This window comes from Pseudonaja textilis, chromosome 2, assembly GCF_049901715.1.
Source record: "Pseudonaja textilis isolate UNSWEBS1 chromosome 2, rPseTex1.2, whole genome shotgun sequence".
In the NCBI taxonomy this organism is placed as follows: domain Eukaryota; kingdom Metazoa; phylum Chordata; class Lepidosauria; order Squamata; family Elapidae; genus Pseudonaja; species Pseudonaja textilis.
The window spans coordinates 75,872,738-77,026,170 of record NC_141991.1 but is presented as its reverse complement, the minus strand read 5'-3'; the positions used below and the strand labels follow the sequence as shown (position 1 = coordinate 77,026,170).

General features: G+C 37.1%; 2 protein-coding genes and 1 pseudogene across 3 annotated transcripts; 2 read left to right on the top strand and 1 right to left on the bottom strand.

Annotated features, from left to right (window-relative positions):
- Positions 1-20,133: 20,133 nt before the first annotated feature.
- Positions 20,134-150,301, bottom strand: TRPC7 (transient receptor potential cation channel subfamily C member 7). The gene is made up of 12 exons (XM_087924357.1): positions 149,534-150,301; positions 93,466-93,648; positions 74,218-74,382; positions 65,662-65,878; positions 61,928-62,161; positions 49,111-49,375; positions 36,218-36,413; positions 35,121-35,342; positions 29,964-30,041; positions 24,369-24,425; positions 21,507-21,582; positions 20,134-20,752 (listed from the first exon to the last, which is right to left on the bottom strand). Exons 1-12 carry the CDS (start codon positions 150,284-150,286, stop codon positions 20,610-20,612), a joined length of 2,589 nt encoding a protein of 862 aa, XP_087780483.1. The 5' UTR covers positions 150,287-150,301; the 3' UTR covers positions 20,134-20,609.
- A 304,793-nt stretch (positions 150,302-455,094) lies between these two features.
- On the top strand, positions 455,095-974,588 carry SPOCK1 (SPARC (osteonectin), cwcv and kazal like domains proteoglycan 1). 2 transcript variants are annotated; one of them, XM_087924354.1, is made up of 11 exons: positions 455,095-455,319; positions 455,832-456,008; positions 593,737-593,782; positions 713,550-713,664; positions 762,994-763,126; positions 845,744-845,858; positions 930,818-930,934; positions 953,109-953,330; positions 958,444-958,506; positions 968,195-968,332; positions 970,939-974,588. In XM_087924354.1, exons 2-11 carry the CDS (start codon positions 455,832-455,834, stop codon positions 971,118-971,120), a joined length of 1,308 nt encoding a protein of 435 aa, XP_087780480.1. In that variant the 5' UTR covers positions 455,095-455,319; the 3' UTR covers positions 971,121-974,588. The 2 variants fall into 2 exon arrangements, with proteins under 2 accessions (XP_087780480.1, XP_087780481.1); XM_087924355.1 differs by lacking the exon at positions 930,818-930,934 and having other exon boundaries at positions 455,216-455,319.
- On the top strand, positions 480,082-481,471 carry LOC113433770 (keratin, type I cytoskeletal 18 pseudogene; annotated as a pseudogene).
- Positions 974,589-1,153,433: the final 178,845 nt, after the last annotated feature.

The window sequence follows — 1,153,433 nt, the reverse complement described above, 5'->3', positions numbered from 1 at the left end:
AGTGTAGGGTTTCTTGTTTGAGCAGGAGTTTGGACTGGAAGACCTGCAAGATCCCTTTCAGCTCTGTTATTCTATCATATGCTGCTATCACATGAACACAGAAGGGATTTATTAGTCATTGATTAAACAGTTAAAATCTCAAATATCTATGGGGTGCAAATTCTACAGAAGTATGGACTTGAAATTAAAATTGGTTTAAAATTGTATTTTCAGTCTAGTGGTCTCTTTAAAGAATGCATTTAACAGGAAGGTACCTTTATTTTCTTACATTTATTGAAAATGTAAACAGTTTGAGAGATCTTTAACTCATATAATCTGGTCCGGATGATATTCTATTGAACAAATATGTCAATGCAGATAAGCAGCACTTTACTGATTGAATAGTCTTATGATCTTAGCAATAAAAATACAGTACAGAGGATAATTTTGGATTAAAATAGATAGGAGTAAATAAAATACAGATATGTTAATAGAAAGAGGTAACTGTATAAAATTCACTTTCTATCATTTTTGTCAATATGGACTAATTGAAACTAACCTTTACGCCAACCCAATCTCAGTTCAGACAGTGGCTTTTAGAAGTTTTAACAGCGATGTTTCTATTCTATTATTTTTCTACATCTACATCACACTATAAGGCAATTTCCTTGTTCAACCATCCTAAAGAAACCTAGGATTGTTTTTTGAGCCAACTCCATCCCGATTTTGACCTATTTGGAACATCAACAACAAATCTTTTCAACCTAAAGACTTGGGAAGCTCTGTGCATTGGCATAGTCACCTTTTCTAAACCAAAAATCTAGCACAGACCATGGTTCTATATCAGACCAAGTTTTGTTGGTAACAAGTTTTGTTCCACTTTGTAAAAGTGGAATTGTAATAATTCCACTTCAGTCTAAGCAAACTACACCATCCCCCTCTCAATATCACATAGCAATAATTTCTGCAAATGTGGAACAATAATCCTTTGTCCAAATGTTAAAACTTTGCTTGACAAGTGAATTACTCTTAGCCACTTAACTATTCTCAACTCTGCAATTTCCTTGGGAAATATAATTGGATGGTAAAAGAGATCTGGGCTACTTTGAAGGAAAAAAAAATGTCAGGGAGCAGCAAATAATGGTTGTAGCTAAGAAGGCCATTTAGTTCAGTTTGTAGTTAAGTCTTCCCTAGGTTCCTGTATAAGGTTCAGGGGATTCACCATGTGGAAGAGTGAAGCTAATTTCTGCATCTTCAGCATGGATTATAGATTTATGTGCTGACAGTTGGAATGGGCAATTTAATAGAGTGTGTTTTCTTTCGTTTAGTTGTACTATGGAGAAAAAAACAATCTGGACAGATGAGAGAGTCAGCAAATACTTAAACTACCATTAACACTTCTTACAGATTTGTTATTCAGGGTGTAGGTCTCATGATGACAGACGGAGACAGGAAGATAATTTAATTAACCCTTTATTCAGAACATTCTGATAAAGGGGATTCCTCTCATTCAAAGATTGAATGAGAGGAATTCAAAGATTGAATGAGAGGAATCCCCTTATATTCCCATCTTATATTCCCTTTTATAGATAAGACATCAGAGAAAAGATGATTAGACAAAAGTATATTTCCACTTTGCATGGAAATAAGTTATATGTAGTCATGTTACATATTTGTGCCCCATAATACCACACATTCATTAAAATGAAGTCTGATGACAGGGGGGGCATAAACGTTAAGATGTTAATGAGGAAAAAGGTTGTTTGAAGTTCACAAAGGGACAGACCAGACACCAATTATCTTTCTTTTATCAGAAGGTATTGTCCAATATCCAGACATCCCTGTAGAGTTGTAATTGGAGGAATATTCCAATCTCAGATGGCAAACCTCAGATAAAGAATGTTTCCAACTCAGGTAAACAAAGTCACTAATCTAAAGGAGGATTAGAGAGAGGAAGTAAACATATGTTAGACTTTAACTAGAGATAATTAATTGTATGGATTACTGTGCTAAACAGTAACGAAAGTTAAGCAGTAACCAAAGTTAACCAGTGATGGAGGATAACTAAAAATGTGTACAAATGCAAGGCTAGACTCCAATAAAGATCATCATGATTCAGTTGTTCATGATCAAACAACTCGACAGCCTCGTCATTACAACACATCCCCTCCTATAACTTATCTTTTCAGTTGAGAAATGTTAGAAGCTATCATTCATTCATTCATTCAATCAATCAATACAGCAATAAGATAAAAGTTTCCCTACATTCCAACCTATAAGGGTTGGATAAGCTTTAATCACCATTTTAAAACAGAGAAAAATAAGTCAAATTAAAATACAAAGTAACTATGTTAATTAACAAGTATAACAATGTTACAAAGTCCATGTTATGTAGCCTTCAGTATGAAAGTTAAATAGACACCCAGTCTATTAGTCTAAATCATTGACTAATGATTTATGCTACATATGTCTACATAAAGACACCAATATAATCACATATAAGCTCATATGGCCACTATAATTCCATAATAACTACAGAAGCATAACTGGAAATGGTTTTGGCCAGAAGAAAAGGCAAAAGGTGTGTGTGTGTGTGTGTGTGTGTGTGTGTGTGAATACTTACATACATAGATACATCTGAAGAATCTCTGTTGCGGTTTATTTATGCTACAATTCACACTGACTTGCCTAAATACATAGTATGTAATAGTCAATAGTAGTAATGCAGAAAGCAATTTATAGGCATGATCTTGTGTCTACCCCAAAGGGATGTTCACTATATCTTGTAAACGCCAGTGAGCTATACAATTAAAAAAGTTTTATGATAAGCCAAACAGTAATTATGCTGGTTTCTCTCTTAAGCTGTATTTTTATTAGTGATCATAAAAATATTTAGGAATTAAATGAAATCCCTTATCGCCTTGTACATTAAATGCAAAAATCTAGATTTAGATGAGTCATGGGTTTCAAGATACAATAATATAAAGGGGCTCTAAGGCTGTGTAAAAGGCAGTCTGTTTACTCTGTCCCTGTTGCTGCTACAGCTTTCTGCTATTTCTGTCTGTAATAATGAACACAGGTTTTAAATGCTATGGCAACAGAATAAGACCACCAAGAAAGAAGAATAAATAGATACACTTAGAGGAACACCAGAAAGGAGGAAAAGTCTCTAGAGGTAAGAAATAAAGAATCGGGAATATCCAGAACACCTCAGTTAGAAATTAATATAGAGTCTGTGGTCATAAAATACTGATTTTTTTTTCTTGTGGGCTGAGAGAAAAAGGAGGAAAGAAAGAGAGAGAGAGAAGAGAAAGAAAAGGAAAAAAGAAAGAAAGAAAAATAAAGTACGTAAGAAAGAAATCAAGAAATCAAGAAAGAAGAAAGGAAGTAAGTAAGTGAAGGAAATGAAAGGAAGTGGAATATCCCGGAAATGAATGGTTTGCTGGCAAATAAAGCAGGAACAGCACCTGCTGCAGGGTTTTACTGCAGTGCTCCCAATATTATTAAATATAATCAGCATTACCTTATTGTCAATAATATTCCTTGAGAATTAGAATTCTTGCTGATGCTTTCTATGTAACAAGCAGACTGAGGACAGACCATAATTTTATTTTTATTTTTTTATATTTTATTTTATTTGTCAATTGCTTACAAGATAATAGGTATAAGTATAAACATAGTTATGAATACATGGATACATGTAAGAAAAAGAAAAGAAACAATAGGACAGGGACAGTAGGCACATTGGTGTACTTATGCACCCCCCCCCCCCTACAGACCTCTTAGGAAAGGGGTGAGGACAATAGTAGATAGTCTAAGGTTAAAGTTTTTGGGGTTTGGGGAAGAAACCACAGAGTCAGGTAGAATTTATTTGTTGAGATTTGAAGTTGCCATTTGTTTGACCATTCTGATACATAGTCAAGGTCTTTTTGAAGGGTAGCAGAATTATTTGTGGTGTTGAATAGCTTTACATCATCAGTGAAGAGAACGCAATTGCTCTTAATATGATCACAGAGGTCATCTATGTCAAGTATGAAGAGAGGTGGTCCTAGAACACTGCCTAGAACACTGCCAACACCACTTTTGACAGGTACAGAATTTGATAGGATGCTCCAAATTTTTACCATTTGTTGTCTATTTGACAGGAATGCTTCTATCCAGTTATGCAGGTGTCCAGAGATACCATAAGATTTTAGTTTTAGGAGTAGTTTGTCATGTACCACTGAATCAAAGGCTTTACAGAAGTCTATGTAGATTATGTTTATTGCTTTGCCCTGCTCGAATTGTGTAGTCCATATGTTTTTGCAGTGTAAGAGTTGCAGATTACATGATATTTTTTTTCTGAATCCAAATTCTTTGTTAGAGAGTAGGTTGTTTGTGTCTAAGTGGAGGATAGTGGATTGGTTAATAACTGATTCCATGATTTTACAGGTGATGCAGCATAAGGAGATTGATCTGTAATTTTCAACTAGGCTGGGGTCTCCCTTTTTGAAAATAGGGTGACTGTGGCTAGTGTCCATAGGTTAGGCAAGGAGCTGGTCCTGAAAGATTTTTCAAAGATTATGCTTAGAGGTTCGGCTATGGCAGCGGATAGCTTTTTTGAGAAGTAGGCACATATTCCGTCCAGTCCAATCGATAGAGATGGTTTTAGATTGCGTAGTGCTTTTTCAACATTATCTTCTGTAAAATTGAGTAGTTGTCTGTGGTTTGACTAGGAAATACTGAGCATGATCCATTGCATTGAGCCAAAGAATGTGTTAAAGATGTTGGCTTTAATGGTGTTGTTGTTACAGTCTTTGCCATTAGGTCCTTTCAGAGGTAGGATGGACCTTGAATCTTTTAGTTTGTTGTTTACAAAATTGTAGAAAGTGTGGGTGGAATTGGTGTGTAGAAGGGTTTTCTCTTGTTTAATGTGATAATTGGTACATTCAGTCTTTGTCTGGTGGCATACATTTTTGTATCGGCTTTTGAAGTTGGCAATGTGACCAGATTTGTTTTTCTGCCAAAGTGATCTTTTTTGGGATTGAAGCTTCCTTATTGTTATGGGTAATCTGTTTTTTCTGGTTTTGGGAGTTGTTATTGGTACATATAGTTTGATGATTCTTTTGACTTCAAGTAATAATATGTTGTAATGGTCTTCAACCATATTGCATCCAGTGAATAGAAATTGCCAATTAAGGGATGAGTGATTGTTGTGTATAAGATCATAGTTACCTTTTTTGAAGTTATAATTGGAGATTATTTCACAATAATTTCACAATAATTTCCTATCATTTTTTAAGCTCTTTCTGTGCAGTGAGATGGTCATACAGGAAGCATTTCCCAATAGGAAATCCTGACAGTAAATATAGGTGAAACACATTGCTGAATGGAACTAGGCTGAGGTTTATGGAAAAATGCTCTTCCCACCATTTAGTTGCCAGTTAGTTGCTTTTAGCTTGGATTCACTTTTTGTTTTACCTTCTTTTAGTTTAAAATCCCAGGATGGATGACTCCTCCTAATAACACAGATTTCCTAACTGGATTATCAATTACTCTAAGGAATGTTACTATATAACAGCTAGTCAAGCGGACTAATCAATATTGTTATTCATCGTGCTATTAATTAAAGTAATATTTATTAAATTATTTTCATAAAATAAATGTTTGTGGGGCTAGTGAACAATCCAAAATGTCATAAAGGGGTTGATGAGCAGAAGACTTTAGGGCCCCTTGGTATATGTTTTCTTCCACATATGTGCTTTGAGATAATACTCAAATTATAAAGGATCAAAATGTTTTTTCTTCACTTTTGTAATGAGCCCCTGAGCTATTACTTAGGATCAGCCTAAGGTATGGAAACTAATCAAAGAGAGAAGCAACCTAGAACTAAGGAGAAATATCCATACAATTAGAACAATTAATCAGTGAAAAGGCTTGCCTCCTGAAATTGCCTCTTCAAATGCTCCAACACTGAAGGTTTTTAAGTGGAGATTGGGCAGCCATTTGTCTAAAATGGTAAAGATTTCCTGGCTGAGCAAGGGGTTGGACTAGAAGACCTCTGAAGCCCTTCCAAATCTGTTATTCTAAAGTGGTGTTCCTATCAAAGCTCAGCATCTACCTCTGATCTTGAAACTGGCAAATAGCCACAATGGATTAAAATTTCCTTCTAAAGCCACCTGAAATGCTGTATCATGCGGGAAAAAATTCTGCATGCTTTAGAACGGATCTTTTGTGTACAGCCAAGAGCAATACTGTGGACCAATATTAGCTAAGAAATGAATTCCGTTAAAATAGGACCTATGAGCCTCTGAAAACTTAAGCATTGACTCTTATATCCAACTTTCTGCTAAATTAATAAAAGGCAAAGAAAAATGGGCTTTCAAAAATAAGACTATTTATGATCAAGTAAACTTTCTTAAATTAAAATGGGATTTATTGGTTTTGGTCCAAATTATGCCTTGCAAACATGAACACTTCTTATCAGCTCTTATATTATTCTGTTGTGTTGTGTATTTTGTAAAGAGATGTGATATGGGAAGAAAAGATCCTTTGTTGCTTTTTAAGAGGTGATAGAAAGTTTCTAGAATGGTTTACACTTCTGATAAAGATGGGATAAAACTTTTATATATTTATTTCCTTTTTCTTTACTGTAGTCTTATTTGTTATCTTTTCTCTTTCTTCTTTCCTTGCTGTACTTTTTATTCTTTCCTTTTATTCTGTCCTTTTGAGTTTTTATTAGTTTTTTATTGTATTTATAATCTTTAATAAAATCACTATAGAAAAGATGTTTCATTTCAACAGAATTATTTAGGGTGAAGAGGAAAAAAACCTCCAGACTGTTGTCTGGCAGGCAACAGATTTGCCAGCTAAAGCAATTGTCTCATTTTGTCACTCGCGTGTAGATGTACATGCTTGACTCTCTGTAAGAGTCCCTCTGGGTGTACTTTGTAGAGTTTAAATTTGTTCATCTTTCTTGTGTGATTCATGTATTGCTTTGATGTTTCTTAAGTTCTTAAGTTCTTAAAAAGCAACTGTCTTCTATCACAGAAAATATCATCTTCAGTGCTTTTATAAATTGCCATTACTGTAAGACTGAAATTCCTTTGACGCAAAGGTGACTAACAAACAAAGTAAAGATTAAGGTAAAGGTTCCCTTCGCACATATGTGCTAGCTTTTTCTGGCTCTAGGGGCAGTGCTCATCACTGTTACAAAGCTGAAGAGCCAGCGCTGTCTGAAGATGTCTCCATGGTCATGTGGCTGGCATAATTAAATACTGGAAGTGCACAGAACGCTGTTACCTTCCCATCAAAGATGGTCCCTATTTTTCTACTTGCATTTTTACATGCTTTCTAACTGCTAGTTGGCAGAAGCTGGGACAAGTAACGGGAGCTCACTCCGTTACACAGTGCTACTACTGGAATGTATAACATCAGACATGTCACTAGAAGGCAAAATCACAAAACTGCGCCTCACTTTGGCCGTGTCATGAGGGGGAATTCAGAAAACAACCATGTTTGGAAGAGTTAGCAGTAAAAGAAAACCAGGCTGTCAAAGAACAGAATGATTGGATACCATCAAAGCTGACCCCAGCCAGAGCACAGAAAAACTCAAAGAATCAGAGTAAGACTGGATGATATAAAGAGATCATCATCATGAAGTCTTAAATATTATCCCCTTCCCAACTCTAATAATTTTAGGGAACTTGTCCTATTTTACAAGTGTTAACTGATCAGAAAAATTAGTAGCATCTATAGTGGAATCATTCTTTTGATCCCTTGCTATATCTATTCTGGTTTGCAGTAGTTTTCCAGGTTTCACACAGAATTTTATCCAAATTTACCAGTGATGCCAAGCATCATACTTGTTATTTTTTGCATGTAAAACATGTTGCTCTGCCACTGAGCTCCAACCTTTCCCATTTCTTTTTCCACCTCAGTGACAAAATACAGCTGAGAGCAAAAAAAGGCCACAATGTTTTCTTCTTCACATTCAGGTAAAATAACTATAAATACAAAAGACCACAATCATACATTAAGTTCAGTGGAGCTTGAAAAGGGCAACTTTCTGATGGATTGTGCTGCAATATCTTAGTCTATTAGGCCATTTATTATGGAGTTGGTACATCATTATTTCTCTCCACTGCAAAAGGAAACAATATAAGAATCACAGGATCAGAGTTTTGAAAACACAGTGCCAATAAAAATGTAAAAAGCAAAAGATATATACAGTTCCAGCAATTGCTGATGTCATTAACATCTTTCCTATTTCAAAAATAATCCCATTTACTATGTTGCTGAACAAGAAGTTCTGCCATATTGAAATCATGTAACATTTTTCTAAAACTCCTTTTTCAAGAGGTAATTGGACTTTCTGTGTTGTTTTTTTTAAAGATGTTTTGCTTCTCATCCAAGAAGCTTCTTCAGCTCTGGCTGGATGATGGGAAATGGATTGTTCCATTCCCCACCATCTAGCCAGAGCTGAAGAAGCTTCTTAGATGAGAAGCAAAATATCTTCAAAGAAAAACCAGAAAGTCCAGTTGCCTCTTGAAAAAGCACCTTTGGGACAACCATGACCTGGATTACTGAACATCTCGATAGACATTTTCTCCAAAGCATTAAGTAACATCAGGGGTAGGCTGCAACTGGTTTCTGTGAGTGTGCACTTTGTAAGGTGAGCAATGCCTACACTTCCTCAAAATGAATACCCAATAATCTGGGTAAAGCAGTTTGCAGTGTCCCAAATTCACACTTATAAACTAGCAAGATGTTAATTAAAAAAGAGACTTTAATTTTTTAAATAATGTGATGATGTGATGACTATACTATCATACAGAGTCACCTTTGATTGATTCAGCCTTCCGAGGTCGGTATAAACTCAGATTGTTGGGAGCAATATGCTGACTCTGTAAACCATTCAGAGTTTAGGGTTGTAAAGCACTGTGAAGTGACATATAAGTTTAAGTGCTATTGCTACATTATGGTATCCTTTTGTTAGGATAAGTAATTTTGTGCAAAGTTTATGCAAAAGGCAGAAAAAGAAAAATGGGAAGGAAGGAAGTGAAAGGAGGAAGCAAAAGTTCAGAAAATTCATCTGAAATATTATCATTTCATCCACAATACCTTTCCACAGCTTTCTGTCCTTGAAAAACATTTTTACTTTTACTTAATCCGTGCATCAAAGCCATGCCTTTTATTCTTTCAGCTTCTCAGTTCCCTTCTTTTGAGGATCTCAGCAACATCGAACCATAACTTTCTCAGCTTCCCAGCCTCTCCCCTCTAGTAATTCTTTCACACATTTGTTTCCAATTTTACCTTCATTCTCTCTGTATTTCTAAGACACCAACATCAATATGTTCAGGTTTTCTCTGCACTCATTCATTCTTCTTTGAGTATCCAGCGCCTCTTATTATCCTTGTATCTTTTACTAATTCTTATTCTTTCATTGTAATGAATATGTTTTTCTTCATTCTTTTGCTCCTACATTCTTTTGCTTCACTCCTACCCCCTGTGCATATTCCCAATTAAGAGTGCCCAGGTGTTACCCCCCATGCTACGTGCAATGCCATCCCAGTCCACCAAAGCCGAAAACCCCATATCAACATGTGCGTAAGTCTAATCAGCTGACAAGCCACTCCAAAATGCCATTTGAGAGCTGGGAAGCGCTGCGCTGATATGCCGGCCCAACAGTTCATCCAGCTGGCTGTGTCGGGAGGAGGAGGGGTGTGTGAAACATTTTGCCTGGCACCAGCTAAGCTTGCTCTTGTCCGGAATGGATTCTCTGCCCCAGGTATGTGTTGGGCTTCGCTCTGTCCATTAGTATGGCATCACCGAGGAAGCCTGACACCTGAGTAGATTTATGTTTAAATCAGCTATTTAAAAAAGACATTTTCTTAGCAGATACTCAAGTATTATTAATTATTTTAATTCATTCCTGTGATTCCACCTGTTTATTCATGTCACATAATAAAATAATATTTTAGGAAGACAAAGAAAGAATAGACTTAGTAGGCCACATGCAGCATATTTCTGTATTATAATACTAAAGACATAATACCTTTAGTTTTGACAGTCTTTGGCCAGAGTGCTACACATACAGCCCAATCTTAGTTTTATTATGACTGTGCTTACGATATTCTACATGACACTAGGCTATCTAACTTAACATTCCACTGTCTGCATCCTTTCTGGTAAGAGGTACTTACAGGGTACTCAAAGAAACTTAACCTCATTTCTATAAATGGTAAACAATTTAGAGTGTGCATTAGATTTGCAGATAGTGCATTAGCACAGGTTCCTTTTCCTTAGTTCTTTAAGCAATTACTATTCAGTCTGTAAAACCGTGTCAAAGGAACTTACTTTATTCAAGTCTCCTTGGGATATTTTGGAGGTCGTGGGGTGTCACGTTTAACACTCTTCCATTGCATCTTTGTAAGAATGGTAAGCTTTGCATTCATTGTGAATGAAGGCAAATATACATGTCCGAGAATAATGCTGTAGGATCCAATCTGAGTTGGTCACGGATCAAAGATTTATTCTCCCAAACGTTCAGGCTTGTGCTGGAGCCCATCCTCAGAGAACTTCTCTCTCACCACAATGTCTATGGAGATTCTCAGTCATCCAGGTCATGGCTGTCCCAAAGGTGCTTTTTCAAGAGGCAACTGGACTTTCTGGTTTTTCTTTGAAGATGTTTCACTTTTCATCCAAGAAACTTCTTCAGCTCTGGCTGGATGGTGGGAAATGGATCTATTCCCCACCATTGTTGTGGTTAGCCGATAGCAGGTACGGACGGCTGAGGAGAGCAAGGACTCAGATGAGGGGCCAGGACCATTAGGGAGTGGACTGTTGCCTTCAGAGATTGTGGGGGCTGGCAGCAGTGATGAGGCGGTTCCCAAGGAGCCTGTGCCAAGTGCGTGTGCATGCAGGGCTGCTCGTAGGAAAGAGCAGCTGCAGCAGCATGGGTGACTCGGGAGTAAGGCTGCAAGGTAATGGCCCCTCCTTCAAGAAGATAAAAGCCAGCTGTGAATCAGAGATTCTTTGTAGGAAGCAAAAACGTTTTGAAACTCCAGCCTCATGGACATTGCAGTATCTTAAGTTGGTGTTAGAAGACTCTTGTGTTGTAAAATATTTCTTATCTGTTATTTTTGGCAGTCTCACACAGTTTTGGTGAGGCTTGTGCTTATCAAAGTTAATTAGTTTTCAGCAGCCTTTTAACCTGGGATTCCTAAGAATCATGAAAAGGTTTCTGTTCCCTTTGGTTCGTGTTTGTTTTGTTGGAAAAGGGTTTGGGTCAGAACAACTATCCAGCTAGAGCTGAAGAAGCTTCTTGGATGAGAAGTGAAATGTTTTCAAAGGAAAACTGGCAAGTTCAGTTGCCTCTTGAAAAAGCACCTTTGGTATTCTCACCACAATGTGTGTGCTGGGCTGTTCTATGCATTGTACCTGGTGGTGCCTGGTTGTATGTAGCTTTTAGTTGTTAATTATGGCTGGTTATTAAGTCATTGATTGTTGTTTCCTTGTACTACTGCACCCTTTCTTAGAACAAGCCATGAATATCTCCAAGTTTAATAATTCAGCTAGAGCAAAAAGTTGATGTCTCTTACTTTATTACTGTCAGTATTCTTCTTAAGGAAGTATCTTATACTTGATACAAGTTCTTATTTCTCTGTGGCTGAAAGCAAGATTTTGAATGTCAGCTGTTCTGAAGAAGTGTTGCACAGAAAGGATTGTACCACCCACATGAATTTTGCATTCAGGGAAATTGGCTTTTAGCCCAAACAATTTCATGTTGAAGTGTCATCTCTCAAGGATGCACCTTGACTGCTCTGAGATCATTGACGTATGCCCATGGCAATACTCTGTGATACATTAATAATAGAAAACTCTGCCAACTGGAAGGTGCTAGAAGTGGATTCAGGCAGTGGTATTTGAGCAAATATTTGAGATATTCAGCAGAGCTGCCTACTACAAGACATTAGTGTAATGCAGTTTTATTCATAACATTTCCTTTTCTTATTCCTACAAGGTCTTCTGCCATTTGGGAGGACAGGATTAAGATCTAGGTGATAAAAAGCAAACAGTCTTTCTCTTGAAGGTATATATAAATTAAAAAAATCAAGTACAGGATATACATGACATTTCTACCGGTATTTAATCAACATGTTGGTTTTTGAAGAGGTGCTCTTACACAAATTCAAATGTGATGACATTTTTGTACCATTTATTTTTCTATCTTCCCTGGGAGAAGTATAAACTCTTAAAATGATTTTTTAATATGATTCTGTAACTTCAGGAGCCAAAATTGTATTACTTTTGGATTATTTGGGATATTTTGAAAGAGAATGAAGATCACAAACAAAAAAGGCTTGGAATGGAGAGTCAAAGGAGGGGGAAAAGGCATGTTGACTTTCAAAAATAGCTAAACATGCTGGAGTAGGAAACTACAATTTAAAAGTATATTTATTATTATCTTGTTTATAGATTTGACATGACTAAAGTATATAACATTATGGACATTATGGCAAGAATAGAAAGAGATTTTATTGTGACACATATTGAATTAGAGTTACTAGTCTCTCTCTATGGTGAATGGACAGGTAGTCCTTGACTTACAACAGTTCATTTAGTGACCAATCAAAGTTAAAACAGCACTGAAAAAAATGAATTATGATAATTTTTCACACGACCATTGCAGTATCCCCTTAGTCGTGTGATCAAAATTCAGATGTCTGGCAACTGGTTCATATTTATGACAGTTGCAGTGTCCCAGGGTCATGTGTAAACATGAAGCAAAGTCTTTTGTGACCTTCTTATGAGAAAAGTCAATGGAGAAGCCAAATTCACATAACAAGCATTATTAACTTAACAACTGCAGTGATTCACTTAATAACTATGGCACAAAAAGTCATAAAATGGGGCAAAATTCACTTAGCAACAAAAATATTAGGCTCAATTGTGGTCATGTCAGAGACTACCCATATCTCATAAGGTTCAATATATGTGAACAAAGCTTGAAAATGAGTATAATCATATGGTTTCTTTGATTTATATTATTTGCAAGGGCTTCCTTCCTTCATTAGGGGACCTTTAAAGAGTATAAATCATAAAAGCATCTTTGGGGGGTGGGAATCCCTAAAGATTATGGTGATTTGGAAATGACCAATATCTATCTCAAAGCAAGTCATTGACATAAAATATTTTGGAAAACAGGAACATGTTAAACAGGAACATCTGGCTGACTATGAGACCAATTACTGTATAATAAACAACATCTGTCTATTCCAAATACGCAATTCAGAATTGCCCTTAGAGATCAGTCTCAAAGGGGTCCCACTGCCAAAGATCAGTCAAAATTCAAAGACCCATTGATCAGCAGAAGAATTCAAACTTTGAATTCAATTATTGTAGAGCACTATACCCATTCACTGGTTCAAATTATATATATTATATATATATATATAACAGTAATAATTTATAAGGTTTTTTTTCCAGGTTCTAAATAGGGTGGGGTTTTTTTTGGCTAAGTTGGGAGAATTATGTGATGTGATAGCAAGAATCTATATGGCTTTACAAAAGAAATTACCTGCATAAAATTAGACCTGTTTAGGAACCTTTGGATAGAACTTCTTTTACAGATAAATGGGAAGTTGAACATCCCAGATAGCAAAAATAATTTTACTCCTGGACTAAGAATCAGGATGACTATTCTGTGTACAGAATTTTTTTGGACTGGAATTGGACCATGGCTTAAAGCAATTTTCTACTGCAATGTAGTAATTTAAGAAGTAGCAGCAAGACTGTAAAGTGCTGAGTATTGGCCAATCATCAAAAGTGTTGAGCACCCTTTACATGTCATGGAGATGTACATGCTCTTTGGGTCATTAGGTTTTCCCTCCTTGTCCTCATCAGCAACAAAAGACCAGCAGCAATGTGTTTTGCACCAATAAGAGAGAATGCAGGAAAAATGCCTAAAGAGATACGGCCATATTCTACAAGGAGAATTCCTCATCCAACCACTGCAATGACAAATACCTGTGCAGAGGACCAAAGCAAAGGTGATAGGATATAATTAACATAGACATAAAAATTATCTAGTTGAACTTGGTTGGTGGTTTGATCATCTGATATGGCATTTGTTGATCTGAAAAGTGAAACCTGTACCTATGGGAAAATGCTAGAAATAAGAAGAAGAAAGATTAATTTCAGGTAATATTATCTTAGGATATCTGGGGTTCTGTCACTTTGAGAATCTGCTGCCTTAGGCAACTGTAAGTTGCCTTATGGTTGCCCCAATCCTAAGCAACATTTGTTTTGTTTACTAGTTACTATTATATGTTTTTTGAAATATCAACTTTCCTTACAAATCTGTCAGCTATTTTAAATTCCAATTGCAAATCCTTAAACCTTTACATGATGCCTGATACTCTCTCTCTCTTCTGGATGATTTTAATAAAGTGGAATTTATTCTTCCAGTAGCAAAGCATGAGGCCCTTTCCTTGTTTTTTAATCAGGACAGCATATCTGGCATACTAAAGGACGTTCATCATGTACACAAATGAAAAACACAGCTACTGTCTTTGAAGTCTAAGTGATGGCCAGCTTAAATCAAGGCACGGTGCATTATTTTTAGGTACCATGTTATTCTAGGGTTTCTTTCTTTATTTTTACTATGATGCTTTTTATACTACAATGTAATAAAATGTAATATTATTAAAACTTTAAACCAGCATGCTTAAGGGGCTGATCTACTTCCTTGGCTACTTCTTCCTATAACTGCTTCATAATATGCCTGATTTGACCTTTCCTTTCTGTGCAATTGGAAAGGGAGGGCCATTTGCCTTCTTCATATTACTGAACATTATTGAACACCTAGGGAAACTCCATCAGTGCAGAACCTTGGTGATGTGGAATCCTGCATGATCAGATATGTGTTTCATCCCTAATGCCAATGATAAGCAATCTACATATCTCAGCCTTCTGTTTCTTTCTCTCCAGCCCTGCGAGCTTGACCGTTGACATTTTACAGCAAAATAGCAGAATTTTGGAAACATGATTTTAGGACCATTTTTTCACGTTTTGACAATTTGAAGGATGAGAGTGATAGGTTGAAGAAGATTCCCTCTCGTTTCCCCAACATTAATACTCCTGCCATGTAAAACTGTCAAAAGTAACCCCAACATTTCACCCCTGCTCCTTCATATTTTACCTGATAATCTCCTACAATCTTCTAGAAGACCTGAAGGCTGAGTTGCTGATTGCTAACACAATTGACCCTTATGAATATAAAAAAATAATAATAAAAGAGTTAAGATAGATTTATTCAGTTTGAATTCTTAAAATGCTTGCAGGAATATCATGTGGCTTTTTTTTATTGATTCCATATTAGTACTGGCTTTATTTAATTTGTTATACACAGTACCACTTAGAACAACAATTCATTAAAATATTGCTGGTCAAGACTGTATTAAAGTTTATTTAAAGTAATTACAATAGTAAAAACAAATTAAGATTGATATGCAATAAAACAAGTCAGATTTCTATCCCTCCAAAGGCTGCAGGCATGGAGCTCAGATCTTTGGGATCTGACTTCCATTTCTGCAGCCTGTCCAAGACATTCTCCTCCCCAGACCAGACAAGCCCTTTCACTTTTGAAGGGCTCCCTTTGTGACTGTCTGTCTGCCTGCGATGGGGGACTCAGATCTACTCAGAGCTCATATTTCCTCCCATTTTACATTTCCTCCTGGCAGGCATTCAATTCACTCTCAAATTGCTGGCAGTTGGAGGGAATCTCAATCCTAGGTTGTAACAGCTTGCATCTTTCCCAGCTGGCTTCCCCACTGACTTTCTGGGAAACCAGCAAAGAAGATTGCAAATGGTAATCCTACGATCAAGGGACACTTGGCAACCAGTGGTAAAGATGAACAGGTTGCCAAATACCTAGATTGCAAACATGTGACCATAGGTGTAATGTTTTGCAATGGCTGCACACCCATTCCGTGGCCATCATAATTCTGGACCATCGTTACATGATTGTTTGAGGACTACCTTTATACCATCTCATCTTTCTTTCATTCTTTTAAGCTTCATATTGGCAAGCAGGACAGATGGCCAAAAAACTTCAAATTTTTTTCCACAGTTGTCAATTCCCAATGGGTGTTTTTCCATCTGTTTGCTAAACAAAGTCAGGAAACAATCTGATCCAGATTGTATTTTTATAAGTCTGATTTTAAGAAGTACTTCTGAGATTGAAAAAGTGTGAATTTTAAGACAGCTTTGCCTTTATCTTTCGGTCTTCAATACAGACATTATTTATAAACAGGTTACATTCTGAGAGAAAGTTATGTTCAGTGTTCTTGTCTTTGTTCTTAATGATTGTTCTGATTCTAGAAGAATTTATGCTGAAGGACCAGGCCATGTTTGCCATCTTCTTGCCCTCCACTCTCTTCAATATGTCACCCTTCAACGTTGTTGTGATGGATGGTATTTCTTTGGGTTGCCCCCTCCCCATTATCACTGTAGCACTTCATTGCAGATATTTGCAATCGTCAAACACCATACAAAGCTAAGCAGCTTACTATATAGTTTTGTAGCCAAATGGTTCTGAGAGAAGTATGCAAGCCATGAGAAGGTGGGAAGGGAAGTCGGGAGAAAGGAGGATAGTTTCCAGTGTGCTGCATATGTATGCTTGGTTCAGACTGGCAAACGTTCCTGATTCAAAAATATCCAAGTGGAATGCCACTGGTATATTTTTTCCTTTCCATTCCTCATGAAATGGAATGCTAAGGAATTCCATTTCATGAGGAATGAAAAGGAAAAGATATTTGAGAGTTAAGTGACCTCACAGCAGAAAAACTAGAAGTCTCTATTTAGTCTCTGGAGAAAAGGAAAGGGGAAAAAAAGCATATCTTATCTGTTGCTATGACTCTTTTTGCAATTTAATACAGGGACTGAACTTTGAAATCTGGGAATATCCTCTTTCTCTCTCTCTCTCTCTCTGGTAGGTATGAATTATTTTCTTTGTTTCACAAAGTCATTAGAACTGAATAGGGATGTGCCCCAAAGTATGTCTGAATGTTATCATTTGACAAAACTAAGGAATTTCATTCAAAAAAAAATATTCTGAGGTAATTTTATTTTTTGTTGTTATTGTTTTAGATAAAAATATTACAATATTCAAGATAAAATTATTAAAGGTAAAAATACATTGTTTGATTTCCCTTCTAAACAATTATACATACAGCACACCATTTTTTTAATTTTTCATTTTTTTTAAACAAATATAACTATTAATCTATTAGGCTATCTGTGTTCTCATCTGGCACTTAAGAACAGGTCACGGGGTCACCTTCTTGTTCTGCTGATTATTAAATATTGTTAATAACTGATATATAATGCTGTTGTATAGGTGCATCTTGTAAACAAACAGTACAGCTTTGTGGTATCACAACTGCAGAGTGTGCTTTGATCCACTAAAACCATATTTCTGCCAATTAAAACAATGCTTTTGACTTTTCAGTTCAATAACATGGTTTGATCCACTGGAAGAGAGCAGTATGAAGGTGCCATACAACCGAGATCTGTGAACACTTGAGTCAGGACAACAGCAACAAAAATTTCTTAGGTGTGGACAAATTGCAACAAACATTTTGTTACAGAGTTTCACATTTTGTTGGGATGTCCTAAACCAGAGGTCTCCAAACTTCGCAACTTTAAGACTTGTGGACTTCAACTCCCAGAATTCTCTAGCCAGCTATGCTATGCTGGAGAATTCTGGGAGTTGAAGTCCACAAGTCTTAAAGTTGCCAAGTTTGGGGACCGCTGTCCTAAATGGTTCAAGATTATAACTGTTCCTGATTCACAATTCTTTCATCAGCATGAATTGATTTCTATGAATTGATTTTTATGGCTTTCTATCTGATAGTGACAATTCAGACTTAAATTGCCTTTTTTTCTGTAAATCATAAGTTTCCAGTTATTTATTCCATATTGTTGGGTCCACCCGAGACCGGTTCCATTTGGAATAGATCCCACAGACTTTACTATCGCTTATCCCCGTATCAGTGTTATTTACAGTTATAGCCATTTTTTCCTTTGATTAATGGAGCATTTTAAAGCCATATTTGACACTGTCGGATGAAGTACACAATTTCTTCTGACAGTGATTAAAATTTATATTAATGTTATTGATAAAATAAATTTCAGAAATGCTTCTTATGAAAATGGAAAAGAATTCTTGAAAGCCAATGTTGTTTTCTGAAAATATTGATCTGGAATGATTCATAGTTCAACTAATGGGAGTCAGTTTCCACAGCTATTAGCAGTACAATCCAGCTGCTCTCACAGAATTCCTACATATATCAGTTTGCCCGATATATTAACTGTGTGCCCAAGATTACCAATCCGTGTAGTGGGGGTACATCATCTGGAAGGGCTCTGAACTCTTACATTTTAGTTATTCACTTTGAAACTGGAATTGTGTAACTTCCAGATTCACAGTGACAACTAAAAGCCATGACAAGATAGCAAACACTAAAGATACTGCAGAATGCTCTAAGGTTCAAAGGAGTTCTTCTATTGCTAGACATTCTCCTTAAGACAATCAAACAACTATAGCTTGATTATCAGGTTTGCATCTGACCTAGACCCCTTACATATCAGACCATCTTAATGTTGATGGTGGTGGACAAAATTAGTAATGGGAACAGGAAGCTTTTGTTTAGTTTCCTGCCCAAAGCAGTGAGGCCAGGAAGAATGAAAGGCAGCTGGGGAGCCCTCTTGCTTCCTTCATTTTGCTACTTGATTTCAACAGATTCCACTAAACTAACCTGTCAGCTATCAGTAGAAAGGGATTATCTTTTCATTTTGTGATGGCTTCCAGTATTCACAGTAAGATGGTGCTGAAAAGAGGAAGAAGTGTGGAGAAAAAAAAATAACAAAAAGAAAAAGCTGCAATGTGTCATCTTAGTTTCCCTATATTGCAAATATATAAGAAAACATTAGTCAGGTAGGATAAGGAGCCTGCCAAGGGAGATATTGAAAGCATAGTGATGCCCACAGCCACTGTGTTAGGGACCCTACTTCTATCGCCCTGAGTACACATCAGTTTGTTTTTATTTGCTATAGAAAACTTCTTTAGCTAGAAATTAACTCCACAAAACCATAACATTTCATTTGCCAATCATTTGACTCTTTGGCAGGGTATCTCTTTATCTTTTACTTTGTTTTAGAGGAGTAAATGATAATAATCTTTCTACAGATGATCTCCTTTCATTGGAACCATTGCATTTTGTTCACTTGGTTTGAAGGGGATCTCTGTAGGACATTGGTTATTCAAATGTTATTTTTCTGTGTTTCTATACACTTTCTGTGCTGCTTTTTAGGTTAAAAAGTCTTAAGTTTTTGTAAATGCAGTTGAATTTCATAGGGAAACTTTTGACGTGCAGTGATATAGCACTATCAAATCTGTGTAGGCATTTCAAAACCAGCTTTGAAGCTGATGTTTTTTTAAATATGCCTTTCTAATCTAATTTATTTGTTTAATAAATAAATACATATTCATTTATTTATATTTTGCATTTTAAATAGCTTATTCCTCTCAAATTAGCTCTAAATACTTGCTATTATTGCTTAAAAAAAAAGATTCTGTACGTGAAACAGTGCCTTTTAATTTTTTTAAATGATAGGAAACTTGTTTTTCTAACTTCTATAGAGTGACATTACCATATATGGGACTGTACAACCATTAGTGTTATGCTTCCAAATAATGCTATTATACTCTAAAACCTTTAATCAAAATGTAAATTTAACTGAAACTCAACATCATTTTAAAGCAGAAGAGTAATAAATGGGTAATGTAAAAACGCCACAAAATTGGAAGCACCCAGTGTTATGGGACAATTATGCTTAACCTGTTTTTTCTCCCTCATCTACAAATTCAGTTTACAGCTTTAATTCTCATAGACTCAAATTTAATTTGAACTTGCTTTAGACATTTTAAACTAAATCTCACTAACCAGAGAAAATCAGTGGTCAAAAATTGAAGCACCAACTAACCTTTCCAGTCTGTAATCATTTAATCTGAGGAAACGGGATGCTGAGAGAAGACATTTGCCAAGACAAAATATAATTCTGTTTGAAATGGAGACCTTCCATCTCCCTCTGCAGTATCAGTAGTGTATGCATGTATGCATGTAAACAGAATAAAGAAACTGCATGGTTTGAATTAAAGCTTGTGAAATATGTTTCTGCATATATTTCCTTTTTCTCTTTACAACCTCACTTCTTTTTCATAAGTTTTATGCTTCTGATCCTCCCTAACTATACCCTATAGCAGTGCTGGTTCAGTCTTATCTTCAGTTTTCAAAAGTCGTTCTGAGCATAAGAATGGCCAAGGTTACCTTTCTTGAGGTTATGCATCTATTTGTGATATCAAAGAAAGCATGATTTTAATATGAAAATGTCACCTTACCTTTACACCATAAAGGAATTATTTGATCATTGGCTTCACTCAATATAGCAAACTAATGCACAGTCCCCATAAAAGAATGGCTAATCAGCAAAATGCAGCTTTCAACAATTCTCCTTCCTAAAAAATTTCGCTCTTAAAGAATGCTGGTTAAAAGAATAGCATATTTCTTCTTCTTTGTCCATTCTCAAATGTCCTTATTTAAATTCTTTCCAAACTTATCACTTAGTTGCTGAATTAATCCTGACAATTCTCCTGTTGCTTGGGATTTCTCTTCAAGAAGTTCATAACGGAGACTCGAAATGTCCTGCTTAATCTCCTTAAGTTCTCCTATTGGGGAAAAAAATTAAATAAAGTGAGATTTAATTACCTTGAATGTAAATCAGCTCATTTCACTTACTCTTCCTATCTTTATTTCTTATGCCTTAGATTTAGTCAGAGGATGGGCTTATGAGATCAATGAACACCATGGTATGAGGGTAGAAATGAATAAAGATCTCAGGGGATAGCCATGCCTTAATGGCTGCTTCAAAAGGGACACATGATCATTTGGCTACATTAAACTATTCTCCAGCTTGTTTAAGCATTTACTAAAATGTTACTTATTGCAATCTATTGCTGTCTCAATGCTTCTGAACTCTGAAACCCAGAAACAATCCTAAATATCATTGACTGACCTTCCTTCTAACTTAAAGCTTATATGTTGGGTTCAAAAAGCATATCTATTAAATTCCTGTATTGTTATTTGCTATCCTATGATGCTGTAGCAAACAATTGATCATAGAACTTACAGCTTCCACTGTAAGCTATAATTTTCACTGAGTGGTTGAGTGGGGAGGGTAGAGAGAAAGATACACTTGAGATATTTACACTTATGATAATTCAGTGATATGTAAATTTTTAAATATTAGCACACTGTACCTCTAAACTTACTACCCTTGTGAATATGTGGCAGTCCTCTCCAACAAAAACTACCTCATGCTACATTGACCATTTGACTGACAACCAAGTAGAAAAGATTCATTTAAAAATCCATGACTGTAACAAGATTCATTACAGTGGTGTTACATTTAAAAGCACTTGCCTTCATTGACTTCATCATTCTCCCGATCTACTTGAGCTTTCAGAACATATCGCTTAATTAGCCTCTTCATTATTTTCTGAAAATGGAATTATAATGGGTTTATTGGAATTATGTTGCCTGATTACTTCTACAGCATGTTAGAGTCACATTGCAAGACAATTAATTTCTTTGATGTGTTGTAGATTTCAGTGGTCTTACACAAGTTCACTTGTACTGAACTATGGCCCAATTATGCAATTGCATATTTATTTGATAAAATGTGTCTACGTTATTTTATGTAAACTGTGAAAAGCATTACATGCAAGTCCACCCACCCCATGAATAAGTGTCAGTTTCTCCCCAGTTGCTATCATACAATTACTCAAGTAATGTTTGTATTTTTTGTCTGTAGAGCAGGTACTTCCTAGGCAAAAATTACCATGTTCACTCCCTAAAATCTCTAGGAGCTTTTGTTTTAGAAATTTTAAAATTGATTCAGATAATATAATGTAATGAACAACAATAATAGTTTAACCAGCTCTATGAAATCTTGGAGCATTGTTTAACACTCTTACTAATCACAGTACTGAACTACATATAAAGTAGCTTCTTATTTTGCTATATTTGGAAGCTCCTGGCTATGGATTATTTCAGCATTGCCACCAAGTAGTTTCTCTGTCATTAACTATTAACCACAGGATTAGAAACATTTGGGAATAATTGGGAATTTCTCTACAGATGTCAGAAAACTATGTATTTCCATGTAACATATATTCAGGATTTTGCTATTGTGCACATGTTTGCTAAACAAATGAACAAACAATCCCATAGGACAATCACTGTACAGAGAAACCTCACAGCCACAATTGAGGCCAAAATCTCCATAGCTAAGCTATTAAATGAGTTTTGCCCCATTTTACCACCTTTCTTGTTGTTCTTGTTCCTTCTTCAGTTGTTATGTGAATCACTGCAGTTAGTAATAGGCTTGTTCAATGAATCTGGGTTTACCACTGACTTTCCTTTCAGTAACCACATGACCCTGGGTCACTGCAATCTTTATAAATACATGCCAGTGGCCAAGCATCTGAATTTTGATCATGTGACCATGGGGATCCTACAATGGTTGTGTGAAAAACAGTCATAAGTTACTTTATTTTAGTGCCATTGTAACTTTGAATAAATGAATCATTGTAAGTACAAGAACTACATGTAAATTCATCAGGATAACTGATAGAAAATGATCATGATCTAGAAAATCTGTGATGTTTTCCTGAAGATTTATGTTCATGACTTTAATTTTTTATCACTAATCTGACCTCTCTGACTTGAATAAGACCATGGAGTCTTGGTTCATGCTTTTACTGAGTGGCCTTGGATATGGGTTAAATGATACAAAGAAGGGAGTGAGATCCTGTATTGGAAATCACAGAAAGTTTATCCTTGGGCTATAGATTTTCAGTATGAGTTTATCAAAACAGGAAGAACGAGAATGTTGGTGTCTCCCAAATGATGACATCCTCTTGAACAATTTAATTCTGACTTTTTAGAGGATTAAAAGTATGAAAAATTGCAAAGGGAAAAAGTAGGAAACAAGAGAAAAGTCTCACATAGATAAAAATGACAGAATAAATTGCAGAGATCTATTTATTTATCCTTTATGTTGTTCTGTATATCACTTCAAGAGATTTTGCTTTATATTCAAAGAATAAAAGTTCTGTCTACTATTTTTGGATATAATAGGGTCACTATTCATACATGCTGAATCTTTAAATGGCCAAAGAAAGGGCTATTCTGCACAAGATTCCTGGCTGCTTGTGATACATCTAACATTGTAAAGAATGACAAAATTAATGCAATTGTAAAAACGGAACACATGATTTAAGAATCTAGTAGACTAAAGCTACCACACAAGGTGAGGAGAAGGAAAGGCCTCCTTTTTTTTCCACAGAGAAGGAATCTCCAGTCTAGAGGATGCAATTGTTTCCCCAAGTTGTTTCATCCTGGCCTGTAGAATCTTGAGTAAGAGCCCAAACATTCAACAATTTGCAAACAATTGCCATTGGGTAGAAATAAATGCTAGATTATTGGGAAATGGGTGAAAGAGCCAGATTGCTGTTCCTCCCTCAAGACAGCCATTTGCCAAAAGTGGCCTGGTTGAGAAAATTCCACAGCAGGAAAAGAGATTGGATTGCTCTCCCCTCCCAAACTCCACAATCTACCATTCTACTAAGTGCTTCAAAGGAAGCATATGAAGATGGCACCTGACACCTCTACTCCAGATGAACACTGTTCTATGGGAACTTAATATTTTTGAGTGGCCCAAACAGTGTCAGGTTAAGCTATTTATTTCCTTTCTAACTAACATTATCAAAGCCTGCTCATGCACATCAAGATTCTGGCATCAGTGAAGGGACATCCAGGAAGAAAAGGTTGGGGAAAGATAGTGAATGTAATTTTGGCACAGCTTTCTTCTTTTACCCTCTCACTCCTGCCCAAAGATCAATGGCAGAAATTAAGCAAGGTTTTCCCATTCCTGCTCATGGACCTTTTCTGCAACATTGTTTTTGCGTTATAATATATTACTTTTAATCAGTATTTCCCCTCAGAGGAAGTTAGAATAACAAGGGAATCCGTTCTATAAAGAAAACAATCCTAGTTTAGGCAAAGATACATAGATATAACTAACAGCTATGATACTGACAGGAATTAGTAAGAGAAACAAGACTTGGATATATAGTGCAATATACACATTAGTGGTTTCACTATGAGTGTGTGTCTGTGTCTGGATGCATATGTATGCATGTATGTATGTATGCATGTGATTATTTACAAGACATATTTGCATTTAATTCTAGAAGCATTCATGAGGTATAGTGCACATACTATATGCTGAAGATGGCTATGGTGGTGGTATAATCCATTGGGAAGTAGTGTTGCCACCTGAGAAAACATAAGTGGAGGAACATATTTTAGGAACGCAGGGAAATATAGGATACTAATTATGAAGTAGAAGAAAAAGAAAAGCAAGGAATGAGCATGCCAAAAAGCCAAAATGCCACTACCTAGTGTGCCATATCTGTCAGTCTATCATCTGTCTGTCTGTCTGAATCTATGCAAAATTCTCTGTGCTGTTTTATTTATGTCCGTGTGCATGTGTGTGTATGTGTGATAATTATAATTTACACCAATATTTTTCACTATTTACCTCTTCAACTGCTTCTACCTTATCCCCAATCCATATTATCTATTGCTTTTTGTGATTTAGACTTTCACCTCTGTACGCATGTCTTCAATACCCTCCACACAGGATTGTCTGGCTCTCCCCTTTCTGCTCCATTCGCTTGCATAGTTTTGTTCACATTTTGTGATTTGATCTTCACTGATTTTTTTGTAGATGACTGAATAATTTTAATGTACTTCTTTCAAGGTGGTCATTCTTTTTTATATTCAAACCACATACATTCAATGATTGTGCCCTTGTCTTGTCTTGTTTAATCTTACATGTTTCTTGGAAACCCCATTCCAACTGCTTTAGAGTAAAAGAAAAATAATATAGGTATAAAGAAAAAAGTGGTTTGACAGAATGAAGCCAAAGAGAACAAGGAACAGTTAAGTTTATAAAAGGCAGAGAAAATGCAGATTAATTTTAATAAGAATTAAATTTTGGAAATGAATGCAGAGAGAAGAACAAGAAGCTTCCGACAGAGTTAATGGGATAAAAAATAAATGTGATGAGATAAATTTGGGATGAAATGGATAAAATTCTGAAAGGAATTTTCTTAGGAATCCATATAGGGATACAGTTTGATATAATCCCCAATTATATCAAACAGAAGAACTGAATTGAGCAGTAGAACTGAAAGGAATACTATAAATGTTTCTGTCCAAGAAAAAAAAATGATGAAAAGGAAGTCTGAAAATTTGAGAAATAGTAAGGCCCAAATTACAGCTGATGCAGCTTAAGAAATATTAAAATATATGTCAGATGTTTGCTTATGGCATGGCTGTGTGACTTGTTTAATGTTTGTGTAAAGACTGCATACGAAGCTGATGATTGTTAGAATGCTTTTATTATTCCTTTTAGCAAAGGTGAGGTACCAAGAGGGAGATAAATATAAGGAGATTAATTTAAGTGTTCCAGGAAAAAATATTTGATAGAATTATGATAAAAAGGCATAAGTGGTGGCTATGAACAAAATTATCAACTGCAGTTTTCTGAGGGGTAGTAAATGAGAATGCCACATTTTTGCTCTTGCCAGTAGGGTTACTGAGAAATGTATAACTATAAGAAAGTATGTATTATATGCTTGTTTATTTGGAGAAAGATTTGAATTATGAATAATTTGTGAAAAATCTTGAGTTGAAGGTTGGTTGTAAATGGAAACCTTAGCTGATGGTTCTACATGAACAAGGAGTGAGACAAATATATGTGGTGTTCCCCCTCGGCCTACTAATGTATGAAAAGTCAAGGTAGCTGCATTTTACAGGGATGAATGATTGCAAGTTAAATGCCGTTACAATGGAGTATTTAAGTGAATGAATTAAAAAGAAGGGGAAGATTGAGAAAATTATGGTTGTTGGAGAGGAGATTCTGAAAAAGGTTAGAAATTAATAAAGGCAATGTGTGAAATAGTATACAGGGAAAGTGGGAGTTTACAAGGATAGAAGGATATAGAGAGTTCTAACTAACACTGTCAGTGTAAATTAAATATTTCCCTCCCCTTATCTTATGCATTTCATTCTTTTTTTCTTATTATATATTATTTTTTTTGAACTTTGTAAAATGTTGTCTAATTGAAAGGGAATAGTAAGATAATGAATGTGAAAGAAATGATTCTGTTATCCATTTGTGGGTGTCATATCTGGGCTGAAAAAAGAAATTCAATGACTATTAATTTGCAAAAAAAGAAAGGCAGAAAACTCTCTTTGCAGTTGACTATTGATTCTGTGGGCCCTTGAGCACAAATATGGTGCCTCTAACTTATTTCTTCTTTGGGTTGTTGAGTTATGATGCTGCCTCTAAATAAAAAATAATATTGGGGTTTTCTGTCATGTGTACTCGGGAGAAGTGCATGGTGGATGAGTGCTTCTGTTATTAATCCTAATAATCCAGAACAGGGCAGAGTTTTTAATTTATTCCTGGATGTAATGAAATCCACTCTATTCTGCGATAGGCTAATGATTCCTGGGAAGGATATTCAACATCCCTTGTGCTAAACAGGAGTCACTTACTGACAAAGAAAAATAGAGAATTTAATATCTGGAGAAAACACACTGAATGCACTTGTCTCTCATGTCTACTTATGTTTTTTTCATATTTCATCTAAAACCAACTATACATCCATGGGAAAAAGAAAGATTACTTTACTATTCACATGAAGCCACTTGGAATATTAAAATAAGAAATACTGAAGTCCCTTTTTGTTTCTTTTATGGCCATATGATTCCTTGCAGATTATTACCTAGAGGTAATTATAGTACAGCAAAATTGTGGTGTCTTCTTATTGTTCTCACCTGGATTTCAGAGTGCTTATTTTTCAGAATTTTCATTTTCATTAACCCTCACATGGCACAGATGCATCTCTTTGAAATGCTAACTAGATACAGACCTGAATACAGTCCTAATAGTTGGTTTATGCTTTCTCTTTCTGGCTGAAAATAATTATTGGGCAGACCAAAACATCTGTTTTATGCTACTTGCTCCCTCTTTTGTCTAATTGTGCCTTCTGTTATTACCACTTTATTATTTTTTTCCTGATGGGAAAAATTTAACAGTTTTTAATAATATATAGTTTTGGAACAGAGCTTGGTAAAAACAACAATAAGAAACGGAAAAAAAGGCCTACTCAAATGTTTCTTTGCAAAGTTATTGATTTTTTAAATTATATTTCTAGCTCTAGCATTGCTTAGGTGGGTTATAATAAATTAAGTACTATAATTATTCTTATTCACAAAGAATAATTTCTGCATTTTAATGTAGTTTAATATGAATTTATACTGGGGTAATATGGCCATTAGAGGTATTGGTGGGTTTCAGAAAGATGCTATTTTAAACTTGGGGGACTATTTGAAATCTCTCCATGATGGCATTAACATAAGTATATTTTTTTAAATAAGCCACTGAATTCCATGCATGTTTACACACACACAGTGTAGTGTTCAAAATATGTGATGGTTCACATATAGGCTTGCCAAACTGATAGTAGATTCAGTAAAATGAAAGGGACTTAAATTTTTATCATATTTCTAGTATTTAAATCCATAGGACATGAAAATCAACTTTATTTTATCATTGGTATGGATTCTAATATGGGTTATTGGAAATTACTTGATAATGAAAAATTATTTTAAATCCATGAGGGACTCAACAAAGGAACCTTTTGCTGTGATGGATGACAAATTATGGTTGCTGGTTGGGAATTTTAAGAACTGAACACATTTGGAATTACTGGCTGAGGCAAGCTTCCTGCAATGTGTCTTTCACTTAGTTGCAAATTACCTCCTTTATTGCAACCAGGTATCCTTTGGACACTTTGATATCCAATCAATTTGATTCCTATCAAATCCAGCAGTTATGGCAGTGGGAGTTGCACGAAACGTCTAGCAGGAGGTGGCGGATGGATTGATGGCAAACTCTACTCCCTCTCCCCATCTTATTCTGCCATCCTTCCATCTTTTTGGCCTGTATTTTCATTGAGTTCTTTTTCATTATTTAGTTTATTGTTCTATTATCTTATGTCTGTATACACTCTTTTTATTTTTCCCTTTTTATTTTTGGAAGCCACCTAGGGTAGCCCCATGGCAAGAAAGGCAGAAAAAAAAAGAATAAATAAACATCTGTGGGAAGTGCAAGATTCTCTTCTACTACATCATGGTGCAACATGTTTGGAGGGATTGAGGTCTCCTAAGTGGCTGCTGATTGTTTTTGGAGTTCTTTTTTTCACTGTGATACACAATATATATTGTGTCTAAGAAATATTTCTATAGTTTGAACAAAATCCCACAATCAGGTTTACTGGTAGAGAACCTGAAAGTAACCAGTGAATCATTTTTGACAAGGACCCAGGGAAAACTGTGAAAGTAGAAGGTACTGAATTTAAATGTGTTTTCATTAAATGGAAATGTTAATGAAAGAAGGGGGAAAAAAAGTATATGGAGACAAGCTTTGATGAGGAAAATAATGAAGGATTCTGTTAAGATAAATCTCATCAACATTTCTTGAGAATGTCAACAGGCACTTGGAAGAAAGTGGCTTTGTTGATATTCCAGCATCCATAGTTCCTCATCAAAGCTTGAATAAGCTTAGTAATAATGAGATAGTATAATTCATATGGATTTAAATAAGTGTAAACTGATGCACACCGGGATGGGGGGGAATTCACATATAATTGAATGGATCTGAGACATTTATAACTTAACCAGAAAAAAGAAAATGGAGTCAAAGTGGGTAGTTCAGTGAAAATGCCAACTCAAAACAAAACTGCCACTATTGTAATGTCCACATGTACGTTCACAAAATAAGATCACCTTTATTGTCACTTTTCTGTGTACACAATGGCACACATTAAAATGAATTTCTGATGTCCGCTCTCAAAATATATATACACATATAAGCACATATACACACATATATATACCTACTATATATGTGTACATACACACACACACACACACACACACACACACACAATATAAATATATAAACATATACACATATGTTAATCACAATTAAAATATGTTGTGTATTTCTTGCTACCAAATATTTAAAAAATACAATTGGGACAAAACATAGAAGACAGCAAACAAAATGAGTGAAGTTGTACAACAGCTTTTGTAAAAAGGGAGGATGTTTGGAACTATTTAACATAGAAAAAAAGATCACTTTAGGGAAAATATGATCAAACTTCATAAAGTCAAATATGGCATGGACAAAAGACACAAGGAGAATTTGTTCTGTTTTTCAAAACACTATGGCTCTGTTGAAACTGTTTGAAAGGAGATTTAGAATAAGCAAAATAAATTATTTAAACATAGGAATGTATAACTAAGGAGTAAATGGACTCTATCTTGAATTTCACTAAAGAGGAATAGCATCAGTTCATAAAGAATGGGTCTATCAAGGGCTAATACGGGGCCTTAGCATATGCTCTATGAGCAGCATGCCTCCAAATCCCAGTTGCAACAGAACAAAGATGGGAGAAGTGGGTGTCACTCTCTTCTGCTTGTGGGCATACCTGAGACATGAAATGAAATGCTGGACTTGGATGTACCTTGGCCTGATCTAGTAGAACTTCACTATATTCTTGTAAACAACTACCTCTCTACTTTTAAAATAATTAGAAAGCAATTCCTCCTACAGTATGATTTTAAACGACATAAACATACACGAACAAATTGTAAATCAAAGGTATGAAGATGGCTACTAATTGCTTTCCTCACAATGATTTTTCTGATATCTTTCTCTTCAGTTGCCATTACCTGATATCTGGTGGGGTTGTTGTAGGCATTCTTCAGGATAAAGTCTGACTTTGGAGTACTTGATTCAAAACGAACATTCTGAAATGTACAAATATAGGGCATTTCATCATAATGAAGAATGAAGCATTAGCAATCTAATTCAAAGAAAATATCCACAAATATCAGTTGCCCAATGCCCATGGCAAACAGCACTGTACAGGAAAGAAAATTCGTATATGAATTTGATTAAAACTTTCTGTAATTCCGTTTTGTATTTAAATGGCTAATATTCTTCCTAGCTGTCTGGTAAGGATTTACGATTTATATAACCATTTGATATTTATAATTATGTTCATACTCTTATCTATTTCACTTTTGAATTCCAGTCAAGAATATTGTGCAGATAAAGACATCTTGTTAACCCTGTCTCGGCCTACTTTGGTCCACCATCAATACACCCATTTCGGACATCTGCAATGCTTATGGAAATAAGTTTTCTGTATAAGCCATAATGGTGATAGTAAAAGTTCAATGCACGTGACTCTCAGCAAATGTAGATCAATATCATATGTAACCCACAGCAGGAGCTGAAAAAACATGTGATCAATGGCTGCAAGTTTCTATGCATGCTTCTCTGGATATTTGAAAATCTGTTATGTTGTATCTATATGATAGATATCCATAACTAAGAACTCACCCTAGTGACAAAAACATCTTTCTTAAACAGGTAATTGATTAGTTCATTACTTGTATCATATGTATTAAAACAGATAGAGTTGGTAGCTGACCATTAAAAAAAATCCAGTCAAATGAAAACTGTTTTGGTGCCTTTAATAGAATCTTTATCTTTCAAAATCAGTGGGCAAACCTTTTTCTCTTTGCAGATATACATGATCTCTGGTAAGAACTCCTAGATGAGCCACTGCAGAACAAAGGTAAGGTCCTATTCAGAAACTAAGAATTCAATCATGACATACTGGGATGCTGATAAGGGAAATGACTGTGTCACAGTGTGTGTGATCTAATGCAACTCTCTATATTGTGTTTATTATTTTGCTTTCAAGAACTTGACCATTAGATGGGAAATTGGAAACTGATGGGCACAATGAGGCTAATAGATTTTTTCTTTTGAAGAAAAAAAAAGGCATTAGATAGCTTTATGGATGTACTTTTTGAGATAGTTACTGTATTTAGGCTTTATTTCTTTGGACTTCAAAAACTACCAAGCTTTGTTTTTAACATGCCTAGACAATTTCCTCTGGAAATAACAGGCATTATTGTGAGTATATATCATAAGGTTTTAATGGGTTTTTCTTCTATTAAAAATGAATGATTGTCCATGATATACAGACTGGAAGAGCTGACCTCTTACATAGCATCTTTCTAATTACATTTTGTGCCCTTCTGTCACAAATAATAAGATGAAATGGAAATGGAAAAGAGCAAAACAATGTCTTTGTGACTTTATGGCTTTGTATCTTGTATGTATGTATATGTATGTATGTATGTATGTATGTATGTATGTATGTATGTATAATGATCTATGCTTTAGAATAAGCTTTTCTGTTTTTAATCATTTTGGAAATATTCATATTCCTGTTATTTATACCACAATTTCTGCTGAATGATGCAAATTATTTTTAGAATTGGACAATGGAGGTTTGATTATCTTCTCTCATCAATGTATCTCAGAATTATGCGGTGATGCTTCTGGCCACAAGAAATACACACTGAGATCAAATTATGTATTAAAATCCAATCATGCTCCCTCCAAAACCTATTGGGTAGCTCTTTAGACACTTAGCTTTTTTTCACATCAAAATTGTCCTGTTAATTAATTTCATGAAGTCTAGGCTTATATGATTATTCAATGAATGAATTGTTTCTACTGGTTTTCACATAAATACAAGGAGATAGTGAAAAGTCAGTAAATATTATTGGAGGAAAATACTGAATACACACACACACACACACACACACACACACACACACACATATCTTATAAGAAAAAGAGTAATCCATGGTTTTGGTCTTAATCAAGCATTTTCAACTTTTAAAAGATCTATTCAGCTGCTATTGCACTTTCTGGACAGGGTAAAATCAGAAGCAAATCTTGTGTACCTTCCCTACTTCAACTTCCCATAAATAGACAAACCTAGGAAACATTGTATGATATTTGCTTAGGTTGAATTAATAAGAAAGAGCAACAAAAAGCCTTGAGTTGACATACATTTCCATTTTCAATACAGAATAAAAGAGTTGGAAGGGACTTCAGAGGTATTCTAATCCAACTCCCAGTAAGAAGATTATATTCCATTCCAGACAAATGGCTATCCAATCTCTTCTTAAAAATTTCCAGTATTGGAGAACCCACAAATTCTGAAGGCAAGTCATTTTACTGATTAATTGCTCTGTCCGTAACTGTGTTCACTGTTGTAGTTAACAATAGACCTGTTCCATTACATGTCTGCTGAGCATAGATTTCCAGTTTCTCAAACTTCTTAACTATTTATTTTAGCTGCTTTTTTTTTTTAAATCACCAGATTGAATTTAAGGACAAACACAGATTGTATTTGCTCTATAAAACAAGTAAGGTGGCAGAGAGTTGACATTCATTTACATGTCTTTACTTAGAAAGAGAAAAAGCTAACATATATATAGTACTGCCTTTGGCTCTCAGAAAAAATGTACATATCCACCATCAGGACTTTCTAGATTGTGATGTCACTCAACAACATTGCATCTCCTAGAAAGTTTAGACAGCATCAAGAGTGAGTCCTTCAAAAGAGCTTGTCATGGCTGCTAATTTGTCATTTTCTTAAAAAAGGTTGAAAAAAGTAAAATGGAATTGCTTGGATATGCTTCATATTTAATAAATATACAAAGCCAACCTCTGTTCCATTCATCCAGAAAAAGATTAAAAATAGCCACATTTAATCCCACCATAAAATCTGTTAGGGAAACACCTAGATTTACTTTCAACAAGATCCATAGTTTTTTTTTTTAAATCTCTGCTGTAGTTCTCTGTTAGAATACACCTTTCCATCATCTCCATTATTAAACTGGGACTGGAAACTATAGCAGCTTCCAGCCTTCTTTGATTTATTTACATATCTTTCTTGCAGTGGTGTAGTTTTTTTGTTGCCTGAAGCAGAATGAATGCAGGCAAATATTTGTAACATTTTAAGCACAGCTGTTTCCTCACAGGTTATAATTTGCTGGTTTTAGTAAAACAATTTCCATAAGAAGCTCTAGGCAGTTTTTCAAAGTCCAGGAATGCAAAAATGAAATGCTGTATGGGACAAACCTTATTATATGTTGATAGCCAGACAGATAGAAGTTACCTACCAGGGCTGTACAGTTTTTTAAGTCAACCCTTTTCTTTGATAAATTCTCAAGCGATATACCACTTTGAAGCTGATTTGCAAAACAACCCAGCCTCCACACTCCTATGAATGGAATATAATGAGCCATGCATTGGTATATCAAAACCAGTATATTGTCACAAGCATATAATGCCAATTAAAGCTTTAGCAGTAACTTTATGTCATGTAATTGTGTAAATGGATTTGTCTGCTGGTCTGCAGGATTTGTAACTGAAGATTCTGGATGGAAGACTCTAGGGATAAATACGAATCAACATAAAACAATCACCCAGGCCAAATACAATCCCAACAGACGCGTGTCTGAAACTATCATCCATGATTAAAAGCACAGTGGAATAAATGTGGTTTAGTAGTTTTCCAAAATGCCATGAGGGAGGGTGCTGTACAGTCCACAAGGGGGAGGGAGTTCCACAAATGTGTATGAATTGTGGTATGTGAAAGTTCCACTCAGAGCAGACAAAAAAGGAAAAACACAGAAAAGGTTGTTCAGAAAGATTTCAGCTTATGCAGCTTGTGAAGGATAATAACTTCTCATTCAAAAATGTGGATTTATGCACTTGTGCACCTGAAGAAGGAAAGGGCATTTTTCCCTGTGGTAATGTAACAGAAGCCAAGATGGGTCTTGTCAAATTTTGCTGGACTGATCAAGCCTTGTTGGAAGGCATAAAGACGTGTCACATGCTACAAGGTAGCATACAAAGTCAGTGTCCCGTATCATTGCTTCAAAAACTCAAACCAAACTTGCTAAATAGACTTTGTGTCAAATAGGTGTACACATGGCTTTGTGATTTTGTGAATGGGCAGGGCCTGTACGATAAATGTTGTAAAACTTGTACTTGTTGCTAGGCATCCGAATTTCTGATTGAAAATAGCACTTGAGGAGTTTCAAGTATATAAAGACTGGTTCACTCAGGGGTACTACAGACGCACTCTAAAACCTTCACTGTAAAAGAGATTGGATCAACTGACCTCCATGATTCCTTCTGTTTCTGATGCACTGTTTCCTTGATAAAACATTCCTAAGTAATGAATATATTGAAATAATGTGAAAGTTATCGTATATGTGTTTCCCCTGAATTTTAGAAGAACACAGTCAAAGCATCTTGTGATATTGCACATAGATTCTATAACATCTGTCTGGTAATAGTATGTAAACGCTATTAACTCTCTTGGATTGTTGCACACTTGTCATGATGTTAACTCTAACCCTAACCCTAGCCCTAATTGAAACTCTTTAGGGTTCATTTTTGTCATACTAATTTGGACAACGTGAAGTTTTCAACATCTTTTGCGGGTCTCCAGGCCATGTTTGGAGTAGAAGGATTCAAACATTTTGGTGTTTTGGGAGGAGCTAGGTAACGGTTTAAGGATGAACTGAAAACATTGAGACTTGCATGCATGTCAGTTCTTAAACTTTCAGTGTGGATGCACAAAATTTAACTGATTTTTCTACTTGAGATGTACTTGAGATGTGTGTGTGTGAGTGTGTGTGTGTGTGTGTGTTGAGGTTTAAGGAGGAAACAGCAGTCCTTAAACATACTAAGTATTCTCTCAACAAAGACCAAAAATATTGTTTTTGCCACACATTCATGTTACCAGTCTTGTTTCCTGCAGCTTCTGAGGCCAAAATGTTCTTTTTTACAGTGGAGATCTTAATTGTAAGAACATTTCCCATCCCAGTAACTAGCAGCCTGAACTACTACATAGGGTTGAAACTGAAACTGTGCCTTCAACATGGCATTTCAAGAAATAAATACTTATGTTGAGAAATAAATAAAAATGACCGACTTACTCGTAGCTTGGAATTCAGCATTCCCATCTCAAGATCATTTTCACAGTTTTTGGCCTTAGATTTGCAGAGTTTTATGAGGCACATTTTTATTCTCATTATGAGATAATAAAACGACTTAGGGCTTGGCACTAGATTAAAAGGAGCAGGTAGAGTCCTTCCCTCATCAAAATAAGAAAGCCAGAGTTTAGCACGTGCAAATTTCCACTCCACATCTGCATCTTCCTGCAAAAGGAACAGAACTGATTTAACGTAAAAGATTGGTTTTTGAGAAGGTTGCAAGCATCATTGTCTTTGTTACAGATTTCAAGAGCTGCATTTGGTTTTTCAAGCTATTAAAATATTTTGCCCCAAAGTCATCCTTTGTAAAAACATTGATTCTAATTTTCCTTTGAAATAAACCACATAGAAAAACTCAATACTTTTCCTTTATCATGACCTGATCCTGTATAGAAGCATTACTTGTAGTTGCCCTACTTAACTAAGGTCACTGGAAAAAAGATCTAAATTCTCAAAATGTCCTTTATGATTACAATATAACTTTAACAGCCTTGGATCTAAAGTGTACAAACAAATTATTTTCTCAATTAAAAATTGTTGAAGGAGTCAAAAACTATGCAGTATACTGAATAAGAATATACAAAAATGATTCCTATATTAATTTAAATGTCATTTTTCTTCTGTTTCCCTATTTTCAAATTACTTTTTCCACTAAGTATCCCTGAAATGAATTGAAGCCAAGTTAATTAACTTCCTAGGTTTCTGATATAAAAAGACCATGAACTGTCCAGAAAAGCTCCATTGTCTGCTGGACTTGGAAAAAATCAGAACTAAAAATTAAGTCTCTGCAAGAGATTCCTAATTGGTGTTCTGTTTTTGAATTAAATTTTGAATTAAATTTTCAGAATGGCAATCATTATTTACATAATAGGTAACCCACCCTTAAACAACTGCATATTCACATTCAAAGGTTAATTGGCATTACTATCAAGCTTTTCAAAACTGGAAGAAGGTTTCAGAGTGTTTCTATCCCTTAATTAATGCTCTTTGTTTTCTTTTACACAATTTATCGATATATTAAAGTGATAGATAATTCTTACCTCAATTTCCTGATAAGAATTGTTGATCATGGCTATTAACATGTTGAGGAGAACAACCACCATGGTGACATTATAAACCCCATAGAGCACATATCCAATATTCTCAATAAATTTGTGATCATATTTCAGCACAACTGATATTACCTCAGACAAGCCAAATATGGACCAGAATAAAGTTTTAAAACTTTCTTCTACCCTAAAGATAAAATGAAATCTTAATTAGCTATTTGGGTCTGAGCTGGGAATACATCAAAACTCAATCTTTTCTAGCTGAGGAGGTCTAATAAACCAACATTAAAAAATATTTAATCTTGAGAATTTAAACAAAAGACACCTCTGAACTTGACATTGCCAGCAAATTTTGATAAAGCCATTTTGTGAGTTTTTTGAACCTGGATAAAGTGCTTTAGTCTAATATAGAAATCCAGTAATCATGTCTTATTTCAACATCCAGAAAGCAACATTTAGTATAATATATGAACTCAGGAAAGCTACCATCTTTCATTGAATGGAATGCTGAAGTGAATTTAATTCAAAAAAGATGTAGACCATCCAGAAATGCACTGTGAGGTAATATTATATCAATAGAGAGCTTGCCTTTGTCCTATTTTATGAAGAGCCAAATCATTCCCTAATCTAAGGGGCTGATTATCATATTGTTATCCCATAGCACTCGGACATATTAGACAACTTCTTCCCAGAATTTAATTTGTCTGCTCAGTCTGGTCATCTAGACAAGAATACTGCTCTCCCATGAAAAAATACTCAGTGGGGGTAGACTAAGTGCCAGACGGTCTCTGTGGTAATCCTCACTTTTTGGAACATTATTTGTTCAGAAGCAGGTGCAGCCTCATCTCTCTCTTAGCTTTCTATAAACACTAAAATCTGCTTCCAGAGAGCCTCTGCCTCAGCTGAATGAGATATAGGGATGGTTATTAGTGTTATAAACAAGCATAGAAGAAAACAAATACATATTGCTTACATGCTATTCCATTTTTGAGATTTTGAATAGCTTACAAATAACAATATAAAGTTAAAGTATAAGCAATCAATAACATAACAAGGTCTTGGAGGTTCATCAATCAGGCAACACAGACTTTAAACGTCTGTCTTGAAAATTTTTCATGGGGGCAGGGAGGGTATACAATCAAGGGAAAGACGGCTTCAGAATGGAGGGGCATGGCTCAGAAGTCCCTACCATGGAGCCTCTGTAGAGAGCATTGCCTCACATCTGGGACTATCAGCAAAAGCCCTCTCTACTACATAGCACCAAATAGACAGATTTAATTTAGGAAAGGCAGAGTAACTGACACTGTAAATCTGGATAAAAAGTGAATTGTCCATTAGTAAGTATACCTATCTTACTATGTGACTTATACATGAAAACATGCATTGATCAGCCCAATTTGAATATGGGCCTTAAATCCTTCTTAAGATAAATCTTCTTTATCAACACAGGGATTATTTTATTGCAATCTCACCTTTATTATTTTTTAAATAAATAACTCAGGGTGGCAAACATACCTAAAACCCCTTCAACTTTCTCTTACTTTCCCCACAATCACCATCCTATGAGGTGGGTTGAGCTAAGAGACAGTGGTTGGCACAAAATCACCCCAAAATCTATTTAGTGTACTGATAAGATAACAAGACTTGATTATTTAATACAATTAATTATCTGCAATAATTTTGGAGAGAGGTATATTTTGAACTAGGACTTCCAGCATTTTATGTTACCTAGATGCTTTTTTCGAAGGGGATGTCTTCCCCGATTTATTTTTTCAATGTATTTTTTTCTTTCAAAAGGACCTGAAAAACAATAGGGAACCAGCTAGTAATGACTGCAAACAAAGTGATCTCAGATTAGCCACTACATGCCATCTCTTTCCGTTGGCTAAAGGGAAGTAATTGACAGAAGTAAAGGATGGGCCTTCCAATCTACAGATATAAAACTGCTACCTGACTAACTGCACCCTTTATGACCATGGAAACAATAACTCCCACAGCTGGCATGGGTAAGGCTCAACAATAACCTTTCTCTCGCTTTGGTAATAAGCACATTCCATGTTCCTTTCACTAGATTTTAAGAGATGAAATTTAATTTGAAGTATGGGTTGTTTCAGATGCGTTGGACTCCATTGTATTTTTCTTACTTGCCTGATACGTGCCATTCAATCACTTGGCGCACAGTTTTATTTCACTTTTCAGATATAAAATGTACTCTTTTTCATATTGCCTCAGATAAGAAGATGTTAAATACCCCATAGCACTGACTGATCATGAATTTTTAATATCCACTCTTTACATGACGAAGTTCAGAGAGCTGTGGCATGGATTTTCTTTTTTGTTCTTCATTACACCATCAAAACAAGTAAATATCTTCATAAAACAAGTGCTTAAAGAAAAGAACAAGATCATTTTTTTCCTATGAAATATTACATTTAACTTTGATTCCAATAGCATGATATTATCTTACTTTGTTTTAATTTGGAAATTTTATTTTATTTTATTATTTTCCTACTTGCAATTTTAACAATTGCATCAATTTGACTACATTTCCTGAATTAGCAGATCTACATTGATGTTGCCTAGCAACCAGGTTGAGCTAAAAGTATTTGAACCTCTTGCTGGCAGCAGTCAGCCCTATTTAGTTAGACCTGCCAGAACTTGGCTGCCAAAATACAGATGGCCTCTGAATGGGACCAGAGATACAGAAAAACCTTTGCTGCCCTCTAGTGGCTCCATTGATTTTCCTAGGCTAAACTTGGTAGCAATAAGTTTAGTACTTGGACAGAGAACCATGTAAGAATTTTTGGAATGTAGCCTAGGCTACACTTGGCATATAGTAGTTTTTTATATTACTGGAATGGTTCAGCTACACTGCTCTACTGCTGTGGAACAGAGAAGGGCTCCTGGCTTCACAATATTCTTGAACAGGATGTTTCATTCAAAGGTGCATCAACATTGTTGCATATCCTCAGTCCATGTATCAAATATGGCTTTCCTAATGTATAAGCAAGCATTTTGTTTGTGTGCAAAGGTTTTATGCACCTAAGGACTTATTAATGTATATATGGAACTCAGAGATTAGGGACAATAATCCTTCTCCCTAATATTTTTCATTCACATCTGTTTTACTATGTGGACATGTCCTCTCCCTGGCCAAGCCCAAATTAACTACTTCTTCCCCGAGAAGTGGCCCTGGAGTGGCTGTTCCTTGATAGTTACTTCTACTTGTTCATCATTCATCTTCAGCCATGCCCACAGGCAAGGATTTTGTTCTTTCTAACTTTGTTCAGGCATGATATTTCTAGAATGAATTAAAAATGGCTGTTTGTAGGAGTTTTGTAGGGAGTGCTGAATCTGCCATTTCAGTCTCTGGCTTTTCCACAGGAAGGAAGCCTCTGTTGACTTTTCAGATCAAAGGATTGCATTAGCTTTCTTTTCAGAAAGTACTGTGTCCAAATATGAATTTGGAAAGCAATTTTTGAGATGGGCAAAGTAGCTGCTTGTTGATATATATCAATAAGGATTAGCCTTATTCCCAGCTGGGCAGATCTAAATCTCTCCTGCTTAATGTCCATCAAAAAAAGAAAATCTTGAGCCAAATTGTTAGGAGAAAAGGGTATTTTAGGCCTTATTCACACACTAAAAAAATCAAGCAAGGCTTTGGTAGAATATGGAAATTTTAGAATGCTGAATGGACCTAAATGTACAACAAAACATGTCCTTGAGTTAAAATAAACATCTTTTAGTTTAACCCAACTTCTAACTTCCTCTACAACATGTTCCATTTTTACCAGCTTTTAACCAATATTCAATCCTTATCGCAATTCTTCTGAAAAGGTATATTGCCCAATTTATCAGACATTAAAAGCCATGCATATTTTGGCAAAAGTGATGATGGGTAACAATAAATAAGATTCCTTCTTTCAGTTATAGAGACTTCTCTTTTTAAGCAAGAAATTAATGCAATTCATCTAGCTGCAAGGAATTTAGTAAAATATTAATTGGGAGTTCCAAGAGCTGCCTTTTGAATTTAATAAAACTGAACTCACTCCAAAGACAATCAACATTATAATAACCCAAACTTGCCGGTTAAAAGAGGTCTTCTGTCTTTTAAATTTGCAAACTTATTAACATATGAGTCATTAACATATAACCTTTTCAGCTCCTGTTGGCTAAAACCAAGGTTTTATCAATTTTATAATATTATCAAATTAAACAGAGATAAAGGAAGAAGAATGATTCTTAGGTATCTTTAATGAGATTTTGTACCTTATAGGACTGGGTTGATTACTGCTATTGTAGAGAATGAAAGACCTATGTAACAAGCATTTGACTTGAAAAGCATGACTGTAAAAAGGGTTCAGGGCATCCTTTTCGTAATCTGAGGGTCTCTTGATATGTTTGGATTGAAGCCAAGGTTTTGAAAATGCCTCTTTAAAACCTCCAAAGAATATTATACTAGGCAAGGTTAATTTAGACCAGTGGCTCCCAAACTTTTTCAGTCCACCGCCCCCTTGGTGCTACAAACTCATCCTTGGTGCCCCCCACCCAGGGGTGAGATTCAAATTTCTGTGGGCATGGCCTAATTTGAGGGCGTGGCTTGCTGGTCACGTGACTGGCTGTCATGGCTTGCTGGCTGGATGTGGCTTGGTGGTCACATGATTGAGTAGGTGTGGTTTAGTAGTCATGGGACTGGGTGGGCATGACCAGGTGACTGGCAAACCAAATACAAGTGGTCCTCACTTAATGGCCAGTTATTTAGCAAGTGTTCTAATTTATGACTGGCCTCCCCAGAGCTACTTGACCTATTTTTGGAGTTTTGACAGCCCATGCACTCACATACACACACACTCCCTTCTAACCCTGCTGGAGCAGGTCATTAGACTAGAATTGGCAAAACATCTCTGATTAGATTCTAGAAGTGAATAGAATCTAATCAGAGATGCTTTGCCGATTCTTGTTGATTTGTTTTATTTGTATTTTTTTATTTGATGTTGCTGAATTGCATTGACATATGTGTCCCTTCTTGCGCACAGCCCAGAGCCAATTTTGTGATTCTTTGCAGCAAAAATCACCAACCTCTGGCTTTGCTCTACTTTTCAAATATGCCGCCACTGGTGCATTCTAGGTGCTGCCCCTGCAGGTCCACCCCATTGAGCCTGCTGCAGTGGAGGGACCTGCCCAAGCAAGTCCGAGCAGAACGGTGCACCAAGTCAATTGGGTGAGCCTGAGAGAGGGAAAGAGAGAGAAAAAAAAGAGAGAGAAAGAGAGAAGGAAGAAAAGGAAGAGAAAAGGGAAAGAAAGAAAAAGGGACAAAGAAAGAGAGGGGATGGAAGGAAGGGACAGAAAGAAAAAGAAATAAAGAAGGAGGGAGCGAAGGAAGAGAAAGATAATGAGATATCTATTCTAGTCCAATCACCTGCTCCAGCAGGGTTAGAACAGAGTGCGTGTGTGTGTGTTCTCCTTGTAATTTACCGATACATTTTGGTTTTACCTTCTTCAGAATTGGCACTGCAATACATTGGGGAAAAGTAATTTTTTAGGGTGGGGGTCTGGTCCAATGGATCCTGTTTAAAGCCTCAACAAAATGTGAGAGCTTCCTGACAGTCTTGACCATGTTTCATCCACAAAACCTTTAATAGAAGCCAAAGATGTTTCAATGTGCTGGCAAAGATGTTTCAATGTGGAAAAGAGCCTCAGTCTAAACTAGGCCTCATTTCAATCTGATGCATCAGGTCTCTCTCTATCACTTTCTCTCTCCCTCCCTCCTTCCCTTCCTCCCTCCCTCCCAGACTGGCTTTGCTCTACTTTCCCAATGTGCCTGCGGGGCCGGCGCTTCGAACATGGATGGATGGATGGATGGATAGAGAGAGAGACAGGTAGTTAGGTAGGTAGGAAGGCAGGCAGGCAGGAAGACAGACAGACAGACCTTTTGTATGGATGTAAGGATAGGTAGGTAGGTAGGTAGATAGGTAGATAAGTAGGTAGGTAGATAGATAGATCTATATTGGTAGATAGGTAGGTAGGTAGACAGAAAGACAGGCAGGCCGGTAGGTAGGAAGGCAGACAGACAGACCTTTTGTATGGATGGATAGAGAGAGAGAGAGAGAGAGAGAGAGAGACAGACAGACAGACAGACAGACAGAATGTGACAGCAGCAGCACTTTGGGAAAGTAAAGCAAAGCCGCTGACACTGAATTCGAGGTGCCGGCTTTGGAGCGGTGCAACAGTCAATGGGGTGAGCCTGCAGTGCCGGTGCCTCGAACGCCCCCCTGCTGCCATTTAGCACCCCTCTGCCGGCACCCTTGGGGGCACTAAGAGGCGGCAGGGGGCGTTTGAGGTGCCGGCACTGCAGGCTTACCCCATTGATTGTTGCACCAGAATGGTGCAAGGGCTCAATGGGGTGAGCCGGTGCGTCAAACTCAGTGGTAGCACATTGCGAAAGTAGAGCCCTGGGCTACCTCAAGCTTGCCCTGCTCCAGGAAGGAGGGAACAGCACCGCCTTCTACGACATGAGTGCCCCAGGAGGTGGGGCAGCTTAGGAGGCTGATCCCTGGCAGGAGAGGCAGCCTATGAACTTGCCAGCCTCCTTGCTTCTTAGCGCCGCCCCTAAGGCATCCCACCACCCCTGGGGGTGGTACCGCCCACTTTGGGAACCACTGATTTAGACATTTGGTCTCTAGATGATAGTGGATGGATCTTCAAGTTCTGGAAATGTGGAATTTGATTCTGCAAGTCTTCCCTCCTTTAATATAGGGATATTCAGGAATATCACTGAGACATATTTCTGGGATTAGAAATGTGAATCTAGAGAGCTTTCATTTGTACCTTGAAGACAAGTTCTATTTACAACTTTTGAAATCTGCTGAAACACAAAAAGAGAATGGAAGGGAATTTGGAAAAGGGTGTTTTCTAGCTAGGGAAAGGAAACGATCTCTATGACTTTGCATGGAAAATAGCTCAGCTCGTGTTTTTTTTATCTCAGTCCAACCACAGAGATAAACCACAGCCTTACCACAAATCTCTAAGGCTTTTTTCCCCTCATTCAGTACAAAACGCCAAAAGCCCACAAGTTTCCATTATATCCAGAAAGTGGAAATTGTGCAAAAGACTCTTAACTTAACTACTGTATCATTTGAAAAGCCTTCCATTAAAGATCAACAGCAGTTAGTGCATTCGTTGTAGCCCACCTGGTACTTTATGTCACCGTGGTAGAGTAGTCAATGGCAGTAGCATGTCCAGAGGGGTAGCTACTTCAGCTAATTCAATAATATATTTATTATGGGCTGAAGTGGCCTGTGTTTCACAAAAGCATCTGAATTTAGCATGTTGTACTAATATTCAAGCCATTGTCTGTTTTAAATGTTTAATAACTAGTATCTGTCTTTCATCTTTAGACTATTGCAAAATATAGCCTACCCCAACCACAAGGAGACACCTGCAATGGCATCTTCTTTGTGATGAGCAAACTGTTTCTGAACAATGGATCAATCCATTTAGTACTATTTTATTTATTTTTCCTTTCAAGCGCATGTCTTTTCATCTTCAAATAGTAAGCAAGATACATTTGATCTCAGCCAAAATGAGAAGGTTAAATATCTCTTAAGAAAGGAGAGAAAGGAAGAATAAGATGAACAAGATAGAGGAATAGAAGAAGAAGAAAAAAGTTTAATTTGATCAGTTAAAATTTTTTCCAGGAGTAGGAGAAAATGAAACCCATCTCAGAGCAGAGACACTAAAATGTACTTTAATAATAGCCATCTCTGGAACAGAATTACTTAAAAGAGATTGCATCAATTAACAATAAACATTCCAAAGTTATATCAAAGAGGTCAATTAACAATATAATAAAATATTGTGAGAACAAAGCTCAGAGTGCCAGCTAATAAAAAAAAAGAAGTTGTAATAATAATGAAATTAAAATGAGCCATTCTGCCATTGCTCAGAGAATAGAGAAGATGAGACAAGCCCAGAACTTTACAGAGAGGGAACATCAAGTAGGGCTTATTGATTTATCAACACAGTTAAATGACATTTTTAAGAGTCTTCAAATTAATAGATCTGATTTGTCTGACTATTCAAACTGGTTTTTTGGGGGGGCGGGGGGGGCGGGAGGAGAATACGAGGAACAGAGATGCAGAATGATACAATAGAAGACACCCCTCCCCCCGGGATTTTTTTTCAGGCTTGACAATTATCAAACACAGGACATGGCTTGGTAACAGAAAGCTGTAGTAATGAAAACAGGGCTCTGAGGCCCCAACAGAAACAGTAAACAGGACAGAGCCAAAGGACAAGCCTGATGGGAGAGTTATGTCAAGTCTCCAAACAAACAAGAAGATGCAGAAGAGATCCTTCCCTTAGACTGTAACAAGGAGCCTTACCAGTTGTCCATTACATGAGACAATGGTTTCTTTTGGATAGAGCAAATTCCTATAAATCCACCAATCTCCAAAAAGGTAGAAGACACCCACTGAACCTCAGTGACTCAATCACTTCTTTGAAATGATTTCCTGGAATATAGCAGGATGCAATTTATAGCACAAAGACCCCAACTTTAGATATAATATAACAAATTTTAGTGTTGTATTCCTACAAGGAGATCTGGTGCAGGAAGAATTTAATTGAGATGGATATTATTCAGTCTCCATGCTAGCATCTCTGAATGTAGGTAAGGAAGTTGTTGGGATTTATTTCTACCAAGCTTTGTGTACATATGCTAAGCTGTAGTATCACCAGTCAGAAAATATGCACTTGCTGTATTAATTAAATTTAATTGATGCAGTTTATTGATAGCTAATGTATATATCTGCTCTCTTTAGTACTAAACTTTAAATTAGCTGCCTATGAGGCAGATATCATTCTATTAATGATCCCCCAACTCCCAATTAAGAGCAAGTATTTTCCTTGCTATAGGGTTATTTTGAAGACTTCAGAAGTAATTATAAGGGTCTGAATGTTGCCAAGGCATTCAGTAGCTTAGATCTACTGAATGTGGCTATAAAAGAATACTATCCAAGGGAATATATAGTACATATTAGGCAGATAGGATTATGAATACTTTAGATTATGTGGCTAGCTTCCTCAACCTATTCTGACTCATCCATAGATTTAAGATGGATAGTTGTTTAGAAAATGACAATTTATCGTTGCTTTTTGAATTAACCCTAATATGAAAGAATTCCTTGCTTTGATATTTCCCATCAGCAATACTGGAGGGCTCATCTAAGATCATCCTATGTAAGGAAAGACTCTCCCCATGTGGGTACAGGTCTTTAGAAATTGTGATTGCCTGTTTTCTTCTATACTGTTAGCTGCACATATTCATATAACTTTGCTAACCTCTATGGTGCCAATCCTTCTGAATGCTCCAAATGATCTATACATGTACTGTCTACTTGAAGATAAGGATCCAGAAATGGCCTGGCAAGAAACAAAATTCTGTTCAAACAGCATGCTGAATATGGAGATCTGGATGCTTAAGGAGCTTCAAATTTCACTGAACGGTGTATAATTTTTAATCTGTAAGGTTACTAAATTTACAGGGCTGATCTGTAACCTGAGTAAAGAATTTAATAAAATGCCTTATCAATCAATGGGCTTTAATTTTAAATATATAGATGTTTCAAGTTTTAAAAATGTAGTAGTGTTTTAAAAGCGTATATTAAAATTATACTTTAGTGTTTAGGGATTCTATTAATTAAGGTGATTTATAGGCATATTGAGAGCCGGTTTGGTGTAATGGTTAAGCCATCAGGCTAGAAACTGGAAAACAATGTGTTCCAGTCTTGTTTTGGGCACAGAGCCAGCTGGGTGATCTTGGGCCAGTCATTTTTTCTCAGTCCTAGGAAGGAGGCAATGGCAAACCACTTCTGAAAAACTTTGCCAACAAAACTGCTGGTCTGTGGAAATCAGATATAATTGAACAGAAGAAAAAAGGTACTTTATTGTATTTGATGACAATCAGTATTTTAGCTTCTGTTTTTTTTTAGCTATATTCTTTTTTTCTTATAGTATACATTATAATAATATATACTGTACTATACTCATTATATATTGGTATATAGTATAGTACATATAATAGTAATACTATTACCACATATCTTTATTTATTGTCACTATATAGAAAATATACTTTTATTTGAAGTCTATTATGTAAGTTGTAAAACTATACACAGGTCAATAACCTCAATAAAGGCTATCCAAGCAAGAATGATGTTACTCATATTCCATTATTATTTGGGATAAGCCTCTGCTGGCTAATCTTTATGGTCATTTGGGGGTTGTAAGATAGACCTCTGGATGCCAAGAAGGCACTACAAGGAAATTCATTTTTCAGAAATATCTCTGTGGTGTGCTATCTTATCCTAAATGTTTGCTGATCATGTTTATTCTTGCTATTCTTTCTTAGCTTAGCATATACTACATTTATATCCATTTCATACAAAATTAGATACACATAAGCCTATTAATTTCCACAGATTTCAGACAGCTTAATCCTGTGTCAGAGATATTTAACATTTTTTTTTTGCCTAACACGTAATTCCCAAATTTGAATATATAATCATTGGTTCTGTTTTTATTTAGGATTAAATCCTTGTAGACTGTATTAAAATCATGGACATTTCTGATCCATAATGATGCAACTGTTGTTCATTTGTTCCAAATTTTCTGATGTAATGAAATGGGACACTGAATCATTTCAAATATCAGAAATAGATCGAAATACATTGTTGGAAGGAAAATCCATCTGGTTCAGTTCCAAGTTGGGTGAAAGACACTGAAAATAAAATGGAGGCTGGAGGATGATTGGAAAGAAGGTCCATTTATTGATGAACAGAACCACCAGGGCTTGTGGTTCTGGGACAGCTGACAAAATGGAGTAATAGAGTGGGTGGCTTTTTATGCCTTCTGGATTCCTGGAGAAGATATGAGAGTGACAAACAAACCAAGTGATGAAAAATGAAGTTTTAAAAAGTTCTAGTAAATGGAGCAAAATCTAATCTGATGCCTATCCATCTTTCTCTTTGGAGATTATGTAGTTTTTTATACAGACCTTTATGTTTCTGAAAACATGTCTCTATGTTATTTCTCATCCAGAATATAAAGCTCTGTATGCAAATTCCAGGAACAAAGTTTTTGATATGATACTTCTTGACCATAAAAGAAAGCAAAGAAGTCCTCACATACGGACTACATTTGTTGTTTTATACTTAATTACTTAATGACCAGAAATAAGCTTGCCATACATATAAACTGGAATTCCTCTAACCATTTTCAAAATGATGAACTGCAGCAATAAGAAGCCCCCCCCCCCCAAATGACAGTTGTAACTGCGAATCTGCTCTCGTAAGCATCTTTTTGAGGGAGCAGTCTTTAATTACAAGATTAGATACTATTTTTCCACTTGCAACAGCTGTCAGAAAGAATATGCGTGCATTAGAGAATAAATTAAGGGCTTATTGGCTGCTGACAGTCTGATGCTGCCTTTTGAATGCATGGCACTGTAGTGGAAACCCTGGCAGTTGCATTACTACAATACAAAACATGAGGTGACCTAGTCAAGACATAAATCTTGAGGTCAATTCCAAACAGCTCTCTTCCCTCCCTCTTCCTTTCTTCCCTCCTTCCCTTCAAATGAAATTTTAAGGTTTTTCATGTGCTTATCATCTAGTAAATTCATTACAGCAAAGTCATATAGACCTGTGCTGGAGTAAAGGTCATCACATTCCTCACAGCCAGCTAAGAGTTTGTGACTTTTAAAATTTTATAAACGATTTCACCCCCCAAATATTCCATAATCAGTGCTGAACAATCTAAAGCATAATGCATGCTCACCCTGCGTTTTTGCAAAAACAAAGAGATTTTTGTAAGGTTTCCTGGCTTAGTGAGCATTTTCTATTTTTAATCCTTTTAATGACGGGGTTGGGTCTAAGTTCCCACTAAGGGCCATGTTGCTGAAAAAAACACAACCTGTTAGGAAACTGACCTGCCATATAGATGGACGCTGCAAATTATTCTAGAACAGGTAGAATAATGGTTTGGAGAAAGATATACCCATATCAGTAATGGCATGCAGCTTTTGTTAAGCACCTTCACTGAAACATGACTTTTGCTGTGCTATAACTATTACTGTTATGTTATGTTTTATGTTATGCATTTGTTTATTATATATTATGTTATGTGATATTATATTATTATTATTTATAGTATTTTATATTATATTATGTTGTTATGTTATTACATTGCATTGCATTATATATTATTTCTCAAGCCCTGAGGTAAATAATTCTCTCATTCTCAAAATGTTATAGATTTCCTTTAAATGCTTTATAGAATATCTGGTTACAGTAAAACAGTATAATATTTGATATCATAATATGATATGAATATTAAATATATCATGTCCATCCACCAAATTGTTTCTTTAAAGGTGTAGGAGATATCATCTGGTGCCCTATTTTACATTTCTATGCTACTGTTGCTATCTTCCTTTAGGATTGACCATTATAATTTCCTATAACAGTGTTTTCTTTGTCTTTTGAGATATACTGTAGATGATAGATAGACAGACAGACAGACAGACAGACAGACAGACAGAATTGTTGGTACTATTCTTGTCTCTTTGTTTTTGTGTTCCTTTGATCTCATTTTATCAATTAAACTGTTTTGATGTTTGTTGATGTTTAATATATAAACATTGAGCTATATTTGCTAACTAAACTGAATCTCATGTATTGGTCTGATCTGGATAGAGGGATTGACTAAGAATGTGTTGAGTACAAAATAAACTGGATATTTCCCACAATACCTATAGTCTGTAATTCTATAGAATACACATAACAGCAGTCTGGGGAGTCAAAACCCATGCTGTAGATACTCACGTTGTAAACGCTGGGTTATATTTTGCACCTAGGTAGTATGAATAAAGGTTGAACATTCCAATCATGAAGGCGAGAAATACCATGATAAAGATGACCATGAACTTGAAGATGTCTTTCACAGTTCTTCCCAAAGAAATCTGGAGAGGACCAAAGCTTTCATTGGCTGGGAGAATGTAAGCAATCCTTGAGAAACTGAGTACCACCGCTATTGCATATAGTCCTTCTGATATGATCTGAGGATCTGAGGGAAGCCATTTGCTCCTGGCTAAAAGAAAACACAATAGGCAATATATAAAATTAATAATGAAAATCCAAATCAAAAGTGGGAGGAGGGAGATTCTGAGAGGAAGACTGAAGAAAGAAAGATTCTATGTCTTCTTACTGAGGGAATTCTTAGATGTTATTGGTGAGTCTTGATTTCATCCTTGCCCCTGTTTCTGGATATTTGAGGTTAACACTTTCTCTTCTTTCTTCCCCTCTTACAAAGTCAGAGCTGCAAGATTTCCAAGGAACATAAAGGGTTCCATCCAATGTAGATTAAAGAGCAGAAAACTCTGATCTATCTGCTGTGAAATATCTTGCTGAATTCTTTCCTTATTTATTTAGTGATTGTTACTAATGGCTATATTCATTTTAGCCTCATGTTAAAGTTGCATGTGCTGCTTGAAATAAAGTTGCCTGAAACTTTTAATATTTTAAACCAGGGGTCCCCAAACTTGGCAACTTTAAGACTTGTGGACTTCAACTCCCAGAATTCTCCAGCCAGCTATGCTGAGTTGAAGCCCACAAGTCTTAAAGTAGCCAAGTTTGGAGACCTCTGTTTTAAACAAAGAAGCAAACAAAACAAACAAAAACAAGTTAATGCATCTCTATGAATCCAGAATTCTGGCTTATAGGTCACCAATTCATTTGAGGAATAATATCCAAACTGGTTTCCAAGATTTTGAATATAGTCCTTCCTATAATATATTTTCCAAAATGACTGAATAGTTTAAATTAAGTCATTGTTTATTTTATTGTTTTACTCTGTTATTTTATTTCATGGATTGCAACCTATTCCAAGAGCCTCTGGAAAGCATGTGAAACTAGAATTATTATTTTAAGTAAATTAATAAGTAATATGATTTGATCATCATTCTGATTGTTTGATTAAAGCGCTATCAGTGATTGTCTTCTTAGTTTCAGAAATAACCAACATCTTCCTTTGAGTTCCTAAATACTCAAAGGGTAGTTGGGGTAGTTGGGCTGAATTATCTTAGTCTTGACATTAATCACATCAGACACTTCGTCCTAAGGGTTCTTAATGGTACTGTGTGAAGCTCAGCAAAGAAAAACCTGCTCAGGCAAACAGGGCATTTATAAAATGCTTGGTTCTTGTTCATATGAAACATCTCCATATTCAGCTGTGGAGACAAAGATTCTTTTTTGCAAAATAGATTTCTCTAAATGAATGCCCATGAAAAAAGACCATTGAACCATATCTCAAAGACAACTACAGGATGACTAGAAAAGGGCTGATGTAAATACTCATCTTCAAAAAAAGGGGGAAAATGGAACCATGAAACTACAGACCCATCAGCCTGGCATCAATACCAGATTTTGGAAAGGTAATCAAGTGATGTATCTGTGAACACCTAGGGGCTAATAAAGTCATAACCAGAAGCCAACATTTGTCAAAAACAGATCATATGAGACAAATCTTATTGCAATTTTTGACAACGTGACAAAATTAGCAGACCAGAAAAATGCTGTGGATATAATTTACTTGGATTTCAGCAATTTGATAAAGTAGACCACAACCTACTACTTGATCAGATTAAAAAATGTAGGTTAGATAGCATCATCACCAGATGGATTCATAACTGCCAACTAACCATACTCAATGTGTAGTCCTTAATGGAACTGCTTCTAAATGGAGGGAAATATGCAACGGAGTACCACAAGCTCTGTCTTTGGCCCAGCATTCTTCAATATATTCATAAATGATTTAGATGAGGAGATAGAAGATGAACTCATCAAATTTGCAGATGACACCAAGCTGACAAGAATAGCCAACACTTTAGAAGAAAGGTTTAAGACATAGAAGGATCTTCACAGGCTTGAACATTGGACTCTATCTAACAAAATGAAATTCAATGGTGAGAAAAGTAAGGTTCTACATTTAGGCAAGTAAAACCAAATGTACAGGTATAAAATAGATGATACTTGGCTTAATAGTAGTAACTGCGAGAGGTATCTTGAAATTCTAGTGGACAATCATGTAAACAGTCACTTATCTGAAATAGTATAGGTTCTCCTGCTTGAGTAGAGGGCTGGACTAGAAGACCCCCAAGGTCCCTCACAGCTCATTCATCCATTCTAAAAACATGAGCCAGCTATGTGCTGCAGCTGCCAAAAAGGCAACACAGTCCTAGATTGCATTAACAGAGGGATAGAATCAAGATAACATGAAAAGTTAATACCACTCTATAATGCCTTTTTTAGACTACACTTGGAATATTGTATACAGTTTTGGTTGCTACAATATAAAAAAGGTGTTGAGATTCTAGAAAAAGTGCAGAAAAGAGCAACAAAGATAATTAGGGGGCTGAAGAATGGTTGCAGGAATTGGGTTTGTCTAGTTTAATGAAAAGAAGGACTAGGAGTGATATGATAACAGTGTCCAATGTCTAAGGGGAGGCCCTTGGGGGTGGGGTGGGGTCAATCTATTCTCTAAAGCACCTGAGGGCAGGACAAGAAGCAATGGATGGAAACTCATCAAGGAGAGAAGCAACCTAGAACTAAGGAGAATTTTCCTGACAGTGGAATGACCTGCCTCCAGTGCTCCAATACTGAATATTTTTAAAAAGAGATTGGACAATTATTTATCTAAAATGGTACAGGGCAGTGGTTCTCAGCCTGTGGTACGTAGATCCCTGGGGGAACTGCAATATCTGCAATACAGGCGGTCAATGAAAGCTTGAAGAATTGTTATGATTTAAATCTTGAGTTAAGTCTTAGTGGTCTGTGGCCACAAAAGGTATTTAAAGGGGGTCTGTGGTGAAGAAAAGGTTGAGAACCCCTGGTATAGGATTTCTTGCTTGAGCAGAGGATTGGACTAGAAGACCACCAAGGTCTCTTCCAACTCTGTTATTCTGTAAGGCTAGAAGATGTTGTGAAGACATGTATCCAGAATCCTGCGCAAGCTCTACTAGTATACTCAAAAGTCTTTGGGGACAATTTGATCAACATTTAGGATATGTTGCTAAATCATTGACCATGTGTATGTTCTTCTCTCATGAAATCACCACTCTTTATCAACAAATATATCTGTGCAATTACATTCCAGTCCCCTGAAATATTGTACAATATTCTTGCATGTCAACGTTCACAAGAAAATTCAATTTCCTCAGCTCTGACCTCTGACCTTTTAATATATGCATGTATAGAATCAGAAGTTAGTATAATTGGCTGGCAGGCGCTTGCATGAATATTGGTCTGAAAATCCAACATTTTGAGACTCAGGTCATAAAATGGTTGGGTGGTATTCATAGCAGTTCTATCTAGTGCAAACAGATGGAAGAAAGTGACTTAAGAAATTTAAATTGCTAAAAGCCTGATCGGCTTTCTAATCTGTGTTTGAAGGGCATTTTTCCTACTGAGTTTTCTATTTTTTTTTACACAAATGCTACAGAAATGGTGTAACTGCTTATATTTACAACATTTAATAATGTTTGTAAGTCATAGCAGAAATTGCCTGATAACATTTTTTAATCAGTGCAAATTACCTATTTCTATTTTTTTTAAAAATCCTGAAGATTTCTTGGCTACAAGATTTTCAATACAAATTCTCTGGATACAAGGTTTTAAAAACGCAGCTAGTGCATTTTAGACAGTTTGCAATACTTTGCCATTTTCTTTCCTGTGTTTGAAAAATGCATATTCTGAATCAAGGATTTTGAGGCTAATTTTCATGCTGCTATGTTTTCTTTTCTGTGTTTCAAAAATACATATTTTTGAATCAAGGATTTTGAGGCTAATTTTCATGCTGCTATGAAAGCCCATTTTCATTTCGAGAAAATGAAAATTAGTTTTATGGCATGGTGATGGCAATAGAGACCAGTCACAGAGACCAGTCACCATAATGAAGCTTTTAGAATCCTGACTGATCTAATTGTTTTCCAAATTAGAATTTGGCAGTAGCCATATCCGTGCCTAAAATGCTTAGCATCAAAGGGCTGAAAATAATAGTCTCTGCAATACTACCCACTAAGAGCAGCTGGGGTTCTGCTTGTAAATTCACTAATAGGTTTAGCTCACCTTTGGATGGCTAGGAGTAGGGGTCTCTTGATGGCATCTGTCCTCCCATTCTGCCTATTTCATTATAGACAACTCAAGACCTGCCTATTTACCCAAGCATTTGTAAGATAAAAACTATTCCAGTACCAAACTGCTACATTTTTTTTAAAATGAAGGGTGCTTGGTAGTCTCTGAGCCTGGTTGCTTTCTTGCAAACATTTTATTACCCAGATGAAGGTAGCATCATCTGTGCTATTAAAATGAAGTTTGTTTCAATTATTGCAATGTTATTGTCATATTACAGGATTTGTAATTTTAGTGTTGATTGAGTTATTTACTGTTTCTTTAAATATACTTTTAACTGGAAGAGGGTTGTTTTGTACACAGTCTCTGGCCTTCTTTGGCACTAAGAGTAGCATTAAAATAAAAGGTAAATGCCATTACCTTCATACCTGAGACAACAGGAGCATGAAGGCACAAGGGCCACAGTTTTAAAAATGGACTTGAGGGTACATTATTTATAAGGAAAGTGTAGTGATAGAGCATCTGCTTTATGAACAGAACCTCAGGGGTGATTACACATGGCTGATCTTGTCTAGGCTGTGAGCAGAGTCAGCCTGATTAGTACTTGGATAAGAGATACCAGAGATTCTAAGGGCTGTAGGCTAGCTTGAGAAGTTGAGGAAAACATCACAAAGAAAGTGATGGCAAATCACCACATTAAAACTGTCTTGATGGGTCCATCTTATCCACAGGGCTCAAAGTTGACTGAAAATTACCACTTTTTTTTCTTGGGGCAAAGCAGAAATTATAAGTTCTCTACTATCTAGCAACTTAGAAAACAAAGCGGAATAAGGGTCTGACTGAACAGAAAGCAGTCTGCTGTGTTCCCATGAATACTGGTTTTATAGGAAAGCATTGTTTGCCAGAAACTTAGATCTTAGATGAGTCCTTGTTACATAAATAGGAGCCAGTGACTGCAAAATGGACTTTATGTCTAGGTAAAGATAATAATAGCATAGCACTTAGACTTAAATACTATTCCATAGTGATTTACAGGACTTCCCGGGCAGTTTACAAATGTCAGCATATTGCCCCCAACAAGCTGGGTCCTCATTTTATCAACTTTAGAAGGATGGAAAGCTGAGTCAACCTTGAGTGGGTCAGGATCAAACCCCTGGCAGTGGTGGAGTCACCTGCTATGCTTCATTTTAACCACTGCGCCACCACAGCTCTTAAAGATGTCACTGACAGTAATTCTTTCCCATATTTTATCCCTTCAAAGCCAGCAGCATCTTTTTCTCTAATAAGTGAATTCTTTATTTTGCATGCAACAAGGGGATAGGATCACTGAAGCAAGTTCTTTGTGGGCAGTAAATAATGTTGCTGAACTAAGACTGATCACAGTGCCCAGGACATCTTAATATATCAAAATATATGTGATGGCCATTATGCTGATAGCAGAGCATGCTCACATCCATGAAAGTAAATTGAAACTATTTGTCAGGCTTATCGAAAAAACGCTGATACAGGAGATAGCAGTAAGACATTAATAAGCCAGAAGTAATATAGATGCCATATAGTTTTAGGAAAGAGAAATCTAGTTCCTAAATATGTGAAAAAGGCAGTGACTGAGGAACATGATAAACAATGGTTTAATACATAGAACTGTATGGAACATGGCAAAACAAATTGGCAGAAGAGGAAGACAAGATTTTACACTCTCCTTTTATTTGCTCAATTTATATGCTAAATACAGGCATACATTGAAGGAGACTGGTTTGAAAGAAAATGAGTGTAAGAGAAGAAAACACCAAAAACCTGCTCCATATTGATGACACTACCTTGATAGCTGAAAAGGCAAATCATCATCATCATCTTAGTGACAATAGTTGAGGGCTACATTGAAAAAACAAGAGTAAGACTAAATAAATAAGAAAAATTAAATAAATGATGAACATTAAGTAATCAGCCTTAGAACTGACAATGAAAAAAATTGAAATGGTGGATATTAAAGGCTTTGCTCCCTAGGACTGACTATTGAGATTTGCTGCAGACTAGCACTTGGTGAAGTAACAATAATACACAAATATTCAAATGCTTTATAAGTATTTATACCTATAAAATCAGAATTATATAAGCAATATATTTTGAAGAAGCAAAAAGAACATAAACGTTCTGAAGGGTGGTGTCAAAGAAGACTCTTGAGAATTCCATGGATAGATAGAACCATAAAATAAATTAACCTAGAAGTCTCATTGAGACACTTGAAATAAATAGGTCCAAAGTATCCTATTCTGGACACATAATGCAAAAACATAGCTTTCTTCAGAAATCTATAAAACTAGGGAAATTAAAAGGAAAGAGAACAGCAAGGTGGACGAACACAATTACAGTGATGGGTAAACCACCGAAAGTTATAAAGAGCCAGGTTGCAGCCAGAAAATCCTTGAGAAATTCTGTCTGTGTGGTTGCTATGTATTAAGACTGACTTGATAGCACAAAAGCAATCAACTCAATGCCAAATATAAAGAGAAATATCCAAGTAATAATTTCATCCCTAAGCATAAATATCTCCAAACAAGACATTATCACTTTAATTTTATATAGTTTGGTTATTCTTTAGGTAAACCATAAACCACACACTGTTGGCCAATTGAGATATTATTTGATATTAATTTATAGTAAAAAGCAATATAATTGAATAAAATTGCTGGTCTTGAGCATGCACGTTCCAAACAAGAGGTTTTGTTGACGAAAGTACAGTAAGTCAACAAGGGATATTATTTAGATTAAAGTTTCAATAAAATAAACACCTGCTTCTTATTCATTTAACCTTTTTGCTATTTTACAAAAAAATGTGGCTGTTCTGAAGAAAGAAAAATGATGGTTATTGAGATGGATACCATGCTGCTGGCTTTCAGCTTGCTTCCACTTATTAAACTCTATTCTAGTCTTACATTTTGACTTCATTAAAAAAAAAACAATCTTTTCCTGTTCAATACTGTGCCCTATGTCCTTGGTTCCCATGCATAGCAGGTATCTTGTGCTACCTCTTTCTTCCTTTGAAGTCTCTCTCAGCATTCATCTTTTGTGGAAACTTTTTGCCTTAGTCTTCCTTTTCAAGAAACAGAAAGAAAGAAAGAAAGAAAGAAGTTGCCAAGGATGCATATTTGAGATTGTAAGTGTGAATACAGAATATTGACTATTATGTGCCTGAAGCTGTTTGCATCTGTCACCTGTATGTTTGTATTTCCCTTTTCTCACTCTCCTTGATTGCCCTAACACAGAGATAATTTTATTGCTGCTGATTCTGACAGGTGAACAGCCAGAATGATCTCTATAAACAAGCAGCATTTGAAAATGCATTAAATATTCATGATAGAGAAGCAGTTCTGATTCAGATTCTCCTGAAAAAGCTTCAAAAACCTTGAAGCTGCTTAACGGAATTGATGGCATAGCAAAGTTCAATGGAAGCAAAAATGGGAAGGATGCCCAAATTTCAGAGACAGAATCAGAGTGGTGGTATAGTACCCTGGATTAGAAATGGAAAGGAAATATAAAAAAAATAATGGAAAAAGTAAAAGAAAACATGGAATACCTGTCATATCGGAAGAATATTAACTAAATGTATAGTTTCATGATAAAATATTGTTTAATTTCTTAAATCGTGGAACAAAGTATAAATTCAGTCTTACATTTCTAGCACACAAGAGCTGTAATTACACAATTGTGTCACAAGAGGGAGATGAGTACCACAATACAATTTGGATAAAAAAATAGTTTCAATCAGTTTTTTTTTAAAGGAGGCAGGTGTAATGGACTAGCATGTCCTATTTGTTTGATAACTGTTTTCCTAATTACATTCTTGAAATTTTGCTGAAGAGTCTTATTTAAAAATGCCTACTTCTGAGTAGTATTCTGAGTGACATAAATCAATACTGCTTCAATTGCATTGGATTTTAACAATTATGCTCTCTCCCTGATCTGTATTTTTGCAGCTCACTATAACAATATTGTCCTAGTTAAGCATTATGCAAAACAGGAAGAGATTTATGCTAACAATCTTTTTTATTATCTTCTCCCAGAGACAGAGAGAAAGGGAGAGGGAGAGGGAGAGGGAGGGAGGGAGGAAGAGAGACAGAGAGAGAGGAAGGGAGAGAGAGAAAGGGAGGGAGGGAGGTACCAGAACATTTTCAGGACAGCTGAGCATTAAAAAATAAAATAAAACAAACTGGTGATTTAAATTGTGTATGTGTCTGTCCATGATCAACATCCTATTAACGCAGCTTTATTTCAAGCCTTTTATGTATTTGTAATCACCAGATCATTCATACAGTAATTCTTGACTTATGATCATTCATTAAGGGCCAAAGTTATGACAGTGCTGAACAGAGAATCTTATGATCAGTCGCCCCATTTATAATCATTACAATGTCCCTGCAGTCACATGATCAAAATCTGGACGCTTGGCAACCATCATGTCTTTACAATAGTTGCAGATCCCATTTACAACTTTCCTAGGGAGTTTCTGACAAGCAAAGTCTATGGAGGAAGCCGGATTTGCTTAAAAAAACATGTGATTAGCTGAACAACCCCTGCAAAAAATGTCATAAAATCAGGCACGGCACATTTAACAATCTCATTACTTAGGGACAGAAGTTCTCTTCTGTTCTGACAGAAGTTGTGGTTTTAAGTTGAGAACCATCTGTATTAGAAAAGAGAAAGTAAAGAAATAAAATATGCAGAGCTGCCAAGAACTTAAAGCATGGCTTCACTTTCTTTCCTGAAGAAACACAAATCCTTCTCAAATAGGAATTAAGATTTAGTATAAACCAGATACATCCATGCTTGATTTTCAATCCACAGCGAGGGAACCATAACTGCCTTCTCTCATTCCAGCATCCAATTTGCAAAGCCTAAAAAGAGGAATGTATTATAAATCTCCCTCAATTTATTTTTTTCCTTCTTCTTTTCTTCCCAGTTCCTATTCTTTGCAGTGGTAATTCTGCATATAAATGTTATGCATTAAGTGGAATAGACTGCTGGGAGGACAAAGCCACACTTACATGTCACATATCCAAATAACCAGCATCCCAAAGTACTGTGTTCCCCTGTATGGTGGAGCCTGCATCATGGTTATGTCAATAGTTGTGGGTGGATAGTTTTTCCTTAGCCGCTATAGATGCTATTTATGATTTTATTTTACTGTTTTTAAATCTTGCTTTAAGTATTGTTAGTTGCCCAGAGTTGGTTATTTGAGATGGATGTCCGCATAAATTACTCAAACTAATAAAGTGAGCTAGCTTTGGATTTAATGTGAGGAATTTGTTTATTCAGCTTTCATGGTTTCCTATAGTATAAATCACAAGTTTGGGCAGTCACAAAACATCATGCTTTCTAGGTTCTGCTAGATGACAACATCTGAGGGAAGGAATACGGAGCCTATTCATCCTATCTGATCTAGTGGAACAAGCAGAAATCTTCAGGAAGCGGCAGTCCTGACAATAACCTGCCCCTGTGACATTTAGAACTTTAAAAGTGATAACCAGCATCTTTAATTGCACTCAGAGAAAAAGTGGCAGCCAGAGAAGTTTGCACAGCAGTGGTACATTAGGGGAAAACCATGTTGTGTCCAAAGGTTTGTCACCATGTTCTGGATCAACTGTAATTTTTATATTGTTTTCATACATACATATCCTATGTATTGTAAATAAGCTCCTAACATGAACTTGGGGCTTCATTTGGGATTTTAACATTCGCAATCTTATGTTCTTTGTGAAATGTACATAACACCCAACTAGGAATATCCCCAGATCTTTTTTTATTTCATTTTGAGAAAGCAAGTTAAACACCTTCATCTTTAAGTTACAAATCTCAACACTACACAAGATTAAGAATTTTTTCCCCCTCAACTCTCTATTGAGGACCTTCTACTTTAATGCAACTGGATGGAATCTGCATTTGGATTCTTAATATTCCAGAGATGAATAAAATCTGCCCCAAAATGGAACGATATATTCTAATTTGCAAAAGATAATTTGAACTTTTTCTCTATTGGAACAGCCAATTTAAAGATAACGAATCTGAAGCAGAGAAAACTTCAAAGGAACTTTGAAGTTATTCAGGTTTTCCCATAGTGGTGAAACGTCTAACTGGTCTTCATCCCTCATTGCCAAGCAGTTTAACAACATATTGGAATTGAAGTGAAATTGAAGACTGGCTAGCAAACCTATCTGATAATAAAAGAGCCAGCAAAAGGGGCAGCATCAGATAAGTATCTTGCAAAGATCAATGGCACAATGTTAAAATATACAGCTACTGGCCAGTGGTAATAAATTGGGAGAGGTTAATATCCAAAGAGGAATCTTTCATTGAGATTCATTATCAACCTGACTGTTTGCATTACATTGATTTCTCTGTCAATAATACCAAACAAACCAGGCCATAGCTCTCAAACACCAAAAACATCTTCCTGGCTATCTCACCTCCTTTACATGGTCAGTCTGGAGCTGTATGGAAAAACACCATCTGAAATAGTATCACTACTCAACATGGCCCATACATAAAGCCAAAATGTTGCAATGAAGTTTGGACTGGACAAATGTGCTACTTGTCAGTGTTCCAGAAAACAAACTCCAACTCCAAAACCCTTGAGACAGGCATTTTCTCAAAGTTCCATTTTATTAGAATTGTATAGTGGCACATCTGGGAAACCCCAAATCTGAGAGTTCTGGGTTTTTCCTCAGTAATTGAAAATCAAAGACTTGTCTCCTGCATCCCTCAGTCCATCACATGGCCCCATCTATTCATCTGTCCCAACTTAAGACATTCCTCTAACCACTCCTTGACCAGGTGCAGGATGACATGACCTTGACTGAAAAGAAGAATGCTATGATGTCTAACTACATACACTCTATGAAATCCCCCCTCTCAGTTTCCCAGGCACAGGAATGTGGCAGCATGGAAGCTTCTGATGCTAATATGGCTTCCAAGACTGACACCATTCTTATAATCATTAGAGGAAAAAAAAACAGTGAAAACTGAAGGAATCCAGATGTCCTATAGAAATAACATCAAGAGTCAGGATGAAGACAATCACTATAAATACCCAGGCATATTTCAAGCTGACAACATCAAGCACGCTGAAGTCCAGGAGAAGGTTCAAAGTGATTACATCATGAGAGTGAAGAAGATCTTAAATCCAAACTCAGTGGAGGAAATACCATAAAACTGGGCAATTGTAGTCATTGGATACACACTTGGAACGGTGGATTGGATTCGAGCAGATTAGAAGTCCTAGATAGGAAGACTAGAAAAATAATGATAATGAATCATGCCCTTCCTCTATATAACAATGCTGACAGCTTATTAAGGAGCATTGTTGGGTGTGGAATGTTGCAAGTACATCACATGGCTGAAAAATGAAAAAGGGCATTAGAAGAATATCTGAAGGACAATGAAGAAGGCACACTGAAGATGGTACACCCTGAAGGCTTACTGAATACTGATGAGACCAACTAGCCTGCAAGAAAGACCAAATGAGGAATAAAAATATGACATGGCAAGGCAAAGTATTATATGGCAAGGACACACACACTCACATACACTCACACATGCACACACAAACACACAATGCCTAGCAGGCAAAGCAGATAACAAGAAGACCTGGCAATGGCTCACAGAAGTTGAGTTGAAGAAACAGAGAGAAGGACTAATTCTGGCTGCACAAGAACAAATTTGTCTTAAGAACAAATGCATACAAAGACAGAGTTGAGAAGACAGCATAAGACTGACAATGTACCTGGTCAAAGAAACAGTGAACCATCTTGTTAGCTGCTTGCAAATAAATTGCACAGACAACAGGATGAGAAAGTAGCAACAATGTTGCATTTGAACATCTGCAAAAACTACTGTCTACTTGGAAGCAAGAATTGCTGGAACTACAAAACAGACAAAGTAATAGGAATTGAAAAAGCGAAAGGGCTCTGGGACTTTAGAATTCAAAAAGACAAGCACCAGCCACATAACATTTTGGATTTAACAATTCTCCATAAGAAAGACAAAAAAGTTTGAATATTGAATGCAGCACTACCTGGAGACAGCAGAAGAGAAGAGAAAGAACTGGAAGAGAAAGAACTGGAGAAAATTGCACAATCTAAAGACCTGCAAACAGAAGTAAAGTGACTATGGCCAAAGAAAGCAAAGATAGTGTCAATAGTAGTAAACATCTTGGGTACAATCACAAAGCATCTGGAGTATCATTTGAACATCATTGCCACTGGCAAAATCATCTTCAGTCAAATGCAACAGGCAGTTCCAGTTGGAACAGCTTGCCTCTACCTTTAGCACCATCAGACCCACCAGCACCACCAGGCAACATGTGCCTACCTCAGATTCCTTGGTATGAAGGACTCCATAGGTGGATAAAAATACTAAATTCGGTCTAAAGATCTGGCTGGCTGCGTGACCAATCATCACCGTAATTTTGCCATGTTAATCACAGTTTGAAAATAATTAAGAAAGAATGCTTTCTTACCATATGTGAAGTAGGCAACCTGAGGAGGAAGGGTGACATTACTGAGGTCATTGTCTTGGACAAAGAGATCCACATATTGTTGTGCTTCTGTGGCTTTGAGAAAAGCCATAAATCTGGCAGTAAAGGAAGCTACAAAAATAGACAGCATCCCAAAATCCAACAAGTTCCAAAGATGCATGACATATTCACGGGGGCCTTCTTCCCAGATTTCTTTGCATTCAGACCATATCATTCCTATAGTGGCATACAAACACAATCAGTACACAATCAGTAATAGCTCACATGATTTTTTTCTTCAGCTTTTTTACCATACATTATATGCATCAATATTAAGTGTGGCATTAAATATACACACAAATTTTATTCCATTTGTATTCTCAGTCTTTTTTCCAACAGCAGTTCTTTTTATTTTGACCTAACAAACTTATGCAAAAGTAAGAATTATAGATACTTTAAATCACCAATAAGCTTCAGGCTCGAGCTGGGATTTGAATACCTCTTTGTTCTTCTAATCACTCTATTACACTACAGTGTCTTTCTTCTTGCCTTTTTCCCCAGATAACCCAGTATTAAAACAATATTCCTTGGACCCCTCACTTCAACATGGATTTTCTTAGAATGCAAAATATAGCAGCAAGAGAAATTTATATTATGTCCCAGAAACTGTTACAAAACTCTGAAAATCAAGGATAGCCAGTATAACGAATGCAGTAATATACTGATATATTGGAGTTGCAATCAAGATTGACAATTTTCATAAGGACCAGGAATATGTATAAGTCAATAATAGGTTAGCCAAGGTGTAAATAGGGCAGATAATACTATTCTCCACATTATAATGAGCATTGCCATTTAGATCATTATTATTACTAACCTCATTATCCTGCTTATTATTTTGTGACCAGTTCTATTTTTCGTAGTTATATTATCATACATAATCAGTAGTTTCATGTTTGAATAATAGCCATTGTTACTGTTTCTGTATATATCTCCAGCTGCTCCCATGTTATTTATTTCCAAACTCTTGGTCTATTATCTTTTATTACAATGGAGACAAGAAGCCACAGTATCTCCAGTTGAATGCTCTAGGCTCTACTGTGTTTCACAGTTGAAAGAAACTGTGATTTAGAAAGAGAGATATCATTCCAACTTTGGAGGACTTTATTTAATTTATTTTGAAAGTTTTCTCCAAAAATGTATCTATCCTCTCCTGTCAAATTAAGGTCATTGCAGGCAGGCTTTAATTCTTTAGGAAGGGCTGTCACATCCACTGTAAAAGAAATCTGCATTATCAATAAAGCAAAATATTAGTAACTCAAGATTGGTGCTCTCTCATCTTTGTTGTTTCCTTGAAGATGTTTCATTACCCAAACTAGGCCACATTATCAATGCTAGTAATGTTCAACTAGAACTGATGATGTTACCTAGTTTGGATAGTGACACACTTGCAAGGAAACAACCAAGCTCACAGACCATGAAGGACCTTTCAAGTCATCATTATTTCCCATACTGTAGTACATCCTGAGGACTGAGGTTGAGAATGGCTTATTCATATTTACTTGATGCAGCCAAGGCAGGGATGAGATGCCACCCAGGGTCTTTCTGATTTGTAGCTCAGTCTCTCTCCACTATGCTACCTTCAAATCATTCCTTGATACTTCCTAGCAGTAGAATTATCTGGAACATACAAGAGTTCCTTTGAAGCTCAGCTGAAGAGCTGCAGTAGATAATTCAGAACATATATTTTGTTCAAGTCTGAATTTTCCCCCATCTGGTACTAATAAGCTTTTTTGTCCCAGAGCCCTGCCAACCATGCCAAAAGAAAAAATAAGAACGGTCATTTTGAAAAAGCCACCACTTCCACCATTTGAAGGATTATGGTAGAGCAACTGTCTGGAGAGTTGTCTGAGAAAGATCTTTGAATTTACTTCAACTCATTATTGACCATTGTCTTATTCTGAGTAACTGTTTGATATTTTGGGAGGAATATTACTTAGCTGACCTAAACTTTATTAGTTTCTTTTATGGAAAAGAACCAAAAAGTTAATATTTTATATTTCTACCTCAAGTAATTTCCTCACAGTTGGGAATAGGCATCCACATGCCTCTTCCTTGCGTACACACATTGCTCAATACAATGTCTCAAATTTGGTATTTATAAGGATCACAGCAAAATCAATTAAACCCAGATCACAGATTAAAGAATGGCTGCTTAAAACTCCTGATACACATTTCCATTCATAGCAATTTAGCTTGCCTATAAATTTTACCAAAATTTACAGCCAATTATGTTTTCACCCATTACAAGTTATGGGAGAAATTAAATTCTGTTTTCTAAATCTTGCTCTGATATAATGGGATTGCATTATATCTGAAATTACCTGAATGAGTTTTTGAACCATTTCTAAAGCTTTGGATTAAGCCTCTAATTCAGATTGGACACACTTTCTTGTAGTTATTTACTGTTCACTCATTGCAAACTTTACAGTGTGAAATGTTTTATGATCAAAAGAAAAGCTTACAGACCAAAAATGCATTTCTCATTCAAGTTTATTTCATTCTGTTCAGTTCTGAAAAATTGCTTTAGAAAATCATTTTTAATTCACTTCAGAATGTTAAAAAAATACAGCAAGAATGTACCGCTGATATCTTCTGTACAGAGAAGGAAGACAATTTGACTTAGAGACAAAAAAAAGAAAAGAATATATGCTGTATATTGTGGTTATAGCCAATAAAAGTTTTTTCTAAATAATAAATTCCCTGAAAACATTTTAATTTGATTTGTTAAAAAAATAAATAATCTGTACTGCTATTCATATTTCATTCTCTAAAAATATAATATCTCACTTCTGTTTAACTGGTAGCTGCATGAATGTATTATTTTATTTACGTTTCAGTTTGTGTATCTAATAGTTGGAGATAAGGTTAGTGTCAGTCCTTGAAAAATAATTCTCAGTTTAGAGCAGCAGAGGGTAGCATGTGGACTTCCAGATGTTGAATTACATCTCTTTGCAATTGGCTATGCTAGGTGGGGCTGCTGGGAATTGTAATTCCCCACATCTGGAAGCTACTTGTTCCTCCTCCCAGCTGAAATGTATGAGATAATTTCTTAATACTACTTCGTGTGAACAGTTCAGATCAGGAGACTATTACAGTGACATAACCAGTTGGAGCTTATTCCAACCACCTAATGGCATTCAATAATACATGGCAGTATTTAAAAAGAAATATCTGGTCTGAATGTTCTCATGATTGCTTTATCGCAGATGGTTGTAGTAGGGAAACCCATGCAGGGGATTATTTGTCTTGTGACTCTCTTAGTTTGGAATAATAACATAGCAAAAGTAGCAGCAACCAAAAGGGGATTTCTAAGTCAGTCAGTTCAGGTTCATCAACCCTTCAGCTCAGGTTTGTTATCTGATATTACAATACAGATTTTCAAATTTTTACCATAAAATTTGGTAGGATTCGTGCACAGAATGAAGCACTATGGAAATATGAGACATATGGTAGCCATAGTAATATAAGCCTTTTTCCTCCAGTCAAAGTAGGTGGGTATTTTTGGCTCCTCCAAAGAGTGACTTTGAGAGAGGAAGGGAGAAGAGCCCAGCAAATATTTCTAGAAAAGCTGGATCTACAAGTTATTATAGATCAGTAATAATTTGCAGCTCTCTACTAGATCTGTGGGTAAATAGTATACCATAGTAAAAGAAAATGATTTCAATTCAACTTACCTAAAACCCATTTCATGATTAGCATTTCTGTCCATGAAAATTGTGTTGTTTTCACTCTAAATATTTGTTTGGGGTGATCCATAGCAGTTTCATTGGGAAGCAGCTTTACACCTTCAAATCTGTCAGAAGCATTCACTACTAGCAGTCCAAGAAAAATTGTAAAAGAAACAGCATGTGCCACAAACTTCATAAAGGGGCTCCGGAGTGTCCGTCCCAGCTGAAACCAAAAATAACCATAAGTTCTTTTCCCCTCCCCTGTCCTTTTCCCATGTTTCTAGCTTTTATTTATTTAAAATTCAAAAGTTTTTTTTACTTGGCTTAGGCATTTCACTTATAAGCCATTTTATAAGACATATATCAGAGGGTTTTAATCAATATGGTTAAGAATTTTAAAGTGTTTCGAACATGGAAAACGTGTAAATAGGCTAAAGAATAAGATAACTTTAATGTTCCCAAGAACAAAAGCACTTCTATTATTTTCATCCAATTACACTCCAAGTGAGTAGCTGAGAAATGAAATAAAGGCTTCTCTCATAGCTCTCTTGTGACACTTTTTGATAAAACTACATACAACTCAAACTCTCTCTGAGGGCCAACTCTCTGTATATTTTAACTAAGATTTCTAGAAAGGCTGGATTGATTCCAATTGATTTGGAAAAATGGAATTTAGTATAAGAATCTTGCAGATTTTCAGTTCTGATGGTTTATTTCCCTGGGATTGTTTTTACATTCCCAAACAAACATTGTGGTAGATGGAAATTGCACTCACATTTAAAAAATATGCAAGTTAATTGAGATAGCTCTTCCAACTTTATTTAGTCTTTCAAGAAAAGGAAGGCATGCAGAACATGGCTTCTGAAATGCTTAATCACTTTCTTATAAGCAGAGGGCATAGGAGGTTTCAGTATTTTCTGCTGGGTAAGAAAGTATTATTTCAGTGTTCATTTAGGTATTCCTATTCTTCCTTGATGTTGGGCCTGCCTATATTTACACGTGTATAGCTGCCGATATCACAATCCAATTCTGTGCAGCTCACAACACAATAAAAACAGCAAAACAAAGTAAAAACTAAAATCAACACACATCTTGCCGATCTCCAGTTTCATTTCACCCCAATGCTTGTGGGGGAAGGATCAATATATATGTAGATATGTATGCTGGGAAGCCCAGGACAGGCTACATCTGCTTTATTTAGGCCTAGGAGGGAAAAAAAATCAAAAGGACTTAGGATAGAGCAGTGACATTTGAAGCCTGGCAGCCGCTTCTTCCATTGGGGAATTTTGGGGGGGCTGGGAGGGGGCAGAATAAAAATTTCTTCATGCTGAGCCACAAACCTTTTTGAACTCAAGCTTTTGCTGGCTTCTCTCTCCTTCCCCATAATACCAATACTTGGACTTATATACATATACTAAGTAGCAATATTTAGACTTATACACTGCTTTACAAAGCTTTACAGCCCTCTCTAAACTGTTTAAAGAGTCAGCCTATTGCCCCCAACAATCTGGGTCCTCATTTTGCCAACCTCAGAAGGATGGAAGGCTGAGTCAACCTTAAGGTGGTGAGAATTGAATTGCCAAACTGCTGGCAGCCAGCAATCAGCTGAAGTAGCCTGCAATACTGCATTCTAACCACTGTGCCACTGATCGAGTTCTGTTTTTAGAAGGTTTTCCTGATGATGCAAAAATCACCAAGAAGTTTTATCATGATTAAATTTTAGACCAGGACTAGTAAGACCCAGATAGATTAAAGCCCACATAAAGCCATGAAATCACTAGTTACTGGGCTTATTTCCATCTTTCAGTTCAATCCATTTTATGGAAATAAAACTGGAGAAGAGAACACTTCTTAAGTTAACTTGAGCTCCTGAAGGAAAGAAAGAGTAGAAAACTAACAATTTATTGTAGTTAACGAATTTCTGAAACCTGGGGAACTTACAACAGACTTTTTTTTTCCTTTCCCAGACCTTTTTTTTTTTTTTTTGTAATAACTAGGAAATATTCATCATTGCTTTTTCAGATGTTGTCATTGATATGGGAAAATAAAGTTTTTATATCACGAACCCAATGATGTTGCAAGGGTACCAGACTTTCTAAAAGCTCAACAAAGCTGGAAAAATATCTTCGATACCCATTACATTTCTGAAAGACAATCTCTAATTTTTCTTCTAATTTTTTTAAGACTCAGTGTCAGTTTGGACTTTGCTTGTAGTTAGATTTGTGAAATATGGATTTGGCTGAAATGAAATCAGCCCTTCCACCCCAAAATCCATTCCTGAAATGGATTTTTTGTTAACTTACATCCCAAGTGAAAAGCAAAACATTGAGCAGAAAATTAAGAGTTTTTCCTGCCCATAGCTTTTCTCTCTTAAATCCTTTTTCCAAGGCATTTTCTCTTCAGCCCAACTTAAATACTATATCAGAACTGTGACTACTTGAAGGAAAAAGAAAAAAAATGGGAAAAAGACCTGATAGACATCTAATCACAGAGAAGAAGATTAGACACTTTTCTCACATGAGGCTCCTTTTCACTGTTAAATCTGATTGTATTCTGGGTGTTATATATAACAGAGCTCTGTATTGTTCTATTTTGGCTTTACGTTCTTGCCCAATGGTTCACATCAAGAGAAGGAGAATTGGAAAATGTCTATTGGGGAAAAAAAAACTTCTGAATGACACAGTAAGGAACTACTATTGTTTACAAAAAGTTGTTTTTTAAAAAACCTTGTTAGATCTGGGGAGAATTTTCAATAACCAAGATGACATTAAAAGTATAGAGTGTTCTTACATTTAAAGAACATTTTTATCCTAATTATTTTAATGCCTCTGTACTCACTTTAATCATATATACACATAACAACTTTGAAGTCCTCGGTTCTTTTTAAAGCTAAATAGCGAAATACATTTGTTAAGTCTGAAATTCAATTTATATAATGCTTGTTTAGCAAGTTCACAAAGTGTCAGAATAACACTTTGCATCTTCATACAACAAGAAAATATATGCTTGGATATGTTCAGACTATTTACAGAAAGAGATGTTAAGAAAAGTTTAGAAAACATGAGCATTATACTCAGATTGTGTCTATTTGATAAAGGAACAATTGCCCATTTCCATTCAAAGAAATATATAACATTTTTCAAATATTCTTCACCAACCTACAATGGGTAAAATCTCACACTTGGTCTCCACTTACCCCGCTAGATGTGTTGGTTTAGCAAAGCTTTTTAAAATAAAAATAAAACTGCTATAATAATAAAAAGAAGAAATTGGGATGTTATTCATAATGATGGTAATCTGAAGTCATAATTTTTCATAACATTCAGGCAGTGTGGGTTTTTTAAAATATTTTTTTTAAAAAAGCATTGAAATGAATATTTCAATTTTTGTGCATTTAGAATCTAACTGAAACTTAATTGATATGTGTAAGTTTTGTAGGAATTTTCCAAGACCACTTTGTTTCAAGTGGGCAACTACTCTGGAGTATAAAACTAACATCCAGACATTTCACAGCTTGTCCTGTAAGATCATGAATTAAGTGATTCCTATTTGTTTTACCTATCAGCATTCAGTGGATTAAAGCATATTGGGGGTAAAACATCTTCCTAGACTTTTTGATCTCTTAACTGAGCTTTAAATGAGACTCAGTTTGGTTAAATTATCCTCCAATACATAGGCAGGTTCCCTCAGTATATTTGACAAATTATCCAATTAACCATTCAATAAATATCCTTGTGTTTGTGCTACCTGCCAACTCTTACCAAAAGTTTCGTAAGCCAAACAGTAACATATTCACATCTAACCCAGCAAGGAGTGAGATTCTTTTGTTTTTTTTAAGAATCAGAGGACTCCAGAACCAATACTTAGATAACTAAAAAAATCCTATACAGTTCCAATTAGTTTAGGGAGGTAGGGAGGACAGAAGGTAATCCTGAGATAATCCTGATCCTGAGAAGGAGCAGACAGACATTTTATAAGACCAATTGATTCCATCTTCCCACCGGACATTTGTGGCTATGGTACATAAGAATGCAAAAATGCTTCCCCATCAATTAAAAGTAATGGCTTTGTAAAAGAAAAAAATAGCATTCTTTGCTGCAAACAGTGTAGGAATAGAATACAATGTGTTTTTAATATTTTTTTCCTAATATTGATAAAAGTTGCCTAAGTGCCTACCTTAGAAATGAAACATCTATGGATTGGGCTATTAAATTAATAGAAATTCAACCTGCCCTCAGCAGTGAGATTAGAAGTACATTCAATATTACTGGGGAAAAAAAATCTTGAGTGAACATAGAAGCAAATGAATTCTTTTTAATAAAATTTCCTTTCTCTGCCAATGTCAAAATTTCATATTCAATCAACATTGCATCAATATTTTATTTCCAAGCATTCCTTGGAATGATAGCTTTCAAAGATTCATTTCAAAATGTCATTGATAGCTATAAATAATGCAGATTCTCAGAATTTTTGAATCACATTGAGAGAAGAAGAGACTGTGAAAGAGGGATTAACTTGAAGATGTTGATGCTTCCGCTGAAATTTTTTCAACATCCTCTCCAAAAATAGGAAGGTTGCTGGTTTTTAAACTGTGAGTGGGGTTGGAGATGCATATCATCTGTGTATTTGACTAGCATTGTTGTCAGACAGGGACATTGATGACAGAAATAGCATTGTAGAAAGGCAACATAACTGGAGTAGACCAAGTTGGGAAAATATACTCTAGAAGTTTATAAACCCACCAACGCTGATCTATTCCTATGTAACTGCTCTCTTAAATATAATGCATGAAGCAAACTTAAAAAGTAGTAAAGGGTTTCCCTGTCCAGTCATGTCCAACTCTAGGAGGCAGGGCTCATCTATGTTTCTTAGACAAGGGAGCCAGTGTTGACTGAAAACACACCCATGGCCATGTGGCCAACATAACTATATGCCAAGGTGCATAGAATGCTGTTACCTTCCCACCAAAATGGTACCTATTCATTCAGTGGTATTTGCAGGCTAAATGGGCAGGCACTGGGGCAAGTAACGGAGCTCACTCTGTCATGCAGCCCTTGGGTCTCAAACCTGGGCTGTCAGCTTGTCACCTTATCTTTAACCATTGAGTCATTATGACCCTTAAAAAGTAATAGAATAGAATAGAGTTGGAAGGGACCTTGGAAGTCTTCTAGTCCAGGCCTCAAGCAGGAGAACCTATACCATTCAGATAAGTGACTGTGTAGTCTCTTCTTAAAAACCTCCAGTGATGAGGACCCACAATTTCTGAAGGCAAGCTGTTCCACTGGTCAATTGTCCTCACTGTTAGGAAACTTTTTCTTAATTCCAGGTTGCTTTTCTCTTTGATTAATTTCTAAGCATTGTTTCCTGTCCTGCCCTCTGGTGTTTTGGAGAATAATCTGACCCCCTCTTCTTTGTGGCAGCCCTTCAAATACTGAAAAATTGCTATCATGTCAGCATTCTAACATGCTTCTTCTTTTCTTTAGACTAACCAAACCGAAAACCTTTATTTAATAGTAAAGAAGTAATCCAAATCTCATCCGATAGTGTGGAAATAATGGTAGTGAACTGAATGTGGCAGAAAGTCTTCTAGTGAAAAATGCTTCAGCATCAAGAAAAGCACAGGTAGCTGTGCTGTGCTTGGTTTATGTGTAGGGGCATTTGGCAAAATTATTACCTTTTAAAAGCAGAATTATTAGATTCCAAAGCCAGAGCTTTTGGCAATATCTCTACTGCTTGAATTAAAGCCTGGTTAAAATTAAAATTTTGTATCATATTGCATGTAGTTTGTTTACTGATAGACCCAGTATTCTACCCTTCCAGTTAGGTTTTAGAAGTTAGGCTTTGGGAAGAAAAAATCTTAATGAATGCTACAAATAAGAAGATGTGTTTTTCTGGCGGTAGAATTTCCCCTATCCAAAAGAAAGAAAATGAGAGAAACCAACTTCTTTAGTTACTTTCAGAAATACCAGCTGCTTAGAAGCAACGTTCAAAAGAGTTAAATGTCATTCAGTGTCAATTCAAAAGCCTGATGATGTCTGTGAGGATGGCTTTTTAATGTGTTCAAAGGTTATTACAGCTTCCCTGAACTAGCCCCAGCTTTGAATGAATGCTAGAATTTGATGGAGCTTTGGTCAAATCACTCTTTGAAACAGATTTGGGCTTCAAAGTAAGGAAAGCAAATAATTCTGCAGCCTTTCTAAACATTTTGCAAATTCTTGGGTCAAATCTGATATTTAAGATCGGCATGACTTAATATTCTAGGATTAATCTCTAGACATCCAGGAAATGATGCCAGACTAATACGCACAGAACTAAACATTTACTATTTTTAACAAGGCTATGCGAATGTCATTTTCCTGCCAGCTTCTTTCTTTGTAGTGTGCCTATGCTAACTAACTAATACTATCAGCAAGCTGATGATGGATATGTGTTCATCCTAAGCAGAACTCGGCTACTGATGAATTACCTCAGCTGGAAGTTGATCCCAAGCTTTCACTACTCTTTCTGTAAAGAAATACTTTTATTTTGAATTTCCTCTTACCACTTTTTGTTACCTATTTTGTTACCTTTGTTACAGTTTATTTTTTTAAATTTTTAAATCATTGTAAACATTGATGTAAACCAATTAAGATAATTGTGAATTCATTTCAGACAATCTAGGCCAGGGCTGTCAAACTCCTGGCCTGCGGGTCGGATGTGTCAAGCTCTGGCCATGCCCATGCCCGGTTTAGCGAAGGGGAAAAATGTCCCAATATGTCAGAAGGTGCTGCTATGATGACATGAGTATGCCACCCCTGATCTAGGCTCTTTGGCAGACAATATGAAGGTTGCTATACCACCCAGATCACATTCCTACTACCTCGGTCTTAAAAAAGATGCACCAGGAATATTGTTTTAAAAATTACAGTCAAGCCATTGAAGGTAGCCTGTTGAAATTGGGTAATGCTAAGTCCCTCTAAAGCAGGGTGTCAAATTCAAGACCCGAGGGTTGGATCTGGCATGAGTAGTCCCCCAGACTTCGTTTTCTCTGGCAGAGGGCTACGGGAGTCCATTGCAATTGAAAATAGAGTGAGTGACATCAAGCTAGCCACACCCATGCTGGCCAAGCCCACCTGCCCCCCCCCAGGTCAAACACAACCCTGATACAGCCCTCAGTGAAATTCTGTTTGTCACCCCTGCTCTAAAGAGTTCACCATCCTGGTTAATTCCATCCAATAACATCCTCAAATAGAGCAATTATAGACATTTTGTTCCTTCTCCAAAATAGCCTATGGAAGAATATTTTAAAATTGAATCTTGAAGCATCTCAAATTGAATTTTGGCTCTCAGATCTTAGTATGCAAGCCTAAATTGTACCTTGTTCCCTTTGACTCTAAAATCTCCAGGATCATTAGAATCAGGACCAATATTTTTCTAGGCCTAACAATTATTGCCCTATTATTTTGTATTCTCTCCTGGAAGCAAAGGAGGTACTTGCCTATGGCAATGTAGTGCTCATAGGGAGATTTTTATAGCCTAGAAATGGGATAAAAAGAGGAAAAGAGTGTGTGCACCAATTTGGTATAGTGATTATGGCACTAGGCTAGAAAATGTGAGTTCTAGTTCTGCCACAGGTCACTGCTGGGTGACCTTGGGCAGTAACTCTCTCTAAGTCCTGAAATCAGGTAATGGCAAAACACTTCTGAAGTCTTGAAAATAGAAGGGAAATTGCTAGTCCAGTCACATGGAATCAACAACTGAAACACACACATACACCAAACTACACCAAACATACACCAAAATAGCCTTAATAACATTTAAAATAGGGCTGAGGACTGCATTAGAATTAATCAGAAATATGGGGCAATTGGGATATTTTTTAGCCTACACAAGATGGAAGTTCAAGGGCCTCTACAAAGCTTTGTCTCCGATTTGCAATGTGCAGTCTGACCATGCAAGATCAGAAAAATTCACTATTTATGTAAAAAGGAGATTTTTAAAAAATGACTTATGACACATTTTTACTTTCTAAAATCCTTTGGTAGGCTAGTGTCAGAAATAGAAAATTGGAGTCAGTGGTTTTACTGGAATACTTGTTGTTTCAATTAGCTCTTCCCTCTTCACAAAAATTGTTCAAGCTATTTGGCACAGTGAGCTCTGACTGTAAGATTTTTTCTTTACAAAATTCTATTCCCTCTGACAACAACCAGAAATTAAATGAGAAATTCTCAATGTTCAAATCCTGTTCAAAACTCTGAACTGAATTCAACTGAGTTAAAGATTTCCCAGTTAATACCTCTCAACCCTGTAAAGACATTTACACATGATGCCTAATAAATAATAAAACTGGCCAATGCAACCACTCTTTTGCTTTTTCTATTTTTGTTTTTCTACCTATCTTTTAAAAATTATTTTGTGGTTGCTCAATTGGTGCCTAATCCTGACTCACCCACTGAAAAGGTTGGTGCACTTTCTAGTAAGATAATGTTCATTCGTGATTAGACTGAAGATCTTGTCATTTGCATCAAGCCAGGGATATAGATAAATAATGATAAATAAACATGCACCTTAACCAGTCTGTACCTTACTGCAGGGAGCTATCCAGTATGCGATGGCGAGGAATGGAAGGCCTATGGAAACTCCAAACACAGCCAAGAATTTCACAGCAATTGACTGCTGGCGTAAGCCTGAGAGGTTCTCATACCACATGGTGAGCAATTGTTGCTGACAGTTGGGATGGGCAACAAACTGCAAGAGGAAAATAAAGGTAAGGGTAACTTGAAAAGGAGAAGAATTGTAAAAGTAAACAGTGCCCGCCCCCTCACAGCCTCTGGAGTAGAGATAAGACAAATGGTTGATAGTCAAAATGACAGAGTGAAGAAACAGACTTCATGAAAAACAGTAAGTGTTTCCAAAATGAGTGCAAAGAAAACTGATACATAAGCCTTAGCAATCTTTGGGGAGAAGGAAGATAGGAAGGAAGGAAGGAAGGAAGGAAGGAAGGAAGGAAGGAAGGAAGGAAGGAAGGAAGGGAGGAAGGACTACCCCAAATGTTTTTTCAAGGGGAAACTGGAATTTCTTGTCTTTTCTTTGAAGATATTTTGCTTCTCATCCAAGAAGCTTCTTCAGCTCTGACTGGATGGTGGGGATGAGAAATGAAATGTCTTCAGAGAAAAAGCAAGAAAGTCCAGTTACCTCCTGAAAAACACCTTTGGGACAACCATAACCTTGATGACTGAGAATCTCCATACACAGGAAGGAAGGAATAATTTTAATCTTTCAATTCAGTCGATGGAGACTTACTTCTTCAACTTCTTCTTCAGCTCTACATATCAATAACTTGAGCATTTTAAATTGCCATCTCTTACCATGTTCCCATCTAAGATATTAAATTGAGTAGCATTTTCTGTAGATTCTGTTCCCAGATGCAGCTTTGTTGCCTACTCCTGACTGAAACTTTCCGAATTATCTTCACTTAAAAGGTCCAGTGTGTAATTCTGAAACCAAATTGCTATTGTTTTCTTGGATACAATCACAAATCTAAATACAGATAAATACAGCCTGATTTTGCCACCTGCCTGTATTCATATTAATTATATGAGCAACAACAGCAAAGTCAAAAGAGTACAAAGAGAAAAATGGCAACGTAAATATAAAATTAGCAATATCAGTGGTAACAGCAGTAATAAGCACATATAATGTATCTTCAAAACTAGTGCAACACAGCAAAAGCGCTGAAACATTTTTTTTAAAAAATGTTTGAAATAATTAAAAATGGCATTGATCTAGTGCCAACATGCCTTAGTAGCATGGATGCCACTCATGAAGACCCTTTGGCAGCTTTAGATAGTCCAGAATGTGGTTGTTTGAGCCATTATGGGTATGCCACTGTGTGTCCATGTACCACCTCTGCTTCACAGTCTGTACCATAAGGCTTCTAAGTATGATTCAAGTTGCTGCTTGTCAGCTATAAGGACTTTTATGGCATAAGGGTCTGTTATCTGTAGGACCATCTTGTTCCTATGATCTTTGGCCATCTTGTAATAGATAGAGTCAGCATGGTTCAGGTCACATTTAACAAGCAATGCCATCTTATATTACTTGCTACTAGAACAGCATCCTCTTAGAAATCCGAACAGCCCTGACTCTTTTTTATTTTAGATGAACCCTAAAAATCTGGCTTTCTCCCTAGTAGTTGGGTTAAGAGAGGGTATGGGTTCAATGTGCATATGATTTTGAATTTGTCTGAACTTTTATGTTTTGAATCTGTATACCACCTGGAATTATTCCAAATGGATGGCCTACAAATGTGATAAATTAATACTTAAAAACAAATAAATGCTGACAAAGAATAGAGGGGAGCTACTTGTTGATTGAATTATCCTCAGGAGATAGAGATAGCAGTGTTTTGGATTTCCCGGTTAATTGTCAAGTGTAAATAGATCACAGGATGTACAGAGAAATCTGATGGCCCACAAAAAAATCATCAGACTATGAGGGTAAAGCACATAGAAGAGATATTTAGTATTTTAAAAGAAAAATACATATAGTTAGACCTCGACTTACAACCATTCACTCAGTGACCATTCAAAGTTACAACAGCATTGAAAAAAGTGATTTACAACCGGGCTTTGTACTTACAACCATAGCAACATCTTTACAGTCATGTGACCAGGATTTGGGCATTTGGTGACTGCCATGGACTTATGATGTTTGCAGGATCCTGTGGTTATGTGATTGCCATTTGTGACATTCCCAGATGGCTTCTGACAAAGTCAATGATTTTTGGTCTGAATGGTTATATATTGTGTGTAATATCTGTCTGCCAAAAATAATTTTGGAGAATGGGATTGGGAAGGAATCCCTGTGGATTTTACTCTCCTAGTCATTACTGACTATAGGGGGTGGTGTCATCTCCATTCTGAGGACATAAGCCAGCACTGTCCAAAAATATTTCCATTGTCATGAGGCCAGCATGACATTGTAGAGTGCTGTTTCCTCCCCACCGTAGTGGTACCTATTTAATCTACTCGCATTTGCGTGTTTTCGAACTGCTAGGTGGGCAGCAACTAAGCAAAGACAAGTTCTCACTTTGTTGCATAATGCTCAGTAATATTTGCCTGCCAATAGTAATTTTGGAGAAAGGGATTCAGAAATGCTATTTAATTTATGTCCTGTATTTAAGCTTCCAATGACATGAGACATCTGGCTGGCCAATTTGAGAATGGAAGAGAAGGGCTTTTAGTTTGATCTGCTTGTGTTCTCACATTCTTAATTGCTTGATATCAACCTATGGCTTCCTAATGATAAAATTACAGCAGCTTCACAAAAGAATTTTATTCCCTAAGATAAAAGCATGATTTCCCATGAAATGACTGCTTCCCAATGCAGCATATCATGTTCTCCTGATTGTTAATCATCTTTCAGCATGATTAAAGATAAGGATAATGAAAAGCAGAGCTAAAGGAAGTGTTATTATCATAGTTTATTATATGTGTGGGAAAGGAAAAGAGATTAAGGCTCTTCAAGAGAAAATAGAAAGAATACTGAAAGAAAAATGTTGAGAGACAAAAGCCCCAGAGATGGCATGACACATCACCATATAAATGATATAAAGGATTCTGAATATTTGGGGGAAAAGCAGTTTGATGCTGTGAATTGATTGCAGTGGTGTTTATAGTAAATCCATTGTTAATAAATAAAACAATAATATTTATGTACTTTTTTCACTGCCATCAAGGGAGTTTTGGATATTGATCTCAAACTCACAATGATAAGTTATCGTAGAAGTAGGCACAATTATAATTGCACAGCGAAAGGGCAGATGATGGCTTTCCCCACAGCTGACTTTGCCTATAACGCTAGGCTTAAAACATGAAGAGGTGCTTCTGGCTGAGAACACCCATCCTCAGGCAAGGAAGATCATCAAACTATGGCACTATAGGAATCCCAAAGAGCCCTCACCCAAGAAACAATGGAGTGGTAATCAAAGACCACCAATCTTGATCTTAGTCATTGTGACTCAGACCTTAAATTGGAGAATGTCCACCCATTCTGCAAGAAGACCACCATTACCCAGATAGAGAGCCAGACAGTCTGGGATAGGAGTGGGAGCAGAAATGTATTTGCTACACAGATCAGATTAAATTCAGATCAAATTTTATTACAGTCCTAAGGCCAGAAATAAAATATTGAATAAAAGATGTATTACAGAGAGACAGACAGACAGAATGACTGACAGACAGATGTCTATGAAGATTCTCAATTATCCAGGTCATGGTTCTTCTTCTTCAGCTTCTTGGATGAGAAGTGAAACATCTTCAAAAGAAAAACCAGAAATTCCAGTTGCCTCTTGAGAAAGCACTTTGGGGACAGACAGACAGACAGACAGACAGACAGACACACACACACACACACACACACACACACATGTTGGTAACGCCACCTCCACACTCATATGTGAGAAACGCCTGGCATAACCAGCTCTATTTAAAGAACAACATTGTGCTGGAAAGTTGGACTGATTGGTGACAATAGTATTTGGCTGAGGTTGACAATTTCCAATATTTATGGCCCCAAGAAATGCAGTTTTGGACAGGGTCATCCTTCCAATATTGCAAGCCTTGGTCTTTGACCTAAAATGTAAGCACTTCATATTAAGTCTTTGCTGTGAAGTTTTCCCCCAAACCTGATATTGTTATATCAAACACTGTTCTGCTCTATAAATTACCAGTAAAGAATTTTATTTTATCTGAGCTCAGACTTTATTTACAACAGTATTTTTGCAGGACAGATTTATGACACTGACTTTAGAGTACAAGGCAATACAGTGCTTCAAGAAATATCAAGTCGCTGACAGCATTTACTTTCAATCCTTAGTATTTGATTGTTTTGATAATTCTCTCCCTCAATTTACTACTTAAGGTGGACCATAAAGATTAGCATGTTCCTTCCCATGAAGTTTAGTATCAAATATGCTAAGAAGATATATGCAGTTGTAATGGTACATATGACATAGTGGAAGAGACAGTGCCATGAGGATGTTATATCTAGGGATGCTTCGTCCTTCTTGTGCCATGGACATATATTATCCTGTGTTTTGAGGATATCCAACATGGGTGGTTCTGTGTTGCATCTGATTTTGATGATACTTGTGTAGATGTGCCAGCTTTCTTTGCTATAAAAGGATTGTGACTTGAATAACTCTGATCTATAATGCTGTGCTACTGATCATAGCCCTGTGCCAACACTATTCTTCATATTAAATATTTGTATAAAAGCTTACTTTTAATTGAATATCAAAGTGACTGTGTACTCTCTTGTACACATTAACTCTGAAGGAAGTTTACATTAGAAGCCTGCCTGACACTTCTATATTTGCAATGTGATAATGGCACAGAATATGTTTTTAAAATATATAATTTGTACTTAAAAACAATGGTAAGAAAAAATGAGCTAGATCTAAAATGAGCTCGGGCCAAGCTCATTTCATGAAGATGAAGATCAACTTTTGGACATGGATGTTTTTAAAGTTTCAAATAATATTCTAAACTGCAATTTCAATGGAGTTCTTCAAGGACTAGTCTTTTTTTTACTCTATTCCTTTTAGTAGCTGGTGATTTCTTCCCACTTAACAGGAGGCTGTACTAGAAGGATTGTAAAATCTTCTTTTATGAAATTTTTCTATTGTTATTTATTATTATTAAATTTATTTCCCACCCGTGTCATGGTTCAAGGCAACTCTACATTCTACAAGGAGAGTCAGTTGTGAGATAAAGAGATAGAGCTTCGGATTGAATATGGGTGCTTGGGTTGTTATTTTTTTTTACAACATTGCTATTTGTTCTGCTGTAAAAAGAGCAAATACAAAGGAACATAACTTTGTGGTACAGAACTCTGATTGCACACCAAATCTCTTGTGCTTGAACAAAATAAGTGATGGGACCTCTTTTTCCACAGGCATCTTCTATTCCATTATCATTACTATTTATGTATGTATATAACGAAGACAATATTCTTGAGTTATATATGCATAATACATTGCCTTTTTTAAAAAGCCCATATTATTACCTGGTCGGTGTTATGGTGCTTCTGCATCATAAATGTACAGAATGGGTGAACTGCATTATTTTAGTATGTGTATCATTTCTTTCACTTTTGAGCTCTCTGCTCCTGTCATTTCTTTCATGAAAATGGGGATGAGCAACTCTATTCTAATAAGTGAGGCAATCTTCAGGGGATTAGGAAGTCAAGGGACAAGGGTGAAAGCTTTCTGGTAGTTCTTACAATTATTATGACTCCATGGCCAATGTAGTGAAATTTCTAATTTAATGGGGCAGACAGCAATCTGTTTGGAATCACTAGCCAAGTTTTAAGAATGGAATCGTGAGAATGGAAGAGGGGGGGAGGGAGGTTTTTTTTTTTCCAATTAACTGTGTTCTGAAATACATAGGAAAATTATTATTATTATTTATCTCACTCAATTTACACCTTTGCTATTAATTAAACTGAAATATGTGACACAGGGAAGTCTTTGTCTTTTATGATGAATTAAGAACTATGTTGCCAGTTGGAGAAAGCTGGAGTCAGACTCTTGAGAGTGCCAATTAGTTAGCATAGAAAAAGATGCACTTGACATCTATAGTGAAGCTGTGGGTGAAGAATGGATGCTGCCGTTGGGGATCTACTGACTTCAGACTAAAATAGAGGAAGAAAAATCCATTCCATTTCTAACTCAGTTGCAACTTACATGTAGTACATTTCTCAAAAAAAAAAAAAAAATCAAGGACACCATCTAAATATAGTTGAGCATGTTTATGTCTTATTAGTTGCTTTTAGACTTGGAGAAGCAGGTTTGACTCGATCAAGGTGACTGCAGTGATATATACCATTCTATCAATTAGCTATTTCTCTCCTGGACCCAAATCCATCCAAACCTCCAACTCAAGATAAAGTATGAATGGGAAGACAGTGACATTTACTTTCCCACTTTTATTCGCTTGCTGGTGAGCTCTCTTTGGGCCATGGAGGTGGAGCAGGTGAGCAATTAGCAGGGCCAAGAAGAGCACTGGTGACATCAAGTTGTGATGTGCATAATGATCACCAGCAATCATGCTCATCCTGGATTTGAATGAGTGAGAGTTGGCAAACTATGCTCTAGGAGACAATGATGCCCTGCAGCTTCAAGTCATTTTGTTCTATGGCTGTCTTGAGGCATGACATACTTTTTGTGAGGGGAGTTGAATTTGTCAGATTGTCTAGAAATGCTTGCTTTCTTCAGCATCTTTCTAGTTGTTACATTTATGTTCAATATAGTACTCCACCTGCAATTTTATCCCCAATCACAAGCCTGTGAGGTAAATTGAGCTGAGACATAGTGATTGGCCCAAAGTTACCAGTGATCTATCTCTAAGGATATCCTTAAACTTAGATTTTCAGAGTCAAACATTTTTGTTACTATCTCATTCTGGTTATCAAAATGTCCTCCTCTTCTCCAAACTGGTTTTTATCTTTATGCTTTATGACAATGGAAAATTAACGTAGCCAAACAATATGCTCAGTTTCTGAAAAGACTTTTTTAAACTGCTGGATGTTCCTATCATAACTAATGCATCTTACCAGCAGATTGGCAGTTCGAATCTCACCAGACACAAGGTTGACACAGCCTTCCATCCTTCCAAGGTCAGTAAAATGAGGAGCCAGATTGCTGGAGGCAATATGCTGGCTCTGTGAACTGCTTAGAGAGGGCTTTAAAACACTGTGAAGTGGTATATAAGACTAAGTGCTATTACTAGTGCTACCTAACATTCAGATCATTGACAGAAACTTCAAGCTATTTTAGTTGGGCAAATGATGATGACTACCACCCTAAGCTATTTGAGAAAACATTCATCATGGAATATCAATTATACAACAAGATGTAAGTTGCTGCTTTTAAAGGACCTAACTATTAGAGAATCACCCAGGGTTGCCTGAATCCAGAACACAATAGGTGCCTCTACCTCCCAAATTAAGCAGGCGACTTTGAGCTTTGACACACAGCATAAATTATGTACTGGATCTGGTGCTATCCTTCAAGTTCCCATAAACATTTTAAACTTAAAATATATCTCTTATATATAATTTTAGCTTCATGACAAACTCAGTTGACTTTCACTGATTTCACTGTCGCTATACTTTTATTTTACCTGAAATAGACATCAGTATGAATGAGTTCAAGTAGATGGGAAGATACACCTTTATATCTGTCATAATTTAATATATAGGTGCATTAAACACAGCAGTTTCCCTTCCCAACTCCTGCCTTAATTCATTCTAGAGCATCATGCTGAGTGATAATGCACTGGCATTTTCTCTGCCCAGTGTGCAGCTTTTGAGTGCAAGTGGTTACAGGGGAACCCTTGAAAATGAAACCTAGCTGCTCCAAATTGTACTGAGTCACAAAGAGGAGCAAATTTAAGAGCATCTTATAATTTTCTTATTAATTGAATAATTACTAGCTAACATTCCCCATGTGCTTAAAGGCCTTTCTTGGTAGGGTTTCCTGTTAAAACCAGCCCTTGTTAAAAACACCCCCACACCCCCCCACACAGCTAGAGTCTTTTTCAGACTAAAGCAAAGTGAAAAGACTTTGATCTGGTGAATCTTATGTGAACAAAAATGATTTGGTAATGGTTGCATCAATTCCCCCATTCCCCGTGCTGCTGGGGACTGTTCTCCAATCTTTTGGAATAGATTTGCAGGGAGCCAAGGGAAGTTGCAGAAAGAAGAGGAAACTCCACTCATTGAAGCTTATGCTGAATTGAAGGGGACACTTTTATTCAATAGGTACCTTTTTTTTTTGGTCAGGCTCCTTAAGGGTTACATTCTGACCATAGAAATCATATGACACTAGATTAGGATGAAAAAACCAAAGTGTGAAAAGTAAGCAACTATCCAATCACCCTTTCTCAGTCAAAAAGGTCATTGAAAGTTTGGACAATAACTATCTGATTTACCAGGTAGGTTTAGAGCCTGAGGTCAAGAAAAGCTGGCACAAAGTTTGGAGGCAATTGTCTTAGTAAATAATTTGAAGTGGGCCTGCCAAATAAATCACATATTCTTGGAGGAAATGTCATCTCTTGGCTAGTAGTTTTATATGCACAGGTCCTCAGAGAGAGTAATAAAACAAACTCATTATGCATATGAGAAGCATAATAGCAAAAGGAAATTTAGTATGAGCCATTCAAATTAGAATTCCAAATGTCAGCAGATATTATAGACACAAATTATTCATTCTGATTGGGAAAGCGAGCTGTACTGAAATCTGGGAAAGAAATGGTTACCTGCTTACTTAGTCTCTATCATTCTTTTCCGTTAATGGTTTCTGGCAGGAAATGAAATTTAATGTCCACTGAATGAGGGCTACTTCATCTATATGTTCATTCACTAATCTTCCTCTGTGTAAATATCATACTCTTTTTCTCTTACCAGAATCATTAATACAAGGCAAAAACATTAATACGTGAAGCAGATGTTTAATTATATATATATATATATATATATATATATATATATATATATATATATATATATATATCAATAACCCACAGATAAATAACAACAAGAATAAAATACTATGAAATATAAGTATAATGCAAAAGGAGGAGGACAAGGAGAAAGAGGAGGAGGAGGAGGAGGAGGAGGAGGAGGAGAAGGAGAAGGAGAAGGAGAAGAAGAAGAAGAAGAAGAAGAAGAAGAAGAAGAAGAAGAAGAAGAAGAAGAAGAAGAAGAAGAAGAAGAAGAAGAAGAAGAAGAAGAAGAAGAAGAAGAAGAAGAAGAAGAAGAAGAAGAAAACATAAATGGGGAAAAAGAAGTTAAATCTAGAGAATAACAAAGGACTGGTACCAAGATATCAACAGTATCAAGATGAAAACAATGTTTTCATTCTGGTTGAGATAGCAACCAACATGAACTTAGGCACACCGTTTGTAACAAATTGCTTGTGATTCTGCAAGAGAAAGCATACAGCTTTACCTTATAGTGATATTGACTTCTACTAATGAGAAACTTTAAAAGATAGACCATATGGTGTTTTGGTAGAGACAATAAAGAACATATGGGCAAGGGGTTCAGGCTTACTGAATCCTAAGGACAGACTCTTTGCAAATGTGATTTTCTGGTATCTACCCTCCAATATCACTGTAGGAAAGATGTCAAAATGGACCAAGCAAAAAAACTTTGCACAGCATAGCAGAGCTGAGACAGAGATTAGCAGGAACAAATGGCTTATTTAAAAGCACCCCTGAGATTCACTAACAACCTGCAGATCTATCTGCTATACTACATCATAATACGCTGGTGGAATTCTGCTCTGGTTTCTCTAAGCCTAAAGACAACATGAACTGGGAGGAGTGGTTTAAAAAATGTCAGTGAGCAAAAATTTTTGTCTTCCATCACAAAGAGGAGTTGTCAGAAAGAATTAAGAAGGCTATTGAAGATAAGCCTTAACCAGTGAAAGAAGCAACAAATGTTGCCTCATTCCTTGGGGACAACCATGTCTTATTCCCTACACAGAGGCCCAACACAGAGGCCTGGAAGGGAGTACACAAAAACCTGGCATGGGCCATCTCTAAGAGTTTAAAGTCTTCTAGAAAGCATACCCGTGAATTGTCAAGTACCAATAAAACAGACTTTAAGGAGCTTTATAGAGCAGATTTATTTTAAACTAATAAGGACAGGGAAGAACTAAAAATGATATTTGCTCTCTGATCCTTAGCTCATCATGCCCTAGAGATAGATGATAAAGAAGTTAGAAACAGACTTGGTGTTCAAATCCCAGATGTATTAATCATTTCCTCAGGCTTATATGTAGCTTCAGTCATAAAAGTGACTCCAGATAAAAAACCAATTTTCAGTCATCCCCACTCTAAAGCTTTCTGAAAAAGCCAGGTTTTCATGGACTTTCTTATTGCTTGATGCGGACTAGGTCTGTGTGGAAGGGAGGCATGAATATCTTTATGGCCTCAGGTGATAACCATCCTTTCCAGATGGATGTTTTTGGATGGAGAAGAGTCAGTAGTGGACATCACCAGGTAGACATGGGAACATGAGACAGGCAACTTACTCTCTCTCTCTCTCTCTCTCAATACTGAAAATCAACATGGATGGTGCAGTCTATTATGTATATCATTTCCACCCAACATGGAAGATACATGATGCAAGTCCAATCCAGCTCGCATAATGTTAAAGGGTTGGCTTCAGACAGTGAATGATTAATCTATATTGGATTGAGATTAAATCTATCAAAATAAGCAGATTAAAATAGGTTAATATTACACTTTTAGTATTTTTTTAATTCATATTTTTGATAAACCGAAAAGCTTCTGAAGTCCATAAGAACAATTATCAAAGGAAACCATGAAAAGAATGGGGCAGTACAGGATATGAATCAATATAGACTTGGCTAGAATATTAAACAGGTCTGTTTCCATTGAAATTCAGAATGACAGGTTTCTAACAGCTAGAAAAATGGTTAGGTAGCTTTTAGCTACAATCTGTGAGCATAGTTGCATTTTTGAAAGAAATGAAGTTTTCATCTGACCAGAAAATGCTAACAAGTGATTTGTTATTTTAATACAATGAATCTTCCTTTCACTGAATGGGTTCCTGCATTCTATTATAAAATGGTAAAATTATACAGTAGTTGCATAAATTACAAAACCCAAATGAACAATTAAAAAAAAAGGAGAGGGGAGAACCTTGAAGTCAAAACAACAATTCTGTGAGTGTAAATTGCATAATAGTAAAGTTTAAACAATTAGATCAAACAACTTTTTTAAAAAAAACAGTAATAAATAGCAAGCTAGATCCAATTTATCAGCACAGTTGGGCCTGGAATTTTAATTATAAATTAGGGTGGTAATTGAACATATCACCACTTGACCTAACTCTATTTTATGACAATTTTATTATTGTTATAAGGTGAGTCACTACAGCCATTATGAAACCATGTGGTCATTAAGCAAATCCAGCATATCCAGTGGGTATTTTTTGCTGTTTTCTTCTGGAAAAAATGACAAAAAATGCAGCAAGTCACAGTGATGAGCCCATGGGATACTATAACTAGTTATAAATGTATGTCAGTTGCCAAGCACCCCAAGTATGGTCATGTGATCACAGGGGGACTGGCATGATATTTTACGATGGTCAGAAATGCCTTATATATCAAGCTCCCTTTTCGAGGCTGCTGTAATTCTGAACAATCATTAAGTAATCAGTCAATAATGAAGGCTACTTGCAAAACTCAGCCAGAAACTCTTATTGGCAACAGTGGTGGGATTCAATTTTTTTTTACTACCGGTTCTGTGGGCATGGCTTGGTGGGCATGGCTAGGGAAGGAGACTGTAAAATCTCCAGTCAGAGGTGGTATTTGCTGGTTCTCCAAACTATTCAAAATTTCCACTACCAGTTCTCCAGAACTGGTCAGAACTTGCTGAATACCACCTCTGATTGGCAAGTTTGTCAGTTACACTAAGATCCTAATAAACTACGACATACATGAAATGCCACTCGTTTTAATAAGATTGCAGATTTAATAGTTTGGAAAAAAATCTTGTCATAAAGTAATCTAGAGAAACATGGATGGGAGGGGGCAGAGAGAGGGGGGAGGGAGGGAGAGAGGGAGAGAGAGAGAGAGAGAGAGAGAGAGAGAAATTGCTGGGTATTGAGTTAGAGATCTATATAAAAATAATAGCAATATAAAGATCCAAATAATTTTATTATTCCGTTTACACAATTAGCATGTTTGAATTAAACATTCTTTTTATTATGTACCATGAAGTCATTGTTGGCTCTTCACATCTAGACCACATGAATTAGGGGTGTCAAGCTCAAGGCCTGGGGGTCAGATACAGCACATGGGGTGCTTAGATCTGGCCCACGGCTGTCCTGGAAACAGCAAAGGACCAGCCCAAAGTGCCTCTGCCAATGAAAATGGAGCCTGTGCATGGCCCTCCCAAGCTCCATTTTTGCTGGCAGGGGGTTGCAGGAGGCCGTCGCAGCCAAAAATGGAGCTTGGGAGCCCGTTTTCACTGGCAGGGGGCTGGGGCCACCATAGGGACCCCCAACACAAGTGATGTCATGCTGTCCATGCCCACCCTCACCATGACCCCTCAAGGTCAAACAAAACCCTGATGTGGCCCTCAATGAAATTGTGTTTGACACCCCTGAGATAGATAGATCTTCTCCATGATGATCAGCTCCTAACTTTCAGGTCTTAATCACATAGGGAGTTATATTGACTGTTTCCTAGTATGATTTGATTGCTGATTGTACCCTATGACTATCATTAAGTGTTGTACCTTATGATTCTTGACTCTTAACGAATGTACCTTTTCTTTATGTATACTGAGAGTATTTACACCAAGACAAATTCCTTGTGTGTCCAATCACACTTGGCCAATAAAGCTATTCTATTCTATTCTATTCTATTCTATTCTATTCTATTCTATTCTATTCTATTCTATTCTAGGAAGTTATTACCAGTCACACAGACCCATTCCAATGCAATGATGGTAGATGAGAAGACTCCATGTGAATAGTTTAGCTATTCAACTGGCTTTTCCCACTTCCAAGCAGATGAAATAACATCATTGATAAAAAAGAAAGACCTTGGTCACATCTGAGTTAAACCCTTAGATCATGTGAAACCTAGCCAGAGATAAATGGTATTATAATTTAAAGCCATGGCATATGGCTCTCAGAAGATGAATGTTACCCTTATGAACACATCAAGTAAAATATCTATTTCTAAGTTTCATTGAGTATTAACAGCTCCTGAAACACAAAACAAATACAGATGGCAAATTTTCTGAAGTATTGCTTTCACTAGCAACTTGTCTTTAATGACAATCCTGATAAACTCCCATTGAGGCCAATAAACTGCAAGAAGATGAATAAAGTCCGATTCACATTTTTCTCTATATTTAGAAATATCCATAAAGTGCTCCATATTGAAGAAACCACTTCACCACTTTTAAGCAGGTTGGTTAAATCAATAAAAGCGGCTCCTACTGTTGCAAGCAGCTCATCTGCAGCTATTGTTCCTTAGTCCATTAAAACCTTCTAAGCATTTGTTTTGTTGCTACAATGGTTATTTCAGCATAGACAGAGGCTTTTTATTATATAATTCCAAAATTGCATGATTAGGACACATGAATGGATTATGGAAAACTAGCTTGTTGGCATATATCAGCGGGCGGTCTGACAGATATAAGGGACTAATATATGTATAAAAGGAGCAAAGCACTGATGTGCTGCCATGACCATCATCTTGTGGTGGTCTTTTAAAAACATCCTCCTCACCCTCTCCGGACACTGGTTCTGTCATTCCTGGTTTCCCCTGACTTCTTTATCATCAGATCTTCAGCTTACAAACTCTGGAATGAATGCTGTAGGATACATTTGACTCTAACCTTTTGGACTTCAACCAATCTGCTCTTCTGGGTTGTACTTAAGCCACAAAAATAAGTTACAGAGAAGAGATTCTTCTTTGCTGATCTTTCTCTCCCTAATTTACAGTCCCTCTCTTCTACAAGGTAGAACACAGAACATAGAATAACAGAGTTTGAAGAGATATTGGATATCTTCTAGTCCAATCCCCCAGCCTGAGCAGGAGACCCTACACTATTTCAGAAAAAAAAAAGATGGTTGTCCAGTTGTCTTTTTGAAAGCCTCCACTGATGGAATCTCCACAACTTCTGAAGACAAGTCATTCCATTCTGATATTATCATCTGATTTACAGCAAAATAAAACTTTTGGAAATGTGCTCAATGTTGCCACTCAACCTAGTGTAAGACATGTGGAAACTCAGCAATTGCTGCTTGTACACCACAAACTTTGGAATAGTGCAATGTGTGAAACCAAACAATGTTTCATGGGATGGCAAGTAATTTAATCATGTTTAGGGTTTTTTTGAAAAATGACAACATGGGGCAATGGGCAGAATTGCAGCCTATGTTTTGCTGTTGATTTTACTGTTTTTATTTGTGTTGTCACCCAAGGAATCCTTGAGATGTATAATCCCATTCTGCCCATAGATTTTTCCCTTCCATTATATTTCTCACAAGTAATTTCTCACCCCCCATTTTCCAAGTCCTATGCATTTTTAGGGGTGTCAAACTGGCAGCCTGTGGACCAGATATGTCACATGCAGGCCACGCCTACCCTGGCTCTGAAAAGGCAAAAAACATCATGATACGTCATGTGACATCACATGACGCGATCGAGTGGACACCCATGCATTAAAAGGAATAAATGAATTAAGCATGTGGACAGGTAGAAAATGGATAGGGTGATGTGTTTAGATATATAATTTTTATCTTAGTCTTTAAATTACACAAAAGCGAACTTTGACCCATCCCCTACCTGAAACAAATTGATAAGAAACATACAGATTGCCAGAGGCTGGAAATCAATATCCTGCTTCGTTTTTCATCTCTTTGATAAGCTTCCCAAGTAATCCAGAAGCCTACTATTTTCATGCACATGAATTTCAGTAGAAAAAGCACACTACTCCAGGGTGCCTTTATTCATATTGCTCACCACAATGAGCCATATCAATCTCAGAATCTTGGCCTGTTGAGTCACCATCATTTTTAACCTCCTCTTGCATGTGGAAAGGTATTAGGAGGCAGTTCTAATCTTGTTATAATGCAGAGGATAGCATGGATAATGTGGGTAGAAGATTATACTTAGTTTGTGTTTTTTCTATGAACGCCTGTCAATGAGCTTTTAAAGAAGCTAGTTTTGATGTCTAATGAGCAGTGGCAATTCCTGGTGTTTTTAAATGGCAATGCTAACTCAGGCAAAAATGTTAGAGAGAGAGTTTTAAAAACAGTAACTCACCCTTCAGCGATATGCAAATAAGACCCTATCACCAATTCAACTCAGTATATTGCGTTGTTGTGTTCCAGCTATAACAAGTGGCCTGCATAGCTCATGTTTTCTATTTGAATTTATTTTATTCTGTGCCATGGCTGTCTTAACATGCCTTCGTTATTCTGAAGGCACTAGCTTTAGCCCAACCAACAAAGTAGTGGTGTATTAACCCTGTTCCAAACTGTGTGAAAGCTCCAAATGCTAACTGAACGATCACCAGAAAAAGTACTGCAAATCCTCGACTTACAACTTGATCAGTTAGCAACCATTCAAAGTTATGATCATCCACCGAAAGCTACTTATGACCCATTTTCAAAGTTATTACTGCTGCGCATATACTCCCCACAGTCATGTGGTTACATTTTGGAGGCTTGGCTCGTAGCTCAAGTGTATGGTAATTTTCAATGTCCCATAGTCACACAATGGCAATTTGCAACATTTTTTGCTGGTTTCCGGCATTTATTTGTTTTTCAAACAAAAAACACCCATTGGGAAAATTAATTCACTTAATGACTGCAGTGTTTGCTTAATGACTTCTGATACTAATGTTGAAAAATCAGGTCTGGTCATGTGATGCCTTGATTTACAACCACACTGATTTATAACTATAATTCCAGGCTCAATTGCAGTCATAAGTCAAAGGCAACCCGTAATTTTGGTGGCAGAGTGGAATAGCATATGAGGACTGAATCTGCATTCAGTATTCTGAAAGGAGCCTGGTGGATGCAACATAAGGATTTATGAGCTGCCAGAAGCTCTGAAACTGCAGGCTACCATACTTCCTTTAAAAAGAAGCTGACCCAGGAGGACCACAAATACTTCACTTCAGTTCCCTGGTCCTTTAATTGGAGATGCTAAAGGAAAGTTTGGTATTTAAAGCAGGGGATTGATTACCAAGCTACAATTTTTTTGCAAAAAAAAAAAAAATTACACTGGGATGTTAGTGAAATAAATACAGTTAGAAATCAGGAATATAATTCTCCTGCCTGGCCTATTTTAAAACATTGCCGTTGGATCTATCCAGGGTCTCTAAAGGATAATTAAAATGAAGGAGCTTACAGTGCAAGAGTTGGAATGAATTGCTTTGATAATTGGAAGAGAAAGTCTGGGCACAGCTGCTAAGGCAGCAATAAGCAGGTGGAAAGAGTTAGAAGGAAAGGAGGGAACAGCTGTTAACTATAGAATTGGGAGCACTTTCTGAGTTCACTTCCAGTAAACCAATATCCATAATCATAGTATATTGTACAAATAATTAATCAGAAGAAAGAAAACAAGCTCAGGAAAAGAAGTGATCAATTTGCAAATCATGTATCCATGATTAAACTGTTCAAAATGCTCTGACAAGCTTTTCCTACTTCTAAGCAATCAATTTATTATTTTCTTCTGCTTAGTTATTTCAGTTCGCAGCCTCCCCCTTTTGGATTCAGTGAGCACTGTGGGAGCCCACAGGTCTGCCAGCTGTTGCAGACTCTTGTAGGGTACAGAATAAATTACAACCATCCCCTCAACTCCACAGTCCACTGAAGATACTTGGTGTAGTGAAAAATGCAGGATTCTGTTTATACCAATGAACTAACTGGCTCACCATCAAACTTTAAGAAATATGCCCAGCACCACTTATATACCATTTCACAATGCTTTTACATCCCCCCCTAAGCGGTTTACAGAGTCAGCATGTTGCCCCCAACAATCTGGGTTTCATTTCACTGACCTTGGAAAGCCAGATCTTCAAGTCAACCTTGAACCAGTGAGAATGAAAACGGCCAAACTGCTGGTAATTGGCAGTCAGCAGAAATAGCCTTCAGTACTGCATTCTAACCACTGTGCTACCACAACTCTTATGTAGTCTCCCCTGAGCTCTATGCCTAATTCTGACTACAGGGCACCTATTTTTGCTTTAAAAATGACCTGTTAATTGGTCATAGTTTTACATATCATGCTAAGTCACAATTCTTTTAATCATAACCTGTTAAAAATACCAACAGTACTGTAGACATCAGCCTAAGCCCAAATCATGGTTTATAAGCCCACAAGAGATTTTACACAATAGGTAAGTAAAGCCTCATTACAATTGTCTGTGATATGGAAAACCACATTGAGTTCGACCTAATTATTCAATATAATATTACCATTCTCATCTCCTGCCCCCTTTTCTATCATTGTTTTCCAGCACAGGAAATTATTTGCCAGGCCTTGACTTAAATTAGAAAAGAACTTGCATTTCCAACAGTTTATGGACTAAAGCAAAGGTTTATGGAATAAAAGTTAAGAATTTTGTTCTTGGCTTCTAGTCCATAATTTTGTTACATTAAGAAACCACATTAAAGTTAATGATTAGGACCTATAATAGCTGAGGACACCTAGCTTCCATAAGCTCCACCACTCCATTCATAATCTCCAGCAGTTTTTTTAAACCCAATTAGAGACCAAAGTGGCTTTTTCAGCCTAAAGTTAAATCTCTGAATTTCTCTTCTATTTAACCATAAAACCATTTAGGATTGTTTCTGCATTCATTTGTTTTCCTTTTAAAGATTTCACTATGAAAATCCCCAATTAATTATACATTTTAAAATATTTTTTCCTCTTAAAATCCACAGTTTAAAAATCATTTAATGTTTTTTTTTTTTTTGGTTGTGGGGGCGTTGAGTGGAGAAGTGCATCAGAATATTCTGGAAATGAAAAGGCAAATTCTGGTTTAGTTAAATTTGCACATTAATCCAGGAGATAAGGATTAGGTCAAAATTTATCAGCAATGAGAAAGACAATGATTGCTAGCTTCCTTGGCCACAGTTGATGAAGCGGGAGAAGGCTCTAGGGCTTTCCTGTGCAACAATTCTAATGAATCTTTTCAATGATGATGTTACAGTTTTCTCTTTGAGTCTCTGAAGCGCTATTCTGAGCCTATCTATTTTAATCAAGATCCACTGCTTTTGTGCTGCACTGGGCCCCAGAGACTGATTTATAAGATGAGATAGACAAAGATTGCATCCTTCCTTTATACAGAGGTATATTTGTTGATGTGTGATGGCAGAAAATAAAAGAAAGACATATTGTAATATAAAAATACCAAAAACAACCTCTCTCTTCCAGATCCTAAATATCATCAAAGAAGAAAGTAGAACATAAACTTCTATAATTAACAAAGTTGGTCTGAAAAAAAATCCCTCTGGGCAATGTCCACCCACCCTGGCAAATTCTAAATGCGTTTGATTGCAACTCCTATTATCCTCAACAATTATTAGACAAACCTATTTGGAGATTGCAGGCTGTAGGCAACTGATTAGCATTACTTCCAATTTAAGTAGCTTTTGAATATATGTTATTCTCCTTTAGGTCTTTAACATGCAGACAGGGATAATATTTTTCACAACAAATGTAAAGTTATACTGTATTAGAATACTAACAAGATTTTTTTCCACATGGTAAACAAACTCTATTTTACAGCTCAGCACTGTTTTCTTTTCATTCTAAATTGAATGGATTACTGTGTCTTAATAGAAACTCACAAGAATCACCAGGAGTTAGATAAAAATGCTTCATAGATTTATCTACAGGTTCTTTCCAGCCTTATCCAACTACTCAAGTAAGCCTTATTTCAAGAAAAGTTGAGAGAGAGTTTGCAAAAAGCATCTATTCCTAAAATGTCATGCTGATTCAGTCCTTTGAGACGTAGAGTCATTGAACTACTTTCAAAGTAGGTTCCACAGTTAAGTGTCACCATCTTTCACCACAACCCACAATCTCCTCCTATCTTGCTATTGCTACCATCCTTCACCTTTAGTCTCTGCCATAACTTTAAGCTCTACGTGTTTTGTCTACATGTAGTCCTTTGAGCAGGTAATCCATGAAGAAATCCAATTTTTAATCTGACTTTCAGCATGCATCAAGGAAACAAGCAAGAGAATACTCACCTTTTTGACTTCATATTTAATGGCTAGCTTGATTCTGCTCAAACTTGGACGGGGATGTTCAGGCCATGTTTGTACACTCGCATCACCATTCAGAATAGCCTCCACTTCTTCTGTGTCTCTGCAGAGATCCAGGACGCCCACCACAAAATCCTTGCATTGCATAGATAACTTCCTATAATCATTCTAGTGAAACAGAGACAAACAATGTTTTAACCAATACAGCATGGAACTGGCTTCTTTAAACTGGCTACAATCTTGAAGGCTGTGATAGACTTGTGCGTGAACACATATTGTATCGAGTACAATGGGCAAATCCCTCCACTGCAGTCCCTAAGCTTCTACTGCAGACAGAAAGACGTTTGGAGGGGTTCCAGAACTACAGGAAACTGCAGACAAATTCAGCGGGCAGTGATAAATCTTTCCTGCATAAGCAGAGAGCATTGGATACAACCTTTGGATGTTTGCAAGCTTTGAAAATGAATAATATCTGTGCTTCTCTATGCTTTCTCTACATGCGTTTTCCCCCTAGCAGATAAAAAAAAACCTTAATGACAAACAGAATTGTGTTATATACAACTTTTTCCACTCCTGAATCTTCAAGCTGAAAAATATTTCATCTGTTGACTTGTTCCTGATCATGTAGCTGTCAAAGGTGCTTTTGCTCTGCCATGGAAAAAAATATGAAAGCATTCAAAGTTCATTAAAAATTAAATAATAACCAATCCGTACCAATTTTTAAAAAAATATTCTTGTATAATAACATCTTACATTTTAAATAATGGAATTATGTTTTTGAATCAGAAAGCTCAAACTGCCCAAGGAGCTGCTGATATAGTTCTACAGAGGAATTATTGAGTCTGTCATTTGCATCTCTATAACTGTCTGGTTTGATTCTGCAACCCAAAAGGACAGACACAGACTTCAGAGGATAATTAGGACTGCAGAAAAAGCAAATACTACCAACCTGCCTTCCATTGAGGACCTGTATACTGCATGAGTCAAAAAGAGGGCTGTGAAAATATTTATAGACCCCTCACATCCCGGACATAAACTGTTTCAACTCCACCCTCAAAATGACACTACAGAGCACTGCATACCAGAACAACTAAACACAAGGTTGGTTTTTTCCCGAATGCCATCACTCTGCTAAACAAATGATTCCCTCAATACTGTCCAACTATTTACAAAATCTGCACTACTATTACTATTAATCTTCTCCTCACTCCTCCCACTTTTGACTGTATGATGGTAACTTTGTCGCTTGTATCCTTATGATTTATATGGACTGTTTCCTAGTATGATTTGATTGCTTATTGTACCCTATGACTATAATTAAATGTTGTATCTTATGATTCTTGACTCTTGACGAAGTATCTTTTCTTTTATGTACACCAGAGCATTTGCACCAAGACAAATTCCTTGTGTGTCAAAGCAATAAAGAATTCTATTCTATTCTATAAAGAATTCTATTCTATTCTGAATGTTTCTTCATGGAGGAAAGACTTCTGTGAATATTAAGGAAAATACCAACTAAGGCATTATCTTCAGAACATAGCAAATTTAACATTTTCAGTGGAGTTTATTCTCTACTGTACAATAGTGAATATGTTAAGGATTGCTATATTGTAATCCAATGATGTGAAAGTGCGAAAGCTTGCTAAGGATGCTTGCCTTTTTATCTGCATTTTTATAAACAATGACTGAAGTTTAAAGTCACTACTCAAAGTGATGTTCAGATTGCCTTCATGAACTTTATCTTTCTTTTCTTTAATATCACCAACAGTTGTATTGGGATTATTAAAGAAAAAAATGTATCCAGTAGACAAACAATTGGATGCTTTTAAGTCAGTGCGTTATTGTAAGAGAAGGTAATGGAAGCAAAACAAAACAGCTCTCCCAGTTATGATGGCTATATTCAGAAGAACACATGGTTCTTATGGGGATTCTCCTACAAAGAAGAGTAGCGTCTATAATGGAAATCAAAGAATGGATACATAGAGTTTGTGCAATGCAGTGAGCACTTTGAAGGGAAGAAAAGCTCTATCAAAAGAAAAGATGAAACAAAACAAAAAACAGAAAAGCATATTTGTGGAATTTTCATTATCTCAGGAGCAAGGCAGTGTGCAATGAATTTTGAAATCCTTCTAAAATTCTAGGACCAAATCAAATGCAATACCTGAATGTGTTTTTAAAACTAATGGCATGATGTTCTGATGTAGGGAACAGTGAGTTTAAGCCTTTCTCATATCTGCTATTTGTACTGTAAAAACTTCCTTTATATCAACCTTTTTTGTTCCTCCTTTGAACACAAGCAGATTCATATAGCTAGATTTAGATTCAGGTTTGTAGTGGAGACAAAGGGTTAATGTCACCTTATTGTTATCAGCCCAGGATTAGACTACATCTAAAAGATTTGAGACTCTGCCTAGCCATTTGCCTGCCTGTCACCAGGATAATTCTCTGTGAAAAAGATCAGAACACAACCAAATTTAATCTGCTAGGAGAAGCTGACAAACAGGGTGTAATCTGGCCAGGTGCTGCATAGAAAGAAATGTAGAAAACAATTAAATCTCAAAATTGCAAGATTTTGTTACTGTAACTTCAAGAAAAACCAAGAGCCACGAACATCAACTGGCAGTCAAATGCCACAAACCCAAATCCTTAATCTCTACTCACACTGACACCAAACAGCACCAGTTCAACAGAAAAATCATTGATCACACTACCACCCACCACACTCATGAGTTCATCAAAGCCTGGCCTTGCACAAGCAATTCCATCAACAGACACATTGATCTACAACCAGCCTATGAACACCCAGAATCCAAATCAACTGCACAGCCAACAAGAGACAGCACCAACCCTCGACCAACCTATGCAACAACGCCCCCATCAGCAGTTCATCTGCCAATGACCCTGATCTGATGTAATCTCCTAATCACAAAACCCATCACAAGACCCATCACAAGACTCACTGATGACTCAGAACTGACCCATCACAAAACCCTCACTTGACACACACCCAAAACTGTAGCCCTTAACAGAAGAAGATAGACATGACATTCCCTAAAGTCCGCTGAAGATGTTACATTGCCTGGTAATGAAACACTTGGAAACCAACCCACAAACTCGGAGAACGAACATTCACTCTCATTCTACATCTGAGCTACAGATATTCACCACTGTTGCAAAGGTAGTTTTAGTGTTCTCAACTTTGATGTTTGAGTCTGGTCTACACCAGTGGTGGGGTTCATTTTTTTTTTTTACTACCAGTTCTGTGGGCCTGGCTTGGTGGACGTGGCAGGGGAAGGACACTGTAAAATCTCCAATCAGAGGTGGTATTTGCTGGTTCTCCGAACTACTCAAAATTTCTGCTACTGGTTCTCCAGAACTGGTCAGAACCTGCTGAATACCACATCTGGTCTACACCAAAAGATTGACAATAATAGACAAACATGAGGATGTTATGTGACAAACAGAAGAAACAGAAAGGCCTCTTATAGTCAACTTTGCATTGGTTGTTCAAAAAGTAAATAATCCCGGATATAATTATATTTAATGCCATGTTTTAGTTTAGTTTTAATTTCTTTTTCAAATACTTTTTTCTTCTTTGGGCAAATAAATTATTTTACAAAGTAAGATACCAAAAAAAGCAGTCAGATGTGTGTGGTTCTCGCATAAATTTGTGACTTGTGCCTACTCAAAAAAACAGGATGGGTGTATTCCTGGCTATTATCAGCTCTCCTAGGTCTGCTTATTCAGGCAGAAATTAACCATTAGTATTCTTCTTCAATTGCCAGCTGCTAAGAATACAGGCTCCTCTCTATGGACTCCATAAGAATATATTACATACACATGTAATATGAAGTTGATTGATAGAACCAGACCAATAAATACAAATTGTAGTTATAGTATAAGCTTTCCCAGACTCAAGATATCTCTGTAAATTAAACTTTAATGAGTTAATTAAATTCAGAGAGATATAATTAAGCAATCAAACACAACCTAAGACATCTCAAACTATATGTTGATGATGTGAGGTGTCATTTTATTTTGCAGCATTATGAATTCTGTGTAGGCCTTCTATGGATCAGCCCTTTTAAAACTGACTACTCTGCTTTGTTTTGAATTTCCCTTGTGCTGAATTGAACCCCAATGTCTATTAAAAAGTATAGTATATCAACATTCACAAGTAAATAAATTGCTTTCTTATGCTTGTTGCACTTAATTAGTATGTTATATGTTAAATGAGGAATGGCAGTTAAAAATTGTCTCTAAAGTATATTAGTTTCAGAATCATACTATTGAGGATTTAGATTGAAATCCTTATCCTGCAGGCATAAAACTGACTCCTTAGAATTGTTTACTTGCCTCACAGAAGGATATGACCCTAAAACCCTGTGGAGGGTATAATAAATAATCAATAAATTCTGATAAAGGAAGTGTCTGTTAACTATCTCCTATTAATTATGTTATTAATAGGAGATAGTTAACAGGAATTTCCTTTATCAATAGTTGGTTTGAGGAGCAATAATTATTAACATGAGTAGACACGCAAGTATTCTAGTATATAAACTGAACATAATCTTAACACTGAAGTTGGTGTATAGATGATTAATCTACTGTAAGTACTGAAAGAAGATGTTATAAAGTTATACAAATTGAGCCCCCTAACCTAATAACCTTAGTATTATTCTTGAAATTCTTAACCTATTGACTATACCTTGTTAGTGTTTGGGGACAAACCCCCAAACAGAATGTGCAGCAGCAGTCAAGCCAGGCAGCCAAATGAGAGAGGAAGGGCCCTAGAGTTTACACACACTGATGACAAAAACACTGTTTGTAGTTTAAATAGTTGTTTAATCCAATTTAGAGTTTAAACATTGTCAATCAGTCCATATGTCATTCACAAATATATCCATTCAGTAACCTAGTCCATTAACTAGTCAGTTCTATATCCTTATCTTCTTGTAAAGATATCCTCTCCTCTGATACCTTTCCTTTTGAAGACAATGCTGAGTATTCACAGGATATCAGCACATCAATGAAATAGTCCTTTCGTTCAGGTATTCAAACAGTTGTAGCAAACAGTAGCAAACTAAACAGTAGCAAGCTGATAACAAGCAGAGATCAAGCAGAGAGATTACGTTTCTCTTACTGCTTTTTATTGCTGTTTGTAACCGCACCCTTAATTAGTTAATTACAAGCAGTTTGGTGCTTAAAGCTACAAGTTACAAACACCCAAACCTTGGTTTATATATTTATTCACCCAAACTTAGTTGGTGTATTATTGTTATACCCAACATTCTCCCCTTTTGGGTGATATAAATATATAATACCCTTACAATCTAAAACCATACTTTACACAACTCTCTTGGTGCTTTATGGCACCTTGGGCTTTAGTAAAGTTATCAGCTATATTGTCCTCCGACATGCAGTACTCCAGCTGTATCATTTTACTCTTTACAGATTGTCTAACGTTTAAATATCTTAAATCTGTATGCTTGCTCCTAGTTTTTACAGCAATATTTGTGGCCATTTGAATTGCTGCCTGATTATCTTCATGTACAATTATAGGATAATTTACAGTTAACCCCATGTCATTCATCATCTGCTTATACATGATTAATTCAGTACATAATAACGACAAACAGGAGAATTCTGCCTCCATAGTAGACAAACTTATATGCTGTTGTCTTATTGACTTCCAACCTATTAATGTCTTACCCAGCATTATGGCTGTTCCCAAAGTCGACTTTCTTGTGTCTCTTTCTGATGCAAAACTAGCATCTGCATAAGCACTCAGTATTAGATCACCTTTTGGTTCTAGATACAGTGCATGGTGTAATGTTCCTTTAAGATATCTCAAAATTCTCTTTAATGCTTTCCAATGACATTGAAGTGGATCATTATTATGTCGTGCCAGTTGATTAATACTATAAGCTATATCTGGCCTTGACCAATTGCTAATGTATGATAAGCTACCAATCAAAGATTGATATATTACTTTATCAAATTTTGGACTTTGAGCATCCATTTTGCAAATATCCTGACTCATTGGAGTCTTTGCAGTCTTACAAAGTTCCATCTTATAATCTATTAGCAATTTAGATATCTTATCCTCCTGAGATATCTTAAAACCTTTCTGTGTTTTCAGTATATTCAAACCTAGATATTTCTTTATCTCCCCTAATTGCTTGATTTTTTATTTTCTTAGCTAATGATGCTATTATTTTATTGGCTTCATCATTAGTTTCTGTAATCAAAGCAATATCATCTGTGAATAATAGTAATAATGATATTTTCCCATTTGTCTCCCTTTTAAATAGACATGGATCGGCTAAACCAGCTTTAAACCCTATATTGTTTAGTTCCTTTGCAATATACTGGTTCCATTCATAGCCTGATTGTTTAAGACCATAGAGGCTCTTTTTTAACAACCAATAATCATTATTATTTTCACCTTTAAATCCAATAGGTTTTTTCATGTATACAGTATGTCTTAGTGGAGCGTGCAAGTAAGCAGTTTCTACATCTAGATGGTTGACTATATATTTCTTGCTTGCTGCCCACACTAAAGCTGCCCTTAAAGTTGCTGCTTTAAGGCTAGGTGCAAATACCTCATCATAGTCATTGGCATTTTGCCTAAAACCTTGGGCTACTAGTCGTGCCTTATGGATTATATTACCATCTTTTTCAGTTTTTATCTTAAAAATCCATTTGCAGCCAATGGGTTTTATATCAACAGGTAATCTCGCATTTTCATATACTTCCATATCCTTTAAGGATTTCAATTCCTTATTCATTGCTGCATACCAACTTTCCTTATCTTTAGTAGGATACATTTTTATTTCATCTACAGTATATGGAACTTTATTAATCTGGCACACTGTGTTAGCCTGGTATCTATCAGGCGGTCTAGATATTCGTGTAGTTCTTCTGGGAATTACAGGGCTTGTATGAGGACTTTTTTGAATTACTACCTGTTCCTGTTCCTCAGCTTGCTCAGCTATTGGTATTATTTCTTCCTTTATGGGCTCTATCTCTGCCTGTATTTCTCTCTTTACTTTATTCTTAAAGTTACAGGGATAATTAATGGGATTTCTATAGGATTCAATAATTACTTCTTTATTGTTATCCTGTTCTAACTTATCCCATCCTACGTGCTCTAGAAATTGGGCATTGGCACTACATAACACCTTAGATGTGCCTTTCTCCCAAAATCTATATGCCCTATGGTTTGCTTGGTAACCAACGAAGAATAATTGTTTAGCTCTGTGTTGCCCTTTACGCCTGAGTTGTGTAGGGATATGCCCCATGCTGGTGCACCAAATGTGTGCCCGTAACTCAGATCAGGCTTCCTGCCATGCCACATGGTGAATGGTATTTCACCAGTAGTTGTGTTAACAACGTTGTTCAATATGTTATTAGCACACATTGTGGCCTCCCCCCACAAAGAATCAGGTAATCCAGAATCAGTTAACATTGTTCTAACCATTGCCTGTAGTGTTTGGCCTCTTCTCTCAATAAATGCGTTGTGTTGTGGTCTGTATGGTGCAGTTTTCTTGTGCTCTATTCCAGCTACCTTTAATCTATTCTGGAATTTGCTGTTAACAAATTCCGTACCATTATCTGTCACCAGGGTTATCAGTTGCCGTTTAGTTTTTCTTTCTACAAATTTTAACCAGTTGAAGAAATGTTGATATGTTTCAGTTTTGTTTTTCATTAGGTAGCAAAACCCATATCTAGAATAATGGTCCATAATGCTCAGTATATATCGAGCACCCCCCATACTGGGTTTCTTTGGACCTATAATGTCTGCAAATACTACTTCTAAAGGTTCTTTAGTTTTGAAACCATTTAGCCTATTTGCAGGCAATATTTTACTCTTATCTTCACAGCAGACATTACAACGCAAATATTTATCACAAGGTTTTAACCTTATTCCATCAGATAACACTACTGTACGTTTTAGCATTTTAAAATTTATATGCCCCAAACGCCTATGCAATAAATGGATACATTCATTATGAGGCTTTATATTGTCAAATACAGTCTGTGCCTCCCCTTTCTTACTATCATGTAATACATACAATGTTCCATTTAAAGCTGCAGTTACCTTTTTGTTATCTTTTTCAATTATGCAATTATTATCCTTAAATGTAATTACATAACCTAGTTTGTCTAATACCCTCACAGAAAGCAAGTTCACCTTTAACTGTGGTACATACAACATTTTTATATCCTGGTTTAAGCATGGACAGTATGCAATACCTTCTCCCTTGGCCTTGAGGTTCCAGCCATTAGCAAGTGATATATGTTGAGAGCTTGTAGACATTTTTATAAATTTTTTCTTATCTCTCGTGATGCAGTGGGATGCACCACTGTCCACCACCCATAAATCATTCTTCACATCACAGTTGCTAAACGTGGCTAGTTCAAAGGATTTCTTTGGCTTTTTTACATTCTGGCGTTTTTCTTTTCTGCAGAATCTTGCCAAATGTCCTCTGCCTCCACAATTAAAACACCTTTTAATTGTGTATGCCGTCGAAGATAAATTCTCTTCTTCCGGGTGCTGTAATTTACTTAGTTGGTTTCTTTCAAGCTTTGAAGATAATTTCTCTTCTTTATTAGGTTTATCTTCTCTCAGCTGGTCACGTTCACACCTTCTTCTGGCTTCTTCTAATAGCCTGCCGGTAATCTCGGTTAATGATAAACTATCTTTTGGCAATACTTCTAAAGCAGTCACATAATCATCATAACTTTGATCTAAAGAAGACAGTATGATGTATACTTGTTGCAACTCATTAAATATAAGCTCTTTTTCTTGTAATTCCTGAAAAATGCTCTTCATACAATTTAAATGAGTTAACATGTCTCCATTCTTCTGAAGATGTGTTCGAAATAGTTTGCGTGTAAGATATATATGAGCTCCTACACTGTCTCGAACATATATCTTCCTGAGGTTCTCCCAGCAGTTTGCAGCATTTTCCTCTCCACGGATATGGATAAGTTGCTGGTCAGAGAGAGACAGTCCTATGATGCATAAAGCCTGCTCATTCTTTCGTTTATAGTCTTGTATCTTTTTGTCATCCTCTTCAACATTAGGATCTAAGTTAGTCACATCTGGTGGGTTTGTTATTATGTCCCACAAACCTTCTCTTCGTAGAAGTAAACTACATTTCATTGACCATGAAACATAGTTTGTTCCATCTAGTCTGGCTATCATGGACAGATGTGGCAAATTTACTTGTGCCATTGCTCTAATGAAAAACAGTTTGTTTTTACAGTAATGTGCAACTCACACCAACTCTCACTGCTATATCCTGGTTAGTTAGACTGTGCTCACTGGGCCCATAACCAATGTTAGTGTTTGGGGACAAACCCCCAAACAGAATGTGCAGCAGCAGTCAAGCCAGGCAGCCAAATGAGAGAGGAAGGGCCCTAGAGTTTACACACACTGATGACAAAAACACTGTTTGTAGTTTAAATAGTTGTTTAATCCAATTTAGAGTTTAAACATTGTCAATCAGTCCATATGTCATTCACAAATATATCCATTCAGTAACTTAGTCCATTAACTAGTCAGTTCTATATCCTTATCTTCTTGTAAAGATATCCTCTCCTCTGATACCTTTCCTTTTGAAGACAACGCTGAGTATTCACAGGATATCAGCACATCAATGAAATAGTCCTTTCGTTCAGGTATTCAAACAGTTGTAGCAAACAGTAGCAAACTAAACAGTAGCAAGCTGATAACAAGCAGAGATCAAGCAGAGAGATTACGTTTCTCTTACTGCTTTTTATTGCCGTTTGTAACCGCACCCTTAATTAGTTAATTACAAGCAGTTTGGTGCTTAAAGCTACAAGTTACAAACACCCAAACCTTGGTTTATATATTTATTCACCCAAACTTAGTTGGTGTATTATTGTTATACCCAACATACCTGTAAAAATTATTAGGCTCCCAGTTTAAAGACGTGCTGTCTTCAGTCATGCTACAGCATCTCTTCTGCCAGCTCTGGTGGCCTAGAGATGGAGCTCTCGCCTCACAATCAGGAGGCTGTGAGTTGGATCCTAGGTAGAGGCTAATATTTGGAATAGGCTCTCCTGCTGCAGCAAGGGGTTGGACTAGATGACCTCCAAGGTCCCTTCCAACTCTGCTATTGTATGATCTTCTATGATCTAATCTTAAGATAACACTGACTATCATTACTCAAGCCTTAATAGAACATGACATCCTGTATGATCCTATACAACAGGAACATGTGAGCAAATCTTTCCCAATACTCTTTCATAAAGGGTCAACAATTTAGAAATCTGACTTATACTGAATCAATACATTATTTTATTTAGCCTAGTATTGTCAACAATAACTGGCAGTAACTCTTCAGGACTTTTTGGCAGGGGCTTTTCTAGCCTTGCTTACAAATCACATGGATTGAACATGGAATCTTCTGCAGGTACAAAGGTGCTTATTTTCACCCCTCACAGCATGGGATTGTACTACTGTATGGGCTGATTGTGATAAAATAGGCCCAAGTGACTCCATAGTAAGGCTGCTGCACAGTACCTTTGTACCAAAGAAGAGAACTGATGTGATGAGGAGAGTTGTGGAGTTGGATAAGATATTATTAGAAAAAAGTTTTGGATTAATACAAGTTTCCACTTGAGGATAAAAAGATTGTGATTTCGTACATGGTGAATTTTGTATCACATCTAAGGAATGTAGAAAGAGACATGGGACTATGCAGTCCAGAGCACACTAACTTATAAAACTTACTGCAACCCCAGGCTTCTTGTAACGTCCTCTCATCCTGGACACTTCCATTTGGCAGCAGAAATAAGGCTGGCTAATCTCTAGCATGATTTATGGTTTAGCCAGCCTAAGAGTGTGAATTATGTATGAAATTTTTGGAGTAAAAAATGATTTATTCTATGTATGGTATCTGCATTTTTCTCATTGGAAAAGATGGCTTTACCCTGTGGAGGCAGCTGTCCTTGCTGTTGGCTAAGCAGAAGCTATTACCCCTGTAATTGGGAGAACACAAGCTAAATTCTAGTGCAACAAAGACAATGACAATAACTTTTGAAGGGAAAATATGAATTTTAATAAAACTGGTTGCTATCATGGGATCCCTTGTTGATACATAGCATTTCATTACTGATTAGAAACCACTTAAAGACATTTTTGCATGAAATGGAAAAGAATGCACTTATAACTTGTGGTTTTGATGATTAGGAAAAAAGGATAATAAAAAACAACTTTTTTGTAATAATAGAATTAGAGATAAATTTATCATCATACTTGCATTTGCTGCAAAGAAAATTGGAAGATTCCTCGTTCTATTTATTTTTTCCTTTTTTCCTGCACTTTCATTTTCTCTTCTTTCTCTCTTTCTTTCTTTGTTCTCTTTATTCTGTATAAGATTGAGCTACATAAATATATGGATAGATGGATGGATGGATGGATGGATGGATGGATGGATGGATAGATGGACAGATGGGTAGCATTCCATCAGCACAATATCCTGAATTGAATGGTGCATTGGTATCAGGCTACGGTTTGTATAGCATATGAATTGTTATTCCCATTTCTGTGCATTAATTTGGGCAATTGTGAAAAGCAGAGTGTGAAAACTTTGATATATATTAAAGGTTTTTCTATACTTCTGATCTCACAAGTGCTTTCCCAAAATATCACGTTGAATCGCATGCTTGTATCAACTGACAAACAGCTGCAGCCCCAAAGCCCCTTATTTTACTGCATTTCTTAGGACACTGTGCTCAGTAAATATTGGCAAATGCAGTTTATTACATCTGAGAGTTTGCTGCAGAGAATTGAGATAAAGATCATAAAAGGACAAGATGTGGCATCTTGGAGATAAAGAAAACTTCCAAGGAATAAAGTGTTATTTTGTGACCCAAGATCAGCCAAAGAAGAGGCAGTAGGTGTCATTTAGGCCTTTTGTTTTTTGAGCAATACTGGAAATAAAACTTAGGGAACATCAGAAGAAAGTTTACATAGATACCATCTAGGATTAATTTCAGAATAACAATCACTGTGAGAAATACAAAATGAAGGAATATGCTTCCCTGGGGTTTTGTGGGGGAGAGGCAACATAAAAAGAAAAATAATCACTACCACGCTACTATTGGAACTATAAATTACAGCAGAATGTTGAGTTTATCAGTAATTTCGGGGGAAAAGACAACGGATAAATTCATTGTCTTTTCAGATGTGTTTTTCAATTCTGAAGTATGATAAGTATATGGAGGTACTGGTTTGGCAATCCAGAAAGATCCCACAATATGAACTAAGTTAACATATTCAGTATGCAGAGTATCCAGAAGGGGTGTACAATTGTATAAACAAGACTTGTCTCACTGTATCAGGGCCGTGCACATTTTTTATTCTTTAAGAGCTTTATGTAAAATCTTCTTCAAAACCATTTCTGGAATTTGAAAAGCTTCATAATGGTCAGGCTTCAAACTCTAATTTGTTGTTGTCTGAAAATATAATATAAAACCTACACATATCAGAGGTGGTATCCAGCAGGTTGTGACCAGTTCTGGAGAACCAATAGCAGAAATTTTGAGTAGTTCAGAGAACCCGCAAATACCACCGCTGACTGGAGATTTTACATTATCCTTCCCCTGCCACACCCACTAAGCCACACCCACAGAACCGGTAGTAAAAAATTTGAATCCCACCACTGACACACATCCCAGTAAAACCCAGGTTTCAGCAAAAGCCAAAGCCAAAACAAATGTATTACATGATAACCCCTTGAAACAGTCTAGGAATGTAAAAACATGAATGAAATAAAAAAATGCATACTGGGAGAATCTTTGGTAGCTCTGTGTAGGTATTCCCATGGCCTACATATACAAGAAGGGAAAATAGATCTGTGTTTTCACCCCAACATTTTCACCTCTTCAATCTATTCCATTCTCATATTGAACTCCTGTAAAGTGCATTTAATTGTCCAACTACAGCATCGGGATTTATGTTAGAGAATTAGATAACAGACTAAGCATCTTGATGGGACTAGTTTCAGATGCTGCAGTTTTTACCCACATTTTCATTCATTAAAAATCTGTTGGGTTTCTAAATATGTGAAACTGTGGTGTCAGCCTTCTAATTCAGATCCAATGAAGAGAGAGTGAGAAGCAAGCAAGCAAGCAAAGCATTTGACACAGAGGAAGAGAAAACGGGTCTTAATTCATGTGCCAGTTTTCAAAGAGCTGCACACTTCAAAAACCACGAGTGCTTATAAATATTTACCAAACAACCCTAAGAAAAATGTGCATAATATGCATTTTGCCAAATTGAATTCTCTTCTACTTATTTATTGTTTCTGCAGGCTCCCATATGTTTGGAAAGTAGTCAAATACTGAGTGCGTCTGGTGGAAAATGCGTAAGAGAAGAAACGCATCAGCCAAGAAAGTCAAATTAGAATAACATTGATCCTTTTCGTAATATTGATGTACACTCTGTCTTACATGTAATACATCATTTCTTACCTAAGGATCTCTAATTATGGTTTGATTTTGCAATACCGATTCATTTGTTTTATATTTAAAAATTATAAGATGGATTTTCTGAATGATCCAAAACTGTTTTCATGGTTTTTTTTTTTTTTTAAATATCATCCATTGAAACAGGGAACAAACAGCTTGCAGGGCATCAGGGAGCAATGCATTTAAGCAGCTTTTTAAACTGATAGAGGTAAATGTCTAAGACTGGTTAAATGTTCAAAAGGCGTTGTGAAAAGTAAATAAAGATCAGCCCCATGGTAGGTAGAGCGTTAGTAAGCTTAAAAATATAAAACAATACAAAATCTGCTCTGTGTTGCCATTTAAATTGTCAAGTTATTGTCTGTTTTCATTTCACAACTTTCTATTCTGGTTTTGAATTCTATCAGCTTCCAAAGAGCAACTAGTAGTAAAACATACGATTGGATACCTAAACAAAAGAACTCTTTTCCTTTTCTTTGCCCTCTCTGGGGGCCTGTCTTCCATCAAAAAGTCAAGGCAGTTGTATACACCTTTCCAAGGGTAGCAATATCATCTCAGTGTCAGTTTGAGAGTTATTGTAAGGACAAAACTTCTCTTTCCCTTGAAAGAATCAGAGAAGACTATGGGAGAGAGCACATTCTTGCCAAGGATTGGAACTTGCAGCTGAAACGTAATTAGTTATATGCATTTTTCACCTATAGAGATAGCTAGCTAAATAAATAGATAGATAGATAGATAGATAGATAGATAGATAGATAGATAGATAGATAGATAGATAGACAGACAGAGATCTATCATATACCACCTTTATCTTTCTATCTGAAAGTTAGCTATAGAGATAGATGACATACATGCATACATACATACATACAAACAAACATACAAACATACATACATATCTATCATCTCTCTCTCTCTCTCTATTTATCTATCTGATAGCTAGCTAGCTAGGTAACTGGCTAGCTATAGAGATAGTTGATAGATAGATGATAGATAGGTAGTAGATAGAAATATAGAAATATGGATATAGATAATATAGATAAAGATAAAATCTTCTTTGGGAGTTCCAGATATCTGATGAAGAAAGATGGGAATTTATAAAGGTTTATGTGAAGGTTAGTCTCCAAGGTGCTACAAAGTTCTTGAGTTTGTGTTTAAGATGTTCTACAAATTAACATGGCTACTTCCCTTGGCTGACCCAAAATGCTTTGTTCAAAGACAACTGGACTTTCTTCGTTTGTCCTTGAAGATGTTTAGCTTCTCATCCAAGTTCTGCCTTTGGAAAAAGCACCTCTGGGGCAACCTTGACCTGGATGACTGAGAATCTCCATAGATATTTAAATAAGTACTTTGGAATGAATTCCCTTGGGTGAGATAGCAATTATGATTTTATCTGCGGCAGAAAATGAAAGGCAATTTTCTGTCATCCTTAACTTTTTATTTATATATGGCAAATGGTCCATAAGTAATCCAATGTTAGATTTATTATTTCTTCAGGCTATGGTCAGATTCATCTTGGAGATTCAATTAGAAGCTGCTTTGATACACCTCTACATGAAATTTCTGAATAAATTAAAAGATTGTATTAAATCATTCAATCAAGTAGGATGTAACAGAATCAATTGCAAGATTTGGGGGACTTTTGTGCATGACAACACTATATTTTCTAAATTAACAGAAAATTGAATCAGCTTACTTTTCCAAATTGTTTTGAGTCCTGAAATTAGATTATATCAATGTCCTGAACTGATAAACTGAATTGGATTAGTGCTGATTGCATAACCTTAATATTTCTAATAAGAATAATAAGAATACTTCTTGCATTCAGAATTGTTCTGAATGTTTTTCCTGTTTTTCAAGGTTTTCAATTGGCCAGAAATTTTCTTTTTCACACATAAATGACTAAGCTTCATTTTAAATATTCCAGAATTCAGTAACCTGAATCTTATGGAATTCTCCCACAATGCTTTGTATTTCATTTTTATAATTATATTGCAAGGAAAAAAATGTCCCCACTTCTGCCTTTAATCTGATAAACATTGATGCCTAAATAAAGCTTGCATCCCCTCCCAAATTACACAACTGGAGGCCAGGGTCTGGCATAGGTTATATTATTAATTCTGCAATTTAGACACAGAACAAAATCATTCCTTCACTGTTACATGGACAGGAACATAATTCACATAAACTGCTATCATTTGTCAGGACAGAAGAACAAAAACAAAATTTATTTGACTAAAACATGCATTTCCTGTTTATAGCATCCAGATGATGGGATCCTCAGGTCAGATGGCATTCAACATGCCACAGATAAATAAATAAACTCAATAAATAAGCTCAATAAATTCCATGATACAGATGACTACTTTGATAGCTAAAAATCCAAATAATGTACAAGTTCTAATAATGAAAGCCAAACAGCACAATGAAAAAAAAAGTTCAACTATATAAAAAAGTCCAAGTAAATATTTATAGGTACAGCAATCAGACTTAGCATTTAGGATGCCATTTGCTTTTTAGGATCAAGTAGCAAATGATAAACTAATTGGCAGTCAATAAATATGAAACTGATTAGCTCTTGTTAGAGTATGAAAACTTTTGGAAAAGATATTCATATGTTGTGATGTATCTGTACCTACAAAGAATTGTGCAGGTAGTTATTTTACTCATTATGCTCTGTATTAGTGAGAGTTGCACTTTGAAATAGCAAAGCTGCCACATTTAATTCTTGGGAATTTGGGAAGGTGGATTTCACAGAGCGATGGAAGATTAGACTCAACAAAATTCTTTCTTAGAAAGTCAAGGACACCCTGCATCTGGAGAGGAGTGTCTGGAGGATTGTCTCCAGTTGGGACGACATTTGATTGGACCATGTGATGGACTGGTGGGTGCAGGGATTGGATCTTTGAACTTCTATTGGGAAGGGAAAACCTGGAACCTTGGATTTTCCCTTATGTGCCAATATGAAACTCTAATAAAATGGAACCTTGAGAAAATGCTTGTCTTGGAATTTATTAGTTTGAAATTTGTTAGTTGGAACACTGATCTTTGGTTTTGGAGAAGATCCCTGGGAGTGCCATGCATAGCCAAGAAACCCATTAATGGATATACAGCAAACCAATATTCTAACTTGAGGCACAAGTGATCAGGCTCATATTATCATATTTTGGATACATTATGGAAGCTTATTCCTTGGGAAGTCTTTGTTAACAAAGTAGAAAAAAAAGAGAAGATCATGGCCTGCAGAAGGTAGATTATAGGAGTAATTAGTGCATTCCTGGGAGACATGAAGGACCAGTTTGGTCTGAGAAAAGTCTACGTGATTATTATGAGTTGACACTAATTTGATGACATATACATGGTCAATTAGTTGAATATGAGAGTTAGTAAGCATAAGTTATAGATTGAATGGGAGAAGGGAGGTTTGAGTCCATTTTCAGCCACATTAGTTTGGATGACTATTTCCCAGCATTTCAATGAATTGTTGTTATAAGGATAAAATTATAAGAACATTATATACTATTTTAAAATTCTGAAAGGAAGATGAGGTATCAATAAAACAAATAATATACATAAGAAACAATTAAGCTTAACATGTTTGTGTGTCCATTTGTGTCAAATAGTCACTTGAATTGAGTAACATGCCTTCTTTGCTTTTATTTTTGAGAAGCAGAGATAGGATAAAAATGTTACAAATAAATGAAAAAAAAAGCTTTACTTTTATTCTTCAGAAAATGCTGAAATATATAAGCAGATCTTCTAGGTTAAAGACCAGTCACTGAAAAACAAATTTAACACTTTCCCTTTTCCTATTTCCATCCTTCATTTGCATTTTAATAATATTCCTCAATATTGCTGGCAATACTTAAGAACATTTGAAATTCAAAATGCATTTCTTCTCTCTTTCTCTCTCTCTCTCTCTCTTCCCAAAGATGAACAACACAGAAATATAAAAGTTTAAAAGGAGAATGTCTTTGTTTCTGCATTCGTCAGCAGATCACTTCTAACTGAGGTATATGAATGCAAGCTATAGTATTTCTGGCAAAGGAGATTTTCCTGAATAGTGGGTAGTCTATGAACCTTGAATCCCAAGTAGCTTCAGTCCAAATTTTGTATGATCCTTATTCTAACTTCAGAAGTCCTTTAAAAGAATGGAGATCTGACCACTGGGAAAAAAAATCCACTCTGTTTTCACTCATGGTTATATGTGTTAATAGAAAAGAGAACAGAATATCAGAAGGAGATGACTGAATGAAAGAAAATGAAGGAAAATGTTAGAAAAAGAAAGAAAATGTGGAGTTTGAAAAAAGTAAAATGCTGTTTACCTGTTCTGGGCTCAGGTTTCATCCTTCTCTTAACAGGTTATTCCTGCTGGGATGTGGATATTAGCAGTTGAAGTTACTTTAGGTATACTTGTTCATTGGAATTTATAGAGAAAATGAAAGGATGCTTCTATAATTAACAGCTCCAAGATTCTGAATTATCAGAATCTTGGAGCTATTAAGTACAGAAGCATCCTTGCATATAAACAAGTTCTTAGTACCCAGAGAATGTTTCTTGTGCAGATTTCAGGTAAACAATGCGTTAGATAAAATAAAATAAAGGAGTTTATTTTGTTTTGTTTATTTTAGTATATGCTGGGAGTAATCATGTATAAAGTAAAAATAAACACTAAAGCTTATTATTTCTGTGAGAGACCTCCAGGTATTAAAGTTCCCGTTTTTAAAATATACTAAATGGCCTCCACCTCAATTTAAAGTTTTATGAAGTTTTACTGAGAAAATTTAATTCTTGATGGCTCCGGTATTTCACACCACTCTAATCTCAAATGGCTTTCAACTTCACATCACAACTAATCTACAATGCTTTGATTCTCAGCTTAATTAAAATGTTTTCCTTCCTGACTGATATCTCCAAGCATATTTCACAATAAAGCACCTGTTCCTGATAGATAAATGGCTCTCTCAATAGAAGAATGCAATACTAGAACTAAACGCAAATCTGATCATTCATTGAAAATTGTCTCATGTATTATCCATCCATATATTTATCTATCAATATACATGTATATGAGAACCACTTTAGTGGGAGATGGGGACAGTATTGGACAACCTGAATTGTACTGAATGGTAAAACCTAATAGCTGGCATTGTGTACAGGACAATCTGCACAGTGCATGGGATGGAACTCCCAAGTCCAGATGGAAGATTTTTCAGTGGGCTGTAGAGAATAACAGGGCTAAAATTCTGTAGGATTTCCAGATTAAAATTGTCAGGCAGGTACCAATCAACCAGGTATCATGGTAATATACCATGGTAATATACAAGGACCAGTAGAAAGCAGTGATGATAGATGTAGTGGTAACAGCAAAATAGGTGTAATGGCCAAGTGACAGAAACACCAGGAAGATGGAGTATGAGAAGCTGTAGAAGTTCCAGGGCCTGATGGAAGAACTATAGAGGATGTAGAAAACACAGGCCAAAATGGTCCAACGGTGGTAGGAACACTCCGGGCTATGACTGTTTAATCTGGGAGAATGGCTCTAACAGATCCCATAAACAAACTTAGAGCACTCTGTCCAGAAAAATGCAGTGCTAGGAAGAGCTAAGTTATTGAGCAGAACTGTCAAACATCCAGGCCTCTGGTAGGGGACCTGAGATTAAGGAAGCTGCACACTACTCCTAGGCAGAGGTGGTATTCAGCAGGTTCTGACCAGTTCTGGAGAACTGGTAGTGGAAATTTTGAGTAATTTAGAGAACCAGCAAATTCCACCTCTGACTGGAGATTTTACATTATCCTTCCCCTGCCATGCCCACCAAGCCACACCCAAAGAACTGTTAGTAAAAAAAATTGAATCCTGTCACTGGGACTCCTAGGGGGTGAGAAGGGAATTATTAGACACTAGAAAAAAGTATAAAATTAAATATTAAAAGAAAGAAAACATTCCCTCAAATTCAGGTGAGGGTTTTTTTTAATAACTACTGTAATAATTTGATGAAGTCTCCCTGGCACCAAAAACAAGTGGTTTGCCATTCAGTTTTCAGGGTGTCTTTCTGTCTTTCTAGTATAGCCTATATCTCTCAAACTTCCTGAGGTCTTTTCATCCAAAATACTAACAAGGTCATTTATTTTTTTCAAAAACAACTTTTCAGCAACTTCATCTCCTTCCATATATACCTGTAGCTGGATAAAATGCTAAAGATTATTCCTAATCCAGGTTTAATATGATTTATGGCTGAACTTCCTACAACCTTATTGTAGTCACTTATTATAGGATTTGTCACTTCAACATTTGGATGAATCCCACCTAGTACTGATAGTCTGATTTACTGTATATATCCACTGAGTTGATTTTTTACCATAATGATCTAAAACATATCAATTTTACAGAAGACAATGTTGAAAAAGCACTACGCAATCTAAAACCATCTCTATCTATTGGACTGGACGGAATATGTGCCTACTTCTTAAAAAAGCTATCCACTGCCATAGCCAAACCTCTAAGTATAATCTTTGAAAAATCTTTCAGGACCATCTCCTTGCCAAAACTATGGTCACAAGCCACAGTCATCCCCATCTTCAAAAAGGGAGACCCCAGCCTAGTTGAAAATTACAGACCAATCTCTTTATGCTGCATCACCTGTAAAGTCATGGAATCAATTATTAACCAATCCATCATCCTCCACTTGGAAACAAACAACCTACTCTCTAATAAACAATTTGGTTTCAGGAAAAAACTATCATATAATCTGCAACTCTTACACTGCAAAAATATATGGACTACACAACTTGATCAGGGCAAGGCAATAGACACAATCTACATAGATTTCTCTAAAGCCTTTGATTCAGTGGTACACGACAAACTACTCCTAAAACTAAAATCTTACAATATCTCTGGACACCTGCATAACTGGATAGAAGCATTTCTGTCAAACAGACAACAAATGGTCAAAATTGGGAGCGTCCTAACAAATTCTGTACCACTGAAAACAGTGGTGTCCCCCAAGGCAGTGTTCTAAGACCAACTCTTTTCATACTCTACATAAATAACCTCTGTGATCATATTAAGAGCAACTGTGTTCTCTTTGCTGATGATGTAAAGCTATTCAACATCACAGACATCTCTAATGACCTAAGTTCTAGAGCCCACTGTAACTACATAGCCAAAAAGGCATTGAGAGTTGTTAACCTAATCTTACGTAGCTTTTTCTCTGGTAATATTACTAATAACTAGACCATACAAAACATTTGCTAGACCAATACTTGAATACAGCTCATCAGTCTGGAACCCACATTACGTATCAGATATTAACACAGTTGAGAAAGTCCAGAAATATTTCACAAAAAGAGTTCTCCACTCCTCTTCTCATTGCACAATACCTTATGCCACCAGACTTGAAATCCTAGACCTAGAAAATCTAGAACTACACCGCCTTTGGTCTGATCTAAGTATAGTATATAAAATCATACATTGCAATGTCCTACCTGTCAATGAATACTTCAGCTTCAACCATAATAACACAAGAGCAAACAATAGATAAAACTCAAAGTTAACTGCAGCAAACTTGATTGCAGGAAATATGACTTCAGCAACAGAGTGGTCAATGTCTGGAATACTCTACCTGACTCTGTGGTTTCTTCCCCAAAAACTTTAACCTTAGACTGTTTACTATTGACCTCACCCCTTTCCTAAGAGGTCTGTAGGGGGCGTGCATAAGCGCACCAATGTGCCTACCATCCCTGTCCTATTGTTTCTTTTATTTTTTATAAATTTTTCTTATATGTATCCATATATTCATAACTATGTTTTTACTTATACCTATTATCTTGTAAACAATTGACAAAAATAAATAAATAAAAAATAAATAATTTATAAATGATGCTGAGCTGTACTGCTTTGGAAAGAATGTACAGCATATAAATTGCCTCTAGTATCTGAGTTATGATATTCATCCATATATGTGAGCCTTCGTTTGGGGGATTCACAACTTATAGGTTTTATAAATGAGGAACATTCAGCCCGAGAGCATTATGCCATCTTCCACCAATATCATCTGATGGCATCAGTGTTCAATCTGGCTGTATACAGGGAAAAAATTGCATTGATGGAGCATCAGTAAGATTTTACTTCTGCAGCCATTTATGCTTTAACAAATAAACCCTAAAGAAAATCTAGTGCCATTTGAGTGACATTGACAGTGGAGGTGGGAAGGGTTTAGTGGAATTGCTCTAAACAAAAGATATTGTGCAATGTGAAAATAGACTGTTATAATGAATATACCACTGAGATAAATGAGCAACCCATAGTCATAATATATTATGGCAGTCAAGTCACCTCAGACCTCAGAATACAACAAATAATTGATTCTCCCTCATCCATTTGACAATGTGGTAAGAGCTTCAATTTTTGTCTGCCTGTCCATCACAGGAAAAAGGATGTAGCTTAGTTATTTTGCCAAAAATTTCATATCATACTAGTAGTTTCAAAAATTGAAATATTATTCTCAACATTTGAGTTGGACTCAAAGGTTGAATAACAATTTAGTTTAGCACAAATAATATAAATTTATTTGATAGGGTTTTGTTCTTCCTGTAAATGTATATTACCTCAACTACATATTTGCCTTCTTATATATAAATCTGCTTAGGTGAAAATTAATTTATACTTTTAGATCTAAAGAGAGGTAATGGCTATATATGATGGGTGGGGATTTGGTTGGAAATTAAGGAAAGACAAGATGCCTATAGAGTCAAATATTCCACATAAGTGTAGAAAAAACTGAAATAAATTGAACAATTATTTTTTAAAATTCCTTAGCCAAAGTATTTCTTCTAAATTAAATAATATTGAGAATGAATTTGATTTTAAACAGGCCAACATGTCAACATGGCTGATTAATGTTTATTATTATTATTTTTTGAAAAGGCATTGAAAGAGTTATAGAAATCTGAATTTTGGGTCAAACATAACTCCCAAACAAGTGCATGAATTTCTCTGCAGAGGAAGTTGTCCTTAAGGCTCTGGTTCTAAATATTTCATGGGCACATGAGAATTAAATTATCTAAAAGACATATTTAAAGTTTTGGATAAACTGAACCACATCCATGTTTTTCCATTCCAAAAATCTTTGTAAATAATACTACCTGCTTGCAAAATTACCCTTGTCAACTGACGCAGCAGCTTCAGTTGTGGAGGAAAAAGGATTGAGATCACCATTGGATTTCTAGATTCAGTCTTTCATCTCTTCCAGAAAGTCAGTATTCTGAAATGAACCATGGCCATAATTATATATTTTTTCTAACTTGGAATAAATCCATCTGTATCCCTGGCATTTGGAAGCATTTGTAATATTTTCCTAAATCAGATATGTTTCATTTTTTTCAGCAGAGTGTTCAAAACTGCCAAGTTGTATTGAAGCACTGGATTTTATAGTTTCACTGAAAAGCAGGTCATAGGATCATCTATATACATAGAAGTGTACAAGAATATTTAAGTCTGTCATTCAATTGTAGAACCTGTAATATCTCTAGAAAAATGCATGACTTAGTAATAATAATACAATTTATAGGAATTTATGGAAATTTCAGCAATAGAAATCTGAGGGTAATAAATGATCAGTGAGAATCCTAGTAATCTCTATTGTCCTTTACTATATTTCAACCCAGCAAAGTAAATATTCCGAGTTAAATGCTATGCCAGTCCAAGCTATGAGCTCAAGCAACATCTCTCTCTCTTTGACTGAGTCAACACTTTAAAATATTTTGCTGAGTCATACAGACATTGATTTCCCCTCTGTCACTGCGTGAAGGGATCATGCAAAGGGGATCATTTTATGCATCAGTGCTCAATTGAAAGTTCTTGAATGACTACAAATCACTGAGAAGGATTAGTGTACATTTGAAAATAAAGTTGAAAAGCTGAATAACAGCTGATGGAGAAGCTGATTTCCTCTCACATGCATCAAGTATTTCATGGCAGTCTATGACTGAAGTTCAGTATACAAATATCTTTCATATAGTATCAGTATAAGAACTGGTTTGGGGTTAAGTTTTCTTTATAAGGGCTCATATATATATTTCTTACATAAAGGGAAACTTGGAGGAGGAAATGGTGCAGGTAAGATTGGATGGAGACATCTTTGACAAAATTTCTTAAAAGCAATAGTGGGCAGCAGCATATCTGACCAGAACAAGAATAGATATCTGAGTTTCGTCCTAGGCATTTACAATATTTTAGCTGCTTGTTGCCTATGAAGGCAATCCAGCCCTATTCCTTAAGAGCTGACAAAAAGAGTAAGCTTTGCTGTCCTCCAAAGCCAAACCTTGGAGAGCTGTTCCAAAAACGCAATACCAATCAATAGTTCTGTATTTAAACCTATTGACATTATTTAGTGAATAGACTGAACAATTTTCCAAGGGTAAAAAAGCAAGACTGCTTGCAAGAAAAGAGATATCCTTCCTTTTTGACAGAGTAATTGTTTACCGTTGTTTGTGTTGAACATTCTTTTCTGAAAGATAATGTCTCTGAGCCAAAATGCAGTATTTAGTCATTCTGTCTGGAAAGTAGTGTAAGCATTAACTATAATGTACTTCATTCATCATTTGGAACTATAGGCTAGTGCAATCATCATAAAGGCAGGATAATGAATGAATGGATGAATGAGCAACAATACATGCTGGAATGTCTCATATATTTTTTGTTATCTGAGAAAGATAATATAGGAAGGGACAGAGGGGTGAAGGAAATTCAGCATGATATCAGATCGAGTTCTAGAGTTTTTTAAAGATTTAAATCAATGGCTTTTTATTTTACAAAGAGTTTGGGTCTTCCTGTATTACATAATTCCTTTCAAAGAAGTTATAAACTACAGTATGTCAAGTCTAGGAATTAAGATAAATGAGCATTGATTTCCAAAAGGGAGAAGCCAATTTACATACAGTTTCAACCTTCCACTGGATATATTTACAGTGGGCATTTAGAAGGAATTGCTACTTTAACTAATTTAAACTTTTAACTATTTAATTAGAAATGCAATAAATGTCCCCTTAGCAGGAACATTTGTAGCCTATATTCTTATAAGGCCTATTTTTGCTTTTTGAGGCCTACCTAACAATGAAGAATCACACATCTTAGCAAAATACTTTCATCCATTTAGAATTAAAGTACTGTCTCTCATATTTTCTTTCTTTCTTTCTTTCTTTCTTTCTTTCTTTCTTTCTTTCTTTCTTTCTTTCTTTCTTTCTTTCTTTCTTTTCTGGTTGTGATGATATTTGGCAAGAATTGAATAATAATTCATATGCTGTTCATGTGCAAATGCTCAGGAGCCCTTGAACTGAACTTCAGTAGCAGCCTTGTGGACATTTTCTTCCATATACTGTATCATGCATGGACAAATTAGCATAGGGAAACTATCAAGGGAATTGCTTTAATCTGAAATGAAAACAATTTATTGAATGACTACAAATCACTGAGAAGGATTAGGCACAGGGAAGGAGTTTGTAATATCACAATTAAACAGAGATTAAACTTCTGAATTTCCTGTCTTTTTAACAGTGCTGGAATAAAAATTTTTATTTCACTCTAGATTGATGATATTTTCCAAGCAGGAAAGTTTCTTTCCATTGTTAAAGCTACTCTTCTAAATCTTTTTTCATTAAACTCTGCACACAGTATAATGGCCTTTCACATGGAATGAAGCTCAAAATTAACTCATTAATTTACAGTTCTTATGATACCACTCTTAATAAGATGTTTCGCTTTTATTGCTTATTAAGAATGCTTCCATCCCCAACAATGGGAAAAAAAACCCCTTTACTTTTATATTTTAAACCTTAGATACTAGGAGTTTGCACTATCCTCATTGGAGGAATGGATGATGAAGATGATGAAACTTGCAAAGATAGCCAAATTAACTTATTTGATCAGAGGGAAAAAAAATCTACATTTATGGGTAAATGGAAAGTCCTTATAGACTTTTTACATGAAACAGTAATGCATGAACTTGTGATATGTGGTTTTGATTATCAAGGGAAAAAAATCTGGATACTACGAGAAAGTGAGCCTTATTACTTGCAATCACAGAGTAACAGATAATAGATAATCAGAGTTGGAAGGGACCTTGTAGGTCATCTAGTCCAATCCCCTGCCCAAGCGGAGTAATGAATAATGTTGTAATTACATTTGCTACAAAGGAAATTGGGAACTTCTTTCTATTTTCTTTTTTATTCTTTCTTTCAGTACTTTTTTCCCTTCTTTCTTCTTTGCCCTTTTATTCTGTATTAGTTTATGTAACTTTTTATGTCCTTTGTAAAAGTTTTTTGTACAACACCCTCCCCTAGCCCACACATGTATTGTTTTGTTTAATTGCATGGTATTTTTTTATTGATGAGAGTTTTGCCTAAGATTGGCTAATATTCAGCAAATGTTAATTGAGAATGATTGAGAATGCCATTCAGGGCTAAACTGTTTAATGCTTTGAAAAATGCTTTGATGGTGCTGTCTCCCTATAATTCATTTTAATCTTGATTAATGTTCAAGGTTTCTTTGTGTTCCAGCTTGATCCCTGGGAACTTCATGGACACATCCAACCCATTTTCTTGGGGACAGTATGAAATGATTTGCCATTCCCTTCTTCCATATTTCCCTCAGTTTCCTAGTCCAGCTTACAGCTATAGTGATACCTGATATTTTTCCATTAAAATACTAACCAGGACTGACCCTGCTTAATGTCTGAGCCCAGACAGGTTAAACTAGATGGTGTTCCAGCTTTGTATTACTTTAAAATGGAGTTGGACAACTTGTAACTCAAGAAGCTTTTCACCTAACTGTACACTACTCACAGCCAAATTTTGCAAGCCCTGTTGAATGCATTGGCTGACACCATTTTTAAATTGTCCACAAAATTTAATATAAAAATACTGAATGAAAAGCAAGTCCCAGGCTGTATTCGGATATTCATGATGTGGTAAGAGTAGTATAGAGACACCATGGAGTTCACAGGAAGGATATTTCACTGTTAAACTGGTTCCTCACATGTTTTAATTGGTGACTTGTTTTGTACACATGATTAATGAACAGTCAGTATGATGGTTATAAAGCTTATAAACCAGCCAATATAGATGCATCATAGCAGAACACAGCATACATACCTGTTATTCAGTGTATGCTCCTATAAACATTTTTAAGAAAGCTTGTACTGATCATAAAAGGTAAAGGTGAAGGTTCCCCTCACACAAACGTGCTAGTCATTTCTGGCTCTAGGGGGTGGTGCTTATCTCCATTACAAAGCCGAAGAACCAGTGCTGTCCAAAGATGTCTCCATGGTCATGTGACTGGCATGACTAAACGCAGAAGCCACACAGAACGCTTCCCACCAAAGTGGTCCCTATTTTTCTACTTGCATTTTTGCATGCTTTAAAACTGCTAGGTTGGCAGAAGCTGGGACAAGCAATGAGAAATCACTCTGTTACGTGGTGCTAGGGATTCAAACCGCCAAACTGCTGACCTTTCTGATCGACAAGATCAGCATCTTAGCCACTGAGTCACCGCGTCCCTTTTACTGATCATAGGGCTTTCAATTTCCCTTTCTTGGAAATCCCTTCTGGATATATTGCAATTGCTTTATACAAAAGCACCTTCTTGAGGGCTGCTGGGAAAAACACCTGTGCAAGTCCTCATGTCTGTAATATGGGACACCTATCCCTAGAGGGTGCTATTTGAAAATGAGCAAAGAGTTATCAAAAATAGGAAGGGAATGAGAGGAGGGAGGCTATGGTTTTTTTTTTTAAAGTAGGCATTTCAAAGAATTACATGCTTTATTCACTCTTGTGTCTTCCTCTATTCATCCTCTTCTTTATTTCTATCCACATTGATTTCCCCAAGAAATTCTTAAAAAAAATATTTTTCCATTTCTGGTTCCTGCTAAGCATTTGATAACTTGATCCAAAGTGAAGCCATTATACACAGAAACAACCTGAATATTTTCTCTAAACAGTGTTTGTTTGTTTGCAAATTTTGCCCTCTGTCAGCAAATGCAGCTTTTGTCTATTTTTAAAAGAAGAACTTTTTTTAATGATTGGGCAATGGTAGAAGACCCTAAATCATATTCAGTCAAAGCCAACTAAGACTTTATCACAAATCTAAATCCACATGGAAGCTATTTTTAAGCACTGACATATCATTGCAAATTACATTTAGGAGGGAACGATAAATATATAGATACCAGAGGCTTTATAAATCCCATTGGTAAGATTAAGACAGAACTAATTAATTACAGAATCCCAAATTCCCTACATAACATTCAACTCAACATGAGGCCTTGGCTATATTGAAGTGACCATGTTTGGCAACAATGATGTCCCCATAAGTGGCACCCATATTATACTTAGCTCATCATTTCAGTCTTATCTGAAATCATCTACCTCCATACAATCACTGGCCAATTTTTTTTTAAAAAATAGATGGGTCAGTGCTGAAACAGCATGATCAGAATCCGATAAGGAAGAGGGAGAGCATTCCATGCTGAAACTTCATAATAAAGAAAAAGGTTAGGTAGATCAGTTAGGTAGATTTTTCTTTTATTTTTCTTATATGTACCCATTTCATGTATTCATAACTATGTATACACTTATACTTATTATCTTGTAAACAATTGACAAATAAAATAAAATAAATAAATAAATCAAAGAAGAATTTTCTGTTTATGCTAACAAGAGTTTTCTGAGCAGAACTTTGCACAGAGACATTCTTCCACTGGAATAAAAACTGAACAAACAAACAAAAAATGTTCATAATGAAAAGGTAGCCCTTGAGCATTTCAGAGATAGATTTAAGGACAAATAATTAATGTAGTCTAAGAGATATGAGCAAATAAAATAGATCAACTTAAGTATCACTTAAGGCAAAGCCATCTCCACCTCCCTAGCTGTAGCTCCTTGTTAAGCTTTGATGAAATGGAATCCAAATTGTTCAGTCTTGCTTATGGTGTCCAAAGGCTTGTCCAAATCTAAGTTATTAAGTGCAGAATCCAAGTTAGGGAAAATTGTTTGATGTAAACAAATTTGAACTAGCCCTATCTTTTCTATAAAAAGGTAAAGGTTCTCCTTTCAAATACATGCTAGTCATTTTTGGCTGTAGGGGGCGGTGTTCATTTTCCTGAAGAGCCAGTGCTGTCTGAAGATGTCTCCGTGGTCATGTGACCAGCATGACTAAACATTGAAGGCACATGGAATGCTGTTACCTTCCCACCAAAGTGGTCCCTATTTTTGTACTGCATTTTTACAGGCTTTTGAACTACTAGGTTCGCAGAAGCTGGGACAAGTAATGGGAGCTCACTCTGTTACGCAGTGCTAGGGATTCGAACTGCTGAACTGCCAAACTTTTTGATCGACAAGCTCAGTGTAGACCTCATGAACCTTCTGGCAAATAAGTTTCTTCTCTTGCCTGAATCAGCTTCTGAGTGATAGTAGAATCAAAGTCAAATAAACCTCCTCCCCATTCATCCATTCTCAGTCTGTATCTGCTAGATAAGGCAGCATCCCAAACTAGTTTAGACTTTCATGGCCTGAAGCCCAAGACTAATTTCAAACTTTCAGTATAGTTTTTTATCGCAAACGATTACTGGATGATAAGAGCTCAACTCAGAGCTGCAAGGATCCGGAATGAAATGAAATTGGGTCCCATTAAGCTTCAGCATTAAGTTTTATTCAAGCAGAAGTGTAGAAAGAGGTGTTCAAACTTGGTGAACAAATTGAGAGCAAATGGACACCCATCAGCTGCCCAGGAACTCAAAAAGGTAAATGGAAAGCTGCCAGCAATCACTTGCTGGGCCCAGCTAAATCATTTGTGCCAATATTCAGCTCTCTAACATTCTTATAAGAGTGCACTATTTCTAACATAAAACCTTCCATTAAAGCCGAACGGTTTTCAATGATAGCATTTTATTTGAGAGTGAGTCTTTGGCATTGTACGGTGGGAAAAAAGCACATTTTCTTGTCTTTTTCATGTGGGAGAACCTTTAAAGATTTAAACACCTTTCCAATGATTAAGATTTTGAATCAATTTGGAACATGTTTCAGAAACATTTTGAATTTATGAAAACCTTGCCAGTTGAATTAGTTACTTTGAAGGCTGTTATGGTTTTGTTGCTGTTGTTTAAAGCCTGTCATAGCTTTTATAACTCTCATTATAACTTGCTTACTCTATATACTGCAGTATTATTGAAGGAATTCTTATTCATCTTATATTTAGTTCCTTGAATTCTTTTATAATAAACTTGGACTTTAGGAAAGAAAACACAGTGAAGTGGTTTCTAATGAAAACAACAACAACCTGGGAACTGTTTTTAATTTAATTTGATTTATTTTCAAACCCACCCCCTCTTGTCAATTCCCACACTTTACCTTGTCTTCTGTAAGAGCTAAATTACACCTAGGAAGAAATCTGCTGGATCTGACTAAGCACCTCTACACATTCCCTTGTGGCCAATCAGAAATCAGAAGAGATTCACAGGTAGGAAAGCAAAGGAGGTAAATTGCATTAATTTATGCCTAGAGAAAAACAACACTAAGGATCAAATACAGAACCTGTTTCAGAATGAAACCTAATCTAACAACTGCAGCTAAAACTAGACAAAAAAAAGAGAGAAGATACTGTATATAAAGACAACCCAAAGCAACATGTAAATAAAATTTTCAAAATCCTGGTCCACAATGCAGTGCCCTGGGCCCTGAAGGGCTGTCCCATTATATTATATTTAATATCTTTTAATAGAAAATAAATGAAACAAATACATTATGAAACAAAATATCAGGCTCAAGAATATTTTTGGAATTTGGAAATGAGAGTGATCAGTTGAACCAGAATAACATACTGTAGTCACTAGGTAGCATCCTTGGCATCACAAGATATTTTTGTCTGTATTTATCTTTCCCTATTTTATTTATTTACTTAAACATACAAATTCATATACACACACACACACACACACACACACACACATTCTTGATGAATGTATCTTTTCTGAGAGCATTTGCACCAAGACAAATTCCTTGTATGTCTAATCACACTTGGCCAATAAAGAATTCATTCATTTGTGTGTGTGCGCATGCATGTGTGCGTGTGTGTGTGTATGTGTGTGTGTGTGTGTGTGTGTATCCATTTGCAAACATAGTAGACCAGCGAAGTGAACAAGATAGCAGGACGATAATCATATTTTTTAAATTGTGATTTTTAACCACAATTCCATTGTATTGCCTGCATTAAAGACTATAAGACATAATTGGCAGATGTTGGGATGGAAATGCATAGTGTATTACTATTCATGTAATAATTTTACATTTTGGTATCATTCCAATTAAAAAAATAATGGTGAATTTTATTTTTGTTTAATTGTGATGAACTAGGTATAAATATTTTGAAGGAGCTTATCAGCAATCAAGTTTTTGAACCATTTGAGATACTGGAGAAGGAATTTGATTATGTAAAATTGTGAAATGACTGCACATTCAGTGAAAACATCTATTGATTTATCAGTGTGGTCCTCACATATTAGCAGTTCCTAAAAACCCCACATTGCAATCAGTATTGGAAAGCATTTAGGTTATTCTAAGCTTGCAGTCTTTTTTAAAAATATAAATGGTGAAATCGTCATTAAATTCTTTGAAGGAACTTTGGAATGCAGAGTTGCAGTACCTCATAGCAACATGCATTTAAGAATATTAAATATGATTTTTATAATTTGAGACTAATTCAATCAGAGACTCTTTTAAAGTTTACTGGGAATGTTTAAAAAGGATTGATTAACAACCCCATCATGTTGGAAGTGTAAAATGAGTGAGGTGACACTCATATAATATAGGTTGACACTTGTCTGGCATAGGACTTGAATGTTTTTAAGTAGATTTATGGGGAACTCTTTCAATGTTAAAGCTGTTAATCTATTGCTCTGCTTTTGAATTATATACCAAAGCTCTGGAATCTGACTGTCTGTGGGGAATTGTGGCTTAATTGTACATGTGGGCTGGTTAAAATAATAAATATTCAGTAATAATTATTCCAGATATTAGGGATTGCTTTTTAGAAGTGTGTGACTTATCTGTTCTTTTCCACATCTAAGGATGAAGAAATATACTCTTTAGCATACATCTTATAATTTACAATGATGTTTTGTATCTGATTATACATTTTTTGCAAACCAATGACTACTTACAAATATAAAAAGTAAGCTAGCTTTTGTGTTTTTTTTAATGTTTTATTTATTTATTTATTAAATATATATTGCTGCCTATTCACCCAATTTTCCTTTTTCTTTTACTCCTATTTTTTCCCTTTTCTTTTTTTATGGATTGTTTCATTTTGTCATTAATGTGTACCTATATATTGTGCTGTTTTTAAAATAAAGAATACATTTTAAAATATTTTTTAAAAAGTAATTATATAGATTGCCCAAATTTTGGCTTAATTTATTTTACGGTATTTATTTCATTAAATTTGTTTGTCATCCTTCTCACCAAGAAGTGAATCAGGGCAGTTTTAACATCCACAAGATTATTGCAGTTTAAATATGTGGATGTGTGTATGAATTATATATTCCACACTTGAAATTTAATCCTATTTGAAGAATTATGGACAGCAGCCATGCTATTCTGAATATAAAAATGCATATGAATCTAATATAAATAAGTAAATAAATATTGGGGGAAAAATCCAACCCCCAATTTACTAACCTGGATCATGTATTTTCTTTCTGTTTAACAACATCATCTACATCAATATAATTTTTTAAAAAACTATTGCGTTTAAAAACTAGGCTAATTGGTAATACTATATATCTATATTGCCGCTTTTTTGGCAGATATTTTTCATTTTCTTTCTTCTTGTATTTGTTATTTTTCTCTGTGGGAGTGAGGCTATATTAAAGAAATGATAATGGTAAAGTGCTTTCTACAGCTGTTGTCATGAGATTTCTGGAACTGTCTGTATATTTCAGAGTTTCTAACATCTCACCAAGCTGATGATAAATACACATGTATTCCCAAACTCTTCTGAAATTGCTGTTCCCTTTCCGCAAATTGTAAATCAGGGGTATAACAGTTGTATAATCCTTTCCAAATTAACAAGGTAAATCAAACACAAGGTTGCAACTATATTTTCCTATTTAATTATTGTTTGCAAGTTCTGTTTATTTACCAGCATAATATTAAAAGTCTTGGAAAATGCTTCATATGGTCATGGACATAGCAAACTACACATCCCCATGTATATGAATCCAGAAGGAAACAACAACATTTCTCCTAGCAATGAGTAATATCTTCAGAGAAATGAATAAAAGGCTGTGCCAAGAAATCGCTCCAGTTTTGAAATATCATGAATCCATTCTTGTGCCACTTAGTAGGCATTGCCAAAAATCATTTCCAAGCAGTATATTTCATTTGTTCTTATTATTAAGCTCAATAAAGAATGCTGTCTAAAATATAATTTCTCAGTCTCAGCTGTTGGACCATACCTTCCATCATCACCAGTCAACCAAAGCAATGGTCATCAAACCTGGAAGGAGACCCAGTTGGTGAAAAATGTTAGATACAAAGAAGCCACTATATTAGTAACTATACTAGAGTGAGAATTCTTCTTTTTGAATTAGAAATTCAGCAGAAAGTTCTGTTTCCAAGAGGAAACAGAAAATTAATTTCTACAGACACATATAAATAAGAGAACAAGCAGTATCGGAGTTTGAATTAACACTCTAAACAATTTAAGCTTAATATCTCATCATCTCAGCTACGATGGTATGAATGGATCTTCTTATCATAACCTATTAGCTAAGCACATGATTGGATGTGTCCCAGATAATTCTTAAATAACTTCAGTTAAAACAACAGGCAAAAGGATTGGGGGGAAAAAGATCTCCTAACACTGGAAAGCAACATCCAGTCAACATAGACAGCATGAGACTAGACTAACATTCACCCTAAATTCTTAAACTGCTCCTGTTATTTGACTCTAAACTATTTTAATAAAATCCTCTTGACCCTGATATTTGGCAACAACTTGTAAGACACTCAGTCTAGACAGCTAGCTACCAATCTATCCTACTGGAGAATTTCCTTGCTGTTGTTCCTTTCCATTTTTTTTTAATCCTAGGAAATCAATCGTTAATTACTGTCCTTTCTGTCCCAATGGTGTTTTCCCAAAAGGCAACTAGACTTTCTTGGTGTTTTCCTTCTCTCCAAGAAACTTCTTCAGTTGAGAAGAACTGAAGAACCAAACTCCTTGACCTGGATAATTAAGAAACTCCATAGACATACTGTCCTTTTCTATGACCAGTCTGTCTGGAGGTAGGTATTTTTATATGTGTGCATGCAGGGGTGGGATTCAATTTTTTCAACAACCTGTTCTGTGGGTGTGGCTTAGGTGGTGAGTGTGGCTTGGTGCTAATGTGACTGGCTGGGTGTGGCCAACTCAACATCACTCACATCAAGGCACGCATGTCCTCGTCTGCCCTTTCGTGACTGTGGGGATGCTGTGAAGTGTGAAAAATGGTTATAAGTCACTTTTTTCAGTGCCATTGTAACTTTGAATGGTTACTCCACACAAGTAAAGTACCAACAAAGGAGGGGAAAAAAACTCCAGAGACGTTCCAGAGATAGGAAGTCTAGGCCTGCCAAGAATGTAAAAAGGGTTAACGCAGAAGCAGTTTCTGTAAGCAACACCAGAATGTTTCCTTTCTGCCTTCCTTACAGGATTAGGCCAATAATTTCTTCTAACAACCAGTTCTCCGAACTGCTTAGAATGTTAACAACCGGTTCTAGCAAATAGATGTGAACCTGTAGAATCCCACCCCTGTGTGCATGTACTTATATATGTGAAGTTGAAGCATTAAATACACAAACATAAAGGCATATCAGCTAACTTTAAAATAAAAATTCCTTTACTACTGCTTTTTGGCCTTAATATTTTTGCAGACGGCTATACTGTGCAATGCTACAATAGTTCAGTGGTTTTAACACTTAGCTTGCAAGTAGAAGGTTAATGGTTTGAAACTCATAGAAACATTTTTAGTTATTATGTTTTCTTTCCCAGAGCCACCTACTTTAAAAAAAGTTCATAGTTGCACCATTTGATCTTCTTCCTACAATAAGAGATCATGTCAGAGGAGAGTTTATTAGTGTCTGGTAACACTTTTTCAGTTTAGCAACATTTACTAAAGTATTAGCTTTAATAGTGCTTATCACATCATCTGATGAACATAAAATGTGTGTCTTATAAAATTGTTAGACTGGAAAAAAACTATTAGGCATCTTATAACTTTAATGGGCATGTATCATTGATTCGGTTGAGGGTCAGCTCCTTCCTTCTGCAAAGATGTCAATGAATTTCTAAGGGTTAACCCATAATGTAATTAACTCCCTAACCAAAACAGATAAACAGATAAACAGATAATCAGAGTTGGAAGGGACCTTGTAGGTCATCTAGTCCAACCCCCTGCCCAAGAAGGAAACCCTACACCATTTCTGACAAATGGCAGTCCAACCTCATCTTGAAAGTGTCAAGTGATGGTGCTCCCACAACTTCCGAGGGCAAGCTATTTCATTAGTTGATTGTTCTCACTGTCAGAAAGTTTCTCCTTTTTTCCAGGTTAAATCTCTCCTTGTTCAGTTTCCATCCATTATTCCTTGTCTGGCCTACAGGTGCTTTAGAAAATAGCTTGACCCCTTCCTCTCTGTGGCAGCCCCTCAAATATCAGAACACTGCTATCATGCCTCCCTTGGTCCTTCTCTTCACTAGCCATGCCCAGTTCCTGTAACCATTCTTCATATGTTTTAGTCTCCAGTCCCCTAATCATCCTGGTTGCTCTTCTCTGTACTTTTTCTAGAGTCTCAACTTCTTTTTTATAATGTGGTGAACAAAACTGGATGCAGTACTCTAGGTGTGGTCTTACTAAGGCTTTGTAGAGTGGTATTAGTACCTCCCTTGATCTTGATTGTATCCCTCTGTTAATACAATTTAGGATTGCATTAGCTTTTTTGGCTGCTGATGCACACTGCTGGCTCATATTTAGCTGGTTGTCCACTAAGACTCCAAGATCCCTCTCACAGTTACTGCTATTGAGCCTGGTTTCACCCAGTCTATATGTGTACTTTTGGTTTTTCTTGCCTAAGTGTAGGACTTTACTTTTCTCTACATTGAATTTCATTTTGTTGGGTATGGCCCAGTGTTCTAGTCTGTCAAGAAAGAAACAGAAGTGCCAGATGACATGAGGGGGAACACTTAAACTGCAACTTTATCTTCTCTTTAGGTTCACTCAATGGTACAAGAATAAAAAGTTAATAACAGATTCTGTACATAGTTTGAAACTATTTAATAGCTAACCCAAGAAATTCACTCAAAATGTTTTTTTTTTAAAAAAAATTTCTTGAAATAAAGCTTTAAGGCCAAGACATAATCTCTACTGCCCTGCTCAAATGTTGTGTTTCTTCTTGTCATAACCAAGAACTGAGAACGTAAAAAGCAAAATGAAAGACAAAACTCATATAAATTCACTGTCTGTGCACTGGGAACTAAGGTCTTTAATGATTTCAACATTAGAGGATAATTCAAGATCAGGTCTTCCATCTGCCCAAATGGCTTTTAAAACAGGGATCAGGCAAACTCTGAGGCTAACAATCTTCTCTTTCAGTGTTCAAAAGGGATAGAAGACAAGTGCTGGCCTCAATTGATCTCTCTACCTCTGCATCTCTCTCTCTCTCTTTCTTCTTCCATTCAATAGTGTCTGCTTGGACAAGTCTCTATAGTTTTCTTGATAATGTTTTTTAGAAGTGATTTGCCCTTGCCTCCTTCCTAGGGTGGAGACTGGTCCAAGGTCCTGCAGCTGGGTTCACACCCAAGGCAGGATAAGAACTCACAGTATTCTGTTGCCTAGCCTGATGCTTTAACCACTTCACACATCTCTTTCTCTCTTCCGTCTGTCTCTGTTTTATTATAGTACTATGTTAGTCTACATTACATCAATAAAGCAAAAAGAAACACTGCTCTGCTCCTAATTCTGTTTCTTTTTCATGTTATCAGGTAGGGAGTTGGAAAGGGAGATATGCATCCACAGAGCTTGTGTTCAAGCCAATGCAAATACTCCTGATTTATTTATCACATTTACATTGATTAGATGCCCAGAAATTAGAGGCAGGCAACTCCAGGAATGAATGTATCCCCTTTCTCCTCATTTTGAATATTTCAAGCTTTTGGGTGAATGCTATTTCTAACCAGGGTGCATAAAGAGCTTTTCAGAAAGGCTTTCAAAATCATATCAAGTGCAATTCATCACTCTTATTTGGCAGCCATCTACCAAAAAAACGTCAGTTAATCCATTTGATGAACAATCCTTTTCATCATATAAGAATCTGGGGTGCTAGGAGAATTGAGTAATGGTATGACATCGCCCAGGCTAACAAGAGAATTAGAACTGAGATATCATAGGGTGACTTTGAAGTGTCCTGATTTTTGATTCAATCTATTAATTTTTTTGTTGATATAAGGAATGAATCCGAAAAAAAAGTATCTGGAGGGAAGGGAGAGCATAAAGCCAAATCATAAAGTGTTAATAATCTATAGTAATGTAAGGCTTGAAGTCAAGAAGTGTTTTCTAGCTACCAATTTTCCTGCTTCCCAGATTCTGCTATCAAAATTGGTCCCAAAAGACCAATGATTTTAAGTATGTGGGGATCTTCCTGCTTGTTTTTCTTACATACTTCTCTCTGACACTAACACAATCATCACTAGCTCTCTAGCTACACAGGCTGACCTTTACTAATTACTTTCAGGAAGTCCTGGTGTTCACATATTGTCAAGTAGCCACAGGCTCCTGAATGCTGCCTGGGCTAGGGAATGCCATAAGCTTTTCAAACCTTCATACCTGAAGTAGCCAGCTGGTACAGAACATTGGTCCAAAATGCCATATTCTTTGTGTTCTGTGAATTGATTGTTCTGGAGAGAACGGGGGACTCTCAGTCTGCTCCAATTTGTTACTTGAAATAGCTTCCTTTAGCCTAACAGTAGTCCCACTTTGATCTGTTAATGATCCCCAGCCATCATGTAAATATAATTTTTATGTCCAGAAGCAATTACCATTGGCCAACCTTGAAGAAGAAGAGGAAGAACACATACATGCATAGATAAAGTTTTACTATTAATTTATTCAAGGGAGCTGAAAGTCTGGTTGACAACATTGGAGTTTATGATGTCCTCCTATTCATTGCTTTAGATGGTAAGGTTCTGTGCCTATTTTCAAGGTAACTCAGCGATAACAGTAGTCAGTTTCAGCAGAAACTTCTCAGACAATTGACACAACAAATCTAGATAAGAATTTTATGGCATATTAAAATTAAGCCATCATAAATAGTCAATTATCAAGAGGAAGAGTGTAGTCACCTGGATTTCTTTTACCAACATTCCTCCCTCCCCACTTCCTCCCTTCCCTTTTGCTTTTTTCAGACCCGGAATTATATTACTATTGGATGTAATTGACATCTCTCTACTGAGAAGCAGCTCTGAACATACATACAACTAATGAAAAGAAAGCTTTTTAAAAATGGAACAAAAATAAAAACAAATGAGGACATAAATTAAAATTGACAAATGGTAATGTCCTTTTGACTTTTCAGTCTAAATTTTTTTTTTTAAATGTTTGCTAAATACCCCAAAGAGAAAGTGGATTGGCAATAATGGTAAAAATCAAAAGCCATTCAAAACAGAACTAAGAATATATATGGAAAATTAACTGGGTATGCCATCTGACTAATCTGTTTAGAGTAAGTATTTTCTGTCCATCTCTTTATAAAGCCTTTTAAATAATATTTTTAGGAATGTGGTTGCAAAATTGATTTCCCTCCCACACAAAAATTAAATAAATTTTATCTTTTTGCTTGTTTACTTTTAGCCAGTGACAAACAATAGATTTAGAAAGATGTCTTTAGTACACATGCCTATTTTACATCCACTAAACCCCACTGACTTCAGGGAACTTACTTGCAGGTAAAAGTGTACTACTTACAGATTTGTCTGAAAATAATTTCCATTGGCCTATATGTCATTGTACAATTAATCATATTGCTTGTCCTTAGTCTCTGAAAATAGAACTGTTTGAAAATATAAGAAAATGATTACATCACTCTGCCATCAGTGTAATTTGCTCAACTGATTTGCCTTTTTAAATCTGCACTCTTTCACTGAGTTTCTCCTCTTCCAAAAAGCATGGTGAAATTCTTGTAGACAAGGACAGTGTATGTTCCACAAAGAAGTTCGAAATTTTCACACTGGATGTTTAGATAGAAATGATATGGCTGGCCAAATCTGTACAAGTTATTTTATAAGATCAGTCTGCTTAGGGAAAAGAATTGCTTACAAGGTCATGTTAGTATAACTTGAACATATGTTTTAAGGACATAAAAATGTGCTAAGGATTTGTGTCAGAACAGATTTGCGACATCTGCTGACGCGGACTCCACCACAGGATAGTCATGAGCACTGAATGAGATCCATCTTTTTCCAATTAAAAACCCCACACAAATACACACATCTGTTGGGAGAAGTACAGCTGACAAAGAAAGATATGTTTCTGAAAGTTATATGCTGAAATTGGGAATAAAGGAGTCTCCTGTTTACATTTATGCAATGAACCACAAAATCAGGACCATTTGCATCTATTTATTTATTTATAAAATGAATTGGACACCTATCTTACCTCAGGATAAGTCTGGGTGGCTATTTGCATATGAGTATAGACCAGTTTCACATCTTAAGAAAGATAGTAAAACAAAATAAGAGTTTTGTTTTCACAGAATTTTAAACCAAAATGTACAGTAAAACAGATTTGTTTTGCATTGATTCCCTCGGCCCTAAAAATATACAATTGTACCCAGGTGGCTGTGAACTAATTTAAAATAAAAGTGAAACTTTAGAACTTTATAAGCATCAAGAAAATTTGGATTTTAACCAGAGTTGCAAGTGTATGCAATCAGTGTGATTTGAAGGCTTATAGATTTTTCTGACTGATGAAAACAAACCTTGTCCTTCTATGCCATGCTGTGATTTAATTTGCTTAGATTACTTCATGAAATGATATGAGTATTGCTCTCTGACTCAAGGACTAAAAATGATATTGATATGTGGGAAGTGAATTCCATTTCAAGAATGAGAAAGGTCTTTTGCTGTGTATAAAAATAAGTTTAACTAAGTAATAAACAGAATAGTCTACCTGTGAAATGAAAGCAATGAAGGTCTAACTTTGGCTAACCTTTTCATGATTTATTTCAAGGATTTTATTTAAGTACAACTTTTAGAGAAGGGTGTGAAGAAGGACACTATCAAATTCTTTACTAAAAGGTGATCATTTGAAGAAATGAACCATGAGCACCTAACCATTTTTATACTGACTGCTCTTCTTTTTTTCACTTCCTAATTTAAGAAATTGGACACCTGCTTCCTTGCAGGTGGTACCTGCAAACTGCTGTTCCTTTCAAAGGCAAGTGGGTTTTTAAAACCTCCTGCATGGAGTTAAATAGTACCTTTTAATCCTCATAGGTGTACTTCCAAGCTATTAGAGAAAAGTAATTGACTTATTCATACGAGAAACATCTTTGGTGGCACTGCCTGATAAATATGAAGACAAGGAGGGTTGCATTTGGGAGATACATTTGTGAGTGGTCCATTTAGGTGAACTTTTTCTGTTTTTAATTAAACAGAGCAGGGCACATTGTGACCTGAATTGGAGAACAAATTTCTGTTTTCTTTACAAGTTCCTATGTAATTCAGATTTATTTTTAACAGCAGCCGCTCTATAATAGTCTACCAAATGATTTTGTGACACGCGGGTCAAAGTAATTAACTATTTCCAAGTGTTATGTCAAGGGTGTTCAGCCCACTCAAAACCAGAACTTAATTAATTTCAGTGCAAGAACAGCCTGTCATGGATCATGTGATCTCCATGTCTTTGAAAACATGATTAGTTGAATCTGTCAAGCTGCAATTGGAACCTCATGACATCATAATAAAATAATTTTATTTTATCTTGTAGCAGCTTGCCACTGAGTTTGAAAGAAAGTTTAAATGGAGTTTGATTTACATAAAAAGTCCTCCTTCTAATATCAAATAAATATCAAACCATTATTTTATAGCCTAAAAGAGCATTCAGATCAGATGAAAACTTTATCACATTGTAATGGATCAGGTGTTGTTTCCTCATGCTTAGCTTTACATTAGAAGTGGGCAAGATTTTGGATGCCAAGGCCCTTCTCCAGGGCATTTTGAGTGATATTATAAATCTCTGCAATTAATATAAACTATTCGTAGCAGTGCTTATCATGGTCAAACAATAGGACATTTACAGTATTTATATCTTCAATGTATTTTGTAACTATTGTTAAATTATGTGAAACAATGCTTTAATTCAATGCTTTCACCGGGAAATGTTCTATGTCACAATTTGTAAACCATGAATTATGTCTGCATAGCAAAGAATGTAACTAACTGAAATAGTGAATTTTCATATCAAATTTTACAACTCCAAGATATTGCATAGTGCAATGTAGCTTCTCCCTGTTTTAGAAAAACATTGCAAAACTACCATCAGAGCATCAGATTATCCCAAACTATTGTGGTTGTAAATATCTGGGAATATTTTAGGAATGGCAGCGCAGTTGACCAGGAATGTTGTTTTTCTAACTAACTTAGGGCATTGATATGAAAAATGGATGCTAACTTTTTTGTCAAAGCCTATAGAACTGTTCTCATAGAATTGGACACTCATTTCCCTTAAACAAAATGTACAGTATGTTGGAGACTCTCATTCTACCGATTTGCTTGTCAAATTTATTTATTTTCTTGGTTTTTTATGCATGAAGTGGAGCAATCTCCAAATTCTTTAAACTTAGGCCTTCTGTCAAAAAACCTTGCAGCAAATCACTGACATTGTTTATTTATGCTCATTCCGACTATAGGTTCTATGAAGAAAAGTTGTAATTATGAATATATAAGAAATTTCCTCTGCATTTATAAGGAAGACACTTATACACCAATGGTTTGGCTGAGCAATTTGTATGACTACCAGACTCCATTTGTATTGGTTATCTGTACAATGCAACTCAAGATTTATGAAGTATATGGCATAGAGTGGATGTTTGCAGGACCATTTGTCTCCAATTATCTCTGCCTGTCTGGGAAGATACAACAGGTTTGGCATGCTTTGGGTCCCATCTATTAAGCAACATCATTTTACTGGATCAAGAGGCATTCTTTCTTTGTTGCTGCATCTGCCTTCTTCAATACATTTCCCCCCAAATTCACCTAGCTTCAACTTCAGCCTGCCTATTTTCAAGAAAGCTTTGAAGAGTTGGCTGTTGCCAAGGCATTAGACCAGGGTATTAGGTGAACCCTTAGTTGAATTTGAATTGCTTATGGTTAACTAGTTTTCCCCTACCTCCCACATAGTCATTTGTGCTTCTATTTAACTTGTTTATATTTTTAACCCTTGTTAAGCCCATAAGTTTGTATGGGTAGGCAGCTATAGAAGTTGAAATAATACACAGTATCTGGTCTTTCTTTGATCAAAAATCTACATAAGACCCTCTTCCCCAACACACACACACTTGTTATGGGAGGTGCAACCATGTATGTTTCTAAAATAATGTACAAAAGGGAATAGTTTCATTTACAAAGATAGCTTATATTAGTTGAATATACATCAAAAAGCCTGTATCTGGGAAATTTATCTTTAACATCAATATAGGGAAAATCTTTGAGAAATATTTTTAAAAAGTAAATAAATGGAAACTAATCTAAGTACTGATAGAGGAATAAATACAATCAGATAGGTTGGCTGTATATTAGTCTACCTATTCTTAATGGTACCATTTTTATTCCCCCCCCACCATTCCACTATTTGTTGATTTATCTTTGGTATTCATACTTCAGTGTATGACCTTATCTCACGGATACAGTTTTAAAATTGCCATGATTATTATTTCAATTTTCTGATGGAAAGTTACCAGCTTTCTAACTGAACATATTGACATGCTTTCATTTAGGATCAGATACTTTTTCCTCAGTTAAATATTGACTAGGATTAACATCTATCTTCAGAAGGATAAAAATGGCTGTTAAATCAATATCACTGAATTTGAGTTGGATTGCTATTACATGATATTTTTCAGAATGATATCCAGCCACCAAGTTCACCCTGCAAAAATTGGCTCTCAACATTCATTATAGCCTTTTTATATTAATTTCTTTGGGGGGAATTCTTTTTAAAGCTAGAGTTAAGTAAAAAAGAAATATAGATGGAATTCCATAGAGGCTATTTTAAAAAAATAATGATGCTAACCACACATTTTCTGATTGTATTTCATGGGTAATTATCTCTCATTGCGCTTATAAAGACCTTTATCTCAGATGCCCAAATCAAATAAGGTAGTTGTCTATATAGGGGTAAGGGAAACTCCCTCTTATTCTCCTCAGGTATTAAAAACAATGACACTTCACCAATGTTCAATTTGTCAATGAACCAAAATCTTTAGAGATTCAGAATCATTAACCATGATTTTTTAATATGTTTGATGGCCACAAAGGCTATTCCAACTTTCATTGAGAAAAAAAAAAATCAATAGCTGCATTGGAAGGTGCAAAAATATTAATTTAAAACAGGGCTGTCAAACTCCTGACCCACAGCCAGATGGATCATGTACTAGCCATGCCCATGCCCGGTTTAGCGAAGGGGAAAATGTCCCAATGTCATGCCACCATGACAATATGAGTTTGACACCTCTGATCTAAGGAGTTGAAAGCTACAATTAGATACAATCAATTCACTGGTAACTCATGTAGTACAGTAGTTATAGTAGAGGTTTAGATGGGGTGAATGATTTTCTTGAATCAGGTAATCTTGACCCAGCCAAGAAATTAACCTTGAGCCGATCATCATCCTTTTGTTTATTTTTGGGTTGTTATGAGGGTAAGATAGGGGATGTACTATATATACGTTCTGAGCCCTTGGAGGAATGGTAGAACTTGAATGTAACAAATAAATATAGGAATAAAGATGAATTATTTAAAAAGCAACATATATTTTCCCACAACTACCATGAAAAAAATTCTATGATTTACCAAAAGGATTAAAGTAGTATAGGACCACTACTAAGTAGTGCCAAATACAGATGAACAGACAAGTAGATATGATACCAATTGAAAACCTGTTGGTTTGTATCTCTTCTGTTTCTTTCCTATCTTTTGACTTCATATTTTCTCAACATTTATGCAGCAATTCTTTACAGAGAGCATCATTTCCTTTGCTTGCTACTGCTTGATCTTCTCTTTCATTTGATCTCAATGAGCATGGCAACTCTACTGATGGGGGAAAAAAAGAACATTTCCCATATGCACAATAAAGATCCTATTAACAATCCCCAAGTTCTTTCACAATTTATCAGTTGGTTTGTTCTGTAATCTTCCTTTTACATTCTAGGAATTCAATTCCTACCTGCTTTCTTTTTCCATGCAATTATTTTGATGAAATAATACACATCGCCTCCTTAGACGTAGCAAAAAGAGAGAAAATAATGCAGTGTGCCAAGCTGAAATGCATCACCAACCTGTATTTTTTTTTCAACCCATCTGGGGAGAGGAGTAAGAATAATACAAAGCAGTCTGAACAGACTCCCCATTCTTGTTATTTTTTTCACTAAAAAATCTTTTGCTGCTGTGCTCTTTTTTAAAAATATCTGTTATTCTATATCTTTCATCTTTGTACATCCTGGATGTATTTCAGTTAACTGTATATACCTCCTACACAGACAATAGTTATGCTGGCTTGCAGGATGCCTTTAGAGTACAAAGCTTTCTTTACCTTAAATAATGGGCACTTGCTTGAGATAAAACTGGGGTTTTCACTGACTTTTGACATATTGGCCATGATGTCCATAAACTATGGGCTACTATCCTCACTATTATCAGGTCCTGCTGCATGTGGCATGGATACAAAAACAGTTGGATGCCTAATTTAAATGGTCTAAAATGTTACTAAAAAATGTTATGTGAAAGCCTGGATTGACCAAACTCATAATGGATACCAGTAGTCAATATAGATGGGGCCATCTAGTGATGATTGCAGTATAAGAAAAATTATGAAATTATGGGGAGTAAATGGTAAAGAGAATGAATTAACAAATGGAAAGAAAAAAAAAGTAGGTCTGTGCAACAGAAAAAAAAAAAGATGTTATACAAAGATGTTAGATTTTCAGGATTATATTCTAATGATTAAATACAAAAATGTCAATTTATAAGTCTTGTTGAGGTAATTCCCTGTTAGGAGAATGAGCATACACAGGGAGACGTAGTGAGAGGAGTGAAGAAGAACACACACACAGCACACAGCCACACTGTATAGTAAAATGTAGGTTTTTACTTCCAGTAAAACGGTTAAGCAAAGTTCAAAACAGTCCAAGTCATTCACGGTTAAAGCAGTCAGTTTTCAGTCCAGGGATAATCCAATAACAAAGTCCAGTATCAAAAACAGTTTTCAGTAACAGACTTACATCAAACCCAAGAAGAACTATGATCAGTCAATAGGGAAAAATGTAGGAACTGCAACACTCTCAGCAACAGGAGAACCGGACTAAACAACCCAGGTTTCTGGCTCCATCTTATGGCCATTTGAGGAACCACACCCAATTACAATTTTAGCATTCCCTTAAAGAGACAGTATTAAAATGTCTGTCCTGGTTTATATATTTTCCAACCCAACTGTCAGGTGACTTACATTCCGAACAAGTCTAATTTCGAATAAAGAGCTAAAATTTGAAAGTATAAACATCATATACCAGAGGTCTTCAAACTTGACAGCTTTATCACTTGTGGACTTCAACTCCTAAAATTCCTCCTCCAGTCATGTTAGCTCAGGAATTCTGGGAGTTGAAGTCCACAAGTCTTAAACTTGCCAAGTTTGAAGACCCTTGTCATATACATTGATATTATATAAGTTGTTGTCAATGTGTATAAAAGTAGCAACTCATAGGTTGATGTTAATTACATGTTATTCTCCAGTAGAGCAAAGATGACAAACAAGCAAGTTGTGGAATGTATAAAACCAGATATGTTACTGGAATGCAAAATCACAACAGAAGAGAAGAGAAGAGAAGGGAAGGGAAGGGAAGGGAAGGGAAGGGAAGGGAAGGGAAGAGAAGAGAAGAGAAGAGAAGAGAAGAGAAGAGAAGAGAAGAGAAGAGAAGAGAAGAGAAGAGAAGAGAAGACTTGGAAGAGACCTTGGAGGTCTTCTAGTCCAACCAACTGCTCAGGAAAGAAATCTTATACCATTTCAGACAAATGGTTATCCAATCTCTTCTTTAAAACTTCCAATGTTTGAGCATTCACAACTTCTGGAGGCAAGTTGTTCCACTGATTAATTGCTCTAACTGTCAGGAAATTTCTCCTTAATTCTAGGTTGCTTCTCTCCTTGATTAGTTTCCATCCATTTATTGTCCTGCCCTCAGGTGCTTTGGATAATAGCTTCATGTGATCTTGATTCTATCCTTCTTAATGCAGCCTAGAACTATGTTGGCTTTTTTAGCAGCTGTAGCACACTGCTGACTCGTATTTAAGTGATTGTCCACTAGGGCCCCAATATCAGTCTCACAGTTCCTACTATTAAGTGAGGCACAATCTATACTGTATCTGTGTATTTTGTTTTTCTTGCCTAAATGTAGAACCTTACTTTTTTCACCATTGAATTTCATTTTGCTAGATAGCGCCCAATGTTCAAGTCTGTCAAGACCCTTCTGTATCTTAAGCCTATCTTCTGGAATGTTGGTTATTCCTGCTAGCTTGGTGTCATCTGCAAATGTGATGAGTTCCCCATTTATCCCCTCATCCAAATAATTAATGATTGATTCTACCTTATTTATTTCAATCATGTCATGAAATCAAACCTACTGGAAAAGGTAATTCTGCTTGGAATGATCAGTGGTAAAAGGAAATGAGGCCACCAAACACACAATGGCCAGACACCATCCAACCCAACACCATCCGAAGCATAAAGCAGCTGAAAGAAGCTGTGCAAGATTGAAAAATGTGGAGAGAGATGCTCCATAGAATCAATCAGACATGATTAAACAGATAGTGTCATCATCATCAAGCTGCAGTGAATGATGATAATGGCAAAAAGTAGAGATGGGTTTTGAGAAAAATTGTGTAATATTTTGACTGAATGCAATCCAGAATCAGTCTATTCACATGCATATACGGAAAAGGAATTAATATCTATCTAAATGCACCATTGATTGGTGGCTTATGATAAAAGGTTGACAGAATTAATGAAGAAAACTTTTTTTTCTAGTGATGAGAGAGGATCATGGAAAAAGCTAGGCAAGAAGAGGAACAAAGGGGAAGAAATGAGAAGAAAAATAGAATATCTGCAGGAAAAGAAAGCATGCTTCGTAAATTAAAAAAAGTATTAGTAGGTAAATTATCTCCCACAGAATGAATAGGAACTTGACATTAGGAAAGAGGATGTAGAAGCTGCTTGGAACAGAATGAAAATAATTATGTTACAGAGTGCCAGAGAAATATCTGGAGTTATGCTAATGAGAAATACAAAAAAGAATGATCAGCAGAATGATGGAGTGAATGAGGTTGTGGAATGAAGTCAAAATAATATCAGAATTGAATACTGCCAAAAACGAGAATGAGAGAAACGTATAATGGGTATATAAAAATATATAAAGAAGGGTTGCTGGAACTGGGTATGTCTAGACTGATGAAAACAGGACTAGGGATGATATGATAGCAGTGTTCCAGTATCTCAGGGGCTGCCACAAGGAAGAGGGAATCAAGCTATTCTCCAAAGCAGCCAAGAGCAATGGGTGGAAACTAATTAAGGAGAGAAGCAACTTAGAACTAAGGAGAAATTTCCTGACAGTTAGAGCAATTAATCAGTGGAACAGCTTGCCTCCAGAAGTTGTGAATGCTTCAACACTGGAAGTTTTTAAGAAGAGATTGGATGATAGTTTGTCTGAAATGGTATAGGGTTTCCTGCCTAAGTAGGGGGCTGGACTAGAAGACCTCCAAGGTCCCTTCCATCTCTGTTATTCTATTCTATATAGTGAAAAATGTAGTTGCAAAGAATGCAATCAAAGAGATCACATAACAATTTAAATTAAGCAAGACAGAGAAACTGCAGAAGTATTTTGATATTATATATTTAAAAAAAATATTTTCAGAATGGGTGAAAAGGGCTAACTAAATAACCATCAGGAGAATGGATGAAAGTTAAAGGAAAAAGGATGAAATTATTTGGGATGGAACTGACATCACAAAATACTGGAAGGATTTTTGTTTTTTTTTACAGATTTATCTCAGTGTTATGTTGAAGAGTGACATGGAAATGGATGCTATCAATGCTGGTGCCAGATCCATTGTCTAAGAGCTTTCTTCTGTCCTCTTTGTTATAAAGAAATGAGAGCTGAATAAGTCAAGAGAAACATAAAAACACATTAAATATAGTGTCAAGGGGTTACTTAAAAGGTAGGTATTGTAAAGCAAGAAGAGATGAGTTGGAGAAGTGCTGAATGAACATGAATTAAATGCAAATGTGAATAAATGCTTTGGCCATATTAAAACAATGAATGATGACTGGATGAAAAACTAAATTTATAATGGAAAAATAAAGGTCAAGAGAAGAAGGAGAGGCTAATAAAGCAGAGGTGGGCTGCACTTTCATTGACAAGGGGTTCGCTGATCATGAGCACGCACAAAGCTTTCAAGAAGAGACAGGACTGCCATCTGTCAGAAATGGTATAAGGTCTCCTGATTTGCAGGGGTTTGGACTAGATGACCTACTAGGTCCCTTCTAACTCTGTTAATCTGTTAAAAATAACATCTAGTTATGGCAAAGCCCAGACATAAAATGTTTGCCAGGACTTGCAAGCCTTTGCTTATATTACCCTGAAAAAGATGAATCCTGATGGTGTAATATAAAGCAGCATCATTACATTTATCAATAACATCATTTACCTTATCTCCTCTCCTTAAAGTCAGTTCTTTTCTTAATTCTGAATGTTTAAAAAGATACTATGCAGATAGTCCTTGACCTATGACTACAGGTGAGCCCCAAATTTACTAAATGAGGCAGTTGTTAAGTGAGTTTTGCCCCATTTTGTGACATTTCTTGCCATAGTGGTTAAGTGAAACCCTGCAGTTGTTAAGTTGGTAACATGGTTGTTAAGTGAATCTGGCTTCTCCATTGACTTTGCTTGTCAGTTGGCTGGTGGGGATGCGAGGCATCACAACACTGGCAGCTCTGCAGAAAAAGCAACTGACATTCAGGAGGCGAGAGCGAGCTGACGATGATGCAGGGTTGCATTGTGGCTCCACATCATAATGGGTTCCAGAAGGAAGGGACCCAATTTCCCTCATAGTGAAGCAGACTAAATTTCATTGTGTTACACAAGGCGCTGTGAGAGCAGTGGGCAGGCCATGGAGGCAGCAACAGCAAATGTACTGCGATGAAGGCAAAATACTGTTTCGCGCAAAGGCAAGTGCCTGTGTGCTTCGCCCCTGCACTAAGGTGAGAAACATGATGGAGAAACATGATGGAGCTGGGCTGGGGTAATGGCGTGAAAGGTGATTAATGACCCCAGGACACTGCTAACTTCATAAATACGAACCAGTTGCTAAGCATCCGAATTTTGATCATGTGATCATGGGGACATTGCAATGGTCTTAAGTGTGAAAAACAGTCAGCTCACTTTTTTCAGTGACGTAACTTTTTTTTTAACATATATTTTATTTGGGTTTTCATAAAAACATAATACAAATACATCCTTTTTTGAGAATAACATGATCCCGGGTTGTCACTTCTTCATACAGACACAAACTCAATTTCATATTCATCTTTGTGTTCTATTCCATATCTTATTACTATTTTAACATTTTCTTCATTTTTAAATTTTTTCCCCTCCCTTGGTTTTCTCAACTTTATTTTTAATTATCTCATATCTAAATTCAATTATATATCTTTTTCTAAGTTTCAATGTCTTTCCAATCATCATATTTATACTTTTGTCTGTTCTGTTTCAATTTCATATTATCTTTTCTCATTAAACAAATTTTCCCCTGTAGTTACTAATTGGAGTATGATGCCTTTATATCTTTTAATTTTATCCATTCAACTCTCTCTCTCTCTCTCCCCCTCCCCCCCTCTTTATTTATTTATTTATTTATTTTTTCTTAAGTTTTCGTGGGTATCTATATGTATGGTATTCACCTTTGTTCGGGTATTTTCCCATGTCATTACAGTTATGCTTTTAAAGTTGTAGCAACGTTTTGGCAGAATCTCATCTCTCATCAAGCTTGTGTATTGTGTTCGTCTGTGAGTCAGGCTTTCACAGCCGTTTCTGTTTTAAATTTGGTGCTAGCCTACTGCCATGTTAGATGAAGAAAAAACCCATTCTAACACAGCATTTCCCCACATAAAATTACTTGATCATTAAAGATGGCTTCTTCTTTTTCCCAGTCTTCTTGTTCTACAAGCATTTCTTGTTGTTTCTTATAGTTCCAGATCTCCATTTCTAAAAATTGAAATACGAAGCCAAAAGAACCTCTTCCTTCTTGTGCATCTTCTTTATGTTTTTTAAGTTCAATTTTCAGTTCTTCTAAAAGTGATGCCATTTTAAACACTTTTAAACAACCACCCGATTGATTTTAATCATTTAAATCCAATAGCCAACAATCCAAAAATCACCAAGTAATCCAAATAATCCAAATCTGTTTCTTCTTGGTTCTTTTTTCCACTTTCTCTTCCTGGGGTTCTATTATTTTGTTACAAAGTTTCAGTTAGAATGTATCTTTTAGGAATCTTGTTAAGGTTTCACTATAAGTTCCTTTTAGTTCCAGGCAGTCTCCTCCATTTTTCCAGATCCTGCCCTTTTATTCTTTCCTTTTCTCTCCTTTCCTGCTTTGAAAGGTTTTTGAGTATCCAAAAGTCTTTATTATCCCTTTGACATTTTATTTTCAGCTTAAATGCCTATTAATGTCAAAGTGGATTTTTGTCAATTTCTTATTTAAATCTCCTAGCTGTCAGTATAAGGAAGGGAAGAAAAAAAAGCCAAATCCTTTCCCTTCCCTCCCTCCTTCACTGCTTCAAAGTCTTCTTTGGGAACAATGTTATTTTTTATAGTTCAAATTCCAGGGTACCTTACGTTGTTGCTTTTTCAGTTTAACCTGGTCAACCAAAACTTTCTCTTCTTACCTTCTTCCTGCACATTCTTTTCTGGTTGAGTTCTTCTTTGAGGTGGCCATTTCTGACCACCTCTGCAACCTCCTTCGAGAAAGGGAGTAATATCCAGCTGAGGAGGAGAGATGTGGTTCTCCTCGACCCTGCTGCCAGTCTCCCCACTCTTCACCACCTGTATGGGATGGCTTAGCCCTGAATCCAGCCATCTCGAGGTGCTCCAGCGGCAAGCATGGATCGAAACTGTGCATGATCACGGATTTCAGTCTGTCACTGAAGAAGCTCAAACCGGAAGTCAGTGACATTGTAACTTTGAACATTCACTAAAAGAATGGTTGCAAGTCAATGGCCAGCTGTACTTAGTATAATTTGATAAGGTTTGCAACTAACTTGTTCAGAACCAATTTTGCAACTGGAACATTCCAGGCTACTGTTCTTAAATGTGAGGATATGAAACAGAGAGAGCAAGTTTGGTCTAATGACTAAGGCACCAGACTAGTAAGTGGGAGACCATGATTTCAAGTCCTGCCTTAACCTTGAAAGCCAGGGTGAGTTTGGCCTGGTCATTCTCTCTCACCCAATCCACTTCACAAGATTGCTGTTGTGGGAAAAATAGGGGAAGAAAGTGAGTTGGATATGTTCACCACCTTGAGTTATTTGTAAAAATAATCAAGGCAGGTTTCAAATTATTTAAATAAATACATGTAACTGCAGGTAGTCTTCATTTATTGACTACAGTTGGGACCAGGAACTTGGTTGTAAAATGAAGCAGTTGCTAAATAAAATTTTGTTTACATTCTTAACACTCTTTCCTTTGCTTTACTGCAAAGAGCATCAATGTGAGGATTGGTCACAGAGTTACTTCTTCATCATTATTGTAATGAACAGTCACTATATGGGCAGTCGGTAAACAAGGACTACCTGCACACCTTGACTTCATACTTGAATTCCAATATTTGCATGTAATCTTTCAAGTACAATTGGCAATATACTGTTATCAATGTTTTTCTCATAACAGTCCTGCCTGAAGTCATTTCTATTGCATGAAACTTACTTTACTTTCTCTTTAAGCTAACAGAAATCAGACCTCTTGATTACTTTGTGGCCACAGCCATGACTTGCTCATGTCAGTGATTTCTCAATCAAAGGTAAAATAGGCAAAATATTCCAGTATTTGTGTTCTATCACTCAATTCTGAGTCTCCCATTTCATTTTAAATGTGAGTTATATCCCTTCTCATTTCTATTTTAGGGTTTTGCCTAATTAAACCTTAGAAAAGCATGAGTTTAAGCCCATCTGAACACATTTAAACTATCTGGGTACTGATGAAAGGCATTTATCGTGGACTTCTGGTTTGAAGGGCTTTGGCGACAGACAGAAATCCGTGATCATGCACGGTTTCTGTCTGGGATTGCCGCTGGAGCGCCCCGAGCCGGCTGGTTTTGGGGCTAAGCCACCCCATAGAGGTGGTGAAGTGGGGGTAGACTGCCAGCAGGGTCGAGGAGAGCTGCATCTCTCCTCCTCAGCTGGTCATTACTCCCTTTCCCGAAGGCGGTTGCAGTGGTGGTCAGAAATGGCCACCACAAAGAACTCAACCAGAAAAGAATGTGCAGGAGGAAGATAAGAAGTGAAAGTTTTGGCTGACCGGGTTAAATTGTAAAAGGAACAACCAAGGTACCCTGAAATTTAAACTTACAAAAAATAACTCCCAAAGAAGAGTCGGAAGCAGCAAAGGAAAGTGAAAAGGGAAAGGTTTGGCTTTTTTTTACTTCTCTCTCCTTCCCTATACTGACAACTAAGAGACTAAAATAAGAAATCAGAAAAATTCGCTTTGACATCAATAGGCAATTAAGCTGAAAATAAAACAAAATGCCAAAGGGATAATAAAGATTTCTGGACATTAAAAACTTTCTTATTCATAAATAGGAAGGGAAAGAAAAAGAATAAGGGCAGGATCTGGAAGAGGGAGAAGACTGCCTGGAATTAAAAAGAATTTAAAGTAAAACTTCAACAAGACTTCTAAAAGATTACTTTGCAACTAAATAGTAACCCCAGGAAGAGAAAGTGGGAAAAAAAGAGCAAAAAAGAAACAGCTTGCATGTATTTGGACTATTTGGTGATCTTTGGATTTTTGGTTATTATATTTGAATGACTAAAATCAATCGGGTGGTTGTTTAAAAATTTATACAATGGCATCACTTCTGGATGAATTGAAAATGGAACTTAAAAAGTACAAAGAAGATGCACAAGAAGGAAAGGGTTCTTTTGGCTTTGTTTTTCAATTCTTAGAAATGGAGATTTGGAACTATGAGAAACAACAAGAAACGACCGCAAAACAAGAAGACTGGGACAAAGAAGAAGCCATCTTTAATGAACAAGTAATTCTATGTGGGAAAGAAAAAGGAAAGGGGGGAAAGAGAATGGAGAATTTAAGACTTAAAAAAAACAACCAAAGAAAAGAAAAATAATTCGAAAAATAAGTATAATACTGGAAAGCAACAGAAGAGGGGAATACAGAAGAGAGAAATAGAGGTAGAGAGACAAGGGGGTAAAAAGGGGAGAGAGAAGAAGAGAGGGAAGAAGGAAAGGAAAAGAAGTTACAAAGGACCGGGGCAAGATACAGAGAAACAGGACCTATTTAGAGATAATGGGTGAAAATCTAACTGAAAAGGGGATTCTGTAAAGGTACATAAGATTGTATTGTTATATTAGTAATAGAAATAACTTTAGAAAATTGGAAACAACGTATGATTAAAATGAGGGATAAAATAGTGTAATTTAGTGAAAAGTTTGTGAATAAAATAAGTGAAATAAAATAAATGAGAAAATTGAATTAGGAAGGAACGGGAACATTTTAATTAGTTAATGTTTTATAAAATATAAGTGAAGAGGGGGGGAATTAACTATGGAAAGCTTATAATTGTTCCCATAGAAGTATGATATTTAATTGAAAAGTAATGTTAAAGATGTTAAGACTTTAATGAATATTAATATTAATGTTAGAATTGAATTGGAATGGAATGTTGTTTTAATTATATATATTTATAATTTTTTTTCTTTTTTTAAGAATACAGTGTGTATTTTAAGAATGTACCAAGCAGAATCTGAATGGAAGTTATGTATTATATTGAATGTTACAACTTTAGGGAAAAGATATAAAGGCGTCATACTCCAATCAGTAACTACAGGAGAAATTTTGTTTAATGAGAAAAGATAATAGATAATTGAAACAGGACAGACAAAAAATATAAATACAATGATTTGAATTGAGATGAGATAATTAAAATAAAATTGAGAAAATTAAAAGAGGGAGAAGCTATGTAGAATAGTAAAATGTAAAATAGTAATAAGATATGGAATAGAATATAAAAATGAGCATGAACCTGATTTTGTGTCTGTACGAAGAAATGTAACCCAGGATTATGCTGCTTTCAAAAAAGATGTTTTGTTTGTATTTTTTTTCTCTTTGTGAAAACTCAAATAAAATTTACAAAAAAGAAAAAAGAAAGGCATTTATCGTTATAAGCTGAGGTTGTAGTCTGAATGAATGCATCTCAAGGCAGCACCAACAAAAACTCCTTGTCTTGCTAAGGTATCCTCTCCATCCAACCACCAAGCATGTAAGTTGTACTTAGACATTAAGTAAGCATGACATATCTAGTTTCTAGGTTTTATGAACCACATTTCACTAGAATCAGAAAGGTACCTGGCTCCAAATAGCACAAAGATAAACAGAAGCAATGGTCAAGATGCACTTCTCACAGTCCAAAAACAAAAAACCAACAGTGTCAAAGAATACCCAGAACTAAGGAAACAGTCATGTAAATAGGAGTGTTCATGCTTTAATTTCAATACTTGCAATCTTTCAAGAAAAATTAGTAATATTCTGTTATCACTGTCTTTCTCCTAACAGTCCCGCCTTAAGTCATTTTAAGGCTGAATAATAAACCGATAGTGACTAAACATTAAACTAAGGCTTTAAAAACAGTTTTAAAGAATGAACTTTTCAGTCTCTCTTTCACTCTTTACTTTTTAATAAAACACAGACAGCCACTGTGATTTTTCACAGCAAGTGTTTTTTTAAACAGCCTGTAAAATATGTATCTTATTACAACTGGAAAATCTCAAAATATTATGTTCTGTCAACCTGTCAAGTGGAAATTCCTTTCTCAGCAATAAAGTTGTAGAAGAAAACAAGGTTGAAATCAGATTTCCTGTTACTGACTTATTTTATACAGACATTTTTTCCTTTAAAGGAAGAATATATTGCATATATATTTCAGATGGCTTGCTCAAGTCAAGGTCACAACTAAAGAATGCACGTGTGTGTGTGTGTGTGTGTGTGTGTGTGTGTATTTGTAGATTTTCACAGGTACTGGTATGTAGGTTTAGGTGTGTTCGGGTTTTTTCCCGTGTAAGATTAAGAGTATCTTGGTGATGTTTCGGCACGGTCCCACTCGCCATCCTCAGGCTGGTGCTTTCGGCTTTGTGCTTGCACTGGCATGAAGCCGAAAGCACCAGCCTGAGGGTGGCGAGTGGGATCTCGCCAAAATGTCGCCGAAATGTCACCAAGATACTCTTAATCTTACATGGCAAAAGACCCAAACACACCTAGACCTACACACACACACACACACACACACATATATATGTGTGTGTGTGTGTGTGTGTGTGTGTGTGTGTGTATGTATGTATGTATGTATGTATATGTATATGTATATGTATATGTATGGCATTCAGCTTTGTCGGATATTTTCCCACGTCATTGTAGTTGTGCTTTTAAAGTTGTAGCAACGTTTCAGCAGAATCTCATCTGCCATCATCAGGCTTCTGAGAAGCCTGATGATGGCAGAAGCCTGATGCTGGCAGATGAGATTCTGCCGAAATGTTGCTACAACTTTAAAAGCACAACTACAATGACAATAATATATATGCTGCAGGCCAATAGACTTCCCTTCCAAGACTTCTGTTGTTTTCAGGAAAGCATGAAGTCCATTGTCATGAACAGTAGCTTCCTCTTCTGAAGCTTAATGGAAACTTTGTACATCAATTCCAGAAGAGTTGCAGCATGTCAAAAAATAGGAATATTTTCCTCCCAATCATCCTGGTCTCAGTCCTAATAGTGTTTTCCCCATGGCTACCATGTGAAAAAATGAAACCTAGACATAACCTTTGCATGCCTATACTAAACATATAGTCTAGTCTAGACCAAGGTTTTTTTGTGAGTGCACAAAAGCAATTAGACAAAATAAAGGTATAAGTATAGAAGTTTTCTACATTACCTTGAATTCTGTCTCAATGTTGGCTAGTCTTGCCAGCTCATTGCTTAACTCTAAAGCAGTAAGGACAGGGTCTTCACTAGATAGAGACAAATAAGCCGCACTTGCTAATCCTTTGTAGGCATTCATTCTTGATCGAGAATGACTGAATGAGTCTTTTCTTTGCTTCTCATTGCATTCATTGCATTTACAGAAGTAGTCATGAGGTCTTTCTATCCGTGCCCCTTTCAGTAACAATATATGAACAATTTCATATTCTTGGCAATGAGCAGCAAGTATAATAGGAGTAATATCATGGGAAAAGCGTGTTCCATCTTCATCATAAGCATAAAAATCGTCGTCTCGTAATTCTTGCTCGAGTGGGCTTAGAGTGAGACGCTGCCCTTGTGCAAAGGCTGGATGGTTCAATATTGCTTCCACAATCCGTACATATCCTTTACTGATGGCTAACAAGAGGGCATCTCCAACCCTTGCTAAATTGTCTTTCTTTAGAAGAAGTTCGGTGACCTCCAGATGTTCATTGCCAACTGCCAGTTGCAGGGCATTTTGTCCCATGTAATCAACACAATTGAAATTCAGTGTTTTGGATTCCTCTAGCATTTTCCGTACCACTGGGATGTTGCCATATTCTGCTGAGTCCAAGAAACGTTCTTCCTCAGATGTCAAATTGGTGCCTTTCTCATTGAACATGTAGGCAGGGCCTCGGATGGCCTGCCTCCTCCCTTTCTCCCGGAGGGTAGTGTGTCGCCGATGCATGTTTGTGGGATGAGGTGTTCAAGCCTGGGTGGAAATAATGGAACATAGTAAGACATAAATTGTTCATAATAATTTGATCTGCTGATCCACAGATTTTTCCATATTAAGTATCAAAGAGTGTTTGAAGGAATTAACTGTTCAATTGAAATGGATAGGTGCATGATTAGATTAGCCCTCTTACACAGCAACATTCAAATAGAGCATGTTTTACAGAAATCTGCTTGATTCCAGTATACCTGTTATAATTTTCAACTAGAATCACTGCTAGCTAAAGTTGAGAATAAATGGAGTGTTGCCAATTAATATAAGCATAAATAAAACCACTAAATATCAAAAATAAAGCTAGTAAGTCATCAAGCCCCGCCACCTGTATTTTTTATGAGATCCACATTTGTATATTTTGTTCCAAACCAAGTAGTTTCAAAGTCAGTAATTATTCTCTGAATGTGTAATGGTCTCTCATTTCTAAGTCCACAGTTCTATAAGTAACCTTCTTTAAAGGAATAAAATCCAAGGAGATGACACACCTTCAAGCCCTCACATGATCTTCCTCAGGAGAAAATGGTTTAGCAAAACTGCAAAAAGCAGGATGACAAGACACAATAAGCCAAAATCATACATTAAAGTTGAATGGAATATAAAAAGTCAAATGTATTGTACTGGACTGTACATCTGAGCTTAGGATGAAGGGGCCAATGGAACAATGGTGATAACAGTCATGCCAAAGGCTACAAGTGAATGGTTCTAATTGATACCATAATTTGAATGATATTTGTTCCACTAGAGTTTGTTTTCTTTTTATAACATCCTCAAAAAATATATACTTTATTGTTTATGTTTAGTATTGTATAACTTCTAATACACAGAGCTATCAAATTGGGTTTGAATTTTGAGTGAAGTCTTGAAATCTACACACAATGTTCAGGTCTTACAAGAAATTGAGTGGTTTTAGTAAACACACTACTACTACTTTGAATAACCCCAGCAGAAATTAATGCTGATGAAAAAAACACAAGACATAACCATTATTTTATACATGACATTATTTTTCAGATCCTTAGCGAGCTTACAAAATATTGCTGGAAACCTGAAAATGTAAAATAATTTATAAGCCACGCTGTCTCTTTGAAGTCATTAATCTGAGTTATTGATTCCTAAATTTGATCATATTTTCCCTGCAGAAATGTCATGCTTCCTTTTAAAAACAAAGATGACAAAATGACATACACACAAACATATATAAAAATGCAAATGTAAATATAAATATTTGATGAACAATTCATAAGAACTCCAAAATTTCATATCAGTTTACCAATGTACATTATTTTCCTGTTGCTGCCATTGAATGATCAAATTATTATCTAATCAATAGAAATACTTGTTTAGCAACTGAACACACAAATGCTCATCCACATGCATGACAGTGTGACATTTTCTTCAGGGTGTTTCCAATTCTCAGTCTAATGGAAGAAAAATTGCTTTCCATTTCTTGACCAAAGGAAGAATAAGTTACTGAACTATGTTGGACAGAGGGTAGATCAAAGTACATCCAGAGTAAATAATTTCTTCAGTGGCCTCTGATATCTCATGCCTTATTTAAACCCTAAGGGAAAGATCTAAGTTAATTCCATGAAAGAACCGTTTAACTTTGAAAAACACAGACAATCAGAGCAGTACAAAGTGACAGGAAGATGTAAAAATGAAAAAAAAAATCAGCATTAACTAGAGCAGCCAGCAGTATTTTGCAAATATAAAATACTTATTAGGAGTTTGGCAGGATATTAAGTTGAGATGATAGATAGAGAAACAAACAAATAAATAGATTGATTGGTGATGGAGAAGAAGAAGAAGAAGAAGAAGAAGAAGAAGAAGAAGAAGAAGAAGAAGAAGAAGAAGAAGAAGAAGAAGAAGAAGAAGAAGAAGAAGAAGAAGAAGAAGAAGAAGAAGATAGACAGACCCCGATGGGTATTTGGTTTTATAGTTAGGTGAAGGGTTCTTTTTCTATTATTTCTATATTTTTAATATATCTTTTGGACTTTGTTGTACTCTACCCAGAGTTTATGAAGACTGCAGAGAGCTATTACTGTTGTAAAATGAAAATAATAAAATCATAAATAAAGTAACTTAAAACAAATCCCCAGACAAACAAACAAGCAAAAGCTAAATCACCTGAGAATAACACAGAAAAGCAGAAACTCATTTTCTATAGATGAAGAAAACTTTTGAAAAATGGAAGCTCAGGTTTACCACTTTAATGATATTAATAGAGATCTCTGCATGCTTCTTCATGTATGTGAGCAATTTAAATATTTTCAAATATATACTGTATCTTTTTATTTTGCTTAATGTTATTTTTAAAATACAAATTTCTAGACACACATAACATTAATGAAAAGCATGAAAATGTTGTAGAATACTATAAAATATCATGGATATTTTCCAAAATCGAAGCTTCTCAAAAGCTGATAGAGTCATCTCTTGGCAGTACCAGGATAACAAGCATAATAATTGAATCTGAGAGGTTGCTTCACAAACAATTGTTTTCTTTTGCCAATTCTACATGTCCTTCACTTCTGAGAAACAAACCTATTGTTTCTTTTGATATTCTGGGGTCAAAAAAGGAACAAACAAAAGCATTGGCTAGTTGTCCAATTGTCCAAAATTATCAACAGTTTTGCAATCTCTTATCATATATGATTTGACAGTATATTTCATAGAATTCAGAATTGATTCCAATCATATTCTTTGATTATATTTAATTCCATCCCCTTATCTTTTAACAATGTTTTAACGAACAAGGTTTACTAAACACACACATGAAAAATCCAAATATTTATTCATGTTATACATATATCATAATAAAGATATACTGCAAGTCAACAGATGCAGGGAAACGTATTAGTGATCTATTTACATTTGGATGACCTGGAATGGGACAGATATAATGGTACTTTTCAGTTCAGTGAAAAATGAATACAAAAAGAGCTTTGATATAAGTAATCACAGCAAAAGTTTGAAACCTTGTAAAAAAAAAAAACCATCATAGGCTTGGAATAGTGTCTAAAGTAAATTAGCTCAGTTTTCTATTCAGTGCACCATCTACAATACAGGATGCTTCTAATAGATGGTGTAGTATAGCCACTAAGATGGACCAGTTAATAGCTTCAATATTAATGTCTTGGATATTGGTTCAAAATTCCTCTCAACCACTGGAACTAACTGTATAACTTTAAATCAATTAATCTTTCAGAGGGACATCCTTAACAATGTAAAATTAACATTAGCTGGTTTTTATGTATGTGTAATATTTAAAAGAGGCAGAATTTTCAACACTAGGAAGGACACCATTTTGAAATCTGTGACTGTTTCTGTAGACATCCCTTTTCACTCAGTCCAATCTATTTGACTGAGAGGTGGTTCTGTGAATGAAATTATGAATGAATGGTGCCTTGAGGTTTCAAATAAAATGTGAGATCTGTATGCTCTTAATTAATTAAATCACCAATGCACTTGAATGAGATAGAATTTCAGAAAAAATATATTTTGCACCATGGCACAGAATATAATTCCATAATTATAATTGCTATGCAGATGTTCTTTTGTATTTTTCATGTGATAATTACCATTCCAGGCCCCCTTAAAACTTGTGACAGTTCATTTCTAATACACTTTTCTTATGGCAATTTGTAATGGTATAGAGGGAAAAAAGGTCCAATTCCTATGATAAAACAGCTTAATACTTGTAGATGCCCACTTTATGCAGAAGTTTATGCAGCTTTATTATGTACCACTTTTTACAGATTAAGTTCTCTACTGTGTTTCTTTAGATTTCTAACATTTAAGCAGATAATCCAAAAAGAAATGATTTTCTCTGAATTTACAAATTTGGGGATGCCAAAGTCCAGGCTTTCCTGGGCATCCATAGCTTTGGGAGACTGAAATTATTAAAAGGGCAAATATTAAGGAAAATTAATTCTTAGAGGTTAATATACCCAAAGTGCTTATGCTTCTGTAGTAAAACAACAAGCAAAAAAGTATCATTGAAAATGAAATCACAGGTTTAATTATTAAATTCAATATTTTGATATTGAATTTAATATTTGAATTTTAAATTACATCAAAAAGAAAAATGTCCAGAAAATTAAGTGCAAGGGTCATAGAAATGGAATATTTAGACATTAATTTGAGCTAAATGGCCTTACCCTAACTTGACCAAAAATGGTATCCTCATTCCTAGGCTACAATAATAAATCTTCAGTAGAAAATGTTTTTCTCAACTTATTTCCAAGAATAATATTTAGCTATCACTGCAGAGATAGTAAAACTTATTACCAGTCAGTAACACCACATCTTTATGTTGCAATTCTTCTTCTCTTCTGCTTTGGGAATTAATCCCATGTACAGACAGTGAAAATGATGCATTCTTTTTAAGTCTAATTATGAGCCTTGATTGCACCCATCTTAACATTTTTGTTTAATGATGCTTTGCATTTAAATTACTCTATCTTTGCATATTTTATGAAGACTGCTACCGATCAATCTCGTTAGGCAAGCATTTAAGTAAGTGCTTTTCTGGGAATAACGTGTTGACATTCAGTGGCATTGGAGAACAATATTTTGATTAAGAATTAGCTTGTCAGTCCTGCTTTTTGTTGTGTTTTCTTGTTAAAGGAACCAGATGATATAGATATATTTGGCAGGATTCCTCCTGAAAATCAACATATGTGTTCATATAGTACACAGCAATCATGATTGTCCCTTATTGTGGACATAAAACCATTAATCAAGTTTTGACTTTGGTCTGAACTTTCTTTAAACTAAACCCAAAGAACTTCAATATCTACCAAGAGAATAAGAAGCCTAGAACATTTCCCATTTTGATCTAAGACAGCACTACAAAAACTGTAAATAAAACAAAAATTTATATTTTATGTGACATAAGGATGTAAAAAAACAATTCCAGTAGAATTTTTTTTGCAGAACTCAAATATCCTTTTAGTACAAATCTAGTTAAAACCCATGAATCTCCTTGGCCTGGACATTTTGTAATTATATGATTTTTTTTTCATTGAATGCATATCACATTACCCAATTTCATTTCTCTGGTATATCTAAATATGCATGCATGCTTATATTTCCAGAAATTAAATACAAGCATACCATATGTTTATCTGTGTATACACACAATATACTGTATGTGTGTGAGAGAGACAGATTATGTAAGGATGGATGGATGAGATTTTGTATATGTTCCATAAGGATTGGTTAGATGCCATCTTGGTTATTTATACTGTACAACAATTTTAATTGTATTGGTTTAATATTGTGAATTACCCAAAATTGTTTTGGAATCAGTCTGTCTGTCTTCTCTTTCTCTCGGTCTGACTTCTGTCTGTCTGTCTATCATCTATTATCTATAGACAGACAGATTGTCTGTCTGTCCATCCAGGATGGTTGATGTTAATGTTATTATAATTTGTAACTTTATTAGGTAAAGTAGTATTTATTCAATTATTTTCATATAATAAATATTTGGAATCAGTAAAAGAGGTAAATGAGCAGGAGAATTTGAGGGGCCATGTTATATTGGAATGAAAAAAAACTGTTTCCAGTTTAGCACTTTTAACATTGAACAGAAAATAAAATAATAAATATATATCCAAAATGAGACCATATATTTCCATTATCAAAAATGGGAGGGGGGGGGGGAGATTGGGTTAAAAAAAAGTAAAATGAAAAGGTTGTACCCATAGTCACACTTTTACTTTATTATCTCAGCGATGTGATTAAGAAGAAATATCAAAATATGTGTATCAGATTATCTTGTGATAGTTCTATCCTGTTCCAAATTTAATATACCATGCTTTAAAATATGATTAAGTTGAATACATTATTTTTTCTAGATTTAATGCTGGCACTTGGCTATATATCACCCAGTATCCCTCTCTTTTTAAAAATGTGAAAAATACATAAATACAAATAAATAATATAAACATTGAACTGAACACTATTCAGTTCTGCACATGATTTATCCACATGTATTTTTGAGAAATTGAAGCCTTATTTAAAAAAACAAAAAGAATTACATTAGAAGGAATCAAATTATGTTTCAATCACAACCATTAGGCAGCATATCAATTACAGGATTGCAGCTGGCCAAACATTTTTTAAATTTTCTTTCCCCCAAAATTTACAGTAATTATGAAGAGTGCAATTAAGTTCAATGCATACATATGAGGATTAAAGGGAAAGAGAAGTAATTCGTGAAATCACATATTACTAATTCTTTAATAATCCTCCCACACATTAATATATTCATCAGCATGAAACAATTCAGTTTTTTATACTTGCCAATGGCTGGACTGTCTTTTACACAGTACTAAAATATTGTGAAAGACTCATTTCATATTAAAACTACTTTTGATGGGAGCAGTGCAAAATGTTGAATGCTATATTAAAAACAATAATTACAGTAAGAATTTATGAAATACATGTGCCTTTTGATTCCCAATAATTCTGGGGAGCTTACTGTGTTGAAAACTGTCATAAACAAAGAACAACATGGGGAAAAAAATCATAAAAGGAGCTCAAAAAGACTAAAGAACAGCAATGGCTAAGAAAATAAACCCAGAAAGGAACAGAAGGGAAGAAAGTGTCATCAGTCATTCTCTCCAAAGGCCTGGACAAAGAGCCAGATCTTTAAGGGCCTTCAGAATACAGTAGACCATTCAAATTTCATGAGGGAATCTTGTTCCAGAGGGCAAAAGCTACTACAGGAAAGGCATACTTCCAGGAACCAATAGGTTTAATCAATAGAACATGGAACACACCAATTTGCCATTTCAAATTGAGCAGATACTATAGGATGGGTGGGCAGATATTATGGGAAACAGGCAGTCTCTCAAGTAACCAGGCCCCATGCCTGGTTGATTTCAAACATTATTTTAAAAGTATTGATAGTTCAGTATTATTGAGATATTTGGCTTCAAAAACGTACACCATAAGTCCTCTATCATTCCTTCCAATGTGCAATTTGCACATTATGTTGAATGTATTCATGGTTTAGACCAAGGTTTTCCAAGGAGTCAGACTAAACATGAAAGTGTCCCTTTACTTCCAAGTATATGCAGGCGGGAAAAAGAAAGAAAGAAAGAAAGAAAGAAAGAAAGAAGGAAGGAAGGAAGGAAGGAAGGAAGGAAGGAAGGAAGGAAGGAAGGAAGGAAGGAAGGAAGGAAGGAAGGAAGGAAGGAAAGGTTCCTGAATGAGTAGCAGTCTAGACACTTAGGATGAGTCAATTTATAGTTTTATGAACCCTTTGCTTCTTTCTTTAATCCTCTTTTTTCTTTTCCAACTCTAATATTGCATGATGTATGTCTTCCAAAGAAGACATAATGTTCACAAATCATATGAGGATTCATATGAACTTTAAATCTACTGATGAATCTGTCAACTACTATTTAGTCAGTACTTTAATGTTCCACTTCTATCTGATTTATGTCAATATAATTTATAACTTAATCCTTCTAATATTTAAAGCTTATTCAGATATAAGGTCCATTGAATTTGGAGTAACTTGCTCTAGACAAATGAGGATAGGATTGCAATCTGACTGTACTAAGTACTTAATATACTAGTAATAAGTGATTACAGTCATGGTATTACCAGTAATCAATTGTCTTTTCTTAAACTTTTATAATTATGGAGAATCTTCATCAATTTTCAAGAATATTCTTCATATCCTTCTGAAATAAATAGAAGCATCAGGTCTTTATTCCATATTAACACACTCATTCAGAAGCAGTAAGTAAATGATGTTTAAATAATTACTTAAAACTAATCGTATATACATTGTCATAAATCTTTCAAACTGCTATTTGTTTTATTTAAAGTCTCCAATTTTTGTTTTAATAAACAATTGCATTTTATTTGAAAAGAAGACTTTATAAAGGATTTTCAGGAAGAATTTATTTTAATTACATTGTCATTCTGAATTTCATTCATTCCACATTTTCTCACTGTTATGTAAAACACAGAATAAAAAAAAATCTAAATACATAATTTTCCAAGCATAGCATAAATAAATATCCTACTTGTTACATTACTACTTGTTGAAAATTTAGAGGGTTGTGCAGTTATTTGTGTTTTAGGTGGGATATAACAGGAAAGTAAATGCAGAAACAAAATCTCCTTTCCTCTTCAAACTAAGTAAGTTTTAAACTATAATGTTAATACAAGTAAAGCTGAAATTGAGATCAACATAAATATTGTCCTTAAAATCAATGTCTTGGATTAATATCTGTTATTTAGATGGTATATTATAGATATTTCACATGCATATACTACACACATACACACAAAACATATGCACAACATATGCACAACACATACACATACACAGAAATGCTAAGCAACTTCTCCAGTAGATGGCAGCATAATTTTGACATTGCACCAGGCTCTCTACATACTTCAAACACTCAAAATAAAGACTAGATAGTTCTATAAATCATTTTCTTTCTTTCTTTTAACCAGGTATGCTAAAGTAACTAGTTAACAATGAGTTTTCTATATTTGAGAAGAAAAGCCAGTACTGTATAAGAAGAATGCTGGCAAAATATGGCTATGGATATAATTATACTTCCTCTCTTTAGCCAATGTACCTCACATCATTTTATTTTAAAAGTAAAAAGCCATATAGAAGAAACATGGAAACCTCCAGACATCACAAAAAGATGTCAAATTACTTTTGGCTTTTTTTTCCTGCATATAGATCACACACAATTCTGTTTCATCCCATCCACACAAAGTTAGCATGGCTTCTTTCATTTAAGACAAAGAGAGCACCAGTTTCCTAGTGAAATAAAACGTGCTCTTTTGGGAGGCTTCTAGATGAAGGAAAATGTGCCTTTTCCCCTTGGCACAATTATGAACGAGGTTTAAAACAAAAACAGAAGTCCCAACTTGAATACAACAATACATTTAGAGGCAACAAAACACAAAACACTCCCAGCTCTTTATGAAGCATGCCTGGCTATCAAAGAATCGCTTACTTTTATCATAAAAGATGTAGAATCCCTTCCTTTCTAGATGCCTGGAATCCAAGGTTTAACTGCAGGATCTGCGAGCTCCATTCTTGTCACTCAGGTTGGTGAATTGCTGTCCCTGGTGCTGAAAACGTGATTGCATCTGGACAGTTTTCATTTTCAGCGGCAGAAAGGATAAGGTTGAGCGCTTTTATCCCTCATGCTGCAATAGTATACTGAGCTATGGATAAACAGCAACATTGTTCTCACCTTCACTGATTAAAGAAAAATTCTTCGGCAATCTAAAGGATTAAATCATGCATGACTCTTGTGTGATTTCCTTCATGCCTTGCTCTTTTGCTTGCTGCTTTGGTAATGAGGTATTTCATCCTCCCTCCCACCCTGAGCTCCTGAGTTATATTTCCTCTATGTGTGCTTGGGAATTAGGTGTAATATCCCTCTACTTTTTTCTTGTTTTCAATTATAATATATTAGGAGGAGGAGGAGGAGGAAAGGGAGGAGGAGATCCCTTCATTTCCTTTATCTGATTCAGTAAGATCCTATTCAGTGATTTATTTTTCCTGGCAGGGCTGAAATATACACATGATTTCTGGGAACATATCTATTAAGAGTACAAAACAAAGGATAACTTCATTGTTTATCTCTCACATAGGTTGCATAGCACAAATATCCCCCATTAATTATCTTTAGTGATATTTCTTCTTTGACCAGTGTGACAATTCATGGTACAGTAATAAAAGTATCAGTGAGACAAAATGTTTCATGTCATTCATCGTGAAGTATCTAAATCAAAACAGTCTTAAAAGAGGTGCCCAGAATAAAATGTTTTGTGCAAAGTCCCAGTCTGGAGTCACATTGCTGCTTGCTGGTTATGATGTGCAACAGTTTATGTCCAATTGTCAAAAAGTGTGAAATGTATATAATTATAAATGACTGTGTGTCCCTTTCTTTCATAATAAACTAGCCGACTAGAAATTCCTAATCTCTCTTTTTAGTTCACTTGCAAAATAAAGCTGCAAGCCTATTATTCATTAAAATTGATTTATTGCCCAATGACTGTTTCACACTACGTATTTAGGCATAAAAGCTACTTAGAATTTAAAGGGTTCTTGATTCTCTATGCTCAAGGGGTGGGGTGGCTTTGCATAATGCCTTTTTTCTTTAAAGTATTTGTTCCTTCCAATTGATCAGCTATAATGCTAGTCAGTATATATGTAAACATTATAATTTTAACTTTTTATGCTTTTTTGAAGTTAATACTTTTCTTTTTTTTGAAAAAATAATGAACCAATTATTATTATTAATATTCTTAAAAAGCATTCCTTTACAAACATACAAGCTATTTTTGCTTACTACATAGAAGAAACCATGTGAGTTTTCTAGCAACAACAATACAGTGGTTTGCCATACTTTCCAGATGTTTTAGGCCAGGCTTGTCCAATCCACGGCCCAGGGGCCTCATGCGGCCCAGGTTGCCTCATAATGCGGCCCAGTGCCCACTCCAACCTTCATGCCAGAGCCAGCGAGGAGGAGGAGAGGCAGGTGCGGGGTGGGGCGAGGCGAGCGCCAGGCCAAGCAGCAACAGAAAAGGCGGGCGCTGTCAGAGCGCCACCTCCTGCTGTTGCTGCCGCCGCCACCGCTTCTGCCCCTGCCGCCGCTTCTGCCCCCGCTGCCACTTCTGCCCTCGCCCCCGCTTCTGCCCCCGCCGCCGCTTCTGCCCCCACCACCGCTGCTGCTTCTGCCCCCGCCGCCGCTTCTGCCCCTGCCACTTCTGCCCCCGCTGCCACTGCTGCTTCTGCCTTCCAGTCCTGCCTCATCCAGCTGGGCCATTTGCAGGAGGAGAGGTAGGCATGAGGCGGCGAGCTTCCCCAAAATTTGGCTGGAAAATAAACCGTGATAAAAAAACCGTGATAAAAAAACCATGATAATAAAACCGTGATAAAAAATAAATAATTTTAATAAATAATAAATAATAAAAACATCTCACTAACTTCATTTCCAAATAAATTTAATATGTTAACTATGTTTTCTATGGTTTTTTTGGATGATCAGGTATCGTTACTGTTATTTTATTTTATGTGCGGCCCAAACCAAATTTTCATCTTCTAATGTGGCCCAGGGAAGGTGAAAGGTTGGACACCCCTGTTTTAGGCATTGAGGATAACACACGCAGTGGTGGTATTATGTGATTGCTTCCTGTCCAAATGTTAACCAAACATGGTCATGTGTAGCTTCCAAATCTAGAGGTTGGCCAGGCACTTTGGCTCATTAGACATAACAATAGGCAAGATAGCTGAAATCCAGCCAAAGATTCTTTCTAATAAAGTCACTTTATTATAATTAAATTGATTCCAAAATTGCCTCAATTTGCTAACATTGCTGTTTGCAACTATTACATTTATATGGCACCTCTTACCAAATGCGTTATTATTTATAAGTAATGTTTATTAATTGACTAATTAATAAAAAGTCAAATGAATGAAAATTAACTGGGATATGGTTTTATGCAATGATGTTCATTTTGAGGAAGGAAATCAGTCTCAAAGACTTTCTCCATTCTTTATACAGTACATTTCCAAGATATTTCTGTAAAATTCCTCCAAAGATATCTGGAAGGAAGGGGAGAAATTGGTACATTTAACATTGAATCTTGTATCTCCCAGTAGTGTTTTTACTGTCTGGAAACTTTGGAGTAATGTAAGATGTAAAAGTTTGAAATCTTACTGGAACTATATGTCAAAATATTAACATCAATAATTCTAACTGCTGGTTTATGATTAATAACTTTTTGGTCTTGCTACAATTCTCCAGAACAACCAGAGTAAATGAAGCAGTACTACATATGAAAAAAATTCTTCCATATCTAATGACCATTGTAATAGTTTTTTATTCAATGCAGCAGGATTGGATAGAAAGACTTTGGGTAGAAAATAGCATTTTTCAAATGTAAGGAGCCAGTTTTCTTTTCCACAATTTATATTTATTTATTTTAGGTAGTCATTATATTAGTTCTAAGAAAACAATCTCCTAATTAAAACATATACAATACAAACAAAACCCAGCACTTTCTAAAATAGCATCTAAGGGGCATAAGAAATTATTTGAAGATTCAACAGACAAACAAAAGTTTGTTAGCAACATTTATATGGCATCCATTCAAAAGTTCTCAGAGCAATTTACACTGAAAATTAACTGATATTTAACAGACAAAATCAGAAATCCTTAAAATCTAATTGCAGCATTGAAGTAGCTGCAAGAATATAAAACAAATATAATGCAACAATAGAGAGTGAGTGGGAGAAAGAGAGAAAATTAAATCTTCTTAGAAAACAGAAGCATCACAGAGGCTATGAGATAATCTCAAATAAAACCTTTCTGTAACTAAGGAATCAACAGTGAAAGGTTTATTCAGAGAATCAGATTCAAATTTGCTCTGCAAATGGTAAAATATCTCTAAAACTGAGACTTTAAAAATGAAAGCTACACCTACACTTTCACATGTTTCAAGAAACAGACTGGAAGCTAACATAAGACAGGGCTGTCAAACTCCCGGCCTGCAGGCCAGATGCGTCATTTGCTGGCCATGCCCATGCTTGATTTAGCGAAGTGGGGGGGGAAGCCTCGATACTTCACATGATGACACCATGATGACGTGAGTTTGACTCCCCTGATATAGAAAAATATCAGTTATTTATTATTCAGCTTGGTATGTCACTGAATTCAAAAGTTTTAATATGATCGTGCTGTCCTGTTCCAATTACCAATAATCAGACTTTCCTGTGTAGTGTAGTATTTGGTCACTATGTCAAAGACTAGATTGTAGGCTATTACTCTACAAACTCTATATTACCTAAGAGAGATCATATGAATGTAACATGACTCACTCAGCAGTTGCATCTGTGTGTCACTTGTGCATTTATGTGATCCAGTATTATAATCAGGACCAAAGTTTGATGTCGTTTTACCATGCATTCCCCCTATCCCCCCTTATATTGTTATTGTGAACACTGATAATTTAAAATGAGCTCATAGTTTGAACTCATAAAAATGGCAAATCTTTTCCAAATATTTGACTAAGATCAGATTACAGTGTGTTTACTTTTATTTGCTCTCATAGCCATTTGTTGGCTTTTCATTTCTATGTAAATATTCATTCCCTCTTTTTTCTTCATGAACCAAGAATATTTTCCTTGTTCTAGAAGAAAAGAATAGATATATTGCATACATCACCACCTGCCTTCTTGTTCTTATACTTATGTTAATTAAATATTGAATATTTTTTTATTACCTTTCTGAGTCCTTTCCTCCAATGCTTTTTGATCATTAGATTTTATATAATACAGGTAATCTTCTACTTACGATCATTTATTTAGTGACTGTTCAAAGTTACAAGGGCACTCAAAAAAGTCACTTATGACCAATTTTCACACTTATAACCGTTGCAACATCCCCATGGTCATGTAATCAAAATTCAGCTTTTTAGCAACTGGCTCATATTTATGACCAGTTTGGGGGATCATGTGATCACCTTTTGCAACTTTCTGACAAGCAAAGTAAATGGGGAAGTCAGTTGCACTTAACAATCCTTAACAACTGTAGTAATTCATTTAACAGCCATGGCAAGAAAGGTCATAAAATGGGCCAAAATTCACTTAATAATTATCTCTCTTAGCAACAGAAATTTTGGGTTCACTTGTGGTTATTAGTCCAAGACTACCTATATTTCCAACTTCTAACTACTGCCAAGTATGTTAACTTCACTCCCCCCACAGCTTTCCTTTTAAAACAATATATTAAGCACAAATTTAGATCATCTTACTTAACTGCAATAGTGGAATTCCAGCTTTACATAAATTTGCATATCATGATGAGTTTTGAAGATATGGTTTGTGCTGACACATTCATCTCTGCTGGGTTAGTAAAACCAGTAGAAAACATTTATTAAAATACTCATTATATGATATGTTTCCATTTGCTTCAGTCATAATACCACACTGCCTGACTTAATGCAGAATTGTTCACTTGGTTGAAACAGTTTGGTTTAGCACCTCTTGCAGTAAGCGTTTGCCATCTTGTACACGTATAAAACAAAGAACAATAATTGGGAGATGTTCTTCTTCAAGTAAAGTTCATATCAAATGTTATGGTAATAACCAGAGGTGGTATTCAGCAGATTCTGACCAGTTCTGGAGAACTGATAGCGGTTTTGAGTAGTTTGGAGAACCAGCAAATACCACCTCTGACTGGAGATTTTACAGTATCCTTCCCCTGCCATGCCCACCAAGCCACATCCACAGAACCAGTAGTAAAAAAAATGATTCCCACCACTGGTAATAACCCAGTAAGGCACTCACATCAGAACAAGCAGGTGTTTCTCACTTTTATACATGAAAAATTCATCCTCTGAAGTTTTTTCTGCCTGGTTTAGCCAACATCAAGGCCCTCACCCACCTGTGCACAGTCAGAGGATGTTTGCTGAATTAAACCTGAGTAATCAATAGAGACCGGGAACTGGGAAATGATCCCAGCACAGAACAAGAATAATGCTGCCCAGACCTAATGGTAAAGACTGCAATGATGACACCATTAAAGCCAACCTCTTTAACACATTCTTCGGCTCAATATTTGTAAACAGCAATGGATCATGCCCAGCATTTCCTAGTCAAACCACAGACAACTACAATGATCTAATACATATAGATTTTACAGAAGACAATGTTGAAAAAGCACTATAAAATCTAAAACCATCTCTATCTATTGGACCGGATGGAATATGTGCCTACTTCTTAAAAAAGCTATCCGCTGCCATAGCCGAACTTCTAAGCATAATCTTTGAAGAATCTTTCAGGTCCAGCTCCTTGCCAAAACTATGGTCACAAACCACGGTCATCCCCATCTTCAAAATGGGAGACCCCAGCCAAGTTGAAAATTACAGACCAATCTCTTTATGCTGCATCACCTGTAAAGTCATGGAATCAATTATTAACCTCCATTATCCTCCACTTAGAGACAAACAACCTACTCGCTAATAAACAACTTGGTTTCAGAAAAAAACTATCATGTAATCTGCAACTCTTACACTGCAAAAACATATGGACTACACAACTCGATCAGGGAAAAGCAATAGACGCAATCTACATAGACTTCTGTAAAGCCTTTGATTCAGAGGTACATGACAAACTACTCCTAAAATTAAAATCTTATGGTATCTCTGGACACCTGCATAACTGCATAGAAGCATACCTGTTGAACAGACAACAAATGGTCAAAATTGGAAACGTCCTATCAAATTCTCTACCTCTCAATAGTGGTGTCCCCCAAGGCAGTGTTCTAGGACCAACTCTGTCCATACTCTACATAAATGACCTCTGTGATCATATTAAGAGCAATTGTGTTCTCTTTGCTGACGATGTAAAGTATTCAACACCACAGATAATACTGCTACCCTTCAAAAAGACCTCGACTATGTATCAGAATGGTCAAACAAATGGCAACTTCAAATCTCAACAAATAAATGCTCTGTCTTACATATTGGCAAAAAAAAAAAATCAGAAAATAAAATACAGTCTGAATAGTAAAGACCTTGTTGATGATCCAAACTCTGTCAAGGATCTTGGAGTACTCATCTCTAATGATCTAAGTGCTAGAGCCCACTGTAACTACATAGCCAAAAAGGCATTAAGAGTTGTTATCCTAGTCTTACGTAGCTTTTTCTCTGGTGATATTACACTACTAACTAGAGCATACAAAACATTGGCTAGACCAATACTCAAATACAGCTCATCAGTCTGGAACCCACATTACGTATCTGATATTAACACAGTTGAGAAAGTCCAGAAATATTTCACAAGAAGAGTTCTCCACTTCTCTACTCGTTGCAGAATACCTTATGCCACCAGACTTGAAATTCTAGACCTAGAAAACTTAGAACGACACCGCCTTCAGTCTGATCTTAGTGTATAAAATCATACATTGCAATGTCCTACCTGTCAATGAATACTTCAGTTTCAACCGCAACAATACAAGAGTACACAATAGATACAAGCTTAAGGTAAACTGCACCAAACTTGATTGCAGGAAATACCACTTCAGCAACAGAGTGGTCAATGTCTGGAATACTCTACCTGACTCTGTGGTTTCTTCCACAAACCCCAAAAACTTTAACCTTAGACTGTCTACTATTGACCTCACCCTTTTCCTAAGAGATCTGTAGGGGGTGAGCATAAGCGCACCAACATTCCTACTGTCCCTGTCCGATTGTTTCTTTTATTTTTCTTATATGTATCCATGTATTCATAACTATGTTTTTACTTATACCTATTATCTTGTAAGCAATTAACAAACCAAATTTAAAAAAATAAAACCTTAGGGCAACCAAAGGTTTAAACTTAGCTTGAAGGCATCTTGACCTTTAAGAAATAGAATTCCTGGTTACCCCCTTGACAGAAGTGCTGTTCTTCTCCACTTTACTCCTTTTACTGATCTCTCTCCACTGTTTTATCTTTCATGCATTGACTTTGTCCTTTGTTTAGGTGGCCTGAAGCACATTCACTACAGTTTAAAGGAAGTGAGTCAGTTCCAGTCACTCTTCATCAGGCCTTCCGAAAAAACCCCTCATACACAGATTTATTTGCTGTTAAGTAGAAGACATAATTACTTAAAAGAAAGATGTTCTCTGACATAGAATACAGGTGAATAGTTGCTCTTGCACTAGAACTGTGAAAAACTGCCCCACCCCTCCACCCCATTTTCATTTTGTGCTTACTTTTAAATGTATTCACTGCAGCTGATTTTGAGGGTTAGGGTTAGTTTAGATGTTTAATTAATGCTACTAATAGTAGCAAGGAAACATATAGGAAGCAAGGAAATGGGCTCAAAATTTAATTGTTATTTCACACATTGGTAGATATATTATACAGAATAGTCAAAAGTGATTGATTTGGACATGTGCATGCTTAGAATACACATACTAAATTTAGGGGACAAGTTAACTATGACTACAGAGCAACTGTAAGCCTGAGCAATGCAAGATTCAATTCAGAATTGCTACCAGGTATATACCAAATGCTAGAATGGATCCCATACATATACTCACATTTTGACTGTTGAATTTAGCCATAAAATTCACTGTGTCTTTTTGGTTTGGTTAGTCACTCTTTGAGACCCATGGTCACCATTTGCTTGGAGCGTCTGCCAGCAACTACTTTCTGAGTTATTGTAAGCTCATGCTTGAGTCAGAATGACAGTATTTAGTCATTGTTTGCAGTTCTTTTCCAAGTATTAGAATGCTGCTGACCCTTGTTTTCATGTTACATGTCCAAAGTATTTCAACTTTAGCTGCTTTGCTAGTGTTTTCTATGATAAATCTTTTTAATTCCTTAAATATTGAAAGTTCTTTTTGAAACCCAAACTATTGCCAGCAATTTATTACTAAACCCACAATTCAGAAGAAGCCATTTTTCTTCATTTAGGCTTTCTGATGATTCAGCTTTCACAGCCATATTTTCTGGGGGAAAAAACATGTTTCCCTCTGAATTGTGGGTTGGTAATAAGTTACTGACAATAGGTTATATATACCAGTATTTACACACAAACACATACATATCTTTGTTCTCAATGTGATATCTCTGCACTTTAATATTTTGTCTAGATCTGTCGTATTCTCTTTAGTAACTAGGAAGTGTCCGCTTATTTTATGGCTACAATCATCAACCTTGTGAATTTTCAAGTCCATTTCATCTTTGTATCTACTTACAAAGATGCATAGGACAATGTTTTGCCCTCCTAGTTTAGCTGATTATCTTTCACTGCAGTTACCTTAGTTTGTAGTATGATCTTTTGCATTAGCTCTTCTGCTTTGCTTTTATTTTTATTTGCACCTTTGACTCACTTTTTGACTCCTGACAACTATCTAGACAGGTCCCTGCAGTTTTCTTGGCAAGATTTTGGAAATGGTCTGCTTCCCAAAGCTTAGGGAGATAGACTGGCCCAAGATCACCCAGTTGCTTTGTGTCTAAGGAAAGACTAGAATTCATAATTTCCCAATTTTTAGCCTGATAACTGGACCATTATACCAAACTTGCTTGATTGCTTTCTCAACTCGTTATTCTGTGGTTGTCCAAGGGAGTCTGATTTGCTGAAATAAATGCATCAGATTTCATTGTGAGATTTTGCACTGTGACTAGGATATCTCCCATAGAAATCAAATACAAGTCCACCAGCTTCCAAATATTTCCTGTGAGCAGTTAAGAGTCTCTCCATTCTAGCTTTCTTTGCATAACTCTTCTGGATTAGAAATATTCTTAGATCTCCTTGCATGCTTTGCATTAGTGTGATCTCCCCACAGATAACATTCAAGTTAGAATATGAATGTGAATTTCATTGTAGAATTCAATAAAGTGAGAGCCATTCCAAACTCTTTATCTTTCTTTCCTATAAGTACTTTTTTGAATTGGAGATGTTTCATAACATTTTCTTGCTCAAATAACAACCTCTTCCCAGTTTCACTCAGAAGATTTTCCGGATATATTATTTAATTAAATGTAGTTTTCCTGCCATTTATCCAATATTCTAAGACTATTAGCTGTCATACAACCTCAAGTTATTATAGAATCTTTTCTCTGATGAAGATTTGTCAAGATATTCTATTGATCAAATAATTCACCCTTTTTCTTGAAGTGTTTTTTGTGGGGTTGAGATCAATTTGTGTTTCATCAGTCCAAAACACTTTGTTAGTTCAAGGTTAGCAAAGTTTTATTTTGTCTTACTTTAAATACTGGTCCCCCTCTCTCTGTCTTTCCCCCCTCCCCCTAGAAACCTACCCATCCCCTCTCCCTTCTTCCACCTACCCATCATTTATTTATGAATGTGATCAAAGAAATGGTTTCCATTTCTTTGGATGCGATTACTTTATAAGCAACTTTAGATCTATGCACAGCCATATTTTTAGAAGATTGTTAGTAGATCTGTGGTTCTGTTTTGAACATTTGACAATTTTTTAGGGAGTTCTAGCAGAGATTTATCATGGACCTCCAGATTTTGCCTGGCTTTTCCTTCAACTGTTCTACATAACTACAATTTCTTAATAATGTTTCTCACAGCTGAAACCATGAAATTGCTACTTGAAAGTGATTAGAGATCTCTTTATAGCCTTCTCCTGCTTTGTTGAAGTGGATTAGCTTCATTTTCAAATGCTTAGACAATGACTTAGAGGAGCTCAGGGTTGTTGAAAGTAGATTGAACAACAATAAGATCTGAGAGTTGGAATGATCAAAGTATTGGTTGGAGCAGTAGAATTTTCATCTCCTGGCTAGTTTTAGACCTGATGAGTCTGTCAACTTTATGGAGTCTTATTAACAAGTTTACCGTATTTTTTAAAAAAAGTAGCTCTGAGGACAGTGGAAAAGTTCTGAACCTCTGCACTGACTACATTCATTATTTTCTGATCTTCAATTTGTAAATAAGTGTATTAAAAAATTGAATGAATCCACAAGAAACTATAGTAACAAGATGTAAAGACTGCATCACAATGTCAATGACATCATTGGCTGCTTTGAATGATGATGTCCAGAGGCTCTCCAGAGGTTGCGCTAACTGTATTGATTTTATTCAGCTGGATCATAATTTGTTCTGTGCATTGGTAAATCATAATGAAAAGAAAGAAAATAAATTTGACTTTAATCAAACTTGAGCTCCAGAGATAAATGAGAATTCTGAAACTGGAAGCTTCCCATTGATTAGCCTGTCAAATCCTAATCCTAATCCTGTTTTATTTTATTTTTTAGCAGAATGGCCTGATATTCGGAAAGATTATAAGGCTACAGAAATGATCTCCAATCAGAAACAAGTGATGAAGCTGCTGAAAAGACAAATGCTATATTGGGAGTGTGTTAACAGAAACATGTCCAGGATATTGGAATTAATTTTGGATAATCTCTCCTTTGGTCACATCCCATCTGAAACCCTCTGTCCAGTTCAAAGCATCACAACTCAAAATAACAGTTTTTTTTTTAACAATTGGAGCAATTTCAGAGGAAAAGGTGACACGTCTGATTACAAGCCCTATGAGGAAAGGTAAAAGGATATGGGTAAGATTGGCCTACAGAAAAATAATAATAATTAAGAATTTCCTTAGCCATCTTGTTCTGTAATTAAGATGGCAGGCTAGAAACCAGGAGCTTGATTTCTTGTCCTGCCCAAAGCATGAAAGGGTAACTTTGGGCCAGTCACTTTCTCTCCAGCCAATTAACTTCACAGGTTTGTTGCGAGGAAAGTAGGAGGATGATTATATGTTGGATATGTTTTGCCACCTTGAGTTTTTATAAAAAGAAATACATAGCCTTTAAAGTTTTTTTTTAAAGTTTTATTGAGTTTTAATGAAACGAATAAAACATCTTATTTGAGTATAGCATCGTTCCGGGTTATCATATTTCCATACAGACACAATTTCATATGAATATTCATTTTATGTATTCAACTTCATATCTTATTACTCTTTTTCCAACTTCTCACTATTTCTCTCTTCTCTTAATTTTCTTTTATGGTTATCTCATTTTCTTCTTATACAATTGTATTTCTTTTACCTAAATTTCTATATCATTTTATTCAATGTACTTATTCTTTCTTCTGTCTTGTTTACAATTTCATATGTTCTCTTCTAACATTCTTAAGAAGCAAAATTCCCCCTATGATTGCCAATCAAAGTGCATCACCTTTAAATCTTATTGTTATTATCATATGAAATCTCATTAAACATTGAATTTGTGCATTCTAAAATTATAACATTCCAATTTCTAATATCTATTTTATACCATGTAGATCTCATCATTCAGACTCTGCTTGGTAGTTCCCCTTGAAATCCTAGCTTTGTGCAGTGCCTGAACTTCTTTGTTGAGTGTCATTTCTTGCCAGTTCATAGCCTGTCTGTTACTGAGCAACTAGTTAACACTGCAAGTTTTTTGCATGATGTAGAAATATCAGCAAAAAATGTTAGGACATAACAGCCTGAACAGAAGAGCAAACAACTCAAGAGTCAGGAAACCCCCCACCCCCAATGATAGACAGAAAAAAAAAGGAAAGGAGCAGCAAAGAAAAGAGAATTCCTTAACATAGCTATACCATCTGGAATACAACTGACTGTATTAGATACTAAAAATAATATAGGTTGTATAAATACTAAATTAGGTTATAATTAATTAGTTCCAGAATTAATAACACTGATGTTAATATATTCCATATTTCATTAATGAAGAATTTAATTAAACTAATTTAGAGTGTAATCTTACACACACATCTGTGAATATCCATTGGCGCCTTTGTTTGAGTAGACATAGCTAATAGTAACCTATTTGGGTCCAAATCCACATTCCGTTACATCCATATTATATTTATTGTGAATTAAAATTATAATAGTAATTTTAAATATGTTTGCCATTTCTCCTACTTTATGAATTACTGAATTAACATGTTTAAAAACCTACCACATTTACTGAGATTTAAGGAGGGATGAAAAGACAGCTCTCCCTCAACCTTCTTTTTGAAAGGCAATTTCTTTTAACCTGCTCCTGCTAAAATGGAGAGATGCTGCTTTAGTTCAATTCTGAAAATATTTTTACAAGGATACACACAGCTTCTAGGGTTGGGAGTTCACTTCTGGCACCACCTGTGTGAAAGCTGCAGGACAGTTAGAAAATGTTTATCATGAAGGGAAATTCTATTATTGTTATTGTCATTATTATTATTATTATTATTATTATTATTATTATTATTATTCTACAAAAATGTCAGTGTATACAACAAACAAGCTGGGTTTCGTATCACAAATCACTAGTCAAACACTTCCCAAGTGTTTAGGACTGTGTGATGTATCGGCAGATTATGCAAACAGATCCCAGTAAGGTGGCCTTCTTCTCCACAATTGTGATATCTGGGGTGTTGTTGTGTTCCAAAACTTTGTCAGTCTGTATTCGGAAGTCCCACAGTAGTTTTGCATGCTCATTTTCGACCACTTTTTCAGGCTTATGATCCCACCAGTTCTTTGCTACAGGCAGATGACAGTTGTGACACAAATTCCAGTGGACCATCTGAATGACTTTGTAATAATGTTGTTTGTAGTCAGTCTGAGCGATTGTCTTACAACAGCTCAGTATGTGATCGATGGTTTTATCCACTTCTTTGCAGAGTCTGCATTTGGGGTCATCAGCAGATTTTTCTATTCTGGCTTTGATTGCATTCGTTCTGATGGCTTGTTCTTGGGCTGCAAGAATCATGCCTTCTGTGATGGGCTCTAAAGATTTGTTGTGGCCACAGCAGAATTTACTGTAAAAGGCTTCAACAAGAATCAATTTATTAGAAGTATTTTCATGTATGCATTCCCAGGGTGGTGCCAGTATTATCAATTAAATGAGATGGCATGAAAGGTGAACTTCTTTTACATAATGAATAACCCTGCAATGTTAAAAATCAGATACATCTATTTTAGATGCTGCAGAAGTAAAACAGCAAACAACCCCAGTGGTTATATTTTATAACCTGCTATGCCACCAAGTCAGCTACAATTCCACCTGTATTGCTCTGACACTAATTTGCTTTCAAAGGGAACAAGATCAGGCTGGAAAGAAGCATCTTTCTTCTGTTAATGTAATATGCCATAAGCTGATTAGAACCATAGAATTGGATGCAGCTATTGACTTGAATCTCCTGATCCATGCAGGAGCCCTGATTAAAGAATCCATTATTCTCTAGCCTCCTCTTGAAAATTAAGGAAAACCTCTAACTCTCCCTGTAACTGTCCCATTGACAAACTGTGTTCTGGGTGTGGTTCAAGATATTAGTCATCACCTTTAAAGCCATACATGCCAGAAAGTTTGTTTATTTGAGAAGCCTTCTGCATCCCAAAGTATCAGCCTGGCTGGTTCAGTCTTGCAGAGTTGGCACACTCTGAGTTCTTTTGATTAAAACTATGAGGAGATTTACCTTCTCTGTAGTAGCACCTGCTGTATGGCATAAGATTACCAATAAAAACCAGATGTCCCCGACCATCAAGTGCAGGAAATCAGGAATCCAGGCAGTTCAATTGAATATAGTTTTATTGTATGCTAATGCTCTCTGCAAGAATCTGAACTACTAATGGTCGGAGCAAATTGGCTGTATGGATGAAAATTCCAAGCCTCTAATAAAAGTCGTGTTGTCACAGTGTCATCACGTGATGTATCGGGACTTTCCCCCTCTTCACTAAACTGGGTGTGGGCGTGACTCATGTGGCTAGTGGGCTGGGAGTTTGACAGCCCTGTTCTAAGACAAACAATTGGAGGGGACAGAACTTCAATGACTATCCACCGTAATAACTAACACCCAGTTATGCACACCCTTTTGAGTAAATTCCAACATTTAATGTGCCAATGTAGTATGAGGAAATTTCTTCTTTAAGGAAAGAATATAAACCATTGATTGTAAAATAATGAGTAAAATCTAGTAATTGGAGTCTCCTCTGTGAAGGGGAGATGGATTTTCTGAACTCTTCTTCTTTCGAATAACATGAGAAGTGCTTCTGGAGGTTGCCACATATTCTGAAAGCTGTTAAAAGCATGTTTTCTCTCACATTAATGAAGTGAATGACATTGAAATAATATTCATAAGTGTGCGATAATATTTAAACAGTTCTCAGTGGCTGAAAATTATGACTGCTGTAGTCCATAACAGTTTGGGGAAGGTTCTGGTAAGCATCAGTATTATAAAATCAATTGTATCTCATTTTGTGACTCTTATATATTGTTTGTTCAAATATGTCAGTTATATACTTTGAACCTTCCATTTCTGAGCAGCCAAAACTCACTCACAGAGGGAAAAAATCCCTTTGATTGTTGAAAGAAAACCACTCTTTTAGATGACCACTAATCTTTATGCTTAAAAGTTTATTTAGCAAGAAAGACAGGGCCCAAATAACATGATAGTTTAACTTACAGTAAAAGCAGTTACTAAGCACAATGAAAGAAGGAAAGAAGGAAAGGAAAGGAAGAGAAAGGAAAGGAGAAAGGAAAGAACTAGATTATTGTCAAAAACAATTTATATTCTCCTATCTTTAATGATAAGGATAGGAAACAAGTCAGAGACATAATGAAGATTATATAAAAGGTACAGGCCATTAAGGGGAGAAAAGGATTTTTTTTTCTTTTTTATGTTTTTGGCACACTATGACTAGTATTTTTAACCCAATTCTTTGTCGATTCTTTTATCCACATTTGACAGCTAACAAAACTGAGCAGAAGTCAATATCTACAGAGTCCAGGGGAAAATAATGTGTTGCTGGAAAATAACAATACTTTTTTCTCTTCTAGCTTGCAAAAGCTTAGCATATAACGCTTTTCAATAAAATGAACATGACAAAAGGAAGCCTTATTTGAAGATAACAAAGATGGGCAATTCCTTTTCACCCTTGATTTTCATTTTTTCCCCACTATAATTTATCTATTGACACCCTCCATTCATCACAATCTTCCTGGAAAAGGTAAATACATTTATGGCCATCATTGAGAGCTAGGAATACAGTTCGAGATCGGAAAGATAATTATTTACATTATTGATTTATATGTTTGGTTCATAAAATTATCCCAACTCAAAACTATATTTGGGGATTTTATTTGGTATTTATTTTTCTATTAAAGTATGATTCCTTTTTTCAGGTGACAGCATCTGTTCAATTTTGCTTGGGCTTGTGGATTATTCTAGATTAGGCTTCATTAGTACTTGGATTGGAATATTAGAAGTAAAGAAAACATACTGAAGGAATGGTATTAGGACGTGTGAATAAATAAAATAAAACTAAAGGATCTAGAGGGAGATTAGTAAATAGAACGTTGTAAAATTTATGGAGCAAAATTGAGTTGTCATTCTTCTACTAGTCACAATGTGCAAAAGTTACTGAGATTGTCCTTATTAGCAGTAGGAATGTAGTATGTAGCATAGATGCAACTAAAATTAACAACTTAGAATATAGGTTATCTATCAGCTGAGATAAACACCATTATGGGTAGTAGAAGTCAGTATCTATGGGTCTTTCTAGTCGTTGTGTGTAGAGGATTATGAAGTTGAAAACAAGAAGAGTACATGATAAATGTTTTTGAATGAGTGAAATAAAAGACAGAAAAATAGACCTTGTGTGACTGTGAAGCCCAGAGAAATAGGAGAAGTGTAAAAAAACCTAAGTGAAGGTAATCTGATTTTGTGGAGTAGAATACATGCAGAGAAGGCTTGGTGCAGATTTAATAATAGATGAAAAGGCTAAAATATATGTCAGAAAATATGATGATGAGCCATGGTAGTGCAGTGGTTAAACTGCAGTAGTGCAGGTTAGTTCTGTTGCCTGCGACTGCCTGCAATTTGGCAGTTCAAATCTCACCAGGCTCAAGGTTGACTCAGCCTTCCATCCTTCTGAGATGGGTAAAATGGGGACCCAGATGAGTCTTGATTAAAAAATGTGCAATATTCTGAATGAATCCAGTCCAAAGGAAAATAATTATTCTACTGTGTAACACGAATGAGTGGATGGAAACAAGATTTTTTAAAAAGGCAGGAAAAGTGACTGGGCCATTTGGAGACTCAAGAAAGAAAGCATGAAGATAGATTAGTACTTGCTTAGAAAAAAGGTTAATTTGTATCAACAAATTGTTTCAATATATCAAAAATATTCCCCACTTATAAGAATCTTAATATTAGAAGAAAAAGTGAGATCATTGCTCGAGTCATTACCAAGTCAGACAACTACAGGAATTGATGAACTATCCACAGAAATATGGCAAGAAACAGAAGTTCCAGAGATTGTAGGAGGTCCAACCCAGGAGGATTTTAAGAAGAGATTGGACAGTCTGAAACAATATAGGGTCTCCTGCTTGAGAAGGGGGTTGGACTAGAAGACCTCTAAGATCCCTTCCAACTCTGCTATTTTGTAAGACATCAGTCAACAAATTGGAAGAAGTCAGAATAGATATTAATATTAAAGGAAGAAAACTTAAGAGGGTGTGCAAACCATAACAACTGCAACCTCAATTTCACGTGCTAGTAAAATAATACTACCATCCTCCAACACTATAGGGAATGGGGAACATGACACAGCTAGCACTTGATGAAGTAGCAATAAAAGCCATGGCAAACATATTAATTCACTGCTCACTCCAGGAGTTCCATTCTGAGCAGCTCAAGTTTGACTCAGCCTTCCGTTCTTCTGAGGTTGGTAAAATGAGGACCCAGATTGTTGGGGGCAATAGGCTGACACTGTACACTGATTAGAGAAGGCTGTAAAATCACTGTGAAGTGGTATGTAAGTCTAAGTGCTATTGCTAATGCCTTGACATGACTGTACTTGCAAAAATTAGAATCATGTTTGGAATAGTTTTCTCTGTGATACTCTATGGAATCAAAAGTTCCATAGAAAGAATGCTGATACTTTTGAACTTTAACATTAAAGAAGGCTCCTGAGAATACCATGGATAGCCAAAAACAAAAAACAAAATCAAATTAAAACTCTCATTAAAAGCAGAAATAATCAGGCTTAGATTATCATTTTTTTTCCAATACATTATGCAAAGACCTAGAGATCTCTGGAGACTATAATGCTGGGAAAAGTGAAAGGGAAGAGAAAAAGGGGATGGCCACAGCAAGGTGGATGTATTCAATCATAGTTGTGGTGAGTGCACTGCTGGAAGACCCGAAGGACCAGTTATAGACAGATCATCCTGGAGAACATTTATCTATGTGGTTGCTAAGCAACAACACTGACTTGATGGCACATTATCATCATAATCATCATCTATTCATGCATACACATGGCAGTAGAAGGAATACAAATCTAAAAGCATAATTGATTTGACACAAGATTAAACTCTGAGACTATTGGTGACAGAAACAAAAGTAAGAGGTTTGGAATGTATGTATGTATTTGAACCATTTATTTTCCTATTGGATCTTTGGAAGCCGTGGCTAGGAAAGAAAATGTAATGTTTTAAGGAAATGACTTTGAAAGACAAGAGAATGAGATTTTGCCAAGGATGATCAGAGAAAGAAAGGAGGATTCCTGATTTATTTATTTAAGGAAATGTATATGGCCACCCAACTCACTCTCAATGACTCTTGGCAGCTTACAAAGATAAAAACCTAATATAAAAAACAATACAAAATAATAATTCCAGGGATGGCCTGCTGAGGGTTCGCAGGGATTCAGGAGAGCCTCTAGCTAAGATTCTGTGCAGTTTGGAGAACCCCCAAATCCCACTCCTGGCTGGCCCCACCCCACCCCCCCCCCCCCCCCACAGGAGTCCCCACACAGCCTGTTTTGGATGCAGGTAAGTGCAGGGTGCATGCAGAGGCTTGAGGCAGGTGAAAAACAGGCCTCCCAGAAGTTCAGGAAGGCCAGAAATGGGCCTGTTTCGGGCTTCCAGAAAGCCTCCGGAGCCTGTGGAGGGCAAAAATGCCCCTCTGCCATGGTGCAGAAGGCTGACTAGGCCACATCCACCGTGGCCACACTCACCCAGCAACCAAGCAGGGAACCTTTTGCTAAAATTCCCCTTACTTTCCTGGTGACAAAAATCAGGCCATCAAATAAGCCACATTATGGGCTCCATCACATTCTAGGTTTCACAGCCCCTTTGCCAAAATGTCAGGTCCTTGTATCTCTTTGGAAGAGGGGACCCATAATATTGTCTGCCTCCCTACTCTGGTAGGTCAGAGTGGCTTATATTGGTCAGGGAAAGAAATTTAAGAAGGACCCACCCAAACTGATAAGGTGGTTGAAAGAGACCATGGGAACTTGTACCTTTAGACTTGCAAGATTCTGTTACTATAGCCTTACCATAAAGTAGAATTAGCTCTCTGATCATGTTTCATGTCTGGTTTAACTGGCAAGGGTGACCAAAAAAAGATAAACTATGATAGGAACTGCAATCCAAGTAGAATGATTTTAGGAAGTAAAAATGCATGGCTTGTATGAAGAAAGAACTAGAATAAATGGAAAGCAGACATAAACAAAGAGAATACAGAAGCTGCTTGGGACAGAGAACTATGGAAGTATCAGGAGTTATACTAATGGAAAGTGTGGTAGAATGATGAAGTGAATATGGCTGTGGATGAAGAAAATATATACATGAAAATGGCTGCCACAAAAAAAAAATAGGACAAGAAAAATATTGTGTGTGTGTGTGTGTGTGTGTGTACGTATATATATGCATATAGATATATAGGATCTGATCAGATAGGAAGAAACCATTAAAAGTATCAGTAAGTGCAGAACAATTTTGATGGGCTTTTTAAAGGCTTCCAGAATGATTGAAGAAGGGAAAGTAAGACCTTCTAGCAGAGCTAATTCAATTAAAACTAGAAATTAATAAATGATTTGGGTTGAAATTGAAATGGATGAATGACTGGATGCTGGAAAGGTTATTTAGAATTTTGTATAGGACTATAGATAAATGCCAGTATGGGATTGAAATGAATTCTTTAAAGTTAGTGTCTCCAAAAGTAATAAGATAGAATTCATAAATATGAATGTTAAATGTTGAAAAATGGTAGGACTGCATCTGCAGATGGTGCAATTGCAGAAATGTTTAAATGTGGATGTAGCTTGATTATGCAGAGGCTGGGTCTTATTTGATTTGTGAGTGAAAACTTCATCTGTGCATGACAATTAGAAGAATAATAGAATGCCATTATTCTCTAATACAAAAAGAATAGCAAGAATGAATGCAAAATCTACAGAGGGATTAGCATAATCCCAATTGAAAGTGTTTAATGCTATACAAGAGATGCTATTAAATGAGGTATCAGAAAAATGTTAAAAAAGAAATTGTATGGTGTGTTTGACAATTTAGAAGAAGCTTACGATGAAATTAATATTCTTGAATTATGGAATGGTTTGCACAGATATTGAAAAGTTGAAAATTGGTTACTAGATATGATAAGGGTGAAAACAAAATGAATGAATGGAATGATTCAATATTGAGTAGGGAACAACACAATGATCAATTATGTCCCATTGGTTTCTCAACATATTGATGGTTAAATGTAAAAGAATGCTTATGAAGACAGTTGGGAATAGAAAAGTTTCTGTAATTTTGTATGAGGTTATGTTTGTAGATGGCTAAGGATCTGAATGATCTGCAACAAAAATTTTACGATGCGGCAAGAAAAATAAGTCTCATTATGAAAATATTAAAAACCAACATAATTATTTTGAAAAAGAAAATATGGTGAACAAGTAATGTATGAATGGTTAAAAACTAGAATCTTATAAGAATATTGGAGAGCCACGTTGGTTTAGAAGTTAAAACATCAGGCTAGTAACCAGGTAAACCATGAGTTCTGGTTCTGCCTTAGGCACTAGACCAACTGAGTGATAACAGAATAACAGAGTTGGAAGGGACCTTGTAGGTCATCTAGTTCAACCCCCTGCTCAAGCAGGAGACCCTATATCATTTCTGACAAGGGGCTGTCTAGTTTCTTCTTGAAAGCTTCCAGTGATGAAACACCTATAAAACATCTGAAGGAAGCCTTTCTATTGCTTGATTGTTCTCACACTCAGAAAATTTCTCCTTACTTCTAGGCTGAATCTCTCCTTGATCAGTTTCCATCCATTGTTCTTTGTCTTTCCTTTGGCTGCTTTGGAAAATAGGTTGGACTCCACCCTTCAAATATTGGAACACTGCTATCATGTCACTCTTAATCCCTCTCTTTAGTAGACTAGCCATGCCCAGTTCCTGCAACCATTCTTTACCTTTTTTAGCCTCCAGGCCCCTAATCATCTTTATTGCTCTTCTCTGCACTCTTTCTACAGTCTCAACATCTTTTTTATAAGTGTAGTGACCCAAACTGGATGCAGTATTCCAGGTGTGGCCTTACTAAGGCTATATAGCAGTGGTTCCCAAACTTTTTCAATCCACCACCCCCTTGGTGCTACAAACTCATCCTCAGTGCCCCCACCCAGGGGTGGGATTCAAATTTCTGTGAACGTGGCCTAATTTGAGGGTGTGGCTTACTGGTCACATGACTGGGTAGATGTGACTTGCTGGTCATGTGACTGGGAGGGTGTGACTTGCTGGTCACGTGATTGGCTAGCGTGTCTTGCCGGCTGGGCATGTCTTGCTGGTCACATGACCGGGTAGGTGTGGTTTGGTGGTCATGTGACTGGGTGGGCATGGCCAGGTGACGGGCAAACAAGTGGTCCTCACTTAATGGCCAGTTGTTTAGCAAGTGTTCTAATTTATGACTGGCCTCCCCAGAGATACTTGACCTGTTTTTGGAGTTTTGACAGCCATGCACTCACATACACACACACTCCCTTCTAACCCTTGTAACCCTGCTGGAGCAGGTCATTGGAGTAGAATCAGCAAAGCATCTCTGATTAGATTAGTAGTGAATAAAATCTAATCAGAGATGCTTTGCCGATTCTTGTTGATTTGTTTTATTTGTATTTCTTTATTTTATGTTGGTGAATTGCATTGAAATGTGTGTCCCTTCTTGTGCACAACCCAGAAGCTTTTATGATTCTTTGCAGCAAAAATCACCAACCTCTGGCTTTGCTCTACTTTTCAACATGCTGCCACTGCTGCGTTCTAGGTGCCGGCCCCGCAGATCCACCCCATTGAGCCTGCTGCAGTGGAGGGATCTGCCCAAGCAAGTCAAGTCAATGGAATGAGCCTGAGAGAGGGAAAGAGAGAGAGAGAGAGAGAGAGAGAGAGAGAGAGAAAGAGAGAAGGAAGAAAAGAAAGAGAAAAGGGAAAGAAAAGGGGACAAAGAAAGAGAGGGGAAGGAAGGAAGGGACAGAAAGAAAAAGAAATAAAGGAGGGAGGGAGGAGAAAGATAATGAGATATCTATTCTAGTCTAATCACCTGCTCCAGCAGGGTTAGAAGGGAGTGTGTGTGTGTGTGTGTGTGTGTGTGTGTTCTCCTTGTAATTTACCAGTACATTTTGGTTTTGTCTTCTTCAGAATTGGCACTGTAATACATTGGGGAAAAGTAATTTTTTAGGGTGGAGGTCTGGTCCAATGGATCCTGTTTAAAGCCTCAACAAAATGTGAGAGCTTCCTGTTAGTCTTGACCATGTTTCGTCCACAAAATCTTTAATAGAAGCCAAAGATATTTCAATGTATGTGCTGGCAAAGATGTTTCAATGTGGAAAAGGGCCTCAGTCTAAACTAGGCCTCATTTCAATCTGATGTATCAGGTCTCTCTCTCTCTCTCTCTCTCCCCGCCTCCCTCCCTCCCTCCCTCCATTGGTTTTGCTCTCCTTTCCCAATGTACCTGAGGGGAGAGAGAGAGAGAGGAGGGGGGGGTAGACAGAAAGGCAGGTAGGTAGGCAAGAAGGTAGGCAGACAGACAGACCTTTTGGATGGATGGATAGATAGACAGACAGAGAGACAGAATGCGACAGCAGCGGCACTTTGGGAAAGCAGAGCAAAGCCAGAGTGGGAATTGAAGTCCACACAAGCTGCCAAGGTTGAGAAACATGGGCTGAATATATCAACCCAGCCACTCTTGTTAGAGTTTAGCATGCTGTTTGATTCCAGCTTAGTCAATAAACCATAGCTAAGATCTTCTTGCTCCTTAATGCAGCTGCCCTTCTACCCCTTCTCCAGCCCCATGCCCCAGTTCTTTCTTTGGCATCCAATTTTGCAATGCTCCACCCAGGAGGAGGAAGGCATGCAGAAGCAGCCCAGACCGGCGGAGGTGGAGGGAACGATCTCTTTGAAAGTAAGCAAGCAAGCAAGCGCAGGGCTCGGTTGGAAGAACCGGGTTGCAGAGGGAGGCTAGGTTCTAGGTCTGGGTCAGCCACATAGAGCCAAACCGAACAGAGCCATACACCTTGGAGACGCAGCTACACCCACCCGCATCCTGCGTGCAAGCCCGCCTGGCTGGAGAGGTGGAGGCCAGGTGGGCGCTGCACGCTCCCTTGTTCTCCTCTGGGGAAGGGGGCCCTAACGCCGGACCACCCACCCCTTCCACTGTGTGCCTTGGGAGGATTTTGTTTCAGGCCTTCTGGCATGCCTCCGCTGCTTTCACCAGAGAGGGCAGCCTGCAAGCTAAGATGCCCCCTTTCCACCACCTCCCACCTCTCCCCCCACCCAGGCTTGGCAAGTCTTGCCCACACGGATTCCGCATTTGAGGCGCTGGCTACGGATCGATGAAACAGTCAATGGGCTTCATGGCCAGCAGTCAGTGAGCCTGCGGGGCCGGCACCTCAAACGCTCCCCTGCCACCTCTTAGCGCCCCCCTGCTGGCCCCCTTACCTCTTAGCGCCCCCCTAAGGCATCCCACCACTCCCCCAGGGGACGGTACTGCCCACTTTGGGAACCACTGCTCTATAGAGTGTACTATTAGTAACTTATATGATCTTGATTCTATTCCTCTGTTATTGCAACCTCAATTGCATTAGCTTTTTTTGGCTGCTGCCACATATTGCTGACTCATGTTTAACTGATTGTCCACTAGGACTCTGTTGACTCTCAGTCCTAGGAAACAGGCAATGTTTCCTTCTGAAATCTTGCCACGAAAACTATGGGAATTTGTTCAGGGGGTCACCAGGAGTCAGATCTGACTTAAAGGTACAAACAAAAAGAGAACAAATCAAATGAGTAAAATAAAATGTCAAGTATATTTGAGAATATAATTGAAGAATTTTAAGATATACAGAAACAAACAGAACAATAACAGGATACATGTTGTTCAATTTGTTATAGCGGGTAATAGCTATAATAGCAATAGCAGGGAAGAAGTAATAGCAGGGAAAGTATAAAAGTTGAACTGAATGCAGTGGGAATGTGGTTTTTGAGAAGTGTATGAATACTGAGAAAATTGTGGCTGGCTGGATCTTTAAAACTGGGAAAGTGTTTTTTTTTAATGGCAATGTGTAAAATGGTATATAGATATGATAGAAGGATAGATGCAGGTGTGGAGATGGAGGGAGGGCCTCTGAATTAACTAACCCAAAGATTCTATTCCAAAGACCAATCAAAAGATGAAACAAATACTCATTTAAACATAAATGTCAATGTGTTCATAAGCAAAGTATGCCAAATTATAACTAAAATATGCATCTCATTATTTTAGTCTTAGCAAATATTTTTCCCAAGTGAATGTAAAGTTGGACTGATTACATTGAGGTGAATGTGAAAGGTGAATCTGGTAATGTTATGCAAGGATAGGTAGCACACTGAATAAAGGCTGTCTCCCTTGATGTCTGCCAGTCTTTTTCTGATTTAGGTTTTTGTTCTGAAGGAACCTTCTAAATAATAATTCATAGAAAATAGGAAGTTCAATGCTGTAGAGCAGTGGTTGCCAACCAGTGGGCTGGGGACCACTGGTGGTCTGCGAGAAAATTTCGGTGGTCTGCAGAGAAATGTCACCCACAAAGCACCCCCCAAAGCAATTGATCCAGGCTGCACAGGAACACAAGGCTGCATTGTCCACATGACCCATGGGAACACAAGGCTTGCATCGCTTGTATTGCAAACAACATGAGGTAATGAGGGAAGAGGGTGGGAACTTGCCCCACCCCATGCGCCTGGCCTGGCCACTGGGCTGCTGCTTTCTGCTTCTTTCTTCTTCTGCTTTTGGCTGCACTCAAGGAAATCAGCAAAAGTCGTTCTTTCTCTCCCCCAAACTCTGCCAGAAATGAGTCTTTGGGACCCTGCAAGGCATCCTGCTCCCAGAGACTGCACCAGCAAAGATTCATTTCTGGTGGAGTTTGCGGGAGAGAAAGAAAGGTTTCTGCTGCTTTCCTTGCATGAAGCCAAAAGTCTCTCTCTCTCTCTCTCTTTCTCCCTCTCCCCCCACCCAGGAATGGAGCTGGAGATGGTAACCTGCGATCCCAAACAAAGAATGATCAATCTATAGGAAAACAGGTGGAAATTTTCCTGCAGACTTTTTTTGGGATTTTCCCAGGGTCTCTGCTGCTTTCTGCAGAGACCCTGGGAAAATGTCAGCAAGCCACCATCAGTCAAAATTCATATTAGTGGTCTGCGGGATTTAAAATTATGAGTTTGATGGTCCCTGAGATCCAAAAGGTTTAGAGAAATGCCAGCTCCAAGCAGTATTTTTATTTACAACAATATCTCTAGACTCCAATGTTGGATGGCTGCAGTTCAGTGCTTGCAGTAGAAGTGTTCCTGTCTGCTAAGGGGGTGGGGGGTGGGGGGAATAAACAAAGGTAAATTGGAATTTGTAGAGAATATGCAGGGACTCTTGAGCAGATTCATCAGTCAGCCTTTTGAGACAATGATCTTTTATGATTGTGACTGAGTGAAGAAGCTCCCCCATGGCAGCCTTTTGTGAAAGTATGCACAATGCGCTTTCAAAAGTCCGACTGTTTCCAACTGTTCCCCAAACACTGAGGGGAAATCCTTAAAACAACATTTTTATTCTATGCACTAGGGAATTTTTTTAAAAAAATTCACCCTACACTAAAGAACTATTACAGCATATATATTTCTGTTGGAATGATGTCTTACTGAATGCAATGGCTCTTATTGCTCATATTGCCACTGTATTAGCAAGGCCACCAAACAGAAGTCCGTGTGCTAATAGTGCTATTAATCATTCCTCATTGCATTTATTGCTTTTTTTTTCAATGTTTCTATCTCAAATCATTTTCTGTGAATGCACTAAGAAAAGAATCATTCTGAGGAAGCTGGAGTCCACAGGTCACCAGATCACCATAAACTGCTTAAACATGATTAGTTTATATTCTAATGTTGAAGGTCTGTGAAGGAGATGAGCCATTGTCATACACGGGAAATGGATTTATTCAGCTAAAGCAACTTGTAATACTAATGCAGTTTATCAACTGAAGAAAGCAACTGGGTCATATTCTGTCGATTTTCAAATTGTGTCCCAGGGTTTTTGTGAATCGCTATGTCTCTTGATATTATATTGCAGGGCAATGCTTGCAGATATCTCAGCTAAGTAGCACGTTGATCTTAACTGTATCACTTCAGCTGCAAGTGCACAGGGAATTTCCTGCACATAGAAAACTAGCTTGGTCTGGAGAAAAAGGATCTAAATAGCCACATTGGCACAGACCAAGGTCTGAAAACCCAGCGTTTTCTTTCTCATAACGGCTAACAAGATATCATACCTCTGAACGTGCACAGCAGTAGATGGATATGTGGCCTTCTCCTAAAGATATTCTCCTGCATTGTGAGAGACCTATGTCCCCAACAATAAGGCAATCTGAACCACAAGACCAAAATTTCTTGATACTCTTGTTTTCCATTTAAGTATCTGTCCATTACCTTACCTTATTATAAAAAATTCCACACTTAAAGATGGGCTATGCCTACACTTGTCCTAGATGTTATTTCCTTGGATGGACAAACATTCACTCATATGAATTTCTGCATATTATTCCAAAGTAGTGCAACAAGTGAAATTTCCAGGTTGTGATGATAATAGATAATATACCATGAAAATGAGTGCAAACAGAAAGCAACAAATAACACTGATTATTTTATGTTATACAAGGGCCAGGTTTTCTAAAAAAAAGAACTGGAAAGGTTTGGAATAAATATTATTCCAAAGTCTATTTGATACTTTACTTGCCAACTATTTTATACATAATGTGCAGGTTATTTTTAAACATATCTTTTAGTACAAGCCATTCCTTTGGCTTTTTAAAAAGACCTCCACTAATACAATCCCACTTAACCTTATTTACAACAAACTTAGCTTATAAACATATGTAGCACAAATACAATAGTGCCGAAATTTAAGCTCTTGTTTCACAAGTCTACCTGAATACAAATTACTTTGTATGTTGCCATAAGAACTCCAATACAGTTATTATACAGTTATATTATACATCCAATACAGTTATTAAGGTAAATCTGAGCACTTGTGTCTAATTATTCATTTATTATAGCATTTATACTTCAGAAAAAAATCTCAAAGTGGCTTACACAATAATAAAAAGTAGTTTTTCCTTACCTTTTGATGTTCAACTTGAGCAAAGGAGAAAAGGAGAGAAAAAGGAAAAGAAGAAACTCAGAATCTCTTCCTTAATGCTACACAGGTTTTATAGCGCCCATCTGTAATGTAGCTTCACCTTGACTGGAAATTACTGTTTTCTTCTCACAATTAGTTGAAACGAGAACTCAAAAGGAGGACAAGTGAAAAACTCCCAATTTTCCAGCTGAGCTCATGTTTCTACTATAGCTTGATGGGATGAGTGTTGGGAAACATTTGGAGGAATAGAAGGTTTCTTTACAGTTCAGAAGTAGAATTAGTCGAAAGCCATGTCTCCCCTGGAAGACATACACGTATTGTTTGATGAGTTCCAGAGGCTCACTGGAAAATGAAAGGTTCTGGGTAGCTCATGCTGCTATATTCCAGCATACCATGTGATCCAGAAATATGAGGCAGCTGGCATTATTACAGCAATGAAAGCTTTATGGGTTGTTTGCCACAAGATGAAATAGCTAGGAGGAAATTAGGTGCCCAAAGGCCATATCAGACTTTTATCACAAGACCAAATGATATTGTGTTTACAAAGGGAAATATGATTCTACCTTCTGAGATTTGCTTCATGTTGAGTATAATACACATTTATACAGTAGAAAATGCCTTGTTTACTGACACCAGTTTGAACTATGCTAGATGGAGGAGACCTTGCGTACTATAAACATAGTTGCTCAGATGTATTTAATTACAATTTCTTATGATTATTATATTGTTTATCCAAGTAACACTGAATTCTTGCAGCATTCTCAGGCTTGAGTTGAGACAGCTTTGGTCATATTTCAGTACTACCTTAGGTATATTTCACTGAATATTCTGAATGAATAAGGTCCCTTGTTAATTTGATTCCTGTCATCAGGCAGTGAAACTGCTTTATTCAATGCCATGACAAGGATCTTTAGTTCAGCTGCCAACATTTCCAGAGAAACTCCTAGAGCACCACTGTAATAGTATTAATAACACTAGATGGATCAAGGAACTAATTCAATATAGGTTGGTTAACTATGTTCCCATGCACATCTGCTAACTTTCTTTCAAATCATCTTTCAAATTATCTAGTTGGATATTAAAACAATATTTTCAGTTCAACTTCTGTGACAACATTAAACAAGAGTTTAAAAGATGCAGCTATCACCTTCAATTGATACTGTTTAATTGTCTTGTGTGAATTAGATTGTCATATGCTACTTGGTGAATTGGAAGTACTCATTCCATAATTTTAAAGTCCATTGTATCCTTTTGCCACTGATATTCTAAGCACAATTGACCAGAGGTTAAACACTGGAAAAATTGTCATGGTCCTTAGCACTGTCTTGTAAATTTAAATTAAAACAATTAGGAAGTCTAGTCGATTTGAATAAAACAGATCAAAAACTGTTGAGTCAGAGTCTATAAAGAATATTGAAAAGAGCAAAATTACATATAGAATACAAAATCCATGAGTATGATCTTTGAAAGTTAACGTATAAGCTATTGGAATAATCTTCCCCTCACCAAGAATTAAGTACATTACTTAAAGGAACAAGGATTTTATTGCTGAAATTCTCCAATTCCTAATTTGCTTCTTATCCTCTAAAACAAAAAGTACTTAACAGTATTATAGAAATAGGCTTATAAGAAAAAATAATGCATTTGAGTGGTTAATGTTCTGCCTTAGGATTCACACGCACTGGTTGTGTGTTGCATGTTTTATTCAGAAGCAGGCCTAATAGATTTCACATGCAGACATAATCACAAAGTTTCAAAATCTAAATAACATGCACACAATTGGTCCAAATCCAAAGGAGCAGGCAAAAAAAGGATCATCATATCATAATCCAATAGTCCAAATACAGTTTATCAGACAGCTCCTAGCAGCAAAGTTTACTTAGGAAACAGGTTTATAAAAGTGATTTTTCCTAAAGTAGAACCACAGGGCAAGGTACACCTTTTAAATGGAGCCCTTTCTGAGTGCAATCAATCAATTGTTGGAACACCTCTGCTGTACTCTAAGGCTGAGAAAAGGTCCTGGAACCTGTTCTTTATCTTCTGCTCCTTCCAGCTCTTCTAAATATTCATTGGCCATCTCAGTTGACTGATTGCTAGACTCCTTAGAAGCCAGTGTTTGTCAGGGGCACCTTGAGTAATTTGCTCCATCTCAAACTCTCTGAGTCTGAACCTGGTCATCAGAACAAGGGAAAACAAAATTATGAACTAAATCTAATTTCTAGGATCTAAACAGAAATATTACAAATTTCTTATGTTCTTGTGAAATCCATATTTAGAAGCTGATTAGCAAACATCAGGGAACCATGAAATCAAGGGGGAAATGGAGGAAAGATGAAATACTGATGGACTGAGGGAAGACATTCTCCGAGAAGTCTCTTAGTGTAGGAATATTTTACTGAAGGTTTTCTTTCATCAAATTCATCATCTATAAAATACAGAAACAATCTGAAGTTGAACAACTTGATTGTAAAACGTTGGGTACCAGGTGGCTAAAGGAGCGACCTATTGGCTGATGAAACCATATATCTGATTGTTCTTTGTTTTATTTGTTGCTGGACAGTCAGCTGTGGAATTCTGCCTTTTTATATCGGTATTGACCAAAATAGAAACGTACTATGCCTGGCCTATTATTGAGAACCTTAATTGCTTGTAATAAAGGATATAGCTCCAGCATTTTCCAAAATGCAGCAGCTTTGAAGTGCAGGATACATACAGTAATTTCTGATGTTTTCTCAGTATAACAGTGGTAACAAAACTCCCATTGACTTTCATATAGCTGAGTTGAATCCACTGTATTTCCAATAGGGTTGACATGAGAGAAGGAAGGACATTAATTCTTCACTTTTCGTTTTTGCCAAAATATGTATGCCTGTGCTGACACAAATCACAGTTACTGTGACTCAACTCTGTGTTCTACAAGAAAAAAAATGGTGTGAGTTCAAAGTGTGCAGTGAGAAATCTGCATGACCGAAATAAAGTCAAAGGCCTAAAATAGAGGGGTATTTTTTTCCCTGAGCAATGCCTTGTGACGACATTTACTTTGAAATATCAAATTTACAATTAAGAATGGAGTATAACTGCAGTGCACATAGAAAGCTCAAGTTACTTGTCGATTAAAATCTATCTCTAGCAAAGGTTTATTTCAACCAAAGTCAAACAACTGAATCTACTTCAAAGCCATAGATGAAAATAAGACTGTCCTTGAACTTAGAAAGGGAATCTTCCCTGGCTTGGACTGATGAAATTGTCATTATACATCTGCATTTACCTGATTCCTGTCAGAATAAATTGTCATCAGAGATTATTTAACAGAGAAGGAACTTCCTCTCTCCGTTGTGTTTCTCTTTCATCAAGAAGAAGCTTTGAGACTTTCTAACCCTATGCAGTCTAAGTTTTACTTTAAATGCAGGAAATGTCTAGTAACATAGCAAATAGTTGAATTGCAAATATTGGAACATAGCAATGTTCCAATATCTAAGCGGTTGCCATTAAGAATTTTCAAAAGCACCTGAAGCAACCTAGAACTAAGTAGAATTTTCCTGACAGTGAGCAAAATGAACAGTGGAACAGGTTGCCTTCAAGAATAGGAAGCGATCTATCACTGGAGGTTTTTAAGAAGAAACTGGAGGGCCATTTGTCCAGATTGGTACAGTGGGTTGGAATAGAAGATCTCCCAGGTCCCTTCCAATTCTCTTATTCTGTTATTCATTGATTGGTAGCTGGGCTAAGCTCTTATTCTGCATCAAAAGCAAAGATGTTGCCCATATTTTACTTTTAAGAAAAAATGAGGTCTGCTACTTAATTACTAAGCATTATCACAACACTCTGGATATACTCAGAAGTAGATCTTCTATGAAGGGCTCCCACTGATTTTGCTAAAGCAACACAATTGCATGGGGCCTTTTAGATGCCTTTTTGCTTTAATAAGCTGGGGGACTTTATGTTGCTTGAAATTGCTTTATCTATATATTTTTTAAAAGTTTTTTTAGGATATCTGAGAAAGAGACATTTACATGCCTATACTAAATCTTTGATTTCTAACAACAATTCTGGAATTAACGTGCCTGAATCTTTTGTGTGTGTGTGTGTGTGTGTGTGTGTTAATCCCACCAGCTGTGTCTCCTGCTTATGTACAAAGAACTCTGGATGTAGTTCTTGGCCAAATATAGAAGACTCAGCTTCCCAAAAATCTAACATCCAATCTCCCTGGAGAAGAACCTGAGCCAATATCCTTCTTTTCAGAATATTGTTAAGACGACACCTGATTAGCTGTAACAAATATCACAGGATCTCAATAACAAGCCCAGAGAACAAAAAGAATTAATAATGTTCCTCATGTACAATTTACAGCTTGAATCGAAGGTCATTTCCACTAACCCCTTTTATTGTCTTCTAGTCAAATCATCACTGTGCTAAAATAAGAGTAATGAGGACAGGTTTTAGGTTGGGAGATGCTATGGTGTTGCTGTAAATCACTAGTATGGAAATGGTTTGGACAAGAGTCTTTTTTTTTGCACCATAATAAAGGGGTTGCAGTCTAGACTAAAGGGCCCATTGAGCTCCAAATTCAGAAAAGTGTAGTGATTCAGGCTCTATGAATCATTTGCATTTTCATACCAGTCTTCAAAAATTGTTTTTATGTATATACTGTTACGGCATATATAATGGACATGCAGTGTAACTAACAGGGAGATGTTAAAGTGCATAAAACCAGGCACATCATTGGAAGCTAAAATCTTAAGAGTACTTCTGATTTATTTTGGCCATGTTATGCATGCAAATTCATCGGATAAGCCAATGGGGCTGGGAATGATTAATGAATCATGAAGAAGGGTAAGCAAAAGAATTTGTTGGCTTGATAACATCAAACATCAAAGTTGAACATACAACAATTAAAAGAAGCTGTGCTTGACAGGGTAGCATGGAGAGCTCTTGCCTTTAAAATCACCAAGAGTTAATTAATAAAAAAATCAATAAAATAAAAAAAAATCACCAAGAGTTGGACATGACTAAATGGTTAAAAACAAGCAAACAAGCACATACTGTCAGACGGTGCATGTTAGTACAGTATTTCAGTGCTCAGGGTAAGTTTGGAAAGCTCTCCTTGACAATTTTCCATAGTTTTATTGATTGTACTGAGAAATACTTTCAGAGAATTTCATTTTAATGGGGACTACTGTGTAAATCAGTATAAAGTTACACCTTATTTACTTGATACATAAAAGCAGGAATTGTGCAGAATTTATTTACGCCACAGAATAAATAGAAGATTAAATGTTGTTTCAACTGTCTTAGCTACATTGGCATTAAAAACCAAGCATAAAAATCTTATTGGACCGTGTAAATAAATTTGACAATGAAGGTTGGGATCTAGAGACAGACCCGACATAAAGGGGATTTTATTACCATAAAAAAACTGTTAACCCACTCCTTCTTCTGCTACCAAAAAGGGACAATACTATGCAAAATAGCAGCTTTGGGAATAACATTTCAGTTTTTAATGGTGGCAGAGTCAACGTATGATGTCCAAGAAGGACAGGGAGACTGAAAATAAACTGAACAAATTCTTTAAATCTGTCTTTATTGCAGAAGGTAAAAGACCCGAACCTAGTTTTCATAGGCAGGGAACCAGAAAAACAGAAGCAAATCTGGACAAGTGCAGAAAATAATATGGGATGCTTGAGAGACTACATTGTAATAAATGACCTAGTCCTGATGGTATCTACCCAAACCCTTTAGAGGTCATCCAGAAGTGTGATCAAGGTTACCTCAATAATATAGCCCAGCCTGAAGATTTTCTTTTAATCTTATCTGTCCAATGCACTTTTTGATAGTGCTCTCTGCAACAAACTTTCCCACCATGCCTATTATACAGTCTTTCATCCTTATTTTTTTGGTAAGCATTCATTATTTTTCATCCAACTTTATCATTCACAAATCCCTCTTTCTCACAGTAAAACAAATAAGCTGATGTCCCAGTGTGACCCAGAACTGGGTGTGATAAAGTATCATGTACAGGCAGATCCTCAATCAAGCATACCTACCATACTATTACAAACTTAATCCATGGCTTCCTGTATTATAGGGGATCCTACAAAGTTATAAGAACTGAAGTAGTAGCTACAGAAAAGCAGAAACTGCATCTGACAAAGAAAGTAATTTTAGCTTCCTGTCTGTTCAAAGTGAATAGATTCATCAAGTGCTCTCTAATCACAGAGTTTTGGAAAAGTTCTAAAAATTACATTTTGAAAAAAAATTACTTTTGGTGTTATTGATGGAGAGTTGATATACTATAACTAGGTAGGATTGGCTGGTCTAGAAAACTAATCAGGGTTAGCCCTTGTCAGTAGTTGAATAAAGGACATTCAAGTTTTTAGCCAAGATTGGAAAGCTGGAAAAAAAATTGGTCAGGATTAATCAAGTCATATCGCCATATATTTCACAATCGCAATGCTGAGCAGTGCACGTAGCGTTAAAATCATATCAAGCAGACAGAGAAAAAAGTGGTGTAGGATGAAGACCACCTCAATTCCAATAAGAAAAGAGACAAAGCCATAGTGGCTGGTTTACCTAAACTCCAGATCCAAATCTTCAAGCAGGATCTAAAATGCTAGCAGGATCAGGATTTTAGGAATCTCGGAAGCACAACAGTTTCCCTGTAAGTCATCAGGACTGAGGTTTGACTCAAAGATGATTTCACATTCATGTAGCTAGTATGCAAATGATCCATCCTGATATCTTGTCTTTCTTCTTACCAATGTTTTAAACCAACATTTTCTACTTATTTTGCCTCCTCAGTAATTTATTCTCACTTTGATCCTCCTTTCAGATCAGTGTTTCTCAACCTCAGCAACTTTAACCTGTGTAGACTTCAGCTGCCTGAATTGTGGGAGCTGAAGTCCACCTATCTTAAAGTTGCCATTATTGGGAAACACTGCTTTAAACGGAGGGTTTATTGTTGTTGTTGCTTTTGCTCTTGTACCTTGATAAAACCTGTATATCATTTCCTTTTTCAAATAGCATTTAATGCTGTCTCAAAAAAGAGAATCCTTTTCTTTTAAATGTACTAGGTAACTTACTGCAAAACTTTATAATTTTCTATTACATTGCAACCCTATTAAGATGCACCTCTACAATGTGCTAAGGATTTAGGGATGTTGAACAATTAATGAAACAATGGGCTAACAAAGACTACTTCATCCCTTAAATCAACTGAACAAATTCCTGGAATCTCCCAGCCTTCTCCTAGAATAGGAAATGGGAATTTCATATAGGAAATTTCATATAATTTTATCCAAAACATAAAGAATTATAACTTCCTACTGTACCTATCTCTCTAGTACTCTTATTATAGCGCTTACACATTTCATTCAATTTCTTCAAAAAGAATGATTAAAATGATATATATTTTCCATTTTTCCCTACTGGTCAATGGAACACATAAAGCTTCAGGTTTCTGAATCTGTCTTCAGAGATGCATACCGGTTGAACCAGAGATTTACCAGTTTCGTATAAATTAAACCTGTATGTTTTGTGAACATCTGAACCAATATCCAAACCAAATCTTGTAATTGGTGCATAGTTTATTTCATTCTTTCAAGAGTTTATGGGATGCTATCTTCATCTGATACACAAAGGCACTTGTCAATGAAGACATTTTAGGATGACTTAAGATTTGGCTATTTTGTGACCTATTTTGTGATCTTAGAATATTTTAATATCTTTCATTAGGTCAGTATTTAGCTTTCAGATGAAATGCTGTGATCAACACTTTTCTCTGTTCACAACAAGCTGAGACAATGTAGTACATGATGGTATAATTATCGTTTTGCTAACTTGTTACAAATGTAGTGTTCTGTCTTGCAGGTCTGGTCATGTCTAGCAGAGATTTTTTTTAAAAAGTCATCATTAAAAATGCAACATCATAAGGAGCCAACTGTATTAGTAAATCAGAGAAGAAAAGAATCTAAAGCTTTTTTTTTTTAGATATTAACACCAATCTGCAATCTAGAACTATTTCCAAAATAGTGAAAATTAAATCAGCAAGTTTATTCATAGCCTCATCTTTGATACAGCAAAGTTTGTCCATATTGCGTTTGAAAGTAGTTGACATACATTGCTCCTGTTTTATTCTCAGTAATTCAATTCTGACATGAGGTTTTGTATATTTCAAATTAAATTCTGCAAGTACAAAAAGGTTGATTTATATTGTTTTTTTTATTCCAGCTTTCAAGGCAGCCTGCAGCAAAAAAACCAGTAACACATAATATAGCCCATAAGAATAATAAGTGCTGCCCAATATGTAACCAGGAAAGTGGCATCTGCCAATTTACTAGAAGCTGAAGAATTCAATCAGAAAATAAGGCTTCTAAGGAAAAATTAATGGTACCTAAAACCTGGGTGCATTTCCATTACCTTCCTGTAGCATTCCGCTAGGTATCTGATGGGGAGGATCTCAGTAAAAGATCACAGCTGTCATTTACAATGACAGATTTATGTAAATATACCTATTGCTTTATTGTAAGACAGGCTCAAGAAATAAAATTGTTAGGCTTGTATATATAGCAGTGATTATTCAAGAGACATGGGAAATTATTTACTGTTATCAATCAATGGATTTAGTCTTTGATTGGGCTGGCATTCCAATAGAACATCTCCCTGTTATTTTATGTATGGGTTAGTTTTTATATTAGGGTGGTTTTTTGTGTGTGATACTAGTTCAAAAACCAAACTGCTTACCTATTAGCAAGCAAATATTTCTTGTAGCTTTCAAGCTTTAAGATCTATACTTAATATATTTGGATCCTAAAACTTGTCATGCCTTCAGAGAGGATGCACAGCTGTTTTCCAAAGAGAAGAATATTCAAAAACTCCTTGTTCCAGAAACACATATTTGTTAAAATGATAATTCATATGGTATAGGTTGAACATCAAGCTATTTTCAAAAATTTTAGTATGGACCAGAATATTTAATTTAATTAAATCTTATTTAATTTGATCATCCATCTCATCTACACCATTTTAGGAGGTTCACAACATTAAAAACAAATTGAAAAATATATATTACATGAAAAAGAAATAAAATATGCAGCTTTCAGGGAAGCATAAAAAGCTTACTATACAAATAAGAGATACAGGCTCAGATACAGAATTAGGTTTTCAAATCCTTACAAAACTTTAAAGGTCCAACCTAATATCAGGAGGGATAATTTTTCAAAGGGCAGAGAAAGCTCTTTTTCAGCTGTGGCACCATTTGGCTGACACTGTCTGCACCAGACCTTTCCTGCTGGATCAGATAGAATGGATAGAGACAATCAGGAACAGACGATCCTGTACATAAGCCAGCTTTAAGCCATGTAGGACTTAAAAATGACAACCGGCACCATGAATTGGACACAGTGAATTGGACGCAATGGCATCATGAATTGGACGCAATGACACCATGAATTGGACGCAGCAGCAAACTGGTAGCCAATGCTCATGTTGAATTGGTTTCATATGCCCAATAATCAGCACCATTAATTGTCTATACTTCTGCACCAGCTGAAGTGAATTCTCTTCAAGGGCAGCTTCATGTGCAGTAAGTTGGAGTAGACCAAGTAGGAGGTCACAATGGGTTAAGCAAATTAAATACTGGATGGAAAGCATATAGAGTAGTTTGGTCCAGTGATGCTCCCTTGAGGAGAGACTACAGCACCATTTTCTTAAGAGGTACTTCCTTTCTCACAGGAATTGACCCCTACCTGGACCCTACCCATGTTCTTCAAGATGGCCTAAACCAGCCAAAAAGACATAGATCTAATGCAGAGATATGAACAGCCACAAGACATTAATTTGTCTACACTACTGCACTAGCTCTGGAAAGTGTCTAATGGAAATTTATGTTGGATTCCAACTTAATATACAGTAACCTCTATATAATACAGTATTCATTTTAATTATATGAATCTTGCCCAAAGCTTTAATAGATGTTATTTTCATTGAATTATATCTGTTGAAATTATACATATGCATACATATGTAATTCAGAATATAGTGATATTTTCAAAAAGACAATATGAAATCTGAAGGCTCTGTAAATCTAATTTCTTATTAAAGTGTATAGGTATTATGCAACCCAAATTAGATTTTTTTCCAATCAATATTACAGATTATACACTGTGTTGCTATACAATTTTAATAAGCTTTGGTAATGAAATTATGTACTGTAATTATCCAAAATGTCATATCCATATCTTTGGCATATAAAAACCAGGTATTTTAAATATTGTGCCATCTTAATATTTTGAGATTATGTATCAGCAACCACAATTCCAAATTAATGATTAGAGAAGACAAGGAGTATCCTTGATGTTGCACAGTGTAACTTCATGTATTCAGGATAAAGTCCATTTGTAATTAATTTAGCCACAAGATGAACATAATTGTAATTATAATTGTAATACAAAGAACAAAGAAGGTGTCTTCTTAGAACACAGTTCATAATTCAGTTTGAACCATATGAAAGGTCTTTCATGGTCTTTTATTGTTGTTCAACTTCAACTTCTAACTGACCTGCCACAATGTCCAATTTATTAATCACCAAGGATATGTTCTTGGTAATTTTTATGAATACACCCTAAAATGGATGAATTATCAGTGGTGATGTAGGACATGACCAGGCTGAGTCTGAGGGAGGGGGTCACACACATCATCAGTCATGAGTCCCTGCTTGCCCACAAAAGATCTAAGTCCAGCCCACCTTGAATGCCTTTCTTATCTCCTGCTAATTTCCTTTGACCGTTAGTAGTTCAGATTCTTGTAGAGAGTTTAAGCTTGCAATAAATATTTATACTAATTTGAATCACCCAATTCTTCTGGTTTCTCCAGTGCTTGACTGGTACTACTTTCTATAGCCTCCTAGTTAGTATTGGTGTTAATATTTTAGCATCCATGTTAAAAAAAAGATGTTGGACACTGGAGGAGATGAGCAGTTTATAAAATATGAAATATAAATTGGTCTACATCTTGAAATCTGATAGAATTTTTCTCAGGCTTTTGTATGTGGGCTTCATAAAATAGAGAGAATATAGAAATATGAAAAGAGAGAATATAGAAATATGAAAAGATAAGAATGTAAACAAATCATCAACATAGTTGTCACTTTTACAATATTGGTGCCAATACACCTATAAAAAAGCTCTATCCCATTCCAGTGGAAATCCATCAGATGCAGGGGTACGCCCCAGTTTCAAACAATAATTATCTCTTTAGTTTCTTGTCAATGGTTATGCCAGCTTTTCTTTAATCTTTCTGAAATATTTCTTCCATTTCAATATGATAGTTTTCAGTCATTGATATCTTCAATTGGAAATTTTAAAACTGGTAATTCTTCAGTACATAACTGACCCAAATTCTATAAGATATAATATTTAATGGGTTTTTTAGCCTAAGACAAAAGTGCGTCTTTAACCATCTTTTCCAAGATGGTATAAGATTAATATTTCTAAGTATCTTTTTTTTTCTGAGACAATAGTAATATGAATCCATGAATAAATGTCTTAAACATATTGTCAGCATTCCAACCAAACTCTCCATCCCAATTCAGCACTCAGAGACAAAGTCGATCCAAGTAAGAATTTATTAGAGAAGTCATATATTGGCACACCTGGGAAACCTGAATCCGCAATCCTTCATTTTCCACTGCTATATTAAACTCACATTCAACCCCCTTTCTGATGACCATCTTCAATCCACCTCCATTCTGAACCCCCACCAAATCCAGTCACTCCCCTCCAAATTCCAGCAACTCGGCCTTGAGCTCTGGCTAAGGAATATTGTTGTAGCTATCCTCCCTTCTCACTTTACTTTCATTCCCACGGTTACCCATCCTCCATTGTGGCAGCCCCAAATCTGATTCAAGATAGATCCAGGGCTGACACATATCTGGTTGCCTGTGTTTTTTACACATTTGCTTTAAAAAAACAAAAAACAAATATTAGTCTGTTTATATCCCAACTGATTACCATAAGTGCTATGCCTCTATATGGACCAAATATTTCTTCAGGACTATTTCCCAACATTACAAACATCTGACCAGTTCTGAAAAAGCCAGTAGTGGAAATTTTGAGTAGTTTGGAGAACCGGCAAATACCACCTCAGATGGGAGATTTTACAGTATCCTTCCCCTGCCACGCCCACCAAGCCACACCCACAGAACTGGTAGTAAAATTTTTTGAATCCGACCACTGCATCTCACCTTGTAAAAAGCTTAACAAGTGGCAGAAATATAAAGAGAAACCATTTAAATAATAAGCATGGGCCTGAAAATAAAAACAATCCAATACAAAGATGTGTGATAAACAGAAAAGAGCCACCTCAGCCTTACTAATATTTTTTTTAAAAAAGAAGAAAAAAATTAATTCTACTTAAAATCTTGCTCCTCCACTCCCCACTCCAACCCTGATAATACCACCTACCAGAGTAGGTAACCATACTCATATAATACCAACCCCAGTTAAACAAAAGAGAGGAGGAGGAAGCAAAGGATCAAAGCTCTTACACCTCAGATAAGGATATAATTGGTAAGCATTCCACAGTAGTGGCTCAGGTCTTAAACTTTTTGATCTCTTCTCTAAGAGAAAGATAAAAGGTTTCTGCATACAAAAAAAAGTATTTAACTGTCTTGTACCAATGTACATATTGAATCAAAGTCTTTTCTTAACACTTGAAATAGTATATCTGAATAATTCATTTCCAGTTCCACAATATTTCCTTTAATTCAACAGAAACCAGGAAGTGGCCATCCTTACACACATACCTTCCACCCTGTCAATAGTTCGGATATATTTCTCCAGTTTCCTTCACTTCCTATTATTTGGAATTCAGCCCTTGGCTCTAGGTGACTGAGGGGAAGATGTCTTCTTCATTTTATAAGACGTTTTGTTGAAATAAAGTTATATCCAGATGGTTAAACTGTGAGAGTTGGGCATAAATCATGCAACATTCAGCAATCTATATCAGTCATTATGTCCACAGATTCGAAGCAAGGAGAGGTAACTGTCTAATCAGACTTCAAAAATTGAAGGTAATGTTTTCTGAGCCTTGGTTTGATGAAGAATCTGTTCTAGCCAAGGCTAAGATAGTTGATGTGTTTAGGGCCATCAGGCATCACAGTAAATATCACCTATGCTGAGGTTTAATGCAGAAGCCAATGGAGGCCTTTCTCTAAATCAAACAGGGTTATATCCTCAGTCATTTTTTTATTTAACTTTTATATTAATTCCTTAGTTTAGATTCTCTCAAACAGTAATTCCACCTTTTTGTTACTAGATCAATTTCCATTATTTTTATACTGTCAATGCCATCCCCCTTTTTCCTGAATGTTGGCCTTTTGCAGAGAATCCAAGTCTAACACCATCTACTATTATAAAAATGAGAAATCAACTATTCTAAAATGAAGGTAATAATATTCATCAGGAGATGTACCAAATGAAAACTGGAAAACCAATGGCATCCAAAGTGAGCAGATTAAGGTTTCAGATATTTAGGATTTTCCTTTTCACCTCAGAAACAAGTGACTTGAGAAATTATAGCATGAGTCCAGAAAGGCCTTTAGTGTTATTATCAGATTTACTAATAATAACTTTGACCCTGCAGCAGTTATTATTTAGAGCTAATACATTAAGCTCTAATCTGTAGAAGGCAGAAAACACGCATAACAATACAATGGTCTCAGAAACGATGCACTCAATTAAAAAAAAACTTTTTGCAAAGGCTCTTTTTAATTCTCATATTGGCCAAAGCGCGCGCGCGCACGCACACACACACACACTCCTCTGCTGGAACTAGGTTAAGCCTCTATGGAGACCTGCATAGAAACCTGTTATTTGAAACATTTTTTGGGGGAGCAGGGGGGGAGCCAGAATTCTTGCTGCAAATCAACTTTTTTTTTTAAGCAGGTTTATTGGACTCTTCAGAGAATAGCCAGTGAAAGTTGGCTGAAATCTTTTTCATGGTAACATCTTAAGATGGAAGATAGACTATATATCACAACTTCCGCTCGAAGAACAGGTGGCAATGGTGGTTAGAAGGATCTTTAAATAGCTTCTAACTGTGCATTGGTTGTGCACATCTTTCTGGATCAGGAAACTCTGTTCACATCACTCATGCCTTAGTTACTTCCAGATTGGACTACTATAATGTGCTCTACATGAGGCTGCCCTTGAAGAGTATCTGGCAGTTTCAACAAGTGCAGAATGCAATAGCATGGGCATTATGTGTTGTTCTCTTATGTGCAAAACATTGAGAACCATAGCACTGAGGTGCTTAGCTGAAAATGTGCATGGGCTTGTGGTATGAGAGAGATCATGTATATTCTGTAAGGATCTAAAAATTAAAAGTGGTCTTAGAGATGCAATCAATGAAAAAGTATCATTTCCGAGCATGCATGGCTGTTCCGTAATTGTATACAGTTTTAAAGGTATTCACAGTCTGCCAATGACAGTGTGGCATATATTAAGGTGGTAATTGTTTTTCTTAGCATTTATAGAGTCTGCTTGCTTTGTCCCGTGCTTGCCTGGTTCTAACAGCAAAGCAATAAATACATAATGTGGCAAGGGATTTTATTTATTGGCTGCTTTGTCCCAAAGCCTGATGTTGATTTGGGCTGAGTGGGAGTGACAGCCTCAAGGTCATTCAGCTGTCTGTTCCTGTTCTTAAGGGAGGGCTAGAACCCAGTTCTCTCTGTTCCTAGTTTAGTAACTTAACTGCTCCATCACCCTGCTCTCTATGGCATGCATTTAGATATGGAAGCTAGTAGTTAAGGGACTGGGTTAGAACTAGAAAGACAGCTTCAAGGCTAACCTCAGCGATAAGATTTTACTGGATGACTTTAGTCCAGTCAGTCTCTCTTGTTGCCTGTCTTGTTGAGATGTTAATAAATGGACAGGCAGACAATTAGAAAAGCCCATTATGTAGATTGCCTGGGGTGATTTGAAAGAAAGATATAACTTAAATAAATACATAAAGCCTGCTGCAATTATTAACTGGAGTAATTGTTTATAAATTTCCTAATTATATTTTCTTAATGGATGCATATTTGTAGACAACTTCCCTTAATGATTTTTGTATTTAATTGTCTTTTCTGAACAGCATCTGTAAATATGCCTTTTAAAAAATTCATCATTCTTCATCTTTTTGGTGTATTTTCAATTTACATAATACTTAAACCAACAAATATTTCAAGCAGGAGGCATGTGGTCTCTGTGGAATGCCAGCTTTGTCTGGAAAGGAATCTGTGATTGAATTCTTTTACATCAGGATTAAAAGACGAGAGAGAGTGCTTTTAAAATGAGAAAAATCACCTAAAGTAAGCTGGATGACAAGTTTTACTAAGCAAGCAAACAAACAAACCCTGATTTGTTTTTGCCTCAGGTCATGTCACCACTTTAAAGTCAGGCTGATTTTGGGAATTCCTGAGATTGACAGTAGAATCAATTGTCAAAGATAGCTTATTTGTGGCGTGTAGGACATGAAATCTCAAAGGTGGGCGGAAGGAAGGGAAGAAATCCTTATCTCCAATGAATACATGCAGGTAACTCTGTCAATAAATGCTGATTCATTCTAAGCGTTTGTCCTAGAAATGGATCAGGAAGGTCAGAAAGGTATCATTTATAAAGATTTATAGAGGAGATAATGAGGAAGAACTACTCTAAGCACTTTGAATGCACACTAAACAGCATAGCTTTTCTCCAGTGTTTACAAGTGTTAAATCGCAAGTGGTAATTATTAAATTTAGTAATTTAATTAGAAGATATAAGGAGCAAGCCCAGAACATTTTTTGTAATCTCAAATTATAGCGGCCATTTCATATATACACAAAAACAAATCCTCCTCCTCTTCCTCTCACCCTTTCAACCATCCTTTATGACTTTTTGATGATCCTGGTGGGAACAGATTTCTAATAGTTTGTCTAATATGTGAATATGGAATATCTTAACCAGCTTGGATATCACCTTGCAGTTTATAAGATGTAGTTACAATGCACGCATTTTCAATTAATGTCAAAGAGAACATTTACCATATCACCTTTTCTCACTTCCTATCCAGGTAGGGCAAGTATTTATCAGAGAGTTTCTTCTGTCAATAGAAGTTCTTCACATGATTCAGATGCATGATTTAATTTCCTTTATCTCATCATGAATGTCCATGATTATACAAGCTTGTCGCCTTAGGTTTCACACCATATTATTTTATGAATCACCAGTACCTACATGTATATTATACCATAACCTAATCATTTTGATAAATCACAAATGAGTCATTTTTATGCCAGCTATCTTGCAGTGTTTTATTTATTTATTAATCCAAGGCTTATGTAACACAGCCAAAAATGAAATCAGGAAGAAATCTATGCTAATCATGTTTTCTTTAGAAGGACACATCTAATGAATTTTGGTTTTCATGTTTATTCAAGGTTTATATTTTATCACAGTTATATCAAAAGCTAATTGCTGCTTTTACATTCACAGCTGAAAAAGCTCCTTGGATGAGAAGAGAAACGTCTTCAAAGAAAAACCAGAAAATCCAGTTGCCTCTTATGGAAATACTCTATCTGCTATTGAATGTTTGCAAACTGGAGGGTTGTTCTTTTTATTTTTTGTCAATTGCTTACAAGATAATAGGTATAAGTAAAAACATAATTATGAATACATGGATACATATAAGAAAAATAAAAAAATAAAAGAAATATAAAAAAAATTAAAGTTATTTCCTGTCAGTGTTCACCATACCTCTACAAATTAGAACTGGAAGTCTGATTTTGTATCTGAACTCAGTCTAGTGAGAGGTGCATTAGACTCAGTGTTTGTATTGCCTGAGAGATAGGGCTCAAACCAGGGGATTCTACCAATTCGGCCCAGTTCTGGTGAACCAGTAGCTCCGAGGATCAGCTGTGTTCACTCCAAGGATCAGCTATTGGGCCTGCCCACCCACCCAGGCTCTAATCTGTGCTTTATATCCTGGTTTTCAAGCTCAGCTGATTCATGCAATACAGCAGATTGCCGTGTGTCAGCTGTTTAACACACAAAGATTGCTGAGAAGGACAGTAGCAAATGTTCTGTGCACACGCAAAGCACATGTTCGGTGTGCTCACCAAACTAGTTGTTACACCAGTTGAATCCCTATTTAAATGTGGGTTGTGCACTGTATTACCCAGGAGCATTATGTTTCCATACTTATTTATTTTGGTGCTCACCAAACTTTCTGGTTCATAAGATTTTATAACTTCCTTTTAATTTTTTTTAGAAGAACAAGTAGGAAGGACCAGTGCTCAGCAATATTTTATTTCTAAGAAATGGACCCCTTGACTAAGATCCTGACCAGTACTTTATTTGAAAGACTTGCCAACCAAAACTAGAGCAGAAAATTAAGTTGAAGTTATAGGGACCATCTTATGCAGCAGGCATGAGTGTAGAAAGTAGCTTCTTTGGTTTGTCTTCTGACAAATAAGTTTTTCTGACTGTCCACATGTATTATGGTAGCCCTTTTGTGGGCAAAAGTTGTAAAGCATGTACCATGACATTAGAATGCAAGCTTCACAATTATATATTTGCATCAAAACATAAGTACATAAAGATGAGGTTTACATCAGCATCACATGTCATTGTTTTTCCATCACCAGCTGCCATGTCTAGTGCCTTTCCTAGCATATATTTCTAGAAAAAGTTACTAATCTGCTATCCAATTTCTAAATATGTATTAATTATAACCATGGTGGCGCAGTGGTTAGAATGCAGTACTTCAGGCTACTTCTGCTGACTGCCACTTGCAAACACTTTGGCAGTTCAAATCTCATCAGGCTCAAGGTTGACTCAGCCTTCCATCCTTCTGAGGTCAGTAAAATGAGGACCCAGATTGTTGGGAGCTATATGCTGACTTTGTAAAACTGCTTAAAAAGGGCTGTAAAGCATTGTGAAGAGGTATATAAGTCTAAGTGCTATTGCTATATAAGCTTTGGTCTAATATTGCTAATATTTGCCAAGTAGGTAACTTTTGCTAATTCACAAGATTGAGTGGTTTATTGGATAGATGATAGGCAGTGAATCTAAAAGTAACAAAAAGTTTTATCAAAAACTGAGCAATTAGATCTTTGCCAAAGATGTCAAGGAAAATCAAGAGTAGACAGCAAGTTCTTATGAAGCTTACTCCTTGTGTCACTGTAACTTAAATCTTTTCATAGAACATATTCTGATCAATTATCCCAGATTGCAAGTTACATACAAATTCAGTATAAGTTTGTTTTCTTCAGCATTTCAGGATATTCATTATTGGAAATTTTTTCAAATTTCAAATAGTTATTATTCTTTCTATGATTTTAGTCTTTTATTGGTCAGGAAAAAACAACCCTTAACTGAGAAATAATTTACAAAAATCTAAAAGTAACAAATAAGATTCCTAAAATGCTTCTAAAGCATTTTACCTTCCATCATCAATGGGTATTCCATTCAATGAAATTTAGACCAAATCTGCTGCTGTGGTCTCTCCTTCAAGTCCTACTTTTAAATGATAAACTTAACTGAAACTCGAGTGTTGAGTATCATATAATCAAACTTTTTTTATCACTGGGATAGAATCTTTCCCTATTACATATTAGTGTCAATATTATGCACTATTTGAATCAGATTTGTTCACCTCTACAAATACAACAACACCCAGAATTCAATATGTTTCACTGAATTGCTGGAATATGAATTCACAATCCAGCCTGCACGAAGCATATTCTTACCCTGTAATAAAGAAATTAAATATTGATTTAGCATTGTGTAGAAAGTACTTCATGTTGTATGGTGCTTCCTTAATTTTTTTTTCCAATTCAATCTTTCAGTCTAAAAGGTTTGCATACTTTCTTTATTTAGCTCTTTACTGATTATTTCATAACTTTTCAGAATATGGTAGGCAATAAATCTTCCATAACTTTGCCAGAATGGGGTAAGTAGTAAGTAGCCTTCGGAGTAAGGGGATATAACTACCCATCTGCAACTTCCCAGAATATTGAGGCAGCACTGTGATGCTTCACAGTGAAAAGGAAAAATTACTTGATGCTCGAGGACTGATTTTGTTTTTGTTTTTTCCACAACAAAAAATAGAATTAGAACTGGAAGGCCACCAAGAGGCAAACAATTCCAATTTTCACCATTAACTTGTCTCTCTCTCCCTTTCATAACATACAGAAACTTTCCAAAACTTCTTGAAATTGCTCAATGTAATTTGGGGCTTTTGCCATTGGATTTTATACCAGTTGAAAGCTTTTAAGAATAGAAATGGGATCACAGGTATTTCATATTCCTATTTTTGTTTTAAGACTGTCCAAACAAAAAAGAAAAAAGAAAATCTAATCAGGCCTATACTTTCCTATGTCACCATTTCCCTGGTGATATTATCAGCATCCTCCAACTTTATTATAGGGAAATTGGCTATTCCTGAAGTAAGAGATTGACAGTGAACTGGAGGTTCATTTAAAATTCATAGCATAAATCCTTTGATGCTGCTTGGCCCAAAGTCATTCAATGAACAATGAAAGCAGGTTGGTTTTCTTAGCTGCAGGGAACATTATTCACTCTAGCACTTACTTTATATGCATATTATGTTAAAGAAAATTGCTTGGAAACACATATTAAGAAAATGTGCCAACTCTACATAGTTTAGTAAAGATGTTTTTTTTTTAAAATAAAATTAAAAAAATAAATTCTTTGCAACAAATACTAATGCACCCATGCATAGACATGAACCCAGTTCATTGCTAATCACATCCCAACAAACTTCAATCCCTTGGTAATACCAGTGGAGCTAAATATTGCAGTCTAAACATATTGGCATATAGCATAATCAACATGTGGCAGAGAGCTGGATGCAAATCTCAAAATAGAAATCTCTTTTGAAACTCAGTCTTATGTTGAAGTTGAAGTTATATTGAAGCTGTGCCATACAAAATCCCCATTCAGGTTGATTTTTCTATATCTATTAAGCATATCACATAGTGAGATAAAAATTCAAAACATATACAATCAATTATTTTTTCTTTTCTTTACAGTTAGTGTCTTTTAATTTCAACATTATGGATCTTGGTAGATTTTGTTACTCCCTTACAAGTCTCCAAAGCCTTAAGTAATAATGTGATCCAGTATTCAGAAAATCATATTTCAATATGGATTAGGGGGAAATGGAATTTGATATTGGCTCTTTACATAAATGTCTTTATAAAAACCAAGAACGTCCTACAAATGGTCTCCACGCAATGCCTAAGTAATAACATCCTGATGGACATTAAGGGACTGGAGGCTAAAACATATGAAGAATGGTTGAAGGAACTGAGCATGGCTAGTCTGGTGAAGACAAGGACCAGGCAAGACATGATAGCAGTGTTCAAATATCTGAAGAGCTATCAGAGAGAGGAAGGGGTCAAGCTATTTTCCAGAGCACCTGATGGCCAGACAAGGAATAATGGATGGAAACCGATCAAGGAGAGATTCAACCTAGAAATAAGGAGAATTTTTTGACAGTGAGAACAATCGACCAGTGGAACAGCTTGTCTTCAGAAGTTGTGAGAGCTTCATCACTGGTAGTTTTCAAGAAGAGACTGGATGGCTATCTGTCAGAAATGGTCTAGGGTCTCCTGCTTGGTTGAATTAGATGACTACAAGGACCCTTCCAATTCTGTTATTCTGATTGTTGTTTGGGGAAATCATGATGCAGCAGCCTTTACATCAAAAGTTGTGCATATAATTGCCTATATGGACCATTCCTGGGATCTCTCTTACAAGAAGAGGCCCAGCCAGAGGTCATATAGCTTACCGTACACATCCTTTGAAACATAAGACAGAGAAAAAAGATAGCAACCCTCCACTTCTCTTCAATGAGAGAGCATGGTTGAAGAGACATATTACTAAAAATACTGATATTGTTTATATTGAATGAATACTGAAAATTAACCTGACAAGAACCCTGCACTGCATGGACATTTCAGGAATGTTGCCCAGTATTTGGAAAACCAGTGGGTGAGAGCAAGAAACCTTGCCGTGTTACTGAGAAATCATTCACTCTGGACTCATGACTGAACTCACACACTGAGTCTCTGTAGGACACTGATACTTCCTGTCTGGCACTGCTTTGATGACATTTACGAGCGAGTGTTGCTTTTTAAGACTAAGTAAATATAGCATCCCAGATATATATGAATCAGACTTAGTGTTATGTTAGGAAAGACACCCTAAGTGGCTTTGGATATGGGTTCCCCTGGGTCTGCTAAGAAGAAAATAAAACGGCAAATCTAAAAGTGTTTTCAAAATGATCTTGACAAAAACCAATGCCTTTCTGCAGCTTTTTTTTAATATAAATTTTATTTGGGTTTTCACAAAAACATAATACAAACATCTTTTTTTGAGAATAGCATGATCCTGGGTTATCACTTCTCCATACAGACACAAACTCAATTTCATATTCATCTTTGTGTTCTATTCCATATCTTATTACTATTTTAACATTTTCTCAATAATTTTTCCCCTCCCACACAAAGCCCCTCACTTGCCCCCGCGCTTGGCCCTGCACCGCACCCCGCCTCACCGCTTCACTCCCACTAACCATTACCTTGGTTTCCCAATTGTCTTTCCATACAGACTTCCCCCACATGACCCCACCAGCAAACTCCCTTATTGGCCCACTGCTCAAGCAGCAGTACTTGTCAATTTCTAGTGTTATCTCTGTTTGGGTGTTTAGTTACAGCCTCTTTGGACAATGAGGAGTATCAAGGATAGCTGGAAAGGTGGAAACACTCACCCTTTCTCCTAGCACTCACCCATACCTGTAAGCTGCTGGGGCTCAACTGCCAGGAGGCGTGGGGGGAGGAGTGACCAGGAAGCATGAGGCTATGCCACCTGCATCACCCAGGGCAGCCACCCCTCCATCGCCAGGCTGAGCATTTTGGCAGAGTGCAGGATGCCACTATGACATCGGTGCGAGCTCCATGGGCTGGAAGGTACAGCTGATGGTGGGGAAGGAAGATCTGCTCTGGTGAGGCTTGACTGCCTTTTGGGCCCTGCCCTGGGCTGCCATCTGCTTGACCTCCACCCTTGGGTCCCGCATAAGCCCACGACAAGCAGACATGCTGCTTCCAGGCCAGCCTGGCCGACAGGTGGGCGAGTAGATGACCCTCGGGAGAGGCATTTTATCTCAGGCCTCTCACATGGAAGGTCCCACGGAAGCCGAAGCTGGGCCCGAAAGGCAGCCGAGCCTTGTGATGACCCCTCCAGGCAGCCCTTTGGCTGATCACAGCAAACCTGGTGTGGATCTTCCTTCCCTCCCATCAGCATTAGGGCTCATTCACAGCATTCTCAGTGGCTGACTGCACTCGCCCAAAGCACACAGGTCAGTGGGTGGGAGAGGGAAGGGACAACAGGCAAAGGGGTGATGCAGGCAGCATAGCGTCATGCTCCCTGGTTGCCCACCTCCCCCACCTGCCCTTAGTGATCAAGGCCCAGCAGCTGTGGTGAATCTAGGCAGGGGGTAAGATCCAGGCTGGTGGGGACCCAAAAAATGATGGATCAACCCTAGCTCACCTTCCTTTCTGCCATCAGCAAGCCAGGCAAGCTGGAGGCTGGGGGCAGTGGGGGAAGCTTGCTAGGCTGTGAGTGCCACCTGGGATGGGGCCATGCTGGTGGGGAAGCCATCCAGCTGAGCCTGGGAACAATGAGGGGCCACCAAGATCTGGGAACAAGGGTGCTAGCGTGACTTGCAGGCTAATCTGTGAGCAGCAGGCAGATCAGGGCTGCTCAGTTGAGGCACAGGCACCATATGGGAAGGTTAGAATGGCAAGCCACGAGGACCCAGAATGCCTCATAGGAGGGGAGGAGTGACTGGGCGGGGCAAGCCATGTCAGCGAGCATCAGGTGAGTGAGGCAAGCGAGTGAGCAGTGATCAGGTGACTGGGTTGGGGGCATGGCCAGCCAGAAGTTACTACCGGTTTGGTGACCCAACCCAAATCCTTCCCACCGGTTCACCCGATCTGGTGTGAACCAGCTGAATACCATCACTGGATCAGTCTTCCAAAGCTTGATGCCCTTCAGAATCAGCTAGTAAAATTCTCAGTATTGCTGGGAGTTAAATATACATAATTCTGTAGAATGTGGAGGTTTAATACACTGGATGAGATTCTAAACTGTTCATTAAAATTCAGGGCAGCTTACACAGACTATTCAACCATTTCTTATTCAAAATTATGTCTCAGTGATCTGTATAGGTTTAGAAAAATACAGTCTCCAATTAGCAAAACCATGTTGGCTATTATATAAAACCATATTAATTCCAGTTTCCAATTTGAGGCCATGACTATGGCTTTTATTGTATTTTAATGTTCACCAAGTCTCTTTTTTGCCATTGCTTTGGATTGTTTCTTCCAAATTATCTCTGCTACAAATCAGATGACATGATGGAATGTTCACAGCTGCAATAGGTGCTATGAGATTTTTCTATTATAGCATTTAGTGTTTTGGCGATGAACCCATCTCCATAAAGCAAGAAGGTTCATTGTTATCAAATAGTCTGCTGATTTTATATTTTATACTAGCTATTTTTATTGTCCTAGTCACCACTTTATACTTTTACCTAAACGTTATTAATATTTTACTATGCACACTCCTGTGTTTAAAATCTTAAATTCATAATTTTAATGGCATTGCCATTTTGATTTTAGTTTGTGTTCATGATTTACAAATTATAGTTCACTTTTATAGTATAGAGCTTACACTCTTATATGACTATAGCACCTGTAGTGTTATCTTATTTTTAAACCTATGTTTTGTTGGTTAATGACTAATAGACACTTGACTGGATTGATCAAATAGTGAATTAATGGTTGTTATGTCCCTGGAACTTACCAGAGTTCCCAACCAGGTCCGTTCTTACTGTAGGGGCGTTGACTGCTCCTCATTGGCTGACTCACCTGAGCAGCCGGCTATAAAAGCCAGCTGCCGGGTCAGGTCAGCCGCTGTTCATTGGAAGCCTGCTCCCAGCAGCGCTGACATGTTCAGTCCTTTATTCACTGAATAAAGTCTTGTTGCTTTAATGCCCTGGTCTAGCCTCTCATTATGCGATCCACAACACTGGCGACGAGGATGGGATGGCTACCAGAGACACGCAGCAACAGCTGAAATCACTCCATTTCTGAGAATCACTCCATTGCTGAGCCGCAGCCGCGCTGTTGGAGAGCTCGGCCAGCAAAAAAGCGAAAGTAAGGAGCGCCTGTAGCCGCTCGGTTAGCTAGCTACAGAGAAAGTGAAAACGCTGCGGCGCGGCAGGCGGCGCTGCGAGCCGCAGCCCGAAAGTAAGCGAAAGTGAGGAGCGTCTGTAGCCGCTCGGTTAGCAAGCTACAGGGAAAGTGAAACGCTGTGAGCCACAGCCGGAAGCGAAGCGCTGCGAGCCGCAGCCGCTCAGCACAAAAAGAGCGCGAAATTCAAACGGCTGTCGTTTGAATTTCCTTGCCGGAATACAGCGCGGTGCTGTTATTCCAGATCACTGACGCCCACGCAGGCGCGAAATCCAAAACGCTGCCAACGGCCGTTGCAGCAAGCCACGTTCGTTAACCCAGAGAGAGAGAGAGGTTCTGTGGAGCCTCTCCAGAGCTGAAGCACTAGTCTGGCAAGCGCTGTAGCCACAGCAGCCACGCTCACCTAGGAGCACACAGGGCTGTCTTCCCAGAGAGACTTAACAGCCCTATCATTAACCCGGAAAAACACTGCAACAGCAGCTGCCTCGCTCACCTGGAGCACACAGGGTTGTCACCCAGAGAGAATTTACAGCCCTGAAACCAATTGAAGTCACAACATGAATTCCAACACAGCTTTCCCACCGTTCAAGCCGGATGAAGAGAAGTGGGAGTCGTACAAAAATCGTTTTAACCACTACATCGACGCCATTGGCCTGGCTGATGCAGGAGAGCACAGGAAGAAGTCATACTTCCTCAGCTACTGTGGAGCCACAGTCTTTGATACCGCCACAGCACTCGTCGCACCACGTGAGTTAAAGAATGTGCCCTGGGCAGAGTTGCTGGAGACCCTCACCAATCATTACTCCCCCAAGCCTTCGCAGATCGCCAGACGCTTCGCATTCCGGATGAGGAAGCAAACTGGAGGGGAAACCATCAACCAGTACATGGCTGCCCCGAGGACCGCCGCTCTCCAATGCGAGTTCAGGGACTACTTAGATGACATGCTCCTCGACCAGCTCGTCTGCGGGGTCAAGGACCTTCATCTCCAAAGGCGGCTGCTAGCCAGGAAGGACCTTAACCTCACCCAGGCCGTCGAGGAAGCCTTGGCTGCAGAACTAGCAACCCAGTCAGCTGCAGAAATCCAAGGCCCGGTCCCCAAGCCCAGCTGTGCCACCATCCACTCGGAAGTGGTAATCAACGAAGATGACCCCAGCGATCAGACAGACGTCCACCGCCTTGCCCAAGCCAAACAACCACAGGCGGCCATCAGACAGGAAAGCAGCGGGGCGCCCAAGCACATCACTTTGTGCCTGTCCTGTGGCGGACCTCACGCAAGAGCATCATGCAGATTCAAGAGTGCCACATGTAACAATTGCCACAAGAAAGGCCACATCGCCAGAGTCTGCCAAGCTGCGCACAACCCAGCACCAAGGTATCCGCCTTTTTCCCATCCTGGCTCACAAAGGCAAGTACTAAACTGTCGCACTTGTTTCTATGCTAACCACACCTGTCATTCTATCAGCAAAATCACACTTTCCATTTTATTAGAAGGTAAACCGTGCCGCATGGAGGTTGACACGGGGTCAGCGCTCTCAATCATCTCGTGGAACACACTTAAGAAGATCCAGCCCACACTATCCAGAAACCAGCTCCAGAAGTGCCAACTCACCTTGAGGGACTACCAGGGGAAGGACATCCCGGTACTTGGCAAAGGCAAGTTCCTTGTTAATTTTAAGGCTTTCAAAGGCCATCTGCCTCTAGTGGTAGTTAACGGCAACCTCCCCAGTCTCCTGGGGCTTGATTGGTTCCCCCATCTCGGCCTTGGGGTAACAGGGGTCCATGCTGTCTCGACCTCTGACACTGACTCATTATTCACTGACTACTCCAACGTATTCAGCAATGAGTTAGGGTGTTATAACGGAACCCCCATCTCATTTTCAGTAGACCCCCAAGCAGTTCCCGTGCGGCTGAAGCCACGTAGGGTACCATTCACCATTCGGCCTAAGCTGGACGTGGAACTTGACAAACTGCTAAAGCAAGGAGTCATTGAACCCACAGACTTCGCCAAATGGGAGACGCCAATTGTCACACCCCTTAAGAAGGATGGCAGTCTGAGAATTTGTTCTGATTACAAAACAACAATTAACCGCTTTCTACAAGTTAGCGCTTACCCAGTCCCGGTCATTCAGCATTTACTGCACACTTTTGAGCCTGGCACCATTTTTGCCAAATTGGACATGTCGCAAGCGTATCAACAGTTTCCTGTTGACAACCAAACAGCCGAATTACAAACCATTGTAACCCACAGGGGTGCGTTCAGGTGCAGGCGTCTCCAATTTGGCGTAAGTGTTGCCCCAGGCATATTTCAGTCCCTGATGGAACGTATCCTACAGGGCCTCCCTGGCGTGGTACCCTACTTCGACGATATATTGGTCTCGGCCAGGGACAGACCCCAACTTTTCCAGAGAGTCAGAGCAGTTCTAGACAGGTTCAGACAGCATGGTCTCAAGTTAAAAAAGGAAAAATGTGCCATTGCCACTAGACAGGTGGACTTTCTAGGCTATAGAATTGACGCATCAGGGATCCACCCCCCAGAATCCAAAGTCAAGGCAATCCATGAGGCACCCACTCCAACCTCTAAAGCCGAGCTACAAGCCTTTTTGGGATTATTAAATTTCTATGCATCGTTTCTACCGCACAAAGCCTCAATAGCAGAGCCCTTACACAGGCTTTTAGATAAAAAATCACCATGGCACTGGGGGCACAAGGAAGACACCGCATTTCATGCAGTCAAATCGCTACTCTCATCAGACGCTGTCCTCATACAATTTGACCCACGACTTCCCTTAGTATTAGCAGCAGATGCATCCCCTTATGGGATTGGAGCTGTATTAAGCCACAGACTACCCAACGGCTCCGAGGCACCAATCGCCTTCTTCTCCAGAACACTCTCAGCAACAGAGCGTAATTACAGCCAAATTGATAAGGAGGCTTTAGCCGCAGTCGCAACGGTAAAGAAATTTCATGAATTTCATGAATTCCTTTTCAGCCACGACTTCGAACTTATAAACGCTCCTGATCTGCTTTCCGGAGACAAGCAGACCCCCCAAGTGTTGTCCCCCAGGATGACAAGATGGACCCTATTCCTGGCGGCATACTCGTACAAACTCATCCACCGCCCAGGGAAAACTTTGAGCCACGCTGATGCCCTCAGCCGCTGCCCCCTGCCAGCGCCAGCTGAGGATCCAGCCCCTGTCCATGCCATCTTCGATGTCACCGAGATCAACCTTCCCGTCACCACCCTCGACATCGCCACAAAGTCTAAGGCTGACAGAACAATCGCCCAGGTACTGGACTGGGTGAGGAGGGGGTGGCCGGGCACTAACCTTGAAACTGAATTCACACCTTTTAAGACCCGTCAACAGGAACTATCTAGCTTACAGGGCTGCCTGTTGTGGGGCACCAGAGTCGTTATCCCGGCCGCACTGCGCACGCCAGTCCTAGAGGCACTGCACGAGGGACACCTGGGCATCGTCCGGATGAAGGCGTTAGCTCGAAGTTACGTCTGGTGGCCCGGCCTGGACGATGACATCGCCAAGTGGGTAAGCTCTTGCCAGCCCTGTCAGGAATCCAGACCAGCCCCGCCAGTCACCACCCCCACCAAGTGGGAGAGCGCCAACACACCATGGTCCAGGCTTCACATCGACCTAGCCGGGCCAATGCAAGGTAGAACCTTCTTGGTGGTTGTAGATTCATACTCCAAGTGGATTGATGTGGCCCAACTATCCACCACCACCATGCAAGGAGTTACTAAGGCCTTGACCTGGCTATTCGTGACACACGGTCTACCGGACACGATAGTCTCAGACAATGGTCCCCAATTTGCCTCAACGGAATTCAGCCGTTTCACCACCAACCTGGGCATTCGACACATCCTCACGGCACCCTTCCACCCTGCCAGCAACGGATTGGCAGAGAGAGCTGTTAGGTCCACGAAGGAAGCGCTAGCCAGATTCAACAAAGAGTACTGGCACCACAGACTCTCCCGCTTCTTATTGAGCCAACACTCAACCCCATGCACGGTCACCAACAAGTCACCGGCTGAACTCCTGATGGGTAGGCGCCTAAGAACTGTGTTGGATAGGCTACACCCTCACTATTGCCCTGACACCCCTCTTGGTTCAATTGCAGGGGTCAGAGATTTTGTCTTGCAGGAACGTGTCTTTGCAAGGAACTACGCCGGAGACCCACTGTGGATACCAGGGGAGATCGTGGCCATCACCGGTCCCAGGTCGTACCGAGTCCAGCTGGAGGACGGCCGCATCTGGAGAAGGCACCTGGACCAGCTCAGGAAGCGCCAGGGTACCCTCGCCAGTGCGGGACCATGGGCACAGGTCGGCTCCCAGGCGCCACACCAGTCACTCATCGGAGACCATCCCAGGGATTTACCGCCGTCACCACCCGAGCCGGGAGAATGGGCTACAGACCGAGATGGCCCGGTGAATCCGCCACCCGTGCCACCTAATGGGACCACGGCATCGCAGACCGGAAACTCGACACCGGCACCAACGCAGGCCCCCGAGCAAGACCACACTCCATCATCAACCCTACCCGCACCTTCGAACGCTGGGTCACCCGACAGCTCGCACGAGTTACGGCGCTCGGAGCGCCAGCACAGACCACCCGCTTATTTAAATGACTATGCATGTTCGCATCTGGGGGGAAGGGGTGTTATGTCCCTGGAACTTACCAGAGTTCCCAACCAGGTCCGTTCTTACTGTAGGGGCGTTGACTGCTCCTCATTGGCTGACTCACCTGAGCAGCCGGCTATAAAAGCCAGCTGCCGGGTCAGGTCAGCCGCTGTTCATTGGAAGCCTGCTCCCAGCAGCGCTGACATGTTCAGTCCTTTATTCACTGAATAAAGTCTTGTTGCTTTAATGCCCTGGTCTAGCCTCTCATTATGCGATCCACAACAATGGTGAAACACTGATGGACCATAGTTAATTATTTTTCCTGTAAATAATTCCTGTAAACACCACAGAGTGAAAAAGTTGACACTATAAATTAATTTTATATTTTCAGGTAACACAATTAACAGTTGAAATCAAAAGAAGCACTATGATTTTACAGAGAGTTTAACAAGATAATTTGTACAAGATATGACTAATTATATATTTTTAATTACAGAATTAGTCACTCTTTGTTCTTTATCCATTACTTGTATTTTTATAATTGTCACTTGCCTGATACATATATAAAGTGTCAGGCACAATCTCTGCATTGTTCCACATGAAAATCAGCTCTGGCTTTCAAGAAAAACGCCCCTATGGGAATCAAGTCTTTCAGATATCATAGTGCAAATGAAAAATATGCTAACACAATTCATAAAATAATAGGTTCTCTGAAAAAATAGGCATATTAAAATAATTTCTCAAAGGTAAACATGAAAATGCACGTTTTTCTACCAAGCATAGAGAAAAAGATGATCAAGCTGTAATACAACACAAAGTTCCTGAACTTCAGAATTCATAATTATGCAACTCATTATATTAGTGATTATGTGCCATTGATGAATACATGCCATTATTTCATGTATTTCATATTTATTGTAATAGAAAGAATCCTATAATTTCCTTTGAGCTGGTGTTTCTATATTGCATCTTAAATTACGAGATGATGGAAGAGATACAGGTTTCAAAAGTAGTAAAATTTGCTACAAGCCATTATCTAGTGATTGATCATCCAGATTATAGGACAATTTATGAGCAAATAGGAAAGCAAAGCTGAAAATGAGATTCCTTTATACCTGATAGGGAAGAATGTATGATTAAATCTGTCCAGAAATCAACTATATATTGAAAAACAATGATTTAAAATTCAAAGCAAAGAATTAATCAATGCTTTCCATATGGCAGAAGAAAAATGCATTATGCAGAAACACTATCAAAGGGAAATGAAAGCAAATAATGTATGAGTTAACTTAAAAATGGGAATGTTAAATAATATTAAATGCCTTCAAACAAAAACAATTGTAGATAGGCAACTACAATTTAACTTTAACCTTAACTAAACCACTGTGAAATGTATGCTCAAGTGGAATGTAACATGGAAAAATTCCAACAAAGGGAATTAGCAGCTTTTGAAATTTGTAATTATGATGTCAGTTTAGATTTATTTAAACTTCCACCACTCCAACTAATTAAATGTAACTCCTTAGAGGTTTCAGCCATATATCCTGGAGTTATGCCATACTTATTTATCTTCAAAGCATCCCCCAAGCAGTTTAAATCCTCTGTTCCTTGGGGTGGTATGTGGCAATATTTTATTCTCACTATTCATGGTTTTCAGATGTGCTTCAAATGGTGTCTATTTTGCAGGATCTTTTCTTCTGCTTTTTCCATGGCAGTTCCTGCCCAATGTCCCCCTGGAGTTTGTCAGGACTTTACCTTCCTGGTTTTCTGTAAAGCTTTGAAAACCTGGCTTTATCCCAAAGCACTGGGATAAGATGGATGACTGCACATTAGATGTTGGAAAGGGTGCCAGGTTTTTGTTCTTTTTAATGTTTTAATGGGTTTAATTTTATAGTTTTAATATGTTTTTATATATGTTGATTTAACTTTTGTTGGGTACTGCCCCAGAGCTGTTAAAAGCTGGGAAGCTTTATAAATGCTTTAAATAAGTAGGTAAATAAATAAATAAACAAAAAATATTAAACAATAAATTGTTTGAAATTGTTTAGCCAATTTGTTAAGCTAATTAATTTTTACACCCTCCCCTCTCCAAAAATCAACCAAACCTGATGAAGAAAAATCGATTTATTCTACCCTGGCAACCATCTTGAAAACCTGATAAATTGGGTTGGTTTGTAGTCCTGGAAAATCTAAAAGATAATGATCCCCATACAGACAAGATGGCTTTTCTGGAGTAGCATCATGAAAGTTATAGGAACAGTTCAGAAAGCAAGATGTCCTCGCTTTTATTTATGAACAGAGAGGGAAAAAAGTTGGTTGTATCTGTTTCTAAACTTTTGTCAATAGGCATCTCTTGGCAGTTTGTGCTAGTAAGATTGTGGGCAGTTCCAGAGGAAGATTAAAGTGTTTATGGACAAAGGCTTACTATGTGTAAATATTATGTAAGCTATAAAAATGGTGTAGTAAGTATATGCAAAAATCTGAAGGGCAGGCTCTTAAAATTATGGAGAAAAGAAGCTTACAACAAGAAGAAACTTTAGAAAACTGAAAAACATCAATCAATTCCAATCTGTTAAGAAATTAAGGATTCCATTTTGAAGGCTAATTCCAAAGAGTTTAAGACTAGCTTGAAAACTCAAAATGGATATGATTAAAATAATATGTGCAATTTAAAATAGATGCAACAAATTGTTTCAAACTTTTCCAATATGAATAGTTTATAAATATTGTCCCTCAATAGAATATATTTGTATTCATTATTTTGACCAACATCTTTTTTTCTCTAAATATCTCTTTTCAATTGTATTCCTATTACTAAAACAGGTATTGAAGAATAAGAATGTTCCAGGTTATAAACAGATTGTAAATAGGAAATACAATAAAAACAAATTTCTCTGTCATCCCTGATTTCCATTGCTTATGTTTCACAAATGCTATCATGCATATTTGACTGTATACAAATTCTTTGAAAATCTAGCAATATTTATTACCTTTTGGGGATAATGAGTGATATGGATCTGAGCCCATACTTTAAAGCAGGAGCCCCTAGCCCCCAGTCCATGGACTGGTACCAGTCCATGGCATGCGAGAAACCGGTCCACGCAAACAAGCAAAGCCCCATCTGCAAGATGCAGGCAGCACAAAAAATCATACCCCTCCAGTCCACGGAAAAACCTCTCTCCGTGGTTTGGGTCTCTGGTGCCCAAAAGGTTGGTGGCCACTGCTTTAAAGTATCTAAAGTCATTAAGGAATTCCAGCAAGGAAAGTAAAAAAGATCATGAAAAACTGTCAATATGAACCATGGTGGCACAGTGGTTAAAGTGCAGTTCTGCAGGCTATTTCCACTGACTGCTGACTGACTGCAATTTGGCAGTTCAAATCTCACCAAGCTCAAGGTTGACTCAGCCTTCCATCCTACTGAGGTGGGTAAAATGAGAACCCAGATTGTTGGGGGCAATATGCTGACTTTGTAAACCACTTATAGTGGGTTGTAAAGCACTATAAAGTGGTATATAAATCTAAGTGCTATTGCTAAGTACTAATATCAGTATATTGGACAATTAATTATAAGGCTATAACAGGATACAGCATATCTCAAGTGGTTTACTTGTAAGTTTCATCAATCTACACATTTTTAAAAAATCTGCAAGAAATAGTTGATTCTAATTTTAAAACATCTGAGAAGGTTTTTTTCAAAGAAGATAAAGCCAAAGTTCTGTCAATCTTTTGTGGTTATAATGTCTTTGTATTAGCTTTTTGTGCCATGCAAGATTGCTCAATGATTAGTAGTTCTTTTTCTTTCTATTAGTTTTTTTACATGCAACTCATTTGCTTTCCAGTTTGATAGAAAGAGAGAGAAAAGGCTGGATAAATTAATTGAGCTGTTTATTAGAGAGATGCCTTTGCCATTTGATGGCAAGATTTTTTGAGAAAACGTTAATGATTTTTCCCAAGTAAATGCTTTGTATGTAGAAATGTATTATTCTTCCAGAAATAGTCTTTGCTAATATATTTTTTTTTAAATTCCCTTTTATATGTAATAGATATTTCAAAATGAGAGTGACAATAACATTCTTTTTTTTTTTTCATTACAATACGGAAATTTGGCAATACTACAGGGGAAAAATGGGCTAAAGCTTTTGTCTCCAAATTGTTGGTTGGGAAAAGCAATACTGGAATGAATAAATAATCATGGACACAAATTACTAAGCACAATGTTTACTATTTTAAGTTGTTCTTGAAAACACGAGCCAGATAATCACGCCTACATTTTGAATGTCCATGAAATTATTATTGACAAAATTATTATTGACAATGTTAGCTCATATAAAACGAAGTTTGATCCATCTGTCGCATTATCTAGTACAATTTCTTATTATTATCATTTTTTCTGATTTTAAAGATTGGACAGAAGAAACATTTTTTATTTAAAATTAAATGACTTTTTAATTGAAGCTACTATGATTATGTTAATATTGGGAAAGTTAGAAATTGCAGTCAAAATTGGTTTCATTGGAACTTTAAGTTGGTTCCTGTCAATGAATTCTTTTCGAGATCTTTCCACAGAACCACCAGCTTTGCTCCTTCCTCCTCCCTCTCCCCTGCTCTAAATGACATTTAGACAGCCCTCAATGAGTTTCATGACCAACAAGGAACTACAGCGAGTCACCCAAACGGACCATTCACTCTAGTTCTTGGGGGCGGGGTGTCTTTTTATGCCTTTTATTCTACTCTTATTTTGATTTTAATATCTCCCATGCTGAATCTAGGCATTTTCATTTTTCCTTGTTAGGAACTCTAAAGCAGTTCACATTAAATCTCTTTTTCTCCATTTCAGCCATTTCTGGTGTATCTAAATAAGCTGAAGCAATTTCTGTTGTATTGATCTGAAACAGTTTAAAAGTCAGAAAACTGTGTCCTGGACACAGATCCTTTTTTATTTCTTTTTTTATATATATAAAAAATTTGTTTGGGTTTTCACAAAACATAATACAAGTAAAATTTCTTTTTTTGAGAATAGCATGGTCCTGGGTTATCACTTCTTCATAAAGACACAAATTTAATTTCATATTCATCTTTGTGTTCTATTCCATGTCTTTTTACTATTTTAACATTTTCTCAATAATTTTTCCCTTCCCTTAGTTTTCTCAATCTTACTTTTAATTATCTCATTCCTTTCTAAATTCAATTATATATATATCTTTTTCTAAGTTTCGATATCTTTCTAGTCATTATATTTATACTTTTGTCTGTCCTGTTTTAATTTCATATTTTCTTTTCTCATTAAACAACATTTTCCCCTGTAATTAATAATTGGAGTATGACACCTTTGTATCTTTTAATTTTTATCCATTCAACTCTTCTTTAAACTTCAATTTATGTCTTTACAATTATAACATTCAATATAACACATAACTTCCAGTCAAATTCTGCTTGGTACATTCTTAAAATACACACTAAGTTCTTAAAGATAAAATATATATATAACAATAATAAATAAAATACTTATTCTATTCCAATTCAACTCTATCATTAATGTTAGTTATAATCTTTGACATTTTTAACATTTCTTTTCAATAGGGTATCATACTTCTAGGAACACTTATAATATTTCCATATTTTTTCATGTTTCTTTTTTTTATTCCTCTTCACTTAAATTTTTATAACACATTTATAATAATTAAAATGTTTCCCTCCTTTCCTAATTTCATTCTCTCATTCTCTTTATTTCATTTATTTATTAAACATTCCATTCCATTACAATGAGCATTTTATCTATCATTTTAATCACACCTGTTTCATATTTTCAAAGTTCATTTCTATTTCTAAAATAACAATACTATCTTATGTACCCTTGCAGAATCCCCCTTTCAATTAAGTTTTCACCCATTATCTCTTTTTTTATTTCTTGCTGGATTCCCTGTAAAAGTTTAAAGAGAAGGTTTGCCACTCACAATAAACTCGTGTGTAGAAGGAGAAATGAATGGATCAAACCCACTTTTCATTAAAGAAGAAAAAGAAAAGATCAAGCCTCTCTATTGTGGCAATATACTATATGGGCGCACAGTTTTTTCTTCAAAAACTGTTCTGAAGATTCTTGATTCCTGAAGCAGATGAGATAGCATTACACAATTCCAAGAAACTGGGGAAATAGTCATGTATTTGATTACATTCTATGTCTCCCTTCAAAATGATACTCAGGGTAGCTAGCATGTCCTTGATCTGCCTTTGACCAATCAAAAGCCGACAAATCCTGCTTAAGCTAAACCTTCGGATATTTGCTCCATTATGCTAGGAGTTTGAATAGCCCTCTCCATATCTAGTTACACTGGAGATGTAAGTGAAGAGAAGATTGCTATGTTTGTGGCATAATATATCCAAAATGATCAAAACTTCACCCAAATTGGAGGTAATCCCATAGCTAATGGTTGAAAACTCCTAGAGCTGCAATCTTGGTTAATATGTAGGTTGCTAGAATAGGGAAAACCATAATGTACCAAATTTTAAAGGTTGGCATAAAGACCAAGTGATTCAAAAGTTGTATTTGATTAATTAATGAAAAATAATTGGTAAATTAAAAATGATACCAAGCCAAGTTTATTCATTTTTCTCTTCCCCAGTGTCAAAGTCTATCTATGCTGATTCCATTGTTAATCTCTATGAAGTGTACTCCATGATTTGTAAATGAAGGTAAAATCCAAGTACAGCAGGATATAGAAGGTTATGGGTTCATTCCAGTTTTTTCTATATAGATTCCACTCCAAACCCTTAAAAAGCTGTCAAAAATCAAAATAAACAATATTGACCTAGACATGGTAGTGATCTGATTCTGTGTAAGACCATTTTCCATGTTTCTGTTCTAAAACATAGGGCCCTGTTCTGATGTTTGGAAATTTAGGAAAACAATAGTAGGAGTAAAAATATACCTAATATCTAATGCATACTTAAGACATCTCAGTTTAGGTAAACTAAGGTCTAGAGTCTCCAGGTCCACAATCCTTTGATCCCACATTCATTTGGTCTAAGAAAATATCCCCAACCCCAAATGCTGCTCTCATTAATCAGAAAGGAACACCTTTGAGTCAAAAAGAGGGTCTTGGATTATACATTTGACATTTCTGTTTTCAGTAGCAGTCAAAACTTATGTCCTTTTATGAGGAAAGACTCCTTGGAGGCTAGTAGCTTAAATTAGTTCCAGATAAAGTAATATGTCAGAAGATATGAAGTTCTTCTATAGGCTTGATTTTATAGATCTTTGGTGAATCCCTGAGCACATTCTTTCAGTGTACAGGATAGTTCATCTGGGAGTTAAGGAGAAGAATATCAGTTCCAGGGACCAAACTCATAACTGGCTTGTGGGAATTTGGTCCATATAGACTTTTATTGATATAACCAATAAGGTGGGAAATATCTAATATTTTTTCCAGCTGAGTAATACAATACTGGTACCTATCAGGACATTCTAAATATTTCAATCATGTCCAAATGTTTCCTGTAGGCAATAAAAACATACTGCATCCAGTGCTTTTGAGGCTGTTGTATGCTTGAATAGTGAGGCAGGATATAGTGGACTAAAGACAGCAGACTAGAAAGGTAAAAAATTAAAGAAATAGGATGCTGAACAAGTTATAATGGTTGCAGAAGAAATTCATTCATTCATTCATTCATTCAATTTGTATGACTGCCCATTTCAACAAGTGCCTGTGGGTGGCAAACAATCTTAAAACAAATTAGGAACAACTCCAAACACAGATACAAAAATTAAAATATAGAGCAGTTGAAATGATATGTGGGAAAGACCTTGGTAGACAAGGCAAAGAGATGCTGCCTAGGGAATGGTCATATAAGAAACAGCATAGCCTACAGCTGCAGAGTAGATGGGACAAAAGGCTTAGAAGATACCTTTCCTAGTTTCTCTGATTCTATTCATGTACCTGTACATTAAATATAATTAACCCATCTAGTTGTGTCTTCTGTCTTGTTGCATAAATTTTGCAAGCCTGAAAGTACAATTACACTTCTGTTTCTTATACAACCCAAGAAACTAGGGAGGAACTCTTCTGAGCCTTTTGGCCCATCCACTATCCAGCTCTAAGCTATGATGTCTTTTATCTGACTGTTCCCTAGGCAGTGTCTCTTGGCCGAATCTCCCAAGGTCTTTCCCATATACCATTACAGCAGCTGAGAAAGATATTACAATTGATCGTTGTTAGCACAACCAAAGACAGAGATGGTATTCAGCAGGTTCTGACCAGTTCTGGAGAACTGATAGTGGAAATGTTGACTAGTTTGGAGTATCATCTCTGACTGGCCTCATCCCCATCTCTTCTCTACCTGCTCCCGAGTCCCAGCAGATTGGCTGGGTCTTCTTTGGTTGCCCTGCACAGGAGAACGGAGCTGGGGCCCACCAAGCCATGCCATGCCCACCAAGCCATGCCAACATAACTGGTAGTAAAAAAATTTGAATCCCACCACTGATCCAAGGCACAAAACCTTATGAAAGGCTAGCAGGTTTGGGGTGATCCAAATCTCCAAGGGAGAATGTTCTATAAAGTGGGAATATGGAAGAAAGAGTACATTTTCTAAGCTTCATCAATCAGCATTCCTTAGCCAATGGGATCTTTATTTCCAGAATTCTAAATTTCTCATTTTTGGCTTGTATAGCTTTGCTCTTATTTTGTGCATGCTTATGGTGCCAGACCAGTTCAGAGAGGTAGAAACAACCAGGGAAAGGCAACTCCTAACTTAACCAGTCCCAAGCCGTGAAGGGCTTTAAAAGTGAGAAGTGCACCTTGATTTCCACCCATTAGCCCACCACCAGCCAAAGCAGCTCACAAAGTAATGGTGCTATATGTGTCAATAAACCAGCACTATTTACTATTCATGTAGCTGCATTTTGAGTCTTTTTAATGCTCATCAAGGATAGCTTCACACGCAGCACATTGCAAGAGTACCTTAATTGTGCCACGAATACATCTACTAGTCCTCATCTGTTAATTACATTATTTCAACTTTTTTTTCCAGAATTCTAAATTTCTCATTTTAAGCTTGTATAGCTTTGCTCTTATTTTGTGCATGTAAGAACTACTGGCATAATCATGCACACCTAGATAACTGTGTTACTGTATTATTATCTTAGATAGCCCTTATGCCCATTGCAATAAAACATATCACATAAACAACAGAATTCTATAATGGTAACACTATTTCCTGGATCAATTTCCAACAGACAGCAATTCTTACTATGATAACATTGACATGATGATATATTCCTTCCAATAGCCTTTTGCCACTGTGAGTGACAGATTATTGTCTTTAAATTGTTTTGTTTTGTTTTTCTTATCTTCTTCTGGAGATGGATAACTTCAGTCATACAAAAGAGATTCATCAAGGTTGCCCTTAAAGAGATTAAGGATAACATAAAAAAAAAACATGGATAGAGATAGGTAAGACATAATGATTAGAAACAATAACTGGAAGGGGAGAATAGGGAAGGAAACAACATCAGTAGTTCAAGATATTAAAGACCACTGAGTTTAGCAATAGGAAATCTTTGAAGGCAATCCTGAGATCGCACTGCATGATACTGTCAGTTCTCACTTTAAAATATTAAAAATTACAACAAGCCCATATTATTTTTCTTTCAGTGTGATAATAAGACAGGAACTTTTATTACTTCAACTATGACATTCTGTCACCATTTCCTTATTTTATTTTTTATTTTATTTTATTTTAACGATGGCATTTCAGTAAAATCTTAAACTTGGCCCATCAGCTCAAAATGGTTGTTGTAGATGCAACTCCAGGGAGCATTGACACTGAATTTTTTACCCCATTGATCACTAGGGGCAGTAAAAATAGAACTCAAAAATAGCAAAAAAAAAAAAAGGACTTCATTGATCCTTTCTTTGTTTTGTTATTGCTTTATCCTGATTGCAAAACCAATTCTCTTATGATCTCCCTTTCTCTCTGTTTCATATCGGAATATTCCCTTCCTGATATTCCTGAAGGAAGAAATGATCTCAGTTAATTTTTAAAATGTTTATTTCCATAAATAGCACCCAGGCCAGAGAACCTTCTGCTTTTTCAACAATCAGTTCTGTTGGATTGCCATTTCTTCTCAAAATGGATACATTTTTTAATGGCCATCCTGGGTAGAAACCATGCTCCTGACTATGTAGTTTTAATCAGGGGTGGGATTCGATTCTTTAAACAACTGGTTCTGTGGGCGTGGCTTAGTTGGTGGGTGTGGTCATGTGACTGGGTAGGCGTGGCCAACTCAACATCACTCATGTCAAGGGGCACTTCTCCTCACCTGGCCTCTCATGATAGTGGGGATGCTGCAATGGTCATAAGTGTGAAAAATGGTCATGTCACTTTTTTCAGGGCCATTGTAACTTTGAATGGTCACTAAATGAATTGCTGTAAGTCAAGGATTACCTGTACAAAAATATAAAAAGCTTCTTTGCTTGCAAAAAGCTGACCTAAATACCAATCATTAGATTAAAATACCTGTAAGCCGGAGTTACAAATCAGGTGAGGTGCCAGAGCAACTTGAGGAACGAAAATAGTTAAAATGCAGTGATAATTATCAGCAGCCAACTCTTGCTCATAAAGTGAAACCCTTTAGCAGAGAGGTCATTTAAGCTCTCCAGGAAAAGCAATCCTTACATCCATTTGCACCACTTAAAGATAGCAGCTGGTCTCACTCACCTCACAAGATATCCTAAGGAAATCATCCAGATTAAAGGAAAGGTCACATGCCCCCCAGAAAGACAGTAAAAAATAAGTGCCAAGCTTGCATCCTGCCTCTTGGAAGTACACCACAAAAGTACAGTGCCAGATACCACTAAAGCAGTGAAGGAAGACCCCCTCCCCCGAAAAAAAAAGAAACCATGAGGGAGGAAAAAATTCAAACACAATACAAAGAATTAAATTACAACAGTAGCTGTTGCTTGTTGAAGCTGAGTAGGGGAAATTATCCCATCAATAAACACAGGATTAAACATCACCATGCACAGAATTAACCTTCACCAAAAACCAGTTTTAGACCAAAATTTGGAAAGGGTATGTAAACTCACATTTGAATGTCAATCTTTCTACTAGCCAAGAAGCCTTGCCGAATGTCACTCATCTTGGTTCCCTGTCATTAAAAGCTTCTTTCTGACAGCTTTGCTTCATTAATCAATTATTTCTTCAAAGTGCTGGTTGTCCAGGGAAGTATTTCTGCCCAACAGCAGTGTAAAAATCTTAAAACAACCTTTCCCCTTTAAAAAAGTGAAGCTCCAGAAGCTCCGGAGACAGGAAGTCTAGGTGTACTGCCAAGAATGTAATAAGGCTGGAAAAAACAAAAACAAAAGCAGATTACTTCTAACTACCGGTTCTCCGACCTGCTTAGAAAGTTAACAAGGGGTTCTATAGAATGGGTCAGAACTGGTAGAATCCCACCCCTGGTTTTAATCCTGGGTAAATAAGTCTGGGCAGGGTGATTCAACCACAATATTTGGATTAGTCTTCACCTCAGAAAACAATCCAGTTTAATACATGCAACCTTCTACAATCCTGTAACAAAACTGGGACTGCAACAACTAGTAACCAACAATACTAGACTTAACAATTGCCTTGATCTCATCTTCTGCAATAGTTTGAATTCAATTTACAGAATACAACTTAAAGAACCCTTTTCCAACAGTGACTACAACATGATTGACTTTTGTCTCAACATATGTCCACACAAAAATCATCACGACTAAATCCCCAATTATAACTTCAAAAAAGGCAACTATGATCTTATAGACAATGATCTCTCATCTCTTGATTGGCAACTTCTATTCACTAGATGCAATACCGTAGAAGACCATTACAACATATTTTTACTTGAAGTCAAAAGAGTCATCAAACTATATGTACCTATAACAACTCCCCAAAAAAACAAACAAAAAAACAAATTACCCATAACAATAAGGAAATTTCAATCCAAAAAGAAATCACTTTGGCAGAAAAACAAATCTGGTCATGTTGTCAACTTCAAAAGCCAATGCAAAAATCTATGCCACCAGATAAAGACTGAATGCACCAATTATCACATTAAACAAGAAGAAAACCTACGCACCAATTCCACCCGCACTTTCTACAATTTTGTAAACAACAAACTAAAAGACTCAAGGTCCATCCCACCCCTGAAAGGACCTAAAGGTAAAGACTGCACACGACATCCTCTTTAACACATTCTTTGGCTCAGTATTTGTAAACAGCAATGGATCATGCCCAGTATTTCCTAGTCGAACCACAGACAGCTACAATGATCTAATACATATCTATTTTACAGAAGACAATGTTGAAAAAGCACTATGCAATCTAAAACCATCTCTATCTATTGGACCGGACCGAATATGTGCCTACTTCTTAAAAAAGCTATCCACTGTCATAGCTGAACCTCTAAGTATAATCTTTGAAAAATCTTTCAGGACCAGCTCCTTGCCAAAACTATAGTCACAAGCCACGGTCATTCCCATCTTCAAAAAGGGAGATCCTAGCCTAGTTGAAAATTACAGACCAATCTCTTTATGCTGCATCACCTGTAAAGTCATGGAATCAATTATAAAGAAATCCATTATCCTCCACTTAGAGACAAACAACCTACGCTCTAACAAACAATTTGGTTTCAGAAAAAAAGTATCCTGTAATCTGCAACTCCTACACTGCAAAAACATATGGACTACACAACTCAATCAGGGCAAAGCAATAGACGCAATCTACATAGACTTCTGTAAATCTTTGATTCAGTGGTACATGACAAACTACTACTAAAACTAAAATCTTATGGTATCTCTGGACACCTGCATAACTGGATAGAAGCATCCCTGTCAAACAGACAACAAATGGTGAAAATTGGGAGTGTCCTATCAAATTCTGTACCTGTCAACAGTGGTGTCCCCCAAGGCAGTGTTCTTGGACCAACTTCATATTCTACATAAATGACCTCGATGATCATATTAAGAGCAATTTCATTCTCTTTGCTGATGATGTAAAGCTATTCAACACCACAGACAATACTCTTCAAAAAGACCTCAACTATGTATCAGAATGGTCAAACAAATGGCAACTTCAAATCTCAACAAATAAATGCTCTGTCTTACATATTGGCAACAAAAATCAGAAAATAAAATATAAGCTGAACAGACAAGACCTTGTTGAAGATCCAGATTCTGTCAAGAACCTTGGAGAACTCATCTCTAATGACCTAAGTGCTAGAGCCCACTGTAACACCATAGCCAAAAAGGCATTAAGAGTTGTTAACCTAACCTAATAGCATTTTCTCTGGAAATATCACACTACTAACTAGAGCATACCAAACATTTGCTAGACCAATACTTGAATACAGCTCATCAGTCTGGAACCCACATTATGTATCTGATATTAGTACTGTTGAAAAAGTCAAGAAATATTTCACAAGAAGAGTTCTCCACTCCTCTACTCGTTGCAGAATACCTTATGTCACCAGACTTGAAATTCTAGACCTAGAAAACTTAGAACGACACCGCCTTCGGTCTGATCTTAGTGTATAAAATCATACATTGCAATGTCCTACCTGTCAATCAATACTTCATCTCCAACCATAACAATACAAGAGCACACAATAGATATAAACTCAAGGTTAACCGCACCAAACTTGACTGCAGGAAATACGACTTCAGCAACATAGTGGTCGATGTCTGGAATACTCTACCTGACTCTGTAGTTTTCTTCCCCAAACCCCCAAAACTTTAACCTTAGACTGTCTACTATTGACCTCACCCCTTTCCTAAGAGGTCTGTAGGGGGCGTGCATAAACACACCAATGTGCCTACCATCCCTGTTCTATTGTTTCTTTTTATTTTTCTTATATGTATCCATTTCATGTATTCATAACTATGTTTATACTTATACCTGTTATCTTATAATCACTTGACAAAATAAATACATAAATAAATAAATTTGTATCAGCTGCATTTTCTTCCTCATTCCTCCCTCCCTCCCTCTCTCTCTTTGTTTCTCTAATTGTTTAACAGAATGAGATGAAATTTTCAGGCACTGCTGAACTTTCTGATGGTTTGAAGTAGGATAATGTGCATTTTGGAAATTCTGTCATGCAAATGGACCTTGAATGATGTCTTGTCACCAGGGATTACTTGCTTATGTGGGGAGGCTAAGGGACTGATACTTATGTCCACTTTTGAGCTATGACTCAGTAAGAGGATAAAAATATTATTGATTGTTCAGAAAATTGTCTTCTCAACTTCCCAGTGTTATAAAAAGTCTCAGATGACCTGCTTTCTTTCTCACTTCCCTCAAATGACTCAGGATTGATGGCTAATGTCAGTACATTGATTATAATCAGTTGGCAGTGGTGTTAGAAAATTATTATTTTTTCCTTTCTCTGTTTTACTATTCTATCAGTGTAAATCTGTTTCCTCAATGAGATTTGAGGTTATAGAGGGAGGGCCAAAGTATACTATTTCAAAGATTTAACATCTTTTCCTCCTCACTTTTTTTTATTATATGCCTTTTAACTTTTTCTCTTATACAAAAGGAATCCGAAAATGGGAGGAAATGAATTGCTGAAAGAAATATCCTGTGTCCATGCCCCTTCATTCAGTTTTAAGACAGCCTTAAGACAGCTGTTATTATAGTTGGTAACAGCTTAAAGGGAACTTTATTCTATCCTTTGCTGAAACAATACAGTTTTTTTAAAAAAAAAATCATGCTTAGATGCATAAGAATAAGATAGAGATTCTTTATAGTTCATTCTGTATTATGTTGAAATGGCATAGAAATAATAGAATTGGCAATAATGGTAGACCAACATATTTACAAATGAAACTGAAGCCCAAGTTATGTGGACAACATAGGGGTTGCTCCAGATACTATTTATATGTTATCAGCCTATCAGAACCCTTAGCTCATGCAGTAACTGTCTGGCTGCTATCTGGCATCTGTTTATGGGCAACATCTCCCAAATACCAGGAAAAATATTTCATATGCTGCATGTAGCTATAATAGCTCTGTAACTGTCCATCTATATGGACATGATTTCCACTGAGCAAAATGGAGCTATACAGACCTTGCTTTTTTAACCTGGGACGCTCATGCCTATTCCAAATATTTCCTTGAAATATAAATTTTAGGAGTTTTAATAAGTTAAGAACATACTGATGATATAAGATCAGTGGTGGGGTTCAATTCTTTTACTACCGGTTCTGTGGGCATGGCTTGGAGGGGTGGTAGGGGAAGCATACTATAAAACTCCAGTCAGAGGTGGTATTTGTTGGTTCTCTGAACTACTCAAAATTTCACTACCGGTTCACCAGAACTGGTCAGAACCTGCTGAGTACCACCTCTGTATAAGATATATTTTTTCCAGATCAAAGCTACAATTAAAATAAACTTGAAATAAAATTACCAATGCTTATTTAATATTATTATTAATAGATACTGGACTAAGGGCAACATCAATATATCATGATTATTCATTTCATTGTTAGAAAGATATTGATCCTTATGAAAAAGAAATACTTATCATAATTGGCAGAAATATTTATTGTACAGATGAGATTATTTCCAGGACAAAACGTATTAGTATCAGATCTATATTTTATTAACAAACATTTCTTTTTCATATGGATGGATGAACTTTTATTTATGAGGAAGCTAACTTGAAGATAATGGAGCATTCCTAATATATTAAGTGACACAAATAAGTGATGTCAGACTAGAATCTATTTTAGGATGACATATCAGACAACTAAGTCAGGAGAAAGACTGTAGAACCCAACTGAAAATTAATGGCTATGTGCTGAAACTTATACTAAAATAATCTTCCAATTGAAGATAATTTTCTGAAAATTGTCCTCCAATTTCTCCAAATGTTCTTTCTATGTGAAACTGTTATCTTTTGCCCACATCAATTTCTCTCCTCACTATATGTACAGTAATCTAAGATTACTTCTCGATCAAGGTTAGCAGGTGTTTTTTTTTCAAAAACATAACAGGTTTGCCGCTCCTTGCCTTTGTATCTCAAGTTCTGAGAGGAAAATCATAGAGTTCTGATGTAATGAATTAATATCACTTACTACACCTGTAATCATGAGCACTGTATAATGGCTGTGGGAGGGCCATAAGATTGATTGGTTGATTGATTGATTGATTTAGCAATAGTAACAGCACTTAGACTTACATAATGCTTCATAGTGCTTTATAGCTCTCTCTGAGTGGTTTACAACATTAGAATATTGGTCCCAACAATCTGGGTACTCATTTTACCAAGCTTAGAAGGATGGAAGGCTGAGTCAACCTTGAGCTGGTCAGAATCAAACTCCTGCAGTGGGCAAAGTTAGCCTGCAATATTTTATTCTAATTGCTGCACCACTATAGCTTCTTTTAAGAAAGATGAGGTTCCTTGCTTAAAAAATGAATGCTTCTTTTAATCAACTGCCTTTTAAAAACAATATAGGATCAACCATCCTTCTATTCCACTGACAGTACAGCTTCAGCCATCAACTGTGGCCACCAAGAATCACCATTTACTGGGAAATCTCTAGAATTCTGGACCATTGTTACACTTTCAGCATGGAAGGAAATACATTTTTTGTGGTTCAGGGGTTGAAACCTTGTCTAATTGTCTTAAATGTTATGAACAAAATACATATACATTTAACCATGTCATGGCAATTATCCCCTCTAAGGTAGATACATCAATTTATCTACCAGGTGATATAGTCTATGACAGACTATATCACCTGTGCAAATAAAAATAGATGTGCACAGCCAATACAAATATTCATGTGCTGCTATTTGTATGCAGAATTATTTGTAGGTGTATTGTCTTTCACCTGACCTTGTGGCTTATATTTTCCATCAACAGCTGAGAGGTGATACAAATTGCAAAGGGAGAAAAAGTGTAATAAATAAATAAATGTCCTAAAACCCTGAGAATTCTATTTGTTCCACAATAAATTTGTTCCACAACAAACAGCAAAGCCAGATATTTTGGCTGTAGGAAGGAACAAGAGCAATTCTCCAGGAGATGCTGCAATAGATATTATATAAATGTATATATTAATAAATTTAAAGATATTTATGTATGTTTCCTTTATGATGAAAGAAAATTTCTCCTAGCCTATGCAGGACAAAACTGTCCCATCTCTGAGGCAAACCAGTTAGTTAAATTATTATCTGGGCAACCTCGTGATGTAGCATACTTTGAATACCAGTATATAATTGTATCATAGGATATAATTTATTTGAATGTTCTATGAGGAAATTCACTGTTTCTTTCTTTTTCATCAGATCATATTGGTAATAATGCCTTCCCTCATTATGACATTAGCCCTTCAAGATAGATTAGGTCAGGAAACAGTCACCAGAAGAACTGGATTTCTCTCTTTGACTCTTAACTCAAAAAAAGTCAAAGCAATTCAACCTTGAGTTTCTTCATCATCCTCTCCTGTCTTTCTGGATTAAGCCGACATTTTTCAATGGCTTCCAGGCTAACTCTGTACTCCCCTATGGATTTATTTATCTTTCTCTCTCTGATATTACTATGACTTATATACTGAACTAACTAATAGAGGATGGATCTAAAGCATTGAGATTATTTTTATATTTCATAGAGAAAAGCTATGTTAAATGTAATGTCTATAGCTTTAGACTTAATGAATTAGTATTAATTATTTCATTTCATTTTCCATACAATCATACCTTGGTACTTAACTGCTTCAAAATTCATTAAATTTGGCATTCAGTGTGTTTTGAAGTAGAAATGGTATCCCGGCATTCAGCTTTCTCCTGGTACTCAACACACAAGGAAACACCTGTTGACATCAACTGCCTCATAACTCACTATTTCTTCCAGTCAAAATAGCAGGTAAAAGAATTCCTGACACCCAAACCAAATCAAAAGTGCTATTTAAAGAACAAACACAAGAAGTACATCTGTTCAACTGAGTGCCATTCAGTTGGGCCAGATGTATTTCAGAATACAATTTTCTCCCATATGGAGAGAACAACTCCACATCTTACTATTTACACTAATGACAAATATGTGCCTTATTTTCACATTGGAAATGTGATTTTGATATTTCCAAAAATGAACTTCATACTAGCAAAAAAGTAGTAATTCATGGAAAGTAAAATTAATTTATCTAGTGTAAATTTAATTAACCATGATGCTGAGAGTAAAATTTGTAACACTGGTTTGATTTTCTCCTCTATTGGTAGCTCTACTTTGCAAATGTCTAGGTGTAATACCTTATTTCAAAATCAATGTGTTTTAAAAATATTGATATTTTTCTTCTTCTGATTTATTTTGATTCTTATCTTCTAGTTATATTCCATTTTCCTCTAACAGACCAAAGTAATATATAAAGCACTTTTTCTCCAGTGTTATCCCTGCAACTTTGAGTGAGAAATGTGACGAGTCCAAGGGCATTCAAAGAGCTTCTGTCACTGAATTGAAGCTTGTTTCTCTTCCTGCAGACATTTCATGAACAGGCTAGTTCACATCATCACTGTCACATATGGACTTATATACAGCTCACCCACCCTGTGTTTTCCACAACAAAGGAGAATAAGGCAATGGTTCAATCACTTTACAAATAGGACCAAGGCCAGATCAAATTGGACCAGAGAGGAAAAGCGGAACACGAGTGTTTGGAACATCTATAGCTACCTGTTTACTTTAACCTACCAATAATCAGAAACCTAATTATTCAAAGAGGCTACGCTATTACAATGTCAGTAGATAAGGAGGAATTTTTCACCATCTCCTTAGAAAATAGGACCAGGCTGTCTCAAGCCTATACCTTTTGAAAAAATCAATAAAATCCTTCCTGTTTATAAATGAAGATGGATGAGAAACTATGCACAGTAGAAAAATAATTAGAACTTTGACCCAGGAAGGATGTTCAACCAAACCCTGCAATATGAAGCCTCTCTTTCTGAGGAATAAGTGGGGTTTACTTCCATGTAATTAACATAACTAGACTGTAAAAATTACAATGTTATGCATGTTGATAAAGAGCCGAGGGCATAGAAGACTTCTCAACATGCTGCTTATTACCATATGTACAAAATCTGTGTATACGGAATAAAATATAAACAATTGTCCGCAGGCCTCAATGATTAAACAATAAAAAAATTAGCTCACTTGATTGTTACAAACATCATATGAACCTTGATGAACAATCATGACAAGCTGTTATCAGTGGTGGGATTCAAAAATTTTTACTACCAGTTCTGTGGGTATGGCTTGGTGTGCATGGCAGGGGAAGGATACTGTAAAATCTCCAGTCAGAAGTGGTATTTGACAGTTCTCTGACATACTCAAAATTTCCACTATCGATTCTCCAGAACTGGTCAGAACCTGTTGAATACTACCTCTGGGTGCTATAGCTTACTGAAATCAAGGCCAAGACCATTCTGAGAAAAGTTTTGCTAGTTCTTTGTCCAGAGTAAAGACCTGAACACACCAGGGGTGGGGTTGGAATAGAATTTCTCCAAAATATGCAATCTCAAACAATGCTACTTAGGGTAGCATATGACTGTTTCATTTTTCAAATGCAAGATCCAAAACGGAACAGCATGAGATGTGGCACTGGAAGAAATGTATCAATTGTATCAATAGGGCTGGAAGGATCTGCCTTGTTTCAAATGTGCTGCTGGATATGCATACTATTAAGCATATTGTGCAAGACTTGTGTTCCCTGGTTCCTTAGAAGATCTGCATGAAGCAATGCCAGAAGCTATTGCTTGGATAACTGATCTTGACATCCATTTATGAGACTATTGCCATATCCCTGTAGAAGTTTTGTATATAATTACATGGATTGTGTATATACTTAATTCCAGGGGTGGGATTCTACCGGTTCTATCCAGTTCTATAGAACCCCTTGTTAACTTTCTAAGCAGTTTGGAGAACAGGTAGTTAGAAGCAATCTCCTTTTGTTTGTTGTTTTTCTTTGAAGAAATAATTGAATAATGAAGCAAAGCTTTTAGTGACAGGGAATCAAGATGAGTGACACTGAGCAAGGCTTCTTGGCTAGCTAGAAAGATTAACATTCAAACATGACTTTACATACTTTTTCTGAGTTTTGGTCTAAAACTGGTTTTTGGTGAAGGTTAACTCTGTGCATGATGACGTTTAATCCTGTGTTATGATGGGATAATTTCCCCTACTCAGCTTCAACAAGCAACAGCTACTGTTGTGATTTAATTCTTTGTATTGTGTTTGAATTTTTTCCTGCCTCATGGTTTCTTTTTTTTTCGGGGGAGGGGGTCTTCCTTCACTGCTTTAGTGGTATCTGGCACTGTACTTTTGTGGTGTACTTCCAAGAGGCAGGATGCAAGCTTGGCACTGATTTTTTTACTGTCTTTCTGGGGGGCATGTGACCTTTCCTTTAATCTGGATGATTTCCTTAGGATATCTTGTGAGGTGAGTGAGACCAGCTGGTATCTTTAAGTGATGCAAATGGATGTAAGGATTGCTTTTCCTGGAGAGCTTAAATGACCTGTCTGCTAAAGGGTTTCACTTTATGAGCAAGAGTTGGCTGCTTGATAGTTATCACTGCATTTTAACTATTTTCATTCCTCAAGGTGCTCTGGCACACTGCCTGATTTGTAACTCTGGCTTGCAGGTATTTTTAATCTAATGATTGTTATTTAGGTCAGCTTTTTGCAAGCAGAGAAGCTTTTTGTATTTTGTACAGATAATCCTTGACTTACAACAGTTCATTTAGTGACCATTCAAAGTTACAATGGCCCTGAAAAAAGTGACATGAGCATTTTTCACACTTATGATCGTAGCAGCATCCCACTGTCATGAGAAGCCAGGCAAGGAGAAGCATCCCTTGACATGAGTGATGTCGAGTTGGCCACGCCCACCCAGTCACATGACCACCAAGCCACACCCACCAACTAAGCCATGCCCACAAAACCAGTTGTTAAAAAACCTGAGTCTCACCCCTGCTTAGTTCTCTTTTTCATGTTCTCATCATACGCTAAATAAATAATACTGCAAGATTACAGGAAATTTACCAGGAGAAAAATAGTTTTAGGTCATTCACTATTAATTGTTGGAAGTTGAAACTGAAATAAGTGCATCATAGGGTTGTGCCACCCTAACTCATTCCAAAAAGAGGCCTAAGGGCATAGGAGAATGCAAATATAGAATAAGTTATACAAATATTAAGCAGAGAAGTTATTTCCCAGCTCAGTGCTTTAAAGAGATGCAAACAGGTATTTGTACACTCTGAAACTCCTTTTGGAGATGAATCTCAAGAACTGCCCTATTCCTACTACTGTATAATAGGTAGACATCTAAGTCACTACTCATATTTTTATTTTTTTAAAAACAGAAATAAGTTGTACATAAGATTGTAACCGACTCTGGTTAAACTATGCAACATCTTATTGCATAGCCACAGAATTAGAGAAATTACAAATATGAAAGTGTCTTATTGCATGTGATGGTTTTTAGCAATAGCGTTTAGACTTATATATCACCCCAGAGTGCTTTATAGCACTCTCTGAATGGATGACAATGTCAGCATATAGACCCCATAGTCTGGGTCCTCATTTTATCAACCTCGGAAGAATGGAAGGTTGAGTCAACCTTAAGACTCATCAGGATTGAACTGCAATATTGAACTTTAACCACTTTGCCACTAAGATTTATGAATGATACATGAATTTTTTATTATTAAATTTATATTCCACCCATCTCGCAGTTAGAAATTATCTAATCGTTTTTAAGAGTGTACTAGTAGAATTCACTTCTATCACTGGGATGTCATTGTAGCAATGAATTCCCATTGCTTTTATATGGATTTTGATTTCTGACAATGATCCGTGATCTTACAGTGTTATTCTCATTCATATAATTACCATGAAAAACTTTTTTATATTTAAGTTTTCATGACTTCACTTCTTACTGTGTTTACGTAATTGGTCTTTTTATAGCATACAGTTTGAGTCCAGTGGTAGAGTAGATTAGTCCATTTCTGGAACAAGAAACTCAGAGAATCACAAGGTTTGCTGTTCAAAAAGTTTATATCACAGTATCTGCCAGTTATGTAGTTATGCCAACTAGCAGCTATGAACTATAGAGCTGTGGTGTGAAACACAAATTCTGGATGACCCAGATAATCTCTCAGGATACTAGGAAAAGTCTAGCCTCTTATTCATTAAGCCCTCATCTGAAATCACATCTACACTAAGGGAGAGGTGGACATAACTCACAAATTTTTGTGAAATACAATCTTCTATCTCTGCTCACATCTGACTTTCCTACTCCTTTCTTTTCTTATACATATCTAATGATTTCTTTGAAGGACTTAAAGTAGCTCATTAAAAAAACAAAGCAGGTGCAAATTATAATACATACAACATTCCATGGGCTGAGTAAGAAATGATTTCATTCTGATGTGAAAACTAATTAAAACGTAAAGGTTCTGGTAACTTCATGGTAATATCCAGGCAATTTTCATGTCTACAGGCAGATGTTATATTTCTGCTGCCTTCAGGGTGATTTTTTGAACTGCTCTATGGTGGTGCATATGCTATGGTTGATCAACTTAGCAGTTATACTCCAGCTGATTGGTACTGGCTAGCAACCAAGTTCATCTCCAAGCTATTGCTGAATGTTATAGACTGAAAACTGATGAAGCCATGAAAGCTATAATATTTAGGTTGTCTTTGTTCCAGTCAAAAGGAGAGAAATAATGTATGCAGCAGTGGTTGGTTTGTCACTGAGATGGCCATTGGAAGATTGGCTTTGGTTGGTACCCAAGCAGAGGTGGTATTCAGCAGGCTCTGACCAGTTCTGGAGAACTGGTAGCAGAAATTTTGAGGAGTTTGAAGAACTGGCAGTAACTTTCCCCAAGAGTAGGGAGGGAATGGAGATTTTGCAGTATCCTTCCCCTGCCATGCCCAGAAAGCCACACTCACCAAGCCACACCACACCCACCAAGCCACGCACACAGAACCGGTAGTAAAAAAATTTGAATCCCATCACTGTACCCAAGTCTAGGATTTTAGCAGATACATTCCTATCAGTTAAGAAAACTATATAAAGGCAAACTAAATAGCATTTGCACATTGTTCTGGTAATTGTTATTGTTTTTATTAGATGAGAACTAGCTTTTATGAGCAAGGCTCTGTATTTTCCATCTTATGAGATTGCCTATCAGCTTTACAAGGTAGTCTAGACAAGAAGCAGGACTACTAACCTTAGCTTTATTGTAAGGTTACATTAACAGTGTCCTGAACATTTGAAAGCAGATCTTTCCTCCCTCACCTATACAGTCTCTTCTCGGATGTCCCCATTTTTTCTATGGAATCAGTGGCATAATTGCTTCATTGCAGTTGTTCCTCCTATCTCCTAAGGGCATTTCCACATACTATTATACTGCACAATATCTTGAATACTGCTTAAGGGGAAGACTAGCATCCAGGATAATGATGTGCACTTTTCAAATTTAGAGCAAAGCTTATTATATTGGAATATATTTTTTAAAAATCTCTGATATTGGTTGTAGCAGTGGTATGCAGGTACTGAGGTAGATTCACAATGAGGCATGACAGGCAAACTCAGAAACAGAGCGAATGCCCTTTGACTAGCAAACCAGGGGTCTTCAAACTTGGCAAGTCAGGAATTCTGGGAGTTGAAGTCCACAAGTCTTAAACTTGCCAAGTTTGAAGACCCTTGAGCTAAACAATGGACAGAATTATCTTTTACTTAAAAAAACCTACCCTTCCTATAGTGAGTAGTGTAGCATATAAAAATTGAAATGCATACCAAAAGTGAAGTTCCTAAGTGTAATTGGCATGATATCTTAAAATGAGGGGTATGATCTTGCTTACTGCAAAATAATGAAAAAGACAGAACAAATCCCCTTTTTTTTTCAACAGGAGCATAATGCTATTAAGAAAATAGGTTCACAGGAAGCAACAGAAAGCTCGCTTGCTGTAATACTAATTTCCTTCTGTGATTACATTAACTATGACAGCAGCAGTTGGAGCCACAAATAGGTGATGTGTCTGCAAAGCAAATTAGGGAGCAGAGTGCAGAAGAACAGTTCATTGGGCTCCCAAACACATCATTTTTACTGTCCATAAAACAGAAAAAAAGGCATTAGGGCAAAAGATTTGGAATATGATTTTTCCAAGTGAGCTCCTGGAAATCTTTTAATACAACACTTGGTAACTATTCTCTTCAGTTTTCAAACTAGTAAAATGATACAGAAAAGGCAATAAGACCTGACCAATTTCCAGGTTTGGAGAGAGGACTATGTAAATTGACCAAACTTAATATCATTACTATATTACCAATTCTATGCTGAAAAATTATCCATCACTCAACTTGATGACAGAGAATTTGCTTTTGAAATGTTTAGTCATGTTAATTTTGCATACACTTTTACTAAATATATGGCTAAGAGATTTTATTTATTTACAGATGCCCTGTCTTTATTTGCTCAACAAACTCATCAAAGGTCTACAAATGTATTTCCTGGCTTGCCCTGTTGCAATTAAATTCTTAGGGATTTTGTTGAGGAAATTCCTTCAACTGGATTTCTGATTGTGAAAAATGGAAAAATATTTCACAGAAGATTACACCCCCAGCAAAACCATTTCTGCTACCTTCCAAAAGAGATTGCTTTCACAGAGTGAAATGACTGAAGCATTCTAAACAAAGAAAGAAAGAAAGAAACAAAGAAACGAAGAAACAAACACGTAGGAATAGAACAACACAGAGATAAAATATTCTGAGAGGGCTTAGCTGTACTGTATGTTATACTTTAAATCAGTTCTCGAGTGAGCATGGATGAAAGAGGAATTTTTTTGCTTGCTGTTTCTACTTTGCTCACTAGAATGCAAAGCACAGCATCTGGGGTTGCAAATTCACCAATTAGGTTGTATGTTCACATGTTCCTATTTGTCAAATCATAATCAGGAAGTGGAGATGATATTTTGCCGTGTTGATTCTGACTTTATAACTTTGCTTTCTAAATGTCTACATTAACTTTAATGAATGGATTATTTGAAATGTTGATCTTTTGCCCAAGCCTTCATAAAGGTTAAGGTGGTTTAATGAATACAGGAGAAATGATGTCTGAAGGAAGGGTGGGATTCTACCAGTTCGTACCGGATCAGGTGAACCCCTTGTTCCCATGTTCAGCTTGCTCCAAACCGGTTTACTGCAATGAGGAAGTGGGCCCACCAGTGGTGGGATTCATAGATTTTTATCACTGGTTCCGTGGGCATGGCTTGGTGGGTGTGCTTTGTGGGTGTGCACATACTTTGCATGTGCGCATGTGCCAAATGCGTACTTTGCTCAGGTGCAGAGGCATTTGCGCAGGTGCAGAGGCATTCCAACTCACCTCCTGCAAGCCTACACTCTCTCTGTCACTTCAGCAGCTGCCGCCCAGCACTCTGCTGTGCTGCACAAAGCAGCTGTGCTTCAAAAGCAGGGAATAAAGGCGAGTATGGGAGGCCGGGCAGATGGGTGGGCCCAACAGCAGAGCAGTGGAGAAAACCGGTTCAGTCTCCACTGCTCATTGGTGCTACCGGCTTGGCAGAACCAGGCAGAAGCAGTAGAATACCACCACTGGGGCCTGCCCACCCACCCCTGCTTTTTCTGTGCTTTATGACTTGGTTTAGAGCACAGATGATTCATGTAGCAGAGTGGTTTGCCACGCTTCAGCTGTTTTCTTCACAGAGACTGCAATTGAAAGTAAGTATGGGATTGCCTTTTTAAACATGTGGAGCGTGTGCGCAATCACTGAACTGGTTATTATACAGTGGAATCCTACCCTTGGTCTGAAGCCCTTCTCCCAAATGATCCTTGAAGCAGGCATAACCCCCGCTATGCAATGACGGCAAACAACCAACTTTCAGGTACCTTTTTTGACAGCCCAGGTTTTTTGCATAATGAAGCTGTGTTCTGTATAATTCATGAAAGCAGAACTTTTTTTTCTTTTGCCCTGAAGACTGTGCATAAAGTCCCAATCAATCGATCAAAAACAAGGAAGACAAAAACAAAATAAAAAAAGAACCCCCAAAAACAGGTAGATCTAATTTTATACACATTGACACCGAATTAAAATTAGATCAAATTAAACTCTGCCAATATGAGATAAAAATTATTTAATAAGTTTCTTACATGTTCTAACGGTTTTGAAAGCCCAAGTTAGAATGGACGTACAAGCATTTTTCAGATAATATCTTAGAACAAAATCCACTGTCTAGTATTCCATTTTGAATATGTATCATTATTCACTGATTTCAAAACTCCAGGAAGGGAAGATTCAGAAGCAATTTCATCTCTCTGTTTTCTCTTTCATTGCCTCATCTATTAATCAGTACAAATGCAGAGGAAATGTTGTACAACAAATGTTTCAAAGAATTATTATTCTTTCCTTCAGCATAGACTCAAAGAAGGTATTAATTTTAATTAATTTCGAGGGATGATAATGATAGTGCAAAATGCACCCAAGAGAGTCCTATTGGGAAATAAGATGTAACAAAATAACAGGTTAATAAAGAGTTGGCAAAATGTATAGAGGGATTTATGCAGAACGATAGTATTTTGCACAGTCCAAAATCATGGTGGAATGTTGCAAGTTTTCTTCTAGAATGTAGCAATTTAATGTAATGTAGTCCTTATCTTTTTTGCAAATATATATATATATATATATATATATATATATATATATATATAGTTTCATGTACTGCAACTGACAAAGGAGCGCAAACAGTTTGCAATGGGGATTCTAACGGAGGTATGGTTCTGCCCTAGGCATGAAAATGTTTTCTTTTATGGCAGAGTTTTCCAGTCAATTTTTGTGGATTAGTGGAGGTGGGGGGTGGAAGATAGGAGATAATTCCATGTGACTGGTGGGCAAACATCCATGCACAAGCAGCTCCATTTGCATGAGAGGTAGGCATGTGCTCTCCTGCCACTCATATGAGTGGGGATGTGCATATGCTCACCTGCGACTTCTGCAGCCCCGTTCCAAATGACTCAAGGCCTGATAGTGGGTTGCAGGGTGACCTGTTTTACAGCAAGAATTGCCAGAGTTCTTTTCCTAGATCTAAGAAACCAATGAACTGGGTACTTTCTAGAATACCCATGGCAGTGCTGATATTGTACCAGTCTGGCCCAGTTCTGCCGAACTGGTAGTGGCGATGAGCAGCAGAGATCGAACCGGTTTTCTCCACCACTCTGCTGTGGGGCCCACCTGCCTACCTGGGCTCCCATACTCACCTTTATCCTCTGACTTTGAAGCACAGCTGCTTTGCATGGCAGCTGCTGAAGTGACCAGGAGAATGCAGGCTTGCAGGAGGTGAGTTGAAATGCCTCTGAGCCTGCGCAAATGCCTCTGTGCTTGCGCAAAGTGCACACGTGCACACAAAGAGTGTGCACATGCATATAAAGTGTGCCCACCAAGTCACGCCCACCAAACCAGTGGTAAAACTTTTTGAATCCCACCAGTGATCCATGGTGAATGAAGATAGATGAGAAATGAAAACTCTGGTTTTGTATAAATTTTCAGAAGTGTTGCTATGTGAAGCACAAGGGACATGCTGATACAAAATCAAGCAACTCTTATGTGCAGAGGTGTCCATAGATTGTGTGTGTGTGTGTGTGTGTGGGGGAATGATTATAGCAGCCTTGCAGTGTCATGATGCAGGCTCTGCCACTTCTGAACACATATCTTGACCATGGGCATATGAAAAAGGCAATGCTTGCATTACTAGGTGTGTTCTTGCTTTCATCCTGTAGATGGTGACATGATGGCTACCTCTGCTTACATGCTACCCTAATGCAATAAAGTTTTCAATTTTGGAAAGCAGAGGCATCAATCAAACGGTGACGGATGAGGATACTCCCATGGCAGTGTCAAAACAGTGCAGTCAATCAAGATTGTTGGGGTGGGGGGTGGGGAGTAGATAGGAAGTGAAATTGGAGGTCCATATTTCATGAATAGAGATGTCCAATGTGAGATCTTGGTTATGTACATTTCTGATAACAATATAATGCACATTATATTTAACAAGGTACTAAAAGGCCAAAAAAGAAAGAATAGTACCCAGTATTGATTGCTGGAAACAATGTTCTGAAAAGTTTGTGCAAACCTCTACTCAGCATAGTTGCCTACTACCAGCTATTAAATAGATTAAATGCTGGGTATGATAGAACTACCTACATGGTTACATATGGGATCTGTTATCTAATTAACATAAATAACAACAAATGACCAACTCTACTTCTTGGCACTTTTATATCTTCTTCCTTTGTGTCATTTCCTTTCAATTCCTATGCTCTCCAAATTTGCCATATGCACTGAATGCCTCAGTTATAAGCATTTCCATCACAAAACTGATTGGGTAAATGGGTTATTTGCTTTTGGTGCTTACCACAATAGAATAATCTGAGATAGCCAAATGTTTTAGAACAGAGAATGAGGTTAAAGATCCTTATTCAAACACCTTTTTAATTAATGCTAAGTTTCAGCTGATATTAAATGTTGCTAATCATTTATTGATTTGTTTTGTTCTTGGTACTAGGAAAAAAAATCTGTCTGAAGATGATTTTTTTTAAAGATAACATTACTTATAGGTCTATGCAGTTTCAACAGATAGTTTCCATTCAACAAACTCTCAACCGAAGCTCCCCACTGAAACCAATTCATAAATCAAACCGGGAATGTTCATGAAAGAAGTCATAGCATACATAGCCTTTTGGAGAACTTCACAGGTCTGATAGCTTTTCTATTGCTTTTGGAGTTCAGGCAATATCAGCACTGCAACGTCTACATACAGGGAAGGCAGACTTGCATGATGCAATGGGCTCAGACATAAGAGTAATGCCTCATTTAACTGTCTGCCTACTGGAGTTCCTTCAGGGTGGGAGGTTTGACATTATTTATGTCTTCATTCTTTTTTTTTCCATCTTCTTTAATTGAATACCAACCTTCATTTTGCTTGCTCTTTTGTTAATGAAATGTTTCACTTCTACAGTAGTTCTTCCAATACAACTGAGGTAACTGGTTCTTAACAATCTGCAAGGGTGATCTTTTAAATTGTACAAGTATTTTAAAGCTAACATTTATAATGTTGGCCTAGCTTGTTACTGTTTTAAAAAGGAACATGGGGTAGCTAGAGTTAAGAACGCAATTTTCTCCATGCCATCCTTTTTTTCTGCGCTTGCTATCTTTGTGACACTAGTTTCTCTACTTTCTGTTGCCCTGTTAACTAACCTAGCCAGTACAGAGTACTGCTGGCAAGCTACAACTCTGTCAGACCCAAATTCTACCCTGTTTCTTTCTAGAAATGTCCAATCTTATCACCATCCCATAATAGCAAGAGAGTGCTCATTTTTTTGAGTCATGCCCCAGAGAGGACATGTTTTGCCATAAGCATCTCATTAAAGCCAGAGATGAAAGTTCCTTATCAACCAGCTGTGTCAATTTTCCTGTTGTGTCGGGGAACCCTTGATGATACCAAGTTGAACCATGGATGGAAGGGTTAATGTGCTCTAAAAAAATCTACCATCCCTTTATTTCCCACCCTATTCTGCAAAAAATCAACACAACTTTTAACATTTTGAAATTCTCACATCAAAGTCCCCTCTCCCCCTCATAATCAAATTTTAAAGCAACTTGCATTGAATCAAGGTTGCTCTTGAACTGTAAACTTCAATCACATCTTGCTTTCTTTAAGTTTTAAATTTCCAATTCAAATCAAATCAGTGCTGATTTACTCAGATGTATTTTTTTCAAATGACTTGTTTCACCTGAAATTAAGAGCTTCAGGTGTTTGATACCCATCATGCTTTATCCTGTAACCCACAGTTGTAAAAAATGCAAATATTAACACAGATTGTTGCCAAATTATCTTCTGATAATTCCATTATATGTTTCTGAATTAGTATTTTCCTAACAGTAAGCTTCTGTTTGAGTTACTATAATTATCCACCCAAAACCTTCCTCTAAAATATTTATTGATGTGATGCCACATTATCAATATTGTGTCAAATTATTTTTCTATCTGGAATTGCAGTATTGACTCTACCACCATTGGGACTAGGATGTCTGTTGCTAAGTGAGATGATCATTGAGTGAGTTGCACACAATTTTATGATTTATTTATTTATTTATTGCTTTGAATTGTGTGATCATTAAGTGAATAAGCAAATTCAGCTTCCCACACTGACTGCTTGCTGGAAGCCAGAGGGGAAGGTAGCAAATGGCAATTATATGATGGAGCCATATGTGACAAGATAGTTGCAAGTGGAAGAATTAGTTGTGTGAGGACTGGTCCGTAACTGCAAGAACTGAACTTTTATCAGCACTGTCAAAATTTTGAACAGTTACTAAATGTATGGATGTATGTTAAAGACTACCTTGCTTTGTATCTCTGATTTCTTCTCCTTTGAACTTCTCATTTCAGCCTCTGTAGGCAGGGGTGAGCTGTTACCGGTTCTGCCCGGCTCTATAGAACCTGTAGCTCTGAAGAGCAGCAGACATCGAACTGGTTCTGTGTTCGCTGCTATTTGCCCCACCTGCCTTCCCGGGCTCTTATCTGACCTTTATTTCCTCCTTTTTCAACCTCAGCTGCTTTGCGTGGCACAGCTGAGGTTGAAAAAGCAGGAAAAAAGAGTCTTCAAACACTACGCACCCACGCGCAGCACTTATCAGCTGTCCAGGTGGCACAGCTTTAGTTGTATTATGCACCCACGCAGTGCGCAAAGCATAATCACTGAACTGGTATAACACCGGTTGAGTTCCACCCATGTCTCTAGAGTTTTCCATACTTCACCAGCATTTGAGGTTCTCCTACTCTGTGAGTTTCTAATATTCTCTTACCATTCCCATTACACCTCTTTCTTAGGTGATTGACTTCCCTTTCTCTCTTTCCCTCCCTCCGCTGTTTGGGGTGTTCTAATTTTGTACTAGTGGGACACTGTAATAAACAAGCTTTCTCTTCTATGGTGTGTTTGTTCTAAATGCATAAATAAGAATGTGAAGTAACAAAGTCTTGGGCTTCCAAGTGCCATCTCTTTCTTTACAGATCCAAAGGAAAAATAAATGTTTCTGATATCTAGATAAACTCTTAGCTGTGTCCCGATGCTTGAAAGTATTTTGGGTTATAGAAAGAATCCATTTTGCCAAAAGAGGGTTTTTATCTGGGATTAAAATAAAATGGCTTATTGGAAAAGGAAAAAAAAAAAAAAACACTGATAAGCTTTAAATGAACTGTCACTGTGGTAGTGAGCCTCAAAAAGACAGAGAGAATTTCCAGTCCACATTCTGTTTCTAAACTGACAATTTCCCTTTATCATGAGAAAAAAAAGCAATAATAGTTGGTCCTATCTAATTTGTCTAATCTGTATAAGGAAAGAAACCAAAGAAACCAATCAATATAGATTCATTTATTTTTTCAGAGAAATATAGTCCTTTAAAAAGGCTTGCAAAGAAACAAGGAAGAAAAATGAGAGATGGTAATGAACCCCAATCAATTGAAAGTCAGAAATAATTGTACATGGAAGGGTAAGCAGAAGTGTCTCCCACAAGAAAGCAAGAAATCAGTTCAACAATACTTAGCATATATTCTGTTGATGGTTATTGGTTTCATCAGAGGAAATGGCTGGGTTTGGAGCCACAATCATTAACCCCAGGTACTAGCCAGACCATAATGATACACTGGACTATTAAATATAGGCTGAAAGACTTGTTGTTACTGTTGATTGTTCTTTTTGAATAAAAATATTCAGTCAGTATATCAGTTAAGCCATAATATCAGCAAAGAAAGAGCTAGAAATTCAGATGAAAGGCAAGTATTCACGAAGGAAAACAAAGGTCCACTTATGGAATATGTCATTAGCTGATGCCATCTATCATCTATCATCCTTCATTATCATCATCTAATATATATCTATATATCTATATTATATCTACATCATCTGTCAGCCTATCATCTCCAAAATATCTGGATTATCCACAGAGTTCCCTTAAAAGTATTCATGGCGACCCATATTTAAATTGGAAATTAAATTTCCAAATCAGCCAAGACTGGTTATGCCTTGATTTATCAGGAAATGCTAAACACATACCATAATAGGCATCTCTTCCTGTAATAACACCAAAATGCTGAAATGTGTGTTCTGGTCTCACAAAGCATGCTCTGACCATTAGTTCATGCTGATATCATGTGAAGGTATGTAAGGGACAGAGTTTGTGTAACAAAATTGCAACATCTATTTCATCAGTTGTCCTCCTTTCCCCAGTGCAGATGCTTATGATACAAACAAAAGAAAAAACAAGATATATTTTGCCCAACTTTTCAGGATAATGGCAAATGAATGTAAAAGGGGATAAGTTTCATAACTTCCATTATTTTTCCACCTGTTCTCTAATTAATAAAGAATTACATTAAAAAGTTATGCATTTGTGAAATATGAATTGTAATTATAAGCTGTATTTTAACCTTTACTTTTTATTGTGGACAATATTCAGGCAAAGGTTATTTAATATATGAATTAGATTAACTTGTTCCATTAATTTCAGCAGGATTAGTTATGTCAGGAATACAGCTTCAGAGTCACTCTGAATGAGATGGGCCGTCTCTAAATTTGATAAATAAACACAGTAGTCTTAATGATAAGGGTATATGTTTGCAAGAGAGTAAATAAATATATCACGCTCTCCTGCAGTAAAATAACTTCATGAAAGTGATTAGTAAATTTCATTAATGGCTATTATTCCAGTACTATTACATCATTTTATTAAAATCCTACAGTATTTATTTTAAATGCTTAAAGTATCAAGTCAGTTGTCTTCATAGAAAAGATTTATTCTCTAACTACCAACCTAATATATTTGTGCTTTGCTTCATGTTAAAGCATGAGATGGGCTATAGTTAAATACTTCAAGATAAGTCTCTATCATAAACTTAAAGCAAAGGGGAAAATTAACAGGGTTGGAATTCTGAAGTTATCACAAGTGTAAGAAAGACTTAGCATAGACAAACATGATACATGTTTTCATTTACTCCACAAAATGATTTCACAGCAGCAAAAATAGCAGAAAAAGAAAAGATCAGTTGTAATGTAGCACAGTGAGAAGTTACTGAATCTCTTTGGAGCCTAAGTTTGCATGAAAAAAGTGGTGGCCTTCCAGCCAAGGTTTTTATTTAAGTCTTTGAAGAACCTTTGCAGCTGACAGCACTGACAGTAGCAAATATAAACCTGCTGATTACTTTGGAAATATGAAACTAACAGATACCAACCATTCTAATCAGTGTTGTGACCTATACCTTTTATCTGTGTTTTCCTCCTTATCCTTGGAACACTTTTATTATTGATATCTCGGTGAACACGACATTTCCCCTTTTCTCTCCATAATTCCCACTGCATATTTCATGAACTTAAATTGAAACATGCACATGAGACTCCTCCAAGCTGTTTGAATGACCTTCCACACAGGACTGACTCATCAAACAAACTACAGGCTTTCTTGACATTTGTAGCAATGCATTATCTGGTTGGGAGATACAATAAATAGGATCTATTCTTTTGCAGAGAACTCATCAAAGAGATAGGTGATCATTTGCATTCTTCTGTATATATTTATATCCTCCAGGTATTGTAATTTCTGCCAACAAAGTATGTGGCTTTTTCTGCAGATGTGGGGTCAAGCTAGTGCACACCTGGGGAGACTGAAATCAAAACCTGATTTGGAAACACATATGAAGCAATCTGCCTTTCTAATATCTCATGGTGCATATTCCAAGTTTCTTTTGTACCTGAGATACTATCACTGGCAAATTATTTGGATTTGTCAGATTTAAATGTCTGCCCTTCTTAATTTTTATTCAAACATATCAAATAATTTATAGTATCCCTTTATCTTCTATTTAATTCTTTACCCTGAATAATGGTTCTGTATTATAGAAATCTCTTTTTCTAAAGAAGAATGCCATAGTCACCAAGAAAACCCAGGTAGCTCCATCCTTACCATTGGATAAGATTTTTGTTTGTAAACTTGCCAATAAGTGCATACAACCTTGGGATAGGTTACTACTTGTTCTGTCCCACCTGTATCCACAGGTAAGAATCTCAAGTTCCAGAGTTCAAATACTTTACGCAAACAAAACCAGAGACAGAAGAGTTAATTGCTCTGTTTTCACAGTCCTTTGGCAATCCTCCTAGAATCTATCTGGCAATTCTGTATAGTCCATAAATCACAATGGTGTAGTCAGACGCACTTCTTTCCAAAGCAAAATCCACTTTGTTTCCAGCAAAGATTATGAACTCGTACGCTCCCTTATATCCTCTGAGAGTGGGCGTGTCAGTCTCATTAATTAATCATTGGCTTGACGCTTCTTTTCAAATTGTGATTGACGTTTCAATCTTCTTCTAGTCCTAGCATCAAGCCAACATCCGTCAGTGTCATCATCACTCAGGACCTCTGGCACGTTTTCCTGATTGTTTGTTAACAGCTGAGGTGTAATCAGGGAAGTAGATTTAGGGGAGGGAGCGGACTCCGAAACCTCCAATAAATCAGGCTCATCTCTCAGATCCAACTCCTCTCCCTCTACTTGACTCCCCTCTAAGTCACTTAATAACGCAGGCTCGAATCTCAGTGCCAGATCTTCTTCATCGCTTGAACCTACATCTGCTGACTGACCAGGTTCAAGTCTCGGAGTCACAACAACTACTAATCTCATCCTATTTTAATGCAACATCTTATATTTTTACTAACTAAACTGTATTCATTATCTGATTAGGATTTGACTAGTTGCCAGTGATCTGTAAAGACCTGAAAGAGAAGGATCCCTACTTTTATGGAATGACACCTGGGTGTCCCAAGAGATCCCTTTTCAGTCACTGTCTCCTTCTCTGGAAAAGCTTTTCCCCATAATCCGGCAGGACCTGAATCTCTTAGCATTTGTTTGTTTGTGAATCTGATAAATTATTCTTCTCTTTCTTGCTTGATTATGTATTGTATGTGAGTTATCGTTCCTGGTTAGCACAGGGAATCTTTACAGTTATGTTGCATTCCTTTATATTTTAAATTTATTATATTCTGGGGGTCTGTAAATTGCTCATTGTCAGAAATGATTGGAGCAAAGCATAAAGCATAAATAAATAAATCATGTTGCAGAAGAAGGGAAAAGGAAGACAATAGAATTATTAAAACAAATCTGGAAAGCATTTACTCTAGTATCAATATTAGAATATATGAATGAACATTTTCAATGTTCTTCTTCCTCTTCTGGTCTAAACCAGTGGTCGCCAACCAGTGGGCTGGGGACCACTGGTGGTCCGTGAGAAAATTTTGGTTGTCCGTAGAGAAATTTTACCCCCAAAGCAGCCCCCCACAAAGCAATTAATCCAAGCTGCACGAGAACACAAGGCTGCACTGCCCACATGTCCCATGGGAACACAAGGCTTGTGTTGCTCGCATTGCAAACAACATTTAGTAGTGAGGGGAGCGGGGAAAGGGTGGAGGGGGAAAACTTGCCCCATTCCCCCATGTGCCTGGCTTGGCCACCAGGCTGCTTCTTTCAGCTTCTTCTACTTTTGGCTGCATGCAAGGAAAGCAGCAAAAAAAATTATTTCTTTCTCTCCCCCAAACTCTGCCAGAAATGAGTCTTTGGGACCCCGCAAGGCATCCTGCTCCAAGAGGCTGCACCGGCATGACAAGTCTCACAAAGACTCAGTTCTGGTGGAGTTTGGGGGGAGACAAAGAAAGACTTCTGCTGCTTCTGCTGCTTTCCTTTCATGAAGCCAAAAGTCTCTCTCTCTTTCTCTCTCCCCCTGAAAACAGATCTGGAGATGGTATCCTGCGATCCCAAATAAAGAATGATTGATCAGTAGGAAAACGGGGTGGGGATTTTTTTTTCCCCAGGTCTCTGGTCCACGGGATCAAAATTGTGAATTTGGTGGTCCCTGAGTTCCAAAAGGTTGGCGACCACTGGTCTAAACTACTCTTTCTCCCCCACCTCCCCCAGTGAGCTCCTCTGATCTGTGCCATCCACCCATGCACCCTCCCTGAACTATGTGGCAACTCTGGCACACTTGCACATCCTTTGCAACTCTTGTGGCACCTCTTACACACTCCCACTTACATCCCTGACCAGCAATCTCGTGCATCTCCCCCACCTGGTAGCATCTAATTAACTGCATGCTGGCCTTGGACTTCTAACTTCCTGTTGACCTCCCCACTAACTTTCTTTCTGCAAGCTTCCCACAAGCAAAATAAATGGGGAAACCAGCAAGAATTCAAAGGAGGGAGGGAGGGAGGGAGGGAGGGAGGGAGGAAGGAAGGAAGGAAGGAAGGAAGGAAGGAAGGAAGAGTTCTGATGGTCCTGTCAGTTTCCCTGACAAATTCATTGGGGAAACTGGCAAGAAATTCGAAGTCATTCCTGCTTGCACTGCTTTGTTGGCCATCTATGGTCATTCTGTTTCTCTGTTTAAGTAAGAAAATATATATGAAATGATGACCCAGCAGGGAACAAGTTGTCTAGTATACCACTAAAAGCCTTGTATTCCTACCATTTAAGTGGGTGAAACATTACATCACATAGAGTGATAATTTTGAAACCAAGGTACCAGTGCTAACTTACAGAATGCATCCAAAATTCAGCATCTGTGATTTCCATGGCATTAATATGCTCCTGCTTTCACTTCTTTTTTTGCCTTTGGTCACTCTGTCTCTCTGTTTTGGTAAAGAAATATCTCTGAAAAAAATGGCCCACTGGATATGGGTTTTCTTGTGTTGTGACTGTCTGTCTCTCTGTCTGTTTATTAAAAGAATAAGGAAGGAAAAAAAAATCAAAGACAAAGTTAAAAGTGCAAGAAAAAAGAGTATATGAAAACTAAATAAAAAAAATAAAAAGTATAAAAAATGTAGTGTAAATTTCAGTCCTTTCAACCCTATATTTTTCCCATTGTTCGATCTGTTTATTATAACCGAAAGTTTTGACCTACTTTATCATACATTGTTTTCTTTTTTCACATTTGAATAAAAATTTATGGGTATATTGTAGCAATCACATGCTCATTATTTGTATGCAATTGTATTATAAATACAGCCTTATAGTGTTCAAAACCATAAACTCTGCACTAACCTAAACAATCTTTTACCAATGAGGATTCAATCTCTGCTCTCAAAGAATATTCTGATACAGTGTCAACATAATGGAGGATTTTCCCAAGGGAGATCTGTTTAATTCCACCTTTTATCAACTTTCAGTGACATAATTATTACAGAGAACTTCTAATACATTTAAATTAATTGAATTGTCTTTCAATAATGATGCATTGTGGTGACATTTTAGTTCTTTTATTTTATGCATTTTATGAAGTATGTTTAATGTTTTTAAATGGAAAAGTGGGATTAAAAACAGCTACAAACAGATAAAGGGGGATGTTGTTAAAACTCATACACTCAGGGCTCATATAACACTGTCAGATTTCATTAGTTCAGCTAAGCATGGGATGCTGTAATAAAGAGAAATGTTTTGCTTCAAGGCTAGAATAGTATGTTGACAAGGAATATCAACAAAACACATTATGATCTCTTCCCAAATCCCCTGGGGATATACTGAATATTTCTGAAAACTATTTATTCTGAAGATGTTGAGCTCCAAGAAAACAGTTTAACCCCAAGTCACAACTAATGACTGTCTAATTCAGACTATGTTTTATGTATAGAACTGGCAGAACTTTGAGCAAAAACTTCTCTGGTGAGAGTATAGTTTTTAATCTATTAATTTAGGAATAATCTTAATTCTATAGAAAAATTAGCCCCAGAGAAAGAGAAAGTACTATATTCAACTGACATATTCGTATGTTTGATATTTTAACATATAGAAAAAATATTCAACTACTGGCCTTCACTGTGCTTTGACTCTTCAAGAAATCCAGAAGTCAGGAAAAATAACTACAAACAGAAACTGAAGAATCAGCCACTTATAACCAATGCATGTGTATTTTCTATATGTAAATCCTTCATCTTTTCTGTTTCTGAATATTTATTTTGAACAGGTTTTCAAAAAGCAAAATATGCTTTTTAAACACAGCTTTGAAAAGCATATCCCTGCTTATTAGCATAATTATATCTAAATTTCATTTTACAGTATGCTGTTTTTAAAAGTGTTTTTATATGGTCTTGAATAATTAAATCCAATATAAAGTTAATTCATTACCAAGTTCTGTGATGAGTTGTAGTCTTATTTACATAGGCTTTAGTTGGAATCAGGCCAGCTTGCACTTAAAATCTCAAATTCTTAGTCTTCAGGATTTCCTTATCATTAGTTTTCCATTGCTTTGTAAGCCTAGATATCTAAATGCTGTTGCAGAAGATCGAACTGGAACAATTTTTATCTGATTCAGAAGTCATTTTTTATGTTCTCTTCTCATTGTTTAGATTCAGCTTAGAATAGCACAATATGTATTATCTAATGAAAGATCATTGTTTACCATTTCACCTTATAAATTCTATTTAATGTTCCAAAAAGTAACGTGTACCACAGATATTCGTAAGAAATGCTTTATCTGTTTGTTTTGAACAGCTAAGATTTTATATCATTACTTTTTACTTTTATTTTTGTGTTCTAGAATAATGAAACCCTGTTACAGTTGTCACAGTTCATTCCATGAATCTGAAAATTTATACTACAAATTGAAAAACCTAATGTCATAGTTTCTTTAAGAATTTATCCCACTATTTCTTGCTAGTAATATGTGCATCTCTACTTCTGTTTTCTTTGAAAACTTGTTTTAAAAGAAACAGTTCAAAATAGAGATTGCACAACCTCATGGTGAACATTAAAAATTGGATGACTAAAGGCACTCTACAGCCATAACCAATGCCAGATTCACCACCAAGGTCAAAGGATTAAGATTTCATCAGAAGCCCCTATTACTACCTGAGGTCATTCTGCCATCTCCTGGCTTGAATGTCACATTCTAGCCTGCACTTACAACGTCACCAGTTTTTGGAGATGGTAAAAACAAAGCTTTTTGCACAGAAAAGGGAAAAGTTCTCAATTTCAGAGATGCTCTATATGTCAATACATTCCAGGAGGAATTGCACAGAGAATTCTTCAAGATACTATCCAGAATTTGAATTTAATTTAATTTGGTTTTGCTTTATTAGAACCAGAAGTTGTTGTTGCCATTTTTAAAATCTTGTTTCCTGCAAAGTTGCCTTTTGTCCTTATTGAAAGATGACTTGCTTAGCAAAGAATAAACATAAACCTTACTGTGTTTTGTTTCTGATACACAGAAAATAGCAAAAACGCCATCAAGTACTAGACATGAAGCATTCATGTGTAAATATATCAGAAGTATACTTTCCTTGATATTTGAAGCTCTTGGCATAAAGAGAATTGATAAAGGAACATTTCTAACCCTATTCATAAGGGATTGTTTCTTCAGGTGATAAATTCATGACACAATATTTTTATGTACCATTTACTGTACTATTTACAATCAGACTGTCAACCCTAAAGCCATTTTGGAGCATCTTCAGGGCTGCCACAGCAAGGCTGGTTGGAGCTGTGGGAATGGGAGGAAGCAATAGAGATAGCTGGGAATCTGTAGCCAAAATAAAATTCTTTCTCCTGGGAACCAAGGACATTCTCACCAGGTGCTGGGGAAGCGTGGATGGAAACCAACTGGAGTTGGGACTGTGACCTGGTTAAACCATGTGATGGACATATGGATGGAGGGAAGAACTTTGATTTTTAATTTGGATGGGGAAAATCTTGGGATCTTCAGAGTTGGGTTTTTGCCAGATGTGCCAATATGACATGCCTAATAAATCTGGATTTTGAGGAGCAAAATGTTTTTTTTTATTTTTATTAAACAAAAAGAAAACACTTAAAAATAATGAATGTGGTATAATCATCCTGACACATCTAATTGTCATACATAACTATTTCGGTGACATATAACACATATTTACATAATATATACATTTATATCAACAATTCTCTATATTCCTAATCTATTATCTTAACATCCTTATCTCATTTTAGTTTGGATTTTAAGTCCTTCCTTTTTCCCAGCCAGTGGTAAAATTTATTCCATACTTTATAAAATTCAGTCTTGTCTTTGTTTTTTGATTTCAACGTTAGTTTATCCATTTCTGTGCATGTCCATATCTTTTTAATTATTTCCAGTTCATCTGGGATTTCCTTAAATTTCCAGTTTTGAGCATAGACTAGTGCTGCAGCTCTAATCACATGTATTATTAGGTACATCATTTCTTTGTTGTACCTTTCTATGTTAATTCCCAATAGAAAGAGTTCCGGTTTATATTCAAGTTTGATTTCACCCATTTCCCCTAACCAACTCTGAATTTTGTGCCAGAAATCTTGGGCTTTCTTACAAGTCCACCATATATGATAGTATGGCCTCGGAGTTTTGATTGCATTGGGTCTGTTACTTGGAACCCTGACACCGAGAAAATATTTATGTTCTGAAATGTCATCTGCCTAGGATCACAAATTGAACCAACAAATGGCCAACAAAAATAAAATCCCAGTTTTTATTACATTTTCAATATATATTCTCTGCCAAATATACTATCTGATATACAATTTATGTTTATATACAGAATACTATCTTGTCGATGAGCTTATCTGCCAGCCTGATACACATTTGAATGGGAGTGAAATGATGTGCATAGTACAATCCATGCAAACAGACTCAGGTCAATGTGATAGAGGAGCAACACCAAACACCTGTTATTTTCCATTCAAAAGTTTGGATAATGAACATAAATTTGGGAAAGAAATGATTTTAAAAGACATCATATAAGCTTCTAGCATTTTTTTTAATCAACATTGATTTTAAAAGACATCATATAAGCTTCTAGCATTTTTTTAATCTGCAAAAAGAAAAAGAATAAACTAAAGTGAAAGAGTAAATACATTATATGCAAAGCTTACACAGGTAAGCATGTATCAACTTTGAATATTAATATTGGTTTGTTTGTCTTTTCAGATTCTGTGCAATCAATTTTCCATCACTATTTTTAGTAATGCTATAACAAATGCTATAATATCTAAAAACAGTCAATAACTTATTATCCTTAACTAAAAGAAACAAAAAAAATGAAAATGCAAGAGATGGGTGGATGGATAGATGGATGGATAGATGGATACTTTCCCATTAACTTTTTAAATTAAATTATTAATTTTTAAAAGCTTACTTTGTATACTAGATATAGGAAACCTAAACACCCAAGAATTTTAGATTAATATTATTTCATTGTACTTCAACCATCAGATTTTAAAATTTCTATCATGGTCCTGAATGTATTTCAGAATCACAAGTACATTGAAAATGCATAAAAGCCAGCTGCTGCTTGCTTGCCCAAGAGAAATTCAGAATATTGGAAGTCTTTCTTAGTAGTCAAAGTATGTCCTCACTGGATTAAATTGTCAGCCTGGTTAACACAAGGGGAAAACCATTGGAAACAGAAATTGTGATTTGTGCCTTAAGGCTTTTTGATATTTCCAACCCAGCCAGTGACTGCAGAAGACAGAATAATGACCCTATGTTACCATATAAATGTTAAGATTGGAATTTTCTGTGGACCTAAGATTTTGTAGAGTTGTATGCAAAAATGAGCCCAGCAAATGCATATTCATTCATACAATAAACGCCATTGCAAAACCCAATCCCAACCACAAAAATCTTTGCTCAAGATCAGACTTACCCATACTGCAAAGAATCCGCTCCCGTGAACTCCACGCAGAACTCAAAAACCATCTAGACAATGGAGAAAAGGACCTATACATCGACTACCAAGCTGATTTCAACAAAAGAAAGTCACACAACCCACAACTCCACATCCAACCCCCACCCCATCCAATCCAACATCACTCAAAACTAGGCACGCACGCCCCTAACTACCTCTATTCCAACCACAACTGGCCTTAAATGCAAGCTACTCAATGTAAGAAGCCTTGTAAATGAAATAAAATAGAATTTCTCCTCTTATTAAATACGGCTAAATTTGACATTATATTTATCTGTGAAACATGGCTCAATGCATCTCTCCTTGACTCCATTACCACAGTAAGAGACTATCATGTTTACCGATCAGATCATGAAATCCGTAGAGGAGGTGGAGTTGCTATTCTTCTATAAAAAGTCCCTACATCTAAAAAGCATCCAAGTTACTCAGGAGCTTGCTATTCCTGAGACCATCATCTGTGAACTGTCCTTAAATATCACATTTCGTTCTTACCATGTTACAGAGCCCCTGATTATGACATGCAAACAAGCTAAATACACTACTAACATGGGCAGCATCCTGCCCACACGCTTTTATCTTTCTTGGTGACCTCAATCTACCTCATATTAACTGGACCCTAAACAAGTGTAAAAATGAATCCATACATGCAACCTTCTACAATGCAGCAACAAATCTGGGGCTAGAACAACTAGTAACCAACAACACTAGACTTAACAACTGCCATAGTCTCATCTTCTGCAATAGTTTGAATTCAATTTATGGAACACAAATTAAAGAACCCTTTTCCAACAGTGACCACAATATGATTGACTTTTGTCTCAACATATGTTCACACAGAAATCATCACAATAACTAAATCCGCAATTATAACTTCAAAAAAGGCAACTATGATCTTATAAACAACAATCTCTCCTCTGTTGATTGGCAATTTCTATTCACTGGATGCAATATTGTAGAAGACTATTACAACATACTTTTACTTGAAGTCAAAAGAGTCATCAAACTATATGTACCATTAACAACTCCCAAAACCAGAAAAAAACAAATTACCCATAACAATAAGGAAGCTTCAATCCAAAAAGAAATCACTTTGGCAGAAAAACAAACCTTGTCATGTTGCCAACTTCAAAAGCTGATACAAAAATTTATGCCACCAGATAAAGACTGAATGCACCAATTATCACATTAAACAAGGAGAAAACCTTCTACACACCAATTCCACCTACGCTTTCTACAATTTTGTAAACAACAAACTAAAAGACTCAAGGTCCATCCCACCCCTGAAAGGACCTAATGGTAAAGACTTCAATGACGACACTATTAAAGCCAACCTCTTTAACACATTATTTAGCTCGGTATTTGTAAGCATTAATGGATCATGCCCAGTATTTCCTAGTCAAACCACAGACAACTACAGTGATCTAATACATAGCGATTTTACAGAAAACAGTGTAGAAAAAGCACTAAACAATCTAAAACCATCTCTATCTATTGGACCGGAGGGAATATGTGCCTCCTTCTTAAAAAAGCTATCCACTGTCATAGCTGAACTTAAAGCATAATCTTTGAAAAATCTTTCAGGACCAGCTCCTTGCCAAAACTATGGTCACAAGCCATGGTCATCCCCATCTTCAAAAAGGGAGACCCTAGCCTAGTTGAAAATTACAGACCAATCTCTTTATGCTGCATCAACTGTAAAGTCATGAAATCAATTATTAACCAATCCATCATCCTTCACTTAGAAATAAACAACCTACTTGCTAACGAACAATTTAGTTTTAGAAAAAAACTATCCTGCAATCTACAACTCCTACATTGCAAAAACATATGGACTACAGAACTCTATCAGGGCAAATCAATAGATACAATCTACATAGACTTCTGTAAAGCCTTTGATTCAGTGGTACATGACAAACTACTCCTAAAACTAAAATCTTACGGTATCTCTGAACAACTGCATAACTAGATAGAAGCATTCCTGTCAAACAGACAACAAATGGTCAAAATTGGGAGCGTCCTATCAAATTCTGTACCTGTCAACAGTGGCGTCCCCCAAGGCAGTGTTCTAGGACCAAGTCTCTTCATACTCTACATAAATGACCTCTGTGATCATATCAAGAGCAACTGCGTTCTCTTCGCTGATGATATAAAGCTATTCAACACCCCAGATAACACTGCTACCCTTCAAAAAGACCTTGAGTATGTATCATAATGGTCAAACAAATGGCAGCTTCAAATCTCAATGGATAAATGCTCTGTCCTACATATTGGCAAAAAAAATCTGAAAACAAAATACAGCTGAATAGTCAAGACCTAGTTTATGATCCAAACTCTGGCAAGGATCTTGGAGTACTCATCTCTAATGACCTAAGTTCTAGAGCCCACTTTAACTACATAGCCAAAAAGGTGTTAAGAGTTGTTAACCTAATCTCACATAGCTTTTTCTCTGGTAATATTACACTAATAACTAGAGCATACAAAACATTTGCTAGACCAATACTTGAATACAGCTCATCAGTCTGGAACCCACATTACATATCAGATATTAACACACTTGAGAAAGTCCAGAAATATTTCACAAGAAGAATTCTCCACTTCTCTACTCGTTGCAGAATACCTTATGCCACCAGATTCAAAATTCTAGACCTAGAAAACCTAGAACTACACCGCCTTCAGTCCGATCTAAGTATAGCATATAAAATCATACATTACAATGTCCTACCTGTCAACCATAACAACACAAGAGCAAACAATAGATACAAACTCAAGGTTAATTGCACCAAACTTGATTGCAGGAAATACGACTTCAGCAACAGAGTGGTCAATGTCTGCAATACTCTACCTGACTCTGTGGTTTGTTCCCCAAACCCCCAAAACTTTCACCTTACACTGTCTACTATTGACCTCACCCCTTTCCTAAGAGGTCTGTATGGGGCGTGCATAAGCGCACCAACGTGCCCACCATACCTGTCCTATTGTTTCATTTATTTTTTTATTTTTCTTATATGTATCCATGTACTCATAACTATGTTTTTACTTATACCTATTATCCTGTAAGCAATTGACATAAACAAACAAACAAATAAGTAAATAGCTGTAGTGCATCTTTAGACATTTTATACAAATCTGATGGTATATATACATTGAAATAATTTTGCTCCATGCTGAAAATTGACAGGATATCATAGTTTTTGCTTGATAAAATTCAGCAACAATCCTGGAGTTTCTGACTAACTTTTATAAAAAGAATGATGGATTATGTGTCCACAATAGCCAGAAATTTTATGCTGTAGCAATTTTAAGCAATTCCATAACTTGACCCCAAGAGTCCTTTTTAACTTACCCCTGAAAATTAGCAACCCAACAGCCATTGTGTACCTCTCCCAAACCTTTAGTGCTATATATTCTGCCCAACATAATTCAAAAGTTAGAACAAAAGACAAACCATCCAAAGATATTTTTTTAAAAAAAGGTGGTGGGGAATCCTATCTTGTTTCGATAACCTAATTATAATGCATTATGCTCACTGAGGTCCCCTCTAAAAGCTTGAGCTGCTGACCCATTCACACAAAGGCTGCCTACCACAGGAACAGGCCTCAGCAAGGAAGGGAAAACTCAAATTCAAGTATGTAAAAATGCGAAGTTTAGAGAGCTTTTAAGTGTAAAGAATTGGGTAAAATATTCTTCAGAGATTGCATAACTAATTCTGAGAATCTGCTTTGATAGCTGTGTATTTTCAATTACTCAGAATTCAAAATGATTGTTTCATGATCTCTCCATGGTGCCTTGTACTACAAAAGAGATACTAACCACTTTGCTGAATTGCTTTTTGTCGTGCGGGTGGTATCTCTTGTTGAGATATAATGATGATATGAGTCATTTCCTTAATCGCATGTGGCTATTAGTAATGGCAAGGGAGGTGCAAGAAGCAAGAAGACAGGTCTGTACTGTAAAAGAAGGGAGTCACATTACTCTGTAACATCATTTTTAAGAGAAGGTTTGCTTGAAACTTCAAATCAAAACTTTTATTATAGGCCAGAAAACACAACAATAAAAATGCATAAACCTAAGTTATTAATGAAACTAAAAGTGAACATAAATGAAATTAATTAATCAATATAGTAAAAACAATACAGATAACAGTGGCAATCATCCAAATCTCTAATAAACTTGAATTATAGATAGGACTAAGAGAACAAATATTGGCACAAAATGAGGAAATATATCAAATCAAATCAAAACTAAGCAAATTCACACTTTGCAAAGATCTAAATAATAGATCTGGGGTGTGTAAATTGTTCATTGCACAAAGGTGTCATGTCATGGAGGATGCCAAACAATGGAAGTGAAAGTAGCTCAGTACTACATAGTTTGATGTAAGAAGTCCATTCAGTTACTACTTTGCGTGTCTATGCAAACATTTTGGAAGAAAAGGGAGAAAGAACTGGTAAACTAAAGCTATCTCAGTTGATACTCTAGTGGCAAAAATCTTTTTGTAAAATGGTGCCTCATAGATCAATAGTAGCCTTCAATAAAGTGTATCACTATGTTTAATTATTATTCATCATCATTGCTTGTAACAGTGTATCCTGGGAAACCTTTGTAGAGGTGAGCACACTGAAGAAATACATTCAAGATTTACTGAAAAACTGAACAAAATCATAAAAGTCAAATGCATTTCCAGGAGATTTCATGGACACATCCATCTTGCTTTGCAACAGTAAAAACATTATTTCTCATTTTCTTCTTCCAGGAGGGGGTGTAGAGGGGGAGGGGAGACAGAGAGAGAGAGGGAGATGGATGCAAGGAGGCAAGAAAAACCAAAAGTACACATATAGACTGGGTGAAACCAGGCTCAATAGCAGTAACTGTAAGAGGGATCTTGGAGTCTTAGAGGACAATCAGCAGTATGCATCAGCAGCCAAAAAAGCTAATGCAATCCTAAATTGTATTAACAAAGGGATACAATCAAGAACAAGGGAAGTACTAATACCACTCTATAAAGCCTTAGTAAGATCACACCTAGAGTACTGCATCCAGTTTTGGCCACCACATTATAAAAAAAGATGTTGAGAATCTAGAAAAAGTACAGAGAAGAGCAACCAGGATGATAAGGGGACTGGAGGCTAAAACATACAACGAACGGTTGCAGGAACTGAGCTTGGCTAGTCTAGTAAAGAGAAAGACCAGGGAAGACATGATAGTGGTCTTCTGATATTTGAAGGGCTGCCACAGGGAGGAAGGGGTCAAGCTATTTTCTAAAGCATCTATAGGCCAGACAAGGAATAATGGATGGAAACTGAACAAGGAGAGATTTAACCTGGAAATAAGGAGAAACTTTTTGACAGTGAGAACAATCAACCAATGGAACAGCTTACCCTTGGACGTTGTGGGAGCGCCATCACTTGAGACTTTCAAGAAAAGATTGGACTGCCATTTGTCAGAAATGGTGTAGAGAGTCTTCCAGTTTGAGCTTCTTCGGCGACAGACTGAAACCTCATCTCTGCAAGGGTTTGATCCGTGCTCGTCACTGGAGCACTCCGAGCTGGCTGGTTTCGGGACTAAGCCACCCTGTAGAGGTGGTAAAGAAGGGGGAGACTGCCTGCAGGGTTGAGGAGAGCCATATCTGTCCTCCTCAGCTGGCCATTACTCCCTTTCCTGAAGGCAGTTGTAGCGGTGGTCAGAAATGGCCACCACAAAGAAGAACCTGACCAGAAAAGAATGTGCAGGAGGAAGATAAGAAGAGAAAGTTTTGGTTGACCAGGTCAAACAGCAAAAGCAACAAATAAGGTACCCTGGAATTAAAAAAAAAACAATAACATTGTTCCCTAAGAAGATTTTTAAGCTGCGAAGGAGAGAGAAAAGGGAAAATATTTGTTTGTTTTTTTTTTCTCCTTTTCCTATACTGACAGCTGAGAGACTTAAGCAAGAAATTGGAAAAAAATCCACTTTGACATTAATAGGCATTTAATGCTGAAAATAAAAAGTCAAAGGGATAATAAAGATTTCTCGATAATCAAAAGCTTTTGAAAACAGGAAAGGAGAGAAAAAGAATAAAAGGGCAGGATCTGGAAGGGAGGAGACTGCCTGGAATTAAAAAGAACTTACAGCAAAATCTTAACAAGACTTCCAAAAGATACATTTTAACTGAAATATCGCAACAAAAACCCAGGAAGACAAAGTGGAAAAAGAAATAAGAAGAAATAACTTGGGACTATTTGGATTACTTGATGATTTCTGGATTTTGGGTTATTATATTTGAATGACTAAAATCAATTGGGTGGTTGTTTAAAACTGTTTAAAATGGCTCCACTTTTAGAAGAACTGAAAATGGAACTTAAAAAGTACAAAGAAGATGCACAAGAAGGGAGAGGTTCTTTTGGCTTCGTATTTCAGTTTTTAGAAATGGAAATTTGGAATTATGAGAAACAACAAGAAATGCCTGCAGAACCAGAAGATTGCGACAAAGAAGAAGCCATCTTTAATGAACAAGTAATCTTAGATGGGGAAAAAAAGGAAAGTGGGGAAAGAGAATGGAAAGTTTAAGATTGGGAAAAATGACTCAAAAAAAAAAAAAAACAGAGTGAAAAATAAGTATAAAATCAGAAAGCAACAGAAGAGAGAATGCGAAAGAGAGAATTAGAAGTAGAGAGACAAGAGGGTAAAAAGGGGAGGGAGAAGATAAGAGGGAAGAAAGAAAAGAAACAAAATATAGAGAAACAGGGCCTATTTAGAGATAAAGGGTGAATATTTAATGGAAAAGGGATTCTGCAAAGGTACATAAGATAGTATATATTAGAAACAGAAATAATTTTAGAAAATATGAAACAGTGTATGATTAAAATGTCTGATAACATAGCTATTGTAATTCAGTGGAATGCTTGTCAATAAATAAATGTAATAAAAAGGTATATTTAATGATTTAGAAAACATATGTGAAGAGAAATAAGGGAGAATTAATTATGGAGATTATATGTGTCTTTAAGGAAGTATGATATTTAATTGAAAAGAAGTGTTAAAGATGTTAAGATTTTAATTATTATTAATGATAGAACTGAATTGGAATGGAATGAGGGTTTATAATTACATATATTTATAATCTTTTTTTTTAAGAATATAGTGTGTATTATAAGAATGTACCAAGCAGAATTCGATTGGAAGTTATGTATTATGTATTATATTGAAAGTCATAACCTTAAGGTATATATTGAAGTTTAAATAAGAGTTGAATGGATGTAATTAAAAGATATAAAGGGGTCATACTCCAATTAGTAACTACAGGAGAAAATTTGTTTAATGAGAAAAGATAATATGAAATTGAAACAGAACAGACAAAAGTATAAATATAATGATTTGAATTGAGATGAGATAATTAAAATAAAATTGAGAAAATTAAAAGAGGGGGAAAACTATATAGAAAATGTAGAATAGTATAAGATATGGAAAAAACACAAAAAGAAGCATGAAATTGAGTTTTGTGTCTGTATAAAAAAGTTCAACCTGGGACCATGCTATTTTCAAAAAAGATGTTCTACTTGTATTTTGTATGTGTGAAAACCCAAATAAAACTTTATTTAAAAAAAAAGAAATGGTGTAGAGTCTCCTGCTTGGGCAGGGGGTTAGACTAGATGACCTACAAGGTCCCTTCCAACTCTGATTATCTGTTATCTGTTATGTTGCTTGTCCTTCGCATTTTCATCTAATCATTAACAGGACAACATTCAAAATTAAATTGAAAAAGCAGAATAGAAATCAGCCCTAATCTCAAAACTGATTCTTTTGCAAATATATATAAAAATACCTAGATTAATATGCTAAATGAGATCTGTAAAAGGACAATATTATTGAAATGCCCTGGGACCTTCTTCCAGTTTTCCTAAATTTTCAAATGTCTCAGAATCTGTAGTAATCCAGACTCAGTTTTTTTTTTCCTTAGAACTTTTTCTCTCTCCATTTTTATAGTCAAATGAATCCAAGTATGAATCTTGTCAGGGGTGGGATTCAAATAATTTAACAACTGGTTCTCAGCTCTAATGACCAGCAGGGTAGGTGTGGCTGGAGTGGTCATGTGACTGGATGGGTGTGGCCAACTCGATGTCACTCACATCAAGGGGCACTTCTCCTTGCCTGGCCTCTCATGACCTTGAGGATACTGCAATGGTTGTGTGAAAGTCATTTTTTCAATAACTTTGAATGGTCACTAAGTGAACTGTTGTAATTCAAGGATTACTTATACAAAAATACAAAAAGCTTCTTTGCTTGCAAAAATCTGACCTAAATACCAATCATTAGATTAAAAAGACTTGCAAGACAGAGTTACAAATCAGGCAAGGTGCCAGAGCACCTTGAGGAATTAAAATAGTTAAAATGCAATGATAACTATCAGTAGCCAAGTCTTGCTCCTAAAGTGAAACCCTTTAGCAGAGAGGTCATTTAAGCTCTCTAGAAAGAACACAGCCAGGAGAAGCAATCCTTAGATCCATTTGCACCACTTAGATACCAGCTAGTCTCACTCACCTCACAATATATCCTAAGGAAATCATCCAGATTTAAGGAAAGATCACAGGCCCCCTAAAAAATCAGTGCCAAGCTTGCATCCTGCCTCTAGGAAGCACACCCCAACAGTACCAGGAATCACTAAAGCTGTGAAGGAAGACCCTCTCCCAGATAGAAAAAGAAACTATGAGGCAGGAAAAAATTCAAAAATAATACAAATAATTAAATCACAATAGTAGCTGTTGCTTGTTAAACCAATTACCAGAAAAAATAGACCCAGAAACTAACCAGATTGCTCAACCCAGTTTCTTTTCAGGAACAAAGATTAACCTTTGTCCTTTGAAACAAAGCTGAATAGGGAAAATTATCCCATCAATAAAACACAGGATTAAACATCACCAGGCACAGAATTAAACTTTACCAAAACTTTACCAAAAACCAGTTTTAGACTAAAGGGTATGTAAACTCACATTTGAATGTCAATCTTTCTAGCTACCCAGAAAGACTTGCTGAATGTCACTCATCTTGGTTCTTTGTCACTAAAAGCTTTTTTCTGGCAGCTATGCTTTGCTATTCAATTATTTCTTCAAAGTGCTGATCATTGCATCTCAGCTGGAGGAACTCTAACAGGGGAGTATTTCCTCCCAACAGCAGTCTAAAAAGCTTAAAACAACCCTTTCCCTTTAAGAAAGACAAGTGGCAAGCCCCAGCAAAGTACCAGCAAAGGGAAAAAAAAACTCCATAGAAGCTCAGGTGACAGGAAGTCTAGGTGTACTTTCAATAATGTAATAAGGGTTAACAGAGAAATGGAGAGGCAGTTTCTGTAAGCAGGGCAATTAAGTTTAGGCTAGAAACAACACCAGAATGTTTCCTACCTTCCTTAGAGGATTAGCCCTGTAAAGTGGGGAAAAAACAAAAGGAGATTTCTTCCAACAACCAATTCTTCCAAACTGCTTAGAAAGTTTACAACAGGTTCTAATGAATAGGTGAAAACTGGTAGAATCCCACCCCTGTATCTTGTCCGAATTGTTATAATAAAATCCTAATTTGTGAAATCTCTACATTTTCCTGTATATTTTATTATTGTATTTTGTTCATGTTATTACTGAGGATCCCAGAAATAATAAAATCATTATTGTGTATTCTTATTGTTTGGCTAAGATAATAAAAAGTTGCTTATGTGACCAAGTAGCCTTGGACATTCACGTTTATGTATGTATGTATTATAGGTAATCTTCAGATTTTACTGATATTCTTGATTCTGAAAAAGCATGAATTTTTGATGTTCATTGTTCTTTTATTTAAAAGAAAAAATGGTTTATACAAGAGTTAGGCAAACCAGCATTATTGAAAGCTTGAAAGGCATTCATTTGGAATATCCATTTGTGGAGTTCACAGTGTGAATGTGATGATTAAGTACCTCTTTCTTGATGGGAAGTCTATTGAACAGCATTATTACCACAATGCATTTCCTAAGGTGATCATGCTGTGCTGTTTTAATAGACCTGAATAACTATCATTTTGGTCCTTTATGCTAGGTTTGCTTATTTATTGTGCATGCTAAACCCTAAATTTATAGCTTCTCAAGACATACATTATGAGGGAAAACAATTTCCACAAAAGGTTTAAAAATTAAATAAAAGCATGACATATAAATTTTGGTAATTCAAATCAAGCTAAAATATTTCACCCAATGGAAAAAAATATCCTGGTATTATCCATTTTTCACGGAGTCATCACAGGATCTGCATAGCAGCTTGCTGATTTGAAAAATAAACCATTTATTTCCTTCCAATGGTGTGAGTGGATTCCCACAGAAATGGAAGGCAGCTGTAGAAGCCTTTAGATTTGGGGATGGATAACTTGAGATCAAGTTATCATTAGGGAGACAGGAAACAGGCATTATGAAAGACCGACAAGAGGTTATTTACCTAATTGTTAAGGTAATTCAATGTTTTTTTTATAATGATAGATAAATAATGAAAGCTTATGTGCCTGACGACTATTCCACTGACAAAGAAAAATTTCAGTCATTGGAAGGAAAGTTCACAGAAATCCTCTGTAGGTTCTATACTTAGTGGTATATTTAAATTTATATCTCCTTTCAGCAGTGTTTATGAGTGTGTGTGGGGTCAAACTGATGACAGCAGTGTCATGGTAGTGCAGTTCCCACTCATTTTTAGATAGATCACAACATTGTATGCAGAGCTCAAATAAGTGAATCTTAAGATACAATATTGTAGACATTGCTGTCATCCTGTTCCCAATCCAAACCTTAATGACTACAATCTTACTAGTTTTAATAATTTAGTGAACAAATGGGATAAAACCAGTATGAACTTAATATGAAGATACATGGGGTTAAGCATATTAGGAAAATAATGACTGTTTATACAGCATCAACATTACTTTGTAGAATTCAGTTCATATTTCATATATTCTATCATAGTCTACCCAGCATCTGTTGCCCACAGACAGTTTCAACCAGACTTATTCCCAGCCTGGCTGGGGCTTCATGTCAGAATCCCAGAATTCAGTTACGCTATCCTGGAACGTCTGGAAAGGATCAAATTATTTAGCAATTGGCTCTTGATACACAGATGACTCACTCATTATAGACATTAAACAATAGCCATATAGTTCATAGAGAAGAGTAAGGTTTGGTAAGGTTGTATTATGTTTAAAGGGCAAATGTACCTTGACATAATCTTAAAATAATACACTTAAAAGTCACTATTTAAATATAAATTCAATTGTACGTAAGTCAACACTTCTCACTATTTATGCTGTGACTATAGAGTATTAAAAAGTACATTCTGCTCCTAAGTTCATATTTTCTGAACTTCAAAAAGCAAAGTAATTACAAAAGGCAATACCAAGAACAGTTGCTTCAGACATTAATAATATTTGTAGAGGGTACTTCATAGTACTTTGATTTTATGCTTTTTTTCCCCCTTTGGGGATGTTCTTAATTTTCTTTTCACCCATTCCATTTAAATATTGACATTTTTTAGCAGATGTGGAAGCCCTTTATTTATGATTTGTGGAGTAATGTCACCTCGCTGGTGAATACACCATAGTTCTGAAAGTAGTTGTAATAATAGGGAAAAATAATGTAGAAGTTCTTCAAGTGAATCATTTGAGTGGTTTCAAAAATAAAAGGCCCTGCAAATTAAAAAAACATATATTTTTAATTAAGAATTTTTATTATATTAGTAAATATCTAATACAAGCAAAACTTTAAAAAAGAAAAGTAAAAGAAAGAGTAAAATGCAGGCAAAAGGCAAAGAGAGAAGAAAAAGTAAGAACTTAATAAAAATGGAAATATAAAAAGAAGTGACTTTCAACTTTCATCACAAGTATAAATAAATCTAAAGATTCTTCATTCCATTTAAAGTTGCAAGCAATTATCTCTACATTCCATATTCCATTCCTTATTTATAGTCAGATACACAAAACATCATGTTTTCAGACCTGTATATTTTAATAAGAGTGGTTAGAATGCAGTACTGAAGGCTACTTCTGCTGACTGCAATTTGGCAGTTGGAAACTCACCAGAGCAAACTTTCAGAAGACTGCTTGTCTTGGGGTATCCCAACAAGGAGCAGCCATCTGGAGCTCATTGGTTGATCTTCCATCCACTCCTTTACTGGAGATGCTCAGAATATCTTGTTTACTCATCAGTTCATTCTTCACCATAGTCATTGCTTTCATATTCATGGTGACATTGTCAGTCTGCCATTCTTTTCTAGTGAATTTTGCCACCGTAAACTTTGTAAAAAGCAGTCCTTCTCATGCGTGGATTGGTTTTGATATTTCCCAAAAATATGCTACTGCATCTTATGATAACAATAATCCCATAACAATAAGGAAGCTTCAATCCAAAAAGTAATCGCTTTGGCAGAAAGACCAATCTCTTTATGCTGCGTCACCTGTAAAGTCATGGAATCAATTATTAACCAATCCATCATCCTCCACTTAGAAACAAACAACCTATTCTGTAATAAACAATTTGGTTTCAGGAAAAAAACTATCCTGTAATCTGCAACTCTTACACTGCAAAAACATATGGACTACACAACTCAATCAGGGCAAAGCAATAAACACAATCTACATAGACTTCTGTAAAGCCTTTGATTCAGTGCTACATGACAAACTACTCCTAAAACTAAAATCTTATGGTATCTCTGGCACCTGCATAACTGGATAGAAGCATTCCTGTCAAACAGACAACAAATGGTCAAAATTGGGAGCGTCCTATCAAATTCTGTACCTGTCAACAATGGTGTCCCCCAAAGCAGTGTTCTAGGACGAACTCTTTTCATACTCTACATAAATGACCTCTATGATCATATCAAGAGCAACTGTGTTCTCTTCACTGATGATGTAAAGCTATTCAACACCACAGACAATACTGCTACCCTTCAAAAAGACCTTGACTGTGTATCAGAATGGTCAAACAAATGGCAGCTTCAAATCTCAATGAATAAATGCTCTGTCCTACATATTGGCAAAAAAAAATCAGAAAATAAAATACAAGCTGAATAGTCAAGACCTAGTTTATGATCCAAACTCTGTCAAGGATCTTGGAGAACTCATCTCTAATGACCTAAATTCTAGAGCCCACTGTAACTACATAGCCAAAAAGGCATTAAGAGTTGTTAACCTAATCCTACGTAGCTTTTTCTCTGGTAATATTACACTAATAACTAGAGCATACAAAACATTTGCTAGACCAATACTCAAATACAGCTCATCAGTCTGGAACCCACATTATGTATCTGATATTAACACACTTGAGAAAGTCCAGAAATATTTCACAAGAAGAGTTCTCCACTCCTCTACTCGTTGCAGAATACCTTATGCCTCCAGACTCAATATTCTAGACCTAGAAAACCTTGAACTACATCGCCTTTAGTCCGATCTAAGTATAGTATGTAAAATCATACATTGCAATGTCCTACCTGTCAACCATAACAACACAAGAGCAAACAATAGATACAAGCTCAAGGTTAATCGCAACAAACTTGATTGCAGGAAATACGACTTCAGCAACAGAGTGGTCAATGTCTGCAATACTCTACCTGACTCTGTGGTTTCTTCCCCAAACCTCCCAAACCTTAACCTCACCCCTTTTCTAAGAGGTCTGTAGAGGGTGTGCATAAACACTCCAATGTGCCTACCATCCCTGTCCTATTGTTTCTTTTATTTTTTTTATTTTTCTTAAATGTATCCATGTATTCATAACTATGTTTTTACTTATACCTATTATCTTGTAAGCAATTGACAAAAATAAATAAAATAAATAAATAAATGAAGTTCTTTTGGTTGACTTATATACTTTATAACATGAAGCCCCTTAGGACTCCACAACTATTGCAAAGACTGTAGAGCTGCTTGTTCCAATACCTGTGTTACTTCAATAAACGGGCTAGGATACATTGAAAAAATAATTTCTCAGATGTCATATATATTTCAGAGCATAGTGGAATAATACATAAGGGGAATGTACTACAGTTGTTGTTGCTAAGATAAAGAGGTTCTCTTATTACCTCCTTCAATACATATATTTAATGATCTATCTTTTAATAGTCCTGTCAATATATCAGTAAATCAAAGCTCTGTTATCAACAATCTTTCAATACAAATCTTTCAAAACCTCAACTGCATCTGAATTTAAATATGGCCTGGCTTAGCAACAATTTTAATAAGAACTAAATGACCATGAAATCTGACTCTCCACCTCAATCAACCTCTGTGAAATCATTTGAAACAAACTAATCAAATTTTCAAAGTGCAACACATTATAAAACCAATTTTAAGCTATGCATAATTAAAAGTTGTATAGCAATTCTACTTCTGAAACCGAGCTGTGCCCATTTGTCTCTTATAGTTCCCATTGGCCCTTTCTGTTCCTTAGGGGCAGAGATTCACAAGTAGCAGGAGGCAGGGCAAGAAGCAAATCATGCTGCTGACAGAACCCATTGTGTTTCCAGATTATGCTTGGATGCAACCCATGGTCATACCTTTGAGTCAATAGTAATAGCAAGAGCAGTTAGATTTATATACCACTTCATAATGCTTTACAGCTTTCTCTAAGTGATTTACAGAGTCAACATATTGCCCCCAACAATCTAGATCCTCATATTTCCAACCTTGGAAGGATGGAAGGCTGAGCCAACCTTGAGCTGCTCAGGGCTGGAGTCCTGGCAGTCAATGGAATTAACTTGAAATACTGTACCTTAACGTCTGTGCCACCACAGCATTGGGCTTTATGTGCACAATAGTACACTGTGGTTTCATGCTTTTTCATAATGGAGTACAACATCTAAAGCAAGAGAAAGAGACCACAAAAACTTCAGTTTTCATGCTGTAAAGGAAACCACTGTAATGGTATTGAAATAATTGTCCCCGAGAAAGAATTTCCTATATCCAATGTCTAATAGTTTGTTTATTAATATTACTAAATTGTTCATCTTTCCTTCATGGTCTCAGTGTTTTTATTCTTAGTAATATTAATAAACAAACTATTCTTAAATAAAAACATCCTAATAAATCATTTAAGGTTAGATATGTTTTAAGTCCTAAGCATTGAGTTTTCTGTGACAGTTTAATAATACAAATGTAATGTTCCATCCCAGAGTTTATTTATAGTTTATTCTTCAGTATAAATATGACCCAAATCTGCTTTTTTGTTGATTTTTTTCTTTGTATTGCTCAATTAAATATTTCCGAATCATTAAATTTTTAGAACCGAAAAAAGATTCTAAATATGAATGAATGTTTCAGATTTAAATATAATGATAAAACATTATTTATGATCATTTCTTTTACTGGCAAACTTTTGAATAATTCTCCCCAAACTGTAAAATGTACATAAACTTCTCCAAATTTTGTGAATAAATGTTGTCAGGTAGTACTGTAGTCTTCATATTGCATATTAACTTTAAAAGACACCTATTTTAATAGTTAATATTTTCTATATTTTTATTATGTCAGCCTCATCTAACAGTTTAGTGCTGAACAGTAAACAGACAAAAGTATATAAAGATTAAATGCTAAAGAAGTTGAGGTTGCAGCTCATCAAGTCACATCAAGGTATGTCAATTCAAATAGCCTGAAAATATCTGTACCTTTGTTATAGATCATTCTCGCGGCCCATGGGCCAATTGCGGCCCGCAGGACGATATCCTGTGGCCCCCACCGTGATATGAAAGTATAATATTAGTGCATTCTCCATGCGTTGCTAGTTGGCTAAACGCTTCTATGTGTGGCCCAGCCTCACCCAGACTCTGCCTCCAGCGGCCCCCAGGTAAATTGTGTTTGAGACCCCTGCTATAGATTGTTTAAAGACTGTCAGATAAATAAAATGGAAGGTATATGGATGTCAACTTTCAACACATTTAGGAAACCATGTCATGTCACAGAATATCTCTTCATATTACTGTTGTGAGACTTGTGACAAGTCAGGTTTCATTCTACAAACCCTAATTAACCCTATGATTTGTCAACAAACCAAGTGTAATCAAAGGCAATTGTGCAAAAAATATGTACCACCAAGCACCAGCACACAAGTCATGATAGTGTATATCAATAGTAGTTAATTTCATGAAATGTGAGTTTCTTCAGACCATTAGTCAGTTAATTGCTAACAGCAATCGAAGTAAAGCCATGGTGGTGCAATGGTTAGAATGCAGTACTGCAAGCTAGTTCTGCTGACTGTTGGCTGCCTACAATTTGGCAGTTCAAATCTCACCAGGCTCAAGGTTGGCTCAGCCTTCTATCCTTGGTGGGTAAAATGAGAACCCAAATTGTTGGGAGCAATAGGCTGACTCTGTAAACTGATTACAGATGGCTGTAAAGCACTGTAAAATGATATATAAGTCTAAGTGCTATTGCTATCACTAAAAATAATAGCATAAAAAATCCACTTCTATCAGAGAAAAAGTTCATGTGGCTTTCCAGCATCTGTTCCTAAAAGAGGCCAGGAAATCCATGAACATGGCAGATATGTACCAGATCTTTCCCTTTTCTACTCCTAGCAGGTTCTATTAGTAGGTAATAACAGGACTGTTCAGGCAAGTAACTACTGACTTGCCAGCAAGGCTCAATAGGAAATGCTACCAGCTCCAATTTGTTTAGGCTGCTGCAGGTTCAGACCAGTTCTAGCAAACCTTTACAAACGACAATCAGTTGGCCCCAACCAACCACCCCTGCATTATCCTGTTTTACTTTTCCTTCTTTTGCAGTTCAGCTGATTCACTCAGATTACCATGCCTCAGCTGTTTTACTTACAGGGGAAAATTAGAAGGTGAGCTGGAGATGATCAAATTGGTGTTTATTGAAAGCTGTGTGCATCCACCAGTTGTTAAACTGGTTGCAGCCCAGCCCTGAATTAATATCTATATAAACAGCTGTGGATTTACATAGCACTGAATGTGTCAGTCACCTTGTTACTTTGGAAGATTAAATGATGAGTGTCTGGGTTAACTTCTTAATTCATTACTGACCTACAGATACCTTTAGTATTTTAAGATCACAGCTCCTTGAAGAATATGATAAAAATCCTTCATCTAAATTTGCTAGTTAGTTTTCATTCTTGTTATATTTTAAATTTCCAATAAGCAGAAAGATGTGAAATGTGAAAGTGATATAATAATCTAATCCCTTTCTGGAGAATTATCAAAGTCCATCAGTGACATTGTTTGCCTTTTCCTAAATTTCAGTTTTTTACACTCACTCTCATTTCTCCAATGATTCTGTACAATGTATGGATTTTCATAATCCAGAATCATTAGTTTCAGGTAACTTGACTAGGTCTTTCTTCATCTCAACCCTTTCAGCTCCACAGAAATGTCTGCACTCAAAAACACACTCAACATAAATGAAATTTAAAGGAATGTTTGGTATTCAAGAGTTACCAGTTACGTGTCTGAATATCATGTGCACAAGCATTTTCAGCATTTTGTATGCATTACAAATAAAACAAATATTTTATACCGCTCATCTGGGAAGACTTGTCATAACTTTTTTTTCAAAGAGCACAAAACTTTGAAAAAAAATGTTACAGTTGTGCTGATGACAAATTCCTGCTTTTTATTTGACAATCATAGTAAAAATAGGAAAAGGCGGTTCTAGTAAATGCAACATTAGAGCATAAAATCAAATGGTCCACAACAACAGGAATTCTTCATAGATCCTCTTCTTCTCTATCCATGAAATTAACTGCCTTAATTTAGAAAAAGATGGGAGTGAAACAAAAGCAAGTCCTGGGCAAAGTGCCATACATTTGACAAATTGTAATGACCTTTCCTCATTTGTCAGCTCAGCTGCTCTTGCACCTGGGAAAACTCATACCAACCTTTGCACAGTTCTACTAAATTGGCTATTTTCAGATAATCAAGTCAATCTTTCCTAGAAAGGAGGAATGGGATGGGGAGAAGGACTTTGAGTTATCAGGTTTGCTTCCTAAAAGCAACACACTTGAGCATTGACCAAAGGCTACTGCAAATGCAAAAATCCATGGCATTGTGTACATAACCAGCTTGCTTGAGATTAACCTTGAGCTATGGGTAAAACTGCTTCTGCCCCTGATATCTTGCCAGCCTGCTGCAAAAGGACAGATAGGAGAATTCAAATTTATTTGATTCTGATTGAAGAGAACCTATTAAAATTCTCTTTTCTTCACTATTAGATTGGATGAGACCTGGGAGAAAATCAAATGGCATTTATTTTGCTCTTAAATACTAAAATTTGAATCATTTCCAGTGAAAATTCTTCCTTCCTTCCTTCCTTCCTTCCTTCCTTCCTTCCTTCCTTCCTTCCTTCCTTCTTCTTTCCTTCTTTCCCTCCTTTCCTTCCTCCCTCCCTCCCTCCCTCCCTCCCTCTCTTCCAATTTCTACATGCCAAGCAAGAATATCATTATCCCAGAGGTGGTATTCAGCAGATTCTGACCAGTTCTGGAGAAACAGTAGCGGAAATTTTGAGTAGTTTGGAGAACCGGCAAATACCACCTCCAAAGTTTTATATCCTACACCTTCATTTTTATCTTGTTACTGTGAACTGTAGTATAAACCAGAAGAGAGCTCTTCCCCAGTTTTTAATGCCCACTAAATTACTGTATATCTTTTAACAATCCATACTGCAGCAACCAAAGCTTCCTAATTAATAGCACTATACTACCACATGATAGCTGAACCATGAAATATTATTAAATTAGTATAGAAATAGTATTAGAAATTACTATTAAATTAGTAAATTGACTATTAAATTATTAATGCTTCCTAGTTTGATAGTGTGAAATATGAATCAAAAAGCTGTTGTTTTAAATAAACTCCCAATGTTTTACTGAGTCTATACTATATGATTTTACAATCATGCTGGGAGAAGCATTGGAATTAATATATCTCTGCCCTTACCTTAATATAAATAAATTGTGTCAAGTGTCTGTCTATAAACTAAAGGGTCTTTAGTTAATTGACTAAAACCCTGAAACTTTTAATATAATTCTTTGGCTTACATTCCTTGTTCTTTTGTAAGAATAGATTCTTATACCAAAAATCAAATTCTGCAAAGAAAAAAATAATTAATGTAGGCAAAACCACATTGATAATGTATGAATAGTTTAATCATATTCCACAGAGTTCCACAGACAATAGTTATATTTAAAAATAAAATAAAAACAAAATTACAAAAGTTTCCCCAAATATGCAATGTATGACCACTTCTCTTTTAATTTTATTTTTTATTTGACAAGTCCCTGCAATTTTCTTGTAGAGACTGCACATTTTGCCTTTGACTTCTTCTTAGGTCTGAGAGAGTGATTAACTCAAGGTTATTCAGCACCTGGGTTGTGGCACCTTGAATGGGACTAAAACGCCTGGTTTCTCAGCTGATGCCTTAACCAGCACATTAAACTTAACTGTCTTGTTGAATCTACTCTCTTGATGAGGGCCTGTCAGCATATTTCACCCAACAGGAATACTTTCTGAAGAAGAGCTTGGTGTGAAAAATCCTTCACGGACTCCACAGGGCACACAGTACTTTGACACTTTAATTAAATTAACAGCTTGTCTTTCCCTGGATCTCTTTACCGATTATAAAAATGCACTACAGCTGCATATGTTTTTGAAATACACTATTTAAAACTATTAGAATACTGGCACTAATCTAGGGATAAATTTAGAAGTGAAACTGATCAAATTAAACAGTTTTGATTAAACTTGCTATCAATAAGTCAGGACAACATTGCCAAATCATCTGAGTATTTCCAACTTTAGACAAAGCCTAATTTCATTTTCTCTATAATTACATCCCCAGAAAGCCTCTTCCTGCCCTTTCTCTAGTTTGATTATCAATGCTATAAAGCACAGAAACCTTTCAGTATGGTTTGTTTCACGTGTCAATCAATTATTTTTTCCAGCATCAATAGCAACAGCACTCCTTGGTTTACCAAAAAATGGTCTCTACATTGAAACACTGAATCATCAAAGAAGATATTTACCTTTTCTTTTTGGCAACCTTCATTCTGAAACGAGCAAAATGGTGGGCAGCTTCTTATCAAAATGCTGGTGTACATCTTTTGCACTGTGGCATATGCTTAACACTTATCCATTATGGTTCTTGGATACATCATTTCTATCCATCACTTTGTTCCCTTTATGGTTCAAAACAGAACTCGCGTCACTTATTTCCTATTTTCCATCTCTATTGTGCTGCTATTATGTACATAAAAGAGTTAATGACCAAGAGCTCCTCTCTTTGAGCCTCTAATTTGGGGGTGTCAAACTCGCATCATCATGTGGCATATCATGGTCCCCCCTGTTCACTAAACCAGGCATGGCCGTGGCCAGCATATGACACATCTGGCCCATGCGCTGTGAGTTTGACAGCCCTGTTCTAATTAGTCACAATATTGTTTCTGGTGCCTCTGGAAAATTCTTCTGATATATAGATATGAGAATGTAGATTTTTATTATTAAGTACCTCATGACTTTTTCCTTGTTTTTATATCAATTTTATATAAATAAATAAATAAACATCAAGCTATATTTTTATATGTGAACTCAGTAGTGCGAGCGCATGAATACTGTGTTTGCTTAGTAGAGTGTTTGATCTGGAGATAAGGATTGACAGGGAGTTAGCTGGTTAGAAACTACATTTCCCAACAACAGGCAATGTACTTTTTGTTCTTCTTTCACATTACTTGAAAAAGTATATGATGGATTGACAAGCTGATGGGAGAAATCTCAGAGTTGAACTCCACTTATCTTAAAGTTGCCAATTGATTTATGTCAAGAAACATAAGAAACACTTGGCTAAGCGACAGAATTGGAATGGATTTCGGAGATCTTTCCCAGAGCCGAAATCCTTATGCCATCCCAGTCAAATGGTTAATCTCCCTTTGCTTGAAAATGTCCTGGATGGATCCCTCACAGCTATAGAAGGCAGACAGTTTCACTGCTTAATGCAATGTTTCCAAACCATACCAAATTTAAGATATGTGGACTTGAATTTCCAGAATTCTGGGTGTTTAAATCCCCACATCTTAAAGTTGGCAAGGTTGGGAAACATTGGTTTGATGGCTTGCATATTCAAGAAATTCCTTATTATAGATAGTCCTCAACTTATGTCCATAATTGAGCCCAAAATTTATGTTGGTAAGTGAGAAATTTGCCCCATTTTACAACTTTTCTTGCCACATTTGTTAAGGGAATCACTGCATCCTTAAATTAGTAACATGATGAATCTTGTGAATCTGGTTTCTCCGTTGATTTTGCTGGTCAGAAGGTTGCAAAAGGGGGATCATAAGATACTGAGACATTGCAACCATCAGAAAACTGAGTCAGTTGTTAGGCATCCAAATATAAATCACATGACCACAGGGATGCTGCAATGGGCATAAGTGTGAAAAATGGTCATAAGTCACTTTTTTCAGTGCTGTTGTAACTTTGAATGGTCACTAAATGAACTCTTGTAAATTGAGACCTACCTGTATTTTTGACGTTGGTTATAATCAGGAAATTTCTTCTTCTTCTTCTAAGTTTCAAGAATTACTATTCTGGATCACCCAACCAGCAATTCCCATTTTCCTTTGTGCAAACAGGCTTCCTATCATCAGAGTGGGTCAATTCTCTTTGGCCGAATTATATTCTCAGTTCCAGCTGAAGAGTACATGTTGCATTAGCAGGCTTCTTGCTTGACAAAAGAATCTCTCCCGAAACACATCTGGATGCTCTACATTAAGGGGGGGGGAAGGGTGCCAGCCTGCAATTTACACATTTTTGTGTATTATGTAAAATAGTTTGAACAGGAAACCTCATCTATAGAAAACCAGCACCATAGTCAAAATGCAAAGAGCTAAAATATGTAAGATGTGAATTGACAAATGAGTACATATTATACAGATTAGAAGAATTATAACAGAAAAATTTAAGTGCTCCAAAAAGGTGGAACTGATGAAATCTCACTGAAATATCTCCTGGGGAACTGGGAATCAACCCAAGCTTTTCTTTGAACCAGTAATTCATAAAAGCATTTCATTATGATGATTTTCAGAATAAACTGTGAATCATACTATGTTAAGAATGAACACAGAGACAATTGCCTCTATGATAACCTGAAGTTATCCTTCTTCATTTATTAAGTAATGCAAATACCTAACCTAGTACAAAAAAGGACATATTTTTGATTGTTTACTTTAAGGCTGAATCTTACAAGCATTGAAGCACAATTTACAAATCATTTCAATGTTTCATTTGCCCTTAAGAAGTCATCATCAAGTCTTGTTACAATTGGTCCCTAATAGCTTAGCATGAGAGATTAGCAACATATAGTTAATAAGAAACATTATATGTTATTTGAGAAAGGGAAACTCAGATAACTATTATGGTAGGTTTACAAAAAGGACCAACTTAGAAAGTTTTTTTCAAAATGCTCTGGGCATCTTGAAAAACATCTTGTGGCTTTTGGAATAGGCTGAGGATTTACATTGTTAATCCATTCTTACTGTGCCATCTTGTTACTGTGCTTTAAGTGATGTCTTATTATCTCTTTGATTTATGTCAAAGAAAATAATCAAATTTAAGCAATTAAGCAAATGACAAAGTATGATAAATGATAAGAGGTGGTTCTAAATTAAGAACAATCAAGTTTAGATTAAAGTAGTATTATTCAAGTTTGAAAACGGTAATCCTTAGGCAATTGTGACTTGCCTCCAGTATCACTAACTATGACATCTCTGGTGGGGAAGGGCCAAACATAAATTCAGAAGGACTCCTTTAAAAAAACAGGAAGACGGCAATTCTTACTATGCCAAACTATTCAGAGATAATATTCAAATAAATCTGTCAGCCATCCAAAGCTGTCCCACACCATACCTTGTTAGCTCTTCCTTCCAGTTCCTATCAGTAAGAGAACATAAAGCTGAACTGTTTTTAAAACTGAGCTTGACTTTTATTGAATTTATGAAAAATCTCTGTAATTTTCTTGGCAGTGTTGCAGAAATGATTTGTCATTGCCTTCTTAAGGATTCAATTTTCCTTTCACTATCTAGTCTAGCTCACAACCGAGGTATGACTTGAAGGATAAATCAAGACCTTACAGGTTCTAACAGTTAAATTTGGAGCCCAGACAAGGCTGATGCAATTGCACCTGCCGAGAGAGCATCACACACAAGGTAGATCAGATGCTGAAGCAACCACTCATTTACTTCATTTTTTTTATTTAATTGGTACTTTCCTCTTCATGCCCAAGGTAGCTAACAGTAAGAGAGAGAAAAAGCACAATGTTGTAATAGAAAATCATGCATATGGGGGACAGGGGGGAACAGATTACACTTTGAATCAGAGAAGCCTTTATTTTGGTCCCTGACCAATGTAACATACAATTTTACAACTAAATTCCAAGTATACAGAACTAATTTGTAATAAATTCGGGTAAATAAAAGTGTTACTATGGCTGTGGAACATAAAGTATAAATAGTTTATAATACAGACTGAGAAAGAAATAATATTCAGATTTTCCATCTTCTGAAAAGTTTTAATGAAATAGAAACACGTGGATAGATGACAATTTTCAGTGTGAAGGGCACATTTCATATTCCAGTGGTGGAATCATCATTTTACTTTTATTTAGTATTAGAAACTAGATATAATTTGACCCAAACTAACTTTTATAAATGTTACCTGAGGACTACAATGTAAACAATTCAAATAATCATAGTTGCAATGTATTTCTTTTCATACATAAGAATGGGCTATTGATCTATTATGTGTATCATTAAATTAAAGATCACTGAAAATCAGAATCACATCAATTCAATTTGTATTAATACAAAGTTTCTTGCCTGTTATAATTAAAATAAATATATGTTATAAAACAGGCACCACAAAAAATTTTATGCAAAACTTAATTAGATGAAGTTATGAGACAGTAAAATCCTAAAAAGAAAGAAAAGGCTTTGTATTCCAGAAACTTGTATTCCAGAAACTTGTATTCCAGATTGAAGCAAAATAATTTGTTCAAAAACTGTGCATCATTAATATGGCAAAATGTTTCTTGTTAATTTGTGTAATTTAGAACCTCTATTCAGGCAGAATTCAAATCTTCATCCCTACAGAATGCATACAGGGTCAAGTACCAATGGTGATGGAAATGAAGAGCTTCTAAAGAACACCTATTCAACATTACAAGTAAAAAACAGCTAAGCAATTTCCTACTGGAATGAGAGAATTTCAGAATATTAATTAGTTTGAGCTGATAAGAAAGGAAGGAACAGGTAGATTTTTTAAAAAGCATTTCAGGTGTCCTCTTCTAAACAGTGTTTGAAAACAAAACAACACCCAAATGTGAATTAAAAGCTCATATTCTGTGGTGCTTTTCAAGAAGATAAAAGTCCCCCCCCCCACTTTTTTTAACCTTTTTTTGGTCCAGTCACAGTTGGAATGCAACATGTTGATATAAAGTTGTGCTTTTAATCTTGGGAATCCTTTTGTTCCAGATTCAAAGCAGCCCTGAGTAAGAGAGTCTGTTTCATTGTTCTGGCATGGAATTGCTATGAATAATAAGCAGCCAAAGGAAAATAATTAATGGTTTTAAAGAGAATGAGAGGAAGCTGAATTGTAGGGAAGGCAGATGCATGGACTATTTATTAATGAGGTGTACACAAGGCAGAAAGAGTGAGAAAAAGGATTAAGGTGTAAAAATGAGATGCCATATAAGGAATAGAAAACAGCACCAGACTAAAGGATAAGTGGTAATACAAAAAGAAACAAAGCAAGATGAATGAACAATCCATACAGAAAATAAAATAGGTAGGGAGAGATTATACAGAATGTTAAGGATTTTTGAACATTTTCCTAACTGCGGGGTGCGGGGAAACAGCAAGGATTAAAAAGTGATCAGTGGGGAGGTTTTGTGTTTAACTGATAAAGGTCTATCCAGATTCAGTTATTAATCATTTTAATCATTTTAATTTTTAAAGTCTTGATAATGTTAATTAATTTTCTTTTCTTTTCAAGAAGATAAAAGTCCTCTTTGGAAAACCCTTTCTTTAGTCCAGTCGCAATACTTTGAAATTGTAGAAGATAAACTTTAGCAAACTGACCAGAAGACAAAGCAAATTCATAACATTTTAAGTCTGGAGTAAAAATTCAATTTGTGAGACTATCTTCAGTGAAAAAGAAGGATCAGAATAATTACTACACATTTGTTGAGGCAAAAAAAGTGGTGAGACCAAAGGGAAGATTTCAAAGTAACATATTCAAAATAACTCTTGTTTGTTTGTTATGTAGGTTCCAGGTCTATTATTAGCTTATAAAGTACCAGTGTTAGCATCTGAAGCATGTGCTAAAACCTAGCTCTCTGTGGAACGTGTATTTGAAAGCCAATCTATGCATAGTTTTAATGGGTGATTAGATTGATTAATTATGATTCAGCTGCTTCAACCCAAAAGTTCTACAGAAAAGTATGGGTGCAGCTGCTTCTAAGAATGCTTGACTTTGCATGACTTCACAGCCTTGATCTGCCACTTCCATTTGCCCAAAAAATTTTCCATGATAACTTCATGAATATGTCTTATATATCCTTTTTATTAGTTTATAATATAAAATACAAAAGCAAATAATAAGGAAAATAGAGAAGGGGAAGAGAAAAGTGTAGAAAAGAAGGGAAAAAGAAAGAAAAGGCATTGACTTCTGACTCCCTTTGCTACAGTAGAATAAGATAGTAACATCAAACCTCAACTTTTTACTTTTACAAAATAGTGTAAACTAGACATTTCTACAGTATAACAACAGATTTATCTAATCCATGAGTGTCAAACCTGTGGCATCAACGTTGCCATCATGTGATGTTTCGTGAGGTTTTCCCCCTTTATGGAGCTGGGCCTGCGAATGACACATCTGGCCAGTTTGATACCTCTGATCAAATCAGTAAAACCCCAAATCAAAGTTTTGTAATAAATTTGTTCATGGCTACATTATGAATACATAATGGGGAATATCAAGCCAATCTCATTGTATGCAATTCAAAGCAAATTCAAAATAAGTTCTTCTTGATATGTTCATAACCTTAACAAGCACATTTTCATTTGGATGAAAAGAAAAGTTTTATATGTGATGATTTATTTTTGTTTTTTTCTAGGGTCACCCAGTTATGGGATATTATGAAAATGGAAGAATTCTTATCTCTTTCTTTCACAGTAGTCCAAATTTTATTAAAAGCTTTCACTGTGCTTTTTCTTTTTTCATATTATTTTCTTAAGACAAAAGAGCACTGAACACATTTCACCTTTTGCCAGATTGCAAACATTTTGCTTTTATCTGATAATGAAAATTAATAGTGATTGAAAGGAGGCAAGTAAATGCCATGTTTCATCCAACAACGAATGAAAGATACAAAACAATTAACTTGAAAGGAGGATAATATTTGTTCCATTCCTCTGCTTGAGTATTCTAAGTAATGGATCCTCACTTCTGGAGATCTTATCTCAGATGTTAGGACCATCCTTACTATATTTTCAAAGACCTATCAAATCATGTTTCTTCAGAGAAGCATTTAAGGATGCCTAAAGGTTTTGTAGCTGAGGTTCTTTGTATTGTCTACGCTATATTATATTACGAATTTTCTGTTTTAATTTATGTTGTTCGGAGAAACTGCAGAGACTATTAGGGATGGAGTGGCATACAAGACAAATATGACCATTTTAGCACACTATTTTGAAATATGCACATGCTAAGATCCTGCATTCTGAACAAGTCTTTTCCTCTCTTTTTCTGCTGGCAAAAAGCTTTTGTAGGCCTCATTTCCATAACTAGAACTAAATGTCATAGTGGTCCATTCTGCTTTGAGTTAGGTAGAAAAACAGATTGGTTCTAACAAGGTAAAATAAAAATCTACCACACATTCCAGGGACATTGCCTTTGGAAATATTTTATTATGCAACTGCTACCAGCCTGAAATGATGTTTCTCCGTCCTAAACCTTATTTAAGATAAAAGGAGCTTGGTCACAGCATGGTTTGTTTCTGTTCTGCAGCAATGACTGATGATTGAGAATGTGATTTATTTAGACAATGGCAGCCCTCTCAGGATTCATCATATGTATTTGAGTGGTCCAGATGGCTCATCTTTTGAATGGGTTAAAATTCACCTCTCTAACAGCTGTTCTAAAGTGGAAGATTTGACTGAGCTGAGAAGCTTTTTTTCTGGAAATTTCATCTGTAGAAGAATGTGAGTTCTACAGGAGCTCATGGTGTGGAGAGACATTTATAAATCTCTTTGTGTGGAGAGCCATTTATAAATCAAATGGGAAGTATCAGGTGCTACCTGGGGATAGAGCAAGGGTAGAGCAAGGCAGCATTCAAAACAGGAATTGTTGGGTCCAAAGCAAACCTTTGTAATGATACCATAAACGTTTTTGTCTGCTTTAAATCTTTCTGATAACTGTAAATAAGAAAATGATTGCCAACTGTATCCTTGTTTATAGGCACAACCTGGATTTGTATATAACCCATATTCTCAATATGGTTGATTTTAAAAATCCACATCAACTTTGACTTTCTTGTACCATAAATATCCATGCCGTCCAAAGCTCTGGTAATGTCCTAGCTTCAAAAAATCTATTTCTCAGCAATATCCACACTTTCATCCAAACCAAACAGTAAACTGAAAATACAATTTCAAATCAAGTAAACCCAATCTTCCTCTTTCCTTTGCATCTTGTAACACCTTATATTTAACTCATTATTTTTCCTTGCTACACAAACTTGGAAATAACCTTTTGCCACTGTTTAAATGGTGTATCAGTTACCAAAATGTCTGAAACCAAAATATCATTCACAGCAAAACATTCATTTTTATCACAGAAATTCTTCTCAGCAATGACAATTGTAGTTTTTCTGGTCTTAACATGTCTGTTTTAACTTCATTCCATGTCCTAACATAGTTATTTTGCAATAACTTACAATTCATATTTGTCATGGTAATATCCAGATATTTTACTTTCTTCTCAATCTTAGTTGTATTCATCAATTCTGCTTATTCCTCTGTTTTTGTAGTTTTATATTGACATATTCATCTTCAGTTTCTTAATCTTAAAACCTGCTATTGTACCAAAATCTTTTAGTTTTCTCATTAACTTTTCAATTTAATTTAAAGGATTTTCCAAAATCAACACCAAGTCATCTGCCATAGCCCTTAACTTAGAAGTTTATTTTAAATCTTTACTCCCACAATCTTGTCATTTTCTTTTATATATTTATTCAATATTTCTAGGACTAAAATAAACAGGTGAGGAGATAATGGGCCTCCTTGTCTTGTTCCTTTTTGGATCTCACAAGGCTTTGTCAGATCCCTCTTAACAATTATTTCTGCTGCTTGTGAAGTATAAATTGATCTTGCTCATTTTATGAAGTTATCTCCAAAGAACATTTTAATAATCTTAAATATTTGGTATAACCATGGATTGTAGTAAATGAGCTTTAGTAATTGAACTCCAAGTTTGCTTAAAAAATCAAATCTCAGATCAAGCAACAAGAGAATTTCATTACTTGAAAGTGAATAGAGACCTACGTGATTACGAACCTGGATAAATTAAGGCCTGGTTTATGTAAAGGGAACTACTTGTGTTGAAATGAACAGAACTGGAAACTTATGAGGACCTTCCCAAAGGTGCTTTTTCAAGAGGTAACTGGACTTTCTGGTTTTTCTTTGAAGACATTTCACTTCTCATCCAAGAAGCTTCTTCAGCTCTGACTAGATGGTGGGGAATGGAAAGATTTATACTCCTTGTGGACAACCATGACCTGGATGACTTAGAATCTTCATAGACATTTATGAGGACTTTCATGTTCAATCTAGCAAAACTCATAATATGTATGTAAAATGGGCCATACATTTTATATGTATATAAAATTGAGAAAATTGAGAGTAGGAACTAGTTATAGCCCTATTTCTCTTGCATATATACTTATATTCTGATCTTTAGACACACTTCTGGAAATTTAGTTTTGGTGGGCAGTTTCAAAGCTGATCTACCTAATCTGTTCATACTTAAAGAATAGCAAAATAATTCATATCTAAATGAAGAACACAATGAAACAAGGTACCTGTTTCCATTTTCTAATTGTCTGACCACCCTATTCCAAAATTGTAAAAATTTACTTTTACAATGGGCTATTAATGCATCCAGTTGTCCCAGGTTTTGTGTATAATTTTTAATTGTTTGATATTTATGTCAGCATTCCAAGTAACTATCTCCAAAGGAAAAAGGATTCTGAGAATATCATCTTCCTAAATATCCATTTTATTAGAGATGTCATATTGACACATCTGGAGAAAATCTGAATCTGAGAGTTCCAGGTTTTCCCTAGCCCAAAGAAAACCCAAAATCCAACCCCTGCACCCAATTGTCCATCACATGGTCCAATTGTTACTTCGTTCCAACTGGAGAGTACCCCCATCACTTCCCTCCAGGTGCAGGGTAACATGTCCTTGACTTTCTGAGAAAGGAATGTTATGGCTAATCTTACACCACTCCTTGAAATCCCCCTCCCAAAATTTCCAGGCACTGAATGTGGCAGCCCAGAAGCCTTAAAGAAAAATGGCTTCCAAGCTGACAATTTCTTTCATGTAAACCACACTGAGTCACAAGAAATCAAGGTTAGAGATATTTAACTTTACCTATTTTCTGGGTAAGCTTGTTTATAACCCCCAAAATACTAAGGGTAATAGGGGACCATGGCTGTGATGGTAATGTCAGAGATGGGTAATTGAAGCATAATTTCTCCATTAGCTGGTTATTCAAATATCAGTTCAGAAACAAAAATTTAATGAATCACAACTTCAATATAATGAAACACAATTTTATTCTATGGTACCTTATCTAACAATGGCATCAAGTCAGTCTTTTACGGATTCATCTCCAATTACCTGGATGCCACTCAAAATTTGGTTAGGATCATTAACAGAATAATTAACCTGCCAGGACTTCAACTTCCATTTTCCATACTCAGACAACATTTAAAGTAGGTTTCAGAGTATATTTGGAGTTGTTAAGATAAATGTTATATGATTATCTTATGTCATGTCATGTCACCTATTACATGTTTAAATTGTGTGAGCATGGATTTTTTTTATATGAAATGTGTTTGAATATTAGTAGCTCAGGTTGGTACTTAGGCTGTTGGTTTGAGTTCAGAGCTTGCAATTTGGTTGCCAATATTTTATCACTATTTGAGGAGACATTGTCAGTGCATTTTGAATTGAGTTCTTTTTATATACTTATGAATTCCCATATCTAAAATCTTCCCAAATGCTGAACTGTTAAACATATTATCTGGACTCTTAGTTTATGCAGATGATATTCACCTTAAATATTTATGCTCTGCAGCTGCACTAAAACCATCAGAGAGAAGACACAGATAAAAAGATTAAACATTTAATTGCAAGTTTAAAGTGACATATAACATTATATAACATTCTAACATATATAATATGCTTTTCTATAAAAATGTATTGACTTACAATAATGAAATACATAATAAAAGCAAAATACAGAAAAGCATGTAGGGAGCCCATAATACTAAGTGGTGGTAATGCTCAAATCTCTCCCATGGCCAATATTTCCACAAAAAAAGAATAAATGAAGTGCTAATTCATCTTCTGCACATTTATTTCAGTTCCAGTCCCCTTATAATTAGCTCTATTTTCAGGAAGGAAGAAATTATTCTGACCACCACCGATCATTTTGCATCATCCCTCCTCAATCTAGGTCTGAAATGTATTACTAATATTCCTTCCACTGGATTCTTGCTGAAAAAGTCATCACAATCTACATCACAATAAGTTAATGGCACATTCTTAGATATTACTTCATTATGTAAAGAATAATCATATTCAAAATGGTTACATGTAATGATAATTTAGTGTAACTTTAAGTAAATTAAATCTTTTAAAAAAATTTCTCAGGCTTATATACTTATTTTTATCTGGGAAACTAGGGGAAAATATGTACATGTTTGGAAATATCAATATTGCAAAAATGCACATGATAGTGCATACAACAATACACATTAAGCATGTAAACATATTAAGAGAAAATTTCAAGACTGCTACATGACTCTTGCTGAGAATACACCAGCTCTAAGAATTTGAGGAGCCATGCTTTTGTTATCACAATAAGCTTTGCAATGCATCTTTTTCCATTTGTACAGCCACTTCAAACAGTCATTTTACTGGAATGTAGATGCTAAAACAGTTTGCCCCATTATTTAGCTTTCTGATAGGGATATTTATCATAGAAAATTTGAATGAATTTGGATGATTTAGAATGCTCTGAAGCATTTAAATAGATGCATTCTACCAGAAAGAATGAATTAGGAGGAGCATTTCTATCTCAAATATATGTGTTAAAAATGTTAAAAAATAAATAATATTTTAATTTATCAGAGAAATGGAAATGACTGCACAACAGAATCATAATGTATTTCAATAATGGAAGCCTAACATAGAAAATGTGTTGTGTGAAACAGATAAAGTCACATTGTGATTTTAAATATTTAATCAAGGTTGAAATTTACATAAATATGATTGGTTATATATTTCCATGTTGTCATTTCTAAGAGACCAAAGCTTATGGCAAGGGGTAAACATGTTCTGCACAAAATTTATCAGATTAAAATATTTAGATTATGAATATAATAACTAGCCAATTTTTCACCAGAATTTTAGATGTAACAGCTTCTTTCTTAAGTAAACATAGAATCAATTTATATTATTTAATAACCAACAATACTAGACATATATTTAAACTTTAAATAAACTAAATGATGTACAATTTTCTCTATGATTTGTTGTTTAAAACCAATATTTTAGGTGTGTTTTTTTTTAAAAAAATTAATAATGCTTTGTTAGTTTGTATCTCAATATTTTAATATAATATCAACATCAATCAGCTAGTTAGCATGAGATGTTCCTCAAGCAAGTGTTATGAAATCAGCTATGAAAACAACAGGTTTGATTTAAGCCAATATTTTTCAATTGGATTACTCTAATGCCTTCTTGCTATATATTAACAAAAGTATTCCCCATCTGAGGAGACTGTTCTCTATTAAAGTTCCCTGGGAATCATTTAAGCTCAGTGCTATTCTGGATCAAGACCAGGCTGAGAATAGATCACTCTATTCTCTGATTGAGGAGAATGATTCCTGAAAAGAGAAGGAGAAGGGCAGGTGAAGGGCAGCTCAGATGTCTGTTTAACTGAAGCCTCTACATTATGCATTATCACCAGTTGTTCTGCTGGAAATCTTCCTGAAGACAGAGCCCAGAGAACAATTATTATCTTAGAAGTCTTTATGGAGAAGACTCATTCCTCCACAGCCCACATGATCATCAATATCCAGTGCCCTTTTGTGTGATTCTTTTTTAAAATAATGTTGATTTGTTTTATTTATCTATGCATATATTATATTCTACTTAGTGGAATCTTCTCTTTCTACTAGAAGATGAAGTGTGAACCTAAGACAAACAATTCCCTTGCTCAGTAGAAAAATTTCCTTGACTCTAGCAGAAATAATTCACACTTCATGATAAACATTTGCAGAACAGAAGGATATAAGAATGATAGTGGGAAAGCTTACTGCCCTTGAAAGATGGGATTCTGTGAAAAAATAGATATAGGCAGTGTTTCTTCTGAGACTAAACAATAACCACCAGGCAATGCAAAGAGATTAGAAGAAGATGCTAGCTGCGAATCAGTATGGTATAATTCTAGCATAACTATTGATATAGTCCAGTTGCTTTTACAAAAGCTGTGAACAGAAACATCCTGCCTTCCTACCTACCTAATTATAGCAATGGGACTTCCTCACCAAGAGAAGGATTGTATTCCTTTGCACCACAACTCAAAGGGTGAAATCTGCATTCTTCTCAAAATATCTGATAAGCCTTGTAACAAATCAAGGATTTACCCTACTGCAACCCAGAAGAGGTCTGTTTGCAGTGATTGCTGATAATTTTTGATTGTATTTAAGGGTTAAATACTAATTAAACAACAAAGCTGGAAAATATCAATTAATACCCTGGTTAAATATTACTGATCCTATTACTTCCCCCAAATAAATAAGATGTAATGTTTTGGGGGATGGGCGGGATGAAGGAGAGGAAGAAAACAATGCTTTAAAGTTGACAGGAGTTTATTGACCAGTAGCGATTATAAAAGGAAAAGCTCTCTCTTTCTTCCCGCTAACCACCCAGTCTATCAAAAATAGTCTTAAGCCAAAACAGAAAAGCAGCAGACTTGAACTTAATTTGCTCAACTTAATGGTGGTAAGTGAGGATTGCTTTAGAGGCACTCAGTGAAACCTTTTCAGATAAGCTTCATTATGATTGTAATTCAAGGGCCAGCAGTTTTAATTTTTAAACCTATTAATAGTGAGGTCAACTATTACTCTGTTTTGAGTGTCCAAAAAGTATTAAGTCCTGGCCATTAAACCATGTCTTGCTGCTATATTAGATCTACCCAGAGCAGATGTATTTATTTAATAAAATCAATATTCTGCATTTTCATTACTAAAACACATAAATATGCTTCATTTCATTTTATTTCACAAAGATAAATCATATAACTACAAACTACTCCACCCAGTTAAATTAGAGTCAGATTAACACAAAAGCAGTCTTTTAGATGAGCCTGACAGGCTTTGTAATCAGTTGTATTAATCCTCATAAGAGTTGAGGATGGTGTGGTGGAAACCAGTGGTTCTCAGGCTGGAGAAGGCTGCTATATAAATATGGTTTTTGACTTCAAGGCCACAAGTACACATAGTCCGCAAGTTCCAACAATAATAAAACTTTCTTCAAGAGGCAACTGAACTTTCTGGATTTTTCTTTGAAGACATTTCGCTTCTCATCCAAGAAACTTCTTCAGCTCTGATTGGATGGTAGGAAATGGAAGGATTTATACCCCTTGCGGTCAGCTGATCATTTGCATTCTTCTAGCAAGTCACCTTAGTAGTACTTTTGAATACCATCCAGACTCCTGGTTTCTTGCATCTGACCATTTCTTTTCAATACAACAGTAGAGTGTTTCTCTCAACTCACTTGCTGACTGACAAAGCGGAAATATCATGATGGATCTGAAAAGGGACTTAAAAATGCCTTTCCTATTATTCTAAGCTTTGAAATAGAATTCACAACTGTGAATACTATATGTATGAGGACTGAAGTCTTTTTGCCATAGTAATCCTGTTTGGCTGCCAATAGAGCAAGACTGTTCTGAATGGCCCCTGCAGAAAGGGCAACTCCACTCTGTTAGGACTGCCAGAAAGGAGAAAGCTAAAGACTTTCTGTTGTCTTCTACTACCCAATTGATTGATGGACAAAAATGAGTAGGACTCCTGAGAGTCTAGTGGTCTATCATTCCTGTTTAATATTCTCTCACTTGCTAAAGTTAAATTGGTTGTGTTAAAATGTGTAAAGAATGATCTGGAGAATTTTCTGCTATATAACCGATTTCCCAGATTCTTTTTCTTTCAGTAAATGGCCCATACAATGTGTATTTCATAGGGATGCCTTGAACTAATCAGGTATGCAAAGATAATTACATCAGGGTTTTTGAAAAAATGTTCTCTGAAGTCACTTGGAGCAGTTTCAAATGTGAATTGCTCTTTGTATCACATATGCCTGCTTAGCAAGAGAGCATTATAACTAACTGAAGCATAAGTATTTAAGGAAATTGTGATTCAGCTCTAAGCATCCCTGCCTAAAAATATAAAAAGATACTTGAAGATGAAACAAATAGAGGCTGAAACAGCTTGTTTTCAAAGTTGTTGTAGGTTTTTTTAAAAAATAAAGATAGTGAGGAGAATATAAAATTCAGAGATAAAACTGCAATATAATCATAATTTAGTCTGGTTTGTGTAGATAAATAACTTTAATCTATTCAATGAAGCAATGTGTTGAAATGTAGTAATACAAAAAAGGCACTGAAATGATGTTTCTTTCACTAAGATGAGGTCCAAAAAAACCCAACTAATTGTCTATAAAAGAGATGCATTTTCTTAAGAGATGAATTTTCATTGCATTTTAAACCAATACGATTAATGATATCACCAGCACAAATAATAATACAAATACTTTACAAGTAGGTACAAATAAGAGCAAAAGTTCCTTTCCTTTCAGCTATTACTATTATATATTTTAAAAATGCAGTACAAATTACAAAGGAAAAAAACAATTAAACAATTAAAAAGAAATGAGAAAGATAAAAAAACATTAAAAATCATAAAACAAATCAATTACAAATGTTTGCAAGAAATCCATAACAAAACCATTTTAAGGAATTAAACCTGAACTAGACAATATCATAATGTCCACATTTTCCTGTCCCTTATTTGTTGTTTGCTGACCAATCGCAACCCCATTGACAATGTTCCTCCAGGCCTTCCTGACCTCTACCACCCTCCGGAGTCCATTTAAGCTCATGCTGACTACTTCAGTGACTCCATCCAGCCACCTCATTCTCTGCCGTCCCCTTCTTTTGCTCTCAATTGTTCCCAGCATTAGGTTCTTCTCCAGTGAGTCCTTCCTTCTCATTAGGTGGCCAAAGTCTTTGAGTTTCATATTCAGGATCTGGCCTTCTATCTGATCTTCTCTAGGACTGACTGGTTTGATCGCCTTGCAGTCCAAGAGACTCGCAGGAGTCCTCTCCAGCATCATAGTTCAAAGGCCTCAATTCTTTGGTGCTCAGCTTTCTTTATGGTCCAACTTTCACAGCCATACATTGTAACTGGGAAAACCATAGTCTTGACTATACACACTTTTGCTGGCAGGATGATGTCTCTGCTTTTTAGTATGTTGTCTGGACTTGCCATAGATTTCCTACCAATCTTGGTAGTTCAAAATAAATGGCTTTAATGTTAAAAAGTTCTGAGCTAAATTTATTAAATTGATTTGTAATTACTGACTCTTTGTTTTGTACTCCACCTTGTAATTATAACAACTATTGTTATACATTAGGTTGGCTAAGATGAACTCTGATGAAGTAGAGGTTCAATTTGAATCAAATTCTCAGGACAAATCCAATATTCACTATATTACATCATGTAACTTAATCAGCCATATGCTTTTTGAATTGCACTTACTGTGCTCTTAAATCAATGTAGATTAAAATATAAAAAATAAATATGGCCTCTATTTCTCTCTCGTGATTTCTGTTTGAAAGTGTGCTAAAGATTATTAAAGAAGCCCTAGAAAGCCAAATGGAGATGCAGAAGAGTAAGAAAAAGGATAGATGGAATGAGCAGCAATATCAGCAAAAATTTCTAGCATATAATTGTACAATAATGTATAATAAACAGCAAATTTATCTTTTTGCATATCTTTTTAGGAGTCCCACACTCTGACTAATTTAGCTGACATATGTAATGTGAGAAATTCTGTATAATTCATGTAATACTTTTACACAGTTTATTTCCCTTGAAAATAATCTGTTAATTGTTATTGCTTTCATAACAAAGGGGAGTGCAAATCAAAATGTTTCCTTTTTATTTAGCATATTTTTTTTCCTACAGATGTATTTTTTTATACCCTGCTTTCATTACCTTAAACACAGGAGTTTAAATGAATCAAAATAATGAGCAGTTATGATGAAAGAGGAAGTGTTAAAATAAACTGAGAAGAAAGTTGTTTATGTATTTTAATACTCGGAGGCATTTATTTACAATCAGTGAAAATTCATTCTAACCCTTGCATTTTTCTGAGAAGTGAAATGGATCTCTTCCTCAAGAATCTGAGAACAACTATCTATGCAAGAATATTGCAACACCAGTTTAGAACATTGCTTCATTTTTTAAAAAAAACAATTGTCCAGAAACAAATCAACAAGCCCTGTAGCTCTCAATACAGGTAAGACTTGATTAGTGCTGATAATCACTGATCCCACAAAATGACACATTACATTAGCCTTATGTGGTAGACCAGACAGGAAGCACCTTCAAATGAACTAATTCTGTTTTACTGTAAGGTTATATTAATAAAACCTTGTAAGTCTGAAAGTACATTTATTAGGGAGAAAGTATGCAAAGTCCCTTCTGACAGCCTGCCATGAAACAGTCCTTTTGAGGGCTAATCTGCCTCTTGTGAAATCATACCCCTTGCTGTGTCTCTTCCCCTTGTCTCCCAAGGTCTTTCTCACACACCATTGTGTTGGATACATTATTCAAATTCACACTATTTAATGATATTTTTTAAAATAGGGTAAATTGATGGAAATGGACAATGAAAATATTTAAACAGAAATTTTTGAATGTTTTATTAATGAAGCATAACAGTAAAAGATTAAACAAAATCACAGAATAGTTATAGAAAGCAAAACAAACACATTCGAAATATCATTCCTAAAGGTAAGCTTACACTGAGAAAAACATCTTTATTGTCTTTGAAAATATTTGAAAGTGTTTTTATTTATTTCTAATGGATTGTAACTTGCCATGCAATCTTCTAAATAGGGGTGTGTGTATGTGTGTGTAAAATCAAGTGAACAAAGGACAAGCTACAGGATAAATTCGTATCAAAAGCAGATCTGCTATTTCCTATATTCTGTTATAGATCTTCAAAATGACTTTCTGTTTTTATCTTTTCTCAAATGGAATTTTCTTTTTTCCTTTTTGACCAGCTGGCCCCACACTAGCCTCACCTACAGACATGTTAGTCTTTCATTAACTGAATTTGGGTTTGCATTAACTTATAACTCTCACTAAACCAAGCATCACACTATTTGAACTTGCATTAATCATGACCAAAGTGTATCAACCAATAGACTTTAGTTATTGGTAAAAAAAATTCCAACTTAGTTGCTCTACCAATCATCAGCTGGGTATTTCCTGGTCAAAGGTGATCAAAAAGGCAGAGGTTGATTTTGTTTCAGCTTCAGAGTAATATAAATTGCTGGTTCACTAAAAATTTACATGATCCCACCAATTGAAGTCAGATACTAATGGCAAATGCATAAATTGTAGAATATGTTGAACTTATTCATTTTAGTACAGAATTAGGTTCCTTTTTTATACAATCCCAAATTTTCTTAATTTCAGCAACATAATTTAAGAGAAGGCTGTTGTTTTTTTTAAATTCTTTTATTATTAAATCAGTAAAGAAAGAGAGCCAGTTTGGTCTAGTGGTTAAGGCATCATGCTAGAATCTAGAAGACTATGACTTCCAGTCTTGCTTTATGTTGAAAGCCAGCTGGGTGAGTTTGGACAACTCTTAGCTCAACTCATCTCATAAGGTTGTTAGGAGAAAATAAGGGGAGGAAGGAGTATTAGATACATTTGCCACCTTGAGTTATTTATAAAAAGGTAAAAGGCGAGATAAAACTTAAAAAATAATCAGATGAAAACTTTAGAGATGTCTTGAAAATTATTTAAAGGTTGAAAAGATATGGGTACACATTGTACCAACATCTTTTTTGAGGAAATAAGAATGGAAGATTGCCCAGCCAAGTCTCTGTAACTTTGGGACAGAGACTTACAGATTAAAAATTTAGGTGTCCAACAAGAAAATTGGACAAAAAGTACTAAGGTAAGGTCTGGGCTTATCTCTTGCTAAATTGTCAGAACTGGCTGCTAACCATTTCTGAAAAACATAAACAGAATCAATCTGTTCGCTCAATCTTCCACTCACCGTCAAGGCAATATCCAAGTGTATTTTTCTCTACCATTTCCAAAGTATACTTTTCTACCCTATGTTGCCTCAAGTTTCTTGTCTCATTTGGCTAGGCTGCTTCAGTTAGTTGCTGCAGACTAACCTTAACACTTTATTGGCTAATGTAAAAAGGATAGTCCCTTCAACTGAACCAAGGTTTCAGATAACTCCACTGGAATAGGTTCTGTATCTTCTCTTATAAGCACTAAAGAAATATTAGTATGGCTAAGATCTTTGCTTAGCATAAAGAAAGGTTGCTGGTTTGAAATGCAACAGCATATGGATTATGTGGCAACTGGGAGCAAAACTATTCTAATTCAGGTGACTGAAAAGATGGTAAACTCAATCTATTCAAAAAAGAAAGAAAGAAAGAAAGAAAGAAAGAAAGAAAGAAAGAAAGAAAGAAAGAAAGAAAGAAAGAAAGAAAGAAAGAAAGAAAGAAATTCAGTTAAGGTTTCTGTCGGGTTTAACAACAGCAGCCTTCTCTGTGATGGGAAAATTCGTAATTACTGTGCTATCTTTATGTCTGGTAAAGGGAGGTATACAGACATTGAAGTGCATGCTGGAAAAAGGGGGAGAGTCATTCTTTTCTAAAAAAGCTACTTGTTGTGCTTGCATGTATCTATTTTTTAATGCATTAACCTGATAAATTTAACTGGAGAGAGAAACATATACAGAGAGACAGAGACAGGCAAACAAACAGAGACAGACAAACAAACAAACAGATTGCATACAGCAAGGAAATGGCCACATCTTCAGGGAACAGAAAGATGGAAAAGCACAGCATCAGGGGAACTGTTCAAGGAAAAGCCATGCAAACTATCGCTAAAATGTCTTAGGCCAGACAGGTTTTTGTCAATTCATTTTAGGATCAGGTTGGCAAATGTGCAGGGCTTGCAGCAGTTTAAATGGAAAAAATGGGATGTGCCAAATATGTTCTTTTGTGTTTTTTCAACCATTAAAATATTGAAACTGAAACACCTGATACAGGTCCTCCCAAGATTAGACAATTAATTTGCAAGTCTATAATTTATTACATTTTTATATTGGAAGAAAATCACCAGTAAAAAAAAAACCTAGTTTTTAAATAACTGCCTTAAACCTCCTAGCCAAATATGTACTGCTACTATCTTTTTTTTTTTTACAAAGCTGCAATTCTTTATTTTTTTAAACAATAACAACATAAAAGATGCTGCTCATGTACTTAGAACATGAAAAGATTGATGCAATTATTGATGCTTTCTTTGGGACTTAATTAAATTCCAGTTACTGCTATGTTTACAGAGGTTTGACAGATGATGATTTAGCTTGACATCTTTGGCTGTTTAATTTTTTATTTTAGCAAAATCACTGAATTTAATGAAGGAAATAACATTTTCCTTACATGGTTATGAAACCTATTTTAAATTTTAAGTTGGGCATCAGGCCCAAACTTAGAGACAACACAACAAAATCTAATTGAGTTTTATTCCTTATCTGCTTACACCTAGTAGACAGAATCTTGCCAAACTAAAGCTATAACTTTCTAACCTACTAGATATATCCTGAGAGATACTAGGGTGTGGTTCCCCTGAATGTCTTCTCCTCTCCCCCATCCAATTCAGTACTCTGCAGTCTCTAAATCCAGGCCTCTCTCTGGGAAAGCTGTGTGTTGCCCAAATTCTCCCTCACTGGCCCTGTAGGTGCAAATTCCATCACAACTGGAAGAAAATAAAATAGATAGCACATAAAATGGCAGAAAAGATTGGAGGCTTACATTAATGATACAGTAAGCAAAGTTTCCCCTTTCTCCTACTGCATAAGATTTCATTACTCGTGCCAGCACTTTTTTAATTTTGTAAATTAGAAGAGGTAATACAAAACATACCTTCTGACATGCAAACACTGAAAACTGTTTTAAATGATAAAGCTTAGAAACATTTTGAAAGGGAAGAATGGAAAGACAAACAAGAAAGTAATAGATTTATTTCTTCAGGAACAACAATTTTCTTAACATTTTTAAAATAACAAGACGGTCCCCAAACTTTACAATATAATTTTGGATGCTAAATTTAGTCATTAAATTTATACATTCACATGTACAAGAAGAAATGTTTACCATACAGTATTCATTATTAATTCTATATTAAATATCCACCTCCACAATCTGTGAAATATTCTGAAAAGCTGTAACGTATTAACTAGATAATGTCATTCAATTGGAGAAAATAATAATCAGTGGAAATTGTGCCTTGGGGAAAACAGCTAATAGAGCAATACTAAGGAATGGATGATTAGATTTTGAAAATGGGAGAAACAATCAGGTTCCCTAAATTTTCACACTTATTTAGTAAAAAATGAGACATGAACATCTGCTCAACTCCAGAATGAGTTTAGGATGAATCTGAATTGAACTGTTTCAGTTTTCAGCCTTCCTTCATATAGGCAAACATCTATGGCCATTACATTTGACAACTTTTAAAACCATAATAGGACAGTGAATGAACTTGGAATTCAGATGAGACACTATAAAGAATACAGAAAGGTATGCCATTCATTTCAGTTCCTGGTGCTGCCCTTCTGGTCTATGCATTTTGGAACATGTAGTTATTTTGCAATTATTTAAATAATCATTTGATTATAATTCACATTTCTATGCACTCAGTTCAATTGTGCAATCAAAGTTGATTAGTTGGTTATTTATACTTGTGTTTAAATAGCAATTTCGTAGGTTAAAGCTTTTTCCCATCAGTCCCACTTTCCAGAATCAATTTATTCTCAAATTTAATTTGTAGTCCAGTTCCTAGAAATTTAAGATTTTAAAACACTTCTTTTCAGAGAACCTTTCTGAAGCTGGAACCACCCTCAATGGTTTTTTATTGTGCTAAAATTAGGAAATATCCCATATTGATTGGTCTATTGTTCTACTGTTAATATTCAACTAAGTCGATATATTATTTTAATAGTTTTATTTATTTAAAAATATTTATATAGCCATGCATCTTATATCAAACTCTGGACATCTGTATATTATATTATTTTTTTCATTTGCATGTGTTATAAAAATACACCAAATATAATTGCTTCTCCTTCTACTACTACTTTGCAGATATTGAGAGATTATTACTAAAGCTTGAGGACTGGGGCTAACATTCACAACAGTATCTAGAGTGCAAGGAGGTTGGGACTGAGCTTTTTTCAACAAATCTGGCTGCTGCTGTGCTAGAATTCTTCCAAAACATCTGGAGGCTGCAGCATATGTTCATAATATGCAAGCTCCTTGTGGCACAGGAATTTCTTCTACCCTTCATCTCTCATTCATCACTATTGTTACCAAAGAAAGCATGATATGTTTGAGGAAAAAGTACAGCAGTCCATAGCTTAAAATACTACAGTGGTTATTTTTGGTAATTAGAGAGGCCAGGGTATAGTTTAGATCAAATCCAGGAATGTAGGTCCAGGGCTTTGCAATCAAAAGGAGACCCAAATGACCATGTAGGGGTTGAGGCAGCAGTAAATAGGGGTCAATAGCTGCATTGAAAGGGTTATCCTGGGCCGTTAACACAGCATCCTGTCTGTCTGATTTTCTTTAATAAACTAAATTAGAGAGCAGCCAACTGAACATAACACTGCTAAAAAAAGTCCATAGTGAAAAATTACCTGGTGTGCTGTTATAGCAATGAAAGGTAATTGAATCCTCTAGTGAGGTTGCCTGATCTGTGTTCTGCTTGTATCAGCTGGCAAGTGGCATCGACAATTTCCAATGAGTTTAAATGCTATTAAGCAAATTGATTTAAAAACTGCCCAGTGAACATTTCTCAAATGAGTCCCATGTAAACTACCTTACCTTTGGATTGATGTTGGTTGAAACTGGCCAGATATAGAAAATGATTACCTATGAGAAAGAAACAATAAAAAAAAAAATCTAAAGGACAATCCCAGAAATGCCAAGAAGAATGGATCTTTATTTACTTGCAAATTGTGTTTAAAACAACTGCAGCATACATGAGTAGATTCTAAATTCTAACAATAGTACAAAGACTTCTATGTACATGGTTTAAAGTGAAAAAGATCATTTTGTAAGGAAGTTTCTTATTGGCTGAGTCTTTCTGAAACCATCCAAGCTAGATGACTTATATGAATTTGGGTGTAATTTAACAGTTCTATCCTAACAAATGTTGATTAATATATATAATGTTTTATATTGTGTTACTGTGGTTATTTTAGTTAGTTCTGGTTCTAGTTTTATAAGGCATGCACCTAAAGTCTCTAATGTAAAGTGGCTAATAAATTATATAGAGCATGTAGTAAATTGGGCTATACAAAAGAAGGTGAATGTGAATTATTTCTAGGCAAATACTCATCAGGAGATGCCATAAACATTTTTTTAGGTTTGTTTGTAGCTTGAAGACTCTACTAATGAGTTTCCTTGATGTTATTCCAACCCCTGCCAATGTAGCTGTTCTCATGGCAGAGGTTTTGTGAACATGACATTCAAAGATTTAGTGAGAATGCTCATGTTTTGACTATTCCATTTGTAATAAAGCCAGAAGTTTTGTTTCATAGTTTTGTTTAAGACAAAAAATGTATCTATTTAAATACATAAAATGATGTGTTCCATCTTCTCCTTATTATATATATTATTATTGCGGCATAGGGCCTGGTTCCTTGAGAAGATGCTTCCTGTCTCCCATAACATGTGCCTGACCAATTTGATCTTATGGGATTGGCATGCTCTGAGTTCCTTCAATTAGGCCATGTCATCTATAGAGTTCAGAAAAGGGCATCTTCTCTGTAGCAATACCCACCCTCTGGAATGAGGTTCTCCGCTACGTCCCAAGAGTTGGATGACTCCCACTCTGTTGTTGTTGTTGTTTAGAAATGTTGTGAAGACTCAGCTCTTCACCCAGGTTTTTGTCAAGGGAGAGTCAGACCTCGCACTTCATTGCACTTGCCATTTTAATTTTTAAAAAAAGATTGTTGTGTTGAAGTTATTAAGAGTGGGTGGCATGCAAGTTTAATAAATTATCATGATCATTGATTCATTTCCAGAATTGAAAATGCTAATAGAGTGAGTGAATAAACAAATAATTCTTCCTTAGATGATAATAATGCCACCCTGTATTTGGAATATCTTGTTTTTTCTTGATTGGGGTTTGGATTTGTTTTTTTTAAATATGTTTTCATAAAAGACTTTTCTGACTTTTTCCTATTCAGTATTTCTGTATTTATTTCTATGGGCTGGTTAAAATCAACACTAAATAGCATTCTCTTTCAAAGTGCTTTGGTGTAATTTGTTCTTTATTGGAGAACATTCCTTGTAAATAGAAATTTTGCAAGAGTGAGAAGATGCTGCTAAGACATTGTATTTAATTGTTGATTTTAATATATTTAAATTGCAAGAAAATTTGAATATTATTTATATATATATATATATATATATATATATATATATATATATGCAGTGGTCTCCAACCAGTGGGCCGGGGACCACTGGTGGTCCATGAGAAATTTTTGGTGGTTCGCAGAGAAATGTCAAAGCACCCTCCAAAGCAATTAATCCAGGCTATACGGGAACACAAGGCTTCACCACCCACATGGCCCGTGGGAATTCAAGGCTTGCATCACTTGCATTGTGAACAACACAAAGTAGTGAGGGAGATAGGGAAAGGGCAGAGGGGGGAACTCGCCTCACTCGCCCCACATGCCTCGCCTGGCCACCGGCTCCTTCTTTCTACTTCTTTCTTCTGCTTTTGATTGCATGCAAGGAAAGCAGCAAAAGTCTTTCTTTCTTTCCCCCAAACTCTGCCAGAAATGAGTCTTTGGGACCCTGCAAGACACCCTGCTCCAAGAGGCTGTGCTGGTATGACAAGTCTCACAAAAACTCAGTTTTGGTGGAGTATGGCGGGGAGAGAAAAAAACTTCTGTCGCTTTTGCTACTTTCCTTGCATGAAGCCAAAAGTTTCCCTCCCCCCCGCCCCTCCTGAGAACGGAGCTGGAGACAGTATCCTGCAATCCCAAATAAAGAATGATCGATCGGTAGGAAAACGGGGTGGGGAATTTTCCTGCATACTTTTTTTTGAGATTTTCTCAGGGTCTCTGCTGATTTCTGCAGAGACCCTGGGAAAATGTCAGCAAGCCACCCTCAGTCAAAATTCATATTAGTGGTCCATGGGATTTAAAATTATGAGTTTGGGGGTCCCTGAGGTCCAAAAGTTTGGTGACCCCTTTTTTAAAGCATAAATAATAAAATTAAATTTGTAATATTCAGTTAGTATAGGATTGGAAATAGATCTGCTAATAGTCATTTTTCTACTTTCTCTCTTCTTTCTGTTTTCCATTATTTTGGATTGTGCTGTTTTTAACATTGTTTTTAATGCAATTGGTTTTTTAAAAAAAATATTTATATTGTTTCATTATCTTTATTTTAATTTATTTTGAGGCACACCATAAATAGTTGATACAGGTGGTAAATCAAATGAATGAATTAATGTGATGCGAACAGGCAGCAGCACTTTATAACATAGATCTCCTATCCCTGTTCACTACATATTCTTTTGCAACATATCACTACCAGCCTCCTTGAAATGAACAAGGAAAGAAATCTACTTTATTTCAGTGATCTCTGGGAAAAGTGGCTTGTTAAATTTGACTGTCACTAGCTTCTTTAATAAGCTATGTAAGTCACTTTACACTTCAAAGATGAATATTTGAATTTGTCATGTCTGTGTAATATCCATTCTGCTGTTGATATGACAGCATAATGAAATAAGAAAATTTATTTGGAATTCTATCCTTATTGATAAGCTTTTACAAGCAGTGATCACAGAATGTTTGTTTGTTTGGAAAGAAAGAAAGAAAGAAAGAAAGAAAGAAAGAAAGAAAGAAAGAAAGAAAGAAAGAAAGAAAGAAAGAAAGAAAGAAAGAAAGAAAGAAAAGAAAGAAAAGAAAAGAAAAGAAAGAAAAAAAGAAAGAAAGAAAGAAAGAATGAATCTTTTTTTCCCTGAGAAGTTGGAAGGTCTGACTGAATTTTTTAAAAAACTGGTAGTCTCATGGTCTTCTTTTGTTGCCCTGCACACAGGAGAATATGGAAAGAAACATCATTTATCTGCTTATCTGTCTATGTAATTTATTTCAGACAATTCTTTTTATAAGTTCAAGCATTCATGCAAACCATGATTTCTTACTTATTGGTATAATATCATTTCTTCTGCTCAAACTTTAAGCACATTTAAAATTAACAGATAAAAAAGGAATTAATAGGAGTTTGAGATGTAGCAGTAAATAATTAGATTAGAAATGGGGGAAGCCAATTCAACTTTTGTACAACTTATGCGTCATCCATTCTCGACTCAATTTACTGAGAATGAGTATAGAGAACCAGATATACTCTCTTGGCCTCTTATTCAGTTTGATAGTCCTGACACAAATTAATTGAAGAAAATTGGGCACAATGATTCATTGCTGTTAATGGATTAGTCTGATGTGGTATGTCTTGCAACTAATGTTTAATACTTAATCAAGTATTATACAGTATATCATTTATTATTTAACATGTTCTTTTATATATATATATATATATATATATATATATATATATATATATATATATATCTATCTATCTATCTATCTATCTATCTATCTATCTATCTATCTATCTTTGGTTGTCTCCCGTAAGGTTGGGTTTTCTCCGCATAAGATTCAAGTATCTAGGCAACGCTTTCGATGAAGTCTCATTCATCATCTTAAAAAAAAAACCGAACAACCAAAGATCCACATACAAATACCATGAGAACCTCAGAAAAAATATATATATATATATATATATATATATATATATATATATATATATATATATATAAACATAAGATAAATGTATATATATATATAATAGTTATTAGAAATGAACTTTAATAACAGAATATTTGGGATAATTTATAACACTACTGAGTAATTACAAACAAGAGCCAGAATATTGTTTGTTTAGGGGAAATTCCCATTTTATTTGATTCCATTTTTTAAATCCAAATTCCAAACTGTTCAAGTTTCAAATATTTTATTTGTTTGCTTGGATTTCTATTACCTCACATAAGTGACTTTAGGCTTCAAGCATTATTAAAAATCAATATGATAGTACAAAATAAAAATGTAAAAAATGAGGTGTTTTTTTTTTAAATTTCACATTCATTAAAATATTATTTTCTGCCAGAGATTTCTTCCACTATAGTTTTGAAGGTCAGTGCTGGTCTTGCATCTCAAAAGGCCAATTTTGTTCCTTTATTTTCAGCCAGATACTGCCAGCCGACGAAACCAATCTCTGGTTGAATAGCATAAAATGATTTTCAACAGCTATGGACGTGAGGCTAACCTACCCTGAGCAGCCTGCTGTGTCTCATTTCCCATTTTCTTGAATTTCACCACCCCAAAAAATGTGCTGGTTTTCTTAAGTGCCATAATTGCTTCGTAGTTCAGCATGCTCATTGTTTTATCATGTATTTGCTATTGAAAGCTTGATTAAAAGGAATGAATATAAAAAGGAGAGGAGATTAATATGAACAGTTCCATTATTCATGAGAAATATTGAGATTGATGAAACAGCCAAAGTTATTGTGTGCTGACTGTGTTGCCAAAAGCATTGAGAATGCAAATGGATTATATATGGCTGGACTCTATATGGCATTCTAGTCTCTCTATATATTAGAAAATAGCAATAGCACTTAAACTTGTATACAGCTTCATAGTGCTTTACCTTTACAGCACTCTCTAAGCAGTTTACTGCCCTCAACAATTTTACTGGCCTTGAAAGGATGGAAGGATAAATTGGTCAGGATCAAACTGCTGGCAGAATTAGCCTACAATATTGCATTGCAGAATTAGCATGCAATACTGCATTCTAACCACTGCGCCACCACACTTCTTTTGCAAAGTATGCAAAAAATGAATGATTCAGTGTGATGTCTCCGTCCTCCCATTCAGTGCCAACTCTTAAGGACCTTCCTACCTTTTAAAGCATTTTTAAAATATCCATTTGATAAAGAGATAGGGAAGTTGGGCCTCACACTTCCATTTGGTTTCTAAATTCCTGTTACACAAATCGTAACTTGTCCTCCAATTGTTTAAATTTAATTTTTAAATTAAATTTGAATTTAATTTTTTTGCTGGAAAACAATTAAAACCTGAAATACGATCACCACGATAAAAAAGAAAGAACCCCACTCACTTTGCTTAAGGAAAATTCACGTTTGCTTTTAACAAAGTACAAAAAGCATGTGACAAGGTAGTTTAGGGTGGGTGTTGATACAATGTACCTTAATTTGTACATGTATTTTTCTGGTCTTGTATATGACTACCATATAAGCCAGTGGTGGGATTCAATTTTTTTTACTACTAGTTCTGTGGGCGTGGCTTGGTGGGCATGGCTTGGTGGGCATGGCTTGGTGGGGATGGCTTGGTGGGCATGGCTTGGTGGGGATGGCAGGGGAAGGATACTGCAAAATCTCCATTCCCCTCCCCACCCCACTAATCTGCTTTCCAGCTCTGTTCTCCTGTGCAGGGCAACAAAAGAAAACCCAGCCGATCAACTGGGATTCGGAAGGCAGAGAATAGATGGGGGTGGGGCCAGTCACAGGTGGTTTTTGCCAGTTCTCCAAACTACTCAAAATTTCCGCTACCGGTTCTCCAGAACTGGTCAGAACCCGCTGAATACCACCTCTGATATAAGCCCAATAAAAGATGCCAGTACAATGTGCTTGCTCATACCCACTCCTGAGCCCCCTTTTCAATTTCAAACCCAAAGCACAGCATAGCAATACTAATAACATCTAGTTGCACAAACTACAAAGTATGCAAAGACTTTGCAGACGTGCAAATGGATAACCTTTTCTCCCCAAGATGGTTAAAATTGTTATTTCTTGACATTACTTATTGTGCCTTAACAACTTGTTCATATTATTAAGCAGCAGGTTCTCTGAGGACCCCCAGTTTAAAACATTTTAAAACACTTCAAAACTCCACAGTATCCTTGTGGGGCTTTCACAGCAACACTGAATTATCACCACAGCTCCTAGCACTCAATATGCTAGATGACATGCACTCTGCTTATTTTTGCAGTATTCTTAAAAACTGAGAAATGTCAATGAGCATAATCTTGCCATTTATATGATCAAATTCTCCAGTAACGAACCTAAACTAAACCTAAACTAAAATGTTGGGTTTTTTTTTTGTTTTACTAATAAATGGAGTTGCAGTTTACCAATCCAAAGCTTTTATCAGCTTTTTTTTTTTTAAAAAAAAAAAAAACTTTTCAAAACTGTATGGCTAAAAAAAATCTTATCATCAAAATCCCATTGGTGAAAAGCATTTTTTGTTGTTGTTGAGCTCTAGGCTGTCTAGTCTTACAATAAAGAAAGTAGTTGAAATATTTCAGCTGAATGCAGTTTGTGGGTCATGAGCTTAGGAGTAAAGCCTTTCCCACGTGAATTGATCACTGCTGTCAAAGCACATGTTGTGCATATAAATGTCAGTAGGATCCATTAGCAGCTGCTGCTCTATTTCCTGGTACCTTTCCAAGGACATCAGTGGCATGCTGATGGAGTGACAGACAGTAGCAATATGTTTGGAGGGGGAAAAAATGTGAAGTTTCCAATTATTTGAATGAAAGTGCCCAAACTGCTTGGCCAGGTATTAAAAATAACATCGTTGTTGAAGTAACCAAAGCACCTAATAGAAAGAGTTAGGCAGAAATTCAAATCTCTATTTTGGATTTCACCCACAATCCAGACAAATAAATGCTTATTGCTAAAAAAAAAAAAAATGTAGTCAAAGGGCAGTCAAAAATATGGTCTATTACAAGTTATATGATACTTTAACTTTGTTGCAGCTATATAGCATCAATTCAGGATATTGTATAGTAATTGTGAGTAGTAATTGATTTATGACCAGTCAGTAACTGTTCAAAGTTACAACGGACACCCCCACCATAAAAAAAACCCCTACTTATGACCCGGTTTCAAAGTTACAGCTGCTACATTCGCTCTTATGACCAACTGCAGAGATGCTGCAGTGTCCTCTGGCTATCTCCCTTTCATCTTGTGTCCCACCCCCACCCCAGTTTCCCACAATCCTTGGGCTTGCTTTCCCTTCATTGGTAAAGAATAGTAAAGTTGATAGACAGCATAGATATACATAGCTGTAACACATTAGGCCTCTGAAGTCAAAGGCTGATCCAAGCCTGACTAAGGTGATGTACATTTGCATTGTCACAATGCACAGAACATCTTGTGAAGGGACTGACCTTGTGGCCATGGTAGAAAAGGAAAGGCTGGGAAGAGATGTGGAAGCTAATATCTGAAGAGGTATTCAGCTCCCCAGTAAGAAGAAAGTAGATACAAATTAGCTAGTAGCCCCAGTTCAGACACAGATCATGAAAACATCAATTTCTCTGAAGAGTAAGTTATGAGAAGGTATAGCTCCTACTGCCTTTGTCCACACTCTATCACTACTCTCAATGAGAAACACAAGAAGGTGGGAGAATCAGAAGTAGTTATAAAACCTTTAGGAAAAGTTAATAATCTCACACAAAGTCGTATAAACTGGGTGAATTTACTTGACCAGATTAAGTGTATGGGTCAGAGGTAGCCTCCTCTTCTTTCAATAGGTGGATGACAGATGCTTTTAAATATAAATTTATTTATTTATCAAATTATTGAGCATATTGCATGTGAAAGATTTCTAGATAGTCAGGATTTATTTCATGTGTTGCTTTGGAATTTTGTATGCTGCCTTTCTTGTTTCTTGCATTTCCTTGATGTTATTTCTCTCTTTGAAAAGCATCTTTTCTGTCCTTAATTTATTCATTCCTTGGTTTGGAAAATCATTTATATTTTTGGCTATGCATAAGTGGTCCTATTAGGCTTGTGAAAAATTGAGCCTCACTCAATTTAACTCAGGGAGACAAGTTTCAAAGAACACACAATTTAGTTCTAGTTTTTATGATTAAGATGTGAGAGTAAAATGACTTGAGCATTTTCAAGACTGAGATTAGATTTGTTAAAAAAGATTTCATCCAAAAGGTATAATGGGGAAGCATCAAAATGAATACAGCAACTTTTTTTCTTTGAAATGAATAAAAATGTAGGCATGGTACATACTTCAGAGGATTTAACTTGGGTTAGTTTCCTTAGGTGGGTTTCACCATAAAAATGACAGCAGAACAGCCTCCAAATTCTCTAGTAAATGGCCAAGCTTGCACTGATCCCATGCCAAAAACATATCCTATCTCAACTGTAATTCATTCAGATATTATTTGAAAGCAGAGGTGCTATTCTGCTGGTTCTCACCTACTCGGGTGAACTGGTTGCAAGAATTTGGCATGGGTCGCTGAATCTGTAACAACATCTAGCTGGCCACACCCCCAACCTGGTCACCTAGTTTTTGCTCACTCGCTTGCCCCGCCCACCCAATGCTCACTGCCCCAGTTTAAAGGAGGACTGCTCCCCCGCCCTAGCCATGCATTTTCAAGCAGCCACTTGAAAACACATGACTGTGGACGGAGCAGCAGTCTGTTAATCTGCAAAACTGTTCCAAGGCTGGATTCTTCATGGACACTAGAAGTATCGCTTTCCCTTGTGAGTCAAGTGCCTGGAGCGAGAGGGAAAGAACACTGGGAGAGTGGGGGAAATCCAGCCATGGGGAAGTTTGCAGGAGCTGCAAATGCAAGTCCGTTTACCTGCAGAACTTCTCTAATGCTGGATTCACTTCCCCCTGTCAGTAAGGTGCCTGGAGTGAGAAAGAAAACAAGAAAACGAGAAAGAAAGAGAAAGAAAGAAAGAAAGAAAGAAAGAAAGAAAGAAAGAAAGAAAGAAAGAAAGAAAGAAAGAAAGAAAGAAAGAAAGAAAGAAAGAAAGAAAGAAAACAAAACAAGAAAACAAGAAAGAAAGAGAAAGAAAGAAAGAAAGAAAGAAAGAAAGAAAGAAAGAAAGAAAGAAAGAAAGAAAGAAAGAGAAATAGGGAGAGAGAGTGTGTGTGGTGTGTGTGTGTGAGAGAGAGAGAGAGAGAGAAAGAGACAAAGAAAGAGAAAGAAAGAAAAAGAAATAGGAAGGAAGGGAGAAAGAGGGAGAGAGAGAACTCTATGCTATTATTTTTAATTGTTCCATTATTTATCATGTGTTAATATTTTACACTGTCCCTACACCTAGAGTGATTCCACTGCCTTTCTTTTGCCCAGGGCTATCACATATTTTTCAGGGTTTACATGCATTCAATGTCTATAGTCCAGAGCATAAATACATGCGTGTTTAACAGAGTTGAAAGGGAGTTTGGAGGTCTTCTAGTCCAAGCCCTTGCTCAGGCAGGAAAACTGAGGATGCCAAACTTTGAGTAGGAAAGGTGTCAGAATAACACTTAGAGGGGACCTTTTGGGGGAACCCTATACCATTTCAGAGAAATGGCTGTCCAGTCTTTTAAAAATTTCCAGTGATTGATCACTCAGAACTTCTGGGGATAAGCAGGTCCACTGGTTAATTGTTCCCACTGTCAGAAAGTTTCTCCTTAGTTTTAGGTTGCTTCTCTCTTTGTTCAGTTTCCATCCATTGCTTCTTGTTTGCCTCCTGGTGCTTTGGAAAATACACTCCCCACCCTTTCTTTGTGGCAGCCTCTTAAAAGCCTGTTGCCTATATCACACTTTTGAGTAAAGCATGTGAGCCATTTCCTCCTTTCAGTGGTCCATGAAAGTACATCTATAGTATGCAGATAATAAAGTCAAAAAAGGTGAACAACATTTTTACAGAACTATAGATAAGTTGAGACTGGGTGACAAGGAATGGCTGGGAGGGGAGGGGCCAAGTGAAGCACCCCTTGATGTGAGTGACATTGAGTTGACCACACCCACCCAGTCACATGACCACCAAGCCATGCCCACCCAGTCATATGACCACCAAGCATGCCCACCCAGTCACATGACCACTAAGCCACATCCACCCAGTCACATGACCACCAAGCCACGCCCATCAAATAAGCCATGCCCACAGAACCAGTAGTAAAAAAAATTGAATTCCACCACTGTTTGAAAGTAATCAAATCACTCAGCTTTCTAGTTCAAGCTTTTTCCCCTCATTTTTCTCTGCTTCTTTCAGTTAATACAAACAATATCTTGCTAGAGATATCACAGCAGTATAAATGCAAATTACAGTTCCTGGAACAATTACATGCAGATTTAATGTGCAGGTTTATTGTCATCAGAAGACCATAACTAAATTCATGTGGCTTTCAGATGAGATGAAAATGGCTACAATGAAACATGCCAAATTTTATACCTTTCATATCGTTGTCATTTTTCCCTGATGCAGACTGGAGAAATGTCATGAGGAAACACTGCTGAATATTGGTAATATAATTTCCTAAACTAATTTTGGTCATGCAAATTCAAGTAATTTACAGTTGTTGGTCCCTAAATGATTCTATTAATCGAATAATTTACCAAAGAAACTCAGGGACAAATTTTGAAAAGTTGAACAACTTGGTTCAAGTTCTGATTTGTAAAAAGTTTCAGTTAGCATTAATTTTTGTAAAAAAGAAACTTCCACAGTATCATTAGCAGTGGTTGTATGCTACCAGTTCGGACTGGTTTGGCCAAAACAGTAGTTAAAAAAAGCTAACAATCAGCTGAGAGGAGGAAAAAAATCCTCCCACAATCAGCCAAGAGGAAAAAGAAGAGAAAAGCGCAGGATCAGCCCTCCTGCCCACCTCTGCACTTTTCTTTATCCTCTCAGCTGATTGGCCCTGCAGGTCTCAGCTGCTATGGGGAAAGCTGTTAGGCAAAGCACGCCCACCAAGCCATGCCCACCAAGCCAAATCCACCAAGCCATGCCCACCAAGCCGTGTCCACCAAGCCACACCCACTGAACTGGTGGTAAAACAATTTGAATCCCACCATTCTTTCAAAGAACAAAGAGATTATATGTTGAAGTATAGTTAAATTGCTATCTGAAGTGACCCCAAAAATAAATGTTCCTAGATCACCCTCTTTTCAGAAGAAGCAACAAAAGACATTTCTATTCAGTTACTTCTGCCATCAGAAGTTTATTGTATGAATTAAAAATAGTGGAAGACAGGAAATAGTGATTTTAAAAAAAATAAATTTATATAATAAATAATGAATTTAATAAATAATCAAAAAATTTATAATGAATATAAAAATTAACACAAACTAATAAAAAGAAAAAAAGAAATGAGAAAAAAGAAAATAAAAGATGAGGGTACAGAAAGAAAGAACAATAGAAGAATCATCTGATTTCCTTTGCATTAAATATAAATACAAGTACAAAATTATCTCTTACTTTATGGTTACAAAAGAAAAGCTTTTATTCTATTATCCAGGGTTTTTTCCCCCCTATCATCAAAACTAAAAATTGTAAGTGCATTTTTATTCCATTTGATACAAAAAAATAATAATCTATGAGGTGTTTCCAGTCAGCCATAAATGTAGGTATTGTTTTCTTTCTAAGTAACTTTAATTTAGCCATCTCTTCATGTCCCATTATCTTCACCAAACATTCCTCCATTGTGGGTATTAATCAGACTTTTCTACTCTTTTTGCAGAATATTGTGATTTTAAAAAGCAATGGAAATATTGTTACATGGGAAAGTAGATTTGTAATGGCTTTGTTGGGCAAGAAGTTAGAATATATTAGCTATAAAATCTAATTTTGTATTTAACATAATAGTTTTGTAAGGTTTCATATGGGGACAAAGTTTAAAGATAAAAGCATAAAGGGAAATAATAAAAAAAAATTGCCAATTCTATATACCTTGTTCTTAAAAGGGGGGGTTATGTTTTACCAACATGCATCATCAGACAAACTTCAGAATGCCTGACAGAATGGAAATACATGATCATATTTAACTACAGTATTATATATCCAGATAAGATGCAGTTCCATATACATTTATTTTAGAATAAGCCTAATTGATCTCTGTAAATTCCTTCCTCCCTTCCTCCCTCCATCCCCTCCCTCCCTCCTTCCCTCCCTCTTTCCTTCCAGAAGGCTAATAGGAAGGGTGATGGGCATAGATGACTGTCCCTAAGATACCTCGAAACCATGGAGATTTTTTTTTATTTTCCCAAACAGTACTCTGAATTGGACTCAGAAGCCTGAGGAAGATATTATTGAAGTGAATGTTCATTTCCCTTTTGGCTGCAAAATTGGGATTGCATCTTCCTTTGCCCCCTGGAAGAGTTGGAAAGTAATTTCAAAATATTTCATATTCCTATATGGAGCATTCTAGGAATCCTCAAATGTTCTTTTCTTCCTTTTCCAAATCACTCTGATTTGGCCATACTTGCAATGGTCTGATAGTAGTTCACTGTCAAACTATTTTCACATACTACTTTGTTTTCTGAGTTTATTTTCAGAAAAGTGTCAAATTGTTGTGGTCCTGGGGAAGAGAGTAATAATCTGAAGTTGGCTAGAAAGTTCCATCTCTAGAGACAGAATGGTTTGCAAATAACTAGATAGCAATTCTCTCGCTGAGGGATTAATAGCATCCTATATAGTAACATAGAGGAAAGATCCTCAAAACAAGTTATCTTCAGCTCCTTCCTTTGGTATAAATTGAGTTCCTTGCTATGAATCAGGATTTATGACATCCAGTGGTGTCACCCTGGAATGCAAAGGATCTAAATCACAGATTATTTCTTAGTAGCAAATGATAGCATTACTAGCCAGACAGCAATGTACTGATAACTCCAGATTTCCAGATAATTGCCCAAGACCATTGTACACTTTTATAACACAGAACATTGGATTCAAAGGTGTATAGCTTTCCCTGGACCAAACTATTGCTTCTTGAAATAAAACATTTTTGTTGTTCTCTAGAGAAACGTAAAGAAGAATAAAGTAGCCCAAGTATAGGATAAATCAAGTCATTCCATCCATTTTTTACTTTCTGTAAAACAAACAAACAAACAACAATGCCTAGGGATTCTAATGGTGTTCATCCTTTGCTATCACTGCTACAAAGTGATTTCAGAAATGGAGATTCTGGGTTATTTTGGCAGGGACAGGTTTCCAGCTCAACTTCACACAGTGGAACCCTTAATCTAGACTGATATTTCTCAATCTCAGCAACTTTCAGATGTGTTGATCTCAATTTGTGGACTTCAGCATCCTGTCTGGGGAATTCTAGAAGTTGAAGTCCATGCATCTTAAAGTTTCTGAAGTTGAGAAACATTGATCTAGTAGTTTATTGCAGCATTTATTCAAAGATTTATTCAAAGATACGAGCTGTGGTGGAACATTAGTTAGAGTGCAGTACTGCAGGCTTCTGCTGCCTGCCAGCTGCCTGCAGTTTGGCAGTTCAAATCCCGCCATGTTCAAGGTTGACTCAGACTTCCATCCTTCCGAGGTGGGTAAAATGAGGACCCAAGTTGTTGGGGGAAATATGCTGACTCGTAAACCACTTAGAGAGGGCTGTAAAGCACTATAAAGTGGTATATAAGTCTAAGTGGTATCGCTAATCGAATTTTGATTATTACTAAATAGAATAGAACAGCAGAGTTGGGAGGGACCTTGGAGGTCTTCTATTCCAACCCCTTGCTTAGGCAGGAAAGCACATACCTTTTCAGACAAATGGTTGTCTAATCTCTTTTTTAAATCTTCCAGTGTTGGAACATTTGCAACTTTTGGAGGTAAATTATTCCACTGATTAATTGTTCTAACTGTCAGGAAATTTCTCTTTAGTTCTAAGTTGCTTCTCTCCTTGATTAGTTTCCATCAATTGCTTCTTGTCCTACCTTCAGTTGCTTTGGAGAATAGGTTGACTGTTTCTTCTTTGTGGCAACAACTGAGATATCAGAACACTGCTAGTCCTTATATCGTGGTCTTTTTTTCCTAACAAGAAACTGATCTACTGTAATTTTATATTAATTTTATGTAAACTTATATAATATGCACCTTCCTAAATGTTGGGAATCTTTCTACCACATGGTTCCTCTGAGAAGCGTTATGGACCAGAACAGCAAAGGCAGCTAGAAACGAGTATAATGATGATACTAAAGTAAAATTATCTTTGAGGGTTATTTTTCATTTGGAAATGAATCTAAAAGTAATTTTATTTTATTTTTTTAAAAAACCTACCCCTTAAAAAAACTTTACCCCTAAAGTGTATTACAGGTTATAGCTATACTTCTCATTTTCATTTCACAGTTGCACACATGATAAGGAATTATTTTTCATCAAGAACTCTTTGGATATCACATGCTACTAACCACAAGTGACATACCATTTGATATTTTTCCAGCCTTAGTATTTTGTCAACAGTACTTCCCTAATCACAACTCTGGTCATCTTTTAAATTTAAAACAAATTAAGTTTTTTTTTAAAAAAAGAAACAAATCAATCTACAATTTATCTATAGGAGAGAGAGAATTAAACGTTAAATGTTTTTTTCCAATGTATTTTATATGCAACTTTTTAAAAGAATATAGAACTGGAATACAGATCCTGAAACATGTATGTAAGGAGGAATCACTGTTTTTCAAGTTTTGTGTTAATTTGGAAAATGAACATGTTATAAGTTCATAGAAAATTATCATTATGTTTAATGTGCAGAAATGGGGTACACATTTTTTATTTCATTTGTATTTCAACTCCAATTAATAAGGAAAATAAATAAATGAAATTTGATTAGCTAATATTTCCAAAGCCTTTCTTTGTAAAAAAAAAAAAAACACCCAAATTTAAAATTCCTACATGTCTACTCAGCTGTGATGTTTTCCCATCTTACACTGATACAGGATTTTTATTATTTATTTAAACGTTATTTGAAAACCAACTCAGTTATGACATTCTGAACAGTATACAACAAGAAAAAAGAACCATAAATAACAAGAATAAGATAAAAACATAAAAAAATTACATACTAAAATGAACAATGGCAAAGATATTGGGTTAAAAAAAATGGGATCAAAGTTATCTTAACAGCCTTGCAGAAAGTAACAAGAGATGGGACTCTATAATGTAAAAGAATTCTGAATCTTGAAAGCCTACCAAAATAATTTTCCCATGCAACATATACTTAGCATAATGAATGTAGACTTACTTTGAGTAAGCATGCTGGCTAAGCTAAATTCAAAAATGCTAGGGAATTCCTGGAAGCTTTCATTGTCAAGCTTAAAGACCAAGAAAAACACACAGAGCTTCTTCTGAGCAGTTTCCTTTATAGTTCCTCACCTATAAAAAGAAATCTTGCTAAACTAAAGCAAAGCACTTGTGTCATTAAAGATATAGTCTGAGAACTTCTAGAGAACCTCTTGACTCTCTTCCTCCCAACCAAACTATCTAAGTTTTGCTGTTTCTTATTGCTCTGGAATGCACTGCCTCCCTTCTGGGAATCTGAACTACATTCCACCACAGGCATACAAAAAAACCCAAAACCCGTTGTCAACAGACATAGATTGGTACACCATATTTCCACACCACTCAAAAGAGGCAATAAAATTCATGGCAATAGCAATATGGTTAGATGTTTAATTTGAATTAGGTTTCTGAACTGAATTGGCAATTAAAATTATCAGTTTAAGACAGATACCACCCAAAAAAGCATGTGATTCAGACATCTGTGCTTAAAAGCAAAAAAATAAATAAATTCTTTTCAAATCAGACTGCAAATATGAGTCAGAAAGATACAGGGTGAATAAGACTTGATTTGTACATTTCTGATATCTTTTAATTACCATGAAAGTTTGCATAATTATTGAAGGTAAGATTAGTAAATATGCTTATCCTGTGTATTTTTTCCAGTGATACATGCAATTACTTAAGTTTCAGCCAGCCTAATACTATGTAAAGTAGCATAGGTCTAGGCAGCTTGTTTGAGCTCTCAAAAAAGGATTGTAAATAACATTTCTAAAAATTTATTATGATTGCATTTTTATGCCTAACAGAGAAAAATACACCTGTGGGTGCATACCTAGCTATTTATTGCTTTGTCTCTGTGTGTTTAGGAACTCTGAATCTTTTATATGTGACCATGCAATATATAATCAGAAAGATTTTACTGCTGGAAACTATGGATTCTTTTTTGCTCTTTTAGTTTTATCTGAAAAATGTCAAATTACATCTATTTTCCATGACCCACTGCTTTCCAATTGTGCCAGAAGTATAGCTCCCTAGAGCCCTCAGCCAATAAGTCCAAAGCTCAGTATATATTCTGGTGCCTGGTTCACACTCAGAAGAGTCTGAGACAAATGAAGCTGCCCTAGATGAATACCATTCTTAAGGGAACCTTACAACTAGTTACATGCAGTTGACTTGTCCAATCAAATTTGAGACAGGTGAAGGCAGCAAAAGTTTAAATAACAAACCAAAACAACAAAGCAACATGTTTGCCAGCTGCCTTTTACACAAGAGAGGAAAATTGGTTGTTTTCTCCTGAGGAAAAATGAAGGTTTTGTTTTTTATGCCTCAAGTCAGAATCAGATTATAATAAAATTATGAAGTGCATATCGTAATCTGCATATTATAACAATCTTCCAAACAATTGCAGGTCATTCTGTGGTATAATTGTATAGACAAAACATAAAACTACTAAAAAGAGGAACAAATTATTTGCAGTAGACTTATGCCAGAATATTACTGAGAATGAAATAGCTAATTTAGTTAGATCGTAGATTTATAAGATTATAAAAAAAAAGATATGTGAGAAAAATACTGACAAGGAAAGCCTGCCTCTTAATCTTAATATCGAACTAAAATTTGACAATAGTTGGAATTTCCTTCTTTCTTTTTTATACTCCCAGTACCATAAAGTTGAGAATCATCCCTTTTAAAAAAATCATTAAACATGACAAACAAAAGTAAGTTCAATTAATATTTTAAAATATTAATAATTATAGTATACTTTATATTCTTTAAAAATGAACTTTTAATCTGTTAATGTGAGATATTTCATTATGTTTATTCTGAAGCTCTTCAAAATAACTAATGTTATTTAACCTATTCTATGTCCTACTTCATGAAAGTCTTATCAAAAGTTTTGTTTTTCAAAAATACAGAAAATATAGATTACTCAGAACACATTCCACTATTGATGATAACTCAAACACTTGTGTTTTTGCTATTTGCTGCTAATATATTTTGCCCAAATTGTGGAATTAGGAGAACCCATTTTATGCAGTCCAAATTCTTGCAATAAAGCAGATGATTTATAAACTTGATGTGAAGGATTAATAACTTACTTGGCTCTGAGTTCTGCAACAAAGGAGTTGTTCTAAAGGTTCACCATGTGCATAAACATTGAATTATATTCCTGCTCCATCTTCCAAATATGTCTTCCAACCTTCAAGGCAGGAAGTACAACAGAACTATTAGTAAAAGTAAAAGCCAATCTTCTTTCATAACATCAGAGGAACCATATAATAACATTCCAAATGTGCTATACTGTTTTCATTGTCATTTCCATCTGTTGAGAAATTGAAGTCAATATATATTCCGAATGAAAGAAAATGAAAAGTCAAGAAAGTTAATCCCTCTATCATTGTATAATAACCATAATTTAAATAAAGAAAAAATAGGAGGTAAACACTTTCCATAGGATATTTTTAAGACTTATCTATCTGTTAAAAATAAAGTTACTAGCATAGGAATATCTGTCAAATGAATATAGAAAACTTGAAGTAATACTAATTTTAAAGCATTTGTCCTGTCTCATCAACTCAGTGAGTTTTTAACCATATTTTTTAAATGATATATTTACATCCATAAATAAAGATTTCCTTAGAAGTATTATTCTCTTAAATTTCAAAGAATTCAAGAAATCTTCCAGAAATTCAGCATTTATTTTTTCTAAATTTCCATGGGAAAGTTAACATATATAGAAAAATATATGGGACATTCAATTTAATTAAAAAAAATCAATAAATTACCAAAATATTGTCTCATGGTTGTCTCAAAGATGTTTTTTAAAAGGCAAGAACTGAAGAAGCTTCTTGGATAAGAAGTGAAACGTCTTCAAGGAAAAAACCAAGAAAGTCCAGTTGCTATTTGAAAAGCACCTTTGAATCTTTCTCTTATGAAAGGATATTGGGGTAATTAAAAGAAAACCAACTAAAAGCACCTTCAGGTTTCAGATTGGCCAATCTGATCAATATATTACTTCTAAATATGGAGATATCATATTAAATATCATAATGGACTAAAACCTATATTATTCATCCAGAGATATGTTTGGTTGGGTGTCCATAGCAGTTTAAATTCAACGTAAAAGAAATACATTTCAAAGAATATATGAATCAACGCAAATGCACTCACCCACATGCAATAAGTACATTCATAGAACAAAACTTCCATTAAATCAAAAAGAAAGAAAATTTCGATTTTTTTTTATAAGAAACAACCAAAAGTCATAATATCGTCATAAGACTAAAACCAAAACAAGAAACTTAAAAACGATTGTCTAGGTTTCCAATTAGATGTTCTTACATTACATTAAAGGAATTTGCTGCTGAACTATCAGCCTATATCCCAGGGGAAAAAGTGAAAGAAAAAAAAGAATTAAATTTGTAACCATAATGTCTCAATACAAAGCTGAAAAAGCGCTTGAACAAATATCAAGGGATAAGTATTTTTCTACTTCTAAACCACCTGTACAGAAAGGTCTGAGAAAATCATTAATTTCTTTCTTTTTCATGTAGAAGTTTACGACGAAAGTTTTACAGAGAAAATATGAAAAAAATGTATTGCTTTGTAGATAGTTATAGTTATTAAACAGAAAAATATGAGTTTTTATCCAGTATTATTATATTTGCATGCAAATATTTATTCAGTTTTAAAATAAAGTATCAAAGGACCTTTTGCAATAACAATATGTAAGTTCCGCATAAGTCAATTTACAACTGAGTTTAGAAAATTCATCCATCTCTAAATTATCTAAAGAAATTTCTAGCCCTGCCTACACCCTAACTGTTCTAACTATATGAAAGCAGAAATGATAAGTGGCTCCTGTTTATTTCTCTTTGCGTCTACATTTTGTAAGCCTTTTAAAGAATGCTGATGGTCAAAAAGGAAGGCATAAATCTATTCTTGTCTTTATAATGCTGCTGAGCAACAGATATTCTAAAGACCCAAGTAGTGCAAGAAAAATGTATAAAACAACTGCTAATTGGTTGGCACGCCTTTCTGTGGTATGGAAAAGATACACCGCACAAATATTTCCAGAGACACTATCTAAGACAGGCATTATTAACAGTATGGAACAAAATTAAACACCTAAATTATATGGAAAATCCTCTTTGGCTCTCCCCACTAAAAGCACTGATCCACCCTAATTTGATAAATATGGAGAAAATTGTCACATATAGAGATATACTGAACAGGCAAGAAGAACTGAAAAGTAGAACAGAACTGACTGCACAGAGGGTAAATTTAGAGTGGTGGTCCTACCTACAAATTCAGATGAGATACACATAGGATAGGAAAATATGGAGCATCAGTACAGGAACAACAATTCTAGACAAATTGCTGATAGGGACCAATGAAAAACTTATTAAGATGTTTGTACAGATACTTATTAGAATATAAATCAGTACAGGATCAACAATTCTAGACAAATTGCTGATAGGGACCAATGAAAAACTTATTAAGATGTTGTACAGAATATAAATTAGAGGAATATAAATTAGAGGAATATAGAATATAAATTAGAGGAAGCTCATGTCAAGGAGACAATGGTGGCCTAGGCAAAAAACTCTGGTTATAATATCAAACTGGCAAAATGGCAGAAACTCTGGACTAACAAAAGGACTATGGCAACGGCCTATAAGGAACATTTTATTAAGATGTTCTACAGGTGGCAACTTCCTCCAGCAAGGATCGCTAAAATGTACAAAAACTTATCACCAAAATGCTGGAAGTGCAAGGATCTACAAGGTACATTTTCCCACATGTGGTGGACGTGTAACCATGCAAGACAATATTGGAGATTGATTCAGGCATGGGTAGAGAAAATGGTGGGAGAACACATTCAATTTAACCCAGAATTATTCCTGTTGGGAATAATGACAGAAGGCCACAGCAAAGGTACAACATATTTAATAATACACATATTGACCATGGCAGGAATCGTTTACACACAGTATTAGAAAAATCAAAATATACCACTGAAAGGAGAGATAATAAGGAAAATAATGGCGTGTACAGAATCTGATGGACTAACTTTAAAAATGAAAAATAAGGGGGATTCAGAATATTACGATACTTGGAACAGTTTTATCTGTGGCTGCAAGAAAAGGGGGAAGGTCAGAACAAAAACAGCTAGGTGGATTGGAAACAAAATGTAAATATTATACCAATAATAGAAATGTTAATGGGTTTGACAACACCTTTGGTATGTATGGCAAAGTAATGCCAAAACAGCTGTGCTGTGTTTTGTTTTTATAGTTGTAAACAATAAAAATATATATTTAAAAAATGAATTCCCCAGGAACTCTAATTTCTAAGAGACTACTACAGCAACATCTAAAACAGAGAAGGAAGTAAGCAGACATATTTGATTGAGCCAAATTTGAAGTAGATTGTGGGGAGATAATTTCTAGTTGTTGTTATCTTCAAGGCAAGGAAGTGCCACTCTGCAACTGACATGAGTAATTCTGAGACTTGGGATAGACAAACCATCTTATTTTAACCTGGTGTAATGGCAACAGTGTGAGTACAGATCTATTGTCTACCTACCACGCAGATGTTACTGACACCAAGGAGAAGGCATATAAGTATCCCAGGTCCGAGTTTAACATAGTTTAACCATATGTCTGGACCTGTTCCAAGCAATAAGTGGTTGTCATGCCCCTGGTGGAGACTGACTCTGAGGGAGAGGAGAAACAGCCGACAGGGAGTGGAAGTGTGGCTCCGGAGGTTGTGGGGAAGGCTGGGGAAGGGCAGAGGCCGGCTGGGCAGTCAGAGGAGGACCCAGACCTATCCCCTCTCCATCCTAGGGCATACAGGGAAGAGAAGATAAGGGAGAGACATGGTCTACTGGGGAGGAGAGAGCCTTGATCCTTTTCATGGGCTGCAGCTGTGACAACTGGATAAGAGGACGGACATGCGTACGGGCGAGTGATGGAAACAAAGCATGGAAATATCTCTAGTTTATTGTTCCTCTCTGAGTTTGGCGTCCTTCTCAGTGTGTGTTCTGATATCTGTGGACATCTTCAAGCCCTTATCTTGCCTGGTTTGTGTTGTTTTTTTACTTTTTATCATTTAAACAGTATTTCCTCCTTCTTGTAACTGCTTATGTGGGAGTTTTTTTGTCTCCATCAAGGATATTTGAAGCTTGGAAGCAAAGTGAAGGAATAAAAGGGGCTTCACCTGTCTTTTGTGACTGTGTTTATTTTGTATCCTACCCTGTGTCATCACAGTGGTTCTTAAACATCAAGATGTCCTTAAACATCGGTGTTTAGTCAGGCCAGCCATATGACCATGGAGACGTTTTTGGACAGCGCTGGCTCTTCGGCTTTGTAACAGAGATGAGCACCCACCCCCTAGAGCTGGAAACGGCACGTATGTGCAAGGGGAACCTTTATCTTTACCTTAAACATCAAGACATCCTCATTAAATGCTTTCCTCAAATGTTTTCCTCAGATTCTTTGTTTTCAGTCTCCCCGCCCAGACCCGCCAATGGGCAGAACATGACATGATGGCCCTGGATGACTTTCTTCTGATGTAAGAGAAAGGTTCACAACATCCATCAGCATATGATCACACTTCCCTGGAGCACAGGATTTTTCCCTTACATGTACCAATAATTATGGCTTTGGTTCTGTGTTAAAGGCAAGACAGAAAAAAATATTTTCCCCTATTTTTATTAAAAGAAGACGATAGACAACAACTTGGTGGATTGATCTCAATCTTGATACTCAAGAATAAATAGATCTGAGGAAAATCTGTGGTAATTTTGATGTAGAAAGGAGAGGAAAGGCTTACTGATGAAAGCTTAAATTTGACTTTCAGCATCTTGACATGAATTGTCAGCTCTTTCTCCCCCCACAGACTAGTAGATTGAATTTTGTCGGTTGATTTCTACATTTGTACTACATCAATTTGTGTCTGTATGTCTCTCTCTGTTAGATCTATACTGTTTTTTCTCTTAGTATGAATAGCAAGCAACTTTTTTGAAACATACTTCTTTCAGTGGGCAAAAAATATTAACACCAAATCCAGACTAGTAGATATGAGGGCCCTGATCCAGAACCTTGACACCTAGTAAGATAAATTTGGATTCAACCTGTTGTTTAACATGTGCCTAGAGTCTCCACTTTGAATAACATAGGCTGCTAAAATTGTATAAGTTCTTTCAAAAACAGGACTTAAGAAATATATAGTTATATTATCTTAGTCCTAAAAATCAAACACTCCCTGTTGTCTCCCAAAATGTTATTGTTGTAAAAAGTTTTCCTGCTTACATGTACACACACATGCTGAATGTGATAGGCAATTTATGTAGCCTTTTAATCAAATACATGGATTGTACCAGCTCACTGAGTGATACTATGTTAGTTATTGCCAACCCTCAGAGGGTTGTTTCTGTGAGCTAAGATAGTACCAGGATGTGCTATACATGCTATTTTGAACTTATGAATGCATAGGCAGGATATAAATCTAACCAGCCAATAAATAAATCAACTAATTAAGAGCCATGGTGGTGCAGTGATTAGAATGCGGTACTGCAGGCTAACTCACTGCTCACTTCAGGAGTTCAATTCTGAGCAGCTAAAGGTTGACTCAGCCTTCCATCCTTCTGAGGTCAGTAAAATGAGAGCCCAGATTGTTGGGGGCAATATGCTAACATTATAAACTGCTTGGAGAGGGCTGTAAAGCACTATTGAAGCCATATATAAGTCTAAGTACTATTGCTAGTTGATGTGAAAGACACATTCTTAAACCATCATTGTTCATAATATCTATAAACTATCATGTGAGAAAGTGAGGAAGCTGATAAAAAGAAACATTGAGTTTGTTCACTGCAATTGCTTATCAAATTGGACTCTTCTTTCTGATTATCAGCTGCCCTGTAATAGACATTCTTGCACTGAGTAAATGGATCACCATTTCTACGGCTGATGGTATCATTTGAGCATCATGACCCATCACCTTTATTATAAAAACACTATGCAGTATCTGAGTTCCTTTGCAGTCCTTTTCGCTGCACCAAACCTCTGCTTCTTTTGTTTGGCATGTTTTTAAGACCATAGATATCTTTTTTCTATTTTTTAAGAGAAAGAAAGGAAAGAAAAAGAAAGAGTATTATTTGAGGGTCTTTTAAGCTAAAGCATGGTAGAATAATATGAAAATCAGTTTTTATTTGCTTTTAGTCCAGTATTACTAAAGGGTAACACTTTATTCATCTTCTCTCCTCTGTCATGAATTGTTAAAGTTACTGGAAGAATCCCTACTGACAAACTTCACACCAGGAATGTGCAATAAATGACACATTTCCAGACACTCAATACTTAGCTCAGAGTTGACTAGACTTGTTAGAAGACACCCAGTCCAGTTTAGCTACTTTAGAATTTTTGTTGCAGACATAATAAAGGTGGAACAAAGGTTGAGCATTTGATTGCACACAACAGTCCATAGAAGTTCAGAACTTCCACATATTTATAGTCTAGCATTTCAAATCCTTAAGCACACAAATATTTTTTTTGAATTAATGAATACTTGATGGTTCATGATAGTTTCAGGTAGCAGAGATATGTTTACCTAAGTATTCATTCAAGCAGTTCTATCTACTTATAATCAGGTCAGAACTGGTTTAAGATTAATTGAGATCCAGTGGATCTGAATTATTATTTTTAATAAAATTGTATTGAGTTTTAACAAAACAAATAAAACATCTTATTTGAGTACAGCATGGTTCCGGGTTATCACATTTCCATACAGACACAATTTCATATGCATATTCATCTTATGTATTCAACTTCATAACTTATTACTTTTTTTCCAGCTTCTCGCTATTTCTTCCTTTACTTCTCTTAATTTTCTTTTATGGTTATCTCATTTTGTTCTTAGTCAATTGTATTTCTTTTACCTAAATTTCTATATCTTTTTATTCATTATACTCATATTTCCTTCTGTCTTGCTTACAATTTTATATGTTCTCTTCCAACATTCTTAAAAAGCAAAATTCCCCCTATGATTGCCAATCGGAGTGCAACACCTTTAAGTCTTATTGTTATTATCATATGAAATCTCATTAAACATTAAATTTGTGCATTCTAAAATTATAACTTTCAAATTTCTAATATCTATTTTATATCATGTAAACCTCATCATTCAGACCCTGCTTGGTACTTCCCCTTGAAAATGTAAAAAGAAAAAGTCTAAAAACATAGCAAAAACGATAGATAGATAGATAGATAGATAGATAGATAGATAGATAGATAGATAGATAGATAGATAGATAGATTTTTTTTCTGAGGTTCTCGCAGGTATTTGTATGTGGATCTTTGGTTATTCAGGTTTTCTCCCGCATAAAATTGGAAGTATCCTGGCGACGTTTTGATGAAATTTCATTTGTCATCTCCAGGCTTGTGTCTTTGGCTTTGTGCTTCTTGGAGTAATGTGAGCTTGCAGCTGCTTCTTCCTTTTAACTGCTAGTGGGGGTGTGACTTGATTGGGTGGGGGCTTGGCTGTGTTCTGATTGGGTGGGGGTGTGTTCTCACAGCCAAACCCACAACCAGTGAGAACACACCCCCACCCAATCAGAACACAGCCAAGCCCCCAAGTTACACCCCCACTAGCAGTTAAAAGGAAGAAGCAGCTGCAAGCTCACATTACTCCGAGAAGCACAAAGTCGAAGACACAAGCCTGAAGATGACAAATGAGATTTCATCAAAACATTGCCAAGATACTTCCAATTTTATGCGGGAGAAAACCCGAATAACCAAAGATCCATCCATATATATATACATACATACATACATTAGTAAACAAAGTAGTTTTTCATATTCATTCTAGTCTTGGTATGAGCCTTGTAAATCTTTCACATTTCTTTTCAATATCTATCAATCTTTGAGAACAATTGAAATGTTTCCCTCCCTTCTTCATTATTACATTAATTGTTAATAAGCATACCATTGGATAGTCATACAGTTTTATCTTATAATATAAATTATTTACTATTAATAAGCAAAATAATTATTCAAATTCATTCTAGTAACTGGTATTAATTTCCTTACAAATCTTTCACATTTCTTTTCAATATTTTATCAATCCTTAGAAACAATTACAATGTTTCCCTCCCTTCTTTATTATTGCATTAATTAACATACCATTACATAACAATACAGTTTTATCTCAAAGATTATTTACTTATTTCATTTCTAACTCATTACAGTATTCTACTGTCACAACACTATCTTTTGTACCTTTGCAGAATCCTCACTTTTAACTTAATTTAGCCATTGTCTCTGTGTTTTCTAGCTGAGCAAATACCTTTAATCCTAGTACATTTCCCCTTTTTCATTATGTCCTGCTTTGTCCCTCATAAGTTCTTTCCTTTTCTATCTTCCCCCCCCTTTTTCTCATCCTCTTTTTTATACCCTTCTCTATCTAATTTTCCCTTCTGTAGTTTTCTTTTCTGCTTCTCCTTGCTGTTATACTTCTTTTCAGACTATTTTTCTTTTTGGCTGTTCCCTTTGATCTCCTTTCCCACTTCTTCCCCCTTTTTACCACAGTTTGCATTATCTGATCATTGAAAATGGCTTCTTCTTTGTCTCGCCCTTGTTCTTGCTCTTGAAGCTTTTTTTTCTGTTTTCATAGTTCAGGATCTCCATTTCAAAAAATTCAAATACGAAGCCAAAGGATCTTCCTCCCCTTTCTGCATCTTCTTTCTGTTTTTTTAAGACTCATCTTCAATTCCTCCAGGAGTGATGCCATTTTAAACACTTTTGAACAACCATCCAATTGACTTTAAGTAAAAACAGAAAAAGAAAAAAAAAACAATGCCAAAAACTTTTTTTTTAAATCACCAAATGATCCCAGACTGTTCCTTTTTGTTTCTTTCCTTTCCTTTTCCTTTCTGTGGGTTACTATATCTTTTAAGAAGATTTCAGTTACAATGTATCCTCATGAGTCTTTTCAAAGTTTCACTATTAATCCTTTTTATTTTTCCAGGTGGCACTCAATTTTTTCATTATTCCAAGTCCCACCCTTTTGCCTCCACTCTTCTCCTTTTTAGGGATTTAAAATGACCAAGAAAAAAAATCTTTATTCTCCTTTTGACACTTAGATTTCAGCTTAAAGTTGCCTATTAGTGTCAAAATAGATTAACATAAATTTCTTTCCATAACCATTTGCAATTATCAATATAAAGATAAAAAAGGGGTTTTTAACCTCGTTTTCTCTCTCCTTCGCTGCTTAAAGATCTTCTTTCAGAAGTATCCCTCTAAGTACTTTTAGATTCAGGGTACCTTGCTTAGATGTTCTCTGTTGTTTAGCCCATCTGTCCTGCTTTACTCTTTGTCTTCCTCCTGCACAATCTTATCCAGTCGGGTTCTTCTTTGAGGTGACCATTTCTGACCACCGCTGCAACCACCTTCAGGAAAGGGAGTTTAGATCAGCCAAGGAGGAGAGATGCGGCTCCCCTCCACTCGGCTAGCAATCTGGATCTGAATTAATTGATTTCCAGATCAAGAGGAAATTCAAAGCAGACAGATAAGTTAACGTCTGGTTGCCAGAGGTTTCCCCATCAACCTCATCTCTTGTTGAGCTCTACCTTGCTAAGGTATAATCTTGGAGAAATGTTCATTCTTAATATATTCCTTGTGGTAACCAAATAAACTAATCAGGTGCCAACAAGAAGTTTCTTCTCTAAGAAGCAATAAAACATATGAATAATCTTTGGGATAAGAATTTTCTCCAGTCCATCCAAATCAGTTTATATTCTAATATAATGAAAAATGTAGAACAATGTTATATATTAGTGAAATTATTAACATAATGCAAGGAAGGATGTTCTAATCAGTTTGGGTATTTTGTTTTTCAGAAAAGCAGTTCAGAAGAAGATATACCATAATAAAAATAAAAATAGATTAACTATACACTTGAACCTGTGAGTTCTCCTTTTAAAATTCAATGAATACAAAAGAATTTCATGATAGCATATGCATACAATACCCTCCAGTCAGAACAATTTATTTTAAAAGTCATTAGTATAAGAATGAAAATGTCAACAAAGGTATAGAGTTGAAACAGCTTCAGAACCCATTCCAGTCTCAGATACAAACTGAAATTCAAGGGAGCTGTCATTATCATTGTCCTGTGGCAATGATAAAAGTAGAATAGTGTTAGATTAACACCTTCACACATTTTGCGGGGAAGACTTTGACAAGAAGATGGGGTTGAGAATAATTGTCTTTTGGCTATTTTCTCTAGCTTTTCTTTCCTACTGCTACTTATCTGCTGTTTACAATATCTGACCTTATTATCCAGAACAATTGAATTGTATTCATCAAATTTTAAAGGGAGAGCTTCAGTGGTGGGATTCCATTTTTTTTTACTACCAGTTCTGTGGGTGTGGCTTGGTGGGTGTGGCAGGGGAAGGATATTGTAAAATCTCCAGTCAGAGGTGGTATTTGCTGGTTCTCTGCACTACTCAAAATTTCCACTACCAGATCTCCAGAACTGGTCAGAATATCAGCATTCCAGCAAAACTCCATTCCTCCCAATAACTCTGAGACAGACATCTTTCAAAGGTTCTTTTTATTTGGATAGTAACTGCCACAACTGTGGAATCCTGAATCTGAAAGTTCTGGGCTGCCTTACAATAAGTAAAAACTACGAATCCATCCCCTGCGCCCATCATCACCTCACACGGCCCAATCCCCATCCATCCCAATTTAAGACTTCCATTCACTATGCGCAACACGACCTGACCTTGAATCAGAAAAAGAATGCTATTATGTCTAACTAGATATATTCCAATAAATTCCCCACTCCCACTTTTCCAGACTCAATTGTGGCAGCGTGGAAGCATCGGATCTCAATATGGCTTCCAAAGCTGACCCAGAACCTGCTGAATACCACTTCTGGAGAGCTTACAGATGCAAATATATTGCTAATCTATTTATATTTTTATTCGTTTTCCTTTATTCAATAAGTTTTACAGGATCGGGTATTTTTTTCTGATTCTTAAGAAAAACACTTTTAAATATAAATTTGACTTTTTTAAAATAAAGAACAAAAAGGTGACTAGAACTTGAAAAGTTACAAAGGACCTAAGGGTGCAGATGGATTTGAAAAAAAGATTATAAGAATTCTTCCTGTGAGGAAATGCTTTTGTTTGGAATTCTGTTTTAAAAAATGATAGGGTGAATCATTGAAAGTTGGACATTCAAAGGAACCAGAAAAAAAATTCTAGGACATTATTGGACAAGATTAATGATAAAGATTTTTTTAAGTAAAAGGAAGGAATATAATATTGGTTTATTTGATCAAGATTAAAATAAGAATTGTTATCTGAGGTAACTCTTAATGGACTTTTGCTAATCAGAATGAGGCTTTATTTATAAGTGAGATGGGGATATGAGAAAAAGAGATCATTTGTTGCATTTCGAGAGAAAGTAAGTTCCAACAATTATTTATATTTGTTACAATGAGGGGCAAGCCTTTACTTTCTATATTTCTTCTTTTTCTTTATTATATTTTTTTCTATTTTTCTATTTTTTTTCTTTTATGCACACTCTATTTTTTCTTTTTATTATTTTATTTTTTATTAGTTTGCATTATTTTTATTTTGTAATATAATTTTTAATGAAATCACTTTTTTTAAAAAAAGAATGTTTTTATATGTTATCTAAGTGTGCACATGTATTTTAAAGTAATCCCTGTTTTAAATACTAACAACCTCTATTTTAAATAATCCTTTTGAGATTTTAAAATAATTTATTTCAGGAAACTATTTCACTGATTTTGCTTGGATGCCAATTTTGATTACTTTAATGCAGATAGTCTGGAAACGTTAGCCTAAGGTACTGTGTACATCATTACATTACCTATTGCTCATAAACACATTACTCTTCTTTACTTTTAGCTTGCTATCCAAAGAGACAATTATTGCTTTTGATTGTAAGAGGTTGTATATCTGCTGTAGGAGATATTGGAGTAATAACAAGGAGGAATCCCTAAGGCATGACATATGGCAAATATATCCCATAAAAAGAAATTTACTCCAGGAAAAATATAATATATATGAGCAAGCTCTTGGCCTAACAAATAGGATTATGATAGTATTTGTGTTAGGAAAAATAAAAATAACTCTATATGAGTAGTTCAACCTAGCAAAAAAGCCATCCAAAAACTCTAGGGAAAAAATGAACCCTTTGATTCACTTGAATAGGTATCTAATCAGATTCAGCCCTGGCAAGACATTACAAGTATAAATCTGAAAGTTAAATTATATCATAAAGAATGAGGACCCATGAGTTATGAAAATTTAAATACAAGAATAAGATTTCATGAAAAAAATACTTTAGAATAATCACATCTCCCCAAAAATTGGTAAGATAAATGAAATGCTTTGAAAAGTGGAAAAATTACCTGGAGTCCCTTTTATATATTGGGACTGGAATTCCAAAATTTTCTATCCATCAAAACATCTGGGAATTGACACTTCAGCATGCACAGGCTGACAATAACTGGCAAATTTTCCCAGTTATCAAAGCAACATATGCATCTTTGATTGTCTTTTTAATATTAGCCTACTGAAACAAAACACCTTTTATGGCATTTGCAAGCAAAGGGTAACCAACTTCTTCTAAAAGTAAAGCTTCTTTCATCTGTGCTTGACACATTGGCTACAAGGATCTGCCTGTGTTGGTCTCTTGGTGACTGTGGAAATGATTTATCATTGCCTTTTTTGAGAATTTATTTTTTAAACTGGTCTGTACGTTAACCTCAAGGTCCATGGTGATGAGATAGTTGAATACCCGAGTACTAACAAGATCTGACTTTGCTTAATGTGTGTGTGCTTTAAAAAGAATATTTTCTGAGGTTAGCTTTAGGCTAAGACCTGATATTTTCTGGCAGAAAACTTTTTTTTGGTTTATGATTGATTTACTCTATTGCTTTACACTAGCATTAAATCCATAATAGAAAATTCTCCAAGACCAATTTTATGGGTCTAAACAACACAGTGTTTCTATTAATGTCATGTAGCATACATGTTTAGGCATTGATTTAATAGCTGACCAGCTGTTGTAAGGCTGCTGTAAGGCTGATGCAATGAGGATGAATCAGCATGGTTATTGCAGCTTTAAGACTGACAGTGGGTCTTACAGGGTTTACCATTTTAAGAAGTTGTCTATATAAAGGCGGCTATGAGAGGGCATATCTCTTTCTCCTTGTGTTCTGTCTCCATTGTCATTCTCCATATAGAGAAATGAAGACTGATTATTTGCCAGGTATTTGCCTACCACGTATATTTATGTATATAGCAGTGTTGAATATAAACCACTGTTAAAAGACAAATCTTCTATGTGCTGTGTTGTGTTCCTGGGTTGTCTCACAATAGTAGTCATGCTGCAAATACTCTGACAATACATTTGTTTGGAAGTTTGCACTGGATGCCCATGTTGGCCCCTCACCAAAAGATTATTTGTTCCAACATTGGAGAATTGAAGAAATAAAACTTAGCTTGTGTCAGCTGTGGAAGATTGAGCAAAAGGAATTAGAATTAGGCAACTAGAGACAGTAGAAGTGATCTTTCTCTCATGTCCTAAGAAATTCAAGAAATGGAGAAAAACGTGGGCAGATAGCCACAGCTCTAAGACTAAGATAGGATGCATCAAAGTTATTTCCTCTTCCTTGAACAGAAATATATGGGATTGCATGGCACATCATTTCCAACTTTTCCTTTAACAATATGCTATAAGACATATTCCATACTTTGCAAAACTTTTACAGAGTTTTCCTTTGATGCAATAGAGCAATATTGCTTCTAGCAATTCTCTTCCTGATATGTTTATTTAAAAAAAACCATCTTGCTGTCTAAGGCTGGACAGGAAAGCAAATTAGATGCTAGAGGTATCTCATCCTTCCATCGTGGGCAGGTTTGGAGAGTGAAGCTTGATTCCTTTGCCAACACCTTCCTTTCTTCAATAGAGCAGGACATACTGTATGTCTACCTCCATCCAATATACTTCCATCTCATCCATCCTTTTTCTGATCTTTCAGTGCTCTACAGAGGGAGGAAGGAAGCAAGGAAGGAAATAGTGCTGAGAGGAGCAGAAGGCTTCCTTTAGTGCGTGGTAACATCATCTCTGAGAGTAGGTTTTAGTAGGCTTGTTTGGGGGAAAAAATCAAACATTTAAGCAGAACAATCTTCAGTCAGAAATACAAATATGCAAACAGTAAAATCAAAAACACAAACACACATAGCATACTAATAGTTCCTCTTGGACCATAGCCAAATATGCATTTCTCAAGTGCTTGCAAAAATTGTGGCCAGAGAATCCAGTTCTTCTTTTCATTAAAGTTTGAATTACTGTTCTGCAACCCCAACCCCCAAATCAAACTCTAGTTCCAGAAACTAGACAGCAATTGTGACTGCCAGTTATTAGGACAGAGCTTGAAGTCCAGAAGCCTAATAATAGCTGCAAATATAATAACAAGGATGTAGAAATTGGCCCCAGTCCTGCCGATTTCAGCTGTATTTATGTACTAATTCAGATTTTCATACACCAGGTGATAAGAGCACTTAATTGTTACTTGTTCATTGAGCATTCATATTTAGCACTCTGGTGATTTTCTAAAGTTTTCCCTGAATAATGATACTGTATTTTAGGGTCCAACCAAGCAGTTGAAAAAGTTTTGCAGAAGTACCAGGAAGAGCTCCTCTTTATCGGTGGATTACCTTGCACAGGGCAACAAAATGGGATTGGCCACAAGGCCATAATATTGAACCTGCTGCTGGATATAAATATGCAATTTCATCTCTCTGACCTTGCCATATAATTTCTCAAATCTGGAGCTAAGCTTTTAGTTGATTACTTCTGTAATATATTCCAATCTCTATAATGGCAGCACTTCCTTTTTCCTGTGGATACTTTCAAGAGATTAATTGATTCTAATTTATATGATCTTTTAATCTCAGTCCAACCAATACAGTCTCTCTCTCTCTCTCTCTCTCTCTCTCTCTCTCTCTCTCTCTCTCTCTCTCTCTCTCTGTGTGTGTGTGTGTGTGTATGGGTGTGTATACATACATACATACATACATAGATACACACATATATATTTCTCCTCATTCATGAGACAGACACATGAGGAACTAATTCTGCAGGAGTGTCTTAAAGGACGTGTTATTATCATTATTACAATCGCAATACCTTTTAGCACAAGCTTTAAGGAGTTTCAATTAAACAGTTAGGTAAATCAAAGCAGTATTTTCAGTCACTTGGCAGCATCATTCCCTACTGAACACTTGGGGAATTATAGATCCCAGTTGGCATTTGAGGAAGCTGCATTCAGAAATAGCTCCCTCCTTGATATTCAGGGCAGCAGAGATTTTGAGATATTGAACATCAATTCCACTCTGCTGAACTGCAAGCATTCTGCTTCTGTGACCTACAGCTTTACATCTAATTTTCTAGTGTTCCTAGGAATACAGAAAGAGTACTTCTGTATAACACGCAAAAATGCAGTTTTATATTTATTATAAATTTATATACCTCCCTATTGATCCACATCTGCTCATGTATTCTTTCTCTGCCTACCATAATTCTAACTTCACACATAACACATACAAATGCATTACAGTGTTAACGGGAAATTTTGGTTTTCAAAATAGGAGAAGTTGAGTAGGCTTATACAACTGAAGTGATCTCCAGGAATGAGGCAGAGCATACCAATTAGACTTCTCCTGAAACAAGGGTGTTCGCAAAGTAGGGTAAAAGTAAAAAAAAAAAATATCCAAGATGGCAGTTAATACCTATCAAAGCCCTAGCCCTATTGTAAGCACTTGTGAACCATTGGGAAAACTTTTCCAAATATTCTTGCAAATGGGGAATGATTTGGGGATAGAAACCTTAAGGTTCCCCGCACCTTCTATTTAATGGGCCTTCCAGTTCTCTGCATCTCAAACCAGTTTGTTATGCAAATTTCCTTTCTCCTGTAGTACTATTTTGTGCAATGAGGTCAACTTGCTGTGCATTGTATATAAGAAAATGTGTAGACCTGTATGTACCCAGCATAGGAAGTAGATGCAGGTAGTAATGATAATGGTTATATTGTTGACTCCTACTTTTGGCTTTAACCCTTTCCTCATGCAGTCCCTTGAAGATGTAGCATTGGATAGACAACCTAGAACTGAAAAATCGCATGTGGGCTTCAACTCTTGATTGTAATCACCCCATCCCAAGATCGTGAAGCCAAAATGCCTCATGAAAATTGCTTAATTGTTATTTTTGGCTTTTGTTGTTGTTGTTCTGGGGGAGTTAAAAGGAGTGATGATGCTGAGGGTTTCCTAATCTTCCTATCCACAATAAAAGAGACCAGAAAGTTCAGCCCCACTCCTCAACTGGAGTAAAATTAGTGATAAGCAAACTTTCTGAATTCATACATTACAGCTAAATCTCGCTAAGTCTTATTCTGCTTGGGTAGTTGAATGAGCCATGATGGGGCAAAGTACAGTGCTGCAGGCTACTTCAGTACAGCTACTTCTGCTGACTGCTGGCTGCCTGCAATTTGGCAGTTCAAATCTCACCAGTTAGGCCAGTGTGCCAAACTACTCAATCTGCATGGACACAAAAGAAGTACTCTCCTACATAGTCATCTTTAATTACTTGAAATTCCATGTGTTAATAAAGAGAGTCATGAACTAATTTTGCCAATAATATTTACTTTTTATGTTTTAAATAAGATTTTGAACTTCTGATGCTACATTGTGCCAACTAATAGCCAATATGGATTAGTTACAAGAAAAGTAGCCAAACTACAAAAAAGCAAAACAACAACAACAAAAAAGGAATATAGCAGCAAAATGTGACAAAAGCTTTTAGCTGTGCAATCCCTATAGAAAGTGAAGCAATATCTTCAAAAATTGTAAATAGAAAGAGGGGTTTATTTGTCCTATGAGACAGGTTTCTAAAGCATTTTATCACTGTACAGTAAGTCCTTTGAGAAGCACAGACAAGTCATAAATGTCCTGCAAAATTTAAAACTTAAAAAGTAGGAACTTTGCTTCAAGTTAATACTAGAGAAAAAGATTCTACATTCATTTTCACATCTTGACTCATTGGTCACTACTAATTCTGGGGGGAAAACTATTCTGGAAAATATGTCAAGCTGTAAGAATCAGTATTGAATCAAATGGACAACGGACTAACTCAGTGGCAGCCCAGAAGCCTCAAAGAAAAACGGCTCAGTCCAGAAAGTTCTATGCACAGTCTAAAGCCAGAACAGGATGTATTTTCTTAGTTAAGAGCTATGAGAAATGCTAAACCAGGGTTTCTCAACCTTGGCAACTTCAACATGTGTGGGCTTCAACTCCCAAAATTCCCAGCTGTACAAATCTTAAAGCTGCCAAGGGTGAGAGATGTTGTAATGTTGGGAAACTGGCCACCTACCATTAATGTCCATATTCCTAACAATCATATCCCAGACAGCAAACCAGAGTAGCCTAACCTGCTCTGACAGAGTTCAAATGAAGAAATGAAAATGAAAAATTAATAGTCTGAGCAAAAGTTAAAGATAGGTTTTTTTAACATTAGAAAGAAAATCACTGACATAAAAATAAAAAAATCACTAGTCTAGAAGTAGAAAATGTAATCTTTGCTTTCTAACCATGCCTTAGGAAGACCTTGAGAGTATCAAGTCACTTTTTTACCACTAATCATTTTTTTAAAAAATGATATTTTCCAATAATATTAAAAATCCAGACAATATGTACTCTAGATAGCCAATGAAACAGGTTAGTTGCTTTAAATATTGCAGGTTTTTTTTCCAAACCTCTTGAAAGCAGCACAAAGTCAAATCTTTGGAGAGCCCGGCATAGAAACATTGCAACTAACCTCAGAGAAATAGCAATAGCACTTAGACTTATCTACCACTTCATAGAGCTCTTACAGTACTCTCTAAGTTGTTTGCAGAGTCAGCATATTGCCCCCAAAAGTCTGGGTCCTCATTTTACTGACCTCAAAAGGATGGAAGGCTGGGTCAACCTTCAGCAGCTCAGAACTGAACTCCTGGAATGACCAGTGAGTTAGACCTGCAGTCCTGGTGTCATGCCTCAGTTGGAGTCTGAATCTGCGGGTGGGGGGAGATGAGCTGGATCAAGAGCTGTCAGAGATCGAGAGGGATGCTCAGTTGGCCTTGGAGGAAACTGGGGAAGGGCAGAGTCAGTCCAGGCAAGGCTTTTCAGGATTAGAAAGGCTTGCAGAGCAGGAGAGACAGAGCTCAGGCAAAGAGCAAGGACCACCCCCCTCCTGATCCAAGAGCACAAAGAGAAGAAAGAAGGCAAGAACAAAGCAGACTGAGCTGGCTACAAAGGAGGAAAGTGCCCCCCCTTCACAAGGTACCACTGGGGACTGAGATGTAAGGAGCTGCTGGTCTGGGGGGGCATTTGTCAGGAACAGGTATTGAATCTGTGGAGCCTTGTGTGCACTTGCTGACTCCTGGAGATTATTGTCAAGCCCTTGGTGGAGTCTGACTCTGAGGAAGAGGAGGAACAGCCAACAGGGAGTGGGAGTGTGGCTCCAGAGGTGGTGGTGGAGGCTGGGGAAGGGCAGAGGCCGGCTGAGCAGTCAGAGGAGGATCCAGGCCCATCCCTTATCCATCCTAGGTCACGCAGGCAGGAGAGGATCAGGGAAAAGTGAGGTCTACTCAAGAGGAGATTACCATGATCCTCCTCGTGGCTTGCAGGTGGGAGCTATGTATGTAAGTTTGCAACTGCACAGTTAGAATTTGCAGGAGTCAATTTAGTGTTCACCTTGAAAGAGGTTTATCTTTGGCATTCTTCCCATGGATTTTTCTCGGTTATTTTTACTGGAGTTTATGATTAGTTATCTTGGCTTGCTTTGGAACTCTCATCAATGTGGTTTGTTTTGGTTTTCTGTTTGCCTCATTATTTACTTTTGTGACTTTAAACTGTGCCTAATAAAACAGTGAAGTTAAGTTGAAGGCCTTACCGGACTTTAATATATGTTTTGGGTTTGGGGTTATTTTGAGAGACTACGGGTCATCACATTTATTTTTTTATTTATTTTTTAAACAAATTTTATTAATTTTAAAGACAAACAAAACATCATTAAACATTGAAAACATAAAACCTCTTTCCACTGTAAATCTTTACAAGGCAGATAAAACATTATTTTATACCACATAATTCTAATTTACCCCATTTCCATATGAACACATAAATATCTTTTAACAAATTTCTCATTATTTCTCTTTACTCTTATTCAATTACATTTCTTTTCTATATTTATCTGTTATATAGTCATCATATTTATATTTCCCTCTGACTTGTTTGCAAACAAGTCAGAAGGTCATCACATTTATTGTGCTCTGCCTTGTGGGGCTTGCCCAGCTTGCCTGCTTCACTGAACTTCTTGTTCTGGTTACTGTTTGGCTAACCTTGTTTACTGGACTGCTTGCAGCCCAGAGGCTGCTGAAGGTGCATGTGAGAGCTTTGCTCCAGGGCTTATAGTAAACCTGGGGACTTTTGGCAGAAAAGTTGGAACAATAAAGGGGACCTGTTCTCTGGCTGTGTTGCTTTTATGCCATACCCTGGGCCATCACAACAGCATTCTAACTATTGCACCACTACAGCTCAAAATAGGTTGGCCAGTCTATAAATTTTTATAGGCCTAGGGTTGGTGTTATGCAGTATACCTGAAGCTGTTATCTTATTAGTTGCAAAATCAGCAGCACAGCTTCTCTATATGTAATTAATTTCAGCATAAAATTCTAACCATATGAAAGAATGCAATCCTACTTTCTGAGAATCATATTCTCTCCACCTAGAAGTGCCTCCAGTGCTATACTGAAAATACAGCCTGAGCTGGTTAGCATTAAAAAAAAAAACACTTTGGCAACTAATCACATATTCCAGTCTCCCATCTGGCTTCTGTCTCTTTTAGTATGCAGTAACTTGAAATCTAGATGGGATATAGCAATGGTGGCTAACCTTTTTGGGCTCCCATGCCGAAAATTGCGTGAGCACAAGCACCCAGAAGGCAATGCACATGTGGGAGCATGCCCCCTGCACATGCGCTTATGACCCTCTGCATGTGTCATGCATCTCTGTGCATGTGCATGTGATTCCCCCACATGCCCTGCGTGTCTCTGCACATGCGCATGCATCTCCTGCACACCCCCACACCCCGTGCATGTGCACTAGGTACCCGACAATCAGCTGTTGGGTGGGAGCCACGTGCGCACATGTGCAGTGGGGCTCTTCTGGGTGACCTCTTGCATGCCAGCAGAAGTGGCCCTGCGTGCCACTTCCGGCATGCATGCATAGGTTCACCATCATGGGTATATCATAGCAATAAACAACAAACTGTTTCACCTGAACATGGCCCACTCTCTTCTAAATAATGGTTCCAATAAAGCTATGGAGTTTATTAAGGAGCTTATTATGGAGCCTGGAAGACATGAACCTCAGCATAACATAGCAAATTCTATCATCTCCCCAGGAACTCAAGGAAACCTGTACATTATTTATTTAAATTATTTTACACCCATCATTGATGGGCTCTTGCCAAAGTACATTTTAATGCCCTCTTTTCTCCAATTGTGGATGACAGCTATTAGGGAATGAATGCTCTTTTGCCTCCAGTGAACTAGAAATTCTAAAACATGTTTTTAAAGGTGTAAATTCTATGAGAAATTGCAGTCTCAACTAATTCACCCTCTAATGGAAAGATTGCATGTCTGCCCTAATCAATGTTATCTAAAAAATTCTTTAAATGACAGGTGTCCTGAAATGGCTTTTTAATTGCTAAGTTTCATGCTTTAGCCATAAGGCTACATCATATCCATACTTGTTAATAGAAGTACATGCTATTATATCTGTGGACTGTACTAGAATTGTATTATATTGTATTGATCTTGCAACATAATAAATCATGAGGATGAAGATGGTGCTTTCTAGCCACAACATACTAATAAAAATATTCTGAACCATTCACAATGGTTCATAGTACAAATGTGACTTCCATGTTCCAACTACATTACATCTTTATTGCTGGATTTCTCATTATTCTCAAGCTCAAAACATTATCCTTTTATTTCTCACTTGTTTCTCAGACACTATTTGTCTGATTTCTGAATTGAATTTTGTGCATTCATTTTCTGTCTTCACTGACTTATTATTTGCCCTTGGCTCAGTTTCATGAAGAATATTTGCATGGTAGACAGTTCTTGACAAAGGAAATGGGTTTTCCAGCAAAGAATCTATGAAAGAAACTTATTTATTGTCCAATTTATTTATCTCTCCCTTCTATCACACAAAGAAAAGGAAATGATAATATAGAGTGATTTGAAAGAGTGATCAGTAGATTGCATTTAAACATGCATTCACAAGTGCTACTTCTTAGGAGTCAAGGATGAATAATTGTTATTCTACAAACCTGATTTCAATTAGATCCAGTTGTCTATAACAAGTACCCTCAAGCCTTTTTTTAAAAAAGTTTGTTTTGTTAAGTCATGGTTTGTGACTGGTTTAGCATAGTTATCTTATGTGTGCTCTAGCTAGGAAGCATCATTCTCATCCACATTATTCTTTATTATGTTCCAAGATCAGTTCACTATAATTTAATACAATTCTAGTACAGTCCAAAATATAATGGCATTATAAAAGTTCAGTGTGGGTCTATATATCTAATCTATAGATAGATAGATGATAGATGATAGGTAAATAGATACATGATAGATAGATAGATGGATGGATAGATAGATAGATAGATAGATAGATAGATAGATAGATAGATAGATAGATAGATAGATAGATAGGCAGGCAGACAGACAGACAGACAGACAGACAGACAGACAGACAGATAGATAGATAGATAGATAGATAGATAGATAGATATAGATTAAATATAGATATAGATGTATTATATATGCATCTATATATCTCTCTGGGTGTGTATGTGTCACAAGAGACAGTATGATGTAAAAACATGGCAGCAGAAGCAGAAGTGCTTAAATGCTGTAGCGATACCAATCCAAATGACCAGAAAATACTTTTTCTTAATTTTATATCCCTTTCTGTTCCAAAGTCTTTCAATAAATATACCTAATCCCTAATCTCATGTTAACCCCTAGAATTTCATGAAGAACCTTCAACTGCAGCTAGGAAGACAAAAATCAAACCTGCCCCTTAAAGAGTCTGTGTGTATTCATGTTATTCAGGTTATTTCTCTTAAATGGCATCTTAAAATACAATGAACAATTTTCCTATTCTCTATCTTTAGCAATAGGGAAAGGCCAGCTGCAATATATTCATGTTCCTAACAAAAGCTGAGTAAAGTGCAGGTGTACCAATCATTCCTTTCAGCTTTCTTGCTAGCTTTTTACTTTGGCTGTCTGCCCTACTCTATGCATTTTGTTTCTGATGATAGCCCCTCTGATTTTCAATTGCTGGCTCCTACTTTTCAAATCACTCATAGGTTTAAAAATACCATCAACTTATTGATACGTGTATTGCCCTGTTGGATTCAAGCTCAACAGCCATTCCTTGAATTAACAATAAAGAAGTGTTTTGGTTTGGTTTGTCTAAACCCAAATAGAGAAAATGGAGGGGCATGCTTGAACTGGCAATTTAAAGCCAGTTACCTCCTCTTCTTTCTGTATTTTAAATCCCATTTTCTTTATGGGATGACAGATCCAAATTGTAATAAAAGAAAATAAAGGGTTTTTTTAAAAAACAATTATTTGAGAATGATGCTAATACATTGTGTTGCAATCAGTGTCAATGAATGCTGAACATTGCTGAGCATTGTAAACATTGTGTAAATTCAATATTTATATCCATGTTCAAAAGTCCTCCATGTTTAAATGGAACTGCAGTTTATAACAGGCGATGTTAAGAACTTAAGTGGAATTCTAGTTTTCTGGTTTCTGTTCTAAATTCTCTCATTTTCATTTTGCAAAATAAGGGGCATTGTTTTAATCATTTTAATTATTGTTAAAAGTAAAAATAAAAAGGGAAGCACTTTCTATTGCTTTACACTTATTACTTAAATTATATCTAAAAAAGGGACAGCATGTGGTAAGGTATATAAGTATTCTTTACTCATTTCTTTTCTGATTCTTTGTTATCCAAGGGTACATAAAAGGGACATAATTTTTCATGCTACACTGGATGGCAATTTACATAGAAGGATAGGCGAGTGGGATAGGTTGAATCTCAAAATACAAGTACAAAAAATGTTAACTGAAAATGTCAATGACACATTTGTCCTTTTATTTCACTCTAGCTATTATGTGTTCTTATTAATATAATAATGGTGGTTAATATGAGATTAGACTCCAATGTTTTATTACATAAAAAACTAGAGATGAATATTATCACTTTGCCTGGGCTTTCATAAAGTTTACAGAGTGGTACAAGAATGAGAATATGCAATAGATAAAAAAGAGAGGGCAATGGGACTATAAATTTCATTCAAAGGTCTATTGAAATATTATGCAGCATAGCTCTGATCAACATTTTAAATATTTCAAAAAATGTCCCTGATGTTCCAGGTTGGTATTTGCATCATTTTATAGTAAGAATAAATATTAGTAAAAAGAAAATGGAAGTTCAGGACAATAGAATGAAGTACTAAAGAGGTGTTAGTCTTTTAAAGAAGTAGAATACTGGTGTCCCCCGAAAATGGTATGCTTAAGTGATGGGGCAACCTTTTCCTCCTGTCAACAAACGGCTGATTTGCCACCAAAGCTGGTTCTTTGGTGGCATGCTCCCTTGATTGAACTAGGGCAACTAGGAATGATCCAAAGTGACCCGCATAGACTGTGTATCTGGAAAGAGGAATCTCAACAGTTGCAATTTTTGGTAGGAGCACCTGAAGGATTGGGTCTCTATCTTTTCCTTTCAACTGTTTGTTTGTTTTAAACATGCCTTGTACATTTAAAGTTTCTTTTACTGCATATTTTGAAGTTTCTTTTTCTTTTCTAATTTTTAATTGTTAATTGACTGGTTGCATGCTGATTTATTCTAGCCCCCTTGCTGGATTTTAATGTGAATTTTTGGCATCATTTTACTGTTTTATTTTGGAGCTGCAAAATAATCACTTTTGCTTTCTAGGTATGGAAGTTGTCGATACATAATGAAAGGGATCTGATGTGATTTACATCAGATTTTTTACTACAGTGATTTTTTATTTTATTTATTTTTAAAAGTTCCAGTTAAATTTCTTAGGTAAACAGAGTTGTAGAAGCTCACAGATATGGGCCTGTTTGCATGGGGGAAGGACATTGTTATCCTTGAAATATATTTATCAGTATTCAACTGCCAACTGGTGGACCGTGGCCCACTAGTGGACCAGGGAAAATTTTTGGTGGGCCACAGAAGAAGTGGTCCCCAAAAGCAATTAATCTGGGCCATGCAATTCTTGCGCCTCCTGGCTTTTTGAGGGACGCCGGAGTCAGGTCCCTGAGATGAACATGCCAACCAGCTACCACACAGGGTGGGCAGCGGCAACAACAGTCCCCTCCCCCAGCACCCACTGTTAGCTCTCCCCATTAGTTCTCTAGCTTTGAATTACTCCTGCCTCTCTCTCTTTCCTTCCCCCTCTTCCCCGTGCCCACATGCAGGCAAGCAAGGAAAGGGAGACAGAGCCATGCGCAGCTCTCAGCTCCTCCAGTCCTCGCTGCCTCTCCCAGCATTGAAGCCTCAGAGATGCACGCAAAGCTACCATAGCGGTAGTGCCCAACGTTGCTTGCTTCTCCACTACTGCCTCCTTCTCCTCCTCCAGCACCTCCTTTTCTGGGTAGGGCAATTCTGAACTAACCAAGCATACCAAGGCAACTTGGGCACTACTGCTGCGGTGGCTTTGCCTGCATCTCCAAGGCTTTAATGTCCCTTGAAGAGCCGGGACATTGAAGCCTCGAAGAGCTGGGAGGTGCTGTGAGTGGAAGCATTTGGTGATTTCAAAGAACTCCTAGAACGCAGTAAGTTGGCATTTTGTAGGTCTCAGTGAAAGAGTGAGCTTTGTTTTACCTCCTTTCCTCCCCTGATAATGCGAGAGATGCTTTCTCTCTCTCTCTCTGCCCACTCCTCCTCCCCCAAATAATCACTGGCTATCGCTGGGTTTGGCAGCAGCACTAAAGCGAGCAAAGTGCCCCCAGGGACACCTTTCCTTGACTGACTCCAGGTGAGGCTGCAGATCTGAGCTCTCTCAATCCTCCACCTGGGATCTGAAAGGAGATCCCACTTTCTCTCCCTCCCCTCCCTCCAATTAATCATCGAAGGTGGCAGTCCTTCTGTAGGCAGATGCCTGATGAGAAGCCCCTGGAATGGCAGCCAAGGGGCGCTGCTCCCCAAGGAGAGCAAAGCCCCCTTTCTGCCTCCGGTTCTCCCAGTGGCAGTTGCCCTGAGGCGCCTCAGCTCAGACACACACACACACACACACACCGCCGGCTCTTCTGTCTCTTTGGAAGGTGCAGGTGGGGGGAGACTTCCAGCCCGGAAAGTTTTATTTTGTTATCATTAAGCATTTACATTTTTGTTATAATTAAATAAGTGTGTGTGTGTGTGTGTGTGTGTGTAAATATTAAATTTATATTTAATATAATTTTTTAATATTAAATATATTAACTTTTTAAAAAATCGTATTAGTGGTCCTTGGCATTTAAAAGTATGAGTTTGGTGGTCCCTGAGATCCAAAAGGTTGACAACCCCTGAACTAGGGGACAGTCTATTTTTTCTTTATACACATTTTATTTCTATGTCTTGTTTAATTTTGCTCTGTTCTTGTATTGTTTTTTCCCTTTTTGGAGTTTGTATTTTAATGTGAATAAAATAAAAATTGTACTAGGGAAAAAAAGAGGTACCAATAAGGTTTTAGATGACAATTTACTTTTTCTGCTTGAAACATCAATTTTGTAATGATAATTAAAAAATACCCCAATTCTCAAGGTCCCCTTTTGTTTTCTTTTAGAAAACCCATACTCAGATTGTCCTGGCAACATTTTTCTACACATGCTAAGTCTTGTGTCATTTGCAGATAGGTTTTATGATTGCTATTTTCTTATTCTTGTTCAGGATTGTCATCCCACTTCATGCAATTAAAATGATGCAGCTCGTTCTCCATAGCAGGAGAACAAACCTCTCTATGACCCCTTAGAGACCTCCTTGACTAAATGTAATGAGACTTATTTCTATGTAAATGAGTACAAGAGAAAGATTAGAGCACCTGTTTCTTCTCCATCTGTAGTAGGAAGAACTGTTATTTCAGGGGTGTTTCAGGACTTCATCCAATATTTCTTCCTATTGTCAGAACCAAAATGAACTTCCTTTTAAAACTTGCATTCATTCTATCTACACGACCAAGCCACCTCTCTCCCTCTGGGATATACATGCGGTATATAGAGCGCTAGATTCTTAGACTCTTGGAAGGTGATTTTCATAGATAGTAGATGATTCAGATTTTTTTTAACACATGATTTTTAAAAAATGTATCTTAGGTGATGAATTGCATATGGTTCTCTGTAGTGAAAAGATCCATGAGTTAATTTCTTAGTAGAAATGTCTAAAATTGGTAATCTAATTTATCATTTCAGTTCGGCTGTTCAATTCTCACCGGCTCAAGTTTGAACCTTCCATTCTTCCAATGCTGGTAAAATGTGGACCCAAACTGGCTCTATAAAATGCTTAGAGAGGGCTGTAAAGCACTGTGGTATATAAGTCTAAATGCTATTGCTATTTTCCTGGAAACATGATATGAAATTTTAAATTGTCCAATTCCACGATGAGTGATATCAATAGGCCATCTAACAATAACTGCAGCATATAGAAAATTGTGACTTGACATGTAAGAGGAACAAGTGAGAAAAAGTCTGAATTAATAAATGAAATGGATGTGATAGAGTTAGGCTTTCTTAACATCAGGGCTGGAAACTGACATCAAGGTTAGTTTTTTGTTTGGCTTTACAGCAGCCTCCCCCCAATCCCTGATCCCTGGACTGGCAATAGGCCACAGCATGCCAGAAACTAGGCCACGCAATCCATAGGATGCAGGCAGCGTGAAAAACCATACACCTATTGGTCCACGGAAAAATCTCTTTCCACACACAGAACTGCTCTTTGGTGCCCAAAAGGTTGGGGGCTGCTGCTTTACAGCACAGGGCTGTAAAGAATTGTGAAACAGTATATAAATTTTGATTGAGCACAATAAAATTCATGTTAAAATTCCATTGGCAATGAAAATTAAATTAGAGTTAGGGTTAGGGTTTTTTTGCTAGTGTTAGTCTAAGGTTTGTATTGGGGTTAGAATTAGTATTAGCATCAGGGTTAAGGTTATTTTAGGGTTACACTTCCTTGGTGTAAGTTCAGAAAACTTATTTCACAGTTATAATTGTGTATGTTCTCTAAGGGCAGTGTGTGTGAGATGCTTTCCTTCGGGAGTATTTTCAAACCAATGTAGCATTCATGGGAAAATCACATTCCCATTGAAATTTAATTAGCTTGGGGTGTATTCTATTTAATAATAACATTTTTTCTTGCCTGGTCATAATGTCTCTTCTAATGATTTGACAATATACAGAATGATATTCTCCAGTTTGATGCCTATCATATGCTTTGGACTAAGTTTTTAGAGTGTATTAATACATTTATAGATAGTCCTTAGTTTATGATAGCAATTGGGACTAGAATTTCCATAATTAAAAAAATGCAGTCATAAAATGTGACAACACATGATCACATCACTTAGGAATGGCATTCTCAGAAGTCCCTATTGCCCTTGTTAAACAAAAAACATGCGGGCTGTTTGAAAGGAACTCATGTGACCTCAATGTGGGAAAAGGCATTGAAACTGTACCCTAGGCAAGCAAGCTGGCAGGCCTATGAAGTAAGGTTGGGTGAATAGCTGCCCCAGCAGGCACTGCAGAGTGCACATGGATGGAGAGGTGCTATGGATGGGTATTATGGAATGCAGGTGGATGTATTCCATAGGTGCACTTTGCTGAATGCAGACTGGTGGCATTATAGAGATATTTCTATGCTGTCTAGAGGCTCCTTGGGAGGAAAAAAAATGGCAAGAACAGGAATGACTTGCAGGAGCAACTTACAACCTCCTGCTGGCTTCCCCATTGACTTTGCTCCTGGGAAAAGTCACAGATGGCAATTGTGGGACCACAAGATGCTACAGCCCTTGTAACTGCTAACCAGTTGCGAAGCACCCAAATTGCAATCATGGGACTGATGGCTGCAGCCTTGAGTGTGGTCATAAATCCCCCTAGTTCAGTGCTGTCCTAATTTTGAATGACTGCTAAACAAATAGTCATAACCCAAGTACTTCCTGTGCTACTACAGAAAATGCTTAATTGTGGGTAACGTGAAATATAAACCAAATAGGTTTGGCTTCGGATCCCCAGGACAGAACATTTCCCACTTTAGTCCCAAATGCAGTTGTACTCTCCATAACCCCAATTCTCCCACTCAGGCCTAGTAGTCAGTCTGGGAGTCCTCCTGGACTCACAGCTCCTGCATAAAGAATAAATGGCAGCTGAGGTTAGGAGGGTCTTTGTATATTTTTTTTCTTGTCCACCAGCTATGCCCATTAGTGCAGAGGTTCCCAATCCCTGGGATACATCCCAGGACAGGGCCATAGCCTATTCAGAAATGGGCCATTCAAACAGTGGGAAAGCACATGCAGCTCCGTTTGTACAAGCAGTGGGCAAAACCTATGCCACTTGTATAAATAGAGCTGCACGCATAAGCGCGTGCCTCTGCTGCTTGCACAAAACAATCCCCTCCCCGCCCCCACTGGTCCACAAAGCTGGAAAGGCTAGAGACCCTTGAATTAGCAGATTGTGAAGCTCAATCATACTCTCATCTCTTAGTCACAACCTGACAGGCCTCCTGCAACACACTCTACATAATTTGCCTTTGAAGACCAACTGGAAGGCACAATTGGTCCAGAATGCTGTACATGTATGGCCACCTCATGGTAACACCATTATTTCATGAACTTCACTGAGTTCTTTCAGTTTCTGGATGCAATTAAGGGTGCTGGTTATCACCCATGAAACCTTGACATCCCAGGACCAGATTATCTGTAGTATTATATTTCCCAAACAATAGCTATTCATCCCTCATTCCCCAATGACAGCCCTGAGTAAACTGGGCAAGTCACACAAGCAGATGAACCAATTCTACTTTATTGTAAGAGTACACAAACAGAATGCAAGTCTAAAAGCACAACCTTCCTACTACTTTTAACTGCTTGATTCGTTCGGGTGGATAATTCCTAAATCCCCCACCGCCGACAGTTAAACTGCTGGGGACATCTGCCTCTCTTGCCTGATTATTTCCTGGGCAACATCTCTTTCCCTCTTTCCCTAAGGACATCCACGTATGATCCACCACGGACTTGTTCTTTGCTTTCTGTAACTTTTCTATTGTGATGTATGCCCATTGGAATGTTCTCTGTTCCCATCCCCCATGAAAAAAAGCAGCAAAATCTTGGCTTTGTCCACCTATTAATGCTTTAGATTTTGGATTTTTTAAAAAAATAAATAAATTATTTTAAGTTCCATGTCCATTGTACACCAACCAGAGTCTCAATGTTCAAACTGGCAGACATATTCTGTTTTCATTCTTATTATTTGCTTTATGTTCTTTAAACTTTCCATACAAAGATGTTGCCTTTTAAACTAAGAATAGGCAGTCTGTTTGCATTTCAACAGTTGCTGGATTCATGTTGCTGAATCCCCGGTCCTTATTCATTTTGGCAAATAGTACATGTTGTGTCCTTGGGATTGACACCAGTTCCCTATCAGGTCCGTTCATCCTGCGGGGGCGTTCGCAGCCCCCATTGGCTGGCTCCCTTTGACAGCCGGCTATAAAAGCCGGCTGCTAGGTCGAGCCAGTCGCTGTTCGCTGGCAAGTCTGTTGTTAGCATACAGACGCGACAGCCCCCCTTTGTTCCCAGAATAAAGTGGTGTTAATGCATTGCTCTGGTGTGGCCTCCCTTCTTCCAAACTACAACATTGGCGACGAGGATGGGATCTGGCCAACCAGCAGCAAAATACCGAAAGAGCTGAACCTCACACTGAAACGCTGAGCCGCAGCCGCGCCGTTGAGAGCTCGGTCAGTGAAAGTGGAGCGTGTAGCCGCTCAGTAAAAGCTACGTGAGAAAGCGGGCACTGAGGACCTCAGTCGCCCAATATTGAACACAGAGTCCGACCGCTGACGTTCGGATTCTGGGGTTAGCGAAGTCTCGGCGCTGCGCTCACAGCCGCCCGAACAAAATTGGCGCGCAATTCAAAAAGCTGTCAGCACGACGCTGTAGCCATAGCTGCCTACGCCCTTGTAAGGGCGCGAATTTCAAACTGGAGTCAGTTGTGGTGCTGCAGTTTAGCCGCCAAACCACATAGAGCGTGGAAGCCCAGAGAGAACCTCAAAGAGCTGAAAGCACTGAGCTGAAGTAGCACTGCGAGCCGCAGCTGCCTCGTTTACCCAGGGCCTTGTATTCCCAGTGAGGTCGGTCAGTCTACCAACAGACTGAAAACCCGACATGAGTTCGAATCCGGCGTTCCCGCCATTCAAGCCCGATGAAGACAAGTGGGACTCTTACAGAAACCGCTTCAACCACTACATTGATGCCATTGGTCTGGCTGATGCCACAGAGAACAGGAAGAAATCGTACTTCCTGAGTTACTGCGGGGCCGCAGTATTCGATACAGCCACAGCGCTATTCGTCCCACGAGAATTAAAGAGCGTCCCTTGGTCCGAGCTGTTGGAGACACTCTCCAATCATTATTCCCCGAAACCATCACAGATTGCAAGACGTTTTGCTTTTCGTATGAGAAAACAGGCAGACGGGGAATCTATCAATCAATATATGGCCGCTTTGAGAACCGCCGCCCTCCACTGTGAATTTAAAAACTACCTAGATGACATGCTCCTGGATCAACTCGTTTGCGGAGTCAGAGATCTAAGACTTCAGAGGTGTTTACTGGCCAGGAAGGACCTCAACCTCACCCAAGCAACTGAAGAAGCCTTGGCCGCGGAGCTAGCGACCCAGTCGGCCGCTGAAATACAAGGGAGCGCGCCCAAGCCCAGTCCGGTCACCGTGCATTCCGAGGAAGCGGTGAGTGAAGAGGACCTTACCGAACACGTAGAGGTCCATCGCCTCAAACCACTCAAGCAGTCACAGGTAGGAGCTAGACCTAGAAACGGCAACGTGCCTAAGCATGTCCTGTTATGCCTCTCCTATGGGGGTTCCCATGCCAGAACAACTTGCAGGTTCAGGAACGCCACCTGCAACAATTGCAACAAGAATGGCCACATCGCCAGAGCCTGCCAAACAGCACATGCGACGCCACAAAGGTCGCCCTCTTACGCCCCCCCGGGGCTACCAAGGCAAGTAGAAAATTGTTATACGTGTTACCAAGCTAACCACACCTTTCTGACTCCTAATAAAATCACACTCTCTATTCATTTAGAAGGTAAACCCTGCACTATGGAAGTCGATACCGGGTCAGCACTCTCGATCATCTCTTGGAGCACACTTAAGAAAATTCGACCCAGCCTGTCCAGGAAGCACCTGCAGAAGAGTCGTCTCACCTTGAGGGACTATCAGGGAAAGAACATTCCAGTACTCGGAACAGGCAAGTTCCTCGTAAAATTTAAATCCTTCAAAGGCCATCTGCCTTTAGTGGTGGTAGATGGTGCCCTCCCTAGTCTTCTGGGGTTAGATTGGTTCCCCTGTCTCGGCCTTAGCTTAACGGGAGTACATGCTGTCTCACCTTCCGATATCGACTCGCTATTTTCAGATTACGCTGACGTGTTCAGCAATGAATTGGGATGTTACAAGGGTACACCTATCTCCTTTTCAGTGGACCCCCAGGCAGTTCCCATCCGTTTAAAACCGCGCAGAGTACCATTTGCTCTGCGCTCTAAGCTGGATGCGGAACTGGATAGACTACTAAAACAAGGGGTGATCGAGCCCACAGATTTTGCTAAATGGGAGACCCCAATTGTCACACCCCTTAAAAAAGATGGCAGCATAAGAATGTGTTCGGACTACAAGACCACAATTAACCGCTATCTGCAGACTAGTGCGTACCCAGTCCCAGTAATCCAACACCTGCTGCACACATTTGAACCAGGTACCATATTCGCTAAATTGGATATGTCACAGGCTTATCAGCAATTCCCTGTGGATAACCAAACGGCCGAATTGCAAACAATTGTCACCCACAGAGGGGCTTTTCGATGCAAGCGCCTCCAATTTGGCGTTAGCGTCGCCCCAGGCATATTTCAGTCATTAATGGAACGGATACTGCAAGGCCTTCCGGGCGTGGTTCCGTACTTTGATGATATTTTGGTCTCAGCCAGAGACAGACCACAACTTTTCTGTAGAGTAAGAGCGGTATTGGATAGGTTCAGACAGCATGGCCTCAAGCTAAAGAGGGAGAAGTGTGCCATCGCCACTAAGCAGGTGGACTTTCTGGGGTACAGAATAGACGCCTCTGGCATCCACCCGGTGGAATCCAAAGTCAAAGCCATTCACGAGGCACCCACTCCGTCTTCTAAGACAGAATTACAGGCTTTCCTGGGTCTACTTAACTTCTATGCATCGTTCCTACCTCACAAAGCGACAGTAGCCGAGCCGTTACATAGACTATTAGACAAAAACACTCCTTGGCACTGGGGACCCAAAGAGGAATACGCCTTTAAGGCAGTCAAATCGCTACTCACTTCGGATGCTGTCCTAATACAATTCGACCAGCGCCTCCCTCTAGTCTTAGCAGCAGATGCCTCTCCTTTCGGGATTGGGGCTGTTTTAAGCCACCGACTCCCCAACGGCTCAGAAGCCCCCATTGCATTCTTTTCTAGAACCTTTTCGACAACCGAGCGTAATTATAGCCAAATTGACAAAGAGGCCCTAGCCGCCGTTGCTGCGGTCAAAAAATTCCATGAATTTCTTTTCGGTCACAACTTCGAACTTGTTACTGATCACAAACCACTGTTGGGGCTACTCTCGGGAGAAAAACAAACTCTGCAAGTCTTGTCACCCAGGATGACGAGGTGGACCTTATTCCTGGCAGCTTACTCGTACAAACTGGTACACCGCCCAGGAAAAAACCTTAGCCACGCAGACGCCCTCAGCCATTGCCCGTTACCAGCACCTGTAGAAGACCCGGCCCCGGTCCATTCCATTTTCGATGCCAGTGAACTTAACATTCCTGTCACCGCCGGTGACATCGCCCTCCACTCCAAAAAGGACAAGCTTATTGCCCAGGTCCTGGACTGGGTACGGAGGGGGTGGCCGAGTAATGATCTTGCAGCTGACTTCTCGCCTTTTAAAACCCGCCAGCAAGAGCTTTCCAGTTTACAGGGCTGCCTGCTGTGGGGAACCAGAGTCGTTATTCCAAAACCGCTGCGCATACCCGTCCTGAAGGCGTTACACGAGGGACACCCTGGCATCGTCCGGATGAAAGCATTGGCCAGGAGTTACGTCTGGTGGCCGGGCATGGACGACGAGATCGCGAAATGGGTAAGCTCCTGCCGTCCATGTCAGGAATCCAGACCAGCACCGCCGATCACCACCCCATCCAAGTGGGAAAGCGCCAATGCACCATGGTCTCGACTACACATAGACTTGGCCGGTCCCTTCCTCGGAAAGACTTTCTTGGTGGTCGTAGATTCATTCTCCAAATGGATCGATGTGGCCCTCCTACTCACAACCACCACTCGAGCAATTGCCCAGGCTCTAACCCGCCTGTTTGTCACACACGGCTTACCAGACACCATAGTCTCAGACAATGGTCCCCAATTTACATCCACCGAGTTCAGCCGGTATGTCACCAACCTGGGCATCCGGCATATCCTAACGGCTCCCTTTCATCCCGCGAGCAATGGGCTGGCAGAGAGAGCTGTTAGGTCAGCAAAAGAGGCGTTGGCGAGATTCACACAAGACGACTGGCACTCCAGGCTCTCCCGTTTTCTGCTAAGCCAGCACTCAACCCCTTGTACTGTCACGAACAAGTCTCCAGCCGAGCTATTGATGGGAAGACGGCTAAGGACAGTGCTAGATAGGCTGCATCCCCACTATTGCCCTGATACACCCATTGGGTCTAACAGTGGGGTCAGAAATTTTGTGTTACAGAACCGGGTGTTCATCAGAAACTACGCAGGTGATCCGCTGTGGGTACCCGGGAAGATCGTGACCATCACCGGTCCAAGATCGTATGGCATCCAGTTGGAAGACGGGCGCATCTGGCGGAGACATCTGGACCAGATAAGGAGTCGCCGAGGCGAGTATGCAGACACAGCTCCAGAGTCTCCAGTAACTTCCCGTGCATCGCACCCAAATCCTAGCTGGGACCTCCAGAGTGACCAGTCTCCACCAGTCATACCGAGGGAACGGACGGTAGACCGGGACCGTCCGCCAGAATTATCAACCACGCCATCCAGCGACACCACCGGGTTGAGGGACAATGACAATTTGACAATCCAACCCGAGAACTGTGTCCGCTCCCGTGGTCCAGCGAGTCCAGCTCCTGATTCCTCGAACTCTGTGCCCTCTTGTGACTTGCCTGAACTGCGCCGGTCTGGGCGCTCGCACAAACCACCCGCTTATTTGCAAGACTACTCGTGTTCGTATCTGGGGGGAAGGGGTGTTGTGTCCTTGGGATTGACACCAGTTCCCTATCAGGTCCGTTCATCCTGCGGGGGCGTTCGCAGCCCCCATTGGCTGGCTCCCTTCGACAGCCGGCTATAAAAGCCGGCTGCTAGGTCGAGCCAGTCGCTGTTCGCTGGCAAGTCTGTTGTTAGCGTACAGACGCGACAGCCCCCCTTTGTTCCCAGAATAAAGTGGTGTTAATGCATTGCTCTGGTGTGGCCTCCCTTCTTCCAAACTACAACAGTACAGGATTTTGGAAGGAATATATGGAAGTCCAGAAACTGCTTATGTCTCTATCATGACTGATAACTGCTAAATTTGTTCAGGAGGTATAGGCAAGGACTTAATCTTACTGCATCTGCAATGTTTGATCAGTTTATTATTGCTTTGATCCAATTTCTCTCTATTTATCATTGATGATGTTTTGTACCAGTTTATCCATAAAAGTCATTAAATGATTTAAATGATAATTTCTTGGCTCTCTTTCTCTCTTTTTTAAATAAAATGGGATTATACCAACTTCTTTCTAATCTCCCATGCAAATTTTATTATAAAAATAAAATAATTTTATTATATAATTAATAGTTTTATAGCTGAATTCTTCAAAAATTCTTGGTTGGGTAACTATTTGTGCCTAATGAGTAATTTGCTTTCAATTTGTCAGTGAAGTATCAAATTTTATTTCTTATCCATATAAATTGTCTCAGATTCTAATAGGTATACCTGAAAATATCACTTCACAGTTACCTGTAAAGTTAGAAGTTCAGTTCCCTTTGATTTACAAATACTTCTTCGAAAGCAAATAGCCTCTCTTTCTTTGATTTTGAAATTTTGATGTATTTAAATACTTTATTAGCATTATGGATAAGAGTTTTTAAATATTTTATTTTTATTTTAAGTTTGTATATCGCATAAGGTTATTGTTTACTTAACCATAGTTGTTTACATAAAACCACAAACTTTTCATAGTAATCTAAGCCATAAACAATAAATTTCAAACCATAACAACTGGTTTCACAAAACACAACAAAAATCAACCTCATTATAGCTTAACAAAATATTGGAATCTAGAAGGCAGTTTTGAGTCATATGTCAGAACTAGCACATGTCTAGAAATAATGTAATGTGATGTAATGTATTGTATAACACATACATACATAAATAAATACTTATATGCTATTGCTCAAGTTGGTATTAAGTTATCTGAAAGTAATGCAAAGCAACAGTGCTAGCTAGCTGAACAATTTTAAAAGGAGAAACAAAACAAGGACTTCCAGCACCTCCAAATGGCATATAGAAACATCTGCACAATGAACTAGGTTCCCAACAGCAATTTTATTTGCATCAGCATGTAAGAATTAATTATTCTTTCCTGTAATATATACCCTATGCAAATTGCCTGTACTAAGAAATCAGCATATTTTTAAAAACATTTTAGAGACAAAGCTGATACATATATCCTCTTTGATTTCCATATATTTTTGTCCTGTTTTTACTCAGTTTTACTCCTATTACTCAGTTTATTACCTTAGATAAAACCAGTATTTAATATTGCCTGGTGCACAAAAGTGTATGCCTGCTAATTTCAACACTTCAGGATTCAAAGTATACAAGGGGGACCTATGAAAAAATGAAGCAGGATATCTTCAGCCTATTTCAAGGATCATAATGCAAGCTATCCAGGAGTGCTCCAGAAGCCTCTATATGTTCGGAAGGTACATATAAAATTGCTCAATATAACATCAAGCTGGTTGATCAATAAAATGCAGTAGTAAAATTGACAACATCTGTAATTAAATGGAACTGATCTTTTTTGCATGATTGTCTCTGATTCCAGTGTTAAGGCTAATTCATTGATTATGCAGCCAAAATGGTGTTATTTATTTCCAAGACTTGGGGAGTCCAATGTTCAAAGATGAAGGGAGGAGGGAGGGAAGGATGGAGGGAAGAGAGTGTGGGGGGGGGGAGGAAAGGGAGGAAGGAGAGAGGGAGGGAGGGAGAGAGCACTATATTTTTCCTCACAGGGCCCAATCACTCTCAGCAGTCATTCACATGGACAACTGGGCATTTTGGGGATAATCCTCTTTTTTTAAAAAAAATCACTGTAGCAGTATTTAATTAGCTGTCCTCTGGTCCCTTCTCTTCTCCTCTTATCTTTTTAAGAAATAGTGTGGAAATCACCTATAATGACAATAAGAAATAAGGTAATAGATATTTACTAGTGGTAGTAGACAAGGTATATAAAAATGAATAGGACTAACCAAAGTATTCTGTTAAGCTGGAGAAAACTGTTGAGGAAAGAAGGGCAATGCATATTAGTTTTGATTTTCACAAACCTGATTATAATTGCATTGACAGAATCACTATTTTATGAATTTTAAGTGGCCAGTATTTTACGCATTTCAATTTTCAATTTGCAGCATTAAAAGGGTAACTTTGAAAAGCATTTTGATTGGAGTTTGTGACTTTCTTTTTCCTGATTGGAGTTTGTGACTTTCATTTTCCTGCAGTAAGTGAAAAGATTTTTTTTTTCTAATAAGGCTTCCAAAAGGATCGCATGTGTATTTGCTGCCCTCTAATGTTAACAACAGTTCTGATGATAATTCAGACTAAATATATTTTTTTCTGTAGGCATTTGTTGAAAATACTTGAAGCTCTCCATTTGCCACTGTTCTACGGTACTGCACTATTTGCATATTTACAGCATTCTATTACTTTGGGAAAATAACTTCAAAGAATTAAATGAATTTACGGCTGTGGCAACTGCTTTTCTCTTTCCTTTACCTTCTTTTATGCAGAGAAAATTGCTTGCCAAACTGCAGAAGGAAGAAAGCAGAATCTTGAAAGTCTGATTATGCTTTACTACCTCCATTTCTTATCGTCCTGTGAATTATGGAGGTGTCTCTCTGAGATGTTTACACACTTCTTCTTCTTCTTCCTTTGGATTCAAGCCATATTTAGTACCTCGCTGCTTTGTTAATACAGGTAGTCTTTGACTTACAACCACAACTGAGCCCAAAATTTCTGTTGCTAAGTGGGATATTGTTAAATGAGTTTTGTCCCATTTTATAACCTTCCTTGCCACAGTTGTTAAGTGAATCACTGCAGTTGTTGAGTTAGTTGTAAAGTGAATCTGGCATCCCCATTGATTTTGCTTGACAGAAGGTTGCAAAATCTGATCACATGACTCTGGGACCTTGCAACAGTCATAAATAGGGACCAGCTGCCAAGTGTCTGGATTTGAATCACATAACCATGGGGATGCTGCAGTGGTCCTAAGTATGAAAACGGCCATAAATCACTTTTTTCAATGCAGTTGTAACTTTGAATGGTCACTAAATGAACTGTTGTAGTGACATTTGTTCCAGTTGCACTCTTTTTAGCAATCAGAATAATTGGAACAAGCATAAGCGCCACTTCTGCCTGACTTGTACAAAAAGAATTCCTGTAGTTTTAAAACTATTTTGCTTCAGCTGTCAAAATGACTATATATTACTACAAGAAAGGAAGCTTTCACGGCTATATTGTGCAAAAAGAACAAACAAGATAGAAAACGAAAAATCAGAAAAATAAACATAGTTTATAAGTTTAAATTGAAGCAGAATACAATTATTCAGTTCAAAGTATTAGTACTGGTTTTGCAGGATGGTTTATATATATATATATATATATATATATATATATATATATATATATATATATATATATATGGATCTTTGTGTGGTTTTCCCGCGTAAGATTCAGTATCTAGGCAACGTTTGATGAAGTCTCATTCATCATCTTCAGGCTTCTGTCTCCGGCTCTGTGCTTTCAGAGTGATGTGAGATTGCAGCTGCTTCTTCCTTTAACTGCTAGTGGGGTGGGACTTGATTGGGTGGGGGCTTGGCTGTGTTCTGATTGGGTGGGGTGTGTTCTCATTGGTAGGGGTTTGGCTGTTTCTGATTGGTTGGGGGTTATGTATTGGTTGGAGGCATGTTCTGTTCAGGTGGGGGCTTGGTTGTGCTCAGGTTAGTCTTAGTTGCTGGGGGATTTGAGTTGGTGAGCCACAGGACATGAAATTGATTTTAAAAATACCAGAACTATCGCCAAAACCGAACACTTCAACAGCAGAATAATCAGAGAAGCCATAGAGATAGAAAAACGCCCACACAGCATGAACAAACGAGATGACACCTCCGCCTTCCAGCCATTTGGAAACCCGCCTCATGAACAGACGAGTACCTAACATGAAGAAGGACACCAGACCCACACCCATGAGAGCCACACAAGATGCCACCACCACACTTCCATGTAGAAAACAGACTCACACCCACTCAGAAGATGAGACACGACCATGGACCAGAAGCCGCACTGCAGCTGCATCACTACCCACTTCAAACCCCTCCGAGCCATACATGAAGCAAACCGACACCCACTATGAAGATGCAGCACGACCACGAACTCAAGCCAAACAGCAAGATCACAGCTCACCAACTCAAATCCCCAGCAACTAAGACTAACCTGAGCACAACCAAGCCCCCACCTGAACAGAACACGCTCCAACCAATCAGAACACGGCTAACCCCCAACCAATCAGAACACAGCCAAACCCCTACCAATGAGAACACACCCCACCCAATCAGAACACAGCCAAGCCCCCACCCAATCAAGTCCCACCCCACTAGCAGTTAAAAGGAAGAAGCAGCTGCAATCTCACATCACTCTGAAAAGCACAGAGCCGGAGACAGAAGCCTGAAGATGATGAATGAGACTTCATCGAAACGTTGCCTAGATACACACACACACACACACACACACACACACATATATACATACATACATTATTAGGCATATTTGGAACATGCAAAGCAGTCTCAAAGACAAAGACCCAAGAGCAATTCCAAAATAATCATCATGATGGAAGAAAAATTATTAGAGGAATGGGAGGAATCCTCTTAGCTATATAATTAAGTTGTTTCTCCTAAAAGAAGTATACAATTGAATTTAAACTATGTCAATAAGCTACTCTAAAAGCCCTTCCCCACACTCTTTCTCTAAATTATATGGACTGAAAGTAGGTGGTTTTTTTTAATTGAATAAGATTAGATAGTATTACCACTAGTTTTATAAAAACTAATAAATTTCTAAATTTTAAAAAGTGCTCATAAAATTTAAAGAAAACCATTACACAATTGTATTACTACTCAATATAGTCCAGGGGTTTGTATGATATAGAAAATGTATTTTCACCTAGACATAGACTAAATACATTATGGCTTGGAATTAAGCCAACACTTAGATCATAGATCAGTAAATCTGAACACTGGATTATTGTAATTATTGGATATTATAGAGGAGTCTTACAGGTTGAATACAGCAAGATTGTTGGTCCTGTCTCCTGTCTTCATCTGTGTGGCTGCCTTAATGAATCCAAGTGCAAAGTACTCAACTGGCTCACTGAGCCAGTTGAGTACTTTGCACTTGGATTCATTAAGGCAGTTGGTTCTCCCTCCTTACACCTTTCCAGAGCTTCATCTTTCTTTAGCTACCAGTATTGATGTGTTCTGTCAATGGTGTTCTGTTTCTCCAATCTTGGAACATCTGTATCCAAAAGCATGTGTTTGGCTCTGTATATAAGCTCAAATATATAAGCTTAATCCAAATTAACTAGATGTCATGTATACTGTAACTATGCTCCTTAAAACATAAGAAGCCACTTACCTATGAGGGAGAACACTTAACTATTTCACAATAATGCCAGAGATGCACACATTTTTACCTCCCTATATCTTCATGTTTAGCAGATACATATCATAGATATTCTTCAATATATTGGAGAAGAAAATGACGGTGTGATAGACCATTAACTCTCCCCTCCCCATACACATATCATACAGTTAGGCTATTATCTTTGCCTTATCACTGAAATAGAGTAGTGTAACTCTTCTAATTAATCATTCTCAGGTAGTGAAAATGCCAGCCAGTAGAGATATCAGGCCAACAATTAAAATATCTCTTCCTTTAAACAACACAAGGTCACTTACATTAATAGTAAGTACATTACATTAATATGTAAGTAGTATTAACACATCCTTGAACCATTCCTGTTGATGTATTCCCAGTTAGGAGAATGAGTGCACTCAGGGAAACATAGTGAGAGTGGTGATGAATAATACACAACCAGCACACAGATCCACTGAATAGTAAAATGTAAGTTTTACTTCCTGTAAATGGGTAAACGAAGTCCAACAAACAGTCCAAATCATACGCAGTTAAAGCAGTTAGTATCCAAATTAATCAGTCCAGGGATAATCCAAAAACGAAGCCCTTTTCTTTACCAGTATCATAAACAAAGTTCAGTAAATGGAGTTTGCAAATAGTTGCAAGATTCACAGCAATTCAAGCAGAATGATGATCAGGCAACAGGCAAAAGGAAAAGAAAAAGAAAAAGAAAAAAAAGAACAAACCAGGTTTCTGGCTCCATCTTTTGGCCGTTGGAGGAAGCTCAGCCAATTACAATTACAACATTCTCTTAAAGATACAACAGTATTAAATGACTATCCTGGTTTATATATTGCCAACCCAACTGTTAGGTGACTATCATTCCTAATATTCTCCCCTTTGGGTAGGACAATATATAAAACCTTACAGTTTAAGTTCATATTCCTCACAGCAAGCCTTATGTTTTACCATGCCTTGGGCTTTCGTAAAATGATCTGACATGCAGTACTCCACTTTGAACACATTGTCTCACATTCAGATATCATAGATCGGTGTGTTTTGATCTTGTCTTTAAAGCGAGATTGGAAGCCATCTGAATTGCTGATTGGTTGTTTTCATATACAACAATAGGTTCCTTTACATTACTTCCCATGTCTGTCATTAGTTGTTTATAACATACTAAGTCCACACATAACAGAGACAAACATGAGAATTCAGCCTCCATTGTTGATAAGCTTCGATGTTTTTGTCAAATAGACCACCATCCAATTAACACCTTTCCTAATAACACTACAGTACCTGACGTTGATTTACATCTAGGTACATCTGTAGTGAAACTTGCATTGGCATATGCAGTTAAACTTAGTTCATCCTTAGGCTCCAAACATAATGGATAATGCATCGTTTGTTTGAGATATCTCAACATACGCTTCGAAGCTTGCCAGTGCCTTTCAGTAGCTCAATGTTAAACCTGGCTAATTGGTTGACACAATATGCTATGTCTGGCCTAGACCAATTACTAAGAAGATAAACTACCAATTAATGATTGATAAATATCTTTATCAAAAACAGGACTTTGCACATCACTGTGGCTAAACTCCTGGCTCATTGGTGTCTTAGCCGGTTTACAAAGTTCCATTTTAAAGTTCTTCAGTAACTGGTTAATTTTATCTGCCTGAGAGATTTTGTAGCCTCCCTTAGTTTTTTCTATTTTCAAACCAAGATACTGTTTAATCTCACCTAAATGTTTGATTTTAAAGTTCTTCTCTAACAGTGAAATAATCCTGTTGCAGCAGATCTTGCTTTCAAATCAGGACACAAGACCACGAAGGGTAAGAGAATACAGGTTTATTTGCGCAAAAGGTTCAGAGCATTAGCATGGCAAATTCTATTCCCGAGGGGTTGTTTTTATGCAGCTCACAATCTCAGCTTTTCCCAGGATGTTTTTTTTTTTCTTATCAGGCTATACCATAACATATGTACTACAAAAGGGGGGAGTAAGTCTAATTAGTCATTTTGCACAATTCAGCATATACGTGCTTGTCTTACACCATCTGTTATTTTCCATACCCACCCTTGCCACCCTTGCTATTTAGCTGTTTACAGAAAATATCTAGTTCATAGGTCATAATACTTAGACTTAGATTCAGCAGATTTCCTGATTTTCACAATATCATGTTAAGCAATGTATATAATGTCTGCGATATAAGCTAAGGAACTTCTGCTAATGATAAGAATACTTTTCTGGTAATTTTCCACCCTGCTTCATTCCCAGTAGCTTCTTGCTCAGTTTTAGTGATTAATGCTATGTCATCAGTGAACAATAGCAACAATGAAACTACATTATCACTTTCCTTTTTGAATAAACATGGATCAGCCATGCCAGCTACAAAACCTATCTTTGTTAATTCCTTCACTATGTACTGGTTCCATTCATATCCTGATTGCTTCAACCCATAAAAACTCTTTTTTAATCTCCAGCAATCAGTTTTTATCCCCAAAGCCTTCTTTAAATATATAGTGTATTGCAACGGTGCATGTAGACATGCCGTCTCAACATCTAAATGGTTTATTGTGTATTTCTTCTTAGCTGCCCACACTAATGCTGCTTGTAATGTGGTAGTCTTCAGACGAGGTGCAAACACCTCATCATAGTCATTGACTGACTGATCGAACCCTGTGCTACTAATCTGGCTTTATGGGTAACAGTCCCATCCATACCTGTCTTAATTTTATAAATCCACTTACACCCTATGGCATGCTTACCTGGAGGTAACCTGACATTTTCATATACCTCCAACCTTCCTAAGGATTTCAGTTCCTTATCCATTGCTTCCTGCCAAGCAGCCTGAACCTTAGCAGGATACAGTTTCAGTTCATTATATTTAGTAGGAACTATATTTACTTGGCATGCTATACTAGCCTGATATATATCTGGTGGTCGTGTTACATGGGTTGAACATCTAGGCAGCTCAGGGCTTACTGGTGGACTCTCCTGTTCCACCTGCTCCTGTTCTTCTACTTCTTCCTGTGCCTGTTCTTCTACCTCCTCCTGTGCCTGTCCTTCCTTTTTAATGGCTATTGATGGTTTAACTATCTCATCATTAGGGACTACCTGGGTGTTGATAATAACATCATTGTTGGATTCCTGTTCTAGTTTATGCCACCCAACGTGCTCAAGAAATTTAGCACTAGTGCTACAATAAAGATTAGCTGTGCCTGGGGCCCAGAATCTAAACGATCTATGGTTGGCCTCGTAACCTACGGAAAATAATTTCCTAGCTCTTTCAGTCTTACTGGTGAGGGAATATGCACCCATGCTGGAGTTCCAAATGTGTGTAGATAACTTTAAATTTGGTTTTCTGCCATGCCAAAGAGTGAATGGCAATTCACCAGTTGTTGTATTCACCACATTATTTGAAACAGGGTTGGTACTCATTATGGCTTCACCCCACAGTGTTTCAGGCAAATCTGTATCTGATAACATAGTGCGAGCCATGGCTTGTAACGTTTGCCCCCTTCGTTCTATAAACAAGTTATGTTGTGGCCTGTAAAGGGCAGAATGCCTATGCTCGACACCAGCCAATTTCAACATCGTTTGGAATCTAATGTTAATAAATTCAGTCCTGTTATCAGTAACTAGAGTCATTACCCTATGTCTCATTTTTCTTTCAGCAAATCTTAGCCAGTTAAAGAAGTGTTGGAACATTTCTGTTTTGTTTTTCATTAAATAACAGAAACTGTACCGTGAGTAATGAATGGTCCATTATATTCAAAACATAGCAAGCACCTCCCAAACTGGGTGTCTTAGGACCAATTATGTCAGCAAAAACAACCTCTAAAGGTTCTTTGGTCTTAAACCCATTCAGTCTGTTTGCTGGTGTAACCTTGCTTTTCTCCTGATTACAGGCATTACAGTTTAAGTACTTGCTACGGAGTTTTAATTTTACTCCAACAATTTAACAGTTTGTTTCAGCATTTTGAAATTAATGTGCCCCAGACGTCTATGCAGTAAATGTATACATTCGTCATGTGGCTTAACATTGTTATAAACCAAGTTAGCCATCTGCAATTGGTCATCATGTATGACATATAAATCATTCTCTAAAGTAGCAGTAACACTTTTACCTTCTTTTTCTATTATACAGTTATCTCCCCTAAAGGTTACTACATAACCAATATTAATGAAAGCCCTTGCTGATAACAAATCAAATTTCAGTTTAGGTACATATAACATAGGTAAATGCTCATTTACACATGAACAATATGCAGTACCTTCAACAGATGCTTTCATCTTCCATCCATTTGCCAATGATACATCTTGCTTACTCGTGGACATCTTTACAAACCTCTCTCTATTTCTAGTAATGCACGGCGATGCTCCACTATCAACTACCCACAAATCATGGTTTACAGTTGAATTGCTAGATATAGCTAAATTAACATTCTTCTTAGCCTTCTGGTGATTGCCAGTATTCTGTCATTGGCCCTTCTTACAGAATCTAGCTATATGTCCCATATCTCCACAAGAAAAACATTTCCTAACAGTATAGGCAGTTGAAGACAAATCCTCTTCTTGTGGTTGTTCCTTCCTCAGTTGGTCGCTATCCAGCCATCTTCTCACCTCTTCTAACAACTTTCCAGTTATGTCAGTCAATGTCAGTTTAACTCTGGGCAGGACTTCCAGTGAAGATACATAATCATGATAACTTTCATCCAATGAGGAATGTATGATGTAAACCTGATGCAGCTCTGAAAAAATCAGTTCCTTTTCATGTAGCTTTTCCTAAAGTTCAAATGAGCTAACATATCTCCACCTTTCAGAAGATGTGCTCCAAACAGTTTATGTGTAAGATGTATGTGTGCACCTACACTGTCGTGAACATAAATCCTCTTCAAATTCTCCCAACACCTAGCAGCAGACTCTTCTCCATGAATATGGACTAGCTGCTGGTCACTCAGAGTTAGTCCAATTATACAAAGAGCTAGTTCGTTGTTCCGTTTAAAGTCAGCTAACTTTTTGGCATCGTCCTCATCATCTGGATCCCAAGCATTTACATCTGATGGATCCTGAACTGCACCCCATAACCCTTTCCTATGCAGAAGTAGACTGCACTTCATAGACCAGGAAACATAGTTTGTTCCATTCAACCGGGTTATCATTGATAGACTTGTTGACGGGTCTTGTGCCATCTTTACCAGGACAGTAACCCACGATTAATCAATAGACAGCTGTCTGTATATGGTACTGTGTATTCACACTAACTCTCAGCTACCTGAGTCTGGGCCCATTATCAGTGTTGATGTATTCCCCATTAGGAGAATAAGTGCACTTAGGGAAACATAATGAGAGTGGTGATGAATAACACACAACTGGCACACAGATACACTGAATAGTAAAATGTAAGTTTTACTTCCTGTAAACTGGTAAACAAAGTCCAACAAATGGTTCAAATCATTCACAGTTAAAGCAGTTAGTATTCAAAATAATCAGTCCAGGGATAATCCAAAAATGAAGTCCTTTTCTTTACCAGTATCATAAACATAGTTCAGTAAATGGAGTTTGCGAATAGTTGCAAGACTCACAGCAATTCAAGCAGAATGACGATCAGGTAAAAGGCAAAAGGAAAAGCAAAGGAAATGCAAAAAAAGAACAAAGAACAAACCAAGTTTTTGGCTCCATCTTATGGCCATTGGAGGAACCTCAGCCAATCACAATTACAATATTCTCTTAAAGATGCAACAGTATTAAATGACTATCCTGGTTTATATATTGCCAACCCAACTGTTAGGTGACTATCATTCCTAACAATTCCTTTTTCTCAATCACTGTTAATGGCAATTCTGTCACAACCATTAAATGAATGAGCTGATCTTCTTGGCTTCCAAGAAGTTAGCACTTAAGATAAATTAAAAGTATTGGCAATTAAATACTTCCACAATGGGCTGGTCAGTCAAATTAAGCTTTAATATTTTACTGTTTAAGCCGCAGAACAATTGCTGTTCTTTTCTTGCACTCTTCATACAATTTCATTGTTTTCAAATTAAAGTTTAATCCTTCACAGGGATAGAGTAAAATCAAGTATCTTCAATCACTTCAAATGTGAATTCTTGATTTGAAAATGCCAATCTATTCCAGCATTATTGGGAAAAACAAATCCCTTAGTGAGAAATATGAAGCCGTGATAGATATTTGAAAAGCTTGGATTCAAACATGATCCCAATTATACATTCACTATAAAGCCTTGAGACAGTCACATGGTACTATGTGAGATGCAAATTGTGCTCATACAAAATTGTGAAATGCTTTGCCCGATGACATAATAGCATTATTTATTTAGCTAGAGTTAAAATAAGCTGGAATGAAAGTGAATTTAATGAAAACTAATTCTAACTTTGCACATAGAATTACAAGTAAAACTTCACTTTGGCAGATGTTTTCTATGCAGCATATGAAATTCTGCTGCATTTACCTTGGTTTACATAATGGGATAAATGGTACAGAATGATGCAAATGACATGATTTGCATCATTGGTATAATAACATTTGCATCATTGGTATCATTTCTACAGTTGGCATACATTCCAGTTTAAGGGACATTGGTGATAATAGGGTCCACTCTCAATCCACTTACCCTTTTAGATGGAAGCTTTATGTAACTCGCATTGTCATGGACTAACCATTGTCTCTCATGTATACAAGTAACTTTCCCACACAGAAACACACATAGACATGCATGCATGCACTCACACATGTGTGCACGCACATACACACAGAGAGAGTTTTTCTTCTTTCCTCAATAAATAGCAAAAAAGAACTAAAAATAGAATGAAAATAGAGTAAGTGATAAGAGGTAAGGAGAGGGATAGGAAGGAGGGCAGAGGGGGAGGAGAAGAAAAAGGGAAGAGGGTAGAGGGAAGAGGAAGAGAAGAGGAAAGAGGAACGGAGAGGAGAGGGAATGAGATGATCAGACAAGAAGGAAAAAGAGGGGGGAAAACCCACTGAGTCATTGCAAAAAGAGTTAAATTTAGAAGTCCCAAAGGCATCTAACCTTCAAAAGCATCCATTAAAACATCACTCTTCTCATTAGCTGGTTACATTGAAGGAGAGGCCAGCCACTTTATTTCTTTTAGTTGATCCTCAACTCACTTTAACACAGATGTATTATTAAGTTCATTCATTTGGTAAGTCTACTGCTTCTGTTCCTTTGGAACACATTCTATTTTAGTCATAGGAATCGTTATAACAAGTCTCATTTATACTTATTTAATTATATTTTTCTTTCTGTGTTCAAGCTAATTTTGTTTATTTGTCAATGGTCTGAGCATTAGCATGTAAACAATGAATATCATGAACTTTATGAGCCATTGTTCTTTCTAAGCTTTCATTAAATTACATTTTTATCAGTGTACACATCTTGATACATCAGCCACATTTGCCATTTTCATCAGGTGTCAATTGAATGACATCTCTTTGACCTTTGAGCACACATATAAAGTGCCTCCATACAGTCATTCAAGAAATTGTCTGCTGCTGACACAGTAGTTCCTTGTAGTAGGAATTGATTTACCATAGTATTGAATTGTGATACTTCTCATTGTCTACAGAGGAGTTACAACCTGATTGTCCTTTAAGGGTCTCATTGACTGTTTTACAGTGTCTCTTTTTCTCCCTCTAAACCAAGGGTCTTCAAACTTGGCAAGTTTAAGACTTGTGGACTTTAACTCCCATAATTCCTGAGCTAACATGACTGGAGGAGGAATTCTGGGAGTTGAAGTTCACAAGTCTTAAAACTGTCAAGTTTGAAGACCCCTGCTCCAAATGCTCATCTAGCAGCAGAGAATAAAATCTTAATAACTTGCTTCTGGTTGTTAGTCTCATCTATTGGGTTTGCCCTTTTGACTATCTTTTTTGCACAGAATTGTTTCCACTATCACTTTTACTATACAAGCTCATTTCTTTGTGTTGATAACTCATCCTTTCCTATCAGGTGAAATGTGGGTCTTTGTTGTTCCAATCCTTTGCCATTTTCATCTAGGACTACTGCAAATGTATCCCACAACTATTGTTGACTACAATGATTCAGATAGTCAACCCTGCATTTTTTCCTTCAGGAAAGAAAATTGAATACCTGTATTATTTCAGGCAAAGAAACGAATTAAAACGGCATTTTTTTGTTTTTTGTTTTATTTCTCCTTTCCTTTTCTCCTATTTTTATTTACTTATTGTTGTTGTAAACCTGGAATAATGCATGTATTAGAACAATGTCTTTAGCTGCACTAGAACCTTAGGGAGTATCCAAGAGTTTTCACTGACTTTGGTGCTTTTGACTATCTGTAGATTTTGTAAATAACAATGATACTATTGCATTATAAGTTAATGTTATGTATGCATACTTTTTCTTCTCAATACTCAGTGTATCCTACTAAGTGAATGGATGCAATTCTTGAATACTGCCAAGAGGATCTTCTATGATGAAGTATTTGGAAACTTCAGGAGGGGAGACAAATGGGTCAGATTGATTCTTCCTCTCCTTATCCAACAAAATTGACCATACAAACCAGACAAGTAATTTAATCAATAGTACCCGAGAGCTAGTTGGAAGCTCAACCAAAAAGATAATGTCAAGGTACAAGAATAGATTTTACATATAATCAAAGTATGACTCACCATTCTATGTAATAAAATGTTCCTTCAGTTGCTTATTATAGGTGTAATAAAATAATAAATCAGTATCAATGTCAACATGGTATCCCTTGATATGTATTTATTAGGGTTATCAGGTCTGAACTTCAGGAATCCTGATGACCAATAGATGGCAGAAAAGAATTAACATTTTCTATATCGCTTATATATCATCATCTACTGATCATCCATAATTTTGCAGTTCAAATCTGTTTAGCCTTAAACAGTATGGTTTTTTTCCCCTCTTCCTTTCCACACATTTTCTGTTGTAGGAGACATGTTATTTGGTTTGCTGAAAGATTTTAATGGGGGGACCACAAATTTTTAAACTGGTTCAACCTATTGGTCAGATTGTTTCAATTGTTTTTAGAATTTACTATACAGGCAGCCATTATCTTCAGTGTGTTATCTGAATTTGAGAAGCACTTTAATGCCTCAAACAAATGTTGGAAAAACAAATAGGAACATGGGAAGGAAGAACTTTTTCTAAGTAATCCATGCCAAATTGTTATCTTTTTAACAAATGAAGTTGAATATGACAACTTCAATTATGCCTAGGCAAGTTATTGTTTAGTTATGAAAATACCTTGCCTGGAGATGTCATTTCCCTTTCATTTTATTTAAATCGGTCAGGGTTGATTGCAAGAATGTTAATTAACTTAGTGCCTATCCTAGAAAACCCTGCAAGTTTAGAGTTTGTTGCACTTTCATTTCAATTCCCTACATTTAATATTTTTAATTTAACTGTGACAATGTTCACATTCCAATGTTACCCTGTTTTGATTTATAAATATATATGAATTGCGAACTGATACATAATTACCTTATGTGATGTAAAAGGCAACTTAACTATTTCATAGTGACCACCTTTTAAAGAGCAAAATCTAAGGGAGCAAAACAGCAGAGGGCACTCTTCCTATTTGGCTGGGAATCAGTTCTGTCAAATGATATTTGGGGAGATTTGTCACTAGTATTGGAATCACATTTTTCTCTGTTGAATTCATATTGCTTTTACAGTAAAACTGAATGATTTTCTTTGTGTGTTCATTGATAGTGGGAAAACAATGGCTGGCTTTCTATGGATTTTCCAGTGGTTTATGTAGGTAAAGCAGACTTCATATAAAAATTCTCATGACCATTTATTGAGAAGACAGCTTTATGTAAATTCTGTCAATTAAGTATTTGAGTGAGATATTCTAATTCAAGTCTGAAATTGTGATGTTGGTGTGATTAGGTCAATGTATGCCTGTCATTCTTTTGACCTTCTCCTGGTTTGCCATGATGGCTATTGGAAAACTCTGCAATGCAGCCATCTGTTTTGACCTTCCAAATCTGTCTGAGAATTCATGATATCACATTCCTAAGGGACACATTAAAGAAGCTGGAGTGACAGCTTAAATGCTGGAATCGTTTGGATCATAAAACTACCTTAAAGAATTTACATTTTTATATCAAAACGTACGTGTCAGATTAAAGTATAATTATGCATCAGGCAAAAAAATGACTGCAGTCTTCATTAGATTATTTATTTATTTGCATATCACTTCCTTTCAAAAGAAGAAACAAAGTAACTTCATTGCTAAAGCTAATGTGTAAATCAAGAACCTTAGGAAACATTAAGGATTCTGGAAGTGGAAGTACTTTCTGATAAGATATAAGGCAGCAAATAGAAGCCACTGGAGCTTTTCAATTTCTTGATTGGATTTGTATCTGTACTTGATTTAGAACACTGAAAGAAAGGCTGTTACTGGGCTGGGGGAAATTGATATGGAAAACTCAAATATTTTTAGTCTTCCTTCCTATTTCAGAAGTATAAGAAAAGGGTCAAAGAATGTGAGAAGACAACTAAGAAACACTACTACCGATTCTGGAGCACGATGGCTTGATATGAGGCATAATACTATGACAATTTGCCAATAGAACTTTGAATTTCAAAAATAATAAAAGGTGAACAAAAGAAATAAATTAGGTGTTGCATGTTTGTCTCACATGTATAGCCTGTGAACATGGAGAATCATTCTGTCTGATGGATAATGGCAGTAGAAGCTAATCACACCTGATTGGCATCGGTTGCAGAGGTGGTATCCAGCAGGTTCTGACCACTTCTGGAGAACCGGTAACACAAATTCTGAGTAGTTCGGAGAACCGGCAAATACCACCTCTGACTGGCCCCGTCCCCATCTATTCTCTGCCTCCCGAATCCTAGCTGATAGGCGGGGTCTTCTTTTGTTGCCCTGCACAGGAGAACGGAGCTGGAAAGCATGTTTGTGGAGTGGGGGGGGGGAGGAATGCCCATCAAGCCACACCCACAGAACCAGTAGTTAAAAAAATAATAATCCCACCACTGATCGGTTTGTATAGATACAGTTGCTATTGGGTCACTAATACTGTACTGATGGTGTTGTTAGGGAATGGAAATGGTATGTATGAAGTCATCTCTTGTGCATACTTTTTCCTCCTTATATAACTATCTTGATAGACAACTGACAACAAGTCTTGTGTCATCAAGATTTCCTGCTGATAAAAACAAAATTATAAGTGTTTATTAATGTTGAAATGGCATTTGTTTGTCTTTTGATTTGGCAATATCTTGTCCTTGGGAAGTGTAAGCACTACTTCAACATTCCTGTAGTCCAACTTGTCCCAACAACATTAAAAGCTCAACTTCTATTTTGTTTAACTATGTACAGTATGCATTACATTAAATGCATTTTTTCATTTGTCTTTGTTTGCTCTTTTTCAAAGTAACTGGCAATAAATTCTTGGTTTGGTTTTGAGTAATGTTACAGGAGAAGGTAGTTAATCCCTTCTTCACTGTTGCAAGTTGAAAGAAAATCAAATTCACATCCCTGAAGCTACATTTTGTTTTGCAAGAGAAAATTGTTTTAGTGCCAATAAGGCTTCCTAAAGATTGTGCTCTAGGTATAAAGGAACCTCAAATCAAGCATAGGCAAAATTTGGTCCAGGATAGGTTCTTCACAAAACTCTGGTCCTAATTTGTGTTGCTAAAGATTTGGGCATCACAGAAGATTTATTATGAGGGAGAAAAGGGAATGAAGAGAGTATAGGACTTTAGTGTCCATAATGGGTCTCTACAAACAAAAATAAACTGTACTTAGCAAAAAGATGGACAGGATCAACTGATCCTGTCAACGGGATCAAGAGGTTGCTTATGGAATTTTATTTGCTCCACAAGATTCTGCTCATTTTCAGTCAGTTTACTTTAAAGATTGTCTACTGCTGTCAAAGGCTGGCTGTTAGTATTTTGACTTGCTACATTAATCAATAGTTCATGCTCAACTGACTATGTTTAATACCACTTCTATCTACAATTTTTACCCACTTTTTGCCTCTGATATGCTAGGATTCATTTGCACCGTGAAAGAGCTGAAAGTGAAATTTTTCTACCTTAGATGACTGGTAAAATGGTAAACTTCTGAACTTACTTTTTAAAAAACAAAAGCCAGAAGGGAATGACATAATAAGGAAAAGAAAAATTGTAATAAAAAGGATAAAAACTATCCTGACCTTTCAGCATAACTCAATAAGTGAAATATAAATTAAGTCTATAAGTGGGAAAATGGATTGTTGTAGTTACTAGGCACAAGTGGAAAAAAAATGACTTATGACCACAATTGAGCCCAACATTCTTGTTGTTCAGTGAGTTCTGCCTCATTTTATGACTTTTCTTGCAACAGTTGTTAAGTGAATCTCTACAGTTGTTACGTTGGTAACATGTCTGTTAAGTGAAACTGACTTCACCATTGACTTTGCTTGTCAGAATTTTGCAAAAGGTGATCACATAACACTGCAACCTAGAGGTGGTATTCAGCAGGTTCTGACCAGTTCTGGAGAACTGCTAGTGGAAATTTTGAGTAGTTCGGAGAACTGGCAAATATCACTTCGGACTGGAGATTTTACCCTGCCACGCCCACCAAGCCATGCCCACAGAACCAGTAGTAAAAAAAATTTGAATCCCACCAATGCTGCAACCATCATATAAATTAACCAGTTGCCAAGCATCTAAATTTTTATCACATGACCACAGAGGTGCTGCAATAGTCATAAGTGCTAAAGGTTATAAGTCACTTTTTCCATTCCCATTGTAACTTAGAACAGTCACTAAATGAATGGCTCTAAATTGAGGACTACCTGTGCTGTAGCCCCTTCCACAGAACAAAATGTTATTGTCAACAGCTTTATGAGTAGAGAAAGGTGGAGGGGCAGAATAGTAGTGGAAGCATCCAATGGGAGGAGATGTTAGCTAGCAGTCCATGCAAACTGTTGCTAGTGCTTCATTTTGGCCAGGCTTTTCTTAAACCACCTTGGACCAGTGATGGAATTCAAAGATGTTTACCACCTGTTCAGTGGGCATGGCTTGGTGGGTACATTTTTTGTGTGTGCACATACATTGTGTGCGTGCACACGCCAAACGCGCACTTTGTGCAGACACAGAAGTATTCCAACTCTCCTTCTGCAATCCTGCACTCTCTGGTCACTTCAACAGCTGCTGTGCAGCACTCTGCTGTGCCACGCAAAGCAGCTGCGCTTCAAATTCAGAGGATAAAGGTGAGTATGGGGGCCCGGGCGGGCAGGTGAGCCGAATAGCAGAGCAGTGGAGAGAACCGATTTGGTCGCTGCTGCTCATCACTGCTACCAGCTCTGCAGAACCAGGCCGAACCGATAGTATATCATCACTGCCTTAGACTCAAATTGAATGACCAGAGGACAGGAGCATCTTAAAAGATTACTGTCCTGAGATAAGATAAGGCCCCTGTTTGAGATTTTGTTTCAATGTATAAGGCTTTAGCTTAAAATTATTAAGGAGATTTCTTTTGATCACTAGAGAGCAGCAGAGTTTAAAAGAAGAAGGAGTTAAAAGATTTTAATCAGACTGGGGGCGGCGGGGGGAGAAACCAGGAGATTGGAGACAGTGCAACAGCAAGCCAATTTCCTACTTTCAGTAACAGAAAGGAACCTAATATGCATGAAACACAGTGGATTTTGAAATTACCATGCTGTCAGAGGATTATATTTTTTTCAGGGACCAGACTGCAAGTGCAATCCTTTAAATAAAGGGTATTTAAATATGCTAGAGTGTATATGGACTTCAAAATTGATATGATATGCTTCAGAGAAAACGGGTGGATTACATATGCTTCAGAGAAAATGGGTGGATTACAGTGAGACACTTATTCATGTGTCAATAGGAAATGGAAATGGAAAGCAACAATCACAGAACTGTGTGTATGGAAAAGCATTTAAACAATAGTGAGCTAGTAGAGATAAACAGTCCCTGCAAGCTCATGATGGAATAGCATGTACAGACCAGTATTTTGAAAAGAGAGCAGATCCATTGTATTCTCTAAAAATCCTGGATAAATTAGGAAGAGCAGTTAACCAACTATTTTACTCTCGAGGAATCAGGAACTTAATGTAAGGGAGAAAGGAAAGGAAAGGGAGATCAAAACTGTATATTTTCAACAAATAAATGAGGCAGGCAGGGAGGCCAGAAAATATGCACAGATAATAGGAAGATGGGAAGAGGAAAAAGAATTGAAGAAAAACTGAAGTGCTTTGGTCCTACATTTTGAGGACTGCTGGTAAACAGCCTCACGGAGGGGAAGTAAAAAAAAAAACACCTTGTGGGAGTTTCTGCTCTATCTTGTTTGACTGTATCAGTCTGACACTGAACTCATCTCAGTTTCTCAAGGTACAGCTCTCCTGGAGTTGGGCACACTGAATACTTCAGAAATCAGTAGTATATAATTTATTTCTCTGATTTTAACTGGCCTGATCAAGTAAAGCTGTTAGTTTTTCCAGGCTATGAAATCCAACTCAGCATGGGCTGTTTAAGAGAAAACAATATTTCTGAGATTTAATAAGGCAGTAGATTGAAAGGATTAAGTCAAGAAATGTATCAGAATGTCTAATAGCCTCCTAGGGCCCTATATTGGTATGTCCAATTCAGGAGAGACGTTCAGCAGATTTCTAGCACATTGTGCTCAGTGGTGTGATTAAAAAATTTTTTTACTACCTGTTCTGTGGGCATGGCTTGGTGGGTATGGCGTGGCTTGGTGGGCATGGCAGGGGAAGGATGCTGTAAAATCTCCATTTCCACCCCACTCCAGGGGAAGGATACTATAAAATCTCTATTCCCTCCCTACTCCTGGGGAAGGTTACTGAAAATCCCATTCCTTCCCCACCCCACTAACCTGCTTTCCACCTCTGTTTTCCTGTGCAGGTCAATAAAAGAAAGTTGAAGAAGCATCATAGAAGAAGGGAGTGGCAAGCCACTTCCATGTGTGATTATAAAAATTATATGTCTATGTTCTACTAACATACGTTAAAAGCATATATATGATGACAACATATGAAAAACACATTTTTTTTATCAGATATGCAACAAGAACCTTGCCATAAGTTTATAGCAAGAGAGTTAGTCAATATAACCAGTTGGACAGTTGGACAGATCCTCCTACATTCACATTGCCTTTAAATTATTTAAGTCTCAGGTCTTACTCCAGGTTATTTTAAAGTGTGCAGAAGAAATGGAGAAACTGCAGGTTGTCTTTCCTTAAAAGAACAGAGAAAAAGTGAAACGTGAATTTTGTCCATCAGCTGTTCTCTATTATTGCAGTGCACAGAAAATAAACTGGAGCTTTCCATATTGTGTTCCTTCACATATCCTCATTTCCCAGTGGAACCATTCAAATTTTGAGTATTATTCAATATTTTTTCTATTTCTATTTTGTATTCATATAAAAACAGTGGATACAAACTGGCATTAGTATTATTCCAGGAACTCTTGAGGCATAAAGCAATTAGCAAGATGCTACTAGGTCTGGATTGCCTTCATCACAAGGAAGAATATGGCTTGCATTTTGTAATGCACATTATGATATTTCCTAGGGAGCTTATTTTGCCACACACAAATCATTATCATTACCATCCCTCTTCTTATAAGCCTTTTTGGTTATGCATGTGATTATGTTTCGTGTAGCAGCTGGGCTAGAGCTTGTTATTGAGACTAGCATAAGAAAGAAAACTGGGATCAAAGATGGTCATAGCTATTGTTCCATTAGCAATACTTGTAAGATCAAAAAATGAAGAACAGCGTTGAAGCAGCTGGTTGCATTACTATAGCCTGCAGCAACAAAAATTTTCCTATTCCATTCTCAGCATCAAGAGAGGTGAGAGTAGTCACAATGCTGAACTGAAAACACAACATACTAATCTGTCATATTTATGCCATTATTACTGACATGCAAAAAAAGTCTGGAATAACTTTGATGGGCTTTGATGGAGGATGGGAAAGTGGAAGTTCTAAAGCATCTGTCAAATCTGTTCAAAGTTTGTTCCAGATATTTGATTTAAAAGATTTGATTCAGTCAAATTGCTATTTTGAAATGAATCATCAAATCGATTGTTGTATTAGTTTTATGCCTCAAATGGGCTGTCCTGTGAATCAATTTTGCAATTGTATGAATTTGCATAGGCGCATATATACTTTTATTAACAGGACATAGAATGTGCATATTTCCTTTTCCCCTTTTTATATTTTTTCATTAGTTCAGCTTGCCCCACTTTCTATTCTGTATGACTGCTAATTTTCTGTGATAATTACTTCATTACATCGATATACACAGGGAAAAGAGAACTAATATAGGTTAAATGTAGATTTAATCATGCTTAGAATAATTCTATTAACATTAGCATGAATTAGATTAATCACAATTAACTTGTAATGAAAATGATAGAATGCATAGATATGACACAATCATATAAGTATTATGTACATTATATCGTTTTTATATATGATTACTCAAAACATCCTAGAAAAAAGTGCTTCTAACCAAACCACTTTCTTTTGAAATGAGTCAATCTGAGTTTCTTCCAAACAGGAAATCCTTCCCTTCTCATCAAACGTTATGTATTGCACACCGCTGTCCAAATGTATCACCACAGCAATATTTTATAGCTGACTCTAATTCACTCTGCTAGGTAAAGATGAACATGAGAGCTGGAAATACATCCTAGGTATAAATATGGAAATATACTAAATCCTACATTGTAAAGCATTTACATTCAAACTGAAATGTGTTTGTCTGCCAGTTTTTCAAACTCCACTGATAATGTATGTCCTTTTGAACTGATTTTTCATCTCTCTGTGTATGTTTAAAATAAAGATTGATGGCATATTTATTTACTTACTACATGCTTACTTGTTATTCTTTTTTCCTCCAAGGAACTTAAACAGCATATCCAGCCCCTTATTGAATTCTCAAAAGAATCCATTAACAGAAGTATGGGAAAAATCTTTGGATCAATACAAGAAGACAGCAACCGTTAAACAATCTATAACCTTGCTTATTGATTCCAACAGAAAAGATATTATACCAAATCTCTGCTACCATTCTAACCTAAGCTGATAATGATTAAAGAAGGCAATCACAACCAAGAGTGTTTTATGGCTAAGTGGGGATTACAACCTAACTCTATTTTTAAATCAGATGCTGTAACTTTACATCACTGGCAACATTAATTGAGAATCGTGGCATTTTTTCTGAAATTCTTCATCTCATACTATGCTCAAACAGAAATTTACCCATTTCCCTTACTTGATGAATTCATGGCAATTTTAAAACATAAGGACCTAATTTTATTCAGGTTACCAATTTTCCCTTGAGGTAACTCATAGGCTTACCTCAGTAGTACAAAGGATGGCCTATTGAATATAAAGTTTCAACTGTAATCAATGTACTTCACTATATTGTACAATCAACTCATGATATTTTTTTAAATGTTGAGAAGCATTAAGACCATTTAACTCTGAATTCCTGTGTTGCAGAAGGAGAACTCAGATAATTAAAGAAATTATAACTCTGAATTCTTTAATTTTCAATTCCCATTATTTAAACCACAAGTCCTTTGATTTCAATATATACATGTCTGTGGTTTGTTGAAATCTGCTGAATTGTGTAACTTAAGCACTAGAGTGTTTTTTTTCCTCCCCTTTCCCTTTTTTGGGATGTGTGTCACCTCTCATGTCATCAACATTAGATTTATTTCACACGATTTATTTCGGAAGCCTTAAATGTTAAATTATAGTGCAAAATAAATAAATAATAGCAATAGCAATAGCAATAGCACTTAGACTTATATATTGCTTAATAGTGCTTTATAGCCCTCTCTACATGGTTTACTGAGTCAGTATATTGCCCCCCCAACAATCTGGATCTTCATTTTACCCACCTCAGAAGGATGGAAGGCTGAGTCAGCCTTGAGCCTGGTGAGATTTGAATTGCCAAATTGCAGTCAGCAGTCAGTCAGCAGAAGTACCCTGCAGTACTGCATTCTTACCAGTGCACCACCATGACTCATATATAATAATAATATAAAGCATATATAATCACTCCCATATATTTCTTGTGTCATATATGTATGGCAAAAACATGATATAATTACTATTTTACTAATCAAGTAAACAAAGTTGGTTCTACAAAGTACAGAATTCAAATTTATTTTCAATATAAAACCAAATGTTAAGTTTGAAGGTTAAATGACACTTCACAGCTTTCCTTAACATATTTTACTTTTCTCTTAGTGAGAACAATGAAGAATCAGATGATCAATGATTTGGAATGATAAAAGAACACATAATCATCTTATTAAAACCTTTTAAAAGAAACTAAATCTTAATTAAAGAAAATAGTAGCACAATTATTCATTCTCTTTTTTAAAAAAAATAATAAGCATGAAATTTACTTCTGTCTGTTGCATTTTGGAAGGGTTTCAGGGGGAGCTGGTTATCCATTAATAGCCTTCTGGACCCATAAATAAGCCATCATCTATCAAAATTGTAGAGAAGTGTCACTCTGCTAATAAACTTCTGGCTTGCCCTAGCACAGAAATACCTGTTTCCTTATTGATCATTCAGAAAAATGAAGATCAATTATTTTTGCTTTAATTAGTTAAACTGAACATAACACTTCTAAATCTATACATACTTTTTCACATGGATGTAAAATGGAATGGCTTGAAACTGACTGAGGGCTGTACTCTCACCATAATTACATCATTGTAATTAAAGGCAAAATCTTATAATGCAAATGGGCATATTATCTCGCTTTCCAGAACTCCCAAGTATTGGTAGTAGCCATCTCCTAGCATATATTAATCAAACATTCTGTGTTTCTGCTTTAATTGTCCCTCTAAGGGCAAAAAAGAAAAACATGGCAACAATAGAACAATTTCCTGATACAAATGTCTTTTCATTCCAGCTACTACTTTTACTTTGGCTTCAAGAAATTGTGTTTTACTTTGCAAATTAAATACAGAATGGAACCTAACATTGAACCACACAACTTATAAAATCTACTACAACCTGAGGCTACACATAATTCTTGAGCCCCAATTTTGTAGGTACCTCTGATTACAGCTATTGAGAGTTGGTAACATCTTTTTATTTTGAGATGAAAAACACAAAACAACTGTAATAAAAACCCTAAGACAGCCTTATGATTTTTTTAAAAGATATTCCCCCACCCCATGTTGGGATACACATATATGGGTTCAAGGATCTGATTGAAACCAATAGGGTTAGGGTTCACCATTTCCAAACATTTTCTCCTTCTTTTAATTCAGTTTATAGAAACAAGAAGAAGCAGTTTGAGCCTTATTAGTGCAGACAAGCACTTTCACTTTCCAGCTTCTGCACTGCTAATGGGGTTTGCATTCCTTTAGGTGAGCAGTTTGTTCTTCCTCTCTAACCAAGTACAGCATAGCAAAATACTTTACACTTTATCCATTTTTTTAACATGTTTCTGACTAACATTTTAAATGCACCTTAATATGTTGTGACAAAACTTAACGTACATGCATTCCTGGTACATAAGCACCGTTTTCTGCTAATTACTTCTCTTTATCCATCTAAGTGTAGGGAAAGGGCTTCTGAAATTAGCATTTTACCATCCATTTTCAAACTGAGGAGTTGACATGTGCTTGATTGATGATCTTCTGGCTGGTAAATCACTGCTTTTATATGTCCACTTGCTCACTTACCTCTACAACAGTCTCATGGCCCCAAGGTACTTATCCTAAAAGCAACTGGACTTTGCTTTTCCTTGAAGACATTTTGCTTCTCATTCAAGAAACTACTTTAGTTCTTACTGAATGGTGGAGGATGGAAGGATTTCTATTTCTTGTAATCATTTGGTCATTGACACTCCTTCTTGAGAGTCGATCACCTGAATAGTGCAAATGGGTGAGGATCCTTCTTGGAACTGCTGAAAGTATTGCTTTGTAAACAGAAGACTGGTGACGTCAAATCCCTTCCCTTCTGTTGAGAGATGGCTATTCAGTCTTAATGTAGATAGTCTCTTTGACCCCTTTTTAAAACCAGCCATCCTCTCTATCCAGAATGTGGACTTTGTTGTCTTCAAAAGAATGATCTTTGTCTTTCAAATGTGGATGGACTGCTGAAACTTGTCCTGATGGGTTTGTTCTCCTATGTTTGTTCTCCTATTTGTGAAGCGGTTGTTTTTTTTCTCTTATGCACAGTTCTGGACTGCATTATACTACATATATCACACTGCTCTGTTTGTATCTGGGTTTTTATCCTTGGGGTGGACAAGCTTCTGACATAGTGTATCTTGGGGTTTAAAGTGTGTATATATATTGTGTTGGTTGAAAATCTTTTTGAGCTTTTCAAATATTCCTGCAACATATTCAATGCTTTCCAGCACTCTTTTTCTCAAGATCATGCCATCATTCCTTTGGCAAGTCTTCTGCTGGTGTTGTCTAACATCCAAAAATCCTTATTAGTGTAAACTTCTGAGTCCATTTTGGATTTGCAAACTTCACCTTATTCTGGATAGACACAAATAGACCAGCAGTTTAGCTTCAACAGCTGCTGAAAATGCCTATGTTGGCAATTATATCTGCTAATCCAAATTTTCATTATTCAGCTTTTTATCATCAGAATTGTCTCTGATCTTAATATACCAGCTTGGATGCTTTTTAAAACACACCCTCACCCTTTCTCAATCCTGTATCTGCTGCTCCTTCTACTATGTGAAATGTTTACTGTTTTCTATATCCAGGACATTATTATCAAACAAAAAATGTACAGAATTAGAATAAAAGAATTCATTTTGGCTACTCTCCCTTCTGCCCTGTCAAGCGTTTACAGATGTGCAAATAAGTCATGAAAACACCAAGCTTTAGCTACCTCTTAATTTACCAATTGAAAGTACCCAGAGTTTTTTGGAGTGGGCAGTTATAATATATTGAAATCACCACCATCATCATTATCATCATCAATGAAAAAAGGAAGAAAAATAAACAAATAAAATAAAGAGCACTTAAATAAATCCTAACAATACAATGAAGTTGATTTTATTACATTATCAACCTAATAATATATTTATATGAGTAGTTACAATGCCATTTTTAAGTAAGTAATCCACAGACTATATGGAGTCATGTTGTCTAATCTTGCCTCTTTATTGGTTCAAAAGCAGTTCAGAAGCAGAGATTTGGTATATTTCATTGAGCCAAACTTTAGAGCTTTAGTACAGGTAGATCCATCCTAGAATATAAAATCACCTTTTAGGCAGTACTCTACTTGCCTGTCCAACAAATGTGGTGCTTTGTTTTGATTTTTTAAAAGTAAGAACTAGATGCTCAATCATCAAGGGGCTCCAATTCAAAGAGGAATGATTCATTAAGAACTTCACTGTATCAGATCTTATGATTCTGATACATTCACAAAATGACATTGTAGATGTCACTGCAAATTCATCCCATATGAATTCATCCCATATGGCAAGGTTTGCTGCCAAAGGCAGCTACACATTTCACAATTCATCAGATTATAGTTGAATATACTACAGCATGTGATTATGAAAACTCATGGCAACCATCCCTCTTGATGCAATCTTAGAACAGCCATCTGGCAAAGGATGCCAAATATCTATAGACAGAAAACTAGATTGTTTGACAGTTGATTTGCATATATAGAAATAAAAACTGCAGGACAACACCTACTGCTCAGCTTTGGCAGCTCTGTTTCATGATGTCAAATGCTTTACTGGATTCTAGGACAAGCCCATTAATTTTTTTCTGTTTAATTTAGTTCATCCCTAACTGAGCAGCCAATTTTTCATTATGATATTAGGCTACAAACTGATTTGGTAAAATGTCCCACTGAGCAGGCAATTGAGTGAAGAAATCATTTAAGAAATGGAAAAATATACAGCACGCACTTGAATATGCTGATGCGACTCAGCAGAGAATAGTTCTGATCATTTAAACCCACGTTATGGCTATGTTGATAAATCACGTTTTTCCCTGATATATTGTGATATCATAGTAAAAAAAATCTACTTAAGTGTAAAAAATACTGGCCTTGCAGAAAATGTATTTCCAGTTTTATGTGCATTGGTCTGAAACTTTTGGTCACATTTTACAACGTGGAAATATTCACAAAAATCATTCACGTTCATAAAATATTCTAAAATTATTTTGACATGATGTACAGATAATCAATAGCATTCCAGCAGATGCTAAGATTGGTAATAGGTTTTCTCAACAAAACTTGCATAAAGGGCTTTAATTGAAGTTGTATTTTACTAGGACATATACACTGAACGATTAAAAATTGATATCCTTTTAAGTAAATTTTCAATACTGTGCTCAGAAGCACACCAAGCTTTGCAGAGGATGCAGTAAAATCAATTTCAACTACAGTATGAGATATGTTTAGAATATGAACAGTGAATTAAATGAGTAGTCTAGAGAGTTGGATTTTAAAGTTTAACAGGAAGGAAAATTTGTATCCAGCTTTGCTTCGCAAAATATAATGCAACAGTTGCCCTAAGAAAGAATCAGTTCCTATACTGCACGTGCAAAAACAAGTGTGTCGTTCAAGAATCTCACTCACCATTATTACATAAAAGCCAAAATAGCAATACAGCAGCATAAAACTGAATTGGTTAGTCATTTCTAGAAGAATCAAACATGGAATTTTACAATTTAACTATCACTTTTATACCATTAATGGCCCCAATGAAAACAATTTTGAACAGTGCAAAAACTATGAATATCAATTGAACTAGTTGCTAGTAAGTTCTTGAATACCAACTAGCAGTCAGAAGACATGATGAAAATTCTTTAATTTCACATCATATAGACAGATTTAATCATAGTTTCAATTGGGAAACAGTGACAATCATAGATCCCGTAAAGTTCAAAAAACACCTGGGAATTTCTAGAACACTGGAACACTGACAAATTAGCCATCAATAGACACATGGACATGAATAACATCTATAGATTATGCAAAAGAGACAATCAACCAGCCCAAAAAGGAACAAAATGACCCAAGCACCACTTCGCCAGCAATTAGCACCCTGATAAGCATAGGTTAACTCCAAGATTAACATTAAACCAACAATCAAGCAAGTCATACCTGTTGAGGTAATTCCCCATTAGGAGAATGAGTTCACACAGGGAGACGTAGTGACAGCAGTGAGGAATAATATACAACCAGCACACAGATACACTGTATAGTAAAATGTAGGTTTTTACTTCCAGTAAACAGTTAAGCAAAGTCCAACAAGCAGTCCAAGTCATACATGGTTAAAGTAGTCATTTTTTTTAGTCCAGAGATAATCTAAATATCAAAGTCCAGTATCATAAACAGTTCAGTAGCAGACTTACAGCAATCCAAGAACGACGATCAGCAACAGTAACTAGGGAAAAATTCAGGAACCAAAAACAGTGAACATCAGAACATCGACCAACTAGCAACTAGCAACAACAGGACTAAACAACCTAGGTTTCTGGGTCCATCTTTTAGCCGTTTGAGGAACTACACCCAATTACAATTTTAACTTTCCCTTAAATTTATAATGTATTTCTCCTTAGCTGCCCACACTAATGCTGCTCATAATATAGTAGCTTTCAGACTAGGTGCAAACACCTCATTGTAGTCGTTTGCTGTCTGACTGAACCCTTGTGCTACTATAGCTAATAGTTCCATCCACACCTGTTTTAAGTTTATAAATCCATTTACACCCTATGGCATGTTTACCTGGTGGTAACCTAACATTTTTGTATACCACCAGTCTTTGTAAGGATTTCAGTTCCTTATCCATTAATTCCTGCCAAGCAGCCTGATCCTTAGCAGGATACAGTTTCAGTTCATTATAGTTATCAGGAACTGTATTCACTTGGCATACAACACTAGCCTGATTTCTATCAGGTGGTCATGTTACTCAGGTTGAACGTCTCGGTAATACAGGGCTTACTGGTGGACTCTCCTGTTCCACCTGTTCCTGTTCTTCTACTTCTTCCTGTGCCTGTTCTTCTTCTTTAATGGCTATCAATGGTTTAATTATTTCATCTTTAGGGACTTCTTGGGTGTCAATAATAACATCATTGTTGGATTCCTGTTCCAGTTTATGCCACCCAACGTGCTCAAGAAATTTAGCACTAGTGCTGCAGTAAATATTAGCTGTGCCTTGATCCCAAAATCTAAATTATCTATGGTTGGCCTCATAACCTACAAAAAATAACTTTCTAGCTCTATGTTCCCCTTTCAATCTTACTTGTGAGGGAATATACACCCATGCTGGAGCTCCAAATGTATGTAGATAACTTAAATTTGGTTTTCTGCCATGCCAAAGAGTGAATGGCAATTCTCCAGTTGTTGTGTTAACCACATTATTTAAAACATGGTTGCTACTCATTATGGCTTCACCCCACAGTGTTTCAGGCAAACCTGAATCAGATAACATAGTGCGAGCCATGGCTTGTAACGTTTGCCCTCTTTGTTTGATAAACAAGTTATGTTGTGGCCTGTAAGGTGCAGAACGTTTATGCTTGACTTATGCTTGACACCAGCCAATTTCAACATCGTTTGGAATCTATTGTTAATAAACTCAGTCCTGTTATCAATAACTAAAGTCATTACCCCTGTGTTTCATTTTTCTCTCTGCAAACCTTAGCCAATTAAAGAAATTTTGGAATGTTTCTGTTTTGTTTTTCATTAAATAGCAGAAACCATATCATGAGTGATGGTCCATTATATTCAAAACATAGCAGGCACCTCCCAAACTGGGTTTCTTAGGACCAATTATGTGAGCAAACACTACTTTTAACACAACCTTTGGTCTTAAACCCATTCAGTCTGTTTGCTGGAGTAACTTTGCTTTTCTCCTGGTTACAGGCATTACAGTTTAAATACTTGCTACAAGATTTTAATTTTACTCCCTCTGACAATTCAACTGTTTGTTTGAGCATTTTGAAATTAATGTGCCCCAGGCGTCTATGCAGAAAATGTATACATTCAATATGTGGTTTATCATTGTTATAAACCAAGTTAGCCATCTGCAACTGGTCATCATGTATCACATATAAATCATTCTCTAAAGTAGCAGTAACACTTTTACCCTCTTTCTCTATTATACAGTTATCTTCTCTAAAGGTTACTACATAACCAATATTAACGAAAGCCCTTGCTGATAACAAATCAAATTTCAGTTTAGGTACATATAACATAGGTAAATGCTCATTTACACATGAGCAATATGCAGTACCTTCACCAGATGCTTTCATCTTCCATCCATTTGCCAATGATACATCTTACTTACTCGTGGACATCTTTACAAACCTCTCTCTATTTCTAGTAATGCACTGCGATGCTCCACTATCAACTACCCACAAATCATGGTTTACAGTTGAATTCCTAGACATAGCTAAATTAACATTCTTCTTAGCCTTCTGGTGATTACCAGTATTCTGTCATTTGCCCTTCTTACAGAATCTAGCTATATGTCCCATATCCCCACAAGAAAAACATTTCCTAACAGTATAGGCAGTTGAACACAAATCTTCTTCTTGTGGTTGTTTCTTCCTCAGTTGGTCCCTGTCCAGCTATCCTCTCACCTCTTCTAACAACCTTCCAGTTATGTCAGTCAATGTCAGTTTATCTCTGGACAGGACTTCCAGTGAAGATACATAATCATCATAACTTTCGTCCAATGAAGAAAGAATGATGTAAACTTGATGCAGCTCTGAAAATATCAGTTCCTTTTCATGTAACTCCTGAAAAGTTCTTTTCATGAAGTTTAAATGAGCTAACATATCTCCACCATGCTCTAAACAGTTTACGTGTAAGATGTATGTGTGCACCTATACTGTCACAAACATAAATCCTCTTCAAATTCTCCCAACACTTTGCAGCAGACTCTTCTCCACGAATATGGACTAGCTGCTGGTCACTCAGTGTTAGTTTAATTATACAAAGAGCTTGTTCATTGTTCTGTTTAAAGTCAGCTAACCTCTTGGCATCATCCTCATTATCTGGATCCCAAGCATTTACATTCGGTGGATCTTGAACTGTATTCCATAACCCTTCCCTACACAGAAGTAGACTGCACTTCATAGACCAGGAAACATACTTTGTTCCATCCAACCGGGTTATCAGTGATAGACTTGTTGACGGGTCTTGTGCCATCTTTACCAGGACAGTACACCACAATTATAGAGTAAACAGCTATCTGTATACAGTACTGTGAATTCACACCAACTCTCAGTTATCTGAGCTTGGTATGGCCTGGGCCCATAACCAGTGTTGAAGTAATTCCCCATTAGGAGAATGAGTGCACACAGGGAGACGTAGTGACAGCAGTGAGGAATAACACATAACCAGCACACAGATACATTATATAGTAAAATGTAGGTTTTTATTTCCAGTAAACAGTTAAGCAAAGTCCAATAAGCAGTCCAAGTCATAAACGGTTAAAGCAGTCAGTTTTTCAGTCCAGGGATAATCCAAATATCAAAATCCAGTATCATAAACAGTTCAGTAACAGACTTACAGCAATCCATGAAGAACAACGATCAGCAACAGTAAATAGGGAAAAATTCAGGAACCAAAAATTCAGGAAATTCAGGAACCAAAATCAGTGAGCATCAGAACATCGACCAACTAGCAACTAGCAACAACAGGACAAAACCCAGGTTTCTGGCTCCATCTTATGGCCGTTTGAGGAACCACACCCAATTACAATTTTAGCATTCTCTTAAAGAGACAGTATTAAATGTCTACCCTGGTTTATATATTTCCAACCCAACTGTTAGGTGACTTTCAATTCCTAACAATACCTTAATAAAGAAACTACCAAAGAGCCAACAGTAAGCAGCACAACCAAAGAATCTCTAAGACCACCCATACTGGCAGGGAAAACCACAAGAATATAAACTGACAGCAAACTGCACTCCTTACTACCATTGATGATGTTATGTAATTTGGGTAATGAAACATCTGCAAAAAAAAACAAACAAGCTCAAAGACCCCTCATTTCAACCCTGAGCTACAAATATTCTCCTTTATTGATAGGTGACTGGACCTGGCTGAAATTGGATAACTTGGAACGGAAAGCAAGAAACCAATGACAACACAGCACCCAAAACGTGATATTGATTGGCTGTATTGGTGAAGGGAATAGAGGTCTGCTACAGGTGAAACAAACTGTAAGGGAAGAAAAGCATGGATTGAATGACTACAATTAAGAAAAGCGAATTACAATTAAGAATCCTTGTGAAGGAAGTCAGTCAAGGAAAGTTCTTAAAAACAATAAAGACAAAGGCTGGATATAGAAAAGAAAAGAAACAATTGAAAAGCGATTTATTAATTGGAGGAATAAGCCAGTGCATGGTGTTGAGTTTCTTTCTTCATATTTTATCTCTTTCAAAGCTTAGCTGACATTTATGCATTTGCGTTTCTTCTTTGAGTTTATCTCCATATTTTTCAATAATTACAACTTCTAGCATAAATATGGAACAAACATCTTGTGGGTTTTCTTTCTATATGGATGTCATTCCTTTTTCTGGGATTATTATTATTATTCTACATTCATTTTTTGTCTAAAGTATAGGGCTGGTATTTCCTAGTGTTCGTCTATCCAATTGCTAACCAGAGACAAATATGGAAATATGGAAAAGATTAGCTATCTACCTTTATGGGCAGGAAAATTAGAACTTATTAGAAATGCCTTCTTTAGTATTATAATTTTTTTTATGAGAGATTTGCATTTATTTTGTTGCCCAAACAGGCAGATTCCTAATGATGTTAGTTGGCATTAACTATTCCTTAAGATGAGACTTATTATATGGGATTGCTCACAGTTTCATTTTGTCTTTAATGCTCTTCAAAAGCATTATTAAAACATTGGAGTGGGTGGAGGGGGGGAATCATGAGATTTGTTGCTGCTATTATTATATTGATAAAATTCAAGTCTACTTATTTACAACACGTTCAAGAAATGGTGAGCTTCCCTGAAAATATTAATGGTCTAAATAAGATAAAATCACTGCGAAACTACATCTATGCCAATGTTCACTATGAATTATAATTTTGAAATAGCCTCTTTGTTCTGGATATAGTAACACTCTTCCAGAAGAACAAGCGTGCAGTTTGAGAGCTTTATTGGATGTGGATGTCTTCCAGATTTCCAAAAATACACCAAGCTTCAGGTTTCATTCAACTTATGCCAATTATGTCTTCATGGGAAAACTGCATAGAATGGCCTTTGGGCCTAGACCGAACACTTCAATTACTTACAGCCAAGATGATCTCTTAAAGGATGAAAAGAGATGATCTCATACCTGTGCTGGCTGCCAATTTGCTTCTGAGCAAGATGTAAAATACTTTTTATTAGCCCAATGTGCCACTCAGGTCCAGATTAATTGAGATCGGGCCTTTTTCTACATAATTTCTCCTGCTCATTGAGGTCATTTGAGGAAATTGACCTAATGTTGCCACAGCTCCATTTGCAGTAGCTCGAGGTCATTTTTTTTTTCTCCTGGAATCTGCTCTTTTGAATTTGCTCTCTCTTTCAAAGAACTCAAAACTTCTTTGCCAGCTTTTTCAAAGGCCTTAAAAGAGGTCTCCTTGAACAGGCTTTGAATTGTTAATTATTTTAAATTTTAATATGCTTTCAGATTTAACTCTGTGTTTGTCAAAAGAAAAATGTGCAAGTATCTTTGTAAGGCAACGGAAACTGCCATCTCCCCAAAAGAAGTCCAACTATGTACCTCAATAATATAATTAATTTAACTTATCAGATCAGTTTTGTTGGTTATGGAAAATGGTACACAGCTGCTTCTTTTAAAATAAGGTTTCCCTCCCCCCAAATACAACAAGATATCTTGAAAGTTACTGGTATGCAAAAAAGATTGAGATCTGAGTCAATTTATCACTTTGAACTCTCCTTTATATAAATTTCCCTTACTAAAATTTACTGGCCATTCTGGGAAACATTCTATTTATAAGACTTTTTTTTAGTAGAAAGGAAAATGATTTTTTTTTTTTAATTAGGAATTTGTGATCTTCAAGCATTGAAGTTTAGAGGGATACAGATGCCTTCTAAAGTTTGCAGATCAAATATTTATATATTCCATTAAATTAGGAGATATCTACATGCTGTGCAACAGATAGAAATATGAAGAGATTCCCACTTCTAGTGGGGGAAATGATGGTTTAATGATCTCCAAAAAGTGTTGCAATTTGTTTTGGCCCAAGCAATCTAGGGGCACTTGTTTCTTCTTCTGGGTTCAAAGAGAAAGCTTAAAATCAATCCATTTCCTCTCTGTACTGTCATTGATCACAAGTAGGTTGTAGAAACAGATTTCCCCAATCAGCTTACAAATTGCGAGATAGGGAGGTGAGATCATCCATGTAGATTGCAGATGTGGTACAGCTAATTTTGTGGACATTATAACCAACTTTCTTCATTTCTAACACACTTTATAGATTACAAATACTTTTTCACTTAAAGAGATATTTTCTTAGGATATAGATACTGTAAGTGCTTCTCTTTGGTAATTATAACATTTAGAAACATCTAAAAACTTTACTGATTTCTGCTTACCTCACAAAAAAATTAAGTTTAAAGGGCTCAAGATATTTAAATGAAAAAAACATTTTTGTTTTTAAGTAATTTTTGATGAGTGAAAATTATTTTTAAACAAATCTATATTGTAATACCACAGTTTGACGTTTAGGACTGAAAATTTTTATGGGAATATTTTTCTTTTTTTTTAATCTAGTGATTGGAAGGATTTATAAAATAAAGGATTGCCTTTTGAATCACTGCTTCTAATTTTATCTTCTACCAGAAAAGTGTGCTTTAAACCATGGCTGCACATAATGGTATGAGAAGAGGCTCTAGAGTTGACCTGTCCCTCTAATCATGTTCAAAATAATGTTTGATGACTTGGTTAAAAATTGGCACAATCTTTAGAAGTTAAATTTGCAACTTTGGAGGAATGGTTAGATGAAAAATTGGATGAGATTTCAGATGAAATCAAACAAGTTGGTAATAGGATGGACTTTTTTATAAAATAAATCAGAAACTACAGATTTGGATTTAGATTGAGAGCTGGACAATTTTACTATGTTGGAGCTTTGGGAGAAATAATTTTGTCTGTGCTTTAAGGCTATTCCTGAAAGTCCTCATGCAGACGTAAGGAAGACACTTGTTGAGGTATTGGCTGGTTTAGTGAGATGGGAGAAAGATAAAATGGGTCAGGAATTAGAAAAGATATACTGGATAGTATTCTATATAGAACAGCGTTCAGTTATAAAACATTATCACTGAACACTGAACAATGTTCCATGCACCTTCAGTGTTCAGTCATGCTGGCCACATGACCACAGAAATGTCTTCGATCAGCGCTGGCTCTTCGGCTTTGTAATGGAGATAAGCACCACCCCCTAGAGCTGGAAATGACTAGCACGTATGTGGGAGGGGAATCTTTACCTTTATAGCGGATAAACTCATATTATGCTGCAATACAACATTCATTTTTTGAGAAGAGAATGAGGGACCAAGTACTGCACTGTCACTTCAGATCAAGATTTAAGATAGACAATGTTGGTTTAAAAGAGATTCTGACAAGATTTTGTGTAAAAAGAAAAGCTTATATCTTTAACAGAAATTTTGAAGCAGAAATGGATTCCATTTCATTTGGACGAGAAATGAATTTTTGATTTGGAGATTTCATGATTAGAATGATATGGGATTACAAATGAATGTAGACTGATTAACTTTACAGTAAGAATTGGATGTGTTTTTTTTATCTATACCTGGACCAAATAAAGCTGGAAGACATTCTTTTTTTCCCCTTTCTTTATTTTTCTTTTCTATTTTTCTTCGCATATTTATCTTGCTTTTGTCTGATTCTTTCTTTTTTACTTTTCTTTTCTTGCTTGTTTTCTTTTTATCCATGTTTTTGAAATTTAAATCATTTTTTTTAAAAAAAAAGAAATATGAAGAGAGCCTTCCGGAGGAACCATGTTTTCCTTCTCATTTAATGAACTATTGTATAGTGTTTAAATTACACATTGTTTAATTTGCTACCATCCACAATTAGTTATGAATTAAGGGTCAATAGTTATACATTTTAGATCACCATTTTTTCATCAAAACGTCTCGAATAATTCAGTACATATTCTTCTTCTGCTTGTCCCTGTTTCAGCACTTTTATTTGTTCACAACTTGATTTTTTCCCTTTCACTAAGGACCTCAGAGCAAGTGATCATATAGGAATGTTATTTTTAATACATGAGACTGGGAGTTTATCACTGTGTGAAAAACGAAAATGAAAAACGAGAATGAAAAGGAAAAAGAATGATTAATGTGCCAATATTTGTGAGGTTTTTTTTTTTTTAAAGAGCAAGGCCTCCACTGTGAAAAGTAACTTGCTTAGTACCATAAAAATATGTTTCCCTTTGATTATTGTGATGGAGGGAATGGATGGTTATTGTACCTTTTGGAATATCAAATGATGTAGTTTTATGCAGCAATAATGGGGCTAATAGCAGTAACATTATTTGGTCAGTTTCATTCAGACCTTCTGTGCAAATCTTGCGCCTGGTAAATTTTTATGTTTACTGCATTTGATGCTGTGCACAATACTACCTAAACTACCACCTGCAATATTTATTGCTTTTATGGCATTTCATACCATGCCAGAAACTAATTGACTTTCAATGTCAGAAAGTAAACAAGGCAGAGGACAGTTAAGGGATGCAGTAATTGCCTAACTGAGCAAGCTTGTACACAGAGAACGATCCAGAATACGGCATCATTTAATAATATTAGTGAAATTTTTCACTCATTTATTAAACAGACACTATGATGACTGAAATGAATCAGTTCCATCATTTGTTTGAATTAAGTGGAAGAAACAACTCCAGAGTACACAGTGTATTATTAAACTAGTTAAGTGATGTGATAAAACTGTAATGCAAATTTTAAAGAAATTTTGAGTCAAATCCAAGCTTAAATTTGATGTGGACTGGCTTGAAAAGTTGTGCTTTCAATTTTGTTCCCACTTCACTGTCAGGTCTACAAAATGAAAAATTTAGAATTAACACATATCAAAGGGTTACCCGGCAATCTGCTATAAAACTGCTTGCCTGAAATCAGCCATGTGTAGTACAACTATACATGTCTTCAAGGGAGCACGGGTTTCAATGAAAGAGACAGTGAAGCATAATAAATGGTCGCATGTATTCACTATAGTACCTTAGAATAAGACATTAGAACAGTTAGAACAATTAGAACAGGAATCTATCTATTAATGGCACATCTATTAAAAGCTGCAACGACGCAGTTGTTAGAATGCAGTACTGAAGGCTACTTCTGATGACTGCCAGCTGACTGCAGCTTGGCAGTTCGAATCTCACCAAACTCAAGGTTGACTCAGCCTTCCATCCTTCTGAGGTCGGTAAAATGAGGACCCAGATTGTTGGGGGCAATATGCTGACTCTTCAAACAGCTTAGACAGGGTTGTAAAGCACTGTGAAGTGGTATATAAGTCTAAGCGCTATTGCTTTGTGCGGCAGGATCTAGGAAAACTCAGCATGGCCAACTTGCCATGGCGAGTTTGCCATGGGACAATAATAAGTTGAAATAATATCAAAGAAAAGGTGGAATAGAATCATTAAAAAAAGGATACAAAGGGAAGGACAAAATGAAATGTGAATGGCAAAAATTAAAATAAGTTTTTAATTATTTACTTAAATTGACTTGTTGAATTGTCCTGCAGCAAGTTGTCCCATGAGTTGGCCATGGTGAGTTGTCCCATGGCAAGTTGGCCACACCTAGTTGGTTGCGCTGAGTTGGCTGTGGTGAGTTGTCCCATTCAGTGTGTGGCATCCTTTTCCATTCTTGCTAGTCAGGTACCAGAAGCCTATGGTACCAGAAGACAGTGGAACTGATGGAAGCCTCTGATTGACTACTGTAACTGAGACAAAAAGTTTATTGAAGACAATTGTGTCTATGCTTTTCCTTGATGTGGAAAAACATGTTGCTTCAGTGGCCTGAGAACTCACACTAATAAAAGTCATATCAAACTATTATACAATAAAAGGTGAGATTTGCCATTTCTTGGAAAATTGCAGTGGAGCACAACACATCATCTAATAAGGAACAAATCTTAACTGGTTATGTGAAATTGGCAAGAAAAAAAAATTCATAAGAAAAATGCCAATAAGTATAATCCTGCAATGCTTTTATTAGGCAACATAAATTATTTACTATCTTTAAAAAAAAGGACAGAGAACTTTGCTTAAGCTAGGGATCTGTAAATAAGGTTTTCCAAAAATAAGCTACAATAATTTGTATAGAGTTAGCTAAAACATCTCTAGCCAAATTTACACATTCCTAGTGGAATTTACTTGAAATTTGGATTGGTTGGGTAAAATACATTACCAAAGCCCTGAAATTTATTGTGTATTAGAAAAAAAATGTCATTGTAATTTGTAGAAAGCATAAAGGATGGTTTTGTATAGTGTAAGGATCACTGAGAGAAACTATGTACTTGTATACACAAATGTGCAATATGTTAAGGTCAATCTGTTAAGGTCAATGACCTAGATCATACTGTTGGAATGCAACAAATTTGACATTACATAAATGAGCAGTATTTTACTGTCACCTGGAGAATTAATGAATAATTATTCAGTTGATAGGAAATTTCAAAATCAATTAAAACAACATTTTTTTCTCATCAGCTGAGCAACAACCTTCTCCAATCTGGCTCCCTCCACATATTTTAGGATTAAAATTTTCAGAATTGCTATTTGGTCAAACTGATGGGCACCAAATTAGAGGAACTACAGTATTCTAGGTACACATGCATGCACACACACACACCAAAAAAAAAACCCCATTGACTATGTTCCCTACTTATTTAATCCATGTTAATCCATGTTTAAGCTATGTTTTATTCACATAGCATTGATCTGTTTTCATTTCTTGATCATGCTAGCACAATCTGACAGAGAGAGAGAAGAAATATACAGTAATAATATACAGTATTCAGGCAGGAAAGTACCACAATTCGATATTTCAAAAAAATGCAATTTATCTCTAAATAAAGTTAATTTAGATTCAGTGCAACACTATATGTCTTTAAAAGAAAAAGAAAAAAAATCTCTCTAACCTGTTTCACATCATGCCTAATTGGGTCAATAGTATAATTAATGCACAATGGGATCAACAAAAATTGGTTAATTGACTTGGTGAAGTAACTCAAAGAGATTGCACCTACTTCAGAACAGACCTAGGCATGCACAGAGTAAAATTAACTTGACCCAGAAAGCTTGGTTGTGGGAACAATTAATCCCAGTTGCCCGATTATATTCTTAGTTGTCTGAGTAAAAGAACAGGAGAAAAGGAGCTGCTGAAATATAAAGCTTCCCTTTAAAGAACCTGCTTCAAGGCTTGGCAACAAAGACTGGCTACACAGCTCAAGTCAAGCCTATTGATGTTACCTGATCAATGAGAAGGGACTAGGAATGCAGTGAAGCAAGCGGATAAAGCAACTGTTGACCCAGTTAGTGTGATTGTTATTGATATAATTATATGACATAAATATGCAAATGCCTCATATGTGTCTGAGTCATAATTCTGTTTAGGGGAATCTTTGTGTGATTTCTTTATTGCACATTGCTCATCATTTTGCTATCCTCAGAGTTTGTTGTCTACATGGATGAGAGCCAGTCCAGAAAAAAAAGTCAATTAATTGCTATAAAAAAGGCAAAATGGCATAAAATCTTGATTTGCATCCCACCATCTCACTTCTCTGAGCTCTCTAAAGCCAATGTGTGAGCATCATGGTTACAGCTGGGAATAAAATGGAAATCTTGGTTCTTATTTTTTCCATGTAGACATGCTAGTCATTTTTGTAATGAGTACTTTTAATAAAATCTATCTATTAGATAGTCAACAGCTAATAAATGATGTCATATAGGTCATAGGCCAGTGGTGGCTAACCTTTTTGGGTTCCTGTGCCAAAAATTGTGCATGCGCTTGCACTCTCGCACTCATGTGCCAGCACCCAGAAGGCAATGCACACCATCCCCCATGCTCCCTATCCATACATGCATAATCCCCACCCACCCACTGCCCCCTTACCTGCACTGCACCTTACAGCTGATTTTTGGCCTGTTTGAGCCCTTTTTCAGTCTCCCAAAGGCTTGAGGAAGGCTTCTGTAGGCTTCTGCAGGCGAAAACTAGCCCCGTTTTGTCACTGCCAATATTTTTGGAAAAACAGGAAGTGATGAAACGGGGCTAGTTTTTGGCCTGCAGAAGCCTCCCTCAAGCCTTTGGGAGGCCGAAAAAGGCCTCAAACCAGCCGAAAATCAGCTGTGAGGCATGCGCATGCCCAGTGAAGTAAGTTTGCCTGTAGCTCACGTGCCAGCACAAATGGCTCTGCATGCCACCTGTGGCACGCATGCCATAGGTTTGCCATCACGGTCATAGGCTATACCAGGGGTGTCAAACTTGCATCGTCAAGGTGACGTCACGTGACATATTGCAACTTTTTTTCCCCTTCACTAAACTGGGCATGGGTGTGGCCAGTGTGTGGCTCATCTGGGCCATGAGTTTGACAGCCCTAGGCTATACACAATACAAAAGATGCATTATTAAAGGAGCCCTTTCTTATAAACAATAAAATGTTGGAAGATCCAAAAAAACCTGGCTTTTACTAGAATAAAAATCACTTTAAAACTCCAAAAAGTGAAGATTTAGGAAAATTCCATTATTGTTGTAAACACTATGAGAGTGTGAAAGAGTGAGACCTGGAACACTATGAAAGCTGCCATGTGCAATTTTCATCTGATAGGCAAACAATGCAAAGAATCATAATCAACTTGTCAGAAGATGCATTGTGGCAGGTGACAAGTTGACTATAACAAAGCAGGCTTAACATTTCATGCTTTTCATGTCTTAATATTAACCCCTAAAGACTTCATCAATGTGAAGGACTTTTGCTGAATAGAAACAATGATTTGATAGAAATGTGTCTCATTACTTTATGGGTTTCTCTCTTTGTACTGATCAGAAGGAAAGCAACATATTTTTGCCTCAAATCATGTCCCAAGGTGATGGATTCGTCCATGCACCACATGCTCACTATTAATTTGCAAATGACTCTGTTAATTATGTGAAGGGCTAGCAGATACACTGTAACTTACTGAACTTACTGAATTTTCTTATTTATTCTTATTTATACTTTTCTAACTTCTACATAGCATTAAACTTTTCTGTTGAGGTAGGCCATGAGGTGGCACTTAGTGTTCACTTCACAAATAACGTCAGAATCTAGACTTTTCAATTTCAATTCCACCATCTTAACCACTATGTCATTTTTCAGAAACATATTGTATCCCTTCTCTTCTTCTATCCTGCCTCCTTTCTTCCTTCCCTCCCTCCTCTCTTAGCAAAATGTTTACAAAAGCTTTAACATTTCTTGATCTTTACAGCTTAACATTATTGTTATGTCCTGAGGACTCAAGGAGTTCTCACTCAGGTCCACTCACTTTGTGTGGCGTTATTCCCCCATTCCCATTGGTCGAGCCTTCCCCAGCAGCCAGCTATAAAAGCAGGCTGCGGGTCCAACTGGCTGCTGATTGCTGCGAGCCAGTTCCAGGCTTGGCAAGCACGGTCAGCCCTTTATTTGTAAAATAAAGTACTGTTGCACTCGTGCTCTGGTTCAGCCTCTCATTGCTCAAACTTAACACTGGCGACGAGGATGGGATGGCTACCAGAAGCACCTTGCAACCACTGAGTCACTAGCCACCGATCTACAGCCCAGAGAGAGCGATCGGCTGGCGACAGGGGAAACGCTGATCCGCAGCCAGAGAGAGCGGTCAGCTAAGCGAAACGAGCGATCAAAGAGCAAACGCAGATCCGCAGCCAGAGAAAGCGGTCTGAGTCAAATAGTTAGAAGCGCCTGTAGCCGCTTGTTAGCCTCGCTACGGGAAAGTGAAGCGCTGCGAGCCGCAGCCGCTTCTGCATTTGGCGCAAATTCAAACGGGTGTCATTTGAATTTCGAGCCAGTAGGAATCACAGCACAGCGCTGTAGAGAGTCACTAACGCCCACTTTTTGGCGCGAATCAAGACACCTCCAACGGCTAGCAGCCAACGTGGTAACCCAGAGAGAGAGAAAGAGAGGGTAGCAAAAAACCTCTCCAGAGCTGATATCACTAGTAACTCACGAGCGTCGTAGTCCCAGAGAGATTTCTCCTGCAGGTAGCCCAGCCGCTCCAGCACCATGAGTTCCAATCCAGTATTCCCGGCGTTTAAACCAGACGAAGAGAAGTGGGAATCGTATAAGAACCGCTTTCAATCATTACATCGATACGGTCGGCCTGTCGGATGCGGGAGAGCATCAGAAAAATCCTATTTCCTAATCTACTGCGGAGCCACCGCTTACGATACCGCTGCAGCACTCGTGGCGCCGAGAGAATTAAAAACGCCCGTGGTCCGAGTTGCTTGAGATCCTCACAAACCACTACGCTCCCAGGCCTTCACAAATCGCCAGGAGGTTCACGTTCCCGAATGAGGAAGCAATCAAGTAAGGAGACCATCAACCAATATATGGCCGCCTCAGAACAGCAGCCCTGCACTGCGGGTTTGGAACATACCTGGAGGACATGCTCCTCGATCAATTGGTTTGTGGGGTCAAGGATCTCAACCTACAGAGGCGACTGCTAGCTAAAAAGACCTCAACCTCGCGCAAGCGTAGAGGAGGCCCTAGCAACGAACTCAGCCACCGAAATTCAGGGCCCAAGCGCCAAGCTAGCAGCGTTCCCAGTCCATTCCGAAGAGGTGGAAGCGGAGGAAGGCTACAACGATGAGAACGATGTCCATCGCCTCACCAATGACAGACGGTCGCAGGTAGGGGCCAAACAAGAATACACCGGTCCACCCAAGCACATCACCCTGTGCCTAGCCTGTGGGGATCACATCAAAGGGCCACCTGCAAGTTTAAAGGAGCCGCTTGCAACAACTGCCATAAGAGGGGGCACATTGCGAGAGTCTGCCAAGCCCCCAAAGCGCTGCACAAAGACCCCGTCCTCGCACTCGGGACCACAGAGGCAAGTATTAAACTGTCGCACGCACCGCCTTGCCAGGCGCACTTGCCACTCTGTTAGTAAAATTTCTCTCTCCGTTTCCCTAGAAGGTAAACCGTGCCACATGGAGGTTGACACAGGGTCAGCGCTCAATAATCTCGTGGAACACCCTCAAGAGACTCCACCCCAGCCTATCTACTACCCAGCTTCAGAGATGCCAGTTCGGTCTGAAGGACTACCAGGGGAAGGCCATTCCCGTGATCGGCAGAGGCAAGTTCTTTGTCAGTTTTAGAGCTTTTAAAGGCCACCTACCTCTAGTGGTAGTTAACGGCAATCTACCCACCTTATTGGGGCTCGATTGGTTTCCCCACCTCGGCCTAGGGTTAACAGGAGTCCATGCTGTCTCAACCTCAGACACTGACTCCTTATTCACTGACTACGCAGATGTGTTCAGCGAGGAGCTGGGGTGTTATAATGGAACCCCCATCTCGCTCACCGTTGACCCCCAGGCAGTCCCAATCAGATTAAAAACCACGAGAGTTCCATTTGCTATTCACCAAAACTAGACGCTGAATTGGATAAACTACTAAAACAAGGGGTCATTGAGCCAACAGATTTCGCCAAGTGGGAGACGCCCATTGTCACACCCTCAAAAAGATGGTAGCCTGAGAATTTGCTCGGACTACAAGACAACAATCAATAAATATTTACAAGTTAGCGCCACCCCGTGCCCGTCATTCAGCACTTATTGCACACATTCGAACCGGGCAGTATTTTTGCTAAATTGGACATGTCTCAAGCATATCAACAGTTCCCTGTTGATAACCAAACAGCGAACTTCAGACCATCGCACGCACAGGGGTGCCTTCCGATGCAAGCGTCTCCAATTTGGCGTAAGTGTTGCCCGGTATTTTTCAATCCCTCATGGAGCGGATTTTACAGGGCCTCCTGGTGTAGTACCCTACTTCGACGACATCTTGGTCTCGGCCAGGGACAGACCCCAACTCTTCCAGAGAGTGCGAGCAGTGTTAGAGAGGTTCAGACAGCATGGCCTCAAGTTAAAAAAAAGAAAAATGCGCCATTGCCACTAGACAGGTGGACTTTCTGGGTTATAAAATTGACGCCTCTGGCATTCACCCCTGGAGTCCAAGGTCAGGCGATCCACGAAGTTCCCACACCGACCTCCAAAACGGAGCTACAAGCTTTCTTGGGACTCCTAAACTTTTATGCATCCTTTTGCCCCATAAAGCCTCAGTAGCCGAACCCCTACACAGATTACTAGACAAAAAGTCACCATGGCACTGGGGGCATAAAGACCAGGCGTTTAACGCCGTCAAATCACTACTTACGGAGGCAGTGCTCATCCAATTCGACCCTAACCTTCCTTTAGTACTGGCAGCAGACGCATCCCCTTTTGGAATTGGGGCGGTCCTTAGTCACCGACTCGCCAATGGCGCCGAGGCCCCCATCGCCTTTTTTCTCCAGGACGCTCTCGGCCACGGAGCGAAATTACAGCCAAATAGACAAGGAAGCCCTAGCAGCTGTTGCAGCCGTGAAAAGTTTCACGAATTCCTTTTGGCACTTCTTGAACTGGTCACCGACCATAAGCCCCTCCTGGGCCTACTGGCCGGCGACAAACAGACACCTCAAGCTTTAAAATTAACAAGGAACTTGCCTTTGCAGTACTGGAATGTCCTTTCCCTGATAGTCCCTCAAGGTGAGCTGGCACTTCTGGAGCTGGTTTCTGAATAGTGTGGGCTGGATCTTCTTGAGTGTGCTCCAAGAGATGATTGAGCGCTGACCCGTGTCAACCTCCATACGACAAGGCTTACCTTCTAATAAAATGGAAAGTGTGATTTTACTGATAGAATGACAGGTGTGGTTAGCATGGTAGCAAGTGTGACAATTTAGTACTTGCCTTTGGGAGCCAGGATGGGAAAAGGGAGGAAACCTTTGTGCTGAGTTGTGTGCAGCCTGGCAGACTCTGGCGATGTGGCCTTTCTTGTGGCAATTGTTGCAGGTGGCACCCTTGAATCTGCACGAAGCCCTCGAGTGAGGTCCGCCACAGGATAGGCACAGGACTATGTGTTTGGGTGCACCGCTGCTTTCCTGTCTGGCTCCCGCCTGTGGTTGCTTGGCTTGGGCAAGACGGTGGACATCTGTTTGATCGTTGGGATCATCTTCGCTGATCACCACTTCCGAGTGGATGATGGTACAGCTTGGCTTGGAGACGGGGCCTTGAATTTCCGCGGCTGACTGGGTTGCTAGTTCTGCAGCCAAGGCTTCCTCGAAGGCCTGGGAGAGGTTGAGATCCTTCCTGGCTAGCAGTCGCCTTTGGAGATGAAGGTCCTTGACCCCGCAGACGAGTTGGTCGAGGAGCATGTCATCTAAGTAGTCTCTGAACTCGCAGTGGAGAGCTGCAGTCCTCAAGCGGCCATATACTGGTTGATGGTTTCCCCTTCAGTTTGCTTCCTCATCCGGAAGGCGAAGCGTCTCGCAATCTGCGAAGGCTTGGGGAGTAATGATTGGTGAGGGTCTCCAGCAGCTCTGTCCAGGGAACATTCTTTAACTCACGTGGTGCGGCGAGTGCTGTGGCGGTATCAAAAACGGTGGCCCCACAATAACTGAGGAAGTATGACTTCTTCCTGTGCTCTGCTGCATCAGCCAGGCCAATGGCATCGATGTAGTGGTTAAAACGATTTTTGTACGAGTCCCACTTCTCTTCTTCAGGCTTGAATGGTGGGAAGGCTGGGTTGGAGTTCATGTTGTGAACTTCAGTTGGTTACAGGGCTGTAAAAATCTCTCTGGGTGAACAACCCTGTGTGCTCTTGGTGAGTGTGGCAGCTGCTGCTGCAGCGTTTTGCCAGACTAGTGATAGGGCTGTTAAATCTCTCTGGGTAAACAACCCTGTGTGCTCCTTGGTGAGCGTGGCTGCTGTGGCTACAGCGCTTGCCAGACTAGTAACTTCAGCTCTGGAGAGGCCCCACAGGACCTCTCTGTTCTCTCTGGGTCAACGTCTATGGCTCAGGCTGCAACGGCTGTTGGCAGCGTTTTGAATTTCGCTCCTAGAGGCGTGGCGGTAATGGCTGGCCGCCTCTGATAGCGTTTCAAATCTCGCGCCTGCGTGGCGTCAGTGACTCGTGGAATGACAGCACCGCGCTGTATCCCGACTAGAATTCAAATGACAGCCGTTTGAATTCCGCGCTCTTTTGTGCTGGCGGCTGCGGCTCGCAGCGTTCACTTTCCCCTGTAGCTTGCTAACTGGCGGCTACAGACGCTCTTGCTTTCGCTTTTGCTGACCGAGCTTTCTGCCGGCGTGGCTGCGGTTCAGCAATAAAGTGACTTCAGCTGTTGCAGCTTGCCTCTGGTAGCCATCCCATCCTCGTCGCCAGTGTTGTAGTTTGAGCAATGAGAGGCTAGACCAGGGCATAAATGCAACAAGACTTTATTCAGGGAATAAAGGACTGAACATGTCAGCTCTGCTGGGAGCAGGCTTCCAACGAACAGCGACTGACCTGACCCTGCAGCTGGCTTTTATAGCCGGCTGGCGAGGGGAGTCAGCCAATGAGGAGCAGCAAACGCCCCCGCAGCATGAACGGACCTGGTTGGGAACTTTGGCAAGTTCCAGGGACATAACAGTTGGAGTCCCCAACCAGGTCCGCTGTTTGAGCGGGAGCACCAGCCGCTCCCATTGGCTGGCACCGTTTGACAGCCGGCTATAAAAGGTGGCTGTCGAGCAGTGCCAGCCCCGTTGCCGCCAGCTAACCTGCCTAGTTAGGAGGCAGACGTGGCAACCCTTTATTCATTACAATAAAGCCTTTACGTTTCACTCTGGCTCAGCCTCGTTCCTCCGCCGCTCTACAACAGAAAGCAACATATTTTTGCCTCAAATCATGTCCCAAGGTGATGGATTCGTCCATGCACCACATGCTCACTATTAATTTGCAAATGACTCTGTTAATTATGTGAAGGGCTAGCAAATACACTGTAACTTACTGAACTTACTGAATTTTCTTATTTATTCTTATTTATACTTTTGTAACTTCTACATAGCATTAAACTTTTCTGTTGAGGTAGGCCATGAGGTGGCACTTAGTGTTCACTTCACAAATAACGTCAGAATTTCAATTTCAATTTCAATTCTACCATCTTAACCACTATGTCATTTTTCAGACACATATTGTATCCCTTCTTTTCTTCTATCCTGCCTCCTTTCTTCCTTCCCTCCCTCCTCTCTTAGCAAAATGTTTACAAAACTTTTAACATTTCTTGATCTTTACAGCTTAATATTATCATCATTTATTGTGACCTTTTCTTAGTTTAAAACAACAATAAAGTCATTTAAGAGTGCAAACTACTAAACAGAGTTTTGAATCCTTTCAGGAATCTATTCTGTAATTGCCTCAAATCAACCTTTTCCAATGATATATGCTCTGATTAACTCTGGTTGGCATGAGAATTGTAGTGAGGTGTATCTGGAAAGCACCAGGTTGTAAAAGATTGGCTTAAATCTTAACTGTCTTCCCATGAATAGAATTATATATAGATCTGAAAGATTTTTGCATGCTTAAAATGTGTGCTTTTAAGAAAATTCTGCCAGCTAGTCCTTTTCTTATGGTGGAAAAAGTCATCAGGAGAAAACTAATTGAGTCTAATCAATAAATCTGCCACTTAAAGCAAATTCTGTATATGGTATACTTTTTTTGTGAAAATGGAAAAAAAACATTAGGCTGAACAATGGTGGTATCAGATCTTCTAGTTTCCTTCCCTTGTAACATTGCCTATGTCCAGGGGCGGGATGCTACCGGTTCGGCCTGGTTCTATAGCTGCAAAGAACAGCTAATACCAAACTGGTTCAGTGTTTGGCCCATCCACCTGCCCGGGCTCTAGGCTGTTCTTTATTCTCTGCTTTTCCTTCCTCAGCTGCTTTGCGCAACAGAGCTGAGGTTGAAAAAGCAGGAAACAAGAGGATTTTTAAACGCTTGAGCACCAGAGTACAGTGCTTGTCAGCTGTCCAGGCAGCACAGTTGATGATTTCTTGCAAACATTGCACACACTATTGTCCCCAGTTCAGAGAACCAGCAAATCGCTCCACTGGCTGGCCCCTCCCCTCCCCACCCACTCACTCCTTACCTGGCATGCGAGCCATCCAACTTGCCTGGTTTGGTAAGTTGCTATTTTTCCTTCCCCCCCACCCCCCCTGATCATTAGCTGTTCTGCTCTGCCAGGAGATTAGGATTAGCTAGAAAGCAGGAAATCCTTGGATTTCTTACTTTCTAACTAATCTAAAAGCAGAGCCGAACTTTCCTTAGGACTAAAGCTTTTCAGTGCAGACTCAGATAGCCAATTGCAGATAGATAGATCTCTAACTTAATCTGTGATTCTGAGAGCAATTCAATCTACCTGCCTGCTTTGGGGTAAAAGTTGCTCTTTTTTAAATAAAAAAATCAATATTTACATAAATATTTATAATATTTACATACAAGCTATACTTGCCACCCAGTCACTTGACCACCAAGCCATGCCCAATCAGCAAGCCATGCCCACCCAGTCAAATGACCATCAAGATACATCCAAAAATCAGGCCACACCCACAGAAACGGTTGTTAAGAAATTTGAATCCCACCCCTGCCTATGTCTTCTCCATTTTGTAACCAGTACTACGTATAAAATATAAAGGTGAAATGACCTCAATATGTTGTTAATTTCTTGTTGTAATGTTCTTATATTTGATAAAGAAAACTTGTCCTTACATAAACTGATATTTAGACTGACAATATCATAAAACAGATGTCCATAACAGAAGAGATTTTGTTGTAGACTTCCTATTATGAAAACCATATGAAAAGAAATTATTCATCTGTGTGATCAGCAGGAGAGGTATCTTATACAATAAATTGCTCTTATGGTTAGGAGATCACACAGTTTGGGAGCCAGTATAATCCAAGAATATATCATAATTGTTCAATTTATGGTTTATTTTAATCATAGCTTAATATTTATTTTGAAATGGTTCATGTTCCTCTAGTGATTTTCTCTATTTAATTATTTCCAAATTGCAGGAGGGTAAATTGCATGCTGTTCTGAAATTAGTACTGTAACTCTTTTAATTGTGATTTTCTATGGATTATAGCAGATAGAAAATAATTAAAGTTTACTGTGCCTAAATAGTACAATTTTCTGTTCCTGTTGGTGTTGATGTTAACAAGTGGGCTAACTATGTATATTTTGCGGTCTTGTGTGAGCTCTGAAAAACAAAATAAAACAAGCAGAATATCGGCTAATGCCTCCTTGGTATCCATATATTTCTGCAGAGCACTGGCATCAGTTCCTTGCACCTGACATGCTCTTTCTACCTCCAAGATATATAATTTTCTGATAAACTTTATAACAATATGGAAACAACACACCAAAACTTTTGAAACTGTAATAGTGCAGTTCATCCGTAATGTGATTTGAAAAATATTTTGAGTTTCAAATGTTTCTTTGGTTGTTTCAAACAGCTTTCCATCAAGTTCTGAACCCTGTGACTAGCCTGTTTCATTGTTTATGTCTCTCCCCTACACACACTTTTCCCCCAGTGTAAAAGTAGGAACATTCCAGCTACTATTGGCTTATGCTGGCTGAATTGAGAAATGGGTACTGGAGAAAGCAGCAGTTATTTAAGGACGTGTCTTAGGTTCTGAATAACCATTTTAGTTTCTGCTACTGGAGAGAAAGGACCAAAACTGAATGAAATTGACTGTGACTGAACTGTTACTGATAGCAGAGTTTCACTTCATCTAGTTGGTAGCTTGCTTCAGGAAATTCCCCCATTCCCTAAGGTCATTTTAGAAGGGTGGTTATATATGTGTGCTTTAGTTTTAGTGTTAACACAGTGCGGTGACTGGTACTCAATTAGAAAGCACACACAAACAGTCCTCCTTCTCTATGTTGTTTCATTTTATCATTTTTAAAACGAACAGAACATTTTTTCCTTTTTACTAAACAAAATCACCCCGAACCCAGAAATAGGCTTTCCTGCTTATCTGGGAAGATTAATTCTTCCCAACATCTGTTTGTACTCCTTCTAAAAGGCTGCACATATACATATTAATTGAACCCGTTTGTTTTAAATCAGAGTTTGTCTTTATGAATCCTTTTCTAGTGAGACAGCAAGCTAGGGAAAGTATGTAGCATGCTGTGATACCACCAATTGAAAGGGTTGTGCAGCAGTTTTAAGATATTGCTGACAGATGTTCTGTTTGTGTTCCTCTGGCCCTGAAGCATCATTGAGAGATCAACTCTGAAGCACCCCACTGACCTACGGATTGTCATTTTCAGTAAGACAGACCTTGGTGCAGCCCAAGTACAAGCAAAAGATGTCATAGTGCTTATCATGGATGCAGGCCAGGAGTCGTCAAACTTGGCAACTTAAGACTTGTGGACTTCAACTCCCAGAATTCCTCTTCCAGTCATGTTAGCTCAGGAATTCTGGGAATTGAAATCCACAAGTCTTAAACTTGCCAAGTTTGAAGACCCTTGGTCCAGGCAGTCCATTTCTTTCTGTTAATAATCTGGAGCTGAAAATCAAGAATGGGGGAGTTATCTCTACCTAAATGTATCTCCATAATTGATGCTTCTAGCTGCCAAACACAGAAGTGGCCACATCATAGCCCAGAGGCAATGTAATGTGACATCATTTCAACTTTGGAAATTTATGCTATGTTATTCACTCCTATTTTAACAAAGGCAAGGATCATCACAGAAGTCTTTTGACATTAGGAATGTTTAAATATTCCATATGCATTTCCAATCATTCTTGCCATAGTAGATAAACAAATTTCTGCAACTTTCTGCAGAAAAATGATATGCCCTCTGTATGATACAGGGAGCAATTACTAGAAATGCTTTGGAAAATGCAAATGTGCACTTCACCTCAAAATGTGGTTAAGTTCGAGATGGTGTTTGTGCAGCTTTTAGAATTGACAGTGAAAATATCGGGTGGTAAATAGCTTTTGACTTTTAGGATCAACAGTAAAAAAAACAAGCAATCAAGAAATAAGCTGCAGACTAGAACTTGGTAGAGCAGCCATGAAGTGTTGGAAAAGATGTATACTGTAATGTGTCTATACAAAGATGGGAAAAATGCAAACAATGTATTATTCTCAACTTCCATGTGAGACTCTATGGAAGTAAAAGGTGTCTTGCAAAAAAGCAGGATTGAAAGAGTATTCTGATGCTTCTGGTATTGGAGAAGACACATGAAAATATCACGGACAGTGAAAAATACAAACAAATTAATCCAGAGCTCTCAGTCAAGGCAGAAATTATCAGACTCAAATTATATGAAGACCAAGCTCTCTGGAAAATATTCTAATCCTGGGATAAATGAAATTAAAGAGAAGAGAACAATCACCGGCAAGGTGGGTGGATTCACTGTGGCAATTGGTGCACCACTGAAAGGAAAGACAAGATCAGAGATAGATTATCATAGAAAAAATCTCCAAGAACTACACTGTAGTTTACTAAGAGTCAATGCCAATTTGATGGCACATAATCAATCTAATTATGAGGAGTGTTAGATATTTACATATGCACCTCTGATTGGTTGGTCCGTGGTGGCAGGAATTTGTAGCTGGGAGCAGTTCGGAGCTGCCATGGCTGCCACGTGTTGTTCTGAACAATGCAATAAAGAAGCTAAGCAGTCAGAGCCTCCCACATTATCTCTCATCCACAATTTAACACTGGCAACAAGGATGGGATTCTGAGAGAAGCAGGATCATGAGCATGTGGCTAATAACCAGACAAACTACTCAACATGGCTGGAAACAATACACCACCCGCACTGTTTGACCCAACGACCATGGACTGGGAATCCTATGTCAACCAATTCCAGATGTTCCTGGAAAGCAGCGATCTGATGGACATTACGGAACAGAGGAAATGAGCCGTTTTCCTCATGCATTGTGGCCCCGCCGTTTTCAAAATGTCTAAAGCTCTCACAGCACCAAGAGTTGTAAAAACGATGGCCTGGGCCAATTTAGAAAACATTCTGAGGGCCCATTATACCCCACCGGTATCCAGGCTAATTAAGAAGCACAAATTCTACCGGAGAGACCAGAAGGAAGGAGAGACCATCAATGACTTCATTGCGAGTCTGAAGGACTTTGCCAGAGCATGCAAGTTCCTGAACATGGACGAGGCAATGAGAGATTGCATAATCCTGGGACTCAGGGACCTGACACTACAGAGCTGCCTCCTTGCAAAGCCTAAAATAACACTAAAGGAGGCCATCGAAGAAGCATCAGCCATAGAAGCATCCCAAAAATCCGCTGCTGCCATGAGGAAGATGAATAAGACACCACAACTTCCTCAAAAAGACGACGATGCCATTCTCCACGAGGACCTCGAGTCAGAGTTGGAGTCGGGATCGGGTGACGATGAGGAAGTGAACCAACTACATTTGGAAAGACGCCAAAACACCAGAAAAGTGTGAAGGTAAACAATGTCGGATGGAAGTGGATTCCGGATCTCTTCTGTCATTGGTGTCATGGGACACCATAAAAACTCTAATTCCCAACCTGACAAAAGGCCAGCTGAGCAAACAAAGACTAATCCTAAAGGACTATCAAGGGAACAAGATTCCTGTCATTGGCATAGGTGAATTCTGAGTGACCTTCTGAAACTACTCTGGAATCCTGCCTTTAACCATGGTTGACCGGGACAAGCCAAGTCTGCTGGGACTCAAGTGGTTCAAGCCATTGAGGATTGATTTCACCGGAATCCACAGAATCACAGAAAGCGATTGGAAAGACAACCTGACGGAAGAATTCCAGAACGTGTTCAATGGGAAATTGGGCAAGTACTTGGGCTCCCTTATTTCTTTTAACCTAGACCCAAACATAGCCCCAATCAGATTAAAAGCAAGGCGAGTTCCATTCACGCTTAAATCAAAAATAGATGAGCAGTTAGACAAGCTCATTTCCCAAGGAATCCTAGAACCCATAGATCATGCAAAATGGGAAACTCCCACCATCACACCTATAAAGCCAGATGGATCTCTGCACATCTATGCTGACTGTTGGGCCACCCTTAACCATGCCCCCATCCCAGTGGTGTAAGACCTTTTACAGTCCCCGGGGCAGGGGAAAATCTTCACAAAGCTTGATCTCACAGAAGTCTACCAGCAATTGCCAGTAGACACTGAGATGGTGGAAGCACAGACAATCATACCACAGAGAGGAGCTGTCAAATGTAACTGCCTACAATTTGGGGTCAGCATTGTCCCGGGGCTATTCCAGAGCCTCATGGAATGATTATTGCATGGAATAAAGGGGTGGTACCTTACTTTGACGATGTTCTCATATCAGCCAAGGACAAAGAACAATTACAAGAACGTTTAAGGGAAGTCCTAAGCTGGTTCAAAGAGGTGGGGCTAAAAGTAAAAAAGGAAAAATGCCAGCTAGCAGCCGACAAGGTAGAATTCCTGGGCTATCTAATAGAAAGGGAACGGATCCACCCCACAGACAGCAAAATTAAAGAAATTAAAGAAGCCCCCATGCCAACAAGCAAACAGACTTGCAAGCCTTCCTTGGTCTCATCAACTTTTAGCATACATTCTTACCATAGAAGGCAGCAGTGGTGGAGCCACTCCACAGACTGCTTGACAAGAAAGCAGCCTGGGTTTGGGGGCAAAAAGAAGAAGCAGTGTTCCAAGAGATAAAGAGCATAATTATATCAGACCGCATACTAATCCAGTACAATGAAACCTTACCATTAACTTGTGACACATCACCCTTTGGGGTAGGCGTGATCATTAGCCACATATTACCAAATGGAAAAGAAGTCCCAGTAGCCTTCTATCACAAAGACATTATCCAAGCTGGAATGGAATTATAGCCAAATAGACAAAGAAGTGTTAGCTGCAGTCACTGGAATCAAGCGATTCCATGAATACATATATGGAAGAAAGTTTATACTAGTCACACACCACAAACCACTTTTGGGCATCATTGTGGGGGACAGAGCCACACCGAACATCTTGTCCCCCAGAATAACACATTGGATAGAATTCCTGGCTGCCTATAACTACAAATTAATTCACAGGCCAGGAAGAGACATTGACCATGCCAATGCACTGAGTCGATGCCCCCTACCCATCCAGGACAAGGATCCAGCACCAGTGACAACCACACTCCTGATAGAGACATTTCAACAAACACCAGTAACAGCAACCGATATCACAAGAGCAACAGCTAAAGACAGAACTCTGGCGCATGTTTTGAACTGGGTAGGGAGAGGATGGCCCAAAAAGAAAAAGCCGACAAAACTAAACCATTCAGGAACAGACAAATGGAACTATCAATACTGAAAGGGTGCATACTGTTGGGGGATCGGGTAATAATTCCCGAAGATTTAAGGGACGATATAATGGAAATGTTGCATGCAGGGCTTCCGGGGATAGTTAAAATGAAATCCCTAGGTAAGGAGCTATGTGTGGTGGCCAGGGATGGATAAAGAAATAGAGGCAGCAGCCCCTATGGCACCCACCCATGAGTGGGAAACACCAAGGGGACCATGGTCAATGGTTCATATTGATTTCGCAGGGCCAGTAAAGGGACACATATTTTTTATCATAGTGGACGCAGATTCCAAATGGCTGGAAGTCAGCATCATGCAGTCTACAATGACAGAAGCAGTCATAAGGAATCTAAGGAAACTATTTGCCACACGCGGCCTTCCGGACATAATAGTATCCGATAATGGGCCTCAGTTCACTGCCACACAGTTTGAGGGTTTCCTAGCACAGAACGGGATAAGGCATGCCCTATCGGCACCCAGACATCCATTGACAAATATACAAGTAGAACGCATGGTCCGGTACATGAAAGAAACCCTCCAGAAACTAGGGCCAGAGGATATACAAGCAAAAATAGATAAGTTATTAAGTATACCATACATAACACCCAGCACAACAACAAATAAAAGCCCTGCTGAATTACTCATGGGAAGAAAGCTGAGATCACCCCTAGACAGATTGCACCCTAATTACAATCCAGACAGACCACTAGATTCATCCAGCAAATGCCAGACGTTCCAAACGGGTGACCCAGTTTGTGCAAAAAACCTAACGGGAACCACTACGGGTACCGGCGACAGTGGCCCAGGTAACAGGCCTCCATTCTTACAGGGTCAACACAACTGATGATAGAAGCTGGAGAAAGAACATTGATCAACTAAGAACCCATGGGACAAGGAGACACACAGACATAAGCAGAGACAAGCCAGGGAAGAAATCAAAAGGGCGGCATCTAGTGGAAGTAAAATGGCTGCCATCACGAGAAGGTTTCAGGAAGTTCCAACAGAGGGAGCAGGAGAAGTGATATGTCCATCTGAACAGCTCAAAGACCAGCCCATGACTGAGCTGCACAGGTCCGGTCGCACCTATAAGAGCCCCGCCTACCTACGTGATTATGTGCATTAGGCGGGACAGGATTGGGTGAGCCGGACCAGGTGGGGAGGGGAATTAGATATTTACATATGCACCTCTGATTGGTTGGTCCGTGATGGCGGGTATTTAGAGAGTCGTCACTGGTTGTAGCCTGGAGCAGCTCCACTGTAAAAGGAGCTGCCATGGCTGCGGTTGTTCTGAATAATGCAATAAAGAAGCTAAGCAGTCAGAGTCTCTCACATTATCTCTCGCCCACAATTTAACAAGGCTTACATTGCCTTCATCACACAATGACCAGAATGGGGCAAGACTGAGAAATATGTGCTGCTGTAGCTGCTTGGATACACTGTGCTATACAGCACAGGACAAGTGATTGTGGCTTCAAATTAAGGTGATGAAGCTCTCCCTCATTAGCATGTCAATTTTGAGCATGGCTGAAAGCTTCTTTTTGGGACATTCAACTTCCATCTTTGGTTATTGGTTGTGGTTTGCCAATATCAGTGCATTGTTTTGAATTTGAGCTAAGAATGCCTGAAGATGGAAAAGAATGTAAAATTTTATCTCAATATGTACGATAGTCCCACCAGCATTGTTACATACAAAAGTGTCATTAAGCTTACTGGATATTTGCACCGGAATGTGAAGAGATGTCCTAATAGTTTCTATTTTTTTAATTTTATTTTTAAAATAAAATGTTCAGTTTTTCTGTAATCTGGGTAGTAGGTAGAAGTCAGCAAAGGCTATAGTGTCACCCCATCTAATTTATCACCATTGGATCAGGGAGTACTAGTGGGTAGAAGATTAGTATAATTTACCTTTCACTAAAAGTTATAATTGAAGTTACAGAGAACCCATCTTATATCCTGAAAGCCACTAATTCAGTCTCTGGCAATTTAAGATAGATCTGAAAAAGAACTTTGCCTAAAACCCTGGAAATCTACTACCATTGTAGATAATGAAAATGAGTTAGATTGTCCACAGCTTTGACTTGGTATAAATTTCCTCCATTTCTATGCAAGGTAAACTACCTTAATTATTGCTGTGTATACTCCTCAATTAGTCTCTGACAAGTGTATGTGTGTGTGTGTACACAATACAATACATGTGCACAAACACACATTTCTAATTGAAATAACTATTTTGCAATAATTGTCAGAACAGTAGCTGCTTATATTGATTCCTTGAAGCCAAAGCCACAAAGAAAGATTTAATGAGGCAAGACAAGAGGCACAGAATGATTCTGTTTTGTATCCCATCATGCGGCCCATGGGAATTCAAAGCAGTTAACAACCATACAGACCATTAAAATCAAAGGAGCACAAATTGAAAATATCTGACCAAAAAGAATGGCCTTTCCTAAAAGCAGAGGGGGTGGAGTGGGAAACAGCAGGACTCCTGAGAAAAATGTATTTCATGGTTTGGTCTGACAGCCCCTCCCCATCATGCATTATATAGTTTCTGAGGTACCATGAAATTGTAGGAAAACTTTCATGCAGATCAGAGAAATCATCCTTATTAACAAACGATACAGGGGAGAGAATTCCAAGGTTTAATGTATCTGGAGGGTCTTAATTGTGAAGCCATGGAGTTCTGTGAAGAATAAAAAAGACTGCTGCCTCCTGGAAACTGGTATTCACATTTAAATGAAAATTGTACATGAAAGATGTTTAACTGGTAAAGGAAGAATCAATTTAATAGATTTGATGTATGTAGCTGTATCATTCTGTCCAAATTTCATATAGCAGCCACAGAAATCAAGGGTTTTTTTTTCAGGTGGTGTTATAGCAATAGCAATAGCATTTATGCTTCTATACCATTTTGCAATGCTTTTTCAGCCCTCTCTAAGTGGTTTAGAGAATCAGCCTATTGCCCCCAACAATCTGGGTCCTCATTTTATTCACCTCGGAAGGATGGAAGGTTGGGTCAACCTTGAGCCTGGTGAGATTTGAACTGCCAAATTGCAAGCAGCTGGCAGTCAGCAGAAGTAGTCTGTAGCACTGCACTCTAACCACTGTGCCACCATGGCTCTGGGCCACCGTGGTTATTATGGTAATGTGCATATATTATGCGTGACAAAACTTCCTATGAGTAAAACGCACTAGCCAAAGAGCATCTATGTCCATGGCACAATTAGAAAAAGATTTACGCTTCTGTGAAACATGCTTCTTTTGGGATTTCCTGGTTTATTTATTTATTTGCATATTAGTGTATACTTAGCAGAGCTTCAGGGAATTCTAATAATATATAAAGGGACTCAGTGAAGAAAGAGTATGTAAATTTGTTCCATGTTTCTTTTATTTCATAAATGAAAACATCTAACCTGTGCTGCACCAATGGCAAAACACAAAACACACACACACACAAACACACACACAAAATTGCCTATTTCAATTCAGGAATCAATTGCACCAACTTTTAGCTGCAGGGGATTTTTGACTCATTCCTCAATAGCAAACCTCTTCAACCTCTTACATTTAAGGATTTTTCAGCATGGACTGTTGAGTTAGGTTCTAGCACAACATTGCTATGAACTTTGCTATGATCTGGATTTGACTTGACCATTCAAAAACACCAAATTTGCTCTTTTTCATTACCTTGAGGACTTGCTTCTATACTTGGAAGCACAGTCTTGCTGCATGACACACTTACTCTTCAGCTTCAGAATCACAACAAGGAGCCTAATATTTTTCTGTAAAATTTGATACAAAACAAAATTCACATTCCTTTCAATAATGGCAGATTATCTGGCAGCAAAGCATTCCCAAGTGATGACACTAAGTATCAGGTTATTAAACAAGCAAATACAGTTGTTTTTCACAAGAGCAACACCCATAAAGCTTGCACATTTCTTTTTTTAACTCATCAGCATATATAATTTTTATTTATTTATTCTTGTATTTAAAAAGAAAGAAAAAGAAGACAAGAAACAAAACAAAGGTCCTTATAATGCAAATAGCATGAAAATTAAAATGAATAGTTCATAAGCTGCAGGTGGATCATTTATAGCACCAGAGTTTAGAGGTAAGCTAATTGGACTGCACAAGAAATGCCCTATGTTATGAACAAGAATGACAATAAGGCTAGGAGAAGCTCATGCTTCCTCTATTGCACCAATTCTACTGGCGATAGTAACAGATTTAACAGATTAATAAAGTTGGAAGGGACCTTGTAGTTCCCCCTCCCCAAGCAGGAGACCCCATATCATTTCTGACAAATGACAGTCTAGTGATGAAGCTCTAACAACTTCTGAAGGCAAAGTAATCTTTGTTACATCCACTTCTTCTGCTATTATCTATTAAGGGAAGTATTGTTTATCATGTATACTGCAGTATTAATGAATGCCAATGAGTTTAGTATAAAACTGTTCACTAATAGGTATAGATTCTGGAATTTAAATGAAGGTTGGTAGCACAAAAATTTTTCAACTGGACTACTTTCTATGACATTGAAAGCCATACAAAATCTTATATTATGCCAGTCACACGCCTTAAAATGATGCATGATTTCTTTTTTTGGCAGATGTTCCAACCCTTCAAAGTTATCAGGAATGTTTTACAGCTAAAACATGTTTGCCCACTGTTTTTGGAGCCTACTTTTAAAAAACACCAGCTTAGAACTATCATAGTCTTTTACTGAGAATGACTCACTTTATCTGCTTATATAATGACAAATTGTATAACCTATTTGATTAGATATATAGAATTACAAGTAATAGGCCAGCTTTTTCTTTTAATTATCCATGTCTGTGCCTTAAAATTTTGTTCTTTATTCTGTGATAAATGACCTGGACAGCTGGGTTGCTAGAGAGTTGTAAAAAAAAAAAACCCTCCAATGGAATTAACAAGACAAAATTGTCAGGGTAGAACAAAAAGTACTATTATGGAAATTGTCTGCAGCATGGTTCTACTTACTACAAATCATTAGTACATTTTAGTATGTCCTAATCTTCTAGGAAAGCACTCACTGGATTATTGTGGCTCATCACATAGCCATCAAGATGTTTAGACTGGATTTGACATTTTTGTCCACTTATCAAGTCCTTACCAAGGCCCCGGGGTAGGCAGATGTTGATGTTTTATGGTGTTAGAAGTATTGTCGCAGAATGTAAGCTGTTCTGTGTAAAGCTGCCTTTTTGCAATTGACTGATGGTGAATTTGTCAATGTTAATTATATTCAAGTGGTGCTCCAGTTGTTTTGGGATTGCACTCAAGGCATCTATTACTATTGGTACTACCTTTGCTTTCTTTTGCCACGTTATTATTCCATTGTGCTTTGGCTTAGTCATTGTACACAAAGAGAAAAGGTTGGTGAAGGAAGAAAGTTGGCATTGGAGCAATTGCATTTTCACTTTCATCTTGGAAGCAGAAAATGAAACTTCCAACATCCTTGGGGCCCTAACATTAAGATATAATTAATCTAGAACTTCCTACCCTTGTAGAATATTTATTAATCATGAGCCATTTAAAAAAAATGTTTTATTAAGATCCTACCTAACGTTTTATTTAAAACCAGTTGAAGGCATTACACTAGAAAACTATCTGCCTAGTCATAGGCAGCTGCATAATGCATAGGTCACTAATATGCCATTGTTTAGTATGCTCATATATATTAATGGAGTGGCAAATTTCTGTGAATTTGTTCATTTTATTTATTTATCATATTTATGTGTTGCTTACATTATGTGACTCATAATTTTATTATAGTACCAAATATAATACCAATTAACCTCATAAACTTTTATTAAGTATAATTTAATAGTCAGATATACTATAATTTAATAGTCAGATATACTATATTTTTTAAATTAACACCTGACAATGTGATAAAATTTAATAAAATAATTAAAATAGTGATAATGCAGCATTTTACATGTCTGAGCTTGCTTTTCTCTTTCTTTTTTGGCCTTTTCTTGGCTGCTGCATTGCTTTTCTGGTTCTTTCTGCTTGAAATACAAGCTATGAAACTTTCTGCCAGGCTGCAGGTATTTGTATGTTCAGTCACGTCTGTGGAGAGCAATTATTCCTAAATATGGTAATAGACTCTGTGTAAAAAGCTTGAAATTGAGGAACTTTTTTTATTTAACTGGTCTCTCACAAAAATGGGTTAGGAAAGGGAAAAAATTACACTTCATACTCTGTAATTTTGGAAGTGTTGCTAAAAGCAATAGGTCTTTAGCAGTGTAGAATTAAACCCAAATTAACCTCATTTATGACAGTTGCAAACTAAGGGAATTTATGGACTAAGGCGAAAGTCCATAATTTACAATTTAAACCTTCTTCTTATTCTTTTTTGGAAGGGAATGTTATTGAATCCAATACGATACTCAAGGATGCGAATGAAATATTTATTTAAACACTTCTATATAGCGACTAAAATAAAACTTCTTTCTATTCCTCTTTTTCTTCCCCTTCTTAATTACTGCCTTCTTAGCATTCTTTATATTCTGATTACTATATAGTTTTTCTCTTAGAATAGTCAAGTGGATGAGCTGGAACTTGTGAAATAAATGATGATTGCCGCACTCTGGTCTATATGATACATAGTAATAATCTACAAAGCTCTACACTTCATAGCACCTGGTTATAAGAGGTACCACTTGCAAACCTTGTTTGTGCTTGTCAAATCTGAATATGTCAGCTGCACTCGCTTCCAGTTTCTTTCCAGGTACAATTCAAGGTGCTGGTCATTATCTTTAAAGCCCTGCATGGCACAGGGAAAAGTTATCTGTGGGACCACCTTTCCCTGAGGACATCTAGCCATCCTACCAGGTCAGATAAAGTAGGCACACTACAAATCTCTTCCCTTAAATATTGCTATCTTACAGGACCTAGGAAGCATGTTTTTTCCAGGATGGCACCTGCCCTATGGAATATTTTGCATCCTAAAATTTGACAGACCTCTCTCCTTCTAGCCTTCCATAAAAGCTTTTACCCCAAGCGTTGAAATAAGATGAGGTGACTGCACATTGGAAGCTTGACTTGGCACCCAATTTTTGTTTTTAATTTATTTGTTTTTTTTATAGTTTTAATATGGTTTTGATCATGTTTTGATTTTTTTTTTTAAATCGACGCCTTCCAAGGGTTTGTTTATAAAATGGTGGCTACATAAATATTTTTTTAAAACTAAATAAACCTAAAAAATAAATAAAAGTTTATTTTTAATATTTAAAAATAAATATTAACCATGATTTCTAAAATATCAGTGTTGATAAGCATAACACCAATAAGCAAGTAGGTATTTATTGTGCTGTGTACTGTCCATATTATAAGGCTCCAAACTGCTCCTTTTGCCTTTTTTTGCAGTATTGTACATCATCTGCTGTCTCATAACTTGAACAGTCTAGAAATACTGTAAATAAAATAAATAATGTCTCTGAAGAATGTGAAGGGTGATTGTGATGCTTTTTGATCACATCGATAATTCCCACCAGTTTGGATTTACATCACAAGCAAGATCAGTGGTGGGATTCAAAAAAATTTACTACCAGTTCTGTGGGTGTGGCTTGGTGGGTGTGGCAGGGGAAGGTTACTGTAAAATCTCCATTCCCTCCCCACCCCACTAACCTGCTATCCAGCTCCGTTCTCCTGTGCAGGGCAACAAAAGAAGACTCAGTCACTCAGCTGGGACTCGGGAAATAGAGAATAGATTGGGGTGGGGCCAGTCAGAGGGGGGATTTGCTGGTTCTCTGGACTACTCAAAATTTCTGCTACCAATTCTCCAGAACTGGTCAGAACCAGTTAAATACCACCTCTGAGCAAAATGCTTTATAGCCAGTGTGGCATAATACTTAAGTTAGTAGACTACATTTACAAATTCCTCCTTTAGCATAAAAGCTAATAGACTGACTTGGGGACTGTCACTTTCTTTTGGAATTGTGTGGAAAGAATAAAATAAAAAGATATCCCCACCACCATCAACCATAGCCTGCCATAGGCTTCTGGAAAGGATGTGGTAACCAAAATTGAATAGCCTCTGATCTGATTAAGCTACAGTAATGGTACTACTGATTCTTGTATGTCTTTATTTTTATCATACTGTTCAAGTAACATTTTTCTTCACATTTTCCATGCCTGCACTCCTGAATTAAATACACCCTTTTAAAATCCCATTGCAGTGCTTCAGTGACACAAGTGAGAATGAAAGTTTTCTATTATATAGGGGAAAAAAGCACCTTGGGTTACTAGGCACAACTGTACATTTACATAACTTGCAGAACCAAATGAGGAAGGAAGCTCTAGCTGCAGTTGGACAAAGCAGCAGTTGAATTCCTTGGTAAATGATCCCTCTGCTTCTCTTGCTACAGTTGATAAATCTGAAGTAGAATTTTAAAAATAGATTTGGCTCAAATCACAGAACAAGCCAATGATAAATCTATAACTAGAACACTTTAATAAGAAAACAACAAAACTCAGAGCAGCTTTCTTGGAAAAATCGAAAGGCAAAAACATACTGTGTATTTGTGTATGTCTAGAGATATCTATATGTATTTACACACACACACACACACACACACACACACACACACACACACACACACACTTATATTTTAAAAATAAGGAATGTATGAACATATCTCCAGGAATTGATTTCCAGCTATTATTTTAACCTAATTTTAATTTCTAAATGTAGTCGCTACCCAAAGAGAAGCTTGATGTTGATATCAGGCAAAAGTCTTGGGAGTAGCATTAAGCATCAGTTTGCAAGCATTTATGAAACAACCCATTTCTTGGGGGGAAAAACAAACATGTGTTTATCAACAAATCATATCAAACCAACCTCATCTTCTTAATAGAATGATCAGTTTAGTTGATCATGGGAATATGGTAGCCATGGTAAATTCTGTGATTTCCCTCCCATTTTCCTAATTCTAACTCATGTATCACATATAACAAAATACAATTCTTTAGAACATAAGACATAATTATCCTAAAGCTTCTGTTCAATTGTTAATACAGAGTAATCACAGCAGCAAGGATTACTTTAGAAGCAGGTTATCAGAAGAGTTTGAGATCAACCAGCCCCCATCTTCTGGGATAAGAAATGATTAGAGATTGGAAGCAAAAGAAAATAATGTTGGAAAAAGTTGAGGAAAAAGATACATTAGAAGATTCTTCTCTTTGAGCTTTTTATTTCCCCCAAAGTCTTGGCTGCATTCCAGAGATCTCTCCTTCCAATGTCCAGTTGGTTACATACCCGTACTGTGACTTCTTTTGTAGGAAGAGACCATCTGAATAGCCTATCCGACTTTTCAACCATTGTTAAAAAAAAAAAAAAAAACCTCTTTGCTATCTGATGATGATGTTTTGTCAAAGCAGGAACGTTTACCATCCCTTCCTAGTTTAAGTTGTTAACAGTCTCCATGCCCTAATATTATCTCTTCCCTCCATCTAACTGAATCAAGATTTCTGTCACAAGCAGTAAAATGTAGAATGAGCATTAATTCTAACTCTCCTGGCAAATGTATACAAAATTTCAATAGGAAGTTTTAACTAGGAATTTATTCTTAGACTTAGTAATTGGAAAAAAATGATCTTTCTATTTAAACATGTATACTTATATCAGACCTTCAAATGCCTGTATACAGACACCACTTTAGCAACAAATACACAATCCTAAATTTCAATTGGAAAAATAAAAGATGTGAGTATAAAATAGAGTGAATTATAGTGGGCCATAAACACACTGTTTCATTTCTGATCCTCCAAATTACCCAATTCTTTCCACATGTACTAAATCAGGAGTCTGCAACCTTAAACACTCAAAGAGCCATTTGGACTTGTTTCCCACAAGCCTACCCAGGTTTTGTGGGTCCCGGTGTTTTCTGTGGGAAATGGGTCACGGATAGTACAGAGAAAACACTATTGGTGCTTCAGCTGCACAGCTCTGAGGGGAGACTCATGCCTTCTCGGGGTGGAGAACAGGTCATCAGGGAGCCACAAGAGATGGGTCAAAGAGCTGCAAGTGGCTCTGGAGCCACAGGTTGCCGACACCCATACTAGATGTTAAAGATGCTGGAAAAGGAATAAACAGGATCAGTTGTAAGTAGGATAAATATATTGGCGACTTCTTGTTATATTTTTCCTCCCTATGTTTTGTTGAATGAAACGGACCATTTTTATGAACATCTAATTTGGTTTTTGAATGCATGTTTTTAATAGGCCATCCCAGCACTGACACTCTGGAGGTCCATTTGCTATTCAAATGAAATCCCCTTTTCAGTCAAGACACCCCAGAGATTTACGGTCCTTGACTGACTTTGGGTATTTATTTGCTTCTGCAGGGATTTCAGCTCTGTAATTTTCTCCTGTCTAGAAGTCATATTAACATCTGTATAATCTTGATTACAAGGACAGGCAGATGTCTCTGAGTACAGTGAGCCTGACTGATTATTCTGAGAATCCAGTTCTACTGTCTATTCCAGCGAAGTAAATATCAATTGTGTTCTCCTGTTTGGCTTGGTGTATATATTGTTTTGTAACATCCACTTCAAAAATTCTCTTTATTTCAAATAATTCCTCTGGAAAATATGTCAGTAAAGACTCAATCACCTGGGCCAAAAGTATCTAAAAAGAGTAATCATGGCAACTGGACCAAAGTTTGTTAATCTAAGATATTTCATTACTCATACAGTAACTTCATCAGTCAAAATAAAAAAATTAGTTAGGCAGAGAGTCAGAGAGTCATTGGAATGTACTACAGTAGAACCTCTGGTCATGAATGCTTCTGACCACAACCAAATTGGGTTCTGACCAAAAAAAATCACATTTTTTTTTGAGACTGATTTCCCCTTCCACAGGATTTTTTTTTTTTTTTAGTAAGCACGAAATTTCCAAAATTGGGTTTGGGCAATGACCAAATTGGTTTGCGACCAAAGTTATGGAATGAATTATGGTCATGATCATGGTTCTACTGTATCTCTTGCCTCACCAATTGCAGGGATTTATCCTCAAAATGCATTTCAATATGTCAATTAAGATTCAATTATCCATGCCAAAAGTATCTAAGAAGGTTAAATCATGGCAACTGGACCAAAGTTTGTTAATCTGGAAATTATTTAAAAACAATAAGTCATTCAAAGTTGACTCAGCCTTCCATCCTTCCAAGGTCAGTAAAATGAGGACAAAGATTGTTGGGGGCAATATGTTGACTTTATAAACTGCTTAGAGAAAGTATTGTGAAGCAGTATATAAGTCTAAATGCTATTGCTATTGTTAAAACTCACAGTGTTGTAATAGTATTCCAGCACTACATATACACAGTAGGGAAGTAGTCATAACTGAACAAGTATCTCTGGGATCACAATCCACTGGCTGCAAAATAGGCAGCATTTGATTCTTCCCTCCTTTCTCAGGGACGCATATCGGATTTATTGATCAGAGTATAGCAAGTCCATGACATTATTTGCATCATACTTGAATGAAAGGAAATACAGGTAGTCCTCAACTAATTACTTAGAAACTGTTTGGAGGTACAATTGACCGAAAGGATTTGAAGTTCTGATAACTGTCCCTTCCTACACGGTCACACAGTTGCATTTGGGGCAGTCAAAAATTCATCTGAATGTGAAGTGTTTGTTGCTGCTATCAAGTGACTACAATTCACAACTTTTTAGGCAGAAACCAGTGTTCACTTTTATTTTCCTGCAAAAAATAAACACTCATTGTACACTATAGGTTTGCTTAACAATCACATTGTTTGCACTTGCTTAATGATCACGAAAAATGTAGTTGCTTAATGATCACCAAAAATTGTGATCACATGAGTGGATCAACATGAAATGCAACAGAAATTCCACCTTCTATTATGGTTGTAAGTTGAGGACTACTAGTAACAAAAATGTTCCTCTTTCTTCTGTCTTCTTCCATTTCAACCTTCCTTTATCCTTGAAAGAAACACATAGAACTGCAATGCTCTTCATACCAGATTGTGTGCTAATTGTCTTGTTTATTAGAACACTTTATTAGTGTTCCAGATTACAAACTATTAGCCTCTCTGTTGTTTCAACCTACTGAGCATTTTACAGCCTTCTATACCCAGCATTGGTTGACTGGCAGCCCCTTCCTAAATCTAATATCATTTCCTAAAACAACACTTCTAAAAAAAATGATTGTCAATTAAACTTTATATTCGCAAATTGTATTTTTTCCAGGTGTGTAAAACTTAAAATTCAGCCATATTTTATACTCAGAGCCCCCATGTAACGTAAAGCCTTAAGCTGCAGTTCCTTTAGCCTGTATACAATTTAACATTTATTGATATATACAGTTTATGATAGCATTGTCTGTTGGGAATTGTAATTTGATTAATGCCTGCCCTACATCAGTCCTCATGGAAGGCTCTTTATATGTACAGTCACATTTATTCCTGCTCCTTCAGCATGCAAGTATTGGACTGACTCATGAGCTGTGTCATTTGTGCCTCCTATCGGTGGTGGGATTCAAAAATTTTTACTACCTGTTCTGTGGGCATGGCTTATTTGGTGGGTGTGGCTTGGTGGTCATGTGACTGGGTGGGCATGGCTTGGTGGTCATGTGACTGGGTGGCGTGGCTTGGTGGCCATGCGATTGGGTGGACGTGGCCAACTCGACATCAGTCATGTCAAGGGCCATTTCGCCTAGTCCCTCCCCTTCCAGCCACTCCTTGTTACCCTCAGCCTCAATGTATCTATAGTTCTGTAAAAAAAAATAACCTTTTTTCGACTTTATTATCTGCATCCACATACTATAGATGTGCTTTTAAGGATAATTGAAAGGAGGAAATGGCTCGTATGCTTTGCCAAGCGTGTGATAGGCAGGTCACAAGACAGGGTTTTAAGGGGTTGCCACAAAGAAGTGGGGGGGGGCAATGTATTTTCCAAAGCAGCAGAAGGCAAAACAAGAAGCAATGGATCGAAACTGAGCAAAGAAGAAGCAACCTAAAACTAAGGAGAAATTTCCTGACAGTGAGAACAATTAACCAGTGGAACTGCTTGTCTCCAGAAGTTCTGGATTCTCCAACAGTGGAGAAGAGACTGGACAGCTATTTCTCTGTCAGGCAACCTTGGCAACTTTAAGACTTGTGGACTTCAACTCCCAAAATTCTGGGAGGAATTCTGGGAGTTGAAGTCCAGAAGTCTTAAAGTTGCTAAGGTTGGAGACCCCTGGTATAGGGTCCCCTCCAAAGATTATTCTGACACCTTTGCCTGGCCCTCCACTCAGACTTGGCATCCTCAGTTTTCCTGCCCGAGCAGAGTATTGGACTAGAAGACCTCCAAAGTCCCTTTCAACTCTGTTATTCCACTATTCCTAAGTGAAATAGCTAAGCCCCTCTCTCTTTTGCTCCCTCTGGTCTAATGGGTTAATAAGATTTTTAGAAACCTGCAGTTGAAAGTTCTTTATGTCTCCTTACCCTGAAGACCCAATTTCATTTGGAATTTAATCCCAAACTGATTGCCCTTTTAGCATTTCGCTTGACGCTTCTCCAAAATGCACCCCCAAGAAGCCACCTCTCTCTCCCACCACCTCTCTCTCTCTCTCTCTTTCTCTCACACACACAAACACCAGAGGTTGGATTAGATATCTCTCTCCCTCCCTCTCTGCTTTAGGCTTAGAAAGTTTGCCAGTGCTGCTCCTCATTTGGCAATGCTTAAGGAGAATTGGGGCTAGAGATAGTTGACATTCTCATCTCTGCTACAGGTGAGGCTGTCAGAAAGACTTTTTGGAAGGCACACAATGCCTTCTCCTTGGCCTCTCAGCACTAATGAGAGATGTGGCTCTACTGGCAAAGCCTCTCATTTTGTACAAACCATCTGCTGCCGGCAGATACACACTTATGGGTGGCATGGGCGGGTCCATTCAGGGCACAGAAATTCTGCTGCTTAGCCCAGCAGTCTGGCTCGAGCCACAGGTTTTTTTTAAAAAAAATTATTTTCCCTACGGGAACCTACCAAAATAGGAAGTGTGCCTCTTCCTGCATAACTAGAGGGAGACTCTCCACCCAGCAAAAGCCAATGGCTTGAAAACAGCTCCTCTGCTAACCCCCCACCCAATTCTCCCACTGCCTTCCCCATGGGGGGGGGGGGATTGCAAATGCAGAATGCCATTTGGGTAGGAAATGCCTGGAACACAATAAAGCCCACCCACTCACCTCCTGCTGGCAGGCTGGCTAATGGGGAGAGAAAGAGAGGTGGAGAAAGGGAGCCGATCGGAGCCCTCCATAAGAAGAGGAATGAAAGAAAGCGCAGTTTGCTGCGGATGCCCTCCCTCGCCCCTTTGCCTGGATTCCCTTCTGCGGTCTCCTCAGTGCTCCCCAGTTTATCTTGATTTCAGGCAGAGCCACATTGCCTTTTGCAAGCCTGCTGTCAGAGAAGCTGGGTGCCGGTGAGGGCTAGCTTTTTGCATAGCTTTGTCCAGCTATTGGGGTGGGGGACAGAATGGCTTCCTCCCCAAGCCCCCGCCCATTTCCCTCCCGACTGGGGAGGGAGAGAGTGTGAGCAAGCCAAGGACTTTCCCTCCAGCCTTTGCCCAAAGCCGCACCAGGAGGTTGAAGTTTTAATTTCTTCACCCCCTCCGCCCCGCATGTACTTTGCCAATGGGAGTTTCTCTCCACCCACTTTTCCAGCTACTAGATCAGGGGACAAACCTAGCTTTGCTGTCCATTGCATTGCAAATAGGAATTTAAAAGCTGAGAAAGAAAGCTAAGTTCCTGCACAGTAAGGCCATCGCTACCGCCCACAGGCTCTGGGGGCCTCGTGTAAGCAGCTGCAGCGGCACTTTGCACAAACGCCCCCCGGACTTCTTTTTTCTTTCTTTCTCTTTTCTCTTTCTTTTCTTTCTTGTCCTCCTCCCTTCCTCTCTCATTCCCTCTTTTTCTCTCTTTCCCTCTTTCCCTCTCTCTCTCTCTCTTTCTCAAAGCCACGGCTGGCCAAGCGTTCTTTGCTACTTTCATTTCTTCTTTTTGGAATCAAGACTAGCTGAACAAGGATCATCAGCCACATTGAAGGCATCTGTTCGGGTGACTCTTGTCCTCCTCCTCCTCCTTGAGTGTGCATGCCATCCTTCCGGCCCTGCCACAGCTGCTAGTCACAAGAGGAGGGGGAGCAGGAGGGGAAGATGGGTCGTTTCCAGCATGGCTGGCTTGTTCAACCAGTCTGGATTCCAAAAAGAAGAAATGAAAGTAGCAAAAAATACCAAGGAAACATACAGAGTGGGTAAGAGAGAGGGGAAGATAGGAACCCAGCCCCTTTGCTATCCCCTGCCATCACCCTTACCTTCTCAGGCAAGTGAGGGAGGGGAGGGTGAGGGGCAGGAGGACCAGCCACTTCAGGCAAGGTGAAGAGGCGTTGACCAAGCATGGGAGAGTAGAAGCCTGGGAATGGAGGCTCCCAGCTCAGCCGGCCCGAGAGGCTGCTGCAGGCATATCGGGACAAAGGCAGCGAGAAGCCCCGGGACATCCACCCACCCACCTGCTGGCTGGCTGGGCTGGGCTGGGCTGGAAGAGATGCATCAACCAGGAGAAGGAAGAAAACATGCTCTGGGAGGATGGGCAGGCAGGCAGATGTCCTGAGGCTGTTGCACATGCAGTGTGCATGTGCAGCAGTCCTGGGACATCCACCTGAGCTGAGCCATGACCACCACATGGTAGGGAAAGCTAGGAGAACAACTGGGACAAGCGGGTGACTGGGCGACCCGGTTCAGGGGCATGGCCAGCCAGGAGTCACCACCAGTTCTACTACCCACACCAAATCACCGCTACCAGTTCTCTCAAATAGGTGCGAACCAGTTGAATACCACCTCTGCCTCCTATGATCCTATAGGACTGTGTAATTATTTCTCATTAGCAGGAATGTAAGCATTAAGGGAACAGGGAAGATGCAGGGAGGGAGGGAGCATTTATTTTTCCACTTCTTCACTAGCCGGGTGGACGTGGATGGTCTTCCACTTCTTCATCCTTTGTGGCCTCAGGGAGCAACAGTGAGGAGACTTGTGCGATGGCATCAACATGCTGCAGAGAAGAGAGACAAGATCACTGCATGGGTGAAAATACCCACTTAACCTGGAAATAAAAGGTGGATTTGTAGATATAAATGAGTTTGTGCAATAATTAACCAAGTTAAATAGCTGGCTCAGTTAGAAAAAGAAATTATCATTAAAATGTGTCTTCATCTTATTCACACAATCATCTTCATCTTATTCACAACAACCATAAAAAATTAATATGGATATCATCCTGCAATGATGTCAGGAACTGGTAAGATCAAATTCCAATATGTCAGAATTATTCCCTTATCTATGGGCCATTCCCTGACCTATACCAGGCACACAGATATTAAGCAGGAGAGAAAGAGATTACATGCCCTAATATTCAGTTCACCTTGTTCATTCTAAGGGTTGTTCAGATTTCCCCAAAAGCTATCTGCAAAGGGTACATGTTGGTTGTTAGTGATCTCCTTTATTTTTCAGTGGATCTTGTCCTGGGCTTTCAAAGGTGCTTGTGAAAGTGTTACCCTTTCCTGGAAATAATAATCCTTCCACACTGAATATTGTCTCTATCCATTTCACTTTCATCTGTCCTCCCTTCTTCCCAGATTTCTTTTTATGTTAAATTTCTACCTATCTCCCTGCCAGCTGTACTCCCACCATCCTATGGGAAAGTTATTGTTGATGGGACAATGTGTCTCTTGCTGTTGGAATTCTATTTATCAGCTTAAAAAATAATACATCTGCTAGGATGTTTATATCACAGAAGGCGAGAGAGAGTCAGGGAGAGCCATGTCACCTTATTTATGTTTTGCATACGTTTTGATGATAAACATTCTCAACAAATCTAGCTGTTTCTAAATTAAATATTTTCAAAATATTTAGACTTAAATTGCAATACAGTATTAGTATCTTCTCACAACTAGTTCTTATTATAACTAGAAATCTCGAGTTTTTAAACATGCTGATTAGTGGATGATATAATTCTCCTACCATTATGTGGAATGGGAAGGTGTCATAATGTTAGCAATTTAGTGTAGTTGTAATAGATACAGTTGTAGCAGGCAAAACAGAAATGGATAGGCACAGGGAAAACAGACATAAATACATGTCTGCTAGTGTAAAACACTGGTCTCAAGTACTGTGTATGCTAAGCCATTTTTATTTCAGATTTACTATTTTCTCCCACTTCAAAGCAAAATGAATGTTTAAGTCTCTGAGAGCACTTTTATTGTAGTTATTTATTAAACCAATTTACATAGCTACCCCTCTCCCAAACAAGTGACTCCAGATAGTATACAACAGAGCTAAAAACAAAACTAATAAAGACATTAAAAATTATAAAAACAAATCTAAAACAAATAATAATAGATGGATATGAATGGTTGGGGAGCCATTTCAGTACTTCAACCATCCCCTTCACTTAATACTTATATCTACTTCTTATATTACATAAATAGCCAGGCATCCAGTCACTTAAGGATGAAGGATCACAAATAATAGGCAGAATTAAACTATACTGAATTTTGTGGAATATAAATGTAAATCTATTGTCTGTATATTACCTAAACTAACACATGTTACTAAGGTGATATAGATCTGTAATTAAAGTGTTGTAGAAGATTCATAAAAACATAGGCATGGTATTATGAGGAAACAGGTTGGAATTGTTTTCATGCTAATTAAGCTGGTAGGACAAACCTATAATAGGTTTTTGCAAGATGATCGCCTAAGAGCATAATACAAATATTGGAGCCAGTGCCTTTTTTTAACAAAAAGTACTGAAGCATTCTTATTATGTCCCAACATATTATGTTTACATGAATACAGTTACTGTTCTATATTATTTTAATTGCTTCAGGGTGAATCAAATGTTGCTACTAAGTCACAAGAATGACATATTTTGAGAGTCTCCTATTCACTGAAAAAGAATATTATTATTAATAAAAAATAGTTAAAATGCTATTAAATGAGAAGTTCTCCTTTAGTGGAACAGTTCTCTCTGTGTGTAAGCATGTGTCAGTATAGACACAATTCTTTTCTAATAACAGAGGATGTATTGGTTCATTTTCATATGTTACTGCTTTTAGAATAACAAGCCCGCACAAAGTGTATCAGTCTAATTAATATTTTTCAAGGGCAGATTAATAACAATTAAATGTTTGCTCATTCCAAAAACATAAAGCAAATTGTTTGATGTTGCTTTATATCATAAACATTATGTCTGAAGCCATTATCTTAATAATAAGGTAAAAGAGTGGTAGCCAGCATTTGGCATAAAATTGTCTGAGATGAATAAAATTTTCTTAGTTAAGTGAATTTTCCTATAATAAGATGCAACCAGCAATGTCTTGCCTATTGTTCAGTCAGACATGATTAACTATGAAATCTCATGGTGCTTGGACTAACACACACACACACACACACACCAACAAAAATTAATACAGAATAAAGAAAACTAAGAGAGAGAGAAAGAAATAATTCAGAAAGAAAGGATAGAAAGAAATAAAAAGAAGAAGCTCTGATCTTCTTTGCAGAAAATACCAGTATGATTACAAAGGTTTTTATTTTTCTATTATTGTTTCTAAACATTAATACCATAAATACATTTATTTCTGTTTCATGCAAAAAGTCTACAAAGAATTTGTAGTCCGCATGTAGTCATGCAGATATTACCTTTAATCAATTTAATCATCTCTGCAATTTCAATAATCTTCACCAACCATTCCTCCATTTTGGATAGTGTCAAACCTTTCCACCTTTCCTATTGCTGTATTTTTCATATATAAAAATAAACCTCCATGATGTCCATTAGTCCCTCTGCAAAAACCCCAAGTGTGAATTGTACTTTAATCTTTAAAATATTCTGAATTAATGTGTGTGTGTGTGTGTGTGTGTGTGTGTGTGATATTCAGCTTTGTTCGGGTATTTTCCCACGTCATTATAGTTATATACCTGAACAAAGCTGAATACCATACATACCCATGAAAACTTAAGAAAACACACACATATAAATATGTATGTATCTAAATTTTCAAAAACTTTTTTACATATCTACCAACCATATTAAAATCTCCCTTGATATTTATTTTTCCAGCAAATATTCAAAGTAGAATATTGTCTACATATTCTAGATAATTTCTCCAGCAACAAATCCAACATCTATATATTTTAACCAAAATTTTAGCCTGTTTTATCATATATCCTTTTGTTTCATTTTCTTCTATGTAATATTTCAACAAAAGTTTATCAATTTTAGCAATAACATATTCAGCAGTAGTACATAGTTCTGGTTCAAACACAGTCTTAAATTGTTCAACACCTTACAATGTTTTATCACTTTAAACATTGTTGATAACTATACATAAGAAAACCATTGACAAGAATATCCTTCTGGTGTCAAATCTTTTTATTTTACAATCACCTTAAAAAAATTCTAGTACATCACAGTAAGTTAACTATTTATGTGTATTTATTATTTCTCATCTACAAAATGTTTCTTATGCTGAAAGCCAGAAAGGTGTTTTCAAGCACAACCTAAATTTGTATTTATTACAGAATATATTTATTATTTATTAAGAATGGCCCACCTGCTATAATGATTTTTGAAATCTACATTAGCTTTATCATACGATACCTACCACCAAATCTCAGATATGTTCTTCTAATCCAATCACTTTCTATCTCTTAACAACTCACCCACTCTTTTATCTTCTAAACTATAGGCAGCCAAACCCAGTTCCAAATCAGGTAGGCTAATCCATTTATTTGTTTGTTTGTTTAGATGGTTGGTTGGTGGATTAGTTGGTGGGTTGGTTAGCAATAGTGCTTACACTTATATACCACTTTACAGTGCTTTACAGCCCTCTCTAAGCAGTTGATAGGGACAGCATATTGTCCTTATTTTATCCACCTCGGAAGGATGAGTCAACCTTGAGCCTGGTGAGATTCAAACTGCCAAATTACAGGCCGCCAACAGTCTGCAGTACTGCATTCTAACCACTGCACCACCACATCTCTTGTTAGTTGGTTAGCTTTATTTCCCACCTCACAGTTCATCAAGCTTTTTCCTTTCTATCTTGTAGTAGTTTAAATTTAACTCAAGTTTTTTTTTACCCTTCCACACAAATTTAGATATATCCTTCTCCCACTGTTAGAATGGTACGTCAGTCGCAAAAACAAAAATAACATGCAGGTGGGACTAACGCTAAAGCAACTTTCTCTGATAGTTGAACATTAAACTACTAAAATAAATAAAAAGTTTAAAAGAGAACTTCATCTACTGATCTTGAGACTGAGAGTTTGAAACATGTTTGCTTGCTCGTAATCAGTCACAACCACAGTTGCAAAAGATCATTCTGCTTATACTTGAAATGACATTATGGAAATGCAGCTAAATATTTAAAATTATCTTTGGCCTTAAAATATATATTCAATACCCTAAAAGGACTAATTTAATTCCCCTCTGCTAATGTCTCAACAAGGAAAAAAAAAAATCACAGTCTTAATACTGGAATTAGCTAGTCCGGTAGATATAACTTCCATGAAATATTAAAGAGAATTGCTGTTGAAATATATATTCTGAGCATGCACTTGTTAATATCAGATTTTTCTGGTTAGGATGCAGAAATTACTAAGTGAATGTGTTAGGCCTCTATTAGAAATGAGGTCAAACAGAATGATGGCTTTTTTTCCAGCATTAAGATCCATGAATATATTTATCTAAGGATCCTGGTAATTTATATTCATGATGATTTTTTTCTCAAAGCCCAATCTAGACTCCAAAGGCTATTTTCAGTTACAACTTGATTTAAAATATAAGAGCTTCTTAGATTTCACACAAGAGGTTATTTCAGGTAAGGAAACCTCATATATACTACAGAATCCTGTATTAGATTATTTGGAAGTGTGCTTATTTCTACTGTAGGGAATTGCCACTTTCCAGGAATTAATAGATTTCAACTTTCATAATTCCTAACCATTGTGTACAATGCTTATGTATAATAACATATAGTATTGATCCTATATGGGGGGAGGGAGAAGGCATATTATGTTGGCTGTCTTGATTTTAAATTCTTAGCTCCCCCTTAAAGGCTGCAGCCTTTTCAAGAAAGCTTACAATATAAAACATAATGTATATCCATAAAACAGTTGCAAAAAATCACAATGAAATAATTAATTCATTAGAATTTGCTGTCTAGAAAGATACATATTTCCATATTTTGTCAGCTAAATAATGTGCTCTATGGGATCTAATGTGCTCTATGGGTTATGCTAATTGAAAATTTATTTATTTATTATCTGATTGGCCATTGTAGCCTACTAAAAATGGTTAACAATAAATAAAGCTCTCAGACTTCTGGAAAAGTAATAGTGAACTAAAGACAATTCCACTGTTGCAAAGCAAAGACTGGTGGACAGGCAAGCTGGTGAAAGAATTAAGCACCCTGAATTACTTTCTGGAGAAAGAATAGGACTTGGGATCATCCATCTACATAGATTCTCCTCATGATGAGTTCATAAAAATATGGTCCCTGTTGAGTTTCAGAACTCTGGCAGCCAAGAGAGTCAGCTTTGCTGAAACCATGGTTCAGAATAGTGGTGGGATTCAAATATTTTTACTACCGGTTCTGTGGGCGTGGCTTGGTGGGCATGGCATGGCTTGGTGGGTGTGGCTTGGTAAGTGTAGCAGGGGAAGGATACTATAAAATCACCATTCCCATCCCACTCCTGGGGGAAGGTTACTGCAAGATCCCATTCCCTCCTCACCCCACTAACTTGCTTTCCAGCCCTGTTCTCCCAGCCAGGCCAACAAAAGAAGACCCAGCTGATCAACTGGGACTTGGGAGGCAGAGAATAGATAGTGGTGGGGCCAGTCAGAGGTGGTATTCCAAACTACTCAAAATTTCTGCTACTAGTTCTCCGAACTACTCAACATTTCCGCTATTAGTTCTCCAGAACTGGTCAGAACCTGCTGAATACCACCTCTGGTTCAGAACCTTCAAATGGACCCTAGTCTGTTCCACTTCCTTTCTTGATTACACACCAGAAATGCATTGTAAATTGCTTTTTGGATATTAAGAACCTTCAGAAAAACAAGCTTTATTACACTGGGTGATTTTCCTTCAACTCACAATGAAAGAAGTTAATGTAAGTTTAAAACGTAAAGAAAACCTTTTTGTTCCTTTGGAAAAAAGCAGCAAAAAAAAAAATAGTTAACAGGTTGATTTTGGAAAGATTTTAAATGGAGTAAAAGGGCAGATTGACTGGGAATATGGTTTTGAAATAATTATAAAAATACATCTGATAGTTTACTTAAAATCTTATTAAACTATATGAAGATTTTGAATGTAAGCATTTTTCCTTTCTCTGGGAAAATGTTGTGGATTAGAGAAACACATGATAAGAGGAGACCTTGAAGGCTGGTTACAGAGGCTACCAGAAAGTATTAAATGTTATAAGTAAAAGAGAACGCATGCTAATAAAGAATGGAGAAAAGTATTTTAACTCTGGGAGAATTCAAGAATATTTAGCAACAATATATTCAGAACTTTCTCTTTAGAATACTATAAAAATGAGTTTAAAAGAAGAGATAGAGGATACCACTGAGAGTCAAGCTGTTTTAGATATGGATTTAAAATTGAAAGGATATAAAAATTATACTGACAAAGATATTATACAGAGCCTACAAGTAAAACTGGCTGAGGACTTAATAGCTAAAAGGGACAAACAAATAATAAAGCAAAGAGTGACTTGGATATGTGGCTTTCGATTCAGAAAAGTTGACTTTGTACAATTTTCTTACTTTGAAATAGAAAAGAGATATGTTATACTTATTCCTGAGAAAAGATAAAGCGAGCGAGAGAGAAATCAACTTTGGGGACTTTTCTTAAAATGTATAAATATAAAAACCATTAAAAGTAAAAAAGTTTATAAAGTTGGCTTATTTGATCAAGGTTAAGATGTGTGGGTTGGTTTTTCTTAGCAGTTTTAAATGGATTTTTCTTGACATGGACTGGATAATGATACTTTAAAGATTTGTCTATAGGTAAGATAAAAGAAGAAGAGAGTTTACATTGCATTTTTAGAAAAAATTATAAGCTGTGGTATTAACACTGAGAGGAGAGGAAGAGAAAGTAAGAAATAAATTCGTGGGACATTATTTGAAAGAATTAAAGATTAAAATTTTTAATATGTTGCTATCTTCATTAGCTTCTAATCAACTTTTTTTTGTTAAGTTTATATGAAAAAGTTTTAAAAATTTGTTTATAGATCTGAAACAAGACATGATAATATTTTTTCTTTGTATTTTTGGAGAAAATAAAGTACTGTGTAAAGTAAGAAAAAAACAAATTTGATTTCTTAGAAGTTATATATATTATGTTCATTCTGATAGCACATAATGGACTTTTGCTAATTAAGATTGAAGAATGATGCTTTAGTATTTGCTAGTAGATAAAATATGAGATCTGGGATAAAAACATTAATAAAATGTTGGAATGTTAGAGGACTTACGTTACTGAAATTGTACTTGCCTTGATGAAGAGGTAATTATTTTTTTCTATTATTTTTGTTTTTTATTTATATGTATATATTTCTTCCTTTTTTCACTTCCCCTTTTTTCTCCTTGCATTTTCTACTTTTTCTTTTTTAGTTTGTATTAATTGTGCACTTTTAAACTTCAGTAAAATTATTATGAAAACAACATATAAAACTCTCAATAAAACTTACCTTTGAGTAAGTTTGCTTATTATCTGGTTATACGTAGAAAAGTCTCAATGGGAAGCTTTAGCTGAGGTGATTGTTGAAGAGCTACAATGTTTTGACAGTATCACTGGGCAAACCAGCTGTTGTCCATACAGCAACTAATAAAGACCACTGCAGAGGATGTGGCAATAATTTTGATGAATACATGCAGGGGCTGTTGGGGGACAAATAACAATATCTTCAACAACAGTAACTTTCAACCACTCTGCGCAAGCGAGTTCTGGAAAAGTAAAGAGAAACTTAAAATAATTCTTTCAAGATTCAATTATTGAATTCTACAAAAATAAATAATGGCATTTAATCTGTTTGGTACCTATTAACCTGATCTGGTCTACTTTCAAAAGCTATTATTTCTTAAATGATAGAAACAATTTATGAACTTTCTGGCTTGCTTGTAGAATCAAGAAATGATTTAAAAAAAACAAAAATACTTGTGAAAAAAAATAAAGCAAAGCAAACAAAAAAATCTAGAAAAAAATGAAATTCAAAAACTTGCAAGTTGAGATCTTCCAAATTCTGTTGGGTAGTATTTTTCAGATGTGCTAGTAAGTTTGGAGATGTAGATCAATGTCTGGAAGAACATTTTTGTCCATCCTTGTTTCTTTTGCTAATTCCTGTGCAATTTATTATTATTATACTTGTTAGATGAAAGCAAATATTTCTAGTTCAATGGAACTTAATAGCAAATAATTTTATACAATAATTGTTAACTGGTATCGAGTTATAATTAGCAGACATAATGATGTGGTAATAAAACCATTCAATAAACCATTCATGTTTCTTGGTGTTCATAACACCTAAATTGAGTTGGATAAAGAATCTAAATTCAGCTGCCTAAAAGAAGAAAGGGAGAAAAATTCCTGTATTTCTATTTATTTATTGAGAGTAAAATCATAGGACCTCCTGAAAAGTGCAGAGCATACTGTCCCCAATTTTATTCCAAACTGTCTTCTGTTCAGCTTATCCTAAGACACTTTCACCCATGAAATCCTTGTACTGCATCATTTTAGGTTTATATAGAAGGAGCACCTTTCAAAACATGGTGTCAGGGTTCCAAGTAACAACCTCAAACCAATCAAAATTCTGAAGCCTAGAGTTTCCTCAAAGTATAATTTTATTTGGGATGTCATATTGGCACAGCTGGTGAAAATCTGACTATGAAGGACCCAGGGTTCCCCCACCCAAATCAAAGCCCAAAGTTCTTGCTCTCCAGGTCACATGTCCATCACATGATCCAATCAGGTCATAGTCCCAACTCTGGTTGGCTTTGGTCCATGCTCTTCCAATACCTGGTAGACAGTCCTTGGCTTTCATGAGAAAGAATGTTATTTTGGCTACACATCCTCAGCTCTCTATCTCCCCTCTTACATTCTCACAGCTCCACCCAGCCTCACTGTGGCAGCCCTGTAGATGCTCCCAAAATGGCTTCAGGGCTGACACATGGCAGATATTGGAAGATTCTAGATTACTAAAAACAATGCTTATGAAGAATCCTTCTTCCCTTACTCTACGACCCATCTTACAAATAGACACTTTACTCAGTTTCAGTGCCGCTTAACTTTATTGTGGGTAAATAGAACAAATAGGTACTGTGTTCTGTTGAAAGATAGATTGGATCAAAGAACCTATCAATCCTGACCACTGTGAATTCAACAAGACGATGGCAACATGTTTTAATGATAAATCAGAATAAGATAACTTATGGTGAATTTACCTCTGGCCAAGGAATGACACAGAAGTTTCTCTGAACAATTCATATTAGGCAGACACATTTTAAAACTCCTGAGGTTTTGCACAAATAGAGAAAAAAAATATTCCCTTCTGGATTTATCTCTCCATATCCTCCTGAAGAAACTTAAAGAGATAGCATAGTTGGGAGGCCAAAAAGAGATGGGAGTGCTGAACTCTCCTCTTCCTTGTGAAACTTTGAGTACCCCAGAAGCTTTTGGGGGCCATCTGACACCAGATCTCCTTCGTGGACTATACTCAGGGGTGGGATACGACAGGGTTAACTACCAGTTCGGGATTTACAAGCTTCCCTGCAGGCTGCAAGACACGCGCCTGTAAATCATCAGAAGCAGCTGCCTGCAGAGAAGCAGCCTTTGAAACAGGGCTCTTTTCTTGCTTTTCTAACTGCAGCTGTGCCTTGTTCTGCAGCTGAAGTTGAAAAATCAGGAAATAAAGATCAGGTGGGTAGGTGGGCAAAAACATCAGCAGACATAGAACCAGTTGCTCTGCAGAGCTACCAGTTCTACAGAAGTGGACAGAACCAGTAGAAACCCACCCCTGACTATACTGTATACAGAATCATTGCAAAGCAAGAAGTCTGTTGAAGTCTTCCATTCTATTTGACATGCAAATACAGTCTAAAGAGCTGGTTGAATAGTCCTTATCTTAGTATATTGTCCTTAGCCCTTATAAGCATATCTTTGTTATAGAAATAATGGTATGTGCCTTATTCTTTACATTTTTCTAAAATATTTTAGTTCACTGAGACTAATCTTTGTACCTTTCTTTCTAGAATTTCCATATTTCAGGAGTCAGCTGAATAATGGATATATTAGGGATATATGATTGTTATGGGTCAGGAACATCCAAAGTTGAGGAAAGCATGTGAATAAAAGCTAGGTGCATATATGATTCGTTATGAAATGTTAGTTCATATGTGTCATTTTTATTGGATCTCAATTCTACATCTTCATTTTAAAAAGCTGTGGAGAAAGGCTAAATAATATTTAGCTTTAAAGACGTTGTTGGTCTACTGTTTGTAACTACTGACAGTGTTAATTTGGTCTAGTTATTTGGAGTCCAACAACATCTGAAGGGTATTTTTTTTTCCATTCCACTCTATCAACTATCCTATGCAAGTCTATGATTTCAGTACTCCCAAGGAAGTATAAATAGGAATGTAATTTTACAGGCGGCATCTGGTCATTCTTAAATAAATTCTCCCACTCCTCCCATTGAATGTTCAATAAAAAGCCATTTGAATGTAGTTATTCCAAGGACACCACCATCTGAGGTGACCAAAGAGTAATAAGAAAGTATATTGCCTATAACCAGTCTATAACTGAAGATACCTTGAAGTACAATAGCTTTTATAATCAGTGAGCTTTGCTACTGAAGTTGAATTATATAATTTCAAATGAAGTTTAATATCATCTTGAGCATTATCTTGAAGATGAGGCATGTGAAAGTTGAAAAACTTCATTTCCTAATTACAATAAGTATGTTTTTCTGGAAAGGGGAGCAGTGGTCAGACTTGATGAAAGATAGCACTGTGAGATATGAAACCATTTTAAAGTAACTGAAGGATTGCAGATAATGTATTGTGACTTGTAGAAACCTAACAAATGTAAGTAAACTTATTCTAATTATAGATATGTGTATAATATATCAAATCAGAATAGAAAGCTTATAAATTTATTGAGAACTAGTTGTACCAGGCCAACAGAAGAGGCTGTCCTGTTTGGATGTAATTTTCTTAAAATCATTTTTTTTCTCCATCTCTCTCTCTCTCCCTCCCTCCCTCCCTCTGCCATCTGTCTGTCTGTCTATATAAAATGAAACTAGTATGTTTAATACATCATTAGAAATTTATGAGATAATTCATAATATATTTTCCAGAACAAAATCCAATCATCTTCTATTGAACTTTAAACCAAAAAATGTGATTAATTTAGTAAAAAGCATTAAGAGAAATTGCAAGCAGCAATGTTACAGAATATTAAAATATGAATTTGAGAAACCAAATTTTGGGTGCAGCACAATTTTATGCATGAGATTATAATCCAAGAAGTGCTTCAGCTTGGATTATAGCCTCTTTCAGATTTAACTTTTAAAATAAAGTTATTTTATTTTAGACAGTGAGCATCCACCCACAGTTTGTTAAGCTATTCTTCCAAAGAAGCAATCAACAATCTTTTTGAAGAAAAAGACATACAGATACTATGTCAATTCAGTGTATCTTCAAGGACTCATCCCCACAGTCTGCACCTGCATTCAACAGTGAAGGGATACAGGGCAGAAAACATCCTTCAGAAAGCACAGCTCCACAACAGAATCCTTTCAGCAGTTCCAAGAATGCTTCATACCCATTTGCACTATTTCCTGAGGACATAGATAAACCCCCAAGTAGCTTCAACAACTCTCTAAAAAATGCAAATGACCAGCTTTCTGCAACGAGTATAACTCCTTCCATTCCCCACCATCCAGTCAAATCTGAAGAAGCTTCTGGGATGAAAGACAAAACATCTTCAAAGAAAAACAAGAAAGTCCAGTTGCCTCTTGAAAAAGCACCTTTGGGATTTCCAAAGCAATATCACATTTATTTTATTAATTATATATACCATCTTAACTGAAAATTAAACAATTTTTAATTTATCAAACACGCCCCTTTGCATCCTCATTACAGCAATATAATTTAGCACTGGGGACAGCATGCAATTATAGGGTAACATATGATCCTCAAGTACTTTATCAGATTATTGTTGTTATATAATTATTTGAAGTTTTGTTTTGAGGACTTATTTTTACTGTTAATATTGTCAAGGGTTTCATGTAAGTGCTATTCTACAGAAGAAAGGCAGAAAACAAAAAAATAATAATAATCACAACAGCACTTCAGTCTCCATAAAATAAATGAAGACCATCTTCTTAAGCCCTCACCAATGCACTGGCTTTCTGTGCATAATGTTACAATTCCTAGCAGTATGTCTATGAGTCCTATTCACTAGAGATTCATTCCTAGAATGGGAATATAGTATACACGTGCATTCCCCGCCCCCCCATTTTTCTGAAACTGTCATTTTATGGTGAATTTGGATTGGTTTGATTAATTTCATGTTCTTTATAATCTAAGGCCAAAATGTATGAGACACATACAGGGGTGGGATTTAAAAATCCCAGCAACTGGTTCACTGCCCGGTTTCTGGGTGGGCGTGGCCATGGTGGGCATGGCCTACCAGAACTTCCTGTTTCCAGTTACTGGTGAGCCTCCAGAGCCCAGGGGAGGCCATTTTTGCCCTCCCAAGGGTCCATAGACCTCACCTGGGCCTCTGGGGTGTCAAAAACAGCCTCCCCCACCTTTTGGAGGCACACCGGAAACCAGAAATAGGCCCATTTTGTGACTTTTTCCAGGAAGGCCATTTTTTGTCCTCCCAAGGGTTCAGAGGCATCCACCGGGCCTCTGGGAGGTCAAAAACAGCTTCCCCGGCCACTAGAGGCCCATCAGAAGCCAGAAACAGGCCTGTTTCCAGACTTCCAGAAGGCCAGTTTTCCCCCTCCAAGAGCCTCTGCTGGAAACAGGACCCTATATATACCTCCATCAAAAATGGGCCACGTGGAGACTCCTGGGAGGAGAGAGACGGGAAGGGAGGGGCCCAGTGGTGGGATTCAAAAACTTTTACTACCAGTTCTGTGGGCATGGCTTAGTGGACATGGCCATGTGACTGGGTGGGCGTGATTTTTTTTACAGCCCCCACCCGTTTTTGTGAGCTTCCTAGCCTCAGAGAAGCCTCTGGGGGGTGTTTTTGCTCCCCCAAGGCTCCTCTGGGGCTCAGGAAGAAAAGGAACAGAGCATGGGAGGGCATACAGCACCCCTCCAAGCTCCACTTTGGGAGCTTCCTAGCCTCAGAGAAGCCTCTGGGGGGCATTTTTGCTCCCCCAAGGGTCCTCTGGGGCTCTGGAAGGCAAAAAATGGAGGGGGGGTTGAGTTCCTCCCTCCATTTTTTGCCTGCCTGGGCAAAAAATCCAGGCACAACTGATCTTATCTACAGCTGATTATCAGGAGGGGAAAAAAAAGAAAGATGAATGTCAGGCAGGCGGGCAGGGTGAGCGAGCATCAGGCAGGAGGGTGACCGGGTGGCCAGCCAGAACGTACTACCGATTCAGCGACCCACACCAAATTCTTGCTACCAGTTTGTCCAATCCTTTGCAAACTGACTGAATACCACCACTGGAGGGGCCATCAATGTCCCTAAAATGGTAGGCAAAACAGCATTGCAGTTTAAGCTGCCACACAAAATAAACTGGGTTCTGATGTTGATTTTAATGTTCTATATTTTAGAAGTAGAATTTAATGAAAATAGAACTGATCTGTCATAGTATATCATTGAACAAAATATTCAAGTTGTGTAAGCTAATACAATCTTGGGTTGTATAAACAGAGGCATAGAATCAAGATCATATAAAATATTAGTGCCACTTTACAAAACCCTAGTAAGACCATGCAAGCTTCCTGCTGTAGATAATGAACTAGGCAGATTTTTAACTACACCTGGAATACTACAAAAAAGATGTTGAAACTTTGGAAAAAGTTCAGAGAAGAGCAACTAAGATGATCAAAGGCCCAGAGACTAAAACATATGAAGAACAGTTGCAGGATTTGGGTTTGATTAGTCTAAAGAAAAGAAGAATTAAGGTTGACATGATAGCAGTATTCCAGTATTGGAGGGTCTGCCACAAAGAAGCGGGTTTTTTTAAGAAGAGACTAGACAATCGCTTATCTGAAATGTTATAGATTCTCCTGCTTGATGTCCAAACTTGGATATCAAAAATTACAGAAAGAATGGCTATAATGTTTCAGCTCTTTCCCCCCTACCATTCTCCTCTTTCTTTAAAGGAGTTGATGGAAATTGATTTAGTTCTAATTACTTTATAAGATACATTTAAGTGCATTTGTAGATAACTATTTCCCATGATGAATGGAATAATTCATTGTTTTTATTTTGAAATCAAGGATTAATTTTTATAAGCCTATATAGGGAACTGTAGAGACTTTTCCTTTTAGTGGTATACAAAAGCTACATTTTCCTTTGAATGTATATTCAGGATTAAAATAGTCTACTCTTTCAGTCTACTTTTTAAAAAATTATGGGACAGAAATGACTTCAAAAATAGAAATCAGGCCCATGGCCTTGCATTCTTTTTGACTAAGCAAATGAATTGAAAGGTATCTTTTAAAGAATGCAGTTCTGATAATGCATTTCTTCTTTAATACATCTTTTTACAAAAAAAACCTTTTCAGTCTTGTGAGTCATGCAGCAAAACAGATGATTCTACTCTTAAAAGCAAATTTGTAACTGTAGGATAAAGGGTACAGTAGGTGTCTTTTTGAGTTACAGCTTTTTTCCTTTAGAGATATTTTTATGAAATCAGATTTAAAAGTGGAAGAAGTGAGGTAGAACATCTACCTAGCTAACAAAGATAGATAACAGAAATCATTTACTGCTACCTGAATCAATTATTGTGTATCCATAATGTATAACAAATAGCATTTCTATTTATTACTGAACAAACCAAGGTCAGATTCATTCATTCAGAATGATGAAAAACATTTTACTAATGTTGCTTTAAGTAGGAGCTAAAAAAATCCTCAGTCATTTTGACATTCATGTAAACCCACCATGTAATTCATATTTATATTTCTCAATGAATGATTTGCTGAAGAACAAAAATCTAACCATCACATCATCTGCCCAACATGAAAGCACAATTGCTGTACTATCTAAATTTTGCTCATGTACTTTTTCTTGTATTTCCTATACAAATACCTCTTTTTCAATAAAAAATTCTACCAAACTTCTTTCCAGGTATATTAATAAACTGATCTTGCTTCACTTTTTGCATTTTACTATTGAAATCTCTGGTTGGTATGCAGAAACAGTAAAGGAATTCTTCCAGTTGTCCGTTACTGATCCAGTCTTCACACATAGATGTTTAACAAAATATTGAGCCATATTACAAGCAAAATATTTCCATATTTTAACATTCCTTTGGTTATCTTACTGACCATTCAGGCAATGTTAATTACTTCCTTTCATGCATCTTTTTGGACTTTAATATTTATAGCACATGTGTGAATTCCACTACCATTCCCTGATGGATCTCTAAAATATTTCTTCTCACATCAGTTTCATCTCAATTCATGTACTGCTTTCATTTTGAATTCCATTCACTGTGCTGGAGGCTCCCTTTTCACTCACTTCCAAACAATGCATTTTCAGTTCCTTCCAAATTGCTTTGCATTTTCTCTACATCTTTTAACTTTAACCATCTCTTTCTTTCTTTGACTGCATTCTTTTTCCCCTTTGTGTACCCTAGATATTTGTCTGTCCATCATACTTGGCAGCAATAATGTTCTTGTATATGTCTTTCATTTAATCTTTCCACCAGATAGCACATTAGTTTCAAATGATCCAAAAACATGTTTCTTTTCTTCCTATTCCATTTTAGATTCACCTAAACAATTTACAGTTTACTCTTGAAGTCCATCTTTCATTTTATTTATATAGTACATTTTAATTAATCTCTTCAGCAAATTGTTTCCTTTGCATGCATCTATAAAATCTACTGTCTTGTACATCCAGGTAGTATAATTCCCCTTGTGAAATATTTCCCTTCTCTTCCACTTCTTGAACATAGCTCAAACAGGCAGTGAATTCAAATAATTTGCCTGAGAACACTGGAGAACATCCCAATCTTGACATACAAGTTGTTAGATCGGGTAGATCGGTTCCCACAGAGACGCGAGACCAAAAGTGTTCATTCAGCTCTTTATTTGGTATACAGACCAATGCAGGACCTTGGAGCCATGGCAACCCTTCATATAAGAATTGCTCGCAGCTCGGCGGCCAATGACAGGGCTTTGAATCTCCCGCAATCGGCTTGGCCAATCGCGGTTGATTCTTAGCGTGCCAATCACAGCCGTTTAGTTGGCCAATCAGGTTGCAGTCCATGTGGACCAATCAGCACTCAGGGTTTGGAGTATGTTAATATAGAACACAAGTGTTGTTTGGGGGCTCCCAAGTTTTCACAAAGGCCTCTTATGACCTCAGAGAACCCTGCTCTGCAAATCCATTGCCAAATGCCTAAGAGATTAGCATTCATTAGCATGTAGAAACAAATTTTACCCTCAGGAATAGAAAAAAATACCCTTAGTTCTTAGGACAAGTACTGTTTTAGATTTAAAAAAGGGATTCATGAATCCTTAGCAGTTCAAGTTTTTATTTTTCAGTTGTTGTTTCCCCACCCTTCCATTTATTTAACTTTTTAAATGCCTGCTTGTCTAAATATTATCTGGATTTAGTAAAAATGCCTTCTAATCATGTCTTTCTGCAATGTAACAAATGATATACACTTAATTTACCATGCTGTCAGTATTAAGTGCTCTAGCCTTGGTGTTCTTCAGATTTGTTTATGAGATTTTGATTGGCTCATCTGTATTCTTTGGCTTTCTTTCAATTGTCTTTGTTTTTGTGTAGTCCTCCATGGTTAACGCTTAAGAGGCAAAACTGCAGTTGGAAGTGGCTTTAGTAATCATAATGCTGTTGCTTTCTGATCTTGATTGTGCCTGCAGGGAGGACTTTATCACGATATCAGCATTGCTGAGTATAAAAATAACAAAAGCTTCAGATGAAAGGAACTTAAACTTGCAATAATTCTTTGTTTTTGCAAATGTGTTTTGAATGCCTACAGTGAAGGTGGCTTGGTGTGGCATCTGTATAGTATTAAGATGTATTTATTTATTTATTTATTTATTTATTCATTCATTCATTCATTCATTCATTCATACATACATACATACATACATACATACATACATACATACAGCATTTATTCATCACCTTTCTTAGAATAAAAGAGTAAGATTAGACAGACCCAATTTCAAGTCCAACCTCATCCATGGAAGATCATCAGATGACATTTTTAACTCAATCTTTACCATAGGCTTAAAAAAAAAAAGTGGAGAGGAGAGGGTGCTGTAACTGTTGCCCTGAATTCCATTAAACAATAGAGTAGGAAGACCCATGGCTATTCAAATGATTTCAAACAACTCTCTGAAAATGAAAATAAATCACTACAAGATCTTTAAAAAGATCCTTTAAAAAAAAGAGAAGTGGTGGAAGATCTTTAAAGAAAGAAGGGCTTGCCTTGGGAAAATTCTGAAGTCTCACTTTGCCTTAGTTGAGAAAAATTGAGACTTCAGTCTTAGTTTTCTCAAACTTGGCAATCTTAAGATGCGTGGCTTCAATTTCTAAAATATTCAAAGGATGCAGCAGAAGGAGATAAAAGGCAAGGTAGAAGGAACAATTAACCTGTGCAAAAATGCTAGAAAGACATATAGGATTCCAAAAGAGAAACATAAAAGAATGACATTGATAATTGGTTTTATTGGTGTTTATAGAAAATTGAGATATTAAAAATGTGGTGGAATACTTATAATATTAAAATATTAGTGATTTAATAGTGGTTAATAAATATACAATATGAAGAAATGTTATTGATGTTTATGTATATTTTTGGAGGAAGCAATACAAAATCATAAAGAGAGAATAATATTGTCTAAAGATAATGAGGTAAATATAGAAGAACCTCAACAAATGGGAAAAATAAAGAAATAAGTATAAATAGGGAAAATAGTAGAATATATATCCATATATAATATAATATATATTGTAATTATAATGAGCACATTAAGGCCAGAAGTTGGAAGATAAAAATTTTGTATGTAATTGTATTGTTATGTGACACTGTGTGAAAAATATGTTAACCCAATCATTGCACTGTCCACAAAAAATGCTGGTTGTTAAAGATATATAGATAGATAGATAGATAGATAGATAGATAGATAGATAGATAGATAGATAGATAGATAGATAGACAGACAGATAGGCAGACAGACAGATAGAGACAGATAGATAGGTAGATATAGATGTAAAACACTTATGTATCCAAGCCCTAAGCATAAATAGTATATATTCATGTATAAATCTGTAGCAACTGTGGGAGATTTGGGATTGTATATGCCTCTCCTAAGCATGTATTAATAATCTTCATTTAAAAATGGAAAGCTATTTTGAAATTCAGATTATCTCTGATCATGGCAAGAAAGTGAAGCAATAATTCTAAAACAGTAAAAAGAAGAAGAAGTGATTGTGCTGTTGGTTAGGAGACAATGAATAAAAATAGACAGGACCTTAAGAAAGAAATACTGAAAAAAATTAAAACGTTTTATTTATGTTTTTCATAAGCGTTGCACCTTCTAAGAGAACAATCTTAATTCATTCTCTCTGACATACTGAAAGAACACTGGGAAATAGTAAGTGATAGCTGAAAATAATAGAAATAATTTGATAGGCTATCTCAGATAGAAGTGGAGAAGGAAAAGCAATTCAGGCCACATTTATTGCCTATGTGTCACAAAATGACTTCTAAAATCAGCTATATTTCTTTTCTAAACATTATATTTTTATGTATTCCCTCCAAGGTCCTGGAGTATTTTTAGAACTTTAATTACTTTGGAATGTCTCCATACAGATAAGATCTGCATATTTCTATGTATGCCTCAGGACCACGAAATGGAGAAAAAGGCTCCAAATATAGATTGACTGCTTACACTTTATTTCTTTTAATGAGTTTAAACTAATTTCAAACTCAACACAGAAATCTCTAATCATGTTTTAGAAGAAATTATGGTATTGGCTTGTTCCAAAATAAAGGAATTTAATTCTAGAAATGGTCAGATATATTTATACTTATAATCAAAAAATTCAAATCAAATGGAGCTAAGATGGACAGTGAATAACTAAGTAAACAGGACTCAACCTGTAATATTTAATTGTAATAAAGCATGATGATCAGCCTCTAGGATTTACATTTTCCTCAACATCTGATATGTATGAAAGCTCACAGCCCTCACAAGTCTACAATTTATTTTTAACTTTTGTATTTATACAGTATATCAAATTTAGAAATTGCCCATCTCACTTAGAGTGACTAATTACTCACTTAGAGTAATTAAAACATACAAACTGTTTATAAATACTGTCTTCGGAGGCAATTATTCTTATTAAGAATAGAATAATTGAAATTAAAGATTTTAAAAGGCAGGGGTTAGCCTTCACGGCACTAACCACACCTGCATACTTCTCTAGGAGCCCCAGGCAAGTCTGTAGATCGAGATCTTCAAAAGTTTCTGAAAGGACAGGTGATTGGAGGTCTGCCTCACCTCTGGGGAGAGAATGTTCCAAAGGGTGAGGGCAACAGCAGAAAAGGCTTTCTTTCTGGACCCTGCCAGCCAAAATTTTTTGACTGATGAGGTTCACAACATACCTCCCTGCTGACTGGGTGGGACAGGCTGATGTAATAGGGTGAAGACTGTTCTGCAGCAAACCTGGCCCCATGCCATGTAGGGCTTTAAAGTTATGACTAATATTTTGAATTGGATGTTGAAGCAAACTGGTCACCAATGCAGCTTGCACATCCAAGACTGCTTACATGGTTGCAGTCTGTATCAGTTGAAGCTTCTGTATACTTTTCAAGGGTAGCACTGTTTAAAGGGCATTGCTACAGTTGAAATGGGAGATGACCAGGACATGAAGGACCGTGTTAGCCCCGGATCCATTTTGAGACAGATTCTGGTCTGCAACAACGGGGGGCAAGCTGTGGGAATGGGAAAGTAGTGAAGGGAGTATAGCCTCAACAACATTCTTTCACCAGCGATCAAGAATAAGCTGCTGGCACCTGGAGGGCAGTGACAGGAATTTGGCAGCAGTTGAGACAGGAGATTGATTGGCCAATGTGATCTGTGGGTCACTAAATGAGGAAGGGTGTGAGTTTTAGTGTGGAGAGGGAAAACATGAAAATTCAGATTGGGGTTTTCCCCAGATGTGCCAACATGACTACTCTAATAAATTCTTACTTTGATGGACTTTGTCTTGGAGTACTGAATCATTTGGAAAGTTTACTTGGAACTCTGACAGACCGAATGAAGAACCTTCCTATTCAGGAACACAACACAAAGTTAATCAAAAGCCCTCCAAGTAACTAATACCACCTGCTCTTCACACAGGAACCATGAATCCAGGAGGACTCCCAGATTATGTACCAGGTCTGTTTGGGGTAGTGTGACCTTCATCCAGATGATAAATTTAAAGGATGTAGCTAACATTGCCTGACTGATAAACCAGTATAAAATCAGTCCCCCCACATAGCCTACAGTGGAACAGAATCTGTGTCTATGCATATTGTTTTAATTATTCATGGTTCTGAATGATTTACAATTGATTCCATTTAGCAATATCCAAAATCTCTGCAAGAGATGTCTTTAAAACAAATATGGAGAGGATGCTATTGACTTATCTTCTCTTTAATGACTTCATCTGGAGGGGAAGAAATGCATGGATGATCTGGATCATGGGGAACTGTAGTCTGGGCAAACGTCTTTACATAATAATCCAGTATAATAAGCACTGCAACATAATTATTATCCTTTATCTTGGTATATTAATATCTTCTGGCACTGAGAATAGCTTTAGGACAATTACTTCGATAAACAAGAAATTATGTGTAATATATACACACAGAATGAACAATGAAACTATCATAGTTAACTCCATGCCTTAAATATATTGGATAACAGTTAATGAACATTCTTTTGATAAAACTATAGCTAATAACTGTCTTACATATATTTCCCATAATTATAATTGGAAATCAGAAAATGGTAAAAAAAAAAGATTGTCCCTATGTAATGATGATTAAGAAACATCTGTTTGCATATATAACAGGCCGAATATTATCCAAATCAAATTTTTACAATAGTGTAAAAATCTGTTTGCATATATAATAGACTGAATATTATCCAAATCACATTTACAATAGGGTAAAATAAAAAAGCAATTTAGTTTATCCGAAGGTAGTTTAAATATTATATTTTACATGAGAAAATTAAAATGTATAGCAATTAAGAATAGGCTTATCAGTTTAGTATGTAAGAAACTAGTTCAAGTATTATAATTTTTAAATCAGAAAATAAAAATCTACATCAGTTAGGAACAGGTTAATGAATGTATTATTCAAATAGTTGAATATTTGAAATATGAGATCAGATTTATTAAATATCAATAGACAGCACCAGCCTGAGAGTATGTCAGTATACTGCATATTGCCTTGCAAGGTGTGTGTTTTACAAAGTAGAGATCTTACCTTGAATAAAATAGCATGAGAAAACCAATCTTTCTTTGCATTGGTAGCTACTGATCACAATGAGCCCAAACTGATTAGCAGCAAACTTATACTTAATGTGAGATGCTGCAGATGGGACATATACAATTAAAGGTAGTAACATGGCCTCTTTTTTGGTGTCCCTGAAAGTTTACTGGCTGTTGTTTTAGAAGTGGTTTGCCATTGTTTCTTCCTAGACCAGGGGTGTCAAACTCGTGGGATCACACTGTCATCATGTGACATATTGTGACTTTCCCCCTTTGCTAAACTGGAGGGGGGGCAAGGTCAGTGCCTGATGCATCTGGCCTACGGACTGCAAGTTTGACATCCCTTTCCTAGACTCAAGGGATATGTTTGACCCAAGGTCACTCAGCTGACTTTGTGCCTAAGGAAGTTCTAGAACTCAGGATCTCCCTTTTTCTATCTGTTACCTTAACTAATATATTGAACTGGCTCTCTAACAAAGGCTATACCTTTTCATCTAATCCAAAAAAGGAGTGCACTTGTCAACTGAAGGATTGAAAATTGAAGGATTGAAAACCATGGAAGGCAGTATCTATGAAACATATTTGATAACCCTGAAGACTAGGGCATATAGGTGCCCTATTGATAAGATATGAAAAGGAAAAAAAAATAGCTAGTGTGTGACTGTGAAACTAAGGGAAAAAGAAAGCCGATAATAGATGTGGGTGAAAGTGAACTGGACTTCTGGAGTGGAATTAATGAATTTTTATTTTATTGATTTATCATATTTTAAAACTACCCATCTCTCTCACAGAAGGACTCTGGGTAGTGTACAAATAAAATATAAAAATACAAAAACAGTGTTAAAAGGCAAGGGGAAAGCTTTCAGGGTACTAACCAGCCCAATGGCTGCATGTTCCGCTAAGAGGCCTGAGCAAGATCACAAAGCTATGTTTTCACACTTTTCCAAAAAGCCTGCCTTACCTCTGGGTTCAATAGGGTGGGGGCAGCAGCAACAAAGTTTCTCTTCCTGGACCTTACCATTCAGAATTCTTTAACCAATGGGGTCCACAACATACTTTCCCTGCCTGAGCTCTGTGGAATGGGCAAATGGGTTGGGGTGAAAATGGTTCCATACTGGCCCCGTGCATATAGGGTTATAAAATCTTACCCAACACTTTGAATTGGACCTGGAATATATGTAGGGAAAAAAAGGAAAGTTTAGTTTTAATAAAGAGAAAAATATTCAGTGTAGTTTAAAAAGTATGAATTTGTATTTCCTAGAGCTAAAGAAGCTTCTTGGATGAAAAGCGAAACACCTTCAAAGGAAAAAACAACAGAAAGTTGAGTTGCCTCTTGAAAAAGCACATTTAGATATCAGGTGTCCCCAAACTTGGCAACTTTAAGACTTGTGGACTTCAACTCACAGAATTCTCCAGCCAGCTATGCTGGAGAATATGCTGGAGCATAGCTGGCTGGAGGATTTTGAGAGTTGAAGTCCATAAGTCTTAAAGTTGCCAAGTTTGGGAACCTCTGACCTAGATTGATGCAGCTATATACAGTATGAAACTAGCTATCCATAGTTTTGTGAAAATCGCATACTAAAATGAGTTTTGGAAAAGAATATTGAATATTTTATTTTATTTATTTATTACATTGTTATGCTGTGTATCTCACCGTCAAGCAACTCTGGATGACAATATGCTGAATGAAAGAGATCAGAGAAACAATATTGCTATGTACTTAAAAGGATAGTTAGGAATGTAGTGAGAGAATACAAACAAAATATTGAATGACAATGCAATGCCTGTTTAAAACAAGGTTCCCAAACTTTTCAACCACTTGACTCCCAAACATTTATTATATGGGAATAATTAAGTACTACTTTAATACTACTATGAATAATAATAGCAGCGACAACAGTATTAGATAGTCCAATTGATCCTTGTGGGTTGAAATTGTCCACTTTTAGGTTTAGACTGAAGTCTGTTTCTTCATGATCTAGACTTCAGATTCTGGAATGAAGATTGCAACAATCCCTTCTGTCTCATTACTTGTGCCTGCTGCCATAGACAGATATCTTGTTCTAATGCGCATCAGTGTTGTCTTCAATAAGATATCTATGCCAGCTAAATTGCATCTGAGTAAACTAATTTTAGAATACTGGTTTGAAGTGCTTTCATATAATAATGTCAGACAAAAGCACGACAGTACTTTAGTCATTAGAAAACAATGCCCACTTGAAATTGCTGTCTGTAAAAAAAGTAGAGATGGTTAAATTGATTGCTTTAGTCAAAGAAAAGAACATGTCTAATTTTGTTTCTATTTGGAAATCACTTCTGGATTTTATGTTTGTGATGGAAAAAAGATAAAATTTTGATTTTGATTTTGCTGATTAGATAGGTTTGTTGATATAGAAATGACTAGCATATGTTATTGTGCAAAAGTAAAAAAAGATTGAAACTATGATATTATTTTCTACTGTGCTAAAAAGAGTCAGGAGTCAATGCCTTTTTTCTCTTTTCCCCCTTCTATCACATACTTTATCCTTTCCCTTTTTTCTATTCCTAGTTTCCCATTATTTTTATTTTCTTTGTATTTTGTATTCTGACAAGCTAATAAACTTTTTAAACTTTTAAAAATGTTTCCTTTCTTCCAGTCACTGATTAGTATTAGAAAAACAGGATAAATACTATTGTAATTCTATAATAACTAGTGGGATTTAGGTCTGCATCACATCTCAACATTTTGGGGACAATATGAATATTGTGAGCATAGCAAAGCAAAAGAATCCTGAGAAGGAGAAGAAATTACATGAATATATAAGACTTTGAATTTGATTTTTCAATTCTAGCACCCTCTCCCAAAGTAATTTATCTACCCTGCACCTGTGTTAACTTTAAGCTTGACAGCTGTAATAAAATCTTAAATTGACTTTTTAAAAACACTCAGATTATAATTCATTAAGACTAATGAACTGCTTGCAGAATCTGCTAATTTTGTTGAGTCCTATTTTGCTGCTCCTTTTAAAGTCAATAGGATTTTTCCCACCTGGCATTGGGATTATGCAATTTCAGTAACTGCTCAGTAAGAAGAAAATCTGAAACATATGAAATACAGTTTGTGCTGCTCTGTTTTACCTGTACATTAATTCCTTGTGGTGAGTACCCATTTTTATTTAATTTTGTTTTAGTTATGTAAAACAGAGCAGGTGGGGACAGCATTCATCAAGCCTTTTGGTTGTAAAATATCCTTGCACAGCTCAGTTGGAAGAAGGCTGTCCTTAATAATATGGAAACTGTGAATTAAGAGTTCAGGTCATACTCACTGTCTGTTTCTTTGCTTAACATGCTCTTCTTGCCTCAGAGCAAAAAAAAGATAAGGAAAGAATTGCCATTCAGTGAAATGTGGAAGACTGGCTAAAGAATGTTTTTCTAAGCAGAAAATCATTTCCAGTGGATAAATGAAGTGTTCCTCATTATTCTATGGCAGACCTAAGAATGCCACAGAAACAGCCTTAGAAATCTAAGGAATGCAGAAAAAGAACAGGCTATAGTCAGTTTGTAAAATATGATCTTGTGAGTATTCTGAATGAGAACATACGTGTTCCAGTATCCAGCCAGCCAGATCTTCATTTACATTTATTTCTGAAGCACTTCTACTAGTGAAGAAAAAAAACCCTGCTTTTAAATAGAAATCTGTATCCACTTATTCTCTGAAATGGAAAAGATACAAAGGAGCAGTAGATGAAACTGCAGCTGCGTATTTGAATGCCTTCTCTACAGTACTTTTACAATCTCCTTTCAATTAAATTTGTTCCTTTTTTTCTTTCCTTCAGTAATAGAACCCCTCAAATTAATACAGAATGTCCTACCTGAGACAAATATATACCAGTCCATTTAGTATCCAGAAGAGCTCAACAGAACAGCTTGGTGAATTACACTTGGGGTTTTTGGAGTTCAATTACATCCTCATTTCAGGGATTCTTGCTGAATGAATGGTGATGCTTTAGAAATTCTTTTATTTCCTGTTTTTATTCCTACTATTTTCTTTTACAATAACTGTTCCATGTAAATTGCTTTTAGCGAAAATTTAGATTTCAAGCAGGCTGCTGAAATTGTGGGAGATTAGAGTTTTGTTAAGAGATTTCTCTTTCCTGGTTCCTTCAAAATGCTGTGCAAAAGTCAATTAGAAATAAACTAAACATTCAGGGAAGAATTTTTGAAAAATGCCTCCTAACCAGCCTTGGGAAATGGCCAACATAGGAGGTAAAGGAAATGTGTGAGTTGAATTGTCTTTCTGGTAACCATCCTATCCACGTCTTTTATATTTAAAAAAACACACACCAGATATTCTATCTGAAAAAACATAGATAAAAAATGGGCTTATTTGACCTATTGTGTGGCTTTCTTGGTTTGGCTGAGTGACACAGGTCTGTTATCCCAGCTAGTAGTAATCTTTGTTCTTCTTACTAATGAAGAAAAAGTGTTAGGATAATCTCTGAACTAATTGGTTTTTAATGAAGAAAGACAAAGAAAGAAAGAAAGAAAGAAAGAAAGAAAGAAAGAAAGGACAGCTTCTTGCTTCTTTGCACAAAATTGTTTTTCAGAAATGAGTGCTTTAGGATAGAGGCACCAGTTCTGCTACATAATTTTATATCTTGGGACTTAATTATAGTTTTTTTTTAGCTGGGAGGGAAGATACAGTCTTCAGTTATGTACCTAATAACTTTTTCCTCTCTGTCTGCACCAATCCATGACATATGTATAGTTTCATATTACTATTTTTGGAGGGGGGATGGGGAGCGAGCATGCTGTTTGCCAGTTCTGATGCTGTTACAAAGCTTCTAGAAATCTTTTTTTTTTTTTTTTGGAGTATCTGAGAACAGACAGCAGAAGTTCCCAAACAAGCCATGAGCACAATCAATCCTTTTATAACCACTTCATTAAAACCTATTCTGCAAGCTTGGACACATCCACATTCCCATATAGAATGCACATGCCCAAAATGTAGAAAAGAAGACAGAGATAAAGAAATGCCCTCCTTCTCTACTGGCCAAATGGATGAAAGAGAATTGGAAGATTTCAAATAATTCTTTGTGGGAGAAAACTCAAGTTTTTCCAGCACCAGGCTTGCATCTTTTATAACCTACACAGGTCAGGTATCTATGTTGATTTTCACAATAGGATTTCACATTTGTTTGGGCTTCAGACCTTCCTTTTTTTATGTGCCCATTTTCTTCTCCAGGAAATAAAGCCCTTGTTTACTCATATCTGTCATTAAATCATGAAATAGAGAGTTTGAGTTTGTTTGCATATATCAGTTCTTAATGGTTCCAGTTGATGCTTTAATCTGTATTCTTCAGCTTTCTTTTCCCTTATTCACCTTCCCCACTCTTTCCCCCATTTTTTGCTAATCAGCAAGTAATGGGAGAATACACTTAGAGCAGGGTAGGATTCAGATAAAATATAACAGAAGGATACATGTAGAATATGCATTACTCTAGAGACTTTATTGAACACACACACACAAACACACACAGGGAGAGAGTACAAATCATGCACAGTATTGCATGCCAATGTGGTGTGGTATATTACTCTTGAACCTATACAATTTAACATTTTAAACTCAGTTAAATCACAGCACCATAAAGATCATAAAGGTAAAATAAAATTTTGCTTTTCGCCTGATGCTTTATGCCCATTTACTTGGGGAGAAAAGCCCCCTTTAAAGTAATAATGATTAGATAGGAATATGTAATCACATTTACAAACAAAACATGTATCAAAATAGGAAAATATGGTACTGAAAGCCGTGCCAACTTTGTTCAGGGTTAACTCACATGTAAACATCTTACTTGTTCACACTGTCATCACATAATTTAAATTGGGGTTTTCCAAAGTGGTGACCCTCAAGAGACAATGAGCCTATTCAAGTAGTCAATTACTATTTGTACTATATCTTTTAAATTATTTGTATATACAAATATTTAGGGCTCATTCTGAAACATCATGAAGAAGCTAATGAATTGAAGAGCATGAAGATCCCTGCTTTAAAACCTTGGGGTTTTATAAATAAGCTTGATTGTGCTTCTTTCTTTAGTAGCCGATCTTTGTTACTATTGTTTTATTGGTTTGGCAATAAAAGCAACTTATTTAGGCCAAGCCCTTAACTCTGCTGCTACTACTGAATACAGGTTTCAGTTTCTAGGGAAAGATTTATCACTGGGCCCTGGATGATACTCTGACAATTCTGGGCTCCTGCAAATTGGACTTCAGTCCAAGACTCAACCCCTGGCTACACCATTGTACACAGGAGACAAGAGAATGTTTTTGATCTTACCAAATTTAAGATTCAGATATCATCTTCAGCAATGCTGGTCAGAAGAAAAAATGGGAACATTTGTAAAAGTCAAGTGCCTAGTGAATAAAGGTGATGGATAAAGTTGCTTTCAACAGGGAAAGATGTTTGGTGTCCATGACTGACAATCTGTGACTTTGTGGTCATATGTAGCATTATAACTGAGTATATTATTTAAGCTTTTCATCAATAGATTAACAATATCAAATCATACTACATAAACTGTTAATACATATAACTAATGAGAAAGCATGAACTTTTGACTCCATAAAATCAGTGATCATTTTAAAGTGTGTAAATTTTGCTGTTCTATTTTTTTCCCTTATAAACAGTTATCAGAAAAATGTCAACTGCCTAGGGAAGCTTCACCTGTAAATATGAATGTTGTTAATCTAAAACCAAGCAAGTGAATATCTTGGATCTACCAAGAAGTAACTTTGGTCATTACCATACTGCAGTCTTAAAATTTGCCACTTGTTGAAGCAATCCCATATTTTTTGTCCCCCCCCCCCAAAAAAAAAATTCTCAATAATACTATAATAATAATAATCTTTGCTGGGCCATTCATTCTGCTGACAATATATTCAACAGAATCCACAGGGACAGAGGAAGCCAAACATTTCTAGGAGCTCTATTGGTTTAATAATGAAACTTTCTTATACAGTACATCAGATGATCTTACTCTGCTCAAATCTTAGCACCGGAATTAGACACAGTTGTTGGAAATAAATCCATTCTTTTTACAGGCAAAAATGTTTTAGTACTACTGTGAATGATAAATAGCTGTGATGTTCTGCAGCTGCTGAAGTATGTGAATCTCTGTCAAAGATTAAATTTAGATCTGAGGCTAAGTAGGATCAAAAGGGATTAGTAGTATTTGAAATATGGAATTATGTCATAATTGGGTAAACAAAAATACAAAAAGCCCTGCCTTCTGCAAACATTATCCCCATTACAATATCTGGAGTAAACAACTGAAAAGTTTTTTTGGACAATACAGATGTAACAGCAGCATAATCTTATAGTTATCACTACACTGAAGATGTACTAGAGTACCTTTTAAAAAGTTTTAATTTTTTTTTATCTCTGAATGAAATAGACCTTTGGCATTTACACTAAAAGTAAAGAAATTTTGGACTAATATAGTTCTGTGTGTACAATAACATCAAGTAATGATCAAAATACTAAAGGGAAGCTACCTTTCAATCAATTTTTTATAATTTTTTGACATGCATTCAGCATGGAAAATACTATAAAGTGCACAGAACACTCAGCACTGCAAATAATCAAATAATGAATCACGCAGGCAACAATCTTGATTCTGAAATTAAAGTTCTTGTAGAGAAGTTGCTACTCCATCTTAGAATTATGCTATACTCATATTATTTAGAACTGGAGGATATTTCAGAGGATACCTTGCGTTGAGTTATTCTCAACATAAGATATAACTACACCAACCTTTAAAACAGTCATCTTCAGTATGAAAAAGATGTATGGGCATTCAGAGGAGCAGAAACAAAGAACTTTTCTGCAGCTCTTTAAAGCACTAATTTCTTTGAAGTACATTTTTGAATCAAATCCAAAATGTTACACAGTCAATATATTTAAATAGTTACAGTTCATGACACAGTGTAAGGTATTACTATTATTATGGTTGGTTATACAGTATTATATCACAGGCATGGCCCAGATATTGATGGTTTTGATGTTTCCACTATTCAAATTTCTCTTCAGCTATTTTCTAATACTTTGGTTATAACCCAAAGTTGGATTAAACATATTTTAACTTGTTCATGCTTGATTATTATTATTATTATTGTTATTATTATTATTAATTATTATTATTATTATTATTATTATTATTATTATTATTATTAATTATTACTATTACTATTATTAACAAAAAACAACAGAGCATACAGAGCTGGGTTTCATATCACAAATCACTAGTCAAACACTTCCCAGGCATTTAGCACTGCGTGATGTATCGGCGGATTATGCGAGCAGATCCCAGTAAGGTGGCCTTCTGCAGCTGACCAGTGATGATTTTGTCAGTGGCAATTGTTTTTAAGTGCATGCCTAGGTCTTTAGGCACAGCACCCAGTGTGCCGAGTACCACTGGAACCACCTGTACTGGTTTATGCCAGAGTCTCTGCAGTTCAGTTCTCAAGTCCTGATATCTGGTGATTTTTTCAAGTTGTTTCTCGTTGATTCTGCTGTCACCAGGTATGGCAATGTTGACGATCCACACATTTTTCTTCCCCGCAATCATGATATCCAGGGTGTTGTGTTCCAAAACTTTATCAGTCTGTATTCAGAAATCCCACAGTAATTTTGCATGCTCATTTTCAACCACTTTTTCAGGCTTATGATCCCACCAGTTCTTTGCTACAGGCAGTTGGTAGTTGTGACAAAAATTCCAGTGGACCATCTGAGTGACTTGTTGTGACGTTGTTTGTAGTCAGTCTGAGCAATTGTCTTACAACAGCTCAGTATGTGATCGATGGTTTCATCTGCTTCTTTGCAGAGTCTGCATTTGGGGTCATCAGCAGATTTTTCTATTCTGGCTTTGATTACATTCGTTCTGATGGCTTGTTCTTGGGCTGCAAGAATCAGGCCTTCTGTCACTTTCTTCAGTGTTCTGTTAGTCAGCCATAACCACTAAGGTGGCCTTCTGCAGCTGACCAATGGTGATGATGATGATGATTATTATTCACATAGTCAGCCAGCTCTTTAGACTGAATTTTTGCCCACCTTTTCAGGGACCTGGAATAGGAAATTTTCATTCATTCAATCATTCATTCATTCATTCATTCATTCATTCATTCAATTTCTATAGTCACCCAACTCAACCAAGTAACTCTGAGTTACAAATCTAAAATGATAAAACAATTATTTTAAATTAAAACAATTTAAAAAACATTTAAAAGATTCACAAAATAAATAAGTACAAAGAGCAGCTGTCATGATTAATTAGCTAATAATAAAGCCAAGTAACAGGGTCCTTATAATGTCACATTTTTAATATGTCAGTCATGGCAGTTGTGACTTATGAAAGTTGAACTCCAACATTTCTGAAGATCATCAAATTGGGGACATCTGCTATAGAGAAATCACATCTGCATATAAGTAACTGCTGAACTCAGTGGACTGGGTCGTAATATAAACACATGTAAACAAATGTAAATACAGCAGGGTGATTCATTATTTTTTAATTAAAGAATTTTGCCAGATGTGTTTTTATCCCCAGTTTTTAACACTCAGTTAAAGGCTATAGTCACAAAATAAATCACATGGTGCTTTATTGCAATCAGAAGTATTCCAAATAGGACTTTATATTGGCTGAATTCATATACTCTAAGCCAAGAAGTTTTATTGTGTTTTGTGCAACAAGCTTTGCTTCATTAGCAAGTCCAAGCCATAATAGATTGTAGAGCTCAAACACTGCACAAAATCAAAATTGAATTAGTCACATTACGGAATATGTGAATCCATCCTGAAACATAATTGGTAGCATGAGCATCCATGGAGGAGGGGGAAAATAGCCCAGATGCCATAATCAAGCAAATGATGTGTACTGTATAGATAGTATATCATCTAAGTAGTTACTACATACTACTTATCCACTTATATAGTAAGTATCTATTTGTGTTAGATGCTGTGAATCATGCAAATGCCTAATTGTATCACTGTATCATTTTTATGACATCATAAGGGCTTCTAACAGATACCTAAAATTGATATATAGATTCGATTTAAGCAGTACTATAGTATGACCTGAATGTTATACACTTTGCTCAATCATTTATTTTTGTGTACAAAACCAGCTATTGCGCTTAGCAAAGGATGGTTTATAAGGCAGCACAAGAACGCAGTGAACTGCAACCTATTCAATAAAGCAACAGTATAATCAAGCCACGGCTTCGGGAATCCTTGAATCCGACCGGAGGATCCGGAGGATCCTTGAACCCGACCGGAGGATGAAAAGCACATCATTCCAGGCCAAACGCTCCCAGGAGCTCCAAAAAGGACTGGCCTCCGAAGGGAGAGCCAGCCAGTCCCAGAAAGAGCCGGGCAAAGAGCCAGCTCCAGCACCTGCAGTGCCGTAACTTGGTCACTAAGTGGCGCCAGATTTCGTCGCTTAGTGCCGAGCTCGTCGGAAACTCGCGCTCGCGCACACACACACACACACACACACACACACACACACCCAAGCCCAACACTTCGGCAAGCACGCACAAAGCAGCTGGACGAAGCTTCTGAGCGGGCTTCCCGGTGTTTTTTTTTTTTATTTTTTTTACACCGAGCCGAGCCGGAGAGGAAAGGGGGAGGAGGGGTAAGGGGTGACTCGGTTATCCCGAAGCGGCCGGAAAGAGCGACGCAGCCCTGGACGGCGAAGCATTTCGACTGAAGGTGAGTAGAACTAGAGCATCCCGGCTGGAAAACTTGCAGGTGGCTTCGGCCGGCGGATGGGGCATGGCGCGCCAGCCCGCTTTGGTCACGTTCTCACACTTGGCGGAGGGGCGACTGCTACGAGCATTTGGGCCGGAGGGGGGCAGACAGGGCGGGATCGGGAGGAGGAATTCCCACCTGGTCGCCTCAAACTTTGCCGAGAACCCAACCGCCGGTGGCCTCTCGGCGACTGCCACTTGCTTGTCAGCTTGGTTCCCATCGCTCGGTGGCCGTCGGCGCTCTGCGCAACGGCGTGGGCTGCTGTGAGAGAGACAGCTCCGTTGCCCAACATACTTGAGGAGCCCACGTTGTCCCTCCTATGGTTGCTCTCCCCGCTGCGTGTTTCAAAACACTTGTTTGTTTGGTTTTGTTTTTTAAGGGGCTGACCGAGCCCGGGGTGGCGGTGGGGTGAGATAGTCGCCTTCCCTTCTCCGCATCCTTCCACTCAGCCTGCTTTCTTCCTCTTTTGCCAGATGTACAGGATATTAGCCGTAGCGCTTTGGTGTTTTCTGCAAGCAGAGGGCAGGCATCCAGAGATCGCCCTTCGTAGGAGCAGCAGCAGCAACAATGGCAATTTTTTGGACAATGACAAATGGCTGAGCACCGTTTCCCAATATGACAAAGATAAATACTGGAACAAATTCAGAGATGTAAGTTACATTCCTGTGCCTATAGGTACAGCGTGTGCTTTGGCCAAAACGTATCCTGGGATTTATTTTTTCACTGTAAGGGACTCTTTGTGGGAGAGGACATGGCTACAGCTGTTGTGGCTGTCACTGTAGGGTTGGAAGGAGGCCGACTGTCCTTTAAAAATCCCCTGGGTTTTATTTATTTATTTACTTTGTGTGTGTGTTTGTGTGTGCATTCACACACAGAGAAATGTGCACCCTATGGTATGCTTTTGGATAAGTGATTAGTTTTCATGGTCTTCCTTTTTTGTTTAAGACTTCCAGGAACTTTGCTGGTTTGCAAAATTAATCACTGTGAAATCCTGCCAGTCACATACAGAACTATTTACTAACAGAACCCCCATCTTGGTGAAGCTTTCTATTGCTGTAGGTGGTGGTAGGGAGACAGAAGCATGCTGTTCCAGGCAGTTGTGAAAGGGTTCAAATTTTCTCTCTCACACACACCCACATACACACATTTGAAATATATTTATTTCAAATTAAGTATGATCATAATTCACGAACACTTTCAAATATATCTGTGTCACACATATAGATTATGTGTGACACAGCATATCATTTTGTGGCAGGGCAGCAAAAGATATTCTAAGTGAAACTTTAGGGAAAATGAGAGATCTGTGTTATTCACCAGACTGGGAAGAGAATAAAATAGGACATTTTTTGTTTGTATTGACTATCCGTTAACAACAGTTTGATCTTAATCACTTATAATTTCCTAGAAGAGTCAAGTCTGTATTGCTATGTATCTATTATAGGTGAGATGGTTTGCCAGATGAACCACAGAATAGTAGTTGAACTAACTTGTTCACCACAGAGTGTTCTGATAAGGATTGGGTAGGATTGCAATAGTTAGGTTCCACTTCTCTGTATCATACAAGATCTTATATGGAGGCCCAATCAAAATATTAAAATGGAGTCAACTTTTCTAGTTCTACTTTTAAATTTCTGTAAATTGCCATATTATTTTCCAATTGAATTCAGCTATAATTCAATTTCCCTTGGTCATATTTTTTCAGTTTGGGTATATATTAAATGTATGATAAATTTCAGGGCGTATTAGGGATAAAAGTATCAAGTGCAGTCCATAAAGTCAGGCATGAATATTCTTTTTGTAAAGTACATGAAGTATAAATTTCAGCCTTAATCTTTGGGCAAAATTGAATTTAGAGATACTGTAGAAAGTGATTATATGCTTTGAATAACTATATTAAGTTGAAACATACAATCAAATGTCTACTATGTGACAAAGTGATGACATTGAAAGAAGTTTTAAAACAATATAGAGATAACTTTTTGCCAGAAACATTATTTTTGAAAGTTACAAAGGAGTCATTGATCAAATCTCATATAGAAGTTTTCAATGATACAATTATCTTTAGCCCATGATTACTTAGTCATAAATAAATAAAATAACCTGAAAAACAAATATAGACAAAAGATAAATTCAGGGGTTGGTTCAACGCATTTCAATCTTTTTAAGCTTTTATCAGGATCTAGACATGTAAAAGTATGTTGAGGTAAATATGGGGAAGGAGTAAATCAAACTTGCCACTACTATATTATTTTTCAGTAATCAATTCATAATGTATCGGTTCATGAATGCTTATCTGTATCCAGAATAACACTAAGAAACAGTTTCAGTTTTCTTCTAGTTTGCAAATCCTTCTGTATCTTTCCAGTTCCAAACCAAAAAGTAAACCTGCATGAGGTTAATTTGTAAAATAGAGATTCTGAGATTGTTTCATAAGCCTGCTTTGCCATCTGTGTAAACCAACCAGGCACTATAAATTTGGGAGAGAGGCTTCCAGATTGCAGTGGTATAGATTGCCTGTCTGAAATGGTACCAAGGAAAGAGGCTTTTTCAAAGCATATTTAAAAACGGGTATAGTATAAGCCACTCTATTTCTTTCAGTAAAATGGTGTACACAGTTTATGAGAAATAATCCACTATTATGTATATGAAAAATACGCTAATATGCTGAACAGTGCTTACTGTTAACTATAGTCTCAACTGCTTCTTCTATAATGGTACAGCGCACTGGCAAAGCTGGATATATTTTTCTTGTGGTTGCAGAAGCAATTTTCCTTTTGGGATTGGAAAGAATAGCAGATACATTATCTCCTGAAAAATGTAATGACTTCTGGCCAGTTAAAATGAACAATAGTTTGAGCAACCCCAACTCATTTCACTGGGGTTTATGTACCAAATATTCATACAACACATTGATCCCATTGTTATAAAGGTCATTTTTATCTCAACAATAGAATGACATGGAAAATTTGAGCTTGCACATGTTCTTATGAATACAAGTGTTCTTGACTTACAATGATTCATTTGGTGACTGTTACAATGGCACTACAAAAAGTGACTTACAAGCGGTTATTACACATATGACTGTTCTATCATCCTCACAGTCACATATGTGATCAAAATGTGGCCATTTGGCAAGTGACATACAGCATCTTGGGGTCATGTAATCATCATTTGCAACCTTCCTAGCTGGCTTCTGACAAGCAAAGTCAGTGGAGGAAGCTGGATTCATTTAATGACCATTTGATTCACTTAACTACAGAGTTTTATTTAACAACCATGGCAAAAATGATGTAAAATTGTACATGACTCACTTAACAATCACTTTGCTTAGTAGCAGAAATTCGGGTCCAATTGTGTGCATAACTTGAGGACTACCAATATTTTTATTTTAACATGAAATTTATCAAGGATACAAGGCAAACCAAGATGGGAACAGTCCCATTTGTTTTAGGATTAACAGAACTTTTGGCTAAGCTGCAGTCAGCCCTTTGAGGCAAAAGATACAGGACCTGTAAGTGTCTTGGAAAATACTTGAGTATGGTTGGGGTGCTGTAACAGAATCCTGAAAGCTTGTCAAAGCTACTCCCTATTTCAATTTGCACCTAAGCCAATCAAGATAGAATTGTTTAGAGTTTTTTTTCTCATGCTTCCTTCTTTCCCAAGTCTGAGGTATCTTTTTTATTAGCTCTACATTCTCCTGATATTCTATCACACTTCTGTGTTTTCATTTAATCATGTCAATCATCATTGATATTAAAACTTAAAGTCTCATTAAGTGAAAGTCACTCCTGATGAACAAGTCTAGTTTTTCATTGCTTTCATAATATTTTTTGAGATTAGTTTTTCTCCCTTGGATTTCACAATGTTCTGCTCTCCAATTGTAAAGTAGACTTAAATTTTACTTAACTTTTTGAAATAAGGTAGTACCACATGACAAGGAAACAACCATTCTCCTGGTCTCAGTGGAATATGACTTCCTATTGGAAGTCATTCCAATACTTGTACAAAGCTGTAGCCTTTTGCTGTGACTTTCCTGTGTCTTAATGAAAATAGTTTAAGAGTTTAGATCTCTGGAGTGAGTTCCAATAATCCAGCTTTTTTTATAAGTTGAAATATTTATAATGTTGAACAAAAAAGAAATACTTTGGCTTTTGGTGAATTTTACAAATAAAATCTGCAAGCTCACCCTTTACATAGAAGAGATAAGCCTTTAAAGATGGATAGAGGTAAATGGAAAATTGCATCTTGACATTGAAATCCTGATCCAGGGGCCAGACTATTCTTTTTGAAAAATTATAAAGCAAAATGAGACCATGTTGCTAAAAGCATATGTTTCATCCAAAGCCATCCACCACTGAACAAAAAGGGGGCTGCAGTATCCAACCCATATACAAAGGGCTTTGATTCATTGTAGTGTCTTCCATTCACCACTATATCCCACTGCAGATGTTGTTGCTTTTGGTATGTGGAAGTCCATGACCATGGGTCATCCTCAGGGGTGGGATTCTACCAGTTTGGACCAGTTCAGGCGAACCCCTTGCTCTGAAGAGCAGCTGGCAGAGAACCAGTTCACTGCAACGAGCATATGGGCCCACCCACCCACCTGCGCCTGCTTTTTCCTGTGCTTTATTTCCTTTTGTTAGAGCACAGCTCATTCGTGCCGCAGAGTGGTTTGTCGTGCCTCAGCTGTTTTATTCACAGGGACTACAGCAGAAGGTAAGTGTTAGAGCTTTTTAAAATGAGGAATGTGCACACAAAGCGTGCAATCACCGAACTGGTTGTTATACTGGTGGAATCCCACTCATAGCCATCCTGGATCTCACTTCTCATGTGTGTCAGTTACTTGTATGAGGGAAGTTGGAGCTTTATTTAGTATCTTACTTTAGCAACAGGCTGCCTCAACACAGCCATTGTTTCTATCCCACCAAACCTCAGAAGTACCCTGCCAGGGTCCTTATTGTTGCCATTTTTGCAGTTAACAGTGCTCCCCATGAATTGATCAATGTTCTCTCATAAACAAAAGGAAACTAAAACTAGTGTGGGTGGGGGGAATCTCTGATCGATCCATTTTAAACAAACATTTTTGTTTTTGAAATAGTTTGCAAAGGGAAAAGTGTACTGCTCAAAAGAAAAATGACTGGAACATAGTGGCAGAGCCCTCTTTATTTAATAAAGTTATCCCATCTTTTTCCCAATTACCTTGACTTTAGCTGGACTGGAGAAGAATCGAGTAGAATGAAGACAAAAGTTTTACACTATGATAATCTGTATCCTACTCAGACCAGCCACAGTCTTTGAAGGAGATGGGTACAGTGGTGGGATTTAAATTTTTTACTACCGGTTCTGTGGGCGTGGCTTGGTGGGCATGGCAGGAGAAGAATACTGTAAAATCTCCAGCCAGAGGTGGTATTTGCCTGTTCTCTGAACTTCGCAAAATTTCTGCCACAGGTTCTCCAGAACTGGTCAGAACCCACTGAATACCACCTTTGGATGGGTGGTTTAGAAATACAAAATATAAATAAGTTTTTGTAGGGTTATATTTGTGTCCAACTTTCTTCTAAGAGGTCAATATACTGTTCATAGGATTCCCCCCTTTCTTTTCTTTTTCTTAAAAAGAGTGAGTGATTGGGCTGAAAGTAGCTGACCCAAAGACACTCAGTGAGTTTCATAATCGAGACTTGATTTGAACTGAGTCTTTAATGCCACAAACACCCTTCCACACTCTGTACTTGAAGTCTATTTTCTATGTCACAACAGAGTCAAAAGGTAATCAGTTGAACTGGAAAGCTCCAAGCACTGTAGAAAAATAGCTGCACGGGTGTTTTCCACTAAAAGAAGGAGCTGATGAAACCATCATATCAGTCTCTAAAAACAAAGAGAATAGTGCTTTTATTCAACGCATAAGAATTTGATGATATGTTTTGTAAAAACAGAAAGGCTCCTTGGGTGATCCAGCAGAGAGCATTTGCACTATGGATCAAAGAGAAGAGGAGCTTTGATCTCCTTCTCTCCTTCTCTTCCTCCCTCCCTCCTGCTTAAAAAAAAACCTACTCTGGAAAGTTGGTATATCCACAAGAAGATGGGATGTAGTATAGTAAAAGAAGAGAGAATTGGGTAAGATTGTTTTTCATCCTCTATAATCCAAAATATGCCAAGCAGAATCATATTCAGGGAATACTTCAATTAGTAGAAAATTGATGGAATCAAGCTTGTTAAAAATAGAAAAAAAATATTATTATACAGTGGAATACCATAATTTCAGAAATTTCAGTGAAGATGCTATTTTATACAGAAGATGCATTTGGTGACCAGATTCAAATTGTATGTGCTACAGCAATACCAATCATTTTTCATGGCTACCCTTCAACTCTCTGTCACTCTTTCAAACTGTCTGCTTCCTTTTTATCCCAATGGACAATTCAACCAATCCTTTAATTGTCATTTAGCTGGTCTCCCATAAGGTTATACTGCAGTGAGAAATTTACAATTATCAGTCAAGTTCATAACTTCAGCATATTAATTAATGGTCATCTTCTGATAGTCCGTGAGTTTATTAAACTTGGAGTTCCCACATTTCAGTCCAGTCACATATGCATGTTCAAGAGTGTAAGAAAACATTTTACAGTATTGAAAGTCCTGTAGAATCCAACAGGATTTATATGCTAGTAGAGAGACTGATAATCTGTATATTTAAAATGTCATTTTTTTCTAAGCAAGAAGCTGTTTTATTTATCCCAATAGCTACTATTATTTCCCTTTTCATTAAAAAAAAAGTAATATCTAGATGTTTTGTAATGTTAGTGACTTCTTCCTAGGTTTTTTTTTTTTTTTGCTGATTTTCCTCATGTCCTTTGTGACAGTACTGAATTTTGTGCAACCCTGCCTTTCCCTTCTGCCTCTGAGTATGCTCAATATTTAATGGGATAATAAAATAATAATTTATATTTAGACAACTTTAGTAGAATGTTATTTTGCAGGTACTTGGGAATTGTATCTATATACACATCTTGATTAGCTTGCTGTCTGAATATAGTGAGCATCGCAGATGAACCATCTTTTATGTTCTGTATAGTATAGAGATTAAGGCTTGGATCAAGGAGAGTCTGGCCATTGAAAATGCAGTGGGGGTTTTAGGCCTGCCACTCTCACAGTCCAGCCTACCTGAAAAGATTGCTGTTGGGCAGACATAATGAGAGAGAAAAAGCCTGTCCTGTATGTTTGCGCACTTGGTGGAAAAGTTAAATAAAAATCTAACAAATAAATACTCTTACAAAAAGAAAACAAGCTGCAGTGGCATTTCCTCCAGTGGTAGCACACAAATAATCCCTGTTCAAATCGGAGTGATAATTTGTCTGTGCATAGTGATAGCTCACATTTCTAAGCTTGTTATGCTGTAAACAGCCTGACTTGCAGAAGAATTCTATTATTTTGTAGTGCTGTCATATGCAGAAGGAAGTACATGGATTATTTGATTTTGATGAAGCTTTGCAAAGCTGATTCACTGTTCTAGGAAACATTTTCATGTGCAACTGGTATTAATCATAAAACCCAGGGGAAAAAATATGTTTTCTACATACAAGGCAAAACAGGGTTCTGATGACATTTAACGTAACATTTTCAGTATAAAATATTGAGTGATCTCTCTCTCCTTTCCCCCTTCTTTTCAGAAATAATTATTTTAGATTTCAATTTTTTTTATTTTTGCTTCCCTATGCTTAAGCATGGAATGGTGATAAGAGCAAATCAGTGCAGACACAGTTGAGTACTGGGCTTGAAAAGGCAGCAGAGAGTAATAGAGCAAGATGTCAGTGGAATATATACAGCATAAAAGAGATCTTGGAGAAGCGAGTGGAAAAAAGAGTACCTCAAAACATAGTTTAACAATCAGAAGATGGACATTTTCTAGTCATATCTAGAAAAAGGATTGGGTCTTGTCCTTGGTCTTGCATTTTGGGAAAAAGGATCAAACTGCTTTCAGAGACTCCATATTAAACAATTCACTTGCCAATAGCTGCCAGAATGTTGGTGTGTTCAGTTTCTAGGATACTGTGAATTAATAGCACGTAGACTTATATACCACTTTACAGTGCTTTATAGAACTCTCTAAGCGGTTTACAGAGTTAGCATTTTACCCCCAACAATCTGGGTCCTCATTTTACCCACCTCGAAAGGATGGAAGGCTGAGTCAACCTTGAGCCTAATGAGATTTGAACTGCCAAATTAACTTACTCTTTGGTTCTGTTTAAATGGACAAATGACATTGTACATCAAATTCTGGTTAGCCTTCTAGCAGTTCCACGTAGATGCTAAATGCTGTGGAGGATTAGATGCAGACATGTAGCATATGTGAAAGGATTGCACTTTGTAGTCCTGAAGCATTTTATCATTTTATTCTATGGAGGCAGCAGGCTTCATCTTGATGAGGCAGTTTGCATGATTCCATGGCTTGATATATGTTAATAGTAGCAACCAATAGGAAGAGCTCTGTTTATGTCAGAACAATGATCTAGAATTCAGCATGATGTGGAATTAAACCATTGAACCATGTGGCTACCATATTTGTAAAAGAGCTTCAAATAGTTGTTTTATCTAAGTCTTAAAAAAAAAACTTCACCTAATTCTAATCTATGTATATTAATAGTTAGCTAAATGTTATATCATTGCTCGGCTGTGTGGTATTGGTAGATATGAGTCTTTTTTGATTTGGCCAAAGCAAGGATGCCACAGATATTATCGATAAAAATGTTATAAGAGCCTTAAAAGCTGTGGTTTTTATAGCATACCATAAATAATTGCCAAGATCACTGCAGCATCATTAGTTTCCTTACAACTAAGTGTTAGGGATCCCATTGGCTTCTAAGAAAACAAGGATGCAGTTCTGTAGGAATGGAATGTTAAATATGAAATATAATTTAATAATAAACATGATTTTAAAAGTTCAGAATTGCAATTCAGGCCAATTATTAATGATCTGAAACATCTTAAAGTTGTCATGGGCTTTGTTAACTGAACTGAACTGGAAATCTGTTTGGAAAAAAATCATATGGATGGCAGCCTTCTTGAATGCAAAGAATATACTCTACCTCAGGGTTGTAGAATTCCCAGAAATGAGCTAGAAAATGACCCTCCTATTTTCTTGTTTTCTTACATTATTTGCAATACATCCATCATCTTCCCATTTTTAATTTTTCTGACTCATTATTGTATCTATTAGTATGTCTTGCTAATTTTTCTCCTTTACTTAAAGGACTGTGTTTTTCTCAGGTAGTTGCTGTAAAAGATGTCAAATGACATATCGCCATTCACAGTTCTTTGCTGCCTTTAAACAAAATTTATAGTTTTGTGCAGGCATTAAAAGAAGGAAAGTTGCTGCTTCTTTAGAATGACCTCTCATTTTCTTTTTCAAAAAAAAAAAAAAAAGAACTGGGTGTAAGCTGTTTCCATGCATAAGAACTTTCTGTTTGTCATCCCTTCATAAGAGTCCTGGTGGCACAATGGTTAAATGCAGTATTGCAGCTAATTCTGCCCACAGCCAGGAGTTCGATTTTGACCAGTTCAATGTTGATTCAGCCTTCCATCCTTCAGAGATTGGTAAAATGGCCCAGATGGCTGAGGGCAATCTTAATGACATCATAAACTGCCCAGTGAATGCTGTAAAGCACGATGGAGAGGAATATAAGTCTTTGTGCTATTGCTATCTTTTTCAAGCATGAACTGGTGATGATGATGATACAGATTTGCCTTTGACAAATAATGTTGGAATATATTAGAGTGGTCCACTTCCTTCCTCACATGTATAGCTTCATTCTTGGTAAAGACACTTATTGATTCTTCCCAAAATTTCATTTGGATTTTATTTTATCTTATAAAGAGTAAACCAGTGTGCATTTATTATTAGTATTTTCTGGAAATGATTTCCTCTTTTTATCACCAGGGAACAATTATGTTAAGATATAATACTTAATTATGTCTAGCGTATTTCCTGGCTTCTACAATCCCATCCCCGTCATTGCAGCTGTAATAAGGAAACGGAAAGCTTTTATTTCTATATTAAATTAACACTTGTTTGCTGTGCTCTATGTAGACAGATTGTGGTAAATCTTAAACATGATTCAAGAAGAAAAGACATTTTCAAATAGTTTTAGATTTTGATCCACATAGCACACTCTAAAATATTCAAAATGTGCCCACAGCTTACAGACTTCAAATAGTTCTTTTCTTGTTACCTTTACATGAATAGCAGCAGAGATACACTGTTGGGAGTAGCTTTCGACATCATTCAACATGTCTACTTCAAGAAGCAGTGCACCAGAGTTTCAGTTATAAGTTTTTCCTAATGCTACTGTTGCTCCTTTGACAATTGGTATCCAGAGTATCAGTTAAAACTGATTTCACTTTTAGTACAAAGCACCATTGTCTTGATGTGGAAAATCATATTTCTTAGTTGAGATCAGGTATTCTACCTCACATATTTTATTTCAGGTCAGGTTTCCCTCCCAGTTATTTTGGACACCTAATAATTACAAATGTAATTATCTTACTCTTTCTTATTTTTCTGCACTTTTAATTTAATTGGACACATGGGACTTTGGTTTACCTTTTTTGCCCTTTCACATTTCTCGGGCTCTTATTTAGTGACTTTCCAGGTAGGTCTTCTTTTTTTTCCTATCAATGGAAAACAGTTCATAAAGTGTTTAGTTTGATATCTGCTTGAAAACAACAAAAACAATATGTTTATCAAGCTCTTGGTAGGCCATAATGGGTTAATTTTGGCTGATAAGTCACCAAAGTTTATACATGGAGGGCTATTCCAGCTGAAAAAAATAGATCAATTGGCATTTTACTCTAAAGGAAAAAGATCTGGAAAATCCAACTATGGCATATTAAACAGCTGGAAATGAAGTATGTTAAAAGTCTTAATATTAGTCTTAGCGTATTTACTGGACTATAAGCCACTACTTTTTTCCCATGCTTTGAACCCTGCAGCTTGTACAACAATGCGGCTTATCTATAGATTTTTCTTCACTAACTGCCATCAGGGGGTGCAAAGCTGTGACAGATGCAAGAGGTCAATGCAAAGAAGAAGACGCTACCGGTAGTTTTTGGCACGTTCGATGCAAGCAGCACAACATGCACGAACTCAAAATATTTTTCACACCCTCATCATGGAAAGTACACGAAGAAAAACATATGATGGAGCTCTTAAATTGAAAGCAATGGATCTGTCTATCCAGGAAGGAAATAGAGATGCTGCATGTAAGCTTGCCATTAATGAATCAATGGTGAGACCTTGGAGACGGTAGCGTGAAGAACTGATTCAGTGCCAAAGGACAACAAAGGCTTTCAGAGGTCATAAAAGCAGATGGCCTAAACTTGAAAATGTTCTTGAGGACTGAGTGAACACACAGAGCAGACGGCCGAGGTGTATCCACTGTGCAGATCTGACTGAAAGCTAAAACAATCGCCAGCGAAATGGGTATTGAAGATTTTAAAGGTGGACCGTCAGGGTGTTGAAGATTTATGAGATGAAAAGATCTGTCCATCAGGGTGTGGGTGACTGTCTGTCAGCAACTCCCTTCCGACTATGAGGAAACAGTTGCAAACTTCCACAAATTCATTGAAACAAAACTAGCCGAGAATTCCATCAGACCAGATGACATCATAAATATGGATGAAGTACCTTTAACGTTTGACCTGCCTCTAACTAGAACTGTTAAGAAGACAGGAGCGTCATCCATTATGGTGAAAACAACTGGCCACGAGAGAACGCATTTCACGTGTGTTTTGAGCTGCACCACATCCGGACAGAAGCTTCCACCAATGGTGATTTTTAAGCAGGTGACTATGCCAAAAGAAAAACTCCCGAAAGGCATAGTCGTTAAAATTAACAAAAAAGGGTGGATGATAGAAAGTCTAATGACTGAATGGCTGACGGAGTGCTACAGTAAGCGCCCGGGAGGATTTTCTCACCGGAAAAAAATCATTGCTTGTTTTGGACAGTATGAGGGCCCATATAACAGATTCTGTGAAAGCAGCCATCAAGAGAACAAACTCAATTCCAGCTGTGATTCCTGGAGGTATAACTAAGTTTTTGCAGCCACTCAATATCAGTGTGAATCGTGCATTTAAAGCAGCACTCCAAGGTGAGTGGGAGGCTTGGATGACCAGCAGTGAGAAATCATTCACAAAAACTGGCCGCATGGGAAGACCTTTCTTTTCTGAGGTCTGTCAGTGCATCCTAACAGTGTGGAGCAGTGTGAAAGAATCCATGATCACCAAGGGGTTTCAAAAGGCTGGACTGCTGCGTGGAGAAAACAGCGCAACTTCATCATTAACTGTGCCCTGAGATGAAAGTGACATTGAGAGTGACACCAACAGAGAAACTGAAAAGGTGTGTGACGGAGATGTTCTGCGGCTCTTCAACTCCGACACTGAAGAAGATGACTTCAGTGGTTTCAGTGCACAGGAGGAGGATGAATAAAAACATTAATGACTTTTCTGTTTTGTTTGATTAGCTGTTTTACTGCTGTGTTACAGGCACCATTTGGAAACAATTAAGGTATGTAAATAAAGGTTTACAAAGTCTGTGTAAATATCTCATTTCACAATGTAAGTCACCCCAGCTGGACGAAAGTCCAGCCGAATGTCACCCTGGATGGCTGGTAAAGGCAGAGGAATGCTTTGGTGGTTGCGAGGAGAGGAGAGTCTCCTCGACTGACCCAAAGAATACCCCTCCATGCGAACTAAAAAGAGAACTGCCAGCATGGCTAAATCGAAGCCAGGAAGGCAGCTGAAACAGAAGTGAAAAAGAAAGGAAAGATCTTGTAACAGCGTGCTTAGTCTTGGTAAGAATATCTCCAATTTCTGCAGTGGAATTTTCCTTGGAAAGTGGGACTCAAAGGAGGAAAATAGCTGTGATTAACGATCTGGAGTGACTGTCAGATTTAGTTAAAAAAAAAAGATATTGCAACTAGAAGTAACTTTAAAAGTAAAGGAGAGATTGGATTGGTTAACCCAAATTTCTGGACTGTATTTTTACTACTACTCAACTTGAAGAACTTTAGGAAACAATTGGAAAACAATCTTATTCAGCGACATATTGATTGCAGTTAAAGTGTTTTAATTCAGCGAGTTTTGCTCTCTTTCAAAAATCCAGCGTGCTTTGAACATCTTGTTACAGCCTATTGTTTGCAGAGTAATAGCAGCAGCAATCAGAGCAATAAATTCCTCCTACCCAGTAAATCACAGCTGCTAGTAAAACAATTAACCCTTTCCTTGCAGACTCTCAATACTACATTACTTTAATCAAACACTGATTAATTCATTACCTCAAAACTTACAACTTTTCTACCTCATCATCTATATCAATGATTAGATAATCAATTTCTATAAAATATTTCATTAATGGTTTAATTGATTTATTGTTTTAATTGATTAGTGTGATTAGAGTGTTTAGTGGAAATAGTGTGATTACTGATTAGTTTAAAAGATCAAGATTCATGTAATTTAATTGATTAGTAAAATCAGTGATTTAGTGAATTTAATTGAACAGTGTGATTAATGATTAGTGTAATTAATTGATTAGTGATTAGTGTAATTAATTGATTAGGCTGATTGTTGCTTAGGAAAATTATTTGACTAGAGAGATTACTGCAATTGATTGGTGTGATATTGGCTATATTGATTACCCAAAAATGTTCCATTAATTAATTTAATCAGCGTACCATCTTAACAAACCTACCATGCCAAAAAAATAAAATAATCCAATGCCAAACCACAACCTAAAGAGAAAGTAATCCCCACCAATGAACCACAAGACTCCTGCACATGCCTTAAATGCTACAAAACTCTAAAGGATAATGAAAACTCCATCAAATGTTCTCTATGTAACAAATACACTCATCATGAATGCTTGGGATTACCTGAGCAAATGATTCAATACCTAGAATCATCCAATGAGTTTCCATATCTCTACAAATCATGCAGACCCAAACTGGATCTGTTGGAAAGAGTTGATACCAATGAAACACAAATAACATCCCTTGACACCATAGTAGCATCCCTGGACTCCTTAAAAGAAAGATTATGCAACCTTGAAAAAAAAAGACACAACACAAAAACCTGAACATCCAATAGCTACAAACCACATCTCTACCCAACAACCACAACCCAATCCACAAAAAAAATAAGCCAGACAAATAATGATATCCCAATCCTCAGAGAAGCTGTTGAGCATGAACGGAAACATCCAAACGCCATCTTATTTGGTCTAGAGGACATCAATGATAATGATGACATCACAACTGTCCCAAACATCATCAGTGATTATCAAGCATCAACCATCTCCCCTGATGAAATACTTGACATTTTCCGCATTGGCCGAGAGCTCAAAAACAGATGGCTCTGTGGCCCCACGCTTCTGCGGGATCATTTGCAAAAATGAATCAAGCAAACATAAATTCATTTACACTATAAATTCACTCACCAAAACCAACACCAACCATAAGAACCTCCATTGTCGCCCTGACCTAACCATACAGCAACATGCCCGCTCCCTTGTACTCCGCACTGAACTCAAAAAACATCTAGACAATGGAGAGAAGGACTTCTACATTGACTACCATGCTGACTGTATCAAAAGTAAGTCACACAACCCGCAACTCAGCTTTAACCTTCAACCACAACCCTACTTCAACCAATCCACCATCACCCAAGACTAGGCACGCATGCCCCTAACTACCTCAATTCCAGGTACTGCTGGCCTTAAATGCAAGCTACTCAATTCAAGAAGCCTTGCGAATAAAATACCTGAATTTTTCCTCTTACTAAATATGGCTAAATTCGACATATTTGTCTGTGAAACATGGCTCAATGCATCTCTCCCTGACTCCATTACCACAGGAAGAGACTATCATGTTTACCCATCAGATCATGAAATTCATAGAGGAGGTGGTGTTGCTATCTTCTATAAAAAGTCCTTACATCTAAAAAACATCCAAGTTACCTAGGAGCTTGCTCTTCCTGAGACCATCATCTGTGAACTATCTTTAAATATCATATTTCGATTCTTACTATGTTACAGAGCACCTGATTATGACATTGAACATGTAAACAAGCTAAATACACTACTAACATGGGCAGCATCATGCCCACATGCTTTTATCTTTCTTGGTGACTTCCATCTACCTCATATTGACTGGACCCTAAATGAATGTACAACTGAACCCATACACGCAACCTTCTACAATGCTGTTACAAATCTGGGACTGGAACAACTAGTAACCAACAACACTAGACTAAACAACTGCCTCGATCTCATCTTCTGCAATAGTTTGAATTTAATTTATGGAATACAAACTAAAGAACCCTTTTCCAGCAGTGACCACAATATGATTGACTTTTGTCTCAACATACGCCCACACAAAAATCATCACAATGATGTAATCCCCAATTATAACTTCAAAAAAGGCAACTATTATCTTATAGACAACGATCTCTCATCCCTTGATTGGCAATCTCTATTCACTGGATGCAATACTGTTGAAGACCATTACAACATATTTTTACTTGAAGTCAAAAAAGTCATCAAACTATATGTACCAACAACAACTCTCAAAACAAAAAAAAAACAGATTACCCATAACAATAAGGAAACTTCAATCCAAAAAGGGATTGGTGGAAAAACAAATCTGGTCATATTGCCAATTTCAAAAGCCAATACAAAAATTTATGCCACCAAATAAAGACTGAATGCACCAATTATCACTTTAAACAAGAGGAAAACCTTCTATGCATCAATTCCACCCGCGCTTTTTATAATTTTGTAAACAACAAACTAAAAGACTCAAGGTCCATCCCACCCCTGACAGGACCTAATGGTAAAGACTGCAACGACGACACCATTAAAACCAACATCTTTAACACATTCTTCGGTTCAGTATTTATAAACAGCAATGGATCATGCCCAGTATTTCCTAGCCGAACCACAGACTACTACAATGATCTAATACATATAGATTTTACAGAAGACAATGTTGAAAAAGCACTACACAATCTAAAACCATCTCTATCTATTGGACCAGATGGAATATGTGCCTACTTCTTAAAAAAGCTATCCACTGCCATAGCCAAACCTCTGAGCATAATCTTTGAAAAATCTTTCAGGACCAGCTCCTTGCCTAACCTATGGTCACAAGCCACGGTCATCCCCATCTTCAAAAAGGGAGACCCCAGCCTAGTTGAAAATTACAGACCAATTTCCTTACGCTGTGTCACCTGTAAAGTCATGGAATCAATTATTAACCAATCCATTATCCTCCACTTAGAGACAAACAACCTACTCTCCAATAAACAATTTGGTTTCAGGAAAAAACTATCCTGTAATCTGCAACTCTTACCCTGCAAAAATATATGGACTACACAACTCGATCAGGGCAAAGCAATAGATGCAATCTACATAGAGTTCTGTAAAGCCTTTGATTCAGTGGTACACGACAAACTACCCCTAAAACTAAAATCTTATGGTGTCTCTGGACAAGTGCATAACTGGATAGAAGCATTCCTGTCAAACAGACAACAAATGGTCAAAATTTGGAGCATCCTATCAAATTCTGTACCTGTCAACAGTGGTGTCCCCCAAGGCAGTGTTAAATGACCTCTGGGAACATATTAAGAGCAACTGCGTTCTCTTCACTGATGATGTAAAGCTATTCAACACCACTGACAATACTGCTACCCTTCAAAAAGACCTTGACTATGTATCAGAATGGTCAAACAAATGGCAACTTCAAATCTCAACAAATAAATGCCCTGTCTTACATATTGGCAAAAAAAATATCAGAAAATAAAATACAAGCTGAATAGTCAAGATCTTGTTGATGATCCAAGCTCTGTAAAGGACCTTGGAATACTCATCTCTAATGAGCTAAGTGCTAGAGCCCACTGTAACTACATAGCCAAAAAGGCATTAAGAGTTGTTAACTTTATCCTACGTAGCTTTTTCTCTGGTAATATCACACTACTAACTAGAGCATACAAAACATTTGCTAGACCAATACCCAAATACAGCTCATCAATCTGGAACCCACATTACGTATCTGATATTAGCACAGTTGAGAAAATCCAGAAATATTTCACAAGAAGAGTTCTCCACTCCTCTACTCATTGTAGAATACCTTATGTCACCAGACTTGAAATTCTAGACCTAGAAAACCTTGAATTACGCTGTCTTCTGTCTGATCTAAGTAAGGCATATAAAATCATACATTGCAATGTCCTACCTGTCAATGAATACTTCAGCTTCAACCATAACAATACAAGAGCCCACAATAGATAGAAACTCAAGGTTAACTGCACCAAACTTGATTGCAGGAAATACGACTTCAGCAACAGAGTGGTCAATGTCTGGAATACTCTACCTGACTCTGTAGTTTCTTCCCCAAACCCCAAAAACTTTCACCTTAGAGTCTTAGACTGTCTACTATTGACCTCACCCCTTTCCTAGGGGGTGTGCATAAGTGCACCAACGTGCCTACCATCCCTGTCCTATTATTCTTTTTTTATTTTTCTTATATGTACCCATTTCATGTATTCATAACTATGTATATACTTATACCTATTATCTTGTAAACAATTGACAAATCAAATAAATAAATAAAATATATATTTGCGGCTTATAGCCTGGTGCGCTAATATATATAAAAATATTTCTTTCTTTTAAAATTTAGTGGGTGCAGCTTATATTCCGATTCACTCTATAGTCTGGTAAATATAGTAGTTGTAAATGCTCCATTTCTCTAATCTACTGAAGAATGTCTTTATCAGGGTGCAGGAACATCTGAAGATCTGAGTGCTGTTTCTCTACCCTGTCAAAGAAGTTCAGCTCTCCTTAGCAGGTAGCTTTTTTAGCCACTGCCCAGAGATGAGAGGGCTTGCACTCTTCCTTGCTGTCTCCCCATTGATTCAGTGGGAAAGACAGCAGAGAATATTGCAAATGGTGATTGCATGAACATGTGTGCTTGGTAACTGGTCCTAAGTAAAACAGCATATCAAACACAGAGATAGTCATCTCATGACCATGAAATGGAGGGATGCCATGATGTTTACTATGTGCTTTATGGGCTGTAACACGCCCTTTCCAAAGCCATTGCAATTTTGAATGGTCATTAAAAGACTACCCGTATCTATGCAATCTTAACCTGATACCTTTCCATTGAAAAGTTGCTATATATTTTTATGTATGCAGATATCATTATAAATGATAAAAACTTCTGTGCTGACAGTAGTGCTAAAGATCACTAACACTGTTACAAAATTAAAGTTAATAATTTAGGAGAGAGACAAGCATACATTTCTTAAAAGCACTTACTTGAATAGCTTCACTTTTTTAGCAAATTTTGTCTAATAAAGCACAATTTTATTAGACAAAGGACAATTTTAATTTTGATATTTATATTTTTGCATTGTGTCTTGAATATCAATTTCATTTGAAAGCATATGTCAGTTTGTTGAAAAAGTATTTGTAACTAATGTAATTTCCAGTTTTGCTGAGCTAATATAAAATGTTTGTTGTATTCATAATCACAGATGGAACATATGGCACAGACCTAATTTTAAAACATTACAAGTAACACTTAACTGTATTTAGTTTCCTTTATTAGGTTTATATTGAATATTTTTTTTAATCTAATTGTCCAGCAAAATGCAGTAGAAGAAACTGAAAAATATTTGGACATTTACTTTTTGAAAAGCCCTGTGAGAGATGGGAAGAAATTGAGAATTAAAAGGATATTAGTTTATTTTATTTGCATAGATTTAGGATGGGAAATGAAATATCTTTGGACAAATCAGCCAGTGTTTGGGATTTTTGTGCTTAAACAGTTTCAGAGATACAAATTATTCTGCAGGTGTAGAAGTGTTGGAGAAATTGTATTGATAAAGTACGGCATTTTTCACTTGTTTAGTTAAAAGTAGTTAATAGGTACGCATGAGTGTCCTATTTAAATTTACTCTAAACATCCATAGCATAATAACATTCAGTGGTTTTTAAAAGTGAAAAATTAATGAAGTACCTGAGTATAAAAAAGAGCTTTTGGCTCTACCTCTTTGGTTTTAAAATGGTTTAAAATATTTGTACATTCCTCTTTGACAAAAGAGAAGTATATTCTTTTCTTCTTTTTCCAGTTTCACCTTAACTTTTGAAAGAGAGGAAGTGCAAGAAGATTTTGTCTGCATTTCACCATGACACAAATTGTACATAGGAAGCTAGAGGGCAAAACAAAATAGTTTCTTTGGTCTGTGTAATCTACCTAGGAAAGCAGTTTGTTGCCCTGGAGGCACTGTTGCTAAGGTCTGTGTGAGCTCTTCAGCACTCTTAAGATTTTAGATATAAAACCTGACTGGTAATTAGTTATGAAGTGATCTTTTCCACAATTCTAAATGAAAAAAAATGGAACTTTTGTCTTTTTCCTCAAGTGCCTGAAAATACTCTAGAGCACTTTATTCCTTTAATCTAACAGATATATTATTTTTGTATCCCAAAGAGACTGGAATGGATTATTGCATCTAGTCTTATATTGTCTGGATCAGTTGGTTTCAGTTTTCCAATTTCTTCTTGGTCTAGGTTCAGCTGGCTTAAGAAAAGAACATACATAATACATTGGATGCTTCTCTATGTGAGGTGGCTTATATTTAATCTTAATACCACAATGAATACTATGCCATGTTAGATAATTCAACCATTTTTTATAGTTTTATATTGTATTTTCATTTCTTGGACTTTTAAAGTACATACAGTGGGGGGAAAGTTCTAATAAAATAGATGACATTTCTAACTGTATACAACTGTATTGTTATAACATCTAGGAGTATTCTTTTTTTTTAGCATGGCATCAGTAACCTCCAATTATTTAATCTTTTATAGCATATCCTTCTTTTCTACACGTCAAACTGTGCACCTCTATGGTATCTGCAAATTGTATCTGCTGCGTGCTATCTGGAATGTTATATATTTTCCTAATAAGAGTTGTAGGAAACAGAACAAAAGAACTGCAAAAATGAAGAGTAATAGAATAGTAATAGTAATATTCTTCCATCAGGGAATTCTGTTGTATATCTAATATCATAGAATTAAGAAGTGGGGAGGGACAATTAGGTTATTATCTTTGCAAGAATTTAACTTCAAGGTGGCTGTCCAGCCTTTTCCTGAACCCAACAACTAAGAGGGATTCGGCTATGTTTCCATGTAATAGGTTCCATTTTCCAATTCCTGTGATTGTTAGAAATTTCTCTCTCTCTGTATTTTATTTCTTTCTTGCTCTCTATCCTATACACAATGCAGAGGAACACTATTCATATAGTTGTGTCTTTGTATGAATGTTGTAACCATCAGTGGGTGTTCTTTCATCACACTGATACTCTCAAAGAAGGGCCACTAGGTTTGCTAATTAGCTGCCAGAGTCATTCTGGAATCATATGGTTAGGAAAATTGATGAATAATAAACAAGCAAACAAGAGTTTCCCAATTGATTTCAGTATGACACCACTATACATTAAAAGATAGCACAGGTAAATATTAAAAGGTAGCAATCAAATAGAGAGGCTGAAATGAAGATGCAACATTTAAGTTAACAGCTATTGAAACATTTATAACAATCTGGTTGAGCTTTGTGTCAATATTAATAATAATAAAAAAGTCAAGGAAACAGTAGGTCCACTAAAGAAAGAAGATGGCAAGAAAGTAACAGACAGTAGGGAGAAAGCCCAACGTCCCAAAAAAACTATTGTAAAAAAAACTATAAATAAAAATTAAAATAAGCAAGAAAATGGTAAGATAACGCCTATCTGACCTTGACAAATACGGCAGATTACATCCCAAGGTTCTGAAGGAGCTGGCAGATGTTCTCTCAGAACCATTGTACCACATCTTGCAAAAATCCTGGACTAGTGGCCAAGTACCTGAGGATTGGAAAAGGACTGATGTGATTCCCAAAGGAAAAAAACACAGACCTATTATAACAGTATAACAGTATAACAGACCATCTATTAGAGATATGAGATCTGGCTGCATATTTCATGTTTGAAAGATGGCAAAAATTTAGCTTGTAGATTCTCTTGTACTAGATGCCTTGTAATATTAAGGAAATATTTAAAAAATCTATTTGTAGCCCATTTTAAATTATTTACTAAAACTTGATTTGATTCCTGCTAACAGAGTGGGAGTGATGTTCCCTATGTTTCCTACTGTTTATTCCATTTAGTCATCCTACCTTATATGTAGAAATGAAGTAGACAGAGTAAAATAAAAACAAATAACAAATAATGACCATACCAGGAAAATATTTGAGGACAGTAGCAAAACCAATAAATATTTTGGAAATATTCTTGGTTTAATGAAATTTTGGTTTTAATTTTGAAAAAAAGAAAGAGAAATAAGTATGGATAAGCTAGTGACCACTGATGCAGTAACTGTTTAAAGTTATGACAATGCAAAATGAGGAGAGTTAGGGATGGTCCTCAAAATTGTAGCCATTGCATCCCCAAGGTCATATAAACATGGTTTGGGCACTTGGTAACCAGCTCAGTTTTATGAGTCATAGCATCCTAAGTCACCTGATTGCCATTGGTGACCTTCATTTCCATCTTCTGATACACAAAGTCAGTGGGGAAGCAGACAGAAAGTTGCAAGCTGCTGTTGCATGGCATCACACTTAACAACTACAACCAGTATTCCCAGAACTGCTGTTGTAAGGCAGCAGAGTCAGGTTATTATTATTATTTTTGTCTTAGTGACGTACTTACTGGTCCCAGTTACACTTGTAATTATTTGTAAAGGAACCTTAGAATAGAATAGAATGGATAGAATGGATATGACTAAAAAATACCAGGCTATTGTATGGCATTCCTATAAGCTAAATTTCTCAGTCTAATAATAAATGTCTCATACTATTTGAAAACAAGAACTGTTTTAGAATTCTCAGTCTGGAATACTTAAGCAGTTTAGCCTTTGGTAGTATTGACTACAATATTTTCTTTCCTTACTGCATAAAATAAGCCAAGCACAATATTTTGCTTCTGTAGAAACACATCCAGAATGTAAAAAAATAAATAAATTGGGAAGAAACTTTTACCATACGAATACCTGATCCCAAGTTTCTTGTAAAATATATTATATTTAATATTTAAAATGCCAGGGTTCACATCAAAACTAGCAGTAAACCTTGCTCTCTGCACACTTAACCTCTTATGTGGCACTTGACAGAAAACTCTCAGATACATCTCAGCCAAATTAGGCTCTGTTGCACCTAAGAATGAAGCTTGAGATACATACAAATGATTTGCTCAGTGCAGTGCAAAGAAATCAGTGCATTTATATCTGTGCAACAGAATTTAAATTCTAGGCTTTTTCCTGCCACCATATTTGGCCAATGTCTTGGTGGCAGTGAGAGACAGCTGGTAAATGTTTACAATAACATCTCTCTTTAGCCTGGGAACCTCTGGTTCCTACTTCACCAACTTTATACTTTACAATCAGAAACAATATGAGGATTTGTCATTGTCATGACCTTTATATTGATCTTAGTGTACTTATTACTTCAGCATGTTTGTGAACAAAATAACTTTTTGATAAAGGCAACAAGGTGGTTTATATCTGACTATTTAAGAACATCATTTTTTAGAACATATCTTTCCTCTTCAATTTTTCTTCTTTCAGTATTCTTTCAATTTAGTTTCTCCCTCCTTAATACGTGTCAAGACAAGCTGAGCTCATGTATGGCTGCAGCTAGTTATAAAACTACCTAGGAGACAAGTTAGGGGACGTGGTGGCTCAGTGGCTAAGACGCTGAGTTTGTCGATCAGAAAGGTCAGCAGTTTGGCGGTTCAAATCTCTAGCGTTGCGTAAAGGAGTAAACTCCCATTACTTGTCCCAGCTTCTGCCCACCTAGCAACTCAAAAGCATGTAAAAATGCAAGTAGGAAAATAGGAACCACTTTGGTGGGAAGGTAACAGTGTTCTGTGCGCCATCAGCATTTAATCTTGCCAGCCACATGACCATGGAGACATCTTTGCACAGCACTGGCTCTTTGGCTTTGAAACGGAAATGAGCACCAGTCCCTAGTCAGGAACAACTAGCATGTATCAGAGGTGATATTCAGCAGGTTCTGACCAGTTCTGGAAAACTGGTAGCAGAAATTTTGGATAGTTTGGAAAACTGGCAAATACCACCCTCTAACTGGAGATTTTACAGTATCCTTCCCCTGTCGCATCCACCAAGCCATGCCCACAGAAACAGTGGTAAAAAAAACTTTGAATCCCACCACTGGCACGTATATATGAGGGGAACCTTTACCTTTACCTTAGGAGACAAGTACTTTTAATACAATTGTAGTTTCAACATTTTTTTTGAGACAGTATAGCATTAGTCTTTTTGATTTTTTTTTGTTCTATAGTGGCCTTTAATGTAAAAGAGAAACCTAATTCTAATTATTTCTTTGCAATTTCCTTTTAAACCTCAGGCAGTTAAAAATTTAATGTTTGTATTAAAAAAAATTGGTTTCTTATCCTGTTATGGTGATTCTTTTGAAAATATACTGATATTATTTGAATTTTTAATTTTTAATAGCTATTTTGAAGCACTAGTTTATAAAACTAGTGCTTTTTTAAGCGTTAGTTATTAATAATATAACTCAGTGCAATATAACTCTGATAAAAATATTATTATCAATCCTATTAAATAGTATAATGGAAATCTGGGAATGAAATCAATATATGTGCCTTGTGTGTGTGTGTCTGTGTGTCTGCGCCTGTGTGTCTGCACCTGTGTGTCTGTGTAGGCATATAAGGTAAATCCGTTAATGGCAATAGCAAACCTTTGGATCCTTCTAGAATGAAAGATGCTGGCAATTGAGGCATAGCTCATTTGCCACAATTTTTTTTTCCCTTTGTCTAAGACCTCTGATTTAATAAAATACCCAAAGTGGTCTTGAATCAGTTTCGTTCACTTTAATTTCTGCTATACATCTGCTTTGCTATTTTGAAAATGTAGATTATTAGACAATTCCTAAAGATATCTACCCATCCTATCATATTAAATTGGGTAGGCATGTTCCTAATCTCTTCTCTTAAACATTGCTATCCTATGGGAGTTAGGAAGCATGCATTTTCCATGACAGCTACTTTGCTGAAATAATATATTGCTGCAGTTGAAAAGGACAAGCAGAAATATACACCTGCACCATTTATTTGCGTTTACTGTAAATGGAGAAAGGATTTCTAAAATAGGAAAAGCTTTACGTAAGATATGTTTCATCTTTGTTGAAATGTTTGAAATGTAGCTCAAAATTCTGTGAAGTATAGTATCAGAATGGGATTTATTTAAAAGGATGGATGGATGGATGGAGATAGCAGCTGAGGGTGATTTCTCTCTCTTTTTAGCAAGTTTTTAACCAGTAACAAATTCTATGTTGATTATTCCACAGAAAACAGATCTTGTTTTAATTGACAAGGCAGTTAGCAAAGGAATATTTTAAAAATCATGCTTAAAGTATAAGAAGTTTATGAGTGGAATATTTATTATTTAAAGTAATGACTTCCCAGTTGCGTAATCAAATATGAGCTTTGTTTATCCTCTAGGTCCAGCTAAATCAGCAAGATCCAGGGCCTTTTCAGGGAGGACAATAAATTTGTGGAATACTCAAACTTCTCACCCCCCCTGCCCCAACTTTGTCTTTGCTGCTCCTTGTCTTCACAGGTATTATGAGTTTCTCCAAGTTCACCATTTACTCCACCTCCCTTAGGCCGCTCAAGTTTGGCACCGGGAGCAGCACGGCCAGCGTTTACGCTGGAGCCGCTGGCTCCGGCTTGAGAATTTCTGTCTCTAGAGTCTCCAGCCTGAGCTCGAGTTACGGAGGGGGCTACGGAGCAAGCTCAAGCTATGGAGGGGGCTACAGAGGGATGAGCATCAGCCTCCTCCTTTCCAGTTCTGGGGTGATCCAGAATGAGAAAGAAACCATGCAAGACCTGAACGACCATCTGGTCAGTTACCTGGACAAGCCTGGAAACCAATAATCGGAAGCTGGAGATCCAGATCAGAGAATACACTGAAAAGAAAGGGCCCAGTACCTAAGACTGGGGGCATTATTTTGATATCATCGACAATTTGAAGAACCAGATTTATGATCAGTCTGTGGAAAAAGGCTAGCATTGTCCTGCAGATTGATAATGCTCATTTGGCTGCTGATGACTTCCGTGTCAAGTTTGAGGCTGACCTGGCTATTCTCCAGTCAGTGGAGAGTGACATCATTGGCCTCCGCAAAGTCATTGATGACACCAACATGAGCCGCCTGCAGTTGGAGGGTGAGATCCTCAAGGAAGAGCTGATCTTCATGAAGAAGAACTATCAAGATGAAGTCACCAGCTTGCAGACCCAGATTGCCAACTCTGGTCGGACCATGGAAGTTGATGCTCCCAAAACACAGAATCTGGCCAAGATAATGGTTGAGATCCGTGCACAGTATGATACCTTAGCTCAGAAGAATCTTGAGGATTTGGACAAATACTGGAGAGAGCAGATCACAGAGAGTACCGTCATCATCAACCAAAATACCCAGAAACTGAAACGGCTCGTACCACCATTATGGATTTGCTCGTACCACAGTCCAAACCTTGGAAATTGAACTAGAATCTATGTGCAATGTAAGAGCCAGTCTGGAGGCCAACCTGCACGATGTGGAGTCTCGCTATGCAATGCAGATAGAACATCTGAAAGGAATCCTGCTGCGGATAGAAGATGAACTAGCACAGCTAAGGAATGACATCCAGCACCAGGCAGATGACTATCAGGCTCTGTTGTACATTAAAGACAAGCTGGAAGGAGAGATTGCTACCTACAGGCATCTGTTGGAGGGCGGAGAAGAATTGAACCTGAAAGATGCTTTACTGGAAAGCACCATGCAAGTGTCCCAGAAGATTCACTCCACCAAAATTGTGGACGGCAAAGTGGTGTCGGAGACCAGCGAATCTAAAACATTGAAGTGTTGATGATCTCCTAGTGTGGCAGACCTCCTGATGCAGCTTTAGTGGCATCATTTTATTTTGAAGTGGGAGGTGGGCTGATTCATTGTACAATTCAATAAAGCAGTGTTGCCTGAAAGCAATATATATATATATATTAAAAAAATAAACTTGTGGAATTTTCTATCCCTGGTGGAGTTGATGTCCTCACTGAATGATTTTAATACAAATGTAAACACTTACCTGCATAAGCAAGCATTCCCTAATCTTACAGAGTCTTATTTTTATGTATACAGAGTCTTATTTTTATATATTCTCATACTATTTACATATTTTATTGATGCTGTTTTAACTGAAGTGACTTGCTGTTTAATGCTATTTAGTTTTATGCAAACCTTCATGGGCTAGGTTGCCAGGAATGGATAAACACAAATTTGGCTATCTCTCTTTGCAAGATACCACAAACAGAAACAAGAAAGTCAGAGATTGTGTCATGCTATATTTGTAATTAGTTTTGGATTGTTAAGCACTGCAACTTAATACATTTTTTCCTGAGTGTGTGGATTTCACAAGGCAATTGAGACAGCAAGGAAAGGGGGAGGGGAGAACTGCTTTGTGGGAGAAATGTACAGCTAGAATTGTGTGAGATGGCTTTGGAGATCAAGCAGAGTCTGGATCAAATGCATGGATTGTGCCGAGTAGCTAGACAGAGAGAGTACAGTAGCTACTGCCAGTCTCATAGGAAATTGTAGATCTTAAATCATCAAATATAATGACTTTAGAGCTTTTGAAGCTATATTGTGAATGGACGAGGGCAAAGTTCTTGGTATTTCATCTTTAGAAATCAAAAGAAACTTCAAGGTGGTTTTTAGATATTAGATTCATTTAGAGTTTTTACAGTTTCTGGGTAAGCTAATAAGCTAGAGTTCCACATCCACAGCTGGATTGCTGTCAGAACTTCCTTTCAGAGGTAAGATGCTCTTCTGATGGCCTTAGTGCTTGCCACAATGTTTGCTTATACAGCCTGTTCCTCAGGGGTGGGATTCAAAAGTTTTAACAACCGGTTGTATGGATATGGCTTAGGTGGTGGGCGTGGCTTGGTGGTCATGTGATTGGGTGGACATGGCTTGGTGGTCATGTTATTGGCTGGGTGTGGCCTACTCAATATCACTCACATCGAGGCACGCATCTCCTCGCCTGGCCTCTCATGACTGTGGGGATGCTGCAACAGTCATAAGTGTGAAAAATGGCCATAAGTCACTTTTTTCAGTGCCATTGTAACTTTAAATGGTCACTCCACACAAGCAAAGTACCAGCAAAGGAGGGGAAAAAAACTCCAGAGAAGTTCCTGAGACAGGAAGTCTAGTCCTGCCAAGAATGTAATAAGGGTTAACAGAGAGGCAGTTTCTGTAAGCAACACCAGAATGTTTCCTTCCTGCCTTCCTTACAGGATTAGGCCAGTAATTTCTTCTAACAACCAGTTCTCCGAACTGCTTAGAATGTTAACAACCGGTTCTAGCGAATTGGTGCAAACTGGTAGAATCCCACCCCTGCTGTTCCTGAGTGCTGTCCAAGATAGTCTGACCTGACTTCCCAGTCACAGCTCCCCCTTCCTAAGTTTCTTCTTAAGGGGACCATATTGCTGCTTCAGGCAGCCGAAGATCTATGCATCTACTATTTCTTGAAGAGGATATTGAAGCTGTCTTATGGGACACATTGATGCAAATAGAAAGGCTCCGTAAGGACATCTCCAGGGCCTAAATTAATGATAGTGCCAAAAAGGTAGTACAAAAATGTCATACGTGCATGTGCTTGTTGGGGCCACGCTCTGGAAAAGCCAAACTTCTGGATTCTAACATGCATGCATATCTTATGATCAGCTGGCTGGTGCGCATGCACACACTGGTTTTCAGCACTGGCATGCACATGAAGGACAGCTGATCATCGCATGCACATGTGCGCCAGAGACCTGGAAGACAAACAGGCAAGGCCATATGTGTCAGGCAACATGGCTTTGCATGCCACTTTGGGCACGTGTGTCATAGGCTCGCCATCACCAGCCTAGATCTTTACATTGGCACTGCAATAAAGGTCAGCTACATCCAAGCAGAATGGAACCTAGTCTGTTTGCCTTCAGATTTGTTCATGAACCCCAGGAAATACCACTTCATTAGTGCTTTATAGCCTTCTCTAAGTGAATCCTTAGTTTATATCCTGAAGCTGCTGATACCTCACTATAGCAAAATCTGGAAAGAAAAGTTGCGCTTATCTAATTTAGAAATTAGATAGAAAATCTATTGCTGATTCTATTCTCACAAAATAATGAAGCTGAATGACAGTTTCACCGTTTACCCAGTTACATTATAAATGCACCACAATTTCTGTCTGTATCTCACTACAATAGTAAATTTTAGAGAATCATTGGGTGGGAAAATTTATATAGTATAAAACAAGACCAGCAAAATCCTACTGAAAATAGGGGAGATATTTCATAATTGGCCAAAAAAAAAAAAAAAATCTGCCAGCTTTGTGCAATTAAAGGTATATGAACATTCTGAGATACTTTCTGGCACTGCTTCTATTTGATCCAGAAGTTCTATTTGAAGTTCTATTTCATCCATTGAAAGGTTGCTGGGAAATAACAGGATCCACCTGTAAGTGCCAAGATTTGACTTTGAAATTGTACTTCTTTGCTGTAGCTCTGCTCTATTTAATTGCATGATTTTCACATTTAGTTGGAAATAAAAAGATGAGAGACAGAAAAAAGAAAATAAGGATATGGGTTTTTCTAACCGTTTCATTCAATATTTTCATTTAGAATCATCTGAATGTTTTGCAAGCTGTATTGTGTGACCTTGTTTTGGCTTGGTTTTTTTTCCCTCAGTGAAACCCTAAGGATTTTGTTGTTATTATTTTTGTTATTTCTGAAATGTGCAAAGTAGCACATTTAAAATGATGAAAGCCGTGGTTGTAATTTACCCGTTGCTTTTCTTTTGGGGGGTGGGATTGCAAAGTTTGTTTATATGGGTTACCCAAAAACATATTTCAGTTTTTGTTCTTATAGAAAATGTGATCAAACAATGAAAGACCTTCCAGCAAGCTTCATTTCTGTGTTTCCAGTTTTTCTCCAAGGAATCTCTATAATTAGTTCCTTTTCTATGTACAGAGAGAGTCTTTCCCTGGAGCTTTAAATGTACTGCATGTTACATTATCCTATGCAACAAGATTAGGCTGCATAACACAAATGTAGCAGCTTATTAAAACAGTAAAATATAATTTTATCTCTTAAGAAGCACAAGTTAATTGATGGTTATCTTGATGGTTATCATTGGCCTAATTGCAGACAAGACAGCGTGGAGCTTTTATGTGCTCCACAGGAGAGCTTAAAAAGTAGAAGGAAAATGCAGTCTGCTCTCAGTTTTACATTTAATTGGTTTGCTTACGTGATAAGTCTACATTGGGTTCAGAGCTGAGACAGTATCGAAGGTTATTTGACCACTAATCATGTGAGACTTCCCTGGAGTTTTTTTCTAAGTACACCTCTTTACCCTTTCTGTTTTTGCTTGCAAATAGACAATTATGCAGTTAAGCAAGTTGTGAATTGACTGTTCCCTGTTATTATACAAAGTAATATTCTTAAAGGCATGATAGTTATACCCTGATCTATACTGATCAAGGGCCTTGATGTTATGTCTAGCTAGCAAAGTAGCCATCATCATCCGAATGACTTCTTGAGCCCCAAACTAGTATGAGATTATTCAACTGAAGCAGAAACAATGCTCCCACCTGCAGAAGTGTTTGTTCTGTCTTGTCTAATGCATCGTACATAAATAGTTGAAGTTGATGTGCCCTGCAATTGAAAACACAGATCTGATATATAGAAGGCAGATTCTACTGGTCTCGTATTTGTCTGCTCTCAATTTTATCTTTCAATTCTGAGAAAAAGGAAGAGATTATGATTAGATTATCTTCCTGCATCCCGTCACAAAATACAAAGGTATCTGTGATTGCAGAAACATGGGAAGAGAATGTACCACCAAGGCACTAGATGAAGCAAAAACAACCAGTTTGCTACTTTGAACACAATTCAACCTGAATATTATGAGTCTGATAAATAACAATCAGAACTAATGACACACTTCAAAGAGCTAATGCCCTGCTGAATGCAGGTTCCAGACTTCAGAAATAAGGAACAGAAGGAAAGAGACTTGCTCTATGTATTTATGATTGAATTATAGTACAATAATGAAAAATGGGTGTGACTGTTTGGCCAAGTGTTAGCAGCAAGAGTGGCCTTAGCTAAGCACAGTTTTTTCAAGATGTACTTCCATTTCTTGTTTCACATAGCAATGCATTTTTTTTTTGTTCTTGTTGGTGGATGATTTGATATACAGCCATCCTTGGTCATTCAAGTGTGTGGTGAGCTTGTTTCTTGGTGTAAACAGATAACAGCGAAAGATGAGGTGACATGAGTGACATTTTCCATTACACAGTTCTGCAGTATCATTTACAAGAGAACATTTGGCTTCATTTGAAGAACTCCTATGGATTTTTCTTTAGATACGAAGGATACTATGTGGCATTTGCTGATGAATTATCCTTCATGACAGTGAAAATAACTTGCTGTAGGGCGTGATTAATAATGTGCTGTTATACCTTGTACAATTATATGGTGCTTTGTAATGAAAGATGGTTAAAAATGTAAAGCAAAACATCCAAAAGCTTTTCTATAACGTTTGGTTAAGTGCTCTTGGTTAAGTGTTACAGAGAACAATGCTTAAGAAAGCGTTTTGTATTTGCTTTGCCATGTATAATTCATATTTTACTTTTTAAGATACTGTGCTGGCTTTGTATCAATGTCTAATTAAAAAAAAGGTACAGTGTGCACTGAGGCTGAGACTCATAATAGTTGTGGCAGCTGGGAGTAGTATTAAGTTTTGAAGAGAAACGTTTTCCTAGCCAATGAGCAGCAGAGTGAGTTCATCTAATTTGCCCCTGACCTTGCATACAGGGTTAGCTTTTGTTAAAGGTGAATATTATTTTAGTGCCTTGGGAACAGCTGGTTTTCCCAACTGAAGGGAATAATCCTTTCCCTATTTTCAGTGGTCCCATAGGTACATAGCAATTATAGCGGATGGTCACAATTTAAGGTTTAATTTCCAGTTAAATGGAGAGTATATCATTTGGATGGATGGATTGGATAGATCTCTTCACGTGCAAAGTTCATAAAATCCACAAGGAGAAAATACTTCTTTTCTTCTTTTATGCAATAATTGTATTCTATGTTACAATTATAAAGATAAAAAACTAATACAAAGTAAAAAAATGGAAGAAAAAAAGAAAAATAGAAAGTGCAAAAAAGAAGAAAAATAGAAAAACATAAAAGAAATAGAAATATAGTGAAGATATATATATGGATCTTTGGTTGTTCGGGTTTTCTCCTGCGTAAGATTCGAAGTATCTAGGCAACGTTTCGATGAAGTCTCATTCATCTTCTTCAGGCTTCTGTCTTCGGCTCTGGGCTTCTCTGGCTTCTCACTCTGAGGTTCTCGCGGGTATTTGTATGTGGATCTTTGGTTGTTCGGGTTTTCTCCCGCGTAAGATTCGAAGTATCTAGGCAACGTTTCGATGAAGTCTCATTCATCATCTTCAGGCTTCTGTCAACAGCAGAATAATCAGAGAAGCCATAGAGATAGAAAAACGCCCACACAGCATGAACAAACGAGATGACACCTCCCGCCTTCCAGCCATTTGGAAACCCGCCCTCATGAACAGACGAGTACCTAACATGAAGAAGGACACCAGACCCACACCCATGAGAGCCACACAAGATGCCACCACCACACTTCCATATAGAAAACAGACTCCCACCCATTCAGAAAATGAGACACGACCATGGACCAGAAGCTGCACTGCAGCTGCATCACTACCCACTTCAAACCCCTCTGAGCCATACATGAAGCAAACTGACACCCACTATGAAGATGCAGCAGGACCACGTACTAGAAGCCAAACAGCAAGATCACAACTCACCAGCTCAAATCCCCAGCAACTAAGACTAACCTGAGCACAACCAAGCCCCCACCTGAACAGAACACGCCTCCAACCAATCAGAACACGGCTAACCCCCAACCAATCAGAACACAGCCAAACCCCTACCAATGAGAACACACCCCCACCCAATCAGAACACAGCCAAGCCCCCACCCAATCAAGTCCCACCCCACTGGCAGTTAAAAGGAGGAAGCAGCTGCAATCTCACATTACTCTGAGAAGCACAGAGCCGGAGACAGAAGCCTGAAGATGATGAATGAGACTTCATCGAAACGTTGCCTAGATACTTCGAATCTTACGCGGGAGAAAACCCGAACAACCAAAGATCGATCTCTCTCTCTCTCTCTCTCTCTCTCTCTCTCTCTCTCTCTCTCTCTATATATATATATATATATATATATATATATATATATATATATATATATATATATGATTTCTCTCTTCATCACAAGAAGAATAAACAATTGTAGTAACTTATCACATTCCCTTAAAATACAACAAATTATCCCCTTCCCCTATTCCATCTCTTATCTGCAAACAAATCCTTAAAACTTTGTTATTCAGTCCTTCTCAGCATAAGTCTGTTAAGAAAAATTGTTTCAGGAAAGGATAAAATACAAAAAGGCAAAACAAGAGGGGTTAGGGGAAAGAGGGGTTTAAGAGAACAAAATCAGAAGTGTAAAAGGAAAGAAAAAGTTGGAAAAAATGGCAAGGGAAACAATAACTTCTAATTTTCTTCAGTACGGATATAAAATACATTAATCTTTTTACTCTAAAATCAACAATAAGACACAGTATTTCTACAGCAGTTCTAATAGCCAATCCCACAATAAAATCTTTATTTCCTTCAGTTTCTTGCAAGAAGTCCACTTCTTGGTTACAAAGTAAAAACAAATTTAGCCAGTCTTGTCTTTAATCAGAGTCAGTGTTGACATCTTAGTCAATTCCACTAGCTTCAGTACCCATTCTTTCATTGTAGAAATTTGTACATCATTCCATCTCTGTGCATACAAGAGTCTCACTATGATGTAAATAAACTAAACTTCATATTTCCTTTCAATCTAACTATCCATCAAACCTAGAGGAAAACCTCTGGTTTCAGTTGTATACTTATCTTAAGAATTATCTGGATCAAGATACATATCTGTCTCAATATTTCTTAGCTTAACTATACATCCACCTAAGATGGTAAAAAAAATACTTCCATGTTGATTGCATTTCCAACATATATTTGACACTCCTTTAAACATCTTTGACAAGTTTTCAGTTCTTATATACCAATGGTCCCTTATGTTATAGAAATTCTCTTTCAAATTATAATTCAATGTAAATTTCAATCCTTTCCATCAGTGGTGGGATTCAAATTTTTTTACTACCGATTCTGTGGGCATGGCTTGGTGGGCGTGGCATGGTGGTCATGACAGGGGAAGGTTACTGTAAAATCCCCATTTGCTGCCCATCCCACTAACCTGCTTTCCAGCTCCATTCTTCTGTACAGGGCAACAAAAGAAGACCCAGCCGATTTACATCTTAGCGATAACATATTCATCTTTAGTACACAAATCTAGTTCAAAGTCACTTTTCTAATAATAGATATGCCAAGGTTAATCTTAATCTTAACAATATACTATTTTAACCTTTATCAAAAAAAGCAACTTCACATTCCTTCTTTTTACTTTACATCTTGTTCGTTAACCTCTTAAAATAATGTATTATAATTTGATTCCTTTTCATGTTCTCTTTGTCCCTTCTCAGAAAATCCTTCAAAAGTTTTAAAAGTTTCTTTTGTAAATCCAATATAGCGAAGTTATCCAGACCACATTTTTGGTTGTTGTTTGTGTAACCCTTTTAATTATTAAGACACCAGTCCATTTCATACATATATGATCAGTGCAGCATCTTTTTTCATATCATTATTGTAGCCTGTAATTGTAAACATATTTTCAAATCAATCTTGTTTTGGTCCAGTATGACTTGTTCCCCTTCCATAGCATCTTTTAAAGGTGATCTATAATGGCAGACACTCCCAAAGTTAGCTTCTGGGTCTATTGTTCACAAATATCTGACTTGTAGTACAAGTGAGTGATCTCTACTTTTTCTGGAGACGCTTTGATGGCTAGAATCTGCTGTCTAGCTACTAAGCTCCACTACAGTGTCATCTCCACTTTAACAGAAATGGCTGGTTTACTATGAACCCTCACCAGAAGTCCAGGAAAATACTTTTTCTAATTAAATTCCCCATAGTGATCTCTTGGGGGCAGGGGGAATTCTTAGCTGTTGGGATATATTGAGAATCTCTCTTTCCCTCCCTCTCTCTCTCTCATTTGTCTATATAATGTATAGATCTGTATGTTTATTATTGCTTTATATACACATAAATCAAAGGGAAAAATATTTTAAGACAAAAACTGCCAATGCCAATTTTACCATTTCTTTTTACCATTTCTTTTGCTTGAAGTGCAAAGGTACATATTAGCCCTTCTTTCCACTTGTGTAAGTTAATAGAGTGCCTTGTCTCTTTGCTTGGTAAGATCTTGAAAAGACATGGTTATCATCTTAAAAGACTTAAGGCTTGACCTTAGGTTTTAACAGTTCTATTGAAAACTAAAGGTAGATTGCCTACTGGCCTCCGTCATTTGATACAAAGCCTACAAAATTGATTTCCAATAGTGCCTCCAATGCTTGGAGTTGCACAGATTTTAAAGCTCTAGACCTTAGCACATGATTGCAATATTAAACGTTTCAGAAAAAATACCTTCTGTGTTTTTTTACCAGTCATCATAGGAGAAAGTTGACTCTTAAAACCACATAGATTAACAACAATTATGGCCTGTAATTTTTCCAATCAACATGTAATTTACCATGCAGACATACTGTATGCAGTCTGTATAGGACTGATTTCACATTTTTATTTTGCTGCCATGTAATAAAATTTCATTTCAATAATTTTTGTAGCAATCAAAATAGTTGGCAGAAAACTTAGTTAAAGAAGGCAGTTTATGAGATGAAACACATTATTGATGCAGTATTGTAGTAGTCAGAAGTGAGCAGAATTCTACCATGGTTTGCAATATCCAGCAAAACTACGAAGTCTTACAGTGAGACAGTGTAATGCTTCCACAATCCTATAAAGAAATCCAAAAGTCTTGATCAGAGCTCTGGAACATTTTTTTTACCAGTGAAATCTTATTTTCTCAAATATCTCTGAACTTGAGAGGATCTTGGTTCAGGTTTCATGATTATAAACATATCTAAAAATAGTGCAGTTTGGTAGTAATAATAATTTAGAATTTTTCTATTTTGGAATCTGTAACCATAATAAATTCATTATGTTCTTTCACAATAAATTCTTAAAGCATAACTGCCATGCTTCCAAGAAAAACTGAATAGTGAATTACAACCATAAGAAGACAACCTGATGTTTTGTTTACTTATAATTATCTTTAGTAATTTTTAAAAATGTATTATAACTTTTAAATCAAATGCAGAGAATAGACATCTGAAAATCTTAGGAACACACTTAAAGTCAGATTCATTTTTTTAAACAAACTTTATTAATTTTACAATTAAAAAAACCAAACAACTCATAAACAAATGTAGAAAAGAAGAAAAGAAATAGAGTTGAGAAGTAAAAGAGGAAAGAGAGAAAAAGAAAAGAGAGGTAAGAGTAGAAAAAAAAAATCAAAAAGTCAGATTCATTTTTAATGGAGTTTGGATAACCTATAGCACCTTTTGTGCTTTCAGAACAAGTTAGGGAATGAATATTCATTATAACATTTATTTAGTTATAATTGTATTCAAGTAGAGTTTGAAATTAGGCAATTGGACTTTTTTTTTTTTATCAACTAATGGCTAAAGCTGTCAGCCTCAGGAATATAGAGGTGATGCCTCTATCCCTGATCATGCTGTGACTGACTGAATATCAACATCTGTAGCAGGGTTCCCATTTTAAAAGGTGTTGATGGTTCAAAATGTACAAACTTGTATTGAAATCATGTTCTAAATGAGTATATTTTTAACTAGCTTTTAAGCAGTAATGCATCAAATTTAGGCAGTGGTATATAAAAGCAAATCCTGGATCACCTGAACATAAAAACTAGGATTATGCTGATCATTTGATGAGATGTGAGCAAAATGTCCTTTTGGGCTCCTGTCAAAAAAAATTCTGCAACGGCACCCTTGGGGAAAAGGCAAAGTAATTCAGAACTGTTTACCTTATGTTAGAAACCAAGCCAAAATACATAAGGAATTCTGTTATCCAGTCCCAATGTTACAATCTGGTTAAGATTTGACTGGTAAAATAAATGTAATTCACTCAGTATTTTTCAGAACAAAAAAAGAAATGGATTGAAAGACACTGTGATGCTCATTGAACATCACAGTAAGAATTAAAAAACCAGTTTTAAAAAAAATCAGCTGTTAATATTTAACTAACTAACAATGAAAGTAGAGGGACACTGATAAGTTTATGGAGAGTACAATATCCAAACAAGTAAAAGGATTTTTATGTCTTAAATTTAAGACTTCATTTTTTTTCCCCATTCAGACTGGTGATTTTGGATAAAGTGGCTTCTTCTTTGTTTCAGATGTCATCAAAAATTGGTATTTAAGCCAACACATGGATCAGCAAATTTCCCATTTAAAGTCTTCTCTCTGGAAGTACTATCAGATCTATTTAATTAGATTTCAGTAAAGCATCTGTAGCACAAGTAAATTCCAATAATTAAGGTTCATGATTTCTCTATATTAAAAATGTCACTAAAATTGCTGTTGCAGAACAGATAATTTCTTTTTATAATTGGAATTTGTCACAAATTGTTTCTTCACTTACAGCTATTAGAAATTACAAACAATTCTATATAATTACATTGGCTTTTATTTTATTTTACTTTATTTTTCTTCAGTTTCCATTTGTATTATTCTTTGCTATTTTATCCTGTTTTAAAGCAGTTACTGCTGTATTGCTGTTTCAGGTTCTAGTTATATGGTTGCTCTCACTTCATGGTTATTCCTGTGCTACTTAACAGAAACTTAACCAACTGCCTTAACAGGAATGTAATTAAGATCTTGGCTTTCGAGTAATTTATGTAATTAAAATGGTCCATTTACTGTTGTGGGGAAAAGAGTTCAGTGTTCGTTTTACTTGCATAACTGGAATTAAAGTCCTATGCATAATTGGAGTTAACAATACCACGTGTTAAGAATAGTCCCCTACATTGTTCTTTCTCAAGGATTTCAACAAGATCTTTCTGAATGTGTCAAGTATACAATGATAGCTTTCCTATGGGAAAATGTCCTAAATTGCTTACCCACGTTTCATGTTCTCTTCAAATATAATAAAGACTTTAAAGTAAACATAGGGCAGATCTGGTTAGTACATGGATGGGAAACCACTATGAAAACTTAAGGACTGTGGTTCTTATTGAGTTGTCCATCCTCCTATCTCAAACCTTCCCCCCAAATAGCAAGCCATATCTGTAGTGTTGACAAGGAAACTCAGTATAGTCACTCTAAATTAAAATTTTTGCAAATCAATCTTTACCTTATCCATTTATTCATGCTAGTTTGAAAAGTATCAAAAAGTATACTGTTGACCCATAAGAAAATAAAATTGATGTTCTATTTTACAGTGATTGTGCATATTTATAATACAGAATGTGGCATTTATTGTTATTTTTTTTCTCATTCACTATAGATGTCATTTTTGCATACAGGTGCAATACAGATTAGCATTCACCAAGTCAGTCTATCAGAAAATGGATTTTTTTCTTTTTGTAGTCTTACAACTTTGCTAAGGGATTGAGAGACTCTGAAATGGATTAGAGACTTTTGTTGTAGAAGAAAAGGGTTTACTTACATATCTGATACAGCTATAAGTTTTGATTTTTTAAAGAATATTTGTGCTGCTTACCTGTATTAACAGAATAACAAAGTTAGAATGGACCTTGCTCTGGCAGGAAACCCGATACCATTAATTAATTAATAATCATACCATTAATTGGGGGACAGGGTGATGATCATCATCATCATGATATATTTTAGTCATTCTTTGAAAGACATTACAGGAATAGTCTTGCAATTCCTGTAAACACAAGACAAAGGTAACAGCACAACCTTTTACTGTTTCATTAACAAATCCTGTTTCTTCACAGATAAAAGGCTGCTTCCAATTAAGTAGCTCTGACAAGAAAGAGCCTTGCCAAGTTTTTGCAAGGCTTTCAAGAACAACAGATAAAGTTCCTAAACAATAAATCAAAGAGTCTCCAAACACCAACTCAGATATTCTAACATCCACCAGGCTCGAGTATCAAACTTCTTTGCCTTCTGCAAAGAACTGCAGTTTCTCCGCTGGCTTTTATCTTCTCAGGGAGGGGCCATTACCTTCCAGCCTTACTTCCGAGTCACCCATGCTGCTACAGCTGTTCTTTCCTTTGAGCAGCCCTGCGCGCATGTGCGCTGGGTATGGGCTCCTTGGCGGCCTCTTCATCACTGCTGCCAGCCTCCACAATCTCCAAAGGCAGCATTCTACTCCCTGATGGTCCGGGCCCCATCCCTGCATCACACACAGGCCCCTCATCTGAGTCCTCGCTCTCAGAGACCTCAGCCATCTATACCTGCTGCCGATGAACCACAACAGAGTGAGCCGAAGTTATATACTATGCCCTTATTCATTGAAACTATATTCTGATTAATGTATATATTTAGGGAAGCTTGATTACAACAAGTATGCTTTCTAAACTGGAAGATAAAACATCAATAATGTGGCATGATGATGTCACTACTTTAATACCTGAAAATGAAAAGGATCTACCAGTTCTAGATTTTAAAAAAATCAAGGAACACAAAGAAAAAATTGTACTAAAATTAAATAAACTAATGTTATAGTCATTGTATTATTGAGAAATTTAAAAATAATGTAATGGGTGGCACAGAAATTTAATAAATAAACAAATAAAAAGTTAACAGGTGGTACAACCAGCTTTAGAATTTGATAGTGAAGATAGCAAAGTGGTAGATAGCTTCTGCCTTTTAGAATGAACAGTAAAGAAACAAATCAAACAAATTTACTATGAACAGTAAAGAAACAAATCAAGAAATACATTGCGGACTACCAATGGTAGGGCAGCCATGAAGGCCTGGGAAAAGATATTCAGATGCTGTGATATGTCTGTACCTGTGAAGATCAGAGTAGTGCACACAGTGGTGTTCCCTGTGACATTCTATGAAAGAGAAAATTGGATTTTGAAGAGGCAAAATAGAAAGAGTATTGATGTTTTTGAATTTTGATGTTGGAGAAGTCTACTGGGAATACCAACGGTAGGCAAGAAAGCCTACAAATGGTTCACTGAACAAATCAACCCAGAGTTGTCATTTGAGAGACATACTTTGGATACATTTTTCAAACACCTAACTTTCTGGAGAAAAGTGTAATCCTGGGAAAGGTGAAGGAAAGAGATGGAAGGAAAGAAAGGAAGTAGCAAGGAGGAAAGACTTAGTTATACAGGTGATGGGTACAAAACCTAAAGGACTGTATTAAGGACAAAATGATTGAGAAAATATATCTATGTGACCACTAAGAGTCACATTGACTTGATGGCACATAATCAAATAACATGTACAGTGAATTAAAAACTTCCCATGGTAGAAGATTGTTTTTGTTTCATTTCATTTATATAAGCTAATGCATTTGCATTTGTGGAGATACAAGCATTGTACTGTAATCCATCTTATCTACAAAATAAGGACAAAATGATTGAGAAAATATATCTATGTGACCACTAAGAGTCACATTGACTTGATGGCACATAATCAAATAACATGTACAGTGAATTAAAAACTTCCCATGGTAGAAGATTGTTTTTGTTTCATTTCATTTATATAAGCTAATGCATTTGCATTTGTGGAGATACAAGCATTGTACTGTAATCCATCTTATCTACATTTTCATTTGCAGGTAATTATATGTCTGTTTTGACTGAAATGAGCAATAATTGTGATTTTACATATTGTTTTTTTTAACTGTTGTATATTTTTGTAAACTAGAATCTAATGAGTAGGTGGCATACACAATTTTATAAATAGAATAAATTGTCACTCTGATTCTTTTATTTTGAAGAGCAAACCTTCTATGATGATGTGTTGTTCTAGTTATTAGGAATCAAAAACAGTATATATGCAGCAGCACAGAGTGATCTACAAAAGGCAAAACGGATTGGTATTTAACACCTCTTGCCGACGGAGTGTGTCCCAGGTGGTAGCATGAACATAATATTTTGTAGAAGCCTAGCATGTTTCAGCTACAATAATTGACTTCTAGCATCAACCACCTTCTTGTTCCACTTAGAAAATGATTCTTGCATGGTCTCCACCATCATAAAATTATTATTAATAAATTATTATTAATTATTATGTTTGTCACTTGAAGATTCCCTCAGAGGAAGCTTTCAGATATAAAAGAAGAACATGTCTGAAAAGGGAGAAAAAATGATATATTGTAAACTAAAAGAATAAAGGACTGTCAAATTCAAGGCCTGGGGGCCAGATCCAGCCTGCGATGTGGTTAGATCTGGCCCATGAGGTTGCCCTGGAAACAGTGAAGGACCAGCTCCCAGCGCCACAGCCCTTAACCAGGTCAGCCAGGCACTGATCTAAAACTTGGTGACAGCCATCTGGCCGGAACATGGCCAAGTGTAGATCTGCAGGGCCATCCTGGAGTCAGCAGGGGGGACATGGGCAAGTGCTGGAGACAATGGATCCCCTAACCCAGGGGTCCCCAACCACCGGGCCCTGGACCAGTACCAGTCTGTGGAACATTTTCTACCGGGCCGCCAGTTTGCTGGGTGCCGCCATCTTGTTTCGATGAGAAAGTGCTTCCGGGTGAGCTTTTCCGGTTGGAAAGTGGCGTTTGGGTCCTGAAGGAATCCTCACGCCTTAGTTTCATCGAAGTGGGGGGCGCCTTCGAATGAAACTAAGGCGCGAGGATTCTTTCAGCACCCAAGGCAAGCGACTGTCCCGAAGCTGTCCCGAAGCCCATCGACAAAGGTACAAAGGAGAAGTTGAAGGTGGCCGGGAGAAGCGGGGGACAGCTGGCTGGCCGGTCGCTTGCTCGCCTTGTCTTGTCATACGTGCTGATGCCGGTACCGGGCCATGGATCATTTTGTGATGCCGGTACTGGGCCATGGCACAAAAAAGGTTGGGGGCCACTGCCCTAACCCCATCCAGGCCACCACATGCAAGCAAAGTTGAGCTGGCCATGACCACTCTGGCCATGACCATCCAGTCAGCTGCAGCCACCTGGGCATGACCACCCCAGCCACCTGGCCATGATCACCCCAGGCAGGCCCCCTATGCCTCCCAAGGTCAACCACAACCCTTATGTGACCCTCAATGACATTGAGTTTGACACCCCTGAGCTACAATATAGTCTATTTTGTTTCTCTGAATAGGATTTATGTAAAACTTTGAAGTAAGATTGGGACAGACAGAAAGATATGTGCAGAGAAAGAGATGAGCAAAGTAAACAGTTTTTCTTAATGATTCTGACATGTGAACACAGGTCAATAAATATTCCAACATATTAATGGACGGTTTATAGGATCTGACTAATTTTATTCCAAACTATATTGGATAAATTATGCTTAACTATGCTTTTAGAGAATTCTTACAGTAATTTCCACTATATCTTATGCCAGTGGAAGTTAGGGTGATCTGACTTCAAATGTGGGGAAAATGAATTGGATTTTTTCACTTGTGAGTAGTATTATTTTGTATATTTGGGTAAAAGGAGAAATTATAAAAATAAGTTTTGATAGGGGTATAATCATTGAAAATCAATATGAATCTCATGTTCTTCCAATCATAAAACAAGTTTACTTTTAAGAGCAACTATTTATGCAAATTTTGGCATTGATATTAGTTTAATGTACAGGTAGTCCTTGACTTACAAATGTAATAGAGCCTGCCCATTCCATTCATGACCCGAGGATTCATGGGAGTGAATCTCGTACCTTGAATTGGATTATTCTCTCCTTTTGCCCATGCATTCGCTAATCAAATACGAGGCTCATTAAATGCACACAAGATATTTCAGGGTGGGGAAGGCCATGGGAGGCCTAGTGGTGGAACAGGCCACCTGCCTAAGACCACCCAAGGCCTCTCCAACCCACTGAAATACCTCATGCTCCCCACAATTGCTCCCACCCAATCCAACCTGTCACACTGGGTCACTTACCGTGTGAAGATCTAGCAAGCAGTCTCCTCTCCAGCCTCTCAACTGTGTGCGCCCCTCTGCAGTTCCATTTGGGTATGTGCAGGCCTCATCCGGCATGTTGCAGGCCAAAACAGAGCTTCAGAGGGGTGGATTTGACACTCCATTTAGGCCTGTGCAGCAGAGGTGATATTAAGCAGGTTCTGACCAGTTCTGGAGAACCGGTAGTGGAAATTTTGAGTAGTTTGGAGAACTGGCAAATACCTCTAACTGGCCCTGCCCCCATCTATTCTCTGTCTCCCGAGTCCCAGCTGATCAGCTGGGTCTTCTTTTGTTGTCCTGCACAGGAGAATGAAGCTGGAAAGCAGGTTAGTGGGGTGGGGAGGGAATAGAGATTTTACAGTATCCTTTCCCCTGCTACGCCCACCAAGCCATGCCCACAGAACCGGTAGTAAAAAAATTTGAATCACACCTCTGCTGTGCAGGCTTACCTTCCAACCTCCATTTTGGCTAGTAAAGTACAGGGCGAATGTTGCAGAGCCTCTGCAGTTGTTTGTAAGGGCGAACAACTGCCAAGGTGCTACAAGATTTGTAGTTTTGGGACTTGTTCGTACATTCTAGGGAGTACTTATTGCATACCTATTCACTAAGGGAATGCTGGTAACCTGGGGATTACCTGTATGAGCCTTTTTTCACACAAGCTAAAAACAAATTATTAAAGCGGTTATCGAAAATGAACAAAATATCTGAAACTTAAATTATGCTCTCTTTCTTGATGATTCATATTAAAAGGCAAAATTGATTTGATCATTTGATAAGATATGCTATGTGAAGGTTTATGTTGGATTTTTCTTCTGGCACATTCATGTTGATCAATTTTGCTGTGGTAAGACCTTACATAGGATTGCAACAAATAACAAAATCCAGATCAATAAAAACATTAGTAATAAATGAAAGTCTCCTGGGTGAACAAATCCAGGAGATTTTTGCAGTACACCAAAATGAAATGTTGACTAGAATGTTATCAGTCAGAGAAAAGCAATATAGACCAATCAATACAGAAGTTCTATGGATGCATAAGCTTGACATTAAGCATTAATATTGGGCTTAATAAAATATGATATCCCCCTGTACATAATTTGTAATTTCCAGTGCTTCACTGAGAAGGACTTTAACATCCCTTCACTGGCAGACCACACCACCTCCCCCAAAGGGAAATATTGCAAAATCCCTGTCAAACAACATCTCTGTTTTGAGGTGGTCAAGTGGATGACATAATTCATCATGTCCTCCACCTCCCCATTTACAATGAGATTAGGGCTAAATTATTGATGGTACGGGAACTCAAGGGCTTGGATGTCAAAAAAAAACAACCCAGAACTGTTTTGTAGACACATTCTCATCTGTCAGCAACCAAGTTGCTACTTTTGCTCTCCTGTCACTTAAACATTGAAAAATATACTTAAGTTCATAGTTGTATCTTTGACTTTCTCTTGCTGTCACATTTTTGCATCTAATCCTATTTTTATTACTTTATTTTATAAACTTATTATTTAACTGTTAACTTGTTGCATTTTATAATACATTATATGCTATGACCTGGGTACAGCAATAAACCTATATCCATAAGGTTACACTTCTGTAACATGGTAAAAAATAATAAAACATTAAAATACTTTTATTTTATTTATGTAATTTGTAAGCCTGTTGAACAAATTTCTTCTGTGCATTTTATGAGTAATATTTAAGTGTCAATTCAATGCTTAACTATTTTTTTTAACAATTGCAGGCTGTTACTTGGAAACAATAATTATTTCCCAGCAAAGAGTTGCTAATGTAACAAATGCAGTACCTTGCAATATCTAATCTCATTTCTTCCCTCTCCTTCATTAATTTTATCTCTCTACAAAGCTTTGAAAGAATTAAGATTACTGTTTAGGGTATAATGTTTCCAAGCTTCTGTACCATTTAAGATACCAAGTATTGCATTCTTCTCAATGGCATTAATTTCTAAATTGTATCTGAGAAACTTTCTCAGTAGACTCAGGCTATTTTGCTAAGAGATTGTAGTGTTGCTGTGAAGTTTACAACAATAACGTTGTGCTGGTAGGAAGCAGAAATCTGCAGACTAGCATGTGACTGTGATGTTCATGCATAGCACCTGCTACCATAGTTTACCGTTCTGTTTTTCCTTGTTATGAAATGGTTTTCATCAGTATTTTCATAAATTTGAGAGCTTCACTTGATTGGTCAGGGAAAAGCATCATATTCTATAGAAATGTGAAAAAGTCTTTTAATTGCTTCTGTTAGTTCTATCATTGTAATTCTTTCCTCTAACATTGTTTTAATTTCTTTTGGTACTTTGGGTAGTTCTGCTTTTTTAACATGTTCTTTGATTTCTCCTCCTCCCATCATAGCTAGCTTTGTAGGTTGTCTGTGTGCTAAGTTTGGTTGATGCAATCTTCCCAGGTGCTGTGTGATGAGATGGGTAGAGGGGTAATCCTATCATGTACTGATTCCATCACCCTGGTGTTGAAAGTGGGGCAGGGAGCTACAGCAAGCTGCTTTGTCTTTAAAAACATGTTTCTCCTTTTCTCACCCAGGGAGAATATTATATATTAATATTCTGCCTTTTTAATATTCCCTAAAATATTTCATTCTTCTAGGAGAGTGGTGGGTGCTAACTTTCTACGATACCTTCCACAAAGAACAATACAGGCAAAGGTATGCCAGGAAGAGAGATTTTGACTGAGAACACTTTCAACCCCAGTTCTATTTTTCATATTTCATCTGGTTATTCATAATTTGGAAGGCAGTTTGGGCCCTTAGGCAATGGTGATTCCATTAATTGTTCTTGGTAAACAATTGATTAAGCAGTGCAGGCTTTTTAATACTGATTAAAATTCCAGTACTTGATACTATTTAGCAGCCTAATTTAGCTATCACCAATTGAAATGATAAAATATTTTTCCAAGATTGTCCATAGAGAACATGCTGCAGTAGCCAAGTTAGAACATAACCAAGTCATCTTGGCTATGTGCACCAGGCCTAACTGAAGAAAAGCATTCCTTGCCATAGCTAAGGACCAAGGAAATCTCAGATTATAGTATGCAGTAGAATACAATGGCAGGAGAATATAGAACAGTACAGAACGAGATGAATCAATCCCCGAGTCCTATTGTTAGTCTACCTACAACAATGATCTTATTTGGATCTAGTTTTAGGTTATTCTTCTTCCTCTGGGCCATTTTTTTTTAAATTTAGGTGCTACTTATCACTTCCTTGAAAGTGAAGGAGCATGGTTTCATGCAAATGTTGAATAGGGAGATCAGATAAAAACACTATAGTGCATCATAGGTCTGTCCCTAGGTACTATCTTCTATGATATGAAGGATAGGGCAAAAATTTTGTTCCCAAGGCTTAATTTTAATAAACAGTCCTGAACATGATTACTGGTATTGAAACCTATGGAGACTTACAGAATACAGCAAAGCTATGCCCACCACATCTCATTTCTGGTGTAGGTTATCTACAAAGCCGATCAAAGCAAATTTGTTACCATAAGCTTAGCTGAAAGCCTAAAAGAAATTGCAGTACTACTTCTAAATTCTAGAGCTAGGAAGCTGGTAGTTGGGCTTTCCTCTGTTTCCCATGCTTTTGTATCTTCTAGAATATTGAAGCATCTCCCTTCAGGCACAGTTATGATTACACTGTGTCCATGCAAGCTGTCTTCAGGTTAGTTGCCCAGGAACTATTTATTTGCATCATTAGGCCTGGTTTTGCATAACATTTCTCTTACATTATTCAGATTACCTTGTCTGCAGAGCTTTCTTTAAATGTATCCCTTTGCTCTTATCACTCGGCACATGTCCTTGCTAAAATGTTCATGTCAACATTTCTATAGTTCTTTAATACTATGAAAAATCAAATACTGATTAATTTTTAGGAATTATTATAGGCAGTTACAAATTAATAACCCTAGAGTACTGTTACATTTTGCCCTGTGTGATGTGACAAATTTTCTTGTGAAGTGATCTGTGTTCTGAAGATCCCTTTTCCCCTTCAGTGAAATAAAGAGGCCACATGATTCAATTCAATGAAACAATATTAAATGTCTCAAGTAATTTTGGCCCAGTACTCTAGGGAAGAGGGATGTGGTGCTCAGTGGATAAGACACTGAGTTTGTTGATCAAAAAGGTCAGCAGTTCAGTGGTTTGAATCTCTAGCACCACGTAATGGAGTGAGCGCCTGTTACTTGTCCCAGCTTCTGCCAGTTCAAAAGCATGTAAAAATGCAAGTAGAAAAATGGGGACCATTTTGGTGGGAAGGTAACAGTGTTCTGTGCATCTTTGGTATTTAACCATGCTGGCCACATGACCATGGAGATGTCTTCGGACAGCGTTGGCTCTTTGGCTTTGTAACGGAGATGAGCACCGCCCCCTACAGCCGGAAACAACTAGCATGTATGTGCCAGAGGAACCTATTCTATTCTTTTCTGTTCTGTTCTACTCTACTCTACTCTACTCTACTCTACTCTACTCTACTCTACTCTATTGGAAGGCTATCTCAGTCTTGCCAAGAACACACAAAAAATTCTAGGTTGGGCATTTCCTGTGATGTTTACCAAAGCTGCATCGTTACAAAACTTTCAGAAGATACCAAGACTGTCAGAAGCTGCATGCTTTGAATTGTGGCTAATCTCTTCTCTCACTTCCTCCCATAGTGTTGTGTGTGGATACATTCTTTTCATTGTTTTGTGCCATTTGCTTTCCAACAGTCAATAGAAGAGCAATTCCAAGGAAAAATGTTTCAATTCCTTCCACAGGATCTCCTGGCCAGTAGTTGCAGGATGCCAATCAGCATGAACGATTTCTGTTCCGCTTTTGCCAAAGAAAAAATGAGTGGTGCAAAATGATGCACTTCACTATCACTGTGTAACTGCTTAATTTGAAGTACCATTCTGTATGTTGGGCTATTCTGCTACATACGCTGGAGAGCTTGAAGCATCTTTATTTCATGGAGGAGCTGGTTAAGATGGAGACCCCTTCAAATTTTAGGCTGAATGAATCTATAAACCAATATCTTTGAAATTATATACTTTCTTCTGTAGGCTTAGTCCCACATGATGACTCTTTAATTACAAAATAGAAAAAAGGGACTTGAGAACTGCATTACTATGACTTTTCCCATCATAGTTTGACCATATTGGGAGAACAAGGAAGAACAAATGTGTTTTGGTACAAAGCAACAAGTTAAAAGCAGATTAATCTCTACTGATTTAGGTGCTCAAATCACCAGACATAAGATCCATATCTTAATCAAATTGCTATGCCAACATTTCAGATAGTTCTAATACCTGCATGCTTAGACATTCTGAAGGGAGATTCCAGAAAATCTCATATAATCAACATGTTTGTCACTCCAGATGAAGAGCAATTGAAACAATGGCCCATGGATTTACTCTATTGTCAATCTTCCACAAATTGTGACACAAAGTTATTAGATCTTTATTACCTCAAATTCTCAGAGTGCATTGACTCCTTTTTACTTTAATTACCAATTAGCTGTGATGCAAATTCTTATAATATCACCAGGTTCTGCTTAATAGATTCCAATATCTTGCTGGGAATAATTCAATTTGATAATATTTTATTTAAGTTGTAATTTTGGTTGTATTTGCCTTAATATAAGCAAAATTCAGTAGTTTTGAGAGCTTTAGAAGATACATGTTTGACAATTTCAAAATGTTGAAATTCTTTAAAACAAAGGCTATATGTGACAAACTAACCAATGTATCAATTTAATAAAGCAACATTTTTTCTTTAATTTCTTTCATCAAGGAAGAGTAAACAGATAATGTGGGAAAATATAACTGTTATGAACTAAAATACAGTAGTAAAGGATTAGATTATAAGTTTTTAGTAAATAGATAAAGAATATTTCTAGAAGGTATTCATTGAAACCTAGCAAAAAGATGCTCGTTCCATAATCAGAAATTTTATTTAAAAAATGGTCATTTGGATAGAACATAAGATGTTACAACTGTAAATCTTCTTGCAAGGAATACATAATTAGTCCATAAATTGAATTTCTTCTTATTTAAAGCACCATATTCCCCCTCAAATGCCATCACTCTGCTAAACAAATAATTCTCTCAACATTGCCAAACTATTTACTAAGTCTGCATTACCATACTGTTAATCCTCCCATCTTTCCTGTCACCCGTCTCCTTCCACTTATAACTGTATGACTGTAACTTTGTTGCTTGTATTCTAATGATTTTTATGACTGTTTTCTAATATGATTTGATTGCTTATTGTAACCTATGACTATTATTAAGTGTTGTACCTGATGATTCTTGATGAATGTATCTTTTCTTTTATATACACTGAGAGCATATGCACCAAGACAAATTCCTTGTGTGTTCAATTACATTTGGCCAATAAAGAATTCTATTCTATTCTATTAGAATGTATGTATGTATGTATGTATGCATGCATGCATGCATGCATATATGCATATATATATATATATATATATATATATATATATATATATATATATATATATATATATATATATATATATATATATCATTCTTAAGTTTGCGCAGGTACTTACATGTATGGCATTCGGCTTTGCTCGGGTATTTTCCCACGTCATAGTAGCTGTGCTTTTAAAGTTGTAGCGACGTTTCAGCAGAATCTCATCTGCCATCATCAGGTTTCTGTATAGTGTTCATCTGTGAGTCAGGCTTTTATAGTGGTTTCAGATTTAAATTTGGGGCAGCCTATTGCTGTGCCAGAATGGTTTTTTCTTCACCCTGATTGGTTGGGAGTCTTAGTCTGTGTTTATTGGTCTTGGAGTTCGCTCTGTTCTGCTTGATTGGTGTTTCTAATATCTCCTGTCTGTTTTTTGGCTCTTTTTGTCTCTTGATTGGCTGGCAACATTGTGTTACTTTATTGGAGGCCTTTAGTGCAGCTTGGCTCCAGGTAAATGGACGGCTATCATTAGTTAGGAAGCTAGGTTTCATCTGGGTGCCTAGTTGGGGTGTGTTTGAGCTGGAGGTATCAGGGGGGATCTGTCTGTGCCCAGGTGTTTGCCTGGCTTGTGGTGTGGAGATTTTTTTTGTTTGTGAGTGCAGGCTTCCAAATGATTGACAGTCTGGTGGAATCATCTCTTCTATTCATGCTTTCTGGTCTTTTTTCAATCTCTATGGCTTCTCTGATGATTCTGTGGCTGGGGTTTTCTATAGTGGCTAGGGTTTTGGTGCCATTGAAGTTGATGCTGTGACCTGTGGCTTCCATGTGTTGGACTAGTGAGGAAGTGTGTTCCAGCTTTTTGACTGCATTTTTGTGTTCATCCAGGCGGGTACTTATTCTTCTATTGGTCTGTCCAATGTATGTGGCCGGGCATGATGCACAGGGGACTTCGTATATGCCTTGGTTTTCCAGGTCGATTTTATCATTGGGGTTTCTAAGGATGGCTGCTATTTTTCTGTCTGTTTTGAAGGCAGTCTTGATGTGATGTCTGTGCAGTATCTTACTAATTTTGTCTGTAGTACCTCTTATGTAGGGCAGGACAGCTGTTCCATAGGTCTGTTCATCTTCTGGGTCTCTATTATGTCTCAGTGTGTTTTTGTGGATCAAGCCAGTGGTTTTGCTTTTGTGGAAGCCATTGGCTGTCAGTACCTTAGTCAGGGTGCATAGTTCAGTCTTAATGTGTGTCTTGTGTGCCAGGCGTTTGGTTCTAGTAATTAGTGGGTTAGGGTTAGGGTTAGGGTTAGGGTTAGGGTTACGGTTAGTTATATATATATATGTGTGTGTTGTATATATATGTGGTTCTAGTAATTAGTGGGTTAGGGTTAGGGTTAGGGTTAGGATTAGTGTGTGTGTGTGTGTGTGTGTGTGTGTGTGTATATATATGTATGTATGTATGTATGTATGTATGTATGGCATTCAGCTTTTTTCGGGTATTTTCCCACGTCATTGTAGTTGTGCTTTTAAAGTTGTAGCGATGTTTCAGCAGAATCTCATCTGCCATCATCAGGCTTCTGCCATCATCAGGCTTCTCAGAAGCCTGATGCAACAAAAAAAAACAAACAAAACAAAAAAAAACAAAAAAAACCAAAAACCCAAAAAAAAAAAAAAAAAAAAAAAAAAAAAAAAAAAAAAAAAAAAAAAAAAAAAAAAAAAAAAAAAAAACAACAAAAAAAAAAAAAAAAAAAAACCAAAAACAAAAAAAAACCAACACATGCTAAGATGAGATCTGCGTTTCAGGTGCCTGATCTGAATGCTGAATGTTTATTGAAATTTTGAAAACATAATATCTTTGATCCAAATGGTTGGGATTATATCTAATTTTATTTCTTTCAGTTAGGGAGAAACCATCTGTCTACAGTGTTTTGTTCACAGTGTGAATAGGTATAGTCTTATGCTGTTTTCAGTGATGTTCTTGCACTAATACAGCAGCATCAGACAGTAAAAGACAACTTTTTTTCTGGGTTTTACACCTCTCAAATGTTTCAGTAAAAAAAATCTATTAAGAGTACCACAGCAGATTGGAGAGAAAGGCCAATGTGCACAAGTCCTCTTATGTCAGAAGTTTTGAAATTAGACAGTGGAATCCTGGAGACCTGTCTTCAATCAGTGTCCCTAATAATCTGTGTCCCTAATAATCTGAAATAATGAAAGTTCCCCTCTGTTAACAGTTAGCTTTATTGCAAATGTACAGATTTGTTTTAGAAAGATTAAACAGTCTTGTCTCCACAATAAAAATCCAGACTCTCTTCTCTATTTAAAGTCAATGTAATCAATTCCTGTTACTTAATTTGCATAGTAGCCTAGAATAATTGCATTACATTTATCTGATTTTTTTTGGTCTGATGCATCAAGCTTTCACTAGAATCTGTTCCAGGAACAATTCTATTCCTTATATCCTGTTCGTTATTTTTAGATATATGATAAATGTATGGCGGTTGTGGTGAAGAGCTGCAACATAGGCCCAAGAATCCAAGACTCTAGTTCAGCCATTCGATTGATGATAGGGAAAGGTTAAACTGACTGAAAAACTGGCTCTTTTCATTATTTCACTGATTTCTAGGCTTTGAGAAAGCTGCATTAGTTTCAATGGAAGTGTACAACTCAGAAAGCACAAATCTGCTGCCTCTTTTACAGCTGGAATAGTTAGGGAGGGTTTTCTTCCAAGCCTCTTTCTCCAACCATTCTGCAGTTGTGGGTTAGGCACTCTCTTATCAAGGCAGCATCTGTTCTCCCCATTTCTCAAGGTGTTTCTCACATACCATCACATTAGATGGATGTTCTCCTACAATCTTGTTTTTATCTTATTTATTACTTTGTTTTTATTTATTTATTTTTATTAGAGTTTTGGATCATGTAGAGCAGCAGTCCCCAACTGCCTAACTTGGTGGCCTAGTGGAAGAGAGAGAGAATAGTTCCCTACTGTTGTTTCTGTACCATTTGTATAAAATACCATTCGCCATTTTATGTAAATAAAATATATGTATGCAAAACTCTCTTCAGATTAAGTAGACTTTCTGATTTACCTGATATCTTTTTTAATTAAAGGTTTATTATAAAAGTTAAGGTCTGGACATCATGTAGTTAGTGGTAATTACTTTCTAAATTATGGTACCTCTGCTGTATGCATAGTTTGGGATAGTATCAAGATCTGTAGAGCAAAAGCAATCAGAATGCACCAGTAGAGTAATTAAGTGATTGTAGTGGTTTTCTTATACCTAAAACTCTGGATAAAAAAATACCAAATAATTTTATGCTGTAGTTTTGACAGTCTAATTGTAACTGATATTTTTTCTTCTCTACTCTCATTATTCTAAGCCAGTGTTTTTCAAGTTCAGGATGTATGGATTTCAACTCCCAGAATTTCTGCCGTCAGCTACCTAAATAATAGAAAGATAATAATTTTCAATCATATTACAGATAGCCCGTGATATATGACCACAATTGAGCCCAACATTTCTGTTGCTAGCAAGACAGTTGCTAGGTGCGTTTTGTCCCATTTTATTACGTTTCTTTCCACAGTTCTTAAGTGAGTCACTGCAGTTGTTACTGCAGGTTACTGAGATGGTTGTTAACTGAATTCGGCTTCCTCGTTGGCTTTGCTTGTCAGAAAGTCGCAAATAGCAATAGCACTTAGACTTATATACCACTTCACAGTGCTTTACAGCCCTCTTGAAGTGGTTTACAGAGTCAGCATATTGCCTTCAACAATCTGGCTCCTCATTTTACTGACCTCAGAAAGGTGGAAGGGTGAGTCAACCTTGAGCCGCTGAGATTCAAACTGCCAAACTTCAGCTGGCAGTCATCAGAAGTAGCCTGCAGTACTGCATTGTGACCACTGTGCCACCATGGCTTAGATGACTCTAGGACATTGAAACCATCATATGAGCCAGTTGCCAAGTGTCCAAATTTTGGTCATGTGGCCCTGCGATGCTACAATAGTCATAAGTGTGAAAAATGATCGAAAGTCACTTTTTTCAGTAGGTTGTAAACAAATGGCTTTAAGTTGAAGACTACATGTGTCATGCCCCTGTTGGAATCTGATTCCAAGGGGGAGGTTGACCAGATGACAGGAAGTGGAAGCGTGGCTCCGGTGCCAAAACTATGGTCACAAGCCACGGTCATCCCCATCTTCAAAAAGGGGGACCCCAGACTAGTTAAAAATTACAGACCAATCTCTTTACTCTGAGTCACCTGTAAAGTCATGGAATCAATTATTAACCAATCCATTATCCTCCACTTAGAGACAAACAACCTACTCTCTAATAAACAATTTGGTTTCAGGAAAAACTATCCTGTAATCTGCAACTCTTACACTGCAAAAATATATGGACTACATAACTCGATCAGGGCAAAGCAATAGATGCAATCTACATAGAGTTCTGTAAAGCCTTTGATTCAGTGGTACATGACAAACTACCCCTAAAACTAAAATCTTATGGTGTCTCTGGACAACTGCATAAGTGGATAGAAGCATTCCTGTCAAACAGACAACAAATGGTCAAAATTTGGAGCATCCTATCAAATTCTGTACCTGTCAACAGTGGTGTCCCCCAAGGCAGTGTTAAATGACCTCTGGGAACATATTAAGAGCAACTGCGTTCTCTTCATTGATGATGTAAAGCTATTCAACACCACTGACAATACTGCTACCCTTCAAAAAGACCTTGACTATGTATCAGAATGGTCAAACAAATGGCAACTTCAAATCTCAACAAATAAATGCTCTGTCTTACATATTGGCAAAAAAAATATCAGAAAATAAAATACAAGCTGAATAGTCAAGATCTTGTTGATGATCCAAACTCTGTCAAGAACCTTGGAGTACTCATCTCTAATGATCTAAGTGCTAGAGCCCACTGTAACTACATAGCCAAAAAGGCATTTAGAGTTGTTAACCTAATCCTACGTAGCTTTTTCTCTGGTAATATCATGCTACTAACTAGAGCATACAAAACATTTGCTAGAACAATACTCGAATACAGCTCATCAGTCTGGAACCCACATTACGTATCTGATATTAACACAGTTGAGAAAGTCCAGAAATATTTCACAAGAAGAGTTCTCCACTCATCTACTCATTGCAGAATACCTTATGCCACCAAACTTGAAATTCTAGACCTAGAAAACTAGAACTATACCGCCTTTGGTTCGATCTTAGTATATAAAATCATACATTGCAATGTCCTACCTGTCAATGAATACTTCAGCTTCAACCATAACAATACAAGAGCACACAATAGATAGAAACTCAAGGTTAACCGCACCAAACTTGATTGCAGGAAATACGATTTCAGCAACAGAGTGCTCAATGTCTGGAATACTCTACCTGACTCTGGTTTCTTTCCCCAAACCCCCAAAACTTCAACCTTAGACTGTCTACTATTGACCTCACCCCTTTCCTAAGAAGTCTGTAGGGGGCGTGCATAAGCGCACCAACATGCCTACCATCCCTGTCCTATTGATTCTTTTTATTTTTCTTATATGTATCCATTTCATGTATTCATAACTATGTTTATACTTATACCTATTATCTTGTAAGTGATTGACAAATCTAATAAATAAATAAATAAATAAAACAGTCCAGCTGGGCATTTAGAGAAAGACCCAGGGCCACCTCCTCTTCATCCTAGGGCACTCAGGGAGGAATGGAGAAGGGAGCAACGTGAGTTATGTGGGTTATGGGGGAGAAGAGAGCCCTGATTCCCTTCATTAGCTGCAGCTGGGAAAACAGGATTTTAAAAAGGGTGTTTGCACACAGCACCTTGCTGGAAGCAAAGCATGAATTATCTTTGTTTGTCAAGTCTTATCTGGGTTCTGGCATCCTCCCAACTGTGTGTATTTCATTATCCTTTGAAGTCTGCAATTCCTTATCCTGCAGCATGGTGTGTGTTGGTTTTTATTTATAATCTATATGTACTTTGGGTTCAGACTGAATTTCTTCCCTTTAAAAACTGTTCTTGGGAGAGTTTTTTCTCCAGCCAATGATAACTGGACATTGGGGGCCAAGTTGGAGGTGTTAAAGGGACTTTACCTACTTTTGTTCTTTTGTTGCTTTTGTGCCATGCCCCGGGTCATCACAACATGTATATAAACATCAGTGTATGAAAAATTATAACAGGAAAGGGAAGTAAAATAAAAAAAGAAGGAACCTGTAGTGTAGTCTAGAGTCTTTCATTGCATACTTGATAAGCACTTGGAGAATTACTGAATGAGGTGATTTAGTTTATATAGAGGTCTGGCACAGATACCTTCCTGTGTGAAATATAAAGAAGTGTAAGTGTTTCATAGAGCAGTGGCCAGGGACACAGTGATGGCAGTGGGAAAGGTTCAGACAAACAGGTATGTATCTTAAGCTTTGAACTTCTCCAAGCATGGGTAAAGGCCCTCAGACTTGTCTTTTTCCTTTTATTCTCAATGGATCAGCAATGAGAGCAACAATATTTGATCGGGAAATTCAAGTTTGCTTTGTCTGCATTTAAAATCAATCTATTCTTTGAGGACTTCTATGGGAATTGAAATATTTATCCTTCAGATTATGTACTGCTTTGGATTTTATTATTGGGTTTTTTCATTGAAAACCTATGTACAAAATGAAGATATTTGAAAAATGTGGATGTGAGAGTAAAAGGAATTACTGCAATTTTATATATATATATATATATATATATATACACATATATATATATATATATATATATATATATATATATATATACACTGAGGTTATAAAATTAATATATATATATAATATATAAAATTAGAGAACAGTATCAAAGTTAAAGGAATGAAAAACTGAAACTGAACAGATGTAGATTGATATATGTATATTTCATTTATTTATTTAGAAAATTTATATTGTCACCTACTCTCACATGACAACTCAAGGCAGTTTACGAAGAGGCATCCTTACATATGCACATCTTTGTACTCAATGCAGAGTCTCTCTTAGGATAATCTCTGCCCATTAGAGTGTGAAAATGCCAGGAATCAGCTTAAGCAGCAAATGTGGAACATTGATTTCTAATCCAGTCCAAGCCTAGTACAGGTAGCTTCTCTTAAGGATGGCAGTTGGGAATTGAGTGTCCTTCACTAAGCTGTGTGACTGTGATACTTAAAGATACAAATTCCAGCACTTCTGGTCTGGTTGCTTTTGTTAAGTGAATCACCACGAATTCTTAAAGAAGGACATTATGTGACTGCTGTTTGTGACCTCTTGCTGGCTTCCTCGAACTTTGCTCCTAGGAAGTCTGTGAAGAAGATTGTAAACAGCTCTCAGATAACCATGGGATGTTGCATTGTTACAATTGCGAGCCATGACTGTGGATACGCTGCGAGTGACATAAGTACAAAGATGCAGGTGTAACTATTACTTCTTCAATACCATTGCCAGTTTGGTATTATCATTTGTGGTGGACATGTCCAAAGACAAAAAAATATTGGACCAAAATACATACATGGTTAAAAAAAATGATAAAGCAACACATTGGTTTTAAATCAGAAATATTTCTGTTGGGTATTTTACCAGAACAATATAATAAAGGGAATACATATCCAATTTTACATGGATTAACAACAGCAAGAATTGTCTTTGTATAACAGTGGAAAAATCAAGAGACACTGTTAGATGAAAGTGTTATTTTTTAAAAAAATATTAGAATGCACAGAGGTGTACGGATTAACACTAAAAATAAAGGAGAAGGAAGAAACAGAATACTTTTTAACATGGGGCCAGTTTTACCAATAACTAACAGAGGTTAAAGAGTAAAAAGGTTAAGAGAATGATTAATTATATAATGAAAGCTTTCCAGTATGGATAAGCCAATAATACTATTATTATGTGATTATTATCAATCGTATGTGTATTATGATTACCATTATGCTTATTGTCTTTGTGTTGTTCAAAACTAACTGTACTCATACAACATACTGTTCATATAGATATTGAGTTTTTATGTTCATTAAAGAACAATGTATCAATAAAATATATATTTAAAATACCATTGCAAATTTGGGCAATCACTTAACAAGTGGTTGTTAAATCCACAATTCCACAGTCCATGGATTTATTTTTTTTAACCAAATGGGCATGTGCTTCATTCTGTCTTTCCTCCATTCCATTTCTGAAATTTCACTGGACCCTTGCCTTGGCCAGGTTGGATTCACTGCCCTCCTTGGTGCTGTGGGACCATTATAAAGATATATTTCTACATCAGTGCACACGCCCATGTGGAGATGGCTTTGGGGATTCCTGAACCAAATGATCCTCCCCAGTTAACTTTTTTCTATATATTTTTGAAGAAAATTGTGTGTGGGGGGAGGGGAGTTATCTAGTGAGAGGAATTCTGTACTTAAGAGTTCGTCCTTTTTTTCTTTCTCCTCCTCCTCTTTTCATCGAAACTCTATTAATCCCCAGGCTGGGATCAATATGAAACAATGAAATCATAGGAAACGGATGCTTTTCATAGGAAGGCTCAAGACAATTGAAAAGTTTTAATCTTATTCTATCCTTCCTAAATCAGCCAGAGCCCTACCCCATCACAGATCAGATGGAATTTTTTTTAAAGGAAAGCAAGCAAGCTAACAAGTAAACGAATTTTTTAAAAAATCTTTTTGCCAAAAATACACAAGCTTTGACCATCTGTAAACATGAATGGTAATTTCAGGACATAAAATAGTTTAATAAAGAACATTTAGGAAGTGATCTTTCCACTTCAAAAGAGAATGGCATAATCAAAAATGGCAATAATAACCTAGCAGGGCTCCATAAATTGTTTAATTCGGTGCCATTTGAGATTCACTTCATTGATCAGTTGTATGCTATATTGTTGGAAGTCATTAGCGGCTAATGGCTGCCAGATACAGAAACTTTTGCTGTGAAAAATTATTTTTGCCTTAGGGATGTTGCATTGGTGAATGGAAACTTACATGTTTTGAGTTTACTTTGGCTTGTTGATAAGACTTTTCTTTCTCCTGAACACTCTAGTTTACATAACTTCAATCTTCTGAGCATTTTCTTTCCTTGTGGATGGAGAGATACAGATCTGTTTGATTTAAGAGGGAAAGATTTGGTGTTTTCCTCCATGGCCAAATAATTAATATTGATAGGTAAGGCTGAGAAAAAGGAGACTACTTTCAGACACTGTCTGGCCACTGGAAGGCTAACTAACTTTCAGACCAGTGGAGATTTTACACCAAGCTGAACATAACTTTTCCATTATTTATTTTCTTGAAAAAATTTCACAATAGAGAATCACTTTTATTGGTCATTGTTTGTTTTATTTCTTTGAAGTTGTTCAAAAGGCTGTGTTAATATAAGGCAGGGGTGTCAAATTCACGTCGTCATGTTGTTATCATGTGATGTATCGGAACTCTCTCCCTTTGCTAAACCGGGGGTGGGCGTGGCCAGCACATGACACATCCGGCCCGCGGGCTGTGAGTTTGACCCCCTGGTATAAAGGAAGAGTGTAACCTCTAATTCTCCTGTTTCCAAAATGCACTGGCTAAATGAAAAGCAATGGCTAAATTTATTTTCCAAAACTCTGCTTGTTTTATAAACAATATTATATAACTTATGTATTCTTCATTTATATGCTAATACTTTAACATTGTGAATATATGGAATTTCTTATTGATTCCTAATGATAAAAAGCACTTCAGTAGATGAAATACTATACAAAAGACTTGGGTTCACAACTATATAAAATGAACTAACATCTAAGGTTTATGTTTACAAACAGACTTTTATAAATATTTCATTTGTTGCATCAGGAGTCAGGAGAACAGTTTCCCCTAAGAATTGGCATAAAGTAGCTACAGAATTCAATGCATCTCTGATAAGAATCCATATTTCCAATACATTTTCTTATATACTTTTTTTTATAGGAATAGATTATCACTTGAAAATAGAAAGGAAAAACAAAAAAGTTTTGTTTCTTTCCCCAACATGCATATTTTGTTATAGAGCTAGTCCTCAATTTATGACCACAATTGAGACCAGAATTTCCATTGCTAAGCAAGCTAATTAAGTGAATTTTTTTGCCATGGTTGTTAAGTGGATCATTGCTCTGTTAAGTCAATCATGCAGTCATTAAGCAAATCTAGCTTCCCCAACTGACTTTGCTTGTCAGAAGCTCCCTGGGAAGGTCACAAATGATATTGCAACCATCATGAATACATGGCATTTCTGAATTGAGATTGAAGAAGTCAAATGAGGAAGAAATGAGGAAGTGCCCCATTCAAGAGTTGTATGAACAAAACAAGTTGTCTACAGTATTCAGAAAACTCTTGTGATTGGACATACATAGGATTTAATTGTTAATTTAAGGCATGACATTGCACGAGTATTTTCTGATAGCAATCTCCAAATGTAAATTTGCTTATAGAAGAAAAATATTTGATTTCATGACAAATATTGTAGAAAGAACACAGTTTAGAACAGGGGTGTCAAACTGGCCCATCTGGCCCATGGGATGCTTACAACTGGCCCACAGGGCTGCCCTGGAAACAGCAAAGGACTGGCCCGTGGTGCCTCTGCCAGCAAATGTAACTGGCCCTCCCAAGCTCTGTTTTCACTGGCAGAGGATTGCAGTAGGCCGTTGCAGCTGAAAAGAGAGCTTGGGAGCCCATTTTCTCTGGCAGAGCGCTTGGGCCACCACAGACACTGCTGATACAGTTGACGTCGAGCTGAACACACCTGCCCTGGCCACACCCACTCCATCCCCTAAGGTCAAACTGAACCTTGATGTGGCTCTCAATGAAATCAAGTTTGACACCCCTGGTTTAGAATAACAAATGAGATTAAATGTGCACATAAATGTACCTGTAGTAAAATATTTCTCCTATCCTTTTGGCAAAAAATAAAATAATAAAAACAAAAAACCATTTATTCTCTACTTAGAGGCTTATTGCATTAAAACGGATAAATGTTATTTAAAAGAACAACTTGCTTGTTTTCTGCAAGCATATTCAGCAGCTTTGGAAAATATGCTTCCCAATGTTTGCACAAATGTTGAATCATACTTTCCTTCTCTAAATTCCATTAGGCACTTGATTAGGTTAGTGTGCTCTCTTACTGTAATTTTATCTAGTTGTCTCTAGATTCTTTATTAGACCAGAAAGGCAGGAAAAGAATAGATGAGGAGGTGAGTTTGGGTTTTTTTTGTTGAATATTTGCTGGCGTTTCTTGAAAAGTTTTAAGTTAATGCAGTTTTCAGGCATTTTCAGACTAAACCAGGAATAGATTTAATTTTGAACTGAAAGAAACTGTAGGAAAAGTAGTATTGAATTTTCTGTCAATGTAGGAAAGTAAAGAAAGTTACAGTTTCTAGATGAGCCTAAAATTCCAAGTAATCATTTTTACAATGATTGCTTAATTCTTAATCTATAAAATTGAACTTAAACAAAATTCTGTTTTATAGTTTTAATGTAGAAAGAGTATTTGACTAATGACATGCAACTTTTAATCCATCCTGTGTATTGTGAATTGAAGAAATTTCTATTTCAAATACATAATTATGGACCTTAAGAACATCTCAAGCATTTCTTTTAGTTATAACGTATTGACTTCTGCTTGATGTGGTACATAAAGCAATGTCAATTGTACTGATCAATACACAGTTGAAAAGCTGAATGTTATTATATTACAACATTGAATAGGACTGTGTAAATATGAGGACATGTAGTAATACTTAAAATCCTGTACAGTATAGTTTATAAGCAGTTTTTAAAATACTTTTGCTCATTAACTATTTTTTTCATATTCTCTTTCAGATGCAAACTGCATTTAGTTTTCATGAAAAAATATTGTGCTTTTGAATTTATTGCTTTCTATTTGTAGAGTCTTGGATGTAACTCCTTTATTTAAAAAGATATTTGTTTTTGGAGGCTATTTCAACAATTTGTCTTCTGGCTTCATACTTTTCCCTACCTTTTAAAGCTCAGTCATACTTCATTGTTTTTTTCCCCCTTTTTGGTGAGTATATAATAATGAAGTCATTCGTAAAGTCAGTGGGTTTTTTTTTTTTAATGACTTGAATTTGACTTTTGGGAAGGAATGGCAAACTAAGATGGCTTCACTTTACTGTTGCTAATGATTGTGATAGAACGTGAAGTAGTGAAGGTAGGGGCTACTTGAATTACTCTGAAGAGAAGTAGCAGACTCGGGATCACCCAGAGAGTAAACGTATGTTCTCTTTGTCAGGATTGTAAAGTAGCAGTCTCCAATGGGTTTTAGAACTCCAGGAGTTGGGAGAAACAGCACTGCCCAAACAATGATTGGAATCTTTCATAAGGACACTGGGCTTGCCCACCTTCCTTTTTAATCACTTATTTTGGAAATAGCTTATCAATTGCTTTTTGGACATTAAGAACCTTCACAAGGTCAAGCTTTATTACACTGGGTGTGCTGCACTGAAAGAAGCTTTTTGTAAGTTTAAAACTTAAAGAAAAACATTTTTAATTTGGAAATAAGCAGCAAAAGTGAAAAGAAAATCAACTCTTGGGACATTACCTAAAAGGAACAATCAAGACTCCTAAAACTAAGGGAAAAAATCCCTAAAAATGGTTTGGATAGTGGATCTAGTGGATAGTGGATCAAGGTTATATAACCTTCTTTTCTAATAGCTTTAATGAATTTTTTTTACTAGAACTAAATGTTAGAATAGAGTAGAGTAGAGTAGAGTAGGGTAGAATAGAATAGAATGGAATGGAATTCTTTATTGGTCAAGTGATTGGACCCACAAGGAATTTGTCTTGGTGCATATGCTCTCAGTGTACATAAAGGAAAAGAAACATTTGTCAAGAGTCAAGAATCATAAAGTACAACACTTAATAATAGTCATAGTGTACAGTAAACAATCAAATCACACTAGGAAACAATCAATAAAAATTGTAAGGATACAAGGATACAATTGTAAGGATTCAAGCAACAATGATAAGGCTTTAAAGGAAGAAGTGAGTTTGGTTAAATTTTTAGACAAAGTGATAAGCTATGATATAACTGAGAGGAGGTGAAAATAAGATGATAAGAAATTAATTTATGGATCAGCATTTGATGTAATATTTTTAATTTTTTATTTCTAGTATCTTGATTATAGTTGAAAGGTGAGGATATAAAGATATGTCTATAGACATGAATAAGACACAGGAAAAAGAGTTTTAGAGAAAATGACAAAATATTTTGTAAAGTATAGAAAAGAATTATGAAAATTACTTATTTAAAGTTTATTTAAAATTAATACATATATTATGTATTAATTTCATAATACATAAATATGTTTATAATTAACTAATTTATTTCTATATTAATTTCTTAATAGAGTTTTGCTGTTAAAGAATGCAAAAATGAGGTTGGTTATTTGCCAGTAGATAAAAGATGAGATATGGGATGAAGAGAGTTTTATTGAAAAGGTGTTAAGCTAATGAAAATGTTTATACTGGTCTTGATGAAGGGGAAACTTACTTTTTCCTTCTTTTACACACTCATACACATACATATACACACACATCCTATATCGGTACATACACACACACTCTTCTCCATCAGACTTTTGTCCCCTTGAATGTTCTTTATTTCTTGCTTATATTCTCATTAATTTGTATTAATTTTTTATCTTTTTAATTTTAAACTGTAATAAAAGTTATTATTAAAAAAAATGAGTTGAGCTTAATTCCTGGATAAGCACATAATCATTATCCATGTGGTTTCCTTGGCAATAAGAAATTTGTCATTGCTTTTCCATACTATACTCTGAAATCTAGTTCTCAATTGAAGGAGCTGCTCATGTAGAAAGAGGGAAGACAGCTTTGGTAGAAATCCTATGAGTTTTGCAAATGGCCCAGCTAGGCCGCATTGTTCAAGTCTTTCAGGATGTAGAAACAATGAGCCCTATCCAACAACATGAAATTTAATGTGGAGAAAAGCAAGGTTTTACACCTAGGCAGGAAAAACCAAAGATACAAGTACAAATTGGGCAAAATCTGGCTCAAAAACTGTGATAGAGACCTTGGAGCCCTAGTGGGTGATCACTTAAACATGAGCCAATAGTGTGCAGCAGTAACCAAAAAAGATTATACAATCCTTGGTTTATAAACAGAAGCATAGAATCAAAAACATGTGAAATATTAATACTGCTCTATAAATCCTTAGTAAGACCACACCTGGTTTTATTCCAGTTTTGGTTACTATATTACAGAAAGAGATTTTGGAAAAAAGTTCAAAGAAGAGCAACTAAGATGATTAAGGGCCCAGATACAAAAAGACATGAAGAATGGTTGCAGGAATTGGGTATGTCCAGTTTAGAGAAAAGGGCGTGACATGATAGAAGTATTCCAGTATTTGAGGGACTGCCACAAAGAAGAGGTGGGTCAACTTACTTTCCAAAACAGCAGAGGGCAGGACAAGAAACAATGGATGGAAACTAATCAAGGAGAGAAGCAACCTGGAATTAAGGAGAATCTTTCTTATAGTGAGGACAATTAACCAATGAAACAGCTTGCTTGCAGAAGTTATGGGTGCTTCATCACTAAAGATTTTAAGAAAAGATTGACAGTCACCTATCTGAAATGGTATAGGGTCTCCTACTTGAGTCGGAAGACCTCTAAGATCCCTTCCAGCTCTCTTCTGATTGATTGATTTTAATAATTTGAAAAGTGATCATTTGTATGTGTGCACACATTTGAAGCAAAAGTACAATGTGTTGGTGTTGCCTCCAGCCTTAGGTTTTACACAAAAGGTCTATCTGATCCCAGGATTATTTCCTACCTTGTCAGCTTGAACTCTCACCAATTGTTTAGTTTTCCTTTTGCTTTGGAATTTAGAAAATTTTGTCTAGGAATCAGATAAAAGGCAAAATCACAATAAATGACAATAATATAAAAAGGCAAAATCACAATAAAATGTTCTATGGAAAACATGAATATATAAAATGGCGCTATTTGTATACAATCCACTTGTTATAATGGATTATTTTATTTTGCATTACATTTCAGGGGAAAGATGTTCAGTTTTAGGATAACAGCTGTAGCTATTGTGGTCTATGTTCCAATGTTGGCCTTGCCAAACAGATCAGAGAAACTGGTGCTGGCAGATCCTTGTGCCAAAGCCAGAGTAATACTGTGGTCCTACTTAAAATATTGCATGCTTTACATATAGAACAATGTTTCAGTAATACATTTGGCATCAAATGTTGCTATAAATTAGCTATACTTATTTAGACTTTATGGTCTAGGTATACTGTTTTGGCCTTTCTGCTCTTTAACTGTGAATGCATGAATGAATGGGAAAATATATTTATATAATATATATACTTTTTTCCTTGTTTATTTTCTGATTAATTTGTATTTTTTTATCTTTAATAAAAGTTATTATTAAAAAACTTTAATTTCTGGATTAGCACATAGCCATGTCCATGTCCTTGTCAATAAGAGGTTTGTCATTGCTTTTCCATAGTATACTTCGAAAAGTAGCCCTCAGTTGACCTGCTCATGTATGAAGAGGGAATATCAGTTGCAGATTGCTTTGGTAGAAATCCTATGAGTTCTGCATATGGCCAGCTAGGGCCGACTATCTGTCAGGAGATAAATAGGATGGGGACACACACACACAAATTTTAAAAAATGAAAAAGCTATACCTTTTTAAAAAAAACTTTAAAAGAAAAAAATAAGTACAAAAAAATAAAGAAAGGGAAGGAAACGGAAGGAAGCAGTTTCTAATTTTTTAACAGCAGCTACAAGTACATTTATATTTTACCTTCTCTGTAATGTTATAGCATAATTTCATCCTTTCCATGGTTTCTTTTATCTTGTTTGTTCAATCACTTTCTAATCATCAAAACTGTAAATCATAAGATCATTTTTTTCCTTTTTTCAGCGAAAAGCCCATAAGAGGTTTCCAGTAAATGTAGTTATAGTCCTTTCTCCAATCAGATAAATCAATTTTGGTATCTCTGCTACTTCTGTTATCTTTCCTGTCCATTAATCTGTTGTGGATATTTCACAGTCATTCCATTTTTATGCATATAATAATTACACAATTATCATACATAAAATATACTTCCATAACTTCTTACTGTCAAACCATTATTCCAAACAAGAAGAGTATAATTATATAAGATTTTTTAAATTATTGCTGCAGTAGTTAAATACTGGTGCACATATTAAAAACAAATTAAGCATTTTCTAATTCTTGGATTACAGTCAGTGTTATGTGTTCATCCAGTGAGACTTCTAACTTCTAGGTCTACATCTTTTTTATGATTCAGGCGCAAGGGAAACAAATGGTAGCAAATATGTACCGTATTGATTAGAGACTAGATGACACAATGCAAATTAGGGCATGGTCATAATAAGCAAGGCAGGTACTATCAGGGTGAGGCCTAAAGTTGGGAAAGTGGAAGCAAATGACCTGAGACCATTACCAGAACATAATCATCTGTTGATTAATAATTGATAAATATATAAGCATATGTTAGTTTGACAATGTGAAATTTATATAAACTGTGAGTAATGACTATGAAAGGATAGCACAAAAGATTCGTAACCAACTGACACACTGTATGTATATAAAATGGAAGATGGTTTTTTGTTTTTATGTTTTGTTTGTATATGTTTGTCTTAAAAAATATTTTTTTTAATAAAAAAAGAACATAATCATCTGCCATTCCCACCTCCCCCTTGTTACAATACTGGGTAACAAGTTGCAAGAAGTTTGCTGTCTTGTAATGGTAGGAGAAAGAGATGTAAGCATTAAACACTAGAGCTGATAAATGGCTTGATTGCTTGATACTGCAGTTCATTATCTGCAATCGTTATCAGGGATTCCTCTAAGAGCAGTAGAAGCACCCAATCCATCACCTTATTTAACCCTTACAATACAAACTAATTTAGAAGGCAAACCTTGAGGAACAATAATAATATTTGGTGTTTTTCTGCTCCCATAAGTTTTAGGGTTAATTAAATTTATAAGCATCTCTTAGCAAAAATCTGGGGTCCCCAACATTTTGGGCACCAGGGACTGGTTTTGTGGAAGACAATTTTTCCATGGACCGAGGATGGGGTGGGAAGGAGCGTGCAACCTAGATTCCTATGAAAATCTAATGCCTGTTGATCTGAGGTGGAGCTGAGGCACTGGTGCTAGTGCTGGGGAGTGGCTGCTGGACCAGTATGGACTAGTACCTGTCCCTGGCCCGAGGGTTGGGGACCCCTGGCATAAATGATAAAGGATGGATAAATTGGTAGCATCATTAAATAAACAATCAAGTACATGCTGAGACAATTTCTTATTTTTAATTGGTACTGACTAAAAGTATCTTTTTAAAATCTTACAGCTCTTGCATACTAATGTACTTTGCCCCTTGAGACATTCTTTACAAAAATGTCCTTATAAAGCTATTTTAATTGATGTTTTAGGTTTCAATATTGAAGCCTTTAAAAGAACACTCAGAGAATCCAGAGAATTCTTTGAGATGATGAATCTCTGTTCTGCTTTATCTTTTAACAATTGTTTAACATAATTAAAATCTCTCAATGTTTGTTGCATTCTTACTCTGATGAACAGCTGATACTACCAAGCTATTTATGACTGGTGCATGGTTGAAGTGTTCTGTATATATATGTGAATTTTCTCAAGAATGGAAATCTCATTTCAGCAATGAATATTGAAGGAAGTTTTATGCTTACAAAAAGCAAATTTATTTACAGAAGTGCAGTTTTTGGATAAGCAAAGACCTAGCTAACTACATCTTACTTGGAGAAAAGTCAAATAGCATGTCCTGTATGAGTTTATGATTGGAAGGATGGCAAAAAGATCCCAGATAAGGTTAGACAGAGCAAAAGACAAAGGGAAGTCACAAAATAAATCCTTAATTTTCTACTTTTAGAGGTGAAACCTGGCTCAAAAACAGTAACTCTGAGAAGGACCTTGGAGTCTTAGTGAATGATAACTTAAATATGAGCCAGCAGTGTGCAACAACAGCCAAAAAAAGCTAATACAATCCTTGGTTGTATAAAACAGAGGCATAGACTGAAAATCACATGAAGTACTGCTTAGTAAGGTCGCACCTGGAATACTGCATCCAGTTTTACAAAAAAAGATGTTGAGACTTTGGAGAAAGTGCAAAGAAGAGCAACTAAGGTTTCAGAACACTTCAACCATGCACAGAACACTTCAACCATGCACCTGTCATAAATAGCTTGGTAGTATCAGCTGTTCATCAGAGTAAGAATGCAACAAACATTGAGAGATTTTAATTATGTTAAACAAGGGCGTAGAGGCAAAAACATATGAAGAACTGTTGCAGAAATTGGATACGACCAGTCTAGAGAAAAGAAGGATTAGGGGTGACATGATAACAGTACTCCAGTATTTGAGGGCAGGACCAGAAATAATGGATGGAAACTAATCAAGGAGAGAACCAACTTAGAACTGGGGAGAAACTTCCTAACAATCAGAACAATTAACCAGTGGAACAGCTTGCCTTCAAAAGTTATGCAGAAAAGACTGAATATCCACTTGTCTGAAATGGTATAAGGCCTCTTGCTTGAGCAGGGAGTTGGACTAGACGACCTCCAAGGTCCCTTCCAGCTCTGTTCTATTCTACCTATATTCTGTTGGCTCTATACAGTATGTCAATAGTTTATGAGATGCTGAAGAGACAGTAGCCTTGGCTCTGCAACTCCGATTGTGCCTATGCATTGTATCATTCAAAAAGTAAATATTGCAATGTCTTTAAGACTCTTTTAAAGGTACCAAATGTCAGAGATATAAAGCTGCTTTTTTTTTTTTTTACCAAAAACAGATGTGTTTCTCCCATGGGTTAACTAGTCTTATACTAGAAAACAAATATGCCTGAGAGTCAAAGTCTTTAGTTTGGTGCAGTGGTTAAGGCAGGGATTCCCAACCTCTGGTTTGTGGACCAGCACTGATCCCACCGAAACTGGGCTGCGTAAGCAAGTGAAGCTCCATCTGTGGGATGCAGGCAGTACATGAAATCAAGCCCCTTCCGGTCCATGGAAAAATCTTTCTCCATAGAACCTACCCCTGTTGCCCCAAAGGTTGGGGGCCGCTGAGTTAAGGCAGACTAGAATAGAGACAATGAATTCTAGTTCTAACTTAGACACAGACTAGTTAGGAGATGTTGGGCTACTCACTTTTTCTCAGCCCTGGGAAGGAGGCAATGGCAAACCACTTCTGTAAAAATGTTCTCAAGGAAACTGCGGGGACTTTTTCAGGCATTTTCCAAGAATTGGAGACTATTCATGGGGTGGGGTGGGAATTCATATGTGCCGGGAATACAGGAATTCATTTGTTGCTATGATAGATGAAATAATTTTTAATAGAAGAACATCCACAAAATACATTTTCAGTCATATTAAAGTCAAAATTTCCTCTTCAGAAATCATCATAATTGATTAGAGAGGAATTTGATGATCTTATTATTCCAGACTGTCATTTTGCATTTCAATTTTTGCTGAGATTCTTATTCTACTTGACATGATTTATTATTATTTTATCCAATCCATCAGCTATTCATGTATGTATCAAATGCAATATCCAGTTCAATTTGTGATCTTAGCAGCCATTTACAACCAAAAAACAAATTTCTCACCATCTTCTTTAACCACATTTATTGAATGGAATGATAAAATAAGGTTACAGAAATTGGATATATTTGCTTTAGCACTCAATTTATCTCTAAGGTACTTAAGGCAAACATTTCTTAAGCCCTTTGCTATTATTAGCAGTAAACACACTGAAGAGTTGGCTGCCCATTTTCCTGATAAGGGAAGAATTTGCAGATTTATTGTATGCCTATGATATTTGGCTAGTGCCATCCTATATCCAGGTTCTGAGAAGCTCATTACATTAACTTCCCTTTCTATTACTTCTGTACTTTTTTCAACGAATTTTACCTTTCAACTATTATACCATAAGTGGGAATTCACTGCCCAAGCTTTATTATACCTAAAGTTATATTTTGCTTCCTATACTAGACATTCAAACTTACGTTACTTATTTTCCATATTCAAAATATTAAGAAAAATACAGTATTTTTCTTTTTCAAGTAATTTTATTACAGATTTGAATTAGAGTAGTAAAAAATTAATAAAACTAAAAGAGAGAAATAGAAAGGAGTAAAATCTGTAGAGGGAAAGAATAGAACAGAAATAAAGAATAGAAACAAAAAGAAAAGAAGAATATAGTAAAAATAAAGAAAAACTATATACAGAAGTGATCACAAGCATAAACAATTTGTATAACTTTTCACCTTATCTTAAATTACAGCAAATTATCTTTTTTTTTCTTTATCCCATCTCTTTATCTATAAACAAATCCATAAAGCGTCATCATTTAGGTCCTGTTGTCAGCAAAATCCATTAAGGGTTATCTAAAATAACATACCTATTTTAACTTTGATGAAATAAACCTTTATATTCCTTCCTTCTACTTCCAACAATCTTAGTATGTAATCAATTCAAAAAATTGTTTGATTATTTTGTTTACTTAATTACCTGAATTTTTTTTTGTTTCCTCTTTGTCCTTTCTCATGAGCTTCTTATAAACTTTAACATTGTTTGTTTGTAAATCCAATATAAAATAAAATAAAATCCAGGTCACTCTTGGTGTATTGCTTATACAGTATGTCTCTTTTAATTACAATTGCTAATTTTTTGTATGTCTCATATAATATCTTTTTGCATGCCATTTGTGAGTCAACTTTTAACTCAATCTCTGCCTTATCAGGCAAAAAGTGTTCCGTAACATTGTTAAACACTGTCTATACATAGAGGCAGATATTTTTGTTTACATTATTAATTTCTTATTCAATTTTTTAAAAGTATACCTCAATATTTCAAAAATTGAAATATTTTGCACCATTCTGTAACTATTAGTCAAGTTTATGTGTTGTTCTTCTTTAACTGAAATCTTTAGTTCCCTCTAGTGTTCAGTTTTTAAATTCTTTTTTTTTAAATCAAAACAAAAGCATTTTCCCTTGGGAAGGATTCTTTAAAATTAATTCCAAAATCTTATTCAAAATGTATATGGATCCTTAGTCTGTTTGTAGCTTTCAAAAATCACAGTTTCAACCAACCTTTTGCTGTTGAAAACAGATTCAACCTTTAGATTGAAGTGATTGATAGTGTTTCATAGTTGTCGATCTAAAGATTTCTAATAACTAAGAAGTTAATAAGCAATTTAAAAATGTGATTATAAAAGAAAGTATACTAACTTAATTTCCTTTCAAATGCACCAACTGTGGTTGGAGCAAGATGACAAGAGAAAGATCTCCCAGTGCTTACAACTTCTGGAAATAGCTGTTTTATGGCCCCCTTGCAAGAAGCAACTGTCTGGAGCGTTCCTCTCCTTTATCCGGAGAGGTTTGAAATGCCAGTATATTCTTGGCTCTTTGTTCTTCATTGCAGTTGTCAACTTCAGTTTTTGGGATGTGTCTTCAGTCCACCATTTTGTCCTCCAGAAGTCAAGAAAAAGGCAGTGTTTTTCTGATGTCAAACAAACCATTTAATAGCCCTGTTCTTTTATAGTTTTATAATGTGGATATCACTGGAGTTCTTTGCTTTAATATTTTGATTCCACCACATAAGTCAGATTAAAGCTTTCCTTCCAATGTCATCAAGAGACCAACAAATGTCTGTTACTTCAAAAGTGTGGTGGGGTGAGGGGGAAATCTTAGAATTTAAATAGATATTTCTTCTATTCAGTTCTTACACTGCCAGAGGTAATCAGGCTTCAGTTTTGTGTACTATAAATACTCAATCAAATTGTGCCTAATTATTTTCTGTGAAGAGAAATCAATCAATTGCTGAATTAATTGTCTAGAGGATTATATAATACTTAAAATGTCAGACATGGGCCATTCCAATAAGAGGTTAGATGTTTTAATGGAACTGTGAAGAGCAGAAGAGTCAGGATTGAAACTTAATATTGATAGAAACATTTCCTCTGAATGAATTTAAATTTCCATTTTAGGATACCATAGGAACATAACTATGGCCTTACTGAACCATCCATTCTTTCTCTCTCTGGCTGTCTGTTTCTCTTTCTCATATAATTTGTGCCACTATATAAGTGCCTTACTATATATATGTACAATTTTCAAAAACTCCTCAAGAACTAAGAAAATGCCAGTGGACTAGGGAAAGAAAAAAAATTCTATCTTCAAAAGGAAGATTCAGAGTACTACAGACCACACAGTGTGACATAAATACTTGGGAAGATTCTAAGGCGCATCATGAAGAGATCATTCTGAAAGCATTTTGAAAACAGTGTGATTCCTTCCAAAAGTCAGCATGGATTTGTGAAGAGACAGTCTTACCAGAATGTTTATCTCCTTTTTTAATTGAGTAATTTCTTTTGCAGATTATGCAATGCCGTAGAGCACTTCAGCAAGGAATTTGATGGAATACCCCATGACATTCAGATTAGCAAACTACTTAAGTATTGGGTGGATGGCATTATAAGTACTGTACATGGATACATAAATTGCTTGAAAATCATATTCAGAGAGTGCTAATGAATTATGTTACTCATCAAACTGGAGTGAGATACCAAGTGAAATGGCAAAAGTGAATCCTGTGTCTTGTATTCTGCAACATTTTCCTTAATTACTTAGACAAGGGATGAAAGCAATCCCTTTTATATTTTCAGATAATAGTAAATTGAGTGGTATACCTCATATTCTATAAGAACTAAAATTGAAAATTATCTCTTTATATTAGCAAGATGAGATAATGTAATGACTTCAAAGTAACACAGAGACACACAAGAGAGAGGGGAAGGAAGGGAGAGGGAGAGAGGGAGGGACGGAAGGAGGGAGGAGAAAGAGAGAGAGAGATTCTCAATATATCCTCAATATCTCCCCCCCCCCCCAGATTGCAATGGGGAATTTAACTAGAAAAAGTATTTTCTTGGTCTTCTGGTGAGGATTCATGGTAAATGTTTTTTGAACTATACTTCTGTGGATCTGGTGCTTAGTGCCTATTCTTGTGTTGCCATGATCAGTGCCTCAGTCCTTTCCAACCATTGGTAGGATTTCCCAATATCTGCCAGCTCAGCTATCTGTTGATGGTACATCCCATGTAAGATATTGTCTTGCCATGGCATTTCCTCTGCTTCATCTAGCCTGTATGTTTGCTTTATTTCCCCATGGTAGTTCCACCCCATCAGTCTTGACTACCATCTGCCCACATTTTTCTCGTTCAAATGACATCCCAGTGTCCTCACAATATATCTGTGTCAGGCGGATCAGCAAGTTCATTCTTGCCATACAGTTTAATGTTAAGTAGGGATCGGAGCCTGTTGTTGCTGAAGGTGCATGCACTGTGGGTAGTTGGTTGTTTTTTTTTTTAAGCCAGCAGGTGTGGATAATGTCTGGGCCATGTTCTTTCACCATGTTTTTGACCAGCTGCTGGATATCTGCTACTGTGATAGTGACTGATACTTGTTCTGAGAGATTGCTTTGGCCTGCTTTCAGATCCTACAACCACCTTAGGTGTCTTCTTTTTTTCTCACATGTGGCCTTCCATGAGTATTCAGTTTCTGCTATTACTGGCTCTACTGTTACTTTGTTGTTGCACTGCAGTTGGGAATACATGTTGGATGGTTCTTTGGAAGACAAGGTATTTGTCTTTTTGGCCTCTACTCTTCTATCTCCTTACTCGAGTTGCCAGTGTTGTGAGTTTTGTTTAGCAGTCTCTCCAGTTTAGCTTCAGATGGAGTTGGGCCCTTGGTTTTTTTTTTTTTTCAGTAGTTGAGTCTTATTCCTAATTTTCATATCCTTCTGAAATTCCACCAGTAGCCTAAAGTCTCTCAAATAGCTTTGATCCTAGCTTCTAACCTCATTTTCCAGTAGTATGTACTGCTATTCTTGATTGTATAGCCAAGCAGTTCCAGGATTACAGCATGTACCAGTTCCTTGGTTTGCGTTATAGTAGAGATTGTAATTAGGGCTCTATTGGTATGTTCTAGCATACTATCTAATTGTACTCCTCCAAAGAGCCTGGGGAATTAACTGTAGCTAGTTTATCCATGTTCTTACACCTTATATGAACAGCTGTGTTTTGTAATGGAGAGGATGGTAGTGTTGTTCTAGTTTCAAGTGTTGCTGCATATCTAGTTGTTCTTTCAAGTCTTCTTGGGATGTAATGTGCAGTTGGTCTATCTTAAGTTATGAGAGCAGTTCTCCTTCACTGTGTTGAAGCATTTGGTAACTGTTTCTAACTAGTGTCAATGCAGGTCATCTGTCTACCCATAGTTCCATCATATGTTTCATATATTGCTTCTCATTAGGTTGCTGTTGTAGTCGCATTCCATCAATTCTATGCTCTTTTGCCGTATCCATGTATGGTTTGTTCCAGTAGCCTACTTATCATTAAATTGTCATAGTTCCCCAAAATCTGATGTAGTCCTTGTTAATTCAGGTGATGTTTGAGCTGACATGACTCTCTTAGGGAAACAGTCCATCTGTTGATATTATATTTTTAGAAGAAAAGAATGATAATGGAAGGCATTTCATTACTGCAAAATAGAACATAATGGGTTTATCCATAATGGAAAAATGCAGTATCTTAATGCTTAAGTGAGTTTACCATACCAGTTAAATGTAAAAACAATGCATGCTATGAACTTGTATCTATATTCTGCTGCACATATTTCAGATATACTTTTTGCTGAGAAGAAGAAAAAGCTTCAGAGTGAAATTGTTTAATTGTTTACAAGCTTTTTTTTCTGGTTGCCCCCTCACTTTAGCTTATTTTTATTGTTTCATGGCCTTTTTTTACTTTGATTCCTGTTCCAACATAACATTGAACACTATTTCAGTTTATATATTTATTCAGCTAGGAAAAGCCCTTCTTGCCTCAGAGATACCTTCCTATGAAGTTTCCTCATTGGTTGCTCAGATGTTTGATTTTCTACACTCTTAAATAAACACTTCTTATCTGAAGTTATTTGCATAGTTGATACAGGAATGGCCTTCTATTACATTTACTGTACAAGTCTGGTGGATATCTGCATGGACTTGACTACATAGTTAGCAGGATTCAAGACTGATTTGAAGGTGTATGCTAGTAAGCAGATCAAGATAATAAATTCAAGTGGTTATAATGGCTATTAACTACCACAAATTTTAAGCAACCCTGGATGAATTTTAAACTTTGGAGAAAATAAAACCTACTCAAAGAAACACCAAACTGCAAAAATCAATCACTTACTGAAAAATCAGCATGTAATAAGGAATTAATGAAAAGAAAAATGAAAATATTAAATATTTAAATTCTCCTCCATGCTGCAGCGAGAGCCCAGGATGGGTAGACTCCTTCTTATGACATCATTAAGCTGAGTCTGTACTTGTATATAAAAAGCGAGCTGGAAAATCCCCAGCTTTGACTCAGCTTCTTTAAGTCACAAGCTGTGTCTCTGAAAGCATTAGCATTTTATTCAGTGATTTTCTACAGAAGCTACCCTTGCTTCAATCAGCTCCCTGGGATCTGGGCAGCTGCAACTTCAGGAGAGCAGGGCTGCGTTCTCCTGCAACGTTGGGATAAACTTTTTTCCAAGTGCTGCTAGGCAAGCAGGGAAGCATCTGAGACCTTCCCCATAGCCGCAGTTTGTCCGATCGTAAAACTGATCAGCAAACTGATAACAGAGGCAGCCAGCTGATCGCATGGGAGGAGATCTCTTCCTTCTCTGGCTGATCTGATCTCTAGGGGCTTGCAATAGCCTAAGGAGCAAAATTCACTTCTCGGAGCCATCAATGAGCAGCAGCCATCTTTGAGTGCAGTCTTTTCAGACATGAGGTAAGCAGCTATTTTAAGTGGCCTGGTGGCCATTTTCAGGGCTCCAAAGAGCCAATTCCATCCTCTGCCATCCTTAAGCACTTTTGAGAGCCATTCTCTCAAGGCTTGAGCCTTGCTTATTTTAAAATGGATCAGGACAGTGCTCATGCAGAGCTTCCCCCTCCCCCAGTGGAACAGGCCCTCCAACCCACTAAAAGGAAAAGATGCAGACAACGTACTGCTTGGAGAGAAATGGCTGCAAAAATCAGAGCTAAGGCTCTAGCCCCTAAGAATGATTGAGGCTAGGTTGAAGGCAGAGTTGAAGGCAGAGAAACGCAGACATGTGGCTCTAGAGAGACAATTTAACAAGACTATTCAACAAATGAGAGGGCAACTGCAACAGGCTTCCTAGCCAGCTGAACATCAGGGGTTTCCAGAGAAGCCCCCCCCGGGGAGGGGAAGTTGTTCATGGAGCCTTTGGAACCCCCACCCCCCCCACCCCCGGTCTGGACTCCTGAGGCATTTGAGGAACAACTAGATCCTCAGGATTTCAGCAGGTCTGGGTCATATTTCCAGAAAACTTCTGGGCCCCATACCCCCTCTCTTCCCTCCAGAGTTCAGGCCTCCCAGATCAGGCCGGAAGCCACCTTCACGCCCACTGCAGCTGGCCTTTGGCCCTCCACTACCTTTGATAACAGGCCCAGGGAAATCCAAGATGTTGTTTCCTTACCCATTAGGCAGGGATTGGGTGAAGGTTTTCAACAGATTCTTCGGCCTCTGGAAAGGGTTCAGGCCCTTTTTCCTTCTCAGTCTATGGTTTCCTTACCTCCGCAATGAGATTTCCACAGACCCCAAGATCTCAGGGTCCATTCTTCACAGGCAGAATGGGAGGAGTATGAAGGGGAAGAGGGTGCATCTGAACACAGTTGTTCCTCTTGTTCAGAGCGTGAAGAGAGCAAAATCTATGATCGCAACCTTTCAGAGGAAGAAGACTCTTGTCCTGATCAGCCCTCCTCTGCATTAGTCTTTAAACCAGCCCTCTTTTAAACCCCTACTTAGCAAGGCCCTTGTCACTGCCAAACTGTCACCTGAGGAAGCAGCGCCTGAACCACAAGAGGAACCTTCCGGGCAAGGAGACTCACTCTTCTTCAAGCCAGTAGTATACATGGAGGTTTTGCCTTCTCCCCTTTTGTTTCTCAACATGATCAAGGAACAGTGCACTTCCCATTTGGCAGGTCCTTGTCCATCATCTTTGGACAAGCAGTTCTACAATGTCAGCACATCCCTAGCCAAAGCCCTTGCAGTGCCCTCAGTAGACACTCCGATTGTGGTATCATTCTCCTCTTCTGGCATTCCCCCAAGCCAGAGGATGTCCTTAAACCAGAGGACAAGTGTTCCGAACGGACCTTCAAGCGCAACCACCAAGCAGCTGTGTGGCCTGTTCGGGCTTTGACTGCTGTATCGCTTTTCATGAGGGCATTTCTATGATGGCTGCACCAACTGCAGGACCGATTGCCTGCCTCTGACCTCAGGTCTCATCAGGACCTTAATAAAATTATAGCAATGGCGGAATTCACTGCAGATGCCACCCTCAATTCTGCCAAATTTGCATCAAGGGCCATGGCATCTTTGGTGGTGGCAAGAAGGCTTCTGTGGCTCTGAAATTGGCAGGTGGAGTCACACCACAAATGGAAGTTTGCCTCTGCCCCCTGCACGGGAGACAAGCTTTTTGACGAGGCTCTAGAGACGTATCTCCTCAAGACCAGAGATTCTTTCCTCCTCAGGGAAAAAAGCTGACTATCACCCAGCTCCTTATCACTCACCTGCCTTTCGGGCGGAGTCCACCTTCCGCTTTCCTCAGCCACAGAGGGTGTATTCTCAACGCCAAGACCAATGTCAAGAACCACCTGGCAAACAACAACCTTCTGTTGGTAAATGGCCCTTTTGGGAGGGCAAGGGGTCATGTCTTCCATCGTTCTCCCCACCCATCAGGGGTTGCTTAGCCTTCTTTGCCTCCAAATGGGAGGAGTCAACGATGGATGCCTGGGTGCTCAACACTTAGGTCAGGGCTACAATTGGAATTTCTGTCTTCACCCCCAGAAAATTTTTGATTTGTCCCATTTCACGGGACACTTCAAAGAGAGCCCTTATGAATTCAACACCTACTCAACATAAGAGCTATTCAACCAGTTCCCACCTTACAATGGGGATGTGGATTTTACTCTCGTCTTTTTGTTGTTCCCAAAGCCTCAGGGGGATGGCGAGCCATCCTTGACCTAAAATTTCTCAATCAATTTGTCAAATACAGGCGATTCAAAATACAGACACTGCATTCTATTTTAGAGAGCGTTCAGGAGAGCGACCTCCTCTCTTCCACTGATCTCATGGAGGCTTACCTCCACATCTCTATCTGACCTTATCATTGCCAGTTTCTCCGTTTCTGTTACCAGAATGCCCAGTATCGAGCCCTTCCCTCGGCCTCTCATCGACTCCAAGGGTCTTCACACAGTTTCTAGCAGTATCGGTGGCTTCACTCAGTTCTGTTCCAGTGAGGATCCAATGAACGACATGTTGATACTGTCCTCCTCCATCCATTCAGCCCATCGGGATTTACAAATTACCCTGACTTGCCTCCAAAGCCACAGGTTTTCCATCAACACTGAGAAAAGCCATCTCTCACCCATGACCAAACTGCTACACTTGGGAGCAGTCATTGACATGACTTTGTGTCAGGTTTTCCTGTCTCCAGATCGTGGAAAAAGCCTTGCAGAGATCATCAGCCAGATTCAACAACAGTGTTCCACTGTCACTACTTTCCTAACTACTGGGGAAGATGGTCTCCTATATTGACATCATCCCATGGGAACGGCTTTACTCCTGATCGCTCCAATGGTTTTTGCTCCCCTTTCAACGAGCAGGAACCAGCCACTGATCAATCAAGGTCCTGCTCTCTCAACAGGCCTAGCGTTCCCTCAATTGGTGGCTCTCCCCATCCCTCTGGAAGGGGCTCCAATTCAAGGAACCAGACAGGCTAGTAATCACCACAGATGGGTTGGGGTTCCCATATAGAGGGTCAGATAACTCAAGGGGTTTGATCCAGATCGGACAGCACCCATCCCATAAATTGGTTAGAGCTCAGAGCTATCTCTCTGGCTCTCAAGCATTTCAGAGCCTCAGTGACTGGCTCCCATGTTCTTGTGTTGACTGACAATATGGCTGCAAAGGCACACATCAACAGATGGGGGGAACAAGATCCAAGGCACTTTTAAGAGAGGCAGAATGTAGAGAAACACCTGCTGTTGATCTCAGCGGATCACATTTCCAGAGTCAACAATTCCCAAGCCAACTGGCTGAGTAGGAGTTTAGTCGACCAGGCAGAATGGTCCATTCCTCCGTCCCTATTCAGGGATCTTTCCCTCAGATTCAGAACTCCGGAGGTGGATCTCTTCTCCACTCCTCAAAATGCCCAAGTCAACAGATTCTTCACCAGGTTTCCTTGCCAGGGAGCGAGGGGACCAATGCTCTTCGTTGCAAATGGCCCACGGGTCTCCTCTATGCCTTTCCCCCTCTTCCCATCATTCCAGCAGTCATACAGAAGCTGTTGGTGGAACGAGCAGAGCTAATTCTCCTGGCACTCTATTGGCCAAGGAGGCCCTGGTTTTCAGACCTGGTCAACCTGTCTGTGGCTTCCCCTTTGAGGATCCCAGCCCTTCTCATCTCCCTGCACCAAGGGCCCTTGAGCCACCTGGAGCCCCAGTGGCTCAAGCTGACTGTGTGGCACTTGAGCAGCAGCAGCTAAGGAAGGCTAATCTCCCAGAGGGGGTTATCCTCACCATCCAGGTGTCTCACAAACCTTCGAGGTGTCTCTATGATGCCACCTGGACAATTTTCCCCCAATAGTGCCTCAAAGAGGGTCTATCTCCTTCCTCAGCCCAGTTGGCAGAGGTTCTTAGATTCCTTCAGGATGGCTTGGAGAAAGTTTAGCCCCCAATACCTTACATTGCCAGGTAGTGGCTCTCTCCTCAGTTCTTTCATGGGGTTCACTTCTTTCCTTTTCCCATCACCCCTTGGGCAGGAGATTTTTGAAAGGGGCTTCCAACCTACACCCTCCTGTGGTGCACAGGTATCCTTCATGGGACCTTCGCTTGGTTCTTAATGCCCTTTCAAAGCCCCCCTTTGAACCCCTTGGTGTCTCTCCAATTCCCAACTCTAAAGGTAATTTTCCTCATTTCTATCACTTCGGCCAGAAGGGTGTCAGAACTGGCTGCCCTTTCTATCAGGCAGGATCTTTGCATCTTTCACAATGATAGGGTTGTTCTCCATCAGGACCCCTCCTTTATCCCAAAGGTTAACACTTGGTTTCACCGGTCCCAAGACATTGTTTTACCTGGCTTCTGCCCCCTTCCACACCATGACTTAGAGCGCAAGTGGCATACTCTAGATGTCAGAAGGGCTCTAAGAATTTACATCAAGCGCACTTCCTCTTTTAGAAAGACAGAATCCATGTTTGTTTCTTTTTCACCTTCTCACTTGGGGAGCAAGGCTTCTTCCCCTATTATTAGCAGGTGGGTCAGGATGTACATCACACGCCTACAAAGTGGTGGCTCTTATGGTACCCCATGGTCTAACAGCGCATTCTACCAGAAGTGTGGCCACTTCAGCCACCTGGGTCACCCAGGCATCATTGGAAAAAATTTGCAGAGCGGCCATGTGGACATCCCTGTCTCCCTGCATCAGACACTACCGTCTGGATTCCTTTGCCTTGGCGACGGCAGCCTTCGGCAGACGGGTTCTTCAGTGAGTGGTTCCACCATTGGAGTGATTGGCTGGACGAGGACCCACCCATGGATATGCAAGCTTTGGTATGTCCCATCCTGGGGTCTCACTGCAGCATGGAGAATGGGCATTGGTAAATTTACCTGTGAACACCCTTTCTATCAATGCTGCAAGAGAGCCCAGCCCCTCCCTTGGTTCGTCCGGAGATGGTAAGGCATGTTAATGTATTGGATTGGTTTCTTTCAGAGAGACTTCTTCAGTCTGTCAAGTATCTTTGCCAAAGCTGGGGATTCTCCCGGGGGCTGGCTTTTTATATACAAGTACAGACTCAGCTTAATGACGTCATAAGAAGGAGTCTACTCATCCTGGGCTCTCTCACAGCATAGATAGAAAGGGCATTCACAGGTAAATTTACCAATGCCCATTTTCAGTTATCTCTTCATTCTGTAGTCTAAGAAACCAAAATAAACCACCTGGACAATTTTGATAAATTGTGTGTTCTTACATTTGCCTCTAATTAGTAATGATAGGGACACCAAAACAAGATAGGTTATTATCCCCCCAGGTTTAGAGTTAACTCAGTTAATTTCTGAATCAAGGTGAATTTGCTAGTTATTCTTTCAAAGCAGCAGTCTCTGATGCAAAATGGCAAAAAATGACACCTAGATGTACTTCTTGTCCCAAAATGCTATTTTTTTCTGTTATGATTAAAAGCTTTTATTAAATATTGACATTTTAAAGCACTAGAATTAGTGTGTCTATTTTGTTCTTGTAAGAATTCATTAAAGAGCATGAAACAGACACAGATTATCAGTTGGATCCAGCCAACAACCCAAATTTTATTGGCCACGAATCCGATATTGGCCACGAATCCTAACTAAATAGCAGAGGATGTTTACTCTGATACAATCCCCTCAGCTGTCCTTGACGGCCAGTATATGAAAATTCCTTACCAGGAGAGATAATGTACCTGTGATTCTAGAAACACAGAAATAACAGAGTATTTGCTTCTTCAGTGCCTTTTCTACAGAGACATCCACACTAGCCCCATGTTACCATTACTGCATAAATACCCAGGGCACACAAGAAAATACATCTCTCTCTTCTGTTTTCAGAACTCACCCTTGTTACAACATACAGTATTGACAGGTTCAATGCAGCAACACTCAAAATTCATCATATGGATCACCTGTGTCATAAACAAGGTTTAATGAGCACCTAGTTTGCTATATTAGAATACTCGGTAATTATGATACAATGTCCCAGATATTAATGTTCTATATTCCCCTATTCCTAATGTTTCTACCCCTTGTTTTATATTCTTATAAACTTTTAAAGTATATTTTCTGTTTTAATATCTTCTGGGGTTTTTTTTTCATATTTTTTGTTTGATTCTGATGTTTCAGAGTTGTGGTGGCACAGTGGTTAGAATGCAGTATTACAGGCTAATTCTGCCAACTGCCAGAGGTTCAATTCTCACTGCCTCAAGGTTGACTTAGCCTTCCATCTTTCCAAGATTGGTAAAATGTGGACCCATATTGTTGGGGGCAATATTATGCTGACTGTGAACTGCTTAGAGAGGGCTGTAGAGCACTGTGAAGTGGTATATAAGTCTAAATGCTATTGCTGTCTTCAGTGCTTTTTAATTGATTGAGCCACATACTCCTTATGCTGGTTTGGGATCTTAATAGAGATTTTATTTGATATATGCATATGAATAAGCTCTTGCCCATTTGATATCATTTGTTCAGTTAGGTGGTGCTAGATATAGATTATTCTCAGTGGTGGTCCCCATCAATTGGATTCCATGCTGAGGAAGAAACAGCTGATCGCACAGGCAACATAAGGAATTTTTTAAATAGTTGAGGGTTTTTCTCACTTGGAAAAAATATGACAACTGTATTAAAATTGATGCCGCTTTAAAAGTAGAAACCAAGGAGACCAGCTTAGTTTCCAGATACTACTATTATGTAGATTGCTATTTTCATAGCCTAGTTTGAATTCGCCATATTACTTACATTTTAGTAGTGGTGGGGGTTTTTTTGTTTTGTTTTTTTCATTTTGGGAGATATGATGATCTGTATTTTATCCATTTTGGGTAGATAGGAAAGAGCTATTGCTTTTCTTCATGGTGACTTCCTTTTCCAGTTCCTGCTTTTAACAATTGTTTGAGTGACTAACTTACATCACAGGGAGACCTGTGCAGATGTTCACTGGAGAACTTTGCCCATGTTGTGACATTTTCATCTACCAAATGTGAAGCAATTAGTACTGATTCATGCTTTCCAAGCACTGTTTGCAAGTTTAGATTATCGGAATATAGTTTGGAATGAACGTATAGAAGTGCCGCATCATATTTAATCAACACAGCTATAGTATTGTTTAGAAAGCTACATGAATTGATACAGAAAAAAATATTTAAATTGCCTGAACGACAATATATATGCTTAGTTATATTACTAATCTAAAATTAATTATACAACTATGGCTAGATTGTAAATGAAACAGCCCATGTGATACAAAAAAGAAAATAATGATTCAGCATCAATGGAGAAATGTTTTCCCTTTTTTTTAGTGTACTTTCAGATGGAGAGCTCCTATTGCTAGCAATAAAAATTCTTAGAGTACTTGTGCTATCTTTTTGTCTACTTCACAGCTTTTTTTGTGAAAAGAAAAAGCAGAAAGAAAACATGAGAATGTTATAAATATAGATAGTGAATGTAGTGAGTGAAAGCATGACGATTGCACAATAAAGTATGGCTAGTGGCTTCCCAACTCTTCTTTTTCTTCTAGCTAACATGTTTGTGGACTTCAATTTTTATATTTGTGCAATTTGATATGCCAAAGGATGTATCAGAATAAAGTTTAAAATAGCATGTAAACATGATCTAGTGTGATTTATGAAGAAGAGGAAATTGTCTTCCTCTGTTGAAGCAAGAAGATTGATACCTCAGAGGAGAAGGGGAAAGAGAAAGGAGAAAGAGAGATTTCTGTGGCTGCTCAATTTAAATATGAAAAAGGAAACAGGGTGACCATCTTCAAATCTTTAAGAGTATGCTGTTCTGAAGGGCAAGTACAACAGATTATAATCCAGCACAGAGGACTGCTTGGATTATACAATAAAGGAACCATTGATGTAATAAGATGCAACCTCATGCAATCCTTCTGATCACATTGACAAATTTTGACTGCATGGTTGTTGGAGAAAAATACAGAAAGTATTGTGTAATCCTTAAGAAAATATTTTATAATGTTTAAAAACAAAATCACACCCACAAAACTACCCCAATAAATAAATGCAAAAAAAATGTCCCTGGCCACATGTATGATGCAGTCCCATCCACTTTGCCCATGGTGTCCCTCACCTCCACCAAAATCAAATAAAACTCCAGGTTACAAAAAGATTAGCTATTCTTTATCTAAAGCCAGGTGTTGAGAAGTCTTTAAAAGGCACAAGAAATAACACTTGTGTTTAGTTATTCTGAAGTCAGTGTGGTTTCATTGACATTTTAAAAAATGACAATATTGGAGTCTTTTATTCTTTATACCACTAAAGATTTGTGCCCGTTCACCAAATGGCATTCATATTTTATTTTTGCTGATCCAGAATATTTTCTGGGCTACATTGACATTTCTTCAGATTTACTGCATCATGCTAGTGAGGTCTATCCAGTATTGATTAGGCGTGTATCCCAGTACTCATAAACAAATTAAAATCCATTTGCAACTCAGCAGCCAAACCTAGAAAGCTATTATGCAGCCTTGAAGACAAAGGGTTATTCTGTCTTGCTGTGACATAAACATTCTTCAAAGAGTTGAGTTTAAAAACCTCTGTTTTTTGTCCTACACCCGGGCCTTTAGACAGCTACATCAGTGGAAGGACAAATGGATACCACTTCACTAGAGGATCCTAGTATGTAGCAGATAATTTCCAGTGATTTAGGGACTGTAAAGTTATAATTGTGGAAAATACTAAGAGTCTTTTGTACTCTGGACTCTCTGAGATGAAACTTGAAATGTCAATAATCTGATAAATCTAGTTAAAATGCTTTGGGAAAGAAGAACCATATTCCAAATAAGTGTAATCGGTTCCATTTGCTTTTAACCTTCTTTCCTTTTCCTCTACCAACAGTTTTTAGTATAATTTAGAATGTCATTGCACCTGAAAGATATTATAATCCTTAACTGATATTCAAAAGTTGAGAAAAAAAACAATATGTTAAGTTAAACCTAGGGTTGTCAAACTTGCGGCCCACGGGCCGGATGTGTTATGCACTGGCCACACCTATGCCTGGTTTAGTAAAGGACAGAAAAGTCCCAATATATCACCTGACAATGCCCTGAGGATGCGAGTTTGACATCCCTGAGTTAAACCTATTCTGTACTATTTTTGTTTATTTATTTTACATCCTACTGTATTATTTTTTATAAATAACTCAAGGTGGCAAACATAACCAACATGTCTTCCTCTTTTCCCTACTACTACAACAATCCTTGTGAGGAGGATTTGGGCTAAGAAAGAGTGTCTGGCCTGAAATCACCCAACTGGCTTTCATGGCTAAGATGGGAGTTGAACTTGTGGTCTCCTGCATTCTACCCTACTATCTTAACCACAAGATTAAACTGCATTTTTGAAATGCAGATATTTATAAAGCAGTTCCAGATTTACTTTTTCCTAAATTTATCTACTGCATGACATTATTCTGCCCTTTTTATTGCACAATGTTCTAAATTTAGAGCTGCTGTTCTTCCTTCTTTCAGTATTTTTTCCTGTACTCTATTCTCAGCTATAATTATAAGCATTATTTTTGCCCTGACCTCAAACCTTTTGACTTGTCAGGAGAGAAGTAAAATGCTAGTTCAGATTCTGTGTCTTTTTCATTTCTGAATTTTTGAGTTTATCTTTCAATCAAACATATTCCGATACTGAATATTTAACCGACAAGTTCTCAACATGGTATCCAGGGCAATTATATGCAGCCTGAGCTTCTAGGTTGAAAATACTTTAATTTAAAAAGTGAGGAAGCTGATATTCAGCAAAGCTATCCTCCAACCTCCAGTGTTCTTTTTTATTCTTAAGAATAACACTGAGCTTGGAAAGGGTCTAATAAGTTTTCTTCCCAAACCAAATTGACAGGGTTTTAGTTCTTAGTTTTAAATTGGGCTCACCTGACCTGACAAAGGATAAAAGAAAAAATAGAGGTGGGGTTTATTTATTTATTTTTGGGTGGGGAGGGAAGGATAGATGAGGTGGCGGATAGCATTCTGTTCTTAACATTCCAAGTGTGTGCCCTAGGGAAGTGGAAAAAAATACTGTTCGTTTTGTGTGCATAATCGTGTTATAGATGAATAATTCCAATTAATCCCAGCTAATCAACTTGGCTGTAACTCTAATACAACGAGCACATAAATATTTTTGTGCATAATTTCATAAGTTCCAGAAGAACCGAATATGATCATCTTTTTAACTACGACATGTTAAGAGGAATTGCAAATGGGGTTTGCATGTTTTATTATGACCCTTCCCTATTTTCCATTAATAAATTGAGCGTTACAGCCAGGCCTTTGCCTTTACTTATGCTGTGTTTCCCTCCCCCCAAATTTTTACTTAAGATGCCTCGCTTTCCCAAACATATCGATATGTACTTTACATAGGTTTGTTCAAAGAGAAACTTTATATTATCTGCATTGCTTACTTTCAATTTTTTTTAAAAAAATTCACAATAGAAGACCTAGCAGCACTGTAGGTTACCATTTGTGGATTACTACCAAATTGGATTGGCTTGTTGAGAAATGTAAATGTCTATTTTGACAGAGATTAATAAAATGAAAAATTTTAGTGAATAAGTTTTCTAATGATAGCTAATTTTCTCACTCAAATTCAAAGGCAAAAAATATTACAGGAGATATGTAACTTATTGTTTTACCATATAAAAATGTGCTTAGAATTAAAATTAGAATAACAAGAGTTGGAAGGGACCTTGGAGGTCTTGTAGTCTAACCTCCTACCTCAGGCAGGAAACCTATACCATTTCAGACAAATGGTTGTTTTCCAGTCTTTTCTTTAAAACTTTCAGTGTTGGAACACCCACAATTTCTGGAAGCAAGTTATTCCACTGATTAATTGTTCTGTCAGAAGATTTCTTCTTAGTTCTAGATTGCTCCCCTCCTTGATTAGTTTCTATCATCATTGCTTCTTGTCCTGCACTCAAGTGCTTTGAAGAATAGTTTGACTCCCTCTTCTCTGTGGCAACCAGTGAGATATTGGAAAACTCCTATCATGCCACCACTAGTGCTTCTTTTCATCAAACTAGACATACACATTTCCAGCAATCGTTCTTTATGCTTAAGATAGTGAGACCAGGTATGATTCTTTGTTGGATAACATCATACGTTATTCTTAGTAAGAATAGATTTTATAGGACATTATGTTAAAAATACATAATTTATATTGAATAATTTTATGATAAAGATATAGTTTATACCAGAGGTGGTATTCGGCAGGTTCTGACCAGTTCTGGAGAACCGGTAGCGGAAATTTTGAGTAGTTCAGAGAACTAGCAAATACCACCTCTGACTGGAGATTTTACAGTATCCTTCCCCTGCCACGCCTACCAAGTCATGCCCACAAAATCAGTACTAAAAAAATTTGAATCCCACCGCTGGTTTATACTGATCTAAAAATTGCTAACTTCTAAAAATGTTTTGGCCGATTGATTTAAATCTGAATTATTGTTATATTCTAAATGAAAATAGGATATCTAACTAGAGTTTACACATTAACCATATATTTGTAAAAGGGTACAATTGCCTTTAATTATGTTGCTGGATTTCTCGGGGGCAGGGGGGGAGTGTTTTGTAGTATTCTGTACTGTAGCTTAATGCTACCTGCTGATAAAAATTGCTGATAAAAGATGGACAGCAGTGAATTTGTGGATTTTGGAGTGGAGAACAACTAGGACAGCTGACAAAGTACAGAACAACAGCCATCTGTTCTTGAATGAATGCTTCTGCCTGCGAGAGACATTATACATTTCTGAAAAATTGAGTGTTTGAGAATACCTGTGAATAGTGTGGAAAATCCTTTTAACATTTAAATAAACTTCTGACTTTAATTTACATTTGACATCACAAAGAAGATAAAAATGAAAGAACTGTCAAAGATTTTAGAAAATAGTAGAACATCAAGACAAATGTAGAACATAATGCAACTGTTGAACAATTTAGGTACATATACTAAGAAATTGTACCTGGCTAATGCTGTCATTGATAGCCAGGTTTCCTATGGTAACAAGCTATTCATGTGGAAACAAGTTAAGAATTATCTGATCAAAGAATCTGGTGAATACATATTAAAGTTCTTTATGACTTAAAAAATATAAGTTATCTAAGTTTTAAGAAGGACATGACAAAGACTTTCACTTAAAGAGGAGACAATTTAATTTCATTTAATCAAGAAGACCTATTTCACTATATGGTATTTATGGCAATGAAGGAGCACTCTCTAAATATTTTTCACACTTGCTTCAGTTTACAGGTGATTAGGTAGAAGAAGCATAAGCATCTTCTCATATAGCCCAAACTCTAACTTAAAAAAGAAGAGATTATGGCAGCGGTAACTGCACTCATGTAAATTATAGCCTCAATTTACAGTGTTTTCAGTACAAAAATTGCACACATGGTTGTGAAGGAACAGGAAAATTTCAAACTAGTTATTGGAGAGAAACAGGAAATTTTTTTGTGTCCATTTCACAAAGGCTTGCCAATGAACTCTCAACTTTTGAATTGGTACTGTGCATAGCTTGGGCATATTAGCAGGCAAGAGCTCAACAGGAACAAAATGAAGGTCATAAAGCCAAATGTAAGAAGCCAGATGGCTGCCAATGAGCTAAAATGGAAAGCTTCAAAACAAAGTATTTGGCAGGTACTCACTCATGAACAGTGCAGCTGTAGAATGCCTTGTGGATTCAGAAGTAACCATATTTTTCCTAAAATAGGTTGAAATGATCAGTTGAAGTTGATATATGGCTGAAATTCACAACTGCCAATGGAATCCCTAGAGTGGAGTGTATAGAAGCTGAGACAGATGTTCTTGAACATCAATTATAATATGTCTTAATCATTAAAACACAAACATAGGCCTTAAAGTCAAACCTATACCTGGAATATTGGATAGTATAATCAAGACATGCAAATGTTTATTCTTCCTTCTGCTGAAAATTTCATCAACAGTAATGGCTCTGATCTGAGAAGATTGTCTTCAAACTACCATCAATAGCTGCAGTCCCAATCAGGATGGGTTTATATGTTGTTGTATTGATTGTTGGCTCATACTTCCCTTTGCTACTGTCAATAGCGATAAGGGCAGTGGTGCAATTCAACCGGTCTAACAACCGGTTCGGTGATTGTGTGCTTCGCATGCATGCCCACCCTTTTAAAAAGTCCATTTTCAGCTATAATACTTACCTTCTACTGCAGCCCCGGTGAGTAAAATAGTTGGGGCACAACAAAACCACTCTGCCGCGCGAATCAGCTGTGCTCCAAAACAAGGAAATAAAGAACAGGAAAGAGCCAGGGGCAGATGCATGGGGCCAAATGATCACTGGAACTACTGTTTCATCTGAACCGGTCCAAACTAGTAGAATCCCACCCCTGTATAAGGGGCTATTTTGGAGGAAATGCTACTATACATAAAAATGTAGACTGGATTTGCAAAGAGTCCCAAAATCATATTGTTCTATATGCTGGGATCTAGACCTAAGCAAAGGAAGATTGCTATAATGGTACAGATATGATCTTTGAAATAGAAGATATGATGTGCCTAGTTTATTGCCAACTCAGTCCCTCGCTCAAGTGTTGACAAGGAGATGACTGTTTTGTAGTTGTTAGTAACATAAAGGTTCCATTGGGAGAAACTCAGCAATTTACTCTTTTTTTTCATTCCTTAGACAGGAGCAATTGCAGAAAAGAAACAAAACAAAATCGTAAGAGATATGAAAAAAAATATATAGAGAAAAGAGGGAAAAAAACAATTTCTCCTTTATATCTACATGTTGCGGCAACTTACAGGAAGGACAATTCTTTGAGGGAAAATTAAAGTTGCATTTTAGCTCTATTTGTATTATTTCTTAAAGTTAGAATGTGAGATTACTTATTCCAATGAATCACATCTGTGCTTTCTATAACCTATTATATGACACTTACTAATTGCTTTATACTATTGAAACTGAATTGAAGCAGTTTCTTTTAAGTTTTAAGATAGGAAGTTCTTCATGCCTGTTTGGAAATGACAGATAACAGATAACAAAAATATCAAGAAGTAATTTACATGAAGTTCAGTAGAAGTTTCTTTAAGGTAAGAACCCACAAAATTTTAACTGCCAGATGCCTTGAAATTGCTTGTTCCATTTAATATAACCTTTTTACATCCATTTCTCCCCAAGGACTGCTTCTAATATAGATTTCATGCCATCATTTTTCTAGTTAATGAACTTTAAATAGTATTCATAAGAATATAACTATAATAGAATAGAATAGAATAGATTTTTTTTAACTATCCCCAGTTCCCACATTATATCTCCAAAAGCACTTCTCTGTTTTCTATATTGTCTATGTTTTACAAAAAAAATAATCCCATTTAATATGACATTATGGAATATCTCAAGAGTGCCTATTAGATTGAAGTTCAAGGTGGAAAGATACTTTATTTGATCCTGTAATTCTTGAAAAAGACCAGGGACATAGAGATACATCTTCTCCATTCTTAATTATTAGTCTATTTTGGCATAGTTTTCTGAAAACAGTTGCAAAAATGATTTAAGTTTTATATGTAAGAACATAAAAAATTACAAATATTGTACCTGCAGTGACTTAACCTTTTCATTCTATAATTTTCAATATAGAACAGATTACTATAGTGTCATAAAATGTAATTAAAACAAGAATTCTACCCAAAAGGATATGCAATTCATTGTACAAAATAAACTTGAATACCTTTTCATTACTTTCAGATTTATATATTGTAGTCATATATAAAATTAAATTTTATTATGGAAGTTACCCTTAAGATTAGAATATATGGTTACTGGTATCAACTAATGTGAAACAAGTTATTCCATAGTGTTACTTTGATATCCAAAACATTTGACTTAGTTTTGTTCTATATGAATAAAAAAATTCTGATTTTTCAGTAATGATTAAAAATTAAAGAAAAGGATTGTTTCAGTTGCCAAAAATGGTTTTAAACCAACATATTTTTGAGATGAAAAGCAAATATATGGAGAAACTGAAGATGTATTTTATAATTAGTCTGCATACTGGAGTTCTCTTTTTGACGTTAGATGTTTCATGATCAAACATATTCCTAATGCAGCACTCTTATTTGTTAACTTGAAGTTTGGTTTATATGTAAAAGGACAAACTGGGCATGAATATGAACTCTGGCAGGAATACATTTTTTTATGTTCTTTGAGATGAAAAGTAATCTAGGACATCTGACTGAACTGACTTTTCTATAAGCAAGGAGAGTGTTTTTTGTATGTGTGTGTGTGTCTATCTAAATATTTATATTCTGATTTAATTATGCTCATAGGCAGAATTATTATTAAAGCTAGGTTCATTGGTTGGACTAGGTAGCATTTGTCTTATTTAAATTTATTTCTGAATAAATTTGTTTGGAGATTTGTATAATAAATGAGTAAACATGAAGTAGTATATATGAAAGATGAAGTGTGGAAGTATAGTGGCCAACTGAAAAAGGAAAAAGAATGAACCCACCAATTACTGGTTATCAAATAGAGCTAAAACTGTTGACAGAATAAGAGTAATTAATTATTTTTATTTGCTTGTTTTAAGAGTGGAGGATCCTCTGAGTTATTATCTTTCCAGACCTAATTTGAGGTACTGTCACTTCTGTAGACTCTTCTTGTGAAATATTTTGTGATGGGTTAATGCCACCAAATGTTAATCATTACTTAATCTATTTGACCTTACAGATGTTTAGCAAATAGGGTGATAATAAAGAATGTTTTGTTCAAATATGAGTTAAAATTTCAAGAGGGCTATTGTTACTCAAAATTTATTAAATAATCCTTCCAGAAGACCAAAGGAAGGTTTATTCCTTCTGAATATGAAATTTGACAGCTTCACTCAAATAAGATAAATGCAAATTACTCTTTGAAAGGGTTGAGTGTATATAATAATGCAATGTCTGATTAATTTGTGAGATGGGTGGATGGAGAGATAATAGATAGATAAGAAAGAGAAAGGAGGAGAAGAAGGATGTGATGATGGTGGTGGTGGTAGAATTTAGAAATGAAGGTTACATGTATTAATGGCAGCAAGAATTGTGTTTGCACAACAATGGTAAAATGAAGAGATCCCTACACATGAAAGTGTTATTAAAAATATTAGAATGTGCTGAGATGGATAGATTAATACTTAAAAGAAAAGAAAAGGAAGAAACAAAATACTTTTTAACATGGGACTTGTTCTACCAATGGTTAACTAACAGAAACAGAGGTTAGACCCTAACCCTAAAAAGACCAAAAAGATAATAAAATTTTGTAAGATGCATAAACTAATTGTATTAGTATTTTGCGATTAATATTGACATGTCTGTTATGATTACTATTATGATTAATGTTGTATATCCACTTAAAATTAACTGTGCCCAGACAACTCACTGTTCAGATAGATATGGAACTTTTTATGTATTTTATGTATTTTAAAAATTGTATCAATAAAACATATATAAAAGAAAAAAAAGAAATGAAGGTTCTCAGCTAGAATTTAGAAGATGCTGTTCATATACATGAGTATACATGGCTATGCCATGCTTTGTGTTCAGAATTTAGAAGATACTGGTCCTATATCTGTGACCAGTATATCTAGTCCTATATCTGGTCCTAAAATACCTGAATTTATTGGACTTTGTGTCAAATGCAAAATTTGCATTTGTCCCTCAAACCCCTCATCCAAGTCATTGATAATATAGAGCTAAGCAGACAACCCTATGATAATCCATTCAATGCTACTCCATGCTGAAGTAGAGCCATTAATGAGCATTCTTTGGGTGTCATTCAGCCATCTGATTATTTAATTTTATTTAATTTTGAATTATATAAAGCTAACTTATAGAACCATAGGATTGGAGAAAAACTCAGACATCATTTAGTCTGGTCACAGAGAATCTGCCTGGTGACGAAACAAAAAGACAAAAGAAATTTCAATGAACACATTGTGAAGTCTGGATTTCACACTGAAATTGTCGTCCATCTATACTAGCAACAGACTCATGAGTTCCTAACATTGGAGACAGGTCTTCTGTCTTTTGATCCTTTTCTCTATTTCTAGTCAAGTGGACACAATTCATCCAGGCAAAGTCCTCTCTCATACTCAATTATCTTACTATCATCTTCATAATGTCTGTTTAAGAGTATTTCACCAATGCTAGAATGGTGAATCTTTAGCAACCAATTTTTCCTAAATCCAGTTTAGTTTTCAGCCACAAATAATCTAGTTTGCTCTACTACTTAAGATCCCACAGGATCTCTTCTCCTGCCAATTCATTTCCCAGAATGGGAAACTATATAGAAAAAACCCTTTATCTGTTTAAGACCGCTATCTTTCTCCCTACTAAATTCATCAGCTGCATCATGAAAAATTAGAGGCAAAACTTATCTGTACCACTTGGTCACATCTTTCCTAGAATTTATACTATAAGAAACTTGATAAAAGTCTTAGCCAAAGGAATGGATAATAGACTACTGATTATAGATATATAGATTATGCACATGTCACACTGTATTCCTTTTTGAGGAATATTATGCAAAATACAGAAATTGAGTAAGAAATAGCAATCAAGAGAAATCAAGGTACATGATAAAAAGAAAAGGAAATATAACTGATTTAGTTTATGCCAAATTAATCTCATATAGAAGAAATTCACAAAATTGGAAGAATTATTGTCAATATCTTCTCTAAAATCTATTGAATGTAAAGCAATTCATCATTCCAAAATGTTAATAGAAACTATATATTTAAAACAACAAATACTATTGCCAAGCTGGCCTTTTAATCATCTTCGATGGCACAAAGATTTTGTTCAAAGCCCTGATGTTTATACTTTGCAAGGGAATTATGATATGAGGGAAGGTGGGTGAGGACCATAATTGTTATCTGACGGCAGCTAAATTTAGGGGGGAGAAGTCAAACGAACGGCACTGTTTTGCAAAATAGTTTAAGCAAGCCGATACAAAGCAAATTTCTGTTTTGCACATACAGTACATCATCTGGTGTCAAGAATTGTTACAAATCCTGATAGTATGAATTTTTTAACCATACTAGGCTAATTATTTAAAAGAAGTGACAGGTCACCGGATTGTTCTCTTCCAGGGTCTTTGCATAGAAGGGAAGGTGCCGAATATTCTTCATGTGCAAAGTGGATTTTAGGATAAACATATCTGATATTACACAGAGTGCAATACTGAGCTTCCAAAAGCTGCATTTGTAGTATGAGCAGTTGTCTGCCTTTCTCATCCCAGGAATAGTCTTGGAAACAATGATTGAATTATGGGAGGGAACAGTTCCTACAAGATATATTCACTTTCTTAGTCACAATAAGCTCACCCTCAATCACGGAAACTCATGGGATGATTTGGGTTTGGCCACTATTTTTAACTTGACTTATTATGATTTAATGTTGTAGGAATGCATGAAGAGAGAACCATATGTAAAAAGTGTGTTGAACTCCTGGAGGAAAGGCAGGATATTAAAATGAAATATGAAACCATTTGTAATGTAGTAGAGGAATGCTACAATTTAAGCATTTCACAGAACAGCTCACATTTGCTTCTATCAGCAGACTATAATTTCAAAGAGGGCGGGGGGAAATCTAGCAATCATGCTTAAGCTTGTCACTTGATCTATACAGCTGAAAAGAAGAGTAGATCAGTAGCAATACTTCTTGATGAAGTAGGTCATTCTCAAGATGCAACATCTGCATTAACAACCTATTGAGGGTGGGCATTAGTTGCTCACCTGGCTTAACAAAAGGGTTTTTGATGTGATGTGATAGGCACACTGTTGTTTTGTTAGGCTGCCAGAAATAACATTTCTTCCTCCAACAGAGGGTACACTGTAGCTTGGTCTCAGTGAGACACTTCGAGGAATGTTGATTTGTTTTAAGCTTTAGGAATGGAAATGCTCTCCCTAAAGATCATTGCATAGCCTTAAGCTATACTTAAGCTTAGTTGAAGTCATTTTAAATTGGGGCTAGCCCTCAGAATCTTATGCTCAATAAATAGCTCAGGCTAAAGTATTGATGTTATTTTTGTGGGCATATAAGTATACAAATCATAAAACTTGAATCCAAGGTCCAGAGTAACACAGCAGGTTGTTATTCAAAATAACTTTGCAGTTTTGCTTGTTTTCTTACTATAAGATGTTAGGATCAGATGTTTTCCCATGCTGGACACATAATTCAGACAGTCCTACTACACAGCTTTGCAAGATTTTGTCTTAATAGACCAATATCTATCTTTTCCTGTCTCAGCAATATTTACTTCACATACTGGTGTTCTATTTAAGGGTTGTCTTGGCTCAGAAACACCAGCTCATTCAGTCAACAGCAAGCTTTAGGTCAGATGACTAAAAACTAGCATACTCAGTTGTAAGTAGTCAGAAGTTGGTGAAGGATGTTGTGTCAAGAATGAACAAGATGAAAAAGGACTTCCTACAAAGAGAAATGAGGATAGGGTCCAGTGCCGTTACAGAACCATTTTTTCTAGTTCTGGCTGTTAGAAACGGAAGTTTATGAAAATAAAACACTTTGGATTTTTTCCCAAGTCTCATTGACAGTCACCTAGAAGGCTTTTTCCTTTGTTGAGCACTATGTTTTTCAGTTTTGACTCTTTCTTATCTGTTCTTCCTGAGGTTAGGTGATGCTGTTCCCTGCAGTTCTCAGCCATTCAATCAAATCTTTATTTCAGTCACAAACCAGTGTAAAATATTTTCAAGAAAAATTACACCCATTTCAATAATGGTGAAACTTAAGATAAAAGATAATCAAAACTAAGATTGCTAACAGAGTACTGTAACATTTAAACACTAAAATCTCTATAAGCTTGTTATTATACTTTAAAGGTGGATAGACTCTGAAGGCCCCCAAAAGATTGTAAATTTTAATTGTTCCCAGGCAATCTAACAACATTGTATGCAAAAATGAGAAAATCAAGAAAAAGTTTGATTATGATCTATAATATGTTTAAAAAGGGAGAGTGAAATTTTGTCGACTTTATTGATAAGGCCAGTGCAAAAGCCCGTGTGATGGTGTCAATAGTGTTTATGCTACATAGACAGGTTCTCCCACAAAATTTACATATATCCATAAACTAGATTAATCGTATTGATGTCTCTCTCCTATTCTTCAGAACAATTATGCAGCTATAATTGCAGTCATATTCTCATTCTGATTCTAGAAATCTATATGTATCAGTGTTTAGCTGATGTTCTGGTTCTATCTTGAGCTGTCCCTAAACCCATGCAAGCATACTTTTTCCTTTCTTAGTAGAAAAATAGGCAACATTCTGTATAGGAACCACTACCCATAACGATATGAGACTATCCTTGCTGTATCTTGTTTTGTTAATTTCAAAAGCAGTGAGAGCTATTATATTAATATAGCTAAAAGCTTGATTGAAATTAGTTTAAATGGGCTTACTTTCAGATGGGCTGGTTAGACCACTCTCTTAGTGATCACCTTAATTCAAGCCCCTTAATTTGACTGGCTAGATTGAGAAAAGTCTCACCATTTCTTCCTTTTAGTAACATGGAGTACATCATTGCCACAAGAAAACATCAGTTTAACCACAGATAGGATTAGTGTGGTCTTGACTTAGTGAGCTTAGTAAGAGAAAGAAAAAGTCAAGTAAACAGGCTTTTTTTATCTTCAGGTACTTCTCATCTTCATGATTTTCAGGCTAAAAAGAATCAAAACTAACAAAAGTTCAGTTGCACCAATATTGCTGGTTAAATCAAGGTGTAGCTGAAAATTTATCCAAGCAGAACTCTGAGTCTTCTTTTCCAACATTCTGGGAACAAGGGTCTAGAGAATAAACAGACTCTTCAGTGGATCTCCAGTAGAATATAGATTAGGTATGTTTCTGGTCTAAAAATATCAACTTTTCTACACTGACTTGTAAGTCTTTATACTATCTGCTTCATTGCATTCTGCTGGCTATTTAAACTCTGCTGTTGACTTTGTTCTGCCAGAGATAGTACTTTTAAGAATAGGGCATTTGGGTTCTAAATTTCTTTCTCCTTTCTTAGGGCAAGTCAAAAATAGTTTTTGACTTGCCTAACCTCAGAATGTATGATAGCCCAAGTATTGTAATATAATAATAGAGATTAGATATGTAAAGGAAAATATATAACAATTATGAAATGCTTATAAATGCAATAAAAACCTCTCTGGTATTGACTAGACTACAGGATAATCAATGTTAATCATGAAACAAAAATCTGAAGAGAATTTGACATATATGTTGTTAAAATAAGCCAAGGTCTTGATAAACAATTCTATGACTGTATGTGCTTCATAGATAAAATTTACTGATGCCAGATCTATGTTAGAAAATGTGAGTCATTAGATTATTGTCTCAGTAAGTCTTGCTAATAATATTGCCTCAGTAACATTCTAAAGCCAACTGAAGGCTTGTTATAAATAGCCTATAACTGTACTGTGATCAGTTTGATCCTATTTGTATAATTATCTGGAAAATGTTTGGACTATACAATTCTATACATTTTACTTTTTCATGAAAGCATCCTTAATAATACAAATAAAGTTTATTTTATTCTTTTGTAATTGCAGTCATTTATATATTTATAATTGGTTTTATATCTGTATGTTTTATTATATCGTTGGCCACTCAGAGTCACCTCGAACTATAAGATTCATGGCATATAAATAAAATATGATAAAATAAAATCTTTAATGATATCTGTGAATGTTGAAGAGAAACTCAGAGAAACTCTCAAAAAGTAATTATGGTTCAGGATAAATTTATGTTCAGACACATACAGCTCCCCTCTTCCAAGTTAATAGAGCTTGATACAAAAGTTGTATTATATCACAATATGAAAAGGTCAATACCTGTGTTTGTGTGATATTTCACATAGTTGTAATAATCCTCCTACAGAAGAGATATTGTAAGCATTTTTCTGATATGACTTTTGTCAGTTGTGAACTAGTTCAAAATAGAATGTTATTGAATCAATTAATAGAATTAGATAATTGGGGAGAGTGTTTTTGAGTTGCTACATAAGTATCATTTACTGAAAAGTGCAAGGTGTTGGTATGTACTGTTTGTCATCTAGATATTTATTTTATTTTATTTATCAAATTTATATGCTGTTCATCTTGCAGTTTGAAGTGACATTGAGCAGTGATAGGCTACTGGCCTTATTTATTTCAAAGCCTCTTCTTGTAATATAAGATTCACCTGTTACTTACAAAAAAATAATCCTATAATAATATATAAATTGTTAAAAGATATTAAATTGGATGTTTGAAAAGTGTGGAATAAGAAATTGACCATTCAATATGTAAATATAAAGGGAAGATTATTTTGGCATCAGTGTCTTATAATTTAAATAAATATAAATTTATATTTGAAAAAATTCAAACTCAGTTTAATACAAGATATTATCTATTTACCCTTCTTTCTGGGAAGAGATTTTTGGGTTTAACTGATTCTTTAGATTTAATGCTCAACATGCAACTTTGATCTACATGAAGAGTTTTCATACTCTTGAAACTTTCTTTTGGTTAAAAGTTGTTTCTCATATTAATTTTTTCTGAAATACTCAGATCTTTATAGATGTATGGGTTATTTTGAAAATTAGCAGGAGGACAATGGAAATAAATATTGCATGATACAACATGAAAAGAATATCCATATTGTCTCAATTATGCAATGCTCCTATTTTTATATTTAAACAATATTGTGGGGAATTCTGGTTGAAGGACTTTGGGGGAATTAGGTCCATATACATACTGTAGCTTTATTAATTTTCCATTTTTTCCAGTTTATTAACCAAAACTAATTTAAATGTAACATGATTGAATACATCAGCAGCTTTAATTAGTATATGAACTTGTAATTTCTTCCCTCTTTTTGCAAATAAAATACTTCAAAAGGTTTGAGTTCTCTGTCTTGTGAGCAGCCCAGCTGCTTTCATCTCCACTCAGAAAACTGCTTATATTTCAGCCAAACTCTGATATGGGAATTGACAAAGGAGTGATATAGTGTTTGCATGTAAAGCACACCTGCATAGGGCAACTTTATAGTCTTCTATCAGACAGGAATTTAAAAAGCACAATAAATTATTTGGATTAAACGTCTTTTGAGTTTTTAGTTGCTTTGTAAAGATGACACTGATATTTACCAAAAGACACACAATATTTAGTCATATGCTGACAGTTATACATATGCAAATATGCAGTTACAATATCCAGCCGTCTGTTCCCTAGAGAAGTATTGATTCTGACTGGGTTTGAAGAGTTTTATAAAGATACTCCAGCAACTTTTCTTTTTTCATTCTGTAAATGATCTGTGCAAAGGAACAAACATGCAGAGCTGAGCAGTGCAATGCTTTCAGTTTTATTGATGTGCTTGTAAAACCTCAGGCCCGGGAGGCTAGTTTAAAAGAAATATTGATTTTGTTTTCCTGGAAGGTTATTGAAGTCTTAAATGCTTAACTACATTCTTTCCATTCAATTATATTGAAATCACCAGTCTTAACAATTAGCCGGGTTGGTATTATTAACTGTTGAGAAAGATTTATGCTGAATCCATTAGCCTGCCCATCACAAAATATCAATAATATATTTTGTTACAAATGTTATTGATATGGCCTTCTAAAATCTGACCCTTTAACTAATAGACTTTGAAAGTATCCACATCAGCACACCTAAGTACTCTTCAAAGCAATGTGATCAGATGTTTTTGAGTCTCCATTTATTTCATAAGGAGAACCTATCAATTTGTAAAGTTTATTTCTGAATAAATATGCTTAATGGTTCTCATGTGACTAGAATGAGAATTAACCTGTTCATAAGCAATATTTCAGATAGTTGTGATTATATACAAATAGAAAAGAGATATATTCAATATTGGATTACAGAACAGAACAGAACAGAACAGAACAGAATAGAATAGCTTTATTGGCCAAGTGTGATTGGACACACAAGGAATTTGTCTTAGTGTAAATACTCTCAGTATACATAAAAGAAAAGATACATTTGTTAAGAATCAAGAATCATAACGTACAACACTTAATGATAGTCATAGGGTACAATCAGCAATCAAATCATACTAGAAAACAGTAGATATAAATCGTAAGGATACAAGCGACAAAGTTTACAGGTATAGGAATGTGGACCTTGGGTTTTATGAAATCAATTAAGTGAAAAACAGGTATTAATTTCAATAGAGTTTGGGTTGACTCCTCTCAAATGTATCAATAAAATTGCCACTTTGTAGCAGTGAGGATAATTAACAACTTGAAACTTTTGCCAGGATAACTCTTAATATGGGCCATTGAATATTAAATCAACATTCAAAATAACTAAAAAATTAGATTTGTAAACATCTTATTTCTTGGCAAGACTGAAATGTTGTCTAAGCAAACTATTCTTTTAAGTAGCAGATGATCAAGAGATCATGCATTAAGACAGCCAAGGTAGTGAAGTAACTGTTTGATCTCTGCACTGCACAATAATGTATTATTTCATAGTAAGTGTGGTGAGTAGCTACTGTATGGTACTTCCCCACCTTTTGGGGGGTGGGGGTGGAAACTTCACAGCCAGCAGTGAAATATTATTGTGTTTCTACATGAAAATTCTAGAATATTCATCTTGATGCAAGAAATTGCAGTGTAAAAGCAATGTCTTAAAAAAGGTATCCAGTTTATACTTAGGTAAAAGTAGACCAAAATTTATTTTCTGAAGGAAAACCAAAGAATAAATCTTTACCTTTTTGTGTTTGATAACTCCCACATATTAAAAAATAGCATTGTGACTGCTTTCAGTATTTCCTTTGGGGGAGGCTAAATATATCCATTTCAAGGGGTTTGATTTTTATAGAGCTTTTTTCATATACCTGTTAGTTGTTTTCCATAAAAATAAACCCATTTTAATTTCATCCTTTTGTCAAGGATGCTGCTTAGAACTAGGTACAGTTCTCAACTCACACAGCTTAAATGACTCGCACAGAATAAAATAGGAGCATTCATCAACTTGTGAGGGCTGTTTGCCTCAGCGCTCCTTACTTCTGCTTTCTACTCACAACATTGCATTCCAATTACTTTTATATCCACATTCTGCTTAAATGTTCAGCTGAACACGAGGAAGATTCAGATAAAATAGAAATAGGGCAGTGCACACAGGTGTCCATCTGCTTCTTTTCCTGAGCTTCACTTGTTCAGCCAAGGTCTGAAGGAGAGTTTTAATCATAGTAACATGAACAACCATTTGCGTAGTTGGGGTTTATTTTATTAAGGAGTCTAGTTAAACCAAAGAAGTGGACTTGAATTCAAATAAACACCAGGACAAGTGTCCTCCAGAGCACCCAGGATTCAGAAAAGCAGGGGAGAAGACCTGAATACACAACTCATTTTCCAAGCCAGCTTTTGTTCATTTTCTGTTCATGTTTCAAATGAACACGTGGTTCAATGCTATGTTAGCCAGGACAAGATGTCCACAAAATTCAGTCTTGATTGGTGATTTTTCTCCCAGTCCAATATGTTTTTTATTTTTGTCAACTTCCTGCACATCATCAGTGAATATTAGTCATTTGTGTTATGGCAAATAATGTTCATTTTTCATTGCAGAGTGATTTCGCATAGGATTTTTTGGGCTAAGAGAAGTCCCTGATGATAGTTAGGGACTTGTGGAGGTGCGGAGTAGTAGTGAATTTGTATTGCTGACTATTCATATCAAACTCCGGGTTGAGGCTTTTTGAGAAAATAGAGTGAAGTTTCAAAGCCTTAACTGTTTTCTGGAAGGATCAGAAAGGCTGGGATTTAGTTCAGTTTTAGCAGTATATTTTTTTATGAATTCTGGTGCTAAAGTAATAGAATTGCTTTGTAAGATAAATCTTCTTTCCCATTTAATTTGCAAAGGTATATTGTTTAATCTCAAAGTGCTGCAAGAAACATTAAAAAATAACCTGATGTAATCATAGCTTGCTTTGGTGAGATCCAGATACAAATTATTTGAACTGTGCCTTTCCAGGTTACCCTGATAAGGACGGTTGCCTTCTATTAAGGGAGGATAAATCATTCAGGAGAAATCTGAAGTTGGTTTAGAGTAAGTCATGAAGACAGTAGATTTGCTGTCAGAGAGAGAAGGGCTTATCACTAAAAGTGAGTTATGAGTTGCAAAATAAAGCAACAGCTCTTCTTGGAAAAAAATTGGAAAGAGAAAAAAATAATTTTTTTTAAAGCATTCCCTCAGTCTTTGAGTTTGAACTGAAGCATGCTTTTTTTCCTAATAAGATATTCACTACAGGACACTTATTTCCTTGGGGAACATGCCAAATACATAAACAGAATTTACACTTTGAAGAGTAATCATTTCATTCTGCATTTTCTCCTCAATAATAGATGAAGAATGTATACTAGTAAGTTCATTCAGTATTGTATATTTCTGTTTTATTCTCATTTATTGCTAGTAATGCCGTATGCTCAAACAAATTTTTGCTTCTGGAGTCTTTTTTCTTGTTAAACAATCTTAATGACATCTTGTCATTGGAATAGAAGTTCGAACTAGAAGTGCTTGAAAATGCTGTATATAAACCATCATATTTTTGTGGCTTGTTGCTGCTATTGCAGAATGCAAACCACATCTTCGATTTCAATGTTCTCCCATCATTGTCAGCTAAAATGAAACTAATGGTATTATATTAATTATACAGTATATAATGGTGAATATTTAGCTGTTTTAGTCTATTGAAAAATAAAAAGAATAATGGTGTTTATGCTGCTACTAAAACAACCACAATAACAGTCATTGGCTTTAAAAATGAGATAAAGTCAAGCAGAGATCGGAGACAAATTTGTGTTTCTGAGTAGAAAGTTTAATTATTGGTAGTAAAATAGTAAAAATCCTATAGTATTGTTAAAAATTTGTGACCCGACTGTCCTTTGATTTTTATTTCATTTCATTCTGAAACATCTGAGGGAAGATAAAAACTAAAACAACATACTGTAAAAACAGTATAACAAGATAGACTAGAGCAAAAAAGAGAGAGAGAAAGAAAGAAAGAAAGAAAGAAAGAAAGAAAGAAAGAAAGAAAGAAAGAAAGAAAGAACCATATGGCAAACCACAAAACATCCCATCAGCAATTAGCATTCCATAAAGGGACATCCACCACCCCAGCCAAGACCTGGGAGAACAGCCAGGTCTGCAGCTCTTCAGAACACCAACAGAGTGGAAGCCATCTGGATTGTAAGCAAAACTTCATCCCAGAGGGCAGGCACTACAACAGAGAAGGCAGAGAAGCCAACCTGATGGATGACATTGTTTAATCAAAGGAACCACAGTGCACCAACCCTGTCAGCTCAACTTGGCTGGCCAGACACTATGGGAGGAAGATTCTAGGCTATGAAAATGTAGTGCATGACTCCACATGTTTTTATATTTTTATTTAAAAATGTAATAAACCGAACAGCAGAAACAGTTCCATTTTTCCTCCTCTCGCTTGACAAACATAACTAATTGCACCGCGTTCTGTTGCAGATTGCTTCCTCTTTCGAAGCCTTGATAATGGCAATGAGGCTATTTGTCTTTTGAATTACAAAGCAAGAACTTTTTTTCCTGTACTCAAGACTTCAACCTAAAGCAATTCTAAGTGTGTGTGTACGTACATACATACATACATACATACATACATACATACATACATATGGGTAGACCATTTTTCAGCCATGCCCTTCAATATCAGGGAATCAGGTACTTGAGGTAGCTTATTATACCATTATGCTGCTTCCTGTTTGGCTCTTCAGCATTCTTCTCCACATTATGTCCAGCAACCCTCTTCAGCACATTTCTCTGAATCCATCCTTGAACTAACAAACTTTGAGTCAGGTAAACACTGTCCAGTTCAACTCTGGCTCCAATTAAAACTAAAGATCTTCAAGAGCCAGTCTAATAATTGTCAGCCCATCCCTCTGTTCCAGTTCTTCACCCATCCCTGATAAGATGAGAGGGAAGGAGAGGGGAGAAGAGAACCTGTGAGCACACTTCTGTTGCCTTTTCTCAAAAGTATACACATACATAACACACATATAGATATGCTACATACATATGTATATACCTACACCCTAACATATCAATATTAACCATTGTCCATCTTGAATACATAGTGGAAACAGGAAGCTTTAGAGTTCACAAGGTTGATGTACTGTATGGAACAAAACTGTGGCTGAATCGGGAGGACTTCCGGTTTGAAGGGCTTTGACGACAGACAGAGAACCGCGATCGTGTGTGGTTTCTGTCTGGGCTTGCCGCTGGAGTGCCCCGAGCCAGCTGGTTTTGGGGCTAAGCCACCCCATAGAGGTGGTGAAGAGGGGGGAGACTGCCAGCAGGGTTGAGGAGAGCCGCATCTCTCCTCCTCAGCTGGCCATTGCTCCCTTTCCCGAAGGCAGTTGCAGCGGTAGTCAGAAATGGCCACTACAAAGGAGAACTCGACTGGAAAAGAATGTGCAGGAGGAAGATAAGAAGTGGAAGTTTTGGCTGACTGGGTTAAATTGTAAAAGCAACAACTAAGGTACCCTGGAATTTAAACTTACAAAAAATAACATCACTCCCAAAGAAAAGTCGGAAGCAGCAAAGGAAAGTGAAAAGGGAAAGGTTTGGCTTTTTTTTACTTCTCTCTCCTTCCCTATACTGACAACTAAGAGACTTAAATAAGAAATTGGAAAAATCTGCTTTGACATCAGTAGGCAATTAAGCTGAAAATAAAACAAAATGCCAAAGGGATAATAAAGATTTCTGGACATTAAAATTTTTCTTTTTCATAAGCAGGAAGGGAGATAAAAAGAATAAGGGCAGGATCTGGAAGAGGGAGGAGACTGCCTGGAATTAAAAAGAATCTACAGTAAAACTTCAACAAGACTTCTAAAAGATACATTTTAACTGAAACTTTGCAACTAAATAGTAACCCCAGGAAGAGAAGGTGAAAAAAAAAAGAGCAAAAAAGAAACAGCTTGCGTGTATTTGGATTATTTGGTGATCTTTGGATTCTTGGTTATTATATTTGAATGACTAAAATCAATCGGGTGGTTGTTTAAAAATTTATACAATGGCACCACTTCTGGATGAATTGAAAATGGAATTTAAAATGTACAAAGAAGATGCACAAGAAGGGAAGGGTTCTTTTGGCTTCGTTTTTCAGTTCTTAGAAATGAAGATTTGGAACTATGAGAAACAACAAGAAACTACTGCAAAACAAGAAGACTGGAACAAAGAAGAAGCCATCTTTAATGAACAAGTAATTCTATGTGGGGAAGAAAAAGGAAAGGGGGAAAAGAGAATGGAGAATTTAAGACTTAAAAAAACAACCAAAGAAAAGAAAAATAATTTGAAAAATAAGTATAATATTGGAAAGCAACCGAAGAGGGGAATACAGAAGAGAGAAATAGAGGTAGAGAGACAAGGGGGTAAAAAGGGGAGAGAGAAGAAGAAAGGGAAGAAGGAAAGGAAAAGAAGTTACAAAGGACCGGAGCAAGATATAAAGAAACAGGACCTATTTAGAGATAATGGGTGAAAATCTAACTGAAAAAGGGATTCTGTAAAGGTACATAAGATTGTATTGTTATATTAGTGAAATAACTTTAGAAAATTGGAAACAGCGTATGATTAAAATGAGGGATAAATTAGTGTAATTTAGTGAAATGTTTGTTAATAAAATAAGGGAAATAAAATAAATGAGAAAATTGAATTAGGAAGGAATCGGAACATTTTAATTAGTTAATGTTTTATAAAATATAAGTGAAGGGGGGGAATTAACTATGGAAAGCTTATAATTGTTCCCATAGAAGTATGATATTTAATTGAAAAGTAATGTTAAAGATGTTAAGACTTTAATGAATATTAACATTAATGATAGAATTGAATTGGAATGAAATGTTGTTTTAATTATATACATTTATAATTTTTTTTTAAAAGAATACAGTGTGTATTTTAAGAATGTACCAAGCAGAATCCGTATGGAAATTATGTATTATATTGAATGTTACAACTTTAGGGAAAAGATATAAAGGCGTCATACTCCAATCAGTAACTACAGGAGAAATTTTGTTTAATGAGAAAAGATAATAGATAATTGAAACAGGACAGACAAAAAATATAAATACAATGATTTGAATTGAGATGAGATAATTAAAATAAAATTGAGAAAATTAAAAGAGGGGAGAAGCTATGCAGAAAATGTAAAATAGTAATAAGATATGGAATAGAATATAAAAATGAGTATGAACCTGAATTTGTGTCTGTACGAAGAAATGTAACCCGGGATTACGCTACTTTCAAAAACGATGTTTTATTTGTATTTTTTTTCTTTTTGTGAAAACTCAAATAAAATTTACAAAAAAAAAAAAAAACCTGTGGCTGAATCTGGATATTCTGCTTTGAATAACACAGAGCCTCCTCCCCGAAGATGACAAGGAAAAAAGGAAGAGGATTTGTAGCATCCCAAACAATCTGGCAAACCCCGCTCAAGCAATGCTGATTTACCATGTCCTGGATAGAAAGGTGTTATGTCCCACCTTCCAAAATAAACAGATAAGGCTGAAAGCAGCAGTCCTCGCAAATAAAGGCAGCAAACAGGAATCTTCACTGATAACAGCTGTAGATAGCCTCCACAAGATAGTCCAAGTTAATAGTTCCAACGAAATAAATCCAAGTCCCAACAAGATATTTCAGGTTTAAATCCTCCAAGCCAAAATCTCTGGTTCTCCTTGCAAACAAACACTTTGTTCCGGACAAAGTGCAAAGTCATCTCTCTCCCTTTATAGAGCAGCAGCTAATTAGTCTAATTACTGATCTGCCCTCCTCCTGTGCTCCCGTTGGTTTCTTCTCGTAAGGAGACGCCTGCTTCTGACATCCACCCAGCAATCATCTAAATTATTATCTTCACCTGAAGTCTCCATAAGTTCCTCATTGTCAGCCGTTCCCGGCTGATAACCTGATTGAGAAGCAGAGGAGGTTGAAGGTTCAGGCCGGTCCTGCAAATCAAATGTGTCCTCATTCAAAATATTTATTATCACTGCTGACAGGAACTGTTAGGACTCCTCTTCGAAATTCAAACAGACAGAGCTCTTTGCAGTAACGTCCTCATTCAAAACTGCAGGCAAAACTGTTAGGACTCCCCTTTGAAATTCAAACAGACAGAGCTCTTTGTAGTAACGTGCTAATTAACTGGCTTGCCCATCAGATTAACGTTTCCTGGTTCTGACGTCAATCCACGATCTAACAGTCATCAGATTCAAAGTTCCTAACAGGATTGGTCCTTCCAATCACAACAGAAAGGAGTGAACTGACAGTAATCTTTTCTGCCATTGTCAACTCTCTCTGCACTGCCGTCCTGTCCGAAGCAGTAATACTTCCAAACTAGACAGTAATGCAATATGACAGGATGCTCTCAATCATCCCACTATAGAAAGTGGTAAGGACAGGGGGAAAAAGATGTACTTTTCTCAAGAATGGAGAAAATGCAGGTGAAATCATTTTCACTTTCCTTTCATTTTCACAGATTAGAGATTCTAGATAGGTAATCTGTCCATGCAGACTGGTAATTTTTTTTACAAAAAGTATCCAACAGTATCCAAATTTGAAAAGAGGACTTTGAAAGACAGCTGTAAAACAAGTATTACACTGAATTAAGCCGGTCATTTTGAAATAAAATAAAAATCACAATCTCAAGGGCACTAACCCTGAATGTATTATTGGTATTTTTTTGTTTAGTGTTGTATGATTCTCATGCCATTAGGCACGCAAGCCACTATCTTTCTCCTTTGTACTCACTCTCTGCCTCCCTCACAAGCAGCCAGCAGCTCCTCCCACCAACCTCTGGGAATTTGAAATACAGTGGAAGAAATTCAAACTGCCTTTCTCCTTTGTACTCACTCTTTGCCTCCTACCAAACAGCCAGCAGCTCCTCCCACCAACCTCTGGGAATTTGAAATTCAATGGAAGAAATTCAAACTGCCTTTCTCCTTTGTACTCACTCTCTTCCTCCTCACAAGCAGCCAGCAGCTCCTCCCACCAATTTCTGGGGAATTTGAAATGCAATGGAAGAAATTCAAACTGCCTTTCTCCTTTGTGCTCACTCTCTGCCTCCACACAAGCAGCCAGCAGCTCCTCTCATCAACTTCTGGGAATTTGAAAATGATGCTATAGAGCACTGCACATCAGAACAACTAGACACAACGATAGTTTTTTCCAAATTGCCATCACTGCTAAACAAATAATTCCCTCAACACTGTCAAATTAAGTCTGCATTATTATTACTATTAATCCTCCCATCCTTTCTTTCACCCATCTCCTCTCACTTATGACGATATGACTGTAACTTTGTTGCTTGTATCCTAATGATTTTTATTGACTGTTTCCTAGTATGATTTGATTGCTTATTGTACCCTATGACTATTATTAAGTTTTGTACCTTATGATTCTTAACTCTTGATGACTATATCTTTTCTTTTATGTACACTGAGAGCATATGCACCAAGACAAATTCCTTATGTGTCCAATCACACTTGGACAATAAAGAACTCTGTTCTGTTCTGTTCTATCTATTCTACCTACTCTACTCTACTCTATTGACATTTCTACTGCTCTACAGCTATTATATTGGGATTTTTTCCTTTATATTTAAAGAAAATCTAAATAACTGTTACTTGAATCCCTTATTTCTGGTTCTAGTTTCTGTGGTAGTAGAAACTGGTTTCTGGCTAACTTCTTTATGGCATCCTTTTAAGAACCTGAATACTGATATTAATATTCCTTCTTTTATCTAGATTGAATATCGCATTTTTATCTAGACTTATAAATTGTCAGATCTCCTCTGCAAATGTACACAGGTGTAGTCTCATCTGTGCAGAACAGAGTACAACAAGACTTCACACATCTCTATAACATTACTTTTTCAAATGGAGCCCAGAGTTGCATTTGTCCTTCTAGCAGCTATTTTATATTATTGGCTCATGAAAAGATGGTTGTCCTTCATTTCAGTATTTTTTACTTTTTAAAAGATTTTATGTTTAAAAAAATGTTATTAGGAAACATGGTAATCTCCCTATACACATTTTAGTGATGTTTTTCATCGATTTATTCAGTACATTTGTTTCTGGTGCTCCCACACGTGCACACCAGTGAGCTGCTCTTCTGGTTTCTGGCGCTCCTGCATGTGCGTGCCAGGGAGCCGCTCTTGTGGTTTTTGGCATTCCCCCACGTGCATGCATGCAATTCCATTTCAGCACTCGGTGCTAAAATGTTCACCAACACTGCACCAGGCCTTTCTTTTCCTTAACAATGGCAACTTTACAACCTGTGGACTTCTGGCCAAGGAATTTTGGAAGTTGAAGTCCACAAGTCATAAGCTAGCCATAGTTACCCAGTTCTGTCTTAGCAGTACACATTCAAGACCACTTTAAATATGTATTGGTTACATCATAGGGGGAAAAATAACATTTTCCCTATCCCGCACATCTGGTATAAATAACAAATATAGTGTCTTTTTAAAAAAATGTTTTTAATTGCACTTTTTTCTCTTTAAACAAATATAGTGTCTTAAAAGGGATAATATATTTACCTCTGATTGGGGCAACAAAGTGTACAAAGAAGAAGAAATATATAATAACTCTTTTGTTTTGATGTTGCTGCTTTAAGCATTACTTCTAACTGCAACCATATTATTTAAGGTTGTTCAAGCAATATTTACCCTCTGTCATTCTGATGTCATTTTTCATCTGCTTTTTGATCCTTTGTTTCATAGTGACTCAATGGAAGAAGCTGGAAGAAAGCTGTATTTTAAAAGATGCAGTTTATCTGGAAATGATTATACATTGCCAAAGAGAAATCAAATTTAAACGTATGCCCCCCCCTCTCTTTTTTTTTTTACAAAAATGTCTGGTTTTACTGTGTATTCTGTTCTTGGAATGTACAGTTTGACAGTAATTTTGCAGACAAAGAAACAATGTTTTATAATGAAGTTGAAGGTGATATTAATTTTTATATTATATTTGGCAGGAAAGATCAATTGTGCTCTGTGCACTCTTTTTTGTATATAAATCTTACCTTGTCTATAGGATTGAATTGCTTTGGCTTTTAAAAGTTGCTTTTACAAAATAATACTACTTTCAAAAATTATAGCAGCATTAACTTTTTCAAGTTCTTCAGAATGAAACGTTCTTCACTGTTATTTTATGATATTCCAAAGACTAAGAATTTTATGATCATACTAGTAGGTAACAGACTACTGTATCATTACAGGAAGTCAGTTCTTTATAAATTCATTTATCAATTCTCTGCATCCTCAGAGCTTTCCTTTTCTTATTTTTCTGAGAATTAAATTTAGTTATAGTGGTTATGTGGTAATATTGCTTTCTTCCATACATCATTTTCTCATGGTGGGGGAAGATTTTATTTAGCAAATAAAAAAGTGATTTTTCTGGCAATGCAGTCAAAATGCAATCTCCAAATAACTGTATGATTGATGTGAACTCCATTTCTAATATCTAGTGAAGATGTATGCAAAACTTTTTAAAAAAATCTGACTTAACAGTGAGTTCCAGCAAGCATATGCTTTTTCTACTTTAAATGTTGCCCCCATATGAGATAGACATCCTTTAAATCTTTTTTTTTCAAAATGCCAAATATGATTTTTATATTTTAAGGACATTTTCTATAAAATGTATATACAGTATTTTATACTTTTCTACAAAAACCAAGGCAACAGAAGATATGATACAATCATTTTATATACTTGTTTTTATTTTGGAATGATCAAAGCAGTCCTGATTTTCTTTAAAATCAGTGCCAATAGTAAACCAGCAGAGTAAAAAATAATCCACATTTTACATTCAGAAATGTTCTTTTTCCAATTTCTGGTGGGAAATACTTGAGAGGTGTGGCCTATTTGCTGTATTTTCATTAAAGTTTTGAAAAGGGCACAATCCTCGACTAAATTATATTCATTTTTATATTATGGTCAATATGCAAAGTAATATAGAATCAGGTTGGAGATTTTCAATTTCAGGTCTTATAATAAATATTTATTCTCTCTCTCTCTCTCTCTCTCTCTCTCTCTCTCTCTCTCTCTCTCACACACACACACACACACACACACACACACACCAACAAAATGTACCAGTGTCTTTTTACCATCTAATAGGAATGCTTTCATTCAGACTTCAAGCAAGACAACCAGCTCTTATCCAGGGTACTCTCATCTTTTCCTTCATTGCTTACAGTTCTATAATTCCATTATTGGCTACTAAATATATTTGATTATCAATATTCTATTGAGAAGAGGATTGCTCTGTTTCTATTGTCTCTGTGGTACTGTGCTCTCAGATTCTGCTAGTATCGTAATGCTTTCCTGTCAACATGTATCATTTGTTATTAGAAATGATATTGAACTATAAGGAGAAGAGCCAGGTGTTGGCTCTACCATAAACTCAGTCGACTGCCTTAGGCAAGCAAGCCACTCTTTCTTGCCATACCTCATCTGCAAGATGCAGAATGTCACATTCATTATAAGGATATTATAGGTACTAAGTCAATAAAATGATAAAGGCAAAATATTTGAAAACATTTAAATATTTAGTATTTTATTTTTATTATTTTTATTTATAATTATTAGAATTAGTATCATCATTATCATTATTGAAAGGTTAGGGGTACAGCATGTGGCTATTAGGATTGCCACAATATCTCCTCTCCTATCTTCTCTTTTTCTTTGTCCAGTTTACTATCTCTTTTTTAGTGTTATATTGGTAAAATGCCTGTACTTCATAAGTAGAATAACTAAGATGCTTCCAGGGGCTCAAAACCAGTGGAAGTTCATGTCATGTCTACTGATATGAAACAGCATGATAGCTATTTTCTTAGAACAGTCTGGTGAAACCTAGGACATACCACACTGTTTTTAGTGACATGCTGGTGTTCACCAACATTCAACAATTAATCTTTGGTTAGACAATAAAAACAGAAGTTAGAAAGTTAGGAACATTGAAAGGATAAATGTTAAAACAGAAATCTGTTAAAATGGATAAACTAAATATTATTGTTATTACAGTATTAATGTTACTGTGATGAATGTTATTGTAAACACTTTGATTACTATCACCTAAAAACAATTGTACCCAGACAAGACACGGTCTGATTGAAATGGAATTTTTATATATTATATAAATAAAGCAAATAAAATTTTAAAAAACAATCTTGAAAACATGATCTGTGCTCATGTGATTTTGAACTCTGAGGAGGAATGGGATGAGCTCTTGTGCAGCTTCTGCAGCCTGTGGAAGTCACAAGAAAGGACTATGCTCTTACATAGCTTCCAAAAACCATACAAGAACAGGATTTGTTTCGTGTAGTCTTTGGAAGTGGCAGTGGCTATAAAAGATCATTCTCGAAAGCCACTTCAAAAACAAAGGCCTCATGTGACCAGCAGCCTCAAGTAGGCTGCAGGTCAATAGAAAGAGAACAACAGCTAAAATTAAGTTGCATATGGCAGCTCCTGAGGAGGGCTGGACCATGAGAGCAATGGCGCAATTCCCCGAGGCTCATACACCTTGGGAAATGGCATAAGGACTGAAGTCAAGGGCTCAGGCTTGTGCTTCAGGTCCAGCCTTTGTGCTGGACTGAATGCTGTTGTTCAGGATGGCCTAGATCAGGGATTCCCAAACTTGGCAACTTTAAGACTTGTGGACTTCAACTCCTAGAATTCTCCAGTCAGCTATCCCAGAATTCTGGGAGTTGAAGTCTACAAGTCTTAAAGTTGCCATGTTTGGAGACCTCTGGCCTAGATGGTGGGGCGGGGGAGGGAGATAGAGAATTTTTTACAGGTAGTGCTTGACTTACAACAGTTCATTTAGTGTCTGTTCGAAGTTACAATGGCACTGAAAAAAGTGGCTTGTGACCATTTTTCACACGTATGACCATTGCATCATTCCCATGGTCACGTGATTGAAATTCAGATGCTTCGTAACTGACTCACATTTATGACAGTTGCAGTGTCCCAGGGTCATATGATACCTTTTGCAACCTGCTGACGAGCAAAGTCAAAGCAGAAACTAGATTCATTTAACAACTGTGTTATTAATATAACAACTGCAGTGATTCACTTAACAAATGTGGCAAGAAAATTCATAAAAATGAGGCAAAACCCCCTTAACAAATTTTTCAGTTAGCAACATAAACTTTTGGCTCAATTGTGGTCGTAAGTCGAGTGCCATCTGTACTTTTTTGTTCAAAGAATGACAGCACATCCACAGCCAAGTTAAGCATTTACCCAATTTTTGACACGTCAAACCCAAAACGTTCACCATCGCTGTCCTAGAGGGAAGTTTTCCACTTGTGTATATTTTTCCGAATGTGGATTGGCAGTCAGCCAATGATACTACTTTAATCAGCCAGGATCTGCCAGGGATCTTTTCCTGTCTTTCATGACTCAAATCTCATCAATTTTGGGTATTGTGCATAAAAACCATCTTCCAATTCATACGCTGCATGGGAGATTGTTGGCTTAACTTGCATCAGCAATTTCTTTACCCAATGTCTATAATCAGAATGTGATTCAAAGAATGACATTAAGAATGTTAACATATCTATTATTATAATTATGGATTTACTAGCATATGTTAGCATATGGAAGCTTCTTTAAAGCATATGTGTTTTGTATTTGTTTTCATTAGGCATAGTAAATAAAAGAAAGAAAATGTGCAGAACAATTTAATTGGTAATTACATTTGATCAGAAATTACAGTGATTTAATTAAGTAAAATATGGCTGATATGCAACGCTGGCATATCTCCCAAAATGAAACGAAGTGAAATGGAATAAATTATGAACGTCCTTGCTTGTGAGGTATCAGAAGTGTGTATGTGTATTTCTTGATTCCAAATATGAAGTAAAATAATGTGAAATGTTGAAATTTTATTAATACACTAATTCAGTGGTCTATATAATATGAAAAGAAATTTATAAGAAAGTAGACACAATGCATCTAAAAATAATTAATAATATCTGCATTTTGTATGAACCATTGTTGTCCTTCTCAGAAGTAATGAACTGTTTTATGATAACAACTTATTTAAATTTCTGGAAACAATGTAGAAATATGACCTTTAAAATCATATCACATGTTTATTTGCTTAAAGCAGTATCTTTATTCTGCTCTGTTTAACAAATATCAAATTGCTACATTCTTTTACCATTCCAGTATTTGAAACACATAAAAGCCAAGTTAAAAAAAAATATTTGTAGGAATAATTGTACATTTAAAAAAGGTATAAATAATATATATTAATTGGCAAATTTTATACTTTTATGTTAAAATTAAACAAATATAGAAAGGAACTTTTAATATTTTGTGGAACCAGTGTTTAAAATGGGGATCTTTTAAAATTGAATTTTATTTATGCTACAACCACTCTGCTTTCATGTCTTTTTATTCTTAATAGCTCCCTGGCAAATATGTATGAGTAGGATTGCAGCTTTTGTGACCTTTTTAAAATTCCACTTTTAATATGACTGACTAGGATGTTTAAAGTTGTTGCCACATTATAAAGATCTTGAAGCTACAGCACTAAATCATAATACCAGTTAATGAAAAGTATTGGAATTATGGGGTGGCAGGGAAGGTATATACTCAAACTGTGTGAATTTGCCTGTACTTAAAGTTGTCCTTGTCACATGTATTATTTAATACAGCTTTATATTAGTAAATAAAACCTATTTTACTATTACCAGGTTACATTTTCACTTTTGTGAATCATGATAGAATAGCAATAATTTCATTCATCCATATCTGTAGTTAAAATGACTACTATTATAAGTAAAGGTTATGTTGCGTGTATTAAAATAAGTGAACAGGGTCTTTAATATGGCTACTTGAATGCACTCAGAGATACATAACTTTTTTTTAAACCACATTGTTACTAAAATGTGGTGTGTGCTATTATAGTGAATGACTTCATTGATGTAACATGGATGTAACAATATTTATGGGCAAATGATACTCTTAAACAAGTAAATTAAAACAGGTTAAATTAGTGGGATCCTGTTATCAAGAACATTGGATTTTATTATTACTCGTTTTACCTGGAGATAAAATGTATTAACAAATGAGTTGGTATAACAAATTTAAAAGATATAGGGAGTTCTAATTGTACATATTATTATTTAGCAGTTCTCTTACCATTGGTACAAATGTAGAGGAAGATGTCTGTCACTGAATTCTGATAGTAATTTTAATTTTTTTCATCCTTCAGCAAAAGCCCTTTATCAACAATTTGCAAACTGAATAAAATATTTTGATTTGAATGAAGGAATTATATGAGAATGCGGGAAAGGAAATAGTTTATCCTCTGATTAACTTTCAAGCATTCACATAGGATTATTCTGGGAACTGTCTATGAATGTAAACCCTTGGAGAAACAAGACAAATGTAAATACCCTGTTTGAATTGTCATTAAAATTAATTTAGAAAAAGTTTGTACTTGTATGAAAAATGCAAGGACTTAACATAGAAACAAAATAGATTATGAATGCCCCTACTATTCACTTTCTGAATATAACAAATATAACAGAAAACTTCATTTCCCGGGTCCTCAAAGCTCTTACATTTTTTGAAAGTGAAAGAAAAGTCTGGGAACTAAGTCATAACAGGCTTAATTTTGTTCCTTTGATTGGTCGCTAGATGCCTAGATTGATTTTTTTTGATGTAGTTGTATGTTTGCATACAAATTACCATTTGATAGCCTTTCTGGCAGTTTCTCATCAGAAATTATTTTTTTAAGGGCATAGGGTAAAGAAAAATCACCAGATCCATAGTTTAAGTGGTTCCTCAACAAACCTTTTGAGTAATTGAAAGCAGTATCATGGGGCTTCTAATTTATGTGTAGGAAACCTAAAAAATATGTTCTTCTATTTTGTGAATAATAATGATAATCCTGCTGAAGTTGCTATGCTTAATTTACAGGCATTTTACATTGTATAACTGAAGCATACACAGAGACACACAGAGACACACTGACACACAGATATGCTAATAATTATTTACAATCCCTTACAGAGACTTACAAATTAGCCCAGTACACTTTGATTTTAATGCATCAATGATTTAGAGTTTTTTCCAGTCAATTTTAAAAAGTAGGGTGGGGACACACACACACACACACACACACACACACACACAAAGAGAGAGAGACAGAGACAGAGACAGACAGAGAGAGACCCTTAATAATGGTCATTAATAAAAATGTTGAATAATTTTGGCTCAAGCCACATCCCTACAAGACAACAGTGATTATTACTCTCTATTACCAGTAGAGCTATCAAAGCTGACTCCCAGAACACAATTAATCTTACCGTACTGCCATTCAGATCAATTCTTAGTATCTTCTCAATGGAAATTTCACATGGAAACTTTTGAAATTGTGCTAGGCTATATCTAATCATTCCCCTTGTTCACTGAAGTCATTATCTTGTCAAAGAAGGAAATGGGATTTTTTTCCCCATCTGACCTATTATTGACAAAGCCATTGAAAAAATGGGTATAGAGTATAGAACTAGGATATTTCTCTACATAAAGCATTTTGTTAGCTTTCAAATTTGATTTTTAGGACAATTGAATTCTTTAAGCTAAATCTTAGCTATAATCTACATCAATTGTTTATATTTGATTCCAAACACCAAGCTCATTCCTCTCTCAGATGTCTTGGAATTGTTTTTCACTCAGTAATTTACAAAGTTGGGAGATACGCAATATTTACAAAATGTTGAATTCAGAAGCAGAAGGGCTGAATAACTTTAAACAGTGAATCAGAGCATTTTAACAAGCCTAGAGTTCTGCGAACATCCAGATTTGAATCTACAAGTCGTTTGGAAAAAATCCTGTTAATTTTCACCCTTGTTTGCTCTCTGAATAATGTCTAGAATGTCCTTTCAATAATCAATAATACAGTTTTCAAACTCAAGGAAAGCTTACACTGAAATTTGACAGACACATTGGTGGATCTTCCTTCCCCTGTCCTTACCACTTTCTATAGAGGGACAATTGAGAGCATCCTGTCATATAACATTACTATTTGGTTTGGAAGCATTGATGCTCTAGACAGGAAGGTGGCGCAGAGTGTGGTGAGGATGACAGAAAAGATAATTGGTAGTTCACTTCCTTCTATCCAGGACATAGCACATAAGCATTGCTTGAGCAGAGTCTGCAGGATTGTTTTGGATGCTATACATCCTCTTGATGACCTGTTTTCCATATTACCTTCTGGGAGGAGCTTTATGGTATTCAAAGCAGAACATCTAGATTCAGTCACAGTTTTGTTCCATATAGCATGTATGGTGCAGAAATATATTTATATATGTATATGGCATATGTATATGTGCCTTATGTGTTGGGTAGATATACACTTCCTCTTCAGAGCAGGCAACAGAATTTCATTTTTAATGTGGACCAGTGTGCTTACAGTAAAAAAAAAAAAATACAATAGAAGTTATCTTGTCTTTCTGATCTTACCTTACTTACTTTACCTTATCTTAAAAATTGGGTTTTTCTTTGTGAGCCTGCAATTGATTGCATAGGGAAATTTAGTAATTGTCCCATAGTCTATAAGATAAGATAATGTAACAAAGCATATCAATCTGATCATTTAATAACTTAGTTAAATCTTTTCTTCCCATTTCATTTCACATGCATTTCTTTCATGGCAGACTGGCTTTCAGTTGCTCTTATTACTCAGAAAGTTCTGAGATGAATTAAAAATCTATCCATCACTTTAGGTAAAAAGAAGCAAAAATAATAATAACGCTCAGCCTTTTTTCTGTAATTCATATTATTATTTTTGAATTTGCATAGTGTATAATTTGATTGACAAATGCTACTTTTCAGTGAATCTGAGTTTCTCATTTAATTGATTTTATAACATTAATTTGGCATTTAATAGAGAATTTTATTTTTCTTGTCTCTCTGTAAATGCTATCATCTCAGTCAAAAGAAATTTTTTCTGTGTTTAGACACATTGGATCTATATTAGACACATTTTAAACACTATCAATGAATTGTACAAAAGACTGAAGGAATAAAAAAGCTAATGCCAAACCAATACATTTGATTTGAGATTGTGAAGTACTAACATGTTAAAGATATCCTAACTACCCTTTATTTCTGTAAGACATACATCAATCCTACAATTGTAACTTTATTAATGAAAAAAAAAACAGGATTGTATCAAGAAAAATTTATATTATAGGAAAAAGTGACCTCATATACAATCTGAATAATTTTCTATATAGAACTATGGATAAGACTGCAATCATATTTTCCTAAAACTTCATTACATAAATTTATTATCAATCCTTTTCTTGAACTTTAGTCCTTTCAAATCATGTCTTAAAAAATGATTTATTTGTATTTTTTACCTTCTCACAAAAGTTTTCAAAGCTTTAACAAACTTCTTTTTTAAATCCAAGATAACAAGATTGATCAGGCTACTTTCTCGGTTGTTATTTGTATATATATATTTTAATTATTAATACATCAGCTGGTTTCTTTGTCCATTGTAGCATCTTTTCTTTCTGTAGCTTGTTATTTTTAAATCTACTTTCAGATCAGTCTTGTCTGGTAAATCCTGTTCCTCTTTTATAACATCTTTGACACAGTCTATATGAAGAAGTAGGCACTCTGAAAATTAACTACTGGGTCCCTTGCTCAAAAGTATCCTTCAGTGCATTGAAAGTTAAAGTGATGAGAAAATGAAGTATGTGAAGTGTCCTTAAAGGCATCAAAGCAAGATGGCTATCTCCTTGTTTCACTGAGCTCTAAACTTGCTGGAGGCTGCTAAATTTTGACTTCTTATGAGAAGCAACTGTCTGGAACACTTGTGGGTGTTCTCAACTTTTCTCTGAAGAGGAATTATGAAGATCCAGTCTTGTCACTGACTCTTTGTTCAAGCTATCTGTAATTTTAGGGGAGCTATGTTCAGTTTGCCATTTCATCCCCAGAAGTTTCTAAATGTTACCAGATTCTATGTAGGATTGTGGAAAAGTTCCTACTATATTTGCTCTGCAAATACTAGAATTGTGCAACTGTAACTCACAGGATCTCCTTGGTTGACATCAGAATATATGTCTTTGACTCTTTACAGCTTTAAACTTGTTAAGTCTGAACTGAAGCACATTTTTACCTTTGAACATTCTGTAGGTTCCTGAAATTTTAGCTGTAAAATTATGACCTTAAAGACTGGGATAGAATGACAAAATGTGCAGGTGACTAATGTAAACAGTGACTTCTACATAATAATTTGAAATGTGATTGCTTCAGTTACTCTATATGCTCTAAGCTCATATACAAGTTAAACATGGAGAATAGAAAGCTACCCTACACTGATTCCGTAGATCTTCCATAAGAGAGTCTTATATCTGTTATGATCTGCTGGCCTCTTCTACAATAGAAGAAAACATTAAAAAATAAAATTAAAAAATATTGACATTATTTATTAATTTTTAGTTTTGAAAAGTGGGTGAAATACAGTTGTGTTATTTGCTTCACTTTTTTGGAAGGAAGTCTTGGGAGAGGGATATATCAAAATATTATATACAGATGCATTTCCAGATTTTCAATTTATTATGACCAAATTAAATTCCTCCCATCAGTTAATCCTTATGTAGGTGCTAATGGGAGAAAATTGTTCATGATGATAGAATTGCAGACTAGAAATTTGCATATGTTTTGATTATACAACAGAACTTTGAAGTTTCTATCAAATATCTGTAACTATTCATACAAATTTAAATATTTATGAATATTAAGCCTGCAATATATCAGAAAAAATAGTTTGCGGATTCATCATTTTTGAAATACTATGCCTAAAATATAATTTTAATGGAAATTTCTTGCTATAAAATAATTTATCTGTGTATGTTTTAAATATACAGTATTATGAACTCAGACAGCATGACAATTTCCCATCATTGCATGTAGACCTTATATAAATTAGTAAAAAGAAAAGAGATCAAAATATTTGAAGCTCCTAAACAGATCAAAATTCTAGTCCTTTGCTCTGTAATCCACCATTTTAATAAGTATTGCATTCTCTCATTTAAATGACTCTAATCTGTTTTATTTTTGCTTCTGCAACTTTTCCTAATTTTCTGCCAATAAAAGGTAGTAACAATAATTTTCAAAACCAGGAAGATACTTTTGTTTATTTTCACCTAGCTGAAAATTATTTCTGGAAGATTGGAAAGCTTTATAATCTCTCGAGCCATAGCTAAAGAACACCAAACAGTATGAAATAAGGTTTTGTTTAATCCAGTTTCCTTGGGTCATTGGTCTTCCTGTCCCAGGTGAGAAAAAAAGGAAATACTGACCAGGGGTGGGTTTCTACCAGTTCTGTCCACCTCTGTAGAACTGGTAGCTCTGAAGAGCAGCAGACAAAGAACCGGTAGAACCCACCTGCCCACCCGGGCTCTTACCTGACCTTTATTTCCTGATTTTTCAACTTCAGCTGCTGTGCGAGGAACAACTGCAGTTAAAAAAGCAGGAAAAGAGGGCTGTTTCAAAGGTTGCTTCTCTGCATGCAACGTGCTGATGACGATTTACAGGCGTGCACGCACACAGCATGCGATTTACAGGCGTGCCCGCACATCATAAATCACCGAATCTCATAAATCACCTTGTAAATCATAAATCACTGAACCGGTAGTTAACCCTGTCCTATCCCACCCCGATACTGACCTTATATCACTGAAACACATAGTGATGTGTTTTGGCAAGTTGAACTATTACATCGTTTGCCTTACTTCACATGTTATTGCTTGCTTTTCCTTGATTCAAGAAAAGTACTATTTTGAGGCCCTTAGTTTACTTTAATCATTTTTGGAAAATAGGGTTTCTAATAATATTGAAATTTTTAAACACAGACTAGTACAAACTGAAATAGATCAAAAAAGAAAAGGGGAAGGGGGAAATGAAAGAAAAATTAAATATGCAACAAAAGAAAAAGAGTAGCAGAAAAATAGAAAAAAAGAAAAAGATTTAGTGACTTTCAGTCTTCTTTACAGTAGTAATAATTACAATCAGAAAATTACCTCATTCTCTACATTTCTTCCTATAATCTATCCTACCTAATCATTAAATCCATAAATCATACATTTTCTTTTTTTTACAAAAAAAGTCACATATACAGAAAGTCCCAATAAACATACTGTCTTTTCTCTAATCAAACAAGTCAGTTGGGACATCTCAGTGAATTCTGTCATCTTTCACAACCATTTGTCTGTCAAAGATATTGCCAAATCTTTGTTGATACAATAATCTCACTAGAGTTTTCATATATAAAAGCAATGTCCCATGACTTTTTTTCAACCACTTATCCATCAGTTTCAAGAAAAAAGTTCTGATTGCAGTTGAATATTAATGTTTCAAATCCTCTGAATCACTATATGGATTTGAACCTCAAATTTTCTAGCTATTTTTGCACAATACAAAACATAATAAAATTACCATTCTTGGGTAAAATTCTAGATAATATTTCTTGTATCATGTACCAATGATATATTATTTTATTTATTTATTTAATTGCAGTCCTTTCAACCACATATTTTTGCATTGTTTCATCTCTATATTGTAACCAAAATTTTAGTCCACTTAAGTATATGTACTGTTTCTTTTCTTCTTTTTCAAATTTCAATAAAAGTTTATACATTTTAACAATCACATTTGTATACAGTTCTGTTTCAAAGTCAATCTTAACAGTATTCCATACCATACATTCATTTCTCTAGTTTGAATCTTTCTGATAACTGTAAAAGGGAAAACAATTAACAACTGTGTTTATTTCCCATCAGTTATTTTGATTTTATTCTGTATTCCTCTTGAAAGAGTTCTAGTATCTCACTTTATGGTAACCATTTGCGTTTGCCTTTTTTTTTTTTTGTCATCTATAAAATGATTCTTGTGCTAAGAGCCACAAGGTTTGGGTACAATCTGGATATTTCCAATGTGGCATGCCAAGCATGCTGATTTTTGAAATCCACTTAACCTTGATTATCTTGTACCAAGGTTTAATTTCCATCCCACCCACATTTCTGGTCATATCTTTCTAATTCTAAAAGTCTTCTATTTCTAAGCAGCATCCACTCTTTCATCCAAATTAAACAAACTGCAAAATACAATTTCAAATAAGGTAAACTCTCTTTCATTTGCATCTTGTAATACCTTATACATGACTTGTGGCTTGTTCCCTTGTCAAACAAACTTAGATATAGATTATTGCCGCTGTTTAAATGCAGCATGAGTTGCCAAAGGTATTGTCTAAAACAGAACATCATTCTAGGCCAGACAAAATATTCATCTTTATCACATAAACTCTCCCCAAGAATGACAATTGTAGCTTCTACCATCCTACAATATCTTTTTAACATCATTCATAACATTGTTATAATTACATAATTGTTAAAAAAACAATATGTTTTCGTTTTTTTCCTCAATTTTAAAATCCATTTTAATAAGTTCTGTTTAATCCTCTGTTTGGCTCCATATCAATTTAGCAAATAAATATTAATTAATGGGAAAAGGCATAATTTGCCTTTCTATGCTATGCTGTATAAAAACACCTTTTGGATAATTTAGATATTTAGATTAGGTTGAAATGTTTCATTTCTTAATGCATTATCCTTCCTATTCATGCATCAACAACTATATCATTCGTTATTTATGGAATGTGAAACATCCTATTGTCTATGCATGGTATTTGGTGTCTTTAAATCAGTTTTTGACTCTTGCACACGTCCCTGAAATTTTCTTGGAAGTGGTTTGCCATTGTCTGCTCTCTAGGTCTGAGAGAGAGAAACTGACTCAAGCGTAACCTGCAGGATTGCGGCTAAAGTGGGACTAGAACTCATGATTCTCCAAATCTCTGCCTTCATCAGTTCACCAAAATGGCTCAATGAATACATTTCTATTTTGTAATCTTACCATTATTGTAAAAGGTGAGAATTGTTGTCATTGCTGATAATCATCATACTCTACTAATAAACTGACTATATCCTTTTTGTATTATTGTATTCAACATGACAAATTTCAAGAAGTTTGTTCATATATCTTAACAAAAAAGAAAATGTAATTGCCCTTATTTGAAGACTTAGCAAATCTCTGTCAACAGCATAAATAGGACAGTTAGACAGCTTCTTCACATTGAACTCAAATTGGATTGTCATTTTATAAACGCTATTAAAAAGATTGAAAGTATATTTACACAGAGTAGCAAAGAGTACTTATGAGGAATAGCCTGTAGTAAAAATAGTAATATTTTACTTTCTGCTCTTCCCCCTCTCCTCTCCCTGTTATGACAAAATTGAATCCTCTCCTTATGAATATTCTCTGTAGATATTAACCGACTTTGCTGTCCTTGACTCATTGCATCTATTATTGTTGATTAGTAGTGCCTCCACTGAAATAGTATATTGTATTTTTATCACACTTATCCTATTTATATTTTTATTTTTTACTGACTACTCTAGCAAGCTCTTTCAAATTCAAATGCTATACAGGCTTACAGAAAGTTTATCTCGGAAACATTATCACCTCAAGCAGGTGACAGCATGCAATTTTATGGCTTATAACATTTTCTCATTCATTGATAATCTTCTCACATATTGTACCAACAGTTGCTGCTAATGTATGTTAGTTATTTCCTCTTTTACTTTAATGCCTAGATATGTATCTGACATGTCTAAAGATATTCTTAAATATTTGAAGACCACTTCACTTAATTCACATATCTCGAGTTAGATCCTATAAGCTATATGGATTTTTGCTATGCTTCCTGGAGTAATCAATTGCAACAAAGGATGGTAATTTGTAATACAGTTCACTTTGGAAGGAATAAGATAATGGCAAGTTAAACATAAATCATAAGGCCAATATTATTAAGGTTTTAAGTGGAACTGCATTCTAGGATTAGAACATCATTATTGTTTCAAATCCTTCAAATATCTTGTTTCTGTTGGGACCTTATAATATACATAATACGATCTGTGAACCCAGAAGCATTTGAATTTGCTCATTCTTCATATCTCCAAGGGATCAAGAGAGGGATTTCTACAGGGAAGGAAAGGAGTTTTTAAGAAATTGATAGGAAATAATACATGATTGCAGTATATGAAATGAAGTGGAACTAAATTTTTATTCTATCTTCACCCTTCGTACCCCACTGAATTTTCAAACCCAGGGTGAACTTGACACTAACATGAATCAAGAAAAAGTTTCCCCTATTTTAAATACTTGGAATTTACGATAAGGAAAAGTGCTAAAAAGGAAGAAATATACTTTTTTCAATGAGTTGATCCATGACTGAAATCATTGTTTCAGTGTTGGTACAAGATGAAAGTGCCAAATAATGGCAAGCATTAAGAATGCAACAACAAAGCACACTTTCATATCTTGTTTATCCAGAATAAAGGATACATTTGCTTTCATGTTTGCATTAGAAACTATATTTGGCTGACCTATAATACATTTATAGCTTTAATGTCTTTTTGCACATACTGTACCAAAGGGGGAAAACATGTTTGCCAAATCTCTTAAATGAAGAGCTATTTCTGATGTGGGAAATTAATTATGATGATGTTTCTGATTAAAAATTTATTAAGCTGTTTTCTTGCATCTACATACCATATGTACAAGATGAAAATGGGCATTTATTTCCAAATGTATCTAAACTCATATTGAAATTGAAATAGAGGCTGTAAGTATAGAAATGCACACTCATGGGATTAATGCCTTATATATCTATGACTTCTGAAACCGCTACCAACCCCCTGCTCTAAGAGCATTGTTAAAGTGACTTTCTTTCTTTTGACCCACCCAATCACATGATCACATAGCCACACCCATCCAGTCACATGATCCCCTACCGCACCCATCCAGTCACATGACCACAGCCATGCCCACCCAGTCACGTGGTTACCTAGCCATGCCTGCCCAGTCACATGACCATCAAGCCACACCCACCAAGCCATGCCCACAGAACCAGTTGTTAAAAAATTTGAATTCAAACCCTGGCTATTTCCATTTCAAAGAAGGTGGACTTGACTGAGGCTATAATACAAAATGGTACTCAGCCTTTTGAAACAGCATCATTTAGGTATTACAGGAATGCTCTTTATTGTTGTAGGAAAGTATAATGAGATCATGAAAATCTTTCTCTTAATCCTCCCTTTTAACAAACAAAATCAAGAGGAGTTTCTTTTGAGTTTCTTTCTCATGCTTTGCATTTTCCTAGACTAAGGAAAATCTTTTATCCTATGATAATGGATTAATTAACCTTCTTCCTCCTTCCCAAAGCTAGATCAACATGCTTTCAAAAATAAAACTCCTCTCACATCTGGAGGAAACCTTCATATTGCATAGCATTTCCTGGGGCTGCTTTTTGCACAACCGATCATGACTACCTTGGTACAATGAATGTCATGCCTGATTTGTCCAAGAAAAAAGTAAGCAGGCTTCTGGAAGCCAAGGAGCCCTTAGCAATGCTAAGGTGAATTTGATATTGTTTAGTTAATAAAGGAGCTAAGCAGTGAGGTATACAGTTAACTCTGAAGATTTCTATTGATCAGGACTTCATGTAATCTTGCCCTTTTATTATAGTCAAATAGATGTATAGCCAAGGTTGATGGGAACAAAGTGAAAACCATTTCTGCTGCTATTTTAACCATCTGCTTAATTTATTATCTTTTTGCTGGGGAATATTCAGACAAATTGAGAATCAGTTTTTCTCAGGAAAAAAAATGCTTCCATCTTGCCAGAAAGAATGACATTCCATTCCATTCCATCTCTCTGAATTTGAAGTTGTAAATCAAAAGAGAATGGCACACAAACAATATCGAAATTTAATTTATGGATGGAAATAGACAGACTCACTAGAGAAATTACTGGCATCATTACCAAATATTAGAAAAGAGGTACACATCTTGAAGTCCCAGAACCTCTTGTAGTCCCTGAAAACTCCAGGAAAGGGGAAACTCACAAAAATGTTTATTTTGTATGTTGCAAAGATTCTTATTAACAGGCTTTTATTTTTTTTCAAGATGTGCTACAAAATAGAATATTTTATAAAATGGCAGTCAATCAACCCTTCTGACTTTTAATCCTGTTATTCAAAGACATTTCCAGCTAGGAATGAATAGCAATATTATCAGATGTTACAAAAATGTAATGCCTGCCAGCTCTAAAAGTCTTGATACTGTCTTTGGAGAATTCCAAAATGAATATTTACATGTAATTGTATGTATTATATCAATTTATATGGCTTCCCATGTGAGGCTCATCAATCTAGGTAGCTAATAAAATTAAAAACACCATAGCAACACATAACAATAAAACAAACACACATACAGTAGCCAAAGTAAAAAAAACCATGAACAACAAATCAACACAATCATGCCATAGCATCTGCCACACATCCAGATCTCCAAACCCAGCAACAAAATCTTGTCTTTAATCCCTTGTGAAAGGCCAACAGGGTCAGGACCTGAGGATACTATCCATTCAATTATGACAGCCTTGTTTCCTTTTACTGATGACTATTCCAAACACAACTGTCTTTTCCAGTGGCTTTGATGATTGCATAATATGATCAAAATAAGCAAAGTGGAATTTTGTGATTTTGCTTTCCAGTAATAATATTTATGATTAATAATGTAACAATCATATTTACAGTATAAATTTGATTCCAGTTAGTCATTTAACAATTACTAATTTAAGAATTAAGACAATAAAAATAATTGTTTGTTTTTATGATACAAAATAAAAGCTATAATTGTTTTTGTTTGATTACTAGTAATTATTTCACTTGATATTTGTTTGGGACATTTTAATATAGATTTCTCATTATATTTCTTCATGTTTTGAGGTAAAATCTAGACATGGCATGAAGTTAGAGATCTGTAGGCTGAAGGTTATTGTTTTGTTTGTTCATTTATTCATTTGGTTTCTGCTATATCTATATATTCAACAAGAAATTCCAGGCAATGTGATAAAAGGCATTAAGAAAAATTACCATACAGTAGAAAAAAAAATACTGCTGAGACAAAATCTGAAGAAGTAGCCTCCCAGTGGAAATCATGCCATACACCCACATCTTACAACTTTGAAAATTGATCTATTCAGGAGGACCTATGAGAAATGACAGGAGGTTTATTACAATTGGGCACCAGTCAACTCAGTCTGATTATAGGTGGCTTGTATTGCAAACAAGACAGTTAAAAAATAGAAAATAATAGGGGTGTTACAACAAATTGGCAAACCCAGACGACAACACCACAATATATAAAAGATTCAAAAATGGGATCCAACCTCCTTAATCTGAAAGAATAGTCAGATGTTTTAATGGACTTCTAGAACATGATCAGGATGGGAGCCAGCTATATCTCATTCCAGAGAGCAGCCGCCATGACATAGCTGCCTATATCCCAGAAGATGACACTCTGTTGATTCATATCAGCTGGACAGATAGCACATGAAATGAATTAATTTATTATTTTATCTCATTGTTTCTTAAATGTTTTGATTTGGATGCCTCAATTCAAGTAGCTATTAACTACTATAGACTGCTGAAAGTTTGCTTTGATTGTGATGAATTTAAAGTTGATAAATGGTGCCAAATTTATTTTGTTTACTCTCCTTTTCAGTTTTCAATTACCAATTCCCTCATTCTTCAAATGTTTTTTTTAACCTAAGTTAAACACAAATGGTTGGAATCTTTCCTATTTTTCAATTTAAATATTTATCCACTTCTCTCTTGATACTGGATATTTTGAACAACTAGACATATGACTTCCTATTCTCTAGAGTACAGTTGTCACAAGATTTGTAGAAAACCCTGCCCATTAATATAATTCTATGAGAGGATAATTCAATCTATCCATTACTAAAGCCCTATTTTATTTAGACACTTATATTATTTTTAATTGAAGAACACCCTAAAGATCTGATACTACTTCCCAATTCCTGTGGGTAGTTCTTATTTAGTATATACAGTAGTATGACATTCCCAATAAATTCTTTCATGTGTTTTTTTATAGAATTTGTACTTAGATATGCCATTATGCAGTATATTCCATACAGCCTAGCAAATTTCCATTTATATTAGGTGTTTTCATTCAAAATCAAGCCCTGAAGCCCTGGCTCTGAGGCATTTAGGCAGTCAAACTACAGAGTTTTTTTTTTTAAAAAAAAAACCACACTAAAGGGTTGTGTTTTCCCTCGGGGTTGTGGGCATTTGTAAGTGGCTTTCTGACCTGCCAAATTCATTGGGCTTGGAAGCTAAGCAGACTCATACCTGACTAATGCTTCAATGAGATACCTCCAGATAATATTAGTACTATAAGATAGACTGGGATATTTAAAAATTCCAAAAGAAAACAGCAGCAGACCACTTCTCTATTGTTTAATGGATGTATTTATCCACCCCTAGATCAGGGGTGTCAAAATCAAGGCCTGCGGGCTGGATCCGGCTTATAGGGTGCTTAGATCATGGCACGCAGGGCAACCCTGGAAACAGTGGAAGACTTGTCTGCGGTGCCTCTGCAACTGAAAACGGAGCTCGCGAGGCTGCATGTGGCCCTCCCGAGCTCTGTTTTCATTGGCAGAGGGTTGCAGCAGGCCTTCACAGCTGAATCGGAGCTCAGGAGTCCATTTTCTCTGGCAGAGTGCTCAGGCCACTGACATAAGTGACGTCGAGCTGACCACACCCACCCCAGCCCTCCGAGGTCAAACATAACCTTGATGCAGCCCTCAATGAAATCAAGTGTAACACCCCTATATATGTTGAGCTCAATTTGGGGAAGATTTCATATTATATTCTGTATTCTTCTGTGCCATCAGATACAGATATCCAAATGTAGCAATGAAAAAAAAAAACACCAGTGAGCTAGGCAATCTAATTTTGTTACTGTGCAAAGGCATTTGCACTTATTGAAAGTTACTACTTATGTGAGTTTAGTTTGACGGACTTAGCATTTTAGTACAATCCACCATTTTATCTTTACAAACAGAAATAGTAGTCTCTGTCAGTTTTGTCATGAATAAAGTGAGGGAAGTTTTCATTCTATGAGAAATAAAAATACTTCTAAAATTTAAACAAATGTGGAAAAACTGAGTTAAAAGAGAGGAAGTTTAATATGACTGAAAAAGAAAAAAAAACTTCCTGTCATACTTTGTAGGAATAGATGAGTTTATATGCTTTGTTTACCAAGCAAACTATTTTTTTCCAAACCAGAGTACCTTATTTAATTTCATTAGCAATGACTTGTAGTGACTTAGAAATCTCCTAATTCCCATAAGTCTACCTGCCACTCCAACCCTGCTGATATTTAAAATATTCCTTTTTTTGTATTCTACCCATTTGTCTTGTCATGTGCAAAAGTAATATCTCCTGAATTCTATCCATCTTGGGAAATATATCATGATGTCTTCAAGGGTTCCTTCTGCCATCAGAAAAAAAAGAAAGAAAGGAATATTCCCTTGCTACCTGCTATCCATTCATTGTGGAAGCCAGACTAATTGAATGAATATTCCACATTTCCCAAGAAACCAAATAAAAAAAGATTGCTAAAAAGATTGCATTGTTCATAGAAGGTTGAAAAACTATGCTTTTAAACTAAAACAGGTCTGTAGTTGCAACTGGGAAATCTATATTTGCATTAAAAAATGTATAATTTGCTGACATTACAATTTATTTCACTAGGCATTTAGCCTTGGGGGAATGTTATATTATGGTCTGGATCAGTATTAGCAAATATTACAAACAACAGTTGCTGCTCTTATATTGCTCTGATATTGGATTAAACTTCAATATTACAAGGTATAGGAAATGAAGGAAAGCTAATCCTTCCTATGAATTATTTATTTATTTATTTATTCATTCATTCATCAAATTTATTTGACCACCCATTTCACAGAGGGGTAATATGTGCTGTTGTAAAAACATACATAATTGCCTACATGGCTGCATTTTGCACCAGCAAATTTAATTTCAAAAACTGTACTGTTGCCAGTGGAGTTTTCTGATAGCACTTTGCCAATTATGAAAGCATGGATCGATCTTGGTAATTTTTTTTTAAAAAAATAGATTACTTAAGAGGTGATCATAACTAAGTAATAAGTCAAATATTTTTCAATGGAGCTGAATCCAAATCTTATTCTTGTCATCTTCAGATCTTATAAAACTCTGAAGAATTGCTTCCAGACAGTGTAGAGACATGCAGTAGATGGAAGAATGTTTCATTTATTTATATGAATGTGCTTCATTGGTCATTAGACATTTTCCTCCCTGACCATGCCAAGCAAAGACACAATTTGGAAGAAATTGTGCACCGCACCAATATCAGAGAAAAAAGGACCCTGCATCTGCTGGGAAAATGCTAGGAGAATGATTATCTATCATCTATCTACTCAGTCACGTACTTATTTACCTCCTTACTTACTTATTAAATTTATTTGCTGCACATCTCATAATGAAACAACCCTGAGTGCTTAACTTCATTTAGCTTCAAGAAACTCCCTCAGTTCCATCCATGGATGTTTAGCTACTCAAGAATTAAATCCCACTTTTTTCTGGAAAACGTTTCCCTATTATAACTGACTGTACTTGCATTATCTTTTAGCTTTACTTCCAGGAACCACCTATTTTTATTCACATCTAGATCTGTTTAGATAGTTCTTTCCTTTCATGTAGGACTCCCTTCTTCCTCTGATAGCAAGATAGTGAGATATCTACTTACTATTCAGAATTCCAGTGTGAATTTTTCAGCTACCAGCACTCTACATTGAAAATAAAGAGATGATAATTATCTGAGGTAATGATAATACATTCCACCCAAAATATACCACTTGCATATATAATTACAACAGATTCTATTAGTTCCTTATCTAATTGAGGCTTTAAGCAATTAATATTATTTCCTCTTTAACTTTCTTTCTTTATGGTTTTTTTTATGACTCAACAATTTGATTTCTTGCTTATTCTATGTCTTTCCCCATTTTGTTTCATTCCATGATTAATCAGATTCTTTCTAACCTCTAAGCTAAACATATTTTCTCCAACTCTCCTTTTCTATTAATTCTTATGTCTGACTTTTTAAAATTCCACCATTGCTTGATTGCTTGTCAAACCTTTTCTTCTTTGCACTGACATGAAGAAGTTTAGTGCTTATACTATCAAACTATGTGACACCAAACTCTCTTTGGGGCTCCAATGTAATATGGTGGTATCTCATATTTTACATTAGTTATTAATTAATTAATTGACAGCTCTTATAATCTATCTCAGTCCCATAGGACTCTCATGTCAGTATGACATAAGAAAAGATACAAAATTTTTGATCCTAATAGTACTACAGGGAGCAATAAACAGCTATGAGACAGTGTTCAAGTCATGGTCTGTTCAATCTTGTGAAGTCTGCTCAGTATCATTTAATGAGATTTTATTTGATGCTGCTAAGGATATAGCTGAGAAATATTAGCTATGTATTATACGTTTGGTTACATTTCTAGAAAGAGTAACAAAAGAAAAAATATTTCTTACATTATCTTAAAAGAAAGCTGAAATTATCAATAGGGCTATGCAAATCATTGGAAAGTGTTGTGGTTCGCCGGCACTCAGACAAGGTGCCTGCGGGTAATGCAGGGATGGAGCCAGGACTATTGGAGAGTGGAGTGCTGCCTTCAGAGCTTGTGGAGTCTGGCAACAGTGATGTAGAGGACCCTGGGGAGTCTGTGCCCAGTGCTCATGTGCACAAGGCTGCCAGAAGGAAAGAGCAGCTGAAGCAGTAAGGGCGACTCGGGAGTAAGGCTGGAAGGTGATGGCTAAAAACCAGCCCTTGGGGATGTGTTATTTGCAGGAAGCAAAGAAGTGAGTCCTCATTGAAGCCCTACTTACTCCAGTTTTCGAAACTTCTATCAGTGGATATTTAATCAGTAATTGGTCTTCTGTTCTTGGCAGCCTTTTGCAACCTTGAAAGGGTATGCTTTTGATATCAGACAATTAGGTTTAAATGTCTTTTGGCTGGGAATACACTGAATTCCCAGTGCCGCATTAAAAAAGGTTCGCTTTTATACACAGTTTGTGTTTGTTTAATTTGAACAAGGCTTGGGTCAGAACAGAAAGAGTCATTTGCAAGCAAATATGATTTATTTTTTACCAGCCAAAGGCCTATGAAACCAATGAGGAACAGGTTCTGAAGAGCTGTAAAGGTACATTTGATATCTTGATGACAGCTTAAGACTATAAAATGTTGAATAGAAAATATAAAATGGCATCCTTCATATAGGTCCCATTAAAATCCTAGAAGAAGCAATTGTAAAAGTGATACTTTCTATAAGAAAAGTTCTTGAATAACATTTTCAACATCATATCATCCAGAAAAATTATGTAGAAACAAGTCAAATGTTAGTACTGATTAAATTACCCATCAGATTGTTTAAGTTCTCCCTCTGTCTGCCAGCATCCTTGCAAAACCGACAAACTACAGACATGTAGCAGGAAACTCCTGACAACGATAGTATTAGGAAGGTTTGTTATCATGTACTAGTTCAAGACACAAGTTTCATGTGATGGGGTGAGCTCCCTTTCCTGCCTCAGCTCCTGCCAACTTAGTTCAAAAGCATACAAATGCAAATAGATAAATAGGTAACTGTATTCTGTGCACTTCAGTGTATAGACATGGTGGCCACACGGCCACAGAAACATCTTTGGACACGCTAGCTCCATTGGCTAAGAAACTGAGATGAGCACCATCTCCTAGAGTCAGACACAACTGGAAAGGGAAAACCTTTATCTTTTTCCCAAGCGTGAAGCTTTCTATTTCTGCAGAAATAAACAGCTGAAAGTTGCCTTCCTCTTCCAGTGTGACTTAGTCTTCACTCATGCCAGGAAGACAGAATCCAGATGAGGCTCCGTCTAACACATTTACAATCAGATGACAACTACTTTATATGCTGAAAGGAAAGAGAAGAGGATGATGAGTGGTACAGTGGTTTGATTCTATTTCAGTGGCAATAAAATAGAATAGAACTTTGGAAGCCAGGACAACATTGTAGGGATAGATCATCCTGGAGAAATCTATCTATAGCCTAATCAACTGTTGGTTGATTTCCTTCCAATTTTTTAAAACCCAATTTTTTTAAAAATACTTAGAGTTAAGGAATCTTATTCCATGGATCTCTGAGAGAATGAAATTATAAACATTTAGAAAAATAATGCAGAAAATTGTGATTAAGCTCCTTTATATTCTGATATTATTTGCAGGACAACTGCCTTAAATATCATTTTAATATTTTATAATATTCAAACACATGATTCCTCCTCCTGCAAGGATAACTATGAGGGTAACTCATGTATGAGCTTTAAGAAAGATGAGTTGAGACGGGTTATACAAAAACTGATTTAATATTGGCATTTATAAAGACAAAATAAATGATGTATTAATTCCCTTCATGGTCAAATTAGATAAACTGCCTTAGCTTCCCATTGTTTCCAACTATCACTTTAGAAGTTGACAGATTCCTTAATCAGAAGCCAGAGATTGGCAAGCAGGATTATCAGAAGTAGGTAAATTATGTGAAGGAATCCAAGCATTGCAATAACCATTAATCTATGTTCATTTTAATATTTGCATTTAGCAGCCTCCTCCCAAGCAATTTGATTGAAAACCCCAGGTAGGATTAGACTTGGATAAAGTTAAACTCTAAAAGATTGCAGATTATGGAGAGATTCCAACCCTTTAGTAAGGAATTACTCATAAGGTAGTATATAGAATTTTAGCATCAGAGATGATATAGTCCCACAACCAAAACAACCCCAAACCCAAAGCCACTGAGTTTTGCCAGGGTTCAGATGAAACCTGTTCCTTATCCAGAGCCTCAGAGCCTCCAGATCCTCAGAGAGGATGTCCAAGTATCACTTAATTTACCAGAAACAAAGATGATAAACATACAGACAGTTGAGTCACTCATTAAGGTGATATAGTATATTAATTAGAGAATACTTTACAGTACTATCAACTCAGGGCCAATAAAATAATGGACAAGAGATTACAGTTCCAGATGGGTACTGAGAAAAAGAGAAGATTAAAAGGCCAATCTGTCAGTTACTTTTCTCCATATTTTCTCTCTCCCTCCTAGCATTTTAAAGAGACGTAAAAGCAAAATTACATACAAAATTTGCCACTTCAGGTTTGGTTGTTTTATGGAGACTTGGCTTCACCTTGCATAATGTTTATTTCAACCCAGATTAGTCACTTTGATTTATAATTCAAAGTTTAGCAAAATCCAGTCACACTCCTAGTATAAGCTTATGCAGTATCAAGCACACAGCTTCTTTTCACAGTCATTGATGTTCATAGTAGACATGCTCCTGAAATTCATCCTATCCCATAAATTATTAATGAATTGATTCATTTGTATAGAACAAGATAAAAGGTAAACATATATTCCAAATTGACTCAAGGCACTGTTTGAATATTATGTCCCATCCACCACCAAATGAGACCAAAGTTAGGGGCGTTTTTTAGTAAATAGGTTTTTTTTTTAAGTATACAGTACAGCTAAACTGGAAAAGTATGGTCAACTGTATCATGTCATTATATCGTATATCGGTGTTTGTCTATCTGTCTGCCTGCCTGCCTACCTATCTACCTATCATTAACCTAGTGGATAGATCTTAAAGAGCTTAATTTGAAATGTAGGAGAGGAAAGACTCTATTAAGAACACTGTTGAATTGTTAACTTAAACATATGTGCTTTCAGTTCCAGGCAACCTTATTATTTACTTACGGGAGTATTGATTTTTATCAGTTGATTTTGTCTTATTATGGTGGTGGTGAAAATGACCAGAGTTCCTCTGAAATAATGAAAACGGCAGGCGGGGTATTTTTGATTTTTAATCTTCTATTTATTACTTCTTATTTATTTCCTGCTCTTTTCCTCTTAATGTAAAAGTTTTAATCTGGCCCTAGTTCTACAGTTGCAGTCTCCAGCGGTGCAAGATCATTTCACTGACCTTAGAATCAGTTCTTTTTTCCCCATTTCCTCTAAGTTAAGCATGGGAATGGGGGTAAGATATCTCTGGAAGGCAGAGTGTTTCTGGCCCAGCTCCTGCCTACTTGGCAGTCTGAAAATATGCAAATATGAGTACATAAATAGGTAAAATTCAGTTGGAAGATAACAGCGTGCTGTTCATGCTGGTCACATGACCATGGAAATGCTTTTGGACAACTCTGGATCCTTCTACTGAGAAATGGAGAGGCTATTTATGTCTTCCTAGTGATGTTAGTATAGTCTCTTCCAGTTTAGCAGAAGTCAAAAGGTTCTTTTGGCTCCCTAAATCAGCCCTACTCTAGGTGACTAAAAGGAATATGTGCCCTGAAGAAGAAATTCCATAGCGACCAATGCATTTTCTTTACTGTAATCCAGAAAAGATGGCAGTGGAAAATTCATTGGCTTTCCTTTATTCCATAACGGACTCTGTACAATGCATAGAGTGATTATTTCAGGCTGTCTAGCAAGGTCAGGTTGATAACAAAAACAGCAATCCACATTCAAGAATAATGAACTAGTTGCATGAGGCGCGGAGGGTTGTATCTATTCTTGCCCTACTTCACCTCTCTGCAGCTTTTGATACCATTAACCAGTTTGCAGGTGGGTGCATTATGTTGTGTTGTTTTGCCACCTCCTTTGGAGTCAATTCCAATCAATGATGCCTGGGGAGAAGAGGGCTTACCCTTGGTTCCTACTTTGCAGTTTTCTACAGTGTTCTGGCTTGCAGCAGAATTTACAAGAATTAGGATATGACCAGGTTGAGTCCAAGGGAGAGGCCAAGCATGTAAACAGTTTGAAATCTCTTCGCACCCACAAAAGATCTAATTCCAGCCCTCCTGGGATTCCATTGATTCTTATCTACTGCCAATTTGCCTTGACTATTAGTAATTCAGAATTTTATATAGAGGTAGAATAGAATAAACTTCTACTTATTCTGGACCTAAACTTGACTCCAGATTTCTTGCGCCTGATGCAATATTTGTCATGAATTTGGAAGCTAGCATATATTTTCAATTGGTATAGCAGGTTTATTGAAGAATATCTAAACACATTGCATGTCTAAACAGATTTACATCTTCAGATTTTAAATTATCCATTGCATGGAATATATCTGCTTATGTATTATTACTAGACAAAAAGTTTTATATAATTCTTTTGTTCTTTCTTATTTATTATGCTTACGTGATCAGGAGGTTGAGGTATGTTTTCTTATATATATATTCTTTTGTTTTTTCTTATTTATTATGCTTACGTAATCAGGAGGTTGAGGTATGTTTTCTTCATTATTTATATATATATAAATAATGAAGTTTTTTAATGTACCTACATTGTATTGAATTTTACATTCTGTTTGACTTTTTGGTGTCCTAAAATATTTAATTTGTTATCTCCCACCTGTTTGCATCTTTTATGAAATGATCAGGGCATATGTGAAATTAAACTGTTATTTAGTTAAATTTGCATTCTTGTTTTTGATAAAGATATATACTTACTATATATTTTTAAAAGACAAATTAATGTTTTCAATGCTTCCATAGAAATAAATGAGATTGCACGTAATTAATCATGCATCACTTATTATGTCAATCATGTTTAATACAGTAGCTCAACCCAACATTCAGTAACTCAGCAGCCAAGCTCAAGTGCCCTGAAAAATCTCATCTAATTAAGATCTGCTACATTTAATTCATACTTTTAGAAACTGTAGCATGTCTATATGCTTTGGATTACTTTAAATTGTGTGTGTGTGTGTGTGTGTGTGTGTGTGTGTGTGTGTGTGTGTGTTATTAAACTCTGCATTCTAGATGTAAAGTTCATGTTGCTAGATGATGCTAACTTTATTTCAGAGAGAGGTCAGAGTTTTTGTGAACCTTTGGGCATTGCATGGTTCAGAAAAATGCCAGAATCTAGCTTAGGTAAATTTTCAGGAAATTCAAACCAGTAGCTGGACATATAATGCCAAGTGATTTAATGAGCAATCTTGTTATCTTTACCAGCAGTCCTTTGACCTTTCTCAGTGACACTTGTTATGCATTAGTTATCTATGCTTATTTCTTTTTTTGCAAGGCAAGTTTCTCACATCCAGAAACATGCTTGTCTGAGATACATTTAAGTTAAGGATGTGTCATCAGCTATGATTTGATTGAAATAAGTAGTTAAGTAGTTGTGAGATTTTCATGGTTTCAATCTGAAGAAGTGTTCTGATTTAAAAAAATCATAATTGGGTGTGGACTAATAATTCAAGGTATAGAATAAACCATTTTTATTATTATTACAATTTATTATTACATTGGTTCACAGCCCATCTAACTTCAAAAACAAATATACTTTGGAATTGTAAAAAAATCAATCAAATAATCAGATTCAATGTTTTGAATCAAACTTCCAATTTGATTTGCAAAGATGATTGAGTTCACAATTTAAGTAAACACCTTTACAACTGAATCTTTATAGAATTCTCCACTGTAATTTTGGATGCTGATTTAGCTATATTAATTTAGTCATATTTAGTATAGGAATATTCAGTTGAACAAGGTTCAATCAAGTTCCATTTCCATAGATTGGAGATTGGGATGGAAAGAAGGAATTCATTTGTAGCATTCATGTCTTCCTAATCTGAAACATTTGGACACAGCCCATCTGTGAATAAGCATTTCCTATCATAATAGTATTCAGATACATATATAATCAATTCACTGATCATACTGAGAACTGAGCTTATAAATGATGCTGTACTAAATCATTTTGGAGGAATATATAATACTGTATAATATAACAATAGTTAAATGCTATATATTTGATATGATTTTAACTGAGATACTTTATTGTATTTTCTATGTTTCCTATTACTATGATTTTATTCTCATCTATAATTTCTCTCATTGTCAGTACAAATAATATTTGTGTTTTGGAAAATAAATATTTCAATAATGGATATTCCTGTGCCAATTATTTCTGTGTTATGACATTCTTTTCAAATTTGTCATCAAGTGATACTTTTCTGAAATGATCTTTATGTTATAGTTATTATGCATGAGTGTTTCTTCAGAAACAAAAGTACAGTTCTTTGGCTGGTGATATATTCATTGTTTCTGTGTTTCTAAAGTGTATAAGCATCCATATGCTCCGAAACCATAAAAAAAGCTTTTTTATTCCTTTAAAATTCTCAGTTTAGATGATTTAAGAAATGGGTAGTTTACAGAATAAAAGATGTAACAAATATGTATACTTTTAATTCATGGAGGAGAAATTAAAACTTAGATATGTTCATGCAAGTAATTTATTATCTTGCATTGTAAAACTTTATGAGGACTAACCTTCTTAAGATCATTCTTTGATTTTGTCCTTTAATTAGAAAATGGCAAGATGAATTCAAGGCTCGGTAGCTTTACCGCTCAGTGTAAGTAAACTACTTGCATGAGCTGCATATTCTTCACTGTAATTGCCCCTACTCAATTAAAACTATTTCACACCTATCTATCATAGTAGATTCTGTATTTCTTCTCTAATATTTAAGTTGCCAAATACATTAGTTAATGCATACTATATTTCTTCATTCCTAGGGATGAAAATGTTTTCTGGGCAGTACTCAAGTTCTCCAGTTTTCTATATAGAACTTCCAACTTTAACTTCGACTTAAGACTGACTTAGAAAATTTTCCACAATAAATGTTTGTGTGTATGCATATCTAGATCATATATCTAACACTCTACCCCTGAATAATGGCAATGCAAAATCAAGAACAAAAATTTAAAAATAATGAAATTGATTAATACATTTAATTAAAATTCATTGCTAATAAAATAAGGTGAACTTTTTATAAAGTGAATTGACCTATATAAAACAAACATTCTTTCTCCCATAGACAGAAATGCATAGACAGAAATGCACTGTTATACAAGTACAGGCTTCCCATACAGTTTTTAAAGTAGACTCGACAAAAAACAGAAGGCCAGAAAATAACCAAGATGGATTCAAGGGAAAGGAAGGATTCGCCTGAAAAGCAGAAACAAGAATGAATAAAATCTTATTTAGGAATTACAAAAATTAAATTTAATGAAACAAACAGCAAGGTTAAAACCCTGTTCTTTCAAAATTAGCTCATGTTAACTAATTTTATATCCAATGTACCTATTGTAGTGTTGGCAGCCATTTTCTCCTTTTAATTGTCTTCTAGTCTTAAGAAATATAAGATGGCATACATCGATTCCTATTTCCTCAAATAATTATGGCAGAGAAAATCAAACATTATCACATCTGATAAATATAGTAATAACCAAGAATCATAAAAAGTTAATAATGCCCTTAATGGAAATGGCTAATGCTTATATTGGTTCAAATGAAACCAGATTCATCCCTTCATAGGATAGTACCATTGTTCATAACTTAATACATGACTTTAAATCATTTAAAGTTTGTAATGGAATAATGTAAAATAACTTCATTCAGGTGCTGCTCATTAGAAGGGTGATAAAATGTGGTATAGTTTTTTGCCAGGAAGATATGCTTGTATATATACACATTAGATCATGCATATGACTGAAAGAGTGCTTAAAATATAATTTAATTATGTCCATCTTTTTTCATTTAGGATGATTATTTCAGAAACTGGAATCCAAACAAGCCTTTTGATCAAGGTAAAAGAAATATTGGACTGAAATTGTTTCATGTTGTGTACATTAAGCTATTTTTTCCTATCTGAGAAATACTTAGCATATTAATTTTTTAATCTTTTAATTTAGATGTTTTAGACTTTTTCATATAACAAGAGTTACTCTTTTTCTGTTTTTAGATTTCATCGCCAACATGCATTTTAATATACTGTTTTGAAATATAACATAGAATTCATTATTCAGGACCTGGGAATGATCTTCCTGAAATAAATAAATAAATATGATTTGACTCTTTAACATTCAGCTCCAGTTTCTTTGAAGAAAGAACAAGCCTATATTAGGACTATTCTCTAAATTTAATGTGATAAAAATGTGCTGTATGGCTGCAGATGTCCAAATTTAGAACTGAAATAGTTTACTCTAGCACTATATAGATGTGATGGAATTAGGATTAATCTTGATTTCTCAGGCTAAATACCAACGGTCAATAATGGCAGCAATGAAAGGTAATATTGATAAATGTGTTTTTTTGTTTCACTGTGACTTTGAGAATCTCCCAGGATGGTACACCTCTCAGTGGACCTAAACAACAATGTGCTAGAATTGTTTGTCTCTTATACAGTAATATAAAACAGTGGGTTATATTATTGACAGTTATATTGACAGTCAAATGCTGAAAACACTAATGAGAAATACAACTTAGCTCTAGGAAATCTTTTGGCAAAAAGAAATAAAACAGAAAAAGGGTGCATAGGTTAACATGATAATACATATTCTATTGGCCTTAGTTATTGTTCACTACAGTTACAGCTTCAATTCAGAACTGGTAGTCCTTAAAACATAGGATCCATAATTATTACAGGAAAGCAGTTTCACAAGTCCTGCAATATTGCTCTGGCTAATACAGTGCTCATAGCTATAACTTTGTATGGTCTCTTTGGTAACAACTGATATTTCCATAGAAACTATAGAAGCTTGTTCAAAACATTTTGAACTCTTTTAAACTCTCTTTTGTTCTGCCAAATCTATTGCTAAAGGGTTTTTTTTTTCTGTAAGTGAACATGCAGAGACTATTTCTCACAGTAATGTAAGTGCTGGTTATTAATTGCTTCAATCAAGGAACTGATTTGACAAATCTGATCCTGAAATCTTAAGGATGATGGGAGAAAAAAGAAATTGGATGCTGTACTTCTGTGAAAAGTTATGCAGTTCATCTAAATACATCTGTCTTCCCAGATGAAGTGATATATTCTTGGACAGAATGATCAGCAGAATTATTTCAAAATCATAGTAATTATAACCAGGCATGTTATCAGCTTTGTTTTAGTTATGTACATGATCCTACAGCAGTGGTTCCCAACCTTGTTTTCGCCCCGTACGCCTAAAGAAATTTCACTCGAACCTTGCACCCCCTGAAATTTAGACTTTGGGAACTACTGAATGTGTTAAATATATGTTAGGATTGAATCTTTTCAACTATGTATGTGACGGCCACTAAATAATGATACTTAACTCTAAAATGAAAACAAAGTTAATCCATTGCATAATAAATAAAAATGCCAACATATAGCCAATATCCTATTATTTACCTGGACTTTTCTCACACACCCTGGAATATCGTCTCGCACCCCCAGGGGGTGCAAGCACCCCAGGTTGGGAACCCCTGTCCTACAGGTTTAATACTTTTTGCTTATTCTTTAAAAATTCGAGAGAGACTACATCAATTAGAAAACCTGCAAGTCCGATTTAAATTTATGGCACACGTCATACTGAAAGTTGTATTTTCTTCCACTGAAACATAAAAATGTAGAAAATTGGTGTCAGAAAAGAAAAACCCCACTGGAGTCTGGTCTTTTGAGTTTTTTGTTTGTTTCTTTTTGTTTTATCTTAATGTATTTATTACTTATGTTTGTTATTTAAAAAAAATGCTAGGTTTGAGAGCCAGGATGGTGGTGTAATTAATGCTCCGGGCTAGGATGAAGGAGACCTAGGTTGTAGCTTTCCATAGATACTGAAGCCAATGGAGAAGGTGGGACATAGTCATTCGTTCTCAGCCCGACTCAACATTGGGCTTTAGAACAAACTGACTGAAAATCAAAAATCCATTGTCATATTATGCTTTGATGAGCTTCAGTATAAGAACTTGGCAAGCCCATACACAAATAAGCGGACCCTATAACTAAGCAAGCCATACACTAACAAAAAGAGTAAGATAAAAATGCTAGGCTCCTGTGTTCTCTGAAAAATGTCTGTCTTTGATAGAGCTAAACTCCTATTTCACACAGTCAGCAATATCAGAATCAGATTTTGTACTGGAATATAATTAAATATATCTCTGTTCATATTAGAAGCTCAAAACAATTTTTTTGTGTACAGTTTCAAGCCACCTTTTCAGTACTTCACAATCATTCCCATCCCCACAATTTATATGCTGGCTATAATTTGTAATTTGGCAGAGGGGATTTGGTATTTTTAATACATAATAGTTAGGACGCAATATCATGTTCAGGTGCAGAGTCAGATATCATTGCAATTAACAATTTTCTGTTCAGTACTTAATCTCAAACTTTCATCCTGAAAGAATGTATTAACAATTGATTCAATTCTTTATGTAACTGTGATTTTTTTATTATTATTAAGGGGAACTATTGACTCTAATTTTGTGTTAGCTGCTTATTTTTATTACTTGCATTTGTGGGGTTGCTAATGTGCTATTTGCATTCTAATGATGCCAATTCTCTTTCTCTGTTTTTCATGTTAGAATTGCCTTAATTTCAAGATGCTAATCACTCTGCTGTTATAATCAATCTGCATTCCGTGTGTGTGTGTTTGTGTGTGTAGGTCTTCAGAAGCCACTCAGCACATATATTGAATATGTACTGGTATATAAAAAGTGACTTGTTTAAAATTATTGATTAGACTGTACATAAAAGGAATCTCAGAGTTATCTGGGAAGTTATCATAAGATAATTGACTTAAGTCAGTATACTCATTTTGTAACTAGAAAAATGATGGGGTTATTGATACAGTGCAGCATGAAGTTATCTTTTTTTTTTCACTCTTACTGTTAGGAAAATAATTTCAGTATAAAGCTCTCAGCCTAACGGTGTATGTTAGGAATTTACATGGAATAAGGCTGCTCTAAAGAAGTAAATTACAGACTCGAGTAGATGCGAGTAGATAAATAGGAATTACATAGGTGGGAAGGTAGCAGTGATCCATGACATCATGCTGTCCATATGACTGCAGAAATGTCTTTGGACAGCACTAGCTCAATGGCCTTGAAATGGAGATGAGCACTGCCACTGTAGTTGGCAAGAACTGGTAAAATCCACCTTTTTAAATCTCAGCTTTCATGTTAGGAGGTTTTGTCCTCTAGATGTGGATGTCAAACTTGATTGCATCACATGGCATCACATCATGTATTGCAACATTTTTTACCTTTGTGGAGCTGGGATAGATGTGGCCTGCAGGTGATGCATCCACCCATGGGCAAGCAGTTTGACACTTCTGCCCTAGACCTAAGGCTTGGAATAAAAAACAAGGAGAGAGGTGAAAGAAAGAAGAATGAAAAGGCATTGTTCTTCCTCTCTTAGTTTTATAGATTTACAATCACATTTAGGAGGGAGAAGAAAGGAAAAAATATGGAAGTTGATGAACCAAAACATTGTATGGTATTTTGTTCCTGAACATGACATTTGTAGAATTGAACATGGCCTTGGTTTTAATTTTTATACTTGTCTGAAGTAATTACCAATGGGTTTTTCTGCTGTGAATAAAGATACTTTTTAATAATTAGTAATAGGGAACATGGGAAAAGCAATCTCCCTATGCTCCTTGTTTTGTTATATTTCTTCATTAAATCTGAAGTTTTTACATTTTCTCTGTAAGAATATGAATATTTTGCATGACACTGGAAATATAAGGCACTCTGGATTTCTCTTGTATGAAAGGAAATTATGATGTAAAAAGACCAATTTAATCTGTTCTGTACAACCTCCAGCAGTACATCCCAAAAGGTTACATGCAGAATTTGGGATTGTCTGATGAACCTTGTCTTTTAATAAAGTAGATGAGATGTTATTAAAGTGCCATAATTCATGGAAAAGGAAAGACAGTCCTGTTGTTAAGATTAGCCCATGCCCTGCAGAAGTAAGCAGAGGTTAAAATTCATCTTTGTTAATTCAATATACTCACTGAATCCAAGTTGAACTTTTCATGTGAAAGATAATTATGTCAGGGAAATTAGTCTTAATTTCAGTTAAATACAGTAAAGAAAATATGTTTATACTTACTACTTGTCACTTTGTTAATTTTCTTCCCTTAGTACAGATTTTAAGGAGGTATTAACTTCATTCTATTCCAGGGGGGGAAATTGTCTCCTACCCTTGAGTTAATGGTTAATTTTTATTGTTTATTACAGATTTTTTGAGATCAGTTGTGCAAATTAAGAGGCTATACCGAATGGCTATTTTAAATGAAATAATAATACTAATAAAGTCAGTTTGGTCTACTACAGGAGATGGTGAGTTATACTTCTATCCTAGGCATTAAAACCAGCTGGGTGATTTTGGCCATTCCCCCTCTCAGCCAACTGACCTCACAGGGTTGTTGTTGTTGTGGGAAAAATAGGAGAATGTTAGGTATGTTTGCCTAATAGATAATAACTGTAGTATATACATACATAAAAATAATAGTCATCATATATACATATATGTGACAATGCATTTGAGTAAAATCATGAACAATAAGAAATTGAAAGGGCAGCCCATCAAAAGTCATCAGAATAAAGCCTACAAACAGCTGGACATTTTGTAGTTGGAGAATCCAAGTGTCGATAGTTTAAAAATGTGATTAATAAAGAATACATCAAAGGAGTGAGGAGTGCTAATGACAAAATTGAAAGGTAGAAGCACCATCAAAGCCAACAACATCTGGGCTGTACTTGTGATACTGCACAAAAAATTGCACACTTTGAACCAAAAAAACAAGTAAACTGTACTTGGTATTGATACCAAGTACAGTGGTATTGATACCAGTCTCTCAGAAATGAAGGCAGAAGTTTGCTTCAGATCAAAGAAACTGATGAAGTAGAAAAGCATGCATTGGATGATTATGTAAAGGATAGCTAAGAACAGAGTGGTGTAAGTTAAATATTGGACTTTACTAATGTACAGAAAACAAACCTATGATTATTGAAATGAAACAATAAAAATACAAACAGAATGCTATCAAGGAAAAGCATTACATGGTCAGTTTTACAAAAGGACAAGGGGAAAGTGGATAAAGGCAAAAGTGGCAATGACTTATAATTGGAATAATAATAATAAAATGTTTGATTTTGGTTATTCAAGAGTAAGCTATTCAAACTAATGCAAAAAAGGCCAGAACTGAAAAATCATCCAATGTTTTGCAATGCAGATTGTGTAAAGAACCAGAGGAAAGTGGTGTACTCCACTCATACAAAAAAACCCACACAAATTTATAAGAAGGTAATAACAATTTTAACTGGCTTCTAGAATTGTACATTAAATGACACCTGGACTCCAGTTTTTGGTTGCATACTATTATAATATATTATTTACAAATTAAAATCTGCATATCTCGAGAGTACCAAATTGTAACATATTCTGCTCAATTCTCTCCTGTAATATTACAATTCAGAATACTGTAGATATGTTGTCTACTTAATCATGAAAATGTGTATGTGTGTTTTCCAATTACTTCAGTTGACAGAAAGCACATGCATTCCTTATTTTCTATTTATTTGCAAGGGTTCTTATAGAGTAGATGGAAAGAGAAAACACAACAAATTATTTTAACGTAACAGCTAATTATTCTTTTTATATTTCGATTTTTGTAGAACCCTAGAATAGTCTAAACACACTGCAGGTTGTTCTAGACTTACAACCATTCATTTAGTGACCTTTCAAAGTTACAACGGCACTGAAAATAAAAGACCTATGATAGTTTTTCACATTTATTACCATTGCAGCATTCCCATGGTCATATGACCAAAATTCAGTTGCTCAGCAACTGGCATGTATTTATGACAGTGGTAGTGTCCCTGGGTCATGTGATCACCTTTTTGCAACCTTCTGACAAGCCAGGTCAATGAGGAAGCCAGATTCACTTAACAACCATGTTACTAACTTAACAACTGCAATGATTCACTTAACAACTGTGGCAAGAAAGGTCATAAAATGGGGAAAGAAGAACAACTCTTGCTTAGCAATAGAAATTTTGGGCTCAATTGCAGCCATAAGTCGAGGAGTGCTTGTATATTTTAGGATTCTGCGATCCAAGCTTAGCTTTTTGTAAATAGCATTTTTATTCCTTTTATTATCCAGAGGTTACATTACCTCTCATTCAGTGGTGTTGCAAAAATATTCTCTCGTGTGGGAAATAACTGCCATTCATTCCAGCAGAAAAAAAACTAATGTGGCTCACCAGAGGGCATCTCACATTCAACTGCTGTTCTGAGATTGCCCTGTGAATGTGACACTGACCAACCAGAGAGGCCAGGCATACTGGGAACGGAATGTAGAACAGAGAAGGGAAGAATATTGAGGGAAGGATGGCAGCTGCATTTATGCCTTTTTGGTGCTCAGCATGACAGTGAAATCTCAACACAGTTCACCTGGGAAAAATCAGCTCCATCTCAGCAGGGCTGTGGAGACACATCAAGAGCACTGCTGCTTTCTACAATAGCATGCAAATGCTACCTGGGTAACCCACCAACAAAAACCACTAGATTAATTATTGATAAGAGCGTAATAAATTTAAAATTGGAACTGTTAAGTTAAATGAACTTACCTAATCAAGCTGAAGAAATTTCATGTGCAATTGCAAAGAAGACCCGTCGTCATTCCTAACAGATTTGCAAATTTTTCAATACAAAGCAGATGTTGTTAAACTTTATGTTAATGTGCCCTGATAAAGAATAAACATTGGTAGTTCTTAAATTCAGTGAACCAGTTTAGAAGAGTTTATAATTTGTTTGCCATCTGGCACTTTTAAAAGCATCACTACCCAAAAGACAGAAAGTAATGAGATGCTTTTTGACTGTAGAAATATATGTTTTGAGTTAAAAAATATTGGCCCCACTGAACATCTATTATTATTTCTAATAAGCAAGCAGACGGGTCTAGTATTAAAAGAAAATGTGGCCAGTATATGATTATCTGTAATTTCCTTAGTGTCGCTAAGGTGGGGATTATAAAATTGCAAAATATAGTATAACTAAGGGTGCAATGGTTTGCTTTTTTTTTTTTTTTTTGCCAGGGAAATTTAAAATCCATTTCTTCATGGGAAATGGATACATTAATAGAATCTTAAAAGATGGAGAGTGTCATTTAGCTTATCAAGTCTAACCCTTTGTCCAGTACAAACGAAAGCTTCTATTCAGAGTTTTGCAGCATTAATTCAGTGCCAGAAAAATAAACACAGATGGCTGATACTTCATTTAACATCTTTATAAACATAATAAATAAATTTTACAAACCAGTTGTAGATTCCTCCAATATGGAGCAAACTCAAACAGAAGCAGTTACAAGTAACTTCAGTAGCTCAGAACCAGACACCAGTTTCACTTCAGTTCAGCAAGGAAGCAGAGGAGAGAAACAGTTCCATTTCAATTAGACAGACTCAGAGCTCAACATAGCTTCAGAGCTGCAGAGCTTAATATAGAGCCACACCTAGGCCACTTCTAATTTCAGTTTCCAAACAGTTCTTGTTATGTCCTGAGGACTCTAGGAGTTCTCACTCAGGTCCATTCACTTTGCGGGGGCGTTTCTCCCCTTTACCCATTGTTTGGTTCTCCCCAGCAGCCAGCTATAAAAGCAGGCTGCGGGGTCCAACCAGTTGCTGATCGCTGTGAGCCAGTTCCAGGCGTGGCAAGCACGGTCAGCCCTTTATTGTTATAATAAAGTATTGTTGCACTCATGCTCTGGTTCAGCCTCTCTTTTCCCAAACTTAACACTGGCGACGAGGATGGGATGGCTACCAGAAGCACCATGCAACCGCTGAGTCACTAGCCGCTGATCCGCAGCCAGAGAGAGCGGTCAGCAAGCAAAAAGAGCAAACAAAAAGAGCAAACGCTGGTCCGCTGACAGAGAAAGCGGCCAGCAAGCAATAGAAGCGAACACTGATCCGCAGCCAGAGAGAGCAGTCAGAACGGAAAGTTAGAAGCATCTGTAGCCGCTTGTTAGCCCAGCTACAGGGAAAGTGAAGCGCTGCGAGCCGCAGCCGCTCATTGTTTAGGCGCGAAATTCAAACGGCTGTCATTTGAATTTCCAACCTAAAAGGCACAGCACGATGCTGTAGCCGAGTCACTGACGCCCACACAGGCGTGAATTCAAACGCCGCCAACGGCTGACGGCCAAACGTGGCTAACCCAGAGAGAGAGAGAGATTGCAAAAGCCTCTCCAGAGCTGAAATCACTTGCCTGCCACAGGCACTAGAACATTTTTCTGCTGCCCCAGAGAGATTTTGTCCACAGGTTGTTCTACCGGCCCCATCACCATGAACTCCAATCCAGCCTTCCCAGCGTTCAAACCGGATGAGGAGAAGTGGGAATCATACAAGAACCGTTTTAACCATTATATCGATGCAATTGGGCTGGCTGATGCTGGAGAGCATCGGAAAAATCGTATTTCCTGATCTACTGTGGAGCCATCGCCTTCGATACTGCCACAGCTCTCGTGGCTCCACGTGAGTTGAAGAACGTTCCTTGGTCAGAGCTACTTGAAATCCTCACTAACCACTATTCTCCCAGGCCCTCACAGATTGCCAGGAGATTCACCTTCCGTATGAGGAAGCAAGCGGACAAGGAAACCATTAATCAGTATATGGCCGCCTCAGAACAGCAGCATTGCATTGTGGGTTTGGAACCTACCTGGAGGACATGCTCCTCGATCAACTAGTCTGCGGGGTCAAGGACCTACACCTTCAAAGGCGCCTCCTCGCGAAAAAGACCTCAATCTCACACAAGCAGTCGAGGAGGCCTTAGCAGCAGAACTGGCAGCGCACTCAGCCACCGAAATCCATGGCCCGTCTGCCAAGCTGACGTCAATTCCAGTCCACTCCGAGGAGGTGGTAACAGAGGAATCCCTGAGTGATGAAAACGACGTCCACCGCCTCTCCAACGACAGACGGCTGCAGGTAGGAGCCAAACAAGAAAACATCGGTCCACCCAAGCACATCACCCTGTGCCTAGCCTGTGGTGGATCTCATCTGAGGCCACCTGCAAGTTCAAAGGAGCCACCTGTAATAACTGCCATAAAAGGGGGCACATCGCGAGAGTCTGCCAAGCCCCTTAAAGCTCAACACAAAGGCACCCCCTTCTCACACTCGGGGCCACAGAGGCAAGTATTGAACTGTCGCACGCACCACCGTGCCAAGCACTTGCCACACTGTGAGTAAAATCTCTCTCTCCGTTTCCTTAGAAGGTAAACCGTGCCGCATGGAGGTTGACACAGGGTCAGCGCTCTCAATTATCTCGTGGAACACCCTCAAGAGGCTCCAGCCCAGCCTGACCACTAGCCGGCTCCAGAAGTGCCATTTCAGCCTGAAGGACTACCAGGGAAGACCATTCCTGTAATCGGCAGAGGCAAGTTCCTTGTCAATTTTAGAGCTTTTAAAGGTCACCTACCTCTAGTGGTAGTTAACGGCAATCTCCCTACCTTATTGGGGCTCGATTGGTTTCCCCATCTCGGCCTAGGGCTAACAGGAGTCCATGCTGTCTCAACCTCAGACACTGACTCCTTATTCGCTGATTACTCAGATGTATTCAGCGATGAGCTGGGGTGTTATAACGGTACCCCAATATCGTTCTCAGTCGACCCCAGGCAGTCCCAATCAGGCTAAAACCGCGTAGGGTCCCATTCGCCATTCGGCCAAAACTAGATGCTGAATTGGATAAACTATTAAAACAAGGGGTCATTGAGCCAACAGATTTCGCCAAATGGGAGACGCCCATTGTCACACCCTCAAAAAAGACGGTAGCCTGAGAATTTGCTCGGACTACAAGACCACAATCAATAAGTTTCTACAAGTTAGCGCTACCCAGTGCCCGTCATTCAGCATTTATTACACACTTTTGAACCTGGCAGCATTTTTGCCAAATTGGACATGTCTCAAGCGTATCAACAGTTCCCTGTTGACAACCAAACAGCGGAACTCCAGACCATTGTCACTCACAGGGGTGCTTTCCGATGCAAGCGTCTCCAATTTGGCGTAAGTGTTGCCCCAGGTATCTTTCAATCCCTCATGGAGCGGATTTTACAGGGCCTCCTGGAGTAGTACCCTACTTCGACGACATCTTAGTCTCGGCCAGGGACAGACCCCAACTCTTCCAGAGAGTTCGAGCAGTGTTAGAGAGGTTCAGACAGCATGGCCTCAAATTGAAAAAAAAGAAAAATGCGCCATTGCCACTAGACAGGTGGACTTTCTGGGTTATAAAATTGACGCCTCTGGCATTCACCCCCTGGAGTCCAAGGTTAAGGCAATTCACGAGGCACCCACTCCAACCTCCAAAACTGAACTACAGGCCTTCTTGGGGCTATTAAACTTTTACGCGTCTTTCTTGCCCCATAAAGCATCAGTAGCTGAACCCCTACACAGATTACTGGATAAAAAGTCACCTTGGCACTGGGGGCACAAAGAAGACCATGCTTTTCACGCCGTGAAATCACTACTCACGTCAGAGGCGGTACTTATTCAATTCGACCCCAACCTTCCTTTAGTGCTGGCAGCAGACGCATCCCCCTTTGGAATTGGGGCATTAAGCCACAGGCTTCCTAATGGCGCCGAGGCTCCCATTGCCTTTTTCTCCAGGACGCTCTCTGCAACGGAGCGTAATTACAGCCAGATCGATAAGGAAGCTCTAGCGGCTGTTGCAGCAGTGAAAAATTTCACGAATTTCTCTTTGGCCATTTTTTCGAGCTGGTCACAGACCACAAGCCCCTCCTGGGTCTACTAGCCGAGGACAAACAGACCCCTCAAGTCCTTTCTCCTAGGATGACGAGATGGACCCTCTTCCTAGCAGCCTACTCCTACAGACTCATACACCGCCAGGTAAAACATTGTCCCACGCTGACGCTCTCAGCCGCTGTCCCTTGCCGGCCCCGGCTGAAGACCCTGCTCCTGTCCACGCTATTTTCGAGGTAACCCAATTAGACCTCCCCATCACTGCCCTTGACATTGCTGCTAAAACCAAGGCAGACAAAACGCCGCCCAGGTGCTCGACTGGGTGAGGAGGGGGTGGCCAGGGGGCAATGTTGAAAACAAATTCTCACCTTTCAAGACCCGCATGCAGGAATTGTCCAGTTTGCAGGGCTGTCTACTGTGGGGCACTCGAGTGGTCATCCCGACCTTACTGCGTGCCGAGTCCTGGAGGCGTTGCACGAGGACACCCTGGCATCGTGAGAATGAAGGCATTAGCACGCAGCTACGTATGGTGGCCAGGTCTCGACGAGGACGTTGTCAGATGGGTAAGTTCCTGCAACATTTGCCAGGAATCCCGTCCTGCTCCTCCTATTGCCACCCCTACTAAATGGGAGAGCGCCAGCGCTCCGTGGTCCAGAATTCACATCGACCTGGCCGGCCCTTTGCATGGGAAGATGTTCCTAGTGGTCGTGGGACGCCTATTCTAAATGGATTGACGTAGCACAGCTATCCACGACCACCACACAAGCAATCACCAACGTATTAACACACCTGTTTGTAACCCCGGGCTACCCGACTCCATTGTCTCCGACAATGGCCCAGGTCGCATCAACCGAGTTCAGCCGTTTCGCTGCCAACCTGGGTATCCGCCACATTTTCACAGCCCCATTTCATCCTGCCAGTAACGGATTGGCTGAAAGGGCCGTCAGGACCACTAAAGAAGCCCTGGCTAGGTTCAGCAAGGATGACTGGCACCACAAACTCTCGCGTTCCTGATGAGCCAGCATTCAACTCCATGTTCAGTCACCAACAAGTCCCCAGCTGAGCTCCTGATGGGCAGGCGTCTGAGGACTGTATTGGACAGACTTCACCCACAATACTGCCCTGACTCTCCCCTCGCTTCCACATCGGGGTTAGACATTTTATCTTACAGGAGCCAGTATTCGCGAGGAACTTCGCTGGAGACCCCTGTGGATCCCGGGCGAGATCGTGGCCATCACCGGACCAAGGTTGTATCGGGTCAGACTGGAGGACGGCCGGGTCTGGAGAAGGCACCTAGACCAGCTGCGTAGGTGCCTCAGCACCCACACGAGCAGGGACCCAGAATCACAAAGAGACGGGAGGTCTCAGCATCAACCCCACATCCACATCCTTCCCAGCGACCAGTACACACCAACAGTCATTCCAGAAAGCCCGAGCACGGACAGCGGCGCCCAGACAGTGGACCAGCCCAATCCAGTCTACGGGAGCATGTCCCCAGTGACCAACCCTATGAGTCCCGGGCTTGCCCGAACCGAGGGGCACGTTGGTGACACTTACCCGGCTCTGCCTTCCCAGACAGACTCTGAACGGACAGTCAGCGTTCCAGAGCTGCGCCATTCCGGGCGCCAACATAAACCTCCTGCCTACCTCAAAGACTATGCGTGTTCGCATCTGGGGGGAAGGGGTGTTATGTCCTGAGGACTCTAGGAGTTCTCACTCAGGTCCATTCACTTTGCGGGGGCGTTTCTCCCCCTTTCCTCATTGGCTGGTTCCCCCCAGCAGCCGGCTATAAAAGCAGGCTGCGGGGTCCAACCAGTTGCTGATCGCTGCGAGCCAGTTCCAGGCGTGGCAAGCACGGTCAGCCCTTTATTGTTATAATAAAGTATTGTTGCACTCATGCTCTGGTTCAGCCTCTCTTTTCCCAAACTTAACAGTTCTCATTGGCTGACTTAATAGCTATGCCTATTCATTGGCTGACCTTGTTACCAAGCTCTATTCCAGTTCATGAATATACTCTGACAGCCTCCTATATGTATAGGTAGTCCTTGACTTACAACCTTTTAAAATTACAACGGAACTGAAAAAGTGACATGACCATTTTTCAACTTTATGACTGTTGCAGCATCTTTATGGTGATGTGATCAAAATTCGGACGCTTGGCAGCTGGTTCATATTTATGATAGCAGCACTGTCCCGGGTCACATGATCACCTTTTACAACCTTCAGAAAATCAAAGTCAATAGGGAAACCAGATTCACTTAACAACCATGTTACTAACTTAACAACTGCAGTGATTTACCTAACACCTGTGGCAAGAAAGGTCGTAACATGGGGCAAAACTCTCTTAAAACTCTCTTTGATTAGCAATGAAATTCTGGACTCAATTGGGGTCATAAATCGAGGATTACCTGTATAGTTGTCAAGTCTTCGCTTGAAGAATGCTCACCTCCTAGTTGGATATTTGTGGTTTCATGATCCAAATGCTTCTATTATTAGGAATCTTATAAAACTCATTTAGGCTGAGCCTTTATGTAACTAAAATTCATTATTCTATGCCCTGCATTCTGGACATATGACAGCATTTGACTTTTTTCTATGATCTATTATAGAATAGTTATAATCTATTCAGGTATTTGCTACTATATCCCCCTTAGGGAATATAATTTACCCAAAGTGAAACATAAGGCCCACAGGTTCGGTGAGCCTGTTATTATAGTTTTCTTTCTCTTCTTACAGGTTAGTTTCTTTATTATTTTGATAATTTTTCCTCTGATTCTTTCTTAATAAATAATACCCACTACTGTATGTTGTATAACACAGGCACTCCTCAATTAATGATCACAATTGAGCCCAAATTTTCTATTGCTAAATGAGACAGTTGTTAAGTGAGTTTTACCTCACTTTATGACCTTTTTGCCACACTGCAGTTGTTAAGTTACTGACATGGTTGTTAAATGAATCTGACTTCTCCATTGACTTTGCTTGTCAGAAGATTGAAAAAGGTTGAACTCAGAATACTGCCACCATCATAAATATGAGCCAGTTGCCAAGTCCGAATTTTTACCATGCGATCAAGATAAAAGGTCATAAATGTGAAAAACAGTCATGTTTTAAGTGCCATTGTAACTTTGAACAGTCACTAAATGAAAGGTTGTAAGCAAGGACTAGAGTTGTAAGCAATAAAAGAGTTGAACAATATTTCTTTTTGTGATTCAGAAATTATACTTTTGATGTACCTTAAAAACTGCCTTTCTTTTCATTAATGTTATACTACTGACCAATGTTTACTTTGAAATCAACTACTATTCCAACATATTTTTTCCTATTAGTATTGCTAATCTAGAGATCTACATTTTATTTTTGTTTTGTAAATCTACAACTGTAATTAATTTTGTACTTGAACTCTGCAAAATTTCATTCTGATACTTTCTGCCCACTATTATCTTCTAGGCATTTTACCAGTAGCAGGTTTTTTTTTTGTCAAGTGATTATTAGATAACAGGTATAAGTATAAACATGGTTATGAATACATGAAATGGATACGAATAAGAAAAAAAAAAGAAACAATTGGACAGAGACGGTAGGCAGGTTGGTGCACTTATGCATGCCCCCTACAGACCTCTTAGGAAAGGGGTGAAGTCTATAGTAGACAGTCTAAGGTTAAAATTTTTGGGGTTTGGCAAAGAAACCACAGAGTCAGGTAGAGTATTCCAGACATTAACCACTCTGTTGCTGAAGTTGTATTTCCTGCAATCAAGTTTGGTGCGGTTTACCTTGAGTTTGTATCTATTGTGTGCTCTTGTGTTATTATGGCTGAAGCTGAAGTATTCATTGACAGGTAGGATATTGCAATATATAATTTTATGTACTATATTTAGATCGGACCGAAGGAGGTGTAGTTCTAGGTTTTCTAGGTCTAGAATTTCAAGTTTGGTGGTATAAGGTATTCTGCTATGAGTAGAGGAGTGGAGAACTCTTCTTGTGAAATATTTCTGGACTTTCTCAACTGTATTAATATCAGATACATAATGTGGGTTCCAGACAGATGAGCTGTATTCAAGTATTGATCTAGCAAATATTTTGTATGCTCTAGTTGTTAGCATGATATTACCAGAGAAAAAGCTATATAGGATTAGGTTAACAACTCTTAATGCTCTTTTTGGCTATGTAGTTACAGTGGGCTCTAGCACTTAGATCATTAGAGATGACTACTCCAGGGTCCTTGACAAAGTTTGTGTCATCAACAAGGTCTTGACTATTAAGCTTGTATTTTATTTTCTGATATATTTTTTTTGCCAATGTGTAAGACAGAACATTTATTTGTTGAGATTTGAAGTTGCCATTTGTTTGACCATTCTGTCACATAGTTGAGGTCTTTTTGAAGGGTAGCAGTATTGTCAGTGGTATTGAATTGCTTTACATCATCGGCGAAAAGAACACAGTTGCTCTTAATATGATCACAGAGGTCATTTATGTAGAGTATGAAGAGAGTTGGTCCTAGAACACTGCCTTGGGGGACACCACTGTTGACAGGTGCAGGATTTAATAGGATGCTCCCAATTTTGACCATTTGTTGTCTGTTTGACAGGAATGCTTCTATCCAGTTATGCAGTTGTCCAGAGATACCATAAGCTTTTCATTTTAGGAGTAGTTTGTCATGTACCACTGAATCAAAGGCTTTACAGAAGTCTATGTAAATAGCATCAATTGCTTTGCCCTGATCAAGTTGTGTAGTCCATATGTTTTTGCAGTGTAAGAGTTGCAGATTGCAGGATAGTTTTTTTCTGAAACCAAATTGTTTATTAGAGAGTAGGTTGTTTGTCTCTATTTGGAGGATAATGGATTGGTTAATAATTGATTCCATGACTTTACAGGTGACGCAGCATAAAGAGATTGGTCTGTAATTTTCAACTACACTGGGGTCTCCCTTTTTGAAGATGGGGATGACCATGGCTAGTGACCATAGGTTGGGCAAGGAGCTGGTCCTGAAATATTTTTCAAAGATTATGCATAGAGGTTCTGCTATGGCAGTGGATAGCCTTTTTCAGAAGTAGGCACATATTCCATCCGGTCCAATAGATTTCCCAAAACTAAGTAGCTAGTTACTAGTTGAATTTGAGGTTAAGGTAGAAATTCATAGAATTAATCAGGGAGGGTTAATAATAGCTATAGAGCAGGGGTGTCAAACTCGCATTGTCATAGTGTCATCACATGACGTATTGGGATTTTTTTCCTTTTCGCTAAACCAGGCAGGGGTTGGGCCAGCATATGACGAATCCAGCCTGAGGGCCATGAGTTTGACACCCCTGCTTTAGAGCAAGAGCTGCAGTGGTGCAGTGGTTAGAGTGCAGTACTGCAGGCTACTTCTGCTCACTGCAGTTTGGCAGTTCAAATCTCACCAGGCTCAAGGTTGATTCAATCTTCCATCTTTCTGTGGTCGGTAAAATGAGGAGCCAGATTGTTGGGAGTAATATGCTAATTCTGTAAACTGCTTATTGGGAAGTCTATTTTGCAAATATGGAAATACCCTCAGTTTGTACATATCTTGAGGGCCAAGCTTTATATTTCTATTGTCATGATGTCCTCTAAAATAAATAAGAGTAAATAATCAATAAGAGAAAAAACTTTTAGTTTTTAAATTGTATTATATATGAATATGACAACAATTAGTTAATAATCTATATCAGCTTTTTTAACTGGCCTCTCTTTAGATTACTTGGATCACTATTCATTTAATTATGAAGGCAGTTTGTCATTAGCTAAATCCCATGATTAATTTATTGGTAAATGTCAAGATTTATTGGTAAATGTCAAACTTAAAAAAAAATGTTAGCTGTTAGAATTAATTGAAGACTTATATCATAGCATATATCTTTATCTCATATATAATTTTTATGAGTATTAATATAATCAATTGTATTTTAGAAATTCATTAAATTCTTCAATTGCCAAAGCAACTCTAGTGCCAGAATATGGTAGTGTAAAGTAGCAGATATGTTTATTGAGAATTAAATCCTTTTTATAGGTTTTATTTCCAGGTAAATGGGTGAACAATGAACAATAAACACAGTAGTGATATCAATTACCTATTATTTTGTAAAAAAAAATAGGTAATTGATATCACTATTGTGTTTATAACAAGGCTTAAACTAGGGTTTAGAATATAAGTTCATTTTATTTATCATTTAACTTGTAGTAAGAAAAATAATTACTTGTGTTTTGCTTAAATAACATTTTATTAGAGAAATAAATAAATAAATCTGCTTTTCTTTTATTTCTATTTCTCAGAGACAAATTCAGCAAGGGTATAATATAACAGACTGCAAAGACCAATATGTGTGTTATCATCAGGACATAAATTGTACTTCCAATCACATTTAGTCATTTTTAGTCATTGTCCTACCATTTTAGTTCTTTTCTGTTGCCACCCATCTACCTTTCAGTCAAAAGTAGACAAAGGTAAAATAAAATTCTGAGGGAAAAATGGAATTACATGACCTTTGTGATGATCTAGAATGGACTTGAAGAAGCTGATATGCGTTTAGGGGGGATTTATGATTGAATACAATGAACAGATGACAGAATAGATTTATGTTTCAGGATCAGAGGTCAGCTTTTATAACTGCAGTTTCAATGTGCTTGTTTGGTTTTGTGTATTGCTATATAGCTCTTCTCTCTATATATTTTCTCTGACTCAATATTCACCACTCAAGAGTTTTTAAACAGTAAGAAATATAAGGAATCTTTTTTTAAGAATCACTGTTTTTTATTGTTTAATTCACAATTAGTATGACAGGTATAAGGTGCTATCATTAGGACTTTCAGTGTTTAATCTATTCCAAGAAGAAATTGACTGATGTTTTCTTTTTACTTCGATCAGTGTCACTAGTATATACTTCTTTTTTAAAAAAAATCCTGGAATACATAATAACAATGTTAAATGATCAGTAATGAAATATTAGTAAAATGTCATTAAATTTTATTCATTCATTGACAAAAAGGCAAAGCATGTATCCCAATATCCATTACAATAGTTCAATATAATTACTAAACACCCCCAAAATAGCCAGTTGGCTTAATGTCAATACATTTAGTGTCATACTTTGGTTATTTCCTATTTAGAAAGAAATCTTATTTCAAATCATGTTCTTTTTCTATCGATGGGTCCTAAGCCATGTTAAGCCCCGAATAGTAAAACCTTCAAATTTATCCTAAAATGATAAACTACTCTTATTTTTGTTAATTGCAATCCAGCTAGCAGCATTAGCCAAAATTTGATGTTTTTAGATGTCTTTTAATGACAGTTTCATATCATATTGGCTTTGAATGTGATCAATGATTAGACTATTAGAAGATTAGACTACAGATAGTCCTTAACTTAGAATGGTTTATTTACTGACAGTTCAAGTTACAAAAAAGTGACTTATGCCCTTTTTTCACACATTATGGGTGTCATAATGATGATGAAATCCATTTAAAAAGAAAAGTACAAAGTCCATCTTTCAAAAAGATTTCTTTTATTTATGAAAGCATCAAATTGGCAAAGTCCATGGTAATTCCAGATCTGACACAACCCACAATATTACAAGTTAGAAACAACCCCCATAAGTCATGTTCTCCAATAGAAGTAATTTAACGTTGCTTCATGTCATAAATGTCCACCAAGGGGCCCCAGCAAGGACAACGTCAATTTCAGGTTTGACAATGGGTCTTGCAGCATCCCTATGGTCATGGGATCAAAACTCAGACACTTGGCAACTGTCTCATATTTATGATGGTTATAGGTGATCAACTCTTTTGACCTTCTTACAAGCAAAGTGAACGGGGAAGCCAGATTCATATTACTAACTTAACAGCTGCAGTGATTCACTTAAATGTGGCAAGACAGGTTGTAAAATGGGGCAAAGTTCAATAAACAACTGTCTCACTTAGTAAGAGAAATTTGGGGCTCAATTGTGGTCATAGGTCGAAGACTACCTGTACAGCTATAAGTAAGTAATCAAGTAGAAAACTCGAAGATGAATGGCCATGGCAAAAGATTTTCTGTAAAGGATGCAACTGATAAACCAGGCAGTGCTAATAGAAAGCAACAAAAGTGTAAGATCAAATATATTTTATATTTAATAGTGTCAGGCTTTACTGATCGTGCCTGACACATTGCCAGCCACCTAATAGGGAGTAGGAGATAAGTCTCCAAATCTGCGCCTTCTATCAACTAGCTGTTTCCCTCACTGAAACAACATGGGACTGTTAGCTGTTCCAGTTACAGAGCGTAACGATGTGGATCCATTGCATGTTCCTGCTGAACTATCTTTAATTGCAGAGCATAAGGATTGTATTACGTTCCAGCGATGAGAGAGGGAACTCATCTTATTGTGGTTTCCCTTTCTTTAGCTTATGAGTTAGCACTTCAGGGTTAGGTGTGTTCTGGGCATTGGATATAGATGCGATTAGGATTGCGGGGCGGCGGCGTGTGGGGTTAATTAGTTAGGTGGATGCTAGTTTGGGAATGGGAAGGGGATGGAGCATAAAAGGCGTTGGGAGGCGTTCACTCTCAGTGCTGGCTTTGCTCGGGATTGCCGTTGTTTACCCACTGGAAGGAAACAATCTACAATAAACTACTTTTCAACAAACCTGTGAGTAAATGTGTTTGTTGACTGAGTTTCTGGATTTCCGAAATAGGGCTGATAGATTGATGTATAGGTCACTATGAGAAGAAATAGGGCAATTATAAGAGAGTGCAAACTATGAGATACATTTTTATGACATTCAGATAGCCCCCTTTCTTATGCCAAGTAGTTGATTTAATCTGAGATCTGGAGTTACAAATCTGGAAGTCTGGGGATTACATAATTTAGAATGCAACCTAAATATAAGACCAACCTATTGGAGACAGTTGGCTTAGGCAGTTACCCCTAGTATGAGCATAACTATCTGCAATATCATTCATACCCATCAGTATAATCCAAGTAAAACAGGGAAAACTGTATTTTGATGTGCATATTTCTGCCATCTCTCTAGGCATTGATTTATTCTTTGCAAATAAGAACTTGCATCTAGAATGCATTTAAACTTGCTAAAAGTTTTTTCTAGGCGGTATTCTCTAAAAGCCACGCTTGATAAATGAAACCGTTACCAAAAATGTATGGCCTGCCTAGATTGCATAGTTGAAAAATTGCACCAGAGATTAACTTTTGATAGATACCGCTCTTTTATTTCACATGAAAATTGACTTTTGATCACTTAGGCAAAGGTAGGAAGATACATTAAGCAATGCGTCCAGTGGGAACAAAAGATTAAAAGGGAGATTCATTCATGCTGAATAAATTTATGTCTTTCCATATCATTATGGAAATTCTTTTGAAAAAAAGGTTTATCTGTAATTATGTAGATGTTTTTTTCATTAGAGATAACAGATTGCATCAAGTGCATAAGATAGATGACCACAATAAGAATTGATACAAGAAATGTTCTTCTTTTCCAGCCAGCCTGATTCTTATATTGTGAACTAATATTCCTCTATCAGCAAAATCTATGTAATGTTTGATACTTCAGCAGGGTTTTGAATTAAAAGAAAAGACAGTTCTCACTGTGGATTAAACTAAAGCTTCAATGCAGTTAAAATTGTGGGAATCCGTTAATCAAAATTCATTAACTTGGACCTGTCTAGTTTTAATATATACTGAATAACACAATACATTACATTGTGTTGCTAATAACTCAATTACACGAGGGTTTGTTGTTGCTGTTTTTTTTAACAGTACTGTTAATGGTTGCCTTAAATTCGTATGTATTGTCTTTTAACAGTTCTTCTGAATTTTGTTTCCCTGTTTTTAGGGAGGATTTGGCTTCCCCAAAACTATCTGTAGCTGCCATGTCATCTAAACAGGGATAGGAAAACTTTTAAAGCTGGCGACACATTGGGGCATTTGGGAAAATGTGGTGAATACATTCATAAATATATTCTTATGTGAGACTTGCTTATTTACAAAATAGTTCCTATGATGGGCGTAGCCTCTCACCAAACACCCATTTTCCAAAATCAGAACTAGAGATACTTTCAGGTTGCTCTCTGCTATAGACACCACCTTGCCAATCTTAATCTAAGATTTTCATAAATAATAGCTGGTTGGAAATGCCTTGTTTCATTACACTGTTTTTAACAAATAGTCCAGTTCTATTGGTTATTCTATTGCAGGGATGTCAAACTCAATTTCAATGAGGGCCACATCAGGGTTTTGTTTGACCTTAGGCAGTTGGGGATGGGCATGGCCAGCTCAATGTTACTCATCAAGGTTCCATTTTTGGTTGCGATGGCCTCTTGTAGCCCTCTGCCAACAAAAATAGAGCTTGGGGTCCTTGTGAGGCTGGCCCAGGCTCTGTTTTAGCTGGCACTGGGCTGAGAAGACTGTTGTGGCTGAAAATGGAGCCCAGGAGGGCTGTATGCAGCTTCCCCAAGCTCCATTTCTGTTGGCAGAGAGCTGCAGGAGACCGTCATGGCTGAAAACAGAGCCCAGGCACATGGCCCTCCCAAATGCTGTTTTCACTGGCAGAAGCACCACAGGCTGGTTCTTTGTTGTTTCTAGGGCGGGCCTGCAGGTCAGATCCAAGCTGGATTCAGCCCCCGAGTCTTGAGGTTGACATCCCTTTTCTATTGTAAAGAATACTCACTCTTAGACCTGTGGTGGCACAGTGGTTAGAATGCAGAATTGCGGCAGAATTGACTCAACTTTCCATCCTTTCCGGGTTGATAAAATGAGGACCTAGATTGTTGGTGGCAATATGCTAACATTGTAAAACACTTAGAGAGGGCTGTACAGTCTTACAGAATGGTATATAAGTCTAAGTGCTATTGCTATTAAAACATGGGCAGAACACTTCATGCCTGAGTGCACTGGGGAGCTAGCAATGTAAAACAACAAATTTTACACTGATATTTGTTCTTGTAAAATTGCCAAGGCAAGTAAATAATATATACCACTTAAAAGCAGGATGTGATTTACACAAATAACTTAATGGAGTCCTAACACTTCAGATTCTTCACTACCTCAGAGATTATAGTCTCCTCCTAACATGAAATTTTGAAAAAATACATCCTCCTTTTCCTAAACGGTAATAGCATGCAGTACAACTTAACCAAATTTTATTTGTTTTTCAATTTGGTTATGTGACTCCATTTCATTTGCCAAGTAAACAGGATTATGTCTGTTCCCATTGAAATGCATCACAATTAAGTGGGTATTATAAGATTAACCTCCTTGGGGATTCAAGAATTTGTATCTGCCCATGAACTATTTCTCCAAACAGCTATGATTCATGCAAAATAGGAGCCAACTTTGCAAGATTTTAAAGTACTAGATTCAGAGTAATGCACATTATCTGGCTGATGGATATAGGAGTCTTTGTAAAACACTCACTGGAGAATTGTTTGGTTGCTAAAATAACCTTCTTTTTCTTTTCTTTTTCTTTTTGCAAAACAAAAGATTTCTGTTATGTCCTGAGAACTCTAGGAGTTCTCACTCAGGTCCATTCACTTTGAGTGGGCGTTTCTCCCCTTTCCTCATTGGCTGGTTCCCCCAGCAGCCGGCTATAAAAGCAGGCTGCGGGGTCCAACCAGTTGCTGATTGCTGCGAGCCAGTTCCCAGTTGTGGCAAGCACGATCAGCCCTTTATTGTATAATAAAGTATTGTTGCACTCATGCTCTGGTTCAGCCTCTCTTTTCCCAAACTTAACACTGGCGACGAGGATGGGATGGCTACCAGAAGCACCATGCAACCGCTGAGTCACTAGCCGCCGATCCGCAGCCAGAGAGCGATCAGCCGGCGATAGAGCAACGCTGATCCGCATGCCAGAGAGAGCGGTCAGCAAACAAAAAGAGCAAACAAAAAGAGCAAACGCTGATCCGCTGACAGAGAAAGCGGCCAGCAAGCGATTAGTAGCGAACACTGATCCGCAGCCAGAGAGAGCGGTCAGAATCGAGTAGTTAGAAGCGCTGTAGCCGCTTGTTAGCCAAGCTACAGGGAAAGAAGTTGCCTGCAGCCGCAGCCGCTCAGTATTAGGCGCGAAATTCAAACGGCTGCCATTTGAATTTCAACTCTAAAGGCACAGCACAGCGCTGTAGCCAAGTCACTGACACCCACACAGGCGCAAATCCAAACGCCGCCAACGGCTAACAGCCAAACGTGGTTAACCCAGAGAGAAAGAGAGGACTGCGAAAAGCCTCTCCGGAGCTGAAATCACTTGCCTGCCACAGGCACTAAAACATTGTCTGCTGCCCCAGAGAGATTTTTTTCCACAGGTAGTTCTACCGGTCCCAGCACCATGAATTCCAATCCAGTCTTCCCAGCTGCTCAAACCAGATGAGGAGAAGTGGGAATCATATAAGAACCGCTTTAATCATTATATCGATGCAATTGGCCTGGTGGATGCTGGAGAACATCGGAAAAATCGTATTTCCTGATCTACTGTGGAGCCACCGTTTTGATACTGCCACGCCCTCGTGGGCCCTCGTGAGTTGAAAAATGTTCCGTGGTCTGAGTTACTTGAAATCCTCACTAACCACTATTCTCCCAGGCCCTCACAGATTGCCAGGAGATTCACCTTCCGTATGAGGAAGCAAGCGGACAAGGAGACCATCAATCAGTATATGGCCGCCTCAGAACAGCAGCACTGCATTGTTGGTTTGGAACCTACCTGGAGGACATGCTCCTCGATCAATTAGTCTGCGGGGTCAAGGACCTCCACCTGCAAAGGCGCCTTCTCGCAAAAAAGAGACCACAACCTCGCACAAGCAGTCGAGGAGGCCTTGGCAGCCGAGCTGGCAGCACACTCAGGCACCGAAATCCATGGCCCAAGTGCCAAGCGGACATCACTTCCAGTCCACTCCGAGGAGATGGTAGCAGAGGAAACCATCAGTGATGAAAATGACGTCCACCGCCTCTCCAACGACAGACGACCGCAGGTAGGAGCCAAACAAGAAAACATCGGTCCACCCAAGCACATCACCCTGTGCCTAGCCTCATGGGGATCTCATCAGAGGGCCACCTGCAAGTTTAAAGGAGCCACCTGCAATAACTGTCATAAAAGGGGACACATCACGAGAGTCTGCCAAGCCCCTCAAAGCTCAGCACAAAGGCACCCCCTCCTCGCACTCGGGACCACAGAGGCAAGTATTGAACTGTCGTGACGCACCACCATGCCAAGCACACTTGCCATACTGTTAGTAAAATTTCTTTATCCATTTCCTTAGAAGGTAAACCGTGCCGTATGGAGGTTGACACAGGGTCAGCGCTCTCAATTATCTCGTGGAACACCCTCAAGAGGCTCCAACCTAGCCTATCCACTAGCCGGCTCCAGAGATGCCAGTTCAGCCTGAAGGACTACCAGGGAAGACCATTCCTGTAATCGGCAGAGGCAAGTTCCTTGTCAGTTTTAAAGCTTTTAAAGGTCACCTACCTCTAGTGGTAGTTAACGGCAATCTCCCCACCTTATTGGGGCTCAGTTTGGTTTCCATCTCGGCCTAGGGCTAACAGGAGTCCATGCTGTCTCAACCTCAGACACTGACTCCTTATTCGCTGATTACGCAGATGTGTTCAGCGAAGAGCTGGGGTGTTATAACGGTACCCCATCTCATTCTCAGTTGACCCCCAGGCGGTCCCAATCAGGCTAAAACCGCGTGAGGGTCCCATTCCGCTATTCGGCCAAAACTAGATGCGGAATTGGATAAACTGTTAAAACAAGGGTCATTGAGCCAACAGATTTCGCCAAATGGAGACGCCCATTGTCACACCCCTCAAAAAGACGGTAGCCTGAGAATTTGCTCGGACTACAAGACGACAATCAATAAGTTTCTACAAGTTAGCTGCTATCCTGTGCCTGTCATTCAGCATTTATTACACACATTCGAACCAGGCAGCATTTTTGCTAAATTAGACATGTCTCAAGCATATCAGCAGTTCCCTGTTGATAACCAAACAGCGGAACTCCAGACAATTGTCACTCACAGGGTGCCTTCCGATGCAAGCTGCCTCCAATTTGGCAAGTGTTGCCCCAGGTATTTTTCAATCCCTCATGGAACGGATTTTGCAGGGCCTCCTGGTGTAGTACCCTACTTCGACGACATCTTAGTCTCGGCCAGGGACAGACCCCAACTCTTCCAGAGAGTTCGAGCAGTGTTAGAGAGGTTCAGACAGCATGGCCTCAAGTTGAAAAAAAAAAATGTGCCATTGCCACTAGACAGGTGGACTTTCTGGGTTATAAAATTGATGCCTCTGGCATTCACCCCTGGAGTCCAAGGTTAAGGCAGTCCACGAGGCACCCACTCCAACCTCCAAAACTGAACTTCAGGCGTTCTTGGGGCTATTGAACTTTTACGCATCCTTCTTGCCCCATAAAGCATCAGTAGCCGAACCCCTACACAGATTACTGGATAAAAAGTCACCGTGGCACTGGGGGCACAAAGAAGACCATGCTTTTCACGCCGTCAAATCACTACTCACGCCAGAGGCGGTACTTATGCAATTCGACCCTAACCTCCCTTTAGTGCTGGCAGCAGACGCATCCCCTTTTGGAATTGGGGCGGTACTAAGTCACAGGCTCCCAATGGCGCCGAGGCCCCCATCGCTTTTTCTCAAGGACGCTCTCTGCAACGGAGCGCAATTACAGCCAGATCGATAAGAAGCCCTAGCAGTTGTTGCAGCCGTGAAAAATTTCACGAATTTCTTTGGCCATTTTTTCGAGCTGGTCACGGACCACAAGCCCCTCCTGGGCCTACTAGCCGGGGACAAACAGACCCCTCAAGTCCTCTCCCCAGGATGACAAGGTGGACCCTCTTCCTAGCAGCCTACTCCTACCGACTTATACACCGCCCAGGTAAAACACTGTCCCACGCTGACGCTCTCAGTCGCTGTCCCTTGCCGGCTCCGGCTGAAGACCCTGCTCCTGTCCACGCTATTTTCGAGGTAACCCAATTAGACCTCCCCATCACTGCCCTTGACATTGCTGCTAAAACCAGGCAGACAAAACGCTCGCCCAGGTGCTCGACTGGGTGAGGAGGGGGTGGCCGGGTGGCAATGTTGAAAACAAATTCACACCTTTCAAGACTCGCATGCAGGAGTTGTCCAGTTTGCAGGGCTGTCTACTATGGGGCACTCGAGTGGTCATCCCGGCCTCACTGCGTACCTGAGTTATGGAAGCGTTGCACGAGGGACACCCTGGCATCGTGAGAATGAAGGCATTAGCACGCAGCTACGTGTGGTGGCCGGGTCTCGACGAGGACATTGTCAATTGGGTAAGTTCCTGCAGCATTTGCCAGGAATCCCGTCCTGCTCCCCCCCATTGCCACCCCTACCAGATGGGAAAGCGCCAGCGCCCCCTTGGTCCAGAATTCACATCGACCTGGCCGGCCCCTTGCATGGGAAGACGTTCATAGTGGTCGTGGACGCCTATTCCAAATGGATTGACGTGGCACAGCTATCCACGACCACCACACTAGCAATCACCAACGTGTTAACACGCCTGTTCGTAACGCACGGGCTACCCGACTCCATTGTCTCCGACAATGGCCCACAGTTCGCATCGACCGAGTTCATCCGTTTCGCTGCCAACCTGGGTATCCGCCACATTTTCACAGCCCCATTCCATCCTGCCAGTAACGGATTGGCTGAAAGGGCCGCCAGGACCACTAAAGAAGCCCTGGCTAGGTTCAGCAAGGATGACTGGCACCACAAACTCGCGGTTCCTGATGAGCCAGCACTCAACTCCTTGTTCAGTCACCAATAAGTCCCCAGCTGAGCTCCTGATGGGCAGGTGTCTGAGGACTGTATTGGACAGACTTCACCCACAATACTGCCCTGACTCTCCCTCGCTTCCACATCGGGGTTAGACATTTTATCTTACAGGAGCCAGTTTTCGCGAGGAACTTCGCTGGAGACCCCTGTGGATCCCGGGCGAGATCGTAGCTATCACCGGGCCGCGGTCGCACCGGTCAGACTGGAGGATGGCCGCGTCTGGAGAAGGCACATAGACCAACTGCGTAGGCGCCTCAGCACCCTCGCCAGCAGGGACCCAGAGTCACAAGACGAGGGGAGGCCTCATCCTCAGCCCCACATCCACATCATGCCCGGTGACCAGTTCACTCCTACAACCGGTCCCGAAAGCCCGAACACGGACAGCAGCGCCCAGACGGTTGACCAGCCCGATCCAGTCTACGGGAGCACATCCCCAGCGACCAACCCTACGAGCCCCGGGCATGCCCGAACCGAGGGGCACACTGGGGACACTTTGCCGACTCTGCCTTCCCAGGCAGACCCCGAACGGACAGACAACGCCCAGAGCTGCGCCGCCCGGCACCAACATAAACCTCCTGCCTACCTCAAAGACTATGCGTGTTCGCATCTGGGGGAAGGGGTGTTATGTCCTGAGAACTCTAGGAGTTCTCACTCAGGTCCATTCACTTTGAGTGGGCGTTCTCCCCCTTTCTCATTGGCTGGAGCCCCCCAGCAGCCGGCTATAAAAGCAGGCTGCGGGTCCAACCAGTTGCTGATTGCTGCAGCCAGTTCCCAGTCGTGGCAAGCACGATCAGCCCTTTATTGTATAATAAAGTATTGTTGCACTCATGCTCTGGTTCAGCCTCTCTTTTCCCAAACTTAACAATTTCTGTCTGTGCGGCCCTCTGTTCCCACTGGCAAAGACACCACAGGACTGTCCTTTGCTATTTCCAGGGCAGCCCCGCAGGCCAGATCTAAGCACTCCACGGGCTGGATCCAGTCCCGGGGCCTCGAGTTTGACACCAATGATATAGAGGGTATAGTAAGATTGAGAGGGACAATATTAAAAGGATACGTGTTGTATAAACAATTGAAATATTCTAGATATTTCCTGTGGCATAAACTGAGTCCTGTGCTCAATTGGAGTAAATATTCTTTCTCTAAGTATTGTTCCCAAATTAAATTGGCAATCAGAAGAACAAAGTAGGGGTACACACACTGCATGGCTTCTCTATGCTGCTTTCATTACTGCTACTGCTTAACAAACCACTCTATGCACAATAGCCAACCTGACCAGGGTCAGATGGCTAAGCAGCGAGCTCTCATTTTAATTTCCATAGTGTCCACTGACATTTCACTGCATAGGAGGAGGATACAATCATACTGGGTGTCTCATCAACACTTGAGCTACAACTGCTTATTTTATTTTAGAAATGTCTATACCGTACCTCCCTACCAAAAAGTTCTCACAAAAAATAAAAATCAGTGGAACTTTAAAAATTACATATAAATCTAAGAGTAATCATTTTTAAATTACTAAAGTTCTTAGAATATGAGCTGCTTCACCAATAGGAAAGGTCATCGCTTAACTACTGTACAGTCAAAAGACTGAGTTAATTGAAGCATTACTTTCTTTGCCTCCACATCTACAGTATGCAGTCCATTAGTGAATGACTCCTTGACAAAAATTTAATGTTGGATAAGTCTGTCCACGTTCTCTGTTCCATCAGGATGCTTAACTAGTTTCACATATTAGTGTATTATTTCCTCTGAGGAAAAGGTGGGAAAGAGAGAATATATCTCTCTCCCACCACTCTTCACCACAGTTAAGAAATATAACTTCATTATATAACTTCATATAAGCTAGCTTTTGCTTCATATTCAGATGGATGAGTACAGTAATTTAATAACACCTGTGAAATTAAAGCATCTCTTTTCTAAATGGATAATTATTATTGTGAACGTTTTTAAATCAAATCTGTTTATGTATTCTGTGTATAATTGTCATAGACTGAAAGTGATGTACTTCATTTAACATGAATAAAATTATTCTGTTTCTCATTAGGAAAAAGAATAAGATGGGAGACTGGACTAACATTGCATTTTCCTTGCAAATCTATTAATGTTAACATATTATTTATTAAATATTTCCTTGCAGAATTGTATATCTATTATCTGATTCATTTCATATATCAATGTTGAGTTTCTTTAGTTCCTCAAGATTGCATTTTATTTTCAACTTTGGTATTCCATAGTCACCAATGATGAGTCTGATTTTTGTTGTGTGTTTTATCAGCAGTTTTGTGACTTGACATAGAATTCTTCACTATAAGTTTCCTCTGACTCTAGTCAAAGCATACATTTGGACCACTGTAAGACTGAAAGGATTATTTTTTATTTCAACCGAGATTATTATTTTTTGTTATTTGGAAGGCTGCATCCAAGCACTGACTTTATTACTCATTTGTTAATAATGATGTCTATTCTGTTTCTTACATATATTTTTTGCCCACAGTAAATGATTTAGTATGTGAAGTGGCCCCTTCCAAGCTAATGGTGTGCTCATTCTTAGAGCTGTGATGGTGCAGTGGTTAGAATGCAGTATTGCAGGCTAATTCTGCCCACTGCCAGGAATTCGATCCTGACCGGCTCAAGGTTGACTCACCCTTCCATCCTTCTGAGGTCAGTAAAATGAGGACCCAGATTGTCACCAGATAAAGGTGATTTTGTAAACTGCTTTGAGAAGGCTGTACAGCACTGTAAAGCTGTATATAAGTTTAAGTGTGGTTGCTATTCTTGGTAGTCTGGCAACATCAAGTTTGGTTCATGATTCTGACATTGCATGTATTTAAAGTTTTATAGCATCACAATTCTTTTCTTTTGCCACTGATCGCATCAGCTTCTTGCATAGTCTTTAGATTTTAAACCAGCCACATTTTGAACACCAGTGCTGCTCACATTTGTCCTTCGCTCTTGTCCAGTTTCTCACTGGATATATTCTACCTTGAGTCATTCACCTTCCAGACCTTTCAAAACTAGGGATTTTTAACACGAGGTCCAGAGATTCTGGGAATTTATAAATTTGGGTGGGGAAAAAAATATAATATGTAATGAAAATTTCACTTTTCCTCCCATAATATATATAGGCAGTCCTTGACTTATGACCACAAAATTTCTGTTTCTCAGCAGGACAGTACTTAAGCGAGTTGTGGTCCATTTTATTGATCTTTCTTGCCTCAATTGTTAAGTGAGTCACTGAAGTTGCTAAGTTAGTAACATGGATATTGAGTGAATTGACTTTGCTTGTCAGAAGATTTTATTTATTTGTTTGTTTGTTTGTTTGTTTGTTTGTTTATTTATTTGTCAAGCAATTATAAGATAACAGGTATAAGTATAAACATGGTTATGAGTACATGAAATGGATACATATAAGAAAAATAAAAAGAATCAATAGGACAGGGACGGTAGGCATGTTGGTGTCCTTATGCACGCCCCCTTCAGACCTCTTAGGAAAGGGGTGAGGTCAATAGTAGACAATCTAAGGTTAAAGTTTTTGGGGTTGTTGATCACATGAAGTGGATCACATGACCCCAGGATACAGTTGCAATATCATAAATATGGGCAACATGTATCTGGATTTTGACAATGGGAATGCTGCAATGGTCATAAGTATGAAAAATAGTCATAAGCGACTTTTTCCACTGCTATTATAACTTTGAACAGTTACTAAACAAATGGTTGTAAATTGAAGACTACCTGTATAGGCAATAAAATAATTTATGTACTTTATAGTATAGACACCAATAGTGTTTCTTAGCTTCAGTAAATCTCACTATGTAAAATTACTGTTAGAAATATGAGTCACCTAACAGCTATTTGGGTTAGAAATATATAAACCAGGATAAACATTTTAAAACTGTATCTTTAAGAAAATGCAAAACTGTAATTAGGTATGGTTTCTCAAACGGCCATAAGATGGAGCCAGAAACCTGGTTTGTCTTAGTCTGAGTCTCAGAAGAGAGTGTATCTCTGTTTCCTTCTGTTGGAAGATATTGCCATTCCTCCATTTCTTCTAATTGACTGATATTACTGGATTTAATGTAAGTCTGTTACTGAACTGTTTCTTGACACTGGACTTTGATATTTGGATTATCCCTGGATTGAAAAAAAAACTGACTGATTTAACTGTGAATGACTTTGGACTGCCTATTCTGAACTTTGCTTAAATGTTTCTGGAAGTAAAAAACCTACATTTACAGTAGAGTGTATCTGTGTGCTGTGTGTGTATTATTCCAACACTTCTCTCAAATACGTCTCCCTGTATGCGCTCATTCTCCTAACGGGGAATTACCTCAACAATTACTATACCTTAGAACACCTTTTAGGTCTTTTTAATTTAGACTCTCTCTCTATAGTGTCTCATTAAACCTATAAACCTTTAACCACTTGCTACAAGAGAAACTGTGTGTGTATGTGTTACATGAGATACTTGTCCATCGGTTTCCTAAAGGGTCAATGACACTAACAATGTTAAAATCTTTGACATAGAAATTGTCCTTTTTGTAGAGGTCTATTTATTTAATTTATTTTTCTTGGAAAAATACAGGTGTTGCTTGTCATTATCTTTTCTTGTGGATGATATTTAGTCTGATACCTCATCTAAACCTGCCTATCATAAGTGGCCCATCTGGGGATGTATATTCCCAGTGTTATAGCTCACAACATCGTTGGAGTGCTGCACAAGTCCTTTCGCTAGTACAAGAATTGAAGTAAGGATGTGTAACCTTCATCTTTCAGTAAGCAATTCTCAGATCATTTCAAATAATGTCAGGCTCAAGACTCCTGTCTGGTAAAATAATCCTTTAAGCCTATACTGCTAATAGAATTTATCTTATTAAATGATTTTTATTAACTGATGCATATACAATGGCATACTATAATACATGATATCTGATTGACCTCTTTATCAATATTATTCATTGTTATCAATCATTACTTTTGCTGTTGTAAGGATTTTAAAAATACTTATGCAGGCTGAAAATTGAAATGGCATCACTATCAGTGCCTTAAATCATAATATTTTTAAATAAGTGAACTTTTGTCTTAAAAACACGACCATCACTATGAAAAGAGAGTAATAGTCTATAAAATATAATTTAAAATTATATTTCCTTTTACTTTGAAAATAATAGGTTGGAAAATAATGTTGTTCCTTTAAATTAGCATATATTGAAACACTTTTTAAATTTAAAAGCACTGCTCTGCTACAATCTATATTCTTCTAACACCACAAATCCTCTATTTGATGTAGCTCTGATCTAGAATATTTGAATGCCAAAGGTCAGAATGCATTTCCTTCATAAATGAATAAGGTATAAATTGCCTCAAATTTCTGAAGAAAACTATATTATTTCAAAAAAGTGGAGTAAGAGAAGGAGCATTATTTTGAAATCCAGTGGCTCGAAACTTTAAAATACTACAATATTTATGTATCTATTAGGATTGCTTTACATTGGACAAATTAAGAGCTTTGAAGTAGATAAATGTACTGCCTTACATTTTGTCTGACTGTTCAGTTTTGAATAACTTGGGAGTGAGATGCTTCAATAGATTTTCAAATATATTTCAAACAGCCAGGGTGGTATGTAGAAATTGAGTTGGGCAAACAGTCCTGCAGCCAGTTTCAATAGCATGCCATATTAGCACTGTTTAAATATTTTGTGTTACAGTCTGAGACCCTTTTAGTAAGTAGGCAAAGGAATAATGCTTATAGTACACATGTATATTTTGTATGAGTTGGCTCACTTTAATTGTCTTTTGCATGTCTTTTGAGTTTTCTCCATGGCTTTACTTCATCTGAATGCTGCAGCTTAAATTGCTTTTTAAAAAAACGACCTTACATTGTTTTCAATATTAATAGTTGATGGTATAATACCAGTTTAGGTGCATTACTTTGTGATAAGAGATTAATAAGCACAGAGGTTGTTGTGTTTACCATCTGAACTCAACATTTTCAATGAGCTTACATTTTACAGGTGAATACCACCATTCCAGTGGCAATGTCAATAATGAACATTGTTGTAAGTAGGATTGTTGTAAATAAAGTATCTTTTCCTGAGACTCAGACATCCACAGTACACGTTCCTATGAATGAGAGATCCATGCTCTGGATCGTGTATGGCTCTGGGAGGAAAAGTTTGAGACTTCTAATCTTCCATCTTATGAGTATAGCTGTCTTCTACATTGTGTTAACAATGGGATAAGTAGAGGGCAACCTATTTTTTCTTTTCAAGTTTTCTGTCTATTTACAGAAATAATTGTTTGTGTGTAGTCAGCCATAAGTAGACAGACCATTCATACACATGGAACCTCTGTTTTCTTCTTTTTTTCCCCTAAATTCTTTTTGGCATAAAATACAAAAATTAGGTTTCTTTCCAGTTTCCAGGTTTGATAGAGTAAGTAGATTGGTGTTAGAAGCAATGTTTTCCTTTATACCATTGAGGCAGGAGGAGCCATTAGAAGATGTCTTTAGTAATTCTGGACTCCAATAAGACAGTCATATCCAAAAGTGAAACAGAGAAGACTATCACCCAAATGGTCAAATCAATGCTTGAACTCAAGAAATTAGAAAGGGGCTTGATATGATTACTTCGTGAACAATGCTGTAAAGACTATTGATGGCTACGGGATAGGGGGAAAGGAGGGAATCAGCTGAGTCTGAGCAATTTTTAGCTGGCTCTCTTCTCTCAATAGCCTATGAAGTGTTTCAGACAGTATAGACAACTATGTACTATTCAAGATCATGGTGATGTTAAATCATATTGGGAACTTGTCAAGCTGGTATAGCTGGCAATATAAAAAAGCCCCAGTAATTAACATAGTTAGAAAACAATTTTATCTACTGCAGTAGTACATTAGCCTTTTGTTATTTGGCGTTGGATATTACACATAACTTTGAAAGCTGGGGTGGAACAGACTCCCCTTGCAACTAATAAAACAAAGTGAAATAGCTTGAATATTATCACACAGTTATGCTCCACTAGATACCTAGAAAAGCAATTAAAAGGATGCCATCAATGAGAGGACACATTGGAATGAAAATGAAACCCAATATTACAATTGTTTACCTTAAGCATCTCTGAACTGAAATTACTTTTTGTTGCTTCTATATTCAAACACAATGACAAGAACAATTTTATCTAATTTATGCCTTTTCAGAGCTTCCCGAAGGGAATGTTCATGCTCCCAATCAGCCTTATATTTATTCATCCATAATAATGAATAGGACTGTGGTAAAAATGCCTAAGTTTTAATATGTTATTTCATTTCTAAAATGAGACACTTAGAAAATTTCCACTAAGATTCTTTCTTTCTTTCTTTCTTTCTTTCTTTCTTTCTTTCTTTCTTTCTTTCTTTCTTTCTTTCTTTCTTTCTTTCTTTCTTTTTATGAAGCAAAATTTGATACAAAGAAATCTAATTTTTTAATATTTTTATAAATATCCAGCATAATAGATTTATAAACAAAATTGCAACTGCTTCTTGCAAAGTTTCATCTTCAGTTATTTTCACTCCAGCATCAACAAGCCTAGATCAACCAATACTTTGTGAACTTTACTATAAAACTAAATGGCCATTATGTAATCAATACATCATATAGAAAACTCACTGATCATTATATATATTTCATGCCTCCAACTTCCATTCAGAATGGTTTTCAGGATATGCTATTCATTTAATTCTATGCAAATAATTCCCATAAAAACAAACATATCTGTTTTGATCCTATCAATAGAAGTAGAAAGATTAGAGATTTAGTTAGGCACTGCAGTTTGAGAACTGATTTTCAAATTATAAATAAGATCAGTGGAATAATCTACCATCTAAAAGCTCCAGAAGAGAAAACCAGAAAATATAATTGTTATCTTTAGGCCAATATTATACACCCCCAAAATGCAGAGTTAGTGTTAGTCACCCTAGTCTTTCACCTTGAGATTGCAGATGACCTAGTGTCATTTTTCATGGATTAATTTTAAGTTTAGGTTTAGGTTTTACCCATTATAAAATTTATAATTGTATCTATTTTGTGCCAGAAGGTCTACGTCTAGTTCCTGTTTTATACATGGAATGCCCCTGTGCCATTTTTCTCCTTCTCTGCCAGTAATATAGAATTGTTTTTCTCTCAATAAGCTCACATGACATCATATCTCATCTTATCTTATCCCTGTTTTCATACCATTATACCTTTTGCTTTCTCTTCTTTTCCACAAAAAAGCCTATATCCAGATATAGGTTAGGAGGATAGGCCTGCCAAGGTTCATGAGAAGAAGTGTTCCATGGGACACAGAAAAAGCATGTGTCCCAGTTCCCATATGATGGCAATATTTAAAGGGAGGGAACATATCTAATATTTCTTCCTCCTCCTGTTTTCCCCACAACAGCAACCATGTGAAGTGGGTTGGGCTGAGAGAAAGTGATTGGCCCAAAGTCATCCAGTTGGCATTCATGCCAAAGGCAGGACTAGAACTCACAGTCTCCTGGTTTCTAAACTGCAAGTAATTTGTATTGACTAAAAAAATAAATTGAAATTCAGACTGTTATTTGCTGTCTGATCAGCATGGATAGATTTGGTTGCTCATTTAATAGCTCCTTTTGTTTGCTTTCATGAGTATTTTATTCCATTTGGGAATGTGGAGGCCTTAGCTACTGCTTTCCTTCTATTTTTGGAGCATATTGTATATTTTTGTAGAAGAAAATTGAAAGAAAATTGGTTTTAAATGATCTTGAGCAATTACATGGACTGTCTTGTAAAATTTAATGCAACATTTATGAAGTGACTTATTCAAAGCTTTGTATTTGTGTTCATTACAGAGAGCAGTTTTCGCTTTGTTTTGAATAATGAAGATTATGAATAACATGCTTATTTATTTCCTTGTATTAAACACTACTGATAGAATTAGTCTGTTTTCTCCAAACTCTCATTTACAACTCATGCATTTGATTTTATAACATTCTGGGCATGTTAATTTGAATGCTAAATAACAAATATTGTCCATAATCCCACCTGCTTCCAGTCCTCTTGTGTAAAATTTAACATATTGATATAGCTATGCACTGAGATATTTCTTTCAACTTAACCTTTACCTCATGTTTTAGCTTCTTGTCATCTGACATAATGAAACTGAGATATATCCCCCCCCCCCCAAAAAAAAATATATAGCGTCTTCAACATTCAGTATTGGCATGCATTTTATTATACCTGATGAATAAATTCTCTGTGTTATCAATGTAGCTCAAATGATAGAAGTGTAGAGGCCCTATTATATGTCTGTATGTGTACATCAAACATTTTAATTTACTCTGCAACATTGTGGTGGTCTGAAATGTGCAGTTGTTTATTTGCCTGATTCTTTCTCTTCATTTTGTTTTCTTGACGTAGAATGCAAAGGCTTACTAACATTAGGAAGAATTAGCATAAAGCATGTCCATCAGTCACAATGAATAAGCTTTTTTGCAGAATTATATTAGCTCTGAAGTGTAAGTGGCATAATAGAACAGAAATGTGTGCGATCAATGATAGCCTTGGAATGATAAATTATTTTCAGTCCTACATTTGTTCAGTCCAGAATTTAATTAATTCTCCTCTTGCATTTTTTCTTGTATTTGTATACATTGTCAGTCATTTTTACAATGAATTGTACAGTTTCCAAAAATAGACTACTCTGACCGGGTATTATCAAATATTTTGAAGGTGTTTTAAATCAAGTTTTGATTAACTATTATTAGAATAGGATAAAGCCTTTTTCATATCATTTAGTAAAGTTACTACACATAATTTCAAAATAGCATTAGTTATATTATAGAATATAATTATTCTAAAATGACTGAGCTAGTAAATGTACTCATTAGTGTACTTCTTTAAATCTTTTGTGAAAATAATTGAAAATATTCAGCTTCTTAATGCTAAAGTCTGGAATATATCCAAACTCTACTGGATATATTCTGAACGTCACATGATCTTACATCTATTTTCTCTCCAGGAAGTGAGGATGATAGGAAATGGAATCCAAGCCAGATGTAGAGCACATGATTACAAAATGTTGCTCTAAAGTAGCTTATTATGTATTGAGTCAAATTTTAACTATTATTAAACTTTCCCAATGGCAGTATTTGCAGTGAGTTTTTCTATTGTTTCACATGAAACTGTTGGAGTATCTGTTCCTTATCAAGTTTTTTTTTGAACTGTGACAAAAAAAATCAGGCAGTTCCATTGTCTATTCTTCACCTAAGAGAGATGACAACAAGCTGTTAGGTGGACAGTCACAAAGACGCCTTCCACATTATATACATTACAAACCTGTTTCCCTCTTCACATCATTACATATAAAAACTTCCTTCCTTCCATCCATCCATCCATCTTCCCTGTAAGCCTTCTGAGAAGCTATCCTTGAAATGTATACCTTATCTCAGTCCCTTGGATAAACTACTTTTAAGCTCTGTGAACCATAAAGTGTAAGAAGACCAGGAAATTTTAAACAAAAAAGACATAATTTCTGAGTCTTAAAAGTGTAAATACTCAAATAAAATATTCTAATGTTAAAATTCTATAAAAATGTTCTAACAATCTAAAATATTCAATTTAAAAATAATTCCATCAATAATCTTAATTTTAACTTTAATCTTCTGCTTCTAAGTTCATACCACTATCCAACTCCATGGCAGAGTAAAAGTGCTCAATGAGAGGAAGACATTTATCTACTATTTTGAAATCAAAAGTAGATGATAAGACGACAAATGTCAGGATAAGTGCTTTAGTTTATATTCAAGTGAAAATTTTTATATTTATTTTTAAGCATAAACAATTACTCAAAGACAAGCCATTTCTTTCCCCACCATTTTTCCTTTCTTCAACAAAGAAGAAAAAAAACATACCCAGGAAATTACAAACCAATCAGCCTAATAACTTGAAAGATACTGGAACAGATAATCAAAAAAACCCAAAACAGATCTGCAAACATCTAGAAACAGAGTAATGACTAAAAGCCAGCATGGGTCATTCCAAACCAATCTTACTTCATTCTTTGACAAAGTGACTAAATTAGTGACCAGTGAAATGCTGTGGACATAGTCTTCAGTAAAGCATTCAACAAAACAGACACAATCTACTTCTTGGTAAGCTAGAAAAATGTGGAAAAACATTACCACAAGATGGATATTTAACTGGCTGACAAAACATTCTCAACAAATCATCCTTAATGGTACTACATCTACATGAATGGAAGTAATCAGTGGGGTACCACAAGGTTCTGTCTTAGGCCCAGTACTCTTCAATATCTTCATAAACAGGGGTGGGATTCTACTGGTTCTACCCGGTTCTATAGAATCCCTTGTTAACTTTCTAAGCAGTTTGGAGAACAGGTAGTTGGAAGCAATCTCCTTTCGTTTTTTTCCACCTTTATTACATTTTTGGCAGACAGCCTAGACTTCCTGTCTCCGGAGCTTCTGAAGCTTGGCTTTCTTAAAGGAGAAGGGTTGTTTTAATATTTTTACACTGCTGTTGGGAGGGAATACTTCCCTGGACAATCAGCACTTTGAAGAAATAATTGAATAATGAAGCAAAGCTTTTAGTGACAGGGAATCAAGATGAGTGACATTCAGCAAGGCTTCTTGGCTAGCTAGAAAGATTGACATTCAAACATGACTTTACATACTCTTTCTGAGTTTTTATCTAAAACTGTTTTTTGGTGAAGGCTAATTCTGTGCTAGGTGAAGTTTAATCCTATGTTTATCGATGGGATAATTTCCCCTATTCAGCTTCAACAAGCAGCAGCTCCTGTTGTGATTTAATTATTTGTATTGTATTTGAATTTTTTCCTGCCTCATGGTTTCTTTTTCTATCTGGGGAGGGGGTCTTCCTTCACTGTCATAGTACTATCTGTCACTGTCCTTTTGGGGTATACTTCCAAGAGGCAGGCAAGCTTGGCACTGATTTTTTTTATTGCCTTTCTGGGGGGCATGTGACCTTTCCTTAAATCTGTATTATTTCCTTAGGATTCTTGTGAGGTGAGTGAGACCAGCTTTAAGTGGTGCAAATGGATCTAAGGATTGCTTTTCCTGGGTGTGCTCTTTCTGGAGAGCTTAAATGACCTTCCTGCTACAGGGTTTCACTTATGAGCAAGAGTTGGCTGCTTGATAGTTATCACTGCATTTTAATTATTTTCATTCCTCAAGGTGCTCTGGCACCCTGCCTGATTTGTAACTCTGGCTTGCAGGTATTTCTAATCTAATGATTGGTATTTAGGGCAGCTTTTTGCAAGCAAAGAAGCTTTTTGTGTTTTTCTACAGGTAATCCTTGAGTTACAACAGTTCATTTAGTGACCATTCAAAGTTACAATGGCACTGAAAAAAGTGACATGACCATTTTTCACACTTATGACTGCTGCAGCATCCCCACTGTCATGAGAGGCCAGGCGAGGAGAAGCACCCCTTGACATGAGTGATGTCGAGTTGGCCATGACCACCCAGTCACATGACCACCAAGCCACACCCACCAACTAAGCCAAGCCCACAGAACCCGTTATTAAAAAAACTGAATCCCACCCCTGTTCATAAATGACTTAGATGAGGGAATAGAAGGGGAACTCATAAAATTTGCAGATGACACTAAGCTGGCAAGAATGGTCAACATCTTAGAAGACAAGCTCAGGATCCTAAAAGGTCTTAACAGACTTGAACTATGGGCACTATCCAATAAAATGAAATTCATTGTGGAGAAAAGCAAAGTTGTACATTTAGGCAGGAAAAAACAAAGTTACAAGTACAGATTAGGTGAAACCTGGTGCAAAAACAATAACTGTGAGAGGGACCTTTGAGTCCTAGTGGACGATCACTTAAACAAGAGCCAACAGTATCTGGCAGCAGCCAAAAGAGCAAATAAAATACTTGATTGTATAAACAGAGGTATAGAATCAAAATTACGTGAAGAATTAGTACCAGAGGTGGTATTCAGCAGATTCTGACCAGTTCTGGAGAACCAGTAATGGAAATTTTGAGTAGTTTGGAGAACCGGCAAATACCACCTCTGACTGGTCCCACCCCCATCTATTTTCTGCCTTCTGAGTCCCGAGCTGATCATCTGGGTCTTCTTTTGTTGCCCTGCACAGGAGAACGGAGCTGGAAAGCAGGTTAGTGGAGTGGGGAAGGAATGGGATTTTGCAGTATCCTTCCCCTGGAGTGGTGTGGGAATGAAGATTTTACAGAATCCTTCCCTTACCATGCCCACCAAGCCATGCCCACAGAACTGGCAGTGAAATTTTTTGAATCCTACCGCTGATTAGTATTGCTTTATAAAGCCTTAGTAAGGACACACCTGAAATACTGCATCCAGTTTTGGTCACGCCCTTACAAAACAAATGTTGAGACTTTGGAAAAAGCACAAAGAAGAGCAACTAAGATGATTAAAGGCCTGGGGATTAAAAAAATATGTAGAACACTTGCAGGATTTGGGCTTAGCTAGTCTAGAGAAAAGAAGGACTAGTGGTGACATGATAGTATTTGAGAGATTGCCACAAAGAAGAAGCATCAACTTATTTTCTAAAGTGCCAGAGGGCATGACAAGAAACAATGGATGGAAACTAATCAAGAAGAGAGGCAACCTGGAATTAAGGCCTGATAATGAGGATAATTGACCAGTGGAACAGCTTGCAGTCAGAAGTTGTGGGTGCTTCATCACTGGAAGTTTTTAAGAAAAGACTGGACAGTCACTTGTCTGAAATTGTATTGGGCCTCCTGCTTAAGTGGAGGTTTAGAGTAAATGGAAAGTCCCATTTCTATTCTGATTTTCATGTCTCTTTAGTAGAATTAATCCACTTACATTATCTTTCTCTCCCCTTATCATGATTTATATTTCTCTCTTTCTCTATTCTTCTGTTCCCACTGCAGCTACCCCTTCTCCTTAACCCATCACTGTTTTACCTGCAGACAGAGAAGGGCATATAAGTGGATGATTATATGTACCTATGTGAGAGAAGAGTTTGCAAACCATGGCTTGGGTCATTGTGAGAAACTTGAAACAATAATTCAGAGACATTTGACACAAAGGACCATAGACAAATGTAAATGATAGCGGGTTTTTCTGATGTGTTGTGCCCCTGCTAGTCGTTTACTTTGATGTCTTTAGGTTGCTGCTGCTTTTTTAAAAGAATATGAGATATACAATATATTCAGTGTTTTTAGTTTCAAAAGATACCATTCAACTCTATATAGATTAGTTTCAAAGGATGCTTGTTAAGTACTTGCAGATGCAATTCTCCAAAACATTTTAGATAGCAGGAGTAGGTTTTGGCAGTTGGATTTTTGCCAGCCTGCAGAATAAAACACTGTGTATACATTGAATCTATAACTGTAGAGAAAGATCTCATTTTGTATTCTGATCTATATGTACATTCTAAGTGACAGTCCTCTCAGGAGCTTTTCTTTTTTGTACGTTATGTACTGTAAATTTTTTTAAAAACTTAGATTAAGTCAGGATATATTATTTATTTCACAAGGTGGGAATACAGTTGCTTGATATGGTAATTTTAAAAACTGTTATAAAATTATTATTTTTCACTGCCTAAAAGAATGTTCTTCATCTTCTTGCCATTTTCAAGACTTGTGACCTATTTAAGAAGATGTAGTAGAGATGGCATTTCTTTACATTCAAATATATTACAGTACGTTGAACATGCTGCCTTAAATATTTTTATTTGTGTAAGTTGGGAGGAAGATTAAACATTCACTATATGAAGTAAACACTGTCCGTCCACAATTCTTCTTATATTGCTGAAAATATGATTCAATAAATGTAATCAGAAAGTGTTATTTCACTTCAGCCTGCGGTAGATAAAATGTAAATAGAATGATATATGAAAACATGCATATCAATAACAATGATCTACTTAATTATGATCTACTTACTAATGATTAAGTAGATCATCTTGTGGAAAGGAAGCTTATTACAATAATTTCCTTAGTTTTCTTTTATATTAGTTTTTTTATATATACAGGTGAAACTCAAAAATTAGAATATCGTGCAAAAGTTCATTTATTTCAGTAATGAAACTTAAAAGGTGAAACTAATATATGAGATGGACTCATTACATGCAGAGGAAAGTAGCTCAAGTTGTGATTTGTCATAATTGAGATGATTATGGCTTACGGCTCATGAAAACCTCAAATCCATAATCTCAGAAAATTAGAATATTGTGAAAAGGTTCAATATTCTAGGCTCAAAGTGTCCCACTCTAATCAGCTAATTAAGCCATAACACCTGCAAAAGATTCCTGAGCCTTTAAATGGTCTCTCAGTCTGGTTCAGTAGGAATCACAATCATGGGAAAGATCACTGACCTGACAGTTGTGCAGAAAACCATCATTGACACCCTCCATAAGGAGGGTAAGCCTCAAAAGGTAATTGCAAAAGAAGTTGGATGTTCTCAAAGTGCTGTATCAAAGCACATTAATAGAAAGTTATGTGGAAGAAAAAGGTGCACAAGCAGCAGGGATGACCGCAGCCTGGAGAGGATTGTCAGGAAAAGGCCATTCAAAAGTATTGGGGACTTTCACAAGGAGTGGACTGAGGCTGGAGTCAGTGCATCAAGAGCCACCACACATGGAGGAATCCTGGACATGGGTTTTAAATGTCGTCTTCCTCTTGTCAAGCTGCTCCTGAAAGACAATGTCAGAAGCATCTTACCTGGGCTAAAGAAAAACAGAACTAGTCTGTTGCTCAGTGGTCTTTTCTGATGAGAGCAACTTTTGCATCTCATTTGGAAACCAAGGACCCATAGTCTGGAGGAAGAATGGAAAGGCATACACTGCAAGATGCTTGAAGTCCAGTGTGAAGTTTCCAGTCTGTGTTGATTTGGTGAGCCATGTCATCTGCTGGTGTTGGTCCACAGTGCTTCATTAAGTCCAGGGTCAATGCAGCCATCTACCAGGAGATTTTGGAGCACTTCATGCTTCCTTCTGCAGATGAGCTTTATGGGGATGCTGACTTCATTTTTCAGCAGGACTTGGCACTTGCCTACACTGCCAAAAGCACCAAAACCTGGTTCCATGACCGTGGGATTACTGTGCTTGATTGGCCAGCAAACTCGCCTGACCTGAACCCCATAGAGAATCTATGGGGCATTGCCAAGAGAAAGATGAGAGACATGAGACCAAACAATGCAGAAGAGCTGAAGGCCGCTATTGAAGCATCCTGGTCTTCCATAACACCTCAGCAGTACCACAGGCTGATAGCTTCCATGCCATGCCGCATTGAAGCAGTAATTGCTGCAAAAGGGGCCCAAACCAAGTACTGAGTACATATGCATGCTTATACTTTTCAGAGGTCCGATATTGTTCTATGTTCAATCCTTGTTTTATTGATTGCATGTAATATTCTAATTTTCTGAGATGGTGGATTTGGGGTTTTCATGACCTGCAAGCCATAATTATCTCAATTATGACAAATCACGGCTTGAACTATCTTGCTTTGCATGTAATGAGTCTATCTCATATATTAGATTCACCTTTTAAGTTGCATTACTGAAATACATGAACTTTTGCACGATATTCTAATTTTTCGAGTTTCATCTATAAAGCCATTGCATGTTAGAGTAATAAGTTTTGTATAGCTGCTATAGCAGATAAAACTCATACTTAGAGAAGATTTATTAATGTTTATAAATGGAACCTATTATGACTAGTTTAAGACCCATTGAATTTCACTGAATCTGTTCTAAATTTAGATTTCATCTAAAGTCAGTATTTCAGGAACTGCCTTACATACGCTTTTAAATGGCCAGAATGATATCTGAGGAAATTTCCTTAATCATATTTGTGGTGGTTAGAGAAACAACTAGTCCCATATACTTATCTTTGGAGCAATGAAACAAGGAAAATATGATTTGCATATAATTGACAATTTAAAAACCAAGTTTTTCAAAACAAGTTTCAGCTGAATTCCCAAGAACTAATCTAAGTCTAGAATGTTGGAGATGTGGAACTATAGAATGTTGGCGATATTCCATCTTGCAACCTCTGTAGAACAAGTTATACTTTTTCTAACCTCTATGCATTGCCTCTGCTGTTGCCTTTGCCCTTTGGAATATCCTTCCCCTCAGAGTTGAGGTGGGCTCCCCATCTCCTGGCCTTTTGGAAGAGTTTGAAGGTTCTGTCAAATCACTTTGGGCTGGCAGAGAAGCATACAATTTTGATGTTGTTTAGACTCTGAAGGCCCTTCCCCCAATTTTTAATTGTTCTAAGCTTGTTTTAACTGCCTCCTTTTATTAAAGTATAGTGTTTTAATATGATTTTTGTGTATTTAATTGTACACCGCCCAGACTCACCCTATGAATAAGGTTGATAATCTTTAAATTTGACAAACAAATTTGACAAACAAACAAAAAACATTTTAAGCAGCCCAGAGGTCCTAAATGATGTGTTCCTGCAGAATAGAATTTTTCAAGTTTTTAACTACAGCTGGACCAACCCTCTATGTGTGATATCTGTAATAGAAGTCCATTTTGTCAAGACTATAAGGATTCTGAATCACTAGATATACTGAAGTGACTTTCAAGCAAAAGTGGGCCTTACCCCTATGAGATTGACATTTTCACAAAATGGAATGAATATTATATGTGTACGTCTTCTCTGCAAACATCTGAACAAAAATCTTGTGCCAAGTTTTGTTTAAAACAAAAATCAGACACAAAAAAATATATAAAATGTAGCATTTCACTATCATAAAAATGGCTAAAATAGAAAAGTGGTTCATTGGTTAACTGGAAATAAAACAAAGTGAGTGATAGCCTGATCTATTGAGGGAATGGATTGGTGCATGGAATATTAGGAAGGCTTTTTGAGAACATAATATGAAACAGGAACAAGCCAAAATTTATTTTTATATAGTCTTATCTATTCCCAATTAGTTTTCTTCCCCATGTTCATTTAATGGCTCACAGGTTTTCTTGTTTTATTCTGCTTTTGTTTTTAAAGAAGAAATGGGTAGTTTAATAATATTATGTAAACCCATTTGTAAGAGATGCCTGAAAAATATAAGCACTGTTTTTATTATTTATTTAGTTGTTTTCAGAGACTTCCATATCAATTTTAGAAAGCTGAAAAGTTCAAAATTTAAAAATATGAATAATATATTCTTTAGTTCTTAGTGCCATATGCACAAGCACACATGCACACCATCTTATTAACAAATCACATTAAGTAATAAACTTATCCATTGCTCCAGTAGAATTTGTCAATGTTGTATTTAAAATATATATATATATATTAATGATTGATTTTATTTAATCTTTTTAATTTATTACGCCCAATCTTTGATATGCTAATTAAGCTTTTTCAATTGTGTTTTTCAAAAGGCAACTGGACTTGCTTTGTTTTTTCCTTGAAGACATTTCACTTCTATCGCAGAACCTTCTTCAGTTCTGACTAAATGGTAGGGAATGGAAGGATTTATATTGTTCGCAGTCATCTGGTCATTAGCATTCTGAAAATCAGTTGTTAGCTTTGTGAGAAAGCCACTTAGAGATCTTCTTCCCATTAATGGCTAAAATTCTTAAGGAATGTTTTAATTGTTGGTTTTATTGTATGCCACCCAGAGTCATATTTGTGAGATAGGTGGCCACTTAATTTTGATAAGGAAATAGGAAAAAATAATGAAGTGTCTGTGATATCAATATTTTTAGGTAGTTGGGAGCAGGATAGGAAAGAAGTAATTGCAATGAAACAACAAACCTTGGAATTGTATACAATCATACAAAGGAAATTAATTGCTCCAGGGAAGCTGCAAATTTCTTGGATGTGTACTTTTTATTAGATATGGGAGAGCCATTACAATATGAGAGTGCTTTGGTGTTTACTCAACCTTTTGCTGTAAATGTACTTTTACAGGTATTAATACTATTATTTTTATTGCAGATGGAATTTGTATTCCATTCAAAAGCTCTATTCAGTGAATCATTACGCTCCTAATATATTTTTATTTCATTCCTGTAAAATATGGGTATAAAAATCTTGTAAGAACTGGAAAGACTTTTCAGCTTTTTATTTCCTACATTAAATTTGGATAAACACTTGGCTACACGAGGAACAAAAATTAAGCGTTGTGACTATTTTACATTGGTTCTGTCTTGTATTTTTCCACAAGAAGAAATCTTGCTGGAAAGCACGTATTCAGCTCAGCAGGAAAGCACTGACAAGAAGGAAGTTAAATAAAAGAATAACCCGAGACAATAACGTGTATTCAAATAAGATATGCCTGTCTATAGCAGCTATAGAGGATGTGACTCATGTCATGTAAACTGGTCAAAAAAGATTAACATTGTATCTCTTTACCTTTCTGTAAATTTCCTCTCTGACCCCCTCCCTTGAATTAGCACAATAAAAGAGGACAGCAAAAAGCCTGCGGGGGAGAGAAGAAGGAAAAAGGGGAAGAAAGGAGGAGGAGGAGGAGAGAAGCCTGAATTACCAGAAAGGCGAAACAACAGACCGGTCGCTCAACGCGACAAAGCGTTGCTCAGATGGAAATAATAGATAGCTACATAAACTTGTGACACTGAGTTGTCTATATATTTTGTGCATTATGTACCACTTTGGATTAGATGAAGGATTCACATTTTCTATATATCTTTAATGGATCATTTGTATTACACTTCAAAATTCCAAGACTAACCTTTGTATAACCTTGATTAGTTCACAAATAAAGGCCACACCAATAGTGGTATTGTACCGGTTCAGCCCAGTTCCACAGAGCCGGTAGCAGCGATGAGCAGTGGAGACCAAACCAGTTTTCTCCACTGCTCTGCTGTTGGGCCCACCCGCCTGCCCAGGCTCCCATACTCACCTTTATCCTCTGAAGTGCAGCTGCTTTGCGCGGCACAGAAGAGTGTCGTGCAGCAGCTGCTGAAGCAACCGGGATTGTGCAGGCTTGCAGGAAGTGAGTTAGAACACCTCTGCGCCTGCGCAAACGCATCTGCACCTGCGCAGAGTACGTGATTGACATGCGCATGCCCACAAAGTGTGTGCAAAATGCACCCACCAAGCCACACCCACCAAACCGGTGGTAGAAATATTTGAATTCCATCACTAATTTCTCCATGTACAAGTAATTCTCAGCCTATGACCACAATTGAGCCTAAAATTTCTGTTGTTAAGTGAAACAGTTAATTGATTCCCCCACCATTTTACAACCTTTCTTGCCTCAGTTATTAAGCGAATCACTGCATATAACTTAGTAAACCTATAGTTAAGTGAATCTGGCTTTCACATTGTCTTCACTTGTCAGAAGGTTGCAAAAGTAGATCATATGACCTTGGGCCACAGCAATGGTCATAAGTATAAGCCAGTTGCCAAGTATCTGAATTTTGATCACATGATCGTACGGATGATGGAAAGATCGTAATTGTGAAAAACAGTCAAAAGTCACTTTTTCCAATGTCATCGTAACTTTGAATGGTCACTAAATGAACTGTTGTGAATTGAGGACCACCTGTAATTCTTTCCTCAGTTTAGAATAAATCAGACAGCATAATGTAACTTGTACTAGTTAATAAGCATTTTTGCAATTCACAATTTTGTTTGGCTCAGTGATCATGTAACTGACAGGGGGCATTATAGATTTGATTCATTTTAACATTGTCTGTTGTTCTCTATACATAAGTAGTGAGCCTACAAAATTGTGGCGAGGATTTCTGAGAATATTTGAAAGATCTAGCAACACCTGGAATGTTACAGCTTCCCCATCCTTGCCACAACCTGGTTTGGAGACCTAGCTTCAACATATATTTATTTCTGCTGCCAAGAAGGAACTTTTTTCCTATTTAAAAAAGAGCTTCAAAGGATGCCTTGGAACAGCATAACAATCCAGGACTGGAAGGGACTTCGGAAGTCATCTAGTCAAATCCCTGCTCCATGAGCATTGTTAAAGTGAGTTTCTCTCTTTTGACCCACCCAGTCACATAATCACATAGCCCCACCCACCCAGTCACATGACCATATAGCCACCACCACCCCACTCAGTCACATGACCACCAAGTCCCACCCACCAAGCCAGGCCCACTGAACCGGTTGTTAAAAAATTTGAATCCCACCCCTGCTTGTACGGCTTCTTTCATTTTGATACTCTGCTTTGTGTCATTTTTGATGGGTGTCTAGCCACTGTGTTTTTGGCCACTTGTTCCTGTTACCACTGACCATTCCAAGCATAACTGACTTTTCCAGTGAGTTTGAAATCCACCTTTTGATAGAGCTGTTAGAGCTGAAGAAGATTCTTGGATGAGAAGCAAAATGTCTTTGAAGAAAAACTAGAAAGTCCAGTTGCCTCTTGAAAAAAGCACTTTTTGAAAGGTTTCCAATTAATGGAAACATTCTATAATTGAATAATTTTCTTCCTTTAATCAAATCCTTTGTTTTCTATTTCTTTCCAGTAGCCTGTCCGCTCCATGCCCTGGTTTCCTAACAGAGGGAACTGAGCCCTATAGCACATTCTTGGTAAATGCCCAGGAGCCATAACATCTAGAGTGACTCCTGTTTTCTTGAGCTACAATTGATCAATTGATACAATTGATTAAAATATGTATTTACACTATATTCACTATTTTTGGAATGGGTTTAGTCTGATAAAATAATAATAAATATAAATAAATAATTGGCAGTATCTTGGCTGTATATACAGGCACTATTGAGCAGCAAGTCTATTTCAGATGGTCTATTTCAGAAGGCTTCAGATTGTCTATTTAACCCTGCCAACAAAAGTGTGTATAGTCAAAGCTATGGTTTTCCCAGTTGCAATATATGGCTATGTAAGTTGGACCATAAGGAAGACTGAGAGCCAAAGAATTGAGGCCTTTGAACTATAGTGCTGGAGAAGACTCCTGCGAGTCCCTTGGAGTGCAAGGCGATCAAACCAGTCAGTCCTAGAGGAGATCAACCCTGACCTCTCTTTAGAAGGCCAGATCCTGAAGATGAAACTCAAATACTTCAGCTACCTAATGAGAAGGAAGGATCACTGGAGAAGAGCCTAATGCTGGGAAAGAATTGAGGGCAATAGAAGAAGGGGATGACAGAGAATGAGGTGGCTGAATGGAGTCACCAAAGCAGTCAGCGTGAGCTTAAATGGACTCTGGGGAATGGTAGAAGATAGGAAGGCCTGGAGAAACATTATCCATGGGGTCATGATGGGTCAGATATGACTTTGCAACTAACAACAACAACAGTTCAGCCTAGCATATGTATCATAGCCAGGGTCTGACTTGTTCAGTATTGTTGTCAGAGGATCAGTGCACTGACAAAAAATAACGGTGATACTAAATCTCCTTGAAAGATTCCTCTTTTGATATTAACCTTTCCCAGTTTATCACCATTTACGAGAAACTGTGTCTTCCATTGTGCCATCGATCTTTACACAAAGCTTCTGATGTTTCTACTGACACCTCTTATTTCTAGGTATTTGATTATCCAATCATGTGGCAGGAGTTAAATACCTTCTTGTAATCAATCCAAGCTACATTCAAGTTGGTCTTCCAGACTGACTATAACCACTACAGTTTGTTGTTGTTATTGACATTAGACGTCAACCTGAAATCACAGCTACCAGTTCTTTAGCTTGTGTTGGCTTTCATTCATATCAGGTTCTTCCCAAGAACCTAGTATACTGTGAAGTATCAATGTAGTATATGTGTTGATCCAAGCAGTGTGGCTTTTTGACAATGTGCAATTTTTCTAAATGCATTAAATATTTTAATTACTTTTTCAGTTCTGTGTTCCTATTCATTTTTCACTACTGGCACATGGTAATTTTTATAAGATACTCTTTTGAGTCATTTTGGTGACTGTATTATGTTGTGTTCTTTGGATTGTTTGATTATTTTTTTCAGTTTTGACTTTAACTACATTAGTTTGCTCAGTCAAGTTTCTTTTTGTAATGTCCCTGTTATAAGCCATTGCCAGTATTTATCTTTATCCACTTTCACCTCAATCTTTTTTAGAAATTGACCATCCACACTAATGCTTTTCCTTGCCAGCATTCAGTTTGTGTTTTTATTACTTTATTTATATATTCATGTTTTTGTACATTAGTAAGTTCATATTTTGGTCCAAATTTCAGGACTGTATGGTATAGAGGTATACCAGGCTTCAATGTCTTTGATGGGATTTTAACCATTCAATTTTATCTTTAATTGTTTTCTTACCCTTTGAATGTATTCTTTACTAATCACATTTTTGTCCATGTTATTTAAAATGCCCAGATACTTGTAGGATTCATCCTGATGGCTTCTGATGGTGAAATGGAGAAATTGCAATAAAGTTAAAAGATGGCAAGTTTGACAAACATATGGAATGAATCAAAGGCTTTCACTTTCCTTTCTTCTAAACAATAGCAAAACAGGAGCCATCTGGATGTCAGGGAAAACCTGGTTCAAAGCTACAGAGCAGGTGCATTTCCAGGGTCCTGGCAGATGACATTGCTTAATGAAAGGAACCTGAACCATGCCAAATCAGCTGAATCAAAATGGTCAGGCAAATAGTACAGGAGACAGACAGTCTGCCAAGAACCCAAATCTTATGCCATGTGTTGCCTGTTGCTCCCAACTGTTGTGTAGGAAGTCATTCAAGCTGATTTCCTTAAGCCCTGATTTGTAGTCCTTCAAACAATAGGCACAATCAAACTGTCTCTGCAATCCAGTAGGTGAGCCAGTGATTGTTGCCAGTGTATTTTGGGTTAAAAACAAAGGGGAATACAATGGATGTTAGAATCCTCCACAAGGCTTAAAGTACCTCTTTCCATTTTGAATTCAACAAACAATGAGAGAAAAATGATCTTGCCCATGCCAATAGTTGCACTCTTGCTTCGAGTTTGAAATAAAATAAAGGTTTTCGACTGCAAAACAATTGATTGCTTCAGTCTTCCTATCCCCTGACCATCACAGTAAAGAGGAGAACAAGCTATCATTCTATAAAGCTTGAAGGAAAGTAGAGGTTTTCAATAGATCATAAAATAATATGACCCTCTATGCTATAGCAGTTTCATATAAACTCTACGCTTTGTTTCAGGAATAAAGCTCTGAAAGAGTAGAAATATCAGAGAAACATTCAAAGATTCCGTTACCTGAAACTTATAAACAGTCCTATTTCCTGGAAGCAGGTCAATTGGACCAAACATTTAAAATTTCTTTTACCCTCCTGGGTAAAAGTTTTTCAAGTAACCAAACAGAGTCATGATTTCTGAACTTTTAAAACATTAATATTGTGGGGGTGGGTGGCGGGGTGGGATTCAATTTTTTTAACAACCAGTCGGTGGGTCGGTGGGCATGGCTTGGTAGTCATGTGACTGGGTGGGCGTGGCCAACTAAATATCACTCATATCAAGGCACCATCTCCTTGCCTGGCCTCTCATGACTGGGGATGTTGCAACAGTCATAAGTGTGAAAAAAGGTCATAAGTCACTTTTTTCAGTGCCATTGTAATTTTGAATGGTCACTCCACACAAGCAAAGTACTAGCAAAGGAGGGAAAAAAAACTCCAGAGAAGTTCCAGAGACAGGAAGTCTAGTCCTGCCAAGAATGTAATAAGGGTTAATGGAAAGGCAGTTTCTGTAAGCAACACCAGAATGTTTCCTTCCTGCCTTCCTTACAGGATTCGGCCAGTAATTTCTTCTAACAACCGGTTCTCCAAACTGCTTAAAATGTTAACAACCTGTTCTAGTGAATAGGTGCGAACTGGTAGAATCCCAACCCTGGTGGGTGGGTAGTGGAGGTTAATTGATGAACCAAGAACACGCGAGAACAATATTTTCAACAGGTTAATCTTTTTCTACAAGAAAAGGATATTAGTTATTTGGCAATCATCTTTAGCCAGGGTTGAAGAGCTGGCTTTCCCCTCAATGCATTAGATAATCAACATTCAATTACTTAAGAGCTTTGATTAGCTGATTAAACATCTCCTTACTGCATATGGATGAAGCTCCTAAAACAAACACATCCGGATTAGTGGGTTTATTTCTTTTAAACTACTTGTCCAGCAAGTTTTAAAGGTTTACAATTCATCAATATTCATAGATTCTTTATTTTGAGCTTACATCAAATTGTCTTATTCTTAGCCCTGATTGTGTATGCCTTAGTGAAGCATACTTGATATTTCTTTACACTTTTCCATTATTCAGCCTGCAAACATTGTATTTTTCTGCGTATTTGTCCCAAAGTAATAAGTAAGCCGCTGCCAAAATTCTTCTCTAAGATTTCACTTCAGATGGATGTCATCTCTTTAGTTGTTTGTTAATCTTTGAATTAAGTTCAGAGACCCTGTTCAAATGCAGTAGCAAACCACGATTTGCATATAAATGAACCATGAGTTTGACCTTCCTCTCTTCTATGCTTAGCATGATTCCCAATCGACAGAATTGTGGTTTAAGGGCTCCCTTCCTCAAAACAGCCTATGTTTCATGTAAGGTCTGTCTCCTTTCTCTGAACCACCTCCCTAACTGTAACGCTTACTTGTGCCATTATTAATAATGCATTGTGGGAAATGGTATCTTTGTACTATTTTGTACTTCACTGCATCTTTTATATATATAGGGCAATGTTTTTATTTCACCCACTGAGAATTACAATGTTTAAAAGAGCTCTTTCATAATAATTTACGACTGATATGGAAGTTCACCACCCACTGGCTATGCACTTAGAGTTTTCTTTTCTTTTTTAAAATAAATTTTATTAAGTTTCCAAATTTTAAAAACATAAAATAAAACTTTATACATTGTTATCAACATCAAGACATGTTTTGCATCTCCTCACATTTTTCAGTATATGTATTTACTTATTCCTTTAGCATTACATCTTACTTCTTACTATAAATCAGTATCTTTTATCCTTACATATTAACCTTCTCCATGGTTTATTTACATATTTACATATTCCTTCATTCTTTTCCTAACTGCCATTTTCTTTTCTTTTTATTTCTAAACCACTCATACCAGGCATCCCAGGCCCTATAGTAAATTGAATCTTCTCTGTCTTTTATTTTCATTGTTAGCCTGTCCATCTCTATACAATGTATTATTTTTTTTATAACCATGCCTTTAGGTGGAACCCTGTTTTCCTTCCAGAGTTGTGCGCACGAAATCCTTGCAGCTATTAATATATGTAACATAATATATCTATCTGTTTTATTGCATTTTTGTGTTATTATACCTAATAAAAATCTGATTTCTTTTATCCATTGTCTAATTGTATTCCAATATTTTTTTCACTTCCTGGCATGCACTAAGAGTTTTCAATGAGCTTTTACCATATCTTTAAACTCACCCTTTAGAGATGAGAGTCTCCCCCTGACTTATGATATTTGAAATTTTGAAAACTTGAAAATTATTTGGATGTTACACATTATATAAAATTGGATTAAACTTCCTTCAACTTCTATGCAAGAAGACAAAATTCCTTTTGCCCTAAACATTCAAGAAGTTCTTACTAGTTGGCTGACTTTCTAAAGCTTTGTTTGCTGTTCCACTTCAGCAATCTAACTCTGCAAAGGTACAATCAGCCAAAAATACAAAAGCCCCACCAAGAACACCAGCTAAACACACTTTTCTCTGACTCCTTACTATGCCTTAGATTAATTCTAAAACAATCATAGTGATTCCAAGTGGGGGAATGGACAAATTTAATTGAAATTCTCATTCAAGAAAATGGTTTTTAGGAAGGAGAGACACAACTCTCTAGCACAGCACTGATCACCTGCTGGGACCAAAGGTGCATCTGATGGGAATGAATGAGGCTGAACCCTGAGATACAAAATATCACTTTTTCACATCTCTCTCTGCATTGCACGAGCATTTAAGAGGAGAAAGCCAGCAATTTTTCTTCAGCTTTTTTACTGATACTGTCAGAGGAAAACATAACAGTTTCAAAAACTCACCTCTCATCTGAGATGGAATTTTATCAGACCTGGTGCCTGTTGTGCTGAGAAAATATAAATACAGGGGTGGTATTCTACCAGTTCGCATCTATTTGCTAGAATCGGTTGTTAACATTCTAAGCAGTTTGGAGAACCGGTTGTTAGAAGAAATTACTGGCCTAATCCTGTAAGGAAGGCAGGAAGGAAACATTCTGGTGTTGCTTACAGGAACTGCCTCTCCATTAACCCTCATTACATTCTTGGCAGGACTTTCTGTCTCAGGAACTTCTCTGGAGGTTTTTTTTTCCCTCCTTTGCTGGTACTTTGCTTGTGTGGAGTGACCATTCAAGGTTATAATGGCACTGAAAAAAGTGACTTATGACCTTTTTTCACACTTATGACTGTTGCAGCATCCCCACAGTCTTGAGAGGCCAGGCAAGGAAATGCGTGCCTCAATGTGAGTGATATTGAGTTGGCCACATCCAGCCAATAACATAACCACCAAGCCATGTCCACCCAGTCACATGACCACCAAGCCATGCCCACCACCTAAGCCATGCCCACAGAACTGGTTGTTAAAAATATTGAGTCCCACCCCTGTATAAATAGATAGAGATACAGCCTAATAATGCATTGTCAACATGATTTTTGCAATTGTCAGATGATAAATTATAATTCTGTACAGCATGATAATGTTGAAGCCATGAAACAATTTGTCAGTAAACTTTGTATATTGACAAGGGAAATACTATATTAACATTCCTATTGGAAGAGATTGAAATGTTGTGTTTAGCAAGAAAATATCTTGCTTCAGAAAGGGTTTCATACAACAAGGATACTTCAAAATTTTGGGTTGGTGGAGTGTGTACAATTTATTTTCTTGTGAACACAATGTTTATATGCACAGTCAAGAAAACCTCAATGCTCTTTAGAGTAACAAATATTTGCTCTCAATCTTTATTGCTCAATAATTATTAAAAGTCTGTACTTTTGTTGCTGTCCAGGGAAACTGATGACTCACCCTTCATATTGTATAATGGTTTTGCATGCACATATATGTGGGAAAGGCCCGGCACAATTTATGAAGCAGCACATAGGAGCTAGAATAAGATTTGGAGAGATTGGTTCAAAGAGAAGAGACTGAATAATTCAAAGAGTGGAAATTTATATGCACTCCTAAGCATTTGGAAGCATCAGCCCTTATGATTAATAGCATAATAAAGTATGCTAATTAAATTTCCTTAAAGGACTTTAAAGACCTAGTAATGCAGTAGTACAAAAATGTGGTCTTTAGGCTATGTGAAATAGGGTAAGAAGTGATCTTTCCTTGCTTCCTTACAGTCTTCTCATCTACTTGCTGCTTTATCAGATCCACTGCTTGTCTTCTCTCTTTTCTCTCTTTGTAACTTTTAACCTAATTTGTTTCATCACTAGACTTGTGATTTCTGTTTTTTCCCCTCTGTTTTCTATGTAATGCATTCTTAACAGAATAACAGAGTTGGAAGGGACCTTAGAGGTTTTCTAGTCCAACCCCCAGTGTTGAAGCACCCACAGCTTCTGGAGATAAGTCATTCCATCGATTCATCGTTCTAACTGACAGGAATTTTTTCTCAATTCTAGGTTGCTTCTTTCTTTAGTTTCTGTCCATTGCGTCTTGTCTTGCCTTCAGGTGCTTTAGAGAATAGATTGACTCCCTTCTTCTTTGTGGCCGTCCTGTTATCATGTCATACCTAGTCATTTTTTCATTAAACTAGCCTTGCGTTCTTCATATGTTTTAGCCTCCAGTCTCCTAATCATTTTTGTTGTTCTTCTCTGCACTCTTTCTAGCATCTTGACATCTTTTTTATATCATGGCAACCAAAACTTCCCAAAGCTCAACTGATTCTTCTTGTATACTTCTCTAATCTTTCTAACACGTCCTTTCTTCTTTGTCTGCCTTCTGCAGTTGTGTCTGTTTTCTGCAGTTGTATCTCTGTGCCTTTTTTTTTGTGCTACCCATCTACACCAGGGGTGTCAAACTTGCGTTGTCACAGCAATGTCATGTGATGCATCACAACGTTTTTCCCCTTCACTAAATCAGGCATGGGCGTGACCACCGTGTGACGCATCTGGCCCGCAGGCTGTGAATGGACAGCCTTGATCTACTCCATGCTTTTCTAACTATGTTTCTCCCTCATTCCTCCCAATGCCTTCCAAACAACTATTTTGCAATGTTTCTAAGTCATAACACTTCCATTCATTTCAGCCCGTTTAAAATTATTCTCAGCATTACCTGCCAACACTTTTCATAGCACCTCATTATTGGCTGTCTCTTGGCATTTCAGGTTCCCACAAATTGCAGGTTACAATCAAATGAAGGTCAGTAAAAAGTGCCTCCATGACTCTTACTTCTTATTAATAGCCTGAAATTGGGAATAAGTTGGTATAAAAGGGGCGATTATTAAGATTCATGTTAAAGGAGCAACCTTGTTTCATCATAATCATTAAAGTGATTCTCATGAAGAGTGATCACATGCTTTTCCCTTTTTGTATTAAAACTTTTCAGTAAATAAAAATGTTTTTTCTGCATGATATATTTTTAATTTAGAATTTTTTTTACAACCTCTTCTAATTTGGGGGGTAGTTTCCACTTTTTGGAATCTTTGGTAAGCTGCATTAAATTAGATGTAGCCTTCAAGGATACTGCCTCTCTTAAAGAGAGAAGATAAGAGACCAGACCTGAATGAAGATATATTTTCTGTGTCAGTCTCTCCTCTATGGAATACACTCTGTTTTGAGATCTATCAGCCTCCAATCTTTTAACCTTCTAGAAAGCTGTGAAATGCTGAGCCCACCCCCAAACATTGTGATAGGGTAAAGCTGGAGTTGGAAGCCAATGTTTAGAATTGCATCAAGGGAGTCTAGGCATAGTGGCAGGTTTTTCCTTTTTCTGTTTTCATTGGGATTTTTTTGCTTTTAATTTGTTTTTTTTGGGGGGGGGGATTATATTGCTTTTATTTTATGGTTGTGAGCTTCCCAGAGTTCTGCTTTTAATTAAGATGGGTGACATACACGTATTTTAAATGATAAGTATTTAGAAATTAAGGTAAGAAAGTTCTTTGTTCCTAATAAGAAACAGATACACTATCACATGTTATTTACCCATCACCCAACCGTTTACCTAGGGGTTTTACATGGAATCTGGTAGGAAATGGTAGGATTTTTTTTTTCTAAAAGCTTATTCCATAGATGAAATATATATTCTGCCAGTATGTTATCTACTGCATGCACGTATGATTAAATATACAACAATAAAGCAAACACTTGTTACTAAATAAAAATGTTTTGCTGAAAGGATAACAAAACATAACAAAGTTTAACAAAGTTCAATAGAAGTGTATTTAATCAACCCAAGAGTTCTAAATGAAGTATTTCATTAAAACTAATTGTATATGAATAAGATTAAGGGGGGGGAATTATATAAAATCACTAAAGGAGTTTCAGAATATATATTTCTAGAAACTGCTGTTACTATTCCTCTTGCTCTGGGAACATATAATCTTCACCAAAATCAAGGGCAGAGCTTATTTATTTATTTATTTATTTATTATTTGTTTCTCACTTTTATTTATAATTGTGACTGGTATCTGAGCTACATCTGTAGCTGCAGCATAGAATTGTCTTGAGTAAAATATACGGCAGCCATTGTGAAAACAGTGGCTGCCATATATTTAGTCTAAGAAAAATAGGAAGGGTTGCAGAAACATACCCTTCCTAAGTTTTTTTGGAAAGACCATATTAATAGAACAATAGGGTTGGAAACTCTGTTATACTACTAAATGTTTGAGAACTGGCTTTGTCAACTTCATTACTACTGTTGCACCACTCTACTAGCTATGTAACGGAAACATCTCCTTTCAATATGGATAATCATTCAAGGACATGTTCGATTGAATTACCAATCAATGGGAAATTATCTATAGATTGTGCACTACACTCCTTTTTTTTCTCTACTCTTCCTTACCTTTGCTTAGAAGACTGTCTTGAATTTTAAGTTGCTCCTGGTTAGGTATGCTGAAAAATAACCAAGGCTTGATATGGCTTGATGTAGAAAACTTAACTTGATTAGGTTTAATTCTCTCCTAGGAAGACTTTTGTCTTCTTAGTAATCAAGATCACATTAAGGTGATTGAGCAACAATGTGGTTAATTTCATCTTATTATATTTTGTGAATAGTCATTGTGCTTAGTGACCAAAGCTTATGACTTAACACAGGCCTGTCAAACTGGTGGCCCATGGTCCAGATGCATCTCACACATAGACCACGGCAACCCCAGCTCCACAAAGGCAAAAAAAATGGTCGGGTTTGACACTTGTGACTTAATGCAACTTTGGGACTCAACTAGTTTGGTTTACTAATCAAATCATAACAGAATAAAATGTGGTTGAATATGAACTTTAAACCAAGTGTGTGGCTCCAAGTATGTTAAAAATAATAATAAAAAAAGAGGACAAAAACAGAGAGGCAAGACATCATTGTTTTTCTTAGAAAAAAGAAAAAAATGTTGACAATTAAAAAGGACCAGTTTGAGGAAAGTGTTATTAGTTACAGTTCTAAGATCTATCCTATGACAATTCCACTACACATTTCTTTTTCCAGATTTTATTTGGATGATAGGAAAGCATCACTATTACATTTGACTGAGTGCCCCAGTGTTTTGCCATGAGATTTAATTCAGTGATTATAATCTCTTGATCTGCCATCAGAACTAGCCATCAGAAATGGATAGTTCTCCCTTTTGTGAATATTTGTCTCCCAGATTCATGTAGGTAAGCAAGGGATAAAAACACATTTTAAGCTAATAATTCTTAAAACTAGATTGTAAGACTGTGTTTAAATCAACACCTCTCATTTATATTTAATGCCAAATCAGCAGCTGCTTTAGCAGCAACCTCCCTAAATGAAGAGAGGAAAGGGTGGGGGAAAAAGTTTATTAATTAAATTCAGATATTTAATGTGTCCCTCTTCCAATTTACTGTGTCTAAAATTACTGGCATACAGCATGGTCTGCAGATGGGTTGATTGGTGCACATATGGCTCTGAATTTCTAGCACATACCATTAAAGTTAATTTTGAGCTTGTTGAGTGAGCACATTCTAGGAATAAAATGACTCACATTTATTTAATAGTAATACAAAAAGAACATACTTTGCATAAAGTTCAATATTCCACTTCAAAAAACCACGCACAGATCAATAATTCAGTAATAATGCATTATGCATCGATAAAAATAATAACATCATAATTGGAAACCTTCATGCAAGTAAGTCAAAACCTCCATTACTTTTAAAATTATAGCTCTGACACATTTATATTTCATGAACTATGATGAACACCTTTCTACTGATTGTTCTGGAGGAAATGAAAAGGCATAGCTCCCTGAGCAATTGCCTTTAAAAATGGTTTTAAATAAGTCTTAAAATTTCTTAAAACAAGTCTAAGCTTCTTTACAGAATTTTGTGATGATTTTTTTTTTTTTGCCATGGTTGAAAATAAACTGGTACCTTTAAACTGTACAATCATAGGTACCCAATGGAGAAAAAAAACCAGTATAGACATCAGATGGTTACTGAAACATGTGCTATGTTAAAAAAAAAAAAAAAGCATTTTCTTCCAGGGAGAATGAGAGATGAATGAATACGGTGTTCATAGCTTTTGTGTTTATGGACAAGCTTGAGGGATCGATGTCCATCAATTTGTAAGCCAGTACTTTTATCCCAATGCAAAGTTTATTCCTGCTATCCTAGTGCATTTTAATTCATGTCAGTTTCAATCCCGCTTCCTAATAAATAATTGTACATAGCTAAAGCCACCAGACAGCAAAGCTTTGAAAGCATAGGATGCCAACTGCCAGAAAGCAGTTGTGGCCAAAGAAGGGGAGGGAATATCTAAGTGGGTTTGCAGATTTTCTGATTAAGTGGCATGGTAGATGTTTGATTGTGTCTGATATGAGTATGGGAAGGGAGGTGAATAGATATTTTGGGCTGGGAGGAACATAGAAGGGGTAAGAAAGTAACCCTCTCCCATTGTCATCTTGCAGGATCCAGGGAGGCACCTTCTTGGTGATGGCTCCTGTCCTACATAATATTTCCCCAGAGATTCATACTGCTTCCCTCTTTCTGACTTTCTGAAAACTGGTTAAAATCTGTTTGTACTCTTAGGCCATATGCTAAAATGGGAGGAGGGGTGTTGTGTCCCTTTAGCCAGGGTTTTTTTTTTTTTTTTGGCCTTATGGGTTTTGATCTCCAGTTGCCTTCATCTTTTCTTGATCTATATGAAATATATGTATATGTATATATGTATAAATATGTAATGTATTTGTAGCAAACAAATTCTGTTTTCTTTTCATTTGTATCCATAAAGTGCCCAGAATCACTATAGAGTCAGGCAGTCTCAGTGTTCAAAAAATAAGTAAGTAATAACTACTGTGCAGCTGAAATTTGCAGTCCCGAAACATTTGAGGGTACTAAACTATAAAGGTTAAAGGTAAAGGTTTCCAGTCAAGTCCAACTTTAGGGGGCAGTGCTCATCTCCATTTCTTAGCTGAGGGAGCCAACATTGTCCAAAGATATTTCTGTGGTCGGGGCTTCCAGCTGGGCACTGCGTTGATGCGGAACTGAGGAGTGGATTGCTGCTCTGAAAGGCTCCAATTTTTGCTGTTTAGTGGCTTCCAGGAGTGTGTTGGACCTCGGAGGGGTAGACAGATGAAAGGGGAAGACCTGGAGATCTCGGGGAAGTGCCGCGATCCTGGAGATTACAAGAGAATCCCCTGAAAACCAGCAGCAGAAGAGGGAGATCGTACAGATTGGAACCATAGACATGGCAGCCCAGCAGCTTAAAGAAGAAGGAAGGAAGCAAAGAGTGGAAAACAGCAGATTGAGTAGTGGAAAAGTGAACTTAAAGATTTCCAGAATACTGATTTATACTACAAAGGGAAATTGAATATTGAAACTCCAAACCAAACAGTGCAGTGAAGTGGCAGAAATATTGGAAGGAGTACAAACTAAAGAAATGGCAGTAATTTGTGCTGATTAATGGAGTGCTGAAAACGGAGGAGCTGAAGGGTGAGACAACACCGTTTACTTTTATTTTGGGAGTTGAAAAGGGGGTTGTATAACTATATTTTCTGGTGACTGACGTTTGAGAACTGTGGGAAGAAAAAGAAAGTGACAGTGACATGTCCAAGTGAGACAGAGAGATCGGAAGAACAGCTGAGAGTAAAAACTTGAAAAGAGAACAATTGACACTTTAAAAGATTTAAGGAAAGGATTGAGGAAAGAAACCTTATAATTACAATATTTGTCTGATAACTGTGATAAAGAAAAAAGGAAGAAATAAGATAACTAAGATTTATAAGTGGAAGTAGGACTGTGTGGAGAAAAAGAATAAAGGAGCAAGAAGAAGAAGAAGCCAAAATAGAAAGGAGAAACGAAACGGTGGAAGTGACTGTGTAAATTTAAAGAGGACATTTTGAACTCGAACTAAAAACTGTAATAAGGTATTTATCAAAAAAGAAGAAGAAGAAGAAGAAGGAGGAGGAGGAGGAGGAGGAGGAGGAGGAGGAGGAGGAGGAGGAGATGATCCATGGACATCATTCAACTGGTCAATCATAGATGTAACTAAATAATATTGGTAAACATAATCTTAATAGATATATATGTGTTAGAATATTGAGTTAAGAATACTGGTTAATAATTTTTGAATAACTGGACAATTGAAAGTGTGTTGTATAAATATAGAACTCAGACCTTCAAATAATAATCATATAGTAAGAAATTGAGATATTTTTATTCTGAGGTAAGCATATAATTAAGAACTCTAAATAAATAGATTAATTGATATTTATATATAGATAAGAATTTAATTACTTTAATGAATTGGCCACTTTAAATTAATTAATTAAGCATATAAGACTGTTGATTTTGTGAGTAAATATATCTGTATTTGATTAATATTGAATTCTCTTAAGTATTGTAATAGTTGAATAAGTTCAATAAGAAAAAATAGAAATAAGAACTGATTGTGATTTTCCATAATAGAATTTTGGTAATTAATAATATATGTATTAATATTACTATTGAACTGAAAAGGAGAGGAAAATTGTTCTCTACTAGGGATAGTTGATGGTAGATTGGAAAGAGCTGCTACAGATAGTTAAAATGGCGATGACATCAATTACAAATGTCAAATCAGGAAAGAAAACTACAACAACGATATCTTCACCTATGGGGCAGAGATCTATAGATGCAATGCTATTGGCAGAAAAAACTAGTTCATCTCAAAGCCTGCAGACAGTACAGGCAACACTCACTATGATGCAGGAAATGATGGCAAAAACTCACGAATTGATAGTGAGGAACCATGAAGATATGAAAACAGAGATGAGAACTGAAATAGGACAAGTGAAAAATGAAATACAAAATTTGAATAGTAAGATTAGAAAGATTCAGGAAAACTTGATAAAAAATGAACAGAAATTAAATTTAATAGAGGCAAGAACGGAGATGGTGGAGAAGAAATTAGAGGATTCAGAACAAAATTGGAAAGTGCTCTACTGCGAACTCCAGGATTCGATGGTACACATGGAATTAGAGAAAGCATCATTTCATCTTAGGTTTCAAAATGTGGTGGAAGACAAAAAGGAAGATTTACATGCAATTATGATGAATCTGATAGCGGCGGCTTTACAGAAACCCAAACTGGAAATTGAAAATGATGTAGACAAGGTCTACAGAGTATATACACACTATGCAAGGAGACATAGACTACCCCGAGAGGTTCATATTCAATTTGCGAGGAAGATAACACGAGACCTGCTCTATAGTAAGACCAGAGATGAACCACTTGTATACAAAGATCATGAAGTGGTTACACTGAAACAAATACCTAGGAGAGTCAGAGAGCAGAGAAGGGGCTACCAATTTTTTATCAACTCAGCTTATTAGAAATGGTATTCCATTTAGGTGGCTCACCCCAGAGGGGCTTTTAGTTTCATGGCAGGACAAAAAATACAAAATTTATACAATTGAAAAAGCACAGGAATTTCGTGAATGACACCTAGGACCCAAGGAAGTAGAGACGACCTAAATACAAGAAGCCAAGAGGAACAACTCTCTGGAGAAAAAGAATCTGATTCACACTCTGAACCCCAAAATCTTAGAGAAGAAAGGGAAGGCAACAGGCTAAGAAAAAGAGAGCCTAGAACAAAAAATGAAACAAGAAATGCCTCACACAGTCAGTGACACTGATAGAGAAATCATTTTATTTTCAGTCAATATCAGTGGTTTAAATCTATCATCACAAAGAAAACAGATATTTGAGAAACTTAAAAAACAAAATGCTGACATAACTTGTATCCAAGAAGTGTATATTCCAGACAATCAAGCAGACCTCTTTTATAATAGGCTTCACCATAAGATAATAGAATTTGAGTATGCTAATGGATGCATTTTAGGAGACTATAATGCAGTCCCAGACAAAGATAAAGATTATAGAACTTAAAAAAAAAAAAAGGAAAGGAGAATACTCCCTTCACCTTTTAATAATATGGTAAGAGAACTTAATTTGAAAGATGTGTGGAAAGAATTAAATCCAAATAAAAAACAATATACTTTTTTTTCAAACCCCCACCACTCTTGGTCCAGAATAGATCAGATATGGATGGACCCTGGGTTAATGGAGAATATTGAAAGGATCGAGATTTTGCCAAATCTATGGGCTGACCATAATCCCATTCAAATTAAATGGAAAGGAAAGAGAAAAATTGGAAGATGGACATTTAACAATACCATATTAAGAGATAAAGAATATATTGAAATGATAAAGAAAGAATTGAACATATTTTTTGAAATAAACAAAAGAGAACATACCTCTCTACAGAATCTTTGGGATACGGCCAAAGCCTATGTGAGAGGTCTAACTATTGCTTATAGTATTAAAAAGAATAAAGAAAAAAGACAGCAACAAAACATATGGAGGGAGAAACTGAAAGATTTGGAAATAAGTAGACAAAAGGACCCAAAAATTCAAACATTAAGAAAGAAATTGATCTGGTAAAACATAAAATAAATTTAAATGTACAGGAAGATTTGGCCGGAAAAATTAAATTAGCAAAACAAAATTATTTTGAAAATGCAAATAAGCCGGGGAGGTGGTTAGCCCATAAAATTAAAAAAGAACAAGAAAAGAGAACGATCGTAGCTCTCCAAGATCAGGAAGGGAAATTATGCATGCAGACCCAAGAAAAGAAAGAAATTGCTAAGGAGTTTTTTATGAAATTGTATAAACAGGAAGAAATACCAGAAGAATCTATTGATCAATATTTGAATGAAAAGAACTTGCCCGAAATTACTGATGAAGAGAAACAAAATTTGAATAATAAAATATCTTTAGAAGAAATTAGGAAGGCAATTGGAACACAAAAAGCAAATAAGACCCCTGGCCCAGATGGAATTCCTTCGGAATTCTACAAGGAATTCCAAGAAACAATAGAGGAGATATTGGTGGACTTGTACAATGAAGCTCTGGAGAATGCTAACATGCCTAAATCATGGTTGGAAGCACATATTACCCTTATTTATAAAGAACAATCAGACCCACAAAAAATTCAAAACTATAGACCAATATCACTTTAAATGTAGATTACAAAATAATGGCTACAATATTGGCGGAAAGATTAAAGAGAGTATTAAGTAGAATTATCCACACTGATCAGAATGGCTTCCTTCCCCATAGGCAAATAAAAACAAATACAAGAACCATTATGGATATATTAGAATATTATGAAGTACACTCAACCAAGACAATGGCATTGATATTTTTAGACACCCAGAAGGCTTTTCACAACCTGAATTGGAACTTCCTTATTAAACAACTGATAGGCATGAAATTTGGTGAAAATTTTACCAAAATTTTGGTAAAGACAATTTATAACATGCAAACCGCAAAAATATTAATAAATGGGGAAAATACAGATACCATAAAGATAAATAAGGGAGTAAGACAAGGCTGCCCCCTAGCTCTTCTACTGTATATATTGGCAGAAGAGACTCTCTTAGTATAAATTAGCCAAAATCAAGAGATTAGAAGACTAAAAATTAAAAAAGAGGAATATAAACTCCAGGCATTCACCAATGATATGGCATTTACATTAGAAGAACCCTTAGAAATGGGCCCTATACTACTAAGAGAAATAGAAGAATATGGAAAGGTGGCAGGGTTAAAAATTAACAAAGAAAAAACAAAAGTGTTAACAAAAAACTGTACAAAGGAGCAGAAGGAAGAACTAGCAAATAAATTAGATATGCAGGTGGTAAATAAAGTAAAATACTTAGGGATCTGGTTGAATGCTAGATGTTCGTCGATTAAAAAAGATAACTGTGATAAGTTAGTAACGCAAATAGTTAAAGATTTAGATAATTGGGCCAAATTGCAGTTATCGCTATTGGGACATATTTTGATAGTAAAAATGAATATTTGCCAAAATTGTTGTTCTTGTTTCAGACAGTGCTAGTCAAGTTGGAAAAAAATTTTTTTGTAGAATTAAACAAATGTATATCTAAATTTATATGGCAGAAGAAAAAACCCAGAGTGAAATATAAATTATTACAGGATGCCAAGAAAAAAGGAGGATTTGGCCTTCCAGATTTTGAATTATATTATAATGCTGCTATAGTAAAGTGGCTTAAGGATTGGGTTAAATTAGAAAATAGAAGCTTATTAGTATTAGAAGGTTTTGATCTCCAACTTGGCTGGCACACCTTCATGTGGGATGGAAAATCTAAACAACGTTCATATTTTCAAAGACACCATGTAAGAAATGTGTTGTTCAATATCTGGGGAAAGATTTAAAAAAACACTACCCAAAGGTTCCACCGTGGCTATCTACATTGGAAGCAGTCTCATATCCAAATCTATTGAATTATGAAAATATTGTTTGGTATAAAGATTCACTATATGATACTGGAGAGCTTAAAAATAGGAACCAAATATAAATTCAAGGAAAGGAGATAGCATGGTGGCCCTTTGCACAAATACAAACCCATTATAAAAAAGATAGAGAACAATTTGGCTTTAATATGACCCAACAAGAATTAGATAAAATATGGCTAGGAGAGGAAAAGAAAACTATTAGTAAAACATATAAATATCTTATGGATTACAAATTAAAAGAAGAAATAGTCACAGAATCTATGATAATTTGGGCTAAAAACGTGGATCGTAGTATTGAATTAGATAAGCGGGAACACATCTACCAAACAAATTACAAATTAACCATGTCAATCCCGTACAAAGAAAACTTATACAAAATGGTTCATCGATGGCACCTACCTTAGCGAGACTGGCTAAGATGTTCCCCAACCTACCACCCAACTGTTGGAAATGTAACTACACACAAGGAACATATTTTCACATGTGGTGGACTTGCCCATGTGCTCAGAAGTTTTGGAGGAATATTAGAAATTGGATTTTAAATATAACAAAACAAAATTTAAAACTTGAACCCGAAACCTTTCTGCTAAGTATGATAGATTTAAGCATAGAGAAAAAATATCAATATTTAATTTTGCACATTATAACTGCGGCCAGAATAACCTACGCACAAAACTGGAAACTGTCTTTCATTCCTTCAGAGGATATGGTAATTAAAAAAATACATGAATGTACTGAGATGGATAGCCTAACCAAATTGTTAAAAAATAAACAAGATAGTGACTATTATGAAATATGGAACATTTGGTTTCATGATTGGAACATGATTGATTTAAAAAAAAGGTAATATTTGATATTTGGATAAGTTATGGAAATGACAGAAGACATGCATTTAATTATAAACTATATAGAGAAATTAAAACATTAAAAGAACGAAGGAGTTATTGTAACAAGGCAGATCATGTCAATGATAAAGTTAAAGAAAAAATAATTTAACCATTGCTCAATATATGCTGTAAAATGTATATATATGTGGAAAGATAGATAGATAGATAGATAGATAGATAGATAGATAGATAGATAGATAGATAGATAGATAGATAGATAGATAGATAGATAGATAGATTTGTCTGTTTTAAATGTATGTCAAATAAATGTTTTTTTCTAGAATAATTTTTTTTTTTAAAAAGCATGACTATATGCCAAAGTGCATGGAATGCTGTTAACTTCCCACCAAAGTGGTACCTATTTATGTACGTCCATTTTCATGCTTTCAAATTGCTAGCTGGATAGGAACTAGGGCAAATAATGGGAGCTCACCCCATTGTGTAGTACTTGAGATCAAACCTGTTTTGTTAGTTTTCCAGTTGACAAGCTCAGCATCTTTAACCACTGAGCCATCATGCCCTCCACTAAGCTAAAGTACACTGCTCAAAAAAATAAAGGGAACACTTAAACAACACAATGTAAGTCCAAGTCAATCACACTTCTGTGAAATGAAACTGTCCTCTTAGGTAGCAACACTGATTGACAATCAATTTTACATGCTGTTGTGCAAATGGACAACAGGTGGAAAGCATAGGCAGTTACCAAGACATCCCCAATAAAGGAGTGGTTCTGCAGGTGGTAACCACAGACCACTACTCAGTTCCTATGCTTTCTGGCTGATGGTTTAGTCACTTCTGAATGCTGGCAGTGCTTGCACTCTAGTGGTAGCATGAGACAGAGTCTACAACCCACACAAGTGGCTCAGGTAGTGCAGCTCATCCAGGATGGCACATCAATGCGAGCTGTGGCAAGAAGGTTTGCTGTGTCTGTCAGTGTAGTGTCCAGAGCATGGAGGTGCTACCAGGAAACAGGCCAGTATATCAGAAGATGTGGAGGAGGCCGTAGGAGGGCAACAACCCAGCATAAGGACCGCTACCTCCACCTTAGTTGCAAAGAGGGACAGGAGGAACACTGCCAGAGCCCTGCAAAATGACCTCCAGCAGGCCATAAATGTGCATGTGGCTACTCAAAAAGTCAGAAACAGACTCCATGAGGGTGGTGTGAGGGCCCAATGTCCACAGGTGGGGGTTGTGCTTACAGCCCAACACCGTGCAGGATGTTTGGCATTTGCCAGAGAACACCAAGATTGGCAAATTCGCCATTGGCGCCCTGTGCTCTTCACAGATGAAAGCAGGTTCATACTGAGCACATGACAGATGTGACAGGGTCTGGAGATGCCATGGAGAATGTTCTGCTTCCCGTAACATCCTCCAGCATGACCGGTTTGACAGTGGGTCAGTAATGGTGTGGGGTGGCATTTCTTTAGGGGGCCACACAGCCCTCCATGTGCTCGTCAGAGGTAGCCTGACTGCCATTAGGTGCTGAGATGAGATCCTCAGACCCCTTGTGAAACCATATGCTGGTGCGGTTGGCCCTGGGTACCTCCTAATGCAAGACAATGCTAGACCTCATGTGGTTGGAGTATGTCAGCAGTTCCTGCAAGACGAAGGCATTGATGCAATGGACTGACCTGCCTGTTCCCCAGACCTGAATCCAATTGAGCACATCTGGGACATCATGTCTCGCTCCATCCACCAATGCCACATTGCACCACAGAATGTCAAGGAGTTGGGGGATGCTTTAGTCCAAGTGTGGGAGGAGATCCCTCAGGAGACCATTTGCCACCTCATCAGGAGATGCCCAGGCATTGTAGGGAGGTCATACAAGCACATGGAGGCCACACACACTACTGAGCCTCATTTCGACTTGTTTTAAGGACATTACATCAAAGTTGGATCAGCCTGTAGTGTTTTTTTCCACTTTAATTTTGAGTGTAACTCCAAATCCAGACCTCCATGGGTTGCTAAATTTGATTTCCATTGATAATTTTTGTGTGATTTTGTTGTCAGCACATTCAACTATGTAGTGAGCAAAGTATTTAATAAGCATATTTCATTCATTCAGATCTAAGATGTCTTATTTTTTGTTCCCTTTATTTTTTCGAGCAGTGTATATGTTTAACACTTATTTCATAAAATATAATTCATAAAATGACAGCATCATCATAGATGTTACAACCCTACATTACAATCAATATTCACAAAGATCAGGGAAAATAACTTAAAATTAATTCATGCCAACAACTAATTTAACTGGAAAAGTCCCATATAAATGTTGGAAGTGTAATGAAACAAAGGATGGCTATATGCATGTAAGATGGTCTTGTGATGTTGTACAAAGATTGAGGTCAAAAATTATTAAAGAGTAGGAGTATCAGAAAATTTAGTTAAAATCTTGAGATATGTTTTCTGTCATTATTTAATAAGGCAAGTCAAAGAATTAATAATAACTATTCAATTCAGAGATGGTATTAACCAGGTTCTGACCAGTTCTGGGGAACCGGTAGCAAAAATTTTGAGCAGTTCGGAGAACCGGCAAATACTACCTCTGTCTGGAGATTTTACAGTATCCTTGCCCTGCCACGGCCACAGAACCAGTAGTAAAAAAAATTGAATCCCACCACTGACTTAATTCATAATGGTTGTGGTGAGGCTGGCTACAGCACATACTGGAAACAACCAGAGGCTACATCACTACATCTCTGTTATCAAACATCAAGGGGAATTGTTGCAATGGAAAAATTAACTTGTGGTGGGTTGGGAGTAGAGTATATATGGAAAAAGTAATCCTTTCTGCAAAGCATAATGGGCCAAATTTCTCTTTTGTTTTCCGAATACAAACAAAAGTTGTTACTGGAATCTTGACTACAGTAGTTTCCAGATCTTTTTATTAGAGCTGATGGCAATATGAACAAAGTTATAAAATACCTGATATCCTACCTTGCAATGTTTATGTATATACTAGAGCTCAGTTTTCTTTTTTAAATATATAAAATATTTCAAACTTGATGTTGAAGACCTACTTTAGGCATAGAAGTTCACTAAGTCATTGTTTCTCCGTCTATCTTTTTTCTAGTTGTTGTTGATATGAGGGTAATTGGGAGGTGTGTTATATAATTACTCTTGGGGGAAAGTCAAGACATTAATAAATCCGATAAAACTATAGTCTGTGAGATTACTGTCAGTTCTAAAACTTCTATTCCTGCCCTCTCTTTCTGCTGCATATGTCCGCAACCTCTTCAAATTGCTTAGACCCCAATCAGTCAGCTAACTCTATAGCAAACACAGAGGTTGATATTGTTTACAGTTCTCAACTTTAGTTACTCCTTTCCTTTGTTAGTGAGAGATGAATGGCTTGAGACCTTGTTTACAGGGCATTCAGAACTGGCATTCTGTTTTTGCTCTCGGGATTGACCTTCTCCTGAACAGCTTGTTTAGCAGTGATAATAGGGAGGGTACTTACCAAACTGTCAAGAGATGGCAACGTGTCAGTTTTGCTTGATGTTACAAATGCTGGTGATTAAAGAAGCTTCAGAATGCTGCTGAGCTGCCTATGCTGTTTTCGGTAGTGACTCTTGTCTCAAAGTTCAGAATCAAAACTGATGCCTGAGAGATTTCTGCTGTGCTATGGTTAGCACTTAACACTGTGTTGCAAAAAGCTATGTAATTCCAGTTGTGAAATGGACTCTGACGATGCAGAATTATATATATCATAGAATTTTGTTTCTGTATAACCTGACTGACAAAAATGTTATTTTACCCAATAGTGAGTACTCCTCAGTTTTAAAGGGAAAATGTTTTCTAGCCCTTCAGAAGTTGTCTGGTGAAATATCATGAGCATGGTATAGACTTGGGGCATGGGTTTCAAACTTGCAGTGTCACATTGCTGTAACATGACATTTTGCTATGTTTTTTCCCTTTGTGGAGCTAGGGTGGGAATGGCCTCTGTGTGGTACATATGGCCTGCGGGCCACCAGTTTGATACCCCTGACTTAGGGTATTTATTGTCTCATAAGACTTCATCAATATAAGTCAGGAGTTCCACTCGTAGAATGGAAGAAATAATTATGAAATCATTTTAAGAAATCATTATGAAAATCCTTATGAAGAGCTTGTCCCAAATAATTGGCATAAATTTATCTCAACTTGATCCTTCATAGGACAGTTGTTAAAAAGTGGAAGGGAACAATCTGTCAAGCAATGCTGTTGTGTAACTTAATCTAAGCCAAATTAATAAAAGTTCTGAGACAACTGGTTGGGAGATTAGGTTTTTTTTAACTCAATAATTTTTATCTCAGAAAGTTCAGGAATCTTTCTTGAGACTCCAAATTTTCTCCTATCAAAAGCCAATTGGGTTATCTTTATTAAATTTCAGATTATAAATTCTTTGTGGTCTGGAATGCTTTTTCCTTTTCATTGCTTTGTAAAGTGCTACATACATTGATAGTAGTATAATAACAAATCAGCATGACTTCAGTTTTTTCCCATTAATTTTTTCAAGGTTAACATGTCCTAATCTAAAATAAAGAGAGCCTTTAAAGGCCGTGTTTCAAAACGTATACATATGAATACTTACTTGAAGCAGACTCTTTACTTTTAACGAACAGTAACCAAGGAACTGTGTATATTAATTCTAACACAGATATTATCCTTTATCTCTTCTTTTCTTTCCATTTGTTTGAATAAAGGTGTTTGAAATAACTATTCATTTTAGAATAAAACCCAAGCTTTCTTCCCTGTTCTACTTTTGAATTTATAGACTAATCAAATTGTTCAGTTCATCAGATCATATCACATGTGTTGCACCCTTTTGTTATACAGTACTGAACAAGAGGACAGGAATTTATTTTTAAACTGCTTGCTTTAGAACACGTCTCAAAGATCTAACCTCATGGGAGTATACTAGAATCACAACATACACAGGCAGCCCAAGGCTATTGAGCAACAATACATGATTATTAGCATGTGTAATCAAAGAAACAACAATAATCAATATTCTATTCCTCCCCCCAATCGCCATCAAGATAAAAACCTATGTTATATTTGCAAATCATGATGGCTTGTATCCTCACAAGTAGGACCATGCTGGTTACCGTAAACAGGAACACTTAGCACATCCAATGATATTGGCCACTGTGGAGGCACCACTCTTTGTACATCTGGTTCAAGGGTAGATATTCCTTGGGGTAACTTAAACAATTAGAGTTGGTGCTTCAACCACACCATTCTCTACTTCAGTAGTGGTCCATTTCTGCTGCCTCTATGGTATCTTGGTACTACAGAACTCTCTCTTCCATGGAGAAGTGCCATGTTTTAGTGTGAGAAGGTTGCTTAACTTACTTTAGCTATTTCTCCTGAACTCTTGAGTTTGAAAAACTCTAATTTCGAATATAAGGTACAACTTAAGAAGAACAATTTTGGGATTTGACTTGTTATTGCCTGTGCAGCATTGCATTATTTAAATAGAATATTTGTAATCTTTGATTCACTGTGATAATTTCCCCAGGCATGACTTACAAAATATTGTTGAGATTTTTCTCCTTGTATGCAACAACGACAAAAGCCAAGTATAGAAATAGGCTACTATAGAAAAAATTTGCTATTATACTATTAATATACTATTAATTGCTCCAGATATAGAACTTTTAGCCAAGAAAATGCAATCACTTCCCAGTTGTTGAACACTGATTTGGATGGATAGAACATGAACTGAAAAAACAGTATATGCTGTGGATACAGGAAGTCTCCCTCTGATTAGAGCATATAAGACTGAACAGTCTTTTCCCAGTTTCTCTTGCACAAGATGAATATGACAGCTTGCTTCCAATTTTCTAGCTTTTTGAAGCATGAGTGCTCACACCTCAGACTGAAAGCTTTTTTTTACTGAACTCACATTCTTTCATAATAGCAGTAGATATGCAGAATTTGTTGAGAACTTGTTTTTTCAGTTAAATTGTGTCCTATATAACCATAAGACTTAATAGGAATTTTAACTTAACAGTGAACATAATCCACAGTCATAGTTATTGGGTTTTACTCAATAAATGAAATTGTAAAATCATACCTTAGATTTATTTATATATCTACCAGATTCTTTGCCTAATATACTGCCCATATGTCTAGCTTGTCCATAAAAACTGTTGTTGTTTTTTTTTTGTTATCTATTGTTCACCAGAGATACTGGACTTTAATTCTAAGAATCTGTAGTCTGCCTAGCTAGATAACCTGAGGTAAAATATAATATGGAAAATGAAAACCTTGAATTATTTTATAACAGTCTATATTTTTTTCTTCATTTATGTTGCATATCCACTCTTGTAATACCATTTTACTATACTTAATAACCCATCTTTATAACAGAAAAAAATCCATGCTTGCCGTATTGTCACTCTTCTTAGGTTCCCATGCACATCCCAAGTCCACTCACATCTAGTTTGCTCACTTACATTTCTATTCCTAATTTTCTGTGTCTCACAAAACATTTGGATGCATTCTGCCCTGCCAGTCTATGGTATCATCTGCAAACAGAAACTGTTAATAGAAACAATAGACGAGAGTAAACTGTTTTTTTGTTATAACTCAAATCCGCACTTTCTATTAAGTGATAAATAAATTTGAACACATGGATCAAAATGGGAATGAGTATTAAAAGTGCTCCTCTCCTTTTCAGTTAGTATGGCTTGAGCAGAAAAAGCTGAGTGCTTATCAAGACTCCTTTCAATTTCTGATTCAGGTGGCAGGCTTGATAAGACCATGGTATATTTGATAGTATCAATCATGATTTCGTTCTCAGTCATGATGGTTGTACCTCCCCCATTCCAGTTCTACCAGAGCTCACCAACAAACACAATCAATGCTTTTAGTACTGTTTCATTCAGTTTGAAATCTAAATATTTCTTCTAAGACTTAGCAGGCTACAAATTCAGCCACCTTCTCAACTAGATAAAGCTGTTCCAGGGATGTAGGATCTAACAATGGGTTCTTGAAGAGGAGGCACATTACCACATCTTTCAAAAGATGTGTAATTTGCTTCCCTCAAAAAAACTGACACTACTGCAAAGACCTTACTGCATGTCACCTCCAGGACAGTCATTACCACCCAGGAAGGAAATGAGCTTAATAAACATGTGATCAGGGCCATTGGCACCTCCTTCGAAGCTAAAGGTTCAAATTCATTCCACCTAATGACATAATACCATTCCTCAGTCACTTCAATAAGACTTTCCTGTAAGAGTCCAAGGCCAAACAAATCCGAGTGACTTTTCTGCTTCAGATACCTAGAATATTCTTCACAGCAATCCTGTAGATGGTCTTGTGGCTTGTTCCTCCCAGTAAAGAATGGGTTATCTTAAATGTGTCTGCTACCTGCAGACACAATAAGAGCAGTGCTTGGTCAAGTTAACACTCTGTCTTGTTCCAACAATACTCTATTATGTATTTGTAAAACTACATGAATGACTACATGACTTGAACAATTGATTTTGGATGGCATACAAAAATTAAAGAAACCCTAAAACTATGTAATAATAAGATACATACCATATATTAGAAACAAATGGTGACCAAGTACCATAAAAAACAACCAGAAGGGAATTCAGGGGAAGGGAAACAGCTGGCCCCTAATGCCTGGGAGAAAGCCAGTTTTTAATTCCTCTACACTAAAGCAACCACACATATATCTATCTGCATGTATGTATGCATATTTACATTTATATAATTCACAAAGAAAGAAAGATGCATTAACAAACATCTCCTGGATTTACTTCAAATAAAGATGATCTTGAATTTAAGACATTGTCCTCAAAAATAAGGTAAAGATGTTATGAAGTTGAACTTTCTCCTTCTAACAGCATTGAGGTTTTCTTGATAGTATTATGGAAGTAATTTGGAATTGCTTCTGAGATCTTTTTTGTACTCCACAATCTACTAAAAGTCCTGTAATTTCCAATTGTTTTCCTGCCCTTTTACTACACATCAGTCCCATCTTGTTTAGCTTCTCAGATCAGCTAATCTTAGATCTGCTGACAGTTACATGACTTAATTTAAGTAGGTTATCCTATTAGCTACAATTTTGGCATGGTCTTGACTGGTTACCCCATCTTAGAAAACAAGTGTGGGAATGATATAAAGGTATCAAATGACTCTGTACCCCTATATATAGGTTTTGATTTCTTCTATGTAATGGCAGGTCTTAAGTTTCTAGTGGCTTTATTTTTGTATTTAATAAAAAGTATAGTATTGCCAAAATTTGTCTATGAATCGTCTGCCAAATAAATCAAAGCCAGAATATGGGAGAATCAAGATTTACAATTGTGCTAATGTGAAGCCTGACAGCCCTTTTCAGTGATGTTACCTCCTCATTAAAAAGGCTCCTGCATCAGTTGAATTCAAAGGGAGTAGCCCAACACATTGTAGAATCATTCCTGATACTGCATATGAAGTGTACATTCAGATTTCCAGATACAGTTTCCAGCATATCCAGGTAGGATTGTGAAAATCTTATCTAAAACTCTGGACAGTTGCTGCAGTCAGTGTAAGTGGTACTGATGCAGATTGATAGATATCTAACTTGATGCTACTAGTTTTGGTTCTGGTGCCTTCAATATTTTGTAAGCCACAAAATATAGGCATTTCACAGATAACTAGTTTTAAATATCTCTTGAATTCTGTGTCAAAAGCCAAATTTGAAGGTTTTAAATAGAATTCTGAGTTTTGGATTGTAAGCTTGCAAGTTTTTATTGGTTAAATTTAAATTATCTTAAAAGGGAAGAAAGAACAAATTACCTGTCAGGTATTTCATTTGCAAACTATTATCTTTCCCAGCCTCTGGAGACACACACAGATACACACATTTGTTCTATGTGCAATTGTAAATCAAACCACACAAATCCTCTGTGTATGTGAGAAAATAAGATCACCTACTGATAGCAAAAGCTGGTAACAGAAAGTTAATGTAGTGCCCTTTATTTATGAGAGAAAAGACTTTTTATAAGTGAAAATATGTGAAATATAAACAGAAAATTAGGAATTATTTGCTTTCATTTGCACAAAATAATGACAAGTGATTCTTTCTTCTTAATAACTTTATTTGAGGCTCTGTTGTAGAAAATTAGTATAACAGTTCAACCCATTGCTTACAAAAAATAAAGTTCTTTTTACAAAGTTCTTATTTATTGACTGGATATCTCTACATTTCAGTGTTACACAGTGCATTTTTGAACATATTGATAGATGTTGTGGTTAACATTAAGATGTATTGAACCAGTAGGTAAATAATTTTTAATCATAGTTATTTTCACTATTATGCAATGCTGCAAGAATTCTATACAGTATGGACTGAAAAACAGGATAGAAATCATAATTGCAATGGTTAAATATTGAAAGTGACTGATAAATTCACATTAGCATTATTTAGAAAAGCATTTCTCTACACACACACACACACACACACACACACACACACACACACATACTTGTAGCAAATATGTTTTTTAGATCTCTTTCATGGATGCTTTTTATCAAGTGGGATCCATTCTATAACTGCCTTGGTCCACCTGCCATTAGTTCTTCTTGTTATATGACTAGCCTATTTTCATTTCAATTGTTTTATTCTCTTGGTGATATTATATTCTTTCATTTGTTGTCTAATCCATGTGCAGTCTTTCTATCCTGTCTTCTAATGTCAAGCATATATCTTTCTATCATTCTTCGCACCACTCGTAACTTTTGTATCTATTATGAGGTTAGTGTCTATGTTTCACCAGCATATGTTAGAACAGGTAGCACAGTACTGATCAAAATCTTTTCTCTTCAAGCATAGAGGGGAGTTGTTCTTGAAAACGATGCTTAGCTTGCCAAATGCACACCAGCTACATTTAACACATCATGCAATTTCCTTTATTGTATCACCTTCCATTGAGATCTGTTGGCCAATGTATATGTAGTAGTATTCTACTACATCTAGTATTTCTCCAGATATAATTATTATCATTATTTCTTCTTCCTCTTCTTCTTCTTCTTCTTCTTCTTCTTCTTCTTCTTCTTCTTCTTCTTCTTCTTCTTCTTCTTCTTCTTCTTCTTCTTCTTCTTCTTCTTCTTCTTCTCCTTCTCCTTCTCCTTCTTCTTCTTCCTCCTCCTCCTCCTTCTCCTCCTCCTCCTCTTTCTCTCTCTCTCTCTCTCTCACACACACACATACAGACACAGACACACACACACTTGTTGCAAATACGTTTCTTACTTTCTGATCAAAAGGGAAACCAACTTGAAGTCAAGTTACCCTTTCCTATTCCATTTCTAATTGGGCAGTTCTGAAAATACAGCTGCAGACTCAGGGTGGCTAATGTGAATAAACCATTCCCAGGCTTGATTTGGCAGCACTGTATTTAGTATCACAGAATTAAAAGCCTTTCATAAGTTTAAGGATCTGGCAACATTAGTAAAAATGCAAAATTTGAGGAAATACTGAGGAAAGTATGAAAACACTGAGACATGAAAAGTATACTATATATTGAAAGAGAGGTGCTGAAAAGTATGAACAAGCTCTAATACATGGTCTGATAAAGGCTATCTGCAGTTAATACGTTTAGGAGAGTAATATTTTCAGTGGAGAAAAGATTTCCCAGTAGAAAACCAGAAGCTGAAAATTATGAGGAACTAACATAAGAAGTCTACGTACTTCAGCTTTTAATTACCCCACTGAGATGAAGGAAAGAGAGGTCAGTCAGCTTCAGTGGATCATTCTGGCAGAATTAGGAAACCGTGTTATGTGGTTAAAGTTTGCAACATGTTAATTCAGCAGTTTGGAAACAGCTGACACAATGCAAGAATAGCAAGAAAAGGGGATGAGGGACTCTTTCCATTCCTTGCATCAGGGGCAAAGAACGTTGCGGAAGAGCCATTAACAAATAGGGATAAAGGAAGGCAGACAATTAATTTGAATATAGAATTTGTATTTATTTGTTGAAATGTATCCAAAGATAGAGAAGAAAATCAGCAGATAAGGTGTGCCATACATATATCCTACCTAGACTTTGAAGGGAATTTTTTTTTATGGTTTTTGGAAGCAGTATGGAAATATTTAAAGTCGCTGACTGCTAAGCAGCAGCAAAAAGGAAAAAAGAAAGGCTTTTGCTAGCTATAAAAAATATGAGAAGAAACATACTGAGAGAGCTAAATATTTTTTTCTACAGGAAAAAATAGCTCTTGTTATAAAAGGAACAGCCCTTGTTTCACACAGTGAAATTAAATATCTTAGAAAATTTGTCAAGGGTGTGCTGTTGCTGCTTACCTATTTCATAGTCATGTCGGTTAGTGTCAAAATAGAGATTATTTGCTAGTCAGCAAAAAATGCTGTTTCCTGTGGCTATCATCTGCTCATGTTGTTTGCTTCTCAGAACGGATAACAGATTTCCACTTTTTTTTTCCGCATGCTTCCAAAAGAATTGGAAAAAGAAAATTGAAAGGACTGCATTCCTTGCAATTATCATTATAAAAGTGATGGTGACTATATTAAAAATAGCATAGACATCAAGAACCTTTGCCTTTTTTTGCACTTGTACCCATCTCATTTATCTTTCAATTGAATTTTAAAGCTTGTGGAATTTTGGAGGCAAAGAAATCCTAACTCTAGTAAGAAAATGCATACAGTGGTGCAGGATCATAGATATACTATTCTTCAATAACATTTCCTGTCTAAAATGATACAAATGTATTGATGGGAAAGACATGTAATATTTAAATAATCAATAATTAAATTTTATGTTCTTAATATATAACATTTTGTATTTTATCTATGTGATATTATTTTTTCTGTATTTAAGTTAGCCAATTGCAGTTGCAAACACAACTCATTTAAATAATCTAGGTTTGACTTCAGAACTCTCTCACAAAGGGAGAATAATGTTCCAAGTGAGGTAGTCTTAGTCATATGAAAGGGTTTGTTTTGTCTGGCATGTTTAATTCACTTTTGCCAAAAATTTAACCAAAAGAGAGAAACCCACCTGTAAACAAAATATTACAGGGGACCCTGAATGAGCAATTTAATTATAAGAGTGGGTTCTCAAATGCAGAATAAACGAGCATGCAGATACGAAGTAAAATCATAAAATGGTACTCTGAATTCAAAGATGAACTTCTAGAATAGTGGTACGTTTTATGACTTAGAGGTCATTGCAATCTCTAGAAATGCATGACTTCTCAATCAGGTCTTTAATGAAGTAGTAAAGCACATACTTTACATGAAAAAAAGTTCAGTTTTGATCACAACATCTACTGGTAGATTTAAAATATGTCAAAGTGGCAATTATATTGACCTGATTTGCAGTTCTCTGATCAAGATGTAGGTAGAAATATAATTATATTTCTTAGAACATTGCAATACAGTTTTCACTAAAACAGATATGTAACATGGCTGAAGGAAGAATATTTTAGGATATAACATATCTGATAATTATGATTTTGTTTTTGTAAAAGCATGTATGCATCATGTACAGTAGGCAAGGCTTTTAATAATTTATTTAATAAGTGTCTTTAATTTACTGTATAAATGCAGCAATCTTTCCTGCTACTCATATTACCAAACATATGGTACCAATAGCAATAGCGTTTAGACTTATATACTGCTCCATCCGGCTTTACAGCCCTCTCTAAGTGGTTTACAATGTCAGCCTATTGCTCTCTGGGTTCTCATTTTACTGACCTTGGAAGGATGGGAGGCTGAGTCAACCATGAAGTGGTACAGATCAAACTCCAGGGATGCAATACTGCATTTTAACCACTGTGCCACCAGACTTGGCTATCTCCTGTTCCTTCTTTTTATCTTGATATACCTTGGTTTTTATGATCATGCCAGTTTCTATTTAGTTTGTTTTTATTTAAATACTTGTCCTAGAAGTATCTTATCAAAAGAGAATTAATTAGAATTAATGAGAATTTTTTGGCTTGCATTGAAATATAAATTAAATAAGTAAAAATATGTAAAAATGAACAGTAACATGTCTCATATTACTATACAGCTTTCTTGTGATTTTAATATGCTGGTGTTGTGATCTACTGCATCGATTTAAAAGTTAATATATCTCAAATGCAAAATAAGCATTCTTTTTAAAGGAATTACTCAGTTCTTTGGATGGGGAGGATACAGAGTAAATTCAGAAACTTGGCAATGCTATTATTTTATTCCAGCTTTTTATTGTACTACAATTTTATAAGGATTCTTTTAATGTAGTTTATGTGCATTTGTTTTCTTTTAATCCAAGTCTGGCTGAGTTATATTGTAACATTTGCAGCTTGACTGGCAGAGCCAGACACACTTTGAAATTGCCTTACAGTACATCTTTATAATTGATCAGTAGGGTGCTTTCATCTCAGGCATCCAGTCAGCACCTCCTTTACCATTTAGTGTGTCACAATTGCAACATTATTCATCGCTCTTTGTAATGTACAAAGATTCCTTCCCCCTTCTTAGGTTCAGCTCAGTATGAAGCAACGAATAAATTAATCTGCATTTTTTATTTTTACTGTTGGAAGGTTTCAGCCTTTTTGAGAACTCTGGATTCTGTCTCCGGAGTTGTGAATTAGCTTTGGGACACATGTGGAATTCCTGATCATGAGAGACGGGAAATGCCTTCCACACATATAGATTAATTTCCTGGAAAATGGGGCATGGTTGAGAAATGGCACCAGTAGTAAAAGCAGTTCTGAAACTAACCTTGATTTATGGTGCAGTGGTTAGAGTGGAGTATTGCAGGCTAATTCTGCTGACTACCAACAGTTCGATTTTCACCGGGCTCAAGGTTTCCATTCTTCTGAGGTGGCTAAAATGAGGACCCAAATTGTTGGGGACAATATGCTATTGCTATCTCTATGTCACGGTTCCAAGTAATAATCCCATAGCAAACAAAACTCCAGAGTCAGTAGATTCCTCAAAGAATAGTTTTATTGGACATATCATACTGGCACAGCTCTGGTGAAAACTGACTGAAATTTCCAGAGGTTTTCACCAAATTAAAAGTAAAAGTTTTTCCGCTTTCCTAAACAATCAGTCACACGGTCCAATCAGGGTGCTGTCCGGTTGCCTGGTAATGTCACTTCTCCTCTCTCTCTCACCAGGTGTGAGATTGTCCTTGGTTCCCAGGAGAAAGTATTTTCTTTTGGCTACAAAACCCAAGATATCTCTATTCCTCCCTTCCTATCCCTCAGCTCCAGGATAGCAGTGCTGAAGTTCCAAAATGGCTCCGGTCAGGTCAGCTTCAGAGTTGACACTCTATTCTTTTGTCTGCCTGGTAAAATTATGCAGGGACCCTGGGCATTAGCAGTTTTAGCCAGTCTCTGTCCTTTAGATGTCTTGATGCAAAAATAAACCCATAATATTTAAAGTAAAGGGTGGTACCAAAACAAAGAAATGATTGAGTCAGTTAATTGCAAAAGAAAAACTGAATAACATAATATATATTAAGATTAAATGGAAATAAAAGATAATTAGCTAGTGAATGCTGGGTAGAGCTATACGCTATTTCTGTCTGGATGGGAGACAACTTGGAGAATTCAACATTTTGCATTTTCATTATGGAAAAAGAAAGGTGGATAGAGAAGTAAGACATAAACTATTAATAAGCAAGTTTTGAAACTAAATTAATTAAGGTCTTTATTTGCATGCATACTTTCAGCTATTCTGCTATAATTTTAGATAGAGAATTATAGTGCAGTGGTCAAGCATATACAGGTGAAACTTGAAAAATTAGATTATCATGCAAAAGTTCATGTATTTCAGTAATGCAACTTAAAAGGTGAAACTAATATATGAGATAGACTGATTACATGCAAAGCAAGATAGTTCAAGCCGTGATTTGTCATAATTGTGATGATGATGGCTTACAGCTCATGAAAACCCCAAATCCACAATCATAGAAAATTAAAATATTACATGCAATCAATAAAACAAGGAGTGTACAAAGAACAATATCTGAACTCTGAAAAGTATAAGCATGCATATGTGTTCAGCACTTGGTTTGGGCCCCTTTTGCAGCAATTACTGCCTCAATGCGGCGTGGCATAGAAGCTATCACCCGGTGGCACTGCTGAGGTGTTATGGAAGACCAGGATGCTTCAATAGCGGCCTTCAGCTCTTCTGCATTGTTCAGTCTCATGTCTCTCATCTTTCTCTTGGCAACGCCCCATAGATTCTCTATGGGGTTCAGGTCAGGCGAGTTTGCTGGCCAATCAAGCACAGTAATCCCACAGTTATTAAATCAGATTTTGGTGCTTTTGGCAGTGTGGGCAAGTGCCAAGTCCTACTGGAAAATGAAGTCAGAATCCCTATAAAGCACGCCTGCGGAAGGAAGCATGAAGTGCTCCAAAATCTCCTGGTAGACGGCTGCATTGACCCTGGACTTAATGAAGCACAGTGGACCAACACCAGCAGATGACATGGCTCCCCAAATCAACACAGACTGTGAAAACTTCACACTGGACTTCAAGCATCTTGCAGTGTGTGCTTCTCCATTCTTCCTCCAGACTCTGGGTCCTTGGTTTCCAAATGAGATGCAAAAATTGCTCAGAAAAGAGGGCTTTGGACCACTGAGCAACAGACCAGGTCTGTTTTTCTTTAGCCCAGGTAAGACGCTTCTGACATTGTTCGTTGTTCAGGAGCAGCTTGACAAGAGGAATACGACATTTAAAGCCCATGTCCAGGATCCGTCTGTGTGTGGTGGCTCTTGATGCACTGACTCCAGCCTCCGTCCGCTCCTTGTGAAAGTCCCCAACACTTTTGAATGGCCTTTTCCTGACAATCCTCTCCAGGCTGCGGTCATCCCTGCTGCTTGTGCACCTTTTTCTTCCACACTTTTCCCTTCCACATAACTTTCTATTAATGTGCTTTGATACAGCACTTTGGGAACATCCAACTTCTTTTGCAATTACCTTCTGACACTTTCCCTCCTTATGGAGGGTGTCATTGATGGTTTTCTGCACAACTGTCAGGTCAGCAGTCTTTCCCATGATTGTGATTCCTACTGAACCAGACTGAGAGACCAGGCTCAGGAACCCTTTGCGGGTGTTATGGCTTAATTAGCTGATTAGAGTGGGACACTTTGAGCCAAGAATATTGCACCTTTTCACAATATTGTAATTTTCTGAGATTGTGGATTTGGGGTTTTCATGAGCTGTAAGCCATAATCATCACAATTATGACAAATTATGGCTTGAACTGTCTTGCTGTGCATGTAATGAGTCTATCTCATATATTAGGTTCACCGTTTAAGTTGCATTACTGAAATAAATGCATGATATTCTAATTTTTTGAGTTTCACCTGTATCTCTCGTATATTTATTTATTTAATATATGTCTATAATATACCTCTCAAGTTGGGCAATACATGCAAACAAATTTTAGTATTAAATTATAAAATCACCTAATTCAAACTATATTAAAATTCAATTAAAGTTTCAAGCATGTAACATGAGATAAATATCAAGCTTCTTCAATTAGAAGATGAAAAGTTTTGAAAAGCAAACACATTTCAAAGCAACTGATAATAGGCCAATCTTCCTGTTATCTAATAACTTCCAGGCTCAGCTCAAAAATATACTGTATTAGTGTTATTATCTGAACATTAAAATTATTTATATAAGCCCTGAAAGATGCTGGCACCAGTTCAGGGAATACAGTATTGCATACATTAAGAGGGCCAAAGGCTCAAGAAAGGCATATATTGAACATGTATTGTTCAATGATGAATTTTCTGACTTGCTTCAATAAAAATAATGTATTATTTTATACATTATTTTTAATCCAGGAATGCTTGCATAATTCAATTCATTCTGATTTCTCTAGTAGGGTCACAGCTGCATAGCAATTACAGTAAAAAAAACATATTAATTAATTCTATATCAATGATTCTAGAATCAGTGTTAACTCCAGAAAAAAAAAACTTGGAAGGTAACTCTTCCAATAGCATTTGGATTCTCCTTATCAAAATGTTTATCCATAGCACTTCTCTTTTATAAAATGCTATGAGTAAACTTCTCTTTAAAATTAAACTTCTCTTTAAAATTCCTAAAGAAAAGAACAAGGCCCATGCAAAAAGCCCATAAGTCCATGCGAAAAAATATCTTAGATTTGTTTTTTAATATCTGCAAGCAGAAAGAACATGGAGCAAAACAATAGTGTCATGTAGCAAATAATAGAATGATACCATACTAGAATCCTTTTAATTAGCATACTTGTAATTTATTATTTAAACTTATTTTTCCCTGTCTAACAATGGGATTCAATGCTGGTATATATAAGACAGATGGCCAGATTCAATCTTAGGCAGTTTTCTATGTACATACAATTCAAGTTGACCTTAGTTATTAATTTTGTATGCATTTAAAAAAACCACAGCTAATAACAGGAACCTGAATCACAAGAAAAAACATCTTACTGTTGTTATCTAGACTACAAGGCATATAGAATTCCAATTCATTTCTCATCCCTATTGTAAAAGTAATGCTGCTAACCGCTCTGTAATTGGATTCACTTCATGGTAGCAAAGATAGCATGGAAATGTTGTTAATATTTACTGTTGACTTATCAACTAATGCATATTAATATGAAACCTGGTTAAACTTATCCTGATTTTCCTCTCCTCCTCCAGGCTTTATTTTATTATCAGTAAGTTTCATGGAAATTGCTTTAACAGATAACAGAAAACCAGAGTTGGAAGGGACCTTGTAGGTCATCTAGTCCAACCCCCTACCCAAGCGGGAGACCCTATACCATTTCTGACTGATGGCAGCCCAGTCTCTTCTTGAAAGCCTCCAGTGATGAAGCTCTCACAATTTCCGAAGGCAAGCTGTTTCATTGGTTGATTGTTCTCACTATCTGAAAGTTTCTCCTTATTCCCAGGTTAAATCTCTCCTTGTTCAGTTTTCATCCATTATTCCTTGTCTGGCCTTCAGGTGCTTTAGAAAATAGCTTGATGCCCTCTTCTCTGTGGCAGCCTCTCAAATATTGGAAGACTGCTATCATGTCTCCCCTGGTCTTTCTTTTCACTAGACTAGCCATGCCCAGTTCCTGTAACCGTTCTTCATATGTTTTAGTCTCCAGTCTCCTAATCTTCCTGGTTAACAGATAACAGATAATCAGAGTTGGAAGGGACCTTGCAGGTCATCTAGTCCAATCCCCCACCGAAGCAGGAGACCCTACATCATTTCTGACAAATGGCAGTCCAATCTCTTTTTGAATGTCTCAAGTTGATGGCGCTCCCACAACTTCCAAGGGCAAGCTGTTCCATTGGTTAATTGTTCTCACTGTCAGAAAGTTTCTCCTTATTTCCAGGTTAAATCTCTCCTTGTTCAGTTTCCATCCATCTTCACTAGACTAGCCATGCCCAGTTCCTGTAACAGTTCTTCATATGTTTTAGTCTCCAGTCCCCTAATCATCCTGGTTGCTCTTCTCTGTACTTTTTCTAGAATCTTAACGTCCTTTTTATAATGTGGTGAACAAAACTAGATGCAGTACTCTAGGTGTGGTCTTACTAAGGCTTTATAGAATGGTATTAGTACTTCCCTTGATCTTGATTGTATCCCTCTGTTAATACAATTTAGGATTGCATTAGCTTTTTTGGCTGCTGCTACACACTGCTGGCTCATATTTAGCTGGTTGTCCACTAGGACTCCAAGATCCCTCTCACAGTTACTGCTATTGAGCCTGGTTTCACCCAGTTTATATGTGTCCTTTTGTTTTTTCTTGCCTAAGTGTAGAACTTTACTTTTCTCTACATTGAATTTCATTTTGTTAGATACGACACAGTGTTTTAGTCTGTCAAGAACCATCTGGATCTTGAGCCTATCTTCTTGGGTGTTAGCTATTCCTGCCAGCTTAGTATCATCTGCAAATTTGGTAAGTTCTCCTTCTATTCCCTCATCTAAGTCATTAATGAAGATATTGAAGAGTACTGGGCCTAAGACGGAACTGTGTGGCACGCCACTGCTTACTACCCTCCATGTAGACTTAGACCCATTAAGGACTACTCCTTGAGTACGGTTTGCCAGCCAGTTGCGAGTCCATCTAGTGGTGGTGCTATCTATTCCACTTTTTTCTAGCTTACTAAGAAGTAGGTTGTGGTTTATTTTGTCAAATGCCTTGCTGAAATCTAAATATATTATATCCACAGTATTTTTCTAGTCTACTAATTTAGTCACTGTGTTGAAGAATGAAATAAGATTGGTTTGGCATGATCTGTTCTTAACAAACCTGTGCTGACAGCTAGTTATTACTTTACTTGTTTCTAGATGTTTCTAGATGTTGACATATCTGTTTTTTTATTATCTTTTCCAGTATCTTCCCAGGTATTGATGTTAGACTGAGTGGTCTATAGTCTCCTGGGTATGTTTTTTTTTTCCTTTTTTGAAGATGGGAACCACATCAGCTCTTTTCCAGTCCTCTGGTAGTTCCCCGGTGCTCCAGAATTTTTGAAAGATACGGTGCAGTGATTCTGAGATGACCTCTACCAGCTCCTTTAAAACTCTGAGATGTAATCCATCAGGCCCTGGTGATTTGTTTTCATCAAGATCAAACAGGTGTTCTCTTGCAATTTTTTTTGCTTATTTTAATTTTTATTTCTGGTCTGTCTTTTACAGTTATGTTTTTGGTGGGTTGAGCTATAGTTTCTTTTTGCGTGAAGACGGATGCAAAGAATGAGTTAAGCAGTTCTGCTTTCTCTCTGTTGCCTGTTACTTCCTTGCCATCTTCTCTCTTTAGTGGACTGACTGTTTCCTTGATTTTTTTCTTGTTATTTATATGTTGGAAGAAACTTTTTTTTATTATCTTTGACTTTTGTTGCAAGTCTTTGTTCGTTCTGGGCCTTTGCTATCCTGACTTCGTCTTTGCAGATTCTGGCTATCTGCTGATATTCTGCATTATTCTTTCCATTTTTTGTCCTTGTCCTTTTTTTCTTTCAATTTCCCAGAGAGATCTTTGTGCAGCCATGCTGGTTTCTTCTTGGATTTCTTGTTTTTCTTTCTCAGTAGTATTGTGCTGGTCTGGGCTTCTATGATCATATTTTTAGAGTTTCCCAGGATTCTTGAGTTGTTTTCTCCTTTAGGATTTTCATGGAATCTTTCCCAAGTTCTCTCTGAGTTTATTGAAATCAGCTCTTTTAAAATCTAAGACTCTGGTGTCATTATGTTCTGTTGCTTGTGTTTGTGTTATGTTGAATTCTAGTATGACATGGTCATTCTCACCCAAGGTTCCTGCAGTTTCAACTCCCTCTATCACTTGTTCTCTGTTTGTAAGAATTAAGTCCAGTCCCTCTAGTTTCACCCTCTACCTTTTGGACAACCAAGTTGTCAGCTAGGTTGGTTAGGAATTTATTTGATTTCTCACTTGGTTCAGAATTAGTTTTCCAATTGATATCAGGATAATTGAAGTCTCCCATTACTATTGTTGTGTGTTTCCTGCATGTTTGTTAGTTGGCTGGCAAAAAAGACATCTATTTTTTCTGCTTGATTGGTTGACCTATAATATGTACCTGTGGCCATGTCATTTTTTTTTCTTTTATATTGACCCATACGCATTCTAGGAGGTTTTCATCTTTGGTTTCATGCATTTCTGTAGCAATATAGTGGTCCTTTACATACAGTGCAACTCCACCTCCTCTTTTATGTGGTCTGTTTTTTTATAATAGTTTGTATTCTTCTACTAGTATGTTCCAGTCATGGGTTTCATCCCACCAAGTTTCTGTTATTCCAACGATATCATATTTACCTTCATGTATTCGTAGTTTGAGTTCACCCTGTTTGTTCCCCAGACTTTGTGCATTTGTATATAGGCACTTGAGATCTTTATGTCTGACACTGTGTTTACTGTCTCCATAACCTGTGTTGTGCCTACCTGCCCCTACTTTCTTGCCACCTGTTTGATTAATGCACTTGGTATGGCACTCACTACAGCATTTGCTTGGTTCTGGTTGGCATCAAGGTTGATAATCTTACCAGCACAAACATCTATTTTGCATGCACTGGTATCCTTATTAATTTGAGGTTGCTGTGGACAGAAATATTAGTAAATATTAGTAAATATTTTCCCAGTGACACCTCATATTTTCAATTTCCATTCTGTCAATAATAATTTCAGAATTTGTTAAACTGAGAATGCCAGTTTCTAATAGGATTGCTTCCTTTTCTATTATTCATGGATAACTGCTAGATACAGCAAGAAATCCTTGACTACTGTTAATGTGGTCAAATTAAGATAACTTCATGTTCTACACTATCAAAAATCAGTATTTATCTGTAGCTAAAGATATTAAGACCCACCTTCCCTGATAAAATGTTGTTTAAAATAAGATTTATGATCCATCTCCTTTTCTTCAGCCAAAGAGCCAGCATTGTCTGGAGATGTTTCCATGGTCATATGGCCAGCATAAAATCATGTCACAGTACAAACTATACAGCAAGACAGGGAACTCTATTACCTTCCTGCAGGCTTAATATGTCTTATCTATTCTTCTACTTGCATTTGCATGCTTTCAAACTGCTAGGTTTGGAAAAGTGATGGGAGCTCACTCCATCTCATGGCATTGAACTGCCACTTTTAGACCTTTAACGGTCTGAGAGTTCTAACCACTGAGCCACCATATCCTTTCATTTTAAAAGTCTAAGATAATGTCATCTAAGTATGTCAAAAATTCCATTACCAGCAGCAATCTGCTTTTAAAAAAATGAAAAAGGTGTTTTTTTAACCATGTAATTGCACAGGTGTTTTAGCTTCTTAAATTTGCCTTTTAGATTTCATTAAATTGGAAAGCATCTAATCTTTAACTGCTATAGGTTATATAACAGGGGGGTTTTTGTATGTAATTTCTGAAATAGATTTTATAAATTTAATAACATTATCAATATTTAAAGCTGCATAGCTTTGCTGTACTACTAAGTGAAAAGGATAATTGGCATCAGAGAATAAGAATCATTCTTATTCTTTATAATGCAACACATTGCTATAAAGGATTATATAAATCCTAACCTAAATACCCCTATGAGAGAGGCAGATGGGCAGCAGTTCAGCTTTTTGCTAAAACCTACCTTCCCATTTCTATGATATAGAGCAGGGCTGTCAAACTCCTGGCTTGTAGGCCGGATGCGTTCATGCTGGCCACACTGACACCCAGTATAGTGAAGGGGGGAAACTCCCAATACGTCACATGATGCCGCCGTGATGACGTGGGTTTGACACTCCTGATCTAGAGAAATACTATTATTAAGGAATTGGTGGGGAAAATCTTAAAGCCATCCTTTATATAGTTTTACAGACTTGTTAAATAAAACATAACACTTTTATTGTGATACAGAAAAGGCTTGTTGGAATTTTAAAAAGTAAATTGAGAAATCTGATGTGTGTCCTTCCATTTTCTAAGAAGTAGTGACTTTTCTTTAGTGTGATGATACCTGACCAGATGTCAGATACCTGATGATGTCTGATCACATGGCATCTGGTCAGACTTTCTATGTTTTCCAGCTTAAATAATGGTCATTTTGCTGCCTTCCATCGCACCTTGTAATAGAAGAAGACTTGCATCCTTGTTCATCCAGATGAGTGGGCAGAATCTACTTGGGAAAGGTCATCTCTTAAGTACACAAGTCCCAAACAAGTTGGAATTTACATGGTGACCAGCATCTTGATTTAACTTAGAAATATATCAGTAACCTATGCAGCTCCCATAGCAATAGGAAAAGAGGATAGTACTAAGGTTGAGTGACTGAATTTCGAACAAATTGCATTTCCTGTGCAGTCATCTATTGAAAATAGAATAGAATACTTTATTGGCCAAGTGTGATTGGACAAACAAGGAATTTGTCTTGGTGTAAATACTCTCAGTATACATAAAAAATTCATTTATTAAGAATCATTCATTAAGAATCAAGAATCATAACATGCAACACTTAATGATCAAATCATACTAGGAAACAGTCAAGTGGGAGGGGATGGGTGATAAGGAGTGGTGAGAAGATTAACAGTAATAGTAGTGTACACTTTGTAAATAGTTGAAAAGTGTTGAGGGAATTATTTGTTTAGCAGAGTGATGGCTTTCGGGGGAAAAACTGTTCTTGTGTCTAGTTGTTCTGGTGTGCAGTGCTCTATAGCGTCATTTTGAGGAAAGGAGTTGAAACAGTTTATGTTCGGAATGTGAGGGGTCTGTAAATATTTTCACAGCCCTCTTTTTGACTCGTGCAGTATACAGGTCCTCAATTGAAGGCAGGTAGGTAGTAATTGTTTTTTCAGCAGTCCTAATTATCCTCTGAAGTCTGTGTCTGTTCTGTTGGGTTGCAGAACCAAATCAGACAGTTATAGAGGTGCAGATGATAGACTCAATAATTCCTCTGTAGAACTGTATCAGCAGCTCCTTGGGCAGTTTGAGCTTTCTGAGTTGGCACAGAAAGAACATTCTTTGTTGTGCTTTTCTGATGATGTTTTTGATGTTAGGTGTCCATTTTAAGTCATCTGATATAGTAGAACCTAGAAATTTGAAGGTCTCTACTGTTGATACTGTGTTGTCTAGTAGTGTAAGAGGTGATAGTTTAGGAGGGTTTCTTCTAAAGTCTACCACCATTTCTACGGTTTTGAGTGTGTTCAGTTCCAGATTGTTCCGGTTACACTATGGGGCAAGTTGTATAACCTCTTGTCTGTATGCAGATTCATCGTTGTCTCAAATGAGACCAATCACTGTTGTGTCTTCAGCAAACTTCAGTATTTTAACAGATGGATCGTTTGAGATGCAGTCATTGGTATATAGGGAGAAGAGAAATGGAGATAGAACACAGCCTTGGAGGGGCTGTGCTGATTGTTCAGGTATCGGATGTGATTCCGCTTAGCTTCACCTGCTGCTTCCTGTCTGTTAGGAAGCTTATGATCCACTTACAAGTCTGTTCAGGTACCGCTAGCTGGTTTAATTTACTTAGAAGAGTGTCTGGAATGATGGTATTGAATGCTGAACTGAAGTCTACAAAGAGGACCCTTGCGTAGGTATTTGGAGATTCAAGGTGTTGTAGGATGTAATGCAGAGCCATGTTAACAGCATCATCTGTCGATCTATCTGCTCGATATGCAAACTGCATGGGATTTAACAGCGGATCCATGATGGCTTTTAGATGGTTTTCAGGTGGTAAATTACAACAATCCATAAATAATTGTATAATTTCACACTGCACATTTCTTGTTGCTGCTTATAAAGATATAAAGCACGGGTCCTCAACTCCCAGGCCATGGCCCACTACTGGAACTGGGCTGCACAGGCAGAAGATGAGCACGCATCCTGATCCACTTACCCAAGCAGCGGATGCTCTCACACAAAGCTCCATTTGTGTACCTGTTCTTGCATGGAACCATCCCCTCCCCCTCTCCCCACTGGTCTGCCAAAGCAGGAAATATTGGGGACTGCTGATATAAAGGAATTCCATTCTTCAAATGTTGCTACATTTCTGGGAGAAAAATAGTAAACAATTTCTTAGGAGGGCTGTATTTAATTCTACCAATGTCATCTAGGTGAGTAATTATAAAAAACAATGATATAGAACTAATTCACAACATTAAGTTGTGCTAGAATGTGCAATACCTTATTGGGAAAAACATAGATTTTTCTCTTGTTCAATCTATTTTTACTAATATTAATGATCTTCACATTTCTTCAAAGGGAAAGAAAATCTCCTGAGAAACAGCCATTAATATAGAGTATTTAAAGCTTTAATGCTTCTACAAGAATCTGTTCAATACCTGCCATTTTCAGCTATAGTTTTTGACTCTGGCAGGACATTTATCTGGTACAAGGGAATAAAATTATTGAAGCAAGCAAATGTGTTCTATGACAAAGAAATAAGAAAAAATATTGAGCATTTGTGAAAAGGCAATTATTTAACTATAAAATAGTATACTTGAAGCTTTGCATGGCATTTTAAAAAATTAAAATGTCAAAAAGTACATGATAGCCCTGGTTCCAAACTATGCCAAGCATCGCAGCTTAATTATATATAAGGATGCTTCAGATATAAATATATATAAGATATAAGATATATTTTAAGATATAGCATTGGATTAGCAATGTTTTGGTGTAAATATTTAAAAACTTAAATAGTTAATTTCAAGAACAGCATATGGTTGTCACAAAATCATGTCATTTGTCCACACAGAGCTCTTTGCACATTGAATATTATTTAATTAGGAAATATTATTTAATTAGGAAATTTAATTAGGAAATCCACCCGTCAGCCACTATTTTGTGGTCTGTCACAGGCCTCTGACCTTTCTCCACTCCTTTTCAACATCCATCAAATAAAATAGATTCTGTTTCTGTTGTATCATAATTCAGATTTATATTTTTTAATTTTAAAATTATTGTAAGTATACCTAAATGCGAAGCTTTCTATCTTCAGATGTTTTTAACCAAAATTCAGGCTTTATATCACTCAAATGAAAAAACTATTGGTTGAAACTATTCTGTTAATTTTGTTTTTGCATTAGCTTTATAAATGTTTGTGAAAGTTCCCTGGTGGCTATGGTTGACATTCTAAATTATAAGGAATCTGCTGAATTAATCAAGAATTACTGCAATTCATCAAGGAGTGGTAACTACTTAGGCTTTTGTATAAGCCTGTAGAAAGCCAAGATTCATTAATAACAGAGCACAAGGTCTGAAACATTTCTGAATAATCTTTAAAATATGATATAGCAGTTTGAATCTACTTCCTTGAAAGTTATTCCTACATTTTTAGAAAATGCATGTTTATGTGAACTAAGTCGCCTCAAATTTAAGATTCCCAATAAGTTTAAGGAACTGAATCTGTATCTATCAATTTTAGCTAGCAAAATGATTTTAAAAAAAACTATATTCCTAAACTTTCCACTGATTTCTAATAAATGTATTGTATTTATATTTATTATAGAATATATTTATATGGTTACCTATCTTAATTAGATAAATCTGAGTAGCTTACAATCAATACAAAAGTGAAAAACAGTGGGATAAAACCCCTAAATATAAACAAAACAAAAGCTTTAAATAATTTTGTAGTGTATTTAAATAGAGACTTTTAGGGCGATGTTCCTATTGGTTAACAGAAGCAACGATACGATTGGTTAGTAATGTTAGTACCTGATTGGCCGCCAATAGCGGTGAGAAGTTTAACTAAATGTCATTGGTTGCGAGCCATGGAGCAGCCCCTATAAAAAGGGCTGCTGCAGTTAGACTGCAGTTGAAGTTACTGTTATTATTAAAGAGCTGAATTCAACTCTGGTCTACGAGTCTCTTTACTGGCGACAGAACAAATTTAATACAATTAAAGGAACTGTATAACAATCTCATAATATACTATCCCACATATTGGGCTCCATTAATATCCTGGACCTAATGATTGAGTGAAAAGGCAGATCTTCATGGCTTTCTGGAAGACCAAGAGCGTTGGTCTTCCGGAAGAACAAGAGCCCAGATCTCAGTAAAGAAAGTGGTTTCATAGGGCAGATCAGAGGTGGTATTTATCAGGTTCTGACCAGTTCTGGAGAACCAGTAGTGGAAATTTTGAGTAGTTCAGAGAATGGCAAATACCGCCTCTGACTGGACCCGCCCCCATCTATTCTCTGCCTCCCAAGTTCCAGCTGATTGGCTGGGTCTTCTTTTGTTGCCCTGCACAGGAGAACAGAGCTGGAAAGCAGGTTAGTGAGGTGGGGAGGGAATGGGGACTTTTCAGTAACCTTCCCCAGGAGTGGGGAGGGAAGGGCGATTTTGCCTTCCCCTGTTGTGGGGTGAGAGTGGAGATTTTACAGTATTCTTCCCCTGCCATACCCACCAAGCCACACCCACCAAGCCATGCCGACCCCACCAAGCCACACCCACAGAACCAGTATTAAAATTTTTGAATCCCACCACTGACTCAGGTACAGAAATATGGAAGGCATGTTTTGTAGATGACACTATTTCGTAAAAGGGATCTGGAGCATGTTCACCCTGGTGGAGGCTGAAACCCTCAGAGGCAATCCCAGGACTAACCCTCTAGGGCTTCAAAAGTGATAACCAAAGCCTTGAACTGTACCCAGAAAATGACAGGTGAAAATCTGAGTTGATTTGCCAAAATTTGGGAAGTGTTCTTATCCATGTGCCAGAATAGTGATTCTCAAAGGATAAAAATGCATTGAGGGACAGCAGCAGACCTTAGAAATAGGCCTGAAAGAGAATGGGATGGGAAGTGTAGTTATGTGCTCCCTGATGTTGCTATATCTTTCTTTTATGCACACCACAATGGATTCATGTATTCTAATTTTTGTGTACATCTGTTACATTATACTTTTAATTGCTGATTTCTACTAATCTCTGTCATCCCACTTTGAAATAATGACTCAGTGAGGTTGGCAAAGAAATGTCTTTGAGGCTCTAAATCCTTTCAAATAACTTGGCACATGTTGGTGCTGTTTAATTAGCCTATTTCTGTGTTTCTTATTGGAAATTTGCCTTAGGAATTTTCAGTTATTCCTGTGAAATGATCTGATATTTCACCCTTGCCTGAGGCCTGCATCAGCTGTCATATTGTTTCCTATTGTCATTTTGCATTGTATTAACTGCCCTTCTCTATAAAGTTCACTCTTACCAAAAATGCAAATTCTATCCCTATTATTCATATCTCGTTAAGGGTGTAGTATAGCCCTTTTGAAACTGGCTACCTGTAGACATGTTCTAAGACTGTTAATCATCGAAGTATCTTTTCTACAATTTTATGCCCTGGGGCCTATTAAAATGTGTAAGTAAACAGTCCTTTGTTTAAAAAGAGAATGTTGGCATTGTTTTATGACAGAAATAGAAATCATAGCAATCAGCACTTGTTTGATCTGATAGGGATAGTGTCAGGGCACCAAAGTAGGTACAATAGATGTGGAAGACAGGCTGCTTGGTAAAATTGTAGATACCTGTGTTGTCTTCTTTCCATTCCTTTGAGCCTTTCCCCTGAGCCACAGTACTACAGAGTTGCCAATATAGCGGCAACTTGATACAGGTATGAGAGAAAGATAGCTGTTTTGGAGCTCTGTAGCCACCAGCAAAAGAGGTATGCTGTCTATGGAATAGTTGGCTTCAAGAGGTCAGGAGAGTCAAAACAGCCGTGATCTTCCCAAGATTGGAGATGTTATTATTGTTTTAATAGATTTCTTGTTGTATATTTACTTCTGTATGAAATCTGCAACACTGAAAGGTCATTAATGTGTTATTAATCAATCAATTTATTTATTTCTCCAGGAATGGTCCATTTGGTAGAATAAACTGCATTTGGAACTGAAACAAGCCTTCTCTTTGTCACAGTTTAAAATTTTCATTTGCTTTGGCTTTTATAACATATTTTAAAAATGTTTCAGGGTTTCTAATTGTATTTGTGTGGTTTTCATTATATAAGCTGTTCCAAATTGTTAAGAACCAAGTAGCAGACAAATGATTAAATGCTCTATTTTATTTGTTTCCTGAGATTTAATAATATAAACTATTGCTCGGATAGGTGTAATGCTTTAATTGTTAAATATTTAATTCTATCGATTTAAAAAATGAAGGCCAGCTTATCCTTTTATGAACAAATACAGTAAAATATTCATACTTATTCAATTATTGTTTTTGCATAGATATTTTATTTAATATGAGCTATATTGGGAGTTCTTTCATGGAGATATAAATTATGTTTATAAAATATAAATCTGTCTCTCTTTAAAATAAAATCTTAATAGAGTGTAGAGAATGACCTTGATGACTAAAAGGAAGATCTGTTTCCAAGGCAATAATCAAATAAACATGTGAGAGAGAATGTACTGGGTGGACAGAGGAAGTTGTGATTGCAGAGAATTAATATTCTGAGCAGGATATGTGAGAATTTAAAGATTAAGTGGCAACATATGAGTATGTGGCATAGTCATGTGGTGGAAGTGTGGATAGTTTGCAACAGAAAGATCTAGAGAGATATAGTCAATTGTCTTATATAAATTAGTTTTAGCCATGGTTTTTTTTCCCCTTCCATATTTCATCCCTTTAATTTATTGGCTTACTATTTCTTAGATCTTTCACCCAGAGTCATAATGAAGCTTACTGTGAAATGGCATGGTATGATGGATATATAGAATCTATTAAAATTGAATTGAATACTTTATTTGGTCAAATGTGATTAGACACAAAAGGAATTTGTCTCTGGAATAGAAGCTTTCTGTGTACATGCATAATGATATAATGATAGCCACCATAATAACAAAACCAATAAGAGGGGAGAGTAAAGAAGGTAATAAGGATAAATAATACTACTACAGCCATACAGCAAGGATAAATACACATAGAGGTTAGACAGGACTGTGAGAATTAGGTGTTCAGCAGAGTGATGACATGAGGGGGAAAAAAACCTGTCTTTGTGTCTACTTGTTTTGGCCTGCAATATCCTATAGTGCAACATCCCAAAGGGAGGGGTTGAATAATGACAGATTGATGGCTATTTGATTGTTTTGGATTCCATGTTTTAAAACAAGTAGTGAAAATGCCTAAATTTTAAAAAATCATTATATCCCATTTTCCATATTTTGGCAGTTCATATATTAAAGTTTAATCTGAAATCCACCAAACCGAAGCATGGACAAAATCAAACTTGCACTCAAATATTAATATACTACTTCACAAAAGGAAAGAGGAGAATTTTTCTGCTCTAGAAAATAACTTTGGCATGTCCTGAAAAGATAATTCGGATCTCTACAGAGTTTCAGTCTCATCCGTTGAAATAAATGGTCATGGTTTTCTGGAAAGGATTTATAAGTACTCAGAAACAGGAAGGGAGAGAAAGAGACATTGAGCTATATGAATGATTTATTTAGTCATTTAGATTTTGAAACTGTGCTCTGTTGCTATATAAATGGAAGCATGATTAGTCTTTGAAATTCCCTACATCAGTTTTTCATGTAGTGTTTTCTGTGAAGACTAGCATTACCATAATACAGAAACAAGTTTGTAATTGTTGATAGAGGAATAAAATGCCTCCACACATTTCCTTGGAAATGTGAATATTATCTCAGCTTTGAGCTCTGTGGGTGTTTCGGCTGCACTGTATAATTTCTTTATCTGATTTTAGTAACTCAGAATTTAGATGGAGATGTGCAACGCATGGTACCCTATAAGAAAAAATAAGCTACAAGTAGTTATTAGTAATTATTATTATTCCTGTTTTCAAAGTTGAAAGAAACAGAAAAAAGATATGCTAAAATTGAAACTGAAAAGTAGAATATTTACATAGCCTCCAATTACAGATGGCATATCTTCCTTGCAGGTTCAATTAATATCAGATTGAACTTGGTCATAAAAATTGCCAACCATCTCTTTTTCTGCATCATGTGTTAAATAAACTTGGATAACATCACATTACAGAGTTGTCCACGATATCTAATAGAGATTATGCAGTCACTGATTGCACTGTATCGGAATACTGTCCTTTCTGTATCTTTTCTGACTATGAAAGCAATAGCAGTTGTTTCATTACTTTTCATTCCTGGCTAGCAAACAGTATAATTTTATGAGTTACAGGGGGCGTGCATAAGCGCACCAACGTGCCTACCGTGCCTGTCCTATTGTTTCTTTTATTTTTCTTATATGTACCCATTTCATGTATTCATAACTATGTATATACTTATATCTATTATCTTGTAAGCAATTGACAAATCAAAATAAATAAAAAATAAATAAAAATAAAAATGTTCAGTTCCAGTTCAATTCACTGATGCCTAAGATGACAATGTCTATTTGATTGATTTTATCTTCCCCTGTGTTGAGCTTTTCCATGTTCATGCTTGTTGTATTCTATATTTCAACAACAATTGTCTTTGCATATTTACATTTTCTTCTCCTGCATGGCAGAACCAACAAGTAAATGTCCCGAAGGCTTTAATCTAGCCATATCATAAAGCCCTTTAGAACTTCAAAATATCCTAATTTCTTCTTCAGCAGCATGTTGAGTACCATTTCACCCAGGGGACTATTCATCCTGCACTATACTGTCATTCATTTTATGTTTTCTAACCATGTGGTTTTCTTGGTAAAATACAGGAATGATTACCATTATCTTCTCCAGTGCAATAGGAAATTATCACTATTTTCTATAGTGATATCTGTCCCTAGCATCTCCATACATTATTGATATATGTTTCTAGTATATGGTTTTTGTTTTAATTATCTCAATTTCCACTTTAAATACCTGATTTCTATATTTTAAAATGCTTGTTTTTCTATATCTACTATTTTTAATTGAATATTGTATGTCACCCAGGGTCACCAGGGTCACCCTATCAGTTGGCCAGATATATAAATTTGTTTAGCAAATAAAATAAACAAAATAAATAAGTATATTTTAGTACATTTTGGCTGGAGAGCTGGGTGACCTTTCTTGAAGTATATATTCTTGGTATACACACCCATAATTCTTTGCTCATTGTTCCCAGGAAAAAAAACCACACACACACACACACACACACACACACACACACACACATCATTTGATATCCATAGAAGATTTTGCATGGATTTATCATATTAATTACTACTACAGACCAATTTTACTTCATTATTTACAAGTAAGTAAATTCCTCCTGTTAATATGCATGTAGCTAAGAAGATAATGCAACTTATCATATCTACCGTATTTATCGGCGTATAACACGCACAGGCGTATAACACGCATCTTCATTTTAAGAGGGAAATTTCAGGAAAAAATAGGGTGGACATCGGCGTATAACACGCATACATCATTTGCCCCCTATTTTCAGGGGGAAAAAGTGCGTGTTATACGCCGATAAATACGGTAATTACTTTTTGCAAAATTCAGTGCATTCTTGCATATGACTGATTTTTTCAACATAACGTACAGCCGCAACAACCTCTATACCTGTTGATACACCATGCATTTTCATTCTATATGTGTGACTCAGCATTTTGCAAGATCAATTTTAAACACTTGTAGCTACTGCCTAGGGTAGGATAATATTCATTAGGTAACAGTTTTCATTATTTTTGCTGAAGTTTAGATTCTTAAACCTGATAAATCTGCTGTTTAATTTTCAGTAAATGATAATGGACTCAGAGTTATTATTAAGGACTTTTTTTAAGAGTCACCAGTTGCTTGTAAGACTGGAAATTAAATATTCAAATTGTTCATATATTTTCAAGAGATATAACAATGTAAATAAAGACTGCCAAGTGGCATATAATAGCCTTCTGCAAAAGCTGTGCAGTCCTGGAGACAGATGTGGTTTAATCAGCTGATGTCAACTACTGTTTGACATATGTATGTTCAAAAACAAAGCAGATCTTCTAAATCAAACTCAAAGCATTTTATACACTGCTAGAAATTATCTAACCATAGCCGTTTATTCCAATTGTAGTGGCTGCAATGATACTGTGCTAAGCTATTTTTATCAGTATATTTCGATTCACATACAGCATAAGCCATAAAATATCTGAATTCACAGATACTGCATTATGGCTTTGTATGGTATAGGATCCCAAGAATAGTAAAGCACTCATATGTAGTATTCTGATACAAATTTTCTGTTTTATTAAGTTGATACAAGATGAGAATCTAGGGAATATGTTTTCTCAGAATAGTCTTTATGAAGAATAGAGTCTAGAGCAGAGGTGGTATTCAGCAGGTTCTGATCAGTTCTAGAGAACCAGTAGCGGAAATTTTGAGTAGTTCGGAGAACCAGCAAATACAACCTCTGCCTCCCGAATCCCAGCAGATTGGCTGGGTCTTCTTTTGTTGCCCTGAACAGGAGAATGGAGCTGGAAAGCAGGTTAGTGGGGTGGTAAGGGAATGGGATTTTGCAATAACCTTCCCCCAGGAGTAGGGAGGGAATGGTGATCTTATAGTATTCTTCCCTTGGAGTGGGGTGCAGATGAGATTTTACAGTATCGTTCCCCTGCCCACCAAGCCACGCCCACAGAATCAGTAGTAAAAAAATTTGAATCCCACCACTGGTCTAGAGGCAACTTCCAGCCAAAGTGGCTGCATTTAACTACTGGTGATTTCCCAAAGTATTTAGTTTTAAACAAATTGTGATATACGTTTCATATACAATAAAGAAACAGAAATATTTAAAGTCCCAGAAGTATACTCATCAGTGGTAAACAGAAATGAATCATGCTAAGCTCTTTTCTTCACTGGATTTTTAAAAGATTCTTTTGACTTAAAAAAAAAAGAATCATGAAAGCTGATAACAGAGCAGAAATGAGGTATGAACTTCTGGTATCGCCTCTGTTTGGCCCACTTAAAAACCATAGGTATTCTTAGAAAATAAGACTGGTAGGTAGCTATATTTGTTTTGGAAAGGCAATAAGAAGTTGTGACTTTGATGCAATCCCTTCTGTTGTCTTAATGGTAAACAATTGGTTTTGTAATTGGCTATGTATGGCAAATGGAAAAATTGATATGCATTTTGAGAAGACACATATGGGTAGCATAAACATTGTTCTCATGAGAAGCAGAGTCAAAATCCAACAGTTTAAGTCATTTCTCATTTGTATTCTCTATTTTTCCTAGAGTTAATAATTGAGTAAACAGCCTACCACTGTCCTTGATTCAAAGCTATTTAGTTTCAAACAGAGTTTGGCCTTGAGCTTATCAGAATATGTGGAATAACTACAAGAGAGAGAGAGAGAGAGAGAGAGAGAGAGAGATGCATCCAAGAATAAATTATCTTTCACAGAGAGCAACTGGGATTTAAGGGACCAAATGCTACAGATATCAAATTATAGATTATTACTAAAAAGAATAATCTTTGCATCCATTAGTTAAATATTTTCATTTAGTACTTGGGGTTGGCTACAGAAACATTACCTCATTTTAGGATATTATATTAAAAATTCTACAAAGTTATTTTTGTCAGCTACCATGGTATTAATTGGGGTTATTATATAATGTAATAGTAAAATTAAGGTATCAACCCAATAAATGCTGTAATACCTAATAAGATTTTACAGGATGCAATGAATGGGTTTTAGGCTACCTGTTCTATCCCAATTTCTAGAAAACACTCTTCATATAAGAGAAGATTAAAAATTTCTCTTTTTGATACATAATTATAGATAGCCCTCTACTTATGACCACGGTCAGGCTCAGAATATCTGTTACTTAACAAGTCAGTTATTAAATGAGTTGTGCTCAATTTTAGGATTTTTTTTTGCAGTGGTTATTTTGTGAATCTCGTCAATTGTTCAGTGAATCTAGTTTTCCCCATTGACTTTCTTTCTTGGAAGCTGACTAGGAAGGTTGCAAATAGCTATCACGTGACCTTGGTATGCTGCAACTATTGTAAATACATTGCCAAACGCTAACATTTTGATCATGTGAGTGTGGGAATGCTATGATATTACAACTATGAGGGGTCATTGTAAGTCACTCTTTTCAGTGCCATTGTAACTTCAAATGATTGCTAAACAAATGATTGTAAATCAAGAATTGCCTGTTTGATGTATCTAAATCTGCAGACATTTATTCCCAAGAAGAAAGAAGCTCTTTTGAACAATTTAATTTTTTTTAATTTGTAAATTAGGTTTATATACTGTTCACTCAGATGTCCAGTAGTTTAAAATAGTAATATAAAATTCCCATAACCAACACCATTAATTCCCCACAAAAATTAACCCAGTTGCTCCAAATATAAAAATAACAGCAAAACATAGTCACTATGTATTATGAATTAATTTCTTACCAGCCTGGTTTTTCTTCTCTCACATTATTTATTTTAACTAGGAACCTTTGTCAAAGAAGCTGCCATTATTCAATTTGTTATCATTATTATAATATAGACTTGAAGGACAGTTATTTTACAGCATCTTGAGGCTGGATATCTACTGGTCCCATTGTATTTCAATTTCGAATGTTGACTTTGAAAAGTGCCAATGTGAATGGTAATAAGTACATTTTCCTTAGTGTAATGGTTCTGTGTTACTGTCATATGCTATAGTTTATGTAAAGACAAGTTCTGTAACAAGCAGATATTGTTTGAAAAATTCTGAAAGGAATAGAAAGCAGTCAGTGTACTTATTAGCTTCCACATATAGAAGGTGCATTAGCAAACAAAGTAGTAAGAAGTGTGGTGGAATATCAACTTTTAGTTTAGAGTCTTGAATTTAAGGGAAACTAAAATGTGTTTACAATATGTACCTGCGCTTCTTAAAAAAACTCCAGTCTTAATCTCAGGATAATAATGCAGAAGGCTAGATTTTGTGGCAGGAAAAACTCATGGTAGAAAGAACTCTGGACCACTGGGATTTTCTAAAAATACATGATACTGAAATTGTAAACACAAACAGCTCTGTCATGCAAAAAAAAATAAAAAGGAAAAATGAGTGAAAGTGCACAAATGGTACAAGGTATTAAAAAAAATTGCTTATACTCCATGAAAAATCCTGAAGTTTGAATGGTGTATCAGATGTCTAGAAGAGAGAAAATGTTCCCTTAATCTGCAAAATAGGGAGAAGTAGTATCTGGAGAACTACATGGAAAGATTGTAGAGTAAATAATAAATCAGTCTATAAGCACCTTAAAAATAATGCAATGACTCTAGAAGTCACCATGAATAAGGCTTTTTTTTCAATATGCATTTTATTGTGCACCAACAGAAGTGCAATTTCCAAACCATAGAAAGTAATAATTCCAGTATGTTTTGAATTAGTAAAATCCATCTCAGGTGGGTGCCAGATATTACAAAAGATTAAGCAGATACAAACAGAAGCATACAATCAAAATGAGATGGCTCAGATATTTGGAAAGTAACTTGCTCAAGGGATTTAGGAAGAGGAAACTGGATGTGTTTAGCCTTGAGAAAAGATGACTGAAAGAGTGTGTGATTGTTCTTTTCAAATATAGAAATATCTCAATGGGACCTTCACTGAATAAGGTCATGAGCCATATTAAAGTATAGGACATACTATCCATTACAGAAAGGAAAGAATGTTAGGAAAAACTTCCTAATGACAGTAATAGTTATCAATGTGACCAGTTACTGAGAAATATAAGAGATTTATTGGATTTATTGGAAATATTGAAGTGGAAACTGGACAACGATTTGTGCCTAGAACAGCTTAATCCAGATTCTTACACCAAACACTGGGTTGAACTTGATGGCCTAAAACATCAATCTTCCAAGGATTCTAAGATTGCCAATATTTTAAGAAACTCATTTTCTCCTAAGTAGGTTTATGTCAACATTTTCTACGCAGAGTTTTCTCATAGGATCCATTCATATAAAAGCAAGTTGTTGAAAAGGATTATCTTTTATGTAATGGGATACATTGATGTATATGTCTATGCTATGTTAGGAGCAGATTAATATAATATATCATATAAGCAGATTTATGCATGTATTTTGACTTATACAGTATTCTAGGATCATGATATATCAGGCAAATGACAATTTTACTATGAAGAAATTTAAAGCCACATTGAATGAAGGGTTGATCTGCATGGATCATGAATATATTATTGAATCATATATCATAAGAGAATAATAAATGGAGCTGAATGCTGTTGAATTCAACTTTTATGACTTTTTTTCCTCACTAGCCATAATTTTCATTTTTATTATGATTCTTCATCTATTACACATTTATTTGCATCAGTTACATACTTGGGTAATATGATAAAACACAGGATAGACATGCATATACAAAATTCAGGCCATCCTTGAAAGCCACTCAGAATGTAAAATAGAATGCAGTGGTGCATGCAGTCATGGGTGCCTATCCATGTAACATCTCAGTTGTGCAAACTGGATTAGTTTGTAGTTTCCTTCTGGGTGAAATTAAAGTGCTGCTTATTACTTTTAAAGCCCTATATGGCACAGTGCCAAGTTATCTGCAAGACTGTCTTTCCCTAATGACATCAACAAGTCCCATCAAATTAGGTAGAGTGGCCATATGCAGGGGTGGGATTTTACCAGTTCGCACCTATTCGCTAGAACCAGTTGTTAACATTCTAAGCAGTTCAGAGAACCGGTTGTTAGAAGAAATTACTGGCCGAATCCTGTAAGGAAGGCAGGAAGAAAACATTCTGGTGTTGTTGCTTACAGAAACTGCCTCTCCATTAACCCTTATTATATTCTTGGCAGGACTAGACTTCCTGTCTCAGGAACTTCTCTGGAGTTTTTGTCCCCTCCTTTGCTGGTACTTTGCTTGTGTGGAGTGACCATTCAAAGTTACAATGGCACTGAAAAAAGTGACCTATGATCCTTTTTCACACTTACGAATGTTGCAGCATCCCCACAGTCACGAGAGACCAGGCGAGGAAATGCGAGCCTCGATGTGAGTGATGTTGAGTTGGCCACACCCACCCAATCACTTGACCACCAAGCCACACCCACCCAATCACATGACAATTAAGCCACACCCACCACCTAAGCCATGTCCACAGAACCGGTTGTTAAAAAATTTGAATCTCACCCCTGGCCACACTCCTAGTTGCTTCCTTTAAACATTTCCATTTTATGGGAGCTAGGAAGTGTCTCTTTTCTTTGGCATCTGCTGCCATATGGAATATCCTTTCCCCTGAAGTTTGGCAGGTCTCTCCCCTCCTAACCTTCCAAAAATTACTGGGATAGGATAAGATAACTGCATGTTGGAAGCTTACCTTGGTGCCAGGGTTTTGTTTTAATGTGTAGGGTATAATTATGGTTATGTTGTTTCATTACTGATACTGTTGTAATTCTTGATTAGGTGGCACCCATAGTTTGATATGAGTAGCTATATAAATGTTTTAAATAAACAATCTAATTTTGGTGTTTTTGACTACAGTTGACAAACTGACTTAGGACTGGAAAGCAAAATTATTTAGTGAGCATATAGCATGTTTTTGCTATAAAGTCCATATAAGGTTGAGCAAATTATAAACTTTGAGGTAGAAATTGCAAGGGAATAATAGGATAAACCTTAGAACAGAGTTCACAAAGTAAAGATAACACCTAATTCCCACAAAAAAAAACCCTTGGGAAAACAAATAGAAGATTATACCATGTATGTGATCTGACAGTAATCCTTATGTGATTTCCATGCCTGTTCTAATTTTCATCCACCATGAGAAATAGAATAGCAAATTGTCAGAAACAGTTATCTATCCTACTTGACATAAGGGACAATTATATCTCCATACTGCTTTTTACTATTATTTTTTGGCTTATATATGAATCTCTCTGTTTCTGACAAGAATGCTGAGCAAATTTTACCTTTTGTTGGGAAGAAGGCCAATTGCTCAGATGGTTCCTCAAGAGGAACTTAATGTTTAGCAACTTATTCAAATATGATGCTTAAAATGCAACAGCCTTTTGAAAGAATGAATTGTCACTTACCATCACTTTTCCTGATAAAAGAGGCTTATTAAGGCCTATTAAAGTTTTGGAAAAGTGTTTCCAGACAGAAGGAGCAAAGACACAGTTAGTATTTTAGTGTGCAAGTATTTTTTTCTGAGTATATACAGACTTATGACAATTCAGCAACCTTTCAAAATTATGACTACCCAGCTTCTTCGCTTTCCATCCTGCCCGCCTAGGTTCCTTGGGTGTATTTCTCATCCAACAGGGGTTCCCACAGCCCTTTGGCCTGCTTCCTATCCCACTATGTCCCATTCCTTTGGTTCCCACACCCCATTTATGTCTTCCAAAGATCATCTTTTCCAAGGAGAAGCAGCCCTCCTATACAGAAGCTGCTTTGTGTCATTCTAGAAGCAGGGATATCTTGGGAATGGCCACAAGTTTCGGATCTCAAGAATCATGACCATTTCCAGGATGGCACCACAAAGCTTCTATGTAGAGAGGCTGCATGACACATCAGCTGCTTCTCCTTGAGAAGGGAATTTTTTGGAAAAGTTAAGTGGAACAAGGCATGACAGGCAAAGGAGGCTTAAGAATGTGGGGTACAGGACTGGAAGCTGTGCAAGTGGTGCCTTGCGGTGAGGAAGGCCCTGAGAATTGGGGAGATGCTAATGGTCTGAGTCTGTACCAGGCCTCCCAAGGCTTTCCTTAGCCCCTAAAGACCCCCGCCTACTTTGCTTAATGACTTGCATAATCAATTAGTTACTTAATAGGGAGAACTGGGATAGTGGTTGTTAAGCAAGATGATCATGTGGGTACAACTTATGATCATAATTCTGGGCTCAATCATTTCATAAATCAAGGACTATATGCAATATCTGGTAGCTGGCAATTGCTAGAATTAAATATGCTATGTGTTGCTACAATCACATGTTTGTAAATAACTGGAATGTGTCTGTGTAATTTCTAGTCTCCAAAAACCAACTGGCCTCCTGTAAGAGAACATTAATTCTGCAGGGAGGTCAATTTTATTAGACTCTTATACTACATGAAAATATGTTTGGTTTTGAATATTCATGGTACGTAGTAAGCTCAGTACTGAAAATGAAGTGTGTTCACATAATGTTGTATTGTCTTTAACAGTCCTTTTAAGTAGCAGCTTTACTGAACGTTTGTGAGGTTGCATTGATTTAAAATAAATAAATAAAATGGTGGCTGTGAAGCCAAAGCAAGTAAATAAATCACCTTGAAAATACATTATAAAGTTCTGCTGACATCTATTTTAGAAAGCCTTTGGGAGTATTTATTTATTATCACCCTCACATGAATGAAGAATAAATTTTGCAATGTTATTCATTTAACACATGACCTACAGCTACGGTATAGACTAATGTTCCGAGTCTCCAATGGATTTCTACCATTTGAATTTGAGAGTTTTTCTCTCAGTTCATATGTCTTATTTCGTAGTCCTGATCCATAAATATGAAATATAATAGAAAAATGTCTCAACCACTATGATTAGTTCTTTCTCACAGAGTTCAGTTCAGTTATAGCATTTTGTGATGTCCAAGGAGGAATGGACACAGGAATTTGGATTAACCATAGCAAAATGGGCTGTTGTCTCTTCATAGGAAAAGAATTCATAAGACAGTTCTGTAATGTAATGGTGTATATTGTGTATGCAGATACATATACACATACATACATATTTCCATGTACTGCTGCTGAGGATAATATGTACTTGTTGGTCTTTATTTCCCAGTTAATTCAAGAGCTCTGGGAAGAACTTCAGAGGATTTATGGGTTTAATAAAAGGCTTAGGAAGTTATGAATAATAAAAGGTCAGCTAGAAAACAATGAAGAAGAAACACTCAAGTAATGGGTGAATTTTACGTTTTAATGTTAAAGTAAAAAATTTCAAATAAATTGACTTTAGGGAGAAATTTGACACATGCAAGATAGCTGACCTTTTCTTGGCTTTGAGCCAATGGTAACACTCAGTAGGTTTGGGTCGACAGAAAGACTGTTTTTGGTGAGTTGTTGATCTTGCTTCCATCCTTGACATATTTGTGATTTTTTTTCTGATGGCTGCCATCTGTTACAACATTTTAGATATTTATCTGGTTGTATTCAGTGAGATTGCCTTGACATGGCAGCTGAAAGACATGGGTGGTATGTCTTTCATGATGTGGCTCTATTTCCTACCCACCTCCTTATGACTTTCTGGTAGGAGTTATATAGCAGAAATTTTGACATCCCAGCAAAATGGAGTTGCTTTGGAGGCCTTGCACCATCATAGGCAGCTGGTTCTTTGCACAGTGTAGCTTTTCTGGGAAAAAATACCTGCCTTATGTTTGAATCAGAAAAAAAAATCAAAGAACTTGCCAAGCTGAGAGAAATGAAAGGTTTTATTGTGAACTTTTCTGGATACTCCTCTACAGCTGCTGAATGGAAGTGGGGTTGTAAGGAGCCTATTTGTTATGACAGGAGGAAATTGGTTGAAAGATAGATGAAATGATGGGTGTATAGCCAACAACAGAAGTTCTCCTTGTATAAGATATGTACAAAACCAGCTATGAAGTGTTTCTTATATCCCTGTGATTTGTTTAAGTGGTCAGACAAGGAGATCCAAATTGTTCAGAAAACTGAAACAGTTCTCCCATGAGGAAATACCAGAAAATGTTGGGCCTTCTTACCTTTTGGGGGGGGGGGAAGATGAGGAAGAATGTTAATATAATTATGGAAACTTACGGTATTATTATTATTGTTGTTGTTGTTGTTGTTGTTATTATTATTATTATTATTATTATTATTATTATTATTATTATTATCTCCATAAGACACATTTATTTCCCCCCAAAAAAGTGGATGGATATGTCTGTGCGTCGGTGCCGATCCTTTAGTAAATAGCAGCCAGGCCGCGATGGCAGAGTCCTTTTACAGTGCTGAACCCCACCTCTTCTATCTTTGTCACTGCCCTCTTCTTCTGTCTCTTTTCTGCAGTGCAGGAGTCAATAGACAGAGCTGGCTCCGCCTGATTTTTTATGTGTGTAGAAAGTACCAGAAAAATAGATTCTTTACAAGTAGTTGGAATAGGAAAACATGCAGTTCTACATACTTAAATTGTGCCATATGCTACTTCAAGAGGTTGGCAATGGGTACTAATTTTAAAATTTATGAAAATTTATGAAAATAAGGCTACTGTTGGTGATCACTTAGCATGATGGGTATAACTACGGTGGTGTTTCTCACAAATCAGTTGCTTGGAGCAGGACAGGATGTTGTTGTGCTTCGCTGTTGTATGTTCACCTGATCCAAAACATTGATTTCATATCCCTAAAGTCTTCTGTACCTTACATGTACAGTTGTCTTTGGGCCCTTAGCAGGGGTGAAATTCAACCACCTCGCACTACCTTGGGAGAGGTGGTAGGGACGATTTGAATTGGTTGGCCCCACCCACGCCCACCCACCTTCTTCCTTTTAGAGACTGAGTCCCACCAAGCCACAACCACCAAGTCACGCCCACAGAGCTGGTAGGGAAAATTTTTGAATTTCACTCCTGGCCGTTAAGGTACTGAAATGAGAAAACTAAATGGAAAGAAGCCAGACATAAATTAAGATCTGATACTGGAATAGAAAACACAGTATAGCTAAAGATTTTTGTCTAAGGCTCTGCCATATTGAGTCATTAAGTGCTCTGACTTCTTGCTTATTTGAAACTGAAATTAAAATTGGCACGAAAATTAGTATGGATTGGCCTACTTGCAACAGGCTGTATTTAATTAGGTGGAGGGTTGGATGTCCCATGTCCTGGACACACTTCTCCAATGCACACTAAGAATATGCTGGGACTGAAACTTGCAATATTTCTAAGCCACCTTGTCTTGTGCTTTCCTTTATTTTGCAAATAAATGCTTGTCTACAGATATAAAAAAAAAACCCTGTTCTATTCTGACAGCATCTGACTAATCATGTATATAATGGTGACATATACAATTTCCTTATAGAGGATGATGGTCTCCGCAAAGGCAATATGCATATCAATAGGGGGAACCTTCTACGGATGTGGGGAGGATAATTAATGAAATCCCAGTCAATGTTAAAGGGCATTTCTTTTGTGTGAGATAGCAAAATTTGTTCCTTTTTTTGTAAGAGTAAAGATAGTAAAGAAATTGTAGCAAACTATGTATCATAGCCAGGATACGTTGCCATGCCATCTCATAATGGCACTTACCTGCATTGCTGAGCAAGACCTGCATGAATAATTGTTTCAGCTCTTTTTTTCCCACTTCGTACTCTGCATATAAATTTTCAAATGTTCATGTCAGAACTTTCACACTCAGTGTTTTCAGTTATAAGAACTAGGATAGCAAAATTCAGGATTTCTTTCTCTTTCATCTTATTCCCATCATCTTTCCCAACAGATGATGAACATCTGCTCCTAGTAAATGATTAATGGAGAGTGATTTATCATTAGCATATTTCAAAAAAATATATCTTAGGTTCCGTCATAGATGAGGAAGATGATGTGTTACTGTTTTCTGTATCTGTACCCTAGCATAGTCCTTCAAGGTGTAAACTACCAGTTACTATTAATCCTATGAAAAGTAGACCATTATTCTTTGCTTCTGTCAAAGCATATCCCAGGCTAAGGAGATATAATTTAAGTTTATGTTCTTTGCTATGCTTATACTTACTTTTTTTTAAAATAAAGTTTTATTTGGGTTTTCACACATACAAAATACAAGTAAACATCTTTTTTGAAAATAGCATGGTCCCAGGTTGAACTTCTTTATACAGACACAAAACTCAATTTCACACTCCTTTTTGTATTCTATTCCATATCTTATACTATTTTACATTTTCTATATAGCTTTTCCCCTCTTTTAACTTTCTCAATTTTATTTTGATTATCTCATCTCAATTCAAATCATTATATTTATATTTTTGTCTGTTCTGTTTCAATTTCATATTATCTTTACTCATTAAACAATTTTTTTCCTGTAGTTACTAATTGGAGTATGACACCTTTATATCTTTTAATTACATCCATTCAACTCTCATTTAAACTTCAATATATACCTTAAGGTATATATACCTTCAATATAATACATAATACATAACTTCCAATCGAATTCTGCTTGGTACATTCTTACAATACACACTATATTCTTTTTTTAAAAAAAAATATTGTAAATATAGGTAATTATAAACCCTCATTCCATTCCAGTTCAGTTCTATCATTAATAATCATTAAAATCTTAACATCTTTAACACTTCTTTTCAATTAAATATCATACTTCCTTAAAAACACATATAATCTCCATAATTAATTTTTCCCTTATTTCTCTTCATGTATGTTATATAAATCATTAAATATACCTTTTGTTACATTTATTTATTGATAAGCATTCCACTGAATTACGATAGCTATTTTATCAGACATTTTAATCATACTTGTTTCATATTTTCTAAAATTATTTCTGCTTCTAATATAACCATACTATTTTATGTACCTTTGCAGATTCCCTTTTTCCATTAACTTTTCACCCATTATCTCTAAATAGGTCCTGTGTCTCTATATTTTGCTTCTGTCCTTTATAACTTCTTTTCCTTTCTTTCTTCCCTCTCATCTTCTCCCTCCCTTTTTACCCCCTTGTTTCTCTAGTTCTAATTCTCTCTTCTGCATTTCCTTCTTCTGTTGCTTTCTGATTTTATACTTATTTTTCACTCTATTTGGGGGGGGTTCTTTTTCCCAATCTTAAACTTTCCATTCTCTTTCCCCCTTTCCTTTTTCCCCCATCTAAGATTACTTGTTCATTAAAGATGGCTTCTTCTTTGTTTCAATCTTTTTGTTCTGCAGGCATTTCTTGTTTCTCGTAATTCCAAATCTCCATTTCTAAAAACTGAAATATGAAGCCAAAAGAACCTCTCCCTTCTTGTGCATCTTCTTTGTACTTTTTAAGTTCCATTTTCAGTTCTTCTAAAAGTGGAGCCATTTTAAACAGTTTTAAACAACCACCCGATTGATATCTTCTTTTTCGACTTTCTCTTCCTGGGGTTTTTGTTGCAATATTTCAGTTAGAATGTATCTTTTGGAAGTCTTGTTGAGATTTTGCTGTAAGTTCTTTTTTAATTCCAGGCAGTCTCCTCCCTTCCAGATCCTACCCTGTTATTCTTTTTCTCTCCTTTCCTGTTTTCAAAAGCTTTTAATTATCCAGAAATCTTTATTATCCCTTTGACTTTTTATTTTCAGCATTAAATGCCTATTGATGTCAAAGTTGATTTTTTTCCAATTTCTTGCTTAAGTCTCTTAGCTGTCAGTATAGGAAAAGGAGAAAACCAAATCTTTTCCCTTTTCTCTCTCCTTCGCAGCTCAAAGATCTTCTTAGGGAACAATGTTATTGTTTTTTAACAGTTTCAATTCCCGGGTACCTTATTTGTTGCTTTTTCTGTTTGACCCAGTCAACCAAAACTTTCTCTTCTTATCTTCCTCCTGCACATTCTTTTCCGGTCGAGTTCTTCTTTGTGGTGGCCATTTCTGATCACCGCTGCAACCGTCTGCAGGAAAGGGAGTAATGGCCAGCTGGGAAGAAGAGATGCGGCTCTCCTCAACACTCCAGGCAGTCTCCCCCCTCTTCACCACCTCTATGGGGTGGCTTAGCCCGAAACCAGCCGGCTCAGGGTGCTCCAGCGGCAAGCACGGATCGAAGTCTCAAAGAGACGAGGTTTTGGTCTGTCGCTGAAGAAGCTCAAACCGGAAGTCCCTCTATGCTTATACTTACTTATGCAATAGAACATGTAGCAACCAGCATGCAATTGACATAAATGTTTAATGCCTTCAAAGTCTATGGAGATATGATTATGGAGATATGATTAGTTAAACAGCTGAATGGAAACTATTTACCAATAATATATTTTGATACTTGACATGGCAGCTGTATAGTTGAGCTGAAGGGTGAGAAAAGTTGACTCTTTGGAAGACATGGGTGTGAACGTTAAGGCGCTATTTCCTACCCACCTCCTTATGACTTTCTGATAGTCATGATAGGCGTTATACAGCAGAAATTTTTGACATCCCAGAAAAATGGAGTTGCTTTGGAGGCCCTGCACCACCATATGCAGCTAGTTCTTTTATACAGCAATATCAACAATCATAAATAAGAACAGCAATGGCAACATTGTTCCATACATCCCACAGGAAGCTGAGCGAATGGTCCTGTGGAGTTATATTATGAAAGGCAGAGTTTCTCAGGGCAGGCTTTTATATCAACAACCAATAACTGCCCAGCTTCAGGGCTCAAAACTGCACAAAAAACCCCATTAAGTCATGGGAAGTGCAAGAGGAGAAAAATGCCAGTATTAAACTGCAGTGGGTATAAGAAATGGCTATATTTTCATGCTGACCAACAACTGCCTGAAGTGGCTTCATCCTAGCATGGAGTGAAATTTGTTGTTTTCCTGTGCTGTGTTGCATGTCTGAAATCCTTAACTCACTGATAGAAGAGAATATTTGTAGCACAGAGTTGTATCTCAGAGTTGAATTGTGGGGTCCCTCGTACTCTCCAAGCTTGGTTGTTTTCTTGCAGACATTTCATTACCAAACCATGATGTTACCTAGTTTGATAATGAAATGTCTGCAAGATCACAACCAAGCTCAGAGAGCACTATGGACCCAACCATCTTTAACTCAAGTATAATCCTACAATCTATTTAATCCAGTGTCTATGAAACATTGCAAAATTCTTATCAGTAGACCTAACTGTTCTGACCCAAACCTTGTTCCAAGAAAACAATCACAAAACAGAAGTAACAGCAAAACCTTTTAATGCTTCTTTATGAATTCCATTCCTTCACAGTTAAAAGCCTGTTTCAAACTAATCGTCTCTGATAAGAACAAGCCTTGCCAAGGTTGTGCAAGGCTGCTAAGAATACTAGATAAAGTTACTAAGAAGTATTTCAAACACAAAGAGTTTCCAAACACCAACCAAGATACTCTGAATGTCCACAAGGCTTGAGTGCAAAAACTTCTTTGCTTCCTGCAAAGAACTCTGGTTTCTCAGCTGGCTTTTACCTCTTAAGGGAGGGGCCATTACCTTGTAGCCTTACTCCCAAGTCTCCCGTGCTGCTGCCGCTGCTCTTTCCTTCGAGCAGCCCTGTGCGCACGCACACTGGGCACAGGCTCCTTGGGGACCTTTTCCTCACTGCTGCCAGCCTCCACAATCTCCGAAGGCAGCATTCCACTCCCTGATGATTCTGGCCCCATCCCTGCATCACACACAGGCCCCTCATCTGAGTCCTCGCTCTCTGAGACTCCAACTGTCTGCACCTGCTGCCAGCAAACCACAACACTAACAGGCGTAGGGTCCAGCTGAAAAAGGCTTCTGGGATAGCCTTCACTGGCCTGCCTTCCTCTTGTTGTTGTGTTTTCATTCAAAATGTAGTTTTACAAGCATAGAAGAGCTAACAATATTTGAATGGCTTTCATATGCATTTTTTATTATTACTTCCTACACTAAAGATCAGAACACAGTAATGCATCAATTTTAACAACTCCCCAAGTTTTGTGATTTATAATAGTGAAAAATGCATATATTAAAAACTTGCAGATGATTTGAAAAGTGGAATCAAATGCAACTCTGCTTAAATAATGCAAATGTTTTAAAGTATAAAATTGCCAAACTTGGCAATGTGTACAACTTAATAGTGAATCCCAATTGTAGATTAATGGGTTAAATGAATCTGTTATTCAGTTAGGTTAACTCAAGTTTCCCCAATCTGTTATCTTCCATATGTGTTGGGACTACAACTCCCAGATTTCCGAACCAAGAAAACTAACAAATCTGGAATACAGCTGATTTTTAAGAAATTTAATCTTACAATTTCAGTGGTATTATGCTGCACATGAGAGCAGTTTACCCTCTAAATGCTGCTTTTGCTGCTGCTAAGGGGTATGGAAGTAGTATAGAACTTATTTATGATTAAATACATAAATTAAAGTTCCCTTGTTTATTCATGTTTATTAGACCTCTGAATTAACTTCCAATATTAGTAAACAGGAATTTAGTCTAAATGATAATTTGAACATTTGTATATTGCAGATTTTAGGACCTTTGTTAGTATGTGGATCCAGCAGGTATTAAGCTACATGTAATTCCTGATTTGAAAGACCTGAATATTTTTATGTAAATAAAATGGTGCAGTTTAATCTATCCACTCTGGATTAGTTGTTTGCATTACAATTTGGAGGGTCACCAGGTTATCCTTTTTATTAGTTCATCCTACTAGAATCCATTTAACTCATCATGAGGAAAATAGTGCTACCTGCTGGCTGACATCAGTACATGCTGCACCAATGGCTGAAAATTGAATAGCTAGTGAAAGGAACTTCTGTATATCCAAGTCTTCCAGATCCCTGATGTCACTTGATATGTGCAGTATTTGGATTAGAACAAAAGTTGCTTTGGAATGCACAGAGACATTCATGGCACCAACCTATAACTTCTTAAAGCAATTGCATCTTTTCCTGGGATTGTATCACTGCCCTTTGCAGATGCAGCAAGATTCTGGGAAAGCTGTTTGGTTTATGTACTTGCAGATAAGTGCAACCTCCCCCACCACACTCTGTTCTAGAGTCCAGTTTTCCCTTCTTGAAGGAAAGGAAGGCAATCCTACTGAAAGTTCAGTTTCGATGTCTAAACAGCAAAGTTAGAACTAAGCTCAAATCTCTATTCAATACAGACAGTCTGTCAGTCGGATCTCCAGCATGGGATTTTCTTCTCATGCATGCTTGCTATCAGCTGCCATAGTAACTGGTGTGGGGCATAGCATTTGGGTTTGGGAAGAATGCTGGTGAGGAGAAGGCCCATGTGAACTAAAAGGGAGATTTGCTCTCAAGAATTACTGCACTGCTAAGTGGAGTTGTTTACACCCAGTCAAGGCCAACTGTCCTAGAACTCCAGGTGGGCAAAATACCTGAAGATGAGCTTCACATGACATTATGTGGGACATGGATTGGACATTCAGCATAGGATCCTGGGGCAAGGGATTTGGGAAAATTTTCACTCTGTAGCTTTCATACTTTTTAAATCAGATCTTGCCTTGCTTTCGCTGCTATCATTTCAAACTCAGTAAAAGTACCTCTTCTGTACTTCAATGGAGTCGGGGGTTTTCTCTCTTGGGTTTTAAACAGAGGCAGGCCTGACACAGTCTGTCAACATCTGAGATGGCAACATCAAGGCCACGCCCCTGCGTGCCTTTTCAAAGTTGTCACAAGGTAGGCATGGGGAGGGAGTCAAACAGGCTGCATGGATGGGTGAGGGATACTGGGGGTTACATTGAGGGGTGGGACAGAAGAGTGAGGAAAGAAGCAGCAGCATTTGAGGCTGGCATGGAACTAAGGAGTCCAAGGCCCATAATTCTTTGCTGGAACAAGCCTTCTTAGAGGGCAGGGCATGCCAAGCCCTCATAATCAACTGGAAGGTGGAAGAATGTAATGCTGACTAAACCTGTGTCACGACATGACAAGTCGAGAAAAGGTAAAGGAGAGTTTCTCTACCGACAGCACGGTCTCTTTCCTTACTGGCTAGGCTTGGAACCATGATACAGGAACTTACGACCACAATTTGAATAAGAATTTCTATTCCTAAGCAATAGAGTTAAGTCAGTCGTGTCCAATTTCACTACCCTTGTTGCCCCAATTGTTTAGCGAACCACTGTAGTTGTTAAGAGAATCACATGGTCAATATGGCTTCTCCCACTGACTTTTCTTGTTGGAAGCTGGCTTGGAAGGTCACAAATGGCAAGCATATGACTCTGGGATGCTGCAATTGTTGTAAATACTCTGTGAGGGAGATAGGAAGTTAATAAGTTTGATATATAAGTAAATCAAATAATGTGCTGATTGTGAAATGTCTTGAACTTGATCATGTGACACTGGGGATGCTGCAATGGTCTCATGTGCAAGGCCTGGTCATCAGTCTCTTTTTTCAGAGCCATTGTAGCTTTAAAGGGTTGCAAATTGAGGATTACCTGAGAATATGCAAGGAACTTCCATAATATCTAGATGGGTAGTAAATGATTGTTTGATTATGTATCATCAAGTCATTGTCAACTCTTAGCAACCACACAGATAGCTTTTCTCTATCATAATTTGTCTCTAACTTAGTCCTTCAGCTCTTCCAATTGTTTATTTTCTTTAAAAAATCTGTATTGGTAGGGAGATTGGGTTCTGTGAAATGGATGATTAGAATGCAGTATTACAAACTAATTCTGCTGACTGACTGCAGTTTGATTCTGACCAGTTCAAGGTTCATTCAACTTTCCATCCTTCCAAGGTCAGTAAAATGAGGAACCAGATTGTTGGGCTTAAATACTGACTCTGTAAACTGCTTAGAGAGGACGGTAAAGCACTTTGAAGTGGTATATAAGTCTATTATTTTTGCCATTTTTTGACATTATCCCATTTAAAAAATAAATACATATTCAAGAAGGTGCTAATGTATCTTTTCATTTCAGCCCCTTTCCTATTGACATGTTTCTATTGTTGTTTGTGTTTGAACTCTGTACCCTAAAGGTGTAGCATAAGCTAAATGAACCATTTTATATTAAACCTGCTATTACAATACCAGCAAAACATCAGTAAGTTGCTATATCTGTCAGATGTGACAATATTTTAATTACCATGTATTGGGAAAAACCCAAATCAGTGGCTATTTTTCTTTCTCTAAAATTAAAACAGTAGGCCAAACTAAATACAATACTATTAATTACACAAGCCCAATAACAATGTAGTGCTACATTTACCATAAAAATAGTATTGTAACACAAAGGTAATTAATTGTATTTTATCAATAAATACAGTATTCATGAGTTTGTGTGTATGTGTATGTATGCATGTATGTATGTATGTATGTATGTATGTATGTATGTATGTATGTATGTATGTATGTATGTATGTATATGGTATTCAGCTTTGTTTGGGTATTTTCCCATGTCATTATAGTTGTGCTTTTAAAGTTGTAGCAACGTTTCGGCAGAATCTCATCTGCCATCATCAGGCTTGTGTATTGTGTTCGTCTGTGAGTCAGGCTTCACAGCCGTTTCTGTTTTAAATTTGGGGCTAGCCTACGCTGTGCCAGAATGGTTTTTTCTTCAACCTGATTGGTTGGGAGTCTTGGTCTGTGTTTATTGGTCTTGGAGTTTGCTGTGCTCTGCTTGATTGGTGTTTCTAATATCTTCTGTCTGTTTTGTAGCATTTTTTGATTGGCTGGCAACATTGTGTTTCCTATATTGGAGGCTTTTCGTGCGGCTTGGCTTCAGGTAAAAGGACAACTATCATTTATTAGGAAGCTAGGTTTCATCTGGGTGCCTGGTTGGGGTGTGTTTGAGCTAGAGGTATTGGGGAGGGGGGTCTGTTTATGCCCAGGTGTTTGCTTGGCTTGTGGTGTGGAGATTTTTTTGTTTATGAGTGCAGGCTTCCAGATAATTGACAGTCTGGTGGAGTCATCTCTTCTATTCATGCTTGCTGGTCTTTTTTCAATCTCTATGGCTTCTCTGATAATACTGTAGCTGGGGTTTTCTTTAGTGGCTAGGGTTTTGGTGCCATTGAAGTAGATGCTATGACCTGTTGCTTTCATGTGTTGGACTAGTGAGGAAGTGTGTTCCAGCTTTTTTACTGCATTTTTGCACTTATTCTTCTATTGGTCTGTCCAATGTACGTGGCAGGGCATGATACACAGGGGACTTCATATATTCATATTCATTTTCCAGGTCAATCTTACCTTTGGGGTTTCTTAGGATGGCTGCTATTTTTCTGTCTGTTTTGAGGACAGTCTTGATGTGATGCCTGTGTAGTATCTTACTGATTTTGTCTGTAGTGCCTCTTATGTAGGGCAGGACACTATTCCATAGGTCTGTTCATCTTCTAGGTCTCCATTATGTCTCAGTGTGTTTTTGTGGATCGGGCCTGTGATTTTGCTTTTGTGGAAGCCGTTGGCTGTCAGTACTTTAGTCAGGGTGCATAGTTCATTGTGTGTATCTTGTCTGCCAGGCATTTGGTTCTGGCAATTAATGTTTTGGCCATGGAGTTTATCTGTGCTGGGTGGTGGTGGGATTGGGCGTTGAGGTAGAGGTTGCTGTGCGTTTTCTTCTGGTATATGGTGTATCCTAGTGTACCATATGTTTTTTTGTAGATTAGTACATCTAGGAATGGTAGTTGTTTGTTTGTTTCCATTTCCATGGTGAATTTGATTTTTGGGTGTGTGCTGTTTAGGTGTGTTAGGAAATTTGTTATTAGGTTTTCTTTTCTATGGGGTCAAACCACAAATGTGTCATCAATGTATCTTAGCCATATTTTGGGTTTGTCGGTGGTATTGGCTAGGGCTCTGGATTCGAATTCTTCTATGAACAGGTTTGCAATGACAGATGACAGTGGTGATCTCATAGGGGCTCCTTCAATTTGCTTGTATCTTTGTACTTTGTATATGAAATATGTGTTGGTTAAGCAGTGTTCTGCTAGTTCCATGAGGTGTTTGGGTGGTTGGTATTTATTTTTGATGATTTCTAGGGTTTCTTTTATCAGGACTTGAGTGAATAGTGAAACCGCGTCAAAACTTACAAGCAGATCTTTTTGTTCCACATGTAGATCTTTGATCATTTCCAAGAGGTGGTATGAGTTTTGTACATGTGAAGCTGCTGCTTCAGCATGGGGCTGTAGCTGCTTTGCTAGGTATTTAGCTAGGTTTTGTAGTGGTGCTGCTCTAGAGCTGTCTATGGGTCTGAGAGGTATGCCTTCTATGTGTATTTTGGGAACACCATATAGTTTGGGGCATCCAGAAGATTTTTCTCTTGGGATGATCATCTGTTGAATCTCTTTGCTCATGTGGCTGGTTATAATTTTCTTCTTGGTTATTTTTTCCAGATATGTGGTTGGGTCCATGTTTATGGGTTTGTATGTGGAGTCTTGGAGTAGGTCTGTCAATTTTGTTTCATAGTCTTTTCTATCCATTACTACTGTGGCATTACCTTTATCTGCTGGAAGTATGATTATGCTGCTGTCATCCCTTAGGGCTTGCAGGGCTTTTAGTATGTATGTATAAACACACACACACACACACACACACACAAATTTCAAATATTATTTGCTAATGAAGGTGATTTTTAAGTGTATTTTCAATACGGATAGTATGTCCACTCCTTACTAAGGTTTGTGTGTCGTTCTAGCTCTAGATGAAAGTGGAATGTTATGCTATGGTTCATTTGAGAGTTATGTCAATAGAAGAAAAGCATATATTTTAATAACACAAAATTGCTAAACATTCAGGATCAGGAATTGCTATATATTTAATTATACAATAGTAATTATTTAATACCTTGGCATGTAATTGCTATTTCAACAGATATAGAAAAAAATTATGCAGGCCAGTATTCTATGCATGACAGGCTTGAGGAATTCCATGAAACATTCTTCTTTATTAACATTAGTTAAAAGCAATTCTAGGATGCCAAAGCTTAGAAAATTGAACAGTAGAACTGATAAAATATTCCCTGCAATTTTGGCTTGGGATGATGATAAAATTAGATAATTTTTCTTCAAACCGGAGCTATCTTATTTTTAAAAAAATGTAACATATTTCATTGTCTAGCCATAGGAAGAAGGCAGTGGTAAATAATGTCTTTTGAACATTTTTGCCAAAAAAAAAACACCAAAGCCCACAACTTCTCTGAAAAAGTAAAATCTGACTTGAAGCATAGGGCTAGCTTAAAGCCCAAATTAATTAGTTTAAAAGTTCATTGAATGACCTTGACCAGATGACAATATCTGAAGAACATTCATCACACAGAATTGGGAGGTCGAATGGGTTAAGTACTTACAGCATTTCAAAAATAGCTGAGAAGTGGTTTTGATTTTTAACTCCGTATTTTGACTGAATGAAAGGGGTAATCTTCTAAACAACTTCTTTGTGTCTTGTTTTTCATAGCCCTTGACCCATCGAAAGATCCGTGTTTGAAGGTAAAGTGCAGCCCTCACAAAGTGTGTGTCACTCATGACTATGAGACAGCCACTTGTGTAAGCCGCAAACAGTTGGTACACAGGTAAGAAGCTGTGATTTATGGTTTCAATTAAGTATCTTTGTTCAGAATATCACATTTCTAGGTGATAATATTAAGTGAGGAAGAGAGAGAAGAAAGGAACGTTCCCCAGTCACTATCAACTGATTTACCTTGTGAAAAGCGTTACAGTGCTAAGCACTACTGAAATTTTCTATATTGGGCTTGTAGCTAATTGCCTCCCTGGTACTGTTATTTTGAAACACAGAGAAACCGTATGGCAATGATCATTTTTGGAGGGTGAAAAATATTTTCCTAGGATTGGAGCTACAGTTGGGTATTGAGTAGAGCTGTGCGTTGAGAACTTTTCTGCCCTCAACAAATGATTTCCAATGAAATGTGCTATTTGCAAGCAGAGGAGTCGATGAAATGTCATCGCTTCTGGCTCAGTTCTGTTTTAAAGCACACTTTCTCAATGAAAGAGGTTTCCAGGCATAATACAGGAGATTTGCCAGAGGTTGCAAGAACTGAACTTCCCTTGTAGTTCCTATTCCCTATACTGATGCAAAACAACTGAAGCTTTCTCGGAGACCAAAAGACAAATTCACTGAAGATATGTTCTGTGTGTTTATTCACGTTGTACACACAGGCATATTAAAAGGTTTGGCTAAGTTCCCAGGTAAAATATCTGTCTCTCTCTAAAGTAGAGATGAGAGCTTTCAGTTTACATATAGATAAGTGTTTGTTAGAAACTTCAACAAAGGGGGAAAAAAGGCAAAATGTTTGTGGCAACATCACAACACAAATCCAGCTTTTTGTACTTGTATCCTGATGTACTTGTATGTGTGCCAAAAACAAATTCTTTGTGTGTCTAATCACACTTGGCCAAATTAGTTGTGTGTCGAATCACATTTGGCCAAAATAGTATTCTATTCTGTTCTGTGTCAGAGGCAAGCACATAAGCCTTGGGATTTGTGCACATGCCATCATTTCCGTCTCTTTGTGGCATCTATGACAGCAACACTGACAGTTACATTTATCTAGAGAAGTGGGGTATTATTATTTTTCTCATTCTACTTGTTACTTTCCTATGGCAAACAAAATTGGTGAACATGCAAAATATTTCCATCACTCCTAATCTTCAGGCTATCTGATATCCACTCTGTCTTTAAAAAAATCAACAGGGTACAATGTTGAGTTCATTTTTAGTCCTTGTCTGCTTTTAAAAACAGAGAGTTTGTGTATTACAAAGCCATATCTATATATTCTTTCTAGATCAGATTTTAAGTTTTCACTTAGCATTTCCATACATTCAGTTTTCCGGTTAGAAGGTCTAACTCTTTTTTCCTCTCTCTAAATAGTATGTGTAGCATGCCAGTAATACTTGAAATATGACAATAACCTATATTCTTTTCTTGATGCTGTAATATTTGAGAATTGTAATTATTGTGTTAGATGATGAAAATGCGAGGGGGAGAGTGGAAAATGATGAAAAGCAAAAAGTGTTTGATTTTATGAAAGCCCAAGAACTGGAAATTCCTTTGTCAAGGACATAGCTAAAGACTTTTGGCATGAATCTCTGTTTGATTAAGGTCAATTTGATTTAATATTCATTATCTAAAAGCAGACAACCAGAGGCTTACAGAAGCCCACTAATATATTTCTCTAGCAGCATCCTTCTTGTTACTTTTTTCAACTCCTAACAATAGTTTCCCAGTGATATAATGCTGTGAAACCAAAGATTCTATGGAAACACAATTTTTTTTAGCAATTATAATCCCATAAATTTTCTAATCATTATTTGAAGGCATTCAATTCAAATGCTTTCTTTAATATTTCAAATTCTCATTCCATACAGTTTCATTATTTCTGGTTTTTAATACATGTCAGAGAGGCAGGGGATTTTCACCACACCATGCATAATGCTATACTTAATTTAATGTATTATACAGACATTAATGAATATATTTAATTATCATTCATGATCATGTGAATAGAAGTTAACATCAGGAAGGGAATTAGGTACAAGTAAAAAAATCTAAGAATCTAAGAACACCATGAATATTAATCGTTGAAAGCGTTGTTCAGCAATGAAATTTGGACACTGTTATAAAATTTTGGAAAAAAAATAATTTAATTTCGTTAAGTGCTTTCTCTAAACCCTAATAACCTGGATAATGGTTTTTATGGCATTAACTTACCAATTCCAGACCTTTTCTGAATTTTCAGGTTTTATGTGCATTTAAGGTATACATCATGGTAACAAAAGATACATCTATTTAATTTCCTACTATCATCCCTCTAAAACACACAGCAATGTATATCTCTGCCATTTGGTTTAACATTTAATGCAACTAATATAATAGTCAATGAAAGTTTACACTTGGAGTTAATATTAGAATATAAATACAATATTATATAATATGTTGTGTTACTCATTATTGCTAAAGCAATGAAGCTTAATATATTCTATATCAGGGGTTCACAACTCTCAATCTGTGGACTGGCACTGCTCCACGACATGCCGCCAACTGGTCCATGCAAACAAGTGAAGCTCCATCTGCGGAATGCAGGCAGCCTGCAAAACCACGCCCCCACTGGTCCATGGAAAAAATCCTTCTCTGCAGAACCAGTCCCTGCTGCCCCGAACATTGGGGGCTGCTGTTCTATATGATCATGAGAAAATTGTTTTGGAGTCAAGAGTGGGGAAAAGGCATTGCCAGTTCTATAAAAATAAATAGATCAAGGCAACAAAGTCAAAAAACTTGTAGAGATCACAAATGTGTTAGAGTAAAATATATTTATTTTACAAGACAACCAAGTGATTTATTACAATCACTTTAGCTTCAGATTTTATGAGAAATAGTCACCTGGTAGCATATACTACTAGTAAGAATCTATGTACATTTGTAGAAGGGGGAATGTTCTGTCAAATGAAACATGATGAACTTATCTTCAGACAGATGGTAATGGAATCTGATCTGGATTCCCAGGAGGGAGGAAGTGCATTTCAGAGGAGCAAGAGACAACTCAGTTCAGATAGTTTGTTTAAGAGAAAAGGGTGAAAACAATGGAAAGTACACAACAATGTTGGATTATGTGGTGTTCTTTTAGCATATTTTTGCTTATTGATCTGGACAAGTTTTTTTTATTTCAAAATTACTCAATAGCTTGTTTTTTAATCATACCTAGGATATGACCAAGAAATAAAAGTATGTATCTATGAATTTATAAATCTTTTATAAATCTTTCATTTATTTATTTAGCAACTTAAATGGCTTCCCAACTTGAAAACACATTCTAATCAACTAAGTCTAAATGTCTGTAAATGTATTCTATAATTCTGGTGTTCCTAGTTCTTTTCTGCCTTATTCACTTCATGTTTTGGTAGCAAGAAAAACCCATGTAAGTCCCACTTCTCTTTTCAGATGAAGTGTGAGCCTTCAAAAAAACCCCACAATAAAAGTGTTCGTTTATTTTTTTGCTTAAATGTACACTAAAATTCTTTTGCGGAATCACTGTGTTTTAGAAAAGGTATAAAGAAGACAACTGCTGCAAAAACAGAGACATTTTATTGAGTTATAAAATCTTGAACAAACTTCATATTTCCTTATTGTATGGTTTGAAAATATTGCTATTATCATCCTCAAATTAACATCACACATCAGTACCCAGGATAAATATAAAGACCATCATAATATAATCTTGAAGCTTCAAATCAAATCAAATCAAAATTTTATCCTGAAATATAGCATCCTACGTTCTATTTATTCCCAGTATACCTATATATGTATTACCTTGTTTAAAAAACATATCAGAATAGCAACGTTGGACAGCACTTTTGAGGTCTTCTAGTCCGGCCACCTGCTCGGGTATTCCAGGCAAATGGCTGTCCAATCTTGAAAAACTCCAGAGATGGAACACCCACAACTTCTGAAGGCAAGCTGTTCCACTGGCTTATTGTTCTCATTGCCAGGAAATTTCTCCCTAGATCTAGGTTGCTTCTCTCCTTGATTAGTTTCCATCCACTGCTTCTCACCCTGCCTTCAGGTGCATTGGAGAATAGGTTGACCCCCTCTTCTTTGTGGCAGCCTCTTAGATATAGAAACACTGCTATCATGTCACCTCTAGACCTTTTTATTAAGCTAGACATACCCAATTCCATTTCTTCATATATTTTAGCCTCCGGCCACCGAATCATCTTTTTTCATCTTCTCTTCATTCTTTCTAGAGTCTCAACATCTTTTTATATCGGGTTGACCAAAACTGGATGGACTATTCTAAGTATTGTCTTACCAAGGCATTGTAAAGCAGTACTAATACGTCTAACCCTCTGTTAATGTAGCCTAGGAATGTGTTGGCTTTTTTTGGCAACTGCTGCACACTGATGGCTCATTTTTAAGTGATTGTCCACTAGGAGTCCAAGATCTCTCTTGCACTTATTACTATTGAGCCAAGTACCTGTGCATTTTCATACCTGTGCATTTGGTTTTTCTTGCCAAAATTTAGAGCCTTACTTTTTTCCCATTGAATTTAATGTTATTAGAAAGGACCCAGTGTTCAAGTCTGTAAATATATATCTGAAGCCTACCTTCTGGAGTGTTAGCTATTATCTACACTGGACAGGCGTGACTCATTGATAATATTAGAAATACAAACTAATATAAAATGGATTATGATGCATGTTGAGGAGTTTTTATTGGAAATGGTTTGGTGGAGATTTAATATCATAGCCTGCTTAGTATATCTTTATGAATATAAGCACTACTTATAGTGGGATAGTAATGTATGCAAAATAGTCATCAAGAGTCTAGCAGTATATAAATATAATAAGTAATCATAATAAAGTGTGGATAATTAATGCGGCAATTCTAGGAGACAGTAGGATAGAAGTAAATGAATTGAAGAAGATCACAGAGTATCAAGGTTTGAAAAATGCAGTTTGAAAGATTATGACATAAAATGCCTGGGTGCCATACCAAAAATCATAGATGTCACTTAGAAAAATTGTGCATTAATAAAATTTCTATCAATTACAAAAAGTCACAACACTTAGATCCATATATGTACTATGTTGATACAGTACAATGTCCCAGATTCTTGAGAGGGACTTGATGTGTAAGAAACCAACATCAGCTAAAGAATTCGCAGTATAATTTTTCATTATTGGTTATGTAATTTGTTTCTTATCCTGGGATATGTATATTCACTTTAATTAGTGCATTTGTTTCTTACCTAATTATTATAAATATGGAACAGGGGCAAGTACTATTAAATTCCCACAATAATTCCTTATTTTTTCTGTTTACTAGCATCTTCAATTAACTGAGCAATCTATTCAAACAGAAATTGTTGTTTAATATGTACAACTCATCAATAATATTGTTTAAATATTTTTATATGTATACAAGTTCAATGCTGGAGACACTAAAAATCATGCCCTATTTGGAATAAAAGCTATAGGAGATAAATGTGGAATAGGAAAATGTCCTTAGTAGGCCTCACCCTACTCGATCGCGTCAGGAACGAAGAAGTGCGTAGATGGTTCAACGTTTTTCCCATCCCCACGGTCATGAGGCAGTCCCGGCTACGATGGTTCGGCCACGTGAGCCGCGCCAAGGAAGAATCTATCATCAAATCTGCAATGAAGGTGACTGTCGGAGGAGCGAGACCGCGTGGTAGACCTAAGCAACGCTGGATGGACACGATCAAGGCCGATCTAGAGATCGTGAAGGCAGACCCGACATACGTGGTAGACAGAGAGGTGTGGAAGCAGTACTTAAGGACATTAGTGGACCTCGCCCGAGCGCGAGACAAACACTGAAGAAAAAGAAGAAGAGAAGAAGAAGAAGGAAAATGTCCTTAGTACTAATAATAGTTCAAGCTTTCATAACACTAGAATTTGTTTATTGGGGAAAGGTTTTATTAAACCCTTTCTTCAGTTTCTAGTATCCCTATTTCACTTGGGGAAAGTGTTAAATATGCAGCCTTGTAAAACAGCAATTTTAAAAGGGGTAGGATGAATTCCAATCACAGAGTATATTATAAACTTGAAAGAGTTTATATCATGTTTTCAGATTATCTTTTTAAAAGGGTTGAAGCTAATTTGGAAATGATTAGTATATTAAATTCTTTCTGCAATCCTGCAACCATTATTAATTAAATACCCTAGTGACTAATATTTAGAAGACATTTGTGCCTCTCATTGTTAATATAATCAAATGGAAGCAAAACTTGATTTTACCAAGCTGCTCTGAGGCAAAAAAAAAAAAAAAGGAAGATACTCTAAACAAAATAATATGGCTGGGATCTTTACAATGGCAATTTAATATTGCAATGGCCCATTTTAGGCAGCTTATTTCAGCTTAACTGGAAAAGACTTAAATATTTTATACCTTGCTTCTCTAATTTGCAGAAAATTAATCAATAGCAAGTAAATCCCAAGGACTGGGCTATCTACATAGACTGCCGCTTATTCATGGTGCCTGTCTCTCCAATAAGTGCTATCTATCTTCTTCTGTCTTTATTCCTGGAGGGTGCTGCCATATGGGAATATGAGGCGCTGTCTGTATGCAGACTTTCCTATCATTGCTCCATTCTTAGTCCCAATAGTGCTTTTTCAGGAGGCAACTGGACTTTCTTGTTTTTTTCTTTGAAGACATTTCGCTTCTCATTCAAGAAACTTCTTCAGCTTTGACGGGATAGTGGGGATTGGAAGGATTTATATTCCTTATAGACAGCTGGTCATTTACATAATTTTAGAGGGCCGTTGAAGCAGTTGGAGGTTATCTGTGTCCTCAGGGTCACCAGAGTACTTCTTCTGGTTCCTGTAGTCTGCAATTTTTCTCTGGAAATTCATTCCTACTCTCACACCATTCAAAGGGTGTTCATCTCAAATTGTATAGCTAAAACCTGCAGAGATTTTCAGTCATGCAGGTCATGGTTATCTCAATGGGGTTTTTTCAGGAGGAAACTGGACTTTCTTTTTCTTTGTTCCATTCTTTGGTTTCCCCTAGATCAAATCAGTTGCATTTCTATTAGAGTCCAGGAAATAGACTAAACCTTGTATATTACAGAAGTCCTTGAAGCTACACTCTACTTTGGGTGATTTCAATTTTTTAGTGTCTTCATTTTGTTTTGTTTACTATAATTGGGAGGGTGAGCCACTGACACTCACACATAATTGAAGCATTATATAAATCAAAGAAATAACTAATAAATATGTTCATAAAAGGAAAAGGAAGCTACATATTTTCAAAAAAAAGTATGCCCAAGTTTCCTTTAAATAAAACTTATGGACAATATGAAAACAAAGTCTGAATTCATTGGAAGGCAAAACAAGCATACAACCGAGCAAAAAACCTTGCTGCATCTTGGGATTAAACTGAGCATCAAGGAGGCAGAAGGTTGAAGGTGACCCTAGTCTCAAGTGACACAGTATCGTTTCAATCTCATATGATGCTGTCAAGTGAAAAATTGTTATTAGACCCTTAGGACATATGCTCTCATTCATTTGAATTCATTACCTGATTATATTATTATACATTAACCCTATTAATATTCATTATTTCTCATTTGACTTAAGGAGGTGCTTAAGTCACAGGAATTTCGTTAAAATTACCATGGTCTATCATTTGTAGATAATTCCTGGGTGGTTTTTTTTGTTTGTTTATTCTAGAGCTCACATCATAATTGTTAGGAATATAAGTCACCTAACAGCTATTTGGGTTGGACAATATATAAACCAGGATAGACATTTTAAAACTGTATTTTTAAGAGAATGCAAAAACTGCAATTGGCTGTGGTTCTGCAAATGGCCATTAGATGGAGCCAGAGACCTGGGTTGTCTTAGCCTTAGTCTCAGAAGAGAGTGTGAGTGAGTCTCTGTTTCCTTCTGTTGGAAAGTATTGCCGTTCCTTCATTTCTTCTAATTGACTGATATTACTGGGTTTGATGTAAGTCTGATACTTAACTGTTTTTGACACTGGACTTTGTTACTGGATTATCCCTGAATTGAAAACTGACTGATTTAACCTGTGAATGACTTTGGATTGCCTATTTTGAACTTTACTTAAACGTTTCTGGGAGTAAAAAAACCTACATTTATTGTACAGTGTATCTGTGTGCTGAGTGTGTATTATTCCAACACTACTCTCAAATACGTCTCCCTGTATGTGCTCATTCACCTAACGGGGAATTAACTCAACAATAATGTTCCACTTGATACCTTTCATATGCATTAGGAGTATTGCTTACAAAATCTCCAGCCAGTAGAACACTCTCTCTCTCTCTCTCTCTCTCTCTCTCCCTCCCTCCCTCCCTCCCCTTTCTCTCCCTCTCTCTCTCTCTCTCTCTCTCTCTCTCTCTCTCTTTGTCTGTCTGTCTGTCTCGTCTCTCTCTCTCTCTCTCTCTCTCACACACACACACACACACACATATTTACAGGGTGAAAAAGACTACCATGCCTATATTGGTTAAGGTGTATGCAATAATCTCTAATTTTGTCCTTATTCTAGAGCAAGAATTCAAATGTACACAAAGCAGAAAGGAAATTTGTCAACAGTACTTACAAGGAGGGACAAATCAAATTCGGTACATGTGGTCTTCAAGTGGTAGGAGTGGCATAAAATGTTGGGGTAGTTTAAACCCAGGAATCATACAAAGGAGAGGTGGAGTTTCTCATTTCATCCTTTCTGCAATGTGCACATTATAGTAAAGCAAGATAAGGAAGTCTTAATTTTTTGTGACTGCTGTCTCAGAAGGCTTCATCAGCAAAAATTGGGTTAGTGTCAGAGCAGGCTTATGGTTTGGGATTATGGGGGCTCAGCAATAAATGTTTTTCCAAAAGCTCAAATGCCTATTCCAGAACTCGCAGGGAAAAGTCAAGGACGTGTTTCATACAGATAAAGTTGTTTTCATTGCAGATAAAAGAAGCCTGATAGCAGCCTCAGGGTTTAAATCTTCTTTGTTTTTTCTCCTGCACCGATGCAGTAACAATCTTCTTGACACTTGTTTGTCAGCCTTGAAAACAAAATCTTCCTTGTCTTTTGAGAAAGGTCCTGTCTGATCTCATGGTCTTTGTTTCACCCTCCCCAAATTCAGCCCCCCGAAATTGCTTAAGGTCTTTTCCAACAGTTTGTTATTTTTTCAAGGGAATGTTCCAAGGCAATGTTCCTAGATTCCTAAAAAAATAATGCTTGGCAGGGTCCAAATATTACAAAGCTGATGGTAGAATGTTGAGTTGTCTATATTGAAATCAAATGGTGTGATATAATAAATATTTCCTTTTTTAATGCAAGTGATCTTATTTCATTACTTCTTAATCTGTCACTTCCTGGTGCTTTCATTTTTCAGAATCTATTGTTCCCCTTTTCCATTAATAAGTCTACAATTGCCTGCTTAGCATTCTGCCAAAACTAATCAAGAGTTCAACCCACAGATTTTCAATTTAGTCATTTTCTATCAGCTTAATTTGACCAATGAACCACGAATGACATTATTTATGGGCACCAGCCAAATATGTACAGTCTGTTTCAGGCTCACTAATGCTTGTCTAAATTTAACCTAAAGATTCATTAGAGTGCTTTAAAAATGAATTAATACAGCATTATTTGGTTAAATGTTTTTTTTTTAAAGACAAATAATCCACTCTGAATCCTAGGCAATCAAAGACAAAGAAAAGGGGAAATAAAGATGAATAAAAATTGTGTAAAATAAATCAAAATTACATACTCTTTCAACAACTTGCCCTCTGAAGTAGTGGGCATTAGAATTCTGTCTTCTGACCATTTGCAGCTATGACCCTGAGGACACCATAGACAAACCACAAACTCCTATTTGTTATGAGATGTAGGAGCAGAAGGCAGAATGCCAGAAACCCAAGTTTAGGGCTGTCTATAAGTTAAAATCCAATTTTCATAATTAATTAATTGCAGTCTGAGAAAGGAACTTTATGAAGGATCCTTTCTCAGGGAAATGCAACTGATGAAGTATTCTTGATGAATATTTAAATATAAATAAATAATATATAATAACTTATCCACAATGTTCTGTTCTGAGGAATGAATCTGAGGAATGAGAGGAATGAGGTTTTGACCTTAGTGAGACCGTAGGCAGCAGGGGCACTGTGGAAAGAAGAATCACAAAAGTTAAGATGGAATACTGTGCAGTTGAAGCTCAACCCTTTTTTGAGCAGATACTTACAGTGGGCAGGGCCCTGATTTTAACTTAAGATTTAAAAATCATATATTTAGAACCAGAAATGAATATTTTTATCAGATACAAGGATGCAAACAACGAGGTACAGCCTTTTTAAAGAATCTGACAAAGAGTCCCCTGAAAACTCAGTAAAGAAATGGACAAGATGATAACATTAGACTGATAGAGAGCTAGTCTGGATAACACAAAGATGGAGGAATAGGAAAGGCATTAAGAGGGCTTTGGGGGAAGATGGCATATTGAAGAATATGTCATTTGTGAAAAAACAGAGGCAAAAATGTTCATCCCTTTAATAAGTATCTGATCTATCAATCTACTTAAGAGATGATGCAAGGTCAACCAAGCTGTTTCTATTTATGGTTGTTCCTCACAAAGAGACTGCATGACAGCAGTTTCTGGAGATAAGGGAAATCAAGAGATGAGGAAATTTGCTATAATTGCTCCAGCCACAAAAAAAGCCTTTTCAAAGGACATTAAGCTTGCACACTTCCCTTGCTAATCATCTTCAGAAATTCCCTATTAACTGCAGCAAAGAAGTTAAACACCGACAAAGAGACAAAATTGCAAACACTGAATGAATGCCTTGGTATAAAAAAATGTAAATTTATTTCTACAATTTTTCAGAAATTAAAATAAACAGCAAAAATCAAGGCAAGAATCTGGTTATAGACAATTTTAAATTGATGAAAAGATCAAAAAACATTGGAATATTAGATTTTGAATATTAAGACTTTGAAATTATTTTAAACTAATAAATTCATGTTTGAAAATTGAAAAAGGAAAATTGTTCTTGATATTGGAGACATAATAAGATAAGTAAGATATAATGGCACCTAAAATTATCTTTGAGGAACTACACCGAAGTTTTGAATCAATTATGTCAACTACCTTGTGTCTTCTTGGGAACAGCCTGTGTTCAGGACAAAGATATGCAACAAATTCCACTTGAGAATAACAGAAATGAGACTCTGTAACAGAACTGACAATCCTAGACAGCAATTCGAACAATTTCTTTCTGCTTGATCCACAGTTGCTTTTTGCGTGATTTACAAAAGAGGCTGCTTAAAGTATTGCAGAAATTTGCAACAAGTTTCAACAACTATTTATATGGATCATAGAGAAAGATTGCTTTGCATAAAAAGAAATACAAAGTTGGTCTATTTTACCAAGTTTAAAATGGGATATGTTATTATGCTAGTTGATTCCATTTGGATTTGCTGATATATTATCTTGAAAAATGTGGTATATACTGGATCTGTACAAAAAAAAAAAAAAAAAAAAAAAAAAAAAAAAAAAAAAAAAAAAAAAAAAAAAAAAAAAAAAAAAAAAAAAAAAAAAAAAAAAAAAAAAAAAAAAAAAAAAAAAAAAAAAAAAAAAAAAATAAAAAAAAAAAAAAAAAAAATAAAAAAAAAAAAAAAATAAAAAAAAAAATAAAAAAAATTAATAAATAAAAAAAATATAATTTTATATTAAATCAAAAATAAAAAAAATTTTTTAAAAAAAAAATATAAAAAAATAATTAATAAAAAATAAATAAAAATAAAAATAAAATAAATTAAAATTTATAAAAAAATATATTAAATAGTATTTAATATGAGTTTAAACTTTTTATTCTATAACTAATCTATGTATCCTAATTTATGCAATTGTTTTTTAAGTAAAGTTCAGTGATTAATTTTTTTATTTTTATCTTTTTTAAAGGAGAAACTATCTCTCTGTTATGTTAATATATTAGGATGCTGGTATTACTTTGTGTTTGTGATATGTGGATTTGTTTATAGTTTAGGACTGAGATACAGAATATTGAAACAAACAAGGAAACAGAAAACAACATCCTAATCAAGGAATTACACCCAGAAGAAAACATAATTCCCACTTACACTGACAGGGCAAGCCAATGTATTTAAACACAGACCACTCCCTTTTACCATTGAAGATGCTATCTAGTTAGGTAATGAAATGTCTGCAAGAAAACAACCAAGCTCACAAAGCACTAAGGATCCAGAGCTCAACACTCAGCTACAAATATTCTCTTCTTGGGACTATACAGAAATATGATTGCTATCTTCAAGTATCCGAAGGGTTGTCATATAGGGACAAAATAGATAAAGGATAAAAATAAAATAAAAGATAAAGATAAAAAATTATGTGAAGTGTTAATGCCTTGGTAAGACCACAGTTGAAATATTGCATTCAGTTTTGGTTGCCACACTATAAAAAAGATGTTGAGACTCTAGAAAAAGTGCAGAGAAGAGCAACAGAGATGATTAGGGGACGAGAGGCTAAAACATACGAAGAATAGTTCCAGGAATTGGGTATGTGCACTTTAATGAAAAGAAGGACTAGGGGTGATATGATACCTAAGGGGATGCCACTAAGAAGAGGGTCAGCTGGTGCTCCATTCAAAATCCAAGAAAGAAATACTTAGACTCCTTTAATCAGAGAAAAGATATCTTTTACTGGAAATCAAGTGGTAGCAACAAAAGAATTCTGAATCTGAGAAAATGGGCGTGTAAACCACATATACGAAGTGATGGCAACATTCCCACCCCCAATAGTTTAATTGGCTCATCCAATTAATCGTTGTGTATATCATCATGTGGGCATCTCCAGGTGGTGATGAGGCTTTTGTCCGTTGACCTTGACATAAAGAGTTGCAGCTGCGCATAACATAGGATAGAAACTTAAGCAAGAATGTACCTCCCCCCCAGCTTATACAGTTCTGGTTTGTAAAACCTCCAGCTCACTTCCCATAACCATTCCCCCCTCCTCCCCCCGTTACTTATGTCAGCTGAAGATGCAAAGTGAAGGGAGAAAATCTTGAAGACTGACAAAGAGGGTGTTAACCTATTCTCCAAAGCAGGGGTCTCCAACCTTGGCCACTTTAAGCATGGGGGACTTCAACTCCCAGAATTCGCCAGCCAGCAAAGTTGGCTAGGGAAATCTGGGAGTTGAAGTCCCCCAGGTTTAAAGTGGCCAAAGTTGGAGACCCCTGCTCCAAAGCACCTGAAGGCAGGACAAGAAGCATTGGATGGGAACTACTTAATTAATTCTATTCTAATAGAATAGAATTCTAATAGAATTACTTAATTCCATTCTATTGAAGAAAAAAAGTAACTTAGAACTAAGGAGAAATTTCTTGAACAATTTAGAACAATTAATCAGTGGAACGACTTGCCCCCCTGAAGTTGTGGGTGCTCCTACATTGGAGATTTTCAAGAAGAGAGTGGATAACTATTTGTCTGAAATAGTATAAGGTTTCCTGCTTCAGCAAGGGATTGAACTAGAAGACCTTCAAGATCCCTTCCAATTCTGTTATAAAACAAGAAACAGGGTTGTTTCTTAAAATGAGAAAGGTTTCGATTGGACAAGAAGAATTTTCTAATATTAGAAATTGTTCAATATTGAAATAATCTGCCTTGAAAAGTGATGGGCTGTCCTTTATGATAAACATTTAAAGCAAACTTGTCTGTCCATCCATCCATCCATCCAGAGTGCATCTTCTCTTCCTTTAAGTTCATTTACTTGTTGGCCTCAGGAAACAAAATACCAATCACTGTGTTGGCTCTGTACATCATATAGGGCAGTAAAGAAGACTACGAGCTAGTCCTAATCACTGCAAACCAGACACATTCTATTATATGTTGCCAGTGTATGACCTCTCTTGTGGATGAATTATGCTGTGCATGAACTTTGTAATGCATAGCCTACAAACGCAAGCCATATTGTAGCCCAGAAAAGAACAATAGAATACACCTTTGTATTCCTGAAGACATTTCTAGCAAGGATTGCAATTTTCTTTAAAAAGGGGACATATATTAATTAGTCATGATAGTTTTGTTCTTGTAAGCCTGTCATAACTTTATTACTATAATGGTCAGATGTAAAACCTATTAAATACATTATGCAGCTAGGATGACAGTTTGGAGTGTTGTTCTGCTAATTTATTTGACCTCTGTCTCCCATCTTTTGATTACCATGCAACCTAACTGAGGTTGCCTGAATAATTACTAGTAACCATTAAAGTCAACTATCAAGGATTAATTAACTTCAAAAGCAAATGAGGATATTAAATTTATTGTGAAATTCCATTTTTGACAAATGAGTTGAATGTCAAATGGATTACTGAAGAAGTAATGTATATTTTCCCATTGGTAAAATAATAACTCTTTAGGATTCTTCAGTATTTTAAAGATACAAAAGAAAAATGCTAGAAATGTTGAACTTTTGAATGATTTTCCATTTCCATTCTTTCTGCTTTCCTAATTCATTTTGTTAGAACTACAAGAAGTCTGAACTATGCCTTTTGTGTGCTTTCAATCACTTTCATTTCCAAACTATGAAAAGATTGAAAACAACTTAGCAACTGGGTGATTTTCATATTTCAGATTAGTTTTATTGTATACATTTCATATATTGTTATATATATTTTTACTGTAAATTATGAAATCATGGTAAAGTTAGACATTACAAAGCGGAACAATGCACCTAGACTAGAATATTTTCGGTCTGATAATACACAATGTTCCTAGACTATTGTGAAAAGTCAATTGCCATTCTATTTACAGCGTTTAATAGAAAAACTGTGGCAATAGTTTATTGACTGTAGGGACTGTTTATCTAGAAGTGCCCCTGGAATTTTAAGCAGCAAAATCCAGTTAAGTTTCAATTGTCATAACCTGTTGTGTTACATTTTGAGGCTCAGGAATCTTAAAAGATTTGAAGTAGGGCCCTCCCTGATGACCCAACATAAGGGGAGATTTAGAAGGGATTAGCAATGTCCTTGAGATGTCTAAGCCCCAACTATTTAAAATTGTAACAAAAAATAAAATAAAATTATACATTGGGTTGAAACCCAAAACTAACTCTGAATCGAGAAAGGCTATTGACAATAGCAAAAATGGAAATGAAACTAAACACTTGGTCAAAAAGTACTGATGCCTGAAGCAACAGTCATCACTGTTGAGTTGACTAAAATACATGGCAAAGGGAATCTACAGATATGAGGAGTTATAAGACAGCATATTCGGGAAGACCATTGAAGAAACAGGAGTCAGAAACACAAAGGACAAAAATATACTACATAAATCCAGTGAAAGATAAAATTCTTACAGAATACAGTTATGTCTTTTGAACATAACAATATTCTTTATCACATGTGTCCATTCCCAATGCCTACAGTTTCTCATAATGTTGAAGGCTATTAATTTAGATTGACTATAAGCACACAGAATTATCAGTTATCTGTGAAGAAGTATAAGCAGCTACTATATCAGAAGTTAGAGCTGCAGTGGGGAAATCTAGATACACAGAAGATATTCTGATAATATAAAGCTTTCTCTGAAGCGTATTCCAGGCATTTTTGATATTATTATTTCAGATAATCCTATTATTCACTAATAAGATTGGGACTATCTGTGCTTCAGGAAGACAGTTTTCATAGAAGTGTCACCATTGTATAAAAGGGAATATGATATTTTCCACAATGGGTAGAGAGAAAAGAGTAGTTAGTGTATAGTTAGGTATATCCTTGAGGGTTGTCCTTGCAAATAGACAAAAAAAAAACAAGAACTAGAATAGCAGTGAACCTGGTAAAAATAATATATTTGGGGCTTTTGAATGTATAGTCACTCTTTTCCTTTAACTTGAGAGTGACCAACTATCTTTATGATGCCTTCCAAAGATCTCCAGCCAATAATATGACCAAACCATTACTATGGGATGGAGGCACTTGCATTACAATCTGTCTTCTTAAACATATTTTTAAATTCTCAAGATTATTGTTTTAATTTTCAAAAAAATATATCTGTTTGCCTTTGTTTGGATTTTTTGAATAACATTGGTAAATGAAATTTCTTACTGGTGCTTCTGAAGTAAATGAAAAGTTAGAATAATTTATGGGATGCTGGGATTACTTCCTTCTGATACCATGGACTTTTCCAAAAGAGTTCTTTCATCTTGTGATCTTTTCCTGTGATGTCCTACAAAGTTTCCTTGTGATTGATTTAGCATGGATACGATGTCTCAGTGTCACATCATGGTTGGTGGGTGCATAAGAAAACAAGAAAATTCTGGATTCTGAAAAGCACCTCATTATTGAGAGACACGCATTACAGATGATGACTGGCTCATTCCTAAGTATGCAGGACCAGTCAATAGCATGTGCCATTTATTATCATTATGGTGCCTTATTAGTACTCATTAAAATAGCGATCTTTGGAAATAAGTGGTACCGAACACTAGAAAACTCTATCTAAATATATCACCAATTCATAGCTTCTTTTGGTATAACACAGTATGCCTATGTGAAAGCTGTTAAAAAGAGCAACATGCTGAGTGCATAAATATGGTAATATCATATTTTGACAGGATACAATATTTGTAACATTATAGTGACATCTGTAGCCACATATAATAAAATGGTTATGATACTACATTAAGACATGGTGTGCCTAACTTCAAAGTCAAAGTCTGTTTAATAGTTTGACAATGTTTAACTTTGTGAATAGAAATTTTGTGTTATTGGGGAATATTCTCATTAAAATTTTCATCGTCTATTCTCAAGTAGTGAAGGTGTAACCTTTCCCCAAAGTTATAGTAATTTATACTCAGGATTCATACATAGGTTTTCTAGAAACATGACACCCTAAAGCAAAATAAAATAGGACCTTTGGGATTAATGTTAGCTCAACTTTCTTTGAAATGTAAATCAAACCTATTGCATATCATTTTTGTGGGAAATCCATACTGTAGTTGTATTTTAGAAAATATTTCAGTATACTTTCAAATATATTGTCACCTATTGTGAACTAGTAGGATGCAGTAAAACAATTGCATAAAATTGCAAAAAGCAGTTTTCTAATGACTAACTATGCCAATCTTCTGCCAAAGCCTTTGATAATTTAACAACTAAAAAGGTTATCAAAAATTAGCAAATTATTATTTTGTATTTTTCTTATTTTACAAAAAAACAGATTCCTTTCAATGTAACGTGATTAGTTTATATGATGTTGATAAATGTTCAAAATAATAGGCTGCAGAATTATGGCAGACATAATTATAATTGAAACTGATGTAAATTTAAATAGTTTCTGCCATTATATTTTGTAATTACTTTATTATTTCTAAACCAGTGGCATTCCAGTTCTGTTTAATAAAAAAAAAAAGAATTATGGAAAAGGATATAATCGGATGAATTTTATACTTGTGCCATCTATCTAAACTCAATCTTTGTTTGATCGGAAACGTCTTCATTGAATGAAATCTCATTCTTAAATGGCTGGATTTTTAATTTAATCATCTGAACCACTGATGGAGAATCATGTGCAGGGCCTGTAATCTAGCATTTGGCATGTCTTGATTTTTTTTGCTTCTCAAATGAGCTGTGCCTCTAAACCAGTATTTCTCAACCTTAGCAACTTTAAGATATATGAACTTCAACTACCTGAAATCTGACAGGGGAATTCTGGAAGTTGAAGTCTATATATCTTGAAGTTGCTGAGTTTGAAAAACCTGCTTTAGAGTTTGCAACACAGGGGCAAGCAACCTGCAGACTGCAGAATTCCTGTTGGTTGCGTTTTATTTTATAAGAAGTGTGTTTGTGCATGTACAATTTTCTTTATATCCCCCCCGCCCCCGCTTTTTAAGTGTAAGGTACCCAGTCATGTTGGAGTTAGGTGGCCTTTAAAATGTATACATAAATGAATAAATATGACCCACCCACCATCCAAATTGCATGAGAAACTCATACATGTTTATTCCAAATTTCAAAAGTATATCTGCAGTCCTGAGAACTAAGCAGTGTTGTGGACATCCTATCCCAGTATTTGGAAATTCTGAATGGGGAACAACAGGCTTCAGCTGTAGTTTGAAAGCTACAGTGGCTTTGGATTTTGAAGCCCTCTGATTCTACGATTGTACCATTTCTGGTTCTGGGTGAGATTACACTGCCCCAGTGTACGATCTGGGGGTCCTCCTGGATTCCTAATTCCTGCTTGATGATTCCAGCTACTGTGGATTCCTGCTATCCATAGTAGCTATGGATAGGAAGGCCATACTGTGCATCAATCATACCTGTTCTTAAATCAAGGAGCCTACTCAGGTTACTCATGTCCTGATCACCTTCTGGTTGGACTACTGCAATGCATTCTACATGGGGCTGCCCTTGAAAAACATCTGTGAACTTCAGATGGAGGAAAATGCAGCAACGTAAGCATCTGATAGAACACACATTACATCTCTGCTTCGCAAACTGCATTGTTACCAGTTTGTTTCCAGGTCCAATTCAAGGTACTGGTGTTGACCTTAAAGCCCATTATAATATAGGAATTGGGTTACCTAAGGGATCAGTTCTCCCTAATTTCAGTTGCCCATCCCACCCATCTAGCATAGAGGGTATATTATGAGTTCTATAACCTAGGGAGCTACATTTGGCAGGTCTTGTGTGATGGGTCTTTTCTGTTAGGGCACTGTGGAATTTTCTTCATCCTGAGGTGAGACTGGATCCATGACTTCTGAACACTATTATTATTAACATCCTTTCATCTGCTATTTCTTCATTGTTTCTATTCTCTGTTTCTATACTCTTTTTATTATTTTAATGCTTTTAAATAATTAATAATGGTAATATTTTTAGGTATTTACTGACTGTTTTCACTTTGTTGTATGCTACACAGAGTTGCTTGTTTAGTGAGATGAAAAGCTATATAAATTGAACTAATCAATAACAAAAAAAAATTTCATTTCCTAAATTGAACTAGACAACAAAACCTATCTATTTAAAGGAGGGGGACAGAAGAAGCAGTTGATAGCAATCAATGTTAGCATTTGCAATCATATTGATAGTATTCATTTTATAGCAGATTATATACAGTATGTCTTGGCATGATGGCCTAGAGGTGGATCTCTCATCTCACATTTAGAAGGTAGCAGCAGATGTTTCTTTCTTTGGGTGCAAAGAAAAAATATCTGGCCAGTAAATACTCATCTCCCTTCAGTCACACCCAACTCCACCCCGATGCAAGGGATTAAAGGGTTGTTAAAAGAAAAAAAAATGTCTTGGATAGCAATAATTAATAGCAAATACATAGCTTTTCTTAAATCTTTGTTCATAATTCACAGTGTTTTGTTGATAATCTCAGTCTTTTGCTACCTTCACACAAAAAATAAAGTTCCTGGGTAATGGACTCTATTTAAACAAGAAATGTTTGGACAAATTTTAGACTGTTGTCAGTGTATTCCAGTAGCAACCACATTAATCTCATTAACAGCCATAACAGCCATAGGGACAGATGCTAACATTTCCTAAACAGTACAAAACAAATACACATCTTTGCCAATATCCTTAGGAGAGGTATACAGTACATTAGATTCAACCAGACCCCACATTCCCTGGTCTGAACCTGCTTATTCAATGTTTGCACCTGCACAGAACTTCAGTCCTGATCTCTTGATATGCTGTTTTGTATGACACAAAGGGTGAAGAGGAAAAAGCAGCAAAGTTAAATAAATCATTTTTGTTGTCAAGGCCACAATGGTGTGAGGAAGGAAAGAAAGGGGAGTTCTGGATTCAATTACTGCCCTGAAATGCAGCATCTAGGAAAGTGATTCAGCCTCTGACAATCAGCTCCATAGCACTAAACTTGAATTTGGCCATAAGGTTGAGAATTAGTTCTACTGCTTTCAGGAAGGTCATTATAATTTCTTTTAAGTACCACTTTTCTCAGTACAAAAGCTATTAAATTGGCCTATTTGAAATTTCATCATCTTCTGTTCCCAAACAATGAAATTAAATCTCTTAAGAACAAGATTTTTAAAAGAATATAGCTCAAAAACATCTGTACCATTTTCAGTGGAATGTAGCCTGCTTGTGAATGTATATTCTGTTGATTTCAGTCGATGAAAAATCATTACAAGTGTCCTTTGTTTTCCCCATATTGCAATATCACAGAATGGAGTCCTGTTCTTCTAAGTCCCTCGTGAAATCTGGTGATTAAATTGAATCAGATAACATCTAAAGCAGGGGTCTCCAACCTTGGCAACTTTAAGACTTGTGGGCTTCAACTCCCAAAGCTGGCTGAGGAATTCTGGGAGTTGAAGTCCACAAGTCTTAAAGTTGCCAAGATTGGAGACCCCTGATCTAAAGGAATGACATGAGCTTGATTTAGCTACTTGCAAAGCTCTGGATTAGAAGATCACACATCCTTGTTCTGGATCAGATACTTATTCAGATACTTAAATAAAGATCTGAATAATAGTTCTGTTGCATACATTCTTAGAAGCCAGATTATATGAATTCAGAAAGTGTGATAAAACTATTCATTTTGTTATTGACCATCTAACTGATAATTCCTTAATACTGAGATCAGTATGCATCTTGATCAAAATACTTAAAACATTGGTCAAGCACTATGATAAACATTAGAACATCTCTACATGGGCAACTGCCCAATTGATTTCCAATACAAATAATTTCTTACATGATTTCCAAAGATTTTAGCATTATTATATAAAATTGCAGGACACACATAAGGAAGTCAAAAGTTAGTGTTCTCACATGGATTCTGATGTTATATTGCCAATTCATCATGAAATTTTGCATATAATGAAAGGGACAATCATTATTCTACACTATAATATTTAACTTGGTAGTCATTCCAGACAAGGAGATAAGAATTTAAGAGGACCCAGATTGTTGGGGGCAATATGCTGACTCTGTAAACCGCTTAGAGAGGGCCGTAAAGCACCATAAAGTGGTATTTAAGTCTAAGTGCGATTGCTATTGCTATCTATGAAGAGTAGCCAAGAATTAGAATGGAAATGTATTCATTTTCTGATTGCCAAGGGAAAAAAAATGGATAACATTTCATTCTTAGAAATGAAATATAGTGATTCCTGCAGGATCCAATCTGGGTCAATCATTGAGTAACGGAGGTTTTCGATTCTGACCTTTCAGATTCACACAGGAGTCCATCTTCAGGGAATTTCTCTCTACTCAGGCTGCAACATTATCCTGGGACACATATATTCACCTTCATTCCATAGCGATTCCTCTGCAGCCAGTTATCTGCTGGCACTTCTTATCTACTCAGCCACGCTTTATCATGAAGGTTGAAAAATATAGGTTCATATCCTTAAATGCATCCATGGATATAACATCCAGCCTCACTCTTATGGAATGGTCTTTTGAATTTATTGTAGAAAGGGAGTTAAAACGGATTTCAGCATTAATTATTAATATTTCTCCGATCCTTCAATTTCCTTTGAAATTGTAACTCTGTGTGGTATTTTTTCAAGAGTTTTGTGTTTGAAATTCTCTTTTATGTTACTGTAAAAGTTACGATAAAACGAAAACACATATATGAGCTCCAAAAAAGTTGTGAATTCATGCTGGATATTTAATGGACCACAGTCATATGAAAAGGCAAGATTTGGTGTGGGCGAAGAAAGTAATTAACCTCTTTTTAAGGTTTTGAGTTTCTGAGGATAAATTGATCCTTTAAAAGTTACAGATCAATAAACCACAAAAATGCTTGAGATTTTAATTGAACAAAGTAAAAATCCTTTTAATAAAAAAATTTTTATATGTTTTGTTAGACCAGAAGACAGAACTATAAGTAGACTAACAGAAGTAGCCATGAAAACCAATTATAATAGACCAATTAATCCAGAACTATGGTGTATAAGAATATGACAGTAGTCATTTGTTAAGTAGCCATCTGTTACATCTATATTAATTATATTAAAATTTTGTGGAAATTAACAGTTGCAGTTATGATTCACATTGACAAATATCTTGAACTGACTATGGGAAGAGATGGGCTGATTTTTTTAAAATCGCTTCAGAAATACCAATATGCCAATTTTTTCTATACTAATAAGAGAGGCTTTTTGTTTGCTTAATCTCAGGTTTGGAAAATTTGTGGTTCCTTGGGTAATGTTACTGAATTCCTAATATAAGTTGTATTCTTCCTTTGAAATCTGCTGTGCTCTCAGAAAAGCTCACACTGTAGTTATTTGGGGAAATATCAGCATTCTAGACTGCCTCAGAGCTCCACTTTGGGTAAAGGACAAAATGGGATTTAGGAATGGGATGGGGGAGGCTTTGAATCTGAAAATCCTTTCTTTTAAAATGTTCTTGACTGATGGAAAACATAAGATGAGATATTGGGATAATCAGTGGGAGGGCATTTAAAACAATCTGAATAGAGGAAGAAAAAGCACAAATATACCTTTCCCTTCACTATTGAGAGGATGGTGGACAACCTCTGCCTCTGGAATTTCTTATCCAGTAGAATTGCCCAAAGCAGTGAGCACTTACACACCACTTTTTTTAAACCTGTGGAATCCTACACTTTCTCAGTTTTGAAAAACAGATGTAGATGGAAGTTGTTCTTCAAAATTTTAACTTCCTTAAGGTGTCTTCCTTTGAATCTTGAGTAGGGCAAAAGAATCTCTTTGACAATTCAGTGACCCATAGTCAGCCCATAATCAGAAAATATACTTACCTACCTACCTACCTACTTATCAATTTACCTATTATATGAATGTATATAACTGCCCAACTTAATCAAATGTCTCTGGGGGCCTGACTGACTGTTGATTTTGTTCACTGCAGATCTAACCAATTGGTGCAATTAAGTATGGATTAATTAAGTGAAGATAGATGATAGATGGATGGATGGATGGGGGCAAAGAGCTGTGGTGGCACAGTGGTTAGAATTCTGTACTGCAGGCTACTTCTGCTGACTGCCAGAGGTTCGATTCTCAAGGTTGACTCAGCCTTCCATCCTTCCAAGGTCTGTAAAATGAGGACCCAGATAGTTGGGGGCAATATGCTGACTCTGTAAACTGCTTGGAGAGGGCTATAAAGCACTGTGAAGCAGTATATAAGCCTAAGTGATATTGCTATGCAGCGATACGGATCTAAAACACAAATGGAGAACTCACAGCCCCAAAGATTCTGTCCACTTCCTCAGTGCAGAGGTTCAAACTCTTCCCAGATAATCAACATCTCAGACTTTGGATTACTGAGCTGGAATCCAATTCCAAGCAAATGTAAGCAACTTTATCTGACATAAGCTAAGAATAAAACTCATAAAAACCCTGTAGAGATTCTACCACATTCTGATATGGGGTTTATGTATTTGTTTACATTGCTGGGGGAAGTGCCTGGATACAATAGCCTGCTACACACATCTCACAGTGCAGAAAGAGTAAAAAAGAAAGAAAGCTGGACGTGCATGCCATATAACTTACTTTGAATCATTACATTATGTGATATGGCCACTGACAGGTGCATAGTTCCATCTTTAGTTTGAACCTAAACATCTTAAAGCTGTCTCCTCAATGCTTCATATAACTTTGATCCTATGGTTGAACAGAGGGAAAATCTCACAGTTGGAGAGTGAGTGATAGGGAAAGCTACCCTACTCATCTCTTTCCATGTTCTCATTTGGATTAAAAAAAACCGTTCTTAAATATATTCTTCTTTCCTTCAGGCTATTATCTGAGCTTGACTTTCTCTTACCCTTATCTGTTAAGCTGAATAAATATGCTTGAGAGACATCTGAATAATCCTCTTCATGTTAGACTAGCATGTCATTTCAATCCCATTTATAAGCAGAGGTGCATTTGGTCTGTGTGCCACGTCTTAGAAAGAGCAACCACAGTGCTAATCAATGATTTACTCTGGTTAAAGCCATTCTAAGTTATTGGAAGTAATTCATGTATCCACTAATATGCATGCTGTTTATTATGCTAGACATGGCTAGGAGAAAATACAAGTTGAGTATTCACTTGCCTGAAAGCATTCTACATTTGCAAAATCGTTTGTCCCAAATAATCATGGAAATAGTCTAGAATGATGTGGAAAACCAAACTAAATCCTCCCAGTCTTTTTTTATAAATGCTAAAGTTTTTTTTAAATTTTAAAAACAATTTTATTTACAAAATTAGAAACATACAAATTCAAAAATTCAGAAACATTCAGAAAATTCAGAAACAATCATGTGAATAACACATGATTCTTTACATTTGTTACTGAATTTGATGAGTCCTAATGATCAATATTGACTAGTATTAGCCACATCTTCATTCATTGTCACATCCTAAACACTAGATAGCTCACAATATACTCTATTTATTTTCACGTTGGTTTATAACTACTCTTCAGTTACAAATACATTCATATTATTTAACTATTAAACTAATAATAATAATAATAACAACAACAACAACAACAACAACAACAACAACAGAGAAAAGAAGGTTTAAACCTTTAGTTGTTTTGATACATTTGGTATGAACAACTCAATATAAAATATTTCTTGGGTTCATTTACATGTTTTCCCTTTTATTATCTACCCACTTATACCATTTATCCCATATCTGGTAGTAATCTGTATCCCCCTTCCCACTGATTTTAAGCATGAGACTCTCCAGTGGGCGCACTCATAAGTTTTCTGAATAGCAACATGTAACGGTGGTACATTTGGGTTTTTCCAATATTGTGCTAGTGAAATATGTGCCACAGTTAATAAATGGATGGTCAGATATTTTACTTTAGAGGGGTAATCCCCTTTGATCATTCCCAACAAAAACAGTTCCAGTCTCTACTCCAGCCCACGCTCTATGATTTCTTCACACTTTTATTTTTAACCAATATTTCTTTATCTCAGGACAAGTCCACCATAGATGAAAATATGTACCAAATTTCCCTTTACATTTCCAGCAGCAAGGGTTTGCTGTCGGAAATATTTTGGCCAATCTAGAGGGTGCCAGATGCCATCTATACATCATTTTATATAGATTCTCCTTGTGTGCTATTGATTTGGTTAATGTCAGGTTTTTCTGCCAGATTTCTTCCCAGGCATCCAGATCGATACTATAGCCAAGTTTTTTTCCGAGCTAACATAGGACCTTTCACAATTTCCTCGGCCATTTCATGCTCTAGTAAATAATTATATAATTTAGAAATCAAACTTTTCTCAGGGTTTGAAGTATTTTATCTAAATACGTTTCTTTTACCTCTGTTCTATATTCCTTTACATCCTTATTATATCTCAGTTTAACTTGAAAATATGACCAATTGTCGATGACTATCTCTTGTGTTTCTAGTTCCTGTTTCATTTTAATTCTTCCTTCACTATCTAATATTTAGTGATACTTAAGTTTTTTACTAATGTCCATCGTATTTAATTGAAACATCGTCTCCATCATTGAAAACCACCTCGTGATTTTAGTATAATAATTCCTCCTTATATCAGTCCAAACTTTAATTAAAGATTTTCGGAATATATGTCTAGTAAAGTATAGATTGTTTTTACTCTTCGGGTTCCATAAAAATGCATGCCAACCTAACTGTAGGTCATGACCCTCCAATTGTAAAATCCTGTTATTCCTCAAATCAATCCAATCTTTAATCCACACTAATGCTGCTGCTCTATAGTATATCTCCCAGACAGACAGTCTGAATCCACCTCTGCTTTTATTATCTTGTAAATAAGTTTTTTTTATCCTTATTTTTTTATTTGCCCAAATAAATTTCATCACAATTTTATCTAATTCTTTAAAAAAAATTGTCCAGTAACATCAGAATTGTTCGAAACAAATATAATATTTTAGGTAGGACATTCATTTTGATTGTTGCTATTCTACCTAATAATGAAATTTGTATCTTATTCCAATTTTCCAAGTCCTTTTCAATCTGTTTCAGTAACTTAGTATAATTATCCTCTCACAGATTTAATGTTCTAGCTCTTAACCAGATTCCTAAATATTTAATTTTATTTACAATTTGTAATCCCATCTTTTCTTCCATTTTTTTGTTTACTATTTGTTAAATTTTTAACTAACATTTTGGTTTTTTCCTTATTAATTTTTAATCCTGCTAATTTACCAAATTTATCTATTTCAGTTAGTAAATCTGGTCCTGAGTCTATTGGATCTTCTATAACAAAAACCATATCATGTGCAAAGGCTTGTAATTTATATTCTTGACTTTTAATTTTAATTCCTTTAATTTCTTTATTTGATCTAATTCTGTCCAGCAATGTTTCCAAAATTGTTATAAAAAGCAGAGGTGAAAGCGGGCATCTCTGTCTAACCCCCTTCCTTATCTTTAATGATTTGGTAATTTCTTCATTTAATAATACATTGGCCTTTTGTGTGGCATAAATTGCATTTAACAGTTTTACAAAATTATCTCCAAAATCCATCAGATTAATCTGCTTTTTCATAAAGTCCCAGTTTAGATTGTCGAAAGCCTTTTGTGCATCCAGGAAGACCAAGGCCACTTGGATTCCTGGATGTTTTTCATAATATTCCAATATGTCTATTATTGTTCTTGTGTTATATCTGATCTGCCTCGTGGGAAGAAATCCATTTTGGTCCAAATGAATTTTATTACTAAGTACTTTCTTTAATCTTTCCGCCATTACTACCATAAAAATTTTGTAATCTGAATTTAAAAGGGATATTGGTCTTTAATTCCTTGGCATCTGCACCCTCTTTCGGAATCAATGTTATGTATGCTTCCTTCCAAGATTCTGGAATTTTGGCTTCCAGTAATACCCCATTGCAAACCTCTAATAGCATTATCTCTAGTATATCACCTATCTCTTTATATAGCTCATTTGGTAGCCAATCCGGACTTGGTGTTTTGTTTCTTTTTTGAATCGCCACCTTTAGCTCGTCTAAAGTTATTTCTTTATTAAGCATCTCTTTTTTGTCATCGATACTTTATAGAAAGTTCCTTCTTTCAAATAATCTTCTACTTTATTTAAATCAACTACTTCTTGTTTATAAAGGTCTTCAAAATACTCTCTTACGATTTCCTTTTCCCCCCCTCTTGATCTGTCTCTGTTATTCCATTTTTGTCCTCTAATTGATATATCATTCTTTTCTGATTTTCTTTTCTTAATTTGTATGCCAGCCACCTTCTGGATTTATTTGCAGGTTCGAAATAATTTTGTTTTGTGTATAGTAATTTTTTAATTAGTTCCTCTTGATCTAAGATATTCATCTCATGTTTAACTAATGCTAGTTCATTTCTAGTTTGCTCATCTTCCGGGGTTTCCATTTGCTTATTTTCCAATTTCTCTATTCTTTTTGTTAGGGCTTTCCGCTTCCTCTCTCTTTTTTTATTTCTATTTGCTATAAAAGCTATCGATATTCCCCTTAAGTATGCCTTCATTGTATCCCATAGATTCTGCAATGAAGTATCTTGTTTTTTATTGAATTTAAAAAAACTAGTCAATTCTTCCCTAACTTTTTGAATATATTCTTCCTCTTTCAGTAATTGCGAATTAAGTGTCCATCTACCTTTTTTATAGTAACTATTTTTCCAGACTATCTGTATTGGGTTGTGGTCTGTCCACGTGTTAGGCAGAATTTTATGTCCTGGATCTCTTTACATAGCTCACTATTTACCCAGCCCATATCTAACCTGGACCATGATTTGTGTGGGCTGGAGTAGAAAGTAAACTGTGATATTCCTAGGTTCCTTTTTCTCCACGCATCCACTAATTCTAGTTCTTCGACCATCTCTATAAATTTCTTGGGCAATGTATTCCGTTTCTTATATTGTCTTTGTTCACAAGCATAATGTTGTCTATTGTCTGTTATTGCATTATAGTCTCCTATAATACAAATTCTTGGGTTACCAAATTCTATTGGTTTTTCATAAAGAATTTTGTAAAATTCACTCTGGTTTTTATTAAGGACATATATCCCCACTAATAATGTCTTTTTATTTTGCATTACCACCTCTACCATTACTATTCTTCCCAGTTCATCTTTATAAATCAATTCTGAGGCTATATCTTCTTTTATATATAATATTACCCCTCTTTTTTTCTCTTCCGCCAATGATGAATACATTTTCCCCAACTTTTTATTTAATAAGTACTTTCTATCTCTCTTCCTTATATGCACCTCTTGAATACATATTATATCCACTTTTTGTTTTTCTAACTTGAGAAATTTTCTTTTTCTCTTAACTGGATTATTTAACCTATTAATATTTATGGATATCAAATTCACTCCTTTATCCATTTCCTTTCTTACTTCTATCCCTCAATGTTTTTACTTGTTGTTTGACTTCTCGTCCTCACTCCTATTTCTTCTCTTCCCAATGTGTCCTCATCTCCTTCCCTCTCTTTCTCCTTATCCCTCCCCCTGCTTCTAGGTTGTAGCTCTTCTTGACTCAAGATTTCATGGTCATCTCTGCTACTCAGTTCTTCCTCTATTCCTCCTATTTGGTCAAAAAATTCTTGAGCTTTGGTTAGGCTATCTAGTTTCACCCTTTTCTCCTTCCATATTACTAGTATACCCTCTGGAGTAATCCATCTAAAAGATTTTTATTTATTTATTTCAATAATTCATGAGAAATTGATAGTCTTTCTTTTGTTCATGAATTCCCCTCGGCACCTGTTTTAAAACAATCACTTCTCTATCTTTATATTTTATTCCTTCATCTCTCGTACCTCTATAAATTATATCCTTCACTCGCCCCCTTGCAAATCTAATATACACTTCTCAGGGGAGTCTATGCCATCTCACGTAACTCGTATACACTCTGTATACATCATCCAGTCATTCACCATCTCATCCCTGTCTCTGTTCAAAAGCTCTGCCAGCATCTCCGCCATCACCAACGGTAAGTTCCCTCCCCTCTCTTCCTCCACGTTCTGGAATCTAAGATAATAGGAAGCCTTGTCCATCTCAAGATGAGTCAGGGTCTCATTGGTCTCTTTATTCTGCTCCTTAATTATTTGTTCCATGCTTTCCAACTTCTTTTCTGTTTGATTAGCTTGTTTTTCAATTGCTTTAATCTTCTCTTCATTTATTTTAATCAATTCTTGGATCTGGCCTATCTTTCCAACCAAATTTTTAACTTCACTTCTCATTTCCCCTAACTCGTTTTTTAATTCTTCTTTCATTGTTTGTCTTTCTACTTTACTTTTCGTATGATTTTTAGACATCGCTTCCTGCATTGTCGACATCATGCTTTGGATAGTTAATCATGTGGTTTGAACCAATTGCATGCTGGTTTGGGCTGTAGATTTTTCTGGTGCCAACATCCCTTCAATCGTTTTTTGAATCAATGTTGCTGTGAGGGTGGGTGGTGTTACTGTTGGTGCCAGTTTTCTTCCTACTTTTGTAATGGTGGAAGATGTGCTGGTCATATCTTTAATAATTCTTTGTTGTTTCTCCACTATCCTAGCTATATTCTCCCAAGTCGTATTGCCTACTACCATCAACCTTATCTGTATTTTACAATTCAGTTTTCTCAATTCTCTAAGCTTTTATATATTACTGTTGGTCTGCTTGATCTAATTTCTTAACACCGTTAGGCAAGGATATTATTAACAGTTAATTAACTATATATTCAAACTTTCCAGCCCACCTTATTCAATATTACTCTAATTGTTCACCTCAAGTTATCCTAATATTGCAACTAATCTTAATAGATTCAATAAATTATCAATTCTTAAATCATCTAAGTCAAAAAATCATTCAACTATGTTTAAGTATATAACAATGTTATAACCCCAGTTACTTCTTTAAATTAAATACTATATTTCGGTTAATATTTCCTTAGATATATAATAAAAATTTAAATTTCTAATTAATATTTCTAATAAATATTTCTAATATTTTATATATTTCAATAATTCATGATATCTAATATAAGGAGGGTATGGGAAAGAGAGGGAAGGAATGGTTAATTATCCTATGATTATATTAGTCAGTATATTAAATTCATTAATCTATAGTCAATCAGATATATGTAGAGAGGGGCAGAAAAGAAAGATATAAAATATAATCCAAAGGGGTTAAATATCACTTACTCAAATTAAATCCTATATCAAAATAACCAATCAATCTTGTTTTCTTATTATTTAAATATATACCATACATAAATAAAAAATGAAACTATACCGTTCCAATCAGTTTAAGGGAGAAAGAGAAACAAAATAAATGCTAAACAAGGAAAGAATTTACCATATCCTTCTTTCCTAATATTTCCTTGGTAATCCTGTTATATCCAGTAGTTAATTCAAGTCTCACTTCTCCTTCTCAGTTCTCAATTCAGTCTGGCACTTTGGCCACTTTACTCCACTCTCACAGTCACCATGTCTGCCTTCACGTATTGCACTATCCCTCCTCTACTCACTTTCAAAGATTTCAAAGTTTTACGGTTCTTCTCCGCCTATAAAATACTCTTCGCGGTTTGTTCATATGACTGGAAATACAGAACTTTCATCACCAATAATCCCTCTTCTTTCCTTTCCATGTTCCTTTTTAAGAGCAAATTTCCACTTTATCTGGAGCTATGGGTAAACAGCCCAGTCTTGCCGCTACAATCCGCTTTCCCCTTTCCGCTCCGGAGTTTCAAACACGTACCAATTACCTTTGAAATTTATCCGTTAGTTATAATCCAACACCAATTTCCTTTCTGTATCTTTCCCGGACTCCAAATTTGATCACGTCTCTCCGCTTCCTTCTCAAAGTTGTTCCATCGCATCTTCGGGCCAGCCTAACCGGCTGACTTCTTTTGCCCTGTGCTTCGGGCTCCCTTCTTTACCTCCAGGATTGCAATTTCCGTTTCAGCTCCAAGATTTCTTCCTCATTTAAGTGATCCCACCAGGATCTAACTTCACCTCAAACGGCTGCCCATGAGCAAAAACTCCAATGTAGGAGAACAGATCAAAGTTTTCCTACCTCACCATGCCACAATGTCACCGGAAGTAATAAATGCTAATATTTAATCCAAGTAATGACTGGTTTGTACCCTTCACGTTGTAAGATTCATTTTAGATGAAGGCTTTGTGTCATTTAATAAAAAGCTTTATTTCTCAAAATATTGCTGTAAATCCTTTTTTTCCCCTCAGAAAATAAAATTTCAGCAGAAAGCCTATGCCCCTTGTGCTAAAAATAGAGAAGAATGTAAAATATATTTGCACCAGTAAATGTTCTTAATGCAGTAAATTTGTGATGTATATAGCAACAGAATACTGCTTTGACATTTATTTTAGCAAGTTCAAAATCAATCATTTCCTTTTTAAACGATTATAAGAAACCTTATATACAAGGTAGAAATAGTCCAGGCTGCTGGTTCTGTTCTTAGAGAAGTATCTGTGGAGATTCTCAATCATCCAAGTCATGGTTGTCCCAAAGGTGCTTTTCCAAGAGGCAACAGGACTTTCTGGTTTTTCTTTGAAGATGCTTCACTTCTCATCTAAGAAGCTTCTTCAGCTCTGACTGGGTGGTGGGGAATGGAAGGATTTATACCACTTTTTAGAGAAGTATATTTCCTTGCAGGAAAATACAAGCGATAGAGATATGATTTAAAACTTTGCTGCTTGTATAACATTAAACCTCTTTGCTGATGGTGTTTCAAGTTTCAAACATTTGGATAGCTTCAATAAAGAAATACTTGACAACTACAATAATTTCCTTCCACTTTAAAAGTTTGTGCTTTATTTATAAATATTGAGATTACATGCATTTTTGCTTATTAACATTTAAGTGTTCTTTTATAAGGTAGATTCAATTTATTCTTTTTTAAAAAAGCTAATGAAATTGCATTTTTACAACCCTGCATTTGCAGGTTCGTTGTTATTTTGGCTATTTTGAAGTCAGGAAGTGGAAAGGAATAATGGAAATATTTTTTATATTATTTGCTATTTCTGTTTTCTGATTGATCAGAAGCATTGTATTGAGGATGAAATTATTCACCTTTTAAAATATAATAGACTCATGTTATATAGTAAGCATTTTCCCCCCAAATTGAACACTTATCTTATTGCTGATATAACGTATCTCTAGGAGATGGAGCTGAAGCAGCAACCTTTCCCAATGCCTTGTCAACTTGCAGTTCTTCCCTTTTTAATTTGCAGTTTTATTTCCTTCCTCCCTTTGATTTTATTGGAAATTAATGGAGTATATCTTCACAAGACTGATACAGTCCTTCATTTATTCTAGGTATATGTCGAAGCTTTTATTTATGGAGGAAAAGTTCAAAAGACATAAATGGAAAATTAAAACTTAAAAGAAGATCGGGAATAACAGATACACTTAGATATATTTCAGCAGTCTTGAAGTGCTACACAGCAATGTGCTATGAGTGTACTTTGCCTATTTGTCTCTTTCTAGTTTTAATGGAACATTTGAAAAGAATTCATTTTTCACTCAGATGCTCTTCACTTTCATCCTTAAGTTTGGGAGCTAACTGACAGGGGAGAGGTGGCAGATGGATGCCTTTAGTTTTTCCCTAATTTTCCCTGCAACATACTATTCACAAAAGCATATATGTGTAGAATCTGAGGGAAAGAGCATTTGTCCTATGGGGTCATATTTCTACTTAACATGGTGAGATCCACAGCATATGTATACAACTCCTCTTCTCTGTCTCCTTTTTCTAGCCTTTTTCTTATGGGTCCAGTACATTTCCATTTTAACAAAGAATGCTCTGTGGCTTTGGTAACAAGGTAGTTACTTACTCCAAAAAGACCAACTTCCTTCAAGGAGGCTCTCCTGGATGATGTTATTGGTATTGCCACATTTTTGTGCAGTGAAGTCTGGAATATATCTATTCTTCAAACAGCCCACCTCTAGAAGTTAGACGTTTCCCCTTCGGAATAGCCTTTTAGAAGGTAGCAAAGCCGAACCTTACCCACAGACAGTGGGGAGGCAATGCTTCATCATCACTATTTGTTTTTCATGGTTACCATTATGGGTTCATTGCACAAACAGTCAGATATTTTAGACTGGATTTGACATTTTTATCCAACTATCGATTCCTTCCCAAGGACCTGGGACAGACAGAAGAATAATTGTGTTAAAAGTATCATCACAGGATATAAGCTGTTCCAAAGAAACTTACCTTTTGAAGTTGACCAATAGTGATTTTGTCAATTTAAGTGATGTGCCATATGTTTTGGATCGCACCCAAGGGGCCTGTTGTTATTGGTACTACCTTTGCTTTCTTTTGCCACAATACTATTTGTATAGGTTTTTATATTTTGTGATATTTTTCCTGTTCTTTCTATTCTGTTCTGCTATATTGCAATGTTCACTATCTAGACTTTTTGTCTTTCTAATCAACAGTTGTTAAGTTTGGTGTGTTATGTGCTTCAGAGCACTTTAGCTTCTTCATTTTCTATTACTTTTTCTGTTTTGTGGTCCCACCAGATCTTACTTCCAGGCATATTTCTGCAGATATTCCAATGCACCATTGTTGCTTCTTTCTCATACTGTAGATTATCATTAGCTTGTGCAATCTTTTTGCAGCAGCTAACTAAGTGATCCACTATTCATTCAGTTTCTTTGCAAAGGCAGCATCTGCTGTCAGTTGGCACCATATCTTCTCTTTACATGTATTTGTTATTAAGCTTGGTCTTGTGCAGCCAGAATTAGTCCCTATCTCTCTTTCTTCAACTTTGCTTCTCTTAGCCATTGTCAGATCTTATAATTATCTGTTTTGCTTGCTATTTGTGGGTGTGGATGTGGGTAGGTGGGTGAGTGTTCTGGCCATGTAATATTTTTGCCTTGCCATGTCAATTTTCTATTCTTCATTTGGAATTATTATTATTATTATTATTATTATTATTATTATTATTATTATTATTATTATTTTGTTTCTTACCGTTATGATGATCATTGGTTTCTGTTGTTATGGATTTGAGTATTATGATGACTATGGATTATTATTAATATTATTATTTTTTCTTATGGTTTCATTATGTTTTATTTTTGGTTTTCTTATGGTGGATGTTTTAATTGCATTTGATTTTATGATAAGCTACCAAGAATCAGAATAATTCAGCATCACACAATAAATGCACAATTTAATTAAATGGAAGATTCTGGTGGAAGACAATTATGAGAGATGAGCGATGGGAGATTCTGCTGGATAGAGTCTTGTTCATTTTGCTTGTTATTATTGCTATGTATAGCAATGTGAAATCAGAGCAGCCAGTTTCTTAATTGATGTTTGTCTTCCTATGCATCAAGTTCTTATTATTTAGTTATTATTTAATTAAATGTTATGCTATCCAACTTCTAGCAATTCTGGGTGCTTCACAGGTAAACAACATTAAAAATAATTTTAAAAACCCAACATAATAAAAAAGAAATAAAAGACAGGAAACATGACAGGAGCAAAAACAACCTAAAAAGACATTCAGCTGCCCTTGCCAACCATGATGACTGACTGTTTTTGGGACAATGTTGTGTCATTACAAATCTCACTTCCAGAGTTTAAAAAAATACATCATAGTCCTTTATTTATCTTTTTTTTTCTGTATGCTTTAATAGATATTTAAAAGATAGCACTAAGAGGATATGAGGACAAGAAGAAGGAAACAACTAGAAAAGAGACAAAGAAGTTGTATAAAATTAACTTTGTAAGATGACATTAGAATAATGTTACACATTCATTTGTGATTTGAGAATCATTATTAAGACTGAGACAATCCTCAATAATTAAATATAGTGGCCAGTGGAATGTGAGTCAGAATGAGCCATCAGCAAAACTTTCTGTCTAATCTAAAAATGTTATGGCTTTTTAATGATTCAAGCAGAAGCTAATGTACTATGCTCCCATCGCATTTCATGTGTCAGGAAAGCAGTAAGAATACAATGGCCTTGGTTTTCTTTTTAACTCATGAAATTTTTCATACTGAATAGTGGGTAATACGTTTTCCCAATATTTATAAAATTGAAAAAAGATTGACTAAAGATAAACGTACAGAAGTTATTAGTTGCTGTTGAAAGAATTTTTCCTCTCATCCACCTGCTTATTTGCAAGCATTTCCTGCTGAAGATTAATCTGATCTGATACCTTGATCTGTTTGCTAGTCAACACTGTGCTTCCTAATGAATGACAGTAGGCCCTTCAGCTTGTGGATTTTGAAGTAAAGATTACAGGCTGTTACATTTACAGCAAAATAAAGCTTCATTTCCCATGCCCTGTGACGTTCCTGTACATTTGCTTATATGCAGCATGAGTGGCATACATTAGTAGATTCACAGCATGTGTTTGCCCTTCCATTGAGAAGAGATTTGCAGTCCCAGATTATTGCAGCTGGCATTTCAGATTAGATCTTAATTTGTTTGTTTGTAATTTTGAATTGCTGTAAGAGGCTGGATACTCGAAAGGCAACCCCCCAAAAAAAAAAATTCAGGGCATCTGTTCTTCTCTAAAGAGAATGTAATATGAAACACTGTTTTTTCCTTCTTCTCCAGAAATTTCTGCCTAGATCACAGGAACATAAAAGAAGTTTGTCTTCCCTGCTATATTTCATTTCTATATTAATGACATCATACTGGCCCTCACTAAAGTAGATTTTCATCCTCCATCTCAGATTCATAATCCAGTCTCCATGTTAATGGAGGCAATGTGGCTACCCCATTTAAATACCAAGCACAGCCAAAATAAAGACTATTCTACCAGGCCAGCAAACTCCAAAAGGAGAGTGCACTATTCATTGTCATACCTGCAAAATTAACAGCTACCAAACTGTATCAATGAAAGACTTCCAGTACATAGGCATTTATTGCCAATTATCTTTGATTGATTATGCATTGTCAAGTCAATGTCATATTTTAGTGGTAAAATTAATAGACCTTTCAGTGACTCAGTTATGTATCTCTTGGAAACTCCGAGCTTCTAACATATCCTGAAATCATAAAAAAGCTTCTGTTTTTTTTTTAAATGGTAAGGGAATAATTATGTGCCTGGAGCAATCACATTATTTAAATCTCAAGGTGTTTTCTCCTTGTCATGTATACAGTACATATGAGTGTGCAAAACTACCCCTGTATTAGAAGCAACTCAATCAAAATTCCTGAGATCTACAGATCTATAAGAATTATTTGCAAAACCCACCTGCATGTATTAACCCATTGTAAACATACTTTCTAACATACATACAACAGAACCAATACCTTTCTTTTAAAAACTCTGCTTGTGGAAGCCTAAGAGATAATTGAGGCAGTAACAATAATTTAGAAGATTCTTCACCCTGTAACAGTATCGCACCTTGTCTATTGCAGTCCTGGAGAGAAAATTCAAAACTGTCTCTTACAATGATCAATTATGTCTTTGTAGAAATAGTGGAGCCCTTAAGTGGTGTTTTATTACATTGCCTCATATATAGAGATATTAGTAAAAGGTATATTGCACCTGTTTTGGCAAAATTCCAGTGGTCATATATTTATTCATATGATTCTACAGCCTTCACAGTGGCCAAATTCTATTATGCTGCTTTCAAGACTAGAGTCAGATTCTGACCCAGCAGCATAAATAGTCAGTTCCTGCATAAGAATTTGAGTTTCTCTTTTTGTCTGACTTTTCCACTATCCTCCGCCTGTGAGGCATATTGGTTTTTTCACTTTTTCATTATTCAGTCTATGATGATAAATTGAATAAACTCATAGAGACCATTCACACATACAGATACACAAACACACGCGTGTGCACACACACACATTCTCTTCTCCCTTAGAAGAAGAAGAAGAAGAAGAAGAAGAAGAAGAAGAAGAAGAAGAAGAAGAAGAAGAAGAAGAAGAAGAAGAAGAAGAAGAAGAAAGGAGGGATGGAGATAAAGGAAGGATAAAGAGTAGCTGCACTGAGGAAAGAAAGAAGGAAGGAGATAGCAGGGAACATATACTGCATGTATAAAAGTGAAAGATATGTGGAACAGAAAAGGAGTTACAGTGGTTTTTAGGCATTACAAAGAAGCTAAATTTATCATAAACAGGCTCTCCAGTCAGACTGTTCTTCAGATTAATCTTTAAAACCATTCTTATGTTTCATCAGTAGGTTCTGCACTTATTTGCACCTCTTGCTTATTCCTTGCTTTTAACAGATGCTTTTATCATCATATTTGAGTAACCACCATTCTTATTTGGAAGGGAGTCACACACTCCATGAAACGTGGTATCTGGGAAGTCAGTTTCCCCTTCATGAAAAATTCAGTAACCAGGAGCTCAATGGATTTGCTGGCACCCAGTAACCATTTGGCTGTGCTGTATAGACTTGCTGACAAAAAGACAAAGCTGTACCTTTGGTAATAACAGTTAATAATGTATTCCAAATTATATCAGTTTGCAGGGTCAACATGTTGATGTCTAATGCTAGAAAGAGCAGGCTTTTAAAAACATGTCTTTGATCTGACTAAAATAAGCTTGTCCTATCTGGGCTAAAGAAATCTGGGCAACCAATAGGTGGAAGCAGATAGAGCTTCCTTTGCTTCTCGCTACCGTTAAGCAATGTTTGGGGTGGGCAGGTGTTTCTCTTTGTTTGTTTTGCTGTATATTTCAGTCCAGATCTGATAGATCCCAACCTAAAACCACAATAATTTGAAAAAGTTACACTTTTCTAAAATAATATAATTAATAAAGACTGTTCTAGAATCAGAAATTTAGAAAAAAAAATCAGGTAATACTCAAGGTTTACCAAAGTCTACCTTTACTTCAAAAACTCAGGGAAAACCTAATTATTTCCTACAAATACATCAGATGAATTTCTGCCTGATGCACTGTGACATTAGAAATAACATAAAAAAGTAATTGAATGGGCCCGTAATTGATAACTAATGGCATACACCTGAAGTCTCTCTCCATAATTCACTACAAGTTGACATCCCAGCACTGTAGAATGGAACATACAATATGTAATGTTCATTGAGAATGTCAAGAAATGAAACAGTATCATTTACTAGTTTTATAGTGAACTGTTCAAAATCATAATTAAAATTTTACTTTCCTAAGTACTGTATGAATTATGGAGAGATCAGATATTGCCTTCTCAGAATTTGTCATAAGTTTGCCCTATAAACTGTATTAAACCTTAATGACAAATATGAAGCAACAACATTGCCCATTGATATACTGTGCAACTACTCCCAATTCCCCTAAAGAACTTTAGCTAATTACATATAATAATATATAGAAATGTATTATGGTTCTGGTTTAACAGATTAAATTCTAATAAACTATTATTAATTTCAGTATTCTCACCTTAAGTATGCATCAATGAGTTATGTTTTCCAATATGAATGAAGTCAAGATTATTGTAGTCCAATTCTAATGAATCTCAAAAAAAACCTAAAATAAATATTAGTCAACATTTGCCTTTTTTATGTGACTAAAATACTCTAGATGATAAGCAACTGAACTCTATATGACTTCAGTTGAAATAAATTAGTTAAGATGAGAAACGATTTCCCCTGTATGCTAAAGCAGACTTTTGTCAGTAACAACTTCCTCCAGAGTCTCTCTAAATTAATTTTATTCTATTGATGATATTTTTGGCTTTTCAGTGGGATAATGTGAAAAAATGTCAGTAGTATGCATCAACAGAAATCAGAAATAGAGATAGATGGATGGATGGATGGTAGATAGATAGATTTTGTGTGTGTGAGAGAGAGAGGGAGAGAGCTGGGAGGAAGGGAGAGAAGATTATAGATGGAATACTAGTTTGCTGTTATTATATTTAATGAGTTTATATTTATGCCTTTTAATGTTCCTAATTATATTTACCACCAGCATTCCCTGTTTACAACAAGATGCAAAAAAGAAATAAATCAATTACATACAGTAACTTCCTTATAGACAGTTTCTAGCAAAACGATGAACAAAAATAATTTCTGGTGATGTAGGTGTTAAACATGTACTATAATTATGGAAGCATTGCCTTTTCTTTGTTCCTTCTGCTCAGAGTGGTGCCTCCTTTCCCTGTCTAGAGGTGATGGATCAGCTTGTAAGTGCAAATGTTCTTACAAAGCCATACAAAGAGGAATAACATTGAAAATGGCTTTTTATTTGATCCTGTCCTTTAAGGTCAACAGTCAATGTTTGGGGTAACTTTTTAGTGTTCTCCAGTATAAGCAGAGAATCAAAGAAGAATAAGAACAAAAGGGGGAGAATAGATTCTTTAGTTTAGAAAAATTCTACAGCTCCCTTTTAGAAAACAAACTTAATTTTATGATTCCAACTAGGAAGCTTTATGACTTAAGGAGAGCTTGGAAGATTCTTCACGAGCAATCTGGGAGAGGTTTTACCAGCAAAATCAAGCAGACTAGAATTTCTCTACTCTGAATCTAATAGCAGTATCTGCCTTGTCACATCCAGTCTAGAGAAGTTCTTCCTGCAGCAATATCTAGCTTCCTTCCTTCCTCTAGTTCTACAGAGAACTCATTTCCCCTTCCTTTTGTTCCTCAATAGCCTTGTTAGCAGCTGTCAGCAAATTAGTGGCTTTCTGTTAAAGGTCTTTTTGCAAGTGGCTAAAGAGAATAAAGCATTCTCATGAGTAAGCTAGTGTTTGACCTCTTCACAGATGATTGGTTTCAAATTGCCATCATTCCTCTCCTCTTGGCTATGTCTTCATAAGGTGTCTGTGTATTTGAGAGGGTTTGTTTCCTGTGTTTTCCTGTCCCTCTTTTTCCAGCCAGCATTCCAGCTGACTATTCCACAGGAACCGAATAATGAAGATGGCCAAGATTAACTACATATGTACTTGGAATTCAATCTGATGAATGCAGACCACATATGTCCACCAAAACTGGATTTACAACCGAGCTTACCATGGGAATGAAATTCACAGTTTTATGACTCTGTTTCTCTATCGGGGTGTCAAACTGGCAGCCCATGGGTGGGATGCATCACACACAGGCCACACCCACCCCAGCTCCATGAATGGGAAAAACATCATGAAACATCATGTGATGCCTGAGTTTGACACCCATGCTCTAAATGCTCTAAATCAGGGGTGTCCAACCTTTCACCTTCCCTGGGCCACATTAGAAGATGAAAATTTGGTTTGGGCCACACATAAAATAAAATAACAGTAACGATACCTGATCATCCCAAAAAACCATAGAAAACATAGTTAACATATTAAATTTATTTGGAAATGAAGTTAGTGAGATGTTTTTATTATTTATTATTAATTATTTATTAAAAATATTTATTTTTATCATGGTTTTTTTATCACGGTTTATCATGGTTTATTTTCGGCCAAATTTTGCGGGGGTGGCGGGAGGAAGCTCGCCCGCCTCGCGCCTACCTCTCCTCCTGCAAATGGCCTGGCTGGATGAGGCAGGACTAGAAGGCAGAAGCGGTGGCGGCGGCAGCGGGGACAGCGGCGGCGGGGGCAGAAGCAGCAGCGGCAGCGGGGGCAGAAGCGGCAGTGGCGGCGGGGGCAGAAGCGGCGGCGGGGGCAGAAGCAGCAGCGGCGGCGGGGGCAGCGGCAACAGCAGGAGGTGGCACTCTGATGGCATCCGCCTTTTCTGTTGCTGCTTGGCGTGGCGCTCGCCTCGCCCCGCCTCGCGCCTGCCTCTCCTCCTCCTCCTCGCTGGCTCTGGCACGAAGGTTGGGGTGGGCACTGGGCCGCATTACGAGACGACCTGGGCCGCATGCGGCCCGTGGGCCGTGGGTTGGACAAGCCTGCTCTAAATGCTCTAAATGCTCTTCTGTGAAATAACATCGCCTTCAACAAGCATTGAATAAAAATCCAAGATACACTAATATAAGATGGTTCATATGCAGTCCCCAATTGTCTACCTGGCCCTCCTTAGAACCCTGAAATTTGTTGTAAAAAATACATTTTTTATAAAATAAAATATTTTTATAAATAAAAGCACAGCTTGTATTTTATAGTTTCTCCACTCAAAAAAAAATGTAAATGAGAGGCAACACTCCCTTCCATGGCCCCAAATCATATCAGGAAATTTCAGTGATAAGTCCTATGACTTTCCAGTTGTCTTCTTTCAGCTCCAAGAAAGTTGCCACCTTGTAAGTTCATAGCCAACTTCAAGATACAATGAATTAATTTATATATTGTAAACAGATATGCTTGCCTCTGTATCTTTCTTTCTCTCATATACATATTCACTATAGAAAAATTGAAGGAAGTTTAACACTTTCTGTCTTAAAAGGAAGATGGCTTACGTAATGTGTTATGGAGAATAATTATTTAATGCTGTGTGCAGATTATTTTCATAGACATGATCTGAACATGTGCACCTACATCTGGCCAATATTATTTATTCCTGTTAAAATGCCATTATGCTTTTGAGAAGCTTCTTTTATTATTCCCAAGGACAATGTCTCAGGGCTATTTTATCTACCTTTTGTGAACCACTCAGTGTTTCTACATAAAAGAATAATAATACACTATTAATAATAAACTATAAATACATAAATTTTAAATAAATATATACATGAGAAGACCACAAAGAATCAAGATCTGAAAATTGAAGTTGAAAGATTATGGCATAAACTTGCCATGATGGTCCCAATGGTTATCTGCACACTGGACGCCATACCAAAAAACATTGGACAGCACTTTAAAAAACTATGTATTGACAAAATGTCCATTTTTTATTACAAAAGGCCACATTACTTGTATTCACACATACAATATACTATGCTGATATGTATGACATATATCTATGACATTATAAAATTCTAGGTTCTTGAGAAAAATTCAATCCATATGAAGACCAATAGCAGCCAAAGAACTGGAAGCTGTAGTTTTGTATTATTTATATAATAATAAATAACATTTATAAGAACTTTCATTAACTTAAAAGCAAAATAAACATTCAAATTCTTTCAAAATTCATGTGTATTAAACCTCATGAAGCTAAAATAAATATGCTTATGACTAATAAAAAATGAGAAAATGTGTGGCATGCTATTGAAATCCAGAATTCAAAGAAAGAAGTAGGACCATGGACAGTTCTAAACTGAACTGATGAGATTCAATCTGCAATTCAGCAAAATCTGGAAGAAAAACAGCTTCATAAGTCAGGAGTTCAAACAGAAAATAAACAAAGCAGCAAAGGAAATGACTTTAGGTTTTTCTATCTAACTAAGGTTTTTCTGGCTTGTTCTGGTCAAATAAGTGCTTAAAGAGCTCTGTGTCACTTTTGTTTCCACTTCTGTCTAAAAAAAAGTGCTGTTGCTTAAAGAGACAATATACCTCAAGCCCCTTTATAAGAGAAGAGTAAGTCTGATCTCTTTAGGCTAAAGAGGTAGTGTTAAGACTGGATCAATTGTACACAATCTGCCTCGCAAAATATTTGACTTTCTGCAAACATTCATCCTTAAGAAAGTCTCTAACAACACTTTCTACCTCTGTCTCATGGCAGCCTCTTCCTTTGGGACATTTCCTTGCAATTTAGAGCAAGATTCTTAGTCTCTGCTAGCGAGTCCCTACTAATCTTCTTTAATTAAAATTTTTGTGACCTAACCCATCCTACAAGATGGGCTATTCACTGTTGTTAACATCGGTGCTTCTATATTCTTAAGCGTTCTTTCCAACAGCTTTAGAAAGGCAGTTCAACCTCCACTTTTATTCTTTATTCTTCTTTATTCACCCTTACTTTTTGAGAAAGAGCTTCAAATTAAGTGAACTGTTCAAATGGTTCCAGATGACTCCTACAACTGTATTTCAAAATGACAAGAAAGCCAGGGGAGAGAAAATGTTATTAGATTAAAGTTCATCTATTAACAGTAATTTCTGAAATATAAACAGGATGGAGCATAAATTATAAATTAGGGTGTATGGGGGAGGCTGTGTAGGATTAATTAAATCACCAGTAGAAATAATCAAAATCATTTCAGTTGGGTTCAAATAGTGTTTTATTCATTTGTTAAAAGACTTTTATGGGATGTAATAGAATGTTGAAGCTATGTACAGTAAATTACATAGATTGTGGCTGAATTAATATATCACTCTAAACCACAGTTAATCATGATCTGTTATATCAGCTAGTCTTGCTTGGATTCATACATAAACAATAATTTTTAAACCACACTGGGTTCATACAATGTACTAAATCTAATCTAAAGACTAGATTTATAACAAAGCAATTTAATTGGCATATAAATAAAAGAAAAACAAGTGAAAGCATCTATGCACAGTATAAATACAACAGTCTTAAGCAAATGTAAGTCATGAAAAGTAAGCTAGTGAGTCATCAGGAATAGAGATTTGGAAATTAGAAGAACTTGGGAGAAGTACTTTTTACTGGTGCTATTATGATTACTAATAAACATCAATTTAATGTTAGAGATACTTAATAATGTCAAAAGTCAACATATTTCTAAATAAGGAATATTTCATGATTTAAAGTGGAAGTCTCATTGCTTGTTCAAATTCAAAATTTCCTAAAGATGGCAAAGCCTTGTTCTCTCTGGTCTGACTTGGGTAATGTTGATAACCTTAGACTGGCTGCAAATCTATGTAGTCTTTTTATTAGGTCTGTTACAAACTTCTAATTTTCAGTAGAAGTATGTGGAACGTTATTAATATGAAACAGTTGGTCAGAGTTTGAAACAGCTTATTCTGACCTACTTGAAATGTTTTGAGCTCAGAACACGGCTTCTTATTGTGATGTTCAGCATTTAAAGCTTTTTTTTTTGCTTCTTAATGTTGTTGGTGTTGTTAGATTCTTGAGCCATTTCTCCCCATTTAATTGAATATAATTAGAAAGACTGTACTCATAGTGGCAAATACTAGGAAAATGGAAACATAGTTGAAGAAGACATCACTGCAGAGTTTCTGGTTTCGTTAAAAAACTGAAGATAAAAAAACAAGTTCTGTTTTGTGGTCCAATGAGTCTTGTGTAGCTTTTTTCAGTGCTACACAATAACTCATTCTCTACTTTCTTGGATCTACAGTATTGCAGATGTGAACATTTCAAGGCATCAAGTTGGTCATATGTTTTCCTAATAGTACTCCCATTTACTTTCAAGAGCAACTATAAGTTGAATGCTAACTTTTTGTTAAAACATGCAGTAGGAATCTGCAATGGGTATCTAAGAATTTAGTCTAAAATTTAAAGCAGGAAGATAAGGTGAACACCCCAAAGGTGATAAAATTCAGAGACAGACAGAAGTAAGATAATAAGAACAAAAATATATTTTCTCTCCCTGGGTTTCAGATTTTGACAGGTCATACTTTGACTCAAAGCACTTACATTACTATCAGTATGCAAGCCAGAAAGATAAAGGCAAAATGAGCACACATTTTTGTCAAGCTGAAAAGACAAAACATTTATAATACGAGCAGCATTAAATCAGCTGTTACAGTTCTGAAAGTTTTGTTGAAAAGGATATTAATGCCATTTTTAATTAAAAGACTTGCAATTTTTTTCCTTGATAAAAGTCTCTCGTTAGTGAACTGAAATGGCTTCTCAAGAAAATGTTTAACAGCGGGAAAAAGTACAATACTGAGGAAAGCTCTATGAAAAGTTTAAGCTGAGTCGATGCTTTATGGGTTATTATTTTAAGCCTGAAGCGGGAGTCAAGAGCTGATCTTCTGCCACAAGCACTTCAGGGTTGGTTGCATTGAAACATAAAAATGCTTAATCTAAATATTTAATTTCAGATTAGATGGATTTCTACTAGAAGGCTGTGAAACATTTCTGTTGAAGAGACTCAGAGGACACACTAGTAGGCAACTGTAGCTGGATTTTGCTATATTTCTGCATCTGATTTCTCTCTGGATTAAAATGCCAACAGCATGGGGGATGTAGTCCACGATGCTAGAACATTTGCTTTACTTCATTTTTTTAAAAAAAACTTGTTTTTAATAAAACAGAAATTTTGATTTTCCAGTCAAGCACACACAGAATAATTAGCAAATGCTGTGCAAATTGTCCCCCAGCAGAGTGTCATTCATCTTGTTTCCCCTTTCCTGCATCCAGACTGCAACTTGGCTGCATTTTCTTATAGGTTCAGCTAGGATATGCTATGACAATATCCATCTTTGATTATCCTTGGGTGTTCAGAAAGCCATATTAACATAAAAAATGATAGATTAAAGGAAAGACCAGAGAATAAGCAGCAGACAATATAAGTAATGGCAACCATTGTGATGCTGAGAAAGAGATGGATGGTGCATAGTAAGAGTCAATCAATCCTCACGTTGACAATATAGGTAGAGGGCCAGGATCCTTCACAGCTGGATTTCAAGGGATAGAAGCATTCAATTTTAATCTCTTTAATATAAGACTACCCATTGCATTTTTTTCCAGTTTTAAATCATGTTGGAAACAAATGCTTTCCCTACACATGGTCATATTCTGATGAACATCTATGCACACATGCAACTAGTTTATCAAAGATCTACCTATAAAAAGTCTTCTTCTTTCCAGGTTGCCACATGAGAAAAGCAATCAGAGATTACAAACATCTTGCCAGGCTACAAGGTCCATTTGACTGTTTGCCTTTCCAAGCCCTTCCCCCTCCCTTGAAAGAAACTAGATTACTCCATCATAAAACTAGAATGCTCTGCTAGTATTTGGAAAGTACAACTTTTTAACTACCCAATTATATTTTGTGAATGTTATTCATTCCATCCCTGCAATCAAAGGAGCTAATATTTGATGTAAAGAAAAAAAGTTTTTGTGGTTTGAATAAAAACCAAATGTTCAGGTTAGATTTGGGAACTGTGTGTGAGCTACAAAAATGGGTTGTAAATACTCTTTTTCCCCAGCAGAAAAGCTAATTACGCTCTTGCAATAATAGAATAGAATATGGGTTTTATTTTTTTATTTGTAAAAACATCCCTTACCAGTATTTCCAGTGAGAAAATATATTCTAAATAAAATGTTTTAAAATAACTCACCCTAAACTCCTTGATTTTAGATCTATAGAAGAAGGGGCAGAGCCTGGGGAGGTAGAATCAAGACAGGAATCAGCCTGGCATCATTAACGTTCCCACAAGCTATCCAAGTCCAGCACCCCCTTGAATTCTACTAACTCTTAAATAGCATCAATTTAGTGCTGTTAGTTGACCTAGAGTCTTCTTTATGGCTTGAACAATAAATCAGTTTCACTGTAATTTAAGACATGATCTTGATTTTTCATTCTGACAAGATCTACCTGACAAAGCCACATCTTCATTAATAATAGCTTATGAAGAAAAGAAAAAAATCCTGCTGTCGTCTACTGAGAGAGTCAAGGGTGAATGGCTATTTGCAGGCATTCAGTTTATGATATTGTGAGATGGCTTCATATGTGGACGCAAGCTTCTAATGGTGCTATTTATCACTATGACAAAGGCTGGAATAGAGGAAAGCTTGAACTGAAGTGAAGTAAAAAACTAGAATTTTGATTATTTCAGCCACTGAGTATGATATTATCTTATAGAGGCAAATTGCATAGGTATGATTTGCACCTTACCAATCAAGTTGATCTTGCTTTAGAAAACATCCCTCTGGGTGTATTATAAAGTATTATGAAATAGTTTACTGATACCTTAAAATAAAGTTTTTGCCTATCCTAGATTACTCTGATGAGCTATTAGGGCTATTTCTGAGATTTCCCCCCTCCAAATGCTTGTTATGACACTTATATTAACCATTGTTATATGCTGCCTTCCAATATCTTAAGGAACATGTTTGTGAGTGTGTACATATGTACTTACATAAATACATACATATATGGCAGGAGCTGGGGCAAGTAACTGGGAGTTTACCCTGTCACACAGCACTCAGGTCTTGAATTAGCCTGCCAACTGAAAAGGTCAATGTGGATCCATCATGCCCCTATATATTACTTAATCTTCCACCATCAGAAACAGAAACTGTAATTCAAGGTAAAACATAATATCCCAAAAGCAGATCAAATGTGCTGATGTAGATGAGTGGAAATTGGAACAGTAGACTATTCACTCTGTATAAGGCTTTGCAGCTATAGAATACAAACATTGATTATTATATATTCAAGTAGGCCAGAACACTTTTTATGGCTTTATGAGTGATATCAATTTTTTCATATGTGTCAAAGGAATTTGCAATATTTTGCTCTTTTGCCCTAATATATGTGGAAAATCTAAATCCTATATGATGTATTTTTAACCCATTATTTTTCATTTAAATGTTTTATAAAAGTTGATTTTTCATTATAAAATAGTGGCTTATTTTACTGTCTGATTAATTGATTTATTTTTTTTTACCAGTAACCCTGGTTACTGCATTTAAATGTAACTTAGGAGACTGCCTGGAATTAAAAAAGTTAATTCTTTTTTAAATTAAAAAGAATTTACAGCAAAATCTCAACAAGACTTCCAAAAGATACATTCTAACTGAAATATTGCAACAAAAACCCCAGGAAGAGAAAGTCGAAAAAGAAATAAGAAGATATAACTTGGGACTATCTGGATTACTTGATGATTTCTGGATTCTTGGTTTTGAATGACTAAAATCAATTGGGTGGTTGTTTAAAACGTTTTAAAATGGCTTCACTTTTAGAAGAACTGAAAATGGAACTTAAAAAGTACAAAGAAGATACATAAGAAGGGAGAGGTTCTTTTGGCTTCGTATTTCAGTTTTTAGAAATGGAGATTTGGAATTATGAGAAACAACAAGAAATGCCTGCGGAACAAGAAGATTGCGACAAAGAAGAAGCCATCTTTAATGAACAAGTAATCTTAGATGGGGGTGGGAAAGGAAAGGGAGAAAAGAGAATGGAAAGTTTAAGATTGGGAAAAACACCCCCCCAAAAAAAAAATAGAGTGAAAAATAAGTATAAAATCAGAAAGCAACAGAAGAGGGAAATGCAGAAGAGAGAATTAGAAGTAGAGAGACAAGGGGGTAAAAAGGGGAGGGAGAAGATGAGAGGGAAGAAAGAAAGGAAAAGAAGTTATAAAGGACAGAAGCAAAATATAGAGACACGGGGTCTATTTAGAGATAATGGGTGAAAACTTAATGGAAAAAGGGAATATGCAAAGGTACATAAGATAGTATGGTTATATTAGAAGCGGAAATAATTTTAGAAAATGTGAAACAAGTATGATTAAAATGTCTGATAAAATAGCTATCGTAATTCAGTGGAATGCTTGTCAATAAATAAATGTAACAAAAGGTATATTTAATGATTTATATAACATTATGAAGATTATATATTTTAAGGAAGTATGATATTTAATTGAAAAGAAGTGTTAAAGATGTTAAGTTTTTAATGATTATTAATGATAGAACTGAACTGGAATGGAATGAGGGTTTATAATTACATATATTTACAAACTTTCTTTCTTTTTTTTAAAGAATATAGTGTGTATTATAAGAATGTACCAAGCAGAATTCGATTGAAAGTTATGTATTATGTATTATATTGAAGGTCATAAACTTAAGGTATATATTGAAATTTAAATAAGAGTTGACAAAAGTATAAATATAATGATTTGAATTGAGATGAGATAATCAAAATAAAATTGAGAAAATTAAAAGAGGGGAAAAATTATATAGAAAATGTAAAATGGTATAAGATATGGAATAGAATACAAAAAGGAGCATGAAATTGAGTTTTGTGTCTGTATAAAGAAGTTCAACCTAGGACCGTGCTATTTTCAAAAAAGATGTTTTACTTGTATTTTGTATGTGTAAAAACCTAAATAAAACTTTATTTTAAAAAAAAGAAAGAAAATCTGGAGTACAAATGAAAAGTTCTGTGCATTTCTGCTGAAGAAGGAATAAATAAACAAGTTAGACAACTAAACTTCTCTTCTGTTTGCAGCAAGGTAATTCTAAACATGCCAACCTTTGGGAGACCTGTAGTCCTTTCCTTATGGATAGGCAGTATGCTGTGTGAACCTCTGATAATGTATATTTAGAACGTATTTCTCCCTGTCATAGTATTATTTTATTTAAATTAAAAAAAAAAATATTTTCTTTTTTATAATGATAGCTGTTTTTAAACATTTAAGTCAAAGTTGCTTGGTGAATGGACAACCATAGAAATCAAATAAATAAGTAACAGAGAAATTATGTATATATTATGCTAAATACTCCCATGCCCCTTTTCATCTTATCAGGATATAAAAACAAATGTACTGTATAACTTTACCTCTTCTACTTGCACCACCAATATTTTCTAATTCCCTCTTTTCTTGAAAAGGTAATAAGCTGTGTCTGGCTCGGTCATCTTGTCACATTCAAGAACATCATTAATAACATGGGGGTGGCTACATTAACAATAGCTACCAGGTTACTCTTTAATTCTTTTTCAAATGTACTTGAAGAAGTCAGGATTTGAAATGGATATTACCTTACACAAAATGCGGATTGTTTTCAGTTATGTAAAGAGTCATTTTCAGTCTCTAATCTCTCTTCTGCATATCTTTCACAGCCTTCGGCAAAAGAAAGGAAATTTGCCCCAGAGGCATTGGGCTGGATCATCTAATTTAGTAAAATGCAAGCCATGTCCTCTGACACATGCCAGCTCTGTTTGTGGTTCTGATGGACACACTTACACCACCAAGGTAACATCATTTAATAATGAAAACGTACATGATAGTTCATGCATGAAAGTGCCATGAGAAATTTAAATTTACAGTATATGTATGTAGCTTTTTGTCTTGAACTACTTGAAAAATTTGTTTTTTGAAGGATTGGAGATAAGGAAAACCTTACCGTGCCACTGCTCCTATACCAGACTACTGAGTGAAGTCAGTGTTTCACACTATTTTTCATGTTTCTAGTGGAAACATTAAATTTTGTGGGGAGGAGAGAGGGGAGAGTTTGCAAAACTACCAGATTTGATGCCACAAGAATAATATTGATGCAAAGAAAGAAGAGTTCACTGAATGTCCAAGTTATTTGAATCTTTAACTTAGTCTTGTGCTACATTTCATTATCTTTCTGATGCACCTGAATGTATTTATAGGTATGATACTGTACTGCATTCATACTGACCATATGCACTGGTGTTGGAGATTAAAAATCTTGAAAATATAAATATAATCTGGGAGTGGAGAACATCGCCAACAGTCCTTTGCCATTGCTCCGTCAATCTCTGATAAGTGTATTGCTTGACTGGCATTCCCCCTATCCATTCAGTGGGTTAGAACCTATTAGATCCCAGGCAACAAATGAACTTTAATGTGTTCCATAAGAAAGTTGAGATTTCTTATGTATCTGGTAGGCAGATCAACATAGGTCTTAGTTGTCACTTGGACTGAGTATTTTGCAAAGAGTTGGCTTGAATTTTCTAGACATCCGGTAGATAAAATTCATATTCACTTAGAATTGGACTGTGATTAAGCCAATACATTTGAGGTGATGGACGTTTTATGTGGTTGCCTGGTAACTGTTTGAAAGTGAAACTCCTAGGAAGTGGACATGATCCTCAGGATTGTTAACCCGACTGCCTGTTTGTTTGGTCATTGCCCTCTTGATTTATGAAGTTCTTTTGGGTGGTGTGTAATTGAATCAGAATTACGGAATTGGAAGGCATGTTGGAGTCTTCTCATCCATCACTCTACTCAAGCAGGAAAATGTATACCGTTTCAGTCAAATATCTTCTTTTTTAACCCCCAGTGTTAGAGCACCCTCAACTTCTGGAGGCAGGTCATCCCACTGATTAATTGTTCTGTCAGGATATTTCTCCTTAATTCTAGGTTCTCTCTTTGATTAGTTTTCATCTATTGCTTCTTGTCCTGCCTTCAGATTCCATTCAATAATACCAGTTTTTCAGAAGGATGGCCTAGTTCACTCATGATATGCTTCTCCTTTAAGAGGTTGTTGCTGGATCCAATAGTTCTGGACAATTTTTATCCACTCTAACCTTCCTTTTCTTAGGAGGTTTGCTAAGAAGACAGTTTTAGAGGGCTCTGAAGGAAGCAGATTATTCAGGCCTGTTTCAGTCTTATTTCAGGTTAGGATATAGTACACAGATAGCATCATGGTTGATAGTTTATGGATGGCCTCTTGCAAAGCCAGGATAGCATGTTACTGTTCTGATAATCCCTGTTCTTTCAGTGGACTTTAATACTATCAGTCATGGAAGCAGGAAAAAGATTGACACGAGGCCCTAATGGGTGATGTGATACAGGGCTTCCTTTTCCTGTTTAATATCTACATGGTCTACATTATTTTTTTTAATGTGGTTGTAAATTTGTTTTTAATATTGTGCACCAGCCAGAGTTGCTGTGGAGTTGAGCAGCTTTACAAATATGATACATAAATAAAAATGAACTTTATAGTGAATGTAAAATTCAATACTAGTATATACTATGTATCTGTTTGGAGTTACATTAGGGTTGCAGTTAGGCATACAACAAATAGGTAAGCAACTAAGGAATTTCATAACTACAAACAGATTGTCCAGTAGATTATTTAAAAACAACAAAATTATTCATGCCTTAGGTATTGATTGAGCAAAAGAAAATCATTTTCTTAGTAATATTTAATTAATGCACTGGTATGTTATTTACAAAGGGAATTTTGGATTCTCTGCTGTATCTAACATTGGATTAATTATTCAATAGGTAATATGTATGATTGTCCTGTTTACAAAGTTTTTCGTTGTACACAGTTCCTTGCGATAATAATTTGGATTCCATAAAAATACAGATTTAAAAGTAAAATGTGTAAGCTCAAGCAACACAGAATGCCTCCATAAACTACTTTCTCCCTATATTTGAGTATCAGCGGTTGTCTAAAAGATTAATTCCATAACATATATCACACTGTAGGTCTCTGTGTGAACTCCAGGTTGAGAAATGAGCCATAACTAAGAGATAAAACTTTTTGCTTGGCAAGCAAAAGTTTAATTCCCTGCTGTTTTTACTCCCATTCTGAAAACATCTAATACATGCCCCCCCAAAAAAACAAATTCGCCCAGAAGTATCTGCAGAAGAGAATCAAAACAGGAAAGTTGGTGATTGGAGCACATGTACACATGTGTGACACAGAAACATGTGCAAATGTATTTTTTTTGTATTGGGATACCACAATTAGTTTGCTACCTGCTTTGAGTCCCCACCTCCTCATCCCTTGTAAATATTACCAAATCTACTCCTTTCAGTGAAATAATAATATTATACTCATTGCCTTCTGTAGCTCTCCAGAAGGTTGGGAGGCTGAGTTGCAACATCAAACTCCTCTGACTTTAAGGCTGTCACAGAACAGGAGTGGAGCAATTTTTGGTTGCTTAGAAACAAAAAATAAAGACCTGAATGAAAAAGTAATCTGTACAATAATCATTTTAAAATTTGCTAAGCTATCTGAGCAGAGAATCAAATAAACCTTAATTTGGAGAACTAATTAACACATTTGGTGACTATGCTCATGACAAAAATGTTATCTCATGTGAAATTGGCCCATCAGTTTAGAATTTCTTGGTCCTATTTACCAACCTCCTACCCTTCTTCTGTTACATTTCTTTAGGATAACACATAATATGTTAAGGAATTTCTGAGCCAGTAAATTATTTTCTGCCTCGGTACTCCTTATTGTAAGATTATTTAAAGTATTTATTTCAGTCATTTGTCAACAGCTTTCTTACCCCAAACTTTATTCTTTTATCTGCATTATTGGGCAATACAGTACCAATTTCAGGTTCAAAAAGCTCCATTTAAAAAAAATAACAGCTACTCTACTATGAAAGGCATATCAGTTTTGATTACTGCAATATAAATCATAATTCCCAAAGAAATTGCAGGTGTTTTTGCAATCCCACCAGAAAACCACAAAGAAAATAGAATGAAAGATAGATTTCTATTCTTCCTTAACTATCTCTCTTATCTTCAGAGTCACTTAGTCCATAATCATATAAACAAGTTGAGACCAGCTTGATAAATCCAGAGCTTTTGTTAGGCACTCAGGCAATATGTTTCCCAAGCTGAGTAGATCTTTACTTGAACAGGTTGGATGCCAGATATTTTAGAAAGCTTTTTGATTATTTACTTATAGGATTTAATTTCTTTGTTAAATACAGAATCAATGATATTGTTTCTCCAGCTTAGTTTTGAATCCATAATCATTATAAAGCATATATTAATTCATGTTCTTCTCCTGTTTTGTATTTATCATGTTAGTAACTGAAGTAGGGAATTGTTATGTCCTGAGAACTCTAGGAGTTCTCACTCAGGTCCACTCACTTTGTGTGGGCGTTCTTCCCCCTTTTCCTCATTGGTTGGTTCTCCCCAGCAGCCAGCTATAAAAGCAGGCTGCGGGGTCCAACCAGTTGCTGATTGCTGCGAGCCAGTTCCAGGCGTGGCTAGCACGGTCAGCCCTTTATTGTTATAATAAAGTATTGTTGCACTCATGCTCTGGTTCAGCCTCTCTTTTCCCAAACTTAACACTGGCGACGAGGATGGGATGGCTACCAGAAGCACCATGCAACCGCTGAGTCACTAGCCGCCGATCCGCAGCCCAGAGAGAGCGATCGGCGGCGATAGAGAAACGCTGATCCGCAGCCAGAGAGAGCAGTCAGCAAACAAAAAGAGCAAACAAAAAGAGCAAACGCTGATCCGCTGACAGAGAAAGCGGCCAGCAAGCGATAAGAAGCAAACGCTGATCCGCAGCCAGAGAGAGCGGTCAGAATCGAAAGTTAGAAGCGTCTGTAGCCGCTTGTTAGCCCAGCTACAGGGAAAGTGAAGCGCTGCGAGCCGCGCCGCTCAGTATCAGGCGCGAAATTCAAACGGTTGTCATTTGAATTTCAAACCTAAAAGGTACAGCACAGCGCTGTAGCCAGTCACTGACGCCCACACAGGCGCGAATCCAACGCCATCAACGGCTAACAGCCAAACGTGGTTAACCCAGAGAGAAAGAGAGGATTGCAAACAGCCTCTCCTGAGCTGAAATCACTTGCCCACCACGGGCACTAAAACATTGTCTGCTGCCCCAGAGAGATTTTTTCCACAGGTTGTTCAACCGGTCCCAGCACCATGAGTTCCAATCCAGTCTTCCCGGCGTTCAAACCAGACGAGGAGAAGTGGAATCGTATAAGAACCGCTTTAATCATTATATCGATGCAGTTGGCCTGGCGGACGCAGGAGAGCATCGGAAAAATCGTATTTCTAATCTACTGTGGAGCCACCGTCTACGATACTGCCACGGCACTCGTGGCTCCTCGTGAGTTGAAAAACGTTCCGTGGTCTGAGTTACTTGAAATTCTCACTAACCACTATTCCCCAGGCCCTCACAGATTGCCAGGAGATTCACCTTCCGTATGAGGAAGCAATCGAGCAAGGAGACCATCAATCAATATATGGCCGCTCTCAGAACAGCAGCACTGCATTGTGGGTTTGGAACCTACCTGGAGGACATGCTCCTCGATCAAGTAGTCTGCGGGTCAAGGACCTCCACCTGCAAAGGCGCCTTCTCGCCAAAAAGACCTCAACCTCGCACAAGCAGTCGAGGAGGCCTTGGCAGCTGAGCTGGCAACAAAGCGCAGCCACGAAATCCAGGGTCCAAGTGCCAAGCTGACATCACTTCCAGTCCACTCCGAGGAGGTGGTAGCAGAGGAAACCATCAGTGATGAAAACGAAGTCCACCGCCTCTCCAACGACAGACGGCCGCAGGTAGGAGCCAGACAAGAAAACATCAGTCCACCCAAGCACATCACCCTGTGCCTAGCCTGGGGGGATCTCATCAGAGGGCCACCTGCAAGTTTAAAGGAGCCACCTGCAATAACTGCCATAAGGGGACACATCATGAGAGTCTGCCAAACCCCCAAAGCGCAGCACAAAGACACCCCCTCGCACTCGGGCCACAGAGGCAAGTATTGAACTGTCGCACGCACCACCTTGCCAAGCACACTTGCCACACTGTTAGTAAAATTTCTCTCTCCGTCTCCCTAGAAGGTAAACCGTGCCGCATGGAGGTTGACACAGGGTCAGCGCTCTCAATTATCTCGTGGAACACCCTCAAGAGGCTCCAACCAAGCCTATCCACTAGCCGGCTCCAGAGATGCCAGTTTGGCCTGAAGGACTACCAGGGAAGACCATTCCTGTAATCGGCAGAGGCAAGTTTCTTGTCAGTTTTAAAGCTTTTAAAGGTCACCTACCTCTAGTGGTAGTTAACGGCAATCTACCACCTTATTGGGGCTCGATTGGTTTCCCATCTCGGCCTAGGGCTAACAGGAGTCCATGCTGTCTCAACCTCTGACACTGACTCCTTATTCGCTGATTACTCAGATGTATTCAGCGAAGAGCTGGGTGTTATAACGGTACCCCATCTCATTCTCAGTTGACCCCCAAGCAGTCCCAATCAGGCTAAAACCGCGTAGGGGTCCCATTTGCTATTCGGCCAAAACTAGATGCGGAATTGGATAAACTCTTAAAACAAGGGGTCATTGAACCAACAGATTTCGCCAAGTGGGAGACGCCCATTGTCACACCCCTCAAAAAGACGGTAGCCTGAGAATTTGCTCGGACTACAAGACGACAATCAATAAATTTCTACAAGTTAGCGCTTATCCTGCTGCCGTCATTCAGCACTTATTACACACATTCGAACCAGGCAGCATTTTTGCTAAATTGGACATGTCTCAAGCATATCAGCAGTTCCCTGTAGATAACCAAACAGCGGAACTCCAGACAATTGCCACTCACAGGGGTGCCTTCCGATGCAAGCGTCTCCAATTTGGCGTAAGTGTTGCCCTGGTATTTTTCAATCCCTCATGGAGCGGATTTTGCAGGGCCTCCCTGGTGTAGTACCCTACTTGACGACATCTTAGTCTCGGCCAGGGACAGACCCCAACTCTTCCAGAGAGTTCGAGCTGTGTTAGAGAGGTTCAGACAGCATGGCCTCAAGTTGAAAAAGAAAAATGTGCCATTGCCACTAGACAGGTGGACTTTCTGGGTTATAAAATTGACGCCTCTGGCATTCACCCCTGGAGTCCAAGGTTAAGGCAATCCACGAGGCACCCACTCCAACCTCCAAAACTGAACTACAGGCGTTCTTGGGCCTATTGAACTTTTACGCATCCTTTTTGCCCCATAAAGCATCAGTAGCTGAACCCCTACACAGATTACTGGATAAAAAGTCACCGTGGCACTGGGGGCACAAAGAAGAACATGCTTTTCACGCCGTCAAATCACTACTCACGTCAGAGGCGGTACTTATTCAATTCGACCCTAACCTCCCTTTAGTGCTGGCAGCAGACGCCTCCCCTTTTGGAATTGGGGCGGTACTAAGTCACAGGCTTCCCAATGGCGCCGAGGCTCCCATCGCCTTTTTCTCAAGGACGCTCTCTGCAACGGAGCGCAATTACAGCCAGATCGATAAGGAAGCCCTAGCAGCTGTTGCAGCCGTGAAAAAATTTCACGAATTCCTCTTTGGCCATTTTTTTGAGCTGGTCACGGACCACAAACCCCTCCTGGGCCTACTAGCCGGGGACAAGCAGACCCCTCAAGTCCTCTCCCCTAGGATGACAAGGTGGACTCTCTTCCTGGCAGCCTACTCCTACAGACTTATACACCGCCCGGGTAAAACACTGTCCCACGCTGATGCACTCAGTCGCTGCCCCTTGCCGGCCCCGGCTGAAGACCCTGCTCCTGTCCACGCTATTTTCGAGATCACCCACTTGGACCTACCCATCACTGCCCTGGACATTGCTGCTAAAACCAAGGCAGACCAAACGCTCGACTGGGTGAGGAGGGGGTGGCCGGGTGGCAATGTTGATAACAAATTCACACCTTTAAGACTCGCATGCAGGAGTTGTCCAGCTTGCAGGGCTGTCTACTATGGGGCACTCGAGTGGTCATCCCGGCCTCACTGCGCACTGCCCGAGTTCTGGAAGCGTTGCACTGAGGGACATCCTGGCATCGTGAGAATGAAGGCGTTAGCACGCAGCTACGTGTGGTGGCCGGGTCTCGATGAGGACATTGTCAATTGGGTAAGTTCCTGCAGCATTTGCCAGGAATCCCGTCCTGCTCCCCCCATTGCCACCCCTACTAGATGGGAAAGCGCCAGCGCTCCTTGGTCCAGAATTCACATCGACCTGGCCGGCCCTCTGCATGGGAAGATGCAAACTTAACAGGAATATTATCTGGCAAGGTGAAAATGTTGCTAGAATAATTGTGGAAACAGAAGGTTAGCATTACACCTATTGGCTACATAAGTCTATAGATTCTTTCTGCACAGTCTTTGTAATATATCTGTCTTCAAAATTATTTGGACTAGCAAATGCAAATCCCAGTCTGTGCATGCTGTTTCTATCACAATACAAGGCTGGGGCTTCATGAATTGGTATGTAATAACAGAGCTGAGTTTTCAGTATCTGTATACAATTCAGTTAATTTCATTTCAGTGATTTGTGATACCATGAAAATTGTAAAGAAACTCTTGGTGAAACATTTGTTTTATTACCAGTGTTTGCAAAATGAAGCAAGGATAAATCTCCTTATTCTCTTTATTATTGCCCTATATTACTTCCCATCTGTTAGCCAATTGTACTTTTTATTGCTTTCAGTGTAATCAGACACAGAATTCTTACGTTGTTACTTGTTCTTTCTTCTGTGTCACATCTGCAGTAATTTCCCTTAGAATTTGGATTTAATTTTTCTCCTCATTGTAACGAGTATGTAATGAGTAATAATCTCCTGATGAATATCTCAACTGCAGCTATCAACTGTTAACATTTTAAAAAACGCATCAAAAAAGATTGCATGGTAAACTGAATTTCTGTTTAGATTGTCCTAAATTTATAACTGTTCATTTAAAGACAATCTGAAGATACAACAACATTGAAAAAAATGAATTATGACCATTTTTCATACTTATGACTCTTGTAGCATCCCTATGAACATGTGATCAAAATTTGGCTGCTTGGCTACTGCCATTTATGATAATTGCACTCTCTCAAGGTCATGTCCTGACCCTTTGTAACCTTCCCAACTTCTGACAAGCAGAGTCAATGGGGAAAGCCAAATTCACTTACTGACTTCATGATTCAATTAACAATTAACTGCGGTGGCAAAAAATGGGGCAAGATTCAGTGCACAACTGTCTTGCTTAGCAACAGAAATTTTTGGCTCCATCGTGATCATAAGTCGAAGACTACTTCTAACAACATTGGTTATAGATCAGGGGTGTCAGACTCGATTTTATTGAGGGCTGCATCAGGGTTGTGTTTGACCTCGAGAGCCAGGATGGCCTTGATGTTACTTATATCAGAGATGTCTATGATGGTCAAGCACTCTACCAGAGAAAATGGGCTCCCGAACTCTATTTTCAGCTGAAACAGCCTCCTGAGGCCTTCTGTCAGAGAAAACGGAGCTCAGGGGCTATGCATGTCCCCCCAAATTCTGTTTTTGCTGGCAAACGGTGGCAGGAGGCCATCGTGACAGAAAACAGCCTGTGGGGGGGGCTGCACACGGCCCTCTCAAGCTCCATTTTTGCTGGTAGAGGCACCACAGGCCGGTACTTTACTGTTTCCAGGATGGTCCTTTTGCCCAGATCTAAGCACCCCACAGGCCGGATTCGGCCTGCGGGCCTTGAGTTACCCCTGTTATAAATGATACCACTGTTATAGATGATGCAAACTGGACCTTAATGATGAACAGTAGTCTTGATTTTCAAAGTTACAGAGTACTCAAAAAAACTTATCTATGACTCATCCTCAAAGTTATGACTTCTGTTCTATCTCTGTGGCCATGGGATTGCATTTCAGGCACTTGGAAACTGACTTTCATTTTTGCCCAGTTATGGTGCTCACAGTCACATGATCATGTTTTGCAATTGCAAAAAACCCCACCCATCAGATAACCTGGATTCTGACTTACAACCATGTGATTCATTTAACAACTGTCATAAAAAAGTTGTAAAATTGAATCCAGTCATGTGGTAACTCAGTTTATGACTGCAAGAACTTGTGACCAAAATTCCTGACTCAATTGTAACCTACACCGAGGCATGCACTTGAATGTGCATTGACAATAACACTATAATGTCAATATTTGCAAAAGCCCATGCATCTTGCAGGCATCTGCAAAAAGAAAACCTTAATTCGTGTAAACTGTACATACATTGATTCAAGACAGGTTTTCTCTCTGTGTGCATCCTCACTGAACACACTCGATGTCTCAAGGAGCTCAATGTCTTTTCAGTAAATGGACAAGAGTACAATGCTCCAGGAAATTGCAAAAAATCTGCAAGTGCAGTTTGCCAAGGAGAAATTGCAGAGCTTGATTCTGTGTTGGATTTAGAGGTATTATCCCAGGAGTTCTGGATTGAAAACACTCTATAGACTTTGGAAATGGATTGTGACATCTTGGCAGTTTGAAAATGTGTGGACCTCAGCTTCCAAAATTTCCATCCTGGCTGGGGAATTTTGGGGAGTTAAAGTCCACACATCTATAAACTACTAAAATTAAGAAACACTGCAGTAGACTGAAGCATATACAGTACAAATCTTCCCTGTTCCTCGGTTCCACACTCAAGAGGAGACCTGTGTGTAACATCATAATTCCAGTGTTTTCCAAATGCAACCCAACAGCAGGTAGTTTCCTGATCATCTCCACTTCCAGAAGGATTATTATGATTCTCCCATATTCTGCTATACCTTTGAGTCATTATTATATTCTAGTACTTTTTCCTAGACCATAAGTACAGGTGAAAACAGTAGATTGTTCCTGATTTCACACAGATTATCAATGATCCAGTGCACAGGAACAGGAACTTTAAAAAGTGGCATCAGGGTCTCTCAAAGCATCAAATTCGTGCTTGGTTACTAAGGATTTGTGCATACATTAGCATGACTGTTCCATTTTCTGGGTGAGCAAATTCTATTAAGTCTCAGAAACTGTCACCTGCCATTTGAAGATTGCAATGAGTCCATTAGTAAATGTACTCAAGTCCGTATTTAAGGCAACTTTCATCAACCTAATTCCCACTGGATTACAACTCACAGAATTTCCAATCAACATGTCCTGTAGCTGGGGTAATTAGGATTCTAGGATTATAAACCTCACATAGTTGAAGAGAAACAATTTTGGAAAAGCTGCACCAGGAGAAATGAAAAGCTGATGAGGGAAATACAGGTTCCCCAACCCCCCAAGTTACACATGTGAGCCTCAGAATTGCTAACTTTTATGAAGTTGGCATTTATTTCAGCTCTTTGACTTCACTCAAGGTTTTATTTTCCTGCAATCTAAATTGTTTCAAACAACTGCTGTGAAACTAAAGGTCAAGATTTAATGTCCTAAACAAATAAAATGTTGATGATTGTAAGTAATTATCAGGTAATTCTAGTGCCTGCTCAAAATTTCAGGGAATGTTTTAAGCTTCAATGAATGAAGACCTTAATGAGCCTGACAAAATTCACAGCAGTAGAAGTGGCATTTATGATTATTACTGTTTTGAATTCTAACCCAGAAAAGGCAGTGCATCTGACCTGGTGAAGATAACACTGTAGTATCAACAATGAATGTAGTGTCCATGTAAATTCTGGTGTGTTGAAAATTAGTTGCCCCATAGAGCCTAATCTTATCAGAAGATTTTTAAAAAAAATCATAGTCACATTTTTAATACAAACTCTAGTGCAGATCTTATTCATGAAGAGGTCCCACAGGCTTAATATGACTTTAGTTTTCTTTAAAATTTCTAGTATCCACCTTAAGAAGAAGGAATAGTCTTTTAACCCTATTGTCTTTTAACCCTATTAACTCTCAAGTCACAATGAAATTCTTCTACAATGTCATAAAATACAATTTTCACTCCCTCTTTTCTGATATAAAGTATTAGATAAAGTTCTCCCGATTCCATATCTAGAAACAAAAATTAATCTGGCCCATCCACTTTCATGTAGTTTCTGATATCATGGTTGTACCCTATGACTATCGTTAAGTGTTGTACGTTATGATTCTTGATTCTTAACGAATGTATCTTTTCTTTATGTATACTGAGAGTATATACACCAAGACAAATTCCTTGTGTGTCCAATCACTTGGCCAATAAAGTGTTCTATTCTATTCTATTCTATTCTATTCTATTCTATTCTATTCTATTCTATTCTATTCTATTCACATAACAGTTTATCTGTTTTCTTATTATAAAAAAGGAATTCCACATGTACTTAATGTGTGAGCCAGTGTGATATAGTAATCAAGCATTTGATTACCATAAAATGATCCAGGATCAGGTCCACCCTCAGTTATGGAAATCTGTTGAAGACTTTTTACCAGCTTATTTCTCTCAGCCCCTAATAACAGATAACAGATAATCAGAGTTGGAACCTTATAGATCGTCAAGTCCAACGCCCCGCCCAAGCAGGAGATCCTACACCATTTCTGACAAATGGCAGTCAAATCTCTTCTTAAATGTCTCAAGTGCTCCCACAACTTCCGAGGGCAAGCTGTTCTATTGGTTGATTGTTCTCACTGTCAGAAAGTTTTTCCTTATTTCCAGGTTAAATCTCTCCTTGTTCAGTTTCCATCCCTTATTCCTTGTCTGGCCTACAGGTGCTTTAGAAAATAGATTGACCCCTTCCTCTCTGTGGCAACCAATCAAATATTGGAAGACTGCTATCATGTCAGATTGGTCAGTGCTGGCGAAACACTGATCATCATGGAAGAAAATGGAGAGTTTTTGACAATCCAGGGCCTACAGAGTTACTGGCTGTCTAATAATAATGTCTCTCCTCATTAGCATTTTGTGCCTGAATATTTAAAAAGAAAAGGTTAAGAATTCCAGCTTAGACATGGCTTCACTGATGGATTCCTTTGGAATGGCTTTCGGGAAAACATCAGCTCTTGTAAGTAAAAACATCAGCTCCTGTATCTATAATTATGTCTAATGAGGTTCTAGCAAATGAGCTGAGTAAGCATGTAAATGTAAAGCTTTCCTCACTTTTTTTAGTTCTCTACTTAGTAACCATTCAAAGTTACAAAAGCACTGGAAAAGGTGACTTGCTATTTCACACACATCTCCATGGTCATGTAATTGTAATCAAAACAGTTGGCAGCTGGCATGTATTTATGGTGGTTATAGTGTCCTGGGGTCATGTGATCACCTTTTGCAACTTTCTGACTAGCAAAGTCAATGGGGAAGGCAGATTCACTTCACGCTTAACCATATTACCAATTCAATAAGTGCAGTGATTCACTTAACTGTGGAAAGAAAGATCATAGAATGAGGGAAAACTCACTAAATAACTGTCTAGCGATGGAAATTGTGGGCTTAATTTAGCTGTAAGTCAAGAACTACCTGTATTGTCTTAACTTTTCAGATTGTCAAAATGTTGTGCAACCTGCAACTGATAAAACTGGTAACTTGAAGAAAATGGTTGTTGTTCATGTAGACTCCTCCCAAGGAATTAAAAACAAAGAGTAAAACACTTTAAGCAAACTCCCATGCCAGAAGGTGGTCAGAAAATAATAAAGGCAATGCTGCTGCAAGCCTATTTTTCCTGACTTATCAACACAATTAACTACAGGTAATGCTTATTTAGTAACTGCTCACAGTTATAGTGATAATGGAGAAGTAACTTGCAATCAGTTCTATATATTGTCTACTGTCCAGAGTAATTTTCTGTGAGATTGATGTCCATCCAAATTTTATTAATAAACAAAATATTCACATTTACAACCTTTGCAGGTCTGTAAAACCAAAAAATAAGTTGAAGTAAGATCATAAGCAAAATTGTGGTTTCACTTAGCAACCACTTTGCTTAATGACCAAGTTGCCAGTCCCCATTGTGACTGCTAAAATGAGGACTAACTGTAGTTATAGCTGTTTTTAATAACATTTAAAAAGCAGGAATACAGGCTACTAGAGACTTCATTTGTTTTTCTGTAAGCCAATTACTTCACTGCCAGCTTTATTTTGTTGATGTTATGAACATATTAATTTGTATATTAATTTGCTCCCCAATATGGTGGGAAAATGATTATTTTTAGCAAGTTATTAATATAATCAATGGAATATTTTGGAGTTTCCCCTATCTATGTGTTCATTGCCTTAATTGTGAGACCTCTTAAAAAAATATTGTAACAGCTCAACTCAAACTACTGTACCTAGTTTGAACAGGTACCACACTTTTTTCTATCTTAACTCTGTCCTTGGCTGCAAAGGGTACATTCAAATGCTCAACCAACATTAAGAAAACATTGCTTGTCCCATGTGAAAATGACCCAATTCTTATACTACAAAGGCCAAAGAAGAAAGTCAGAGATTCTATCTAAAACTGGAAGATTTGCACAAGCGATGAAATTGATTCAATTGACAGCAAAGCTTCTTCCTGCTTCAGAGAATTTAAGCATAGTTATTAATCCTGTCCACAATAGAAAACAACAACTACAAACATCAGAGAAAAGCTCACCAACCAATGACTTTGGGTTTTCTTTACAACAGTTACAAGCAAACGTATTTTCCCTCCTCCCCCTTTAAGGTTATATTACATAATTCCCACCTTCTTCACAATCCATTGTTCTATTGTGGGTATTTCAGTATTAAGAATAATTATGTTTTTCCCATATATATCAAGAATCTAGAGGAAGATATCCAAATAGTCACTTCACTAAAATCTGCACGGAAGATGCTTATCCTTCCCCTACTGACATCTTTAGAATTCAAGCATGCCTGCCCCACTTTGAGCATGTCAATAACACTGGAAATATGCCACAGTCAAGCATGAAAGATAACTTCATATATGAGGCATACTCAATAGCAAATTACAAATCTAGACAAATTGATATTCACCTCAGCCTACAACCTGACCTTATTAAGGGTCCTTTGAGTAATATTCACCAGCTGATCCACACTAATGTTTCCATCTCAGTCTGGCCTCTCAGCTGATATATTATGTTTTGGATTTTTCTACTTCTTTTTCTCAAACAGATCCAGGTAGGTTTCCAACCCAATGCTCCCATCAGTAAAGAATATTTGTGAAACTCCCTTTCCTCACCAAATATCACATTATTCAATAAATTCTATCTTCTTCAGATAGATAGTTCTTCAGTAGAATAGTTTAATAATTAATCAGCAGACTGAGTAAAAGCTAAAAGGGTTCTTTTGGAACAGAAAGATTCCATATTTTTTAGATTTGATTTATAAATATAATTCAATTTTGTTGCAAGAGACCTGGACTCTACAGCTTCCATTACAAGGTTTTATAATGCAGTATATTTCCTTAATGGTGTTCCTGGTCCTGAAAGGGCTGATCTCAGGAATCTTAATATCTTAAAATGCAGGTAACCTGTAGTCTCCAGTTTCTCAGTTGGGACACATGTGAGCAAATGGCATTAGCCTCTAGGGCCAACTTAACAAAACATGCTTTCCTAATTATAAACATTTATTGACCTCCTTGCAGGTTGGTTTTCCCAACAAATGTCACCTGGGACAAATCTGAGAATTACTTGACACAGTTTGCCTAGGCTGACACAATTCCTGGTGTCCTATTTCTGGGTGACCTAAATGTCAGATTTGGTACCAATGACAAAGCCTTTCCTGCTAAACTAATAACCATAATTGCCTCTTGCACCCTCAGAATCACAGAGGCCAACTATATCACTCTGGGGATCAGAATGACACCTACAAGGTATTACAAGAAAATTCAGGCTTTGCATCAGTGGTGGGATTCAAATAGTGTTGCCACCAGTTCTGTGGGCATGGCTTGGTGGGCACGCTTTGTGCACATGCACATACTTTGTGTGCACACACGCACCAAATGCGCACTTTGCATAGATGCAGAGGCGTTTGCACAGGCATAGAGGCGTTCTAACTCACCTCCTGCAAGCCTGCACGATCCCGTTCACTTCAACAGCTGCCACGCAGCACTATTCTGTGCCGTGAAAAGCAGCTGTGCTTCAAATTAGAGGATAAAGATGAGTATGGGAGCCTGGGCGGGCAGGTGGGCCCAACAGCAGAGCGGCAGAGAGAACCGGTTCGGTCTCCGCTGCTCATCGCTCCTACCGGCTCACCAGAACTGGGCAAAACCAGTCGAATACTGCCACTGCTTTGCATACTAAATGGCAGAATAGGCAATGACTTTACTGGGAGTATGCCTACAGGGGAGTAGGTCCAATAAATTCAATTTTACATTTAATATTCTGATTTCTAACTATTTTGTTTAATTTGGTATGTTCTTTACAGTTGAACTATGAACTATGGCTGAAGAACATTCTCCACTACTATTTCATTTGGGCTTTGGGCATAAACTCAACTTTTCAGAACATTAAAATTATGACATGGGCCCAGCCACTCCAAGGACTGGATTGTCTGACAAGATGGTGAGATCAGCTTAACATCTTGCCCAAGATCAGACCTTGGAGCTCTATAGCTCCTGACTGAGAGTTCAAACTCTGCAGAAGCTGTTACTACATATAACCTATTAACAGACAAATTTCAAAGGTCATTATTAATATGTCAGCATCCTATGAACCATACCCCTTAAATCAGGACTATACATAAGCCAGGGAAAATTTAGTGACAACCTTCAAATTGTATAAATTCAGTAATTGCAATGTTACTAGGAATCAACTTCTAGATCATAAAAGAAGTTATAAAAAGAAAGAAGCAGATGTACGTATAAAATAAATGTGAATGATTTTTTCTTGCAACAAGAAACAAAAACCTGCTGTCTTCTGGAAGATAATTGCAAGCACTTCATCCCATAAGTCAGAAACTAAGATTCCACTAGAAAAATGGGTATGAGTTTTACAATCAGTTTTATCAACCCTTCAACCTATCTGTGTTTCATTCCAACCTACCTCATTAAACAGTCTCCCTCCTTGGCCTCCATATTCTTGGTCACAAATTGTCACATTTATTGATCAGCTAAAAAGCCTTTGGTACTGTTTGATACCTATCAAATTGTTAAAAAATAATAGCAATGGAAAAGATATCCAGATTCTCTCTGACATGCTATGGAAGCAAAAGGTGGATCTTGAAGAAGAAGTAGGATAGGAAGAGTATCAGTGCTTTTGAATTTAGGCACAAAAACTAGGTGGAAATTGTCCAACTTTATACATTATGCAAAGTCCTAATGCAAAGAAGGCTCTAATGTAGGGAAGGTGGAAGGAAAGAAAAGAAGACAACCATCAGTAAAATGGATGAGTAAGTCACAGTAATTGGAAGTCCTTAAAGACCTTATTAGGGACAGATTATTAGAGAAAAATTAGGTTGTTCTGTAAGAATCAACACCAACTTGATAGCATATAATCAAATTTCGATTAGTGCGCTAATATTTTGTGTCATTTATCTAAATTAATAACTTCTTTCATATGCCCAAGAACTAGAATTATTCAACCATATTTTCACTCTTCCAGAAGCCCACTAGCACTAATCCTTTCAATTATAACTCAGTTATTTTCTTCTATTCCCAATAAATCACACTATTCTTTTGACATAAATACTTCATCGGGCAGAACAAGAGAAATTTCTTACCAATGTAGCCATCTTTTTCTTACATATGATTTTGGTTGGGTTACAAGATTAAACACACATGCAAACACATAATCAAAAATAAATAAATATTTTTAAAAACCCAAAACTATGGGAGAGTACAGTCAATTACACTAACAGTACAACCATTTTTCATGCACCATAACACCACTATTAGATCTTCAGGCCAGATGACAAAGCCATATCTTCTGGCCCTTCCAGAAGGCCAGTAAGATCAGATTAACAGAGTTGGAAGGGACCTTGTAGGTCTTCTAGATCAGGGCCTGCATGACCGCAAGGGGAATGATGTTCCATTGGGGAGATGCCACAACAAAAAAGGTTATCCTCTCAGGTCCTGTCGAATGACATTTCTTAACGGAGACGACTCACAACATGCCCTTTTTGCTGGACCTAATAGGATAGGTAGATGTGATTGGAGACAGGCATTCTGTCAAATAACACAGCTCTATGCCACAAACAAGCAGCCTTTAGGGATCAACTATGAATCGTTGTTTTATTCTGAAGTTTGGGACTTAGAAAATACATATGCACATTCCCATTCTCTTTCTCCCACCTTTATTGATTTAATATCAACAGAGAAGGATCTAGCAAAAGCTGTCACAATAAGTGATAGACTGGAGGCCAGTCTGCTTAATTAGGATGCTGCAGGAGAATACTGTCACACAAGTTCGAAGTGATAGCAATGGCCTACATATATTCCTATCTAAAAAAGAATAAAACAGGACAGTATGCTGAACTATTTTTCTCTTCCCCACCCCCCATTCTAACAGTTACTTCTTTAACTAAAGCCGAATTCCATCACCACTCAAATTTAACAACAGTGTTGGTTGTGTTTTTTTTTATGCCACCAAAGAAGCCCTTCTTTCTCACATACCGTGAGGTCCTTGTGCACAGGTTTTTCCTCCCATGCCATGGCTTCTTGTACTCTATTTTTTTTATTTTAACAAATCAATCATTTAATTTGCTATTCAATCACTGTAAAAAAAAAAAAAAAGATTATCCCTTATCACTCTTTCCACAACGACTCCTTCCAGTCTTCACAGAGCCTGTTAAAAGATGTTGGCCAGAATCAGGGGGAGGATCAACTTCTTCTGCAGTTCTTGTACTATTTCTGATTTAAAATGTTAATAGCTGGGTGAAAGAAACTCTGCTATGGTGATAACAATAGCACTAACAATCAACTACCATCCAATATATCTTCATGTCACTAACTTTCTTGGCATCGACAGATTGTATGCTTTGCACTCACTTTTATTGTTGCAAAATGACGTCAACAATAACAGGAGAACAGAATAAAGTAATAGAGTTGGAGGGGAGCTTGGAAGTTTTCTAGTCCAATCCCCTGTTCAAGCCGGAACCCGTATCCCATTTCAAACAAATGATTGTCCAATCTCTTTTTAAAACCTTCAGTGTTGGAGCATTCACAATTTCTGGAGGCAAGCTGTTCCACTGATTAATTGTTCTAACTGTCAGGAAATATCTCCTTAGTTCTAGGTTGGTTCTCTCCTTGATTATTTTCCGTCCATTACTTCTTATCCTGCCTTCAGGTGGTCTGGAGAACATTTTAATTTGCTAGGCGCTTGTAATCAGGCTTTAGCTTTTGATGACTTATGAAAAATAAAGCATTTTCCAAAACAAAATGTAATAACAAAAATAAGGTTTGTATTCCAGAGATTAAATTTGTTTTACACAGTTACTATTTAGGAATATTTATGAAAATATTATAAAATGCACAAAAGAACAAAATACCCCCAAATTATCTTTTTTTGTGTTTTTGTATAGTCTATCACATTTGTATCTATAGTTATATTAGGCTATTATGACCAAGATGGCCATCTGCTTATTTTTCAGAATGACATTTTTTTATGGAAGCAAAGTGTGTGCAAATATCATGAAAGTAAGCGGTAACATAAGAAGTAGTAACATTGGAGGTTAGCGGTTGTAAATACAGATGGACAGGTATTAGTGATGGTACTGTTATGCAGGGGCTGAAAATGGGAGAATAGGTATCTAAGTGCTCTTCTGATTGCTTGAAAACTGTTCTCCTGTCCTCATCTTTGTTCTGTTGATATTTGTCATTTTCACTGCTCTCATGTTTTTGTTACATGAGACAAGCATGTGACAAAACATTGTATTGTTTGCATGACTGCAAGGAACATTCAAATGCAGACATTCACAGGCAGTACTATTAATTTAACAGATTTAACAGATAATCAGAGTTTTAATCTCCAGTCCCCTAATCATCCTGGTTGTTCTTCTCTGTATTTTTTCTAGAGTCTCAACATCTTTTTTATAATGTGGTGAACAAAACTGGATGCAGTACTTTAAGTGTGGTCTTACTAAGGCTTTATAGAGTGATATTAGTACTTCCCTTGATCTTGATTGTATCCCTCTGTTAATACAATTTAGGATTGCATTAGCTTTTTTGGCTGCTGCTGCACACTGCTGGCTCATATTTAGCTGGTTGTCCACTAAGACTCCAAGATCCAATTTTTGGGAATAAACTGAACTGATGCAGACTGTATACAAATTTTGGTAAAATCTAAAGAACATGGTTGTAAATAAATGTATTTAACTAAAGTTATCATGTCTATGGAGATTCCCAGTCATGGTTGTCCCAAAGGTGCTTTATTCAAGAGGCAACTGGACTTCCTGGTTTTTCGTTGAAGATGTTTTGCTTCTCATCCAAGAAGAGCTGAAGAAGCTTCTTGGATGAGAAGTGAAATGTCTTCAAAGAAAAATCAGGAAGTCCAGTTGCATCTTGAAAAAAAGCACCTTTGGATTAACTAAAGTTAGTTCCATGTAATCCTGTAATAATTAATTGTGTCAGGTAAATCACATGCATACCTTATGCATGTGATTTAACTTATCTCACATCCTTATCTAAAGCATGTGACATACTTTATCTCTCCCTTTGCTTTATAAAATCATCGCACCTGGCAACCAATTCTTCTGTATAAATATTTCTAGTAATCTGTATCCAAGAAGTGCCCCTCCTGATACCTTCCAGATATGTTAAATTTTAAACACCAAAACCCCCAGTCTGGTCTTTTGCCCTCTGCTTCAAGATTGGAACCATTTGTTTACTTGTTTGTTTTTATGATATGGCTGTCAAATTCATAAATATATCTATTCAGTGGAATCCATTTTTTATATGCATGCAGCATCTTGATGCAGGGCTTGCATTACAATGTTGCTTTTGGTATTTTGACTTCCCATGTAGACCTCCTGCCATCTCTGGGTCCATGGCCAGAGGCAGCATATGGCCACCGTGGTAGCTACAGACCTGAACCAACTTATTTAAAGACCTAGTCACATGGCGGGGGGGTGTCACACATTAGATTTGGTGCTTGCCTCTAGGAAGTAGTATCATGATCTGGATTTGGGGGATATTAACATTTCCTTCCATGAATGGACCACTTTTCTTGACCCAAGAATTCTCCATAGCCATTCTCCACCACAGGGAAATGGAGCCTATTCAGTTGGGCCACCCCAGGCATCTAATGGACCCAATGCAGTTTCAGAAGGCACTTGGGGTTTTTCCCAAAACTCTGGGAAACCCCCAAGTGATGGGGACAGTGGACCAGTAGTGACAGGGATAGGTGACGGAGACAGTGGACCAGTGGTGGGCTTCAACTGGTTCAACAACTGGTGCATGCAGCGTTCAAAAACCACCAACTTGAAGCTTAAAAACTTACCTTCTATGTCAGTGCTGGTGAGTAAAACAGCTGAGGCACGGCAATCTGCTGGGCCGCATGAATCAGCTGAGCTAAAAATCAAGAAAATATAGGACAGGAAAGGGCAGGGGTGGGTGGGCACAGCCAACTGCTCACCGGAACTACTGGTTCGCTAGCAGACCACCACTGCAGTGGACCAAATCATACCTATGCAGAGTCTGTCTTCTTATGGCAGCTAGAAAGGATGCCTATTCCATGGCAGCTCCTGATCTGTGAAACACTCGGCTGCCTGAATTTCAGCCTGCCTCTATGTTCCTGCCTTCCACAAAGCCTTCAAGACCTGGCTTTTCACTTAAGTGATGGGATAAGATTAGATGATCAAACATTATAAGTTTCACTTGGCACCAGATTTTTGTTGTTTTTAATGCTTTATTGCTTTTTTAAAATTTTTTAATTTTAAGATGGCTTTGTATCTTGTTTTTAACTTTTGATTTGGAACTGCCCAGATCTGGTCATAAGATGGACAGCTATTTAAATAAATACCAATGTGTCTGTTTGATAGGGCACAATCTTATTCTCTGTAATTAAAAATACAAAGCATTTCTTTGAAAACAATTAAAGCAATAAGTCCTCTACCCTTACAAAAACTTTGCAAGCAATTATTTAACACTTTTTCTTTAGCAGCACATTGAACAGAGTAACTGCATAGCTGCCAGCTTTACAGGATGTGTAATTAAGGTAGTTAATAAAGCAATTACCTGAACATGACAATGACTGTTCTTCACTAATCAGAAAATGAAAATAGGGGTAATCTTAAATTGCCAAATACTTCCTTAGTGACTAACAGCCCTTCCAGTGATTGGAAGGTACACATAATTATTGTGTAAGCTTGCAAGTATGTACATTGTTTAGCAAATTCAATTAAATCATTATAAACAAATTAATCCAATTATTAACTTTCTGGTTTGAAAATAGGGACCAAAAAAGTGTCAGTAGCTATAGTAGTCATTAATTGGACAAGGAAGGAAAAAAAAAACAAGAAAAAGAGGATTTTCAAAAATTAGGCAGTATGGAAGAGAAGTTGAAGCCTTAAATGGAAATGTTTTGTTTTCTTCTGAATAACACCTAGTGACCTTGCTTTGTCTATGATCGCAGTTTGTGAATACACAGACATACCACAAAATAACACAGGCAACTCAATGTGTCCTTGATCACAATTATTGATTGCTTTGATTTAAAAAGCAAAGGTGAATGGGATGTCAGGGTTTTAACGGTATATAGAGGGAATTTCAGCTGGAATAGCTCTCCCCCACCCCGGTAAGAGGTAGCCCGTTTAATCTTCCCAAATAGGGAAAAACTAGAAGCTATTTCTTCTCAAGCAACAAGCAATTGAAGCTCCAACTGATAAACCTATACCTTCTATATTTCTCTTATTCACCACACAGCTTTCATTTCTAATTCCAAGGAATTCAAGACACCAAGCATAAGGCTTCCCAGAGCATCTTCTCAATTACATATATTTCTGCCTCCATTACATATAGTTCATAACCTAAAAACTAATACTAGACTGCTCTGGGTTTGCATCCATTGTAGGAATCTACGGGAAGGAGAAAAGGTGCAAATGATGACATATATATGATGGCATCATCACATGTGGTTAGTCTGCATTTTGTTACAGATCTTGTTGGATTCAATCATTTAAAAGGAAAAAAAAGAAACCTGCAGTACAGTAGCTGGTTTGGTTTAGTGTGTTACATGAACCTAGATATGTGGTTTATAAATCCTTACTTTTAATCGAGTTCAGAAATAACAACCTGGGGGTTCATCCCCATTTTTCAAATATCATGTTTCAGTATCTTACTGCATTTATGCAATGTCATATTTGGTGATAAATGACAAAACTGATAATGGAAAAAAGTTTCTCACAGATAACTCAGCACATTAGTTGAACCCTGACAATTTACATATAGAATAAAATATGTGCTGCAAATTAGAATTGTGGTTTCTATTATTTTCTCATTTTTTTAGCATAACTCAATGGATGTGAGGGAATTTCAGAAAGGAAGAATAAAACCATCTAATCGTTTTTAGCTTTAGCCACAACACAGCATATATTTCAATATATATCCATTCTATTCAAATTAATACCAGAAATTATACCAACTCCAGTTTTTGAAATCTTGGTTTGCATATGAAAACAAAATTTAACTGTACTGGCAAATATGAGATGCCTCCAAATGGCCTCATTATAGCAAATGTTATTAGCACAAAATAGGATGGGATATTGTGTTCATATGGTAAATGTGATATGCAATACTTGGAAATAGGAGAAGCAGAAATTAAAAGCTGATCCATTTCAAACACTGTATATACAGTGGTATATACAAATATTGCAAGTTTATTGCCCAACAAAACATTCATTTTAACAGAATAAGAGAACAACAGAATTGGAAGGGATCTTCTAGTCCAATCCCTGTTCAAAGAGGAAACCCTATACCATTTCAGACAATCTCTTCTTAAAAACCTCCAGTGTTGGAGCATCCACAACTTCTGGAGGCAAATTGTTCCCATAATTAATTGTTCTGTCAGGAAATTTCTGCTTAGTTGTAAGTTACTTCTCTCCTTGGTTAAGTTTCCATCTATCGCTTCTTGTCCTGCCTTCAGGTGCTTTGGAAAATAAGTTGACCCTGTCTTCTTTGGTGCAGCCCCTTAGATATTGGAACACTACTATCATGTCACCATAGGAAACTAATCAAGGAGAGAAGCAACCTAGGACTAAGCAGAAATTTCCTGACAGTTAGAACAATTAATTGATGGAAAAACTTGCCTCCAGATGTTGTGAATGGTCCGACCCTGGAAGTTTCTAAGAAGAGATTGAATAACCATTTGTATAGGGCTTCCTGCCTGAGCAGGGGGTTGAACTAGAACAGTGGACAGTACCACCCCCTGAGGGGGGAAGCCTTAGGCGGGCGCTAAGAGGCAAGGGGGCTGGCAGGGGGATGCTAAGAGGTGGCAGGGAGGTGATGGAGGAGTCCAGCTGCACCAAAAAAAACGTGGCGGCTGGAGATTTTTTGCAAGCACGGGATCAGCGCAACGCTGCAAGCGGGATTTACCCTTCCCATCCCAGAAGCACTGCCTGCACTGAGCCGTGACAGGTCCCCACATGGGCCGGGGTCAAGCCGGCTGCAAGGAAGGTCTCCCCAAGGAAGCGAGGTAAAAGCGCATGTGCTGCCTTGTAGTTGTGTTGCAGGAATTATGTAGGGTGGGTCTTTCAGCATGTTGAGCGTTCTTGGTGGAGTCGAATGTCGGGAGGCTTTGCTTGGTGGCCAACACTTAGAAGTCGGTGCGAAGCGATGTCGGGGATTATGGGAGGAGGGATGGGCTCTGCTCGGAAGCAGCTGCTGAAGGGAGGGTGCTAAGAGGCGGCAGGGGGGCATTCGAGGCGCCAGTACTGCAGGCTCATCCCATTGACTGTTGCACCAGAGTGGTACAAGGGGCTGAACGGCATCTAAGGCAGCGGCGGCAGCACATTGGGAAAGTCACTTTGGCTTTGCTCTACTTTCCCAAAGTGCCACCGCTGTTGCATTCTGTCTGTCCATCCAAAAGGCCTGCCTGCCTGTCTTTCTGTCTACCTGCCTACCTATCTACTTACCAAGATAGATAGATAGATGATGGATGATAGATGATAGATAGATAGATAGATAGATAGATAGATAGATAGATAGATAGATAGATAGATAAATAGATAGATAGATAGATAGATAGAAAGATAGATAGATAGATAGATAGATAGATAGATAGAGAGAGAGAGAGAGAGAGAGAGAGCTGATGCTTCAGATTGAAATGAGGCCTTATTTAGACTGCGGCACATTGAAACCTCTTTGGCTTCTATTAAAAGTTTTGTGGATGAAACATGGTGAAGACTATCAGGAAACTCTCACATTTTGTTGAGGCTTTAAACAGGATCCATTGCACCAGACCTCCACCCTAAAAAATTACTTTTCCCCAATGTATTACAGTGTCAATTCTGAAGAAGGCAAAACCAAAATGTACTGGTAAATTACAAGAAAACACACATACACACACATACACTCCCTTCTAACCCTGCTGGAGCAGGTGATTGGACTAGAATAGATATCTCATTATATTTCTCCTCCCTCCCTCCTTTATTTCTTTTTCTTTCTGTCCCTTCCTTCCATCCCCACCTCTTTCTTTGTCCCTCTTTCTTTATTTCTTTTTCTTTCTGTCCCTTCCTTCCATCCCCCCTCTTTCTTTGTCCCTTTTTCTTTCTTTCCCTTTTCTCTTTCTCTTCTTCCTTCTCTCTCTCTCTCTTTCCTCTTTCTTTTTCCCTCTCTCAGGCTCACCCCGTTGACTTGGTGCACCGCTCCATTTGGACTTGCTTGAGCAGGTCCCTCCAGTGCAGTAGGCTCAATGGGATGGACCTGTGGGACCAGCACCTAGAACGCAGCAGTGGCGGCACGTTTGAAAAGTAGAGCAAAGCCAGAGGTCAGTAATTTTTGCTGCAAAGAATCACAAAAGCTTCTGGGCTGTGCACAAGAAAGGACACACATGTCAATGCAATTCAACAACATAAAATAAAGAAATACAAATAAAACAAATCAACAAGAATCATCAAAGCATATCTGATTAGATTCTATTCACTACTAGAATCTAATCAGAGATGCTTTGCCAATTCTAGTGCAATGACCTGCTCCAGCAGGGTTAGAAGGGAGTGTGTGTGTGTGTGTGTGTGTGTGTGTGTGCATGGCTGTCAAAACTCTAAAAACAGGTCAAGTAGCTCTGGAGAGGGCAGTTATAAATTAGAACACTTGCTAAACAACCAGTCATTAAGTGAGGACCACTTGTATTTGGTTTGCCAGTTACCTGGCCATGCTCACCCAGTCACATGACCACCAAACCACACCTACCCAGTCATGTGACCAGCAAGCCGTGCCCAGCCAGCAACCCACGCTAGCCAGTCATGTGACTGGCAAGCCACGTCCACCCAATCACGTGACCAGCAAGCTACGCCCTCAAATTAGGTCACACCCATAGAAATTTGAATCCCACCCCTGGGTGGGGGCACCGAGGATGAGTTTGTAGCACCAAGGGGGTAGTGGACTGAAAAAGTTTGGGAACCACTGAACTAGAAGATCTCCAATGTCCCTTCCAACTCTATTATTCTGTACTTTGTAGTTCTTTTTTTCATTAAACTAGACATACACAATCCCTACAAATGTTCTTCATATGTTTTAACCTCCAGTCCACTAATCATCTTTGTTGCTCTTTTCCACACTCTTTCTAGAGTCTCAACATCTTGCTTTATATTGTGATGACCAAAACTGAATGCAAATTCCAAATCTGGTCTTACCAAGGCATTATTAAAATGGTGGTAACACTTCACATGATCTTGATTCTATTCCTCTCTTAATGCAGTCTAGGACTGCATTTTGTCTTTAACAACTGGGTTGATATAGTTCTTTTACATCCAAATATCCACAGAAGTAGGTGCAACTATATTATCATGTACTACACACATGGACATCAGTAGCTTGGGCGGGGGCAGAGGTGGTATTCAGCAGTTCTGACCAGTTCTGGAGAACTGGTAGTGGAAATTTTGAGTAGTTCGGAGAACCGGCAAATACCACCTCTGACTGGAGATTTTACAGTATCCTTCCCCTGCCACGCCCACCAAGCCACACCCACAGAACTGGTAGTAAAAAAAATTGAATCCCACCACTGGGCAGGGGGTTGCCATTACCCTATTAATTTCTTTCTTTAAGTGTCCCATATTAATGTTTGAAAATAGCACCAGTCCCTGGATAAGTTGCTGAGGCACAATATTGATCTGCGATGAAGGCAAAGCAAAGTAAGCCACCATTCTTCTACGCTGGTCAAGGTTGAAAAGAAATCATATGAGTCCATCAGGAACAATCCTGATTAAGTTTAAAAAAGGAATAAAGGAAAAATAATGTTGTTCTGGAAAGGGATTTCTTAAAACAAAATTGTTCCTGGGTTCAGAGAAAAATTGAACATTCAGAGAATCAATATAAAAAGACAAATTGATTTCTAACTCTGTATGATTTATTGAAATAGGAATAAAATAACCCTTGGAATTAATTCTGAAACTATCTCTGTTCTTTAGCTATTCTTTAACTTGTGCTAGTATATGAAAAGGCAAAGAGAACACACTCCAAGGGTATGGTCTTAGAAAAATTATTTTTCAGCAGAGAGTTATTATCTAGATTATATGAATTATTTCTGGCTTAATATGCCATTTCTGTAGCTTGATAGTAAAGATGAAATAGCAATTATCTTAAGAAAAACTAAGTTTTGGAACACCAACATTAATCTATTTAGCAGAGAATTTTGACCAATCCATCACCCAGAAGAAATCTGTACTTTTTCTTTTCTATTATTCATATTATGTTATCCTGCAAGCACTGATAATCATGTTAATATGGCCACATCACAGACTGAAGAATGGCTCTGTATCTTTGAAAATAACACTTCTTGATGTAGTTTTCCTTTCAAAGCCAGAAAACATTTTTTTTTAAAAATCAAACTGTGTGCTTTGTTATAGGACTTGTATGGCTGTCTACCAACAATGCATAGGTGTGTGCGCATGCGTGCTAACAATTTATATGAACTGTACTATACGATTTACTAAATCTGTCAAGTAAACAAACATAAAGAAGAATTTTAAAAAATGTCCATGGATTTTTAAACAACAATATATAAGAATAATAGTTGATTAAATTTCAGGATATAGGATTAAAAGTTTTAAGCAGGAGAGCAGCTCAAGTCTATCCCAATTACCTTGCTACTTAAATTTTCCTTTATAAATGTAGTAGTTCATGCACACAGAGACATTAATCATATTCAGTTGATAAATCTGTTAGCCTATTAGTAAAATATTCTGCCAATATAGTGGTACCTCAGTGCTGGTCATTAATTGGTTCCAGGAGGTGCAGCAAGTACCAAAAATGACAAGTACCAAACAAAATTTTCCCGTAAGGAATAATGTATTAGTAGTGAGGCAATCAATACCAACAAGTTCTAGCTTGCATGTACTAAGTACCAAACAAACTTGGAGTATTGGATCAAAATTTTCATGTTAAAATGCATCGAGTACCAAATTCGACAAATTTCAAAGCAGTTGAGAACCATGGTACCATTATAATTTATTTTATATGCTGCAAAACTTCAGGCTAAGTGAAAATGCTGGTTTTCTCAGCTTGTATAGCAAGAATGCTTTTGGTGAGATTCTAATACATTTATCACTAGAAATTCTTTAGATTGCACATTGACTTAATGTTTCTTTAAAACTGAAAACACAGGTGAGTTTTCAAATAGATGATGGCTGTTTTCAGGAGATCATTCCCTAAAAATTCCCAGGCTGGTTGCAGTTCAGATGTTACATTTTTCACATGGTTAGTTTTGGCCACAGGAGTCTGTGTTAAAGCATGTAAGAGCAATGCTTGTTGGTTTTATAAATTTGCAATAAATCTAAATCTATTCTGCAAGGCTCTGGGTTTTTTTTTCCCACTCTATTTGATGTTATACACTTGCTTAACATAGTGGTATTATTTTTCATTACTTCCACTACTTCACCAATTAGTTTGATACATGTGTGAGTAAATGTGTATGAGTGCATCCAGCATTGCCCATCAGCATTGCCATTCAGAATACAGAATTATTGAGCAATAAAGCTTGGAAACGTGGACATGGTTTGTCACAAATTCTACCTGGAAACTTTATCTAGACATATAGGTTAAATTCTAATGAAGCAAATGAAGCATCAGTATAGGAAAATACGTATCTTCTTCCAACTCTTAACACAATTGTTCTCATTTTCTTCTATTTTCTTCTTTTATGTTTTTACTATTAGCAGTACGTTATCAAAATCCAAACTGTAGATTTTTATTTCTAGATTCATTTTCAAAATACTTTCTCAATTTACTGATGCTTACTTTGTCAAAAAGTTTTACTTTAAAAGTAAGCACTTACTCTTATCTACATTTAATTATAAATGTAAGGCCACAGTATTTCAATCAAATATTTTGCAACAAATGGTAAATTAGTGTTAAGTTACAGATGGCAGCTTGAACAAAACAAATGGACTCTAAAAATATTGTTAGCTAATAAGTTTCCCTGCCTGCCATCCTCATACACTTTTTGGCAAACGATTCTATGCTTTTGGGATTGCTGTCATTTTTCAGATGTATCTGTTTGCCCAAAATATATACTTCGTTTAAGGAGATTTACATGCTCCAAAGCATCTTTTTTTCTTCAGATCTGAAGTGCTGCATGCAGCCTTATTGCATTCTAATTTTAATTTTAAGATTATTGGTCATGTTTATCTCCAGCTATAAAAGTGTTTGTTCATTCCTATACATGGTATTGAATCATAGGCACTCTGGAAGTATCTCCTTCTCACTGAAGGACAAAAATAAAACACATACACACAAACATACATACTTATTCACTGCTATTGTAGCAATGGATATGTAAGTAAGAGGTGACATAGTGTTAATACCACTTTATAATGCCTTGGTAAGACCACACTTGGAATATTGCATCCAGTTTGGTCACCATGATATAAAAAATATGTTGAGACTCTAGAAAGAGAGCAGAGAAGAGCAACAAATGAAGGGAATGTAAGCTAAAACATATGAAGAATGGTTGCAGGAATTGGGTATATCCAGTTTAATGAAAAGAATAACTAATGGTGACATGAGATCAGTGTTTCCATGTCTAAAAGTCTGCCACAAAGAAGATGAAGTCCACCTATTTTCCAAAGCATCTGAAGGCAGGAAAAGAAGCTATGGGTGTAAACTAATCAAGGAGAGAAGCAACCTAGAATTAAGGAGAAATTTCTTCACAGTTAAAACAATTAATCAGTGAAACAAGTTGCCTCCAGAAATTGTGAGCGCTCCTACATTGGTGATTTTTAGAAGAGATTGGATATCAATTTGTCAGAAATGGTATAAAGTTTCCTCCTTGAGCAAGGAGTTGGATTAGAAGACCTTCAAGATCCCTTCCAACTCTGTTATTCTATTAAGGCAGTGGGGAAATTTTGCAGAAGAAAGGAACTGGAAGAAGGGCATATAGTTGCAAACAAAGGGAGAAATAAGGTCATCTGGAAAGCTGAAAATCAGAATGAACTTGGTGGGTGATCGTGTGCGTTAGGGATCCATCCCTAAGGCATGCACCCCTAACGCACCAATCAGCTGAGAGGATGAAGAAATGAAAAGCTAGGAGCAACCCTCCTACCCTCCCATGCACTTTTTGGTCTTTTATCCTCTCAGCTGATTGTCAGCTTTTTTTCCTCCTCTCAGCTGATCGGAGGCTTTTTTTTTAACTACCGGTTCAGCCCAACTGGTAGTAATTTTTACTACTGGTTCACCCGAACCGGGCCGAACCGATAGCATACCACCACTGCCTCTTAGTATTATTATATTAGCATTTTATTGTTAATAATTGGCACAATACTATTACAGTGCTTTTAAAAAGGATTCTGGATTGAATCAAAGACCTATTCGACTTTGTTCGCTCTAATGAAGGCATGAATGCAGTTAACCTGCTAACTGTTCATTAAATAACGTTCAATGTTCATTAAATAAGGCGCATAAAGACTCTGATCTAGCATGTGATATATAAACCTCTATGAGTTTTATATTTTCTGTCATACTTTCCTCTCTGTCTCTCCCACCTATCCCCCAACTCCTCTATACAGGTAGTCCTCAACTTATGACCACAATCAAGCTCAACATTTCTGTTGTTAAGCAAGACATTTGTTAAATGAACTTTGCCCCAATTTACGGCCTTTCTTGCCACAATTTTTTAAGTGAATAATTGCAGTTGTTAAGTTAGTAACATGGGTGTTAAGTGAATCTGGCTTTCCCATGGGCAAATAATAATAATAATAATAATAATAATAATAATAATAATAATAATAATAATAAATAGCAAAACATGATCACCTGACCCCAGGACACTGCAATCGTCATAAATATGAGTCAGTTGCCAAGTGTCTGAATCTTGATCACCTGACTATGGGGATGCTGCAATGATCGTAAGTGTGAAAAAAAGTCATAAGTCACTTTTTTCAGTGTCGTCGTAACTTTGAATGGTCACTAAATGAACTGTTGTAAGTTAAGGACTATCTGTACTCTACATTATTACTGGTTGCTTCCCATGACAGTGATTGGTGATAGCCTCTGAATTATTTGTCTGATGGTTGTAAGGAATATTAAATAAATCATAAGAGGGAAAGCATAATTATAGAGTCTGGAAAGGCATGGAAGAGGTATACCTCTAAATGACAGCAGGCAAATGTGTTTCCTAATAGCCCTCTGCATTAAAATTACAGTGGTTGCATAGGGAGAAGTGGCAGCAAATAGTCTGTGCCATACATACTTTGAATTAGCATGTCAGTAATGATGGATGGGGGAAACAATAAAATTTGACCTATCATGTTATGATTGTGAGTTGGCTGCAACCAGCAGTTTGACAAAGAGGAAGTGGAAAATGAGATTATTGGGGTGGTATAATATTAACATTTTTATCATGCAAAAAGAAAAAGCTACATACTTTTTTCTTTCAAAATTTCAGTGCGCTCCCTTGAAACCCTGAAAATAGAGCAATGAAAAATTCATGTTATTTGTTGCTATGAAGTTGGGTTTTATTCTGAAACTGTATAGAAAGTTAGATATAAAGCTTCATTTTTTGCCAAGACTGAGGCTAATGTTATATCTTTTGAACTATATTATCCATAATTCTCCTAAGTATCTTCATGGGTTTCAGTGTCAGTTGAAATGGCTGTTTTACTCTGAATTTGTAATATGCAAAAAAAGAAACCAAATGGGCAGTGCATTATATGATTTTCTGTTAAAAATAAATAAAAATTGTTGAATTATCATCACCACTACTATTAACTTCTAAAAGTCTGCTTATCACCTTTAGTAGTGAAGATGTATTAATACAGAGACAGAAGAGGCTAGAAAAAGAAAAGAAAACTCAAATAGTACTGCATATATTTCAAAGTAAGTGTAAATTATACATTTCAGTCTTAATTCACAACCCTTCACTGTCATCTGGAATAGAGTTTTTGTCTTACTATGCAATCAGTTTTGCGTTATGTACAGAAAATATTATAAATAGCCATTCTGAAAGAGACCTGTGGAGTTTAGAATTTGATCCCACCCAATGTTATCTGTAATCATGTGAATGATGAAGCAAAGTTTTCCTTACGATTTCCCAGACTTCCATAAAGTTTGGCGTGGGTAGAAGAGTAATCTTCACACAGATTTGCTGCATAGTGAATTGTTGGTAAATTGCCTGATAATCTCATATAGAATATAAAAACTGTTCGCTGAATTGTCCAGCTGTAATAGTCTATGTTGACAGATATAAGGCAATTCCAAAAGACAAAGAGCACCTGCAGCTATTAAATGAAATTATAATCATTTTTGTTATGCTGCTAGTGTATTTCCTATCTTGCTAAATTGGTTTATCCTTATTGTAACATTAATTAAGATGAGCATATAGGGGAAGGTATCCTTAAAGCATATAAGATTTATTAGGGAAATATAAGAAGATTTATTTTTCTTACCACAGTAAACTACGGCTTGTTCTTTAATGTTCCCCAATACTCTCTGACACTGTAGTGTCCTGTTCAAGGCTGGAGAAATACATCAGCCACAAACTGCAATTCAATTAATGAGAAATTGTAGTTCAGAGACAATAAGGGGCTCTAAGCTGGCTGAGCAGATGTACACATCCTGCGGGAAATTATTCAAGAAAGGGAGTTCTTGCCTGATAGCCTGGCACTGGGTGGGTGGCACAGAGTCCAAACCAGAGACAGAACTGATGGTGATGACCCAGAAGATGGGCAGCCAAGGTGGTTCAGGAAAATGGAGTAAAGCAGCAGCAGCAGGCAATTCTAATTTGTGTTCCTCTCTCTTGCCACAGTTGATACAATTGATACACTGTGAACTTGAGGAACCACAACAGTGGTGGGATTCCAATTGTTTTACTACAGTTCTGTGGGCGTGGCTTGGTGGACGTGGCAGGGGAAGGATATTGTAAAATCTCCAGTCAGAGGTGGTATTTGCTGGTTCTCCAAAGTACTCAAAATTTCTGCTACCGGTTCTCCAGAACTGGTCAGAACCTGCTGAATACCACCTTCAAATCACAATATTGCTCTATGAAAACAACCATATAAATATAAACCTCTATTTTCTAGACATTTGTGGTTCCATTTGAAATGGAAGATGTCCATCCTATATTGCTATTCGTATTTTAATAAGGAAAACCATGAGTGGGACTGACCTTTGCATGGATTTAGCCATGTGTTCATTATGAGGTCAACATCAATTTTATGTAAACCAGTGCTTTATTAAATTTAGACTAAGTGATTAGGATTGGAGCAGGAGGCCCAGACTCAAGTCTAGATTTTGTCATAGAAGCTTATTGAGTGACTTGGGGCCAATCGCTGGATATTATGGGGAGAAAATTTAAGGAGGCAGCAACATATTGGTCATTTTGAGCTCATGGAGGAAGAGTGAGATACAGTGTTTTAAAAATATTTGCAAGATTCATCAATCCACATTAATTTACAAAAAATATTTATGTAGATTTATGAAAGTAAATTGTCATAGCAAGTTTTCTTTGGATCTTTTTTTCAGGGATTAATCCAGGGAAAAGGACATGAAGACAATAGCATATACCTTCTGTTTTAAATATAGCATTATAAATCATGCATAGATATAGGCAGAAAAATTCTCTGGCTTGATTAAGCTAGAGAAAAATAAATCATCTCTTTATGAGATGCCAGGCCTACATTTTCCTATCAAGATCTCATTATTTCCACAGTAGACTGTCCCTTTGTAAATCTTGGAATTATACTGGAAAACTCTTACCATCCCAGATAAATATGGTAACATTACAAACAAATTCTGAAATGAATTCTTTGGTTGCAGTTCATAAGTATTAGAATGAAAAGACTAATAAGTTTCCCTAGGTCACCAAAAGAATAACCTGACAGTTATCATAGTTAAAATAAACCTAATTTTTCTAAACACTGAAATGAATGTTCCATAAATTTTACTTCACATTCTTTATGTAATCCTTTTACAGGTTTTATTTAAATAACTATATATCTTTACAAAGCCAGAATCAGGAATCAAAATATGATTTTTCATCTTCTATCTCAGGGATAGCTGCTATTGAAATTTTGTCTGCTTTGTTGTTATTCAGGCCAGTAACTGGTTGAAGTATTCATGGGCAGTTGGTTTGTGCTGCTTTATATTTGTAAATATAAATCACATTAATTTTAATTGTTATTTGCAAGATGTAATCTCAATCAATGTCATAATTTATTGTTAGTAAGAAATATCATAAAACACGCATAGAAAAAAAATCTGAAATACTAAATACTACTGAAATACATACTTAGTATGTTTAGAGACAATTACAGTTTGTGAAGGAAACAATACCCCAAATATAACCTCCATTGAATATATTGTATGTGATTCTACAGTATATGTAAAGACCATTAACAGACATCTGTTGTGTTGACGGTTATCTGTCTTGTCTTGTGTTACTTCATACATATATTGTGTGTTGATTTGATTGAATTATGTTATACCTTTTCTTCAGAGCTCAAGCCATATTGCTTAGAATTCCCTCCTTTCATTTTTCCCTACGTCAACAATCGTGTGAGAAAGTGATTTCACAACTGAAGTTCTGCTCATTCCACATGCATTACGTGGAATGAACAATACAGTTAGGGCTTCAGTCATCCAGCTACCATCTTGACTCCCTCTTCCCACAGACCCTTCTGGATCAGGCTAAGAGAAGTGACTACAATTCCTTTACAGGAAAAACAAATAATTTTTTTTGCAAAGAAAAATGTGTTCCCTACCATAAAAATCTGTTGCAATATTGGGGATTTCTTTACTGTTTTCAGCCTAATTTTCAGTAATATTCCTGGTACTGCAGGCTACTTCTGCCAACTGCCTTCAATTTGGCATTTTAAATCTCACCAGGATCAAGGTTGACTCAGCCTTTCATCCTTCCAAGATAAAATGTGGAGCCAGACTGTTGGGGGCAATATGCTGACTTTGTAAACCACTTAGAGAGAGCTGGAAAGCACTGTGAAGCGGTATATAAGTCTAAGTGCTATATTGCTATTGCTATTAATCAAAACTTTTGAGCTAAATCTAATAAATTTCAAGCAATTCTGCCTTTCATTCTAAACACTTTGGGGTATCATGGTTTTTGTAAATTAGATGAAGAAAAAAAATACATTTTCTGCTGATTATTCAATGAACAGCACTAAGAGAGCCCCATATGTTTTACAGATAGATACTAGATAGCTACTAAAATTGGGCTGCAAAAATCAGGTTAATTACTAGATGATAGCAAAGAGTTGGAATTGTTTATGCTTTTTTGTTCTTTATCTAGTTGTTTTTCATTTTTTTATAAGCCAGATTTGATAGCCCTACTAGTAAGTCATCAGAAGAAGGTAGGACTTCAGTTTTATTTTTCATTATCTGGGTAATAGAATGCAATTTGGCACAGCTGGCAGTTTCTGCTAAAAAAAATGATTCATATTAAGTAAGAATTATGTGAAAAGGCCAGGAAGAATGTCAATGCTGTAATAGCTCTCTGTAGAAAAGCTTGCATATTGTCTTTTTCATGCATTAATATTTATTACTGATTCAAACTTAAAGAAATACCCAAATATTTAAGAGGGGAAAATCAGAAATAGCTTATTCCTCCTTCATTTTCCCTGGAGCACAGATTGGAGTGTAAAAGCAATAGCCAGAATAATTAAGGCCTAGAGAGAAAGGCAGGCATTGCTCTCTGTTCAGAATACATATTTATGTGTAGTCCATTTACTCTACCCACTGAATGAGTTTTTGGTTTAAACAATCAATTATTCCTCGGCATCAAGTAGGTCAAAGGCAGAAATCCACCAGTAGATTAATTAGTTATTAAGATAATTAATAAAGCCCCATCAAGATTTTTTTTCAAATGACTACACACTGAGAAACCTCTGGATTCTGCTCATGGCTGCCCTATCTTACCAGATTCTATCCATCTCTGATTCTGCTCTGTCCTGACTTTTCCCTCCACAGCCCTTCATGCCTACAGTAAAATGCTGACAAGTACTGAAAACTAGATTGTAATAAATAGAGTCAATCACTGGCAGCTGAATCTTTTTGGTGCTTCATAGAGAGAAACAAATGTTGGAGAGAGAATAAGACTTAACAAGTGCTGTTGGAGAAAGGCACAATCTTAGGGAAGTTATTAAGTTAGAGCTGCGTAGCAATTTTACTTTGATGGAAACAAACACAAATGTCATTGTATTATATTATTCCAGTTTGTAGGGATCTGATTTCTTTTTGACTGTGACAAAAGTACTGTGTTATCCAAGTGAGATTTGAATTTCGTCTTACTAAAATGAGATTTAATGAAATGCAACCAAAGAGTTCTCACTAATACGTTTGAATTATCACCATGTATTCTTAATACAATTTAGCAGCAAAACTTGTCAGTGGTATTGCTGCAATTTTCCTTTACTTAAAAGTTACTGATGCTGAGAAATATAATAACAGAGCACATGTAAATATATGGATGACCTTGAAAAAAATAGGCTTTTAATTTTTATCTTAGTGAGACCCAGATTCTTTGAGTGATTAAGACATGAAAATTAAGACATGAGTGATTAAGACATGTTGAGAACCATGATTTCCTAAGAGGACAAAAGAGAAGGTTGAATTAAATATTATTCACTGGAAGTTTTTGGGAAGACACTACCGGATCATTTGTCAGGGATGCTTTAACTTGGATACTGGCACAGAGTAGGAAGTTGAGTATTTGACAAAGTAGCCACTTTCAACTTTATCATTCTTTGAGTTTTCAAAGACAAATTCCTTGTGTGTCCAATCACACTTGGCCAATAAAGAATTCTATTCTATTCCACTCAAAGTAAGCATTATTCCAGAGAGCTGATATATAATTGGTAGGCATGACTTCCATTCTGCTTGCTGATATAACTGCCATTTATGTCCTATGAAAATAATGCATGAAAGTTAGGTGTATATTTTAAAGATACTAAAAGAACTAGTATGTACAGGAGTACTCACCTTATGGCCATAATGAAGCTTGCCCATTACTGTTTCAAGGTGTGACAGCCATGAACTGAAACAGCTTTGTTTGATGACCTCAAGCCCCTTGCTCCTCCTGATGTGGTTATTAAGCAGAGCAGGGTTGGGAAAGGCTCTGGGAGGCCTAGTGAAGGCTCAGGGACACCTACCTTAGGCCTCCCACTCCCTCTAGTGCTCTCTGAGACAGCACATGCTCTGATTCCTACTCCTTGGGGTCCCCGTAACCCTTGGGCCTGTTTTCCTGCTCCCTCCCTCCCCATTTCCCACAGGCCTTTTTCCCAATCCACCAGATCCCACCTTACACTCTATTGCATATTTTACCTTTTGAAGATGTTTGGAGCTTTCTGCCAGACTGCACAGGGAAGCAGAATGGAGCAATCTGTCCCTGGGCTGCATGGGAGCTTCCCATGGCATGCTAAAAATGGTGACTGCTTCTGTGCTGCACGATTCTGTTCTGCTTAACACAGCCTGTACAACACTGAAGAAAACTCTAAATAATTTGTTTTCGTTTGGGAGTTTTTTGTTTGTTTGTTTGTTTGTTTAGTACTGTATCATTTTCTAGAAAAATCAGGATTGGCTAATAAAACAATTATATCAATATACTTTGTGGTCAAAATCTTGCTCCTTTGATGTGTTATTTTCTTTATCAACCCTGCTGAATTGTGCAGCATAGAAATTCTATTAAATAATGTAACAATTTTAAAAAAGCAAAAATATTTTCTTTGTACAAAGGAACATTATCAAAGGAGAAAAATGGAATCCCTGAACAAAAAGTACTTGGAATTTATTCTTATGTTCAAAAATGGATGACTAACCCTTTAATGGAACTCTCTGAAACAGTTCTTATTTTGTTCTCTTCTATGAAACTAATTTTCTTTTTTTATTTTCTTTACACAAACCAGAATCTTTCTGGAGAGAATTATTCAGCTCACATTACTTCCTACTTCACAAGCTATAAAAGCAAATGCCTTCTGTCAACATTTGTTTCTGTGTATTTGAATACATAGATTTTTATGTAAACGAGTTAGTTTAAAGGCAATATTGTAACTTCATCATGCATTTTGCCTATCTCTTCTTTTCATTGCTTTGCTAAAAAAAACAAAGCATAATGCAAAATAATTAAAATAAAGTTTTTAAATATCATCATGGTAATGTAGCTTGGCAGCCATTGCCTTTTCTGCAAATGACAGAGCTGGCTGCAGAAAGCACAGACATTGTTGTATGCAGCAGACAGGATTATTACCAAGACAAAATGGTTATACAGAAAAATGTTGCTCATTTTCATTTCTCTGAAATGTCGCAGAGCTATACTTGTGCTTAGTCTTCAATTTAAACACAGGTTTACTAAGGGGTGGAGCGGGGAAGCTGTATGTCCCCTGTAGAATTTATTTCTACATTGACCTGCACTATTGACCTTGTTAAACAAATTTCAAAAATCCACTTTTATCATTTTTCTTTTCATACTACTGTGTGCTGGTTAGTGGATTGGGAAACATGCTGAAGTATTTTTATACACAGGTGCTATAACAGTTTTAAAAAAGAAGTTTAAAAAGAATGGTTATGGTTATATAAAACAACCCTGTGTTATTTTAAGTGTCCTCATAATGGTTATTGTGGTGGTAATAATAGAAATTGATCAAATTGATCATAAGCAGTTACACTGTGGTCTTATATATCAGTATTCCCCAACTGGCTACAATACTGGTTGGGAATAACATTAGCTGAAATTCAGCATAACTGGCAGTCTCAAATTTGGAAAGTGCAAGTCAGCTTGATTGGGCATTGTGGAATTTATTTTGGAAGATATATGTAAAATCATATTGTTAGTCTATTATCCCCATGCTAAATATGCATAGGACTGTAGTCATTAATAAATGAGTCATTTACATGGCATTCTTGAATATTCAGAATGCTACACAACTTCCTGTTCATGATTATTACACTAGCTCTCTTGCGTGTGGGTAGTTTACAACTCTAATAATTTCTAATAATAATCTTAATAAGGGTTGAGTTCCTGGCATAGTCTCCTAACTACAAATAGTCCTCCAGATATGACAGTTAACTCAATGAATGTTCAAAGTTACAACATATGTCCCCACATTATATAATGACCCTGTTTCAAAGATATGACTGCTACAGTGCCCCTGCAGTCATTCACCATTACAACTCACTATAAGGATGCTAAAGTGCCCCCTCTCCTCTTTTTTCCCATTCCATCCTGACAGGACCCTGTAATGCTTTGGATCTGCTCCCCACAGGCCCATCACCCATTGTGCTTACTTTTTAAAATTAGGTGAGATACGATCACAACATGTGACTGTAATATGCAGACTCCATTATAGTCATATCTTGAGGTGTAATAAAATCTATATTACAAACTTTTTAAAGGGCAGATCAGGTCAGATGTATATCACAGAGCTGAGCTGACCAACTATATGAAGTAGAACAGCTGAAAATGTGGCCTCAATAGCTATAGAATTTCAAAATACTTTTGCTAACTGAGAAAAAAAAAAGGCATGGGTTGAGATGTAAGGAGAAAAAAATAACATTTTTATCTCACTAGGTGGTTGTTGAAGATTTTTAAAGAGCAGAGAGCTGATGGAAGCTTAATAATGATAGAGGTTCACTCTTTAGGTAATCCTTAAATGATCACCATTCATTTAGTGACTGTTCAAAATTACCTGGACTTCGACTCCTGCCTGAAGTTTTGAGCAGCACCTCCACTGTTATGTGATCAAAATGTGGGTGTGTGGTAACATATGTGCCCTTACCAGCAGAAGCGCTGCAATTCCATCAAAAGCAGTTGTGGGCCAGGAGCCACCTGCTTCCTCCTCTACCACTCTCAAGAGGCCTGGTCCTTCTCCCTGCCCCCTCACACTTGTGTCCATTCACTTTTCCCTTTCCCCTGCAGCTGTTGACTCCCAGCCAATGTAAGGTAGAGCTAGAAAACTAGCAAAGGCAATGTTCCTCAAGGGTAGAGAGGCAAATCTTTCTCAAGGCTGGCCCGGAACAGGAAGTCAGAGAAGTTCCTATTCCTGGATGGTCTTGAGAAAGATTGCCTCTTTAGCCTTGAGGAAAATTGCCTTTGTAGGTTTTTAGCTGTGGCTCCCATCACCTGGGCAGATCTGTCAACAGCTGCACTCAAGATCCCAGTCAGGATTATCTGAAGCTTCCTTATATGAAATTAATTGGCAATGTCACTTTGTAGCAAATTTCACATTTGGAACAGAACATCAATATTTCACAGCAAAGATTCACAGAAAAGCTTAAAATGCTGCTTCTGATCAGAGTTAAACTTCAAAAATCACTGTATAATATAAACACTTGTGATTATCAAATGTTCTATTTTCTATTCTTTTTGACCCAATAGAAAGAATAATGGGAATTATATAAAAAGGCTTGGGACTTTGTTCATTTGTCTTTCTAGTGGTAACTAGACATCTTAAACCCAACCTGTGGGCTTGCGCTGCATGCATACACACAGATGTCATATAAAGGTAAAGTAGAAATACACAGAAATATATCACTATATAGAAATATAAGGCACTATATAGTACTTTAATACATAGAGAGAAATATGGTTGCCTTCTACAATCACTGTCTCTGAATAAGCATTTATGACTATTTGAGGAATATTATTAAAAGATCTTGTTTTTCCTCCTTTTTACTCAAATAGCTGATAAAAGTTCCTTTACAACTTCCTAATTGGTTTGCATACCAGTGTGAACAGTTTTGCCTTACCTGTGGCCGAGACAATATGTCAAAATTACAAGTGCAAGCATTTTCGTGAACTTCAATTTTCACCACTGATCAAACCTTTGCACATGTATTCATGGGGACTACAGTCTCAGCATAACATATTCTATTTTAAATTCTACCTCAGCTATTAATCTTAACTCCAAGGTTTAGAAAGTGCTTATGTGTATTGGTGGTAAGATTTCTTCTTTCTTTAGTTCAGTCAAACTGTTAGCTGACCTTGATCTGGTTTAAAATCCTTTCATAAGTAAAATCTTTCAGACATGGAACTATTCACATATAACCGCAATGGAAAAATGGATGGTGACATTAATGGGATTGGCAGAGATAGTGAAATTGACTGATTTGATTTTTTTTTTAAAAAAGATTTATATAGCTTCTTTTATACTTTCTTGGATTTTTTTTTTTTTGGTTCAAAACTGAAAGAAATGAATTTTTAACCTTGGATTTTGTTGATTAGATTTATTTATGAAAATAGATGTGCTGTTTGTTATGATTTATTCTAGTTCAAAGGGTCATTGAGATTTAGATTTTTTTTTCTGATCAAAGTCAGAAATCTTTTTTTTTTCTGTAGCTTTTCCACCCTTTTATTTCCATTCTCCAATATTCCTTTTCCCTAGGCCTTTCTCTTTCTTTTAAACTTTTTCCTTTTTCTTTTTATATTTTATATTGTTTGACATTTAATAAAACTTTCACTTTTTTTCTTCTGGCACCTTAACATGCTTTCTGCTTTGTATGATAATTTCCTACCACCCAGATAAATAACTGCCTAACCTGGAAATCTTCACACTAGTTCAGGTAAATGACTGCCTAAACTGTGCTTGAAAACCTCTACTAATGGACTTTCCATGACTCCAGGCTGTTTCATAGATTTATAGTTTTCACTCAGAAAATTCATCCAAATTTCAGTTTGGGATCTCTCACTATTTCCAATAATCAATTTGTGTCCTATTCTCAAGTACTACAAACAATAATGTCAATTATCTGAAGATTAGCAGTACTGCAGAGATGAGAAGCCTGAGATTACCACATTTGAAAAGTACAGTTCCCATCATTTTTTGCCATTAGAGTCCAATTCTGGAAGGCTACAGATTCTTGACCATTATATAATATGAAGTTAAGCAGGTGTGTCCAATAACTGATTAGACAGTAACTCAAATCAGTACCTCTAATATGATATAAATTTGGTACCTTCAAACTGCATTTAATCACACATGGACAAAACAAAACTGGGCTATCGTGTACCATCTGAATCTGTTTGGAACATAACTCATATGATGAGAAGTAATCCTTCTTTCTGCACTGAATATACATCTATACAATAGTGATATATGAATCATAAAACATAAAGTTAGAGATATGAGCTTAGCCATTGTTTTTTTCCTTTATAAGTAGTAGAATTTGGGACATCCAACCATATTACAAGAGGTGTTTATTTTACTAAAAGGACAATAAATAAAATTCATATCTCACAATAGCACTGTAAATAAGTGGGAATGAGTTATCCTTCTGTTTTATTTGCTTCTCTTTAATTGTGACTTCTGACTCTCATACTTGTTGAGACACATGAACCCCAGATGGCATCAGAAGTCCTCCAAGAATGAGAGCTATATGATACCATGCAGTTCCCTGCTGTTCTCACCAGTATTTCTTCCTTTCCACCTGGAATGAATAGATGACTGTCTCTAATAATTTGCTTCCCTGCCCTTGTCATTGCACAAGAAAGAGACTGAGTCAGGCTGAGGACCTCATGTGGTTTTAATTAATGAGGCCAGAGGACTTGACTGTTGGAAGAGCTTTGGGAGCTTTGATTTTTGTATCATAAAGAGGCCTCCCCAACTGTGATAGCTGCTTCTTCTTCTTTTTTTTACTGATAACTGTATATTTACCCTTTCATTTCTTTCAAGATGCCACAAAGGTTCTGTATAGAACTTTAGTATTTATTAAGAAGATTAATTCAGACATGCCAGGCTGAACATAGTGCTTTCAAGAATGAGTACTGTTCCAATTGGGAACAACAGATCATTCAAGATGCCCCATGAAAAATCATAGTCAAGGTCACCAACTAAAGACTGATGTGTTGATTTAGAAATAGTGGTTTTCCATCAGAAAATGGTCAGTTTTTGAATGTCAGTGGGAAATCCATTTTGAGCACCTGTGGCTAGAGGGACCATATGTGGCCCAAAGCATTCCTCAACCTGATTTTGAGGCTTTTGCAAGTGAACAGTTCATACCTCTGTCAAATGTATCTACCATATCCCAGACAGAGTCCTGGACAAGGGATAAGAGAAACAGAAGAATGTCAGCAAAAGAAACAAATGATTTTGTATGCATTGTGTTCTGGTTCTACTTACCATAACTATTCCTACCTGGTCCCATTTATATTTTGTCCTTCTACTCCTCTGCCCTCTTTGCAATGGTTCTGTGGATATATTCTGAGATCATGGTCAGATGATATGATGCAGCCCAAATTAAGCACTTTTGAGTCCCATTATTTCAAGCCAACATATTTTTGCATATGCTTGTTTGAATCTTCCCCATTAAAATCAATAGGTTTTAAATTACTTCATTATGACCGTGTGATAGACAAACTGTAGCATCTAAATCAGTCTTGTAAATGAATGCATGTTTTCTTGCATGTATAACGCTGCACATTATTTAGACGTGCTAATCTTTAACATTGAAATGCTATTTTTTCCCTTGAGGTGGATCTTTACATTTCTGCTATCTTGTATTTTCTGTGTGTGTGTGTGTGTGTGTGTGTGTGTGTGTGTGTGTTTGCAATATTTGTTTTCTTTGATTTTGACCACATTTCTTATAACTAGAGACTATGCAAATGTGTTTTGCACATTCTTGTGATGGAGCTTTCTAGCTAGTAAATATTTTTAAAAGAGGTTTGTTCGCCTTTTTATTCACATTTGGTAATATAGTGTTTTAACTAAACTAGAAGAACTGCTCTTTTCCACTCCAAAGCATCCATTAATATGTATGAGGTCACTAAACAACTTATTGCAATGGAAACTTTCAAACTTCTAAGTCTTGGAATTTCTCAAGGGATTGCATCTCATAACTTTTTACTAATTATTGACTGTTTTTCAAAAAAAAAATAGAAAAAAGATATGTACACTAAATTCAGTGTGCACGCTGATATTTTACAGTTTAAGGAAATTGCAAATCTCTGTCACTGCTGATACATGCACAATATTGACTCTCTCAGTTAATACATATACCCTACTGTATATTAAAGCAATATAATCCACTTAACAATGGCTTATTACATCAGATGAAGGCAATATTTTAAATTAAAATGTCCAGAAAACACTTTATTTCAGTTTCTATGCAAATTCTAAATGCATTATCCCTTCAGTTTTGTTTTGTTTTTTTCTTACTGTATTCATTACATTCATCTCCATGGCCTCTGTCTTGCTCTTTTTGGATTCAATTCTGTTATTTTTCTCAATCGGTTGATTAACCCAGTCTGTTACTGACACAATTTCAATCCAGTCCAATCCAATCAGGTTGCTGACTCTACAAGTTTAAAAATTCAAGTCAACTATTTTGAGAATTCAGCAGAAAATGGTTCTAGTTGAGGTAGGAACTGATAAACAGCTGACCATGGTGGGAATAAGAGTAATTTTCTTTCCCTTATGTGGTAATTTTATTTGGAGACCCTTTTTCTAAAATAATATATATCCTGCATGACTATTTTGTTATGATGATCTTTCTACCAGCCTTGTCCAACTGACTGCCACTCAGATTATTATACAGGAACTCCCAGAATCCCCAGTACTCATAATACACACTGTCTGAAAATTCTGGACTTTGTAATCCAATATACCTGGAGAACATTAGATTGTGTAAAGCAGCTTTGCTATTCTGCTGCCCAAAATCAATCAGATTGAGATGGGTGACTTTAGAAATTGCATAAATAAAATAAGTACAGAAGCACTGTAGGGCTGTCTGTGGAGGCATGATATTTTCAAAACAAGCAAGAGTGAGAAAGTGTGTCTGTGTGTGTGTGTGTGTGTGTGTGTGTGTGTGTTCACATAAATAGACCTGTTGATTAATGTGCATCTTTTAATATGGAAAAAATAGCATGGATTGTTTTTAGAATATATACAATTCTACAAAGCTGATTAAAGTACATTTGATAACTGTCATTCACACAGTTATTTTATGCTATGCCATAAGTGTGATTGTTTTTCATTAAAAATGATATTAAATATTGAATCTCTTAATAGATTTATCCTTGACCCACAGTAAGAGGAGGCAGAAAAAAATGAATTGCAAAAGGGCTTTAATTTAGAAATATGCCAGCTACGGAATACAGTAGTATTGATATTGTCAAACATCTTCGCGGAGGTAGTTTTATTTTCAAATTCCTCAAAGACTGCAGTTTTTCCAATATCTTGGCTGTTCAAATCCATGTACCCTTGTTGGGGAGTAGAAGATATTGTAATGTTTCACAAAGAAATAAAAAAAATAAAAAAGCCTGAAGTCTCTAAGTAACAAAATATCACTTTTATTGAAATCAAATCAAATAAAATATTTATTGCAGTCCTAAGGCCACCATGCAGATAGAAGAAACACAAGTTACAATGATGTTATATAAAACTAAAAAAAAAAAAAATCCAGACCCAAAGAGAGAATGGGTCTAAATATAAACATGCAAAATTGGGCAGCCTGGAAAGATTTGAGCAATTCAAATAGGAATTCAATCGGAAAATAAGGCAATGCATCCAGCTTGGCCAAAGTAATATTTCAATCACATGACTAGGACCAAAACCAACTTTCAAGAACATTCTAGAACCCTGGGATAAAGGATGTAATTCTCGGTGAATGATTTTCCAGAAAGTGGGGTCTATGACATAGAAGAGGTGCTTTCCAAGGCTTGGAAGATGATGAAATTTAAATGGAAGGGACCTGGAGTGCACTCACTCTGCCAGAATATGTATGAGGAAGACGAGGCAGCTTGGCAAAATTACCGGCACCAGTACTGCCTTCTTTCCTTCCCAACTGAGCCTGTTTCAGTACAGAGTTGCCAATAAAGCAGTAACCTTGATATAGTTATGGAAGAACACAATTGTTTTGGAGTTCTTTTTTTAAAAAAAAACAAATTTTATTAATTTTACAAAACAATATACAGACAAACAAAGCATAGGATATAATAACATAAGAGATCTTTTTCTGAAAAAACCAATATGACATCTTATTTAAAGACAGAATAATTCCAAATTATCACATTTCCATATGAACATAATTTAATATATATATTTACCTTATCTGTTCAACTTCATATCTTATCCCAACTTCTCTTTATTACTCCCTTTCCTTCTATTTATTCAAATTATATCTCTTTTACTTTAGATTGTATACATTTTTTTTCCATCTGTCTTATTTACAATTTCATTGTTCTCTTCCAACATTCTTCTTACATTCTTCTAAAATTTTATTAATTCAAACGTAAACGTACAAAACACAAAACATAAATACCTAAAACTTCTTTTGGAAAGCGGCTTACCCCGGGTTACCTCTTTTTATACAGACATAAATCAAATTCATACTCACTTAATATACTGTTTCATGTCTTAATTAACATTCTGTATTTTCTATGTATTTTCTCTCCTCTATTCACTCTCATAGTTCTATTATATTTATTTCATCTCATTTTGAATAATTATACTTGTATCTTTTGTCTGTTCTCTTCAATTATCTATTTATCTTTTCTTTCTAATACAATATTTCTCCTGTAGTCACTGGTTGAAGTATGACAACTTTTATCTTTCCCCTAAATTTGACACTTGAAATAATACATACTTTCCATACTGATTCTGCTTAGCACAAAGTACTGCATTTTAAAATAATGAAACAACAATAAAAAAGGGATTGAATTTATAGCATAATCAAAACAATATTCCATAGAGAAATAAACTCTTACTTTTAAACATTCCCTTTAATACATTATTAACTCATAATATTTCAATTTTCTAACTCAATTTCAAGTACTAACATCTACAATACAATCTTATATACTTTTGTAGAATCATATATTAAATTATAATTTACCCTTTGTCTCTGAAAAAAAAACTTTTTTTTAATATCTTGTTTTAAACCTTTATGGCTTCTCTTCCCTTTTTCCCTCCCTTTCTTATCAATTCTAGTCTTTTTACCCCCCCGCATCTCTCAAATTCCACTTTTTTGATTTTCCCTCTCTGTAGTGTTTCTCTTTTCTGTTGCTTTCTGGCATTGTATCGATTTTTCATCTTATTTTCCCCTTTCTTGGTTGCTTTTTTAGGTTCTGAATTCTGCATTTTCTTTCCCCCCTTATTGTTTTCAGCTATGATTTTTTGTCCATTAAATACTTCCTCTTGAATGTTTTGCCAGCCGGCAAAACCCCCTTTTCCCAAGACAGTGGAGCGGCGGTCAGCAATGTCTGCCACAAAGAAGTCTGCAGCTGGATAAGAAAGTGCAGGAGGAAGAAAGTGAAAGTTTTTTCTTTGGCTGAGCTGGGACAAAGAGGAGCCCTTAAAACCTGGAATTTGCCTTTCTATTGCTACATTGTTCCCAGAAGGATTGTGTAAGCAGCTGAAGAAAGTGAAAGGGAAAGTTATTTCTTTTCACTCTCCTTCCCTACGGAAGTAGCTGATGGAAATCTGGAAAACCTGCTTGGGCTAAGAAGGTAAATAAACCTAAAAATTAAAGCCAAGGAGATAAAAGATTTTGGAACATTGGAATTAAAAATTAAAAGTTTATTGCTATAAGTGGGAAGGAAGAGGTAAAAAAAATTATCTTAAGACTTTATTGAAGAAGACTGCTTGAAGTTTATAAGATTAGAAAATAATGACAATAAGGCTTCTAAAAAATTATTTTGAAACGGTCTAATTGAATTTCACCCCAGGAGGAAGGGGGGAAAAAAAAAAGAAGAAGAAGAAGAAAGTGTTAATGGAACAGTCTGCTTTGTTTTGGATTGCTTTGTGACTTTGTGACTTTTGGGGAACTATTCCTTGAAAGACTAGAAACATTTGGGTTGCTCTTTTAAAAATAATAACAATAATAATAATAAAAAAAATGGCATTATCTGTGCAAGAATTACAAATGGAATTTCAAAAGCTACAACAAGATAAACAAGAAGGCAAGGACTCTCTTGGATCTATCTTTTGTTTTTTGGAAATGGCGATTTCTACTTACCAAGAAATACAAGAACAAGAGGATTGGGATGAAGAAGGAGAAGCCATCTTTAATGGACAATTGTTTTGGAGTTCTGAAGCCACCAACAAACAGAGATGTGCAACAGTCAAAAGAAAGAAGGTGTTTTTTTCTGCAGAGCAAGTAGACAATCCTAAGAGGGGGAAAAAAAGAAATATAGGGGTCCGACAAAGCAAAACCACAAGAAAAAGGTGCAAGAATGCTACATACTGGTCATTAACAGAGGGGGGGGGGAAGCAGAAGTAGCCCCAGAGAGAGGAATAAATTAATTAATGTCTTTATTATTTTTTACAAATAACTCAAGGTAGCAAATGTATCCAACACCTTCCTCTTCTTATTTCCACCACCACAACCCTGTGAGTTCAGTTTGGACTGAGAGAGAGTGATTAGCCCAAAGTCATCCAACTGACTTTCATAGCCAAAGCAGGACTTGAATTCATGGTCTTCTGCTTTCGAGCCTGCTTTCTAACCACCAAACTGGCTCTCAATTCTGTCTTAATTAAAATCTGAACAGGGTCTGTAAAAAGGAAATATTGCTAAATATAGTAGTAATAATATGAATCCAGGTATAAAAAAATGCTATCTTTAGAAAAGTGAGGTATAAGTGCATATCTACTCAATATTACATTCCCATTATGAGATGAATGATAACAGAGAGGATGTCAATGACTGAATTAATAACTATGTTAAAAAGTAGAGTAGCACAGTAAGAGTGTAGTTAACTTATCCTTGTCTCTGGGTAGTGACAGTTCCAGGGAGATATACCATGGGGAGCATTTGACTCTCAAAACTGGTATTAGGATGGAGGGCTTGCAGGAGAAGAATCAACTTTTTATAACTGAGAATCCCTTAGGGCTGTCACTTGGAATTAAATCACAAGAAGATTTAAAATGAAGAAGGCTGAAAGTTATTGAAAAATAAACAAAATACTCCTGGCATTTAGCCCATTGAACATTGTTCAGTTGTCATTTCTCTATCAAATTGCTCAGGGTACGCTGACACTTACAGTAAACTAGCATCATGTCTTGGACAACCTTGAGCAAAGGAGGTTAATGAGAAGTCTAAAAATATAATGTAAAAAATAATGTGCAATAATCCAGATGGCATCTATAGGGAACTAAAATAAGCCATAGTTCAACTTGCTTACAACTCATATCTCCTTTTGGGAAATATACTTCCAATGCCATCATACATCTTTTTAGATATGTATTTGGAAATAGTCACACTGGGATTCTTGTAAGAAACAATAGCACTAAAAATAAAATCCTAGATTTGGAGGCATTTGTAAGAATTCCAATATCTGTATGCAGTAAGCCCTGTCACCACATAGGATTATAATAAGAAAACAAAGTCCTATGTCCAAGGTTAACATAAATGTGTAGAATTATCGGGGGGTGGTGGAGCTGAGGCATTGAGGCTCTCTGCCCAGTTTTTCAGGTCATTTGCAGGGCTTGGCCACATTAGAGAGGAGAGTACTTAAGATTTAGATAGGGGCCTTTCAAATTAAGAGCAAAAATAAGTTGGATGAAAAACCATTTGTAGCAGAATATCTACAAAGCCCATCAAATTATTCCTGAGTAATCTTGGGATTATCCCCAGATATTGAATTGTAAAAGGTAGTTCTATAACAAGTAGAATTGCTGTGGAGGAACAAGAAGCTTAGCAGTGACAGGCTGCATGAGAGAGTATGCCGAGAGTATGAAATAAGCAGAGAAAAGGGTAGGGTTTTTTCCTTTCCTTATTCTCCACCATCAAAGTGCAGCTGGCATCTTTCCAATTGTATTTACAGATGGAGTCAGAGTTCAGAGAGCAGTGCCAGTTAAAGAAGAAGAGCACTAACGAGTTCAAAACATACTTTGAAGGTTACCAAAACAATCACTATTAGCCAGCAGAGAGAGGGAGAGAGAGAGAGAGAGAGAGAGAGAATAACTTCAAGAAAGACCAGTAGAATAGGCCTGGTGGCATTATAGAATATATAAATAATAAGAGAATAAGGATGGAGGTGCATAAAATAATTGCAATAGCACTTAGACTTATATACCACTCCATAATGCTTTACAGCACTCTCTGGATGGTTTACAATATCAACATATTGCCCCCAACAATCTGGGTTTTACCATCCTCAGAAGGATGAAGGGCTGAATCAATCTTGAGCCCTGTTAGGATTGAATTCCTATCAGTGGGCGGAGTTAGTCTGCAATACTACATTCTAACCACTGCACCAGTAATAAATTAAGATAAATGCACATGTAAAACACAGAATGAATTGTTAGGCTAAGGAATTTAAGCTAAAGTTAGGCAGGAATAATAAAAAGATAAAGATAAAGGATAGCTGGGAGTTGGCGTATTACTATATAGAATCTGCTGAACATGCATATAAGATATGTAAAGAAAATGACTCAGAATTAAGTGCAAATATAACAATAAGCTCTAGGATAGATAGCAAATAAGTGAGAATAAACATATAGAAGAAATAGATATATACTGTAAATAACTATGTACCTAACTGTTCAATTTACAAAGTTTATTTTTATAGTGCAATTGCTAATAAACACAATTATTCACCAAAGACATTATTTGTGTCCTGCCTGGGCTATTTCTATCCCAGAACAAATGCATTATATGGGAAGTATATTAATTATTTGAAAAGTCTTGAAATTAACACATGTTCTCCAGTCAGGGTACACAACCTGTGAATAGTCCAGACTAATCCAGTAACACACATGCACACAGACACACACCAATGCCAGTATAAATTTACACACGCACACTAATATAAATTCTCCACTGAATAGAGATACTAATGCATTAACTTAACCTTATCATTTAGCTTCACAATATTTTCATGACCAGTGATATGCTTGCTCCTAGCAAGGGGGAGGGAATCAATATATTCCTACAATTCTTTCCTTCTAAACAAAGCTTTTATCTTTTTTTGAACAAAGTATCTAATATGGAACAAGGTACTTAGTTGTGGCCCCAGAAGTAATGAATATATGTTATTTCTAGATAATGGGATAATGATCTTGTATTTAATCAACAATAAAACTAGGTTTATAGGTCAAAGTTTGAAAACCTGAAATCTATTTACTACTAAAACTCTCTGCCTTTTGTTGCCCAATTATCCCAAATAGTACATCATAGTGTAAAACTTTTTGAATCAAAATATTTCAAACCATTATCATTATCAGAGCCAAGATGGCACAGTGGTTAGAGTGCAGTACTGCCTCTGACTGCCGGCTGACTTCAGTTCGAGTCTCACTGGCTCAAGCATTCCATCCCTCCAAGGTTGGTAAAATGAGGACCTAGGTTGTTGGGGGCAATATGCTGACTCTGTAAGCCACTTAGAGAGGGCTGTAAAGTATTGTGAAATGGTATATATGTTTAAGTGCTATTGCTATTGCTATCATAAGGAATGCATACAAAATCCAGAGCCCATTACTCCTGTTTAATTGAAATTTAGTAATTTAGAGAGCTTTAGGTTTTTTGTAGGAGAATCAGTGTGGAAATGTTTTATGAAGATAGTATAGATAATTAGAAAATGCAAAACATAGCACCTTTACAATGCCCATAAAAGGTCCAAGTATGCGTATGTGTTAATTTATTTTCTCCTATAAAACAGCAAAGTGTTTGGTTTGAAATGAATATGGGAGATAATTATTTAACTACTGGTTAAAGGTTAGCCTCTTCTCAAAAGGTAAAAAGGTCTTTAGTGGCCCTTGAGATTTACTCCATAAAACAAGTGCTTCAAACGCAGTCATTATACAAATTACAAAATGTATACAATATTATGAGAGCATCAGAACTATATAACCTTCTTTCTAAAATATAAGCAGAAATTAAAAGAATCGGAATTCATTTCTATTTTAGCAGTGCTCAGAATTAGACCAACATATTTTCACAGCAGAATAACACTGAGCGCTTCAAGACTCTTTCGTTCTTTATGCTCTCTCCCTTTGATGTATTTTATAAAATAGTTGCTTTCACATTTCAGTTCTACATTTCTTTCTGACAAATTTGTAGACCATTTGCTATCACTGTGTTATCTCTGTGAAAAATACTTTGGAACAGTGATTAACACACAATCCTACCTGCAGGAAAAATACTTTAAATCTTTCTTCCAAGAGGTAGCCTTTAGAAATCTTTAGAAAATCATTATCTTCCGATATCACACCAGTAATATGAAGACAGTTGTCTAGAGAAAACATATTATGGACCAGGCATGTTGAATCTCAATAGAATTGGCTGCAATCTACTATATGGGATCCACTATGACTTTTATTGATGTCTTGCCCATTTTACAGTCTTAGTTCAAGCTGATTTGAGGACAGAATTAGACTTGATCACCCAATACCTTCTGCCATTTGTTATTCTGATAGACAGGATAATAGTTGACTAACAAGCGATCCCAGAATAATATGTGGCTTTTTTCAGGATCTACAGACAGGAAGACAGTTTGGAGGAGAAAATTGTGTTATTTATTTATTTATTTACTTACTTACTTACTTACTTACTTACTTACCTACTTACTTACTTATTTTATTTTGTCAATTGCTTACAAGATAATAGGTATAAGTAAAAAACATAGTTATGAATTCATGGATACATATAAGAAAAATAAAAAAATAAATGTTCACCACATTGAATTATTTATAAAAATAATTAAAATATGATTAAAAACAAATAAATAAACTAGAACTTTCTGTTTCCTAGTTTGTAAACCAGAATTTTTTTCCACTACACCAAACTGGTGTAGTGCAGAAACTCATCTAATAGGATGATTCTTATGACAGGAATACAGCAATGGAAAGATACCATTTGCTCAAAAGAACCAAAACAAAGAAAGGGATGAGGAGTTGCTCTGTATGATATAAATGTCCACTCCTTCACAGAAATCCAAAATAATTAATTTGGTGATACCGCTGAGAGGAAGAGGAAGAGGAAGAAGAAGAAGAAGAAGAAGAAGAAGAAGAAGAAGAAGAAGAAGAAGAAGAAGAAGAAGAGAGGAGGAGGAGGAGGAGGAGGAGGAGGAGGAGGAGGAGGAGGAGGAGGAGGAGGAGGAGGAGGAGGAGGAGGAGGAGGAGAAATTTATTGTCGTACAACGAAACTGTGGATGCACCCCAGCAACTGTTCTCAATACAATAAAACCAGAGCACTTAAACATGAGGATAAAAAAAATAGAGTACCCGCATCTCCATTTGCAATTAGAGAGTACAATATCTATGAATATACACAAAATATACATCCAACACTGACTGTGATGCTTTGCCGAGTATAATACACAAGAGATGGATTGTACTGTAATATGTTATTATACATCTGAATGAGGTATTGCGATTTTAAATCTTTTCACATCTTAATAAGGTAGTGACTTTGTATTTATTTGTGGTTTGGATGGCCCAGGGAAAGAAACTATTTGTTAGTCTAGTGGTGTGGGATTTTATTGACCTAAAGCACCGTCCAGATGGCAGCAGGTAAAAAAGATAATTGCCAGGGTGTGAGGGATCTTCTATGATGGCCTTGATTCTGCTTTGGCAGCGGGACCTGGCTAAGTCTTCCAGGGAGGGCAGAGAGCAACCAATGATCTTCTGAGCTGTGCTTATCACCCTCTGTACAAGGTGGATGGAAGATTAAATAAATATAGTATTGTTCCAGATGCTTATTACGGCCACCTATTAAGAAGATGTGGATGGTGTTTTCCAAAAGTTTTTAGCAGCTCTATCAAAAAGCCCTGAAATAGTATTTTGGGAGAAATTCGTTTTTCTGACAAACATTGGGGAATATCTCTCCCAGACATTGGTCCTTTTAGGAAATATCTGATTTGTATGGTTGATAACTTTCTCCTTCAGAAGACAGAGGAAGACAAGAGTGGATGGGCTGAAATCACTAGCCCTCAAGAAATAAGAAAAATAATAGACCAAGAGCAAGTAGTGGGAACTTCTGGGAAAATAAGCATATAATTCTGGAATTCTTATTGTTACAAGAACCTAATTATAGTCAGTCATCCCTTGTACTTCAAGAAAGCAGAAAATAATATATTTAGGACTACAATATATAAAGCATGTTCCCTTAAAAGGAGAGAACCTAGTTCAAAAAAGATAGGAATTCCTTAACAAGCCTATATTAAAAGCACAGCTGCAAGCAATTCTTTTTTTAAAAAAATAAATTTTATTGATTTTACAATTAAAACAAACAAACAACACATACATAAATGAAAGAGAGAAAAAGAAGAAAGGGAGAAGAAAATAGAAAGAAAGAAAAAGAAAACAATTAAAAACATTCTCATCTTCAACAGTTTGTAAGACCTCTTTTTTATCCTTATTTTATGCCATATACACATACCTAATCCTTACATATATCTGTGTATCACTACTATGGATTTATCCTATCCTCTTTTGCCTTTTAGTGTAAAGTCTATCTTTGATCTATCCTTTTGTACCAGCAGTTCCAGCTGTTGTAGTACATTGAAGTGTCTTTATTTTTTAATGCCAAAGTTAATTTGTCCATTTCTGCACAACTTGAAATTTTTTGAATGATCATCTCCTCTGATGGAACATGAGGCTGCTTCCAACATTGTGCAAAAGCCAATCTGGCCGCTGTTAAAATGTGTATTATTATATATTTCACTTTTTTTGATATTTGTTTATCAAAGATCCCTAACAGAAAGGACTCTGGTTTGAATTCAGTCTGTTCTCTTGTCATTTTTTCCAGCCAATTTCTAATTTTCTGCCAATATTTTTGAGCTTCTGTACAGGACCACCACATATGGAAAAAAGTTCTCTTTTTTTTTTTGCATTTCCAGCAATTCAGACTCATACATCTTCGCTAATCTCGAAGGAGGAAGGTGCCATCTATAAAACATTTTATAGGCATTTTCTTTGTATGCTACCGATTTTGTAATTTTATTATTTCTACCCCAGACCTTTTCCTATGCTGTTATGGTGATGCTACGTCCTATATTCCTACTCCAGGCTATCATGTTCCCTTTTACAATTTGTTCTTCTAATTCTACTTCTAATAAATAATTATAAAATTTTGTTATATTTTTTTTTGCCTGATCCTAATAAAATTTTATCTAATTGCTGGAGTTTACAGTTAATTCCGAATTCTTTCTTGTCCTGTTTATATCTAAATTTGAATTTGAAGATATGCCCACTGATCAATTTTTAGTCCCCGCTCTTGAAGTGCTTGCCGCGATTTCAAATTTCCTTGTGTATCCAATAGGTCCTTATATTTAATCATTTTAGTGATATCCAGATTATTTGGGTGAATCATCACCTCCATTGTTGAAATCCAAATTGGTATTTTTAAATAGTGTTTTTTACAGATTTTCTTCCAATTAGTTAATAATAAGTCTCTGATTAGATGTCTGTGGAAATATTTCTGGCTAGTTTTCCCTACATCCCATAAAAAAGCATGGCACCCCCTCTGCAAGTCATGGCCTTCTAAGAATAATAGTCTCTTATTGGTTAAATTCACCCATTCCTTCAACCATACTAAAGAGGCTGCACTATAATACAATTCCCAATTTGGAAGTGCCAGCCCTCCCCTGCTCTTCATATACTGCATTGCCTTTAAATTTATTCTAGGTTTTTTCCCTTGCCAGATAAATTTTACAGTTATTTTATTAAGTTCTTCAAAAAAAAATTGTGTACTTTGTTTGGGATCGTCTGAAATATATATAGGAATTTTGGAAGAATATTAATTTTAAAGCAGCAATCCTGCCTAATAATGAAAGTTGCAGCTTACCCCATGTTTCTAAATCCTTCTTTACCTGTTGCATCAATTTATCATAATTATTTTCCTTAAGTGTCTTACAATGTGCTCTCAACCATATTCCTAAGTATTTAACTTTCTTTATCACTTGTATTTCCATAACTTCTTCTAATTCCATGTTCTGTGTTTCTGTTAAATTTTAGTCATTAATTTTGTTTTCTTCCTATTAATTTTAAGTCCTGCTACTGCTCCAAATTGTTCTAATTCATTCATCAATTTTTGTCCTCTTTCTATTGGTTCTTCAATGAAAAAAATCATATCATCCACAAACGCTTGCAACTTATATTCTTCTTTCTTAACCTTTAATCCTTTTATGTCTGGGTTCTGTCTAATTCGCATTAGTAATGTTTCTAATGATAATATGAAGAGCAGGGGTGAGAGTGGGCAGCCCTGTCTGACTCCTTTTTCTATTTTATTGGGCAGGTATATTCCTCATTTATTATAATATTAGCCTGTTGTGTATCATAAATGGTTGTTATAATATTTTCAAATTTGGTGTCTAAATTCATATTATAAATTTTTTGGATTAAAAATTGCCAATTTAAATTATCAAAGGCCTTCTCTGCATCTAAAAACATAAGTGCAATTTGTTTTTTGGGGTGGGCTTCATAAAATTATAAGACATCTAGTACTATTCTTGAGTTGTTCCTGATTTGTCTGGTCAGGAGAAATCCATTTTGATCTTCATATATATTCTCATTTAACATTCTTTTTAGTCTACTTGCTATAATAGAAGTGAATGTTTTGTAATCAGTATTTAACAGTGAAATCGGCCTATAATTAATTAATTATATATATATATATATATATATATATATATATATATATATATATATATATATATATATATTCTTAAGTTTTTGCGGGTACTTACATGTATGGCATTTGGCTTTGCTCAGGTATTTTCCCATGTCATAGTAGTTGTGCTTTAAAATATATATATATATATATGGATCTTTGGTTGTTCGGGTTTTCTCCCGCGTAAGATTCAAAGTATCTAGGCAACGTTTCGATGAAGTCTCATTCATCATCTTCAGGCTTCTGTCTTCGGCTCTATGCTTCTCAGAGTGATGTGAGATTGCAGCTGCTTCCTTTTAACTGCTAGTGGGGGTGGGACTTGATTGGGTGGGGGCTTGGCTGTGTTCTGATTGGGTGGGGGTGTGTTCTCATTGTTAGGGGGTTTGTCTGTGTTCTGATTGGTTGGGGGGTTGGCCGTGTTCTGATTGGTTGGAGGCGTGTTCTGTTCAGGTGGGAGCTTGGTTGTGCTCAGGTTAGTCTTAGTTGCTGGGGGATTTGAGTTGGTGAGCTGTGATCTTGCTGTTTGGCTTCGAGTTTGTGGTCGTGCTGCATCTTCATAGTGGGTGTAGGTTTGCTTCATGTATGGCTCGGAGGGGTTTGAAGTGGGTAGTGATGCAGCTGCAGTGCAGCTTCTGGTCCATGGTCGTGTCTCATCTTCTGAGTGGGTGTGAGTCTGTTTTCTACATGGAAGTGTGGTGGTGGCATCTTGTGTGGCTCTCATGGGTGTAAAAAAGGGGGGGAAAGGAATTTTGAAGTAAGTTTTTAGCCTTCCCTCTCTAAGTTTAAGAGTTTTCACTCCAAATGCACTGGAAGTGGGGAGGTAAAAAATGCTGAGTAGTGACTGCAATTACACGGTATCTCCACACATTTGGAAGCTTCCACTTTTACTTTTTGTCTTAGCGTTCCTAAGTTCAATTTTCCTGATTTTCTTCAGATGGAACCACCTCCTCAATTAGATCAGTATGCTCCCTAAGGGCTGTTAAGTGGTTTTTATCAGTTATATTGTTACGATAACTTCAGGGTTTCTAAGTATCACCTGTGGCGCCACACTGTCTCTGTTCTGTCAGCTTCAATCTTCTTCCCATCTCCACTTCAATAAAGTCTATCAGAATAAAAATCAAATGAGATAGTCCAAATCCTCCACAACTTCCAGGCACCTTCCAGACGCTAGTCTCCCAACTTCATAAACTTCCCTTTTTACTCGTTATTGTCCTCTCTCTCTCTTCTGTCTGCCAAGCCCTTTCACTTTCACTTGCCTCTCATCCGCTTTTTGGCTGCTTTCTTTTAGGGCTCCAGACAGACACTTGTAACAGCCTTATAAAAGTCTATGGCATTCCAGTCCTCCTCTCCGCCGCTAATTTTCTCTGCCACACTCTTCCACAATGATCTCACAAACTGTCACTCACTTGCTTTTTTACATCGGTGGCAGTCCGGACTTCAGAGCTGCCATTGATAGGGGGCTGTTTCTTGCTCATTGGGCTCTGGAGGGCTCCTCTTCACTGCAGGGGGGTTGCCTTCCCCACACTGCAACCCAAGTCTCCCCCATGCCAGCAGGAATCTCTTCAGGACTCGTGCACCCTCAAAGGATCGTGCCAACCGCAAAAAGAGATTAACTGAAACCACAGATGGGCTTCTGCACCTCTGTTTGTCCTTGCCTTGCCACCGGAAGTTCCCAGGACTAACTGCAAACAATTCTTATGAGGGAATAAAAGAGGTCAGCATAGCAAAAGATGCCAATATTGTTTCACAAAGAGCCTGGAGTCAATTTCAAAAACAAAAAGGATACTTATATGAGATGGAAAAAGGTAATGTACATTTGTAAAGATGGTTCATTTAAGTAGACCAGGGGTGTAGCAAAAGCATTATGAAAGCTAAAGCTCAGCATATACAGAAGTTAGTGAAGGATGCTGAGAACCAAAGAGACAGACACACACAGATTATATTGATATATAAGCTGGTCAGTTAAGATGAAGCAAGTGGGAAGAGGCAGGTAACAAGGAAAAAATAGGGTTCGGCCTCCCCTGAGAAAAGAATAGGTCTTGACTGGGCAACTGTAAAGAATGGGTATAAGGAGCTTGATAGACTCATATTCAAGGAATACGTTGTCACTTGAATGAATTCAAATCTGCAGAGACAGATTGATTGTATAATAGATTGATAGACTTACTGAAACTATTCATAACTTTTAGAACTCCTAGAGAACAACCACAAAAATGGAAGAGGGCAAGTATTCCTATATTCAATGCGGACATTGAATCCAGTGAATTACAAATCAGTCAGTCTGACATCAATACCTGGAGAGATTTTAAAGTACATTATACATTTATTGATCTGTAAGCACCTTGAAAGTAGTGTACTGATTACCAAAGTCAGCATGGATTTTTCAAGAACAAAGTACCTGATATCGTTCTGATTGCAAGCTAGTTAGATGTCAGTTGAATGGATTTGTTGAATGCATATATATTTAATGGATCTACAGCTCCCACAGAAAGCTCCCTCCATATTCTGAAATCCCTCACTGGGCTCCTAATTAAACCAGAACAAGTTCTCAAGGGATGTGCTGTGGGGTTGAATCCTGACCTTTATTACTTTCGTGAGTAATATAGATAAAATGTGAACTTTACAGATAAGCTATCCCTTTAGGTAGGTAATATATGGAAAGACAGAAGCACAATTGAAAATGAAATAAGCTGAAAATAGCAGAATAATATGTAATAGAGACAATTGCAAAGTTCTTCACTTAAGAAAAAGTAGGTAATATTTGAGAAGGCAAAAATATAATCTAAAATGAATCAATAAAATATAATGAACTTCTTCGCTTAGGCAAAAAAATGAAATGCCTTGGTATATGGATACCTGGCTTGGTAACAGCTTGTATTATAAATGTAAATTTGAATTCTTTATTGGCCAAGAGTGATTGGACACACAAGGAATTTGTCTTGTTGCAAATGCTCTCAGTATACTTAAAAGAAAAGATATATTCGTCAAGAGTCAAGAATCATAAGGTACAACACTTAATGATAGTCATAGAGTACAAATAGGGTACAATATAGATCAGTGTTCCTCAAACTTGGCATCTTTAAAATGTGTGGACTTCAATTCCCAGATTCCCACAGTGAGCCGTGCTGATTGGAAAATTCCAGAAGTTGAAATCCACGCATCTTAAAATGGCCAAGGTTCAGAAACAGTAATCTAGGTTAAGAGGTATCCTGTGTGGTAACATACAATATATTAACTAAAATAATACACCATGAGATCACCGTGATATGCAAATTAAGCTATGAGGGGCAACATCAAGAACTGAAGGAAGATAAAAAGCATTTTTTTCAGGAAGACCCTAGTAATTCATTATTTCATAGCTTTTTGTTTTTTTTATTGAGAGAATATCTTCTTTTGTGATTTCACTTATATTAAATTCTTTCAGTTCTTTCCCTTAGGTAACTCTCCTATATACTTTGTAGTAAAGATAGATGAAACTAATATATGAGATAGACTCATTACATGCAAAGCAAGATAGTTCAAGCCATGATTTGTCATAATTGAGATGATGATGGCTTACAGCTCATGAAAACCCCAAATCCACAATCTCAGAAAATTAGAATATTACATGCAATCAATAAAACAAGGATTGTACATAGAACAATATCGGACCTCTGAAAAGTATAAGCATGCATATGTACTCAGCACTTGGTTTGGATGCCTTTTGCAGCAATTACTGCCTCAATGCGGTGTGGCATGGAAACTATCAGCCTGTGGCACTGCTGAGGTGTTATGGAAGACCAGGATGCTTCAATCGCAGCCTTCAGCTCTTCTGGATTGTTCGGTCTCATGTCTCTCATCTTTCTCTTGGCAATGCCCCATAGATTCTCTATGGGGTTCAGGTCAGGAAAGTTTGCTGGCCAATCAAGCTCAGTAATCCCATGGTCATTGAACCAGATTTCGGTGCTTTTGGTCAGGTGCCAAGTCCTCCTGGAAAATGAAGTCAGCATCCCCATAAAGCTTGTCTGCGGAAGGAAGCATGAAGTGCTCCAAAATCTCCTGGTAGATGATTGTGTTGACCCTGGACTTAGTGAAGCATAGTGGACCAACACCAGCAAATGACATGGCTCCCCAAATCAACACAGACTATGGAAACTTCACACTGGACTTCAAGCATCTTGCAGTGTGTGCCTCTCCATTCTTCCTCCAGACTCTGGGTCCTTGGTTTTCAAATGAGATACAAAAGTTGCTCTCATCAGAAAAGAGGACTTTGGACCACTGAGCAACAGACCAGTTCTGTTTTTCTTTAGCCCAGGTAAGACGCTTCTGACCTTGTTTGTTGTTCAAGAGCTGCTTGGCAAGAGGAATACAACATTTGAAGCCCGTGTCCAGGATCCGTCTATGTGTGGTGGCTCTTGATGCACTGACTCCAGCCTCAGTCCACCCCTTGTGAAAATCCCCAACACTTTTGATTGGCCTTTTCCTGACAATCCTCTCCAGGCTGCGGTCATCCCTGCTGCTTGTGCATCTTTTTCTTCCACACTTTTCCCTTCCACATAACTTTCTATTAATGTGCTTTGATATAGCACTTTGGGAACATCCAACGTCTTTTCCAATTACCTTTTGAAGCTTTCCCTTCTTAGGGAGGGTGTCAGTGATGGTTTTCTGCACAACTGTCGGGTTAGCAGTCTTTCCCATGATTGTACTTCCTACTGAACCAGACTGAGAGACCATTTAAAGATTCAGGAACCCTTTGCAGGTATTATGGCTTAATTAGCTGATTAGAGTGGGACACTTTCAACCTAGAATATTGAACCTTTTCACAATATTCTAATTTTCTGAGATTGTGGATTTGGGGTTTTCATGAGCTGTAAGCCATAATCATCTCAATTATGACAAATCACGGCTTGAACTATCTTGCTTTGCATGTAATGAGTATCTCATATATTAGTTTCACCTTTTAAGTTGCATTACTGAAATAAATGAACTTTTGCACGATATTCTAATTTTTTGAGTTTCACCTGTAGGTTTGGGATTGCATCAAAGGCACCTATCACTATTGGTACTATCTTTACTTTCTTTTGCCACAGTTGTTCTACTTGTATTTGCAGGTCTTTCAATTAATCATTTTGGTCATTGCACAATCAGCCAGGTGCTTAGATTGAATTTGGTATTTTTATCCTTCCACTGAATCCTTCCCAATGCATAGCAATTTGAAGTATCAGCTGCTAGTTCTTTAGATGGTATTTGACTTTCATCCACACTGAGCTCTTCTCAACAACCTAGGGTGTTGTAAACTATTGGTGAAGTAAATACATGGATTAGAGCACTGTGGTCTTTTATAATTTACAGATGGAAATTATTAACTCTGGTCATTTGTGCCTCAAGTGGGTAGCTTGGTTCAATTATCTATTTACTTGACTATTCTTGAGTCTCTTCTCCAACACGAAAGTTCGATAATGTCAGTATTCCATCATGCTTCTTTTAATTTAAATTTTGTGTCTATGGACGAGGGGTGTCAAAATGGTGGCTCACAGACCAGATGCGTCATGCACAGACCATGCCCCCCCCCAGCTCCATGAAGGGGAAAAATGTCACAATATGCAATGTGATGACAATGTGATGTCATCATTGCCACATGATGGCAATGTGACGGCAACATGACACTACTAGTTTTACACCCGTGCTATAGACTGTCATGGAAAAACCATTGTTTCCATGATTTTGATATCTTTTCCAAAACTTTCCTGTTACTTTACTAAGTGCAATTTTCAGACTGGTGATTTCTTTATTGTTGATAATTGATCCCAAAGGCAAAAGTTATTCACCAATTCATTATCTTCATTGTCAATTCTAAAGCTGTTTACCTGTGTCATTAGTTTGGGTCATCTTTATATTTAGTCCTAGTATCATTTTTTTTTTGCTGTGCTCCTTGAATTTCATTACTACAGCTTGCGGGTTATTTCCATTTGGGGCTATTGGATTAGTGTCATCAGCATGTTGAATCACTAAGGTGAGAGTACGCAGCCTTATTATTTAAAAATAGGCTGCTGACAATATTGTAGTAAATTATACTGTAGGTGCTATTGCACTTAGATAATTATCAAGACCAGAAGCTTATTGTATTTTCTTTTTTAAGACATAATTTTATTGAAAGTTATAAGTGAAAATTGATACAAATCTAAATAGAATAAGAAAGGAAATAGTGAAAAAATTGAGAAAGTTAAAGTGCAAATAGAAAAAAAGAAATGAAAAAAGATAGAAGAAAAATAGAAAAGAAAAGAAAGAAATAGAATAGAAATAGAAAATACAGAATAAAATAGCAAAAAAAGAAAAAAGATGGCTTCTGGTCTTCTACAGAGCAGTTATAAGTGCAATTATAGATTTACCTTTCTCTAAAGTTACATTGCAACTTTCTTCTTTTTATAATCTATCATATATAATCATAAAAAGCATAGATCATAAATTCATTTTATACAAAAGGTCCATAAGGAGTTTCCTGTCAGCTTTTCCTATTTTCGAACATTTAATGGTTTCTATAATTCTTACAAAGATAAAAATTCAACTAAATAGGCAACCTGGGCATTTATAATTTTAGGACTTTAGTTTTATTGAGAATAAAAATTTAAAACATTTCCCTTATGGACTCAGAATTATTAAATATACTTATCCTGTCTGTCCTTAATAGTATTGATAATATTGCATAACACTGTTTTATTGTAACCATTTCAGCTTAGAGGTTAATAAATTTCCAGGTCTTTCACCTCATTCTCAATACCTTCCCTTTACACAATTCAATGAATACTCTGTTTCAAGCATGTAGAGGGAATTAAGTTCCAGTTTAGTAATGTAAATATTTTGGCATAGGTCATCTTGTAAACATACAGTAATTAGAAATTCCTTAAGTTCCTCCCCCCCAACCCAAAATTATATATTTAAAATTTCTACGAAGCATCAGTAACAATATGAGTATGCACACATTCCTTGTAATTGTCTGAAACAACCATTAAACTCACAGAACATCCACTACACTGTGCAAATTAAAACCTGTTGGTTTAATAAAAACTCATACCATAAGAGAAATATCAGCCTAGCTCTAGACTAATCATATTGGACAAAGTTTTAAAAATTCTGGGATTTGATCATTTTTATTGATAATTACTTAAAACTTGTGTTGGAGCATAAAGTAAGTAAATCTAAATGGTACATTTAATTACTCGTTGTGTTAATAAGCATGGCATTATTTTAATAAACATGGTACACCCACACATGCACATACACATACATACTTTTTAAAAAGTCTAAGTGTCAACGAGATAAAATTTTAATCAGGTTTTGGATCTCCCATTTGGTGATGATGCCAGCTTATTTAATTCTTACACATGGAAAACATTGCAGAGTTATACATCAATTTAATCTGGTAGACATCATAACTTTTAAAACCTGCACATGAAAGATAGTTTTCTTTTTTAAAAAAAAAACCATGAGACCTTTTTCCTGAACTAATTGTGTGGTGGTTTTTTTTTTAATTTTTACTTTCAGTTAAATTGCTAGGTAAGTGTAAATAGAGCTTCAATTCCAAAACCTGATCATGTTCCATTAATATTATCAACTAGTACATAAAAGAGCTATCCCATTTTTTAAAAAAATTCACCATGATATTTAACTATTTTATCAGTAAAAGATCTATTTTTTTATAAAGAGGATACATGAAAAATTTTAATTCCCTCCCCCCTATTAATATTAGACTCCACCTGGAAGGATATTAATATTCCACAAAACTAATAAAGATGTAATATTGAACTTAAACTTTGAAAAAAGATTTTCAGGTATAAAGACTAGTATTTCTATAAGTTAAAAAAAAAAACATAGAAAAAGCAGCACATCATATGGTAAATATTTTTAAAAAAATATGGGGGAGTGGTATGACTAAAATTAGAGATGGAGAAAATCAAGACTCTCACTCTAGAAAATAGAATAGAAAACTAAAACTAAAAAAAGCCTCTATCCATTCCAAAGCCAAGACTATCTTCCCCTAAAACATGGAGAAAAAATATATAATGATATTTTAAAAGATTGGACTCCCTTTTCTATCGTTTTTCTGATTTCTTTCAGGAATGACAGTCTTCCACTAAGTCTCTATTTCTGCTGTGCTTTCAGTGTTTATGTTCTTGCTTACAAACACTCCAATTCTTCTACCTTGGTTTCAAAACTTCTTTCACTGGTAAAGAAACATTAGTACACCATGCCCTTTTCCAAGTGTTGTTGGCGTGAACTATTTATTTATTTATTTTATTTGTCAAGCAAGTATTAGATAACAGGTATAAATATAAGCATGGTTATGAATACATGAAATGGATACGGATAAAAAAGAAACAATAGGTCAGGGATGGTAGGCACGTTGGTGCACTTATGCATGCCCCTTACAGAACTCTTAGGAAAGGGGTGAGGTCAATAGTAGATAGTTTTAAGGTTAAAGTTTTTGGGGTTTGGGGAAGAAACCACAGAGTCAGGTAGAGTATTCCAGACATTGACCACTCTGTTGCTAAAGTCGTATTTCCTGCAGTATATAGTTAGTTTGGGAATGAGAGCTGTCCCCTTAAGGGAATGCCTCTTGGGAAATGTAGTTAATGACTCATGAGAGATGTAGTTCATGTCATTTGGTCAGATCTGTAATCCTGATGGTCACTGAATTGACCTCTGATTGGGCTGGGGGAAGTTTTGGTCAGTCTTACCTGGACCCCAGCATTGTGCTGGAGTCTTCCTTTGCTGTATCGTTATGGGATGAAGATAACTATCTTTTCACACTATGAAGACAACAATGCAAAGATTGGACATTAGATGAATCTCAGCATAACTGTGATATAATTGATATAATTGATCTCCTTTTCATCTGCCATTATTCAATAAACCACTTCCAACATTACCCTTGATCTTTACAGTATTATGTAAAAAATATCTATCAGGTTCGAACAACCTGTCCCATGCTTGAAGAGTTTAAACCAGCTTCTTTTCTTTATTGTTCTTTTGCCTATATCACAGGAATCTTCTCAGACTCACAGTTTTCCCCTAGGAAAAACTAGATGAGGTTCAACTGCATTCACGAGGGAGGAAAGGTTGACCTTGCCCTCTTGTGTCTACATAACAATTCCAGCCTAATCCTCACTTGATCCCTCCTCCCGACTGAGACAGTATATTTCTGACAATATCTGCACACATACATCCAGCCTGTATGCCTTCTGGCTTCATTAATTTTCTTGTTAATATAATGGTGTGTAGATTGACCATGCCAATCTTCTCAGGGATCACTGTAAAATTGCTATGATTTTACTCAAATCTGAAGTTTAGGATAGTTCAGGATTTTACTCAAATCTGAAGTTCAGATCTATATATCCCTGTCTCAAGGGTGAATCTTCACAGACATCTGTATATTCTCTTTCTTCTCCACACTCTTTGTGACTTGTCAATTACCCATTACATAAAAAATTCTCATTCACAGAATTTTCCTTCACAACTTTAAAAGATAAACATTTTATCATATTTATTGAAAGATCTAAACAATTAATCACTACAAATGTGAGTATAACCGACAATCCTTCACTACAATCATCTAACCATTTGCCTGGTCTGATGGGAATTGAAGTCCATAAATGAGGGCATTAAGTTGCCTACCCTCTTAGTGGTAATAGCATAATAGAGTGATTGGCCTAGAAATAGATAAGCCATAGTTTACATCATCATTCATCCATGAAATGCAAGGTTGGATCTGAAATTCACACTCATAATTCAAACAATTATTTGAGGCTAAAATGGGGAAACTAAGTATATCACCCTGATCTCATACAGCAACAGCAAGAAATAAATATAATATAAGCAGGTAATATAATTTGACCTTAGAGTAAATGCTATAGTAAATGCTATATATTTCACTGATATAAAAGAAATGCTTATATTTTATGGGAAGCTCCCTAGTAGGTAGTTTATCTGAACAAAATCATAGATAGATAGATAGATAGATAGATAGATAGATAGATAGATAGATAGATAGATAGATAGATAGATAGATAGATAGATAGATAGATCTTTGGTTATTCGGGTTTTCTCCCGCGTAAGATTGGCAGTATCTAGGCAACGTTTCGATGAAGTCTCATTCATCATCTTCAGGCTTCTGTCTTCGGCTCTGTGCTTCTCAGAGTGATGTGAGCTTGCAGCTGCTTCTTCCTTTTAACTGCTAGTGGGGGTGTGTTCTGATTGGTTGGGGGTTTGGCTGTGTTCTTGAAGTGGGTAGTGATGCAGCTGTAGTGCAGCTTCTGGTCCGTGGTCGTGTCTCATCTTCTGAGTGGGTGTGAGTCTGTTTTCTACGTGGAAGTGTGGTGGTGGCATCTTGTGTGGTTCTCATGGGTGTGGGTCTGGTGTCATTCTTCATGTTAGGTACTCGTCTGTTCATGAGGGCGGGTTTCCAAATGGCTGGTAGGCGGGAGGTGTCATCTCGTTTGTTCATGCTGTGTGGGCGTTTTTCTATCTCTATGGCTTCTCTGATTATTCTGCTGTTGAAGTGTTCGGTTTTGGCGATAGTTCTGGTATTTTTAAAGTCAATCTCATGTCCTGTGCCTTTGAGGTGTTGGACCAGGGAAGAGGTCGTTTCTTCTTTTTTGATTGAGTTCTTATGTTCTTCAATATGTGCACTTATTCTTCTGTTCGTTTGTCCAATGTATGTGGCGGGACAGGCAGTGCGGGGGATTTCATATACTCCTTGGTTTTCTAATTCGATTTTGTCTTTGGGGTTTCTTAGGATGGTGGATATTTTTCTGTTTGTGCAGAATGCTGTTTTAATGTTGTGTTTTTGGAGGATCTTGCTGATTTTGTCTGTAGTGCCTTTTATATATGGGAGGAGGGCTTTGCCATTTTCTTATTCTCTGTCTTGGATTTTGGTTGGGGTTTCTTTTTGGATTAGGTGGGTGATCTTCTTTCTTTGGAATCCATTGGCTGTTATAACGTTGGTGAGAGTGTGTAGTTCGGTTTTTTGGTGTTGTTCATCGGCTAAGCATTTTGTTCTGGAGATGAGTGTCTCGGCTACAGAATTGATCTGTGCTGGGTGGTGGTGTGAGAGTGCATGTAGATAGCGGTTTGTATGTGTTTTCTTCTGGTAGATGGTGTGTCCTAGGGAGCCATTGGATCTTTTGTATACCAAGACATCTAGGAAGGGAAGTTGATTGTTGGCTTCTGTTTCCATAGTGAATTGTATTTTGGGGTGTAGGCTGTTGAGGTGTGTGAGGTAGTTGTTCAGTTTTTCTTTCCCGTGTGGCCAGATTATGAAGGTGTCATCTACGTATCTGAGCCAGAGTTTGGGTTTGTGGTCGTATTTTTCTAGAGCTTGTGTTTCAAAGTGTTCCATGTAGAGGTTTGCGATGACAGGTGAGAGGGGTGATCCCATGGGTGCTCCTTCTATTTGTTTGTATTTTTGTCCATTGTAGGTGAAGTATGTATTGGATAGGCAGTGGTTGGTCAGATCTAGGATGTGCTTGGAGGGGTTGTATTTGTTTTGGATGGCTGTCGAGGCTTCTTTTATTGGCACTTGGGTGAAGAGGGATATGACATCGAAGCTCACTAGTAGGTCACTGGGTTGTAGGTTTTGTTTCTTTATGATCTTGATGAACTGGAATGAGTTTCTTACATGTGAGTTGATGGATTCTGCATAGGGCTGTAGTTGTTTGGTGAGAAATTTGGCTAGGTTTTGTAGAGGTGAGCCTATGGAGCTGACTATTGGTCTGAGTGGGGTTCCTTCTTTGTGTATCTTGGGGAGACCATAAAGCTTAGGGCATCTGGATGATTTCTCTCTGGGTATGATTCTTTGCTGGATTTCTTCACTGATGGGGGAGGCTTTTATTTTGGATCTGGTGGTTTTTTCTAGGTAGGTGGTGGGGTCTGTCTTTAGGGGTTTGTATGTGGGGTCTTGGAGTAGGTTGGTTAAATTGGTTTGGTAGTCAGATGTGTTCATAACCACTGTCGCGTTGCCCTTGTCTGCTGGTAGGATTATTATGCTGGTGTCTTCTTTCAAGTTAAGTAGTGCAGTTTGTTCTTCTTTGGATAAGTTGCTTTTGGGTGGTTTGCTAGTGCAGAGGAACCACCCAAAACCAAACCACATATATATACATACATACATACGTACATACATATTCAGCTTTGTTCGGATATTTTCCCACGTCATTATAGTTATGCTTTTAAAGTTGCAGCAATGTTTTGGCAGAATCTCATCTGCCATCATAATATGTGTGTGCGTGTATGTGTGTGTGTGTGTGTAATGCCTCAAGCAATTACAAGCAAACGTGGTAGACAGATGACTTCCCCTCTGGAAAAAAATACTATGGGGGGTAAGATACCCCTAACACCCCTTGGGGTGGGGAGATGTGCCTTAAAATGGCTTCTACTGTACAGCACAGTGGAGTTGCCATTGTAATGGATTCACAGTATTCCACAAGGGGGCTTCCTCTGGTAAGGGGGATTGGTTCTTACAAAAAACAAGGGAATCCCTCTGGTAAGGGGTCCTCAGCCCTCCAAGGAAACGTCAGGCGATTGGTCAAGTGCAATCAAATGCTTCAAAAATGAAACACCTGCTTAGACAAGAAACTCCCGAGGAGCGGAATAGAAGACTTGAGACACTATGTGAGAGAGCTTCTACATCTAGAAGTTCAGAGACAGTACAACAGCATGAGTCCCGACTGCACAATTTTCCTATCTAATACAGGATTGGAATAAATAAATACCTGGGCAATACCAGGCTATCAGCTAGTACTATAATTGTTTTTTGGTGTTTTTATGACTATTTGCTGGAGAAAAACATGGCTAAGTTAAGGATATTTAATTTCATTTTCAGTGTAATTAATATTCAAATAAGTGAGATCAAATACTTAACATATGTTAACAGTGAGGTCATTGGGATGAGGATGAGAAAATACATTTGGATCTTTTCATACTGTTCCAAATACCATAGAATCAAAGGTTTTTTATGCAACTGACACGTCTACAGCTCCTGTCATCAAACCCCAGCATTTTATGGAATTTTTTAAACTCACCTGCTTATGGATCATTTTTCTTTTTTCTTTTACTCATGATGCCATGACAATATAATTCTATGGAAGGTAGACAGTAGCCTTAACTACTAATTATCTGATTATTTTAGAAGGACATTACTGACATCCATGACAATTAACAGTAAGAGCAGAAGATGGAATTTCTGTTAGCCTTCTGTAACCTAAATTTAAAAAAAAAAACTTTCCTGTGTTCTTTAATACTCAGATTTTGCAGCAAGCTTGCTCTGAAAAACAAATTGTTTACATTAATTAAATGATGACTAAAGTTATATCCTGTAACAGATTTATTAAAGGCATAAGCAGGAAAATATGGCAAAGAGAATTAGGTCCTGACATTTTTGTGTATGTTACAATATATCATTTATCTAAAGGATGTATCAGCCTCAGATATGTTTAAAAGATGTTTTGTAAAAAAGAAAGTTTTAATAGGTTAATGAACTATACATTATATCTTAGTTTTATTGCAGTGTATGTTGTTTCAATAGCTGCCAGTAGATCTGCAGCATAGTGGTGTTCTGAGAACAAAATATTTGCTTATTTATGTAAACCAGACATAAATTTGACTGACAAATACAAATAGACATATTGAATAATCTCTGTGCTTTTAAAGATATGGTGAAAGAAATACAGTCACTTTTCATGAACACTTTAAAGATCTTCAAATATAGGCAAGACTTTTTCATTTTTACACATTTGGAAAAATCCAACCTCACCCTTTGAAGCTTGACATACTATGTGACAGTTATCATTATTTTTCTTTGCAATTCTTTTTATTCACAGAGATGGTTCCACTGGTTTAATTGGGCCAAAGAAACGCAGATCTGTAACCTGAAAATCTGTAACCTGAAAAATCTCCTAAATTGTGCCCCCTACCTAAAGTTTATCTTGTTTATTTCAGTTAAGGATTTAACTGGCACTTTTCCCCCTTATTGCTAGGTAAATGGGGAGTAATTTGCTCAAATTTCCTCTTATGTATCTCTTATCTATTCTATATAAAACAGGGAAGTTGCATTATTCTTTTTCAGACAATCATACCATTGTGAGGAAGGATGGGGTGCTAACTGACTAATAAAACTTGGCTTGTGAGCTCCACCCACACAGCCACTTGGATACTATTTAAAGATTGTTAGTTCCCATATATTTTTATTTATTTTGACTTGTCAATCGCTTACAAGATAATAGGTATAAGTATATACATAGTTACGAATACATAAAATGGGTACATATAAGAAAAATAAAAGAAACAATAGGACAGGGATGGTAGGCATGTTGGTGCGCTTATGCACGCCCTCTATAGACCTCTTAGGAAAGGGGTGAGATCAATAGTAGACAGTTTAAGGTTAAAGTTTTTGGGGTTTGGGGAAAAAACCACAGAGTCAAATAGAGTATTCCAGACATTGACCATTATGTTGCTGAAGTCGTATTTCCTGCAATCAAGTTTGGTGTGGTTAACCTTGAGATAGATGGTTAACCATCTATTGTGTGCTCTTGTGTTGTTATGGTTGAAGCTGAAGTATTCATTGACAGGTAAGTCACTGCAATGTATGATTTTATATACTATACTTAGATCAGATCGAAGGTTTCAAGGTTTTCTAGGTCTAGAATTTCAAGTCTGGTGGCATAAGGTATTCTACAACGAGTAGAGGAGTGGAGAACTCTTCTTGTGAAATATTTCTGGACTTTCTCAACTGTGCTAATATCAGATACGTAATGTGGGTTCCAGACTGATGAGTTGCATTCGAGTATTCATCTAGCAAATGTTTTCTATGCTCTAGTTAGTAGTGTGATATTACTAGGGAAAAAGCTATGTAGGATTAGGTTAACAACTCTTAATGCCTTTTTGGCTATGTAGTTACAGTGGGCTCTAGCACTTAGATTATTAGAGATGAGTATTCCAAGGTCCTTTACAGAGCTTGGATCATCAACAAGGTTTTGACTATTCAACTTGTGTTTTGTTTTCTGATTTTTTTTTGCCAATATGTAAGATAGAGCATTTATTTGTTGAGATTTGAAGTTGCCATTTGTTTGACCATTCTGATACATAGTCAGGATCTTTTTGAAGGGTAGCAGTATTGTCTGTGGTATTGAACAGCTTTACATCATCAGCGAAGAGAACACAGTTGCTCTTAAGATGATCACAGAGGTCATTTATGTAGAGTATGAAGAGAGTTGGTCCTAGAACACTGCCTTGGGAGACACCACTGTTGACAGGTACAGAATTTGATTTGTTGTCTGTTTGACAGGAATGCTTCTATCCAGTTATGCAGTTGTTCAGAGATATCATAAGATTTTAGTTTTAGGAGTAGTTTGTCATGTACCACTGAATCAAAGGCTTTACAGAAGTCTATGTAGATTGTGTTTATTGTTTTGCCCTGATCGAGTTGTGTAGTCCATATATTTTTGCAGTGTAAGAGTTGCAGATTACAGGATAGTTTTTTTCTGAAACCAAATTGTTTATTGGAAAGTAGGTTGTTTGTTTCTAAGTGGAGGATAATGAATTGGTTAATAATTGATTCCATGACTTCAAAATACAGCTTTATGGACCAAGGAGATAGCTAGGGATTAAACCATTGATTTTACTGTTCTGATTCTTATCATCTTAAGAGCAGTTAAACATAGAGTTAAATCATCAATAGACCACATCCTGCTTTGGATTTCAATTAGTGTTCTGTTTTTCACTTAACCCAGACTATTCCATTGAGATATTTTTAAAATCTAAGGATGATTAGGATTTCTCTATATGTACAGTATAGAAACATATTGCTATCATCAAAGAACATAACCAATATAGGATCCTCTTTTAATTTAGAGCAGAACAGAGTCTGGTAATAACAAATGAGTTAAAAGAATTAAAAATGCATTTCTCATGCATTATGTCCTAATGAGTAGGGTAGAAGAAAGTGCAAGTATTCAAATGAGCAATTTAGAATACAAATTAGTAGTCAATTATGCTATTCAGCCCCCAAGTAATAAATAAAAAGCAAATTCCACCTCCATTTTCATTCTTAGAACTTGCTTTCCACCCTTTCATGCTGGCACAGACATTTGAATCAGCATCTTCTCAGGCATGATCTTTGGGATGTATGCAACTTCTCCCCCTTGCCCCTCCAAATTCTTTCAATCCCTGCTTTAGGCTAGTGATTTGGAAATTATTTGAAAAAACAGAACTTTGTGAGAAAAGGAGCACACTGGGAGTGAACTCTATACCATTGGACTGAAGGCTTGCCTACCAGCAAAGAGGGACACATCAAGGAATCCCTCAGAACTTGCGAATATCCTAACTGGGCCTTCATCAAATCCACAAAAAGATCCAGCAGGATCGCCTTCATAACAGACAAAGAAAGGGACAACAAATCAAGCAACATTGTCATTCCATATGTTGCAGGAATATGGGAAAAGCTCAGGAGGGTTTTCAGCTAGCATAACATATGTTCATACTTTAAATGCAGGAATACATTAAGACGGAAGCATGTTTATCTCAAGGACAGAACACCCAGGCACAAACAGCAATGTGTTATGCAGTGCAGTGCAGTGAAACATGTGTGGACCTGTACATTGGGGAAACATAACAACCACTTCACAAAGGCATGGCACAATACAGGAGTACAAACCCAATAGGACAAGATTCAGCAGTCCATCTTCATTCAAAATGTCAGAGTGTTTGCAGTGTGGCTGCTATTATGAGATAACCCAGGAGCAAAACACAGCACACAGAGACTTAAACTTTTAACAGTGGTTTATATACAACGGTTATATACAGAAATATATGTGGTAGGGAAATACCTTATAAGTAAGCAAACTTCTTAACATGGAGAACTCTGCAATCAGACTTACAGCATCTGACAGCTATTACTACTGCTGGTCAGCTCTAAAATCTTAATACCTCAACACAAAAGACAATGATAATTCTTTTGAAGACAGAAAGGTCACATTCTGAACAAAGATGACTACTGGTTTGAAAGAGAGGTAAAAGAGATAATCTATGTTAAAACTAACAGACCTCTCAACAGAAGGGGAGGGATATGATACTACCTATCTCTTGTCTACAACACGGTCCTTTCAGCAGTTCCTAGAAGGTTCAACACCCATTTGCACTCCAATCCAGGTGATTCTGAAGATAAAAATAAAACCCCAAATGGCCTCGAGGACTCTGAGAGAGTAAATGACCTACCCTCAGAGTGCTAAGAATCAGATTACTGCAAAGGTATAAATCCTTCCATTCCCCACCAGTCAGTTAGAACTGAAGAAGCTTCTTGGATGAGAAGCAAAACATTTTCAAAGGGAAAATAAAACAAGAAAGCCCAGTTGCCTTTTGGAAAAAGTACCTTTGGGTCAGCCATGATCTGGATAATTGAAAATCTCCATAGATAATGAGCAAGAAGCTACATGCCAAAACGGGGACAGGAAAAAGAGAGTTAATATTTTCCTATAAACCAACTGACCAACCTACTATCTCTCTTAGTTGAGATAGGCCTAACTCCATTATGATTCTGAATGGCTCAAAATTTAAAAACTATAAAACAATAATATAGCCTAAATAGGGGGGAAAGGTTAGGAAAAAAGCAAAAACATCCATTCAACTAATTGTCCCACAAGAGTCCACTCTATAATCTAGTCAAGGGCTAGAAGAACAATCTGGTTTTAAGGGCTTATTTAAGTAAGGTCGGATTGGGGGCCTGCAGTTTTGAGGAAGGAAATGCAAGAATTGTAGTATATGCATTATTATCATTATCAACTTCCACCAAGAAAATACATAAAATCTTTGTCTGATATAACCTCATTTTTTAAATAATTAATCTATGTAGAATGGTGTTCCTTCCTAAAAAAAAAAAAAAGTTGCAGTCTTGCCTGTAAAAGGTGGCCCATGTCAGGTTTTGCATATGTGAACCCACCTATTTGTTAATTAATTAAATAAAACATGGCTTAACAAGAATTATAAACCTGATTTAGGTTTGCACTTTACATTAGGTCATAATGTTTTGATAACGTGTCTGGATGGAACCCACTGGTTATAGTTTTAAATGGCAAATACCTGTGACAATACCTTTAAAATTATTGAATACATCTGCCTATGTTCTTGGAAAGGACATAGTAGTTGAACAAAAATGCCAAATCCAATCTAAACTTCTGGCTATGTGACCAGCCATGAATGGCAGGTTATTATTATAACATTTTTATCCTGCCTTTTAATATATATTTCAAGGCAACAAACATACTCCTGCCTCCTATTTCCCGACAACAACTCTATGACGTGGATTAAGTTGAGAGAGAGTGACTGGCCCAGACTCCCCCAGCCAGATTTCATATATAAGGGAGGCTTAGAACGGACAATTCTCCTGGTTTCTAGGCCAGCATTTTAGCCACTGCACCAGACTGATGCAGCATGTTTACCATGCTGTATTAAATCATGATTAATCAAACCATGGTTTGTGCAGTATGTTAAACCAGTTTACAAGCACCACAGTAGTTTCAGTATCATTGAAGACTGCATGAATTTGAAGAAAACTGGGAAGACTGCTATAGCAAATGTATGTATCATTACTTTAAAAATTATTATTTTTGTCCTGGAAGAGAGTGACAAAAACATATATTCTTCCACAATCCAATTTTGAATGCTTCTGCCAACCAACCACATTTATGAAAGTATAGCTTGGGAAAAATCAATAAAATAGACAAGCAGGAGAAAGATTAGTTTGAGAAGAACAGCAACGCAAAAGCATGCCTTTTTCTGATTAATCTCATGTTCTGTTTTCAACTACAAGAACAGTATCTGTGAAGATTCTGGCATGAAAAGAAGATACAGTTGGCTAAATAGAAACTCTGCGGCTGGGAAAAATATTTTAGAATCAAAATTAGCTTTTTAAACTTCATGTCAAAAGTTCAGTTGCAGCAACAAAAAATTTTAAAACAGTAACCCAACAGTAATCCAACTTTTCCATGAAAAAATTGACCTCTTTCCCCCATCTTGATATGAAACAGACAGACAGACAGACAGACAGACAGATTGTTGTATTAAATAAGAAGTCTAATGCGAGTTGTATTAAATTGGACATTCTTTGGGAATACAAATTCTGCTAATCGGAATATATAAGCATAAAGTATATTTATGCAATTGCGTATGAAGAGGAACTCCGTTTGTATCTTGCCATTCAATAATTAGTCAATGTTTAAAAAACCCCAAAATAAATAAAATATAATTTCAAAATATCTAACAAGCATCAACATCCCAGAAGAACAGTAAAAGCTTTCTCAGTTTGGCATTCATACATGATAAAATACATAATTTTGGTGTTCTTATTTGAAATAATGTGAGACCTCAAAGAAGGGATCAATCAAATCTTGTAGAATTTGGTACTCCCAAAATATACCAACGATTGAGCTTTAGAGTATTTAGAGGAGACCAATGTTAGCTTTCCCATCTTCTTTGTGCAAATTTTTCTACAGCTTGTAAGTGCTCCTTTGTGCAAGATCCTCTTGCTAATTAGGCTGTTTTGTTTACATCACTCCTGTGTTGACAAAAACACGAAGGACCTGATTAGTTGGGGTACAGATGTACTTCACAATAGGCTGGTACAGAAATAAGTCCATAAATTGATTTTGAATATGTTGTCTGCCTTTGCTTAAAATGAACTTTGAAAAAAAAATGAATTATAATGAAGCACTGAAAAGTTTAAGCTCTTCATTTTCTCACACAGAATAATTGCCTAAGCTGCAAACATTCCACTGATTTGTTATATTTTAGTTTGATTAGACAAAACAAAACAAACCATTTTCGTATAATGCACTGGTGGGCTCAAGGGTTAATTTACTGATATAATCCTGATTTTCATTAAAATGATGATGGAAGACATTTTTGTAATGTAATTACTTGTTTATAAAATAATGGTGAGCAATGAAAATTAGTAGGTAACCTGTATAGATTTGTGGTTTGTGTACATCCTTCTAAATAATTTTAGCCAGTGCTCCTTTGTTGCTGTTTGCCAGGGACTTCCAGGTTCTCCATAAACATAGTTGTAAAACTCACCTTCTAGACAAGTCAGAAAATTAGCTTGCATAGCAAAAGATTCAGAGACATGACTCAACAAAGTTAATCTCCTTATGGCAGACAAGAATGAAGGATTTTTTTTCCCTCTCACCCACAGAATCAGACATATACTCAGGTATTTCTTCACCTCACCCACAGAATCAGACATATACTCAGGTATTTCTTCACCGGGAGAATCACCATTTTCCACTCCGTTGCAGTATTTCTACTTAATGGTCTAAAGGTGATGAGATGTCACTCTTTTAATCTAGGTAGAAGGGTGAGGAGGTGCCCCCCTTCCCTGTTTTAGAAAGTGAACCAACTTTCTTTAGCTTGGTCTGGAAATGGTTATTAGTTAATTTGTTTGTTTGTTTTTATCAAAATGAGAGCCTGAGTTCACAAAGAATGCACCTGAACAGAAATGTCTAGAGCAGGGGTGTCAAACTGGATTTCTTTGAGAGCCAGATCAGCATTGTAGTTCTCCATGGGCCAGCTGGGGTGGCGAAGACGGGGAGGGAGATGGGACAGATGCCTGCTGCAGCATCCTGCTGGCCAAAGTGGGGCACAGGGGTCCTTGCACGCCCCTCCCCACAGCCCATTTTTGGCTTCCACAGCCTCCTGCAGCACTCTGCTGGCTGAAAATGGGTTGCAGGGGGGCTCATGTGCTCCCCCATGCCCCCTTTTGGCTGGCAGAGCCACCACTGGCCAGTCCTTTGATATTTCCAAACCAGCCCCGTGGGCCAGATCTAAGCACCTCATGGGCCAGATCCGGCCCACCGGCCTTGAGTTTGACACCTTTGGTCTAGAGCAGGGGTCTTCAAACTTGACAGCTTTAAGACTTGTGGACTCCAACTCCCAGAATTCCTCCTCCAGTCATGTTAGCTCAGGAGTTCTGGGAGTTGAAGTCCAGAAGTCTTAAACTTGCCAAGTTTGAAGACCCTTGGCCTAGAGGACAAAATTGTCTTCCAAGTCTGAAGTGGAATATACAGCTTCCAAGGCTAATTAAAAAGCGTTAGCTTTTTCTCTATGGGCTGAAAGTGGACTGCTTGCTGGGCTTCAGACTCCTATTTAAGAGGTACCTTCTTCATGGTAAAATAGAGTCAGTGGGATGGTCATGGCAGCCCTCTACAACAATAAGTCCATATAAGATTTCCAGTGTTTTGTAAAAGTAATTCTTATTCCCACCGTAATCAAGCAAATCAGTTTTGCCATTTCTGCAAGTTTTGCTATCTTCATCCTCCATTCCTTCATTGTGGGTTCCTTGAGTACATCCCTGTATCATGTAGTTGGGCAATGGATTGTTTCACATGACTAATAAGAGTTGTTAGGAGATTTCTTTAAAACTATATTGTAGAATTTCAGTTTTAAATTTATTTAGCTAAGAGGCATAACAAAAAGATACATCACAAGGATACCAAACATACTTCATTTTTTTAATACAGTAATAACCAACTTTTGAAAAATATCTCATATTCAGAATTTTGCTCTGAATACATAATTTATTTCAGTGGATATACTTCTGCTTTCTATAGTTGTCATCTCTTAAAAAGTAATGATGCTTTCCTTTTATCTGATCAATAAAAATACATATTTTGAAATAAGGGATATGTTTTTCTCTAAACCTTTTTCTCCTAATCATTGAGGGATTCAGGCATTCCTTAGAGAAGAAGATTTTGTTGATTTGTATTGAAGCATTGTCTGCCAACATCCTATGGGCTTATCATTATAAATCTTCCTGTTATGGTGTTTGTACTTTCAGTGTGGTGTGGTGGTTTTTATAGAATACAGCACTGTAGGAAACAAGACAGCTAGCTTTTTAATAAACTGTAAAATTAAAGAAAAACAAGTGTTTTTAAAATATGTTCACAAAAATCAACATTTAAAAAAAACCTAGTGCTGTTTCACTTATGTGTTACCTGCTATTTCAAAACAAAAAGATTTAGAAATGAACTTAACATGAGTTATTTGAGTAGCAAACAACCTTAAATGTATAGGTTTGATGCTTCTCTTATTTAATTTTTTGATCCTAGGCTTTCAGTTGATACCATTCTACTTTATTGCTGTAATAGTTTCATTAATTTTAACTGTCTTGTGTCCAGATTTCTTAATTATTTTTGTGGAGTATTGACTGGCAAATAGGGTGAATAAACTGGTCTCAGCAATTTATTTGCTCTTGGTTCCTCATTGTTATTGATGAAGCTGAATTTTACCTTTTTGCAAAGGAAAGAAACATTTAGCCAATCAACTTCATGTCATTTCATTAAAGGAGAAACCCATATAACTGGAATTATCCATTTAATAACTGATCTAATGAACAGAATTCTCTGGATGAATATGAATTACTGTTATTAATATTAATTGATATTAAAGCTAAGTAGTGGTGGCCAAGACCACCTAAATGACATTCAGTGTTTACTGTATAATATGTGTTCAACCATATGGGAAATGTGTGTATTACATTTGTTTTCTAGAGTGTGTATTTGCCTTTTTGAATTTTACTGCTGATTAGGCTAGAAATACCAACTCTATAAGTAACTAAATGTTGGTTGACACATTATTGACTTGTGTAAATTAATACATATTAAAAACTCCCTTGTTCGGTTCATATTTATGCTTCAGGCTAGCAGCATTTAACCATCTAGGAAAACAATACACATTAGGAAAGCTGCCATAATAAAGGAAATTTACCACATCTTTACAAAAAACATTGAGTACATTTATTAGGTCAGAGAATTTTTTGTTACCTCTAAGAGCCACTGAAAAGGCTGCAAAAATGAACTCCTTGTAAGGCTGACAATATGGGAAGTAGCTGGGATGACTTGCTATATGGTTCCAATGCTGACTCTAGGGAAAATAACTTTGGAACTTGATTTTAATAAGACACTGTAAGCCTCAGAATGGTTTGTTTCTGGATTCGGTGGTTGGTATCGGTGTTCAAAACTATTAAAATCTAATCTACAGTATTTGCTTACCCCAGGTTCAAGTGGATATATCCATGGAAAATTAAAACAATGAGATCATACTGATGCCCGCACAGCCACCTTCCACACAATTATCTGACTTTGTTACAGTACTTTAAAATTAGTTGAGAAAATTAGTACTCTGAAAATAGACACAAAACAAGCCAGAATCTTGACCTTTTGTTTCATGTTTATAATGGCTAAACAAGATGTAGTAACAGAATAAGTGCTGGAAACATTTGCCTTGTGGCTGAATTCTCACTTCTGGTGACAAGCTGGGAGTAGCATGGGTAGGCAGTTTGTTTGGAACTGCAACTTATGAAGATGTGATCTCCTTTGAAAACTTTTCCTTCCTCCAGCAATGATTTTTATAAAGTGCCACTAGCCATTTCATACAAAAAAGAACACTATCTGAAGTCATGAATGTAGAATAAGCAAATCCAGACCATTTTAAAAATACAGAGCCAGTTTACTGGCACATCAAAGAGACTGTAATTCAAGATATTATATGATGTCTACTCTGGAATTAGTCTATTTCAGTTAAAAACACTTCAACTGATATCTTAATAAAATAATATATACAGTTTTAATAGCAACAAGAGGAAAAGATCACGCCAATCAAAAGATAAATCATAGCATTATCAGAATATCTGAAGTGTCTAATTTGTTTTCAACAAAGAGATTTTTTTTTTCAGATCAAACTATTTCTTTTACCATATTCATAGACATAAAGTTGTAAGTCATACCTTCAAAGATTTCTAAGAAAATATACTTCAATAATGTATCATTATAATTAACGATGAATAATTTAAACTCTATTTCTCATGCAGCTACAACTATTATTATTTCTCCAAAACCTAGAGGTCATTCTCAAGTAGCTACCCAAATATCATTTCTGGACTGAAAAACTCTGGGCTACCGCAAGCTGGCAGAAGAGTTTTCTGTTTACTTTTGCTACTATTTCATGGAATAGAAAGACTACATTTGGTAGCAGTTATCAAAATAAATACCCAAATGAATATGTACCAAAAGACCATGCTGCAATTCATAAATTCATTCAATATTGGATCCTCAAATGTTTTAATTCAATAAAACTTGTAGCTGATAACCTTCCTAAATTTCTAATAATATTTACCCATGTAGTAGGGCTGTATTACTATCATGCCTCTCTCTCTCTCTCTTTTTTTTACTACCTTCTATTTGTATCCTATGATTATATTACTTTGTTGTATATATGTACACTAAGCACTTATTCACAAGAGACAAATTCCTTGTGTGTCCAATTACACTTGCCCAATAAAGAATTTATTCCATTCCATTCTTTGCATGGAATTGAAATGAATGTATGACTGATGCTTTGATCCAACAAAATTTGCTTTAAAAGAAACTGATGATCTTGAAACTGAAACAGACTATCTGGAAAGAGGTGAGGTGGGAAGGAATCTTCATTTTCTTCTTTTAAAATAAAATAGAATAGCATTCTTTATTGGCCAAGTGTGATTGGACACACAAGGAATTTGTCTTGGTGCAAATGCTTTCAGTGTACATAAAAGAAAAGATACATTTTATTATTCTTCAGGCATTTTATCTCAATCTTTCTGTTTTTAATTTATATCTGGATCTGAGATTTTCTGTCCACTCTTTAACTTGTCAGCCACTGTCATTTTATAATTTGAATTATCATTCTCTTTTGACTGGAATCCAAATACCCACAATGCCACATTCACACATGGGATTTACATGTGGTTCTTACATGTATATTGAGAAAGAAAATAGCATCAAAGGCATTCTGAATTTATTCACAAGCAGATAGCAGGTTGTATCCATAAATATTCTAAAACTGAAGAGCAGAATAGCATATGGAGTTTGCAGTCCTCAGAGTCCTCTGAAGTCCAGAAAGCACCTAGGAGATAATATCATTGGGACAGAATGTTGTCAAAGAATAAATGGTCTCCTGCTACTAGATTAAAGCCTGGGGAGGTGAACTCACTTATAAAAATACACACAAGCAGCAGAAAGCTATTTCTGGCATTTTCAAAGTAGGAGGCATGAATCTTAACAGCAACATTCTGCTTCATTCACTCTGCTTTTTATTGTAGTACAATAGAAAGCAAAAAACATAATTTTGCAAAACACACAATGCTTCACCAGTTTAGTGATTGATTTATCTCATGTACTTACCTTGCTTTGGTTCACACAATAACAGTTGTATGCATGGCTCTAACACTATCAATAAGATTTACCAGTAGAATCTTGTTTATAATTCAAATAGACAAGCTTTAAGATTACTAAATTACTCACTTTCACAGATAGTTTTCTAACCAATGCTTTTTCTCTAAAAGTGGCTAATTTGGGTCATTTGTCATGGGGGAATCATAATAGATAGCCTGTAAGAAGTTTTTAATCTAGGGTAAAAGAGTAAAACCAATGACTGGGAGGTTCTCGCAGTCATCCAAGGTGAGCAAGTCCTTAAGAGTCCTTTCAAAATCTGTCGATGAACTGTGATTTCTAAATATTTAAGAAGAGACTAATTAAATCTAGCTAATTGTAATTAATTCAATTCAGATTTATTTAATTTTTTACTAAATAAGTATGTGTATCCCTGCCTACATTTTGGATTCTGAATCTGAATGATCTCTTAAAGCCAAACTTACTGACTTACATAGTCATTCACTAACTAAAAATATTTAAGTAGCCCTCCAACTCAATCAAGGTCATGAACCCTAATGAAAAAAAATATTAAGTTACAATGGATATGCTTACAAACAATAATGACAAAAGTAGATGGTGATTCAAACAGCAGTACAACTATCATCTAATCAGGACACCAAAGCATCATTTCCTAGGGAAAGAGCCAGGTCTTAACAGTCTTTATATGTCAAGAGGAAGGTTGCTCCATAAGATAGAAGACATGCATCCTGGGTTGCACAATATGAAATGTTTCAATGAAGGGACCTGGAGTAAACGTTCTCTATCAGAGCTTGTGGGGAGGCTAGATACTCTGGGAAGAAGGGAGTCTTTCAAGTAAATGAACTCTATGCCATGCAGGCAGGGCAGGGAGACAATAACTAGGCACCTTAAACTGTACTCAGATGCAATTGGGAGCCAATGGCACTTTCAAAGTATGGGTGTTACATGGGCATAGCAAGAAGCACCAATGAGTACTGCAAGGTTACTTGGAAGTCAGACCACAAAAACTTATCTCAAGATCCTACTCTGATGACAATGTTTACTTTCACATCTGTGTCCCATTCCAATTTTACATCAAATAAATTGTATTTGTTTTATTGTGTTTACAGTGCAAGTTGGAATTTCATGCCTGCACATCTGGCAAAAACATTATAGCTCGATGTGAAGGGCCTTGCCCATGCCTTCCAGGACAAGAGAGTCCAAAACACAAGACTGAGAAAACTGGTGAGTCTATCTGTTCAATTACGTATCAGATTTCTTAGTAAATTTTATTATCCTAGTATTCTAGCAGGCCAATCCTATGCATATTTGACAAAAAGTGAGATCCCCTAAGCCCACTATTATTTCCCAGAAAATAATAGGATTGCCATTTATGAATTGGATTGATAATACAATGAATATTTGGTTTACAAAAGTTGTGAATTATATTGTTCTTATTGTTGGAATTAAGGAAAAAGGAATTAAAGAAAGATTGTTAACCAAGGCAGCATTCCAGACTCAGCAACAAATACAGACCAACTCTTGGAGCCTTGCAGCTGACTTACTAAATGTTAATACAAGTTCATGTTAAGAGCAGTACAGAGCAAGCACTTGACACTACTTTGTATATTATCTTGTTAAGTGAGAAGTGGTCAATAGAGAACAAAAACTACAACTGCTTGTTTCTGGATTTTTTAATGAACTATTTGAAGATTTTTGGTCAAAAGCCCCACCTTGGATTTCTGGTTAGCATGTCAAATAGGTTTTATCTGCCAATGATTACTTCTGAACTGATAGACAATGATCAAAACAAAATGCTCCTGGATGGGCTAATTCACCCCTCCCTTCCTACCTCTAGATTTCTGCCTGCAATTATATATATTATATGTATATGGAGAACTTATTCAGAATTTCCCTGTCCTATATTTCAGACCAGCCATTCATTACAAAGGAAAGGTAATCCTTAAAAACCTAAGACACAACAGAGCTGCAATGCATAGTTTTTTAGATGCCTCTTTCATGGTGGAACTAAGAAAGTGCTTTTTGAAGATAACTCAGTAGATAGATAAAAATGCCATTCTCACTGACTGTGTGATAAAACATAATAATCTGATGAGGTTGAGAACTACGCTGGCACTTTGTATCCTACTAGAAAGGTTACCTAATACCAAACACGTCTTAGCACGATATGTGTCCACCCCGTTAACATGGGGAAAAAAACAGAAAAAATGAAAATTATACTGGATTGGTCATCATTCAGGTCAACAAGAACTACATCAGATGTTGTTGTGGCCGATTGGCTGCCAGCAGAGCTAGCTGCAGAGTCAGATGAGGAGGAGGTGGAGGGAGAGCCTGGGCAACTTTGGACCCTTTGGAAGGCTCTGATAAGGAAACAGCATCAGAGACAGAGGAAGATCTGGGCCCTTCCCTCCTTCCCCTGGTGGAGAGGCATCTGTCTTCAGGGCCTTAACTGAGTGAGGGGGAGAGGAATAGATGGGGTCGGACCCAAAGGTGTATATGCACAGGGTGGAAAAGAGAGTTGAGCAAAGGAAAACAATAAGCCGGCTCTCAAGGAAAAGTTGACATGGATGCTAGCCAGCCCCTCCCTGCCTGGGAAATAAATAGTAGAAGTTTAGGAGTGGCAGACAACCTTTCTCTTTTATGATACAGCAAGCAATTCAGATTTCTTGGCCAGGTCTGTTGGAACTAATTATGTTTGATTTTTGTTCATCCACGTGAATAAAAAAACTGTTCCTACCCTGTTTGAAAAGGGATTTGTTTGTACTCATGAGTAAGTGGCTTATCATTACTTACAGAGATTTATTACCAGAAATAAAGCATTCAAGGATGCAGAACTAGAAGAGATTCAGAAAAATTATGAAAATTAAACACCTAAAAAGGATGTTCGATAACCAAGGCCTCCTGGTTCTTATAAACAACAACAGAATGGAGGGCCTCTACAATGTGAGGGGGGGGACTCATTCCAAAGGGCAGGTAGATGAGATTGAGAGCTATAGTGATGCAGTGGTTAGAATGCAATACTGCAGTCTACTTCTGCTGACTGCCAGCTGCCTGCAGTTTGGCAGTTCGAATCTCACTAAGTTCAAAGTTGACTTAGCCTTCCATCTTTCTGAGGTGGGTAAAATTAGGACCCAGATTGTTGGAGGCAGTATGTTGACTCTGTAAACCATTTAGAGAGAGCTGTAAAGCACTGTGAAGTGGTATATAAGTCTAAGTGCTATTGCTATTGTTTAATTAAAGGAATTCAGAACATGCCAACTCTTGCAGGATTGAATTAGCTGGGTAGATGTTATGGGAGACAGGTGATCCTTCAAATAACTGGGTCCTATGCTATGTAGGGCTTTACAGGCAACAATCAACACCTTGAATCTTACCAGGAAGCAAACTGGCACTTGATGTAGCTTGTGAAGCAGATGTGTTACATGGACATGGCCATTACTGCTTCCACCACCACATTCTGAACCAAGTTCTCTTCAAGGGAAAACCCATATATGTAGAGGTTGTTACAATAGTCAAATAGTCCAGTAGTCAAGCCATGAATTGAGTAAGGCATGCATGACTGACAAACCCAGCAAGACACCAAAATTACATTAAGAAAATTAAATGAGGAATGCTACTCTGTTCCAAAATCGAAGATGGAATATCCTCAGATCTGAGTGGCCCAAACACCCACAGCTAGATAGCCTTGGAAGAATTGACTTAAAGACTCAAAATTAACATTGCTTAAAAACTATGTATATAAAACAGATTTGAGAGGCCTTTTTATTGAAATACTTATTTTCCTCACTTCATTCATTTTGCCAGGTCAAATAAAATTGCATTCTTCAGCTGCAGATATAAAAATCAACATGTAATTGGGATGCACCATTCACAGAGTTCATCAGAATACTCACAAACATGCATGTATGCACACATACACACTTCTTAAGAAGCCATTTAGGTAATATGATCTATATATATTTCATAAATGAACCATTACTGATAAAGAATGCATGTCGAGTGATGTACACACTTAGTCTCTGATAATATATTTTTTCTATAACCTTTAATATGCCCTTATCAGAAGTAGTACCATATTAATAAATTCCCAGTGACATTTTAAGCTCAGACAACAGAATAAATTGTAATAACTGTGAGGCTGATAAACTAAATTTGACAGCATGTAGGCATTCAGCAGGGCAATCTTTTGTTTTGGCTGGATCTCTGATTCAGCTAACGCTGCAGACTAGAATTCTTTGTGATTTGATTGCTACATGACCACGGTAGACTATTATAAGAACACTTCTTGGTCTTTGGATGTTTGAGGCAATGGTTGTTTTGAAATGGAATTTCTAGTACTTATGTCACTGTATCCCAAATGCGTAAATGTTTAAAATTGATTTGCTATTTGTGTGAGTGCTGCTTGTCTTCCCTTTTCAAGGAGAATGTCAAGTTTTCATCATGTCACAATTGAGGACAACAGCACTTTTTCTCATTCTTCCTTATTTTTGACCTAGAAATCTTCAACAAATTTCTTCTCCTGACTAGAAAGAAGCAAAAATAGGACAGCAACACCCAGGATGAGCATTAATACATATACCTCCTACTGGTTATTCTTCTCTCCCATAATTACAAGGATCAATCTTAGTAGTTGTTACATAATTCTTGCTTTCCAAACTACCATTCTATTATTGTAATTCAAGCTATGCAAAATTCCCTGTTACAACCTTTTTGCTCAATAAATGGGAATACGGACAAAAATAGCTCAAGAGAATAATGACAAAGAAGGTACTTATGCCTTATTCACTCCTCTACAGCTGCATACCAATGTCTTAACATACAAGTATGGTATATTAACTTAATGAGACATACATAGTTTTAGACATGGCATTTGATAAGGTTTTTTTCAGAACATAATACTACATAACCAATGATTCGGTATCACAACTATTGAATATACTGTATTTTATTGCTATCTGCTGCTGCTGTGCTAATAATAGAAAAAAATTCTTAAACTTATCTCAATAAGTTTGTCAGATGCACATTTAGATTAGAATAGGATAGGATAGGATAGGATAGGATAGGATAGGATAGGATAGGATAGGATAGGATAGGATAGGATAGGATAGGATAGAACAGAATAGAATTCTTTATTGGCCAGGTGTGATTGGACACATAGGGAATTTGTTTTGGTGCAAATGCTTTCAGTGTACATAAAAGAAAAGATACATTCATCAAGAATCAAGAAGCATAAGGTACAACACTTAATAATAGTCATAGGGTACAATAAGCAATCAAATCATACTTGGAAATGGTCAATAAAAATTATTAGGATACAAGTAACAAGGTTACAGTCATAAGTGGGAGGAGATGGGTGAAGGGAAGGATGAAAGGATTAATAGTAATAGTAATGCAGACTTAGTAAATAGTTTGACAGTATTGAGGGAATTATTTGTTTAGCAAAGTAATGGCGTTCGGGGGAAAGCTGTTCTGGTGTCTAGTTGTTCTGGTGTGTAGTGCTCTATAGCGTCATTTTGAAGGTAGGAGTTGAAACAGTTTATATCCAGGATGTGATGGGTCTTTAAATATTTTTGACAGTATACACATGCAGTATACAGGACCACAGTGGAAGGCAGGTTGGTAGCAATTGTTTTTTCTGCAGTCCTAATTATTCTCTGAAGTTTGTGTCTGTCTTTTTGGGTTGCAGAACCAAATCAGACAGTTATAGAGGTGCAGATGATAGACTCAATAATTCCTCTGTAGAACTATATCAGCAGCTCCTTGGGCAGTTTGAGCTTTCTGAGTTGGCACAGAAAGAACATTCTTTGTTTTGCTTTTTTGATGACATTTTTGATGTTAGGTGTCCATTGTAATATGATAGAACCTAGGAATGTGAAGGTCTCTACTGTTGATACTGTATTGTCTAGTATTGTAAGAGATGGTAGTATGGGAGGGTTTCTCCTAAAGTCTACCACCATTTCTATAGTTTTGAGTGTGTTCAGTTCCAAATTGTTCCAGTTATACCATGAGGCTAGTTGTACAACCTCCCGTCTGTATGCAGATTCATCGTTGTCTCAAATGAGACCAATCACTGTTGTATCATCTGCGAACTTCAATATTTTAACAAATGGATCGTTTGAGATGCAGTCATTGATATATAGAGAGAAGAGAAGTGAAAAAAGCACACGACCTTGTGGAGGGGGAGGGCTATGCTAATTGTACATGTATCAGATGTGATTCTGCCTAGCTTCACCTGCTACTTCCTGCCTGTTAGGAAGTTATAATATTTCTTTTGTAATGTATCATTCTTATTATGGATTTAGATTGGATTTGGCATTTTTAATCTCCTATTGAGACCTTCTCAATGACCTGTGATAGGCAGATATTCTTGCTTTATGGGGTTAAAGGGATGATGGTGGTGATTGTGATAATGATGATGATTTGTCACACAATCAACCAGATGTTTATACTGGATTTGTAATTTGAATCCATATATTAAGTTCTTCCCAAGGACCTAAGATAGGCAGATGTTGATGCTTGATAGTGTTAAAGATATTGTGGCAGGATATAAGATATTCCAAGTAAAGTTGCCCTTTGCAATTGATTTAGTGTTCAGATGGTGTTCCAGATGTATTGACATTGCAACCTAGGCATCTATTACTATTAATACTATCTTCATTTTCTTTTGCCACAATTGTTCCACTTCTGTTTGCAGGTTTTTGTATTTTGTGATTTTTTTCTAGTTCTTTCTCTTCTACTCTGTTGTTATTATTATTATTATTATTATTATTATTATTATTATTATTATTAATATCTGTTTACAACAAAGTCACATCTTCTAGGTTTTTTTTATCTGGAGTTGGCCTTCATGTGCAGCAAGTTCTTAGGAAGTCGTAATGTACTGGCATAGTTTATTTGCAGATCTAAGCAGTGTGGCCTTTGCAATGGACAGGCCGAGATTTTGTCAATGTGTAGTTTTTTTAAGTGCCAATAACCACTGGGACCACCATGGTTGGTTAATGCCATTATCTTTCATCTTTGCTTTTCAGAACTTGTTACTTGATGTCTTCTCTTCTACTAGTTCCTGGTATTGTCACATCCATTATCCATACTTTCTTCTTTTCAACCACGGTTATTATTATTATTTCCATTATTTAGAAGAAAGTAAATATTTTTGAATTATTATTTTTTAAAAAAAAATCCCCAATGCAAAAGGGAGAAGGAAAGGTGGTTTGGTACAATCACATCCCACATAATAAACAGCATTTAATAAATTTGCTGTCATTTTACCCACCAAAAAAATCAAAGCTTTTCCCTTAATGTCTTCACATAAGTATTGTTTTATATAATGACTATAATTAATGAAAGACCAGTCAGTGTACTGCTCCTGGTACTGTTTGTCATTCCACAGGAAACTCTTTTTAATGACAGAATTTTCTTTTTGTGCCTGTGTTCTTAAACTTCATAAAAAAATATTCTTCTTTATTCACAACAATGGGTCCAACTGTCTATTCGGTAATGTTGCCAAACAAATGTTGAATGATAAATGCCCATTTGATAAATGCCCAGCACTGAAATATGTTATCCTTTCTGCCAGCAGACTCCTGTTTTCTAAAATCAATCCAATACATTAAGTATTTCAGCAATGAAAAGGAGAAAATTCCAAAGACTGAAGCAAGAAACTATTATTATTTTAGAGTTAGGCAATACTTGTCCAAGGGGATCAGTCACAGTTTGCTTGATTATCAATTCCCAAGCCAGTGCCACAATATCTTTCTACATAATTATGGCAGTACAGCAAAAAATTGTTTTAAGTACTCATATGGGAATAAGTGTTTTGGAGCTGCTTTAATGTGGGGGCCCCCAAGTCCTTCATCCTCACAGCTCTTTTCAACGATGTAGTAGTCCCTAAAGCATTTACTCTTCAGCCAAAAAAATAGAATTTTGTTCAAGTGTACAGTATATGAATTACTCGAAAGAGAGAGGCAGTGTAAAATAAACATTGTGCTAATATTTATTAACTTCTACTTAAATGGTCATAATAACATACACACCAAAATAACTTCAATTAATAGTAATAGATGTTTGTCTTTTAGGATCATAAAATAAATGCTAAGGTGAAATACCGTAAAGTAATAAGCAGCACAATTGCAGTCTGTTGTTCTTCCATTACCTGTTTTATTGATTTTTTTTCAGAACCAAAAAAAAAATGTTATCAGAAATTTTTATTGTAAAGATTAGTAAGTTAGACTCTAGAAACCTAGCTCTGACTTAGCCACAAAGCCAGCTGGGTGTCCTTGGGCCAGTTTCTCTTTTGCAGCCCTAGAAAAAAGGCAATTACAATCCACTTCTGAAAATGTTACCAAGGAAACAATATTGACTTGCCCAGACAGTCCCTGGGGAATCAGAAGGGATCCAAAGGCATTTTTTAAAAAAAATATTATATATAACACTATATATTATATTCATGCAAAGTGCCAGTTTTGAAAGATAATGCCTTTGAATGACATTTGCTCTAGTTCTGTAAAGTTTGTTTTATTATATTTTATTTACATTTCATACTTATTAACTATCCGCCTTCCCTCAGAGGGTTGTTTTTAATTCCATAAACAATTATTCTTAAAAATACAAAAGCTAATATTCTCAAAGAAAGACTCCTTGACAAGCGTTCAATGGTTAAATGACAGAGTATTCAACAATCTACCTTTATGCACTTTGATCACTGCTGTGACAAGAATAATGTGACTGAATCTGTCTTTCTGATTTTGCTTTCTATGTAGCAGTAATTCCACATACTGTATTATTCTCTTTATAATTCACTGGGGTTTTAGTTTCATGATACATGAAATAATTCAATCACAGAAATCTAAATATGAGAACCCCAGCATAATAATGCTTATTCATCAGTATCATTATACCACCACCACCTGTTCTTCCTTCTTCTAAATTGTGTATCTGTGAAAACGACAACAAAATAAAAGTATAAAGAGGGAACTTTTCAGCAAAAGCCTAGATTTGCTTCTATAGAGAGCAATGTTGAGATTTCTGGAAATAATATGAAAAATGTATGATCCTCTCATGCTGTTTTTCCACAACATTCCCAACATTCTTGGCTATTTGTCATACTAACTGGGGTGGATGGGATTTCACATAGAAAGCATGTAGTGAGCAATGGGCTTTCCATCTCATGCAAAGTCATTCCCTTTGAAGCACTGCTAATATGGCTTCATCTCTCCAAATCAAACAAAAGCTGTTTTACATTTATTCAAGAAATATCATTTGGAGAATGAGCACATACAAGTTGCCCTTGACTTAAAACCGTTTGTTTAGTGATGGTTCAAAGTTACAAAGGCCCTGAAAAAAGGTGATTTATGTCCATTATATTACACTTACGGCCATTGCAGCATCTCCATGGTCATGTGATCAAAATTCAGAGGCTTGACAACTGATTCATATTTATGATGGTTGCAGTGTGATCACCTTCTGCAACCTTCTGACAAGCAAAGTCAATGGGAAATCCAGATTACTTAACAACTGTGGGAACTCACTTTGACTCAGCACTATGAAGGGCTTTGATGCCTGGTGGTAGGGACATGTCACCTTGAACTGTGACTGGGGTTTCAGGTCCCCAGGAAGAGCTGGCACACAATGTGCAGGTTCTCCTGGACTTGCAGCTACTGCTTGATGAGAAGGTTGCAGCCATTGCTACAGGAACCGTTGTACAAAGTTCTCTTATGCAGCAATTGTATCCTTCCTGGATTGAGAGGCCTTGCTCATTTATTTATTTATTTATTTATAAATTTTATTTGAGTTTTCACAAAAAGAAAAGAAATACAATTAAAACATCTTTTTTGAAAGCAGCATAATCCCAGGTTACATTTCTTCATAAAGACACAAATTCAGGTTAATGCTCATTTTTATATTCTATTCCGCATCTTATTACAATTTTACATTTTCTACATGGCTTCTCCCCTCTTTTAATTTCCTCAGTTTTATTGTATTTATTTCATCTCAATTCAAATAATTATATTTATATATTTTTTTCTGTCCTGTTTCAATTGTCTACTATCTTTTCTCATTAAACAAAATTTCTCCTGTAGTTACTGATTGGAGTATGACGCCTTTATATCTTTCCCCTAAAGTTATAACACTCAATATAATACATAACTTCCACTCGGATTCCGTTTGGTACATTCTTAAACTACACACAGTATTCTTAAAAAAAAGGAAAAAAAGAAAAGAAAAAATTATAAATGTATATAATTAAAACAACATTCCATTCCAGCTCAATTCTATCATTAATATTAATATTCGTTACAGTCTTAACATTTTTCACATTACTTTTCAATTAAATATTATACTTCTATGTGAACAATTATAAACTTTCCATAATCAATTCCCCCCACTTCACTTATATTTTATAAAACATTGACTAGCTAAAATGTTCCGATTCCTTCCTAATTCAATTTTCTCATTTATTTTATTTCATTTACTTTATTCACCAACATTTCACTAAGTTACACTAACCATTCTATCCCTCATTCTAATCATATGTTGTTTCCAATTTTCTGAAGTTATTTCTATTTCAAATATAACAACACAATCTCATGTACTTTTACAGAATCCCCCTTTCAGTTAAATTTTCACCCATTATCTCTAAATAGGTCCTGTTTCTTTATATCTTACTCCGAACCTTTGTAACTTATCTTCCTTTCCTTCTTCTCTCTCCCCTTTTTACCCCTTTGTCTCTCTACCTCTATTTCCCTCTTCTGTATTCCCCTTTTCTGTTGCTTTCCAGTATTATACCTATTTTTTGAATTATTTTTCTTTTCTTTGGTTGTTTTTTTAAGTCTTAAATTCTCCATCCTCTTTCCCCCCCTTTCCTTTTTCTTCCCCACATAGAGTTACTTGTTCATTAAAGATGGTTTCTTCTTTGTCCCAGTCTTCTTGTTTTGCAGTCTTTTCTTGTTGTTTCTCATAGTTCCAAATCTCCATTTCTAGAAATTGAAAAACGAAGCCAAAGGAACCCTTCCCTTCTTGTGCATCTTCTTTGTACTTTTTAAGTTCCATTTTCAATTCATCGAAAAGTAATGCCATTGTAGAAATTTTTAAACAACCACCCAATTGATTTTAGTCATTCAAATATAATAGCCAAAAATCCAAAAGTCACCAAGTAATCCAAATACACAGAAGCTGTTACTTTTTGCTCTTTCTTTTTTTTCCCACTTTCTCTTCCTGGGGTTACTATTTAGTTGCAAGTTTCAGTTAAAATGTATCTTTTAGAAGTCTTATTGAAATTTTACTTTAGATTCTTTTAAAATCCAGGCGGTCTCCTCCCTCTTCCAGATCCTGCCCTTATTCTTTTTCTCTCCCTTCCTGCTTATAGAAGAAAAAAATTTTAATATCCAGAAATCTTTATTGTCCCTTTAGCATTTAGTAATATTTTCAGGTTAATTGCCTATTGATGCCAAAGCAGATTTTTCCAATTTCTTATTTTTAATTGTCAATATAAGGAAGGAGAGAGAAGAAAAAAAAAGTCAAACCTTTCCCTTTTCACTTTCTTTCACTGCTTCTGACTCTTCTTTGGGAGCAATGTTATTTCTTGTGGAATTTAAATTCCAGGGTATCTTAGTTATTGCTTTTCCAACTTCGCCCAGTCAGCCAAAACTTTCACTTTATCTTCCTCCTACATGTTCTTTTTCGGTTGAGTTCTTCTTTGAAGTGGCCATTTCTGACCACTGGTTGTAGCATCAGATTTTCTCTTTTTAGTTTTATCAATGTTGCATTTTATATTTTATTGGTGTAAGCCACCCATTATTGTTTCAAGATAGGTGGCTATACGAATGTTTTAAAATAAGTAAATTAAATAAATAAGTTTTTAGGAGTTGCTGGCAGGTGCTGTATGAGCATCCACCTAAGCCTCCAAATCATCTTTCCCCTTCCAATCTGTATTACAGTACAATCCATCTGTCTTTAACATAATTTGGGTATTGCTGTTTTTGAAACAGCAGGAAACATAATTGAGGAAGTTGTACAGAAACATGTAATGTATCGTACAGAATGTAGAGAGAGGCTAGATATTTAGTACACATTTTGTGTCAAATTGGGTTTAAAATATTTTAGTGATACTTAACCTTGAAGGGAATGCCAATCATATAAGAATTCATAAAAAATGAATTCTTCAACCATCTCTACAAACCTCATTGGCATGTGCATTAACCTTGTGAATTTCCTCAGGTCTACTTGTTCTTATCAGTATATTGAATTTTGATGGCATCCATTTATATGCACTCTTAGGGCACCAAAATATTCTATATACTGTGAAAAATGTAAGCTCCATTAAGTGTTGGAAAGAGACAGACAGGTGTCGGTGCCAGTATAATAAATAAGCTAAGTAATAGTTTATTTGGACACCACCATTTTCCCCATGTAGGTTGTGTTTAAGATGGTTTGTGCAATTTAAATATAGGAAATTTGGATTTAGCAATTTGCATTAGTTTCAGTGTTATGATATGAAGCATACCAACATTCAAATAAGACTATGATTAGTCAGTTAACAATTATTCAGCAATATAGTATTAATTGTATCAGTAATATAAAATCATTATGAAACAGAAAACATATTCAATTAACAGTATTGAATCCAGGGTCCATGCCCATACTCCCACCCCCCTTGCAAAGAATTGCATAAACTTTAAGAGCACCCACTTTCAGACAATTTCCCCAAACCCCAAAAACTTTTACTTTAAACTGTCTACTATTGACCTCACCCCTTTCCTAAGAGGTCTGTAGGGGGCCTGCATAAGCACACCAACGTGCCTACCATCCCTGTCCTATTGTTTCTTTTCTTTCTTATTTGTATCCATTTCATGTGTTCATAACCATGCTTATACTTATACCTGTAATCTAATAATTGCTTGACAAAATAAATAAATAAACAAACAAATAAACAAACAAATAAATAAAACAATAGAAGCAGGTCTTCCTTTTTGCCAGGTCCTAAGCCATAAAGTAGGCTTGTTCTCAAACCAGCTCATTTCCTGATGCCCTTAGACATGGCTTGTATTAACTCAGGTTGTAAAAGCAAGCAAGAAAAGAAAAAGCTTGTAATTGCTGGAGTCAGAGATAACATTTACAGTTTGCAGATCACAGTGGTTAGGCTCACATCATATATGAAGCCAAAATCTCCAGAAAAAGTCCCCCTAAAATGGCTTAGGGTAACAAATCTGTGAACCCAACCGCAGATTTGTCTTCCCTTGTGCTTTTCAAAGGCAGCTGCCTTTATAAAGAATTCTGGGCTGAAAATGCCTCAAGGTGGGTGGAAGCTGCCAAACAAGCAAAGGCCACCCCACCTGCTGATAGTTTTAAATTTAGAGGGTGTGTCAGTTCCCTTCTTTACAAATTTGAAGCATGTCAGTCCCTCATCTGTTTATTGGTCAGGCTTAAGACTTTCAGTGTGGTACCATTCATGCACAAGTGCCTGCAGTGGTATTCTCTCTTTTTTAAATATGACAGGGATTAGAAGAGAGCCCTGGGTGTTCCAGGAGATATTAAATGTATTGCATTCTTGTGTTTTGTTCCAGAAGCCTGACCGGTGTGTAAGGAATAAGCAATAGCTCACACTGACAATTTCTCTTGTTGACTCTTATGCAGTCAAGTGGAGCTTCCACCTATGGTTACATTTAATGAACCAATCAATTTTGAATTCCATGGAAATGCTTTAATCAGCAGTGTTTGCCTAAAATACACCCAGAGTGCAGTGGATGGCTGTACTATTTAAGGACAAAAGAGAAAGAATTTTTCAGGCAAAATATTGAAATGTCATGAACCAGAATACCACAAGACAATCAAAGCTTTTAGGATTTCTGCTAGGAAAATATTGACAGCCTTTAAAGCAACAGCTTTATTACAGAGAAGCAGAGAAACAAGGAAGTTCTTCCAATGCCTTAGCCTTAGTAGTTTCTTGATTGTTTCCCTTTTCTGTGCCATGCTATATAAAGAATTACAAAGTCATTTTGTCTTTATACTTGTCACATCATGGCACAATTTTGGGTAGTCCAGCCTGTATCCCCTATACATACCTATGACTTGAAGTATTGCAACTTTCAAAAAAAACAAAAAACAAACCTTAAACCAGCATCATATAATCATGACTGATGTTATATACAGTGAAATCTTCTGGAATTATTTGGCTTTCTAGTTGAAACAGGGTGGCATAGCCTGAAATAATCACATAAATAGACCGTGTAGTAATATGAATTTTGAATTTTGCAATCGTTTCCTTCCAAATTTTTGTTTGGCTCATGCTTTAGCATAAACTTTAGTGACTTTTGAAAGAGCTTAGAATAAATCTCAGAGGCCCAGAATTCTTTGAGTGGATGAATAGAGTGGATTTTAAAAATCATAAAATATAAACACTAGTTCTTAAATCTAGCATATTATTAGTGCCATTTCCCAACTCTTCATGCAACTATAACTTCATGACTGATGTAACACTTAATAGTCTTATACTAAAAGTTGTTTATTGAAAAAAAAATATTCTACTTCCTAAGTGAAAAGTTATCCTCAGACGAGGTCAAAAAAGTCAATTGGTAGCCCCAATTGGTTGTTCAAAGTCTTGACTCTTTTTTGTACACATTGTGCATGCCTATGCGTTATGTCTCACCTGTATCCACAGGTGAGAATACAAAGTTCCAGAGTTCAAATATTCAAGCAAAACAAAACCAGACCCAAAATAGTTAACTGCACTGTTTTCCCAGTCCTTGGCAGTCTTCCCGGAATCTGTCTGGCAATTCAGAATTGTCCATAAATCACAACAGCCGCTTCAAACGTATTCTTTCGAATCCACAAAGCACTTTGCTCCAAGCAAAGATTGAGAGTCAGCCCGCCTCCTTAAATCCCCTGGATGGGCGTGTCAGTCTCTCTATTCAATGCCTGGCTTGACATCTCCTTTCAGATTGTGATTGACGTTTCAATCTTCTCCTAGTCCTAGCATCAAGCCAACATCCATCAGTCTCTTCCTCGCTCGAAGCCTCTGGCGCATTTTGTGGATCAGCTGCTGGCATGAACGAAGTCGAAGGTTCTGGAGAGGACTGTCTCTCTGACACTCTCTCATCCTTCTGGCTCACATCTGTGTCCTCTGATAATTCAGACTCCACATTCACAGCAGGCTCAACCTTCCATCTTCAGAGACATCAGAGTCAAAACTCCCAGCAGGGTCAATCCTTTCAGTCACAACACCTATGTAAACATGTAAAAGGGGACAATTACATGGTTGGACTATCAGCTTGAGTCTTTCTAAATATATGTAGACATACCGCCCTCTTTCAGTCTATTTTATTGGATTTTATTTTGGGCAGGTAGGCCCTAAGAAATTTGATGCACAAACTTTGAAATAATCCTATTTTTTTAAAGTACTTGTTTCCCAGCAGTGGCCAAAAATGTTTTATCACTGGTTCTGGTACAAAGGTAGCTTAAATATACATAATTCATTCATGCATTTATATGGCCACCCATCCCAAATTGTGTGGCTTTAAGTGACAGACAAAAGACAAAACTGTCTACATAATTTCTATAAAATAATATAGCAATTTACCAATGTACAAGTAAGTAAATGCAATGAAAAAGAATCTGAAATGTACACATATTATTTCATATGTATGTATGTATGTATGTATGTATGTTCTGTCTCGCCTTTCACACACACACAAAAACAGGCAGGAAAGCTGGCTCAGACTTCACAGAGTTAATTCTTTGGAACTGATAATATTCTTGGCATTCCACCACGTCCTGCCTGCCAAGTCCAAACTAATAGCAAATAAAATTTTACTCACAGAAGATCACAAGGCAGTCCACAAAGGAAATTCTGAAGTAAGGTTAAACTTTGTCCCATACAAAGTTTCAGGAGAAAACACACCCACTCTTATCCCCTGTGGGGTGTAGCTCAATGACTCAGCTCACTCTCTGACCCTCCCAAGCCTCCTATGTTGCTGCTCACATTTCTCCCTACGATGCTGCTTAGGATCGAGCCAACACTCTTCCTGTCAGGGGCTGCTCCGATATGCCTTCCTCCTGATTAATCTCAGGCTGTTCCTCTTGGTTGTCTCATGGAACCTGAGGTATTACCAGGGAGGAAGGTCCTGTGGAGGAAGGCATTGCCAGAGAGGAAGGAGGAGAAAGGCATTCCCAGTTCCTCCTCCTCATCTTCCAGGTCCTCTTCCTCTGACAGCATAGGCTCGGGAATTGGGGCCACAACATACATACATACATACATACATACATACATACATTCTAAGATGTCTGGAATTTGAAAATGTTTCTTTCAAAAGATTGCTTCATATGTGCGATTGCTCCACTTCCAAGACAAGTTAAGGATTTCTTTTGTATAATGTATAAAATGGTCTTTATAGTATACAGAGAATTGCTTCACAATTAACTTATTCATATTAAGCATTTAAATGATTTGGAAAAGCACATAAAAATGGTCAAATGGGGTTTATCTTAGTTTTCAAAAATGTATGGTAATCAATGTATGCAGGATTATCTAATGGTAACAAGACTCCTGAGTCAAATAAAATACTGGTCCTTAACTGTACCAGCAAACTATCTTCTTATGTTAGACTCTTAGGATATAACCTCCCATGTCTAAAATTAATTGTGTATCTCATTAAGACAATAATTTCCTTGAGAAAAGCTCTTGATCTTCTTGAAGGCATAATAAAAACAAGATTATAAACGGACTATTTCTTAACAAGTTACCATTTAGGTTTCATAACAATATACATAATTATTAAGAAACCACTTCATAATGGCAGCTAGCACAGGGGAGGAATATAAATAAATTATAATGTCATACCACAGTTTCACAGGAAACAAATTAAGACAAGTGCAACTAAATAAATCCAGGAAAAATAAACCTCAGCGTGTATTCATGCAAAGTTTTAATCTATTAATAGCTTTGAAACCATTATTTTTATTTCAAGTAATTCAAAATGTTCATAATGCTGACAAATGAGTTGCGCAGGATTCCAGAGAAGTTGCTCTATGAAGCCTCTTTCCAGTTATTGATCCTTTGTGACTTCCTGGTTTTCAGAACAGCTGAAGATAGTGAAACTAGTGAAAAGATAGCTAAAGCTACTTTGCCCTCCACCCTCAACCTCTCTCCCCCCCCGCCAAGAATTGATCATGATCAAATAATGGTACACGCCCACATTTGGGCCTATATTGTAAAAATAAGGGGAAGGAAACATCTGTATTTCTCCATTTTATTGTGAATGGAGTTTCATTCCTTTAGAGAAAGTTGGGGAAGATAAGATCCCTTTACAGATGGGATCTATACAGTTAGTGCTAGAATCTTTGTCATAAAATTGCTCATATTCATTCAGGATTGGTCCACCAACTGGGAGATTCAAGCAAGGTGGGATTCCTTTGAGAGTAGAGCTTGAGATAGGGCTTCTCATAGCTCAGCCACCTGGGGGCTGGACTCCTGTGGCATTAATGTTTGAGACAGTATGAGATGCCAGCTTTGAAGAGGAGGGTGTATCTCTAGATCCAGCCATATTTGACTATTCCCACCTAATTTTCAATCTTCTCTTTGGGGAGAAGATTGATGAGAGTGTGGTTGAGGATCAGCTACTAATCTCCTAGAGGTCATAGATTATGTAGATCCCTTTCATTCAGGAGAGAGAGGGGGGGGTCTTGCCCTTGAGCTTGCTGTTTCTGTGTCAGAAATGTATTCTATTGGTTGTTGTCAGACTCCCAGGAGGCAATGCAGGGGTCATAGCTAACTTAGTAGGCTGTCTGTGTCCCAGGCTTGGTCGAAGCTTCCTGGGTGATGAAATGGAGAGGCTTGTGTTCTGAAAGAGTATAGGGCAATCGTACCATTCTGCCTAATTCTGCCTTTGTTCAAAATATCCTGTATCCTGTATCCTTGAATGAATTAGCAATCTGCATTTGTAAAAGCTGGCCTCGGCTTAGTGTCTGCTTGGGGACAGGGAACTGTAGCTCCAAGTTTCTGTCTTTAGAAAAACATGTCTCTCCTTTAGGAAAATATAATATTCTGCCTTTTTTAATATTTCTCAAAATACTTCATTCTTCTAAGAGGGGTGGATGCTAACTTTCTACAATCCTATCTTTTTCATATCATGGAAGTCAAAGTTACTTAAGTAGCATTTCTGGGAAGTTTGCTACTCAGCAGATGATTACACCTAAACCAGCTATGTGACAGTTTTATATATTTGCAAACCGTGAGGATTAAGTATTAATAATCATTAATTAGTCACCTCAGACTGGCAGCATGAATTGCTTTACTCTGTGAATAGAGAATGCTTGAGCTGTCAAGGAGGTATGAGTGACAGCACCAAAACCCACAACAAAAAGCAGCAGGGAAGAAACAAATTACAGGCTGGTGCCTGACAGCACTAATTATTATGCAAAGGCCATGTGGCACCTAAGGTCTCCTATCTCTTCTTCTGATATAACTTACTAAACAATATACTTTCAAACACTATGTATTTTCAGCTCCATGTTTATTAAATAATGAATTTGCTCAATGAAACGCATATAAATTACTTTTGGAACATTGATTAATGGATTCATGTACAAAATTCTGTGGGATTTGCAGGATTCAAGACTTAAACTAGGAGCAGTTCAGCCAGTTTGTCTGAGGAAAGTAATTGGGGTTTTTCAAATGCAGTATTGTATGTAGGTTTTTTTGCCTCCATTATGGAATTTTACATGTAATTCAGATGGTATATTTTCACATAATCTTAACATGTTTTCTCATAATTTCTTCCATACTTTCTCTTTCAGTAGAAAATTGATTAGGAAAGTATGAAAGGAATGGATGCAAGATTCAGACTTTAAGCCATTTAAGGTTGATCATTTTTTCACAATAACAAAGCTAATCAGGATCAGCTGTAATGAAAAGTGGATAAATAATGTGGACCTAAAATGTGAGTGGCTATCTGATCTACTCATATAATTTCCTGTCACCACTAAACAGAACAACAATCCATCAATCCATTTCAGTTTCCAGGCAGCTTCCCATATTTAAATGTTTGCATTTTAATGTCATGTTTTTGTGATGTTTTTCAAAGTCCTATTGCTTCTTCAACTTTTTCTCTCTGAATAAATTATTTAACTCAATTTTAGTTTTGAAAAAAAAAAACTATTTTTTTTCACATATGCCTGGAAAGGAGAAGACATCTGCGTCATGATAGCCTTTATGCTTTTCAGATCATTCACAATATTTCACTAAATTTTGTGTCTTCTGTGCTTTGGGAAGATAAATCCAGACCTTGGTGTGGTTGACTATTTGATGAGCCAAGTTTATGACAGCAAGAAGCTTCAAAACTATTTGAGCTAGAATCAGCATATGAAGGCAGTCTATGATTTGCAGATTAGAAATAGCAAGCAGTAGCATTTAGGCTATTATACCGCTCCATAGCACTTTACCTCTAAACCTCTAGGGCGGTTTACAATGTAGAAGCATTATTTGCATAATGGTCACAACATTTTGGGTCCTCATTTTACCAATCTCAGAAGGATGGAAGGCCGAGTCAACCTTGAGCCCCTTCAGGATCGAACTCCAGGCATGCGGATTTTGCCTAGATTACCTCACTTAACTACTGCACTGCCAGATGAGCAGAAGTCTGATTAATAATTCTACCGGGAAGGCAAGTTTTTATCTCCCAATTCCATGACACCTTCCATGACATCTTTATTTATTAGTAGTCAATTGGTAGATCAATTGATCTTATGTCCTAATACAACTTCATTGAGATGCTTATTTCAATCATGATGTTTTAACAAGTGAAGCAGTACTGCAGCAATTGGATCTATTCCCCAGGCCTTGGAAGATTTTGTGCATCATCTCAACAGCCTTGGGCTCAGAGAATATGTGTTGAATAGAAATAAAATTTAAGAAGCTTAATAGAGGCAAATGATGTGTCTTGCCATACAGTATCTGACCATTTTCTAGGCAACAACAATTTTCTTTTTTAGAAGAGCTTGAAGACAAAACAATTATATGCGTGAGATAGACAAAAGTGCAAAAAGTTGAAGAACAGTATGGACAACAAAGCAATGTGTATAGTCTTGAATTATCCATAGAGCTTTGCCTTAATGAATTACTATTGTAGATATTCAAAACAATATTTCATTAAAGAACCATGCTTAGGTCAGAATCTTTGTTCAGGAATTTTCTTTAATTCTAACCCCAGTGGGTATATGTTTATAACCCCAGTGGGTATATGTTTCTGTCTATTGACAGAAAACTGTAGGAATGGCTGTTCCATTTTTTGTCTGAGAAACAACCTTATCTATAGGCTTTCTTTAATCTTAATTTTGAAATGTCAGAAAGTAGGGCTTTTACTGACACATAATAGTTTTATGAAATAGTTGCTCCCTTGTTTGCTGGACACTGATACACATATAAGAGGTCGGTATATAATTAACAGGTCCATTAAGTCCAGGATAAGTATGTGTGGAATTTAAACTATAGAGACATCTTTTTTCTAATAAAATATAAGAAATGCAATTGTTTAGCTTCCTGTTCAATGCAATTGTAGGTAAAAGGAAAATTCCTTTTAGTTTAAAACTTCAAAGTACAGTTAATGCCATTTTTATAAAAAATGTAAATAACCAAGGGACTGACAAATTATGAAAAGAACTCATTTGGCTCTCTGTTTTTAATGTGAAAGTAAGAAGCATAATGAATGTAATAGTTTATATAAACTAAAGGAAATTGGTTTGAGAGATGTAAGTAGGCTTAAAAAACCATTGCGAGAGAACTATTCGAGTAAAATATTTGAATATTAGATAGCAGTTGGGAAATTATTCTTCATGAGCCTCATTAACACATATGTTCATTATAGTAATTGATGGGACCATATTCCTATATTAGGACCCAAAATATTATGCTCTCAGTTGGAAACCATGTAGAGTTACCCAATAAGACAACATATAAATTATGATAAATGAATAACTAAATGCTCAAATTATTATTTACCGACAACGCTCACTGAATCAGCACTGTTTGAAATTATTCTAGCTTCTGGACTGAGGATTTTGTCAGCCTTCAAGATTTTTTCCCTTTGCTTTGCATCTTTCAGCTGTCATAAGTAACGGGAGGAGGAGGGGGGATATGGTTATGGGAAGTGAGCTGGAGGTGTTACAAAACAGAACTGTATAAGCTGGGGGTGGGGGGTACAGTCTTGCTTAGGTTTCTATTCTATACTATGCGCAGCTGCAACTCTTTATCAAAATATGCCAAGGTCAACAGATAGAGGCCTCATCACCACCTGGAGATGCCCACATGATGATATACACAACGTTTAATTGGATGAGCCAATTGAACTATTGGGGGTGGGAACGTTGCCATCACTTTGTATATGTGATTTACGTGCCCGTTTTCTCAGATTTAGAATTCTTTTGTTGCTACCACTTGATTTCCAGTAAAAGATATCTTTTCTCTAATTAATGGAGTCTAAGTATTTCTTTCTTGGATTTTGAATGGAATACCAGCTGACAGATTTGGTCTTGCAAGACACTGAGATTTAGTGCATGAGATTTTTGTCCATTACTTCAACTAAACTCAAATATCTGCACCTCTTAAACTGAGTTTTTTAGAAGATTTGTCACGGATTTGCGGGATAGGGCCAAATTTTGAATGGCATGAACTGCAGTACTGGCCTTTAACACCTCTGTTAATGTTTTGATATTTAAGAGAAGGGAATTGTGAACTGTGATCTCTGCTATGGACCAGAAGATTGGCAAAAGGCTTTCAGGAGGAGCAGTCATACTTTGATTTTTCTATTGCTGTTGTTGCTGTTACTGCTGTTACTGGCAAAGTCATAATCCACTCAAAGGACACAAGGGAAATAAGGATAAACTAAAGGAAGTTGTTGTCAATGGAGTTATTGTCACTATAATATTTTGGATAAAATCTCCATGTACTGCTTTATTAAATATTTCTATTGTAATTTGGAAGGAGAATGTCAGGAAAACAAACATCAGAATAGCACTTCAAAGAAAGTGAAATGTATATAATAATGTGTTATAGTAAACCTTCAATCATTTTCGATTCAAAATCTAGTAAAGTTATCAAAAATAATGCAAATTGCATCCATTGGTATAGATTTCAGGATTTTAGTGTTTAAAGCTGTAATTTTTGAAGTTGTGAAAATAAATGGCTCTATTAATGCGTAAGTTCTTAGCATTATATTTGAAATATGTTGTGTTCATATACAGTATATAAGCACATTTATTGGCTACAAAGAAGAACAGGTAAAAGGAAATTTAGGTTTCTGGGCTTTGCAAAACAAACAAACAAAGGAAATTGCCATTATGTGGCAATATATTGCCATTATGCAGCAATACTACCATGGTTTCCCCCCCCCCCCCAAACACACTCTTCATTTGATATACAGTCTTTTCATGTATCAGATAAGCAATTTATTGTTGAGAGTCCCAAGATGTGCATATCAGTATAGACTACATGCATTCATGCATATGCTTAGTTTCTGTTCGTTTCCTTCTATTAGGTACACAGATTTTATATGTTAATAATCTAATTGTATAACAAGACTTGAATATTAACTGTAAGTTCAATGTAGCAGCAGGAACAATTGTCCAAGGAGGGTTGCCCTTAAGCTGAGCAGCCTTCTCTTGTATTTTAAGGTGGATTCCTGGTTTGAGCAGAGATTTGGGCTTAATTATGTGAAGAAATTCTGTCAAAAATGTTCCTAGGCATAAGAATATAGGAAATTAAAAGATATATTCTTTTTCCTTAATGCTTCTCTTTCTTTTTGTGCATGTTTAATAAAACAATAAAAATATGCAAAGCCCATGTAGTAAAATCAACACATTATAGAATAACAGAGTAGGAAGGGACCTTGGAGGTCTTCTAGTCAAACTCACTGCTCGAGCAAGGAGCCTTATACAATTTCAGACAAATGATTGTCCAATCTCTTCTTAAAACCTTCCATTGATGGAGCATCCATAACTTCTGAAAGCAAGCTGTTCCACTGATTGATTATACTGTTAGGAAATTTCTCCTTATTTCTAGGTTGGATCTCTCCTTGATTAGTTTCCATCCATTGTGTCTTGTCCTGTCTTCAGGTGCTTTAGTTGAAGAACATGTTGACCGGTTCCTCTTTATGGTAGCCCCTTAGATATTGGAAGATTGCTATCATGTCAGTAGTCCCTCAGTCTTTCCTTTCATTAGACCCAGTTCCTGCAACCATTCTTCAAAAAATATGTTACAGTAACTAACAAGGACAAAATCAAACACATGAGAAATATTTAAGCCCAAAAATTGTCCAGGAGCTAATTCACCCCACTTCACAGGATTATGGCAATAATTTCAGTCCTGTACCAGATTGCCAAAAAGAAGAACCAGATTATTTCTTGATCTGTTATGTAAATGGACAGAGTAATCAATATATCATTAAGATAAAAAGCACTGTCACTTTTGCTCAACACAAGCCTGTCTTCTGACCAAACAGCCGGACTGTGAATTTGTGGATGTTGTAGTGCAATGTCATAAAATAGTAAGGATCCTCATTCTTTTCAAATCCTTTTCTCAAAATTATCACTTCATTTCAGTTAAGGCAGAAGAGAGGAGGAGTGACCATTGCTAATCTCCAAGACAGCAACACAAAAGGCACAAAAAGACTTTCCAAAGGTTTGTTAAGCTCTCCTTCAAGTTGAAGAAGTTTCAGCTAATACAACTAGATATGGTGCAGTTCTATTGTTTGACATATTGACAAATTGATATTTGTCAGAACTTCACGGCTGGGGCAATGTTTGTCTTGTGCCATTGAAGAGATTCAGATTCAGACTTCTAACCAGTCATTCACGGACCCTATATTTTGGCTGTAGTAATGTTAATAGAAGAATCTGTCCTGAGAATCAGAGAGATTGCCAGATTCTCAGTTACAGTGGTGGGATTCAAAAATTTTTACTACCAGTTCTGTAGGCGTGGCTTGGTGGGCATGGCAGGGAAAGGATACTGTAAAATCTCCAATCAGAGGTGGTATTTGCTGGTTCTCCAAACTACTCAAAGTTTCTGGTTCCCCAGAACTAGTCAGAACCTGCTGAATACTACCTCTGCTCAGATACCATTATTATGAACTTCTGGACATAAATTGAAGAGAGAATCAGTCATGTTTATGCATGCTATGCCTCAATAATTCAGTGCAGACTAATAAAAGAGCTTTTCCTGCCATTAGGGCTCTATTCTTCAGGAGAGAAAAATGAAAATGATAGAACCAAAATGAAACATTAATTCTGGAAGCTAGGTTGATAATAAAGAGAATGGAAGAGAACATAGTCTTGTCACCTGGGAAATGATGTGAAGAGTCTCATAGCCTGAGACAATCTGCTAACTCAGGTAGATGCAATTGAAGTATTCCTAATAAATAAGTGCCTCAGCTCTGTTTGAAAACTTTCTTTCACACTGTTAGAGAACTTTCTTTTCACTCTGCATCTACATCTATTGTCAAACTGATCAAATTTTTAGAAATTCTTTCTAAACATTCAGTTAGAATTTGTTTTCCTGTAACTTAAAAATGTTACTTTGCAATAAGGGATGACATTCCTTCAGGTGGCCCCAAAGACTCTCTAAAAGAATGCAAATGATCAGCCATCTGCAAGGAGTATAAATCCTTCCATTCCCCACCATCCCATCACAGCTAAAGAAGCTTCTTGGATGGGAAGTGAAACATCCTCAAATAAATAAACAAGAAAGTCCAGTTGCCTCATGAAAAAGCACCTTTGGGACAACCATGACCTGGATGACTGAGAATCTTCACTGACTTTTAGCTATGTACTTTGGGATAAACACTCTTTGAATGGTGTGGCAGTATGAACAGATTTCCAAAAAATAAAAAAGCTTCTTGCATGAGCGGGGAAAAAAGTCATCAAAGAAAAAACAAGAAATTCCAGTTGCCTCCTGAAAAAGCACCTTTGGGATTCCTTCAAGAACTGTGCTTTCTTCTTAGACTTTTTTCTAAAGCTTGAGAAAGTTAAACATATCCAGTTCCTACAAACTTTCCTCCTAGAATTTATTTTCCTATGCTCTGATCACTCTTGCTGTCCTCCTCTTTCTGATTTGTGTGAACCCTTCTTATAGAGCCATGTTCATCCTTGAGCACTTTAAGACTAGGTGCTCAAGGATGAACACAGGGTACATAAGAAGTGGGCTTGATCAGTACAGAAAAAAAAAGGAATTATCCCTTCCCTTAATTTTCACCCAACACTTCTATAGATGCAACCTGAAATAATATTTTTCTTTTTTATAACCATGTCAGATTGCCAATTAGTACTCAGCTGCATTCTAGTTATCTAAAATAACAGTTTAAGGTTGCTTCTTACAGTATTTTTAATGTTGATCATGTTACTTTTTGAGGGGCAGGGTCCCGTGTTGGATATTTTATAGGACCTAAAAGATTGTTAAAGCATTTAAAAATAAAACAAAACAAAAACCCTGTCAATTTAGTACCCTCTATGAAGTTGTGTCATGTCTATTGAACTTTATATCTTTTCTCCAAATTTGCATTTTGAGCAAATATTGGTATCCAGCTTCATTGCATAATTGGCATTGGCTTTCTGTCTCACTATTTCTGTGGCTGACTTTCCACTGAGGGAAAGTGTGATTCTAGCAATGAAAGCTAAAGTGACACTACAGCTGCCAATTCGATCTTTGGGTTTGTCAAGTTATTGCTATTGGAAAGGAAAATTGACTTTCTGGAGAATATGGGAATGGTAAAGAGAGAGACACCCCCACACACAAATGACCATATAGAAAATCACATGCTTTTCTTCTCTTTTATTAGTCATTTTTATTGTAGTAATCTTCGTGGGCAGCAAAAAAAATGGAATGACTCACTAGTAACCAGGCCTTTTGTATTTGTTTAAGTCATTCTACAAATCCAGACTTATTTTTTAAAAATGCTTATTTCCCCGAGGAAGCAAGCAGAGGGTTCTAGCTTGTCAGCCTAGAGTGCCAACTTCTAACAGGATTAAAAGAGGCTTTACTGTGGGCCTGAAGTATAAAAAAATGCTCTTAGCAGTAGGTCAAGATACAAAGAAATACTCAGGAGAAATCAAGCAGACCCGGGGCTGCAATATTGAACATTGCCGGAAGACCTGTGTTTGAGCTTTCCAAGATGCTTAAAGAAGCTACATATTTCTCGGAAACTGGGTCACGTTTTGCTTTGAAAATCTTAGCCTTAATGAATTAGTTTGTAGTATAGCATTAGGAAGTTAGAACCCCCAACACAAATGTGTGAGTGTGTGTGTGTATTTTCAATCCATCTCGACTTTGTCTGAGGGCGAGCTTTCTTTGTCAATTAGTGATCCTACATAACTATGCCTATGTATTTAATGATTCAAGTATTGTGAAACATTGAGAGTCTGTGCTTCTGCGCTGATCTATTACTAGCCTTTTGCCTTCACATAGGCAGACAGAAAGATGATAGACACACAAAGATACTACCCCCTCTGCCCCATAGTAATGATTCTGAGGCTGTAATCATGTGGGAAAAGTAGATAAAAGGATGAGCAGAGGAAAATTACAGGAAACAGGACTGAGGATTTTTCTCTCTTATTTAGGGTTGTGAAACTTTGAAATGTCATATGCTCAGAAAACAGAATGTGATGCTACTTAGCCAGATTCAAGTGGCCATGACCATAATAATGCCTGCTGCTTCATCGGGCAGGCCACTGAAATATACTATCTTGAATGGTTTTGATGTAGATACTGATAATATAAAGAATGTTTGGGATCCAAAATGTAAACTAAACCAGATGTGATAGAGAGAGAGAGCTGGATGTCATAGAGATTCAGTTAGTTGTTGTATGGATGCCTCTTTTGTGGCCACTGTAGAGATTGAAGTAACTAACAGTAGATGAATAGTGGGGTTGTTATCATTCTGTACTTTAACAATCTGGGCTTGCAATAGAAGAGGAGATCGCACATTTCCACCAACATTGACAGGGCAAGTTACTGTGTATAAGCAAGGAACATAACTAGAGGTGGTATTCAGCAGGTTCTTACCAGTTCTGGAGAACTGGTAGCAGAAATTTTGAGTAGTTCAGATAACCGGCAAATACTACCTCTGACTGGAGATTTTACAGTATCCTTCCCCTGGCATGGCCACCAAACTACACCCACAGAACCGGTATTTAAAAAAATTGAATCCCACCACTGAACATAACCCACACTCACTGGCAGTGATTATGTTACCTAGTCTATGAAACATCCACAAGCTCAGAGAACACTTCACAATTTTGAGCTTGTTTGCGGCAATTCATGGAACCTTTTGAGACTAGTAGGATAGAGAGCAAAGCCAGATTGATTGATTATGTGCCATCAAGTTGCTGTCTGCCCTTAGTAACCAGATAGATAGATTTTTTTCCATAACAATTTGTCCCTAACCTGTGATTTTAAATATTTCAATGGTACACCCATTACTTCTATAAATGATTCCTTCCACTTTGCTGTTAGTCATCATCATCTTCTCATTCTTTCCACCTTTCCCAGCATTAAAGGCGTCTCTATAGAGCTAGCTCTTTGCATAATGTGTCTGAAGTAGGAAAATTGTGCTTTTTTGTGATGATCCAATCCTGTCCATGTTGTTCTCAGTAGAAGTTTCCAACAGCAAACTTTAATACTCTTTTTATCCTGCTTCTTCAAATTCAACTTTCACTTCCATAGAGTATCACAGGAAATACCATGACTGTTATTCTGATCTTTGTTGGTTTTGACACATTATGACATTTTAATATTTTTTCCAAACCCTACATGGCTACTCTACCAACTACTAGTTTGAGACATTTCTTAATTGTTTGTTCCTTTGCTATTGATGGTCGATCCTAAAAGGCCACCACTTTGGTATCTTCATTATGAATTATATCTGTTGGTTGTTCTATCTGTTATTTTCAGTTTGGTTTTCAGCAGGATATATCAGCATATGGCAGGTTATACTCCAATTTTAAAACCATATTGATCTTCTTTCAATACAGCTTCTTCTAATATATGTTGAGCATATAGTCAAATAAACATAGAAAGAGTAGCCTTGTCACTCTTCTTTGCTGTTATTTTTTTCACAGTGTTCAGATCCATGCTTTTATCCTCAGGCTCCCATTTAGGATGAGATAGAGCAGGCTTACAGATGGAGTGCTATCGTACATCCATTCTGAAAAGATGACATATATAAGCACAGAAAGGATGTGTCTCTGAGCTTATTGACTTCTCTAGAATTTCCACGTGAAATTTAAACTGTCAACTGAAATTTTGAAAGGAAGTAAGAAGAATAAATTTGAGTCTTTGGTATATTTTCACAACACTATCAAAAAATTCTGTAGTGTTAATCTTTAAAAAGAAAAAGAAAAAATTGTGTGGGATTAAAATTCTTCTCCAAGATTTCTGAAAATATTGCACTGTATAAAGTGCTTCCTAGAGCACTTGGTAGAATAGAAATACAGAAATGAACTAAAACTGAGGATGATTAACCTTAGACTGTCTTCTGTTGACCTCATCTCATTCCTAAGAGGTCTGTAAGGGGCATGCATAAACGCACCAACGTGCCTATCGTCCCTGTCCTAAGGTTCCCTTTTATTTGTATCCATTTCATGTATTAATAATCATGTTTATACTTATATTTGTTACCTAATATATGTTTGACAAACAAATAAATAAAATAATAATAATAAATAAATGATAAGGAGTCTGGAAATCAAGTCCCAGTAATTAATTAAAATCTTCAGCATATTTAGCTTTCAGAAGGGAATATTTTCACAATCTACAAATAACAAAAAGATTGTCATAAACAAGAGAGGGCAAAAGTGATATCTTTTTTTAACCAAGATCAAGACAAGGACCAATGGATTAAAAGTAGAAAAAAAGATTTGGGTTGACTATTCTGAGGAATTTCCTGATGATAAAAGCAGTGGAAGTTTCTTTTATCAGTGATAGATTCATTTTCATGAAGATTTTCAGATGAGGGCCGGATGTACATCTATCAGGAAGGTTTAGTAAATTCCTATATCAAACAAATGAATGGCCAAAAGTCTGTTCACTTATTTTAAGAGTCACCGATTAATGGATTAACAATACTTAATCACATTCATTGGATATACTGTATATTACTCTACTTATTTAGTGCATTAACCTTTATATACTATACACACAATTAGTAAAGATAAAGACAAGTGGGGAAAAAGTTATTTTCTCATCTATTTTGTTCATTAGATGATTTCTAGTGATTGAGATTATTATTTTTCTTGTGTTTCTGGCATCCACCAAACTATTGATCCCAACCCTTTGACCCCTTGCATTTACCTGGAATTTAGGAGAAGCATTCCGAATTATTTTTGAAAGAGGCTAAGGGTAATTTGAAAATTCTTTCAAAACCTTGAGACTTGCAATGGCTCTAATGTGTACCCATAATTCAGTAGAGCTACCCTTGCAAATTAGAATGACATACAATACCCTTACTTCCTCAGCCCTAAAAGCTGCCGGTCTGTCTTATTAACTTTCCTCTCATTAAGGTAGATTTTGAGCCATTTTAAACTGCTACAAGTTTTTAAAAGAGCACATATTTTAATGACAAATTGCAAAGGTCCATATGAATGTACAACTTTATCGTTGTAGTCCTCATATTATCTCACATATGATTGACAACTTCCCAAAATGCTGGATGACAGACTTACCTGCTCAAAAGCTAAAATGAACAGGTGGGGAGGGAAAGTGAACATGAGAGAAAGGACAGCCTGCTCTTTCTTTCATATAAAACAGAGCTTGTGAAGCTTGGTATTTTAAGAGTTCTGAGTCAAGTGTAACTACAGATATGCAAGATATCTGATGACACACAAATGAACTTCCATTTAAGTGTCTTCCCTTCCTCTCTCCCCAAAACTTTGTCTCTACAGAATCTGCACAGGTAGTTAGTTACAGGAGAGAGGAGAATGTCCTTATGACTGCACTGTGCAGGCTGACCAAGGGGAAAAAAATATAGATTCCTGCCAGTCTCCTCATTTTTACAAAATGTCTGCTTCTAGCAAAAAAAAGGGGGGAAAGCATTGAAGTTGTTGCATTTCTGCATTTGCTTGTTTACAAAGATAGGAGCAACGGCAGTCAAATTGCCTTTAGTTCTAAAAATATGTTCCTGAGAAAATAAGGGAAGTTTGAAAAAGCAACCAATAGCTATTGAATCAGTATACAGTAACATAATGGATATGTTTTATTTCAGTAGTAATCTCCACAATTACTGTGTACAGTAATACTATCTCTATCAAGCTTTCCATCTTTTCATACAAACAAGGTATAGTAATTTTTGGCAAATTGTTGATGTGAGGAGTTTCATCTGTTTCGGAGGAATGAAGTAAAAAAAAAAGAGAATGATTTGTACCAACAGTATCTGCACCTTGTCAATAACTGCTTCCAACAACCCTTCCCCACACCTAATTTTAGATGCCTTAATTGTCCCCCATTTCAAAAAGGGTTTGAGTGTTTATCTTAACATATACAGTAGACTGACTTGAAGAACTGTGATCCTCAGTGCAATCCACTTCTCCATTATCAAACGCTTTAGTGGATTATTCTAAGAACATCTGCAAAACCGTGGAATTAAATAATAATTGAAAAACAAAATTGAGTGAATCTGATATAAACCAGCTGAAATAACCAGGTTTCAGTGATTATTAGCACATTGGGTGCCATACCAAAAAAATAAAATCTTTGGTAGCCCTTAGAAAATACGCACGTAACAAATTTTCTTTCTATCAATTGCAAAAGATCACGCTGCTGGGATCCACGCATATAGTACACCAATACATTTTGATGTCCTAGATTCTTGGGAAGAACTCAATGCCAATCAAGGCCAACACCAATTCAAGAACTGGCAGCTGTGGTTTCACATTTTTATACATAATAACTACTACTATTATCTGTCCACAATAATGTTACAGGTGTCAGTTCTTTAGCTGGTATTGACCTTTATAAACATTTTCTCATTATTATTATTCTACAACTATTATTATAGTTCATTGCACAGTCAGCCAGATGTTTAAACTGGATTTGGCATTTTTATCCATCTATCAAGTCTTTCCCAAGGACTTGGGATAGAGAGATGTTGTTTGATAGTATTAAATGTATCATTGAATAAGGTAAGGTCTTCCAAGTAAAACTACTATTTGATTGACAGTGATTTTTGTCAATGCCAATAATATTCAAGTGGTGTTCCTAATATTTTAGGATTGTACTCATGGTGCCTATTATTATTGGCTCTAATTATTTTGGTTCATCTCAATCAGCAAAATGTTCAGATTGGATTTGACATTTTTGCCTTTCAAGTCTTTTCCCAAGGACCTAGGATAGGCAGATGTGGATATTTGATGGTGTTAGAGAAGCTTTCTTTGGAACAGCTTACCTGCTGTGATGATAACATTTAATATTATTAAACTGTAACATCTGTCTATCTCAGGTCCTTGGGAAAGGACTCCATAGGGAAAGAAAGATCTAAATCTAGTCTAAATATTTAGCTGACTGTGATGATGATGATGATGATGATAATGATGATGATGATGACAACAACAACAACAACAACAACATTTAATTGAATATAGGATGTAAGATTTTGGACATTTGAAAATGTATTAGGTTCATATGTATCAGGGATTATCTGCTATGTCCTCATGAACCAGAGACTGGGAATCGTTGGTATAAAACAAGTATAGCTATAATGGTAATTTCATAATGAGCTAGTGTATTATGCATTGTTTTCCTCAGATTGCCAGGGGTGTTTAAAGAAAAAGAAAAAAAAACTGGAGTGACTAACCAGTCAAACTCTAGAACTGTGAAAAGGTCAAATGTATAATGCATTTAGTCTGTATTATGCATCTGTCTTCTCCAGAATTTATGCAAAGAATAAAAACCTCTCATGACAAAGATCATTATGGGAATGAAAATATCACAACATGAATTGATTTTCATGACAAGTATGGAGAAAACAGTGTAAATGTTACATTTTTTCAGATAAAAATCCTCTTGAAACATTATTTAAATCCACTTATATAAGTTAGTTCTTATCAGTGTCACAGCAAGCTCATAACCGATGTTCATACATCTGAACATGTAAGGTTTATGCCTGCACATGAGCAAAGAGAGAAAAAATGAGAAAGATAATATAACTTATGTCACCAGTTTGGAACAAGTCACTAATGCTAAGCATTTCATTCCTCCTGAGTTCATGGTGCAGATGTATAATGTCTTGATACTTATTTCTCACTCTCTCATGAGATGGAACACTATAAAAGAGGAATGCAAAAGCCAGTGTTTTCTATTAACTGGAGGCCAAAGTGATATCCTGAATCAAAGAGAAAGGAAGGAAACGGATTTCTTCCAGGAACACAAAACTTTTGGCACAGGTGCCAGAGCCCTCCACATTTCAGAGACAAACTTGGGGATTGCTGGGAAACAATCACTAGATAAGAAAAAGAAGATAACTTCATTCTAGATTTTGGGAGTTGCAGTTTAAGATATGTTCAGAAGAAAACTGAAACAAGGGGGGCTCATGCCCACAACAGAGACAAAGGGAGGACAAAGCAGGGAGCAAAGCCTCACATATTTTGATAGATGACTAAACTTGTAGCTATTATTTTGGGGTTTTCCTTCCATCACATACCATTTATGATTTGTGGATCTCATACTTGAGATGGTCAATCAACCTAGAACCAAGGAATATATTCTGAGTTTCCCAAATGTAGAAGCGTGGACCTTAAGAGCCTTAAGTCACCTCTATAATCCTAAAAACATCGCTATCAAAATTGACCTGGGGATTTTGGAGAGGTCTAGGAATTCCTCCGAGGAAACTAATTTCAAGGCACATGTGTTTGTTTTGGATAATTCTACCATATATGTTCCCAATCCATCATATGTTTCATTGCTCCTCAGGCCAGGCTACAGTATTCAAAGGACATCCCCTTTAAATTTCTTTACATTAACTATCTCTGTGAGGCTTAAGAATTAGACCAGATTTAGATTTTTTGTTATTCCTTTATTTAGCTGAATAAAAGAATACAAAATTGAACACCTGATATTTAATAAATAATTATAAAGCTCTATGTCTTAACAGAAGGGAAGGGAAGGGAAGGGAAGGAAAGGAAAGGAAAGGAAAGGAAAGGAAAGGAAAGGAAAGGAAAGGAAAGGAAAGGAAAGGAAAAATCATGTGAGATATCTCTGAAATGTTTTCTTAAGGCCGAGTAGAACACCATCCATAGTAAACTCACCTTAATCTTTGAAAGACAATATAAAGTGTGGAAAGCAATCTGGGGAAATGGGAACAAGTAGACTTGTTCCCTTCTGAGCAGAAAAGGTGCTGTCTATTTATTTATTTATTCATTTATTCAAACAATTATTGGATAACAGGTATAAGTATAAACATGGTTATAAATACATGAAATGGATATGAATAAGAAAAAAAGAAACAATAGGACAGGGACGGTAGGCACATTTTGGTGCGCTTATGCACGCCCCCTACAGACCTCTTAGGAAAGGGGTGAGGTCAATAGTAGACAGTCTAATGTTGAAGATTTTAGGGTTGGGGAAGAAACCAGAGTCAGGTAGAGTATTCCAGACATTGACTACTCTGTTGCTGAAATCGTATTTCCTGCAATCAAGTTTGGTGCAGTTTATCCTTAGTTTGTATCTATTGTGTGCTCTTGTATTGTTTTGGTTGAAGCTGAAGTATTCATTGATAGGTAGGACATTGCAATATATAATTTTATATACTATACTTAGATCGAACCGAAGCGGCATAGTTCTAGGTTATCTAGATCTAAAATTTCAAGTCTGGTGGCATAAGATATTCTGCTACGAGTAGAGGAGTGGAGGATTCTTCTCATAAAATATTTCTGGACTTTCTCAATTGTGTTAATATCAGATATGTAATGCGGGTTCCAGACTGATGAGCTGTATTCAAGTATTGGTCTAGCAAATGTTTTGTATGCTGTAGTTAGTAGTGTGATATTACTGGAGAAAAAGCTATGCAGGATAGGTTAACAACTCTTAATGCCTTTTTGGCTATGTAGTTACAGTGGGCTCTAGCACTGAGATCATTTGAGATGAGTACTCCAAGGTCCTTGACAAAGGTTTTGTCATCAACAAGGTCCTGACTATTCAGCTTGTATTTTATATTCTGATTTTTTTTGCCAATATGTAAGACAGAGCATTTATTTGTTGATATTTGAAGTTGCCATTTGTTTGACCATTCTGATACATAGTCAAGATCTTTTTGAAGGGTAGCAGTATTGTCTGTGGTATTGAACAGCTTTACATCATCAGCGAAGAGAACACAGTTGTTCTTAATATGAGGTGATTTATGTAGAGTATGAAGAGAGTTGGTCCTAGAACACTGCCTTGGGGGACACCACTATTGACAGGTACAGAATTTGATAGGACACTCCCAATTTTGACCATTTGTTGTCTGTTTGACAGGAATGCTTCTATCCAGTTTTGCAGTTGTTCAGAGATACCATAAGATTTTAGTTTTAGGAGTAGTTTGTCATGTACCACTGAATCAAAGGCTTTACAGAAGTCTATGTAGATTGTGTCTATTGTTTTGCCCTGATTGAGTTGTGTAGTCCATATGTTTTTACAGTGCAGGAGTTGCAGGTTACAGGACAGTTTCCTTCTGAAACCAAACTATTTGTTAGAGAGTAGGTTGTTTGTCTCTAAGTGGATGATAATGGATTGGTTAATAATTGATTCCATGACTTTACAGGTGACACAGCATAAAGAGATTGGTCTATAATTTTCAACTAGGCTGGGGTCTCCCTTTTTGAAGGTGGGAATGACTGTGGCTAGTGACCATAGATTTGGCAAGGAGCTGGTCCTGAAAGATTTTTCAAAGATTATGCTTAGAGGTTCAGCTATGGCGGTGGATAGCTTTTTGAAGAAGTAGGCACATATTCAATCCGGTCCAATAGATAGAGACAGTTTTAGATTGTGTTGTGCTTTTTCAACATTATCTTCTGTAAAATCGATATGTATTAGATCATTGTAGTTGTCAGTGGTTCGACTAGGAAATACTGGGCATGATCCATTGCTGTTTACAAATACTGAACCAAAGAATGTGTTAAAGAGATTGACTTTAATGGTGTCTTCATTGCAGTCTTTACCATTAGGTCCTTTCAGGAGTGGGATGGAGTCTTTTAGTTTGTTGTTTACAAAATTGTAGAAAGCGCAGGTGGAAATTGGTGCATAGGTTTTCCTCTTGTTTAATGTGATAATTGGTACATTCAGTCTTTATCTGGTGGCATAATTTTTTGTATTTGCTTTTGAAGTTGGCAATGTGACCAGATTTGTTCTTCCACCATAGTGATTTCTTTTTGGATTGGAGCTTCCTTATTGTTATGGGTAATCTGTTTTTTCTGGTTTTGAGAGTTGTTATTGGTACGTATAGTTTGATGACTCTTTTAACTTCAAGTAAAAATATGTTGTAGTGGTCTTCAACAGTTTTGCATCCAGTGAATAGAATTTGCCAATCAAGAGATGAGAGATTGTTGTCTATAAGATCATAGTTGCCTTTTTTGAAGTTATAATTGGGGATCCTGTCATTATGGTGATTTTTGTGAGGACATATGTTGAGACAAAAGTCAATCATGCTGTGGTCACTGTTGGAAAAGGGTTTATTAATTTGTATTCCATAAATTGAATTCAAACTATTGCAAAAGATGAGATCAAGGCAGGCGTTAAGTAGTATTGTTGGTTACTATTTGTTTCAGTCCTAGTGTGGTAACAGCATTGTACAGGGTTGTATGAATGGGTTCAGATGTACATTCATTTAGTGTCCAATTTATAAGAGGTAAGTTGAGGTCACCAAGAAAGATGAGAGGGTGTGGGCAGGAGGCAGCCCATGTCAGTAGTGAGGTTAGCTTATTTGCATGAATTATATCATAGTCAGAGGCACGATAGCAAAGTAAGAAGCGGATTGAGATATTTAAGGACAGTTCACAGATGATGGTCTCGGGAAGAGCAAGCTCTTGTATAATTTGGATCGTTTTTAGATTTAGAAACCTTTTATAGCTTATAGCAACTCCACCACCTCTACGGATTTCATGATCTGACCAAAAAACTTGATATTCTCTTGTAGTGGTAATGGAGTCTGGGAAAGATGCATTTAACCATGTCTCACAGACAAATATAATGTCAAATGTGGGTGAGCTTAGAAGGATGAGGAATTCATGCGTTTTATTTGCGAGGCTTCTTGTATTAAGTAGTTTGCATTTAAGATATGAAGTAGAGGGTGTGGAGGAAGTAAGGGGCATGCATTCCTAACGTTGGATGTTTGGGTGCTGTATATTGTGACATGGGTTGAGGCTCTTGCTTTTGATACAGTCAGCACGGTTGTTGTTCTTTGCGAGTGAATTTATTGAGAAAATGAATTTGTGTTTGCTTATTTCGTTTTTGCAAACAACCCTACAGAGGTGTGGGATCATCAAGCCGTCTTTGTTTTTAAGCTTAGGATCAACACGGGAAATATCAAATATTTCTTCAGGGGAGATGGTTGATGCTTGATTTTCTCTGATGATGTTTCGAACATTAGAGATGTCATCATTGTCATTGACCTCTAGACCAAATAAGATGGCATTTGGTCGCTTCCATTCACACTCAACAGCTTCTTTGATGAGGATGGGGATATCAATATTTGTAGGATTTGTTGTTTTTTGTGGATTGGGTTTTGGTTGTGGTTGTTGAGTAGAGATATCGTCTGTAGATGTTTGATGTTCATAGTGCTGTCTCTTTTTTCAAAGTTTGCCAATCTAGTTTGTATAGTGTCCAGGGATGCTACAATGGTGTCAAGGGATGTTATACATGTTTCAATGGTATTGACTCTTTCAAACAGGGTAATATATTTTTCTAGTTTGGGTCTGCATGGCGGACAGAAATATGGAAAAGCATTGGAAGATGTTTTTAGGAATAGAGCCATTTGCTTGGGTAATCCTAAGCAATTATGGTGAGCATAGTTGTTACAAAGAGAACATTTGATGTAATCTTCATTCTCCTTTAAAAATTCCTTACAAATAAGGCAAGAGCAAGAGTCATGTGGTTCTTTAGTAGGGATTTCTTTCTTTTTAGGTTGAGGTTTGACATTGGATTGTTTTCCTGGCATGGTGGGTTTGTTGAGATGGTTTATTGATTAGGTTGTTCAATCAAACAAGGTATTGTGGTAATCAATACAGTAATATCGTGCCAAACAGTCTATTATACTAATCACACTAGTCAGTTAATTTAACTAATAAATAATCACCCTAATAATTAATTACACTGATCAATAAACACACTAGTCAATTAATTGTCCTAATCATTAATTTGCACTAAACATACTAATCATACTAATATTCAAAATAGTTAACCAAACTAATCAATAACCACTAGTCTATGATAATCTATAATAATATATTACTGATGATAAATAATTGTTAAAATTAATTAATCATTTAGTGAGATCAGTTAATCAATTAAACAGAGTTATACTGGGAAAATTAGGACAGGAAGAGACTAATGGGAGGAAGAGGAGAAGATTTAGTTTGGATGGTCTTGCGGGGTATAGGAAGGGGGCATATATTAGGTTGGAAGTATAGATGAAAGTCTTTTGGCAGAAGGTTACTCTTTACTCGTTTCTTCAGATCTTCAATTAGTGATTTTGGGGAACCAGATCTCTCTTCACATGGATCTTCTTGTCTTCGGGCATATATTAGGCTGAAGGTAACTATGAAAGTCTTTCGGCAGAAGGTTAATCTTCACTCGTTACTTCAGATCATCAGCTAGCGATCTTAGGGATTAGGTCTGTCTTCTCACGGATCCCCTTGTCTTTGGTCAGTAATCTTAGAAATTAGGCTACTGCATGAATTAGCAGGGCTGCGCTCTGAGATCAGGCCCTCCGATGTGGGATTTGACGATCACAGATGATCGATGATGTAGACGGCAGTTTGGGCAGCAGTTTTACTGGAAGGTTAGCGCTCTGGGATCAGGCTCTCAGCCTTTGGAAGTTCAGCGGTTGGAGATCTGCATTGATCGAGGCTCAACAGGTTTAGGGCTACAGCATTGCTTTAGAAATTAGGAGCTTCGGCTCCTCAGGATCTCCGGTGCAGGCGATGGTTTTATAGGTTTTTATAGGTGGGAAAAGCTCCAAGGGGCTCTGGGCTACAGCGTTTTGAAGGAAACAGTAGCTCCGGTGCTCTGGGATCCCCAGCACAAGCGGTCCTTCAGGGTGGCCACAAGGATGGCAAGCACTCCCGAAACCGGTCCTCAGTCACAGGATTGGGTGATTTTTGCTGATAACTGATGCAGGTGTCTCTTTTGATTGGGGATGAACAGCAAATCTTCCCACGATCAACAATTTATTTTAATCAGGAAGGGAAATGGTAGGGAACCACTCGTGATCAAATGACCATCGGAGCAAGTGCCTCACCTTGGTAGTTATACGCTGCCATCTTCTAACTCCTCTATTACCTATAAAATCAGTCTATTACCTATAAAACCAAGGGTGGGATTCACATTTCTTAACAACTGATTCTGTGGGCATGGCCTAATTTGTGGGTGTGGCTTGGTGGTCCTGTGACTGACTAGGTGTGGCTAGTTGGCCATGTGACTATAAGTGGTCCTCACTTAATGCACGCGCCCCCCCCCCCACACACACACACATACATACACTTATGATCAGTTACAACATCCCACACAGTCTTGTGACTGAGGTTTTCTATGTTTTTTGCCAGTTTCCAACAATTCCTTCTGGTTTCCGGTTAAAAATGCCCATTGGGGAAAATGGACTTGTTTAACAACCACAGTTTGCTTAACTGTTTGCTTAATGACCACAAGGTTCACTTAATGACCATGATGTTTGGCTAACCTGGGGTCTGCAACCTTAAACACTCAAAGAGCCATTTTTCTATTTTCTTGTAATCAGGTATCTCCTTCTGTGTCTCTTTCTTTCTCCCTCTTTCTCATCTCTTTTTCTTTCTCTCTTTTTCTTTCTTTCTCTCATCTCCCTGTCTCTTCTCTCTCTCTCTCTTTCCCTCCCTCCCTCTCTTTCTTTCTCTCTATCTGTATGTGTCTCTTGTCTCTCTCTTTCCCTCCCTATGTCTCTTGTCTTTTTTCCCTCTCTCTCTCTTTCTGTGTGTGTGTGTGCCTTGTCTCTCTCTTTCCCCCCTTTCTCTCTTTCTGTCTCTTGTCCCTCTCTTTCCCTCTCTCCCTCCCTCTCTGTCCATCCCTGGGGAGGGGGATATAAATCACTTTTTTCAGTGCTGTTATAACTTTAAATCAGGCTTGTCCAACCAGCGGCCCATGGGCCTCGTAATGCGGCCCAGTGCCCACCCCAACCATCGTGCCACAACCAGCGAGAAGGAGGAGGAGAGGCAAGCGCGGGGCGAGGCAAGTGCCAGGCCAAGCAGCAAGAGAAAAGGCGGGCGCTGTCAGAGCACCACCTCCTGCTGTTACTGCGGCCACTTCTGCCCCTGCCACCGCTGCTGCCCCCGCCGCCGCCGCTTCTGCCCCACCGCCACCCCCGCCGCTTCTGCCCTGCCACTGCTGCTGCTTCTGCCCCCACCGCTGCTGCTGCCCCTGTCCCCGCCGCTTCTTCTCCCGCCGCCACCCCCGCCGCTTCTGCCCCCGCCGCCACCGCTTCTTCTCCGCCACCGCTGCTGATTCTGCCCCGCGCCGCTGCCCCAGCGGCGGGAAGAAGGCGGCGATGTGGCATGATGTGAGATGTGAGGGCAGCAAAGCGGCGGCAGAAGCAGCAGCGGTGGCGGGGGAAGAAGCGGCGGCGGCGGCAGAAGCGGGGGTGGTGGCAGGGGCAGAAATGGCGGTGGCAGAAGCAGCAGCGGTGGCGGGGGAAGAAGCGGCGGTGGGGGCAGAAGCAGCAGCGGCAGCAGAAGCGGTGGGGGCAGCAGGGGCAGAAGCCTTCCCCCGCCGCTGCTTCTGCCCCTGCCGCTGCTGCTGCTGCTTCTGCCTTCCAGTCCTGCCTCATCCAGCCGGGCTATTTGCAGGAGGAGAGGTAGGCGTGAGGCAGGCGAGCTTTCTCCCCCCCTCCCCCCCCCGCAAAATTTGGCCGGAAAATAAACTGTGATAAAAAAACCGTGATAAAAAATAAATAATTTTTAATAAATAATTAATAATAAATAATAAAAACGTCTCACTAACTTTATTTCCAAATAAATTTAATATGTTAACTATGTTTTCTATGGTTTTTTGGGATGATCGGGTATCATTACTGTTATTTTATTTTATGTGCGGCCCAAACCAAATTTTCATCTTCTAATGTGGCCCAGGGAAGGTGAAAGGTTGGACACCCCTGCTTTAAATGGAGGCTAAACAAATAGTTATAAGTCAAAAACTATCTGAATCTACTGCTTTAATCTTCTAATTAGCATCTAACTAGATTTCAGCTGCATCTCTGCACTAGGCACATAGGATAATTTCCTTATTCCCAAATGCAGAAAAATAATCCAGGCTCACAAAAAGTTGTACTTCTGAGTGTTTTTCAAGTTTAGCAACTTTAAGACATGTGGACTACAATTCCCAGGATTCCCCAGGCAACATGAGACCTGATCATTTGATTACTCCCAAGTCAGTAACATCAAAGAATTTCAACTTTAAAGATATTGAGCATTGTATCTCTTTATGAATTGATTTAATAAGATTATATACTTACCCCGCTCCTGTCTCTGCTTGGACAAAACCATCAAGGCACTTCTACTGGATTGCCCCTTGTACCAAGGCTCTGATTTTAAAACGTAGCCATTTTGTGGGACCTAGAAAGCATATCTCCTCTGTTGCAACTGCCCTACTCTGGAACAGCCATCATTAAGACACCACCACCCCTTCCAGAACTTGTAGGGTTCTGGAAACCATTGAAAACCTGCTCTTTGGTCCCAGACTTGTGGTTTGATATTTATGATTTCTTTAAGATCATGTTTTGTTTTGTTGATGTTTATCAGATCACTGTAGACTAGGCTGTCTATTTAATTTTTTTTAGCTGTTATGTTGTTTTTTTTAGTTCTGTACAAAATAGACAGACAGACAGATAGAATAATTGAACAATAGGCCAGAGGTGGGGGGTAGAAGAAATAAAGATACTATATGAAAACCCTTTCTTTTAGCCATCTACCTCTTACCGCTTGCCCTAGTGGTTAAAACATCTCATAAGGAAGAGATGTTCCAATTTGAAAATTGCAACTTTAATAGAAATCCATATTTCATCATAATGAGAAACCTGGTGCCCTAGAGACAGTTTGTTTAACAGTTGTTGCTGCTGGGGAGAGAAGGGGTTTTGAATTTGCTTGCTTACTAAGTTCAGTTTGCATGGAAATCTAAGAGCACCACCTCAAGAGCTATTAGTTGGCTTACCTTTTCTCACATAATTATTGTTACGTGTACATTCTTCTTTTCCTCCCAGAGCTCAATAGAGCTTACATGGAAGATTTCCCTTCATATTATCAGCAGATACCTCCCCCTCCCCCATCACAAGCAATTCTGTCTGGAGCCTGCATTAAGTATAGACAGTTCAGGTGCAAATTGGCCAGAAAGCTACATGGATTTCTATGGAGTTTGTTAACACAAACTGACTAGCATGCTGGGCTATTGCAAATCTGCCAAAGGCCAAATAAAAGCCCTTGATTCAGACTCTGGTGGTACTTTTACACAGCCATATCAGCAATGACTAGAGTGCAGAAAAATTGCTGTAGATTAGTCCTTCCCTAAGGATGCTGCATTTCATCCAAAGGCAGAACTCCTGGAATATATCAACGATGGAGAGGTTGAAGGGAATAAATCTATTACAATAGAATGACAGTTGTTGTTAATTGTAATAATAAGTCATTCCATGGTACTTTTGGATTCAACTGATGCATATGAATTACTCATAATACTTACATCAACCCCATAAAATAATTTGGAATTATAGATGTGCAAAATAGAAGCTACATAATATTATTGGCTTGCCTCTCTTCCAACTCTGTTATTCTGTTCTGCCTAAGACTACTAAATAAGTTTGGGACCAAAACAAAATTTAATTGTGGCATTTCCTCAATCTCTGGGCAGAAATGCTGCAAATGTGGGACCAGAGAAAATGATTTCTCTCTGTGATGATTATCATGATTACAGCAACATTACACAAGAAGGATGCATTTTGCGATAATGCCAGTCAGTATTCATTTCTATGAACACAGAAGATATGAAAGCATATTAATATACTATCCTATCAATCATCACTCAGTGGCTCGCTAAAACAAACAAAAACTTTCAGTAAAATATTTTTACTGAAATAAAGGAGCAGGAAAAATAATAGATGATTTACTAAATCATTGTTCCTTAGGAAAACAAAAGAACCTGAGTACATATAAAAAAGGTATTTTGCATAAATAATCCAAAATATTTCAACATTTGTTCTTGTTTCCTGTTTTCAGTTGAATGACGTTCAGATTTCCCATTCGCGAGATTAAACAATTCTAAATTAATAAAGTTTATTAAAAAAAAAAGATTACACAATTCTTATTCATGCGGTTTCAGTTTATTATTTTAATCCATTCTTTTCAACACTGGGGCTCAGCCATTGCTTTTGTTTTTTCAAGTTATCATTATAATCCAGTCACTAATTGGTCATGCTTATGAAAGATGAGGTGCTAAAATTTCATTCCACAAGAATGTAGCAGTTTATTTCTTATTTTGATTTTCATAGACTGATGCATAAGATAAAGGGTAACTTTCTCATGAAATGCCAGCATGTTTGACACTGGAGACAAGTTTGACAAATAAACAGGACTACTGATTTATAGCATGCCATGTGGAACTGCTGTGATTAGATTTTTTAATGATGATAAAATGTTTGTGACTAAGGCAAAAGGAGGATAGTCAGGTGTTTTATAATAAACAAGAGCAAGTAGAAGACTGACCACACCATGAAATTCAAGGCAAGACTTACTTTCAATTAAATTTATTCATCCAAGAAATGACACATTTAACAAAGGCACATTTATTGAGATGTCCATATCTTTTTCCTAGAAGAGATCACAGTTCTTTATATTTGGCAATATAAACTGAATAAAATGGAAAATTTTCTGTGAATTGATCTTGAGTCAGAGTGGTTTTCAGTACTTCCAGGATTTGGTTGTATTCTTTGTATTTTAAGTCAGTGGTCGCCAACCAGTGGGACAGGGACCACTGGTGATCCACAAGAAAATTTTGGTGGTCTGCAGAGAAATGTCACCCCCAAAACAATTAATCCAGGCTGTGCGGGAACACAAGGCTGCACCACCCAAATGGCCCATGGGAACACAAGGCTTGCATCACTTGCTTTGCAAACAACATGAGGTAGAGAGGGGAGGGGGGAAAGTGCAGAGGTGGGGGAAATGGCCTGGCCACCAGGCTGCTTCTTTCCACTTCTTTCTTCTGCTTTTGGCTGCATGCAAGGAACATCAAAAGTCTTTCTTTCTCTCCCCAAAACTCCACCAGAAATGAGTCTTTGGGACCCTGCAAGGCATCCTGCTCCAAGAGGCTGCACTGGTGCGACAAGTCTCACAAAGACTCATTTCTGGCGGAGTTTGGGGAGAGAAAGAAAGACTTCTGCTGTTATCCTTGCATGAAGCCAAAAGTCTCCCGAGAACGGAGTTGGAGATGGTATCCTGCAATCCCAAATAAAGATTGATCGATCGATAGGAAAACGGGATGGGGGAATTTTCCTGCAGACTTTTGGGGGGATTTTACCAGGGTCTCTGCTGCTTCTGCTTTTCCTGTAGAAGCTTTGGATGACCAAAGGACCAGTCTTGTGACTACTGCAGCTCTGGAATATGGGACCGACTTTCCCACCAACGTCAGTAAGCCACCGTCAGTCAAAATTTACATTAGTGGTGCACGGGATTTAAAATTATGAGTTTGGTGGTCCCTGAGGTTCAAAAGGTTAGCGTACAAGGATATGATTTTAGTCTGCTTTGTGCAGGAGAAAGATTCTTCTGGTAGTTGAAAGTATTAGATGCATCAAAATTAAGAGTATGAGGTCATTTTAAAAAATACTTCCTTGCAGAAGAAAAATGTAGCAGAGAAAATCTTAACTGTTAATTAGACAAACTGTTGCAATTTCAAAATCTTTATCCTAGCTTTCAATTTGTTGGGAAAAGTGTGTTTTAAATGCAGGTGGGTGCATGGGTTTGTGTTTTTGTGATTGTAGATATGTGGAGACTGCCATATATTACTTAACATAGAGCAGGGGTCTCTAACCCATGGTCCATGGATTGACACTGGTCTGTGCCATGCCAGAAACCCAGCCGTGCAAACAAGCAAAGTCTCATCCACAGGATGCAGGCAGCACGTGAAACCACAGCCCCTCTGGTCCACAGAAAAACATCTGTCCATGGAACTGGTCCCTGATGCAAAAAAGGTTGGGACTCACTGAGGTAGAGGGTTTTTTTTCTTATTCTGAAGAAAGCTCCTTCTTTCTTAAACTTCGTTCCATTATTCACACACATATTTGGCATCTTCCAAAGCAACCCTGCAAGGTGTGAGTATATTTTTCATGTGTATTATATGTTGATCCATTTAAATATTTGATAAATACTTCTAGCCATTTTAGAATGGGGTGACAGGGGCAAAGGCATCCATTAAAGTCTAATAAAATACCACAAAAGAACAATTTATTATTAGATATAGCTACTACTTGTTAGTTCTTCTGTATAAAAGATTCAGTACAGTACAGTAGAGCTCTGCTTTAACAAATTTTGAACAACTAGTTAATTTTAAGGTTAAGTTCTCTAACTTTAATCCAGGAAGTGAACTTCGAAAGACAAAAAGTTTTACATTTTTTACAAAAATATGTGATGGAATTTTAAGCTTGTAGAATTAATCTGCTTAATAAATCAGCCACTAATGGCACTCACCTTTCTTCTCTGCCTTTTTCATTCTGAAAGAGTAAATTCTGTAAAAATAAAGGTCTGTGAGGGAAGGGATTTTCCCTCAGTGCTTCTTTAAATAATTAACTTACAGAACTCATACTTTTAATTTGAGGAAAAATGAGATTTTCTGAACTGCTCTTAATAAATTCTTAATGTGTTTATATGACGGTTGAGCAGTTACTGGCAGAATGTTTTGTGACAAACAGTGAACAAAGAAGTGCAACTGCTAAAGAAGGCCAAGAGCATGTTATGAAAGATAATTATTTCCTGTTTGTTCATTATGTATCATGCTATGGTTAAGTGATTTTTATTGCCTTTATTTGCATTGTAATTAGAATTTATGTTAAAGCTTTCCTGTCTTTGCCATATCTTTGCCATATCTAAATAGAAATCTATGATGGCTACCTTTAACTGTTCAGCTAAAAATAACTCCCATAGGAAACAAAATAAAAGCAAATAACTTAAGATAACAGGACTGACAAGTTGTTCTACACACATCATTTGCCAGGTAAAATGCTGAAGTGGCTGTGAGAGGCCTGGCTTAAATGCAAGTATCTCATGAGTAGGCCATTTTATAAGATCCTTTCATGTTCAACAAAATCACAGTGGGCTTGATTGAAAATATGTTTTTTTCATGGGAGAAAGCATCACTAAATTTGGTGAAATTCTTTTGAATGAACTTTTCTATAACTTAGTTTTAAAAGAGAGACAGATAACACAAACTCAAGGAGGTTACTCAAAAGTAAAGGATACTGCTGAGCTACTATATTGGAGCCATAAATCCAGATCATGCTAATAGCAGAACCACAGAAAACCCTCTGCAGGTTGTTCAGATGTTTTCAATCACAAAGTCTTACTTGAAGAAAGTGTATATAGTTACAGAGAGATTTTTATCTATTTTTGGTAAGAAAGCAAAGCATGCATAGACATAAAAAAGAGAGGAAATTTCAGGCAATTTGTAGTAGAGAGATGGATTTTAAAAGTAAGATGGAGAAATGGTGAAACAAGACTAAAGCAATGTTTCTTAACTTTGGCAATGTTGAAATATTGAGAAAATAAAATACTGCAACTTTATGCAGTATAACAAGAAAATGCCAAAAGGCACTAATCTATTAAGTTAAAGTTAAGTTAAAGCATTGGAAAATTAAGCCAGGTTTAAGAGGCGTGTCCAGCAGGGAAATATTGTTATGCTAGAATTTTCTTGCCCCAAAATAACACAATAGGAACAGAGTGCATTTTGACTGCATATGCCTCTTCACTCCTATAGCTCTCCAAGATCAGAGATAACAACATCTGATTATTGTGTCTGTCCAGCTAATTTGTGTTATCCTGCCCTCATACTAGAGGTCTTGCCCAGAGTTTGCTGTCTTTCATCTGTATCATCTCCTGTCAAGGGATAGGATAAACTGGCAAAAGCACTGATTATGCCAATGGGCTGCTCTAGAGTTTCGCGGAACTATGAAGTCATCTGTTTGTAACAGATTTGCGGCTTACTTAACCTATGGCATTTCACAAATGGCCCAGATAGGATTATTGCCTAAAACCTTGGATGGGCAGTAGTACTTAGTGGATAACATTCAAATTGGAAGACAGGATGGTCTGAGCAGTGCATTTAGCAGAAAAAGAAACAGAAGCCAAGGCAAATCAATAAAAATGAACAACAACGCCAGAAAAATATGTCTTTCAAAAGAAAGGCCTGACCAGCTTTGCCTGATGTAGCCTTTATTGGCAAAGGCCGAGTTCAACTTTAGAACCACTACAGACATTTTTTGTTTGGATTTAAATCACAAAGCATATGCTGGGATGCATTTCTAAGTAAGAATGCTTCAACTGCAGCCATAATTAATCATATTTGTCTTTTAGGCTTCTATTGTTTGCTTTTGCTACTAAATTCCTCCTCCTCATGAATGTGCCAGTTATGTTTGTTGAGGCACACCATCTGGGGATCAGTACTGAAACTTGATGCAGCTTTTTTGCCACTTAAAGGAGTCAGGAAACTAATCTATAGGAACAGTTAAAGATAACCTGATTGTGGGAGGAATTGACAAATTCCGTAAAGGTTGCGTTTCTGGGTGTCTCTGCAAATCTCCCTGCATGTCTCACACTTCATTTTTGTATTATTTCTTATTTGTTGTAGACAGCCTTTTTGAGCACAGGGCCTTGTACTTCATTACATTACATCATTTCCCATGATCCCACAAAGCCATAGCTTAAATAGACTAAGATGTTACTTTATGGCATCTGTTACAGAGACAAAAGTAAAGATGAAACATAGTAGAAGTGATTTTGGCTCAGTCACCATTGAGCAAATGAAAAAAAAAAGGAATGCCTTGTGAATCATGATATATTTGTAATTTTATGACACATCCTGCGGTCATATAAAAGCACTTTCTTTTATTAATTATGCCTACCTATTATATATGTTTTTATATGATTTGTACCTATTGTATTGCAATCAACCAGAATCTCAGCATTTCTGAAGAAACATATAAGTACAATGCATTAAAACAGCCAAAGTAAAAAAAACCACATAAAATACTGTAGATAATAAATGATACACCAATATAAAATAAACCATCTAGTGTATATCAGTGTCATCTGTATCACCTTTTGAAACAATTCAATTTGTAACATTTTTCAGAAGAACAACAATGTGCTGACAATCGGATGTCGTTCCATGAGACATGCCCAGCCTCCTTCATATTGTCATAGTGAGAGGCCCATAAGCAGCTCCCTGGGACATACAGATTAGGTAAATCAATTCCAGCTGGAGAAAGGGGTCATCGGGTTTCCCAGCACTAAGCTATAGGGGTTTATGGGTTAAAACCAGAACCATGAGCTAATAAAAAGCCAATGCAGGAATTGAAGCACAATGTCATGAGCTTGACATTCACCAAACAATAACCAGACTATAGATATTCTGTGAGCTAGCTGAAGTTTCTAAGGGGTCCTCAGAGGCAGCACTGTCTACCCTGCTTTGTAATGCATAGTAATCCAAATGCATAGCAATAATAGCATCAAGTAATATTGTAAAGTCCCATTACTCCAGTAGGGCTATAGCTACTAGCTGTGATTCCAGGTGTACCATCAAGTTGAAAATCTGCTCTCTCAAAAGAAGTGTCACACCATTGAGAAGCAGCAAAGAGAATCTCTGTAAGAGAATCTCAGTGTACAAACAGCAATTCCATCCTGCTGAGATTCTATTTATTTATTTGCTTGCTTGCTTAGGCTTATAGACTATTCTAGTTATTAATGGCTCTAAGTAGTTTACATTCCCAATTTACAAATTGGGTTAAAAATTGAAACGATAAATATAGTAGAACATAAAAATTTTCCCATCATAGCATGCCGAACATGCAACAAAGCAAATTTCCATGAAGCTGTATACTTTCCAGAAAGATTTCAATCTTATTTGCTTCCAAACCCTTCTGGAAGAACCATGTCTTAATCTCTTTCCTAACCTCCAGCAGTGTCAATATCAGTTTACTCTGATGAGAAATATTGTTGGATCCTTGGTACTCTCTGAGCTTGCTTATTTTCTTACATCATCAGTTAACAAGTTAGGGTAATGAAACATCTACAAGAAAACAAGCAAGCTCAGAGAGCACCAAGGATCTTTCATTTCAACCCTGAGCTACAAATATTCTCCTTAATTAGAGAAATACTGTTCCAATAAAAAAGGGGCAATGATAGAGAAGTCCCACTCCTGTAACCCTTGATGGCAAAACTCCTTCAGAAGAAGGACCTAAAGTGAACCCTTCCTTCTACATCTTGTGGAAGAGGCAGATACAACAGAAATAGGCAAGATACTGAGGTCTTGAAGCATGTAAGGTTTTAAAGTGACGACCAGTACCTTGAATTACACCCAGAAGCAAATTGGTAGTTAGTTGCAGCTCTTGTACCAGCCAGAGGAAGTGTGCATGAAACTATTCAAACTGCTTTGTTCTGGAGCAGCTGGAGCTTCCAGGCATTCTTTGTGGGTAGCTGATAGAGAGAGCGATACAATAATCCAACTGAGAAGAAACAAATTCCATCCATTTTTTTTATCTCTTTCAGACCCTAACAGCCTCCAAACACTGGGTCAAGATGTTAATAGCTTGTCTCAGGTGGCCAGGGATAATGATGTATAATTGAATTGCATAAACATAGTGGTGATACCAACAGTGCACATTACTGGAAGACCTCTCCCAGCAGCTTCATGTCAAACAAAGACCTGCCCAGAATATCTTTTCTTTTGTCCTTTAAGTGCAGAATAACAAACAAGTGTTTAGATGTAATATCTGTTCATAACAGCACTGTTTGTCAGTGGTAAAAGTAGTAATAGGTAATGCTTCCAAAATTACTTCTGTCCATCAGATTTCAGTTTGTCTTGGTGTTCAGTGCCAGATACCTTCAAAGGAAGGTAAAAAGTAATATAGCGAGAAGATTATAAAGTTTTACAGACTGGAAAAAGTGCTATTTGCTCAGAAAAATCTGGCCTGTTAGCCTGAATTAAAAGGTGTGGGTGCTTGCAAACAAGGCAGAAATCTTAGTAATGGGATAGTATGAGATAGAAACTCAGGCCCTCGTTTTCACTTAGACAGACAAATCTAATTCTAAGGTGAAGAGGCTGCTCCCTTTTACTGCTTCCCTGATAGCAAAAGTCACTGAGATTCAATTATCCAATGCTGTCATTCCAGAGTAATTGGGTTTCTCCTCCCCTTGGCTTTTATGGACAATACTCCTTAAAAGTCCAGCAGCTTTGGCTTGCTTCCTGTTGCCGTCTCTCCAGTGTTCAGATTTCAGAGATTCACTTTTTTTTTTTTTTAGAAATGTTGGGAGTGATGTCTTGCCACCACATAAACCTTTTGATGCAAATGATTCCAAAATGTAATCTTTGGGGCTGTGATAACTCCACTTTACGCTGAAATTGAAATTGCTTGAACAGCTGAGCAAAGCTCCCTATACAATGATGTGCTAATTGGTGTTTGAAAGCAAGATAAACAAAGGAGGAATTTAGGTAGTGATTTAAATAAAGTCTTGGTTCATAGAGTATAATCTTGAGAAATTCAGGGTGCATTTGTAAATGAATGCAAGCAAAGGGTTGAAGGGAGGAATAACAAAGTGAACTGCATCTTATGCCAACAAAATAAATCTATTTTGGGGTATATTTACTTTAAAAATTTTCAAAATACTTTGTTAGGGTGTATAAATATAACTGTTGCTAAACTATTCATCCCCTGAACTCACAACCCAATAGTCCCAAAGGTGCTTTTTCAAGAGGCAACTGGACTTTCTGGTTTTTCTTTGAAGACGTTTCACTTCTCATTCAAGAATCTTCTTCAACTCTAAAGCTTCTTTGGATGAGAAGTGAAGCATCTTCAAAGAAAAATCAGAAACTTCAGTTGCTTCTTGAAAAAGCACCTTTGGGACTATTGGGTTGTGAGTTTTTGGAATGACCTGGATAACTGAGAACCTCCATAGTCACAACCCAGTAATGAGCATCAGTATCATTTTACATTCTGATCATTTTTCAATTCAGACTATAATAAGAAACATTTCACTAGAAAAATATTGAAAAGGATTTTAAAATCTATCCTACAAGCGATATCTTGTAACAAATGTTGAAGAAATTTCACAAGGGGAAAATAAAGGTGATTACAATGGCTAAATGATATGTTCTGATATTATTGACACTAATAGATTTGTAATCCATATCTGGGTATTGAGTTGCATTTTAGAAACTTGAATTTATTTAATCCATATTTAAATATTAATCCATGTCACAATCTTGTACAGATAATCCTCAATTTATGATTGTAAAAGAGTCCAGAATTTCCATCATAAGTCATAATGGTTGTAAATTGAAGCACCTATGTGACTGGGTTCAGTTTTAGAGCTTTTGTTGTGATAGTCATTAAGTGAATGCTGCAGTCATTAAGTGAATCAATGTATTCTTATGGGTATTTTGTTGGAAACCAGCCAAAAAGACCAAAAACTGGCAAAAACCATAATAAATTGTGGCTGCAGAATTCTACAATTGGCCATAAACTTTCTGCCAGTTTTTCTATTGACTTTGCTTGTGGAAAGCTGGCAGGAAATGTCTGAAATCATGATCACATGACTTCAGTGATCATGGTGTTGCTGTAGCAGTCATATCTTTGTGAATACAACTGGTATGAAGATCCTTGATATTTCAATTACATGGGAGTAGTTAAACCCAGATTCTGTACACATTCTTTAAGTTATTGGATTTGAGGTACTTTGATTCAATACTTGTTTGCACTATGAGGTTAATTGAAACGAATTTTAGTAGTACAGTATATAGATAGATCAATGTATTCAATGTAATCAATGTATTCTTATGGGTATTTTGTTGGAAACCAGCCAAAAAGACCAAAAACTGGTAAAAACCATAGTAAATTGTGGCTGCAGAATTCTACAATTGGCCTACAATGTTTGTAGGACAATTTACGAGGGCTATTCACAAAATAGATTACGTTTTCGTCTGTAGCAAGAAGGGGCGGAACTAGCGTGGCCATCTTTGGTCTGTGCGTGCGCCACTCAGTCTGCCTCTAGTCGTGCTAGTGGGAGGTTTGTATCGTTGCCCGTTATTTCACAGCAAACGTTTGAAATGTGTGCTGCAATTGAAAATCCCGCGAGTTGTGAGGTGCAATCAGTGATAAGGTTTTTGTTGGCAAAAAACCATAAACGGATTGAAATTTCCATCCTCGTAAGAAAAGCAATTCAGAACAAGCGTAGAGGAAAGTTAAGCTCAAAAATTTTGTTTTTGCATGACAATGCCCGACCACACACAGCAAATCGCACTCGAGAAGTCCTGAATGCTTTCAAGTGGGAGATTTTTCCTCATCTGCCCTACAGCCCCGATCTTGCACCAGGCGGCTGAATTTTATGACAATGGAATTACAAAGCATATTCACCGCTATGATAAGTGCCTCAATTTGTTCGGTGAATATGTTGAAAAGTAGTATTTAAGTGTCACTTTCAAGTGTATATAATAAAAAATTTTTCCTACACTTTGTTTTTTTTCTATCGCAAAACGTAATCTATTTTGTTGATAGCCCTCGTAAATTGTCCTACAAACATATACTTACTTGTCTTCTGCAAACCTGGAAAAATGTAATGCTGAAATGATCTTTTAGACACTTGTAGTGTCTGTGAGTGAAATGTTTCTCAGATGTGGATGCCCTAAATTCCTATTCAATCCACTTTTACTCAATTGGGCACCCAAGGTTCCTATTACAGATCCAGGAAGCTCAGCCTGTCAACTACGATACAATATTATTTAACTTTCTCTATTTCTATGTTCAGAACCAATACACCAGATACTGGGGGGGGAGGAACCACCACCATTCCCAGCACAATTGTTGCTGCACACATATAATTTTCATAGATTTATGTGCATCTCTGCGCACAGAGATAACACACATAATATACCCCATATCTCTTTTTCTCTTACGCTTCACTAACAATTGATTGTGCTAATTAAGTTATCATATGATTACCAGCTTTACTTTCCTGCCATCATGGCAACAGGAAAATAGAAATTGATTTCTGCCAGTCAAATTGTTATTGCTGGATGATATTATACAGTTGTTTTATTCCCTAGAACAATTCTGTGATATGGATTGAGCAGAGAGAAAACCTGGCCCCACTTCATCAAGTGACCTCTCTGATTGTATACTTATATATGGAACTTATATATGGTAGTCCCCAATCACAATATAACCCCTAACTATTGCAATGGATTGGCTGAGGGCTGCCTGTTAACCCAGGTTCTAGAATGGGGAGCTACCCTATATCTTAAGTATGGTTTAGTGGTTCATCCTTTTGATATTATTATCGTCCCTTAAGGTTGAAAGGGAGAGAAAAAGTAAGCAGCAGTAAACAACAGGTAAAGTCAGAAGTGGCAGTTGCTCATACAAAACAGATTTGCAAAACACAAGCAAAATATGTCAGAGGGGGCAGTGTTTCAATGGGGAAATAGTAAGTTGCCCCAAGAGAGAGATTACCTAGTGAGAGACGCGGAGAAGGCTCAGAGGGAGAGATAGATGCTTGGCTTCTTACGCGCACCAAAGCCAGAGCTTTTTGAACCTTTTGCATTCAAATCAGTTGCCTACTACTAGTCTGTGTATATCCCACATGAAGGAGCACATGCTTTCCACATATTTAGCAAAGAAAGGCCAATTGATCATCCCTAGCTCCACTTGACAGCAATGCTTGGTGTGTCCCCTGCCCTCCTGCACCTGAGTGCTGCCCTAAGCAATCATTTGCTGATGTTTTCTCTGCTGGTTAGCAATGGGTATTTCTTTCATTTGGGTGGGGGGGTGGGGGATTAATGGCCCTGTGATTGATCCAAGGATGGCCCATTAAGTCCAATCTTTATATCTCCCAGTGGAACACATTCTGTTTCTCTCCATGCTCCTCCTGCTTCCCCCATCCATGTACCCACAGTCCTACAAAGCTTCTCTTCCATCTATTATTATTACTATTTTAATATATTTAAGTTGCAACATAGGAATCCCGCCATTTTGTTCCTTTGAAGCTGAACTCTTTTTTGCTACAGAGTTTTCATGGATCCAAAGAGGAAGATAGGAATCAAAGAATGACTGTTCCTCTTTGTTTTGATACAATACCGTGTTTCTCCAACAATACGGCCTCCACCAATAGGAAGACCCAGCATGATTTCTAGGCATGAGGTGAAATTAAGCCCCGTCCCCAAATTTAGGCCTATTAAATGCATGCCTTTCCCCGCCATTTCTCACATTGTTTGCTAGAACTACACGAGGTGAAGAGAAATGGAGGGGAAGGGTGGGGTGGGGTGGGGAGAAAACTTGCCTTTAGGAGTGCCCTGCAGGTAGCCTAGGCTAGAATACCCCGATAACCGATAGAAATTCCCCGAAGGCAGAGTCCCCAGCCGCTTCAGGGTGTGGCATGGCTGCCCGTGTCCCCCCACCTTTAGGTAGTCTCTTTCAGATGATGGAAGCTCCCCAAGTGCAGTCACCAGCCACTTTGATCAGCCAGTAGAAGTGGCCTCTGGGCGAGTGCAGACACACACTCCCTCGCCACGAGGCCGCTTCTACCGAAAGAGACTGCCTAATGGCGAGGGGACACAGGCAGCCACACCACGCCCCGAAGCAGCTGGGGACTCTGCCTTCGGGGAGCTTTCGTTGGCCGATAGAAGCGGCCTCATGGCGAGGTATGTGCATATGGGCTGCTCGAGGTGGGGAGGAAATTAAGTCACCCCTGAAAAGATGGCCTAGCCGTTTTTTCAAGGGTCAAAAAAAAAAAAAAAATAAGGCCCAGCCTTATTTTGTGAGAAACACGGTGATATCATAAGCAGAAACATGGAAGGTGACAGGTGGGAAGAAATATGAAGGTATTCATATGTGCAAACACTTTGGAAAGCAAAAGAAAGATGGAGGACTATTGAGGAAGGAATAACCCCTAAACCTAAAGGGCAAGCATGGTAGATTGGCCATGTAGTAATTTTTGCATTGATTTTTATAATTTTAAACAATAATTTTTGCATTCCCTTTATGGAAGAGCAAGAATCAGGGGAACAACCAACCAAATCTTGCAGTCGGTGCAGTCCAATGTAAGTAGCAGCCTGATCCCATTGCCAATCTATAGCAATGTCCAAGAGCAGCATGATGGACAAGCAGCTTAGGCTGCAGTGCAAAATTGCCCTTTGTGTTATTCAGACTAATTTACCTATCCACGTTCTGTGTGGTGGTGGACTGACACCATCCATTTATGATCTTCTGACCTGGCTATTACTATTTTAACATCCCCACCCCCAATAATGTAACACACACATAGAGTAATCATTTATGACAGTTTGCTCTCCATGAAGGAACAGATCCCATTATATTTAGTTGAAAGGGAGGACTGACAAAAATTGTATTGACAGGCCATGATAAAGTATTATTGCAGAAGAGCAAGTAGCTGTCTTGAATTAATTCAAGATAATGGTGTTAATTTGAAATATGTAGTTTTTCTATTTGGAAATGCAGACCCATTTTTGCTTGACAGTGATTGACTTATTCTCAATGAGATTTTTCCCCCACTACTAATTAAGTAGGAGATGCTGATACTTAAGGAAGTGATGTGTGTTGCAGCATCAGCACAATCGGAATCTGAGTTCAATATAGAAGCAATGAGGGATTTCCACATTGGCCATCAGGTATATCTGTTCTGAGGGCCTTTACTCTTTATAAGATTGTACATCTGTGCATTTTTGCTCCTCTAATGCCCATTACACTCAGTAAAGCATAGCAGTCAAAGTGATGGGATTGCTAGGATTGGGAAAAAAGTTTGCAGTGTATACTGTAGCGAAAAAAAATATGCATATAGGTGATCCATTTGCTTCTGAAGAAAACTTGAAATTATCATGTGGAATGATAGACAAATAAAATGTATTAAAATATCTAATCTCTGTATTGTTCCTTTCTGCTGTAAGTTGATAGGTATTTCTAAAGTGCTTTCATCAGGCATTCTATGGGTTGTGGTAAAAAAGTCAAAACATCACTATGATCTGTCATTTTTTTTAAATAGAATGCTCATGTCAAATAATAAGCAATGCTGAGGGCGGGGTGGACTGGATATGAACATGCTTTCAGGAAAACTCCCTAGAAATTACTTTATTTTTCCACAAATAGATCCATGTTATCTGATATGATTTTCATTAAGAAAGTCATTCGTGTTCCCTTAATTACAGCAAATGATGGGCCAACTCAAATCTGAGTTTCAGGTTAATCATTTGAAATTTCAGTTTGATTTGGCACTTTAGTGCAAAGCACTGAATCAGGTTAGTTCAATCCAATTTTGTCAATCCAATTTTCAGATTCAGTTTGAAAGACAATTAGATAAAGAGATTTGTGTGGGCTTGGACTTCTTACTAATTATGTAGTAAGTCAGATTTGGGTAGCAATTGACAGTGTGACAGTAATGACTTCCATTAAGGCTTTACAACTAGAATGTCATTTGGCTGCCCACCTATTTGGAAAAGGCACTCAATCATGAGAAATAACATTTTTAAAAGGAAACGTATGAAGATCCTGGATGAATCCGCCCATAAGCACAATGACAAGACTATTCTTAAAATATGCTATTAAGTTTCACAGTTCTATAAGCATATGTAATAGACAGCACACACAAAGGCTTGCAACACTATTGCTGAAGACACACAAAAATACTAGGGAAGTTTTCCAAAATAATCTAACTTTTCCTAAGATTAATTTATAATATTTCCAACTGACCACTAAATGATTTTTGTTCTTTCCAACACAGCAGAACGTTGATAAAAATGTAAGAGGCCCAGGGCTCTGGCCATCAAGAGGACAATCTTCCCAAACCATGTTCTAAAGGTGCTTTTTCAGAAGGCAACTGGACTTTCTTGGGTTTTTATTTTTTTGAAGACGCTTCACTTCTCATCCAAGAAGCTTCTTTAGCTCTGACAGGATAGTGGGGAATGGAAGGATCCCCACTATCCAATCTGAGCTGAAGAAGCTTTTTGGATGAGAAGGTAAATGTCTTCAAAAGATAAAAACAAGAAAGTCCAGTTGCCTCCTGAAAAAGCATCTCTGGGACAACTATGACCTAGATGACTGAAAATCTCTACAAACTTTCCCAAACCATGTTAGAACAAGGCCAGATCTGGTACTTGGTGGTGAGGGAAGCCAAGCAAAGAAAGATCAGAAACAAAACTGGGTTGAATGTGGGATGGGGTTGCAAAATTGAGAAAGGCACTTGATCAGCAGCTTGGAATGTTCTCAACTGCTCATTCTTAAACCCACCTCTCATCTTGTCACGTGAACCTGAATGGAGCATATATGGCCCTCTCGTTGCAAGCATATCCACAAATACATACACAACATGAGGGAATAGCCCATAAAGAGACATAACAGGTTGCTTTATTACATAGAAAACAAGAGAGAAGCCTTTCATGGCCACTGCTGGCAAAGGATTTGCAAAGAATTCCATTTAGGAAATTTCCATTTTCTAAAGTTAGAGGTGGTATTCAGCAGGTTCTGACCAGTTCTGGAGAACGGTAATGAAAATTTGGAGTAGTTCAGAGAACTGGCAAATACCACCTCTGACTGGAGATTTTACATTAATCTTCTCATGCCACGCCTACCAAGCCACACCCACAGAACCGTAGTAAAAAAAACTGAATTCCACCACTGCCTAAAATGTTACATTCTTTACAGTATCATTTTGTATCTTTCCTCCCCTCACATTATGCATGAACACATGCATATAAGTAGCAAGTAGCAAGAAAAAACACAATCTGTAGATTCATATTCACATGCCCACACACACCTACACATACTTAAATTATGACTGGCAAAATGTTACAAATAACATGTTGATGTTTTTATATACAATTGCATGAAGGTTATTTTTGTAGTGATTTTACTGATATGCTCAAGCTTAAAGCAAATTTGATTACAATATACATACCAGAGGTGGTATTCAGCAGGTTCTGACCAGTTCTGGAGAACCGGAAGGGGAAATTTTGAGTAGTTTGGAGAACCAGCAAATATCACCTCTGACTGGAGATTTTACAGTATGTTTCCCCTGCCACGCTCACCAAGCCACGCCCACAGAACCGGTAGTAAAAAAAATTGAATCCCACCACTGATACATACATACACAGAGAATATAAATACACACACATCTAAAAAGCTTTTATCCTAGTATTAAATTTATGTTTTACTGACAAAGAAATAAAGGGAGACTAGTATAGATCTTATTCAAGCTATTTAGATCTCATCGACTAACCCCTTCTGGGATTCAAACCTGGACTACTTACAGGCTTTCCTCACTTTGTTGGCTATACCAGGGGAGAGATTAAGTGTTTTTTTCTTTCTTTCTGGTGAGACTGTGTATCAGGGCAACCTGGTCTAGCCAGTTATGGGATGGAGCATACTGCTTCCACCTTTCAGCCCTAACCCAGGAGCCTTCACAGGCAGTCACTTTCGCGATTAACTATTTTTGTGTTAAATTTGTGGTTTTTTTAATGTTTTACATACATTTAAAACATAAATCTAACACAAAAATAGTTTGTTGCGAAAACGTCTGCCTGTGAAGGCTCCTGGATTGGGGCTGAAAGGTAAAAGCAGAAGCAGTATGCTCCGTTCCATAATTGAGTAGAGCAGGTTGCCCTGAGAGATTGGTCTCACCAGAGAAAAAAACACTTTTATCCTAGTATTTCACCAGAATGGAAAAACTCATACAAACAATCATGATAAATAGGAACCCTTTATGTAACATAGATAATGTACAAATGAGCAGAAACAACTAATATTTGCAAATACAGCAGTAAGCAACACATGATCCAATTTGGAAATTAATTATATCAAAATACTAATTTAATCATAATTCATAATTCAAAGCTAAATGACTAATGACACAGCAAGATCTCTGTTAATCTCTAATAAATAGTCCCAAGCTTTATCCCCGCTCTTGTTTCCTCAGCAATACTCACTGAGTTCCAGTTAGTGTTTGCTTGAATTCCTAATGGAGTAAGACTAATTAGTTCTAACTGGTAAAATGGAACAAATATTCTTTAGTTTTCATTATGAACACAACAGAAGCAGAAAAATAGAAAGAAGACAAATCAGGATCAATCACATATTTCCTCTTAAAACCACAGCATGTGGTTTTGTTATCATAGTGGGCCTAATTCTACTGGGTACAGTAATTCAATAGGCATGTCAATCACAGTGACTGATGAGCAAGGCAATCTTTATCATTAAGGGTAATAAATGTACTGTTTTACTTAGACATTAAAGAAAAATCAAATGGATAATTTAGTGTCCCATTTTAGCAAGTCAAAAAATTATATTGTTCTAGAAAATGCTATTCAGCTAATATGTAATACAAATGCTGTGCAATTTCTGGAAAAAAAAACCCTTTTGTTTTGGCTGAAGTAATACTATTTTAATCAAAGAAACATTAAAGGCTGCTAGAATTTCATAATCTGGAATAGGCTTAACTGACTTGATAGATCAGTACAAGTTATACAGTAATAGCACTTAGACTTATATACTGCTTTACAGCCCACTGTAAAAGGTTTACAAGAGTCATCCCCCAACAAGCTGCATTCTAATTTTATTGACCTTGAAAGGATGGAAGGCTGAGTCAATCATGAACCAGTCAGGATCGAACTCCTGGCAGTGAGCAGAGTCAGCCTGCAATACTGCATTCTAAACACTGCACTGCTATGACTATATAAGCAAGTAAATTGTTTATTTTAGAATTACTTTTAAGCAAAAAAAAAAATCCTTTTTCAAACAGTGAAAAGATATTAAATTTAACCCAGACTTTTATCTATCTAGTGAAATGTTCATTGCTCATAATAGCTTTTGATAATTGCAGTGCAATGCGTTAAATGAACACAAATTAAATCATTATTTCATACATCAACTGACAGAGTCCCTCTTCAAGCTTTCACCTGGATGTGCATAAGGGCTTCAGGGTGGGTGAAGAAATAGCACACCTGCTGGACCTGCATCTTCTCTTCACAAATTTGCCCGTTTTGTCTGAAGGAAAGATGTACCAGAGTGCTTCTTTCTGTATGATCCTTTGAATGCCGGAAGTTTTCCATAAAGTGTAACTAGCAATGAGTTCCAAGATGTTGAATGGTTCTTTAATTTCATATGTGAAATGTTAGCAGCTGACATGATTATTATGATTGCCAGTTGGTGTCGTAGTCAAGGTGCTAACCTAGAAACCAGGTTATGGTTATTTCTAGGCTTCCCTTAGGCGTGAAAAGTGGCTGAGTGACAGCTTTGGGTTGGTCACTTTCTCTCAGTCCAACCTACCTCACAGGGTTGTCATTGGAAGGGAAATATTAGGTGCCTTTGCTGCCTTACCTTGATCAAAATGAATTTAAAAAGGCAGAACAAAAAATCTAATAATAATGATAAGGATGCCTGTTTCTTTCCACTCCAGGGAATTAGCTCAGTTTCGTTGATTTCATCACTTGCAGGCTTCAAGCTGCCTTGCAGTAAATCGCAGCTCTCCAGAGACTTCTTTCCTCTGCTTATGTGACAGAAGACTCACAGGCGCATGGCTCAGCAAAATTAGTATCTGTTACAGGCAAGAACCAAGTATAAACACTAAGCATTGGTCCACTGCCACATACAGGAATCAACATCCAAAACTTTAACAAGACTTTTTTGTAAACCCAATGTAGAAGACTTATTCAATAACACTTTGGTTTCTTCTTTGTATATCTCTTTCAATTATTAAGACATCAAATGGTTTCATTTGTATATGCAATATAGCATCTTTTTCACATTACTCTTATAGCTGTCAATTTTAAATCTACTTTCAAATCAGACTCAATCTTGTAAAACTTGTTCCTGTTCATAACTTCTTCTAAACATAGTGTATATAATGACAGATGACTCTTAAAATTAATGTTTGTGTTATGTCCCTGGAACTTGCCAAAGTCCCCACCCAGGTCCGTTCATGCTGCGGGGGCGTTTGCTGCCCCTCATTGGCTGGCCTCCCTCGACAGCCGGCTATAAAAGCCAGCTGCAGGGTCCGGCCAGCCACTGATCGCTGGAAGCCTGCTCCAGGCAGGGCTAACACGTTCAGTCCTTTATTGTTCCAATAAAGTCTTGTTGCACTCAAGCCCTGGTCTAGCCTCTCATTGCTCAACTACAACACTGGCGGCGAGGATGGGATGGCTACCAGAGGCATTCGCAACAGCTGAAATCACTAAAATAACCGCTGAGCCGCAGCCGCGCTGCCTGGAGAGCTCGGTCAGCAAGAGCAAAGTAATAGCGTCTGTAGCCGCTTGTTAGCAAGCTACAGAGGAAAGTGAAGCGCTGCAAGCCGCAGCCGCTCAGCACAAAAAGAGCGCAAAATTCAAACGGCTGTCGTTTGGATTTCTAGCCGGAATAAGCGCGTGCTGTTATTCCGAGCTACTGACACTCACGCAGGCGCGATTTTCAAAGCGCTATCAGAGGCGGCAAGCCAGCACCGCCACGCTCTCCAGGAGTGCGAATTTCAAAACGCTGCCAACAGTCGTTGCAGCTCAGCACAATTGTAGCCCAGAGAGAGAGCAGAGGGTCTATGAAGCCTCTCCAGAGCTGAAGTCACTAGACTAACGAGAGCACAAGTGCCATTTGTGTCCCAGAGAGATTTCTCAACAGCATATCACGCAGGAGTCCTCATCATGAACTCCAACCCAGCCTTCCCACCGTTCAAACCGGAAGAAGAAAAATGGGAGTCATACAAGAATCGTTTTAACCACTACATCGATGCTATCGGTCTGGCTGATGCTGGGGAGCACAGAAAAAGTCATTCTTCCTCAGCTATTGCGGAGCCATCATTTTGATACTGCCACAGCACTCGCCGCTCCATGTGAGTTAAAAAAATGTCCCCTGGCCAGAGTTGCTAGAAATTCTCACTAACCATTACTCCCCCAGGCCCTCACAAATCGCGAGGCGTTTCACCTTCCGGATGAGGAAGCAAGCAGAAAAGGAAACCGTCAATCAGTATATGGCCGCCTTGAGGACTGCAGCCCTCCACTGCGGGTTCAGGAACTATCTTGATGACATGCTCCTCGACCAGCTCGTCTGCGGGGTCAAAGACCTTCACCTCCAAAGCGACTACTGCGCCAGGAAGGACCTCAACCTATCCCAGGCCGTCGAGGAAGCCTTGGTAGCAGAGCTGGCAACTCAGTCCGCCACTGAAATTCAAGGCCCGTTCCCAAACAAAGCTGCGCCACCGTTCATTCAGAAGAGGTAGTCAACGAAGACGACCCTAACGAGCAAACAGACATCCACCGCCTCACCCATGCCAAACAACCACAGGCAGGAGCCAGGCTAGAAACCAACAGCGCACCCAAACACATCATCCTATGCCTATCCTGTGGAGGACCTCACTCGAGAGCTACGTGCAAATTCAAGGGTGCCATCTGTAACCAGTGCCACAAAAAGGCCACATCGCTAGAGTCTGCCAGGCCGCACACAACTCAGCACAAAGGTTCCTTCCTTTTCCCATTCTGGGCCTCAAAGGCAAGTACTCAATTGTCACACTTGCTACCATGCTAACCACACCTGTCACTCTATTAGTAAAATAACACTTTCCGTTCTATTAGAAGGTAAACCTTGTCGTATGGAGGTTGACACGGGGTCAGCACTCTCAATCATATCTTGGAGCACCCTCAAGAAAATCCAGCCCAGACTATCCAGAAACCAGCTCCAGAAGTGCCTCTCCTTGAGGGATTACCAGGCAAAAGACATTCCAGTGCTCGGCAAAGGCAAGTTCCTTGTTAATTTTAAAGCTTTTAAAGGCCACCTGCCTCTAGTGGTAGTTAACGGCAACCTCCCCAGTCTTCTGGGGCTTGATTGGTTCCCCTACCTCGGCCTAGGGTTAACAGGAGTCCATGCTATCTCAGCTTCTGACACTGACTCCCTATTCACTGACTACTCAGACGTATTCAGCAATGAGTTGGGGTGCTATAAGGGGACCCCCATCTCATTTACAGTTGACCCCTGCGGTTCCAGTCCGGCTGAAACCGCGTAGAGTCCCATTCGCCATTCGGCCTAAACTGGATGCAGAGCTCGATAAATTATTAAAGCAAGGGGTCATTGAGCCGACAGACTTCGCCAAATGGGAGGCGCCAATTGTCACACCCCTAAAAAAGGATGGCAGTCTGAGAATTTGTTCTGATTACAAAACAACAATCAACCGCTTTCTACAAGTTAGCGCGTACCCAGTCCCGGTCATTCAACATTTACTGCATACCTTTGAGCCTGGCAACATTTTTGCCAAATTGGACATGTCGCAAGCGTATCAGCAGTTCTCCGTTGACAACCAAATGGCGGAACTGCAGACCATTGTGACTCACAGGGGTGCCTTCCGGTGCAAGTGTCTCCAGTTTGGCGTAAGTGTTGCCCGGGAATTTCCAATCCCTCATGGAGCGTATACTACAGGGCCTCCCTGGCGTAGGTACCCTACTTCGACGACATATTGGTCTCGGCCAGGGACAGACCCCAACTCTTCCAGAGAGTCAGAGCAGTGTTAGACAGGTTCAGACAGCATGGCCTCAAATTAAAAAAGGAAAAATGTGCCATTGCCACTAGACAGGTGGACTTTCTGGGCTATAAGATTGACGCCTCAGGCATCCACCCCCTAGAGTCCAAGGTTAAGGCAATTCATGAGGCACCCACGCCAACCACTAAAGCCGAGCTACAAGCCTTTTTGGGATTATTGAACTTTTATGCATCATTTCTACTTCACAAAGCATCAGTAGCAGAGCCTCTACACAGTCTCTTAGATAAAAAAGCACCTTGGCACTGGGGACACAAGGAAGACACCGCTTTTCGGGCAGTCAAATCACTGCTCACATCTGATGCGGTCCTCATTCAATTCGACCCACACCTTCCACTGGTACTAGCCGCGGATGCTTCCCTTTTGGGATTGGCGCCGTATTAAGCCATAGACTACCCAACGGCTCTGAGGCACCGATTGCCTTCTTTTCCAGAACACTCTCAGCAACAGAGCGTAACTATAGTCAGATCGACAAGGAGGCTTTTTAGCCGCAGTGGCCGCATGTTAAGAAATTTCATGAATTCCTGTTTGGCCACAACTTTGAGCTAATCACGGACCATAAGCCTCTCCTGGGTCTTCTTTCCGGGGACAAGCAGACTCCCCAAGTGTTGTCTCCCAGAATGACAAGGTGGACTCTGTTCCTGGCGGCCTATTCGTACAAGCTCATCCACCGCCCAGGAAAAACGTTAAGTCATGCAGACGCCCTCAGCCGCTGCCCCCTGCCAGCTCCAGCAGAAGACCCGGCCCCGGTCCACGCCATCTTCGATGTCACCGAGCTCGACCTCCCTGTCACCGCTCTCGACATCGCCACCAAATCCAAGACGGACAAAACCATCGCCCAGGTACTGGACTGGATGAGGAGGGGGTGGCCGGGTTCAAACCTCTCAGCCGAATTCACACCTTTTAAGACCCGTCAACAGGAGCTGTCTAGCATACAGGGCTGCCTGCTGTGGGGCACCCGGGTGGTTATTCCAGCCTCACTCCGCACACCAGTCTTAGAGGCACTACACGAGGGCCACCCGGGCATCGTCCGGATGAAGGCGTTGGCACGAAGCTCGTCTGGTGGCCGGGCCTGGACACGACATTGTCAAGTGGGTAAGCTCATGCCAACCCTGCCAGGAATCCAGACCATCCTCCAGTCACCACCCCCACAAAGTGGGAGAGCGCCAACGCACCTTGGTCAAGGCTACACATTGACTTAGCGGGTCCGATTCACGGCAAGACCTTCTTGGTGGTCGAGATTCATACTCAAAATGGATCGATGTGGCCCAACTATCCACAACCACCACGCTAGCAGTTACCAAGGCTCTAACTCGCCTATTCGTAACACACGGGTTACCAGACACCCTTTCAGATAACGGCCCCCAGTTTGCCTCAACAGAATTTAGCCGTTTTGCCACAAATCTTGGCATCCGTCATATCTTCACGGCTCCCTTCCATCCTGCCAGCAACGGATTGGCAGAACGAGCCGTTAGATCCACAAAAGAAGCATTAGCCAGATTCAGCAAAGAAGATTGGCATCACAGGCTCTCCCGTTTCTTGCTGAGCCAACACTCGACCCCTTGCATGGTCACCAACAAGTCCCCTGCAGAACTTCTAATGGGTAGGCGCCTAAGAACTGTGTTGGATAGGCTCCACCCTCACTGTTGTCCTGTCACCCCTCTCGCTTCAATGACGGGGTCAGAGATTTTGTCTTGCAGGAACTCGTATTGCGAGGAACTATGCCGGAGACCCGCTGTGGATCCCAGGAGTGATAGTAGCCATCACCGGCCCCGGTCGTGCCGAGTCCAGCTGGAAGACGGCCGCATCTGGAGAAGACACCTGGATCAGCTAAGGAAACGACAGGGTACCCGCGCCAGTGTCGGATCGTGGGCTCAGGTCGACCCCAGGTGCCACCAAGCTCCCATCGAAGACCATGCCAGAGCCACTGCACCACCTACACCCGGACCAGGAGAGTTGGCAGTAGACCGGGACTGCCAGATGGATCCGCCTCCGGCACCAGTAGACGGGACCACAACATCGCCAAACAGAAGCACCACACCGGTGCCAGTGCAAACCCCAGAGCGAGGCTACACCCCATCACCAACCCTACCGGGTTCCTCGGACTCTGAGACACTGGGTAACTCACTGGAGTTACGACGCTCGGGCGCCAGCACAGACCGCCCGCTTATTTAAGTGACTATGCGTGTTCGCATCTGGGGGAAGGGTGTTATGTCCCTGGAACTTGCCAAAGTCCCCACCCAGGTCCGTTCATGCTGCGGGGTGTTTGCTGCCCTCATTGGCTGGCCTCCCTCGACAGCCGGCTATAAAAGCCAGCTGCAGGGTCCGGCCAGCCGCTGATCGCTGGAAGCCTGCTCCAGGCAGGGCTAACACGTTCAGTCCTTTATTGTTCCAATAAAGTCTTGTTGCACTCAAGCCCTGGTCTAGCCTCTCATTGCTCAACTACAACAGTTTGGATCCATTGTTCACATCTATCATCCAGTGTATTTTGCTCCATAAGTCTGTAAGTCCATGACAGACTTACAGTGCCAGTGTAACGGACAATATGTCTATACTGATATAGTAAATGTGCACCTAGTTCTATTACCTACTTGGGTTTAGGGATTTTCTTTTATTATTGAGATGTATTCTGTGTTTTGGGCTGCACCAATGGAGGCTCATTCAGTTTCATTGTACACATGCTGTGCGTTGACAATAAAGATTTGAACTTGAATTCTGACTTTGTAAATCAAATGTAAGAAAATTTTAATTCTTTACTTCTAATCTTTAGTTTGTTCAAATTTCCACTAATATCCAATATTCAAAGATCCATTTTTTTTTTAAGAATTCAAAATAGCACCCTTTTACCATGGGAAGCATTCTTATAATTAATTTCAAAATCTCATTTCAAATCCATCTGGGCCTTAGTCCATTTGTAATTTCCAAAATCAACTTATTAATCACCCTTCATCCTTTTGAAAGGCATCAACTACAGTTCAGGCTAAGATGATATATTCTCTCACATCCCAAAGCTTTACATTCATGTCTTATGGTCTCTTGTGAGGAGCAATTGTTTGAAGCACTTGTGAGTGATCCCAAGTCCATTCCTTGTCTGGAGAGGAATCAAAAAGAGACAGATCACTCACTCTTCCTTCTGTTGGGGTTGTCAACTCTGCTCTCAGCTTCATTATTTCTTCCTCAAAAGTTCCCAGACCACCTGCATTTCCAATTGGCTAGTTAGTTGACCTGACCAGGGAAATAGTAAACTGATTTCCTGATGCCATTCAAGTCACTTATCAATGCTATCTTAGAATAACAGAGTTGGAAGGGACCTTGGAGGACTTCTAGTCCAACCCCTTGCTCAAGCAGGAAGCCCTATACCATTTCAGACAAATGTTTGTCAATTTCTTCTTAAAACCTCAGTGTTGGAGCAGGGGTGAAATTCAACCATCTTGGCCCATCTTGGAAGAGATGTTAGGGACGATTTGAATCTGTAAAAAATCACCCTAAATCACCCCTGGTTGCAATTATTATTATACCAAGCCATGCTCACAGCCACGCCCACAGAGCCAGTAGGGAAAAATTTTGAATTTTACCCTGTGTTGGAGCATCCACAATTTCGGGAGGCAAATCATTCCACTGATTAATTGCTGCAAATGTCAGGAAATTTCTTCTAAGTTCTAGGTTGTGATTAGTTTCCATCCATTGCTTCTTGTCCTGCCTTCACATGCTTTGGAGAATAGGTTGACCCCCTCTTCTTTAAGGCAGCCCCTTAGCTATTGGAACACTGTGACAAGACAGTCACTGCAAGGGAATCTTGCTGACTTTCCCTTCATTTTAGGATGTTTCCAGTTACTGTTATTTTTATTTGAAGAAGTGAGGGTTTGTATGCATTGCTACAAAGCTACATCTCACTTCACTTCTAGCCAGATATAGCCTGTATTCTTTGTGCGGCTGTTATGAGCCTGTCTGATGAGTCAGACATTGAATGGAAGAGCAGGACTTAATAGGTTTTGACCTCATAACTCAGGAGGTGATGAGCTTTTAGATATTTATATATGACATCCAGAAAAAGCAGGAACTGTTAAAGAATGACTCTGCAGTCCCAAAGCAATCAAGTAATCAGCCACTTGTTGGAGATGCATAGTAGTAGGTTGAGTCACCTGATTTGGAGCTTGAGCAGGAATAGGTGAACACGTACCTGCAAAATGATTGTGAGTAGAACAAAGACATTCAATTATGTTCCACAAAAGAAGAAGACATGACTAGGAAAATCAGCATCCCTGACTTAGACCTTTAAAAAAGTGATCAGAAATCAGACTTCTATTGGCAAGGTAATTTTTGCATCCTGGACTTGATTTTCTAATTGACCTTTGTCAACGTGAAAACAATATTTTTCTCAGATTTTATTCCTGGATCTGGGATTTGCCTGCATGGAATATGGATTCTGAAGTAAGCTTATTTATTTTCCTGAGCTCTTGCACTGTTGCACCATAAATATCATTTTAAGTCTAACCTCTTGCAGTTGCTGGCAAAGAGAGTGGCATTCAAAAGTTGATTGCAAGGTTGTCCGAAATTTATGTTATGAAACCTAAGTGTCACATCTTAATACAGAGAGTTCTTCTATCCCTGAAATCTACATATCTGTGCCCATTTTGCTTTTTATTAGAGCAGCAATAGGGCCCCATTTTCCATTAATTCTGTGTAATATCCCTTCCTGCTGAGGGTGTTATAAAATCAGAGTTTACATAGAGAAAATTATGTAAAACTGAAACCTAATCAGGTCTTGAATCAATTTGATAACTGGAACTGTTCAGGCATAGCATCAATTTAGACATACAATGAATTTATCAAAGTCCATTCATGTTATAAAAGAAACCTGTTAAGTACATATAGTATATATCAGTAAGCTGGTAGCAATTAAATTGTCTCTGCTGTAATGCTGATAATGTATGCCTAATATAGATGTTTTATCTAGAGTTCAGATCCTTGGTTGCAAAGAATGCCTGGCAGGACCTTTTACAAGACTTTTTTTAATTGCCAACATTTTGAATGCATTCATCCATAGTCATTGTGATGAAATAATTATTTAGAACAGTACTGTGAAGACAGACATGAGCTTGGTTTGAATGAACCACATAAGATCTAAATATAAATGAAGGCAGTTATCATCTTCCAGAGTATTGCTCCCTATTTGCATTTCTTTTTGGTAACTTTAGTTTTCTCCAGAATTGGTAAAAATTTAAATTGGATTGGTTTTCTCCCATTTTCATATAATCTATTTTGGATCTGAGGAGATTTAATTCATTCATTCTGTTTGTTTATTGGCAACTGTAGAGGTCCATTAGAGAACTGGAACAGGGGAAACCATTATTTTACTGTATAGATAGAAGGGGCATGAGGGACTAGAGACATGGTGAAGCTTTCTATACTGGATGCTAATCCTGTTGCTTAAGTGTTGGATTCAACATTATTTTTTATTCCTCAGCATAATTCCCTTCCTTTTCAGTTTCTGTTTGTTGCAGTAGAGTGGCATGTTGACCTGAGGCAATAACTTTATTATTTGAGCAAATTTCAGCAGAGATTTTACTTCAGATAGATCAATACATATGTTGGCCTGTGAGTCTTCAAAGAAGTCAGGCAATTACATGCACTGTTTTCATCAATAACATTGGTGTAGCCAAAAATGTATATTGATTATTTTAACCTTATAAAATCATCCTTTGACACACAATCTGATGAGCAGAAAATAGATATCTTTTTCTAATTTCTGGACCCTAATTAAATAGCTGGAGTGACATTTCATATTTCACTTCTGGGAGAGGAACACAATAATAAGAAGTGTTCATGTTTCTTAATATAAATTGCATAACAATATTATTGAAGGAAAGCAGAAACAGATATGCAGTTGTTTTCCATATGAGGAAAAGCAGGATCTTACACATTAAAGAGTTCTATGGTCTTTACAGATGTCTTGGCAGGAATCTAGAGATCAATGACACATGGATATTCCATACAGATGCATTTAGAAATGTATTTCAAAATGTGAACCTGCAAAGATCAGGCTTCTCCTCTTTGCAGTGTCTCAATACATGGGATTTTTGTGTATGAAGATTCTCAGTCATTCAGGTCATTGTTGCCCCAAAAATGCTTTTTCCAGAAGCAAATGGACTTTCTTGTTTTTTCTTTGAAAACATTTTGCTTCTCATCCAAGGAGCTTCTTCAGCTCTGACTAGATGGTTGGGGGAATGGAAGGATTTGTATTTCTTGTAGATAGCTGGTCATTTGCATTCTTTTAGAGAGCCATTGAGGCCACTTGGAGGTTTGTCTGGGTCCTTGGGATCACCTGAGCAGTGCAAATGGGTGTGGACCCTTCTTGGAACTGCTGGAAAGACTATGTTGTGGAGCTGTGTTTTTTGCAGGATGTTTTTCTCTGCCTTTTGTCCCTTCACTGTTGAACATAGATGCAATCTGTCTGCATCTCAGACTGAAGCACAAATGGTTCCTACAGTCTGATTTTTTTTGGTGGAAATCCATTCATATTCCCACACCATTCAAAGGGTGTTTATCCCAAATTATATAACTAAATGTCTATGGAGATTCCCCATCATCCAGGCTGAGGTAGTCCCAAAGGTATTTTTTAATATGGGATTTTATTTGTTTGTTTGTTTGTCTTGATATGTTGCATATGAAGTGACCGTAAATAGCTTATACTGTGCCTGTAGTTCCTCCCTATAGCCTCAACTCAACAGTGGTACAAAGAAATAAAGGAGAATTGTGGATCAAACACAGCACATACTGTGGGGGGACAGGTAGTAGATTTCAAGGGAGCTAAAAGCTTGCAAACAATAGAAAGAAACTAATAACAGTAAAATTTCAGTAAAATTACAGAAATCAAGGGAAACTTATGCAAAGATGTGTATGATAAAAGAGAAAGAAGGAAAGATCAACTAGAGGAAAAGTGGTTAAAGAAGAGATTGTATGAATGTACAGAAGAACTGTACAGTATTTTAAAAATACTAGAGCTCACAATACTTACAAAGCTGCAAGATTGATGAAATCTCAGTAAAGCAATATAAAGCTTGCAAGATGTTGACATTAATTGCTGCTAATGGTTTGTAAACAAGAATGAAAAAGATTGGGGTGGCCAGTGAATGGGAAAAGATCCATTTGTGTTCCACTATTAAAAAGAGGCAGTGTTAAAGAATGCTCAAACTGCTGGATATATGTACTTATTTCATGTGCTGCTAAAATAATGCTCAAGATTTTGCAATCCAGACTTTTTCTTGCCACAAAAAGAAAGTAGAGCAAAGAAAGGGTAAGAGTTCAGGCTGGCTATTGGCAGCAAAGTCCCCTTGCTTTCAGATGAGGAAATACTAACTAGTGACATGGAAATGAAACAACAATGTGGCAACATTCCCTTGATGCCAGAAAACTGTTGCAAAGAGTAAGAATGAGGAATCTGATAGCTGGTTGGACAGATGTTTTGCGTCTTTTAGTAATAAGGGCATCTATTTTGTTTCTCTGTACTTTTGGTTAAACAGCTTAAAAGGTTTTTTGTACATTGTTTGAGTTGGAAGATTGTGTTGATTGGTTTGTTTCTTTTGAATAAGAAGCACCAAACCTTGTTTATCAGATATATAAAAATAAAGAGTGTGTACGCCATAAACATGCCTTCAAATTAATGTTACCTTAAATGCTAGATGTACATGCTGGCTTACTGAGTCATCCTCAATTATATTTTTATATTTTTTAAATAAAATGTATTATTTTGTGTCTCAGTTGAATATTAATTATTAAAATTATATATTTTATACTTCTTTTAATGCTATAAATCTATTTAATAGAACCAGAAGTGATTCTTGTTTCTGTGCTTTTCCAGAGCTTTTTTTAACCAAGGAGAGTGATATTTCATTGAAAATAGAATGTACTTTCATTGCATTTTTACAGTATGATACATAAATATAAACTAAAAGGCTGGAGTTAATGTATGTTAAGGCCACAATTTCATTCAATTTGTGTTGCTTTTTAGATCATTTTTGTCCAGGTTTTGTGGTATTATATTCAGTTATTTTTTTACAGATTTTAAGAATCTTTTGGATTTGGGTGATTATCACAAATTCAAATCAGTAAATAAACAAGACTTCTTCCTTTAGAGAACTAGTTCAGAGTTCTAGAGATATATTGGGACTTTCACTGGCAATTAAATTGCTTACATGATACATTGTATATCTATCTAAACATGTCTCTGAAAATACATATAGAAAGATTGGCCGTTTGACAGCATTTCCTTTGTCTCCAAAAATGCAAGAAAAATTCAGCCATGAAATACACAGTTTCACTCCAAAAATAGTTGTATTTGATTTTGTCAATAATATGTAAGAGGGCATCTCACTGTATGAATTCATTCTATGCATTAACAGTTGACAGCCAGAACCAGCAGTACTTCTATCTTGTTTGAATGCACCTTAATTTGAATGCAAACTTCTTAGCATAGTTTGCCGTTCTGCCTTGATTATTAAATCAGAACTTTACTTACTTAAAAATTATTCTTTAAAATACCTAGCCAGCATGTTTCGTTCATTTCAATTAAGCCAACACAGCAGGATAGAAAGACACTTTGTTCTTTCCGTGAAGTTTTTTCCACTGCCATGCACTGGGGAACTGGGTTTTTCCATATTTGCACAGTCATTACCTTTCTTTTAAGTTTTCAGAAAGTTGTAGGAATGATCCTCTGGGACATCTCTGAATACAAGCAATCCTTGGTGCTCCGGGATACCTAATTTTCCTTTTGAAGCCACTCTGTTTTTCACAGTTGAGACTAATTCCCTGCATGACAGCATTCTACTTTAATGAAGCCCTCATGGTAGAAGACATGATAATGTTCAGTGAGAAACATAGAGATAAGGCCCAGAGGACACACATTATTTAAAACCAAAATCAGCTGGGCATACAAAAACATATATTAATGGAGGAGAAAAATGAAATTCATAGGCATGTAATGCTGACTTGCAGGTGACATATTCATCTTGCTGAAACCGAGAATGAATTAGATTTATGTCAGTTCTGCAAAGAGTCTTTTTGAAAAGTTGGAGAAATTCCATACAGTCCAAATGAATCACCTCAGTTTTCCAATCATCTCAGATCTTAGTGCAAAGCCTTTAGTGGACAGGCTGTGGAAGATCATGCAATGAGGCAAAATGTAAGTTTTACATGGTGAAATAATTTAAATGACATTTTTGGGTTTTTTATTTTATTTTAAATTCCCCAAACCCTGACCAGTAAAATCCCATTTTTCCCTTTAAATTATCTTATTCTTTTCACATTTCAAAGAATTTTGTTTATATATCATTAATCTGTAAATTATTTTACCACTGTTATTTTACTACCACTTAAACCGGTTTAAATGTTCTGCTATTAGTTCTGTCCATCTACTGGAATCCTTTCCTTTTTTCCACCTTTAACCCTTACCATATGTCAGATCATGGGTTGCCAACCTTTTAGACCTCAGGGACCACCAAATTCATAATTTTAAATCCCGAGGACCACTAATATGAATTTTGACTGACGGTGGCTTGCTGATGTTGGTGGGAGAGAGAGAGAGAGAGAGAGAAAGGGAGGGAGGGAGGGAGAGAGAGAGAGAGAGAGAGAGAGAGATGATCTAACCTCTCTTTCTCCCTACCTCTCTCGCTCTCCCTCCCCCCTCCTCTCTCTCTCAAACACACACAGAGGCGGGGTGGGATTCATATTTCTTAACAACCGGTTCTGTGGGCATGGCCTAATTTGTGGGGGTGGCTTGGTGGTCATGTTACTGGCTGGGCATGGGTTGTATGTAAATATTATAAATATTTATATAAATATTGAATTTTTTATAAAAAAAGAGAAACTTTTACCCCAAATCAGGCAAGGCAGGCAGGCAGATTGAGTTGCTCACAGAATCACAGATTCACTTAGAGATCTGTGTTTCTGCCATTGGCTAGCTGAGTCTGCACTGCTTCAGTCTAAGGAAGGTTCAGCTCTGCTTAAAAGATCTAAAGATTAGCTAGAAAGCAAGAAATGCAATTCCTGCTTTCTAGCTAATCTAAATTTCCCGGCACAGCAGAATAGCTGATGGTTGGAAAAAGGAAAAATAGCAACTTAACAGGCAAGTTTGCCAGGTAAGGAGTGAGTGGGTGGGGAGGGTTCCCGCAGGCCACGTGGGCATTGCAGCCTTGTGTTCCTGCGCAGCCTGGATTAATTGCTTTGAGGGGTGCTCTGTGGACCACCAAAATTTTCTCATGGACCACCAGTGGGCCGCGGCCCACCAGTTGGTGACCACTGTGTCAGATGTCCATGCTTGGTGGAGCAATTCAAATATAAAATAGTTTCCAAAGTTAGATATATTTGCATATTTCTCTGAATCACAATAAAAATACTTCAGCAAGTAACAGCTTCTACATCAGTTAGTTGATATTTTTTTAAAAGGCTGTTTGAACTTGCATGGAAGGTTAGCAACAATTCCCAGGGTTGCAATCTAAACTCAGAAATTGAAATGTTGGTCAGTCTGTCTGTGTATCTCCTGGCATCTATTCCTTCTCTCTTTTTCCCTCCCTGCCTCCTAGAAGGATGCAGTGGCAAATCCTACTTGGATGTGTCTACATAGTAAACAGAAATAAAACTCAACTTTTATTTTATCAAGCTTAGGCAATTTGAAAAGCCTTAGCTGTGAGATGTTTAGGATCAAGTTCCACACAATAATTTTGAATGTGAGCCATAGGTGGAAATATAAAAAAATGTATGCATGTCTTTCCATTCATTATACATCTTTTGAGCAATAACAATCTGTGCCTCTTTGCTAATTACTATCTGTATTAAGACTATGTCAGATTGTGATCAATTTTTAATCAAATAAGAGGGAAGGAAATATACAAGAATTGCAATACTTCAGTTTAATTAATCGTAGAAACCTGAGATAATCACTAATGAGCTTAAGAAAAAAGAAGGAACATATCTGAAAGGCAAGATAATAAGATTCCTTTACTTTCAATGAGATTATTTTTTTTAATAAAGTTTTATTTGGGTTTTCACAGACACAAAATACAAGTAAAACATCTTTTTTGAAAATAGCATGGTCCCAGGCTGAACTTCTTTATACAGACACAAAACTCAATTTCATGCTCCTTTTTGTATTCTATTCCATATCTTATACTATTCTACATTTTCGATATAGTTTTTCCCCTCTTTTAATTTTCTCAATTTTATTTTGATTATCTCATCTCAGTTCAATCAGTATATTTATACTTTTGTCTGTTCTGTTTCAATTTCATATTATCTTTTCGCATTAAACAAATTTTCTCCTGTAGGTACTAATTGGAGTATGACCCCTTTATATCTTTTAATTACATCCATTCAACTCTTATTTAAACTTCAATATATACCTTAAGTTTATGACCTTCAATATAATACATATTACATAACTTCCAATCGAATTCTGCTTGGTACATTCTTATAATACACACTATATTCTTTTTTTAAAAAAGAAAGATTGTAAATATATGTAATTATAAACCCTCATTCCATTCCAGTTCAGTTCTATCATTAATAATCATTAAAATCTTAACATCTTTAACACTTCTTTTCAATTAAATATCATACTTCCTTAAAACACATATAATCTATTAATTTTTCCCTTATTTCTCCTCACATATGTTTTATAAATCATTAAATATATCTTTTATTACATTTATTTATTGACAGGCATTCCACTGAATTACAATAGCTATTTTATTAGACATTTTAATCATACATTGTTTCATATTTTCTAAAATTATTTCTGTTTCTAATATAACCATACTATCTTATGTACCTTTGCAGAATCCCTTTTTCCATTAAGTTTTCACCCATTATCTCTAAATAGGTCCTGTTTCTCTATATTTTGCTTCTGTCCTTTATAACTTCTTTTTCTTCCTTTCTTCCCTCTCATCTTCTCCCTCCCCTTTTTACCCCCTTGTCTCTCTACTTCTAATTCTCTCTTCTGCATTTCCCTCTTCTGTAGTTTTCTGATTTTATACTTATTTTTCACTCTTTTTTTTTTTGGAGTTGTTTTTCCCAATCTTAAACTTTCCATTCTCTTTCCCCCTTTTCCTTTTTTCCCCCCATCTAAGATTACTTGTTCATTAAAGATGGCTTCTTCTTTGTTGCAATCTTCTTGTTCTGCAGGCATTTCTTGTTTCTCCTCATTCCAAATCTCCTTTTCTAAAAACTGAAATATGAAGCCAAAAGAACCTCTCCCTTCTTGTGCATCTTCTTTGTACTTTTTAAGTTCCATTTTCAGTTCTTCTAAAAGTGGAGCCATTTTAAAGAGTTTTAAACAACCACCCAATTGATTTTAGTCATTCAAAACAATAACCAAGAATCCAGAAATCATCAAGTAATCCAGATAGTCCTGAGTTATATCTTCTTATTTCTTTTTTGACTTTCTTTTCCTAGGGTTTTTGTTGCAATATTTCAGTTAAAATGTATCTTTTGGAAGTCTTGTTGAGATTTTGCTGTAAGTTCTTTTTTAATTCCAGGCAGTCTCCTCCTTTCCAGATCCTGCCCTTTTATTCTTTTTCTCTCCTTTCCTGTTTTCAAAAGCTTTTAATTATCCAGAAATCTTTATTATCCCTTTGACTTTTTATTTTCAGCATTAAATGCCTATTGATGTCAAAGTGGATTTTTTTCCAATTTCTTGCTTAAGTCTCTTAGCTGTCAGTATAGGAAAAGGAGAAAACCAAATCTTTTCCCTTTTCCCTCTCCTTCTCAGCTTAAAACTCTTCTTAGGGAAAATGTTATTGTTTTTTAATTGTTTCAATTCCAGGGTACCTTATTTGTTGCTTTTGCTGTTTGACACGGTCAACCAAAACTTTCTCTTCTTATCTTCCTGCACATTCTTTTCCTGTCGAGTTCTTATTTGTGGTGGCCATTTCTGACCACCAATGCAACCGCCTTCGGGAAAGGGAGTAATGGCCAGCTGGGGAGGAGAGATGCGGCTCTCCTCAACCCTGCAGCAGTCTTCCCCGCTCTTCACCACCTCTACGGGGTGGCTTAGCCCTGAAACCAGCCGGCTCGGGGCACTCCAACAGCAAGCACAGATTGACGCCTCGCAGAAGTTTCAGTCTGTCACTGAAGACGCTCAAACCAGAAGCCTACTTTCAATGAGATTATTGAAGATGGGTATGTTATACTTTATGTCACATCACAACTGAAGAACCATCAACTTTCACTGCATTACAGCTATAAATAAATGTATGATTTGTATGTTGAAAGATACCATTGTGAGGCAATGCTGGCTCCTAGTCTTTGATTTGTGAAATAATTATGTCTATCAACTTAAACCTTCATGTCTATAGGTTTCAAACTTAAGCTTCAGTATTGGATCCCATACTATTTAACAAGATCTAACAGAAATCTAACCACATTATCTTGGATAAGCTCTCTGACATCTTCCAGTATAATTAGGAAAATATGAGTGTGTTTAGAAAAGTTACAGGTATAAAAGCATGTACATTTCTGATATCTTTATATCCCCCCTTAAAGTGGCATATTTAAGCAGTCCTTTTTTTTGGCCATTTCTTCTGAATATTATGGAATACAGTTGAATTCTTGTTTGCTTTAATTACAGGGTAGGAAGCAAGTTATCAAATGAGTAAACTGTCCATGTTAAAAGGGATGCTCTATTAATTTGTTTTCTGGGGAAAAGTCAACTTGTGTATTGTTTATTGCACTTAAGATGACAAGCTGAAGTAAAAGACATTAGACAAACTTTGCAACAACAAAAATATACAACACATTTTCAAACAACTCTTGCAGACTACTTAAGCTAAAATATATCACCTGATTAAGATCTAAAATGAAATAAAATTAGTGATAGCATTGTTGCCCCAAAAAAGAATGTTGATTAGTTTGAAATTATTCCATTTATTTGGCTTTCTCTTAAACTCATGATATAATCCAACATTTTGTACCATCCCAGTGTTAGATTCACCGAGAAGAATTTTAATACATGGTATAGTCAAAGTGTAATAAGAATCTCATTATTCAGGGTATGACAGTATATGCTGACAATATCTACAGTATGCTGTATTTTCATACAGTGGCTAATACTCAGTTCGGAAAAGTCTACCTATGTGAAAACATAAAGTTTCCTCTGGCATTTGATCAGAACTTCCCTGTTTAAGTAAGAGCTGACTGTTCTCCATCTATAAAATTCACATTGATGTCACTGATGGACAGGGTGAAAGACCTTAATAGGAATAACATGCAGGTGTTGTTTCTCATGGGTAGATCATTTCACCACACATTCTACCTGTTCTGACAGTCTTTCACAATGGGTTACATAGAGCTTTTCCTAACTGATGCTCATATGGCAATTGGGGCATTTCCTACAGTCAAAGACTTTGGATAGTCTTCAGTCTGGAGTACTACAGTGAGAAACGCCTGATGGTTTAAAAAGATGAGCAATTAGGAACATTTCCAACAGCAATCAGGAAACCTAACTGCTTTATATGGAGGGCCCAGGGGAAAAATATTCACTAAAAGTCCCACTTTATAGTCTGAGGGTACTGATTATAGGAGACCTGAGTTGAATTTTGTACCAGCTTTTAAAAGTAGCGTTAGTCATCTTCTAACATCAGAGAATATATGTATGTCAGGATTGGACCATAGAGTCCTTGATGCTGTCTGACTTGGTTGCTGGGTTACAGATGTATCATTACCAGACTAGCAATATCATCAGTGGATTACTAGTGGCAGGCAATGATGATGTTATCTAGTTGAATAATGAAACGTCTGCAAGTCAACAACCAAGTCAGACAGCATCAAGGACTCTACTGTCATCTTCCAGTTAATCAAATTTTTCTCATCATTTCCTACAATAGGTCCTGAAAAAAGCCATTTTTTCAGCCAAATTAAGCATATCAATCTTTTCACCCTGGCCGAAGAGACAGGGTAGTTTTTCAGTGTCTGGTTCAGGTATTGTCTTGCAGTTTCTCCCTTTTAAATATTGTCTGCACAGCAGAAAGACTTCTTTCAAAACAAACACATTACATGCACCTTATAATAGTGAGATATCCTGAAACCCAACCGAGGTAGCTCATGAGTAAAGCTTCATAATGCCTTGCACAGGATTACATTTAGTAAACAGCTCAGTTTAAAATAAATAATTTCAATCTGTGCAAGTAGTTAATAATTTCTTATTTGTGTGCTTTCATACCAAGTAAATAAAAGAATTTTCACAAGGGGCCTTCTATTTCCCCAGGGTATGTAATAAAGGGAAGAAATTATGAAAACATATCATTTTTTTAAAATAAAAATAAAAACAATAACCAGCAGGGATGTAATTAATTTCAGAAGTCAAATGCATTTGAGTGGAGCTGCCTGTGTTATGTTCCTCAATTTCATCCTTCTTAAACAGCACCAGAATACTTCATTAACTGCATTCAATGAAAAACAGCACAAAATGATTTTCTGCACTCCTGCACTGAAGCTGCAGTCCTATGCAAATGTATTTGAAAGTCGTGTCCTTAACTTTAGTGAGTTTACTTCTGAATGGGTACGCATAGGGGTGCTCTTATAAAAAAAAAAAGAAGTCTGATGACTATACCAAGAAGTCCCTGTTGTAGTTATGGATTTTTATCATTTTCACAATTTTGAAATAGTAACTTTAAAAAGAGGGGATTAAGAATTTCTGCCATTGTCAACGATTTTTTCCATTTCAGAGATGAATGAATTGAGGGTGAAAGCCTCTCATCAATGGGAACCAAATTCTCTGATACCCCTCCCCTTATGCAGAAAGGGGATGATTTGTCTACTGTACTCTATTTGTGTTAACCACTGCTTAGTATAATGATATAATAACAATAACATCAACTGTGTACCAGCATTTGTAAATGTAATTTATATTTGTAACAATGATACCCATTGTCATTGGGGCACTTGGTACCATGTCCAAGAATTTTATAAAATACATCAAGAAATTGCAGCTTCCTACAATAACATCAGCAGAACTGCAAAAAACTGTGCTACTCGGAACATTGTACATCTTCAGAAAATACTTGGTTGATACCTAGGATGCTGGCAGCAACCCTATCAACCATTAGCACCAGTCAATTATATCTGCAATACATTTTTAAAGGTTCAGTTGACTGAGTTTCATGTTTAATGAATAAAAGAGATAATAATAATAGAAGAAAGCTTTATCCAGTTATATTTTTGTTTTTGAGCATTGGGTTTTATACAAAAATGTTTTCTCAATCATAATATGTCTATTTCATGTAAAATAAAATGTAGACTCTTAATCAGTTTATGCACGCTGACCATCATTTTGCAATTTGTTGCAAGGAAAGGGAGGGAGGAAGCCTTGAACTTGCAACTTCCTTCTAACTTCTGCACTGAGTTTCTCTGTGCAAGCTCCCTAAAAGCAAAATAAATAAGGAAACAGCAGAAATTAAGGGGAGTGCACAGGGGTTGAGAAGTAATCTACTTTTTTACTGGAGGTTATTTTTTAATTCAGATATAGCAGGATTTCTTGCTGTTATCTTGTTTTTTTTTCTAATTACCTTGGGTTTATATTTTAACATAGAGCAAATGCATAGGAATATTCTACCTCTAATTTGTTTAGAGGTGAATGGAATAGACAGTCTGACCTCAGGTACCCTTCATATCTTCATATCTCTATTCACAGATATGTACAATATTTGTGGGGAAAAGAAGAACCCTAAGACCACTCCCTAAATTACTAAAGACACAGGAGTCCTGTCCAAATAACAGGCAGAACAGCCCTTTGCAACAATCCTACATTTCCCCACAGCAGCACATTTTCCACTTTTCTTAAAATTGTAGGCAGAAAATTCCCACAAATGCATTGCACACTAACATAAGCAACACTAATGGTAGGACTGCAGCTGTAGAAAGTAAGACTGTCTCCAGAGAAAAGAACATCTGGCACACTTTTGCAGGTAGCATAATATAAAGAAATAAATCCGCCAGCCCAGTATGTTGCAGTAGTTGATGTAAGCCTGGGATTAGCATTCAGATTCTGGGATATTTGAGTAAACTAAATTGCTAAATCTTTTCAAAGTTCTCACAGCATTAATTAACTGGACGTTTCTGGTATAAATTAGGTAAAAAGACTGAACTGCTGTTCTTTCTAACTATGCAGCTCTGAAAGCTGAGCCCTCAGTCTTCATGTTGTTTCATTTAGGCTTTGCTTCTTTAAAAGTTCAGTTTTTATATAGATCTGTGTATCTGGTCTGAGACAGTGTTTCTCAAAATATGGTCTGAAGACCCTTGGGGGTCCTTCAAGACCCTTTCAGTACTCTGCAAAATAAAAATTAGTTGTCACATATTGACAATATTTGCAAAAAATTTAAATTAATGTCAGTCTTCTCATTATCATTATTTTTATTGATTCAAAAGTGCAATTTTTTCATGAATAATGTTTTATTTATGTTAAAGTCTAAAAAATGCATTTTAATTTTTACTATGGTAAATATTGATAAACATAGCCCATACAAACAAAAGAGTTTCACTAACATAAGCAACATTTCCCCTATTTTTAAATGTGGGAAGGGGTCCCAAGAACAAAATATTCATTTAATTTAACTTAATTTAATTTTTAATTTAGGATACTCTTCTCTAAGAAACCATTATTCATCTCACAGCTACTAGTGTAGAGTCTCTTTGACTTTGTTTATAGGATCAGATATGAGGAAAGGATTGAAAGCAATTACCTAGACAAAGCCTTTGCTCTTTGAAGGTTGATCAGTGACGTTGTGCAGACATGGACAGTTCTTGGGAACTCCTGCAAATATGAATTGCCCATATCTAAAAAATATACAGGTTCCTAAGAACTACATATTCTTACCCATTTCAGGGGAGAAAACCCTTTCCTATTTATTTACTGACTGAAGGCCTCTCAATTCCTAATCTTAAAATTAAAAGAGAAATATTCTTCTATAGCTAGAAGACAGGCATATATACAAAAAAATCCTTTCTACAGGGGCTCTGCCATCAACCTGCTCAGAGTCCTGGGAGAGCCTCCATATCTTCATTAATGTCCTGAATGTTATCAGAGTTGAAGCCATCAGGGTCTCTCAGAAGAAGCCATTATGGAAAAAGGGTCCTCTGTTTTAAAGAACAACCTCATTAATCTATAATATAGCAAAAATACACTGTCTCTGAATTAGGTACACATTACAGCATTGATTTGCAGTCCTTTTCTTATACATGTGGAATATATCATTTAAAGTCATCCGAATTTCATCTGGATCTCAGAATCAGATTGCTCAAATATTGCTCATTATTATAATTAAAATGCATGCTGAGATAGCTTGGATTATCATACTTTCTCCTTTAGACTAATTTACAGTTCATCATGGAGAAAAACAATCTGAATTTTCCAAACTTTCAATTTTTCATTATATTTAATATGTGTGCCAAAGGGCTTTGAGCTTTCCAAAAGAAAACCGAGTATGCAGGTAAAGGAGACAAGCATACAGAACAGGCAGGCAGTTTTAACAGATTGGATACTGCTCATTTGTCCTTCTAAGCTATTTTCAAGAACAGAAACATACCGTGCCTAAGGATACAAGTCATGCTTTTAATTTCACTAAATGAATAATGGTAGTTTCTGCTGAGAGCAGATCTACCAATAAATATTTAAACAATTACATAAACGTTACTCAAAAAAGATGGACAAATTATTGGCATCTGTACAGCCTTAGCTTAGTCCTGACTATATACTGAAGCTTCAATTGTCATCAGACTCAAATTTTGGCATTAAATTAAAGCAGTAGAATTTCTTGCCTTTTGCCTGATGTTCCATTAATTGTTCTGTAGTCGTAAATTCTCAGTGAAAGCAGAAATTATAATTTCAATTTCTTTTAAGCACCAAAAGATAATATAGGTATTTTGATGACTAAGGCTAGGCACCACTTTAGATTCAGGGTTTTTTTTTAAGTGTTTTGCAGAAGTACAATTGTAGTACTTTGAGCATCATCTGAAAACAGCTATTACTTTTTCTCTAGAATTATGCAGTTACCAACTGGGTACCTTAATATTCTGTCTGAGGCCTAGTATTCTTAGATGAGTGAATAGAAGGGATTAATCCCTTGGTAAGACCACACTTGTATAGAGAAAAGCAACAAAGTTTATTAGAGGGCTGGAGGCTAAAATATATGAAGAATGGTTGCAGGAATTGGGTATTTCTAGCCTAGTGAAAAGAAGGACAGGAATGACACGATAGCAGTGTTCCAATATTTGAGAGGCTGACACAAAAAAGAGGGGGCAACCTATTTTACAAAGCACTAGAAGGCAGGACAAGAAACAATGGATGGAAGCTAATCAAGGAGAGAAGCAACCTAGTACTAAGGAGAATTTTCCTGATGGTGAGAACAATTAAACAGTGAGAACCACTTGCCTTCAGAAATTGTGGGTGCTCCATCACTGAAGGCTTTGAAGAAGAAACGGGACAGCATTTGTCCAGAATGGTATAGGATCTCCTGTTTGAGCAGGGGGTTGGACTAGAAGACTCCTACGGTGTCTCCTCTCTCTCTCTCTCTCTCTCTCTCTAAAGAGAGAGAGAGTAGATAGATAGATAGATAGATAGATAGATAGATAGATAGATAGATAGATAGATATATTTATATATAGATATAGATATAGATATAGATATAGATATTTTCATCGTTTAGTATGAAACAAATTCTGGCTTGTGTAATATGGTTCCAGCATCTTAATATCAACTGTCTGAACATGAAATAATAGCACAGGGTTGTTGCTAAAAAGCAAATGGTCGATGACTTATGCCCACATTAATTCAAAAATGATTGCAATGGTCCTCCACAATTGGCATCGTAAATCATTGCAATCATTTTTGAATTAATGTGTCTTAAAATTAAGAGAGATATAGTTCTTACAAATAATCTGAAGGGCACAACGTGACCGATGAAACAAACTAAATTATACTTTATACTATAAAATATCAGAATCATTTGCTGAAAATTGCTTTTTTGGTTAAGAATTAGACAGAAATATTCCTGAAACAATAGGACTTAGTGCCTTAGATGCATTCACTAGAAATCAGAGGCCCAAACATTACTTGTTAATGCGGACAATCACTTATCCTGTGGTTGCAGTCCAGACCATGCACTGAGCAAAGAGTAAATTACAAATCTTGTAGCTGATTACAAGTCTTGTAAGGATATTTTGCAAACTGAATGCAGAACAGAATTATTGTAGACACAAGCTGATTGGGATTCCATCAGATGCATGTATGTCTCTCTTTGTAGATGTAGATGTGTGTGTGTGTACCACACACACACACACACACACACACACACACACACTATGTGGCTGCTGTGATTGCTCTTTGGCTACTAAGACTGTTCTTTGGCTTCCTACATAAAAGTCCATTTTTCTGGATGTTCTGATACAATCTTTTAATTATATTGGCTCATACAATTAAATTTGATTTTGATTTTGATATATAGTCCTTGTGACTACCACTTCTGTCCTTTGCTATACTCTCTCTCCTTCCCGCTCAGTTTTTAAACTATTTTTAAAAGTATCTTGTACTAAATAAAAATCCAATTTCCTAGCTTTGTACAACACAATGACATTCATTGGGCTGTATAGAGATAGTTCAGGGACTATATTAGAATATGCAGTGAACGGAGATATTACAGTGTAAGTTATTATGTGAAGCATGTCCATTAATTCATGGATTACTGTGTGAAGCATGCAGGAAAATCTTCTTTTGTATTTGAATAATGTTACTTAATTTTTTGAATGAACTCATGTGAAGAATAATAAAATGGCTTGAATATGTGAATTCTATCATTAAAGATAATGAAAAGCTGGAACATCTTTTCTGTCCTTTCTCATAAATAATGGATTCTGCTGGCCACTAATCGCTTAGCAGAAATTTAGAACAAAAATTTATATATTCTCCAATAAACATGCATCACAGAAATGAATAGTAGATGCATTTATCTAGATGTCATGAAAAAATAGTAAAACCATTAAGAGATTGCAAAGGGATAATCATTATAAAGGACTGTCACCAAATAAAAAAATGTAATTGTGATCCTATTCTGAAAAATCCAAGAATTTAACATGACAGCATTTCCTTTATTATTGCTTGGCACAATACCTGCAATTAATATAATTATTGAATCTACAATTTTAATTCCTGTTCAAGACACTTACATTTGTCCTATAACTTCATGCTGTATGTAGCTAAGAATTAGCTACTTGAGTATACATACATACAGTATGTGTTCAAGAAATGGGAACATGGGGAACATACAGGATTAGACACACTTGACTCTGGAAATTCAATGTTTACTATTTCTGTGCTATTTCAATGTCTATTATTTCTGTGAAATATATTTGAAAGAAAAATCAACCAGAAATTCAAATTATGCAAATTTAGGTTTTTTAAATAATAATAATAATATGAGTTTAAGAACTTAGTTTTCAGTTTATGTCTTAAACTAATTACACTTGAAATTAAACCTGTTTGAAGAGTAGTTTATATCCTAGAGCAAGGGTCTTCAAACTTGGCAAGTTTAAGGCTTGTGGACTTCAACTTCCAGAATTCCTGAGCTAACATGACTGGAGGAGGAATTCTGGGAGTTGAAGTCCACAAGTCTTAAAGCTGTCAAGTTTGAAGACCCCTGTCCTAGAGTCCTATTCAGTATTATGTAAATCTAGAATAAAATGGTAAACTGTTGAGGTAAATTCCATATATTTTTCTTGGAAACAATATAGAAATAGTTTGACTTTTAGGATTCCCCAATTCTATCTTGGCTACCCAGGTAGGTCTCCCACCCAACATCTACCCAACCTCTTAGTTTTTCAAGGGCAGGTTGGTACTGTCATCTAGCTGGCTGCTATATCAGTTACAACAAATACTTTAATAGTATGAAAAGACAACTTGGATGCATTGGGTTTCGATGTAAGGAAACAACAGGGAAATCTTTATGCTGTAAAAATCCTTTTAAATTTCTTTTATTTTGGAAATCATTAAGAAATGACTATAAAAATAATTATAAACGGTGGAATGCCTCCTTAGAATTGTTTTATATGAATGTATTGATTGCATTGCAGGGATTGTGCTCAGATCAGTACATGTTCTATAACTATTGGTAGTAACCAAGTGGTTCTTAGTGTTGACTGATAGATCTTAAGGACACTGGAAGGATTAAGAAATAATATTTAATAATTGATGTTAGTATAAGCTTATTGTTTATTTTCCCCAAGACATATAAAACAGTGCAACATAAGAAATTAATTTAATTTCTGTTATAAGTTGCTATTTTTGCTATAACAATGCTGGCTGGAACACTAAAGTTTAGCTTCTCAGTACTGGATGAAAAATTAACATCACATGAAGAATGATTTAATTTAAGGTTGCTTTGTTCATGCTTGTTCTCTTTCTTTAATTACACCAACAACACACTTTCTAATGAATTACTTCCATCTATATATATATTATTCTGGACAGAATTATTTAATATTTCAGTATTAAAGATTACAAATGCATGCAAACACTTACATACAACAGTGTGTGTATGCTTTTGTGTACTTTTCTACCTCTTTATTTATAATGTCTTATATTTGAAATGCTTTAGTGCCTGCTACATGTTTAAATAAACTTTAACAATAGAGAAGGGATTTAAAAATGCCATTGAACTGGAAAACATGAAACCTTACATTAAAAGATTTCCTACTGGCATAGCAATAACTTTAAACTAAACCAAACAAGGTTATAAATTATATCCAGGGTCTTGTTCTAATAGCAGTGCTATTTTTCCCTGCTGCTGTTTGATTGATGCCCTTTCTTGGAAGATCTAAAAGGTGATACCTATTATCAAAAAAAATAGAAAAACCCCACATAAAACTGAGAAGCAACAGAAGATGGATTTGTGTCCAGATTGTACATCATAAATTATGTCTCCCATTTAGCCAAAATTCAAACATAATAATAAATCATGTGTTGCTGCTTTGTGTGTTCTTGATGCACTTTCACCGTTTGATCTGCTGTATAATTTCTGTTTGAAATTCAGTTATCTTGGAATCAAAGTTTATTCTTCAGGCAGTAAACAAAAATAATCTTTGATAAGGCTATGTTTATGATGTTATCTGTCATGTAATTGCTGTCATTCTTTTTGCAGCTTGCACAGACAAGGAACTGCGAAATCTTGCATCCCGTCTAAAAGACTGGTTTGGCAGTCTTCATGAAGATGCGAATCGTGTCATCAAGCCAACAAGCTCAGATTCAGCACAAGGCAGTAAGATGACAAATCTGAGAATAAAATTTGAGATAAATTCACAAGTTCAACAAGAATAGCAATGTCAGCTATGTTTTTAAGTGACACAATAATACCTTAGCACATATTTCCATTCCTTTCATTGCTGCTTCTTTTCATTATGTAGGGAAGAAGGGTTCATGTAGCCAGGACTGCCATTTTAAATACATTTTGAAAATAAAATAGTTTCCTGTATAATGGTATTGTATTCTCTTTCAGCCCCTAGGGATTCCAGGTTCTTAGCCTCTAGGCTTAAATGAGAAAGCTGAATTAAACTTGGAAATTTACAGAAATTAAACTATAACAAATAATGAGGAAGGATTCTAAAACAGAAGGACAATCAATTCATGGTATAATGTTTAGTAACTTGTCTTGCTACTTGTTACTTTCAACCTTCTAAGCATGAATTAATCTTAAGTTCTATTTCAAATTCACATAGTTTTGGGGATAGAGGTTTTAGGGAAGATGCATAAATATATTTCATAAATACTTTTATGTGTTGGTATGGATCAATGTCTGGAATTCCCCCAGTCTTCTCTCTTAATCTGTTATGGGGAGTTATTTGGTAGGGCAGGGACGGAAAACAGAAAATAACTTTGTTTACAATATCAAGACCTGAAAGTTAAATACTGGAGGATATTAGGCTCAGTATCTTAGGTGTTGATGCTTCTGATAAGAATTTACAGGCTGTTACTGGACTCTTTTTCATAAAAACATTAGAAGGGACTTAATGTAATTAATTGTAGCTAACGAAATGCATATAGAAAGACTACAAAATGGACATGTAATTGTTTATCCATGCTTTATTAATTACTTTGTTATATTTATTATCTTTCCTAAATGGAGATTTTCCTTTCCTTTCATTTTAATCTCACAATTTATTTATTTAGCATATGGCATATCATACATGGACTAGCAATATATATTAGCATTTCATCTAGATTAATACAACGTAATAAAATATAATTATTAAAAAGTTCTATCTTCAAATACCGATGCCTAGATCATCTAACCATTGAAGTGCAGCATCATTTATATTTTTTTTAAAAAAATCAGATTACAAGCTTTTGAGGTTGACTGGATTAAGAGAGAGTGAAAGTGAAATTCAAATTACCATTGAGTTTTCATGGTTGGGGACAGATTTCAGCTGAGTTTTTCCAAGCCACATTCCATCACCTTAATTGCTGCATCACTCCAACTCTTGCATTCAGAATTCAGTAATTTGTGTTCAAAGGCATCCTGATGGTATTACGTATATAGCCAATGTCTCACTTAATATACTCACCTACACATACCATGTGTAGAGTTCACCAAATGACAAATAGAAAAACATTCCATAGAAATGAAAAAATCTGTCCACCAACATTTTTGGTGGAGAGGAATGTATAGATTTTGTAAAATATGTTGGAAAATATAGAAAGGAAAAGGACAAAGAAATGAAATTTAGTATTTATTTGATTTGTCAATCGCTTACAAGATACCAATATAAGAATAAATATAGTTTTGAATACATGAGATAGATACTTATAAGAAAAATAAAAAACAATAGGACAGAGATGGTAGGCACGATTGGTGTGCTTATGCACGCCCCCTACAGGCTTCTTAGGAAGGGGGTGAGGTCAATAGTCGACAGTCTAAGGTTAAAGTTTTTGGGGTTTGGGGAAGAAACCACAGAGTCAGGTAGAGTATTCCAAACATTGACCACTTTGTTGCTGAAGTTGTATTTTCTGCAGTCAAGTTTGGTGCGGTTAACCTTGAGTTTGTATCTATTGTGTGCTCCTGTATTGTTATGATTGAAGCTGAAATATTCATTGACAGGTAGGACATTGCAATGTATGATTTTTATACTATATTTAGATTGGACCGGAGGTGGCATAGTTCTAGGTTTTCTAGGTCTAGAGTTTCAAGTCTCATGGCATAAGGTATTCTGCAATGAGTAGAGGAGCAGAGAATCTTCTTGTGAAATATTTCTGGACTTTTTCAATTGTGTTAATATCAGATACATGATACGGGTTCCAGACTGATGAGCTGTATTCAAGTATTGGTCTAGCAAATGTTTTGTATGCTCTAGTTAGTAGTATGATATTACCAGAGAAGAAGCTATGTAGGATTGGATTAACAACTCTTAATGCCTTTTTGGCTATGTAGTTACAGTGGGCTGTAGCACTTAGATCATTTAAGATGAGCACTCCAAGGTGCTTGACAAAGTTTGGATCCTCAACAAGGTCTTGACTATTTAGCTTGTATTTTATTTTCTTATTTTTTCTGCCAATATGTAAGACAGAGAATTTATTAGTTGAGATTTGAAGTTGCCATTTGTTTGCCCATTCTGATACATAGTCAAGGTCTTTTTGAAGGGTAGCAGTATTATCTGTGGTGTTGAATAGCTTTACATCATCAGCGAAGAGTAAACAGTTGCTCTTAATATGATCACAGAGGTCATTTATGTAGAGTATGAAGAGAGTTGGTCCTAAAACACTGCCTTGGGGGACACCACTGTTGACAGGTATAGAATTTGATAGGACACTCCCAATTTTGACCATTTGTTGTCTGTTTGACAGGAATGCTTCTAACTAGTTATGTAAGTGTCCAGAGATACCATAAGATTTTAGTTTTAGTAGTTTGTCATGTACCACTGAATCAAAGGCTTTACAGAAGTCTATGTAGATTACGTTCCAGTTCATCGAGATCATAAAGAAACAAAACTTACAACCCAGCGACCTACTAGTGAGCTTCGATGTCACATCCCTCTTCACCCAAGTGCCAATAAAAGAAGCCTTGACAGCCATCCAAAATAAATACAACCCCCCCAAGCACATCCTAGATCTGACCAACCACTGCCTATCCAATACATACTTCACCTACAATGGACAAAAATACAAACAAATAGAAGGAGCACCCATGGGATCACCCCTCTCACCTGTCATCGCAAACCTCTACATGGAACACTTTGAAATACAAGCTCTAGAAAAATACGACCACAAACCCAAACTCTGGCTCAGATACGTAGATGACACCTTCATAATCTGGCCACATGGGAAAGAAAAACTGAACAACTTCCTCACACACCTCAACAGCCTACACCCCAAAATACAATTCACCATGGAAACAGAAGCCAACAATCAACTTCCCTTCCTAGATGTCTTGGTATACAAAAGATCCAATGGCTCCCTAGGACACACCATCTACCAGAAGAAAACACATACAAACCGCTATCTACATGCACTCTCACACCACCACCCAGCACAGATCAATTCCATAGCTGAGACACTCATCTCCAGAACAAAATGCTTAGCCGATGAACAACTCCAAAAAACCGAACTACACACTCTCACCAACGTACTAACAGCCAATGGATTCCAAAGAAAGAAGATTACCCACCTAATCCAAAAAGAAACCCCAACCAAAATCCAAGACAGAGAACAAGAAAACGGCAAAGCCCTCCTCCCATATATAAAAGGCACCACAGACAAAATCAGCAAGATCCTCCAAAAACACAACATTAAAACAGCATTCTGCACAAACAGAAAAATATCCACCATCCTAAGAAACCCCAAAGACAAAATCGAATTAGAAAACCAAGGAGTATACGAAATCCCCTGCACTGCCTGCCCCACCACATACATTGGACAAACTAACAGAAGAATAAGTGCATGCATTGAAGAACATAAGAACTCAATCAAAAAAGAAGAAATGACCTCTTCCCTGGTCCAACACCTCAAAGCCACAGGACATGAGATTGACTTTAAAAATACCAGAACTATCGCCAAAACCGAACACTTCAACAGCAGAATAATCAGAGAAGCCATAGAGATAGAAAAACGCCCACACAGCATGAATAAACGAGATGACACTTCCCGCCTTCCAGCCATTTGGAAACCCGCCCTCATGAACAGACGAGTACCTAACATGAAGAATGATACCAGACCCACACCCATGAGAGCCACACAAGATGCCACCACCACACTTCCACGTAGAAAACAGACTCACACCCACTCAGAAGATGAGACACGACCATGGACCAGAAGCCGCACTGCAGCTGCATCACTATCCACTTCAAACCCCTCCGAGCCATACAAAGCAAACCGACACCCACTATGAAGATGCAGCACAACCACGAACTCGAAGCCAAACAGCAAGATCACAGCTCACCAACTCAAATCCCCAGCAACTAAGACTAACCTGAGCACAACCAAGCCCCCACCTGAACAGAACATGCCTCCAGCCAATCAGAACACGGCCAACCCCCAACCAATCAGAACACAGCCAAACCCCCTACCAATGAGAACACACCCCCACCCAATCAGAACACAGCCAAGCCCCCTCCCAATCAAGTCACACCTCCACTAGCAGTTAAAAGGAAGCAGCAGCTGCAATCTCACATCACTCTGAGAAGCACAGAGCCGAAGAAAGAAGCCTGAAGATGATGAATGAGACTTCATCGAAACGTTGCCTAGATACTTGAATCTTACGCGGGAGAAAACCCGAATAACCAAAGATCCACATACAAATACCATGAGAACCTCAGAAAATAAATATATATATATATATATATATATATATATATATATATATATATATATATATATATATATATATATATATATATTCTTAAGTTTTCGCGGGTACTTACATGTATGGCATTCAGCTCTGTTCGGGTATTGTCCCACGTCATTGTAGTTGTGCTTTTAAAGTTGTAGCAACGTTTCGGCAGAATCTCATCTGCCATCATCAGGCTTCTGTATAGTGTTCATCTGTGAGTCAGATTTTTACAGTGGTTTAAGATTTAAATTTGGGGCAGCCTATTGCTGTGCCGGAATGGTTTTTTCTTCACCCTGATTAGTTGGGAGTCTTGGTCTGTGTTTATTGGTCTTGGAGTTTGCTGTGTTCTGCTTGATTGGTGTTTTTAATATCTTCTGTCTGTTTTTTGGCTCTTTTTGTATCTTGATTGGCTGGCAACATTGTGTTACTTTATTGGAGGCCTTTAGTGCAGCTTGGCTCCGGGTAAATGGAAGGCTATCATTAGTTAGGAAGCTAGGTTTCGTCTGGGTGCCTGGTTGGGGTGTGTTTGAGCTGGAGGTATCGGGGGATCTGTCTGTGCCCAGGTGTTTGCCTGGCTTGTGGTGTAGAGATTTTTTTGTTTGTGAGTGCAGGCTTCCAAATGATCGACAGTCTGGTGGAATCATATCTTGTATTCATGCTTTCTGGTCTTTTTTCAATCTCTGTGGCTTCTCTGATAATTCTGTGGCTGGGGTTTTCTATAGTGGCTAGGGTTTTGGTGCCATTGAAGTTGATGCTATGACCTATGGCTTCCGTGTGTTGGACTAGTGAGGAAGTGTGTTCCAGCTTTTTGACTGCATTTTTGTGTTCATCCAGGTGGGTACTTATTCTTCTATTGGTCTGTCCAATGTATGTGGCTGGGCATGATGCACAGGGGACTTCGTATATGCCTTGGTTTTCCAGGTCAATTTTATCTTTGGGGTTTCTTAGGATGGCTGCTATTTTTCTGTCTGTTTTGAAGGCAGTCTTGATGTGATGCCTGTGTAGTATCTTACTGATTTTGTCTGTAGTACCTCATACATTTGCATGTAGAACCCAGGACAGTTATTCAAGACATACTATTTATCCCAAAAGAACAGAAAATGGAAACAGAAAGTTCACTCCCCCAGGATTTGGACTCAGCAGGCATGTTATCAGTGGGAATCGGAGCAAATAGCTCTCCGGGCAAATGAAGCACCAAGATAGCTCAAGAAAAGCAAAAGTTGTGGCCCTAAAAACATGGGATAGAGTATAGCTAATGCAAAGCATGGGTATGAAGAATAATACTAAAGTCCAGCCCCATCAAACACAAATGCAAACTTTGGCATAGAAGGGAAAAAAAACAAGCCTGAAACAATTGTAGAAGAATATATAATCTTGTTTCTGTGAGCCATAGCTATTGTTAGAAACAGGTGAATGAGAAAGATTCACCTTCAAAGGATTTGTTTCAGCCAAAATCTGAGAGAGCAAACTCTGATATGGGCTCCAAAAGAAAACAGTCAAATTCTAGCTCAGTGAGCAGGTTGAGGAAAGGACATGGATTATTGTCTGAAAATGGAGTCATGACAACTGGAGATATTTTCTTGTTGGTTTGAGATGTTTTGCTTCTCATTCAAGCAGCTTCTTCAATCTGAACAAGATGGTTAGGGGGAATCTAAGTAGGCAGAGAGTTGTTGGAATGTGCCTCCTCCTATAACTAAAACATATTGAGACTGAAGAAGCTGCTTGGATGAGCAGTGAAATATCTCAAACCAACAAGAAAATAAGTCCAGTTGCCATGATTCAATTTCCAGACATTTCTTCCTGGATGAGTGAGAATTTTCATCGATGACATGGAATATTATTTTTCAGGAACTTTAAAACTTTGAACAGCTTATAAGGGCATCCTTATAAAAACAAATCTGTACACTACATAACAAACCCAAGTTTCATACCACAGAGTGTCTCAATGTTTTATTTATTAATCATATTAAACTTCTGAGCCACCCAACTCACAAGAAGCAACTCTGGGTGGCATATAGCAATCAGTAAAACAGCAAATGTCATTGCAAAAAATATAAAGCATAATTACAAGTAAACAAAGAGCATTGAACAAAAGGCAGGTAAGGCTATAATTATAATCACCTGCCAGAAGACCCACAAAACAGGGGTGGTATTCAGCAGGTTCTAACCAGCTCTGGAGAACCGGTAGCAGAAATTTTGAGTAGTTTGGAGAACCAGGAAATAGCACCTTTGACTGGAGATTTTACAGTATCCTTCCCCTGCCATGCCCACCCACACCCACAGAACCGGTAGTAAAAAAATTAGAATGCCACCACTGCCACAAAACCCTGATTATGAACCAAAGCACAGGGTAATATAAAAAAGCCTTTGGCAGCCCTGCTGTTTCTTGCACCAGCCTGGTAGATGTCAGCGAGAACAGAAATATATCAGCCACTCTGATGTTCCCTTCTTTCTGCAGTAGGAAGCAGATTTTGCTGAACCTGTCAGCAACATCCCAGCTACTCATGATAGACTTTATCAAACTTGGTCTTTTTTTCAGTCTGAAGGTTTTTAAAAATTCACAAAAACCTATATGTTCCTGACACATTCTCAATTGGAAACATAACCTTAGCCAAATATCTTTTAAAACATACATTTATTATGAAGCATGCAAGCCCATCTCTGTGAGCAAATTACTTTTGAAATCTTGTACAAATGGGAAAGAAGGCAGGATAAAAAATTTAAAAAAATTTCAAGGATTGATGGGCATTGGAGAAAAGTTGGTTTCTCCCTTGAATCAGTGACTCAATCTAGATCCTATGTATATGTGTACCATAAGATCTTGCTATGCTTTTGGACACCTGTAATCGCTCAGATAAAAAGAATAGCATTTGTAATTATTCTTGAAATTCAAACATTCATACAGCTATATCAAGCCTTTTACTGAGTATAATTCCATACAATTTTTGTACTTTTTCAGCTGAGGTTATAAGGAGCAGAGTCGCATTATTCAGTGTACACAGTAAAGGTGTTCTTGTCTAAAATAGTATTTTTTTTTCACAAGTTTTGGTATCTGTGCCACAGTGCAAAATTTGTACAACTATAAGACCTGCATTCCATTCCATTCCATGCAATAATGCATGAATTGCAGGTAAGGACAACTTGATTCAGATGTAGATCAAAGGGTTTCTATATCCACTCTGAATATACAGACCATATACAGACCAATATCGTTTTATTTAGAATTTCAACTTATTCTGCTGGATGTATACTGATTCTTCATATATACACAGGAAGAACTGATTTGCAGTCACTTGTGATGCAAATTAGGAGTACATTTATCATCTCAGTGATGTCTACATGAACTAGGCAAAAGGCACTTTCTTCTTATTGATTGATTGATTAAATTTATATTATCCCCTATTTGCCCAAGCCAACTCAAGGCAGCTTACAGAATATAAAACCACATTTAAAACAATAAAAACTAACAAAAAGAATCAAATAAATTAATAAAGCACAATATAACAAAATCACCCCACAACTCCCACACACCCCGCCCCAATGACAGCAGATCATACAAGCCATTTAATGGGCTCCATCCTGCTCTGGGTTCCCCAGGCCCGCTGGCAGAACCAGGTCTTCAGCAGTTTCCAGAAGAATATTAGAGTGGGAGCCATTCTAATCTCTGGGAGAATGATGTTCCAGAGAGAGGGAGCCACAACAGAGAAGGCCCTTCTTCTGGATCCCACCAGGTGTATCTCCCTTGGGAATGGGGCCCACAACATTCCCTGCCTCCCCGTTCTGATGGGTTGGGTAGATGTGACCAGCAAGAGACAGTCCATCAGATAACCTGGTCCCAAGCCATGAATGGCTTTAAAGGTGACAACCAGCACCTTGAATTGCACCTGGAAGCAAATTGGCAATCAATGTAGCTCCCACGGGGGAGTGATACATGTGTATACCAAGGTCTGCACAAAGCCATGTGGGCTGCTGCATTTGCACCAACTGGAGCTTATGGATGCTCTTCAAGGGCAGCCCCATGTAGAGCGCATTGCAATAATCAAGACAGGAAATGACTAGGGCATGAGTGACTCTGAGTAGGGACTGTTGGTCCAGGAAAGGGTGTAACTGGTGCATAACCCGCAGTTGCGCAAAGGCCCTCCTGGCCACGACTGCCACCTGCTCTTTGAACAGGAGTCATGAGTCCAAGAAAACCCCTAGATTATGCACAGGGTCTGTTTGGGGTAGTGCCACCCCATCCAAGACCAAAGGTGGCAATTCTCCCTGAGCCAGCCAACCCCAAACCCAGAGCCATATTTAGCATCAGCTTGTACTTTCTTTTACAATTCTCCCTGACATGAGTTATCAGGATATGCTTCTGAAGCTGTAGTAAGCATATAATTCCCCCCACCCACCCACCCTGTAAAGTGTTGTTTATATAGATTTATGGTTTTCAAGCAAGGTTCAAACATTTACAATGTTGGGAGTATGTCATGGATATTATCATTAAATAGCTGGAATGCCTTGCTGAGCATGACAAGTTATCAAGATGCTATTATAAAATAAAAAAAAATGGTGAGGATGTGCTCCCAAATCTTCTAAATTCCTAGAATGCTTTCATCTATGTCATGTTTGTATTTTTCTATATAAATGTGTCACATATCCAAGCAAAATACTGCAGTCACCCATCAGTTCTATTTTCTAAAAATGTCTGTGGGACTCATGTGATACCTGGAAACATTACTGGAAATAAAGATGGAAATTAATATTTTGTTTCATTTCTTTAAAAAAGGAATTGAATTGAATTGAATTGAGCTGAATTGAACTGAGCTGAATTGAATTGAAATTTCACACAATTAAAATTAGGCACACAAGGAGTTTGTCTCTGATGCAGTAGTTCTCAGTATACATGCAAAGCAACAGGGTAATGATAATCATCATCTTCATCATAATGTCAGTAAAACAAACCCTTTTCTTTGTTTTTAACAACATGAAAGATAGAAGGAAGCATCATGAGTACCACATTGAGGATTAATGTTTTAAAGTGACTTAAAGATGATGAGAAATGATCGGTTAAATCTTCCTTGGGTGCATCGTATAAGATATTAAAATGTTGCTATGCAAATGTTAAAATCAGTCAAAAAAGTAAACATATTCTAACTTGAAATGGGAATATTGATAAAGATTTAAGTACTAGCCTTCTTCTATACAGACAAAGCTCCTTTCTTTCTTGGCAACCAAAAGAATATGTCAGTTTTGGACACCCAGAGAGAAATAGCACAATCTGACAACTACTTGGCAGAATCAAAGCCATGTCTTAATCTACTGTTCCTAGATTTAGTTGTGAGATCAATTCAGATTCCTTTTGTCTCCGTTTTGCTGTTACTGTAGCATATTTACTAATATTTGCTTTCTTTAGCTTTGTTCTGTTTTGTGGGGCATATGTTCAGAGTCTAAAATTCCACAGTCAGAGTTTTCTATTCTATTTTATTCATCATTGTATTACCATTTTATTTTTAGTTTGTTCCCTCCCTGTTGTTCTCATCTAGTGATTTTACCCTGTGGTGAAGATTGTAATGAACACACTGAGCTTCATTGCCCGCAGTTCAATGTGCTAATTGTTCTCTACAGATTTAGAAATCAGGTGTTTTTCCACCCACTTTTGTCTCCATAAGTCATAGGACTAGAAATATGAGAATTAACATCTGTTTCTTGTAAGTGCAGTAGAAGATCCTATCCTGTACAAAATTTGTCTCTGCTAAAATGATTTTCTCCAGAATTATTATATTGTCCTTGAATAGCCTTCAATAGTGAGTGAGAATCGAGATCCGGTTTGAGCTTCTTCGGCAACAGACTGAAATCTGCAACTGTGCACAGTTTCGATTTGTGCTTGCCACTGGAGCACCCCAAGCCAGTTGGTTTCGGGGCTAAGCCCCGAAGAGGTGGTGAAGAGGAGGGAGACTGCCAGCAGGGTCAAGGAGAGCTGCATCTCTCCTCCCCAGCTGGCCATTAGTCCCTTTCCTGAAGGCAGTTGCAGAGGTGGTCAGAAATGGTCACCTCAAAGAAGAACTCGACCAGAAAAGAATGTGCAGGAGGAAGATAAGAAGAGAAAGTTTTTGGCTGATTGGGCCGAACTGGAAAAACAGCAATACAAGGTACCCTGAAATTTGAATTATAAAGAACAACATTGTTCCCAAAGAAGACTTTGAAGTGGCGAATGAGAGAGGGAAGGGAAAGGGTTTGTTTGTTTGTTTTCTTCCCTATATTGACAACTAAGAGATTTAAGCAAGAAATCGGCAAAAATTCACTTTGACATTAACAGGTATTTAAGCTGAAAATAAAATGTCAAAGGGATAATAAAGTTTTCTGGAATCTCAAAAACTTTTAAAAGAAGGAAAAAACAAAAGGGAGGGATCTGGAAAAAGGGAGGAGACCACCTGGAAGTGAAAGGAATTAACAGTGAAATTTTAACTAGATTCCTAAAAGATACATTTTAACTGAAACTTTGTAACAAGATAAGAGAACCCCAGGAAGAGAAAGTGGAAAAAAGAAGCAAGAAGAAACAGCTTTGGATTATTTGGATTACTTGGTGATTTTTTGGATTTTTGGCTATTGGATCTAAAGGACTAAAATCAATCTGGTGGTTGTTAAAAAAAATTTAAAATGGTATTACTCTTGGAAGAATTGAGAATGGAACTTAAAAAACAGAAAGAAGATCCACAAGAAGGAAGAGGTTCTTTTGGCTTCGTATTTCAATTTTTAGAAATGGAGATCCTGAACTATGAGAAACAACAAGAAATGCCTGTAGAACAAGAAGGGCAGGACAAAGAAGACACCATTTTCAATGACCAAGTATTTCTATGTGGGGAAAAGAAAGGGAAGGGGGAAAAGAGAGTGAAAAATTTAAGATCTGAGAAAAACAACTAAAAAAAAGAATAGTTTGAAAAGTAATTATAACATTAGGAAGAAACAGAAGAGAGGATTACAGAAGAAAGAATCAGAATTAGAGAAAGAAGGGGTCAAAAAGGGAAGGGAGAAGAAGAGGGAGAAGAGGGAAAGGAAAAGAAATTATAAATGACAGAATCAGGACATAGAGAAACAGGGAAAACGTACAAGACACAGAGATAATGGGTGAAAACTTAATTGAAAGGGGGATTCTGAAAGGGCACATAAGATAGTATTGTTATATTAGAAATAGAAATGAACCTTGAAAATATAAAACAAGTGTGATTAAAATGATAGATAAAGTACTCATTGTAATGTAATGGAAAGTTTAATAACTAAATGAAATAAAGAGAATGAGAGAATGAAATTAGGAAAGGAGGGGAACATTTTAATTATTATAAATGTGTTATAAAAATTTAAGTGAAAGGAATATGAAAGAAACATGAAAAAATTATGGAAATATTATAAGTGTTCCTAGAAGCATGATATCCTATTGTAAAGAAATGTTAAAGATGTCAAAGATTATAACTAACATTAATGATAGAGCTGAATTGGAATAGAATAGGTATTTTATTTATCATTGTTATATATATATATTTTCTCTTTAAGAACTTAATGCGTATTTTAAGAATGCACCAAGCAGATTTAGACTGGAAGTTATGTGTTATATTGAATGTTATAATTGTAAAGGCATAAATTGAACTCTTTAAATAAGAGCTGAATGGATAAAAATTAAAAGATACAAAGGTGTCATACTCCAATTAGTAACTACAGGGGAAAATTTTGTTTAATGAGAAAAGAAAATATGAAATTGAAACAGGACAGACAAAAGTATAAATATGATGACTAGAAAGGTATTGAATTTAGAAAGGAATGAGATAATTAAAAGTAAGATTGAGAAAATTAAGGGGAGGGAAAATTATTGAGAAAATGTTAAAATAGTAATAAGATATGGAATAGAACACAAAGATGAATATGAAATTGAATTTGTGTCTGTATGGAGAAGTGATAACCCGGGACCGTACTATTCTCAAAAAAAAAGAAATTTTACTTGTATTATGTTTTGAGAAAACCCAAATAAATTTTTTATAAAAACATAATGAGTGAGAATCTCGAGGTGGGCCTCATTCCAGATAATGGTTCAATTCATTTATGATAAGCCAATTCACAGGAATCCCTTTTGGGGCTCAGAAAGAAACAAAACTTTTCCAGTTGCAAACCAATAATTCACGGAATTACAGTAAGGTTTATTGTTCAACTCAATAATTTTCAACTCAATAATTTGTGTTTATCTCTTATGTATTCAGTAGATGTAATTTATTAACCTATGCATACATTTCTACATAAATTTTACAGTTTCATTGATTCTTTATTCTTTCCCTAATTCACACAGGGAAAGCTACAGCATGCATTTCAAAATTGCAACTTTGATATGCTCACTCTCTTAGGCAGGTTTGGTATTTCTTGGGCTTGTTTTAGCCTGGAGACCAGGAGGAAAAGAGAGGAGAATAACTCTTTCCTAAGTCTTTTGCACTTGCTAAGTCCCAGCGGTCTTTTCCATCAGTCCGACTGCTCTGGAGATAGATCTCTGCTTGCTCCTGAAAGGTCCTCAGTTGCAGATTTCTGTCTAACTGTTCCTGGATTCATACATCACCTCCAGTCCACACAGCACATATAAAACACCAACAATCCCCAACTATCTCCTCTATTTCTTAATATCTCTGTCCTGTTGATATACTCTCCCTAGGAGACAGGTGGGCCTAGTCCCAGGTATATTCTAATTAAACAAGACATGTTACATGGATTTGGTAAAAAGACCCACACACACAAAAAAAAGCCTTTTAACTTTGCGGCCAATTTACAGCTCTAGCCCAATCAGAATAGCTCGCCCTGCTTGCCTATCTCATTAGAAGTTCTCTTATTTCTCCAATGGGGATGGAGGAGAAGATAAAGAATATATATTGGTTATGATACAAAACCAGGAGACTGTGAGTTCTAGTCCCGTTTTAGGCATGAAAACCAGCTGGATGACTTTGGCCCCAGTCATTTTTTCTCAGCCCAATTCATCTCACAGGTTGTTGCTCACAGGAAAATAGGAAGAGGAAGGAGTGTTAGGTATGTTCACTGTTTATTTATAAAAATAATAAGGGCAGGATACTAATAAAATAATTTTGTGTTCTAGCCACAATTTTCTTCTCCATGCTTTTCTTATAATTCCTAGACTGAGTCAATACTGGCATTGCATGGAATTCTGTCATGGTGGCTCCTGGTATAACTTTTATGTTGCCTAGCACCATACATCTGGGCAATTTTTTGACATCTCATCTTCATCAAATCTTGCTTGTTTAGATTTATTATAATCTGAATCAATTATGTCAGAACAGGAATTATTAGCAATAAGTTTGTATTTAAGAAAAACAAAACCCTCCCCAAATACTTGTTTTTAATTTTGTTTCATTTTTCCTGAGAACTGAAAAAATGGAAAATTCAATTTTGTTACCTAATTCTTTCTTCAAGAAAAGGAATGATGCTATGTAACAGGAAGATTTTCTACAGGGGATCATAGTAAATCTTATTAGTCTGTAATTCCTAGTAAGTGATGCTTGCCAGGGGAAAAAATGCATTTCTGCTTTTAGGATGCTGTCAATCACTTCCTTGTTTTAGTGCTCTATTGGGACAGTTTTGGATAAGTTGGAGGATCTTTTCCTGTCCTCGGATGCCCTAACTAGGAATCAAAGAATTAGAAAGGCAGCAGAGCAGGCAGTATTTATTTATTTCTAAATTAGAAACCAGGAACTAGCTATTGTGCTTGCGCAAAAGAATATGGCAAGTCTTTAAAGTTTGAGATCGTAAAGGCTCTTCTGTCCCTCCCTGTGAGCTGAACTTGACCTTTAGAACAATGAAACAACACAGAGAATCTATAACAATCCTTTTCTGCACATTATGTTCCATTTCATGTTATTGGTATATTTCCATAATCTGTGTCAATAATTGAAGTTTTACTAACTTACATCACTTGTCCAAACAGTTTACAATTTTTACACTATACATTATGATCTTATGAGCCTGTCAAGTTATAGTACTATACCCCAAATTCAGAAAGTAATAGTAAATTTTAGGAGTATTTTTTAAAAATATTGGCTATTTTTAAAAAAATTCCAAGCTTCAACTTTCCACAAATCCTACAACTCTAAAGTGTGGGGTTTTTTTTATTGTATCTTTGAATGGAGTATTCCACTGTTCTGTTAAAATATATACTGTTAGATTATGCAAAAAAAGAGCAAAAGCTATGTTATTAGTCTGTAGGATTAAGAAGTACAATCAGTTAAGTTACTATTTCCATTATAAGATCTATGAAAGGAGGCACAATTCTTGTTGGACTTTATTTATCTAAAATTACCTGGCGACAGTTTTAGTGCAAAAAAAAAAACCCGGTCTCTACATTAGTCTTAGTTTCTGAACTAGGAAGCAATGTCTAGCAATTGAGATAGTTTCTCAAAGTCCATAAGTTCTAGAGCAGTATTTCTCTTTATCAAAGGCAAGTAAGTAATTTATAGAATCCTCTCCTACGGTATATAGAACTTACATTAAGTGAGTTATTCTTTGGGTGCATCACATTCCTACTATTGCTGACATTCAGATAAATAGGCAGAATGCATTGCTTACTTAAAATTCAGGTTGTTTAGAAAGAAAAAAGAAAATATATTTAACATTTTTGTTCTTGATGATTTAGAAAAGTACAGGAAATTGTACCTTGCCTAATGTTGACATTAAGATCCACTTTAATACACTTGCAATTTTAAGTATCTCAGTAGATTATAGTCCTGGAAACATTTCCTAGTGTTAACATTTTCAACAGCAATGTGAATTTATCTATTTTCTTTTCTTAATTCTTTTTTTTTTAAATAAATTTTATTGAATTTACAATTAAAAACATATCAACAATACATACAGAAAAAAAAAGAACATCCGGGCTAGCAAACCGGAGAAAGAAGAGAGTAAAGGGTGTAGAAGAAAAAAGAAGGAAAGAAAAGAGTAAGAGATGAAAGGGATACATCTAAAAGCAAACAGTATCCTTTTTGACAGTCTGTAAGATCCATTTCACCTAAATTAATTCAAATACGCTCATCTCGTCTACTATACTTAAATTGTCCTTTATCTTTTAGTCCGTTTATCTCTGGCTTAAGCAATCGTACCAAGAATTCCAATTATTGTAGAATGTTGAGGACTCTTTGTTTTTTAAGACTATCGTCAGTTTGTCGATTTCTGCACATTCACATATTTTCTGAATTACCATTTGTTCTGTAGGAGTATACGGTGATTTCCAGCACTGAGCAAATGCTAATCTAGCCGCCGTTAAAATATGAATTGTTACATATTTCATCTTTTTGGATAAATGTTTGTCAGAGATCCCTATTAGGAAGAACTCTGGTTTATATTCTATTTGTTCTTTAGTTATCTCCTCCAACCATTTTCTAATTTTTTGCCAATATCTCTGGGTTTCTTTGCAGGACCACCACATGTGAAAAAAGGTTCCTTCTGAGCTTTTACACTTCCAACATTTTGGGCTTGTGTTAGGGTTCATTTTCGCCAGCCTCGAAGGGGGCAAGTGCCATCTGTGAAACATTTTATATGTGTTTTCTTTGTATGCTGCCGATTTTGTAATCTTACTATTCCTGTTCCAAATCCTTTCCCATTCTGATAGTGTGATACTTCTTCCAACATTCCTGCTCCAGGCTAACATATTCCCTTTGACTATCTCTTGCTCTAGTTCTACTTCCAATAAATATTTATAAAATTTAGATATGTTCTTTTTGTTTGGTCCTAATAAAATTTTATCTAGGTGCTGCAGTTTGCTATTAATTCCAAAATCTTTCATGTCTTGTTTGTATCTGCTATAAATTTGAATATATAACCACTGATCTATTTTGAATCCCTGTTCCTGTAATTCTTGTCGAGTTTTTAATTTTCCTAGCGGATCTAGTAAATCTTTATATTTGATCATTTTTGTTATGTCCAAATTATTTGGATGTACCATTGCCTCCATTGTTGATAGCCAGATCAGAATTTTTAGATAGTGTTTTTTACAATTTTTTTTCCAATTAGTTAATAATGAGTCCCTAATAAGATGTCTGTGAAAATAAGACTGCTTAGGTTTCCCCACTTCCCATAAGAAGGCATGCCAGCCTCTCTGGAGATCATGCCCTTCTAGAGCTAAAGTTCTTTTATTAAATAGGTTCACCCAATCTTTTAACCATAATAAAATAGCTGCCAAATAATATAATTCCCAATTTGGAAGAGCTAGACCCCCTCTGCTTTTCGAATCTTGTAAGGCCTTGACATTGATCCTGGCTTTTTTCCCCTGACAAATAAATTTGAGTGTTGTCTTGTTTAATTCTTTGAAAAAAATTTTGGGTAACTTAATTGGGATTGTCTGAAATAAATAAAGAAATTTTGGTAATATGTTCATTTTAATCGAGGCAATCCTGCCCAATAGAGAAAGCTGCAGCTTATTCCAAGATTCTAAGTCTTTCTTTGTTTGTTGAAGTAATTTATCATAATTGTTCTCCTTGAGTGATTTACCTTGTGGTGTTAGCCATATTCCTAAATATTTGACCCTTTTTGTTACTTGTATCCCCATCATTGCTTCTAATTCTTCCTTCTGAGTTTCTGTTAAATTTTTGGTCATTAATTTTGTCTTTTTTCTATTAATTTTTAAACCTGCCATAGCGCCAAATTGTTCTAATTCCTTTATTAGATTGTATCCTTTTTCCATAGGTTCCTCCAGAAAAAAGACCATATCATCAGCAAACGCTTGTAATTTATATTCTTCTGATTTGACTCTCACTCCTTTAATTTCAGGATTTTGTCTAATACGCATTAAAAGTGATTCTAGGGCAAATATAAAAAGGAGAGGAGAAAGAGGGCAGCCCTGTCTAACCCCTTTTTCTATATTAATTGGACCTGTTTGTTCACCATTGATTAGTATGTTAGCCTGTTCTGTATTATAAATTGTTGTTATAATGTTTTCAAATTTAGTACCGAGACTCATATTATAAATTTTTTGAATTAGAAAGTGCCAATTTAAGTTGTCAAATGCTTTCTCGGCATCTAAAAACATCAGTGCGAATTGTTTTTCAGGATGGGCCTCATAATATTCTAAAACGTCGATAACAGTTCTTAAGTTGTTTTTTATTTGACGGGATGGAAGAAATCCATTTTGATCCTCGTGGATATATGTGTTTAAAACTTGTTTTACTCTATTTGCTATAATTGAAGTTAATAATTTGTAGTCAGCATTTTCTTAATTCTTTTCTATGAATAAAAATAAAGTAAATTTTCTAGAAAGCATGAAAAACTTTATACATAAAATTATACATAATGGGCATTGTATTAAAACTAGTATTTCCAAAAATACAGTTAACATCTGTGTTCCATATCTGAACTTTGCAGTGCATCATAAGAGAATTATAGGTAGTCCTCAATTTACAAGAGTTTGTTTAGTGACTGTTCAAAGTTACAACAGAAAAAAGTGACTTATGATGAGTTTTCACATGACTCATTCCCATGGTCATGTGATCAGCATTCCCATGGTCATGTGATCAAAATTCAGACACTTGACAACTAACTCATATTTATGATGATCGCAGTGTCTCAGGGTCATATGATCACCTTTTGCAACCTTCTGAGAAGCCAGATTCACTTAACAACCATGTTACTAATTTAACAAGTGTAGTGATTCACTTAACAGTGGCAAGAAATATTGTAAACTGAGGCAAAATTCACTTAACAACTGTCTCGCTTAGCAACATAAATGTTGGGCTCAAGTGTTGTAAGCCGACGGCTATCTGTACGATGCCCATTTTTACTTCAATATTTCCACTCTATGCTTTAAAATGTATATTGCAACATCGTAGATGAGGATGGTGCTCTATTCAATGGAATGTACTGTACAGAAATAGCTAATTTCTGCTCCTTTCTTTATTGTCTTCTTATCCCATATTGTAATAAGAAAATCCCTTTCATTTCAGTCCCTTTAAAAAAAAATTATGGTAGCAAAGGCAACTACCCACTTCAACTTAAAGGAGACATAAATAGTAAAGATTTTTTTCAATGGTTTGATTTGCTGATACATATTTCAATGGATTAGACCAGTCAGCCAAAATTCTAGGAATTGACATCCGCACATCTTAAAATTGCTGAGGTTAAGAAACACTGGATTAGACTATAAAATTGGCTTTGACTGCATTGAAAGGATATGCTGTCTTACCATTACTCAATTTTCATAGATTTCTGATTTCTCTCATAGCTTAACCACATCATACAATAATTGTATTAAATCTCTTGCATTCTAGAAAACCAGTAAACTGTGTACAGAATTCAGAATTGAAAATTATTTTTATGGTAGCCATCTATTTTATTATCCAATAAACCAGATGATTAATTTAATAGCAATCAAAAAGATTTTATTCGTGATCTAATCCTCTTAGTGTGTATTTATGGGAAAAATGAGCAGGAAAAGACATCACTTTGTACATTGTGGAATTTTTTATAGAGAGAGATGGGAGGCTAATATTGGACCTGGAATATGTAATAACCTTTTTTTAAATATGTAAAATACCTCCTTCGGCAGAGTAAGCTAGAGAGAGGACATGTGAACACATTCATTTTAGGTAAATTAAAAACATAAATTAATAGAGTATTATTATTGAAGTTTAAAATGTTAGTTATAGAAATTAGCTTACCCATTTTGGAACGCTTCATTTTAGATTACTTGAAATTATGCCCATTTAGAAATACTATATTTCAGCTAACATCAGTGGATGTAAAGTTCTACAGACAAATTCTGGGGTGATTCTATAATATGCATAGAGAGAGAGAAGTAAAGACGTTGACCTCTTACTTGGAAGGTTGAGAGTTCAATCCTAGGCAGCAATAGATGTTTCTCTATCATGGTTCAAAGAGAAAATATCTGCTGCGAACTTCATGTAGGCATTAGGAAAGGCATCTGGCCAGTAAACGCTCAGCTCCATTCAGTCACCCCAACTCCACCCCGAAACAAAGGGATAAAAGGGTCATAAAAAGAAAAAAAAGGAAATCTCATAAGCTTTTTATTGAAATCAAATGCTCTTATGAGATCACCATAAGAAAGGACTTCTCTGTTTTATGGAATAAACTGTATTAATCAATAATGGTTGACCCATGCCCATGAGTATCCTCAGGAGAAGTGAGAAGGGACAAACGATATCTGCACTGTGATCATTACATAAATGAAATAAAGTACTGTATATAATGTGCATCATATGTATGAAGTTGTTGTTAGTCACGAAGTCATGTCTCACCATCACAACCCCATAAACAATGTTCCTTGAGACCTTCCTGTCCTCTGCCATCTCCCAGTCTCCCAGAGTCCATTTAAGCTCACGCCAACTGCTTCAGTGATTCCATCCAGCCACCTCATTCTCTGCCGTCCCCTTCTTCTTTTACCCTCAATCGTTCCCAGCATTAGGCTCTTCTCCAGTGAGTCCTTCCTTCATGTATGAAGTTGCATTGATGCATAAAACATCACCACAGGCTGAAACAGGTTGTAAATTATTCCTTTAAGAATAAGCACAACAAAAACCCTGTTGGATTCACCCAGAAAAACTAGCTAGCTGAGCATCTTTTTTCCCCACCACTTCTGCTATTTGTATTCCATGATATTATAAAACATACTTATCAATAAACAAATAGAGCTTTGGATATATTTAACAGATAACAATCTAAAATTAATACATAAGTTTATAAACAATTTCTTGAGTCACTTATATCTGATTCAAGAAATGTTCAATGTGAGTCAGACTTTTTTTTCTCCAAAGTTACTGAAGTTCACTTAGCTAATAATGAACAAGACTTTGCACTATTTGATATATTTTTGTTCAACAACACTACATGCAGCCCCCAAAAAGGAGGATCCTGGAACTGTTCCACAGATCTCATCCATCACATCTCTAGCTTATCTGTTAAGTGCAACCTGTTATAAAATAGCATTAGTGTCTGCCAAAGTATCTCACCAAAGTCTCTTTTGATGATTCTTCTTCAATGTCGGTGATGATCCTCATCTGGATTTGCCACAAATTCTTCTAGCAAGATGCCTTTTTTCCCCTAAAAAATTAACATTTAGAATAGCGAGTACATTATAGTGCCTTTTAGTTTTCAGGTCAGTCCAGGTGATAAGAATGACCTTTACAACTGAAACATCGTATTGAAAATTCTGATACTGTATATAATATTTACAAATGGGAATGCAACTCTTTCTTTTATATAGTATGAGAAAATGCACTACTTGCATCTGCTGATTGGACTTTCTGAGAAGTGATCTACTACCTGGTTACCATGAGTTCAAAAAGTCCTACCCACCTAGATATTGATTGCAGAAAGTACGATTTCAGCAACAGAGTGGTCAATGTCTGGAACTCACTACCTGACTCTGTTGTCACATGTTCAAACCCTCACTCCTTTACCCTCAAACTAACCTCTATTGACCTCACCCCATTCCTAAGAGGTCTGCAAGGGGTGCACAAGTGCCTACCATCCCTGTCCTACTGTTCCCATTTATTCGTACCTATTTCATGTATATATACTTATACTTATTCTTATTTCCATTATATTGTAAGCGTTTGACAAATCAAATAAATAAAATAAATATGTAACTATTGCAGAAAATAGTTTGATAAATTGTGTGTCATTCTTATCAGTAACCCTGAAAGAAGAAAAAGCAGAGATTCAGGAGAAAGTGGAATTTTAGCACACTAAGTCTTGAAAGGAAGATGGGAAAGTTGTCATATTTGGAGGTTGTAACCTGAGATCTTAAGAAATTTGAAAAAGAGAAAATGTAATTGTATACTTTTCCTAGATATGCAGGCTCATTTTATCACAGTTAATTCTCATCCATGTACCCTTGAGGTTTTAAAACGATTCTGCCTCAAAATATATAAACGCCACTTATCTTTTCCTTTTAAAAAGAAAGCAGCGTTAACTTGCAGGTAGAATACTGATTTTTGCTTCCAAAGCAAAAGTTTTCAGATATCAAATGTTTTTAAGGAATGAGAAATTATGGATATTAATGAATGTAATGCAGAAAACTAAGGTGTCCTTGCTGTCAACTTATAGATAATTTGAAAGTGTTAGTGCTGCTTCTGTTAAAATTGTGAGGGTGGAGAATGCATATGACTCCTGTTTCAATTATAAATGCCAATTCCAGCAGCATTCTACACTATAATTTAATGATTTCTTTGAATCACTGTAGGAAAATATGGTTTTTTGAAAACCAACATTCCTTGGGTGTAATAAAATCACTTTATTTATGGAAGAGTGTTCCATTTATAGATGAACAATTAAACTGAATGCTGATTGAAAAAGTCTTTATTTAACTGGGGTCCTCATGCATCTTTATAAAAAAAATCATAATGCTATGATGCAAATTCTGAAGATTGTATCGACCCTAGCTTCAACACATGCATTTGATTTCCATTTAGTTCTGAATTAAGATCATGTTCTATTTTCTAGCAATTCAGGAAGGAAAAGACAATGGAAAACCAATTTTACAACCATTATTTGCAAAACATGAGAATACAATAAATTAGAGTGAGATTCTTAAATTTTTCTATGTTTTCTTCTCAGCTGGAATTGTTTGTTCCTTCCTTTACAGGATTCGATACTAGCATATTACCTATCTGTAAGGATTCATTGGGCTGGATGTTCAACAAACTGGATATGAACTATGACCTTCTCCTTGATCACTCTGAGATCAATGCTATTTACCTTGATAAGTATGAACCATGCATTAAGCCTCTCTTCAACTCCTGTGACTCCTTCAAAGATGGAAAACTTTCCAACAATGAGTGGTGTTACTGCTTTCAGAAGCCTGGAGGTAATTGACCAAATTCAACCTCAGAGAAAATGGATTACAAATCAGTATGCTATACTTTACTTCCAATAAAATTAAGAAGAAAAGAGGTTGTGATGCTTTGTATCATATTTATAACCATACTTCCACAATACAACTGATATGGTATTTAATGGGAGGAACTATCATCTATCTCATCTATCTATTCATCTCAAGAGTAGTGTTCGCATGTTAAGTGCCTAAGGATGCCAAAATCCAAATATCCAATATTTGAGTCTAGTGAATAGCAGCTGAGTTCCTGAATAGTACAAGGAGCACTGTTATGTCCTTTCCATGTGCACCACAATGTACAGAGCCTTCTCATTTCTTTAATTTTGTTTTTATTTATGTTTATAATATTTATTGTTACATCTTAATAAACTCAAATAAACTCTGGGTGATTTTATAGGGTAAAACTCTTCAAGATATGCTGTCTTTCACCACATTAGACAATCCTAGTAAGTACTTTTCGGCTTTCTACTTCATGTTCTGTCAGCCTTTTCTTGATCTTCCGTTCTCTTATTGAATATTATTTTCTTTTCTATAGATGTATCTGCCTTCATGATGCACCCAAAGTTTTACAGCTTTTGTCTTGTGATTTGATTTCCAGTGAATACTTGGGCTTGTACTAAGTACTAAGAAGTTGGCTCAGTTGGCTCTCAAAGGAATGCATATCAGTTCTTCCCCCACCATAGGTCAGAGGAGTTAATCTTTTTCCTCTCACATGATAAGCCATCCCTCATGTCTGTACTTCATACAGAAGAAGACCAGTGAGTGGACCATTCTAGCTTTTGATTTAATTGGAAAGTCCTGATTTTTCATGAGAGTTATAGGATTCCAAACCTTTTTGCTCATCATTAGTATTATCCGATTCTCTTTTACATACTCCTCATTTTATCCATTCTGGACCCTAGAACTTTGAAGCCTAAACTTATATCTTAAATTCTTCTAGCCTTGATCCTTACTTTTTTGATATTCAAAGAAAACCCTACATTCTCACTCACTTGCTTTAGTAATAGCAACAGCACTTAGACTTATATGCTGCTCCATAATGCAGGACTCTTTGAGCAGTTTACAATGTCAGCATATTGCCCCCAACAAGATGGGTCCTCATTTTATCAATTTTGGAAGAATGGAAAGCTGACTCAACCTTTAGACAGTCAGGAGCGAACTCCTAGCAGTGAGCAGAGTTAGCCTGCAGTACTACATTCTAATTACAGTGCCACCAAGGCTTTCCTTTTAGAATGATCAGTCTTATGTCTTTTTCAGTTTCTGCCTCAGAATTATCTCAGGTCATTTTTTTTTTCTATTGATTTTGATACCATTTGTTAAAATTAAATTCCATTCTCATTGTGACATTCTGATTATTATAGAGACTTCTTATCAGAAGAATCAGATAGTTGATTCTGACATCTGCTTATTCAATAGCCATTTATCTCTACATAAAGTGCTTTTCAGAAGGATTTTCAGCTATATCTTGTTGGGATGTAGTATTAAAGCTATTCTGTAATTCTTTTAAATCTCCTGCTTTATGGATTGGGATTGCCCTTTTCCAGTCTTCCAACCATGTTTTTTATATTTTAGTTAGTAGAGAGCTATCATGATCCTTACTGTTTTCATACCAGTTTCATTTAAGCACTCTATGGCAATTTTATACACAATGGGTTTTCTAATTAATAATTATTTTATAATAATCTGACTTTCTCCTCAGGTACGACCAATTTATCATAAACTTTTTTTGTCTTGAATACAATCTTATCTAAGTTGATTGTCTTGTACAATTCGTTCATTTATTCCTTCCACCATTTTAAACAGTACTAGACAATCCACGATTCCTTGGGTTACTGTTTCAGATATATTTTCTTACCTAAATGAGAAACAGAATGACCACGGGTGGGGGAGGCGGGGAGAACAGCAGGAACAGGAGCAACTTCCAACTCCTTGCTTTCTTCCCTGTTGACATGAAAGTGACACAGAGCATTGGAAATAGCAATCATGTGTCCGTAGTTGACCCAGCAATGTGGAAGCATGGCAGCACTGAAGCAATCACAACTTTACCAAATTTAAATGCTACAGGAGTAATGGGTCCTGCAATTCATCTCTAATGATCTAAATGCTAAAGCCCACTGTAACTACATAGCCAAAAAGGCATTAAGAGTTGTTAACCTAGTCCTACGTAGCTTTTTCTCTGGTAATATCACACTACTAACTAGAGCATACAAAACATTTGCTAGACCAATACTCGAATACAGCTCATTAGTCTGGAACCCACATTACGTATCTGATATTAGCACAGTTGAAAAAGTCCAGAAATATTTCACAAGAAGAGTTCTCCACTCTTCTACTCGTTGTAGAATACCTTATGCCACCAGACTTGAAATTCTAGACCTAGAAAACCTTGAATTACACCATCTTCGGTCTGATCTAAGTATGGTATATAAAATCATACATTGCAATGCCCTACCTGTCAATGAATACTTCAGCTTCAACCATAACAACACAAGAGCACACAATAGATACAAACTCAAGATTAACCACACCAAACTTGATTGCAGGAAATAAGACTTCAGCAAGAGTGGTCAATGTCTGGAATACTCTACCCGACTCTGTAGTTTCTTTCCCAAACCCCAAAAACTTTAACCTTAGACTGTCTACTATTGACCTCACCCCTTTCCTAAGAGGTCTGTAGGGGGCCTGCATAAGCGCACCAATGTGCCTACCATCCCTGTCCTATTGTTTCTTTTATTTTTCTTATATGTACCCATTTCATGTATTCATAACTATGTATATACTTATACCTATTATCTTGTAAGCAATTGACAAATCAAATAAATAAAATAAACAAAAATAAAAATAAAAAAATAGCCCATTTGAGATACATTGATTCAAAAAAAAAATTTCCACATAATGTACCATTTCACTCAATTAAAGCTTACAAACAGGAGAACTTTAGTGGCAATTTTCCATCATTAAATCCTTTTCATTCATGTTCCTTAAAACATGAACATGCTGTTGGATTATTTCTGCAATTTCTTTTAATTCTCCTAATCCCTTGTTCTTTGTTTTTGGTTTTTCTCCTCCTCCATGTTTTTAGGAGCTTTTCAGCTTTCTCTTTTCATTTCTTTCCACAAAGTTTCAGGGTATTTGCCCCTGACCTCAAACTTACATTCCTCAGGAATAGGTTACATCTGATTGAGATTTGATTCTTTTTAGTCTTGTTCGGTCTATAGCATGTTTCTGTGATTTTCAGTTGATATTCTGATCCACATTCAGCACTTTACAGTGTTTTACAAATCAACAGAGGATTTTCCCATATGTTGCTTGCATAAGATGTAATCTATTCCATTACTGTGTTGTTCATTTGGATATATTCAGATATATAGCTGTCATTTGGATTGGGAAAATGCATTAGCAACAAAATGATTTTTGTCATCAGCCATTGGCCTGTAGGTTCCTAGTTCATATTTTCAAATAGTTTTCAATGGAGATTCCTTTCAGACTTTTTCATCAAGTCAATATTTATAGCTTGGTGCAATTCATAAATTGAATATAGCATAAACATTCTTTTAGTCCTTTTCTGCACCTTTTGGCATAGCAATTAGTCCCATAACTGGTATACTTTCATTCTTGACTTATAACATTGTCTGCTCCTCCAAAGTAAATTGGATTAATAGAAGATTTTCCATACCCATATCTGTTTATTGCCACCTGTATCCCTTTGAGAGGGAGAACAAAAACATTTATTTATATGCAGAGCTTATTTGAGATCAAGGAACAGCTTTTTCCCAGATGAAAGAAAGGTTTTCTGTAGTATAGTAAATTAAGATTATTCTTCTGTGAGAGCAATGATGTCTATTTTGGAGCTGTTTTTCCTATCCAAAAACATAATTTCAGATATGGAAGTATTTTGCTCTTTTCCTTTGGTTGTTTCATTTACATTCTTCATTTAAAGAGAACAAGGGAAGATTGAATGGCGGCTTCGGAAAGACACCAGCCAGACAGTCTCTAATACATTCAAGGAAAAATTTATCAAATTTAATATATTCTTTTTCATCTTTCTTTTTTTCCTCATTTCATGATGTATTAGTCTTTTTCATGCCATTCTCCCCTCTTTAATATGCTTTGTATGTTTTGAATCCTAATATTTCATTTTGAACAAAATACTCACTTTTCATCCACATTTTTCCAATTTACTATTCTTTACTTTCTCCAGATTTTTCTTGCTAAACTGCAATTTTGTATAAACATAAACAAAGCTATTATTCCATAAGCAAAAGACATCCACTCAGGACATGGAATTAGAAATCTACAGAGTATTCTGCAAAGGTTGGGAGCCTGTTTCCATGTCCTCAGAAGCAGCTCTATATCAACATGACACCTTCTCCATCCATCTGTTTCAATAATAGCCTAAACAGGAATAACAGATGCTTTGGGGCTGCTTCTGAGAGAAGTGGAGAACAATTCCCATCTGCGATATCCCATACAGAGTTTTGCAAACAATCTTCAGTCTTCGTAGACATTCAGCTTATAAGTAGGGAAGGAAGACTCAGGAACACACCAAAAAGGACTGCCCTTCTCCACGGTAGGAACAAATGTAAATCATGCATAGCCTGCTACTCAACTACTACAAAACACACCATGTTCTATCACATGAGGACTTTGTTCCATTGATTAAGCAGCAGGGTGCTCCATAAATACCCTGAGAAATATAGATCCTGGTCATCAGTTGCAATTAAATCTTAAGAACTGCTTCAGTTGCTATTAGTGTATAGCTTAGAAAATTGCATAAAATGTGGAAATTAATTGACAAGCCAGTGGTAAATTAGCATCCTGTTTATATCAGGCTGATGAAGAGAAATGGGGGGAAGTATTTAACAATAAAATGGCCCCCAAACATTATTTTTAAGCATAACGGGTTGTGCTTTTTTTAATTGGTAAAGCTAATGCCATGCATTTGTTCTGCTATACTGTACAAGCATATGTAGTTCATTAATTCCCAGGTGATCATTAGGCTACACTGCCTGTCAATTGTGAAGCTAATCATTAGAGGGTCTGTCTCTCACCATCTGGAAACTCATTCTCATGAATTATGTTTTAGGCCTCCCGTGCCAGAATGAGATGAACAGAATTCAAAAGATGGGCAAAGGGAAGAACTTGATGGGTAAGTTTAGCGATTTGCTTCCCACTCACTCACTCAATCCATTAATTATTTAATAAATTATTATTACTAGAAGTTCATAAATGTATTTATTTATTTTTATATTATTATCTTTCTCATCTGAGCAGCAAACAAGTTACAATAGAACAATGTAAAACATAAAACGTACAAATACTACACGTTTAATTCAAAAGGAAAACATCAGACAGAATAAGAAATACAACATATAATATCAACCCACTTGGGCTTAACTAACTACATAATTCTAATGCCTGGGCAAACAACCAGGTTTTCAGAAGGCAAGGAGGGTTGGATTCAATCTGATCTCAACATCAGACATAGCCCAAGAACAATGTAAAGAAATCTAACCAGAGTTCAGCTCTTTATTTCCTGAAACCATACAGACAGGATCTTGCCAGACTAAACCTATAAGGTGCTAACCCAACTGATATATCATAGAGATTCTACAGGGCATCAATTCTACATATCTTCCTCTTCCCACAATCCAACTCTGTACTGTGCTGCCTTTTGTCTCACCCCTATCCTTGGAACATGCTCTCTCTTTCCTGGGAACCTGCTGCATTACTCTCCGTCACATGGCAAGGTGTACTATAGGGCAGGTCTGTGCCAGAAAAGGCACAGTTCCTAGGTTCCACAGGTTGGCATTCTTTAATTGATGGGATCCAGGTCTAATGTATTATATGATGTAATCAGTTCCTATTGAAATAGCAATGGTCCTTGTTTTTTCCACTTTATAAAATCACAAACAGAACTGAAGAATAATATATGTGATTCTTGACTTGACATCTTTATAGCAAAAGGACATTGCCTTCTTGCCAAAATATCAAATCAGTAAATTAAATTAATTTTACATTGGATACAGTTAGATATATATTTGTCTTATTGGTTTAGAAATCTAAAGCATAAGAAAAGAACTAAAGCTACATTCACAATCAAACTAACTTTAAAATAAGGTCTACTAAATTCAGTTGACCTTCCTGAGTCAACATGCATAAATGGTACTTATTAATTCTTTTGCTTCCTTAAAGACTAAATTGTACTTTTTAACAATATTATAATGCTAGAAATATCAAGACACTAATAGATGGAACATCTTTGGAAGCTGAAGAATCCATCTGTTAAATTGCAGGATACTAATAATGGAGATTTAAAATCTATAATTGCATTATCTTCTGTATTTAATCATCCATGATTAAAATGAAGTAATATATTAGGAAAAGAATTTGAAACGAATTGATTCAGATGAAGGTGGCATGAAATCCTTCCTTTCTTTGTTGCATTGTTTCAGCCTATTGATTAATCTCACTGATTATTTTGCATGCTATCTTGGGACCAAGCCCTATTTAAGCCAATGTAATTTATTTTTAAATAGGACGGCATGGTTAATAGGACTGGGGCCACTTTGTAAATAATTGAGAAGAAATACTTTCACAACCATATTATCTCTCTGGTATATATCTTTAAAGCTACCTAGTTTGTTTTTAAAAACAGCAACCTTAAGAATTTGAGAAAAAAAGGACTTCTTTAGTGAATGGAAGAGAGATGCTGTGTGTATGCGTGATTGAAATAATTTTTTACACACAGCCTCCCTAGTTAATTTCTGATTAACCCACTATCTATAACTGGAACAGTTGAAGCAGAATAACAGAGTTGGACGTGTTCTAGTCCAATCTTTTCAAGCTTTGGTCTTGCTTATTTATTTGATTTGATTTTGGTACCACCCAACTCCAAATTGACTTTGGACAACTCACATATGACAAAATAAGATTTTTTTAGAGGCAATAATCAGTAAATGATGAACAACCAAATAACCTAGATAAATACATACAAAATGCAAAGCACAAGGCCTGATAAAACAGTCAGCTCTTGAAGTTCTTCTCGAGTATCATCAGAGTGGAAATCATCTGATTATGAGCCACAGTGGTGCAGTGATTAGAGTGCAGTACTGCAGACTACTTCTGCTGACTGCCAGCTGACTGCAATTTGGCAGTTCAAATCTCACCAGGCTCAAGGGTGACTCAGCCTTCCATCCTTCTGAGGTGGGTAAAATGAGGACCCAGATTATTAGAAGCAATATTCTGACTCTAAACTGCTTAGAGAGTACTGTAAAGCACTGTGAAGTGGTATATAAGTCTAAGTGCTATTGTTATCCCAGGGGGACTCATTCCAAAGGGAACATAACAGTCATCCCAACAGGTGACAATGTCTAATTGAACGGACTTGGTTGGCTCACTAGGATGGCTAGGCAGAAACCTCTGGAGATAAGTGGTCCTTTGATAAAACTCTGTTAGAACTCTTGGAAATTGGATAAACACTGAATCAACAGGATTCATTGAGATGAATGAAACTGCTTTAAAATGTGTGCTATCATTTCCAGCCAGCTCTAGATTATCAACAGCACTTAGACTTAAATACTGTTCCATAGTGCTTTAGAGCACTCTGAAAAGTTTATAAATGTCAGCATGTTGCCCTCAACAATCTGAATCCTCATTTTACTGACTTCAGAAGGATGAAAAAGTTAAGCCAACTTTGAATCCCATCAGGATTGAATCCCAGGCTGTGGGCAGAGTTTGCCTGCAATGCTGAACTTAATCACTGTGCCATCAAGTTGCAATTCCCTTTTGTACACTTTTCTTTCTGTATTTTCCTACAATTGCTCTTCCCCATTTGTATCTGTGAAGCACAGTTATTGACATCTGTTAGCTAACTGGAATCTAATACATTCTTTAGGATTCAAAAGCAATACACTGGAAACAGGGGGGAAATGCCAAAGAGTATATTTATGGAATAAAAATTGAAAAAAAATCAGAGAAATCCATATCCCTTCAGCAGGATCCAAATCCCAAGAATGGTGACAGATGGATTCCCCTGGAACTAAGAATCCCATAACAGCCTTCAGGACTTTGGGTCTACACTCAGGTTTAAATTGTGTGGGAGCTTTTGGCATCTTCTCAGTCAGGCCATAAAACTGAAAGCATCTTGTGGAACACCTTATTGGACACTTGATCATAATTTTTAGACAGTGGAACCCTTGCCACAAATATTGTTCATTGAAGACAAGGTCTCTAGAAGACAATACCTGGGGATGGTCTAATGTTATGCCTTCGGAACCCAGATAAGTGACCCTTTGTTAATGAGAACATTGCTCTTAGGCAGCTATTGTTCCTCTTCCCTTGGCAGCTATTAGATTGAAGAGCTGGTGTTGTCCTCTATCTAAATGGTTACAAGCAGGAATACCGATAAGGAGCAGGCGAGAGTGATTAACAACATGCAATCCACACAACCTAAGCTCCTTTGTGAAGGAATTTGCAATGCAAAGCAAGCCAAGTTACATATAACGTGTCTAAATAATCCTTTCTGCACAGGTACTTCCAGTATATATAAAGAGTCAAGGGGAGTCTATACCACTAGTCCTCACAGTTTTCTGGGAGAACCAAAGCAGGACCATTAAAAGAACATAACTGCATCCCTTCTAAAACTGCAATTTTGCAAAGTGAGATTACCTAGCTATGAAGTTTGCCATGAAAAGCAGTTGAACCCATGGAGGCAGAATTAATGGCCAGAATAACTTTGCGTACATTTGGAAACAAAATATAATCCAATTAGCATCATATGTTCTGGGTAAAATAATAACCCAAAGTCTACTCCTGTGGCCATTGCCACGATCAGTGGGAATTTCTTTCTTTTTAAGGGTGTGGAGTCACAATATGACCCCTAAAAGGTAATTTTCCCCTATTAAATGTCTTGCTGCCCCAACCTCCCAATAAAAACAACAACATCCACCTGGTTTAGGATAATAAATGAGAATTAGCCTGGAGAGCTTTGAGCACAAAAAGTTAAACATTCCATGTCTGCTGAATCCTAGACTTTAATTTCATAATCTCATATACTTAGCTTCCACTAATGCTACTAGTTTGCTTCATGGAATTAAGATTTCTTTAATGTGTTTGAAAAGGAAAAATATATATTATTTTCACCACAGTTGCTTAAAATTAGGCAAGACAAAAAGGTAAAGACTAAATTAATTGTGACTCCTGGTGACTAATTTGAGGCATCCGTGTTATTTTCATGGCATCATGACAGAGATGTTTTTTCATTGGCTTCTTCTCAGATGATTTCTCAATTTACCATTCTAGCCTACAAAGCTTTGGCCTTTCCTGGTGGTCTTCCATCCACAGACTACTTAGATCCAACCCTGCTTAGCAATTAAAAAAACAAAACAGCCTCCAAAAGTTGGCTTGGTACTATTATCAGATCTGAGCTAGACTGTACAGCTATTTATAAACTATGTTTGTAACTTTTAAAAATTGGACAGTCACTTTAATATCTGCAATAGCCGAGATAGAAAATGCATTTATTTATAATGTATGAAATATTAGAGCGATTTCTCATTTCTCTGTCTCTTAGGCAAGTAATAGCATGGCATTTCAAGTAATGCATTTTCTTCGTTTTTTCCTTCCATGGGAAATGGAGTGAAAAGAGCCCTTTTGACATATACGCACACTTTGCAGAGACGCTCCATGTATGGAATTGGTGAAAGAAGCTCCTTTTTCATTATTATTACCAGTAAATCAAGGAGCATCTATCTGACAAAAGAGTGAGGGTTCCTCTAACTGCCACCATCCAGTATCATAATAAAGGCTGCCTCTGTGCATGAAAGTGAAGCAGAGGATGGAAATTACTACAGAGGCACTCATGAGGAATGAATCTAACTGATCTCCAGGGGAAAGTAACGGGTTGTAGAGATGCCTTCAAGTGCATTACTGCTATAACTGCTGAAGCTGATAACAGAAATAAGCCAATTTTCTTAAGGCAGTGTTGGAAAAAATGTCCATCTTGGTTCAGTTCCAAGTGAGGGAAAAGGCACTGGCAACATGGAGACTGTTTGGAAATATGATTTAATGGTGGATGGGATCTCACATGCCTGGGAACTCCTAGGTGAAAAAGGGCAATCACTTGCTTCAAGATGTTGGGTGAAGAAAACAGAAGACCGAGATGCTGAGAGTGCCTGAGTTTTATACCCTCCATTGGGCCCTACCTTAGTGTTTCCTGTTTCTGTGCAAGAAATGTATCCCATTGGCTGTCAAACTCCCAGGGGCTGGGCGGTCTTAACTAACTTTCTAGGCTTTGTCTGTGTTCCAGGCTTGTTTGAGTGCTGGCTGAAGGTGCCATGTGGTGAGATGGGTAGAGGGCTAGCTTTGTTATGTAGCATAGACTGGCTCAGGCCTTAATGGCCCATTGACAAAAATGTGGGGGTTTCTGCCTCTCTGAGTTTGTACTTCTCTTTTAGGGGAAATATTCTGCCTTTTTTTTTTTAGTATATCCTAAAATATTTCATTTTTTCTAGCAGAGGGATGGGTTATAACTTCCAACAGCAGGACCAATTAATTGAACAGCTTCAGTTATTTATTTATTGGATTTATTTATTTATTGGGTTTATTTATTTATTTATTGGGTTTATTTATTTATTTATTGGGTTTAGTTATTTATTTATTGGGTTTAGTTATTTATTTATTGGATCTATCTATCTATCTATCTATCTATCTATCTATCTATCTATCTATCTATCTATCTATCTATCTGCTGCCCATCTCTTAGTGAATTACTCTAGCCAGTCTCCAGCATTGTCTATTCAGTTGTACACAAAATGAGCTTCTATCATGGAGTTTATTATAAACAAATCATCCCCCAATTATTCAGCTCATTGACCCCTTCATCGAGTTTCAGATGATTAGTCAACCCCCAATATACAGTATATTGTGTAAAAAGTAATTTAATAAATGCTACTTTAACAAATAGCACTATGAACAATAACAACAATAATAGAAACAGCTCAAGGCCTTGCTGAGGGTTGATCATCCAAACCTGGGGAATACTGTCTCACTGCTGGCCACCTCAACTTCAGGACGAGGGATTAATATGGATCTCAACACCAACCAGATTAATTGACCCCCAACTGATCTTCCATCATTCCCTCATTTATCAGCTTCCTACTGACCACTATACATTTACTGATCCCCTTTTGACCCTTAGCCACTTATCGATCCTTTGGATAATCCTATCAACCCTTGGGGGGTCAATATTGACCACTTTTGGCAACCTTGTTATAAAATGAAAGCATGCCTAGAAAATTATTTTCTTTTCTTTCACAGAAGAGCTCATGTAGCAAACTGTCTCCCCATTAGATACCCCTGAGTTTCACTTCATCTTCAGCCATCTCAAGACACAGAATATGTACCTTCACTGATATAACCTGGATCACATACGAAGTCAGATTAACTACTCCTTGTAGAAGACATATTATCTTTTAGATGCAATGACAGATTTGCGGGAGGGGGAAATCAGGGCATCTCCCATGCCTTTCCAGCGGATTTTTTTTCTGCTTTTTTTTTCCTATTTTTTTTTTCTGTTTCAGGAAAAAAAATGATATTATAGATTTTTAAAAATGCTAAAATAGAAATATTGACTTAGATTACTGTTAATTTGACTGTGGGTGTTTGGATGTAATTTATTGTCTCATTCCTTTTGTGCCTTATACAAATAAGCACCCTTTTCTTTCAGAGTTGCTTCTATATTGATACTATATTGTAGAATCATGTAATTTACACAGAGCCTTGAATTAGCTTGTCTCAGAGGTTCTTTTCAGATGCTGTCTGTCATTAAAATAGCACTATTTTCATCTCCTTAGCCACTGAATGTTTTATCCACTGGATGCTTTAAAGCTAAAAGGGACTTTATGTACTCCCCCCTCCCTTTTAATAATATGTTTATTCTCTCTGTGTTTTGTGAATTTGGTCTACCTTCCACAAAAAAGCAAAGAAAGGGGGGCTGAATTTCACTAGTTAGGTTTTTCCATACTATTCGGCAGGAATTATGGCAGCCTAGTCTTACTCATGTCCCAGACCTAGAGAGAGAGTATATGTGAGGTGTTTCCTGATACTTAGATGGAGACAGCAAGAACCACCAAGTGCAGCATCCAGGCAGGAAATGGAGCTAGAGTATGTAGACCCAAAGGACCTCTGGGAACAGTTCTTCCACTCTGCTACTACAGTAGGTTAAAAAATGGACATTAAGAACCAACCTCATGTCTCAAGTAATTATTTCCTCTCCTTATTCTTTCAAGATTTTTTTGTGGGGGCATGATTGTTTTGTGCCTGATACAGAAGAAGGAGTCTAACTGAGCCAGGTAGATGGAGGAAAAATATTTTCTTCTTTTTCACAGTTTTTTCAACAGAGATATAAAGTAACAAAAACATAACACAAAGGTTATTCTTATTCTGAGTTTCCAGGGTTTGACAGGAGAGCTAGATTAGTGTTAAGGAACAGAAACCTCTCGTATACTATGGAGAAGTGAGTTGACATCATTGCCCAGCTAGTCAAAGGCATCTTGAAGTTCCAGATTCCAAGAGTCTCATGCCCGAAGAGAGTGCAGGTGGCTCAGCTGCACAACTGGACACAATGAACTCAGCACTGTGATGGGACCTATTGACCCACTTGAGTTAAATTAAGAAATTGTAATTAAGAAAAATGGCATTCCAGAGGGAGGAACATTAAACAATAAACATTGGAAATGGAGCAAGTGGAAAGATTAAAGACAGCAGTGTTGGAATAAGAGATTTCTCAATTAAAAATGAGAGGCTAAAGAATGGATTATTATTACTGCAACACATCCACACGTCCAGAAGTTCCTGTAGAAAATCCAGAATACAGGCAAAGAGAGGGTCCTACCCACTAAACTGGACATTGGAGAAAAGGCTTGCCAGCATGGAGGAAAGTCAGTGTATGTATGTGTTAAGTTAACTGAACCCTTTGTTAAGGCCTATGAAATGACTTGAGATAAATGGACAACTATGCACTGTTTTTTTAAAAAAAATGGTGAAATCCCTGCAAGAATTGAAGCCTGAAAGTCCTAGAAGAAATTTCAAGGCTCTATGGTAAAAGATGTCTGATTTATTTAAGGCCTTCACTCAAAGAGTGGATATGACATATACCTGATGTAAACAGACAGCAGCCAATACAATTAGGAAAATCAAAACCATGATGAAACTGAAACAGTTCATGGCTAACTACTCAACGTATTTAAGATCAAGCATTTCTAATGGTACTAAGAAACTTGAAAGACACTAAGACCAATAGTAGTATACCAAAGCAACCATTCCAAGATATTCACAAGACTTAAGAAGAATTCTGGTTAAAGTCAGTCTAAGATTTATACCATGTCAAGCACTAAAAATACTACAGTACATTATACTACATCATCCAATATACCACTATGAGCAAGGTTCCTGACAGACCCAGCATCCACATGTTTCAGGTGTAGAGAAGTGGGACGTGCCAAGAAAAACTCAAGTTTAAACCAGATTGAGTCAAAAAGTTTAAGACAAGAATAATCTTAGTAATAGCAATAGCACTTAGACTTATATGCCACTTCACAGTGCTTTTTACAGCCCTCTCTAAGCAGTTTACAGAGTCAGCATATTGCCCCTAACAACCTGGGTCCTCATTTTACCAACCGTGGAAGGGTGGAAGGCTGAATCAATCTTGAGAGTGGTGAGATTCGAACTGCCAAATTGCAATCAGTCAGCAGAAGTAGCCTGCAGTACTACACTCTAACCACTACGTCACCGTGACTCATCTTGCGGTACATTGTTTTCTAAATGCACTGAGAATACTATTCCACCCATGAGGTATCAATTTAGTACTATATGGAGATCCAATAATCATCTGGAAAGATACTAGAGCCAGGATTTTCCCAGGCACCACAAATGCAAATAAACTATTCTTGGGAAGCCAATCTTCAGTGGGAGTGGTTGGAGAATAAAGTGGGACTTTGTAAAGATGAAGGATCATCCTTATGTTGTGCCATTCTGGGATAATTTACTGTGATGGGTCTAATATGGTAGACCCTTCCACTAAGAGAAAACTTGTATATTCTAAACATTCTTGTGAATATTTCCAGCAGTATTTCTAAAGACTTAGTAATTTTCTGATTCTTTCCAAGGTAGCATGCATTGCATACATCTATGGCTGAAAAAAGATTGCATTGATTTGTGCTGTGGTTAATAATGAAATGGAATGTATGGCACTTTTGTGTGTGTGTGTGTGTGCATAAATTCATTTTAGTGATTGCTTTGGAGTAACTAGCTATCACTACATGGCACAGATTCCTTCACATAATATTTCCTTAAGTACATATCCAGCAAAAAGAATGTGAGATGCATATCTGCAGTATCCAGTACACTGTTCTTAGACAATTATTGGGAGAGAACTGGCAATAACTGGGCTGGATATTTAAAGTGGCAAACTTTACTTCTTCATAAACTAAAATAATCCCAGGTAACAGTGGTGGATTAAGGCTCACTGGTGCTCTAAGCACTGACAAATCTTGGTTGCCCCTTCTGTGTACATAGTGTACAAACAAAGCCATATTCTCAACTTTGTGGTGCCCCCTGTGGGCCTGGTGCCCTAAGCATGTGCTTAGTCTGCTTAATGATTAATACACCACAGCCAGGTAAGCTTTGGCCTCCATTCAGATTGAATATCTGCCTTGTATCAAAGTATCTAATTTACCCAAGAGGCATTGATTCAGGAATAAATAAGAGGCATAGTAATTTTGATCTAGCTATATGGAATCCAAAATCTGGAAAAATAGTGTTTTGCTTGCCTCCAGGTACCTTCATCCCCCGCTGCAATGAAGAAGGCTATTACAAAGCAACTCAGTGCCATGGAAGTACTGGCCAGTGCTGGTGTGTGGATAAGTATGGAAATGAGATTGCTGGCTCTAGGAAGCAAGGGATAGTAAGCTGTGGTGAGTAACAACAGACTTCCTGCAAGAAAATATGAATTAACTCTGTAATGCTGGCTAGGAAAGCACAGCATGACATAGAAGAAATATATAAGGACAACCATCTTTTTGTATTTATTAAACAGATGTGCTCATACAAAAAAACCATCTCTTTCTAAGCATGAAAGACAATGTATGATTGGTAACAGTATCCAGTCTGCTTTTCCTGTCAGCTTAACAAACAACAGTGGTTTATATTTATGTAAAATACGCTGGTGGAGTGATGATTGGGGATATATATAGAATGTTTTGTTTGAGATTTAAAATAATATGAGGTACTCCATATGCAAAGGAATGGGAGACCCACATACAAATAAGGAATTTATCAGAGTTGCTTTAGGATTAGGCAATGCTTCAGAAATCATTCAGAAAAGATGTTTTGAAGGAACCACATCTTTTCCTGGGGTACCCCTATTCAAAGCACATTTTTGGAATTGCAACTGAAGCATTGCACAAGCATTGTTGTCACAGAAGTTTAATAGCAAAGGTTGCTGCTAATACTGCAACCACGCATATTCTTAGCTGCATGTTGCAAATGTGACATCTCAAACCAGCGAATCCCAATAAAGGCTCACTGGACCTTAAGCAGAATCCAGAATCCATTGCCCACCATTGGTGGCCATGTCCTCTCCACTCCTTTGCCTCAATCATTGTCTGTCAAATGGGATGCAAACACCACCAAAAAAGAATTCTTATTGCCAAGTGCCAGGACAGTGATCAGGTGCCCAGGAAATTGGTTCTTTTCCATACAGAGGCAATAAGCACACCAGGTATGAAAGGATTTCAAGCTATATTATTAACTCAAGCAGACAAATTTAAGAGCGTAATATAAAAAGTATACCTATCAAGCAACAGAATACCTAAATCTCTTATAAACTGCTAGGGCTCCTTAATCACTATAGCAGAGATACTCAAAGGGCAGCCAGATTCCACATTACCCAGTGTTAGGTTCTGCACAGAAACTCCCAACAAGCAACAATAGCACTTAGACTTATATACCACTTTACAGTGCTTAACAGCCTTCTCTAAGCAGTTTACAGAGTCAGCATATTGCTCCCACAATTTGGGTCCTATATTTTACCCACCTCGGAAGGATGGAAGGCTGAATCAACCTTGAACCTGGTGAGATTTGAGCTGCCAAATTGCAGACAGCCAGCAATCAGCAGAATTAGCCTGCAGTACTGCACTCTAATCACTGCAGCACCATGGCTCAATAACCAAATGTTTTTTAATCGAAACCTGGCATCATGTCTTCATAGCTCTGCTGCGGTGATGAGACTGCAGGACCTGATCTTGGCTGGCTGGCACATGACTCTCAAATAGAAACAGAAGATTCTCTTGCTTTCTCCTTTTTTCAGCAAGCAAGATTTAAAAACCAGCAGTTTAGTGCTCAATGAGCTTTAAACTTCTGGACTTTTCTTAAGATGGAGGAAAAAAATCATAATACCTTACTAAACTCTCAAAATAATAATGATCTTCTACACTGCCACTACAAACTCCTCTAGGAGCGCCACCTGGAGGACAGATAGAAGGCCGGCCAAGTGCAGTTTCTACAACCCCATCCTCAACTGAGGAAAATTAAAAAGGCACATTTTGGCTTTTGAGAAATGCAGTCCTGAAACTTTTTTAAAGCAATATTTATTCAGAGGCATCAATGCCTATAAATGGAAAGTCTGAATCTGGAATTTCTTCTTTAAAATCAAAGCATGAGCAATCATAGAGTTGGAGTTTATTTATTTGTAAGGTGACTAAATATAAGGAAATTGTTGGCGTTTAGACTTCAAGGATCCTTTCCCATTTTTTTCTAGCTGCAAAGACATTCTTTGCATCCTGTACATTTGCAATGGAAACATTCTGTGTCGCAGAGACTTCTGGGTTTTTTTTTATTAAGGCACACTTTCAATTAAAAAAAGTGCAACCAGCCAGGAATAGTAGACAGGCTGACTGTCAGGAAGGTTTGTCTGCTATTATTGATCTTTGCAGGAAACATCTACTCAGCTCTCAAGGCACATACACTTTGAAAGCCAAATAAGCAATAAACAAACCACATAATTATTTTAATGCAGAACCACACTACATTTCTTACTTTTAACCTTCTTATTGGACTTGGTAGATAGGCTCACAAATGGAATATTTCTTGTTCCATTTCCATTACATTATTTCTTGAGATGTCAAATCATGACCGACAGTAGTGTTTAATGATGCTTGTGGGGAGGTGTTTTGAGGCTTGCAATTTATTGAGACCACCAACTCATTTCAGATACCTTCGAATACTTATGAGCTGGTGGTGTCTTTCAGTCACCATTGACCTGGAATGGATTTGAACCAACTATTTAGAAATGTAAGGTTCTGTTTTCAGCTTCTGAAAACGCATGGTTTAGGGAGGTTCTGCCAGGACTGTATGCACTTTTGAGTTCCCATTGTGATATGGTCCATTGGGCGGGGGGGGGGAAATGTCTAAAAATAAAACTGACAGGAAGAATGAGTATAACTTAATGAATGAAATGATTGACGTGCCAAGGCAGAAAACTGGGCTTAAATCATAGCTGTGAATTCTTCTCCTTTTGCAGAAGAAGAGCAAGAAACCTCGGGGGATTTTGGTAGCGGTGGATCAGTGTTATTGTTGGATGACCTGGAAGAAGCACACGAAGCAGCAAAAAAGGACAAACAGAAGATACATGTAAGAGCAACTAATGAGGACGATGAAGATGAAGATGATGAAAAGGATGATGAAATTGGCTATATATGGTAGTTCCCATACCTCTGAGGACTCATGTTTTGCACAATGTCACCAATCATTTTGTATCTCCGCAGAGATAATGGAAACATCAGGCATCACATGCGAAGTTCAGTCAATAACTGTATGGGCCTCCCAGTATGCACACTGATCTCCTTCCCAATTGGGCTTTCCTTTCACTTTACTGGTAGCCTCACCTCCACAGGAACAATGGAGATCAGCATGCATAGCTGAATCTGTCACTAAAGTGAACTGGGAAGACCTTTTGTATGTGGTGCACCTTGTACACTGGGGATAACTTTATACACACCTGTGCATTTGGGCTCCTGTGGCCATCATACTGCCAGTAAGGACAACTCTCTCGCCCCTTGATTTAATTTTATATACTCTGTATTAATTTGGAAAAAGGCTTTCACTCTCAAATTCTTCTGCTCTTCAGCATAACCGTATGCATTATTCTCATTTGTTTTTCACTTTTCTCATAATCCATGCACCCAGCATATCATTTTGAATGAAACAGAGACCACGGAAGAGGGGAAGGGGAGATAGTCCATAGTAAACTTCTTTCACACTACAGCTTCTGAGGTTTTCATATGGTGCATCCTTTTGCATTGTTCAATTTGCTGTCAGCTACCCACACTGCTTTCTTTTCAGCAGCTAAAGCAGGCGATCTTTTTGTCTTGCTGTGCAGAACCTGCTCGAAAAGATCAAATTGCTTTCCCGTTCTGGCTTGGCTAAATTATTTCATTTTATCTCCTTCTTACTTTGCCTGATGTTGTTTAGCAAAAGGAGAGCCGAATGCCAGTAGTAGCCAGTTAATAGTTAATAGTAGTCAGTTCTCCCCACTGACTATGGGTATAGAGGACAAGATCTCAGTTGACCTTTTATCCCATTAATCAATTTCAGTTCAGTTTAAGTTAATGAAAGTGATGTTGACTTTAAAAATAAACTGTTGATTTGCATGCTTACACACGATGCTCACCTTTCGACTTCTATCAAGAGGAACCTCCTTTTCAACACAGACGAGGAAGTCATACTCCACAGAGGCATTTCTTTGTTTCTTGTTCATCTTTTTGCAGGCTTGCAAGTCTCGAATTTGTTTTAATTGAGTTTGCGCTAATGCTATGCAAGCTTCTCCCTGCTTCCGGAATTGGACTGCTAAAAATGCTGCTTCTTTTTTTCATTTACTCTAATGATTCCTCATAGGGAAGCACTGAAACTGTCAGAGGCACTAACCATCAAAAGTAATAAGCTGTCTTTCCTTTATTTAAAATTGTTAGTATTTATTTGCTCCAGTTTAGAAGAAAAAATATCCTTAGGCAGTTGTTTCTATGGTTAATATCACTCCTAGTTAACATCACAAGAGAAACTTATACACATGAACCAGAAGAGTATGGAATAGAATTATTCCATAAACGGTCCTGAATTATTCTATCTCCATAGCAGCATCTTATGCTCAATTGCCATTAATTGTGGGAAAATAAATGTGCTACTGCAGACATTATAACAAGTGCCCATTTTTTCTAATTAAATACAATAAAATCAACTGCTACATAAGTCTTTTAAATTCTGCAAAAAGCTAAGGGCCATTTAGTACAATACAAAAATATTTGTATTCTAATACAAATTAAAAAAGAAAGAAAGGGGTATATTAAAGATGCTAATTCTTTGGTATGAATTTCTATTATTCTTTCTTAATAATTACAAATGGCATCTACCCACAGATCATTGCTGATTCTATTACAGCTTGTCTTATTTATGCCTTTTGTTTCTGGCACAATGTAGTTCAAGTTGCTTTTAAACAAAAGTTATACAAGAAGACCTGAAAATGAATCCATCAAAATAATGCCAAATATGAGAGCTTAATACTGCATTTTCACTTTGTTCAACTCCTCCTAAAAAAGAGCAATCCAAATTAATTGGCCAGAAGAAAAGGTGCTTCCCAGGGAGAACCTTTTCTGAATTTTTCTCCCACAAAGATTTCTATTATTTTAATGCACAGTTTAGGCTTTGATATTTGATTCCTAAGGATATTTCATATTTGACTCCTAAGTAATCAAATTTCTATCTATCATCTACTGCGGAGCCCCAATAAAGAAATTCATATAGTAGCTTTAATTTTTTTTAAGCAATGCTTTATCTATAGCAAGCCAAACTGTGATGTGTGTGTAGCATTTACTATGACATACAATGAAGCCATTGGGTTCTGCCCTAATTGCCATTTGGCCTCTACTTATAGCCAATAATGTCCATTGGAGGTTTGTACGGATCTCCCTAACAAAGGAATATAAACTGTTACCTGATTTTCTTACCTAGCCCTAACCCTCTTTAAAAAAAAAAAAGCCATGAAACTAATTTTGTTTAGAGAGCTGCAACAGAAACCAGTAGCAGTTGATGCTTAGAAGTTGTACTGTTGGCTATATCAGCAACGGGTCCTGGGTCAAACCTTGGAGCATTGCAAAGCTGTTACATGTTGATATCACCTTCTCACCCCAAGAGTTGTAACATAACACACTTGTAAGATACTTCAGAAAATCATGAGATGTTTTTCCCAGACTCGTGCGTAAAGTTCTATAAAATTAATGAAGTTTACTCCCGAAGACAAGTGATGTTAAGTGCAATGTACAATACATATTGCACTGACCACAGTCTTTAAATTTGGCTGCAGAGCTATTAAAGAAAAGTCAAAAACCAACTGGAAGCTGTAGTATAATGCCCACTTTTCATTCTACTGATTAAAGGTGAAGTTTCTGTTTAATAAAGCTCCTAGAAATCACCTTTCAGTTGCAATGAAATGCTGTCTGTCGCACAATGGAAAGTAATTTACATTTAGCTTCATTTTCAACACAAACAGTAACATGGGAGAAGCTTTTTGAGGGGGTTTGCATATGTGTATGTGCATGTTTGTTTGGTGTCCCCTTATTGCTGAATATTAAATCAGTGATTTCTCCTACTTGACTAGCATCCACCTCTGCAACTCACAGGAAATTCTATATGAATCTGATAATAAAGTTCCCACTGATTTAAAATGGATGTAGTAGACATGATTACTTCCATAAATAAAACAGCCTTGATCCGAAACTTGGGGGGAGGAATCCAAACTGGGAGAATTGTTGGGTTTAAATGTAATATTAACGGTACATTTCATCTGATTGTAGACTTGTACAAACACATAGTTTGTTTATCTTCTTGTTTCTTCAAAATCTGTAATCCATCTGTTGATCCCACAGTCTTATGGTAATACAGTTTTCATTTGTATGTGGTACCTCTGTGCATTCAAAGTTGCCAACACATGGTGATGTACAATTTGTTGAAGAGGTGTTTGAAATGTTTTCCCTGAAATATAATATCCTACAGTAAACCATGGCAAAAGATATCAACATTATAAAGGAGAAAGTCATTTCATATATGCTGAGTAGAAATGAAGTGTAACTGATAACCTCCTTAGTTTTAAGAAACATATAAAATAAACTCTTAAGGATTTGCCCTGGTCTTTCTTCATTTTGTCTGTACCTGCAAACATTGTTCTGTTTGTGATTTCCTTTCATCTGATTTTTTGTTTCTCTAGAGCAGGGGTGTCCAACCTTGGCAACTTTTAAGACTAGTGGACTTCAAGACTCATGGAATGGCTGGCTGAAGAATTCTGGGAGTTGAAGTTCATGAATCTTAAAGTTGCAAAACCCCTGGTTAGAGAAAACATTTTAAGCTTGGAAAAGGGGCAAGGTTTGAAGCATGTGCTATAAACCACCATGGATTTATGTAATTTTAGGTAGGAAACTTGCAGGAACAACTATAATTATATCAATTGAATAGCAGCCTGTAAAAGAAAGGCCAAGCCTTGGTAGCCCCATGAGAGCAGAGCCAAAGAAACAGAATAGAACTTTGGAGGAACTGAAAACTGGCAGCTTAATTTCCCAGTCATTGTCATGAGGAATACTTTGCTTCATTAGAAAATAGTAAACATAAGCTTTGGGGAAAGGGACAAAAGGGCAAAACTACACAGGATAATCTAAGCGAGCCTTATAAACTATTATTCCTCTGAAAAACTGTGCAAAAGTAGAACAAGTCCAAACACAAAGCCATGGCAGCATCTCTGAGTTTCCTATCAAGTCAGAGAATGCAGCAATTCATTTCTCGTTAAACTGCTGAGGGAAAAATAATAATAATAATAATGTAACTACTATTTTGTCTTACCAAGCCAATAATAGACCTCCTGTCCTAGCTTCTCTAAAAACAAAAACAAAAATACTTTATAGCTTTTCATGGATTGAACTGCTACCAGACTAAAAATAACAATGGTGTTTGGCTATGCATATAACCAGAACACAAATTGAGTTATTTTGTACTACATTATATTCAATTTTGATACAGTGATATGAACTAGCAGCTGGTTCAAAGAGATTATAATCAACAGCAATCTATGTCGAAGACCAAGCCATATTGTGGACTTGTCTCTGAACATGCAGCTTCCATTCCATTGTTTTATTAATCATCTTTTTAGAAGATCTATATACTTCCTTTTAATTTTCTCATTGTTTCTCATCCATGCTAAACCTATTGTTGACACTATCAGTTTTTCCTGTAATTAGCTATTGGAGTTTCCACTACTATCTCATATATCTCTTCCCACCCACCCCATCTACCCAATTACAAGTTGATGCCCAAGTACTATCACGTTACCAGGAAGATCCTCATCTGCAAAAATTCTACCTCTTCCATGTTGCTACCTATCAGGATTTCTGCATCAGGACCCCTATTTGTGTTTGGCCAAATAATTCATATATGTTCTGCCTTCTATCTAGGAAATTCTAACCTCAGCAAATAACCATTTCCTCCAGTGTGTATGTGCATAGGGGGACAGTACTGAAAATCAACTAACTTTAGACCTATTTGAAGAGTCACAGTCTTCTATCCTAACCTTTAATAACCTCAATGGTCCTGAACTTGGTTGCAACCGAAGATAGGCAAAGCGTACCTAATAATAGGTAATGTGAGCTTGGGAGGGAGCAACTATTTGCAACGAAAAAGTGGCATTCCTTACTCTAAAGACTACAGCATCTAAGAACAAGGGGAAGAACAGTTTTAACTACTAGATCTCAGAGATTAAAATGTTGCTTACTTTCATCTGAAGCCTTATTCTATTCTCTCCTTCACTGGCATCACCTGCTGAACCATCATTAAATAAAAGAAGTTCCAATATCACATTGATATTATTGGGGAGCCTGCTTCTTAGATAGAAGTGTAGTGACTTTAGGCCTTCCCTATTTCCAACCAATACTTAAAACACAATGATATTCCAAAGATTTTTTTTCACTAATCATATTGGATTCTTTGCCCTGTGATAAGATTTTCCTTCTAAACGGTGCAGTTTTAATTGCTATTTAACAGTGATTATCATCAGAATTTTTTTTAAAAGACCATGATGTAACATAATCTGAATATTATATAGTGGAGAACTGAGGCATATATAGAAACCTTGCCTAAATAGTGGCATTTAAGATTTACAATGAAATCTATACTATGGCCACAGTCAATTAATGCTATATATTGGTGCATGATGTTTATATTCATATAAACTCTTAACCACCTAAGAAAGCAAATGGTTCTTTTACAAATATATATTTCAAACAGCATCTGCATTATTAAGGTTATAGTTGGATTATTATAACCATTTTGGTACTCTAAAGCCAATAATACGATTTTTGATCGAAGTTATTTGCCATCTACTGAACTGGTTTTATGAATGGGTTCATAAGCACCCAGAATGGAATTCAGTATAATAATTTAGACACATGTTAATAAAGATTATGCCTGCTATTTTAGTGTGTACAGAAGCAATATTTAGAAATCATCATTTTAAAAAACTTGTAATAGCAAAAAAAAATATTTAAGTCTGGTGATTTTCTGGCAAAATTAACAGAGTGAAAAAAATATTTCTAGAAAGCAAATCACATAATCTAATTGAATGATTTTATGAGGTATAAAATATACCATCAACATTGGTTATTAGAATTATTATAATTATATTTGTTCATAATTAACACCTACTTTTTAAATGATTAATGCAAGCTCCATTAAAGTCATGATATAAGAACTCTTTTGCCCTCTTGTTTAAAACTATGCTTCAAAAAAGGATTTTAGTTCATTAAAATAATAAATAAATGAGTTCTTTAATTCTGTATAAGGTAGAGCCATCAATATTATACCCTACAGCGAATTAAGTATTCTGTTTCTCCCATTGGGAAACAAAAAGCTTTTAACTTTCCCCCAGTTTCATTTAATTTCTATTTCCCTTAAAGTGTTCCATTTTTCTTCGAATCATTGACCTTCCCAATATTAGAAAGCTGACAACTCCCATATTAAAAAAAAGAACCAAGGCAGTCCAGAAATACTCCAACCTATTAGTCTGTGTAAATGGAGCTGTTTTGAAATATGGAAGCTTTTAGGGCTGCTGCCTAATTTTCTTACATTATTCTTACTAAAAGAATAATTATGGTTTCACATTGTATTTCACATGCTGTTCCCACAAAATAGAGATTTGGTTCATTGGTTCACAGCTTCCTCTGAAATTCTGCAATAGGTTGTATCCAAGATGAAAAACTTCAGATGCCAATATTGGCATTCTCATTTAGCAACTGCCTCATTTTAGTGACTGTTTGAATTATGATGAAAAAATAACTTTATGACCAAGTGCCACATTTTACAATCTCCAGAAGTCTGTAAAGCAAAGGAAAGCGGAAGTAAGGAAATAAACACAGTCACAGTTTTACTTAGTGACTGAATTGCTTAACAGCAGGTTGTCACTAAATGAGGACTGCCTTTGAAATGACAGGCATGGATATTTTGACAGTTGCTTTCTTCCCCTGTGTTACTACAGGTTGAGGGATTCCTCTGGGAATAGGAGGAATAAGCTGGAAATTGCAGAGGGAAAGGCAGATTGCAAACTGCTCAGGATAACTCTTGAGGGTGAGAGAAAATTTGGAAGGGAAGCTGGTATTGCCACCATGACACAAAATTCAGTATGAAGATGCATAAGAGATGTAAGCCTATGCATGATGAAACTTGTCACACCGTGAGCTTCTTAAGTAAGCATGTGCAGGAGCAAACTGCTCCTCTTTGCCCAACTATCCTTTTCATATTTATTATTATAGTTTATATTTCCCACACAAGAATCATCTGTAGAATAATACATTTTTTTAGTTTCACTGTTGTTCCCAAGATTTGAATGCTAATGATTTCATATTCTTTAAGCAGCAAATGACATGGGGCAGAATCCAACAATAAGAAATAAATAACTCACACCTGTTAGCACATGGCAAAGTTAAGTGGATGGTTGTTTTTTTCTTTTACCTCCTACAGGTAATAGGCTTACCCTTAGCTTGATGATACACAATGAATCCTGGATTCTCACTGCCATCAAAGCATTTGAAATCTCACCATTCCACCCACCCCCCTCTAAGTTTGTTGCTTTCTCAGCTCTCCTTTCTTTCTGTCATCTAGTTTGCTTTAACTGCACAGAAATGTCTGAGTCATAAGCATCTAAGAGCCCTTTCTACATGCATGGTACTTGGTCTTCTTATACTTTTCTCAATGCTGCTGACATCTGTTATTGCTTAATGTATAGCGTTGTAGGAGAGGTCCAAATATTAAGTGTTTCAGTTTCACGTCCCTACTGTAGATGGAATGTACAAATACCATGGTTAGAGTAGTATAGTCCATTTTGAATGCTTTTTCCCTATGAAAACTTAAAAAGAATGTGAATATTTTGCTGATTTCCTTGGTTAACTGTAAATGCTGAACTGTAGTCCTAAGTAGTTGCATTTTTGTCTGTCTTAATAAATTTTGATTTGTCCGTGATGCCTTACTGTCTGTTTTTATATTGGTAAAAAAGTCGACCTGCACCTTTTTTTTTTTTTTTTTTTGCAATTAGTATAATACACACAAAAGGAGATGTTCTTAGCAGAGGGGCATATTTCAACCAACACTTAGATAACAGCTTATAGCAGCAATTCCTTTACTCCGGAATGCACTTGGGATAATTTTATTGTTAAACTTTATGAATTTCAACAGATATATATTGGGCTTTATTTAAATGTGGACACATGCACTAGAGGTACCCCTTGATTTACATGCGTTTCTTTAATGACCTTTCAAAGTTACAACACTGGAAAAAGTGACTCAGGACTGTTTTTTGCACTTATCACCCCATGTAGCATTCCTATGATCATATGATCAAAATTCAGATGTTTGGCAACTGGCAGGTATTTATACAGTTTACAGTGTCCTGGGGTCATGTGATCACCTTTTGTGACCTTCTAACAAGCAACGTCAATGAGGAAGCTAGATTCACTTAACAACTGTAATAAGAAAGATCATAAAATGGGGCAAAACTCATTTAACAACTGTCTTGCTTAGCAAAAGGACCCAGTTTCAAAGTTTCAGTGTCACCTTCCCTGGTCATGCAACCACATTTTGTGCACTTGGCAACTGGCCCATATTAATAGCCATTTGCAGTATGCCCCAGTCACATGACCATGAGTGGTGTGGTGGTGCAATGCAGTACTGCACGGCTAACTCACTGATCACCCCAGGAGTTTGATTCTCACAGGCTCAAGGTTGACTCAGCCTTCCATCCTTTTGAGGTCGGTAAAATAAGAACCTAGATTATTGGGGTCAATATGCTGACTCTGTATATGCTGACTTTATAGAGGGCTATAAAGCACTGTGAAGTGGACTATAAGTCTAAGTGCTATTGCTATTTAAACCCAACCAAAAGCAAACAATGGTTTTAAAGAGTTCATTTAACCATCTTACTTAACTATTGCAGCATAAAAGCTCATAAAAATCAGGTCTGATCACATGGAGACTTGCTTTACAACTGCTACAACTTATGACCATAATTATGATTGCTGGCTCAGTTATGATTGTAATTTGAGGACTAGTTATATGGTCATCCCTAAAATCTATAATTTGTTGGAGGGTTCCTACAGTCATGGAGTATTCATCTTTGGGATCAGATAAAAGCTTCATGTGAAGCCTTTACAGTATTCCCTTCTAGTCTGTAATTCCTTTAAATGTTCTCTTCACCAAGTAAACTCTGATTGATTAGACTTCTGATTGGTTGGGTTCATTTATTAAAATCCTGGGCTACTAAATTACTTAGCAGTAACAAAAGAAATGGAAACATTTTGCATTTTGACATAAAACCAAAGAATTAAGAAACTGATACAGTAAGTAAAACTATTCATGTAAACAATACCTAGTGCTAGTATTTTAGAACAGTAAATGTCAAGATGGGTGGCATTAAAATTTGAAAATATAAATATAAACATGAGGAATCAAGTGACCTTGAGTCTAAGGATGATCAAGAAGGATGGGACTCAAGGGTAGAAAAATACAGTTAAAAGGATCATTATCCATTTCAGTATAATTGCTTGTGAATAACTTGGCTGTCAAGACACTATTAGTAAATGTTTTATTGCTTTTTCCATTTAAGGATGTGAATGAATGAATGAATGAATGAATGAATGAATGAATGAATGAATGAATGAATGAATGAATGTTTAAAACAGTCAGGAGTAGAGGTTGTGTGAGAGACAATATGTGTAAGAAAAAGACACACCACCACTAAACAGCAACAGGCAGAATTCTTTTTCCCCATTTTCTTTCTAAAGCTTGTTATTTTATTTAGTATTTTAATGATTTTGGAGTTTTGATCCCCTCCTTGATTGATGAGAGAGAAATATTGTTGTCAATGGCACAGGCCTTCACATTATTTTGAAGTGCATCTCGGCCCCTTCACTGCAAAGAAATTCTTAACCATCTCCTTCAGACTGTGTGCCAGAGAAAAAAAGCTGTGTGAAGTGAAGGCACTTGGCTCTTGGCTCTGGAGTCAGGTAAGATCTAACAGATGCCTTAAACTAACCCTCACCTTATGCTTGATGCACTCTTGCACAAAAGATTTGTAGGTTAGATAATTCATTTAAGTATTATGTTGCTTCACTTGTTCCAGGATTATTAAGATTTTATTTAATATTTCCATTTCATTAGACATATTAAAAGAAAGGATAGGAATGCCTTGATAGATACGTGTTACCTGATTGGTTTTCACATGTTTTTTTTTCTTTTTAAGCTGAAAGCTTGTTAATTTATATTATTTTTTTAAAGAAATGAGATGACATATGTCCAAACCACCTTACTTGTCATGCTGATATTAAAGCAGATATTTTAATTGGCAGCCTCACATACAGTGGTGGTATTCAAATGTTTTACTACCAGTTATGAGGGCGTGGCTTGGTGGGTGTGGTGTGGCTTGGTGGGCATGGCTTGGTGGGTGTGGCAGGGGAAGGATACTGTAAAATCCCCATTCCCTCCCCATTCCTGGGGGAAGATTACTGCAAAATCCCATTCCCTCCCTGTTGTAGTTGAGCAATGAGAGGCTAGACCAGGGCATGGATGCAACAAGACTTTATTGAAACAATAAAGGATTGAACGTGTTAGCCCTGCCTGGAGCAGGCTCACAGCGAACAGCGGCTGGCCGGACTCTGCAGCTGGCTTTTATAGCCGGCTGTCGAGGGAGGCCAGCCAATGAGGGGCAGCAAACGCCCCCGCAGCATGAACGGACCTGGGTGGGGACTTTGGCAAGTTCCAGGGACATAACACCCCTTCCCCCCAGATGCGAACATGCATAGTCATTTAAATAAGCGGGTGGTCTGTGCTGGCGCCCCGAGCGTCGTAACTCCGGTGAGTTACCAAGTGTCTCAGAGTTCAAGGAAACCGGTAGGGTTGGTGATGGGGTGCAGCCTCGCTCTGAGGTTTGCGCTGGTACCGGTGCAGTGCTTCCGGTCGGCGATGTCGTGGCCCCGTCTGCTGGTTCAGGTGGAGGACCCATCGGGCAGTCCCGGTCTACTGCCTGCTCCCTTGGTCCGGGTGGTGGTGGCGAAGAGTTTCTGGCATGGTCTTCGATGAGAGTTTGGTGTGGCACCTGGGGGTCCACCTGAGCCCACGATCCGGCACTGGTGAAGGTACCCTGTCGCTTCCTTAGCTGGTCCAGGTGTCTTCTCCAGATGCGGCCGTCTTCCAGCTGGACTCGGTACGACCTGGGACCGGTGATGGCTACTATCACTCCTGGAATCCAAAGTGGGTCTCCGGCATAGTTCCTTGCAAAGACATGTTCCTGCAAGACAAAATCTCTGACCCCCGACATTGAAGCGAGAGGGGTGTCGGGGCAATAGTGAGGGTGGAGCCTATCCAAAACAGTTCTTAGGCGTCTACCCATCAGAAGTTCAGCTGGGGATTTGTTGGTGACCATGCAAGGGGTTGAGTGTTGGCTTAGCAAGAAGCAGGAGAGTCTGTGATGCCAATCTTCTTTGCTGAATCTGGCTAACGCTTCTTTTGTGGATCTAACGGCTCTCTCCGCCAGTCCGTTGCTGGCAGGATGAAAGGGGGCCGTGAAGATGTGTCGGATGCCAAGATTTGTGGCAAAACGGCTAAATTCTGTTGAGGCAAACTGGGGGCCATTATCTGAAACTATGGTATCTGGTAGCCCGTGTGTTACGAATAGGCGGGTCAGAGCCTTGGTAACCGCTTGCGTGGTGGTCGTGGATAGTTGGGCCACATCGATCCATTTAGAGTATGAATCTACGACCACCAAGAAGGTTTTGCCGTGTATTGGACCCGCTAAGTCAATGTGTAGCCTTGACCAAGGCGCGTTGGCGCTCTCCCACTTTGTGGGGGTGGTGACTGGAGGGGATGGTCTGGATTCCTGACAGGGTTGGCAAGAGCTTACCCACTTGACGATGTCGTCGTCCAAGCCAGGCCACCAGACGTAACTCCGAGCCAACGCCTTCATCCGGACGATGCCCGGGTGGCCCTCGTGTAGTGCCTCTAAGACTGGTGTGCGAAGTGAGGCCGGAATGACAACCTGGGTGCCCCACAACAGGCAGCCCTGTAAGCTAGATAGTTCCTGTTGACGGGTCTTAAAAGGTGTGAATTCGGCTGCGAGGTTAGAGCCCGACCACCCCCCTCCTCACCCAGTCCAGTACCTGGGTGACTGTTTTGTCCGTCTTGGATTTGGTGGCGATGTCGAGGGTGGTGACAGGAAGGTCGAGCTCGGTGACATCGAAGATGGCATGGACCGGGGCCGGGTCTTCAGCTGGAGCTGGCAGGGGGCAGCGGCTGAGGGCGTCTGCGTGGCTTAACGTTTTTCCTGGGCGGTGGATGAGCTTGTACGAATAAGCCGCCAGGAACAAGGTCCACCTCGTCATTCTGGGAGACAACACTTGGGGAGTCTGCTTGTCTCCAGATAGAAGACCCAGGAGAGGCTTGTGATCCGTGATTAGTTCGAAGTTGTGGCCAAAAAGGAATTCATGAAATTTCTTAACCGCGGCCACTGCGGCTAAAGCCTCCTTGTCGATTTGACTATAGTTACGCTCTGTTGCTGAGAGCGTTCTGGAAAAGAAAGCGATTGGTGCCTCGGAGCCGTTGGGTAGTCGATGGCTTAATACGGCTCCAATCCCAAAAGGGGATGCATCTGCGGCTAGTACCAATGGGAGGTGTGGGTCAAATTGAATAAGGACCGCATCTGATGTGAGCAGTGATTTGACTGCGCGAAAAGCGGTGTCTTCCTTGTGTCCCCAGTGCCAAGGTGATTTTTTATCTAAGAGCCTGTGTAAAGGCTCTGCTACTGATGCTTTGTGAGGTAGAAATGATGCATAAAAGTTCAATAATCCCAAAAAGGCTTGTAGCTCGGCTTTAGTGGTTGGCGTGGGTGCCTCATGAATTGCCTTGACCTTGGATTCTAGGGGGTGAATGCCTGAGGCGTCAATTCTATAGCCCAGAAAGTCCACCTGTCTAGTGGCAATGGCACATTTCTCCCTTTTTAATTTGAGGCCATGCTGTCTGAACCTGTCTAACACTGCTCTGACTCTCTGGAAGAGTTGGGGCCTGTCCCTGGCCGAGACCAATATGTCGTCGAAGTAGGGCACTACGCCAGGGAGGCCCTGAAGTATACGCTCCATGAGGGATTGGAAGATGCCCGGGGCAACACTTACGCCAAACTGGAGACGCCTGCACCGGAAGGCACCCCTGTGGGTCACAATGGTTTGCAGTTCGGCTGTTTGGTTGTCAACAGGGAACTGTTGATACGCTTGTGACATGTCCAATTTGGCAAAAATGTTGCCAGGCTCAAAGGTATGCAATAAATGTTGAATGACTGGGACTGGGTACGCGCTAACTTGTAGAAAGCGGTTAATTGTTGTTTTGTAATCCGAACAAATTCTCAGGCTGCCATCCTTTTTAAGGGGTGTGACAATTGGCGTCTCCCATTTGGCGAAGTCTGTCGGCTCAATGACCCCTTGCTTTAATAATTTATCCAGCTCTGCGTCCAGTTTAGGCCGAATGGCGAATGGGACTCTACGAGGTTTCAGCCAGACTGGAACCGCTTGGGGGTCAACTGCAAATGAGATGGGGGTACCATTATAACACCCCAACTCATCGCTGAATACGTCTGAGTAGTCAGTGAATAAGGAGTCAGTGTCAGAAGCTGAGACAGCATGGACTTCTGTTAACCCTAGGCCGAGGTAGGGGAACCAATCAAGCCCCAGAAGACTAGGGAGGTTGCCGTTAACTACCACTAGAGGCAGGTGGCCTTTGAAAGCTTTAAAATTAACAAGGAACTTGCCTTTGCCGAGTACTGGAATGTCCTTTCCCTGATAATCCCTCAAGGTGATCTGGCACTTCTGGAGCTGGTTTCTGGATAGTCTGGGCTGGATTTTCTTGAGGGTGCTCCAAGAGATGATTGAGAGCGCTGACCCCGTGTCAACCTCCATACGACAAGGTTTACCTTCTAATAAAATGGAGAGTGTTATTTTACTAATAGAGTGACAGGTGTGGTTAGCATGGTAGCAAGTGTGACAATTTAGTACTTGCCTTTGGGGCCCAGAATGGGAAAGGGAAGGAACCTTTTGTGCTGAGTTGTGCGCGGCCTGGCAGACTCTGGCTATGTGGCCTTTTTTGTGGCAATTGTTGCAGATGGCACCCTTGAATTTGCACGAAGCTCTCGAGTGAGGTCCGCCACAGGATAGGCACAGGATGATGTGTTTGGGTGCGCTGTTGCTTTCTTGCCTGGTTCCTGCCTGTGGTTGTTTGGCATGAGCGAGGCGGTGGATGTTTGTTTGATCGTTGGGATCATCTTCGTTGACTACCTCTTCTGAATGAACGGTGGCACAGCTTTGTTTGGGAACGGGACCTTGAATTTCGGAGGCTGACTGGGTTGCCAGTTCTGCTGCCAAGGCTTCCTCGACGGCCTGGGAGAGGTTGAGGTCCTTCCTGGCGAGAAGTCGCCTTTGGAGGTGAAGGTCTTTGACCCCGCAGACAAGCTGGTCGAGGAGCATGTCATCTAAATAGTTCCCGAACCCGCAGTGCAGGGCTGCAGTCCTCAAGGCGGCCATATACTGGTTGACGGTTTCCTTTTCCGCTTGCTTCCTCATCCGGAAGGTGAAACGCCTCGCGATTTGTGAGGGTCTGGGGGAGTAATGATTGGTGAGGATCTCCAGCAATTCTGCCCAGGGGACATTCTTTAACTCACGTGGAGCAATGAGTGCTGTGGCGGTATCAAAAACGATGGCTCCGCAATAACTGAGGAAGAATGACTTCTTTCTGTGCTCCCCAGCATCAGCCAGACCAATGGCATCGATGTAGTGATTAAAACGATTTTTGTACGACTCCCACTTTTCTTCATCCGGCTTGAACGGTGGGAAGGCTGGGTTGGAGTTCATGATGAGGGTTTCTGCAGGGTTTGCTGCTGTGAAATCTCTCTGGGACAACAAAATGGCACTGTGTGCTCTTGTCAGGCTAGTGACTACAGCTCTGGAGAGGCTCCACAGAACCTCTCTGCTCTCTCTGGGCTAACAATTGTGGCTAGGCTGCAATGGCTGTTGGCAGCGTTTGAATTTCGCGCTCCTGGGGAGCGTAGGCGGTAATGGCTAGCCGCCTCTGATAGCGCTTCAAATTTTGCACCTGCGTAGGCGTCAGTGACTCGGAATAACAGCACCGCGCTGTATTCCGGCAAGAAATTCAAACGACAGCCGTTTGAATTTCGCGCTCTTTTGTGTTGAGCGGCTGCGGCTCGCAGCATTCCACTTTCCCCTGTAGCTTGCTAACCAAGCGGCTACAGACGCTTATTACTTTCGCTCTTGCTGACCGAGCTCTCCGGCGGCGCGGCTGCGGCTCAGCAATTCAGTGATTTCAGCTGTTGCGGATTGCCTCTGGTAGCCATCCCATCCTCGTCGCCAGTGTTGTAGTTGAGCAATGAGAGGCTAGACCAGGGCATGGATGCAACAAGACTTTATTGAAACAATAAAGGACTGAACGTGTTAGCCCTGCCTGGAGCAGGCTCACAGCAAACAGCGGCTGGCCGGACCCTGCAGCTGGCTTTTATAGCCGGCTGTCGAGGGAGGCCAGCCAATGAGGGGCAGCAAACGCCCCCGCAGCATGAACGGACCTGGGTTGGGACTTTGGCAAGTTCCAGGGACATAACACCCCCCACCCCACTAACCTGCTTCCCAGCTCTGTTCTCCTGTGAAGGGCAACAAAAGAAGACCCAGCCAATCAGCTGGGACTCAAGAGGCAGAAAATAAATGGAGGCAGGGCCAGTCAGAGGTAATATTTGCCGGTTCTCTGAACTACTCAAAATTTCCACTACCGGTTCTCCTGAACTGGTCAGAACCTGCTGAATACCACCTCTGCTCACACATCTTAAAAGCTGATGGGGCTGTTGTGTCCGGCTTACAAAACTCCAGGCATCCATCAGAGAGATCAATCCTCAGTATTTTTTTGTTGCCATTTACTGCTCACTCAGATTATTGTAAGCCATATATGGTGACTGCAGATAAAAGTCAGCATGAAGAATCCTAAAGTCCAGAAATGGAAAATGAGCCAGGATTAATTTATATTTCTCTTGTAATGGAAAGCTATCTATACAGCAAATAGAAACCCTACTGCTGGCAAAAGAGGAACAAGACACTTAGCAAGTTTATGAATAATAAACCAAGACTGCTATCTAGTTATGATACAGTCTAGACTCTTTGAGGATAAAATGGTAAATGTTTAATGAAATTACCTGTCTAATTTGTCTTTTTTGATTAGGTTTGCAGGCCTATAGTGTCTAATTCCTTTTGTACCAGTGCATATGACCAAATCAGCAAGCTGTCAAATTGGCTAACTGAACATTTATGGTGTTTATGAATTTGTTCTGTGAGCCCTTCTTTTCAACCAATGGCCATCATGACACCTTGAGCCATTTCTCGCTTAAATTGTGCAAATCTTGAAAAGATAGTTGGACATGGAAGAAGTCCCAATTCTTATGGACTGTGCAGACTGCAACGGATGTCATTTGTAACTTCTTGTGTAAACAAGAAAGCAGCCTATGTTTAAATGAATGGTCAGTTTTCTAGCTGGGATTTATTTTATTTATAATGTTTATATAGCTGCCTGACTTACAAAAAGCTCTGTGCAGCTCCCAATCAAAATGAAAATAATATAAAAATCATGTTAAAATTATTAAAAAACATAAAAACCATGCCAGAAAACTGGTGCCAAGACAAAATTTCAATGTGCAGTCAACTCATATTATCCCAGTGCTTGGGAAGGGGGAGCCAGGTCTCCAGTGCTTCAGGCTAGGAGAGTAGAGGTACTGTTCCCTATTGTTTTTATTGCCACATTCCTAAAGAAATGAAGAAATACTGCAGCATAAAAAGAAAATTAGTGGCCGTACATAACTTCTACTCTTCCTTCTCTCTTGCTCTTTCTCTACCTGTTCCACATTCAGAATGCCTGGTTGCTGGTGTCTGGCAGAGGGGCTTTTCTTTCAAGCAAAGTAAGAGCAAGTGTCCCTTCACCTCCACTTTCTCTTTAGGAGGCCAGGAGATCATTCTGAAGAAGAGAAAAGAAGATCAGTATAGGAAGGGAAGGGCCATAATAATAGTTTCTGGCTAAAACTAATTAATAAATGCAAAGAGAACCATTTGTAGGAATCAAATAAATACATCTGCCTCCATAAGGGATCGTATTATTGTATATTTACCAATTCAGCATTAAAGGTCACCACTAATCTCACATTATTGTGAGATTAGTTGACATCCAGTCAGCAACACTATTCACAATACTTCTCTTTCTTTGCAAAAGAACCTTGTGTCCCCACATCTCTTCACCTCTCTGTGTGTTGCTTTTTGTTATTTAAACTTCTCATCCCATCTCTTTTTCAAGCCCATCATTACACAACCATAACTTTCTTAGATTTGCTTTTCCTCTTGACTCTTTCATTCTTCCTTGTATATGGTGTATACACTTTGATTCTTATTCATTTCGCCTACGTGACAAAATTACTTCAACATTCTTACTGGAAAATGTGAGATAAAATTTTCTCTTACTACTTGTACTGTACAGACATGGCACATTTATTTATTTTTTAAAAGCTACAAGTACTTTCTAAACATAATGATATCTAGATGATACAATTAAGCAGCTACTGAGACCCAAGAACTGCCAGGGGCCAAAATTAACTAGAAAATATTACACCACCATGATATATGTTGAATCAACAATACTAGGCTAAAACAATAAGGAGCCAAGGAGATGGCTTTGGTATCTTTATGGGTGAGAAGTAGGAATTCTTCCCTCAATGATTTTACAGAGTGGGCTGACTCTGGATAGTTTTGTAGGTATCTGGGCACCAAGTCCCTTGAACTGAACCAAGAAGCAAACCAGTAGCCAAAGTAATAACTCAATGAGTGAAACTCTGCTGAGTCTTCTATTTGCAATTAGCAGATGGATCACTCAATTTTCAACTAATTGAAGCTTCCAAATCATCTTCCAAGACAGTCTTGTGTATGTACTACATTACAGTAGTCTATACACAAGATTAGTGGGCATTAGTGTTGCAGGCATTTTGAATTAAAAAAAAAAACCTTGTAATTAACCAAACAGTAGGAGATGAGCAATGGCATCCCTGGCCCTAACATCTAAGAGGAGCTGAAAGTCCAAGAAGCTCCCAAATTATAAACTGGCTTCAGGGAATGAGACCTCATTCAGCAGCAACATGAAGAACTGGGCTCAAGACAGATCAGTCACCAATAAATCGCAATTTCATCTTGCAAGAATTTCATCCAAGCTTGTTTTGACTCATCTAGATCTTTATCATTTCCTGACATTCATCCATCCTGGAGTGGCACTGTATAGCCAGGTGTTGTTACTATACTTAGTAATATCCACCCCAAACCAACTGATGATTTTCCCCAGAGGCTTCATGTAGAAGTTAGAATACAGTACATATGAAAGAGGACCAAGCTCTCTGGATTTTTATATTGGAATAGTCATGGCTACATTCATTTTCCTTGTCCACAATAACTGGAAACGCCTACTTAGGAAGGAGTGAAATGATTATAGTACAGTGTTCTCTTGCTGGCAATTCAGAAAGTTTTCACAATTTCAGTATAAGATCAAGATTTAGGCACACATATCCCTCTCTCCAGAGGCCAGCAAAATGTATTTAATCAAGTGACCCAATGCCATTTCTCTCTCATCTTGAGGTCTACTTATGACAAGTCTACTGAAGCCACTTGCTACAGGATTCTCTGCAGTTGGAATTTGATTTCTTTCTCCAAAAGAAAGAAACCTTCACAAAAACAAAAGGCGGAATTTTGTCCAATAGTGGTCTAAAGTGGGTAGATGAAGAGAGGGGCTTCTTCAAAAGGAAGCCATCACTTTCTTCAAGTTCAGCTGCCTCATCCCCTCCATTTTACAAGCAATAACCATCTCTTAATTCCAAGCCACATTTGTCCTTTTTGTATGCAAAATTACATCATATGTGGCACAGATAAGTGTACAAATGGGCAATCTCATCAGAGGTATTCAGCAGGTTCTGACCAGTTCTGGAGAACCGGTAGCAGAAATTTTGAGTAGTTCGGAGAACCAGCAAATACCACTTCTGACTGGAGATTTTACAGTATCCTTCCCCTGCCACGCCCACCAAGCCACGCCCACAGAACCGGTAGTAAAAAAAAAAAAGAATGCCACCACTGAATCTCATGCTACAAGTCTAAAATGATGGTATTTTTCCTGCCTTTAACAAAAAGAGATGGGAATAGATACGATTTGCTGTTGCTGTTGCCACCAAGCCTTGATCTTTTGAAGTTTTATTATGATTGCGTATTTTAGCTAACCTGTGATTAAAGGTAACGTATATAGTTTCAATCACTCCAAACAAAATGTACACCTGATCCTCATGTGCAGATGTTTCAACCTGTATAGTTTTTAAAATTATATAAAGGATAGGAGCTCTGTGGAATCAATACAAGCTATGTGTAAGATCAACTTTGCTGGCAATCATTAAAAAAACCACATAAGTTTTTCATGGTAAAAAAAAATCTTACTGGGCAAATGTTATGCTGCATTTCCTGAGTAATATTCTGTCTTCAGATGTGCCAGATTGATTCATCTCAAACAGTTCTCTTCAACAAATTTTATTTGAGACTAATCAAAAGCTCAGTTATTTCACCACTGGGCACGTTTTATGCAGCAATTAGCATAAAGGATTGATTGACTTTCAATAGGTGCAATAATTAACTTTTCTCTTTCTTTATCATACAAACCACCAAGAGTTAAATCAGGCATTTGACTTATGCCTCACAGTTAAGAAAAGTACTCTTGGGCTTGTATAACTGACAATAACCGGGGGGGGGGGGAAAGAGCAGCGAATTTAGCTTTCACGAAGTGTGAGAGATTTGGTTTGTGGACTCTGGGAAGATTGGACTAATGAACCTGAGACTGGGGGAAGATCGGAAGTGAGGAAGCAAACAGCCTTACCGTATTTCTAAATACTCTATGGACGAAATCTAATAACTTATTGGAGTCTTTTTGGACTATTGGCTTGGAGCTGGAATAAGTGGAGGAGACCTATTAATTGAAGAGACTATGGAAAATTTGGAGATTGATCTACAGGAGTTTTAAACGAAAGGAGGAATGGTTACAGTGGAGGGTGTGGTGAGACTGTGAAATCAGAGACATTATTCAGCAAGACAGTGCTTCTAGTGTGTTTCGTGACTAAACTTTTTGACTTTAGAGAAGAATTGAACAGCTATATTAAGATACTCTGCGCCTATAGCCTCTGCTGCTTGTACTAATTATCTTTTTTTTTTTGCATATAAATTTTATTGAATTTACAATTAAAAAAATAACATAACAACATTACATAAGAAACAGAGAGAGAAAAAGAAGAAAGAAAGAAGAGAAAGAGAGAGAAGAAGAAAAAAAACGCTCGGTCTTGCGACCGAAAAAGGAGAAAAAGGAGTATAAACGAGAGAAAAAAAAAAAAAAATGGAAGAAAAAGAAAATACGTTAAAACCAGACAAATATTCTTTTTGACAGTCTACAAGATCCAATTCTCCAATTCTTCTCTTACTTTAAATATACACATCTTATCGCTATTTATGGATATTTATGCTTATTTATGCTCATTGAACAGTTTATCTCTGATATAACCAATTATACCATGCATTCCAATTATTATCAAATGCTGAAGACTCTTTATTTTTAAGAGCTATGGTTAAATTGTCCATTTCTGCGCAGTCACATATTTTCTGAATGACCAATTGATCTGTAGGTAAACGGGATGATTTCCAGCACTGAGCAAATGCTAATCTGGCCGCAGTTAGAATATGAATTATTATATATTTCGTCTTTTTAGGAAAATGTTTATCAGAAATCCCTAGTAGGAAGAACTCTGGTTTATATTCAATTTGATCTTTGGTTATCTCCTCCAGCCATTTTCTAATTTTTTGCCAGTATTTCTGGGCTTCTTTACAGGTCCACCACATATGAAAGTAGGTTCCCTATGTTTTTACATTTCCAACATTTTGGGCTAGAGTTTGGGTTCATTTTCGCTAACCTCGAAGGGGTAAGTGCCATCTATATAACATTTTATACATATTTTCTTTGTACGCCGCAGATTTCGTAATCTTAATGATTCTATTCCAGATCTTTTCCCATTCTGTTAATGTAATGCTTCTTCCAATATTCCTACTCCACATTATCATGTTCCCTTTCACTATCTCTTGCTCTAATTCTACCTCCAATAGATATTTATAAAATTTAGAGATATTCTTTTTATTTGATCCTAATAAGATTTTATCTAAGTGTTGTAATTTGCTATAGATTCCAAACTCTTTGATATCTTGTTTGTATCTACTATGGATTTGTATATATAACCACTGATCAATTTTAAATCCCTGTTCCTGTAAGTCCTGTCGAGTTCTTAATTTTCCTAAAGGATCTAATAAATCTTTATATTTAGTCGTTTTTGTTATATCCAAATTGTTGGGATGAACCATTGCCTCCATTGTTGAAAGCCAAATCGAATTTTTAAATAATGTTTTTACATATTTTTTTCCAATTAGTTAATAGTGAATCTCTAATAAGATGTCTATGAAAGTAGGCCTGTTTAGTTTTCCCCACATCCCATAGAAATGCGTGCCATCCTCTCTGAAGGTCGTGCCCTTCCAAGGCTAGAGTTCTTTTATTCCGTAAATTGACCCAGTCTTTTAACCATAGTAAGTTGGCTGCCCAATAATATAATTCCCAGTTTGGAAGCGCTAGCCCACCTCTACTTTTTGCATCTTGTAAGGCCTTAATACTGATTCTAGCTTTTTCCCTTGCCAAATAAATTTAAGACTTACCTTATTTATATCATCAAAAAAATTTTTGATAATTTTATTGGGATTGTCTGGAATAAGTAAAGGAGTTTTGGTAAAATGTTCATTTTGATTGTGGCAATCCTGCCCAGTAAAGAAAGCTGCAACTTATTCCAAGATTCTAGATCTTTCTTAATTTGCTGTAACAGTTTATCATAATTATTCTCTTTGAGTGATTTACTATGTGGTGTTAACCATATGCCTAAATATTTGACCTTTTTTGTTGCCTGTATCCCCATGGTTTTTTCTAATTCTTTCCTCTGGTTCTCTGTTAGATTTTTAGTCAGTAATTTCGTCTTATTTCTGTTGATCTTTAATCCTGCTACTGAACCATATTGTTCTAGTTCTTTTATTAGATTATGTCCTTTTTCCATGGGATCCTCTAGGAAGAAAACCATATCGTCTGCAAACGCCTGTAATTTATATTCCTCTGCCTTGACCCTAACCCCTTCAAGTGGCAGGACAGGAGAACGGAGGTGAAGAAGTCTGGTGCAGGCTTCGAACACCTTTTCTGGCATCAGGAGCGATCCCCCAGGGATACATGAACCCCGGAGAGGTTCGTGTCAACGTGGAGATCCTCGAGCTGCAGAGGGGGGAAGGCAACTCCCCGACAGTGAAGAGGGAAGCTCCCGAGCTCGGCGCTAAAGAGTAAGCTGTCATTTTATGGCGGCTTCCAATCCGGTCTGCCACTTGAGTGAATAAGCAAAGCAGTGACAGCCTGCGAGATCGAGTAACAGGAACAGAGAAACGGTTTATATCTTGGATTCTTTGAAGTCTGAAGGGAGTAGAATGACAGAAGAATGATAGCATAAATTCTTCTCTCCTGGTTGTGATAAGCACCTCTTGGAAGTCGGGCGGAGAGCGGCCAGAAAAGCAATTGGGAAAACTTTATCCTGTGAGGGGGAAGCTTTGGGGAAAGACGGAGATTGCTAAAACCTGGAGATTGGAGATCCGGAACTGGTTTGAGCACAACATGACTATTACATCTACTTAATATTGGGGAGAAGATAAATTGAGCATTATATTGGACTTTGGAAGATTTGTATGTGGATTTAAAAGTTGGAAAGCAAAGAAAGAAGCAGCAGCAAGAGGAAGAAGCCAGAGGCGAACAGAACGCTGGGAAAGACGGTTTTGGGACTGCAGATTAGTCAGCACATTTCACCATTTGCTGATTGGAAGGCTGAAAAGAAACCTCTAGCTGGAAGATGGAACTTTAGCTCACCCAATTTGCTCTCTTTATTACGTGGTACTACTTAAGTTTACTAAGTTGGCACTATTTTCTCTTTAAGATGACTTCCTTGTTGTTGTTTGTTTGTTGATTTTCTGAAGCTGTGGTAATCTCTCTTCTACCCCTTCTCTTATTATCTTGCCCCTTGCCTCCCTATTGTATCTCCTAAATGCTTTACATAATTTTACTTACTGGGGGGGGGGGAGAAGAGGAGAATACACTATTATCAAAGAGTTAAGAGTTTACTGTTGTAAGTATTAATAGTAAAAAGGGATAAACTTTGTTGATATAATCTATTTATAAATTATTTAGACTACTTACGACATTTAAGATTAATTCCTTAAAGTGTTAATTGATGTACTATTGTTGACCAATTTTCTTATTACATTGACTAGAATATTGTTGCAGATCTCTATTTATGATATAGGGGAAAAGACTGTGGAGTGAGATATAAAATTGAAATACGTGAATAGTCTTTCAAGTACAGGACCCAAATACTGAATGGTGATTTGGGATAATATATTTAAAATTGTGCATCAACAAAAACAAATACTTAGAGAGATGACATCCACAACAACTATGGCCTTAAAAACAGGAAAGAAGGCTAATTATCTTTTGATACCAACTCTTTATTCATCTCACCTGGTATTTGAACATGGTAAATGTGATTTATATTTGATTCAGCTGATATATTAGCAAATATTGAAGTTCATATCTGATTTTAATATATAAGGAAAACAAGGGATGATAATTAATTTACTACCTAAGTATTGATATTTGATTACATGTGTTGATTATACTAGATTAAATAATTAATTGTGGTTAACTGTGATTACTATATATTAAACAATTAATTGTTGTATAGTAAGGTTAATATTTCTTCACTTAGACCTGTAAACATTTAAAATACTATTTTAAAATATTGATATTTAGATTAGGAATTTCATAGCATTTATAGATACACAAACTAGTAATATTTAGAATTTAAATAGTGGAACTCAGTATAAATACTAAGATTTATAAATTCAGGTATTTGATTTCTAATTTAACTTTAAAATTGTTTGGAGAATATTTATATTGATAAGAGTGACTAGTTTAATAATATACTAATCAACTAGGGTAGTGGACAGTTCCATTTGATATTTTTGAACGGTGAATACTAATTTGGGATGATGTATTTAGTATAATACAAAATCAGAAACAAATCCTACAAGAAATTACCTCTACAACTAATACAACACTTAAATCTGGGAAGAAGATTACTCCAGCACTAACAACTGTGGTGGCATCACCTTTAATGATGGCACAAAAGACAATTGCAGAAACACTATCTGGAGATAAACAACCCTCTATTATGAATGCCAATATCCAGTCAACTCTTCTTACCTTACAAGAATCTATGTTGAAGCTTCAAGAAATAATGATGAAAAACCATACTGAGACAAGAGCTGATACGAATGAATTAAAAGAAGAGATGGGGAATTTAAAGGCGGAAATGAAATTAGACATTTCAAAGTTAGATCAAAAAATTGGGACAATACACCAAGCACTAGAGAGGAATGAATCAACAATAAAGGAAGTTGAGAAAAGGATGGAACAAACTGAGAAGAAGCTGGAAATGGTTGGTGAACAACTAAGAAATGTGAGCAAAGAAATGGATGATTCCCTGGTCTTTTTGGAAATGGACAAGGTCGCAGCATATTTGAGATTCCAGAATATAGTGGAATCAAAAGAAGAGGACCTAGAACAAGTGATAGCAGGAATATTCGCAGAATTGTTGGAAAAAGATAAGGATGATATTCTGAAAGAGTTGGATGAAGTCTATAGAGTGAGTACAAACTATGCAAGATGTCATAAATACCCAAAAGAGGTTCATGTAAGATTTGCCAGAAGAAAGGTCAGGAATGTTATATACAAAATATCTAGAGAAGAAACTATTACATATAAAGGAAAAGAAGTCTTGGTGTTCAAACAAATCCCAAGAAGAGTGAGAGAGCAAAGGCGAGACTATAAATTTTTGGTGAACCAATTAAATCAAAAAGGCATTGTATTTAGATGGCTAATCCCAGAAGGGATGTTAATTTCATGGGAAGAAAGGAAAATTAGAGTAGACTCCATGGAAAAAGCCCAAGAATTCTATGAACAATTGGTAGGTCCGGAAGAATTGAGTAGTAAAGATGAACTAGAATCAAATTCACAAGATGACCAGGATTACCAAAAGAATAGAGATAGGAACCCCAGGAATTCAAAAAATATCCAACAACAACAAGAGAGAGAAGAACCGAGGACACATTATCAGCTACAAAAGAGACAGGAGTAACTTCAAGACAAAGAACAAGAATCAATTAGATAATGGATGAGGAAAGGAAAATATTATTAATATAAATGGCCTGAATTCTAGGATAAAAAGGAAAAGAATATTAACCAAACTAATTAAACAAAATGCAGATATAATATGTTTACAAGAAACCCACATAAGGAAGGTAGATGAAAAATATTTAGAATGCCCCAAATTAGGGAATCTGTATACATCGCCAGCAGACGTCAAGAAAAAGAAAGGGATAGCAGTATATGTGAAAGAGTATATGGAAACAGAGCTAATTTGGACAGATCCCAACGGAAGAATTCTGGTGTTACAAATTTGGATTTAGTCAACCTCAATCCTATTAGTAGTAATTTATGTCCCTAACAATAATCAAAAAGAATTTTTTAAACAATTACATGAAAAAATAGCGGGATTAGAAAAAAGGAATATTTGTATCTTGGGGGACTTCAATGCCATTGGGGACCATCAGAAAGATCATGGGGGTGGGGGAGAGGAAAAAGAGAGAATTACTGAAAAAATGTGAGGAAATGATGACTGAATTAAATTTGATAAATATGTGGAGAAAATTAAACCCAGAGAAAAAGCAATTTACATTTTAGTCTAACCCACACCAATCATGGACACGAATTTATGTGGTGTGGATGAATGGTGAGTTAGCAAATGAGTTAAAAGATTGAAATTCTACCTAATGAATGGGCAGATCATAATCCGATTCAGATAATGTGGAAAGGTAGGAAAAAGCCAAGGAAAAGGTGGATGCTAAATACACAGCTAATTAAAGAAAAAGAGTTTGTGAATAGACTTAAGGAGGAATTAGACTACTTTTTAAAAGAAAATAATAATGAGGCAACTACGAAGCAGAATATTTGGGATACAATGAAGGCAGTAATAAGGGGCACAACGATATCATATACTGCCAGGAGAAATAAAGGAAAATGTGCCCAACAAAATAAACTAAAACAAAGAATTAAAGAATTAGAAACGCAGTTACAAAATACTCCAGAGGATTCTTGACTGCAAAATCAGATGATAATAACTAAACACAAATTAAATCTAATTGAACAGGAAGGATTGGTTACAAAGTTGAATATAGCTAGACAGATATTCTTTGAACAGGCTAATAAACCAGGAAGATGGTTGTCCTATAAACTCAAAAAGTAAAAAAACTGAAAAGATTAATTTACCAATTTATAGACAAAAATGGGGATGCCCAACAGGGAATAGAACAGAAAAAATAAATTGCACATAAATACTTTGAAGACCTTTATAAAAAGGAGGAGGTAAACAAGGATATGATAAGAAATTATTTTGGTGTAACAAAAGATAAAGTAATTGGGGATGAGATGAAATAAATGCTAATTAGAGATAGTACGTGGTCTGAACTGAAAACAGCAAAAGAAAATCAAAGAACAACAAAACTCCGGAACCTGATGGGATTCCAGGGGAATTATACAAGGTAATAGGAGAACTAATAGGACCCCTCATGGTGGAAGTATATAATGAAGTTTTACTTGCAGCTAAAATACCGGATTCATGGAAGGAGACATTAATTTTGTTGATTCCGAAAGAAGACTCAGATCCATGACTCATACAAAATTATAGACCAATTTCTTTGTTGAATACTGATTACAAAATATTTACTTCAATTATAGCAAATAGATTAAAAAATATCCTGAATAAATATATACATAAAGATCAAAACAAATTTCTTCCCAACAGACAAATCAGGAATAATTTAAGAATAGTGTTAAATGTTTTGGAATACTATGAAGCCCATCTGGAAAAACAAATAGCCCTTGTATTCTTGGATGCACAGAAGGCCTTTGACAACTTAAATTGGCAATTTCTAATTCAACAAATCTACAATATGAATTTAGGCACTAAATTTGAAAACATTGTGACTACAATTTACGCCTCACAAAAGGCGAATATTATAATTAATGGAGAGTATACGCGCTCAATAAAGATAGAGAAAGGAGTTAGGCAAGGATGTCCATTATCTCCCCTGCTCTTCATATTATCTTTGGAAACACTGCTCACACGAATTAGACAGGACCCAGGAATAAAGGGTTTGAAAATAAAGAAAGAAGAATATAAACTGCAGTCATTTGCGGATGACATGGTCTTTTTCATTGAGGACCCAATTGAAACAGGTCAGGAACTGTTGAAAGAGCTAGATCAATTTGGGAAAGTTGCAGGACTTGAAATTAATGGGGAAAAAATGAAATTAATTACTAAAAACCTAACAGAAAACAGAAATTAGAATTGGAAAAGGCAATGGGACTACAAGTGGTTAAAAAAATTAAATACCTAGGAATCTGGCTAATAGCTCAGTGTAAAACTTTAATGGAAAATAATTATAGCAAATTATTACAACAGGTTAAAAAAGACTTAGAGTTATGGGTTAAACTGCAAATCTCCCTGTTAGGAAGGATTGCTACTAGTAAAATGACCATTCTCCCTAAATTTATTTATTTGTTCCAGACAATACCAATAAAAATACATAAAAACTACTTTGTGGAACTTAATAGGATAATCACAAAACTTATTTGGCAAGGGAAAAAATTGAGGATAAATTTAAAAGCAATGCAAGACATAAAGAGCAAGGGGGATATGGCACTCCCAAATTGGGAATTATATCATAGCGCTGATTGAAAGAGTAGGTAAATTTGTCGAATACAAGAATATTATTCCTAGAAGGCCATGATTTGCAGAGGGGGTGGCATGCATTCTTATGGGACATGGGAAAAAACAAACAGAATTACTTCCACAGAGACTCTTTATTGGCTAATTGGAATAAAATAAAGAAAAAACATTATCTAAAAATCCCAAATTGGGTCTTAATGATGGAGGCGATGATACATCCAAATAATTTGGATCTTAACAAGATGATAAAATACAAAGACCTTCCGGATGCACAATGAGCTTTAAAACCATGGTAAGATCTCCAAGAACAAGGGCTACGAGTAGATCAGTGGGTTTACTTGCAAATTCAAAATAGATACAGACAGGATAAAAGAAGTTTCGGAATTTACAATAAGTTACAGCAATTAGATAAAATCTTACTAGAGCCAAATAAAAAAAAAATAACCAAATTTTATAACTATTTATTAGAGGTAGAATTAGAGGAGGAAGTAGTCAAAGGTAATATGATAGCTTGGAGTAGAAATATTGGATGTAGCATTACATTATTAGAATGGGAAAGGGTCTGGATCAGGAATAATAAAATCACAAAATCAGCAACATATAAAGAAAATGCCTATAAAATGTTTTATAGATGGCATCTTTCTCCTTCAAGAATAGCGAAGATGTCTCCTAACATGAATCCGAATTGCTGGAAATGTAAAAAGAAACATGGAACATTCTTTCATATGTGATGGTCCTGCACCGAAGCCGAAAGATTTTGGTGCAGAATCGAAAAATGATTGGAGGAAGCAGAGCAAATTGAATTAAAACCAGAATTCTTCCTATTAGGGATATTCAATAGACAACTTCCTAAAAAGCCAAATAAATAATATTGCACATACTTACTGCAGCTAGACTAACCTTTGCACAGTGTTGGAAACAAGCTGATATTCCAACAGAGGAAATCAGAAAATAGCAACCTGTGCAGAGATGGATAAATTGACCTTAGCACTTAAGGATAAGGAATCATCAGAATATTACAAAAGCTGGAAATGTTGGTATGACTGAATAGAACAAAGATAGGAAATATATGTTAACTGTAAAGGAGGTAGTAATTACATACTCGCATTAAGATTTACTTGTAAATATGACACCAATAATGATAACAAATAAGGAACCACAAACTGTTGGTAATGGAATTGCTTGCTTTTATTTGCCTATTTTTTTGGGGGGGGGGTTCCTATTTTTTTCCTATGTCATGTATGTGTTTGTTTGTTATTTTAGTTGTATATTCAATAAAGTTTGTTCTTTTAAAAAAAAGAAAAGAAAAGAAAAACCCTCTTGCTCATATTCTCCCCATTCTCCCTATTTTTTATAATGGAATTTCCCTAAAGCAGAGCCATGTCATTATTTAACAAAGTCACATTGATTATTTACAGCTCGTCACTTCATAATTTGAATTTATTGTTTGTGGGTTTTATTTAGAATAGCTCATTATTCTCCCATTTTTCTTTTTCTTTTTTCCCCACTAAGTTCTTTACTATTTGTTTCAATTATATATTCTCATTGTCTGTTTATCAATTATATCACCAGGACATATTCTTAGTGAGGATAATTTGCTCCTAATGCTGGATTTTAACAGAGATTTAAAATGGCTTATTGTCAGTCTTGGTATGCAGTCGAAAGCAAAACAAATATATGGGATATCTTGCTGATGTGCATCACATTGATTTTGCATTGAATTGGCTCATTGAATAGCAATAACAAGTAGACTTACAAAGTGCTTCATAATGCTTTACAGGCCCCTCTAAAAGGTTTATAAATATCAGCTCATTGCCCCCAACAATCTGGGTTCTCATTTTACTGACCTCAGAAAGATGGAAGGCTGAGTCAACCTTAAGCCAGCTAGGATTGAACTCCAGGCAGTGGATAAAGTTAGCCTTCTATACTGCATTCTAACTACTGCACCACTACAGCTCCTGCTCCTGTATTGTAGAATAGAAAAAAGTTGTAAATAACATTTAGCTGGTCCCACACATTGATGATCCTGATTAATTAGCACCATTTATGTTGAGCTTTCATCCGGGATTCCTAATGAGACTTCTATGGATACCTTGAAAAAAAAAAAAGATCTGTGTCCTTGTTTGGGATCCTTGGTGCTCTCTGACCTGACTTCTACCAATACTTACAGGACAAGACATTAGTATATAAAATGAGGGCAACCCCCCCCTACTGGCACTGATGATGTAACCTAATTTGGAAATGAAACGTCAGAGAGCACAAAGGATTCAACCTTAAGCTACAAACATCCTTTTCTATTCTCTTCTAGTTTTTTTAGTCTTCTTAATGCCTTCCAGTGTTCTCCATTATTGTATATTTTTTTAATTACATGGTAGGTTTAGTTTTGTGAGCACTTTTTGTAATGACTCTATATTATAGCTCCCAATTGGGTTTTATCCAGAAGTAATAATTCCACAACAAGACCATTGATGTATGGTTGTCAGAAAACTACCATTTTCTTTGACCAGGAGGCTGTGTTTTCTAAATATACATATGGAAATATGATATCCTTTTTGTGTTTCATTGCTCTGGAAAAAGACTATCCAGCTTCATTCAAGTTTACCAAACTAACAGCTCACTTAAGTTTTTTAGGACAAGAAATTATTCTAAATTTAGCATTTTCTTAACTTGGGTAAAACTAAGACATAATATGGTCTACAGTTTAATTATTATACATAACAAAAGACATTTAAGAGATAATACTTATAAACAAAAGGACAGAGAAATTGTCCTTGAACTAGCATATGAGCCACATGGAGGCTCATTATGCCAGAGCTCTTGATTGCCTGATTTTGCTTGCAATAATGGCAAGATTTATGTCAGAAACTGTCCCTTCCTCATATGGAGTGAAGAGCCACTGCAAGACCTGGTAGCCTGCAAAGGTCAGGATGAAAAGTACTGAATCTTGGCCAGCTATTGTCACACATCTCAGATGATATAATGCACTTGCAACCTGGCTTTAGGAATTATTGCAATGATTTGTTTGACATGGTTCTTCTCTCCAATATTCACCTGAGTTCTGCACTCTTTACAATGGATCTGGAGCCTTTATGAAGCACAACACTAGGAGGAAAAAATCTTCAGAATGACTGTTGAACATAACATCAGAGAAACTATTTGTTCAGCTTTACATACAGCTCAGGTCTTCCTATCCAACTTTGATGGCTTTCCAATTGAGAATGAAAAAGTAACCATTGAGATACTGAGACAGAGAAAAAGACATCAAAGGGTTATGAAGCACAATATGTGTCACTAAGGCTTGTTTCAAGTCTCTCTTCACCTCGAAGGTTCTGCTCCAGGTATTGTTAAAAAATGCTTCAAGTCCTTTTTGTAAGCTTCTTTTATTTCTGAAGAGTCTATACCAGTGTAAAGCTGCTTAGGTATTTAGAGAGAAATTGTGGGAGGAGATGTTTCTAAAGTGAGAAATAAATCCATTATTATTTGCTTTTGTCTATTTAGAAAGAGGTAAAATACAAGGGAAATAGAGATATATCTTTTGTTCTCCAAATATATCACTAGCAAAACCAAGTGCAGTCTTTCAAACTGAGTGGCTGCTATTAAAGTTGAAGGATTGAAATGCTGGATAGAGATATGACATTTTTTTCATTCATTCTCCTGAATAAGCAGGGGTAGCTAGTCAGTTCAGTCTGTTTCTTCTGTAACAGTGTTGGCAACTTTAAGATGTATGGATTTCAGCTCCCAAACTTGCTAGCTGGGAAATTCTGGAAGTTGAAATTCACACATCTTAAACTTTCCCAGTTTCAAAAACACTGCTGTAAACCAGTTGTTTAATAAAACTTAACAAGCTTAAAAATTTAATAAGGTGGAAGTAAACTGGAAAGATAGACCGAAACCATAGCAACTCAAGAAAAGGAGATCTACTTATATTTCCAGTTTCCAATGATTTCCAGTTCCAAATTAACTGCAACAGCTCAGTTCCAAGGCATAATAAAGATATAACAAAGTGGTTTCCGTTCCACCTTGAGGTGAGATCCAAGTGACAGAATTTCTGAAACAGGATTTAAGGTATATCCGCGTTCCCTTTTCTTTTGTTATGCTTCATGTGACAAATAAACAACTGGAGACAGTCTTTCATGAGACAACTTGTGTAAGGAAGGCCATCACAATTACAAGGAAGGAAAAGAGACAGGACAGGCCTGTGGGGGTCATGCACAAAAGAAAGAGGTGAAGATGTTAGATTGCCACACATTTGGTGGGTATTGCTTACACTGGAGAATGGAAGAAGAGCCACCTTTAGACTGCAATCCTATCTCTTTTTCAAGGAGTAAATCCCATGGATACTACAGGACTTTACTCTGAGGATATCTGCACTGGTCACCTTACTACATAAAATGATTGTTACCAAATTCAGATAACACTCCATCCTGAATAGTGTAAATATTATGCTAGACAGAGGCTCCTGATTTAGTGACAAGAATTGGGACTGCCAGCTCAATCTAGTTCTAGGTCCAGTTGGGCTAACTCCTAAGAAAGCATACATATAGATTTGCAATGCAACAAACTGTTATTATTGTGTGAGGCAAGTTTATCAGTCTAGCCCAATATTTCAGGCCACTCTAGAAATCAATTAATTTTCAAGATCAGGTTACCATCTTAGTCATCAGTGAGGACCCAGATTGTTGGGGGCCATATGCTGACTCTGTAAACCTCTTAGAGATACACTGTGAAGCGGTATATAAGTCTAAGTGCTATTGCTATCAGAGTGGGTATTAGAACTAACTCAAACCTTGGGCAATTACAAAATTTTTCAAGATTTGGAAATCTTCCCTCTTAAAGTCGTATGAAACAATAAAATTTCACAAGAACTGTCAATCTCACAAGGTGTGGTCATTTTTAATTGTTAAACATAGGCTCTGTTTGTGATTTCTGTAGTTGCTTCTTTAGAGCCTTGTAAGAGTTTCCTTTGCCATCTTTGGACATTTTGGGATTTTACAAAATGGCCAACACAGTAGGTATGAGCGGGCACAAAACCACCATTTATTATCTCTTTTAGGGCCAAGGATACTTTTTATAACTCCATTTTATGGAGGGATGTTGTTAATAGACACAGATTACACTCTAGCAAGGAGTATAGGATTGGAAGGAGAAATGCTTGGAAGCACTCTCATAAATAAAATTGATCTAAGCAGTTTGCTTTGAAATATACCAGCTTCCCACCTATTTATATAGTTGTAATTTTAAATAAATAAATTAGATCAGAATAAAGATAAAATCTTTGTTTGAGGGCATCAAGAGTCAATGACTGTTTCGACTGGCCACAGTTTTGTGATTAAAATATGATTCTTGCTTCAAGGGAGAAATCCTGTCTTTTGATAACTGCAACTAGAGCATCTGTCAGTTATTAATCTGTCAGATTAATAAATATCAGTAGATGTTCACATGATCACATGGATATATTTTCTCCAGGAGATCTGTTCACAATGGCACCACATTGATACTCTGAGTCCATCCAGCTTACTGCCGGTCATCCTCTTCATCTCTTTTCTTCTATCTTTCCTTGCATTACAGCCTTTTCCAGAGAGTTGGGTCTTTGCAGAAAGTACCTGAAGTAGAATAATTTAGCCTTGTCATTTGTGCCTTGAGTGAGAACTCTGGATGGATTTGTTTGAAGAGCCATGTGTTTGTTTTCTTCGCTAGCAATAGTATTCTCAGGAGTCTTCTCCAATTCCAAAGTTCATAAGTGTAAATACTTTTGAAAGGGTCAAATATACACAATGCTTTGTGTACATTTACATTTAAACTGGCATATTTATTTAGACTTAGTTCCTTGCTTCCTTTTTAATTACTATAGGCATTATTTGATTCATAAGGTTATAGTATAATTTTGATGTACTGTACCATATTACTTTAACCACAACATATCACGATTTGACAGACTGTTCTCAATATCATAAAAAACCCCAAACTTTCTAGGTTAGAATTATGACTCAGAAAATACAAAGAACTGAAATCCTGGGAAAGTATTCTCATTTTATTCTTCTTATTAAACCAATTAACAAGTAAAGTAGAGAGAACAGTATTAGTATAGTGTGACCTCAATGTTAATAGTCATGATAATATAAAGATGAAAAAGAGAAAGAAAATGTCATGGAAAATTATGTTATAGTCAGATTAATTCCAAAATAAATTTGACAGTGCCCTTTAAAAAAAAATCTATTTCAAATGCTGACAAAGAACAGTATCACTAATATATTGGTGCATGGATTCTTGGGAAATGGGAATATCTTTGGAATTTAAAGAAGAAGGCCTTCAGATACTGTTCAGAGAAGGTAGATGATAGACATATAGATAGAAGATAGGTGATAAATAGATGATGAGAGAGAGAGAGAGAGATGAGAGATGATAGATAGATAGACAGATAGATGATAGATGGAAGAAAGATAATAGATGAGAGAGAGAGATGATAGATGTATGATAGACAGACGGGTAGATAAAATAGTAGAGGAGAGGAATAAGTCATACAAAAGCTCTTCTCAGTCTCAGAATACCAAAAGTAAATCACTGTTCTACCATTGTATGAACTTATTGATATAAAATAAAGCTTCTGCTAATAACATATCCCCCTGTGAATTTAAGGGTGATATGTTGAGCACTCTGCAAATATGTTGCTTCTGTCCTAAATGAGTGAAACTTCCTGAAAGCTCTTCCATTCTCTTTTCCACATTTCCCCTATGAACATTATTTCTCTGATGTAGAGGGTGATTTGTATTCTTCCTGAAACTCTTTCCATGCAGCCAGCATGCATATTACTTTTCTTCTTGGGGAACTGTTGGATGTCAAGTCATCAGTGATCAAGGACTCCAATTCGTTCCACATTTCACACATGCGGATGGTTGCTTGGCTGCATAAATGCATTGCTGAACAATTTGAGTCAGAACCTGATGAGAGGTCTTCCAGGCAGGTTCACAGTTTCTCTGCCATGTGAGTTTCCCAGTGAGTTCCTAGGCCTCTGAGAAAAGCTCTTTCCATCCTTTAGCCATTGAAAAGCCTCCTTTGCTTTTTCCTCTTTCCAACCAAGAAACAAAACCAGTTTACTCATTACACAACTTGTCTTCTCTTCAAAAACAAATTTTGTTGATCATCTTGCAAAAGAAATCAATGTAGTGTGTTTTAACTAGGCCAGGGAAGGGGGAAAGCAGCCCCATGGTTGCACCTGACCAGCATGTTTTCTTGCCCCTCTTCAATCAGTCAAGACCTATTTAAGGACTTCATCCCTACATAAGATCCCATCCCTTTGAGGTTCTTAATGCAACCCAGCTAAAAGGTGGGCCTTTGTAGGGTTCCCTTATCTGAACCAATTCAGTTAGAGAACATAGATCAGAGATAAATTCCCAGGTATTCATCTGGGTAGATAACTTCCTCTTTTCAGGTAAGCTAGTCATGAAGAACAATAGATAAGAACAATAGATAAGCCTTATCATTTCAAGGGTAAGAGATGGTAATCCCAAACTATTTAATTGTAGCATTTCTTCCTCTCTTTTTTTAGAACTTCCTTAGAACTTCCTGTCTTTTGTTCCACCTGTAGAAATTATATAGCAATGAATATAATTGGCAACTTCTTTTTATAATTGCAAAAATAAAAAGGAACCTGTGTTTGCTTTAGCATCTCTAGATGTGACTAGAAAACTTTTTATTGTATTTCTTCCATTCTGATTCTCTGATCAGTGATAACATTAGTCAGAATAAGCCAGAATCAGGATCCAAAACCAGAATAAGGTTTTAATGCTCTTTTCCCTTTGTATAACAGACACCTTTATAGAGTTCTGGAAAACTTAGAAATTTGTTCACTGGTTGTGACCTTTTATGACTCTTACAATTTTCAGTTTTGGACTTGTGAATCAAAATAACAGCTTTTGTTAGATGAGGCGGGTTTAGCTGTACCATTTCTCCTCCCCCCCATCAACTTGCCAACTTAATTTTAGAAGAAATTAACAAGTTTTTATGTTGTTTCAGCAAACTGTAAAATTCACAAGAAATTTACCAGCTTACAATCTGCTTGTTTGACTGACGTTGATTCTAACTGAAATTCATCTGACTGATGATTAATCCTGTCATTGCCTTACACAGAGACACACCAGATAATATCTTTTAAAAAATATTCTGGAATGAACAGTGTGCATCCATTTCCATTCTTGTGCCAAGGAAATTATATGGACATATTCCTGAAGTTACCAGGACTAAAATCCAGTATAAATAATAGGAATTTAAGAAAGACACTATCAGCCCATTGTGCAATATGGAAAAGTGAGTTACCAGTCATGTTGTCAGAGTTCCAAGTAACATACCCACAGCAAACAAAACTCCAAGGCAGGTAGAGTCCTCAAAAAATAGTTTTATTGGATATGCTATATTGGCACAAACTAATGAAAACTAACTCTAAAAATTCCCCCAGTTTTCACCTAATTAAAACTAAGTTTTTCACTTTTTCAAAACAATCAGTCATATGGTCCAGTCAGGATACAGTCCAGTTGCTAGGTAACCTCAGTCCCTCCTTCCAAGCACCAGCTAAAATGTCCTTGGTTCCCAAGAGAAAGTATTTTGTTTTGGCTACAAACCCCAGCTATGTCTACTCTCCCCTCCCTATCCCTTAGCTCAGGTCAGCTTCAGGGTTGACACATTTGCTTTTTACCTAGTGATAGAGTCTAACTATTTACTAGCTGCCAGAGAGACATTTCACCGTTGAATTGACTTGTGACCTATGACTTGTGATCTGCCAGGGGTGACTTCTCCCTTTTATGAAGTCTTTGACCCCACATCCAGGATTCATGTACAGCTTCTCTCCTCAATGCAGAACAAATCTGAAGAAGTCTAGTAACATCTTTCCCAGTAAACAAATAAACCAATCAGCTTTTGTAAGCTACATTACTTCAAACGTGGGCTAAAACTCATGAAAGTGTATAGATCTAATGGAGGAAGCTACGGCTCATGAAGGTTATGCCTTTTGGTTTTTGCTGGCTTAGACTAACTTGGCTCTCCTCTTCCATCTCCCATGTCAGAACATTTGTGCCAATAAGGCTTTCTCTGCAAGTCCACACTTTGAGCCCTTAATTAGTTTCTCCCTGGTGTGAATTCTCTGGTGCCTAATTAGGTCTGAAAAGTGACAGAAGTGTTTTCCACACTCCAAGCATTTAATAGGTTCTCTACTGTGATAGTTATTTGTTGGAAAACCAAGTATTCCAGTATCTGATTTTTTTCCAGCATGTGGGACACTGGAAATGGTTTTCCCTATGTGTAAATTTATCATGATTTGCATGGTGTTTGAAATTCCATCTGTGCTCTGAACATTTAAATATTATCCTTCATGTGGTGAATTCTTTGGTGTGCAAAGAATTATACAGGACTTTTCTTCTTAGTGCTTTCCTCACTACAGGTGTAATGTCACTCTCAGCCAATTGAGTAAATTAATTAACAAACTAAACAAGAGAGGCCACATTTCTTACCTTATGGGGGGGGTGGAGGGGGAGAGAAGGCTCTGTCTTTAGGCAGTGCAAATCAGAAGTCTGAAGGAATCAGGGCTTTTTCATGGTAACAGGGAACAATTGTGGACTTACATTTCCCAAACTTCTTTTTTCAGGTAAGGATATAGGCACCTGGAGAGTCAGAAGTTTTTCATTTTGGACTCCAAGCAAATGTTCAAGGAGTCTGGTAAGAGTGCAGAAGGCCACCTAGGTCAATGGAATAACCACAGTTCCAACCTTAAGCTATTTAGGTATCTGTCTGTTTGATGAACCCTATAGAGATCCACTTGTATTTCATTATCATTGACTCACAAAGGGAAGTGTATATGTGTGTGTTTGTGTATACACAGACATATAGTACATTAAAATGCATTGAAGCATAAGATTAAAAAAAACACTCCATGTTGAGGAATTCATGTTTTTATAGTTAAATTCATCTGACAATTCAGTAAAATATAACAGATTATATAGTCACAAATGCAATGAATAGAGTAGAGTAGAGTAGAGTAGAGTAGAGTAGAGTAGAGTAGAGTAGAGTAGAATTGAATGGAAGGGATCTTGGAGGTCTTCTAGTCCAACCCCCTGCTTAGGCAGGAAACCCTGTACCATTTCAGACAAAAGGTTGTCTAATCTCTTCTTTAAAACCTCCAGTGTTGGAGCATTTACAACTTCTGGAGGCAAGTTGTTCCACTGATTAACTGTTCTGTCAGGAAATTTCTCCTTCCTTCTAGGTTGCTTCTCCCCTTGATTAGTTTCTATCCATTGCTTCTTGTCCTACCCTCAGATGCTTTGGAGAATAGGTTGACTCTTTCTTTGTGGCAATCCCTGGGATATCAGAACACTGCTATCATGTCAACCCTAGTCCTTCTTTTCATTAAACTAGACATAGACGATTTCTGTGCTGTGTGCAGATTTTGTTCTCTAAACAAACTCACCATTCAACAGAAGTTAATTCCAGGCTTAGAGCACGTAATCAGTTTCTCCTTGGTATGAATTTGTTGGTGGTAATTGAGTTCTGTCCCCCAAATGAAACCCCTTTCACATTTCATATTTAAATGCCTTCTCCCAATGTGATAATTTAGGCTTTTTATAAGAGAAACATTTGTTATACACCAGGAATGTTTTCCATTTTGAGATTTCAGAGTAGACACCATTATGAAAAAAAATCATTCATCACTCCTCAAAATATCTCTTTCTGTTTGAATTCTATGCCTGCCTTTTTCTTAAATATTAGACCTTTCCAATCATGTTCCACTTGATTTTCCTTCATTCTCACTCACTAAGACCTTTTAGAGAGAGTGAAAAATACTTCCATCCCTGCCAGAATGGAATAAAAAACCACTTTCATGAAAAGTCTTCTGTTGATTAACATTGAACAGTATATAGACTAGCCTAGTCTAGATAGGATATTATGGAAATAAGAATTTGGAATCTACTTTAGCAACCTATTTCAAATTTTGCACAGAAATGGGACTGTTAACTTATTTGCCCAAATTGCTGAAGTCTTTGATTTGGGTAGAAAAGGGGGTGTTTATTCAGAAAGTCTGAAGAAGAAATACTTTTGCACTGTGCAGAGAGCTGCATTTGTACTGAGGTCAATCTAGGACTTCAGGTTAAGCACACCAAAAGTGGTACTCACTTGTGAACATAATTACAGCTTCTCTTTAGACCTCCTACCTGAATATTAGGAAGAACAAAGCATGGGGGCAGCTAAGAGAAAAGAACAACACAGTGGGACTGCCACAGATAGCTCTGTCTTCTTAGCAAGTTTTCAGCCTTCGCAAATAAGAGATAAATGCCTGAATGTACTAACGTTTTTCAGCTTCATAACCTTGACAGAATTCTTATGCAGATACAAGAAAAGCATCTATGCTTCTTAATCAGAATGATTTGAACAAGGGAAGATTCAATAGCTGGGAGAAAAAAAGCTTGAGAGACAAGGAAAACTCATACGTCAGAGCCAGTACATGTGCTTCCCATGCATACATTTCATATATTTCCATCTTCAGGAAGGATTTTGCAAACAGAGATAGATGTTCCACGCAGTAGTACTCAGAAAATTAGTGCCATAGGAATGAGCACCTCCATACAGACAGTCTTCGACTTATGACTGGTTGCTTAGTAACCACTTGAAGTTATGATGGACCACCCAAAAGGTAATTATGACTCAGTTCTAAAGTTCCAATCTCAGACTCCCACACACAGTCACAATATCGTGTTTTGGGTGCTTGCCAACTAGTCTACATTTATGGCTTTTTTCTAGAAACTGCAGTCACATGACCATGATTTACAATATTCTTGCTGAAAACTGGCTTCTATGTCCAGGTATAATGGGTTTGCTTAACAACTGCCGTGTTTAACAACCATCACAAATAAAAGATTGTTCCATCGGGTCAGTTAGACAGGCCACTTTATGACCATCGTGACTTACAATTGCAATGGGCAGGTTCCCTTATGGTCATGAATCAAGGACTATCTGCATGTGGTGTAAGTTATAATGCTACGTTGATGCTTCACACAGTTTGGAGATGAGTCCTATCCTCACCACTGTATTTTATACTTTCATCTAAAAAGTTGCTTGAAGTGATATTTTCTTCTTTCTTACTTTTTATTGCTTTTGTTTATGCTGATTATTGGTTTTTTTTAAAAAAAAAGACTGTCTGAGTCAAGGATTGAAGTTTATCAGTTGCTGGTGGAAGTTCACATATATATTCTGGAAATCCCATTTAAAAGAAGGTTTGACTCATGGTAGGAAAGAGGTCACAAAGTCCATTCAGTGTCAAATCTCCAAGCATGGTGGGAAGAGTTCAGAAGCTGCAATCCTGCAGAATGTAGGGTTTGAATTGTTAGCAGCCTCCCTTCTCTCTTCCACTGCTGAAGAGTCTGCACTGGTTGACCCTTGAATACTGATCCATTTTAGAGAGCAGACTTTTTATTTAACAATCCTAAATACCAAAGCAGATTTTCTTTACATTTTGTCATAACATGAAAAGGTAATCCTCAAATGATCTTTCATGCTATTGTGGAGAAACTAGGGAACCTTTAGCTTTATACTTTAATTTTACTAATTGTATGTATACATGTATGCATATCTATGTTTATATCTATAAGCATATGTGTATTGTGTCTAACTGTCTATCTAACACAGCACAGGAAAGCAGTAGATGCACCTAAACTGAGAGATTAAGATAACAGTTCTAACAAGTCACAGATAGAAATGCCTCAAAGAATGATTTAAAGATAACTAATGTCTGTTTCAAATCTCAAGAGACAAATCTCCAGAGAAATCTGTCAATTTACTTCAATAAATCCTATCTGGTAAGTGTTAAGCTAATTGCTTAACAAAAAATAAAGATAAAAGGGACTTTGAACACAGAGGAATTGTTCAGAAGAGAGTTTCCTTTCCTGAAAATGCTTCCATGACAGAGGGGGCTTTCTCAAGACAACCCTTTCCATTGCTCAGTGGGAGGTTTTTGCTAATGCTTTCTGAAAATCTGCTCCTCCAATTACCAATTCTACCAAGGCCTTCTAGAGTCAAAACACATCTGTTCAATATTCTGGATAGCAGGTTGGGTTTTGTTTTGTTTTGTTTTGTTTTGTTTTGCAAACAACTCTTGTCAGAATACTCTTGGAATAAAGGAATTACTTTTCCCAGTGGGGCTGAAAGCGAAAGGGGAACCACAGTGAATAAAACAATTAAAAGAAATTATATGTTGCATCAAACAAGGAAGGGGCAGCTCTATCTGAAATCAATCCAGGAGTTGATCCCTAAGATTCCAGTCTAGAAGGACATTAAAAGAAAAAGAAAAGCAATCAAACCAAACAATTTGATGCAAGCATGCAGGCTTATCAATAGAAGAGAATATTTGTAGCTCAGGATTGGATTGTGGGGCTTGGTGCTCTTTGAACTTTGTTGTTTTCTTGCCAATAAGAGTGCTTTTGTGAACTGATGACATTAACTAGTTGGATAATAAAATGTCTGCAAGAAAACAAACAAGCTCAGAGAGCACCAAGGACCCCCACAGCATACAAAGCAAATTCTGTGTCAAATTATTATTATCAAGGCAGGTAGGCATACACCATCCTGGGACAGTCCTACTAGAATAGCAGTCCATGCCTAGAGTCTGATTAATCTTTCTTTGAGATAAAACAAAGATCTCTGTGATCTCTGGATCTGATGCAGCAATGAAGGATAAGGATTATAAACAGAGCTCAGGATGTTTAGTTTAGTTTACTTTATTGTCATTGCACCTCGTACAACAAAATCAAACACCATCTTCAGTGCATATCATGACCATGACTATGAAAATAAACACAAACACACATCCTTCACTCTCCATAAATTGAACCGAAAACCCCCAACACCACACCAATACTGCACTACACATCAGAATTCAAAAGAGCTACTGGGATAGAAGCTGTTTTTCAGCCTATTTGTCCTTGTTTGTATTATTCTGTACCATCTGCCAGATGGTAATAATTTAGAAGAAGGATTCCCAGGATGAGATGGATCTTTGAGAATGTTTTGAACTTTCTTAAGGCAGCAGGAGCTATAAAGCTCTTCCAAAGAGGGGAGATAGCAACCAATGATCTTCTGGGCAATGATGTTAACCCTCTGGAGTGCTTTCCTATCTGCCACTGTGCAATTGGCAAACCATACAGAGGTGCAGTAAGTTAAAATACTCTCAATGGTGCAGTGGTAGAAGGTCACCAGCAGTTTTTCATTCAGTTGTTGTTTTCTGAGAAGTCCCAGGTAGTATAATCTCTGCTGGGCCCTTTTGACCAAGGCTGCAATGTGGGCACCCAAGGTCAGGCCCCCTTTTATGGTAACACCCAGAAACTTAAAACTGGTCACTTGCTCCACTCGGTCTCCATTGATAAGTGAGGCCTGGATGTCTGATTTGTTCCTTCTATAGTCCACTATAAGCTCCTTGGTCTTATTGGCGTTGAAGACCAAGTTATTGTCTCCACACCACAAAAGCTACTGGTCCACCTCATCTCAATAGGCAAACTCATCCCCCCCGCCCCCCAGAGATGAGTCCCACCACTGTTGTATCATCTGCAAATTTAGCAATAGTATTACTAGCGTGAGTAGGAATGCAGTCATGCACATAAAGAGTATAGAGTAAACCTTACTCTATAAAGGTAAGGGACTCAACATGCAACCCTGTGGTGTACCAATGTTAAGAATAAGGGCTGAAGAGGTATGATTACCTAATCTGACCCTCTGTGAATGGCCAGGCAGGAAATGCATAATCCAAACGCAGATTGAATAAGAAAGGCCAAGGTCCAGAAATTTAGACACTAGTCTATGTGGAAGAATTGTGTTAAATGCAGAACTAAAATCTACAAAAAGCATCCTCACATAGTCCCCCTGCTGTTCTAGATGAGTCAGGACAGTGTGAAGAGTGATGGCTATAGCGTCCTCCGTAGATCTATTTTTTTTGTATGCAAACTGGTGTTTATCAAATGTATGCAGAAGACCAGAAATGATGTGCCAGCAGACCAATTTCTCAAAGCACTTCATGATAAGAGTGAGTGCCACTGTTCTGTAATCATTGAGGTTATTGATAGGGAACTTCTTTGGCAGTGGAACAATGGTGGAAGCCTTCAAACAAGATGGAATAGAGGACTGGGATAAAGACCAATTGAAGATCCTGGTAAAGACTCCAGTCAACTGATCAGCACAGTCTTTAAGCACTCGGCCAGAAATACCATCAGGACCAGCAGCCTTTCTAGTGTCCACAGCCCTCAAAATGCCCCTCACCTCCTGTTCCTCCACAATGAGGTGGGGGCTACAATTGGCTGGTGGTTGTATTTTAGCTGTCTCCGATGTCTCCACTTCAAAGTGAGCAAAGAAATGATTCAGTTCCTCAACCAATGAAGCATCCCACTCAGCAGGGATGACATTGGTCATCTGCAAAGTGGTTGTGTTTTATCTGAAACCTCATGAGTCATATTGCAACCCAAAGGTAAAACATGCAATCATCAATTATAGTCCATACTTATGGCATCTAATAGCTCCTGTGTCTTTAGCTCTAATTCTTCTAGTATAGGGGTCTTCAAACTTGACAGCTTTAAGACTTGTGGATTTCAACTCCCAGAATTTCTCCTCCAGTCATGTTAGCTCAGGAATTCTGGGAGTTGAAGTCCACAAGTCTTAAACTTGCCAAGTTTGAAGAGCCTTGCTATAGGAAAACAAGGGTTAGGCTGCACCTATAAAGTTCAGCTCATCCTGCATGCTCAGCAAAGCTTTCCCCATTACCCAATCTATCATCACAGTAATGATTATGCATATAATCACAGGAACATTTACAGGTATGTAGAGCGGGCTGATTTCACCAGAGCTTTCACGTTGTGTTTTATCACTCTTTTAAATTGGAGACAATATCAGCAAATTTCCTATCAAATGGGACTCATTCTTCTTTTCATATCATCAAAACCAAGTGGTGAATATGATATAATTAACTACATCAGGCCCTCCTACCTTCAGTGTCTCCACACTGTCTTAATCAGGTCCTACAGCTTTGCCATGTTCAAGATGATAAATCTCTGTTTTGCTTGATTCAGCTTTGCTTCTTATTGACTGGCCCTAGAGCAGAGATGTCAAACTCATGGCATCACACTATATTGTGACTTTTTTCCCTTTCACTAAACCAAGGGTGGGTGTGGCCTGTGTGTCATGCATCCAGCCCATGGGTCACAAGTTTGATACCCCTGCCCTAGATAATCTAGTGCTGCTGGTGCATTCTACTTTTGGTTAAAAGGAAACCAACATGTTACTTCCATCATTGTAGCACTTCAGCTCTGGTTTTAGCAATTTGCCCGGTCACTTGATAGATGCTTGTGCTGGGTGAGCTGTGCTCAACTGAAAGCCTTTCAAGGTTGAAGAGTGTCTTTGCAACTATGTCAACCCCAAAGGTCTCCTTTTCACTTTTCAGGATTTTTTGATGTTTTCTTTTGACAACTCATTGTCAAATCGAGCCATGCTTCATTCTTGGATCAAGTCAGTGGCTCATCTGTTACTCATTTTTAGAGTTGTCATTTCTCTAAGTGAGGACAGATGGTTTCTGGTTCCTTGTTGAAGCTGTCTCTGACTTCAGGCCACTGCTTCTTCCCAATTCTCATCACCTTCATTTGGTCACAACACCAACTTCATTGCACAGTTCTAGTTAAAATGCTGCTTGGAATTTTTGAGATTATAATAAGTTCAGATGAGGTCAAAGTGATGGATGGCAACATGGCACAGCTTTCAATTTCAATTTGATCTTGTACCAAACTAAATGATGGCTAATCTCTTCTTCTGAACTGCTCAGCACCCTGCCATCATTAACATCACCCTTCAAATGTTTGCCTTTCAGGAAATAATTAGCCATAGAAGCAGCAGTTAGTGCTTCTGAATACCAGCTGAATAGATGAATGGGTTTGTGCCTCAATAAACTATGGCAATTGGCCAGAACTTTAACATTAGATAACTGAACAGCTGCATTTCATTATTGTTCTTGGTAGCAGACCCACACTTGCCCATGACTTCTTCTTAGCCAAGCTACAGTTCATCATACAATGTCACCCACCAACATAAAGAAGTCTCTTTAGGGGACTTCATACATCTTACATCTTCAGCCAGCAATGATGCAGAACACAAAGTTGGTTCCTCTTTTACAGGAAAGCTCTATGCTGCCTGAGTGCAGAACTACTTGAAGTACTAAAGTGGCACATTTGAACTGAGAGTATACTACCCCAATTGCAAGACAATATGATGACCACTTCTTGACATTGCAGATTCCTGAGATATCTCATGTGCTTCCAGACAGACTATGTTTTGGGTGACTCATTTTGATAAGTTTCATTTTTATCAAAGGTTTTCTTAAGGTAGAAACTCCTGGAATTAGTAGGTTACTGAATCCTGTCAAACCAATATGTTATTTAGTGAGTAAATTTGTAAGGACTAAATAGATGATTCTAGCTCATAAGGACAATTTCTTTATTTTAAAGAAGACCTCAAAACCTGGGAACATGTATTTCCTCTATGGTATCATAGTCTAGTTATGACACAAATAAGCCCGTCTTTGAAGATCTGGTTCTAGAAAGGCTGCAAATTTTGTAAATGATGGTAAGATGTTGATTACAGAGAACTGAATAGCAGTTGAATATTATCCTGACTGGTAATTATTTTTCTCTTGGCTAAGATTTTGTAATGGTGATGAATGGATTGGAAGAATAATCATGTCTGTCAAGCATATACATTCATCTAAATCATGAGATTTCTGCTTTTGCATTTTTATTTTAGCCCTCTTTTTCGTATTATGTCATTCATCAAAGTAGATGTGAACAAGACGCTTGGAGCTTACTTTAATTACTTGCAAAATAGCTAATCAACTCTCACTAAGTTAAATTTGCATTTAAACCCAAGTTTCCATGATGCCAAGTCCATTACATTATATTCAAAATCCATCACATACAAACTATATATTGGGCTGGAGAACATTTAATACACCTTAATAGGTGACGCTCTTATTCACTCTATTCAGCTCTATGATTTAAAGCATTATAATTAATAAAGTATTCTCCCTAATGTTGCATACTATATCTCTCCTGGGCATGTCCACACCATGAAAGTGGTTCATGTTATAGACCACATGAGCAGAAGGCAAAATTCTTCTTAAATGCAGAAAAGCATCCCTGATAGATAGCAGTCTATCTTCAGGTAAAAAAAAAACATCCAGTACAAGGGAATCCACCATCTTCCTCTGTTGAATTATGCCATTCCTCCCTCCCAATATGCTATTTCCCTGTCTCCCATCCAATATGCAATCATAAGTCTTCCTGTATAATAAATCCATTACTGTATGAACTACCCTTTGAAGTAGGTCTTGAAGAACAGGTCTTGACTTTCTTCTGTCTGATGTTGTTTCAGGGATTTGAAGGATATTATCATATCTCCTGTCTTTCTTTCTTCCTTTCCCTTTCCCTTTCCCTAGCTCAGCACCTTGAATTGCTTTCTGTATGATTTGGTTTCTACTTCACTGATCATCCTCATTTATATAACTTAAGACAAGGAGATTTGATTCACATCCAGGAGATTTAAATCAGGTTTCCTATTGATTTAAATTTAAATCAAGTTCTCCGTTTGATTTAAATCAAGAAGATTAAAATCACTGATTTAATTGAGGACAATGGAGGTTTAAATCAATTTCCCACTGATAATGTGTTCCTTAAAACAATAGTGCCAGACTGAAAATTCTAGTGATTAAAGCATGTTCATTTGAATCAGCTTGTGCCATTTTTCAGATGATCATAACTTTTAAATCTTCATTTTTATTAGTTTTATTAGGAAATAATATGTGGCATTCATGATCTGTTTTATATAGAGAGTCACTAACATTAGCTGAACAATAGTCAAGAACTAAGAAAAACAAACATACAATTTTTCTGACTCTTTTAGAAAATGACACTTATTATTTATGTTCTCTCTCTTCTGGGCTAACTTCTTTGCCCTAAACATTTGGCCAACTTTCAAATGAGACTTCAATAAAGAAACATCACTAAAACAAATTCCTGAATGGAATTAAGGAGGACAGCTATTCATCAAATAAAAAAATAAATTCTCACACAACTCAGAGTTGACATTCACTTAATGCTTAAGCTAAAGTTTCTGAGGCATAGATTCTTGAATATGCTTTAATGCAGGGGTGTCAAACTCATGTCATCATGGTGGCATCATATGATGTATCGGGACTTTTTTCTCCTTCGCTAAACCAGGCATGGGAATGGCCAGTGCATGATTCATCTGGCCTGTGGGCTGAGAGTTTGACAGCTCTCCTTTAGTGGTTTGGTTTAACCAAAACAGAGACATAATAGATGAGTTCATACATTACATGTAGTCAGAACAAACCACATGTGTAGGTTAGTGACCAATCCAATACTGTTTTGACTGGATTCACATATTGTGCAAACTATGATGTGGTTTGTGGCTAAATGTGTTGTGGGAACTCACCCAATAGTGGTTAATTCTATAAAACCAGAATTGTAGCTTAATTTAGTCCTCATATTCATTCAGAGAAATCCTAAAAAATCATGGAGCTCTGGGCTATTCCTTAGACCTGAAATTAAGAGATTTTGCTTACAAGTGTCACATTAGAGAGACAATTAGAGCTTGATATTGCTTCACATCTGTCTCTCTTCTCTACTACACTATCTGCAAATGCAACTCCTGCCGCCTCTGTAATCAACAGCACATCCTGAATAGCATTTTAGGATAGTAATTTAAGGTACTGAAAGGCTGAGCCAGTGTCTTATTTCCTAACTGATGTTTCAGGAAAATCTAGAAGCTTGATTGAAAAGGAATAATTATGGCTTATGTCAACTTCAGCTTTAAAAAAAAACACCTCAAGGAAAAGCTATGTTAATAGGTGAGAATTGCATCCCAGCAGTCATCCAGGCTGACAGAGGATTAAAGAAAAATAGGATTGTTCCAGCTGTTGGTGTCTCATGGTAAATCAGAAGAGAGACTACTGCTGAAATATTTGCAACATGTTGACAACAAGTTGATCAAAAGTGACATCACCAGCACAGTTATGGCAAAATACCAGCAGGTTGCAAATCTGGCATATTTAAGTCTCTTTCCTTAACAGAATAACAGAGTTGGAAGGGACCTTGGAGGTCTTCTAGTCCAACTCCTTGCTCAGGCAGGAAATCCTATACTATTTCAAAAAATGGTCATCTAATCACTTCTTTAAAACTCTCCCAGTGCTGGAGCCCCCACAACTTCTGGAGGGAAGTGGTTTCACTGATCAGTGGTTTTAACTGACAGGAAATTTCTCCTTAGTTCTAGGTTGCTTCTCTCCTTGATTAGTTTCCATCTATAGTCTGAAAAATAATGAGACCTGTGGTTGACTTGAGTTTATATTCATCCTCTTGCAGCCAATTATTGCTATTAATAGGCCAGAATTTAGATATTTCATATTTGAATTGCATATTAATATCCAGTCATTTTTTCTGTATTTTATATTAGTATCTGGTATTAGTATTGCATTCATATTTATCTTAATACTTTGTATCATCTTCCCCTCCTTTTGGGAAAGATAAGTGAGATCACTTGTGGATCACAAACTCAAAGAACTTGACAAGTACCCAATTTATACTAACAATGATCTGTTAATTTAATTATAACCAGCATTGTTGCCCTTGCCTTGTTTGCTTGAAGATAACTGTTTTACAATGATCCTGCTTCAACAGGAGGCAAGAGCTTATTTGCCTCCTATTTATTAGACTTTGAGCAGTATTCTTTTTTATCATGTACTTTAAATACACTAATTTTCTTTCTAATAGAACATTCTGCCTGTCTTACTTTACACTATCATATAACTTGTCTAGTCTACCTTTTGTCCTACCCTCTTTTAATCTACCATTTGCATTTAACCAACCATTTCCATTACCAAATAAGGGATTTCTTTTGCCCACCTAGAGAAAGTAGAGATTACTAGATAAGGATTTCCTTGAGTGAACAGGATCAACGTCGCAAATCAGTGAGACATTAACAGCTGCGTTGTGGCAAGATGGGCAGCAAATAAATTTAATAAATAATAGTAATTTCTGTGAACCAGTGAGACTTCCGGTTTCCTCTGACTACAATGTATAAATTCTCTGACTACCAATGAATAAATGATGAGAACAGCACATGAACTTCCTTTGTGATAGTATTTCCAAGCGTACTTTTCTTCTGTACAGATCTGCACTTCTCGTGTATTCTGATTGGGTACGGACACCTTAGTCTAAAAACCCAGTGTCCCTGGTACAACGCTACCATGTTTCTCCAACAATACGACCTCGCCCAATAGGAAGACCCAGCATGTTTTCTAGGCATAAAATCAAATTAAGACCCTCCCCCCAAATTTAGGCCTATTTTAAAACATGCAAAATGGGGGGAAGGGCAGAGGGACTTGCCGTTAGGAGCGCCCCGCAGGCAGAAATTTCTCACCACCAGCTGCTCCTAATGGGTGATCATGGTAGAGCATGGAGAGCTCCCTACTCCTGCCAAGCACCTTTGCGGCAGACCCAAGACCTTCAGCACCCGCCGCTGTTGATTTCCCTTCTGCCCATGCCGCTACCGTGTTTGGAGCTGCTGCTTCCATGTTTGGAGCACCACTGCTATTTGGAGCACCGCTGCCATTTTGAGCTGCTGCTTCCGCATTTGGAGCTGCCACCGCGTTTGGAGCTGCCGCTTCTGCACTTGGAGCTGCCACTGCATTTGGAGCTGCTGCTTCCACATTGGGAGCGCTGCCGCTGCTTGGAGCACTGCTGCTGTTTGGAGCTGCCGCTTCCACATTTGGAGCTGCCGCTTCCACATTTGGAGCTGCCGCCGCATTTGGAGCTGCCACTTCCATGTTTGGAAGCCCACCGCTGTTTGGAGCACTGCTGCTTTTTGGAGTTGCCATGTCCGCATTTGGAGCTGCCACCACGTTTGGAGCTGCCACTTCTGCATTTGGAGCACTGCCGCTGTTTGGAGCACCACCGCCATTTGGAGCGCCGCCACCACTCCAAACATGGCAGCAGCTCCAAACGCAGAAATGGCAGCTCCAAACATGATGGTGGTGCTCCAAATGGCACTCCAAACACAGAAGCTGCAGCTCCAAACGTGGTGGCGGAATGGGCAGAAGGGAAAGCAACAGCGACGGGTGCCAAAGGTCTTGGGTCTGCAGCAAAGGTGTTTGGTGGGAGTAGGGAGCTCTCTGCTCTTCACCATGATCACCCGTTAGGAGCAGCTGGTGGCGAGGCTGCCCACGGGGCACTCTAGATGAGGATGCAAAGGGGGGAATTAAGTCACCCCCAAAAAGACAGCCTAGCCATTTTTTCGGGGCTCAAAAAAATATAAGACTTGGCCTTATTTTATGAGAAACACGGTATCAGTGTTAACCTTGATCAACCCAATGTGTTGAAAAGTGACCTGTTGCTAATAAAAATTGCAAAAAAAATATCTCCACCTTATCAAATGGAAGATGCAGAAATTCCCAAGCCTTATTTTTCAGCTATGGGAACTCCTCAACTTACAATTGCAACTGAGCCCAAAATTTCCATTGCTAACCACGACAATTGTTAAGTTAGTAACATGGTTGTTAAGTGAATCTGGCTTCCCCATTAACTTCGGTTTGTCAGTGGCTTGCAAAAAGTGGTCATATGATTCCAGGATATCACAACTGTCAAAAATACATGCTAGTTACCAAGCGTCTGAATTTTGATTGCTTGACCGTCGGAATGACATAAGATCATAATTGTGAAAATGGACGTAGGTCACTTTTTTTCCAGTGCTGTTGTAATTTCAAATGGTCAATAAATGAGTGGTTGTAAGTTGAGTATCTGAGCAAGATAATATTAGAGCTGTGGTGGCACAGTGGTCAGAATGCAGTACTGCAGACTAATTTTGCTGACTGCCGACTGCCAGCAATTCAGCTGTTTGAGTCCCACTGGCTCAAGATTGATTCAGCTTTCTATCCTTCCAAGATCGGTAAAATGAGGACCCAGATTTTGGGGGGCAATATGCTGACTCTGTAAATCACTTAAGTTTAAGTGCTGTTGCTATTTCAGGTTTTTGTGAAAAATTATACAGAAGAAAAGATTGTCAAGCACATAAATGTAGGCTCAAGAATATAAGAAGAGTCTGCATCTATGAATATTTAACCTTAACACTTTTTAGCCACCACGACTAAAAGAGTGCATGGCCATGTTTCTTCTCCTTTTATGTATGTAAAACCACTCTGATTTGAGCTTTGGAATAAGACAAAATCTGTTCAAAAAAGAAAAGCCGGGACAAATTACCCCTCTTGTAGGGGAAAGATTTTTCTAAAAACTTTAACAAAAAAAAATTATAGAAGCTCATCCTTGTGTAATGAAAACTGACCCATGGCTTTATATTTACCACTTTACTTGATAAAACTTTAGTTCATATCCATTCGACCCAATAAAGTTACTGTCTCCAACAGTATTTGAAGGTAACAGAAATAAATGTATAGTGCTTGAAGTTATACAGCAAATTCTTTACAACAGCAGAGATAAGGCAGACTAGGTAATAAATGAAAACACATAGAGTCAGATAACATATGGACTATTTTATCTGTTTAATAAAACCTTTTTAGCTGGTAAGTTCACTTGAAGGCCTGAAAAGGTGAAATTAATTAAGAAAGTGTGAACAGTAGCGTCTTATTACAATCCTAATGGTGAAAAACGTGCCGGTGGGGTGTGATTTCCCTGATAAAAAAATTCATTTGCATCAAGAGCTTGAAGATATTTTTACACTTTATAGTAATCTTATGTAAATGGGACTGAAAGGTATTGTAACAAAGCAAATCTAATTCAGTTTCTGTAGCTGTGGAAAAGAAATTTGCTTAATAGTGATGAATGCTGATTTTCTTGATTCTTAGAATTCTATTAAAATTTTGGAGTCTTGAAGTCATTTCTATTCCTGATTTACATAAAGCACTTGATTTACGTAATGCTCTAGGCTCCAGAGAAACAATAAATTCCAGAATAAAGAAATGTTTCCTGTGCTCAACTTATTAAAGCCAAAATTGGAGAGCGTCAGACCAATGCTTGTAGTTTTCAAAGTATGATCCACTCAACATCAGTTCTAGTCTTAACCACAAAGTGGCATTTGCTGCATTTTTATTTGATTCTTCTTCCACACTGCTTAGGGAGGAATATATGAAACACTATGAAAGGTTTTATCTTATCCCCATGACTTCAAAGGAGCCAAGCAATTCTGTTGCCAGTAATTCCTCACTAATTATCATTGTTAAAATAAAGTACAGTGGTTTTAAGGCTATGTAAATTAGGCTATTTTAAAAATAGTCAAAAATGATGAGTTGGGCCACAATGAGTCTTTTTTCTTTCTTTCTCCATTTATCCAGTTTCATAAGATCTAACAAGTTTTCCATGTGTTCCTTAATGCACAAATTACTGTGCATGCAAGTTCCAAAAGTAGGCAATGATATCACTTATCAGAAGAATAGGTTCTTAGCATGGCTTGGCAGAAAAAAATGCAAATCTCAGTAGAGAGGGAGGGAGGGAGGGAAGGGGGCAGAGAGAGAGAGAGAAAGAGAGACTTGCCATTGAATTGAGTGGTTCCCAGCAATCCTAACATTTGTCTAAACCCTCCCTTAAAGGAAGAATCTCAACAGATGTATCCCTTTAATTCAACCTCCTCCTTATTTCCTCTATTACAGTGAGAAATGTGATATAATAGAATAACAGTGGGAAGGGATCTTGGAGATCTTCATCATTAAGGTAGAGTTTGAGTTTAAGAAGGCACGTTCGTGATTATTAGGATTATCTGGCATCAATCATGCTCAACTTTTAGCAGCTACATAGATTTTCTCCATAATTTGGTCTTTAAGTAAATTGAGTAGCTTAATAGTTTATCATATTTTTGTACCATATCTGTAAGTTTGGGTGTGTGTGTATGCACACATGCATGCCTGTGAATCAGCATTGTCTCCTGGAGACTTCCCGGACTAGTCTCTGAAATTTACTTGGAAAGGTTTTTTAATAAGTGGTTTGCCATTGTCTCCTTCCTAGGGCTGAGAGAAAGTGATTGCACAAGGTCACCCAGCTGACTTTGAGCCTAAGACAGGACTAGAACTTACAGTCTTATAGTTTCTAGCCTTATGCCTTAACCACTACATCAAACAAGCTCTCTCAAAGTTTAGCTCAGAATATTTATGAGTATCATAAAACAATATATCATTGGCAAATAATAGATTGTGTTAAACTCTAGCCACTTTCACTGAATGTTCTTCAATTGCTTGATGAGAACAGACCAATGGATCCAACATCAGATAATATAAGAGGAAATAAAGGACAATATTGATGATTTCCATGAAACATCTTAAGTGAAATTGATATTTTTATTAATCAGCCATAATTTAAAACTGAACTTAGAAAGTATTCATATCATACACTATATTATACTTGTGAGAGTGAAATTGGAGTTGTTTATTTTCACTCCATAATGATAAAAAGTACTGAATAGAAACAACTCTGATTGCAACTGAGATTCTTAGTTTTCATGTTGCTAACTTATAATTCTCCAAAAAGAGCTCAATACCATTTCAGGATTTATCAGAATATCTGAAAATGTATAGTCTTTGTCAAATGAATGGTTCCCAGTCACAGGAAATGCCAGAAAAGGTTGTAAGGATAATAGAGTTCAGTTGGAGAAGGCCTGTAATCTCAACTGCTGTCAAGTTTGTATTCTCCTGTTTTCCACTTTCATGCGTTTTTGTGGCTTTAGTCAGATGAACTAAAAATGCTTTTTACTCCAAAATTATGGTACAAATTGCCCTTGGGTACTGGCTGCTGTAATTTAATCCTACCTGATCTGTGTCACATAAATTTCAATTCAACAGCATTCGTCTTCTGTGGACAAAATATGTGGAACTTTGGCTGAAATTTAAGTAGATAATCCATTGATTCTCAGGTAACAGTGTGTGCTACCACTCTAAATTTTGGGTTATTATTTCTGGTGCAATGCGTTATAACTCCTGTAAACAAAGAAGATCATCTTGTTGGACTTCACATATGGAATCCCATTGTCTGTCCTGATTAGGAAAACATAAAAGGAAACAGTAGCAGCTGCTCTATCATGAACCTGAAATGTTCAAGGGGGAGAAGAGAAGTCAATGAGGCAAAACAAGATAGTATCAAGAGCCCATGTAAGATTTAAAAGTCCAAGAAAAACACTCATTATTATTATTATTATTATTATTATTATTATTATTATTATTATTATTATTATGATTATGATTATGATTATGATTATGATTATAAGGAATTGAAGAATGGATAAGATAGCTTAATGGTTTAATCAAGTCATTTTGCTTTTGAAAATGATGTATGAGAGTTAAATATAAAATCAATACTTCAGTTTAGTTACATCACAGCAGGCATTATCAACAATGCATTAGGATCCATACAGTGCCTGTCCTGGGTTCTTTGGCAATCCCCAACAAACTGACAAGCTATGACATTTATCAAGCTCCTTATGGGTTACCATGCCCAGCTAGCAGCAAAGTCCCATGCATATTTATTCAAATGTCACCACCACTGAGTTCAATCATTTTATTTGCAGGAAAGTGTGCTTAGAAAACTAAAATTCATTGGTCGAATTCATCTTGGAAAGTCTCCATGCGTTGGACAGAAAGGCAATTTCCCCAAATAGTCATGAATTCAGGAGCACAATTATATTAGAAACATTGTTCCACGTGGGTGTTATCAATCCAGCAGTTTGCTTCTTCATCATCAGAAAAATGCAGTACATTTCCTCATTCTTATATCAGTCACAGGCTGGGTTTGATTTTATGGCACTCTGTAGACCTTTACTGCAGTTACAAAGATAATCTCATGTTGCTCTTTAGTATAATAGTCCTAACATAGTCCTTGACTGGTGGTTAGGCACCACCAGCTGAAAATCACCAGTTTATTATTCGCAATTGAACTCATATGTTAAGCTGTTGTTGAGAGGAAAGACCTAAATCAGAGCTGCTTGCCAGAAAATCTTCGTTCATCTCTCATTTGCTATCAAGGGTGTTGGATATATGACCCTTGTTCACAAAATGGCTTCCTGCAGGGCACAGGTAGCATAGGCATCATCTGATATTCGGATATATTCTACTGCCATTAAATGGATCATAGAGCTAAAGATGGAATGATCAAGGATTTTTTTTTTACCTAAAATCTTATTTCCCATGATTCTGGAAATTCTGTGATAAGAATAAATAGATGATTTATGATGATGATGATGACGATGATGATGATGATGATGATGGAGGAGGAGGAGGAGGAGGAGGAGAAGGAGAAGATAGTGATACATGATACATGATACATGATAGATAGGTATATGATGAATACATACATAGATGAGAAATAGAGAGATAATGATGATAATGATAGATGATATAGATAGATAGATAGATAGATAGATAGATAGATAGATAGATAGATAGATAGATAGATAGATAGATTGATAGAAAGAAAGATGGATGATAGATATGAAGATAAATGATAGATATGATAGATAGATACAATAGATAGATATGATAGATACAGATGATAGATACAGAAGATGATAGATAGACAGAGACAGACAGATGATAGATTCTTTCCTATTGTTCGCTTCTTTCTCCCCATACTTTTGCCTACTTTTTGTCCCATTGATTATGTTTTATAATTTGCTGATGATTAATAAATAAATAATATTTTTAACTGACTGAACTAAGTAATGCATAAGCTTTCTGTGATCTGAATTGGCTGGGATTATTTGAGACACAAACTAAAAATTACTCACAATAATTTTCCAACAAAGATTGACCACACTTTCATAACTTGATTGGGACTCTGTCACATGTTCACTCAATCAGAACCAAAAAGATAGTTATCTTTGGCTACCTAATATAATATTACAGAAAGAGTCTACTATTTCAGTAATGTACTTATTGTAATTATTCTTACTATATAGGCATTAAAACAGATTGCTGCTGCCAGAAAGAATATAAGGTGCACAGCTGCTATTCCTTGGCATTAGCATTTTATTCCTGCATTATGACATTGTTAACAGGCTCTAATATACCAGGTAAGCACTTTCATGCCTATTTTAATATTCCCTTCCTTGTTACTTACCAGTTTAATGCAATTACATATATGTTAAAATTAATTCATCCTGAACGATACCAAAATGTTGAAATAAAATTCATGGGGAAGATAAAAATCTGCTGCAGATACCTTTGACTGGGAAAACAATACTCTCAATCTACTGTCAGATTTATAGCTAACAGAACACAAGGGGAGCACATGAAAGAAAGAGATATGGAGTTACTTCGTGTTTGTAGGACTTCCAGACAATTATTGAAATAGTATTTATCTATAAAAATTTAAAGGCAACTGGAGAGATTTAGAACTAGGCCCTATATCCACCCTGTGGTTATGGCCCCATCTAGTACCATTACATTAATTCCTACTTCTACTGAGTACTATATTTTATTATCATAACATTTTTGTGGATGAAATGTAGAAGAATATTTGCATGTATTCCATACATATCCAAGACCCTATAATCTGTGGATTACATTCATTAAATTCGTTTGTTCTTTTCAGTCCCGATCTTGCAGTTTTGACATCTCTCATTATTTGCATTTAAAATCATTTCTATCCAATAAACACCAGTCTCCTTATAAAAAAAAAATCCAATGGAAGAAAAAGGTCTTTATGTTGTTTTTCTTAAAAACAAGCAAAAGAATAAACCAGTTGTCTTTACAGCAAATGTTAGACATAGGACATTTTTACTGTACAATTTGAGCACTGTGAAAACCTGAGACTGTAATAGCCTCTGCATCATTATAAAAACTCTCTGCATCCATGAAAAGATGATTTGTGTTGCACAGTGATCCAAAATAAATTGTGAATTGAATATTTTATGGAAATTAACTAGACTTAGCATTTTGATACATGTTTACTATGCAACTTTCCTGCTGTACTGGAGTCTCCTGTACTGTAAATGGTAGCAGTTTAACAAAAATGAAAACTGAACAGAATGATTTTCAAGCAATACATCTTGGAACAAAGCAATAGTTATTGCCTTCTCCAAGAAATACAACCTTGAAGTCAAAGGGCATAGAACCTGTCATTTCCAACAATATTTATATGAGTGGTTGGTTTAAGGGAATTTGAGATTTTAATGTTTCCCTTTCTTGAAGTGGGCAATTATTTTGTGCAGTTTGACAAAAGAGAGAACAATGCTCAGTGGAATTCACTTCTGTATTTTACAGTTTCAATTTCAAGCTGGTATCAGATGGATTAATCCCTTGGAAACTACACATAAATCATTATACCTCAATGAAAAGAGTTTGGAAACAAGTTGAAAATGGCTTCTGACAGTTTTCAGTCATGAAGAACAATAAGGCAAGAGCAATCAATCAATGCCAGTCATGGGTGGCCTATTCAAACTAATATACATGTGTAATCCTAACTCTCCTAGGTAGCAATAAGCCAGGCCTGTGAGGTATATATACAATGCAGTTGGAAACTGAGACTATGAGTTCATCGGAAAAACTGCATAATGGTGTTCTGATATCTGACTATGGAATTGGGACTCCACATTATTACTGCTGTAGTAACAACCCAATTTTTCTCTCTACATGTTGTCTTCAGCTTATAACCGAAATTGAGCCTGGAATTACATTCATAAACCATGCTTGTTGTTAAGCAGGTCATTGCATGATCTACCCAACTTTACAAGCTTTTTGTGGTGAATGTGAATGTGGCAATCACAAAACAAATGCTGTGGACATTAAGTGAATATCATAGTCATTAAGTGCAGCCATTGTTTGCAATGGGCATTTTTCTGTTGTAAACTGGAAGTAAAAGTTTCAACTTCAAAAAATGCAGTGCTGTGAACATGGAACACTTCAAATGGCTGTGAACATAGACCAACTGCCAGCTGCTCAAAAAGTGATCATGTAAGACTTGAATACAGGTCTGAAATATATTTTTGGGATTCTGCCATAACTTCAAACATTCACTAGGCAACCAGTCATTAAGCAAGGACTACTCGTATTATATTTGGAATATCTGCTCCAAAATTGACACCAATGTGTCGTTCATCCTAACGTGGCCCATTTTGACATTTTAGCTTTTGACAAGAGATATCTTTCTATTAACCAAGGCTTTTAAAGCAAAAACAAAAATGCATGTATTTTAAATGCTAATAAATAAATGCTAATAAATGCTCAAACAATCATCACAACAATTTAGGTAGGGAATGTGTATATGAACAACATGCTACAGATGTGTTAAACTGATAATTATGAAATCAATCATTCTTAATCTTTCATCTCAGACATTACACAAGGCATTAAAGCATAACCTAATTTTTCAAGATCCGAGCAATGCCATAATCATAGAAATAATGTGCAGGTTCACTGGAGCCTTTGTTTCAAATGTACCATAGTCAGCTTACACAGAAATCTGTCTGTAAGCCATCTGTTGCCAAAACCAATCATTTCCAATGTTGTCATTCTGTTACTAAGCTCTGCAGATGCTGGTCACTTGGAACCATCTGTCAAATAAGTAACAATTCACTCTGAAGGGGAAGACAATGGACATTCTTCTTTCAGCATGCAAAGTTGCACTCTGCTGCTGACCAAAACCTTTGCAGTAGAAGTTGGACAAATGACCAATTAGAATAACATAGAAGTGTTATTTGTAAATCAAATACCAAAGACTAATTGCAAAAAGAGTTCTCCTCCTTTTGAAGTCAACCGGAGGTTTCTACATGTGTACATTAACATATACATTTACATTTGCTTCATAGTCCACCATGTATACTATAATCTACTACCTTTTTGGAATCATTGCTTAAATGATTCTGAAGATCTAACATTTCATTTTCTCCTAATGCTAATTCAATTTTATAGGTACATGAATGAAAACAATTAATTTATTTTGTAGATGTCATGGTAAATATAGAAATTCAACATCTGTTTGCCTAATGGATGGGTCCTAAGGCACTAATAGCCTCTGTTGGTAATGTGTTTAAAATAATAAAACACAATAGGCCTATTACCACTGAAAGCTCATTCATTTTCTTAAATCCTTTTCACTCCAGTATTTATTATTTTGTGAGTTCACATATGACTGCTCATATTCAAAGGATTTATATGCTCAAAGCATTGGGAAAAATGAAAAATGGCCCTACAAACTTCCACTGAAAATGAACCAAAAAGCCAACATTAATAATAAACTAAACTAAACTAAAATAAAATAAAATAAAATGGAAAGTCGATACCCTGTTCAAAGCCAAGAATTAGGCATTCCTTCATGACAGCTCTATTAATATTTATCATATGTTACCATGCAGTATGTAGTTTTCTAATAAACTGACAGCAGTTTAAGAACCTGGATTATATCAACTGTCTACTCAACTGTTTAAGACTTAAATCAGGGGTGTCCAACCTTGGCAACATTTAGACCCATAAACTTCAACACATGCTGGCTGAGGAATTCTGGGAATTGAAGTCCACAAGGCTGCCAAGGTTGAATACCCCTGACTTAAATGGTTTTCCCTGACCTTCCTGAATGAGCAGAGCCTGCATCTGAGTAGTTTTACATGCATTTCCATCACTGAACTACAATAATTCTCCAGCTTTTCAGGCAGGAATCAGAAGTGTTTTTACACAAAAAGTTAACAAAATCAGCCACCTGGAATAATATAGACACTGTTCTGCAATGGTGTCAATGAACTATAACATGATAAAAAAAACAAGCCTTTTAAGATCAACCATCAAGAGTTAAAGAACAAGCAATCAAGAAATACTCTGAAGACCAGCACATGGTAGGCCAGCCATGAAGACAGAAAAAAAATTAAATCAGTCAAGTTTGTCAGGCTGATTCTGTTCAGGTTTATTTTTAAAAAATAAACAAAACAGATGATATTACAGCCATTGGACTCATTCAAGATAAGTCTGTGGCATAGCCAGAACAATATGGAGCTGAACATATGAAAAATGTATGGATGAAAATGGATTTTAGGAAGAGCCTTTCTATTCTACCGTCTCTTACTATATATATAGCACAATACCAGCAGTAGAATTCTTCAAGTTTGGGACTTCTATAATTCCCAGGATTTGAAATGGACACTTAACATTAGGGCCATCATTTAAAAAGCAAATGAAGAATATTCTTCCTGAATCAACTCAGGAAATTCAGACTAGCCCAGGAGCTTTGATACAGTTTTATAGATGAATTATTGAGTCTGTCATTTGTATCGTCTGGCTTGGTACAGAAACCAAACAGGACAAGTACAAACTCCAATGGATATTTAGGATGACCCCACCCCCCGCAAAAAAAAAACCAATTGCAACCATCTTGCCTTCCATAAAAGAAGTATTGCACAGGTCAGAAGGAGGGCTGAGAAAACATTTACAGACACACACACCCTCACATCCTAACATAAACTGTTTCAATTCCTTCTCTTAGAAAGCTGCTGTAGAGCATTGCATGCCAAAACGACTAGACACAGGGACAGTTTCTTCCCTCATGCCCTCATTTACCCAGGAGCTTGCTATTCCTGAGACCATCATCTGTGAACTGTCCTTAAATATCACATTTTGATTCTTACGATGTTACAGAGCCCCTGATTATGACATCGAACATGTAAACAAGTTAAATTCACTACTAACATGGGCAACCGCCTGTTTTAACTTTCTTGGTTACTTCCATCTACCTCGTATTAATTGGACCCTAAGCGAATGTACAACTGAACCAGGGGTGGGATCCGACCAGTGTAACTACCAGTTCAGTGATTTTACATTTTGTGGTCAAGCTATTCAACACCACTGACAATACTGCTACCCTTCAAAATGACCTTGACAATGTGTAAGAATGGTCAAACAAATGGCAACTTCAAATCTCAACAAACAAATGCTCTGTCTTACATATCAGCAAAAAAAAATCAGAAAATAAAATACAAGCTGAATAGTCAAGATCTTGTTGATGACCCCAACTATGTCAAGGACATTGGAGTACTCATCTCTAATGATCTACATGCTAGAGCCCACTGTAACTACATAGCCAAAAAGGCATTAAAAGTTGTTAACCTAATCCTGCATAACTTTTTCTCCGGTAATATCACGCTACTAACTACAGCATACAAAACATTTGCTAGACCAATATTTGAATACAGGTCATCAGTCTGGAATCCGCATTACATATCAGATATTTATACAGTCGAGAAAGTCCAGAAATATTTCACAAGAAGAGTTCTCCACTCCTCTACTCATAGCAGAATACCTTATGCCACCAGACTTGAAATTTTAGACCTAGACAAGCTAGAACTATGCCGCCTTTGGTCCGATCTAAGTATAGTACATAAAATTATATATTGCAATGTCAATGAATACCTGTCAGTGAATACTTCAGCTTCAACCACAACAATACAAGAGCACACAATAGAAACAAACTCAAGGTTAACTGCACCAAACTTGATTGCAAGAAATACGTCTTCAGCAACAGAGTGATCAATGTCTGGAGTACTCTACCTGACTCTGTGGTTTCTTCCACAAACCCCCAAAACTTTAACCTTAGACTGTCTACTATTGATCTCACCTCCTTCCTAAGAGGTCTGTTGGGGGGCGTGCGTAAGTGCATCAATGTGCCTACCATCCCTGTCCTATTATTTCTTTTTCATGTATTCATAACCATGCTTATACTTATACCTATTATCTAATACTTGCTTGACAAATAAATAAATAAATAAATAAATAAATAAATAAATAAATACATAAATAAATAAATAAATAAATTCAGCTGAACACCTAATTCTCACAACACTGTCTAATATCTGTGTACATTTATCCATGTGGTATGGCTGTAGTATTATTATAATTATTATCCTTATCTTCCTTACTATCCCCCCTTATTGGGATTATGATGATGATTATGATTACACTGTTGCTTTGCATATGCACTGAGCGCTTCTGCACTGGAGACAAATTCCTTATGTGTCTAAGCACACTTGGCCAAATAAAGTGTTCTATTCTATTCTATTCTATTCTATTCTATTCTATTCTATTCTACTCTATGCTATTCTATTCTATTCTATTCTATTCTTCCAAGATTGTTTCCTTTGTTTTCTGTGCTTACAAATAGGCCAAAGAGACACTTTAGAGCAGAGGTGTCAAACACAAAGCCTGGCGGCCAGATCCAGCCCACAGGGTGCTTAGATCTGATCCACAGGGCTGCCCTGGAAATAGTGAAGGACTGGCCTGCGGTAACTCTGCCAGCTAAAATGGAGATCTTGAGGTCCACACGCAGCCTTCCCGAGCTCTATTTTCACTGGCAGAGGGATGTAGGAGGCTTTTGCAGCCAAAAACGGAGCTCAGGAGCCCGTTTTTTCTGGCAGAGTGCTTGGGCCGCCAGAGGCACCCCTCGACACAAGTGACATCATGCTAGCCACACCCACCCTGGCCATGGCCAGCCCAGCCCACCAAGGTCAAACACAACCCTGATGCAGCTCTCAATGAAATTGAGTTTGACGCCCCTGCTTTAGAGGCTTAAGTCTTCTAAAGTTTGTAGCTCATTCCTGTGCATATACATTGGATGCGAGTGCAGATTAGTTTTCCAAGTGGGTTATAGACCAATACCTTGTTGTGCTCCAGTGTAAGCATTACAAGGACCTTTTACCAAAGTTTTCTTTGTAGAGAAGCAGCATAGCATAGCTGTGTACTGTGGAATGCAGCTCACACAATCTGTATCAGATCTAAGAATCTTGGCCATCTTGCAGTATCCTACTTTTTTCAGGGACAATGGGCTACGACAATCCAAAGACTTTCTTTGACATCTTTGAGCTTTACCATTTTCCTGGTAACTTGACTTCTTTTCTCTATACAAAACTGGTTTCTTCAGAATGTTACAGAATGTTTCTCCAGTTGTTACAGTTGTTGCTTCTTGGTTATTTTTTTGCAGTGAAATGTAAAAAAAAAACCACAATACTAAAGAGACAGGATTAATTATTTCCAGCAGTTATATCCCTGATCTTGGACTGTATTCAATCAATCAGTCAGCCAATCAACCAATCAATCACTCTAACAAAATGGAAAGATTTTCTCCATCTAACCTTTGAAAAGATATGAAACTGATTTCATTGACAGCAGAATAATCAAAATGAATGGCAAACTTGATTCCGATGCTCAGTATTCAGGACACACATTTAGATGTGCGTTGATATTCTGGGAGAGAAACAAATGTATGTAGCCTGATGAGGAGGACTGTGTAAACAATTGGCTGGGTAACAACAATAAATATTTACACACATTAATGTGACTACTCTATTTAAACCTGACTAATCTTAACTTGCAGATGATAAAAATACAGTCAAATTAGGAACTGCAGGGTTAATACTCATCAGTTGTGTGGGATAAACTGTAAAAATGAGTCTAGATGGATTTATTTCTAGTTCGGGACTATATAATCTAAGGACTGTAAATCCTTCCCGATTACAATTTAACTTTGGCATATGCCACGTATGTAGCCTGAAAGCATAACTGATCTAGTAAAATTTTAATTATGTTACAACCTTATTTATTCACTTCCCCCAGGGACATCCAAGATATTCAGATAACAAATAGTTCAGGGACATTGGGTTGCTACTTTTATAAGGCAATAATTTCATGAGCTGTGTAGGAAAATCCATGAGTTTGGACACTGTTTCTGATATTTTATTTCAAAAGAAAAAAAAGGAGTTATTTATCTTTGCATTTTTGTCTATTCTTTCGTGTCATGGTCAATTTACTAATCTAGAAATTAATCTGGGATTGATTTTGAAGGATATTCTCTTCCAAACAGTTTTCTGTTGAATTTATTCATACTGACTTCAAATGTGTATGTGTATGAGTTAACACAATTAAACCCTGCATTTCTGAGATTTTTTTAAACCCAGAAACTGAACTACATTTATCAGTTACAACTCCCTGTGTTCCATAAATTCATTTATTTCAACAAAATTTGGCAGGAGATGCAGATTTTAGGCCAGGGAAATTAGGATTTCAACCATAGGCAAAAATTTAAAGTCCCCTATTTCCATGCTACAGCCACAATCAAAATGACATTCTGCATATTTTCTTTCGTGAAGCTGCATAGCTGCTCAATGTAAAAATACAGTTTGACCCACTGTCATTAGAATTAAAATATTCTTATAATCAAAGTGCTTCCTCTCTAAAATAGACTATGTTCCTTTAAGCAGGCACAGATCTCACAGGGCTGTCAAACTCGCAGCCCACAGGCCAGATGTGTCATGTGCTGGCCACGGCCACGCCCAGTTTAACGAAGGGGGAAAAGTCCCAATGCATCATGTGATGCCACTGTGATGCCATGAGTTTGACACCCCTGCCTTAGCGCAATATCCAAAGTAAGATGTTCCACACTTAGTCCTTCACATTATGTTACACTGGCTTAAACTAGAAACCAGCTATTTCTCCTATGATATTTCCTCAACACAATGACTATTGCACTGGAATAGTGATAACAACAGATCACACAACTTGGCAACTGAAAAATGAATTTATATTAGATGAGGAAAGCTATATAGAGGAAAATGGAGACATCGGCAACACAATAGTACTTTATATCCTTTGGGAAGTTACTCTATATTGTTCCCACTCCTGTCTTGGAATATTAATTTGAAAAACAATTCAAAGAGTAGAACTGATTTGTTAGAGTTGTTATTTGGCAATTGAGCAAAGCTAAGAAAAAAATGTTGGGTTTTTACTGAGCTTCTGCACTAAGCCTGTTGGGTATTTTTTTTATTCTGTTTAATTTATCAGCCAAATTTTCTTTCTTTTTTCTCTCCTTCTTGTTCATTATATTAGAAATTTCTGCTCAGCCATAAATGTAGATATTGCTGTTTCTCTAATCAAAGAGGCTAATTTAACCAAATTCCATTATCTTCACCAACCATTCTTCTGATGTAGGCAGTCAACCTTTTCCACTTTTGAGCATACAATAATCTTGCTGTAGTTATCATATATAAAAATAAAAACAAAGTTAAGTGACTTTTTTTGTAGTTGCTTATCTAGAAGTCCCAAAAGAAAAGTCTTTGGTTTCAGTTTCACTTCAACTGAAGATCTTTAAGACCTTCTGAATTAACCGATATATTTGTATCCAAAATGTTTTGGGCTTTTTACATGTTAGTAAAACATGATAAAGTGTCCCTTCACATTGTTCACATTTTCAGAAAATATTAAAATACCTTTGGTGAGAAATACCAAGGATACATAATTTTATTAACAATTCTCTTAAAGACTAGACCATAATGAAAATTTTAATCCTTTCCACCACATGTATTCCATTTATATATTATAGCCAAAACGTTTAGTCCATTTTATATATTCTTTCTCTTGTTCTTCTGTATCATATTTCAACAAAAAATTACAAATTTTAACAATACCGCTAAAACTGGCTTGAGACCATCTTTTTCCAAGAGTCTCTACCTATCAAACTGGCTCTAGCAAATTGGGATGCTGCAGATCCCATCCCTTAGAGCAGGCTTGTCCAACCCATGGCTCATGGGCCGCATGCGGCCCAGGTCAGCTCGTAATGCGGCCCAGTGCCCACCCCAACCTTCGTGCAAGAGGACGAGCCAGCGAGGAGGAGGAGGAGAGGCAGGCACGAGGCGGGGCGAGGCGAGCGCCACGCCAAGCAGCAACAGAAAAGGCAGGCACCGTCAGAGCCAAAATATCTGATGAGCACCTTGAGCCCTCACTGAGAATTGCAACAAGTTCCATCGAAGCAAATATGGATGTATTGGTGGCTGAGAAACAATGTCAAACATCTCACTAACTTCATTTCCAAATAAATTTAATATGTTAACTGTTTTCTATGGGTTTTTTGGATGATCAGGTATCGTTACTGTTATTTTATTTTATGTGTGGCCCAAATCAAATTTTCATCTTCTAATGTGGCCCAGGGAAGGTGAAAGGTTGGACAAGCCTGCCTTAGAGTGTCTGCGGGCAGGGACTAGAAGATGGGCCTTTTCTGCAGTAGCTCTTCTTTGTGGAATATCTTCACCTCGGAGATTAGAATGGTCCCAACCCTGTTAGTCGTTTGAAAGGCCATAAAAACTGGCTGTCTTCCCAAGTCTGGGGTGCTGAATGTGCTAAGGGCCCAATTTCCTGGTTTTATTGTTAACCAGCCAAGTATCTCAGCTGTTATGCATATTTATTTTGGATAAAAATATTATTTATTTTTCTATTTTTATTGTTTTAAAAAAATATTGTTTTAACTGCACAGTTTTTGAATTGAAAGTTGCCCAGAGTCACTGACTGAAATGGGCAGTTATAGAAATTAAATAAATAAACATGTTCATCATTAGTACATAATTTTATTTCAAATTCAGTCTTAACTTTGTTGAAAACCATACAATGTTTTATCCACTTTAAACCTTTCTGTTAATTATATATACGAAAATCATTGACAAGAATATTCTTCTGTTATTAAGTTTTGTCTTAATTTTATTTTACAATGTCCATGAGAAAATTCTAATAAATCTGGGAAGATTAACAGTTTATGTTTACTTAATATTTCTCATCTATAAATGCTTCTTGTGCTCAAAATCATAAAGGTGTTTTGGGACAAACAAGTTTATATTTCATACACTAAGCATAGCCCATCTAGGATAATGATTTTTCTACCAAGATTTAATTAAATTTCAAAAGAAGACAAAATACAAGGAAACAGAAAAAAGTTTAAAGGGGAAAAAAGGGGGGATTTGAAGAAAAAACAAAATTGGGATTGCAAAAAGAAAAGGGAAGACAAATATAGAAAAGAATAGCTTCCAATTTTCTTGGTACAGTTACAAGTATAAAATACAATAACCTTTTGCTCTAAAATTAACTATAACACAGGGTACTTCTATAATCATAACAAATTCTAATCACCAAATCCCAAACTTAAATGTTCATTTCTTTCCATTTCAAGCAGAGCACAAAACTGGTTTCCAAATAGAAACAAAGCTAGAGAAAATATTTTCTTTAACTAAAGCAGTCAGTTTTGCCATCTTTGCCGTTAATTTTATCATCCATCCTTTCATTATTCATCATCCTTTCATTTTCATATAAAATCTCACTGCTCTTATCATATACAGTATAAAAGCACAGACCCATTTTTATCTCAATCTGTTTGTCCATTAAATCTAGAAGAAAAAAACTTCTAGTATCAATTGTACATTTATTTTCAAAATTAAAATATAAATCTGGTTGCAATGATTCTTGGCTTTCTGACTTGTTCACCAAAGATAATAAAAAGTACCTTCATATTGGTTACATTTCCAACATACATTTGACACACTCGCTGGCAATTTATCGGGTGTTACATTTCAAACTCTTACTTCACATGTTGACCCTTTGCTCAAATATTGTGTTGTAACCAAAGTTTTTGTCCCTTTAGTCATACAATCTTTAACATCTTTATCTTCTGTATTCATTTTCAATAAGAGTTTATATGTCTTAGAAATAACATGCTCATCATTAGTACATAAATCTAGGTTAAAATCAGTTATTTAAGTCATGAAAACAAAATTCTCATTCAATTTGAATCTGTCAATTGAACATAAAGAAAGCATTGATGGATGTAACATTCCTTTTCCAATTTTTCTCTAGTTTTTAATTTAGGTTCTCCTTTTGAGAAAGTCAGTAACTCAGCATAAGGTAATCATGCTTGTGTAACTATAATTTCTCTTCTAAATAAAAGTTTTGAGGTGACAATTATAAAGGAATTTTGGAGTCAGTCTTGCTTTATATCTATTCCAGATCATCATGGCATGCCTAACAAAATGATTTTGAAAACCTGTATTGACCTTAACTTTGTCATTCATAAATACCCATACCACCCAAATCTCAGATCTTAATCTTCCAGTTCCAGTAACTTCTTATTCCTCAGACTCACCCAATCTTTCATCCATACCAGACAATAATGGGCAAAGTAATATTTTAAATCAGCTTATCCTAGCCCATCTTTTTCATTCATATCTTGCAATATTTAATTCTTGTATTTTTAGTTACACAGTGATTTTAAAATCTACGTTCACCTTAACATTATCATACCATAGATATCCAAGCCATTCAAATCTTAAATCATGACCTTCTAAATCTAATAACCTTCTATTTCTTAACAATACCCAAACAAAATAGCAAGTAATGTAGTTTCAGATCTGATAGACCCAATCCCCCTCTTTCCTTCAAATCTTGTCATATCCTTATATTTAACTTGTGGTGAGGTTTTTTTCTCCTTGTCATACAAATTTAGATATGTCCTTCTCCCAGCAGTTGACAAAATAAATATTGGCTGGAACAAAAATAACATTCTGGGTAAAATGTTAATCATAGAGTTTATCACCAGCAGTGATAATTGTACTTTATCCCATCTCGCCATATCTTTTTTAATTTCATTTTTTAATGTCTTAACATAATTGTTTTGAAATAACAAACCATTCAAAATTGTCACAGTTATACCCAAGTATTTCTGCCTATATACCTTCTCAATCTCGAAACCTGTTTTATTTATTACTTCTGTTTCTGTTAACATATTTGTCTTTTGTTTATTGATCTTGCTAATGACCCAAATTGTTTTAATTTGCTCATTAAAATTAAGATTCCCTTTAAACAGTTTGCCAAAACCAGGAACCACAGGAAACAATTCAACTGTCCAAAACAGCAGTGATCTGGCCAATCCTGCTGTGTAATCTTGCTTTTGATGCTGTTTTCTGTTCTTCCATTAGCCACCCAAGATAATTGCATTTGTTAAACTGCTTTTTTTCTCTTTCTCTGTCTTCATTGTGGCAGGCAACAGGCTATAAGCCCTCAGTTATCATAACTGTGGTTTTGTCCAAATCAAATAAAATTCTTAATTCCTAGATTCAGCTTTTCCATTTAGATATTCAATCTGCAAACTGAGATATGGTCCTTCTTTGAAGAAAGAGACAGACTATTGGTGTCTACGAAACATTGCAGGTGTGAGAATTGGATTTATTTATATATTGATTTGTGGTGGTGTCTTTGGTTGCTACAAATATTGTTGTAATATTTCTCAAATTAATTTTCAAAATTATTTTTGCTAAATTTAAACATATCATGTAAAAGAGGGAAGTACCCACCAATGTCCTTCCAACAACAGAAGGATAGAGCCTGTTAACAGAATGAATTCCCTCATATTCATACAGTCCTCCGTGCAATTTCTAGAAAACTAGAAAACATCTAGTTGCTTAATGTTAGTTTTAATTTGACATTCTCTGGAGAAGTTTCAGTCAAAGGTTAAGCGTAACAAAATACAGAGTTCTGATTTCAAGCCACTAATCAAGTTGGTGAAGAGAGACAGATAAGACAGAGCCAAACCACAATTCAGTTGTGAAATCGTTTAATCTGGGGTTCTGAAGAAATTGTAATAAAAATACAGAAGGCATGAAATGTGTAACAATGACAGTAGAAGCAACAAAAGGGAGCGACTGCAGATGAGAGAGGCTTTTGTTGTTGTGTCTTCAAATCAGTGTTACCTCCTGGCAATTGCCAGGACACGTTCCCTTAGTATTCTTGGCAAGATTTAGGAAGTGCTTTGCCATTGCCTTTTTCCTAGAGATAAGAGTGACCAGGTCAAGGTGATCCAACTGGCTTCATGGCTAAGATGGAACTAAAACTCAGAGTCTCCAAGTTTCTAGCTTGATGCCTTAACCACTACATGAAACTGGATCTCTCAAGAAAGACATACCATGTTACAGAATCACAGAATTACAGTGTTGGAAGGGATCTTGGAGATTTTGTTTCCTGCTCAAGCAGCAAAACCCTATACCACTTTAGACAAGTGGCTGTCCTATCTCTTCTTAAAAACCTCCAGTGATCTATGTCTCTGGAGATTCTCAGCCATTCAGATCATGGTTGTCCCAAAGGTGCTTTTTCAAGAAGCAACTGGACTTTCTTGGGTTTTTTGAAGACATTTTGTTTCTCATCCAAGAAGCTTCTTTAGTTCTGACTGGCTGGTGATTTGCATTCTTGTAGAGAGTCATTGAGGCCACTTGGAGGTTATCTGTGTCATCAGGGTCACCTGAATAGTGCAAATGGGTGTGGAGCCTTCTTGGAACTTTGAAATGCAAATGACTAGCTGTCTGCAAGGTGTATAAATCCTTCCATTCCCCATCATCCAGTCAGAGCTAAAGAAGTTTCTTGGATAAGAAACAAAACTTCTTCAAAAGAAAAACAAGAAAGTCCAGTTGCCTCTTGAAAAATCACCTTTGGGATTCTAGTGATGGAACACCCATAACTTCTAGAGGCAGGTCAATCCATTTATTAATTTTTCTGTCAGGATATTTCTCCTTAGTTCTAGGTTAGTTTTCAACTTTATTAGTTTCCATCCATTGCTTCTTGTACTGCCTTCGGGTGCTTTGGAGAATAGCTTGACTCCCTCTTCTTTGTGGCAGCCCCTTAAATATTGGATCACTGCTATCATGTCACCCTTAGTCCTTCTTTTCATTAAATATATAACATATATGTACAAAGAAAGCTATTATCGCCCTTTCTGCATTCTGCAACTGTTTCATGATTAATTATGTGTCTCTTGTTTTTCCTGATATTCTAATTCTCTTCTTTCTAGGGCTGGACAACAAACTCATATTCTCCACCAGCCAATTTAGAGAGACGAGTAGCTCTCTGCTCATAAATGTTGGAAAAAAAAAACATATTGCTTGAACAAAGTTAACAGTTTTCTGCTTCTCAGCCTCAGTTCTCAGCAAAGTTTCCAGGGCTAGCAGTCTTTCTTTAATAGCAATTGAGAATTAATGGAGTGTCATCTACTAGATTAAGATTTGTCCTATTTGTATTTTGAGGCAATGGTGATTTTCTAAATAAGATGAAAGTAGACCAGTACTCTGGTTGTTAACCTTGTTCTCAATTACTCATCCTAATTGAAATATGTGTTGAGAGTTTCAATTGATTTCTTCTTCTTTTGCCATTACACTCCTTCCCGAATACCACAGAACGTTAGTGTTCAGCTGTTCTAGGTAATACACAGAGCATATAGCAAGAGCAAAAGGAGAGGAGCATCTTTCCACTTGTAATTTCTTCCCACTAATCCCAGTTGTGTGAAATGTGCAGTACTCATAATAGGTGAAGGGAAAATACTGAAAATGCTATGGTTGGAAATTGACAGTCCAACCTTAGGTATTTTGGGATAGTACAAGGCAATTGTACACCCTAATTTTCATTCCTCAAACCATCAGTAATGCAATAGTTCAAATGAAGATCATCACATACAAGGGTCAGTGAGGAGCCCCACCATTTCTATGTTGTACTGTAACATCAGCAAACAGCTGGTCACTCAGAGCTACAACATAATTGCTTCCAGTGTGGAGTTTAACTTTTCACTTTAACACTTCCCAAACCTATATGATTAGTTCTGTGATTGTCTTCGCTTCCACCAATTTGAAATGCTGAAAACAAGGGAAGAGAATTGATGCTCTATCTTGAGCTGCTTTTGATCCCCGAAGAACAAAAATCCCCCTACCCACAAACATTCAAGGGGGCAAGAGTTATATTGAGAAATTGTACATCTTGATATTATTATGTACAAGCTGCCATGATGTTATTGCATCAGATGCTGGGACTTGAGTTCATCATGGCATGACCTGCATTGCCTGTCTGTCATCATTTTGGCATCACCACAGTTTGTGATGTTTCGTCAATACCGTAAACACTAATGTCCCTTTTCCATGCAAGAGGAAAGGAAAAGAAAAGAAATCCATGATATTAAGAAGGACCACAGAATCATCAAACTATTGTTTTCCTTACAAGTCTCGAAGCTCAGGGTCCTGGAAGAGAAGTAAGGGAAAGAGAAACCTGATAATAATCATGCTGCTTTTCACCTGTACTGCAGTTCAGTTGGGAATAAATCAGTTTGATGTAATAGGAACAAAGGATTCCAGGTATGCTTTCAAAATGGTACAGAATCCACATGTGAAAATGTGATATATGGAAATGATTCACTCTAAATTGTCTCTCAAACTGGATTTGCAACTAAAGTTATCTTTACTCTCTGTGTTATTATTATTAGCATAAGGCACTGTGTGTGTATGTGTTTAAAAGGTTACAAAAATCATTTTTATACAAATCAAAATCAAGATGCATCTTCCGCTATAATGTAGGTTTTGCTTATCATCTGTTAGAAAAACAACATAGTGCTTTAAAAAGTATGGCCTGCTTTGGCAAGTGACAGTTCAATGTAACTTTTCCCTGTGAAATACACTGAGAAACATACTCAGTGAAATTCCACTGAGAAATACACTTTTCTCATTGGAACTTATCACCAAAGTTTAAAAGTTTTTCAACTTTTTACCTCATCAGTTCTACTCACAGATTAAGCAAAGGTTGACTTCACAGGTACGAGAGTCAGGCAAATTGAACTGCCTTCCCCTTCAACTGTCAGATCAATTTCCTCCATACTGTTTTCCCAGATTCCAGGATAGCTTTTGTGGTTGGTCTTTTGCCTCAATCATATCTGTGCCTCCCTGTTGCCTTCTGAAAATTTTAACTCTTTATCAGTCCAGCATTCTGCATGATTGTGGCCTACAGATTTCCCTAAGAAGGAGATGGATATAATCTGTTGATTTTCCTATGTATCTATCAAAAACAGTACTTGATTCTCCCAAATTGGTGATGCTCCTTCCAGATATCCTATCAGGAATATGAGGAAGAAGCACTTTGTTAAGTTCGGAAAGAAGGGAGGCCACACCAGAGCTTCAGTCATAACACACGCTTTATTCATGGGAATAAAGGGGGCTGTCGCGTCTGCAGCTAACAGCAGACCTACCAGCGAACAGCGGCTGGCTCAACCTAGCAGCCGGCTTTTATAGCCGACTGTCGAAGGGAGCCAGCCAATGGGGACTAAGAACGCCCCCGTAGGAATTGCGGACCTGATGGAGAACTGGTGTCAGCCCCAAGGACATAACACCCCTTCCCCCCAGATACGAACATGAATAGTCTTTAAGGTATGAAGGCAGTTTGTGTTGTCGCTCTGATCGTCTTAGTTCGGGTGCAGGAGCGGGTGGCACAGAGTTCGGGACAGCGGGGATTTGGTCCCTTAGTAGCTGTCCAGCCACCCGACCTTGCTCGCCGGTCGCCGGCCGGGTTGTCAAGTCGCTGAGGTCTCCCGGTGCGGTAGGGGAGATGCTGGGGATGGATGTTGATTCTGTAGGATGGTCGCGGTCATCCGTCTGCTCTCTCGGTTCGGTTGGTGGAGGCAGGTTATTCTGAATGTCCCAGCTAGGTACCAGATGCGGTGCCTGGAATGTTGCTGCGGTCTCTGGGTCGGTGGTGGCGTGCTCGATCTGCCGGCTCCTCAACTGATCCAGGTGCCTCCGCCAAATGCGCCCGTCTTCTAACTGGACGTGGTACGACCTGGGCCCCGTGATGGCCACGATCTTGCCAGGTACCCACAACGGGTCTCCCGCGTAATTTCTGGCGAAGACTTGATCCTGTAAGACAAAACTCCTGACCCTACTGTTAGACCCAATGGGTGTATCTGGGCAATAGTGAGGGTGCAGCCTGTCTAGTATTGTCCTTAAGCATCTGCCCATCAGTAGCTCTGCCGGTGACTTGTTTGTGACCGTGCATGGGGTCGAGTGTTGGCTTATAAGGAATCTAGAGAGTCTGGAATGCCAGTCATCTTGGGAGAACCTGGCGAGGGCCTCTTTGGTTGTTCTGACTGCTCGTTCGGCCAACCCATTGCTCGAGGGTGAAAGGGAGCCATTAGGATGTGCTGGATGCCTAGGTTGGTGACATACCGGCTAAAGTCTGTGGACGTAAATTGAGAACCGTTATCCGACACTATGGTGTCTGGGAGACCGTGTGTGACGAACAAACGAGTCAGTGCTTGGGCGATTGCTCGTGTGGTGGTTGAGAGTAGGAGTGCCACATCGATCCACTTAGAAAATGAGTCTACTACTATTAGGAATGTTTTGCCATGGAATGGGCCGGCTAGGTCAACATGTAGACGGGACCATGGTGCGTTGGCGCTTTCCCATTTGGTGGGAGGGGTTGCTGGGGGCGCTGGTCGGGATTCTTGACAGGGACGGCAGGAGCTTACCCATTTTGCAATTTCGTCGTCCATGCCCGGCCACCATACATAGCTCCGTGCCAACGCCTTCATTCGTATAATGCCGGGGTGCCCTTCGTGTAATGCCTTCAGGACGGGTCGGCGCAGTGATTCTGGAATGACAACTCTGGTCTCCCACAGCAGACAACCCTGTAAACTGGAAAGCTCCTGCTGGCGGACTTTAAAGGGTGAAAATTCGTTAGAAGGGTTACTGCCCGGCCACCCCCTCCGTACCCAGTCCAGGACCTGGGCGATCAGTTTGTCCTTCCTTGATTGGAAGGCAATGTCTCTCGCAGTGATTGGAATTCTGAACTCACTGGTGTCAAAGATGGTGTGGACTGGGGCCGGATCTTCCACAGGCGTTGGTAGCGGGCACCGGCTGAGGGCATCTGCATGGCTGAGATTTTTTCCTGGACGGTGCACTAACTTGTATGAATATGCTGCCAGGAATAAAGTCCATCTTGTCATTCGGGGCGACAAGACTTGTGGTGTTTGCTTTTCTCCGGAGAGAAGCCCCAACAACGGTTTGTGGTCTGTAACTAGTTCGAAGTTGTGCCCAAATAGAAATTCATGAAATTTTTTAACAGCTGCTACGGCAGCTAGGGCCTCTTTGTCGATTTGGCTATAGTTGCGTTCTGTCGTTGAAAATGTTCTAGAGAAGAACGCAATGGGGGCTTCAGACCCGTTCGGTAGTCTATGACTTAATACGGCCCCAATTCCGAAAGGCGAGGCATCTGCTGCCAAAACTAGCGGTAGGTTCTGGTTGAATTGGATCAGTACAGCGTCTGAAGTGAGGAGTGACTTGACTGCCCTGAAAGCGTATTCCTCTTTGGGTCCCCAGTGCCATGGAACATTTTTATCTAATAGTCTATGCAGTGGTTCTGCCACTGATGCCTTGTGCGGCAAAAATGATGCATAGAAGTTCAGCAGGCCTAGGAAGGCTTGTAGTTCTGGTTTGGACGCCGGTGTGGGCGCTTCGTGAATGGCTTTAACCTTTGATTCTACCGGGTGGATGCCAGAGGCGTCTATTCGGTACCTGAGAAAGTCCACCTGCTTAGTGGCTATGGTGCATTTTTCTTTTTTTAGTTTGAGGCCATGCTGTCTGAATCTGTCCAACATCCCTCTAACTCTGAGGAAGAGCTGTGTTCTGTCCCGGGCGGAAACCAAGATGTCATCAAAGTACGGAACCACGCCAGGGAGGCCCTGTAGGATCCGTTCCATTAACGACTGGAATATGCCCGGGGCGACACTCACACCAAATTGGAGGCGCTTGCATCGGAAGGCCCCTCTGTGGGTAACAATGGTTTGCAATTCGGCTGTTTGGTTGTCTACAGGAAACTGTTGGTAAGCCTGAGACATATCCAATTTGGCGAATATCTTTCCGGGTTCGAATGTGTGCAGTAAATGCTGGATTACTGGCACTGGGTATGCGCTAGTCTGTAAATAGCGGTTTATTGTGGTCTTGTAATCTGAACACATCCTTATACTACCATCTTTTTTGAGGGGTGTGACAATAGGTGTCTCCCACTTAGCAAAATCCGTGGGTTCGATGACCCCTTGTTTTAACAATTTGTCTAGTTCCGCATCCAGTTTAGAATGCAGAGCGAATGGCACTCTCCGCGGTTTCAAACGGATGGGAACTGCCTGGGGGTCCACTGAGAAAGAAATAGGCATGCCCTTGTAGCACCCCAATTCATCGCTGAAAACGTCAGCGTAATCAGAGAATAGTGAGTCGGTGTCAGAGGACGAGACAGCATGCACCCCTGTTAAGTTAAGGCCAAGAGAGGGGAACCAATCTAACCCCAAAAGACTAGGAAGGGCACCATCAACTACCACTAATGGCAGGTGTCCTTTAAAGGTTCTGAATTTGACTAGGAACTTGCCTGTTCCGATTACTGGAATGTTCTTTCCTTGGTAGTCTCGTAAGGATAGGCGACTCTTCTGCAGCTGTTTCCTGGACAGGCTGGGACGTATCTTCTTGAGCGTGCTCCATGAAATAATCGAGAGCGCTGACCCGGTATCGACCTCCATTAGGCAGGGTTTACCTTCTAAATGAATGGAGAGTTTAATTTTATTGGGTGTTAAGAAGGTATGGTTAGCTTGATAGCATGTAAAACAGTTTTCTACTTGCCTGGATGGCCCGAGGGGCGTAAGATGGTGGCTTTTGTGGAGCCACGTGCGCTGCCTGGCACACCCTAGCGATGTGTCCTCTTCTGCTGCAGTTGTTGCAGGTGGCACTTTTGAACCTGCATGTTGCTCTGGCATGGGGACCCCCACAGGAGAGGCACAGCGGGGTGTGCCTGGGTACGTTGCCTTCTCTCGGTCTAGTTCCTACCTGTGGCTGCTTGAATGGTTTGAGACGGTGCACTTCAGATTGCTCGATGGGCTCTTCCTCGTTCACTGCCTCCTCAGAATGTACAGTGACTGGATTACCTTTGGGGGTGCTTCCCTGTATTTCAGCCGCTGACTGTATTGCCAATTCTGCAGCCAGGGCTTCCTCAATGGCTTGTGCTAGGTTGAGGTCCTTCCTTGCCAACAACCGCCTCTGTAGTCTTGCATCCTTGACCCCGCAGACAAGTTGGTCCAGGAGCATGTCATCCAGGTAGCCTTTGAATTCGCAGTGCAGGGCTGCGGTTCTGAGGGCTGCCATATATTGATTTATGGTTTCTCCCTCCGCTTGCTTCCTCATGCGAAAGGCGAAGCGTCTCGCAATCTGTGACGGTTTTGGCGAATAATGATTGGAGAGGGTCTCCAATAGCTCAGACCATGGAACATTCTTGAGTTCTCTTGGGGCGAACAGTGCTGTTGCTGTGTCGAATATGGTGGCCCCGCAGTAGCTCAGAAAGAAGGACTTCTTTTTGTTGTCTGTAGCGTCAGCCAGACCCACAGCATCAATATAATGGTTAAAACGGTTTTTATACAAGTCCCATTTATCTTCGTCTGGTTTGAAGGGCTGGAACGCCGGATTCACATTCATGACTGGTTCAGCTTTAGGCAGGTAAAATAAGTCTCACTGGGAAAACAGGCCCTGGAAAGGGTAGCAGCTACAGCTCGTAGTGCTGTTAACGAGTGTTCAGCTTCTGAGTTCTCTCTGGGTTGTACAGGTAGCAGCTGCGCTCGCAGTGCAATTCAGTCTAGTGATTCAGCTCGTGGAATCTCTCTGGGTTTTTCTCGCTCTCTGCAGCCCTTGGCGGCTGGAACAGACGCTATAATTGACGTCTGTTTGAATTTCGCGCCCTTACAAGGGCGAGGCGGCGATGCTGCAGCTGCGCGCTGACAGCGATTTAAATCTCGCGCCTGATTTTAGCGGTCGTGAGCGCCGCGCTAGGGCTTCGCTACACACAATTTCCGGCAAGTTTGCTGTCGGGCGGCTGAGGCTCTCAGTGCCCACTCTCTTGCAGCTATTTGTGATCTTGAGCGGCTGCACGCTCCGCTTCGATTCCTCTCAATGACTGACCGAGCTCTCAACGACGCGGCTACGGTTCAGCGCTTCAGATTCGTGATTTTCAGCTCTCGTATAGCTGCTGGCTGGCCAGATCCCATCCTCGTCGCCAATGTTAAGTTCGGAAAGAAGGGAGGCCACACCAGAGCTTCAGTCATAACACACGCTTTATTCATGGGAATAAAGGGGGCTGTCGCGTCTGCAGCTAACAGCAGACCTACCAGCGAACAGCGGCTGGCTCAACCTAGCAGCCGGCTTTTATAGCCGACTGTCGAATGGAGCCAGCCAATGGGGACTAAGAACGCCCCCGTAGGAATTGCGGACCTGATGGAGAACTGGTGTCAGCCCCAAGGACATAACACACTTGATCTCATAATTTTGCTTCCTTTCTGTTAAATAAAATCCAAAAGCAGGCCTGAGGAGAAGGAGATTCAGCCAATACATTGTTCCAGGGCCCACAGAGCTCAAGGGTGGGGTGGGGGGCATTTAGGGGGAAATTTTTTTACAAAACCAAATTTTTAAAAAGAAAAACAGTGGGATGGTGTGTCAACCTGAATGTGCCTGGGCAGGGGTAGGACAGTGGTGAGTGGGGGGTGCTCTCAGCAAAACACTCCAAAGCTGGATCAAATCAACTCCTTGGTGGGCAAACGGCAAGGAAGGAAGGCATGTCCTTCCTGTGCAGCAGTGGCAGCAATGATCGCCCCGTCCTCTACTTCCTCTGCTCCCTTTCTCCCCTTCTTCCCAGTTCTTGAAGAATGGACTTCCATTTCTCACCCTATCGAAATCCTTCACACCAAAAAGAAGGAGGCACCACTGTTAGCTTAGTCAGAGGATCTGTGCACGCCAGCCATGCCAAAGAGTAACTGGCAAGAGAGGTGGCTTTAAAACGCAGGAGGATAAACGGGAGGAAGAGAGGGAGGGCGAGGGAAGCATCACTTTTCTTTCATTCATATAGACTAGAGTCCATTCTTCTCCCAGTCAGAAAAAAAAAAATCTACTTGTGGGCTGCACAGACTCCGGTGCTTCTTCTCCGTACTTCATCCTCAACCTCGCCCCCACTTCCCAATCTTCTTTGATGCCCTGGCAGCCCCCCCCCCCCACACTTTTTTTTTTTAAAAAGTCACTCGGTTAGGAGTTACATGATGTTGGTGCAGGAAGTAATGTAAAATCTACAGGCTGGTGGGGAGGGGAGATGTTAACTTAATATGTAGATGAAGGGGCCCATATTAATCTTGTTCCAGCACTTACTAATCCTCTTGGCGGCCCTGTCCAGAGGGAAGATGAGTGATTTTGCTATATACCATTTTACCATAGGATTCATGAAACAGGGCTATTAGAGACTTTTTTGTTCTTCATACTTTGCAAGTCTCCATATTTTCTGAAAAGTCCTATAGCTGCTGTACAATTCTGGGAGCCCGCATATCTTAAAATTGCTGAAGTTGAGAAACACTCTTCTAGAATTTTTGAATGAGATATCATCACTATACACTTTTTTTTCTATTTGAACCATATAAGACAGTGGCTTTTCTGAACACATGTGGTTTTTCTGACAAGGCTTTGATTGTACAATTAGCCTTGCCTTGTTCAGAGAATATTATGAGATGACCCTGTTCTCCATTAGTAACCCTTCTGTCTCTTCCCACAATTTATTTATTCTTTTTAGAAAAAAATCCATTTAAGGAAAGATTAAATGGATGTACAATCATTTTAATGAATGGAGCATTTGGTGTGGAACAAGGAGCAAGTAAGTTAAAATTCAGCCTTGACAAGATGGAAGCAAGCTTCCAGAATTTGACAATGGAGAAGGAAGGAAAAAAGGAAGGAAGGAAGGAAGGAAGGAAGGAAGGAAGGAAGGAAGGAAGGAAGGAAGGAAGGAAGGAAGGAAGGAAAGAAGGAAGGAAGGAGGGAAATTTTACTTGTTTTGGTGAATTTCTTCCCAATATGTGTATATGTATATGTCTATATGTGTATGTGTATGTATAGGTATATGTGTATGTGTATGTATGTATTTACACAGCCAAAACATGTGGTAGAATATGACTTGTTTATTCTGATTTTCCTAACATTTGTTATTGTATAATATGACCATCTTGGGCAATTGGGCTGGAGTTATGTACCATCTATAAAATATTTGTATCTATGTTTTATCAAGTTGTAGCTTGGCTTGAGTGTTGTTGATTCTGTCTTATAACTTTTCTCATTATTCATTGTAATTGCATCTTTAAAATTTTGCATTCATTTTACATATCATGCAATTTTTATTTCATTCTGTCTCTGAACTATTTCTTAACCCTTTGCATCCCAATATATGATCTTGATTCTGTATAAATATTTCAGATTCTTTCTCAAGATGCCTCCTCCTTTTTCTTCACTTTTTATTCTTCTAATAATGTATAGAGAAAATACTTATCAGAACCACTAAATAGAGCAGACCAGAACATTCATTCCACAGGAAGACTAAAACTACTTTTATTGAAATTCACTACATTAACAGAATCTAGCAAGTCTGTTTGTGCTGGACTTTCTTTCCCCCTTTTTAAAATCTAGTTAATCAAGGCAGCATTGTCCCGAGTTGCTTCTGAATGTTATCTTGATGCTCTGGACTTAAAAAAATGTTCCAGCCCCTTTTGTAGTAATGGTTCCTGCAGGGCCATCTTAACAGCATTATAGGCCCCAGGCAAAGCAGTGTATCGGAACCCCTATGATAACTACTCATAAAAATGTAAATGGTAGATAAAATTAAACATTTATTTTATTGGCACTTCTAACAAAATTGGTGTTGAAACATTAAAAACATGCTGTGCAGCAACAACTATGATAAACATTTGAACAATATACGAGGCTTGAAAAACATAATAATACTCAGTAAGCCATATGGTTGCTGTATTTATATGATATGAGGTGCATTGAAGGATTAACATACACAGATTAATATGGAGCCCCTATGCAGGGGTGGGATTCAAAAAATTTTAACAACCAGTTCTGTGGGCATGGCTTAGTTGGTGGGCGTAGCTTGGTGGTCATGTGACTGGGTGGGCATGGCCAACTCAATATCACTCACATCGAGGCACGCATCTCCTCGCCTAGCCTCTCATGACTGTGGGGATGCTGCAACAGTCGTAAGTGTGAAAAATGATCATAAGTCACTTTTTTCAGTGCCAGTGTAACTTTGAATGGTCACTCCACACAAGCAAAGTACCAGCAAAGGAGGGGGGAAAAACTCCAGAGAAGTTTCTGAGACAGGAAGTCTAGTCCTGCCAAGAATGTAATAAGGGTTAATGGAGAGGCAGTTTCTGTAAGCAACACCAGAATGTTTCTGTTGCAACCAGCAAGTCCTTGCTCCAGTCCACTGTTTAAGCAGGAGCCAGAGAAGCCCCTGATTGGCTGGACCATTTGACAGCTCCGTATAAAAGGAGCTGTCAAACAGAATCAGCTGTCTCTGTCTCTCAACTGCTGCCGCAAGCTGCGACTAGCTGCAGCTGAGTTACATGTTAGCAATAAAGCCTGTTAAAGCTCTGCCTCTTCTTCTAAGTGCGCCAAACACAAAACTGGCAACGAGGATGGGATGCTGATGAACTGAGGCAATTCCTGAGGCAAAAGAGAGAGCACCACACGGCTGAAGTCACTTCAAAAAGAGCTGTCACTAAGAGCTGTCACCAAGAGCTGTCACAAGAGCAGTCACTATCGAACGAAGATATGACAGCACCACCAAATTTTCCACTTTTTGGGCCAACCTCTGAGATATGGACATTGTACAATAATAGGTTCAAATGTGTCATGGACTCCGCAAACCTATCTGATATCCCTCCTAACAGGAAGAAAGCCTATTTCCTGAGTTTCTGCCGGGCCACCGTTTTTGACACCGCCACCGCACTGCTGGCTCCTCAGATGGTCAAGGATGTTCCCTGGGAAGAACTACAAGAGGTACTCGATAATCACTATGCACCAAAGCCATTGCGTATCGTCTGCCACCATGCATTCAGAAGAAGAAGCCAAGCAGAAGGTGAGTCCATAAGTGAATACATGGCAGCTCTTCGTTCAGCTACCCTGCAATGCAGTTTCCAAGATCATCTAGATGATATGCTGCTGGACCAGCTCATCTGTGGGGTGAGAGACCTTCGACTTCAATGACAGCTGCTGGCTAAAGGCGACCTCACCTTGAAGCAAGCTATTGAAGAAGCTCAAGCTGCTGAACTATCCAACTTATCCGCAGCTGAAATAAAAAAAACAAGCAGTCTTCCCGAGGTAAAACCCAGCACTGTGGTCCACTATGAAGACACCTACGGAGAAGATGATCACTTCAAAGAGAAAGAAGCAATCAATTGCCTCCGAGCACCCCAGCTGACACAGAGAAAAAGTTTTCCTGCTGACAGGAAACAACTTACACCTCAGCTGATTTGCCTCAGCTGTGGAGGAAGCCATCTGAGAGCCGCTTGCCTTTTCCAAAATACTGTCTGCCTAAAGTGCCAGAAGAAAGGCCACATAGCTAGAATCTGCCAGGCACCTAGAAACACAATCCTACCATCTCAACATCTCAATCAACCAAAAAACCTCAAATCCAAAGATGACTGCTATGCCATCAATAAAGCATTCCCAAGAGCTGAGTCACTAACTTATTCTTTCAATGTTAATAAAATTAATGTTGATCTTCTCTTCGAAGTCAGTTGTCCCTCATCTCGTGGAAGATGCTATGGAATCTTCTACCAGACTTCCACAAGAATCGGCTGAGCCCCTGCAACCTGACCCTGAGAGACTACCAAGGACAATCCATTCCAGTCCTCGGAACAGGCAAGTTCCATATTCAATACAACAATTTTCAGGGTCACCTTCTACTAGTTATTGTAACTGGGGACTTACCTAGCTTACTAGGATTGGACTGGTTCCATTCCCTGGGCCTCCAAGTAACTGGAGTAAATGCAGTTACCCCCCACAACTTGCAGCAACTTCTTGCTGACTATTCAGAAGTTTTCAGTGACAAACTGGGCTGCTATAATGGCACTCCTATTTCCCTTAACTTGGACCCTAATGTTGCTCCTATACACCTCAAACCTTGCAGAGTGCCATTGGCATTACGTGCTAAAGTGGATGCCCAGTTTGACAAATTGATTTCGCAAGGGGTCTTAAGAGCCAATTGATTTTGCTAAATGGGAAACTCCCATTGTAATACCTTTAAAAAAAGATGGCTCCATAAGAATTTGTTCTGACTACAAGTCCACGATAAACAAGGGTCTCCAACCAAACGCTTATCCTGTCCCTATCATACAGAACCTGCTCCATTCCCTGGGGGAAAGTTCCATTTTTACCAAGCTGGATATGACTCAAGCATACCAGCAATTCCCAGTGGACAATGAGACAGCAGACGCCCAAACCATCATTACGCATAGGGGCACTTTCAAATATAAGCATTTACAATTCGGTGTTAGCATCGCTCCTGGCATATTCCAATCCATTATGGAACATTTGCTATACAATATCAAGGGTGTCATCCCATATTTCAATGACATCCTCATTGCTGCTGACAACCCACAGGAACATTTGGACAGATTACAAAAAGTTATCCAGTGTTTTAAACAGGCTGGGCTAAAATTGAACAGGAAAAAATGCATCTTCACAGTTTCACAGATAGATTTCCTTGGATATCACAAAAAGGGTGTTTACTATGGGGTCCCTGAGTAATTATTCCCAAACTACTAAGACCATGCATTATTGAAGTTCTGCATGAGGGTCACCCAGGGATCAACAGAATGAAGGCTCTGGCCAGGAGCTATGTGTGATGGCCAGGCCTGGATGAGGCAGTCACCAATAAAATTCAGAATTGCTCCATCTGCGAGATGTCCAGGCCTGCCCCACCAGCTGCCTCTTCTGGGAAGTGGGAAGATACCAAAATACCATGGTCTAAAGTACACGTGGACCTGGCAGGTCCCATGCAAGGGAAAAACTTCCTAATTGTAGAAGATGCGTTTTCAAAGTGGGTAGAGCTGGTTCTTCTCCAGTCAACCACTTCAGATGCTGTAAGCATAGCTTTAGACAAAATTTTCACTTCCTATGGGTACCCTGACACCCTGGTTTCTGATAATGGGCCCCAACTCACCTCATCCCCTTTTGAATTGTTCCTGGCCCAAAGAGGAATCAGACATGCCCTAGTTTCCCCGTTTCATCCAGCCTCCAATGGCCTTGCAGAAAGAGTTGTAAGATCAGCAAAAGACTCCCTGAGGAGAATGATGGAAGGGGACTAGTCTACCAGGGTAACCCGGTACCTACTTACCCAACACACCACACCAAGTGCAACCACCAACCTCTCCCCTGCCAAACTATTAATGGGAAGGAGACTCCACACAACCCTAGACAGGCTGCACCCTAATTATGCCCCCAGGGCGCCCCTCAACTCGTCCAGCAAGACAAGGGAATTTAGGCTTGGGGACCCTGTCTACTCCCTAAATTATGCAGGGAATCACTTATGGTTGCCCAGGTGGGTTGAGCAGAAAACAGGCCCAAATCATACAGGGTAAGCCACCTGCAGAACTAAGGTGCTCAGAGCGAGTGAGGCGTCACCCCACCCATCTGAGCGATTATGCTTGTGCAGAGCCAGGGGGAAGGAGTGTTGCGACCAGCAAGTCCTCACTCCGGTCCGCTGTTTAAGTGGGAGCCAGAGAAGCCCCTGATTGGCTGGACCATTTGACAGCTCCGTATAAAAGGAGCTGTCAAACGGAATCAGCTGTCTCTCTCAGCTGCTGCCACAGCCGTGGCTCACTGCAGCTGAGTTACATGTTTGCAATAAAGCCTGTTAAAGCTTTATATTGCCTCCGGCTCTTCTTCTAAGTGCACCAAACACAAAAGTTTCCTTCCTAGCTTCCTTACAGGATTAGGCCAGTAATTTCTTCTAACAAACGGTTCTCTGAACTTAGAATGTTAACAACCTGTTCTAGCAAATAGGTGCGAACTGGTAGAATCCCACCCCTGCCCTTATGCTCGTAGGGCCCACGGGCAAGTGCCCATCAGGCCCATGTGTTAAGGCAGCTCTGGGTTCCTGCTTCTTTCTATCAAGGTTATATTCCTGATTCTCTACAATACTTGATAATTACTAGATGAAATTGTATTTCCTTGCAGATTCTGGTTTGTCTACTTTTAAAAAGTTATGGATTTTATTTCATGATCCCAATTGTGGGATTCTTCTCCCTCTCCCCCACCAAAATAATTGACACTTAATCTTAGGTGCCAGGCAAAATACATTCATGTTTTCCTGGACTACTGGTGTTTAATTTAGTGTTATTGGATTGTGGTTACTAATTTTACAATGACTGGGCTTAGTCATGGTGACTCTGCTGGGTAGTTTTTAATTTGCCCTTTTATTTGAAGTTGCATTGATTTTGGGGAGGGGGTGGTGTTTGCTGTTTTAGGCTTTTCTGTCATTGTTTCTTAAGCTAGTTTTAGTTTCAGTTATGCCTCTTTAAACCCTGGTTAGAAAGATTGAAATTAAATACTGAAAATAGTGAGTATCCTGATTGAAATGGAAATTCATTTTGATTAGCAAGGTATTCTTCACACTCTTCCCTTTTATTAGGGTGATAAGGAGGTGAAATCTCCTGGTAAGATGTTTTTTTAAAGTTCCAAGACTCTACTTACTATAGCTCCATTGAACATGCAAAGGCTTACATCTGTGATTGATTGATCTATACATTTATTTGCATTTGTTTTATTCTGCAATATTCCCAGCTGCTCACAGTAAAAGCCAGAAAAACAAGTCAGAAAAAACAACCCTCAAAATGACATGTCAAATTATTTGCTGACACCCAATTCCACTATTACAAGTCCACTATTACAAGTCAAAAATTCCACAAAACAACACCATTTCCACAACCTTCCTTTTGTTTAGTCTGTCATATAATACCATCCTCTTTAATTTGGAAAGCTCATCTTTCTATATTGGAATAGATCACAGCTGTCAAAGTACCCTCCCTCGGGCTGGATGCATCATGCACTGGCCATGTCCGGTTTAGTGAAGAAGAAAAAGGCCCTGATGATGAAGCAGTGACGATGCAAGTTTGATACCCCTGGATTATATCATCACATTATTTTAAGCCTTTCTTCCCACTCCACTCCTAAATAAATAAATAAATCCCAACCCTCAAACACTAGGAATCATGGTTAAACTGAAATGATGCAGCATGGAGTAAAATGAAGAAGGATCTGACTCAAGCTCAGCATCTTCCTGGCCTCTCTTTGAGGCTCTGCTTTGATGAAGAGTAAAAGAGATCCTAGGCTTGCATAAGCCCCCTTTCTACATAATGTTTAAAGGAGTCATTTCAATACCTTAATCAAGATTGGAGAAGATCAGAATTCTAAAATGTCTGTGCTATCTCTGAGCATTGTGTTCCCTTTATTACATTATTTTCTGCTAGTGACCACAATAAACACTTTTTTGTGAGTGCCAATTAATTCAAGTCACAAACATCAGCCCTGGATTCTTAGAGGTAATTAGCATTGCAGGTTATCAACAGGAAGCTGGTAGCCACAGGCACTTCAGATAATTGTCTTTCAATATTAACACATCTCTGCCTATTGCTAAAAGGTCACTGTGCATTCAATTCTGCCAACCCCTTTCCCCCAATTCCTTTATAAAGCTATGAAAAGAAATATTTCATTGTTACAGATTTTCAAAAGAGGCAACAGCACACCAAAAAAAAGAAGAAGCTATAAGCATTGTAATACAGACACACGAGCCATGTAGCATTACAGTGGTTTGCTACAGTGCACTAATTCTGGATTTCTGAAATAGCTCACTATCAATGAGCATGTTAAACCTAGTTAAATGGCCATGTACTTGAACTTAATTGAAAGAAAAGCATGTGGGGAAAGTATGTAATTATATTGGAACAAAGCTATTGCTCATGCTTGCCAGAATGTGGGATGTGGGCAAAGCTGTTATTTTCCAGCAGACAAACTCTAACCCTTATTTTTCCTCTTTTGTAACTGTATCTGTTTATATGTCACTCTCTGCTGGACTGTTGCTTTAATTAAAATAAAATTTCTCCAAACAACACAAAGTTTACAAGAGTCATAAAACTTAATGGCTGGAAAAAGCCTCTAAGTTATCTCATCTGTCCAGGTGGTCATTGCTCCTTTGGTTCAAAAATTCAAAGGGCTGTGCAAAATAAAAAATAAAACTACATTCTTCTCATTCAGTATTCTTAGCTTAGATCTTATTCTATGGACCAGGCTTTTGCTCCCAAGGAATTATATTTATTAGGTTCATACCACTTTATTCCACACACTGATTGAAGGTAATTTTAAACAATTTAAAATAAAAGTACTCTGAATAGGAAATATACTTGTAAGAAAAAAAAATTGTAGAGAGCACCTGAAAGTGTTTCTTAGTAAAAATAATGTGGGGTGGTGTTCTATAAATGGCAAGGAATAAAACACACCTGTGATATGTCATATTACTTTCAAAAATTTCACCAATGCAATTGTCGAAGCTTATTATTACTTTATTGCAGATGACTGGAGGTTGAAAGTGTAAGGAATGGGGTCGCTATTTCACCCCTTAATACTGAATCTCCAATTTTCCAGCAAATCCCATCTATTCTTGATTGGTCCATCAATGTTTCATAATTCTTGCTCAAAATACATTACCTGTTGCCCTGATTTAAATTCATACTTGGGGACCTCTGCCGACATTACTGATGAGGCCTCTGAAAGCAATTTATTGAGGGCCTTCTCAAACCTGGAGCCAGACCAGATGGTGCCTTGCATAAAACCATGCAGCGTTGAGGTTACAGCTGAGCTAAGTTTGGAGCTTAAAACTTACAGCTCATTTTCTTAATGCCAGTGAGCAACAACACACACATTTTTATTCTGTTAGTAGCTGCTGTGGGGAAGCCTAGGCAATTCTGAGGTTAAAGGAGATGGAGAAGAAGATTTTAACTCTTTCTTTGTGATATCACAGACAAGGAAATCTGTTATCGTCAGGAGTAAAGCCAGCATTTTAGCTAAATAATGCAGTAGCCTTTTGGAGGGGAAATATCTATGACTGTACACAAACTGTATTTTAAAAATGCAATACCAGCTGGGAAGTGCTTCTGATACATATTGCTAATAGACCAGTTCTTTTTGCAGACATGAAGGAGCAAAGGATGAGTATCTCCCTTTCTCTGAGATATTCTCAGTGCTACTTAGGATGCCTTGTTATTCATGGGATTCTTTAAAAAAAAAACTCACCCCAAAACACTAACTGTATTCAATCAATTAACAATAGTATCTAATTTGGCTGCAGCTACTTTACATTCTCCAAAATAACATATCTGCCTATTTGCAGGGCTTTAGTGCAGTGAAGGCACAGTGAGAAAAGCCCTGAGATTGGTTGGATTAAATAAAAGCAAAATAGCATTTTTCTGAATGAACGTTGCAAATATTGTGCAGCCTTATGTTATTGAAAAGAGTAATAAATATAATTGTGCAAGTGCCACAGAGGTAGTGTACTGTAACATTTTAAAATATATCAGTTGTCATTTAAAAGATTGTTTCATTAATATATTTGGTGCCACCCAGCTCAGAATGGCTCTGGGAAGCTAGAAAGAGAATAATTTTTCATATTCCTAACTGTGTAATCCAATCTTTCTATATTCAATACAATGTCTACGGAGATTCTCAGTCGTCCAGTTCATGATGGTCCCAAAGCTGCCTTTTCAAGAGGTAATTGGACTTCCTGGCTTTTCTTTGAAGATGTTTTGCTTCTCATCCAAGAAGGTTCTTCAATTTTGATTGGAGGGTGGAGAATTCCCCACCCTTCAATCAGACTTGAAGAAGCTTCTTGGAGGAGATGTGAAAAATCTTCAAAGAAAAACCAGGAAGTCCAGTTGCCTCTTGAAAAGGCAGCTTTGAGACATTCAATACAATGCAATATAATACAGGTAGTCCATGACTTACAACCACAGTACAGCCCAACATTTCTGTTGCTAGGTGAAATATTTGTTAAGTGAATTTTACTCCATTTTATGACTTTTCTTGACACTTCTTGTTAAGTGAATTCACTTCTTGTGAAGTGAATCACTGCAGTTAAGTTAATAATATAGTTGTTAAGTGAATCTGGTTTCCCTATTGACTTTGTCAGAAGGTTGCAAAAGGACCCCAGGACACGGCAACCATCATAAATATGAATCAGTTACCAAGCATCCAAATTTTGGTCATGTGACCTATGGGGATGCTGCAATGGTTGCAAGTGTGAAAATTAGACATAAGTCACTTTTTTTCAGTGCCTTTGTAACTTTGAACCATCACTAAATGAACTGTTATAAGTCAAGGACCACTTGTATAGTGTAACATAAAATATAAATGTAATATACAATACAATACAACTTCCAAAAATTGGTAGGTAAACATGACATTGTTAAAAAAAAAATAGGGGCAAAACAAAATAAAGCAGGGAAATGGCCTAATAACCTAAGGAAGCAAAACCTCTTCCAAGTAGGGTTCTGATCATTATTGACAAAATAATCTCTCTCGCAGATCCACAAAAACTTAACGTGTTAAGTTATAGAATATCCAACCACCAAGTTCTGTCTTTTTTTGTTTTTAATGTTGTTGTTCTCAAAGAAAAAGGAACACTTTCTGGACAAAGACATGCTGAGCAGCATTTCCCCTTTCAAGAAAAATCAGCATTCACTTCACAGAGTGTAAAGAAACTTTTAGCCTTGATCAGGTACAGCCTTAAAATCAATGGAATACTTGGGCCATAGTGACCTTCACTGGGACAAGCTGAACATGCCGCTCAGTACTTCACACACTGCGCCAACGATCTCTCGTCTCACCAGATAATTAAAGCTAATGCTTTGTAATGTCACTGGATTTTCCCCTCTGGCTGAGCAATATGGTGCAAAGTTATACATGGTCTTGTTGTTGCTAGGTCGGGAATCCAGGCAAGAAGAGTGTGCGTATTTGAATAAAGAACAGGTTTGGCTTGTTCTAACTGAGATACAAAAGGCACAAGCAATGGCAAAAAAACACTGGCATGGAATAAATGCATAGGTTAATGTTCTCAGTAAGACATGGCAAATGTGGCCAAGTAACAGAGCCTTGTTTTATTCTCCATTTGGTACTGAAATTCAAACTTAGTACTGTCATAATTCTCCTAATAGCCTTATCTTCCACAAGTTGGATTCTCCTCCCCACCATATTTTTACCCAGGTTTTTAGCTCCAGCACTTTATTATCCCCAGTCAAGAAGCAAGAGAAGGGAAAGTGGAGAGGAGAGGGAGAAGAGAAGAGAGGGAGAAGAGAGGGAGAGGAGGGGAGGAGAGGAGAGAGGGAGAGGAGGGGAGGGGAGGAGAGATCAGATATATCAAATTAGAGTGGGGTGGATGGTTTATGAATGTATCAATGCATTCATGGATGTAAGACAAATTCGCCAAGATATCTAACATAGACAAAAGGACAACTAAACAAGCACTACCCACATAGCCTTTTTCAAGATATGTTAGCTTTCTGTGTTTCTCCACAGATTTCATGGGGCAAAGTTCTGGCCCTTCACCTCCACCACCTTCAGTCTATCAATCCCATAAGCAATTTTACAAGCTCATCTGCTCTTGGCTCAGTTATCATTCCGCATTCTTGGCTACCATACATAATTCATTTCACTTTCACTCTGCATTTGGATTCATTGCATGAAAGTATATTTTGTCTTCCCCTTACTTTTTCCATCAGAATCTGTGGGGCTAATAAAGACAACGTGTAATGGTGGTTTCTGCTTCCCCAATTTTGCAAAGCCGAAGAAACTTTAATTTTCTTATTTGGTTTTATTTATTCAGCCTTCCAAAATTGGTTCAGACAAATGTATCCAAGATGGTTGCCTTGGAAACTAATAGGCATGACTATGATTGTCTGGGGTGGAATTTCATGTACTGCATCATGTCAAGGGGGAGAGAAACATTATTATTTGAGCAACCAACACTTTTGAGTGAGTAAAGAAAAAGAACAGTATTGACTCTTGAAAGCAACTTGATTCAAAGTCATCCTTTTGCTCAAAACTAATTAGCAAATGAATATTTTGTATCACAATGATAGAGATATGAAATTGCCATCAATTTTATCTTCATGAACCCATTATCCTTTCCAAGTGCCTCCCCATGTGGTGGAGTGCTTTTGCCTGGGCATCATGAGCTTGGGTGAACCACAGCAATGAAGAAATCTGTGTGGTGTCTTTTGACTCAAGGGCTGTGTCTCCTTGGAAACACTAACCTCTTGTGATCCTTGGAGGAAAGATGTTACAATGGCATGAACAGCCCAGTTTTCCTGCCCCATTACTCACTGCATAAATTTATGCCAAATATATGAGGAAGGTCCTAACATAACTATTGCCAGTAGTTAATGTCAACACTGAAGCTGGAGGCATGTCCAATCACTACAAAATGTGATCTTAGCCGTGAGCTAAATGAGAGTTATGAGGACAGCCCTGTATGTTTAGCTTTGATTAGTAGCTTCTAATCAAAAAGCTTGACCCAAAACTCTCAATGCTGAAAACTCAAAACAGTTTTGCCCTGAATATGGTCTCTCCAGAATCAGTCAGCAGACGGCTGCTGCCAACAGATGGCTTCTACTGCCGTCAAGCAGAATAAATTGCAAAATATTAAAATGTTTTCTCGTTGATGGATGTTGATGCAAAATAAAAAATGGAAACAACAGTAAAGAAAATGTAAAGATTGCAAATACCAATCAACAATAACATCTGGGCTGTCTGTGAAGTTCCACATATCCTGGCTAGGGTGTAAATTTCCAAGCTAATTAATAACAAGGAAAGACAGAAGAGCAGTAATTTATTCCAGAATTAGCAAAGTAGGTTTCCTGCCTGAAATTTAGAAAGAACCAATATCAAAGTCATCACTGTCTCAAGTACCAGAATATCCATTGGGGGATAAGCGAAGACAACAAGGTGAAGAAATTTTGTTTCTAGGACTGGAAGAAACACCAACATTTTCTACCCCTGTTCCATGTCAGTTATTTAACTGCTGTTGATGAAACTGCTTCTTTTAAATACGGCTGTGTTCCTTATCCTAAGAAGATTTGTTACTGAAATCTACCCTGGGCTTTGGAACTTGCTTCCCAAAATATCTTTGCTTCCTAGGTTTTGGTGGTCCCTCAGGCTTTGTCCAACTCAGATCTGTGGATCTGATCTTGCAGGGAAGTGGTCCTGATCTTCAACTTTTTCAGTCTCATGCTATCTATTCTAAACAAAGAAAATTCTGTGACACTGCAAGGAAATCATTAAAGAGATGGAACAATTGCACAATAAAATGTTTTTCTGGAAACATCTAGACTGGTATTTCACAATGTAGGAGATATGTTGTTACTCGTGTATACAAATTGCACTTAAAACTATTTCAAAAGCATGGATCCCACCAGATTTTTATGGATTTCACATGATAGAAAAGTTCAAGTATGTGTCTCCATTAACCTCCAAAACTTTCCCAGTTCTTCATATGTACCCAGTTTAACTACAAACCTGGTTATGGAGAGAGTAGGGAAGTCTTTTTTGATATTTGCTGCTCCTTTTCTCTAGCACAACTTCCTTCCAAACTCATCCTGTCCCATCTCAGTTTTGACCTTTCACAAAATGGAGTTATCAAAATGCAAAGAATTGCTCTATAAGGAATCCTGGAACAATTATTCAGCCCAACCCTACTTAATTATGTATATGTATGCAGTACAAATGGTTTAACAAGGTATACCTATAGACTTCAGTATTGTGGGGAAGGTTGAATGAAGATACAAATGGGACAAACCATCAAAGTTGCAAAAAGAAAAAAAAACCAAGTTACCTGCTTGCAACAGACATCAGGACACAGGTAAACAATGGCAGCCTTTCTGCAAGGATTTTATGGGAGAAGGAGGGTCATCACAGCTTTTCTATAGTTGTTGCCAATTCTAAAGGCAGTAACTAAGGTTGTTTGTATTTTAATCATGAGTTCAGCTTTGTTAATTTCAAGCTCTCTTAGGAAAATAAGAAAATCAATGCTTGAAAGAAAATGAGGGGCACCAATAGATCAGAGCAAATTATTGCTTCTGGGAAGATTCAAGCAGCAACCTGGAATTTAAAATATCACTAGATAATAAAGCCGAAAATGTTTGAAAATGTTTCATCAAATTTCTTGAAAGGGTGCTCTGCTGGATGCCTTTGTGCTCTGAAATAATGAGAAGAAAGGTGTTTATTTAACTAAGCTATAAATACTTTACTAATTTTGAAAATATGAAAATAAAGGAACAAAGGAGTTGGCATCAGGGCAAACATAAAACAGATGTCAAAAATGTAAACAATAAACTGCAGTCAGTGCTCAGTGTAAACCAGGAGATGGTTTACATTCATAGCTAGCTGCCCTCTTCTATGATCTGGCTGCAGCAAAGATGACAAATAATGAACTGTCAGCTTTCAACCTCAATATGAAAATTCACTCAATTTACTAACCAATGTTATATTGGATTGGATTTAGCTGGATAGCTTCTGTCACTCAAGCCATAATCAATTAAAGTTTTTGATTTAGTTTTTTATATTAAGAAAGCCATTGTGATTTGTTCAGCAAACCACAGTTTAAACATGACTTGGCACCAACTCTAAAACAAAACAAACCACCTTCTAATCCCTACTTATTTTTAGAGTGTTTAGAATGTTTCACAGGATTATTCTCTATGGTTTTTTAATTACTAGAAAGATGTGTTAGTATTATAATATTATAGACAAAGAGTTGAGGAACAGTGTCATTTTCGTAAAAGTGAATGACTGTTTCACACATCTGATTTCTAGGGGATAAAGCAATGTTGGTCAGTTAGGCAAAGTTATGATAAGATAGAATGGCAGTGCAAGGACACATGGCTATGAATGCAAGTTCATTTCTGGCAGACAGTGGCTGATCAGATGTCCTCCGCTTTCATACTCAGTGGTTGCAAGGTACTCCAATCATCTACAGATATCTTGGTCACTATACAAAATACAGAATAATAGAGTTGGAAGGCTCTTTGGAGATCTTATAGTCCAAACCCCTGCTCAAACAGGAGACCTTATACTTATACCATTTCAGACAAGTGGCTGTCCAGTCTCTTCTTAAATTATTAAATTATCTCCATCCCATAACTGTTGTCATCTAAAATTCACTTAAAACTAAGCTTAGCTAGTGTCAATATTTCTCTACTCTCATTAGAAAAGTTAGGCACAGAAATTTCATATGAACCTACGCTCCTCTGAAAATAGCTATTAGAAAGTTTATAATTGGAAACGTAAATGTCGTAACAAAAAGGTTTAATAAAGCCAAATAGGCCAAGCCGGGCTAGAAACTGGAAGTTTCATCTCCGCAACTGTTTGATGAGCTTATCATTCCTTAAGTGAAAGGAAGAGATGAAATCATCTCAGCAATGTAATATAACTTGCCTCAAGTTTAGGAATCAGTTAGGGAAAATGCTGTGGAAAAGGCAGCTGGAATCACTTTTTTCAATTTAGACTTTTTAAACTTTACAGGAATACTTTTATCATGTACCAAGCACAACTCCATTTTGGGAAGTAAGAACTGGTAAGCCTTTTGAAATTATCCTGTGGAGATGCTGTTATTGCCTCAAGTCCTCTTATCAAACCTGGAACCCTTTCATCAATTTATTTCCATAAAATTAAGTGGAATTTGCAAAGATTCCTATTTGGTTTCACATCACATAATATAGCACATATGAATAAAACAATTAGGCTTGAAGGAGAAATAATCAAGTCAACTTCCAAGACTGGCAGATGTACAAGTATGTATTCCATTCCAAGAATGTGTTTTCCAAAATATATTGTAGCAACAGCAGCAGCCGCTCCTTATTATAAAATATAATTTTGCTTCAGGACTACCACACCAGGAAGGTCATTTTAGATCTAGGATAACAAGCATTAGGAGAATGTAGCAAAGGCCATGAATCACTCAATGATTGTCAGAAAACTAAATTACTCTAATACCAATAAAAATGTAAATGAAATCTATGGCTACACCAACTACCAGTTTGTGAAGCTCATGTGGTGAAGTCTTGTAGGTACATTGCCTTTTACCTCCTGGTTTCATACCAAGAGGCATCTGGTGTTCGCTTTAATGCAGCTGCCAGCCTACTCTAATGAAGGGAAAATGGTAATTTTCTTTCCCCCACTTCTTTCCATCACCATTTCTTTGACAGATGTACAGCTATTGTCAGCTTGAATTCTTCCTTTTTATGGCTTCCCTCACAAGATGGAAGACCAACCTTAGGCTGACAGATGTGATTGCATGCATTATAAATATATGCACTGATGTTGGGGAGAAGGCGCAGAGTTCATAAACTGGCTTTTGAAGAGACTGATGAGTGCTTCTCAACTGTATATAAAGGCCTCCTCACATTGACATCCATTAAATTCTCAGGCAGCAAATTCCTGTGTTTTGCTTTCTGTCCTTCATGCTTGTGAAGTTTGAATGCAGAATGCATCTTTTGTATGGATGTAAAAAATATCATAGGGATTAGCAAAACCTATCTCTAAATACTTGTTTCCAATGCCAGTTCTGCCCTTAAATACAGTAAATATCTTATCGCTTGTTCTCTTTCAGTCGCATTTCCTGATTCTAGTTTTCAGCTCTCTTCTCTCCCTTTCTTTTTAAAAAAAAAAGATTTGTTCTGAATAACAATCTTCATTTTGCACTCAATGCAAATGATTCAATGTGTGGACCAAAATAAGGTCATAAAACTACAGTATTTAGATCAAAGTTTAACACTTATGTGCCTCACTCAGTTCTTATCTTAGCTGCTCCTCCACTGTGAAAATATTTATTATCTTACTATTACCTTTATAAATCCTTATGAGGATCACACCTGGTGTACTGCATCTAATTTGGTCACCACATTACAAAAAAGATGTTGAGACTTTGGAAAAAGTGCAAAGAAGAGCAACTAAGATGATTAAGGGCCTGGAGATAAAAGCATTTGAAGAACAGTTGCAGCAATTGAGTATGGCCAGTCTAAAGAAAAGAAGGACTGGAGGGGGACATGATAGCAGTATTCAAGTATTTGAGGGTCTACCACAAAGAAGAGGGGGGTCAACTTATTTTCCAAAATACCAGAAGGCAAGACAAAAAACAATGGATGAAAGCTAATTAAGGAGAGAAGCAACCTGGAATTAAGGATAAACTTCCTAACAGTGAGGACAATTAATCAGTCAAACAGTAGTTGCCTTCAGAAGTTATAGGTGCTTCATCACTGGAAGTTTTTAAGAAAAGACTGAACAGCCTCCTGTCTGAAATAGAATGGAGAAATGGGCTCCATTCTATTGAATGGAGGTTGAGCAGGGGGTTGGACCAGAAGACCTCTAAGGTCCCTTCCAGCTCGATTCTGATTAATTAATGCTCAATTCTTTCTCTATTGAAAAATATCAATATGTCATGACTTATTTATTTTACTAATTTTTGATAAAACACATCTAAGCCCTGTTAAAATACGCACCAAAATTTTTATATGCCACCCAGAGTTGCCTCAAACTGCGAGACGGGCCACATATAAATTTAATGAATAAATAAAATACTTAATCTATGCTACCTTTGACTTCCAGATGAAAACCACCTACCTCCTAGTCTTTCACATTGGCTTGAATCAGCAGAGGTACAGCATGGGATTTTCACTGACAATTTAACGATGGTGCAAAGTATTCTGACAATCTTTTTTTCTGCCATGTCTCTAAGAGTTTCTTATCTTATTCCCTGCCCATGAGTCCTATGACTCATTTAAGTCAAGAGTACCCAAACATAGTTGCAGTGTGGGTCTCTTTGCAGAGTGAGATGGGCAGCATAGAAATTCACTCAATAAATAAATAAAAATGATTATGCTTCATCCACCTATCATTTTGGAGACAAACTAGCTGGCTAAAGCTGGGTGAGATCAGAGCAAAGTTTATTGGCCATTTGGACTGATGTGATGTGCTTTTTCTCTTCTGGTCCCTGAACAGCCTTGTTCATTTCCAATCTGCATCTCCAAAGAGCTGGATGCGCAGATGGCCTCCCAGAATTGCATAGTAGCACTTCTGTTCCACTGGCAGTACCTGCTTGCTTTTGGTGGCCCTTACTGTTTTAACACAAGCAGAAAATAACAAAACAGTGGAACAACCACCCCTTGCCATTGCATTGCTTCCTAAACAGGGCATGGCGAAAAATCAAAGTTAATATTGGTGCCTAAATAAAGAAATGAAAGAAAAGGGAAAGAACTCCTAAATTTGTTGTTTGTGAGTCAGCACTTTATGATTTCAACCTGATTTTTGTTATGTGTGCAATTTGGGTTACAGTCAGATGGGGAAGTAGGAATGTGTGGAGGATATGCAGATATTGGGCACAATTCTATAGTCACACCGGACTGCTTGACGATTGGCAAAATATTTTTACCCACTAGTTTGTGACATGCTGAAGTGGGAGAGCACCAAACTAAGGAATCAACTGTTTCCTCTAGTGGTATGTAGAATTACAATTATATTTTTCATTGAAGCCCTGACCACAGTGTAACTAATTTGAAAATGTTATGATCTCAATGGATTCCAATGATTTTTATTTAAACTCAAAAATGTTGCTGTAACATAGGTTGGTATGAAAAATGTCAGTCCTGGGCTTGAGACCAGGCTAAAGTTGCCATAACCTAAAAATGGATCAGCCATGGATGCCAAGAGGGTAAAAGCCAGAAATCTTTTCAAAAAGGTCCTTTCAGGAGATAGAGAAGAGGAAATGAAATTATTAAGGATGAAAGAAGAAATGTCAACAGAATATCAACAGTCAAAGGAGGCTGGATGCTGAGTATTTGGAAAACTCACCAATCCTATTGACAGCTACCAAATTTGTAAATCAACAAAACAAGGACCTTAGAGGATAAAAAGGGTCCTAACGCATGTCCACTCTTTAAGTCATCCTGGATCTGGACTTGGCACCTTCCATCCCTCTGGCTAAATTTAGAGATATTCATACACTGCTAAATGCATGTCCTTCAAATTTGCAATGTAGGTCTGAAAAATCTTGGATCAACCGTACCTGGGATCTTGCCAAAAAGATCATAAAATGTCCATCATAAGATACCCATGGACCCAATGTCAACGTTTGGCTTGTGTCATTTCTCAGCTATTGAATTCATTTGTCATTGGAAACAATGGACAATATGATTGCTGTAGTCAATTTTTTTGCTTAAAAACTAAGCTGTAATAAGGTTTTCATAATTTAATTATTCTACATTCTTCAGATTCTTCCTTTCTGTTTGTTTCATACATCCTTGTTCATATGTTTCAGAGCTGCATTAAATGCAATTTTAAAATGTAGTGAAATCAAGGGTCAAATTCATGCACCTTTGTCTTCTCTCCATGGCATTGAACAGGCTAAAAATTAATCTCTTTGGGATGGGAGGAACTTTTTCCACCTTTCTCTTATTTCAGTAATGGATGAAGTTCTTCCTGTGCCCTTGCCTAGATGTGTATAGAATAAATAATATTTCCCAATATTATCAAACATAAATCATGGCATGAGTTTTCAAAAGTCTATTTTCATTGTTAAGGTTGTTAAGTCTTAGCATGGGGAAAGGAAATTGATTTTTTTTTAAATATTCACCGTAATTCTTAAAATCAGCAGTTTTCAGTACATCTCAGTAGACTATATATGACCCCCATCAACCCCTTAAATTGCACCACTGAAATTTGATGCCCAGTGCCCAAGTTTCAGCAATATAATTTTAAGCAATTGATGGCAGGGGAAGTTGGAAAAAGATTACAGCTAAGCATACTAGCAGTTTACGTTCCCCAACTCCCATTTCCACACATTAGCCCTGCCCTCTCAAAACAATCAACAATTTTGCAGGATCCAGTATGGGTCAATCACCAGAACCAGAGATTTAGTCTTCCAAGCTTTCAGACTCATGCTGGAGCCCATCCACAGGGACTATTTCTCTAGCAAAGTGTCAACAATCTTGTTTAAAAAGTTTGGCCATTCTGATTCCAGTGATCACAGTTGTTGGCAAACTGAATCTAATGATATGAACTCTGTAGCATCTCATATCCTACTGACCACAAAGTGACAGTAGGTATAAACAAAGAATTAAGGATTTACTTGGGTGGGTGAGGGCGGAGGGTGTGTATTTCTTTGAGTCAGTGTTAGCCCCTGGCAACTGCCTAGTTAATTCCTTGGTTTGCCCTTGCCTTCTTTTCAGGGTTGAGAGAGAGTGACTGATCCAAGGTTATCCAGCTGACTTTGTGCCTAAGGCAGGACTAGAACTCACAATCTCCCAATTTCCAGCTTGGTGCTGAGCCACCACTTCACCCTGACTCTTTTCTACCACTCTGTCAGCTCTTTGTCTCATGGATTGCTAGTTTCCTTCTGCCTTCCTTCCCAAAGAACATTCATGACAATATGTAGTCTTGGATTCTCATGTTAATAAGATGTAGTTGCTTTGCCTATCCTAATTATGTATTTCCTGCAAATAAATCCTCTGGCCATTATACCTGTAAAATGTGCTTCACTAATCCTTTCCTATCTTTTAGAGCAGAAATCTAATATCACATGTACACAAAGAAGATCGACCTCCTGCAACTGTGCCCTCTGATGAATCCCTTTCAAAAGATAGAAAACTCAGTGGCTGCAGTCCTGACTGTTCAAAGATTGTCTGGTCTCACTCTGTTGCCCAGCACCAGATCTAAGAAATTGTGCCAATTATAGAAAATATAAGAACGGCCAGATTTAAGGCACAGTAAATTTGTGAAAGCTGAAACATTGCTCAGTTCAAACTTAAGGTCCTTAGTTAATGGAGCGATTAATTTTGGATTAATTTTATGGTTTTGAGAAAGGTAGGAAAAAGAAACAAACAAGTCAATATTGTTAATGAATTTTTATATGTGGCGTTACAAGTATCGGTTTACAGGACAAGCTGTACAAAAAGAGAAGCCAGAATTATATGCAAAGAATAGAGTACAATTATACAGACCATCCCTGTTGCTTGTTTAGCTTCTCATACCCTATCCAGAGTTTTATACCTAATAGCTATTTATGTGTATTACGGAGAAGTCACAAATAGTTTGCACTAAAAGTTTTCTTCTTTTTTATTCTATCCAACCTAGTATTAGAAAATAATGTTAGAAAATAATGTAAAAATCTCAGGATAGTTTGTCTATCAGTAGGATAATTCTTTAAAAACTAAACAGTCTTCAAGGGCAGCCCAGGTAGAGCAAGGCATGAGTGACCATGAGTAGAGCCCCTCAATCTAGGAATGGGTGCAAATAGCACAGTTATGCAAAGGCCTTCCTAGCCACAATTTCCACCTGCTTACTGAGTAGGAGTCCTCAGTTCAGAAGGACCCCCAGATTGTGCACAGGGTATGTTTGAAACAACCCCACTGGCAAAAAAAGTTGGTGTAGTCACCGAACCAGAAGGCATCATATTCCAAAGCCAATCAGTTTTACCACAGTTCAATTGAAATTTATTTTTCTCCATCCAGAGGCTCCAAACATCAGGACAACACAACATCCCTTAATTTGTCAGGAGCAGAAATTTGCATTTAGGTATCACCAGCAAACTGATGATATCCCACCCCGTGGTGATGGATTAGCTTTCCCAGCATTCTCATGTAAATGTTAAACAGGAAAGAAAACAGTCCCTCTGGCACTCTGCATAGTAAAGGCTGGGGTGGGACCTCTCTTCCCTAATCACTCCCAACTGGAATCAAACCCAGAGAAAGGATGAGAACCAGCCACCCACACCCACTCTTGTAGGTTGATGCAGATGGATATCATGGTTGATGCTATCAAAAGCAGCTGGGAGGACAATTAAAGAAAGGATGGATGCACACCCACTATTCCATCCATGCCAAAAGATTATCCAAAAGCATGATCACTGCTGTTTCCATTCCATGCTCAAGCCTGAATCCCAACTGATAAGGATCCTCATAATCCATTTCATCCAAAATCCTCTGAAGTTATTGCACACCCAAAGAAAGGAAAGTTGGATAAATTTAAAGTAACAGCTTTAAAGATCTCCACCTGCTTTGCTTGTATAATTACCCAGTTCTATAGAAACTACTTTTTGTTAGTGGAAAATAGTGTTTGAAGTGATCATTTCTTTACCAGGGCTCAGTTACCTTTGAGCTCTGAAGAACAAGGTTTACTAGATACATTAATCTTAAAAAGCAGCTTGCAGAAAAGCAGGTATACACAGTTATTGATGCTGGCACCACCACTATTATTCATTATTAAGAAGAAAGGTGTCATGTTCTGTAAGTAACACTGATACCTTTTGCTCTGGAGAGAGTTGAACTTCACCTGGCAAATGAAGATTGCATTCTGCAAGTGTAGACACATATTTCTGGAAGTACTGTACTTTCCCAAATTCATTTTCGAAGGCACATCAATTTTCTGTGCCATGCACAACATAGCTTGTTATGGTCTGGAATGCTGGTTCTATTCTGAATCAAACATTACCTGTACTTTGACATGACTATTCAATCTTCAGATATTTCTCAAATTCAGTAAGGTGACTTGGGCTACTATTACCTTTCAAAAGAAGTCTGAAAATAGCTTGCCCATTTAGCAGTATATTTGTTGCCTGTTTGTGTATCTGTGAAAAGACCTCAGACAATTTGGAGTGGAAAGGGCTATAGTCACACAGGTTCTTCTCATATTTTCTGGTATCTCTCAGACTATCTATTTAGCTCAAACACTCCTTTCCATCATCATCAAATAATATTTGCTTATGATAAGACCATATTCACAAACAGACCATTTTTCTGGATCAGCAAAATATTTCACACAGTATTAGTTCTCCCTTCCTATGCTTTTAATGAGATGAATTAGCTAGTTGGCTCACTACCTCACACTGGCAGAGTTGTTCTTGCCCTATTCTATATTATGATTTTATGGACCTTGGCATAACAGTTAACAGACAACAACCACAATAAATGCTATCGCTACAATGATACAAACTTATCACATGAGTTCTCCCTGCTCCTCAGTGATGACATTTTCCAATGAAAGGCATAAGCACAGACTTCTAAACTTAGTTTCTTTGTTCTATAGGAACTACACACAGCATATTCCTCTTAAATAAGGTAGACCTTGAAGAAACGGAATGGAAAGTGTATGATGTTTTTGGACTCTAGTGTTGGAGAAGGCACCTCAGAATACCCATGGGAAGCCAGCGGGGGAGTCATTGAACAAATCAACCCAGAATTCTGATTCAAGGCACAAATGACCAGAATCCAGTTATTATACTCCCATAATGTTTTGCAAAGACTTAGCTCTCTGGAGAAGTCTATATTGCTAAGAAAGGTGGAGGCAAGGAGAATTAGAGGACAACTACCAGCAAGGTGAATAGACTCAATTACAACAGTGATGGGAAAAAAATGTTGAAGGATTGTTAGACCAAGTTAGGGGTCAAATGCTCCTGAATAAATTCTTTGTTTGACTTGATGGCACATAATAAAATGGCGGGGGGCGCTATGGTGTGTGTAAGAGTGTGTGTGTGTGTGTGTGTGTGTGTTATTTTATATGAGAAGACCAGCAGTTCTATTTACTTTAATGCAGACATGGGTATTTTGAAGAGCTTTTATCAAGGTGACAAAAGTAGCATGTGACATCATACTGCAAACTCCAACTCTTTCAAATTTTCAATGCACATACAAATGGGCAACAATCACACAGTCACAACTGCCACTTTGATTTTGCTAATCACACACAAACAAGGACACCATTGGTGCCCCTGTATTCAGATAGGGGACCAGGAGGATACAAGTAGATAGACTGGGATCCCGAAAACAACATCATAAAGGAGAGATTTGGTTTAATAGCCTCCAAATGCTGCAAAGCTTTTCTGATGTTACTGTAAATTGACTCCTATATGTATTTGGTTTGTAAAGGATTCGGGATATTTAGAGGGTAAACAAATGCAACGCAACATGATTCCAAAGTGATGACATTTTTCTTATAATATAATTGTGAAGCATGAGCTAATAATTCAGGTGGTGCTCATGTGACTGTGATTTTTATTTATTTGGGCTTATTTCTCAACACCATGTTATAAACTCTGTGCAGAAATTCAGTATATTAAAACCCAGCAACATAAAAAAAAACCAATCTCCTTGTATATAAATTTATGGTCGCTTCTTAAATAAGTAAAATCACTCTCAATATATCAGCACTCATATATATGACTTTATCTTAAGATAAATAAAAGGGAAATCTATGTCAGCATCTACTTCTGTCCTACTACCGCAGCACCATTGAGAGTGTCCTGACATACTGCATTCGTATATGGTATGGGAGCAGCTCTGTAATGGAAAAAAAAGCTCTACAGAGAATCATTAAAACTGCCCAGGATATAATTGGGCTCCAACTACCAGCCCTGGATGACATCTTTGCATCTCACTGTTTGAGGAAGTTGCACAACATTCTCAGAGACTCTTCCCATGCTTACAATCTTTATGAACTGTTGCCTTCTGACAGAAGATACAGAACAATTAAAACTCGAACCACATGTTTTCTGAATAGTTTTTATCCCAAAGCTTTAATTGCACTTAGCAATGAACTTAAGGGCCACCATCAGTGAGCTGTTGAACTGTATTACTTGGTCTGTTGTGTGGAAGCTTGTATGTTTTTAGGAGGTGGGGAATTTTGGTGGGTGGGGAGCTGTTTGGGTATTGTCATGTGTATGTGCATGTTGGGTCTGGTCTCTGGGTGTTATGTGAATTTTGTTGTATGTATACTGTATATATATGTACAATGACAATAAAGAATTCAGTTCAGAATTCAATTCAATCTTCCATAATCAGACATGAGAAGAGAAAATGCTACAACTTTCCTTTTATATTGCAATGTTTTTTGTGTAGGGGAATTACAGAAATCAATGACTATTTGTTTATAGGGCCATAATTCATGTGATGCATGTGGAGAACCGGCTGCATTTATAGGACTGCAACTAACGTAGTGTGATTATTCTACATGAGTGAGCATTAATGATCATTCTTACATATGTACTTAGGGATAAGTGGATGGATTGATTGTACAACTTTATGAGTGACTGAGCAAAATTGCCATGATGAAGCATGTTGACTCTCCTCTTCCAAATATCAACCACTTTATCAAGTGTAACTTATTCTCTAAAGTGTGTAGTAGTATTATTATCAGCAGCAGTATTATCTTCATTATATTATATTGTAACATATCGTGAATGGGGAAGAAACAACTTAAGTGAAATATACACTTCGTTTGTAGGAAAAATAAAGATTTTCTCTATATCCAATATTCAGAAGTATGTATATTTCATTATTTCACGATTGCAACAAATACAGAAACTGGCTTGGTTGCATAATTTGGCATTCAGACATCTCATGAAAAATAATTCTTATCTTGTTATTATCCTGAAAACGTCAGCTTTTTTTTTTTGAGTCTTTTCCACCACATTTTGTAACGGTACCCTTTCTTCTTCCTCCAATTCCCAGCCCAACATTCTGAGACATGGGAGACAATGGCGTAGAGATGAATGTGCTTGATTAGGATAGAACAGGGATATCAAACTCATATCATCATGGTGGTGTCATGTGACATATCAGGACTTTTTTCCTCTTTGCTAAACTGAGTGTACGCATGGCCAGCACATGATCCATCGAGCCCACGAGCTGGGAGTTTGACAGCCCTGGGTTAGAGAAATCCAGATTCAAGTCCACTCTCAGCTACAAAGCTTCACTGGGTGACTCTGAGCCAGGCACTGACCCTCAGCACAACAAAAATAGTTTTTAAGGAAAATAGGTTTAATTACTAATTAGTAAATTTAAGGGTCTGGGCTTATTTGCATGACTACTAATAGAGTTGTTGGATCCAATTGTTCTACTACCACAGCAAGTGTGAAAATCCTTGAGCCATGTTTCTCGGCAACTTTAAAAGGTATGAATTTCAACTCCCAAAATGAGAGAATACTAAGAAGTATTTTGCTTCAGTTCTCTAGTCAACTCAGGGAACTGATTAGCAATTGTGCTTAGCTGACTTACCATACTTTCAAGCAAGAAATTGATACATCCTTTTGCTGAGCCCCCAAAGCAGTATCTATGCCTTTTTCCTGTGAATAAACTTAGTCATGAATGAAGCAAGATTATGCAGTTAAAAGAAAACAAAAATATTGAATTTTTTTAAAGAAAATAAAAAAACATTCAAAAATATTCATTTATTTATTTTTCCAAATAGGCTACAAAGTGCCCTGAGTCTACAAATGTCACCTTCCTTGAAAATGACACACTTGGACTACATTTCCATACATGTATTCACTTACTTGTTAGATTTGTATCCTGCTTTTCATTCTGAAACCCATGGCACCTTACATGGAGCAGCTTTCTCTCTTCCACCACCATCCTTAGTGGATAGACTGGTTGGCTCTTGCCTTCTTCTTAGGAGAGAGAGAGAGAGGGAGAGAGAGACACACACACAGAGAGACAGAGACCCAAATCACTCATTTGGATGTATGCCTAAGGAAGGACTAGAACTCCTGGTCTCCTGGTTTCTAGGCTGGCAGTGTCATCAGGAGCTGTAGTAGTGCAATGGTAAGAGCGCAGTACTACTTCTGCTGATTGCTGGCTGCCTGCAATTTGGCAGTTCGAATGTCACCAGGCTCAAGGTTGATTCAGCCTTCCATCCTTCCGAGGTGGGTAAAATGAGGATCCAGATTGTTGGGGGCAATATGCTGACTCTGTAAACTGCTTAGAGAAGGTTGTAAAGCACTGTGAAGCAGTATATAAGTCTAAGTGCTGTCATGCCCCACACTAATGAGAAAGTGGTATTAGCCAATGGGAAGCCCTGACGCATAAAATCATAGACCAATACAGCTCTCTTCTATAGTAAGAGTTGACAATCTTCTCCTGCATAAAAGCCAGATATATGTTGTCGCCATCCTCATTTCTGAAACACTTTTGTTCCATTACCCCAAGGCAACTGGAGAAGGCTTCACCAAATTGGTGGGCCATTTTGTGACCATGAGCTAAATGGTTTTGGATGGTGAACCTCATCCATCCCACAGGCTGTAGGTTGATGATCCCTGTCCTAAATATCCTGTAAAATAGTAGCTGGTTAGACTTGGGTGTACATTATGTCTTCCTCTTGTAAGAGAACAAAGTTGTGAACTATGATCCATCTGTGTGAATGGGGTCAATACTGCAGTGCAGTAGTACAGATTGATTGATTTTCAATGTACCGTACATGAGGCTTTTAGCATCAGTAGTTACACAATTCATTTCTAGGTACAGAGTTTTCAAGATTATCAACCTTGATGCCAACAAAAACCAAGCATTTAATAGTAAGTGCCATACCATGTGCACTAATCAAACAGGTGGCAAGAAAGTAGGGGCAGGCAGGCACAAGACAGATTATGTAGACAGTAAACACAGTATCAGACATAAAGATTTCAAGTGCCTATATACAAATGCACAAAGTCTGGGGAACAAACAGGGTGAATTCGAACTACAAATACATGAAGGTAAATATGATATTGTTGGAATAACAGAAACTTGGTGGGATGAAACCCATGACTGGAACATACTAGTAGAAGGATGCAAACTATTATAAAAAAACCAGACTGCATAAAAGAGGAGGTGGAGTTGCACTGTATGTAAAGGACCACTATATTGCTACAGAAATGCATGAAACCAAAGATGAAAACCTCCTAGAATGCATATGGGTCAATATAAAACAAAAAAAAAGAATGACATGGCCATAGGTGTATATTATAGGCCACTCAATCAAGCAGAAAATATAGATGTCCTTTTTGCCAGCCAACTAACAAACATATGCAGGAAACACACAACAATAGTAATGGGAGACTTCAATTATCCTGATATCAATTGGAAAACTAATTCTGCACCAAGTGAGAAATCAAATAAGCTCTTAACCAACCTAGCTGACAACTTTGCTGTCCAAAAGGTAGAGGGTGAAACTAGAGGGACTGGACTTAATTCTTACAAACAGAGAACAAGTGATAGAGGGAGTTGAAACTGCAGGAACCTTGGGTGAGAATGACCATGTCATACTAGAATTCAGCATAACACAAACACAAGCAACAGAACATAATGACACCAGAGTCTTGGATTTTAAAAGAGCTGATTTCAATAAACTCAGAGAGAACTTGGGAAAGATTCCATGGATGAAAATCCTAAAGAGGAAAACAACCCAAGAATCTTGGGAAACTCTATAAAGTATGATCATAGAAGCCCAGACCAACACAATACCACTGAGAAAGAAAAACAAGAAATCCAAGAAGAAACCAGCATGGCTGCACAAAGATCTCTCTGGCAAATTGAAAGAAAAAAAAGGACAAGTACAAAAAATGGAAAGAAGGACATACAACTAAGGCAGAATATCAGCAGATAGCCAGAATCTGCAAAGATGAAGTCAGGATAGCAAAGGCTCAGAATGAACAAAGACTTGCAACAAAAGTCAAAGATAATAAAAAAAAAGTTTCTTCCAACATATAAATAACAAGAAAAAAAATCAAGGAAACAGTCTGTCCACTAAAGAGAGAAGATGGCAAGGAAGTAACAGGCAACAGAGAGAAAGCAGAACTGCTTAACTCATTCTTTGCATCTGTCTTCACGCAAAAAGAAACTATAGCTCAACCCACCAAAAACATAACTGTAAAAGACAGACCAGAAATAAAAGTTAAAATAAGCAAAAAAATAGTGAGAGAACACCTGTCTGATCTTAATGAAAACAAATCACCGGGGCCTGATGGATTACAACTCAGAGTTTTAAAGGAGCTGGCAGAGGTCATCTCAGAACCACTGCACCATATCTTTCAAAAATCCTGGAGCACCGGGGAACTATCAGAGGACTGGAAAAGAGCTGATGTGGTTCCCATCTTCAAAAAAGGGAAAAAAGCAGACCCAGGAAACTATAGACCAATCAGCCTAACATCAATATCAGGGAAGATAATGGAAAAGATAATTTAAAAAAACAGATCTGCCAACATCTAGAAACAAGTAAAGTAATAACTAGCAGTTAGCATGGGTTTGTTATAAACAGATCATGCCAAACCAATCTTATTTCATTCTTCAACACAGTGACTAAATTAGTAGACCAGCAAAATACTGTGGACATAATATATTTAGATTTCAGCAAGGCATTCGACAAGTAGACCACAACCTACTTATTAGTAAGCTAGAAAAAAGTGGAATAGATAGCACCACCATGAGATGGACTCGCAACTGGCTGGCAAACCGAACTCAACAAGTAGTCCTTAATGGGTCTAAGTCTACATGGAGGGAAGTAAGCAGTGGGGTGCCACAAGGTTCCGTCTTAGGCTCAGTACTCTTCAATATCTTCATTAATGACTTAGATGAGGGAATAGAAGGGGAACTTACCAAATTTGCAAATGATACTAAGCTGGCAGGAATAGCTAACACCCAAGAAGATAGGCTCAAGATCCAGATGGATCTTGACAGACTAGAACACTGGGCCATATCTAACAAAATGAAATTCAATATAGAAAAAAGTAAAGTCCTACACTTAGGCAAGAAAAACTAAAAGTACACATATAGACTGGGTGATACCAGGCTCAATAGCAGTAACTGTGAGAGGGATCTTGGAGTCCTAGTGGACAACCAGCTAAATATGAGCCAACAGTACGCAGCAGCAGCCAAAAAAGCTAATGCAATCCTAAATTGTATTAACAGAGGGATACAATCAAGATCAAGGGAAATACTAATACCACTCTATAAAGCCTTAGAAGGACCACACCTAGAGTACTGCATCCAGTTTTGTTCACCACATTATAAAAAAAGACGTTGAGACTCTAGAAAAAGTAAGGAGAAGAGCAATCAGGATGATTAGGGGATTGGAGGCGAAAACATACAACGAACGGTTGCAGGAACTGGGCTTGGCTAATCTAGTAAAGAGAACGACCAGAGGAGACATGATAGCAGTCTTCCAATATTTGAGGGACTGCCACAGGGAGGAAGGGGTCAAGCTATTTTCTAAAGCGCCTGTAGGCCAGACAAGGAATAATGAATGGAAACTGAACAAGGAGAGATTTAATCTGGAAATAAGGAGAAACTTTCTGACAATGGGAACAATCAACCAATGGAACAGCTTGCCCTCGGAAGTTGTGGGAGCGCCATCATTTTTGACTTTCAAGAAGATATTGGACTGCCATTTGTCAGAAATGGTGTAGGGTCTCCTGCTTGGGTGGGGGGGTTGGACTAGATGACCTACAAGGTACCTTCCAACTCTGATTATCTGTTAAATCTGTTAAATTTATTCAGCACTAAAAACATAGTAATATAAAAATAAAAATTATATCAGATTGAAATTACTCAGGCAGAAGAAATTAAGGAACAAATGAAACAAATAGTTTTATTGAAGCTGACTCCCAGTAGCAAATGACTGTGGCTCTGAATGAGCAAATGTCATCTAGTGCTCAAGTCTGGAGAAGAGGAAAACTTTTTTTCCTTAATAGAGATGAGAAGAAATTACCAGATTTAGAAGGATTGTTTTCTCTCTCCTAAATCAATCTCTTTTATTCCTCTTGAGGAATTAAGGAGCATTCTTTAAACACGGATTTTAAGACAAAATGTTAGCTATCCTCATTCTTCTTTCCAAAGGAACAGAATGGCATATCCGCTTTTGTTTTTTGTTTTTTTACAATATTGTGATCATGTTTCAATCTTGCAACCTGTCTTTCCTCCTTCCCTCACCCAGGAGACAATTTCTTCCCTCTGCCTTTTCAAACTTGTACCACGTTGCTACGGACCATTTTTCAGACCCCAATAAGAATGCCGTCTTTGAACATATCTGATGTTCATTTGTCCTGACAATTCTCTTCACCACCTTTGCTCAGTAAAAGCATTTGCATTCAGCAGGTGGGTTGGAGCAGGCACTGAAACTTCACCCAAATGCCGGAACAACTCAGTTGGGAGATGATTTGTTATGCGATGCTTGTTTTAGAAACCCAGAGTATTTCAAAGGAGAACAAACCATACCTGCACATGCAAACAAATCCTCACTTGAGATGCAGGACAGCGCAAGTTTGTAGACTTAGTGTGCAAGCATAAGCTTTAGATTGGGCTCTTGGAAGTCCATTCAAATGCCAGTCATAATTTCAATGTCTCTATGTTGCACAGAGATTGGTAGAGTCTTATGTTCTGGGAAGATGGCCAGAGCAGTCTATTTTAAATATTATTTACCATGGTCACAATCATTCACAAACACTGGGGCGGGGGGGAGAAAGGCATGGAAGGCACAAACGAGGACGCATTGTTCAAGCATACCTGAACCAAAGAATAGAAAGAACACCTGCCTGTAATTTGCCCACCTGTTTAATGCCAAGTACTTCTGCAGCATTAACATAACCATTTTTCCATTGGTAAAAAATAAAAACACACCTTTATCTCAGTCGCATTTGTTGAAAGGAAGCAGTATTTGATTCCTCTTTCCTCATTCAGAGTCAAAAAACAGTCCACTAATAACTCTATTGTTATTAATGACTTTTTGGCAAAATAGAGTTTTGGCAAGTCCTATTAGCCTATTATCATAAAACTTCATAACTTGGTCCATTTAGAAAGCTAACACTTAATTACAATAGTGGCTTACTTTTAGCATCCCAGGAGACTAATTTTAGATATAAACTAAGCCATCACTGGCCATTGTCCTCAAGACTTAGATCTTTCATTGTGTAAATAATAATAATAATAATAACAACAACAACATTTATTATGGAATAGCTATGCGATTTGTTTAGTGAGTGCGTGTGAAACCACATTTGTGCCTGATGATTAGAGAAATGCTTTTATTGTTCCTACACAAAGAAAAAGGTACCAAGGGTGCATGCAAAAACTATGGGAGAACTGCTTTGTTAAATGTGTGTACCCAGGAAGATGTTTGGCAGAATCCTGAAAAGAAACAATGAGCCAAATATAGGAAATACAGTGTCACTTATGTCTGGTATAAGGCATGTGTGTGCTAAAAAGATGATTGGCCTTCAGTAGGTAATTGAGAATTGTGTACATGTGAGAAATAAAGTTTATTATACCATTATTGCTTTAGAGAAAAACTGTGAGAAAGTAAATACCGTGTTTCTCATATAATAAGGCCGGGTCTTTTTTTTTTTTTTTTTTTGAGCCCCAAGAAAATGGCTAGGCCATCTTTTCAGGAGTGACTTAATCCCCACCCACCCACCGTTGCATCTTAGGGAGGGCAGTGACGGCTTGGATGTTGACCTAGGCATTGGTGAGGCACTTTGTATCAGGGTCAACACAGGCAGCACCATATCCGGGTGTGCAACAAAAGTACTTCCTAACAGCAAGCCCCCACCATCATTCCCCCCTCATTTCACATGTTTTAATATAGGCCTTAATTTGGGGGGAGGGGCTTAATTTCATTTCATGCCTATAAAACATGCTGGGACTTCCTATTGGAGGAGGCCGTATTGTTGGAGAAACAGGGTAGGCTTCTGTGATTGCTGAATGCTGCATGATGGAAGCAATACACACACACACACACACACACACACACACACACACACACACACTAAAAATAAGGAGAAATTTCCTGACAGAACAATTAATCAGTGGAACAACTTGCCTCTAGAGGTTGTGGGCATTCCAACACTGTGGGATTTTAAAGAAGAGATTGAACAACAATTTGTCTGAAATAGTATAGGGGAGGTCTGTCAAACTCGCAGCCCACAGTCCAGATGTATCACGCACTGGCCACTCTCACGCCTGGTTTAGTGAATGGGAAAAAAGTTGTGATACATTATGCGACGATGCCATAATGACATGAGTTTGACACCCCTGATGTAGGGTTTCCTGCCAGAGCAGTGTGTTGGGCCAGAGGACCTCTGAAGTCCCTTCCAATTCTTTTATTCTATTATTCTATTAATTAAAAGTGGGATGGTTTGTGAGTGCTCTGGAACACAATAAAACTGCAACTGGCACAGGAAGGTGAGACCTATTCACTTGGCCCACTCCAGATACCTGATGGACCCTACTGGGTTTTGTAGAGGGCAGAGAGGATGGTTTTGAAGGACAAGAGAAAGAGCTGCTACCAAGTTCAGACAAAAAAAAAAGACAAGACATTTTAGCTTTAAAAAATCCAGGCATAATCATTTCATTTGTGGTTTATTTCTTAGACTTTATGACAATAATTTTCCAAAATGTCTCTGAAATATACCCAGGTGCCCAAAAGGACCTTGAATATAGATGAACTTTTTGTAAATTAGTTAGCTGAGGTGTCCAGGAAGCACACCACTGTAGTTGTGAGGAACTTTTAACTACCCTCCAAAATCCTTTACAACTCTATGACTCTATAATTCAGTGCTTCTTTCAGACATTTCACAGTGTTGAACTATCAGATCAATGGAGGCACTATAATTGCATGTATTTATTATTTAATACATTCACATACTTGTCTTTCGTCCCATTTGGATTTTAGGGCAAAGTGTTACAAAATATAAATAATGCAAGATTTATAGCAGAGTGCAGTAGGATTAATGACGGTGATATGAGTGGAAATTCGAAATCACAAGGCATCCCCAAGATGCAAATGCAGATTAAAATGCTCAACCAAATAAAAATGTGCAAAATGGCATCAGAAATATAATTAGGAAAATGTATCATCTTAATGTAGATTAGAGCTATCCGTTTTGAGCAGCAAAAATCTGAAGGACCACCAGGTGGGGTAAAGAACACTAACTCTGCTGCCCTCGTGTGGTCATCTGCATTTCTGGCAGCCAAACTCTGGGAGTTGAAATCCACAAGTCTTAAAGTTGCCAGGTTTGGGAACCCCTGCTCTGGATAATTCTAATAATGATGTTTCAAATGTATCCCTCTGAAGATAGGGAATTCCATCATGCTGAAAAAAAGCTTTTTGCTTTATAGTTGCAAAATAAATTGATATTGTGGAGAAGGGATAGATATTACTGAACTAACTGCTAAAGAAAGATATCCTCCATGAAGGAGTCAGATTCTTTGACATTTGTGTTATTAGAGAAACTGAGTCAGAAGTTGATATCAGAAATGAATGCACTGCCAACACAGTCCTCTTACAATGTGGTGCCCCAGAATCAGTCTGTCAAATATTCAACCATTTTTCACATGTATTCTCCACGAATTGAAGTATCGGTAAAAGTATCTTCAAAAGCTTTCCCACACATAAAGCATTAAAAAAATATATAAGATGGAACGTTATAAGAGCATGGTTTACCAGAATCTGCTGAGTCCTCTTCAGGAGTGTTGGCTGGTGAACCAGCTAGTAGTAAAACGAATCTGATGCCGAAGTCACAGAGCCTCCCACGTTAAACTTGCAAGCATTGCAAGCTTATTGTTTCAAGGAGAATGCAAGCCTAGTCAGATTCACAGATCTGAAGAACATCTATCTCCGATATCTCTGACTAGACAGATTCAGTATTAGATTTAATGCAGTGGCTTAATTCACACAGACACCAATTTAAGCAATTAATTTGACAATTCAAGCTTTCCTGTATCTGCTCTTATCAGCTAAAAATGTGGTACGTTCAAGTAGAATGTCATGATGTCAGGCAGAGTGATTATAAAAAAGAAGGGAGGAGAGGACGTTTTACTTGGAAATCTAACTTTTTCACTTAGAAAGTCGGCTGCTTGCAATGTAATGAAGATAACGTACGTTTTTCCTAAAAATAACAATAACATGATTATAAGAGAGGAGCAAGTCAATTGTAAACATATTTGTACGTGGCAGTAGATGTGTTCATCCAGACAAAGCTCTATCATTTGAAAAGATCCAGGTACTTGTTCTTAGCATTTAGTGGCTCAGGAATAAATAGCCCATGAAGATTTTAAAGTAACCATGAAAATAAAAAATGAGAGATGCAATAATCTCTTTTAGTTGTTAGCTGTTTCACAGAATTCTTACCAGGATAAAAGGAGAAAGAACTGCCTTTGTCCTGAGCCCCTTGGATGAATTACAGGATGAAAAAAATAATACATAGAAAACTTCTGTCTCTAGCAAGTCTAAAAGAACTTTCCACTCTTCCTTTGCATATTGTATTTCGTGTGAAAAGTACGTTTTATAAAAGTACCTCATGGCAAACATATAAATAGAATTCTATTTCTTTTTTTAAAAAAAAGAAGAAGCACATTCTGAGTTCAAAGAGCCATTTCAACCATTCCATCTTTCCAGATTATCTAAGCAGCAGTTATCAATTCTTCTGGCTTTTCTTCCTAAATTTCACAAGAATCCTACAGTGCAAAATATATATAGCCATCAAAGCACAGAAAATAATTTGGCTTCCATATCATTTTCATATATAGTTTCCTCAGAAGTTTATAGAGGGCTTTGAAATAAGGTGGATACAGTTGATTTTCTTGAAGAACTGATGGATTTTATGCTGCCCAGTTTCATCCAGACTTGCTTATTCAAGAGTTAGTTAATACCGTATGATGATGGCTATAGAAGAGAATATATTTTGAAAGTTTTATGGTGGATAAAAAAGCATTTTTAAAAATGTGCCTAAGTAGAAACGTTCAGATTTAAAATAAAAATCAAAACCATTGGGGATGGTGGAAAAGAGGGAATGAAATATGGAGAGACCAAACTTGCTATATATTGGTTTATTGGTTGATTCCATTGTCAACTAGAAGTTTTCCCAAGAAAAAGTTTAGAAACTTACTAAAATTAAGAAGAATTTATCATTTGTTTATATAATAAATTCACAAGGAGTTTATTAACTAATTTGTAAACTTTCAATCATTTTAATACAAGGATCTCAAGTCCTAAATAGTTCTTCATGATTGAATAATTTCATAGAGGAGTGGTCTGCTGAGGGCTGTTTGTTTTGAAGGTTTTGTGTTCCTCCAAATTAGCTGGGTCATGCCTCCAAATAGCACTCACAGGGCAATAAAGACAGGAGAGGGATATGGCTCCATCTCTTGTTTGTAATTATCCCAGAAAGATCACTGTCAGAAACAAAGTACTGGGATAAGATAGGCTTTGGCCTGATATGGCTTTTCTTATTATTGCAATTAGGATTTGAAATACTCAGAAGCTTTAGGGGATATACATATATGTGGTTATGAAGATTAGATAGATAGATAGATAGATAGATAGATAGATAGATAGATAGATAGATAGATAGATAGATAGATAGATAGAGATAGAGATAGAGATAGAGATAGAGATAGATAGAGATATAGATACTAATGAGTTCTCCACTCCTCTACTCATTACAGAATACCTTATGCCACCAGACTTGAAATTCTAGACCTAGAAAACTTAGAACTACGCCACCTTTGGTCCGATCTAAGTATAGTATATAAAATTGCACATTGCAATGTCCTACCTGTCAATGAATACTTCAGCTTCAGCCATAACAATACAAGAGCACACAATAGATGCAAACTCAAGGTAAACCGCACCAAACTTGATTGCAGGAAATACGACTTCAGCAACAGAGTGGTCAATGTCTGGAATACTCCACCTAACTCTGTGGTTTCTTCCCCAAACCCCAAAAACTTTAACCTTAGACTATCTACTATTGACCTCACCCCTTTCCTAAGAGGTCTGTAGGGGCGTGCATATGTGCACCAATGTGCCTACCGTCCCTGTCCTATTGTTTCCTTTTTATTTTTCTTATATGTATCCATTTCATGTATTCATAACTATGTTTATACTTATACCTGTTATCTTATAATCACTTGACAAAATAAATAAATAAATAAAATACACTGCTCAAAAAAATAAAGGGAACACTTAAACAACACAATGTAACTCCAAGTCAATCACACTTCTGTGAAATCAAACTGTCCACTTAGATAGCAACACTGATTGACAATCAATTTCACATGCTGTTGTGCAAATGGAATAGACAACAGGTGGAAAGCATAGGCAGTTAGCAAGACATCCCCAATAAAGGAGTGCTTCTGTAGGTGATGACCACAGACCACTTCTCAGTTCCTATGCTTTCTGGTGGTTGGTTTGGTCACTTTTGAATGCTGGCGGTGCTTTCACTCTAGTAGTAGCATGAGACGGAGTCTACAACCCACACAAGTGGCTCAGGTAGTGCAGCTCATTCAGGATGGCACATCAATGCGAGCTGTGGCAAGAAGGTTTGCTGTGTCTGTCAGAGTAGTGTCCAGAGCATGGAGGCGCTACCAGGAGACAGGCCAGTATTTCAGGAAACATGGAGGAGGCCATAGGAGGGCAACAGCCCAGCATCAGGACCGCTACCTCTGCCTTTCTGCAAGGAGGGACAGGAGGAGCACTGCCAGAGCCCTGCAAAATGACCTCCAGCAGGCCACAAATGTGCATGTGGCTGCTCAAACGGTCAGAAACAGACTCCATGAGGGTGGTATAAGGGCCTGACATCCACAGGTGGGGGTTGTGTTTACAGCCCAACACCGTGCAGGATGTTTGGCATTTGCCAGAGAACACCAAGTTTGGCAAATTTGCCACTGGCACCCTGTGCTCTTCACAGATAAAGCAGGTTCACACTGAGCACATGTGACAGACATGACAGGGTCTGGAGACACCGTGGAGAATGTTCTGCTGCCTGCAACATCCTCCAGCATGACCGGTTTGGCAGTGAGTCAGTAATGGTGTGGGGTGGCATTTCTTTGGGGGCCACACAGCCCTCCATGTGCTCGCCAGAGGTAGCCTGACTGCCATTAGGTACCGAGATGAGATCCTCAGACCCCTTGTGAGACCATATGTTGGTGTGGTTGGCCCTGGGTTCCTCCTAATGCAAGACAATGCTAGACCTCATGTGGCTGGAATGTGTCAGCAGTTCCTGCAAGATGAAGGCATTGATGCTATGGACTGGCCTGCCCGTTCCCCAGACCTGAATCCAATTGAGTACATCTGGAACATCATGTCTCTCTCCATCCACCAATGCCACATTGCACCACAGACTGTCCGGGAGTTGGGGGATGCTTTAGTCCAGGTGTGGGAGGAGATCCCTCAGGAGACCATCTGCCACTTCATCAGGAACATGCTCAGGCGTTGTAGGGAGGTCATACAGGCACGTGGAGGCCACACACACTACTGAGCCTCATTTTGACTTGTTTTAAGGACATTACATCAAAGTTGGATCAGCCTGTAGTGTTTTTTTCCACTTTAATTTTGAGTGTAACTCCAAACCCAGACCTCCATGGGTTGCTAAATTTGATTTCCAATGATAATTTTTGTGTGATTTTGTTGTCAGCACATTCAACTATGTAATGAACAAAGTATTTAATAAGAATATTTCATTCATTCAGATCTAGGATGTCTTATTTTTGTGCTTCCTTTATTTTTTTGAGCAGTGTAGATATAGAGATGGACAGATAGACAGATAGATGGATAGACAGAGAGATGGATAGACAGATAGACAGAGACATATAGAGGGATAGTTGATGGACAGCTAGATAGAGATAGATGACAGAGAGAGAAGGAGAAAAGATGGATTAGATATATGAGAGGAAGAGAGAGAGGAGGGAGGGAGGGAAAGTGGGAGGGAGCCACCTTCCAGCCCCAACTGCTTCTGTCATCATTAGAACTACTCTGACCTTTACTTTCCACAGTCTCTCTAGTTCCTCCTTCAGTTTCTGGTACTACTCCAGCTTCTCATACTCCTTCTTACAGATGTTGCTGTCATTTGGAACTTCTACATCTATCACCACTGCTGCCTTCTGGTGCTTGTCTACTACCCCAACGTCTGGTTGATCGGCTAGTACCTGTCCATTTGAATCTGGAAATCCCACAGGATCTTAGCTCTGATGTTCTCCAAGACTTATTATGGAATCTCCCATTTGGATTTATACATATCATAAAGCTTTGGATGGATGCATAGATTTGACTCTTATAGATTTGACTCCGGTGTTACTATAAAATATTATCCTTATCGCTTCTGTATCCAAGAGTTGTGTGCTGATATGGATTAAAGTCCATTTCCAACTTCTCCCAATGCACTCATTACATATGATACAGAGATCGACTTCCCTCATGAAGCAACTCCTGAAAATTTTTACTACGTCAATTACATCTGCTGAACAAGATGAAATGGGAAATAGCTGAGGAATTCCATTGTCCACTTCAAGCCTCCAATTTACTCATCTGTCTCTGTATAAAAAAGCATATACATACACATTCAGAGAAATCCAGTGAGTGGATATATCTGAAAAAAGAAACCACTATCTTGGTGTTATTTGGAACCAGTGAAAGACCTATGAATTGATCATGTAACCCTTTTCAGATTCACAATACATAAGGCAGTGCATTTTGTTTCTTTCCTGAACCCATTATTAAACATATTTTTAAGAAAATTAGCCTTAGGATATGGTGGGAATGCCAGTTGTGTAAACTGATGGACACTGTTCTAATACTGGAGATTCTGAGGCCCTGTTGCAATATGAATCAGAATGATAAGTAGAATGCCAGTAAAATTCAATTAAGAAAGCCGTTAGAACTGCAGAGCGCAGCTAAAGCGAAAATGAGGAAGTGTAAAAGTGTTGCATTGCTTTGTAAATATAACCTCCCGCATTTTATTTATACCAACGTGCTTGGAAATCTAGATTAAATATGCTTTACTTGTTACAGTCATGCTTTATCAAAGAAAATAAAGCAATATTAGTAATCTGAGTTATCTCAAGAAAAGAGGGAAATTTCTGTGATAAACTTTCCCTGTAGAAATAAGACTGAGTGGCAAGATTGAACTTGGGGAGGGAGTGGGTTTACATTTTCTTTTAGTATTTTTCTTTCTTGGAAAAGCAATTCAATTCCCAATTGGCTTTCAGATGAATTCAAAGAGTTATTTCCCTCCCTGTTTATATCATGCAATGATGCAGACTGTACATTTTTATTAGAGATTAGTGTGTGGAGTGAATTTACTAAAATAGATTAAGAAAAATGGAAATAATCTTTCCCATGCTACTTCCCCAAAAGCTACCTCTACCTGAACCCCCAAGTATGAGGAAGTAGCCACAAACCAAGAAGATCTGGGTGTTTTTGCACAGACTCCTTTGAATTCTCAAATGGGAAAAATAGGGTTGAAAAGAAATAAAGGCTTTTGATGGAAACTGGTTTACAAAATCATCCAATGCCTTTTCATATGTCATTTTTCCTCATTTCATTCTGACTTGTTTACACAGTCAATTTAAAGTGTGAATAAAAAGGTATTGAAATATCCAGTTAGGGTAACTAAAGTGGTTTCGGCACGAGTTTTCCACTTACATTTCTCCTAATCTCCTATTTACTTAAGAGTTCATGTCTCACATTTGACAGATATTTATGAACAGGTTCCTTGAGATAACACAGTCTTTCTTCTCTGTTAAATCTGAACATGTTTTTCCATTAAATCTTTGAAATATACTGCATATTTACAAAATAGATTTACCAAAGAAAAAATGCTCCCCATAGCTAGAATATCTGTACAGTGTTTTCTTCAATAATTATTCTGTAACTTCCTCTATAAATATATATTATCCCCAGAATCTTTTTTGTTACATCAGTCTCTGTACGCAGATGTTTTTTCTTAGTTTCCTTATTTGATTCACTAATATTGTCATGCAAATAAAATGTTTCAGGGTGTGATGACCGGGGACATGGCATGAAGGCAACACAGCCAGAGAACCAATTTGAGTCCCTTTATTGGCACCAACTTTGCCCCCAACTTCTCCCACAAACCTGCAGCAGCCTCGGACTTCCAGTTTGGGTCTCTTCAGCGACAGACCGAAATCTGCAATCGTGCATGGTTTCAATCTGTGCTCACCGCTGGAGTGCCCTGATCCTTTGGATTCAGGGTTGAAGCCACCCAGTAGAGATGGTGAAGAGGGGGGAGATTGCTTGCCGAGTAGAGGGGACCCGCATCTCTCCTCCTTGGCTGGTCTAAATTCCCTTCCCCGAAGGCAGTTGCAGCAGTGGTCAGAAATGGTCACCTCAAAGAAGAACCCAACTGGATAAGATTGTGCAGGAGGAAGACAAAGAGGAAAGCAGGACAGACCAGGCTAAACAACAGAGAACATCTAAGCAAGGTACCCTGAATCTAAAAGTACCTAGAGGGATACTTCTGAAAGATTTTTAAGTGGTTAAGCAGAGAGAAAAGGAGGTTAAAAAACCTTTTTTTACCTTTATATTGACAATTACAAACGGTATGGAAAGAAATTTATATTAATCTATTGTGACGCTAATAGGCAACCTTAAGCTGAAATCTAAGTGTCAAAAGGAGAATAAAGATTTTTTTCTTGGTCATTTTAAAGCCCTAAAAAGGAGAAGAATGGAGGCAAAACGGTGGAACTTGGAATAATGGAAAAATGGAGTGCCACCTGGAAAAATAAGGAGGATTAACAGTGAAACTTTGAAAAGACTCCCGAGGATACATTGTAACTGAAATCTTATTAACCCCAGGAAGTAACCCATGGAAAGGAACCCACGGAAAGGAAAAGTAAAGGAAAGAAACAAGAAGGAACAGTCTGGGATCATTTGGTGATTTTAAAAAAATGGTTTTGGCATTGGTTTTTTCTTTCTTTTTCTGTTTTTACTTAAAGTCAATAGAGTGGTTGTTCAAAAGTGTTTAAAATGCCATCACTCCTGGAGGAATTGAAGATGAGCCTTAAAAAACAGAAAGAATATGCAGAAAGGGGAGGAAGATCCTTTGGCTTTGTATTTGAATTTTTTGAAATGGAGATCCTGAACTATGAAAAGCAAAAGGAAAAGCTTCAAGAGCAAGAAGAAGGGTGGGACAAAGAAGAAGCCATTTTCAATGCTCAAATAATGCAAAGTGTATAAGGGGAAAAAGGGGGAAAGGAGTTAAAAGTTTGAAATCAAAGGGAACAGCCAAAAAGAAAAATAGTCTGAAAAAGAAGTATAACAGAAAGGAGAAGCAGAAAAAAAAACCACAGAAGGGAAAATTAGAGAGAGAAGGGTATAAAAAAGGGATGAGAAAAAGGGGGGAAAGACAGAAGGGGAAAGAACTTATAAGGGACAAAAACAAGAAATAAAGAAAAAGGGGAAATGTACTAGGATTCCCTGGTCCAACACCTCAAAGTCACAGAACATGAGATTGACTTTAAAAATACCAGAACTATCGCCAAAACCGAACACTTTAACAACAGAATAATCAGAGAAGCCATAGAGATAGAAAGCAGACTCACACCCACACAGAAGATGAGACACGACCACGGACCAGAAGCCACACCGCAGCTGCATCACTACCCACTTCAAACCCCTCCAACCCATACATCAAGCGAACTGACGCCCACCATAAAGATGCAGCATGACCACGAACACGAAGCCAAACAGCAGGATCACAGCTCACCAGCTCAAATCCCCCAGCAACTAAGACTAACCTAAGCACAACCAAGCCCCCACCTGAACAGAACACACCCCAGCCAATCAGAACACAGCCAACCCCCCAAACAATCAGAACACAGCCAAACCCCCAACCAATGAGAACACCCCCTCCACCCAATCAGAACACAGCCAAGCCCCCAACCAATCAAGTCACACCCCCACTAGCAGTTAAAAGGAAGAAGCAGCTACAAGCTCACATTACATCTGAGAAGCACAAAGCCGAAGACACAAGCCAGAAGATGATGAATGAGACTTCATTGAAACGTCGCCTAGATACTTCCAATTTTACACGGGAGAAAACCTGAATGACCAAAGATAGATAGATAGATAGATAGATAGATAGATAGATAGATAGATAGATAGATAGATAGATAGATAGATATTGTTTTTGCTATGTTTTTAGAATTTTTCTTTTTACATTTTCAAGGGGAAGTACCCAGCAGAGTCTGAATGATGAGATCTACATGATATAAAATAGATATTAGAAATAGATATTAGAAACAATAAAATTTAAAGGTGTTGCACTTTGGCAATCATAGGGGGAATTTTGCTTCTTAAGAATGTTGGAAGAGAACATATGAAATTGTAAACAAGACAGATGAAAGTACAAGTACAATGAATAAAAAGATATAGAAATTTAGGTAAAAGAAATACAATTGAATAAGAAGAAAATGAGATAACCATAAAAGAAAATTAAGAGAAGTAAAGGGAGAAATAGAAGTTGGAAAAAGAGTAATAAGATATGAAATTGAATACATAAGATGAATATGCATATGAAATTATGTCTGTATGGAAATGTGATAACCCGGAACCATGCTGTACTCAAATAAGATGTTTTATTTGTTTTGTTAAAACTCAATAAAACTTTATTTAAAAAAAAAAACCTGCAGCAGCCTCTGGCAGCAGATACTCCAGTCCAAATTCTGTAAGCAGAATGACTGCAATCAATCACTCCAGCAGGGCAAGATAATCATCCCAGAAGTGAAGAATCACAGCAATCATTCCAGCAAGATAAGATAAGCACGACAATAATTCAAACAGTAAGGAGGAATGCCAGGAATGCAGGCCACAACTCTCAACACTAGATGAATTCAGCATTTGTTCCCAGCAAACGCCCCTCTCAACTGCTTCTCTTTTAAACTCCATCCCCAAGTGTGCCTTGTGAAGGAAATCGGGACCCTTTTCTTCCTCATAAGCCACACCACCATGTTGATCTCTTCTGCATTCTTCCTTGCATGCCCTAGGATGAGAAGGGGGCGGGCCTTGGTCTTCATCTGAACCCCCTGTCCCCTGTTCTACCTCTGCCATACTCTTCCCAGCCTGACTTTGCCCTTCCCCAGTTTCCTCCATAGCCAATGGAACTACTCTACTGCTCTCTGTCAGCTGTTCGTCTTTCCCCTCAGATTCAGACTCTGATGGGGGCACAGGGTGTGCTCTATTACTCCCCTCCTGTCTTCACTGAAAAGAATTTGGTGGTGTTGTTAATGGAATATTATTCCATTAATTTTATTACTAATACTTTTATTATTAATTATTATTACTATTTATATAATTGGGGAAGTATCAGTGGTGGAATTCAAAAATTTTTACTACCGGTTCTGTGGGTGTAGTTTGGTGGGCGTCTCAGGGAAAGGATACTGTAAAATCTCCAGTCAGAGGTGGGATTTGCCGGTTCTCTGAATTACTCAAAATTTCCGCTACCGGTTCTCCAGAACTGGTCAGAATCTGCTGAATACCACCTCTGGGAAGTATCATACAGTTAGTATAATGTGAAACTAAGTAAAACTACTAATAAAGATTACACAATCTGTTTGGAGTTTCCCAGTTGAAAAAGCCACAATCACAAATTGGTACAGCACCAATGACATAAGATGATTTATTTACTTATAGTTAAATAACTACAAATTATACATTCAAGTTTACTCAAGGGAATCTGTTGCAAATCCTCTTTCTAATTCTGAATCCACATAATTTTGTCATTCATAGTCATTGAGTGTCATACAGTCTATTGTCTCAGATACATCATTCTCATTAGCAATCAGAATACAAGAAACATTGCCACTCAGTCTTATATCTCCTAAATCCATTTCCTCCACCACCCCAAAAAAGTAGTGGGTTCTAAACCACAGTGATCAACCAAGTCAGATTGTATCATGAAAGGAGTCTTTATATGCATGCAACCTCACAAAGTAATTTTCTTCAATCCACTGAGAGCATGGAATAACAACATAAAGGATATCATCATCCTTATCTAGAGAAAACAATTATTCTACCAAACACCAAGTATATATGCAGGCATGTAAAAGCTGTATATGCTGTATATATTGTATTTTTCAGGCGATATCAGTTCATTTCTCCACCACTAAATATTGATCCCATAAAAATAAGAGATGCCACTCATACTTTGGCATAATGTAAAATATCAGCCAAATTGTATTCATTTTACTATCTATGCTCTGTTGTTCCAATGATTTGTAAGAAACAGAAGTATCAAACCAAGTTTTCCTGCATCTGAATTAGCTGGTCCTGCTGAATATGATGAATATGCTGCTGCATATATATTGCGTTATATTTTTGATATTCACAAGAAACATTATGAAAACTTGGGCTCAATGAACTCAATATTTTAAAAACAATCTATCACATTCAAGGTTTCTTAAGGATTTCACACACAAATCCATCAGTTGAAAACCATTATGATTTTGACTTGTTACTCATTTCATTTTTAATTGCACACCAAGGGACAGGTCTTCTAAACTAGAGTTCTAAGTAATCCTAGATTCCTTCTTTTTTAAAAAAAATAATTGTATTATGAGCTATGGTGGCGCCATGGTTAGAATGCAGTACTGCAGGCTACTTCTGTTCGGCAGTTCGGCAGTTCGATTCTCACTGGCTCAAGGTTGACTCAGCCTTTCATCCCTTTGAGGTCAGTAAAATGAGAACCCAAATTGTTGGAGGCAATATGCTGGCTCTGTAAACCACCTGAGAGGACTGTAAAGTTTTGAAATAATAGAAAATGTGTAGCTCTGGTTTTAGATTTTGGCAGTGGTTTGCTCCCCAAGCTTGTTTCAATGTAGTTTCTGAATGTTTTGTTACCAGACTAAGTAACATCAGCAGCAGGATTTTCTTGTCCTATTCTCCTTAGCTTATAAATGTCTTGTGTGTCAGCGTGGTCAGTTGTTCATATAGTTGGTTGTTCATCTGGAACTATATTGAAATTCTGTGCAGCTGATTGGTTCTCTTGTTGATTGGTCATTCAAATGGTCTGGTTTCTTACGTAGTCATATGCTGTATCTAGATCAATATGTTTGTTAATTGCTCCTTTGGTAGAATGCCAGGCTTTAATACAGGGCTGTAAAGCCCTGTGAAGCAGTATATAAGTCTAAGTGTGATTGCTAAAGTGCTATTAAGCTTAACATGATATAAAATACAAAAGAAAATGAAAATAGTGGAAAAATGGGGGAGGGAAAAGGGAAGAAAAGCATTGACTTCTGCTTCTTTTTTGCACAGTACAGTAAGAAGAAATCCTAGATTTTTCCTGAACTTCAATGGATATCACAACCAGGCAGATCTATGCTTTAGTAAATTCTGTGCAATCTTTTTCTTCCTTAAATGCAGTATCTTCATGTTTGCATTGTTTTTTCAGTTCTTCCTTTATTGATAGTTCATCTGAACACAAAGATTATTCAGAATAGTCACAGTATTGCTGGAAAAATTAACTTACAGCATACAAAAGGTCTGGGGAATTAAAATCCTAAACAAGCTGTCTTTCCAACCATCGCATCAAGGTGAAATCAAATGTTTTTCCTTAAGTTGTCCTTACTTCAGGTCTTCAAACATTGTTTCAGGTTACTCTGCAATTGTTTGTTGTCTTCATTTGAGAAGGTGGCCATCGCCTTAGTGACAAGTACAAATCTAACGGAGAGAACATTACAACAGCAGTGTAGCCCAGGGGTGTCAAACTGGCAGCTTCCGGGCCAGATATGTCACATGCAGGCCACACCCAACCCAGCTCTGCAAAGTCAAAAAAAAATCATGATACATCACATGTTGCGATCAAGTTTGACATCCGTGGTGTAGCCTCTCTTCAGAGCATGCTGTATTTTTTTTTCCTCTGGCTGCAGTTTGGTCTGGATAAAGCTGAGCTGCTTTCTCAGATGGTTATATAGTGTGACCTCTGCTATAATAATGATTCTAATTTCATTAGAGGGCCACTCTCTAAATTCATCAAAAAGCTTATAGTAACCATGACCAATTACAGTGTATAACAAAGTATTCTGCCAAGCTTTGTGCCCATTCAGCCCATGCAAGGCAATTTCAAATTTAATATGTGTATCCTGCTAAGTGGTTAATTTTTCACTCATCGTCCTGAGACAAATACTGAAAGTGTGATTTCTATTCTTCTAAATGAGACTCCTCTATTGCATCTTAATGAGAGTCAAAGCACTCTCAGATGTCTAAGATTTGCTTCCTTAACCACAATGAAGTTTGGAAAAGCTTTCAGTGGAGAGCCAAAGGCAAAGAGAAGCATAAATTTGTGAAATATCATTATAATATACAACTTTCTCCATTAAATTTATTGCATATTTTTCCCCATTGTTTAAATACTAGTCTAATTCCAGAAAGCTGTAAGTTGTGAATCTCTCCTTTTCATGCAAAATATAAGTGTGAGATTTAATCCAAAACAGAAACAAAAAAAATCAAACAAGAGACAAAAATGTAGGTACTCTCGTTTAAAGCATCTTGTTAGAAAATGTCTTTTCTTTTGGAAGTAAAAGCCCTGTTAATAAAAAAGAGAAGCTACTTCTTTCTAGAACCTCTGTTTCCTGTCAGCCTGGAAGCCATATTTCTTTGAGGCTTCTGGGCTACCACATTCAGTGCCTGGGAATTTGGGAGGGGGATTTCAAGGAGTGGTGGAAGATTAGCCACAACAACATTCCTTTCTCAGAAAGTCAAGGACATGTTACTCTGCACCTGGAGGGGAGTGCCTGAGGCTAGTCTCCAGTTAGACTGAAGTAATGATTGGACCATGTAATGAGCTATTGGGTGCAGGGGTTGGATTTGGGGTTTTCTTTGGGCTAAGGAAAACACAGAAATATCAGGTTCAGGTTTTCCTCAGATGTGCCAATATGACATCTCTAATAAAATGGATCTTTGAGAAGATGATAGTCTTGGAGTATTTTACTTTGGAGGTTGTTACTTGGAATGCTGACATTTCCATTGCTAATATGGCTTTCAAAGCTGACAGGACCAAAGTCATAAACAGCATTCTAAGGTGGGACTAGAATTCACTGTCCCTGGTTTCTAGCATGAAACATTAAGCACCAGGCCAAACTGGCTCTTTGGATGGCTCTATATTCCATGTATTCTATTCTATGTATGGTCCCATGAAATTATTTTTAATCCTGTAGTTTTAAACTGAGATTTTAGTAATACTATTTTTTATTCCTTTTTGAAGTCATTTCAAGTCAATCAAAGACCCCAATAAAGATTTAACTTGAAAAGAGAAATAATTATTTTCTCAACATTTTGGTTGAAAACAGGCATAGTTCTGGGATATAAAACTTTTGAGCGCAATAAATCAGAATTCAAGATAAGAACATTGCCGTTTTTAAAGGAGAGAAAAACCAGCATTAAAAAGCAGTTGGGATAGAATAATCAAAATTGGCCCCAAGCAAATTATGTCAGTCTCACTGGACTAGTGGACTGAGAAACCATCAGCCTGATAGGGACATATATTACTTATGCATTTCTTGCTCAGCGGTATTGCTGTTTTAAGGAAAATAAGGCATAGTGAGCTTCTACTTCATGAGGGGGGGATTTTTTAAAATTTATAAATCACCTAGATAAAAACAGGAACGCAAGTTGACCATCAATAGATTCCTCTTCAGGACTGTTAGAGAGAAGAGTATCAATTCTCTCTACTTATCTCACTGTCATTACATTCCCTAAATCTATACATGGAGCATTTGTAGAAGAAACTGTAGGTGCTACTATAATGAGCTGAGGTAGCACAGTGGTTAGAATGCAGTACTGCAGGCTACTTCTGTTGACTGCTGGCTGCCTGCATTTCGGCAGTTCAATCCTCATCAGCTCAAGGCTGACTCAGCCTTCCATCTTTCCGAGGTCAGTAAAATGAGGACTCAGATTTTAGGGGGCAATATGCTCTGTAAAACCACTTAAAGAGAGCTGTGAAGCCCTATGAAGCAGTATATAAGTCTAAGTGCTACTGCTATAATGAATCTTGTTTTTCTAGACATACTTCCCTCTTACCTGATTCTTGCTGTTTCATCTTAGAGATTGGTTCAGTTTTCTAAAGGTAAAGGTTCCCCTCACACATATGTGCTAGTCGTTTCCAGCTCTAGGGGGCAGTGCTCATCTCCACTACAAAGATGAAGAGGCAGCACTGTCCAAAGACATCTCTGTGGTCAGGTGGCCGGCATGACTAAATGCCGAAGGCACACGGAAAACTGTTACCTTCCCACCAAAGCAGTCCCTATTTTTCTACTTGCATTTTTACATGCTTTCGAATTGCTAGGTTGGCAGAAGCTGGAACAAGTAATGGAAGCTCACTCCATTACACAGTGCTAGAGATTCAAACCACTGAACTGCCGACCTTTGTGATCGACAAGCTCAGCATCTTAGCTACTGAGCCACCGCATCCCCTTCTAGAGCATGTCAAAAGACTGGAAATGGAAATTGCAGGCCATGTAGGATTGTTCTAGAGGTTTTATCTGGTATCGGTGGACTTAAGGACTCCATCGGCTGCTGATTTCTGCCCCAACTATAAAAAGTGAGCTCAAATCAAAGATGCCTATTAATTGAAATTTTTGATTATATCTTATTAGGATAAAAAGATGGAGCCCAGAGTATGTAAGTTAACCTAATACTCTTGACTGCACTGGTTTAGTTTCCACCTCTGAACCATTTTAAAGTTTTGAAAAAAGGTAGGTTCTGATGAACTTTAAGGACATTTTTTTCAGGCAAAACTTTAATCTTTAAATGGACAAATATGTTTATAGTAGATTGTGTCAGAGTATTCCTATCTCTTTCTGTCTTGCTTTCTGTTTCTGAGTCTGTTCTGAAAAATAATAAAGGAAAAGATGGAGAGTTGATTCAGTGCTCAGAAAATACTGAAGAAAGATTTGTACCTGTGATTAGGATTTATGTGTTCTGTTCTTGTGTAGCTCCAGATGATTTTGAAATAATAGCTAGACTCCATATAAAAGTTTCTGAATCTGAAATAGGTAGCTGAATAAATACCACACTGCAAGTAAGTGCCCTATAATAGATAGTCAAATAGCTTTTTTAAAGTAACCAAAATATTTCCACAAAGCCCAGAAGCAAAATGATCATTGTAGATTTATCTTCCATAAATTGATTTGTCAATTGATAAGATAGTAATACCATATTCTCATTCAAAGAAATTCTATAAATACATTAATTCATTCATTTTTATTTAAATACAAAATCCCATTCCTGATCCTATTATGTAGAATGTAATGAAATACTTTCCTTTGATTGTCCTGAATCTTCTTTCAATCAATTTTATCATGCTACCCCAAATTCCAGTGTCATATGGGGTGATGTGTGTGTGGAATGTCCACATTCATTTTCACCAATCCAGGTCTACTTCTGAAAGTTTTGATTATGTTCAATTTAATTGCCTAGAAGCCGCTGGAAAAAGGCATATTTTTTGGTTGAATGGAACCCAACTTCTGGCATACTGAGATACTGTACTATACAACGTCTTTGTTGTGAGAACTCTTATGGAAAACACAGTTCTGAGACCTCTTGTGGAAAAATTCACCAAACAATAACTTCCTATTCTTATGGTTTCAAAGTAGGCTTAGATGCATGTGGAAAAATTGCATAGAAGACAAAGTTGCATTGTTCCATCCCTTTCAAATTTAATAGGCTGCTTTAACTGCAGTAAAGCAAATCACAGCTACTTTTAAAGCAGGCTGTTAGAAATGGACTACATTTACAATTTATGTATCCTCTGGAGCAATAACAAAATAGAATTATTTTACACTACATCATGTTTTGGAGTCAAATGTTAAAACATATTTTCAGGCCTTAAGCAAGTGGGAGTTACAATGGAGCTATCTATCATTGTAAAGTATTCTCAATCAGCAAAGACCCATATTAGAGTGGGTGGAATAAAAGTGAACTGATAGCATTGTCCAAGAATGGGAAAAGCTATATGAAAAAAATAATGTGCACAACAATCAAATGGTTGCCTATTCCTGGTTGGTCTATCTGTGTTAATGAAAGACATGTTGACTTGGACTATAAGATTCAAAATGAGGAGAAATTTGGGGAAAGGTTTAGTAAAGAGTCTGTGTGCAAGATTGCAAAGGGTTTGATTGAAGATTGAAGAAGAGGGGAAAGAAGATTGTGGCACCAAAGAAAAATGTTGAAAATGAATTTTTGGAAAGATAGCAATTTGTCAATCAGAGAAGAACACTGATGCAACATTCCCATAAATCAGGAAAAATCAATGACAGTTAATGGGGAAAAGTAACTACATGTGGTAGCAACGAGGGTGATGTTTCTAAGAAGATTGTTTTAAAGTTTCACTCCCCAATGAATTGAGGGGGGCTCTAAATTATTTGGCTGTTTTTTGGAAAGAATTGGTTAATGTCAAAGAAGAAAATGAAGAGCTTCTTTCCAGGAGAGAGTGAACTGTGCAGAGGGAAAACAAATGTAATTCTTGTAGTAGATTTCAAGTTGAAATCTTATATTATTTGAATACTACTTGTTCCTGCACATCATACTTCTAAAGCAGTGCACATAATAACAACATGCAAATAAAGTTGCCAAAATAATAACTGAGAAAAGGAGTACTTCCTCCTTTCATGGCAATGGACACACATACCTATGGCTTTAAGAAGAATACAATACAATATGACTACTTCTGACCCAAGAACTTAATAGGTGTCAGTTGGATTCTAACAGTAAAATAACTACATTTTAAAAGAAGCTATTCAGGTAATCCTTGACTTGTAGCAATAGTAATAGCCTTTAGACATATATCGCTTAGAGAGGTGCTTTACAGCGCTCTCTAAGCAGTTTTCCAGAATCAGCATATTGCCCCAAATAATCAGGATCCTCATTTTACTGACCTCAGAATGGTGGAAGGCTGAGTCAATCCTGAACCAATGAGAATCAAACTGCTGGCAGTTGGCAATTAGCAGAATTAGCCTGCAATACTGCATTCTAACCACTGTGCCACCATGGCTCTTATGACCACAGTTAGTCATCACATGACTTTACTACCTTTTCTGCTGTAGTCATTAAGTGAATCCAGCTTCTCCCATTGACAAAGTCATAATGAATGACATAGAAAGAGATGAACAATATTAACCCAGGAAATGAATTGCTTAATACAGACTTCAGATTTAGATAAATGGAAAAATTATCAGGTGTTATTTCATTATGAATTTCATGTTCATTTAAATATGTTCATTTAATTATGTTCATAAACTACAGGATGTTTATTGTATTTGTCTTTGTTTTTTATTAAGAATTTCTGGGATTCATTTTGGAAGTATTTTCCAAATTGAGGTGAAATCTGAAGACATATAGCTGGGAAATCCTTAGCTTTATCTGCATCATTTTATGCAAAATGTACTGACAGTCGATAGCAAAATATAAATTTCAGGCAAAGATACTAAGTACCGAAACCATTTGACATGCTTGAGGGGAGATTCAGAATTCTAAAAAGTATTGCTTTGCTTTGAGTCAGCTTAATGGAAGTCCAATTAGTTTTCCTCTGAAAATCAAATGCGGGTTTTAGGAAACTGAAAATCCACACTCCCACCCCATCCTAGGATAAAATGCCTTTAATTTTTCTATGTGTAGAGTTGGGATAGAATGAACAGCTGAACTAACTAATCCACATGGAAATTGAAAAACAATATTTGGCAAATGCAAAACAAGTTTTTCCTCAAAAGAGCAGATCTAATTCTTCACAAGGGGCTGATTAGAATGTTGAGATCACATCAGTCATTCTAACCTGATTATGCTTTATATATTATTTACATAAATTTAAGAAATATTTGACTCCTGGTGTCTCTGGCTCCTTTATACCACTATACAAGATTGAAAAAGAACATAAAAAAACGAAGAGTTGTACATTTTTTAAAAATGCAGCAAACACACTAAATCTTATAAGAGCTCGCCACCATCCTTCCACCAAACCTGGGGGAATAATTGCATTTTTCTTGCTTTCTGGAACATCAGCAGGGTTTCAGCCATAGAAATCTCGGGGGTAGGGGTCACTATTCCAAAGGATAGGCAACATAGCAGATAGACCTGGCAGCCACTGAATACAATATTTCCTCTCTCACACCCTCTCCTTCAAAGCATGGTATTTAACTCTATTTAAAAAATCAATTTTTTTGCAAAACTTTCACAGGTTGCAATAAAAATGCTATAAGGATATAGATTTAAAACTTTTGCATATGCTGAGGAATGAGTATGGGTAAAACCTTTATATTGCCCTTTCATTCAATAATGGAAAAAGTATGTGTTTCTGTGTGGGTGCTTATTCTACATTCCTTTTTTTCCCAGGAAAATTTTTAATTTATTCGAAGAAGGTTAAAATACAAAATGGGAAGATATTTTTTAAAAAGGATAAAAGAATTTAAAAACATAACAAGGAAGACATTAAAAAGTGTCATTTAAAAAAACAAAAAAAGACTAACACATATATACATAACATCTTCCCTAGTTGACTGCTGATTACTATAATATAGCAATGTTGGTTTGCCACCCCTTGTGAAACAGGTCAAGAGAATTTTAAACTATGAAACTACTAAATCGATTTACAAATTATTAGCCTGTCATCTATTAACTATATTAATAGCAAAATAGTTAACAGGAAAAAAATAATAAACATATTATATAAAAGTAATAAAAATTGTGAACAATAAGAGAAAGACAAGATTGAAATTCCAAAATCCTCTGTTAACAAACTGGTTTTGTAATCAACTCAGAAAATTTACCACTGTTTCAATCTCAAATCACCCCAAATATTAACCCTAATTGGTCCCAGTTCAAATACCCAGGTTTGCTTCTTTATAACCCTATGTTTATCCTGATCACTGTTTTTTTTTAATTATAGTTCTCATCTCTGCCTCTTTCTATTCAAGATCAACAGAGGATCAACAGATCTAATGGAGGGCAAGCTCTTGAAAATGTCATGCCAGATTCTGTTGCACAAGTGCTAAGTCAAATGTTATGCAAGCAAAAGAATTGAACTCGAAACAGAATCAGAGACTTTGGACTATGAAGCATAAATAAAAGCCTGCAGCTAGATTTCTCCACCATGGGTAAACCAAAATTAAGCCTGATTACAAAACAATCTCATATAATGAGATGCAACATAAAAATTAGGATACATGACAGATGCCAATCAACAGAAAGTCCTTTGACATCACCCAGCCTTTGCAAATGTTTGAATACTTAGCCAAAGAACACCATTACTGATGGTGTAGGACAGTGGCCCCAACCTTTTTTGAACCAGGGACCGGTTTCACGATTATGTATTCTTCCACAGACCAGTACCTGAGTAACACGAGACTCCACTGCCATCGGGACAGCTCTTTGTTCAAAGCCGCCCCCCACTTTTCGATGAAACTAAGGTGCGAGCACCCAAACGCTGCTTTTCAACTGAAAACCCAGAAGTACTTTCCAACCGAAAACCCAGAAGCAACCAAAAACCCGGAAACGTTGTCGAAACAGGATGGCGGTGCCCAAGCTTTGCGGCCTGGTAAAAAATGATCCACGGACCGGTACCAGTCCGGGGACCGATGGCTGGGGACCCCTGGTGTAGGAGAAGCAATCCACTGATCAACAAAGCTTTGAAGCTAAAATCGAATTTATAGGTAGTAGGGGCAGGAAATGAACAGCAACTCCATGCGTGATAGCTTCCATTATTAGAATTTTAGACATTCATACAATGGCTACTTTGCTATAGAAGTTTTTCTCAATTTTGGCAAATTGCAAGTTTGTTACAGAAAGATTCTGTGGGATTCTGCTTCTGGTTTCAAAATGAAGAGTTAAATGTGATGAATCAGAAATGGGCTGCAAAAATCAAGTCCATCATTTACTGGCAGCAAAGAAAATTCTCATTCTTTGCTATGTTCCTTGACAGTCTCAGTTTGACTTTGTCAAAAAGGAATTGGCCATTTCTAGTCATTCATTTGTACTGAATTGCACCCATTGTTTATTTTGACTTCAGTGGAGAAAAACCATTAAAAGCTGCTGTCTTCTACTGAAAAAAGATTTTGCAAGCCAACATTTTGATTACAATAAATCTCAAATGTGAATACGTGAAGGGGAATAGAAAACAAAAGCTAAGTGACTTGTGTTGCCTAAAATTTATAGACAATAAATAAATCAAAGCTCTGATCTTCACAAATTGTGAAAGCCAATACTGTTGTGACCAAATTTCAGTGTTATTCGTGAATTATAATGCTATGGCTTTGGACAGAGACAAAAGAACTGGTTCTATTTCTAATCAGGAACTACACTCTAGCTATTATAAAAATCTCTCAGTGATTCTGGGTGAGAATACAAACAATAAAAACCCAATATAAAAAAACCACTAAACCCAGAGGAGGTATTCAGCAGGTTCTGACCAGTTCTGGAGAACCGGTAGCAAAAATTTTGAGTAGTTTAGAGAACTGGCAAATACTACCTCGGACTGGAGATTTTATAGTATCCTTCCCCTGCCACGCCCATCAAGCCATGCCCACAGAACCGGTAGTAAAAAAATTTGAATCCCAGCACTGACTAATTATCTATCTGTCTATCATCTATCTATCTATCATCTATCTATCTATTAACACATATACGTGTGTGTGTGTGTGTGTGTGTGTGTGTGTGTGTGTGTATACTAAATATTAAAAGTACTTTAATATTGTAACTTAAAGTAAGTTACTCTGTAACTTACAATATTAAAGTACTTTTCTTTACTATTTTTTGCTGCGCAAGCTTTCTCTCTACTGAAAGGTTTAGACTTCAGAAACCACACAGTCAACATAGAATAGTATTTGAAGGGTGCTCACAGGGAAAAGAGTATCAAGTTATTCTGCAAAGCACCCAAAGGTAAGGCAAGAACCAATGGGTGAGAGAGGGAGGGAGGGAGGGGGAGGGGGAGGGAGGGGGAGGGAGGGAGGGAGATCCAAAATTGGAACAAAGAGGAATTTCTTGACTATGAAAGCAATTAAGCAGTGGAACAACCTGCCTCTTGGAGTCATGGGGCTCCATGCCTGGGGATTTTAAAGCAAAGGTTAGACATCCATTTGTTTGGGATATTATGATGACTCTTGCCTTGGGCAATGGGTTGGACTAGAAGACCTCCAAGATCCCTTTGCACTCTATGATGTTGTGATCTTTTAAAAAAGGAAATATGAATTAATTTCACTGAGTGTAGACATCTTAAACATATGTTAAAGAAATGGCTCTGTCCTCCATACACACTCTAGGAATGTGGGCATCCACTAAAGGGTTTGCTCAAAATGTTAGTTAAATGTTTCACTATGATCTTACCTGATAGCAGTGTGACATTAAGCCCCAAGGAACATAGATGGACTGAACTACCAATCTGTAGGACTGCAGTGAAGCATGAAAGAACACTGCCTATGCTATGTCAAACAATAGCAGATGTATGTGTATGTGTTCCTTCATTTTACAACCTATTTTAAATCATGGATCTGCTAAATTGTGAAGAGGACCCCATTTTCTTAGGTACTTCCAATATATGCTATGCTGAGAAACATAAATAAGCTATGGGTATTCTCCCCCATAATTATGAGTTATTTGTTATCCAAGTGTTGGTAAAATAAAGTGAACTTGGAATATGGCAAGCTCATTTGTATCAACTTACTGCTATCCTGACATTCCTTACATTATGTTTTACCCACTTCAATGGTTTGAGAAGGATGAGATGTTTGCCAATGAAAAATGGGTTTCCTTATAGCCTCTTAGCTGATGAGTCAGTTATGGTCTACAGGCCCCTGTCCTGGTGGCATCTGGATGGATCTGAATGCATGGATTCTATGGAGGAGGGAAGCTACCCCTCTTCCACAGAGAGACAATAATTTGATTTTAATTTGTTCTGTTCCTTCAAGAATCTATGTATTTGTCTTTTGTAAACATTACATACATGCTTTCAAACTTAGTTGAATAAGTAAATATGTCCCTGTTGTATTTGATTCCTTGACACGTTTGGGAATATATCATAAAGTCCTTCTCTGCAGCATGGAATTATTGGCTTCAAGTGGCTAGAAAAAATGTAATGTAAACTCTTGAGTCTAGAAGAGTTCTCCATTTATTATAATGTGCTTTATTTGTTTCAAGATGTTGGTGTTTTAGTTGTAAATCACCTTTGGCATTCATGGGGGAGGGGAAGCTCAATTCAAAAATATGTTTAAAAACATCCATATAGAAAATGAATAATATCCAAAATAGTTCTTACTTAGGAAGTGAAATTTGGGGGTCATTCTGTATGTACTATGTATTGATCTGTCTAAGTTTAATTGAATTGAATTGACATTAATATTTTGGCCATTTAAATCCCAGAAGCCAGGAAGCTTTTACTGGGAATGATTTTAAAGACAATTGTCCAGGTAAGCCAGTTCTCTTCAATGATATTGGCTTTCTTTCTCATTTTGCTGATAGGGATAATGAATTTCACCAACTTCAATTCAACATATGCTTTGCACAGTTGAGGAAAAACAGAATGAGTAATTGTGACTTACTGGCTTGCTTTGCAAACAAGAATTTGCTTCGTCAGCTCAATCAATTTGAGTTGTTTGGCTCATAGATTCACTAATTAGTTTATTTGATGGCTTTACCCTATTCTGTAATTATTCTGTAGTTCCATTAAAGAGCTCAAGCCAGTTAGATGATCGAATTAGTTCTCAATTCTGAGCCATGAGTGTGTAAGAACTACTTGCCTCAAGAAACAAGATCTTTTTCATTCATCTTTTAAGGCCATCTGTGATAAAAGTAGCCAGCTTCAATATAGCTCATCTCACAATTCCATTAAAGGAAATACAATTCAAATAATTTGATGGTAGCAGAGAAGGAAATAATTTGTTAGATAGGAATCTGCATCTGGAACACAATTCAGTGAAGCCTACTTAAGTAATGAACTACAGTTCTCGCTGTAGTCTTTCCTGATAAGAACACTCTCTATATATCTTCATTTGGGGAATATAAAGCTCTCTGGGTCCTGCTAGCAGATCCACTAGTCTAAGGTCAATGTGAACTGGTGCTTAAAAGAAAGGCAATGGGAAAGAAAAGAGATAATAAACCCAAGAATCTAAGGTAATACAAAAGAGACAATATAACTAATCTGGCTTAGACCAAAACCATCTGTACTTCTGCTTTTTCAAACTTGCTAGCCATCTTTGTTACATATTCAGTAACCAAACCCAACTCTGTGAGTCGATATTGATTCCTGCTGCTTTATGGACATGAAGTTGGCACCTTGGCATCAGTGAAGGAATCTGTTTACCATTGTTTCTTCCAAGATGGTTTGGGGATTATTATTTTTTTGACTTCCCAGATTAGCATCAGGGGTGGGTTTCTTCTAGTTCTGTCCACCTCTATAGAACTGGTAGCTCTGAAGAGCAGCAGATATAGAAACGGTTCTATGCCTGCTGATGTTTTTGTCCACCCGCCCGCCTGGGTTCTTACCTGACCTTTATTTCCTGCTTTTTCAACTTCAGCTGCCACACGAGGCACAGCTGCAGTTTAAAGAGCAGGAAAAAGGTCATTTTTCAAAGGCTGCTTCTCTGCACGCAGTGTGCTGATGACAATTTACAGGCGGGCGCTCACAATGTGCAGGGAGGCACATTGTAAATCACTGAACCTCATAAATCACAAAACTGGTAGTTAACCCTGTTGGATCCCACCCCTGATTAGCATATAGCTTTGGCATCCTCTTAGAGCAAAGAACTCCAAACTTGGCAACTTTAAGACTTGTGGACTTCAACTCCCAGAATTCTCCAGCCAGCAGCTGGCTGGAGAATCCTGGAAGTTGAAGTCCACATGTCTTAAGTTGCCATGTTGGGGGACCCCTGTCTTAGAGTTTCTCATGCAAACACTAATCAGGCACATCACCTTAACTATGAGCTATCAGCTTAAGTAAATCAGAGAGGTGCTTCCATCTGCTAGGATAAAAATACAAACAGAAACTCTTATTTGAGTTATTTTCAATTCAATATTCATATTTTCCATTATTTCCAATATGAGTTTAGACCCAACATTGATTACTAAATTGGATCTTTTGTGGGATGACTAAACCAGAGTTTAGATGGGAGAATGTGTTCCTATAAATCTCTTAATAGTTCTTTAAATTAATAATAACAGTGTCCCTGTTGATCTGCCTTGCTAGCATCCTGGAGGAAGTTTTGCAGTGGCATCTTTGGTAGCAGCTCTCTGAAAAGGATTCTAGAGAACTAGTTGTCCCTTTAGCCATTACACAGATGGATTTATCAATGTTTCACTGTTGCCCCTCTTGTATAACCATTATGTCAAATGGTTAGAAATAACCAATGCTTGGAAATGTGATATTGGGTGCTATCAAAGAGTTGCTAACCAACAAAGAATGTAAATACTTCCAATAAAGCATCCAAATGCTGTAGAGATTCCAAGATTATGTAGATTGCATAGATTGCCTTCATGGATTGAGTCATAGGTTGTCTTCATGATGCTCTCTTTCTAACCTGATCTTTTAGGTCTTCCAACAGTATTTTCACTGCTACTGTAACTGAGTCCATTTAGCTTGCTGCTCTTCCTCTTCTTCTCCTTGCTTCCCTCTTTCCCAGCATTAGAATTTTCTCCAGAGAGCTAATAGAACTTTGCATAATGTATCCAAAGTAGGATAATATGAGCCTGGTCATTTGTACTTTCTGTTTGATTGTTTTTCCTCTGCTAGTAGCATGCAATTCCTTTGATGCCATGTAATTTCATATTAGATTTGTCCTCTGAGAAATTCTGAAAATGTGAAGATATCAAATTATGTCCCACTCTCCAAAAGATAATCTCTGTTATCCCCTATCTTGAAAAATTATCCATGAACACATGGTTACTTCTTCCAATTTGAAGCCAGGACCGTTGCATATATTCTATAGCTCCATATATTAATGTTACCAAACTAAATCCAATTTTCTGTACAAGGTTGTACAGAATCTATGTGCACAGTCTATAACAGGGATTCTTAACCATTTTTCTCCCTATGGACCCCTTGAAAGCATGATTAAACCTAGGGATTCTTTCTTACAAAATATATTTACATACATAAAATAAAAAACATAGTTATTATATGTTACAAAAAAGACCAATTATGCTCAAATGCAGCTATCAAATATGACATTGTAGTAATATATGTGCTTCTTTATTAATCTATTCAATCAATAACAAAATAATGCTCTTTTTAGGGTATAATAATTTTAGATAGTGAGAATTAATAATGTTAACATTTTTGGAGCCAAAAAGCCACAAATTACTTTGTTGCTTACATACTGCATATTATTGAATGAACAATTTAATTTCAATAAGAGATTAGTGAAAAAAGTAATGTTTTTTTTCCTTATTCAAATTCATAAAGCCCTGATCTAAAGGATTACTTCAAGTTGTGAGCAGACTATTTTTAACTAAATAAAGCAAATTCACTTGCTTGTGGGTATGTACAAATTGAAAAAACTAGAAAGAGGTGGAATAGAATGAGGTATGGAAATGCCATATTAATCTCTACTTCAGAATTTTAAAAATGCAGTTATAGTGGTAGAATATAGACTTTTGGAACAGAACTAAAATAAATTGCACGTGAAGAGAAATCCATTTAAAATTTTGTACAAAAATATTTCAGAATTTTATTTATCATGCTCTCTTTTAGTGCAGCTATTTTACAGTTGTTAAACAAAGCAGCCCAGATTCTACACCTGCAACATATATCTGCTTTTCAAATGAAACTTGATGGAATAAGTGAACCTGTTTTATAAAGCAAGGCATTTGTTCTGTTCTACAAGTCAAAAAGGGTCAGCATTTTCATCTTAAGTTAAAAATAACACTAAACACACAATGTGTTCCATATTTTAAAATCCAAAGCACACGATTATGGCAATCCAGAATCTTGTGTTTTCTGGCATATTAGATTGTTCTTGGCTTAATTAGATTTCAGTTTTACACAACCATCTGTTGCTTATTCCATACTCTTCAGATCTGTGGGGACTACTCCAGGGTTTATATATGTTCTGTTTTGGGAGAAAATAAAATCTTTATCAAGCCTCCAGCAGTCTTGTTGTCCCTGAGGTCTACAATGCAGTATGTGTATTGTATATGCCAATACTGAAGCAGAATAAGCTACACGATGGCTAGCATTAAGCTGCATAATGCAAAGCAGTCTGGACAGGGCGTATATTCTTTGTGAAACCCTCAATTTTCCCTTTACCTTCACCCAGCATATCTCAAGAGATGGATTCCTGTGAAGAACAGAAATAACAATGAAAACAGATAATAAAAACAGCCTTTGGGTGGTGGAACTGCTGAACTTTAACTAGAATATTGATGTTATGGTATGCCATACTTCCACAGCATATCTTTAATTGAGTTGTAAAAGAAAGAAGTTAGATACATTGAAGATGTTTCAATCCCTTGTACTGAGAATCATGGGACAATAACAACATTATACAATTACCAGGACTTTCTGCCACATCAAAATGGAATTATAGAATAACAGAGTTGAAAGAGATCTTAACAGATAACAGATAATCAGAGTTGGAAAGGACTTTGTAGGTCATCTAGTCCAACCCAGCACCCAAGCAGGAGACTGTCAGAGTATATTCATGAACTGGAATAGAACTTGGTAACAAGGTCAGCCAATAAATAGGCATAGCCATTAAATCAGCCAATGAGGACTGTTTTGGAAACTGAAACTAGAAGTAGCTTAGGCGTGGATCTATATTAAGCTCTGCAACTCTGCAGCTATGTTGATCTCTGAGTCTGTCTATTGAAGATGAAACTAACTTGCTTGCTGGCTGAAGATTAGATCTGCTCTGAACTTGCAACATGTTTCAATCTGAGTTTGCTCCATGTTGGAGAAATCTACAACTGGTTTGTAAAATCTACTTATGTTTATAAAGATGTTAAATGAAGCATCAGCCAGCTGTGTTTATTTTTCTGGCACTGAATTATCGCTGCAAAACTCTCAATATGTTATGGGCCCAGAAGACCAGAGAAAAAGACTGAATTGTAATTAAAGCTGAGAGACTGCCTGTGTTAAAAGTATGAAACAAGGCAAGAGGCTTTGCAGGATGGCTGAAAAAAATTAAAGAAAGCTCTCTACCCAATTTGGGTCAGAAGAACTATATTATTTAGGCTGCAAAGTTGGAATGTTTCCTGAAGGCTAAAGAGCTTTGGAATATTGTTGAAAATCCACCCCAGGCATGCATGATACAGCATTTGCTTATATCATCTTAAGTTTAGAAGATGATCATTTTTTCAATGCAGCTGATTTAAAGACTGCAAAGGAAGTCTGGGATAAATTGAGGGCTGTTCATGTGAGTGTATCTGCATGCAACATCATACAATTATCAAGAAAGTTATATGGAGCTTGTTTGCAGCCAGGAGATTCAATGGAACAGCATTTTGTTCATATGCAAACTTTGTGGAATTAGAACAACGTGGGATAAGAATATCTGAATCTCAGAAAGTGCTCTTAATTTTGAACAGCCTACAGGTATATGAAACTTGGGACATTGTTTCTGGTAGTTCCCTGGTGCTCCAGGATTTTGAAAGGTATGGTGCAGTGGTTCTGAGATGACCTCTGCCAGCTCCTTTAAAACTCTGGGATGTAATCCATCAGGCCCTGGTGATCTGTGTTCAAGATCAGACAAGTGTTCTCTTACTAATTTTTTGCTTATTTTAACTTTTATTTCTGGTCTGTCTTTTACAGTTATGTTTTGGGTGGGCTGCGCTATAGTTCCTTTTTGCAGGAAGACCAATACAAAGAATGAGTTAAGCAATTCTGCTTTCTTTCTGTTAACTGTTAGTTCCTTGCCATCTTCTCTCTTTAGCGAAAAGCTATTTCCTTGATTTTTTTTCTTGTTATTTATATGTTGGAAGAAACTTTTTTATTATTTTTGACTTTTGTTGTAAGTCTTCGTTCGTTCTGAGCTTTTGCTTTCCTGACTTCGTCTTTGCAGATTCTGGCTATCTGCTAATATTCTGTCTTAGTTGTATGTCCTTCTTTCCATTTTTTGCACTTGTCCTTTTTTTTCTTTCAATTTGCCAGAGAGATCTTTGTGCAGCCATGCTGGTTTCTTCTTGGATTATTTGTTTTTCTTTCTCAGTGATATTGTGGCCTTGTAGGCCCTCTTGTAGGACTTCTGTCATGCCCCTGGTGGAGTCTGACTCTGAAGAAGAGGAGCAACAGCCAACAGGGAGTGGGAGTGTGACTCCAGAGGCGGTGGAGGAGGCTGTGGAAGGGCAGAGTTCAACTGAGCAGTCAGAGGAGGATCCAGGCCCATCCCCTATCCATCCTAGGTCGCAAAGGGAGGAGAGGATCAGGGAAAAGCAAGGTCTACTCAAGAGGAGATTACCATGATCCTCCTCATGGCTTGCAGGTGGGAGCTATGTATATAAGTTTTTCAGCTCCGTAGTTAGAATTGCTGGAGTCGATTAGTATTTACCTTGAAAGAGGTTTATCTTTGTTGGCGTTCTTCCCATGGACTTTTCTCAGTTATTTGCCTGGAGTTTATGATTAGTTATCTCGGCTTGCTTTAGAATTCTCATTAATGCGGTTCGTTTTGGTTTTCTGTTAGCCTCATTATTTACTTTTGTGACTTTAAACTGTGCCTAATAAAACAGTGAAGTTAAGTTGAAGGCCTTACCGGACTTTAATATATGGTTTGGGTTTTGCGTTATTTTGAGAGACTACGGGTCATCACATTTTGACTCTAGCCATCCCTTCAACTTATTTTTGCTTTTTGTGGGGTGACCATGGATCAACTCAGAGCAGAGATTGCCCAGTTAACCCAACAAATGGCTCTTTTGACTGCACAGGTGGCACAAATGCAAGCTGCCCGGACATGCTGAAAATGCCCAGTGGCAGTGCCAGATAAATTTGATGGTTTGCTGGCCCAGTTTCCAGCATTTTTTGGGCAGTGCCAGCTTTACATGAGCCTTTGGCCTGAGGACTTTTCTACTGTCTGGGATAAGGTGGGGTTTTTAATTAGTTTGTTGTCAGGCTCTGCAGCACGTTGGGCGATGCATCTGCTGACCCAGCCCAATCAGGTGTTGGACAATTACACTGAGTTTTGCCATCAGTTTCAGGCCATGTTTGAAGACCCTGTTCGAAGCCAAATAGCAAACAGACATTTGAGAGAGTTGAAGCAGGGGCGTGGCTCACTCATGGGTTATATTGCTAGTTTTCGGGTGGTTGCTCAGGATGTACAATGGAATGAGGCAGCACTATTAGACCAGTTCCAGGAGGGTTTGTCATCTGAGCTTCTGGTTGAGTTGGCGCACACTAAATGCCCTCACACAGGAGCTCATGCATTTGTGTCTTCGTATTGATGCTAGACTTCAGCAGCAATGGGTGCGATGATGGATGATGTTTCCAGCAAGATGGCGCCCTTGGTGGAAGTGCCTTTGGAGGAACCCATACAGTGAGGGCCGCCCTCACCTGACTCAAGTAGAAAAGAATAGATATTGTTGTGATGGTTTATGCCTCTATTGTGGCAATCGAGCCCATTTTGTGGCCAAGTGTCCTGTTAAGACATCCACAGCAGCGACACCTGTGGTGGCAGGAAACGAGCATCACTTGGCCTATGGGGGTCTGCAGGTCAGGGTGTAAAGTGCATAGGCCCACCATCTTCACCACCCTTGCCACCTTTGACATCTTCGACATCTCCACCACAGTCGCTATTGGTGAAGCATCTTGTGCTGCCAGCAAATGTGTTCGTGCCTGGTGTGGGAGCGGTGGAGATTCCAGCTTTGGTTGACTCAGTGGCCACAGCCAATTTCATGGATGCTCATTTTGTCAAGCAGTGGTTTATTCTTCAGCAACAGGTATCCCCACCAGTAATGGTGGAGACGATTGATGGTTGGCCCCTTCATTGGGGACCTGTGGTTGCTGCAACCAAACCCCTTTGCATGCGTATCAGGCAGCATGTGGAGGAAACCTTGTTTTACATTGCTACAGTGCCTCATTTTCCGGTGGTGGCCTTACTGGACCTTCATATATATGTCTATATATGTTTTGGGTTTGGGGTTATTTTGAGAGACTACGGGTCATCACAACTTCTAATACAAGCCAACTGCTCAAGAAGGAGACCCTATAGCATTCCAGATAAATGGTTGTTCAATCTCTTCTTGAAAATCTCCAGTGATAGAGTACCCACAACTTCTGCAAACAAACCATTCCAATGATTTATAGTTCTCACTGCCAGGAAATTTCTTCTTAATTCTAGGTTGGAATTCTCCTTGATAAATTTCCATCTGTTAGTTCTTATCCTGCTCTCAAGTGTTCTGGAGAATAGGTTCACCCCCTCTTCTTTGTGGCAGCCTTCAAGTATTGGAAGACTTACCATGTCACCCTTAGTCTTCTCTTTGACTAGACATACCTACTTCATGCACCTGTTCCTTGTACAGTTTAGCCTCCAGACCCCTGGTCATATTTTTGCTCTTCTGTGCATTCTTTCTAGACCCCCAACATATTTTTGTGTTGTGGTGACAGAATCAAAGGACTGAGGGAATTGCTAGCATTCTGTCTATTAGCATTGATGTCTTCCCTTTGAGAACATCCTGATACAAAGATTCACCTGAGCTAATTCTAGATTATGGGGGTACTAGTGTTGGTGGAAACAGTGGATCACATGTGTTTTTCTCTGCTATGGAACTATTCTGACCCAGGCTTCCTGAGACCGTAATTAAGCACACGGTTAGTTAAAACAACTCTTGTTTTATTTCAACCCTGGAAATTATTTTCAATCCCAGCCGGTAATGAGTCCCAAACAGTCCCTTCAAGATAAGCACCACCTTTCTTTCCCTTGAATTGCTGCCAACAACTAAAGTGCCAAATGAATTATAAAAAACCAACTGAAATACAAAGTCTGCACTATTTTATTAATATTAATTAATAATTATAAAAAAGATATTAATCTTTCAAGGATTAATCCGAACAGAACAAACAACTTTGCTTCCTTTCATCACCTTTGCCTGTCCTTTATACCTTATGGGAGAGGCAATCTCCTCCAAGCCTTACTCCCGAGTTGCCCCTTTTGTTTCAGCTGCTCTTGCCTTCTAGCAGCTCTGTGCACATGTGCACTGGCAACAGGTTCCCCTTGTTTCTCAGCCTCGCTGCTGCCAGACTCCAGAGGCTCCGGAGTCAGCACCCCATTCCCAGATGGTCCTGGCCCCATCTCTGCATTGGACACATGACTCTCATCCAAGTCCTCTCCAGACTCCCAGACTGGTCCCCGTTCTTCCCCACTATCTGATTCCACTGCCATCTGCCCAGGCTGCCAACAAACCACAACAGGAACAACTAATTTGGAATCACACTTAGTAATTAAGCAGATATGCAGATTGAATGGAAATAGATTTAAATACTTTTTAAAATACTTATTTTAATCTGATCAGCCCAAGTCTGGATCCAACTGACAGTTTACAAATATTGTAGCAGTACTTCATAAACACTGTCAATCTCCAAGGTAAGTATTCCACTACTCCACTCCCTTTGACATCCCCATTCAGGTCTAAAGAGACAGAAATATATGAAAACTGTTTATTTATCTTACCGACAACATTAGCAGAATTTTAGATTAAAAGCTAATAACAGTATGCTTTGAATTGAACCTAGAATTGTACGTGCTGTCATATTACAGTATTATTATACAGTATTATACAAAGAAACTAGCAAATATGAATTATGCACTATCATTAGATAATTTAGCAATCTATAACATTGCCTTAAGGCCACATTGTTTTATATAACAGCATTTCTAAAACATAAATAAATGTATGAATCCATTTTGCACTGCAGCATAACTTGGTCCTTTCCATTTAGAAATGGAAACACTACCTGTCAGCCACAATGTTCTGGTCCCATGAGGCTGATACCCATCTGTAGAATATAGTGAAATACTGTTTTCCCCTGTGTATTCTCCATAGTTTATATTTTCCTTGTGCTGGCTATGCCAAGCAGCTAGGAGAGAAAAAGTTGAACAGTCTTCTTTTTAGCATGATAGCTAAAAGATTTTCAGACAAATAAACAGATTAACAACGTGTGTTTGCACACTTTCCAAGTAACTTAACCAATAACCTTATAGAATGCATGCAAAAAAATAAACAAAATGTTTTAATATTGCTCTGTAATCTTTTATGCAACTTGGAACCATGAAATTAAAAGTTGCTTGCTCCTTGAAATGAAAGCTATGGCAAACCTAAACAGCACATTTAAAAGCAGAGACCTCACCTTGTCAACAAAGGTCCATATAGTCAAAGCTATGGTTTTCCAAGTAGTAATGTATCGCTGTGAGAGTCGGACCATAAGGTAGGCTAAGCACTAAAAAATTGATGCTTTTGAATTGTAGTGCTGGAGAAGACTCTTGAGAGTCCCTTGGATTGCAAGGAGATCAAATTAGTCAATCCTAAAGGAACTAACCCAGACTGTTCTTTGGAAGGACAGATTCTGAAGGTGAAGCTCAAATACTTTGGCCACTAAATGAGAAGACAGGATCCATTGGAAAAGATGTTGGAAAAATTGAAGGCAAAAGAGAAGACAGCAGAGGATGAGATGGTTAGAAAGTGTCATCGATGCAATGAACATGAATTTTGGCAAACTCCAGGAGACAGAGGAGGACAGGGGTCCTGGTGTGCTATGCTCTATGGCAGGGATGTCAAACTCAAGGCCCGTGGGCCGGATCTGGCCCATGGGGTTCTTAGATGTGGCCCACAGGGCCACCCTGGAAACAGCAAAGGACCAGCCCATGGTGCCTCTGCCAGTGAAAATGGAGCTTGAGGGGGACATGTGCAGCCCTCCTGAGCTCTGTTTTTGCTGGCAGAGGCTTGCAGGAGGCTGTCACAGAAGAAAATAGAGCTTGGGAGCCTGTTTTTGCTGGCAGAGCACTCAGGCCACCACACATGCCCCCAACATGAGTGATGTCAAGCTGGCCACACTCACCCTGGCTATGCCCACCCCAGCCCCCTGAGGTCAAACACAAGCCTGATGTGGCCCTCAATGAAATAGAATTTGACATCTCTGGTCTATGGGGTCGCAAAAAGTTGCCACATGAAAACAACAAATCTTTTCTGCCCACTCATCTGTTGGAATTCATTGTTGAAATGTATTTTTATGCAACAACTACAGTAGTATTCATCCAGTAAAATGGCAGCACTTACAAGTTTGGATCTATGGTATATACTCTATATGCTCTTTGTTCTAGGTAGAGTTCTCTATTTTCTGTTATTGTTCTGTGTGGTACTTTATATAGCCAGAATTTCTAATACCATCTGATAGGTGATGAACTCAAAGCAGTGAAGAATATAGTTATTCAATCAGAATAGAGCTGGAAGGGACCTTGGAGGTCTTCTAGTCCAAACCTCTGTTCAAGCAGGAGACCCTACCATTTCAGATAGGTGGTTGTCCAGTCTTTTCTTTAAAACCCTCTAGTGATGAAGCATCTACAACTTCTGAAGACAACTACTGTTCCACTTATTAATTGTCCTCCCTGTTCGGAAGTTTCTCTTTAGTTCCAGGTTGTTTCTCTCCTTGATTAGTTTCCATCCATTTTTTCTTGTCTTGCCTTCTGATTCTTTGGAAAATAAGTTGACCCCCTCTTCTTTGTGGCAGCCCCTCAAATACTGGAACATATCCCCCCTGGTCCTTCTTTTCTCTGTACCTATTCCGGTAATCGATCTTCATATGTGTTTGTCTCCAGGTCCTTAACCATTTTAGTTCTTCTTCTTTGCACTTTTCCCAAAACCTAAACATCTTTTTTGTAACGTGGTGGACCAAAGCTGGATGCAGTATTCCAGTGTTTCTTCTGTATAAGGTTGAATATTTAGGGGGTGAGCAAACATTTTGAATTCCAATTATTTTCAGATGAAAATAATTGTTTCATGCATTTTGGAAAAGTTTCAAACTCAATAGTGTTCTGATCTTAAAGTGGTCTTAATAGCCCAAAACAAATTTGAAACATTTTGCCTATCGCTAAACTTTTGTTTGCTACTTTTTGGAATGATCTCTTCAGGCATGTCTCAATTATGCTACCTCTGCCCAATCTCTTAGTTTTCACTGTCTGTCATTGGTACCGCTATTAGGACCAACTTTCTCATTCTAAGAGTCAGATGCATTCTGAAAATGAGCTCATGGCTAGGAACCTAACAAGTGCTAGCTTTCTGTGAGGTCTCTTATAACTAAGATAATTATGCACTACTCAGAGTCACTCTGAATGAGATGAACAGTCTCTAAATTTGATATATATAAAAAATTTAAATTAAAAGAAATTGTATTGTTTGGGTTCTTGTTGCTTGTTGTTCTAACACTGCCTCCTGACTCAATATTTTTAGCCTTTAGCTTCCTCTTTTAACATATTCTAACACATACGGCCTATTTTTCTAAAATAATTATAATCTATTTCCTTAGCTCAGCATTATGTGAAATGTCAATGCTTACTGTATCCCTTTTAGTATCATTATAAGCAAATGTTATTTCCTAAGCAGTAGCATGGTTGAAATGTATTTCAGATCATGAATTGCTATCAAATATGTTTATGTAGCAAAAGGAAATGCTTAAATTAGAGGAATTGTTTTTTGTGGTTTTGTTTTCTTTCAAGAAGTGAGTTAGAAATATTTTTTCCTACCAAAAGAAAAAGGAGACAAATAGAATGAGGCTAGGGAAGGTCTTAAATTTATAAAAAAAAACAAATGCAAATACCCTTCTTTTAACAATAATTGTTTAGGATTTATAGCATCCTAAATTCAGAATCTTTCAGCTGGCATAAAAACAACTGCTCCAATATTGACAGGAACAGCCAGGCAAGAAACTTTAAGGGGAAATACTCAATCTGCTTCCACCTTTTTTTCTTCCGGCAGTTACAAATGAGAATGTTATAAAGACATGAGTATTCTTAATTTACTGAATAAATTCAATTTCACTTTACATAAGGGCAAATTTACTAATTCACTTAGTACCACTTCATACATAATGAATGTCCTACATGGATGGACATCTACCAATTTCAAATAGACTCTAATGAATGCATTATCATTTTTGTTGTATCAACACACTCAGAAACTGAAAAACAACTTCTCAGCATGCATACAGCTGCAAAATTATTTACAATGGTAGGGTGGACAGACTGGGGGTTGAGCAAACATTAATATTTGACTGATACCAATTGTTAAAAAGTCTGTGGGGCCAGCAGCAAGACTTTGGAATATCTTATGCTTCTTCCAGTGTTCCAGTTCTACATTCCACTTCCTTTTCTAAAAAGTACAGCAAATTTTCCCCAGCCATCAGTGTTCCATGTCCTCATGAAATATTCTAGCTTCATTTTGTCTGTTATCCTCATAGCTGTCTCTCTCACACACACACCAAAATCTCCTAACATGCAAGTCTGAAAATCCTTCAGCTTTCCCTGAAGCTGCTAACAACCCAAGTTTCTGTCTGAAAGAGCTTGAAAACAATTGGCATCATAAGTAGGAATCCTTGCTTTACTATATATCATATGCAATAAATAAATGAAGCTCTTGTTCTATTGTTCTCTAACAATAATGATCTAATTATGCAATCAAATTGTGCAATCATATAAGACTGAGTGGAAAATAAAATATAGAATGATGAATAGCTATGGGCTTGTTGTTCACTACAGGCTAGTATTTTCTTTTACATTTAATTCTCCTTCTCTCATTTTCTTACTGTTCCTCATTTCCTCCCTTGTGTGATAACAAAACATTTCCCCCAACAAAATAAGATTAATAATTCTATGCTATCAAGTTGAGGATAAGTCTTAACAACCACATAAATAGATCTCCAAGATGCTCTATCCCCAAGTTAGTCCTTCAGGTCTTCTAACAATGGACTATTGTTAGAAGACCTGAAGGACTAACTAGTCTAGTTAGTCATAATCTAATCCATTCACCTTGCTAGTGGCCATCCTCTTCTCTTTCCTATCAGGAGAACTAACAAACCATTATTCTGCTTACTTTCTCTTTGTAAGGTTGTGCCATCAGATTAAGTTGTTCTCTATAGCATTTTCGACTTTGACATTCCAGTCAATGCAACCAATACATCTTATATGCATGTTCTGTCTATTTCATACTGAAATTAACCATAACATTTTCTACTGCATCAACAGTTGGTCATAAATCTGAATAATACCATATAAAAAAGTAGTTCAGAAAATCTAATTGGTATTATTTAATCACTGATTGCATAATAACCATTGCATTAGAGAGCCCTTGATGGTGATATGGGAGGCATATATATTTAACAAATAACAAAATTATATTTATTACACCTTGAGGGGATTTTTAGATATGATTTATCTGTTGCAAAATGTTCAGTATTTATCTTTTATTGATGAAATCAGTAGAGCACAATCTTAGATTCTTAATCATAAGATTAATAATCTGTTTCCTTTATGTATGATGGAATATCTTTGGCAGGTATTGCAGAACCTGGAAAAATATTTTCCCAAAACAATATTTATTATAGAACTAGTTTGGTCTAGTGGTGAAAGCACCAGGCTGGAAACCAGGAATTGGTGAATTCTAGTCCTACTTTTGGCAATGAAAGCCATCTGGGTGACTTTGGATCAATCTCTCTCTCTCTCTCAGCCCAACACACCTCACAGGATTGCTTTTGTGAGGAAAATAGGAGGAGGGAGTATTAGGTATGTTTGCTACTTTCAATTATTTATAAAAATAATAAAGGTGCGGGGGGGATCTCAAAAATAAAGAAGGAAGGGTGTATATAATTTAAATCAGATTGTGATGACCTGGGGCGTGGCACAAAGGCAATACAGTCACATAAGTAAGAAAAGTCCCTTTAATACCTCCATCTTTGCCCCCAATGTCCAATTACCTTCAGCTGGAGAAAAAACTCTCCCAAGAACAGTCTTTAAGTGGAGGAAATTCAGTCCAAAAACAAAGTACATATAAACTGTAAATAAAAATCCACACAAACCACACTGCAGCAATTAACTGAAGAGGGCAGGATAAGGAATTGCAGACTTCAAAGGTCAACAAAACACACACAGTTGGGAATACACCAGGACGCCAGGTAAGCTTCAAAACAAGATAATACATGATTTGTTTCCAACAAGTTGCTGTGCACAAACTCCCTTTTTAAACACTGTGTTCCCAGCTGCAGCTAGTGAAGGGATTCAGATCCCTTTCCTCCCCTGTAAGCCATGCAACTCATGTTGCTCTCTTCTCCATTCCTCCCTGCGTGTCCTAGGATGAAGAGGGGGTGGGCCTGGATCTTGCTCTGAATTCCCTCTGCCTTGCTTTATCTCTCCCCTGCTCTGCCAGCTGGACTGTGCTCTTCCCCAGTTTCTTCCTAAGCCAACTGAGTCACACTCCCACTCTCTGTCAGCTGCTCGGCCTTCCCCTTGGAATCAGATTCCAACAGGGGGATGACACAGATGTCCATCAAGATGTCTATTTAAATCGGAGTTTTTAATTTGTGTTTTGAAGAACCCTAGGATTTATTGCAAAAAAATTGAGTGGATTCTATGAAATATAAAGACAAAATAAACAAAATGTTCACTTGAATGCAGCCTAGTTTTTCATCACTGCAGTTTGCCTGTTGAACAGGATTTTAGGATTTTTTTTTTAACCAAATAGTAACTATTGAACTCAATGGGAATGAATGATAAATGAAGATAGTTGCTTTAGGGATAGCAGTTTCTCTCTTACCCAACAGGCTAGAAAGATTCTGTAAAGAGACAGTACAATTCAATAGCACAGTATAGAACCAAACAAATTCAACTCTCACTTCTCCTCCATGCCATCTTGTTAATTCACGTGCCCTTGCCACATCTCTCAGAATCATATCTTATACTCCTTTCAAGATTCTTCTTGAAACCTCCTCCTTGCTGGCCCATCCAAATCAAGTCTGCTCCACTTCTTCATCTCATTCAGACACAATTCACTCCCAGATTACAAGTCCAGCATGCTCTCAGTGATGAAAAATCCAAGTTCTTATATACAAAACCCTCATGCCTTCTCTCCTTTTTCTCTTACTCACAAGATTTTCTGTCTCTCCTTGAATGTGGAATCTTTGCCTCTTCTTCTAAGCCAATGATTTTCTGTAGTATCCATTGCTTCCCAGTTAATGCTTGCTTCTCTTCTTCCTCCCCAGTGTTTCTGTCAACATATAATAAGGTACCTTGCACCTACAGCTGTACAACTTTTATGTCCCCACCCTGAATTAATTTCTTTCTTTTCAGTTCTTCAAGATAACATCCCTCACCCTTTATGGGTTGCCCAAATGTTAATGGCCTTGCAGACTTCACACAAACTGTTAACATCCTACCTTATCTCCTCCCTATGATCTATTTACCTTTCTTTCCTATTTATTTTAGCATTTGAAAAATCACTTTCCTATATCTCTGAGTTCTGACCTCTGAAGTTATATTTCTATATAATTGAATGAATTTGGTGCAAGATTATATTTAATAAAAACAGTTGTGGTTTTATTTCAAATTTGAATTTCAAGATTTTCTGTTTTGTATTACTGTATGTATGTCTTTCCATAATTTTTCTTCAACACTGGAAGAAAGACATAAAGTAATTCTAACAATATCTGACTGGAATGTAAGTCTGGAGAACAGGCAGTGATGGCAAAGCTAGCAGTATATTTACACAGTAGAAGTTTAACCAAATTTAAACAAGAATGTTCTCACACATGCAACACAGCAGGTAGCATTATAAACAGAGAGATAGAAAGAGAGATGTATTTCTGGTCAATCAGATCAAAGAAAGATTAAGAAAACTGCTCATCATCTCAAAAGCGGGGTACACAATACATAAAGACTTTCCCTAGATTCCTTCAACTATTTATTATAGTTACTGCTACATGGGCGCGCAGAGTGAGGAGGCAGGACACGGCAGCAACAAGTAACATCTTTATTTTGCAATTTAAAAACACAAGCTGCGAAGCTGCGGCAGGCGCCAGCTTATATAGCTGGCACTATCCAGCATTTCAGTCACTGACAGGACTTTATTTCTCCCAGCAGTGGCTGGGCCAATGGGTGGAGTCTGACATCAGACTCCACTCCTATGGCCCTATATGGCAATACTCCACACCCTTCCCCTCCTAGTTATAGTTCCACCAATCAGCATTTGTGTATTTCACGTAGTCGCACAGATAGGTGAGCCTTCGCAGGGTGCGTCTGGACCTGTGCACTTCACTTGTTCCTGGGACAGCAGCCTATTCGGACGGGTCTGCTGTTGCTCCGGGCCTCGCCTGTGGAAAGGTCTCGAACCTGTCTTGGGATGTGGCTGGGCCCGTAGAGCCAGAGGCCTCAGAAGTGCACCATGGGACCTCTCCTTCTATAGCTAAGTGTTCCGTCGCTCTCACCGGGGTTGAGACTAGGCCTGCACTTGTTCCTGTGTTCTCTGCAGGTAGGGTGTTTGTCAGGGCCTGTCTCGGTGGTGTGTGTTGGGTTTCTTGTTGGTTGTCTGAGCAAGTGACCTGGCCTCTGATCTGGTCTATATGCCAGTCCCACAGTTTTCCATCTTCAGTTTCTACCCTGTAGAATCTGGGCCCAGTGATTCCTATAACTTTAGCCGGCACCCACGTCATGCCCCCTGTGTAGTTATGTGCACAGATTGGGTCCCCTATGGTGAAGTGCCTGCACCTACCTGTGGAGTCTGCGGGGGTTTCGTTGCTGTAGTTGGGGTATATTCTGTCTAGAGTCGACCTGAGCCTTCGGCCCATTAGCAGTTCAGCTGGGCTGCAGTGTGTTGCTGCACTGGGTGTGATGTGTTGTGTTAGCAGCATTTTATCAACCCTTTCCTGCCAGTCCCCCAGGCCTATTTTGTTGAGTGTCTCTTTGTCTGATCTGACCATTCTCTTGGTTTGTCCATTGGTGGCTGGGTGTGCTGGTGCCAAGAGTGTGTGTCGGATCCCCAACTCTGCTAGGAACCTCTCAAATGGCTGCGCTGTGAATTGCAGCTCGTTGTCTAACACCAGGATATCCAGTATCCCATGGGTGGCAAATAGCCTTCAAAGTGCCCTTATGGTGGCCTCCATAGTGGTTGATTTCATGATAATGACCTCTAACCATTTAGAGTATGCATCCACCACTATTAGGAAGGTCTATCCCTGGCAGGGCCCAGCAAAGTCAATATGCACCCGGGCCCATGGGGAAATGGGGCTCTCCCACTTTGTGGGGGTTGCCAAAGGGGGTGCAGGTCAGGTTCCTGTCATGAGGGGCAGGTGGCGACCCAAGCCTCAATCTCCTTGTCTAGGCCCGGCCACCATACGTAGCTTCTGTCAAGGGCTTTCATCCGGACAATCTCTGGGTGGCCCTCATGCAGTAATGCCAGTACTCTGGTCCTTAATGATGGGGGAATGACCACCCTTTCTCCCCACAACAGGCAGCCCTTAATCACTGACAGTTCAGTCTATCTGCTTTTAAATGGCTTAAACTCTTCCCCTTCTATGGTTTCTGGCCATCTCCTCCACACCCAGTTTGAAATGTGAAACATGGTTTTGTCCTTAGCTGTAAGTCTTGCAATCACTGTTGACGTCATCAGTCTGGATAGGAAGCTTTCCACTAGGAATAAGGACGTGGATGGTGCTTGGTCTTCCACGATGTCTGGGAGGGGGCAGCGGCTTAGGGCGTCGGCATTGGGAATTTCTTTTCCAGGCCAGTGGATTAGATGGTAACTGTATGCTGCCAGGAATATGGTTCATCTTAACATCCTGGGTGAGAGGATGTTTGGTGTTGGCTTGTCCCTGGCAAGGATGCCCAGCAAGGGCTTGTGGTCTGTGACCAAGTCAAATTTTCTGCCATAGAGATACTTGTGGAAGCATTTGGCAAGTACTTCTTTATCTATTTGGCTGTAGTTCCTCTGTGGCTTGGACAGGGTTTTTGAATAATAGGCGATGGGGGCTTCTCTGCCGTTTGGTAGTTTGTGGCTGAGGACTACACTGATTCCATAGGGGGAGGTGTCACATGTTAGGGTTAAGGGCAGTGTTTCATTATATTGCATGAGGATGCTGCTGGATGTTAGAATGTTTTTTATTTTGTTGAAAGCAGTCTCTTCACGTGGTCCCCAGGTCCAGGTGGCCATCTTGTCTAACAGTCTATAGAGTGATTCTGCGATGATTGCCTTCTGCGGTAGGAAGATTTTATAGAAGTTGAGCAATCCCAGAAATACTTGCAGTTCCACTTTACTTTGGGAGGTGGGGGCTTCCCTTATTGCCTGTAGCTTGCCACTTGTGGGATGTATGCCTGATCCATCAATGACGAAGCCCAGGAATTGCACTTGGGGACAGCCAAATGGAATTTATTCCTTTTAAACTTAAATCCAGCTTCCTGGAATCTGCATAGCACTTCCCTTAGCCTCTCTATTAGTTGTTCTTGGCTGTTGGCAGATATTATAACATTGTCAAAGTACAGTATGACCCCCAGGGTGTTTTGCAACAGTCTCTCCATGATACTTTGGAATAGCCCAAGGGCTACGCTTACTCCAAACTGCAGCTGGTTGCATTTAAGGGCACCCCAGTGGGTCACAATCATTTGCACCTCCACTGTTGCCTCATCGACTGGCAACTGCTGGTAGGCCTGGGCCAGGTCCAATTTGGTAAAGTTGTTTCCCCGACTCTGGGAATGGAGGAGGTGTTGCACAACTGGCACTGGGTAGGCACTTTGCTGCAGGGCTTTTTTCAGGGTTGTTTTATAGTCCGCACAGATTAGGGTCTCCCACTTGGAGTGGTTGACTGGCTCAAGGACCCCCTGGGCAATTAATTTATCTAATTGTTTCTTGACTTGGGCCGGGGAGCAAAAGGGACTTGCTGTGGCTTCAGCCAGACAGGGTTATGTTGGGGTCTAGATTAAAGGAGATTGGGGTTCCTGTGTACTTGCCCAGCTCATTATTGAATACATCACTGAAGTCGCACTTGAGAGCCGTGATGTCATCTCCCATGGGTGGGAGAATGCCCCCGATGGCATGGATGCCAGTAAACTGAATCTATAGAGATTTGAACCATTCACACCCCAGCAGGCTGGGTAGGTCCCAGTCTACTATGGTCAGCGGTAGGGTCCCTTGGAAACTGTCATATTCAATCCAGAGTGGCTTTCTGCCCAGGATGGGGATGCAGCAGCCTTGGTAGTCTTTTAAAATTATTGTCTGTGGTTCTACCTAGTCATGCCATATCTGGGGCTGCAACTTCTTTAAGGTATCCCATGTGACCATGGATATGTAGGGCCCCTAATACCTCCATTCGGCATGGGCTGCCTTCAATGCCCATGGTGGCTGTAATTTTGTTGGCCACCAATGAAGGTGAAGTGGGCTTCTTCATTCCTCCCTTTGAATTTGCCACCAAATTTCTTCCAGCCTCCCCCTTGGTGGCAATATTATCTGGTGGGGGAGTGCACTCTCCTGGTTTGTCTGCTGATCGGTTGGCTGGCCCTGCATGCATGTGTGATGTGCCCCTTGCAATTGCAGCATCAGCATATAGTGTCTTTAAATCAGCATGCAGAGTGGAGGTAGTTTCCTCCGCAACCCCCACATGGCTTGGTCCCTTGCTTTCCCCCTGGCTTGCTTGACCTCACCCAATGGATGTCTTCTTCATCCTCATCACTGGTCTCAGAGTTGGAGGTGTCTCTGGTTGTATGGCAATCACCCTGGTTTGCGCGCACCTTCCTGGTTCTCTTGATTCGTGCAGTGGAGCTTTCTGAGAATTCCATGGCTCCGGCCTCATTGATAGCTTCCTTAAATGAGACATCCTCACAGGCTAGCAGCCACTTCTGTAGAGTCAAGTCCCTCATGCCGAGGACGAGCCTCTCCCAAATCACATGCTCTGTGTCAGGGAACTTACAGTTCTTTGACAGCTTCCAAAGTGCAGCCACGAATGTGTTTATTGTTTCCCCCTTTCTCTGGCTTCGCATATAGAATTCATGGCATGTAACTAGGTAGGAGGGGGTCAGGTCAAAATGCTCTTTCAGGACTCATTGGAGCTTGTCCCAGGATACATTTCCCAGGTCATTGGCTACAAGGGCTTCAGCTAAATCATAGAGTTCCGAGTCACAGTATGTGAGGAAAAGGCTCACTTCTTCAAGTTGGGGGCTGTCTAGAATCCATTGACCTCTAAGTGTAGCTTGAAATGGCCCATATAGGAGGACCATTTTTCCTTGGCTGGGTTGTAGGGGATGGATATCAGGCAGTGTACCATGCTTGTTGGTGAGGTTGCGATCATTACAGTGGTTGGTAATATGGCAGCCGATTCCCACGAGGTGTCCTTTGGTCTCTCCTCAGCTCAGGATCCCATCCTTGTCATCAGTGCTACATGGGCACATGGAGTGAGGAGGCAGGACATGGCAGCAATAGGTAACATCTTTATTTTACAGTTTAAAAACACAAGCCACGAAGCTGCGACAGGCACCAGCTTATATAGCCGGTGATGTCCAGCGTTTCAGCCACTGACAGGACTTTATTTCTCTCGCCAATGGCTGGGCCAATGAGTGAGCCAATGGGTGGAGTTTGACATCAGACTCTACTCCTATGGCCATATATGGCAATACTCAACGGTTACTCCAGGTACTTCTTTTGAGATAAGAAGCATTCTTTTAACCAAATTCTTTATACTGCACAGTTCGTTGCTAACTTTTTGCCTGGCAAATCCCTACTAATTTGCATCAGATTAATTCATTTACAGATTCTACTGCAATTCCTTCCATTATATAGAATTGCAATTTTTTTTCTCAAAGTCCCAAGTTATCCTTTAACACATGGGTATCAAACTTGCCATGTCACGTTGCCATCACAAGACCTTTTGCTATGTTTTTCCCATTTGCAGAGCTAGGGTGGGCGTGGCCTGCACAAGACATGGGCCACTTGTGGGCTGCCGGAGGGCCACCAGTTTGATACCCCTGCAAATTTAGCAGGATATTCCCACCTGGGAAGACAGACGTGGGTAATTCCTAATATTGCAATATTTTTGCAGAGCTCTGTACTTGTTAGAGGTTTTTTTATTCTTTGATCTTGATTTGCAACAGAATTCTTATTGTCCGTAGAATTCCCTCCCCCCAGAAGAGAACGCCTTATCATCTATGATCAGAAGAGACTGACTTTAGCTAGAAAATATAAATGGATGTATGTCCACATTTCCTTTTATGAGTGTCTCTAATATTATATCATTCTAATTTCTGTGACATTGCCATGTAAACCTAAGGCTAATGCATTGCTGGCAATGAAACAGTTTTTTTTAATGTATGACATAATCCATTTCACTGACATTCATTTCAGTGCATTTTGGGGATGGAAGTTGTTCTTTTGGAAAATGTTATAAAGATGACTATCAAGGCAGATTTTATTCATTTTTTGTGTATCACTGGTCTGGAAAAAATATGTAGGAAGGTGATAAAGAACATGATAATGGCACAAACTGAAGGGGCAAATCGTTGTCAATTTAAGAGGAAATAGTAATAAACTTGAAAATGATTTGGACCATGCAGGAGCAGATTGGTAAATGATTTATGTGGTTCATTGGAGAGAAATGGAAGATGATTATTTAAGGTACCATATCTGCCATAGGATAGATTTAGTGAAACGCTGCTAGTAAAAAGGACAAGTAATTTGTAAAGTTTTAAAAATGCATAGATGTACCTAAAATTTTATTTTTAAACAAATGTTTATCGTTTTGCTTTTTAGTACAAACAGCATGTCATAAAAACTGTCCATAAAATAGTTGACTCATATGGTGTATTTAAGTTAGTTTAGCTGCATTGCAATAATATATCTCTATTGTGCTATCTAAAAATCAAGGTACTTAAACTACTACCTACTGTATGCATACAGTGTCTCTAATATAAGTGAAGCTGGTTTGAATTTCTGGAATGTGTGTGTGTGTGTGTGTGTGTGTTTGTTTGGATAGATAGATAGATAGATAGATAGATAGATAGATAGATAGAGTCGCTGTGTGTGTGTGTGTGTGTGTGTGTGTGTGTGTGTCAGGGGAGGGATTCAACCAGTGTTACTACTGGTTCGGTGATTATGTACACCTGCTCGCGCGTGTAAGACAACCTTAGGCTGTGTCATCGGACAGCTGAAAAGCGCTGAGTGCAGGTGCACAGCTTTTGAAAAGCCACTTTTTGCCTGCTTTTTCAGCCTCAGCTGTGCCACGCAAAGCAGCTGAGGTTGAAAAGCAGGCAATGAAGAACAGGCAAGAGCCCAGGTGGGCATGTGGGCCAAACAGCAGCAAACACGAACCGGTTCAGTGTCTGCTGCTCTTCAGAGCTACTGGCTCTATAGACCTGGGCAGAACTGGTAGCATCCCACTCCTGGTGTATGTGAGTGTATGTATATGTATACGTGTGTGTGTGTGTGTGTGTGTGTGTGTGTATTACTTCATATTTCTAAACCACCCAAATCCCTCAGCAGGAGCCCTGGATGATACTACAGGAACTGTAGGAATACCACATCTGGAAGACAACAAATTCTTAATTCTTTATCTATCAACTGCCCTACATTCATAATGACAGAATCCTATTTTTCATTTAATATATGTTTTTCTTATATGGAAATTTCTTATCCACAAAAGAAAACCAAACTGTGTAAAGCAGCTCTTAATCATTGCCTATAAATCAGTTTAAGAAGAAATATACCAACTCAAGCATAAAGTTCACACAAAAAGTTACAATAAATATACGAATCAAATTTAAAGGTTTAAATCAATTAAACTATTTTTGTTATCTTAAATACATAGCCATGTGAGTCCCATGGTGGTAGAAATAAGTTAACAGTTTATGTAAAATATACTGCTGGATTTATGAGCTGGCTTTGGAATGAAATACAATATTCTTCGATATTATTATAATAAAATGCTATATTTAACAGCAAAACAGCATTGCTTTCCATTATATATGCCCATTTCAGTTAATGCAAATGCATTTAGACCTCTGAGAGGGAGAATGCTGAAGAATTAAAGTCCACTCCTATCAAACCACTTCAGTTCATATGCAGAAATAGTATGGGAAAGGATTTTTTTCAGATGGGAAAATACAGAGCAAAGAAAACAGAATATACTGTTCTCTAGTATCAATCTACTTAATATCAAAACACTACTCTTAATTTGATTTAGATGCTCAGCAAGGTTTTATATTTATTATGTTATATTGACTGTTTCCTAGTATGATTTGATTGCTGATTGTACCCTATGACTATCATTAAATGTTGTACCTTATGATTCTTGATTCTTAACGAATGTATCTTTTCTTTTATGTATACTGAGAATATTTACACCAAGACAAATTCCTTGTGTGTCCAATCACACTTGGCCAATAAAGTATTCTATTCTATTCTATTCTATTCTATTCTATTCTATTCTATTCTATTCTTATTTGCTTCTGTTCTAGTCACTTAATCCTTTTTTTACTATTCCTTAACTTTTAGACAAACACACTGATGTAAAATTTACAGAGAATACTTTCCTTCTGCTTTTTTTAAGGCAGACCTGTAATAATTTCTTTGATTAGAAATGTTATTTAAGAGTTTTACATTTGCTTAAAAAGGCCATTTAAGAGTTTTACATTTGCTGTCTTTGAGCATCTTTAAATATGAGACATTGCCAACATGGTTTGAAATTTCTCAAATTCCTTATCATCCTGGATAATTTCATCTTCAGCAGGATGTCCAATACAACCATGCTATTAGTTACAGGACAACTAAACTATATCCTCCCTAGCATCTTTGATCATATCACAAGTATTTTGATCATATCACAAGTATTGACTGTTTCCTAGTATGATTTGATTGCTTATTGTACCCTATGACTATTATTAATTGCTGTACCTGATGATTCTTGATTCTTGACAAACGCATCTTTTTTTTTATGTACACTGAGAATATTTGCACCAAGACAAACTCCTTGTGTGTCCAATCACACTTGGCCATTAAAGAATTCTATTCTATTCTATTCTATTCTATTCTATTCTATTCTATTCTATTCTATTCTATTCTATTCTATTCTATTCTATTCTATCCCATCTGTCTCTGCTGTTTCACTGACAGCCATTAACGACTTCATAACTTTGTAAAATAGGCCATATCCTGTATTTTTTATTACTATATGTGATCTAAGAGGGAAAGATCCCCAATGATTTCTAGTTCTAACCCTAACCATTTGGGGTATGCTAGCATCAGGAGGGCCAAACCACCATTTACGTTCTGCTTCTGAGTCATAATTCAAAGGAAGCTTCTTCCATACTTTTCTGGCCAGAAACCGAAGCAGGTGGATCACCTGTTAGCCTGAGTCTTTTGACAGGTACACAGCAGTGCTGTTCCTGATGCCAATTATTCTATTGTTCTGCTGCTGGCTGAGGAGGGAAATGCTTATTAGTTTGAGCAAACCAGACTTCAACCAATGTTCAAATGATAATGTTGTGAGGTGATTTGATTTTGCTTTTTTTACAAACAATATATGGTCTAAATTAATAAATGCACATACTGAAGTCTATATTCTCTGCCTACTCTGCCTTAGCAAAACAGGCTAAGTGTGAGAACAATAAGGAATTATTTTGGAAGCGATTTGTATAATTTGAAAAGTTTAAGATAATGTTTAAGGTTACCCAGAAGGGCAAATCAATTGTGAGATATGGAACTAAAAGGGCCATTAGTCTTCTTAAAATAACAATCATTCTGATAAACTGTTTCCAATCTGAATATCTAAAACCTGTGTTTTAGCTTAAAAGATGTGTAAAATTGTAACCAAGAGAAATGATATAATGTTGTAAGAAAGGCAAGAACTTTAATGCCAGTCTTTATTCCTTGAGATTTTCTACTCTATGACTATTTTTCTCCATGCAAATGTTCCATAAAGGATCTACCATCCTTCTGAGGTCTGTAAAATGAGACCCAGATTGTTGGGGGCAATATGCTGACTATGTAAACTGCTTAGAGAGGGCTATAAAGCACTGTGAAGTGGTATATAAGTCAAAGTGCTATGGCTGTCTCACTTTCCAGGCTCCATTTTTGGAACTTCCTATTCCAAAGGAAGCGTATCTTATGCTAACCAATCTGGTGAGGACAAAGACTCTGCCTATGTTTTAATCATTATAGTGGTATGTGAGAAACTCATGTCACTCTCAGCAGCTTTTGATAATATTGACCCCAATGTTCTTTGGAATACCATTTCATTTTGTCTTCTCTCTTTGAACTCAACAAGAGATGATTCTAATAGGTTTACCCTTAATGCAAATAAAACATAAGCATACAGACTTCAAGAAGCTGTTCTTTAAGCTTTTTATAGACATATTAAGCAGGCACAGCGTGCCCATGAAAGTAGCTTATCTCCATGCTCTACATATATTTATGAATAAACATTTACATTCGTGGCATGAACACAAAATTGCTTAAACATTTTGAGGCATGATAATCAGTAAATATGCCTCATGGATTCTCAGCATCTGCGGGATTAATTATAGGAAACAATATTACAGTAAGAATCTGACTCTGTAAAACAAGTTTAAAGCCATTCTTACCATTTCCAAGATAATAATTCCCCTTAAGATTGAGGATAACATGTTGACCCAGGAAGCCAGAGTAAAATATCTTTAGGAAGAAATCTGATGGACCTGGGTAAATAAATAAAGCCTTAGCACGTGGGATGAAGATTGAAGAGAGACAAAAAAGTAATTGCCTCTTTGACTGGTGACTTTCTAAAAACAAACATAAAAACTTGGCTTTTGTAGCCTCATTAAACTAAAATCTTCTCTTGCCTAAGTATTGTCAACCCAGTGTCATCACCTGTCCATGAGCAAGTACGATTTTGAAAAAACTCCTGCTGAAGCAAATCTTGGTGTCAAACTATGAAGCAATCTTAACAATACAATAGATATTATTGAAATAATATTGAAGGAATAGCCAGAAATTCATATCATCTGGTTGTGATTCCAAGATGCATGACTGGTCTTTATTGCAAAACAAATAGAATTCTATTGTAGGACGAGCTAGTCCAAAGGTGAGGACACAGCCTCCTATATCAAGATGGGATATCGTCACCCCCAAAAGATGTGACTGGGATCCCATATTTTGGCAGTTGGAGGCCTTAAGACTAAGAATGGCAAGGGGCACATTGCTGTTAACCCCACACTTAAAATTCCCAGACCACTGAAGTTTTCTGCCTTCCTTTTTTTCTGCTGAATTTATAAATTCAGGGTACTTGGCTTCAGAGAAAGGAGTTTTCATACAGCCTTTAAACTGACCAAACACTAACCTAACCTCTCTTGAAAAAAAAAACTACAGCACAGATAAGCAAATACCTATCAGCTCAAAATCATATCCCAACTCAACAACCACTACCACAACTACTACCTCAACTACAATCACAACTGCAACCAAAAGTAACCACCAAACCACAGCTACAAATAATTACTATCCCATCAAATAATTCCACAAACGATATCCCCTTACTCATCAGAGACATCATGGAACGTGATCAGAAATGTCCAAATGCCATCTTATTTGGTCTTGAAGACACCAATGAATCAGGTGACATCACCAAAGTTTGCAATATCATAAGCAACTCAAATACAACAAACATGTCTCCTGAAGATATCATTGAAATAACCAGAGATGGCTGTGAGTTCAAATATAATGGCGGCTCGGTGGTGCCAAGATTTTGTAGAGTTGTTTGCAAAAATGAGTCCAGCAAACAAATATTCATTCGTACAATAAACACCATTGCAAAAACCAATCCCACCCATAAAAAACTTTGCTCAAGACCAGACTTATCCATACTGCAAAGAATCCGCTCCTCTGAACTCCATACAGAACTCAAACAACTTCTCCCATGAGCTGTTCAGAGCATCCAGAAGTGGGAGGTGCTTCAGTCTCTTCTGGAAAGGCTGGGCTTAAAACTCCAGGACGCTCCTCCTCCTCCACGGGACACCTCCCCAGTGTCCCCCAGTTTTAGCTCAGCCTTCGTGGTAAGAGGTTGTGCATTCCATGACTGGAATGGTTTTCTGATTCAGCTAGTCAAAATTCAGGTTTGTTTTGGGGTTAATTCGGCTTGTAAATTTTCCCCCAATTAATTTGGTGATTTCAAGGCTTGTGGCTCTATTAGGTCATCCCCCCGATCAGTTTGAGAGCAGTTCTTTGTGGCTGGCAGACCCTGACACTCCGCAGGCAGCCTGAGACGGCCGCTTCAAGCAATTAGCTTATCTAATCCCAGGATTGTCTTATCCGTACGATCTTGGTGTAGCGCTCGCAGCCGCGGCTCACTTCTCCTTGCCATTTTGACTGACAGGACCATTTATCTGACAATTTAGAGAGTCAGCAGCAGCGGCTCGTTAAACTGCTCAGGCAATTAACATCAGAGATTCTGCCTTCCCGCCCTTTTCAACGGCTGGCTTCAAGTTCGCACCTAAATATCACAGGTGCCATTCCCCGCCGGTTTCCCTTCTTGGGGACCGGGGCAGGTACCTTCCCACTCCACTTCCCTGGCATTAGATAGCTGGCATTGGATAAGCAGGCTAGTCCTTAAACAGGAATTTTTTTCTTTTTGCAATTGCTTTTGGATCATTACATTGGAGTGAAACCGCAAGTGCCATTTCAAACAGCGAGACGTTTTTGACAGGAAAGGATCCATCCAGGCCCTGTATAGCTGGTTTCCCTTGTTGGCGACCAGGGATCCAGAATATTTCTTGCTTGGAGCGCTTGAGGGTTTCCCTCGTTGGGGACCCTTAGATACTGTTTTCCATATACACAGTTTTACATGTAGATATAGGCACGTATATGTATGTGTGTTTATATATGTGTGTGTATGTGTGTGTGTATAAATGTGTGTGTATATAGATAGATATATATATATAGACTTATACTCCTGGAGAAGCATTCTACTTTCAACCACAGGGGTAGGCATCACCCCTAAGTACAAATAATAATAACAATAATAACAACAATAACAATAATAACAATAATAATAATTTTTTTAAAAAAATTAAAGTTAGAGGCATGAGAATCAGTCCTCCACAATGGAAGGTGACAACGTCTTCTGCTCCAAGACAAATAAGTCCCGAGATAAGTCAGTGGGCCCCAAAAAGGCCTCTAAGGTGGTGGACAAAAATGCCCATAGATGGCACCAAACCTTGGAAAGGCAGTTGCAGAAACGAGCCAGGGAGGTGGACAAGATGGCTATGACACACCAATCGGATCAGGGCCCAAGTACATTGTTGGGGCCCTTGGACTTATCCACCCAGCCCAGACAGGCTATTTCTGGACAGCCTCCAATAGGCATATCTCCTCCAATGAGCACTGCCCACCGAATCCTAGAGGCAACCTTCACACCTACGGCCGCCGGTTTAAAACAGGAGGAGGGATTACCTAAGACTATTCCCATTGAAATGAAGCAATGGATGGAGATGGCCATAAAAAAGGGCATTGTGGCTGGAGTTCAGAAATCCATCTGGACCAGACACTTTTTGGCTACTTCAGAAGCGGGATCCCTGTCTGATCGATCCTTTGCGCATATGGGACATCATCAAACTCAGGTATTCCCCAATATTCCTGACATACCAGTCCAGGGTCTTTGGGAGGAGGTGGAATTAGATGATCAGGATGTTCCCATGGAGGTGGGGTCGATCCATCTGATGGACTTGGGGTTGTCAGAGGCTAACCCACTAGAACGAGGAATGTCGGATGATGAAGGCCTCATTCCAGACCAACCTACCTTTTCTGGCCTTTTTTGTCTGCAACTCTTTAAATCTTTACTGTTCAAAGTAAAGAACACCGCTAAACTAGGCACATCATCCATTGTCAACAGGGTCTCAGGACGAATCCGAGGATCTAATATTCTCACATCCGGCTAATGAGGCAGAAACTATTCCTGTCCCTTGTATGTTTGCTGAATTAGTACAAAATCAATGGGCATCAGCAGCATCCTACCCAGCCCCAACAGGGTATGATAAACAATATTATAATTTGGCACCAGAGTTTTCAAATTTTCTCAAAACGCCGGAGGTGGATGAGCCCATTGTGGCACTGGCCTCTTCTTCAACCTTTCCCAACGCATCCAAGGAAGCCCTGAGACCGGAGGAAAAGAGAGCAGAGTTAGCACTCCGTAGGGCGCATGTTTCTGACACCTGGGCCATTAGGGCAGCTACAGCTGCATCCTTTTTTACACGGTCCTCCCTATGATGGCTCTTCCACTTGAGGGATATATTGCTGGCGTCAAATGTCACAGCCCACCAGGACATTGCTAAGATTATTGCAGCGGCGGAATTCTCCACCGACACCACATTTAATGCAGTCAAATTCTCGTCTAGAGCCATAGCATCTCACGTATCAGCATGGAGACTGCTATGGCTCAGACATTGGCAGGCAGATACTAAGCATAAATGCAAGTTGGCATCAGCCCCAATATTGGGGGATAAATTATTTGGCAGTGTCTTGGAGCCCCTGCTTATTGAGAATAGAAACAAGAAAAAAGTGCTTCCCCCTCTTTTTCAGAGGTCTGAAAACAGAACGCCCCAGTCGTTTTGAAGGGGTTCCTTTCAGCCCTACTATCAAGGCCCATACATTCCCAGATCACAGAGAACATCAGGCTACAGGCCCATTTTTAGACAGAATAGGTCAGAATCTTCTGATAGAGGTCAGTGGGGAGGCCAAAACAGAAGAAACCCCAGAGGTACCAGAGGCTGATTTTTTCATCGCCCCAAGTGAGTCCTTGACAGCAGCTCCCATTGGAGAGCAGCTAAAATTGTTTGCTGATCAATGGGACAGCTCCACCTCTGATGCGTGGGTCAGGGACTCTGTTAGGTTTGGTTTGGCGCTAGAGTTTCAATCCTCTCCCCGAACTTTTTTTTTAAAAAAAAACAAATTTTATTAATTTTCAAAGAGAGTACACAGACAAACAAAACATAAGACATAAGAACATAGAACATCTTTTCTAAAAACTGCTTAACAAAACAAATAAGACATCTCATTTAAGTACAACATAGTTCTAAATTATCACGTTTCCACACACAATTTAATATGCATCTTATATATTCAAATCCATATCTTATTACTGTTTTCCAACTTCTCACTGTTTCTTCCTTAATTTCTGTTCAATTTTATTTATTAAAGTTATACTTCCATGTATTTCATCATATGTTCTTATCCAACATCATTACTCCTCAATAAACAAACATAAACTAACAAAACACATAATGTAAAAACATAAAACTTCTTTTTAGAAAGCGGCTTAACCCCGGGTTATAACTTTTTGTACAGACATAAATCAAATTCATGCTCGCCTTATATACTATTTTGTATCTTATTTAAAATTCTATATTTTCCATATATCTTCTCCCCTCTTTTCACTCTCTTAATTCTATTTTATTTATTTAGTCTCAATTTAAATCATTAAACTTGTATCTTTTGTCCGTTCTTTTTCAATTATCCATTTATCTTTCTCTTTAACACAAACTTTTTTCTGTAGTGACTGGTTGAAGTATGACACCTTTCTATTTCCCCCCCAAATTTAACACTTAAAATAATACATAGTTTCTATTCTGATTCTGCTTAGTACATTCTACATAACATTTTAAAATATAAGACATAATAATCTTATAGTATATTAAAAATAATGTTCCATAACAAATTAGTTAATTAAACTAATTACACATTAATTACACATTCCCTACAGTATCCTATTAACAAATACTAAAATACAATCTTGTGTACTTTTGCAGAATCTCTTTTTAGATTATGTTTTACCCTTTATCTCTGAAAAAGAATTGTTTATTAACATCTTGTTTTAAGCCTTTATAACTTCCCTTCACTTTATCACTTCCTTCCTTGTCAAATCTAACCTTTTTGCCCCCCTCTCTCTCAATCTCCAGCTTTTTAGTCTCCCCTCTCTGTTGTATTCCTCTTTTCTGTTGCTTTCTATCATTATATCGATTTTTCACCTTACTTTTCCCTTTCTTGGTTGTTTTTTTAGAACTTAAATTCTTCATTTTCTTCTCCTTTTTACCCTTTTTTAAAATCATATGTCCATTAAAGATGGCCTCTTCTTCATCATCCCAGCCTTTGTCTTGTTGCATTTCCTGATAAGTAGAAATCGCCATTTCTAAAAAGCAAAGGATAGATCCAAAATAACCCTTGCCTTCTTCTTCCTCTTCTCTTAGTTTTTCAAATTGCATTTTCAGTTCTTCAACAGATACCATTGTGAAAGAAAAAAAAATTTTTTTTAAACAATCCAAATGTTTTCTTAGTCTTTCAAAAGATGGTTAAGGTCCCAAAGTCATCAAGCAATCAAAATCAGCGTAATCAGCATAGTCTGTTTCAATTTCTTCTACTTTCTCTTCCTGGGGCAGAATTCAATTACACAATTCCAAGGTATTTTTTGGAAGTTTTATTGCGATTTAATCTCTAATCTTATGAAACTCCAAGCAGTCATCCCCGAACTTTTTCATTAGGAGCTCTAGGTCCACGGACCCCATTAAGAGAGCGTTGATGCAGGAGGCTATCAATCATCTTCTGCATATTCGGGCCATTAGAGAGGTCCCATCTGAACAACGGGGTCAAGGCTGTTACTCTCTATTGTTTGTGGTCCCAAAGAGTTCGGGGGGCTGGAGGGCAGTTCTGGACCTCAAACATCTGAACAGATAATTAGTTTATCAAAAATTCAAGATGACTACTCTCCAGTCCATTCTGCTCAGCATCAGAGAGAACGATGTCCTGATCTCTATAGATCTGACAGAGGCTTATCTACATATACCAATTAGACCTGCTCACTACAAATATCTTAGATTTTGCTATTGTGATCGGCAGTATGAATATATCACCCTACCATTCAGTCTGGCTTCGGCCCCTAGGACTTTTACCAAGGTCCTAGCAGCTTTGGCTGCCTCCCTCAGGATCAAATCTATTCATTTACAATGTTATCTGGATGATATTTTAATTTTGTCATCTTCCAGACTTCAAGCAAATTTGGATACCAAGATTACTCTGGAGACCCTTCAAGGTCATGGCTTTTCCATAAATTGGGATAAAAGCCATTTGATCCCTTCAACTAGGTTAGTTCATTTAGGGGCAGTGATAGATACTGTGGAGGGCAAGGTTTTTCTCTCTCAGGACACATTGAATAGTATCCAGTCTTTGGCCAGAGAGATCAGAGCCTTAAAGAGGGTTTCCCTGGCAGTGCTGTCTCAACTGTTAGAGAAACTGATTTCTTGTATTTCCATTGTGCCTTGGGCTCGATTCCATTTGAGAGATCTGCAATGGTTCCTGCTACCTTTCCAGCGATCCAGAAGAGCCACTTCCAACATCCAGATAAAGGTACCGCACAATGTTCTCTGGTCGCTCCGCTGGTGGTCGGAAAACACAATTAGCAAGGTGTGCCCTTTCAAGGAACCTTGCAGGGCAACGATCACAACCGATGCCAGCCTGGTAGGATGGGGAGCTCACTTCCAATCCCATACTGCACAGGGAAGTTGGACTATTTCCGAACAATCACAAAGCATCAACCTGTTGGAGCTGCGAACAGTTCATCTGGTGTTACACAGTTTTCTACCCCTTTTCCAATCATGCCACATTCTGGTCTTGACAAACAATATCACAACCAAGGCCCATGTAAACAGACAGGGGGGTACCCACTCCAAACTTCTGATGCTGGAGATGGACAGGTTGTTCAAGTGGGCTGAGGCCAATCTGTTTTCGCTCAAGGCAGAGCACATAGCAGGGGCCTTAAACACACAAGCAGACTGGCTCAGCAGGGCCACGATAGATCAGGCAGAGTAGCGCCTACACCCGTCTTTCTTCCAGGAAGCAGTGCGGAGGTTTGGGCAACCGGTGATCGATCTATTTGCTTCTCCCCTCAATGCCCAATTGCCCCGGTATATTTCAAGGTACCCGATTCAGGGGCGAAGGCCATCAACGGCCTGCGATGTCAGTGGCCTCCCGGACTTCTATATGCATTTCCTCCACTCCCTGTAATACCCAGGTTGATCTAGAAGTTATTGGAGGAATGAGCGGAATTGATATTGGTCGCCCCTTACTGGCCCAGTTGAACATGGTTCGCAGACTTACAGGACCTGTAGAGAGAACAACCTTGAAAAATTCCACCATCGAGGGTTTCCCTCTCACAAAGGCTGGTACTTCACCCGGACCCACAATGGCTCAGCCTAGACATATGGAGGTTGAGCGGAGCCGTTTAAGGACCCAACAGATTTCAGAGAATGCCATTGCAACCATACAAGCATCCAGATGGTCCTCAACAAATCATATATACGAGGCCACATGGTCCGCTTTCTGTCACTAGTGCCAAGGGTCTAAGATCGACCCAACCGCCCCATCAATAGGACAATTATTGGACTTTTTACAGGAGGGGTTGACCAAGGGCCTATCTCCAAATACTTTACACAGACAGGTGGCGGCCTTAGCCTCGGTGATATTCTCGGGTGACCTTCGTTCCATAGCACACCATCCACATGTCCACAGCTTTCTTAAGGGTGTTGCAAACTTACGACCTCCTGTAATTCACCGCTATCCCACTTGGGAGCTCAACAAGGTGTTAACCACACTTACAACTGGCCCGTTCGAGCCTTTAAGAACCGCTAGTCTCAAATTCCTGACATATAAGGTGGTCTTCTTAATTGCGATCACATCAGCAAGGAGGATTTTTGAATTGGCAGCATTGTCGATGAGAAAGGACCTGTGCGTGTTTCATGCAGACAGAGTGATTCTCTGATTGGATCCATCATTCACCCCTAAAGTAAATTCAGTCTTCCACAGAGTGCAGGAGTTGGTGCTTCCAAATTTTTGTCCGAAACCATCTCATAGACTGGAGCATCAATGGCATCGACTTGACGTTCGAAGTGAGTTAAGCATCTATCTAGAACCGTATGGCGGCATTTTGAAAATCTGAGGCTCTATTCCTATCCTTCAACCCATTCACTTTAGGACACAAGGTGTCGTCGATGACCATTGGTAGATGGTTGAGAGCAACCATAGCTAAAAGTTACGAATGCCAGTCCATCTCAGTTCCTAAGGGCATTACAGCCCACTCAACAAGGAGTGCAGCAACATCAGCAACGTGGGCCATATGGGCTTCCATAGAAGAAATTTGCAGAGTGGCAACTTGGGCTTCACCATCTCCCTTTGTCAGAAATTATAAAATTGATGTCTATGCCTCAGCAGATGCTTCATTTGGCAGAAGAGTCCTGCAGAGGGTCCACAGAGTTTAGGAGTGGATTTCGATCCAGACGGAGTCCCTCCCTAAGGACAGGCCAAGCTTTGGTATGTCCCACTTTTGGATGCTCTGAACAGCTCATGGGAGAAAGGGTGTTGGTACTTACCTGATACGCCCGTTCTCTGTGAGCTGTGAAGAGCATCCAGCCCCACCCATTTCTTTCCATCTAGATTCCGTTCCGGTCAGGGGTCTAGATTAGGTGATGAGTTCCGGACTTTGGCACTCAGTCTTCGCAAAACTGGGGGATGCTGGGGAGGTGTCCCGTGGAGGAGGAGGAGCATCCCAAAGTTTTAATCCCAGCCTTTCCAGAAGAGACTGAAGCACCTCCCACTTCTGGATGCTCTGAACAGCTCACAGAGAACGGGCATATCAGGAAAGTACCAACGCCCTATCTAGACAATGGAGAAAAGGACCTTTATATTGACTACTGTGCTGATTGCATCGAAAGTCACACAACCTGCAACTCTGCATCCAACCCTACCTCATCCAACCCACCATCGCTCAAAACTAGGCATGCACGCCCCTAACTACCTCTATTCCAACTGCAATTGGCCTTTAACGCAAGCTACTCAATGCAAGAAGCCTTGTAAATAAAATACCTGAATTTCTCCTCTTACTAAATGTGACTAAATTCGACATCATATTTGTCTGTGAAACAATGGCTCATCACATCTCTCCATGACTCCATTACCACAGTAAGAGACTACCATGTTTACCAATGAGATCGTGAAATCTGTAGAGGAGGTGGTGTTGCTATCTTCTATAAAAAGTCCCTACATCTAAAAAACATCCAAGTTACCCAGGAGCTTGCTATTCCTGAGACCATCGTCTGTGAAGCATCCTTAAATATCACATTTCAATTCTTACTATGTTACAGGGCCCTGATTATGACCTCGAACATGTAAACAAGTTAAATTCACTACTAACAAGGGGAAATCCTGCCCACATTCTTTTACCTTTCTTGGTGACCTCAATCTACCTCATATTAACTGGACCCTAAACAAGTGTAAAAATGAATCCATAGATGCAACCTTCTACAATGCTGTAACAAATCTGGGACTGGAACAACTAGTAACCAACAATATTAGACTTAACAACTGCCTCGATCTCATCTTCTGCAATAGTTTGAATTCAATTTGCAGATTACAAATTAAAGAACCCTTTTCCAACAGTGACCACAACATGATTGACTTTTATCTCAACATACATCCACGCAAAAATCATCATAATGACGTAATCCCCAATTATAACTTCAAAAAAGGCAACTATGATCTTATAGACAATGATCTCTCATCTCTTGATTGGCAACTTCTATTCACTGAATGCAATACTGTTGAAGACCATTGCAACATATTTTTACTTGAAGTCAAAAGAGTCATCAAACTATATATACCAATAACAACTCCCAAAACCAGGAAAAAAAAATTACCCATAACAATAAGAAAGCTTCAATCCAAAAAGAAATCACTATGGCGGAAAAACAAATCTGGTCACATTGCCAACTTCAAAAGCAAATACAAAAAATTATGCCACCAGATAAAGACTGAATGCACCAATTATCACATTAAACAAGAGGAAAACCTATGCACCAATTTCCACCTGCGCTTTCTACAATTTTGTAAATAACAAACTAAAAGACTCAAGGTCCATCCCACCCCTGAAAGGACCTAATGGTAAAGACTGCAACGAAGACACCATTAAAGTCAATCTCTTTAACACATTCTTTGGTTCAGTATTTGTAAACAGCAATGGATCATGCCCAGTATTTCCTAGTCGAACCACTGACAACTACAATGATCTAATACATATCGATTTTACAGAAGATAATGTTGAAAAAGCACTACGCAATCTAAAACTGTCTCTATCTATTGGACCGGATTGAACATGTGCCTACTTCTTCAAAAAGCTATCCACTGCCATAGCAGAACCTCTAAGCATAATCTTTGAAAAATCTTTCAGGACCAGCTCCTTGCCAAACCTATGGTCACTAGCCACGGTCATCCCCATCTTCAAAAAAGGGAGACCCCAGCCTAGTTGAAAATTACAGACCAATCTCTTTATGTTGCATCACCTGTAAAGTCATGGAATCAATTATAAAGCAATCCATTATCCTCCACTTAGAGACAAACAACCTACTCTCTAATAAACAATTTGGTTTCAGAAAAAAAACTATCCTGTAATCTGCAACTCCTATACTGCAAAAACATATGGACTACACAACTTGATCAGGATAAAGCAATTGACACTATTTACATAGACTTCCGTAAAGCCTTTGATTTAGTGGTACATGACAAACTACTCCTAAAACTAAAATCTTATGGTATCTCTGGACACCTGCGTAACTGGATAAATGCATTCCTATCAAACGGGCAACAAATGGTCAAAATAGGGAACGCCCCATCAAATCCTCTACAGTGATGTCTCCCAAGGCAGTGTTCTAGGACCAACTCTCTTTATACTCTACATAAATGACCTCTGTGATCATATTAAGAGCAACTGCATTCTTTTCACTTATGATGTAAAGCTATTCAACACCACTGACAATACTGCTACCCTTCAAAATGATCTCGACTATGTGTCAGGATGGTCAAACAAATGGCAACTTCAAATCTCAACAAATAAATGCTCTGTCTTACATATCGGCAAAAAAAATATCAGAAAATAAAATACAAGCTGAATAGTCAAGACCTTGTTGATGACCCCAACTATGTCAAGGACACTGGAGTACTCATCTCTAATGATCTAAGTCAGTGGTCAGGGAACAGGGGTAAATTACCCCAAATGGGGTAAAAGTGAAAATCTGGGGGTAATGAGGAGGTTGCGCTGCGCCCAATGGCGGAACTATCGGCATAGCAGCAGTTATTAAAACACCCTTGAGGCAAATTTATCCCTCCACCCCACCCTTGTTTCCTGGGTCAGAAATGACTCCAGGCTAGATTCTGCAAGAGCCGCGCCGCCCGTTTTTTAGGGGAAGGCGAGCTTCTGGCATAGGGCAGAGCATTTTGGGAAAGGGACGCTTTCCCCGCGCTGCGATGACCGCCACGCTTTGCGCGCAGTTTGTGTCACCGTGGCTCCCAAATATCATCCTCCCTTCCCTTCCTCGCCCCCAGGCCCTGCCTGCCTGCCAACTAGCCAGCCAGCCCGGCTCCCTCCCCGAAGCCTCTCATCACTGCCAGGCACACAGGAAGCGAAGAGGCACCTGCAACTGCCGCCTTGGCCCCAGAAAATTCCCAGAAGCCCTCGGGAAGCCTGGTGACATTTCATTCCCTGGGCGAGCTATCCCGCCTTCTTCCCAGCCGCGGGGGAGGGCACCTCCTCCCGCCTCGACCTCCAAATTATGTGTCAGCAGCCTGAGGTGGCGGGGAGGGAGAGGCCGGGAGGGTAACGTCTGCGTTTATAAATTTTTTGGGGGGTAAGAGGTAAAAAAGTTCCCTGACCCCTGATCTAAGTGCTAGAGCCCACTGTAACTACCTAGCCAAAAAGGCATTAAAAGTTGTTAACCTAATCCTACGTAGCTTTTTCTCCGGTAATATCACACTACTAACTAGAGCATACATTTGCTAGACCAATACTCGAATACAGCTCATTAGTCTGGAACCCACATTACATATTGGATACTTATACAGTCAAGAAAGTTCAGAAATATTTTACAAGAAGAGTTCTCCACTCCTCTACTCATAGCAGAATACCTTATGCCACCAGACTTGAAATTTTAGACCTAGACAACCTAGAACTACTCTGCTTTCAGTCTGATCTAAGTATAGTACATAAAATTATCTGCTGCAATGTCCTACTTGTTAATGAATACTTCAGCTTCAACCACAACAATACAAGCACACACAACAGATACAAACTCAAGGTAAACCACACCAAACTTGATTGCAGGAAATATGACTTCAACAACAGAGTGGTCAATGTCTGGAATACTCTACCTGACTCTGTGGTTTCTTCCCCAAATCCCAAAAACTTTAACCTTAGACTGTCTACTATTGACCTTACCCCTTTAGGGGGCGTGCATAAGTGCACCAACGTGCCTACCGTCCCTGTCCTATTGTTTCTTTTTATTTTTCTTATATGTATCCATTTCATGTACTCATAACTATGTTTATACTTATACCTGTTATCTTATAATCGCTTGACAAAATAAAATAAATAAAAATTTGATTTTTCAAAAACACTCTTAATTGAAACATGTCATTAAAAATACAGTAACAGGACCAGAAACAAGTTTTACAGAGAAATCCATATTATAAATTACCTATTTCAATTTTTTTCTTTATATATATAAAAAAAACAACCCTAGACTTCTACCCATATGTCAGTATAGCTCCTGTATGCTGGTGCCATCATGTGGTGGAGATGCAAAAGACCAACATATAAACACATGTATTTCTGCTTAAAGAAAGCCTTTTTATATTCAGTGGTATTTAACTGATTAGTATTATAAAGACTATGACATTTTAGCTTTTTCTTAACCTGTTGGTAGCAGTTAGTAGAGATGCTTCTAATATATGAGAATTCTTCAGCCCTGTGGGCTAAAATTTGGTGTTTATGATAGTATGCAAAATTACCAAATAAATCTTACATAAATCCAAAATACCTCTCAATATCAGAAAATGGAGGATGGGAATAACAGGGCTCCTGTCTAACTTGTGACCTTTCCATAGACAATCATTGCCATGGGAATACAGCATTGAACTAGTTACAGCTTGGGTTTGATCTAGTGTGGCTTTTTTTTAATTCTTAATTTGTGACTTTTAAATATCACTCCATTTAATCATCATTTAATCATTAATTTGTGATGGAATGTAGTCTGGATTTCAAGGAGGGAGAGGGCACATTCCAGAGACTGCACTTAAACTTCAGAAAGTTTAAGTGACAGAAACAGGGTGAAGACAGCCCCTCCCTAATAATTATCAGAGTATATGCTTGTGGTAGATAGCAGGGTATGTGGCATGTTTTGGTCTGTAGGTGTGAAACAATAAAGAAATGTGCTTGGAAAAATCACCATGTGTTTTTCTTGGAGCCTGATATAATTTGTGAATTGCTTTCATTTAAAAAAAAACACATTGCATACAGTATATACCAGGAGTGTCAAACTCATACTGTCACGGTGCATCACGTGATGTATCAGGACTTTTTTCCCCTTCATTAAACTGGGCATGGGCGTGGCCAGCCCATGATGCATCCAGCCCACGGTCCAGGAGTTTGACAGCCTTGATATATATGCATTTCATTTATTGTATTGCACTTGATCATTCAGGTATACAAGTCACCAATTCCGATTCACACCGTGCTCATTGAAGCCAAGGAAAATATGCATTACAAGCAGTAAGTGCTGTCCTTGGGTGCATTTCACTTGAGCTAAAAAAATTTTATTCGCTATCACTAGATATCCTTCCCATATGACTAAGATCTGTGCATTTCTCCTGGAGCAGAATTACCAGCATTATGTGTATTGCCTTTCACAAGACAGCTATTGTGATGGTTGCTTCATTCATAAGAGACAAAGATAAATTGCATGACAATGTGGAAAAATCAGCCATGGTAGCACCCATCTTCTCATCTGCTCACCAGGAGGCTGCTAATAATAATTCAACGTGGGAGAACAAAATTAGTTTCATATACAGTGATTGTGATAAAAGATGCTTTTCCTAATTTTATATGTATATGTCTATATATAAAATATGGCTTTCTTCATGAATGTTTACCCAGGCATTGTTTAATTAATTGCCTACAGATCCATCTGAGTATGCTGTACATAGGTATTAAAAATGCCACTGAGAAAATCTGAATCCCATAGTAGACCATGACCATATTTGAAACGCTTGATCATCAGCCTGCAGCCCTACCAGTCATTTTGCTATTTATACCTTCATTACTGGTGACTCATTAATCACAACCTTCACTTGTAAAACAGCAGGAATGGCCGACAGCAGCACTTAAGAAAATGGGTAGATTTCCTGTATTTGTTTTACTCGAAGACAGAAATGAAAAGAACATCTATCCCAACACTGTTTTTCCAGACATGATCAACTCTTTTTCTACGAACTGTGCATAATTCTGCAGTCGTGATAAAGTATGCCTTTAGTTAGCTATTCAAAATGAGGTGAAAAGCATGCATATCGTAGATTTTCACGGGTACAGGTGTGTAGGTCTTGGCGTGTTCAGGTCTTTTCCTGTATAAGATTGAGAGTATCTTGGTGATGTTTTGACGAGGTCCCACTCACCATCTTCAGGCTGGTGCTTTCGGCTTCATGCTTGTGAGAACAAAGCGTGATCGGAGCTGCCATCTCTCTATAAATACTGGTGGGGAGGTGTGGTGTGCTGGCTCTGTTGTAAGCGGGCTGGTTGGCTGTGTTGTTATTGCTTGATTGGTTGATGGAGTTGATGTTTACAGATTGGTTGGCTTTTTCATAAGAGCCTGTGTGGCTGAGGTGCTGACTGTTTGTCTATCAGCCTCCTGTGTTGTAATGACCTGGGTCATGGGCTGTGTGATGACCTTCTGAGTTCTATTGTTGTGATATCCTGGATCTTGTGCTGTAATCTCCTGGGTCGTTGGCTGTGTTGTAACATCCTGAGGTTTTGTGGTGTAACTTCCTGAGTTCTGTGATGTGATATCCTGAGTGGGTGGCTGTGATGTAACATTCCGGGTTTTGGTTTGGCTCTGAGTTTGAGGTCTGGTTATGTGTTCATGGCGTGTGTCAGTTTGCTTGGTTTGGGGGTCGGGGTGTGTGGCTGCTGGTGATGCAGCCATGGTCTGGTTTCTGGATGGTGGTTGCTTTTCGTCTATGGGATGGGTTTGGGTTTGAGTCTGGTGAGGGAGATTGGTGGTGGCGTCATGTGTTGTTTTGGGTCTGGTGTTGGTTTTTGTGGCTGGGACTCGTTTGTTGATAAGAGCTAGTTTCCAGATGTCTGGTAGGTGGGAGGTATCTTCCCATTTATTCATGTCATGAGGGTGTTTCTCTATTTCGATGGCTTCCCTGATTATTCTCCTGTTGAAGTGTTCAGTATTGGAGATTAATTTGATTCCCTCAAAATTAATTTCATGTCCTGTGGCTTTAAGGTGCTGGAAAAGGGAAGTATTTTCTTCTTTTCTGACTGCGTTCTTGTGTTCTGCGATGCATGCATTTATTCTCCTGTTGGTTTGTCCAATGTATGTGGCTGGGCAATTGTTGCATGGTATTTCATAAATACCATGGTATATTGTGTGTGTGTGTGTGTGTGTGTGTGTGTGTGTGTGTGTGTGTTATTCAGCTTTGTTCAGGTATTTTCCCACGTCATTATAGTTGTGCTTTTAAAGTTGTAGCAACGTTTTGTCAAGAATCTCATCTGCCATCATCAGGCTTCTGTATTGTGTTCATCTGTGAGTCAGACTTTTACAGTTGTTTCAGTTTTAAATTTGGGGTTAGCCTACTGCTGTGACAGAATGGTTTTTTCTTCATCCTGATTGGTTGGGAGTCTTGGTCTGTGTTTATTGGTCTTGGAGTTTGCTGTGTTCTGCTTGATAGGTATTTCTAATATCTTCTGTCTGTTTTGTGGCTCTTTTTGTCTTGACTGGCTGGCAACATTATGTTCCTGTATTGGAGGCTTTTAGTGCAGTTTGCCTCCGAGTAAATGGACAGCTATCATTTATTAGGAAGCTAGGTTTCATCTGGGTGCCTGGTTGGGGTGTGTTTGAACTGGAGGTATCAGGGGGAATCTGTTTGTGCCCAGGTGTTTGCCTGGCTTGTGGCGTGGAGATTTTTTTGTTTGTGAGTGCAGGCTTCCAAATAATTGACAGTCTGGTGGAATCATCTCTTCTATTCATGCTTTCAGGTCTTTTTTCAATCTCTATGGCTTCTCTGATAATTCTGTGGCTGGAATTTTCTATAGTGGCTAGAGTTTTGGTGCCATTGAAGTCAGTGCTATGACCTGTTGCTTTCATGTGTCGGACTAGTGAGGAAGTGTGTTCCAGCTTTTTTACTGCATTTTTGTGTTCATCCAGGCGGGTACTTATTCTTCTATTGGTCTGTCCAATGTATGTGGCAGGACATGATGCACAGGGGACTTCATATATGCCTTGGTTTTCCAGGTCAATTTTATCTTTGGGGTTTCTTAGGATGGCTGCTATTTTTCTGTCTGTTTTGAAGGCAGTCTTGAAGTGATGCCTGTGTAGTATCTTACTGATTTTGTCTGCAGTACCTGTTATGTAGGGCAGGACAGCTGTTCCATAGGTCTGTTCATCTTCTAGGTCTCCATTATGTCTCAGTGTGTTTTTGTGGATCAAGCCGGTGATTTTGCTTTTGTGGAAGCTGTTAGCTGTCAGTATTTTAGTCAGGGTGCATAGTTCAGTCTTTATGTGTGTCTTGTCTGTCAGGCGTTTGGTTCTGGTGATTAGTGTTTTGGCCACAGAGTTTATCTGTGCTGGGTGGTGGTGGGATTGGGCGTTGAGGTAGCGGTTGGTATGTGTTTTCTTCTGATATATTGTGTGTCCTAGTGTGCCATCTGTTTTTTTGTAGATTAGTACAGAAGCCTGATGATGGCAGATGAGATTCTGCTGAAACGTTGCTACAACTTTAAAAGCACAACTATAATGACATGGGAAAATACCAAACAAAGCTGAATATCATACATGTAAGTACCCGCGAAAACTTAAGAAAACATCTGTATCTATATCTATCTATCTATCTATCTATCTATGCATGCAGTAAGTTCAGCATTTGAAGTAAATGCTGTGAGGAAGCAGAAGCAATAATATTGTCTCTTGATGGACTGATTCAGAGGCAGACTAAAAATAATAGAAATTGTCAGACAATAAGAATAAATACCTGAGAGCAAGTAACTAGGAGCTTTTCCTGACAACTTAAGTTTTATTCACATTCATAATGCTGCAAGGTTCTACACCATAATATGTAGAGATAACACATAAATTACTGACTACAAATTCTAAAAAACCAAAAAGATATTTGGATTTTTATTTTTCAGCAAATATAGGAATCCCATAAGCTTTTTAAAAAGCTATAAGGCTGAACATAGTCCACGTGGGAAACAACACCCTTGCTGTGCTCTCTCAGTCATTAAATATGTTCAGATGTGGTCAATATCATTCTCTTTTGGAGGCTGGCTTCTCACTTTCAGAACTAAGTTTAAAACATCCACCTATATAAAGTGTTTTTTTTAAATACACTGTGTGGCTGTTATAGACAATACATATGAAATAGAAATTGATCACAAATCTCTCTACATACCATGTTATAGACCAGGGGTGTCAAACTCATGGCCCACAGACCAGATGTATCATGTGTTGGCCGTAGCCCACCCCTGTTGTAGTGAAAGGGGGGAAAGTCGTGATAAGTCACATGACGCGATGACACGAGTTTGACAGCCATGTTATAGACGTTGAAAATGTAATCAAAATTACAGCCAGAGGAGTATTCATTTTACACATGTACCTGGCTGTGAAGTGCATAGTTTGTATGGTCATATGTGTTTCCCTCCCAGATCAGAAGCAAATGAGGTCTTGGCCCTTTGCATAGGGAAAAAATCCAGCACACCGCTGAAGGATGCTACTAGCACATGTCTTCCTACAACAGTTTTTCCACTGACTTTAGGTTGTAAGAGAAAGTCTGAATCTTGCTGTGGACAGGATCCAGTGGAGCAATACAACAACCTCATCTAGGATTTCAAAGCAGTTCTGAAACATGCCACTCTACTAGCTGACCACAACAGAGTTTCATTCTTCAGCATCACAGAATTGTAGAGTTGGAAGAGAGAGCAAAAGGATCATCTAGTCGTCCAATTCTCTGAAATGTGCAGAAAAAGCAATTAAATCATCCTTGAAGAGGCAGCTGGCCGGTCTCCTCTTAAAAATCTCCAGAATCCACAGGCTGTTTAAGAGGTATAGAGATATTACCAGCAGTTCTTCTTTATATTTAAATGAAATTTAAGTAGCTGCAATTTGCACTCATTATTATTGTTCCTTTGTTTCTGTGACAATTGCTATAACAGAATAACAGAGTTGGAAGGGATCTTGGAGGTCTTCTAGTCCAGGGGTCGCCAACCTTTTGGACTTCAGGGACTACCAAACTCATAATTTTAAATCCCATGGACCACTAATATGAATTTTGACTGATAGTGGCTTGCTGACGTTTATGGGAGAGAAAGAAAGAGATCTGATCTAACCTCGGAGGGCTGGTGGTGATGTTTGTTCTCTCTCTCTCTCACACACACACATAGACAGGTCCCTCACACACCCACACACCCTCCAAGGCAGCCACATTCCTAACTTGCTTTTCAGCTCCATTCTGGGGCGGGGGGAGACTTTTGGCTTCATGCAAGGAAAGCAGCAGAAGCAGCAGAAGTATTTCTTTCTCTCCCCCAAACTCTGCCAGAAATGAGCCTTTGCCAGCACAGCCTCTTGGAGCAGGATGCCTTGCAGGGTCCCAAAGACTCATTTCTGGTGGAGTTTGGGAGAGAGAAAGACTTTTGCTGCTTTCCTTGCATGCAGCCAAAAGCAGAAGAAGAAAGAAGTGGAAAGAAGCAGCCTGGTGGCCAGGCCAGGTGCATGGGGTGAGTGGGCCAAGTTCCCCCCAACTGCCCTTTCCCCCTCCCCTCATTATCTCATGTTGTTCACAATGCAAGCGATGCAAGCCTTGTGATCCTGCGGGCCATGTGGATGGCACAGCCTTGTTCCCGTGCAGCCTGGATTAATTGCTTTGGGAAGTGCTCTGGGGGTGACATTTCTCTGCGGACCATCAAATTTTCTCATGGACCACCAGTGGGCTGTGGCCCCCACCGGTTGGCAACCAATGTTCTAGTCTACCCACTGTTCAAACAGGAGACCTTATAACATTCTAGACATGTGGCTGTCCAGTCTCTTCTTAAAAGCCTCCAATGATGGAACACCCACAAATTCTGAAGGCAAGCCAGTCCACTGGTTAATTGTTCTCACTTATTTTTCACATATCTTCCATAGGGCTCTCTGTTATGTACCTGAACACTGATATCTCCCCACTGTCTTCTTTTCTCCAGATTGAACATCCCCGGTTCCTTTCAACTGTTCTCAGAAGGTATGCATGTCTTCAAGTCCCTGTGTCATCTTCGTTGCTTTGTTTTGAACTTGTCAATATTCTTCTAGAAATGTGGTGCCTAGATTTGTATATAACACTCCAGGTCTCAGGGAGTGCAGAGTAAAGAGAAACAAGGACTTCATACACTTTTGACATAATACAGCCCAGAACTATATTGCCCCTTCTAATAGCAGTCTCCCATTTCTGATTAATATGCAGATTTTTGTCAATGGCCACACCCAAGATCTTCTCCAATGTACTATTTCTGAGCTATATTGTATGTGTTGTGTATATGTGTCTGTGAGAAAGTAAAGCTGGGATTGCTATATGTGTTTAGAAAAAGCAAGGGCAACCAGGCAGAAATGCTTCTCACCCTTACTCTCCAAAGACTTAGCATAACTCATGGGGTGTTTTTTTCCCAAACAGCTGCAAAAATTTACAATCCAGAAATTTGAGAAATGGGCTCATTCATTCACTTACTCATAGTCTACTCACAAACATCCCGGCCATCATTCCAGCTGCCTGGCTAAGTCAGCCACACCCTGATGTTTTCAGGAAAGTGTAGACATCCAGAAGCAGGCTCACCTTACTGAGTCCCTTACCCCAGGGGTAGGGAAACTTGGCTCTTTTATCACTTATGGATTTCAACTCCCAGAATTCCTGAGTGAGCCATAAAAGGTTCCCCATCCCTGGCCTACTGGTTTTTCAGTTGTGAGGGAAATCAATTTTTGACTTGAATGGGACTGTTTAATATACAAATGTAGGACATATATGTCCTTTTTTGTACATTTTGAACATTTGTATATTAAACAGTCCCATTCAAGTCAAAAATTGATTTCCCCACAACTGAAAAACCAGTAAGCCAGGGATAGAGAACCTTTTATGGCTCACTCAGGAATTCTGGGAGTTGAAGTCCATAAATGATAAAAGAGCCAAGTTTCCCTACC

Coding starts and splice junctions, on each gene's coding strand:
- TRPC7 (XM_087924357.1), bottom strand. CDS start 150,286: ATGCATCGGCGACACACTACCCTCCGGGAGAAAGGGAGGAGGCAGGCC. Junction 65,879..74,217: donor GGATAGCTCCCTGCAGTAAG/GTACAGACTGGT, acceptor TTTTGGTTTCAG/CTGGGACGGACACTCCGGAG. Junction 49,376..61,927: donor GGTTGCCTACTTCACATATG/GTAAGAAAGCAT, acceptor GTTTTCTTTTAG/CCAGGAGCAAATGGCTTCCC.
- SPOCK1 (XM_087924354.1), top strand. CDS start 455,832: ATGTACAGGATATTAGCCGTAGCGCTTTGGTGTTTTCTGCAAGCAGAG. Junction 953,331..958,443: donor CTGCTTTCAGAAGCCTGGAG/GTAATTGACCAA, acceptor ATTATGTTTTAG/GCCTCCCGTGCCAGAATGAG. Junction 958,507..968,194: donor CAAAGGGAAGAACTTGATGG/GTAAGTTTAGCG, acceptor GCTTGCCTCCAG/GTACCTTCATCCCCCGCTGC.